Genomic DNA, 1,134,040 nt, shown 5'->3' with positions numbered 1-1,134,040 from the left:
AGGATCAAATATGAAGGTAGGCTAGCCAGTAACATTAGGAATGATAGTAAAAGTTAATTTAAATACATTAAAAACAAACTGGAGGCAAAAGTTGACATTGGGCCGCTCCAAAATGACACTGGTAATTTTGTGATGGGAGACAAGGAAATAGCTGAGGAACTAAATAAGTACTTTGCATCAGTCTTCACAGTAGAAGACATGAGTAATATCCCAACAATTCCGGAGAGTCAGGGGGCAGAGTTGAATATGGTAGCCATCACAAAGGAGAAAGTGCGAGAGAAACTAAGAGGTCTAAAAATTGATAAATCTCCGGGCCCAGATGGACTACATCCTAGAGTTCTAAAGGAGATAGCTGAAGAAATAGTGGAGGCGTTAGTTATGATCTTTCAAAAGTCACTGGAGTCAGGGAAAGTCCCAGAGGATTGGAAAATCGCTGTTGTAACCCCCCTGTTCAAGAAGGGAACAAGGAAAAAAATGGAAAATTATAGGCCAATTAGCCTAACCTCGGTTGTTGGCAAGATTCTAGAATCCATTGTTAAGGATGAGATTTCTAAATTCTTCGAAGTGCAGGGTCAGATTAGGACAAGTCAGCATGGATTTAGTAAGGGGAGGTCGTGCCTGACAAACCTGTTAGAGTTCTTTGAAGAAATAACAAATAGGTTAGACCAAGGAGAGCCAATGGATGTTATCTATCTTGACTTCCAAAAGGCCTTTGATAAGGTGCCTCACAGGAGACTGCTGAGTAAAATAAGGGCCCATGGTATTCGAGGCAAGGTACTAACATGGATTGACGATTGGCTGTCAGGCAGAAGGCAGAGAGTTGGGATAAAAGGTTCTTTTTCGGAATGGCAACCGGTGACGAGTGGTGTCCCGCAGGGTTCAGTGTTGGGGCCACAGCTGTTCTCTTTATATATTAACGATCTAGATGACGGGACTGGGGGCATTCTGGCTAAGTTTGCCGATGATACAAAGATAGGTGGAGGGGCAGGTAGTATGGAGGAGGTGGGGAGGCTGCAGAAAGATTTAGACAGTTTAGGAGAGTGGTCCAAGAAATGGCTGATGAAATTCAACGTGGGCAAGTGCGAGGTCTTGCACTTTGGAAAAAAGAATAGAGGCATGGACTATTTTCTAAACGGTGACAAAAATCATAATGCTGAAGTGCAAAGGGACTTGGGAGTCCTAGTCCAGGATTCTCTAAAGGTAAACTTGCAGGTTGAGTCCGTAATTAAGAAAGCAAATGCAATGTTGTCATTCATCTCAAGAGGCTTGGAATATAAAAGCAGGGATGTACTTCTGAAGCTTTATAAAGCATTAGTTAGGCCCCATTTAGAATACTGTGAGCAATTTTGGGCCCCACGCCTCAGGAAGGACATACTGGCACTGGAGCGGGTCCAGCGGAGATTCACACGGATGATCCCAGGAATGGTAGGCCTAACATACGATGAACGTCTGAGGATCCTGGGATTATATTCATTTGAGTTTAGGAGGTTGAGGGGAGATCTAATAGAAACTTACAAGATAATGAATGGCTTAGATAGGGTGGATGTAGGGAAGTTGTTTCCATTAGCAGGGGAGACTAGGACCCGGGGGCACAGCCTTAGAATAAAAGGGAGTCACTTTAGAACAGAGATGAGGAGAAATTTCTTCAGCCAGAGAGTGGTGGGTCTGTGGAATTCATTGCCACAGAGGGCGGTGGAGGCCGGGACGTTGAGTGTCTTTAAGACAGAAGTTGATAAATTCTTGATTTCTCGAGGAATTAAGGGCTATGGAGAGAGAGCGGGTAAATGGAGTTGAAATCAGCCATGATTGAATGGTGGAGTGGACTCGATGGGCCAAATGGCCTTACTTCCGCTCCTATGTCTCATGGTCTTATGGTCTTCTGCACTGTAAATATATTAATGTGAAGGACAGGTGACCAAATGCTTGGCCAATACGATTGGGTTCATGAAGGGTCATAACAGATGGGAGAGAGACAAAGAAGTTTGGGGAGAGAATTCTGTAAATCAGAGCCTGATCGACTAAAGGTACAGGCATCACTTGCAGGGTGAAGTAAGTGGGAGATGCACAGAGGGCCAGACTTGGGAAAGTGCAGAATTCTGAGAGGGTTGGTAGGAGTGGAGCAGGTTACAGAGATAGGGAGAGGTGAGACCATGGAGGGATTTGAAAACAAGGAGCATCATTTTTAATTTAAAGCATTGCTGGAGTGGGATCCAATGAGTAACCCTGCCTAATCCATAAAGATGATACATTCCAATCAATGAAGCCTTTGAGTTGTGCAAACTTAAACTCAAATTTAATTTGGGCATCTGATGAATCGATAAACCAAATTATGTTTGCCCTTTAAGGACACAAACAGACACACGTTAATCTTTGCTTGAATTCTCACGGGGCATTAATGTAGGATTTTCATACATTTTGCCTCACGTTTAAATTTATTCGTGAGATATGAACATCACTGGCAAGGCCAGCATTTATTGTTCATCCCTAATTGTCCTCGAGACGGTGGTGGTGAGCTGCGGTGAGCTGTCTTCTTGAACCGCTGTGGACCATGTGATGTAGGTACACCCACAGTGCTTTGTTTCAGTAGTGGTTTGATGCAACTGAGTGACTTGCCGGACCATTTCAGAGCGCAATTAAGAGTTAACCACATTCCTGTGGGTCTGGAGTCGGGGCGGAAATCGCGTCGCGCCGGTCGGGACCATTGACAGCAGCCCCCCCGGCGATTCTCCGCCCCACGATGGGCCGAGTGCCCGCCCGTTTTTGGCTGGTCCCACCGGCGTAAATCAAACCAGGCCTGTACCGGCAGGACCTGGCTCTGTGGGCGGCCTGCGGAGTCCTCGGGGAGGCGTGGGGGGATCTGGCCCCCGGGGGGCGCCCACAGTGGCCTGGCCCGCGATCGGGGCCCACCGATCCGCGGGCGGGCCTGTGCCGTGGGGGCACTTTTTCCCTCCGCGCCGGCCGCTGTAACGGTCTGCCATGGCCGGTGCGGAGAAGAACCCCCCTGCGCATGCGCTGGGATGACGCCAGTACACGCTGGCGCTCCCGCGCATGGGCCAACTCACGCCGGCCGGCGGAGGCCTTTCAGCGCCGGTTGGTGCGGCGCCAAGCCCTTCGGCGCCGGCTGGCGGGGCTCCATCCCCGCCGCCGCCGGCCTAGCCCATGAAGGTGCGGACGATTCCACCCAACAAGTCACAGTTTATCATTTTGGTTTCAAGGTGTTACCTTTTCATTCTTAAAACAAAACAGAATGATTTAAGATAAAAGGGTTTGAAATATGTTTCTTTGGCAGGTTCCAAGCTTCCCTCGCCTCCCTCTAAGGGGACTTACAGGATAAGGTGATGTCAAAAACAGGTGTTGGGGAGGGGTGGGTCTCGGAAATATATAAGGAATTGATGGAGTGGGAAGGGGTCCCAATCGGGGAGGTGAAGAGGAAATGGGAGGAAGAGTTGGGAGGGGAGTTGGAAATCGAACTATGGGAAAAGGCCTTGAGGAGAGTCAATTCATCCTTGTCGTGTGCCAGGCTTAGCCTGATCCAGTTCAAGGTGGTCCATAGGGCTCATATGACTATGGCTTGGATGAGTAGGTTATTTGAGGAGGTTGTTGCCTTTTTTTACCTACTGTAAATATGGCAATCAATAAGGTTGCCCTTCTTTCTTTAGATATCGATATTATATTGCTCAGAATCGCCAGGTATCAAATGATACCACCACAAGGTTCAACCGGATATCGATCAAAGAGCCAAACACCAGTTAGTTAGTTCAAGGTCAAGGGTACTTTATTTACACACACAATTATCATGCAACATGAACTCTACTAGTTGAACTACACCTATCAACTATGACAACCTGTACTTAACTTCAGGCACCCGGCTTAGGTCAGAGGAACAGTGGTCTTTGCTCAAATCTGGATCTATCGGATATGGAGAGGTAACTGCTGCTCAGCTGGGCTCATCCGTCTGGTAGCGAGCGTTGAACTTGAACTTGCTTCTGGTGGTGCTGCAATTGGAGGTGGACGTTGCCGGAGCGCCAGGTCCAAGAGAGATCGAACGCATGCCGATCTCTCTCTTTATCCTTGGGGAGTTTCGCACTCTTTTGTGCGGTCCTTCGGTTTGGACCCCACTAATTGGGTAATTCTTGATCACTGGTTCGATTTGAGCCAATAAAGGTGCCTTGATGGCTGGGCGTGTCTTAAGCAGTCATTGACCCTGTTGTTTATGCTTCCTGAGTACAGGGAGTGGCGCTGAAATGTCTGGGATAGTATCGGTTGCTCAAGTATCAGTCTTTTGTCTTACGGAGATGAGCCATCAAAATGCTAATCAGTTGGAGGTTTTGATACCGTCTGGATTCTTCGCTCACAAAACTATATTCAGGCTCTGAGCCTGCCTGAACCTTATATTGTCCATTTTCCCGTTATGCTTTGCGACCGTCCATGTTTCTTATTGTCAGTGGCCATCCCAGATGGGTACAGTCCGTCCTCTTGATCCTCAACGCGAAGCGTGAAGGATCACACTACTGAATTTTCTCCTGTTCTCTGGTATGCAGGGTACAATCAATCAAGGACAGGTTCTATCCTACTCTGTCCCATGGGTCAAAATATTTACCTAAGTTTTCTCTAATACAACACATGTCTATAAAAATTCTAAGGGGGCACTATAACACTTCAGTTTCTTTACACAAAAAGGGGAACCTCTAACTATCCTTAACTAAACAATACTCATGCTGCTATCAAATAACCAAAGGAACTTATATTACAGTACAAAATAAACAATCGCAGCATCACATTCCTACTTAACACTAATGTCAATTTACAGAGAAAGTAATTTTATTAAAAAACAACCGCGGAATTTATTAGGGAGGAAGGGTTCAGAAAGAGTGTGGGGTTTGCTCGAGTCCGAGGAAAGGGGCTCTGAGTGTGTATACTGGAGGGCGGGAAGCCTCCTTCACCATTTCCGAAGTCTGATCGTCTGGATGACACTGTAAAGTATAGCTATAACCAATAGGGCTTCTACTGTGTACGAAAGGGAATACCACTTTATGATATTGTCACACCATGTTGGAGTATCAGTGGCTGTGTCTATGTGTGGTATAGTGTCCGGGCTAGGGGTATCGTGTTGGGTGGTCATGTTTAGGGCCTGTGTGGTGAGGGGTATAGGGTCAGATAACACGTGCAACTGTATTGATCCAATGACGATCATGATGCAGATCATCAGGTCCATCTTCATCTTGTCTGTATCTTCCTCTGTCTTCTGGTATATCTGTATCTTCCTGGGGGTACAAGCATAATATCTGTTATTATCTTGTTGTTTAATATCTCGTTTGTCTGTCTATTTCTCCTTAACGTCAATTTCCCATTTAGAATCATCACCATATGTGACTCCCTCATTTTGTTTTTTAAAAAACAACCATTTGGGAAACAAGACATCCGAAAAAAATTCTGTCACAGTGTGAGCACTCTCGCACCCTGTGTTTGATGGGCTGAGTGGGCAGACAATTTCTCCATCCAGTGCAAATCCGTTTCAACCAAGTGTTTTAACATGTAAATAGCAGGCGGGGGTTAGCAACCGAAGGGTCACCGGGAAGGAAACAAAAGGTGTGGCAAAGTGCACTCTTTAAACACATTTTTAAAAGAACAGCAAAAGAGTTTCGAAAAGAATTTTCCAAATGGAGTGCGTACAAGAATGGGTGGAATCCCCAGGTAGGGCGGTGATCAGTGCCGTTGCTCCACTACCCGAGCTTGGCTGACCAAGTACATAGGGGGTCCTCAGGCAGGGCGGGGACCAGTGCTGTTACTCCACTGCCTGGGTGACCTTACAAGAACGGTAAGAATTTGAATATTTATGGACTTTCAACAAACTGGTCCCTTTAACTACCATGTGGTGTCAAAGGAGTAATCATAACTGTATCAAGAGATTTTGTGAGATCGACAAACAAAGTCGTACAAGAGAGAGAAATATTCAACATTTAAAACAAACTAACAAAAAACAAAGTGGGCAGGCTCCATCAGTGAGTAGGACACCGTAAATCTCAATCTGTTCCTTTCTCCCATCATCTGGACACCTCAGGGTTCCATTCCAAAAAGGGTCACAAAGGGGTTAGCATGGTGGGAGTCAGACCCGGAGTCATCACCATCTCCCGGTTGCCAAACTCGTGACTGGAGTTTCAGTGCCAATTCTTGCTGCATGGGCCGATATGGGATCCATCTCGTTGTTTCTTATCAGTGGATTAGAATTGTCGCAGTGCCATTGTTTCATATTCTGTAAGGAGGTAGGGGTAAGGGGGGTGTGTCGCTATCATTGGGTGGTGGGTCAGGTTCTGGTAACGGCAAATAAATTGTGTCTGAGGGGCCGAACATATCGTGGTCAGTGTCACTGGGGCTGTAGTGACTGGGGCCTGGTCTGTTTTTCCATTGGTCGGGAATATCAAGGGCGTCCGTTGTGCTTTTGCTGTCGCTATCGCTATCGCGAGTGGCTGAATCAAGTGTGTGGGTGAAATTGGACTCTGGGGGCGGAGTCAAGGTCATGTCTGTGGACGAGCTGTCCCAGCTGGGGGAGGGCTGGATTGGGTTGTCAGTGGGCGGGTCTTCGTTGTCTGCCATTGCCAGTGAAATGTGTGTGAGTGGCTGCACTGCGTTCCATAAACATTAAGCTGGTTTATATGGAACCATCCTGATTTTCCATTTGGATATGTAATCTTGTAAACTGAGGGGCTTACTTTATCGGAAATTGAGTAGGGTCCTGCAAATTTGGGGGAGAGGAATGAACTGGGATTGCACAGGGAAATCATGACTTGCTGTCCGACTGTATACTCTATCGGGTGTACTGTCTTATCAAAGCAGGCCTTACAGGCGCCTCATCGAACAGATGCAGCGAGCTGTGCTGCTTTAATATTGTCCATTATGTTTTGGACCGCTTTTTCGTGGGTAAGGGCGGCGATTGCGGGGCTGGCCAAATCAAGTCCAAATAAATACTCGGTATCCTTCATGGGTCGTCCGGTCATGAGGGTATGGGGGGTGTATCCTGTCGAACACGACACCGTGTTTCTAATAAATATCAGTGCGAATGGGAGCATTGTGTCCCATGCTGTATTATGTTGCTGTACCATCTTCCTAAGTGTTGCCTTTAGGGTTTGATTCGTGCGTTCCACAATGCCGCTGGACTGTGGGTGATAGGCAATGTGAAACTTCTGTTTTATTCGTCAGGACATTTTTCATGACTCTGCCTTTGAAGTGCGAACCTTGGTCCGACTCAATACTACGGGGGAGTCCCCATCTAGTGAAAATGTGCTCGTTTAGAATTTTTGCCGTGGCTTTGGCCGTGTTTGTTCTTGAAGGGAATGTTTCTACCCATTTTGTGAAGGTGTCGATGACGACCAACACATATTTGTATCCATTTCTGCAGGGGGGGAGGGGACCAATATAGTCTAACTGCAAGTTCGTCCATGGGCCATTAACAGGGCAGGTGTGTCTTAGCTGACCTTTCTTCGCATATCTGTCCGGGTCGTTCTGGGCGCAAATCAAACAATTCTCAATGTAATGGGTTACGTCGGTTTTTAAATCCGGCCACCAGCAGAGAGGTCTGAGGTGGGCAAGGGTAGATTCTATCCCTTGGTGTCCATGTCCGTCGTGGAATTGACAAATAATCTGGTTCCTGTCCTGGGTGGGGACTACATAAATACCATCCTTTAATACAATTCCCTCATGAATCGTTAATGTGGCTTTAAACTTATCATAGGGAGCTGGGAAGTCTCCTTTTAGAATTTCCTTTAGCGTATCATCGTCCTTTTGTGCCTGGGTAAATCTTGAATATTGGTCTGTGAGACCTGGACCGCGTGTACTGGGGCACTCTTGGGGGGTTGCCAAAAGTGGCCATGTCGTGAGCCTGCTTTCGCTAGGGCATCTGCTTTCAGGTTACTGGGTGGGGAGGAACGATGGTGGCTTCTAACTTTTATGATTCTGTATTTTCTACCTTTCGCTGTCTGGAGGATGTGTTTGAGTAATGGCGCTGAGTGTAGGGCTTTACTGTCGGCGGATATAAATCCTCTATATTCCCACAGGGGTAGGAATTCTGTCAGGCTGTTGCAGACATACAAACTGTCTGAATATATGTCTGCTGGGATCGGGAACGAATCTGGGTGCTGCACAATGTAAGCGGTGGCTGCTAACCCGGCTGCCTGCGAACCTAAATGTCCAGGCAACTTTAACGAGATTTCCTCTAAAGCGTGTCTCTGTGCGTCCGCTACATAAATTCCACATCCTGTGATCCTTTTTCCATCCAGAACTGTGGAGGAGCCATCTACATAGATTTTAAGAGCTTTGTCTGTGGGCTGGGGGGTTGTCTGTGGTCAGATGCCTGTCTTTTTTGGCACTGATTTGGGAACAAAGGGTCTTGTGCTGTGCTTGGGTGCAATGATCTCGCACTCATGTGGTTCCTGCATATTGTAAATTGTCGGCCAGAAACGTGTGCGTCTTTGTCCTCTTTACCGTAATGTTGCGCCCTTGTAGGAGTAGGGTCCAGCGCGCTGCGTGAATTTGGCTTACTGTGTCGTCTTTTAGCCTACCGTCTGATAGTAGCTGTATCGGGGTTTGCTCGGTCAAAATGGTTACGGGGTTGAGTCCTCTTATGTATGAGAAGTATTGGACAGCCCAAAAAACTGCGAGCAAGTGCCTTTTGCAGGCTGTAATCCCTGCTCTACTGGATCTAGAACTCGTGAGGCATAGGCTACAGGTCCTAAACGATCGTGCCTTTCCTGTAGAAGTATGGCTGAAAAGGTTCAGTCGGTGGTCGCTACCTCTATGGCGTATGGGTAGTGTGGATCTGGTGCCTGTAAAGCGGGGGTTTTGCTTAGGGCACGTTTCAATGCATCCGTGTGCTGTGGAAGCCATTTCCATGGGGCCTGTTTCTTAAGGAGCTCGGAAAGTGGGGCTGCTTTTGTGGCGAAACTGTCTATGTGGATCCTGCAGTAACCAACCAGTCCTAAAAATGACCGGAGTGCTGTAACATTTTGGGGCAAGGGCAATTTTACAATTGAATCTATCCGTTTCTGTTCTATCTCACGGTTACCATGTGTAATGACTGTACCTAAATAAGTGACCTTTTCCTGGCGAATTTGGGCTTTTTTGGGTTAATTTTGCATCCAATTTCTGTTAAGAGTCCTAATAGTTCCGAAAGAAGCGAAATGTGCTCTTCCTGGGTGTCAGTCTGTAGGAGCAAGTCATCCACATACTGAACGAGGCATTCAGGTCGGGAAAATTTTGCTAATCCGTTCGCCAACTGTCTGTGAAAAATGGACGGGGAGTTGTGGAAGTCTTGTGGAAGGCACGTCCATGTGTACTGCTGTCCCTGGAAAGTCAACGTAAATTTGTACTGGCTCATTTTGTCCAATGGAATGGACCAAAAGCCATTGCTAATGTCCAAAACCGTGAAAAGTTTTGACTGAAGTCCCTGCTTTAATATAGTCTCGGGACTCGTGGCAACGGTGGGGGCTGCTAACGGAGTTACTTTGTTTAATTCCCTATAATCGATGGGCAGTCGCCATGAACCATCTGGTTTTCTTACGAGACAAATCGGGGCATTGTTCGTTGAGACTACGGGCCGAATTACTCCTTGGTCCAATGAACTCTGGATTACTTCAGCTATCTCTTCCTCGGCTTGCTGTGGAAAACCGTATTGTACTTGGGGCTTGGGATTGGGACCTGTAATGTTGATATTCCTGGGATTTTACCGCAATCGTGCTTGTGCAGGGCAAACGATGCTTTATGTCTCTTCAAGATTTCTCTAACTGTTTTGTCTGTGGTAATGGTTTGTGGATCAAACCAATACTCTCCCACTGAGCAAATCCTGTGTGCGTAGTCTCCTACTGAGAGAGAGGCGGGGGCTCATGCTGCTCTGGCCATTTTCCACACACATTCATTTATGGGGTCGAAAGAAAGGTTGTGTGAGCTCATAAAATCTATTCCCAAGTTGTGTTCTGCTGTCTGTGGTAAATCTATCAAAACGACTGAGTGCTTCGCATTAATATTATCGATCTGGATATCCACAGGGGCTGTAATGTATCCCTGCTGGAGGTGACCTGTAAAGCCACTAAGGGTGATGGTGTCTGTAGTGGGCCATATATCTCGCTGGTACATCGTGGAGGAGTTTAACATGGTTCGGGACCCTCCTGTGTCCCAAAGGAACTCTACGGGGTGTCCCCGGACTGTGCCTGCAACTACCGGTCTTCCGGACTTATCCCAAAGTGTGTCGCAGACCCAAGTTGGGGAGTCCGAACACCATCAATCGGTGCCATTTATGCCAAAATTATCTGCCCGGGTGCTAACGCTGTGGATGAGTCTGGCATTGTTCCTAGGGGGGGCATTTGCGGGCTGATTCCGTTGCTGTTTCGGGGGGGCTTGGCATTCTCGTGCGTAATGTCCCTTCTGTCCACAATTGTAGCATTCCTGCACTTTAGGGTGCTGTGTGTTACTTCTGCCTTCATTTACCCATGCGGGGTTTTGGTGTGCCCTTACTGGATTCATGTTGGCGTCCACTGTTTCCTGCTCTGTCTTTTTCTGTAGGGACTGTTCCCAAGCTCTAGATAGTCGCTTCAATACCCACACTTCGTTGTGTGCCGGGTTTAAGGGGTCGTAATTCGCACATGCCTTTTGTCCTGCCTCCGTGGTGTGGGAGACTAGAATACGGGTCCATTTGGCCGTATTGTCTACAGATAAATGGGCGTGTGTTAAATCACCGAATACTGCGGTGAAGTGGATCCAGAGGCATCCAGCAAATGCTGTTGGATGCTCTCCCTTTTTCTGTCCACACCAGTTGAGTCCTTCTACTGTATCTCCTCTATTGTAGACAATGGCATCTAGAATGGCTGTTTCATATCTTGGAGGCTACCTCCTCCTACATTTTGTGGGTCAGGAAGGGCTGAACTAACAGACAGGTCAAGGCTCATCACTATGAGCTTTACTTCTTCCTGCTCGTCCAGACCGTCTGTTGCCTAACTCATTCGAAAAAGTGGTGTGGGCCTGACGTGGGGTGAAAAATTTCAATTTTATCGCGGGCATCTCTTAACTGGGTGATGGGTAGTGGGGTGGTGTACACAAAATCGGGTTGGTCTTCTGTTGTGACTCTGCGCTGCGTGGTGATGGGATTCATTGGGTTGGGTGCTGCCTGTGCAGTCGGTGGTGCGGGTGCTTTCCTTTTCGGGGCCTGGGGGGCTCTATTCTGACTTTCTGTCTCGTTCACGTATCATTGGGCCGTTTCAGTAAGTTCCTGCCAATCGGGGCCATCTTCCTGATCTAACTGTGGGCCAAAGGTATCTCTGAACCCGTTCTGAACGGAGAGCAGTGATTGCAATCTTGCAATTTGCTGCCTGCACTTGGCATGGTCCACCGAACTCTGCCTCTGTTCCGTGGTGGAACTGTGGAGTGCTCGGAGGGCTGCCTTTAAGACTTCACATTGTTTTTTCAACTGTTCTGCTCGGTTTTCTGTTTCCTCTCTTACCAAAACCGCACGTTGCGTGTCCTGGTAGGCCTTATCATATTGAATCTGAAAGCTACTTAGGTGAGCGAGACAAGATTGGTGTGCCTGTTTGACATCAGCCATCTCCTTGTCCTTCGCCGCTAGCTGCTCTCAGAGTTGCTCATATACTCTCTCACACTCGCTAACATTTCCCTCTCTACTCCTCTCCTTCTCCTCAAGCTGTCTACAGAGTGTCCTCACGACCTCCTCTGTGCCTCGCAATTGTGCCAAGCAGGACATGATTGCCATCGGCTTACGAACTCTACTCAAATTCTTCTTGTGGATCTCGGTCAGGTTGTCCCACCAAGTTTGTGTTATGCTACCAGGACCTGGGGCGAGATTCTCCGACCCCCCGCCGGGTCGGAGAATCGCCGGGGGCTGGCGTGAATCCCGCCCCCGCCGGTTGCCGAAGTCTCCGGCACCGGATATTCGGCGGGGGCGGGAATCGCGTCACGCCGGTTGGCGGGCCCCACCGCTCGATTCTCCAGCCCGGATGGGCCGAAGTCCTGCCGCTAAAATGCCTGTCCCGCCGGCGTAAATTAAACTACCTACCTTACCGGCGGGACAAGGCGGCGCGGGCGGGCTCCGGGGTCCTGGGGGGGCCGCGGGGCGATCTGGCCCCGGGGGGTGCCCACATGATGGCATGGCCCGCGATCGGGGCCCACCGATCCATGGGCGGGCCTGTGCCGTGGGGGCACTCTTTCCCTTCCGCCTCCGCCGCGGTCTCCACCATGGCGGAGGCGGAAGAGACTCCCTCCACTGCGCATGCACGGGAATGCCGTCAGCGGCCGCTGATGCTCCCGCGCATGCGCCGCCTGGAGTTGTCATTTCCGCGCCAGCTGGCGGGGCACCAAAGGCCTTTTCCGCCAGCTGGCGGGGCGGAAATTCGTCCGCCGCCGACCTAGCCCCTCAAGGTTGGGGCTCGGCCCCCAAAGATGCGGAGCATTCCGCACCTTTGGGGCGGCGCGATGCCCGTCTGATTTGCACCGTTTTGGGCGCCAGTCGGCGGACATCGCGCCGTTTCCGGAGAATTTCGCCCCTGTTTCCTCATTCGCACAAAACTCAGACCATAGGGGCCATCCTTTCCCCTTTAGGTACTTTCTAATCTCTTCTTCCCATACGGGACACTGTTCTGCTCTGTTGGTCGCTGCGACCTCGGGCTCTTGTGGATGCATAAGGCGTTCCATTGCCTTCAATGCCATCTCTACAATTATCTCTGTTTCTCCCGGGAATTTGGGACAAGGGGGAATAAAGCGGTGGTGCAAACATGGGTACGGCTCAAGCTATTTTCCGATTTACGCAACTTCCGAAAAGCTTCACGCAACAAAATCTATCGAGGTTACCTTATATCTCTCGTTAGTATGCATGCAAATTACACACTTCCGAGTCTGGAGATTTGATTGATACTGGTCTTACGCTTGTGGTTTCTTTTACTTTGCCAATTTGGATTTCTAATTCAACCGTTTTGTGGGTTCTCTCGGAGTGACACAGTCACTTCTGGATCGAGTCCCGTCAAATGTCGCCAATAACTGTTGCCTTTTTTACCTGCTGTAAATATGGCAATCAATAAGGTTGCCCTTCTTTCTTTAGATATCGATATTATATTGCTCAGAGTCACCAGGTATCAAATCATACCACCACAAGGTTCAACCGGATACCGATCAAAGAGCCAAACACCAGTTAGTTAGTTCAAGATCAAGGGCACTTTATTTACACACACAATTATCATGCAACATAAACACTACTATTTACACTACACCTATCAACTATGACAACTTATACTTAACTTCAGGCACCCGGCTTAGGTCAGAGGAACAGTGGCCTTTGCTCGAATCTGGATCTATCGGGTCTGGAGAGGTAACTGCTGCTCAGCTGGGCTCATCCGTCTGGTAGCGGGCGTTGAACTTGAACTTGCTTCTGGTGGTGCTGCAATTGGAGATAGACATTGCCGGAGCGCCAGGTCCAAGAGAGATCGAACGCATGGCGGTCTCTCTCTTTATCCTTGGGGAGTTTCGCACTCTTTTGTGCGATCCTTCGGTTTGGACCCCACTAATTGGGTAATTCTTAATCACTGTGTTCAATTTGGGCCAATAAAGGTGCCTTGATGGCTGGGCGTGTCTTAAGCAGTCATTGACCCTGTTGTTTATGCTTCCTGAGTACAGGGAGTGGCGACGAAATGTCTGGGATTGTATCGGTTGCTTAAGTATCAGTCTTTTGTCTTACGGAGATGGGCCATCAAGATGCTAATCGGTTGGGGGTTTCTATACCGTCTGGATTCTTCGCTCACAAATATACATTCAGGCTCTGAGCCTGCCTGAACCTTATATTGTCCATTTTTCCCATTATGCTTTGCGACCGTCCATGTTTCTTATTTTAAGTGGCCATCCCAGATGGCTACAAGGTGGAGGACAGATGTGGGCGGTGTGGGGGAAGCCCGGCGAATCATGTACACATGTTTGGGCGTGTCCAAAGCTGAGGGGATTCTGGCAGGGATTTGCGGACATCATGTCAGAGGTCCTAGAAGGGAGGGTTACTCCCAGTCCAGAGATGGCAATATTTGGGGTGTCGGAGGATCCGGGGGCCCAGGAGGGGAGAGAGACCGACGTTTTGGCATTGCCTCCCTGGTGGCCCGGTGACGGATTTTGCTGGGATGGAGGGACTCAGAGCCTCCATAGTCAGGGGTGTGGGTCAGTGACATGGCAGGGTTTCTCAGGCTGGAGAAGATTAAGTTCACCTTAAGAGGTTCAATTCAGGGGTTCGCTCGGAGGTGACAACCGTTCAGCGACTTCTTTAAGGAAAACTGACCGTCAGGAGGGGGGAGGGGGGGAAAAAAAAGGGAGGCATGGCATTGTAGAATATGGGTAGGGAATCCAATATACGGGCCGTCAGGAGGTAGGGAGGGGGGCAAGTTGTGTATGTTATTGTGATGTCGTTACATGTGTCGGAACGCTCTGTTGTTTAGAATGTTTCAATGTTAAAATTATAAATGCTTCAATAAAATGTTTTCTAAAAAAAAAAGAAATATGTTTCTTGCTTGCTAATTTTCTTCCACTCTTCTTATCCATGTTCATTAAATATGTGGCTGACCAATCAACATGGTACGCCAAGGCGCAGTAAGGCAATCGTTCCCTGCTCATAATTCTGGGCGGCACGGTAGCACAGTGGTTAGCACAGTGGTTAGCACAGTTGCTTCACAGCACCAGGGACCCGGGTTCGATTCCCACTTAGGTCACTATCTGTGCGGTGTCTGCACGTTCTCCTGTGTTTACGTGAGTTTCCTCCGGGTGTTCTGGCTTCCTCCCACAAGTCCTGAAAGACGTGCTGTTAGTTGTATTGGACATTCTGAATTCTCCCTCAGTGTACCCAAACAGGTGCCGCAGTGTGGCGACTAAGGGATTTTCACAGTAACTTCATTGCAGTGTTAATGTAAGCCTACTTGAGAAACTAATAAAGATTATTATTCATCAACCCCCAAAAGCATTATTCCCGTCTTACTTTCTAGTTCTTTTTTAACCATTTCATATTAATGAGTTCAAAACTTGTTCAAAATGAATGCTGAGGTCTGCTTAGGACTTGGTTGGCACAAGATCTTCACAACCTTTGGGGTAAAAGTGATGACTCGAAGGAAAGTCTGCAATTAGTTTCAAGGTGTAGGGTTTGGACCTGTGTCATTCATCAGGGTTGCATGACGAGTGGGGTGGCCCCCAGTTCTAACCACCTTACTTCCGCCATGTTACTGGGTCATGGTTTGCCAGATTTGTTCCATGCTTCGCTCCCCCTCTTCCATTAACATTCCTTCCAGACCCAGTCCAGGCTTGCTCCATTCTCATTCCTTCTGTCACTCAATCATTCCTGCATCCTTCCTTTCACACTATCCTGACTGTCTGTTTTTTTATTCTTTTCCACCCCTATCCCCCACTTTTCCTTGATTACTTCCTTAAAAGCAGCTCATCTCTAACATTTTTCAGTTCTGAGAAAGGGTTAAAGACAGGAAATATTAATTCTATTTCTCTCTGCATGGTGGTTGCCTGCCTTGCTGAACTTTTCCAGCATTTTCTCTTTTCAGTTACTTTATCATGTATTTGGCCGATGCTCAAGCATTTTCTTAAATCCAAAATGCTAACCACAAGTGATTATTAAAAAAAAATTGCTTTAATCTAATTGCAGAAATTTGTATATTAATAGAAATACTTCTTAACCTCAGGAAGAATTTTCAATTAACCTCTGGCGCTGTTACCTCACGTAAGCCTCACTGCAATTTAAACAATTTGCGTAGTGGTTGCACCTGGATCCACTTTATGCCAATTATGGTCTATTATAAATTTACCTGTAAACCTTTTTTTTAATGTTATTAGCCTGTGACTTGTTTCCTCATAAGAATTGTTCCCTTAATCTTATACATAAACTCTAGTAAATAAACGTCTCCCTAATTAGGATTCTTGTTATCCACATTAAAGGCAAAGAAATCCCAGATAGAGCAATGTGGTAGTTTTCATCCACCCGACTGGGCCTCAGTTGTATGTCTCATACAAAAGTTCCACCTCCGACAAAGCAGCACTCCCTCAACATTGAATTAAATTATCACCTTGTCTACAATGTCTCTGGAGTGAGACTTGAGCCCGTGACCTTTTGACTCTGAGGTTAGACTGCTACCGGCCTAGTTTATCTGTCACATTTCTAAACTTTGTTTAAACCTCTGTGCTAAACCTTACAAAGCCAATGTGTCAGTTTGTCAAAAATAATATACAGGTTTGCGCATACTGTGGCTGGAACTGTAATTTGCAAAGGGCACTTAAGGGAAATCAAGTGTTACAGAGGACCTAAATTCAGGGACAGGATTCTCCCCTCCCCGGCGGGGCGGGGGGTTCCGGCGTAATGGAGTGGCGGGAACCACTCCGGCGTCAGGACGCCCCAAAGGTGCGGAAGTCTCCGCACCTTTAGGGGCCAAGCCCTCACCTTGAGGGGCTAGGCCCACGCCGCAGTGGTTTCCGCTCCACCGGCTGGCGGGAAAGGCCTTTGGCGCCACGTCAGCCGGGGCCGAAAGGTCTTCGCCGGGCGACGCATGCGCGGGAGTGTCAGCGGCTGCTGACGTCACCCCCGCGCATGCGTAGGGGAGGGGGTCTCTTCCGCCTCTGCCATAGTGAAGACCATGGCGAAGGCGGAAGAAAAAGAGTGCTCCCACGGCACAGGCCCGCCCGTGGATCGGTGGGCCCCGATCGCGGGCCAGGCCACCGTGGGGGCACCCCGCGGGGCCAGATCGCCCTGCGCCCCCCCCCCCCCCAGGACCCCGGAGCCTTCCCGCGCCGCCTTGTCCCGACGTTCAAAAGGTGGTTTAATCCACGCTGGCGGGACAAGCATTCCAGCAGCGGGACTTCGGCCCATCGCGGGCCAGAGAATCAGCGGGGCTGGGCCCGCCGACTGGCGCGGTGCGATCCCGCCCCCGCCGAATCCCTGGTGGCGGAGACTTCGGGACACGGCCAGGTGGGATTCACACCAGCCCCCGGTGGTTCTCCTACCCGGCGTGGGGTCGGAGAATCCCGCACCAGATTTCTGGCAAAGTAGAAATATTTATTGGCATGAAGTTAAATTCTCTTTTCTGCACTTTACAAAAAATAATTCCATGTGGCTTTTTTAAATCACATACACACCTCACAGAATGTTCCTATTACCATTGGTGTATACCGGTAAAAATAACTCAAGAGATAAATTTACACTGCACTTTACTTCTCATTGTTCTTATTGCATTATTTCCTGTTCTTTAGTCTCCGGAACCTTTAACTCATGTACCGTGACTAAACACATTTATTCCTTTTATCTATTTTTCTTTCCATGTCAGTTAACTGCCGGGGAATGTTTTCTCCATGAAAGGGTGTATGCAAATGGAGCCTGTTGCTCAGAGATCAATGCAGGTCTGCTTTGCATAGAAGTGAAAACCAACTTAAAAAATAGATATCACTTCTTAAACTATGGGCTGGGGTTTCCGCCCCGCCCGCCACAAAAATGCCACGGGCGAGACGCAGACAATGGAGAAGTCAATTGACAATAGGCAGTATTCTCCAGTCGCCGAAGTACATGAAAATGAAAATGAATGAAAATCACTTATTGTCACAAGTAGACTTCAAATGAAGTTACTGTGAAAAGCCCCTAGTTGCCACATTCCGGCACCTGTTCGGGGAGGCTGGTACAGGAATTGAACCGTGCTGCTGGCCTGCCTTGGTCTGCTTTCAAAGCCAGCACGATAATAAATTCAAACACTATTTCCTTCACTTTCTGCCCAACCACCTACCAATTTACATTTATCTCCAATACAGGCAGAATTCCAGGCCATGGAGAACAAGAGCAAAAGTGCATTTTTCCAAGGGCTATTTTCCCAAATGAACAATTGATACCGCGTAGAATTCTCCAGCCGTTGGGATTCTCTATTCCAGCTTGGCAGCGCACTCCCGTCTGTGGATTTCTCGGCAGCGTGGTTACAATGGGAAACCCACGGACAAGTGGCGGGGAGATAGAATTCCACCTATTCTCTGGGGATCCAGAGAATAGGTGGAATGCTCCCAAAAAATTACTACAGGCTGGATTCTCCGGACCCCCAGCCACGTGATTTTCGGCGGCGTGCCGTTCGCTGGTGTTAGGAGTCTCTACTCCCGACGCCTGTCAATGGGGTTTCCCATTGAAGCCACCCCATGCTGCCAGGAAACCCACGGGTGAGGCTGCGCTGCCGGAGAAAATGGAGGCATGCAGCGATAGGGCTTTATAGGGGGCCAGCGATAGGTGGAGATTGATAAAGATGTCGCCGACAGCCCCACTGCTCCACGCCCCCCCCCCCCCAATGGTATAAATTTGCCCCCATTTCCAGTTCTCTTGAGCTTTGACAAAGAGTCATTCAGACTCAAAACGTTAGCTCCCTTCTCTCTCCACAGATGCTGTCAGACCTGCTGAGGTGGTCCAGTGTTTTCTTAATTGTAGGTTCATCAGGTTGACACCTCAATTTTAGACATGCATGGTGCTGCTCCTGGAATGCCGTTCTGCATCCTTCATTGAATCAGGGTTGATTCTCCAGTTTGATGGGAATAGTAGAGTGGGGCCACATGTCAGGCACTGAATGTATAGATTGTATTTGAGTACAATTCTGCCATAGATGATAGCCCACGGTGCCTCAGGCATGCTCAGTTTGGAGTTTCAAGTTCTCATGTTTGAAATTTAGTCCATTTAGCACAATGATAGTGCCACACAACATGATGGAGGTTATCCTCAATGGGAAGACACAACTTTGCCTCCTCCAGGACTGTGCGATGCTCACTCCTGCCAATGTTGTCATGGACAGACTGTGACAGGTAGATTGGTGAGGATGAGGTCAAGTAGGCTTTTCCCTCTTGTTCATTTATTCACCAACTGCCACAGACCCAGTTAAGCTTGGACTTGGCCAGCTCCATCAGTAGCGGTGCTGCTGTGCAATCTGGGTGATGGACATTGAGGTCCCCCACCCAGATAACATTCCGATTCAGTGGTGTTGCCATAAACAGTGCTTCCTCCAAGGGTTGTTCAATGTTGAGGAATATTGATTCATTTGCTGTTGGGGTGGGGGGGGGGGGGCAACATGTGGTAAACAGCAGGAGTTTTCCTTGTCCATATTTGATCTGATGCTATGAGAATTCATGGAGTCTGGACTCAATGTTGAGGACTCTCAGGACATGTTGATTTGGGAGGGGATGTTGCTGTTGGATCAACGTTCTTGCCACGAATTCAGAGGAAATTGGAAAGGCATCGCTGGTGATATGTCGCCAATGCTTTGAGGTGCCTGCTGTAGGTTGTCTACATCACCAAAGCCACTTGGTCAAATGTTGCCTTGATGTCACGGGCAGTCACTCTCACCTCAACTCTGAAATTCTTCTCCTTTATTCACATTTGGTCCAAGGCTGCAATGGGGCCCAGGACCAATATCTCCTAGCAGAACCCAAACTGAACAGGTTATTGCTAAGTTAAGTACTGCTTGATAGCACTTCGAATGGCACCTTCCATCACTTTGCTGATGATTGAGAGTGATGGGAAGGTAATTGGCCACTCGGATTTGTCCTGCTTTTCATGGACAAGTCATATCCGGGCAATTTTCCACTTTGTCAGCGAGATTTCAGTGTCATAGCTGCACTGGAACAGCGTGGTTAGTGTTACGGCTAGTCCTGGAGCACAAGGCCTCAGTACTACAGACAGGATGTAGTCAAGACGCTATTGTACCTTTTGCTGTATCCATTGCATCAAACTGTTTCTTGACCTTATGTGGAGTGAACCACTGCATAATTTCATGGCTGAAGACTGGTATCCGTGGTGCTGAGGAGCTCAGGAGGAGGCCAAGAGGGATCATTCAGTTGGCACTTCTTGCTCAACGTGGTTACAAATAATTTATCCTTGACTGTAGTACTGAAGAAAGTGCACCCAATTGCGGCTCCTCACAGACTGCATGGATCGATTGGAGCAGAAGTTGGATACACTTAGGAGCATGCAGGTGGCGGAAAGCGACATGGATAGCAGTTATATAGATGTGGTCACTCCCAAGGTGCAGGCAGAGAGATGCGTGACCACCAGAAGGGGCAGGCAGTCAGTGCAGGAATCCCCTGTGGTTGTCCCCCTCTCAAACAGGTAAACCATCTTGGATACTGTTGGAGGGAATAGCCTATCAGGGGAAAACAGCAGCAGCCAGAGCAGTGGCACCACGGCTGGCTCTGATGTTCAGTAGGGAGGGTCAAAGCACAGAAGAGCAATAGTCATAGGGGACTCTATAGTCAGGTGAACAGATAGGCGCTTCTGTGGACGTGAAAGAGACTCCAGGATGGTATGTTGCCTCCCTGGTGCCAGGTTCCAAGATGTCTCAGAACAGGTAGCGGGCATCCTGAAGGGGGAGGGCAAACAGACAGAGTTCGTGATACATATTGGTACTAACGACATAGGCAGGAAAGGCGGGGGGGGGGGGGGGGGGGGGTCCTGCAGCAGGAGTTCAGGGAGCTAGGCAGAAAGTTAAAAGCCAGGACCTCTAGGGTTGTAATCTCGGGATTACTCCCTGTGCCACATGCCAGTGAAGCTAGAAATAGGAAGATAGAGCAACTAAACACGTGGCTAAACAGCTGGTGTAGAAGGGAGCGTTTCAATTATCTGGACCACTGGGCACTCTTCCGGGGCAGGTGTGACCTGTATAAGAAGGAAGGATTGCATCTAAACTGGAGAGGCATAAATATCTTGGTCACGAGGTTTGCTGGTGTCACACAGGACACAGGAGGGTTTAAACTAGGCTTTAAACAGGGCGGGTGGGCACGGGAGCAATAGGTCAGAAGGTGAAAAGATTGAGGGAGAACTAGGGAATACAGCCAGTATGGCTCTGAGGAAGAGCAGACAGGGAGATATTGCTGAACACAGCGGGTCTGGTGGTCTGAAGTGCATATGTTTTAATGCAAGAAGTATAACAGATAAAGCAGATGAATTTAGAGCTTGGATTAGTACTTGGAACTATCATGTTGTTGCCATTACAGAGGACCTTGTTGAGGGAAGGACAAGATTGGCAGCTAAACGTTCCAGGATTTAGATGTTTCAGGAGGGATAGAGGGGGATGTAAAAGGGGTGGATGAGTTGCGCTACTGGTTGGGGAGAATGTCAAAGCTGTACTGCGGGTGGACGCCCTCAGAGGGCAGCGAGACTATATGGGTAGAGATCAGGGGCGAAATTCTCCGTTATCGGCGCAAAGTCCGACTTGCGTCACGTTGGAAAAATGGGTCAAAAGTCTCCGGCCCGAAATGGGCTAGCAGCGACGTGACGGGATCCGCGCTTGCGCACGTGGTTCATTGCCGTGCAGCGTCATACACGCCGCACGGCGTGACGGCTCATAAGGCCGCGCTGCTTCCCCCCCACCCGACCGGAACACCCGACCGGAACAACCGACTGGATGGCTGGCCGCCACTCAGCCCCGAGGTTCGAGTCACGGGATGTGGAGGCGCTCCTGGACGCAGTGGAGCAGAGGAAGGATGCCCTGTATCCCGGGCACGGCCGCAGAGTTGCCCCACGCCACAGCCGGCATCTGTGGAGGGAGGTGGCAGAGGTCGTCACCGCTGCGGCCCTGACACCACAGACAGGCACCCAGAGCCACAAGAAGGTGAACGACCTCGTCAGAGCAGGCAGGGTGACCCTCCCCCCATATCCCCCCCCTCCCCCCATATCCCCCCCCTCCCCATATCCCCCCATATCCCGCTCCCCATATCACCCATTACCCCCCCCATATCCCCCCCCATATCCCCCCCCCTCCCCCCCACCTAACCCCCTCCCCCATATCCCCCCTCCCCATATCCACCATATCCCCCCTCCCCATATCTCCCCCCTCCCCCATATCCCCCCTCCCCCCATATCCCCCTCCCCCATATCCCCCCTCCCCCATATCCCCCCTCCCCCATATCCCCCATATCCCCCCTGCCCTTATCCCCCTCCCCCATATCCCCCCTCCTCCATATCCCCCCCTCCACCATATCCCCCCTCCCCCATATCCCCCCTCCCCCATATCCCCCCTCCCCCATATCCCCCCTCCCCATATCCCCCTCCCCCATATTCCCCCTCCCCCATATCCCCCCTCCCCCATATTCCCCCCCTCCCCCATATCCCCCCCTCCCCCATATCCCCCCTCCCCCATATCCCCCTTCCCCATATCCCCCCCTCCCCCCATATCCCCTTACCCATATTCCCCCCCTCCCCCATATCCCCCCTCCCACATATCCCCCCTCCCCCCCATATCCCAAAATGAATCCAGCCCTAACCTTAACCTCAGCAATGCACGCGCAACCGATGGCGTGCATTCAAATACCTGCCTAACACTGTTGCCTTTTACCCCTGCCACCATGCCCACCCACCCGCCCGCCACAGGAGAAGCGCGCACACAACAATAGGGAGCATGTGAGGACTGGAGGAGGCCCCGCTGATGAGAGGCCACTGACCGAACACGAGGAAAGGGCCCTGGAACTGGCTGGCGGACCTGACGACCGGGAAGTTGCTGATGCAGAGGTCGGGGGCGTACTAGCAAGTGAGCCACCGACAGCCCGTCCCCATATCTCCCCTCCCCCATATCCCCCCTCCCCCATATCACCTGATCACTGCCTGCGTGTCTAACCATGCATGCTTCATTGTGTATCGCAGGACCAAACGTCGAGGCACCCATCCCCGCAGATGCAGACCGCCCGCAGGATACCCCTCGGAGGCCACGGGAGACGGAGAGACCCGGACCCTCCGGCATGCGACGCCCGCAGGATGCCCCTCGGAGGCGACGGGAGACGGAGAGACCCGGACCCTCCGGCATGCGACGCCCGCAGGATGCCCCTCGGAGGCCACGGGAGACGGAGAGACCCGGACCCCTCCGGCATGCGATGCCCGCAGGATGCCCCTCGGAGGCCACGGAAGACGGAGAGACCCGGACCCTCCGGCATGCGATGCCCGCAGGATGCCCCTCGCACACCACGGGAGACGGAGAGACCTGGAGTAACAGGGAAACGACACCCCCCCGTCACGTGCGGTAACGACGAGGCAGGGCGTGTGCCACCCAGCGACGAGTGGGGAAGCCACAGGCCCCCGTCACATCCGAGCCAGGACACCACTACCCAGGACACCACTACCCAGGACACCACTACCCAGACACCACTACCCGGGACAGCACTACCCAGGAAGACGAAATACCGGACAGTGACTCAGAGTGGATGGGTGGAGACGAAACCCCACTCCAAAGTGCCATGGACTCAGAGTGGGACGAAGAGCCACGATACAACGCCACTGCTGTCACCAACACCCTCCACCATCGCAGAAACACTCACCTCGGTTGGGCACTTTAGTGATGAGGCGTCTGGTACACTCACTGGTGCGCACAACACAGCCGTCCCGGTACAGCAGGTGGAGGTAAGAGCAGCAGAGGGGCCGGGCGGTCGGAGGGCAGCCAAGCCCAAGCGAACATCTGCGCCCAGATGGATCCCGGGTTCCTGGAGTTACCACACCCACCCATAGATCCGATGCAACCACTGACCCGGAGACGAGCGAAGAGGGTGACGGCCGGCTTGCAGCAGCTGCAGTCGCAGGTGGAGGAATCCACCCGCGTCCAGGAGCTGGAAGTGGTGCCGGTCATGCGTGCCACCCAGGCCGACACCGCACGGGTGGCGTCCGCGGTGGAGGCAATGGGTGTGACGGTGTCAGACATGGGGAACGGTTTGCGAGGCCTGGGGCTTTCCGTGCAGGCGGCGTCTGTGGCCCAGGACATGGCTGCCCTCTCACAGGAGGCCATGAGCCAGTGCCAGCGCCAGGTGGCAGAGGCGCTCAATGCCATGGCCCAGTCTCAGCAGTCCATAGCCCAGTCTCTGCAGGCCGTGGCCCAGTCTCAGCAGGCCATGGCCCAGTCTCTGCAGGCCATCGCTGAGGGCATCGGCGCCAGTGGCCATGTGCGAGCCGGCGTCGCACTGTCACAGACAGGGTTTGCCAACCCCCTGGGCTCCCTGGCTGCAAACCTGCAGACCCCTGTCGATACCAGCACGGGCCTCCAGGACTGGCAGCGCCAGATGTCGGGGGCGCGTCGGATGGCCAGTCAGTTCGCATCCCCCACCCATGTAGAGGCCTGGGGGCCATCGGGCACCCAGAGGGAGTTGGAGGTGGTGTGGTCCGTCCTGGCTCCCCCTGTAGGGGAGGTCCCAGAACACCGCGACACCTCGGACTCCCCCCCTTCCATCCCAGGTGCATCGGGTGGGCAACGGGCAGGACAGGCTGGCAGCTCGCCATCCCAGTCGCCCGGGCCGCAGCCTGGCCCATCTAGGCCAGGACGCCCCAGGAAAAACGGCCGCCAAAGGGATCCAGTGTCAGAGGGCAGGAATCACAGGAGTCCACCTCCAGTTCTGCTGTACCATCTGGGGAACCACGTAGACGTAGTCAAAGGGCCCGTAAGGCCAAACAATTAGACACTGAGTAAGTTGGCACGGGTGCAGGGCACAGATGAGTTTTAGGGGCTAGGGCACGTGCATGAACTCCTTTGGTTATTAAAGTCAATGTTACACCTACAGAAGCTGCCTTTGTGCTCTGTCCAAAGCGTGCGGGGGTGTCATGTACGTTGAGCGCAAGTGTGTGTGTGAGGGGTGGTCTTACCTCAGCCCCAGGTGAGCCTGCCCCCTTCCCCCTGGGCCGCCATCAACATCCCCCCGGGCAGAGGATGGGACCGTGCGCTGCAGTGTCACAGCCGCATGCAGGGATGGTCCGGGTGGATGGTGGTACTGTGGCCATGGGTCAGACATAGTCCAACGATGTGGAGCCAGGAGCTCACCGCAGGGCGGGTTGTCATCATCCTCCATGGCCTGCAATAGACATGCGTCCACCCGCAACTGTGTGAGCCCGGCCGTTGTGCCGCAGGTGGATCGGCAATGGGGGGGGGGGGGTCGTGTGCATGCGGGTGGGGTGGGTGGGGTTGGGGATGGGGGTGAGGGTGCTGGGTGGGTGGATGGGTAGGGGGTGTGGGTGGTCGGCTGTTGCCATGGTGTGCGGTCTGTGGCCATACTACCCGATTCCCACGCCCATCTAGTCAGTGAAGCGGGCGGCTATCAGCCTGTCCTGTGCCCGCTGGGCCAGCCGGTAACGGTGGACAGCCACCCGCCTGTGTCTAGCCCGTCTGCCCTGACCATTGCCCCCATCCCCCTCATCTGGGGAGGACTGCGCCTCTTCCTGCTGCTCCTCCACTCCGCCTGCAGCACATCGTCCCTCTGTTGGGCTATGTTGTGCAGGACGCAGCACACCACAATGATGCGCATCTGACCGATACTGGAGGGCGCCCCCAGAGAGGTCCAGGCACCTGAAACGCATCTTCAGCACGCCAAAGCACCTCTCTATCACTCCCCTTGTCGCTACATGGGCATCATTGTAGCGGTTCTCCGCCTCATTGCGTGGCCTCCGTACAGGCGTCATCAGCCACGATCGCAATGGATAGCCCCTGTCGCCCAGCAACCAGTCCCTCAGCCGGGGATGGCGTCCCTCGTACATGCGGTGACAGGTGTGCCAGCAGGTGGCAGATGTGTGCCACGGTTTCCCGCCTCATCCGGAGACTCCTCCTGCATTCCCGGTCCGTGAGGTCCTGGTATGACTGCCGGGGCCGGTACACACGGGGCGCCCTCGGGTGCCTCCGGTGCCGTGGGGCCGCGACGTCCTCCTCCCCCTCCTCGTCCTGTCGGTCAGGTGTCCCACAAGCCTGGGCGGCTGCTGCCTGCCCCTCTGCGGCAGCCTGCGCCGCCTCTCTGGCACGCTCCTCCTCCTCCTCATCCAGGGCAACATGGACATTAGCGGCTGCCGCCACGGCGGCCAACATCGCTGGATGATCGGAAAACATGACGGCCTGGTTTGGGGGGGGGGGAACGACAACATGTCATCATTGCCCATATCCCCTCCTTCCCCCGAGCCAGGTGGCATGGACCGCATGGGTCCAACTGTTGGAGGCTGGCACCTGGCCAGGTGGACCAACTCACTTGCCCGCCCCCAACCTCCTCCCCGGCACGGAACTGCCAGCCCCCTCCCCGGCATGGACCCCCCCATCCTCCTCCCCGGCACGGACCCCATCCTCCTCACCGGCATGGACCCCTCACCCCCCTCCCCGGCACGGACCCCCTCATCCTCCTCCCCGGCATGGGCCACCTATCCCCCTCCCCGGCACGGACACCCCCATCCTCCTCCCCGGCACGGACCCCAACCTGCTCCCCGGCATGGACCCCCCATCCCCCTCCCCGGCACGGACGCCGCCCCCCCATCCTCCTCCCCGGCACGGGCCCCCCATCCCCCTCCCCGGCACGGACCCCCCATCCCCCTCCCCGGCACGGACCCCCCCCATCCTCCTCCCCGGCACGGACCCCAACCTCCTCTCCGGCACGGACCCCCCATCCTCCTCCCCGGCACGGCCCCCCCATCCCCCTCCCCGGCACGGACCCCCCATCCCCCTCCCCGGCACGGACCCCCCCCCCCATCCTCCTCCCCGGCATGGAGCCCCCCATCCACCTCCCCGGCACGGACCCCCCCCATCCTCCTCCCCGGCACGGACCCCAACCTCCTCTCCGGCACGGACCCCCCATCCCCCTCCCCGGCACGGACCCCCCCATCCTCCTCCACGGCACGGACCCCAACCTCCTCCCCGGCACGGACCCCCCATCCCCCTCCCCGGCACGGACCCCCCCCCCATCTCCCTCCCCGGCACGGGCCCCCCCCATCCCACTCCCCGGCACGGACCCCCCCACATCATCCTCCCCGGCATGGACCCCAACCTCCTCCCCGGCACGGACCCCCCATCCCCCTCCCCGGCACGGACCCCACCACCCATCCCCCTCCCTGGCACGGCCCCCCCCATCCCCCTCCGGGGCACGGAACCCCCATCCCCCTCCCGGGCACGACCCCCCCCATCCTCCTCCCCGGCACGGACCCCAACCTCCTGCCCGGCACGGACCCCCCATCCCCCTCCCTGGCACGGACCCCCCCATCCTCCTCTCCGGCATGGACCCCAACCTCCTCCCAGGCATGGGCCCCCCATCCCCCTCCCCGGCACGGACCCCCCATCACCCTCCCCGGCACGGACCCCAACCTCCTCCCCGGCACGGACCCCAACCTCCTCCACGGCACGGACCCCCCCCATCCCCCTCCCTGGCACGGGCCCCCCCCCATCCCCCTCCCCGGCATGGACCCCAACCTCCTCCCCGGTACGGACCCCCCATCCTCCTCCCCGGCATGGACCCCCCTCCCGGCACATCCCCGGAGCCCAGCCCACTCTAACCACCCCCCCGCCGCCGCACACACACGCACACAACCCGAGACACACCTCTCCCCACGCATTCAGACTGCGGCCACGCCATCGCCTGCCCAGCGGCCAACCCCCCAGGCCGTCACTCACCTCCACGCTGATCGGCGTGAACCTGGAGCACAGGTTCACGCCGATGAAAAGGAGGTTTGATTTACGTCGACGTGAACGATCATCACGTCGACGGGACTTCGGCCCATCCGGAAGGGAGAATTTCGGCAGGCCGAAAATCGGCTGCCTTGCGCAGATCCGTGCCATTCTCCTACATCAGCGGCGCCATTAACGCCCCGCCGACTTTTCTCCCTTCGGAGACTTCGGCAACCGGCGGGGGCGGGATTAACGGCGGCCAACGGCCATTCTCCGACCCGCTGGGGGGTCGGAGAATGACGCCCTAGGAATCTGGGGCGTCATTCTCCGCCGGCGGGAGTCTCCGTTTTGCCGGCACTGGGGGGTTTCCCGACGGCGTGGGGCTGCCCCACAATGGGAAACCCCATTGACCGGCCGGTGTTACGGAGACTCCCGCCGGCCGGTCGGCGCAGAAATGTGGCGGGGCGGGTAGGAGAATTTCGCCCCAGGGGCGAGATTCTCCGACCCCCCACCGGGTCGGATGAATCGCCGGGGGCTGGCATGTATACCGCCCCCACCGGTTGCCGAAGTCTCCGGCACCAGAGATTCGGCGGGGGCGGGAATCGCGCCGCACCGGTTGGCGGGCCCCCCCGCTCGATTCTCCGGCCCGGATGGGCCAAAGTTCCGCCACTAAAATGCCTGTCCAGCCGGCGTAAATTAAACCACCTACCTTACCGGCGGGACAAGGCGGCGCGGGCGGGCTCCGGGGTCCTGGGGGGGGCGCGGGGCGATCGGGCCCCGGGGGATGCCCCCACGGTGGCCTGGCCCGCGATCGGGGCCCACCGATCCGCGGGCGGGCCTGTGCCGTGGGGGCACTCTTTCCCTTCCTCCTCCGCCACGGTCTCCACCATGGCGGAGGCAGAAGAGACTCCCTCCACTGCGCATGCGCTGCCCGGAGATGTCATTTCCGCGCCAGCTGGCGGGGCACCAAAGGCCTTTTCCGCCAGCTGGCGGGGCGGAAATTCGTCCGGCGCCGACCTAGCCCCTCAATGTTGGGGCTCGGCCCCCAAAGATGCGGAGCATTCCGCACCTTTGGGGCGGCGTGATGCCCGTCTGATTTGCGCCATTTTGGAGACCGCATCCGAGAACAACCTCGATAAATTCCTCCGCACTGCCACTCTTCTCAACCTGACCTACGACAAAGAGAAGTGTGTGTTCAGCACGAACCGGTTAGCCATTCCCGGCTATATAGTCCAAAACGGACTTCTCGGGCCCGACCCCGACCGCATGCGCCCCCCCATGGAACCTCCCCTCCCCCACTGCCCCGAAGCCCTCAAACGCTGCCTGGGGTTCTTTTCCTACTGCGCTCAGTGGGTCCCAAACTATGTGGACAAGGCCCGCCCACTCATTCAGTCCACCCAATTTCCCCCTTGCGGCCGAGGCACAACATGCGTTCGCCCGCATCAGAGCAGACATCACCAAGGTCAGGATGCGCACAGTGGACGAGTCACTGCCGTTCCAAGTAGAAAGGCACAACGTCTTCACCTTCGACAACAAGTTCTTCATCCAGACGCACGGAACAGCCATGGGGACCAAATTCGCACCTCAATATGCCAACATCTTCATGCACAAGTTTGAACAAGACCTCCTCACCGCACAGGACCTTCAACCGATGTTATACACCAGATACATCGGTGACATTTTTTTCCTTTGGACCCACGGCGAAGAATCACTGAAACGACTACACGATGACATCAATAAGTTCCATCCCACCATCAGACTCACCATGGGCTACTCTCCAAAATCAGTTGCATTCTTGGACACACTCATCTCCATCAAGGACGGTCACCTCAGCACTTCGCTTTACCGCAAACCTACGGATAACCTCATGATGCTCCACTTCTCCAGCTTCCACCCTAAACACATTAAAGAAGCCATCCCCTATGGACAAGCCCTCCGCATACACAGGGTCTGCTCAGACGAGGAGGAGCATAACAGACATCTACAGACGCTGAAAGATGCCCTTGTACGAACGGGATATGGCGCTCGGCTCATTGATCGACAGTTCCAACGCGCCACAGCAAAAAACCGCACCGACCTCCTCAGAAGACAAACATGGGACACAACCGACAGAGTACCCTTCGTCGTCCAGTACTTTCCCGGAGCGGAGAAACTACGACATCTTCTTCACAGCCTTCAACACGTCATTGATGAAGATGAACATCTTGCCAAGGTCATCCCCACACCCCCACTACTTGCCTTCAAACAACCGCGCAACCTCAAACAAACCATTGTTTGCAGCAAACTACCCAGCCTTCAGAACAGCGACCACGACACCACACAACCCTGCCATGGCAATCTCTGCAAGACGTGCCAGATCATCGACATGGATACCACCATTACACGTGAGAACACCACCCACCAGGTACGTGGTACATACTCGTGCGACTCGGCCAACATTGTCTACCTCATACGCTGCAGGAAAGGATGTCCCGAAGCGTGGTACATTGGCGAGACCATGCAAACGCTGCGACAACGAATGAACGGACATCGTGCGACAATCACCAGGCAGGAATGTTCCCTTCCAGTCGGGGAACACTTCAGCAGTCAAGGGCATTCAGCCTCTGATTTCCGGGTAAGCGTTCTCCAAGGCGGCCTTCAGGACGCGCGACAATGCAGAATCGCCGAGCAGAAGCTTATAGCCAAGTTCCGCAAACATGAGTGCGGCCTCTACCGGGACCTGGGATTCATGTCGCATTACATTCATCCCCCACCATCTGGCCTGCAAAATCCTACCAACTGTCCTGACTTGAGACAATTCACACCTGGGGTTACCCCTATCTCTGGATCTGTAAACAGTTAATTAACTGCAAATGCTCGCAGTCTAAGCATTGTCTGGCATCTTTGAATTTGTCTATATATATGTTTCTGGAACATACCTCTTCATTCACCTGAGGAAGGAGCAGCGCTCCGAAAGCTAGTGTTTGAAACAAACCTGTTGGACTTTAACCTGGTGTTGTAAGACTTCTTACTGTTTCCAAGTAGAAAGCGACGCTTCAGACGTCGCCCTTGCCGCCACTCTAAACCAGGCAGACAGACCCGTGGCATTCTTTTCCTGCACCCTTCATGCCTCGGAAATTCGACACTCATCCATCGAAAAGGAGGCCCAAGCTATCATTGAAGCTGTGCGGCATTGGAGGCATTACCTGGCCGGTAAGAGATTCACTCTCCTTACGGACCAACGGTCAGTAGCCTTCATGTTCAATAACACAGCGGAGCAAGATCAAAAATGATAAAATCTTGCGGTGGAGAATCGAGCTCTCCACCTATAATTACGAGATCTTGTATCGCCCCGGTAAACTCAACGAGCCCCCAGACGCCCTCTCCCGAGGTACATGTGCCAGCGCACAAGTGGACCAACTCCGGGCCCTACACAACAGCCTTTGTCACCCGGGGGTCACTCGATTGTACCATCTGGTCAAAGCTCGCAATCTGCCCTACTCCGCCGAGGAAGTAAGGACAGTCACCGGGGACTGCCAGGTCTGTGCGGAGTGCAAGCCGCACTTCTACTGGCCGGACCGTGCACGCCTGGTGAAGGCTTCCCGCCCCTTTGAACGCCTCAGTGTGGATTTCAAAGGGCCCCTCCCCTCCACCAACTGTAACAGTGTGGTCGATGAGTACTCCAGATTCCCCTTCCCCATCCCATGCCCCGATATGACGTCTGCCACCGTCATCAAGGCCCTCAGCACCATCTTCGCTCTGTTCGGTTTCCCCGCCTACATCCACAGTGACAGGGGATCCTCATTCATGAGCGATGTGCTACGTCAGTTCCTGCTCAGCAGGGGTATCATAGAACATAGAACATAGAACAATACAGCGCAGTACAGGCCCTTCGGCCCACGATGTTGCACCGAAACAAAAGCCATCTAACCTACACTATGCCATTATCATCCATATGTTTATCCAATAAACTTTTAAATGCCCTCAATGTTGGCGAGTTCACTACTGTAGCAGGTAGGGCATTCCACGGCCTCACTACTCTTTGCGTAAAGAACCTACCTCTGACCTCTGTCCTATATCTATTACCCCTCAGTTTAAAGTTATGTCCCGTCGTGCCAGCCATATCCATCCGCGGGAGAAGGCTCTCACTGTCCACCCTATCCAACCCCCTGATCATTTTGTATGCCTCTATTAAGTCTCCTCTTAACCTTCTTCTCTCCAACGAAAACAACCTCAAGTCCATCAGCCTTTCCTCATAAGATTTTCCCTCCATACCAGGCAACATCCTGGTAAATCTCCTCTGCACCCGCTCCAAAGCCTCCACGTCCTTCCTATAATGCGGTGACCAGAACTGTACGCAATACTCCAAATGCGGTCGTACCAGAGTTTTGTACAGCTGCAACATGACCTCCCGACTCCGGAACTCAATCCCTCTACCAATAAAGGCCAACACTCCATAGGCCTTCTTCACAACCCTATCAACCTGGGTGGCAACTTTCAGGGATCTATGTACATGGACACCTAGATCCCTCTGCTCATCCACACTTTCAAGAACTTTACCATTCAGCCAAATATTCCGCATTCCTGTTATTCCTTCCAAAGTGAATCACCTCACACTTCTCTACATTAAACTCCATTTGCCACCTCTCAGCCCAGCTCTGCAGCTTATCTATATCCCTCTGTAACCTGCTACATCCTTCCACACTATCGACAACACCACCGACTTTAGTATCGTCTGCAAATTTACTCACCCACCCTTCTGCGCCTTCCTCTAGGTCATTGATAAAAATGACAAACAGCAACGGCCCCAGAACAGATCCTTGTGGTACTCCACTTGTGACTGTACTCCATTCTGAACATTTCCCATCAACCACCACCCTCTGTCTTCTTTCAGCTAGCCAATTTCTGATCCACATCTCTAAATCACCCTCAATCCCCAGCCTCCGTATTTTTTGCAATAGCCTACCGTGGGGAACCTTATCAAACGCTTTGCTGAAATCCATATACACCACATCAACTGCTCTACCCTCGTCTACCTGTTCAGTCACCTTCTCAAAGAACTCAATAAGGTTTGTGAGGCATGACCTACCCTTCACAAAGCCATGCTGACTATCCCTGATCATATTATTCCTATCTAGATGATTATAAATCTTGTCTCTTATAATCCCCTCCAAGACTTTACCCACTACAGACGTGAGGCTCACCGGTCTATAGTTGCCGGGGTTGTCTCTGCTCCCCTTTTTGAACAAAGGGACCACATTTGCTGTCCTCCAGTCCTCTGGCACTATTCCTGTAGCCTCCTGTATCGCCTCCAGCAGGACGACCAGCTACAACCCCTGGGGAAACGGGCAAGTAGAACGGGAGATTGGGACGGTTTGGAGGGCCATCCAGCTGGCCCTACGGTCCAGGAAGCTCCTAGCCTCTCGCTGGCAGGAGGTCCTCCCTGACGCTCTGCACTCCATCCGGTCACTATTGTGCACCGCCACTAATAACACACCCCACGTGTTTTTACCTTCCCCAGGAAGTCCACATCCGGGGTGTCGCCCCCGACTTGGCTCGCTGCTCCAGGACCGGTCCTTCTCAGTAGGCATGTCCGACTCCACAAGGCGGACCCCTTGGTGGACAGGGTGCACCTGCTCCACGCCAACCCTCAATATGCCTACATTGAGTTCCCCGATGACCGCCAAGATACTGTCTCACTCAGGGACGTGGCACCATCAGATTCCACCCCAACACCCACCCCCCACCATGCGCCCCCCCCACCTCCCACCGCGCCACCAATATTGACCCCACCAGACCACCCCCCCCTCCCCTTTTCCGCACAAGAGGACGAAGAGGACTTCGGCACGCTCCCGGAGTTCCCCGATGACTGGCCAGCATCAGCACCGCCATCGCTGCCACCTCCACCACCGCCAGCACCGACTTCGCCACCGCCGTTACGCCGCTCCCAACGAAGCACCAAAGCACCGAACCGGCTGAACCTTTGACGGACTCCAGACCGTCAACATGGACTTTTCTTTCCCTACCACTGTACATAATTGCACTAATTGTATATATTTTCACGTCACCCCCGCCAGACTCATTTTTAACAGGGGGTGAATGTGGTAAACGACTGTAATAGGAGATGTAAGGTAGGACCTGCACTACAGGTTCGCCGGTGGCTCATGCCGGGTGGCTCCTCCCACGGAGAACTGTATAAATATGCATGACCTCCAGGGCCCTGCCATTTCGCCAGCTGCAGCAGGAGGCCACACATCTGACTGTAATAAAGCCACAGTTGTACCCAACTTTAGTCTTTGTGCAATTGATCGTGCATCACTGGGTGTCCTGGGTGTGTCTGTACTGGGTGTACTGGGTGTTTGTATCCGGGGTGCCCTGGGTGTGTGTGTCCTGGGTGTGTGTCCCCTGGGTGTCCTGGTTGTGTGTGTCCTGGGTGTGTGTGTCCTGGGTGTCCTGGGTGTTTGTGTCCTGGGTGCCCTGGCTGTGTGTGTCCTGGGTATGTGTGTCCTGGGTGGGTGTGTCCTGGGTGTGTGTGTCCTGGGTGTCCTGGTTGTGTGTCCTGGGTGTAGGTGAACTGGGTGTGCGTGTTCTGGGTGTCCTGTATGTCCTGGATGCCCTGGGTGTGTGTGTCCTGGGTGTGTGTGTCCTGTGTGTCCTGGCTGTGGGTGTCCTGGGTGTTTGTGTCCTGGATGTCCTGGGTATGTGTGTCCTGGGTGTCTTGTGTGTGTGTGTCCTGGGTGTCTGTGTCCTGGGTGCCCTGGGTGTGTGTGTCCTGGGTGTGTGTGCCCTGGGTGTGTGTGCCCTAGGTGCCCTGGGTGTGTGTGTCCTGGGTGTGTGTGTCCTGGGTGTGTGTGTCCTGGGTGTCCTGGGTGTTTGTGTCCTGGGTGTGTGTGTGATCTGGGTGTGTGTGCCCTGGGTGTGTGTGTCCTGGGTGCCCTGGGTGTGTGTGTCCTGGCTTTGTGTGTTCTGGGTGTCCTGGGTGTTTGTGTCCTGGGTGCCCTGGGTGTGTGTGTCCTGGGTGTGTGTGCCCTGGGTGTGCGTGTCCTGGGTGCCCTGGGTGTGTGTGCCCTGGGTGTGTGTGTCCTGGGTGCCCTGGGTGGGTGTGTCCTGGGTGTGTGTGTCCTGGGTGTGTGTGTCCTTGGTGTCCTGGGTGTTTGTGTCCTGGGTGCCCTGGGTGTGTGTGTCCTGGGTGTGTGTGTCCTTGGTGTGTGTGCCCTGGGTGTGTGTGCCCTGGGTGTGTGTGTCCTGGGTGCCCTGGATATGTGTGTCCTGGGTGTCCTGTGTGTGTGTGTCCTGGGTGTCTGTGTCCTGGGTGCCCTGGGTGTGTGTGTCCTGGGTGTGTGTGCCCTGGGTGTGTGTGCCCTAGGTGCCCTGGGTGTGTGTGTCCTGGGTGTGTGTGTCCTGGGTGTCCTGGGTGTTTGTGTCCTGGGTGTGTGTGTGTCCTGGGTGTGTGTGCCCTGGGTGGGTGTGCCCTGGGTTTGTGTGTCCTGGGTGGGTGTGTCCTGGGTGTGTGTGCCCTGGGTGTGTGTGTCCTGGGTGCCCTGGGTGTGTGTGCCCTGGGTGTGTGTGTCCTGGGTGCCCTGGATGTGCGTGTCCTGGGTGTGTGTGTCCTGGGTGTGTGTGGCCTAGGTGTGCGTGTCCGGGGTGTGTGTGCCCTGGGTGTGTGTGCCCTGGGTGTGTGTGTCCTGGGTGTCCTGGGTGTTTGTGTCCTGGGTGCCCTGGTTGTGTGTGTCCTGGGTGTGTGTCTCCTGGGCGTGTGTGCCGTGAGTGTCCGTGTCCTGGAACCCTGTGTGTGTGTGCCCTGGGTGTGTGTGTCCTGGGTGACCTGTGTGTGTGTGTCCTGGGCGTTTGTGTCCTGGGTGCCTGGGTGTGTGTGTCCTGGGTATGTGTGCCCTGGGTGTGTGTGTCCTGGGTGCCCTGGGTGTGTGTGCCCTGGGTGTGTGTGTCCTGGGTGCCCTGGGAGTGTGTGTCCTGGGTGTGTGTGTCCTAGGTGTCCTGGGTATTTGTGCCCTGGGTGTGTGTCCTGGGTGTGTGTGTCCTGGGTGTCCTGGGTGTGTGTCCTGGGTGTGTGTGCCCTGGGTGTCCTGGGTGTGTGTGCCCTGGGTGTCCTGGGTGCCCTGGGTGTGTGTGTCCTGGGTGTCCTTGGTGTCCTGGGTGTGTGTCCTGGGTGTGTGTCCTGCGTGTCCTGGGTGTGTGTGTCCTGGGTGTGTGTCCTGGGTGTCCTGGGTGTGTGTGTCCTGGGTGTGTGTCCTGGGTGTCCTGGGTGTGTGACCTGGGTGTTTGTTGTCATGATATTCAAACACACACATCATGATAGACACACCAACAGACAAATCAGAACACACAACACCACAACCAATGACAGAAAGATATAAAAGCACAGACACGACCCCCGGTGGTCAGTATTAGCTGCAGAGGAGGACCAGGACGCATCTGTTACCAAACACACTCAGGGAGACAGCACGTGCAGAGTATCCAGAACGAACTGTATTATAAGAGTTAAAATAAAATAGAGTTGTACCACATACAACTGTGTTGGCTCATCTGTGCACCAGAGCACCCAACACCGCATGGTACAGGAGTGGATCGATACCTGCCGGCATACCTCAGTGTACAGAGACAACCAGCAGTGCCCAGGCAAAATGATAGAGCTCCCGGTTCCGCAGCCGCTCCAGTGCTACGGCGATCTCCGCGAAAACTGGCGGCGATTCCGGCAAATGTTCGAATTGTTCCTGGTGGCAGCTGAACTCAAAGACCTGGATGATAGCGAAAAAATTGAATTTCTCCTCACCATCGCCGGTGCAAGGGCAAGAGAAATATTCACAAGGTTCAGGTTCTTCAGGAGGCAGCAAAGGTACGATTACCAGGCAGTCCTGGACAAATTCTCCAAGTACTGTGAAGAAAACGCAATCCAATCGACAAGTAAAGGTAAGAAAAGCTTCAGTACTCACCTCGTGGCTGGGATTCCGGAGCCCGATTTCCCAGAGGCCGAAATCCCGGGCCTGAGAGAGGGCTGGGTCGAGGTCGGCGGCCATCTTGCTAAAGGTATCACGCTAGCACAGTTGCGCGAGCAGTGCGCAGAACCGGAAGTTTTGTTTGCGCATGCGCGAGATGCTGCGCATGCGCAGTCAAGAAAACGGCCATCGGTAAAGGAACAGCGATCTGAGCATGCGCAGTCGCTTCCTACGTGCTACATACCGAGCGTCAGGATGTCAGAGGCCCCAGACTGCACCCATTTAAAGGGGAAATGTCCCAAATCCAATTTAAAAGGGAAACGTCCCAAATCAAAAAAACAAAAATCTGTTAAAGCTGTAAAACAACCTTCCCTCACCTGGAATGACAGCACATTGCCGCAAATTGACCCAGGAGATGAATTTGACCTCCGAAGAACCCTCCGACAAGCAGTTACCTACGCACAAGCCGATGATTCCGACCTCGAATACTTCGATGACGATCTTTACAGTGTTTCCGGACCTCGCGAGCCCAATGATAGCTCCGTGGTCCTATACGACTATGACTCGGACGAACCTTTCGTGTTGCACATTGGCGGCCCCCACATTGAATCCGACGCAGATGCGGATTCATTTTTCGGATTTGAGGATCTTCAATCCAGCAGATATGACATTCCAACTTATCAGTACCGGATGATGCTGCAGCCTGACATTAACAGACAGGGAGCGGTACAAGCCTCCACAGAGAGCTCGTGGACAGCCTCCACGGTAGAAGCAACGCAAGACTCCAGAGCGCAGTCCTTGCACGAACAAGAAGTGACTCCAGTGTCACAAGCCTCCACAGAGAGCTCGTGGACAGCCTCCACGATAGAAGCAACGCAAGACTCCAGAGCGCAGTCCTTGCACGAACAAGAAGTGACTCCAGTGTCACAAGCCTCCACAGAGAGCTCGTGGACAGCCTCCACGATAGAAGCAACGCAAGACTCCAATGTGCAGTCCTTGCAGGAACAAGACCATGAGGGTCTAGCAACCTCTCCTGACCAACCAGCGGCAGACGATGCAAGTCTGCCATGCTCACGTGAACAGCAAGAAGGCTATAACAGCCTACCATGCTCCACTACACAGCAGCATGACCATGACGGTCTCTCATGCTACAATGAAGGGCACAGCGCTGAAGACTGTTCAAGCCCAACTGAAGACAAGCCAAAGGAATCGCCTCGTCCAAGCCCGAAGAAAAAAGGTTTATGCGCTGACCTTCAGGATCATTATAGCCGAACAGAGATTAATAATGCTGCACGGCCACAGAAGGATGCTGAGGATTTGCTAACGAAATTAATTGAATGTTTAACTTGCAAGGAGCAGACTGAGAATTGCCAGTGTTTTAGTACGGATCGAAAAAATGGACAAGACATTGATCCTCAGGTAATGGAAATAACACAACCTGAATCATATCTACAGCAGGGACAAATGTCTCCCTTCAACACAACGCCGCAAAATCCCAACTTCGGAGACCAGCAGTTAGTCAGTAATGACTCTTCAAACCTTGAGGGGAACATTAATTGCATTGAACCTATACACACTCCACTGATTATGGAGCAGAACATTGGAGCAAGAATCCTGAGGACACCGACATCGAGTAGCCAGATAACGAATTTAAAACCCACAGCAGTTTCAAGTGAACCAAGTGTGCTTTCCACTAATGGTGAAGATGCAGATAAGGTCGACCCGATTATCCATTGTACCACACTAACCCCAGTGATTAAGCAGTTATGTATGGGGAGTATAATGTGGGCAATTGAGAACAGTAAAAGAGAGACTGTGACCATGCCAGTCCCAGCAAAATCAGACCCAGAGACCATGAAGGCATGTACATTAGACAAAGATACATATGAGGTACCTGAGAAGAAAAGTGAAACGGAATGTTCTTTGGAAAATAGTACAATGTCGATAGAAACATTGGATCCTATATTCGAGACCATACATATGGGAGAATTTGGGGGTAATAAACAAGGTTCTGCAATGTCTGGGGGAAGATTTAAAATTCCAAAGAAGAAAAGCCCAAATGAAGGACAACGGCAAGACAATGACAGTCCACCGACATGGTGTGCACCACCAGATGAAAACTCTGACAATTTACCCAACCCTAGTGAACAGCAAGCTGCTAATGAGGATCTATCCACGGGATGTGAGACGAGTGACGACAGCATCCCACTTCCCATGCAAAAGGTGCAAGGTGACAGACCTCGCCTAGTGCGTACCGAGGCACTCGACGATCACGGTGGGACCACTGACGACTGCGGTGGCGGCGCACTGCTTCCACCCTCGATGGCTCGACCCTCTCCACTGGTTGGTGCATTCCTGCATGTTCCAACTCCAGAAGTGCAGCTTCAGGGAATCTCGGCTGCCTCCAGTGAACCTGTTGGGACTCCGGACGGGGGGCATCGACGGAAGGCAGACCGGACTCCAGATGGGGAGCAGCCAAGCGCCGACTCTGATTTGCGCACGCCAGACCTTGCTCCGGACGGGCGGTGTCGCGGCCTCGGTGATGGCACGCTCAGGGTGACGGCGGATGCCACGGCGACAGGGAATGGATCGCGTGGCAGTCCCACTGGGTCGGCAGTGGCAACCAGCACCGGCGGTCCAAGATGGACACACCAATTCGCGCCATCGCCAGACGTTGATGCGAGCAACAATTCTCTCTCCAAGGCGACATGCTTCGACGTTTCTCTGCGGAGTCGCCCTTCCGGCACAGCAGGTGGCCGGAACCAGCGTGCACGGTCTCGGCCAACTTCCACATCTGGCACAGTCATCGCCTTGCATGATATTAGTGATGGTGCTACTTCGATGGCAACGACCCATCGGCTACAAGATGCCGTCCACCACAAACATAAAAAGAAAAAAGACTCCACCTTGTTCCTGGCATGCAGGGCGGATGGATTGGTGCGTAGGCGCAATCAGCGAGCTTTGCGCCGCCTTCCACGCTCGCAACCGAACCGTACGCACACGCCGGATCCTCCACTGGTTCCCAAGGATGACTTCGTGGAGATGCCACGGATCATGCCCCTTCCATCGCCACCAGAACCAAACCACAGCCAAGGCACCACTAACAAAGATGTTGAATGTTATATTTGCACGAATGAAAAAAACCAAGCACTGCACGAAGTACAACAAATGGTAAAGTAGAGACTTCGGCAACAGCATCACCTCCAACAGTCCAAGGTGAACCAGTGTGACCCCAAATCTCCACAGCTGAACCGGCTTGAGGACCAGCCCATTCTTGAGGCGGTCACCCATTAGACTGGACTTATAACGCTGTTCATACGTTCAAAAAGTCAAACACTTCTGTATTATAACCTGTTGTTGTTTATTGTTCCAGATATCGTCTGACCAGACCAATGTTCAAGTTTTTTTTTTCTCTTGCATCCAAGTTTTGTTATGGTACAACCTTGTTAGTGTGACGCACCCGACATCGCCCCATGTAAATAGTTACGTCATATACACACGCTGTACACAACACACACACACACTCTTAGATGCGCTCACGACACAATTATATTTATAACCACGTAGGCACATATCTTTGTAAAAAGGGGGGATGTCATGATATTCAAACACACACATCATGATAGACACACCAACAGACAAATCAGAACACACAACACCACAACCAATGACAGAAAGATATAAAAGCACAGACACGACCCCCGGTGGTCAGTATTAGCTGCAGAGGAGGACCAGGACACATCTGTTACCAAACACACTCAGGGAGACAGCACGTGCAGAGTATCCAGAACGAACTGTATTATAAGAGTTAAAATAAAATAGAGTTGTACCACATACAACTGTGTTGGCTCATCTGTGCACCAGAGCACCCAACACCACATTTGTGTCCTGGGTGTGTGTGTCCTGGGCGTTTGTGTCCTGGGTGTTTGTGTCCTGGGTGTGTGTGTCCTGGGTGTCCTGGGTGTGTGTCCTGGGTGTCCAGGGTGTGTGTGTCCTGGGCGTTTGTGTCCTGGGTGCCTGGGTGTGTGTGTCCTGGGTGTGTGTGCCCTGGGTGTGTGTGTCCTGGGTGCCCTGGGTGTGTGTGCCCTGGGTGTGTGTGTCCTGGGTGCCCTGGATGCCCTGGGTGTGTGACCTGGGTGTTCGTGTCCTGGGTGTGTGTGTCCTGGGTGTTTGTGTCCTGGGTGTGTGTGTCCTGGGTGTCCTGGGTGTGTGTCCTGGGTGCCAGGGTGTGTGTGTCCTGGGTGTTTGTGTCCTGGGTGTCCTGTGTGTGTGTGTCCTGGGTGCCCTGGGTGTGTGTTCTGGGTGTCCTGGGTGTGTGTGTCCTGGGTGTTTGTGTCCTGAGTGCCCTGGGTGTGTATCCAGGGTGTGAGTGTCCTGGGTGTCCTGAGTGTCCTGGGTGTCCTGGGTGTGTGTGTCCTGGGTCTGGGTGTCCTGGGTGTGTGTCCTGGGTGTTTGTGCCTTGGGTGCCCTGGGTATGTGTGTCCTGGGTCTGGGTGTCCTGGGTGTGTGTCCTGGGTGTTTGTGCCCTGGGTATGTGTGTCCTGGGTGTGTGTGTCCTGGGCGTCCTGGATGTGTGTCCTGGGTGTCCTGGGTGTGTGTCCTGGGTGTGTGTGTTCTGGGTGTTTGTGTCCTGGGTGCCCTGGGTGTGTGTCCTGGGTGTGAGTGTCCTGGGTGTCCTGAGTGTCCTGGGTGTCCTGGGTGTGTGTCCTAGGTGTGTGTGCCCTGGGTGTGCGTGTCCTGGGTGCCCTGGGTGTGTGTGCCCTGGGTGTGTGTGTCCTGGGTGCCCTGGGTGGGTGTGTCCTGGGTGTGTGTGCCCTGGGTGTGTGTGTCCTGGGTGTGTGTGCCCTGGGTGTGTGTGTCCTGGGTGCCCTGGATGTGTGTGTCCTGGGTGTGTGTGTCCTAGGTGTGTGTGTCCTAGGTGTCCTGGGTATTTGTGCCCTGGGTCTGGGTGTCCTGGGTGTTTGTGTCCTGGGTGCCCTGGTTGTGTCTGTCCTGGGTGTGTGTCTCCTGGGCGTGTGTGCCGTGAGTGTCCGTGTCCTGGAACCCTGTGTGTGTGTGCCCTGGGTGTGTGTGTCCTGGGTGACCTGTGTGTGTGTGTCCTGGCCGTTTGTGTCCTGGGTGCCTGGGTGTGTGTGTCCTGGGTATGTGTGCCCTGGGTGTGTGTGTCCTGGGTGCCCTGGGTGTGTGTGCCCTGGGTGTGTGTGTCCTGGGTGCCCTGGGTGTGTGTGTCCTGGGTGTGTGTGTCCTAGGTGTCCTGGGTTTGTGCCCTGGGTGTGTGACCTGGTTGTGTGTGTGTCCTGGGTGTCCTGGGTGTGTGTCCTGGGTGTGTGTGCCCTGGGTGTCCTGGGTGTGTGTGCCCTGGGTGTCCTGGGTGCCCTGGGTGTGTGTGTCCTGGGTGTCCTTGGTGTCCTGGGTGTGTGTCCTGGGTGTGTGTCCTGCGTGTCCTGGGTGTGTGTGTCCTGGGTGTGTGTGCCCTGGGTGTGTGTGTCCTGGGTGCCCTGGGTGTGTGTGCCCTGGGTGTGTGTGTCCTGGGTGCCCTGGATGCCCTGGGTGTGTGACCTGGGTGTTTGTGTCCTGGGTGTGTGTGTCCTGGGTGTTTGTGTCCTGGGTGTGTGTGTCCTGGGTGTGTGTCCTGGGTGCCAGTGTGTGTGTGTCCTGGGTGTTTGTGTCCTGGGTGTCCTGGGTGCGTGTGTCCTTGGTGCCCTGGGTGTGTGTTCTGGGTGTCCTGGGTGTGTGTGTCCTGGGTGTTTGTGTACTGGGTGCCCTGGGTGTGTGTCCAGGGTGTGAGTGTCCTGGGTGTCCTGAGTGTCCTGGGTGTCCTGTGTGTGTGTGTCCTGGGTGCCCTGGGTGTGTGTTCTGGGTGTCCTGGGTGTGTGTGTCCTGGGTGTTTGTGTCCTGAGTGCCCTGGGTGTGTGTCCAGGGTGTGAGTGTCCTGGGTGTCCTGAGTGTCCTGGGTGTCCTGGGTGTGTGTCCTGGGTGTTTGTGCCCTGGGTGCCCTGGGTATGTGTGTCCTGTGTGTGTGTGTCCTGGGTGTCCTGGGTGTGTGTCCTGGGTGTTTGTGCCCTGGGTGCCCTGGGTATGTGTATCCTGGGTGTGTGTGTCCTGGGCGTCCTGGATGTGTGTCCTGGGTGTCCTGGGTGTGTGTCCTGGGTGTGTGTGTTCTGGGTGTTTGTGTCCTGGGTGCCCTGGGTGTGTGTCCTGGGTGTGAGTGTCCTGGGTGTCCTGGGTGTGTGTCCTGGGTGTTTGTACCCTGGGTGCCCTGGGTATGTGTGTCCTGGGTGTGGGTGTCCAGGGTGTGGGTGTCCAGGGTGTGTGTGTCTTGGGTGTGTGCGTCCTGGGTGCCCTGGGTGTGGGTGTCCTGGGTGTCCTGTGTGTCGTGGGTGCGTGTGTCCTGGGTGTGTGTGTCCTCTGTGTGCTGCCTGTGGGTGTCCTGGGTGTTTGCGTCCTGGGTCTCCTGGGTATGTGTGTCTTGGGTGTCCTGTATGTGTGTGTCCTGGGTGTCTGTGTCCTAGGTGCCCTGGGTGTGTGTGTCCTGGGTGTTTGTGTCCTGGGTGTCCTGGGTGTTTCTGTCCTGGGTGTATGTGTCCTGGGTGTGTGTGCCCTGGGTGTGTGTGACCTGGGTGCCCTGGGTGTGTCGGTCCTGGGTGTGTGTGTCCTGGGTGTCCTGGATGTTTGTGTCCTGGGTGCCCTGGGTGTGTGTGTCCTGGGTCTGTGTGCCCTGGGTGTGCGTGTCCTGGGTGCCCTGGGTGTGTGTGCCCTGGGTGCCCTGGGTGCCCTGGGTGTGTGTGTCCTGGGTGTGTGACCTGGGTGTCCTGGGTGCCCTGGGTGTGTGACCTGGGTGTTTGTGTCCTGGGTGTGTGTGTCCTGGGTGTTTGTGTCCTGGGTGTGTGTGTCCTGGGTGTCCTGGGTGTGTGTCCTGGGTGTCCAGGCTGTGTGTGTCCTGGGCGTTTGTGTCCTGGGTGCCTGGGTGTGTGTGTCCTGGGTGTGTGTGCCCTGGGTGTGTGTGTCCTGGGTGCCCTCGGTGTGTGTGCCCTGGGTGTGTGTGTCCTGGGTGCCCTGGATGCCCTGGGTGTGTGACCTGGGTGTTTGTGTCCTGGGTGTGTGTGTCCTGGGTGTTTGTGTCCTGGGTGTTTGTGTCCTGGGTGTCCTGGGTGTGTGTGTCCTGGGTGCCCTGGGTGTGTGTTCTGGATGTCCTGTGTGTGTGTGTCCTGGGTGTTTGTGTACTGGGTGCCCTGGGTGTGTGTCCAGGGTGTGAGTGTCCTGGGTGTCCTGAGTGTCCTGGGTGTCCTGTGTGTGTGTGTCCTGGGTGCCCTGGGTGTGTGTTCTGGGTGTCCTGGGTGTGTGTGTCCTGGGTGTTTGTGTCCTGAGTGCCCTGGGTGTGTGTCCAGGGTGTGAGTGTCCTGGGTGTCCTGGGTGTGTGTCCTGGGTGTTTGTGCCCTGGGTGCCCTGGGTATGTGTGTCATGGGTGTGTGTGTCCTGGGTGTCCTGGGTGTGTGTCCTGGGCGTTTGTGCCCTGGGTGCCCTGGGTATGTGTGTCCTGGGCGTCCTGGATGTGTGTCCTGGGTGTCCTGGGTGTGTGTCCTGGGTGTGTGTGTTCTGGGTGTTTGTGTCCTGGGTGCCCTGGGTGTGTGTCCTGGGTGTGAGTGTCCTGGGTGTCCTGAGTGTCCTGGGTGTCCTGGGTGTGTGTCCTGGGTGTTTGTGCCCTGGGTGCCCTGGGTATGTGTGTCCTGGGTGTGGGTGTCCAGGGTGTGGGTGTCCAGGGTGTGTGTGTCTTGGGTGTGTGCGTCCTGGGTGCCCTGGGTGTGGGTGTCCTGGGTGTCCTGTGTGTCCTGTGTGTCGTGGGTGTGTGTGTCCTGGGTGTGTGTGTCCTGTGTGTGCTGCCTGTGGGTGTCCTGGGTGTTTGTGTCCTGGGTCTCCTGGGTATGTGTGTCTTGGGTGTCCTGTATGTGTGTGTCCTGGGTGTCTATGTCCTAGGTGCCCTGGGTGTGTGTGTCCTGGGTGTTTGTGTCCTGGGTGTCCTGGGTGTTTCTGTCCTGGGTGTATGTGTCCTGGGTGTGTGTGCCCTGGGTGTGTGTGACCTGGGTGCCCTGGGTGTGTGTGTCCTGAGTGTTTGTGTCCTGGGTGTCCTGGGTGTGTGTGTCCTGGGTGCCCTGGGTGTGTGTTCTGGGTGTCCTGGGTGTGTGTGTCCTGGGTGTTTCTGTACTGGGTGCCCTGGGTGTGTGTCCAGGGTGTGAGTGTCCTGGGTGTCCTGAGTGTCCTGGGTGTCCTGTGTGTGTGTGTCCTGGGTGCCCTGGGTGTGTGTTCTGGGGTCCTGGGTGTGTGTGTCCTGGGTGTTTGTGTCCTGAGTGCCCTGGGTGTGTGTCCAGGGTGTGAGTGTCCTGGGTGTCCTGGGTGTCCTGGGTGTGTGTCCTGGGTGTTTATGCCCTGGGTGCCCTGGGTATGTGTGTCCTGGGTGTGTGTGTCCTGGGTGTCCTGGGTGTGTGTCCTGGGTGTTTGTGCCCTGGGTGCCCTGGGTATGTGTGTCCTGGGTGTGTGTGTCCTGGGCGTCCTGGATGTGTGTCCAGGGTGTCCTGGGTGTGTGTCCTGGGTGTGTGTGTTCTGGGTGTTTGTGTCCTGGGTGCCCTGGGTGTGTGTCCTGGGTGTGAGTGTCCTGGGTGTCCTGAGTGTCCTGGGTGTCCTGGGTATGTGTCCTGGGTGTTTGTGCCCTGGGTGCCCTGGGTATGTGTGTCCTGGGTGTGTGTGTCCTGGGCGTCCTGGATGTGTGTCCTGGGTGCCCTGGGTGTGTGTGTCCTGGGTGTGTGTGCCCTGGGTGTGCGTGTCCTGGGTGCCCTGGGTGTGTGTGCCCTGGGTGCCCTGGGTGTGTGTGTCATGGGTGTGTGTGTCCTGGGTGTGTGTGCCCTGGGTGTGTGTGTCCTGGGTGCCCTGGGTGTGCGTGTCTTGGGTGCCCTGGGTGTGTATGCCCTGGCTGTGTGTGTCCTGGGTGTGTGTGTCCTGGGTGCTGTGTCCGAGGTGCCCTGGGTGTGTGTGTCCTGTGTGCCCTGTGTGTGTGTGTCCTGGGTGTGTGTGTCCTGGGTGTCCTGGGTGTGTGTCCTGGGTGTGTGTGCCCTGGGTGTCCTGGGTGTGTGTGCTCTGGGTGTCCTGGGTGCCCTGGGTGTGTGTGTCCTGGGTGTCCTTGGTGTCCTGGGTGTGTGTCCTGGGTGTGTGTCCTGCGTGTCCTGGGTGTGTGTGTCCTGGGTGTGTGTCCTGGGTGTCCTGGGTGTGTGTGTCCTGGGTGTGTGACCTGGGTGTCCTGGGTGCCCTGGGTGTGTGACCTGGGTGTTTGTGTCCTGGGTGTGTGTGTCCTGGGTGTTTGTGTCCTGGGTGTGTGTGTCCTGGGTGTCCTGGGTGTGTGTCCTGGGTGTCCAGGGTGTGTGTGTCCTGGGCGTTTGTGTCCTGGGTGCCTGGGTGTGTGTGTCCTGGGTGTGTGTGCCCAGGGTGTGTGTGTCCTGGGTGCCCTGGGTGTGTGTGCCCTGGGTGTGTGTGTCCTGGGTGCCCTGGATGCCCTGGGTGTGTGACCTGGGTGTTTGTGTCCTGGGTGTGTGTGTCCTGGGTGTTTGTGTCCTGGGTGTGTGTGTTCTGGGTGTCCTGGGTGTGTGTCCTGGGTGCCAGGGTGTGTGTGTCCTGGGTGTGGGTGTCCTGGGTGTGTGTGTCCTGGGTGCCCTGGGTGTGTGTTCTGGGTGTCCTGGGTGTGTGTGTCCTGGGTGTTTGTGTACTGGGTGCCCTGGGTGTTTGTCCAGGGTGTGAGTGTCCTGGGTATCCTGAGTGTTCTGTGTGTCCTGTGTGTGTGTGTCCTGGGTGCCCTGGGTGTGTGTTCTGGGTGTCCTGGGTGTGTGTGTCCTGGGTGTTTGTGTCCTGAGTGCCCTGGGTGTGTGTCCAGGGTGTGAGTGTCCTGGGTGTCCTGAGTGTCCTGGGTGTGTGTCCTGGGTGTTTGTGCCCTGGGTGCCCTGAGTATGTGTGTCCTGGGTGTGTGTGTCCTGGGTGTCCTGGGTGTGTGTCCTGGGTGTTTGTGCCCTGTGTGCCCTGGGTATGTGTGTCCTGGGTGTGTGTGTCCTGGGCGTCCTGGATGTGTGTCCTGGGTGTCCTGGGTGTGTGTCCTGGGTGTGTGTGTTCTGGGTGTTTGTGTCCTGGGTGCCCTGGGTGTGTGTCCTGGGTGTGAGTGTCCTGGGTGTCCTGAGTGTCCTGGGTGTCCTGGGTGTGTGTCCTGGGTGTTTGTGCCCTGGGTGCCCTGGGTATGTGTGTCCTGGGTGTGGGTGTCCAGGGTGTGGGTGTCCAGGGTGTGTGTGTCTTGGGTGTGTGCGTCCTGGGTGCCCTGGGTGTGGGTGTCCTGGGTGGTCTGTGTGTCCTGTGTGTCGTGGGTGTGTGTGTCCTGGGTGTGTGTGTCCTGTGTGTGATGCCTGTGGGTGTCCTGGGTGTTTGTGTCCTGGGTCTCCTGGGTATGTGTGTCTTGGGTGTCCTGTATGTGTTTGTCCTGGGTGTCTGTGTCCTAGGTGCCCTGGGTGTGTGTGTCCTGTGTGTTTGTGTCCTGGGTGTCCTGGGTGTTTCTGTCCTGGGTGTATGTGTCCTGGGTGTGTGTGCCCTGGGTGTGTGTGACCTGGGTGCCCTGGGTGTGTGTGTCCTGGGTGTGTGTGTCCTGGTTGTCCTGGATGTTTGTGTCCTGGGTGCCCTGGGTGTGTGTGTCCTGGGTGTGTGTGCCCTGGGTGTGTGTGTCCTGGGTGCCCTGGGTGTGTGTGCCCTGGGTGCCCTGGGTGTGTGTGTCATGGGTGTGTGTGTCCTGGGTGTGTGTGCCCTGGGTGTGTGTGTCCTGGGTGCCCTGGGTGTGCGTGTCCTGGGTGCCCTGGGTGTGTATGCCCTGGGTGTGTGTGTCCTGGGTGTGTGTGTCCTGGGTGCCCTGTGTGTGTGTGTCCTGGGTGTTTGTGTCCTGTGTGCCCTGTGTGTGTGTGTCCTGGGTGTTTGTGTCCTGGGTGCCTGGGTGTGTGTGTCCTGGGTGTGTGTGTCCTGGGCGTGTGTCCTGGGTGTGTGTGCCCTGGGTGTCCTGGGTGTGTGTGTCCTGGGTGCCCTGCGTGTGTGTGTCCTGGGTGTGTGTGTCCTGGGTGTCCTGGGTGTGCGTCCTGTGTGTCCTGGGTGTGTATCCTGGGTGTCAAGGGTGTGTGTCTCCTGGGTGTGTGTGCCGTGGGTGTGCGTGTCCTGGGTGCCCTGTGTGTGTGTGTCCTGGGTGTTTGTGTCCTGGGTGTCCTGGGTGTGTGTGTCCTGGGTGTTTGTGTCCTGGGTGCCCTGGGTGTGTGTCCTGGGTGTGAGTGTCCTGGGTATCCTGACTGTCCTGGGTGTCCTGGGTGTGTGTCCTGGGTGTCCTGGGTGTGTGTCCTGGGTGTTTGTGCCCTGGGTGCCCTGGGTATGTGTGTCCTGGGTGTGGGTGTCCAGGGTGTGTGTGCCTGGGTGTGTGCCTCCTGGGTGCCCTGGGTGTGGGTGTCCTGTGTGTCGTGGGTGTGTGTGTCGTGGGTCTGTGTGTCCTGTGTGTGCTGGCTGTGGGTGTCCTGGGTGTTTGTGTCCTGGGTCTCCTGGGTCTGTGTGTCCTGGGTCGTTGTGTCCTGGGTGTCCTGGGTGTGTGTGTCCTGGGTGTGTGTGTCCTAGGTGTGTGTCTTGGGTGTCCTGGGTGTGTGTCGGGGTGTCCTGGTGTGTGTGTCCTGGGTGTCCTGAGTGTCCTGGGTGTCCTGGGTGTCCTGGGTGTGTGTGTCCTGGGTGTTTGTGTCCTGGGTGCCCTTGGTGTGTGTGTCCTGGGTGTGTGTGTCCCGGGTGTGTGTGTCCTGGGTGTGTGTGTCCTGGGTGCCCTGGGTGTGGGTGTCCTGTGTGTCCTGTGTGTCCTGAGTGTTGGTGTCCTGGGTCTCCTGGTTGTGCGTGTCCAGGGTGTGTGTGTCCTGGGTGTGTGTGTCCTGGGTGTGTGTCTTGGGTGTCCTGGGTGTGTGTCGGGGTGTCCTGGTGTGTGTGTCCTGGGTGTTTGTGTCCTAGGTGCCCTGGGTCTGTGTCCTGGGTGTGTGTGTCCTGGGTGTCCTGAGTGACCTGGGTGTCCTGGGTGTCCTGGCTGTGTGTCCTGGGTGTTTGTGTCCTGGGTGTCCTGGTTGTGTGTGTCCTGGGTGTGTGTGTCCTGGGTGTGTGTGTCCTGGGTGTGTGTCTTGGGTGTCCTGGGTGTGTGTCGGGGTCTCCTGGTGTGTGTGTCCTGGGTGTTTGTGTCCTAGGTGCCCTGGGTTTGTGTCCTGGGTGTGTGTGTCCTGGGTGTCCTGGATGTCCTGAATGTCCTGGGTGTCCTGGCTGTGTGTCCTGGGTGTTTGTGTCCTGGGTGCACTGGGTGTGTGTGTCCTGGGTGTGTGTGTCCCGGGTGTGTGTGTCCTGGGTGTGTGTGTCCTGGGTGCCCTGCGTGTGGTTGTCCTGGGTGTGTGTTTCCTGGGTGTGTGTTTCCTGGGTGCCCTGGGTGTGGGTGTCCTGTGTGTCCTGTGTGTCCTGAGTGTTGGTGCCCTGGCTGTGTGTGTCCTGGGTCTGTGTGTCCTGGGTGTCCTGGGTGTGTGTGTCCTGGGTGTTTGTGTCCTGGGTGTCATGATATTCAAACACACACATCATGATGGACACACTAACAGGCAAATCAGAGCACACAACACCACAACCAATCACAGACAAGAACACCAACCACATAAAAAGCACGAGCACGACACCTGGAGGTCAGTAGGTCTGGGGAGAAGGAAACAAGAAAGAGCTGTTGAAACACCACAAGCAGGGAGCCCCCCACGTGCAGAGTGCAAAAGACCAAGTTGTAAATAGTGAGTTTAAATAAAGAAACGTTGTACCATATGCAACTGTGTTGGCTCTTCTGTGTGTCAGAACACCCAACACCACATGGTACAGGAGTGGATCGATACCTGCCTACCAACCTGCCATTCTGGACATGGACCACACCGGCAAACCGCAGCCGATGCAAGTCACGGGGAACCTAGGTACCAACTGGAAGCTCTACAGGCAGCGATTTGACCTGTACATCCGTGCCACCGAAAAACAGAATGTCTCGGATGATTCGAAGATTGCAATGCTCCTCTTCTACGCAGGCCCCCACCCAAACGATGTCTTTAATTCACTGGTGTTCGAGGAAGGCGAAAACCAGGCCAAATATGACACGGTCATCCTCAAAATGGACCAGCACTTTCAAACTGAAGTAAACGAAACTTTCGAAAGATACATCTTTCAGCAACGCCTGCAAGGTAAGGAGGAGCTTTTTCAACCCTTTTTGACGCACCTCCGGATTCTAGCGCAGTCCTGCGGTTACGGCACCACCACAGAGTCCATGATCAGGGACCAGATTGTTTTTGGCGTTGCCTCTAGTGGCCTACGCCAGCAGCTTCTTAAAATAAAGAGCCTCACCTTAGCGTCTGCTGTGGAAGCCTGTGTCCTCCATGAAAATGCTGCCTGCCGTTTTGCCCGATTTCAGGCGTCCGAGTTGGCACGGAGGGGGTCCCCAGCCGTCGAATCGGCAAGCCAGGCCGCCCACGACGTTGAACGCATCCAGGCCGTCGATTTCTTCCCGCCCCACGGCCCGGACGACAGCGGCCGCTTCCCGCGCTTTTCGCGGTCTCCCGCGCAGGTGCGCGCCAAGAATAACGGCCACAACGAGGGACGCACTGCGCAGGCGCGCCCACCGCAAGATCGCACTGCGCATGCGCAGTGGCGCAACGAACGTCGTGACGTCATGACGTGCAGCAAGTGTGGAGGTCTACACTTAAAAGGGCAATGTCCTGCAAAATACCGACAGTGCAACAGATGTGCCATGATAGGCCACTACGCAGCCCGCTGTCGTGCGGCTCAACCCATGGATCCGGCGCATCCTCGACAACCTCGCACACGAGTCAGGACCGTCCAGCCCACGCATCACGACTTCCAGTTAAGTGATGCAGATGACCAGGATGACTTCCGAGTTGCCGTCATTGATGTCAACAAGGTCAATGCCATCAATCCAGACGATGAGTGGTGTGCCACCCTGACGGTCAACCGATCGCGCGTCGCCTTCCGTCTGGACACCGGCGCATCCGCCAACCTGATTGCTTACTCTGCAGTCCAGGCCATGAAGGTCAAACCACCCATCACACCATCCCGGCTTAAGATGGTTGACTATAACGGGAACGTTATCCCGTCCGTAGGATCTTGCCAGCTACAGGTGACTCACAAGAGGTACACGGCCACACTCCCCTTCGAAGTTGTGGGCTCATCAAAGGACTCGTTACTGGGCGCACAAGCGTGTAAGGTCCTTCACCTGGTACAGCGCATCATGTCTCTCTCTCCAGATGAGATATCCGACTTCCCGGATGCTGAGTTCCACGCGAATCTCCATTCCCTCCTCGCTCACAACCAGGAGGTTTTTGAAGGCATGGGGACATTGCCACACACGTACAAGATTCGACTCAGACCGGACGCCATCCCTGTCGTTCACGCACCTCGCAGGGTTCCTGCGCCTCTCAAAGACCGCCTCAAGGCACAACTGCAGATTCTTCAGGACCAAGGGGTCCTATCCAAGGTCACGGAGCCCACGCCATGGGTCAGCTCCATGGTCTGTGTAAAGAAGCCCTCTGGCGAGCTCCGTATATGTATAGATCCAAAAGATCTGAACAACAACATCATGCGGGAACACTATCCCATTCCGAAACGAGAAGACCTCACCAGCGAGATGGCGCGAGCCAACATATTCACTAAATTGGATGCGTCCAAAGGATTCTGGCAGATCAAACTGGACCCGGCCAGCCGAAGACTATGCACATTCAACACCCCTTTTGGCAGATTCTGCTACAACCGGATGCCATTCGGCATCATTTCGGCATCTGAAGTATTCCACCGCATTATGGAGCAGATGATGGAAGGCATCGAAGGGGTACGTGTATATGTGGACGATATCATCATTTGGTCCACCACTCCGCAGGAACACATGCATCGTCTTCGACGTGTCTTCACCCGCATACGGCAAAATGGCCTGCGTCTCAACCGTGCGAAGTGTGCTTTCGGCCAGACGGAGCTGAAATTCCTCGGGGACCACATCTCAAGGTCCGGGGTCCGTCCCGATGCAGACAAGGTTAGCGCCATCACAGCCATGCCACGACCGGCTGACAAGAAGGCTGTCTTAAGATTCCTGGGCATGGTCAACTTCCTTGGGAAGTTCATTCCCAACCTGGCTTCTCATACAACAAACATGCGCCATCTCGTAAAAAAATCGACGGAATTCAACTGGCACCAGTCGCATCAGCGGGAATGGGAGGAGCTCAAGCACAAACTGGTCACGGCACCAGTGCTGGCCTTCTTTGACACGACTCGCCCTACAAAGATCTCAACAGACGCCAGCCAATCTGGTATTGGAGCGGTACTCCTGCAAAAAGACAGCACGTCATCATGGGCCCCGGTTGCGTATGCCTCACGAGCCATGACCCCTACCGAACAGCGCTACGCGCAAATCGAAAAAGAATGCCTGGGCTTGTTAACTGGACTGGACAAGTTCCACGACTATGTGTATGGCCTGCCACGATTCACGGTCGAAACTGACCACCGCCCCCTGGTCAACATCATTAACAAAGACCTGAACGACATGACTCCTCGCCTCCAGCGCATCTTACTTAAACTCAGGAGGTACGATTTTGAACTGATCTACACTCCGGGGAAGGAACTCATAGTGGCGGACACTCTTTCCCGAGCAGTGAGCACACCACCAGATGCGGAGGGGTTCGTGCGTCAAATTGAGGCACACGTGACTCTGACAGCAGCAAATATGCCAGCTGATGATCCTTGTCTGGCCCACATACGCGCAGAGACGGCGACTGACCCTCTGCTGCAGCGAGTGATGCGCCACATGACGGAAGGGTGGCTAAAAGGGCAGTGCCCCCAGTTTTATAATGTGCGAGATGATCTCACCAATATAGACGGGGTCCTTATGAAATCGCATAGGATCGTCATTCCACACAGTGTGCGCCAGATGATTCTTCGTCAACTACACGAAGGCCACTTGGGCGTCGAAAAATGCAGACGAAGGGCCCGGGAGGCGGTATATTGGCCGGGTATTAATGAAGACATAGCCAACATGGTGCTCAACTGCACAACCTGTCAGAGGTTTCAGCCAGCGCAACCTCCGGAAACACTTCTACCACACGAGATGGTGACGTCCCCCTGGGCGAAGGTGGGTGTTGACCTATTTCACGCGCTCGGCAGAGATTACATTGTTATTATAGACTACTTCTCAAACTACCCGGAAGTCATGCCTCTCCATGATCTGACGTCGTCCGCAGTCATTGGGGCCTGCAAGGAAACGTTTGCTCGCCACGGCATTCCAAGGACTGTCATGTCAGACAATGGACCTTGTTTTGCCAGCCGTGAATGGTCGTCCTTTGCCGCAGCATATGGTTTCACTCATGTGACATCCAGCCCTCTGCATCCACAATCGAACGGGAAGGCTGAAAAGGGTGTCCACATCGCAAAGCGGCTCCTGTGCAAGGCGGCTGATGACGGATCGGACTTTAACCTTGCCTTGCTGGCCTATCGATCGGCCCCGTTATCCACGGGCCTCTCGCCAGCGCAGCTACTAATGGGTCGCTCCCTCAGGACGACGGTACCTTCCGTCCTGGCACCGACAACAGACCATGAGGCGGTTCTTCGGAACATGCAACTGCAGCGTGATCGCCAGAAAGGTCGGTACGACACACGAGCGACGGACCTGCCCCCCCTGTCCTCCGGAGACAAAGTACGCGTCCATCAACCGTATGGTGGCTGGTCAGCACCGGCCGAAGTCCTCCGACAAGTGGCTCCCCGCTCGTTCCTGGTTCGCATGCCGGATGGTTCCGTGCGTCGCCGCAATCGGCGCGCCCTTCGCCGACTTCCACGCTCACAGCCACACAACACGCCAGATCCTCAACAGGCTTCCGAGGATGACTTTGTGGAGCTGCCGCACATCACGCCCTTTCCATCGCCACCCATGGCCATGCCTGCACAGCAGCCGGTGGTTCTTGATCCACCCTTAAGGCGGTCAACCCGAATTCGTCGCAAACCCATTAGAATGGACTTATAATACAGTTCATATGTTTAATAAGTTGGACAATTTTACATGATAACCTGTTGTTGTTTATCGTTCCAGATGTCGTCTGACTGGACAACTGTTCAAATTTTTTTTTCTTCTTCTCTCGTTCGCATTTCTGTTATGTTATGGTACAACTGGATTCATGTGACGCACTCGACATCGCCCCATGTACATAGTTCCGTCATAGACACATGCTGCACACGACACACACACACTCTTAGATGCACTCACGTCACGATCATATTTATTACCACGTAGGCACATATCTTTGTAAAAAGGGGGGATGTCATGATATTCAAACACACACATCATGATGGACACACTAACAGGCAAATCAGAGCACACAACACCACAACCAATCACAGACAAGAACACCAACCACATAAAAAGCACGAGCACGACACCTGGAGGTCAGTAGGTCTGGGGAGAAGGAAACAAGAAAGAGCTGTTGAAACACCACAAGCAGGGAGCCCCCCACGTGCAGAGTGCAAAAGACCAAGTTGTAAATAGTGAGTTTAAATAAAGAAACGTTGTACCATATGCAACTGTGTTGGCTCTTCTGTGTGTCAGAACACCCAACACCACACTGGGTGCCCTCGGTGTGTGTGTCCTAGGTGTGTGTGTCCTAGGTGTGTGTGTTCTGGGTGTGTGTGCCTTGGGTGTGTGTGTCCGGGGTGCCCTGGGTGTGTGTGCCCTGGGTGTGTGTGTCCTGGGTGTCCTGGTTGTTTGTGTCCTGGGTGTGTGTGTCCTGGGTGTTTGTGTCCTGGGTGCCCTGGCTGTGTGTGTCCTGGGTGTCCTGAGTGTTTGTGTCCTGGGTGCCCTGGGTGTGTGTGTTCTGGGTGCCCTGGGTGTGTGTCCTGGGTGTCCTGGGTGTGTGTGTCCTGGGTGTTTGTGTCCTGGGTGCCCTGGGTGTGTGTGTCCTGGGTGTGTGTGTCCTGGGTGTGTGTGCCTTTAGGTGTGTGTGTCCTGGGTGCCCTGGGTGTGTGTGCCATGGGTGTGTGTGTCCTGGGTGTCCTGGGTGTTTGTGTCCTAGGTGTGTGTGTTCTGGGTGTGTGTGCCTTGGGTGTGTGTGTCCGGGGTGCCCTGGGTGTGTGTGCCCTGGGTGTGTGTGTCCTGGGTGTCCTGGTTGTTTGTGTCCTGGGTGTGTGTGTCCTGGGTGTTTGTGTCCTGGGTGCCCTGGCTGTGTGTGTCCTGGGTGTCCTGAGTGTTTGTGTCCTGGGTGCCCTGGGTGTGTGTGTTCTGGGTGCCCTGGGTGTGTGTCCTGGGTGTCCTGGGTGTGTGTGTCCTGGGTGTTTGTGTCCTGGGTGCCCTGGGTGTGTGTGTCCTGGGTGTGTGTGTCCTGGGTGTGTGTGCCTTTAGGTGTGTGTGTCCTGGGTGCCCTGGGTGTGTGTGCCATGGGTGTGTGTGTCCTGGGTGTCCTGGGTGTTTGTGTCCTGGGTGTGTGTGTCCTGGGTGTTTGTGTCCTGGGTGTCCTGGGTGTGTGTGTCCTGGGTGTATGTGTCCTGGTCTGTGTGTCCTGGATGTGTGTGTTCTGGGTGACCTGGGTGTGTGGGTCGTGGGTGTCCTGGGTGGGTGCCCTGGGTGTCCTGGGTGTGTGTCCTGGGTGTCCTGGGTGTGTGTGTCCTGGGTGTCGGTGTCATCAGTGTGGGTGCCCATGTGGGTGCCCTGTGTCGTCATGTCTTGGGTCGACTGGGACGGGGGGCTGTTGTTGTGGCTGCCCTCCCCGTCGCTATTTGACTCCCTACATCGTGCTCGCCCTGGCACTGGATGGTCGATCCCTGGCTTGTGGTTGCCCTGGCACGGCCTGGGGCAGTCTGCTTCCGCAGGGACGGGTGGATTGCGTGTGGTCCTGCAATACACAAGAAGGCATGCTTGGTCGATGTGCAGATGGGGCTGAGGGGGGATGAGGGGAGGGGAAAGGGGAGTTGAGGGGAGGCGGAATGAGGGGAGGGGGAAGGGGGGATGAGGGGAGGGGGTAGGAGTGAGGAGGGGCAGGCAGGTGCGTCCCTGATCTCTGCATCCGCAACCTCCCGGTCCTTGGTTCCGCCTGCGAGGTCCAGGGCCCTCTTTTCATGAACGGTGAGGGGGCGCAATTCAGGTGGACCCCCTCCAGTCCTGGCACGTTCCCAGTTGCTCTTGGCGCGCTTTTCCGGGAAGGGGGGGCGGATGGAGAGTAAGATCATTGTTAGGCAGACATATACTTGCAGCCCAGCGGTTGGGTGTATGTTGGCATTGGTTTAGAGGCCATCCTGCCAATGCAGCTTGCATGGGTAGGTGCAGCCCTCTGGTTCTCAGCTAGCGCTGTACCGCCCATCCTGCGGAGGGGTGGGCAATGCCACATGTGCGGGGGGGTTGGAGGGTTGGTGCCATGGGGACAGTGGGGGGTACTCATCCTGGCTGCCCTGACTAGGTCATTGACCTTCTTGTGGCACTGGCTGCCTGTCATAGGGGTTATCCCCATGGCGCTGACAGCTTCTCCCACCTTCCTCCACAGGCGCCGGCTGGTGTTGGCAGTGACCCTACGGCCGTGTCGGTGCCAGTACATGCCTCTGATTGACCAACAAGCCTCAGGGTAAGGATTTCCACCCGACTGGGAGTTTAATTGAAGGGGAGGCCCAACACTGCCTAGGGAAGTCACTAATTTGAATTAAATAGTGTCATAGACCTCCCAGAGAAGCGTGACGCGGAACTCCCACCAACTCTCAGTGTATGAGATCTACGTTGGTAATATTAAATCCCAGCCTTGGTCTCTGATTTTTCTTTTTAAACATACATTTTAATGCTCCAGCTTCCTTATTCACTCCTCTGTCTGAGCTGCAGGAACTAGAAAGTCCCAGCTGCTATTTTTGTTCTTTGCTGATCGTGCAGAGATGGGTGACTATGCACCTGCTTTGCTGGTTTCTCTATCCTTGGGCTAAGGAGGGGGAAATCAATCAGGATTTCTGCTTCTGATTGTTCTCAATGACTTCCCTCAGAAAGTATGCGCGTGTGTGTGTGTGGTTGTTGGTTAAGATCTCATGCTGTTTCTATGGATAAATAAACTGCTGACACCTGTTTATTCTGTTAAGAACCCTGCTGATGTTACCTGCCTCAAAGCCCTGAAGGATAATGTGGTGTTGGGTGCTCTGGTGCACAGATGAGCCAACACAGTTGTATGTGGTACAACTCTATTTTATTTTAACTCTTATAATACAGTTCGTTCTGGATACTCTGCACGTGCTGTCTCCCTGAGTGTGTCGTGTAGTAGGTCTGTCCTGGTCCTCCTCTGCAGCTAATACTGACCACCGGGGGTCGTGTCTGTGCTTTTATATCTTTCTGTCATTGGTTGTGGTGTTGTGTGTTCTGATTTGTCTGTTGGTGTGTCTATCATGATGTGTGTGTTTGAATATCATGACATCCCCCCTTTTTACAAAGATATGTGCCTACGTGGTTATAAATATAATCGTGTTGTGAGTGCATCTAAGAGTGTGTGCGTGTGTTGTGTACAGCGTGTGTATATGACGTAACTATTTACATGGGGCGATGTCGGGTGCGTCACACTAACAAGGTTGTACCATAACAAAACATGGATGCGAGAGAAAAAAAAAACTTGAACAGTGGTCCGGTCAGACGATATCTGGAACAATAAACAACAACAGGTTATAATACAGAAGTGTTTGACTTTTTGAACGTATGAACAGCGTTATAAGTCCAGTCTAATGGGTGACCGCCTCAAGAATAGGCTGGTCCTCAAGCCGGTTCAGCTGTGGAGATTTGGGTTCACACTGATTCACCTTGGACTGTTGGAGGTGATGCTGTTGCCGAAGTCTCTACTTTACCATTTGTTGTACTTCGTGCAGTGCTTGGTTTTTCATTTGTGCAAATATAACATTCAACATCTTTGTTAGTGTTGCCTTGGCTGTGGTTTGGTTCTGGTGGCGATGGAAGGGGCATGATCTGTGGCATCTCCACGAAGTCATCCTTGGGAACCAGTGGAGGATCCGGCGTGTGCGTACGGTTCAGTTGCGAGCGTGGAAGGCGGCGCAAAGCTCGCTGATTGCGCCTACGCACCAATCCATCCGCCCTGCATGCCAGGAACAAGGTGGAGTCTTTTTTCTTTTTATGTTTGTGGTGGACGGCACCTTGTAGCCGATGGGTCGTTGCCATCGAAGTAGCACCATCACTAATATCATGCAAGGCGATGACTGTGCCAGATGTGGAAGTTGGCCGAGACCGTGCACGCTGGTTCCGGCCACCTGCTGTGCCGGAAGGGCGACTCCGCAGAGAAACGTCGAAACGTGTCGCCTTGGAGAGAGAATTGTTGCTCGCATCAACGTCTGGCGATGGCGCGAATTGGTGTGTCCATCTTGGACCGCCGGTGCTGGTTGCCACTGCCGACCCAGTGGGACTGCCACGCGATCCATTCCCTGTCGCCGTGGCATCCGCCGTCACCCTGAGCGTGCCATCACCGAGGCCGCGACACCGCCCGTCCGGAGCAAGGTCTGGCGTGCGCGAATCAGAGTCGGCGCTTGGCTGCTCCCCATCTGGAGTCCGGTCTGCCTTCCGTCGATGCCCCCCGTCCGGAGTCCCAACAGGTTCACTGGAGGCAGCCGAGATTCCCTGAAGCTGCACTTCTGGAGTCGGAACATGCAGGAATGCACCAACCAGTGGAGAGGCTCGAGCCATCGAGGGTGGAAGCGGTGCGCCCCCACCGCAGTCATCAGTGGTCCCACCGTGATCGTCGAGTGCCTCGGTACGCACTAGGCGAGGTCTGTCACCTTGCACCTTTTGCATGGGAAGTGGGATGCTGTCGTCACTCGTCTCACATCCCGTGGATAGATCCTCATTAGCAGCTTGCTGTTCACTAGGGTTGGGTAAATTGTCAGAGTTTTCATCTGGTGGTGCACACCATGTCGGTGGACTGTCATTGTCTTGCCGTTGTCCTTCATTTGGGCTTTTCTTCTTTGGAATTTTAAATCTTCCCCCAGACATTGCAGAACCTTGTTTATTACCCCCAAATTCTCCCATATGTATGGTCTCGAATATAGGATCCAATGTTTCTATCGACATTGTACTATTTTCCAAAGAACATTCCGTTTCACTTTTCTTCTCAGGTACCTCATATGTATCTTTGTCTAATGTACATGCCTTCATGGTCTCTGGGTCAATTTGCGGCAATGTGCTGTCATTCCAGGTGAGGGAAGGTTGTTTTACAGCTTTAACAGATTTTTGTTTTTTTGATTTGGGACGTTTCCCTTTTAAATTGGATTTGGGACGTTTTCCCTATAAATTGGTGCAGTCTGGGGCCTCTGACATCCTGACGCTCGGTATGTAGCACGTAGGAAGCAACTGCGCATGCTCCGATCGCTGTTCCTTTACCGATGGCCGTTTTCTTGACTGCGCATGCGCAGCATCTCGCGCATGCGCAAACGAAACTTCCGGTTCTGCGCACTGCTCGCGCAACTGTGCTAGCGTGATACCTTTAGTAAGATGGCCGCCGACCTCGACCCAGCCCTCTCTCAGGCCCGGGATTTCGGCCTCTGGGAATTCGGGCTCCGGGATCCCAGCCACAAGGTGAGTACTGCAGCTTTTCTTACCTTTACTTGCCGATTGGATTGCGTTTTCTTCACAGTACTTGGAGAATTTGTCCAGGACTGCCTGGTAATCGTACCTTTGCTGCCTACTGAAGAACCTGAACCTTGTGAATATTTCTCTTGCCCTTGCACCGGCGATGGTGAGGAGAAATTCAATTTTTTCGCTATCATCCAGGTCTTGGAGTTCAGCTGCCACCAGGAACAATTCGAACACTTGCCGGAATCGCCGCCAGTTTTCGCGGAGATCGCCGTAGCACTGGAGCGGCTGCGGAACCGGGAGCTCTATCATTTTGCCTGGGCACTGCTGGTTGTCTGTGTACACTGAGGTATGCCGGCAGGTATCGATCCACTCCTGTACCATGTGGTGTTGGGTGCTCTGGTGCACAGATGAGCCAACACAGTTGTATGTGGTACAACTCTATTTTATTTTAACTCTTATAATACAGTTCGTTCTGGATACTCTGCACGTGCTGTCTCCCTGAGTGTGTCGTGTAGTAGGTCTGTCCTGGTCCTCCTCTGCAGCTAATACTGACCACCGGGGGTCGTGTCTGTGCTTTTATATCTTTCTGTCATTGGTTGTGGTGTTGTGTGTTCTGATTTGTCTGTTGGTGTGTCTATCATGATGTCTGTGTTTGAATATCATGACAGATAACTTGAACACTGGTTTTTCGTGGTGTATATTTGGTTGGAATAATGTGAGGAACAGTGTGCAGCCCAGTGAGGGACCAGACCAGTTATTGTGCAAACAATTAATAAAGAATATATTAAAGTGAAAGAAAATTTAAAAACACACAACAGACGACAAATATACACTATGACGCTTAAATATATATTGAGTACTAAAGACACTGTTTTACCTGAAGTTACCTCTTGTTCCTAAAATGTACCCATGATCCCTAAACTCACTGAGACAGCCCTTTTCCCAAACAATATCCAATTTTAGTAATTCTATATAGCTCCAGCTAATAGTTACCACAAAAGTGCCACTTCGGCAAACAAGTCTGGAAAACGTTTTTTCCTGGTTCAGTAAAGGTACAAAACTGCGTCTTTTAGAGGAGAATGTCTGCAATCTGCCGAGGCTCTAAATGTTTTTTTTTAATAAACATTTTATTGAACTATTTCCTTTGGCATTTAAAAAAAATATATGTTTATTAAGAATTTGTTATCAAAATTTTCAACCATACAAACAAACCACCCCCCCACCGTAACACAAAAGAAAGAAAGCTTGCATAGCAAGACATGAACATGGCAAGTCAATATGATACAGAACTTTGTACATTGGATTCCTCCCGTACATATCAGTTTTCCGAATCATTCATGTATTTTCTTGCTCAGATGCCCCCCAGAAACCCCCCCCCCTTCCCCCTCCCTCCCTCCTCCCCCCCCCCCAAGAAAGATATCCCCCCCCCCTCCCCCCCCTGGGTTGCTGCTGCTGCTGTCCGACCTTCATCTAACGCTCCGCGAGATAGTCTAGGAACGGTTGCCACCGCCTGTAGAACCGCTGCGCAGACCCTCTCAAGGCAAACTTTATCCTCTCCAACTTGCTAAACCCTGCCATATCATTTATCCAGACTTCCACGCTGGGGGGCTTCGCCTCTTTCCACATTAACAAGATCCTTCGCCGGGCTACTAGGGACGCAAAGGCCAGAATGCCGGCCTCTTTCGTCTCCTGCACTCCCGGCTCGTCCGCTACTCCAAATAGTGCTAGCCCCCAGCTTGGCTTGACCCAGACTTTCACCACCTTAGATACTGTTCTCGTGACTCCCCTCCAGAACCCCTCCAGTGCCGGGCATGACCAAAACATATGGACATGGTTCGCCGGGCTTCCTGAGCACCTCCCACATCTGTCCTCCACCCCAAAGAACCCACTCAGCCTCGCCCCCGTCATGTGCGCTCTGTGAACTACCTTAAACTGTATCAGGCTGAGCCTGGCAAACGAGGAAGAGGAATTAACCCTACTTAGGGCATCAGCCCACAGCCCCTCCTCAATCTCCTCCCCCAGCTCCTCTTCCCATTTACCCTTCAGTTCCTCTACCAAAGCCTCCCCCTCTTCTTTCATCTCCTGGTATATCGCCGGCACCTTGCCCTCTCCGATCCATACGCCCGAAATCACCCTGTCTTGAATCCCGTGTGCCGGGAGCAGCGGGAATTCCCTCACCTGCCGCCCTTACTTGCATGTACCTGAAAGCGTTTCCCGGGGGTAGCCCCAACTTCTCCTCCAGCGCCCCTAAGCTCGCAAACGTCCCATCAATGAACAGGTCCCCCATTCTTTTAATCCCTGCCGTATGCCAGCTCTGAAATCCTCCGTCCATCCTCCCCGGGACAAACCGATGGTTACCCCTGATCGGGGACCACACCGAGGCTCCCATTGCACCCCTGTGCCGTCTCCACTGGCCCCAGATCTTTAGCGTTGCCGCCACCACCGGACTCGTGGTGTACCTTGTCGGCGAGAGCAGCAGCGGTGCCGTCACCAGCGCCCTCAGGCTCGTTCCTTTGCAGGACGCCATCTCCAACCTCTTCCATGCCGCTCCCTCTCCCTCCATCACCCACTTACGGATCATCGCCACATTGGCTGCCCAGTAGTAGCCACCCAGATTTGGCAACGCCAGCCCTCCTCTATCTCTACTACGCTCCAGAAACCCCCTCCTTACCCTCGGGGTCTTATACGCCCACACAAAACTCATAATGCTCCTGCCTACCCTCTTAAAAAAGGCCTTGGTGATCACAATTGGAAGGCATTGAAATACAAAAAGAAACCACCATTTTAATCGACTGTACCTGCCCGCTAGCGAGAGTGGCAACATGTCCCACCGTTTAAAGTCCTCCTCCATCTGCTCCACCAGCCTCGTCAAGTTAAGTTTGTGCAGGGCCCCCCCAGCTCCTAATTACCTGGATCCCCAAGTATCGAAAGCTCCTATCCGCCCTCCTCAGCATTAGGTCGTCTATCCCTCTTCCCTGATCCCCCGGATGCACCACAAAGAGCTCGCTCTTCCCTACATTGAGCTTATAGCCCGAGAAGTCCCCAAACTCCCTTATGATCTGCATGATCTCTACCATCCCCTCTACTGGGTCCGCCACATACAGCAACAGGTTGTCTGCATACAGCGACACCCAATGCTTCTCTCCCCCTCGAACCACCCCCTCCATTTCCCAGACTCCCTAATGCCATGGCCAAAGGTTCAATTGCTAGTGCAAACAACAAGGGGGACAGGGGGCACACCTGCCTCGTCCCTTGATACAGCCGAAAATAGTCCGACCTCCGCCGATTCGTAACCACACTCGCTACCGGGGCCCTATACAGGAGTTTAACCCAACTGATGAACCCCTCTCCAAACCCAAACCTCCGCAACACTTCCCAGAGATATTCCCACTCTACTCGGTCAAAGGCCTTCTCCGCGTCCATAGCTGCCACTATCTCCGCCTCTCCCTCCACCGATGGCATCATTATCACATTTAGGAGCCTTCGCACATTGGTATTTAGCTGCCTACCCTTTACGAATCCCGTCTGGTCCTCATGAATCACCCCCGGGACACAGTCCTCAATCCTCGTAGCCAACATTTTTGCCAGCAACTTAGCATCTACGTTGAGGAGCGAGATCGGTCTTTACGACCCGCATTGCAGTGGGTCCTTATCCCGCTTCAAGATCAAAGAGATCGTCGCCTCCGACATTGTTGGGGGCAGGGTCCCCCCCTCCCTTGCTTCATTGAAGGTCCTTACCAGCAACGGGGCTAACAGGTCTACATACTTCCTACAGAACTCCACCGGGAACCCATCCGGCCCCGGGGCCTTCCCTGCCTGCATGCTCCCCAGTCCTTTAACCAGCTCCTCCACCCCAATTGGCGTCCCCAAACCAGCCACCTCCTGCTCCTCCACCCTCGGGAACCTCAGTTGGTTCAAGAATCGTCGCATCCCCTCTTTTCCCCCTGGGGGCTGGGACCTATAAAGCTCCTCGTAAAAGGCCTTGAATGCCTCATTCACTTTCACCGCACTGCGCACCGTAGTTCCCCTGCCATCCTTGACTCTACCTATTTCCCTCGCTGCCATCCTCTTACGGAGCTGATGTGCCAGCATCCGACTAGCCTTCTCCCCATATTCATACATCGCCCCCTGTGCCTTCCTCCACTGTGCCTCTGCCTTCCCCGTGGTCAACAGGTCGAACTCCGTCTGGAGACTTCGTCTCTCCTTGAGTAGTCCCTCATCAGGGGCCTCTGCATATCTCCTGTCCACCCTTAAAATCTCCCCCACTAACCTCTCCCTTTCCCTGCCCTCGCTCTTCTCCCTATGAGCCCTGAAGGAGATGAACTCTCCCCTGACCACAGCCTTCATCGCCTCCCATACTACTCCCACCTGCACCTCCCCGTTGTCGTTGGCCTCCAGATATCTTTCGATGCACTCCCGCACCCTTCCACACACCGCCTCATCTGCCAGCAGTCCCACATCCAACTGCCACAACGGGCGTTGGTCCCTCTCCTCCCCAGCTCTAGCTCCACCCAGTATGGGGCGTGGTCTGAAATGGCTATGGCCGAATACTCCATTCCCTCCACTTTCGGGATCAATGCCCTGCCCAGAACAAAAAAATCTATCCGGGAGTAGGCCTTATGTACATGGGAGAAAAAAGAAAATTCTCTGGCCAAAGGCCTGGCACGGATCTACTCCCCCCATCTGATCCATAAACCCCCTGAGCACCTTGGCCGCAGACGGCCTCTTCCCCGTCCTAGATCTGGAGCGATCTAATGCTGGGTCCAACACCGTGTTGAAATCCCCACGCATTATCAAGCTCCCTACCTCCAAGTCCGGAATACGCCCCAACATCCGTTTCATGAATCCAGCATCATCCCAGTTCGGGGCGTATACATTTACCAATACTACCCCCGTCCCCTGCAACCTACCGCTCACCATCACCATCGGCCTCCATTGTCCGCTACTATGTTCTTGGCTTCAAACGTCACCCGCTTCCCCACCAGTATTGCCACCCCTCTATTCTCCGCATCCAGCCCTGAATGGAACACCTGTCCTACCCATCCCTTCCTTAACCTGACCTGATCTGCCACCTTCAGATGTGTCTCCTGAAGCATGACCACGTCTGCCTTCAGTCCCTTTAAGTGAGCGAACACTCGGGCCCTCTTAACTGGCCCATTTAGGCCTCTCACATTCCACGAGACCCCCCCCCCCCCACCCACCGACTAGCCATCTCGTATCTTAGGCCAGTCCCGTGCCCGCGTCTCCCGCACCCTCCAGTCCCCCAGACGGGGAACCCCCGCCCCGACCACCTCTTCCATTTTCAGTTCCCCTCGGCCAGTGCAGCAGCAACCCTGTTATCCCCCCTCTCCCCCCCTTCCCTCCCCCCCTCCCCGCTAGATCCGCATCTAGCTCTTTTGCTCCCCCCATACTACTTCCGTGAGTCAGCTGACTTCTGCTGACCCCGGCTTCCACCGCCTTCCCGTTGATCTCCCCCGTGTGGGAATCTCTCCTCCTCCTTACGTTCCTCCACCCCCCCCCCCCTCCTCCCTAGCGCGTGAAAAAGCCCGCGCTTTCCTGAGCCAGCCCTGCCCCCTGTGGCGCAGCTCCTGTTGCGGCCTTATCCCAGTTCCCCCATCCCCGAGTCTCACCTCCCTCCAGCACCGACGCCCACATTCCCCACTATCTCATCAAAAGAAAAAATAACTCTTCCCCCATCCCCACCCATCATCCGACCCGTGAAACATTCTTTACCCACATTTACAACCCTGTATACAGTCAACATCTCCCCCACAATCGCAGCCCCTCAGTTCGAGTCCAATTTTTCCGTTTGGATAAAGGTCCAAGCCTCTTCTGGCGTTTCGAAATAGTGGTGTCGGTCCTGATAAGTGACCCACAGTCGCGCAGGCTGCAGCATTCCGAATCTCACTCTTTTTTTATGCAGCACCGCCTTGGCCCGGTTGAAGCCAGCTCTCCTCTTTGCCACCTCCGCACTCCAGTCCTGGTAGACTCAGATCACCGCATTCTCCCATCTACTGCTCCGCACCTTCTTGGCCCATCTCAGGACATTCTCTTTGTCCGTGAAGCGATGGAACCTCGCCACTATCGCCCTTGGCGGCTCGCCAGCCTCGGGTCTCCTCGCCAGGACCCGGTGAGCCTCTTCTAGCTCCAGGGGGCTCGGAGAGACCTCCGCATCCATCAGCGAATGGAGCATCGTGCTCACATACGCCCCGGCATCAGCCCCCTCCACTCCTTCGGGGAGACCCAGAATCCGGAGATTCTTCCTCCTCAACCTGTTCTCCAGGACTTCGAGTCTCTCGGCCCACCTCTTGTGCACCGCCTCGTGCGCCTCCATCTTTACCGCCAGGCCCAGGATCTCGTCCTCGTTCTCATTAGTTTTATCCCTCACCTCGCGGAGCTCCACCGCCTGGGCCTTCTGGGTCTCCTTCAGCCCCTCGATCGCCAACAGCATTGGCACCAGCACCTCCTTTTTAAGCTCCTCCACACAGCACCTGAGGAACTCCTGCTGGTCCGGCCCCCATACAGCTCAATCTCCATCCTCCGCCATCTTGGTTTTTCCCCCTCATTTTTGCCGCTGCTCCAAAGCCTCTTTCTCCGTCGCTCCATCTCCAATCCCCGCCATATGACGTAAGGGGGGACCTTACTTCACCTTCTCACACGGGATTTCCGTTGGGGCTCCTCCAGAGAGCCCAAAAGTCCATTATAGCGGGAGCTGCTGAAATGTGCGGCTTAGCTCCGCATCGCAGCAACCGGAAGTCTTCTTTGGCATTTTAACAGCAACAGAATCAACAATATAAATAACAAGAGAAATATATACATAGTGCAAATTCCACCGCCCTCTCCCGCAGGTCTTGCCATTACTTACTCCCCTAACCTACGCTAGCTTACCACCTCCCCCGCCCTCCTTTCTGCTCACGATTCGTTCTCTACAAAGTATTCGACGAATGGTTGCCATCTCCAGGCGAACCCCAGCTGAGAACCCTCTCATGGCGAACTTAATTTTCTCCAGGCAGAGGAAGCCTGCCATGTCCAAAAGCCAAGTCTCCGATTTCGGGAGCTTTGAGTCCCTCCATGGCAGCAATATACGCCTCCAGGCTACCAGGGAAGCAAAGGCCAGAACGTCTGCCTCTTGCTCCTGCTGGATTCCCGGGTCCTGCGATACCCCCAAAATTGCCACCTCCGGACTCACCACCTCCGGACTCATTGCCACCCTCATATGTATAACACTTAATGAATTACCCCTTAACTGTTCCAATTCAAAAACAAGATCCCACCTAGCCACCTTGGCAGTGCCAAGATGGCAGCTGCGCAGTGCGATGATGCTCATGCTCCAGGCATCCCTTTTCAAGGACATGGCCCAGCACTCTGCATTCTCACTTGAATAAGACTGGCTTTCCCTGAAATTATGACCCCCATCTCACCAGCAGGTATAAACCCTTCCGGAAAGCAAACTATATCTCTTGTTACCAAAACAGGTAACAATAATCAATGGGGTTTTTTCTGGAACACACTTTAAAGTTAAAATAGAGAGAGACAGGCCAAAACACTTATTTTCTCTGTCCGTAGTCCACAGCAGTCAAAACTGAAAACGAAAGTAAAAACTCACAGCCATAGCTCAGCTCCACCCACAAAATGATATCACTGAAGCCATGTGATAAAACCTTTATTAAAGGGACACTCCCATGACATACCATTCAGTCTCTTTGATATCCCACCTGTGGATTTGGCTGCCTACATCTCATCAATTCCTTGCCTTTAGAAGTTATCATTTGTATATTCTGATATGACCATTTGCACCGCAATGTCCCTGGTACAGGTCTGTAGGGCCAAAGGGCCTGTCCCTGTGCTGTATTGTTCTTTGTTCTAAATGCCTGCTAATCTTGTCACTTGGCAAATCGCATCTCATTATTCCTCTAGACGCCTGTTAGTCTTGTTATTTGTTGTTATTTTGTTTTCATCTCAAGTTCGTTGTTAGCCTTTTTAACTTCCCAAATTCCGAACAACTTGTGAAACAGGATGTTGTCCCCATATGCTAAATCCCTTTACAAGCGCTAAACATTCTCACATATGGGGCGTGATCTACCGGCTGTGCTGCGCTCAAGTGAGATCCCGGGAGAGGCCTCCCGCGGGCTTCCGGCAACCATTATGCCTCGCGGGATATACCCAAGTCCCACGCGATGTCAAAATCAGAATCCCGCCCAAAGAGGGCATGACCGGATGGCAAATGTGGACCAGGTGGAACAGCACCTGGTGGCCGGGGTTCTACCGGGCCATCGGAGGCCCCTGGATAGTCAGGGATAGTGCAGGATGGCTCTACGGCACCCTGGCACTCTCCCTGGAGAATGGATATCATCGCACTGTCCAGCTGCCAAGGTGGCCAGTTAGTACTGTCAAGCTGGTCGAAACAGGGGCTGTTTAGCACAGGGCTAAATAGCTGGCTTTGAAAGCAGACCAAGGCAGGCCAGCAGCACGGTTCAATTCCCGTAACAGTCTCCCCGAACAGGCGCCGGAATGTGGCGACTAGGGGCTTTTCACAGTAACTTCATTGAAGCCTACTTGTGACAATAAGCGATTTTCATTCATTCATTTTCATTTCAACAGTGCCAGGACAGCAGTACAAGGGTGCCCAGGTGCCTGCGTGGCATTGTCAAGGGTCAGGACCCAAGGGGGGTCATTCCCATGAAAGGAGGGTGGAGGGGCTTTTGAAGGGCGGGGGGTTGCAGGGCAGGGAAGTAGGGGCCTCTGGGAGGTTGGGGGAGACAGGTGGGAGTCCTGGAGGGGGGCCTATAAAGGTGTGTGGGGGTGGCCTGAAGTGGGAACCCCTCGGGACCCTTAGCAGGGTGTCCTCACTTAGGGGGGTGGGGTAATGCTCATGTGTGTGGAGGGGGTTACATTGTCCATATCAAAATGGCAGTCCGATCTTTGAGTTCAACTCCCCAGTGCTGAAAAAAATTCTAAGGGTCGGCTAAACCGCAGCGAAACTCCCCAGGGCCCAATAAAGTGACGAAGTGTCATTTGATAGCAGTGGGGAACTCCCTGCAAAATGCCCCGTAAATAAACTTACAAATGTTTCTGTTAAATTCCACCCATGATTCCTTATGTATAAATGATAAATAAATTAACACAAAGCACTTACACTTCCCGTACCAGCCTCCCCGAACAGTCACCGGAATGTGGTGACTAAAGGCTTTTCACAGTATCTTCATTTGAAGCCTACTTGTGACAATAAGCAACTTTCACCTGAGACCAGCCATGTAGAGTGTCTGTCTTAAGCTGCAAGGTATTGAGGCCTGGTGTCTCTCACAGATGTTTGGAAGTTGATAAAGAGCTCGGAATCTTTATCTCACCAAAGATGGTGGGTTGCAGAGTTTAGTCAGAGGTCAGCCGTGATCTAATCTAACAGTGGAATTAGCTTGAGGGGGCAAATGGCCTCCCCGGTTCCTGTGCTCCAATGGGATTGCCATGCTCCTGGGTAGGTCATTAATAACCAGCCATCGGTCTTCCCGCTGGTAGTGATTATGCACCCTGAACTTTGCGCCAGTCCTAGTTTATTCCCCTGCTCACTCAGCATTATGTAGCTGGGCTATGCAGGCCTTGATCGATTGCAGCAGCAAGTGACTGTTCCAGCAGAACTTGGGGGTGGGGGGGGGGGGGAAGGGGGTTGAAAGTAAAGTTGGCTGGAAGGTAACATGTAACATGTGTGATAGAGAATTAGCAGCCTGCTTCTGCCTTCCACTTTCAAACAAGGAGTGGGGGACACAAACGCAGGAAGCATTGGCAAGATTGGGTAACACAGATGCTGCATGCATTTATATAGTACCATTACTGGTGTGATGAACGGTTACTGCCTTATCATCATGTAAGGTGATGTCCCCTTTAAGACCGGGCTTGGAACCCTGGGGACTCCGCCTCTGGCTCCGCCCATCTGTGAGCCATATATAAAGGGAGCAGTCAGCACATGTCTCAGCTCTAGCATAGTTCTTAGTCTAATAAAGCCTTCTTTACCGTTTACACTCTAAGCGTCGTTATTGAGGGTACCTCAATTTATTAGACTAAACTAGATTCAGGATGGACGCAGGCCTAAAACCAGAGAAGCTCAATCTGGAAGCACGGACACTGGAGGCGAAGGAAATTTTTTAATACTGGCTGCGGTGCTTCGAGGCCTACCTGGGGTCCGCAGAGACTCCCATCCTGGGGCCACGCAAGCTGTGTCTACTCCATGCCCGGGTGAGTCACAGAATCTCCGCCATGCTCGAAAAGGCAACGACTTATGAAGAGGCAGTCGAGTTACTCCGCAAGCGGTTTGTCAAACCCATCAACGAGGTACACGCCAAGCATCAGCTCTCTATCTGCCGGCAGCGCTCGGGGCAATCGCTAGACAAATTCGTCGAGAAACTCACCGCTCTTGCCAGGGACTGTGACCATCAGGATGTGACAGGGGAAGTCCATATGAACCTGCACATCAGAGACGCTTTCGTCTCCGGCATCCGCTCAACCTACATCCGGCAGCGGCTGCTTGAAAACGGGGCAAAAGACCTCCAGGACACGCTAACGCTTGCCTCCTCGCTAGAGGTGGCCCGACATAACTTGGGTACATACCCCGCGGACTCTGCGAGCCCCCCCGCCGGACTTCCTCAGACTCAGCCGTATTACAGGCCTGCGCCACGCAGCGACCCGCTCACCATGGGGGCACACCGTGCTACTTCTGCGGGCAGGGCCAGCACCCACGCCCACGCTGCCCATCCCGCTCCGCGATCTGCAGCGACTGCGGGAAGAAAGGGCATTTTGCGAGGGTCTGCCTGGCCAGACCCAGGGGCCAGAAAAACAAAGAACAGCTGGCCCGAAAATCAGGCTCTCAGGCCTCGCAATGCTGCTGCGCACAGACCCGACACGCCCCCTTCTGACGTGTCATCAGCCTCGTGCGAATCATGGGAGCGGCCACCTTGTCGGCGGCCATCTTCTCCACCCAACACGTACGACCGATGGCGGCGGCCATTTTACGAGTCCGACTCGGCTGAGGACTCCGATAGTGGGTGCGATCACCCTCAACCAAACTCGGCCAAAACACCTGCAGAACTCTATGATGCAGGTCCAGGTCAACGGGCGCGACACTGCATGCCTCTTCGACTCCGGGACCACTGAGAGCTATATCCACCCTGAAACAGTAAGGCGCTGCTCCCTACGCACCCATCCCGCATCCCAAACCATAGCCCTCGCATCCGGGTCCCACTCGGTACAAATCAAGGGGTACTGTATTGCGGATCACTCGATCCAGGGCGCCAAATACACCCGTTTCAAATTTTATATCCTCCCTCACCTCTGTGCCCCCCTGCTGCTCGGACTGGATTTCCAGTGCAGCCACCGAAGCCTGACACTGAAGTTCGGCGGACCCTTGCCCCCCCTCACGGTATGCTGCCTTGCCACACTGAAAGTCGCACCCCCCTCGCTATTCGCGAACCTCACTCCTGACTGTAAGCCCGTCGCCACCAGGAGCCGGCGCTACAGTGCCCAAGATATGGCTTTTATCAAGTCAGAGGTCTAGCGCTTACTGGGAGAGGGGGTCATCGAGGCTAGCAACAGCCCTTGGAGAGCGCAAGTGGTGGTAGTCTGGTCCGGGGAGAAGAAACGGATAGTCGTGGATTATAGCCAGACCATAAACCGATTCACGCAGCTTGATGCGTACCCCCTTCCTCGCATCGCGGAAATGGTAAATCAGATCGCCCAATACCGAGTCTTTTCCACGGTCGACCTCAAATCCGCCTACCACCAGCTCCCCATCCGACCAAAAGACCGCCTCTATACTGCCTTCGAAGCAGCCGGCCAGCTCTTCCACTTCCTCAGGGTCCCCTTCGGTGTCACAAATGGGGTCTCCACCTTTCCAAGGGCGATGGACCAAATGGTGGACCAGTACGGTTTGCGGGCTACATACCCGTACTTGGACAACGTCACCATCTGCGGCCATGACCAGCTGCACCACGACGCTAACCTCGAAAAGGTCCTCCAGACCGCCCAAGCCCTTAACTTGACCTATAACGAGGACAAATGCGTTTTCCACACCACCCGGCTAGCCATCCTCGGCTATGTCGTGGAAGACGGGGTCCTAGGTCCCAACCCCGGCCGCATGCGGCCCTTAAGGAACTCCCCCTCCCCCGCAGCCTCAAGGCCCTCAAACGGTGCTTGGGGCTTTTCCCTTATTACGCCCAGTGGGTCCCCAAGTATGCGGACAAAGCCCGCCCACTCATAAAGCCCCCCATTTTTCCCCTCTCGGCTGAGGCTCAATTGGCCTTCAACCGCATCAAGGCCGACATCATCAAGGCCGCTATGCACGCAGTGGACGAAACCATCTCTTTCCAGGTAGAGAGCGATGCATCAGACAGGAACCCTCAATCAGGAAGGCAGACCAGTAAGTAGCGTTCTTCTCCCGAGCCCTCACCGCCTCCGAGGTTCGACACTCTGCAGTCGAAAAGGAGGCACAAGCCATTGTGGAGGCTGTGCGGCGCTGGAGACACTACCTCGCCGGTAGGAGGTTTACCCTCGTCACCGACCAACGGTCGGTCGCCTATATGTTCGATAACACGCAACGGGGCAAAATAAAAAACGATAAAATTTTGAGGTGGAGGATCGAACTCTCCACCTACACGTACGATATCAAGTATCGTCCAGGGGAGCTCAACGAGCCCCCAGATGCCCTGTCCCGCGGCACATGCGCCAACGCACAGGAGGACCGCCTGCAAGCCATCCACAATGATCTCTGCCACCCGTGGGTTACCCGGCTCGTCCATTTTATCAAGTCCCACAACCTACCTTACTCAACCAAGGAGGTCAAGGCCATGGTCAGGGCCTGCCAAGTCTGTGCGGAGTGCAAACCGCACTTCTACCGGCCAGACAAAGTTCGGCTCGTGAAGGCCTCGTGTCCCTTTGAGCGACTGAGCGTGGACTTCAAGGGGCCCCTCTAGTCCACCAGACATTATGCCTATTTCCTCACCATGATCGATGAGTTCTCCCGTTTCCCATTCGCCATTCCCTGCCCAAACATGACCTCAGCCACTGTGATTAAGGCACTGCACAGCATCTTCACCCTGTTCGGTTTCCCCGCTTATATCCACAGCGACCGGGGTACATCTTTCATGAGCGATGAACTGTGTCAGTATCTGCTCAGCAAAGGCATCGCCTCGAGCAGAACGACCAGTTATAACCCGCGGGGAAACGGGCAGGTGGAGAGGGAGAAGGCGACAGTGTGGAAGGCTGTCCTTCTGGCCCTGCGGTCGAGAAGTCTCTCAACCACCCGCTGGCAGGAGGTCCTACCCGATGCCCTACACTCCATTAGCTCACTCCTCTGCACGGCCACGAATGAGACCCCTCACAACCGATTGTTTGTCTTCCCCAGGAAGTCTACCTCCGGGGTCTCATTTCCACCTTGGCTAATGGCTCTGGGACCTGTTATTCTCCGGAGGCACGCGAGGAGCCATAAAACGGACCCCCGGGTCGAAAAGGTCTGACTGCTCCACTCCAAGCCCAGTTACGCCTACGTTGAGTACCCCGACAGCAGGCAAGATACGGTTTCCCTCCGGGATGTGGCACCCGCTGGATCCCCCACCACAGACGCCCCTTCCCGCGCCGCTCCCCTGCAGGACCCAGCGACCCCTACAACACCCCCCCTTCTGGCCCTACCCCCCGTTGGTGAGCACCTACCACGCGCCCCCCCTTGCCCCCCATTTACACACCCCGCCGGCGCCGGCACCGCTACCCCCAGCCCTGTCTAGTCCCCCTGCCCCGACCCGGACCGAAGCTCCAACCGCTGTGCTCCCGGATGTGCCCTCAACCGGGACGTCCGTGCCCACCGCACCACCGCCCGAATTGAGGACGTCGATGAGGACGATCCGGCCACCGAGATGGATGGACCTATGATGGCACTTCACCCCCGCCGGACTCTTTTTAAACAGGGGGTGAATGTGATGAACGGCTACTGCCTTATCATCATGTAAGGTGATGTCCCCTTTAAGACCGGGCTTGGAACCCTGGGGACTCCGCCTCTGGCTCCGCCCATCTGTGAGCCATATATAAAGGGCTGCCTCATGGGCTGTGCAGCAGTCAGCACATGTCTCAGCTCTAGCATAGTTCTTAGTCTAATAAAGCCTTCTTTACTGTTTACACTCTAAGCGTCGTTATTGAGGGTACCTCAACTGGAGTAAAAGGACCCAAGAACAGAACCGAATGCGAGAGATTGGGTAAGTCATATGGGCGAGGTTGGTGCAGTGAATAAGACATAACCTTATAAGTTTAAATTTATTGATTTTTGGAAAGATTTGTTATCTTATATTTATGGAATTATACATTGGACTATATTACACAAACTGCCAAAACATACAGACATATTAATGTCGAGGCCCATGCTAAGCATACAAGTGGAGGAGTGCAGGGTTGGAGGTATTTTTAACTTAAACCATTAGGCCGGAAACACATGTGTTGGATCAGCTTCCTGTTTTACCCAATACTGTTGATTTCAGCAGAGAGTGAAAGGGCAGGGAGTAAATCAGGAGGCGGTAAGTCAGACCGAGTGTGATTCAGGCAGATGTGAATCAGGGTCGGTATAAATCAAGGCTCCTGTAAATTAGATGGATCTAAATCGAACAGGGGTAAATTAAGCAAAACAGGAGCATATAAAGTGGGTGGGTGTAAAACAGTAGGGTGTGTAAAAAAAGGTTTTTGGGAGAGTTGAGGGACGGATTCTCCATCCAGCAACTCCTTAATCATGAAATACAATCAGACGGAGGTCGAGGTTGGCGCCAGGCCCCAAATGGAATGCAATGCTCCGGTCCCTTCACAGCTTTGTGAATGTATCCTACACCGAACGCTGACGTGGGCATGCAAATTGTGCAGTAAAGACCGTTGGCATATCATTAGCGGGCCCACCCCGGTATTTTCCGGGACTGCCACAATGCTCCACTGCCAGGAGGAATTACCGACGGCGGGGTTCACTTGTGGTATTTAATATCGTGAAATAATTTCCGTGGCTGCTGAGTGTGCGGGAGGGGGTACAATCAATGTCCAAAGTCGGTACAGTGTGCTAATAATTGTGATGCTGGCTGGGGGGGGGTGGGGTCTGCCACAGCTGGGGGGGGAGTAGTGGAGGGCGGCTAGGAGGTGGGCATGGGGTCAGGGTGGCCGGGCACAGACGGCCATTGCCACAGCCTGCAAGGCAGCCATGCAGCTGCGCACACTGCTGACTGCCCACTGGGAACTTAACAGGTGGCATGGGTGCCCCCCCCCCCCCCCCCCAGACCATCCCCCAAGGAACCCTCTGGCCCCAGCCAACCCATCAACAGGATGGGCATGCTCCAGCCCAAACAGTGCCATAATCATGGCTGGGATGTGTGTCGGCATGCATCAAAATTGTGTGAGCTCTACGTGGCACCGGTGCTAGCCCATTGACGGGACCGGAATTGCTCCAGGACTGGTACCGCTTTCGTCCACGTAGAACACTCGCAATTAAGTCCCAGTGTCAATGCTTAGTCTCCCAAATGGAGAAGTCTGCTGCTTGTGGCTTCTCTGCCAAGGAAATGTGGCGACTGTGTCGATACCTGCAGCAGCTGAGCGGTTTGTGCAGCCAGTGCCACCGAGAGCACAATACATCCCCCAAGGAAGTGAAGAAGGTTGGTGGTGGCACTGATTAACAACCAATGGCTGGATTAAATATGAAAGACGGTATTGTCTGGAGGGTGTATCATTCAGACAGCTCAGTGCCTTGTCAAGTTGATTGAGCTGTGAACATAATGTTTCAACATGCTGTCATACATATTGAAGTAACTGGCTCCAGCTTGTTACCAATTAAATTTGAGAGTGGTATGTAACAAACATGTCACCCTGACTTGGAATAATATCACCGTCCTTCACTGCCACTCGGTCAAAATCCTGCAACTCCTCCCTAACAGCACTGCGGGCGTTCCTCCATCATATGGGCTCCAGCGGTTCAAGAAGACGGCTCAGGTGCACTGAAGCAGGAGGGGAAGGCGTGGGCCACCCCACATTATGGAAAGTCTCAAGGCGGAGAGCCACAAAGCAATTAGCTGCCCTCAAGTTACCTCTATCTCTGTGTCCTCCGTGAGCCCTACAACCCGCCAAGATATCTACATTCTTCAAAATCTGGCCTCCCTGAGCATCCCTGATTTTTTTTTTAAAATCTCCCCATACGACACTCCTCAAAATCTAGCTCTTTGACCAAACTTTCAGCCAACTGTCTTAATATCACTTTTGGTCAAATTTGTTTCCTAATGTTCCAGTGAAGGATCTTGAGATTTTTCTTATGTTAAAGATGCTGTGTTAATACAAGCTGTTGCATTGTTGGCTTTTCTCCACGGGCGCCAAACTTTGTGGAACAACCCCTGTCCATCCTGGGTCACCCAGTACTAATCTCCAATCACTTGCTTCAGCATCTCATTTCCAGTCCTCCCTAACGACACTGTGCAGGTGCCTCAGTTGCACCAGCGCTGGAGTGGGTGCCCACCCTTTTGATGGAAACGTCCCTGATCCCTTTGAGACAGGGTGACCGGAGATGCCTGGGATCAGTGGGCATAATTGCCCCTCCACCACGCTATAGGGACTGAGAATTTGTTGCTTTAAATTACAAATGAATAGTTAGTTCACTGCTTTGTGGATCACAAGTTTGCGAAAATTAGCTGATGGCTCAATGAGCGTCCTAAGGCACAGACGCAAAACATGAACAACTTACAGATCCCCATCTATGCTCTGGGACTGTCTTCGAAATCTTGAATTTGCTGGGAGCTGTTTACAGAATATTCCATTTTTCTTAGCGGTATTTTTTTCCATTGCTGTGAAATGTGTGCAATGGGAAACTTTTGTATTTTCGAGACTGAGAGCACTGATGCATGTGATAAACAAACTGCAGGATTACCAATTTCCACAGGTTATCTTTGGCGATGATCTCGTCTGTAAGTTATTGTCCTGTATGTATTATTATTAATTTGCAGGGTGCGAGGTAATTGCTGCACACAGTTTATGCTGCAGGTCGTTAATGGCATCAGATAACACAGAACCCAGGTCTAACAATAGTAACATCAATCCAGTCCTGGGAATAAGCACTCACTGGCAATGTCAATGAGGTAAACAGGTTTTAAAAGTTCTTTGGGGACTGTGGCCTTCGGGGACTATCACAGTTCACTAACAAGAAGAACAGAGAATACTAGCATGGATATTTATTGGTGGATAGGGCTCAAATGGCGTGAACCTTTTCAAGATTTGAAGACAGTGTATGAGTTGCTTCATGGAAAAGGCAAAAAGACTAAGAACATCTTGTCTGCAATAATGCTGAAACTTTTCATGGCATGCTTCTTCTGGCACAAGTACACATTTAGCGTAATTACTATAAGTCTGTACATTCTGCAAAGAATAATAATGAATAATAACCCAGCTGTGTCATGTTAGTGCACAGAATTAAAGCGCCAATGAAGTTACTAATGAGGAGTGAATGTTGTGAGTGGCTATTTAGGGTAAATTCTCCAGTTCTACACCGCACAGGCTGGTTGAATGGGAGCAGTCGTCCCATCTCCCTTCAAGCATGGAATCCTGCTGCAAAACAGCAGGTTGGCACTGCTGCCTCACAGTGCCAGGGACACAGGTTCAATTATGGCCGTGACTGCCTGTGTGGAGTTTGTACATTCTCTCAGTGTCTGCGTGGGTTTCCTCCGGGTGCTCTGGTTTCCTCCCACAGTCCAAAGGTGTGCAGGTTAGGTGGATTGGCCATGCTAAATTGCCCCTTAGTGTCCAAGGGTTGGGTGGGATTTTAGGGATAGGGCTGGAGGGGGGGTGCTGCTGAGGTAGGGTACTCTTCCAGGGGGTCGGTGCAGACTCGATGGGCCGAATGGCATCCTGCTGCACTGTAGGATTCTATGAGATTCTCACACTTCCCAATTTCCCAACATGGTAAAGTCACCTTTACAAAAAGATTTGATGGAGTGATATGGCTGCTTTGAGAAGTGAAAAGAATGACGTATTACTGCTCTTCTGAGGTTAGGGATTATGCAACTTGTTGGGGCAGAGCAAAGGGACTTCCATCAGTGATGATGGAGGGATCTGGGACATTGGCGGAGACATATGATGCCGTGGGTATGCCTATGTCACAATGTTGCTTGGCGAGCCTGTGGGATGGCTCTTCCAATTTACATCACTTTACAGGGTTATGCCATTGTTGTGCCCGAATCCGATGCCGAGGTCCATGCCAGATGCATCGACTTTCACTCTTATACATTACGCAGCATATTTCTTTTTTTCAAATTTAGAGCACCCAATCCGTTTTTCCAATTAAGGGGCAATTTAATGTGGTCAATCTACCTACCCTGCACACCTTTGGATTGTGGGGGAGAGATCCATGCAGACATGGGGAGAATGTGCAAACTCTACATGGATAGTGACCCGGGGCCGGGATCACACCCAGGTGCTTGGCGCCGTGAGGCAGCAGTGCTAACCACTGCGCCCCGTGCCGCCCTTACACAGCATATTTCTGATTTTTGTGAAGTGTACATTGTGGTGTTCTTTGTGGTTCTTATTTTCAGGATGAGTGTCGTAGTTTTCACAAAGACCACAGAAGCTAAGTTCAATAACAAAGCTAACATTTATTACACTACTTATTAAAGCTCGACCACTTACTCCTATAGCAAGCAATAATCTAGTAATCTGCACTCTACTAACACTAGTCTCTGCACTCTCTAGACCTCTTCTCTGCACCCTCGCCAGTCCTCTCCCAGAAGCCTGAGAGTCAGTGCTTTATATCGTCCTGTATCTAATGGTCAACTATGATGTTATATTAACCCTTTATATACCAGACATTCTACATAATGTCAGACATGGTGGTGGTACAGTGGGTACTGTGCCTGCCTTTTGAGGCAGCAGTTCAAAGTTCAAGTACCACTCCAAGACTTGATGGCCAATGAAAGCATGTTCACAACGCTGCCAAACAGATTGATTGTCAACCTGTAATTACTTCCAAGGTGCCTGTGGCAGGCAGTAAGAGTGAAAGTGTCTCCATGTCAGCCATGAACCTGCAGTGGCCAATGGCAACTACTGTAGTAATTGCCAAGCATAACTGTTGACCAACACGTGCAAGTCCACGGTAGCCATTGTCCTCTATCAGCATGACACCTGAAGAGAGAGAGAGACATTAGCCTAGTTTGGATAGCCAACATGCTCTGGAGTCAAAACAGAACCAACATTCCTTGTCAACACCTCACTCCACACCACCTTCACCTCAATAGTCATCAAAGAAAGACTTGCATTTATACAACATCCCAAAGTGCTTCACAGACATTAAAATACTTTTGATATGACTTCCGGTTGCGGTGATGCGTAGCTAGCCGCACGTTTCGGCGGCTCCAGCTCCGACGGACCTTCGGGCTCTTTTAAGAGCCCCAACGGGGAATTTTTTGACGACGCAACCCGGTGTGGGGTGTGAGAGAAGGGAGTCGTCCCCCCCCCCCCCCAAACGAAGGAGGAAAAAACCGGCAGCGGCGGCTGCCGCATGAGGAATCGTCGACCAAAGGGTCAGAAGGAGAGAAGTACAAGATGGCGGCGGAGAAAGCGCAGGCGACATGGGGGCCTGAGCAGGATGAAATTGTGAGACGGTGCGTGGAGCTGCTGAAGAGGGAGGTGCTGACCCCGATGCTACAGGCAATTGAGGGGCTCAAGGAGACACTAAAGACCCCAGGAGACAGAGCTCCGGGTGGTGGAGCAGAAGGTGACATATATTGAGGACGAGATCCTGAGCCTGCGGTTAAGACACAGACGCACGAGGCACTTCATAAAAAGTGGACTGAAAGGATCGAGGCCCTAGAAAACTAAGCGCGAAGGAAGAACCTTCGGATACTGGGTCTCCCTGAGGGTGTGGAAGGAGTGGACTGGAGCGTACGCAAGTACGATGCTGAGCTCACTGATGGGTGCTGAGGCCCCTACGGGCCCCTTGGAGGTGGAGTGGGCAAATCGGATTCCGCCGAGAAGACCAAAAGCGGGAGAACCACCCAGGGCGATTAATCGTGCGATTTTACCGCCTTAAGGATAGAGAAGAGGTCCTGAGATGGGCTAAAAAGGTGCGGAGTAGCAGATGGGAGAATGCAGTGGTACAGGTGTACCAGGATTTGAGTGCGGAGGTGGCGAGAAGGAGGGCGAGCTTTAACCGAGCCAAAGAGGTGTTGCATAAAAGGAAGGTGAAGTTCGGGATGCTGCAGCCAGCAAGACTATGGGTCACGTATCAGGAGAGACACCATTATTTCGAGACGGCGGAGGAAGCATGGACCTTCATCCAAGAAGAGAAATTGGATCGGAACTGAGGGACTGATGCTGCAGGAAATGTTATTGTTAATGTTATGGTTGAAGTTAATTGAGAAGTAAATTGGGAAGGGGGGAGACATTGGGGAAATGTGGGCGCCGGTGAGGGGGGAAAGACTGGACATAGTTGGAGAATGGGGAAGGGGAGGGGGAGGGGAAAGGGAGCTGCGCCATAAGAGGCGGGTCAGGTACAGGGATGTTCCCGCGCCAGAAAGAATAATAAGGCGGGAAGACAGGCGCTAGGCGGATGGGAGTTCCCCACACGGGGGGGGGTTGAGGAGTGAGCAGGAGTAGCCGGGGTCAGTTGAAGTCAGCTGACTTACGGAAGTAATATGGGGGGAGCAATCATGCTAGAAAGAGATCTAGCGGGGGGGGGGGGGGGGGGGGGGGGGGGGCAACTGGGTTGCTGCTGCGGAAATCCAAAAGGAAATGACTAAAGAGTGGGTGGGCGGGGATGGTGTGCGACGCAGGGGGAGCGAGCGGGAGCGCGGAGGTGGGATATGGGACTGGCCTAGAGAAGGTAATGGCTAGTCGACACGGGAGGGGGGCAGGTAGCCCCCTAGTGAGGCTGATCACGTGGAACGTGAGAGGCCTGAACGGACCGATTTAAAAAGGGCCCGAGTACTCGCGCATTTGAAAGTACTAAGGGCAGACGTGGTTATGCTCCAAGAGACGCACCTAAAGGTGGCGGACCAAGTTAGGTTAAGGAAAGGATGGGTGGGACAGGTGTTCCACTCAGGACTGGACGCAAAGAATAGAGGGGTGGCCATTTTGGTGGGGAAACGGGTAGCATTTGAAGCAAAGAACATCATAGCAGATAGAGGAGGTAGATATGTAATGGTGAGTGGCAGGCTGGAGGGAATGGAGGTCGTGTTGGTTAATGTGTATGCCCCAAACTGGGACTATGCGGGATTTATGAGACGGATGCTGGGGCGTATACCGGACCTGGAGGTAGGAAACTTGATTTTAGGAGGGGACTTTAATACGGTGCTGGACCCGGGCTAGATAGATCCAGCTCTAGGACCGGAAGAAGGTCGGCAGCGGCCAAGGTACTTAAGGGATTTATGGACCAAATGGGGGGAGTGGATCCATGGCGATTTCTTAGACCTAGGGCTAGGGAGTTTTCCTTCTTCTCCCATGTCCATAAAGTGTACTCCCGGATAGATTTTTTTGATTTGGGAAGGTCGTTGATCTCTAGGGTGGAAGAAGCTGAGTACTCAGCCATAGCGGTTTCGGATCATGCCCCACATTGGGTGGACCTGGAATTAGGAGAGGAAAGGGAGCAGAGAACACTCTGGCGATTAGATGTGGGACTGATGGCGGATGAGGGAGTGTGTGCAAGAGTGCGGGGGTGTATTGAGAGATACCTGGAGGTCAATGACGACGGCGAGGTCCCTGTGGGAGTGGTATGGGAAGCACTAAAAGCGGTGGTCAGAGGAGAGCTGATCTCCATTGGGGCCCACAAAAGGAAAACCGAGGCCAAGGAAAGGGAAAGATTACTGGGGGAGATTTTAAGGGTGGATAGGGAATTTGCAGAGACCCCGGAGGAGGAATTGTACAGGGAGAGGAGACGACTCCAGACGGAGTTTGACCTTCTGACCACCAGAAAGGCGGAGGTACTGTGGAGGAAGGCACAGGGGAGGAGGAATGAATATGGGGAAAAGGCTAGTCGCCTGTTGGCTCATCAATTGCGAAAGAGGGCAGCAGCGAGGGAGATAGGAGGAATTAGAGACGAAAGGGGAGACACGGTGTGAAGGGCAGGAAAGATAAATGAGGTGTTCAAGACCTTCTATGAGGAACTGTATAGGTCTCAACCCCCAGAGGGAGAGGAGGGGATGCGGCAGTTCCTGGACCAATTGAGGTTCCCGAAAGTGGAGGAGCAGGAGGTGGTAGGCCTGGGGCCACCGATTGGGGTGGACGAGGTTATTAAGGGACTGGGAAGCATGCAAGCAGGGAAGGCCCCGGGACCAGACGGGTTCCCGGTGGAATGTTACAGAAAATATGTGGACTTGTTGGCCCCGTTGATGGCGAGGACGTTCAATGAGGCCAGGGAAGGGGGGACTCTACCCCCGACGATGTCGGAGGCGATGATATCGTTAATTTTGAAGAGGGATAAAGATCCGTTGCAGTGCGGGTCCTATAGACCCATTTCATTATTGAACGTGGATGCCAAATTGTTGGCAAAGGTACTGGCGTCGAGGATAGAGGACTGTGTCCCGGGGGTGGTGCACGAAGACCAGACAGGGTTCGTAAAAGGGAGACAACTGAATGTTAACGTGCGACGACTATTAGGGGTGATAATGATGCCCCCAGTGGAGGGGGAGGCAGAGATAGTGGCGGCAATGGACGCAGAGAAGGCATTTGATAGGGTGGAGTGGGAGTATTTATGGGAAGTGTTAAGGAGGTTTCGGTTCGGGAACGGGTTTATTAGCTGGGTTAGACTTCTTTATGGGGCTCCAACGGCAAGCATAGTTACAGGTCGACATAGATCGGAGTGTTTCCGACTATATAGGGGAACAAGACAGGGATGCCCGCTGTCTCCATTGTTGTTCGCGTTGGCAATTGAACCTCTGGCCATGGCGTTGAGAGACTCCAGGAAATGGAGAGGGGTGATTAGAGGGGGAGAAGAGCACCGAGTCTCGTTATACGCAGATGACCTATTGTTATACGTGTCGAACCCAGCGGGAGGGATGATAGAGGTTATGCAAATTTTATGGGGGTTCGGGGATTTCTCTGGGTATAGGCTAAACATGGGGAAGAGTGAATTATTTGTGATACATCCAGGGGACCAGAGTAGAGAGATAGAAGGCCTGCCTCTAAGGAAAGTGGAAAGAAACTTCCGATATCTGGGGATTCAGATCGCTAGGAGCTGGGGAACCTTGCACAGACTTAATCTGACACGGCTGGTAGAACAAATGGAGGAGGACTTCAAGAGGTGGGACATGCAGCCTCTATCGCTGGCGGGCAGGGTGCAAGCAATTAAGATGATGGTCCTCCCGAGGTTCTTATTTGTATTTCAATGTCTCCCTATACTGATCACTAAGGCCTTTTTTAATAAAATAGACAGGAGCATCACGAGCTTCGTGTGGGCAGGGAAAGTTCCGAGAGTAAGGAGGGGGTTCCTTCAGCGTAGTAGGGACCGAGGAGGATTGGCACTACCGAACTTGGGCGATTACTATTGGGCCGCCAATGTGGCAATGATACGTAAATGGATGATGGAGGGCGAGGGAGCGGCGTGGAAAAGATTGGAGAGAAAGTCCTGTAAAGGGACGAGTTTAGAGGTGCTGGTGACGGCGCCGCTACCGTTCTCACCTAAAATGTTTACCACGAACCCGGTGGTGGCGGCAACATTGAATATCTGGGGGCAGTGGAGGCGACAGAGAGGGGTGTGGGGAGCCCTGGTGGAGTCCCCAATCAGGAACAACCATAGGTTCGCCCCAGGAAGAATGGATGGAGGATTTCAGAGCTGGTACCAGTTGGGAATTAGGAGGGTGGGAGATTTATTTATAGATGGGACTTTTGCGAGCTTGGGAGCATTGGAGGAAAAGTATAAGTTGCCCCGGGGTAATTTCTTGAGATATATGCAGGTGAGGGCGTTTACTAGACAACAGGTGAGGGAATTTCCGTTGCTCCTGACACAGGGGATACAGGACAGGGTGCTTTCAGGGGTGTGGGTCGGAGAGGGCAAGGTGTCAGAGATTTACCGAGAGATGAGGGAAGAGGGGGAGGAGTCGGTGGGCGAACTAAAAGGAAAGTGGGAAGAAGAACTAGGGGAGGAGATAGAGGAGGGTATGTGGGCTGCTGCCCTAAGCAGGGTAAATTCCTCTTCCTCATGCGCCAGGCTTAGCCTGATTCAATTTAAGGTGCTACATAGAGCACACATAACGGGAGCAAGATTGAGCAGGTTCTTTGGAGTAGAGGACAAATGTGGGAGGTGTGGCGGGAGTCCGACAAACCACGCACATATGTTTTGGGCGTGCCCGGCACTGGAAGGGTATTGGAAGGGAGTGACGGGAGTGATTTCGAAGGTGGTGAAGGCCCGGGTCAAACCAGGCTGGGGGTTAGCTCTATTTGGAGTTGCGGAAGAGCTGGGAGTGCAGGAGGCGAAAGAGGCCGACGTTGTGGCCTTTGCGTCCCTAGTAGCCCGGCGCAGGATCCTACTCATGTGGAAGGAGGCGAAACCCCCCGGACTGGAGGCCTGGGTAAATGATATGGCGGGGTTCATTAAACTGGAGCAGATAAAGTTTGCCCTGAGAGGATCGGCTCAAGGGTTCACCAGGCGGTGGCAGCCATTTCTCGACTACCTAGGGGAACGTTAGAGGGAAGACAGATGACCAGCAGCAGCAACCCAGGGAGGGGGGAGGGGGGGTGGGGGGGTTTAGTTTACTTTAGGGCAAAAGATAATGGGGTTTTGCTACTTGTGTATTGCTAAAAATTTCTGTATTGTTATTGTTACGCTTGCTTTGTAAGAGGGGAAAAATTGTTGTTTGGGGAAAAAAATTTCAATAAAATATATATTTTTTTTTTAAAAATACTTTTGATATGTATCATCACTGCTTCAAGATGGTTCTTCTGAGACGAAGACGAAGACATCCATGGCAACAGCACAGATCATCTATTTTACTCGTGAATTTTCCCCCCAAATGGCAAAGGGCGCAATCAACTGCCACACTGCAGCGGAAAAGCAGCTTGCCGCAGCGCAGCGTGGCCATTGAAAGCCGGGATACCCCGCTCCCAGGATCTACCTGGCCCGCAACGCCTCGCGAGATTCAATGTGATCTCGCGAGACGTCGCGATGTGAATCCCGTCCACAATGGCTGGAATCACCTTTTAGGAAATCTGCATATTGGAGCGAGGCAGACCTGGGTGTCCTCATGCACCAGTCGCTGAAGGTAAGCATGCAGGTACAGCAAGGCGGTAAAGAAGGCTAACGGTATGTTGGCCTTCATTGCGAGAGGTTTCGCGTACAGAAGCACGGATGTGTTGCTGCAATTATACAGGGCCTTAGTGAGGCCACACCTGGTGTTGTGTGCAGTTTCGGTCTCCTTCTCTGAGAAGGATGTTATTGCTCTTGGAGTGCAGCGAAGGCTGACTAGACTGATTCCAGGGATGGCGGGACTGTCATATGAGGAGAGGTTGACTAGGCTGGGATTGTTCTCGCTGGAGTTCAGAAGAATGAGGGGGGATCTCATAGAGACTTAGGCTTATAAAATTCTTTTTAAAAAAAATATATTTATTAAAGTTTTTTTAACACAATTTTTCTCCCTTACAAACAATTAAACCCCCCCCCCCCCACCCCGTAACAAAAAAACGAGAAATCGCGCAGAGCAAGATATATACATGGCAAAATGATATATTTACACAGCTTTGTACACTGGCCCTCTCCCGTACGTGCCAGTTTCCCCAACCCTTCATGTTATCTCTTGCTCATCCACCCTCCCAGGCATTCCCCCCTTTCTCCCCCCCCCCCCCCCCCCCCCCCCAAGGTTGCTGCTGCTGCTGACTGACCTTCCTCTAACGCTCCGCGTGATAGCCTAGGAACGGTTGCCACCGCCTGTAGAACCCCTGTGCAGACCCCCTCAAGGCAAACTTAATTCTCTCCAACTTTATGAACCCAGCCATATCATTTATCCAGGCCTCCAGGCTGGGGGGCTTCGCTTCCTTCCACATTAGCAAGATCCTTCGCCGGGCTACTAGGGACGCAAAGGCCAGAATGCCGGCCTCTTTCGCCTCCTGCACTCCCGGTTCGTCCACTACTCCAAATATTGCTAGCCCCCAGCTTGGCTTGACCCGGACTTTCACCACCTGAGATATTGCTCCCGCCACTCCTCTCCAGAACCCCTCCAGTGCCGGGCATGACCAAAACATATGGACATGGTTCGCTGGGCTCCCTGAGCACCTTCCACATCTGTCCTCCACCCCAAAGAACCTACTCAACCTCGCCCCCATCGAGTGCGCTCTTGGACCACCTTAAATTGTATCAGGCTGAGCCTGGCACACGAGGAGGAGTAATTAACCATACCTAGGGCATCAGCCCACAGACCTTCCTCGATCTCCTCCCCCAGCTCCCCCTCCCATTTATCCTTCAACTCTTCTACCAGCGCTTCCCCCTCTTCTTTCAACTCCTGGTGTATTTCCGACACCTTGCCCTCCCCGACCCATACACCCGAGATCACCCTATCTTGAACTTCTTGTGCCGGGAGCAACGGGAATTCCCTCACCTGTCGCCTCACAAAAGCCCTCACCTACATATATCTAAAGGCATTTCCCGGGGGTAACTCAAACTTCTCCTCCAGTGCCCCTAGGCTCGCAAACGTCGCGTCGATGAACAGGTCCCCCGCTCTTCCAATCCCCGCCCGATGCCAGCTCTGGAACCCCCCATCCATCTTCCCCGGGACAAACCGGTGGTTACCCCTGATCGGGGTCCACACCGATGCTCCCATTGCACCCCGGTGCCATCTCCACTGGCCCCAGATCCTTAGCGTTGCCGCCACCACCGGGCTCGTGGTACACTTTGTCGGCGAGAGCGGCAGCAGTGCCGTCACCAACGCCCCCAGGCTCGTTCCTTTACAGGACGCCATCTCCATCCTCTTGCATGCCGCCCCCTCACCCTCCATAACCCACTTGTGGATCATCGCCACATTTGCTGCCCAGTAGTGGCTCCCCAGGTTTGGCAGCGCCAACCCTCCTCGGTCCCTATTGCATTCCAGGAACCCTCTCCTTACACTCGGGGTCTTATTCGCCCACACAAGCCCCATGATACTCCTACCTACTCTCTTAAAGGCCTTTGTGATCACGATGGGAAGGTACTGAAATACAAACAGAAACCTCGGAAGGACCACCATTTTGACTGACTGCACTCTACCCGCCAGCGAGAGCGATAGCATGTCCCATCTTTTGAAATCCTCCTCCATTTGCTCCACCAACCTCGTCAGATTCCGTTTATGTAGGGTCCCCCAACTCCTGACTATCTGGATCCCCAGATACCAAAAGCTCCCCTATCCCTATTTCTTGGTCCCCCACCTGTAATACAAAGAGCTCACTCTTGCCTACATTGAGCTTATAGCCCGAAAACTCCTCAAACTCCCTTAGAATCTGCATGACCTCCACCATCCCCTCCATTGGATCCGCCACATACAGCAACAGGTCATCCGCATAAAGCGACACCCGATGCTCTTCTCCCCCTCGGACCACCCCCCTCCATTTGTTAGACTCCCTCAATGACATGGCCAATGGTTCGATCGCCAAAGCGAACAACAGGGAGGACAGGGGGCACCCCTGCCTCGTCCCTCGGTACAGTCGAAAGTACTCCAACCTCCGCCGGTTCGTCACTACACTCGCCATCGGGGCTCTGTAAAGGAGCTTAACCCAATTGATAAACCCTCCCCCGAACCCAAACCTACGCAGCACCTCCCAGAGGTACTCCCACTCTACTCGGTCAAAGGCCTTCTCCGCGTCCATAGCTGCCACTATCTCCGCCTCTCCCTCCTCCGATGGCATCATTATCACGTTTAAGAGCTGCCGCACATTGGTGTTTAGTTGCCTGCCCTTTACAAATCCCGTCTGGTCCTCGTGGATTACCCCCGGGACACAGTCCTCGATCCTCGTGGCCAGCACTTTTGCCAGCAACTTTGCATCCACATTGAGGAGCGAGATCGGCCTATACGATCCACATTGCAGTGGGTCCTTGTCCCGCTTTAGGATCAAAGAAATTGTCGCTTCCGACATTGTCAGGGGCAGGGTCCCCTCCTCTCTTGTCTCATTAAAGGTCCTCACCAGTAGCGGGGCCAACAGGTCTACGTACTTCCTGTAGAACTCCACCAGGAATCCATCCGGTCCTGGGGCCTTCCCCGCCTGCATGCTCCCCAAACCCTTGCTCAGCTCCTCCAACCCAATTGGTGCCCCAAACCAGCCACCTCTTGCTCCTCCACCCTCGGGAATCTCAGTTGATCTAGGAATTGGCTCATCCCCTCTTCCCCCGCTGGGGGCTGGGATCTGTACAGCTCTTCAAAAAAGGCCTTAAATACCTTGTTTATTTTCGTCGCACTCCGAACCGTGGCTCCCCTTCCATCTTTGACTCCCCCTATTTCCCTCGCTGCCATCCTCTTACAGAGCTGGTGTGCCAGCATCCGACTAGCCTTTTCCCCATACTCGTAGGTCGCCCCCTGCGCTTTCCTCCGCCTTCCCTGTGGTCAACAGGTCAAACTCCGTCTGGAGCCGTCGTCTTTCCCCAAGTAATCTTTCCTCCGGGGCCTCTGCGTATCTCCTGTCCACTCTCAAAATCTCCCTCACTAACCTCTCCCTTTCCATACCCTCTGTTTTCTCCCTATGAGCCCTAATGGAGATTAGCTCTCCCCTGATCAACGCCTCCCATACCACCCCCACTCGCACCTCCCCGTTGTCGTTGGCCTCCAAGTACCTTTTCGATACACCCCCTCACCTTCCCACACACCACCTCGTCCACCAACAGTCCCACATCCAGCCACCACAATGGGCGTTGGTCCCTCTCCTCTCCCAGATCCAGTTCCACCCAGTGCGGGGCATGGTCCGAAATGGCTTTGGCCGAATACTCCGTCCCCTCCACCCTCTGGATGAGCGCCCTACCCAGAACAAAGAAATCTATCCGGGAGTAGGCTTTGTGTACATGGGAGAAGAAAGAAAATTCCCTGGCCTGCGGCCTTGCAAACCGCCATGGGTCCACTCCCCCCATCTGATCCATAAACCCCCTAAGTACCTTGGCCGCCTCCGGTCTTTTTCCAGTCCTTGATTTGGAGTGGTCCAGTGCTGGATCCAACACTGTATTGAAGTCCCCTCCCATTATCAGGTCTATCTCCAGGTCCGGAATGTGCCCCAACATGCGCTTCATGAATCCTGCATCATCCCAGTTCGGGGCGTATTTTGCGAGGTGGGACCTCATAGAGCCAGCAAGCCCAGTTGTACAGAGAAGGTGCCCTGATCTCAATAAAGAACAAAGAAATGTACAGCACAGGAACAGGCCCTTCGGCCCTCCAAGCCCGTGCCGACCATGCTGCCCGACTAAACTACAATCTTCTACACTTCCTGGGTCCGTATCCTTCTATTCCCATCCTATTCATATATTTGTCAAGATGCCCCTTAAATGTCCCTATCGTCCCTGCTTCCACTACCTCCTCCGGTAGCGAGTTCCAGGCACCCACTACCCTCTGCGTAAAAAAACTTGCCTCGTACATCTACTCTAAACCTTGCCCCTCTCACCTTAAACCTATGCCCCTAGTAATTGACCCCTCTACCCTGGGGAAAAGCCTCTGACTATCCACTCTGTCTATGCCCCTCATAATTTTGTATACCTCTATCAGGTCTCCCCTCAACCTCCTTCGTTCCAGTGAGAACAAACCGAGTTTATTCAACCGCTCCTCATAGCTAATGCCCTCCATACCAGGCAACATTCTGGTAAATCTCTTCTGCACCCTCTCTAAAGCCTCCACATCCTTCTGGTAGTGTGGCGACCAGAATTGAACACTATACTCCAAGTGTGGCCTAACTAAGGTTCTATACAGCTGCAACATGACTTGCCAATTCTTATACTCAATGCCCCGGCCAATGAAGGCAAGCATGCCGTATGCCTTCTTGACTACCTTCTCCACCTGTGTTGCCCCTTTCAATAACCTGTGGACCTGTACTCCTAGATCTCTTTGACTTTCAATACTCTTGAGGGTTCTACCATTCACTGTATATTCCCTACCTGCATTAGACCTTCCAAAATGCATTACCTCACATTTGTCCAGATTAAACTCCATCTGCCATCTCTCCGCCCAAGTCTCCAGACAATCTAAATCCTGCTGTATCCTCCGACAGTCCTCATCGCTATCCGCAATTCCACCAACCTTTGTGTCGTCTGCAAACTTACTAATCAGACCAGTTACATTTTCCTCAATCATTTATATATACTACAAAGAGCAAAGGTCCCAGCACTGATCCCTGTGGAACACCACTGGTCACAGCCCTCCAATTAGAAAAGCATCCCTCCATTGCTACTCTCTGCCTTCTATGGCCTAGCCAGTTCTGTATCCACCTTGCCAGCTCACCCCTGATCCCGTGTGACTTCACCTTTTGTAATAGTCTACCATGAGGGACCTTGTCAAAGGCCTTACTGAAGTCCATATAGACAACATCTACTGCCCTACCTGCATCAATCATCTTAGAGACCTCCTCGAAATATTTTGTGGAAGTAAAGGCGCCCATTTCCCCCAACATCGCCGGCACCGGGGTTTAGTGGGAACCCCCCATGGGGTTCTCTTAATGCCCCAACCCATGGTCCTGCCCTCTGGTGCAACCCCCTGGCACAGCCAACTTGGCCTCTGCGCCCCTGGTATGGTCATCCGACCAGTAGTGATTCCCGTCAGGTGACATAACGCGGGCGGGTGGGAACTTATGATGCCTCCGGAAGATAGGGCGGTTTCTTAAATAATTTTTGCAGGATATGGGCACCACCGGCTAGGCCAGCATTTGTTGCCCATCCCTAATTCCCTTTGAGATGGCGGTGGTGAGCTGCTGTCTTGAACAACTCCGTCCACGTGGTGTTAGGAAGGGCGTTCCAGGAATTCGGCCGAGTGACACAGAAGCAATGGCAAAATATTTCCAAGTCAGGATGGTGGGTGACTTGGAGGGGATCTTCCAGTTGGTGGTGTTTCCAGGTACCCGCTATCCTTGTTGTTCTAGATGGCAGTGGTCATGGGTTTGGAAGGTGCTGTCAAAGGAGCCTTGGTGAGTTGCCATTTAGGCATATTTAAATATTTTCAAATTGATGGTAATTAGGTTCACACCCAGCAAGGGCATGAAACTGATTACATCACCAGCGAGGGAGGGGTGTGCCGGGGTTGTGGGGGGGGGGGAGAATCTCATTCTGAGATCTCCCCAGCACAAATCCTGTTATGGCCCTCTTGTGAGAGTTAACGACCATAATGGGATTAGCACCCGCGGTGAACAGGCCCAGAAAATCTCTACCCCTCTCCCCTGCCATTAACACTGTTTCTCACTCTACAGATGCCATCAGACTTACTGAGTGTTACCAGCATTTTCTGTTTTGATTTCAGATTTCCAGCTCTCTTTAGTACTCATTTTTATTGATGTTGATTGAGGGATAAATATTATCCAATACACTGAGGAAAATCCCCCCTTTCCCAGTCCTTTAAAATACCCTCACAGGGTCTTTTATGTATACCCGAACAGTTCATCCAATGGGCTGTACACTCGGGATAGGATGTAATCTGGTCCTCTGGAATGGGCTTGGAGAAAGGGGGGTCGAGAGCCATAGAAACGGGATGGAGGGTTGAGGGGTTGGTATGTGAGTGGCGTACCTCTCGCCTTCTCAACTCCATTTTAGTCAGAAGTCAGAAAACCCAAGGGCTGCCTTCCTACCTAGGGGCCAAGTGGGGCCCTAAAGTGGCTAATAGCCACTGAAGGGCGACATCCTACCACTACTGTGGGTGGAAGAGCAGTCTACACTATGTGGGAATGCTGCCCAGTAAAATCTGGTGGTCTCTTTGCAGGTTTGGGAGAGAGCCCTTATGATCAAGCACTCTGTGACCTCCTCCCCAAAAGCATCAAGAGCCATCCCCCCACAAATTCCCCCAACACCCTCACCAGGACTGGACCTCCAGGCCCCAACAAGCCCAAAATGTTTACCTGGGTTCTGCAGGACCTCCTCCATGGTTGCTGGTCCAGGCTGGCTGCAGTTCCAATAGTGGCCACTGCGCCCAGTGATATAGCTGAGAGCAAAGAGCTGTGGCCAGAGGTGGGATATCTGACCTTAAAGGAACAGAAGTCCCGAAGCCTGGCTGTTAAATGTCTGATGACATTTAATCACACTGAAAATGGTCATGGCCATGTAGCCCCTGGTTATCTGGCTATCATCAAGGCCACATCTGCCATCATTAAATTCAGCACTACCAAAAATGGAATTGTACAAATGAATTTCTTCCCCAGTATTTCCAACAGAGCCGCAACTCCTTGGAGCTCTGCATTTCAGTTTCAGCCTCGATTCTTTGCTGAGGTGTCTGGATTGGGAATTAGACCCACAACCGTTGATCCCGAAGGAAAGTTAACTACAACCAGAACAAGAGCTGGCCTTGGTTATGTACAATTTGGCTGCCGAGTTTCCGACATTTCAACAGTGACTACTCTTCAAATGTAAAGCCTGATGCACGATCAATGACTACTAAAGCGAGGTTGTAGTCCAACTAAAAGCTTTAATAAGCTAGATGTTTCCCCCAGCAGCTCAGGTACAGAATGAAGGCTGCTGGGGCGGCACGGGTTCTTATACCCCATCTATCAGGGCGGAGCTATCATACATTCTAACCAATAGAAAGCATACAGTTTCCACCAATGGTGCTTTAGCCTATCAGGTACTGAAATACCTATAATACCACATTCACCCCGTGTTAAAAAAGAGGCCGGCGGGGGTGGTGGCCTGAAACTACAAAACATGGCAACATGGTATAATTAGTTATGGAGGTACCGTACAGTGTTTAGTAACTATTTACAATTCTGATAGCTATGTACATTTGATGGTTTATATTTACAGATTACAATTAAAATGAAGCAATCAGTCGATCGGGGGCTTTGGCCGTGCTCTGCGATCGTCGGAGCTTCGGTGGTGACTCCGGTGGAGGCTCGACGTCTGTGACTCCGGGAGCGTGGCCTCGATCTCCATGGCAGCTTCGGCACCCCTAGAAGGCGCTGGTGGGGAAAACGGTTGACCTGGGAAGGGAGCGCCTGCGGGGGGCATCGGTGGGTGGGGGGGGCCTAGACTGGGCCGGCGGAAGGACCGATCCTCCTGTAAGGTGCTGCGGTGATGGGGAGGGTGGGACTGGCACCTGGAATGTGCGTGGTGTTCCGGCGGGCGCCAGGTCCAGTAGGGAGACCGTATCTTGTCGGCCTTCGGGGTATGCCACGTAGGCGTACTGGTGGTTAGAATGGAGTAGATGGACCCTCGCGACCAACGGGGCCGACTTGTGCGCCCGCACGTGTTTTCGGAGCAGGATGGGTCCGGTGCTGCCAGCCAAGTCGGGAGCGAGGTCCCAGAGGAGGACTTCCTGGGGAAGACAAGGAGACGTCCGTGAGGTGTCTGATTGGTGGTCGTACAAAGCAGTGACCAGATGGAGTGGAGGGCATCTGGGAGGACTTCTTGCCAGTGGGAAACTGGGAAGTTCCTGGACCGTAGGGCCAGTAGGATGGTCTTCCAGACCGTTCCGTTCTCCCCCTCTACCTGTCCGTTACCCCGGGGGTTGTAACTGGTCGTCCTGCTCGAGGCGATGCCCTTGCTGAGCAGGAATTGACGCAGTTCATCGCTCATAAAGGAGGACCCTCTATCACTGTGTATGTAAGCGGGGAACTCGAACAGTGCAAAGATGCTATGGAGGGCCTTGATGACGGTGGTTGCGGTCATGTCGGGGCAGGGGTTGGCGAATGGGAACCGGGAGTACTCATCAATCACGTTCAGGAAGTACGTGTTGCGGTCGGTGGAGGGGAGGGGGCCTTTGAAGTCAATGCTGAGGTGTTCAAAGGGACGGGAAGCCTTTTTCAGGTGCGCTTTCTCTGGTCAGTAGAAGTGCGGTTTGCACTTCGCACAGATTTGGCAGTCCCTGGTGGCTGTCCTGACCTCCTCGATGGAGTAAGGCAGGTTGCAGACCTTGACAAAATGGAAAAAGCGAGTGACCCTCGGGTGGCAGAGGTCCTCGTGGTGGGCTCGGAGGCGGTCCACTTGTGCGATGGCACATGTGCCGCGGGACAGGGCGTCAGGAGGCTCGTTTAGCTTCCCGGGACGATACAAGATCTCGTAGTTGTAGGTGGAGAGTTCGATCCTCCTGGGCGGTTATATCTCCCTGATGGAGGGAAAACCCTAGCGATTGTCTAATATTGCTTTAGTTTGGTGCAGAAGACATGCAAACATACAAATTAGGAGCAAGAGTTTCAACCAAGTCGACACTTTTCTGCACTCCAGTGGACACAAGCCTAACCTGTCCAACCTGTCCTCATAAGACAATCCGCCCATTCCGGGTATTTGACCGAGAAAGCAGCTAGCCAACTAAGCTCTGCTGCCTCTCTGAAAGAGTTCTGTTTGCCTGTGGAAATCTACAGCTCAGAAGGAAGCCATTATTCTGATTTTTATCGTGTTCTGCATGCTCAGCATTATTCTTTTCATTGTTCTGATTTATTAGTTGGCCTGTAGTTACTTGAATATTGTTTGCTTTAAAGTTCAGTCATGTTTTTCCGAGAATACATGTAAGATTCATTGAAATCTGCTTGTGGTTCAGTAGTAATCACTATGCTGCGCTGCAAGGTTTACCCCTTGACTGAAGACAGCTATTTCAGGTTAGCAGTAATTGTTTACTCGTTTGATCATAGAATCACACAGTGCAGAACATGACCATTGACCCATTGGTCAGAATCCTGTGGAGGCAATGGGGGTTTTGACTGCCGGCTGCAGATGCAGCAACATACCTGCATTGCCTCTTTTAGAAAAGGCCTGCCAGATCTTGCTTCACTCAGTCACATAATTGGCCGTGGCCAGTGACCCCTGGGGTGGAGGGGATTCTGGGATTGTCTTGGAGCAGAGCAAACTAAGGGGAGATTTGCTATTGATATTAGAAACCAAGGCACGGAGTATGGTGTTCAGCCTCTCCAGCCTTATTCAGCCATTGGTTGAGCTCGGCGATGATCTGCATTTTGACTCCATCGCCTGGTTAGGTCCAATTTTCTTTCCATTGGCTATCAAGTATCTAACCATCTCAGATCATTTTAATGGCCCATTACTTCCATTCCCTGGGGTATTGTACCTGGGGGATACCCAAATTTTACTCTGAGGGACAATTGGCATCACCCCGCCGCCCCCACCACCACCAATGGAAAGAGTGCATGGCAATTGCACAGGATATTTAAAGTTTCATTGGGCAATGGCCCTGTGCTGGGAGCCATCTGACACTACAGTATAAATCGCAAACTTCAAATGGTTCCGACTGTCTTACATTAATATTTAGCCAGAACAATTTAAAAGATTAAAACCACTTCTAGCTTCTGGGTATCTATTGTACTGACCACCCCGTGGTGCTCCCCCCTCCACCCTTTCTGACCCCTATCCATCCTGACAATGTCTCACCCCCCCCCCCCCCCCAAACCCCCCTTCCCATAAACACTAAATTCCCAACTACATCCTACGAGACACCCCCCCCCCCACCCCTTCCAACCTCCACACGACCCATTAACTCTCCTCCCCATGCCCAACTACCCCGCCCATGACTACCCTCCCTCAAAACTACACCCTGACTACTCCCACCCACAACTGCCCTACTCTTCTCCTGCCCACAACCCCAGCTCCAACCCCCTGACTACCTCTCCAACCCTGGTAACATCCCCACCCAGCTACAATCTTTACCATAGTCACCTGACCACCCCCCCCCAATTTATTTCCCCTCCACTGACCAACCGACTGCCACCCCCATGACCACCTGATGCTACTGACCCCTTGACCACCTGACCCATCTGCACGACCAATTCTGCTCACTTATCTTACACACTTACCTTCACCTTGGCTTCTCAATGCGGCTGGACATTTAAACATATTTGCTTTACAGAAGCTATTGCTGTGAAAAAGGGGCATGTCTTCCTTCCCTCTAACTCAGTTGCGCTTGACAGAAGACCTCTGGAACCTGCTGCGTTGCACTTCTCTCCCTGTCTGAGTCGGAAGGTCGTGCGAGAAAGGAGCAGCTTCATTTCCAATACCACTCCGATTGCCACTCCACAGAAGATTTGTGCCTTAAAATTATGTATTGAGCAACATCAAGTGCTTTTTAATAGGAGAGTCCCATAATTCTGCCACCCTTTGTGTGAAGAAGTTTTTCCTGACTTCTCTCCTGAATGGCCTGGCTCTGGCTTTAAGGTTGCTATCCCTTGTCCAATTCCTTGTCGGCCAAAAGATGGAAAGGAACTCTGGAGCCTCTGCAATCACTATCCAGTCTATAATATGCAGGCAAAGATGCGTATTTCCATAGCAACTTGGACTCCCTGAGTGAACTGGAACAAACCTCACCACTTGTCCTGGACCCCGTCAGCAGGAGAAAAGTTTATCCCTTTCAACCCTATTAATTCCTTTAAAAATCCTACAAACTCCAATCAAACCATCTTGCAGTCTTCTCTATTCCGGGGAATACAATCCTAGTTTATGTAATTTCTACTCATAATCTAACACTTGGAACCATATGATAAGATTCCACACTGCACTCCTTCCAAACCCAAAATATCTTTTCTAAAATTCGGTCTCCAGAACCCCAGATGTGGTCTAACCAAGGCTTTGTAAAGCTGTAGCAAAGCTTCCTCCCCTTCATATACTAACCCTCTCTTGATATAAGGCTAATATTCCAGCACCCTTTTTGATTATTTTTTGCATTTGGCTTCTACAGTCAGGTTCAACACTACTATGTTGTGGCACAGTGTACTGGGTGGCAGTGCGGCACAGTGGTTAGCACTGCTGCCTCACAGCGCCAGGGACCCGGGTTCGGCCTTGCGTGACTGCCTGTGTGGAGTTTGCACATTCTCCTCGTGTCTGCGGGGGTTTCCTCCGGGTGCTCCTGTTTCCTCGGTTAAGTTACCTGCTAGTTAGGTGGATTGGCCTTGCTAAATTGCCCTTTAATGTGCAAAGATGTGCAGGTTAGGTTGATTGGCCATGATCAATGTGTGCGGTTACGGGTATAAAGCGGGGAAGTGGGTCCAGGTAGAGTGCACTGTATGTTCTATGTTCTATGAACTGGAACAATGAGATACATTTGAGCTGATTAGTGAGAGCAAATGTTGATCTGTAAATGGCAGGCCATGTCCAACAAAACAAGTTCAATTTTGAAGAAGTATCTAAAGTAGTAGACTGGGGAGTGTCTTTTTTTTAAAAAATGGATTCCTGGAAGACATTTGATAAAATTCCTCTTAAATAACAGTTAACTAAAATTAAAGTTTATTGACCCTAAGGCAAGTTATTGACCAAGTTAGGAAATCGGTTAGGCTGTAAAAGACAGTGTCGGGATCATGCAAACTTGAACTCGGTCCCTCAATGATCTGTGCTAGGGGCCTCAACTATTCAGCAGACTTAGATAACTCAGTAGAGTCATACAACCAAGATTGCCACTGGAACAACGATTAGTGTTACAGTAATTAGTGAAGACTGGCAATAAAATTACAAAGAGACTTTGATGGATTCAATGAGTTGGTGAAAGTGCGGCAGATGGATTTCAATGCAAGTAAGTGTGACAATTGCTGCTATCCTGAAATGGATCTTCAGTAAATGGGTAAACCCATGTGGAGCAGCATGGTAAGTCATTCATGTTTGATCTGAGTATTATTTGAATGCTGAGAAGCTAGGAACAATGGTGGTCCAAAGAGATTTGGGACACGCACACGTATGACTGAACCATATCCATAGTATTCATAAAATCCCTGCAGTGCAAAAGGAGGCCATTCAGCCCATCAAGCCTGCACCGACCCACTTAAGCCCTCACTTCCACCCTATCCCCATAACCCAATAACCCCTCCTAACCTTTAGGACACAAAGGGCAATTTAGCATGGCCAATCCACCTAACCTTTGGACTGTGGGAGGAAACACCCGGAGGAAACCCACGCAGACACTGGAAGAAAGTGCAGACTCCGCACAGACAGTGACCCAGCAGGGAATCGAACCTGGGGCCCTGGCGCTGTGAAGCCACAGTGCTATCCCCTTGTGCTATCGTGCTGCCCAGTTCTTGATTCATTATTAAATTTCTAGGAATGTCTAGTGTAGTATCTCCTTCTTCTGAACACTGACAATGTAATTAAACAAGGGGCGGGAGGTCCATCCCCTGATGCTCCACTCATGACCGGCTGAGTTCCCGACGACGTCGGTCGTGTGTGCTATCAGTCGGGGGAGGGTCGATCCGCAGGCAGGGGGGTGGTTGTCAAGGGCTGGGGGCACTGTTGGGGGGGGTGGTCCGGGTCACGCGAGCCGGCCAAAGGAGGGGCCGGATCCGCGGGCGCATGCTCCGGGCCGTAAGGGCAGCACGGTGGCGCAGTGGTTAGTACTGCAACCTCACGGCACCGAGGTTCCAGGTTCGATCCCGGCTCTGGGTCACTGTCCATGAGAAGTTTGCACATTCTCTCCGTGTTGGTGTGGGTTTCGCCCCCACAACTCAAAAGATGTGTAGGGTAGGTGGATTGCCCACGCTAAATTGCCCCTTAATTGGGAAGTCCAAAATGAAGAAAAAATTGTTCAGGCCGTATTGGCATCTAGAGATGGGTGCTCTACGCTGCTCCACTGCTAGCCCACAGCCAAACGGAGTATCGGTGGCCATTTTACGCCTAATATTCAATCGTAAAACGCCACCGTTCCCACGCCTGCGTGGGGACATAGTCTCAGAATCGGAGAATCCAGCCCAAGAAGTCTGAGATTTTCTTATTTTCATTTCTAACATTCCCTCCAACTTTTTTTCACATGCCCATTTTATTCTTGACAATCTTTTGTCTTCTAATATAAGGACGAAGATGAGGAGAAATTTCTTCACCCAGAGAGTGGTCGGCCTGTGAAATTCGCTACCACAGAAAGCAGTTCAGGCCAAAACACTGACTGCAGGATTCTCCATCAGCGGGATCCTCCGCTTTGCCAGCAACGCACCTACGTCCGCGGGTTTCCCGACAGCGTGGGATGGCCACAATGGGAAACCCCATTGGCCAGCTGCTGGAACGGAGGATCCTGCTGATGGTGGGGGTGCGCTATACCAGAAAATGGGGCTGGCGGGATGGAGAATCCCACCCTATATATTTTCTTTTTTTGAAAAAATAATTTTTATTAAAGTTTTCATAAAATATCAACCACAATGTAAAAGGAACCCAATAGAATTAAGTTCAAAAGCAAACAAAACAACCCCGTACCACCCTCCCCCATACATAAATAATAAATTAACACCCCAAATTAACACATAGCAAATATATACACCCCCTCAGATCCCCCAGTATGGACAAACAAAAATAAAATAGAACCCCCTCTTCCCACCCCCCCCCCCCCCCCCGGTTGTTGCTGCTGCTGACCATTCTCTACCGTTCTGCCAGGAAGTCCAAGAACGGTTGCCACCGCCTGAAAAACCCTTGCACCGATCCCCTTAACGCAAATTTCACCCTTTCCAATTTAATAAACCCCACCAAATTGTTGATCCAGGATTCCACGCTTGGGGGCCGCACATCCTTCCACTGAAAAAGAATCCTTCGCCGGGCCACCAAGGACGCAAATGCCAGAATACCGGCCTCTTTCGCCTCCTGCACTCCCTGCTCCCCTGCAACCCCAAATATTGCGAGTCCCCAGCCCGGTTTGACCCTGGATCCTACCACCCTCGACATCGTCCTCGCTACGCCATTCCAAAATTCCTCCAGCGCTGGGCATGCCCAGAACATATGGGTGTGGTTTGCTGAGCTCCCTGAGCACCTAACACACCTGTCCTCATCCCGAAAAAAACGGCCCATCCTTGTCCCGGTCATGTGTGCCCTGTGCAGCACCTTAAACTGCATGAGGCTGAGCCTCGCGCACGAAGAGGAAGAGTTCACCCTCCCAAGGGCATCTGCCCACGTCCCCTCCTCTATCTCCTCCCCCAACTCCTCCTCCCACTTACCTTTCAGCTCCTCCACTGAGCCCTCCTCTTCCTCCTGCATCACCTGGTATGTTGCCGAGATCTTCTCCTCTCCAGCCCACACCCCCGAGAGCACCCTGTCCTGTACCGTGCATGGCAGCAGCAGCGGGAATTCCACCACTTGCCGCCTGGCAAACGCCCTTACCTGTAGATACCTAAAGATGTTCCCCGGGGGGTGAGCCCATACTTCTCCTCCAGCTCACCCAGGCTCGTGAACTTCCCATCCACAAACAGATCCCCCAACCTTCTTATCCCTGCCTTATGCCACCCCGAACACCCTCCATCTATTCTCCCTGGGACAAACCGGTGGTTCTCCCGTATCGGGGTCCACACCGAGGCCCCCACTTCCCCCCTGTGCCGCCTCCATTGCCCCCAGATTTTGAGAGTAGCCGCCACCACCAGGCTTGTGGTATACCTGATTGGAGGGAGATGCAGCGGCGCCGTTGCCAGCGCCTCCAGACTCGTACCCTCCCAGGACGCCGTCTCCAGCCTCTTCCATGCAGCCCCCTCCCCCTCCATCACCCACTTGTGCACCAGCGCCGCATTGGCGGCCCAATAGTACCCATAGAGGTTGGGCAGCGCCAGCCCACCCCATCCCTACTCTGCTCCAGGAACACCCTTCTCACCCTCTGAGTCCCTCGCGCCCACACAAACCCCGTTATGCTCCTGTTGACCAGCCTAAAGAAGGCCTTTGGGATAAGAATGGGGAGGCACTGGAACAGGAACAAAAACCTTGGGAGCACCGTCATCTTGACTGACTGCACCCTACCCACCAGGGACAGCAGTAACGCGTCCCACCTCTTGAACTCCCCCTCCATTTGCTCCACTAGCCTCGTGAAATTAAGACTATGCAGGGCCCCCCCAAATCCTGGCCACCTGGACCCCCAAATACCTGAAGCTCCTCTCCGCCCTTTTTTTAGTGGGAGCTCGCAAATCCCTCTCCTGGTCCCCTGGGTGAACCACGAACAACTCTCTCTTCCCCATGTTGAGCTTGTACCCTGAGAAATCCCCGAACTCCCTGAGGATCCTCATTACCTCCGGCATTTCCCCCACCGGGTCCGCCACATATAGCAGCAAGTTGTCCGCATAGACCGACACCCTATGCTCCTCCCCACCCCGCATCAACCCCCTCCAGTTCCTCGACTCCCTCAGTGCCATAGCCAGGGGTTCAATCGCCAGTGCGAAGAGCAGGGGGGACAGGGGACACCCTGCCTCGTCCCTCGATGCAACCGAAAGTACTCAGACCTCCTCTTGTTCGTGGCCACACTTGCCATCGGGACCTCGTACAACAGCTTAACCCACCTGATGAACCCCTCCCCAAACCCGAACCTCTTCAGCACCTCACACAAGTACCCCCACTCTACCCTATCGAAGGCCTTCTCAGCGTCCATCGCCACCACTATCTCCGCCTCCCCCTCCCTCGCCGGCATCATAATAATGTTCAAGAGCCTCCGCACATTCACGTTCAACTGCCTCCCCTTCACGAACCTTGTCCGGTCTTCGTGGACAACCTGCGGCACCCAGTCCTCAATTCTCGTGGCTAAGACCTTCGCCAGCACCTTGGCATCTACATTTAACAACAAAATCGGCCTGTATGACCCACACTGCAGAGGATCCTTGTTCCGCTTCAGGATCAAGGAGATCAGTGCCCGGGACATCGTTGGGTCAAGCCCCCCCCCCTCCCTTGCCTCATTGAAGGTCCTAACCAGCAACGGGCCCAACAGGTCCACATATTTTCTGTAGAATTCGATGGGGAAACCGTCCGGCCCCGGTGCCTTACCCGCCTGCATGCTCCCTATCCCTTTGGCCAGCTCCTCCAGCCCAATCGGGGCCCCTAATCCCGCCACCAGTCCCTCCTCCACCTTCGGGAACCTCAATTGGTCCAGAAAGCGGCCCATCCCTCCCTCCTCCAGTGGGGGCTCGGACCGATACAGTTCTTCATAAAAGTCCTTGAAGACCCCATTGATGCCAACCCCACTCCGCACCACACTCCCTCCGCTATCCTTGGCTTCCCCGATCTCCCTAGCTGCGTCTCGCTTCTGAAGCTGATGCGCCAGCATCCGGCTTGCCTTTTCCCCATATTCATAAACCGCCCCCTGGGCCTTCCTCCACTGCGCCTCCGCCTTCCTGCTGGTCAACAGGTCGAATTTGGCCTGGAGGCTACGCCTCTCCCTCAACAGTCCCTCCTCTGGCACCTCCGCGTACCTCCTGTCTACCCTCACCATCTCCCCCACCAGCCTCTCCCTCTCCCTCTGCTCTCTCCTAGAACAGAGAACATAGAACATTACAGCGCAGTACAGGCCCTTCAGCCCTCGATGTTGCGCCGACTTGTGAAACCACTCTAAAGCCCATTTACACTATTCCCTTATCGTCCATATGTCTATCCAATGACCATTTGAATACCCTGAGTGTTGGCGAGTCCACTACTCTTGCAGGCAGGGCATTCCACGGCCTTACTACTCTCTGAGTAAAGAACCTACCTCTGACATCTGTCTTATATCTATCACCCCTCAATTTAAAGGTATGTCCCCTCGTGCTAGACATCACCATCCGAGGAAAAAGGCTCTCACTGTCCACCCTATCCAATCCTCTGATCATCTCCTCTCCTTGTGGGCCCTAATGGAGATGAGCTCTCCCCTAACCACCGCCTTCAGCGCCTCCCAGACCATCCCCACTAGGACCTCCCCGTTATCGTTGGCCTCCAGGTATCTCTCTATGCTTCCTCGGACCCACTCGCTCACTTCCTCATCCGCCAACAGCCACAACAGGCGCTGGTCCCTCTCCTCCCCCAGCTCTAGGTCCACCCAATGAGGGGCGTGATCCGAAATGGCTATCGCCGAGCACTCGGTATCCTCTACTCTCGCTATCAGCGCCTTGCTCATAACAAAAAAGTCAATCCAAGAATAGGCCTTATGAACATCCGAGAAGAATGAAAATTCCCTAGCCCCCGGCCTTGCAAATCTCCAAGGGTCCACCCCTCCCATCTGGTCCATAAACTCCCTCAGCACTTTAGCCGCCGCCGGCCTCCTACCCGTCCTAGACCTGGAGCGGTCCAGTGCCGGATCCAACACCGTGTTAAAGCCCCCCCCCCCCCCATTATCAGACCCCCCACTTCCAAGTCCGGGATCCAACCCAACATGCGCCGCATAAAACCCGCATCGTCCCAGTTCGGGGCGTACACGTTGACCAGCACCACCCTCTCCCCTTGCAGCTTACCACTTACCATTAAGTACCTGCCACCACTGTCTGTCACAATGCTCGACGCCTCGAACGACACCCGCTTTCCCACCAAGATCGCCAGCCCCCGATTTTTGGCATCCAGCCCCGAATGAAACACCTGACCTACCCACCCCTTCCTCAATCTTACCTGGTCTGCCACCTTCAGATGTGTCTCCTGGAGCATGACCACATCCACCTTCAGCCCCTTCGAGTGTGCGAATATCCGGGCCCGCTTAACCGGCCCGTTCAGTCCCCTTACGTTCCAGGCTATCAGCCGGATCAGGGGGCTACCCTCCCCCGCCCACTAGCCATAACCCCTCCTCGGCCAGCCACGTGCCCGCACCCCACGTCCGGCCCGTTCCCCACGGCGGCAGACCCCCGTCCCAACCCCCTCTACTCGCTCCAGCTCCCCCTTGACCATACCAGCAGCAACCCGGTTCCCCCCCACCCCCCACCCCTCCTCCAGCTAGGACCCCTCCTAGCTGCTTTGCTACCCCCATTGCACTCCCGCAAGCCTGCTGACCCCGGCCACTCCCGCCTCTCCTTCGACTCCTCCCATTGTGGGATTTCCCCTCCCCCTCCATTAGCCACCAGCAGGCTCTCCGCCTCCCCGTTCCATCCCAAACGCGGGAAAAAAAACCCGCGCTTCCCCACCCCCTCCAGCCTTCAGCGTAGGAAAAAGCCTGCGCTTTCCACCTGCCCGGCCCCACCTCCTCTGGCGCAGCTCCTTTTACAGGCCCAGTCCACTCACCCCCGACTTGGGCATCACCCTCCCCCGTGGGGCCCCATCCCCCCCCTACCGACCATCCACCCCCTACTCCGTTTACTTGCCCCCCCCCCCTCCAAGAGCCCACCCGACAGACCCAACCAAAACAGTGCCCAACCCACCCTAACCACCCACACCGAACCAAAAATAAACAGGAACAAAGAACCCCCCCTCAAAATGTAGCACAGCAACAACAATCTCCGACCATCCCCACGCCCGACGCCCCCCCCATCCCGACCCTCAGTTTGTGTCCAGCTTCTCGGCCTGAACAAAGGCCCACGCTTCCTCCGGAGACTCAAAATAATGGTGCCAGTCCTTGTAGGTGACTCACAGTCGTGCCGGCTGCAGCATGCCAAACTTCACACCCTTCCTGTGCAGCACCGCCTTCGCCCGGTTGTACCCGGCCCTCTTCTTCACCACCTCCACGCTCCAGTCCTGATATATTCGAACCTCCGCGTTCTCCCACCTGCTGCTCCTCTCTTTCCTGGCCCACCTGAGTACCCATTCCCGATCAGCGAACCGATGAAACCGCACAAGCAACGCCCGCGGCGGCCCGTTAGCCTTGGGCCACCTCGCCAGCACTCTATGGGCCCTTCCAACTCCAGGGGCCCCTGGAAGGACCCCGCTCCCATCAGCGAGTTTAACATGGTGACCACATAGGTCCCCACATCCGGCCCCTCCGGGAGGCCCAGGATCCACAGATTCTTCCGCCTTGACCGGTTCTCCATCTCCTTGAACCGTTCCTGCCATTTCTTGTGGAGCGCCTCGTGCGCCTCCACCTTTACCGCTAGGCCCAAGATCTCGTCCTCGTTATCAGAGATCTTTTGTCGGACCTCGCGGATCGCCACCCCCTGGGCCGTCTGTCTCCAGTAGTTTAGAAGCCTTCATCGGCTCCAGCAGGTCCGCTTTGAGCTCCCTGAAGCAGCGCTGGATAACCTCCTGCTGCTCCTGCGCCCACTGCATCCACGCTGCCTGGTCCCCGCCCGCCGCCATCTTGCTCTTCCTCCCTTGCACTTTCTTTGGGTTCACCACTACTTTTTTAGTCGCCCCGCTCCTGGTCCAAGCCATATACTGTCGGGGGAATGTTGCAGTCTTCTTCTCACACCGGGAAATGTCGCAAAAATTCCGTTGGGGGCCCTGAAAAGAGCCCAAAAGTCTGTTCCAAGCAGGAGCTGCCGAACGTGCGACTTAGCTCTGCATAGCCGCAACCGGAAGTCTCCCACCCTCTATATTTTCAAGGAGCAATTAGAAATAGCAACTGCGGCAAAGGGGATCAAAGGATAAGGGGGGGAAGGCGGGATCAGACTATTTAGTTGGATGAGCACGCTCGAAGGGCCGAATGGCTGCCTCCTGCACCTATTTTCTATGGGCGCTCGACTCAGTGATGCAACAAGGCCGTTAAATCTCGTGAGGTAAGTGTGGCCTCGGCAGGGCATTCCGTGCTGAGGCCAAAAAAAAAAAGAGTCCTGTTTGACAGCAGGTCTGTTTCACCCTGTTAAACCTTACCAAAATCTTCTGAACCAAAATTCCCTCTAAGCTGCACAGCTGTGCGGTCCCATTAAATAGGCGTGCACAGTCTTGCAAGAAAATGTAAATGGCCACAATACTTAAACAAATCAGCAAAACAATTCCAAACAAAATCAGAGAATGTCATTGGTAACAGAGTCAAGCTTTTTCAAAGCTACCATTGAATTCAATCGTATTATAAACGCTATAAGTTCATCGAATCATAGAATTCCTACAGGACAGGTGGAGGCCATTCGACCTATTGAGTCTGCATTGACCCTCTGAAAGAGCACTCGACCCAGGCCCACTCTCCCGCCCAGGCCACCCTATCCCCGTAACCTAACCTGGACATCCCTGGACACAAAGGGGCATTTTTTAGCATGGCTAATCCACCCAGCCCTCACATCTTTGGACTGTCTGTCTGAGAGATAAATATCTGTTGGATTATTAGCAATGCCTGGTTCAATATTCTGAAATGAAAAAATGAAAATCGCTTATCGTCACAAGTAGGCTTCAAATGAAGTTACTGTGAAAAGCCCCTAGTCTCCACATTCCGGCGCCTGTTCGGGGAGGCTGGTACGGGAATTGTTAAATCCTTAATTGTTAAATCTAGCCCACATGGACTGCAATGGTTCAAGAAGGCAGCTCGCCACATTTTCTCAGTTAGGGATTGACAATAAATGGTGCCCTAGCCAGCGATGCCCACATCCCATCAACGAATTTAAAACAAATTGCTCCAGTAAAATATATATTTTTTTTTAAATTTAGAGTACCCAATTTATTTTTTCCAATTAAGGGGCAATTTAGCGTGTTAAATCCACCTACCTTGCACATCTTTGGGTTGTCGGGGCGAAACTCACGCAAACACGGGGAGAATGTGCAAACTCCGAAAAATACCCTCAAGGTGCTCAAGAAATTCACAATTTTCTGACTTGGGCTATCCTGGGGCTCTCGTTATCAGCTCCTCAGACTTGGGCACTTGTTAATTTTATGTCAATTTAATACCTGTTCAAAAAGCATGGCCGGGATTCTCCGAGCCTACGGCAGGTAGGAGAAATGGCGGGGGTGCGCGAGATTCCCGCCACGCCACTCTGATGCCGGGCCGCCGATTCTCCGGTGATCGGAGAATCAGTACCAATCACGCCCGCGCGGTCGCCACGGCGCCGGTCGGGGGCCCCTGAGATAGGCTCCCACGCCGATTCTCTGCGGGCGACGGGCCAAACTTCCACCGAGTTCCGTTGAGTCCCGCCAGCGTGTTTCAAACCTGGTATCACCCGGCGGGAGCTCGGACCCGCGGCCGCTGTGGATTTCCTGGTGGGGGGGGGGGGCGGGGGGATCTGCCTCCGGGAGGGGCCTCCACGGAGTCCAGGCCCGCAATCGGGGGCTTCCGATCGGCGGGAGGCCGCGATCTGGAGGGGGCCTTCCGGGCGGGCTCGCTGTTCGGTCCCCGACATGTTGCTCCATGCCGGCGCGGAGACGGCAACCACGTGCATGCCCCAGCGCGGAGACTGCCACCACCTGCATGCGCGGACCCACGGCAGCCGTGGCAGCATGCATGGACTCAGGCCGGCCGTGCAGGGCCGTTTCCGGCACCGGAGCAGCGCGCAGCACTCCGCACCGTGCTAGCCCCCTAAAAAACGGTGAATTGCTGTGCCAGGAGACCCGTTGAGGCCAGCGTATACCACTCCGGTGTTTACGCCGGCATAAACACTGAGCCGGGATTTTGGAGAATCCCGGCCCCAATCTCTCCAATTTGGGCGGGTGTAATAATGTTGCCAAGGCCAATCTTCCAACATCAAATTCCTTCATTGCGGTAATGAAAAAGGCCGCTCCCATAGCTTACAACACATGCATCCAAGCCCAGGGACCTACGGAGATGCCGTTCGGGTTGGAACAGCAGGTTTTAAGCTTCCGCCATTCATTTTCTATTAGGTGATCTACACTCTGCTTCATTTGGATTTGTTTAATGTCACGGTATCGAGGTGCAGTGAAAAGTATTTTTCTGCGAGCCGCTCAAACAGATCATTTAGTACATGAAAAGAAAAGAAAATACATGATAGGGCAACACAAGGTACACAATATAAATACATAGACACCGACATCGGGTGAAGCATACAGGGTGTAGTATTAATCTGATCAGCCCATAAGAGGGTCGTTTAGGTGTCTGGTAACAGCGGGGAAGAAGCTGTTTTTGAATTTGTCCGTGTGTGTTCTTAGACTTTTGTATCCCCTGCCCAATGGAAGAAGTTGGAAGAGCGAGTAAGCCGGGTGGGAGGGGTGTTTGATTATGCTGCCCACTTTCCCCAGGCAGCGGGAGGTGTAGATAGAGTCAATGGATGGGAGGCAGATTTGTGTGATGGACTGGGCTGTGTTCATGACTCTCTGAAGTTTCTTACGGTCTTGGGCCAAGCAGCTGCTATACCAGGCTGTGATGCAGCCAGATAGGATGCTTTCCAAGGTGCATAAGGGAATTCATGTCTATTGAATGTCCCCCATGTCCTTTGTGGCCACCATAACAGCAGGAAATTGTTGTCCGTTAAATCGTCACAACTTTTAAACTTTAAATGCTCTCTTAGCTTCTCACATGGAGTTTATTGAAATAAAAGAGCCATTTATCCATGTGGCCAAGGGAAACAGGTTGAATTTGCTGACAAACTAACTTGCATACAATTACAGACTGAGGGCCAGAGGTATGCACTTCAAAAGCACGGGTGGTGAGCAGAACTGGGATACGCAAATTAAAATGTTGCTGGGAAGGATGGATTTAAACCATGAAGGATTGGCTGTCCTGAGTACACCGTTAGCACCATGAGAAAGTGCGGGGTCAGATTGGGAAGTAGGAACAAGTTTGCCTTGTTCTGTCGGTTCTTGAGCAGAAAGGGAGCAATAGAAAAAAGCTAAGCTTCACTTCAGTCTGTGCCCACAACCCATGCACCTATGAAAGAGCATATTGTACATTTGTGAAAACATCTCTCCACCCCCAGGTGCAGCTGTGCAGGATCATTTTTTTGTGAATGTTCTGATGAAATATATAAGCTGACATTAAACTTCAAATATATATCACATTTCTACTGATGATTAGAAGGTAAATGAATCATATTCATGACACCTATTCACTGCCAAAAGGATTTGTGGTGCAGTGTTCAGTTTAGGCCTGTCAACCATCCTGGATTGTCCTGGGGTCTTCAGAGATTATCAATGAGTTTCCCGGACACTAACCTAGGACAAAAATTATAGACGCGTAGTTTTATTTTCATTTTCTTTGATCACTTTCCTTTATTAGTTTTTGGAAATATTACAGATGAGGGAAAAAGTTGTTTGACTGACAGCCAAGAATCATCTAATGAAAGTCTTGATCATTTTCCAATTGGTGATAGAAAGCCAGACACCGAGAGCATGGTGTGATCGGTGATCCATGGCGCGAGTGTGGGCAAGATGGAGGCAGAGGGTCATGTGATGAAACATCCAAGAATATGTTGGCTCAGAGTTGGCAAGCCTTCCTCAGCTTGGCGTAGTGCATCCCCTGTTGATCTAATCTCGGGCCTGCTCCTGGCACAAGCATCTTCACTTTTTGGTTCTTCATCCAGCTGCCAAACAACTGGACTGACAGGGGAACATCCACTTCGCGATCATCACATGCAGAACACTATGGAAGTTGGCTTAGTGGGGTGTTGTGCAACCCATAATAGCGAGTCAGTAACTTGTCTTAAGTTGCTCTTCATTTTCATTTTAGAAACAACATTAACTCTTGCATGTCAATGTTAGAATTTGTGACCCGGATTTAAGGAAAGTCAATGTAACTTTTCAATCCATATAAATAGATTGTTCCGATAGTTGATGTTTACTTAATTTCCTTGCCGATATTTTCAAAGGTATTTTTCTTTGATGGAGGAGTAGGAAATGCATCACAAAGAAAGTTAACTTATGTTTCCTTCATTGTCACTGGGTCAAAACCCTGGAACTCCCTCCCTTACAGCATCATGGGTGTACCTACACCATGTAGACTGCAGCAGTTCAATAAGGCAACTCACCACCACCTTCTCAAGGGCAGCTAGGGGTGGGCAATGAATGGTGGCCTAAATAGTGATGCCCACATCCCATGAATGAATAAAAAAAGGAATATTTTTCTAAAATTGTAGATATTTACAGAAAGTATAGTTCTAGCCAAACAGTCAAAGGCTTTGGCTCAGGTTTTCAGTAATCAGCCACCTTAGAGCCAAGAACATATTCTTTTTGAACCTAGAAGTGTTCCCTCCTGAAGGCTTGCTATTTCATTAGTGCCATCGATAACCAGAATTTTATTGGTGTCTCGGTGAATGTTCTGAATCAACACAAGGAGCACCTTTTACAATTTATGTCGATGACTTAGATGAGAGGAGCGAAGGCACGATAGCTACATTTGCAGATGAGACAAAAATAGCGAGGAATGTACGTTGTGAATGGGTATAAAGGAGGTTGCAGATTGAAGGCGCGATCTACCAGCCGCATAATTACTGAAAGGAATTTACTGAATTGCCACACCTCAAGATCTAAAATGATCTCGCAAGACCTGTGAATCCCACCCATTGTGGGCTGATCATTTTTTAGCAAATTTGCATACTATAGTGAGAGAGCTAGTCTCACTATAATATGCATTCCCACGATTTACCCTGGGAGAGATCGGGTGAGCACCGTTCAATTCTGGCCTCCACAAATGGGGACCAGATGGAATGCCACTTGTGGGTGTCTCCCAGGGGATTGGAGGCCCCTAGGTGCTTTCTCTCTGGGCAGGGTGGTACCCTGGCACTGCTGATGCTATGGCCGGCCTAGCACCCTGGGAGTGCCACCTGGATGCCAGCTGGCAGTGCTAAGGTGACAGGCTGCCATTTTTCCCATGATAGGGATTCGGTGTGGAGAGTTTTGGTTATGAAGAGAGATTGGATGGACTTGGATTGTTTTCCTTGGAGCAGAGGAGACTGAGGGGGGACATGATTGAGATGTATAAAATTATGAGGGCATAGATAGAGTAGAGAGGAACAAACCTTTCCTCTTGGTGGAGGGGTCAATGAGCAGGGGGCATAGATTTAAGGTACGGGGCCGCAGGTTGAGGGGCTATGAGGGGAAACCTTTTTACCCAGAGGGTGGTGGGAGTTTGAAACTCACTGCCTGAAAGGGTGGTGGAGGCAGAGACCCTCATAACATTTAAGAAGTATTTAGATGTGCACTTGCGATCCCAGGGCATACAAGGCTATGGGCCAAGTGCTGGAAAATGGGATTAGAATGGTTAGGTGGTTGTGTTAGATGTGAATAGCCGAATGGCTTTTTCTGTGCTGTATGGTTCCATGACTCTATGATGAGCCTGAAACCATTGTTGTGAAAAATAAAACCACTGGTTCATTCATGACCTTGAGGGAAGGAAATCTGCCATCCTTAGCTGGTCTGGCCTACTCTGCCATTTGTTTCAAGGGTTGGGCAGATGCCCACATCCCATGAAAGAGTAAAGAAACACTTGGTTCTCAGCAGCTTCCATTTTTCTCGCCTTCTCTTTTGCCGAATTCCCTTTGAACCACCCTCCACTTTTACTGATTGATCTTTTATTTTTCACTCTTGAAGGATAGAAGCCCAAAATGTTCACTCAACCATTTTCTCCAACAGCTACTGACTGACCCGCCATGTGTTGCTAGTTTCACTTCACGCTGGAACTGATTTCAGGTGCAGCCTTTACAACAGATACATTTCAGAACAGGGTATATAGCTTATTTTACGTTAATTTGAAGTCAATTTGTTCTAGTATCTTCATGATTAGCGTGAAAGTCCGAAATATCCAAGCGGTTTAATCTAAATTGTTGTTATGGGGATTTGTGATGAATGTAAAAAATTGCAACATTCTATATTTAAATGTTTTTGCAGTAATATTATTAAAACCTGGGTTAAGATACATGCAACAGTATGACTATGAGAGCGGCGATTTAAGGTGTTGTAAAAGTGAGATAATCATTGATTTGCAGGTGACATGTTCTGCTAATAGAACTTGAGAACCACTTACTTGTTTACAGATAGCTAGCTGATGGAATGTTATTTAGGTTTGAAGGACTCCTGGGGTGTAGGTAATTGGAGGGATATTGTGTTTGGTCTTTGCTAAACAAGGCAAGGGATATCTTGTAAGAAGTGAAAAAAGACTGCCTCATGCTTTGGGTACAGATAATGTAGTTAATGGGAGGAGCCAGGTCTGTTTGAAGAGTCCGTAGGGCCTAGAACTCTAATCTGAACAAAAGTGTTTCAGTTTGGTCCTGAAAGTTTCACTATCCAAAGATTCTACACAGCGAAAAACAAATAAAACCTTGGTTATAAATTTAATTCAGGAGCGGTATTTAACATATATTGGTTTTCTTAATTTGAATATAGAGGCAGGTTTCAAAAGTAAGTTAAGGTTTCTTCTGTTACTCAATAACTAGTGTAACTGTTAACCATGAAGCTATTTCTGGTTGTTAATATGGTTAATTCTGTGATTACATTAAAGTTTGTTCAAACATAAAAAATATCTATTGGTCAGAGTCATCACTCCTGTTGTACAGTAACAGTTCCTCACAGTTTTAAAAACTGAAAATAGTTGGGTTCATGTTCAGGATCCCAACAGATTATTGAAACTATCGCCAGATTTCAATGAAAACCACCTCTCATGACGGAGTAAAATAAAGAAATAAATTCCAAGGTTGCAGCAGTTCCAAATATAACATTAATAATTCTCTTTATCATGGCTTACATGTCACTAAATTGCCAGACTGCTTGTCTGATCCAGTGAAGAATGAGCTATAATTGTCTCCAATTCAATGCTGGAAAGGTCGAAGCTATTGGTCTCCCATCACAAGTTCAGCTTCCTTGCTACTGACTCCATCTCTCTTCCGAGCAACTTCCAATGCTTACCAGACTGCTGCAATCTTCGTATCATTCTTAACTCCAAGATGAGCTTCTAACTACATGTATGAGGGAGGTGGTGCATTGTGATATTGTTACTGGACTAGTAATCCAGAGAACCACCATGGCAGGTGGTGACATTTTAATTTAGTAAAAATCAAATAATTGCCTATGGTCATAAAATCCCATCTGCTCACTCAGCAACGCCGACATGCCATGAATATTTTAAAATACCAACACAAAGACCTCCTATTTCCATTGGCCAACTCCATCCAGCCTCAGCCTGTCTAATCCATTCATTTGTTAGCTGTAGTAGACATGACTATTACGAAACGTTCCTGACCACCATTCCTATGTCTAACATCTGTAAATTTGAGGTCATTTAAAGCGCTGCTGCCTATGTCCTTATCTACACCGAATCCCATTCATCCATCACTCCTGTGTACATTCAGTTACATTGGCTCTTAAAAATCTAATGGCAAGAAAGGGGGTCCAACAGCAGTGTCTCTTCCAAGGAAAGACCCCCAGCATTGAGGTGTGAATCACTTATAACCAGCTCTGCTAGGCCAGTCATGTGAATTGTACACATGACACCAGACTGTTCAACTTGGAACTTAGTCATATGTGGAGACTCCCAGGAGAACAATGGAAACACATTAGGAATAACTTCAAAGCATCCCTGAAGAGATCAAACAGTTGATTCCTGGCAGTCCCTGACCAACCTATATGGAGAAAGTTTATGTTATAACGCCAACATGGACCACGGGGAAACCATTGTTGATCTCCCCGTAGGACTCATGGAGTACGAACTTCCCAGATAGGGGGCGGAGGCCACCCAGCTGGAGCTCGCTGCGAATGAACATAAAAACGGGCCCAAAGCAGGGCCTGGTGTGGTTAGTTCTCCCAGCAAGGACTGTGTTGGGAATGAGATTCTACCTTAAGCAGAATATTGTATATAGTGAAATAAACCTCTGTTCTCTTACCGCTGACGTCCTCAAGTTACTAAAGTTTATTTGGAAAGGCTACTGAACACATTGTGAGACATTGTCAGGAGCACACAGAGGCAAAGGGTGAAGTCAAGGCAATGGAGAACACACACAAACCTCCAGTGTTCATATGCCTGACCATTCAAGCACAACCTGCCCTGCATGTGGCAGAATCTTCAGGTCACGTGTTGAACTTATCAACCATCTAAGAGTCCATCAAGCCGGAATGAAAGTAAGTCAATTCTCAATCCCAAGGGACTGCTGAAGTAGAAAGGATGTTTGTTCCTGGTTAAGCAACACCTTAATTTTTACATTTTCATCCGAGTTTAAAAATTCCTCCTGCCATGATATGCAAACATGCAGCTAATGAACACCTAGAATAGGACACGACCAATGAGCAGTCAGGACACTCGGGGGTGGTATCTCATTATAAAAGGGATGAGGCACTCACACCCCACCTCTTTCCACAGACCAACATCTACAGAGTGAGACAGGGTGTATCCTCAGCATCACACCCCAGCACATCGCTTAGAGCAAGGCTGGTCCAGTTAGACTGAGTTACTACATTTAGATTAGCAGAGAGTCGAACTCATTGAGAACTGTGCTAATAGTTCAATAAAACACATTGAACTTACTTCAAAGTCTGGAGCATCTTTTACTCAAAACTGCATCAAGTGGCAGCTTGTGTTATTCCAAATTACATAACACAACACAACTCCATCCCCTCACTATCTCCGGAATCTCCTCTAGTCCTCGGTATATCTGCACTCATCTAATTCTGACCATCCGAGCACCCTCCATTTTAATCATAGCATCATTGATGACCATGCCTCAGTGCCTAGGCCCTAACTGTGAAATTCTTTCCCAAAACCTTTCCACCAACCATTTCTTTAAGATGTTCCTTAAAATCCATCTCTTTGATGAAGCTTTTGCCCATTTGCCCTAATTTTGCCTTGCGTGACTGGGTGAAAATTTGGCTTTTTAATTCTCCAGTACCTTGTCGTATTTCTATGTGTTAAACTATTAATAGAAGTACTTGCTAGTTTTAGGAATTGGCTTTACATATTCCATATTATCAATGACTCTTCATCTGATGTCTTATACCGGCCCTTCATCTTTTTTACTATATAAAAGGAATGATCCTCCTCATAAAAAAGGTCTTCATAACTCACTTGTGACTTTCCAATACTGTTCCTCTCACGCTCCTCAAGCAGTTAACAAGCACTTCACCAATATAATTGCCAGAAATTCCATTCATGCCAACTTGGAATGTGCAAATACTTTCCAGAGATGATTCTGCACGAAATACAAAAAAGGATTATTTCACTGACTAGGACATGAAGTTCACAATAGATTGCACAATGGAAATATGGCCTAGCTCTCTTGATGATCAGCTCAGCAATATGCAAGCATGCTCTGAAGAGAAGGGTGATGTACCACAGAATATATGAACTTGGTTACTGCTGTGAGGAACTGGAAGGAAATTCAGAAGAAGCGCACTGATGAAGAACAGAATAAAAGTAAGAGAGGGAACCTTTCACAACCATCTCTCCGCACTCCTCAGCCATTGACGATATAGATCATAGAATTTACAGTGCAGAAGGAGGTCATTCGGCCCATCAAGTCTGCACCGGCTCTTCGAAAGAGCACCCTACCCAAGGTCCACACCTCCACCCTATCCCCATAACCCAGTAACCCCACCCAACACTAAGGGCAATTTTGGACACTATGGGCAATTAAGCATGGCCAATCCACCTAACCCGCACATCTTTGGACTGTGGGAGGAAACCGGAGCACCCAGAGGAAACCCACGCATACACCGGGAGAATGTGCAGACTCCGCACAGACAGTGACCCAAGCCGGGAATCGAACCTGGGACCCTGGAGCTGTGAAGCAACTGTGCTATCCACAATGCTACCATGCTATGAAGCAGAATTGAATGGTGCGTGTTATAGATCAATGCAAAATTGGATGCCCCAACAATAAAATACAGAATTTCAATACATTAAATTTTCTGGTTCCGCACGCTGTGAAAATTGTCGGGGGTGGGACGGACAATTTTGACAGACCATTTAAAGGTCCGTTGACCTCAGTGAAGAATTTCCAGTCTCAGGGTGGCGCGACTAGAAAATCCCATCCTATGTTATATTTTCCGAATACCCTTTCAAATGAAGAAAAGAAAATTGTACACTGTACTCCAGGTGTGATCGCACCTGGACCTCACACAATTGCTTTACAGCCAATGAAGTATCTTTGAAGTATAATCTATGTCGTAAGATAGAAAACATAGCAATGAATTTGTACGCAGCAACCTTCCACAAACAGAAATGAAATAACTGAACAGATGGTTTATTTCAGTCATACTGCTTGAGGAACAAATATTGACCAGAACTAGGGAAGAACACCCCTGCTCTTCTTCAAATAGTGGCAAGGGATCTTTTACATTCACCTGAGGGGAAGATGGGACCTTGGTTTAAGGTATCATCCCAAGACCATCCAACAATTACTGCACTATACTGCCAGCCTGACTTGCTGGAATTCCACATTATTAATATGGAACCGTCCCAGAAGATGGAGAATCAATAATTAACTTACTTCAAGGAGAACAGTAAAGCTTTCAATGAGTGTTGTGATATTTGCCTTGAAGTTCTTTTCTGAAATGTCCATTAACACTTGCGAAAATCGTGCAAAGGTCTGTTGGATCTGTTTCCCAGAAGACTGAACTAGTTAACTTTTACTGACATGCTGCTATGATTGTCCACAAAGAATATTTTTTGTGATACAAAGGCATTACGTTAAGTGTGAGTTTTAAGTCAGTGGTGTATTATTTAATCCCGGCAGTTCACCACATGTCTCAGCAATTTAGGAATTTAATTTACATCTGAAGGGCTAATGGCCCAACTGTGTTAGTTCTTCTGTCAGTAGTGTTGTTTGATGCCAAGATAAGCATGTTTAGATTTGTCATTCTGTATTACAGAAACAAACACTTGTTACACAAAAACCTGATCTGGGATGACCTTTCTCTTGCATTACCAGCTTCTGCCTTTACCCACTTGTTTTGTTGTGAATTCCAACCATTAAACAGCTCAAATTATACTTCTTTGAATAGTTGATTTGAACAATTTAAATTGGATATCTTAAATTACCACAGTATAAATCATGGCACATATTGGTTCACACAACACCCACACATACATAGATTTTATGGATGCCTCACTCTCAAATATCTCTCCTATTTTGAACAAAACTAAATGGAATGACTTTGAAGTAAGTTGATATTTTTCACTGGAATGCAAATATCAACCTTGGATTCTGCCAAGTGCAATCGAATGTACATAAAATGCGATCAGATAATTATGGTTTCAGGGGTATCAACGCAGGGCAGATTGCAGATTTAAATGGTGGAGCAGAAACCACCGGAAAGAGAGACTGATAATAACCACAACTTTCAAAGTATTGAAAGTGGTTTTCTACAGCAGGAAAGTTTCAATCATGCAACAATGTAAATTGAGCAACAGTATCGATAACATAAAAAAAAGGACTATCAGATCATTTGTATTAAGCAAGTGAGCATTGAGGAGTGAACAGATCTTAGATAAAATTGAGATGTATGTATGGATGGACATACAGAGAGAAAGGGATCATGTGATGCATAGAAGAATATATGGTCCCAAGTTGTTTTGAGGAATGGTATGTACATCTGTTACTGCTTTCACATATGAACTTAAAATATCTGAAACAGCAAGGGACTACCCACTTGTCAGTAATTAATCCCTCGAGATAATTTCAAAGATGTGTAGCATTCATTTGCATTTTTAAGAAAAATGTGATGGTTGCTGACAGAAGGCTATAATTTCCTGTCCGTCTAATATCTCGGACCAGATACCATGTTCATTAACAGGAAGATGAGAAGTTACACCATTTTGTACATGTCTGAGTGTATCACTTGCTTACATTTTCCTCACAGTTTAAAATTTGAGCAATTATAGAATGAAGAATTGGGAGCAATATTTCTTTCTAGCTATGAGTTTGCTCCAAGCCGGTGTTAGGTGATGTGCAGTTTTCTCTGCATGTTGTATGAATGTGTATTGTGTAATTGTTCAGTACAGGAGGAAACAACAAGTACAAAGTGCAGGATGGCATTCAGCAGCTTTTTTGCCAGAAGTGACTGTTAGCTATTGGGAAATAGTTATGCTCCTAAATTGCAAGTGTTGAATGACAAAGAATTTTTCTAAGACACCATAAAGTTTCTGAGAATGGAAAATTTACAGGGCAGTAAATGCACGTTGTGGGTTAATAATTCAGTTCAAACTAAGTCCTGAATTTAATTTATTTGTTGTTTCTTAAGATAAGAGATGTTAGTCCTGAGGGGAGACTTTACAGGGTGACACACTGGGAGCGGTGGAGCGCACAGTAAACCCGAAAGTCTGGGATTCCCTTTGTGTCATGGAGAGCTAACTCTACAAGGGTGTGTCTTTCATCATGGGTTCCGCATTCATAAATCAGCCTGGTCGACATGCCTGATGTGAGCAGGGCAGGGAACGTCCTGGAACAAGACCGGAAAGACCTGATCCCAGAGCTTGGGTGGCTGAGAGGGGTTTTTACTGTGGGAAAACGTCTGATGGTGGGGGAGCCAGCAGGGAGGAGGAGGAGGAGTGGTAGAAGGGGCAATAAGGTGGAGAGGGTCGGGGGGAGGTAAATGCGGAGATTAGGAAACAATCCTTCTCCTGGCCTGCAAACAATGCTGTAAAGACACATGCCTTCCATCCAAGCCTATACTGGGACCTATGAGACATAGTTGGCACCATTAGACTTGCAAAGCAGGTTAAATTTGAACATATTTAACACGCTATCCTGGCTGTCTGCCCCTTGTCCCGCCTCAGTAGAACATGGATGTTGTCAAGGATGTGACTTCCTAGAATGCTTCTTTTTGTTGCTTCCCCACTCACACCCATTCCTCCGACTCACCCGTACTAAAATTAACTTCCACCTCTTGTCAGTATCAGGCACTCCTTGATCAAGTAAAGCACAACCAGAATCACCCCTCTATACTGCTCATCTAATAATGAACTCCAACCTGATCTCTCAGAAGAACATGCGTACCATACCACTGTAGCATTCTACCCATTTCCCACACCAGCCATCCTGTCTCTCCGAATGAGACTGCCAATTTTGGTGCCGCATTTTGGTGTCAGAGGCCCATGACCAGTCTGAACTGGACTGGGATTCTCCAAGCCTATTTCAGATAGGAGCCTTACGGCCAATAAACAAAGGAAATTTTCATCCAATCAGGCTGGGCTGGACAAGAATTCTAATACCCGAGGTGAAAGATCACACTATGGAATATTTCAATACTAAACTTCCCAAGGGGGCTCATCCAATCTCCCATCCTAACTTTAGCGTAAGTGGCCTTTTATGCTATTTCTCCAGGATTTCGGCCCAAATCAGAAGCCATGGTGGAAATCGTTTAAGCGCATCCATAGCACCAATCCACCATCAGCTTTTGTACAAAAAGCTGAAAGAATCCGACTGAATCATCATGGAAAAAAAACCCAGAAACAAACACCAGTTACTTTCAACGGTTTTTCTGGCTCCAAAATATCCTCTCAAGATAGTTGAGATGATAAGAAGATGATAGTACATTTTCAACTAGTTGGCGCTGAAACAGGTCAGCTACTTGCTACGAACATACTTTGGAGTGTAGGCGATGGCTAGTCGACGAGTTCAACAGTAATGATGTCGGTTAAACGGTTGTTGTTCACAACTGATGTGGTTTCTATGGCTGAAAGCAGATAAATGTTCGTAATTGATGTGGTTTTAGATTAGTTCCTTCACCTGATTACTTAATGAAGACTTAAAAACCACTTTCAGGCGTAGAGTGCAAGTTAACAGTATTGCCTGCAGTTTTCAGGGGAAGCAAACATTGCCAATCTGGAGGAACATCCTGTGGCAATGCTGGTGCTTTAATTGATCTCAACACTAGTAGAGTTGGGCAGTGTATAGACGAGGTGAGCTGCTCAGTATTACTATTATGTAACAAATTATCAGCCAATCTAAGCAGCTGGTCATCAACTTCAGAAAATGAAGTGTCGTACACACCTGTCTGCATCAATGGGGCAGAGGTGGAGATGGTTGACAGCTTCAAATTCCTAGGTGTACACATCACCAACAATCTGTCGTGGTCCACCCACATCGACGCTACGATCTATACTTCCTCAGAAAATTAAGGAAATTTGGCATGTCTTCATTGACTCTTACCAATTTTTACAGATGCACCATAGAAAGCATCTTATCTGGCTGCATCACAGCCTGGTATGGTGACTGCTTGGCCCAAGACCGTAAGAAACTAGAGAGAGTCGTAAACACAGCCCAGTCCACCAAGCGAACCCAACCTCCCCCCAATCCATTAACTCTGTCGACACCCTCCGCTGCCTTCGGAAAGCAGACAGCGTAATCAAAGACCCTCCCATCCAGGATATTCTCTCTTCCAACCTCTTTCATCAGACAGAAGTTACAAAAGTCTGAGAGCACGCACTAACAGATTCAAAAACAGCTTCTTCCCCGCTGCTGCCAGACTCCTGAATGACTGTCTTATGGACTGAACTGATCTGTCCATGCATCTTCTCTACTGTGTAGCACTACACTCCGTATGCTTCACCTGATGCCTATGTGTATGTATTTACATTGTGTATCTATCGTAAGTCCCATTTTTTCATGTATGGTACGAACTGACTGTACTGTATGCAGGACAATACTTTTCACTGTACCTCGGCACACATCACAATAAATCTAAATCTAATCTAATCTATTATATCTTTTTAAAAATAAATTTAGAGTACCCAATTCACTTTTTCCAATTAAGGGGCAATTTAGCGTGGCCAATCCACCTAACCTGCACATCTTTGGGTTGTATGGGTGAAACCCACGCAAACACTGGGAGAATGTGCAAACTCCACATGAACTGTGACCCAGAGCCGGGATCGAACCTGGGACCTCAGCGCTGCGAGGCAGCAGGGCTAACCACTGCGCCATCGTGCTGCCCGATCTAATCTATTATATCTGACTCTAAAACAAAGGATACCTTGGGGGTGCAGCTGATACTTGCCAAGATTCTCTATGCTGTATTAACTTAACTGTGGACATCGGGCAGATGTTTGATTGTTTTATTGTCTGTTTGTATTATTAGCAGGTAAAAGCTTTAAAAATATCTGAAATAAAACAAAAGCACTGAAATATGATAGCCTTTCACTGGTATTTTACAGTCGACTCACAGGGGAAAATACTTTCAGGTCATTCCACACAACAAATATCATTTTTCTATTTTTCCACTTGCCTATAGCATTATAACCTTAAGGCACGTACATTTCACCAACTGCCGCCAAGTATTAATGTATTGCTTTAAGAATTATCACATTGCTTTTTATGCCTTCTGCTGAAGTCAGAACCTAGTAACAGTATATTTTGGTGGCCAGTTATCTGAATGTTCCATCCTCCATTCTTGCATTTACGTTTTAGTTGGTTTATTATTTCTTAACCTCATTTTCTGCTTGGAAAGAAAACTTGGCCTCCCTCCAATTGCAAAGTGTAGCCAAACCATTTCAATCAACTTCCTCCTTTCATGTTTTGCTGAAGAATATTGAAGATTAATTTTGGTTTTGGGCAAGAGTTTAAAACAAGTAAAGGGTTGGGGTTTCTCCTTCACATGGGCCATCTCAGAAACTTCCTGTTGGGCTTTGGGCCAGTGTATGGTGTCCAGCAGTTCTAGTGAGACCCTACCAATGCTTCTCCAGGATTCTCCGAGAATGGCGGCTCATGTTTCAGGGGAAAATGTTTCCTACTTCACTTTACTCGAAATGTAAGCTTCTTTGTTTTTCCTGAAAATGTAATTTGTTTCAGCCAAGCCTCGATAAAAGGCTTTCACTGTTTGAGATCAAGAGAGTTTGGTTGAACAAGCTATAGGTCACATTTTTCCCACTTGTGTCAATATTTTCCATTCAATTCTGTTCCCTCTCAGGTATACGTCCAAACTAAGTGTCTCCGTGGAGGCGGTTTCTGAAGTCTCATACTCAATCCTGCTACCGTCTTCAATACCTGCATATAAAAAGAGCTTTGTCTCGCCAACTGCCATTGATAACAAATTGGACAATCTACCAGGATTTCAAAGGAATTGTTTTCTGATACATGCTTGAAATTAAAATATTTTCTATTATCCGTGCAGAATAACACTGAGTTCTCACTGACCTAATCATGAAATTGTAACAGAAACCAGCAGCAACAATCAGTAAAAGTCCAGAGGAATTTTAACCTGGAATCTGTAGTGATCTGTACATACATCTGCACATACACCAGGGGCTACAGACAGATGTAACATCCACAGCATCACTAGAGGGCAGCAGCAGAGACGGGTATAAATGGTCCAGCCCAAGGGAGGATCCGCCTCTTTCAGAAGCACAGAGCTAGTGAGCAGCAATAGACCGAGACAGCTCAGCATAGGCAGTTTACCTTAGCTTCACTGGTCATACCTCTTGACTGTATTATATCTAGTTAAGCTCTGGAAACAGAACAAACCTATTGAATATAGTATTTGTTTTAACTGGAAGTCTACAATCTTTATTCAGACTTAGAGAATAACATATGATACCAGGAGTGATTTCAGAAAGCTAGCTAGACACCAGCATGAGAAGAAAAACTTAAACCGGATATTCAACTGTGGAAGACAAATGGAACCTCGATGACTAACTGATTCGATGGAACTTGTTGGAACTCCATGACGGCTGGAAACAACCGGTAATTTAAGTTAAAACTGGAAAATGTTTGAACAGCTGTTCCAAATATTTATCACAGCTAATGATTTAAGCACTGCCTCTGACGCAACAAAAATAGCCCTACTACTCTCAGCAGGAGGGCATGAAGCTAGAGAAATCTATAATTGCTTTAATTACTTAGAAGGTGAGGACAACACCAAAGTAGACGTTTACTCACAAAATTTGCTGAACGCTGTCACAGTCAGTCCAGTGAGATGCTGGAAAGATTTAACTCTTGTCAGAGAAACGGAGGGCCTATCTCTGATTTTATTACAAATCTCAAGTTAATACCACAAGGCTGTGAATTTGCTGATTTAAGAGACACTGTGATAATGCATCAATTAATTTCTGGACTATCTGATAAAAATTTGAGGGATGAACTTTCACAAAATAAGTCTCTAACTCTAGAAATCGCTATACAAAAATGCCTTGCTTAGGAACAAAATCAGTACTTTGAGTCCCTACAAACACAGAATCATCATTTAGAAATCAAAATCAGTAAAAATGGCGCAAACACTCACCACGAGGCAGAGGCAGGGTTGAATCGGAGAAAGACGGAGGTTCTGAGCGGCAGCCAGCTTGAGAAAAGAGCCACACATGCTCAGTTGCAAAAAGAGGGCACAGTACAGGAAATTCAGTATGCGCATGGGGAATCGAGTCCTCCGCATGACGTCACGAGCGTCATGACGTCAGAGGACCAGGACCACGCCAAAATGGAAATGCACGAAAATGAACAAAAAGAAATTTAAAGCTGCAAAACCCAATTTTCCTGCCTCAAAAGACAGAACAATGCCCGAACTTACACCAGCAGTTGAAAATAACTTTCACAACACCCTGGAACAAGCAGTTAGCACCGCCCTAGAAGATGATAGGGTCCTTGAAGACTACGACTCAGACGAAGATTTCATCTTGGGAGATGGCTACCCCAGTACCAAATCCGAACCGCAACTAGATGTGTTGTACCGTGAAGACCCCGACGATGAGTTCTTCGGAATGGGGAACCTTCCGCCCAGCACATATGACATCCCGACTCACGAGTGCAGGATTATGCTGCGGCCTGACGCCAAGAAACATAGAATGGTCCATGCACCACGAAGGGTCCCAGCCTCCACACAAAAAGATGATTTGTTCATTGAACATGAAGAGAATGATCACAACTCCGAAACAAAAAGCTATGATTTGTCCAACAAACAATACACACAATACTGCTCAGACATGGCTGAGTTATTCGGAGATCCTGATCACAGCATCAGCAACACGGTTGACAAGCTCAATACAGCTCTTCTCATGGTAGATGAATCCAATACATTGGTGCCATGGCAGAACGTCGGTACATTGGATGACAGCAATACCCAAGATGAAGATGACGCCACACAAAACACAGAACGACTCTGCAGTGAGAACACTGTACGACTCCACAGAGAGCGCGATGACAGACTCCACAGAGAGCGCGATGACAGACTCCACAGAGAGCGCGATGGCAGACTCCACAGAGAGAGCGATGAAGGGCTCTGTCATGATATCCATATTAACATATCATGGTGCAATCACACACACACACTGATGGACAGGTAGATGGACCAATCAACATACAAACAACATCACAGCCAATCATGAGTGAGAGCACACGCACTATAAAACCGGGAACACCACAGTTCCCGCTCATTCTACCAGGAGACAGCTCAGAGCACAGAGCTCACAGTGTGCCACTCAGACATAGACCATGTGCTGAGTGCCTCACAAAGATAGTGCTAGGGCTGGGTCCACAGGTTAGCTGGTGAAGTACGAACCACAGCCAGAAGTTAATAGTTATTATTGTGCAGAATATAAAACAGAGTTGTACCATCTACAACAGTGTTGGTTCATTTGTGTATCGGAACACACAACACGACAGGATACCAGGACTGGAAACTCGCCAGCGACTTTGAGACCTACCTGCACCTCTTCAGAGATCCGCCATCCTGCGCCATGGACACCATCAGCCCACCGCAGCCGCTCCAAATCGCTGGAAATCTCGGCGTCAACTGGAAGCTGTTTAAACAGTGCTTCCAGCTCTTCCTAGAAGCCACAGACAGGGAGAATGCATCGGACACCAGGAAGATCGCCGTCCTCCTCTCCATGGTGGGGCAACATGCCATCCACATCTACAACTCCCTGGCATTCGCGGAAGGCGAGGCAAGACGAAGTACAAGACGGTCCTTTTAAAACTTGAGGAACACTTCAGCATCGAAGTGAATGAGAGCTTTGAGAGGTACCTCTTCCAGCAGCACCTGCAGGGTAAGGATGAGCCTTTTCAATCTTATTTGACACAACTCCGTATCCTCACGCAGTCCTCGGCTATGAGGCCACCTCCGATTCCATTATTCGGGATCAGATAGTTTTTGGGATCACCTCGGACACCCTACGCCAGCAGCTCCTCAAAATAATGCGCCTCACCCTAGCCACCGGCATCGAAACCTGCGTCCTCCACGAAAACGCGACCAGCCGGTACTCCCAATTCCAGGCGGCCGGATCGGCACGGCAGGGGTCCTACGAGGCCGAGCGGGTCCAGTCGATCGAATTCCTCCTGGCCCACAGCCCGGACGAGGGTGGCCATTCCGCGCGCTTTCTGAGGCCTCCCGTGCCTGTATGCGCCAAAAGAGGGGACGTCGCGCAGAGGGACGTGATGCGCAGGAGCGCTTTACGCAGGACCGCGGTGGCGCAACGAATGCCATGACGTCACGACGTGCGGCAACTGTGGATCCGCACACTTAAAGCGGCAATGTCCAGCCAAACCCCGACAATGCCTCTGGTGTGGCAGGATGGGCCACTATGCTGCCTGCTGTCGAGCAGCTCAACCTGCCAATGCTCCGCAATTCCGCCAGCCTCGCAGGGACGTGCGGGCCATTCAGCCTCCATACACCGAGTCATACCCTGACGACGTACAGACCGGTGACACCGACGACCGGGAACCCTTCCGCGTTGCGGTAATAGACAGGAATCAGATGTCCCCAAGTAGGACCCTCCAGCCGATGCGAGTGCACAGTGTTAATCCGGGCGATGAATGGTGTGCCACCCTAACGGTCAACCAATCACCAATCCCATTCCGCTTAGACACTGGTCCCTCCGGCAAACTCATTGCATGGTCAGCCTTCCACACCTTGAAGGTCAAACCACCGATTCGGCCATCCCACTGTCAGTTGATCAATTACAACGGTAATGTTACCCCGGCCATGGGATCCTGCCAGCTCGAGGTTGCACACAATTCATACACAGCCACACTGTCTTTTGAGATAGTTGGATCCTCGAAGGACTCTCTGTTAGGCGCACAGGCGTGCAAGATCCTCCACCTCGTTCAGCGGGTACACACTCTGTCTCCAGAAGGCACGTCCGATTTCCCGGATGCAGACTTTAGGGCACAGCTCCACTCGCTCTTCACCCACAACCAGGAGATTTTCGAGGACGTGGGCACACTGCCCTACACTTACAGAATACAGCTCAAACCGGATGCCACCCCGGTCATTCACGCACCTCCTAGAGTCCCAGCACCACTCAGCGACCGCCTCAAGCAGCACCTGCAGGTTCTGCAGGACCAAGGAGTGCTTTCCCGGGTCACGGAGCCTACGCCATGGGTCAGCTCCATGGTGTGCGTAAAAAAGCCCTCTGGCGAGCTCCGGATCTGCATCGACCCGAAAGACCTGAACAATAACATCATCAGGGAACACTACCCCATACCCAAACGGGAAGAAATCACGAGTGAAATGGCCCGTGCTAAAATTTTTACCAAGCTTGATACCTCAAAGGGATTTTGGCAGATTCAGCTGGATCAGTCCAGCAGGAAGCTGTGCACTTTCATCACTCCCTTTGGCAGATACTGCTACAATTGGATGCCGTTTGGCATCATTTCGGTATCCGAGGTGTTTCATAGAATCATGGAACAGATGATGGAGGGCATCGAAGGGGTGTGCGTCTATGATGACGACGTCATCTGGTCCACCACACCACAGGAGCACATCTGTTGTCTCCAGCACGTCTTTGCTCGGATACGAGAACACGGCCTGCGCCTCAACCGAGCCAAGTGTTCTTTTGGCCAAACTGAGCTAAAGTTTCTGGGGGACCACATATCCTGGTCAGGGCTGCGTCCGGATGCAGACAAAGTGACAGCTATTACAGCCATGCCGCAGCCGGCAGACAAGAAGGCAGTGCTACGCTTTCTCGGGGTGGTCAACTTCCTGGGGAAGTTTATTCCCAACCTAGCCTCCCACACAACGGCTCTTCGCCACCTGGTGAAGAAGACTACGGAGTTCCAGTGGCTGCCCACACACCAGAAGGAATGGGAGGAGCTCAAGATCAAGCTCACCACCGCCCCGGTATTGGCGTTCTTCGACACTACTCGAGACACGAAGATCTCGACTGATGCCAGCCAGTCCGGCATTGGGGTAGTAATCCTGCAACGGGACGACACTGCATCATGGGCCCCGGTCGCCTATGCCTCGCGGGCCATGACCCCCACGGAACAGCGCTATGCGCAGATTGAAAAGGAGTGCCGGCATCGATAAATTCCATGACTATGTGTATGGTCTTCCTCAGTTCACCGTGGAGACCGACCATCGCCCCCTGGTCGGCATCATTCAGAAGGACCTCAACGAGATGACCCCTCGCCTCCAGCGCATTCTGCTCAAGCTCCGGAGGTATGACTTCCAACTTGTCTACACCCCTGGAAAGGACTTCATCATCGCGGGATGCCCTGTCCAGAGCAGTGAGCACACCGCCCAAATCAGGGGGGTTTGTTTGTCAGGTCGACGCACAAGTAGCCTTCACATTGGCCAATCTTCCGGCTACTGATGCCCGTCTGGCCCACATTCGCCGTGAGACTGCGGCTGACCCCCTTCTACAACGTGCGATGTGCCACATGACGGAAGGGTGGCTCAAGGGGCAGTGCCCACAATTCTGCAATGTCCGGACGACTTGGCCGTCATTGATGGTGTCCTAAAGTTGGACCGGATTGTGATCCACACAGCATGCAGCGGCTTGTCCTCGAACAATTGCACGAAGGCCATCTCGGGGTTGAAAAGTGCAGGCGGAGGGCCCGAGAAGCTGTGTACTGGCCGGGCATCAGCGACGACATCGCCAACATGGTGCTCAACTGCCCCACCTGCCAAAGGTTTCAGTCGGCGCAACCCCCTGAGACACTTCAGCCCCATAAGTTGGTAACGTCCCCCTGGGCAAAGGTGGGTGTGGACCTTTTTCATGCGCTCGGCAGGGACTACGTCATTATAATTGACTATTTTTCCAATTATCCGGAGGTCATACGCCTGCACGACTTGACATCATCAGCTGTAATCAGAGCATGTAAAGAAACCTTCGCTCGCCATGGCATTCCGCTTACCGTCATGTCGGACAATGGGCCCTGTTTTGCGAGCCAAGAATGGTCTTTTTTGCCGCTTCACACACATGACGTCCAGCCCTTTGCATCCCCAGTCGAATGGCGGACAAGGGCGTCCATATCGTGAAGCGGCTCCTCTCCAAGGCTGCTGATGCCAGATCTGGCTTCTGTTTAGCCCTGCTGGCCTATCGCTCGGCTCCACTGTCCACTGGCCTCTCACCAGCCCAGCTGTTGATGGGTCACACTCTCAGGACCACTGTGCCGTCCATTCATGTTCCTAAACCCGACCATGCTCCAGTACTGCAAAGGATGCGACAGCAGCGCGCTCAGCAGAAGGTGGCACATGATACTTGGGCAACTGATCTTCCTGCCCTGGCGCCTGGAGACAACGTCCGCATACACCTACCAGAGGGTGGCTGGTCGGCAACTGCCGAGGTTCTCCGTCGCGTGGTTCCCTGCTTGTTCCTGGTTCGCATGCCTGATGGCTCCCTTCGCCGGCGTAATCGGCGGGCTCTTCGGCTGCTTCCACGCTCGCTACGTGATCATGCACCAGTGCCACGCCCTCCTGTTGTCCCTGATGGCGACTTCGTGGAGCTTCCTGCCACTCTGCCTTTTCCTCTACCGCCCGTGGCCAGGCCCATTCCTCAGCCGGGGGATCATGACCCACCCTTGAGGCGGTCAACCTGAATTCGTCGCCTACCTAATAGACTGGACTTATGAGCCTGTTTGCACATTGGACTCACTGAATTGTTGTGCAATAATGTTGACGTGTTTCTTTTTTTGTCGTTCCTTTCAATATTTGATGATTGCACTTGTTTTGTTTGTGGTACAACCTCGTTGTTCTGTTGCACCTGACACCTTCCTATGTATATAGTTTAGCCTCATGTACATGTTGTAAATATTGCACACACATACTCAGCTGCACTCAGTACATACCAATATTTATTACCATGTAGGCACATATCCTTTTGAAAAGGGGGGATGTCATGATATCCATATTAACATATCATGGTGCAATCACACACACACACTGATGGAAGGTAGATGGACCAATCAACACACACACAACATCACAGCCAATCACCAGTGAGAGCACACGCACTATAAAACAGGGAACACCACAGTTCCTGCTCATTCTACCAGGAGACAGCTCAGAGCACAGAGCTCACAGCGTGGCACTCAGACATACACCATGTGCTGAGGGCCTCTCTAAGATAGTGCTAGGGCTGGGTCTACAGGTTAGCTGGTGAAGTACGAACCACAGCCGAAGTTAATAGTTATTATTGTACAGAATAATAAAACAGAGTTGTACCATCTACAACCGTGTTGGTTCGTTTGTGTATTGGAACACCCAACACGACAGACTCCACAAAGAGAGTGATACAAAGAACAAAGAAATGTACAGCACAGGAACAGGCCCTTCGGCCCTCCAAGCCCGTGCCGACCATACTGCCCGACTAAACTATTGTTTACAAGCCTCCACAAAGAGAGTGACGCAAGCCTCCACAGACAGCTCGGTGACAGACTCAAAAATGGAAGCAAGCGAATACTCCATAGCGAACGCCATGCATGTACAAGACCTTGAAGATCTATCAAGCTTATTTGAGCCACCAGAAGAAGACACTGAATGTCTACCCACTGTATGTGAGACAAGTGACGAAGAAATCACAATTCCCACACAGGATGTTCAGAGTCACAGCGAGACTGACATATCTCAGCTAGTCTGCACACAAGCACTCAATAATCGGAGGACGGCCAGCCATGAGTCCAGAGAGACCATGTCAATTGAAATTTTGAAAATGAAAATCGCTTATTGTCACAAGTAGGCTTCAATGAAGTTACTGTGAAAAGCCCCTAGTCGCCACATTCCGGTGCCTGTTCGGGGAGGCTGGTATGGGAATCCGTGCTGCTGGCCTGCCTTGGTCTGCTTTAAAAGCCAGCGATTTAGCCCAGTGAGCTAAACCAGCCCCTAGAAGATTGAAGATTTTGAATCCAGAAGAGGAGCACCAAGATTCCAGAGAGACCATGTCAATAGAAATCTTGAAGATTTTGACTCCAGAAAAGGAATACTACGACCCACAACAAAATGAAATCGTGAAGATTTTGACTCCAGAAAAGGAGCACAAAGAGATCACAGATGATTCAAATAAACCTGAAATGACTCCAAAAGAGGAGCACTAAGAAATCAATAATAATTCAAGTAAACCTGAAATGACTCCAAAAGAGGAGCACCTAGAAATCAATGATGATTCAAGTGAACCAGAAATGACTCTAAAAGAGGAGTACCAAGTAAGCAAAGAAGAGGAATCGAATCCACCACAAATGACTGATGTCAACATCAATGCAACATCAGATCATTTTCACAATTCTCGAAGATATACTCAATGTAGCAGATACCACAAAGGACACTGACACCAATAACTGTGACAATGACTCAAATCATCCACATGGCACACTCATTGAGCGCAACAAGAACAAAAACCGCAAGAAGCACAGCAGAAACAAGGACAACAACAGCAACAACAAAAACAACATGCAGTGCAACAAGAACGACAAAAGCAACAAGAAGCATCCCAGAAACAACAAGCATGACAAGAACAAGAATAAAAGCGAAAACAACAACAGAATCAACAAGCGCGACAAAAAGAACAAGAACGACAACAACAAGAATGACAACGAAAACAACCATGACAGAAACGACAAAAACAACACGAACGACAATGAAAACAACAAAGACAGAAACGACAGATACAACAACAATGAAACAATGACCTGTACAACATGGTACAACTCTGCGCGTGAAGGACAATGCCACAGCACACTGCGAATCAATGACAAGATTACAAACATGCCATGGCATGATAAAGAATCTCACAAATTCACCTCTGCTCCAGAACAAACAAGCAAAACAGCTTTCACGAACAATGACAGACAGAATCAATACCACAAACACAGGAAAAAGTTGAGGTCAGACAACGGTGCGAAACAGAATCGCTACTCGCAATCAAATGGAACAGGGGGAAAAAAGTGTCCACATCATTAAACGACTCAGCAGCACAGCAGCCGAGTCACGTTCCGACATCAACCTAGCTCTGTTATCGTACCGAGCAACCCCATTGAGCTCAGGACTGTCACCAGCGCAAATGCTCTTCAGCAGAGACATCCGGACAACCATACCGGCAAAGCAATTCCGAGACCCCGGCAATGCACCGGTTCTCGACGACATGCGGGCACTATGCTCCAAACCAAAACTATACTATGATCAACATGCGATCCCACTCAAGCCACTGACAATAGGTGACCATCAGAATCAGGGACCCAGAAGGCGGATCGTCTGAGTCAGCCACGGTGATCAGGCAGGAGGCACTGCGGTCCTACATTGTCAAATCGTCTGCGGGAGTACGTTTTTGCCGTAACTGCCGGGATCTATTAGGGATTCGACCTACAACGCCAGTATTTCCCACACTGGACTTAACTGAGTCCATTTGTCCACAGGACGTTCCTCACCACACAACGCCAGACAGTACTCTTGACGACATCAAACCATCATCCCTACTACCATCATTAAGACGCTCCAGCAGAAGCCGTAAGACACCCGACCGGCTAGATTTGTAACGACACTTCAACACATGCACAAGACGAATATGGACATTTCTCACGAAGGACTCACAACACAGTTAATTGTTTCTGTATTACGTTTATCATTTTCACAGTGTGCAGATTTGCATATTCTCACCACTTGTTATGTACAGTTTTCTTGAGGCCAGTCTCGAAAACATGTCAAATAAAAGTGTGGGGGGGGGGGATGTAGTGATCTGTACATCTGTACATACATCTGCACTTATACCAGGGACTACAGACCGATGTAACAGCCACAGCACCACTAGAGGGCAGCATCAGAGACGGGTATAAAGGGTCCAGCCCAAGGGAGAACCTGCCTCTTTCAGAAGCACAGAGCTAGTGAGCAGCAATAGACAGAGACAGCTCAGCATAGGCAGTTTACCTTAGCTTCACTGGTCATACCTCTTGACTGTATTATATCTAGTTAAGCTCTGGAAACAGAACAAACCTATTGAATATAGTATTTGTTTTAACTGGAAGTCTACAATCTTTATTCAGAATTAGAGAATAACATAGAATCAAACTGCAACATGGCAATTGATCTGTATATGATTGACCAGTTTACAGCCACAGTGGTGTTATGAGAAATGATTAAGTATATTCAGCGTGCTTCAGTCAAAGACCATTGTTGTACTTGTTTGTTATTTATAGAGCTGAGGAATTCAATGTTTTTTTAAAATTTGGCACAGCACATTGCTGTTTCACCTTTGAGGCCTGGATCTGAGTCCACATTAATGAAAATATGAGTATGAAATTTGCATAGCACCGCAGTGGGTGAACCCTGCCCTGGAAAAGGTCAGCTTTTGATCGAAGCGAAGTGGGCCTCAGGCCTCATTTGGAGTGGAAAAGTGAGCTTGATTTGTTGGCAGGGCAGCTCCACTGTGGAGTGTGGCATCAATTCTGGACCTCTGTGATGGGGGGCGCGGTGTTCGGATTGTGGGGAGGCAATGGGCAGCGGGGGAAGCGATTGAGATGAGGGAGGACACCGGGGAGAGAGGGTGAGTCAATCTGGAGAGGGAGGAGGTGATAAGAAGAGAGAGGATTGGGTGGGATTTAATCAATCGTGGGGAGAAGGGTGGGAATCGAGAGAAGAGCAAAAGATGGGGAGAGGGAAAGTGATGGTGAGAAGGGGAAAATGACTGGGTGGGGGATAGATGACTGAAGGTGAAAGTAATTAAGAGAGAAGTGAAAGGAAGAGGCGGTGGGGGTGTGGGGGTTGTGGGTGGCTGCATAGGACTGGATACCGATGACTGTGGAGCCGTGAACAGTGAGTGTGGTATAAGACTGGAAGAGCCACTCTTAGTGATGGTTGATCCTCAGCTGCAGTCTGGTAAAGGTTAATGTAATTTTGGGAAACATTGTTATGACTGTTGCTTGTGAGTTTTAGAGACTTTCACATGTAATGCAGGTTCTGCATAAATGTTACCTGCTGGTCTAAAATGGTTTCAGTGGCATGTTTTATGGCTCAGATCCACGCAGAGCTAACAGCAGCTTCTATATGTGTGACAGGTTTTATTTACATTGCTTTCGAACATCTTTTCCATGCTTCTAGCTCTGGCTTTCAGCTTTTCTACAATTTGTTTACTTTTCCCTGGGACATCATCCAGGTTTACCCAATCGGCACAATTAGCATTGATCAACGACTCATCTAATCCCTACAGTGCAGAATGAGTCCATTAATATATGACAGTTATAACGACTCAATTCCGAAGTCCCCAATAATGAGCATTGGGATTGCAATGCTCAATAAATGCGTGCCTGTTGAGTACTTTAGGCAGCACACCAATGACACACTGCTTTTTGTTTACAACAATTTCAATGGCCAATCAGTGCTAAGCACACGATCGATCAGTTGCAAACATGAGCAGGGGCAATAGCGTGAGTGGCTAGCTCCTGTTAAAATTTGACTGCAGGTCCTGGGAAAGAGACTTGGCAACTAATATTGATGGGAGACATGGGGTATTATATGGGATTATGCCAATAAGATCTCGGTATGTAACAGAATGAAGGAGACTCAGGGCACAATCCAATGACCACGCTGCGTCCGCAAAACAGATCGCTGCGCACAGCGTGACTGATAAAAGCCGGGTTCTACCCTGCTTGTAACAGCTTGCAAGATCCAACGCGATCTCGCGAGATATTGATGTAAATCTCATCCATTGTGGGCGGGATCACTTTTTTGGCAAATCTGCATATTAGAGTGAGATAGTTCGTTCCACCCTCCCAGGGTCTGGGTAGCATGGCTCCAGGATGATGCAATTGTGTCAGGCGTTGTCACCGGGTCACTGTCAAGGGCAGGAGGGTGATGATAACCTGCTGAGAGCGGGGCGCTGGTGCTCCTCAATCTATGACATAGTCTGACTCCTGTCTGTCCATTGAATGATCGCTCATACCCATCACCTGCATGTGATGTGCCTGGGGGACTGATGGGGGGAAGAGGCATCCAGGACCTCTATGCCCAGGGAGCTGGGGCAGGGGATTGGTGCTCGGCTAGAGGCATCATATTTCACGAGTGCAATGTTTTTTAATGCTATACATTATAATAATCTTTATTGTCACAAGTAGCCTTACATTAACACTGCAATGAGGTTACTGTGAAAACCTGCTAGTCGCCACATTCCGGCGATGTGTCCCCAATTCCCCAATGGTGCCACCTCACCTTCCCCACTACCTCCTCCCTGTCCTACCTCCATGCCCTTTCAGTGATCTTCAACCTTCCATGCTCTACTGCTGCACCTAGGTGTGTACCCAGGATACACATCAGTGATGGAGGTAGACTGTTGCCTACCATGTCCCTTGGCCTTTGATGCCCCTGGCTGACATCCTCTGGGGGCCCTCGGGTTGGAGGGCCCTGGCCCATGCTGCATCACTCTGTTCTGGGTACTGACTCTAGACGCGCCATTTTCAGGGGGTTGGGTCTCAGGGTGCTGGTGGCCTCTGTCGCCAGTTCGTGGGGTGGCTCCGGGTTGGCACCTAGCCATCTCTTCCCCCCAGTCAGTGCCCATAGGGCCCTGGGGCCCACCTCGGGACGGTGTTGCAGCTGGATCGAGCCCTGGCTCTGCCAGCCCTGGCGGCTCGCCAATGTCTGCAGCATGGTGGCGACGCCCTCTGCAATGCTCCTCAGTGACTGGGACATGCTCTGGTGTGGCACAGCAACGCCCACTGTGACTGGGACATGCTCTGCAGCACCTCAGCTACACCCACCTGAGACTGGGATACTTCCTCCAATGATCGGGATTTGCTTTGGACGACCTCACCAATGGCCGCCAGAGATGGGACACCTCATCTCTGTCCACCTGGGATTGGGACATGTCCCCCAGTGTCTGAGACATGCTGTCGAGGCGTCCGGCCATGGCAATCACTGACTGAGCCACGCCTTGACACCTTCACTCATGTTGCCAACGTCGTGCACCAGGCTCTCTACTTCAGTCGCTACCCCAGCAGTGTTGGTCTCGGTGCCACACATTGCCGGCGCCACCCCCTGCGCTCATAGCCTCAGGGACTCCTCCAAACAGCTACGGACCTGCTGAAATGTCGCTGACATCCCCCTCTGATTTTCATGGCATATGGGGCGGGGGGGGGGTGGTGTAATGTGCATGCTTGTGGGGCCAGGGGTCTGGGTTGATGGGTGGGGCCGGTGCCAGGGGGCCAGTGCCAACCCACCCGTGCGGCCCAGTGGAAGTCATTGATCTTCTTACCACATTAGGTTCCAGTCCTCCTGGTGACGCTCTGCCCTGTGGCTGACCCTTCGAGACCCTCAGGAGAACAGGACACCCCGTCTGATTTTTACTGTGTCCAACAGTCTGGCCAGGTCAGCATTCCCGAATCGTGGGACTGGTCTCCTCGGTGGCATGGCTGCGGGTTGTGTGGGGTTGGCTGTGCAGGAGCGGTTTAAATGCTGCTCACCCTTGTTAGCAGGGGGCTGGCGAGTGCAGTCCCAGTGAATCAGCCGGGCGGGGTGGGGGGGGGCTTCATTTATGGCATGAAGATCGTAGGGTCTTGTTAAGTGGTCCAATTAATGTTTTATAACAGTGACGGCCTCACCAGACCGAGCATCGGGAAGCTCGCGGCAGTTCCGTTCATTATAGCACTTCGAAACTTTACCATTAAATTGCGCCCTCAGTAGAGTGACTGCAGATGCTCTTGGAGGATGATGAAGAGCAGCTATGGAGCAAGGAGACCTGTTTGTGTACCCCATTAAGATGACATGGGTGGGAGCAGTCTGGGCTGGCTGGCTGACAGGCAACAGAAATGGCAGCTGAGGGTGGTTAAGTGCTGGTATCCTTTGAGAGGTATGTCTCCATGGAGCCACTGTTGGAGGACAGACTACTGGACTGCTGTCAGCCACCTGCTGACTGCTCCCAATCAACATGCTACATCCATTAGGCTAGTACAGGGTAGGAACTCTAGGACAGGGAAAAGCACAATAAGGATTGGCACAAAGAGAATACACAAGGATAATTAGTTGATTTCTGTGTATATGGAATGATTTCATTTGGACATTTTGTTTGGAATATTTATTTTGTGATGGCTTTTATTTTTGCCATTTTGGCCAAATGGACAGATGCTGGTTGTTGTGTTATGTAATTTGGAATAACACAAGCTGCCACTTGATGCAGTTTTGAGTAAAAAATGCTCCAGACTTTGAAGTGAGTTCAATGTGTTTTATTAAACTATTAGCACAGTTCTCAATGAGTTCGACTCTCTGCTAATCTAAATGTAATAACTCAGTCTAACTGAACCAGCTCTAAGCCACGTGCTGGGGTCTGATGCTGAGGATACACCCTGTCTCACTCTGTAGATGTTGGTCTGTGGAAAGAGGCGGGGTGTGAGTGCCTCATCCTTTCTATAGTGAGATACCACCCCTGAGTGTCCTGACTGCTCATTGGTCGTGTCCTATTCTATGTGTTCATTAGCTGCATGTTTGCATATCATGACACTGGTCAGTGACAGAGAGCCAGTGAGAGATGTAACTGTTGGTGAATGGGGAATTGGTGTTGCGGTTACTGGTATGAGCTTTTTCTGGATAGTTTGGTCAGAATGAGGCTGTCTAACTTGCCTCCTCACTTCCAATTCCTCCACCTCCTCATGCTCCTTGCCCTGAACTATTCACTGTGTAGCTGGTTGTAAGGGCTATTCCTTCCATCAGGATGGAGATGTGTTGAATGCAGCAGGCCATCTCGAGGTTTGACAATCATTTTACCAAGTACTGCAGAGCAGCTCCAGAACAGTCCAGTCAGTGGAAGCATGGTTTCAGCACACCAAAGGCCTACTGTTTTCAATTTTGTGTAATAGTCTAGCATTCAATATGTGTAAGCTGCCCAGATGTGTACAGGTTGGACACTGGTGTTATCAGTTGTGTAGTCAGTTGGTAGCCCTGACACCCAGTAGCCACCCATTGGTTTGTTTGCTAAGGTGGCTCAAAGAATGCTGGCACAGTGGACTGACACTGAATGAAGGCATTGTAACTGCTGCCAGAATACTGGACATGACTTGCTTAATGTACTCAATATTGCTGCACATTTGCATGTCGTAAAGGACAGAGTTACCAAGCAGTGTTTGTAAAGAAGCTGGCTAGTTCTCAATGAATAGAGTGTACCAATGACTTCCCTTACACTACAGTGGATGGGAATCTGTGAAAATCATAGAATCCCTGCAGTGCAGAAGGAGGCCATTCAGCCCATCGAGTCTGCACCGGCTCTCTGAAAGAGCACCCTACTTAGGCCCATGCCTCCACCCTACCCCCGTAACCCAGAAACCCCGCTGAACCTTTTGGCCACTAAGCGGCAATTAATCATGCTAATCCACTTAACCTGCACAACTTTGGACTGTGGGTGGAAACCAGAGCACCCGGAGGAAACCCATGCAGACATGGGAGGGAGTGCAAACTCTACACAGACAGTCACCCAAGGCCAGAATTGAACAAATTCAAAGAGTCATCAGACTCGCAACGTTAGCTCTTTTCTCTCCCTACAGATGCTGCCAGACCTGCTGAGATTTTCCAGCATTTTCTCCTTTGTTCCAGAATTGAACATGGGCCCCTGGAGCTGTGAGGCAGCAGTGCTAACCACTATGCCACCTAAGATGTCGCTAATGTTTCCAAATCCCGTCCAGAAGAAGCTAGATGCATAAAAGTTAATCGTCATGACCGCTTGCAGTGCATTCTTCGCCCCACGCTGAGGTTGCTGTTGTGATTCCAGCTGGTGTCAGGTTTCAGTGTGGACATCATTACTGAAGCCTACACACTGCTGACGCTGTTCCTCGCTGAGATTAGGTTAGAGAATTGCTCCCTGAGCAGATATGGCTTCCTGCTGTGAACGCTTGCGCACCCCAACTCCCTCCTCTAGCTCTGTGTCCTGCTCTGTGTAACCTCTGTATATTCCCCCAGTCAGTCAGCAATGCAAGGTAAATGCCTACTACTCCACCCATATCAGGAAGCAACTAATTAGTGCCGAAATCTTGAACTCAGGAAAAACTCCTCCAGAAACTGCCGCACCACTCCCTTGAACTTCAAACAACTAAACAAGGCACAAACATGTTGAAACATAGCAACAGCCAGAAGAAATCAGCCAACAACTAATCTGTAACCAATTTATAATGATACAGAGGATGCGGACGTTAAACGTAAGATAGATTTATTTCCAAATATTTACAAGGGTCTGTATAACACAACATCTTCCTCCAAGTGCAATCCGAGCTGCGAGATCTTACCTGGGCCTGCTTTTAACCTTTGCTCATAACGAGCCCCAGGTAGTAGGCCTCCGCTCGTTTCCTTAGGGATAACGATATACTCCACGAGTTCCGTCAGGAGATCAATGAAAGTTTCCCCGTTGTCCTCATGGGAATATGGCGCTAGTGACTGAAAGGGATGGGTTTGCTCTCCCTACAGCCCAGTACCCAAAAACTGAACACAACCGATCCTAGCTTCGTGTCAGAAAACCTTAAGCCCATCTTAAGCAGGATCTGATATGCAATGAATTTTAACCCTAACCCATTTTGTACTGCAAGAATAAAAACTGACTAGCTAACTAAAGTCGGCTAGTGAACAGAGGGGAGGTGGGAGGAGGGGCTGCGGACATTGGAGCCTGGTGAGCAGGTTTTAATGGGCCTAAGAGGTGAGCAAGAGGGGGAGGGGAAGGGATCGATACTGGGTGAGGCTTTTTCATGAGGAAGTGCATGGTGGGATTCTGGGAGGAGGGAGGGGGTTCGATGTTAACAATGGACAGGGGCGGGTCAGACTCTTGCGGCAGGGCCCGGTGGTATGATGATGGTGGATAAGAAGGGGAGGGGTGAGAGACCCTTGGTTAGGATAGTCACGTGGAACGTGAGGGGGTTGGGAGGTCCAGTCAAGAGGTCAAGGGTGCTTGCGCATCTTAAAAGCTTGAAGGCCGATGTAGCAATGCTGCAGGAGACTCACTTGAGGGTGAAGGACCAGGTGAGTTAGTCAGGTGTTTCATTCTGGATTTGACAGAGGGCTCGAGGGGTAGCGGTAATGGTCAGCAAAAGGGTACGGTTCCAGATAGAGAAGGTGGTTGCAGATCAGGGAGGTAGATATGTGATTGTGACAGGGGCGTTGGAGGGGAGGTTAGTGGTGCTGGTAAGTGTGTATGGTCCCAATTGGGATGATGTAGGATTTATGAAGAAGGCGTGTGGGACCATCCCCAACTTGGACTCACACAAACTGATAATGGGGGGGGGGGACTGGAACTTGGTGCAGGAGCCAAGGTTGGACAGGTCACGGCCTCGCTCGCTGGTCCCATCAAGGGAGGGGGTGCGGATGAATTGGCTGAGCTAATGGTGGAAATGGGAGGGGTGGACCCTTGGAGGCCTGCACCCGAGGGAGCAGGAGTACTCGTTTTTCTCTGTGGTCCATAAGGTATACTCGCAAATCAATTTTTTTGTGGTGGGGAAGTAGCTGCTGGCTGGGGTTAAGGGGGCGGAGTACTCGGCAATTGCAATATCAGATCATGCTTTGCATTGGGGGATATGGTATTGGAGAAGAAGGTTAATGGTTGGACCAGATTTGAATGCTTGTCCATGCAGAGTTAATTGTTTGCAGCTGGACAACTACCCTGATGTTACTGGGCCAGGAAAAGGGCAGTCAGGTCCCAGAGAATACCCTTCTAAAATAACTCAGTGGCTGTCAAACCTCCTAACTAAAGAATATGAATGGTTATCATGGTGAGATAGTGGAACACCATGGAACTATGTCACAGTGTAAGTCGGAGCCTTTACAGGAGGACTGGAAAATTGGTTTTGTACTTGGAGAATAATTGAATTCCAAATTGGATTTTGAGGTTCCGCTCTTCAGTGAGAGTTACTGTACCTGCCAGTGTCGTGTTTTTTGTTGTCTTTCACCTTGTTTTCTCTCCATTTCTTTTCCCCGTGTTGCAGCTCATTCCCCATGCAACCCCATTCAGTTGGGAAAGTCGGATGGTCTCGGCAATTATCATCTCTGCAGCTGGCTGCACTACTTCAGGGAAATCCAACATTCAAGTCAAATCATGGCAGGCAATGTTTCTCTCCTCGGTTAGTGGTAAGGAAACAGGGCCAAGATTGGAGTGAGAATTAAATACAGTTATTTTATCGTCAATCACAAAGAAAGGGCTCGCATTTATATTTTCCTTCCATGACCTCAGGGCATGCCAAAGGGTTTTACAGCCAATGGAGTAATTTTTTGAAGTGTAGTCGCCGCTTTAATGTAGAAAATGCGGCAGCCAATTCGCACACAATAAGCTTCAATAAACAACTATGAGGTTAAGAATAGATAATTTGCTTTCTTTTTAGTCATGTTGATTGGGGAATAAATATTGTAAAGACACCCAGGAAAACCTCCCAACTCTTCTTCAGACATCTATGGGTGGCACGGTGGCATAGCTGTTGGCACTGCTGCCTCACTGCGCTAGGGACCCGGGTTCAATTCCAGCCTCGGGTGACTGTCTGTGTGGAGTTTGTATATTCTCCCCATGACTGCATGGGTTCCCTCCAGGTACTCCGGTTAACTCCCACAGGAAGGTGTGCAGGTTAGGTGGATTGGCCATGCTAAATTGCTCCTCAGTGTTCAAAGGTTAGGTGGGGTTACAGGGTTACGGGGATAGGGTGAGGGAGTGGGCTGAGGTGGGGTGCTCTTTCAAAGGGTAGGGGCAGACATGATGGGCCGAATGGCCTCCTTCTGCACTGTTGCGATTCAATGATTCTATGATCCACCTGATAGAAGACTTCAGTTTAACATCTCATCTGAATTACGGCACCTCCAACAGTGCAGCACTCCCACAGTACTGCACTGGGCTGTCAACCTGGACATTTGTGCTCAGGTCTCAGGGGTTGCATTTGCCTCCGAGGCAAGAGTGCCATCGACGGAATTTGCACAGACATGGTAGCACATGGCTGCATGGTATCATTTCATGGCCCAGCTTTTGACTGAAGTACCTGTTGTGTTATGCTGCTTCGGCTAACACAGGCTGCTACTTGATGCAGTCTTAACTCAAGGATGCTCCAGACTCTGAAATTAGTTCAACGTGTTTATTAACTATTAACACAGTTCTCAAATGAGTTTGACTCTCTGCTAATCTAACTGTAGTATGTTAGTTATGTGAGTTGGTTCAACGTTGACTGCAACTGGATGCAGTGAAACTAGAAACAGGCTTCCGACACAGGAGATAGTCCAACACTGTTTCATTGAACTTGCTGATTGCTGTACATTATCTGCTGTGGGTCGACATTCTATTAATCTAACTGATAACCTCTTACTGGCTTGACCAGACTAGCTCTCTACCTCATGGAGATGGTGCTCACTGGTTTGTGCCCTCTAACTATCTCAGTAGCTGTGTCCTGTGAGAGAGGTCCTTTATAGTGGTGGTGTCCTGTCTGGTGATTGGTTGTTCTGTGTCGTGTGTGTTCATTGGTTATCCTGGGTGTTAATCACTGACTGTCCGCATCTCATTATATACATGAGTGGATATTATAACATCTCCCCTTGTAAAAAAATTTTTGGAATGTAGCGGTATATACATGCATGACTATGTACAAGTGGCGAATGAATGAACATATGTACATGGGAAGGTGTCTTTCGTGCAGATACAGAGCAAACTGAACAAAATTTACAAGATTTAAGTCTATAGATTCAGTCTTTGTGGCGGGCGACAAATTCTTGTCGATCATCTCAGAGGTGGAGGGGGGACGCCGGCACCTGGACAGGTGGGATTGCTGCCATTTCGGTGGCCTCGTGGACAGGCGGGATCACTGCCAGATAGGTGGAGCGGACCTGCAGAAGGCCGCATAATGCCCAAGCTTTCCACACTGTAGACATCGCCTTCCTTTGGCTGGACGTTGCCGCTTTAAATGGGCGGAGCCACAATTTGGACGCATCATGACGCTGACATCAGCACACTCTGTGCGCCATCGTGCATGCACAGTGTGGTCGGCCGAGGTTCGCACATACGCATTAGGGTCTTCGGCCTCATCGTCCAACCAGTCGTGACGTGCAAGCCTTGGGACCCAGGAAAAGTGCGCGAAACGGCCACTCTCCTCGATGCTCAGGCCTTGCATTTTTGCGATGGCCTGCACCCTTTCTGCCTTGTGGGAGGCCAGTTTTGCAGTTTCTGCCGCCCTGATGCGGGAGTAACGATTGTTGGCATGCTCATGGACAACGCACGTTTCGATGGCGACGGAGAGGGTCAACTGTTTGATTTTGGACTGGACCCCAAAAACGATCTGATCCCGGATCATGGAATCAGCCGTCGAGTCATAATTACATGACGACGCTAGGATGCGGAGATGGGTCAAGAAGGACTGAAAAGGTTCATCCTTACCCTGAAGCCTCTGCTGGAAGCTGTACAGTTCAAAGCGCTCATTCACCTCAATTTCGCAGTGGCTGTCGAATTTCAGCAGAATGTCTTGAACTTCGTCTTGTCTTCGCCATTGGCAAACGTGAGCGAGTTATAGATGTGGATGGCTTGATCCCCCGCAGTCAACAGGAACAGCGCGATCTTTCTGGCATTCGATGCTGCCTCGAGGTCGGAGGTCTCGATATACAAGAGGAACTTCTGTTTGAAGACTTTCCAGTTGGCGCCGAGGTTGCCGGAGATCCGGAGTTGCGGAAGAGGCTGGATCTTTTCCATGCCACTGGACGGCTGCTTGCTGGTCGTTGCAGATCCACTCAAGGTAGGTTCGTTAGAATTAATAGCCTCCTGGTACCATGATGTGTTATGTGCATTGGTTCAACGTTGAATACAACTGGATGCAGTGAAACTAGAAACAGGCTTCCGACACTGGAGATGGTCCAACACTGTTTCATTGAACTTGCTGATTGCTGTACATTATCTGCTGTGGGTCGACACTCTATTAATCTAACTGATAACCTCCTACTGGCTAGACCAGACTAGCTCTCTACCTCATGGAGATGGTGCTCACTGGCTTGTGCACTCTAACTATCTCAGTAGCTGTGTCCTGTGAGAGAGGTCCTTTATAGTGGTGGTGTCCTGTCTGGTGATTGGTTGTTCTGTGTCGTGTGTGTTCATTGGTTATCCTGGGTGTTAATCACTGCCTGTCTGCATCTCATTAGATACATGAGTGGATATTATGACATAGTAAGTCAGTCTAACTGTACCAGCTTGCTCTACGCCATGTGCTGGAGTGAGATGCTGCTGATTAACCCTGTCTAACTCTCTAGATGTCTGTCTGTGGAAAGAAGCAGGGTGTGAGTGCCTCATCCCTTTTATAGTGTTTACGTCATGCCCCCTTGTGGTGCTGCCACCTCTGAGTGTCCTGACTGCCCATTGGTTGTGTCCTATTCTGGGTGTTCATTGGTTGTATGTTTGCATATCATGACATCTCCCCTTTTATTTTTATTTTTTTTCTAGATGTATATACATGTGAATGTGTCTGTCTAATGTGACTGACTGAGGAATACAGAACAGAACAAACAAAACAAATGCTCATAAGTCCAGTCTCTGAGGCTTGCGTCTGATCTCCGTCGACCGTCGGAGAAATGGTGGAGGGGATGACGATGTCGTGACAGGCGAGTGGGAGGCACGACTGGTGGCCTCGTGGTTCGAGGTGTCTGGAGGTGGCAATTCGACATGTGGAAATGGAGAGGAAAGTGGTTGTGGGCAAGCAACTTTTCGCAGTGCTCTTCGATTCCTTCGCACAATGGAGCCATCAGCCATACGTATGACATAGGATCTGGGTGCGGCCTGTCGAACAACGACAGCCAGAGCAGACCACCCACCATCCGGTATCTTGATCCTGACTGTGTCTGCCGGGGATAGCACGTCCAGATTGGTGGCATGTGCGTCATAGCCCTGCTTCTGGCTGTCGCGAAGCTGTTGCATCTTCTGCAGCACCGGGAGGTGATCAAGGTTGGGCAGCTGTTTGGCTGGAAGCGTCGTCTGCAGGTCCCTGTTCATCAGCAGTTGAGCTGATGACACACCAGTGGACAAGGGAGTCGCCCGGTACGCAAGTAGTGCAAGGTGTATATCAGAAGCGGAGTCCGAGGCCTTGCGGATGAGCTGCTTAACGATGTGCACCCCTTTTTTGACTTTGCCATTGGACTGCGGATAGTGCGGACTGGAGGTGACATGCCTGAAATTGTAACTCTTGGGAACGTGGACCATTCTCGACTGTGGAAGCACGGGCCATTGTCGCTCATGACGGTGATTGGGATGCCATGCCGTGTGACTGTCTCTTTACACGCTTTGATGACGGTCCGTGAGGTGAGGTCTGGCAGCTTCACCTCAGGATAGTTCGAAAAGTAATCAATGATTAAGATGTAGTCGCAACCATTCGTGTGGAATAGGTCAGTGACAACCTTGGACCATGTAGAGGTCACTAGGTCATGTGGTTGGAGCGTCTCCTTGCTCTGCACTGTTTGGAACCTCTGACAGGTTTTGCAGTTCAGGACCATGTCCGTGATGTCCTGGTTGATGCCAGGCCAGTAGACAGCTTGCCGGGCCCTGCTTCTGCACTTTTCTACGCCGAGGTGTCCCTCATGATTCTGCCGCAGCACCATGCTCTGGAGACGTAGCGGGATGACTATCCTGTCCAGCTTGAGCAGGATGCCGTTGACCAGCGTCAGGTCATCCTTGACGTTGTAGAATTGAGGGCATTGCCCTTTCTGCCAGCCATTGCTGAGGTTGTGGATGACTACGCTGCAACAGGGGACCTTTGGCCATCTCTTCTCGGATGAGAACGATCTTCTCATCTGTTGCCGGGAGAGTGCTTGCACACAGTTGTACCTGCAATTCAATGTGTTGGATGATCTCCAGTGGTTCACTGGGTGAGTTAACAGAGCAGGACAATGCATTGGCGATGTTGAGCTCCTTGCCAGGTATGTACATCAAATTGAAATCATACCTCTGGAGTTTGAGCAGAATTCTCTGCAAACAAGGCGTCATGCCATTCAGGTCCTTTTGGATGGTGTGGACCAGAGGCCTATGATCCGTTTCAACAGTAAATATTGGCAAGCCGTAGACATAATCATGAAATTTGAGGATGCCGGTGAGAAGACCTAAACACTCCTTCTCAATCTGCGCATATCTGGTCTCAGTGGGTGTCATTGCCCGTGACACGTATACTACTGCTACCCAGGATGACGTGTCGTCTCTTTGAAGCACACTTCCGATGCGCCTCTGTCGGAATTGGGAGCGCTGGCTCCTGACTCGCCGTGCAGATCTGCACAGGGCTGCATAGTGGTTTGGTTTCCCACAGTTTAAATAGCGTTTGCCTCTTGCAGGGCAGTTTTGTTTAAAATGGGCGGTGCCGCAGTTCGCGCACATCATGACGTGATGCTCAGTGCGTCATTGCGCATGCGCGGTGCGTTTCTCGGACCTCTGCACCTGCGGAGTGCGGTTTTCGGCCGCTTCGTGTTCCCGATCGCATTGCGAATGCACGGGCCCCGGGAAGAGCCCGCGAAATGGCTGCTTTCGTCAATGTGGAGGCGCTGCATCCGGGAGATGGCCTGAACACTCTCCAGCTCGTGGGAGGCTTGTTTTTCACTTTCTGCCGTTTTGTACTGTGAATAGCAATTTTTAGAGTGCTCATACACAGTACACTTTTCAATCGTGACTGGCAGGGTCATGTGCTTGATTTGCAACAATTGCTCTATAAGAGGATCAGAGTGGACTCCAAAAACGATTTGGTCTCTGATCATGGAGTCAGTGATATCACCAACGTTGCAGGATTGCGCTAGCAGTCTAAGGTTAGTTAGATAGGAGTTGAAGGATTTGTCTTTACCTTGCATCCTCTGCTTGAAGATGTAGCGCTCGAAGATTTTGTTGGTGTCCACTCGCAGTGGCTATCGAATTTGTCCAGGATGGTTTGGTACTTCGTTTTGTCCTGCCCTTCGGAAAAGTGAAAGGAGTTGAAGATCTCTATCGCATGGTCACCAACAGTGGTGAGTAGAAGAGCTATCTTCCAAGCATCGGTCACGCCATTGAGGTTGGATGCTTCCGATTTCTGCTTGAATGATTGCCAGTTGGCACTAAGATTGCCGGTGATCCTGAGCTGATGAGGAGCCTGAGTCTTGTCTATTGTGCCTGTGTTCAGTAGCTGGTTGTCACGGATCTTGCTGAGTTGAACTAAATAGATTGAACAGTCACTCCTGGTATCATGTTGTGTTATGCTGCTTCGGATAACACAGGCTGCTACTTGATGCAGTCTTAACTCTAGGATGCTCCAGACTCTGAAATGAGTTCAACGTATTCATTGAACAATTATCACAGTTCTCAAATGAGTTCGACTCTCTGCTAATCTAACTGTAGTAAGTCAGTCTAACTGTACCAGCTTGCTCTAAGCCACGTGCTGCGGTGTGATGCTGCTGATCAACCCTGTCTAACACTCTGGATGTCTGTCTGTGGAAAGAGGAATGGGGTGAGTGCCTCATCCCTTTTATAGTGTTTATGTCATGCCCTCTTGTGGTGCTCCCACCTCTGAGTGTCCTGACTGCCCATTGGTTGTGTCCTATTCTGAGTGTTCATTGGTTGCATGTTTGCATATCATAACTACCAGAGCTAAATGATCTGCTGCTGCCTGTTTAAGAGACTTTCATAACTGCCTCTCCTTGTTCCATTTAAGCATGTGGCTTGGACGAGGAATGGAGAAGAGATTAGTTCAAAAGTTATATTCTTGCGGTTTGAACCATCTATGCAATCCAGGCTTCAGGGACTAATACTAATTTTTGCAAAATATCATTGTTTAATTCATCACAGACAAGCAATTCGTTAGCACGCAAAGCTCCACTTGGAGTCACATTGACAACATTTCCTCAGATGAGTGTGTCGGGCAGCTCATGTACTCAACATTGTCACTTCCTGCTTGCAGTCTATTCATGCCCTCCCACTTTATCCATTTCTGTGTTAGATGATCTATTGGAGATTAAAACCTCACATAAATTTACCTCAGTTCATCTTGTTTTTTCCGACTAGTATTTCTACGCTTTTTCAACAAGAAAACCCACAGCTGGGAAGGGTTCTCTCCATGTGTTCTTTGTACTGAAATTCCCAACTGGCTCTTTTTGAACAGATTTACTTATTGATAATTCACAATGTACAGCCAGAATTCCCCACAGTGTGGTAGCTCCCAACAGGCAGCACTGTTTGTCCACAGAGAGACAAAAGAGAAGATTAACTGTTCTCCTTGTATTATTCTTTTTTTCTATTACGATTGTTCTTAATGTCCTCATGGAACAATCTGCCTCAATAAAAATTTGCACAGAGCACACGGTATTATTAAAACATTTTACACACCATATAACACTGAAGAAAAGACAGTATAGCCAGGAAGGCAATGTAAAACTAGACAGAGGTGGTTTTACTTGGTTGCACATTGCTTTTCCCTTGCACTTCATCTAATGAAGAATCTCCATGATCTATCTACCTGGGGTCATTGTGGATATGGGCTTAAGCTTAAAAGAAGAACGATGGTTGTGTGGAGATTGGTGGATGTTTAGGATGGGCCATCCTGTCGTCCTGGGTGTTCCGATATACAAACGAACCAACACGGTTGTAGATGGTAAAACTCTGTTTTATTGTTCTGAATAATAACAACTGTTAACTTCTGGCTGTGGTTTGTACTTCACCAGTTAACCTGTGGACCCAGCCCTATCACTATCTTAGAGAGGCACTCAGCACATGGTGTATGTCTGAGTGGCACGCTGTGAGCTCTGTGCTCTGACCTATCTCCTGCTGGAATGAGCGGGAACTGTGGTGTTCCCTGTTTTATAGTGCGTGTGCTCTCACTGGTGATTGGCTGTGATGTTGCATGTGTGTTGATTGGTCCGTCGACCTGTCCATCAGTGTGTGTGTGTGATTGCCCCATGATATGTAAATATGGATATCATGACACATCCAGGGCAGGCAGGAAGCTTGGGAGTCCTAAGCACAGGAGCAGATTACAAAATTGGAATGGGCCCAGCTTCACTCACATGGTTTTAGTTGATCGAGAATAGTCAGGTGTCAAGTGAAAAAGGAAAAATGTTTTATTCACAAACGGGAATTGTTCTGTACAGACCATTTCTTCCCAATTTGCTCTATCATAACCAGCCTTGCTCTCCTCTTATTCCATCTTGCTCCCTCCATGTTCTGCTCTCCACAAGCTCTCTCTTTGATCTGGCTGAGACTGGGTTCCTGTTATCTCTAAGCTCCTGCTCTCTCCATGCCACATTTTCTGTGTCTGCGCTCCCTGGGCTCCTCTTATCGTCAAGTTCCTGCCAAGGATAAAGAGACTCTGCAGTCAGAAACAGACCCACCCATCTCACTGATAACTGTACATAAATAACTTTTCTTTTGAAAGGTATCATAAAAACAATCTTTACATACTTCACTTTCATCTTACGAGCATTATCCAGGATTAAAAGTCTGTTTGAAAAGAGATCCTTCAATTTAAAAAGTTTGAGAAACATTGAATTCCTACAGTACAGAAGGAGGCCTTTCGGCCCATCGAGTCTACACCGATCCTCTGAAGGAGCACTCAAGCTAGGCCACTTCTCTGTCGTAACCCCATAACCCCAGCTAACCTGCCCTAGGGGGAAATTTGTCATGGACAATCCACCGAACTTGCACATCTTTGGACTGTGGGAGGAAACCCGAGCACCCAGGAGAAAGTGCAAACTACACACAGTCACCCAAGGCCGGAATTGAAGCCGGTTCCCTGGCACTGTCCACCCACTGAGAACCACTGGTCTAAGCCAAATTGTCTTGACTGCTCATGCTATCCAAATCAAGACAAGGTAGAAGTCCCCGAGGAACCTAAGTGCACTGCATCTTTATGGGGTTAATTGGTTATCATTGATGTTATGTCATTACTACCATTACACCTGTGGATCCGCTCCACATTTATTGAAGAAATAAATCTGTTCTGCTTATGAAACCATCCCCTTAAGTGACATTCCCTCAACGCATCTGTGCAATGCCATCAATCTTTGCTCATTGTTATTTCCACATGTGTAACCCAGCCTGTCAGGCATAGCCTTCATTTTCAAACCTCCCCTCGATATGTTCCATAACTATCCCTATTCTTGCCTACACTCCCTTTCCAAGACCTATGGTAACAAGCCCATTATCTAACACTTATTTACCATCTCTTCATATAAACAATTGTCATGTCCTACATGTCTCAACCTTCAGCCACTGACTTGAACCTGACTAACCTCTACAACTACCACTGAATTATTATAATGGATGCAAATATCCTAATCTACTCTGATGTGTGTATGATTACACCTCTCTGTCATTTTCCTATCCATATAATGAAAGTGAATATAGCCCCCAGGGCTGTTCAGCACTCTTAACTTCCCTGTTTCTCAATCTTCGGTAGACTTCAGAGACTGCTACAGTATACATCATCTGTAGAAATATGCAGACTGATCAGGGATGTTCTTCTGCCACAGTGGCATGCAAATATTGTATATTGGATCAGCAGATGGCATTCATTAGCACGCCACATGAAAGACCGGTTATTAAAAATGATGGCACGCAGTGTTAAAGTGAATGCAGCGACATGGATAGCTGAAGCGGAGGGGTGGGGGAAGGGTGGGTGGTCAAGAAAGTGCAGGAGGAAATTGCCATTTCTTGAATTGGCAGGCTGAGGGTAGGAGTGTGTGCTCAGGGATCCGTGTTGGGACAATTAAAGAGCCTGACCAGTTTAGCACCCTTTCTAAAATGTAACAGGAACCAATAATCTGTCCAATCAGTTTTATCTTCTTCAGGGCCTGCATTTATAGACTGTCAGTCCAGTGCAATTGGCAGGACCGGAAGTGGATGCAAGGTCCGTTTCCACCTGCGGTCAGCTCCTGATCTCGATTTCACACAGGATGTCCAATTAACTCAGCATGGCCAGTGGTGGTAGGAACAGGGTAGGTACCTGTTATGTATCTGGGAATGCATCCTTGCTGGTTATGCATCACGTGATGTGTAAAGATGTCAGCAGAACGCTTCACAGACTTTCAGAAGGTCACCATCTTGACTGTATTGAGCCTTAACGTTGTGTTTTACAAGAATCCAGAGTGTGGCTACCACCATACCTTTTTTCTTTGTGGCAATAAAGAAATATAACAGGACAGAAAACTGGTGATGAGGATTCAGGCAGAAAAATCGCTGGAAAGAACATTTTTGTTGACTAATTGTGGGACGGCATCGGGAATAACGGAAGATTCTCGGGATGAACTTGCACACAAACAGACTTTGGGCAAAGTACTGCCACCAATGTGAATGTTCAACAAAAGTTTTCAACAGCAACTGTGAGTAAGAAGACCGACAGTCGGGGATGACGGGGATTTTAAAGTCTGCCGACTCTGCATGGGTCACTACTTGGCAGAAATAATCTGGCTTAAAAGGGAAAGATTTCCTAGTTGCTTTTTCAAGGGATTGTTTGTGCCAGACTTTCCAACAAAGTTGGAAGGGTTAAGTGTAGAGCCTAGGGGCTGGGATCCAAAAATGGTGGGAACAATGAGCGCCTTGGAGGCGTGTGATGGGAATTATGAAATTTGGAATTCATATGAAGAAAGATTCCAATTGTTCTTAATAGCTAATCAGACACGAGAGGACCTAAAAGAGCACAGTTGGCTAAGATTAGGTTTAACTGGTAAACGGTCAATCAATTAGTGGATTTAAGGAGCAAATGCAACAAATACTTGAAGATGTATGACAAGGTGTTCGAAGATTCACCAGGCTCTATGACTGGTTTTGAGGTACACCCATAAATCAAGCCGGGCAGCACAGCCAAATAACAAAGCTAGAACCGTACCATATACCATCAAGCCTAAAGTTGAAGAAGAACTAGAAGATTAGTAAGGACGGGAGTCATTGAGTCATTGAAAGTGATTGGGCGACACCAATCATTCCTGTATCAAAATGGGATGGCTCACTGAGAATTTGTGGAGATTTTAGAACTACTATTAACCAAGTTTGTGCACAGATCGTTATCCACTGCTGCTGATTGAAGATTTATTTGCTGGACTTTCTGGAGGATAGAAATTCAGTAAAATTGATCGTTCACAGGCATATCTGTGGATGAATGTGGCTGCCGAATCACAGACACTACTCACCATAGTAACGCACAAAGGTCTGTTTCCTTATAGAAGACTTTCTTTTGGAATAATATCTGTGCCTGCTCTTTTTCAAAGGTCCAGGGATCAAATTCTACATGGATGGAATGCAGTGCAGTCTTATTCAGATGATATACTCATTACCAGCGCGAATGAACAGGAATACTTGATGAATTCGGAAGCTATGCTGAAGTGATTACAGAGCCACAACCTGAGAGTTTAGAAGGAAAGTGTGGCTTTTTCAAGTAATCCATAAATTACCTTGCTCATATCATCGACAAAGACGGTTTACACAAAGAACCAAAGAAAATGTCAGCAATCTTAGAAGCACCACATTCTCAAAATGTGACACAATTACATTAATTTTAAGATTGATCAATTATTATGATAAATTTGTGCCAAATGTAGCAACACGATTGAAGCCATTACACACGTTGCTATGTGTCAAACAGACACAGCATTGGTCAGAAGAATGTAAAATGCAGACAATGAAGTGAAAGAAACTTCACTGAAGTCAAAGCTGTTAGTTCATTATAATCCAAGAATGAAGTTGCAATTAGCTTGCAATGCCTCCGCCTAGGGGTTGGAGCAGTCATCTTGTACATTATGCCTTCAGGAGAGGGATGGCCAATAGCATTTGCTTCACGCACTCTTATCAGCGCAGAAATTAATTACCCATTTTCAGCGTCATTTAGCCTTTTGAAGGATCATCAACCCTTGACTACAATGTTGGGCTGTATAAAGGTTTAACTTCTTTGGCAGTTAGTAGATAGCAAATATGGTCATTGGTATTGTCGGCATACACTTACTCCTCCGTACTTACGTAGTAGACTAACTGCATGAGGGACATTCTGGTGTGGTAAGAATGAAGGAATAGGCACGCAGTTGTTTTGGTGGCCAGGATTAGACATTCAAATTGGGCAACGCCAATCTTGGGAGGTCTGAAGGCACATCACCAGCTTCAAGTCACCAGCAATGTAGATGATAACTGGCCAGTATTCAAACACCAATTCAAACTCTGTGTTGTAGCCCTTGGTCTGCAGGCACAGCCTAATGAGAGGTGTATTGCATTGCTGCTCACTGTAGCAGTCCCCAAGCAATAGAAATATTTAACACGTTTGTTTTCGATAGCGAGGCGGATACCAAGAACTTCGAGAACGTTTTAAAGAAATTTGATCGTATTGTTCTCCAAAAACAAACAAGACATTGGAGCGCTATATATTTCGCACGCACACCCAGAAAGCAGGTGAATCGTTTCATAGTTTTCTGACCGATTTACGATTGAAGGCGCAGTCGTGTAATTTTGCTACCCTACAGACGTCAATGATCTGCGATCAGATCGTGTTCGGGATTTCTAATGACAAGGTACGCGAGAGGCTGTCGAGAGAAAAAGGGCTTTAGCTTGATGATGCTATCAAAATTTGTCATGCATTTGGGACGAGGATAGAAGAGGTAGTCGACACCATTAGTGTAGTGATGCACTCAAGTAAAAAACATGGTCACAGCGCAGGTGGCCATTTTAAACAGTCGACTGGATCCTCCATTTCATGTCAGTGATGTGGCAATCGGCATTTGCCACAAGAATGTCCACGTTTGGAAAGATATGCTCCAAATGTAGAAGCAAAAATCATTTTGCTAAGCAATGCTATACCAATAAAAAAGCGGAACAAACAAAATTAATCAACATGGTTGATGAAGTATGCCTCGGAAACACGTTCTTCATTGATACAATTTCTAGTGAGGACAAGGGTAGTCCAGATATGCAAAATGTCAAAGCTCTCATGATGATTTGCAGCAATAATGAAGTAAGTGCAAATACTCCAAAAGACAAATGGACAGTTTCACTAATGATTAATGACAGATTAATTAACTTCAAACGCGACACAGGAGTGATTGCCAACCTTATCAGTTTGTCAGATTTAAGAGAGCTGAGAATTAAATCACAAGTATTAAATAAAGCAGTATTACTGAAACACTACATCCGAAATGAAATTCATAGATTATCATAGAATTTACAGTGCAGAAGGAGGCCATTCGGCCCATCGAGTCTGCACCGGCTCTTGGAAAGAGCACCCTAACCAAGGTCAACACCTCCACCCTATCCCCATAACCCAGTAACCCCGCAACACTAAGGGCAATTTTGGACACTAAGGGCAATTTATTATGGTCAATCCACCAAACCTGCACATCTTTGGACTGTGGGAGGAAACCGGAGCACCCGGAGGAAACCCTCGCACGCACGGGGAGGATGTGCAGACTCCGCACAGACAGTGACCCAAGCCGGAATCGAACCTGGAACCCTGGAGCTGTGAAGCAATTGTGCTATCCACAATGCTACCGTGCTGCCCTTATCGATGCTAGGAGCATGCGAGCTCGATGTAAATGTGAAAAACAGTTCACACAGTAAAATGTTTCATTGTAGAAGCGGAACGCAAATCTCTCCTGGGAGTGGAAGCGTGTGAGGCACTTGAGCTAGTTAAGCTGCTGTACAGTGCAGACAGCACTGCAACCAGACAACATGCGTCTGTAGATTCCATACTGAAGGAATTTCCTGAGTTTATTCAAGGCTTTGGCACTTTAACTGGATTCGACACATGAATGGTAAAGTAGAACGGCCGAGGGGGAGCATGGTGGTGCAGTGGTTAAACACTGCTGCCTCACGGCGCCGAGGTTCCAGGTTCGGCCCCGGCTCTGGGTCACTGTCTGTGTGGAGTTTGCACATTCTCCCCATATTTGCGTGGGTTTCGCCCCCACAACCCAAAGATGTGCAATAGGTGGATTGGCCACGCTAAATTGCCCCTTAATTGGAAAAATGAATTGGACACTCTAAAAAGAAATAGAAAATAGAACGGGGAAACCAGTAATACACGCACCAAGATGTGTACCAGCGCCATTGAAAGACAAATTGAAGGCTGAGCTAGAACGGATGACAACTTTAGGCGTAGTTAAACACATAGAAGTACCTACAGACTGGTTAAACTCTGGTTTGTGTCAAGAAGAAAAATAACGACCTATGAATCTTTATGGACCCGAAAGATCTGAACCTCAACATTAAAAGAGAACATTATCCGATACCAAAGAAATTAAATGAAATGAAAATCGCTTATTGTCACAAGTCGGCTTCAAATGAAGTTACTGTGAAAAGCCCCTAGTCGCCACATTCCGGCGCCTGTTCGGGGAGGCTGTTACGGTAATTACGTGCTGCTGGCCTGCCTTGGTCTGCTTTCAAAGCCACCGATTTAGCCCTGTGCTAAACAGCAGGGAGGAAATAACATGTGATATGGCAGGGGCAACATGTTTCAGTACGTTCGATGCTTCACATGGCTTCTCAACACACCTTTTGGATGGTATTGTTTTTTAAGGATGCCATTTGGCACAATTTCTGCATCAGAAATGTTCCATCGTGCCATGGAGCACATAGTTGAAGGGATTCCAGGAGTCAGAGTTTATGTTGATGACATAATCATCTGGGGATCAACACAAGAGGAATACGACAAAGGGCTTATGGTTTAACAGAACCAAATGTCAAACTGATGTTGAGAGTACCACTTTCTTGGGAGATCAGGAGCGGGATTCTCCCTTACCCGGCGGGGCGGGGGGGTCCCGACGGGATGGAGTGGTGTGAACCACCCCGGCGTTGGGCCGCCCCAAAGGTGCGGATTTCTCCGCACCTTTAGGGGCCAAGCCTTCACCTTGAGCGGCTAGGCCCGCCCCGGAGTAGTTGACGTGCCGCCGACCGGCGGGAAAGGCCTTTGGCGCTACACCAGCCGGGGCCGAAAGGACTTCAGCAGGCGGCGGAAGTCTGCTCATGCGCGGGAGCGTCAGTGGCTGCTGACGTCATCCCCGCGCATGCGCAGGTGGGGGGGTCTCTTACACGTCGGCCATGGTGAAGACTGTGGCCGAGGTGGAGGGAAAAGAGTGTCCCCACGGCACAGGCCCGCCCGCGGATCGGTTGGCCCCGATCGTGGGCCAGGCCACCGTGGGGGCACCCCCCCGGGCCAGATCGCCCCGCGACCTCCCCAGGACCCCGGAGCCTGCCTGCGCCGCCTAGTCCCACCGGGAAGGTAGGTGGTTTGATTCACGCCGGCAAGACAGGCATTACAGCGGCGGGACTTCGGCCCATCGCGGGCCGGAGAATCGCCGGGGGGTCCTGCCGTCACGGTGCAATTCCATATCCCCGCCGAATATCCGGTCGTTCCCCTGAGAAACAAGTATACCGCTTTGGATACTTGTGGGGGGGGGGACTTACCAGGGGTAAGCCATGGGGTACGGGCCTCTGACACGGAGTCTGTCCCTGTTGCTCAGAAGGGAAGGGGGGAGAGGAGCAGAGTATTAGTAATTGTGGACTCGATTGTCAGGGGCACAGATAGGAGATTTTGTGGGAGCGTGAGAGACTCACGTTTGGTATGTTGCCTCCCAGGTGCAAGGGTACGTGATGTCTCGGATCGTGTTTTCCGGGTCCTTAGGGGGGAGGGGGAGCAGCCCCAAGTCGTGGTCCACATTGGCACTAACGACATAGGTAGGAAAGGGGACAAGGATGTCAGGCAGGCTTTCAGGGAGCTAGGATGGAAGCTCAGAACTAGAACAAACAGAGTTGTTATCTCTGGGTTGTTGCCCGTGCCACGTGATAGTGAGATGAGGAATAGGGAGAGAGAGCAATTAAACACGTGGCTACAGGGATGGTGCAGGCGGGAGGGATTCAGATTTCTGGATAACTGGGGCTCTTTCTGGGGAAGGTGGGACCTCTACAGACAGGATGGTCTACATCTGAACCTGAGGGGCACAAATATCCTGGGGGGGAGATTTGTTAGTGCTCTTTGGGGGGGTTTAAACTAATTCAGCAGGGGCATGGGAACCTGGATTGTAGTTTTAGGGTAAGGGAGAATGAGAGTATAGAGGTCAGGAGCACAGGTTTGACGTCGCAGGAGGGGGCCAGTGTTCAGGTAGGTGGTTTGAAGTGTGTCTACTTCAATGCCAGGAGTATACGAAATAAGGTAGGGGAACTGGCAGCATGGGTTGGTACCTGGGACTTCGATGTTGTGGCCATTTCGGAGACATGGATAGAGTAGGGACAGGAATGGATGTTGCAGGTTCCGGGGTTTAGGTGTTTTAGTAAGCTCAGAGAAGGAGGCAAAAGAGGGGGAGGTGTGGCGCTGCTAGTCAAGAGCAGTATTACGGTGGCGGAGAGGATGCTAGATGGGGACTCATCTTCCGAGGTAGTATGGGCTGAGGCTAGAAACATGAAAGGAGAGGTCACACTGTTGGGAGTCTTCTATAGGCCTCCAAATAGTTCTAGGGATGTAGAGGAAAGGATGGCGAGGATGATCCTGGATAAGAGCGAAAGTAACAGGGTAGTTATTATGGGAGACTTTAACTTTCCAAATATTGACTGGAAAAGATATAGTTCGAGTACATTAGATGGGTCGTTTTTTGTACAGTGTGTGCAGGAGGGTTTCCTGACACAATATGTTGACAGGCCAACAAGAGGCGAGGCCACGTTGGATTTGGTTTTGGGTAATGAACCAGGCCAGGTGTTGGATTTGGAGGTCGGAGAGCACTTTGGGGACAGTGACCACAATTCGGTGATGTTTACGTTAATGCTGGAAAAGGATAAGTATACACCGCAGGGCAAGAATTATAGCTGGGGGAAGGGCAATTATGATGCCATTAGACGTGACTTGGGGGGGATAAGGTGGAGAAGTAGGCTGCAAGTGTTGGGCACACTGGATAAGTGGAGCTTGTTCAAGGATCAGCTATTGCGTGTTCTTGATAAGTATGTACCGGTCAGGCAGGGAGGAGGGCGTCGAGCGAGGGAACCGTGGTTTACCAAAGAAGTGGAATCTCTTGTTAAGAGGAAGAAGGAGGCCTATGTGAAGATGAGGTGTGAAGTTTCAGTTGGGGCGATGGATAGTTACAAGGTAGCGAGGAAGAATCTAAAGAGCGAGCTAAGACGAGCAAGGCGGGGACATGAGAAGTATTTGGCAGGTAGGATCAAGGAAAACCCAAAAGCTTTCTATAGGTATGTCAGGAATAAGCGAATGACTAGGGAAAGAGTAGGACCAGTCAAGGACAGGAATGGGAAGTTGTGTGTGGAGTCTGAAGAGATAGGCGAGATACTAAATGAATATTTTTCGTCAGTATTCACTCAGGAAAAAGATAATGTTGTGGAGGAGAATGCTGAGACCCAGGCTAATAGAATAGATGGCATTGAGGTACGTAGGGAAGAGGTGTTGGCAATTCTGGACAGGCTGAAAATAGATAAGTCCCCGGAGCCTGATGGGATTTATCCTAGGATTCTCTGGGAGGCCAGGGAAGAGATTGCTGGACCTTTGGCTTTGATTTTTATGTCATCATTGGCTACAGGAATAGTGCCAGAGGACGGGAGGATAGCAAATGTGGTCCCTTTGTTCAAAAAGGGGAGCAGAGACAACCCCGGCAACTATAGACCGGTGAGCCTCATGTCTGTAGTGGGTAAAGTCTTGGAGGGGATTATAAGAGACAAGATTTATAATCATCTAGATAGGAATAATATGATCAGGGATAGTCAGCATGGCTTTGTGAAGGGTAGGTCATGCCTCACAAACCTTATCGAGTTCTTTGAAAAGGTGACTGAACAGGTAGACGAGGGTAGAGCAGTTGATGTGGTGTATATGGATTTCAGCAAAGCGTTTGATAAGGTTCCCCACGGTAGGCTATTGCAGAAAATACGGAGGCTGGGGATTGAGGGTGATTTAGAGATGTGGATCAGAAATTGGCTAGCTGAAAGAAGACAGAGGGTGGTGGTTGATGGGAAATGTTCAGAATGGAGTTCAGTTACAAGTGGAGTACCACAAGGATCTGTTCTGGGGCCGTTGCTGTTTGTCATTTTTATCAATGACCTAGAGGAAGGCGCAGAAGGGTGGGTGAGTAAATTTGCAGACGATACTAAAGTCGGTGGTGTTGTCGATAGTGTGGAAGGATGTAGCAGGTTACAGAGGGATATAGATAAGCTGCAGAGCTGGGCTGAGAGGTGGCAAATGGAGTTTAATGTAGAGAAGTGTGAGGTGATTCACTTTGGAAGGAATAACAGGAATGCGGAATATTTGGCTAATGGTAAAGTTCTTGGAAGTGTGGATGAGCAGAGGGATCTAGGTGTCCATGTACATAGATCCCTGAAAGTTGCCACCCAGGTTGATAGGGTTGTGAAGAAGGCCTATGGAGTGTTGGCCTTTATTGGTAGAGGGATTGAGTTCCGGAGTCAGGAGGTCATGTTGCAGCTGTACAGAACTCTGGTACGGCCGCATTTGGAGTATTGCGTACAGTTCTGGTCACCGCATTATAGGAAGGACGTGGAGGCTTTGGAGCGGGTGCATAGGAGATTTACCAGGATGTTGCCTGGTATGGAGGGAAAATCTTATGAGGAAAGGCTGATGGACTTGAGGTTGTTTTCGTTGGAGAGAAGAAGGTTAAGAGGAGACTTAATAGAGGCATACAAAATGATCAGGGGGTTGGATAGGGTGGACCGTGAGAGCCTTCTCCCGCGGATGGAAATGGCTGGCACGAGCGGACATAGCTTTAAACTGAGGGGTAATAGATATAGGACAGAGGTCAGAGGTAGGTTCTTTACGCAAAGAGTAGTGAGGCCGTGGAATGCCCTACCTGCTACAGTAGTGAACTCGCCAACATTGAGGGCATTTAAAAGTTTATTGGATAAACATATGGATGATAATGGCATCGTGTAGGTTAGATGGCTTTTGTTTCGGTGCAACATCGTGGGCCGAAGGGCCTGTACTGCGCTGTATCGTTCTATGTTCTGCTAAAGTTCAGCAGCCTTTCGCAATGAATCTACATGAAGAAATTGTGAACAATCCTGAGACAGTTGAAAAAGATACAGTTCAGCATACAGTGCCAGGACAAAGTAAAAATGCACAAATACAAGAAGAACAACCAGAAACATCCACAACAAAAAATGAAGATGAAACAAGGTCACAAATTCAACCACTGCTCGGAAGATCAAGAAGGCAAAGACGTAAACCTGAGAGACTGAATTTGTGATGGACTGTAAATAGTTAAATGTTCTAAAGAATTATGCATATGATATTGTATTATAAAACAAAGTCATGAATGCAAACAATTCCATTTCCAAAGGAAAGGGGATCTGATGATATGCATAAGCAATCATGTATATAATGATATACACGACCTCCGACCAGCAGGTGGTAGTGTAAATCTACCATGTGACTCCGTACCTCGGAGTTGGGAGTTAGTCATGTTGGGGATAATGTATTTGTATTAGTAGTTTGTAATATATTTCTTCTAGTTATCTTTAACACATGTTTGTTTTATCATAAATTACTTGAATTAGTCAAGAACCAGGGGCAGGATTCTCCGCAATCGGCGCGATGTCCGCCAACTGGCGCCAAAAACGGCACGAATCAGTCCGGCATCGCGCCGCCCCAAAGGTGTAGAATTCTCCGCATCTTGGGGGGCCGAGCCCTCACCTTGAGGGGCTAGGCCCGTGCCAGACTGATTTCCGCCCCGCCAGCTGGTGGGAAAGGCCTTTGGCGCCCCGCCAGCTGGCGCGGAAATTACCTTGCCGTGCGGCGCATGCGCTGGAGCGTCAGCGGCCGCTCACGGCATCCACGCGCATGCGCAGTGGAGGGCGTCTCTTCTGCCTCCGCATAGTGGAGACCATGGCGAAGGCGGAAGGAAAAGAGTGCCCCCACGGCACAGGCCCACCCGCGGATCGGTGGGCCCCGATCACGGGCCAGGCCACCGTGGGGGCACCCCCCGGAGCCAGATCGCCCCGCACCCCCCCCCCAGGACACCGGAGCCCGCCCGCACCGCCTTGACCCGCTGTTCGAAAGGTGGTTCAATCCACGCCGGCTGGCGTGGGTTGACAGCAGCGGGACTTCGGCCCATCGCGGACCGGAGAATCGGCGGGGGATTTCCGCCGACCTGCGCGGCCCGATTCCCGCTCCCCGCCGAATCTCCGGTGGCGGAGAATTCGGGTCACGGCGGGGGCGGGATTCACACCGGCCCCCGGCGATTCTCTGACCCGGTGGGGATCGGAGAATCGCGCCCCAGATTTTCTATTGTGCATCATTCCTACTGGCCACAGCACAAGAACATGACACCCACCACTCTCTGGGTGAAAAGTTTTTCCTCACACCCCCTCTAAACCTGCTGCCCCTTCCCTTAAATCTATGCCCCCTGCTCGGTGATCCATCCACCAAGTGGAAAGGTTTCTTCCTGTCTACTCTATCTATGCCCTCATAATTTTATACATATCAATCAGTCTTTTCTGCTCCAAGGAAAATAATCTGAGTCTATCCAATATCTCTTTCATAGCTATAATGTGAATTCCAAAACTGCACACTCTAGCTGTGGCCTAAGCAACATTTTATGCAGTTACAACATAACCTCCCTGCTGTCAAACTTATGCCTTAGCTAACGAAGGTATGTATAGCATGTGTTTCTGGGGTTTCATTCAGATATGCAAGCTTACACACTGCCAGTTACTTTAGCAGGTCACTACCCATGTTAGAGATGGAAGAGGCACCTAGAGACTCTGCTAATATTGACGGATGACCTGCAGATTGCATCTGGGGGCTCTTCGCTGGGCGTTGTTGATAATGACAGCAGCTACTCCACCACTCTGCAAGTGGCCGTGGTTTCTGAGGAGACCACAATGACAGATGGGTACCCAGTCATGGGATCTCCCGCCCACATGGGGCCCTCACATGGAACCACAGGACGGCAGGCAAGGTCATCAAAGCTGATGGGTCATCATAGTCAGCAAACTGCATCTAATCTAGCTGCCAGTGAGGGGGGGATCACCCAGCATTCACAAATGGAATATTGAGTCACAATGATCATATATGAGGTCTCACAGATGATCAGTTTCTCCTTGTGTAATGGTGGCCTTCGTGTGCTTCATGTAATTGTTCTGGGAGTGGCCTGGAAGTCATGTGTCACAAACATCAAGGGCAGGAAAATTTATTTCGGAGGTTGGGACCTGAGTTAAGTGGATCAGGAATGCCTCATCAGGACCAATCAATTAGGTAGCATCTCCCTTGCCAGGACCTTGCCGCCTTGGTTTGGAGTCCTAACTGAAAGTCCTCTATTGTCAAGACCTGCCTGGTCTCCCAGCCTCACATAAACATCCTCACATCAAGATCTTGCTCCTCACCCTGGGCTGACTCTTCCTCAGACTCAGCACTTGGAAGTTCCTCTGCAGCCTCTGCAATACCTTGGCTGTCTTCATCTTCCAACGAGTGCAAGATTGTGTAGGTCTCAGCAGACAACAACAATAAGGGTATTCGCGTTCAGGTGGATATTGCAGTGAACCCCCTGAGTGGTCAAAGCAGCAAAATTTCATCTTGAGTAGGCCCATGGTCCTATCAATTGTAGCCCTTGTGGAGGCATGACTGCAGGAGTAGCTCTCCTTGGCAGCAGTCCTTGGGTTCCTCGTCGGCATTATCAGCCACCTTTTCAGTGTATAGCCTTTGTCCCTCCCAGTAACCAGTCATCCAAGGATGCTGGAGCAATGGATGGTCTTCGCATTTGGGAGTGACATAGGATGTAGGTATCATGGCAGCTTGCTGGATACCTGGCACAAACCTGCAGAATCTGACTCTTGTAGTCACAAGCGATCTGGGCATTTACGGAGTGTAAGTCCTTTCTATTGATAAAGGCACCCAACTCCCCAGCTGACACCTTTATGGGCATATGCATACAGTCAATGGCTCCTTGAACTCATGAAAACTCTGATATTGTCGCAAAGCCTCTGACTCACTCTGCCTGGTTAGCCTCATTGGTCCTGAACCGAATGAAAGAACTGACCCTTCGGAACAGAGCACCTGTGACCAACTTGATGTAACTGTGGCAGCGGTTTGTGAGACACAACAGGGATATCAAACTGACTCCTGGAAAGTACCGGAGATATAGAAGTTCAGGGCCACTGACACTTTAAGAGAGATTGGCGTAGGACAGCCACAGTTTGAGGCTAAGTGTGGGTCAATCATCTCACATGTAGAGGTGAGAGTGTCCCTAGAGAGGCGGAGCCTTCTTCAGCACTGAACAACAAAAAACAAAGAACAAAGAAAAGTACAGCACAGGAACAGGCCCTTCGGCCCTCCAAGCCCGCGCCGATCATGCTGCCCGTCTAAACTAAAATCTTCTACACAATCTGGGTCCGTATCCCTCTATTCCCATCCTATTCATGTATTTTTCAAGATGCCCCTTAAATGTCACTATCGTCCCTGCTTCCACCACCTCCTCCGGCAGCGCGTTCCAGGCACCCACCATCCTCTGTGTAAAAAAACTTGCCTCGTACATCTCCTCTAAATCTTGTCCCTCGCACATTAAACCTATGCCCCCTAGTAATTGACCCCTCTGCCCTGGGGAAAAGCCTCTGACTATCCACTCTGTCTATGCCCCTCATAATTTTGTAGACCTCTATCAGGTCGCCCCTCAACCTCCGTCGTTCCAGTGAGAAGAAACTGAGTTTATTCAACCGCTCCTCATAGCTCATGCCCTCCATACCAAGCAAATCCTGGTAGATCTCTTCTGCACCCTCTCTTAATCCTTCACATCCTTCTGGTAGTGTGGCGACCAGAATTGAACACTATACTCCAAGTGTGGCCTAACTAAGGTTCTATACAGCTTCAACATGACTTGCCAATTCTTATACTCAATGCCCCGGCCAATGAAGGCAAGCATGCCGTATGCCTTCTTGACTACCTTCTCCACCTGTGTTGCCCCTTTCAGTGACCTGTGGACCTGTACACCTAGATCTCTTTGACTTTCAATACTCTTGGAGGTTCTACCATTCACTGTATATTCCCTACCTGCATAAGACCTTCCAAAATGCATTACCTCACATTTGTCCGGATTAAACTCCATCTGCCATCTCTCCGCCCAAGTCTCCAAATGATCTAAATCCTGCTGTATCCTCTGACAGTCCTCATTGCTATCCGCATTTCCACCAACCTTTGTGTCGTCTGAAAACGTACTAATCAGACCAGTTACATTTTCCTCCAAATCATTTATATAGACTACGAACAGCAAAGGTCCCAGCACTGATCCCTGTGGAACACTGAATCGCTGACATGTCGAGGTACACTACCTGCACACTCTACTGCGAGGTAATTGTGCCATCTCCGGACTCTGCTATCTTGCAATTCCTGCTGGCCCTCCATCCCTCTCTGTGCCTCTCTGTCTAGAAGACAGACTCTGGGATAGTGCCTGCAGACAACTAGCCTCCTCTTTCTTCTGGCCCTCTCCTCTTCTCTGAGGAGGTCCCACCAGCAGAGTTCACAATCTTCATTTATCCAGATGGTTGCAGAGGTTCCTGCACTAAAGGGAAAAACTCTGCAAAAAGCCTCCAAAAATAAAATAGTTCTCCAGAACACCAGAAAAATGCTAGAAATCCTCTCTACACCAACTCCTCACAACTCAGAGCAGAACTCCTAACTCCTCAACTTGCCAAAATTCTGTGGGTCTTTTTTCCTACCTTGGGTGCAGAATGAATGAAAAACGTGAAGGCCACTTGGCCGATTGGCCCATGAACTGAGTGTGAAAGCACACAGGCCACTAAACATCACTGTGAATTGATCATTAAGGCCAGAATTCACTGGCCGTTGTGATTCACTTTTCCCGCCGGCAGTGCATCCCACCCATGGGGTTTCCTGGCAGCGTGGGATGGAAATCTCGTCGCCAGAAAATGGCGTACCACCGAGAAACTCATGGCTGGGGGACTGGAGATTCTAGTCCTAAATGTCCTCAGTTGGCCCTTTCACAGTCGGCAGGTATAGTTCCAACTACTGCTCGCGCTTGCCGACTGAAATATCGCATGGTGGCGCGATGACGTTGGAATACAATTGTGTTGGACAGGCTAAGTAGAGCAAAGGGTCTTTACCAGCCTATCATTGTGCATATGTTCATATGTAGCCTCTCACATTCCAGTCTATGGCTTATTGAAAGGTGAAGTGGACTTTTCAACCCAGGTATTAACTTTTCCTTATTAACAAAGCCTAGGATGCTTCATGTTTTGTCAATCACTCTCTTCGCCTATCCTGCCACCTTCATTTTAAATGATCTCTCCATGTTCTTTCTACGAAAAAGAAATTACTTCACCATCACTGTAATACTTTTCATCTGCCATGTATTTGCCAATTGCACTGAGCTGTCCATGTCCTTTTGAAGTTCTACACTATCCGCCACACAGATGACAATACTTCCAAGTTTTGAACTATCTGTAAATTTTGAAATTGTGCCCTTTGCACCAAGGTCTTAGTCATTTATACATCAGGGAAACCAGGAGTGCCAACTGTAGCCATCTAAGATGGCCACCTGCAAAGGACCATGGGAATTATGGCCAACCCAGGACTCAGACAGATACAGAGCCTATGTGTATTTGAAACACAGGTAACTAGACCTGATCGAAACCCCCCGCTCGTTTGCATTCTAATGGCCCATTTTCGCAGGACAATAGAACTCCAATCAAGAAACCGGTACCGCCACAGACTGATCCCTGACCAGAGAGCCCAACTGCCAAGGTCAATGACTTCTAAGGACCCGCCGTGCTACCACGGCACCCGCCCCTTTTATTGGCCGAAATTGAAGATCGTGATCAGAGCCCTGTCGAACTATTAGGTCCAAGGATAAGGACCGCCCCAAAGAGCGCGAAATCCCAGAGGGATAAAAGAGAGCACAGCCATGTGTTCTGTCTCTTTTGGATACGGCCTGTGCCAACCCAACTGTAGCAGGAACAGCCAGCCAAGTTCAAGACCAACGATCGCTACCTGACGGATGAGCCCAGCAGAGATAGAGCCACTTTCTTCGAACCAGCCAAGTGAAATTCAGATAAAGGCCTTATCCATTTGCACAGTGCCGGTCGGCCTGAAGTTAAGTATAGGTTATTGTAGCTGATAGGTGTCGTTTAACCCGTAGTAGATATTATGTTTGCACGTCGAGATAACTCTTGTGTATGTAAATAAACCATCTTTTGAACTAACTAACTGGTTGTGTGGTCATTTGATCAATTGTAGAAGTCAACTGTTTCCTGACACACCTAATAGGTACAGGATAGTTATTTAGAATAAATATTAAGCCCCAGTTTTACCCATTTTAAATTAAGGATTTCAACATTCTCATAACCTCAGGTCATTTCAAAACATAACAGCTTACAAAACAGCAGAACACAGCATAATTCACTTTACTAGATTAAAACAAACACTTTAACTGAATTAATGAAGACATTTTTCAAGACAGTGCCGAAGGACAGGGCAGGATCCATAGCAACAGCATGGCACGACAAGGTAACATGGAGGCTCTATTGTTATAACGGCTAAGTCAGCAAAAGACCAGTTCAAACTGGCCTTGATAACAGCACAATATTGCATTCTTTAACATACATCAGATGCAGATACATATGCAGATACAAAACAATTAGAACTAATGTTGCATATTAAAGATGGATGGCTTGCCGTCAAATCAGATGTGTTTGAGTCTAACCCAAACCAATTAGGATTCTATTGGGGTGTAATTAGATGGCTTAAGACAGATATGAAACAGTACAACTGTAAAGTTTCGTTCGGCCATTTTTAGTTGAAGTTGAAGCTGGAGCTGGGCTGGATCTTTAGCTGGATTTATTTCTCTCTCTCTTTTCCATGAATCATTTATATTTGGGTCTGAACTATTCACTGTCTCCCTGTATTCATATTTCATTTTCAGACTTTGACTTTAAAAGTTATTGCGAGCTGTTTGCGTAAGCAACAAGATAATTTCTGTGATTCTTTGAAAGCTTCAAACTGTCAACGAATTGCCTTTTAAATGACTTTCAAATTGTAATCAACAGAAGACAAATAAAACAATTCTTATTTGCACCTGAGAAGTTTTAACTTAAATTTCTACTGAGTTCCAGTAATCGCAAAGTGCTACAGAAACCCATGTTCTTTCCACCAAAAAGAAATTACTTTACACTCACTGTATTACTTTTCATCTGCCATGTATTCGCCAATTGCACTAAGCTGTCTATGTCCTTTTGAAGTTCTACACTATCCTCCACACAGATGACAATACTTATAAGTTTTGAACTATCTGTAAATTTTGATTTTGTGCCCTTTGCACCAAGGGGCGAGATTCTCCGACCCCTGGCCGGGTCGGAGAATCGCCGGGGGCTGGCGTGAATCCCACCCCCGCCGGTTGCCGAATTCTCCGGCACCGGAGATTTGGCGGGGGCGGGAATTGCGCCGCGCCAGTTGGCGCCCCCCCCCTCCCCCCCGCGATTCTCCGGCCCGAATGGGCCGAAGTCCCGCTGCTAGGATGCCTGTCCCGCCGGTGTGGATTAAACCACCTCTCTTACCGGTGGGACAAGGCGGCGCGGGCGGGCTCTGGGGTCCTGGGGGGGGCGCGGGACGATCTGGCCCCGGGTGGTGCCCCCACTGTGGCCTGGCCCGCGATCGGGGCCCACCGATCTGCGGGCAGGCCTGTGCCGTGGGGGCACTCTTTTACTTCCGCCTTCGCCACGGTCTCCACCATGGCGGAGGCGGAAGAGACTCCCTCCACTGCGCATGCGCGGGAATGCCATGAGCGGCCGCTGACGCTCCCGCGCATGCGCCGCCTGCAGATGTCATTTCCGCGCCAGCTGGCGGGGCACCAAAGGCCTTTTCCGCCAGCTGGCGGGGCGGAAATTAGTCCGGTGCGGGCTTAGCCCCTCAAGGTTTGGGCTGGGCCCCCCAAGATGCGGAGGATTGCGCACCTTTGGGGCGGTGCGATGCCCGACTGATTTGCGCCGTTTTTGGCGCTGGTCGGCGCCGATACCGGAGAATTTCGCCCAAGGTCTTAGTCATTTATACATCAGGGAAATCAGGAGTGCCAACTGTAGCCATCTAAGACGGCCACCTGCAATGGACCATGGGAATTATGGCCAACCCAGGACTCAGACAGATACAGAGCCTATGTGTATTTGAAACACAGGTAACTAGACCTGATCGAAACCACCCGCTCGTTTGCATTCTAATGGTTCATTTTCCCAGGACAATAGAACTCCAATCAAGAAACCGGTACCATCACAGACTGATCGGCGCCACTCCCTTTACTCAGAGAGCCCAACTGCCAAGGTCAATAACCTCTCAGGACCCGCCCAGCTACCCAGGCACCCGCCCCTTTTATTGGCCGAAATCGAAGACAGTGATCAAAGCCCTGTCGAACTATTCCGTCCAAGGTTAAGGACTGTCCCAAAGAACGCGAAATCCCAGAGGGATAAAAGAAAGCACAGCCACGTGTTCTGTCACTTTTGGATCCGGCCTGTACCAACCCAACTGTAGCAGGAACAGCCAGCCAAGTTCAAGACCAATGATCGCTACCTGACGGATGAGCCCAGCAGAGATAGAGCCACTTTCTTCGAACCAGCCAAGTGACATCCAGATAAAGGCCTTATCCATTTGCACAGTGCCCTGAAGTTAAGTATAGGTTATTGTAGCTGATAGGTGTAGTTTAACCCATAGTAGATATTGTGTTTGCATGTCGAGGTAACTCTTGTGTATGTAAATAAACCATCTTTTGAACTAACTAACTGGTTGTGTGGTCATTTGATCAATATAAGGGAAGGCCTGTGGTTCACCAACATCATTAATATTAGCAACAGTATTGGCGACGCTGTTGGGATCGAAACCAGCAACATTATTGGTGATGCTGTTGGGATCAAAACGAGCAGCACAACACTGAAGGCTCGAAAACATCCAATAACCACCCCTCTTTGTTTCTGTCAATTGGCCAATTTTTTATTCATATTACTGCTGCGTCTTTTATCCCATTAAATCTTTTCCCACTAGTCTGCTGTGCAGCATTTTATCAAATGCCTTTTGGATGCCCATGTACAACACATCAACAACATTACCCACATCAAACCTCTCGATTGCCTCATCAAAATAATCTATTTTTTCACATCACTGTTGTCTTATATTTAGGCCCTCATGATATGCTTCCCTGTACAGTTTGCAATGTATGTATAGCCTTTTAATAGTATGGTGATCAAAATGGTATACTGTACTCCAAATGTGATCAGACCATTGCATTTTTAAAATTAATTCATGGGATGTAGGCAGTGCTGGCCCATTCCTAATTGCCCATGAGACAGTTATGATGGTGAGACATCTTTCATAGAATTTACAGTGCAGAAGAAGGCCGTTTGGCCCATCGAGTCTGCACCGGCTCTTGGAAAGAGCACCCTACCCAAGGTCAACACCTCCACCCTATCCCCATAACCCAGTAACCCCACCCAACACAAAGGGCAATTTTGGACACTAAGGGCAATTTATTATGGCCAATCCACCTAACCTGCACATCTTTGGACTATGGGAGGAAACCGGAGCACCCGGAGGAAACCCACGCACACACGGGGAGGATGTGCAGACTCCACACGGACAGTGACCCAAGCCGGAATCAAACCTGGGACCCTGAAGCTGTGAAGCAATTGCGCTATCCACAATGCTACCGTGCTGCCCCTTCTTGAACTGCTGCAATCTATGACATGAAGAGAGTCTCACAGTGCTGTTAGGTAGGGACCCAGCAATGATGATGGAACACCGATATCCTTCCAAGTCAGAATGGGTGTGACTTGGAGGGAAGTTGCAAGTGTTCTTCTTTTTCTTTCTCATCTTCTTCTTTTTGCGTATGACATCTTGCAGTCTAAGTCAAAGTTGTCTTGAATCCTGCAGCAAATTTTTGTAGGTCATACTCAGTCACAATGAGGTGAACAGCCTGATCCAGGTAACCACACTCACTTGATGGGCTGTTCTTCAACTTCTACTTGTGGAGGAGATCTGGTTACCCTGGATGGAAAAAGCAGATTCTGTTGAGTGTGAAGCATAGTTTTTGAGAGGTCGAATCCTGGAGGCTTTGCTCTTGGATCTCCTGTTGGAGTGAACGCAGAGTTTGCACCATTTGTCCCTTTTATCAAAATCTGCAATGTCCAAAGCATCAGCAGAGTTCCAGAAAGATTGGTGTGAATCGAGCGGGGTATTTGGTTGGTTCCAAAGCTATTCATGGGACTGCAGTTTCAGGTTGGCTTCAATGCAGTCAAACTATTTCAGCAATTTTGCCTCCTGGTGGGATATTAGACAGGGCTGGGAACCATTATCGAGCTGTTGTTTTCAATGCACCACTGATTAGCCACAATTATGTGTTGAAGACAATGTCAGAGTGTCGGGTGGGGAATGTCGACCTTGATGTCGTCCACCTAATTTGTAGCTAATGTCATCACATTCAATATGTGCAGTTCAACTTGCAGGTGATCATATTCCCATGTGCCTGCTGCTATTGCTCTTCAAGGTGGCTAGAGGTCATGGGTAACCTTAGCATGTCATCTGTAGACTTGTATTCTACAGTTCTAATTTTGTATTCCAATATTTTATTTGTTTTTCTAATTAGTTGTCCACATTATCCAAATGTTCGAAACTCTGAGTCACTTCCAGAAAATTATCTTGGTCTTCTGAGCTATTTTAGTTACTTTATTTTATACCTACATCATTCATTTTCTTCACCAATGTGCTATATCTAATCCTGGTCAACATTAATTGCATTTGTTGTTTAGCTACCCAATTGCAAAACTGATTTAAATCATCGAAAGGATCCACTGCGACAATTTGACCTAGCTGCTAGCCCAATAACCTCCCGACCAGAAGGTCATGGGTTCAGTCTCCAGTCCAAAAACGCGCGCGCAAAATATAGACTGACACTTGAGAGAGTGCTGCATTGGCAGAGGTGCGGACTGGAATTCTCCGGTCGTTGTGATTCACTTTTCCCGCTGGCAGCGCATCCACGCCTGTGGGATTCCCGGTGGTATCGGACGGTTACAATGGGAAATCCCATTGACAAGCGGCGGGAAGATAGAATCCCGCCGTCAGTGCATGTTGCTCCGCCGAGGAACACGTGGCTGGGAGCACCGGAGAATCCCGCCTGCTGTGTTTTAGATGAGTTAGTAAACTCAGGCCTTTCCTGTGGGGCCATCTTCAATCATTCCACAGCATTCTTTGGAGAAGAGCAGGGAATTTGTTTTGACTGGCAATTATCCCTCAAAAATAAAGAGCTCAATTGATCATTTATATATTTTCTTGCCAAGTTGGGAGTTTGTTACAAATTGCCACCTTACTTCCACAGAACAACAGTGACTATGCTTCAAAGTAACACATTGGGAGCAAAATGCTTTGGGATGTGTAAGGGGCTATATAAGTGTAAGTTATTTTGATTGATCTGCTTATATTAGTGTTTTTACTGCATACTCAGCTACCTTACCACATATTGTCATCCAACTTATTTAAGCTTAAAGAACTATTTTTGTCAATAGAAAATAGACACATGTTATACATGTATGTTGTGCGAAAAAGGAACACAGATGATTAAGGGAAAATACTTGAAATGGACACAGAAAAACATTATGGGTTCATATGGAAAGAACACAAAAGCAGAGAAACAGATAATCAGGTAACAAAAGGGAAACTTTTAAAATTACGGTTAAATGCTCCAGAAGCCAGTTAAAAAACTAAATGCACAAACACAAATTTAAATCACAGAACCTGGGAGGTCAGAGACTAGGAATCTTGTGCAAGTAACTCACCTCTTGACTCCCCAAGAACTGTCCACAATCTACAAGGCACAAGTCAGGAGTGTGATGGAATACTCTCTACTTGCCTGGATGAATGCAGCTCCAACAACGCTCAAGAGGCTCGACACTATCCAGGACAAAGCAGCCCGCTTGATTGTTATATCTTCCACAAACATTTACTCCCTCCACCGACACACAGTGGCAGCCGTGTGCACCATCTACAAGTTGAACTGCAGGAACGCACTAAGGCTCCTTAGGCAGCGCCATCCAAACCAACAACCACTATCATCTAGAAGGACAAGGCAAGTAGATACTTGGGAACACCAACATCTGGAGGTTCCCTTCCTAGTCATGCACAATCCTGACTTGGAAATATATTGCTGTTCCTTCCCTGTTGCTGGGTCAAAATTCAGGAACTCTCTTCCTACCAGCACAGTGGACGTAACTACAACTCAGGGACTGCAGCTGCTCAAGAAGGCAGCTCACCACCACCTTCTCAAGGACAATTAGAGATGGTCAACAAATGCTGGCCTAGCCAGTGACACTCACAGTCCAGTAATTAATTTTAAAAACCTGAGAATGCCACAGAAATTGGAATGTTACTCATGGAATTTGCGAGAAGATCTTTTTTACCCAGAGGGTGGTGGATGTTTGGAACTCGCTGCCTGAAAGGGTGGCAGAGGCAGAGACATCATAACATTTAATACGTATTGATATGTGCACTTGCAATCCCAGGGCATACAAGGCTATGGGGATTAGAATAGTTAGGTGGTTGTTTTTGATCAGTGTGATGGGCTGAATGGCCTTTTCTGTGCTGTAAACCTCTATGAGTCTATGACAGAAAGTGGGTATCAAGTGGGTCATTAAAAATTAAGCAAATTTAAATTGGGCAAACTGTCAAGAAAATAGAAAATTTGAAACCAGTATTCCTGCATTCCTGCTCCCAGAGGACATATTAGAAGTCTGGAATCATTATCTACTCAATGAATGCTACACCAATTGTGATCTTTAGTGCATTGCAAAAGAATATATCTCATAATTAATAAGAGTTTTGGTTCCTAAATACTCCACTAGTCAATACCTGCATTCCTGTTTCAGCATTTACTGTCGGAATTAAGCACTACTGTCAGTCATAGTAACTGTACGGTGTCCTTATTAAAACATATTCATCAGTAGATTATTTGCTCGACTATAACTCAATTCGTTAGCAAATGGACAGATGCTTCCTATAAATTACTGTGTCAAAATGGTAATTTTAAGTGTTGCTGGCATATACAATCTAATTAAAATTGAGACCATCCTCAAACTCTCCAATACACCTTGATGGAGTATCTTCCATTTGTTTTGGTTTGTTCCTCAAGTCCCTCCTTCATGAGATGCCATTCTCAAGGGCAGAAAGCTTTTTTTCCCAGGCCTCTGCCGAACAGCATTATTGCAGCACCTTCAGCACATGGAGTATGGTGCTCCAAGACAAAGGCTGCCTGCCATCTTCTCAAGGACAACAATAAATGGGCTCGTTGGCACAGTCGTTAGCACTGCTGCCTCACACCACCAGAGGGCCCAGGTTCAATTCCGGCCTTGGATGAATCCGTGGGTTACCTCCGGGTGCTCCGGTTTCCTCCCACAGTCCAAAGGTGTGCAGGTTAGGTGGATTGGCCATGCTAAATTGCCCTTAGTGTCCAGCGTTGTGCAGGCTGGATGGGATGGGGCTGCAGGGATAAGGCAGGCGCCTGGTTAGGGTGCTCTTTCGGTGAGTCATTGCAGACTCAATGGGCTGAATGGCCTCCTTCTGCACTGTAGGGATTCTATGAGATGTTAACCTTGTCTGTGATGCTGACATATAAAGGATGGATTTCTAAAAACCCTTAACAATTTTAAAAATGCATGGACCACATATAGGGAGTTTCTCAGCAGGGGATTTTCTTGCTTTTGTTCAGCATCTTTCCCTGATGACTCAGGAAGTTTGTTTGTTATAGATTTAGATCTTTGTGGTCTGTGGTAAAACATGTTAGTGCCCAATATGTGCAAGGCTGATTTGTGTCAATTCCATCTTGGCAACCAAATTGGTTCTGATGTTCATGGACCATGTCAAGAACATTTATTCAGTAAATATTGTGATATTTGGAGCCAATTTCTGCTTTTAGAACAATAATTATGTTGCACATATTATACGTTTTAGAATGGCATTGCACAGGGCGGCACAGTAGCGCAATGGTTAGCACTGCTGCATCACAGCGCCAAGGACCCTGGTTCAATCCCGGCCCTGGGTCACTGTCCGTGTGGAGTTTGCACATTCTCCCCCTGTCAGCGTGGGTCTCTACCCCCACAACCCAAAAGATGTGCAGGGTAGGTGGATTGGCCATGCTAAATTACCCCTTGATAGGAAAAATTTAAGAAAAAGAGTGGCATTGCACACTACGCTAATGTTAGTGATACTCTTATATGCAATGATCTGGTCATCCATCTCACTGAAAAAATTTTGGTGCTGAAGAATAATTGTCCCACCATTTGGTGAACGGTTATGCTGAAGACAAGGCGTTACAGCAAGAGCCAACTGATTTGGTGTTGCTGATTGTTAGAGTGAAGAAAGCAACAAATAAACAAATCTGTTCAATATGGAATTGTCACAATCTTCATGTTTCATTCATTCTTTCCAATTAATGCATGCTTCCATTTATTTACCCCATGTTAATAGAGACGGTGATGATGAGGTGAACTGAATTGTTTCAATAACCACTTGCATTTACATGGCGCCTTTATCATAGAAAAGTGACCAAAGGAATTTCACAAGAATTGAATCAGACCAAAGATTTACACAGAGCCAAGGAAGGAGACTTTGGAACAGAGGATCGCAGCAATAAATTTTAATGGAGGACAGGGAGGTAAAAAGACTTACATTTCTGAAGCAACTTTCATACCCATCAGACATCCCAAGTGCTTTCGAACCAATGAACTACTTTTGAAGTATAGTCCCGAATATAAAATAGGAAATACAGCAGCTCATTTTCACACAACAAACTCCCTCAAATATTAGTGTATGACCATATAGTCCTTTTTTTGTGGTTTTAAATGAAGAATTAATATTGGCTAAGAGCTTGTGATAAGTCTCCTAGTTTTCTTTGAAATGTTGCCGTGGGATCTTTTATGTCTACCTGAAAAAACAGGCAGTGCCTGATCTTAACATCTCAGCTGAAAGACAGCACACCCATTAGTGCAGCACTCCCTTAGTACTGCACTGTCAGCCTTGATTTTTATGCTGCAGGACAAGAGTGTGACATAAACAAAACATTGTGACATAAAGATGAGAGTGCTACTCGCTGAGTTAGCTGAGCCACAGCTAACAGAGTTATGTTCAGGAAGTGCCTTCCATAGCTTATGGCCTACATAGCTGAAGGTGTGGTATAAATGCAAATGTCTTAAATTAACCCTGTGTGAAGTTCTATGTAACCAATATGAAATCGAGCGGCAAATAAATAATTAAGTATAAGCTGGAAATCAGACTATACTGGGACAAATTGCATCAATACTATTAAACCTGATAAATGCCACCTGATTGCTCAGAACGCTCAACAAATTGGTAAATGTCACATTATTGAATATTTGTGAAGTATTGTTGACATCACATTCAGTGATTTATGTGAGATACGTTCTATTAAGTTTTAGATGCCAGTTACATGGCCCTAAGTCTAGTTGTTATGATGATGTGCATGTCAGATCTACCTCATGGATATCCAGTGGTGTGACAATTGTTGATTTGCTGAACACTGTGCATGTTTATTAACATGTTTAATAATGCTGATTGACGGAAACAGTCCTAGAATGGGTTGATGTTTTGTAAGTTAATTAGACATTATTGCATGTTAATATTTGCCTGCCAAAGTTTTCACCAGGAGGTCTTGTGGCACACTGGGTAATGCCCTTGCCTCTGAGCCAGAACTCTGGACTAGAGTCCCACCCAAGAACTTAATTTTTTTTTTTTAAATTTAGAGTATCTAATTGTTTTTTCCAATTAAGGGGCAATTAGTGTGGCCAATCCTCCTACCATGCACATATTTTGGGGTTGTGGGGTTGAGACCCATGCAGACACGGGGAGAATGTGCAAATTCCACGCGGACAGTGACCAGGGGCCAGGATTGAACCCGGGTCCTCAGCACCACGAGACAGCAATGCTAACCATTGCGCCACCATGTTTCCCACCCACCCCAGGGCTTAATAATAATCATCTTTATTCATCTCACAAGTAGGCTTACATTAACACTGCAATGAAGTTAACGTGAAAATCCCCTAGTCGCCACACTATGGCGCCTGTTCGGGTACACAAAGGGAGAATTCAGAATGTCCAATTCACCTAACAAGCACATCTTTGGGGACTTGTGGGAGGAAACCGGAGCACCCGGAGGAAACCCACGCAGACACGGGGAGAACGTGCAGACTCCACACAGACAGTGACCCAAGCTGAGAATCGAACCCGGGCCCCTGGCGCTGTGAAGCAGCAATGCTAACCACTGTTCTATCATGCCGCCCGTATCGTACCATTAGGGATGATAGAGCTGAAAGTCATACAGGATGTACCTCACAAAATCAAGGATGAGCTGGTGGACGATGTCTGTGAGCAATGTGGGAGGGGCCCCACGAACCATGTTCATATGTTTTGGTCGTGCCCGAAGCTGGAAAGGTTCTGAAGTACGGTATTTAGCACAATCACGTGGTTATTGCATGTGGATATGGAGCCCGGTCCACCAGAAGCCATATTTGGGTTGTACAGACATGTCCGAATTGCAGGCGAAACTGGGGGCAGATGTTTTAGACTTCGCCTCACTGATCGCTCGTAGGCGGATCCTGTTGGGGTGGAGGTCAGTCTCTCCCCCCTGTACCTCGGCATGGTGGGAGGACCAGCTGTAGTTTTTAACCCTGAAGAAGGTGACGTTTGAGCTGAGGGGATGCGAAGGAGGTGTTCTACAATTCTTGGGGCGTGTTCATTCTGCGCTATCGGGAGTTGGTTACCATTGACTGTTGAGGGGGAGGGGGGGTGTTTCTTATGTTTGTGTGGGACTGTTTCTTTTTATATATTGTTGGGGTTGTTCTTGGTTTTCTTTAGTATGGTGTAAATGATGAAAATATCATTGATTATCATCGAATTTACAGTGCAGAAGGAGGCCATTCGGCCCATCGAGTTTGCACCGGCTCTTGGAAAGAGCACCCTACCCAAGGTCAACACCTCCACCCTATCCCCATAACCCAGTAACCCCACCCAACACTAAGGGCAAAATATGGCAAATAATTTTTTTTTAAATAAATAAATATATTACATGATATTTGATTGCAGGTAGGTGCAAGAAATGTATGCAATCATCATATGAAAAATCAGGTTTTAAAAACATTCTTACTCAGGATGTGAGAATCTCTGGCAAGGCCATGTTTATTGTCCATCCAAGTTATCCTGAGAAGGTGGTAATGGGTCTTCTTATTGGACTACTGCTGATAACGGTTTGGTCCAACTAAATGATTTGGCTAAGCCACTGCATTGGTGAGGGACATTAGTGAATGAATGAGGTTTTATAACTGACAGCATCATGGTTGCTTTTACTGGTGTCAGCGTTTTAGAGTTTTTAAAAATTCAATTCAATGTCAGCCATGGCTCAGTTATCTCTGAGTTACAAGGTTCCAGTTTTAAGGCCATCTCAAGGAAGTTCAAGTGCAATACTCAGGGCTGACAGTTTGGCACAGAATTGAGGGAGCGCTGCACTGTTGGAGATGCCGTCTTTCGATTGAGACATTAAACTGAGGCCCATCTGCCTGCTCGGGTAAATGTAAAAGATACCATGACTCCATTTCAGAGATGAGCAGGAGAGCTATACCCAGTGTCCTGCCCAATATCTATCCCTCAAACAAAAATTAACTTTTTTTTGTTAATGGGACATGGACGTCGTAGGCTGGGCCAGCATTTATTGCCCATCCCTAATTACCCTTGAGAGGGTAGTTAAGAGGTGTGGATTTGGAGTCATATGTAGGCCAGACAAGGTAGGGATGGCAGATTTCCTTCCCTAAAGGACATTAGTGAACCAGATGGGTTTTTACAACAATCGACCCATGAACCCATCTCCCATCCATTGACTCTGTCTGCACCTTTCACTGCCTTGGGAAAGCGGGCAGCATAATCAAAGACCCCTCCCACCCGACTTATTCACTCTTCCAACTTCTTCCATCAGGCAGGAGACACAAAAGTCTGAGAACACACACTAACAGAATAAAAAACAGTATCTTGGGACTTCCGGTTGCGGCGATGACCAGCTAAGCCGCACGTTTCGGCGGCTCCAGCTCGAACGGACTTCCGGGCTCTTTTAAGAGCCCCAACGGGGAATTTTCTCGGGATGAAACCCGGTGTGGGGTGAGACAACAGGGAGTCCCCCCCCCAACGAAAAAGAAAAATATCGGTGGCGGCGGCTAGATCGCGAAGAATCCTCGAGGACAGGGGCAGAAGAAAAAAGGAGCAAGATGGCGGCGGAGAGAGCCCAGGTGACATGGGGGCCGGACCAAGACGAATTTTTGAGACGGTGTGTGGAGCTGCTTAAGAAGGAGGTGCTGGCCCCGATGCTACAGGCAATTGAAGGGCTTAAGGAGGCACAAAAGACCCAGGAGTTGGAGCTCCGTGTGGTGGAGCAGAAGGTGACGGACAACGAAGACGAGATCCTGGGCCTGGCGGTTAAAACGCAGACGCACGAGACGCTCCACAAAAAGTGCATTGAAAGGATTGAAGTCCTAGAAAACAGATCATGGAGAAAGAACCTTCGGATCCTGGGTCTCCCCGAGGGAGTAGAAGGAGCGGACGACGGGGCTTACGTGAGCACGATGCTACACTCGCTAATGGGAGCTGAGGCCCCCTCGGGCCCCTTGGAAGTGGAAGGGGCTCATCGGGTCCCTGCGAGGAGACCAAAGGCGGGAGAACCACCTAGGGCGACGATCGTGCGATTTCATCGCTTCAGTGACAGAGAGGTGGTTCTGAGATGGGCCAAAAAGGTACGAAGTAGTAGATGGGAGAATGCGGTAGTACGGGTGTACCAGGATTGGAGTGCGGAGGTGGCGAGAAGGAGGGCGAATTTTAATCGAGCCAAGGAGGTGCTACACAAGAAGAAGGTGAAGTTCGGGATGCTGCAGCCGCCGCGACTGTGGGTCACGCACCAGGAGAGGCATCACTACTTCGAAACGGCGGAAGAAGCATGGACCTTCAATAAAAACGAGAAACTGGATCAGAACTGAGGGACTGATGTTAGAGGGGAAATGACAATGCCGATGTATATAGAGATGTAAATTGGGGAGGGGGGGACACTAAGAAATGTGGGCGCCGGTGGGGGGGGAAGAAGAGACATAGGCGGGGGATGGGGAATGGGAGTGGGGCGGCAGAGGGAGTTGCGCCACAAGGGGCGGGACAACTATAGAGAACACGGGCTTATTGTTCTTGTTCCCGCGCCAGAAAGATGATGGCGGGAAGATAGGCGCAAGGTAGATGGGAGTTCCCCACACGGGGGGGGTCAAGGAGAGAGCGGGAGAAGCCGGGGTCAGTTGAAGTCAGCTGACTTTCGGAAACAATATGGGGGGATCAATCATGCTAGATGGGGATCTAGCGGGGGGGGGGGGGGGGGGAGGGGGGAGAATAACTGGGTTGCTGCTGCAGAAATCAAAGAGGAACTGGTAAAAGAAAGGGTGGTCGGGGGAACGGGTGGGTGCGCGGTACCGGGACGTGGGACTGGCCTAGAGAGGGTGATGGCTAGTCGACACTGGAAGGGGGCAGGTAGCCCCCCAGTTCGGCTGATCACGTGGAACGTGAGAGGCCTAAATGGGCCGATTAAAAGGGCCCGAGTGTTCGCGCACTTGAAAGGACTGAGGGCAGACGTGGCTATGCTTCAGGAAACGCACCTGAAGGTGGCGGACCAAGTTAGGTTAAGGAAAGGATGGGTGGGACAGGTGTTCCACTCAGGGCTGGATGCAAAGAACAGAGGGGTGGCCATACTGGTGGGGAAATGGGTGTCATTCGAAGCTAGGAACATTGTAGCAGACAGCGGAGGCAGATATGTGATGGTGAGTGGCAGACTGGAGGGAATGGAGGTCGTGTTGGTTAACGTATATGCCCCGCATTGGGATGATGCGGGATTTATGAAGCGGATGCTGGGACGTATCCCGGACCTGGAGGTAGGAAACCTGATAATGAGGGGGGACTTCAACACCGTGTTGGACCCAGGGTTAGATAGATCTAGATCTAGGACCGGAAGAAGGCCGGCAGCGGCCAAGGTGCTTAGGGGGTTTATGGACCAAATGGGGGGAGTGGATCCGTGGCGATTTGTTAGGCCGAAGGCCAAAGAGTTCTCCTTCTTCTCCCATGTTCACAAGGTGTATTCCCGGATAGATTTCTTTGTTTTGGGAAGGTCACTGATCTCAAAGGTGGAAGGAACTGAGTATTCAGCCATAGCTGTTTCAGATCATGCCCCACACTGGGTGGACCTGGAACTAGGAGAGGAGAGGGAGCAGCGTTCACTCTGGCGACTGGATGTGGGATTACTGGTGGATGAGGGAGTCTGCGGAAGGGTGCGGGGATGTATTGAGAGATACCTGGAGGCCAATGATGATGGGGAGGTCCGAGTGGGAGTAGTATGGGAAGCACTAAAGGCAGTGGTCAGAGGAGAGCTGATCTCCATCAGGGCCCACAAGGGGAAAATAGAGGCCAAGGAAAGGGAAAGACTACTGGGGGAGATTTTGAAGGTAGATAAAGAATACGCGGAGGCCCCGGAGGAAGGACTATACAGGAAGAGGCGACGACTCCAGACGGAGTTCGACCTGTTGACCACAAGGAGGGCGGAGGCACAGTGGAGGAAGGCACAGGGGATGAGATATGAATATGGGGAAAAGGCGGGTCGCCTGTTGGCCCATCAGCTGCGAAAGAGGACAGCGGCGAGGGAGATAGGGGGGAATTAGGGATGAAAAGGGAGCTACAGTGCGGAGAGCAGGGAAGATAAACGAGGTGTTTAAGACCTTTTACGAGAGACTTTATAGGTCCCAACCCCCGGAGGGAAAAGAGGAGATGCGGCAGTTTTTGGACCAATTAAGGTTCCCGAGGGTGGAGGAGCAGGAGGTGGAAGGCCTGGGGGCGCCGATTGGGGTGGACGAGGTTACCAAGGGGCTGGGGAACATGCAGGCAGGGAAGGCCCCAGGACCAGATGGGTTCCCGGTGGAATTTTATAGAAAATATGTGGACTTGTTGGCCCCGCTGCTGGTAAGGACCTTTAACGAGGCCAGAGAAGGGGGGACCCTACCCCCGACAATGTCGGAGGCGATGATATCGTAATTTGAAGCGGGATAAAGATCCGCTGCAGTGCGGGTCCTATAGGCCTATCTCACTGCTAAATGTGGACGCCAAGTTGCTAGCAAAGGTGCTGGCAACGAGGATAGAGGATTGTGTCCCGGGGGTGGTGCACGAAGACCAGACAGGGTTCGTAAAGGGGAGACAACTAAATGTCAACGTGCGACGGCTATTAGGGGTGATAATGATGCCCCCAGTAGAGGGGGAGGCAGAGATAGTGGCGGCAATGGATGCAGAGAAGGCATTTGATAGGGTGGAGTGGGAGTATCTATGGGAGGTGCTGAGGAGGTTCGGGTTCGGGGACGGGTTTGTCAGCTGGGTTAAACTCCTCTATGGGGCCCCAACGGCAAGTGTGGTCACAGGTCGGCAAAGGTCGGAGTATTTTCGACTATACAGGGGAACAAGACAGGGATGCCCGTTGTCCCCATTACTGTTCGCGTTGGCAATTGAACCACTGGCCATAGCGCTGAGAGACTCCAGAAAATGGAGAGGGGTGATTAGAGGGGGAGAGGAACACCGAATGTCACTCTACGCGGATGACCTACTGCTGTATGTGACGGACCCAGTGGGGGGATGACAGAGGTCATGCAGAGATTGAGGGAGTTTGGAGATTTCTCGGGATATAGGCTTAACATGGGAAAGAGTGAGCTTTTTGTGATACACCCTGGGGACCAGAGTAGAGGGATAGATGGCCTACCGCTAAGGAGAGTGGAAAGAAACTTCTGATACCTGGGGATTCAGATAGCCAGGAGCTGGGGAACCTAATCTGACACGACTGGTGGAACAAATGGAAGAGGATTTCAAAAGGTGTGACATGCAGCCGCTGTCACTGGCGGGCAGAGTGCAGGCAATTAAGATGATGGTCCTCCCGAGGTTCCTATTTGTGTTCCAATGTCTCCCTATACTGATCACTAAGGCCTTTTTAAAAAAAATAGATAGGAGCATCACGAGCTTCGTGTGGGCAGGGAAGGTCCCGAGGGTAAGGGGGGGGGGGGGTTCCTACAACGTAGTAGAGACAGAGGGGGACTGGCGTTGCCGAATTTGGGCGACTACTACTGGGCTGCCAATGTGGCGATGATTCGTAAATGGATGATAGAGGGAGAGGGAGCGGCGTGAAAAAGATTGGAGATGAAGTCCTGTAAAGGGACGAGTTTAAAAGCGCTGGTGACGGCGCCACTACCGCTCTCACCAAAAAAATTTACCACAAACCCAGTGGTGGTGGCAACATTAAGTATCTGGGGGCAATGGAGGCAACAGAGGGGTGTGCTGGGAGCCTCGGTGTGGTCCCCGATCAGGAACAACCATAGGTTTGACCCAGGGAGGCTGGATGGAGGATTCCAGAGCTGGCACCGGGTAGGAATCAGGAAAGTGGGAGACTTATTTATAGACGGGATGTTTGCGAGCTTGGGAGCGCTTGAGGAAAAGTATAAGCTGCCCCGGGGAAATTTCTTTAGATATATGCAGGTGAGAGCATTCACGAGACAACAGGTGAGGGAATTTCCGCTGCTCCCGACACAAGGGATCCAGGACAGGGTGCTTTCGGGTGTGTGGGTCGGGGAGGGCAAAGTGTCAGAGATATACCGGGAGATGAGAGAAGAGGGGGAGGAGTTGGTGGGCGAACTGAAGGGAAAATGGGAAGAAGAGCTCGGGGAGGAGATTGAGGAGGGTTTGTGGGCTGATGCCCTAAGTAGGGTAAATTCCTCTTCCTCGTGTTCCAGGCTTAGCCTGATCCAATTTAAGGTGCTGCATAGAGCACACATAACGGGAGCAAGGTTGAGCAGGTTCTTCGGAGTGGAGGACAAGTGTGGGAGGTGCGGGGGAAGCCCGGCGAACCACACACATATGTTTTGGTTGTGTCCGGCACTGGAGGGGAGTGACGGGAGTGATCTCGAAGATGGTGAAGGTCCGGGTCAAACCAGGCTGGGGGTTAGCTTTATTTGGAGTTGCGGATGAGCCGGGAGTGCAGGAGGCGAAAGAGGCCGATGTCGTGGCCTTTGCGTCCCTAGTAGCCCGGCGTAGGATTTTACTCATGTGGAAGGAAGCGAAACCCCCCGGACTGGAGGCCTGGATAAACGATATGGCAGGGTTCATAAAACTGGAGCAGATGAAGTTTGCGCTGAGAGGATCGGCTCAAGGGTTCACCAGGCGGTGGCAACCGTTCCTCGACTACCTAGCGGAACGTTCGAGGGAAGATAGATGACCAGCAGCAGCAACGCAGGGGGAGGGGGGAGGGGGGGGAGGGAGGGAGGGGGGGTAAACTGTTTGGGTTTTTGGAGGGGGAGAGGGGGCGGGGGGGAGTATTACTTTGTGTTATTTGGTTAGTTTACCATGTTAGTTACACAATGTTATATTGCAGTTATCATGTTACTTGTATTTTTATTTCTTTGATTTGTAAGGGAAAAAATTGTGTTTGAAAACTTTAATAAAATATATTTTTAAAAAAAACAGTATCTTCTCCACGGTTACCAGACTCCTAAACGACCCTCTTATAGACTGATCCGATCTCTTCACACATCTTCTCTACTGAGTAGTACTACACTCCTGCATGCTTCACCCGATGCCATGTGTCTATATATTTACATTGTGTATTTTATGTTTGCCCTTTGTAATTTCTTTTCATGTACGGAATGATTTGTCTGAAATGTACGCAGAACAATACTTTTCACTGTACCTCGATACAAGTGACATTAAACAAATCCAATCCCATGGTTTCATGGTCATCATTAGGCTATTAATTCCAGACTTTTATTGAATTCTAATTTCACCATCTGCAGTGGTGGGATTTGAACCTGCGTCGCCAAAGTATTACTCTAGGCCTCTGCTTTACTAGTCCAGTGATTATACCATTACGCCACCGCCTGCCCATAATTGGTCATTATTGCATTGCTATTTGTGGGAGGTTGCTGTGTACAGATTGCCTGGTGTGGTACATTACAACAGCGAATGTACTTTTTTATAAAGTACTTTGTCGGCAGTAATGAGAGTCCGATAGTCATTAAAAGCGCTGTCTAAGTGGAAGTCTATTTTTCTTTCAAATTCTGAAAAAATAGTATGGTGCAATTTAATGGAGGCCTCTTTAATATGCCTCTAACAGTAGACAATCAAACCCCTATCGACTGTTGCCTTTTCCCCCATGAAAATGCATTTCAGTTAAGCCAACATGTTATAGCTACTCCACAATGGGGTGGCATGCTCACAATGTATTCTGTCTCTTTACAGATTGATCGCTTGCCATATTTCCCGTTTTTTATTTTGTCCTCACTCAAACACAGCCATGTAAATTGAACTGAAATACAAAACAATGAAAGGACACAAACAATTCACACGACTTTGACCACAGGCAAGAATGCATCGTGCATTCATCTTAAATATGGATTTAAGAAAAAGGCATTCCCCAAAACTGCATGTTGATAATCTGGAAGGGAAATTCTAAATACCATTTGAGTTGCATAATGTTTCTCAAATTCTAATACTGTGTGCACCAGAAAATTAATTGGTAGGTACATTGACATTCAAATACATCATGTAAATATCCTGAATGAGAACTCTGCAGTATAATGCCTGTTGCTGGTTTAATGCCATTAAATATTCTGTGCCTTTAATCCCAAGACATTGAATATTCTGAAATGTAGGTTCAAATTGTTTCTGCTGGCAATGTCAGCAAAATGTGGGCAGAATCAGCTGAGCCAGCACAAATGTTAAAAGTAAGTGAGCTACGCCCAAATCCTCTTATGAACACATTTTTTGAATTTTCTTTTAAGACAGGTTTACGAGGTTTTACCTTGACCAGGCCCCACCTTAAAACTGACCACACACATGAGTGATGAGTAAATGGGACTTGCCAGTTCCTATGATGAAACTCAGTTTAAGGAGGATGTCAGGTGGGAATCTGGCCAGGAAAGCATTGGAACAGTCATGCCTAACAGTACCAAAGGTGAATGATTCAGCCACAGATGAGATGGGGCAGGGTTCGAGTCAGGAAATGTTATGAGGGGCACAAGGGGCAGCCATGGAGCACGTGTGATTGTAAACTTGTACCAGTATCAGACACAACACCAAGGTTGCAAATGGTCTGGCACTTGGGTTCGAAGCAGATTGTTGATTGTGGTAAATAGCTTGGTGGGTTATTTAAATGATGTTGATATGGAATGCAAGGTGTTGCAAGATTGGGAGCTAATGGAAATTAGCAAGGACAAGTGTGATAGGTAAACTGAACTTAACCACGATTATGCTGTGAAAAATGGAAGTTGGACCAGCTGAAATTTATGTACAGAAGAATATGGGAGGTTGCAGCACCGCTCTCCCTGTGCATAAGCCATTCCTGGTGTCCTAGGTTTTTGGGCATTCGCATGTCCCCTTTCCCTATGTAAATTACATTGAAGGACAGGGCACTGCGTGCATCTTTGTGTGAAAGTTGTTCCTCATTCATCACAGGTTGCCGGGGGCATTCTCCCTGTGAGCTCACTAAATTGGGTAACAAAGCACTGCCCATCCTTTCTTACGATGCACACAATATATTGATGACAGGATGTAGGGTAATCTCTCATTGCGTACATATGTTGCATGTGCACTCTGTGACAGGGAACTGTGTGTCCTTTTTCTCCAATTACATGCTGTTTCTTTTTTAAAAATGTTTTTATTCTCCATTTTCACATTTTCCTTCAAAATTTATACCCCAACCACAAACAGTAAACGGTATCAATACAAAATCAATCTCCTTAACAATAATAACAATCCCATCCTCCCACCACCCCAAACAATGGCCCACCTGTCAATATATGCATCCAATAAAACAAACCCTCCCACAGTGGAAACAAAAAACAAAGGAGAAAAAGAAAAAGGAGCCCGGGACCACCCATGGTCACCAGTAACATATAGAGTCTTTGGGGTAAAAGATAATTATGCAAAGTGTGCGGGAGGGCCAGCGAACCATGTCCACATGTTCTGGACATGTCCAGAGCTTAGGGGATTCTGGCAAGGGTTTGCAGATGTCATGTCCACGGTGTTAAAAACAAGGGTGGCACCGAGTCCAGAGGTGGCGATTTTCAGGGTGTCGGAAGATCCAGGAATCCAGGAGGAGAAACAGGCAGATGTTCTGGCCTTTGCTTCCCTGGTAGCCCCGAGTCGGATATTATTAGCTTGGAGGGACTCAAAGCCCCCGAAGTCGGAGACCTGGCTGTCTGACATGGCTAGCTTTCTCTGTTAGGAGAAAATCAAGTTCGCCTTGAGAGGATCAATGTTAGGGTTCGGCCGGAGGTGGCAACCGTTCGTCGACTTCTTTGCGGAAAATAAATCGTCAGCAGAAGGGGGGTGGGGGGGGTAGTTTAGCTTAGCGTAGGAGGTTAATAAAGGTGGGACCTGTAAGGGAGGAAGACGGCTTTTGCACTATATTTATAATTTCATGTACATTGTTTATTTTGTTGTTGTAAAACCAAAAATACCTCAATAAAATGTTTATTAAAAAAAAGTGAGTGGGCAACAGATTGATAAATGGCATACAATATAGGGAGGTGTGATGTTGCTCACTTTGGGAGTAAATATAGAAAGGCAAAATGTTTATTAACCTTATTAAAGGCATTAACTTCTAAATGTTGAGGCTCAGAGCGACATTGGTGTGCTCGTAAGGAACACAGAAAATTAGCATTCAGGTACAGCAAGCAGTTAGGATGGTAAATGGCATGTTGGCCTTTATTGCACTGGGAGGGAGACTAGCTGCAATTGTGTAGGGCTTTGATGAAACAACAGAACCATTGTGCGCTGTTTAGGTCTCTACATTTAAAGAGGGATATACTTGCATTGCATAGGACATAGAACATACAGTGCAGAAGGAGGCCATTCAGCCCATCGAGTCTGCACTGACCCACTTAAGCCCTCACTTCCACGCTACCCCCGTAACCCATCACACTCAGATGATCCCCAAATCACCGCTTCACACTCACTGGACCCTAGGATCACCACTCTACACCTACTGGATTACCAACTCATACTCACTAGCTCCCAGGATCACTACCTGTCAATCACTGCACTGGAATCCCAGGATCCTGACCCGTCACTCACTGCAATGAAATGCATGATCCTGACCTGTTACTCACTGCGCCTATGTCACTTACTCCGCTGGATCATGCGATCAGGATCTGGCACTCCCAGCATTGGATCCTGGCATCCTGACCGGCCACTCACTTCACTGGATGCCAGGGTCCTGACATGTCACTCACGGCACCCACATCCCGGGATCTCAATGTGTCACCTACAGCATGAGATCCTGGGAGTCGTCTCGAACATTCAGTCTGATCGTGGCTGATCATCTGCTTCAATTATACTTTTCTGCCTGTTCCCCATAATCTGTGATTTCCTGAGGGCTTAAAGATGTGTTGATTGAGACTCAATCTGGTGTGGAGAATTCCGAAGATTCACAATCTTCACAGTGAAGAAATTCTCTTCATCTCAGTCTGAAAAGATTGACTCTTTATCCTGGGGCTTTGGCCCCACGTCGAGCCAGAGGCACCAACGACTCAGTATCTACCCTGTCAAGCCCCTTCAGAACCTTGTATGTTTCAATGAGGTCACCTCTTATTCTTCCAGTCTCTCATCATAGGACAAACCCCTCGTCCCAGGGACTAATGTAGTGTACATGCCTTCAGGGCAGCACGGTAGCACAAGTGGCTAGCACTGTGGCTTCACAGCACCAGGGTCCCAGGTTCGATTCCCTGCTGGGTCACTGTATGTGCGGAGTCTTCATGTTCTCCCCGTGTCTACGTGGGTTTCCTCCAGGTGCTCCGGTTTCCTCCCAAAGTCCAAAGACATGCAGATTAGGTGGATTGGCCATGCTATATTGCCCTTAATGTCCAAAAAGGTTAGGAGAAGTTATTGGGTTAAGGGGATAGGGTTGAAGTGAGGACTTAAGAGGGTCAGTGCTGACTTGATGGGCCGAATGGCCTCCTTCTGCACTGTATGTTCTATGTTCTATTTCTAAGTACTGAGGTACAGTGAAAGGTATTGTACTGCTTACAGTCCAGACAGATCGTTCCATACATGAAAAAACATAGGACATACGATAAATATACAAAGTAAGTACATAGACACAGGCATCGGGTGAAGCATACGGAGTGTAGTACTACTCAGTAAAGAAGATGTGTGAAGTGATCAGTTCAGTCCATAAGAGGATCATTCAGGAGTCTTGTAACAGCGGGGAAGAAGCTGCTTTTGAATCTGTTCATGCATGCTCTCAGACTTTTGTATCTGCTGCCGAATGAAAGGGATTAGAAGAGAGAATAGCCCAGGTGAGAGGGGTCTTTGATTATGTTGTCCGCTTTCCCAAGGTGTGATATGGTGTTCCAGTGTGTATGTGTGCGTGGTATGATATGGTGATTGAGTGAGTGGGAAGTGGTGATCCTGCAATCTCGTGAGTGTAAAGTTATGACTTGGTGTGTGAGGTGGTCATCCAGGAGCATGGGACATTGATCAATGAATCTGACGTGGGGTGGAGATCTAGTGCATGTGAGGCTGTGATCCAGTGAGTGTGAGATGGTGGTCAGGTGAGTGTGGGGCAGGGGGTATGATCTAGTGTATGTTGGAGGTGTGATTCAGTATGTGTGAGGTTGTAATCCAGTCATTATGAGATTCACCACCTGAATCAAATCCAAGTCCCCCAAAATATTACCCATGGTCTCTGCATTACTAATCCTGTGAGAATACCACCATGTCTTCACCTCCCCGGTGCGTGTGAGATGGTGGTCCAGTGAACATGGGAATTTATGACCTTGTGAATGTGGGAGGTGTGATTCAATGTATGTGAGGGTATGATCCAGTGAATGTGAGAGGTGATTCAGTATGAGGTGGTGATCCTTAAATGCCCTTTGAAATGGCCCAGCAAGCCTCTCAGTTCAAGGGCAATTAGGAATGGGCAACAAATGCTGGCCTAACCAGGGATGAGGCCTTACAGCAAGAATTTAGGGATCTAGGTAGCAGATTGAAAAGCAGGACCTCAAATGTTAAATCTCTAGATTCTTCTGGGTGCCAGGCGCTAGTGAGTATAGGAATAGGAGGATAGAGGAGATGAATGCATGATTGAAGAGATGTTGTAGGTGGGAGAGCTTTAGTTCCCTGGATCACTGGTGGGGGGGGGGGGCAGTTTCAGGGGAAGGTGGGACCTGTACAAGTCAGACAGGTTGCACCTGAATTGGCATGGGACCAATATCCTTATGGGGAGCATGTTGGTGATAGTAACCATAATGTTTGCTGGTGCTATTGGGGGTTGGGGTTAAACTAATTTGGCAGGGAAGGGGGGGAGGGGGGTCATAGTGTGGAGGTACAGCGAAATACAGAAGAAAAACAAAGTCAGTCTGGAAGGCAGAGCAAAGATAGACATTGTTAAGGCACAAGGGACTACAGAAAGGCTAGTTCAAATTTATTTAAATGCAAGGAATTCTATGGGTAAGGCCAATGAACTGAGGGTGTTGATTAACGCATGGGAGTATGATATTATTGCTATCACAGAGACATGGTTGAGGGAGGGGCAGGAATGGCACCTCAATATTCATGGGTATAGAATCTTCAGGCGAGGGGGTGGGTGTAAAAGAGGAGGTGGTGTTGCAATATTGATAAATTACTGCAGTGAAGAGGGATGATATCTTAGCTGACTCCTTAATTGAGGCCAGATGGGTGGAACTTAAAAATAAAAAGGGTCAATCACATTGCTGGGAGTGTACTGTAGGCCCCCAAAGAGTCAGCGAGAGATAGAAAGGCAGATATGTTAGGCAAATCTCAGAGAAGTGTAAAAACAATAGGGTAATAATAATAGGTGATTTCAATTTCCCCAATATAAATTGGGATAGTCAGAGTGCGAAAGGCTTAGAGGGGTGTAATTCTTAAAGTGCATCCAGGAGAACATTTTGAGCAGCACGTAGAAAGTCCTACAAGAGAGGGGACGGTCCATGACCTAATTTTAGGGACACGGGGGAGCATTTCTTTGATAGTGACCATAGCTCAGTAAGATTTAAAATAATTATGGAAAAGGACCAAGATAGACCGGAAATCAAGGTTCTGAATTGGGGGAAGGCCAGTTTTAATAGGATAAGACAGGATCTGGCCAAAGTGAACTGGGAGCAGGTACTTGTAAGAAAATCCACATCGAAACAGTGGGAGTCATTCAAAAAGGAAATAGAGGGAGTACAGGACCAACATGTTCCTGTAAATGTAAAGAGCAGGACCAAAAGGTCCAGAGAACTTTGGATGTCAAGGGATATACAGCATTGGATCAGGAAAAAAGGGAGGTTTATGGCAGATGCAGAAGGCTGTAAACAATGGATGCCTTAGAGGAGTATGAAAAATTCAGGGGGGTTACTTAAAAAAATAAATCAGGAGAGCAAAAAGGGACATGAGAAAACACTACAATAAAATAAAAGAAAATCCCAAGGTGTTTTATAAGTTTCTTAAGTGCAAGAGTGCAACCAGGGAAAGAGTAGGGCCTATTAGAGACCAGAGTGGCAACCTGTGTGTGGAGCCGAAAGATGTGGGTAAGGTATTAAATTAGTATTTTGCACCTGTGCTCATTATGGAGAAGGATGATGTAGGTACAGAAAGCAAGGAGATGGACTGTGACACATTTGAAAAGATTAGCATTGAGAGGTAGGAGCTGTTAGTGGTCTTTGCAAGCATAAAAGTGGATACATTCCAAGGCCCAGATGAGATGTATCTTAGGTTGCTGTGTGAGGCAAGAGAGGAGGCTCTGACATTAATTTACAAATTTTCTCTGGTCACAGGTGAGGTGCCAGAGGACTGGAAGTCAGCTAAGGTTTATTGTAGAGCCATTATTGTAGAAGAGAAGTAGGGATAAACCAGGTAATTGCAGGCCAGTGAGTCCAATTTCCATTGTAGGGAAACTATGGGAACAAATTCTGAGGAATAGAATTAATCTCCATTTGGAGAGGCAAGGATTAATATTGGATACCCAGCATGGGTTTGTCAAGGGTAGAACATTTCCATTGTAGGGAAACTATGGGAACAAATTCTGAGAAATAGAATTAATCTCCATTTGGAGAGGCAAGGATTAATATTGGATACCCAGCATGGGTTTGTCAAGGGTAGAACATGTCTAACAAATTTGATTGACTTTTTTGAGGAGGTGACTAGGTTTGTGGATGAGTGCAGTGCAGTTGATGAAGTCTACATGGACTTCAGTAAGGCTTTTGACAAAGTCCCGCATCAGAGACTGATCAAAAACATAAGAACCCATGGGATCCAGGGCAATTTGGCAAATTGAATCCAAAACTGGCTTAGTGGCAGGAGGCAGAGGGTGTTGGTCGAAGGTTGTTTTTGGGACTGGAAGCCTGTGTCCACAGGGATCGGTACTACGTCCCTTGCTGTTTATAGTGTGCATGAATGATCTAGGCAGGAATCTGGGTGGTATGATAGGTAAGTTCACAGATGACACAAAAATTGGTGGTGTGTAAATAGCGGGGCGGAAAGCCTTGCATTACAGGGCGATATAGACGGCCTGGTCAGATGGGCAGAATGATGGCGAATGAAATTTAATTCTGAAAAGTGTGAGGTGATGCATTTTGGGAGGAGTAACAAAGCAAGAGAATACAATGAACAGTAGGATGCTCGGAAGTACAGGGGACCAGAGGGACCTTAGGGTGCATGTCCATCGGTCCCTGAAGGCAACAGGACAGGTAGATAAGCTGGTTATGTTACAGAATTTACAGTGCAGAAGGAGGCCATTTGGCCCATCAAGTCTGCACCGGCTCTTGGAAAGAGCACCCCACCCAAGGTCAACACCTCCATCCTAGAGCCGGTGCAGACTCGATGGGCCGAATGGCCTCCTTCTGTACTGTAAATTCTATGATAATCTTAAGTGAGTGAGGTGTGCTCAGCGATCCAGTGAGTGTGGAAGGTGTCCACAGTGACCCATTGAGTGTGGGAGGCGTGCTCAGAGTCTGGTGAGGCAGCGATCCTGTGAGTTTGGGAGGTGTGATAAGTAATTCAGTTAGCTTAGGAGGTATGATCAGTGATTCAGTGAGTATGGAAGGTGTGCTGAGTGGTCCAGTGGCGGTGTGAGGGGTGCTCAGTGATCCAGTGAGTATGGAAGGTGTGCTGAGTGGTCCAGTGGCGGTGTGAGGGGTGCTCAGTGATCCAGTGAGTGTGGGAGGTGATCCAGTGAGTGTGCTCGGTGATCCAGCAAATGCGGGAGGTGTGCTGAGTGATCCAGTGAGTGTGGGAGGTGTGCTCAGTTATCCAGCCAGTGTGGAAGGTGTGCATGGTGATCCGGTGAGCGTGGGAAGTGTGTTCCAGAGAGTGCAAGAGGTGCGCTCAGTGGTCAGTTGTTCCAGTGAGTATACTCAGTGATCCAGTGAGCACTGGAGGTGTACTCGGTGATCCAGGGAGCACGGGATGTGTGCTCGGTGATCCAGTGAGCGCAGAATGTGTGCTGAGTGATCCAGTGGGTGCGGGAGATGTGTTGAGTGATCTAATTAGCGCGGCAGGTGTGTTGAGTGATCCAGTGAGCGCGGAATGTGTGCTGAGTGATCCAGTGAGCGCGGAAGGTGTGCTGAGTGATCCAGTGAGTGCGGGAGGTGTGCTGAGTGATCCAGTGAGCGCGGGAGGTGTGCTGAGCGATCCAGTGAGCGGGAGGTGTGCTGAGCGATCCAGTGAGCGCGGGAGGTGTGCTGAGTGATCCAGTGAGCGGGAGGTGTGCTGAGCGATCCAGTGAGCGGGAGGTGTGCTGAGCGATCCAGTGAGCGGGAGGTGTGCTGAGCGATCCAGTGAGCGGGAGGTGTACTGAGCGATCCAGTGAGCGGGAGGTGTGCTGAGCGATCCAGTGAGCGGGAGGTGTGCTGAGCGATCGAGTGAGCGGGAGGTGTGCTGAGCGATCCAGTGAGCGGGAGGTGTGCTGAGCGATCCAGTGAGCGCGGGAGGTGTGCTGAGTGATCCAGTGAGCGGGAGGTGTGCTGAGTGATCCAGTGAGCGGGAGGTGTGCTGAGTGATCCAGTGAGCGGGAGGTGTGCTGAGCGATCCAGTGAGCGGGAGGTGTGCTGAGCGATCCAGTGAGCGGGAGGTGTGCTGAGTGATCCAGTGAGCGGGAGGTGTGCTGAGCGATCCAGTGAGCGGGAGGTGTGCTGAGCGATCCAGTGAGCGGGAGGTGTGCTGAGCGATCCAGTGAGAGGGAGGTGTGCTGAGCGATCCAGTGAGCGGGAGGTGTGCTGAGCGATCCAGTGAGCGGGAGGTGTGCTGAGCGATCCAGTGAGCGGGAGGTGTGCTGAGCGATCCAGTGAGCGGGAGGTGTGCTGAGCGATCCAGTGAGCGGGAGGTGTGCTGAGCGATCCAGTGAGCGGGAGGTGTGCTGAGCGATCCAGTGAGCGGGAGGTGTGCTGAGCGATCCAGTGAGAGGGAGGTGTGCTGAGCGATCCAGTGAGCGGGAGGTGTGCTGAGCGATCCAGTGAGCGGGAGGTGTGCTGAGCGATCCAGTGAGCGGGAGGTGTGCTGAGCGATCCAGTGAGCGGGAGGTGTGCTGAGCGATCCAGTGAGCGGGAGGTGTGCTGAGCGATCCAGTGAGCGGGAGGTGTGCTGAGCGATCCAGTGAGCGGGAGGTGTACTGAGCGATCCAGTGAGCGGGAGGTGTGCTGAGCGATCCAGTGAGCGGGAGGTGTGCTGAGCGATCCAGTGAGCCTGCCTCTCTCTCGCGCTCCCTCCCCCTCAGCCTGGCCGTTGCTCTCAGTGAAGATGGCGGCGGCTCTGTCTGAGGAGCGGCGCTTCGGTCTCTCCTGTGAGAAGCTGAACTCGGGAGCGCGACTCTCGCTTTTCCATGTCAAACTGACGGACACGGCGCTGCGGGCACTGGAGGCTTACCGGCGGCTGGCGGTGAGTGAACTTTATGTCAGGAGCTTTGGGGGGGTGGGGGGGGGGGACCTGTTGCTGAGCGCCGCAGTTCGGGGCTGGCGGCTCTGGGAGAGGGAGCGGGGATTCGGAGAGTCACCCCCCCACCCCAATCCCGGACAGTCACCCCCCCCCCCCCCCCCAATCCCGGACAGTCACCCCCCCCCCAATCCCGGACAGTCACCCCCCCACCAATCCCGGACAGTCACCCCCCCCCCCAATCCCGGACAGTCACCCCCCCCCCCAATCCCGGACAGTCACCCCCCTCCCCAATCCCGGACAGTCACCCCCCCCCCTTCCCCCCATCCCGGACAGTCCCCCCCCCCAATCCCGGACAGTCTCCCCCCCCCCCAATCCCGGACAGTCACCCCCCCCCCCTTCCCCCCATCCCGGACAGTCCCCCCCCCCAATCCCGGACAGTCACCCCACCCCCCCCAATCCCGGACAGTCACCCCCCCCATCCCGGACAGTCCCCCCCCTTCCCCCCATCCCGGACAGTCCCTCCATCCCGGACAGTCCCCCCCCCCTTCCCCCCCATCCCGGACAGTCCCCCCCTTCCCCCCATCCCGGACAGTCCCTCCATCCCGGACAGTCCCCCCCTTCCCCCCCATCCCGGACAGTCCCCCCCTTCCCCCCATCCCGGACAGTCCCCCCCATCCCGGACAGTCCACCCCCATCCCGGACAGTCCCCCCCCCCCGTCTCCCCATCCCGGACAGTCCCCCCCCCCGTCCCCCCATCCCGGACAGTCCCCCTCATCCCGGACAGTCCCCCCTTCCCCCCCATCCCGGACAGTCCCCCCCCCCCGTCCCCCCATCCCGGACAGTCCCCCCCCCCGTCCCCCCATCCCGGACAGTTCCCCCCCCCGTCCCCCCATCCCGGACAGTCCCCCCCCCCGTCCCCCCATCCCGGACAGTTCCCCCCCCCGTCCCCCCATCCCGGACAGTCCCCCCCCCCCGTCCCCCCATCCCGGACAGTCCCCCCCGTCGCCCCATCCCGGACAGTCCCCCCCGTCCGGACAGTCCCCCCCCCGTCGCCCCATCCCGGGCAGTCCCCCCCCGTCGCCCCATCCCGGGCAGTCCCCCCCCGTCGCCCCATCCCGGACAGTCCCCCCCCCCCCATCCCGGACAGTCCCCCCCCCCCCAATCCCAGACAGTCCCCCCCGTTTCCCCCATCCCGGACAGCCCCCACCCCCATCCCGGACAGGTCCCCCCCCCCATCCCGGACAGGTCCCCCCCCCCATCCCGGACAGGTCCCCCCCCCCATCCCGGACAGGTCCCCCACCCCATCCCGGACAGGTCCCCCCCCCATCCCGGACAGGTCCCCCCCCCCATCCCGGACAGTCCCCCCCCGTCCCCCCCCATCCCGGACAGTCCCCCCCGTCCCGGACAGTTCCCGTCCCCCCATCCCGGACAGTTCCCCCCCCATCCCGGACAGTCCCGTCCCCCGTCCCCCCCATCCCGGAGGGTCCCCCACCCCGGACCCCCCCCCATCCCCGATGTCCCCCCCCCCGTCCCCCCCCATCCCGGACAGTCCCCCCCGTCCCCCCCCATCCCCGATGTCCCCCCCCCCATCCCGGACAGTCCCCCCCGTCCCCCCATCCCGGACAGTCCCCCCCCGTCCCCCCATCCCGAACAGTCGCTCCCCATCCCGAACAGTCGCCCCCATCCCGAACAGTCGCCCCCCCTCCCCATCCCGAACAGTCGCCCCCCCTCCCCATCCCGAACAGTCGCCCCCCTCCCCATCCCGAACAGTCGCCCCCCTCCCCATCCCGAACAGTCGCCCCCCCTCCCCATCCCGAACAGTCGCCCCCCTCCCCATCCCGAACAGTCGCCCCCCCTCCCCATCCCGAACAGTCGCCCCCCTCCCCATCCCGAAGTCACCCCCCCTCCCCATCCCGAACAGTCGCCCCCCTCCTCATCCCGAACAGTCGCCCCCCTCCTCATCCCGAACAGTCGCCCCCCCTCCCCATCCCGAACAGTCGCCTCCCCTCCCCATCCCGAACAGTCGCCCCCATCCCGAACAGTCGCTCCCCTCCCCATCCCGAACAGTCGCCCCCCCCCCATCCCGAACAGTCGCCCCCCTCCCCATCCCGAACAGCCCCCCCCTCCCCATCCCGAACAGCCCCCCCCCTCCCCATCCCGAACAGCCCCCCCCATCCCGAACAGCCCCCCCCATCCCGAACAGCCCCCCACTCCCCATCCCGAACAGCCCCCCCCATCCCGAACAGCCCCCCCCTCCCCATCCCGAACAGCCCCCCCCTCCCCATCCCGAACAGCCCCCCCCTCCCCATCCCGAACAGCCCCCCCTCCCCATCCCGAACAGCCCCCCCCTCCCCATCCCGAACAGCCCCCCCCTCCCCATCCCGAACAGCCCCCCCCATCTCGAACAGCCCCCCCTCCCCATCCCGAACAACCCCCCCACGTCATCCCGAACAGCCCCCCACGTCATCCCGAACAGCCCCCCACGTCATCCCGAACAGCCCCCCCCCCGTCATCCCGAGCAGCCCCCCCCCGTCATCCCGAGCAGCCCCCCCCGTCATCCCGAACAGCCCCCCCCCGTCATCCCGAGCAGCACCCCCCCCCGTCATCCCGAGCAGCCCCCCCCCCGTCATCCCGAACAGCCGCCCCCTACGTCATCACGAGCAGCCCCCCCCCGTCATCCCGAGCAGCCCCCCCCCGTCATCCCGAGCAGCCCCCCCCTCATCCCGAGCAGCCCCCCCCCCCGTCATCCCGAGCAGCCCCCCCCCCCCGTCATCCCGAGCAGCCGCCCCCCCCCGTCATCCCGAGCAGCCGCCCCCCCCCGTCATCCCGAGCAGCCGCCCCCCCCCCGTCATCCCGAGCAGCCGCCCCCCCCCGTCATCCCGAGCAGCCGCCCCCCCCCCCCGTCATCCCGAGCAGCCGCCCCCCCCCCCGTCATCCCGAGCAGCCGCCCCCCCCCCCCCCGTCATCCCGAGCAGCCGCCCCCCCCCCCCCCCCCGTCATCCCGAGCAGCCGCCCGTCCCGTCCCGTCCCCCTCACTCCCGCGGGTCCGCCTTTCAACCTCTCTGCCTGTCGGTGAAGCTGACAGGATTCGGCCGGAAAGAAACTCTTCCTGGAGGCTGATTGTGGGGATAGTGTCTCCCCCCTCCCCCAGGGAAGGTGAGTGAGTCTGTCATTCTGGGGGTGGTATAAAGGTCTGTCTACCCCCCCCCCCCCCAGGTGGGGAGGGGGATCTGATTCACCTCCCCCTAGGGGGGGGGGGTGTTGGGGGGAGAGTCTGTCCCTCGGGAGTGGTGGAACAGTCTGTCTCCTGGGGGAGCGTGTCTGTCCCACCGGGGTTGGAGAGAGTCTGGCGGGGGGGGGGAGGTTAGTGGTGGAAGGATCTGTCCTGCTGCGGATAGGGGTTGTCAGTCACTCTGGGATTGGGGTGAAATTTGACTCCCTCCTTTCGAGCGGATGGTTAGTATTTGATCCTTTTGGGTGGGGGAGGGGGGGGGGTACTCTGTCTATCTCATTCTTGCAGGAGGGGTTCTGTGTCCCACATTCCAGACGGTTGGGAATCTGTGCCCATTTATTCCAGGAAATCAGTTAGCTCATTTGGCTGGATGGCTAGATCGTGATGGAGTAACACCAATAGCACGGATCCAACTCCCGGACTGGCAGAGGTTATTCACGAAGGCTATGCCTTCTCAACTTTCTCGCCTGCAGTGTGGCAATCCTCAGGTTAAATCACCACTTGTCAGCTCTCTCTCATCAGGGGAAAGCAGCCTACGGTACCCTCAGACTATGGTGACTTTAAAGTGCCCCCCTCCCCCTCCTGGGAGTTAGCGGGTCAGTGCCCCTTTCCTTCTGGAGGTTAGCAGGATAGTGTCACCTCCTGGGAGTTAGCAAGTCAGTGCCCCTCTTTCTGCATGTTAGAAAGTCAGTGCTCATCCTTCCAGGGGAGGGGGGATGGATGGGAGTGGATTCTGTGCCCTTCATTCTAGAGGCTGAGGGGCTTGTGCTCCCTCATTCCAGGGTGGTGGTCCTGGTTCTCCCCAGGATTCAGTTGAATCCTGGTTACCCATTTGCACCGCCAAAAATGCCCTGGCTTCCTAATTGGCTCTGCTTCCTATTGGCTATTTTAACCAGAGTTTCCAGCAGAGGTTATCTCCAATTGGTCAATTCATTTGTTGCCGTGCTGCTCATTAAATGCACTCATGGTCAGAATGCTCCCTGACCCACCACGGCAGATGTTGAAATTTGAATTCAATAAAAATCTGGATACTAATTGGTTAATAGGGTTGTTGATATATGTTCAAACACTCCTGTAATTTTAAAATATTTATGGTTCCTCCAAAGAATATAACAAACAAGTCTGAAGATGGTTGAGTTTTCTTAAAACTGACCACCCTCCAAATTTTCAAAAGTTTGGCAAGTTTGTAGGGAGGGCTGTAACTGATAAGACTGTCTGAGTATAAGTTTTGGAAATTCTGGTCTGTTAGCTAATAGGTTTAATGTAATAAGCTTAGTCTTGACATCTTTCACAATGTGCAGCAGAAGCTGTAGTTTATGACTTACATAAGACAAAAAACAAATGCTGGAAATGCGCAGCAGGAGTCTGTCAGAAACTGTAAAGAGATGTGTTAGTGTCTGCAAACAATCTTGGTAATTGTAATTTCAATCGACTTGCAACACATTTGCAACACATACACTACAATTTCCAGTGTGCTTTTTTCAAGTTAAGGGAACGATGTTCAAAAATAATTGAATAATGTAGCTGTGCAGATCAGATTATATCTAAAATGTTTTAATTGTTGCTGAATTTTAATTTATTAAAAAATCTAATGTTACTATTTATTATTTCTATGTTTTAATTGTGTACAGCTATGAAAATTTTGAGCAAGGTGTTTCAAACTTTTCATCCAAATTGTTGTGTTCCAGCAACAATAAGTGCCACATGGTGAAATGGCAATTTTTTGTTGTCAGTTTGCAGCTGAGATTGTTTTCTATTATTTGCCTCAGTTGCAATTGGTTTGTTGAAACTTCCTTGGTCGTGCTGTTTCCACAGTTAATTCCTTGTCAAGCAGATGCTTTTCCTTATCCCTCGCCTGCTGGCAATCTGTTCAAATTTCAGACTGTACCGAATAGAGCTATCCCTATGATTCAGCTGGTTAAGGCTTACCAACCCAGAAAGGTTTCAAACGCACAACACAGTGATTTAGTGCATCTCAGCCAGGGAGGTAGGATGGACAGTGAAAGTGTAATTGGTTGCAAGATTCCTGCATTAGGGAGGGAGAAATCAGCAAGGCTCCAGCTGCTTATAGTACTTCACCCACCTGTGATGGAAATGCACATGTGTGGATATACGGTGAGAATAGTATTGGGGTGAACAATAACCACCCCCCCTCAGCCCAAACTGCTGATCTACCTGCATTGGTGGGGGCCTGCTGTTAATTTCAACCACGGTTCTAACATGGGACATGGCCATTGGGTAAATTACCTGGCACCCATAAACAACTATTTCAAGGCATTGAGAGCAGGTTAGAAAATTCAGAGAAAAAGAAGGCAAAGTGGTGTGCCAAAAAAATATTTAAAAAAATGCTGCCATACATTTCCTAGTTGCTCCTTATGATTTACATTACAGTGAGTGGGTGCTGATTTTGTTTTCTATTGGCAATACAAAACTATGTTGCTAAAAAATGTCCATACTACTGTTTGGTGCTTGCATAAACACAGCTTCTGTGAATTAGAATTGCCTGACTGTAACGTCCTTGGTCTCCTGCACATTTTCAAATAACTAGGATTTACAATGTGATAGTTTTGCATCATGTATGATGATAACACACCTGCACAGTGAATTATCATAGAATTTACAGTGCAGAAGGAGGCCATTTGGCCCATCGAGTCTGCACCGGCTCTTGGAAAGAGCACCCTACCCAAGGTCAACACCTCCACCCTATCCCCATAACCCAGTAACCCCACCCAACACTAAGGTCAATTTTGGACACTAAGGGCAATTTATCATGGCCAATCCACCTAACCTGCGCATCTTTGGACTGTGGGAGGAAACCGGAGCACCCGGAGGAAACCCACGCACACACGGGAAGGATGTGCAGACTCCGCACAGACAGTGACCCAAGCCGGAATCGAACCTGGGACCCTGGAGCTGTGAAGCAATTGTGCTATCCACAATGCTACCATGCTGCTACCGTGTCAGTCTTACTGCTATAAATTGAGGTGTGACAGTCTTCAGCATAGACAGACTGTTGGATTCAACCAATTTGAATTGAACCTGACCATGTAAGTGTGACGTTGATTCTCCATTTCTGCTCGGTTGACATTCTGGAATGTTTCTTCCTTTCCCACCCAATTATCAGTTTCCCTGTTGGCTTATTTTGAACTAAATGTCTGGGGATTTTCTCTCTTGTGGATTAAACTTTCAAAATGACAGAAATAATACAATAAAAAAAACACTCCGAACGAATTATCCAAAGATGTGCAGGTTAGGTGGATTGGCCATGATAAATTGCCGTATGTGTCCAAAATTGCCCTTAGTGTTGGGTGGCGTTACTGGGTTATGGGGATAGGGTGGAGGTGTTGACCTTGGGTAGGGTGCTCTTTCCAAGAGCCGGTGCAGACTTGATGGGCCGAATGGCCTCCTTCAGCACTGTAAATTCTATGATATTCTATGATAACTTCCATTTATGGTCCTAATTAATATAAGAACAGTTGCAGGTAATATCCCTTGAATTGTTTTCAGATTTTCCCTGGGTTGGAATGCACTCAAATCAATTTTTTTCATTCGGTTGTCTGATGACAGCGCCTAAACTCAACAGAAACGCTTCAAGTCAGAGGTTGTCTTTGTAATTATTGTTCATTTTAGTTACACATTTGGAACTGTGTCCAACACTGTAGTCTCTCATTATAAAAAATAATTTTACGATATTGCTGCCACCTGAGAAGAATTGTTCTGCGTTTATAATTGTCCAGCTTATTTATTTGCAAACTCAATAAACAAACTATTTGACTGCAGGAGACTTCACACCCAGGTTCTATCCCGTGCTCACCCTAAACATCGAAACATGTACATACTTTTAGCTTTCTATTTTTATTCTTTCAACGAGTGACAGCATCACTGGCAAGACCAGCATTTATCATTTCCTGTCCCGAATTACTCTTGAGAAGAATGTAGTGAGACACCACCTTGAGTTTATAACTGTAGGAAGTCCAAAAAACCTAGTTTTTATTTTTCCTTCTGTATATGTGAGTAAATTTCAACTACTGCTGCATAAGCGGTAACTTCTCCAGTTTTGCAATTCAGTATTATATTCGATGGACCAATTACCTCTTAGCTCTTTATGAGGATTTCCACTGATATTCGCAGTTGCTTGCTTGACCAACATGGCTGTTTGATATATATTTTCAGAACTTTCCATGGCTAGCATATGTATGTTTGACCTCTGGGCTCGGAACTGTTCGAACATTGGTACATTATGTTGATGTTTACTCATAAATGCAGTTGTTTGCTGTATTGTATGGAGATTCCTGAAAGATCTGTTGAATGTTTACTCACAAGTTTTTTATAATTCATTCATGGGATATGGGCATCGCTGGCTGTGCCAACATTTGTTGCCCATCGTTAATTGCACTTGAATTGAGTAGCTTGATGGGCCATTACAGAGGACATTTAAGAGTCAATCTCCAATTGAATGTAAGTATCAAACAGAAAGAATCAGGTTAGTTTAAACATTTTGAGATCCCTGGAATCACGCATTGCTTTGGACAAGAGATTGACGTAATTGTGTGTGTGTGTGTGTGTGTATATATATACGTGAGAGAGAGAACATGAAGGATTTAACATTGGAATAATCGAAATATTTGGTTTGTAAACTGACATCTGCAGCTTCAGTACGTGAGATTGGAACATCTGTTGACTCTTTGGCTGCCAGTTTGTTCTTGTGAGTTTGTCGCAGTACAAGGTATTTTTGTTTTAACCTGTAGGTAATATCTTTATCAGTTTGAAGCTATTAACACTGAATAACATTAAAATCATAAACTACATTTGCAGAATATGCTGAAAATTCATACCCTAATTGTTTTTGTTAGTCTCTGGATTGTCGCTCCATGCGTTCCTGTAGGACAGTTCACCTGTATTTTTAGTCTGTCCAGTGGGCAAATATTTGTACATGGCCGAGAAAAATTTCCATTGTTTAATTCACAAATTTTAATCTGCTCTCCCAGGTTCATATTTTGCAGCTAAGCACCTTGATTTATTTGTCTTGACTTTAATTATAGTCTTGACTTTGAATTTAGAAGAATAGACACTAAAATTAACCATGCTTATTTTTAGGGGGAAAAAAATCCAGAAAACCTTTTTCTGAATTTTTGAACAATCAATGCTTTGACGTATTAATTTAATTGCACCAGGCCATGTGAGAAACAGTATGTCTTTGTTGAAGAAACGCATACTGTTTGTTGAACAAATCATTATATTTTCTGAATGTAAAGAGAGGAATTTAGATGAGTATCTAATAATGCTAATCCCGTCAAAACATCCCAAACGTTTCATACAAATAAGCAATTGTTTTGAAGTGTAGTGATTGTGACATGAGAATTTGCAGCATCCATTTGTGGCAAATTGGCAAGGGATGAATGACTGGTTAATTCTTTTTTACTGTTTGTTGCGGGAAGAATGTTGGCCAAGACTCTCTGTCCTTCATGGATAATCATGACAGGTTTTAATGTTGTCTTAAATGACCAGAACAGGCAGGTGTATCTTCATCAAAACAATGTCCAGTTTGTTTTATTGCATGCAACTACAGAAAACATGGACCAGAAATGGCACCATGTTCCATCATTCCCACTCCTTCAATCGAAAATAAGCAAATGGACTGGACTAGGGCAGGGGAGTGGACCTAGCGGGATGCTCTTTCAGAGGGTTGGTACAGACTCAATTGGCTGAATGGTCTCCTTCTGCACTGGAGGGATTCTATGGAATCTAAGGCTTAGTGTGGTGTGATGGTATGTTGTCTTGTTGATGAATTGTTAAAATGAAACCCATCTCTCTGAAGAAGAGGACATCCTCTGAACAATATTCATGTCTTGGCCATTCACATCATTTAAGGTAATCATGAAGTAAAAAGCTGACTTTCCCAAGGAACCCTCTCCTTATTGTAGCAGTCCAAAACATTGGGTGATAAATATTGAATTTCACAAATGGGTTCTAATTGAGTCTTTTTTTATCCCATGTACAGTAGACTGGAATTGTCTTTCTAATGCATGCAATTTGTTTAGCCATCTGTAACTCACATTTGTGGCTCTGTCGGTAGCACTCTCACCTCTAAGTCTCAAGATTCTGAGTTCCAAGTCCCACTCCCAACACTTGAGTGTTTACTCTACAGTGCAGCACTGAGGCAGTGCTACACTGTAGGAGGTGCCTTTGTTTTGGATGAGACATTAAACAAGTGCTCCATTTGCCTCCTAGGGTGGATGTAAAAGATCTAATGAGGTTATTTCAAAGAAGAGCAGGGCAGTTCTCCTCAGTTTCTTGGCCAAAAGTTTCTCTCAATCGAAATTTAAAAACAAATGATCTGGTCATTATCACATTGCTGTTTAGCTCCGTTTCCTACATTAGAACAGAGAGTACACTTTTAAGAAAAAATACTTAAATGACTTTGAGACACCCTGTGGTCTGAAAAGTGCTATATAAATGCAAGTCTGTCTTTTTGTCTTGAACCATGGACTGGTTCTGATGATTTAGGTGTTACGTTATGTGGTGCAGTGGGTGTGGAATGGAACTTTGCTAAGGTCCAACCCATCTTGTTGTGATAAGGGAATACGTGGAAAACAGTTGTTTACCCTTAATTTTTAATGTGAAATAATAAACAAAGTCGCAAATTTTAATAGCCTTTCAGAAATGCACAGAAAAATTGGAGGCTCATGTCAAAACTATTAAACTAATTTGGAAATTACAGTAATTGTTCATTAATAGTTCCAACTCCACTTGTTTACTAACAATACACATGCTATATTGCCATTTAAAAAAAAATTTGATGTTGCGTTTATAGAAAATACTAAAAACGAATATCCATGCTACCAGTGCAACTGCACTAAATCAAACCAATAATTTAGCTGTGGTATTATGTCAATGATTTAACTACAGTTAATGCCAAACCAGGATCTAAATGTTGTACACTGGTGCATTGGAGATTCTAAGGAATATCAGGACTTTGTGGTATGAAAGCTACTTTCCATGAATATGTTTGTAACCTTCTTGATTAATGTTAGTGCTCAGCTGTAGAAATGGATTATTATCATTTTTCTAATATTAGCAATCTTAAAACATGTACTGTGTTGGTCCAGAGAAAGGGATTGTGAGGAAATTTTAGTTTTTGCTGGGGATGAAAACTGGGGACTTCAAGGTGACTTGGTTAGTTTTTGGCATTATAAAGGGCCATAGTTAAGGGCCCAAATACACAAGTTAAAAACGTAGAATGTGAAGGATTATCTTATGGAACTTTTTTAACCAAAGGTGAGTAGGACTGTAGATCTAATTGCTAAGGAGGCTATTGAAGTGCAGTGTAGAAATGGGTTCAAGGGGGAAATGGATGCGGTGAGTAGGATGGTTTTTGTGTCTTTCCTATTTCTATAAAGTGATCAAAAACAATGATTTTTCAATGGTCTTTGTATCAGAATGTAGATGCCTGCTCACAGGTTTTGACATGCCTAACAAAAATGAGTTTTCCTAGGTGTTATGAATTTGATCAAATAAAAACTTTAGATGTATTTGATAAATTAATGTGTGCAAGCTTAAATATGCATTTGTTCTGTCCAGACACCTTGCCTTCCTCTAAAACTAAAATTTATTTTTTCCCCTAGGCTTCTATACCAAATCAACCGGTAATCTGCTTCCAGGGAAATCAGGGGGTAAGTACGTCCTTGAGTGTTTCCTTTGATTTGTCCTCAAATTTAAGTCTGCTGATTTTGATAAATTAGTTAACAGTAAAAATGAACAAATTTAATTGCAGGATAATGTAATACATACTATCAACAGTATTACAATGAATAGAGAGAAGCTGGCTGTCATAACTCGGATGACACCAAAGCACTTCACCATGGAATTAATTACTTACAATACATAGCAGCAAAATTCCACAAATGTAAGCTGAGTGTTTAGTTAATTTGTTTTTGGTGATGTTGGTTGAGGGAGAAAGGTTGGTTGGGACACTGCATAAATCTTTCAGAACGGTTTCATCGGATTTTTAACATCTACCTGAATTACCGTGGCAGATGAGATTCGTACAGCTGATGATGTTGTTTTGGGAATTTAGTTACCGAGAAAATAACTTTGCCAAAAAATTTCTGCAGAGGTCTTATTCATTCATGGGATGTTGCTAACAAGGCCAAATTTATTGCCCATCCCTAATTCCCTTGAGAAGATGGTGGCGAACTACCTTGTTGAACTGCTTAATCTATGTGATGTCGGTATGCCCACAGTGCTATTGATTTTGACCCAGCTACAGTGAAGGAAAGTCAGTGCAGTTCCAGGTTCGGATGGTATGTAGACGTGCAGGTGGTCGTGATCCCATTTGTCTACTGCCCTTGTTCTTCTCTTTAGGTGGGAGAGGTCACGGTTTGGAAGGTACTAGTGAAGGAGCCTTCGTGAATTTCTGCAATGCTCTTAATTCCACACATTGCAACCACTGTGCATTGTAAGAGGGAGTGGCGATGGAGGTGTGGATGCGGTGCCAACCAAGCGGGCTGCTTTCTTCTGGATGGTGTTGAGCTTCTTGAGTGTTGTTGGAGCTGCATTCATCTAGCCAAGTAGAGAGTATTCCAATACACTCCTGACTTGTGCCTTGCAGCTGGTTGACAGCTTTGGGGAGTCAGGATGTGAGTTACTCGCTACAGAATTCCCAGCCTCTGACCTTTTTTTTACAGCATGACGGACTCCCAATCATTGCAGATGTGGTTAGCCCGTTAATCAGAAATTAGATAGGTGGTGGAAAGAGGTGGGTCAGTTGAAAACGAGATTGGAAGTTCATTGCAAATGAAGTGGTGAGGGCAACAAAATTACAACTAAGTGAGTAGGGAGAGGCAAACTGCCATTTTTGTCTGTCGATGATGGGAGGTTTGATTCCCATACTCACCTGTGAGCGGTGAACCCCATTGTGTTCCCTCAATGTTTCTCATAAGTTAGCAATTTTTCTCAAAGCAATGTCACATGTGTCCACTCTTGCTGCTATCAGGCAGCAGCAGGCACATTTTGAGGTGTGGGAATATGGTGCCTGTTCTTCCTTTTTATCTGGAATACAGAGCACAAAAGGAATGTGTATTCATATTTCTGGTTGTGAAAAAGAAATTATCGTGTAAAAGTAAATTATTTGTAACCAACCCATTCCTATTGGTCAGCTTGCTGAATTAAATATGGACTTTGAATATATTATTTAAAAAGTGAGGAACTGCCCTATAGTGACAAAAATGAAAAATCTACGATTATCTCTGTCATATTGGATGAATCCTGCGTGAAAAACTGTTTTTGCTATGGACAATAACCATGAGCGCTACCTTTGGACATCCTGACATACGATAAAGTTCCACACACAATGAGACCGCATGAGTTGGCAATAACTTATTGACATGGATAAGAAATTGGTTAGAAGACAGCATGTACAACTGTAAGGATGCAACTTGTGTCCCACAGGGATCTGTAACAAGGTTTCAGTTTTTCACTATCTCTATCTATATTTTTATACGATTAATTGCATGCAGGCGAAGCTTGTGTGTATGTGTTCATCCAGAAACTGAGCTCCAGGTCATTGTCAACTCCTTCTCTGAAACATATGAGAAAACCGACCTTTCACTAAACACCTGGAAAGATAAGGTCCTCTTTCAACCAGCTCCCACAGAGCACACCTCCCCCTGTCAATTGAGATCAACAGCAAGAGTTTTGAAAATGTAGACCATTTGCCACATCTTGGGAGCCTGAGGAAAAGTGTATTTGAGAACCAGAATCTCAAACCTGACCTTCAGGTCATGGTTTTCTGGACAACAATGATCTCCACACTCCTATTTGTTTTGGAGGACAACTTAGGGCAGATACCTCAAAGCATTGGAGAAGTTCCAGCTGTGCATTCGCAGGATCCTTCAAATTGTTCCAACAGCAGTGACCTCTCCCAAGCCGATATGCCCAGCATCAAAGCACTAATCACTCAAATCCAGCTCTGTTGGGCAGAAGGTGTCGTTCATATACCTGACACTAGACTCGTGAAGCAACTGCAATACTTGGAACTTGATGGTGAAAGGAAACTCCCAGGAGAACAATGGAAATGCTGTAGAGATGTCCTTAAAGCATTTCTGAAAAGATTAAGCAACTATGCTGGAGTCCCTGTGCTGTGACTGACCTAAATGGATCAGGGTCATACAGGAAGACAGCAAACACATGGAGAGACTTTGGGAACACGCAAAGGTGAAGTTATGGCAGCGGAGAGACTGCACCAACCTCCGAGCATCTCGGGCACAGCTTTCAGATCACATATTTGACTTATCAGCATTTGAACCATCAAACCGTAGTGAAAGCAGGTCATCTGAAACTTGCTAAGAAAAGTAAGTACTGCTAAGTACTGGGACTTCAAATTTTCGCCATCTATATCAATGATAACTACTTCTAGGGGAAGAACTCAGAACAAGGGGCATAACCATCAAATTTGAGTTCGGCTGTAGAGGACAGGAAGCTCCTCTTCACACAAAAGAGAATGGAAATGTAGAACACTTCCCACAAATAGTTGTTGAGACTATGTTAGTTGAAAATGTCAAAACGGAAATTGATAGTTTTTTTGTGAGGGTATTAAGGATTACAGAATCAAGGCAGGTAGATGGAGTTAAGATGCAGTTTTGCCATGACAGAACTCTTAAGCAGAACAAACTCCAGGTGCTGAATGTTCCACATCTATGTTTTTTTACCCACAGTATTTCAGTATTATGTTTGACGCATTGTAAAGACCAATGTCACTTTGTCTTGCAAGGTAGCAAAAGCACTGTAGGATTGGATCCATATATTACGCATTCATAAATTTGTTTTTCAACTTTGCTGCGAAGATTTTAAGCCAGGCGAGTATTGGGAAGAAAGATGAGTTTTGTATTATTAAATATTGATATCTCTGAATTAAATTTATAGCTTTAAAATGCTTCTTTTGGATTTAAAAGCTGAATAAAATCAATAGAAATTTTCCATCTTTCCTTTATGAATTTTCAACATTAAGGAAAGGAAGGAAGTTAAGTTGGAACAGCATTTTGACATATGAAATGGAACCATACATAGGATGTAACAGAATATGAGAGCATGTTAACTGGTCATAGTTACAGTATTACTATACATTTCTGACACATGGTCAGCAAAATCGTGTCTCAGAAACTAACAAAAGAATCGGAAGAGCATTTGGTATTTATCCAGTCATGACTTATGTGAAAAGTTTTGAGAAAAGGTACATTTTTACCTTGAAAGGATGAGATCAATGGCATTATTTAATTTAAAGAAAAGGAAACTACTTGCATTTACAAAATACCTTTTATAACCTCAGGATATCCCTAAAGCACTTTACAGCTAATGTACTCTTGAAATCTATTCACTGTTATGATGTAGTGAAATGTGGCAGCCAATTTGTGCATGTTAAGATCCTACAAGCAGCAACGAGTTAATCCAGAAAAATCTGCTTTTAGTGATATTGGTTAAGGAATAAATACAGGCCTGGACACAGAGAAAACTCTTGTGTTCCTCGAATAGTGCCATTAGATCTTTTGCATTCATCTGAGTGCAAATGGCACCTCCGATGGTGCAGCTCACTCTCGGTGCAGCAATGCGATATGTATCTAGGTTATGTACTCAGATCTCTAGAGTGGGACTTGAACTCACAGAGTGTTATTTTGATGAAAGGGTGAAAACAGGCACTAGGTGGATGCTGTGCTAATAAGCCACGCCTATTTGCAAACCTGGCTTTAGCACACATTTGTGAGCTGAATTGCTGATTATGTATAATTTGAAGCTGCCCGGAAATGCTAAAGCAGATTCTGTAGGTTTAACACTCAAACATTGGCTAGAAACAACTTGTGGAAAACTATATGTGGGCTCCATACATCTGCTTCCATGTAAACTGTGGAGTTTGATGGCTGACAAGCACAGTAGATCAGCCATGATGTATTGAATGGGAGAACGGGCTCGGCGGGCTGAATGGCCTACCCCTGTTCCTATGTTCAGGTCGATGACCTTTCATCGCAATTGGAAAAAGTTAGATAAGAAATAGGTTTTAAGCAAGTGAAATAGGGGATAATGGAAAACGAACAAAAGGGAATGGGGCTACCTTGGAGTTTCCTTAACTATTCAGGGAAAATTGTCCCATAACCTTTTGGCTCAGAGGCAAGCATGCTCCCAGCTATGGCTGGCATCTAATCTACTGTAGGGGACTCCACAATCCCCAGTATTTTAATTTGCTCCATTGTTGGACCTTCATTTTCTTCAAAACGTCTTTTGGAGAATTCCATTCCCTTTTAGTTGTCAATCAGTGATTTCCAGCGCCCAACAGACTTAGATTTGGGGAAAAATAAATAGGGGAAAATGGCACATGGAAGATACGGGTATTTGTTTGAGCTCTGCATTATAGGGCTGCTGGGTGTAAAGATGCCCTCGGGTAGAATTAATAAAATAATGAGATGTGCTGTTGGTGAGCAGTTTATCAGACGTTCTTGGTTGAGAGAGTAGTTAGCGTGGAGAAGCCTAAAACAGGAAAGCAGATCTGCTGCGAATGTGCCAGGTTTTAGGTAACAAGGATAGTAAATAGACAGGTAAGATTTTTCAATAATCGTTCCCCTTCCATCAGGCATTTCTTTCAGTAAGGGATGGGCGGCACGGTAGCATTGTGGTTAGCACTGCTGCTTCACAGCGCCAAGACCCGGGTTTGATTCCTAGCTTGGGTGGCTGTCTGTGCGGAGTCTGCACGTTCTCCCCATATCTGCGTTGGTTTCCTCCAGGCACTCCGGTTTCCTCCCACAAGTCCCCAAAGACGTGCTTGTTAGGTGAATTGGGCATTTTGAATTCTACCTCAGTGCACCCGAACAGGCACCGTAGTGTGGCGACAAGGGGATTTTCACAGTAACTTCATTGCAGTGTTAATGGAAGCCTACTTATGACACTAAGAAAAATGTTTTCTTTAATTAACTAGGGCTCCTACACTTTTCAAACATTAAAATGTTTAGGTACAAATTGAATACTTTTTAACTTCTGTATTGCAAGATGTACCAGATGCAGAAACCATGGTGTTTGCACAGGAAATACAATGGAGAAATTATACTGTTGGACAAGTTGTAATTTTTCATAGTCACATCCGTGCTCCAGAAATCCTAGGATTGGGCCCTACTTTCCCATACCTTGATTCGTCATAAGTGTTTATTGTAATTTTTGTTGATTGATTTGATTTATTATTGTCACATGTATTAGTATACAGTGAAAAGTATTGTTTCTTGCATGCTGTACAAACAATGCATACCGTACATAGGGAAGGAAGGAAAGACTGCAGAATATAATGTTACAGTTATAGCAAGATGTAGAGAAAAGATCAACTTAATACGGGGTAGGTCCATTCAAAGGTCTGATGGCAGTAGGGAAAAAGCTGTTCTTGAGTTGGTTGGTACGTGACCTCAAACTTTGGTATCTTTTTCCTGATGGAAGAAGGTGGTAGAGAGTGTGTCCGGGCTGCGTGGGGTCCTTAATTATGCTGACTGCCTTTCCGAGGCAGCGGGAATTATAGATAGAGTCAATGGATGGGAGGCTGGTTTGCGTGATGGATTGAGCATGATGAATTTGTAAGGATGAAAGTATTAATTTGGTGTCTGTACACACCTAAAATCTCAAGTTATACAGTAGAAAAGGTAAACTTTTGACCAAATTTAGGTTCAGTGATAAAAGGAAAAGAATAGAAAGTTCAGTGTTTATGATTCCTTCGCTGTAGGGAGAGAGTGATGGTGCTGTAGGGAGAGAGTGATGGTGCTCTACTTGCAGACTGCTTTAGACTACCAAAAGCAGGCAGAGCGTTGTAATAAAATACAGTTCAAAAGTGGAGACACTCATTACATAACCTATCGATGATGAATATTCCACTGATGGTATTTGAGTAGCTCATGTCTGGACAGACGTTGGCTATTACATTGTGGCCTAGGTATTTAGTTTCTTTAATGATCCTGCAGTCACTTATGAATGGATTATTCTTCCCTATGATGGGCTGGGAAGAAAATAGCAGCACCAACTATATAGCTGTTACCCCAGTCGACTTTTCTATCTCTGCCTAAAAAGTAACACTATAGAAATGCAAATGACGAGATACAGTTAATTTTTGAGATAATTCTTGACATTAGCAGATGTGTAATTTCGTAGGTGGTTTGCCTTGGCATGCCTTAATTGTAATCCACATTGGAAACTCCCAGAAACTGACAAACTTGTAATTCTGGATGTCTCGGGTGATCTGTGGCAGCCATCTTGAGTCCGTGTTTTTGCTTGCTTTAAAAATCCTTTTTTAAAAATGCAACATATATTTGATAAACTGATTCTATTAAAGATTAAGATTCCACATGCACACATCCCATAATCACAGTTTTGGCTTCTTGGGTTTCTCTTAAAATAACTTGGCATGAAATAGTACTTCCTAATTCAGTGTGACCATGCTAATCTTAATTTAGGAACTGGGTTTGAAAGCTATTGGTTACTCGGAAAAGAGACTTGGGGTGGATCTTCACAGAGTCGGGAAGACTCTGTGGACCTTTAAGAATGGCAGGCTGGATCTGGAGGTCCCGTCGCATTTCCAACAGATCCAATTTTTGCCAGTCGGGGAAAGGTGGTAGGGTGTGTCATTGCTGAGTTCAAACAGACTGCATTTTGGCTGTAGCAAGGGCCTTAACCCATGTAATATTGGGAATCACAAATTAATGGAGTGGATGTAGCTGTTGAAGGGTGGATAACTGTTATGATCAGTTTTTAAATTCTCTGCACTTAAACTTAAAAGAAACCAGGCTACACCTGAGAGTTGACTGAGAGTTAAAAAAAAACTCTGCTGGGCTGCTTTGATTGACAGGCCATCTGCTGCAGATTAGAAACAAACTAGTATCTGGTCATTTGTTGAAATTTCTGCAAATGCTATACAATTGAGTTTCAAAAGCTACAATTATCTCAACAGGGTGTTCTGAGTATCATTGACAGTTTAAAGAGTATTTTAAAGTATTACCTGTCTTTCTGGAGACTGAATCGAAGTTGGTTGTTTTTATAAGAGATTAATCAGTTGAAGTTTTAAAGCTTTGAACGAGTTTTATGAATGGTAATGAAGTGATTTGAATTAGGTGTTAGAAGTTTCTTTTCATCTCCATATGCCTCCTGAGGTCTGCCCATGAATGACTAGTGAGGTGCAGAGCGGGTAATCTGGTTTTTGGTGGTAATAATTAAGGAAGGAGTCCTGGTTAAAACACAGTGCATTTGTTTAAATTAGTGTTTTAAAATCAGTTTTCTTCGTTGAGTGGATTTCTGTCACAAAAGATTATCTTTAAGCCTTTGACTTGGAAATATTAGAGCAGATTTTGCTGAAGGCTACAATGGTGGCATAACTTTGGCATGGTGGAGCTTCCAGTTACCCACCCCCGGCCATGATAACAATTTCCCAGGAACGCTGAGAAATACTTTATGTAGACCGCTGGTGGGATCCCCAACTCTGCCCGACATTGAATGAGGTAAATCGCTGCAGCAGGTCTCTTCAGTAGTTGAAGAGGAAGTTCAATTTTACTAAGTTAAAATGATGAAGGACCATTCAATGTCACTTCCCATCTCAAGGTCCTGGTAACAGTTCAAATCACATGACATTTCCAGGGCCCAGTGTTACTATGCTCCATGTGAAATAAAATATTCCACATTTCCACTGATACAAGACATTTTACTGGTCCTACCCATGTTGGCTACTGTATGAGACACTGCTATATTGGAAGTGGCAGTGGGCTGGGATGTGTCTGCCTAGGTTGCCCTTGTTTGTCAGTGGAACTGATGATGAACTTCAGCCCTGTGGTACGTTGTTAATTAAACCTTGGTGAATTTCTCCAAACAAAAACTTTATTCTTCTTCACAAAGGTATTTTTGGAAGGTTTCCAGCCAATTATTTTGTTGTTTTACCAGCCAGATCTTTAAGTATATTATTGTTTCCATTTTGCTCTAGTCATGTTGGACAATAACATTCACTTAATTCAAATACTAAAAATATTTTTAGTTTATGTTGCACTTTATGAATGGTTGCTATATGTACAGAAGCCATCACTGGAGCTATAATCCTTTCCAGTCTAAAAGTACATCTAGCCTGGCTGACCTAGGCATGTTACAAACAGTACAGAGCCTATTTCATTTCTGAGCACTGTGTAGTTATTGGATAGCAGAGTTTTCTTTGTCTAAGTACCTAGATTGCAATGCCTAATTTACTTATAGGTTGGAATTGTCGCATTTTAAAACAATTTTTTCAATTATTTTGTTCTACGTTGTGAATCCTTCCATGTAATATTGTGGGATGAATTATTTTGATACGTCAGAGAAAACACTCAAAAGAAAAAACATTTTTTTAATGCACCAATATTTTCCTGTTATGTATAACTATTTTCTGTTGCATTTGTGATTAAAATAGGGGAATGCTTGTGTGTAGTGTGGTTGTTGGGGGAGGACAGAGTTGGAGATGCTTGTGATGTTCCCTTAGGTGAACATTCTGTAGATGTGCACAGTCAAGGCTGGAAGAGGAATAAAAGCAACATTGGCAAGATAACAGTAAGTGAGCAATGTCCTTGGAACCAATGTCCAAAGAAGGAACAGTACGTTTAGAGAAGGAGGGAAAATTGATTTTAACAAAAATCAAAACTTTGTGTTACAAAAAGTGAGATGATATTTGAGATGAACTCCACCATGCTCAAGAAGAGAGGGATTCATTGAAAACCGAGAAAGAGGACAGTTTCTCTGACTAATCCTACAAATTAGTGGTTAATTGTAAATCTTAATCCAGGTGCCTTCAATTGCTAGAAAATGTTCAGTGTGAGGTTTTATGATTTCTGCTTGCTTAGTTTTCTCAAATCTCTTGTTCTGAAAAATATTAATTGTAATCTGCAGCTGCTTATTTTGTCTTGTGACTACAGTAGCTGCAAACTGTTTTGTCAATCATTTCATCTGTGATTTTATGAACTGTATGCGAGGAATGTTCTGCTTCATTTTAAATTTTTCCACAGACAGTCCAACTCCCAATTTATGTTATAGTAACAGGCTGAGAGACGATGGAGTTGGAAGCTTAATACAGTGTCAGCTTGGGCACTGATCTGGTTCAGCCTGAGACATGTGGCCAGGGAGGGAGGTGAAATTTGTGGCAAGAGGGCAGAATTTCTGGTGGGGGCTGAAAGCAATGGATTTGATTTTGCTTGTATTTAATTGAAGGACATTGCAGCTCATCCAAGACTGGATATTGGCCAAAGCAGGCAGTGGAGTGGTTCAAAAAGGTGTTGGTGAGGTAGAGCTGGACTTCTCAGAGTACTTCGGAACCTGAGATCATGCCTATTGTGACAGCACCCTGGGTTAGTACGCAGTCAATTCCAACCCACTTCACCCAGAGTTGCAACACAATTGAAATTATCAAAAGTTCTTAGAAAGTACTCAAAGTCTTTGGTCTATTGACTGCCCAATAAGTACAGTCACCAGGTTCGTAAATTTAATCACAATTAATTTTTATTAATGACAATAACGATAATTAACTATGCAGTAAATACAACTGATTAACTATTATCTCATTCCTAACCTCCCCACCTCTATTTTACTTATATATATTATAATATATATATATTTATATATATATATATGGATACGGGAAAGATGGTGTGTAAAATAATGATGAAAGTAAAAGGATAAATATCTTTGTTTCAGATAGACATCTTCCAGCACACCTTTCTTCAATCTAGGCCTTCAGTTGGAGGTTTTTGTTTTTAGTCTGCAAAGATTTTTCACTGTCGATTCATCCAGGTCTCAAGACCTTCTCTTCAGGTTCAGGAAAACAGCAGGTAGGCGGCATTTCTGGAGAAAGAGTGAGAGACAGAGAGAGGGACAGACGACACTCACAGCTGCTCCTCTCAGCATCCAGGATCCAAATTTCACTTCCTGCCCCCTCTGAAAACCATGCTACTCGGGTAGGACCTAATCACCGGGCAGATTATGGCCTTTTGCTAATACATTGACCACCAGCCAACCAATCAAACCAAATCCTTCCAATCTCTCGGGTGCCAAAAAGTCTGAGTTCTGCTTCAAAAGCCGATGGGCGCAATTCTCCCAGCCCCACCCAGGGCCGGAGAATCGGCGCAACCGTGCCACGACGCCCCGACGGCGGCTTACGATTCTCCGAGGTGCGGAGAATCGGCGGCATTTGCGCCGGCGCATTTGACGCGGCGCGGGCTGCTGGAACCGGCGGGCCCGCCGATTCTCCGGCCCGGATGGGCTGAGCGGCCACGCAGAAAAAGCAGAATCCTGCCGGCGCCCATCACCCCTCGTCGCTGCCGGCAGGAACTCTGTGCCAAGGGTCGGGGGGTGGCCTGTGGGGCAGAGAAAAGTGCTCCTTCACTGGGGGGGGCCTCCGATGGGGTATGGCCCGTGATCGGGGCCCACCAATTGGTGGCCCCCCCCCCCCGGGGCCTACTTTGTTGTGCTGCCAGCCCCTGAACCCCCACGCCATGTTGCGTAGGGGCCGGCGCGCTGAAGACGTTCCCCTTGAAGGTTAGCGCGGCCCAACTGCGCATGCCCGGGTTGGCGCGGCGTCCATTTGGCACCGGGAAGGGAGGCTGGAGCGATGTGAACCACGCCAGCGCCGTGCTGGCCCCCTGTGGGTGACAGAATCAGTCGTCCACGTGCCCATTCACGACCTCGCAAACACTTAGTCTCCATTTTGGAGAATCGCCACCACCCCCCCCCCCCCCCCCCCCATCTCCAATAGCACTATTTTGCAACTTTTCAGTTCCTCACTTCCTCTTCTCGACTTGATATGTCCATTAAACATCAATGGATAAAATGAGAACCACAAAGTTAAAAAAGGGGAAGGACTCTTGCACTTATGGATAATGTTTTGGAGAGGCTGTATCCAGAAAATTAGTTGTTTCAATTGTTTGCATGGCAATAACTGCTTAAAAAGTAATTTATTGATTGTGGAGCACTTTGGGACATGCTGAATATATTTTCTACCTATTGTATTTCTGTGTCATGCTTAAAAACTAGAAAAAAAGAACAAAGGCAGCCTATTGTAATGTGCAGGAATTACCAGTTGTAATGTCAGCAGGCTGCCAACTGATTTTTTTAACCAAAAAGACCATGGTCTGATGTCTGATGTCCAACATGCAAAGAAATCTATCTTGGGTGCAAAATTGGACAGCCATTGTTTGGGTGTATAGTACCTATTGGACATCAAAATTGCGTCTGCTGTGCATGCACACCGTTCTGTAGTGATACGCTCAGGACACTTATCTGGTGAGATTGTTTGTCTGTGCAAATAATGTCTGACAATGACAATTTGACTCAAGTGGTGCCACTTTGGAGATCAACGCTGTAGTCAGCACCCTCTCTTAACCTTGTACAGCTGAACATATATGTTCAACATCAGGAAAACCACACCCTCTCCCAAACTCCTATCCCATCAATGTAATTTAGAGAGAACTGCAGGTTAGACGCTGGTTGAGTTCTTCTGGCTGCTGCTATGATTTTACAAGTTTATATTGCCTTCGAGAGGCAACCGAGAGATGAGCAGACATCATGCAGAGCAGAACAAGCTGCTGGACGATGGAAGGGGAGCAAGAGGGGGAAGATAACTCTGCAAGGGCCCATATCCATCCAGGATGTTCAGGGAGCTATTCTAAAACCTGAACCTTGGTGACAAACAGTGCATGCAAAATGTGTGCTTCAATGAAGATGTCCTCACTAAAATCTGCCGCCTGCTGCAACAGCTGCAACCCTGAACAGGGACCGCATTTCCAGTGACTGTGGCAATGAAATTTTAAGTGTCTCAATTTCTCCCAGGTTGGAGATATTTTCAATGTCCTGTGGTTTGCCATCCACTGTAGCGTAAGGGAGGTCTCTTGAGATGTTAAATTTTCATGTCTTGCCAGGGACCAGCAGGGGGACTGAGCAGGTTACTTTAATCGGATTGCAGGCTTGCTCATATTGTGGGATGCCATTGACTGCGTGTAAAGTCTGCCGATTAGCAGAATTGAAAGAGATTTCTTCAATGTCCAGCTAGTATGTGACTAAAGGCAGCCAAGCATGCAGGTTAGTGCTGTTAACCCAGAGGCACAAATCACAGTAACCCTGGTACCAGGGATACCAGTACACCCAAGCGTTCTGGCCATCCATTATAGCTGGTATCAAAGCCCTGAAATCCATTAAACTGGCAATGAATGGGTTCGCACCCAGCTACAACTGGTCCATGAAAGGGATTGTAGGCGGGCCACTACTTGCTTGGACCCTGCACAGACTGGTTACTGTCCCAGTTCACCCTTGTGAATGCTGTACCTTGCTGCTTCGTTATTCTAGTTATAAGTTATTTATTTTTAGTTGCTTTTACTCTATTTTTATTTTTAGTTGCTTTTACTCTATTTTTATTTTTAGTTACTTTTACTCTATTTTTATTTATTTGTGTTATATTTACATGTTCAGTTGGATTTTAATATCATGATGACACCGTTATCTGTGAGTGGGATAGTACAGGTTATGTGGGTGAAGATGAAGGCTGAAACACATTGTGGCAGAGGAGTGCTTTAGTTTTGAATCATTATCTGTATTCACAGAACAATGCAGGTAAATAATGATATATACATGCGGCATACAAAAATCGATTCTGGCATATCAAAACAGCGCTGTGTCTCCACACCATCAGCTGATCTATTGGAGCCTGATCTGTCTTCCTGTTAAGGTCCATGATCTTCTCATTGATATTATTTACATGGGTCTTTTCCTCTGTGCTGATTCATTTTTTCTGCAGGTGGTGAGTGTAGCATGCTGTAGTTGGGAGAAAGGATGGAGAGAATGAGTCACAGTTGAAGATTACAAACTGAAGGCAGAGCATTTGCCACATCAGGAGTGATGCTTTTAGCTGGCAGCAGAAAATACATCTTGGTGATGGGAGAAAACCTTTATCTTTCATGTCATTCTCAGCTTTATTTGCAGCAGTCATGATGCATCCTCGCTTTGTGGCAGTTCGCTATTCCATCTGGATTTGAGCCGCCACGGCAAACCAAAGGGTGACTACTGGGCAAATAGGGCTGTTCAAAATAGCTTGTGATTCCAGTGCAGATGCTTATATAACAGTGTTAATGTTAGCCTACTTGTGACACTAATAAAGATTATTATACAGTGAATCATAGAATCATAGAATTTACAGTGCAGAAGGAGGCCATTCAGCCCATCGAGTCTGTATCGGCCCTTGGAAAGAGCACCCTACTTGAGCCCATGCGTTCACCCTATCCCTGTAACCCAGCAACCCCACCCACTAAGGGCAATTTATCATGGCCAATCCATCTAACCTGCACATCTTTGAACTGTGGGAGGAAACCGGAGCACCCGGAGGAAACACACGCACACACGGGGAGGACGTGCAGACTCCGCACAGACAGTGACCCAAGCCGGGAATCGAACCTGGGACACTGGAGCTGTGAAGCAACTGTGCTAATCACTGTGCTACCGTGCTGCCCGGCATGAAGACCATGCTGCCACATGAAATGTAATTGGGCAAACCATTGATGTGCTGAAACACTATATTTGCTGCCTGGACGGCTCTGAAGGAGCCAGCAGCATTCTGTAGAATGGAGGAGAAGGATGAGGATAGGAGGGACGTGGAGACTGAAATGGCCCCTTCAAGGCCAGGCAGTCCATAAAAATTTCAACTGAATGTGTTACCAGTAATCCTATAGCATTTACCAATTGTGTAGCATCTCACCCCCTTCTGTCACCGACTGGCTATTACACTTCTGCTTGCCCATGGTGCAAAACTAAAAGCCACAACAAAATGAACATTCCCGACCAAGTTTATAATTGAAATCAGGCCTTGGTGCTTGTCCCCAGATTGCTACACTAGCAGCTGCAGGACGGTTGATGGAAAGGCTGCTGACTTTGAATGGTGAGTCCAGCAGAGGGCAGTAGAGCAGAGCTGCTGATTGGCTGTTGCAAGGGAAATTTGCATACCTCCGTTGTGGTCACCCTAACTTGAAGGTGTTACCTGAGCTAGAGACCCTATCTGTTCGAGTGAAGACAAGCATCCAGCAGAGGGCAGTAGAGCAGAGCTGCTGATTGGCTGTTGCAAGGGAAATTTGCATACCTCCGTTTGTGGTCACCCTAACTTGAAGGTGGTTTGTGGAGGAGCTGTTGTCAGGTGACACTTAAACCCGAAACACTTCTTCAGTGTTTCCCTCCCTCCCCCCTCCTCTAACCAAAAAAAAAAACAACCGCTGTAAAGATCAAGAGGAAGGCTCGAGGTCAGGTAGAAGTAGAAAGAAGTTGAACCGTGACGCCACAGCCTGCAGGTAAGGGATTGGCTGGTGACTGGTAAGTCGTTTTTCTTTTACTTTCCCCCAGGTGTTATCATGCAGGGCGCAGAGGTTGCTGAGTGAATGCTTGCTGAGAAGGGAGTGAATAACAGGTAAGCTCTTTCTTTTTTTTTACCCAGAGGGGATGGCAGGGAAGGTACTGCAATGTTCCTCCTGCAGAATGTTTGAGGTGAGGGACTCCAACAGTGTCTCTGCTGATTTCATCTGTGGGAAGTGCACCCATCTCCAGCTCCTCAGAAACTGCGTTAGGGAACTGGAGCTGGAGCTGGATGAACTTCGGATCATTCGGGAGGCAGAGGTGGTCATAAATAGAAGCTTCAGGGATGTAGTTACTCCGAAGAATAAAGATAGATGGGCGACGGTGAGAGGGGCTGGGAGGAAGCAGTCAGTACAGGGATCCCCTGTGGTCGTTTCCCTTAGTAACAAGTATACCGCTTTGGATACTGTTGGGGGGACGACTTACCAGGGGTAAGCCATGGGGTGCAGGTCTCTGGCACAGAGTCTGTCCCTGTTGCTCAGAAGGGAAAGGGGGAGAGGAGCAGAGCATTAGTCATTGGAGACTCCATAGTTGGGATAGATAGGAGATTCTGTGGGAATGAGAGAGACTCGCGGTTGGCGAGTTGCCTCCCAGGTGCCAGGGTGTGTGATGTCTCGGATCGTGTTTTCGGGATCCTTAAGGGGGAGGGAGAGCAGCCCCAAGTCGTGGTCCACATAGGTACCAACGACATAGGTAGGAAAAGGGATGGGGATGTAAGGCAGGAATTCAGGGAGCTAGGGTGGAAACTTAGATCTAGGACAAACAGAGTTATTATCTCTGGGTTGTTACCCGTGCCACGTGATAGCGAGACGAGGAATAGGGAAAGAGAGGAGTTGAACGCGTGGCTACAGGGATGGTGCAGGAGGGAGGGTTTCATTCTGGGGTCGGTGGGACCTCTACAAACGGGATGGTCTACACCTGGACCAGAGAGGTACCAATATCCTGGAGGGGAAATTTGCTAATGCTCTTCGGGAGGGTTTAAACTAGTTCAGCAGGGGCTTAGGAACCTGAATTGTAGCTCCAGTGTACAGGAGGTTGAGAGTAGTGAGGTCATGAGTAATGTTTTAAAATTGCAGGAGTGTACCGGCAGGCAGGAAGGTGGTTTAAAGTGTGTCTTCTTCAATGCCAGGAGCATCCGGAATAAGGTGGGTGAACTTGCGGCATGGGTTGGTACCTGGGACTTCGATGTTGTGGCCATTTCGGAGACAGGGAAAGAGCAGGGACAGGAATGGCTGTTGCAGGTGCCGGGGTTTAGATATTTCAGTAAGCACAGGGAAGGTGGTAAAAGAGGGGGAGGGGTGGCATTGTTAGTCAAGGACAGTATTACGGTGGCAGAAAGGACGTTTGATGAGGACTTGTCGATTGAGGTAGTATGGGCTGAAGTTAGAAACAGGAAAGGAGAGGTCACCCTGTTAGGGGTTTTCTATAGGCCTCCGAAAAGTTCCAGAGATGTAGAGGAAAGGATTGCAAAGATGATTCTGGATAGGAGCGAAAGTAACAGGGTAGTTGTTATGGGGGACTTTAACTTTCCAAATATTGACTGGAAACGCTATAGTTCGAGTACTTTAGATGGGTCCGTTTTTGACCAATGTGTGCAGCACGGTTTCCTGACACAGTATGTAGATAGGCCAACGAGAGGCGAGGCCGTATTGGATTTGGTACTGGGTAATGAACCAGGACAGGTGTTAGATTTGAAGGTAGGTGAGCACTTTGGTGATAGTGACCACAATTCGATTACGTTTACTTTAGTGATGGAAAGGGATAGTTATATACCGCAGGGCAAGAGTCATAACTGGGGGAAAGGCAATTATGATGCGATAAGGCAAGACTTAGGATGCATCAGATGGAGAGGAAAACTGCAGGGGATGGGCACAATGGAAATGTGGAGCTTGTTCAAGAAACAGCTACTGCGTGTCCTTGATAAGTATGTACCTGTCAGGCAGGGAGGAAGAAGTCGAGCAAGGGAACCATGGTTTACTAAGGCAGTCGAAACACTTGTCAAGAGGAAGAAGGAGGCTTATGTAAAGATGAGACATGAAGGTTACAAGTTAGCTAGGAAGGACCTAAAGAGAGAGCTAAGAAGAGCCAGGAGGGGACATGAGAAGACTTTGGCAGGTAGGATCAAGGATAACCCTAAAGCTTTCTATAGATATGTCAGGAATAAAAGAATGACTAGGGTAAGAGTAGGGCCAGTTAAGGACAGTAGTGGGAAGTTGTGCTTGGAGTCCGAGGAGATAGGAGAGGTGCTAAATGAATATGTTTCGCCAGTATTCACACAGGAAAAAGACAATGTTGTCGAGGAGAATACTGAGATTCAGGCTACTAGGCTAGAAGGGCTTGAGGTTCATAAGGAGGAGGTGTTAACAATTCTGGAAAGTGTGAAAATAGATAATTCCCCAGGGCCGAATGGGATTTATCCTAGGATTCTCTGGAAAGCTAGGGAGGAGATTGCTGAGCCTTTGGCTTTGATCTTTAAGTCATCTTTGTCAACAGGAATAGTGCCAGAAGACTGGAGGATAGCAAATGTTGTCCCCTTGTTCAAGAAGGGGAGTAGATACAACCCTGGTAACTATAGACCAGTGAGCCTTACGTCCGTTGTGGGCAAAATCTTGGAAAGGTTTATAAGAGATAGGATGTACAATCATCTGGAAAGGGATAATTTGATTAGAGATAGTCAACACAGTTTTGTGAAGGGTAGGTCGTGCTTCACAAACCTTATTGAGTTCTTTGAGAAGGTGACCAAACAGGTGGATGAGGGTAAAGCAGTTGATGTGGTGTATATGGATTTCAGTAAAGCGTTTGATAAGGTTCCCCAGGGTAGGCTACTGCAGAAAATACGGAGGCATGGGATTCAGGGAGATTTAGCAGTTTGGATCAGAAATTATCTAGCTGGAAGAAGACAAAGGGTGGTGGTTGATGGGAAATGTTCAGCCTGGAGTCCAGTTACTAGTGGTGTACCACAAGGATCTGTTTTGGGGCCACTGCTGTTTGTCATTTTTATAAATGACCTGGAGGAGGGCGTAAAAGGATGGGTGAGTAAATTTGCAGATGACATTAAAATCGGTGGAGTTGTAGACAGTGCGGAAGGATATTACAAGTTACAGAGGGACATAGATAAGCTGCAGCGCTGGGCTGAGAGGTGGCAAATGGAGTTTAATGCAGAAAAGTGTGAGGTGATTCATTTTGGAAGGAATAACAGGAAGACAGAGTACTGGGCTAATGGTAAGATTCTTGGCAGTGTGGATGAGCAGAGAGATCTCGGTGTCCATGTACATAGATCCTTGAAAGTTGCCACTCAGGTTGAGAGGGTTGTTAAGAAGACGTACGGTGTGTTAGCTTTTATTGGTAGAGGGATTGAGTTTCGGAGCCATGAGGTCATGCTACAGCTGTACAAAACTCTGGTGTGGCCGCATTTGGAGTATTGCATGCAATTCTGGTCGCCGCATTATAGGAAGGATGTGGAAGCATTGGAAAGGGTGCAGAGGAGATTTACCAGAATGTTGCCTGTAATGGAGGGAAGATCTTATGAGGAAAGGCTGAGGGACTTGAGGCTGTTTTCGTTAGAGAGAAGAAGGTTAAGAGGTGACTTAATTGAGGCATACAAGATGATCAGAGGATTGGATAGGGTGGACAGTGAGAGCCTTTTTCCTCGGTTGGTGATGTCTAGCACGAGGGGACATAGCTTTAAATTGAGGGGAGATAGATATAGGACAGATGTCAGAGGTAGGTTCTTTACTCGGAGAGTAGTAAGGGTGTGGAATGCCCTGCCTGCAACGGTAGTGGACTCGCCAACACTAAGGGTATTCAAATGGCCATTGGATAGACATATGGCCGATAAGGGAATAGTGTAGATGGGCTTTAGAGTGGTTTCACAGGTCGGCACAACATCGAGGGCGAAAGGGCCTGTATTGCGCTGTAATGTTCTATGTTCTAACAGTTGTGCCTGGTGACTCACCACATGCAGATCGTACCTCTAATCAGTCCTCAATAATGCACCCAGATTCAATATCTGAGCTGGCGGCTATGAATGATAAATCAAATAATGATGCTGCCTTCTTCACCCTCTTGTTGGTATTCTTCCACTGCTTGTTTTCCTCCACTACTTGTCCATGTTGCACCTTTGGATGCCTGAAAAGACGAGGCACAATGGTAAGGGGGAAGTGAGAGATACGTGATTGTACCATCTGCAGCTTGTAAGTCAGAAGAGATTGTCGGATAGGAAACAAGTGGGACATGAGAAGGAGGACTTTGTTTGAGGGTACCGTCACCTTCAATGGCTTCAGCACCATCACTGGCCAGGTCCTTGGCAATGATGATTGCAATAATTTGTTGGCACCATCTTCTCCAAGAGGGTTAGCCCATGACATTAGGCCTGTCTCCCTCCCATTAAGTTCCTGCTGGCTCCAATTGTGTCTGCTTTTTCCGGCAAAGAAGTGTGTCAATGAGTGTCATACAATCTGTGTGACTAATGTGACTATCATGGTTGAATAGCTAAATGTGTGTTCAAGCAGAGAGGCAAGTGTGAGGTGAAGCTATATAATGTTAAATATGATTCCTCTTTGAGAGATTGGTAGGTGATTTATGGGCATGGCTGAGTAGTGCAGTTGTGGGATATATAACATTTGAAAATGCATTCACTGTCCTTGACCAATCTTGTAAGGTCATTGAACTTCTTATGGCATGGCATCCATTTCTTCAGAGCTTCATTTATGACATTAACTTCCATGGCGAACAGCTCCTACTGCCTTTTGACTTTATGCCTGGAGGGTATAAAACATGAAAAACATGAAGTAGAAAAAACTGAGCTGTTGCCTAGCAACAGTTGTCAAATGACACACCGACGCAGAGAAAGCCCGAAGAGTATGTGTCAGAGAGTGAAGAGTGGGATTTTATTTAGCTCCCTGAGAAGCAAAAATTACAAGGCCAGTGGGACAGTAGTTAACTGAATAATCAGTTAGAGGACTCAGTAATGTGATCAGTTTAGTGATGTTGTTACTGACACAGTGAGTTTAAAGTCTCGGTGAGAGACGCATGTTGGGTGAGAAGCATCAATTGAATACTCAAGAATTAACCAGAAGAAAGCCTTTTGCCTAAGATCAAGCATGTGATAAAGCCCAAGATCAGGTGCAATGCCTTTTCTTGTCAGCTTGAATCTTGTATGTCTCTTTTGCGGGGACCATGATTCCTCCCCTCACCCTGGTGGAGAAACCTTGGAAGGCCAGACCAATATAAAGAAGGCCAATGACTGCAAGTTGGTTTCTATTTTTCACTGATCTCTGTCTGAGAATTGGGTCTTCCATTGAAGCGGGGAGCTATGGGGTAGTGATGGGTGGGGGCAAAGATCACGAAAATTGCTACTATTTGTGCCAAGAAGCAGTCGTTTCTCATTTGGATAGAAATCTGTCCGGGTGTGTACCACCAATCCAGCAAAATGGGTGAAACTGCAGCAGGTTAAGTGGATTAAGCTGCTTTGGAAACAGCCTTGCATCACAAACAAGGTAGTTTTCAAAGCATCAAAGTAATAATCATTCCTGTGCTTCTCCAATATAAATGCAGTGTTAGTAAATAATTAGTTGTTACAGTGCCTAAAATCAGAACACTGAATATCCAAATGAATTTTTCCTGATCTTCGCAGGCTACCAACAGTGGGCAACAGAGAAGTGAAAAGGGTCTGATTTGGGTAGAACTGTCTTGACAGCTGCCGTTTCTGAAGTAGGCTTCACACTGCTATGTAAATTGACTTGAACACAGTGAAGTTTCACACTATAGCGTGCAGTTGTTTTGTGGTATCTATTCCACCTGGCATATTAGAACATATTCAGTGAAAAAAGCTGCTTGCAATCAATATGCAGCTTTATTTTCTTACTTTGTACAGCTTGGATTTTCACAGAGACATGATGGGGTTTATCTGTCAGTCACTTTACCTTCATCAGCAAGATGTCGGCTGTGACATTAATTGGCAAGTATTCTTTCAGAATTATGCATGAGTAAGCTTCAGGAGCAGGTGAAAAACCCAGTTCAGAGATCACTAATACTCAATTTGTTATTATTACACATGATTTAAGGAATAGTAATTGCACAGCAGCCAAACTTAAAAAAAACCCACAGGGCTTTCATCTCCGATACAACGTCAATTGAATCTTTCACCAGTGATGGAGTAAATGCCTCTGTGGTTGTAGAACCCCTCCCTTCAGACTATGATGTATTTCTAATTGCGCGTCCTGGACTGTTTTAATTTACTTGCAGAGCCAACAGCTCCCTAATGTCGAGTTAGTCACACAAGTGAATAAACAAAAGTAATGATCTCAAACTATTTTTTAAAAAAGGGCTAGGATATGTCTGAATGAATATGTATAAACTTGCTCAGATTTTAGATTTAGATTTATTGTCCGTGTACCGAGGTACAGTGAAAAGTATTGTTCTGCGTACAGCCCAGGAAGATCATTCCATACATAAAAAGCATAGGACATACAATAAATACACAATGCAAATACATAGACATAGACATTGGGTGAAGCATACGGATTTGCCTGGACTTGTGTAACTTAGAATGGGAAGGGCTGATTACAAGTTTTTAAGAGCAAAATATAAATTTTGAATTGTACAGTAAATGCTTTATAGAAACACACTTATTGTAAATTTTCTGTTTCAAGCTAAAGAAAACTTTGCAAATGTTGCTTTCATGTAATTTGGGCTCCGTTATGTTACAGTGCTGTATTTACAATATAGTCAAGTTGACAGCATTAAAATTCATGGACCCACTGAGCCCTCCCTCCCTCCATTGTGTTCTGGTTCTTCTATTGTCATGTCAGAGTACCTTTTACGACATGGATGTTTAAGCAATGTACCTTTAAGAAAACAGTGATGTCAGAGAGTGTGTGGAGCTGAGGTCAGGTCAGCCATTTTGCAGTTTTTTGCAGTTTGGAGGAAAAGAGCTGGTGTGTGTCTGTTTTGCAGTGAGCTGGATCTCTGCCATAAAAGACTATCTTTGGATCATTTGGGTGATTTAAACTCATAAGAGTAAAGCCTTTAACCTGATGTGATTTTGTTTTAAAGGTGTTAAGTCTCTTGAAAGTTTGAAGGAACATTTTAAGGAATTATTTACTGTTGCAATATTTTCTAAGTTATCTTTGAAGTAAGGGGTGTTAAGAGATCCAATGTTTATTTAATATGTTAAGTTGAGTTCATGGAATAAACAGTGTTTTGTGTTTAAAAACCCATGTGTCCATAATTGTAATCCCACACCTAGTGTGCTAGGAAAAGCAACAAATCCATTAAAGGGAGAGGTTGGTTGAACTCCATGATACATTTTGGGGTTCTGAAAATGCCTCGCCCATAACACTATCTACGCACCCTTCCAAGGATATACAAACCTCCTTCAGGCTATTAACACAGCAAAATTAACTACATTAGAGAACCTTCGGACATGACCCTGTTTACGACCAGTGTTCTGCAGATCTGGAATGTATTATGTGGCCGACCAGCAGATAAGAATTTATCGTTCACTTTGGGATGTTAATGTTAATTATTGCTGTCATCAGAATGTACTGCTGCATTTCACAGTAGCTTAGGTGTGACATGGATAATTGTTCACACAGAATCTGTCTGGTTTTTCAAAAGCATCCGTTAGCGACACTGCTGACTTCAACTAATTAAAAGGATTTTGCTGTGGACCACTAAAAGCAGAGACACAACAAGTTGGACAGAAGATAAAGGATAATTGTCACCTTACATGTTTTTCACTTGCATTGTTTTGAAAGTCTTTGAATCATATTTACTGGAGAAAAGAATGATGTGCTGCAATGAAAAGGCTGTTCTTGAATAATGTTATGGGCCAGGGTTTAGAAAACTCCAAAGTATATCATGGAGTTCACCTTACCTACAAGTGTTTATAGATTTTGGTTACAATGAGCACAAGGGCCTGTCTTTCAGGTGTTATTCAACACAGGCCTTAAGCACTTTTAATCAAAAACGAGCGTTATTCAAGAATTCAGTTAACATTTTTATAAACACACACAGTAAGCATTTCTACCAACTACAAACATAAATACCCCACACAGCTACAGTACTCTCTGTATAACCCTTAATACATTCTCCCTTTAAACTGGTCCAATTTAGTAACAAGATCCCATAAACCAGAAACCCCTTTTCAAAGGTGTGGCCCAGCACACAGCACTCAAGACCTGGTATACACTCTTGTTTCCTTTTCAAAACACCAGCTTTGAATTCCTTCCAGAAAGCAGGTATTTATTTTCAAGTTATCAAGTAATCTGGAAACAGCTTTTAAAATGAAGATAGAGAGAACGGACAAGACTTTTCTGTCTGAATCCAGCAGCCACATGTGAAAACGAAAGAAAAACTCGGAGTCACAAACAAGCCCCAAACCAAAGTGAAAGTAAAACCCAGAGCCACAGCCCAGCTCCACCCACACAATGACATCACTGAAGCCCTGTGATAAGACAAATCATTTCTTAAAGGGTCACTCCCATGACAATATATGGTAATGAAGGTTTAAGAATTACAAAATGCACTGTAGCTAGTATGTATTTTAAAGAACACTTCACTTAAATTCAGTTGAAGCTTAATAATAAGGGAGGACTGTAAATTGCTATACTATTTTTTGGATTTACATTCTAGTTTGATAGCTGCGCTTAAAATTTAGATTTTGATAACATTCAAATTTGTGCATATTTCCTTTTTTTATTCTTTAATGGGATGTGGGTGTCAGCATTTGTTGCCCATCCCTAATTGCCCTTGATCGTCATGTCTGCCATTTCAGAGGACATTTACGAATCAACCACATTGTTGTGCATCTGGAAACACATGTAGATCATAGCAAGTAAGGTTGACCGTTTTTCCTTCCCTGAAGGCCATTAGTGAACCAGTTGGGGGTTTACGACAATTAACAATAGTTTAATGGGTAATGGCATCATTACTGATGAAGTTTTAAAAAAAATTGCAGATTTGCAACTCACATGTCGTGTGCACCATTGGGTAGAAAACATAGTAGATCTCTGTTCTCATGCTATTTCATGATATTCTCATGCTATGGGCAGCACGGTAGCACTGTGCTTCACAGCGGCAGAGTCCCAAGTTTGATTCCCAGCTTGGGTCACTGTCTGTGTGGAATCTGCACGCCTCCCCATGTCTGCGTGGGTTTCCTCTGGGTGCTCCGGTTTCCTCCCACAAGTCTCGAAAGACGTGCTGTTAGGCAATTTGGACATTCTGAATTCTCCCTCCATGTACCCGAACAGGCACCGGACTGTGGCAACTAGGGGCTTTTCATAGTAACTTCATTGCAGTGTTAATGTAAGCCTACTTGTGACAATAAAGATTATTATTATTATTTCCTCCACATTCTCATTCTGCATATAATATTTAGAGCTGGAGTTCATTTTTGCAAATGTTGAGACCTAATTCATTTGGCTCAGTGTCAGTGATTTCTTTTTGAGTCAAAAAACAGCAGAAACTGAGCATGTAATCCAGGTTGCTTCTTGTATTCAGTACTGAGGAGTGCTGTGCTATCAGAGGTGCTGCTTTAGGATGAGACTGAGGCCCCATCTGCCTGATCAAAGTGGATATAAACATGCTACTGTTTGACGAAAAGGAAAGCAGTTTTTTCTGGTATATTGACCAACATTTGCCCTCAACTAACACCAATAAAACATTATCTGGTTACTTATAACATTGCTCACTTCATGCGATCCTCCAACCTTGAAGAGTTTACTTTATTGATAAAATTCATATGCTGAAGTTTGGAGCTAGAATCTGTGACTTCATTTAAAACATGGTAAAATCTTTTCATATATGCAACTTGTTATGGGTCAGAGTTTAGAGAACCCCAAAGTGTAGCATGGAGTTCAACTGACCCACAACTTTTAATAGATTGTGGTGTGGGAAGCACACGGCGTACTCTCCAGGTGTGATAAAGCAGAAATGGACAAGTGTTTTTTAAAACAAAACAATGTTTATTCTATGAACTCAAGTTAACCCTTTTAAAACAAACATTGAATATCCTAACACCCATTATGTCAAAGATAACCCCAAAAGACTACAACACTAAATAATCCTTCAAACCTTTCCTTTAAACATCCAAAAGACTTCAAACCTTCAAAAATAGGAGCACATTAGGTTACATTCAATGTATTTATAGTTTCTGGGTTGCAGAAATCAACAGACCAGCTCTGTGTTTCTTCCTGCAGCTCACAGCAAAACACACAGACACTCCCAGCTGCTCTCTCAAACTGAAACTCAAAAAGCAGACGTGAGCTCAGCTCCCCCCACCCTCTGACATCACTTCAGTAATATGATCAGCTCCATTTCTTAAAGGTACATTGCTTAAACATCCATTTCTTAAAGGTACTCTCACATGACACCTTCCCCCAAGAAAAAAAAATAAACCATCAACTTCAAGATAGTTTTATTTTTCACCTTTGCACCATCAATTAAGAAATGCAGACAGTAAAACACTTTACCGGTTCAAATAAAACAACACACGCAAGCAGGCATAATATAATCCATTTTTTTCCCCCCCGTTCTTCTTCCTCCAACAAAATCCTGCTCGATTGACAGTCTCTTTGAACAAGAAAGTCTCTGCACGATCCATTCATTCCACTACGCCTCGGCATTTCTCTTTAAAGTTAGATACTTCAGTTCAATCTGATCACAGAGTCCCTTGCAATTCTCCAATACAGGAGCATCGGTTACCACAGCTTTCAGGCAGTCAAATGCCTGTTGAAAGTCCGCTGTCCATTGAAATTTTTGACGTTTCATCAGCAAGTCCATCAGTGGAGCAACCACGCTACAAATCTTTTGCACAAAGGTTCGATCAAATCCACTCATGCCAAGAAATCACATTATTTCCCTTCATCTTGAGGGTATCGGAAACTCCTCAAGGAAAGTGATTTGGGCTTTTCCAAATTCACTTCTGGCTAGGTTTATCACCAAACCCGCCACCTGAAGTCGATCGAATAACTCCATCAGATGCTTTAGATGTTCTTTCCATGTCTGACTGAAAACTACCAGATCGTCGATGTATACCGCACAATTGGGTAATCCTGAAACAGCTGTATTAATTAACCGTTGAAATGTGGCTGGGGCGTTTTTCATGCCAAATGGCATAACTTTGAATTGGTACATACCATCTGGAGTCACAAAAACTGAAATCTCCTTCGCCCTTTCGGATAAAGGTACCTGCCAGTAACCTTTAAGTAAATCCAATTTGGAAATAAAAGCGGATTGTCCCACATTCTCAATGCAATCCTCCCAAACGTGGGATAGGATAAGAGTCCGTTCTTGTAACTGCATTAAATTTTCTAGAGTCCACACACAACCGTTGGGTACCATCTGGTTTAGGTTCCATCATTATGGGTGAACTCCATTGGCTGCAACCCACTTCAATTATGCCATTTTTAAGCATACTCTCAATCTCTTTGTTAACCTGTGCCAGTTTTATAGGATTAAGTCTATATGGATGTTGTTTGATAGGAACAGATTTCCCACATCTACATCATGTATAGCCATTTTAGTATTTCCCAATTTATCTCTACAAACTTGCCCATTTGATATCAATAACTCTTTCAGGTCAGTTTGTTTTTCCTCTGGAAGGTAACTTGACAATTTATCCCAATTTTTCCCGAAGAACATCTTCGTTTTCCAATTTAATTTGAGGTATGTCAAATTCACAGTCATCTGGATTTGTTTTGTCACTTTGAGTTAGAATCATTAAAATGTCCTTTTTCTCTCCTTCCCTTTCAAAGTACCTTTTAAGCATATTCACATGACACACTCGGCGAGTCTTCCTTCTATCTGGTGTTTTTACCACATAATTCACCTCACAAAATTTCTTTTCAATCTGATAAGGTCCACAAAACCTAGGTTTTAAAGGCTCACCTACCACTAGTAACAACACTAAAACTTTATCTCCACTGGCAAAACTACGAACTTTGGGTTTCTAGTCCGCTACCCGTTTCATCACATTTTGTGCAACTTTCAAATGTTGTCTCGCCAATTCACCTACTCTATTTAATCATTCCCTAAAATTTGACACGTAATCCAATAATGTAATTTCCGATTTCTCACACACCAATTTTTCCTTAATCAATTTAAGTGGTCCTCTTACCTCATGACCAAAAATTAGTTCAAAAGGACTAAATTTGGTTGACTCATTAGGTGCATCCCTAATTGCAAACAGTACAAATGGAATTCCTTTATCCCAATCCTCTGGATAATCTTGACAATAAGCCCTTAACATTGTCTTTAATGTCTGATGCCACCTTTCTAACGCTCCCTGCGATTCTGGATGGTACGCAGTTGATTTAAATTGTTTTATTCCTAAGCTATCCATAACTTCTTTGAATAACTTTGAGGTAAAATTTGATCCTTGATCCGATTGTATTTCTGTGGGTAGTCCATATCTAATAAAGAATTTAAGTAACTCCTCCACAATCGTTTTAGCAGTAATATTATGTACTGGAATGGCCTCTGGAAACCTAGTAGACACGTCCGTTATAGCCAAAAGATATTGATTCTCACTTTTTGTTTTCAGAAGTGGTCCTACGCAATCAATTAGGACCCTTGTAAAACGTTCCTCAAATGCTGGAATGGGTATTAAGGGCACTGGTTTTATCACTGCATGAGTTTTCCCTATCACTTGACCTGTGTGACATGATTGACAAAATTTAAGTACATCTTTATGTAGTCCAGGCCAATAAAAATGTTTCTGGATTTTAGCTTGAGTTTTCCTTATCCCCAAATAATCTCCCACTGGTACCTCATGTGCAACTCGCAACACCTCCTTTGTATACCCTACCGGCAATACTACTTGAACAAAGAAAAGTACAGCACAGGAACAGGCCCTTCGGCCCTCCAAGCCCGTGCCGAAGTACCTGATGAACTTCTGCCCACTTTTCATCCGCCTGCAGGTCTCCATTTTCTCATCAAGTATCACTTTTACGGTAATAACACTCTGGTATACACTCAGATTCCTCTTCCGTATATGCTTTCTGATACATCCGTTTTATTTCTACATCTTTCTGTTGTAACTCCGCCAATTGAAAATGAAATGAACGAAAAATGAAAATCGCTTATTGTCACAAGTAGGCTTCAAATGAAGTTACTGTGAAAAGTCCCTAGTCGCCACATTCCAGCGCCTGTTCGGGGAGGCTGGTACGGGAATTTTCCTGAACTAAAAATATCCGACTCATCCTCCACCTGTTCTTGTTCTTTTTCAACCATCTGATCAAAAATCGTTTCTGATAATTGCACTTCAACTTCATCTTCACTCTTTGATTTCTCCTCTTGTCTTAACCTGTGACTTTGTGACCTTGTTACTACACAATCTGGAAAAATCCCAGGATATTCGTCCTTCAACACTTCAGTTGTCTGATTTTCCACTGGCTTATCAACCACAGTAGGCATCACTCCCATTTGCGATCCAGCTATATCATGACCCAAGATAAACTGTATTCCTGGACAAGATAGTTTCTCTCGTACTCCTACTACCACTTCACCACTCTTCACTGGACTTTCCAACCTAACCTTATATAATGGAACACTACTCCTCTCACCCTGAATTCCACAAATGACCACCTTTTCTGGCAACATTCTTTCCAAACTACATAATTCCTTATCTCTTACCATTAAAGATTGATTAGCTCCCGTATCTCTTAAAATTGTGACTTCTTTACCTGATCCTCCTGATACACATGAGTAAACTTTACCCACACAAGTAAATTCTTGAAAGAGATCTGGCACCTTCTTATCAATTACCTTTTGATCAGGCTGTACAATCTTTTGCACCTCCTTTGCTTCCCTTGGGCTTTCCTTTACCATTCTAACAACCCCCAATGTCTTATCCTGTTTTACCACATCAGCCTTCCCAGTGCTTTTCTTCAACCACCAACACTTACTTTACATGTCCTAGTTTATTACAGTGAAAACATTTGAAACTTTTCATTTCTCTTCCACCCTCCTGGATTTCTTTTTTAATCTGAGGTACACTCTCTTTATTTTCTCCCATCAGATCACCTTTACCACTTGAGTATTTCTCATGTCCCCAGATTCTATCCCTCACAGGCTGAAACTGATGTTGGAAACCAAGCTTTGATTTATGAACTAATTCATAATCATCTGCCATTTCTGCTGCTAATCTCACAGTTTTAACCCTCTGCTCTTCCACATGAGTTCTCACTATATCAGGAATTGAATTTTTAAACTCGTCCCAAGTATAATTTCTCTGAGAGCTTCATACGTTTGGTCTATTTTCAAAGCCCTTATCCACCTATCAAAATTACTCTGTTTGAGCCTTTCAAACTCCATGTGTGTTTGACCAAATTCTTTCCTTAAATTTCTAAACCTTTGTAAGCTTCATGCACTAGTTCATGTGCACCTAAGGTGGATTTTTTCACCTCTTCTTATGTTTCAGATACCTCCTCCGGTAGTGATGCAAACACTTCACTATCTCTACCTACCAGCTTTGTTTGAATCAGTAATACCCACACGTCCTGTGGCCATTTCATTTGTTTAGCTACCTTCTCAAATGAAATGAAAAAGGCTTCTACCTCCTTCTCGTCATACCTTGGCAATGCTTGGACATAGTTAAATAGATCCCCACCACGTCTTCGACTATGACACTCTGTCTAACTATCCTCATCAATCTCATCCAACTGTACGTCTCCCTTTACGTCTGCCAATTTTAACTGACTGTCATGTTTCATGGCCATTTTCCGAAGTTCAAACTCTCTTTATCTTTTTCCCTGATCTGTATCTCCCTTTCTATTTCTTTTTGTTCTGCTAGGGCTATTCTTTCTTTTTCTTTTTGTTCTGCCAGGGCTATTCTTTCTTTTTCTCTCATTGCATATTCAAACTGCTTTAAGTCTTTTTCATGTTCAAGTTGCTTTAATTCTTTTTCATGTTCAAGTTGCTTAATCTGCAACTGGAGCTTTGCCATTTCTAATGAATCAGAATGTATCTCAGGCAAATGTAAATGCTCAGCTACTGAGGTAAGTACCTCATCTTTTCGCATTTTGCCAGGCAATGTTAACTGCAATGTTTTTGCCAAATCTAACAGTCTGCTTTTAGTCTCTGTCCGTAAGGTACTGTGTGTTACCGTCCACCCCCAAAAACCTCTGAGCCTCTGAAAGAGCCATTGTCCACAACACCCTCCCCACGTAAACTAAAATACCACACCTGAAATGCAACCACACTATATGTTCACCCCTCATTGTCTTTAAGTTTACTAAGCCAATCCAATACATAGGCTTTTATCCCGGATGAGCCCCCAATTGTTATGGGTCAGAGTTTAGAGAACCCCAAAGTGTAGCATGGAGTTCAACTGACCCACAACTTTTAATAGATTGTGGTGTGGGAAGCACATGGCGTACTCTCCAGGTGTGATACAGCAGAAATGGACAAGTGGTTATTAAAACAAAACAATGTTTATTCTGTGAACTCAAGTTAACCCTTTTAAAACAAACATTGAATATCTTAACACCCATTACTTCAAAGATAACCCCAAAAGACTACAGCACTAAATAATCCTTCAAACTGTTCCTTTAAACATCCAAAAGACTTCAAACCTTCAAAAATAGGAGTACATTAGGTTACATTCAATATATCTATATTCTTTGGATTGCAGAAATCAACAGACCAGCTCTGCGTTTCTTCCTGCAGCTCACAGCAAAACACACAGACGCTCCCAGCTGCTCTCTCAAACTGAAACTCAAAAAGCAGAAGTGAGCTCAGCTCCCCCCACCCTTTGACATCACTTCAGTAATATGATCAGCTCCATTTCTTAAAGGTACATTGCTTAAACATCAATTTCTTAAAGGTACTCTCACATGACAAACTGAACACCACTGCAAGAAAACAATGGACCTGTGGACCTGCCTCTGCTAGGTACACATAGCCTGCTTATAGTGTTATTACTGTAAAGTAGCAAATTGTGGGAGATTGTGATTGGGAGCACGTGACCTCGCTTGAATGTTATTGCATTAGGCTGGAACTTGCATGAGTGGGGCAACTCGTGGCGAAAGCTGTTTGCTAGGCTTTTTTCTGCAGCATTCGGCTGGCTCATTTTTCTTTTGCAGCATCATTTGCTGGAAGTCTAAGTTGATAGTGTGGTGATTGCAACAGGGCATCTCAGACTTCAGTTAATGACAGGACCATCAGTGCAATTCATTAACGCTTGATATTTAAGGCTTCAGAATCAGAAATCTGATTGAAACATGCAAACACAGAAAGTAGGAGCAGGAGTCGGCTATTTGGTCCATCAAGTCTGTTCCTCCATTCCATGTGATCATGGCTGATCCTTTATCCCAACGCCATACTCCTCCCTCCCCATCCAGGTTGATGCCGTTAATATCTAGAAACCTTTCTGTTTCTTAAATATATTCAGTCACTTGGCCTCCACAGCCTTCTGTGCTAGAGAATTCCACAGGTTCACATCCTCTGAAGAAATTTCTCCTCGTCTCCATTCTAAATGGCCTACCCCATATCCTGAAACCGTGATGTCATGTTCTAAAACCCCAGCTAGGGAAAACATCATCCCTGCAACCAGTTTGTCCAATCCTATCAGAACTTTATACGTTTCAATGAGATTGCACTTCATTCTTCTAAACTCCAGTGAATACAGCCTGTCAATCCAATCTCTCCTCATACGACAATCCTACCGTTCTAGGAATCAGTCTGGTGAACCTTCACTGCACTCCACCTGTAGCGAGTATATACTTTCTTAGATAAGGAGACCAAACTGCACACAATACTCCAGGTGTGGTCCCAGCAAGTCCTAGTACAGCTGTAATAAGACATTCCTGCTCGTGTACTCGAGTCCTCTTACAGTGAAGGCCAACATATCAATTGCCTTTCAATCTGCTTCCTGCATCTGCATGCTTGCTTTCAATGACGGGTGTTCAAGGACACCCAGGTCCCTTTCGACATCAACATTTCCCAATCTGAGACCATTTAAATCATACTCTGCTGTTCTGTTTTTCTTACCAAAGTAAATAACTTCACACTTGTCCACGTTATACTGCATATGCCATGTATTTGCCCATTCACTCAGCTTGTCTGAATCATCTTGAAGCCTCTTTGCTGCCTCCTCACCACTCTCACTTCCACCTATGAGTGTGATTTGCTGGGCTCCCTGAGCACCAAACACACCTGTCCTCACCCCCAAAAAACCGACTCATCCTTGTCCCGGTCATGTGTGCTCTGTGCAGCACCTTAAACTGTATGAGGCTGAGCCTCGCGCACGATGAGGAACAGTTCCTTCCTCAATTTCCTCTCCCAACTCCTCCTCCCACTTACCTTTTACCTCCACCACCGAGGCCTCCTCCTCCTGCATCACCTGGTAAGTTTCCGAGATCTCCCCCCCCCCCCCCCCCCCCCCCCCCCGAGAGCACCCTGTCCTGTACTGTGTGTGGCTGTAGCCGCGGGAATTCCACCACCTGCCATCTGGCAAACGCCCTTACCTGTAAGTACCTGAAGGTGTTCCCCGGGAGTAGCCACCCAGGCTCGCGAACTTCCCGTCCACAAACAGGTCCCCCAACTTTCGTATCCCTGCCCTGTGCCACCCCGCAAACCCTCCACCTGTTCTTCCTGGGGCGAATCGGTGGTTCCCCCGTAATGGGGTCCCCGCCGAGGCCCCCACTTCCCCCCTGTGCCGCCTCCACTGCCCCCAAATTTTGAGGGCAGCCACCACCACCGGGCTCGTGGTATACCTCATTGGAGGGAGCGGCAGTGGCGCCGTTGCCAGCGCCTCCAGACTCTTACCTTCACAGGACGCCGTCTCCAGCCTCTTCCATGCAGCCCCCTCCATCACCCACTTGCGCACCATCATCACATTGGCGGCCCAGTAGTATCCACAAAGGTTGGGCAGCGCCAGTCCCCCCACCTATCTCTAGTCCGCTCCAGGAACACCCTTCTCACCCTCGGAGTCCCTCGCGCCCACACAAGCCCCATTATACTCCTGTTAGCCCGCCTGAAAAAAGCCTTCGGGATAAACACGGGGAGGCGCTGGAACAGGAACAAAAACCTTGGGAGCACCGTCATTTTAATTGACTGCACCGTACCCGTCGAGGACAGCGGCAACGCGTCCCACCTCTTAAATTCCTCCTCCATTTGCTCCACCAGCCTTGTAAAATTAAGCCAATGCAGGGCCCCCCAGCTCCTGGCCACCTGGACTCCCAGATAGCTGAAGCTCCTCTCCGCCTTTCGCTCTTCCCCATGTTGAGCTTGTACCCTGAGAAATCCCCGAATTCCCTAAGAATCCTCATTACCTCCGGCATTCCTCCCACTGCGTCCGCCACATACAGCAGCAGGTCGTCCGCATAAAGTGACACCCTATGCTCCTCCCCACCATGCACCAACCCCCTCCAGTTCCTTGACTCCCTCAGTGCCATAGCCAGGGGTTCAATCGCCAGTGCGAAGAGCAGGGGGGATAAGGGACACCCCTGTCCCGTCCCTCGGTGCAACTGAAAGTACTCGGACCTCCTCCTGTTTGTGGCCACACTTGCCATCGGGAGCTCATACAACAGCCTAACCCACCTGACAAACCCCTCCCCAAACCCGAACCTCTTCAGCACCTCCCACAGGTACCCCCACTCTACCCTATCGAAGACTTTCTCAGCATCCATCGCCACCACTATCTCCGCCTCCCCCTCCCTCGCCGGCATCATGATAACGTTCAAAATTCTCCGCACATTCGCGTTCAACTGCCTCCCCTTCACAAACCCAGTCGGGTCTGCATGGATGATCTGCGGCACACAATCCTCAATCCTCGTGGCTAAGACCTTCGCCAGCACCTGGGCAAGGAAATCGGTCTGTAAGACCCACACTGCAGGGATCCTGGTCCCGCTTCAGGATCAAGGAGATCAGTGCCCGGGACATCGTTGGGGGCAAGGCCCCCCCCCCCCCCCCGTGCCTCATTGAAGGTCCTAACTAACAGCGGGCCCCAACAGGTCCAAATATTCTTTATAGAATTTGACCGGGAAACCTTCCGGCCCCGGTGCCTTCCCCGCCTGCATGCTTCCTATCCCTTTGATCAGCTCCTCCAGCCCAATCGGGAGCCCCAATCCCGCCACCAGTCCCTCTTCCACCTTTGGAAACCTCAATTGGTCCAGGAAGCGGCCCACCCTCCCTCCTCCCATGGGGGCTCGGATCGGTACAATTCCTCGTAGAAGTCCCTGAAGACCCCATTGATGCCAGCTCCACTCCGCACCACACTCCCTCTCCTGTCCTTAACTTCCCCGATCTCCCTAGCTGCATCTCCTTTGTGGAACACCCCCCCCCACCCCACCCCCCCACTGCTCTTCTGTGGATTTCCCCACAAGTAACTCTTTCCAGTCTACCGTGGCCATATCCTGCATTATTTTATGAATATCCGCTCTACCCCAATCAAAAACCTTTTTTTGCGACTGTTCTATTTCTTTGTCCATAACAAACTTAAATTGTAAATTGGCTCGCACCAAAATGCTTCCCCACCAACACAACAATCACCTGGCCGGTTTCATTCCCCAGAACTAGGTCCAAAATTGCACCCTCATCCCTTATACCATCATGTTTTCCTTTGTTTAGATTTAGGAGCCTAGTTTTGGATTGAACTCGATAGAATCGCAATGAAGAATTCTTGCACCAATTAAAAATTCTAACATGTTATGGTCACTCTTCCTTAAGGATCCTGCACAATAAGATTATTAATTAAACCCTTCTCATTGCACAATACCAAATCTAGGATACCCTGTTTCCAAGTTGTTTCAACACAACTGGTCCAGAAAACCATCCTGCGCACACTCCAGGAATTCATCTCCCACAGCATTATTGTCAACATGGTTTGCCCAGTCTATATGTTGATAAAGAAGACAATAGGGTGAATTAGAGCCAAATCCTATACCGAAAGAGCAACAAAGAGGGAAAGGAAGATGGATTAAGATAGGAAAAAAAACAAAGTCAAAAACTCTTGTGTTATGCTTCTTCGTGTAGCATAAGCTGCTTCCTTGATGTATGCTCTGACAAAGGAAAGTTCAGACTTGGAGATAGGTTTAACACATTTATTGAGCAGTTAACAATTCTCCTACCTGAGTTCGACTCTCCTGTTAATCTTGCTATAGTAACTCAGTCTAACTAACCAGTATGCTCTAAGCCATGCGGTGGGTGTGATGCTTCTGATCTGCCCCTGTCCTCTCTTAAGTGTCGCCTGTGGAAAGAGAAAGAGCATGTGTGCCCTGTCCTTTTATATGGGTTGCCCCCTTGTGGTAGTGTCACCTCTGGGTGTCTTGACTGCCCATTGGTCGTGTCCTATTCTATGTGTTCATTAGCTGTATGTCTGCATGTCATGATGTCTCTGGTGCTCGCTCTAGTGTCTACTTAGTCTACGTGTATTTACATTAACCCCTTGTGTATTTACAGTGATGCATATCACCACAAAAACTAAGAATCAAATTTAAATTTTGACTCGAAAATTCCCAGTATTTCACGACCTGATGGAACGAGACTCCACAGTTTCAATTGCCCTGTTTCAGGGCTAGAGAGATTAATTGATCATTGATAATTATCAATAATAAAAACAGAAAATTCTGGAAACACTCATCAGACCTGGTAGCATCTGTGGAGAGAGGGGAAAAAATTAATTTCAGGCCTGTGACCTTGCATCATATTTCCACATCCACAGTATTTTGCTTTTGTATTAATAATTATCACATTGTTAAAAGGGTACCTGTGCTATTAATCACTGGGCCTAACTTTCTGCATTACGTTTAACGAACAAGCGGCATGCAAATCGAGCAATTTCTAATTTTAAAAATAGGGAGCGATTGTGTTTGAGATGCTATTTTTGTGAACCAAATGGTGGAACGAGATAAATCAACTTGCAAGTTGCGCAGTAATCAGTCTCTTGTTGGCTGAATTGTGCATAACTTGCGTCTTTTGGCATGCATGATTATCCTGCAGTGGTTATCTTCCTGCCAAATATGGCCCAGTGTAGTCTGTCTGTTTCTGTATTTGAAGACCACAATGTTGTTGTAACTGATGGACTGAATATCCACATCTGAATATCAAGCAAGGTTTGAAGTTGCAAATAATACATGTCAAGTTTGTATTGAATTGCACAAATTGAAATTACAACTTTCCATTGCTGTATTTCAGTTGTTCGCAGTTTAGGTATGTGACTTAGGGCATATGTTGATGATTCAGATGTAAAGATAATCTTATCCCTTCTAGTAATTAGTTCCATCAGTTCATACTTCATTTAATATAAGAATCCTTACATACCAATATGAAGCAGCAGAGAGATTGAAACATAGCTGCTGCTATATTTGTTGTTCTCCTGTCGACTCACTGCCCTCAGCTTTGTTCAATTTAACTCTGGATGCTCCGTGGGCTTAAGAAAACTGAACTTGATCTTTTTTTAAAAAACTGTTTGAGCAGTATACTTGTCTCAGTACAGCTGCAGAACCTGTAATTTTTTGCTCTTTGGCTGGTTTTAACATGGTGGCCAGTGTAAGTTTAGGACTGGAGGATTGAATTAAAAACCAGGCTCAATGTAGAAGGTTCAGACGCGAAGTGAAAAACAAAACAAATAGAAGCAAAGAGAGACTATAAGAAGAAACTGGCCGCTATCATAAAATGGAATCCAAAAGCTCTCTGAATGCATATATTGATGTTCAATAGCATTACCATCGCTGAACCCATCACTGTTAACATCCTGGGGTGTGTTTGTGTGTGGGGGGGCGGGGGCATTAAGCATTGATCAGAAACTGAACTGGACAAGCCATATAAATACTTTAACTACAAGAGTAGGTCAGAGACTCGGAATTCTGCGGCGAGTAACTCATCTCATGACTCCCAGTGTCTGATCACCATCTACAAGGCACAAGTCAGGAGTGTGATGGAATACTCTCCACTTGCCTGGATGAGTGCAGTTCCAACAACACTCCAGAAACTTGACACCATCCTGGACAAAGCATGATTGACACCCCATTCACCACCTTAAACATTCACTCCCTCCTGCAGCGATGCACAGTGGCAAAAGTGTGTACCATATAAAAGATGCCATGCAGCAACTCATCAAGGCTCTTTCGACAGCACCTTCCAAACCTGCAACCTCCACCACCTACATGGGCAAGGGCAGCAGATTCATGGGAACTCCACCAGCCGCAAGGTCCCCTCCAAGTCACACACCTGTTTTGGAACTGTATCATTGTTCTTTACTGTTTCTAGGTCTAGATCGTAGAGCTCACTTCCTAACAGAACTGTGGATATATTTACACAGGGATTGCAGCAGTTCAAGAAGGTTGCTCACCACCACCTTCTCAAGGGTAATTAGAAATGCCTTAAATACTGGCCTGGCCAACAACTCCCATATTCTATGAAAGAATAAAAAGTATATAAATAGTAAAAGGGTGGTAAGAGGAGGAGTGGGGCTGATTATTGTATTGTATTTTATTGTCACGTGTACCGAGGTACAGTGAAAAGTATTGTTCTGCATACAGTCCGGACAGATCATACCATGCATGAAAACAAACCTAGGGCAGACAATATTACACAATGTAAATACATAGACACAGGAGTGCAGTAGTACTCAGTGGAGAAGATGTGTGAAGAGATCAGATCAGTCCATAAGAGGTCATTCAGGAGTCCGGTAACAGAGTGGAAGAAGCTGTTTTTGAATCTGGTAGTGCGCGTTCTCGGACTTTTGTATCTTTGGCCCGATGGAATGAGTTGGAAGAGTGAATAACCCGGGTGGGAAGGGTGTTTGATTATGCTGCCCACTTTCCCAAGGCAGCGGGAAGTGTCAACAGAGTAAATGGATGGGATGTGGGTTTTTGTGGTAGACTGGAGTGTGTTCACGGCTCTCTGTAATTTCTTACGGTCTTGGGCTGAGCAGTTGTCATACCAGGCTATGATTATGGACCTAAAGGGGGATTTATGCTTCGACGTAGGACCATGACTTGAGTACTAAATGATTACTTTGCACCTGTCTTTGCCAAAGATGATGTTGCCCAAGTCATTATGAAATAGAAGGTAATCGGGACACTTGATGGGCTGAAAATTGATAGAGGATTGACTGGTTATACTTGAGAGGTGACCAAGACCACATGAGGTGTATTCAAAGATACTGAGGGAAGTAAGGGTGGAAATTGCGGAGGTGCGAGCCATAACCTTGCACTTCTCCTTAGATACTGGTGCTGAAGGACTGGGGAATTGCAAAATTTACATTGTTGCAAATGTTACATTGTTTATGTGGGAAGGTAGTGGGGGGGAAGGATAAACCCAGCCACTACAGGCCAGTCATTTTAACTTCAGTGATGGGAATCAAAGATTTCAGAAGTATTTTTCTGCGAGCAGCTCAACAGATCATTAAATACATGGGAAGAAAAAGGAATAAAGCGAGCTTTAATCGGGCCAAGGCGGTGCTTCATAAAAAGAAGATAAAATTTGGAATGCTGCAACCGGCAAGACTGTGGGTCACATATCGAGGGAGGCACCACTACTTTGAGACGGCGGATGAAGCGTGGACTTTTATTGTGGAAGAAAAACTGGAATGAGCGGGTTATTAAAAAGAACGTTTGAACAAAGTGGTGGGGCGAACATGGGGGGCGAAGAGAGGGGTTAAAAAGGGGGGAAAGAGGAGTTTTATGTACTAATCCTGCGATGTGGTAACTTTTCTCTCTTCCACAGGTGGTGATGGGGGGAGAAGGGGAGGTGGAGGAGATGGGGCGTTGGCCATTGGGGGCGGGGCCAAGGGAGAAGCGCGGGCTTGGTTCCCGCGCTATGATAATCATGGCGGGAATAGAGAAGCAGGAAGGAGGGGGCGTCGCACGGTGCGAGCCGAGGTCACGGGGGGAAGCCGAGGTCGGCCAGAGTTTGCTGACTTCTGGGAGCAACATGGGGGGAGTAATTACGCTAGCGGGGGATCTAGCGGGGGGGGGGGGGTGGGAGGGGGGAATTACTGGGCTGCTGCTGCTGGGGAGAGGGGGGAGCTGGTATGGGAGGAGATGGGCGGGGGGGCACCGCCTGGGGGAGATACAGCTGCGTGGGAACCGGGTGAGGAGCTGGAAAAAGGGGATGGCTAATCGACAAGGGGGGGGGTAGGAAGCCCCCCAACCCGGCTGATCACGTGGAACGTGAGAGGGCTGAACGGGCCGATAAAGAGGGCACGGGTACTCGCACACCTTAAGAAACTTAAGGCAGATGTGGTTATGTTACAGGAAACGCACCTGAAACTGATAGACCAGGTTAGGCTACGCAAAGGATGGGTGGGGCAGGTGTTCCATTCGGGGCTAGATGCGAAAAACAGGTGGGTGGCTATATTAGTGGGGAAGCGGGTAATGTTCGAGGCAAAGACTATAGTGGCGGATAACGGGGGCAGATACGTGATGGTGAGTGGCAAACTACAGGGGGAGACGGTGGTTTTGGTAAACGTATATGCCCCGAACTGGGATGATGCCAATTTTATGAGGCGGTTGCTAGGACGCATTCCGGACCTAGAGATGGGAAAGCTGATAATGGGGGGAGATTTTAATACGGTGTTGGAACCAGGGCTGGATAGGTCGAAGTCCAGGACTGGAAGGAGGCCGGCAGCAGCCAAGGTACTTAAAGATTTTATGGAGCAGATGGGAGGTGTAGACCCGTGGAGATTTAGCAGACCTAGGAGTAAGGAGTTCTCGTTTTTCTCCTATGTCCATAAAGTCTACTCGCGAATAGACTTTTTTGTGCTGGGAAGGGCGTTGATCCCGAAGGTGAGGAGAACGGAGTATACGGCTATAGCCATTTCGGATCACGCTCCACACTGGGTAGACTTGGAGATAGGGGAGGAAACAGGAGGGCGCCCACCCTGGAGAATGGACATGGGACTAATGGCAGATGAGGGGGTGTGTCTAAGGGTGAGGGGGTGCATTGAAAAGTACTTGGAACTCAATGATAATGGGGAGGTCCAGGTGGGAGTGGTCTGGGAGGCGTTGAAGGCGGTGGTTAGAGGGGAGCTGATATCAATAAGGGCACATAAAGGGAAGCAGGAGAGTAAGGAACGGGAGCGGTTGCTGCAAGAACTTTTGAGGGTGGACAGACAATATGCGGAAGCACCGGAGGAGGGACTGTACAGGGAAAGGCAAAGGCTACATGTAGAATTTGACTTGCTGACTACGGGCACTGCAGAGGCACAATGGAGGAAGGCACAGGGTGTACAGTACGAATATGGGGAGAAGGCGAGCAGGTTGCTGGCACACCAATTGAGGAAAAGGGGAGCAGCGAGGGAAATAGGGGGAGTGAGGGATGAGGAAGGAGAGATGGAGCGGGGAGCGGAGAGAGTGAATGGAGTGTTCAAGACATTTTATAAAAAATTATATGAAGCGCAACCCCCGGATGGGAGGGAGAGAATGATGGGCTTTTTGGATCGGCTGGAATTTCCCAAGGTGGAAGAGCAGGAAAGGGTGGGACTGGGAGCACAGATCGAGGTAGAAGAAGTGGTGAAAGGAATTAGGAGCATGCAGGCGGGAAAGGCCCCGGGACCGGATGGATTCCCAGTCGAATTCTATAGAAAATATGTGGACTTGCTCGCCCCGGTATTGACGAGGACCTTTAATGAGGCAAAGGAAAGGGGACAACTGCCCCCGACTATGTCTGAAGCAACGATATCGCTTCTCTTAAAGAAGGAAAAGGACCCGCTACAATGCGGGTCCGATAGACCTATTTCCCTCTTAAATGTAGATGCCAAGATCCTGGCCAAGGTAATGGCAATGAGAATAGAGGAATGTGTCCCGGGGGTGGTCCACGAGGACCAAACTGGGTTTGTGAAGGGGAGACAGCTGAACACGAATATACGGAGGCTGTTAGGGGTAATGATGATGGCCCCACCAGAGGGGGAAACGGAGATAGTAATGGCGATGGATGCCGAGAAAGCATTTGATAGAGTGGAGTGGGATTATTTGTGGGAGGTGTTGAGGAGATTTGGTTTTGGAGAGGGATATGTTAGATGGGTGCAGCTGTTGTATAGGGCCCCGATAGCGAGCGTGGTCACGAATGGACGGGGATCTGCATATTTTCGGCTCCATAGAGGGACAAGGCAGGGATGCTCTCTGTCCCCATTATTGTTTGCACTGGCGATTGAGCCCCTGGCAATAGCGTTGAGGGGTTCCAAGAAGTGGAGGGGAGTACTTAGAGGAGGAGAAGAACACCAGGCATCTTTGTATGCGGACGATTTGCTACTATACGTGGCAGACCCGGCGGAGGGGATGCCAGAAATAATGCGGATACTTGGGGAGTTTGGGGATTTTTCAGGGTATAAATTGAACATGGGGAAAAGTGAGTTGTTTGTGGTGCATCCAGGGGAGCAGAGTAGAGAAATAGAGGACCTACCGTTGAGGAAGGTAACAAGGGACTTTCGTTACCTGGGGATCCAGATAGCCAAGAATTGGGGCACATTGCATAGGTTAAATTTAACGCGGTTGGTGGAACAAATGGAGGAGGATTTCAAGAGATGGGATATGGTATCTCTGTCACTGGCAGGGAGGGTGCAGGCGGTTAAGATGGTGGTCCTCCCGAGATTCCTCTTTGTGTTTCAGTGCCTCCCGGTGGTGATCACGAAGGCTTTTTTTAAAAGGATTGAAAAGAGCATCATGGGTTTTGTGTGGGCCGGGAAGACCCCGAGAGTGAGGAAGGGATTCTTACAGCGTAGCAGGGATAGGGGGGGCCTGGCACTACCGATCCTAAGTGAGTATTATTGGGCCGCTAATATTTCAATGGTGAGTAAGTGGATGGGAGAGGAGGAGGGAGCGGCGTGGAAGAGATTAGAGAGGGCGTCCTGTAGGGAGACTAGCCTACAGGCTATGGTGACAGCCCCATTGCCGTTCTCACCGAGGAACTACACCACAAGCCCGGTGGTGGTGGCTACACTGAAGATTTGGGGACAGTGGAGACGGCATAGGGGAAAGACTGGAGCCTTGGGGGGGTCCCCGATAAGAAACAACCATAGGTTTGCCCCGGGGGGAATGGATGGGGATATGGAATGTGGCAAAGAGCAGGAATAACGCAACTGAAAGATCTGTTTGTGGATGGGAAGTTCGCGAGTCTGGGAGCGCTGACCGAGAAATATGGGTTGCCCCAAGGGAATGCATTCAGGTATATGCAACTGAGGGCTTTTGCGAGGCAACAGGTGAGGGAATTCCCGCAGCTCCCGACACAAGAGGTGCAGGACAGAGTGATCTCAAAGACATGGGTGGGGGATGGTAAGGTGTCAGATATATATAGGGAAATGAGGGACGAAGGGGAGACTATGGTAGAAGAACTAAAAGGGAAATGGGAAGAAGAGCTGGGGGAGGAGATCGAGGAGGGGCCGTGGGCAGATGCCCTAAGCAGGGTAAACTCGTCGTCCTCGTGTGCCAGGCTAAGCCTGATTCAGTTTAAGGTATTACACAGGGCACATATGACTGGAGCACGGCTCAGTAAATTTTTTGGGGTGGAGGATAGGTGTGCGAGGTGCTCGAGAAGCCCAGCGAATCATACCCATATGTTTTGGTCATGCCCGGCACTACAGGGGTTTTGGATGGGGGTGACAAAGGTGCTTTCAAAAGTAGTGGGGGTCCGGGTCGAACCAAGCTGGGGGTTGGCTATATTTGGGGTTGCACAAGAGCCGGGAGTGCAGGAGGCGAGAGAGGCCGATGTTTTGGCCTTTGCGTCCCTAGTAGCCCGGCGCAGGATATTGTTAATGTGGAAAGAAGCCAAGCCCCCGGGGGTGGAGACCTGGATAAATGACATGGCAGGGTTTATAAAGCTAGAGCGGATTAAGTTCGTTCTAAGGGGGTCGGCTCAAGGGTTCACCAGGCGGTGGCAACCGTTCGTCGAATACCTCGCAGAAAGATAGATGGAATGGAAAAAAGAAGGCAGCAGCAGCAGCCCAGGATCGGGGGTGGGGGGGTGGGGGGGGGGGGGGTGGGAGGAGGAACCAGAAGGACTCTCAGGGTTGTTAATATATACTGTATAATATGTATAGGTTGTTGCTACAGATAATTATATATTGGACTGTTAAATTATATTTTTGGAGAGTGTTACTTGTGATAAGGCAGTTGCCAATTAGGGTTAGTTTTCATTTTTGTTATTATTTATTCATTTTTTTTTTGTTTATAAAATAGGTCATTGTTATTTGTGTTGTTATAATATTGTGTAAAGGATGCACAATGTACTGTGTTGGTTGACCAAAAATTTTCAATAAAATATTTGTAAAAAAAAAAGAAAAAGGAATAAAAGAAAATACATAATAGGGCAACACAACATATACAATGTCACTACATAAGCACTGGCATCGGATGAAGCATACAGGGTGTAGTGTCAATGAGGTCAGTCCATAAGAGGGTAATTTAGGAGTCTGGTGACAGTGGGGAAGAAGCTGTTTTTGAGTCTGTTCGTGCATGTTCTCAGACTTCTGTGTCTCCTGCCCGATGGAAGAAGTTGGAAGAGTGAGTAAGCCGGGTGGGAGGGATCTTTGATTATGTTGCCCGCTTTCCCCAGACAGCGGGAGATGTAGATGGAGTCAATGGATGGGAGGGCAGGTTCGTGTGATGGATAGGCGGTTTCACGACTCTCTGAAGTTTCTTGCGGTCCTGGGCCGAGCAGTTGCCATACCAGGCTGTGATGCAGCCCGATAGGATGCTTTCTATGGTGCATCTGTAAAAGTTGGTAAGGGTTAATGTGGACATGCCGAATTTCCTTAGTTTCCTGAGGAAGTATAGGCGCTGTTGTGCTTTCTTGGTGGTAGCGTCGACGTGGGTGGACCAGGACAAATGCAGATTTGTTAAGGGAAAATAGTGTTTAAATGACTTGCTTGAATTTCTTGATGAGGTAACATAGATGGTTGATGAGGGTAATGAGGTTGATGTGGTGTATGTGGACTTCAAATAGGCACTTGATAAACAGACATGTGAGTGAAGTTCGAGATCATGGAATGAAAGGGACAGTAACAACATGGATATGAAATTAGCTGAGTGACAGGAAACAGAGCAGTGCTGAATAGTTATTTCTCAGACTGGAGGAAGGTTTTTAGTGGGGTTCCCCAGGGGTTGGATCCTTGCTTTTTTTGAAATATATTAATGAACAACATGGTTGGTGTCGCATTTATCTACCGTATGCTTTTGAATGCACATTTGATCTTGAAATTGTCAATTTTATTCTTCATTTTTAGACGTTGCTTTGACTTTGCCAATAATGTTTGAAAATCAATATTATTCAGTAAAAGGGACTCATTTGTAGTGCAGAAGAGATATGTGAGCTTGTTAATTTCAGTAGCTTTACATTCAGCCAGAAAACTTGAATACTCATCCATCTGCTCCACAGCTTTGATTTACATGTCTGAACATGTTGTCTTTTGCAATTACCTGCATTTACAGGATTCACAAAGGTACTTAAAATCTGCATAACCGCCTCCTGATTGGGAATAGAGCAAAAAGTAAACTGCAATGGTGATGCTTTTGCTTGAGGGCCCTCCTTTCCTGTGATATCATCATTTTTGAAACCATCCACTATCCCATCTAAGAGAGTTTTCAGATTGTTTGAATCAACGCTATAGATTTCTTTTGTTCCAGTTTTTCTGGGTCCTGTTAAATTGCAGTCAGAATCTGTGCACAGTTATCTGTAGCTGTTTGTCAGTTGTAGCCCCTTTTGCAGGAGTCAGTCACATCCTACTTTAATAGCTGCACTCAGTCCTTGATACTCACCCAGCCTTGACTCCACACAGCTGCTTGTGCACATCAGCGACCAAACCCCAGTAACCGCATTGGTTTGCAGACCAAAGCTGGTGAGGTAAGAATGTGGGCTAGTGATCCTCCTGTGGGCCGCTGTCCACACGAGAGGGAAGGTGTTTGCCTCCAACTCTTTTTCAAATGCACAAAAAAGAAACTGCCTAGACGGATGTAGCAGAGGATTCCCCTTACTGGTACAGAAAGCATCACAGCACAGCTGTATGGACTGCTGTAAATCCATCAGCACTGGAGCAGAAGAAACCATAGCTCATCCATGACAGCTGACCACATCTCCAGTGATCTTGACTAGTCAAACTATCAGGAGCAGATGGACAAGCGCATTCAACTCACGCGCATGTGTTTCTTGTGTGCAAACTGTACTGGCTCCTTGTATCCCAATATATCCTGAAAAGCACTCCTTTGCGTATTCACAAATACATTACATCTATTGCAGATGAGACAAAAGTCCTCAGAACTCAGAAAAAAACCCACTGAGATGAGATTGATGAAACTCATAGTCAAATTTAGGATCTGCCATAGGAGAAAAGTGCAACATATGCAGCATGGCTGGGCAATGTTACATCCGCTGCTAAGAAATCACTACAGGAGAGCAAAAGGAATCTGCGGCAGAAGCTGTATAGGATGCAAGACACATGGTGGGCCAAGCAAGCCAGAGAGCTTGAAGTCAATGCTGATCAGTATGGCATGTGGAATTTCTGGTAACCCTTTGAAGATTGTGTATGGCCCTCCCTCATGTGGCTATTTTCAACACTGTATTCTTGATGAAACAAGTAGTGTAAAGTCGGGATGTGTCACCGCCTCTGTGCTCTTCAGTATATTCTTTGCCGCATTCAATGGAAATGCTGATGGAGTATTCATCCAATTCAGAACAATCCCTTCGACCTGAGACAAAACTATCAAAGACAATGATATGGGAATTGCTGTTTGCTGGTGATGTTGCTCTTGGGTCATATTGTGGTTTTCAAAGGATTGTGGGCTGTTTCTCAAAAGTGGCTAACGATTATGAGCTCATCATCACCTTGAGGAAGACCGAGATATTCCATCAACCACCACCGCATTCTGATCCTACCCCATGTCCTATAACTATCAAAGGTACAACCCTGAAGGCTGTTGATAACTTAATCTGTTCTAGAGGAATAATCTCCAGATATGTCCGCATTGACAGTAAGGAGGCTAATAAAATTGTCAGAGCAAACTCAGTATTTGTCTATTTACCCAAGAGACTGGAGGAAATAAGGTATTAAACTTGCATAAAGGTTTGCTGTGTGCAAAGCTGTGGTAATATTTATCCTCTCATATGTCTATGAGACATGGACTACCTTCTCCAGACATTAAGCAGTTGGACAGGTTCCACATGAGACGCATATGGAATATCCTGGGCATTAAATGGGAGGACAAGCGACCAATACAGAGGTACTTCAAAGAGGAGAATTGTCTGGAATTGTAGTCCTGATCATCAGACGCCAGTGTAGATGGAGCGGACATGTGGTACATATGATGATCGATAAAATCCGTGAGGCAATCATGTAACCCTAACTCGGCAGCACGGTGGCACAGTGGTTTGCATTGCTGCCTCACGGCGACAAGGTTCTGGGTTTGTGTGGAGCTTGCACATTCTCCCCATGTCTGCGTGGGTCTCCCCACAAAAAGATGTGAAGGGTAGGTGGATTGGCCACGTTAAATTGACCCTTAATTGGAAATAATATTTGGGTGCTCTAAAAAATGTTTTAATGTAACCCTAACCCTAACTCTGAACATCTTAAACAAGCGCTGCCTGTGAGGTGGATCGAGATTAAGGTTTGAGGACTCCTTGAAGGCGAACCTTAGCAAATGTGGCATGCCCACAACAGACTGGGAGAAAAGATTGCTCCCCAGTAGTGGCTTTGTTTCCTTTTGATGAGTAAAGAATACAGGTAGCCGAGGACAAAAGGCAAACTAGAAAGATGGGCAATCCCAACAAAATCGGACAATTCATCCTTGCTCGCACTGTGGATAGACATGCAGGTTTTCTGTCGGGCTCCACAGCCGTGTTAGAACAGGTGATAAATGTATCTAGCATGCAGGAAATGGCCATTGTCGATGATGAAGGGAAACCAACGATTAATGACCAAGTCTAGGGTGGACAGGTGTACAATTTCAAAATTTGCAGTTGACACAAAACTGTAAAATATTGCGAACTGTGAGGATGATGGTGGTAAATTTCAAAAGGACAGAGGCAGGTTGGTGCCATGAACAGAAAATTCACAGATGAAATTCAAAACAGAAAAATGTAAAGTGACGCAATCCCCGAGGACTTCCTGTATTGTGAGATAGTCAAGACGATCAGCTGGATGCCTACAGCTCTGCCTCAAGGATGCTTGCAAGTGTAACATGAAGGCTCTCGACATCAAATATTGCACCTGGGAGTCTAGCTGATGACAGGAAAACAGGGCAGCACGGTAGCACAATGGCTAGCTCTGTTGCTTCACAGCGCCAGGGACCCGGGTTCAATTCTCGGCTTGGGACACGGGTTCGATTCCCGGCTTGGGTCACTGTCTGTGTGGAGTCAGCACGTTCTCCCTGTGTCTATGTGGTTTTTCTCCGGGTGCTCCGGTTTCCTCGCATAAGTGCCGCAAGATGTTGCTGTTAGGTGAATTGGAATTTAGGAATTCTCCCTCAGTGCACCCGAATAGGCGCCAGAGTGTGGCGACCAGAGTCCTTTCACAATAACTTCATTACAATGTTAATGTAAGCCTATTTATGACACTATTAAAGATTATTCTTATTTTTTTGTCGACACTTCCTGTGGGCTGACTTGTATCGCCACAGTGACCAGTTGTTACAGGAGTTTGGCGACAGACACCAGTGTCAAAAACAACAATCCAAATGCCATTGTAGCTTCATATTTGGCAGGTGGCAGAATCTGCTTTTCAAAGATTAGCCTCTTCAGCCATCAGCAAGAATGTGTCAAATGAAGATATCCTGTCTGATATGGTGATATATTATTATTTGTTAGCTGCATGCCCATTATCTTTAATAGAAGGATAGTCTGGACAGAGTAATAGAGGGAGATACTGTTCCCTTTGGTTGAAGGCTCTAGAACCAGAGGACACTGATTTAAGTTGATTGATAAAGGAAACAATGACAATATGTGGAAAATACCTTTTTTACACAGCAAGTGGGTGGGATCTGGAATGCCCAAGAAATGTGCAGGAGGCAGGTACAAAAGCATTTGGATCATTATCTGAAGAGAAAGAGTTTGCAGGGCTACGGGGAAAAAGGATGGAGTCAAGATAGCTGAGTTCTTGCTGAGATCCATTACAAGCATGGCGAGCCAAATGTCTTCCTCCTGGGATGCAACCATTCTGAGATTGAGAATGTGGTTAGAATAGTCATCAACACTCGGTGTAATATAAATGCTTAAACCTAAGTCATGTTTTGCTGCTTTTTTTCTTCCACGTTTCTTCTCCCTTCTCCTTTGATACCTTGCTGAGTGCATACCCACTGCTATTGAAGTTTATAACTAGATAGCTGTTTTTTTGAGAGTTTGGATAATGCATGTCAGCAGGCCCTTCCTTCAATTGAGATTTTTGATTTGATTTGATTTGGTTTATTGTCACATGTACCGAAGTACAGTGAAAAGTATTTTTCTGTGGTTGAGGGAACGTACAGTACGTACATAGTAGACAAAAAGAATAATCAACAGAGAACATTGACAAATGGTACATTGACAAACAGTGATTGGTTACAGTGTGGAACAAGGGGCCAAACAAAGCAAATCCATGAGCAACAGCAGCAGAGGGTGTCATGAATAGTGTTCTTGCAGGGAACAGATCAGTCCGAGGGAGAGTCGTTGAGGAGTCTTGTAGCTGTGGGGAAGAAGCTGTTCCTATGTCTGGATGTGTGGGTCTTCAACTTCTGTACCTTCTGCCTGATGGAAGGGTCTGGAAGAAGGAAATGCCTGCATGGGAGGGGTCTCTGATAATGCTGTCTGCCTTCCTGAGGCAGCGGGAAATGTACACAGAGGTATCACAAATCTTATTTTCATCTGAACATTCTTGGTTCAAGCACCAAGTGTTTGCCAAATAGTGATCAGAGGTGAAAATCCTTTTTTATCTGAAATATATATATTTATTTGACTTGTTCCCTGTTCAGGTCTCTGAAGAAAATAATGATGCCTCTAATGCTGTTCAGGCTGGGATCAGGTAGCTGAACACAGGTTGGGGACCTGGGACCTCCCTGATCTGTGTGACTCAGCTGCTCACAAAGTTAATCAGCTGAGCCCTTGGTGGAGCAACTTTCTTAATTTTCATATGACGTGAAGTATAAAATCACCACGCTTTACCGAAATTTAAAAGCTTAAAAAGAAAGATGAAAGAGTCTCCGAAGCACAATAATTATCACAGTCCAAATTGTGGCACCAAGTATACTTTTTAATTCAAGTGGGGTTGGAAACCTCTATGATGGAATGATGTTTTGTTTAATCTGTTTTAACAAAAAACCCATGGGCGTGCTTTCAGTTGCTATTTAAAGAAAAGCTCTGTCTCGGGAATTGTGCTGATAACAGCAACTAGTCATGCAAGCCATTCGCCTGGAGGTGTGGCAATATACCTGACATGCAGAAACAGAATAGAGCATAAGCTTGCAACAACAAGAATGAAGCCACATCAACATTTTGTTTCTTAAAAGAAAGGACAACTGTGCAGCATTTTACAATATTGCCCCTAAAATTCCAATTGGATGAAAACAAGCTACCACTCGATTTCATTTTTCTCGTCATCCTCACTGTTTAAAAATATTTTGGAAAATAATAATTCCTTGTGATGTCAAACATCCTGATCTTTAACTCTGAATTAAAATTCTTGCAAGTGTAAGATCTCGGATGGGATTCTCCATCGGCCAACGGCCAAACTGCAATTGGGTAGAGAATACAGTGTCAGCCAAAATTGAGGTTGGCTGGGGGCGGGGGGGGTGGCCACCCGCTCGTCCTGCCTCATCAGGAGGTGATCCCGCAAGACATAAGACAAGACGCATGGCTAGATCGCGGGTAGTAGGGGAGGGGAGGGGAGGCTGATTCACGTGTCATTGGGTCATTGTAACGCAGAGAACTGATAATGCACAGTGTGAGACACTCAGACTTGGGCAGCACAGGGGTTCCGTGGCTGGTGGCCTGTGTGTGCAGGGCACCCGGCCATGGTGGGTGTTGCCATGAGGAGCAGGGTGGGATGGGAGGGGGCGGTCGGCGGGTGGGGCACTGTCACCCTTGGGCAGGACGGTGGGGTGGGGGGGGGGGGGGTTGGGGGTGCCAGGGGCACGGTGGTGGTGACTCACCCTGGCTGCCCCAAGAAAGTCGTGCAGCTTCTTCCAGCACTGCATCCGGTTCTGACAGTGGGGCCCATGACGCTCACAGCCTCAGCCACTTGTGGCCAGACCCAGTTAACGACAGCGGGTGGCAGCCTCTGTTCCACCCCGGGGAACATATCCTGCCTCTCCCCCATGGCATCCAGCAATCTCTCCAGCTCTGTATCTGCGAATGTGGCATCTTCTTGGCTGGAATGTGAGTGTGTGGGGAGTGGAGTGCTTATATAGAGCTCCCCCTTGTCAGGCTCTCGGTGCCAATGCCGACCACAGCGAATCTGACGCTGGCGTCTGTTGGAATTGCGCTAGTTCCAATGGCACAATGGTTGGTCTATTTGCATGTTCTGAATTGCTCTGGCAGTCGTGAACCCATCGTTATCGTAAAAGTCCTACGATTCAGTCTCTGAAAGGAGAATTCACCCCCTCATTTTTTATCAAAATGGTTCTCCATTTCATATATGCAAGAAAGAACATGTAAGTAATTGATGTGAATTTTTGGAAGTAGTTCTGGGTCGACATGAAAGAATTTCAGCAATACTGGTAGGATTATCAGTAGAAAATCTTTAGAAGGAGCAAAACATACCAAAACCCTTTTAGTATTTGAATCCCTTGCACATCAACATTAAGTACAACAATTGTACAAAACTTAGGGAGTATGAAAACAAGGAAGAGATAGTCATAGAGTCATACAGCACAGAAAAGGCCCTTTGTCCTATCGCTTCTGCACTGGTCAAAAACAACCACCTAACTATTTTTTAAAAATGTATTTACGGGATGTGGGCGTCACTGGTTAGCCTAGCATTTATTGCCCATCCCTAGTTGCCACTCAGAAGGTGGTGGTGAGTTGCCTTCTTGAACCGCTGCAGTCCTTGAGGTGTAGGTACACCCACTGTGCAGTTAGGGAGGGAGTTCCAGGATGTTGCCCCAGCGACAATGAAGGACTGTGAATATATTTCCAAGTCAGGGTGGTGAGTAACTTGGGAAACCTTCAGGTGGTGGAGTTTGCAGGTATCTGCTGTCATTCTAGATGGTAGTAGTTTGGAAGGTGCTGTCTGAGAGAACCTTGGTGAGTTATTGCAGTGCATCTTGTAGATGGGCTGCCACTGTTCGTCGGTGATGGAGGGTTTGAATGTTTGGAAGGGGGAGCAATCAAGCGGACTGCTTTGTCCTGGGTGGTGTCGAGCTTCTTGACTGTTGTTGGAGCTGCACTCATCCAGGCAAGTAGTGAGTAATCCATTACACACCTGACTTGTGCCTTGTAGATGGTGGGGGGGGTCAGGAGGTGAGTTACTCGCTGCAGGATTCCTAGCCTTGACCTATCCTGGTAGCCACAGTATTAATATGGCTAGTCCAGTTTAGTTTCTGATCAATGGTAACCCCCAGGATGTTGATTGTGGAGGATTCAGCGATGGTAATGCCATTGAATGTCAAGGAGTGGTGGTTAGATCTTCTCTTGAAGGAGATAGTCATTGCCTGGCACTTGTGTGACGTGATTGTAACTTGCCACTTGTCATTCCAAGCCTGGATATTGTCCAGGTCTTGCTGCATTTGGAATTGGACTGCTTCATTATGTGAGGAGTCGCGTTTGGGCAGCACGGTAGCATTGTGGTTAGCACAATTGCTTCACAGCTCCAGGGTCCCAAGTTCGATTCCCGGCTTGGGTCACTGTCTGTGGGAGTTCTCCCCGTGTGTGCATGGGTTTCCTCCGGGTGCTCCGGTTTCCTCCCACAGTCCAAAGATGTGCAGGTTAGGTGAATTGGCCATGCTAAATTGCCCTTAGTGTCCAAAATTGCCCTTAGTGTTGGGTAAGTTACTGGGTTATGGGGATAGGGTGGAGGTGTGGACCTTGGGTAGGGTGCTCTTTCCAAGAGCCGGTGCAGACTCGATGGGCCAAATGGCCTCCTTCTGCACTGTAAATTCTATGAAATTCTATGAATGGTGCTGAACATTGTGCAGTCATCTGCAAACATCCCCACTTCTGACCTTATGATGGAAGGAAGGTCATTGATGAAGCAGCTGAAGATGGTTGGGCCTAGGACACTACCCTGAGGAACTCCTGCAGTGATGTCCTAGAGCTGAGATGATTGACCTCTGACTGCCAGAACCACCTTCCTTTGTGCCAGGTATGACTCAAATCAGGGGAGAGTTTTCCCCCTGATTCCCATTAACTCCAGTTTAGCTCGGGCTCCTTTATGCCATACTCGGTCAAATACTGTCTTGATGTCAAGGACAGTCAATCTTGCCTCACCGCTGGCATTCAGCTTTTTTGTCCATGTTTGAACCAAGGCTGTAATGATATCAAGAGCTGAGTCACCCTGGCGGAACCCAAACTGGACGTCTGTGAGCAGGTTATTGCTGAGTAAGTGGTGCTCTTTAGCACTGTTTATGGCTCCTTCCTCCTTTTATGATGATGGAGAGTACACTGATAGGGCGGTAATTGGCTCGGTTGGATTTGTCCTGTTTCTTGTGTAGAGGACACGCCGGGACAATTTCCCACATTGCCGGGTAGATGCCAGTGTTGTAGCTGTACTGGAACAGCTTGGCTAGGGGTGCGGCAAGTTCTGGAGCACAAGTCTTCAATACTATTGCCAGAATATTGTCAGGGCCCATAGCCATTGCAGTATCCAGTGCCTTCAGGCGTTTCTTGATATCACGTGGAGTGAATTGTATTGGCTGAAGACTGACATCTGTGATGCTGGGGATGTCTGGAGGAGACCGAGATGGATCATCCACTCGGCACTTCTGGCTGAAGATTGTTGTGAATGCCTCAGCCTTGTCCTTTGCACATATGTGCTGGGCTCCTCCATCATTGAGGATGGGGATATCTGAGGAGCCTCCTCCTGCAGTGAGTTGTTTAATTGTCCACCACCAGTCACGGCTGGATGTGTCAGGACTACAGAGCTTCGATCTGATGCGTTTGTTGTGCAATCGCCTAGCTCCGTCTATTATTTGCTGCTTATGTTGTTTAGCACACAAGTAGTCCTGTGTTGTAGTTTCACCAGGTTGACACCTCATTTTCCGGTATGCTTGATGTTCTCTTGGCACACTCTCATGCACTCTTCATTGAACCAGGGTTGATCGCCTGGCTTGGGGATCCCATTTACCAACACTTGACCCCTAGCCTTGTATGCCTTGGAATCGTAAGTGCATATCTAAATACTTCTTAAATGTTACGAGGGCCTCTGCCTCCACCACTCCTTCCAAACACCAGCACCCTCTGGGTAAAAAAACGTTTCCCCTCACATCCCCTCTAAACCTCCTGCCCCTTGGAGCAATGGCATGTCAGAATTTGTTGCTCATTGGTTCTTTTATAAATAAATTTAGAGTACCCAATACATTTTTTCCAACTAAGGGGCAACTTGGCGTGACCAATCCACCTACACTGCACATCTTGGGCTTTGTGGGGATGAGACCCACGCAGACTCGGAGAGAATGTGCAAACTCCACTCGGACAGTAACCCAAAGCTGGGTTCGAACCCGGGTCCTTGGTGCCGTGAGACAGCAGTGCTAACCACTGTGCCACCTTTTTTGCTTACTATTTCTGTTGAACAAATGATGTACAGGTCACCCCCCCTCGTACAGTTTTCTTCCTTCTAAAGGCACCTTTTCATAATCAAGATTTGTCAATGCAACAGATGCTCCATGCTATGCTATTTTTAAAAATAAATTTAGTTACCAAAATCTTTTTCCACTTTAGCATGGCCAATTCACCTACCCTGCACATATTTTTGGGTTGTGGAGTGAGACCCACATAGACACGAGGAGAATGTGCAAACTCCACATGGACAATGACCCTGGACCGGGATCTGACCCGGGGCCGGGATCGAACCCAGGTCCTCTGTGCCGTCAACCAGCAGTGCTAACCACTGCGCCCCATGCTGCCCCGCTGTGCTATTTTTTGGGTGTGAACCTAGGCACTGAGCCAAATTGGCCGGCTTAATGGCGTAGGGAATTTGTTGTTTCTGAGAGGGAGCCTGGTCACACCTGAATCTGGGCATGCATAGATTTTTATCAGGGATTACTGAACAGCATTTGGGAGCGGAACTGAGGTTGTTTCTTCTCTTTCTCTGCCCCAGCAATGAAATTCTGGTGCTCCAATTATTGCTTCAGTTGATAGCTACTAACACATAACAGAGAACACAGTTGCACATTAATATCAACCAGAAACTTCAAATTGCCAGTTAGAAAGATATTTACGTTGCTCGGGCGGGTGTGCTCGAACCAGAAGCATGTGAAGTTGCATAAAAAGGCATCAGGTGTGCATCCCAAAACTATCATGCACTCGCGCAAGAGTTGGAAGCACGGTGTCAACAATCAAGCAGGCAGTTGAGCCCATTAAGTACCCAATTGAACACAATGTGAAGTGTCCTTGTGAAGTGTGCTGCTTTTACGGCTGCCCGGTAGCCTCATTTTTAGTTTCAACCTCAGTCCACGGAGGGATGAACTGTCCAGGCGGAAATAAAATTTTAAAAAGTGTTTGGGGACTGAGGTCTGTGTTGAATGTGTGCCTAGACACTCTTTGCATAATTTTTCCATCCCAATTTATTTTTTACAGGTCTGCAGCTCCCTGAGACATCTCTGCAGTGACTGTCCCCCTGAGGGAGTGCAGTAGAAGTGCCAGCCAGCACCCTCCCTTTTCTTGGTGCCTGCCTATTTCCTACCCGACCAACAGCGCTGAGCCTTTCCTAGGACATGTTTCACATTGGCTGCCCTTTTATTGGCCAACTAGTGTGAAATCGCATCCCAAAACCAACCGCAGCCGGAAGTGCGTTTTGTGTCCGCTTCCAGGCCCACCGAGTGTGCGGGCCTGATGGATGGGAAAGTTGTTAATTTTTTGAAACTTGTTGAACTGATGACTTGATTAAACAACACAAGTAAACTTTTCCTACCATTTGCTCTTGGCTGTTAAAGAAAATCTTGCCAGTTGGAAAAGGTAAAATTATTTTTTTCTGAAAGATGCTGGTTTTTAGCTGTGAAACGATTACTTCAAATATGGTTGCTTCAAATCCACAAGGCTCGTGTCTCTGCTTGCACCTTTCACTTCTCTGGCACTGATCTACTCTTTTTTTTTTCCTCATCAGCTTTACTCGACCATTGTGGCTGCTCTTTCAGCCTACATGATCATGCCCCCTGAAACACCCCTTTTGGCCGAGTCCACCTTTTGTCCACCTTTTGGCCGAGTCTCGAAGTCTCTACCTGGTCTCTCTGACTTTGGTATTTATTTTCACACCTCTTAACACACTTGAGAAACCGTTCAGGTTTAAATTCTGCATATGGTTACATAAATCATACGACCGTCCGTTATAAAAAACGGGAAAGATCTGTGGAGAGAAGAGTCATATTCGACTCGAAACATTAACTGTTTCTCCACAGATGCTGCCACCTTCGGAGTTTTTCCAGCTCTTTCTGTTTTTACTTCAAATTTCCAGCATCTGCAGTATTTTGCTTTGATATTACTTGGATATGCAGTAAACATTCTGAAAGTAAGCACTGTACATTGGCTAGATCATTTGTGGTGTGCAGTATAGAAGGAGAAATATTTGGGGTTAAATATATTTCTAGCTTATATTGGCATGAAATTAGTCCGAGGGTGGGTCTTGTTTAGAGTCTTGTTTATAGTACGACTTATTTGGGACATCTTAACTGAACATTTTTGCTGAAATTGTGCCTTGCTTTATTGTATACACACATGTTCTCATGCTGAACGTGGAATAAAATATTTAAGCTATTTTCTAATTGGGTTGTTAAAAATCAGGAGCAGAGCAAAAACTTTCTGTTCAATATTTATAACATGTACTTTTAGGAAACCATTGCTTTGAAATTTCCAACTTGCTGAATATTGGTTGGAAGCAGTATGATAACTGAAAAATGCAGGGGTCATTTGTGATTTTATTTTTAGGACCATGGAACATTTCCTTTTTTTTTTAAGAACCCCTTTCTTTTCCATTTACAATTTAGTCTAGAAAACCTTGGGGGAAAAACAGACTCGTTTACAGGGATTGATTTTTTTTTTGCTATCCAGGTCTCGGCTTGACTTGGATGTGTCTGTCCCATTTGAGAGGACAACAACAAAGGGAACAATTTGCTCCCCTTATTAAGTAGTAGCTCACTGAAAATGTGTGAATTGCCATGTGTCTCAGATTTGAAAGGGTTTTTTAGATTCTGTGGCAAAATCTGCATAACGATTGTAGACATTCAGCTCGGGTAATTAGATTTCTGGCGACAATCTAACAATTTAAGGGTCATTAAGGAAAGCCCAATTTAATCAGTTGATCTACTTGTTTGCTATTAACAGCCTCAAATTTGCAAATTTTGAAGCTGAAAAAGCTGATAGTAACACCTGAACATCAGAATAAAAATGTTTTTGAGATATTTGCCAAATGTTGCTAATAGGTTGAGAAATTAATGCCCCCATCCGTATCAAGTAAATCACCAAAAAGTGTGGGCAAGGTGTAACTAAATAATACCTTGTTTAAAAGCAAATTACTGCGGATGCTGGAAACCAAAGAAAAAATGCTGGAAAATCTCAGCAGGTCTGGCAGTATCGGTAGGGGGAGAAAAGAGCTAACGTTTTGAGTCCAGGTGACCCTTTGTCAAAGCTGTCAAGGCAATAAACACCTTGTACTTGAATAGTTAACATTCTTAAATTGGTTGTGCATTGTGGAGTATAAGTAGAAGTTTGCCTTTCGGTCAGAAAGGTACAACATAAATTGTATATTCAAAACATATGTTGCCATTCAATGTTTTAAAAGATACAGACCACACCTTTTGGACCTAACGATTGGAAGACTCCAAGAGTGTGGATGAGTTCTTTCAAGGCTGAATGAAATTCAGTTTAGCACTACCTAAACTGAGGCTGAGACTGTAGATCCCCAAATTTCTTTCTCTGTCAGTCTGGCCTCAATAAAAGTTGAGATGGATTCGCACGTAAAAAGAAGTTATTTATTTAGCTTGCAAGCTTGAATCATCTTACAGAAACGTAAGAGACATCCAGCCTCTTACACCCCAGAAAACGACTGAACTAAAAGACAAAGGGATCTCTGCAAAATCAATTCAAATGGTATCAAGTTTCACATACTCGACAGACATAGGTCAGCCTATGCCCCTCCTGACCTGTTCGATCTATTCTGATTGGCTCACTTCCAATCCCTTTCTCTGGCCCCTATCAATGCAGCATCACTCTCATAGACACACCTCTTCCTGCTTTTTCCATGCGGTCTCAAACCCCTTTGTCCCTAACTGCCAGAATCAAAGTGGCTTATTTCTACATACATTAACTAGTAACTCTAAAATAACTATTTTATATCACATTCGTCATTCCCTCCTTTTATCATTCCATGATAACCGAACTATCCAATCCATAGCTACGGTTCCTCATCTAAAAAGATCCGTCGCTGCATTTCCAATTCCTGTCTTAGCCCCCCTTCATCTGCCTCACCCTCATGGATTTTAACAGTTAAATTTTTTTTTCCGGTGATTGGGGCGGTGATCTGATCTAGTGCACCCCGCATTCTACCCATCACACATTTAAGGATGGCCAGGCCCACAAAGATGCAGCCGATAGCTACCACTAGATACATGGCCATATTTATCAACCAGTCCTTCCATCCTCCAAATCCCCAGTTACCCCAAGAGCCAGGATCCTGCATCCCGTCCAAGTGATCCCGTATGCGATCCATAAATTTAGTAATGTTAGCGGTCAAGTCCTGAACACCCATGATACACTTGCCCTGTACTATGGCGCATACCCCACCCTCACGGGCCAGAAGATAGTCAAGAGCATACCGGTTCTGCATTGCAAACAACCGTAGCTGAGACAACTCCTTGGTTATTGCCCCGAGGGCTCCCAAGGTTTACTACCCGGGTTTTCCTCAGTTTGGCCTTTAACTAACTTAAGTGTATCTCCCGGTAACCTACGTTCTAGCTGTACTTCCCTTCTCATACGCCCCGTCCTCTCTCTAGTCCCTTTCTCTTTCTCATGGTCTCTTCCTACACTCTTCTGACAGCCTGATTTTACCTTTATTGTACCACTCTTAACACATCCAAAATCAAATTTACATGTATTCCAAAAACAAGGCAATGTCCATATAATGTTCACTTCCCATCGCCGGGACCGGTGCAGCTGCTTCATGACTCCTGCATTCTCCTTAACTTTGATGACCTTCCATGAGTCGATACCATGTCCTCGTATATGGGGGCAGCGAAGAACATCACCTTTGCATAGGTGATGTATCCTTGTAGATTGGTTGGGGCTACACAGATACGTAATATTCCCCTTTTCCATGTCCATCGCCAATAACACGCCAAGCGAAGTGAGGCCAAATATCAGACAGACGATGCGTAGCCACTCCATCATGCTCCACACCTGTAAAATAGCACTGGAGAAGGGAGGCAGGTTAGTATCCGACCTTTTACAGTCGTGGAGATGGACCCAATTTACAGTGATGTAGGTGGACCCAAGCACTTCACCCCTCCACTTTAACTGCTGTGGGGGTGGTAAGGAGAACTTGGAAGGGCCCGTCCCATCGCGGCTCCGACCCCTTCGTAGCCCAATTTTTGACCATGACATAACTACCGGGCTGGACTGAAAGTGAGCTAGGTACTGGGGGCAATGGCTCGTGAGCCGCGCGGACTTGGCCATGGAGTTCCTTGAGCACTTGCGTAAGGGCTAGAACATAGGTGGTCATTTCTTCAGTCATCTGATGAAACTGAACCCGTCTGGGTACCTGCAGGCTCCAAGGAGTTCTAAGAGGCCTGCCATAAAGAATCTCGGCGGGAGAGAGCCGGGCCGGTCCCGCAGGTGTAACCTGCAGCTGGAAGAGGGCAACGGGGAGCAACTTAAGCCATGTCAGTCCCGTGTCTGCTCTTAATTTTGCCAATTTAGTTTTGAGGGTCTGATTGTGTCTCTCAACCAACCCGGCCGCCTGCGGTCTGTAAGCACAGTGTAACTGCTGGCGTATGCCCAACTGGGAGCAAAACTCCTTGTTAATTTGTCCAATAAAATGAGGCCCATTATCAGAACTTAACTGTGCTGGTATACCGTACCGGGGAATGATTTCCCTCATCAAGACTTTAACCACAGGAGCAGCTTTACTATAGATAGTCGGATACGCCTCGACCCATCTGCTGAACACATCCACAATGACCAAAACATATTTGTAACATTGACACCTTTCCAACTCAATGTAATCCATTTGGAGCGTCTCAAAGGGACCACTGGGCAACGGGGTTTGCCCCTTCCCACAAGGGATACCTTTTCCGGTGTTATATTGCTGACAAATCAAACACCGATTACTGATACTTTGGGCCAACCCCTGCATTTTCGGGTGCCACCAAGTGTCCAGCAACAAATCACTAGTCCCTCGAGCCCCACAATGAGTTGCAAAGTGTACACATTCAATGACCCATAAAACCAGCGCATCAGACATATAAGTCTGATGTGCAGGCGTGGTCCATAAAGAGGAAACAGAATCATATGTACAACCTAACCGTTTCCACATTTGTTTATCACTCTCAGGAGCGTCCTCCTGTAACCTTATGACGTCTTGGATGGTTGGCATTGGCTTGTCAGAAGCAGACATATTCATAGTAGATCGTTTAGTCTGACTTAACATTTTAGGCACCATCACTTGCTGAATTTGTGCGGCTGTGCGCGCTGCACGATCTGCTCGTTCATTACCAACGTCAACTGGGGTTGTACCATTCGTGTGGGCAGCGCATTTAATAACGGAAATCTGCGCGGGCATAAGGAGGGCCTGCAGTAGGTCATTAACTAAACCCCGGTGGGATATTTGACCACACATAATCATGTCAGGTTGTTCTGACGAAATGTCACTCAAATCGCCCCTTATTGTGGTAGTTTCCTGAATCAAGGCTAAACAGTCGTGGCCAGGTGCGTCTTCATGGACAGGGGGACCACTAAGAAAACAGGCTGGATTGATAGTGGTACAGTATTTAAATGTCAGACGTGGATTGTTCAAAAGGTATATCTCATACCTATTCTGACGAGCTGCGGTAAGATGCTGACCATTCGCCCCATATCCCTGGCATGGTACTGGTCATGGACCTGACGTGTAATATGAGGGCTTACCGAAGCTGACTGTGGCCATAAATGTGGTGATATTGTAACAAAATCGGCTGTACCTTCTTTTCCCGTGACTGTGGCTGTAACCTTGACTGGCCATTCGGTCTCAAGTAATGGCCGGTATTTGTCCTCCAACTCCCTGTTTCGTCCAGTTCTGTCATAGGCCAGGGTAACGTGATGCAGTGACTGTTCAACGTCTAACGTCCACCACTGGGGGGGTGATAGAAATATAGCACTGTTGTCTCATCCTCCTCTTCGCTGATCCACCCACCCAAAGTCACTATATTGGAGCTCCTGCTGGTAAACTACCATTTCTGCCGCTTGTTGGGGTCGCAGATCATCCTTTTTCATTACATACTCAGTCTTAACCTTTGTAACTGAGCCTCCTTCTTGGCCTACACCCTCCTTCCAGTAAAATCTGACTGCCCTTGCCATCTGGGAAGGGTCGTTCTCTGTCCAATTCATGTTATTACATTTCACAGCAGTAACCACAGAAGGTGGTAGGCAATGCATTAACATAGCACAGTATTGAGGGGAATTCTGACCATTTTGATACAGCAAATCGCCTGACTGCCCCCGGTAGATTTCATTAAAACGCTCCAGAAATTCCTCTGGCTCGTCAATCTTCCTAGGTTTTAGGTCTAAGATAACAGAAAGATTTATGGGCCTTTGAAATGTGCTATTCAACGCATTCAAGATCTGTGTCCTTCTTTTCTCTATTTGCTCTCTTTTTTTTAAAACTTAAAAATGTTTGAAAATTCAAATTGAATTACTGCAACTTGCAAGCTTAGCTCTGATCTCAACTCAGAACTAAATTTACAATTTGCTTAACACAAACTTGTATAACATTTACAACTTAATTATTTCTTTATCTTAACAATTTTTCTTTTAACAAGTTTTTTTTTTCTTTTACATACACATAAGTATTAGCAAAATCAACTATCATCTCCAGATTGACACTTTTTAAAATGGTGTCCATGATCTTCTTTAAGTTTCTATTAATCTCCAGATAAAATGAGATAAACCTTATTTCAAGTAAGTAAAACTTAAGATTCTGGCAATTTCAATCAATTGCTTTCAAAAATAATAACTTTTATCAAAGAGGTGGAGAAACCCACTGGTTTCCTTTAATTAATTCAAAACGTAACTTTGCTGGTGTTCACTGACTCAAAGGAAAGGTATCCGATTACACTACGGCTGCTGCTGTTATCTCAAAGCCTGAGTGAGAAGCACTGTCTGTTTTCAACTCCGCCTGCTGCTGTTAACCCTTTGAGAGACTTCTGCTTCAACCAATATGCAGCATTCCTCACAATCTCAACTAGACCTCGGAACTTTACAGTCCAAGGAGACAATTTTAGCTTAATCAACTATATATTTAAAACACTCACACATAGAGTTGAACCATCTTCAGATTTAAAAACAGTTATACTGGACTGAACCTTCATTAATGAAGTCACATCAGCCTCTGAACCCATATAATAGACTGAACCTTCATTAATGAAGTCACATCAGCCTCTGAACCCTTATAATAGACTGAACCTTCATTAATGAAGTCACATCAGCCTCTGAACCCATATAATAGACTGAACCTTCATTAATGAAGTCACATCAGCCTCTGAACCCATATAATAGACTGAACCTTCATTATTAAAGTCCCATCAGCCCAAAACCCTAACCCAAGCCGAAACAACAATATGAAATCCCATCAATTAAAGTGCTAATCCCCAGACTGACCTGTGATTTCGTCGAGGCGGTCTTTCTGTGCCAACCGCGAGTGACCAGACTAATCAGACGATAAGAAGAGGGGAACAATCAATGAGCGGTCGTTTTCCAGTTCTACATTGAGGGCCCTTTGTTCCCCATCCTCCTGTTCATAATCAGTCTAATTCTGATTTCGCAGTTGGATCAGGATCGCCCAGAGAAATCCCGGTTTTCGGCACCAAATGTAGATCCCCAAATTTCTTTCTCTGTCAGTCTGGCCTCAATAAAAGTTGAGATGGATTCGCACGTAAAAAGAAGTTATTTATTTAGCTTGCAAGCTTGAATCATCTTACAGAAACGTAAGAGACATCCAGCCTCTTACACCCCAGAAAACGACTGAACTAAAAGACAAAGGGATCTCTGCAAAATCAATTCAAATGGTATCAAGTTTCACATACTCGACAGACATAGGTCAGCCTATGTCCCTCCTGACCTGTTCGATCTATTCTGATTGGCTCACTTCCAATCCCTTTCTCTGGCCCCTATCAATGCAGCATCACTCTCATAGACACACCTCTTCCTGCTTTTTCCATGCGGTCTCAAACCCCTTTGTCCCTAACTGCCAGAATCAAAGTGGCTTATTTCTACATACATTAACTAGTAACTCTAAAGTAACTATTTTATATCACATTCGTCAAGACCATGTAGGGGGAAATTATAATTCACTGCTTGTTTTATTAAATTTATTTATACAGGCACAGTTCCAAATATTTTTTCTAAATGTAGCAAATGATACAAAGATAGGTGGAGGGGCAGGTAGTATTGAGGAGGTGGGGAGGCTGCAGAAAGATTTAGACAGTTTAGGAGAGTGGTCCAAGAAATGGCTGATGAAATTCAACGTGGGCAAGTGTGAGGTCTTGCACTTTGGAAAAAAGAATAGAGGCATGGACTATTTTCTAAACGGTGACAAAATTCATAATGCTAAAGTGCAAAGGGACTTGGGAGTCCTAGTCCAGGATTCTCTAAAGGTAAACTTGCAGGTTGAGTCCGTAATTAAGAAAGCAAATGCAATGTTGTCATTTATCTCAAGAGGCTTGGAATATAAAAGCAGGGATGTACTTCTGAAGCTTTATAAAGCACTAGTTGGGCCCCATTTAGAATACTGTGAGCAATTTTGGGCCCCACACCTCAGGAAGGACATACTGGCACTGGAGAGGGTCCAGCGGAGATTCACACGGATGATCCCAGGAATGGTAGGCCTAACATACGATGAACGTCTGAGGATCCTGGGATTATATTCATTGGAGTTTAGGAGGTTGAGGGGAGATCTAATAGAAACTTACAAGATAATGAATGGCTTAGATAGGGTGGACGTAGGGAAGTTGTGTCCATTAGCAGGGGAGACTAGGACCCGGGGACACAGCCTTAGAATAAAAGGGAGTCACTTTAGAACAGAGATGAGGAGAAATTTCTTCAGCCAGAGAGTGGTGGGTCTGTGGAATTCATTGCCACAGAGGGCGGTGGAGGCCGGGACGTTGAGTGTCTTTACGGCAGAAGTTGATAAATTCTTGATTTCTCGAGGAATTAAGGGCTATGGAGAGAGAGCGGGTAAATGGCGTTGAAATCAGCCATGATTGAACGGTGGAGTGGACTCGATGGGCCGAATGGCCTTACATCCGCTCCTATGTCTTATGGTCTAAATCCTTGCATTTTAATCTTCACAAGGGAAATGAAGATGTATTATTGTGGTAGGTTCATTGAGCCCTGTAACAGCTATTGCGTTAGACTGCGTGTGAAATGCAATAAATGAAGTCCAAAACCATCATATGTGTTCAAATAATGAGAAGTAATTGTACTTAAACATTTAAAATACAAATTTTTCAGTTTAGAAAAAGTAGCATATTGTGAATCAAAGCTGTTGGAGCTGGCTCGTGTACTCACGATGTGTGAAGCCTTTGCACCAGAGATGCTAGCCTTTTAACTGGCACGTGGAAAATTGCCCATGAAAGATCAATGGAAGTTTGAAGACATTTCTGCTCACTATTATAATTATGCTATTCCAGTTCAGCTATTTTTCTAAATTTACTGTCCCTGTTTAATAGTTATCAATGATGACGAAAGCTGATAGAAAAGAAAGTTCTTGTGTAAAGTGCTGCTAAAACATGTGGTCCTGTTGCTATGGTTCAGAATGAACATGATCTAGCTTTACTACAATTTCACATATTATTTGTGGTACTTGCTCAGTGTTCTGGGGCGGGATTCTCCCCTACCGGTGGGGTGGAGGGTCCCGGCGGGATGGAGTGGCGTAAACCACTCCGGCGTCGGGCCACCCCAAAGGTGCAGATTTCTCCGCACCATTAGGGGATAGGCCCGCGCCGGAGTGGTTGCCGTCCTGCCGGCTGGCATGGAAGGCCTTTGTCGCCACGCCAGCCGGGGCCGAAGGGACTCCGCCAGCCAGCGGAAGTCCGCATATGCACGGGAGCGTCAGTGGCTGTTGCGAGCGCAGGTTGGGGGTCACCTCTGCGTCAGCCATCACGGAGGCTATGGCCGACGCGGAGGGGAAAGAGTGGCCCCACAGCACAGGGCCGCCCGCAGATCGGTAGGCCCCGATCGCGGGCCAGGCCACTGTGGGGGCACCCCCTGAGGCCAGATAGCCCCGCGCCTCCCCCAGGACCCCGGAGCCCGCTCGCGCCGCCTGGTCCCACCGGTAAGGGAGGTGGTTTAATTCACGCAAGCGGGACCGGCATTACAGCAACGGGACTTTGGTCCATCCAAAGTTGATCTGACTGTAGTAGTGCCAGTTGCATTAAATGCATGTACTGTGGTATTTCAGACCATATTCCATATTCTGCAAGTGTAATATGGACAATGTATTATTATGAATATCTAATTTTATGGTTTGTATATTTTAGAAGTGTAGCTTTTAGTTGGGCAGGGTTTCCCAAATTTTCCATGCCATGGAATTCTGATGTGGAGATGCCGGCATTGGACTGGAGTGAGCACAGTAAGAAGTCTTACAACACCAGGTTAAAGTCCAACAGGTTTGTTTCGAATCACTAGCTTTCGGAGCACTGCTCCTTCCTCAGGTGAAGAACTCTGAGTGACCTCCTAAGAGTATCAGGGAACCCCAAGAATTCTCATAATGCCACACCGCTTTCTTTGCCCTGAAATAAGTGCAAACACAGAAATCAAATGTAAGCAAGTCTTCTCGCTACATCTATGCATATGTTAATTTTGTAATAATTAAAAAGTTGTCTGATTCACAATATATAATTCTTTGTCATTGTTAATGGGACGAATGATGCCGGAAAGCTGATTCTAATATTGGACACACGCATCTCTCCCTCACACACACACACACACACACACACACACGCAGGTCTCTCCCTTTCTCACATTCACACACACATCTCTCACTCACCCATCCCCCTCTCACACACTCAGCCCCTCTCTCACATACACACACCCCTCTCTTTCGCACATGCACTCACCCGCACGCACTTACCCTCACGCACTCGCCCTCACACACTTGCCCTCTGAGGCCTGAACCTCTTCCCCCATTCCTTTACCGAGGCTTGAACCACACTGCTTCTCTCCCGAAGGCCAAACTGCACCCACTCCTTTCCCAAGGCCCAAACTGCACCCACTCCTTTACTGAGGTCCTGTTGGCGCTTGTAGGCCATGCGCAGCCTCTCCCTGCTGCCGTCACCGTCCAGATTCTGGCCGATTCGTTTCCTGCCTCACCTTCTCCTCATTGTTGACTGAGAGCTTATCTGCCCAGCCACCGCAAGTTGGAGTAAATCAATTGAGTTAATCAGAGTAAAGCCCCTGATTAGTCAGGGATACAAGAGGCCTTGCTGTGATTGGCCCATTTGATTTCCCTAATTCTAATTCTCTAGTTCTTTTAAAATTAAACATGTTAAATTAAACATATGTTCACTGGTCATGGCAGCGGCCACCAGCTCTGTGGACCACAGTTTGGGAACCCATAGTTTAGGGAATTTAATTTTTAAATGCAAGTTAAATGGGGGAAAAACCTGGATGTGAGAAGATGATTACCTTAGATGATTACTGTTCAAAGGATGGTCCATGTTTACTTGAATGGGTAGAGTTAAAGGAGTGAAAACAAAAAACAATAGGTGGTCCTCTCTTAGCTTCGTAATGGAGTAGGTGAGTCTGGTAATATACACTTGCCCCTAATAGAGGTATAAATCATTCATATGGGTCTTGCAGTCAAAGGGATGTTTTGGATTGGATTGGATTTGTTTATTCTCACGTGTACCGAGGTACAGTGAAAAGTATTTTTCTGCGAGAAGCTCAACAGATCATTAAGTACATGAGAAGAAAAGGGAATAAAAGAAAATACATAATAGGGCAACACAACATATACAATGTAACTACATAAGCACTGGCATCGGATGAAGCATACAGGGTGTCGTGTTAATGAAATCAGACCATAAGAGGGTCATTTAGGAGTCTGGTGACAGTGGGGAAGAAGCTTTTTTTGAGTCTGTTCGTGTGTGTTCTCAGACTTCTGTACCTCCTGCCTGATGGAAGAAGTTGGAAGAGTGAGTAAGCCGGGTGGGAGGGATCTTTGATTATACTGCCCGCTTTCCCCAGGCAGCGGGAGGTGTAGATGGAGTCAATGGATGGGAGGCAGGTTTGTGTGATGGACTGGGCGGTGTTCACGACTCTCTGAAGTTTCTTGCGGTCCTGGGCCGAGCAGTTGCCATACCAGGCTGTGATGCAGCCTGATAGGATGCTTTCTATGGTGCATCTGTAAAAGTTGGTAAGAGTTAATGTGGACATGCCGAATTTCCTTAGTTTCCTGAGGAAGTATAGGCGCTGTTGTGCTTTCTTGGTGGTAGCGTCGACGTGGGTGGACCAGGACAGATTTTTGGAGATGCTAACCATCTCCACCTCGGCCCCGTTGATGCTGACAGGGGTGTGTACAGTACTTTGCTTCCTGAAGTCAATTACCAGCTCTTTAGTTTTGCTGGCATTGAGGGAGAGATTGTTGTCGCTACACCACTCCACTAGGTTCTCTATCTCCCTCCTGTATTCGGACTCATCGTTATTTGAGATCCGGCCCACTATGGTCGTATCGTCAGCACACTTGTAGATGGAGTTGGAACCAAGTTTTGCCACGCAGTCGTGTGTGTACAGGGAGTAGAGTAGGGGGCTAAGTACGCAGCCTACTGAAGATAGTCAGTTAGTTTTAATCTCTATCTGGGATATCCCATGATGTGGAGATGCCGGCGTTGGACTGCGGTGAGCACAGTAAGAAGTCTTACAACGCCAGGTTAAAGTCCAACAGGTTTGTTTCAAACACTAGCTTTCGGAGCACTGCTCCTTCCTCAGGTGAATGGTGTTGTAAGACTTCTTACTGGGATATCCCAGGCATATCACATTGCTATGGGGGATAGATTGCACAGTTTATAAAATACTTCAAAGAATAGCAGGAACATTGAGGATAATCAGAGTGAATTCCTGAGTGCTGTGGCACACTTTATTCGGTCCCAGGAGAAGTGAGGTGAACCTCAAGATCCTTTTAATATAGAGGGGAACTCTTGTGTGGAAATAAAAGTGGAATAGGATGTGGTCTGGTGAGATTTTCACTTTTAAAGTATTAAGCATTAATGAAATGTAGTTTTACGTTAGTACCTGTTTTGCATTACCCTTGAACAGAGAAGTCTTTTAAAATTTAAAACTGAAATCTTGTGATGTAATTCTTTCAATTAATAACTGGGAGTTTGAATTTCTTTTTAAAAATTGCTGGACTCCACCGAGATCATAATACTTATGTACAATAGCAGACTTTATATTCCTCCTTTTCCAAGGTACCAGGCCTGAAGAAGGGGTTGGTGGTGAGTTGAGGTATTCGCCTAGTCAACTGGTTGGTGTCCATGGACATCTATCGAATTGGTCCATGTTTCTATTGGATTGGTCCATGTTTCTATTGGATTGGTCCATGTTTCTATTGGATTGGTCCATGTTTATGCTTGACAAATTTCTACAGTGGTTTGCTGTTACCTTCTGTGGCATGGCTGACCGGGAAACTCTCCTGTTCATATTGCCTGCGAGCAGGCTTAGGAAGGATTTATAGGCTGACAGTCAACTTGCTTGGCCACATTATGAACAGGCCTTCCATGGCTGTCATGTTCTGAAGTGAGACTTGAACCTGGAGTTTCTGACCCAGAGGTTGGGACGCCTCCTAAACTTTCAGTGTATTAAAAATTTGGGTCTCTGTTGCCCTGATCCCCAGTGGAAGCTTGCTTTGTACAGTGCTACAGGCTTAAATGTTGAAGTTAGCACTAGTCTGAGGGTTGATTGGTGGATCCAGTGTGTCCGGCATTGCTAATTTGTCAGCAGAAAAATAAAATATTTGAAAAGGTTTTTTCTTCCGTGTCCGTCACTTATACCTGCTTGAATCATTGCATAAGCTGGAATGTGGCACATTTGAAATGTTTCAAGAAGGGAGATATATATTTTTACACAGCCATTTGTGATCTGCAATACATTGTCCGAAAAAGTGGTATAAGCAGTTTCAATAATAACTTACAGAAGTGATTTGAATCAGTATTTGAAGGGGAAAATATACTGAACTATGGGCAAAGCGCAGGGGAGTGAATCTGATTAGATAACTCTTCCTAAGAGCTAGCACAGGCACAATGGGCCAAATGGCCTCCTTTTGTGAAGTATAATTCCATGTTTCAAATGTTGGGCCATATTACAGTCGTGTTCAGTGATTTACAATTTATTCTGTTAATCAGTGGTATCAGTAAAGTATGTTATGTTTACATTTCTACAATTTTTTTTAAAGCCATTGAAGCATGTCTCACTTTTTTTATAGCAGTACATCAAAATTCCTGCTCCTAATTCAGACTGTCATGATGGTGCACGATGTTTTTCATTCTACTTATCGACTGACAGCAAAGACAAGCCTCAAGCAAGTTTTGACTGTATCCAGCAGTATGTTTCAAGGTAAAAAAAAAAGTGTAGCTGTCAAGGCATGATCTTCTCTGCCATTGTTGCATCACGCGAAGTACCTACTGCGCATTGAGTTAAGTATTGCTCAAGTATGTGCCAATTAACTGGAATGTCCAGTTGGCATTTTGTAAACCAGTTTTAAAAACGATGAATTCTTCCACTGATTTGTTTTGCAGGCTCCCCTGGTTCACTTTTACTTGGTTTGTATTCTTGTTGCTCGGTTGTCCCACTGCTTATTCCCTCTTCCCCTCCTTGTCCTCTTGCCGTTTCTTCACAATGAAACACAGGGCACGGACACCTCATTCCTTTTATTGCCTGCTGATTTAGTGCAGATATCTAAGCTAAAAATCATGATTTTCTTTGGTAATTTTCATTTTTTACACTGTATACGTGCTCGAACTTTGTTTGGCATTGGCTGGGTATTTAGAAAGGATAATGTCCAAAAAGGCCACAGTTAACTATTAAAATGTCACTGGTGGATTCCTCCAGTTTGGTTAGCTATTATTTGGAGGTACAGCTTCAGACATGTTTCGGTGGGATATCTAATTGACTTGCCACAATCTAGCTTCCATTGAGGGTTTCAGATTGTAGTGGGGGGAGGGGGGGGAGGTGTGCGCGAGTTAAACTAAACAATAAATATATCCGGGACATTTTTAAATTGTGTGCTACTGCATTTCAAACTCACTAAGTTGTGTTCCTGTTCAATATTGTTTTTGTCCTCCAAAACAATTGTGTAACATGGACCAAAAGAGCTTGCATTTATAAGGTACTTTTCAAATCCTTCAAATGTCTTAAAGTGCTTCACAGCCAATTAATTACTGTGCTTTGGAAGTGAAGTTATTGGTATTTTCTTGCCAAAGGTTGTAGCCAATATATGCACAGCAAGGTCCCGCCAGTCTCGGGCTGTTGTGCGAGGCCAGGCCGCCGATTTTCCGGCCCGGATGCGAGCAGCCGCGCGGAAACGGCAGAGTCCCGCCGGCACCGTTCACCCCTGGTCGCTGCCGGTGGGAACACTGCGCGAAGGGTTGGGGGGCGGCCTGTGGGACGGGTAAAAGCGCTCCTTCACTGGTGGGGGGCCTCCGATGGGGTCTGGCGAGCGATCGGGCTCACCGATCGGCGGGCCGACCACCCCCCCCTTTGTTCCGCTTCCGGCCCCAGAACCCCCGCGCCATGTTGCGTTGGGGCCGGAGCGTTGAAGAAGTCCGCGCATGCGCGGGTTGGCGCGGCCCAACTGCGCATGTGCGGATTGGCGCGGTGCCCATTTGGCGCCGGGAAGGGAGACAGGAGCGGCATGAAGCGCTCCAGCGCGGTGCTAGCCCCCTGTGGGGGACAGAATCGGTAGTCTCCGCGCCCGTTTCGCGCCATCGTGAAACGCGACGGCGTTCACGCCGTCGCAAACACTTAGTCTCCATTTTGGAGAATCGCGCCCATAATCTTGACAATTGACGAGTTCTTTGTTGATGCTCTTCAGTTTGCTTTACTGTCAGCCTGTGAAAAGGACAGGTTATCTGAAGGTAGCTGACCAGGTCAGATTAAGGAAGGGCTGGGTTAGCCAGGTCTTCCATTCGGGGGGTCGCGATTTTGGTTAACAAACGGGTGCACTTCGTGGTGGATAGTACAATCTCGGATGGGGGAGGCAGATTTGTCATGGTGAGTGGTAAGCTCGAGGGGATGAGGGTAGTTTTGGTCAATGTATATGCCCCAAATTGGGACGATGTGGATTTTATTAAGAGACTGCTGGGGAAGATACCTGACCTGGACTCGCACAGGCTAATTATGGGAGGTGAATTTAACACAGTCCTCGACACCGACCTAGACCGGTCATGTTCAAAAACGGGTAAGGTGCAGGCAAAAGAACTGAGGGGGTTTATGGAGAAAATGGGGGGGGGGGGGGGGGCTGCTGCTGATCCATGGAGGGCTAGTCGGCCGACGGGGAGGGACTTTTTGTTCTATTCACATGTTCATAAGGTGTATTCCCGAATCGATTTTTTGATCATGAGCAGGGATTTGCTGGCGGGGGTGACAGACGTAGAATATTCGGTGATCGCTATTTTGGACCATGCCGGACGCTGGGTTGATCTGCAGGTCTGCAAGGAAAGTTTTCAGCGCCCTCAATGGAGGCTAGAGATCGGTTTGTTGGCGGATGAGGCGGTGTGAGAGGGTGAGGAAATGTATGCAAAACTACCTGCAGGTCAATGACACAGGGGAAGTCTCAGCTGCGGTGTTCTGGGAGGCGCTGAAGGCAGTGGTGAGAGGGGAGCTGATCTCGATTCGAGCACATATGGACAGGACGGACAGGGCAGAAACGGACCGACTGGTAAAGGAGATCTTACAGGTAGACAGGAGATATGCGGAGACTCCGAGGGCAGAGCTATTAAGGGAGCGACGAAGGCTGCAGGCTGAATTTTGGGGTGTTGTCCACAGGTAAGGCTGTGGAGCAGCTTAGGAAGGTGAGGGGTGCGATCTATGAGCACGGGGAGAAAGCCAGTAGAATGTTGGCACAGCAACTGAGGAAGAGGGAGGCGGCCAGGGAAATAGGGAAGGTAGTCGACGGGGGGGGGGGGGGGGAACTTGGTAGGAGGTCCGGGAGGGCTATACAAGGTGTTCTGGGACTTCTATAGTAAGCTTTACACCTCGGAACCCCCTGCGGGGCCGGAGGGGATGAGGCGCTTTCTGGATGGACTGACCTTCCCAAAAGTGGGTAGGGATTTGGTGGACGGGCTGGGGGCCCCGATTAAGATCGAAGAAATATTGGGGGGTTTCAGGGCCATGCAATCGGGTAAACCCCGAGGCCGAATGGGTATTCGGTGGAGTTTTATAAAACGTTCTCTGAGATAGTGGGGCCGGTGCTGGATAGGGTTTTTAACGAGGCAAGAGACAGAGGGGTTTTACCCCCGACAATGTCACAGGTCACCATCTCCCTGATATTGAAACGGGACAAAGACCTGGAGGCACACAGGTAGGGCAGTGGATGTTGTCTATATGGACTTCAGTAAGGCCTTTGACAAGGTCCCTCATGGTGGACAGGTACAAAAGGTGAAGTCACACGGGATCATGGGTGAGCTGGCAAGGTGGATACAGAACTGGCTAGGTCACAGAAGGCAGAGAGTAGCAATGGAAGGGTGCTTTTCTAATTGGAGGGCTGTGACTAGTGGTGTTCCGCAGGGATCAGTGCTGGGACCTTTGCTGTTCGTAGTATATATAAATGATTTGGAGGAAAATGTAACTGGTCTGATTAGTAAGTTTGCAAACGACACAAAGGTTGGTGGAACTGCGGATAGCGATGAGGACTGTCAGAGGATACAGCAGGATTCAGATTGTTTGGAGACTTGGGCGGAGAGATGGCAGATGGAGTTTAATCCGGACAAATGTGAGGTAATGCATTTTGAAAGGTCTTATGCAGGTAGGGAATATACAGTGAATGGTAGAACCCTCAAGAGTATTGAAAGTCCGAGAGATCTAGGTGTATATGTAGAATCATGGAAGTTACAGTGCAGAAGGAGGCCATTCGGCCCATCGAGTCTGCACCGGCTCTTGGAAAGAGCACCCTACCGAAGCCCACACCTCCACCCTATCCCCATAACCCCATAACCCAGTAACCCCGCCCAACACTAAGGGCAATTTTGGACACTAAGGGCAATTTAGCATGGCCAATCCACCTAACCCGCACATCTTTGGACTGTGGGAGGAAACCGGAGCACCCGGAGGAAACCCACGCACACACGGGGAGAACGTGCAGACTCCGCACAGACAGTGACCCAAGCCGGGAATCGAACCTGGGACCCTGGTGCTGTGAAGCAATTGTGCTAACCACTATGCTACCGTGCTGCCCACAGGTCACTGAAAGGGGCAACACAGGTGGAGAAGGTAGTCAAGAAGGCATACGGCATGCTTGCCTTCATTGGCCGGGGCATTGAGTATAAGAATTGGCAAGTCATGTTGCAGCTGTATAGAAACTTAGTTAGGCCACACTTGGAGTATAGTGTTCAGTTCTGGTCGCCACACTACCAGAAGGATGTGGAGGCTTTAGCGAGGGTGCAGAAGAGATTTACCAGGATGTTGCCTGGTATGGAGGGCATGAGCTATGAGGTGCGGTTGAATAAACTCGGTTTGTTCTCACTGGAACGACGGAGGTTGAGGGGTGACCTGATAGAGGTCTACAAAATTATGAGGAGCATAGACAGAGTGGATAGTCAGAGACTTTTCCCCAGGGTAGAGGTGTCAATTACTAGGGGGCATAGGTTTAAGGTGCAAGGGGCAAGGTTTAGAGGAGATGTACGAGACAAGTTTTTTTACACAGAGGGTAGTGGGTGCCTGGAACTCGCTGCCGGAGGAGGTGGTGGAAGCAGGGACGATAATGACATTTAAGGGGCATCTTGACAAATACATGAATAGGATGGGAACAGAGGGATACGGACCCAGGAAGTGTAGAAGATTTTAGTTCAGACGGGCAGCATGGTCGGCATGGGCTTGGAGGGCCGAAGGGCCTGTTCCTGTGCTGTACTTTTCTTTGTTCTTTGTTCTTTGCATGTGGGTCCTGTGGCCGATCTCTCGGCTCACTGGAGATGCTAAAATACTGGCCAAGCTCTTGGCGGCTAGGATTGAGGACTGTGTGCTGGACGTTCTTATGGAAGATCAAACCGGGTTCGTCAAGGGCAGGCAGTTGGTGGCCAACCTAAGAAGGCGGCTGAATGTGATCATGATGGCCCCGGGGAGTAGGGAGGCGGAGGTAGTTGTGGCAATGGATGCCGAGAAGGCTTTCGACCGGGTTGAGTGGGACTATTTTTGGGAGGTGCTAGGACGATTTGGATTCAGGGAGGGCTTTATCGACTGGGTTAGACTGCTGTACCAGGCTCCGGAGGCTAGTGTTAGGACGAATAGTACGACCTCTGACTATTTTAGACTGTACCGAGGGACGAGGCAGGGGTGCCGCCTCTCCCCACTGCTGTTTGCGCAAGCAATAGAGCCGCTGGCAATTGCCCTGAGAGCTTCTAGTGGTTGGAAGGGGCTGGTACGGGTGGTGGTGGGGGGGGTGGGGTGGTGGAACACAGAGTTTTGTTATATGCCGACGACCTGCTCTGACACATCACTGATCCGGTGGCTGGGATGGATGAAATCATGGGAATCCTGAGGGAATTTGGCCGGTTCTCGGGGTATAAACTGAACATGGCAAAAAAGTGTGTTGTTTGTAGTCCAGGCGAGGGGCCAGGAAGGTCGACTGAGGGGGCTGCCGTTTAGGTTAGTAGGGGACAGCTTTAGATACTTAGGGATACAGGTGGCGCGGGACTGGGGTCGGTTGCACAAGTTGAACTTACTTTGGTTGGTGCAGCAAATGAGGGTCGGGTTCCGGAGGTGGGATGCGCTCCCACTGACACTAGCGGGGAGAGTGCAGACGGTTAAAATGATGATCCTCCCGAGATTCCTGTTTGTATTCCAGTGTCTCCCCATTTTCATTCCGCGGTCTTTTTCAAGAAGGTCAATAAAATGATTATGGGATTTGTGTGAGCGGAAAAGTCCCCGCGGGTGAGGAGATTGATGCTCGAGAGGAACCGAGGGGAAGGGGGACTGGCGCTGCCAAACCTTAGTAATTACTACTGTGCGGCCAACATTGCTATGATAAGGAAGTGGATGGTGGGTGCGGGGGCGGATGGAGGCCGCTTCTTGCAGGGGCACCAGTTTGGCAGCCCTAGTTTCGGCACCCCTGCTGCTCCCGATGGCACGGTCCTCCACCAGCCCTATTGTGGTGGCGACCTTGCGGATCTGGGGCCAATGGAGAAGGCATGTATCGGGAAGTGAGAGCATCAGTTTGGTCCCCAATTTGCGACAATCACCGGTTTGCCCCAGGGAATATGGATGGTGGGTTCCTAGCATGGCGGAGGGCTGGGATTGAGAGGATGGGGGATCTGTTCTTGGAAGGGAGCTTCCCGAGCATGAGGGCGCTAGAGGAGAAATTTCGGCTGGCGAGAGGGAATGATTTCAGGTACTTGCAGGTGCGGGACTTTCTACGCAGATAGATTCCATCCTTCCCACACATGCCACTTTGGGGGATCCAGGACAGGGTAGTGTCCAGTGGATGGGTGGGGGAGGGGAGGGTCTCAGATATATACAAAGAACTTACGGGGGCAGAGGAGTCGCAGACCGAGGAGCTGAAGCTTAAGTGGGAAGAGGAGCTCGGAGGTGAGATAGAAGAGGGCTTATAGGCGGAGGCGTTGAGTAGGGTAAACGCGACCGCAACATGCGCTAGGCTCAGCCTGATTCAATTCAAGGTCGTCCACCGGGCCCACATGACAGTGGCCCGGATGAGTAAATTCTTTGGATTAGAGGACAGGTGCGCCAGATGTTCGGGAGGACCAGCGAACCATGTCCACATGTTCTGGGCATGTCTAAAACTCAGAGGGTACTGGCAGGGATTCGCGGACGTTATGCACCGGGTACTGAAAACAAGGGTGGTGATGAGTCCAGAGGTGGCAATTTTTGAGGTTTCGGAGGACTTGGGGGTCCAGGAGGAGAGAGAGGCTGACGTTTTGGCCTTTGCTTCCCTGATAGCCCAGCGACAAATTCTGCTGGCATGAAGGGACTGAAAGCCCCCAAAGTCGGAGTCCTGGCTATTGGATATGGCGAGCTTTCTCGGTCTGGAGAAAATTAAGTTCACTCTGAGAGGGTCACTGTCAGGGTTCGCCCGGAGGTGGCAACCATTATCGACTTCTTCGCGGAAAATTAATCGTCAGCTGGGGTGGGGGGCGGTGCGGGAGGGGGGGGGGCAGGAGGGGGGGGGGTTAGGGCAACGTAGATTAGGGGGGTAGTTAGGCAGGTCCTTATTGGAGGGGAGCTGGTTTTTGCACTCTGTTGATTGTTCTTTGCACACTGTTTTGTATTGTTGTTGTTGACTATGCCAAAATGCCTCAATAAAACTGTTTATCAAAAAAAAAGAAAAGGACAGGTTAATCTCTTGTGATGTTGCTCGAGTACAAAAATGGCAAATACCTGTATTTCCCTGTAACTATCTCTGCTTTTATGCTGTTCTTTCATTCTTTGTCTTCCATGTTTGACTCCCAGTTTGTGTATCTGCATGTGCAGCTCACACATTTTCAGCCTCCTTTTGCTACTTGATTGTTTGACATTGGCTGAAGCTTACACCTAAATCTATGACTCCTACACTTGGTCTTAGTCCTGTACCTAATTTTGCATTCTGCTCTTTTGCTAATTGGATATGATAATTCAAAGGAATGCAAGATATCTGCTTTTTCCACCCCTTCTATCAGCAAGTTTCTCTTCTTGCCTCCCCACCCATATCTCAACTTACTCACTCTCACTTAAAAGGTTCTTAGAATTATTGATGATAGAAGGTGGCAGTTTCCACGTGAAGGAAATGCACTTAAGAACCACACCATGGTCATTTCCCAAAGGTAGGGGAGTCTAAAACTAGAGGGCATAGGTTTAAGGTGAGAGGGGAGAGATTCAGAAGGGCCCAGAGGGGCAATTTCTTCACTCGGAGGGTAGTGAGTGTCTGGAATGGACTGCCAGAGGTAGTAGTAGAGGCGGGTACAATTGTGTCTTTTAAAAAACATTTAGATAGTTACATGGGTAAGATGGGTATAGAGGGTTATGGGCCAAGTGCGGGCAACTGGGACTAGCTTAATGGTAAAAACTGGGCGGCATGGACTGGTTGGGCCGAAGGGCCTGTTTCCATGCTGTAAACGTCTATGATTCTATGTTGAAGTATGTTCAACCCTTCTACTCAAGCTTCATTGCGTGCTGGGGGCAGGACACCCAGCTCAAGCTGCTACGTCTAGTTACGCCGTATGCAATATCCTGTGGTTAGATGGCTTTGCCTTGTTCCCTGAACTTGGTCTGCAAACCAGAGGCCTAGGACGCCACCCTCATACTTAACAACAGTGCTCTCCCTAATGCAACGCCATGGAGTTGCCCCCATGCTGACACACACGGTAGCTCCAAAGGGAGAAAAACATCTTTCAACATATAAATGCGCTCTCGTCACCTATCTCGTCACCAAACAGCACCTCGTATTTGGCTTTAAAATGTATGTTTCCCCCCCCCCACCATTGTGTTATTCCAGCTGAGTCCCTGATTTCAATTTTTGAAGCACTTTTGGAGTGCCTTTGCCAGGGTTCAATATTGCCATGTACCGGGCTTGGACCTACTGCCTATTAAGAGCAGAAACAGGATAAAAACGCTAAATAAATTAGAATCACATATTAACTGGAGTTTGTGAGCTGAGAAAATTGGTACCATAAAGCTCTTGTGGAGTTTTGCTCACTGATTTTTATTTTTAACACTATCTGTAGGAACTACTTTATTATCTTGGCCATTTTTATTATGTTTTATTTTTATAGTGAGAGGGTTGTGGTCAAACATGCTGCTTTCAGCAAAGGATTATGATCTATAATTCCATGGAAACCACATGGTCTTGTCAGGCATATGATCTTTAGGATATCTAAAGTAAATCAACGACGCAGCAACGATTTTAATGATATATATGTAGATCTTTTCAAAAGAACATTTTATTATTTTTGACTGGATTTGTCACCAGTTGTCTTCACTCATGGCATTGACTATTATTGTTATTGCAATGAATGCTGTGATTTAAATTTCTACCTGCATTAATTGTGGCATTTTGTTCCACCAATTTTCCTACCAGCCTGTTTTGTTTAGACATTTGAATCTGGTCCATATTTAAGAACTCAGCGACCAACTTAAATGAGTATGCCACCACCGTCACAGACTTCATCAGCAAATGTGTGGACGACTGCGTGTCAAAGAAAGCAGTACGTGCGTTCTCCAACCGGAAACCATGGCTCAATCGCGAGATTGACTCCCTACTGAGGGACAGATCTGAGGCGTCCAAGGCAGACGACCCTGACCTATACAAGAAATCCAGGTACGACCTCCGCAAAGCCATCCGGAATGCCAAGAGAGAATATCAAACCAAGCTATAGTCACAGACAGACTCTCGGCGGTTGTGGCAAGGACTAAACAACATAACGGGCTACAAAACGAAGCCGAACAGTATCTCTGGCAGCAGCGCACCCCTCCCCGATGAACTCAATGCAATCTATGCCCGGTTCGAGCAGGTAACCAACAATCCGCTGGCGAGTGCCCCAGCAGCCCATAATTCACCCATACCCACCATCACAGCTTCCGAAGTCAGATTGGCCTTCCTGAAAGTGAACCCTCGGAAGGCGACGGGCCCAGACGGGATCCCTGGTCGTGCACTCAGAGCCTGCGCGGACCAGCTGGCAGAGGTATTCACGGACATCTTTAACCTGTCCCTACTCCACTCCGAGGTCCCCACCTGCTTCAAGACGACCACTATCAGAAGAACCAGGCAACATGCCTCAATGACTACCGACCAGTGGCCCTGACTTCAGTCGTAATGAAGTGCTTCGAGAGGTTGATCATGAAGCGCATCACCTCAATACTCCCAGAACGCCTTGATCCACTGCAATTCGCATACCGCTGCAATCGGTCCACATCAGACACCATTTCCCTGGCCCTACACTCATCCCTAGAGCATCTTGAAAACAAGGACTCCTACATTAGACTCCTATTTATTGACTACAGCTCCGCCTTCAGCACCATAATCCCAGCCAAGCTCATATCAAAGCTCCAGAACCTAGGACTTGGCTCCCCACTCTGCAACTGGATCCTCGATTTTCTGACCAACAGACCACAATCAGTAAGAATGAACAACAACACCTCCTCCACAATAGTCCTCAACACGCGCCCCGCAAGGCTGCGTACTTAGCCCCCTACTCTACTCCCTGTACACACACGACTGCGTGGCAAAACTTGGTTCCAACTCCATCTACAAGTTTGCTGACGATACGACCATAGTGGGCCGGAGATTTGGATGAGTCCAAATACAGGAGGGAGCTAGAGAACCTAGTGGAGTGGTGTAGCGACAACAATCTCTCCCTCAATGCCAGCAAAACTAAAGAGCTGGTAATTGACTTCAGGAAGCAAAGTACTGTGCACACCCCTGTCGGCATCAACGGGGCCGAGGTGGAGATGGTTAGCAGTTTCAAATTCCATGGGGTGCACATCTCCAAAAATCTGTCCTGGTCCACCCACGTCGACGCTACCACCAAGAAAGCACAACAGCGCCTATACTTCCTCAGGAAACTAAGGAAATTCGGCATGTCCACATTGACTCGAACCAACTTTTACAGATGCACCATAGAAAGCATCCTATCAGGCTGCACCACAGCCTGGTATGGCAACTGCTCGGCCCAGGACCGCAAGAAACTTCAGAGAGTCGTGAACACCGCCCAGTCCATCACACAAACCTGCCTCCCATCCATTGACTCCATCTACACCTCCCGCTGCCTGGGGAAAGCGGGCAGTATAATCAAAGATCCCTCCCACCCGGCTTACTCACTCTTCCAACTTCTTCCATCGGGCAGGAGATACAGAAGTCTGAAAACACGCACGAACAGACTCAAAAACAGCTTCTTCCCCACTGTCACCAGACTCCTAAATTACCCTCTTATGGACTGATTTCATTAACACTACACCCTGTATGCTTCATCCGATGCCAGTGCTTCTGTAGTTACATTGTATATGTTGTGTTGCCCTATTATGTATTTTCTTTTATTCCCTTTTCTTCTCATGTACTTAATGACCTGTTGAGCTGCTCGCAGAAAAATACTTTTCACTGTACCTCGGTACACGTGACAATAAACAAATCCAATCCAATCTCCTTTTCGATCTCTTGAAATACGCAAACTTAGATTTTGGTTTCGGAAGATGGGCGGGTTTCTCCGAACCACCGCACCAGATTTCTGGTGTGGCACGCCGTCAGGATTCTCCATTTCGCCGGCTGGTCAATGGAGTTTCGCATTGTGGGGCAGCCCCTCGGCGTCAGGAAACCCCCAGGCTGCCAGCAAAACAGAGAATCCCGCTGGCAGACAATTCAGCCCTTGTGTAGTTTTGGCCTCAGTTTATTCGCTGATCGTTGTTCTGCCTTATTTTCTTTAGCATTCTGGTCGTGTTTAATTTTGACCACACTAAGGTTTTCATCTGAAAGTAGTTAATTTCCATTTCGATCAAGAAATTGTAATTTCTTCATTTTATCCATCTCTTCACAAATTACAGCAAGGATGTCACTTCCACAATGTATAGCCTAATAGACCTTGCGTCTGACTGCATAATCTGCCCAACTATTTTGCCTCCAGAGCCAAGTGAAGCCAATTTCTAGGCAAACGTATAAAAAAAGGACAGTGAATGGCAATCAGCTCATGTGGCACAAGACCAAATATCTCAGCAAATGGGACAGTGGCCCATGAAAGTTTATCCAGTTTATTCAACAGTGTTGTACATTGAATTAGATTCTATTAACAACATTCAAAAAGCTACTGGAGAGTAAACCTGCAATTTGGGAAAACTATAGTTTAAACTTGAAGCACCACAGGAATAGAGAGGACGAAAAGGACTGACTGGATTGCTCCACAGAGAGCAGGCATGGACTCGTTGTGCCAACTGGCCTCCCATACCGTAATGACTATACATCACAAATGAAAAATTAAACTTATAACTAAATGAACAATCTTTGTAGATCTATCCGGTAACTGGGCATCCGGATATACCTGTTCCAGGATTGTTTTTGTTAATAGATCTGAACAAGTAACTTCTCCAACATGTGGCTTAGGCTTTTATATGGTGCAGAATTAGGTGACCGTGTCGGTTGGTGGTCATACCAATCTCAAAAATATCACTGGGAGCATTGACCACAATAAGATTTCTTCAATGTGTGATTCAGGCCCGTCTTAACTCCAGCAGTGTATATAATAATAATAAGACACCTTTAATAAATTGGAAAAAATATTATAAGATTGATGGTCTCTTTTATTTTCATTTTTATGAGGTGTGTCATGCATTTTCCATTGCCTCATATTGTCCCAAGAATGGGTGTAAAAGATATTGAGGGAGAGTTGTGTCTTCCCATTTATACATGTCTGCCAAGCTCACAGGTTATTTTCTTGAGGATGTGCAAGTATGAGGTCTTTTGAGCAGTCGCAAAGCAGTTGTCTGTTGGGGCTGTGTAAGGCAGGAGAACTTATAGTTAAATCTCCACCGGGAACTTGACATCTGGGTTCCTTGTGGTCTGCTAACCTTGCCTCAACTCTCCAGCATGTGAGATGATTTAAAATCCAGCCCATTGTTTCAATCTGAAGACTTTTTGTCAAGGAAGTATTGTGATACAAGTGGAGTGTTTTGAATTCATGTGGGGTTCAGGATGCCATCACGCCACTTGTGGATTTTAAGCCTGGTGATTGAGCCATGTATGACATGGGGGCACCATTTTCCATACATAACACTAATTCATGCGCTTTTTCCAAAAGAGAGCACATTCATCAGTCAGGTTTGGAATGCAGCCCCATCTTTAGTCATTCATTTTAGTGATCAATTCCTGCCTTCAAGAATAGAGCGTGAGCACTTAAGATAAGGCATCTTCCTAATATTGGTTTAAATTTGTAATGTTTTGCATGAAGAAATTTCAGTAAGATGTACAGGTTAGGTGTTGGATTGGCCATGATTCACAGTCACTTCATTGCAGTGTTAATGTAAGCCTACTTGTCACACTAATAAAGATTATATGATTATATTAAAAATTGCACCTTAGTGTCCAGGAATGTGCACGTTAGGTTACAGGGATAGAGTGGGTACAGTGCTCTTTCGGCAGGTCGGTGCAGACTCGATGGGCCGAATAGCCTCCTTCTGCACTGTAGAAATTCTTTGATTTTATGCGGATGGATGTCATTATGTTTATGATACAGTACCCACTGCTTATACTGGGTGTGTTCGCACCAGTGGTAATGCTGTAAATATGTTGACATTGCTCATCTACAGTCATGTGAAACACTATGTTATGAGAAGGTGCTTTTTGAAGATACAATTTTGAATTTTTCTTTTGCTGGCTGGATGTTTTTTTAAATTGGGACCCTACACTGTACAAACTGCACAGACCTTTGCAATACACACAATTTGGTATTCTACCAAGTGGGATGAAGACAGACACGCAACCCCCTGGAAAATATGAAAAACTCCATCCCATGCCAATTCATACAACCCTGCGTCTTTTCAAATGTTTCTGTGATGAGATATCAAAATACAATTATCTGTTCTGAAACAATATTTGCAGCGGATATGAACTAATGGAATTTCTCTGACATATACTACCAGCAAGATACTTCACTGGCTTCACCAAGCAGGAGAATAGCGAAAAAGACAATACTGTACTGAGCACAGGATGATTGAAGCTGTGCACTTGTTCTTTGTCTCTCTTTCCGTCTCTCTCTCTATCTCCCTCCCTCTTGGACATGCTGTGCCTGATTTGCAAAGTGGTAATTTGGAGAAGTAAAACTGACTGCGAACCAAGATCTTTTTTAAAAAAATGCAAATCTGCTTCATACAACTATACCCGGGAGGACAGCTGAACAAAATGGCCACAACATTGTACCACCACATCGAGACCAGCCAAGGAACAACTAACCGTATACTCCTTTGTTTTATCTTTCACCAGCAGTAAAAAAAACAACTTTAAATCTATCCTCTTACTCCACCATCTGTACTGGTGTGTGTATGTTTGTAACAAATGACTGTAGAATTGGTAGTTGCATTTTACCGTTTTTAGCTCAGGAAATGGTTTCATAAAATTTATCTTTTTGTTTAACCTATGAAAATCTGACTGAATAATTCTTTACAACCTTAAAACGTAGTGGGACTTTACAAAATCGGTGAAGCACATCCTCTCTAAATTATTTATGATTTAAAAGACCCTGTTATGGTCAAACCTGGAGTGGAAGAATTGACAGAATCCACAGAATGCCTACCGTTCAAAAAGGCCATTTGGCCCATTGAGTCTGCACCGACCCTTTGACGGTGCACCCTACCTAGGCCCACTCTCCCCCACCCTATCCACTAACTTTACATAATCTGCACACCTTTGGATACCATAGGGCAATTTAATATGGTCAAACCATCTAACCTGCACATATTTGGACTGGAAGGAAACCGGAGCACATGGAGGAAACCCAGGCAAACACTGGGAGAACGCGCAAACACCACACAACCGGTCACCTAAGCCCAGAACGGAACCTGGGTTCCTGCTGCTGTGAGGTAGCAGTGCTAACCACTGTGCCACCATGCTGTATTGCTAACCACTGCCACGGTGGACCTACCTGCTACGTGAACAAAACTCCATACCGTCGTACCTTAGACCTGACTAAGGACCGTAATGCCAATCTCACCTTGGACGCAGTCATAAGGAGTGAGGAGCAGAACCCATAAGTCTGGAACAGCCATTAGCAGATGGAATATTTCAGCAAGGTCCAAAGAAGAGGAGAAAATGCACAAATCCTAACTTTATCAAGCAGCAATTTCAAACAACCCAAAAGCCTAAATAGACCACTGAATTTCAGTTGCTGGGAATTATTGTTCATGATTTATTTTTGTTAACACATATATTCAGAACAAAGAAAAGTACAGGACAGAAACAGGCCCTTCGGCCCTCCAAGCCTGCGCCGACCATGCTGCCGTCTAAACTAAAATCTTCGACACTTCTGGGGTCCCTATCCCTCTATTCCCATCCTGTTCATGTATTTGTCAAAATGCCCCTTAAACGTCACTATCGTCCCTGCTTCCACCACCTCCTCCGGCAGCGAGTTTCAGGCACCCACTACTCTTTGTGTGAAAAAACTTGCCTCGTACATCTCCTCTAAACCTTGCCCCTCGCACCTTTAATCTAGGCCCCCTAGTAATTGACCCCTCTACCCTGGGAAAAAGTCTCTGACTATCCACTCTGTCTATGCCCTCATAATTTTGTAGACCTCTATCAGGTCGCCCCTCAACCTCCGTCATTCCAGTGAGAGCAAACCGGGTTTATTCAACCTCTGCTCATAGCTATTGCCCTCCATTCCAGGCAACATCCTGGTAAATCTCTACTGCACCCTCTCTAAAGCCTCCACATCCTTCTGGTAGTTTGGCGACCAGAATTGAACACTATACTCCAAGTATGGCCTAACTAAGGTTCTATGCAGCTGCAACATGACTTGCCAATTTTTATACTCAGTGCTCCGGCCAATGAAGGCAAGCATGCTGTATGCCTTCTTGACTACCTTCTTCACCTGTGTTGCCCTCTTCAGTGAACTGTGGACCTGTACACCTAGATCTCTCTGACTGTCAATACTCTTGAGGGTTCTACCATTCACTGTATATTCCCTAGCTGTATTAGACCTTCCAAAATGCATTACCTTGCATTTATCCAGATTAAATTCCATGGGCAGGACTCTCCCGCAATTGGTGGGATGGCCCGACGCCGGCGCGAAACACTCCGGCATCGGATCACACGGAAGTTGCAGAATCCTCCGCACTTCCCGGGGCTAGGCTGGCGCCGGAGGGTTTGGCGCCACACCAACCAGCGGTGAAGGGCCTCTGGTCCCGCGCATGCGCAGAACCGCCGGCATGTTCTGGCGCATGCGCAAGAGGTTTCTTCTCTGCACCGGCCATGGCAAAGCCCTACAGAGGCCGGCACGGAAGGAAGGAGTGTCCCCTCGGCACAGGCCCACCCGCAGATTGGTGGGCCCCGATCGCGAGCCAGGCCACCATGAGGGCCCCCCCTGGGGCCGGATCCTCCCGCGCCCGAGGACTCAACTAGATGGCCTCCCAGCCAGGTCCTGCCGTATGGGACCATGTCCATTTCACGCTGGCAGGACTGGCCAGGAACTGAGGGCTTCTCGGCCCATTGGGGCCCGGAGAATTGCCGGGAAGGGGGGGGGGGCTGCTGCCAACGGCCCCCGACTGGCATGGCGTAAACCCCGCCCCTGCCAAAAATCAGCACCGGAGAATATGGCAGCCGGCGTCGGAGCGGCGGGGCGGGATTCACGCCGACCCCCGGGGATTCATCGACTCGGCGGGGGGGTCGGCGAATCCCGCCCCATATGTCCGGATTAAACTCCATGTTTATAATATTTTTTTTAAACAACTGTGAGTTAAAATATAATTATCTGGTTGATGTATACGACTGTCTGTTTAAATGTGGACATTTTAATTGTGGAGTCTGTGTCCAAATTCATGCGGAATGCTTAGAAACTGAGGAAAATGTTGTGCCCCTTCACGTCACAATTTATTAGACTTAAATTTGCTTCTCAGCAAGTCAGTAGACATTTTTCATTTGAAGATTTCTTTTGTTTTTCTCACAAAGAACAATTTATTTATTAATTATTTTTATTTGAAGGGCTGATGATCTGCAGGTAGTGATGGTAGACCCAATGGATAGGAATATCTTTAAGGCACAAAGGCCCAACCATTGCCTAGTCAATGCATTATTTGTATGTGAGAATTGCAGAGTGAACTTCAGAGAACAAGAACAACCATACCAGACGATAGGTAACCTCATATTAGATCAGATTAAAGTACAATTACAACACTTCGAAATATATCTATTTCTGATGATGTGGTTTTGTGTGTGTGCATGTGTGTCCAAATTATTTTTTTAAATGACATTGTATCCATTTTTTCATTTTTATTAAAGGTTTAACAGAAGAATAGAGTATTTTGGATAGGATCAATATTTGTTGAAGGATGTGTTGCTGAGTCTCTGTTTTGTTCTGCTTTTGTTGTTTAAACCAGTTTTGAAAGAGACCAACTTGATTGCCTGGGGAGTATTCAAGATAAAATCACAGTCTGTGCCACTGATGACTCTTACCAGATGACTCGAGAACGAATGTCACAAGTAGAGAAGGAGTCATGGAGTCGAACAACTATAGAAATTAAACCAGGGTCGTCATGTCAAGGTATAAATACTACACTAATGAAATGATAGTCTGTACATATTCAATTCTTGATTCAACAAAATGTACCAAACTCGTATCAGATAGCTAATCTAATAATTTGTTTCCTGCAGAAATATACCTTGTGGTGCTTATGGTTTGTTGCTGAATCTCCAACTTGGCAAGTTTATTGAAAACAAAATTGTGCCTGGACACAAAAATGCAGCTGTAGCGTCATTGCCCCAAAATTCATGGGCGAGATTCTCTGACCCCCCGTGGGTCGGAGAATCGCCGGGGGCTGGCGTGAATCCTGCCCCCGCTGGTTGCCAAATTCTCCGGCACCGGAGATTCGGTGGGGGCAGGAATCGCGCCGCGCCGGTTGGCGCCCCCCCCCCCCCCCGCGATTCTCCGGCCCGGATGGGCCGAAGTCCCGCTGCTAGAATGCCTGTCCCGCCGGCGTGAATTAAACCACCTACCTTACCGGCGGGACAAGGCGGCGCGGGCGGGTTCCGGGGTCCTGGGGGGGGGCGCGGGTCGATCTGGCCCGCGATCGGGGCCCACCGATCCGCGGGCGGGCCTGTGCCATGGGGGCACTCTTTTCCTTCCGCCTTCGCCACGGTCTCCACCATGGCGGAGGCGGAAGAGACTCCCTCCACAGCGCATGCGCGGGGATGCCGTGAGCGGCCGCTAATGCTCCCGCGCATGCGCCGCCCGGCAATGTCATTTCTGCGCCAGCTGGCGGGGCGGAAATCAGTCCGGCGCGGGCCTAGCCCCTCAAGGTTAGGGCTCAGCCAGTCAAGGGGCGGAGGATTCCGCACCTTTGGGGCGGCGCGATGCCCGACTGATTTGCGCCGTTTTTGGCGCCGGTCGGCGGACATCGCGCCGATACCGGAGAATTTTACCCCATATGTCTGTTGTCACTGCTGATACATATTTCCTCATTTATTTTTATTGGAAGTTCGTTTAGAAATGTATGAATGTGCACCTAATTCAGCATTGTCAATTTTTTTTCAGAATAAAAGTTTCAGAATGACTAAAGTGCTGATAACATTTTATTTATTCAACCTGCACATTGGTGCTTGTGCAACTTCATTCTGGTAACTAGATAAAGATAGAGTAGGGGCAAAGTGGTCTCTTAATAACCTATATATAACATACCTGCAATTATGATAACGTAATTGTTCTACTTTCCATTGAATGGCAAATGCTGCATGCTTTAGGAGCGATCTCCAGTTAGTTTACTGAACAGTTGCAGCACAAATTAAGTAAGAAGTCTTACAACACCAAGTTAAAGTCCAACAGGTTTGTTTCTAATCACTAGCTTTCGGAGCACTGCTACTTCCTCAGGGCTTTGCCATGGCTGGCGCGGAAATATGAAATGTAAATCATTAAACCGTGAACTCCATTTTAAATACCAACCTGAAATAATTTTGTAGTTCAATACAAATTCCATGTTTCTGTTCTAAATATGAAAACATTACTTTGAATCCTTAAATATTTCCTGCCGTTGAATGATTACAAAAACAAGTCATACCTTAACTTGTCTTTGAATTAGTGTTTCTGCTCCTGTAAAAATCAGTCTCTTGTAAAACCGACCACGTGATTTATAAAAACGTAAGTTTTCGCTCTTCAAGTAAGAGTGAACCCTAGCTTTAAGGGAGCAAAGCCGCAAAATTTTGCAACCAAAGGGTTATGTGAGGTTGGGAAGAGGGAAGCCATTGCTTTAAAAATAATAATAATAATAATCTTTATTGTCACAAGTAGGCTTACATTACCACTGCAGTGAAGCCACTAAAAATTCCCTAGTCGCCACAGCCCTGCGCCTGTTCGGGTACACAGAAGGAGAATTTAGAATGTCCAAATTACCTAACAGCACGTCTTTCGGGACTTGTGGGAGGAAACCGGAGCACCCGGAGGAAACCCACACAGACACAGGGAGAACGTGCAAACTCCACACAGACAGTGACCCAAGTCGGGAATCGAACCTGAGACCCTTGAACTGTGAAGCAACAGTGCTATCCACTGTGCTACCGTGCCTGGGCTGAAACTGGAAAGGCGATAGTGAAACTATCCAAATGCCACTCAATGCGGGTATTGATTGCAAAAATAACTCCTCGTCATAAAAATTACAAAGAGGTAATCATAATGATGAGCTAGTATCTGACATAAACACTGATTTATTTTCATTTTAAACAGGGAGGGCATATTGACTGAAACTTTGCATAGTGCAACAATACAAGGTGGGCTGACTGATGTATCATTCAAAAACTAGTAAATGAAGGATATTTTTATAAAATACACAAGAAATGTAATTAGTTATTTTTGCAGCAGCATATGGTTAGGAATATTGAGCAGTGGGTCAGGCCTTTAAGTTTATTTAACAGATGTCAGCGCACTTTTATAATGAGTTTAAAAACTATTTAAAATATTTTCGCCGTATCTCAGCTTTCTAGTTACTACTATTCACCCTATCCATTCATTATAGCAAAACCCAAACACATGTCAATCCCTCGAAATATTACCCAGTTGACACTATGACCTTTGGCCAAAAGTATTGGACTCAAAAATTCAACGTTTACACCAGTATATGCAGTCAATCTTATATTGTAATTATTCGTGGTGCATAAGTCAATTCAGTAGCTTGTTGATTCATTGCAGCCTACTGTAATCTTCCCTTTATATAAAGAAGGCCATGTTAATCTTTTTTTGGTTATCGAGCATGTTTATCACATGTTTAAAATCCAGCTTTGCTTCCCAGGTGTGCGAAAGCCAGTCCATAGTCGGAAGCAAGCCGCAAGCCAAGCTGCTGATGGTATTCCGCTAAGAAAACATTCTCCAACCATGAATCCATGCTTTGGAATGAAGAAAACCAATGCCAGTACGGTTACCCAAAGGGCTCTCAAAGATCGTGTCATCCACCTTTTGGCTTTGAAGCCATATAAAAAGCCTGAACTTATTCTCTGGTTGGAGAGAGAGAAAGCTAACCCAAAGGACAAAGCTGACCTATCATTTGTATTGGAACAGGTGAGATAAACAAAGAGAGAATTTGAATTTGTGTAGCACTTTTCCCGACCTCAAGATGAGCCAATGAAATTTTTTGAAGTATAGTCACTGTTGTAACATAAGGAAATGAGGTAGCTAATGTGCGCACAACAATGTCACACAAAACAGCGTTGGGATGGACAAGTTAATCTACTTTGGGAATGTTGACTGAGGGATAAATATTTGCCAGGGCACCAACAGGATCTGCTGGTCGTCTTGCAGGTGTGCCATGAAATCTTGTAAATCCACCTGAGAGAGCTGACTGTGCTTCAATTTAATGTCTCATTGAAACGACAGAGCTCTGACTATGTTTGAAGCCATTATCTTCTCGCTCAGACCAAAGCGCTACCACTGAACCACGCTGGAAATTTGATATTGGAAGCCATTATAATCTAAATGGTGTCCAGTGAAAAGAGTAAGGCACTCGAGCTGACTTATAGGCCAGGATTTTGCAGTCACATTCGGTGCCATTGCAAATCCCGCAATTGCCGCTAAATCTCATGAAAGGCCAAAAATGGGATTTGCACTGGTGAGATTTTGGAATGCAATCTTCCCAGGCCCTTCCCAATGACGCAATCAGGTTCACGCTCAGGGAGCCTGGCTGCTTCCAGGTTCAGGAGTCCAATGGGTCAGGGAACGTACTGGTGTTTTCCACCTGTGGCACCAACCTGACTGTCTCTCTCTCAAGCGCTCATTCTCTTTCTCAAGCGCTCATTCTGTCTCTCGTTCTCGTTCTCTCTCTCATTCTCGTTCTCTCTCTCGTTCTCTCTCTTGTTCACTCACTCTCTCACAGTCTCACATTCTCTCAAGCTCTTTTTCTCTCTCTCTCTCTCTCTCTCTCTCTCTCTCATATCCCTTACAAGTAACCAAGCGATATTGTTATGGAATCAGTGGAACTGACTATTCTTCTTAGTATAGCGCTAGAGGAGCACAGATTCCAGCAATAAAGGACACCCAGGGAAGACCCACTGACAAGAGAGCAGGGTGCTGCAGGGCAGACTTGGGCCAGAGGCTGCATCAGCCGTACAGGTGGCACGAAGAAGATAGAGGGTGTACAGGACCCAAGTGGCATTCATGGAGCTGTCAGCCAACATGTGCCATAGACTCCGCCTCACCATGGAGAATGTGCAGTACTTGTGCCACAACCTTGCTGACTTGGCACTCTGTGGCAGCACAGGACACCCACTCCCTGTGCCCATGAAGGGTACTGCAGCCCTCAACGTTTTAAATAATGGGACATTCCAGGGCTCCACCTGTGGCATCCCACAGGCATCCGCCAATAGTGATCTCTATGCAAGGGCTTTGGTCTTTTCATTTTGGCCTGGACCTTGCCCAGCAAGACGAGAGGGCTACATGATTCGCCACCATAGCTGATCTACCACAGATACAGGGGGTGATTGACTGTACACATGTCGCTCTCCACGCCCTGAGTCATCAGGGAGTCCTCTTCATAAACAGAAAGGGGGTCCACTCTCTCAATGAGCAGCTGGTGTGTGGCCACCAAATGCGATTCATACATGTTTGTGCATGTTTTCCGGGGAGTATGCATGATAGTTAGATCTTCAGGCTATCACAGATCCCTGGCATTCTCGAGGGTTACCCCATGCTGCAGGGATGGCTTGTAGGGGACAAGGGATATCCCCTGAGCTCTTGGCTGATGACGAGGCTCACAGTGTCACTCGATCTGTGATAAAGTGGTTCATCGGCCTTTTGAAGAAACTTTTCCACTGCCTTGACAGTCCGGTGGCGCCCTCCAGTACAGCCCCCAGACGATCTCTCACATTGTGGTGGTCTGCTGTGCTCTGCAGCGGGGTGATTGCCCTCATGAAGAACAACTGGCGAAGTGTCACGTATCCTCGGATGAGGAGGATGTTGAGAGATTTGAGGAAGACGCCGTTGGGGATATGGAGGCTAGGAGGGGGTGAGGGTGCGCATGGAGGATGAGTGACATCCTCATCACCTCCCACTTCGTGGAGTTGGACCAGCATGTTGTCCAACAGCGCAACAAGGCCCCCCCCACCCTCCCCAAAAGGATGTTGTAACCACTCTGTGAGAGATATTTCATCAGGGTGCTGGGCCTGGGGAGTCCTTGATTGCCTGATGCCCAGTCAATGCAGGAGGGTGATGATAACTTGCAGTGAAGAATGGTCTGTGATGCTCCTCAGCTATTGCTAATGTCTGACTCCTGTCTGTTCGCTGCTGGCACGCTGACTCCCCGACTCACGAGTGAGGTTCAGCCCTACTTCCTTTGTCCCTTAGCTCTAGATGGGGATGAGGGGCGAGAGTCTAGGGTTTACCAAATTATCCCTGAGTCATATCACTGCGAATGAAATATTCGCAATGAGTGGGCCTAACTGTCTGCCTGACCTTGAGCGCCAGTGAAAAGAACTGTGTGCAGATGGTGGTAGCGCCATGCCACTGGTTAAAGATCCTCAGGCGTTAAGGTGGTGAAGAACAATAATATTTAATTCAGTGATGTGCAGATGTTACAAGTGGTAATGACCTCCCCCAACTAACTATTCCTAACTTTAACCATGCCCATGCTGTGCCCCTATAATTCCTTGCACTTGCGAACCATCTCACTATGTCTGGATATATCCCCAGAATGTGTGTCAGAGGTGGAGGCGGCCTGCTGCCTTCCACATCCTATTGCCCAAGATTCCCTTGGCGGGCGTCCTCTGGAGGGCCCTGGCCTACTTTCGGGTGGCACTGGTGTTGCCTCAGGAAGGATGGATTCAGATTGACTGGTCACTCCAATAATCTCCTGGGTGGAAGGCCCCCGGATGTGCTCCAGTGAATCCTCCTTCCAGCAGTTTGGGGGCCCCTGGGTTACTCCATGGGATGGAGGGGCAGCTGGAGTGAGCCCCAGAGGCCTGACATTGCCTGCACCATGCTGTTGAAGGCCTCAGTCTTAGTCCTCAGGGACTAAGCCATGCTTCAGAGGTTGCCTGTCATGGATCTGACCTCTTGCTCCAGACATTTCCCTGCGGGTGTCACCCTTGCAGTGTTGGCCTGTGTGCAGTGCTTCTCTGGCAACATCGTCTGCGGCGGAAGGCTTTGGGACTCCTCCATTCGACCTTGTATTTGCAGGAGTGTCGTTGACACCACTTCCTGGTATTCCCGGCTCTGTCTTTGCATCTCCAGCTGCAACGTGTCCAATGTCATGGTACCTGGATGGGCACAGCTGAGTCATGGGATCCAGCAGATGTCCCATTGTCGGATCACTGGGACGCTCCTGTCTCCATCTGATGTGCATCAGAAGCTGTGTGGTGCTCACAGATAGTGAGCCAGAAGCCTGCCTGGTAAGTTCACCCACAAAGGTGCCTCTATGATAGTGGATGGTGCACGTGAAAGCTGTGACGCATCATCCATGTCCTCCTCCAGGGGTTTCTCCGAGGTGATGTCGGGCTGGACAGTGGGGCACTTCTGGTTAACGTGCCAGGCTCTTTGGTTGATGTTCCTACAAGGCAAGGAACATGGTTTTAGTTTGTGGCCTGGTCAAGGATTGGTACTACTGAGAACTCACTTGAGACTGGCCATCGGGATGATGGTGCAGTGGCTCCTCACTTTCCTCTTGCAGATCCACCTTGCGTTCAGCGCAGGCCTGCTCCTGCTCCTCCACTGTGCCTTCTATGCCCTCTCCTTGTATGTAGTCAGGATCCTCAGTTCAGGCATCCCACCGCCCGTTTTCTCACTTGTAGCAGTTGTGGGTGAGCTTCTCGTGCAGAAACACAAATGGGGATAATGTGAGCTTGATGCCTGGCGGGTCAGAGGTCGATGGCGCCTCCATGTGTGGGCACTGTGCAGGGAGGCGTTCTGATGAGGCAAGCAAGGGGATAGTTTGAGGATGCCGATGGGAGGTTGGATCCTGGGGCCTTGCGAAGTGATGACATGTTGATCGAGGTGACATTAGGGCAACCCGGTAGCATTGTGGATAGCACAATTGCTTCACAGCTCCAGGGTCCCAGGTTCGATTCCGGCTTGGGTCACTGTCTGTGCGGAGTTTGCACATCCTCCCCGTGTGTGCGTGGGTTTCCTCCGGGTGCTCCGGTTTCCTCCCACAGTCCAAAGATGTGCAGGTTAGGTGGATTGGCCATGATAAATTGCCCTTAGTGTTCAAAATTGCCCTTAGTGTTGGGTGGGGTTACTGGGTTATGGGGATCGGGTGGAGGTGTTGACCTTGGGTAGGGTGCTCTTTCCAAGAGCCGGTGCAGTCTCGATGGGCCGAATGGCCTCCTTCTGCACTGTAGATTCTATGTTAATCTATGTTAATTAGGGGGTGATGGAAGGGTTGAGTACAGAGAGGAGCCAAGGAGCACTCACCCTGGCTCATCGGAGTTGGCCATTCATCTTTTTATTGCATTGCCCACCCGTCCTCTTAGTTAAACTACTGGCGTTGACCAATGCTGCTACCTTCTCCCAGGCGAGATTTGACACCTTTCTCGAGAGTCTCCTGCCAGCCCGAGGGTATATTGTCGCCCGCCGCTCCTCCATGGTACCCAGCAAATGGCTGAGGGCCCGCTCCGTAAATCTAGGAGCTAGCTTCCGAGATGCCATCCTTCTGGCTTGGATAAGAGCAAGTGCTGTGGACCTGTTTAAATGTAGCTTCATTGATGTGCTCAGATGGCTCCTGGGTGGGCGAGCCAGACGCTTCGTTCCTCAGGCGTGGTGTGTAGTAATTTAATTTCCATTTTGAAAAATTATTCCTTACTACGAATCAAAATATTGCACTTCTAATAAGATTCCGCGCCAGTGTTTAAGTTGCATGATTTCTGCATCAAAATTTAAGACCAATTTTAGTAGCTTTGCACATTAATCTATTTAGTGCTGCATTTTTTGGAATTCACAATTTTGAAAACAAAAAATTCACAAGTTACAGAAGCCAGATGGAATGATCATCTGAGTCAAGCATCCATTTACTTTAGTATGAATTTACAATACACTGGGGATAATCAGGAGTTGGTTTTGCAGGATTGTGGAAGTGGGAGGATATATTTTTGGTGTTAAGGATGTTCCATCAAATCCTACGATAGAAATGAAACCATACTCTGACTTTTCAAATAGAAGACATTGTACAGCTCCAGCCTCAATTTCAAGATAAGGCCAAGGCTTAATGAAATGTTCTTTAATAGTCTGGATATGAAGAAAATACTTCTGTCTTTCTTTTGAATGTTCATCTTTCTTGCCTCAGTTGACTCCCTGGGCGAAATTCTCCTACCCGCCCCGCCACATTTCTGCACCGACCGGCCGGCGGGAGTCTCTGTAACACCAGCCGGTCAATGGGGTTTCCCATTGTGGGGCAGCCCCACGCCGTCGGGAAACCCCCGGGCGCCGGCAGAACGGAGACTCCCGCCGGCGGAGAATGACGCTCCCTGTTTCAAGATCTTGGGCGAGATTCTCCGACCCCCCGCCGGGTCGGAGAATCGCCGGGGGCTGGCGTGAATCCCGCCCCCGCCGGTTGCCGAATTCTCCGGCGCCAGAGATTCGGCGGGGGGGAGTCATGCCGAGCTGGTTGGCGGGCCCCCCCCCGGCGATTCTCCGGCCCGGATGGGCCGAAGTCCCGCTGCTAGGATGCCTGTCCCGCCGGTGTGGATTAAACCACCTCTCTTAGCGGCGGGACAAGGCGGCGCGGGCGGGCTCCGGGGTCCTGGGGGGGGCAAGGGGCGATCTGGCCCCAGGGGGTGCCCCCACGGTGGCCTGGCCCGCGATCGGGGCCCACCAATCCGCGGGCGGGCTTGTGCCGTGGGGGCACTCTTATCCTTCCGCCTTCGCCATGGTCTCCACCATGGCGGAGGCGGAAGAGACTCCCTCCACAGCGCATGCGCAGGGATGCTGTGAGCGGCCGCTAATGCTCCCGCGCAATGGCCGCCCGGAGATGTCATTTCTGCGCCAGCTGTTGGGGCACCAAAGTGGGAGGATATATTTTTGGTGTTAAGGATGTTCCATCAAATCCTACGATAGAAATGAAACCATACTCTGACTTTTCAAATAGAAGACATTGTACAGCTCCAGCCTCAATTTCAAGATAAGGCCAAGGCTTAATGAAATGTTCTTTAATAGTCTGGATATGAAGAAAATACTTCTGTCTTTCTTTTGAATGTTCATCTTTCTTGCCTCAGTTGACTCCCTGGGCGAAATTCTCCTACCCGCCCCGCCACATTTCTGCGCCGACCGGCCGGCGGGAGTCTCTGTAACACCGGCCGGTCAATGGGGTTTCCCATTGTGGGGCAGCCCCACGCCGTCGGGAAACCCCCGGGCGCCGGCAGAATGGAGACTCCCGCCGGCGGAGAATGACGCTCCCTGTTTCAAGATCTTGGGCGAGATTCTCCGACCCCCCGCCGGGTCGGAGAATCGCCGGGGGCTGGCGTGAATCCCGCCCCCGCCGGTTGCCGAATTCTCCGGCGCCAGAGATTCGGCGGGGGGGGGAGTCATGCCGAGCTGGTTGGCGGGCCCCCCCCCCGGCGATTCTCCGGCCCGGATGGGCCGAAGTCCCGCTGCTAGGATGCCTGTCCCGCCGGTGTGGATTAAACCACCTCTCTTAGCGGCGGGACAAGGCGGCGCGGGCGGGCTCCGGGGTCCTGGGGGGGGGCGCAGGGCGATCTGGCCCCAGGGGGTGCCCCCACGGTGGCCTGGTCCGCGATCGGGGCCCACCAATCCGCGGGCGGGCTTGTGCCGTGGGGGCACTCTTATCCTTCCGCCTTCGCCATGGTCTCCACCATGGCGGAGGCGGAAGAGACTCCCTCCACAGCGCATGCGCAGGGATGCTGTGAGCGGCCGCTAATGCTCCCGCGCAATGGCCGCCCGGAGATGTCATTTCTGCGCCAGCTGTTGGGGCACCAAAGGCATTTTCCGCCAGCTGGCGGGGCGGAAATTAGTCCGGCGCGGGCCTAGCCCCTCAAGGTTGGGGCTGGGCCTCCCCAAAATGCGAAGGATTCCGCACCTTTGGGGCGGCGCAATGCCCGACTGATTTGCGCCGTTTCACATCGCGCCGATACCGGAGAAGTTCACCCCTTATCCTATGCCACTTTTAAGCTGCTACTTTATCAGGAATGATTGGCAGTAAATTGTAGTCCATGTTTCCCTCCTGTGGGGAACTGTTCTGCTGTACTCAAATAATTCAAGGGAGACGAATATGGCATGTTGCACAACTTTGTGCAATATATGTTAGTGTGTTGCCAAATATTTTAATAAAATTATATAGTGGAACACAATCGGCGAGATTCTCCGACCCCCCCCGCCGTGTCGGCGAATCGCCGGGGGTTGGTGTGAACCCAGCCCCTGCCGGTTGCCGAATTCTCCGTCACCGGAGATTCGGCTGGGGCGGGAATTGCGCCGCGCCGGTTGGCGGCCCCCCCCCCCCCCCCACGGTCTCCACCATGGCGGAGGCGGAAGAGACCCCCTCAACTGCGTATGCGCGGGGATGCCGTGAGCGGCCGCTGACGCTCCCGCGCATGCGCTGCCCGGCAAAGTCATTTCCGCGCCAAAGGCCTTTCCCGCCAGCTGGCCAATATTCTGTTTGACATTAAGTGTAGCATTACTAAATGTTTTTTGACAAGATTGTTACAAATTTGTCTGTAATTCTCAATTTCCTGATACATTTCAACCTGTGCTATTTCGTAGAATGAATTATTTTGTTTAATCTCAGTATGCAGCTTCCGAACTTGACCCCTAGTCATTTCAGTGTTTTCTTAAAATATGTCATTCAAACTTCGATTTAAGTGTTCAATGAATTATGTCTTTGAAACTCTTCAGTTTATAAAACTCAAATATGCAACTAACTCCACACAAATAAAAACAAAACTCTCTCTGACTTGTTGCTGGAGCAATTAGTATGCTCACATATTGTTCAAATAAAAAGTTCTTCTAAATGCTTCACAATGTTACAAAACCACCTCTGGAGAAAATGTTGCAGGTGTTCTGGTTAGACTGAGCAAGGGTTTAGTGGAAATCTATTTCCAGAAGTAACAGACGCTCTGACATGCTATTAAGAAGCCTTAAGAGAAAAAAAAATAAGATGTTAATTGGTAGATCACATAATTAATTAACGCAAATTAATTTCAAAGGGAATATAACCTGGAGGAAGAAACTCCTTGCCAATAGGAATAATTGGCAACATTCAGTACTTAAATGCAAAAAGTATCTGTCGCCTGACAGCAGAGCCACAACGGACACGGTGTTTGCCATTCCACTATTTTTACCTGCCTGTTCTCTGGGAATAGCTGACAGTCCATCTGTTTTCCAATTTGATTCAGTATTGGTTTAATTGACGTTTTCATGATGAGCATGTTTGTGCATATAAACAACTCCAAATCCTTTCACCTGTGTCTATTCATAGAACTGTTGCTCTAACTAGAGACATCACTGTACAATGTACCCTTCTTTTTATACACATACACTCGCTCATTTCTTTCTCATTTTTTTCTCGGCACAATTTAATAACACTTTTGTAACAATGGTTATGCCAAGAGGTTTTAACACTTGTCCCCAATGTGCCTTGAGGCATTTAGCCATTTCATTGATGTTATTCCAATGTCACTTCTACTAGGGTGGCACGGTAGAACAGTGGTTAGCACTGTTGTTTCACAGCACCAAGGACCCGGGTTCGATTCCCAGCTTGGGTCAATGACTGTGCGGAGTCTGCACATTCTCCTATGTCTGCGTGGGTGCTCCAGTTTCCTCCCAAAAGTCCTGAAAAATATGCTTGTTAGGTGAATTGGACATTCTGAATTCTTCCTCAGTGTACCCAAACAGGTGCCGAAGTGGGACGAGGGGATTTTCACAGTAACTTCATTGTAGTGTTAATGTAAGCCTACTTGTGACATTAATTTTTAAAAAAATTTTAAAAATAAATTTAGATTACCCAATTATTTTTTCCAATTAAGGGGCAATTTAGCGTGGCCAATCCACCTACGCTGCACATTTTTGGGTTGCGGGGGCAAAACCCACGCAGACACGGGAGAATGTGCAAACTCCACATGGACAGTGACCCAGAGCCGGGATCGAACCTGGGACCTCAGCGCCGTGAGGCAGCTGTGCTAACCAAAGATGTGCAGGTTAGGTGGATTGGCCATGCTAAATTGCCCTTAGTGTCCAAAATTGCCCTTAGTGTTGGGTGGGGTTACTGGGATATGGGGATAGGGTGGAGGTGTGGGCTTAGGTAGGGTGCTCTTTCAAAGAGCCGGTGCAGACTCGATGGGCCGAATGGCCTCCTTCTGCACTGTAAATTCTATGATACTAGGCCACCGTACTTATGACACTAATAATAATAAACATTACTTCTAATAGGTAACATTAACTATTAAGTGCTCCCTCCACTCTAACCAGTTCATGTCTGCCAACCTTCTTGTGTTTGTTTCCCAAGTTTTGCTTATGTTGATTCAAAATTCTACCATTATTTTACCTCTCCTGTTTCTCCCAATTCTTTTTTAAATTTAGTGTACCCAATTATAATTTTTTTCCAATTAAGGGTCAATTTAGCATGGCCAATCCAACTAACCTGCACATCTTTGGGTTGTGGGGGTGAAACCCACTCAGACATGGGGAGAATGTGCAAACTCCGCACAGACAGTGACCCAGGGTCGGGATTCGAACCCGGGTCCTCAGCGCCGCAGTCCCAGTGCTAACCACTGCACCACATGCCGCCCCTCTCCCAATTCTAACTTCAATTCCAGATGTAGTTTTAGAAAAATTCCCAACCTCACAGCATGAATATCACATTGGCACGCAACCCATTCACAATCCTTCGCCCTGGCCTGGCCTCTTTCTTTGGCTTAATGGCCCCACTCAATAGAAGCATTGCTACTACCCGAACCACTTTAAAAAAATTTGCAGCCCTGCTTGAGGGAGTCTCTCTGAGCTGTTGACCGGTCCCATTGCTTTACTTCCTTGCCTTGCTGTGGGGAAACCCTTCTACCACCAGGCCAATTGTTAGGCCTTTTCTAGCCACCAAAGCACCACTGTTCAGCCCTGAATTCAGCTTGTAATGCTGGCAGTTCAGCCCAGTGCCCACCTCCACACCAGCCCCAATAACCCTCCAATATCAGTTACTAATCCTGCCTCCTTGTTCTTCTCACCTTGTTTGCACAATTTAAGAAGTAGCTTTATTTTGTTTACTGTACTTTCAAAGAGGAAAAGAATGCCCTCAGTCATGTTTAAAGTTGCGTGATTTCTAATGTATGTGGAACAAAAATTATTGAAGAAGTTACTTTATGTCAAGGAATAGCAGACATTTCACCATTTCTAACAAATTTATTCGCCCGACAGATTCAGCATCTCAAATCAGTACATGCAGATACTTGTTCTGAGTGATTGATCCTTGCAGATGATTGTAGTTAGGATTTTTTTAAACAAATATTTCTCTGTGTTCATGCCTTATAATAATTTAACTATTGCTTTGCTTTTTATTTATTGTACCATCCAAAGTCAAATTCTAATCCCACATGCAAAACGTGTTAAAATTCAAATTTTGATAATGCAAAACACTTCAACAATAACTCTAATGCCAATTACTCTTTGTCTATTTGTGTCACAAGCACAGTTAAAAAGCATAGCATTCCCAATAGCCAGCATTGTAGAAACATCACTAGGCTATAGCATTTCTATCTCTGTCTATCTTTTTCTGAATCTAAATATGGTTGCATATTTAGGCAAATATATAAAATGTCATAGGTATGAAAGGCGCATCTTGTATTTATACCGTACACATTGAACATCTGGGGCTGGATTCTCCGCCCTGCCGCGCAGCATTTCTATTTCACCCCGCCAGTGGGATGCTCCGTTAACCCGACTAGTCAATGGGGTTTTCCATTCTGGGGCAGCCCCACGCTTTAAGGAAATCCCCGGGCTGCCAGCAAAACGGAGCAACCTGCCGGCGGAGAATCCAGCTCCTGAAGTCAAAATATGCCTGTTCTGAGAGACAGTTGAAGACAACTGCAATTAGGATTTATCTTTTTACAAATAATTCTCATGTGTTCACAAACTCTGGGCAAATTAACTATTTCTTTACATTTTATATATTGTATCCGGCATGGTAATCACATTGGACAGTATTATACGTGGATAGTCAACATCACATAAGTACCAGTTTGCTTAAATATATTCACAGAACAGCAGAATGGTATTCTGGTCTCATTGGGAATCGACCAATGACAAACGGCAGCTTAAAAAGTACCGGTAAGAGGAAAGAAAACAGTTTGCCTCTAATCAATCTCAAAAGGCACCTAATCATAAATTAGACTTTATGCTCTTAAAGGGAGACCTGGGGCGGGATTCTCCGACCCGGGTCGGCGAATCGCCGGGGGCTGGCGTGAATCCCGCCCCTGCCGGTTGCCAAAGTCTCCCGCACCGGAGATTCGGCGGGGGCGGGAATCGCGCCGCGCCGGTTGGCGGGCACCCCCACGCGATTCTCCGGCCCGGATGGGCCGAAGTCCCTCCGCTAAAATGCCTGTCCCGCCGGCGTAAATTAAACCAGCTACCTTACCAGCGGGACAAGGCAGCGCGGGCGGGCTCCGGGGTCCTGGGGGGGGCGATCTGGCCCCGGGGGGGTGCCCCCACGGTGGCCTGGCCCGCGATCGGGGCCCACAGATCCGCGGGCGGGCCTGTGCCGTGGGGGCACTCTTTCCCTTCCGCCTCCGCCACGGTCTCCACCATGGCGGAGGCGAAAGAGACTCCCTCCACTGCGCATGCGTGGGAATGCCGTCAGCGGCCGCTAACGCTCCCGCGCATGCGCCGCCCGGAGATGTAATTTCCGCGCCAGCTGGCGGGGCACCAAAGGCCTTTTCCGCCAGCTGGCGGGGCGGAAATTCGTCCGGCGCCGGCCTAGCCCCTTAAGGTTGGTGCTCGGCCCCCAAAGATGCGGAGCATTCCGCACCTTTGGGGCGGCGCGATGCCTGACTGATTTGCGCCGTGTTGGGCGCCAGTCAGCGGACATCGGCTGTTTCCGGAGAATTTTGCCCCAGATCTGGGGCATTCTACCATAATAACAAAGTAATAGACTATGCATCACATTGTATAAAGCCCTAGTTTTATACAACCACTGATTTTCTCAAAAGTAGGAGAGGTGTACTCGTAGTTTAGCTTGTGTACTCGTAGTACTCGTAGGTGTACTCGTAGTTTAGCATCAGGATTTGCATACATAATATGGAGTTTTTTGTACTTAATTGTTTTTGTGTGGGTACAATATAAATAAGTTGTCGACTGAATAATCTTTTAAAAACTAACATATTGCTCAAGTAGAACCCTCAGGAGCTATCAGAATAACCCTGGGCGGGATTCTCCTTTTGGGGGACTAAGTCCCCACGCCCGCCGGAAAACGGGCGAGAATCACTCCAGACTTTTTCCTCGAAAGTCCGGGGTGATTCCCCATTTTCCAGAGGGCTAGCAGGACCCCGGCGTGCATCCCGCAGCTCTGGCTGTCGGTGGGTCCCTGCTGTACTGGCCGCGCATGTGCATGGCGGCCCACCTCGGCGTGGGCGCCGCCGACAGTGGGCCCACGCGGAGGAAGATAGGTTGCTCCCAGATCGCGATCTCCCACCGATCGGTGGCCCCCAATCACGGGCCTTCCCGTCAAGGCCCCCCACCCAGTGTCCGATACCCACGCCCCCCCACCATAACACCCACATCAGCCGCGACTCCGAGTTCCCGTCAGGTGGAACCACATTAGAATCACGGCGGCGGGCACTTGGCCCATCGAGCGCAGAGAATCGCCGAGGGGGTGGGGGAAATTTTCCAATGGCCCCCGAACGCCACCACGTCGATTGCGTGCGGGCAAATGGCGGCGATTCTCCGGTCGCCGGAGAATCGCGTGCCGTCGTGCGAGCCTATTTTGGGCAATTCTCCGCCCCCGCGCCGAGCACGACTTCAGCGCGGAGGGTCGGAGAATCAAGCCCCCTGTATTTTTTCTCATTTAATGGTGCTCTGATGGAACCCATTTTGAATGCAACGTCTGGTAAAATGAAGTTGATGTTTAATACACAGCATCTGTTATCTGTAAACATAGCATAAATGCAATGTAAAATATCTAAGTTATAATACTGTATATTAAATAGTTAATGCAAGACACATGGGGCGAAATTCTCCTACCGGCCCCGCCACATTTCTGCCCCGACCCGCCGGCTGGAGTCTCCGTAACACCGGCCGGTCAATGGGGTTTCCCATTGTGGGGCAGCCCCACGCCGTCGGGAAACCCCGGGCGCCGGCAAAACGGAGACTCCCGCCGGCAGAGAATGACGTCCATGCATCTGTCTCCCATCGGGCGGCTAAGTGCCGACGCCGGCGTAAAAACGGGGGTGTTTTACTCCGGCGTCGGCGCCCGTTCTGAGACCCGATTCTCCGGGCAACAGTGGGGTAGCACGGCGCTGGAGTGGCCCACGCCGCTCCAGCTGGCGATCCCTGCATGAACCCAGCGCAGTTGGCCCGGCGACAACTAACGCATGCGCAGTGGCCTTCTTCCCCACGCCGGCTCCGACACCAAATGGCACAGGGCTACAGGACCTAGCGCAGAGGAAAGGGTGCCCCCCGACAGAGAGGCCGGACCGCCGGTTGATGGGCCCCGATCGCGGGCCAGGCCACTATGGGGGCTCTCCCCGGGGTCGGACCCCCCTCCCCCACAGGCTGCCCCCGGACCCTTCAATGCCGAGGTCCCGCTGGCTCAGAGGATGTTAGAACGGCTTTGGTGAGACTCAGCCTTTTGTTGACGGCCGCTCGGCCCATTCGGGCAGGAGAATCGGCGCGCCGGCCCGGGCCGGAGAGTTGGCACCTACCCCGACCGGTGCCCCACCGACCACGCCGGCCCCAGTGGCGCCAATTCTCCGCTCTGCGGATAATCGCGTCCCGGCATCGGGGCGGCGTGGCACGGGGGGTCGGAGAATTCCACCCCTTATTTCTGGTTACACAGTTTATATCAACATTTAACATTGATAATCCATAGTTAAATTTTAAGAACTATGTTGTTATCTTTATCGGAGACTCGCCGGGGGGGGGGGGGGCCGCCAACCGGCGCGGTGTGATTCCTGCCCCCGCCGAATCTCCGGTGCCGGAGAATTCGGCAACCGGCGGGGGCGGGATTCACGCCATCCCCCGCCGATTCTCCGACCCGGAGGGATGGGGGGGGTGAGTGCCGGGTGCGGGGGGATGAGTGCCGGGTGCGGGGGGATGAGTGCCGGGTACGGGGGATGAGTGCCGGGGACAGGGGGTGCGAGGGCAAGGGAGTTTGTCCGCCTGGCCAGGGGCCATCCTCCAACAGTCGCGCCCATGCAGCCCATGCCACCTGGCTGGGGGGAGGGGGGGTACGTCTCTTCCCCCCCCCCCCACCGCAGGCCGTCATGTTTTCTGATCAGCCAGCGATGTTGGCCGCCGTGGCGGCAGCCGCTATTCTCCATGTTGCCCTGGAGGAGGAGGAGGAGAGTGCCAGAGAGGCGGTGCAGGCTGCCGCAGAGGAGCATGCCGCAGAGGGGCAGGCGGCAGCCGCCCAGGCTGGAGGGACACCCGCCCGACAGGATGAGCAGCAGCAGGGGGAGCATGTAGTGGAGGAGGAACACGAGGAGGGGGAGGAGGACGTCGCGGCCCCACGGCAATGGAGGCACCCGAGGAGGCCCCGTGTGTACCGGCCCCGGCTGTCGTACCAGGACCTCAAGGACCGGGAATGCAGGAGGAGACTCCGGATTAGCTGGGAAACCGTGGCACACATCTGCCACCTGCTGGCACACCTAGCACCACGTGGCACTGGGGGGGACACCCTCTCCCCGTGTCCGTCAAGGTTACGGTGGCCCTGATCTTTTATGCCATGGGGTCATTCCAGACGCCAGCTGGGGATCTGTCCGGCATCTCGCAGACATCGGTGCACTGGTGCATCCGGGCAGTGACAGACGCCCTATATGCCATTGCGGACCGCTACATCCGCTTCCGTGTGGACCGGGCCAGCCAGGATGCCCGGGCCGTGGGCTTCTCTGCCGTGGCCGGGTTTCCCATGGTCCAGGGCGCAATCGATGGGATGCATGTCGCCGTGCGGCCAGCTGCAGATAACAGGGCCGTGTTCACCAATAGGAAGGGGACCTATTCCATGAACATCCAGGTGGTCTGCGATCACCGCATGATTATCATGCACGTCTGAGCCCGGTACCCGTGAAGTGTATATGACCCGTACGTGTTGTCACGGTCTTACATCCCCGGCATGTACGAGGGACGCCACCCCCGGCTGAGGGTCTGGTTGCTGGGTGACAGGGGTTACCCTTTGCGGTCGTGACTGATGACGCCTATACGGAGGCCACAGAATGACGCGGAGAACAGGTACAATGATGCCCATGCAGCGACAAGGGGTGTGATAGAGAGGTGCTTTGGCGTGCTCAAAATGCGTTTCAGGTGCCTGGGCCTCTCTGGGGGCGCCCTCCAGTATCCGTCAGATAGGGTCAGCCGCATCATTGTGGTGTGCTGCATCCTGCACAATATAGCCCAGCAGCGAGGCAATGTTCCGCAGGCAGAGGAGGGAGGAGTGGAGGAGCAGCAGGAAGAGGCGCAGTCCTCCCCAGATTAGGGGGATGGGGGCAATGGTCAGGGCAGACGGGCTAGACCTGGGTGGGTGGCTGTCCACCATTACCGGCTGGGCCAGCGGGCACGGGACAGGCTGATAGCCGCTCGCTTCACTGACTAGGGGGCGTGGGAATCGGCGAGTATGGCCACATACCGCTCACCATGGCAACACCCTCACCCCCCACCCCACCTGCATGCACACCACCCTTCCATTGCAGATCCACCTGCGGCACGACGGCCGGGCTCTCACGGGCGCCGGTGGAAGCGTGCCTATTGCAGGCCATGGAGGATGATGACAACCCGCTCTCCGATGATCTCCTGGCTCCACATCATTGGACGATATCTGACCCATGGCCACAGTACCACCATCCACCCAGACCATCCCTGCATGCGGCCGTGACACTGCAGCGCACAATCCTGTCCTCTGCCCGGGGGGATGGTGAGGGCGGCCCAGGGGGAAGGCGTCAGACTCACCTGAGGCCGACGTAAGACCACCCCTCACACACACACTTACGCTCAACGTACATGACACCCCCGCACGCTTCGGACAGAGCACAAAGGCAGCTTCTGTATGTGTTAAAGTGATTTTAATAACAAACAGTGCATACACGTGCCCTAGCCCCTAAAACTCGTCTGTGCCCTGCACCCGTGCCAACTTACTCAGTGTCTAATTGTTTGGCCTTACGGGCCCTTTGACTATGCCTAGGTGGTTCCCCAGACGGTACAGCAGAACTGGAGGTGGACTCCTGCGGTTCCTGCCCTCTGACTCGGGATCCCTTTGGCGGCCGTTTCCTGGAGTGTCCTGGCCTAGATGGGCCAGGCTGCGGCCCGGGCGACTGGGATGGCGAGCTGCCAGCCTGTCCTGCCCGTTGCCCACCTGATGTACCTGGGACGGAAGGGGGGGAGTCTGAGGTGCTGCAGTGTTCTTGGAGCTCCCCTACAGGGGGACCACGGAAGGGCGCCAGCAACTCCTCCTCCCTCGGGGTGCCCAATGGCCCCCAGGCCTCTACATGGGTCGGGGGTGCGAACAGACCGGCCATCCGACGCCCCTCTGACACCTGGCGCTGCCAGTCCTGGAGGCCCGTGCCGGTATCGACAAGGGTCTGCAGGTTTGCAGCCATGGAGCTCAGGGAGTTGGCCATCCCTGTCTGTGACTGTGCGACATCGGCTAGCACATGGGCAATGGCGCGATGCCCTCAGCGATGGCCTGCTGAGACTGGGCCATGGCCTGCAGGGATTGGGCCATTACCTGCTAAGACTGGGCCATGGCCTGCAGGGATTGGGCCATTGCCTGCTGAGACTGGGCCATGGCCTGCTGAGACAGGGCCACAGCGTTGAGCGCCTCTGCCATCTGCCGCTGGCGCTGGCTCTGGCTCATGGCCTCCTGTGAGAGGGCAGCCATGTCCTGGGCCACAGACGCCGCCTGCACGGAAAGCCCCAGGCCTCGCATACTGCTCCCCATGTCTGACACCGTCGCACCCATTGCCTCCACCGCGGACGCCACCCATGCGGTGTCGGCCTGGGTGGCACGCATGACCGGCACCACTCCCAGCTCCTGGACGCGGGTGCACTCCTCCACCTGCGATTGCAGCCGCTGCAAGCCGGCCGTCATCCTCTTCGTTCGTCACAGGTTCGGTGGTTGCATCGGGGCTATGGGTGGGTGTGGTAACTCCAGGAACCCAGAATCCATCTGGGCGGCAGGTGTTCACTTGCGCCAGGATGCCCTACTACCTCCCGGCCCCTCTGCTGCTCCTACCTCCACCTGCTGTACCTGTACGGCTGTGTTGTGCGCACCAGTGTGCGTACCAGACGCCTCATCACTGAAGTGCCCAACCGAGGTGAGTGTCTCTGCGACGGTGGAGGGTGTTGGAGACAACAGTGGCATTGTGTCGTGCACATTGTCCGACTCTTGAGTCCATGGTACTTTGGGGTGGCGGTTCGTCTCCACCCATCCACTCTGTGTCACTGTCCTGTATTTCGGTTTCCTGGGTAGGGGTCTCCTGGGTAGGGGTGTCCTGTGTAGAGGTGTCCTGGGTAGGGGACGCCTGGGTAGGGGTGTCCTGGGTAGAGGTGTCCTGGGTAGGGCTGTCCTGGGTAGGGGAGGGGGGATACGGGGAGGGGATACGGGGAGGGGGATAGGGGGAAGGGGGATACGAGGGAGGGGGAATATGAGGGAGAGGGGATATGGGGACGGGCTGTCGGTGGCTCACTTGCTGTTGGGCCCCCGACCTCTGCATCGGCAACCTCCTGGTCCTCAGGTCCACCAGCCAGTTCCAGGGCCCTTTCCTCATGTACGGTGAGTGGCCTCTCATTAGCTGGACCCCCTCCAGTCCTCTCATGTTCCCTATTGTTGTATGCGCGCTTCTCCTGTGGGGGGCGGGTGGGTGGCAGGGGTAAAAGGCAACAGTGTTAGGTATATGAATGTACGCCATCGGTTGCACGTATAGTGCAGAGGTTAGGGTTGGTTTCACCTGGGGGGGTGCCGCATATCGGGCAGGGGGGGGGGGGGGGGGGGGACTCACCCTGGCTGCCCTGACGAGGTCGTTCACCTTCTTGTGGCACTGGGTGCCTGTCCGTGGTGTCAGAGCCACAGCGCTGACGGCCTCTGCCACCTCCCTCCACAGACGCCGGCTGAGGCGTCGGGGGACCCTGCGGCCATGTCCGGGATACATGGACTCCCTCTTCTTCCCCACTGCGTCCAGGAGCGCCTCGATGTCGCGGTCCTGGAACCTCGGGGTTGCGCGGCGGGTGGCCATCTTGTCGGGTCTTCCGGGGTGGGGGCGGACGCTTTTGAGCCGTCACGTCATGCGGCGTCAATGACATCATGCTGCTCCTAGCCCATTCGGGGCCGGAGAATTTGCGTTGTTTGGGGGGGCCCGACGCCAGAGTGATCCGCGCCGTTTTTGGCACCGGGTCCCAGACATCGCGCCAGTTTTCGGAGAATCGCGCCCAAGGTTTATAAAAAACGAGTAGGTACTGCACAAGGACATGGAAAAGCTTGCATTTATATAATGCCTTTTCGGTCATTACAACACATTTTACAGCCAGTTAATAATTTTGAAATGTAGTCTTTGTTGTTTTGTATGCAAATATAGCAGATGATTTGTGCAACGTGCCACAAACAGCCATGAGATAAATGGTCAATTAATGATAATGTTGGTTGAAAGATAAAAGAGAAAGCTTTGATGCTTTCATATATGTAATCAGAATTGGCTAACCAAGCTTAGTGATAGCTTTTATCAGCAAAAACACAGCTTTTAACTCCTTTTGATATTTTTAAATTATCACGCAAATACAGTATTTGCAAATGCAACACTAAGCTTGTGCTCCCAAATCACCACCTTAAGGGAACTGAGGATAAAAGTGTATGAAAGTTCGGTTGGTTGCTTGCAGGTTGCAATCTGCTACAGAAATGTTTCACCTAGTGAAAATAATGTAATATATCCGATTATAATACATTAACGTGGATGATGAATCCCACACGATATCCATTTCAAATTTTAGATCAGTTGTAGCATTTGATACAAAAAACCTTCAGTAAGTTTATGTAAAAAGTTTGTAATTATCATGTCTTATCAGAATTTTGATGGCCTTTGGTGACAATAGTGACACCTTTGTCACTGGTTGGGCCAAGCAATCTTGTAAAGTTTGACATAAAGCTCTAGTTTTTAAAATTGGTTTTAGGGGTGTGGTTGATTCTGGCCACATTATTGTCCATCCCATTGTTGGGCTGGGTATTAAGTTCAATGTCAGGAGCACTGATCAAGATGAAGTAAATTGTTCTAACTTGGATGATGTTGAATTCATCAATAGTTGTTGTAGCTGTACCCATCACACTCCTCACTTTAGTCTTGTGGTTGATGTTGATACTTTGAGGGGTCAGGTGGATTTGGCCCTTTAGTTGTGGCAAATCTTCTCAGGGTCGAGGATGACTTGCTTTCACTCCTGGGAAGTGGGATCTGGGGTAAATACTGATTATAAGTTTCTGTGGCAAATAATGATATGCTTGTTCCAGTTTAGTTTGCAGTTTGTGAAATTTATGGTGGGAGACTGGGCATTGGTGGTGCAGTTGTAGATCATGGGGAGAGGGCTTTTAAAAAAATAAATTTAGAGTACCCAATTCTTTTTTCTTCCAATTAAGGGGCAATTTAGCGTGGTCAATCCACCTACCCTGCACATCTTTTGGGTTGTGGGGGTGAGACCCACATAGACACCGGGAGAATGTGCAAACTCCACTCGGACAGTGACCCGGGGCTGGGATCGAATCTGGCTCCTTGGCACAGCGAGGCAGCAGTGCTGACCACTGCATACCATGCCTAATGAGGAGAGGGCTTGACTTTCTTTTATTTGAAATGTTTATTACCAGCAAATGCTACCTGCCATTTTTCAGCAAATTTTTCTGCAGCCAATGATGTGGGCCACTTTATGATCATAAGAATTTTGAATAGAGCTGAACATTAAAATTGTAACTAACCAACTTTACTCCTAACTTAATAATGTCAATCGACAGGGTTAGATTTATCCTGTTTTTGTAGATAATGTACACTGGGCAATCTTCCACATTGGCCTCCAACCACTTGACAAACAAACTCACCCACTCAGCAATTTTGGCTGAAGAAGGTTGCATTCCAGCCAGGCTACACCATGAGTGAAGAAAGCAATGTTCAGAGTTTCCTACTCCTGTTACTTGCCGAGTTATTAGCCATAAATATCTACGAAATGTTTTAATTAAGCTGAAATTTGAAGGTTTGTGTAGAGTTGATCATGCATATATATATATATATATATATATTACATCATTACCACAAGCTAAAATGCTTAATTCTGCTGCCAGTCTCAATCTGAGAAAACTACCAAACCATTATATTTACTCTCAATCCCTTAAAGCTGGTGATATAGTATGGCTGTAGATCTTTGCTCTGTGCACAATTTGGTCCCTTATCTGAGGAAAGATGCACTGAAATTGAGGCAGTCCAGAGAAGGTTCACTAGATTGATCCCTGGTATGGAAGGATTTTCTTATGGGGAGAGGTTGAGTAGATTGGGCCTGTACACATTGGACTTTAGAATCATGATTTTGTAGAGTGCAGAAGGAGGCCATTTGGCCCATTGAATCTGCACCAACCCTGTGAAGAGCACCTCCCCTAGCCCACTCCCCTGCCCTACACCCGTAACCCCACCTAACAAAGGGGTAATTTAGCAGAAGAATGAGAAGCAATCTTATTGAGACATATAGGATTCTCAGGGTACTTCACAGGGTAGATACTGAGAGGGTGTTTCCCCTGTGGGAGAGTCTAAGGCAAGAGGGCATAATCAGTAAGAGGTCACCCATTTAAGACCGAGATGAGGAGGAAGTTCTTCTCCTAGAGGGTAGTGAAACTGGAATTCTTTACAGCCGGGAGCTTCAAGGCTGGGTCGTTAAGTATGCTGAGGTAGACAGATTTTTAATTGGTAACAGAATCAATGGTTATAGGGATAAGGCGGGAAAGTGGAGTTGAGGATTATCATACCTGATCAGTCATGATCTCATTGAACGACAGAACAGATTTAATGGGGCGAAAGGGCTACCTCTGCTCCTACATCTTGTGTCCCTAATTTGACACATGGGGCGTCATTCTCCGACCCTCCGCCGGGTCGGAGAATGGCCGTTGGCCGCCGTGAATCCCGCCCCCGCCGAAGTCTCCGCTCCCGGAGATTGGGCGGGGGCGGGAATCCGGCCGCGCCGGTTGGCGGGACCCCCCGCTGGATTCTCCGGCCCGAATGGGCCGAAGTCCCGCCCAGGAATTGCCTGTCCCGCCGGCGTAAATCAAACCTGGTATTTACCGGCGGGACCAGGCGGCGTGGGCGGGCTCCGGGGTCCTGGGGGGGGGGCGCGGGGCGATCTGACCCCGGGGGGTGCCCCCACGGTGGCCTGGCCCGCGATCGGGGCCCACCGATCCGCGGGCGGGCCTGTGCCGTGGGGGCACTCTTTCCCTTCCGCCTCCACCATGGCGGAGGCGGAAGTGACTCTCCCCACTGCGCATGCGCGGGAAACTGACAGCGGCCGCTGACGCTCCCGCGCATGCGCTGGGAAACTGACAGCGGCCGCTGACGCTCCCGCGCATGCGCCGCATTTCCACGCCAGCTGGCGGGACAACAAACGCCATTTCCGCCAGCTGGCGGGGCGGAAATCCCTCCGGCGTCGGCCTAGCCCCTCAATGTTGGGGCTAGGCCGCCAAAGATGCGGAGACTTCCGCACCTTTTTGCCGGCGCGATGCCCGTCTGATTTGCGCCGGCTTTGGCGCCAGTCGGCGGGCATCCCGCCGTTGGGGGAGAATTTTGCCCATGATGTCCTAATAACCCTCTGCAAAAGAAAAAATACCTAATGTCACTAATTTGTTACTTTGGTGAACTGAAATGCATTTTTTTAACTGACTCCGGTGTTTTACTTATTGGGCGTCATTCTCCGACCCCCCGCCGGGTCGGAGAATGGCCGTTGGCCGCCGTGAATCCCGCCCCCGCCCCCGCCGAAGTCTCCGAAGGGAGAAAAGTCGGCGGGGCGTTAATGGCGCCGCTGCCGCGGAGAATGTCACGGGTCTGCGCAAGGCAGCCGATTTTCGGCCTGCCGATATTCTCCCTTCCGGATGGGCCGAAGTCCCGTTGACGTGATGACCGTTCACGTCGACGTGAAGCAAACCCCCTTTTCATCGGCGTGACCCGGTGCTCCAGGCTCACGCCGACCAGCGAGGAGGTGAGTGACGGCCTGGGGGGTTGGCTCTGGGCAGGAAATGGCGTGGCCGCAGACTGATTGCCTGAGGAGAGGTGTGTCTCGGCTTGTGTGTGTGTGTGTGCGGCCGTGGGGGGGGGAGGGGGGGGTGGTTAGAGTAGGTTGGGCTCCGGGGGAGTGCCGGGAGGGGGTCCGTGCCGGGGTGGAGGTTGGGGGGGGGGTCCGTGCCGGGGTGGAGGTTGGGGGTTGGGGAGGGGGTCCGTGCCGGGGTGGAGGTTGGGGAGGGGGTCCGTGCCGGGGTGGAGGTTGGGGGTTGGGGGGGGGGTCCGTGCTGGGGTGGAGGTTGGGGAGGGGGTCCGTGCCGGGATGGAGGTTGGGGGTTGGGGGGGGGTCCGTGCTGGGGTGGAGGTTGGGGAGGGGGTCCGTGCCGGGGTGGAGGTTGGGGAGGGGGTCCGTGCCGTGGTGGAGGTTGGGGGTTGGGGGGGGTCCGTGCTGGGGTGGAGGTTGGGGAGGGGGTCCATGCCGGGATGGAGGTTGGGGGTTGGGGGGGGGGGGTCCGTGCTGGGGTGGAGGTTGGGGAGGGGGTCCGTGCCGGGATGGAGGTTGGGGGTTGGGGGGGGGTCCGTGCTGGGGTGGAGGTTGGGGAGGGGGTCCGTGCCGTGGTGGAGGTTGGGGGTTGGGGAGGGGGTCCGTGCCGGGGTGGAGGTTGGGGGGGGGGGTCCGTGCCGGGATGGAGGTTGGGGGTTGGGGGGGGGTCCGTGCTGGGGTGGAGGTTGGGGAGGGGGTCCGTGCCGGGATGGAGGTTGTGGGTTGGGGGGGGGGTCCGTGCTGGGGTGGAGGTTGGGGAGGGTGTCCGTGCCGGGGTGGAGGTTGGGGGGGGGGGGTCCGTGCTGGGGTGGAGGTTGGGGAGGGGGTCCGTGCCGGGGTGGAGGTTGGGGAGGGGGTCCGTGCCGGGGTGGAGGTTGGGGGTTGGGGGGGGGGGTCCGTGCTGGGGTGGAGGTTGGGGAGGGGGTCCGTGCCGGGATGGAGGTTGGGGGTTGGGGGGGGGTCCGTGCTGGGGTGGAGGTTGGGGAGGGGGTCCGTGCCGGGGTGGAGGTTGGGGAGGAGGTCCGTGCCGGGGTGGAGGTTGGGGGGGGGTCCGTGCCGGGGTGGAGGTTGGGGGTTGGGGAGGGGGTCCGTGCCGGGGTGGAGGTTGGGGAGGGGGTCCGTGCCGGGATGGAGGTTGGGGGTTGGGGGGGGGTCCGTGCTGGGGTGGAGGTTGGGGAGGGGGTCCGTGCCGGGGTGGAGGTTGGGGAGGGGGTCCGTGCCGGGGTGGAGGTTGGGGGGGGGGTCCGTGCCGGGGTGGAGGTTGGGGAGGGGGTCCGTGCCGGGGTGGAGGTTGGGGAGGGGGTCCGTGCCGGGGTGGAGGTTGGGGGTTGGGGGGGGGTCCGTGCCGGGGTGGAGGTTGGGGAGGGGGTCCGTGCCGGGGTGGAGGTTGGGGGGGGGGGGGGTCCGTGCCGGGGTGGAGGTTGGGGGTTGGGGGGGGGTCCGTGCTGGGGTGGGTGATGGGAGGGCAAATGAGTTGGTCCACCTGGCCAGGTGCCAGCCTCCAACAGTTGGACCCATGCGGTCCATGCCACCTGGCTGGGGGGAGGAGGAGATATGGGCAATGATGACATGTCGTCGTTCCCCTCCCCCCCACCAGGCCGTCATGTTTTCAGACCATCCAGCGATGTTGGCCGCCGTGGTGGCAGCCGCTCATGTCTATGTTGCCCTGGATGAGGAGGAGGAGGAGCGTGCCAGAGAGGCGGCGCAGGCTGCCGCAGAGGGGCAGGCGGCAGCCGCCCAGGCTGGAGGGACACCTGACCGACAGGACGAGGAGGGGGAGGAGGACGTCGCGGCCCCACGGCAACGGAGGCACCCGAGGGCGCCCCGTGTGTAACGGCCCCGGCAGTCATACCAGGACCTCACGGACAGGGAATGCAGGAGGAGACTCCGGATGAGCCGGGAAACCGTGGCACACATCTGCCACCTGCTGGCACACCTGTCACCGCGTGGCACTGGCGGGGGACACCCTCTCCCCGTGTCCGTCAAGGTTACGGTGGACCTGAACTTTTATGCAACGGGGTCATTCCAGGCACCGAGTGGGGACCTGTCCGGCATATCGCAGACATCGGTGCATCCGGGCAGTGACAGATGCCCTTTATGCCATGGCGCACCGCTACATCCGCTTCCCCGTGGACCGGGCCAGCCAAGATGCCCGGGCCGTGGGCTTCTCTGCCATTGCCGGGTTCCCCATGGTCCAGGGCGCGATCGATGGGATGCACGTCGCCGTGCGGCCACCTGCAGATAACAGGGCCGTGTTCACTAATAGGAAGGGGACCTATTCGATGAACGTACAGGTGGTCTGCGACCACCGCATGATGATCCTGCACGTCTGCGCCCGTCACCCAGGCAGTGTACACGACTCATTCGTGTTGTCGCGGTCATCCATCCCCGGCATGTACGAGGGACGCCATCCCCGGCTGAGGGGCTGGTTGCTGGGCGACAGGGGCTACCCATTGCGATCGTGGCTGATGACGTCTATACGGAGGCCACGCAATGAGGCGGAGAACCGCTACAATGATGCCCATGTAGCGACAAGGGGAGTGGTCGAGAGGTGCTTTGGCGTGCTGAAGATGCGTTTCAGGTGCCTGGACCTCTCTGGGGGCGCCCTCCAGTATCGGTCAGATAGGGTCGGCCGCATCATTGTGGTGTGCTGCGTCCTGCACAACATAGCCCAGCAGAGGGGCGATGTGCCGCAGGCAGAGGAGGGCGGAGTGGAGGAGCAGCAGGAAGAGGCCCAGTCCTCCCCAGATGAGGGGGATGGGGGCAATGGTCAGGGCAGACGGGGTAGACACAGACGGGTGGCTGTCCACCGTTACCGGCTGGCCCAGCGGGCACGGGACAGACTGATAGACGCCCGCTTCACTGACTAGATGGGCGTGGGAATCGGGTAGTATGGCCACAGACCGCACACCATGACAACAGCCGACCACCCATACCCCCCACCCATCCACCCACCCAGCACCCTCACCCCCCTCCCCAACCCCACACACCCCACCCGCATGCACACCACCCCCCCACCCCCAATTGCCGATCCACCGGCGGCACAACGGGCCGGGCTCACCCAGTTGCGGGTGGACGCATGTCTATCGCAGGCCATGGAGAATGATGACAACCCGCCTCCGATGAGCTCCTGGCTCTACATCGTTGGACTATGTCTGACCCATGGCCACAGTACCACCATCCACCCGGACCATCCCTGCATGCGGCTGTGACACTGCAGCGCACGGTCCCGTCCTCTGCCCGGGGGATGTTGATGGCGGCCCAGGGGGAAGGGGGCAGACTCACCTGGGGCTGAGGTAAGACCACCCCTCACACACACACTTGCGCTCAACGTACATGACACCCCCGCACACTTTGGACAGAGCACAAAGGCAGCTTCGGTAGGTGTAACATTGACTTTAATAACCAAAGGAGTTCATGCACGTGCCCTAGCGCCTAAAACTCATCTGTGCCCTGCACCCGTGCCAACTTACTCAGTGTCTAATTGTTTGGCCTTACGGGCCCTTTGACTACGTCTACGTGGTTCCCCAGACGGTACAGCAGAACTGGAGGTGGACTCCTGTGATTCCTGCCCTCTGACACTGGATCCCTTTGGCGGCCGTTTCCTGGGGCGTCCTGGCCTAGATGGGCCAGGCTGCGGCCCGGGCGACTGGGATGGCGAGCTGCCAGCCTGTCCTGCCCGTTGCCCACCCGATGCACCTGGGACGGAAGGGGGAGAGTCCGAGGTGTCGCGGTGTACCGGGACCTCCCCTACAGAGGGAGCCGGGACGGACCATACCACCTCCTCCTCCCTCGGGGTGCCCGATGGCCCCCAGGCCTCTACATGGGTGGGGGACGCGGACGGACTGGCCATCCGACGCGCCCCCGACATCTGGCGCTGCCAGTCCTGGAGGCCCGTGCTGGTATCGACAGGGGTCTGCAGGTTTGCAGCCATGGAGCCCAGGGGGTTGTCGAACCCTGTCTGCGACAGTGCGACGCCAGCTCGCACATGGCCACTGGCGCCGATGCCCTCAGCGATGGCCTGCTGAGACTGGGCCATGGCCTGCAGAGACTGGGCCGTGGCCTGCTGAGACTGGGCCATGGCCTGCAGAGACTGGGCCATGGCCTGCAGAGACTGGGCTATGGCCTGCTGAGACTGGGCCATGGCCTGCTGAGACTGGGCTATGGCGTGCTGAGACTGGGCTATGGCGTTGAGCGCCTCTGCCATCTGGCGCTGGCACTGGCTCATGGCCTCCTGTGAGAGGGCAGCCATTTCCTGGGCCACAGACGCCGCCTGCACGGAAGGCCCCAGGCCTCGCAAACCGTTCCCCATGTCTGACACCGTCGCACCCATTGCCTCCACCGCGGACGCCACCCGTGCGGTGTCAGCCTGGGTGGCACGCATGACCGGGACCACTCCCAGCTCCTGGACGCGGGTGGACTCCTCCACCTGCGACCGCAGCCGCCGCAAGCCACCCTTCACCCTATTCGCTCGTCTCCGTGTCGGTGGTTGCATCGGATCTATGTGTGGGTGTGGTAACTGCAGGAACCCGGGATCCATCTGGGCGGCAGATGTTCGCTTGGCCTGGGCTGCCCTCCGACCGCCCGGTCCCTCTGCTGCTCCTACCTCCACCTGCTGTACCGGGACGGCTGTGTTGTGCGCACCAGTGAGTGTACCAGACGCCTCATCACTAAAGTGCCCAACCGAGGTGAGTGTTTCTGCGATGGTGGAGGGTGTTGGTGACAGCAGTGGCGTTGTGTCGTGCTCTTCGTCCCACTCTGAGTCCATGGCACTTTGGGGTGGGGGTTCGTCTCCACCATCCACTCTGAGTCACTGTCCGGTATTTTGTTTTCCCGGGTAGGGGTGTCCTGGGTAGTGCTGTCCCGGGTAGTGCTGTCCCGGGTAGTGCTGTCCCGGGTAGTGCTGTCCCGGGTAGTGCTGTCCCGGGTAGTGCTGTCCCGGGTAGTGCTATCCCGGGTAGTGGTGTCCCGGGTAGGGGTGTCCTGGGTAGTGGTGTCCTGGGTAGTGGTGTCCTGGATAGTGGTGTCCTGGCTCGGATGTGACGGGGGTCTGTGGCTGCCCCCCTCATCGCTGGGTGGTCGCTCCCGCACGTGTCGTCTCCCTGTTGCTGCAGGTCTCTCCGTCTCCCGTGGTGTGCGAGGGGCATCCTGCGGGCGTCGCATGCTGGAGGGTCCGGGTCTCTCCGTCTCCCGTGGTCTCCGAGGGGCATCCTGCGGGCGTCGCATGCTGGAGGGTTCGGGTCTCTCCGTCTCCCGTGGTCTCCGAGGGGCATCCTGCGGGCGTCGCATGCTGGAGGGTGCGGGTCTCTCCGTCTCCCGTGGTCTCCGAGGGGCATCCTGCGGGCGTCGCATGCTGGAGGGTGCGGGTCTCTCCGTCTCCCGTGGTCTCCGAGGGGCATCCTGCGGGCGTCGCATGCTGGAGGGTGCGGGTCTCTCCGTCTCCTGTGGTCTCCGAGGGGCATCCTGCGGGCGTCGCATGCTGGAGGGTGCGGGTCTCTCCGTCTCCTGTGGTCTCCGAGGGGCATCCTGCGGGCGGTCTGCATCTGCGGGGATGGGTGCCTGGACGTTTGGTCCTGCGATACACAATGAAGCATGCATGGTTAGACATCAGGCAGTGATCAGGTGATACGGGGGTGGGGGATATAGGGGAGGGGGGATATGGGGACGGGCTGTTGGTGGCTCACTTGCTCGTGGGGCCCCGACCTCTGCATCAGCAACCTCCCGGTCCTCAGGTCCGCCAGCCAGTTCCAGGGCCCTTTCCTCGTGTACGGTCAGTGGCCTCTCATCAGCGGGCCCTCCTCCAGTCCTCACATGCTCCCTATTGTTGTGTGCGCGCTTCTCCTGGGGGGGGGGGGGGGGCGGGGGGTGGTGGCAGGGGTAAAAGGCAATAGTGTTAGGCAGGTATATGAATGCACGCCATCGGTTGCGCGTGCATTGCAGAGGTTAAGGTTAGGGCTGGTTTCACTTGGGGATATGGGGGAGGGGGGGATATGGGGGAGGGGGGATATGGGGGATATGGGGGAGGGGGGATATGGGGGAGGGGGGAATATGGGGGATATGGGGAGGGGGGATATGGGGAGGGGGGATATGGGGGAGGGGGGATATGGGGAGGGGGGATATGGGGAAGGGGGGATATGGGGGAGGGGGGGAATATGGGGGAGGGGGGGATATGGGGGATATGGGGGAGGGGGGATATGGGGGAGGGGGGAATATGGGGGATATGGGGGAGGGGGGAATATGGGGGATATGGGGGAGGGGGGAATATGGGGGATATGGGGGAGGGGGGAATATGGGGGAGGGGGGAATATGGGGGAGGGGGGATATGGGGGAGGGGGGGATATGGGGGATATGGGGAGGGGGGATATGGGGAGGGTTGAATATGGGGGATATGGGGGAGGGGGGATATGGGGGAGGGGGGAATATGGGGGATATGGGGAGGGGGGGATATGGGGGAGGGGGGATTTGGGGGAGGGGGGATATGGGGGAGGCTCACCCTGCCTGCTCTGACGAGGTCGTTCACCTTCTTGTGGCACTGGGTGCCTGTCCGTGGTGTTAGGGCCACAGCGGTGACGGCCTCTGCCACCTCCCTCCACAGACGCCGGCTGTGGCGTGGGGCAACTCTGCGGCCGTGCCCGGGATACAGGGCGTCCCTCCTCTGCTCCACCGCGTCCAGGAGCGCCTCCACATCGCGTGACTCGAAACTCGGGGCTGAGCGACGGCCAGCCATCAAGTCGGGTGTTGCGGTCGGCTGTTCCGGTCAGGTGGGGGGGAGCTGCGCGGCCTTATGAGCCGTCACACCGTGCAGCGCGTATGACGCTGCACGGCGTGAACCACTGCGCAAGCGCGGATCCCGTTACGTCGCTGCTAGCCCATTTCGGGCCGCAGAATATCGGCCCATTTTTATGACGTGACGCAAGTGGGATTTGCGCCGTTTTTTGCGCCGATCGGCGGACTTTCCGCCGATAATGGAGAATTTCGCCCATTATGTCTAATCAATGATTTGGATTGTCGAATGAGCAATTTGTTTCAGTACATTTTACACTCATAAAAAATTATGTCAACATGAAGTAAGTTTAGTCCGGAGTGTGGCAGATTCTTTACAATTGTGTGGGAATGGTTTTTTTTTGTCTTCCCAATGATGAATTTAAGTTTTATTTCAATATCTGCCGTATTGTAATGTTTATTTTACTGGAGCATCCTCTGCAGCAATAAAAAAATGATTTTCATAACTTTTCTTTCCCCAATCACACACACACACACAAACCTACTTTGAAGAGGAATTAAAATACTGTGTCCACTCCCACGCCAGTTGGGAGAATCGCCTGAGCCGCCAAAATTTCTGGGGACGCCGGTCTGACGCCCTCCCGCGATTCTCCCAAGCGGTGGAAATGGCCCGGTCGAGTTTCGCAGGCCGGAGAATCGCCGGAGACACCGAAAATGGTGATTCTCCGGCACCCCCGCTATTCTCAGGCCCGGATGGGCCGAGCGGCCAGGCCAAAACGGCGGGTTCCCCCCCGCGCCGTCCACACCTGGTCGCTGCAGTCGTGGGTGGTGCGTGAACGCTGGGGGGGCGGCCTGTGGGGGGGCGAGGGGGGATCCTGCACCGGGCTTCACCTGGAATGTGGGGTGGCCCGCGATCGGTGCCCACCGATCGTCGGGCCGTCCTCTCTGAAGGAGGACCTCCTTCCTTCCGCGGCCCCGCAAGATCCGTCCCCCATCTTCTTGCGGGGCGGACTTAGAGAGGACGGCAACCACGCATGCACGGGTTGGCGCCGGCCAACCCGCGCATACACGGATGACGCCCGTTATGCGGCACCGGCCGCGTCATATATGCGGCGCCGCTTTTACGCGGGCGACAAGGCCTGGCGCGTGTAGATGACGCGGCCCCGATACTGGCCCATTGTTAGGGCCTGAATCGGTCGGGACCGGGGCCGTTCCGCGCCGTCGTGAACTTCAACTGCGTTCACGATGGCGCGGCCACTTCGGCGTGTGAGTGGAGAATCCCGCTCACAATATCATAGTTTCAAAACCTCTTTTTCGGAATCGACTTTCTTGTTTGGATAATCCTGCTCAGCATACATTTTACGTTCTCTCTCTAGGTAGCAAAGTTAAATGCAAAAGACAACAGCTATACACTAAAAGATGGGCTCTACAAGGAAATCCAACAGGATTGGCCTGGCTATAGTGACGAAGAAAAGCAATTAATTCGAAGACATCTAATAAGGTAGACTTTGTACATCTATTCTTACTTAAGCCTGTATCAATTACACTTTTCTCATGTTTCAGACCATGCACTTCAAAATGTTAGAAGTTGTTTTTAAAAGAGGATATTCATGCTAAGATTTCAGACCTTAATTTATCCTCTCACCAAGGCCTGGAGTGTTGGATTTATGAGCGGTTGTCAATCTACAGAAATTTCCTGCAGCAATTAGATCAAGCGTCAGATCAAGCCCAAATGAGATGCAATGTCGTTCGTTTCTTGTGAGGTTGGATATGGAGACCATGAATTGGTTTGAATTTGAATTGTTTTTTGGAGCAAACGATGGGATAGATAATTGCTTTTCCTGTTCCCTTTGTAACTTTAAGAATGGAGTAAAAACATTTAGAAATTAGGCTATGTCTATTCCAACCACACTCCTATAGGCCTGAACAATGCAGAAGTGATTTCCATGAGTATATCGAGAGTTCAGTTAGGCATTGATCAGGGTAGCCACAGTTTCACTTTAACAAATGGATGTCAAACCAGTCTGTGCTTGAGCAAATGTCATGTGGACTCAATAAGGAGCTCTCCCATGGTATTACTTACCCTAAGTGGTATGAATTCTGTTTTATAATAACAAGTATTGTATTATACTCGTGGTATGTTATATTGCTGCAAAGATGAAGCTTTGCCCAAACTGACCCTTGTCAGAATGTCAAGCAGCGAATTGTTATTGACGAAAAACAACTTCAAGAAATATAAATATACTTGTCTACACTCCAATATGAGTATTGACAATGCCCCCTCTGTGGGCAGGTTCCCAGAAAGGAAGGGTCCCCCATGCCAAAGGCTGCCAGAATTTAACTGATAGTCTCTCCAGCAGTGGAGAGTCCCCCAGCTGCTGGTAAAATAGCTGCAAAGGCAGGAAGGGCCCTTAGTTTGCCAGATTGGGTTCCAGCTGACAGGCCATCTGCCAACTTTCCCTGTGACGGCGTGCTCTTGGCTCATTGTTTGCTGATGATTGATACTGAGCTGTTTTTCTTGACAGTTTTTATCAGTGATGGCTTCCCAATTCAGGTCCCAAGTCTACCTCAGCCAGAACAAGAATTGAAATGAAAGAGAAAATGCTGGAAAATCTCAGCGGGTCTGGCAGCACCTGTAGGGAGAGAAAAGAGCTAACGTTTTGAGTCCGATGACTCTTTGTCAAAGCTAACCGACAAAGTGGGAAATATTTATACTGTGGAGTGAGAATGAAAGATGAGTCACAACCACAGAAACCCAGGGAAACTGGGTGCTCATGGCCACAGAAACGAAGGGGAAAGTGTGCTAATGGCAGCCCCCAGAGAAAACAAAAGATGTGAAAGGCCAAACAGCAGAGAAACTAACATCAGAGGGTGAACTGTAGATGAGGGAAAGGGGAAGCAAAGAGGAGACAGGGTAAAGAAAGGTGGATAAGATGGTGATGGGGGGGTTAATATATATTAAGAAAGAAAGAAATGGTAAAAGACAGTTAAAATGAAATGGGATGAAAACAAATGGCTCGAGGTGGGGTAGAGCTAATCATCTGAAGTTGTTGAATTCGATGTTGAGACCGGAAGGCTCTAACATACCTAACCGGAAGATGAGGTGTTGTTCCTCCAGTTTGCGTTGAGCTTCACTGGAACATTGCAGCAGGCCAAGGACAGACATGTGGGCATGGGAGCAGGGTCTATTGTTAAAATGGCAAGCAGCGGGAAGGTCAGGGTCCTGAATGCGCACAGACCAAAGGTGCTCAGCAAAGCGATCACCCAGTCTGCGTTTGGTCTCTCCGATATAGAGGAGACCACAATGGGAGCAACGAATGCAATAGACCAAATTGGAAGAGATGCAAGTGAAACGCTGCTTAACCTGGAATGTGTGTTTTGGGCCTGGCATGTTAAGCATGGAAGAGGTAAAGGGGCAGCTGTTATACCTTCTGCGATTGCATGGGAAGGTGCCATGGGTGATGGGAGAGGTACTGGGTATGGTGGAGGAGTGGACTAGATTATCTCGGAGGGAACGGTCTCTGCGGAATGTTGACAGAGGGAGTGAAGGGAAGATGTGTTTGGTGGTGGCATCACGCTGGAGTTGGCGAAAATGGCGGAGGATTATGCTTTGCATACGGAGGCTGGTGGGATGCACTGTGAGGAATTGAACCTGCACCATGGGTGTTATTCCGAACTGCAGCAACCCCCCTTATTTTGATGGCGTGCCTTGGAAAGTAACAGCATACACTTGCGTTTGTTAATATGTAGCTTTACAATCAGGGCAGCACGGTAGCATTGTGGATAGCACAATTACATCACAGCTCCAGGGTCCCAGGTTCGATTCCGGCTTGGGTCATTGTCTGTGCGGAGTCTGCACATCCTCCCCCTGTGTGCGTGGGTTTCCTCCGGGTGCTCCGGTTTCCTCCCACAGTCCAAAGATGTGCAGGTTAGGTGGATTGGCCATGATAAATTGCCCTTAGTGTCCAAAATTGCCCTTAGTGTTGGGTGGGGTTACTGGGTTATGGGGATAGGGTGGAGGTGTTGACCTTGGGTAGGTTGCTCTTTCCAAGAGCCGGTGCAGACTCAATGGGCCGAATGGCCTCCTTCTGCACTGTAAATTCTATGAATCCTTGAAATGTGAATACCTTCATTTGTTATGTGACTAACTACAAGTTATGAAGCACATTAAACTGTTTGGATTTTAAAACTGGTTTAAATCATGCAATTGGTATCAAAATTATAGGGGCGATTCTCCGATATGGAGGCCGAGTGTTCGCGCCGTCGTGAACGGCGTCGCATTTCACGACGGCGCGAACAGGGCCCGGGCTCAATCTATTCTGGCCCCCACAAGGGGCCAGCACTGCGCTGGAGCGGTTCACGCCGCTCCAGCGTCCTTCGCCGCGCCAACCCACGCATGCGCAGTCGAGGCAGCCCAATCCTGCCGATGCGCGGTTGGGCCGCGCCATCCTGCGCATGCATGGGGAGCGTCTTACGCACGCCGACACCTCACCAACATGGCGCAGTGTTCTGGGGCCGCGCGCGGAAGAAGGTCGGACCGGGGGGGGGGGGAGAGGCCGGCCTGCCAATCGGTGGGCCCCGATCGTGGGCCAGACCCCATGGGAGACCACCCCGGTGAAGGAGCCCCCCTCCCTCCCCCACAGGTCGCCCCCCCCCCCCAGCGTTCCCGCAGAGTTCCCGCTGGCAGCGACCAGGGGTGGACGGCGCCGTCGGGAACCTTGGGCGTCATTCTCCGCCGGCGGGAGTCTCCGTTTTGCCGGCGTCCGGGGGTTTCCCGACGGCGTGGGGCTGCCCCACAATGGGAAACCCCATTGACCGGCCAGTGTAACGGAGCATCCCGCCGGCGGGTCGGGGCAGAAATGTGGCGGGGCGGGATGGAGAATTTCGCTCCTTGTCGTAGCGGCCGCTCAGCCCATCCGGGCCGGAGAATCGCCGCTCGCCGGTTCTCCAAGCGGCCCGATGCGAATCACGCGCCGCTGGTTTCCGGGGGGGGGGGGAGAATCGGGGGTCGGGGCGGCGTGGCGCGATTCGCGTAGCCCCTCGGCGATTCTCCCACCCAGTGTGGGGGGGGGGAGAATAGCGCCCATAATATCTCCTTTAAAGAATCAGACGCACCCAAGAAAGGCTTCTGCCTGGCCATCTTTGTCTTGTCTTGATAAAATAATCAAAGGTACTGTTGAAGTATATATTGTTTACTTTACTAAGAAATTATTAGTTTAAATATCATCTTCCTTGATCTTCAGCGGTTTAATATATTTAGCTGTAAAAGATGGCCACAAAATACTTTTGCATCTAGCACCAGCTGTAAAACCCTAGTTTCTTGTGTGTCCAGCAACCACAATAAAAATATAAAGAAATCCGGAACTATGCCAAGACATCTGAGTCATCAAGGATGTGAAGTTATAGTTCGCATGTTTTGCCTGTGAAAACCCTTTATTATCTATCAATGGACTCTGTGGTTGAATTACAGTTTATAAATCTTATGCCTGGGACTTTCCAGTATATGTGGTGAGCAAACTGTTTGTGCTCTCTTTACCATAAAAGTTTGCTTTACCAGAAAACCTGTAAAGATTTGTACCCGTAAGACTTTCCCACAGCGATTTGTGTTTTTCTGGATCTGTCAAAAATATTTAAGATTGTCTATTTTCTCCGATCACCCGCCAGTGAGTCAATATGTGTCAGTGGAGTAGCGCAGTGAACATCTACAACTGCTGTGGGGGGTGTGTGAGATAGGAGTGTGTGAAATGGTATACCAGCTGTGGGCTTCCTCAAGTCTTCAATAAATGCCGACTAGGTGTACATTCATAACAATGTAAGCAACTGTAAAGTATTTGGCTAGAACCATTTATTTAGCCAGTGGAAAACAAACTAGCATTCGCAATTCAAAGATTGAGTAAATCTATATATTTTCACATTTCTACGGTTATATTAGTTGCATTGTTGCTTTATAAGGTGTAACCACCAAAACATAAAAGATTCTACGTACCTCATGGTCACACTCTGTAGTCACATTTACGTTGTTTTTCTTTGTACAATTAAATAGTTTTGTTTCCAAAAGTACCAGGAAATATTGTACTTGCACTTGGCCTGGGTAGCTAACAATTATCTGGGGTTGGATTCTCCGCTCCCCGACGCCGAAATCGCGTTCGGCGACGGGGCGGAGAATCGGTTTTGGTGGCAAAATCGTAAGCGGTGCCGGTTTTTGAATTCTCTACTCCCTGAAAAGCGGCATACTTTAGTACACCGCACCGATTATCCACAGTCTCAGGCCATTGCCTGAGGCCCGGCCGCGATGCACCGTCTCCGACCGGCCGAATTCCCGACAGCGTGGGTTACGTTCACACCGTCTGGGAAGCTCGCGTGGTGGTTGCGGACTCAACCGGCGCCGCCACATCCGGGGGAAGGCCGATCCACGGGTGGGGGGGGGGTGGCTTCATTCGGGGCTGAGGGCACTGTGGGCGGGCGATCCGGGTGCACAGGCTGAGTCCGCCATGAAGCACGACGCGGCCGGTACAGGCTGCCCCCATGCGCGGCCTTTGAACTGGAAGTGCTGAAGGACTGGCATAAAAGACCACCGTTTTCACACCAGCGTGGCCCCTGGTCTATTGCATTTGTTGCTCCCAATGCGGTTTACTCTCCGTTGGAGAGACTAAATGCAGACTGGGTGACCTCTTTGCAGAACATCCCTTTGATCTATCCACAAGCAGGACCCAGTCCTTCCTGTTGCTTGCCATTTCAACTCTCCGTCCTGCTCTCACGTCCACATGTCTGCCCTTGGCCTACTGCAGTGTTCCAGTGAAGCTCAGCGCAAACAGGAGGAACAGCACTCATCTTACGATTAGGCATGTTGCAGCCTTCCAGACTTAGCATTGAGTTCAACAACTTCAGACTGTGAATTCTCTCCTCCGCTATCACCCCATTTTTAATTCTATCAATTTATTTTCATTTCTTCCATTGATTTGTTTTTCCCTCATCTTTGTCCCCCCTACCCCACCCCACTTGGGCCATCTGTTCCCTGTTCCTAGTTGCCCTTAGACACACTGCTCACCTTTGTTTGCCATTCACACGTTCTAATCTCTTTATGTGACACTATCAGTACCTTCTTCGCCTTAATCACTCCCATTTTACATTCCTTTTGTCTTTCTGTCCATGACATCTTTGTCAATCTCCACCTATCGCTGGCCCCCTATCCAGCCACCCCCACTCCATGCCCTACCAGAACAGTGAGCGGGATTCTCCGCTCCCGCGACTAAGTACCCGCGCCGACGTGAACGCCGTCGAGTTTTGCGATGGCGCGAAACGGCCCCGATCGCGATCGATTCAGGGCCCGAAAATGGGCTAGGAGCGGGGCCGCGAGGAACTCGGGGGACGTGGCACGAAAGCAGCGTCGTAAGCACGCGACGCCCGAATGACACGGCGCAGCGCAATAAATGGCACGATCCGCGCACGGAAGGACCCAGTAGGAGGAGAAGGAGGAGAGATGGCTGAGCCCCGACGAGCCGCACCGAGCTTCCGGGACACGGACCTGGACACTCTCCTCGAAGAGGTTGAACAACGAAGGGCCACCCTCTGCCCAAGACTTGGGCATGTCCAGCACGGTGAGGCGCAGCTGGCGTGACGTTGGCACCGCTGCGAGTGCTGTGGGGCACACCCCCCGGTCCGGGGAGCAGTGTAGGAACAAGCTGTATGACCTCACTAGGATTGCCAGGGTAAGTGCCATGAAGGTGCCCCCAGATCACAACCAACCCCCCACCAGGGTGCACAATGTTGTATTCGACCCACATGAGCACCGCGACCCCCTGGAGAGATGCCATGGCGTGGCTCCAACTGTCTCCCCACCCAGCATTAATATAGCCTATATCTGCACACCCTGATGATATCCGCCTAATTGTGATGCTTTATCCAACCCCACCACCACAGGACAAGACAGCTCACATCCATCGTGAGCGTATGAGAACCGGAGGGGGTTCACCTGTGCTGCACTCTCTAAACGTTCACGAGCAGAGGGCCCTGGACCTCGCTGGGAGATCCGCCACCCGGGAGGTCGCGGCATGCCAGGTCGGAGGCGCAGAAGCAAGTGAGACATCCCTGCATTCTCCGACCCCCCGCCCGGTTGGAGAATCGCCGGGGGCTGCCATGAATCCCGCCCCCGCCGGTTGCCGAAGTCTCCGGTACCGGATATTCGGCGGGGGCGGGAATCGACCGCACCGGTTGGCGGGCCCCCCCGCTCGATTCTCCGGCCCAAATGGGCCGAAGTCCCGCCGATAAATTGCCTGTCCCGCCGGCGTGGATTAAACCACCTTTTGAACGGCGGGACAAGGCGGCGTGGGCGGGCTCCGGGGTCCTGGGGGGGCGCGGGGCGATCTGGCCCCGGGGGGTGCCTCCACAGTGGCCTGGCCCGCGATCGGGGCCCACCGATCCGCGGGCGGGCCTGTGCCGTGGGGGCACTCTTTCCCTTCCGCCTCCGCCACGGTCTCCACCATGGCGGAGGCGGAAGAGACTCCCTCCACTGCGCATGCGTGAGAAACTGTCAGCGGCTGCTGACTCTCCCGCGCATGCGCCGCCCCGAGATGTCATTTCCGCGCCAGCTGGCGGGGCAACAAAGGCCGTTTCCGCCAGCTGGCGGGGCGGAAATTCCTCCGGCGCCGGCCTAGCCCCTCAATGTTGGGGCTCGGCCCCAAAGATGCGGAGCATTCCGCACCTTTGGGGCGGTGCGATGCCCGTCTGATTGGCGCCGTTTTGGGCGCCAGTCTGCGGACATCATGCCGTTTCGGGAGAATTTCGGCCCCTATTTCCAATTCTCTCCAGCTTTGACAGAGTCATCCAAACCCACAGACGCTGTCAGACCTGCTGCAATTGTCCAGCATTTTCTGTTTTCATAACAGTTATTTGTTTGCCTGCTTTCCTACTTCTTTGTGGGAATATAATTTGGTAGCTTTAATATCAAGTGCACATTGAGTAAACATTTTCAAACATAGAATTGTAGATCTAGGCAGAAGGAGGTCATATGACCCATCGAGTCTGCACTGGCCCACTGAAAGAGCACCCTACCTAGGCTGAAACCCCCACCCTATCCCCCCTGTAACCCCACCTAAAGACAATTTTGCATGACCAATCCACCTAATCTGCACGCCTTTGGACTGTGGGAGCACCCGGAGGAATCCCATGCAGACACGGGAAGATTGTGTAACTCTGCACAGTCACCCGAGGACGGAATCCTGGCACTGTGAGGCAGCAGTCCTAACCACTGTGCCACAGATACATCTATGCAAGTACAAATAAACAAGATAAATGCTGAGTTTTTTTTCAACTTAATTTACTGAATGATGAAAAAATATATGCTCATGAAGGCAATAGTTAATAGTGCTGGGAAATGGAACATTTTTCCATTTTGGTTACCCAGTGTCAACACCCAAGCCTTCCCAGGGTGGGTATAGCATGTTTGAATACAAGATGAACTTTGCCACAGATGAATTTTGGAGGAGCACCTTTGATTACACTAGCCCAATATTTACCAATTCCTGCAGACATCATCCTGTTGACCCTCATGTAGAGATTGCCAAATTCAGGGCAGTTTGGCGTTGTGAGTAATGCTGGAAATTATTTCTAATTGACAGATGATGACGACACAAAAAAAAACACCCGTTAGCACTTGTTACTCTTTAGATTAATAATTTCCGAGTAGTTGCAGTTGAAACTGTTTATGATTTATTCAGGCTATTTTCTTTCACAAGTGACCTGATTTTTTTGTTCACATTTCATCATTGTTTAAAATGGCATGGCAATTGAAATATACACAACAGTTATGGACACCCAATCTAACTAAATAGCTGGTCTATTTCATGAGTCTTAATCTTCCTACTAATTTTGCAAAAAGCACTTTGTGGAGTCCTTTTGATTCACAAAGGAGTCGAGGGTTATGTGAGATGGGCAAGAAAGTATTGTGAAGGCCACAATCAGATCAGCCATGATCTTGTTGAATGGTGCAGCAGGCTCTAAGGGGCCAAATGGCCTAACACCTCATATTTCACATTAAACTATGAATGCCATTTGAAAATCCAGGTAAACTATGTACTGAATTACTCATGTCCTGCAGCATAATTCCTCTTCAAAGTATTCCGGTCATCTTGCTAGGCATGGCCTTTTAATTCTAAACCTCCACATTTCTGTGCTACTCAAGTATTCATTTACAGCATCGTGTGCAATGTCCTTTGTGTTTTCCCACTATATTTGGTCGGCTAACTATCCTATACTTAATGGGTTTTGTTTTGAATATTTCAACTACATTTGCAATCTTCCAGTCCTCTGATATTATTCCAGTTTATATGGTGTGCGATTATGTATTAACCAAGTACCAAAGTATCATTTATTTCCTCCTCTTCATTCCTTGAAAATCTGATTCAATCTTGTTAATATGTCAATCTTTCAGTTTTTGTACAGCACATTCTTTACTAGCTTTTATAAGCATGAGATCGATTTATTATGGTGGGAACTTATTTTTATAGTATTCCTTTTGGAAAACAATTGTGAAAAATCCATTTGCCGTATCCTTTGAAAAAAATATTAATTTGTGAGATATGGGATCACAGGTTAGGCCAGCATTTATTGCCCTTCCCTAATTGCCCTTGAGAAGGTGGTGATGAACTGCCTTCTTGAACCACTGTAGTTCCTGAGGTGTAGGTGTTGTTAAGGAGGGAGTTCCAGTATTTCAATCCAGTGACAGTGAAGGAACGGTGATATATTTCCAAGTCAGGGTGGTCAGTGATTTGGAGCAGAACCTCCAGGTGGTGATTCCTGCAGGTATCTGCTGCCCGTGACATTCTAGATGGTAGTGGTTGTGGGTTTGGAAGTTCTGCCTTTGAAGTTCTTAGACCATTAGTATTAAAATAGCAATGTAAGGAACATGAAGAATATTGTAATTGAATTCACATGTACACTCTAAAGATACTGTGCAACACTTCTTTGTATGCAATGCTGAACACAGCAGCATATTTGATAAACCTTGAGGGTTGGGGCCTCTGTTTATTTTACATTTTGTCTCTTCGTTGTAGGAAACAGCGACTATCACATTCTAGTCAAACCAAGAATTTTCAACTCAGTTCTCCATTCCAGAAGTCCTCAGGGGAAACTTCACCACAATCGAGCCCTGTCAAAAATTCTTTGTTGGTAAAAAGTAAAATTTATGATTGTTTTTATGTCATTACCGTAATTTCCTGCAGTAAGCTGTCTGCTGTAACTGAAATATATGCTCTGGACATTTGGGGAGCTCCATTGAGCTTTAAGAGAATGGTTGCCTTGTTCAAGCTTCCTTCGTATTAGGATGTGAAGTTTTAGTGAGAACTGGGATGTTTGAAAATGCCAAAATGAACAAACATGGAATTTGGGTTAGTTTTAATGTGGGAGGGGACTGTTTTATATGTCTCTAAAATTATATATGTGTAAGAATAAATGGATGATGTAGAATAAGCATAAGGAGATATTTTGAGGGAAAGGAAACGTTTGAGTTCATGACAGAAACGGGAGGTGTTTAATTCAAATAAATTAGACGGCAAGATTTTTTAATGTGTGTAATATGTGTTTTTTCGGCTGCCTTCTTAAGCTCTTGTACTCTTTTAAAGTTTTTAACACTTGCAGTGCTGCAAATTAATTTACTCAGCTAGGTGCATTCAGACTGCAGGTTACGATAGTCGAGGAAGTTTGCTTGGTGCTATATCAAGGTTTTGAAACTACTGCTATGTTGCCGGGCGTCGATACTGTAATATTATTACATTTGTTCCATTGGCTCAATGAATAAGCTAGAAACAACGAAACCTGTTAGCCCAGTAAGTCAGATGCTTCCCAGGATCGTCAGACAGTTTAGAAGTTGAAATTCAAATTACTTAAATTTCAATGCATTATTCATTTCATTCATATTGGACACTAAAGAAGGTTAAAAATTAAGACTCTTCCGAAGATGTGTTGTTCTTAAATTCTGTCTGTCGTTCATCTTCTTGCTCATTGCGCTGCATCCCCTCGCTCTGCGCCCTCCCCCTCGCTCTGCGCCCTCCCCCTTGCTCTGTGCCCTCCCCCTCACTCTGCGCCCACCCCTTGGGCTGCGCCTGCCTATCCCCCTCACGCCGCCCTCCTACCTCTTCTTGGTACCCTCGCACATCTCGCCCCCATCTTCGCCGCACCCCCCGTGCATCCCACCTCCCTCTTCTTGGCACCCTCGTGTGCCCCTCCCTTTTGGCACCCTAGCACACCCACCTCCACTCGGCATTCTCGCCTCTCCCTCTTTGCACCTTCACACTTGCTATGCCCTATCCCACCCCCTTCTCCCCCATTTATTACAATGAACCTCTGCAGGTAAATATATTGAAAAGTGATATTTCAACTAACCAGCACATATTAAATTTCGATGCAAATGCATGAAGTGTACTTTGGTATGCTTGCCCAGACATGTTAAACTGGCACTTCTGATGCCATACATGATTTATGGTTCTACTTTAAATTGGCCAACAATGAAACTGGAAATATTTAATGGTTTAACCTTGTATTCTTAAATTGTTGATCTGCTTATAATAAATGTATGGGAAAAGATTGCTACTACCTGGCACCAGTATTGCTGAGAGTAGCTGCTCATTAAATTCAGAATACAAAAAATGTGACTTGCACACGTTGCCATCCCTTCCATCAATAAACGCATGCCTGTAGAATTGTGGTTGCTACAATAAGTTTAGTGAAGTTGGGTAAAGAAGGTCAACATATAAATCTCTTACATTACGTTGCCTGTAAAATGCTATATAGTTGCTATCAAGACCACCAGAAAGAATATGTTGATATCGTCAAAGGATTGCAGCTGTATTCATTTTTTTTAAATGTGCCTTTACTCTAGAAACGTCCTGTGCCTTCAGAACGGACAGATTCTCACACCAGTAAGAGAAGTAAAGTCTTACAATCCAAGAATCATTCACATCCTGTTTTGAATGGACGTCTTCCTCATTCAGCATGCCTTACTGCCACAGCAAACTCCTGTCTCACTGTTAAAACCGAATTCCAAAAAACTCGAACTTCTCTGCCTGTGTGTCAAAATGAGCTTAATGAACCATTTAGAAAGTGCAGCAACTCCACAGAAAGTGACTCAAACAGAAATGATAAAGAATTCAAAGGCAGCAGGGATATTACTGGTAGCCCTAGGAACCGGGATGCCCAAGCAAGTTTCGAACAAACAGCTTATCCTCATGCAGAGGATCTGGAACTCTCTGCGAGTCATATTAGAAAGAAGTCCAAAAAACACAAAGAGAAAGTGAGAGAACATACAAGACCAGAAGCAAGAACATGGATAAAGGAGAGTCCAATACAACGGGTTGGAAAACGGGATGAAGATGATGTTGAAGGTAACATTTGTGTCACGTCAGGTTTTTTAAATTGTGATGTTCCTAAGATTTTGCTGTGAATCTTCAAACTATCAGTCACTCTAGGTGAATGATTCGAAAATGTTCTAACTAAATATTTTATTAATCTCTTAGAGGCGATTTTAACAGTTCTCAATTCAACTTTAAATGGTATAGAGTTTAACTCCTTGCTTCCTCCCCCTCCAACATCTTAATGCTGATGAAATTGCTCTGGAAAATAGACTCTGTGAGGGAATGGGAGAAAGGGACATGGGTGACACGGTAGCACAGTGGTTAACAATGTTGTTTCACAGCGCCAGGGTCCCAGGTTCGATTCCCGCTTTGGTCACTGTCTGTGCGGAGTCTGCACGTTCTGCCTGTATCTGCGTGACTTTCCTCCGGTTTCCTCCCACAAGTCCCGAAAGATGTGCTGTTAGGTAATTTGGACATTCTGAATTCTCCCTCTGTGTACCCGAACAGGCACCGGAATGTGGCGACTAGGGGCTTTTCACAGTAACTTCATTGCAGTGTTAATGTGTGACAATACTTGTGACAATAAAGGTTATTATATAGAAAATAATAGAATAGAAATAATAGAGCTGAGATGAAGATCTGCCATGTTCTAATAGAGATATAAGAGGCTAGAGGGGCTGAATGGCCTACTCCTAATCTTGTGTTCTTTGAAGTCGCAGAGTCCCATCAGCCAATAATGATGTGCATAATGCTGGTGACTTAACCTGAGGGTCACCTCACCTCAGGCGAGGGGCAAGGTTGAGAAGGCGGGGCCTTCTTGCATAACCTCAGCTGGTATGGAAATTGAACCTGTGTTGTTGGCGTCACTCCGCACCACATCCAACCAGCTAACTGGCCATCCCATTTATATGAATGGAATTGCTGAATGCAATTTCACCTCAAAAGTGCGAAAGCCCCTTAATCTGCATAAATCGTGCACCTTGAATAGTGGTTTCAATCTCAATAGCAATGACAGTCGCCATCACCAACATAATTGTAAGTGAAATTGTAGGTCATGTTTTTGACTGTTTTGATTAATGAATTAAGAATAAGTATGAGGCCTTATTTTAACAGTACCTTTTATAAAATACACTCCGCAGAAATATTGTTCTAAATTAGCAGGAGCTAATCTGTGTGTTGTGTAAGTTTGACAGCAAAAGAGAGTAATTGCTCTTTCTACTTCCAGTTACCTTAGCTGTTCAAACATTGTGTCCATGGTTCTGTGAAATGTGGCAGGTGCAGTGAAGTATATTTGTTTTTAACTATGTACACAAAGTGCCAGCGCATTTTCTTTATGCTGATTACTGACTATAAATAACTGACGACCCATTAACCCAAGCAGCTGGTAACAGTGAAGTCTTTAAAGGAAATCGATCAAACATTGCTACCAATGTCTATTACCAAAAAATAGCTATGTATTTGCGATTGGCAATTAATAAGTCTGTTGACATTTAGTATTTTAGATAGTCAAATACTCTGTATGATCTTATCTACAGAGCATGAAACCACAAATACATCTGCAACCGCTAGTTCAACAGTGGAAATGCCTGACTATTTACTGTGAGTATTAATTCAGAAATTGCTATATTTAGTGAAGGCACTGTTGCCGTGTATCTGTAATTTGATGCATGTTAACAATCAGTATGACTTCTATCCAACAGACATAAAATATAAAATGCCATTGATCTGCATAATAAAGGCTCACTGATCCTGTAAGACATAGTGGATGCGATTTAATGGGACAAGTTTTAAGTGTGGTAGCGAGCGTGTTTTCCCGCGAGCTGCTCGATGGCCAAATTGCCGAGCTCCTGACCGCTATCGAACGGCACTTAAGTTGCTTTTTTTTGGTCCGTAGCAAATTGCTCTCTGGAGGAATTACTTTCAGCATTGGGGAACTGAGCTCACTGGCCAGACCGGCTCCTCAGATATTGGGCCGACATTTTGGAGCTTGAGGGTCCCCCTCGCCCATGGGCATTGTCGCCCCCTGCCCGCACACATGGGCGTGGTGCCAAGGTGCTAGCTGGTCAGTGCCAAGGTGTCGGGGGAGAGCCAGAGTACCACCCTGGCCTGTCCCTGACCAAAGTTCCAAGTTCCATCAAGTTTGGTTTCTCTTTCAAATTCTGAGAAGTTAACTGTCTTGAAATATTAATGTTTTAATCAACGTTTGAAGACTTGTGATATCTGCTTTTAACTGATGTTCGTAGAATTAAGTAAAATGGTTAAATCTCAGACTAAAGGTCAGGGGCGTCATTCTCCGACCCCCCGCCGGGTCGGAGAATGGCCGTTGGCCGCCGTGAATCCCGCCCCCGCCCCCGCCGAAGTCTCCGAAGGGAGAAAAGTCGGCGGGGCGTTAATGGCGCCGCTGCCGCGGAGAATGTCACGGGTCTGCGCAAGGCAGCCGATTTTCGGCCTGCCGATATTCTCCCTTCCGGATGGGCCGAAGTCCCGTCGACGTGATGACCGTTCACGTCGACGTGAATCAAACCTCCTTTTCATCGGCGTGACACGGTGCTCCAGGCTCACGCCGACCAGCGAGGAGGTGAGTGACGGCCTGGGGGGTTGGCTCTGGGCAGGAAATGGCGTGGCCGCAGACTGACTGCCTGAGGAGAGGTGTGTCTCGGCTTGTGTGTGTGTGCGACGGGGGGGGTGGTTAGAGTAGGCTGGGCTCCGGGGGAGTGCCGGGAGGGGGTCCGTGCCGGGGTGGAGGTTGGGGGTTGTGGAGGGGGTCCGTGCCGGGGTGGAGGTTGGGGGGGGGGTCCGTGCTGGGGTGAAGGTTGGGGGTTGGGGAGGGGGTCCGTGCCGGTGTGGAGGTTGGGGAGGGGGTCCGTGCCGGGGTGGAGGTTGGGGAGGGGGTCCGTGCCGGGGTGGAGGTTGGGGAGGGGGTCCGTGCCGGGGTGGAGGTTGGGGGGGGGGTCCGTGCTGGGGTGGGGGTTGGGGAGGGGGTCCGTGCCGGGGTGGAGGTTGGGGGGGGTCCGTGCTGGGGTGGAGGTTGGGGGTTGGGGAGGGGGCCGTGCCGGGGTGGAGGTTTGGGGGGTCCGTGCTGGGGTGGAGGTTGGGGGTTGGGGAGGGGGTCCGTGCCTGGGTGGAGGTTGGGGAGGGGGTCCGTGCTGGGGTGGAGGTTGGGGGTTGGGGAGGGGGTCCGTGCCGGGGTGGAGGTTGGGGGGGGTCCGTGCTGGGGTGGAGGTTGGGGGTTGGGGAGGAGGGTCCGTGCCGGGGTGGAGGTTGGGGAGGGGGTCCGTGTCGGGGTGGAGGTTGGGGGGGGGGGTCCGTGCTGGGGTGGAGGTTGGGGAGGGGGCCGTGCCGGGGTGGAGGTTAGGGGGGTCCGTGCTGGGGTGGAGGTTGGGGGTTGGGGAGGGGGTCCGTGCCGGGGTGGAGGTTGGGGGGGGGGGGGGTGTCCGTGCCGGGGTGGAGTTTGGGGGTTGGGGGGGGGTCCGTGCCGGGGTGGAGGTTGGGGGGGGGGGGGGGGGTCCGTGCCGGGGTGGGTGATGGGAGGGCAAATGAGTTGGTCCACCTGGCCAGGTGCCAGCCTCCAACAGTTGGACCCATGCGGTCCATGCCACCTGGCTGGGGGGAGGAGGGGATATGGGCAATGATGACATGTCGTCGTTTCCCCCCCCCCCCCCACCAGGCCGTCATGTTTTCAGACCATCCAGCGATGTTGGCCGCCGTGGTGGCAGCCGCTCATGTCTATGTTGCCCTGGATGAGGAGGAGGAGGAGGAGCATGCCAGAGAGGCGGCGCAGGCTGCCGCAGAGGGGCAGGCGGCAGCCGCCCAGGCTGGAGGGACACCTGACCGACAGGACGAGGAGGGGGAGGAGGACGTCGCGGCCCCACGGCAACGGAGGCACCCGAGGGCGCGCCGTGTGTACCGGCCCCGGCAGTCATACCAGGACCTCACGGACCGGGAATGCAGGAGGAGACTCCGGATGAGCCGGGAAACCGTGGCACACATCTGCCACCTGCTGGCACACCTGTCACCGCGTGGCACTGGCGGGGGACACCCTCTCCCCGTGTCCGTCAAGGTTACGGTGGCCCTGAACTTTTATGCAACGGGGTCATTCCAGGCACCGAGTGGGGACCTGTCCGGCATATCGCAGACATCGGTGCATCGGTGCATCCGGGCAGTGACAGATGCCCTTTATGCCATGGCGCACCGCTACATCCGCTTCCCCGTGGACCGGGCCAGCCAAGATGCCCGGGCCGTGGGCTTCTCTGCCATTGCCGGGTTCCCCATGGTCCAGGGCGCGATCGATGGGATGCACGTCGCCGTGCGGCCACCTGCAGATAACAGGGCCGTGTTCACTAATAGGAAGGGGACCTATTCGATGAACGTACAGGTGGTCTGCGACCACCGCATGATGATCCTGCACGTCTGCGCCCGTCACCCAGGCAGTGTACACGACTCATTCGTGTTGTCGCGGTCATCCATCCCCGGCATGTACGAGGGACGCCATCCCCGGCTGAGGGGCTGGTTGCTGGGCGACAGTTGCTACCCATTGCGATCGTGGCTGATGACGCCTATACGGAGGCCACGCAATGAGGCGGAGAACCGCTACAATGATGCCCATGTAGCGACAAGGGGAGTGATCGAGAGGTGCTTTGGCGTGCTGAAGATGCGTTTCAGGTGCCTGGACCTCTCTGGGGGCGCCCTCCAGTATCGGTCAGATAGGGTCGGCCGCATCATTGTGGTGTGCTGCGTCCTGCACAACATAGCCCAGCAGAGGGGCGATGTGCCGCAGGCAGAGGAGGGCGGAGTGGAGGAGCAGCAGGAAGAGGCCCAGTCCTCCCCAGATGAGGGGGATGGGGGCAATGGTCAGGGCAGACGGGGTAGACACAGACGGGTAGCTGTCCACCGTTACCGGCTGGCCCAGCGGGCACGGGACAGACTGATAGACGCCCGCTTCACTGACTAGATGGGCGTGGGAATCGGGTAGTATGGCCACAGACCGCACACCATGACAACAGCCGACCACCCACACCCCCACCCATCCACCCACCCAGCACCCTCACCCCCCTCCCCAACCCCACACACCCCACCCGCATGCACACCACCCCCCCACCCCCAATTGCCGATCCACCGGCGGCACAACGGGCCGGGCTCACCCAGTTGCGGGTGGACGCGTGTCTATCGCAGGCCATGGAGAATGATGACAACCCGCCTCCGATGAGCTCCTGGCTCTACATCGTTGGACTATGTCTGACCCATGGCCACAGTACCACCATCCACCCGGACCATCCCTGCATGCGGCTGTGACACTGCAGCGCACGGTCCCGTCCTCTGCCCGGGGGATGTTGATGGCGGCCCAGGGGGAAGGGGGCAGACTCACCTGGGGCTGAGGTAAGACCACCCCTCACACACACACTTGCGCTCAACGTACATGACACCCCCGCACACTTTGGGCAGAGCACAAAGGCAGCTTCGGTAGGTGTAACATTGACTTTAATAACCAAAGGAGTTCATGCACGTGCCCTAGCGCCTAAAACTCATCTGTGCCCTGCACCCGTGCCAATCAGTGTCTAATTGTTTGGCCTTACGGGCCCTTTGACTACGTCTACGTGGTTCCCCAGACGGTGCAGCAGAACTGGAGGTGGACTCCTGTGATTCCTGCCCTCTGACACTGGCTCCCTTTGGCGGCCGTTTCCTGGGGCGTCCTGGCCTAGATGGGCCAGGCTGCGGCCCGGGCGACTGGGATGGCGAGCTGCCAGCCTGTCCTGCCCGTTGCCCACCCGATGCACCTGGGACGGAAGGGGGGGAGTCCGAGGTGTCGCGGTGTACCGGGACCTCCCCTACAGAGGGAGCCGGGACGGACCACACCACCTCGTCCTCCCTCGGGGTGCCCGATGTCCCCCAGGCCTCTACATGGGTGGGGGATGCGAACGGACTGGCCATCCGACGCGCCCCCGACATCTGGCGCTGCCAGTCCTGGAGGCCCGTGCTGGTATCGACAGGGGTCTGCAGGTTTGCAGCCATGGAGCCCAGGGGGTTGTCGAACCCTGTCTGCGACAGTGCGACGCCAGCTCGCACATGGCCACTGGCGCCGATGCCCTCAGCGATGGCCTGCTGAGACTGGGCCATGGCCTGCAGAGACTGGGCCATGGCCTGCAGAGACTGGGCCATGGCCTGCTGAGACTGGGCTATGGCGTGCTGAGACTGGGCTATGGCGTTGAGCGCCTCTGCCATCTGGCGCTGGCACTGGCTCATGGCCTCCTGTGAGAGGGCAGCCATTTCCTGGGCCACAGACGCCGCCTGCACGGAAGGCCCCAGGCCTCGCAAACCGTTCCCCATGTCTGACACCGTCGCACCCATTGCCTCCACCGCGGACGCCACCCGTGCGGTGTCAGCCTGGGTGGCACGCATGACCGGGACCACTCCCAGCTCCTGGACGCGGGTGGACTCCTCCACCTGCGACCGCAGCCGCCGCAAGCCACCCGTCACCCTATTCGCTCGTCTCCGTGTCGGTGGTTGCATCGGATCTATGTGTGGGTGTGGTAACTGCAGGAACCCGGGATCCATCTGGGCGGCAGATGTTCGCTTGGCCTGGGCTGCCCTCCGACCGCCCGGTCCCTCTGCTGCTCCTACCTCCACCTGCTGTACCGGGACGGCTGTGTTGTGCGCACCAGTGAGTGTACCAGACGCCTCATCACTAAAGTGCCCAACCGTGGTGAGTGTTTCTGCGATGGTGGAGGGTGTTGGTGACAGCAGTGGCGTTGTGTCGTGCTCTTCGTCCCACTCTGAGTCCATGGCACTTTGGGGTGGGGGTTCGTCTCCACCCATCCACTCTGAGTCACTGTCCGGTATTTCGTCTTCCCGGGTAGGGGTGTCCTGGGTAGTGCTGTCCCGGGTAGTGCTGTCCCGGGTAGTGCTGTCCCGGGTAGTGCTGTCCCGGGTAGTGGTGTCCCGGGTAGGGGTGTCCCGGGTAGGGGTGTCCTGGGTAGTGGTGTCCCGGGTAGGGGTGTCCTGGATAGTGGTGTCCTGGGTAGTGGTGTCCTGGCTCGGATGTGACGGGGGCCTGTGGCTGCCCCCCTCATCGCTGGGTGGTCGCTCCCGCACGTGACGGGGGTGTCGTCTCCCTGTTGCTCCAGGTCTCTCCGTCTCCCGTGGTGTGCGAGGGGCATCCTGCGGGCGTCGCATGCTGGAGGGTGCGGGTCTCTCCGTCTCCCGTGGTGTGCGAGGGGCATCCTGCGGGCGTCGCATGCTGGAGGGTCCGGGTCTCTCCGTCTCCCGTGGTGTGCGAGGGGCATCCTGCGGGCGTCGCATGCTGGAGGGTTCGGGTCTCTCCGTCTCCCGTGGTCTCCGAGGGGCATCCTGCGGGCGTCGCATGCTGGAGGGTGCGGGTCTCTCCGTCTCCCGTGGTCTCCGAGGGGCATCCTGCGGGCGTCGCATGCTGGAGGGTGCGGGTCTCTCCGTCTCCCGTGGTCTCCGAGGGGCATCCTGCGGGCGGTCTGCATCTGCGGGGATGGGTGCCTGGACGTTTGGTCCTGCGATACACAATGAAGCATGCATGGTTAGACATCAGGCAGTGATCAGGTGATACGGGAGAGGGGGATATAGGGGAGGGGGGATATGGGGACGGGCTGTTGGTGGCTCACTTGCTCGTGGGGCCCCGACCTCTGCATCAGCAACCTCCCGGTCCTCAGGTCCGCCAGCCAGTTCCAGGGCCCTTTCCTCGTGTACGGTCAGTGGCCTCTCATCAGCGGGCCCTCCTCCAGTCCTCACATGCTCCCTATTGTTGTGTGCGCGCTTCTCCTGGGGGGGGGGGGGGGGGGGGGGGGTGGTGGCAGGGGTAAAAGGCAACAGTGTTAGGCAGGTATATGAATGCACGCCATCGGTTGCGCGTGCATTGCAGAGGTTAAGGTTAGGGCTGGATTCACTTGGGGATATGGGGGAGGGGGGATATGGGGGAGGGGGGATATGGGGGAGGGGGGAATATGGGGGATATGGTGGAGGGGGGATATGGGGGTTATGGGGGAGGGGGGATATGGGGGAGGGGGGGATATGGGGGAGGGGGGATATGGGGGAGGGGGGAATATGGGGGATATGGTGGAGGGGGGATATGGGGGAGGGGGGATATGGGGGAGGGGGGATATGGGGGAGGGGGGATATGGGGGAGGGGGGGATATGGGGGAGGGGGGGATTTGGGGGAGAGGGGATATGGGGGAGGCACACCCTGCCTGCTCTGACGAGGTCGTTCACCTTCTTGTGGCACTGGGTGCCTGTCCGTGGTGTTAGGGCCACAGCGGTGACGGCCTCTGCCACCTCCCTCCACAGACGCCGGCTGTGGCGTGGGGCAACTCTGCGGCCGTGCCCGGGATACAGGGCGTCCCTCCTCTGCTCCACCGCATCCAGGAGCGCCTCCACATCGCGTGACTCGAACCTCGGGGCTGAGCGACGGCCAGCCATCAAGTCGGGTGTTGCGGTCGGCTGTTCCGGTCGGGTGGGGGGGAGCTGCGCAGCCTTATGAGCCGTCACGCCGTGCAGCGCGTATGACGCTGCACGGCGTGAACCACTGCCCAAGCGCGGATCCCATTACGTCGCTGCTAGCCCATTTCGGGCCGCAGACTATCGGCCCATTTTTATGACGTGACGCAAGTGGGATTTGCGCCGTTTTTTGCGCCGATCGGCGGAGTTTCTGCCGATAACGGAGAATTTCGCCCCCGATCCTTTAAAACACAGATGAGGAATTTCTTCAGCCAGAGGGTGGTGAATCTGTGGAACTCTTTGCCACAGAAGGCTGTGGAGGCCAAAATGTGTGTCTTTAAGACAGAGATAGATAGGTTCTTGATTAATAAGGGGTTCAGGGGTTATGAGGAGAAGGCAGGTGAATGGGGATGAGAAAAATATCAGCCATGATTGACTGGCGGAGCAGTCTCGATGGGCCGAGTGGCCTAATTCTGCTCGTATGTAACTGGAATTTGTTCCTGTGATATTTGTTCACATTGCCGTCCAGTGTTGTTCTTGATATTACTGCCTTCCCTGGTGGCTAGAATAGCTAGGTTCTTAAGCAGAGGTTGAGTCTTTATTTAATAATGGCCATTTAAAACGTGCCAGCTGAGTAATGTGCTGCGCTGATTTAAGGCTTGAGGGAAGAGACATTTATATCCTAGGAGTTGGGTCACTTCCTTATCTGGTAATGGTAAAAAAGCTGCTAATACAAAAGCTTTGTCAGCTAGTTTGCCATTAATTCTCAGAAAGAACTGTTCTCTCTAATTCCACCTTTCAGGTCTTGGTCTGTAACTCTGTAGGTAAATACACCTAAAGCACATATCTGGTGTTCTTGATTAATAAGGGGATTTCTTGATGAATAAGGAGTTCTGGAGTTCTGGGGAGAAGGCAGGAGAATGGGGATAAGAAACTTATTAGCCATGATCAAATGGTGGAGCAGACCCGATAGGCCGACTGGCCTAATTCTGCTCCTGTTTCATATGGTCTTACGATTCCACTATTGAGTAAGTAAGCAAGATGTTGACGTCACTAACTGACTCTACAGTGTACAGACTTTGGTCCTGGTGGAAGAAACCTGGGGCGAAATTCTCCGGTATCGGCGCGATGTCCGCCGACCGACGCCAAAAACGGCGCAAATCAGTCCGGCATCTCGCCGCCCCAAAGGTGCGGAATCCTCCACATCTTGGGGGGCCGAGCCCTAACCTTGAGGGGCTAGGCCCACGCCGGACTGATTTCCGCCCCGCCAGCTGGCGGAAAAGGCGTTTGGTGCCCCGCCAGCTGGCGCGGAAATGACATTGCCGGGCGGCGCATGCGCGGGAGCGTTAGCGACCGCTCATGGCATCCCCGCGCATGCGTTGTGGAGGGAGTCTCTTCCACCTCCGCCATGGTGGAGACCGTGGCGAAGACGGAAGGAAAAGAGTGCCCCCACGGCACAGGCCCGCCCGCGGATCGGTGCGCCCCGATCGCGGGCCAGGCCACGGTGGGGGCACCCCCCCCCCCCCTCCGGGGCCAGATCGCCCCGCCCACGCTGCCTTGTCCCCAGGACCCCGGACCCTTCCCGCGCCGCCTTGTCCCGCCGGTAAGAGAGGTGGTTTAATCCACGCCGGCGGGACAGGCATTCTAGCAGCGGGACTTCGGCCCATCCGGGCCGGAGAATCGCACGGGGGGGGCCGCCAACCGGCGCGGCGTGATTCCCGCCCCCGCCGAATCTCCGGTGCCGGAGAATTCGGCAACCGGCGGGGGCGGGATTTACGTCAGCCCCCGGCGATTCTCTGACCCAGCGGGGGGTCGGAGAATCTTGCCCCTGGTGTACATTTTAAAATGTTCGCAGGCATGTCCCAAGTACATTAAAGATTACTAATTGTTCCCGTCATCAATTATTCTTCGACATATGCAGCACTGGGTTGTCCTACAAACATTTGTTAAATTGCTAGATTTTTTAAAAATTCATTTATGGAATATGGGCATCGCTGGTTAGGGCAGCATTTATTGCCCATCCCTAGTTGCCCTTCAGAAGATGGTGAGTTGCTTTCTTGAACCGCTGCAGTCTGAGGTGTAGGTACACCGACTGTGCTGTTAGGGAGGGGGTTCCAGGATTGTGACCCAGGAACAGTGATGGAGCAGTGATATATTTCCAAGTCAATGACTTGGAGGGGGTCCTCCAGGTGATTGGGTTCCCAGGTATCTGCTGCTCTTATCCTTCCTGATGGTAGTGGTCATGGGTTTGGAAGGTGTTGTCTCAGGAATTTTGGTGAGTTACTGCAGTGCATCTTGTAGATGGTGCACACAGCTGCCACTGTTCGTCGGTGGTGGAGGATTTGAATTTTTGGGGAAGGGGGAGCAATCAAGCAGGTTGCTTTTTCCTGGATGGTGTCGAGCTTCTTGAGTGTTGTTGAAGCTGCACTCATCCAGGCAAGTGGAGAGTATATCATTACACTCCTGATTTGTGCCTTGTAGATGGTAGAGAGCCTTTGGGGAGTCAGGTGAGTTACTCACCGTAGGATTCCTAACCTCTGACCTGCCCTGGTAGCCACAGCATTAATGTGGCTAATCCAGTTAAGTTTCTGATCAAAAGTAATCCCCCCAAGACCTGAAAGGTGGAATTAGAGAGAATAGTTTGTTTTTAGAATTAATGGCAAATTAGCAGACAAAGCTTTAGTATTAGCGGCTTTTTTTTACCATTACCAGATAAGGAACCCCTGGGATATAAATGTCTCTTCCCTCAAGCCTTAAATCAGCACAACACATTACTCAGCTGGCACGTTTTAATGATTGATGAAGATCACAAGCTTTCTCTCAAAGATTGAAACTGGAACTAGCTCCTCCAAAAGGTTTGGATTCGGGATCAATTAATTTAAGAGGCTGAGAATAATAGATTTTTTTCATTAAAAATGAAAAAAATGATAAAGGCAGGTAAATGGCACTAGCATGCTGATCATTCATGATGTAACTGAATGACTGATGAGCTCAAGAGCCTGAATGGCTTACTTACTGTCCTTCCATTTCTATATAGCCAATCGACCACAATGGGCCAAATGGCCATCTTCTGTGCTGTAAGTTTCTATGATTCGATGTTCCAGTGACAGCCTAATGTAAATGTACTTTCTTGTACTTGAGTCATTGTTCATATTGACCATTGTGTCATGTGTGAGCTTCTTAGGCAGAATGGGTTTTCAAACTTCTCTCATCTTTGCAGATGTGGGTACAGGTTGTAAGGGACAGATGCAAATTAACATAAGTGACAAGTAATTGAAATGCAGAATACTCTCTAGGGCCTTTATATTTATACCCTTTGAAGATTTCAGTATTTTTTCAGCTGAAAAACTGGTTGTTGGGACTGGTCAGCCAGTCTAGGTTTGTCTGCCTTCCAAATTCCCTTCTCGGGTTCTCTTCAATTTTCTGGTTGTCCCCTCGAAGGCAATTTGAAAAAAAGAATTTATGGAGGAAGCCCCACTGTCTCCACGACATGGAGCATAAAGGTGCCCTCTGTCAGATGCAGCTATCCTATGTGCATATGTCTTACCATGGTGGCATGCATGAATTAATTTCCATTGAGTGCGTTGTGGATGCCTCTGTTGCCACTCTGTATGTGAGATGAAAGCAGTTTATGGCAATCAGTGAAAGATACTCGAGCATTGTATGGCTTAAGTTCAGCTAGTTGAGCATTTTGTGATCTCAACCTTAATTCATAGCGTGATCGAATTATCTGTCCTCTTCCATGGAAAAGTTTGTTTGTGGCACAAGTTATTCCTAGCTTGATACGTTTTGACTCTTTCGGATGGAAGGATCCGGATTCAGTCAGACCAGGCAAGTGTTACGTCAGGTAAGATGGAGAGCCGTTTTTCATTTCATGATGGTGTTAGAGCCCTGACTCGGCTCCTGTACTGGAAGTAGTGCCACAGGCAAGATTTTCATTCGCCTCATGGACACTGAAAATCTCAGAGCTGGTCAATTTATCCAGCTTGTACTGTTCTGGTGTGGCTGAGGTACTCATCCCAGTAGGGTGCAGGAATGTCACCACAACATTTTGCACAGTGTCCCAGATCTGCCAAGATGTAAGAAGTGACATGAAGTAGAATTGAAGGTCGCTCGTGTACCTAAAAGCATCATAACTTGCTTTTTCCCCATTGCAGGTTAGATTTCCAATTTTTTGTGGGTTTTCCTTCTATTTTATTTTTTCTTATAGCTTGATTATGATCATGATCTTTATCTTTGAGTCACGTTGAATTCAAAGAGTCATCTTTGACAAAGGGTCATCTGACTCGAAACATTGGCTCTTTTCTCTCCCTCCAGATGCTGCCAGACCTGCTGCGATTTTCCAGCATTTTCTCTTTGGTTGAAGTCAATGGGGTTGACTTGTATTTTTTTTTGTATACATCTATTTGAATTTAGGGATTGATGAAGGATATCTTATTGGTATTATCCTTATCATTGAATGTTGTGCACCTTCATACACAGAAAACCCTCCCTGTCCTTTATGTTGCAATGATATGGCTGGGATTAAATATTGGAGTTATTCATTCTGTGTATGGCACATGCACTCTGGGTGTTGTTACTTCCTATGGGAAATAGAAGTGAGGATCTTGGTGAGGGAGAAAGTTAGCATTATACTAAACTTTGGACATAACGGAGCAACAATCCCAGTTACCTTCACCCACCCCATCTAGATGGACATATTCTTCTTGATATGTGGAGACTGGCACATTTGAGGAATGAGGAAAATGCACTTGGAGATCAGAATGGGAAATTCTACTGCAACTGCTAATATTTTACTGCACAGTTTGTATTTTGTCCCTAAAATGTCACTTAACTGTTTTCGCTGTTCAAATATGTGGAGAAACTTAGTGAAAGTTTATAATTGTTCCACTTGAAAGTGATGCAGAAGTCTTCTGTTTGCTTTGGCTTATTAAAAGTATTCAGTATAATTTTAAACTCTTTGTGTTGGATTGCAAACATTATTGATGGCTATATTGTGTTCAACCGTTTATGTGATGACTGATTTTCTTAAACCTGTTCTATGTCGTCGAACTATTGTTGATCCAGTGTGTTGGCTTTTTGTTGACCCCTCTAAGCTCAGTTGCGAGGCGAGTAGATGGTTTGCTTGTTGATGGTGTTTCATAATTGAGTGGGTTGGTACACTTTTGCAGAAGTGAATAAATAGGGTGATTGTCATAGAGTCCTGTAACAGGTTCTAACTGGCTAATTTCAGGATTTTAGTCTCCTGGAGCAAGAGAAAACCCAGACAAAACATAATCCCTGAAAGTATTAATCAAACCTTCTCAGGAATATTCAGCAACAGAGTTTGCACTGAGTGCTGAATTTGGTGCTTTTTGAGTGCGATAGTGAGAGTTTGGTGACCGAGGGAGTGCTGAATTTGGTGCTTTTTGAGTGCGATAGTGAGAGTTTGGTGACCGAGGGAGTGCTGAATTTGGTGCTTTTTGAGTGCGATAGTGAGAGTTTGGTGACCGAGGGAGTTAGGTGAGGAGGGAGTAAGGTGCTCCTTTCATTTTGTTTCCGACATTTCCGCAAAGAGTGCGAAGAGAGCCAGGAGTTTACAGGAAGTGTAGCTGACTGGGAGCAGAGTCGGAGGGCGGAGATCTAGTTAGTCCACACAGCAGCTATATTCTTTAAGGTAAGAGGGGATGGAGGCTAGGCCAGTTACATGCTCCTCCTGTAGGATGTGGGTGGTGAGGGATACCACCGGTGTCCCCACTGACTATACCTGCGGGAAGTGCACCCAACTTCAGCTCCTCAAAGACCGTGTTAGGGAACTGGAGCTGAAGCTGGATGAACTTCGGATCATCCGGGAGGCAGAGGGGGTGATTGAGAAGAGTTACAGGGAGGTAACCACACCCAAGGTACAGGACAAGAATAGCTGGGTTACAGTCAGGGGGAAAAAAACAAACAGGCAGACAGTGCAGGGATCCCTCGTGGCCGTTCCCCTTCAAAACAAGTATACCGTTTTGGATGCTGTTGGGGGGGATGACCTACGGGGGAAGGCCCTAGCGGCCAGGTCTCTGGCACGGAGTCTGGCTCTGGGGCTCAGAAGGGAAGGGGGGAGAATAGAAAAGCAATAGTTGTAGGAGATTCAATGGTTAGGGGAATAGATAGGAGATTCTGTGGTCGCGAGCGAGACTCCCGGAAGGTATGTTGCCTCCCGGGTGCCAGGGCCAGGGATGTCTCGGATCGTGTCTTCAGGATCCTTAAGGGGGAGGGTGAGCAGCCAGAAGTCGTGGTGCACATTGGTACAAACGACATAGGTAGGAAAAGGGGTGTGGAGGTAATAAACAAGTTTAGGGAGTTAGGCTGGAAGTTGAAAGCCAGGACAGACAGAGTTGTCATCTCTGGTTTGTTGCCGGTGCCACGTGATAGCGAGGCTAGGAATAGGGAGAGAGTGCAGTTGAACACGTGGCTGCAGGAATGGTGTAGGAGGGAGGGCTTCAGGTATTTGGATAATTGGAGCGCATTCTGGGGAAGGTGGGACCTGTACAAGCAGGACGGGTTGCATCTGAACCAGAGGGGCACCAATATCCTGGGAGGGAGGTTTGCTAGTACTCTTCGGGAGGGTTTAAACTAATTTGGCAGGGGAATGGGAACCGGATTTGTAGTCCAGCAACTAAGGTAGCCGATATTCAGGACGCCAAAGCATGTAATGAGGCAGTGGGGAAGGGAACACTGACAAAGGAGAGTATTTGCAGGCACGGAGATGGGTTGAAGTGTGTATACTTCAACGCAAGAAGCATCAGGAATAAGGTGGGTGAACTTAAGGCATGGATCGGTACTTGGGACAAGATGTGATGGCCATCACGGAAACTTGGATAGAAGAGGGGCAGAAATGGTTGTTGGAGGTCCCTGGTTATAGATGTTTCAATAAGATTAGGGAGGGTGGTAAAAGAGGTGGGGGGGTGGCATTATTAATTAGAGATAGTATAACAGCTGCAGAAAGGCAGTTCGAGGAGTATCACCCTATTGAGGTAGTATGGGTTGAAGTCAGAAATAGGAAAGGAGCAGTCACCTTGTTAGGAGTTTTCTATAGGCCCCCCAATAGTAACAGAGATGTGGAGGAACAGATTGGGAAACAGATTTTGGAAAGGTGCAGAAGTCATAGGGTAGTAGTCATGGGCGACTTTAATTTCCCAAATATTGAGTGGAACCTCTTTAGATCAAATAGTTTGGATGGGGTGGTGTTTGTGCAGTGTGTCCAGGAAGCTTTTCTAACACAGTATGTAGATTGTCCGACCAGAGGAGGGGCAATATTGGATTTAGTACTGGGTAATGAACCAGGGCAAGTGATAGATTTGTTAGTGGGGGAGCATTTTGGAGATAGTGACCACAATTCTGTGACTTTCACTTTAGTAATGGAGAGGGATAGGAACGTGCAACAGGGCAAGGTTTACAATTGGGGGAAGGGTAAATACGATGTTGTCAGACAAGAATTAAAGTGCATAAGTTGGGAACATAGGCTGGCAGGGAAGGACACAAGTGAAATGTGGAACTTGTTCAAGGAACAGGTGCTACGTGTCCTTGATATGTATGTCCCTGTCAGGCAGGGAAGAGATGGTCGAGTGAGGGAACCATGGTTGACAAGAGAGGTTGGATGTCTTGTTAAGAGGAAAAAGGTGACTTATGTAAGGCTGAGGAAACAAGGTTCAGACAGGGCATTGGAGGGATACAAGATAGCCAGGAGGGAACTGAAGAAAGGGATTAGGAGAGCTAAGAGAGGGCATGAACAATCTTTGGCGGGTAGGATCAAGGAAAATCCCAAGGCCTTTTACACATATGTGAGAAATATGAGAATGACTAGAGCGAGGGTAGGTCCGATCAAGGACAGTAGCGGGAGATTGTGTATTGAGTCTGAAGAGATAGGAGAGGTCTTGAATGAGTATTTTTCTTCTGTATTTACAAATGAGAGGGGCGATATTTTTGGAGAGGACAGTGTGAAACAGATTGGTAAGCTCGAGGAAATACTTGTCAGGAAGGAAGATGTGTTGGGCATTTTGAAAAACTTGAGAATAGACAAGTCCCCCGGGCCTGACGGGATATATCCAAGGATTCTATGGGAAGCAAGAGATGAAATTGCAGAGCCGTTGGCAATGATCTTTTCGTCCTCACTGTCAACAGGGGTGGTACCAGGGGATTGGAGAGTGGCGAATGTCGTGCCCCTGTTCAAAAAAGGAACTAGGGATAACCCTGGGAATTACAGGCCAGTTAGTCTTACTTCGGTGGTAGGCAAAGTAATGGAAAGGGTACTGAAGGATAGGATTTCTGAGCATCTGGAAAGACACTGCTTGATTAGGGATAGTCAGCACGGATTTGTGAGGGGTAGGTCTTGCCTTACAAATCTTACTGAATTCTTTGAGGAGGTGACCAAGCATGTGGATGAAGGTAAAGCAGTGGATGTAGTGTACATGGATTTTAGTAAGGCATTTGATAAAGTTCCCCATGGTAGGCTTATGCAGAAAGTAAGGAGGCATGGGATAGTGGGAAATTTGGCCAGTTGGATAACGAACTGGCTAACCGATAGAAGTCAGAGAGTGGTGGTGGATGGCAAATATTCAGCCTGGATCCCAGTTACCAGTGGCGTACCGCAGGGATCTATTCTGGGTCCTCTGCTGTTTGTGATTTTCATTAATGACTTGGATGAGGGAGTTGAAGGGTGGGTCAGTAAATTTGCAGACGATACGAAGATTGCTGGAGTTGTGGATAGTAAGGAGGGCTGTTGTCGGCTGCAAAGAGACATAGATAGGATGCAGAGCTGGGCTGAAAAGTGGCAGATGGAGTTTAACCCTGAAAAGTGTGAGGTTGTCCATTTTGGAAGGACAAATATGAATGCGGAATATAGGGTTAACGGTAGAGTTCTTGGCAATGTGGAGGAGCAGAGAGATCTTGGGGTCTATGTTCATACATCTTTGAAAGTTGCCACTCAAGTGGATAGAGCTGTGAAGAAGGCCTATGGTGTGCTCGCGTTCATTAACAGAGGGATTGAATTCAAGAGCCGTGAGGTGATGATGCAGCTGTACAAAACTTTGGTAAGGCCACATTTGGAGTACTGTGTACAGTTCTGGTCGCCTCATTTTAGGAAGGATGTGGAAGCTCTGGAAAAGGTGCAAAGAAGATTTACCAGGATGTTGCCTGGAATGGAGAGTAGGTCTTACGAGGAAAGGTTGAGGGTGCTAGGCCTTTTCTCATTAGAGCGGAGAAGGATGAGGGGCGACTTGATAGAGGTTTATAAGATGATCAGGGGAATAGATAGAGTAGACAGTCAGAGACTTTTTCCCCGGGTGGAACACACCATTACAAGGGGACATAAATTTAAGGTGAAAGGTGGAAGATATAGGAGGGATATCAGAGGTAGGTTCTTTACCCAGAGAGTAGTGGGGGCATGGAATGCACTGCCTGTGGAAGTAGTTGAGTCGGAAACATTAGGGACCTTCAAGCAGCTATTGGATAGTTACATGGATGACGGTAAAATGATATATTGTAGATTTATTTGTTCTTCAGGGCAGCACGGTAGCATTGTGGATAGCGCAATTGCTTCACAGCTCCATGGTCCCAGGTTCGATTCCGGCTTGGGTCATTGTCTGTGCGGAGTCTGCACGTCCTCCCCGTGTCTGCGTGGGTTTCCTCCGGGTGCTCCGGTTTCCTCCCACAGTCCAAAGATGTGCGGGTTAGGTGAATTGGCCAATGATAAATTGCCCTTAATGTCCAAATTGCCCTTGGTGTTGGGTGGAGGTGTTGAGTTTGGGTATGGTGCTCTTTCCAAGAGCCGGTGCAGACTCAAAGGGCCGAATGGCCTCCTTCTGCACTGTAAATTCAATGATAATCTATGATTAATCGAGGACAAAGGTTCGGCACAACATCGTGGGCCGAAGGGCCTGTTCTGTGCTGTATTTTCTATGTTCTATGTTCTATGAATACATGATCTAGGTATTTGGCATTATCCTTCCAGAGTCTGATAACTTGATCCTGAGGCAGTTTGTAATTTGATGTGATACTCCCGGATCCTCATTCTGTCTAACGTTGGTGCCATCTGCTGGTGTTAGTTCACATCCTGAATCCATGCCCCCTTAATATTTATATTACTGACCCCTGCTGGAGAAGGAAATGGTAACTAATTATTATTTGTACACTATAATTCCATAATTGATAGATTCTATACCTTGAAAGCAGCTTGGTATGTTAATTAATTTCAAATTTTGAAGAAAGAAATCTGAAAGGAAATTGGTTTCTTGGAGCTTTTCAGAATTTAAGCTTAATTTGCAGGTGAGGTAGCATAGGTCCAGTTGTGAACTGGATGGTCCCAGGTTTGAAGCATACTGTTATGGATAGACTGGTTCTTCAACACTTGACTCGATATTGGAGGCTATTGGTATAGCAGAATGCAGCATCCAAGAAGAAAAAAACAGACAAAAGTCAGTTTTTCTAGCATCTACTTTATTTTACTGGAATTATATTGATCCAGTGCCAGACTGCTCACCTTTTCTGGTTAAAGGAGTGGTCTTCACAGTTTATAATTATTTGCAAGGTGAAAGGGAGTAATCTTGTTGAAGCTTTTTATCTTGCGCCCATCAGGACAAATGCAAGAATGCCAAATTTCAAATGATCACTTCAGTTTGTACAACAGGAGCATAGGGTGCTGTTTAGTTGGCAAATCAACTCTGATTGCCTGAGGCATCGCCATGGAGGAAGCGACGGAGGACCATAGTTCTCAGGTTCTTCGAAAAAGGTGCAAGGCTTGAATACGTTTTTGTTGCCGAGAATGAGTCCCTGCGTACGAATGTATGTCGCTTTTGAATTACCTGGGAGCTTGGGGAGCCTGTAGTTCTGTGTTGCTTTCTGCATGACAATTTGCCTAATCAAGAGTTAACTTGTCAACGAGTCAGCAACTTTTCTCCAATTTTTGTGATCATTTGACATTTGATAGTACAAGCCGAAAAGTTTCAGCGACATATCTCTTTCCAGCAATATTCTAGTTCTGTACTACCAAGTGATTATTTGCGAGGTGTGTAAAATTAGATGCAAAAACTCTGCCAATGAAATAGGCTGGTAGTATTATCCAGTTACCAAATGCCTTCATAGAAGTTTCATGAATTCTGGGTTCCTGTTATATCTTTTTTTTAAACAATGAACGGCAATATATTTAGGGTACAATTGTTTTCAGGTATGGTCAGTAATACTATTTGCCATTTGCAAAAAGTCAGTCAGATGCCTAACCTTCAGATGTTGTCTTTTTGTAAATCCCCGAGCGGTGGTTCCATTAATGTGCAGTTGAAAGTTGGAGAAGGAGGGGGTTTAAGTGTTGCCAAAGGGACTTTTATGGATATATATACTTAATGGCACGGCGGCGCAGTGGTTAGCATTGCTGCCTCACTGCGTCGAGATCCCGGTTCAATCCCGCCTCTGGGTCACTCTCCGTGTGGAGTTTGCACATTCTCCCCGTGTTTGCGTGGGTTTCACCCCCACAATCCAAAGATGTGCAGGCTAGGTGGATTGGCCACACTAAATTAACCCTTAATTGGAAAAAATGAATTGGGTACTCTAAATTTATTTTTAAAAATTATATGTACTTAATTTTGTTCAAAATACTTCCTCATTTAATTTTGGATATGTAAGTATTTTCTGTCTGTGTTGGACTGAACGCAGCAGAAAATGCTACGCCCCACACAGTGATTGTACAGCAGAGAAAAATAGGGCGGTACAAAGCCTGATTAAACTTTCCCCCTCTGTGAAGCAGTGAATCGTGTGTGTTAACAAGTGATGGAATCTTGGGTGAAAATCAGTATAAATTGAAACTCAGGAATTTTCTAAAGGAATAGGTACACCAGAGAACGGTAGAAATCCCTCCATTTCCTTTTCACCTGCCCTTCATCAAATTTACCACAAATGATTGAATTGCTTCAGAGCCTGAACAAAGATTCTCCAATTTTTTTGTCTTATTCGTTATGTTTGACTGTATCAATTTGTTGCTATGTTTTTGAAAGCTTGGCATTAACAGTAAAATTATTTTTGCAGAAAGTACACTGCCATTACATCTTTAGAACTGTGTCAAAACTATCGGAATGATTTCAATGCAGAATACCGCGAATACAGGGATCTTCACGCAAGAATTGGAAACATAACTCAGCAATTCATGCAGTTGGGATCAAAAATCAAAACACTTATCCCAGGAACAAAGGAACACAAGGTAAGAGAATGCAAGCTGTCTGGTTGACAGAGGCTGTGCTGTTCAATTCTCTCTCCCTTGCTCTCAATTCTCTCTCTTTCTCACTTATGCACTCACCCCTCACCCACCCGGCAGTCTTCTCCCTCTCCTTAAACTTAACCTCTTCCTGAGGTATTATGCAAACTGGTTGACCGATGACATGGAGTAGTCTTAAATGACACAGAGGGGTTGGGGGAGGGCACCTTGTGTTCGTAAGTTTAAACTTTAGTTTTGTGCCTTCTTAAATTTATGAAATGGTACTTTTAACATTGATTTAATCTGTGCAAGTGAAATATGTTAAATTAGTAAGCCTATTGAAAGGAGGAACTAATCAAAATAGAATGGTATTCAACTGCTTTCATAACTGATTCTCTCAATTCAGGCAAGTTAAAGAGCTAGAACAGCATAATTAAATACTGTACACCATGTCAGACTTTGTATATAAAGAACAAAGATGGAACCCAACAATAAAATGCTACTTCAGTTTGACTTAAACTGCTGTTATTACAGTCTAATAATAAACATTGGATTCCTCTGAGAGAGCCCATAGAACATCAGCCTCACATTTGCTTTTCGACTACTCCACCCCAATTTGTGAGCGCCTTGTCTTCCTTTTCTTAAAATAAGTTCAACATAGCAATTAGTGCAAGGCTTAAAATTGCATTCCAGAATGAGGATTGAAGTTGGGATATGGTCTGCTTTAGGATTTGTCCTCCCATGAAACATAAGTACAAGCAAATATTTCTAAGCTTGCAGGTCGGCGATCTCAAACAGGATAAGCCAGCAAGTGAAAAACATAAACGTAAAAGTCAAACTTAGGGGCTTGAACTTCAGGAGCGAGATTGTCAGGACGATGGCAGCCGAATGTGGTTCAGGGCCACAATCTGTACATCCACCCTTAAACATTCCCTTTTTAATTGAGTTTAATAAAGCATTCTCCTTGGAAAGAACTTTCATTTCCTATGAATTGGTTACTCATGTTTTAAGACCATACTTGTCAGAATAAAGATGACAAAATTTCTCTAAAAATGTGTAACTAACACCTCATATTTAGACTTAGTAAAATAAAAGTTTAGATTATCATTTAAGTTGGTAATGTAGAAAGAACTTTAAATATGTATACTTAATTGCATTTTGAATTGGTGTTGGCGTCTGTTAGAACCATTTCTTGTTTTAAACATCTCCATTATTTTCAAGCAATTTCCTGCTCAAACTTTGAATTAATAATTCAAAATGAGGAAGGGGCTAGCGTTGCATTTGAGCTTAATTTCTGACCGATTGAAGAGTTTAATATGATGTGTTGATATGCTTAAATTTAAGAACTGGAAGCCTATTTTATTGATGACATTGTATTTCAGATGGTGGAAGACCAAATATTTGAAGAATATAGGAAGTTTAAAAAGGTAGGTTACTTATTTTTGGAGAGAAGAAAAGTTTAGTGTTTTCCTTGTTCTTGTAAAATTGGAAACTGTTTTGTGCCATCAATCAACATTGCAAGATTCTGGATAGCACAAGTTTCTTGTTGTTTTCTTAACCTCCAAATTATTCTCTCCAAACCACATGTTGTATTCATGTCTTCCTTTAAATTGCCTGTTAAGGGAAATGGGGTATTTTCTAAATACTTTCAAGAGAATGACATTGTGCAGCAATTTAATATTAACCATGTTCTATTCTGCACATAACACCTGTTTCCTTTACAGTGCAAATATTATCAGTTTTGGCCAGTTCCATAGAATTTACAGTGCAGAAGGAGGCCATTCGACCCATCGAGTCTGCACCAGCCCTTGGACACTAAGGGCAATTTAGCATGGCCAATCCACCTAACCTGCACATCTTTGGACTGTGGGAGGAAACCCACGCAAACACGGGGAGAACGTGCAGACTCCGCACAGGCAGTGACCCAAGCCGGGAATCGAACCTGGGACCCGGGAGCTATGAAGTAACAGTGCTAACCACTGTGGTACTGTGCCACCCTTCTCTTCCCAGCCATGTTTCTCTTCCCAACTCTTGAATCCAGCTGTCCAGATTTATAAAATGCCTTATTCCTGTTGTTAAACTTTCCCTTTAGCTCTTCTATTCTTTACCACTGGTGTCATCAATGTCCATGTCAACTTGTGCTCTGCCATCCCTATTTCTAAATTAACAATATGAACTCCACTCCCAAAGGTTTACGATAGGTGGCAAAGCTGCGCAGTGAACTAAACCAGGGAGGGTCCCTTATGAACATTGTGAGATTAGATAGTGATCCTTCGTACAAGCTGTTTGTTATGTTATGTGTTTTTGGCAATTGAATAAATGTAAATGCTATTTTCCTTTCTTTTTAAATAGACCCACCCTTCGTATCAGGAAGAGAAAGTTCGCTGTGAGTACCTGCACCGGAAGCTAGCACACATCAAGCAGTTAATACGGGAATATGACCCGAACCACATGTCATGATGTTCACTGCCAAAACCTCCTTTTTTCCAAACGTTAAGAGCAACTAGTTGCTCCTGGACACAATACAAGAGAACCTATTTGTCTGGAAAATGACTTTTGAAAAGGACAATATTTAGCGTTTTAAAAAAAAAGAAACATTTTGACCATTGCAGTTTGATCATTGAAGAGATACGACCTGCTAATGAAGGACTGAGGGCCTCAGTGCTAGCAGCAAGGTTTGATTACCTGTGATTGACGATGTGAACTGAGCCAGAAACTGCATGTTGTTTATATATTTTTGCAATGTATATATATGACATAACAAAACCAGAAAAAAAGTACTGTTGTAGTATTTTGGAAAATATTTATCTCCTCGAAGATGCCTTAACGTGAATTTAAAACTTAAATCTGCCATGCATTTTATGGGGCCAATCTTTATATGCACTGCATATTTCTGTTTATAAATTCATCACCTAAGGTTATAATCACCTGCATTTATAGCTTCAGGCAACATCATTATGGTACTTGAGACAGAAGTACCCTGTTTAGCAGTAATATTGCCTTAAGATGTTTCTTCTTGAGAATAACACTAGTATGTGTTTTCTAGTAACCTTTGCTTTTGCCTTAGATTGCTCTTGAACCAGTCAGAAATTGTTTATCCTCATTTGATCCCAGGCAGTACAATGAGTGTGTCAAATAAATGTCTTTCAATAACAATAACACATCCATCCAAGATTGCTCGCAATCTAGTGCGGGAGAAATAAAACCGTGAAATGTGCTGCAATTGTTCCTACTTCTCCCAATATGGATTTTATTTTGTAATTAATTATCGTTTTTAACATTCTCTGAAAAATAAACATTTATAAGGAATAGAGCAAAATCCCGGTTGAAGAAAATTAAACGCCCAATTTGGTAAAACTTTACTGCAAAGAATATTGTGTAATCTTCAAGATTGTATGTCTGATGCACAGTGCTTTTGATGTGAAATTCCCTGTCTACTTTCACTATGTGAAAATACGTTATCTAAACTGCGTTAAGCTACTGCATTCTTCTGCATCAGTCCATACATGTGAGTACAAAATAATTTATTGTTCAATTGTTTTGCTTTTTTGCACAATCAAACCAGGATGATTTTAAAATTTAGATGTCTGAGCTAAATATACACCAAATCAAATCAAAGATAACAATGGTGTATATATAAATATATATAAATCCAGATATATGACAGGTGTTCATTGTAGGGAATTGCATATATTTTTTATGACTTTGTCAGTCTAAAACCCTAGCTGAATTCTGACTCCTCCTTCTTGCAATGTAGCCAGCGCTCCGGTCGAAATCCTTGTTTATATAGAGTATGCAGCAGATACCGTGTTTCCACAGTCAAACATGACTGCTGTGCTGTAGAGTGCTGGTGAAGAGTAACCAACCCATACTGCTCTGAGCTGTTACTCTTGTGGTTGAATTGATCTCTCCACGATGTTATCTCTGTTGATGCAAGGTTTCAGTGGTATCAATTGGTCAGAACCATTCTGATACTGAATTTGATGCTGATATTGCGATATGTTTGTCTGAAATGAAAGCATTTTTGGGGTTTTCTTCATCATGTTATTGATGGAGTACAAACGGGAGAATGGCGATCTTGTCATTTCTGGCCAAAAGTACTTGGTTAAGTAAATCATGCGGAATGTTTGCTGGGTGTAATATTGCAGCTTTCTCTGCTAGCTTTACATGGTTGCTATAGTTCCCGTTCTTGACATTCAGCATCCCACTAAAAATTAGCCACCCACACGGTGGTGCAGTGGTTAGCACTGCTGCCTCACGGCACAGAGGACCTGGGTTCAATCCCGACCCTGGATCACTGTCTGTGTGAAATTTGCATATTCTCCCTGTGTCTGCGTGGGACTGGCCCCCACACCCAAAGATGTGCATTTTAGGTGGTTGGTCACGCTAAATTGCCCCCGAATTGGAAAAAGACAATTTTAAATTAAATTAGCCACCCAAATTTTAAAGTGAAAAACTATTCAATCGATTTGTTTAGTATTGCTCTGCATTATGGAAGTTTATTAAGGTAAACATTTTTGAAGATTTGCATTAACCAATATGATTTTCAGCTTAATTTAGTCTTATTTCTATAAACTACGGTTTGCAATAGGAGGCTGAAGTAAGCTGGTATGGCATAAAACTTGGGACCAATTGTTGACCAATTGTTATATTGTTGCTTGCATTTGCTATCAAAGAACAAAGAAAAGTACAACACAGGAACAGGCCCTTCAACCCTCCAAGCCTGTGCCGACCATGCTGCCCATCTAAACTAAAATCTTCTGCACTTCTGGGGTCCGTATCCCTCTATTTCCATCCTATTCATGTATTTGTCAAGATGCCCCTTAAATGTCACTATCGTCCCTGCTCCCAGCACCTCCTCTGCAGCGAGTTCCAGGCACCCACTACCCTCTGTGTAAAACACTTGCCTCGTACATCTCCTCTAAACCTTGCCCCTCGCACCTTAAACCTATGCCCCCTAGTAATTGATCCCTCTACCCTGGGAAAAAGCCTCTGACTATCCGCTCTGTCTATGCCCCTCATAATTTAGTAGACCTCTTATCAGGTCGCCCCTCAACCTCTGTCGTTCCAGTGAGACCAAACCGAGTTTATTCAACCTCGCCTCATAGCTAATGCCCTCCATACCAGGCAACATCCTGGTAAATCTCTTCTGCACCCTCTCTAAAGCCTCCACATCCTTCTGGTAGTGTGGCACCAGAATTGAACACTATACTCCAAGTGTGGCCTAACTAAGGTTCTATACAGCTGCAACATGACTTGCCAATTTCTATACTCAATGCTCCAGCCAATGAAAGCAAGCATGCCGTATGCCTTCTTGACTACCTTCTCCACCTGTGTTGCCCCTTTCAGTGACCTATGGACCTGTACACCTAGATCTCTCTGTCAATACTCTTGAGGGTTCTACCATTCACTGTATATTCCCTACCTGCATTAGACCTTCCAAAATGCAGTACCTCACATTTGTCCGGATTAAACTCCATCTGCCATCTCTCCGCCCAAGTCTCAAAACAATCTAAATCCTGCTGTATCCTCTGACAGTCCTCATCGCTATCCACAATTCCACCAACCTTTGTGTCATCTGCAAACTTACTAATCAGGCCAGTTACATTTTCCTCCAAATCATTTATGTATACTACGAACAGCAAAGGTCCCAGCACTGATGCCTGCGGAACACCACTAGTCACAGCCCTCCAATCAGAAAAGCACCCTTCCATTGCTACTCTCTGCCTTCTATGACCTAGTCAGTTCTGTATCCATCTTGCCAGCTCACCCCTGATCCCATGTGACTTCACCTTTTGTACCAGTCTGCCATGAGGGACCTTGTCAAAGGCCTTACTGAAGTCCATATAGACAACATCCACTGCCCTACCTGCATCAATCATCTTTGTGACCTCCTCGAAAAACTCAATCAAGTTAGTGAGACACAACCTCCCGTTCACAAAACCGTGCTGCCTCTCGCTAATACGTCCATTTGCTTCCAAATGGAAGTAGATCCTGTCTCGAAGAATTTGAGAATCCTTGTGAATCCATGCTAACAACACTTCCTCCAGAACCTTGAGCCTTGTATTCACTTGACAGATACTGCCTGACCTGATTGTTTGTTTGCAAATGTTATTGTTCAGTGGCTAGATATTACATGTGACCCAAAGTGGCATAAAATAGATGCACATCAAATTTGAACTCTTTGATGCCCTTTGACATCTTGAGCTTTGTTTAATTATTTTTCTCAGAAGTAAACTATTTGAGCTTATTGCTTGCAAATGTATTTAAGGATCTAGAATGTCATGATGTACTGAAAGACTTTTGATCTTTCAAAGCGGTTAAAGTCTACCTCCGCAGCTTCCTTGGGTGAAGAGATTTGTTACGCAATACTCAAAAACCCAAATGTCCTGCTTTGTTTTCTCAGCGTTAAAAATTGTGTAGCTAACTCTGACCTTTTCTGAATAGATTGCAGTGCATACCTGGTATAATCCTGTGCTGCAAGAATTATTGTAGCCATAACTCACCAACCTTTTGCAGGTACAGAATTAGCACTGTGGGTTGCGTTTATTTACTGGTGGCTGTGTCATCACGTGGCTCATAATCTGGCTTATCAATGCATGCTGGTATCAACCAAAGTGACCTTCCACCAAAACATAACCACATGATTGGCACATGTTGATCATATAATAAGGAGCTCTACACTTTTGAATGGCACTTTGGGTTTGAAGAACTTCTATGCTTCTACATTTAATTGTCCTTCTTATGTTCCTTTGTTCTGTGTTCTTTTAGGTGAAGTTTCCTGACGGCGGAATATTATAGTCCCTTATGAATGCCAAGGGCTGTAAAATTCTGCCCTCAAAGGAAACCACTTTTTACTGAAGGTTTTAAAGCCAAGGTGAATTTAGTGTGCAGCAGCAGGACATTATTGGGGTCCACCGAAATATGACTATTTGATTGGGCGCTACTTGTTGTAATACTGATTGTTATTATTTTTCTAGAATTGCAGCACAGTATTAGATTTCTTCAACAGAGAATCATTCTGGGAACTCCCCTATACTCTGCCGTATACCATTCACACCAATGATCAGGGAAATCACGAAGTTTTTTTAAAAAAATGCAACTTAGGTTGTGGTTCCATAAACTTAAGGTCATCCAAAACTCTGCTGCCCATGTCCCAACTTGCACCAAATTTATTTATCCCCCATCACCCCTAGGCTCAGACCTATACTGGCTCCCGGTCGAGCAAAGTTTTCATTTTTAAATTCTCATCCTTGTTTTTAAATCCCTCCACAGCCTCGCCCCTTCCCTTATCTCCGTAATCTCCTCCAGCTCCACAACCCTCCATGATATCTGTGGTCCTCTTAATCCTGGTTTCCTGCGCATCCTCAATTTCAGTCGCCCCATCATGGTGTCCATGCCTTCAGATGCCTGGGCCCCAAGCTATGGAATTCCCTCCCTACACCTCTCTGCCTCTCAATCTCACTCTCCTCATTCAAGACACTTTGTAGGACCTATCTTCTTGACCAAACCTTTTGACCAACTGAGGTACAAGTGAGCCAACAGCTAAACTAATTTGAGAGCTTTGGGATTAAACATTCTTCCTTTGTAATAATAGCAGATTACCTGAAACTACTACAACCATCCTATTTTATTTCATTATGTCACTGCAGGGCAATGTTCGATACGCTATGTTCTATTTTACAAAAAAAGCATTAGTTTCCATTTATTCATTAACTACATGATGTCAGCACTATGAGAAACCTGATTTGTCTCTGTCCATTGATAGATTTTGATCTCCTTATGTGACTTGATGCTATTGCGTGGAAAATACTGCCCAGGAGCTTGGTTTAGCAGCTCATCGGGAAGACAGGACTTTCAACCGTTCAGCACTCCCATCAGTACTGCACTGACTGCCAACCTAGGTTGTGTACTTAAATCCCTGGAGTGGGACTTGAACCTATAACCTTTTGACCAACTGAGGTACAAGTGAGCCAACAGCTAAACTAATTTGAGAGCTTTGGGATTAAACATTCTTCCTTTGTAATAATAGCAGATTACCTGAAACTACTACAACCATCCTATTTTATTTCATTATGTCACTGCAGGGCAATGTTCGATACGCTATGTTCTATTTTACAAAAAAAGCATTAGCTTCCATTTATTCATTAACTACATGATGTCAGCACTATGAGAAACCTGATTTGTCTCTGTCCATTGATAGATTTTCTCTGGATAGAATCTCTCAGGAATCAGGGGATATGGGAGATCAGCCATGATCATATTGAATGGCAGAGCAGTCTCATGGACCAAGCAGCCTCCTATTTCTTATGGTCTTGCGTGTCTTTGTTCACAGCTATACACTTTGCGTTGGCAATTCATGGTGTTGTGATATCTTTGTCATAATTACTCAGCCATTTCACTCTGAAACCCAATGTCCTGATGCTGTCTGTATAACTAGACAAGTAAGGTTGAATGCAGTCATCCATTTGGTTAAACTCCAGTAATAATCATGAATGCACTTACATACTCTTGAGCCTTGGCTGTTGTCTGCCTGCACTTAACCAGCTCCAAGCTTGGACCAGTGAAATCTGTTCCTATGAGGAGAGCGCAGTTTGAAAGGGCACTTCTGCAGAGATTTCCTCTTACTTTAGAGACTCCGAAGTAGTGTGATGGTTTTTCACATGTGTCAGGGACCCAGGCAGATATGCTGTGTTCCTGTGACCAATGTTCCTTCAGAAACCCTCGGGAGCATGGCATTTTCTGTTAGGTGGAAATGGTTCGGCGCGGTTTTGTTTTCATAAGTATTCATGCTCCCATTGAATGATTTTTGAAATCTCAAACGTTTAGTCGGACCTATGTGTGGCTAACTATGTTAATATGATGCTGACTGCACGTGGCACAAGCTCCCAGTCCCAGCAGCTATTACAATTGTGTTCAATTCAACTTCATGTCATGTTACGTCTTACTTTCAGAATAGATGACATGCTTTGTCCTTCCTTCAGCATCTGACTCTTGTGATACACCCTTTTTCCTTGGCAGCCTCTATCCCCTTTACTTAAAAAGATGACTGAATAGCTCCATTCTTCCCGGGCCACCAAATCCGACTTAAAGCACTCCCAGTTTTTCAAACTTGCATAGTCGTTTCACATACCTCTGAACCTTTGCACTTCACCCCAGAGACACGTTTGATTAATATCTGTAGCAGAAACCTGCATAATGGGGGCAAATTAAATGGCTTTGTGGTCCATTTGGGTTGAAATGTTCACACACAATGTGTGCTTGCATCTCGCGCATGTTGACTTTGGACTAATTTCAGCACGCAAATAGTATCCATTGTGCATGGAAAATTTATAGCATTCTGAAATTAAGGTAGTAACAGCTATCCAGTGTTTCTCTATTTTAACATCACACACTGCTTCCTTTCTTTGGAATTGTTTCACCCCTTCTGGGGGACTCTCGGGGATCAGTGGTAAAACGTTAAGTCTGCATCCAGCGTTCTCTCGTTTTGGATCCCCTCAGAGAACACACGCAGCACACACAAAAAAAAGAACAAAAGTGACCAAGACACAACGTTTGCAGATCTCGATTGTGAGATATTTCAGCTGTCATTGTCGAGATGGAAAGGAGGGCAAATGGCCACTGAGTCCTTCACTTAATAATTCATTGCAGAATGGTGATGAACATGATTCCATATCCTGCATAATTTGGGTGTTGTGGTATTTTACATACATTCTTGCTATGTCAAAATGCAAGTTAGCTTCACTTAGTGGCTTTATGAGGTCTTAACACAGGTGACTCCTGATAATTCAAACAAAAACTATCCAACAACTCGCCCTAAGTAGCAAAAGTGACACAACAGAGTAGAAATATGGTGCTCAAACGACTGAATGATCAGATCATTTAAACTAAGCAGCTTTAACTGTGAAACAGATTGTAGTAACCTGGCTGGTCTGCTATGTTGAATCTAAAAAAAAACACATTGTAGGAATCCTTCAAAGTCTTGTCACTTTTGGAGGTGTTTTGCGTTCTACTGCCAACTCAAAATCTGATTTTTTTAGAACTTCTCAAAGATGTTTTGCCATCTATGAATGCCCCGTCATCTTATGACTCCCACTTAGTGCTTTAGAAGATTGGTCGGCCAGCAATATGTTTAAGGACATGTCGTTCAGTATGTGATTATATTTGATGTCTGCTGAATTTAAACATTACGCAGAAGATTAATCCGTGCTTACTAATTTATGTCAATGATTTATTTAACTATTTATGTAATAGGCAACACTATTATTAATCAGGAGTAACCATCACAATTTGGATAAAATTTGTGATCAGTGACATTGAAAGTTTCCCGATGTTTGTTCTGAACTATTCTGAAAGTACTGGCTTCTCCAAATATCCAGATAAAATGCCTTCATATAAATGTGATGAATGCGGAATTATTTTATCTTGTCTTTGTTTGCTTTGCCATATGTATGTTAATTTTCACACCAGCTGGATTTGCCCATTGATATCATTGTGAAAATTTGAAATTGTATTACTGCAGAATGGTCAAAACCGAGATACAATTTCAAAATGTATTTTTCTCTTAGCAGCTGTAATTTGTTAAGTCTTAATAAAGCATTCTTGATTTTAAAAATGTGACTGTTTTCAGCCCGAACTGTGCTTTGTCAAAACTGTACAAGCGAACTGATAAGTCACTTACGACTCCAGTAAGGTTTGTTCATTTGCAGCAAATATTTTCTCCAGCCATTCTGCTTGTTAATTATTTTTAATTATGTGTGCCTTGTGACCATTTTAGTCAGATAAACAAAATCAAACTACTGCGGAATCTGGAACTCTGAAATGATAAAATCTGAAACAAAATCAGATCCAAATAAAACATTTTCACTGTTTCTGTTTGGTTAATAAAAATGTTTTTCTGCCTGTATCAAAATGTTTCCATTCTGAAAAAGTACAGTCCAGAATGCAAAAGCCACCCTGCTGAAACATACTTCATTCAGACCGCAAAGCAGTACACTTTATTGGTTGGATTGATTTAAACATGAATGAATCTACCAAAGTGTTGAGTCTGTCTGACTTCATTGGGGATGTTTCTCATGCTGTGAACGCAGCTTATCATTGCCTATTCCGTTTTCTCCTATAGTTTGTTCATCCTGGAATGTTTGGGGTTTTGTGTAGTTGCCTGTTTTCATCAACTTCGCTTTCCTTAATAAAGTAAGTAAATAAAGTCCCATATGACCAAAGGCCGCTTTCCCCTTTGAGGGGGAGAGCTGACAGGTGGTGATTTAACCTGAGGGTCATCACACCTCAGGCAAGGGGAAAGGTTGAGTAGGCAGGGCCTTCATGAATAACCTCAGCCGGTACGGGAATTGAACCCGTGCTGTTGGTCTTGCTCTGCATCACAAACCAGCTGTCCAGCCAACTGAGCTAAACCAGCCCCTTAAACTAAGGAGCAAGTCCAGAATGAAGGGCGGGATTCTCCCCTACCCGGCGGGGCGGGGGGTTCCGGCGTAATGGAGTGGCGGGAACCACTCCGGCGTCAGGCCGCCCCAAAGGTGTGGAAGTCTCCGCACCTTTAGGGGCCAAGCACTCACCTTGAGGGGCTAGGCCCGCGCCGGAGTGGTTTGCGCTCCGCCGGCTGGCGGGAAAGGCCTTTGGCGCCATGCCAGCCGGGGCCAAAAGGTCTTCGCCGGGCGACGCATGCGCGGGAGCGTCAGCAGCTGCTGACGTCATCAATGTGCAGGGGAGGTGGTCTCTTCCACCTCTGCCATAGTGAAGACCATGGCGAAGGCGGAAGATCGCGGGCCAGGCCACCGTGGGGGCACCCCCCGGGGCCAGACCCCCCCCCCCCCCCCCCCCCCCCGCCCCCCCAGGACCCCGGAGCCTGCCAAGCGCCGCCTTGTCCAGCTGTTCAAAAGGTGGTTTAATCCACGCTGACGGGACAGGCATTCCAGCAGCGGGACTTCGGCCCATCGCGGGCCGGAGAATCGGCGGGGGTGGGCCCACCGACCGGCGCGGCGCGATTCCCGCCCCCGCTGACGTGTTTCATTTGTTTTCCTGAGAGGGATTGAGGGAGGTTTGATTGAGGTTAAGAAGTTCATGATAGGTTTAGATAAAATGGTCAAAAATTGTTCTTATTAGCTGATGCTACACGGCTGAGAGGTGATAGATGCAAGATTCTGAGTGGGGGAGGTAAGGGAGGGGGCGGGCTGTGAAGAAATTTTTTTACGCAGTGAGTGATAATGACCTGGAACACTACCTGTGAGCAGAGCCGCCCAATGATTTCAAAAGAAATTTGGATGGGCAATCGAGGTAGATGAACTTAACAGGTCTATGGGGATAGAGTGAGGGAATGGGAGCAACAGGCTTGCTTGGCCAGGGAGCCAGCATGGGCTGGATGGCCTGTGTAGGAATGATTCTATGATTGAGCGAGGTTGATTGAATGTAAAGAGAAGTCATGGGCGGCATTCCCTGACCCTCCGTGCCAGAATCGCGCCCGGCGCGGGGGTGGAGAATAGCCGTTCACGCCGGAAATCCGGCGCTCCCGTGATTCTCCGCGGACACGCCAGTCCCACATGTGCGGTCGATGCGGCGCTGATCGGGTGTCTCTGAAATAGGTCTCCGCGGCGATTCTCCGCGGTCAACCGGCCGAAGTCCCGCCGGCTCGGTTTACATGTGGTACCACCCGGCGGGAGCTGGGACCCGCAGTGGCGGTTCTGGTAGGGGGCGGGGGGTATCTGACTCCGGGGGGCCTCAGTGGGCCCGCGATCAGGGGCCATCGATCGGCGGGCCATCGCGATCTGGGAGGGACCTACCTTCCTCTGCGTGGACCCGCTGTGTGGCTCCGTCATGTTGGCGGCGCCCGCACCGAGGTGGGCTGCCGTGCGCATGCGCGGACCCGCGGTCTGGCTAGCAGGGCCCCGCCGGTAGCTAGAGCTGCGGGATGCACGCCGGGGCTCTGCTAGCCCCTTGGATAACGGAGATTCACCCCGGATCTTCGAGGTAAAAGTCCGGAGTGATTCTCGCCTGTTTTCCGGCGGGCGTGGGGCTTAGTCCCCAGAAGAGAGAATCCCGCCCCATATTTCCTCCCGGGGTGCAGTGTTTTCACCCCTCACCATTCTGTTCTACAGCCATTAGAATGAGCTCATTACTCTTCCCTCCAATGCTTGAATTGAGCAAATGCTGTACCGCGTTGATACCTCCCCCACAGAAGCCTATGTAAATAGTACGCTGATTGATTAAAAACATTGAGTATCTGAATCCCTGCATCAAATTTGCAAACTGTTCCGAGACTTTGTACACACACTACCCGGAAAAGAGTGGCACAATGGTTGGCACTGCTGTCTTACAATGCCAGGAACCCGGGTTCAATTCAGACCTTGGGTGACTGGAGTTTGCACGTTCTCCCCGTGCCTGCGTGGGTTTCCTCTGGGTGCTCCGGTTTCCTCCCACAGTGCAAAGAATTGCAGGTTAGGTACAATGGCCAAGTTAAGCTATGCCCCTTAGTGTCCAATGGTTAGGTGGGTTACGGGGATAAGGGATGTGGGCCTAAGTAGGTGTTCTTTCAGAGGGTCGGTGCAGACTCGACAGGCCAAATGGGCTCCTCCTGCTCTTTAGAGATTCCATGATTCTAAATCAATGTGCTTTCACTCAATAAAGGATACCTGCCAAATCAGGATGTCCTGACTACTTTGTTCGGAGCTTGCCACCCACGTTACATTTTGGCATTTGAGATTTACACCCAGGTTTACATTGACGCTTTCTGGCTTTAATCTTAAACCAAATTGAATATCTTTCATGTAAGATCTTATGGTCTGTTAGATCAGATGGGTAAGAAGGAAGTTGGATGTTAATTAATAATCTTATATTATTGTCACAAGTGGGCTTACACTATAACACTGCAATGAAGTTAATGTGAAAATCCCCGCATCGCCACATTTCGGCGCCTGTTCAGGTACACTGAGGGAGAATTCAGAATGTCTAATTCACCGAACAAGCACATCTTTCGGGACTTGTGGGAAGAAACCATAGAACCCGGAGGAAACCTACGCAGGCACGGGGAGAACGTGCAGATTCCGCAGACAGTGACCAAGCCGGGAATCGAACCCGGGTCCCTGGCGCTGTGAAGCAACAGTGCTAACCACTGTACTACCGTGCCGCCCATAAATATCAATGCAAACACGGAATTCAATTTTGTTTTGGTCTGAAAATTTTAAAGATAAGCATAAAACAAACATTTTAAATGTTATTGCATTGAAATACATTCACAATCTGTCATAATATACACCAGTATATCATGGTGCAGACACACACACACACACACTGATGGACATGCAGTGGGACCAATCAGCATACACAACACCACAGCCAATCACCAGTGAGAGCACACACACTATAAAGACGGGACGGGAGAGTTCCCGCTCTTTCTAGTATCAGCCAGCTCGGAGCACAGAGCTCACAGCCTGCAACACAGACATTCACCATGTGCTGAGTGCATCACCTGGTTAGGACTAGGCAAGGGTCAACGGTTAAAGCTGGCATTACATTTACCCACAGTTCAAGTATGTTAATATAGCTAACCTTATAATAAAATAGCGTTGCACCACTTCCAGTGTTGGTGACCTGTTTGTGATCCAGAACACCCAACACATCACAATCCATAGGCAATATGCTTGAGGTCTGCTTCTCCATGTTTAGCACTTTAGAGATGGCATTTAACATTGTGTAGAAATAATCGCTAGTGTGCAAGAATCAATAATGAAGTCAGATTCATTACATGAAGTATTTTTGCAAATAACTTTCAGAAATCTGTGTAATGCTGCCATCTGGTGGACAGCTGTGCAAGATGTATGAACAAGGTTAAAATATCATTGATGACCAGGGCCTAGGGTTGCCAACTGATTAAATGTTATCCTGGAGGTTTTATCACATGATTTTTCTCTCCACATTCCAGGCATTAGTCGGCCAACACAACCCATACTTATGACGTACTGCCTTCCTACACCAAAAAGACTCATTCACCAATTGGATAATGCTTGACTGTCAGCCAAAACGCCTTTTATTTTCCCTTTTCAATGTTTTTATATCCTAGGATCATAGAATTTACGTGCAGAAGGGGGCCATTCGGCCCATCAAGTCTGCACCGGCCCTTGGAAAGCGCACCCTACTTAGGCCCACACCTCCACCCTATCCCACCTAACCTGCACATCTTTGGACTGTGGGAGGAAACCAGAGCACCCGGAGGAAACCCACACAGGCACGGGGAGAAAGTGCAAACTCCGTATAGACAGTCACCCGAGGCAGGAATTGAACAGAGCTGTGAGGCAGCAGTGTTAACCACTGTGCCTTGAGGAGGAATGCAACGAAAAACAATCTTTTTGCATGTCCCGACGATTTTTCTCCACAACAGAGACTCCCTGAAGGGTTGTCAACCCTACAAAAGGACACATGGAACAGTCCTGAACCATTAGCCCCTGAAGTGAACCAAATATTGTGCCTCAGACTTCAATTAAAGGAGACCGAGAGCTTCAGTCACCTCTTGGCCGTTCCCAAGGGCAGCTCCCCAGAAAAGAGTGTACAAAAGGGAAGGGAAGGTGGGTAAGGCCGGGGGGTGAGCAGAGGACAGAGACGGGGGAGGGGGGTGTTCAGAGGACAGAGGCAGGGAGATGGTGGGCGAGGTGGCAAAAGGGGCCAAACCTGATGAAGCTGGGATAGCTCTCGCCCATCTTCCTGATGGTGGCCTGCAGTGGCCCATTTAAGGCTCACTGCGTACAGTTTTCCTAAACACAGCTAGTCCAGCACTAACTGCCTCACCCAATATTGGAGGGTGCTGAGTCTGAAAAAAGCATTAAAGCCTTTCTTCACATTTGTGTCTGCTTCAGCCACAGGCCCCACGTGCCCATCTCATCGGTGCTAATTTGGCAGGTATTGCTCTTCTGCCCAGTAAGAGCTGCATACTTCCTGTCCACTACAATGGGAGATTGGGTGCCTATTCGATGCCTGGCAAACAGGTGCCGCAAAATTGAATTTCCGAGATGCCTTACCATTGGTCGAGAAGGTTACAGAAAAGGAGAGTAGCAAAAACTGTGGAAGGATTTAAGCACACAGCTGATACTTTAAAAGGAGCAAGGATGGCCGGGAGCAGGATGGGTAATTAGGGTGCACGGCTGTTTATGAAGGGTGGAGTCTGTGAGGCTGGTGAAAAGAATTTCAGAATAGTTGAGTTTAAAGGTGACAAAGGTATGGATGGGAGGTTCAGCACAAGGCAGGCCAAGGCACAGTTGGGCGATATAATAGAGGTAGAAGGACCATACCAGAAACATTCTGATATTCCTCAGCATTTATAAGAGATCGTAAGTGTTCAACGCTGATCTGATTTTAAATGGGGAGTAAGTGAGTATTTATTCATGTGTAAAAAGGTTCCTTTTATACTTGAATAAAAAAATCCCTTCAATGAGTATTATTAAAAATACTCCATACGCAAAAGCCATCGCTGCTTGTCATGGTTGTGAAGATGATCATCTCCGTTCGAAAGCGATTTTTAGTAATTGGAAGCATTTGGGAATTCAAGGAAATAATGCCTTCACCAACTCTGGGGAAAAGGACACTGCCGAGGGTGGGTGGGGGAGGCGACATGGTAAAGAAACAGTCAACAATATAAGTGTCAAAGTAATTTGAGATGTAACAGTGAAGTGGAATTGAATTCAAAAGTGCACAAGGAACTAAGAAAGCTAGCAACTAACCAAGGATCAACAACAGCACCTTCCAAACCCCCGACCTCTGTCACATAGGTCAAGGGCCCTGGTGCTTACAGACATCACTGCCTGCAAGTTCCTCGCCAAGACACACACTACCCTAACTTGCCATTCCTTCATTGTCACTGAGTCAAACCCCCGAACTCCCACCGAATAATGCTTGTCTACTTGGCCACTGTTCTTGAGTGCCTGACCGCTGAGATCCAGGAATTGGCTCATCTTTTTCTTAGGCTGCGGGTTTGGAAGGTTCACATGGGGTCAATTCAAAAGTCGAGGACTCCGATTCTTCCTGAGACAGTGACATTGAGTTGCCAACTGTGATTAAATGTATTCCTGAAGATTTCATCACATGACGTGCCCTCATGCTCCAGCCGTTAGTCTGGCAGCACATCCTGCTGCCTCACAGTGCCAGGGACCCGGGTTCGATTCCTGCCTTGAGTCACTATCTGTGTGGAGTTTGCACGTTCTCCTCGTGACTGTGTGGGTTTCCTCCGGGTGCTCCGGTTTCCTCCCACAGTCCAAAAATGTGCAGGTTAGTTGGATTGGCCATGCTAAATAGCCCCTTAGTGTCCAAAAGGGTAGGTAGGATTATTGGGTTACAGGGACAGGGTGGCTTTATGGGCCTAGTTAGGGTGTTCTTTGACAGGATCGATGCAGACTCGATGGCCTCCTTGTGCACTGTAGTGATTCTATGATTCCTGCTTCAAATGGAAAGCAATTGACTGATGTTTAACTAGCAGCCAAACACCCTTTTATTCCCCCTTTTCAGTATTTTTATATCTGGTAAAGAGAGATGATCAAAGCAAATTTTAAAAAATATATTCTTTTTAGTGTCCCATTGGTTTTTCGTCATGGCCGCACACAGCCGTGTCCTGATCTTAAATTCCTGGGGCCTCCAGGCCAATCATGGAGGGTTGGCAAACGTACAGTGCCATGGAAGGGGGTTGAAATTGGGATCTGGGAGTTTGCAGTGTGTGGCAATGTCCAGGCACACTGAACGCAGTGTTCCCAGTATTAGCTTGAGAAAATTCCAGAACGTTTGGATGTCGGACAGGAGTTTAACAGTGCAGAGATGGGCGTTTAATTGTTTTTTTTGTTCTGTGTTCGATTATGAGAGTCTGGTAACTGATCTGTGCTCACTATCCTTGATTGGTTAAGCCTGGGTGTGGACTCTGAGCAAAATAAACAGATGCCACCGAAGCCACTGGAGGCTGAGCTGTAAGCATGGAGAGCAGACGTTTTATGATTGCAAAGCTATTTTTTACCTCTTTTAAATGAACCTGTTGCACACTTAGAACATAGAACATAGAACAATACAGCGCAGTACAGGCCCTGCGGCCCACGATGTTGCACCGAAACAAAAGCCATCTAACCTACACTATGCCATTATCATCCATATGTTTATCCAATAAACTTTTAAATGCCCTCAATGTTGGCGAGTTCACTACTGTAGCAGGTAGGGCATTCCACGGCCTCACTACTCTTTGCGTAAAGAACCTACCTCTGACCTCTGTCCTATATCTATTACCCCTCAGTTTAAAGTTATGTCCCCTCGTGCCAGCCATATCCATCCGCGGGAGAAGGCTCTCACTGTCCACCCTATCCAACCCCCTGATCATTTTGAAACGAGTGTCATTTCGGCATTGCCCTGAGATATATACAATATATATATAATATATATATATAGGAGCAGGAATTTGGAGACGTGGAGGGGATCTAGAGCTGGAGGTCATTAATGAACACAAAACTGATCCCATCAATGTGAATTATGGGGCAACATGTAGCAATGGATGGGAAAGGAGTAAAGAATAGATGATTCAGTGGTGGGGGTTGGCTCCTGAAATAATAGAACGGGTTGGAAAAAGAAGCTCCTACTGCGGATGCTGTTGCTGCCCTCAACAATAATCTTTATTATCGTCACAAGTAGGCTTACATCGACACTGCAATGAAATTACTGTAAAAAAACCCTAGTCGCCACATTCTGGCGCCTGTTCGGGTACACAGAGGGAGAATTCAGAATGTCCAATTCACCTAACAAGCACATCTTTCGGGACTTGTGGGAGGAAATCGGAGCACCCGGAGGAAACCCACGCAGACACGGGGAGAACGTGCAGACTCGACACAGACAGTGACCCAAGCCGGAAATCGAACCGGAGACCCTTGCACTGTGAAGCAACTGTGCTAACCACTGTGCTACTGTGCTGCCCAGAGGGAGCTGCCCCACTGTTAGACCTTGGAAAAACCTGGAAACAAAATGGTTTGGTCGCCCCCGTTAAAGGCTGAGGTTGGGAAAGGACAGCACTCCTGTGGTCACTGTCACCAAGAATGCCATTTGTGCTTCAATGAGGGATGTTGTGATGCTGTAACAGGGACAGAAACATGATCAAAGAGATTGAAGCAAGAAGCCGTGCGGGGAAATGTGGGCACACGTCAAGGAGACAAAACACTCAAGGGCTTTGAGGAGTAAGACAACGGTTCGAGTTAGCAAATCCAGAGGGGTGGTTGTGGTGGGGATTTTTGAGGATGGGGATAATGACGGCTGTTGGAAAAGGAGGAGACTGGACAGTTTATAATCTCAGCAGTGGAAAGGAGGCGGTGAGCAGCTCAGTGAGAGTAGGGTCAAGAGCAGAGGGGCTGGACGAATCGTGTCTCGCCTCCCTCGCCCGCCCCTTGTGGGATCTTGCAGTGGACAGACTAGTTTCCACGTCTGCCTGCACGGCAACAGTGACAGGACTTCAAAAGTAATTCATTGGCTGTGAAAGACTTGGAGCATTCTGGAGGCGGGCTAATAAATGGCAGTCTTCAAGTGGTCGCCCAGTGCAGCATGAGAGGAGAGACTTTAATAGATGATGTTCAAATGAACTTTGCCACTTACACCACCTGAGCTAATGAGCTGTAGAAATAGAGCAGCCACTTTTTCAATGATTTCCCCAAACATGAAGGCTGTGCTGTATTTATCATTAAGTTGGATTGACAAGCATCTATTGATCATGTGGGCAGTGTGATTACTGTACTTAGAGACAGACTTAACACACAGTTAAAATATTCCCTGTGGAACTCTGCTGGGTGGTGCTGCATGCAGTGCAGTATTTCCTGCCTGAGTTACCCTCTGGTGTTAGCATTTGCACAATTGTCCCCCTTTTTAACAAATTAACAAAGAAGTTGTGGATCTGAATATTGGATCCATTTAGTTTTTTGTTAAGGACGAGCTATTTCGGTCCTTTTAACAGTGGGGTAACGAGACGCTCCTGGTATCCCTTAGCCCTGTAGCTCATGCATGAACTCACTGCTCAAACTGATGTGAGAATAATATGATGCATTATTATGGAATGTCTGCCGGCAATTTCTGAAATTTGTTCCCCTCTCATTTGTAATGAAATTGTTTTCTGCCTGCCTCCCTCAGCATTTCCCGGATTAATATCTGGTCACGACGTTTCAGCAATTCAGAAACATAACAAAGGAACTATTTATATGTCCAGTCGTTGGGGCTGTCGTCGGATTCTTGTGGACCTCCTGAGAGGTGGAGGCGGGGATGATGGTGCCCTGACAGGATGGCATGCAGCCAGATTGGTGGCCTCATGGAGCGAGGTGTCCGGAAAAGGCAGAATGACATCTGGGAATGTGAGATCCGGTGGTGGGCAGGGAAGTTTGCGTAGTGCCCTTCTGTTGCGCCTGACAATAGATCCATCAGCAATGCGAACCACAAACGACCTGGGAGCAGCCTGTCGAACAACAACAGCTGGAGTTGACCAGCCTCCACCAGGCAACTTGATGCGAACAGCGTCCTTCGGAGATGGCACGGGCAGATCAGTAGCATGAGCATCATGTGTCAGCTTTTGCCGGGTTCTGATCTGCTGCATCTTTTAGAGCACTGGAAGGTGATCCAGGTCAGGTACATGAATGGCCGGAACAGTCGTCCGCAGGTTACGATTCATAAGGAGCTGTGCCAGTGACATAACATTGGACAGAGGGGTTGCCCTGTATGCCAGAAGAGCAAGATTAAAGTCCGAAGCTGAGTCCGCAGCCTTACAGAGCATCTGCTTCACAATATGGACCCCTTTTTCGACCTTCCCATTAGATTGCAGGTTATGCGGACTCGAGGTGATGTGCTGGAAGTGGTATTGCTTTGTGAAGTTGGAACATTCTTGACTATAGAAACAGGGACCGTTGTCGCTCATAACCATGAGCGGGAATCCATGCCTGCCAAATGCCTCCTTGCACGCCTTTATGACAGTCCTGGATGTTAGGTCAGACAGTTTCACTACCTCGGGGTAACTGGAGAAGTAATCAATTATCAGGCCGTAGTCACGCCCATTGGCGTGAAAAAGGTCAACGCCGACCTTAGACCACGGAGAGGTCACGATCTCGTGCTGCTCGAGCATTTCTTTGGGCTGAGCAGGCTGGAAGCGCTGGCAGGTCGCGCAATTGAAGACCATGTTTGATATATCCTCATTGATGCCGGGCCAATAGACAGCCTGCCGGGCCCTACGCCTGCACTTCACAATACCGAGGTGTCCCTCGAGTATCTGCGTGAGCACCAAGCTCTGGAGGCTGCGTGGAATGACGATGCGATCCAATTTCAGGAGGATCCACTCGACAACAGTTAGATCATCCTTTATATTATAGTATTGGGGGCATTGCCCTTTCTGCCAGCCATTCGTGAGGTGATGTATGACCCGCTGCAGAAGAGGGTCCTTGGCGGTCTCTTCTCGGATGATGACGAGGCGTTCGTCGGATGTCGGGAGGGTGCTGGCACACAGCTGCACCTGTGCCTCAATGTCGTGTACGAAGTCTACCTGCTCACATGGCGTGGTGATGGCACGCGAAAGGGCATCCGCGATGATTAGCTCCTTTCCAGGTGTATAAACCAGTTCAAAATCGTACCTGCGGAGTCGAAGGAGAATGCGCTGGAGCCTGGGTGTCATGTCATTTAAGTCCTTGTATATAATGTGCACTAGGGGTCTGTGGTCCGTCTCCACTGTAAAGGTCGGGAGACCATAGACATAATCGTGGAATTTCATGATGCAAGTGAGAAGGCCCAGGCATTCTTTCTCTATTTGAGCATATCGTTGCTCAGTGGGGGTCATGGCCCTTGACGCGTAGGCCACTGGAGCCCAGGACGACGTGTCGTCCTTCTAGAGGAGCACCGCCCCAATGCCGTCCTGGCTGGCGTCTGTGGAGATTTTAGTCTCCCTTGCTGGGTCAAAAAAAGCTAGAACAGGAGCGGTGGTTAGCTTCGCTTTCAACTCAAGCCACTCTGTTTGATGTGCGGGTAGCCACTGGAAAGTGGTGGACTTCTGAGGGCCGTATTTGTGTGACGCAAGGTTGGGAATGAACTTCCCCCAAAATTTACCATCCCCAGGAAGCGGAGGACCGCCTTCTTGTCCTCTGGGGTCTTCATTGTGTTGATGGCCTTGACTTTGTCCGAGTCTGGTTGCACGCCCTGCTGGGAGATCTGATCACCCAGAAACTTAATTGACGACATGCCAAAGGAGCATTTGGTTTTATTTAATTTCAGGCCGTTGGCATGTATGCACCTGAAGACTTGTTGCAGACGAGAAATATGTTCCTCCGGGGTCGTGGACCGTATGATGACGTCGTCAACATTAAACCCGCACACCATCAATACCGTCTAGCATTTGCTCCATTATTCGATGAAAGATTTCGGAGGCCGAAACAATACCAAACGGCATGCAGTTGTAGCAATATCTGCCAAAGGGTGTATTAAACGTGCAGAGCTTCCTGCTGGACTCGTCCAGTTGTATCTGCCAGAAGCCACGCGATGCAGCTTTGTAAAGAATTTGGCATGTGCCATCTCACTCGTCAGCACCTCCCGCTTCGGGATCGGGTAGTGTTCCCTCATAATGTTGCGGTTCAGAACCTTGGGATCGATACAAATGCGCAGTTCCCAGAGGGCTTCTTGACACAGACCATCGAGCTGACCCAGTCAGTTGGTTCCGTCACCTTAGATATTATTCCCTGATCTTGGAGCTCCTGCAGCTGTGCCTTTAGACGATCTTTTAGGGGTGCTGGCACCCGGCGTGGCGCATGGATGACAGGCGTGGCATCAGGTCTGAGCAGAATTTTATATTGGTAGTGCAGTGTACCCATCCCACTGAACACATCCGGGTATTGCAATAGTAACTCCTCAATGTCGGCCTGAAAAGTGCTGTTGGCAGGGGACATGGCATGTACACGCTGGATGAGATGGAGTAGCTCGCATGCATGGGCATCAAGCAGAGAAGCCTTGCCGGGCTTGACGATCTCAAACCGCAAAGTGGCCTTGATGGCCTTATTGGATACATGCAGGTGACAGGACACTAACGCAGTGATGGCATTTCCATTGTAGTCGAGCAACTGGCAAGCCGGCGGAAGAATTGTTGACTGCCTTTGGATACGAGCCAGATGTGCTTGGAATATTAGATTGGCCGAAGCACCGGTCTCCAGCTTGAACCGGATGCTACAATCGTTGACTTGTACTGTGGCACGCCACTCGTCCGCATTATCCACATTGAGGGTGTGTGTGTTGCTGAATGCAAGGAGGCCTTGTCATGCATGGTGATGATGCCCACTCGATGTGGGTACTCCAGGCAGTCGTCCTCTGGATCCGTGACGGGATCAGGTTCCAAATCCACAGCCCTTGTGCACACTTCGAACGCATCTGCATTGGAACTGGGATCGCTGGCTCCCTATCGGAGGTGCAGACCAGCACAAAGCCACATAATGGCCAAACTTCTTGCAGTTGAGACATCGCCTGCCTCTTGCTGGGCATTGCCGCTTTCAATGGGCGATGCCGCAGTTGGGGCATGTCATCACGTCGACGTCGTGATGCTCGGTGCGTCATCGCACATGCGCAGTGCGGTCAGCCGCCGCTCGCACCTGCGCAGTGTAGCTTTCGGCCGCTTCGTTCTCCCGACCGTGATGCACATGCGTGGAACCCCTGGAAAAGCGCGCGGAATGACCGAATTCGGGCGATGGCCTGTACACTCTCAGTCCCGTGGGAGGCAAGTTGGTTCTGCTCTGCCGACTTAAGGCGGAAATAGCGACTTTTAGCCTGTTCGTGGACTTTGCACATCTCGATGGCCACTGGCAGGGTCATATTTTTTATTTTTAGGAGCTGCTCCCGCAGGGCGTCAGAGTGGACGCCAAACACGATCTGAAAACTGATGAGGGAGTCAGCGGTGTCACCGTAGTTGCAGGATCGCGCTAGAATGCGAAGATGAATGAGAAAAGACTGGAAAGGCTCATCCTTACCCTGAAGGCGCTGCTGGAAGACATAACGCTCAAAGCTTTCATTCGTCTCGACCTAACAGTGACTGTCGAATTTGGCTAAGACGGTCTGGAACTTGTCCTCACCGTCCTCACCGACTTGTCCTCACCATCGGCAAAAGTGAGCGAATTGAAGATTTGGATGGCCTGGTCCCCCGCAGTCGACAGTAGCAGCGCAATTTTTCGGGCATCAGACGCACTTTCGAGGCCCGAGGCATCAGGACTGAATTTTTGCTTGAAGACCGGCCAGTTGGCGCCAAGGTTCCCGGAGATCCGGAGCTGTGGAGGTGCCTGGATCCTTTCCATGCCGCTGGAAAGCAGTTGCTGATCGTCAGTGAATTTTCGAAGGTAAATTACTTAGAAGCAGTAGCCACGCCTGGTATCATGTCGTGTTGTTCACCCTGGGGTAACACGGACTATAACACAATGCAGTTAAATGATCAAGCATACACCAAACGTAGGCGTTGGTTCAATAAGATTTATTGAACTTCAGTAACGAAGCACACAGCTGCCTGTGGGTTGACTCTCTACTACTCTAAGTAAACTAACGTTGACTATCTAGACCAGGCTAGCTCTGATGTAGAAGGTGTTGAATGATTTGTACACTCTGACTGTCACTACAGTTGTCATCAGTGGAAAGAGGCAGAGTGCTGAAGCCTCGTGTGTTTTATAGTTGGAAGCCCCCCTCTGGTGTTCTGTCTGGTGATTGGTCGTGTTCTGTTCTGTATGTTGATTGGCTCACCTGGGTGTCTGTCACTGCCTGCTTTTACCTCATGATGTGCATGGGTGCATATTATGACAATCTGGGACTATGGTGATTTTGCTTTTTACTTTAAAAAATCTCTAAACCTCTCTCTTTCACTATATTCCTTCTTCCCTCCCTCTCTCCATCCCCTACCACCCTCCTTATCTACTTTCTGTCTCGCTCCCTCCCACTCCCCTCCACTCCTTCCCCTCTGCCCCCTCTCCCTTTTTCTTTCTCTCCCTCCCTCTCTCTATTCTTCCATCGCCCCGCTCTTCTTTTCCCCGTCCCTTCCACCTTTCCTTTCTCCATCTCCTCCCCCCCCCCCCCCCCCCCCCCCCCCGCCCGCCCACCTTTCAAATTGGAAACATGGTGTCTGAGTTAAAACTCTCAGTCGCCCACTGATGTCATGTTGAGCAGGTGCCAAGGAACCGTCTGAAAAATATTTTCCAGGTTCGAGCGATTTTTCTTCGTAAAGTCATAAGGGAACTGTTTCTGTTGCAGAGATTTATGATCCCCAGAGTGAAGAGGAATAGTTGTGTGGAACTGTCTTGTTCTGGAAAATGAGCCCTGCCTCTTAAGCTGACCCAGCTCCTTTAAGAGCAATAACTAAAACAGATTCCAGCACCAGTTTTAGGTGCTCTCTTCCTCGCCTGCATAAGGCATTGATTTGGACTAAAACCCTATCACAGGTGACAATGCAGTGCCTTTAGGGGTAATGTCTGCCAGCTGTGTTTATCAATTTACTCTTCCCCCTTTCGTTTGGGAAAGTGTTTATTTTATTCCTGATGTTATTTCCTGCCACCCTGACCAAGATCATAAAACACATTGCATGGAGACAAAAACAGAAAATGTTGGAAATTCTCAGTTGGTCTGGCAGCATCTGTGGAGAGAGAAACAGAGGGAACAGATTGTATTTTCCGGCAGGTTTCGGGACCCCATATGGGGGGTCCTGAGGCTGCCCATGTCATAAGCGAGCCCACCAACACCCCTTCAGAATTACCCGCCTTCGGGCTCGTCATTTTTGTAGTTACCAAATCTGGCAGGACATATTTCTGAATCTTTTATCATGTACCATTCCAACTCTGACCACCCTGCCCATACGATCCATCGGCAATATTTTTACAATTGATAAACATAGAGGCCCAAAGGAAGGAGGAAAATATAAACAGCATTTCTTTGATTGGCTGTAAGATTTTGCTCACCCAGAGTTGCTGACGGCAGCGCGTGGGAGATTAATTGTTAATTCCTGGGATCTCCAAGGGAATCCCGGACAGATGGCAACCCAAACCATTGGTTGTTTGCGAAGACTCAAGGCCCAATCAGGGTGCCTGCAGCAATGTCAGATTAACAGCCCCAGGTGGAAGAAGTTGCCACTGCTAAGACAGGCAGGTGATTAGTTGACCACTTAATGGCCTCCTTTCTCTGTTGCTGGGATTTTATCCAAGGTTGTCTTGTGGCCAGGTCAGGTGGGTATTGCCTCCTGTCCACTTCGGAGGCCCTCCCAAGATATCATCCTCAAGGTATCACCCCTCTTTCCCCACCCATCCTGGTCTACCTCAATGCCCTGGCTAGGGCCTACCAGCCTGACCCAAAGTCCAGGTCTATTGTGTAAACTCTTTGAGACTGTATGCAGTCCCAGAAATGGCCACAGCTCCCAGTGGCGCTACTGAGACAAGAGAGCTATTGGCCGTTTGATGGGCCAGCTGCTCTCAGGGGTGGGACCTCCTCATTGATGAGGGCAGAAGTCTCACCTCACCAAAAACCTATCGTGTAAGCACTGACAAGCTTGCCCTAACCTTTATACCGGGAATGGGAACTCCAATGCCCTCCACGCTCCCACGTAAAATTCAGCCTCATGTATTTGAGCGTATAATCTATGTGAACACTCTAGTGCAGTACTGAGGGAATGCAGCAATGTCAGAGAAGCAAATAAGATGGCCTAAGGCTGCATCTGCTCTCTTGGGTAGGTGTAAAAGAAGAAGATGTCACTTTTATTTTGCAAAAATATACTTTATTCGTATAATATCTGAAAGAACTTTCAAAATGTCCATCTCACAAAGTGCAATTATTTAGGTTTCTGTAGACATCATGTTACACTCTGAGGTACTTCAATACAGTCAAAGAAACATTATAGACATTTCAACGTGGTCATTACAAATGGCCCAACAGTATTCAAGTTGTCTACAAAGATCAAGTTGCACTCTGAGGTGCTTCCACACAATTGTGATGCATGTAATATTCATTATATACATTCATTATGAGTCATATGGCCTGAGGAGGTTTTGTACAATTCCCAGTCCCTTGGTTCACTATGGCTTAAAGGTCTTAGACAGCGACCTTCCACCATTATTGCACCTCTGCGGCGGCTGCCCCAAGCTTTAGTGTGTCCCTCAGCACATAGTCCTGGGCCTCAGAATGTGCCAATATGCAACACTCAGACAACCCAGGTTTCGGGCCGACCAAAGAACATCTTCCACTGCGTTGGTGATCCTCCAGCAACAGCTGATATTTGTCTTTCTGAGCGTCCCCTGGGAGAAGTACTGCATCACGGAGTTGCTCGGGATGAAGCAAGAAGATGACGCGAGTTCTCCCTACTGTCCTGGCTCAACCAACATCAGTGACAAACGATTATTTGGACATCATCACATTCCTGTTCGAGGGACCTTGCTGCCTGAAATTTGGCTGCCGTGTTTCCAACATTTCAACAGTGACTATACTTTGGAAACAACCTAAGAAGGCAACTCACCACCATCTTCTGTAGGACAACTGGGGATGGGCAAGAAATGCTGGCCTAACCAACGATGTCCATACCCTTAAGATGAATTTTTTTAAAAATTGACTGTGATGTGGTTTGGCCCATGCTGAGGTACAAGTATAAGTCTTTCTGGAATTAAACCGATTGTGTACACTGACTGGGGCTCTTGGATTAGCCTGACCAACCTGCGTTCTCCACTCCTGGGGCGGAATGTTTCAACTTAAATTACCTTGAAAAGAAATAGTTACTTTCCTTCAAAGTATGCAACAGATTATACACATTTCTGTGGTTTTTATTATCAGTAAATAGGGTTGTTGTTTTGTTGCTTTTATTTCTTCTAAACTTGTAATTCCATTCTGGTATTTTATAATGTGCCAATCCCTACCTCAACTTTAATACACCAATCATCTTGATGGACTAACTTTATATGTGCTGCAATAATTCTGTAATCGCTGTATTTATTCAGGTTGTTGTACCTCTTGAACTTTTAGTTATTTTTTCACGGAACTTGCACCAGCAGTCACTCAGAAGATACATATAGATGTTTGAACTTTCCAGAACGCCCAAGATGCATCAATCAGCTCTTTCGGGACAATGAACGTTAAAGGAAATCACTCATTAAAAGGCGGCACCACACATCCTCTTATCAGAAATAAACAGACACACAAATTACCCTGTGGTGTCCTGTTACCTTAGTGGAAAAGCTGCAAACTTAATGATATAACAGGGAAAAGATATAGAGAGAAGGATGGTCCCACATGTGATTGACATCTTAGGGAGCCTATCAGGAGTTACTGGGAAGTGACATCAGCATGGTAGCACAAGTGGAAGGTCCCAGGTTCGATTCCCTGCTGGGTCACTGGCTGTGCAAAGTCTGCACTTTCTCCCCGTGTCTGCGTGGGTTTCCTCCGGGTGCTCCGGTTTCCTCCCACTGTCCAAAAACATGCAGGTTAGGTGGATTGGCCATGATAAATTGCCCTTGGGACCAAAAAGGATAGGAGGGGTTATTGGGTTACGGGGATAGGGTGAAGTGAGGGCTTAAGTGGGTTGGTGCAGACTCGATGGGCCGAATGGCCTCCTTCTGCACTGATGTTCTATGTTCAAGGCGGCCATCACTCTTAAGAGACCAATCAGATATTTGCCATGCACCATTTAATCAATGAGGGACTGATCATGTGCTGCTTGGGCCAATCAGAACTAAAGGATACGAAAGGGCATGCGTGGAGGTAGTTGCTCATAAGGACTAATGAGCAACAATTTTCAGTCGCTCAGCACACACCGTAAGAAGAGAAAAACAAAGTTAGACTTTGTTCAAGTGACAGCACCACAGTCAACTGGAAGTGAATGGACTGATTGTTAAATATTGCAATTTTGTACTTATTACAATTAACTTCATAAATTCTGTGTGACAACATACTTGTTTCTGTGGCTAATTGGAAACTGCAGGTTCCTTTTGGCTAGTTCGCCTAACTCATTCCAACAATGGTAATTGACTTGATTATTACGATTGAAGATGAAGTGAACACTAAATATTTGAAGGTGAGTGCCGTAAGAGCTCCACGGGTGCGAAGGAGTGCTTGTCATCATCCGAGTTGTGCTGGGGACAGGGGCTTATATTTGAAGTAGGGGCTGACCACCCCCTCTTCCTATTGACACCTGGAATGGGAGAAAATAGAGAATGAGTGACAGCCTAGTCCAGCTCCTACACTTACATGTTTGCATAAAGTTTCCAAATCCCTACTTTTCCCCAATTATCAAGAATAGCTGATCGCATCTAATAGCTGTGGAATTGTGCATGAATTAATATGGTGCAGGAGCGCCACCTGTAGGGGCATTGTACTGTTTGTGAACATTTCTTCTCAATGAGCAACATGGAGTGTCAAATTTTCAATAACAGGATAAGTTAGTTCAATAGTTCACCACAAGACACTTAGTAATATTAATTAGTATTTGCAGCAGCTAGAGGATGAATTGACTCTATCTCGTCGATGAACAGGATGTGAGAAGGTTCACATTTAGCCAGAAAGTAATCACAAAGATAGCTGCAGTTCTGAAAATGACTTAAATTAACTTGACTGTTCTGCAACTGTTAACAGCTTTCTAGATATTTCTGCCACAGGTTCCTGTTGAGTTGCAGCTGAGAGCAATGGAGGATTCTTTCATCTCCCAGTTACATTGAAGGGCCAATCAAGAGTTTCATTGGACAAGCTTCACATTACATTCTTTCCAATAAAGTATTTTTAATGGTGTGTGTATGTTTCTGTGTGTGCGTTAGTTTGTATCTGCGGATGTGTATGTGTACGTATGTGTCTGTCAATGTATGTGTGAGTCTATATGCATGTGTGTGTATATCTGTGTATGTGTGTGTGGTATTATAGGTATTACGGTACCTGATAGGCTAAAGCACCATTTGCTTTCTATTGGTTAGAATGTATCATAGCTCCGCCCTGCTAGGCGGGGTATAAGAAATAGGGCCACCCCAGCAGCCTTCATTCTGTACCTGAGCTGCTGGGGGAAACATCTAGCTTATTAAAGCCTTCAGTTGAACTACAACCTCGCTTTAGTGGTCATTGATCGTGCATCAGTGTGTATAGCTCTATGTGTTGTTTTTGAAAACTCACCACTATGCTTAGAAGTCCCCCTATACCAAAAAGGGTCAACATTCTAAATGGTGAAACAGGGATTTTCACTCCCTGACTCCGATACAGGCTTCAGTGGGTGCTATTCAGGTCAAACTATGTTTTCAAGTTATCCCCTGGTATAACCCATACCTTCACCGAAGATTTTATCTACTTACCACTTAGTAGCATCGATCCTGGGTCCCGCATTGCTAAGTAAGTAAAGTAGACTTTGGAATAACCACTATTTCAGGTTAAATTAAGTTATTTTATCATTATATTTTTTATTTTAAAAGCTGCAATTACTTTCTTTACAGAAAGGGAAAAGATCTTCCTTCTGGATCCTTCTGGTTGGTTGAAGGGACCTTCAGGCCCAATTTGACAATCAATCTTCTTTAAAGTCTAGTCTTCCTTCGATGTATTCACTGGTTAGCTCAGTTGCTATGTCCTATCTTTTCCATGTACCAAGCTGTGTGAGCTGGCTATCTCTGAGCTGACTCTGCCTCCTCTTTAAATTCTAGTCTTCCTTAGGTGTATTAGCTGTTTTAGCTCAGCTGCTTTGCCCTGTCCCTTTCCCATGACCGAGCTGACTATAATCTGACTCTGCTTCTCCGCCTCTCTCTGAGTTCTGGTTCTGGTCCTGGTTCCTGCTCTGGTCTCTAGGTTTATATATTTTTCGAACAGTTATCTAGTTCTTATGACTTTATTGTAAAGTAACTTATTTCACTTTGATTGTAAAAAATATCTTTGATCTAAACTTTCTAATCCAACTGAGTATTCATTTTGACATGACTTCATCTCATAGATCTGATTACATTGTTTCCTTTGTGATGTTCAAAATGCTTTGACTTCAAGAGGTGTTACTTTTAATTCCTATCATTTCTATAGTTTTATTTTCCAATTGTGTCCTCAGCTCATAATTTTGACTTTGATTTTGGCTTTGAATTATGTTTCTCGTAGACTGATAGTCTCCAGTTTTCTTTAATTTACCTAGTATTAGCAAATTTCACACTTAGAATTGTCACCAAATTCACCAAACCTCATCCATGCTTTTCCAGATGCTTACTAAGATAGTTACTTTCAATGAAGGTGTGAGCCATTGTTTTTGGCTCCAAACAAAAACCCTGTTTGTCTTGTTTGCTAAGCCTGCTTGACCAAGGCTATCTGCATTTTACAATCCTTCTCTTTGCAGCTGCTGTTAACCCTATGTGGGATCTTTCCCTGTATCCTCTCATGTTTCTCTCAGACAAGATATTGCCAGACTTCCATGTTTAAAATGACACATCTTTCCATATTTTCAATAACGTCCCGTCTTGACATTTGAAACATAACTATATCTTTTGGTCAATTATCCCCCCATCTAATTGTACTGACTAACATTTATCCCCGATCTTTCTCATTTGTATGTACATGTTTTGTGATTTTAAATTGTGCACCGAAATCAATTCGTAAATGTTTTCATATCACAGATCAGTGTCTTTTTTCATTCTTTCCGCAAGTCCAATTACCGTGAACCATAGCCGAAGCCGCTCAGGAAGGTAACACAATAGCTATATCCGTGTTATCCACTACCTCCAAAGCATTTTACTTCCTTAGGGTATCAGCACCATAGAAGCTTCCTCATGTCCCTTAGAAACAGCACACAACTCAGTCCATCAGTAACCAAAAAGGTCTTTTGTTCATCACTGGCTGTTTCCTGTCCCATTTTTCTGTCATCCAAATTGCTTTCCGTTTCTCATTGTAATGGTAAATTATGATATCATGTACCACCCCTTGCTTCATTAATTTAAAAGGTTCACTTGATCCTGCTTCTATCCCTGACTTCCTCATATTAATGTCTAATATTGTCCTGAACCATGTATGTCTGCCAGCCCCTGGTGCACATGAGAGAATATGTTTCTGACAAATTTAATGTTTAATGGCAGGGGAAAATTTACATGTTTGCATAAAGTTTCCAAATCCCTACTTTTCCCCAATTATCAAGAATTGCTGATCGCATCTAATAGCTGTGGAATTGTGCATGGATTAATATGGTGCAGGAGCGCCACCTATAGGGGCATCATACTCTTTGTGAACATTTCTTCACAATGAGCAACATTAATAGTATTTGCAGCAGCTAGAGGATGAATTGACTCTATTTCGTCGAGGAACAGGATGTGAGAAGGTTCACATTTAGCCAGAAAGTAATCACAAAGATAGCTGCAGTTCTGAAAATGACTTAAATTAACTTGACTGTTCTGCAACTGTTAACAGCTTTCTAGATATTTCTGCCACAGGTTCCTGTTGAGTTGCAGCTGCAGCATGTTTTCCAGCGCCTGCTGGATCACCGGGTCCAAGGCCCGCAGGTCCACCATCTTTGCTCCCGGGTCAGCTTCCCCTGCATCTTGCCTTTGTTCCTTCCTCTCCCATTTGCGCTGCTTTCTGCTCTCCCGCAGTTCCATGCAGCTCTGCTCGCTCCATAGCCCCCCGTGGCCGTCCTTTCAGCGCTCTACAGCCCCACAAAACCGGGGAACCAGGTCCTCAAATCCTGCCGGAGTGAGAGCCCCCGAATGTGCGGCTCACTCACTCATTGCCGCCACCGGAAGTCCCCCGGGAGGGGCCCTTTGAAGTCCACACTGAGGCGTTCAAAGGGGTGGGAGGCCTTCACCAGGTGCACTGGTAGAAGTGCGGTTTACATTCCGCGTAGACCTGGCACTCTCTGGTGATAGCCCTGACTTCCTCGATGGAGTAGGGCAGATTGCGGGCCTTTATGAAGTGATAAAATTGGGTGGCCCCTGGGTGACAGAGATCGTCGTGCAGGGTCCGGAGTCGGTCCACTTGTGCACTGGCACATGTACCTCGGGATAGGGCATCGGAGGGCTCGTTGAGCTTACCGGGGCGATACAAAATCTCATAAATGTAGGTGGAGAACTCGATCTTCCACCTCAAGATCTTATCATTTTTGATCTTACCCCGTTGTGTGTTGTTGAACATGAAGGCAACCGACCGTAGTTCAGTGAGGAAAGTGAATCTCCTGCCGGCCAGGTAATACCTCCAAATCCACACAGCTTCAATGATAGCTTGGGCCTCCTTTTTGACGGAGGAGTGACGAATTTCGGAGGCATGGAGGGTGTGGGAAAAGAATGCCACGGGCCTGCCTGCCTGGTTGAGGGTGGCGGCCAGAGCGACGTCTGATGCATCGCCCTCGACTTGGAAGGGGAGCATCTCGTCGACCGCGTGCATTGCGGCCTTGGTGATTGTGGTAGTCGGTATTAGGGGTATTACGGTACCCAGGTTGATGCTGTAAGACCATTGGTGTGGGAGGTACCTGAGACAGCAATATCATTGGTGAAGCCTGCCTGCTGGTTACGCCCAGTAAGGCGGAGTATAAGAGCCTGTGTCTCCCTAGCAGCCACATTCTGTACCTGCGCTGCTGGGGGAAACATCTAGTCCAATCAAGCCTTCAATTGTCTTCCAAACTCGCTTCTGGAGTTATTGATTGAGCATCAATTTATTGGACTAGATTTTAATGAATGGGGCTCCGAGGGCTCCGAATCAAGCTGGAGTGTCTGCAACTCAGCCCCCACGCGGCAAACTCAGCGGCAACCTTCAAACACTGGCTGGCGTGCTTCAAAGAGTACCTCAGGATGGCCACGACTGAACCTACGGAGGACCAGAAACTGCAAGTTCTCCACTCGGTGAGCCCGGAGATCTACACCCTCATCGAGGATGCGGACAATTTTGAGGCCGCAATCACCCTGCTGAAAGGACACTATATTTGCCCAGTCAACCAGGTCTATGCCCGACATCTGCTAGCGATGAGGCGACAAATCCCCGGGGAATCGCAGGAGGAATTCTACCGTGCGCTCCTGGTGTTAGGCAGGAACTGTGACTGCCCGCAAGTTTCAGCCAGTGACCACACAGAACATTTGATCCGGGTTGCATTCGTTGCAGGTATGCTGTCCTCCCAAATCCGCCAGCGGCTGCTAGAAAAAGAGACACTAGGCCTCAAGGAAGCACGGGCCCTTGCTAGCTCCCTGGATGTGGCCTCCAGAAATGCCCGCAGTTACGTACCCGACCACGCGGCGGCCCCTTGGGCAGCGTGGAACCCCCCCCCCGCGGTCGACTCCGATGCTTCCCCATCCCCCCACAAGCTTGTGCTGCACGACTACCAGGCAAACGGGGCCCCACTGCTATTTTTGCGGGCAAGCCAAGCATCCCCGGCAGCACTGCCCGGCCCGCTCCTCCACCTGCAAAGGGTGCGGCAAAAAGGACCATTTCGTGGCAGAATGCCAGACCCGGGCGGTCGCTGCAGTCTCCGGGGGCGAACCGGGACCGCCACCCCAACGCTCTCCATGAGCCACGTGTGGCCAGTGGGCGCCGCCATCTTCCTGTTGCAGAGCCACGTGCAGGCCGCGGGCGCCACCACCTTGTTCCCCAGGGACCACGTGCGACGGATGGGTGCCACCATCTTGCACACCCCCAGCCATGTGCGACCAGTGGACGCTGCCATCTGGAGTCTCAGGACCCCGGTTCAGATGACCACACACCGCCCGAGGAAAACCTCCAACTTCTGCCACGACTTGCCTCGGTGACCCTGGACCAGTCTCGGCCGCGAACCCTCTCGACCGCGACGACAACCGTGCTCATCAATGGGCACGAAACATCCTGCCTGATCAACTCCGGGAGCACAGAGAGCATTATACACCCCAACACGGTAAGGCGCTGTTCTCTTCCCATCCACCCAGCTAATCAAAAAATCTCCCTGGCCTCCGGGTCTCACTCCGTAGAGCTCAAAGGGTTCTGCATAGCGAACTTCACGGTCCAGGGAAGGGAATTAAAAAATTTCCGCCTCTACGTCCTCCCTCACCACTGCGTTGCCACGCTCCTAGGGCTAGATTTCCAATGTAACCTCCAGAGTTTAACTTTTAAATTCGGCGGCCCTTTCCTTCCCCTCACTGTCTGCAGCCTCGCTGACAAAACACAATTTTCTTTACCCGTCAGTCTGGCCTCAATAAAAGTCGAGATGGATTTGCAGGTACAGCATTAGTTATTTTATTTGACTTGCAAGTCTGATTAATTTCACACAGGCACAGGACACAGAACTAGTCTCCTAGACCCTTGGAAAATGAATGAAGAAGGAGACAAAGGGATTTCTGCAAATACATTCAAATGGCATCAAGTTTCACATACACGATTCCCATAGGTCATCCTATACCCCTCCTGACCTGGCCATACATCCTAATTGGCTCACTTCCAATCCCTTTAGTGATGTTAGCGGTTAAGTCTTGAACTCCCATGATACACTTGCCCTGTACTATGGCGCATACCCCACCCTCACGGGCCAGAAGATAGTCAAGAGCATACCAGTTCTGCATTGCAAACAACCGCAGCTGAGACAATTCCCTGGTTATTGCCCCAAGGGCTCCCAAGGTTTCATTTCCCAAGATGGTAAGGCCACAAATAAAATAATTCCTATCGCTGACAGCCAAGGAACCCCCCACACCTCCCAGTGTCAAGACGCTCAGAATCCCCCACCCGGCTGAGTGGCCCCGGTTGGGTGCGAGAACCTGAGGTTTTTTCCAGTTCTCGCAGAATTCAGCTGAGACTGCCCGGCGGGTTAACTGAGTATGCAGCATCCACGCCGAGGGGCAGGGAACTGTGGTAGGGACTAGAGTCCCAATAGCAATTTGGCGGGGAAATGGGGGTGACAAAACATTGGTCGCTGTGCCATTAAATAAAAAGTAGTATCCTTGCTCCGTGTGCAGGCTAGCATCACAATCAGTATATCGGTTGCGCAGGGATCCCCCAGTAGCCCAGTTTATCCAGCTTTGAAACGCCCATTCGGGCCGCCTAGCAATGCGGAAGGCCCTAGTCCCAACAGTGATATGAGAGACATTCGCCCAGCCACAAAGGAGCTGGAGGCCGGCGTTCAATGGAACGCAGGTGGTGTTATAACAAACGCATTGGCCAGACGCCTGGGTGATATGACACCTCCTGTCCGTACAGGTGGGGAACAGACATGTTATATTCGTTTCCACCTCTACCAGCAAACAGCCGTATCCTTCACTGCTGAAACAATTCTCGTACGACCGGGAATCCCTATTGGGAGTGAAGTGGCTAGGTATGTACGCCCTCCACCGTTGCAGCCTATCATACTGTGAGTGGGAATTATCCCGAGGAAGGGGAAGGCAAATAGCCGGTGGTGCTGAACCCAGACCGTAAGGAAGAGTGACTTGCTCGGGCGGTGGCTCGGAATGCTAACAATGAACCACCGTTTGGGGAGTGCCCCAAAGCGGTGAAACAGAAAATAACCTAGACACCGCTGCGGGGTTCAGGTAGCAGACAACCCGTCCGTGGCCATACAAGCGGTGGTAAATCTGGTAGAAGAGATTCATACTACCCGGGTTTTCCTCAGTTTGGCCTTTAACTAAATTAAGTGTATCTCCTGATAACCTACGTTCTAGTTGTACTCCCCTTCTCACACGCCCCGTCCTCTCTCTAGTCCCTCTCTCTCTCTCACAACCTCTTCCTACTCTCTCCTGACGGTCTGATTTTACCTTTATCGCACCAATCTTAACACATCCAAAATCAAATTTACATGTACTCCAAAAACAAGGCAATGTCCATGTAATGTTCCCTTCCCATCGCCGGGACCGGTGCAATTGCTTCATGAGTCCTGCATTGTCCGTTAACCTGATGACCTTCCATGAGTCGATACCATGTCCTCGTATATGGGGGCAGCGAAGAACATCACCTCTGCATAAACAAAATGTCCTTGTAGTTTGGTTGGGGTTACAAATGTAGATAATATTTCCCTTTTCCATGTCCGTCGCCGTTGACACTTCAAGCGAGGTGAGGCCGAAGATCACACAGGCGGTGCGTAGCCACTCCATCATGCTCCACACCTGTAAAATAGCACTGGGAAAGGGAGGCAGGTTAATCTGTCCAAGAAAATGAGGCCCGTTATCAGAACTCAACTGAACTGGTATACCGTACCGGGGAATGATTTCCCATGCCAGAACTTTAACCACAGTAGCAGCTTTATTATCGATAGTTGGTTACACCTCGACTCATCTACTGAACACATCCACAATAACCAAAACATATTTATAATATTGACAACATTGACACCTTTCCAACTCAATGTAATCCACCTGGAGCGTCTCAAAGGGACCAGTGGGCAACGGGGTTTGCCTCATCCCACAAGGGATACCTTTGCCGGTGTTATATTGCTGACAAATCAAACACTGATTACTGATACTCTGGGCCAACCCCTGCATTTTAGGGTGCCACCAAGTGTCCAGCAACAAATCACTAGTCCCCCGAGCCCCACAATGAGTTGCAAAGTGTACACATTCAGTGACCCATAAAGCCAGCACATCAGACATACAAGTCTGATGTGCTGGCGTGGTCCATAAAGAGGAAACAGAATCATATGTACAACCTAACCGTTTCCACATTTGTTCATCACTCTCAGGAGTGTCCTCCTGTAACCTTATGATGTCTTGGATGGTTGGCATTGGCTTGTCAGAAGCAGACACATAGTCTGACTTAACATTTTAGGCACCATCACTTGCTGAATTTGCGCGGCTGTCCGCGCTGCACAATCTGCTTGTTCATTACCAACATCAACTGGGGTCTTACCGTTTGTATGGGCAGCGCATTTAATGACGGAAATCTGCGCGGGCATAAGGAGGGCCTGTAGTAGGTCATTAACTAAACCCTGGTGGGATATTTGACCACACATAATCATGTCAGGTTGTTCTGACGAAATATCACTCAAATCGTCCCTTGTTGTGGTAGTTTCCTGAATCAAGGCTAAACAGTCATGGCCAGGTGCGTCTTCATGGACAGGGGCACCACTAAGAAAACAGGCTGGATTGATAGTGGTACAGTGTTTAAATGTCAGACGTGGATTGTTCAAAAGGTATAACTCATACCTATTCTGACGAGCTGCGGTAAGATGCTGAGTCTGCAGTTGCCTCAGTAGTGCGATGACCGAGTGGGAGCTATACACCGTAATATCCTGTTGGAGAGTGAGAGCATGTAATGGCTGTGCGATGGCATTGATTGAACGTAAATCCTGTACTAATCGGTACTGGTCTGGCTTGGCTGGTTTAGGCACAGCAAGTATGGGGGTGTTACATTCTGATTGGCAAGGGATCAAAATACCCTGTTGCAACAGCTCTCGGATTAATTTGTCTATAGACGGGGCAGCTTGGGGTTTCAGGGGGCATTGCCGAATGGAAGGCAGCTTTACATGGTCCTTAATCGTTACCTTAATAGGTGTAACATGTGTCTTTCCCACTTGTGATGGGTATTCCGCCCAGACCTGTGGATTGACATATTCCAAAACATCATGTCCCCGGTTATGCTGCAGTCGAGTGTTCATCGTTTCAGGGACCTCAAAATATTTTATGGCAGTGCCGTCTGGCGTGACTTGAAGTGCGTACTCTGTTGGCTCTGAATGATCCACTGCCCTCCTTACCATAGGCCCCAGATCCCTGGCATGGTACTGGTCGTGGACCTGACGTGTAATATGAGGGCTTACCGAAGCTGACTGTGGTCATAAATGTGGTGGTATTGTAACAAAATCGGCTGTACCTTCTTTTCCCGTGACTGTGGCTGTAACTTTGACTGGCCATTCGGTCCCAATTAATGGCCGGTACTTCTCCTCCAACTCCCTGTTTTGTCCGGTTCTGTCATAGGCCAGGGTAACGTGATGCAGTGAATGTTCAATGTCTAACGTCCACCACTGGGGGGTGATAGAAATATGTTGTCTCATCCTCCATGATTGAACCGTTACCCCTTCGTCTCCGCACTCTAGCTGTAGCTGGAAGATACACAGTAAATCTCAGGCCAACAAGTTACAGTCCAATCCAGTAGTCACTACAAACTGATGATCTGCAGACTTATTCTCATAAGTGACAGTCACAGATTCAGAGATAGGATACTGACACACCTGTCCTTGGGACCCCGACAAATGCTGTGTGTGGTCGGATAGTGGTAGTCGAAGTTCTGATTGTACCGAAGACATGGCTGCTCCAGTGTCGATTACAAATGGGTGATGTTGATCTCCTATCTGCAGAGAGATAATAGGTTCCCTGTCCGATTGGAGAGTCCTTATGACTAAATTAGCTAGTCAATCCTGTGTTGGGAAAGGGTTTACCTGGGAGAAGTCAGTGTATCTCGTCTGTCCTCCCCTTGGTGGGTACCCCCTCCTTTGGGTCGGGTAGTCTCCTTCTGCTGCCTGTCTTTTAAAGGGGCATTCCTGTTGCCAGTGATCTGCACGGCCGCAATTAAAACATGCATTGCTCCCTCTATATCTGCCCCGTCCTTTTCTCCCAGTAGACCAATGGCCCCTCAGAGGGGGCGGCGGTTGTAAAGCTGTTGGTACTTATGGTGGGCCATAAAGAGGAGCTGAGGGTCCCTTTGGGTGTGTTTGATATCCTCCCCCTTGCTGATCCACCCACCCAAAGTCACAATATTGGGGTTCCAGCTGGTAAGCTACCGTTTCTGCCGCTTATTGGGGTCTCAGATCATCCTTTTTCATTACATACACAGTCTTAACCTTTGTAACTGAGCCTCCTTCCTGGCCTACACCGTCCTTCCAATAAAATCTGACTGCCCTTGCCATCTGGGAAGGGTCGTTCTCTGTCCAATTCATGTTATTACATTTCACAGCAGTAGCCACGGAAGGTGGTAGGCAATGCATTAACATAGCACAATATTGAGGGGAATTCTGACCATTTTGATATGGCAAGTCACCTGACTGCCCACGGTAGATTTCATTAAAACGTTCCAGAAATTCCTCTGGCTTTTCAATCTTTTTATGTTTGAGGTCGAAGATAGCAGAAATATTTATGGGCTTTTGAAATGTGCTATTCAACGCATTCAGGATTTGTGTCCGTCTATCGTCGTCCAACGCATGGGCTTGCTGAAGTGCGGCGTGGCTAGTATAATTCAAGTGATTAAGATGATTGCGGTACTCTGCTGGGGTTAAAACCTGCTGGACTAGGGCCCAGTAGTCCCTAGAATCAGCTTGATATATTGAGATGGTAGTTCTCAGGGAATCCACGAAAGCAGCAGGAGACTTTTTTCTATCTGGGATTGTAGCCATAATAGCCATCATCTCACTGGGTCTCCATGGGAAATAAACGTCTATCGTGGGCTGGGCCCCGGCCGTCACAGCGTCAGGGTTTGGTATCTTCCTAATTGGCAACTGTCTCCGAGTCTCACCAGGGGGCACTCTAGCTATTTCCTCTGGCTCTTCCAAGACTTTGACGTCCCTCCCTGTCACTAGAGGGAGCTCTTTCTCTTCAGAACCATCCCTTTCCTCTCCCTTTGTTCTCGGAGTTTGCTGTTCCCCCTTATCGGTCTGAAGGGATTTAGGTGGTGTGCTTGATTGTTTCTGGTTAGGATCAGGTCCTTCTCTCGCTGTCCGAGATTGGGTCCTAGAGCTAACTGGGCTTGTGCAACAGAGCTCCTCTTCCCTCTTAGATCGTGAAGATGGTAAATTAGGACCCACGCTATCAACCAAAAGGGCTGGATTGACTGGCATGATTAGAATCTGGGGAGCAGTGACTGGATATGAATTATTATACTCTGGTGGTTCTGGAATTAGTGCAGACAATGCTACAGGTGCAGTCGGAACCCTTGCCGACATAATCAAATCGTCCAATTCGTCATATTCTGTCAATTCAAGGCCAGCCATTGAACTACGTAGCCCATCTTTTGTTTGACCCGAGCCTTCCCTGTCTTTACTTGCGCGTTTTTTTGAATGCACATTTCTTTTTCAAGACCTGTAATGTTTTTTGGTTACCCCCTTCACTAATTGGAATTCCCATTTTAAGGGCATTGTCCTGCCAACTTGATAACATGATCTTATCTCTTTCCTCTTGACAATATTGTCTCCATAATCCAATTAATTCTTTTGCTTTCATACTTTGACTCTTTTTCCAGATGTGTCCCTGAATTTTCTTAATGATTTCTAGGTCTTTGGTGCCCCCTAGTGGCCATTCATCACCCAATTTGCGCCTTAACGTTGCTGACATTTTCCTGAAATCTTTTGCTTTATCCGGATAAATATTGCATAATATTTGCAGTGGCATGCCTGGATCATTTGTGTTATCCAAGCAATTCCCCATAATCTCAACTAGTCCTCAAAACTGTGTTTTTCGCCACTACAGTCCAAGGGTACAATTTTAGCTTAATCAACTATAGATTTAAGACACTCACACATGGAATTGAATCACCTTCAGATTTAAAAACACTCATTGAACTGAACACTCATCCTGAGGTCACACCAGTTATTCAAAACACTCACATATGGAATTGAATCATCTTTGTTTAGATGTTGCATCAACCCAAAACCTAACCCAAGCCGAATCAGAACTCACACATGGAATTGAATCATCTCTGTTTAGATGTTGCATCAACCCAAAACCTAACCCAAGCCGAATCAGAACTCACACATGGAATTGAATCATCTTTGTTTAGATGTTGCATCAACCCATAACCTAACCCAAGCCGAATCAACAATATGAAATCCCATCAATTAAATTTCTAATCCCCAGACTGACCTTTGATTTTGTCGAGAAGATCTTTCCGTACCAACCGCGAGTGACCAGACTAAACAGACGATAAGAAGAGGGGGAAAATCAATGCGCCGTCATTTTCCAGCTGTACAGTGTGGGCCCTTTTTCCCACTCTCCCTATTCATAATCAGTCTAATTCTGATTTTGCGGTTGGTCAGAACCGTCTTGAGAAATCCCGGGTTTCAGGCACCAAATGACAAAACACAATTTTCTTTACCCGTCAGTCTGGCCTCAATAAAAGTCGAGATGGATTTGCAGGTACAGCATTAGTTATTTTATTTGACTTGCAAGCCTGATTCATTTCACAGAGGCACAGGACACAGAACTAGTCTCCTAGACCCTTGGAAAACGAATGAAGAAGGAGACAAAGGGATTTCTGCAAATACACTCAAATGGCATCAAGTTTCACATACACGATTCCCACAGGTCATCCTATACCCCTCGTGACCTGGCCATACATCCTAATTGGCTCACTTCCAATCCCTTCCTCTGGCCCCCTATGACCCAGCATCCTTTTCTCCTCCTTTGCTGGACACTCCTCCCCCTTGCTTTGCCATGCGTTCTGAAATCCTTTGTCTGTGAACTCACCAGAATGAGACTGGCCTATCTCTACATTACAGTAACTAATATCTCTAAAACAGTTATTTTATATCACATTCGTCATTGCGACCCTCAAGGCCACCAGGAGCAGACGGTACAGTGCCCAGGACCGGACCTTCATTAGGTCAGAAGTCCAGCGGTTACTGAAGGAAGGTATTATTGAGGCTAGCAACAGTACCACAGTCCCTGGAGAGCCCAAGTAGTGGTTGTAAAGACCGGGGAGAAGCATAGGATGGTCATCGATTATAGTCAGACCATCAACAGGTATACGCAGCTCGACGCATACCCTCTCCCCCGCATATCTGATCTGGTCAATTAGATTGCACAATACAAGGTCTTTTCCACAGTGGATCTACAATCCGCCTACCACCAACTCCCCATCCGCCCTAGCGACCGCAAATACACTGCATTCGAAGCAGATGGGCGGCTCTACCACTTCCTAAGGGTTCCTTTCGGTGTCACAAATGGAGTCTCGGTCTTCCAACGGGAGATGGACCTAATGGTTGACCGGTACGTTTTGCGGGCCACGTTTCCGTACCTCAATAACGTCACTATCTGCGGCCATGACAAGCAGGAACATGACACCAACCTCCGAAAATTCCTCCATACCGCAAAAATCCTTAATCTAACCTACAACAAGGACAAATGCGTGTTCAGCACCGACTGTCTAGCCATCGTCGGCTACGTAGTGCATGATAGAGTTATAGGCCCAGATCCCGACCACATGCGCCCCCTCATGGAGTTCCCTCTCCCCCACTGCTCCAAGGCCCTGAAACACTGCCTGGGATTTTTTTCATATTATGCCCAGTGGGTCCCCAACTATGCGGACAGGGCCCGCCCACTAATTCAATCCACGATCTTTCCCCTGTCAGCAGAGGCATCAAAGCGGACATTGCAAAGGCCACGATGCACGCAATCGATGAATCCCTTCCCTTCCAAGTCGAGAGCGACGCGTCCGGCGTAGCTCTGGCGGCCACCCTCAACCAAGCAGGCAGACCCGTGGCCTTCTTCTCACGCACCCTCCACGCTTCAGAAATCCGCCATTCCTCAGTTGAAAAGGAGGCCCAGGCCATAGTAGAAGCTGTGCGGCACTGAAGGCATTACCTGGCCGGCAGGAGATTCACCCTCCTCATTGACCAACGGCCGGTTGCTTTCATGTTCGATAATGCACAGCGGGGCAAGGTAAAGAACGACAAGATCTTACGGTGGAGGATCAAGCTCTCCACCTACAACTATGAGATCTTGTATCGTCCTGGGAAGCTAAACGAGCCTCCTGATGCCCTATCTCGCGGCACATGTGCCAACACAGAAGTGGACTGACTCCGAGCCCTCCACAGACATATACAGACACATATACATACACACACAGACATAAACAGACAGACACAGACACGTGCACAGAGATATACAGACACATATGAAGACATATATAGACACATATATAGACAGACACACATATAGAAACAGTCAGACACACACATATACAGACACGGACATAGACAAATACAGATACACTCAGATATATACAGACACACACAGACTTCTTCAGACATACACATAGACATGTATAGTCACACATATGCAGACGCTCACTAAACATATACATTCATACAGAGACAGATACACACACATGCATACAGACACACATACACACGCACATATGCACAGACATACACAAACCCTACTTGTAAAGTTTATCAGTTGCATTCAACAGCTTTCATTTACAATTATTCAATATCAGCTGTGCTCAAAAGCAATCATTTAGCTATTATTTAACATTGCGGCCCGTGGCCGCCGCCATCTTCCCCGCCTCAGGACCCCTGCTCGTCGGGCACCTCGTCGGGCCGCTCATCGCCTGCAACTGCCGCCAACCAGCCGCGTCTCGCCTCCATCACGATCGACCAGTCCCGACCGCACAAGCTTGCGACCGCATCGACAACAGTGAAGGTCGACGGGCACGAGATATCCTGCCTTCTGGACTCCGGAGCAATGAGAGCTTCATCCACCCCGATATGGCAAGGCGCTGCTTCCTCACGGTACACCCAATTAATCAGAAAATCTCCCAGGCCTCTAGATCCCACTCCGTGGCGATCCGGTGGTACTGCACCGCCGCCCTCACCATCCAGGGCGTAGAGTTCAGCGACTTCCGGCTCTACGTCCTCCCCGACCTCTGCGCTGCCTTGCTACTTGGCCTGGACTTCCAGTGCAACCTCCAGAGCCTAACCCTGAAATTTGGCGGGCCCCTACCACCCCTTACTGTCTGCGGTCTCACGACCCTTAAGGTCGACCCGCCTTCTCTGTTTGCAAACCTCACCCCGGAGTGCCAACCCGCTGCCACCAGGAGCAGACGTTACAGCGACCAGGACAGGACCTTCATCAGGTCTGAGGTCCAGCGGCTGCTACGGGAAGGTATTATCGAGGCCAGCAACAGCCCCTGGAGAGCCCAAGTGGTAGTTGCGAAAACTGGGGAGAAAAACAGGATGGTCGTTGACAACAGTCAGACCATCATTCGGTACACGCAGCTCGACGCGTACCCCCTCCCATGCATATCTGATATGGTCAATCAGATTGCACAGTATCAGGTCCTCTCCACAGTGGACCTGAAATCTGCCTATCACCAGCTCCCCATTCACAAGGCGGACCGCCCGTACACCGCGTTTGAAGCGGACGGCCACCTTTATCACTTTCTTAGGGTTCCCATTGGCGTCACTAACGGTGTCTCGGCATTCCAACGGGAAATGGACCGAATGATTGACCGGTACAGACTGCAGGCCACCTTCCTGTACCTGGATAACGTCACCATCTGCGGCCACGACTAGCAGGACCACGACGCTAACCTTTCCAAATTCCTCCACACCACTAAACTCCTCAACCTAACCTACAACAAGGAGAAGTGTATGTTCAGCACGAACCGATTAGCCATATATGTGTCTACATATGTCTTTACATGTGTCTGTATATCTCTGTGCACGTATCTGTGTCTGTCTGTTTATGTCTGTGTGTGTGTATGTATATGTGTCTGTATATGTCTGTGTGTTTGTCTGTATATGTCTGTATTTGTCCGTGTGTCTCCATATGTGTCTGTATATGACTGTGGGTGTGTTTATATATCTCTGTGTGTGTCTGGTATATTTATGTGTGTCTGTCTATCTGTCTGTATAGGAGCAGCACAATAGCACAGTGGTTAGAACTGTGGTTTCACAGCAGTAGGGTCCCAGGTTCGATTCCTGGCTGGGTCACTGGCTGCACGTTCACCCTGTATCTGCGTGGGTTTCCTCCCACTAGTCCTGAAAGACATGCTATTAGGGAATTTGGATGTTCTGAATTCTCCCTCTGTGTACACGAACAGGCGCCGGAATGTGGCGACTAGGGGCTTTTCACAGTAACTTCATTGCAATGTGAGCCTATTTATGACAATAAAGATTATTATTATTATGTGTCTGTTTATGTCTGTGTTTGCATATGTGTGTGTGTGTCTGCAGATCTGTGTGTGTCTTTATATCTGTGTATATGTGTGTGTGTGTGTGTTTCTATATTTTTATTATAAAAAAATATATAAATGTTTTTTGGCCCCTTGCATGATAGCCTCTTTCCCTCTATTTGCTAGTGTTCGAGGGACTCATTTTCTTCATCCAAATGATTATCATTATTGGGAACCCCGCCCCCATTTATGCAGGGTGGGACTGCAATCCCATCCTTCAAAGCTGGCTAAGATGCACCATAAGAGTATTTTATAAGCAGCAAAACATCCCCTGGGAGGGGGCTATAAATACCATACATTTAAGTCAATTTCTAATGATTGATTTTATAGGCATTAGCTATTCTTAGAGACCTATATTTTTCTTTATCAATTCAGAAAAGGCCAACTGTCTGCTGAAATGGTTAATGTTTCCTGCAGAACCTAAGGGGGCGGAGAACTTGGAATGATACCATTTATGTCTTTTCACATAATCTAAAAACGTATTCATTTTCAATTACTTTTATTCGTAAAGGCAGTTTCTTTCTTTTAAACTGATTTTAATTTCCAATGTTTCAGTGCATTAGAGAAATCTCAACACAAACACTTACACACAGATTCTCACAGCTCACAAATATCACAGTTAACCGTTAGCCTTATCTCACAGCTACAGACAAATCTGAATTCCCTTTTTCTACAGGAGCTCATCTGTAACGCTTTTACCTTAATCTTCTATTTACTTTTACTCCCCTGTTTTTTTTTTCCGAGAGGGGGTCAGCTTCATTAGATTCCTATGGGGGACATATAGGTTTTCCTACCTCATTCCGTTGCTTTAAGATTGTTTCTTTTCATTTTCTTACTCATTTTGACTCCCTTATCTGTCTTCTTCAAGGAGTTCACCTTCTTTCTCGCTTCGGATGTCTTTACCGAGGCTTCGGGACGACCTATGAGGGGGCATCGAGTTTATTGCTCATCGTTCCTTCTGCAAAATACTTTAGAACATATATATAACAATAACAATGACCGCGGAAATCATTTACAAATACTACAGAGAGCGCACACCAGTGTTTATCCTTTCACGAACCTCAAAGTCTTTTTTTTTTATTTTAGTCTCTAAGGCACCTTTTTTCTTCCCATGCAGCTATCGTTAATTTATTAATTAAGATAACTCATCCTAGCATGGGTCAGCGGCCAGTAATTAAGGCTGCCGAGCGGCACCCTTTCAGCTGGGGTCGCGCTATGGCTCTCTCCCTTTCAGCTGAGAGAGTCCAATTCATAGAGTCCTTTCGGGGTTCACGTCCCGTTAAATTAGGGAAACTGCAACAACTACGCCAATTTGTCGTGGAAATTATAATAAAGACAAATTCCTCGAGGTTCGATTTAAGGAAATTTATTTACACAAATATATTTGCAGAGAGAGAGTGTTCCAGCTGCAAAGCCAGTGCACTGCACTCTGAGATTCGATTGAAGGAAGCATATTTTTATAGTCTGAAATAACAGCTTGAAGTAAACAGCCATGTTTATATTAAATAGACCTTGGAAAGTACGTAAGATGAAATACGTAGGACATATGTTCTTGCCTTTGACTAAAAACAACTCGAGTACACATTTTGTTTTCTTTCGGAGGACAATGTGTTCTCATAATAAGGCCGAGACCAAAATATTAAGCAGTATTTTGTTTATGTTACCTGACCTACTTATTTTCGTTCAAAAGCAGTGTTGAACTAGAGTCAAGCATTTCCCAGCATGCATCTAAGTTGGCAACTCATTAATTTCCCTTCCACAGAGGCTCATACCTCAACGCGCGTGCTGGTGGTGCAGGCAATCGGACAGTTGAAGATGCGGTTCCCGTGCCTGAACCCATCGGGGGGGGGGGTGCCCTCCAATACAGCTCCCAGATGGTGTCCCACGTTATTGTGGTCTGCTGCGTTCTCCACAACTTGACGTTGCAGACGGGAGACCACTTGGACCTGGTGTAGATAGAGGAACGCCACATGTTCTCAGATGAGGAGGAGGCTGAGGAGGGTAGTGAGGGGAAACCCATGGAGGAGGAATGACCTTGGCCCATGACCAGGGTTCACATTGGGCTAGGGACACCCTCATAGCCTCTACATTTGGGGATGAGCAGGTCTAGGGTGAGTATATCTCCAACCGTGGGGACTGCTATCTATCTTAGCATTAATGTGGTGCTAGCGGTAGGTTTCCGTGATGGGTGGCGATACCATGGGCAGGGCGCTAAAGCCAATGGCCAGACTGTGAAAGAGAATGATGATGACTTGCATTGAGGACAGAGCGATGCTCCTCTCTTCCTCAGCGATATGCCTGACTCCTGCCTGACGAGAGCTGAATGCATCCTGTCAAGGAACAGTCTTAGAGTCATAGAGTCATAGAGGTCTACAGCACAGAAAAGACCCTTTGCCCCTTCGCTTCTGCACTGGTTATTGGCTTATCATGGGGTTCAGAGACACGGGATGAGTTCTCACTTGCTACAGCCCCTCTGAGGTCAGGGGTCCTGGTATATTCCTCCAACTCATCTCCCGGATGAGCCAGCCTCTCTATACTTTGTCAGCCCATGGCATCCTCATCACAGGAGAAGAATGGCTGCAATAAGATGCCTGAGCATTGATGCCAGGGGGGGGGGGGGCGGGGGGGGCAGCAGCAAACAAATCTTCACTAAGTCATCAGTGTGGGAGGTGGGAGAGACATAGCTCTGCCTTTCTTACACTGGGATGAAGCGTCAAGTGTGCACGGGGGTTTGCAGAGAATAGCGCCATGAAATGACAGGGTGGAGGATCTGTTGCTGAACGAAGTGATGCTAATTTGCAAGCACCTATTTACAGTGATAAGCTATCTAAACTAGTGCCTATGTTCAACCGTGCCCACTAGGTTCCACAGTTTTCCACTCTTCCTCACTTACTATGTCTAGGCGCCTGTTCAGGATCCACAACTAAGGGTCGAGGTAGTCTGCTTTCTTCCACACCCTGCTGCCTGAGATGACTTTGGCGGGCATCCCCTGGGGGGTCTGAACCTTGGGGGTCCGGGCGTACCCTCAAACAGCATGGATGTTGCAGTGATGACCTCCTCGGTGTGCGGGGTTGGAGGCGTGTTGCTCACAGAGAGGGGGTGTCAGATGGGCTGGACAACCCCAGTGTCCCCTGTGCTCCTCCATGAGATAGAGAGGCAGCTGGAGTGAGATCCAGAAGCTCCACCGTCCTTTAGCGCCTGCACCATGGCAGATGCCATGAGCTGTAGCATAGAGCCCACATCCCCCACCGTGGAGTGCCTCAAGGCCTCCACTTCAGATGCCACCTTCTCAGTGTTGGCATCATTGCATTGGAATGACAGCACCATCTCCTCAGACAGAAGGTGATGGGCTCCTCTAGTCGGCCTTTCAGGCCCAGAAGGGACGCTGTCATCCCTTCCCATTGCTCACAACTCTGCCTTTGTAGCTCCAGCAGTTCTGGGCCGAAGTGGTATAAAAAGAAGGGAACAGTCGGCGAAAGTTCGTGTGGTGCCTGCGACACAGGGGAAGATGGCGGAGGGTCAGGGATCGATCCTACCCACTCAGTGGCAAACGGAGCAGCTGGTGGGCTTCCTGAACGAGAAGTTCACCCAGCAGAGGAAGGAGAACTTGGGGGACCTGGCCAGGATGGAATCGATAAAGGCGTGGATCGGCCACATGGAGATGACGTTGGCTGCCCAGGGCTAGGCGATCTAGAAGGTGGAGGAGGCGGTGGAGGAGCATGAAGAGCAGCTTGACTCGATGGCAGCAGAGATGGGGTTGATGCGGGATCAACAGAGGGGCCTGCAGGAGAAAGTGGAGGACCTGGAGAATCAGTCGTGCAGGCAGAACTTAAGAATCGTGGGCCTGCCGGAGGGTAGTGATGGAGTGGACGCCGGCGCGTATGTGGCGCGGATGCTTGAGAAGCTGCTGGGAGAGGGGGCATTTGCACGGCCCTTGGAAGTGGGTCGGGCGCTAATGAGGAAGCCAGAGGGGAACGAGCCGCCGAGGGCGATGTTTGGGCACCTGCACCGATCCTTGGATAAAGAGCAGATTTTGAGGTGGGCCAAGCAGATGAGGTGCTGCACCTGGGAGGGCAGTGCATTTCACATGTATCAGGACCTGGGTGCGGAGCTGGTCAAGAGGAGGGCAAGCTTTAATAAGGTGAAGGCAGCCCTCTTTAAGAAGGGGGTGAAATATGGCATGTTGTACCCGGCACGCCTGTAGGTGACCTCTATTTTAGGATGCCGGAGAGAATGAACTGGCAGGTGAAAGAGGATATTGAACTTTGGAGGAGATGTTCCCATTCTATTCCTTTGGGGTTTGTTTGGGTCACTTTTTTGCACTGTGTTTGGGGCCATTGTTTTGTTTCGGGTTTGTTTTTTTTTGATGGGGGATGGTGGGTTGCTGTTTTCTTTGTGTTTGGTGGGGGTTGTTAAGGTTGCACTGGGAGGATGTTTGAGCAGGGGGGCAGGGGAATCAGTGGGGGTAGGATGCCAGGCACCATGGGCGGGGGCTACCAGGCTAGCTGGGCGGGCTAGTTCACGGAAGCCCAGTGGGGAGGTGAGGAGGAGGTTAGTGTGTTGATGAGGGTTGGGGTTTCTATTTTGTGGCGGGGGGGGGGGGGCAGAACTGCTGGCAGGGGAGGGGTTCTAAAAGTATGGGAGGGTCGATGATGGTGGGCACCTGAGGGCGGGCCTGAAGAGGTCCGGGGGGAGGGCTGGATGCTGGCCCAGGAGGGGTTATGGTTGGTCGGCGGTGGGAGGGGATCGGGAGGGGGAGGAGGAGGCTGGGAGTGGGGGGGGAGGAGGTGGCGGGGGAGGCACCCCCCCGACCAGGCTGATCACGTGGAACGTGCGAGGGTTGAAGGGGTCAGTCAAGAGGCTCCGTGAGTTCGCACATTTGAAAAGCTTGATGGCGGACATGGCTATGCTACGGATGGAGTTTGGGTTAGCACAAGCTGCAGATGGAATTTGGGTTGTTATCTACAGGGAAGGTGGTGAGGCAAGAGGGGCAGCGTTTGAATATGTTGAGAAGGCGAGCAGGATGCTGCCGCACCAGTTGAGGAAGCAGGAGGCAGTGAGCGAGATCGGGAAAGTGAAGGACATGGGGGTACATGGTCTTGGACCCAGGTGAATGAGGTGTTTAGGGAGTTTTATAGTAGGCTATATGAGTCGGAGCCCCCAATTGGGGTAGAGGGGATGAGGCAGTTTTTAGAGGGGTTGGAGTTCCCGAGGGTGGAAGGTCTGGTGAAGGCCTGGGGGCCCCAATTGGGCTGGTGGAAGTGGTGGAGGGGATGGACGGGTACCCAGTGGAGTTTTATAAAAAGTTCTCGGGGTTGCTGGGGCCCTTGTTGGTCAGGGTGTTTAATGAGGCAAGGGAGTGGGGAAGCTTCCCCGATGATGTCGCAGGCCTCGATCTCACTCATTCTGAAGCAGGAAAAGTAACCGATGCAATGTGGGTCGTACAGGCCGATCTCTGTTAAATGTGGATGTCAAGTTATTGGCCAAGATCTTGAGTATGGGGTATGGTGGTGGTTTGGGGGGGGGGGGGGGGGGGGGGGTTATGGTGGAGAGCACAGGGTGACCTGCTTTTGTATATTTCGACCTGTTGGGGGGAATTGGAGGCATTGTGGGAATCCTGGAGGAATTCGGCCGGTTTTCGGGGTATAACTTGAACATGGGGATGAGTGAGGTCTTTCCGATGCAGCCGAGGGGGCAGGAGAAGAGATTGGATAGATGCAATTCAAGGTGGTGGGGGGCAGCTTTCGGTATTTGGGCATCCAGGTGGTGCAAGGGTGCGAGCAGCTGCATAAGCTGGATCTGGCGCGGTTGGTGGAACCGATCAAGGGGGACTTTAGAAGGTGGGATGCGCTCCCATTGTCATTGTCGAGGATCGACTTCACGGGGTTTTCCATATTTGGAAGAATTGGAGGAAGAGTTTGAGCGGCCCAGTGGGAATGGGTTTTGTTACCTGCAGGTGAGGAACTTTGTGCGGAGGCAGGTTTCGGCTTTCCCAAGGGCTACAGGATAAGATAGTGTCGAAAACGGGAGTGGGGGAGTGGAAGGTATCGGAGATTTATAAGGAGCTGATAGAGTGGGAGGGAACCCCGATAGGAGAGGTGAAGTGAAAGTGGGAGGAAGAGCTGGAGGCCTGATTATGGGAAGACGCCCTGAGGCGAGTCAATGGATCCTCGTCATGTGCCAGGCTTAGCTTAATACAATTTAAGGTGGTCCACAGGGTGCACAAGACTATGGCCCGAATGAATAGGTTCGCCGAAAGGGTGGAGGATAGGTGTGGGTGGTACGCGGGTGGCCCACGAATCATGTCCATATGTTTTGGGCAAGTCCGAGGCTTAGGGGATTCTGGCAGGGGTTTGCTGACGTCATGTCGGAGGTGCTGAAGGTGTGGGTGGTTCCGAGTCCTGAGATGGCGATTTTTGGTGTGTCAGAACACCCAGGAGTCCAGCGGGTGCGAGAGGCCGATGTCTTGGCCTTTGCCTCCCTGGTAGTCCGGCGATGGATTTTATTGGCATGGGTGGACTCAGAGCCCCCGAAGTCAGGGGTGTCGGTTAGTGACATGGCTGGGTTTTTCCGGCTCAAGAAGATTAAGTTTGCCCTGAGGGGATCGATGCTAGGGTTTGCCCGGAGGTGGCAGTCGTTTATCGACTTCTTGGGGAAAAATTAAGCTGTCCTCAGTGGAGGTGGGGGGGGGGGGGGTTAAAAAAGGGAGGCATGGGGGGTTGGGGAAGGTGGGGAAGGTTAGTGGGGAATTGGGATTGGGGAGTTGTTTATGTAAGTCATGTTGGCTGGGTTTTGTTGTTGGTGGGGTGTGTGTTGTTCATCTTGCACTTTTGATACCTTCTGCTTAAATTTGTTAAAACTATAAATGCCTCAATAAAAATATTTTTAAAAAGCAAAATCTTTAACTGAAGGCAACACTGAAACTCAACACCTGACTGCTTCAGCCTCTGGCTTCCCCCAGTAACTACATCATCTTACTAAAACTGAACACAATGTCTCTAATTATCTACACCCCAGGACTTTCTTTATATAAACATAATTCCATTCCCCAATTTTTGCAATGCTTTAATTATTCCTTATAGCCAAAGTGTCTGTCGTCTTATAAACCAAGATCTTTAAAAACAGTACTGCAGCAGTCATACACACACTAACCCAGACTTTTTGCCCTTACTGCACCAAATACATATACCATACATCTGACATTCCTATATTCATCACACCATCCTTCCTAAGATTGTTAATATATTATTAATCAATGATTGACCTAAGGGCATCGGGTATGCATGGATTAGTTGCTGTTTTCTGCCTGCTAGTCACAATAAAGTTGTTGTTTTTTTCACTCTTTCATGGGATTGAGCCTCACTGATTTTGACCCAGCGACAGTGAAGGAAAGGCAATATATTTCCAAGTCAGGGTGGTGAGTGACTTGGAGGGGAATTTGCAGGTGGTGGTGTTCCCATGCAGCTTCTGCCTTTTCACTCAAGGTGATAGAACTTGCAGGTTTGGAAAGTGCTGTTGAAGGAGCCTTGTTGAGTTGATGCAGTGTATCCTATAGATCGTAAACACTGCTGTCGTACAAAGTCGGTGATGGAGGGAGTGAATATTTAAAATGGTGGATGGGGTACCAATCAAGCAGGTTGCTTTGTCTTGAATGGTTTCAAGCTTCTTGAGCGTTGTTGGTGGCGGACCCATCCATCCAAATGCTGCTGGAAATGTGGGAAAGGCAAGAACTAGGGGGCAGCATTTACAAATAAGGGGGCGGGATTCTCCGTCCCGCCAGACCCGTTTTCTGGCGCGGCACGTCCCCGCTGGCAGCAGAATCCTCCGTCCCGGCAGCCCGCCAATGAGGTTTACCATTGTGGCCACCACCACACTGTCGGCAACTCCACTGTCATGAGTGCGCTGCGGGCGAAGTGGAGGATCCCACCAATGGGGAATCCCGCCCAAGGTCTCCCATTAAAGACAGAGATGAGGGTCACTAGGCTGTGAAATTGTCCTCTCACAGAGCAATGAGGCAGGATCATTAAAATAATTTTTAAAGGCTGAGTTAAATATATTCTTTTTTGAAAAAATCTTTTTATTGGCATTTTCAAAATTCTATACGTTGCCGTTCGTTTTCATTTATTGCACAGTACACAAAGGTTTCTTCTTACATTTCTCTACTTACAGTCGGTCACCGTCTGGCTCAGCGTACAATTAAATAGATTCTTGACTTGCAAGGGAAGAACACTGGAAATTTGGAACTGGCACAGCAGGGAATGGAGGAATGAGCTGGGAGGGACTGTGCGACGGTCCCTTTATCGCTACCCATCTGCCAGAATTGCAGCCCAATGTAAAATTGTTTTGTGAGATATTGTTCAGCTCTATTAGTTCATGCAAGGTTTACCTTTTCCTTTAATTTGATGTATCAACTGCCTGCTGATTAATGACTGATCTATGTTGATCCTAGTTTGTTTGTTACAATAAAAGTCTTAACAACTGAAATCTTGTTAACCAATTTATTTTCACTAACACTGTGGGGATTCCTTTCTTTTGAAATGTTATTGTCTCTATACAGATCGGAACTAGATATTTTTTTTAAAATTATTTTATTTTTTGTGGTTTTTTTTGGGGGGGGGGGCAGCAAGCTATTATTCTTTCATTTCACAGAATTACCAATTTTCGAGGGTTCACTTGGGAGAGTAGCAACAGTATAAGGGCCTAACGGGTGTTTAATTTTTCTTTTTTTTCCCCCTTTAAATCCCTTTGTGAACTCAGATCAGAGGAGATGGAGGCTAGGGCAGTTGCATGCTCCTCCTGTAGGATGTGGGTGGTGAGAGATACCACCGGTGTACCCGCTGACTATACGTGCGGGAAGTGGACCCAACTCCAGCTCCTCACAGACCGTGTTAGGGAACTGGAGCTGGAGCTGGATGAACTTCGGATCATCCGGAATGAAGAGGGGGTGATAGAGAGGAGCTACAGGGAGGTACAGGACAAGGATAGCTGGGTTACTGGCAGGGGAAGGAAAGCGAATGGGCAGACAGTGCAGGGATCCCTCGTGGCCGTTCCCCTTCAAAACAACTTACCGTTTTGGATGCTGTTGGGGGGGATGACCTACCGGGGGAAGGCCCTAGCGGCCAGGTCTCTGGCACGGAGTCTGGCTCTGTGGCTCAGAAGGGAAGGTGGGAGAATAGAAAAGCAATAATGATAGGAGACTCAATGGTTAGGGGAATGGATAGGAGATTCTGTGGTCACGAGCGAGACTCCCGGAAGGTATGTTGCCTCCCGGGTGCCAGGGCCAGGGATGTCTCGGATCGAGCCTACAGGATTCTTAAGGGGGAGGGGGAGCAACCAGAAGTCGTGGTGCACATTGGTACCAACGACATAGCTAAGAAAAGGGATGAGGATTTTAAAAGTGATTTTAGGGAGTTAGGTTGGAAGCTAAAGAGCAGGACAAGCAGAGTAGTGATCTCAGGATTGCTACCGGTGCCACGTGCACGTGAGTCAATGAACAGAGAGTGAGTGCAGCTGAACACGTGGCTACAGGGCTGGTGCAGGAAGGAAGGCTTCAGATATGATGATCATTCGGATATCTTCTGGGGAAGGTGGGACCTGTACATGAAGGACGGATTGGACCTAAACTGGAGGGGCACCAATATCCTGGGTGGGAGATTTGCTAGAGCTCTTCAGGAGGGTTTAAACTAGTTTGGCAGGGGGGTGGGAACCAGAGCTGTGGATCAGAGGATAGGGTAGCTGTTGAACAGGCAGAAATAGTGTGCAGCAAGTCTGTGAGGAAGGATAGACAATTGATAGGGCAAAGTTCCACTCAGTGGAATGGGTTAAAGTGTGTCTGTTTCAATGAAAAGTGTCAGGAATAAGGGAGATGAACTTAGAGCATGGGAGTTTTCTCCCAATAGCAGCAGAGAGATAGAGGAACATATTGGGTGGCAGATCTTGGAAAAGTGCAGAAGTAACAGAGTTATTGTCATGGGTGACTTCAACTTCCCTAATATTGACTGGAACCTCCTTAGTGCAAATGGTTTGGATGGAGCAGATTTTGTCAGGAGTGTACGGGAAGGATTCCTGGCTAAATATGTAGACAGGCCGACTAGGGGAGAGGCCATATTGGACTTGGTGCTCGGCAACGAACCAGGCCAGGTGTCAGATGTCTCGGTGGGAGAGCATTTTGGTGACAGTGACCACAACTCCTTAACCTTTACCATAGTCATGGAGGGGGATAAGAACACACAGTATGGGAAGGTATTTAATTGGGGGAGGGGAAATTATACTTCTATTAGACAGGAGCTGAGGAGCATAAAGTGGGTGTGGAGATTGTTTAAGGAGCACTTGCTGCGAGTGCTGAATTGTTTTGTCCCACAGAGACGAGGAAGGAGTGGTAAGGTGAAGGAGCCTTGGATGACAAGAGAAGTGGAGCTTCTAGTCAAGAGGAAGATGGAAGCTTACGTAAGGTTGAGGAAGCAAGGATCTGACTCGGCTCTAGAGGGTTACAAGATAGTCAGGAAGGAACTCAAAAATGGACTGAGGATAGCTAAAGGGGGCATGAAAAAGCCCTGGCGGGGAGGATTAGGGAAAACTCCAAGGCATTCTACATTTATGTGATAAATAAGAGGATGATCAGAGGGATAGTGGAGGGAACTTGTGCCTAGAATCTGAGGAGATGGGGGAGGCCCTAAATGAATAATTTGCTTCAGTATTCACTAGAGAGAGGGACCTTGTTGCTCATGAGAAAAATGTGAACCAGGTTAATAGACTCAAACAGGTTGATATTAAGAAGGAGGATGTGCTGGAAATTTTGAAAAGCATCAGGATAGAAAAGTCCCCTGGGCCTGATGGGATATACCCAAGGTCACTACGGGAAGCGAGGGAGGAGATTGCTGCGCCGTTAGCAATGCTCTTTGCGTCCTCGCTCTCCACTGGAGTAGTACCGGATGATTGGAGGGAGGCGAATGTTGTTCCACTGTTCAAGAAAGGGAGTAGGGAAATCCCTGGGAATTACAGACCCATCAGTCTTACGTCTGTGGTGAGTAAAATATTGGAAAGGATTCTGAGAAGGATTCTGTGACAATAAGCTACTATTATTATTATTCATGACACCTCTTCATACCCCCCTTCATCCCTCCTTTCATGGGCATACCTCGCTCAGGTGCCAACCCTTGGTAGTGCCAACCTGGCACCCAGACATTGCCATCCTGCAGAGGGCAATAGAGCAGAGCTGCTGATTGGCTGTTGCGGGGGAAATTTGCATATGTGCATTGTGGTCACCGTAACTTGAAGGTGGTTTGTGGAGGAGCTGTTGTCAAGTGACACTTAAACCTGAAACTTCAGTGTTTCCCTCCCTACCCCCTCCTCTAACCAAAAAAAACCCCAACCGCTGTAAGGATCCGAGCCGAGAGGAAGGCTCGAGGGCAGGTAGAAGTCAAAAGAAGTTGAACCGTGACGTCACAGCCTGCAGGTAAGTGATTGACTGATGACTGGTAAGTAGTTTTTCTTTTCCCTGAGGTGTTATCGTGCGGGGCGCAGTGGTTGCTGAGTGAATGCTTGCTGAGAAGGGGAGTAAATGTTTAAAAAACTTACTGTAGGGAGTTTCCAGCTGAATCCAGTCGGAGTGAGGACAGAGTGACTGCTGGGTCTGTAATTCCCAGGAATGGTTGTTGCAGGTGCTGGGGTTTAGATATTTCAGTAAGCTCAGGGAAGGTGGTAAAAGAGGGGGAGGGGTGGTATTGTTAGTCAAGGACAGTATTACGGTGGCAGAAAGGACATTTGATGAGGACTCGTCTACTGAGGTACTATGGGCTGAGGTTAGAAACAGGAAAGGAGAGGTCACCCTGTTAGGGGTTTTCTATAGGCCTCCGAAAAGTTCCAGAGATGTAGAGGAAAGGATTTCAAAGATGATTCTGGATAGGAGCGAAAGCAACAGGGTAGTTGTTAAGGGGGACTTTAACTTTCCAAATATTGACTGGAAACGGTATAGTTCGAGTACTTTAAATGGGTCCATTTTTGTCCAATGTGTGCAGGAGGGTTTCCTGAGACAGTATGTAGATAGGCCACCGAGAGGCGAGGCCGTATTGGATTTGGTACTGGGTAATGAACCAGGACAGGTGTTTGGTGATAGTGACCACAATTCGATTACGTTTACTTTAGTGATGGAAAGGGATAGGTATATACCACAGGGCAAAAGTTATATCTGGGGGAAAGGTAATTATGATGTGATGAGGCAAGACTTAGGATGCATCGGATGGAGAGGAAAACTGCAGAGGATGGGCACAATGGAAATGTGGAGCTTGTTCAAGGAACAGCTACTGCGTGTCCTTGATAAGTATGTACCTGTCAGGCAGGGAGGAAGTGGTCGAGCGAGGGAACCGTGGTTTATTAAAGCAGTCGAAACACTTGTCAAGAGGAAGAAGGAGGCTTATGTAAAGATGAGACATGAAGGTTCAGTTAGGGCGCTCGAGAGTTACAAGTTAGCTAGGAAGGACCTAGAGAGAGAGCGAAGAAGAGCCAGGAGGGGACATGAGAAGTCTTTGGCAGGTAGGATCAAGGATAACCCTAAAGCTTTCTATAGATATGTCAGGAATAAAAGTGTGACTAGGGTAAGAGTAGGGCCAGTCAAGAGGACAGTAGTGGGAAGTTGTGCGTGGAGTCCGAGGAGATAGGAGAGGTGCTAAATGAATATTTTTCGTCAGTATTCACACAGGAAAAAGACAATGTTGTCGAGGAGAATACTGAGATTCAGGCTACTAGACTAGAAGGGCTTGAGGTTCATAAGAAGGAGGTGTTAGCAATTCTGGAAAGTGTGAAAATAGATAAGTCCCCTGGGCCGGATGGGATTTATCCTAGGATTCTCTGGGAAGCTAGGGAGGAGATTGCTGAGCCTTTGGCTTTGATCTTTAAGTCACCTTTGTCTACAGGAATAGTGCCAGAAGACTGGAGGATAGCAAATGTTGTCCCCTTGTTCAAGAAGGGAAGTAGAGACAACCCCAGTAACTATAGACCAGTGAGCCTTACTTCTGTTGTGGGCAAAGTCTTGGAAAGGTTTATAAGAGATAGGATGTATAATCATCTGGAAAGGAATAATTTGATTAGAGATAGTCAACACGGTTTTGTGAAGGGTAGGTCGTGCCTCACAAACCTTATTGAGTTCTTTGCGAAGGTGACCAAACAGATGGATGAGGGTAAAGCAGTTGATGTGGTGTATATGGATTTCAGTAAAGCATTTGATAAGGTTCCCCACGGTAGGCTACTGCAGAAAATATGGAGGCATGGGATTCAGGGTGATTTAGCAGTTTGGATCAGAAATCGGCTAGCTGGAAGAAGACAAAGGGTGATGGTTGATGGGAAATGTTCAGACTGGAGTCCAGTTACTAGTGGTGTACCACAGGATCTGTTTTGGGGCCACTGCTGTTTGTCATTTTTATAAATGACCTGGAGGAGGGCGTAGAAGGATGGGTGAGTAAATTTGCAGATGACACTAAAGTCGGTGGAGTTGTGGACAGTGTGGAAGGATGTTACAAGTTACAGAGGGACATAGATAAGCTGCAGCGCTGGGCTGAGAGGTGGCAAATGGAGTTTAATGCAGATAAGTGTGAGGTGATTCATTTTGGAAGGAATAACAAGAAGGCAGAGTACTGGGCTAATGGTAAGATTCTTGGCAGTGTGGATGAGCAGAGAGATCTCGGTGACCATGTACATAGATCCCTGAAAGTTGCCACCCAGGTTGAGAGGGTTGTTAAGAAGGCGTACGGTGTGTTAGCTTTTATTGGTAGAGGGATTGAGTTTCGGAGCCATGAGGTTATGTTACAGCTGTACAAAACTCTGGTGCGGCCGCATTTGGAGTATTGCGTGCAATTCTGGTCGCCGCATTATAGGAAGGATGTGGAAGCATTGGAAAGGGTGCAGAGGAGATTTACCAGAATGTTGCCTGGTATGGAGGGAAGATCTTATGAGGAAAGGCTGAGGGGCTTGAGGCTGTTTTCGTTAGAGAGAAGAAGGTTAAGAGGTGACTTAATTGAGGCATACAAGATGATCAGAGGATTGGATAGGGTGGACAGTGAGACCCTTTTTCCTCGGATGGTGATGTCTAGCACGAGGGGACATAGCTTTAAATTGAGGGGAGATAGATATAGGACAGATGTCAGAGGTAGGTTCTTTACTCAGAGAGTAGTAAGGGCGTGGAATGCCCTGCCTGCAACAGTAGTGGACTCGCCAACACTAAGGGCATTCAAATGGTCATTGGATAGACATATGGCCGATAAGGGAATAGTGTAGATGGGCTTTAGAGTTGTTTCACAGGTCGGCGCAACATCGAGGGCTGAAGGGCCTGTACTGCGCTGTAATGTTCCATATTCTATGCTGGTACCCAAACAGTGCCAGTGGCGCCCTGGCTGGGCCAACCTGGCAGATTGTCAGTGTCATGTTGACATTTCCAGGGTGCCCAGGTACCAATGGTAGTACCAGGGCTCTCTCCTGCCCTGTCCACAGCCACCTAAGGAGCTCTAATGACCTCCGAGACCCCAGGAGTGGCCATAACGCCTGGTCTCCACCTTACCGATGCGGTGACTCTTGGGAACTGGAAGAATGCGGCCTCAAACAGGCCACGGATAGCTAAATGAGCCTAATATGACTATCTGCAACACACCCAGCCAGAGCCTGATCCAGATCATGCCGGGTGCCATGGGTCAGGTGACTCGTGTGTGGTTTTGCGCCCGGCGTGAAGCCTGATTTACGTCTCTTCCTGGTGTAATGGGATCAGTGGCTGGTGCAACGAGATGGGATACTTGCACTCTATTTGTAAAAGGAGAAAAACAACTTTGCATCGAAAGCTTACTTTAGATCATGTGAAAATGGTTAAGGTAAACTTTAATAATAAAATTAAAAGAATATGAATGGAAAGCATCAACATTTATATGTTGCTTTTCATCCTCTCAAGACATCCAAATACAATTCACAACCATCAAATTACTCTTTAGCTGTGACAATGTTGAGTGATTTTAGCAAACACAGCCATCAATTTTTGCCATCATACAACCATCAATTAAGGCTAATGACCAGTTACTTTGAATGATGGTGCTGGGTAGGTGTTGCCTGTTAGCTAGGGCACTGAGAGCGCTTCCGGTTCCAAGTGACGACAGGATAAATAGAAAGCAGAGTGAGTGAAAAATACATTTTAGTCCAAAATGATTCTTCTTTATTTTAGTTCATGAAGTTAAGATTGCATTAATAAAAGTTGCCCTTGGCATCTGAACAACTTTAGTGCCTGTAACACCATGAGGCTTTTTGAAGACTTTTTGAAACGTTTGGACTTGCTTCTACGCACTGTCCGAATCGAGTTTTTCACACGATATGAGAAGAGTGTGGTCCTCGCTGGCAAACCCAGCCATTGTTGCCCATCCCTAATGGCCCTTGAACTGAGTGGGTGATAGGCCACTACAGAGGGCATTTCTGTGTGACTGAAGTCATACGTAGGTCAGACTCGGTAAGGATGGCAGATTCCCTTCCCTGAAGGACATTAGTGAACTCGCTGGGTTATTACAATCGATGATTGTTGTCATGGCCGACTTGACTGAGAATAGCTTTATAGTCCAGTTTTATTAATTGAATTTAACTTCCATCAGCCCCCACGGTGGGATTTCAGTCCTGGGCTTCTGGGGCAACTAGTTCAGTGACATTGTCACTATCATCACTACACCGTAGCTCCCCCTGAGTGATATTAGTTGAGGGATAAATATTGGCCAGGACATCAGATCGATTTCCCCTGACCTTGATTGAAATTTTTGCCTTTTGACCTTTTACGTCTACTCGAGAGAGCAAGATGGGGACCTCAGTTGGATGGGCTGCACGGTATCTCAGTGGTTAGCACCGTTGCTTCACAGCTCCAGGGTCCCAGTGTCATGATATCCACATCAGCATATCATGGTGCAATCACACACACACTGATGGACAGATAGTTGGACCAACCAGCGCACACATAACATCGCAGCCAATCACCAGTGAGAGCACACGCACTATAAAACAGGGAACACCACAGTTCCCGCTCATTCTACCAGGAGATAGCTCAGAGCACAGAGCTCACAGCGTGCCACTCAGACATAGACCATGTGCTGAGTGCCTCAGTAAGATAGTGATAGGGCTGGGTCCACAGGTTAGCTGGTGAAGGACGTACCCAAGCCAGCAGTTAGTAGTTGTCGTTGTTAAGACAATAAAACAGAATTGTACCATCTACAGCCGTGTTGGATCATTTGTGCATCGGAACACCCAACAGGAAATGATACCAGTAGTGGAAGCTAACCAGCGACTGTGAGACCTACCTGCACCCTTTCAGAGATCTGCCATCCTGCTCCATGGAAATCATCAGCCCGCCGCAGCCACTTCGAATCGCTGGAAATCTTGGCATCAACTGGAAGCTGTTTAAACAGCGCTTCCAGCTCTTCCTAGAAGCCACAGACAGGGAGAATGCATCGGACACCAGGAAGATCGCCCTCCTTCTCTCCACGGCGGGACAACACGCCATCCACATCTATAACCCCCTGGCATTCGCGGAAGGCGAGGACAAGACAAAATATAAGACGGTGCTTCTGAAGTTCGAGGAACACTTCAGCGTGGAAGTCAATGAGAGCTTCGAGAGGCATCTCTTCCAGCAGCGCCTGCAGGGTAAGGATGAGCCTTTCCAATCTTACTTGACACACCTCCGTATCCTCGCGCAGTCCTGTGCATGTGACGCCACCTCCGACTCCATGATACGGGATCAGATCGTTTTTGGGGTCATCTCGGACACCCTACGCCAGCAGCTCCTAAAAATAAAGCGCCTCACCCTAGCGACTGCCATCGAGACCTGCGTCCTCCATGAGAACGCGACCAGCCGGTACTCCCAAATCCAGGCGGCCGAAACGGCACAGCACGGGTCCTAGGAGGCGGAGCGGGTCCAATCGATCGAGTTCCTCCCGGCCCGCGGCCCGGACGAGGGCGGCCATTTTGTGCACTTTCCGAGTCCTCCCGCGCTTGTATGCGCCAAAAGAGGGGACGTTGACACAGAGGGACGTGATGCGCAGGTGAGCTCTACGCAGGACCACACCGCGCATGTGCGGAGGCGCAGCGAACGCAATGAACGCCATGACGTCACGACGTGCGGCAACTGTGGCTCCGCCCATTTAAAGCGGCAATGTCCGGCCAAAGCGCGACAATGCCTCCGCTGTGGCAGGATGGGCCACTACGCTGCCTGCTGTTGAGCAGCTCAACCTGCCAACACCCAACAATTCCGCCAGCCTCGCAGGGACGTGCGGGCGATTCAACCCACCTTCACTGAGTCATATCCAGATAGTATGCAGACCAGCGATACCGAAGACAGGGAGCCCTTCCGCGTTGCGATAATCCACAAGAACCGGATGTCCCCAAGTCGGAACCACCAGCCGTTGCCAGTGCACAGCATTGATCCGGGCAATGAGTGGTATGCCACCCTAACGGTCAACCGATCACAGATCACATTTCGCCTGGACACTGGTGCCTCCGCCAATCTCCTCGCATGGTCAGCCTTCCAGACCTTGAAGGTTAAGCCATCAATTCTGCCATCCCACTGTCAGCTGGTTGACTACAATGGAAAAGTCATCCCGGCCACGGGATCCTGCCAGCTCGATGTTACACACAACTCACACAGAGCCACATTATCGTTTGAAATCGTTGGATCCTCGAAGGACTCTCTGTTAGGCGCACAGGCGTGCAAGATCCTCCACCTCGCTCAGCGGGTACACATTCGGTCTCCAAAAGGCACGTCCGATTTCCCGGATGCAGACTTTCGGGAGCAGCTCTATTCACTCCTCGCGCACAACCAGGAGGTTTTCGAGGGCATGGGCACACTGCCCTACACTTACAAAGTACGGCTCAAACCGGACGACACTCCGGTCATTCACGCACCTCGTAGACTCCCAGCACCACTCAAGGACCGCCTTAAGCAGCAGCTGCAGGACCTGCAGGACCAAGGAGTGCTTTCCCCGGTCACGGAGCCAACGCCATGGGTCAGCTCTATGGTGTGCATCAAGAAGCCCTCCGGCGAGCTCCGGATCTGTATCGACCCAAAAGATTTTAATCACAACATTATGAGGGAACACTACCCCATACCCAAACGAGAAGAAATCACGAGCGAGATGGCTCGGGCAAAAATATTCACCAAGCTTGATGCCTCAAAGGGCTTTTGGCAGATTCAATTGGATCAGTCCAGCAGGAAGCTGTGCACTTTCAACACTCCATTTGGCAGATACTGCTACAACAGGATGCCATTCGGCATCATCTCGGCCTCCGAGGTGTTCCATCGCATCATGGAACAGATGATGGAGGGCATCGAAGGGGTATGTGTCAATGTAGAGGACGTTATCATCTGGTCCACCACACCACAGGAGCACATCAGTCGTCTCCAGCGTGTCTTTGCACGGATACAAAATCAGGACCTGCGCCTTAACCGAGCCAAGTGCTCTTTCGGCCAGACTGAGCTAAAGTTTTGGGGGACCACACCTCCCGGTCGGGCATGCGGCCGGATGCCGACAAAGTGGCAGCCATTGCAGTCATGCAGCAGCTGTCAGACAAGAAGGCAGTGCTGTGCTTTCTCGGGATGGTCAACTTCCTGGGGAAGTTCATTCCTAACCTAGCTTCGCACACGACTGCTCTTCGCCATCTGGTCAAAAAGACAATGGAATTCCAGTGGCTGCCCGCACACCAGAGTGAATGGGAGGAGCTCAAGGTCAAGCTCACCAACGCCCCGGTACTGGCGTTTTTCGATACCACACGGGAAACAAAGATCTCAACTGATGCCAGCCAGTCCGGCATTGGGGCGGTACTCCTGCAACGGGACGACACCGCATCATGGGCCCCGGTCGCCTGTGCGTCGCGGGCCATGACCCCCACAGAACAGCGCTATGCGCAGATTGAGAAGGAGTGCCTCGGCCAGTTGACTGGCATCGAGAAATTTCACGATTATGTTTATGGGCTTCCGCAGTTCACTGTGGAGACCGACCATCGCCCCTTGGTCGGCATCATTCAGAAGGACCTCAACGATATGACCCCTCGCCTCCAGCGCATTCTGCTCAAGCTCCGGAGGTACGACTTCCAACTTGTCTACACCCCGGGGAAGGATCTCATCATCGCAGATGCTCTGTCCAGGGCAGTCAACACACCGCCCGACTCGGAGGGGTTCGTTTGTCAGGTCGATGCACAAGTAGCCTTCACATCGGCCAATCTGCCGGCCACTGATGCACATCTGGCCCACATTCGCCGTGAGACTGTGGCTGACTCCCTTCTACAGCGTGTAATGCACCACATGATGGAAGGGTGGCTCAAGGGGCAGTGCCCACAATTTTACAATGTCCGGGACAACTTGGCTGTCATTGATGGTGTCCTCTTGAAGTTGGACCGGATCGTGATCCCACACAGCATGCGTCAATCACTTGTCCTCGAACAACTGCACGAAGGCCACCTCGGAATTGAAAAGTGCAGGCGGAGGGCCCGAGAGGCTGTGTACTGGCCGGGCATCAGCGACGACATCGCCAACATGGTGCTCAACTGCCCCACCTGCCAAAGGTTTCAGCCGGCACAACCCCCTAAGACACTTCAGCCCCATGAGTTGGTCACGTCCCCCTGGGCGAAGGTGGGCATGGACCTCTTTCATGCGCTCGGCAGGGACTACATTATTCTGATTGACTACTTTTCAAGTTATCCGGAGGTCATATGCCTGCACGACATGACGTCATCAGCTGTCATCTGGGCATGCAAAGAAATCTTTGCTCGCCATGGAATTCCGCGCACCGTCATGTCTGACAACGGGCCTTGCTTTGCGAGCCAAGAATGGTCTTCCTTTGCCACTTCATACAACTTCACACACGTGACGTCCAGTCCCTTGCATCCTCAGTCGAATGGCAAGGTGGAAAAGGGCGTCCACATTGTGAAATGGCTCCTCTGCAAGGCTGCTGATGCCGGATCTGACTTCTGTTTAGCCCTGCTGGCCTATCGCTCGGCCCCACTGTCCATGGGCCTCTCGACAGCCCAGCTGATGATGGGTCGCACCCTCAGGACCACTGTGCCGTCCATTCATGTTCCTGACCCCGACCATGCTCCAGTATTGTGAAGGATGCAACAACAGCGTGCTCAGCAGAAGGTTGCACATGACGCTCGGGCGACTGATCCTCCTGCCCTGGCGCCTGGAGACAACGTACGCATACACCTACCGGAGGGTGGCTGGTCGGCAACTGCCGAGGTTCTCTGCCACGTGGCTCCCCGTTCATTCCTGGTTCGCATGCCCGATGGCTCCATTCGCCGCCGTAATCGGCGGGCCCTTCGTCTGGTTCCGCGCTCGCTACGTGATCATGCACCGGTGCCACGCCCTCCTGTTGTCCCTGATGTCAACTTTGTTGAGCTTCCTGCCACTCTGCCTCTTCCTCTCTTGCCCGTGGCCAGGCCCATTCCTCAGCCGGTGGATCCTGACCCACCCTTGAGGAAGTCAACCCGAATTCGTCGCCCACCTGCGAGACTTGACTTATGAGCCTGTTAGCACATTGGAGTCACTGAATTGTTTTACAGTACTGTTAACGAGTTTCTTTTCTTGTCGTTCATTGTTCCAGAAGTTTTCTCTCGTCGTTTGCTGATTGCATTTGTTCTGTTAATTATTGGTACAACCTTGTTGCTCTGTTGCACCTGACACCTTCCTCTGTATATAGTTTAAGCCTCATGTACATGTTGTAAATATTGCACACACATACTCAGATGCGCTCAGTACACATTTCTATTTATTAGCATGTAGGCATATATCCTTGTGAAAGGGGGGGATGTCATGATATCCACATCAGCATATCATGGTGCAATCACACATACACTGATGGACAGGCAGTTGGACCAACCAGCTTCACACATAACATCGCAGCCAATCACCAGTGAGGGCACACGCACTATAAAAGAGGGAACACCACAGCTCCCGCTCATTCTACCAGGAGATAGCTCAGAGCACAGAGCTCACAACGTGCCACTCAGATAAACCATGTGCTGAGTGCCTCACTAAGATAATGATAGGGCTGGGTCCACAGGTTAGCTGCTGAAGCACGTACCCAAGCCAGCAGTTAGTAGTTGTCGTTTTTAAGACAATAAGACAGAGTTGTACCATCTACAGCCGTGTTGGATCATTTGTGCATCGGAACACCCAACACGACACCCAGGTTCAATTCCGGCTCGGGTCACTGTCTGTGCAGAGCCTGCACGTTCTCCCTGTGTCTGTGTGGGCTTCCTCCCACAAGTTCCGAAAGATGTGCTGTTCGTTGAATTGGACATTCTGAATTCTCCCTCCGTGTAGCCGAAAAGGCACCGGAGTGTGGGGACTAGGGTATTTTCACAGTAACCTAATTGCAGTGTTAATGTAAGCCTACTTGTGACAATAATAAAGATTATTATTATTAGTTCTTATTTGTCGAAAAGCCAACAGTGCAGCAGCACTCCCCAGTGCTGCACCGGAATGTCAGCCTAAAGCCTTTGGAGTGGGACTCTGAACTCACAGCCTTCTGACCCTGACATGGGGGTGCCACCAACACAGCCATAGCTAAACTTTTGTGATCCTGCCTTTTTATTAGAAACAGAGCACAAATAATCCAACCTCTTAAAGGCTCTTTTTATCCACCGAGTTTGAGAAACGCAGCTGATTTGGAAAACTAGCAAGAACGGTCATGATAGCTGCTCAAACACGATTTGTAGTGTCACAATTTCACACTCACGACTTCTTGTCAAAGGTCACTCAGCACATTCCTCAACACCCAGCTGGGTACCTTTTTAAAAAGTACTTCACAGTAACATCCGTGCAGCTCGAACAAAAGGTGCTTCACATGCCTTTATTAAACTCCATTCTCTGGATATATTTCAATCCAATTTACTATTTGCAATGCCAGTCATTGAGACCAGTTTTTACATCTCCCCTGAGATTGCGCTCAGCAAAGCCTCCGCTTTGTAAATATCCTATTGAATCCTGAATGAGAAAAAATAGATCACATACTTCAGTATGATTTTTTTCCCCCAGACTTTAAATTCTTTATTCTTCACACAATGGGCTGTAACCTATTGATCTGACTTTGGCTGGTGGCACTGCTTCCCGAAATGCATTCTTGTGACAAGATTGGACTGGGCCAAAGGTCATGGTGCTCTTTTCTTTTCTTCCGCCTTGTACTAAAGGGAATAATAAGACAAATGGAATGTTGGCCTCCATCTCAAGGAGGTTGGACAGGAAAAGCAAGGGAAGTGAGGCCTTAGTCAGACTCCATCCCAAAGTGCTGCAATCAGTTTTGAACACGAATTTCAGGAAGGGTTTAATGATCTTCGCAGCGATATAGCACAGATTGAATGCAGAATGAATATTAAGAGTTAAATGATTAATTTCAGATTAATTTGTACAAAGTTGGTTTGTATCCCATGTGTTTAGAAGGAAAGGGGTAATCTCAGACAAGGTACGTATAATGATAATTGGGTTCAATAAGTTGTTACAGAGAAATTATTTCCATTGGTGGGCGATGTCAAGGAAACACAACTATAAACTTAGAGATATACCATTTCGGTGTGAAATCATGGAGCTCGTTTTCATGAAATGCAATGGGGAAATCTGGAACACTCGCCCCAAAAGGTCGCATTTACAGGGGCAATTAAAATTTTCAAGGCAGAAATTGATAGCGTTTTGTTTGGTAAGGGAAGCAAGGGATATGGGGCTAATGTGGGTTATTAACTTTGAGATAATGGTCAGCTATGATCTACTTGGTTAGAATAGTTAGTAAGAAAAAATGTAAAGGGTGAGTGAGACTCATTGTGAGTTAGAATCAGTAGGCAGAGATATTAATGTCAACATTTGTAAAGGGAGGAGCTCATGAAGCAAAGAGGACGTCTAACAAGATTAATCAATGTAGTGGGATGACTCATGTATTTTTGGGCCAGTGGTTCCTTTAAGAACTAGGATCTGAATTCTTGTAAATAAAAACAGCTGGGTTCCAGTTTTATATGATTAAGTTGTCTGGGACATGGAGAACAGGAAAATAAAGGTGAACAAGTTAATTGTCGGAATGAATAGGTTCCGAGGGGTAATTTTCTGCTCAATTAACTTAGTTTGACAGTTTAAGAACAAGGAGAAATGTAGAAAACATCTTTGTCAGCAGAATTTGATTGAAGTTCTGCGCATTATCTGGAACAATTAAAACTCTCATTAACTGAAGGAATTTACCAGCAGTGAGTTGAATTTCTGGTATAGCCAAGCCGGTAAGGGAGGGAGGAACTTTTAGATACTCCATTGTTAATGAGTATTAGAGCCAGGAGAGTTCTGACCCAAGATGGCTATGCTTAAGATGCCAGAGGCACCTATATTAAATGGGGAGTTTGCAACGTTAGGCAAATTAGAGAAGATTTGAAGGGATCACCTTGTCAGAAGTACACAGTAGGCCCAGGAAAGCCCAGCCATATGTGAATCATTGGCACAGTACCCTGACCAAGTGGTTAATCTTCTAAGTTTTTCTAGTTCCTGACTTGAGAGTTTTGGGATGTAAGTCTGGGAATAGAAGGAAAGTGGCATTAAGACATTTAATTTAAAGTGCAAGTAATTGTGTTGTAGCGCACAAAGACTCCGTGAGACGAATAGAGTGAAGTCGATGAGGCTTTATTAAGCGTGTCTGTTCCCCCGCAGCTCGATAGTAAACTGGCCTGCGGGGGAAGACTCTGGCTTCTTATACTCCGCCTTCAGGGCGGAGCTTGAGGTCAACGGCCAACCAGGACCCGGGATCTGTCAGCCAATGACATTAAGGCTTCCAGTCCCACATGACCCCCAATACATACTGCCACATGTGTTCATTGCATTTGTGTTATCTCATTTGAAATAGAGTGTAGTTAATGTAGTACATGTTCTTTAAATTCTAGTGCAGACAAATTCTTTTGTTTTCATCGTAAACCTTGTGTCTTCATTTTTTCAGTAGATACAAGGGGCTGGATTCTCCATTCTTGCATCTAAGTGCTGAAGCCAATGGAGGATCTGTGGAGTTCCATGACGGAAAGATCGATGCCACGCCCACACCGATTCCGCTACCGGTGAGGGGCTAGCACCGGTGCTTCATGGAACACCTGCAGAACATGTGAAAAATGGTGGTGGAATCGAGCATACACTTACACCCCCCATACTCACACCAATTGCGCACAAAACGATGGTGTCGGTTGTGCTGCACTGCCTCCTCGTCCACCCCGACCCCACAGCCCGCCTCTTGCCATCCTCCACTACTCCCCCTCTCCCAGCCCTGGCAAAGGCCCCCCGAAGACTGTCGGCGAAGTATGGCGTTGCTGGATACTCTCCGTCCGCCCTCTCTCTCTCTCCGCAGGCACCACACCAGGCTCACGACTGTTGTGATCACATGTGGACCGCGGCGTCGGGAACCCGGGCCATCGGAGTTGGAGTATTGCAGGTGGGGCTGATAATGAGATGCAAATGTGGTTGCAACTGCGCGCAGCGCAATGACGCCTAATTGAAGAGGGCGGAGCATTACGACCCGGCCTCAGAATGGCGCCTGCCGCGATTTCGGCGTCGGAAACAATTCTCCGCCCAATCACCGTTCACGATTTTGGCATTGGGCAATGGAGAATCCCGCCCAAGGCTTTTGGATAGTAAAAAAAATTTAAAAGGTTACTGTTCCCTATCGAGATCAATCGTAACAGTAGCAATAACTGAAATGCAAATTTTAGCAGCAGGGGATGGGTGGGGGTTGAGTTTGGATTGGCGCCAGGTAATGATGTACATATGTGGTCTTGGTGATGAATAGGCTTCGCGACATCTCAAGCTCAAAAGGGCACCAAGAGATCAAGATTACAGGCGGGATTCTCCAGCCTTCCAGCTAGATGTTTTCAGCGGTGGGAGGTGAATCACTAGTGTCGGGATTCTCAGCTCCCATGCTGTCAATGGGATTTCCCATTGAAGCCACCTCCAGTGATTGGCTAGAGAACTCCGGCCGAAGCAGATACTTGAAGCTGAGTCAATAACCAGCGTGGTGGACTGGCGAAGAGTTGAATAAGATGGCTTCTGTTTCCCAACTTTAAAAAAATATATATATTAATTCAAGTTTTTTAACACAATTTTTCTCCCTTACAAACAATAACCCCCCACCCCGTAACAAAAAAAAAACGAGAAATCGCGCAGAGCAAGATATATACATGGCAAAATGATATATTTACACAGCTTTGTACACTGGCTCTCACCCGTACGTGCCAGTTTCCCCAACCCTTCATGTTATCTCTTGCTCATCCACCCTCCCAGGCAGTCCCCCACCCCCCCTCCCAGGACGTCCCCTCCACCCCCCCCCCCCCTCCAAGGTTGCTGCTGCTGCTGACCGACCTTCCTCTAACGCTCCGCGAGATAGTCTAGGAACGGTTGCCACCGCCTGTAGAACCCCTGCGCAGACCCTCTCAAGGCGAACTTAATCCTCTCCAACTTTATGAACCCAGCCATATCATTTATCCAGGCCTCCAGGCTGGGGAGCTTCGCCTCCTTCCACATTAGCAAGATCCTTCGCCGGGCTACTAGGGACGCAAAGGCCAGAATGCCGGCCTCTTTCGCCTCCTGCACTCCCGGTTCGTCCACTACTCCAAATATTGCTAGCCCCCAGCTTGGCTTGACCCAGACTTTCACCACCTGAGATATTACTCCCGCCACTCCTCTCCAGAATCCCTCCAGTGCCGGGCATGACCAAAACATATGGACATGGTTCGCCGGACTGCCTGAGCACCTTCCACATCTGTCCCAAAGAACCTACTCAACCTCGCCCCCGTCAAGTGCACTCTGTGGACCACCTTAAATTGTATCAGCCTGAGCTTGGCACACGTGGAGGAGGAATTAACCCTACCTAGGGCATCAGCCCACAGACCTTCCTCGATCTCCTCCCCCAGCTCCTCCTCCCATTTACCCTTCAACTCTTCTACCAGCGCTTCCCCCTCTTCTTTCAACTCCTGGTGTATTTCCGACACCTTGCCCTCCCCGACCCATACACCCGAGATCACCCTATCTTGAACTTCTTGTGCCGGGAGCAACGGGAATTCCCTCACCTGTCGCCTCACAAAAGCCCTCACCTGCATATATCTAAAGGCATTTCCCGGGGGTAACTCGAACTTCTCCTCCAGTGCCCCTAGGCTCGCAAACGTCCCGTCGATGAACAGGTCCCTCATTCTTCCAATCCCCGCCCGATGCCAGCTCTGGAACCCCTCGTCAATCTTCCCCGGGACAAGCCGTTGGTTACCCCTGATCGGGGACCACACCGATGCTCCCATTGCACCCCGGTGCTGTCTCTACTGGCCCCAGATCCTTAGCATTGCCGCCACCACCGGGCTCGTGTTATACTTTGTCGGCGAGAGCGGCAGCGGTGCCGTCACCAACGCCCCCAGGCTCGTTCCTTTACAGGATGCCATCTCCATCCTCTTCCATGCCGCCCCCTCTCCCTCCATAACCCACTTGCGGATCATCGCCACATTTGCTGCCCAGTAGTAGCTCCCCAGGTTTGGCAGCGCCAACCCTCCTCGGTCCCTACTGCATTCCAGGAACCCTCTCCTTACTCTCGGGGTCTTATTCGCCCACACAAACCCCATAATGCTCCTGCCTACTCTCTTAAAAAAGGCCTTAGTGATCACGATGGGAAGGCACTGAAACACAAACACAAACCTCGGAAGGACCACCATTTTGACCGACTGCACTCTACCCGCCAGCGAGAGCGATAACATGTCCCATCTTTTGAAATCCTCCTCCATTTGCTCCACTAACCTCCTCAGATTCGGTTTATGTAGGGTCCCCCAACTCCTGGCTATCTGGATCCCCAGATACCGAAAGCTCCCCTCCGCCCTCCTCAGCGGTAGATCCCCTATCCCTCTTTCTTGGTCCCCCGCCTGTAATACAAAGAGCTCACTCTTCCCTACATTCAGCTTATAGCCCGAAAATTCCCCAAACTCCCTGAGAGTCTGCATGACCTCCACCATCCCCTCCATTGGATCTGCCACGTACAGCAACAGGTCATCCACATATAGCGACACCCGATGCTCTTCTCCCCCCTCCATTTATTAGACTCCCTCAATGACATGACCAATGGTTCGATCGCCAATGCGAACAACGGGGGGGGACAGAGGGCACCCCTGCCTCGTCCCTCGGTACAGTCGTAAGTACTCCGACCTCCGCCGGTTCGTCACTACACTCGCCATCGGGGCTCTGTAAAGGAGCTTAACCCAATTGATAAACCCTACCCTGAACCCAAACCTACACAGCACCTCCCAGAGGTACTCCCACTCTACTCGGTCAAAGGCCTTCTCCGCGTCCATAGCTGCCATTATCTCCGCCTCTCCCTCCTCCGATGGCATCATTATCACGTTTAAGAGCCACCGCACATTGGTGTTTAGTTGCCTGCCCTTTACAAATCCCGTCTGGTCCTCGTGGATTACCCCCGGGACACAGTCCTCGATCCTCGTGGCCAGCACTTTTGCCAGCAACTTTGCATCCACACTGAGGAGCGAGATCGGCCTGTACGATCCACATTGCAGTGGGTCCTTGTCCCGCTTTAGGATCAAAGAAATTGTCGCAACCGACATTGTCGGGGGCAGGGTCCCCTCCTCTCTTGCCTCATTAAAGGTCCTCATCAGTAGCGGGGCCAACAGGTCTGCGTACTTCCTGTAGAACTCCAACGGGAATCCGTCCGGTCCCGGGGCCTTCCCCGCCTGCATGCTCCCCAAACCCTTGCTCAGCTCCTCCAACCCATTTGGTGCCCCCAAACCAGCCACCTCTTGCTCCTCCACCCTCGGGAATCTCAGCTGATCTAGGAATCGTCTCATCCCCTCTTCCCCCGCTGGGTGCTGGGATCTGTACAGCTCTTCATAAAAGGCCTTGAATACCTCGTTTATTTTCGTCGCACTCCAAACCGTGGCTCCCCTTCCATCTTTGACTCCCCCTATTTCCCTCGCTGCCATCCTCTTACCGAGCTGGTGTGCCAGCATCCGACTAGCCTTTTCCCCATACTCGTAGGTCGCCCCCTGTGCTTTCCTCCACTGTGCCTCCGCCTTCCCTGTGGTCAACAGGTCAAACTCCGTCTGGAGCCGTCGTCTTTCCCCAAGTAATCTTTCCTCCGGGGCCTCTGCGTATCTCCTGTCCACTCTCAAAATCTCCCCCACTAACCTCTCCCTTTCCATACCCTCTGTCTTCTCCCTATGAGCCCTAATGGAAATTAGCTCTCCCTGATCACCGCCTTCAACGCCTCCCATACCACCCCCACCCGCACCTCCCCGTTGTCGTTGGCCTCCAAGTACCTTTCGATACACCCCCTCACCTTCCCACACACCACCTCGTCCGCCAGCAGTCCCACATCCAGTTGCCACAACGGGTGTTGGATCCTCTCCTCTCCCAGCTCCAGTTCCACCCAGTGCGGGGCATGGTCCGAAACGGCTATAGCCGAATACTCCGACCCCTCCACCCTCGGGATGAGCGCCCTACCCAGAACAAAGAAATCTATCCGGGAGTAGGCTTTGTGTACATGGGAGAAGAAAGAAAATTCCCTGGCCTGCGGCCTTGCAAACCGCCATGGGTCCACTCCCCCCATCTGATCCATAAACCCCCTAAGTACCTTGGCTGCCGCCGGCCTCTTTCCAGTCCTTGATTTGGAGCGGTCCAGTGCTGGATCCAACACTCTATTGAAGTCCCCTCCCATTATCAGGCCTCCTATCTCCAGGTCCGGAATGCGCCCCAACATGCGCTTCATGAATCCTGCATCATCCCAGTTCGGGGCGTATACGTTTACCAACACCACCCACCTCCCTTGCAGCCTACCGCTCACCATTACATATCGCCCTCCATTGTCCGCTACAATAGTCTTGGCCTCAAATGACACCCGCTTTCCCACCAATATTGCCACCCCTCGATTCTTCGCATCCAGTCCCGAATGGAATACCTGTCCTACCCATCCCTTTCTTAACCTGACCTGGTCCGCCACCTTCAGATGTGTCTCTTGGAGCATGGCCACGTCCGCCTTCAGTCCCTTTAAGTGCGCGAACACTCGAGCCCTCTTCACCAGCCCATTCAGGCCCCTCACATTCCACGTTATCAGCCGGATTGGAGGGGCTCTCACCCCCCCCACGCCCCGCCGACTAGCCATCTCCTTTTCTGGGCCAGTCCCGTGTCCACGCCTCCCTCACCCTCCAGTCCCCCAGAGGGGGGACCCCCGTCCCAACCACCTCTTCTGTGTCCCATTCCCTTTCGGCCAGTGCAGCAGCAACCCTTTTTCCCCCCCATTCCCCCCCTCCCCTCCCCCCCAGCTAGACCCCTGTCTAGCTTTTTTGCTCCCCCCATGTCACTCCCGTAAGTCAGCTGACGCCTGCTGACCCCGGCTTCCCCCGCCGTCCCATTGACCTCCCCGCGTGGGAGTCTCCCAATCCATATGCATTCCTTCGTTCCCCTTCCCGCCTTTCTTCCCGCGTGCGGGAAAACACCCCGCGCTTTCCAAAGCCCGCTCCGCCCCCTCTGGCGCAGCTCCTGTCGCGGCCTTGTCTCTCTCCTCCAGCCCATGTAACATTTCCTGTGCGTGATTGACCCCTTATATACAACAACCATCACACATCAAACCCCAAAACATCCCCCCCACCCTCACAAACCCTCAGTTAGAGTCCAACATTTCGGCTTGTACAAAGGTCCACGCCTCTTCAGGCGTTTCAAAGTAATAGTGTTGGCCCTTGTATGTGACCCACAGTCGCGCTGGCTGCAGCATTCTGAATTTCACTTCTTTCCGGTACAACGCTGCTTTGGCCCGGTTGAAACCCGCTCTCCGCTTTGCAACCTCCGTGCTCCAGTCAGGGTATATTCGGATCTCTGCATTGTCCCACTTACTGCTCCGCTCCTTCTTGGCCCATCTCAGGACCCACTCTCTGTCCGTGAACCGGTGGAACCTCACCACCATCGCCCTTGGCGGCTCATTTGCCTGGGGCTTCTTCGCTAGCACCCGATGTGCCCCGTCCAACTCCAGCGGCCTCGAAGGGGCCTTCGTGCCCATCATCACCTTGAGCATCATGCTCGCGTATGCCCCGGCATCAGCCCCCTCCACTCACTCAGGGAGACCCAGGATTCACAGATTCTTTCTCCTCGACCTGTTCTCCAGGTCTTCGAGTCTTCCCACCCACCTCTTGTGTAGCGCCTCGTTCTGCTCCACTCTCACCGCCAGGCCCACGAGCTCGTTCTCGTTCTGACTGACTCTTTTCTGTACCTCCTGGATTTTAGCTTCGTGGGCCTTCTGAGTGATCCCGAGTCCTTCAGTTGCCGAAAGCATAGGCGCCAACATCTCTTTGCGCATCTCCTCGCGCTGCTCCTCGAAGCTGCGCTTAATGAACTCCTGCAGCTCCCCTTTGTCTCTGGCCGCCGCCATTTTGTTTTCTTTCCCTCGCTTCTCCCGTTGCTCCAGTGCCGCTCCTTTGGCCGTTTCATAGAAGTTGGCAGTGTTTGCTTCACCAGTCTGCCCCAAAAGATCTATGGAAACTCCTGAAAAAGGTCTGAGAGTCGGCTCCAGACGGGAGCTGCCGAATGCGCGACCTACTCCTCCATGGCCGCCACCTGAAGCCTCGTCCCTGCTTCTTCAATGGCCCTAGTAGATCTTTTCACAGTTGTTCCCTCTGCTGCTAGAATTCACCTTTGATAGAGTCAAGCCAGATTGCAGCTTTAAGCTTGCCCTTCCCCCGCCTGCATGCTGGAAGAGGCCCTTGTCTACTGCTGCAGCTCAAGCCAAATCTCTCACTGTTTCTGCCAGGTCTGGTAGCCAAAAGACACAACACTCCTGGGGGACACTGTCAGGGGAATGCTGCAGCCTTCTTCCCACACCGGGAAATGTCAAACAAATGCCGTGGGGCCCTGTAAAAGAGCCCAAAAGTCCGTTCCAAGCGGGAGCTGCCGAATATGCGACCTAGCTCTGCATAACCGCACCCGGAAGTCTGCCGTTTTCCCAACTTTTAACCAGAGATGGTTCTGGATCATCCCTAACTTGGATATGATAGGCTGCTTGCAAGGCGGCAGTGGCCATGTGTTTGAAGATGGTACTGATGATAAGGGTTCATTAACACCAGTTAATGCATGAAAACCCACCCTTTTGTCTGTCGTAGTATTTTCCAGGACCGCCTGTACACAAGAAGGAGGAGGCCACCAAGAAGCATCTCTAATTCTGTTGGGACCAGCATGAGTGCAACGAAGAATGGATGGGCCATCGAGGCAGACTGTAGAGGCGGGATGATGGGGGAGAATAGAATAGTTGATCAATATTAACTACCCCACCAGAAGGCAATATAAGGGGCCTACAAAATCAATAAAAATAATTACTTGCAACTATGAAACATCTTCAGTGTAGCAAAACATCCCAAGGCACTTCATGAGAGCATTATCAAACATCTGATACTGAGCCACATTGGATAGATGGTCAAAAGCTTGATTAAGGACACAAGGAACAGAGATTTGCGATGCTTGAAAAGCCATTTGGCTCATTTAAATATGCGTTCATGGGATTCTCCCAATGCCTGGGACTAAATGCCGCACCTAGGAGACCTCACCAGAGTATTTTTCAGTATTGGCTTCCACAAACTTGGACCAGTCATAATGGCACCTAGGGGAGAGGGGTGGGTCTCTCTCAGGCGTTAGTGACCCCCGGGGGTTGAGGGCAGGCTGCACCCTGGCACTTCCTCTGGCACCGGGGCATCTTGGCATTGCCAGCTTAGCACCCTGGCAGTTCTATATAGGTACCCTGACAGTGCTACCCTGGCAGTGTCAGGGTGCCTGGGTGGCACTGCCAGGCTGGTAGGGGCATTACCATGGTGGCAGTGCAAGTATGCCTGGGTGCCAGGTTGGAACTGCCAGGGATCGGGCCCAAGGGGGGGCCATACCAGATGGAGGAGGGGTGAGGGGATGTTCCCGGGAGCCTCCCCAAGGTTGGAGGGAAGGGTGGGTCGAAAACAAGGGGAGGGGAGATCGTGTCAGCCAGACAAAATGGCGCCCTGTTCTGCCAGCGGCCTCTCCTGTTGGGCTTGCCAGCAAGAAAAGTGTGGCGCAGAGAAACGTGCCGAGGCCAAAAAAATTTAGAATAGAAGGGTGTTTCTTGCTCTGCAGGCATCAAGAAACACCCCGCTAGATGTGCCCAAAACTGGACATAGATTTTGTTCCAGTTTTCTGATGCATCTTAAAGACAGAAGCGGGGTAGAGAGACTGAAAGGTTTAGGGAGGAAACTCCAGAGATTCGCGCACTGACAGCTGAAGTCATGGCTGCTAAAGGCAAAATGGCAAAAATATGGGGATGTGCAGGAAGTCAGAATTAGACGAGTGCAGAGATCTCTCATGGATCAGAGCTAAAGGCGATAGGGAGGGAAGAGGCTATGGAGGAATTTGAAAATAGGGGTGAGATTTTTAAAATTGACCTTATTCTCATATAAATCTTTGAGCATAATAAATGCCAGTTAATTTGTGTGGCACAGACAGCTATTGACTTGGTGTAAAATCAAATATATGATGAGAAATGTTAATGGCATTTTATGGCTGCATTAAAGAGTAAATGGAGCACAAACTTTCGGAGTTTGGTTATGAAGCATCTCATAGACATTAAGAAACTTGGACATGACTGACTACACACCTCTAACACAAGCTACACAATCTTTTGTTGACTTAATTTGGTGCATGGAAATCAAATCTGTTATGTTAAGAGACGAACAACCTACCCTGTCTGATCTTCGTACACTTCATCCGACACTTAAAGGGGAAAATATCCCTCAATCTGAGTCCAAAAATGATGTCCCGGTGGTAGTTAAAAGTTTTTATTGCAAAGAATTCCCCATTGCACTTCATGATAAAGGGTTTTTGAGAACTGATATCAGAAGATTGAAGATGTACTTATAACCCAACATTTCCATCTGGCAAAAACTAATTTATGAAACCTTGGCATATTTTCCCACAGGATTTTAAGTGGCAAGCACTTACACTCCAACATATTTTATTTGAAATAATACCAATTTTTTAATAAAATTAAATAAACTTAAATCTTACTCTTGATCAATAAGATCTTCCTAATTCCAAGATTCAGACCAATACTTGTAGGAGAGAACATGCGACACGGGTAAACAGAGATAAAAGGTTGTATTTGACATTTTGTGCATTGGGACCAACAAAGCTCAAATCAAATTACATTATTGTGAGATTACAAATCAATCCTATCCAGCAGTGAAACAACAGCATTTAGTTCAGCTGAATAAAAGTTAATTTAACCTTATATTTGAAGATTACTGTCACACTCCTGCTACAATATTTTGCATGGACTATGAAGAAGTGATGGTTGCATCTGATGCCAGCTAATAATATCGACCTGTACAATTTTCTTTTCCAAATTCATTGTTGGGATGTGGGCACCCACTTGCAACATTTATTGTCTATCAATGGTTGCCCTTGAGAAGGTGGTGGCGAGCTTTTGTTTTCGGAACAGGAGAAGACTATTTTTCTCCTTGAGCCTGTTCTGTCATTCAATGAGATCATGGCCAATCTGTGGCCCAACTCCAAATACCTGCCTTTGCCCCAATTTCTTAATACCTTTAGTGAAGAGAAACCTAGATTTAAAATTAACGATTGATCCACTCCATCTGCCATTTGCGAAAGAGAGTTCAAAATGTCTATCACTCTTTGAGTGTAGAAATATTGGACACGATTTAACTGGAAAAAATCTAGGTCTTGTTTTGGGCATATTTAGAAGGGTGTTTCTTGATGGCTGCAGCACTGAGAAACACCGATACTCAATGGCAGTTTGCCATTTATTTTGGTGTCAGGGAGTTTCTCTGCTGAGGTCAAACTCAGTCATTTCCTACTGGTGAGCCCAGCCGGAAAGGCTCCTCGCAGATCGGGGCACCATTTTGTCTGGCTGCCCCGATCGTCCCCCCCTTTCAGTCCCCCCTATTTTGATCCATCTCCCCATCTCTATCCCCCAATCTCGGGGAAGCCCCTGGAACACCCTCTCACCGCCCCTCCAACTGGGAACACCCCCTGGGTCCGATCCCTGACAGTGCCAACCTGGCACTCAGGCACCTTGGCAGTGTTACTCTAGCATCCTGGCAGTGCCCTTGCCAGCTTGGCAATGCCACTTCGGAGGCCAGAAAGTGCCACAATGGCACTGCCAGGGTGCCAAGTGGCACTGCAAGGCTAGCAGCGCAAAGGTGCCATTTGCAGCCCGCGGAATTCAAATTCATATGATTAAAACTTCAATCAAACCACCCCCTTCATCTTCTTCCAGGTAATGCAACCCCAGTTCATTTAAACTCTCCTTGTAATTTAATCCTTGTAGTCCAAGTATTATTCTGGGGAATCTATGCTCTGCACCTTCTCCAAATTCATGGGGCTGGATGTCGGGAAACCCCCCGGGCGCCGGCAAAATGGAGAATCCTGCCGGCGGAGAATCCCGCCCATGCTTCCTGAGATGTGATGCACAGAATTCTCACAGGATGCCAGATGTAGTCAAACCAAGCCTTTGTTTTTTTCAATACAAGAACAGAGGAAGTAAACATTTCGAGCCGCGGAGGCAAAGGGTCTACAACTCGAAACTATAACTCTATTTCCCCTCCTTACAGATGCTGCCAGACCGGTTGAGTTTTTCTAGTATCGTCTGTTCTTGCTTCAGATTCTGGCATCTGCCATATTTTGTTTATTTTTTTGCTTTTTTAAATTATTTGTTTCTGGGAGGTGGGCATCACTGGCTAGGCCAGATTTTTTTGTCCAACCCTAATTACCCTTGAGAAAGTGGTGGTGAGCTGCCTTCCTGAAACTGCTGCAGTCCAGCTGATGCCGGTACACCCCCAGTGCAGTTAGGGAGGGTGTTCCAGGATTTTGATCCAGCGACAGTGAAGTAACAGCGATATATTTCCAAGTCAGGATGGTGTGTACGTGGAGGCAAATCCGCAGGTGGTGGTATTCCCAGGCATCTTCTGCCCTTGTCTTTCTAGGTGGTGTTTGTCACAGGTTTGAAGGATGCCGTTGAAAGAACCTTGACTAGTTGCTGTGTATCTTGTAGATGGGATACTCTACTGCCACTACGGATTAGTGATGAAGGGAGTGAATGTTGAAGGTGATGGAAAGAATGCCGATCAAGTGATCAGCTTTGACTGGACGATACTGAGTTTCTTGAGTGCTGTTGGAACCACACTTATCCAAACAGTTGGTGAGTATTTCATCACACTTGTGTCTGGAAGATGATGGACAGACTTTGGGGAATCAAGGAATGACTTACTCCTGCAGAATTCCCAGCACAGACCTAATCTCGTAGTCACAGTATTTATATGGCTGGGCCAGTTCAGTTTCTGGTCAATGATATCCGCCCCCCCACGCCCACCCCCCCCCCCCCACCCCCCCCCCCCCACCCCCCCCCCCCACCCCCCCCCCCCCCCACCCCCCGCCCCAGGATCTTGATGGTGGGGTAATCCCATTGAATATCAGGGGAAGATGGTTAGATTATCTCCTGTTGGAGATGGTCATTGCTTGACATTTGTTAGGCATGGTTGATATGTTCCACTTTTTAGCTCAAGCCTGAATGTCCAGATCTTGCTGCATATTAACACGGACTGCTTCAGTATCTGAGAGTTGTGAATGGTGCTGATCATTGTGCAATCATAAAGGAATATCACGTGTTCTCAACTTATGATGGAGGGAAGCAGCTGAAGATGGCTCGGCATTACCCTGAGGAACCTCTGCAATGATTTTTGAGGGTAAGCTGATTGGCTTCCCACAATCACAACCAACATTCCATTGTGACTCCGATTTTGCTCGGGCTCCTTGATGCCACATTCGGTCAAATGTTGTCTTGATGTCAAGGACAACCATTCTCATTTTATTTTGTCCATTTTTGGATCAAAGTTCTCGTGAAATCATGAGCCAAGGGGTTCTGACAGAACCAGGGTATAGCTGTTTAGCTGAAGCATGACTTCTACTCCTTGGATCATAGTCTTCTGGTTTTAAAGGCCAACATTTCACTTGGCTATTTGATGGTTTTTGTATCTCTCTGTGATATTCTAATGACATGGACACCTAAGTCATTTTGGACCATCATTGTTTCTAGCACTTCACCATTTAGAATGTGTTCTACTCAAGGGCGGCGCGGTGGCGCAGTGGTTAGCACTGCTTCCTCACGGCACTGAGGACCCGGGTTTGATCCCGGCCCTGGATCACTGTACATATGGAGTTTGCACATTATCCCATGTTTGCGTGAATCCTACCCCCAAAACCCAAAAATGTGTAAGGTACATGGATTGGCCACGCTAAATTGCCCCTTAATTGGGAAAAAAAGTAATTGGGTACTCTAAATTTATTTATTTTTAAAATGCACCCTATTCTATCCTGTTCAGGTCCAAAGGGGGTGATTTCACATTTGCCTAATTTAAAGCCCAATTATCAGTTTTTCCCATTCACTTTATCAATATCTCTTTGTAATCTGGAGCTCCCATCCACTCTGCTAATAATGCCACTGATCGTTGTGTTATCAGGAAACGTGGATGCCTTTAAGACAGAGGTGCGTTAGAACAGGCAAATTAGGAGCAGGAGTAGGCTACTCGGCCCCTCGAGCCTGCTCCGCCATTCAATTACATCATGGCTGATCTGATTGTAAACTCAGCCCCACATTCCTGCCGAATCCCAATAACCTTTCTTAACCTTTATTAGTCGAGAATCTATCAAACTCTGTCTTAAAATTATTCAAAGACTGCTTCCACAGAGGAAAAGAGTTCTAGAGACTCACAGCCCTCTGAGAGAAAGAATTCTCCTCATCTCTATCCTAAATGAGTGACCCCTTATTTTTAAACAGTGACTCCTAGTTCTACATTCTCTGACTAGAGGAAACATCCTCTTCAGACCCATCCTGTCAATACCCCTCAGGATCTTAACGATTTTGATGAAGTTGCCTCTTGCTCGTTTAAAACTCCAGTGGTAGATAGATTCTTGATGAGCAAGGGCGTGAAAGATTATCGGGGTAGGCAGGAATGTGGAGTTAAGGTTAACATCAAATCAGCCATGACCTTATTGAATGGTGGAGCAGGTTCTAGGGCCTGATTGGCCTCCTTCTGCTCCCGATTCATATGTTTGTATGTGTGGCTCTCTATTCCTCATCCATGTCATTAATAAATATGGTGAATAGTTGAGACACCAACACAGAATGTTCTGGAACACCGATAGTTACATCTTGACAATTAGAGTACCTGCCTATTAGTCGTACAACCACTACAGTCCACATGGTGAAGGTATTCCCACAGAGTTGTTAGGATATAAATATTTGCAGAGCTGGAAATGGCCCTAAGATTATTGAAAAAACAGTTCACGTCTTGAAGTAAGTGACTTTTATAGTTGTAAGTGTTTCCAGTCCAGTCATTACACACAAGGCTGTTTCATATTGGCTTTCTCACTGGCCTGATGAGGGATGTGCCACTGAATTGAAAACGTTTCATTGGCTAGGATTTTCCAGCCCTTCCCACTGGTGCAATCCTCCAGCCCCACCAAGGCAACCGCCCAACCTCCCCATGCCCCCCGGCGACAGGGTGAGCGAGCCGTACAAAACGCTGCAAACTTCAGCGGGACCAGAGGATCCCGCCGACAGCCAAATGCGAGCCGCCTCCTCTGCCGGAAAACATGCCGCGGAGAAGCCAGTAAATCCCGACGATTGACTCTTTTTCCCGCATCGCACCAACTCAAGGCAGTCCATTAATTAATTTAACTATTCTCAACGACGCTGTGATGTGGAGGGCCTGTTCTATTACTGATTGTTTTGTATCTTCACACACTTTCTTTTTCTCCCTTAGTGGGATCAGTGAGGAAGCGTTGGATGATTATCAACCCATTGAACTGCATCACAAATGTTAGTTCTATAGACAACAAGTCCTGGAATTGGACTTGAAGCAGGAGCTGTTGATTCAGCAGACATTGTGCTACCCACTGACTGCAATATATTCTTCTGTGACTGATAATACAACAGATTGTGCTGCCAGTGTGATTGAGCAGTCACATTTGAATAATACATTTGAGCCCACAAAATTACAATGGAGATATTCTTAGTGGAAAGTCTAAAGAAATCTGTTGTTTAGTGGGTACCTGCATAATTCACACATGCAATTCCATGATAGAAAGAAGGAAAAGCAATAAACCTGCTGGTATTTGTCAAGACTGAATCACATAGTATTAATACTCCTCCATAAGACCTCAAGACGTAGGATCAGGAGGAGGCCATTAGGCTGAATGATGTAATATTAATGCATTGCCATTATAAATGTATTTTTGACATTTGCCTGGCTGCATCTCTCTCAATTCAGCTCTGATACTGCGACCGGAGCACTCGCAGCAGATATTACTGAAGATTACTCCCTAACTTCTGCAACCCAACTTTACTGTAAAAAGGAATAACTTTTACTAAATGCCACTTTGATGGTGAAACGAACTCAGGTCTCCAATAGCCCAGCTCATTCTTTCCAAGTTACAATCTCAATGGGAACTGAATGAATATTAAAAAGCCACACTTAATAAATAAGATTGATTTTGTTTTATGCGTTGTACGCAGCCAAGATTGAACTTTTCACCAGGTAATAAAATGAGTTAATTATTCTGTGTTTTAGTACATTCTCTGTGGTATTCTTCAGATTATAGAGACCATGCTACTGCTGAGAAAAACACAATTACTTATAACACATTATTCCAGGGAGGTGGCATGAATCAAGAAAAATGAAAGCACTGTTACATGTTGAAATAGGCTCACTAGTCAGCCACAAACCTTTTTCAAATGAATCTAAATTGAGTGTGAAAATTGTGCTCCAGTTGTCCTGATGTAATTAATATTGAGTGGACAGGGTCGGGGTGAATTGAAACCCTTCTACTCTTTCCCTTACTGTTTGGAATCATTGTGGATTTTGGAGAGGAAGGTGTGTATATTTATTTGCCCTCAGAGTGTGTGGTCAATTTAAATAACAGCAGCAAGGTTTTGTGGGTTTAAATAAGGAGAATTACCCATTCACGCATTCACCCCAGAAATCCAAGCACAATGTCAATTACTCAGCATTCACGCACACACGCTAGAAAAAGCACAGCCTGAGAGAATCGTGTACTTTTAGAAGTTGTAAACTAAAAAAGAGTTCATAGTTCATGTTTCTGGCGCATTGCAGGAGAATAGTCATTGCGTGACTGGTTTAAAAAATCTTCTCACGCTTGAAGTGTAATAATAATCTTTCCTCAAGCAAAGAACCCCATGCAGACATCATAAAACCATAAGACTATAAGACATAGGAGCAGAATTAGGCCACTTGGCCCATCGAGCCTGCTCCAGCATTCAACCATGGCTGATATTTTTCTCAGTTCCATTCTCCTGCCTTTTCTCCATAACCTTTGATCTCTTTATTAATTAAGAACCTATCTATCTCTGTCTTAAACACACTCAGTGATGTGGCCTCCACAACCTTCAGCATCCTCACCTCTGTGTTTTAAAAGATCGCCCCTTTAATCTGAGATTGTGCCTTCAGGTTCTAGTTTGTCCTTACAAGTGGGAACATTCTCTCCAGATCCACTCTATCCAGGCCTCGCAGTATCCTGTAAGTTTCAAGAAGATCCCCCCTCATGCTTCTAAACTCCAACGAGTGCAGACCCAGAGTTTTCAACCATTCCTCATTCGACAAGCTCTTCATTCCAGGATCATTCTTGTGAACCTCCTCTGGGTGCTTTCCAAGGCCAGAACATCCTTCCTTAGATATGGAGCCCAAAGCTGCTCACAATACTCCAAATGGGTCTGATCCGAGCCTTATACAGCCTCAGAAGTACATCTCTGCTCTTGTATTCTAGCTCTCTCGACATGAAGTTAACTTGCCTTCCTAACTGTCAACTAAACCTGCACGTTAACCTTAAGTGAATCTTGAACAAGGACTCCCAAGTCCCTTTGTGCTTCTGATTTCCTAAGCATTTCCTCATTTAGAAAATAGTCTATGCCTCCATTCCTCATTCCAAAGTGCATAATCTCACACTTTTCCACATTGTATTCCATCTCCCACTTCTTTGCCCACTCTCCTAGCCTGTCCTAGAACTTTTGCAGCCCCCCTGCTTCCTCAATACTACCTGATCTTTTCAGATCTTTGTATCATCTGCAACCTTAGCAACAGTGCCTTCAATTCCTTCTTCCAAATCATTAATGTATATTCTAAAAAGTTGTGGTTCCAGCACTGACCCATGAAGTACACCACCAGGCACCAGCTGCCATCCTGATAAAGACCCCTTTATCCCCATTCTCTGCCTTCTACCAGTCAGTCAATCCTCTATCCATGCCAGGATCTTACCCTTAACACCATGGGCTCCTAATTTATTAAACAGTCTCCTATGCGGCACCTTGTCAAAGACCTTCTGGAAATCGAATTAAATCAAGACCACTGGTTCTCGTTTGTCTAACTTCCTTGTTACCTCCTCAAAGAACTCAAACAGAATTGTTAGACATAACATCCCCTTGACGAAGCCGTACTGACTCAGTCCTATTTTATCTGCACTTCCAAGTACTCCGCAGTCTCATCTTTAATAATGGACTCTAAATCTTGCCAATGACCGAAGTCAGGCTAACCGGCCTATAATTTCCCATCTTCTGCCTCCCTCCCTTCTTAAACAGCAGTGTTACATTAGCCACTTTCCAGTCCTCTGGGACCGTCCCTGCCTCCAGTGACTCCTAAAAGATAACAACCAATGCCTCCACAATCTCCTCAGCTATCTCTTTCAGAACCCTGGGGTCTTGTCCATCCAGTCCAGGTGATTTATCCACATTCAGACCTTTCAGTTTCCCCAGAACGTTCTCCTTAGTGATGGCCAATACACTCACCTGTGCCCCCTGTTTCTCCTGGAGAGAACGGGGAGAACGTGCAGACTCCATTCCACACAGACAGTGTCCCAAGCCGGGAATCGAACCTGGGCCCCTGGCGCTGTGAAGCAACAGTGCTAACCACTGTGCTACCGTGCTTTAGGTGAGTTCAGATAGCTGAACTTGGATATCAGGAATATTGTAAGATCCCTCATGAAGATAAATGTTCAGCAGGGCACAAAGCTAGGCACTTGTGGGTTTTTAATCAGCAGGTCCATTTTATTTGCAGGTGGACTTGCCGTAGAAGGAGTGCAGTGGAGGTTCACCAGACTAATCCTGGAATGTTGTGATTGTCTTTTTAGCAGAGGCTGAGGAAACTAGACCTGTATTCCCTTGAGTTTTGAATAATGAGCTGTGATCTTATTGAAACTTACAAAATCCTTACCGGACATGGCAGGGTAGATGTATGTAGGATATTTCCTCTGGCTGGAAAGTCTAGAACCAAGGGATAGTCTCAAATAAGGGGTAGGCCATTTAAGAATGAGATGAGGAAGAATTTTGTCACTCAGATGATGGTGAATCTTTTGAAATTCTCTACCCCCAGAGGGCTGTGGATGTTCTGAAACTGAGCATGTTCCAGACAGAAATGGATAGATTTCTGAATATTAATGATATATAGAGATACGGAGAGAGTGCGAGAAAGTGACGTTGAGGTAAGTGATCATCCATGATCTAATTGAAATGTGGAGCAGACTCGATGGGCCGAGTGGCCTTCTTCACGGTCCCATGTTCTAACGGGGCCAGAGATACTGACTTATTTTAGAGTTTTGTTCCAAGTACTGTGGTTCTCAGTTTAACAGGATTAGAAAGATAAAAAAGGGCCCACCTCACTAGCTTCACCACGTACACTGCATTCTGCAGTCAAGAAATCACATGCCCGTTTTTATGGCGCGCTTTGTTTTACCAGGTTGTTGCTGTCAGGCATCGTTGAGCATGCTAATTCTGGCGATGTTTCTGGGGTTCATCGAATTATAGATTATCATAGAATTTACAGTGCAGAAGGAGGCCATTCGGCCCATCGAGTCTGTACCGGCTCTTGGAAGGAGCACCCTACCCAAGGTCAACACCTCCACCCTATCCCCATAACCCAGTAACCCGACCCAACACTAAGGGCAATTTTGGACACTAAGGGCACTTTTGGACACTAAGGGCAATTTATCATAGCCAATCCACCTAACCTGCACATCTTTGGACTGTGGGAGGAAACCGGAGCACCCGGAGGAAACCCACGCACACACAGGGAGGATGTGCAGACTCCGCATTGACAGTGACCCAAGCCGGAATCGAACCTGGGACCCTGGAGCTGTGAAGCAATTGTGTTATCCACAATGCTACCGTGCTGCCCTGAATTCATGTCGTAATGTACCAGAATTTTTCCCTGAGCGCTGTAACAGCCAATGTTCGCACTACAAGGTCTTACAAATGGCAATTAAATCAACGGCCAGATAATCTATAAAAGTGATGTTGTTGAGGGATGAATGTTGGCCGAGATGCTGAGATGACTCCCCTGCTCTTCTTCTAAATAATGCAAATAACACTATGAGATCTTTTATATCCACCTGTAAGGGAAGATGACTGGATTGGGGTTAGTGGGTTTGGCCAGTGGGTTGGGGGGGGTGGGGGGTGGGGGGGGGGGGGGGGGGGGTAAGGGTAATAGGTAGGGGGAACTTTCAGGTTAACCTCTCACTCAAAAGACAACACTCCCTCATCACAGTACTGACATGTCAGCCAAAACCATGTGTCCAAAGCTCTCAATTGGCGCTCCAAGCTATGAACTCCTGAGGCAAGAGCAAGTCTGCTATTGAGGTAGGGTTAATAATAATAATAATACTCTTTATTATTGTCACAAGTAGGCTTACATTAACACTGCAACAAAGTTACTGTGAAAAGCCCCCGATCCCACACTCCGGCACCTGCTCGGGTACACAGAGGGAGAATTCAGAATCTTGAATTCACCTAACAAGCACGTCTTTTGGGACATGTGGGAGGAAACCGAAGCACCCGGAGGAAACCCACGCAGACACAGAGAGAACGTGCAGACTCCGCACAGACAGTGATCCAAGCGGGAATCGAACCCGGGACCCTGCTGCTATGAAGCAACAGTGCTAAACACTGTGCTATCGTGCCACATCGAATGAACTTAGTTTTAAATTAGATGAAAGCACAGAAAAAGAAGTCATGGCAAGAAATTAATAGTGCTATTGTCACACCTACATAAGGACAAAGGCTGCTTCAAAAACAAGCAATCCTTGTAGTTCTTTTCAGCATCTTCGAAAGTAATGTCAGATTGACATTGCATTGAGGTGACACTCGTGGATTCTCTCTTATGTATCTGAGAGAAGCAGGGAGGAGAAATCTATGGGGACATGCAGTTCATTATATTGAATTTACTTTCTTTGTGTACATGCAGGATACTCTTTATAAGCCATTTTCTGTTGGCATCTTGTACAATCTTAGAACATGCCAAGAGCAGTACGATGGAACTGGACTCAAATCCATAGCTCTCTTCTCTCTGCAAATGCTTTAAAAAAGTGTAAGATGTGATCTTCTCTTTGAACAAGGCTCTCTGAATGGAGTCAGCATTTTGTCTACGAGCTCACAGACAATTGAAGCCATTTCTTTGACAAGACAGGTGACCTACAGATTTCATTTGCATCGAGAACTAAACTTTTGAAGTCAACATCCACACATCCCCAACACCCCCCCCCCCCCTCAATTTTATAATGATATCACTTCAGATGCAGAAATGTTCTCTATTCGATGAAAGCACCATCACTTTCAACACCATCACTTCTTCAAAATGTCACGGTGGTGAACCATTTGTCATTATAGCTTATCGTTTGGGTGAGTTGAGTTGTGCATAGCAGTCGTCTCTGGTATTTTCCATCGCTATCATCACAAACTTCCTTTTCCCCCATAATGCCAGTGAATTTCTCTGACATTTAGTGATCAGGGAACTATTTTTCAGCCAACTTTCAGTGTCTTCCCACAGCTAAGATCAATGTAATTCTACTGTTTTCTGTTTTAATTTAATCCGGGGCACCATAATTATGTTATTGGACTAGAAGTTCAGAGGCCTGAGTAAATGATCCAGAAAATGTTTGCTCAATTCAGTTCATAAAAACCTGGCAATAAAATGTCAGTTTCAGTGTAAGTGACTATCAAGTTGTTGAACTGTTGTGAAACCCCAAATTGTTCACTAATGTCCTTTCCGGAAAGAAAGCTGCCATACTGTTATATGTGACTCCAGCACAAAGCACACGCAAGTCCCCCCCGCCACCTCCCTCACCATGCCACCTACCATCCTGACTCCGGGTAAATGTGTTGGAACTTTTATGTAGGCCAGGGGTGTGGAATTCGGCACCCACCTCTATTCCTGATTACAATGGGGGCTAAAAATCGAGCACCTCCATGATGCTTTGGTGCTGGAATCACACATAACATCATGGCAGGTTTCTTTCCCTCAAGGACATTAGTGAACCATTTGATGTTTTGCAACAGTTCAACAACTTAATAGCCATTTATATTAATGCCAACTTTTTATTGTCAGATATTAACTGGTATTTCCACAAAATCTCCCCAAAGCACTTTAGGGTACTACTAATAATAATCTTTATGTCACAAGTCAGCTTACATTAACACTGCAATGAAGTTACTGTGAAAAGCCCCTAGTTGCCACATTCCGGTGCCTGTTCGGGTACACAGAGGGAGAATTCAGAATGTCCAAATGACCTATCAGCACGTCTTTCAGGACTTGTGGGAGGAAACCGGAGCACCCGGAGGAAACCCATGCAGACACAGGGAGAACGTGCAGACTCCGCACAGACAGTGACCGAATCGGGAATCGAACATGTGACACGGTGCTTGAAGCAACAGTGCTAACCACTGTGTTACCGTGCCGCCCGCTATCGGATAAAAGTAACAATGGGCCAAAGGACGCACAAATACTCAACCCGTAGCCCAGGTTGTGCTATTCAAGATCTAACTGGCTTTGGATAGCAAATCACCTCCCCACATCTCTATTTAATTTTAAAAAATCAATTGTTTACATGAACCGCTGCAAAGTTCAACATGACCTTTGCCCAGCAAGGCAGCCGGTGCTTACTGAAATATTTGCACCCTCTTCGGTCAAAATGAAACCAGCAGACTCGCATTTCAAGCTAACGGTAAATCACAGAATAACTAACTCTTGCAGTGAGGTGACGTCCCAATTATTGACAGCATCAGTTCACTTTCCACCACTTACACTTTGAGATTGTTGAACTTCACCATCTACCTCCAGCACTTCATGCATGAATTCCACTTCATGGGGAGAAGAAAACTGCCTCAGGCAGTAGAGTAAATGGACAATGTTGTGTTATCCTCCTGTTACATGGCCCGCCCAATATTCACGCCAATTGACATTAATGGGATTGAATAGCGAAGGTAATAACAGAAAATGCAGACAATACTCAGCAAGTCGGAGAGCAAATTCGGAGAGCGATACAGAGTTAACGGTTCAGGTCAATGGACCTTTCATCAGAACTGAGGAAAGATAGAAACATCGCGGGGGGGATTCTCCATCACGCTGCACCCGTTTTCTGGTGCGGTGCACCCCCCGCCAGCAGCAGGATCCTCCGTCCCAGCAGCCGACCAATGGGGTTTCCTGTTGTGGGCCCCCACACTGTCGGGAAATCCGCGGGCGTGAGTGTGTTGCCGGCGAAGTGGAGGATCCCGCTGACGGAGAATAGGTTTTTGAGCAAATTGAAAGCGGGGGAAGGGAGAGGAAGAATAAAAGGGAAGGGTTGTGATAGGGTGCAAGGTGGGAGAGATTGAATGACAACATTTCTAGGTGAAGAAAATAAGATGGGTCCAGATGAGGTGTGAGTGACCGGAAAGCGGCCCACCGAATGCTGAATGAAAGAATAGAGAAAGGAAAACAAAATGAACGAGCAATAAAAAGGTGGAACAAAATGGAGGCTAAGGTTATGTTCTAAAATAGTTGAACTCAATATTAAACCAAAAAGCTGTAGAAGTGCTGTGTCACAAAATGAGGTGCTGTTCCTCAGGCTTGTGTTTCGCTGCATTGAATACCGGCGCATTGGGATGTGACATATAAGTGGTGGTGCTGACCATTTTGCACTGCTGACTGAGGTTAATTTCTATCCCACATTCTTCCATCAAGGCTTCCGGCAGCATCATACTTGCTCACAAACTCTGACAATGTGAACTTGGAGCCTGCATTCAGCCACACTTGGCTGCTAACTATTTGACTTGTAGCTTCACTCCCACTCCTACATCCTGCCGAGTTCAAATAAAAGAAAATGGTTTCATAGATATTGGGTGTGAAGTGAGTAGCTGGTGCTGCTTTGGCTTTGTAACCATTGCTCTCCCTCCCACATTTGTCCGCGTGCGAGCATTTCCTTTTACTTAACCACTGTAAGGGCAGAAGGGAGCTCATATCTGTTATCTTAAAACCACTCATTGTTCCTTCAAAAATGTTTAGCCACATTGGTGGGAAAATTATAACTCTAAATACCGCCAGGAAAGACAATCATGAGAATGTTTTGACTGTGGACTCTCAGACCACTATTCCATGCAACATACTGAGAACATTACAGAACAAGGAACATGTCATTCTGCCCACCTGGTCCACGTTGGTGCATATTATCCACCAAGTCTCTTTCCAGCTTACGGCATCTCAATCTGACACATAACCTTCTCTTGCTTTTTCCGTTATGTACATGTCTGAATTCTCTTTTTAAAAAATTTTAAATTTAGAATACCCAATTCATTTTTTCCAATTAAGGGGCAATTTAGCATGGCCAATCCACTTACCCTGCACATCTTTGGGTTATGGGGACGAAACCCACGCAAACACGGGAAGGAAGTGCAAACTCCACACGGTCAGTGACCCAGAGTTGGGATCGAACCTGGGACCTCGGCGCCATGAGGCAGCAGTGCTAACCACTGCACCACCATGCTGCCCAATTTTTGAATTCTCTTTAAATGCGTTTATGCTATTCACCACAAATGCTCCTGTGGTGCTAAGTCCCACATTCTCACCACTCACTGGGCGTCATTCACCGACCCCCCAGAGGGTCGGAGAATGGCCGTTGGCCACCGTGAATCCCGCCACCGCCGGTTGCCGAAGTCTCCGAAGGGAGAAAAGTCGGCGGGGCGTTAATGTCGCCGCTGCCGTCGGAGAATGTCACGGGTCTGCGCAAGGCAGCTGATTTTCGGCCTGCCGATATTCTCCCTTCCGGATGGGCCGAAGTCCCGTCGAAGTGATGACCGTTCACGTCGACGTAAATTAAACCTCCTTTTCATCGGCGTGACCCTGTGCTCCAGGTTCACGCCGACCAGCGTGGAGGTGAGTGACGGCCTGGGGGGGTTGGCTCTGGGCAGGCGATGGCGTGGCCGCAGTCTGAATGCGTGAGGAGAGGTGTGTCTCAGGTTGTGTGTGTGAGTGTGCGGTGGGGGGGGGGGGGGGGGGGGGGTTTGGAGCGGGGGGGTGGTTAGAGTAGGCTGGGCTCCGGGGGAGTGCCGGGAGGGGGTCCGTGCCGGGGTGGAGGTTGGGGGGGGGTCCGTGCCGGGGTGGAGGTTGGGGGGGTCCGTGCCGGGGTGGAGGTTGGGGGGGGTTCGTGCCGGGGTGGAGGTTGGGGGGGGGGGGGTCCGTGCCGGGGGGGGGTCCGTGCCGGGGAGGGGATGGGGCGTCCGTGCCGGGGTGGAGGTTGGGGGGGGGGCCGTGCCGGGGAGGGGGATGGAGGGTCCGTGCCGGGGTGGAGGTTGGGGGGGTTCCGTGCCGGGGAGGGGGATGGGGGGTCCATGCCGGGGTGGAGGTTGGGGGGGGGTCTGTGCCGGGGTGGAGGTTGGGGGGGGTCCGTGCCGGGGAGCGGATGGAGGGTCCGTGCCGGGGTGGAGGTTGGGGGGGGGGGGTCCGTGCCGGGGAGGGGAATGGGGGCTCCGTGCCGGGGTGGAGGTTGGGGGGGGGGTCCGTGCCGGGGTGGAGGTTGGGGGGGGGGGGTCCGTGCCGGGGAGGGGGGATGGGGGTCCGTGCCGGGGTGGAGGTTGTGGGGGGTCCATGCCGGGGTGGAGGTTGGGGGGGGGGGTCCGTGCCGGGGAGGGGGGATGGGGGGTCCGTGCCGGAGTGGAGCTTGGGGGGGGGGTCCGTGCCGGGGGTGGAGGTTGGGGGGGTCCGTGCCGGGGAGGGGGATGGGGGGGTCCGTGCCGGGGTGGAGGTTGGGGGGGGGTCCATGCCGGGTTGGAGGTTGGGGGGGGGGGGCCCGTGCCGGGGAGGGGGATGGGGGGTCCGTGCCCGGGTGGAGGTTGGGGGGGGGCGTCCGTGCCGGGGGTGGAGGTTGGGGGGGGGGGTCCGTGCCGGGGTGGAGGTTGGGGGGGGGGTGGGGGTCCGTGCCGGGGAGGGGGATGCGAGGGCAAGTGAGTTGGTCCACCTGGCCAGGTGCCAGCCTCCAACAGTTGGACCCATGCGGTCCATGCCACCTGGCTGGGGGGAGGAGGGGATATGGGCAATGATGACATGTCGTCGTTCCCCTCCCCCCCACCAGGCCGTCATGTTTTCCGATCATCCAGCGATGTTGGCCGCCGTGGCGGCAGCCGCTCATGTCTATGTTGCCCTGGATGAGGAGGAGCGTGCCAGAGAGGCGGCGCAGGCTGCCGCAGAGGAACAGGCGGCAGCCCGTCCAGGCTGGAGGGACACCTGACCGACAGGACGAGGAGGGGGGAGGAGGACGTCGCGGCCCCACGGCAACGGAGGCACCCGAGGGCGCCCCCGTGTGTACCGGCCCCCGGCAGTCATACCAGGACCCCACGGACCGGGAATGCAGGAGGAGACTCCGGATGAGGCGGGAAACCGTTGGCACACATCTGCCACCTGCTGGCACACCTGCCACCGCGTGGCACTGGCGGGGGACACCCTCTCCCCGTGTCCGTCAAGGTTACGGTGGCCCTGAACTTTTATGCAACGGGGGTCATTCCAGGCGCCGAGTGGAGACCCTCTCCGGCATATCGCAGACATCGGTGCATCGGTGCATCCGGGCAGTGACAGATGCCCTATATGCCATGCGCACCACTACATCCGCTTCCCCGTGGACCGGGCCAGCCAAGATGCCCGGGCCGTGGGCTTCTCTTCCGTGGCCGGGTTCCCAATGGTCCAAGGCGCGATCGATGGGATGCACCTCGCTGTGTGGCCACCTGCAGATAACAGGGCCGTGTTCACCAATAGGAAGGGGACCTATTCGATGAACATACAGGTGGTCTGCGACCACCGCATGATGATCCTGCACGTCTGCGCCCGTTACCCAGGCAGTGTACACGACTCATACGTGTTGTCGCGGTCATCCATCCCCGGCATGTACGAGGGACGCCATCCCCGGCTGAGGGGCTGGTTGCTGGGCGACAGGGGCTACCCATTGCGATCGTGGCTGATGACGCCTATACGGAGGCCACGCAATGAGGCGGAGAACCGCTACAATGATGCCCATGTAGCGACAAGGGGAGTGATAGAGAGGTGCTTTGGCATGCTGAAGATGCGTTTCAGGTGCCTGGACCTCTCTGGGGGCGCCCCCCCAGTATCGGTCAGATAGGGTCGGCCGCATCATTGTGGTGTGCTGCGTCCTGCACAACATAGCCCAGCAGAGGGGCGATGTGCCGCAGGCAGAGGAGGGCGGACTGGAGGAGCAGCAGGAAGAGGCGCAGTCCTCCCCAGATGAGGGGGATGGGGGCAATGGTCAGGGCAGACGGGGTAGACACAGGCGGGTGGCTGTCCACCGTTACCGGCTGGCCCAGCGGGCACGGGACAGACTGATAGCCGCCCGCTTCACTGACTAGATGGGCGTGGGAATCGGGTAGTATGGCCACAGACCGCACACCATGGCAACAGCCGACCACCCACACCCCCCACCCATCCACCCACCCAGCACCCTCACCCCCCTCCCCAACCCCACCCACCCCAACCCGCATGCACACCCACCCCCCCCCCCCATTGCCAATCCACCTGCAGCACAACGGGCCGGGCTCACACAGTTGCGGGGTGGACGTGTGTCTATTGCAGGCCATGGAGGATGATAACAACCCGCCCTGCGATGAGCTCCTGGCTCTACATCGTTGGACTATGTCTGACCCATGGCCACAGTACCACCATCCACCCGGACCATCCCTGCATGCGGCTGTGACACTGCAGCGCACGGTCCCGTCCTCTGCCCGGGGATGTTGATGCCCAGGGGGAAGGGGGCAGACTCACCTGGGGCTGAGGTAAGACCACCCCTCACACACACACTTGTGCTCAATGGACATGACACCCCCACACGCTTTGGACAGAGCACAAAGGCAGCTTCTGTAGGTGTAACATTGACTTTAATAACCAAAGGAGTTCATGCACGTGCCCTAGCCCTAAAACTCATCTGTGCCCTGCACCGATGCCAACTTACTCAGTGTCTAATTGTTTGGCCTTACGGGCCCTTTGACTACGTCTACGTGGTTCCCCAGACGGTACAGCAGAACTGGAGGTGGACTCCTGTGATTCCTGCCCTCTGACACTGGATCCCTTTGGCGGGCGTTTCCTGGGGCGTCCTGGCCTAGATGGGGCAGGCTGCGGCCCGGGCGACTGGGATGGCGAGCTGCCAGCCTGTCCTGCCCGTTGCCTACCCGATGCACCTGGGACGGAAGGGGGGGAGTCCGAGGTGTCGCGGTGTACCGGGACCTCCCCTACAGGGGGATCCGGGACGGACCACACCACCTCCTCCTCCCTCGGGGTGCCCGATGGCCCCCAGGCCTTTACATGGGTGGGGGATGCGAACGGACTGGCCATCCGACACCCCCCCGACATCTGGCGCTGCCAGTCCTGGAGGCCCGTGCTGGTATCGACAGGGGTCTGCAGGTTTGCAGCCATGGAGCCCAGGGGGTTGGCAAACCCTGTCTGTGACAGTGCGACGCCGGCTCGCACATGGCCACTGGCGCCAATGCCCTCAGCGATGGCCTGCAGAGACTGGGCTATGGCGTTGAGCGCCTCTGCCATCTGGCATTGGCACTGGCTCATGGCCTCCTGTGAGAAGGCAGCCATTTCCTGGGCCACAGACGCCGCCTGCACGGAAAGCCCCAGGCCTCGCAAACCGTTCCCCATGTCTGACACCGTCGCACCCATTGCCTCCACCGCGGACGCCACCCGTGCGGTGTCAGCTTGGGTGGCACGCATGACCGGCACCACTCCCAGCTCCTGGACGCGGGTGGACTCCTCCACCTGCGACTGCAGCCGCCGCAAGCCGCCCGTCACCCTCTTCGCTCGTCTCCGGGTCGGTGGTTGCATCGGATCTATGTGTGGGTGTGGTAACTGCAGGAACCCGGGATCCATCTGGGCGGCAGATGTTCGCTTGGGCTGGGCTGCCCTCCGACCGCCCGGCCCCTCTGCTGCTCCTACCTCCACCTGCTGTACCGGGACGGCTGTGTTGTGCGCACCAGTGAGTGTACCAGACGCCTCATCACTAAAGTGCTCAACCGAGGTGAGTGTTTCTGCGATGGTGGAGGGTGTTGGTGACAGCAGTGGCGTTGTGTCGTGCTCTTCGTCCCACTCTGAGTCCATGGCACTTTGGGGTGGGGGTTCGTCTCCACCCATCCACTCTGAGTCACTGTCCGGTATTTCGTCTTCCTGGGTAGTGCTGTCCCGGGTAGGGGTGTCCTGGGCAGTGCTGTCCCGGGTAGTGGTGTCCCGGGTAGTGGTGTCCCGGGAAGTGGTGTCCTGGGTAGTGGTGTCCTGGGTAGTGGTGTCCTGGGTAGTGGTGTCCTGGTTCGGATGTGACGGGGGCCTGTGGCTGCCCCCCTCGTCGCTGGGTGGTCGCTCCCGCACGTGACGGGGGTGTCGTCTCCCTGTTGCTCCCGGTCTCTCCGTCTCCCGTGACTTCGAGGGGCATCCTGTGGGCGTCGCATGCTGGAGGGTCCGTGTCTCTCTGTCTCCCGTGGCCTCCGAGGGGCATCCTGCAGGCGGTCTGCATCTGCGGGGATGGGTGCCTGGACGTTTGGTCCTGCGATACACAATGAAGCATGCATGGTTAGACATCAGGCAGTGATCAGGTGATATGGGGGAGGGGGATATAGGGGAGGGGGGATATGGGGACGGGCTGTCGGTGGCTCACTTGCTACTACGCCCCGACCTCTGCAGCAGCAACCTCCCGGTCGTCAGATCCGCCAGCCAGTTCCAGGGCCCTTTCCTCGTGTTCGGTCAGTGGCCTCTCATTAGCGGGGCCTCCTCCAGTCCTCACATGCTCCCTATTGTTGTGTGCGCGCTTATCCTGTGGGGGGGAGGGGGGGCAGGGGTAAATGGCAACACTGTTAGGCAGGTATATGAATGCACGCCATCAGTTGCGCGTGCATTGCAAAGGTTAAGGTTAGGGCTGGATTCACTTGGGGATATGGGGGATATGGGGGAGGGGGGGATATGGAGGAGGGGGGATATGGGGGATATGGGGGAGGGGGGAGGGGGGATATGGGGGAGGGGGGATATGGGGAGGGGGGATATGGGGAGGGGGGATATGGAGGAGGGGGAATATGGGGGAGGGGGATATGGGGAAGGGGACATGGAGGAGGGGGGATATGGGGAAAGGGGGGATATGGGGGAGGGGGTATATGGGGGAGGGGGATATGGGGGGGGATATGGGGAGGGGGGGATATGGGGAAGGGGATATGGAGGAGGGGGGATATGGGGGAAGGGGGAAATGGGGAGGGGGATATGGGGGAAGGGGGGATATGGGGGAGGGGGGGATATGGGGGAGGGGGTATATGGGGAGGGGGGATATGGGGGAGGGGGGATATGGGGAGGCTCACCCTGCCTGCTCTGACGAGGTCGTTCACCTTCTTGTGGCACTGGGTGCCTGTCCGTGGTGTCAGGGCCGCAGCGGTGACGGCCTCTGCCACTTCCCTCCACAGACGCCGGCTGTGGCGTGGGGCAACTCTGCGGCCGTGCCTGGGATACAGGGCGTCCCTCCTCTGCTCCACCGCGTCCAGGAGCGCCTCCACATCCCGTGACTCGAACCTCGGGGCTGAGCGGCGGCCAGCCATCCAGTCGGGTGTTGCGGTCGGGTGTTCCGGTCGGGTGGGGGGGAGCAGCGCGGCCTTATGAGCCGTCACGCCGTGCGGCACGTATGACGCTGCACGGCGTGAACCACTGCGCAAGCGCGGATCCCGTTACGTCGCTGCTAGCCCATTTCGGGCCGGAGACTTTCGACCCATTTTTCCGACGTGACGCAAGTCGGATTTGCGCCGTTTTTTGCGCCGATCGGCGGACTTTGCGCCGCTAATGGAGAATTTCGCCCACTGTGTCAAGCTATTTCTCCAGAATTCTCTACTAACTGCCTTGTAATCGCAGCCTTGATTTTTAACTCCAGCGCATGTGGAAATACCCTCACTATGTCTAGCCTGACAAAACCATTGACAGAACGTTAGAAGTCACCGCTCATCTTTTTTTTCTAGAACGTTCCATATCACATTCTATTGACAAGCCTGTGGAAAAGGCTGCAAAACATTGTATTCTCACACATTGTGGCTGCTTTTCTTAATCTTCATTACTAAGGTGTGTGGAATTGGAGTAATGTAAACAATTAGGTGTATTTATGTTAGCTGGTGAGTGAAAACCACCCACTATTTGTCAAATTTGCCTTTGCTTATTTAGTTTCTGTGAGCTTTTGCACTGGAGGTGGCAGTAGCCACCCAAGAAACATGGCATCCTCTATAGAGACTCTGGGGCCTATGTGAATGGGAAAAGCAACGTGTCTCTCCTTAGCCAATCCACGAGACATATTGTTCATCAGCAGCGATTAGTCTGAACCAGGAAGTATAAATTAGAATAGTTAATTTAATGTTGTATCAGCACATAAAGTGAAATAAAGAGAAGGAAATAAATAGTAGACACAGAAAGTGAAATAAAGAGAGAGAGAGACCCCAACAACAATTAAAATCTGAAGGAATGAGACTCCCCACTTTTTATCTTTCATTTTTGTTTGGCAATAATTGAGACTTGCAATACCATTAAAAAGGGAATTTAGACTGAATGAGACAAGTCCTAATAGTTTGAGCTAAAAAGTCGATAGCTCCCAAAAACAGGAACGTGTATCATGATTATTATTGACCAATATCCATTCAAAGTAATGTAGGCAGCAAGCAAACTTTTTCTGTCTACCAATTTACATAATAGTGGCATGTGGCACAGCATGAAACGCACTGTTGGGTGATTGCATGCCTGAGCTGGTGTCCCAGGTTTGTGCAGGGCAAGCACCATTTAAAATTAGCCACCACTACTGAAAGCCAAGATCCATCTCTTAGGCAGGTTGCATTCTGGCTGCAATAGGTATCAGAAGTCATTGTAAAAGACTATATGAACCACAAGAAGAGTGAGGATGGTACAACATGTCGGAACACGCTCCAAGATTTACTGATGCAGCATTTGAGACCCTGGTACAGGTGGTGGAAAGGAGGAAAGATGTGTGATAGCCAGATGGGGCCTGAGTGAGTGGGAGCAGATCGCCAGGGAGGTTAATATTGTCCCGTAAACCTGGATCCAATTTTACAAAAGGTTTAATGCCTTCACATGAGTGGTTATGTTCAGTGAATTCATCTTCAAAAAAACAAATTTTACAACTGAGCCACTGGCCTCACACGCTTCTGTATTCACCACATCCCCTTTACTCACCTCCCAATTAGTGATGACTCAGACCTCACCTCACATCTATACTTCATCTCCTGGCTGAAAATCTCACACCCACATTTCACAGCTCGCAAACACTGACTGCCGGCTATTCAATCATGACGGCTGCATCATTCCAATGGGCTGGTTTAGCACAGTGGGCTAAACAACTGGCTTGTAATGCAGAACAATGCCAGCACAGCGGGTTCAATTCCCGTACCGGCCTGCCCGAACAGGTGCCGGAATGTGGCGACTAGGGGCTTTTCACAGTAACTTCATTGAAGCTTACTTGTGACAATAAGCGATTATTATTATTATATTGTACCAGACTCACTGATACCCAAGTCATGTCTAGGGCAGCACGGTAGCACAATGGGTAGCACTGTTGCTTCACAGCGCAGGGTCCCAGATTCTCGGCTTAGGCCACTGTCTGTGTGGAGTCTACACGTTCTCCCTGTGTCTGCATGGGTTTCCTCTGGGTGCTCCAGTTTCCTCCCACAAGTCCCGAAAGACGTGCTGTTAGGTGAATTGGACATTCAGAATTCTCCCTCTGTGTACCCGATCAGGTGCCGGAATGTGGCGACGAGGGGCTTTTCACAGTAACTTCATTGCAGTGTTAAGGTAAGCCTACTTGTGACAATAAAGATTATTATTATAAGTCCTTACTCCACTCTGCCACTTAACCACTATAACTGAGGCCATGACCAGGGTCAGGGCTGAGACCATAGAAGGTGACAACTTACCTAAACCAAATTCTCACAGCCCGCTCCCCCTTCAGATACCCAAAAGTTGCCACTTGGAGTGACAATGTCACAGGAGAGTGAAGCCGAAGAGAAACAGGGCACTGATGGTGAAACTCTGCCGCTTGATCTCACAGTGGCAGCCATCAGCTCAAACACTGGTACTGTTCGTAATTTAGATAGCTAAAAGGCAGAACTACACGTGGTGAGTCATTGGGCACATGTGGCCGACAGCCAGGACAGGGAATAAGGGTAGCACGGGTGCGGGCTCCCCAGAGATCCAGATGAGTCCTGCTGCAGAAGACACAGATGCGCACTTTGATGGGGTGCAGGAGAAAGCTGAGATGCTCAGTGCATTGACATGTCTGCGTAGGAAGCTTGATATTATTGTCATGCAGCAGAGGGGATTCTGGCACCAACTGGAAACAGGGCATTGCGCCAAGCTTAGAGCCCATCCAGTGGAAGGGGTTAGCAATTTCATGGGGCCACCTATGGACCCTGTGATGCAGTATCTGATTCCTCCTGTCCCAGCCACTCATTACAGCACAGGCAGCAGCTGCGCAATGTCTTAGTGTTGCAGTAGGGCACAGACTGAGATCAAGAGAACTCTACTTGTTTCCATGCTGGCTCAGACCGCTACCTCCACAGCGGTGGGTGCTCAGAACTCCTGCAGGCTCTCACAGCAGCCCGTCAATCTGTGCTCCAGCGGATTACTAGGATAGTTGAGGTTCTCAGGAGAACTGGAGTAGCTATGTGGTGCATATCCCTGCTGTCCTCTCTTCGACTGACAGAATTCATGTTTCCAGCACTGCCCTCACCAGGGCCCTCTGTTAGGATCCCAGATGAGGACCCAGCTATTTGCAATTTGTAAAACTGTGAGGAAAGGTGACCGCACCACAGGAATGATAACACTGACCAAACGGTATCTTTAATGTTAAAACAAACTTGAGCCCAAGATCGCCTTTAGCCATTAAATCATTTCGAATCAGCACCTTAACCCAATGAACCAGCAGAGGGAGACACACTAAAAGAACAACTTCAAGGGAGTTGGTCGATGCTGTGATTCATTCTTTGTAGGGTGGTAGACGGGGTGAAGTTTTACCTGTTGTCTGTGGTTCTTGACAGTGGAACAAGAAGTGGGCACCACATCTTTGCTCTTGTTTTACGCTGGTTCCACATGATTAGTATTACATTTTAAAGTGCTGCCAGCAGGCATGGGAGATACGAGCGATTACATGGTAGGGGTAGCAATTCAGTGGTGAAAGCCACTGTTCGTTGACAATGCTGCAGTGACGGCTGCCCTCTAACAGAGTGTCCTGAACAAACCGGGGGTCTCTGCATCACGGGCACACCTTCCCTTCCCAAAGACATTACATCAACATCAGACTTGAGAGCTGAAAGGTGGCACAGCTGCTTCTCAAAATGAGATTTTACTTGTCCAAATTTCACATGACCTCGGTTTTCATTTTATTAATGTGTGCATCATTGTTACTTGTTGAGACTAGCTTAGTCAGAGAGTGAAATTTACTGGCATGCCTCATGGTTGACACACATTGATGGTCACAGGAAGGTAGATATTTCCTTTGTTGTGGAAAACCAATGACGTGTCTTTGCCTTCAGTCTTTCCTGAATGTTCATGTCTCTGTCCAGTGTTGTACTCGTCATTCTGTGGGACACGGTGCAATGGGAAACTTGGCCAGTCCTCCCTTCTATACATTGTGAAAGACATGTCCGAGATCACTCGCAGGGAGAATATAAATGAACTGAAAGCCCTGGAAAGACTCTGCCAGCCAACACTTTGAGATGGACCCACATGTAAACAGCACTGGCAGCACCCTTTAGGCTCCACATTTTCTTACCTTGACTGACTGTCCCCTTCCCAACCACCCACACCTAGGATACCAGGTGAAGAGCCATTCTGGAGAGCAATGTGAAGTGGGATGGTAACTCAGTGGATCACATGACTGGCTCAGGGTTAATCACGTGGTGGGGGGACGGCATGTGAACCCCAGCTAATAGGGAGTTTGCGCGGTAGCCTAGGAGCAGGATCCTGGGCAGTGTGGACCCCAAAGCCAAAGTAATCAGACCTGTTATATTGAGTTCTGTGCCTGTTACTTTGTAAAAATTCCTTTTTGCGGAATGTGGGCTTCGATGGCTGGACCAGCATTTATTACCCAACCGTAATTGCCCTTGAGAACATGTTGATAAGCTGCCTTCTTGAATCGCTGCAGTCCATGTGGTGCAGGCACACCATGTGCTGTTAGTGAGGGAGTTCCAAAATTCTGACCCAATGACAATGAAGGAATGGCGATATATTTCCAAGTCAAGATGGTGAATGGCTTGGAGGGAATCATTTAATTGGCAGTACAGAAGGAGGCCATTCGGCCTATCGATTCTGCACCGGCTCTTCGAAAGAGCACCCTACCCAGGCTCACATCTCCACCCTATCCCCATAACCCAGTAACCCACCCAACACTAAGGGTAATTTTGGAAACAAAGGGCAATTTACCATGGCCAATCCGCCTAACCTACACATCTTTGGACTGTGGGAGGAAACCGGAGCACTCGGAGGAAAACCACGCACAATCGGGGAGAATGTGTAGACTCCGCACAGACAGTGACCCAAACTGGGAGTCGAACCTGGGACCCTGGAGCTGTGAAGCAATTGTGCTAACCGCTATGCTACCGTGCTGCCAGGTAGTGGTGTTCCCACGGTGTCTGTTGTCACTGTCCTTCTAGATAGTAGTGGTCATGGGTTTGGAAGACGCTGCCGAAGGAACCTTGGTGAGTTCCTGCAGTGCATCTTGTAGATGGTACACACTGCTGCTACTATGCGTCAATAGCGGAGGGACTGAATTTTAGTGGAAGAGATAGCAATCAAGCGGGCTGCTTTTTCCTGGATGGTGTCGAGCTTCTTGGGTGTTGTTGGAGCTGCACCCATACAGGCAAGTGGGGAGTGTTCCATCACACTCCTGACTTGTGCTTTATACAAAGAACAAAGAAGAAAGAAAAATTACAGCACAGGAACAGGCCCTTCGGCCCTCCAAGCCTGCGCCAATCCAGATCCTCTATCTAAAGCTGTCACCTATTTTCTAAGGATCTGTATCCCTCTGCTCCCTGCCCATTCATGTATCTGTCTAGATACATCTTAAATGACGCTATTGTGCCCGCTTCTACCACCTCCGCCGGCAATGCGTTCCAGGCACCCACCATCCTCTGCGTAAAGAACTTTCCACGCATATCTCCCTTAAACTTTTCCCCTCTCACCTTGAACTCGTGACCCCTAGTAATTGAGTCCCCCACTCTGGGAAAAAGCTTCTTGCAATCCACCCTGTCTATACCTCTCATGATTTTGTAGACCTCAATGAGGTCCCCCCTCAACCTCTGTCTTTCTAATGAAAATAATCCGAATCTACTCAACCTCTCTTCATAGCGAGCACCCTCCATACCAGGCAACATCCTGGTGAACCTCCTCTGCATCTTCTCCAAAGCATCCACATCCTTTTGGTAATGTGGCGACCGGAACTGTACGCAGTATTCCAAATGTGGCCGAACCAAAGTCTTATACAACTGTAACATGATCTGCCAACTCTTGTACTCAATATCCCTTCCGATGAAGGAAAGCATGCCGTATGCCTTCTTGACCACTCTATCGACCTGCGCAGCCACCTTCAGGGTACAATGGACCTGAACACCCAGATCGCTCTGTACATCAATTTTCCCCAGGGCTTTTTCATTTACCGTATAGTTCGCTCTTCAATTGGCTCTTCCAAAATGCATCACCTCGCATTTGCCCGGATTGAACTCCATCTGCCATTTCTCCGCCCAACTCTCCAATCTATCTATATTCTGCTGTATTCTCTGACATTCCCCTTCACTATCTGCTACTCCACCAATTTTAGTGTCATCTGCAAACATGCTAATCAGACCACCTATCCCTTCCTCCAGATCATTTATGTATATCACAAACAACAGACTGTGTTGTAGATTGTGGACAGGCTATGGAAAATGAAATGAAATGAAAATCGCTTATTGTCACAAGTAGGTTTCAAATGAAGTTACTGTGAAAAGCCCCTAGTCGCCACATTCCGGCGCCTGTTCGGGGAGGCTGTTATGGGGAGTCAGGAGGTGAATTACTCACCACAGGATTCCTAGCTTCTGACCTGCACTGGTAGCCACAGTATTTCTACGACTAGACCAGTTCAGTTTCTGGTCAATGGTAACCCCCATGATGCTGATTGTGGGCGTTCAGTGATGCAAATGTAGTTGAATGTCAAGGGACGATGGTTTGATTCTCCTTTATTGGAGTTAATCATTGCCTGGCACTTGTGTGGCTCGAATGTACTTGCCACTTGTCAGCCCAAGCCTAGATATTGTCCCGGTCTTGCTACATTTGCATGCGGACTGCTTCAGCATCTGAGGAGTCGCAAATGGTGCTGAACATTGTGCATTCATCAGCGGACATCCCCACTTCTGCCCTTATGATGGAAGGAAAGTCATTGATGAAGCAGCTGAAGATAGTTGGACCTAGGACACTGCCCTGAGGAACTCTTGCATTGATGTCCTGGGACTGGGATGACTGACCTCCAACAACCACAACCATCTTCCTTTGTGCTCAGTATGACTCAAACCAGCGGAGAGTTTACGCCCAATTTTCATTGTCTTCAGTTTTGCGAGGGCTCCTTGATGAAAACACTTATCTGCCTTTACCTTCCATCAATGAACCCCTTGTTAACTACTGGAACCCTCCAGTGAATGCCTCGAGCGACCACGTTGGCAATGAAGTAAAAGGTTCGATTGCAGTATGCAGTACCTCATGAATTCAAGGGGAAGAAGGAACAGTTGAAAAAGGAAAGAAGCACCAACGAGAGTCGGGAACCATTAAAACGGGAGTAAAAACTTTAAAATGGGTATCATCAGTAAACTACACCTGTTTGACCAAGGGGCTGAAGATTGAAGTCAGTATGTCGAAAGCCTCCGATGTTTTTTTGCGGCAAACCAGCTCATTGGTGAGAGAAAGCAGAAGTTGGTCTTTTTGATTTTTTGCGGGCCTCAAACTTAAAATTTGATTCGGAGCTTCGTGTCCTTAGAGGCCACCCAACTCAAAGACCTTTGATCAGATATTTAAATTGGTCAAGGAACACTTGAACCCAAGTGTCCTCCAATGTTAGAAATTTAACTTTGTAGTGAGGAGCCATGAGGAGTCCTTCTCAGCTTTCATAGCCAGGTTTCGTCAGCTCGCTGAGCACCGTGAGTTTGGGACCGTGCTTGGTGACAAGTTGCGTGACCGGTTGGTTTATGGGATCCATACCTTAATATCTAGAAGAAACTCCTGGCTGAGACCATTATGGTGTTGGAAAAAGCGATTGAGATAACTCAGGTTACAGAGTGCGCTGAGAAAGGTTTCACTCATCTCCAAAGCCTGGCTGAAGGGGAGGTCAATCAAGTATGCGGCGGTATGGCTGTGAGGTGAGTGGCAGGATCAACAGGCACTGCAGAGGGGCGTCAACCCAAGTCAGAGGTGGACTGCAATCATTGCGGGGGGGGTGGGGTGGGGGGATGGGGGGTTGGGGGGGGGTCCATCCCCAAGAGACGCTCATGTTTGGGAGTTTTGTGTTCCTGATGCAATCGCAGGGGTCATGTTCAAGCATCTTGCCGCTCGAGGCGAAGTGCTCTAATGCAAAAAAACACCAGAAGCAGCTGTAGTCCACAGCACTGCTGAACATAGTGGAGAAGAGCTCTGAAGAAGAGCATGAAATGTATTGGTTGAATGCAGTCCAGTTGAATAAGATGGCCCCAATTGAAATTATCTGAAGGGGTAAACAGCAAACCCCTCAAAATGGAAGTCAACACTGGGGCTTCAGCGACCATTGTGGAAGAGCAGACTTTCCAATATGTATGTGATGAAACTCAGTCTTTAAGTTTGAAAAGTACCACCGCCAAGCTTTCCGATTACACTGCGCAACCTAAAAGAATCCTTGGAACCACCAACACACCAGTAGTGTACAAAGAACAAGAGGCCGACATCTTGATTGTTGTGGAAATGCACAGACCCAGCCTGATGGGAAGAGCCTGGTTACAGAAGATTAGGCTCAATCGGCTGGAAATGTTTTAAATTTCCCGTAGCATCCTCCAAGATGTCCTAAAGAGGTATGAAGACATTTTTCACAAAGAACTGGGCCGGATCACAGGGTTCAAAGCCAAACTTTATGTCAATCCAGATTTGACACCCAAGTTCTTCAGAGCCAGACCAGTTCCCTATGCCCTCCATCACAAGGGTGAAGCTGAGCTTAAGTGATTAGAAGAGCTGGGCAGAATCAAACCGCTCCAGTTCTGTGAGTAGGTGGCACCCAGAGTCCCCTTTGTCAAACTGGATTGTTTGATAAGAATTTGTGGGAATTACAAACTAACCATAAATCATGTGGATAGATACCTGATTCCCGGATTGAGGACCTCTACATCAAGTTGGTGGGGCGGGCCTTACCTACTCAAAATTGGATCTTAGTCATGCATATCTGCAACTAGAATTGGATGAAGAATGCCAGAAGTTTGCCACAATGAACTTTCAGCATCGCTTCAGCCTGTGCTATTTTCAAGAGGACAATGGAAAACCTTCTCCAAGGAATTCCCAAGATGACGGTCTTTTAAAAAAAATGTATTTTATTACAAACGTGTATCAAAACAGATTACAGCGAATAAACACACCGGGAAACATACTTCCCAATAATCAACTATACAGTCTGTATAGATTTTTCCCTTTTTTCACCGCCGTGCAATCAGAGAGGCGAAGGCCAAGACATCGGCCTTCCTTCTCTCCATGACCTCCGGCTTCTCTGAAACCCCAAAGCTCTCCACCAAAGGGCCCGGATCTACCTCCTCCTCCACTACCTTGGCTAAGACCGTGAACACTCCTGCCCAGAATCTTCCCAATTTTTTGCAACTCCAAAACATGTGCACGTGATTCGCTGGCCCCCGCCCACACCTCTCACACTCACCTGCTACACCCTGAAAGAACCCATTCATTCTCGTCCGAGTCATATGCACCCTGTGCACCACCTTAAACAGTATCAGACTCATCCTTGCACAAGAGGAGGTACCGTTTTCCCTACGCAGTGCCTCACTCCATTCTCCCCAATTGATCTCTCGATGATGTTCTAGTCACCAGCACCAACCCGGAAGACCACATTTCTAGCGTGGTGAAATATTAAAGCGGTTTCGGGTTGCAGGGGTCCACCTGTACTTTCCAGGCCTCAGAAGAAACATATCTAGGATGCAATAGATTTGCAACCCCTGGAGGAAAAGGTCAAGGCGATGCATGAAGTCCAAGCACCCAGAAAATTTAGTGAGCTCAAATCCTTCCTCGTTATGCTAAATTATTATCAGAGATTCACTTTAAATTGAGCCACAACATTGGCACTTACACAAGCTACTAAAGAAACATCAGCGGTGGGTGTGGTGATAGGCATCACTGTAAATACACAAGGGGTTAATGTAAATACACTATGACTAAGTAAACACTAGAGCGAGCACCAGAGGCATCATGACATGCAGGCATACAGCTAATGAACACATAGAATAGGACACGACCAATGGGCAGTCAAGACACCCAGAGTTGACACAACCACAAGGGGGCATTACAGAACCCAAATATAAGGACAGGGCACACATGCTCTGTCTCTTTCCACAGGCGACACTTAGAGCGTAGGACAGGGGCAGATCAGAAGCATTATACCCACCACATGGCTCAGATCAGACTGGTTAGTTAGACTGAGTTACGAGAGCAAGATTAGTAGGAGAGTCAAACTCATAGAGAACTGTGCTAATGGTTCAATAAATCACATTGAACTTACTTCAAAGTCTGGAGTATCTTTTGGTCAAAGCTGCATCGAGTTGCAGCCTGTGTTATCCCAGAGTACATAACACAACATGGCACCAGTAGTGCCTGTTGAATCTATATAATTCAACTCAGCAAGGTCCGTGACTACCAGCAACAGCACCAAGGCAAGATGATCGAGATTCCGGTTCCTCAGCAGCTCAGGTACCACGGCAATCTCAGAGATTTGAGATTTACATGGTAGCATCCGACCTAGATGGTGTGGCCGATGCTGAGAAGATAGATCTTCGACTCACCATTGCGGATGAAAGTGCAACAGAAATCTTCAACTCCTTCAAGTACTCCAAAGGGCAGGACAAGAGAGACTTCCAGACAGTCCTGGACAAGTTTGAAAACTACTGCAAGGTGAACACAACAGAAATCGGTAAAACTGGCACCTATACTCACCACGAGGCAAAGGTAGGCTTGCAACAGAAGCAAACAACAATTTTGATTGGCAGCCATCTTACGCAACGAGCCGCACATGCACAGTTCCCGAGAAGACGCGAACCGGCAAAACAGTGTTTTGCCCATGCGCGAGAAGCCGTGCATGTGCGGTTGCGAAAAGAGCGCAGTGAAGGAAAAGCGATCTGCACATGTGCAATCCATTCCTATGCTCTATGTCACAAGCGTCATGACGTCAGAGGCCCCGGACCATGACCACTTAAAGGGGAAATGTCCAAAAATAGTGAAAAAAAATGTTAAAGCCAAAAAACTCAATTCTTTCACCTGGATCGACAGCACAATGCCTGAACTTCGACCAGTAGCTGAAAGTAACCTTTGCAGAACCCTGCAACAAGCAGTTAGCACCGCCCTAAGAGATGATTTAGTCCTTGAAGACTACGACTCAGATGATGATTTCATCATTGGACGTGGCGACCTCAGTACCAAATCCGAACCGCAACGAGATGTGTTTTACATTGAAGCATCCGACACAGTCATGGACGAGTTCTTCGGGTTTGAGGATCCTCAGCCCAGCATAGACAACATTCCGACCCATGAGTACAGGATTCTGCTGCGGCCTGACGCCAAGAGACAGAGAGAGCTACAAGCCCACAGAGAGAAGCCTGACGCCAAAAGAGTGGTCCACGCACCACAAAGAGTCCCCGACTCCACACAGAGAGTGGTCCACGCACCATGAAGAGTTCCCGACTCCACACAGAGAGTGGTCCACGCACCACTAAGAGTCTCCAACTCTGCACAGAAAGCGATGGCAGACTCCACAGCGAGACCACTGCACGTCTCCACACAGAGAACACAGAAAGATTCCACAGCGAGACCACTGCCCGACTCCGTTGAGAGCGCACAGATCGGCTCCACAGCGAGACCACTGCATGACTCCACACAGGGAACAATGCCAGACTCCACAGAGAGAGCGGTACAAGCCTGCACAGCGAGCTCATTGACAGACTCCACGATGGAAGCAACGCAAGACTCCAGAGCGCAATCCTTGCATGAACAAGACCTTGAATGTCTCGCAACCTTATCTGAGCAACCAGCAGCAGACGATGCAAGTCTGCCACGCTCAAGTGCACAGCAAGACGACTATGACAGTCTACCATGCTCACGTGAACAACAAAAAGACTATGACAGTCTACCCAGATTATTTGAGCCACCAGAGGAAGACTCTGACAGTCTACCCAGCTCATCTAACCGACAAAAAGACACTGAAGGTCTACCCACTGCATGTGCGACAAGTGACAAAGGCGTCACAATTCCCATACAAGATGTGCGACATCTCAGCGAGACTGACAGATCTCAGTTAGCATGTACAGAGGCACCCGACAATCAAAGTGAGGTTACTAGTGACTCCAGTGGCACCACATTAATTCAAACCTCATCTACTCGAGCCTCTCCACAAGAACCATCAAGAAACTAAAGTGATTCAGGTGAACCAGAAAGGGCTTCAGATGGGGAGCATCGACAAGCCAAAGATGATTCAAGTGTACCGGACATGTCTCCCGACGGGAAGCGCCGAGGAATCAGAGACGGCATGTGAACTCAATGAAAGAGCAGATGCCACAAAGGACACTGATGCAAATAACTTTGTGAAGGACTCGAATTCTCCACTCGGTGTGGTCATTGAGCGCAACAAACACAACAACAAAACCTACAAAAACAACAACAAGACGCGTACCAGAGGCAACAAACACAACAACAATCACGTCAATAACAACAATGACAACAATAGAACAACAACTGGTACGATATGGTACAACTCTGCCCATGAAGGACAATGTTGCTGCTCAGCTCAGAACAATGAACTCATACCATGGCATGCCAACGCATCTTACCAATTCATGTTTGTTACACTATGGACAAGCAAACCAGCTTTCAGGAAAGATGTCATCAAGAATTGCTACCACAAGCATTAAAAAAAAAGAGTCCACCTCAGACAATGAAGTGATTTGACCATTTGAACACCTCCTGATGACTTCTTGGTTCCTTAAGCACAGGGACACTGATGGCATTCACAAGGAAATTACAACATCAACACGACCCTTCAATAACAAAACAAGAAAGCCACTCGACCATATAAATTCATGAACTTTGGACTCATAACAATTAATTGGTATTGTATAATCCTCAATGTCATCATAACTATTCTTTGATCTTGTATCGTCATCACAGTCATCATAACTTGAACATGTCATCACTTATTTACCTGTTTTTGTTCCATTTTTCTTTAATACTGGACAGAAAATATGTAACACGGAAAAAGGGGGGATGTGGTGATATGCATCACTGTAAATACACAAGAGGTTAATGTAAATATACTACGACTAAGTAAACACTAGAGGGAGCACCAGAGACGTCATGACATGCAGGCATACAGCTAATGAACACATAGAATAGGACACGACTAATGGGCAGTCAAGAAACCCAGAGGTGACACAACCACAAGAGGGCATTGCACAACCCATATATAAGGGCAGGGCACACATGCTCTGTCTCTTTCCACAGGCGACACTGAGAGAGTAGGATAGGGGCAGATCAGAAGCATCACACCCACCACGTGGCTTAGAGCAGACTGGTTAGTTAGACTGACTTACTATAGCAAGATTAGCAGGAGAGTCAAACTCATAGAGAACTGTGCTAATGGTTCAATAAATCACATCGAACTTACTTCAAAGTCTGGAGTATCTTTTGGTCAAAGCTGCATCGAGTTGCAGCCTGTGTTATCCCAGAGTACATAACACAACAGTGGGAATGGAGAGAGCCCCAAAAGGAGATTTTTCAAGTGATGAAGTAAGCCTGATAGTCCTCAAACCTTTTGGTTTACTTTTAATCTTTATTATTGTCACAAGTAGGCTTACATTAACACCGCAATGAAGTTACTGTGAACATCCCCTAGTCGCCACATTCTGCACCGATTCGGGTACACAGAGGGAGAATTCAGAATGTTCAATTCACCTAACAGCATGTCTTTCGGGACTTGAGGAAGGAAACCGGAGCACTCGGAGGAAACCCATGCAGACACCACAAGAATGTGCAGACTCTTCGTAGCCAGTACCCCAAGCAGGAATCGAACCCGGGACCCTGGCGCTGTGAAGCAACAGTGCTAACCACCATGCTACTGTGCCCGGGAAACCTGCTCATGGATCCATGTTGCGTACGCGAGCCCTTTTATGGGTGAGTGGTGGATGCCCACTCTATTTGATTCTCTATAGCTCTCTATAGAAGGGTTGGGGACAATGACCAGTGGATGCCTTGTGACAAGTGTTCATCATTAACGGACTCCCGGAATCTATGGTGTCAGGCAATGGTACCCCTATTACAGGTGATGACTTTCAGTTCTTGTGCGAGCCAATGGCATACGGCACACGAGGACGGCTAATAACAATCTAACGGTTTGGCCGAGAAGGAAGCAATCTGACAAACCACTTCACTAGCCCTTGTCCAAATCTTTGTTGTCTCATACTTCAACACCCCACACCACCACGGGGCTCACATCCATTGAGCTGCTCATGGTCACCTGGGAATCCGGTTGAATCTCGTATTTCAAAATTTGGTAGGGTGGGTGGAATCAACGGTCAGGGCAGACGGGCGGGAGGTCGTTCAGGGTGGGATGCAGGTTTAGGTTTGCAATTTTGCTTCGGGGTTGCCTTGGCTAGCTGAACGGATTGTGGCCCAGTCAGGGCCAGTGCCATATGTGGTTAATGTCAACAGCAAGGCTGTCAAAAAGCATATTGACCACTTGAAGGGTCGGGGGTGGCAACCCCCAATCTGGAGTCAACAACTCCCACCAAACATTCTAGACACTCCTGTCAACTCAGCTGACCAAGGGGAGCCAAATGCTCCTGAAACCAGTCAACCAGTTGCACCTGTGGAAGCTGGCGGGGCCAGCTCGCCTGTCGTTGAGGGTGCCCCCTAAGATGTCACTGGCTGCTGACAGTTTGACTACGCAGAGGCGTCGCCAGGCTGTGGTTGGGCTGTGGAGGTCTGGAAGGCCTCACAGGCCTCCAGACCGAGGGATTTTTTGATGGATTCTCTTACCCCTGTTGTCTTTTGTAATGTTTGTAAACTCTGTATACAGTTTTTTGTGTACAGAGAACATAGAACATAGAACATAAAACAGTACAGCAAAGAACAGGCCCTTCGGCCCTCGATGTTGTGCCGAGCATTGTCCGAAACCAAGATCAAGCTATCCCACTCCCTGTCATTCTGGTGTGCTCCATGTGCCTATCCAATAACCGCTTGAAAGTTCCTAAAGTGTCCGACTCCACTATCACAGTAGGCAGTCCAGTCCACACCCTAACCACTCTCTGAGTAAAGAACCTACCTCGGACATCCCTCCTATATCTCCCACCCTGAGCTATGCCCCCTTATAACAACTACATCCACCCGAGGAAATAGTCTCTGAACGTCCACTCTATCCATCCCCCTCATTATCTTATAAACCTCTATTAAGTCGCCTCTCATCCTCCTCCGCACCAAAGAGAAAAGCCCTAGCTCCCTCAACCTTTCCTCATAAGACTTATCCTGCAAACCAGGCAGCATCCTGGTAAATCTCCTTTGCACCCTTTCCAATGCTTCCACATCCTTCCAAAAAATGAGGTGACCAGAACTGCACACAATACTCCAAATGTGGTCTCACCAGGGTCATGTATATTTGCAGCAAAACCCCACGGCTCTTAAACTCAAGCCCCCTGTTAATAAACGCTAACACACTATAAGCCTTCTTCACGGCTCTATCCACTTGAGTGGCAACCGTCAGAGATCTGTGGACATGAACCCCAAGATCTCCCTGTTCCTCCACATTCCTTAGAACCCTGCCGTTGACCCTGTAATCCGCATTCAAATTTTTTCTACCAAAATGAATCACCTCGTACTTATCAGGGTTAAACTCCATCTGCTATTTTTCGGCCCAGCTCTGCATCCTATCAATGTCTCTTTGCAGCCTACAACAGCCCTCCACCTTATCCACTGCTCCACCAATCTTGGTGTCATCAGCAAATTTACTGACCCACCCTTCAGCCCCCTCCTCCAAGTCATTGATAAAAATCACAAAGAGCAGAGGACCCAGCACTGATCCCTGTGGTAACTGGTCTCCAGTCTGAAAATTTTCCATCCACCACCACCCTCTGTCTTTTATGTGATAGCCAGTTACTTATCCAATTGGCCAAATTTCCCTCTACCCCACACCTCCTTACTTTCTTCATGAGCCGACCATGGGGAACCTTATCAAACGCCTTACTGAAATCAATGTATACGACATCAACTGCTCTACCTTCATCTGCACACTTAGTTACCTCCTCAAAGAATTCAATCAAATTTGTGAGGCAAGACCTACCCTTCACAAATCCGTGTTGACTATCCCGGATTAAGCTGCATCTTTCCAAATGGTCATAAATCCTCTCCTTCAGAACCATTTCCATTATGTTCCCGACCACCGAAGTAAGACTAACTGGCCTATAATTACCATAGTCATTTCTATTCCCTTTCTTGAACAGAAGAACAACATTCGCCACTCCCCAGTCCTCTGGCATGATCCCCGTGGACAGCGAGGACATAAAGATTAAAGCCAAAGGCTTTGCAATCTCATCCCTTGCCTCCCAAAGAATCCTAGGATATATCCCATCTGGCCCAGGGGACTTGTCGACCCTCAGGTTTTTCAAAATTGCTAATACATCCTTCCTCAGAACATCTACTTCCTCCAGCCTACCCGCCTGAATCATACTCTCATCCTCAAAAACATGGCCCCTCTCCTTTGTGAACACTGAAGAAAAGTATTCATTCAACGCCTCTCCTATTTCTTCTGACTCCATGCACAAGTTCCCACTACAGTCCTTGACCAGCCCTACCCTCACCCTGGTCATTCTTTTATTTCTCACATAAAAGTAAAAAGCCTTGGGGTTTTCCTTGATCCGACCCACCAAGGACATCTCATGCCCCCTCCTAGCTCTCCTAAGCCCTTTTTCAGCACATTCCTTGCTACCTTGTAACCATCAAGCGACCCTACTGAACCTTGTTTTCTCATCCTTAGATACTCTTCCTTTTTCCTCTTGACAAGACAGTCAACCTCTTTTGTGAACCATGGTTCCCTCACACGGCCATTTCCTCCGTGCCTGACAGGGACATGCCTTTCAAGGACACGCAGTATTTGTTCCTTGAACAAGCTCCACTTTTCATTTGTGCCTTTCCCTGACAGTTTCTGTTCCCATCTTATGCTCCCTAATTCTTGCCTAATTGCATCATAATTACCCCTCCCCCAATTATAAACCTTGCCCTGCCGTATGGCCCTAGCCCTCTCCATTGCAATAGTGAAAGACACCGAATTGTGGTCACTATCTCCAAAGTGTTCTCCCACAAACAAATCTAACACTTGGCCCGGTTCATTACCCAGTACCAAAGCCAATGTGGCCCCCCCTCTTGTCGCCCTATCCACATATTGTGTCGGGAAACCCTCCTGCACACACTGTACAAAAACTGCCCCATCCGAACTGTTCGACCCATAGGTGTTCCAATCAATATTTGGAAAGTTAAAGTCACCCATGACAACTACCTTGAGACCTCCACACCTATCCATAATCTGTTTTGCAATTTCTTCCTCCACATCTCTATTACTATTTGGGGGCCTATAGAAAACTCCTAACAATGTGACTGCTCCTTTCCTATTTCTAACTTCGGCCCATATTACCTCAGTAGGCAGATCCCCTTCAAAGTGCCTTTCTGCAGCTATTAAACTATCCTTGATTAACAATGCTACTCCTCCACCTCTTTCACCACTTTCCCTACTCTTACTGAAACATCTATACCCCGGACCTTCCAACAACCATTCCTGTCCCTGTTCTAACCATGTCTCCGTAATGGCCACAACATCTTAGTCCCAAGTACCAATCCACGCTCCAAGTTCACCTACCTTCTTCTGGATGCTCCTTGCATTGAAGTAGACACACTTCAACCCACCTTTCTGTCTGCCGGTACACTCCTGCGACATTGATACCCTCCTCAGTACCTCACTAGTCTCGACACTGGCTTCTGGACTACAGCTCGTTTCCCCAGCCCCCTGACAAATTAGTTTAAACCCCCCCGAAGAGCCGTAGCAAATTTCCCTCCCAGGAAATTGGTTCCCCTCTGGTTCAGGTGCAAACCGTCCTGTCTGTACAGGTCCCACCTTCCCCAGAAGGTGCTCCAATTATCCACGTACCTGAAACCCTCCCTCCTACACCATCCCTGCAGCCATGTATTTATCTGCACTCTCTCCCTGTTCCTCACCTCACTAGCACGTGGCACCGGCAACAAACCAGAGATGACAACATGGTTTGTCCTGGCTCTCAGCTTCCACCCTAGCTCCCCAAATTCCTGTTTTAAATCCCCGTCCCTTCTCTTACCTATGTCATTGGTATCGATGTGTACCACGACTTGTGACTGCTCCCCCTCCCCCTTAAGGATTCTGAAAACACGGTCCGAGACGTCACAGACCCTGGCACCCCGGAGGCAACATACCATCCGCGAGTCTCTTTCGCTGCCACAGAACCGTCTATCTGTCCCTCTAACTATCGAGTCCCCAATAACTATTGCTCTCCTGCTCTCCCTCCTTCCCTTCTGAGCCACAGGGACGGACTCAGTGCTGGAGATCCTTTCACCGTGGCTTACCCTTGGTAGGTCGTCCCCCTCAACAGTATCCAAAATGGTATACTTGTTACTGAGGGGAACGACCACAGAGGATCCCTGCACTGACTGCTTCCTCCCAGCCCCTCTCACCGTCACCCATATATCGAGATTCTTCGGAGTAACTACATCCCTAACGCTACTATCTACGATCACCTCTGCCTCCCGAATGATCCAAAGTTCATCCAGCTCCAGCTCCAGTTCCCTAACACGGTTTCTGAGGAGCTGGAGATGGGTGCACTTCCCACAGGTGAAATCTGCAGGGACACTGACGGCGTCCCTCACCTCAAACATTCTGCAGGAGGAACATTGCACTGCCTTCCCTGCCATCCCCTCTAGATAAATAAAGAAAAAGAAAGAGCTTACCTGTTATTCACTCTACCCCTTAGGTTAAAGGAGGTGGAAGGGTGGGGGACACTACAAGTGTAGTGTCTAGGGTTTAGAAACTGCCCAACTTAAATACAGGTAAAAATAAAACACTTAACCAGGAACCACTGCGCCCCACACGAGAACAGCAATCAGCTGTTATGAGGTAGCGCAAACAATTTAAATCTTTACTACTTACCCAGCAGTCACTCTGTCCTCACTCCAACCGGATTCAGCTGGAAACTCCCAACAGTAAGTTTCAATTTTTTTTTACTCCCCTTCGCAGCAAGCACTCACTCAGCAACCACTGCGCCCCGCACAATAACACCTCAGGGGAAAGAAGAACTACTTACCAATCACCAGCCAATCACTTACCTGCAGGCTGTGACATCACGGTTCAACTTATTTCTACTTCTACCTGCCCTCAAGTCTCCCTCTTGATCTTTACTCGGCTGGGATCCTTACAGTGATTGTCTTTTTTTTTATTCGAGGAGGAGGTAGGGAGGGAAACACTAAAGAAGTGTTTCAGGTTTAACTGTCACTTGACAACAGCTCCTCCACAAACCACCTTCAAGATACAGTGACCGCAATGCACTGATGTAAATATTCCCCGCAACAGCCAATCAGCAGCTCCGCTCTATTGCCCTCTGCTGGTTCGTAGTTTGTAATAAGGGCTTAAGGGGAGAGGGATGTTGGCGTGAGGCCCCTTTAAGGGGGCAAGCCAGCCCGGCTCACATGGGGAAGTGTGAACTCCAGCCAATAGGACATTTCTGTAGGGCCCTGGGAGCAGGACCAAAGGCAGTGTGGATCCGGAGCCAAAGTGATCCTAAAATCCTAGAATCCCAGAATCACAGAACCCCTACTGTGCAGAAGGAGGCTGTCGACACATCGTGTCTGCACTGACTCTCCAAAAGATTACCCTACCCAGAGTCAGGCCCCACCCTATCCCCGTAACCCAGAAACCCCACCTAACTTTACGGATCAGCGGGGCAATTTAGTGTGGCCAATCCACCTAACCTGCACATCATTGGACTGTGGGAGGAAAGCGGAGCACCTGGAGGAAACCCATGAAGACACAGGAGAAAGTACAAACTCCACAAATTCACTCAAGTCCGGAATTAAACCTGGGTCCCTGGTGCAGTGATTAGACCTGTCATGTTGAGTTTTGTGCCTGTTACTTACCTGCCTTTGCCTTTCATCTATAAACCCCTTTGTTAACTATTGGAAACCTCCAGTGTTTGCCTCGAGCCACCATAGATGGAAATGGTCCACTGTCAAAGTTCAAGAAGGCAGTGGGAGCACTGTGAGAACATTTGAGGATGTTTGTGAGGTCCATCCTATTATACTTCTCCATGCCTCGGAATCCATTCCACTATCCCCCCTCCCCCGCCCCACACCCCTCACCTCATCATAACTGCTGGCCCCTACCCTCACTACTGAGTGACCCTTGCCAGTCCCAGGCGGCCATGCCAGCTGCCAATCTCCTGCTCACACCCCCCACCTCCCCACTCCCACCGTGACTGGCAGAGTTCAACAAGGAAAACGACTGATTTCACCACTGCACAAAGTCTTGTGCTGCGCATGGTCTTTCAAAAAAGGTGAACCGGGAAACCAGGAGATTCCCGTGTTCGACAGATGTTATCTTGAGGGTAGGTTGCAATTATGAATGGTTTTATGGAGTGATGAGTATTAATGGAATACAAATGTACCACAGGTGGGCGTACCCGCCACAGATTGGAACGATACCGACTCAACACAAACATGTTGCTGATTTTATCTCGGCCTATCAACCTGCCGTTGGGAAATCAAAATTTTGGTTCCACCCTTCCCCCTCCCAGTTCAGTCACCCTGTCAACCAGCTCCATGGAATTGCCTCCTAAAACGGTTAACTGGAAGTTTGTGCAAGTCTGGAATCTCGGTAGCAAAATAGGAAGGCTGGGTGATGGGTTTACAAGCCTTGCTTTGAAAAGTCGGCTCGATCTTCAGTGAGGTTGTTGACCCAGTTGAGACATTTCGCTTGTGGGCTGACAGTTGGTTAATTAATTATTGCAGCATTTTGTCGTAATATTAAAGGCACCGACTGCACAAAGTGTAACAATATCAAGTAGATACAAGGCATTTGGATTAAGGGGGAGCAGGACATGTCATGTATGTCCTCTGCCATGCCTGAGAAACTCAAATCCCCCTGTGCCTATCTGCCGACTGAGCCCACGTTTTACGTCGCTCTTTGCATTTTTCTTGGCCCCTCTCAGCTCTTTTTCCTGTCTCCCCCGCCCCCCCCCCCCCCCCTTTCTGTCACCCAGCCATACCAACATTCTTTTCTCCTCTCTGATGTACTCTATTACCCTACCCCTAGTCATCACCGTGTCTTCCTACTGTGCTGTCACAATTGCTGGCTTCAACATCCTTGAATGTCGCCACTTCCAGCAGGGAACACAATTGTCCCCTGTCGCTCACACCCACCTGCCCGTGGGAATGGACGTCACTGGCTTCACTCACTCGGAACAACCACTGCCCTCTTAGGCTCTGGCAGTGGACCATTGCCATATTACTCTCCAAAATGGCTCTTCATTCAGGAACAACACCCTTGCCGTGCACAAACTTACGACAAAAAATTGTGCCGACACCTTGGCTTCGACTGAATCTTCGCCCTCAGTTGGTGCCTCCTTACCGAAGCCTCCCTGCATGGCGATGTGTCCTGCCATCTGCTCCACCCTAACCTCCTAGGTGCTTAGAGCCAAAAGGCGCTTTAGGTTTTCAGCTCGCTTTGATCTACCCGGCTCACCTCCTCTGCTTCAAATTCTCAGTCTACGGATGTTCCCCAATATTTTGTCCCTGAGATCCATCTCCATCCCTTATCCCATTCCCACAGAACTCCGGATCATCCAAATTGCTAGTCCCCACCTTCTTGGTTACTGAATGTCCTTTCTACCTTCAAAATAGTTGTGGTATTATCAGGTATTACAGTATTACAGTACCCGAGAGGCTGAAGACCATTGCTTAAACCTAGGAGTTTACCATTGGCTGTTTGGTATGTAGCTCTGCCCTGACAGGCGGGGTATAAAACCAGTGCCGTCCCAGCAGCCCTCATTTCTGTACCGAAGCTGCTGGGGAACAGTTCTAGTCGATTAAAGCCTTGAGTTATGTTACTACTTCGTCTTTGTTGTAATTGATCGCGTATCAATAGTCATCATCATCCACCCTTGCATTATTTACCCCTGCAAACTGCTGCTTTGTCTCCAAGCTCTTCTCTTCCCAAGTCCTTTATGTTGTTGCGTCCCAAATGTGTTTCTATTGCACTTGCGCACACATTTTCTCCTCCTTTGAAGACGTGTTCGAAGGGTTAGCAGACTGACTAATCAATCTGTTCATTCCCATCCTGAACATTCCTTCCATGGCCAACAAATCTCTGTGGCGGGCTTGAATTTGGAGTTCCGAGTTCAGGAGCAGGGGGAGCTACCTATGGAGCTACAAGACCCCCTCCTCCCAAACCTGCGCCCATCTCTCCTCCAATTCCTTGTTTGTGTCTCCACAATCAGGGCCTCTTCCTTGCCACGTCAATTGGATAGCTCCATTAAAAGTGGCAAATGCCTTCCACTGTGAATTTCACAGCTGGGCTGGAGGTGGAGGTCAAGGTTCACTTCAAACAGGGACACTCTTGAGAGGAAGGCATTCAAAATCAACCGATCAGCTATAGTTGTATGAAGCCAATAGAAACTGCTAACAGGCCAGATACTCCTCAGACTTCTGCAAGCCCCTGTGTAGCTCGAAATAAGCCCCATCTCCTATTGATTTATATCTTGAAACGTGTCAGAGATTTCAGAGATGAAAAGATTGTATTATTTGGTCCACAACAAGGACTTCAAGGCATGTGAATCGACTTCTTTATCTGGGTACGCGCAATCTGGGACGGGATTCTCCGACCCCCCGCCGGGTCGGAGAATCGCCGGGGGCCTGCGGGAATCCCGCCCCCGCCGGCCTCCGAATTCTCCCACCCCCCAAAAACCGGCGTGGCGTGAGCCGCACCGCCCGCCTCGGAGAATGGCGGGTTCCGGCGCGACTCAATGGGCCCTGGGGCCACCCGAATTCTCCTGCCCGCGATGGGCTGGAGTCCCGACCGCCAGTAGCCGGTCCCTCCGGCGTAAATTGGAATTGGGCCCTTACCGACGGGACCTGGTATGGCGGATGGCCTCCGGGGTTTTTGGGGGGTCGCGGGGGGATCTGGCCCCGGGATGTGCCCCCACCGTGGCCTGGCCCACGGTGGGGGCCCACTGATCCGCGGGCGGGCCTGTGCCGTGGGGGCACTCTATTCCTTCCGCACCGGAGGCCGTGGTCATCCGTCATTTATTGGTGCGGAAGTGATTCCATGTGTGCATGCGCGGGGTTGATAACAGCAGACGCTGACACTCCCACGCATGCGCATGCGCGGACCCGCGCCGGCCGGCGGAGTCCCTTCGGCCCCAGCTGGTGTGGCACTAGCCCCTGAAGGTGCGGAGGATTCCGCATCTGTGGGGCGGCCCGACGCCGGAGTGGTTCCCGCCACTCCACTGCGTTGTTTCTGCCCTCCCCGCCGATTCCCGGAGAATCCTGGCCCTGGAGTTTAAAAACTGGTCCTGCGAAGCAGAATCAGAAAAAGCAGGAGGAGAAAGAAACATGACCGTCTTCGGAACACACTGCTGGAAAAGAGTGGGAAAAATCTTTCTCTCTCTCTGAAGCTAAAAGAGTATCTTCCACAAAGTACAGACCCACGCTCGGTCAAATTCAAGGTAGCACAGTGGTTAGCACTGTTGCTTCACAGCACCAGGGTCCCAGGTCCGATTCCCGGCTTGAGTCACTGTCTGTGCGGAGTCTGCATGTTCTCCCTTTGTCTGCGTGGATTTCCTCCGGGTGCCCTGGGTTCCTCCCACAGGTCCCGAAAAGACGTGCTGTTAGGTGAATTGGACATTCTAAATTCTCCCTCTGTATACCCGAACAGGCACTTCGGCCCTCCAAGTGCCGGAATGTGGCGACTTGGGGATTTTCACAATAACCTCATTGCAGTGTTAATGTAAGCCTACTTGTGACAATAAAGATTATTAAATAACAACTCAAATTTCTACAGGAAACCAACTAACTTCAGACTGCCGCAACGTCCAACAATCCACGCCTCGAAGAACAAAGAACAAAGAACAAAGAAATGTACAGCACAGGAACAGGCCCTTCGGCCCTCCAAGCCCGTGCCGACCATGCTGCCCGACTAAACAACAATCTTCTACACTTCCTGGGTCCGTATCCCTCTATTCCCATCCTATTCATGTATTTGTCAAGATGCCCCTTAAATGTCACTATCGTCCCTGCTTCCACCACCTCCTCTGGTAGCGAGTTCCAGGCACCCACTACCCTCTGCGTAAAAAACTTGCCTCGTACATCTACTCTAAACCTTGCCCCTCTCACCTTAAACCTATGCCCCCTAGTAATTGACCCCTCTACCCCGGGGAAAAGCCTCTGACTATCCACTCTGTCTATGCCCCTCATAATTTTGTAGACCTCTAGCAGGTCTCCCCTCAACCTCCTTCGTTCCAGTGAGAACAAACCGCGTTTATTCGACCGCTCCTCATAGCTAATGCCCTCCATACCAGGCAACATTCTGGTAGATCTCTTCTGCACCCTCTCTAAAGCCTCCACATCCTTCTGGTAGTGTGGCGACCAGAATTGAACACTATACTCCAAGTGTGGCCTAACTAAGGTTCTATACAGCTGCAACATGACTTGCCAATTATTATACTCAATGCTCCAGCCAATGAAGGCAAGCATGCCGTATGCCTTCTTGACTACCTTCTCCACCTGTGTTGCCCCTTTCAATGACCTGTGGACCTGTACTCCTAGATCTCTTTGACTTTCAATACTCTTGAGGGTTCTACCATTCACTGTATATTCCCTACCTGCATTAGCCCTTCCAAAATGCATTACCTCACATTTGTCCGGATTAAACTCCATCTGCCATCTCTCCGCCCAAGTCTCCAAACAATCTAAATCCTGCTGTATCCTCTGACAGTCCTCATCGCTATCCGCAATTCCACCAACCTTTGTGTCGTCTGCAAACTTACTAATCAGACCAGTTACATTTTCCTCCAAATCATTTATATATACTACAAACAGCAAAGGTCCCAGCACTGATCCCTGTGGAACACCACTGGTCACAGCCCTCTAATTAGAAAAGCATCCTTCCATTGCTACTCTCTGCCTTCTATGACCTAGCCAGTTCTGTATCCACCTTGCCAGCTCACCCCTGATCCCGTGTGACTTCACCTTTTGTACTAGTCTACCATGAGGGACCTTGTCAAAGACCTTACTGAAGTCCATATAGACAACATCCACTGCCCTACCTGCATCCATCATGTTAGTGACCTCCTCGAAAAACTCTATCAAGTTAGTGAGACACGACCTCCCCTTCACAAAACCATGCTGCCTCTCACTAATACGTCCATTTGCTTCCAAATGGGAGTAGATCCTGTCTCGAAGAATTCTCTCCAGTAATTTCCCTACCACTGAAGTAAGGCTCACCGGCCTGTAGTTCCCTGGATTATCCTTGCTACCCTTCTTAAACAGAGGAACAACGTTGGCTATTCTCCAGTCCTCCGGGACATCCCCTGAAGACAGTGAGGATCCAAAGATTTCTGTCAAGGCCTCAGCAATTTCCTCTCCAGCCTCCTTCAGTATTCTGGGGTAGATCCCATCAGGCCCTGGGGACTTATCTACCTTAATATTTTTTAAAACACCCAACACCTCGTCTTTTTGGATCTCAATGTGACCCAGGCTATCTACACACCCTTCTCCAGACTCAACATCTACCAATTTCTTCTCTTTGGCGAATACTGATGCAAAGTATTCATTTAGTACCTCACCCATTTCCTCTGGCTCCACACATAGATTCCCTTGCCTATCCTTCAGTGGGCCAACCCTTTCCCTGGCTACCCTCTTGCTTTTTATGTACGTGTAAAAAGCCTTGGGATTTTCCTTAACCCTATTTGCCAATGACTTTTCGTGACCCCTTCTCGCCCTCCTGACTCCTTGCTTAAGTTCCTTCCTACTTTCCTTATATTCCACGCAGGCTTCGTCTGTTCCCAGCCTTTTAGCCCTGACAAATGCCTCCTTTTTCTTTTTGACGAGGCCTACAATATCTCTTGTTATCCAAGGTTCCTGAAAATTGCCGTATTTATCCTTCTTCCTCACAGGAACATGCCGGTCCTGAATTCCTTTCAACTGACACTCGAAAGCCTCCCATATGTCAGATGTTGATTTGCCCTCAAACATCCGCCCCCAATCTATGTTTTTCAGTTCCCGCCTAATATTGTTATAATTAGCCTTCCCCCAATTTAGCACATTCATCCTAGGACCACTCTTATCCTTGTCCACCAGTACTTTAAAACTTACTGAATTGTGGTCACTGTTACCGAAATGCTCCCCTACTGAAACATCTACCACCTGGCTGGGCTCATTCCCTAATACCAGGTCCAGTACCGCCCCTTCCCTAGTTGGACTGTCTACATATTGTTTTAAGAAGCCCTCCTGGATGCTCCTTACAAACTCCGCCCCGTCTAAGCCCCTGGAACTAAGTGAGTCCCAGTCAATATTGGGGAAGTTGAAGTCTCCCATCACCACAACCCTGTTGTTTTTACTCTTTTCCAAAATCTGTCTACCTATCTGCTCCTCTATCTCCCGCTGGCTGTTGGGAGGCCTGTAGTAAACCCCCAACATTGTGACTGCACCCTTCTTATTCCTGATCTCTACCCATATAGCCTCACTGCCCTCTGAGGTGTGATATTCTCCCGAACCAGTAGCGCAACTCCGCCTCCCCTTTTACATCCCCCTCTATCCCGCCTGAAACATCTAAATCCTGGAACGTTTAGCTGCCAATCCTGCCCTTCCCTCAACCAGGTCTCTGTAATGGCAACAACATCATAGTTCCAAGTACTAATCCAAGCTCTAAGTTCATCTGCCTTACCCGTAATACTTCTTGCTTACCCGTAATACTTCTTGCATTACAATACTTCTTGAAGACAAGGAAGGAACGTAATCAGATATTCCTTTAACTTCTTATTGGGCTCTAACTTTCTTTCTTCTGATATGTGTGTAGTTGTGATTTTATTATTTTCTCCTTGGGTCTCAGCAAGAAACTTAGACTTTCTTTAACTCAAGAAAATCTTGTTTGACTGAAGCCTTGATAATAAATTAATCAATTTGGTTTGGAAAAGGCATTTACGGGGAAAATAAATTTTAAAATCTTAGTTGCGACCAACAAAGTGGGCTGAACAGAGGGGAGCTATGCAATTCACTGCTCTTCATCCAGTCAAAACACCACTTTAAAAGCAGACAAGGCCCACGTTGAAAGTCTTATTGATTCGAGCGATTGCCTGATTGCTTTTTGGACAAATCAATTAGCAGGCTTTGTTTAACAAGACAATGTTTTCTGTAACTATGCGTTTCAGCCAATCAACATATTTCATGCTTCATAGATTTTCCGTATTCTTTAAATACTTTTATAATCTGCCGATCCATTTTTCCATTGACATTAAACTTTGAACTATGGTGACTGATGGAGCCGGAGAGTTTTCCCTGTGTTCCTGACCAATATTTATCCTTCAACCAACATCTTTCAAACAGATTATCCATTCATTATTTCATTGCCATTTGTGGGCCTTGCTGTGTGCAAATTGGTTCCGTGTATCGTATAAGATAACTTTGGCTGCAATTCATTAAGTCTTTCATTGACTGTAACGTGCTTTGGGCATTCTGCATTTGGGAAAGATGCAATATGACTTTCAAACCTTGTTGTCTATGGATCACTTCTGTGGGACTAAGACCCACGGGCAAGCGTACCTTTGGAGTTTAGAAGGATGAGGGGGGAATCTTACTGAAACTTACAGGATACTGAGAGGCCTAGATAGTGTGGGCGGGATTCTCCAACCCTCCGCGCCGAAATTGCGCTCGGCGTGGGGGCGGAGAATTACCCACAATAGGCTCCCAAGCTGGCACGCGATTCTCCAGTGACTGTAGAATTGCTGCCAGTCGCGTGTGCGTGATCGACGCGGCGCCGGTAGGGTGCCGTTGATAGCGGCCCCCGCGGTGATTCTGCCGCTCGATGGGCCAAGTGCCTGCCGAGTCCCGCCGGTATGGTTCACATGTGGTCCCACCCGGCGGGACCTCAGCGTTCTGGCTGAGGGGACCGACCTGGTGGGGCGGGGGGGGGGGGGGGGGGGATTGGGGATCTGACTCCGAGGGGTGCCTCATTGGTGGCCAGGCCCGCGATCGGTGGCTACCGATAGGCGGGCGCGCTCATTCCAAGAGTGACCTATGTTCCTTGCGCCGGCCCCCGCACAACATGGCAGCGCCCTACAGGGGCCCAGCACGGAGGAACATAGGCCACTCTTGGAATGAGTGCACCCGCCGATCGGCCTGGCCACCAATGAGGACCCCCCCGGAGTCGGATCCCCCCTTCTTCTGAGAAAATAACGTTTGCCTTGCATCCATATTAATGGAACAAAATCAATAGCAACATAAATCTTGCTTACAAAACCCTCATGTTGCATATGTCAGAGCCAGTCTGGTTGTGTGACGTGTGATGTGAGTGGTGGGGGCGCGGGATTGTATGGGGTTCAGCTACGACATTGCACGTCACTGACTTGCAATTCCAGGTCTTCAATTAATAGTGCACCAGTGGGTTTTGATTAGTTTTAGCGGCGATGAAGATCCGAATCTTGCAAAGAGAATTTAGAGCCCTTTCAAAAACACCTCAAAATGTAGACTTTTCCAATGGTTACCTTGACAGAAACAATGTAATAGTTTTTACATTAACACCAGCAGTGTAGACAGGTGCACACCAAAGTAGATACAGCGACGAGGTTGTATTTGGTTACCCTGATTAAATAGGTAGGAAAATAAGTTGTCGAGAGGAGGTAAAGAGTCTACAAAGAGACATAGATTGGTTAAAGTGAGTAGGCAAAAAATTTAGCAGAAGGGACAGAGTGTGGAAATACATGTCCACTTTAAGATTTAAAAAAGCAATATACTATTTAAATGGAGAGAAATTGCAGAACTCAGTGTACAGAGGGATCTGGAAGTCCTGGTACATGAATCCCAAAAAGTTAGTCTGCAGGTACAGCAAGTAATTAAGAAAACAAATAAGGTGTTGCTGTACAATGCAAGGGGAATGGAATATAGAAGTAGGAATGTTTTACTGAAGCTATGCAGGGCCTTGGTGAGACTACATCTGGAGCACTGTGTACAGTACTGTTCTCCTCATTTGAAAAAGGACATAATTGTGTTCGAGGCGGTTCAGAAAAGGTTCACTCAACTCATTATTAGGCTTATCTTTTGAAGGATGGTTGAACAGGCCGGGCTGTACTCATTAGAATAATGAGAGGTGATCGTATGGAAACATTTAAGATCCTGAGGGGACTGTCGGGGTGGCAGATGTGGGGGAGACTAGAACGAAGCGACATGGTGTCATGTGAGAGTACCTTTAAGAAGTAGGTGTTTAAGAAATGTACCTTTAAGAAATGGGTGTTTATCAGTGTTGTCAGTGTGTGGGTGGAGCTGGTCTTCTGTCAGCTTTTTACTTTTGTTTTAGGCTGTTTGCTGCAGGGTGTGTTTTAATTTTGTTTTCAGAGCTGGATAGCTGCAGTCACAGCCAGAAGGTGTATGAGTCTTTCTCTCTGTAATCTTAAGAATGTAAATCGATCCTTTGGTGATTTAAAACTAATTACTGCTCTCAGTAGTGACTTTAACCTGGTGTGCTTCTGTTTAAAGGTTTTTTTCAATCTTATGGATGTTAAAAGGACAGCATAAGGATTACTTAGTGTTGTATTCTTTGGGGGTTATATTTGAATTGGTGGTTGCTGAATGTTTTTAAAAGGTTAACTTGAGTTCCTAGAATAAACATTGTTTTGCTTTAAAAAATACTTTTCCATTTCTACTGTACCACACCTGTAGAGTGGGCCATGTGCTCCCCATACCACAATCTATTAAAAGTTGTGGGTCAGGTGAACTCCATGATACACTTTGGGGTTCTCTAAAGCCTGACCCATAACAAATTGGGGGCTCGAGGGGGTAAAGGTCTATCTATTGGATTGGCTTAGTGAATTTAAAGACAGTGAGGGGTGAGCATAGTGTGGTTGATTTTCAGGTGTGGTATTTTAGTTTAAGTAGGGAGTGTGTTGTGGACAATGGCTTTTTCGGAGGCTCTGAAGTTTTTGGGGGTGGAGACGGTCACACGCAGTACCTTACAGACAGAGACTAAAAGCAAACTGTTAGATGTGGCAAAAACATTGCAGTTAACATTACCTGACAAAATGCGAAAAGATGAGGTAATTATGGTGGTGGCTAAGCATTTAAAATTGCCTGAGATACAGTTAGACTCATTGGATTTCGTGTCAAATTTTAGGGAACGATTAAATGGAGCAGGTGAATTGGCTGGACAACATTTAAAAGTTGCACAAAATGTGATGAAACGGGTAGCAGACATGAAATCCAAAGTTTGTAGTTTTACCAGTGGAGATAAAGTTTTAGTATTGTTACCAGTGGTAAGTGAGCCTTTAAAAGCAAGGTTTTGTGGACCTTATCAGATTGAAAGGAAATTAAGTGAGGTGAATTATGTGGTAAAAACGCCAGATGGAAGGAAGACTCACCGAGTGTGTCATGTGAATATGGTTAAAGGGTACTTTGAAAGGGAAGGAGAGAAAAAGGAGGTTTTAATGATTCAGACTGTGATGGACCAAATCCAGATGACTGTGAACTTGACATACCTCAAATTAAATTGGAAAATGAGGATGTTCTTAAAATTTGGGATAAATTGTTGAGTTACCTTCCAGAGGAAAAACGAACTGACCTGAAAGAGTTATTGATATCACATGGGCAAGTTTGTAGAGATAAATTGGGAAGTACTAAAATGGCTATACATGATGTAGATGTGGGAAATGCTGTTCCAATCAAACAGCATCCATACAGACTTAACCCATCAAAATTGGCACAGGTTAACAAAGAGATTGAGAGTATGCTTAAAAATGGCATAATTGAAGTGGGTTGCAGCCAATGGAGCTCATCTATAGTAATGGTACCTAAACCAGACGGTACCCAACGGTTGTGTGTGGACTATAGAAAGGTTAATGCAATTACAAGAACGGACTCTTATCCTATCCCACATTTGGAGGATTGCATTGAGAAAGTGGGACAATCATCTTTTATTTCCAAACTGGATTTACTTAAAGGTTACTGGCAGGTACCTTTACCCGAAAGGGCGAAGGAGATTTCAGCTTTTGTGGCTCCAGATGGTTTATACCAATTCAAAGTTATGGCATTTGGCATGAGAAATGCTCCAGCCACATTTCAACGGTTAACTCACAAAGTTGTTTCAGGATTACCCAATTGTGCGGTAAAAATAGACGATCTGGTAATTTCCAGCCAGACATCCAAAGAACATTTAAAACATCTAATGGAGTTATTCAATCGAGGTCAGGAGGTGGGTTTGGTGATAAACCTAGCCAAAAGTGAATTTGAAAAAGCCCAAGTCACTTTCCTTGAGAGTTTCAGATACCCTCAACACGAAGGGACATAATGCGATTTCTTGGCATGAGTGGATTTGATCGAACATTTGTAAAATCTTTGTAGCGTGGTTGCTCCACTGATAGACTTGTTGAAGAAACGTTAAAAATTTCAGTTGACAGCGGACTTTCAACAGGCATTTGACTGCCTGAAAGCTGTGATAACCAATGCTGCTGTGTTGGAGAATTACAAGGGACTCTGTGATCAGATTGAATTAAAGTATCTGACTTTAAAGAGAAATGCTGAGGCGTAGAAAAATGGATGGGTCGTGCAAAAACTTTCTTGTTCAAAGAGATGTCAATTGAGAAGGATTCCAGTTGGAGGAAGAAGAACAGCCCAAATAAAATGGACTATATTATTATGCCTGTTTGCGTGTGTTGTTTTTTTAAACAAAAAAGTATATTTACTGTGCGCATTTCTTAAAGGATAGTGAAAAGGTAAAAAATGAAACCATCTTGAAGTTGATGGTTTATTTTTTTTTCTTGGGGGGAGGTGTCATGTGAGAGTACCTTTAAGAAATGGGTGTTTAAGAAATGGATGTTTATGAGTGATGTCAGAGTGTGGGTGGAGCAGGACAGTCTTTCAGCTTTTTACTTTGGTTTTAGGCTGTTTGCTGCAGGGTGTGTTTTAGTTTCGCTTTCAGAGCTGGATAGCTGCAGTCCCAGCCAGAATGTGGTGTGCCAGTATGAGTCTCTCTCTGTGTAATCTAAAGAATGTAAATCGATCCTTTGGTGATTTATAACTCATAACTGCTCTCAGTATGTTTGACGTTTTAGTTGCTGTGATATGAAGAGTCTAAAGTTCTGTTCCTTTTTCACAAACACACATTTATTTCCTTCCAACAGCCTTTTGCACAAATCTCTCACTATACATCACCTGACAGGAGCCACCTGAAGCCCCTTTACATATCAGTGTCAATTAATGGATACTTAACATAAATGAGACAACTAATTGCAATGTCTCTTAACCCATTACTTAACACAGTAGTGACTTTAACCTGATGTGCTTCTGTTTAAAGATTTTTTTCAATCTTATGGATGTTAAAAGGACAGCTTAAGGGTTACTTAGTGTTGTATTTGGGGGTTATATTTGAATTGATGGTTGCTAAGATGTTCACTGTATGTTTTTAAAAGGTTAACTTGAATAAACTTTGTTTTGCTTTAAAAAATACTTTTCCATTTCTGCTGTACCACACCTGTAGAGTGGGCCGTGTGCTCCCCATACCACAATCTATTAAACGTTGTGGGTCAAGTGAACTCCATGATACACTTTGGGCTTCTCTAAACCCTGGCCCATAACAACAGGTCAATGTGTGTTTTCTGCGGGCTACAACTCTAAACCTCCTGATGGTTTTGGTCGATCAAACATCTCCATCCATATCACAGAGAGCAGAACCTGCTGCCAGAGAAAGCGGAGTGTCAGAAGGAGGCAGACTGGAACCTGGATTAAAGGAGTGCGAAAGAATCAGCACCAAGGAAGGATAATAAGAAGAGAATTCCTCTGTAAACTGGAGAGGTGTTTGGAAAGAAAGACTGCTTCTGTAAATGAGGTAGTGGAGCTACAGAGAACTGTGAGAGGAAATGGGGAAAATGATCTCTATCAAATGTGAGGGTCCCTTGCGACAGGGGGAATTAGAGAGGAAAATTGCCTCCGTGATTTGGGAGTAGATAATAGACAAGTGCTCATGTGAAGTGAGGCTGTGGAGGGAAAGAATATGTCTGTACAATATGCTGCTGTGAAGGCTGAGTGTCTTTGTGAACAACAATTTGCATTTATATAGCATCTTTGATGTAGCACAATGTCCCAAAGTGCTTCACAAGAGAGCTATACAATGAAATTTAATACTGGGTGCATAAAGAGATTTTAGAGCTGCTGATCGAAAAGGTTGGTCAAGGTTTAAGAAGTGCCTTAATTGAAAAAAGAGAGGTGTACAGATATAGGGAGGGAATTCCAGACCTTTGGGCCTGGACACAGCACCATTGGTGGGGGAATTAAAATTGGGCATGCTAAGAATGCCAGAATTAGTGTTGCGAAAGGTCAGCACGGTGGCGCGGTGGTTAGCACAGCTGCCTCGCGGCGCTGACGTCCCAGGTTCTATCCCGGCTCTGGGCCACTGCCCGTGTGGGGTTTGCACATTCTCCCCTGGTTTGCGTGGGTTTCGCCCCCACAATCCAAAAAGATGTTCAGGGTAGGTGGATTGACCGGGCTAAATTGCCCCTTAATTGAAAAAAATGAATTGGGTATTCTAAATTTTAAAAAAAGTTAGTGTTGCGAAGCGATCTGGAGGGCTGGAGCAATGGAGGAGATTATAAAGATAGGGAGGGCGAGGCTATAGAGTGAATTGAAAACAATCCGAGAGTTCTCTTGACCAAGAGAGGCTTGAAACAGCAGGGTGTTGGATAATAAACGTGCAGAGGGTAGAATGTGGGAGACTGATCAGGAGTGATCAGGTCTGAAGGTAGAAAAGGCATGAATGACGCTTTCAGTAGCAGACATATCAGCTGAGGCAGGGACGAAGAAGGCAGACAATAATATTGTGGACGTGGAAGTAGGTGGTCTTCGTTGCAGTGTGGGAGGAAACTCATCATGAGACCAAGGTTAGTTCAGCCTCATACAGTTGCCAGGGAGAGGGGTGGAGACAGTAACTAGGGAAGAGTGTGGAATGGGGGATTGAAGAGAACTTTGCCTTGCCAAGAAAGATTTTGAGGAGATATCTGCTCGTCCAATATTGGCAAGCAGGATAATTTTGAGACGAGGGTGAGGGTGGTGGTGGGGGCGGTGGGAACAAATGCCTTTATAGAGGATGGAGGGGAGGGTACATGTTCAGATATTTTTTTCAAAAATCATGGTCTGATAAATGTTGATAAAGCTGACATTTGCCTTTGCTGTGAACACTCTGAGATTTAAAAAAAAATCTCTCAGTTGTGAAGCAAAATGAACCAGGATGCAATAGTTTTAATGATAAAAATGCACGATTCCTTTCTGGGCACTATTGCCCCTCCTCTGTGGGTGGGACAATGTATAAAAGGGAATGCTTGGGCACAGATCCACATTTCTGACTGAGACACACACACACAGAGGCAAGGGAAGAGATTGCAAAAAGAGAAAGGGATTTCAGAGATTGCACCCTCTCTGCTGCCTGGCAGAGCTGCAATATTTATAGTCGGCAGAGGCGAGGACCTCCCCTTTAAATGTATGTTGCAAAACGCGTGGATGAGGAAGTGAATGAGAGAAAGAAGGAAGGAGGTTCCCCTGAACAAGATTAGAGGCAGAGAGAGCGAGAGTGAGAAAGGGAACAGCTGGAATCAACCTTCAACAGAGACAGAGAGATGGTGGCAGAAGGTGTGTATCTTTTTTCTACCCCCCTGATCGTTGCATTTAATCCAAATATTTATCGCCTGCAAACCGATCAGCTGCTTAATTCCAGAATGTCGGGTTTAAAACCGACTGTTGGAATCCACCAGCTGCATTTAGAAAATAAAATAAGTTGGTTGGTCGAGTTTTGGCTTTGTTGAACTTTGTCTTTAATGGACAAACATTCCAGCATTTACAATTTTTTTTTTGTTGCAAATTCTGTCAGCAGTGAAATTCCTCTCGGTTCAAGCCACCACTAAGTGGAGGGATTGAAGGATGCAACATTTTTATCCCCACTTAATATGTGTGTGCATATGGATGAGTGAAGGAGCAGATTGGGTCCCCATTAAATCTGACACTTTCAGGCTTGTGAAGGAATAACTGTGCCTCTTACTGCATTGATGCAATGGGTTTATGATGTGCATTCACTACTATTGAGAGATTTCTTCCCCTAAAACTGCTCTGAAAACTGTAACAGTGAATCATACCACGCGGTGGTAATCTGTTACTAAATAATGCTTGCTTTTTGCTACACCATGTACTGCAGTGAATTCACAAGTTGTTGTTGCCAATAATAGTTTGAGACATTACTCATCTATTTTAAATGGGTACTATCCCATTTATTTAATGTTTTTTTTTGTAAAAAATGAATGTCACGAGAGAAGCATTTAGCATTTCCCCGGTGATGTTAAATGCTTTCAGATTATCAATGAATGATACATTCCAACCACAGAATAAAAAAATAGCTCTTTATTACAGTTATTGCCACCAAGTCTTTACATTGTCATCAACGTTTGCCAGCCTGCATTAGCGTGACCTTGTGTTTTTGGATCCAGAATCTTCCATTTCTATGGATATATATAGTTTATATGATACTGGTCTATTCCCGCTGGTGACACGATGACAACATTTTAAGATGAGTGAGGAATTATCAACTGGGGAAATGGGGTTTATTTTTATTGCATGGTAGCACAATGGTTAGTACTGTTGCCTCACAGTGCCAGGGACCCGGGTTCAATTCCAACCTTGGTGGGTGACTGTGTGGAGTTTGCACATTCTCTCCGTGCCTGCATGGGTTTTCTCCGGGTGCTCTGGTTTCCTCCCGCAGTCCAAAGATGTGCAGGTGAGGTGGATTGGTCATGCTAAATTGTCCCTTAGTATCTAAAAAGGATAGATGGGGTTACAGGAATAGGGTGGGGGAGTGGGCCTAGTTGGGGTGCTCTTTCAGAAGGTCGGTGATGGGCTGTTTGGCCTCCTTCTGCATTGTAGGGATTTTATGATAAGCACCAAGTTGTTAGGATCTGCAATGTGTTGGTTGGAGGAAACCGATTCAGCAATAACTTTCAAATGATCCAGTCCAGAATCAAGTCAGATGGCCTAACATGTCCAAATGCAAGTGTTAATGCTCCACATAAACCGCTCTTTCATCTTTTAAAAACATTTATTTATGGACAAGGCCAGAATTTCTTGCTCATCCCAATAGCTATAAGACAAATGAGCAGAATTAGGCCACTCGGCCCATTGTATCTGTTCCGCCATTCAATCATGGCTGATATTTTTCTCATCCCTATTCACTCTGCCCTTTGAGAGCCAACCACATTAGTGCACTGCGGGTCTGCAGGATCAAGGGTAAAGGAAGTTCTGACAGGCTTGGGATGCCCTGATTCCATTGAAGTGGATGATTTGCTCCATTGTGAAGGATACGTTGATCAGGGCTAAGAAAAACACCAGAAAGTTACTATTGATTTTGCCAGTGAAAACTGTTGAGAAATGGCATTAGTAGCTTTGTCAATCTTTCCACAAGGTTTACTGCTGAAATTACAGTTGGAGATCTTGTGGAAATTCTCCCATGATAAACCCTGGTGTAAAACCTTCTGGAGGAGGTCTGGTGGCGCAGGGGTAGTGTCCCTGCCTCTGAGCCAGAAACTCCAGGTTCGAGACCCACACTGGGACTTGATGGCCAAGGAAGGTGCATTCATAACGCGGGCCAAACAGGTTGAGTGTCAACCTGCAATAATTATTTGCGGCACGGTAGCACAGTGAGTAGCACTGTTGCTTTACAGCTCCAGGACCCCAGGTTCGATTCCCGGCTTGGGTCACTGCCTGTGTGGAGTCTGCACGTTCTCCCCTTGTCTGCGTCGGTTTCCTCCGCGTGCTCCGGTTTCCTCCCACAAGTCCCGAAAGACGTGCTGTTAGGTAATTTGGACATTCTGAATTCTCCCACTGTGTACCCAAACAGGCACTGGAATGTGGCGACTCGGGGCTTTTCACAGTAACTTCATTGCAGTGTCAATGTATGCCTACTTGTGACAATAAAGATTCTAAAAAAATCCTTCTAACACGCCAATTGGCAGATGGCAAGAGTAGGAGGGTCTCCTGGTCAGCCACGCTTGGTGTGGAGTGGGGCTGCTCATGTTATAAGCCCCTAGGTTGGGAATTACTAGTTATGGAAACAGAAAAAAAGTCTGCCTTAGTGCACCACTGGGTGTGGGATGAAGAAGATACGACTTCCCTTTGAACTTCGGTCTGAAATTCGTATATGGTATGGTATAACATTTTATTTGGCAACACTCCATTTGAGCAACGTGTGGATTTTACAGTTTTAAAAGTGCTATATTAATGCACAGCGTTGTTTTATGCTTTTGCTCTAAATAAATAAAATGGGAACACAACAGACCACACCCTTGATTTTTACTTCAGATTTACTCGGGATTACCTCTTACATCTTGCCAACAGAAATGTAATCCTTGTCATAATGCCTGCATTCAAAACAAAAGCTTCAAATCCCTGCTTGGAGGAGCATCAACATTTTAGTGCATGTTGTGAAATTAAATGGATGTGAGATTTGTTCTTCATTCCGTAGCTGGTGATAGAAGTTATACTATTTGCTGGTAAACGCTCTGCAAATTTTCAGGATTAATGGACACCTGGGAGAGATCTCCGGAATAGCTGATAGTTTTCTGTTTTGGGCTGTGCTCTATCACAGATGCATTGACATCACTGTGGATGTTCCCAAAACCATATTGATTGCGGAGGTTCAAGAAGGCGCCCCGCTGCCATTTTTCCAAAGGGCGATCAGAGTGTTGGCCTGGCCAGTGACACCCACAACCAATGAACTAATTTTAAAAAAAAAGCTTTGCACTTGATCAGCAGAGAGTTTCTCGTCATTCTTTACTGTGCTCTTTGCATTTTAAATGTGTTCTAGTTGGCAGGGAGATTGTTTAGTAATAAAGAAACATATTCCTGAAAGAAATCATGAACTAAATGTTCGATTTTTTTTTCTTTTTTTTTTTTTCTTTTTTTTTCCCCCATTGAATGTGATTAGAGGAATTGAAAATATTCCAACCACAAGGGAAAGTAAGAACTTGTCATCAGTCGACCAATTAACATGGAATGATTCTGAGTATTCCGTCAAGTGATAAAAGTATAGGGTTATGCCATGTACAAGATTAATTTTTGTGTTTAATTAGGTTAATTTTGAACTTGCGCAACCTCATCAGTAATTCGACATTTGGAATATTGTGCGGAGTTTTTGGAGTCCTTGATTTTAAAAATTAAATTTTAATTTGTTGAGAAGGCTAGGAAAAGAGTGATAATTGTGTCAGGATTAAGACGATGAAAGGATGACTGGCATTTATATTGCACCTTTCAAAACCTCAGTGGGATGCTGCCTGGGTTGAAACATTTAAGTTCTGAAGAGAGGTTGGATAGCCTTGGACTGTTTTCCCTGGAGCAGAGAAGACTGAGGGGCGACCTAATCGAGGTGCAAAAGATTATGAGGGGCATGGACAGGGTGGATAGCAAGCAGCTGTTCCTCTTGGTTGAAGGGTCAGTCATGAGACTCCAGTTCAAGGTGATGTGCAGGAGGTTCATGGGGGATTTGAGGAAAAGCATTTATACCCAGAGGATGGTGATGGTCTGGAATGCACTGCCTGGGAAGGTGGTAGAGGTGGGTTGCCTCACATCCTTTAAAAAGTACCTGGATGAGCACTTGGCACATCATAGCATTCAAGACTATGAGCCAAGTGCTGGCAAATGGGATTAGTTAGGCAGGTCAGGTATCTTTTGTTTGTTGGTGCAGACTCGTTGGGCCGAAGGGCCTCTTCAGCACTGTATTTATCTGTGATTCTATGATGTCCCAAAGCATTTCCAGCCAACCTGCATACAGGAAGGAGCTAAATACCAGTTGATCTGTTCTGGAGTTACAGGTTAAAGGATGCATATTGGCCAGGGCACCACACGTCCCTGTTCATTTGAGAAAGGATGCTGTGGAATATTTTATGTCCACTTGAAAGGGCAGACTGGGGCCTTGATTGAATGTTCCATCTGAAAGATGGCACCCGTGACAGTGCAACACTCCCTCAGTACTGTCTGCGCACTCCCTCAGTAATGTCTGTGAGCATTGGGCTGGATTTTGAATTCAGATCTTTGGGGTGGTACTTGAACCTTCTGAATCAGAAGGCTGACACAGCAGAGGTTATAATGAGAGGATCAAAGAATATTATTGTCCTTGAGGAAGTGTCCATGATCACTTAGGCACAGTGCATGTGACTTTATTAGAAGAGACATGATTTTAAGTGATTAACAGGAATTTGTTTCAGCCTGTTATGTAACCCTTAATATTCCTGTTCAAATCTCTGCACTCTGCTGACGAGTTTAGCAGCAGTGCAAAGCCAAAATTATTTTGCACAGCAGATAATGTGTGGTGTGAAAAATGAAAGTTGCCATAGTTTCTGAGCAGCATAGGCTGTTCTCCCTTTTTAGAGGGAGAGCTGACTGGTGGAGATTTAATCTGAGGGATCACCATACGTCAGGTGAGGGAACAAGGTAGAGAAGGCGAGGCATTCATGAATAACCTCAGCTGGTATGAGAATTTTTTGTTTTATAAATTTAGAGTACCCAATTATTTTTTTTCCAATTAAGGGGCAATTTAGTGTGGCCAATCCACCTACTCTGCACATTTTTGGGTTGTGGGGGTGAGACCCACGCAGACACGGGGAGACTGTGCAAACTCCCCACGGACAGTGACCTTAGGCCGGGATTCAAACCCGGGTCCTCAGCGTTGTAGGCTGCAGTGCTAATCACTGTGCCACATGTCGCCCTAGCTGGTATGAGAATTGACCTCGTGTCGCTTTGCATCGTGAACCAACTATCCAGCCAATTGAGCTGACGTGTGCAAAGAACAAAGAAAAGTACAGCACAGGAACAGGCTCTTCGGCCCTCCAAGCTTGTGCCGATCGTGATGCCCTAATTTAAAAAGAAAAACCTTCTGTCCTTACTTGCTCCGTATCCCTCTATTTCCTCCCATTTTATGTTCCCCTCCAGAGGCCTCTTAAATGTTGCTAATGTGCCTGCTTCCACCACATCCACTGCAGCACGTTCCAGGTACCCAAAACACTCTGTGTGAAAAACCTATCCCACATGTCTCCCTTAAACTTTCCCCCTCTCACCTTGAACCTCTGTCCCCTTGTAATTGACGCTTGCACTCTTGGGGAAAAAGCCTCTGACTATCCACCATGCCTATGCCTCCCATGTAGACCTCTATCAGGTCTCCCCTCAGCTTCCATCTTTCCAGTGAAAACAATCCTAGTTTATTCAACCTCTCCTCACAGCCAACACCCTGTAATTCGGGTGTGAATTCCGAACTTGACTCTGAAGTGAAGCCAGAGTGCTGCTGTCAGGGAATCTCACTGTTTCACTTGTGCTGGTGGTGTCATGACACCAGGCACCGGCTGCATTTACACTGTAATAACATTTGAAATTTGTAAGATTTTGAGGTTCAGGGCCAAAGATACCTAAATCGGCAGTTGACTGTTCATAAGAACCAGCAGTTTAGATATGATCCATTAACTAATTAGATAGAAAATGTATACGACCCATGGCAGTTGAGAGAGGTTTACTGATCCCAGACGGCAGACAAACAGTTGACACTGAATGTTTTAAAGTGTCCCCTTCCACGTCCACCTCCGTCCATTGGGGGAGAGCAGGCTGCGCTGAGCAGCGCAACCTCCCCATAAAACTCACCAGTGTACGGCCCTTGACGGTATTTCACCCCTGTGCCTGACCATTGATAATCTACCTTTTTTCTGGGGGCTGGTAGTTTGTTCAGTGTCCATCATCGATCCCAAATTAGTCTGACCATGGATATGGGACGAATGCCCTCAGTGTCACCATCTTCCCAGTTTGAGGCCAGCCTTTTGGTTTGCATCATGTTGAGGGTCATTTCCTGGTCAACACTTGCAGAGCTAAGGGGGAGCACAAAGCTTCATCCTAACAGCTTGAGAATGTCAACATGGCAGCCTGAGCTGAGACAATTTAGAGGTCAGCATGTTTCGAAATCTTCTTTCCGGAGAGTGAGAGAGAATAAATGCAGCTTAGCTAATTCCATAACATGCAGTCAAATGAGGAGACGGTGACATTGTGGTACTGTCACTGGACCAGTAATCCTGGGACCCAGGGTAATGCTCTGGGGACCTGTGTTCAAATCCCACCATGTCAGATGGTGAAATTTGAATTCAGTAAAAAACTGGAAGTAAAAGTCTAACGATGACCATGAAACCATTGTCGTAAAAAACTATCTGGTTCAATTTAGGGAAGGAAATCTGTCGTCTTTACCTGGTCTGGCTACTTGTGACTCCTGGACCCACAGCAATGTGGTTGACTGTTAACTGCCCTCTGAAATGACCTAGCCAGTCCCTCCAGGGCAATTGGGGATGGACAATAAATGATGGCCCAGTCAGCAACACCCATATCCCAGACAAAAGCAAGTTTCAGGTATTTGGTACTTGCTGTTTTTCACATCACTCCCCTCCCTCCGTGTTTTGTGCCATCAGCTATCATTTATCTATCTCATTTGTACACCTTTATCAAATATCTCTTCCATTTCCCTTGCTCCAAGGAGAACAACTCCAGCTTCTCTAACCTCACTGTGCTGTGTAAAGGCTGAGTAAGACACACCTTCATAATGTGATATTTGTACACGAGCACTTAATACATCCACGTGACGTTATTCTTTCCCCAATTTTAACCTGTTCGTTTTCTGTGGGTTAAATCCTCCATTGAAGAACTAGTTCAGAATATGTTGCGGGTTTGCACATTAAAATGGCAAACTGTAATTTTGTGCAAGTTGCATTTTGTTGCCCAACTGGCATTTCCTCCACTCTTGTAGGTATTTCCCAATCAAGGAGACTGGCCTTAATCTGTGGCACAGTGATTAGTACTGCTGCCTCACAGCGCCAGGGAGCCGGGTTCAATTCCGGCCTTGCGTGACTGTGTGGAGTTTGCCACTTTCTCCCCGTGTCTGCGTGGGTTTCCTCCGGATGCTCTGGCTTCCTCCCACAGTCCAAAGATGTGCAGGTTAGGTGGGGTTACCGGGATCGGGTAGGGTCGTGGGCCTAGGTAGGATGATCTTTCGGAGGATCGATGCAGACTCGATGGGCTGAATGGCCTCCTCCTGCACTGCAGTGACTCTTAAGAAACCAATTATTATGAGGGAGAATGACTTGGATTAGTGTGATTCCTTCTGTTGAGACTCAGTCTGTTTTGAACAGGTATATTGGATGTGGTAATTTCAGCTGCTATTCCTCCTGATGCCTTTGTGAGTCTGCTGACAGACTGATAATTCTAATCATGGCAGTAATCTTGGTGTGAAAGGCAACATTGGGAAGTGTGATTGTTCAGTGTCAGTTTAAATGAAAGCTTTAACTGCAATCAATTTGTTTAAAAAAACTTGCACAAAGTGAACAGTATTAATTCTCAAATTGCTAGGATGATCTGTGAAATGTCAAGGTTCCTGCACTTTATCATTTATAGTTTCAATTTTTCATCTTGATACTGAAAGTAAAGTTTTCACCAAACTGTTTTACACCAGCTTTTGTTGTTTCTGTTTGAACTTCCCGCCATTTATAGTTAACCAGCTATCCAATTATTTTTCTTAAGATTACACATTGATCTCATGCACAAAAAAAATACAGCCTCTGTACGACAGGTGTTTTTCCAAAATAAAACCCCCAGTTGACCAGCAAATGGGTGTAATTTCATGGTGGGCTAGTGGGAAACTCGTAAGTTGCCAAGTTCACCTGAAACAAACACAAGTGAAGAGATTGAAATGCCAGGATTTGCCTTTAATAAACTGTCAGGCGTAGCAATAAATAAAATCGGGGCGGGATTCTCTGTTCTGAAGACCAACTGCTGTCATCGGCGGCGGATCGCGCTAACTCTGCGCAACCGCAAGGCTTGTGAAATGCTGCTCAAGTCCTCACTCAAGCCCTGGAATGAACCGGTTGCATAGACATTCAAGGCTGCGGTGGCCTTCACGACCACTGGGAGCAGGTGTCCTCCTCCTTCAAGGGGTGCCAAGTCTACGAGGACGTGATACAGGTGCCGCCCTGTCTCTTTATGGAGATGGAGTCTCCTGCGACTCATGCTGTCCGTGTTGATAGTCCTAACAATGCCTGAACACCTTGGGCCTTCCCTGGCGTCCCCCTCTGTGTTCCACACCCACCCCCACCCCCTGAAGCTTCTGGCTTCAAAGTTTGATTGGAATGTGATGCACTAATCACCACCTGAGATTATGTATACTTGAGAAGCTACTTGAAAATATTTTGTTTATTGAACGTCCAACAGAACCTTTTAGACAGGGGGCAGAACATCAGGGGAGGGCCTCAGCTAACATCCTCAGACCATCCATACGGCGTGCTCCTAGAGTACGCCGTTTTGGAGGGGGCGGCGCATCGTGAAAGCAGCGCAGCCCCCCCATTTCCGGCCGATCGCTGAACGCGATTTTGACGTCGGAGACTGGAGAATTCCACCCACTATATCTCCCCACGCAGACCCTCAACAAAATGGAGGATCCTAGCTGTGTGGTCATTTTGAGGATGAAGGCTCCCAGCTGTGTGGTCATTTTGAGGATGAAGGCTCCCAGCTGTGTGGTCATTTTGAGGATGAAGGCACCTAGCAGTGTGGTCATTTTGAGGATTGTGGTGAAACCACTGTGTTGCCGGCATTGACTCACACTGCGTTCGCCAGCACCTGCTCGAGAGGGACACACTTGACCTCCGGGAAACGGTGCAGCTTGCTGAATCGCTGGAGGTGGCCTTCCGTAACATGGGTGCCTATGCGTCCGACCACGCGGCACCCTCATTGACGTCGGGGGCACCGCCATCCTCAACGCCATTTTTGAAGACCGCCGGCGCATCTCTGATGCCATTTTCGAAGTCCATCGCCGCCTCCCGGAACCCCGGCTCGCCCTTCCGTCAGCTGGCCTCTGCTACTCTCGACCGGCACGCCCGCTGTCCGAAGTGCGCCAGCCCGCCGTCCTGTGGCCACTTCCATCACCCTAGACCAGTCTCGGCCTCGTCACCTCGCTAAATCTACGATGGCGGTCCGGATCAACGGCCACGAGACGGCCTGCCTTTTTGACTCTGGGAGCACAGACAGCTTCATTCACCCGGACACGGTACGGCGCTACTCCCTTCCCGTTTTACCCGCAGCCCAGGGAATCTGCCTGGCCTCTGGGTCGCATACCGTGAAAATCCGTGGATACTGTGTCGTAACTCTCACGTACGGGGCGTAGATTTCAAAAATGTTAGGCTCTACGTCCTCCCACACCTCTGTGCGGAAGTTCTTCTGGGTCTCGACTTCCAGTGTAACCTCCAGAGTATCACCCTGAAGTTCGATGGATCCCTGCCCCCGCTCACCGTCTGTAGTCTCTCGACCCTTAAGGTCGCCCCTCCCTCACTCTTCGCCAACCTCACCCCAGACTGTAAGCCCGTCGCCACTAAGAGCAGACGATACAGTGCTCGGGACATGACCTTCATCAGGTCGGAGGTTCAGCGGCTTCTGCGGGAAGGGATCATAGAGGCCAGTAACAGCCCATGGAGAGCTCAAATGGTGGTCGTCAAGACTGGGGCGAAGCATCGGATGGTCATCGACTACAGTCAGACCATCAACCGGTACACGCTGCTCGATGTGTACCCCCTTCCCCGCCTATCTGACATGGTCAATTAGACTGCGCTGTACCGGGTCTTCTCCACCGTGGACCTGAAGTCTGCGTACCACCAGCTCCCTATCCGCCCGGGGGACCGCCAGTACACTGCCTTCGAGGCAGCTGGCCGCCTCTACCACTTTCTCCGGGTTCCCTTCGGCATCACCAATGGGACCTCGGTCTTCCAGCGAGCGATGGACCGAATGGTTGACCAGTACGGGCTGCGGGCCACGTTCCCGTATCTAGATAATGTCACCATCTGCGGCCATGATTTCAAAGGGCCCCTCCCCTCCACTGACCGTAACGTGTACTTCCTCAACATCCTTGACGAGTACTCGCGTTTCCCATTCGCCATCCCATGCCCAGACATGACCTCTGCCACAGTCATCAAGGCCCTGAGCAGTGTCTTCACCTTGTTCGGTTTCCCCACTTACATCCATAGTGATTGGGGTTCCTCCTTCATGAGTGATTAACTGCGTCAGTTCCTGCTTAGCAAGGGCATCGCCTCAAGCAGCTACAATTCCCGGGGGAACGGACAGGTGGAGAGGGAGAACGCGACGGTCTGGAAGGCCGTCCTTCTTGCCCTACGGTCTAGAGGTCTCCCAGTCTCCAGGAGATCCTTCCCAATGCGCTCCAATCCATCCGGTCGCTTCTCTGCACCGCTTCGAATGTGACCCCCCACAAGAGGATGTTTGCCTTCCCCAGAAGGTCCACCTCAGGGGTTTTGCTCCGGACCTGGCTGATGGTTCCAGGGCCCGTCCTCCTCCTCCGACATGTGAGGACTCATAAGTCAGATCCTCTGGTAGAGAGGGTCCTTCTCCTCCATGCGAATCCCCAGTACGTCTACGTGGCTCACCATGACGGGCGGGAGGCCACAGTCTCCCTTCGGGATTTGGCACCCGTCGGTTCCCCAGCGACTGTCAACGGCGCTCCCGACTCTATTCCTCCCCTCTCCACTACTACCCAACCCTATACCCCCTTTTCCCCCCACCCGCCTGAGAACACAGAAGCTGTCCTGCCCCCGGACACGCAGGCCTCAACGCTTCAGCCGACTTTGATACCCACACCACAGCCGGAACTGAGGCGGTCACGGCGGACAATCAAAGCCCCCGTCAAACTCAATCTCTGACGCAACTTGTTCACTTCACCCCTGCCGGACTTTTTTTAAAACAGGGGGTGAATGTGGTGAAACCACTGTGTTGTATTGCGCTGCCACAGTATTATGTGTTGTCCAGTATTGCCACTATATTACATGATGTACGGCTTTGGCCCTGCCCGTGGCTCCTCCCCCTAGGGCCTGGGTATATAAGCTGTCGACCTCTCTCACTGCCTCATTCTGGGGCATGCTGCCAGCTCTGTTGTATGTCAATTAAAGCCATAGTTAATTCATTCTGCGTTTTCCGTCTTAATTGTTGGCATATCAAGGATGAAGGATCCTAGCTGTGTGGTCATTTTGCGGATGAAAGATCCTAGCTGTGTGGTCATTTTGCTGATGAAGTATTAGTCTCTGTCCATGAGCTTCCGTTGTACCGGCCTTCTTATACAGCCTAATTTAATCGGAACCAAAGGTTGGTATCCACAGCTTACACTGGCGTTCAAGGCGCAGTAAAATAACCTCAACCTCCAGCATGTTTGACTCACGGCGATATGCTGGTCGATATGCAGGGCTCACCACACGTAGAGAAAAACCGCCAGCAATCTGCAAAAGCATTTCTTCAATATCTTCATCGAATTTCTCATTCCGGACAATCCACCTCTCTCTCTCCTGTAGCTCTCAACAGTAGACTCCTCTGGCGATGGGAAATCGCACCGGCCCAGAGTATGCCAGAAGAGAGAAAGAGCTATCCTTCCCCTTCTCCAGCCCAGGCAGCAGGTCATCTTCCCATTCACCCCTCTCCTTACTCCAGGCTACAAAACAAGAAGGAAACAGCAGCAGCCTCCAGTCATTTGCAGCTACAAGCAGCAAACACAACCTGCAGCACCACTTGAGAGCTTTGAAGTGCTCTGACAACTAACAAAGCCAATTCCTCATTATGAATAGCTTTCAGCTGGGAAGCTAGAGGCTGCTCACAGTCACAGGGAGTTAAAAGGGGACCTTCAGCATAGAACTAAGAGCAGGGCTTTGCCCTGTGAGTGCTTGGTAGGACAGACAGGCAGCAGCTGTGGTTGCCCCTGCTATGGGTATACACAATGTTTTAAAAATTGCTTGAAGGCCACACAGATGAAAAGTCCTTCACCCCCTCCCCCTGGCCCCAGGTGCAGCCCCTGATCTGGAATGCTTCAGGCACCCCCCCCCCCCCCCCCCCCCCAGACGAACACTGGGGCAGCAGCTCCAGTGCCCTTGAGCCACACGCTGGAAAATGGAAATGACTACTCATCTTCTCAGAGAGGTTGTGAGGGCAGAGCATTTCCTGTCCCCATGGGTTTTTGCCCCTTTGCTGTGGTTGTTGATGAGTAGGTGAACAAGGTGACATTTTGAAAGTTGCCCGCACATGTTGTGGTGCGAGGCAACAGTATTTCAGTGCACTTTAAAAATAAATTTTGAAGCTGCAGTTTTCCCTGACTGGTTCTTCGCTGGATAATAATGCGCGTTAACGATGAAAAATTCTAGAATATCAATTCTCCACAACTCTCCTCCAGAGTGAGGTGGTGGGATTTTTTTCACATCCCCCGACGATGTACACTAACAGCTATGAAACCTCATATATCCTGTGTTGATTAAAACTCATCCAGCAAATAAACGTAGGCCGCAATTGTCTTCAGAATTGAACTTTTGCCCTTTGGCACCAAACTCTTCCCATTCTTTCGTTAAAGGCAGGATGGTGAAGGGGCCAACTTGGATCTAAGGTTCAGAATTATTAAGTTCATTAGTTTATGGTTTCAATGGAGACTTTAATTGTGGCATTTCCTTGTTCGTTTTAGTGGAAAAAGTAGGCCATATTAAAATGTCATTCCCACTACAACCATAATATCGGGGGGGGGGGGGGGGGGGAGGAAACATATCCTGTACTGTTTATTTCTATTTTTGAGAGTCAACCCAAGCTTAATGCCTTGCACTTGGCACCTCCCGAGCCAGAAGGTTGTGAAATCCATTCCTGTGCCAGAGATTTGAGCACAAAAATCTATGATGACACTCTCAGTGCAGTACAGTGGGGAGGAGAAGGAGGAGGCAAGCTGGGAGTACGACGAGCATTCGAGGACATGATTCACAGGAAGTACTGCCTCGGGTGATAATGTTACAACAACAGAATCATCTAAGCATGGTCATAGTGGAGGAGGTTCAGATCGAATTACACCAGCTGGACTATAGGGCCCTGTGGGCACAGATGACCATCTGCCATCCACCACCAGCATTAATGAAGGGCATTGCCGCTTTTGTGTGTTAGAGGTAGTTTCCAAGCGCTCACTGGACATTCACCTTGTTCGGCATTGGTACATTCAACACTCTCTTCCATGTGCAGTAGGAACAGAAGGAGGCCATTTAGCCATTCATTCCTGCTCCGCCATTTAATTAGTTCATGGCTGATGTACACCCCAATTCCCTTTACCCACCATAGCTCCATATCCCTTGATGCCCTTAACTCCCACACAAAAATATACAGATCTCAGTTCTGAAAGCCTCAATTGTCCCAGCATCTAAAGCTTTTAGGGGTGCGATGTCCAAATTGCAATCCCTTAAATGTGAAAACGGGCTTTTTGATTTCTCTCCCATTTGGATTTGCTCTAATTTTATTTTTTAATTTCTTTCCCAGGATGTGGGCATCGCTGGCTAGATCAGCATTTTTATTGCCCATTTCTAATTGCCCCGTGAGAAGATAGTGGTGGGCTGCCTTCTTTAACCAGGTACACCCACAGTGCTGTTAGGGAGGGAGTTCCAGAATTTTGACCCTGTGACAGTGAAGGAGTGGCGATTATATTTCCAAGTCAGGATGGTGTTTGGCTTGGGGGTATGTTGCAGGGGCGTTGTTCCAATGCATCTGCTGCCTGTGTCCTTTTTGGTTGCAAGGGGTCGGGATGGTGCTGTCGAAGGAGCCTTGGTAAGTTCTTGCAATACAGCTTGTAGATGGTACACACTACTACCACTGTGCATCGGTGGTGGAGGGAGTGAATGTTTATGGTGGTGGATGGTGTACCAATCAAGCAGGCTGTCATGTCCTGGATGGTGTTGAGTTTCTTGAATGTTGTTGGAGCTGTACTCATCCAGGCAACTGGACAGTATTCCATCGCACTCCTGACTTCGGCTTTGATGATGGTAAACAGGGTTTGGGAAGTCAGGAGGTGAGTTACTCATCTCTGACCGCTAGCCACAGTATTTTATGGATGGTCCAGTTCAGTTTCTGGTCACTAGTAACCTCCAGGATGTTGGTAGTTTGGGAGATGATAATGAACATTAAGAGATTATCTCCTGTTGAAGATGGCCATTACCTGGCACTTGGGTTGTGTAAATGTTACTTGTCACTGATCAGCCCAAGGTTGAATTGTTGTCCAGGTCTTGCTGCATATGGGCACAGTTTGTTTCAGTATCGGAGTTGTTCCAAATGGTGCTAAACATTGTGCAGTCATCGGGGAAGATCCCCACTTCTGACCTTCTGATGGAAGGAAGATCATTGAAACAGCTTAAGAAGGTTGAGCCTAGGATGCTATCCTGAGGAACTCCTGAAGTGATGTCCTGGGATTGAGATGATTGATCTCCCACAACCATCTTCTTTTGTTTGAGGTATGACTCCAAACAGTGTAGAGTTTTCCCCCTCACTTCCATTATCTCAGTTTTTCTGGGGCTCCTTGATCTCACACTGTGTCAAATGCTGCCTTGTTGTCAAAGGGCAGTCATTCTTTACCTCCCATCTGCCCTATCCCTTTGTCCCTGATTCTTCCTTTCAAGAAAATACTTTGTCTGTCGTTACCCCATTAAATCCTTTTAACATTTAAACCCTCTGATTAGACCTCCCCTCCATCTTCTGCGTAAGCCTACTGTATGAAATGTGTTTGTGTAATTTAATATCTTAAACCGCAGTTTCATTCTGGTGCTCCGCACTCAGTCCCTCCAAGGTCAGAATCAATAATAATAATCTTTAGTAGGCTTGCATTAACACTGTATTGAAGTTACTGTGAAAATCCCCTAGTCGCCACATTCCGGCGCCTGTTCGGTACACTGAGGGAGAATTCAGAATGTTCAATTCACTTAACCAGCGCGTCTTTCGGGACTTGTGGGAGGAAACCGGAGCACCCGGAGGAAACACACGCAGACCCGGGGAGAACGTGCAGACTCCGCACAGACAGTGACCCAAGCCGGGAATCGAACCCGGGTCCCTGGTGCTGTGAAGCAACAGTGCTAACCACTGTGCCACCCTGTCGCCCATTACCCTTGTGGTGTGGTGCCCAAGCCTGAATGCATTTCTCAAGTTGGGGTTGGAGCAAGGCTTTGAACAGCTGAAATATTACAAATCAATTCATTTTCTTTTAAGTTTTTCTGTGCACTTGTTTAGCGTGTGCTTTTGCTGCTGATTTGGTTGCATGTCTCCTGTCTTTGTTTCACTTCTGTCCATTCCTCATTGCTAATCAGAGGAACTAGGTAGCTTACGCTCATGTCATATTCTCCCTCCTTATTGCTTTTTTTAGTTGTCCTCCGCTTGCTTTTAAAGGTCCTCTGGCTTCCCACTAATTCTTGCCAATTTGCATGCTTTTTCCTTTGCCTTTCTGCTGTCCTTGATTTCCCTTCTCAGCCATGATTACCTTGTCATCCCCTTAGCATGTTTCCTCCTCCCTGGGATGAATTTCTGTTCTGCCTCCTGAATAACCCCCCAAAACTGCTGACATTGCTTTTCAACTATCTTTCTTGCTTCCACGAGCTCTTCTCAAAAGACAATCACGCCACCCCTGGGATTATTCTGGTGAACTTCTGCTACACTCCCTAAATGATGAGCTGCCTGGTGAGCAGACGACCGACCCACTGTTGCTGTCCATGGCTCATTGCCGTATCCCTGCCTCTTGTGCCAGAGAATCCTTTCACAGGACTAACAGAGGGTGCAGTGCCGTGGGAGATGGTGCTATGTGCAACTGACATAATAGGAACATTGGTGATGGGTGTAGGCCATTCAGCCCCTCACACTTGGTACCCATTCAGTTGGATCATGGCTGATATGTACCTCTCCTTCTTTTGGTCAACTGTGCGCCATATCCCTTGTTGCCGGTACCTGGTACAAACGTAGAAAGCCCCTTCCTGGAAGGTTTTGTTGCCTTCTCAGTTTTTTTTTGAGAGGGAGGTCAGTTCTAGAGTTCCATACCCTCGGCGCGAGAATGAGTATCCATTCACTCCTAAAAGGCCCAGCTCGAATTTTATGCCCACCTCGTTCTCGATTTTCCCCACCAGAGTAACGATTAGCCAGTTGGCCCAGTGCCAAGCCATTTCCAAGCACCTACCAATGATTTCCCACTATGGGCAGCAGGGTGGCACGATGGTTAGCACTGCTGTCTCAGAGAGCCAGAGACCTGGGTTTGATTCCGGGATAGGGCGGGGGATTGGACCTGGGTAAGGTGTTCTTTTGGCAGGTCGGTGCGGACTCGATGGGCCAAATGGCCTCTTTCTGTACTGTAGGGAGTCTATGATTTTACGTCTGAGCATAGAACAGTGAGAAGCTGAGACGTCTTGCAATCTCCCTGCTGTGGCTGTCTGTAACTCCTCTTCTCAAGTGAGTTCAAGCTACAATCTCTATATTTTGGAGCTTAATCCCAAAGCCTGCATAGCATCAGAGGCTTTATCCCTGAAAGGACTCTTACTGTGCTAATTGAGGGTGCAAATGCTGCATGTTCTCAGGGGCAGATTGCAATCCAACTTTACCACCTGTATAAAGCTTCCCCAACTGTATTCCTTTTGTGTGCACAAGTTGGACCAATGGCCTATACTTGCTCAGCCAAGATGGGACGTTGTGAACATGTATTGCATAAAATAGAAATCCCCATAAGTGTGCGGAGTTAGACAAAGCATGATGTGTGTTTGATGTAACAATCTGAATACGACAGAGTCTATTAGTTGTGTGTACTGCTCTAATCTGTGCAGGATATGTCGGGAGAGTGGTTAGCAAAGCACATGGGAAGGTGAGCTTCATAACAAGAGGCTTTGGTTTCAAAATCAGGGAAGTTATGCCGAATCATTATAAAACCCTGGTTAGGTCACAACTAGAGTATTATGTCCAGCTCTAATCACCACACTTTAGGAAGGATGGGAGAGTCCTTGATATGGTGCAGAGGCGATTTACCAGAATGGTTCCAGGGCTGGGGAATTTTAGTTACAAGGTTAAGATTGGAAAAGCTGGGATTATTCTCCTCCAGTGCATGGGAGGTTGAGGGAAGATTTGATAGAGGTTTGCAATAATTTGACAAGTTTAGATGAGATGGACAAGGAACAGCTATTCCCATCTGCTGACGGTGTAAGGGCTAGAGGACATACGTTTCAGGTTTTGGGCAAGAGATGCAAAGGAAATATGAGGAAGGACATTTTTTACGCAGTGAATGGTCATGACCTGAAACTCACTTCCTACAAAAGTGGTGGAAGCAAAGAAGATCAACGATTTCAAAAGAAAATTGGATGGGAACTTGAAGGATATAAACTTGCCTTGCTGTGCTATAGGGATGGAGTGGGGAAATGGGGCTGACAGGATTGTTCCATGGACAGCCAGCATGGACTGAACGGTGGCAATCTGTGCCATAAATAACTCCTCAACACTTCGAAGTTTCTCCTGAATTAAGCAGTAGCTGTGTTTAGTTATGGCATAAGCTTTGCCATTTAATGGGTCCATCACCTCCCGTGTTATGTGCGAGATTTGCTTTTAAACACAAGAGAAATGGCGATTGAGAGAAGGTAATCTGGTCAATTGAATTCTCTCCTGGAGGACACCCTCTGTTCCAGTGCTGTGTGGCCCTCTGTTTCTCTGTGACCCTACATTATCCTGAACTAACATGGCAGAATAGTACTAGAAAGATGAAAGCAGGGGATTCTTTCTGTGGTAAAGGCGCTGTTATTTGTTAAAGTTTTGACTGAGCGCTGAGAGACCTTTCCCCTGGTGTTTCTTATTGTAATGCAGTTCTGAGATTGCAAAAGGGCATTCGTCAGGAAGTGTGAAGTGCGTGTGTGCCCTGCTTGTAGCTAATTGGGAAAGGTTTAGAATGTTCTATGGTGACATTACAATCTGACCACAGTTTTCTCGACATGTTTAGACAATTGATTATTGCAGCAGCAGACATTCTCTACATTGTAGATGCAACATCTCGGGCCTAGTTCTTCATCCAGCCCTGCGTCCTCTAAACATCGCCACTCCTGAGGTGACCATTGTCCATTGGCCCCTTCATCACACAACAGGCACTTGGCTACACTGAGGAGTGGAGTGTCCGACAGGGCTCAGTGCTAACACTCTCTGAACCAGAACGTCACATTTTCGCACCTCTCTCGCTTGTGGAAGTCATGGTTTCATCTTTTATGATTTTTCTTTCTTTCTGATAAACAACAGTGAATCGCCTCACCCTGTCTGTGAATGGAATTTTGGGTTCAGATCTGTCAAATCTGACATGACCAAACACACTTTTAAAAAAAAAAACCTTAATCAGTTTAGTCCCAAAGCTTGCCACAAATGAAGTAAATCGGCAAAGCAGTAGGGTTGCCATAGCAGCAAACAAATCAATTAGCAATCAGCGATCATTATCTCTGTCTTGTGAGGCAGTCCAACCATTTCCTCCTCTTTCTGTGGCGGAGTCACCATTGCAACTGAAGTACAGGCCCTTTCCTCTCTCTCTCTTTCTCTCTCTCTACCCTTCTCTATCTCTGTTCCTAGTCTTTATACATGGAATTTAATGCACATGATGCCTTTTATTTTGCTGAATTACCACTCTGGCGTCTAGCTGTCTGGCCTTGGGAGTTTCTTGCCAATTGCCAGCTCTTCAGACTCATCTAAAACTGCCCTGAGGGTATGTGTACTGCATCTCATCTGATCCCACTGAATCTTACTTCCTTATCTACCACCCATGCACAGCCATCTGCTCTGAACATACAGAACAGTGCTGGCATCTCTTCCAAAGTTGTTTAAAACTGTATGATGGTGTTGGTGAAAAGTAACATTTCATGCAGCTACAGTGTGCTCGGTAATCTGATCAGCTTTATTAAATAAAACAGCAGATTGTGCCAACTGGCAGATTCCATCACCGCCAAGCAAGCAACTGTCAAGATGTACCATTCGGGTAATAACTCGCGGCATTATGGGAATGCAGTGTGGTGCAGAGGTATGCAACAAGGGCAAGGAGTTCCGAAAAAGAGTCAAGTTGGACTCAAAACGTTAACGCTGTTTCTTTCCCCACAGAAACTGCACGACCTGCTGAGTTTTTCCGACGCTTTCCTCAACAAGGGGGAGTTGGGGAGGAGGGAGCGTGTTGACCAGGGGAAAATAGCAGTGGGGATGGGTAATGGATTCTTCGGGGATTGGGGGAGTGGGGTTCAGTGGATGGACATAGTGTTGGCTTGGAGTTGATTGTCAAGGCTTGGGGTAAGTGGTGGTCTGGTGTGGTGGTTAGTGGCCTGAATTGGATTGGATTTGTTTATCGTCACGTGTACCAAGGTACAGTGAAAAGTATTTTTCTGCAAGCAGTTCAAAGAGATTATTTGGTACATGAAAATAAAAGAAAATAAAAAGAAAATACATGACGGGGCAATGCAAGGTACACAATGTAAATACATAGACACCGGCATCGGGTGAAGCAGGCAGTCGATAGCTGGGGGAGGTAACTGTCGGTAACAGTGGTGCTCAGGAGGTGGGAATTCTGATTTTTCAGCCCAACGTATTGGGCAAGCAGTAAGTAGACTGATTACCGTCTTGTGGCTGTGTGTGTTTGGTTGGAATAGTTACTTATGCACTATTATGGAGAACTTTTACGGTTATGTAAGATAATTGGCTGGAGCTATTACTCGACATTGCACATTAAGTGGTGTATCTTAGAAGTGAAAGCTTCACTCTCGATAACAGCCCTCATTCTGATCACCTCGTACAGTAGAAGGCGGGTTAAATAAGTAAGGAAATAGTTGCGGGATGTGTTAGTGCCATTGGATTGCACATTATCTTGCAGCCGTTTACAATTTCACACAACATTTTGATGTTGGGTTATATACTGTAGCTTTCTCTGTTAATTCTGGCTCAATTTGCTCTTGAGCAACGGTAAAGTAGCTCCAACTTCAAACAATAGTTTCCTAAGTTGCTGAAATTCAGTTTCTCGGTAGTGACTTTTAACAATCTGATTTTTATCCTTCAGTCTTTGCTTTCCAAAGATTAGGAATGGTTAAGCTGCAAGTCCTAGCCAAACCTTGAATCGTTTCAAATTATTTATGATTTAGGATTGCAGCCAAATTATCCTTACAAGGTTGACGTCTTTCGTTGAAGTATTAGTTCAGGCTTAAAAAGGGTGTAAATATGTATAAACCGCAAACAGGTGACAATAAAGCGAATCAATTCAAACTCAGCTCGTTCATCCTCAGTTTAAAAGATGTAAACAGTACCCATGGAATGGGTCCAAACTTAATTAATACTCTGAGAACCAAAGTCGGACAATTTAGATTTTTTTTTTGTACGGTTCAAAATGCATATTCTGGTTCTGTGCCACTAGGATTGTCAGCCCAGGCTTTGCACTTTGGTCTTAGGAGTGGCACTTGACCAGTGACCTTCTAATCCAAGATGACTGGGCCACCTTTTTAATCTCCAAAAATATACTTTAAATTTGTAAAAGGACATTACAAATATTTCAATTTGAAACATTACATGCAGTGCACTAGATTTGACTTGCCTCCATACAGTATGTTCCACTCCCAGGTACCTTTTTTAATACATTTTTAATTCTCTTGATATTTACAATATGCATTCCATGTTGGGGATACCACCTGAGGGCAAAATATTTCACATTCAAAAATTTACAGAAAGTGCAATAGAATCCAACTTTCCTTCGCTGCAGCTGTGGTATTATCATCCATGAAATAATGCAAGGGTTAATGAAGTGGATACAGACAGCCATTAGAGGGACCGAGTCACAGAAATTATAGTGCAGAAGGAGGCCATTTGACCCATTGAGTCTGCACCTGCCCTTGGAAGGAGCACCCTACTTAAGCTTACACCTCCACCCTATCCCCGTAACCCCACCTAATCTTTCTTGGACACTAAGGGCAATTTAGCGTGGCCAATCCACTAACTTGCACATCTTTGGACTGTGGGAGGAAACCGGAGCACCCGGAGGAAACCCACGCAGACACTGGGAGAACGTGCAGACTCCACACAGACAGTGACCCAAGCTGGGAATCGAACCTGGGACCCTGGAGCTGTTAAGCAACAGTGCTAACCACTGTGCTACCGTGCCACCTCTTATGAGTGTACAAGGGATGACGCCGAGCCTTGCGGGACAGGAGGTTGGAGAAGATGGTAGCAGCAGGTGTGAGGAATTAGCCAGAGAGACTGAAGATAGAGAGATAGGTAATAGTTTAATCTGTAGTGAGTTCTGTAGTGAGTTAGATGTCGAGAAGAATAGTTTGTGTTATTAATCAACTGTTTGTTTCTTAAGGCATTGTTCCTCTCTAAGGAACAATTTTCATGGGGCTGGATTCTCTGGTGGGATCCTCTGTTTTGCCGGCAGCGTATTCACGCCCGTGGATTTACCGACAGTGTGGGGGTGCCACAATGGGAAACCCCATAGGCCGGCGTCCGGGACCAAGAATTCTGCTGCCGGCGGGGGCATGCCGCACCAGAAAACGGGTGCGGAAGGACGGAGAGTCCCGCCCATGATGTTGCGCAAAGTGTATTGAATGTCAGTCTACAGTCCGAGGGGTTCGATAAATTTTCCACTGCCCAGGTGTACTATAGCTCAGTGTTTTCCAACCTTTTTTCCCCTGGATCAACGCTGGCCGACTTTCGCAACACACCATTTTCTCTCATCTTTAATGTGGCATGATCTCACACCAATCGGGTTCACAGGAGGAGAGGGCAGCGCGCATATAAGGTGCAGAGTTCGCCAGTTTCCTTTGTGCTATCTTCATCTTTGTGAGGACGGAACATTCAACCTTGTACTTGTCGGTCGTTGTTAAGGGCAATATCAAATAAAAGCAGTATACGGCACAAGGTAAATGAGCTTGTTGCGCACATTGAAATTGGCCGGTACGATGTCGTGGACATCACACTGATGTGGCTGCAAGGGGATCAGGGCTGGGATCTAAATATACGAGGATATGTGTCCTATCGAAAGGACAAGCAGATAGGCAAAGGAGGCGGTATTGCATTGTTAGTAAGGAATGAAGTTAAATCAATATCAAGATGTGATCCAGGATCAGAAGTCATAGAATCTGTGTGGGTGAAGTTGAGGAATCGCAAAAGTGGAAAGACCCTGATGGGAGTTACACAGGCCTCCTCGCAGTAGTCAGGATGTGGGGCAGAAAATAAATCAGGAGATGAAAAAGGCAATATTACAATATATGGGGGACTTCCATATGCAGGTGGACTGGGAAAATCAGGTTGATAATAGATCCCAAGAAAAGGAATTTGTGGTATGTCTAAGAGATTTTTTTTTTGAGCAGCTTGTGACAAGAGCCTACGAGGGAACAGACAATTCTGGATTTGGTGATGTGTAATGAGGCAGACTTGATTAGGGATCTTAAGGTGAAGGAAACCTTAGGGGGCAGTGATCACAATATGATAGAATTTACCCTGCAGTTGAGAGGGGGAAGATGGAATCAGATGGAACGGTATTACAATTAAATAAAGGTAACTACAAAGACATGAGGGAGGAGCTGGCTAGAGTTGATTGGAAGTGGAGTCTAACAGGGAAGACAGTGGAACAGCAGGAGTTTTGGGGGGTTATTCAGGAGGCACAACAGAAATTCAACCCAAGGAGGAGGAAATATGCTAAAGGGAGGATGAGGCATCCATGGCTGATGAGGGAAGTCCAGGACAGCATAAAAGCTAAAGAAAAAGCATACAAAATGGCGAGGATTAGTGGGAAGCCAGAGGATTGGGAAGCAGAGGACAACTAAAAAAGCAGTAAGGGGGGAGAAGATGAAATATGAGTGTAAGTTAGCTAGTAATATAAAAGAAGATAGCAAGAGTATTTTTCAATATATAAAAGATAAGAGAGAGGCAAGAATAGACATTGGATCACTGGAAAATGAGGCTGGAAAAGTAGTAATAAGGAACAAAGAAATGGTAGAGGAACTGAATAGTTACTTTGCATCAGTCTTCACGCTGGAAGACAACGGTGGGATACCATAGCTCCAGGAGAATCAAGGGACAGAGAGGTGAATGTAGTGGCCATCACTAAGGAGAAGGTTCTAGGGAAACTGAAAGGTCCGAAGGTGGATAAATCACCTGGGCCATTGGACTACCCATAGGGTTCTAAAGGAGACAGCTGAGGAGATTGTGGAGGCATTGGTGGTGATCTTTCAGGAATCCCTGGAAGCAGGGAGGGTCCCAGAGGACTGGAAAATGGTTAATGTAACACCACTGTTTAAGAAGGGAGGGAGGCAGAAGATGGGAAATTATAGGCCGGTTAGCCTGACTTCGGTCATTGGCAAGATTTTAGAGTCCATTATTAACGATGAGGTTCCGGAGTACTTGAAGTGTGTGATGAAATAGGACTGAATCAGCACAGCTTTGTCAAAGGGAGATCATGTCTGACAAATCTGTTTGTGTTCTTTGAGGAGGTAAGAAGGAAATTAGACAAAGGAGAACCAGTGGATGTGATATATTTAGATTTCCAGAAGGCCTTTGACAAGTTACCGCATAGGAGGCTGTTAAATAAGTTAAAGAGCCCATGGTGTTAAGGGTAAGACCCTGGCATATTTTGAAGATTGGCTGACTGGCAGAAGGGAGAGAGTGGGGATAAAGGAGTCATTTTCAGGATGGCAGCGGATGACTAGTGGTGTGCCTCAGGGGTCGGTGCTGAGACCACAGTTTTTCACAATATACATTAACGATCTGGAAGAGGCAGCTGAGGACACTGTTGATACGTTTGCAGATGATACAAAGATCTGTAGAGGGACAGGTAGTATTGAGGAAGCAGGTGGGCTGCAGAAGGACTTGGACAGGCTCTGAGAGTGGGCAAAGAAGTGCCAGATGGAACACAATGTGGAAAAATGAGGTTATGCACTTTGGAAGGAGGAATGGAGCCATAGACTATTTTCTAAATGGGGACATGCTTAGGAAATTAGAAGCACAAAGAGACTTGGGAGTCCTTGTTCACGATTCTTTTAAGATTAGCGTGCAGGTTCAGTCGATGGCTAGGAAGGCAAATGCAATGTTAGCATTCACGTTGAGAGAGCTAGAATCCAAGAGCAAGGATGTACTTCTGAGGCTGTATAAGGCTCTGGTCAGACCCCATTTGGAGTATTGTGAGCAGTCTTTGGCCTGGTATCTAAGGAAGGATGTGCTGGCCTTTGAGAGGGTCCAGAGGAGGTACACAAGAATAATCCCTGGAATGAAGAGCTTGTCATTTGAGGAGCGGTGGAGGACTCTGGGTTTGTACTCGTTGGAGTTCAGAAGGATGAGGGGGGATCTTATTAAAACTTGCAGGATATTGCGAGGCCTGGATAGAGTGGACGTAGAGAGGATGTTTCCATTGGGAGGAGAAACTAGAACCCGAGGGCACACCCTCAGACTGAAGGGGCCATCCTTTAAAACTGAGATGAGGAGGAATTTCTTCAGCCAGAGGGTGGTGAATCTCTGGAACTCTTTGCCACAGAAAAGGCCAAATCACTGAGCTCCTTTAAGACAGAGATAGATAGGTTCTTGATTAATAAGGGGATCAGGGGTTATGGGGAGAAGACCGGAGAATGGGGATGAGACAAATATCAGCCATGATTGACTGGCGGAGCAGACCGGATGAGCTGAGTGGCCTAATTCTACTACGATGTCTTATATATGGTCTTATGGCCTTAAGTTTGTTTTACTCAGTGCTGGATGTTCCTTGGAGACGCTCCTCCAGAATGCTGACAGCCTCATGGACTTGTGGCATTTTTTATTTAAAAAAAAAAAATGTTTATTCAAAATCTTTCCAATAGATTTTTACAAAACACTCCAGAAAGGAAAGAAAATATACAAAAGAGAAATAAAAAGGGCATTACGCCAACACACAAAGCAACTTAATCCTCTAACCATTATACTAGCTAACAAAATAAGAACAAAAATAGGGCCAACGCCCCTTACATAAACCAAAACAAGAAAAAGACCCCCCCCCCCTCCTGCCATTGACCTCCAACTAACGTTCCGCGAGGAAGTCTAGGAACGGCTGCCACCGCTTGGAGAACCCCTGCACAGACCCTCTCAAGGCAAACTTTATCTTCTTCAACCTGAGAAACCCCACCATATCATTGATCCAAGCCTCCCCACTTGGGGGGTGTGCCTCCACATTAGTAAGATCCTTCTCCGGGCTATCAAAGAGGCAAAGGCCAGAACTCCGGCCTCTTTCGGTTCCTGCACTCCCGGCTTGTCTGACACACCAAATATTGCTATCCCCCAGCTCGGTTTTACCCGAGTATCCAAGACTTTGGACATAACCTTTGCGAAGCCCCTCCACAACCCCGCAAGCGCCGGACATACCCAGAACATATGGGCGTGGTTTGCTGGGCTCCCCGAACACCTCAGACACCTGTCCTCTACCCCAAAAAACGTGCACATCCTCGCCCCTGTCATATGCGCCCTGTGCACCACTTTAAACTGGATCAGGCCGAGCCTGGCACAAGACGAGGAGGAATTAACCCTGCCCAGGGCGTCAGCCTACAGGCCCTCATCCAGCTCCTCCTCCCACTTGCCCTTCAGCTCCTCCACCAAGGCTTCCTCCGCCGCCTGCAGCTCCTGGTAAATCGCCGAGACCTTACCCTCTCCGACCCACACACCCGAAACCACCCTGTCCTGTATCCTCGTGGCAGCCAGCAATGGGAATTCCCCTACTTGTCTCCTCACAAACGCCCTGACCTGCACATACCTGAAGGCATTTCCCGGGGGTAACCCACATTTCTCCTCCAGCGCCCTCAGACTGTCAAAAGTCCTGTCAATGAATAGGTCCCCCATCCTTTTAATTCCCGCCCGATACCAACTTAGGAATCCACCATGCATCCTGCCCGATGCAAACCTATGGTTGTTCCGTATTGGGGACCAAACTGAGGCCTCCACCTCCCCCTGTGCCGTTTCCACTGCCCCCAGATCCTCAGTGTTGCCGCCACCACCGGGCTTGTGGTGTACCGCGTCGGCGGTAGCGGCAATGGTGCTGTCACCAGTGCCCCCAGGCTAGTACCCACACATGACGCCGCCTCCAGTCTTTTCCACGCCGCCCCCTCTCCCTTCATTACCTATATCCGAATCATTGCCACATTAGCTGCCCAGTAGTATCTACACAAATTCAGCAGCGCTAGTCCCACCCCCCTGACTGCGCTCCAAGAACAGTCTCTTAACCCTTGGGGTCTTACTTGCCCATACAAACCCCATAATGCTCTTGCTCACTCGCTTGCAAAAGGCCTTAGGGATGAGAATATGCAGGCACTGGAACACGAACAAGAACCTAGGGAGGACCGTCATCTTAACGGACTGCACCCTACCTGCCAGGGAGAGGGGCAACACGTCCCTTCTCCTAAAGTCCTCCTAAAGTCTACCAACCGCGCCAAGTTGAGCTTGTGCAGGACCCCCCAACTCCTGGTCACCTGGATACCCAAATACCGGAAACTCCTCTCCACTCTCTTGAGCGGCAGCTCCTCCAGCCTCCTCTCCTGACCCCTCGCATGCACCACAAAGAGCTCACTCTTCCCAACATTGAGCTTGTATCCTGAGAAGTCTCCAAATTCCCTAAGGGTCTGCATGACCTCTGCCATCCTCTCCACTGGATCTGCAATTTACAAAAGCTGGTCATCTGCATATAGCGAGACCCGATGCTCCTCCCCTCCCCGGACCAACCCCCTCCAGTTTCTTGACTCCCTTAGTGCCATAGCCAGCGGCTAAATTGCCAGGGCAAACAGCAAGGGGGATAGGGGGCCCCCCTGTCTCATCCCACGGTACAACCTGAAGTACTCTGACCTCAGCCGATTCGTCGATACGCTCGCCACGGGCCTGGTATAACAATCTGACCCACCCTATGAACCCCCCCCCCGAGGGCATCATGATCACATTCAGGAGCCTCCGCACATTTACATTCAACTGCCTGCCCTTCACAAACCCCGTCTGATCCTCATGTATCACTCCCGGGACACAATCCTCAATCCTAGTGGCCAGGACCTTCGCTAACAACTTGGCAACCACATTAAGGAGCAAAATCGGCCTATACGAGCCACACTACAGCGGGTCCTTGTCCCGCTTGAGGATAAGCGAGATCAGTGCCCGAGACATCGTTGGGGGAAGAATCCCTTCCTCCTTCGCCTCGTTGAAGGTTCTCACCAACAACGGACCCAACAGTTCCACAAACATCCTATAGAATTCGACTGGGAACCCATCCGGCTCTGGGGCCTTGCCCGCCTGCAAAGTCCCCAACCCCTTAACCAGCTCCTCCATCCCGATCGGGGCCCCCAAACCACCCTCCACCCCCCACCCCTTCCCTCTGCCAAATAGTCATCTCCTTTCTTAGGCCAGCCACATGCCCACGCCTCCCGCACTCTCCAACCCCCCAGGCGGGGGCTCCCTGCCCCGACTCTCCCTCTTACCTCCAGCTCCCCCTCAGTGAGTGCAGCAGCAACCCAGTTCCCCCCCTCCCCCAGCCAGGCAGTTGCCTAGCCCCCTTGCTCCCTCCATTGCACTCCCGTAAATCAGCTGACTCCTGCTGACCCCGGCCGCTCCCGTCTCTGCTGGCGATCCCCCGATTGAATTCCCCCTCAAAGTCCCCCCCTCCCCATCTCCCCCTGCGAGTCAGTGCGGGCACCCATCCGGTACCGCCCCCGCGTCGGGCCATGCCCCCCCCGCTTTTTTGCGCGGGAAAAAGCCTGCGTTTTCTGCCTGGGCCGGCCCCGCCCCCTGTGGCGCAGCCCCCTGTGGCGCAGCTCCTTTTTACTGCAGCCTCTCCCCAATTCCCAACGGCCCAGGGCCTCCGGCCCCCCTCCCCCCTTTAAGCGCGGGGAACAGCCCCTCCAAATCGATACACATGCCCAGAAAACACACACATCAAATCAAATCGCCCCTTCCCACTCCCCAGCATCCCCACACCCTGCAGCAAACCATTAATTTGAGTCCAGCTTTTCATTTTGGATGAAGGTCCACACCTCGTATCAAAATAATGGTGCCGGTCTTGGAAAGTGACCCACAGCCACGCTGGCTGCAGCAGCCCAAACTTCACCCCCTTTCGATGGAGAACCGCCTTGGCCCGGTTGAATCCTGCCCTCTTCTTGGCCAGCTCTGCACTCCATTCCTTGTAGATGCGGATTTCAGTGTTCTCCAACCTGCTGCTCCGCTCCTTCTTCGCTCACCTCAGGACTCACTCTCAGTCAGTGAAACGGTGAAACCGCACCACCACAGCCCTCGGCAGCTCATTTGCCCTCGGCCTCCTTGCCCCGACACCTCCACGCCTTTAGGAAGACCCAGAATCTGCAGATTCTTCCTCCTTGACCTGTTCTCCAGGTCCTCTAACTTCTCCTGCCACTTTTTGTGCAGCGCCTCGTGCGCCTCCACGTTCACCGCCAGGCCCAGGATCTCATCCTCGTTGTCAGAGGCTTTCTGCTGCACCTCTTTAATCGCCGTCCCCCGCGCCCTCTGGGTCTCCACCAACCTCTCGATCGACGCCTTCATAGGGGCCAACATCTCCGCCTTCAATTCCGCAAAGCAGCTTTTCAAAAATTCCTGCTGCTCCCAAGACCACCGAGCCCAGGCTGCCTGGTCTCCACCCGCCGCCATCTTGCTTTTCCGCCCTCGCTCTCCTCTCTTTTCCAGTGCCGCTTTTTTGACCACTCCGCTCCTGGTCCACTCCATACAGTGCTGGGGGAACCTCATTGCTGCCTTCCAACACCGGGAATCGTCGTCCAAGTGCCGCTGGGGCATAGCCGCAAACGGAAGTCCGTGGCATTTTTTTAATGCCCTGTCATATGTCAGACTCACAAGTTCAGTCTTTTCATTGGAGTCAGCTGTAAGTTTATAATTGACACTGGGGTCTCAAACACAAGGATTTTTCACCCAGCTCCTTTCTTTCAAAATCTGAAACCTCTCTGGAAAGTAACGACAAAACCTGTTAATCAGCACAGCAGATGCGACTGAATAAGGCTTACCAGTCTTTGACAGATCCTTTGCTAACACTCTTTTCTCTGATGTGACGGAGCAATATAGGAAACATGTAGTAGTTTTGGCTTTGTACTCGCACTTGCCAAACTTTCAATGACTTTTGGAAAGCATGTATTTCTTGACAGTGCCAAAAGTAATCATCATCCTTCCATTGCAATTTGAGATTCAGTTTGTTTAGACTTGAAAAGATGTCTGCAAGGTAAGACATAGATAGCATCCAAGTTTCATCACCAAACTAATCAGCCAGAAGGGACAATTTCTCAAGGAGGAAAGCGTGGATTCATACCTCAGTTCGTAAACTCTGATAAGCACCCAACTCCTTGACAGCCAGCGTACCTCTTTGTGGACAAGAAGTCTCCTTGGTGCTCCTTCTCCCGGCATACAAGCAGAAACTCAAGCGGGAGAATCCAGCTAAGAAAGGTTGTGCAGTGCTGGTCCGAGGAGACAGAAGAGCTCTTACGTGACTGCTTAGGGACAGTGGACTGGTCCATATTTAAGAACTCGGCGACCAACTTAAATGAGTATGCCACCACCGTCACAGACTTCATCAGCAAATGTGTGGCGACTGCGTGCCAAAGAAAGCAGTACGTGCGTTCCCCAACCGGAAACCATGGCTCACTCGCGAGATTGACTCCCTACTGAAGGACAGATCTGAGGCGTTCAAGGCAGATGACCCTGACCTGTACAAGAAATCCAGGTACGACCTCCGCAAAGCCATCAGCGATGCCAAGAGAGAATATCAAACCAAGCTAGAGTCACAGACAGACTCTTGGCGGTTGTGGCAAGGACTAGACAACATAACGGGCTACAAAGCGAAGCTGAACAGCATCTCTGGCAGCAGCGCACCCCTCCCCGATGAACTAATGCATTCTATGCTCGGTTCGAGCAGATAACCAACAATCCGCTGTCGAGTGCCCCAGCAGCCCATAATTCACCCATACCCACCATCACAGCTTCCGAAGTCAGATTGGCCTTCCTGAAAGTGAACCCTCGGAAGGCAACGGGCCCGGACGGGATCCCTGGTCGTGCACTCAGAGCCTGCGCGGACCAGCTGGCAGAGATATTCGCGGACATCTTTTAACCTGTCCCTGCTCTACTCCGAGATCCCCACCTGCTTCAAGAAGACCACCATCATACCGGTACCAAAGAAGAACCAGGCAACGTGCCTCAATGACTACCGACCAGTGGCCCTGACTTCAGTTGTAATGAAGTGCTTCGAGAGGTTGATCATGAAGCGCATCACCTCCATACTCCCAGAACGCCTTGATCCACTGCAATTCGCATACCGCTGCAACCGGTCCACATCAGACACCATTTCCCTGGCCCTACACTCATCCCTAGAGCATCTCGAAAACAAGGACTCCTACATTGGACTCCCATTTATTGACTACAGCTCCGCCTTCAACACCATAATCCCAGCCAAGCTCATATCAAAGCTCCAAAACCTAGGATTGGCTCCCCACTCTGCAACTGGATCCTCGATTTTCTGACCAACAGACCACAATCAGTAAGAATGAACAACAACACCTCCTCCACAATAGTCCTCAACACCGGCGCCCCGCAAGGCTGCGTACTTAGCCCCCTACTCTACTCCCTGTACACACACGACTGCATGGCAAAACTTGGTTCCAACTCCATCTACAAGTTTGCTGACGATACGACCATAGTGGGCCGGATCTCGAATAACGACGAGTTTGAATACAGGAGGGAGATAGATAATCTAGTCGAGTGGTGTGGCGACAACAATCTCTCCCTCAATGTCAGCAAAACTAAAGAGCTGGTAATTGACTTCAGGAAGCAAAGTACTGTACACACCCCTGTCAGCATCAACGGGCCGTGGTGGAGATGGTTAGCAGTTTCAAATTCCTAGGGGTGCACATCTCTCAAAATCTTTACTGGTCCACCCACGTCGACGCTACCACCAAGAAAGCACAACAGCGCCTATACTTCCTCAGGAAACTTCCTCCCACCCGGCTTACTCACTCTTCCAACTTCTTCCATCGGGCAGGAGATACAGATGTCTGAGAACACGCACGAACAGACTCAAAAACAGCTTATTCCCCACTGTCACCAGACTCCTCCTAAATGACCCTTTTATGGACTGACCTCATTAACACTACACCCTGTCTGCTTCATCCGATGCCAGTGCTTATGTAGTTACATTGTATATGTTGTGTTGCCCTATTATGTATTTTCTTTTATTCCCTTTTCTTCTCATGTACTTAATGATCTGTTGAGCTGCTCGCAGAAAAATACTTTTCACTGTACCTCGGTACACGTGACAATAAACAAATCCAATCCAATCCAACAAGAAACGTGTGTGCTCGGCACCCATATCGGAACACAGAGCCTCAAAAAGCCTGGTATTGAGAGTGCAGCGATTAAGAAATTCACAGCTTTTCAATTCCTTTCAACACCATTCAAGATCGGATGGAATTTCTTTCAATGCCAATGCCTCCTGGTTAATAAAGCAGTGATTCCAAACAATGTTCTGACTAGCTGCAGTTTGAAAAACCCTGCCAAAGCGGAAAGGTCTTAGACAGTGACCTTTCACCATTGTGACTCCATGATGACTGCGCTACCACTGTAGAAATGAAATGAAAATGAAAATCGCTTATTGTCACAAGTAGGCTTCAAATGAAGTTACTGTGATAAGCCCCTAGTCGCCACATTCCGGTGCCTGTTCGGGGAGGCCGGTACGGGAATTGAACCTGCACTGCTAGCCTGCCTTGGTCTGCTATTTAGCCCTGTGCTAAACTAGCCCCAGAAGCAGTCTGGGAGGAGATGCTCTGGCTGATTTTGCAATCCAGCTCTTGGTCTGTAGCATTGTAGATAACCGATGAGGAATATATTAGCCAAGGTAGAATGGCAGAGCAGACACGATAGGCCAATTGGCCTAATTCTGCTTCTATATCTTATGAACTTATGTAGCACAGCGGATACTAAACCCATTTGGCTTCTGTTGTGTTGTGAGAGTAAGCTTTAGAGAGGAGCACCAAACCCACGTGTATTGGGCAGTCGGACATGTCTCTTTCCTGGAAGTCATTGGTCCATTTTCACATGACCAGACTTCATGCTCTTAACATGTCTTACCCCTTCTATGTGAGGACCAGCAATGTCGGATGTTGCCTCTTACACCCATTTAATGTGATCTCTGCCACTCCTCGCATTTCTTGGTAAGGCACCATTCAATCCAGAAAATGGGGGTTACAACATTGTGCATTTATATAGTACCCTTTAATGTAAAAAAAAAAAGTCCCAGCTGTAGAAATTGAATTGTAAAAAAATGGTGACAAAGAAGTAGATTGTTGAACACTTTGAAGCAAATTAAGACATCTGCATCAGGGAGAAAGGAATAAAAAGATGTGTTAATGGGATGAGATGGAGTAAGGTGGGAGGAGGCTTGTATTGATCAACCACAGCAAAGACCAATTGGGCCGAATGGCCTTCTTCTATGCTATACATTTTTATGTGGTTTTACAAAGGAATTCATGCCAAAGAAAGGACGTTGTCATTATTCAAGCATAAAGGAGATTTCTGCCTTAAAAAGCCCTAAATTTAGACATGGGAGAGGTGGTTTTTGTAGACTAATATTTAATGGAGAAAGAAACAGCCAGGTTATTTCAATCTTTTCTTAGAAGTACAAAGTTTATAAGATTGTTATGTTATTGTCTCTTTAATTCAGGGTAAATGGATGAATGAAAGGGGGGGGGGGCGGTGCCCATGTTCTTTTACTGGAAAGAAGGTGTGAGATATTCATAGCTGCAAAAATGACCAGAGCAGCAATGCTGACTGTAGATAGACTATTAACTTCCATGTCCTAAGAAGGTGCCAAGTAAGAATGTCAGGTTTTCTAAATCGTTCTGCTTTAAACTTTCAATATCATTCTAAAATTGGGGGAGGAGGAGATGGTGGCATAATGGTAATGTCACTGGACTAGCAATCCATTAATTAATTAAGTAATCGAGACCGATGCTAAAGCTTTTGGATTCAAATCCCACCATGGAAGGTGGTGGAATTTAAAACTTAATTAATAAATCTGGAATATAAAGCTTGCCTCAGTAATGGTGGCCATGAAATCATATTTAATACCTGAAAAAAACCCCATCTGGTTCTCTAATGTCCTTTTAAGGAAGGAAATCTACTTTGGAATACATGTGACCCTAGATCCACAATGTAGTTGACTCTTAACCGCCCTCTGAAATGGATTGGATTGGATTTGTTTATTGTCACGTGTACCGAGGTACAGTGAAAAGTATTTTTCTGCGAGCAGCTCAACAGATCATTAAATACATGGGAAGAAACGAAAAGGGAATAAAAGAAAATACATAATAGGGCAACACAGCATATACAATGTAACTACATAAGCATGGCATTGGATGAAGCAGACAGGGTGTAGTGTTAATGAGGTCAGTCCATAAGAGGGTCATTTAGGAGTCTGGTGACAGTGGGGAAGAAGTTGTTTTTGAGTCTGTTTGTGCGTGTTCTCAGACTTCTGCATCTCCTGTCCGATGGAAGAAGTTGGAAGAGTGAGTAAGCCGGGTGGGAGGGATCTTTGATTATGCTGCCTGCTTTTCCCAGGCAGCGGGAGGTGTAGATGGAGTCAATGGATGGGAGACAGGTTTGTGTGATGGACTGGGCTGCGTTCACGACTCTCTGAAGTTTCTTGTGGTCCTGGGCCGAGCAGTTGCCATACCAGGCTGTAATGCAGCCCGATAGGATGCTTTCTATGGTCTAGTAAACCACTCGGTTCAAGGGCAATTATGATGGGCAACAAATGCAGGCCTTGCCAGCAATGCCCACATCCCATGAAAGAATTAAGAAAAAATGTTGGGAGCCCAGAGGATAGCTAATTAGCATTTCTACCATTTGGCCCCTGCGATTCTCATTGCTATGGAAATTGGCTTTGAGAGGGAAAGAGTCCATTGGAAGCCATTGTAGCATCTATTGAATTACAGGTTTTCCTAAAAATATCAATGAGCCTCACAGAGATAGTCAGCCTACAAGTATCCAGCAAGCAAGCTTTTGTTCACCATGCATAATGTGGGTGGGGGCTAATGCTCCGATTGAAGAAAGCATGGGTGTGTTCAAACCAAATGGAAACTGTGACCCATAGTGAGCGTTGTTAGCCGTCTGTTTCCAGGCGCTCGCAGTGCTGAGAAACAAAACGCTATCTAACGTGGCTCCAATTAAATGCAGTGCCTCAGTGGAGAATGCACATCTGAGGCCGCACTTAGTCCCATTTTCGAAACTCCTCAGTGGAGAGAGTGATCGGGTCATCATTTGGTATCCCAATCTCTCAAGCCCCCGACAGTACACCCGAACCAGCCCTCCCAAGCCCAAACTCGCTGTAAGGGGGTCCCTGGGCCCCACCTAATAGGGCACCCCCCCCTGGCTTGATCACCGCCATGCAAAAATGCCAGCTTGGCACTTTGGCAGTACCAGGCTAACACCCAGGTGGCACTGCCGGGGTTCCAGGCAGGCAGTGCCCAGGTGGCACCCTGCCCAATGCACTGAATGGCCTCTAATCCCCTGGGAAACCCTGACATGTGCCATTCCGTCTGATCCCCGTTTTGTGGGATCGCCCGTGGTCTCGAAGGCGAAGGGGATAGATCCCAATGCCTTGTTTATCTCCGGAAACTGCATTTTAGAGTGAGACTAGCTATCTCCCTCTGATATGCAGATGTGCCAAAAAGTGATCCCGGCCACAATGGACGGGCTTCACATTGCGACATCTCATGAGATCGTGTTAGATCTCACGAGCGGTGTTTCCCGTCATTTACTGGCCACATTGCGCCACGGCACGCTGCTTTTTGGGCGGTATGTTTCTGACTGTTTAGATAAAGCTGGTAGAATTGCTTAGCTTTGGCTAGAGGGAGGGATCTCCAATTTGTGGTTGAGTATATTCAAGGATGAGATAAGTAGATTTTTGGATTGTTTGAGATACGAGGAATCTGAGGAAAATGCAGGAAAGTGGAATTTAAAAAAAATATTTTAATTGAGTTTTCATATTTTATATGAAATTACAAAACCGCGCAACAACGTCCACTTTAGCCATGACCCCCCTTTAACTGGCATTCATATTATACATTCCCCAACGTGGTCAAAGCACTCATTTATAGACATTTCTATACAATTTGGTTTGGGCCTTAGCTTGCCATTGGCCTGGTCCTATGCAGCTTTGTCCCTCGCATTCCTTTTGTATGTCTTTGCCACCCTCCCCATTCCTTTTCCTCTCTGTCCCGCGTCTCGCCCATATCTGCCCGCAACCCCCCCCCCTCCACTATACTGGTTGCTGGCTACGAACAGGTCTTGAAACAGGTTGGTGAACGTCTTCCATGTCTGCATGGAAAATGTTATTTTCTCCACCCTGAGAAATCCCACCAGGTCGGTCAGCCACTCTGCAGCCTTGGCTTTTGCCGGCTCGAACCTCTTTTTCAGGTTTTGGTGTTATTTCTGGGCATCTCGATGGGGGCGGGAGGCGGGGGGGGGGGGGGGGGGTGGGGGGTGGTGGGGGGGAGGACAGAGAGAGCGAGAGAGAGAAAAATGCATGAAGCAGGTACTGAAAGGAAAGTTTTATTTTTGAAAAAGTATTTTTATTAAGGTTTTGCAGAATTTTTCATAAAACAGTAGTAATAATAACAAAACAAACTAGAGTGAACATTAACATAGTGCAAAAAGAGAATATACAATAACAATTAAATAGACATTACTCCACGCGACTCAGTCTTCCCTCCCCATCCCAATGAAGCACTCGCTCTCCCCCCCCCCCCCCCCCCCCCCCACGGATTGCTGCTGTTGCATTTTAATTTTCCCTGAGAAATTCGACGAACGGCGCCCACCTCCGAGAGAACCCTAGCATAGACCCTCTATAAGGCAAACTTTATTTTCTCCAGGCTGAGAAACCCAGCCATGTCGTTAACCCAAGTCTCTACACTCGGGGGCTTTGAGTCCCTCCACATTAATAAAATCCGTCTCTGGGCGACTAGGGAGGCAAAGGCCAAGACGTCGGCCTCTTTCGTCCTACTGAAAGGAAAGTTAATATAAGGATTGCAAGACTACAGTGCAGGATAACAAATGATTAGTTTCATCTTGGAAGCTTCTTCTCTCCACTCCTTGGGACATTAATCCTTGCTTCAGATCATCTAGACTGGTTGCTGTTAATTAAAATAGCAGATTACTCAGGTTTCTGCAAAGGATATTGTGAGTGATAGAAGCCGGTGAAATTGAATATGCACTGTCACCGACCTCTTTTTCAAAATGTGTATCCATATAATAGCTGCTATTGTAATTCGGGAATATAAGCTCACACAAACCTTTGGAGTCTTCAACCTACATGCCTAGCTTTCTCTAGTTTAAAGCCCTATCTACAGCCATAGTTTTATGTAATTCGCCAGGGCTCTGGTCCTAGCATGATTCAAGTGGAGCCCGTCCCATCAGAACCACTCCCTCCTTCCCCAGTACTGGAACCTGAAACCATTTATCCCACACCAATCTTTGAGCGATGCATTTACCTCTTATTGAGCCTGTGCCTCATGATGAACAACTGAAGTCCTTGTCCTTTTCTACTGTTCTGATGCGTCAGTTTGTTATCAGACTCCTTTGTATGTTCAAGTTCCAAAGTATGCACTAGTCATTGTGTGCGTCATATAGTGGCTCCTCTCATTGAAGCCCGTTAATATTGTTGCCATTTTTCTATATGCATTGTTGCTCCAAGCCTTTGCTTATTAATGAATACATAGTGGGAGTTAAGCGACTGAATAGGTAAATGTTGACTGTGAAATGAGTCACATTTCTCACAGCCTAATACACTGCTTGATGAATAAATCAGCTCTGTTAATTTGTAGGTTTGAATTTGTAGATTTCTCCCCCTCCAATTCATCAGGCTGTTAGCTGTCTGTAAAATCATGCTTCTAGATACTTGGGATGCATTACAGTTTGACTTCATCTTTGTGAAATGGTTTCTGGGCAGAATATATCTAATTTGAGGGCCCAACCTAACACTGGGAAAAGCTGAGCGTGATTCCCTTCAGGATGAAGTCGGATCATGCTTTCACTTGCTACCCTATGGAGTCTAAATTCAACGGGTTATCAAACCAGCGGGATCCTTGGATCTTGTTTTAAAAAAAAAAAAAAATCCTTACTGAATTAGTTTTAAATATTTGGGATATTGTTAGGATTGGCACTTACAGTTAAAGATTTAACATTCAGATACTGTATCGGGGGGGGGGGGGGGGGGGAAGCTGTGTGCATAATTATAAACGTGCATGTTCAGAAGTCGAGCAGCGACTTCGACTGACCCTCTCCACTGTTGGTTTTCTGCAAAAGGCAGTAACCCTTAACTGTCTTCAACTTTGACTTATCTGTTAAGTGAATGCAGCTTAATGTCAATGGGAGGAAAAAATAGTGGAATCCAGCAAAGAGGAAAATAGAACAACATCTAGACATGAGAAACACAATACCGCATAGTCAGCATAGATTTCAAAAGAGGCATGGACAAGATGGGCCAAATGGTCCCCTTCTGTGCTGTAGCATGTCTATGGTTCTAAATCTTCGTTGATCAGCCTTATTGAATATGTAGCGAATTTTACCGAGAGAGAGTAAACAAGGGTTATGCAGTAGATGTGGTGTACTTGGTTTTTCCAAAATGCATCCAATGAGGTGCCCCGTAATAGATTAATAAATAAGGTCAAAGAATCTGGGGACAAGTCGTAGAATAGATTGCTAGCTGGCTTCAAGACAGAAAACGAAGGGTGGGAATAATGAGTAGCTATTCCAAGTAGTGAGCGATGTTCCACGCAAATCAGTGCATGGTTTCTGGCATGGAAGCCATCGCACAGCTTGGTTTGGGCAATGCCACAGAATGTCTGTCTGAACTGTATGCTAATATTTGGAAGTGATTTGATTTTTAATCACCTCAGGCAGATATAATGTAAACCTTGATCATGGCACCCACACGACCTGTCCAACCTAGACTCCAAGCCTCGCTCCGGAGAAAATTCACTTTGCCATCATAGCCAATTTCCTCTCTCAAATCTGCTAGTAAGCCTCATTGTCTCCACCTAATATCGGATTCCTGTGCATCCTTGATTTTCATCATTCTACCAGTGGTTGCCATGCCGTCAGCTGCCAACCCTAAGCTCTGGAATTTCTTCCCTAAACCTCTTTGCCTCTCTACCTTTTCCCTAAAAAAACTGGTTCTTTGACCAAATTTTTGACCAGGCCTCCTGATATTGCCTCACGTATGGCTAGGTTGTGCCTGATAACAAGTCCTGTGAGGCACCTTTGGACACATTTCACTAGATTCAAGATGCAATATAAATGCAAGTTGTTGTAGTGCGCAGGAAACTCCACTTTCTTCACCATCTCAGCTGCTTTGCGGAATAGGCATTCCCAGGCAGCTGGAGTATTGGCTGAATATGATTTGTGAATTTCAGCCAAATTTAACTTAATGTTAATAAATTAACCTGAAACTCTCCTTGTTACTATAGTTAAAAATCTACACAATCATTGCTCATCTATTGTATATTATATATTGGCAGAGGCAGGGTCACTGAATAATTTCAAGGCAGAGCTGGATAGATTCTTGTTGGGCAAGGAAGGGAATCAAAGGTTAAGTATGTTGGCCTTCATTGCGAGAGGGCTTGAGTACAGGAGCAAGGATGTCTTACTGCAGCTGGACAGGGCCTTGGTGAGACCACACCTGGGGTATTGTGCGCAGTTCTTGGCTCCTTGCCAAACAAATTATATGCTTGCCATAGAAGGAGTGTAGCGAAGGTTCACCAGACTGACTTGTGGGATGGCAGGATTGTTGAATGAGGAGAGATTGGGTCGACTGGGGCTGTATTCACTGGAGTTTAGAAGAATGAGAGGGGATCTAATTAAAATGTATACAATTCTGAACGGGCTTAACAGACTGGATGCAGGGATGGTGTTTCCTCTGGCTGTGACGGTCTGGAACAAGGGGTAACAGTCTCAGGACACAAGGTAGGCCATTTCAGACTGAGATCAGGAGCAATGTCTTCACTCAGAGGGTGGTGAACCTGTGGAATTCTCTACCACTGGAGGCCAAATCACTGAATATATTTAAGAAGAAAATATATATATTTCTAGCCTCTAAAGGTGTTGAGGGGTATGGAAAGAGCACTGGAGTATGGCGTTGAGATATAATATCAGCCATGATTATGTTGAATGGTGGAGCAGGCTCAAAGGGCCGAATGGAATGGCCTACTCCTGCTCCTATTTTTTATGTTTCTATGTTATCTGGGTAGATGGGGAATGTGGAACTCAAACAGAAACAGATCAGCCATGATCTTTATTGAATGGTGGAGCAGGCCCAAATGGCCCCTTCTGTTCCTATTTTGTGTATTTGTATTATTAGAGTGGAAACCTTGCATATAATTACAAACTGGAGATGTTGCCTGAAATCTACAAACAATTGGCACAGATCAGAAATCACTGGGACACTGTAGCGGTCGAGTGGGAATCCCTGTCACCAGGATTCAGAGTTGTACACCCACTTCATCAGCAGGCCAGTGAGGCAAACACACTCTTTTGAAGCAGCTGTCAATTGAGATCGGTTTGAATGGACCAATTTTGTCCAAACTAAACTTAAGTAGGAGTAACTGAGTTCATGATGCCAGCTAGCCACCCTATGTGCTGGCTGTACATGTGGGGAAATCAAAAACCTGATATGGAAGATGCCACGAACGGTTAACATGCACTTGGAAAATGGCTTCTCCTTATGATTGAAACAAGGCTCTGTGTTCCATTTCACCTGTGTCCTTTTTGATGTCATGGTCATTGAGGCTGATGACCTCATCTTGCCCTTGGAGCTTGCAAAATTAAAATAGTCTGTCGTTCAGGAGAGCCACTCATCATTAGTCAGATTTCCCCCAAAAAATGATGATATGCATAAAGCAATTCTGTATGTAATATTATACACGACCTCCGACCACCAGGTGGCAGAGTAAACCTACCACGTGACTCTGTGTCTGGGGAGTTGGGAGTAAATCGTGTTGGTGGATAGATTTAGTTTGCAGTAGCTCTGTAATAGTGTTAGTAGTTTGTTATTTATTTATTCCAGTTATCTTTACCATGCCGTTGTTTCGTAATAAATTATTTAAACTAGATGTTCTGTCGTGAATCATTCATAATCGGCCAGTCTACAGAACATGACAAAAATCAATGGGCCTGTTAAAAGCTTTCACTGCATGGGAGATTTCTGCAGCCATAAATGTCTCTGAAGCATACACATGTACACACGCGCACACACACGTATGCTCTCCACATGAGCAACATTGCTTAATGCCTTACCTCTGTGTACTGTTTCTATTCAGCTAATTAAAGGCCTGACTCAGAAAGTTATCATTAATGGCTTCATGTTTTGACATGGCCATCATGTCTTATTTAATTAGTCCAAGAAAATACCTTTCAGCAATGAGTTTTTCCAGCATTTTCTGTTTCTGTTCCCAATATCTTTCAGACTGTGCAACTTGAGATCTAATGCTGATTGACTTTGTATGGAGAAGACTTCCAATCTAACCCGGATTTGTTCTGTACAAGTATAATCTTGTTTGTTAGTCGAGTTACTTTGAGTAAGGCGAGCTACAACGGCTGGTAAGAAAAAAAAATGAAATAGAATAAATAGAAGTAAGGGTAGACCATCTGACCCTTCAACCCTTCTCTGCCATTCAATAAAACCATGGCTAATCTTTGCAATATCTCTTTCTCATCCTATCCCCATATCCCTCGATTACCTTAGTGCCCACACATCTATCCACCTTAGCCTCGAATATACCTGCACTCAATAACTGGGTGCCCACAACCCTCTGGACCAGATAATTCCAAAGATTTATAATTCTGAGTGAAGAAATTTCTCCTCATCTCTGTTCTAAATGACTGACTCTTTATCTTAAAAACTATGGGCGCCATCTACCGGCCACATTGCCCTTGAGCGCAGTACGTCCTGGGAAGAGGCCTCCAACGGGCTTCCCGGCCGCGGGATATACCCAAGGCCTGCGAGGCATCGGAATCAGAATCCCGCCCAAAGGAGCTATGATCAAATGGCGCACGCCTAAGTGCGTTTTAAACCTACTTGGCCAAGTTTTCACGGGATCTATTGGCCTTCCGGGATATACTAGCCTCCCTAGCGAGGCCGTAGCCGAGCGTCTTTCAGTATTGGTCCACACAAACGGGATCATACAGAATGGCACCCTGGGGGGTCTCCCAGGCTATTGGTGGCCCATGCGTGGCCAGAGATAGTGCAGGGTGGCCTCCCCCTGCAATGCAGGCACCTTGGCACTGCCCAGCTGACATCTTGGCACTGCCACACTGGCACTACCAAGGTGCCCAGGTGGCACTGCCAAGCTTCCAGGAGCACTGCCAGGGTGACAATGCCAGGGTGCCAGGATTGCACTGCCATGGGCCAGGGCCTGAGGGGGCCATGCCCATGAAAGGAGGGTGGAGGAGTATGCAGGGTGTGTGTGTGTGTGTGTGTGTGTGTGTGGGGGGGGGGGGCAGAACAGGTAGGTAGGGGCCTCAAGAAGGTTAGGGGAGTGATGGCTGGAGGCCGTGGAGAGGGTGTGGGTCTGTAAGAGGGTGTGGAGGGCCAGAAGAAGGGCCCCCCCAGTGACCCCACAGTGGGGTGTCCTCACTTGGGGTGGGTGGGGGTGTGGGGTATTGCCCATATGGGCAAGAAGTTACATTGCTCATTGGTGGGGAACCCACAAACTCACTTCGAGATCAGGGCACCCTTTCAAAATGGTGGCCTGCTATCAGGGCCCCAAAAAGTGACTAAATGTCATTAGATAACGGTGGAAACTCGCTGGCAAAGCCAGCAGAAGCTCCCTGCAAAACCCGCCACAAATGAACTTCGACTGTTTTGCGTTAAATTCTGTCCTTTGACCCTTAGTTCTGGGGCGCGATTCTCCCAAAAGAGAACAAAGTCCCCAGCGAGCACATTTAGGCATGTGTTTCCTGTTGCTTGCAGTGCTGAGAAACACGTGGCTACTCAACCAATTTGCATTGTAGAAGGGCCTGAAATGGGAACGTACGGTCCAGGCCGCATATAGCCCTGTTTTGTACAGTGGGGATATCCCGCGAGCAGTGTAGCAAGAGATCTCCGAGGCACCCGAAACGATCCCTAAACCCCCTCCCTCCCACCCCCTTCCCCTTCCCCTTCCCCCCTCCCCCCGACCTGGCATTGCGTCTGCCAACTGGCAATGCTAGGCTGGCACTGCCAGGGTGCCCAGGTGACACCAGCAGTGCCAGGGCACCACCCTGTCCAAAGGACATGCACCTGGGTGCCGCCAATCCCCTGCGAGACCCCCCACAAGTGCTGTTCCGTCTGGTCCCTGTTTGTGGGGACCAGTGCTGAATGGCGCTCTCCCGAGGTCTATGAGGCAAAGGGAATGACTACCAAAACCGGAGGTACCTTGGGAATCTGCACATTAGAGTGAGGCTTACTGCCTCGATCTAATATGCAGACTCGCCAAACAGTGATCCTGCTCACAATCAGCAGGAATTATATGACAATGTCTTGCAATATCGCGTTGAATCCCGCAAGGCTTGGCTAGCTGGATAGACCCTGGGAGCGGGGTTTCCTGCGGCTGCGGTGAGCTGCATTTCCAGCGCAGCGTGGCTGTTGGATCGTGCCCCTAGTCTCCCCAGCAATTTGAATTTTACCATCTGCTATGGTGTGATTCAAACTTGGGACCCCAGAGCAATAGCCTGGGTCTCTGGATTACCTCGCAGTGACAATATCACCAAGTCACCGCCTCCCCATATATCTGTTATAATCTGTCATCATTTTTACCCACATCCTCATTGTTATCTGGCTCCTTTTCTGGGCTCCTGACTGTTTCCTCTGACTCAAATACACCGCACTCCCTTTCTGTGTTCAAATGCATTGAGTTTCTGAAGCACACACATCCCATGAAAGAATAAAGAGATCAATACCCCTTGATGCACCTGCCTAAGTATCTGTTTTGAAAGCTTCTGACGTGTGGTGAAGACAAGATAGGAATGCAGATGTCTCTCTCTCTCTCTCTCTCTCTCTCTACAAGAGACCACGTGATGTCAATGTCGTGAGCTTTACTTGAAGAGTGGTATATGAAATAATTCAACATTAAAATTGATACTCCGATGAACATTCATAGCTTTGAAGTAGGCAAATGTAGTTATGAGCATAAGAGCTTTAAAAGTAGACATGACTAGTTATTAGAGCTCTTGGAAAATATAGCCAACACATTGGCATGATGGTGTGGGAAACTAACAGTCACAAACTTAATGATCGTCACAGGATGGGTAAGCAAAAATGTGATAAGTAACACAGACTGCGAGCATTTGATCACATGCTTGAACCATCTTCTCGGTGAGATAAAGTGAACATCGGCAACCAGTTTAATTTTACTCCTTTTAGTGAAATATGATAACCAAATGTTACGAAGCACCAGGCTGTGTCTTCCTATCATGCTGAATAAAAAGTCTTTGGGTGGGATTAACGAGTAACCTGCCGTGTGTTTTACCGTGGCAGGAGGTAGCCTACCATCGTTCTGAGGCGGGATCTTCTGGTCCTGTCGTTGTCAACAGGGTTTCCCGTTGAATGCACCCTATTCACCGGGAAGCCTGTGGTGGGGATGTGCCGATCCCGCCGAAGTGAATAGCTGGAAAGTTCCGGCCTCCGTTACTGCAACTTGCAGACTTCAGTGAATTCAATCTTTTACCACAACACACTTGTAAATATAAAGGGAATGATGTAATATAGAATCATAGAATTTACAGTGCAGAAGGAGGCTATTCGGCCCATCGAGTCTGCACCGGCCCTTGGAAAGAGCACCCTACTTAAGCCCACACCTTCACCCTATCCCCGTAACCCAGTAACCCCACCTAACCTTTTTTTGTTTTTGGACACGAAGGGCAATTTAGCATGGCCAATCCACCTAACCTGCACATCTTTGTACTGTGGGAGGAAGCCAGAGCACTCAGAGGAAACCCACGCAGATACGGGGAGAACGTGCTGAGCTATTGCTGGCTCGTCAAGAAAAACATGGAGTTCTGATTTTCCCAATCCTTTCCTTAAAATTGTGCTTCCTGACTTTTCCCGCAAATGGTCTAACTCTGACTTTAAGATTACATCCACTTGTTCTTGATTTCGCCTACCTGTGGAACTAGTTTCCTCATCTGTCCTACTGAACCCTTTTAACATATTCTAAACACATCTATCAGATAACTCCCAATATACTATACTTAAAAACAAAGTTTATATAATCTGCTCTTGTAGTTTCATCCTCTAAATATGGCACTGAGTCAAAGTAATCATTGTTTATTGCTGAAAAAAGAGACATGCTGGCAAAGTTTTTTATCTTGCACTCATCACGACAGACACAAGAATGTCAATTTTCAAAAGCCATGATGTGGATATGCCGGCGTTGAACTGGGGTGAGCACAGTAAGAAGTCTTACAACACCAGGTTAAAGTCCAGCAGGTTTGTTTCGAATCACTAGCTTTCGGAGCACAGCTCCTTCCTCGGGTGAATGAAGAGGTGGGTTCAAGAAACATACATATATATATATATATATATATATACAACATCAATGATACAAGACAATACTTTGAATGCGAGTCTTTGCAGGTAATTAAGTTTTTACAGGTTGAGGTGTGAATTGTCTCAAGCCAGGACAGTTGATAGGATTTCGCAAGCCCAGGCCAGATGGTGGGTGGGATGGGGGTGGGGGGGCCGGTGAATGTAATGCAACATGAATCCAAGGTCCTGGTTGAGGCCGTACTCATGTGTGCGGAACTTGGCTATAAGTTTCTGCTCAGGGATTCTGCGTTGTCGCGCGCACTGGGTTATGGGGATAGGGAGAAACTACAACATCTTCTTCGCAGCCTTCAACACGTCATCGATGAAGATGAACATCCTGCCAAGGTCATCCCCACCCCCCCCACTACTTGCCTTCAAACAACTGCACAACCTCAAACAGACCGTTGTTTGCAGCAAACTACCCAACCTTCAGAACAGCGACCACGACACCACACAACCCTGCCATGGCAATCTCTGCAAGACTTGCTAGATCATCGACATGGGTACCACCATTACATGTGAGAACACCACCCACCAGGTCGTGGTACATACTCGTGCGACTCGGCCAACATTGTCTACCTCATACGCTGCAGGAAAGGATGTCCTGAAGCGTTGTACATTGGCGAGACCATGCATACGCTGCGACAACGGATCAACGGACATCGCGCGACAATTGCCAGGCAGGAATGTTCCCTTCCAGTCGGGGAACACTTCAGCAGTCAAGGGCATTCCGCCTCTGATCTCCGGGTAAGCGTTTTACAAGGCGGCCTTCAGGACGTGCGACAACGCAAAATCACCGAACAGAAACTTCTAGCCAAGTTCCGCACACATGAGTACGGCCTCAACCGGGACCTTGGATTCATGTCGCATTACATTCACTCCCCACCATTTGGCCTGTGCTTGCAAAATCCTACCAACTGTCCTGGCTTGAGTCAATTCACACCTCTTTAACCTGGGATTATCCCTCTCTCCAATTGCTCTGTCTGGACCTGTAAAGATTTAATTACCTGCAAAGACTCGCATTCAAAGTATTGTCTTGCATCATTGACTTTGTCTATATATGTTTCTGGAACCCACCTCTTCATTCACCTATGTTCTGAAAGCTAGTGATTCGAAACAAACCTGTCTGACTTTACCTGGTGTTGTAAGACTTCTTATAATTTTCAAAAGGAGCAACAATTTATGGTACATGAGAAAAGGGTGCTGAGTAGTTGGCAAGTCGGTCCTGGTTAAGGTGCTGCCATGAAGAATATGCCACGGAAATATTGTCCCCACACTTTTTTGTTTAATTCAAAAAAATCTCAATCCCTGGACATGTTACTTTTGGCTTCAGAGGGCAGGTCCCTGCGTATGAATATATGTAGCTTCTAGGAGGTGTGCGAGGCATATTGTGAGCCTGACTGATAATTTAAATTGATTGTTAATGCAATTCTTGCCACATCTAGGATTGCTCAGCAAATGTTGTCCTTGCTCAGCAAATGTTGTCCAATCGTGCGGAATCAGTGTCTAAACTCCTTTAGCGAAAAGGGAAGGATTCCTGTTTGTCAGTCTGGTGCGGATTTGAACCAGGATCTTTTGAGAAAAGGATTCTTTCAAACCCACTCCGCCACACAGAAACGAGTGTCCTTGTGATCTGTGTGTAATTATGTCGACAGTTAAATAATGATCTGTCTGATGCTATGCCTCAAACGACATTACAAGGTGCCCCGTGTTAAATGAAACAATGTGCTCAGGGGTACTGGCGTGCGGCTGACGATTTGGTGATGACACCAGTGACCATTTGTCCTCTTGTCCTTTGCAGATCCTGTCTAAGTAGAAGCTGGAGGCGCTTGCCCGTTTCTGACAGCCGTGCAGTCAACGACTTGACAGAACCGTGCAACAGGATGGAATCGCAGAAGGAAATTACAACATGGGAATCCTTCCGCGCCAAGACCAAACCATTCCTGCAGAATTTGAAGAAAGGCAAAATGTCAAATAAGAGGAAAGAGGGAAAGAAACGGCATCTTTTGGACCAGCGGATGAGTGTGTCGGAGCCGGACATGTTGCAAGTGGGCAAAACCCATAGCGAGAGTTGCTCCCGTGCTCTCGTCCGGATTTCGGCCGTCAATTACTTCAGCAGCCCTTCTACTCCTGTCAAGAAGCTGGATAAAAATGGCGGGCAGTCTGTGCTTCAGGAAATTGCAGTAGCGCCAGACCAGTCTCAGAAACTGGAGAGCTCCTGCGCTGAAGAAGAAGAAGAAGAAGAAGAAGAAGCATCCACACCCACCACATTATCGGGGTTGGTGAAGGAATCCAACAAAAGTGGCTGTGAGGAACTGCCAGATAGCAATTTCTGTGGTGGAGCAGATGAAATATGTGCGGTACGTAATTACTGATTCTGACTGGCTGTGTATAAAGGAATTAACAGGGTAGATTTTCATCAGTGTGGGAGCCCTAAACAAGGAGGGACGAAAGGAGCTCGGCCATTCTCTGAATCCATCTTTCCACACACAAAAGGTTGTGGAAATCTGGAACGTTCCGCATCTCCACTTCACCCCCCCCCCCCACCCTGACCGTCACCCCAAAAGGTTATAGATGAAGTGAAAATTTCAAAACTGACTTTGGGTGAAGTTAAAGGTCACACAACTGTTGATGTTTGGAATTTCTGAAGCCCTTAATTGTTATGGGAACGAACTGGTGAAAGGTTCAGTCATGAGACAACGAGATGAAGTGTTCGAAGAAGTTTATTACTTTTTCAGGTAAACTATAGCAGCAAACTAAGCAGCGCTTTATTGTCTACCACATGCTATGTGCTTCCTGTATTATGACTGGATAGGGTGTACACAGTTACTTCTCCTCTTGCAGATATAAAAATCTTCAGACACCTCTCCTCGGCTTTTCCCTTTCCCTCGTCTCTCATTTGAGTTCTTGGCTTGTCCTCTTGTGGTCTGATTTCTCCTTGGGGTGAATCAGATTAGGAGGAACCCTTTTATCCTGGACCCCCACCCATTCTACAATCCTCTTCCGCCCGAGGCTTGAGCATGCTTTGCCTGACCATGTGACTGGCTAACCGTACACAATTCCCTTCATGTTTTGCTGTATCTTCGGCCTCTTCATAGATTATCATAGAATTTACAGTGCAGAAGGAGGCCATTCGGCCCATTGAGTCTGCACCGGTCTTGGAAAGAGCACCCTACCCAAGGCCAACACCTCCACCCTATCCCCATAACCCAGTAACCCCACCCAACACTAAGGGCATATTTGGACACTAAGGGCAATTTATTATGGTCAATCCACCTAACCTGCACATCTTTGGACTGTGGGAGGAAACCGGAGCACCCGGAGGAAACCCTCGCACGCACGGGGAGGATGTGCAGACTCCGCACAGACAGTGACCCAAGCCGGAATCGAACCTGGGACCCTGGAGCTGTGAAGCAATTGTGCTATCCACAACGCTACCGTGCTCTTCTATCCTGTGGTCTCTTATCTTGAAGAACGAACCCTCCTGCATTGATGGACTGCAGCAGTTCAAGAAGGCAGCTCACGATCACATTCTTAAGCGCAATTAGGGATAGGCAATAAAAGCTGTCCTCTCCAGCGATGTCCACATCCCATTAATTAATTAAAAAATATAATTAATTCTTGTGTTTATCTTGGTCTTTAAAACTTGACAATTTTCCCACTACCTTGGCATCTTTTCTGGTCTGTGTTCCATTTCTAAGTTTCGAACTCTGCTATACTGCCGAGACACATTCCTCATAAAGTTTGAAGTTTTTTTCCAATAATAAAGTTAGTGTACTGGTTAGAAAGCTCATAATCTTACAGAAGCAAGGTGGGAAGATTTAAATAAAAACAGAAAAGTGCTGGACAAACTTAGCTGGTCTGACCACATCAGCGGTGAGTGAAACAAAGCTGACTTTTCGACTCCAATAAATTTTGGAAGGTTGTGTTGAGCTGCAGACGGACGAAGATCTCCTGGAACAACTCTGGGAGCTGTGACCCATTCTGATGAAAACTCACAGATCTGAAATCTTAACTTATGTTTTTTTTCCTGACTCAATAGATGCTGCCTGATCTGCTGAGTTATTTTGTGGGATTTTCAGTTTATTTTGTTGCAGATTGCCAGCATCCACTAGCTTTGTTTTCGTAGCTGAAAGGGCCAAATGGCCTATTATAATAATAATCTTTATTATTGTCACAAGTAGTAGGCAGCACAGTGGCGCACTGGGTTAGCCCTTCTGCCTCACGGCGCTGAGGTCCCAGGTTCGATCCCGGCTCTGGATCACTGTCCATGTGGAGTTTGCACATTCTCCCCGTGTTTGCGTGGGATGTGCCCCCTCCCCCAGCCCAAAGATGAGCAGGTTAGGTGGATTCGCCACGCTAAATTGCGCCTTAATTGGAAAAAATGAATTGGGTACTCTAAATTTAAAAAAAAAAAAAATTATTGTCACAAGTAGGTTCACATTAACACTGCAATGAACATACTGTGAACATCCCCTAGTCGCCACACTCCAGCGCCTGTTCGGGTACACTGAGGGAGAATTCAGAATGTCCAATTCACCTAACAAGCATGTATTTTGGGACATGTCCAGTTCCTATGTTCCTGTAAAGCCAGAAACTTGCATTTGACTCTCAGGAGGAATCACTATATGATTCAAGTGCCATCTTATAGAATTTACAGTGCAGAAGGAGGCCATTCGGCCCATCGAGTCTGCACTGGCTCTTGGAAAGAGCACCCTACCCAAGGTCAACACCGCCACCCTATCCCTATAACCCAGTAACCCCACCCAACACTAAGGGCAATTTTGGACACTAAGGGCAATTTATCATGGCCAATCCACCTAACCTGCACACCTTTGGACTGTGGGAGGAAACCGGAGCACCCGGCGGAAACCCACGCACACACTGGGAGGATGTGCAGACTCCGCACAGACAGTGTCCCAAGCTGGAATCGAACCTGGGACCCTGGAGCTGTGAAGCAATTGTGCTATCCACAAGGCTACCGTGCTGCCCTTTCTGGAGGTTTTAGCACATGATTTGGCCCAACAATCCAGCCATGAGTAAACCAACACAACAGAAGCATGGGAACGCCCCTGCAGGTTCCCTTCCAAGCCACACACCATCCTGACTTGAAACTATATCGTTGTTCCTTACTGTCACTGGGTTAAAACTCTGGAACTCCTTCCCTCACAGCTCTCCTGACGAAAGCGGTTCCAGAAGGTGGCTCACCACCACCTTCTCAAGCGCAATTAGGGATGGACAATAAAAATACTGGCCCAGCCAACGCGGCCCACATCACGTGTGATGTACTGCTGCCCTACACCAACTGAAAAACAAAAAGATCAATTACCCAATTGAATGATGCTTGACCATCAGCTAAACAGCCTCCATTTCCTATTTTCAATAATTTTTTTATATCTGGTAAATCATAGAACCGTTACAGTGCAGAAGGCGGCCGTTTGGTCCATCGTGTTTGCTCTGGTTCGCTGAAAGAGCACTCTACTTAGCCATCTAGGATGGCCACTTACAACCAGGGACAGAGAAACTCGCAAAGCATAGTGGGTAAAATGGACAAAGCAAGATTCAGGCAGACTCAGAGCCTGAAATGTATATTTGCAAGTGAGGAATCCAGACGGTATCGAAACTCTGACCAATTAGCATTTTGATGGCCCATCTCCACCAGGACAAAGGACTGGTACTTGAGCGACCGGTACAGTCCCAGACATTTCGGCGCCACTCCCTGTACTAGGGAAGCGTAAACAACAGGGTCAATGACCGCTTGGGACACGCCCAGTCATCCAGGCACCCGCCCATTTATTGGTTAGAAATCGAACATTAGAAATTGGCAAAATAAAAGAAACCACAAGCGAAACCAGTATCGATCAAACCTCCAAGATTCGGAAGTGTGTAATTTGCATGCGTGCTAACAAAGGGATACAAGGTAACCTCGATAGATTTTGTTGCGTGAAACTTTCGGGAGTTGCGTAAACCGGAAAATAGCTTGAGCTGTACCCGTGTTTGCAACACCGCTTTATTCCCCCCTTGTTCCAAATTTCCGGTCGAGACAGAAATAATTGTAGGGATGGCCATGAAGGCAATGGAATGCCTTCTGCATCCCCAAGAGCCCGAGGTCGCAGCGGCCAATAGATCAGAACATTGTCCCGTATGGAAAGAAGAGATTAGGAGATACCTAAAGGGGAAAGGATGGTCAGAATTTTGCGCAAATGAGGAAACAGGTCCTGGTAGCATAGGACAGACTTGGTGGGACAGCCTGACCGAGATCCACAAGAAAAGTTTGAATGAGGTTCGTAAGCTGATGGCAATCATGTCCTGCTTGGCACAATTGCGAGGCACAGAGGAGGTCGTGAGGATGCTCCGTAGGCAGCTTGAGGAGAAGGAGAGCAGTAGAGAGGGAGACATTAATGAAAGCGAAAGATTAAATATGCAGCTGCGGGAGCAGCTAGCGGCGCAGGACAAGGAGATGAATGATGTCAAGAGGGCACACCAATCTTGTCTCGCCCACCTCAGCAGCTTCCAGATTCAGTATGATAAGGCCTACCAGGACACGCAACATGCTGTAATGGTAAGAGAAGAAACAGAAAACCAGATAGAACAATTGAGAAAACAATGCGATGATTTGAAGGCAGCCCTCCGAGCACTCCACAGTTCCACCATGAAACAGAGGCAGAGTTCGGTGGATCATACCAAGTGCAGGCAGCAAATTGCAAGATTGCAATCACTGCTATCCGTCCAGAATGGGTTCAGAGATACCTTTGGCCCGCAGTTAGATCAGGAAGATGGCCCCGATTGGCAGGAACTCAGTGAAATGGCCCAACGATACGTGAATGATACAGAACACCAGAATAGAGACCCCCAGGCCCCGAAAAGAAAAGCACCGACTGCACAGGCAGCACCCAACCCAATGAACCCCATCACTACGCAGCTCAGGGTCACCACGGAAGACCAACTCGATTTTGTATATACAACCCCACTAACCATCACCCGTTAAGAGATGCCCGTGATAAGATTGAGACTTTCCACCCCACATCAGACCCACACCACTTTTTCGAACTAGTTAAGCAACAGACCCTCATGTATGGTTTAGACGAGCAGGAAGAGGTAAAGCTCATAGTTATGTGCCTTGACCCGTCAGTTAGTTCAGCCCTTCCCGATCCACAAAATGTAGGAGGAGGTAGCCTCCAAGAGATGAAAACAGCCATTTTCGACGCCATTGGCTACAATAGAGGAGATCCGGTAGAAGGACTCAACTGGTGTAGACAGAAAAAGGGAGAGCAGCCAACAGCGTTTGCTGAACGCCTCTGGATCCATTTTACCGCGGTATTTGGTGAGTTAGCCTGCACCCTTTTATCAGCAGACGATACGGCCAAATGGACCCGTACTCTAGTATCCCATGCCACAGAGGCAGGGCAGAAGGCATGTGCCAGTTGTGAAGCCTCCGATCCGGCACACAATGAAGTGTGGGTTCTGAAGCGCTTATCGAGAGCTTGGGATCAGTCCCTACACAGAAAGACAGAGCAGGAGAGAGTACACGCCACAATGAATCCAGTAAGGGCACATCAAGACCCCGCATGGGTAAATGCACACCAAGACCCCGCATGGGTAAATGAAGGCAGAAGTAACGCACAGCACCCTAAAACACAGGAATGTTATAACTGCGGAGAGAAAGGACATTACGCACGAGAATGTCAAGCCCCCCCCGAAGCAGCAACGGAATCAGCAACACAAATGCCCCCCCCCCCCCAGAAACAATGCCACACCCATCCACAGTGTTAGTGCTCGAGCAGATAATTTGGCCATAAATGGCACCGATTGACGGTGTTCGGGCTCCCCAACTTGGGTCTGCGATACCCTTTGGGATAAGTCCGGAAGACCGGTAGTTGCAGGCACAGTCCAGGGACACCCCGTAGAGTTCCTTTGGGACACAGGTGAGTCCCGAACCACGTTAAACTCCACCGCCATGTACCAGAGAGATATATGGCCCACTATGGATACCATTACCCTTAGTGGCTTTACAGGTCACCTCCAGCAGGGACACATCACAGCCCCTGTGGATGTACAGATTGGCAACATTAAAACAAAACACTCGGTCATTTAGGTAGATTTACCCCATGCAGCAGAACACATCCTGGGCATAGATTTCATGAGTGCACACAACCTTTCGTTCGACCCAGTTAATAGATGTGTATGGAAAATGGCTAGAGCAGCACAAGCACCTGCCACGCTCACAGTAGGAGACTATGCACACAGAATTAGCTCAGTAGGAGAGTACTGGTTTGATCCACACACCATTACCACAGAAAAAGTGGTTAGAGAAGTCTTGAAAAGACATAAAGCATCGTTTGCCCCGCACAAGCACGACTGCGGCAAAATTCCAGGAGTGGTTAACATTACAGGTCCCGATCCTAAGCCCCAGAAACAGTACGGCTTCCCCCAGCAAGCCGAGAGAGAGATAGCCAAAGTTTATTAAACCAAGGAGTGATTCAACCCGTAGCGTCGACGAACAATGCTCCGATTTGGCCAGTAAGGAAACCAGATGGTTCATGGCGACTGACCATCGATTATAGGGAATTGAACAAAGTGACTCCACTAGCAGCCCCCACCATTGCCACGAGTCCCGAGACCATGTTAAAACAGGGAATCCAGTCGAAACTTTTCACGGTACTGGACATTAGCAATGGCTTTTGGTCCACACCCCTGGACAGAGCATGCCAGTATAAATTTGCGTTCACTTTCCAGGGACAGCAGTACACGTGGATGTGCCTTCCACAAGGCTTCCACAACTCCCCCTCCATTTTTCACAGACAATTGGCGAACGGCTTATCTAAATTTTCCTGCCCTGTATGCCTTGTTCAGTATGTGGACGACTTGCTCCTACAGACTGACACCAAGGAAGAGCACATTTTGCTTCTTTTGGAATTATTAGGACTACTCACAACAATTGGATGCAAAATTAACCCCAAGAAAGCCCAAATCCTCCAGGGAAAAGTCACATATTTAGATACGGTCATCACGCATGGTAAGTGTGAAATAGAAAATACAATGCATAGATTCGATTGTAAAATTGCCCTTGCCCCAAAATGTTACCGCACTCCGGTCATTTTTAGGACTGGTCGGTTATTGTAGAAACCACATAGACGGTTTCACCACAAAAGCAGCCCCACTTTCCAAGCTCCCAAAGAAACCGGCCCCATGGAAATGGCTTCCACAGCACATGGATGCCGTGGATGCATTGAAACGCGCCCTGAGCACAGCCCCGGCTTTGCAAGCCCCAGATCCACACTCCCCGTACACGATAGAGGTAGCAACCACCGACCGAACCCTTTCGGCCGTACTCCTGCAGGAAAGGCACGATCATTTAGGACCTGTAGCCTGCGCCTCACGAGTTTTAGATCCAGTAGAGCAGGGATTTTCAGCCTGCGAAAGGCACCTGCTAGCAGTTTTCTGGGCGGTACAGTATTTCTTGTACATAACCGGACTCAACCCCATAGCCATTCTGACCGAGCTCACCCCGACACAGCTTTTATTGGACAGCAGACTAAAAGACGGCACAGTAATCCAAATTCAAGCAGCGTGATGGACCCTACTCCTACAGGGATGCGACATTACCGTAAAATGGACAGAAAACGCGCACATTTCTGGCCAGCAATTTACACTATTCAGGAACCCCACATGAGTGCAAGATCATAGCCCTCAAGCACAGCATAGGCCCCTTTGTTCCCAAGTCGGTACCGAAAAAGACAGGCAGACGGCCCAGCCCACAGACAAAGCTTTGAGAATTTATGTAGATGGATCCTCCACAGTCCTTGATGGGAAAAGAATCACAGGATGTGGAATTTATGTAGAGGACGCGCAGGGACGTGCTTTAGAAGAGATCGCTTTAAAGTTGCCTGGACACTTAGGTTCGCAGGCAGCCGAGTTAGCAGCCATCACTTACATTGTCCAGCACCCCGATTCGTTCCCGACCCCAGCAGACACATATTCAGACAGTTTGTACATCTGCAACAACCTGACAGAATTCCTACCCCTGTGGGAATCTAGAGAATTTATTTCCGCTGATGTAAAACCTCTACCCTCAGCGGGGTCATGTAAAATGTCATGACAATTTTTGGGATAAAGCAAAAGTTCCACATTGTGCTGGACTGCAGGTGATAGGCATTGTGGAACGCATGAATCGGACACTAAAGGCCACACTTAGAAAAATGGTGCAGCAGCACAACACGACATGGGACACAGTGCTCCCATTCGCACTGATGTTTATTAGAAACACGGTGTTGAGTTCGACAGGTTACACCCCCCATACCCTCATGACCGGACGACCCATGAAGGGTACCGAATATCTATTTGGACTTGATTTGGCCAGCCCCGCAGTCACTGCCCTGACCCATGAGAAAGCAGTCCAGCACATGTTAGACAACATTAAAGCAGTACAGCTCACTGCAGCTGTTCGACTAGGCGCTAAACGAAAGCAGAGTAAGGCCTGCTTTGATAAGACAGTACACCCGACAGAGTATACAGTCGGACAGCAAGTAATGATTTCCTTATACAACCCCAGCTCATTGCTCTCTCCTAAATTTGCAGGACCCTATTCAATCTCGGACAAAGTAAGCCCCTCCGTTTATAAAATCACATATCCGAATGGAAAGTCAGGACGGTTCCATGTAAATCATCTTAAGGTTTATGGAATGCTGTGTAGCCACTCGCACCACCTCTTATTGGCAATGGCGGACAATGGCGACCCGCCCACTGACAACCCAATCCCGCCCTCCCCCAGCAGCGACAGCACGTCCACAGACATGACCTTGACCCCGCCCCCAGGATCACTTTTCACCCTAATGCTTGATTCGGCTGCTAGCGACAGCACAACTGACGCCCCTGAGAGACCCGAACAGTGGACACACAGACCAGGCCCCAGTCACTACAGCCCCAGGGACACCAACCATGATATGTTCAGCCCTTTCGAGACAATTTATTTGCCCTCACCGGAACCTGACCCACCACCTGACGATAGCGGAACCCCCCTTGCCCTGACCACCCTACGGAACAGGAAACACTGGCACCGCGATAATTCCTGTCCTCTGACATGGAATGATGAAATGGACCCCACATCGACACACGCCGCATTAGCGCAGAAACTCCAGGCATGGGTTTCGCACCCGGGAGATGGTGATCACTCCGAGTCTGACTCCCACCATGGTAACCCCTTTGAGACCTTTTTCGGAATGGAACCTTGAGATGTCCAGATGATGAGAGTCAGGAACCGATTGAGATTTACGGTGTCCTATACTCTGATGAACCCCTGAATGTTGTACGTTCTATCTTGTACATTTTGTGTATCAGCCTCACGAATAATTTCGCGATACAGTAATAACTACACTTCTGACACCACATGGCAGTTAAGGAAACCAGTTTGTTGGAGCCCATATATTTCCAAATTCTTACCGCTCTTGGAAGGTCACTCAGGCAGTGGAGTAACGGCACTTATCCCTGCCCTGCCTGAGGACCCCCTATACATTTGGTCAGCCAAGCTCGGGTGGTGGAGTAACGGCACTGATCACTGCCCTACCCAGGGGATTCCACCCATTCTTGCCCTGCCATGGATCATACGTACCCCATTCGGAGATTTGTTTTCGAAACTCTTTTGCTGTTCTTTTTCATGTCTGTAGTTTAAAGAATGCACTTCGCCACAACTTTTGCCCCTTTCCTGCGACCCTTCGGTTGCTATCCCCCCACACCTGCTATTTACATGTCAGAATCACTTGGTTGGAAAACGAGTTTGCAGAGGACGGAGAAATTGTCCGCCCACTCAGCCCATCAAACACAGGCTGCGAGAGTGCTCGCACTGTGACAGAATTTTTTTCTTCGGATGTCTTGTCTACCTCCCTCACTTCTACCTCCCTCACCACACAGGCCCAGCACACGACTACCCAACACAACACCCCTAGCCCGGACACTCCACCACACATAGACACAGCCACTGATACTCCCACATGGTGTGAGAATCTCATTAAATGGTACTCCCTGTCATACACAGAAGAAGCCTTGCTGATGATAGCTATATTGTGCAGTGTCATCCAGACAATCAGACAGCGGAAATGGAGAAGGAGAGCCTCCCGCCCTCCAGTATACACACTCAGAGCCCCTTTCCTCAGACTCCAGCAAACCCCACACTCTTTCTGAACCCTTCCTCCCTAATAAATTCTGCGGTTGTTGTTTCCTTAAGAAAGTTACTTCTTGTACATAGACATTTGATAAGTAGGAATGTGATGCTGCTATTGGTTATATATTTTGTATTGTAAGATAAGTTCTTTGATTGTTAAATAGCAGCATGAGTGTAGTCTAGTTAGAGACAGTTGGAGGTTCCCCTTTTTGTGTAAGAAGACTGGAATATGGGTTTGAATGTTAAATGCCCCCTTAGGAATTTTTAGAATATATGTTGTGTTAGGGAAATTTAGGTAACTATTTTGACCCGTAGGACAGAGTAGGGTAGAACTTGTCCTTGATTGAGGGTACCCGGCATGTCAGAGAACAGGAGAAGATCCAGTAGTGTGATCCTTCACGCTTCGCGTTGAGGATCAAGAGGATGGAGTGTTGCCATCTGGGATGGCCACTTACAACCAGGGACACAGAAACTCGCAAAGCATAGCGGGTAAAGTGGACAAAGCAAGATTCAGGCAGGCTCAGAGCCCGAAATGTATATTTGTAAGTGAGGAGTCCAGACGGTATCGAAACTAACCAATTAGCATTTTGATGGACCAATTAGCATTTGGTGGCCCATCTCCACCAAGACAAAGGACTGGTACTTGAGCGACCGGTAGTCCCAGACATTTCGGCGCCACTCCCTGTACTAGGGAAGCGTAAACAACAGGGTCAGTGACCGTTTGGGACACGCCCAGCCATCCAGGCACCCGCCCATTTATTGGTTAGAAATCGAACATAGTGATCGGGGGTCACCCAATTAGTGGGGTCCAAATTGAAGGACCGCCCAAAAGGGCGCGAAAACCCCCAAGCATAAGAAGAGAGTCCGCCATATGTTTATCCTCTTTTGGACCTGGCGCCCTGGCTACGACCATCTCCAATTGCAGCACCACCAGAAGCAAGTCCAAGTTCAACGCTCGCTACCAGACGGATGAGCCTAGCTGAGCAGCAGTTACTTCTCCAGACTCTTATAGATCCAGAAGCGAACAACGGCAACTGTTCCTCTGAACTAAGCCGGGTGCCTGAAGTTAAGTACAGGTTGTCTTAGTCGATAGGTGTAGTTAACTAGTAGTGTATGTTGCATGATCAATTGTGTGTGTAAATAAAGTACCCGTGACCTTGAACTAACTAACGGGTGTTTGGCTCTTTGATCGATAGCCGGTTGAACCTTGTGGTGGTATCATTTGATACCTGGCGACTCTGAGCATTAGAATATAGATATCAAAAGAAAGGAGGGTAAACTCACTGATTGCCGTAGTTACAGCAGAGCCACAGAAAAGGCAACACTATTTCGTTCATTCTCCTGCTCTATGTTCTAAGAAAATGACCAGAAAATCCCCCCAATCTTTTTTGATGCCCTGATGATTTTTCACCAGAACTGGCGACTGAACTTCAATTCCTGAAGGATTAGTGACCCGAGTACCAGGGCTGGTGGCTTCAGGTGTGTAAGGCAGATGCCTCCCTGAGTGTGAACAATTTAAACACACGACAGTGCCTCTTTTCAATTTCTGGCACCTCAGCCAACTGTTCATATTTTTAACTTTGTTACCCTGTATATAGTATTAAAATATTAGAAACCTGATCTATGCAATTGTCAAGTCACTGAATATATTGAAGAAGGAATGAGTTAGATTTGTAGAATCTAAATGTGTTGAGGGAAATGGGGAGAGTCTCGGAGTATGGTGTTGAGATAGAGGATCAGCCATTATCATGTTGAATGGTGGAACAGGCTCGAAGGGCCGAAAGGCCTACTCCGACTCCTATTTTCTATGTTTCTATGGCAAGTTGTAAAAACTGAATTCATGAAAATCGCTTGGTTCTGAAAGAAAAATACCAATGGAAGTATTCATATTTCGATGGGCAAGTCTGGCCCAGCATGTACACTGACTATAATCATTGAAGAGGGTTTTAATTTTTCAGTGTGTGTGTGTGATTACAGTTAATAATTTAATTGACTGGTTGACTTGTTGCATTGAATGGGCAGAAGGTGTAAACACACACAAATCCTTTTTAAATTGCAGATCCCCAGATTAATGAACCTGACCCAGATTCAGTTAACTGTTTTAATTGCTAATTTACAAATCGACTAGAATTGGAAAAAGTGCTATCGTAACTGTCAGCCCGGAATGCAAAGAGCATTTATTTGACATACAAAGCATTTATTATATGCAGCTATGCAGAATGAATCTAAATTATCATGGTCGATCAGCTGACACTAACTTGGCCAGCACGAATCAAACACAAAGCTCATAACTGAGACAAGTATTGAACTTAAAAATGTCATCATCCGTTTCCAATTCCACCACAATCTTGCCCTGCTCCGTCTCTGCATCCTCTTCTGGCTTGTAATCTCCTTCTGCATCATTTGACCTTCAAGCTTGTGCCATTTGTCCATGCCCTGTCCCATTTCCAACCCTACACCCCATTGTTGGTGGCTTGCAGAGCCTTGCAGTCACCTGACCTATGTTGTTCTCAAGTCCATTCCTAAATTGCTCTACCTTTTCTACACCTTCTCTAAACCCATCTTTCCAAAAGCACTTCTAGTCACCCTCCCTGATCTCTGTTTCCGTGGCTTGTTTAATTACTTTCCCTGCCTTCAGGGTAAACTGCTTTGGGGCATTTCCTCAATTATAGGACGCGATTTTACTAAATGGGAACAAATTGCCATAACAAGCACGTTTAGCCGCCTGTTTCCCAGCGCTCGCAGTGCCGAGAAACACAACATAGCCCCACTTTGTACAGTGAGGAGCTCCGCTCGCCAGAACACCCCGGTATAGTGAGAGATCAAAACTCCCTAGAGGGTCCCTGTCTCCCGAACCGGATCACACCCGCGCAAAAACCGCCGGCTTGGCAGTGCCACTGCCAGCTGACTGTGCCACCTGGGCACCTTGGTAGTGCCAAGTTGGCACACAGATGGCACTGCCAGGGTTCCCCCTGTCCAGAGGGCATGAACCTGTGGGCCTCCAATCTCCTGGGAGACACCCACGAGTGCAGTTCCGGCTGGTCCCCGTTTGTGGAGATCAGTAGTGAATGGTGTTCGCCGAGGTCTCCGAGACAAAGGGGATTGATAAGTAACTCGGGAATCTGCACACTAAAGTGAGACTAGCTGTCTTGCTTTAATGTGCGGATTCGCTAAAAAGTGATCCTGCCCTCTATGGGCGGGATTTACATCACTCGCGCTCGCAATTGCTTCAGTTCTTGCGAGGCGTAGTGAGCCGGGTAGATCCCAGGAGTGGGGTTTCCCGGCTTCTATCGGCCGCGCTGCGCCGTGGTGAGCTTTTCGGGCGCAGCGTGACCATTAAATCGTGCCCATAGTTGCTGTGCTATCGCAAAGTGTTGACCTTTTAGGCCCAAGAAACCTTCTTAGGAATGGATGGAATGTTGACTTACTGGTTCCTCTTCCTCTGCCACGCTGAGGTGTTCCAGTTCATTTTTGTTTTCAGATTTACAGTGTCTGCGGCAGTTTTCTGGTTGTTTCAACTGATTAAGATTATGAATCCACTGTTAACCTGCATTGCAGATATGATGGGCGGAATTTCTAAGTTCATTTGGGGCAAGTATTTCAGGCATTTTCCCAAGATGTGATTTTACTAAATGGGAAATAATTCCCAAAGCGAGCGCGTTTAGCTGTGAGTTTCCCGGCGTTCGCGCGACGAGAGAAACAAAGGCTATAAAATATGATTTGCGTTTGATAAGTAGCCTCAACACCTCGGTGTAAATGGTGTCCCGATTTCTCGCTATGTTGAGGAGTTCCGGCGAGTGGAGCTCCTCTGTGTACAAAATGGGGCTATGTGGGGCCTCAGCGGCGTGAGTCAAGTTTTATAGCCATGTGTCTCGCGGCGATGTGAGCGTCGGGAAACACGCGGCTAAACGTACTCGCTATGGGACTTTGGGAATTTACTTAAAACGTGCCCATATTGAACTGTTTAAGGAATACCTGTTTCTTGAAAAAGATTTTCTTCTGCAATCCTGGACGCTGCTCCCTGTGGATCATGTTATTAATTATTTGTTGTCTTTCCTGCTGCAGGGATATACAAAATGTGAGCATGATGGCCTGTATCATGTATTATCCTGACCTAGCCTAATCATCCTGAGTCAGTTTTGAGGAATGCGATTTGTGCAGTTTTACTCCTTTTGGTTATCAGGGAGGCTGTGTGGGGCTGGGGCGAGGGGGGGGTGGGTGGGTAGTTGAGTTCAGACGGTTAGTACAGTCCTCGCTTAAATTGCGGATAACCCCTCAGTTGGAGCTAATCCGTTGCGGGTTTCTTTATGACATTATTTATTTGTTTAGTTTCTATTTGATGCTATAGGCTGAGGTGTTCGTCTTTGGAGTGTGCTGGAGGTTGTCATTCTGTCGATGGAGCTTCCTGCTCTCCTCTTCATTAGTGGGTACCTGGCAGACTCCGGGGTAGTGTGGAGGTTAGGGTTGGGTCTAGTTGTTATCCGATGGGTTAGTTCTCGTTTTTCTTGTTCTCTCCTCCATCATTTTCTATCCGCTGAATTAGCTCTCGCATTTCTAGTCTTTCTCTCCTTTCTTCTCTGAGAGACCCTGTCAGCTTGATCATAATTTGAGTGTGTTGCTGCCGGTCCTCTCTTTACATATGTCTGGAATGATTTTGGTTCTGTCTCGGACCTGGATAGGAGCTTTGCTGCATTGTGTGGCATGTATATAACGTCCCTTTGGACTGGGGTTTTCTTTTGTTTCTGTAAGGATGAATCTTCTCTTGGCTTCCACATGCGTGGGGGTTGGTGCAGTATCCGAAGGGAGGGGGCTGCGATGGGTCGGCAATGTCTTTGGCGTTGCTGGAGTCAAGGGGGATGTATATTGGTGTGCACCTGACTGTGATGGGGGAGACTCAACTCGATTTTTCATGGTGATTGTGGGCGTGGGAGGGGGTTTACCATTTTGTCATGTTCTCATAACTTATCCTGTCTCATAGATCTAATAGAAACCTATAAAATTTGAACAGGACTAGACAGGGTAGATGCAGGAAGGTGTGTCCAGAACCAGAGGTCACAGTCTGACTGAGATGAGGGGAAATTTCTTCACCCAGAGTGGTCGGTCTGTAGAATTCCCTACCACAGGAAATAGTTGAAGCCAAAACAGTTTATGTTTTCAAGAAGCGATTAGATATAGCACTTGGGGAGAAGGTTATTGAGTTGGATGATTAGCCATGATCATAATGAATGGCAGAGCAGGCTCGAAGGGCCAAATGGCCTTCTCCTATTTTCAATGTTTCTATCCCTTGGTCTCTAGTGGGGCGATATGAGTATCTAATCTTATCTAATGATTGTATTGAGCATATTGTGATGCTCCTGTCCCACTCTGTACTCACGTCTACAAAACCGTTATCTTCTTCCGACTTGTGGGGATGTTTTGTTTTGTAACTTTGTTGCATCATTCTCTAAAATGTAAAATCTCAATAAATATAGTTTCAAAAAAATACAAATAAAGACCCACGAGGCTCAGTTCAAACAGCGGTTCTTGGAAGGAAGGTATTAAAAATGCAAAGTGCTGGTCTTTTAATCCACTGTAATTCTGTGAGCACAATGGGAGCTGCTAACCAGCTAGTTACACCCATCAGATACTCCAAAAAAAACCCTGCTTGAAATGGGTCCAAAGATTTCTGAGATGGAAGATCAAAACTGGGAGGACTACAACAAGGAATGCAAGACATGCTCACTTTCTTGGAAAATGCTGGACTGAGTTCAAAGACTGAGTCTGGCAAGCAGAAGGGGAACAAGCAGGAAGATCAAAAACAATAGTCATCTGAGAACTCTGCTGGAAAATAGCAGGAAAGATCTCTCCCTCTCTGTCTCTGCCTCTGTCTCTCTCTCTCTCTTTCTCTGTCTCTCTCTCTCTTTCTCTGTCCTGTCTCTCTCTCTTTCTCTCCTCTCTCTTTCCCGATGTGTCCCAATGCCAGAATTCAACACCATCTACGTCTCATGGACAAGTAAAGGACTTATTCGAAATTAATTTAATTTTTATTTGGACTCTAGCTTTCTTACTCCTGATATCTGTGTGTACGCCTGTTGCGTGTATTTTTTCTCGGGTTTTAGGAACTAATAAACTTTATCTTTGACTCAAGAAAATATTTTTTGATTCGCTCCTTGTTTACAAAGTTAATACCGGTAGGAGGAGGTTAATTTAAACAGCACTAATTTTTCCTCTCACCGCCCATCCATAAACAGAAAGGTGTTTTTGAATTGTTTTCCCCTCTATAAGCAGTGGCGTATTTCCCAACACCTCCATTTTTGAAGTTGTCCAATTTTCTATTAATAATCCCACTGCAAACATGAGAGAGGATGAACTCAAAGGATTAGTTTATTTTCACACAGGCAAATGTGGGAGGAGGGTCACAACGTTGACAGATGTGTGCTCATCTATACAGTAAAAGAGGGATAAAGAAAATAAAGATTCTGCACAGTGCAGGGACCACCGAGAAAATAAATATATTTGTTGGAATTCTCCGATTGTTGGGATTCACTTTTCCCGCTGGCAGTGCACACCTGCTAGCGGGTTTCCGGTGGCATGGGGTGGTTTCAATGGAAAATCTCATCGACAAGCGATGGGAAGATAGAATCCTGATACCAACGGATGGCGTGCCACTGAGAAACACAGCTGGAGGATCAGAGAATTGAGCCCATTGTTTCAGTGAATACAGAGTCCAGTATCAAAGTCCAAAGAGGTATCTCTTCACACAGATCAACGGGCTGAAAACCGTTGCTGGTTAATTTATTTTTTGGTGGTTGACTCCACCAAATGAGATAGGCATGCAGGGATAATTCAGTCTTGCAGGCGATGGTATAGAAATTCCAATAGAACCAATGTAGATGAGGCCAGGTATTCAATCTGGGCAGAGCCCCATTTCTGCGATGCTACTAGTTAGATGATAAAATGGCAGACTGAGATTTTACAGTACGGCAAGCCAATATTACTGGTTACACAAGCTAATAGTCCATATCACATTACTTCCACTTCTGCATATTGTTGTTGACAACGGATGTGCATCCCTCTGCGTTGCCAAGATGGCTAAATGTCTCAACCATTAAGAATTGAAAGGAAGGTTGAGGGGTCCTGTATCCCAGCAGACAGGTATACTCTGGTTGGCCAGCCTGAGTTATTAAAGGCAGATGGCCTTTGACTAGCTGTCTTTGAATTTGGTCTCTGCAGCCCACAGGGAGGTGGTTAGTGTTTTTTCAGAGTTAACGTGGAGTGGGTTTCTGCAATACTGCCAAGGTAGCTCCTTTTGTTCAAGGGTCACGGACCAAAATAGCTTCAGCCATTTTAAAAGGTCTTTGTCCAGTTTTAAAAGTTTTAGAAATAGCCATAAGGATATCTATATCTATTTAAAAAAAATATGCAGGTTGAGGTTTTCGACCCCTTGCAAAATAAATATATTTCGACTGCGGGGGGAGGGGGTTAAAAACTTTTTAAAAAGTTTTAAAACTTTTGTTGAGACCAACTGAGGGGTCTGAATGAAGGGGAACCAGCTCACTTATCTGGTAATTATTGCATTGCTGTTTGTGGAATCTTGCGATGTGCAAATTAAAAAAAACATAGAACCATCGCATTCCGAGAGTGCAGAATGAGGCCATTTGTCAGGGTTGCCCTAGTGGAGGAACTGGAAGATCCCGCCAGTGTGAACGACCGCTAAATCCTGCACCGCTCCCCCCTCCCCGCCCCCCCCCTCCCACATCTAATAATCACAACTTTATTTACATAGAAGTCAGTGAGTTATTGCAAAGATCTTTTGAATCTTGAGACAGCATAGCAAAATACTGCGGCTGCTGCAAATCTGAAATCGAAACAGAAAATGTTGGATAAACTCGGAAGGTCTGGCAGCATCTGTGGAGAGAAAAACAGGGATAACAGGCTGGATTCTTCCACCCCGCCCACCGCAAGAACGCCATGGGCGAGACGCGGATAATGGAGAAATCCATTCACCTCGGGCGGGATTCTCCGGTCGCGGGGCGGACGCAGCAGGAGAATCCCGTCCAACGTTTCGAGTCCATACGACTCTTCTTCGGAACTGAAGTGAGGTCAGAATGTGGCGGGTTATATTCCATTTGGAAAGGGGGGAGGTGCAGGTGGAGCAAAATGGGGAAGTCGGGGATTGGCTAGAGGGCAAGGGAGGCTAAATTGCAAAGATGTCGTGAAAAAAGCCGAAGAGAGTTGGAATGGTAACCTTTGGCTCATGCTAACTTTCTTAGTAATTCAGTCTCCCTGCCCTCGGACCAATTCCTGACTTTCCTTTTTTTCTCTTGCTCCACTTGGCCCTCTTTCCCCCCGCCCCCCGACCTTTTTCAACATCTTAAAACCCATCTTAACCTCCGTCCCACATTCCTACCTCTCTTCCATTCCGAAGAAATCACATTAGACTTGAAACATTAACTCTGTTTTCTCCCTCAACAGATGTTACCAGACCTGCTGAGGTTTACCAGCACTGTTTTTGAAATCCTCAGACATGCTGTCAATACCTAACAGCAGCGGTGCAGATGCATTAACTGATATTTTCTCATGACATTTATTACTCATTTGTTTGTTTATCTGTTGAAAACGAGTGCATTTAGTATGTGCTCAATGGGCGGCCTGGCTTGTGGGAAACAATTAATGCAGATTTTGATGGGACTGATTTAAAAAAAAAAAACAATCTGGACGCACCAGCCTTGGTGTAAATAGAATCTGCTGTGATTGCAAGTATTTGGCACTTTAACTGCTGCCACGGTCCAGCCCTGTACAGCGTGCTGAGCCTCCACGGTGAATGGTCAGGAGAGAGCTTTGCACCAAATGGAAGAGGACTAATTTACCTGACTTTTGTCTCTGTGGGAATGCCTATCCCTCTGGCTCAGTGCAGTCCTACCTCACCCTCCCTCCCCATTTTACTCTGCTGGATTTCTGGAGCCTGCCATGAGGGGCCATAGCTCGGTCTACACCGACAATACCTTCAGATGTAAATTGAGCGAGAGAGGCGTTTGCAACTTCCTGCCTCTTATCGCACTCGTTGGGCCTCTGTGGCGCTCACAAGGGAAGCTGGTGCTGTGCGTCGTCTTGGGAACTCTATTAGAGGTCCAAGGGGAAACCTATCACTAAGCCCGAGAGAAGCCTCAGGAATAAGTCATATTTTAATTTTTTTCCCCTGATGCTGAGAGGTTGCTTTCCCCTATCTGGACAATGTAGAACCAAGGGATGTAGTCCCAGGTTAGAGGCTGGACATTTAGGACCAAGATGAGAAGAAATTTCTTCACCACAGGGTTGTCCATCCTCTGCCTCAGATTGTGGACACTGCATCGTCGAATACATTCAAGGCTGCGATCAGTACAGTTTTGGACACTGTGGTGAATGTATTCACCTAATGCATGAGCTGTCTGTATAATGCTGTGACCTATGACCTGGAAGTGATGATACGGTCTACTTCCAGGTACTGTACTGGAACCCCGGTGGGCTCCACCTCTGGCTCCACCCTCACTGGGGCCATAGATAGACCGGCCACCTGTGGGTGGCACTCATTTGTACAGCCGACTCTGGCAGGCGAGTTCATGGATAATAAAGCCTAATGTTCACTCGTTCTCACGGTCTCACAGTGAATTGACGGTATAACAGACACTTAAGGGAATCCAGGGATACAAGGATCAAAAGGGATGATGGAGTTGAGGGATGTGATTTAATTTGTAAAAATCGGAGTCCGTTCAGGCAGGATTAGCGCCGGTAATGGCCTGTCTATCTAATGACATTCCCTGCCATTGAACGCTCCCCCCCCCCCCACCCCCTCCCCCACCCCACAGACCGCACTTAGCACCATTTCCTGTACTGAGGAGCTTCGACAAACGGATGATCTCAGTGCAGGGATGGCGCCCCAATCTCTCAGGCCCGACACGAACCCCAGACCCACCCACCCCCCCCTCCCCCAACGCCCAACTGTCCTGTTGGGGGGACCTCCGGGGACTCCGCACCCCACGAGCAGGGCACCCCCAGGCCTGATCCCGGCGCATGGGCAACCTGCCAGCTTGTAAGTGTCACCTTCGCACACTGGCAGTATCAAGGTAGCACCCGGGTAGTGGTGCCAGTGTGACACTGCCAGAGTAGAAGGCTGACAGTGTCAAGGTGCTGCCCTGCCCAGAGGTAGAACACACTACGATCTCCGATAACCTGGGAGACCCACCCCCAAGTGCCTTTCCACCTGGTCCTTGGCCTCTCGAGCCTTTTGCGGCATTCGATAAGATCATGGCTGATCTGTTCATGTTACAAATTTCACATTTCCATCTACCCTGATAACCTTTTGTTTTCCTAGCCCAACAAGAATCTATCAACCTTCACCTTGAAAATATTCAGTGACCCCGCCACCACCACCTTCGAAGGCAGAGAGTTCCAAAGTCGAACAACCCTGAGGGAATAAATTCTAATCCTTGTCATAAAAGGGCGATCCCTAATTTTAAAACAGTGCCCTCTAGTTCTGGACTCAGCCACAATAGGAAACATCCTTTCCACATCCACCTTGTCAGGACCATTCAGTATCTTATGTGCTTCAATAAAGTCACCCCTTGCTCTTCAAACTCAACACAGTTATCCAAGGCTGGAATTAAACCCAGGTCCCTGGTGCTGTGAGGCAGTAGTGCTAACCACTGTGCCAACCCGAGTTTGATTCCGGCCTTATCTGTGTGGAGCTTGCATGTTCTCCCCGTGTCGCATGGATTTCCTCCAAGTGGCCCCGCTTCCTCCTACAGTTCAAAGTAGTGCAGGTTAGGTGGATTGGCCATACTAAATTGCCCCTTGGTGTCTAGGAATGTGCAAGTTAGGTTATGGGATTACGAGGACAGGGTGTGAGTGGGGACGTTGACCTAGGTTGAGTGCTCTTTCAGAGTGTAGACCTGATGGGTTGTATGGCCTCCTTCTGCACTGTAAAGACTCTATGAAACTCCTTTTCAAAGATTTACCTCCTTCCTTAAATAGGGAGGCCAAAACTGCATAAGATATGAGACATGTAGACTTACCAATGCCCTGTATAACTGAAGCATAGCGTCCTTATGCTTGTGCAGTTCCTCTTAATAAAGGCTAGCATTTTATTAGCCTTCTTAATTACTTGCTTTACCTGCATACAAACGTTTTGTGACTCGTGCACTACACCACCTAGATCCCTCTGCAACTGTTCTCCATTTAAGTAATACTGTGTTTTTTTTATTCTTCCTGCCAAAGTGAACAACTTCACATTTTCCCTCATTATACTCCAGCTGCCAGATATTTTCCCACTTACTCCGCCTATCTCTATCCATCTGCAACTTCCTTATGTCCACTTCACAACATACTTTCCTTCCTATCTTTGTGTCATCTGCACATACAGCAACATTGGGGGAATTTTCTGCCCTCCATCCCTCTCCCGCGGTGGGAGGCGACACGCTGTTGGCCGGTGGCGAGATCTTCTGATTTCACCGTTGCAAACAAAAGTTCCAATTGAATCTACCTCCCTGCCGCCAGGAAAGTTGCTGCTGGCCGGAACAGCCGGGAATATTTGTTTATTTCATCCACCATTTCCTTATTATCTACTTCACTCCACTTATCTAAGTCATTCAGATAAATTGTAAAAGGTTGAGGCCCCAGCACAGACCCCTGTGGGACTCTACTGTTACATCCTGCCAATTAGAAAAAGACCGATTTATGCATACTCTGTTTTCTGACAGCCAATCTTCTATCCATGCCAATATGTTACCCCTTACGCCATGAGCTTTCATTTCCTGCAGTAACATTTGATGCGGCACCTCGTCAAATTCTTTTTGGAAATTTAAGTACAGCATGCCTACAGACTCCCTTTATCTACTGCACGTGTTTCTCATTTAAAGAGCTCCAGTAAATAGGTTAAACATGATTTCTCTTTCACAAAACCATGCTAACTCTTCCCAATTACCTTGGGTTTCTCTTAGTGCCCAGCCATAACCTCCTTAATGTTCGATTCTAACTCCTTCCCAACGACGGACATCAAGCTAATTATCCTGTTCTCTTCTTCCCTTCATTGAATAAAGGGGTTGTTATGGGTCAGGGTTTAGAGAATCCCAAAGTATATCATGGAGTTCACCTGGCCCACAACTTTTAATAGATTGTGGAATGGGGAGCACACGGCCCACTCTACAAGTGTGGTACTTCAGAAATGGAAAAGTTCTTTTTTGAAGCAAAACAATGTTTATTCTATGAACTCAAGTTAACCTTTTTAAAACAAACAGTGAATATCTTCGCAACCATTAATTCAAAGATAACCCCAAAGAATACAACACTAAGTAACCTGTATGCTGTCCTTTTACACCCCAAAGACTTAACAAACCTTTAAACAGAAGCACATCAGGGTTTACATTCAATACTGAAAACATTTATAAATCTGAATTCACCAAATGATTAAGAGATAGTCCTTCATGGCAGAGAGCTCAACAATACAGCTGCTTTAGCTGACTTCAGCTGCAACACACTGAAAAACCCAGACACACCCAAGCTTTTCCTCAAAGTGAAACTAAAAAGCAGAACCAGAGCTCAGCTCCACCCACACTCCAACATCACTGCAGTAACACGAGTAGCCAAACATTTCTTAAAGCGACATTCTCATGACAGGGTTATATTTGTTACTTTCCAGTCTTCTAGAATCTAGTGAATTTTGGAAAATTAACACCAATGCATCTACTATTTTATTAGCCACCTCTTTTAAACTTTTAGTGTGTAGTCCCTCAGGACCCGCAAACCTGTCAGCCCACAGCTCCATTTATTTGCTCGGTACAGCTTCCCTAGTGATTGTAATTTCATCAGGTTTCCCTCTCCCTCCCACCCCTTGATTTATAGCTATTACCGGAATGTTTGTTTAGTGTCCTCTGTGTGTGGTGAAGACAGAAGCAAAATATTTGTTTATTTCATCCACCATTTCCTTATTATCTACTTTTATCTCCCATTGCCACTCAGGACCAACACTCACTACTTTTTTCCTTTTTAAAAACCTGTCAAAATTCGTACTTTTCATAGCTAGCTTCTTCTCATACTCTTAATTTCTTTCTCCTGATTACCCTTTTAGTCATTCTCTGCCATTCTTTATATTCTGACCAATCATCTGACCTGCCACTCATCTTTGCGCAGTTATATGCTTTTTCCCCTTAAATTTATGCTTTCCTTAACTTCCTTAGTGAACCACGGATGGTGGGTCCTTCCCTTAAAATGTTCTTTATAGTAGGAATATACTTATTCATTCTGAAATATCTGCTTAAATGTCTGCCATTGCTTCTCTACTGATGCATCCTCTAGCCTAATGTCCCAGTTCACTTTAGCTAATTCATGTTTCATATCTACAGAGTTGCCCTTATTTCAGTTTAATATACAAGTCCTAGACCCACTCTTCTCCCTTTCAATCTGGACGTAAAAGTCAATCATATTGTGGTTGTTGCTACCTCAGGGTGCCTCACTTTGATGTCATTAATTAATCCTGTCTCATCACACAATGCCGAGTCCAATATAACTTGCTCTCTGGTTGGTTTCAGAACTTGCTGCCCTAAGAAAGTATCTCAAGTATTCAATGGATTCAATGCCAAATGGATTTTTCCCGTATTTGTGTAAATTAAAATCAGCCATGATTACTGCTGTCTCTTTGGTTTAGGACAATGGGCTAAACAGCTGGCTTGTAATGCAGAACAATGCCAGCAGCGTGGGTTCAATTCCCGTACCAGCCTCCCCGAACAGACGCCGGAATGTGGCACTAGGGGCATTTCACAGTAACTTCATTGAAGCCTACTTGTGACAATAAGTGATTATTATTGTTATTCTTATCACTTAGGGTGGGATTTTCTGTCCTACCCACCGGCGGGTTCTTCCAGTAGTGCCGGAGGCAACCCCTGCAACTGTGGTGGGTTCCCTTGTGGCACGGCCGGCGAACAACGTAATTGACTATTGACTTCGGTGGCACTGGAAGATCCCGCTGCCTCTGAGCCAGGAAACCCACTGTGGGGTCGAGCAGAAAACCCCAGCCCCAATTCTTTCTTTTGTGTACTTTGTCCTACATTGTGGTTACTGCTAGGGGGCTAGTAGGCCATTCCCATTAGTGACTTATTTCCCCAACAAGTCCTCAACTCCACCCAAACCAAATCTTGAATTCCGGCACCAAGTTCATCTCTAATTATTCATTAACACCACCTTTGATCTACAGTGCGACCCCTGCACTTTTGCCTCACTTCCTATTCTTCTTGAATGTCATATACCCCTCACTATTGAGGACCCAATCCTTGTTCTTCTCAAGACACGTCTCCATAATGGCTATCAGATCATATTTATTTACCTCCATGTGCGCTATCCTAATTATGCGATTTGTAAGAACACTGGTCCAGCATGGTTCGGATGCAGACTGTTCCAACAGTATAGCTTCCACTTTCCCCAGTACTGGTGCCAGTGCCCCACAAACCGGAACCCATTTCTCCCACACTAGTCTTTGAGCCACGCATTCATCTTTCTAATCTGATTTGCCCTATGCCAATTTGCACTTGGCTCGGGTAATAACCAGAGTTGCTCTCGAGTGCTGAGAAGATATCCTGAAATCTGGCAGCGGGACTCTCACTCGTTTTATAATAATAATAATCTTTATTGTCACAAGTAGGCTTACATTAACACTGAAATTAAGTTATTGTGAAAAGCCCTTAGTCGCCAGTCTGTTCGGGAAAATGGGGAGAATTCAGAATGTCCAAATTACCGAACAGCACGTCTTTCGGGACTTGTGGGAGGAAACCGGAGTAACCCATGCAGACACGGGCAGTATGGTCGGCACGGGCTTGGAGGGCCGAAGGGCCTGTTCCTGTGCTGTACATTTCTTTGTTCTTTGTTCTTAATGTGCAGACTCCACATAGACAGTGACCCAAGCAGGGAATCGAACCTGGGACCCTGGCATTGTGAAGCAACAGTGCTAACCACTGTGCTACCGTGCTGCCAACGCTCCAGAGTACGGTGTCAATCCCCCTCGCTGAACTGTCCATTCTACCACTACATTCTTCTTTGCTCCCCCTGCTTGAACGGCTTCCTTGATCATGGTGCCATGATAGTCTGCTCATCCACTCTGCAGACCTCGCTTCCATCCACATGGGTTATGAGCACCTCAAAATCTGTTTGACCAGTGCAAAGTCTGAGATCAAATTCAGCTACAACTGGACCTGGCCAGTCGCAACACCCTTCAGGTACTCTGTAGTAAAGTGGGGAGAGAAAAATTGGCGCCGAGAGGCGAAGACATACTGGTTGACAGTCAGTCATATTAACAAACTGGCTATAGCCTTTGATTAGAGAAAATGGCTTCAGGTCAGAGGGAAATACTAGGGCACTTGCTGTCAATGAATATGGAAAGGGAGTTGAAACACTAACAATGCTCTACCGTGCCTGAAGAGCCACTCTCCAAAATACAATGCAACTTTCCTGTGGATATACGCATCGGTTTACTGTGGAGTTGTGCATCGCGCACGCACCTGATTATTAGGAAAGGTTGACCCTTGATGCAATTACCAATTTCAGGGAAGGCATGTTTCCTGCCAGCTCTCACGTTTCTGCCTGAATCAATTCACCTGGTAGTCCTTATATCATTCATTCAGTGAGTTGGCCAAGAGCTTGTGCATTGACCTTGTGGTGCGGTGGTTTGCTTGCTGAGCATACAACTGATCACATCGGCTGCATTCCTGGAACTGAACCCTGCAAATTTCAGGCTTTGCCAAACAAACTTAAACAGAAATGAGTTTGTATTATTTCAGAGCTTTTGTGTAGAGCTGGAAGAGATTAAAATGCAGGTGATTTTTTCTGGTATTAGTCATTTTACTCGTGCTGCAACGGAATGCCTCATTCTGCTCATTCCCTTGTATTTTAAGTTGACCGTGCTGGAGTCTTTAGCATCATAAGCCAAACGCCCCAGGATTGAGTGACATCCTTTTATATTGTTCCTTTCACTGGGCTAACAAAAACGATCCCTGAAATTATTGAACACAATGCCGTGTCCGGAAGGCTGCTAAAAAGATGAGGTGCTGTTCCTTGATCTTAATTGAATGCTGTAGGAGGCTGAAAATAAGGAGGCCAGAGTAGAAACAAGGTGGAGAATAAAAATGACAGAAGATTGTAACCTGTTGTATTGAATGTAGGAAAGTTTTATATAGATTGCATTATATATATCTGTTGCTGTAATGTTATTAAAAGCCTGGGCTAAGATATATATTACTAAAGAACCTTGGTTAAGGTGTGCAGACTGTCTGTTAAAGCTGCAATTACAAGGTCGTAAAGGTGAGGCCATGATTAATTTTAACCATGTACTTGTTTACAAGGAGATGTTTACAAGGAGATGCCCAATGAAACTTTGTTATGATTCCTGGAAATTCCTTGGAGAGTAAATAATTTGAGATATTGTGTTTAGCTTTGGGTAAACTGGTGATGAGACCTCTGAGTGGGATAGAGATTCTCAGTCTCTCTCTTTCTACCCTCTTCTCTCTTCTCTTTCTCCACCAGAGTACAGCAAATTACCCTGTGTTTGCTAACTGTATTTATAAGTGGCTTTTGATCTGTAATGGACTTTGCTTATATGGAAATAGAGACGGTATGAGGTAGTGGTTAAAGTATTTCCCTTCTTAGAACTGTTTGGCTGCTAATTGTAGAGCTTTTTTTCTGTGATTTTCATGTGGTTAGTACTGTGTAATTAATAAAGTTTGTTTTCATATAAAACGTCGTTATTTGTCAGTGGAATCACTTCTGGGGTGAAGTATCCTTTCCTCACAGTTTTATAAATTGAAAATTTTTGGGGGCCTTGTCCGGTTTCTGAACATAAATTGGGGCCTGGTCAATTTAGATATAGAAACACTATTTTGTTCCCTTTTTCTTTGCTGGTTTTATTTTTTCTCTCTTGTTTTGCTTTATCTCCCCTTAGATTTGCTTTCTGATTGCCAGTGATTCCCACATCCAAGGAACAGTTTAACAAAAAGCTTGATTGCGGACGTGATCGGTCATGATCTCCTTTAATGGCGGAGCAGGCTCGCTGGACCAAATGGTCTACTTCTGCTCTTCTGCCTGACGGTCTTATGAGAATATTATGTTTGAGACGCTGTTGGACTGTGAGCCACTGCTGGTCAAAGCAAACTGGGCTGATGGGTCAATGGGACTTGGTGTGAGCTAGGATGCAGGCTGCAAATTTTGGGTGGGCTGAGGTTAAGGAAGGTGGAAGCGTAATAACTTAGAACAGGCCTTTGAGATTGGTCAATTGGAATACGAGTTCCCTGACTGACCCACTGTCAGACCCTCTGCACTCCCAGTGTAGACAGCAAGCTGAGTGCTCATGGTTGTACTGCTGTTGGTTTTGTTAATAAAAGGGGTTCTGGTGAAGGGACTTCTGCCTCCGTGGACCTATTACAGGAAGATTTGAGGCCGACCAGAAAATCCTCTTTAAATTTCTACTAGTCAACCACTTAGATACAGATTAAATAAGGAAATTCACGGTGTCATCACAGATGTTACCTAATGTAAAATCTAATGTGCACCACCCCCGAATGCACGCTTCAGCAGCCTTGAAATGATAAAATAGCATGTGTATTAGTTAGTGAATAAAATTATGCTTGTCTGCAATCCCAACCTTTCTGTCAGATCATGCACCAATCAAATATTTGCTAAGGGTTGTGGACAAATCAGTCGGAGCAAATAATGCTAAACGATCAGGGATAAGTAACCGGCAGAAAACTGAGCTATTGAAATCCCTTGAGTTATTTAAAAAAATGTTATCACTCACAACTCCAGCAACTGCCACAAAATGGAACAGACAAATTGCTGAGACAACTCCTTCTTGCAGTTATCAGCCACACTTTCCTTTTTTCACTCCAATTACTGCATAATGCTCAGAATAACATTAAAGACAAGGCACTTGTGTACGAATCATGTTATTTTGAAGAGAAAAATAAACATTACTTATTGGTTACTTATTGCTGAAGACGTCTGCGAAACATAAAGTGGTGTAGTGGTATTGTTACTGGACTAGTAAATCGGAGACCCAGAGTAATGTTCTGGGGACCCAGGTTGAAATCCCGCCTCTGCAGATGGTGAAATTTGAATTAGATAAAAATTTGGAATTAAAAGTCTAATGATGACTATAAAACCATTGCTGATTGTCGTATAAACAAGTCTGGTTCATTAACTGTCCTTTAGGGAAGGAAATCTGTCATCCTGTGTTGAGAGGCGCTGCATGTGGCCTACTTGTGGTGGGGGCCTCAGGAAAGGAGCAGGTCATGGGGTGGGTTCGGGCCTCAGGAAAGAAACAGGATGGGCTTGGGCCTTTGTAAAAAAGAGAGGGAGGGTGGGGGTTGTTATGGCCTCTGAGAGAGTTTAGGGTGAGTATGTGGGAGTGAGAGTGATTGTGTGGGAGTGAGGGTATATGTGTGTGTGTGTGTGAGGATGAGTGTATGTGTGTGTGAATCATAGAATTTACAGTGCAGAAGGGAGCTATTTGTCCCATCGAGTCTGGACCGGCCCTTGGAAAGAGAGACCCATTTAAGCCCACATTTCAAACCTATCCCTGTAACCCAGTAACCCCACCTAAGCTTTTTGGACACTAAGGGCAATTTAGCATGGCCAATCCACCTAACCTGCACATCTTTGGACGTGGGAGGAAACCCACGCAGACATGGGGAGAACGCGCAGACTCCACACAGACAGTGTCCCAAGCCCGGAATTGAACCTGGGACCATGGAGCTGTGAAGAAACTGTGCTAACCACTGTGCTACAATGCTGCCTACAGTGCGGGGTGTGCGTGTGAGGATGGATGTGTGCGTGTGAGGATGGATGTGTGCGTGTGAGGATGGATGTCTGCGTGTGAGGATGGATGTGTGTGTGAGGGTGTGTGTGTGTGTACGTGTGTTGTGTGAATGGCGTGTATGTGTATGTGGAAGGAGAGAGAGATGCGTGCATCCAATATTAGAATCATCTTTCCAGCATCATTCCTCACCTTAAAAATGACAAAGGACAAAACTTATATATTGTTAATCAGTTAACTTTTTAATTAGAACCAGATTAATATATGCATAGATATAGCTCGAAAACACTTGTTTTTACTTTGATTTCTTCTGTGTTCGCACCTATTTCACAGCAAAAAAGGCCATTGACATGAGAATGCTTGGGGTTTCCCAGATGCTCTTGTGAGGTCACTCGAGTTTCCACGGCTCAAAGTTTGGGAAACAATGGTTTAGAGGAATTGTGATTAAATTAAGGAGATTGGAAGGTTGCGGCTCTTATGTCCTCCTCCCAAGGCGACTTTGGATTGGATTTTGTTTATTGTCAAGTGCACCAAGGTACAGTGAAAAGTATTTTTCTGCGAGCAGCTCAACAGATCATCAAGTACATGAAAAGAAAAGGAAATAAAAGACTTTGGCGGAGGGAACATTTGATCAGGTGGGAGGGTGGGGACTCTGCCATCGTCCCACCTCCAACCCAATTATGACTATTGCAGGAAGGCCTTCCCGCCCTGTCACCCTTTCCCTCCACTCCTAATGGGCTTCTTGCCCTTCCGCTCCTCTCTGAATGGCCTTCCTGCCTTGCCAGTAATTGAGGCCCTTAAACAAGCAGTTATTGCCCACGTAAGGGCCTTATCCTGCCACTGGTATTAACCAAGTGACGTGCGTTGGGGGGGTTAACTGGCGAGAGCCATTCCCTTGCCCCTGCTTCCACCATCCCATGACCCCCCTCTCCCTTGATCACTCACCTCTGGCCTAGGATCCAGCGACAGTACTAGGCCTTTGGTCGGTGTTGTACCGGTGGCACCCACTACCTCCCCATGGTGCCGCTGAGTACGGAAGAGATGCAGGTCTCTGATTGGCTGCAGCTCTTGGCAGCTGGGACTTGCAGCCTCTGGGTCTGACCTTCCCAAAATGAGGTGACCCGTGTCCAGGAGCTGGCGACCGAGACCCCTGTCACCAGCACAGAATTCTGCCCATTGGCACCCCCCAGAAGTGCCGCATTATGAACTCTCAGTGATGGTCTCTGAAAAGCTTGCTGTTATCAGTCACTGAGTTCCTTCACAATGAAAGACCTTAAACATCTGCAGATGCCATAGTAATCTTTGCCAAATGGGCTGGTTTTCTTCTCAGTAACTGCATGGGTGACATTTCTTTAAGATCAATAAACACTCCAGCTAAACATGTGTCCTTGTGCAATTGGTCAGCTCGGCATCTGCCTTGGATTTCCACCAAACATTGATTCCTGGCTTGCGATTAGCAAACAGTACACCGCTTCAGAAAAATCACCAGCTGGAATCCAATAATATTTCTCAAAGCAATCACAAAGCATTAGATTATCTGAGTAACTGAACACCTTTTCTCAATAACTAACTGGACCGACTTAATTCTGAAAGTCTGCAAGCTGTGCTTCTCTGTGGGGATGCGATAAATATTTTGGATGTTTCTCCTGTGCTGTAAGACACGAAGGCTGTTGAATGATGTGCAGCTGCCTCGCCTCCCTCGCCATAATTGTCCACGTTCCCAATGCCTTAGTCCAGGCAGCATTCCTGGGTCCCCTGATCCTCCCAGGGGCAGGTTCTGTGTCGGGTGTGTCGCTTTTGGAAGCGTTTCTGTCTCTGGAGGGGGAACTTGAACCTTGTAACTCAGAAACATGAGCACAAAGGTCGAGGCTGACACTCCAGTGCGGTACTGAGGGAGTGCTGTGCTGTCAGAGGTGCCATCATTTGGAGATCCCGTCTGCCCCCATAGTTTTTATTTTGGATTTCCAGCATATGCAGTATTTTGCTTTCCTCTTGCCATTTAAATACAGCTGCATGTGTTCAAGCCCTCACTCGCTCCAGTGATTATTTTCTTGAAGAGCCTGAGGCAACGTTTTCTTGGAGTGATTCTGTGGAATGAACATGACTCAAGAGAAACTTGACGGCGACTGTCACTGCCATAATTGACTTCCAACTAAGTCTTCTTTTGGCTCTATCTCTGGTTATAAGTTCAACTTGGATCTATAGAGACTGGTTGATGCTTGTACTACTTCATCACCTGAAATAATGGAATTATATATATATTCAAAATAAATCGGCTGTACTTTTAAATCATTTTCTGATTTTAATGACCTCCATTAGAATTCTGTTGTAACCCCACGAGATCCACGGGGATGCCCAATTTGATCTCCCTGTGAGCCTCGTGGAGTATAAGCTCCCCCGCTGAGGGGTGGAGGCCCTTCAATGGGATCGTTAACTCAGGACATTAAAAGCTGGCCCAGGTAGGAGCCAGGCTGCAGAGTAGTCCCGGCTGGGACTGCTACTTTTATATCCTTTTCTTTGGTCAGAAACCATTTGTTTTGATTCTCCTTTCCAGACTCCTCTGTGACTACTAAAAATTCATACGTTTTATCACATCTTCTCGCCCTCTCGGAGGACTGTGTGAGATAGGCAAAGGATTTCTGGGTTGAATAGCAGTCTGACCGGTCACAACATGAACGCTGCTTTTGTAATCTGCTTGACATCAGACAAGCAATCACATGTGTACTATGGGACTTCAATCTAGACTACGAGCCTGTACTCCGGGCTCTCTCCGTCAGAATTGGCTGGAGTACGGTTTGAGTCTGTACATTGAGTTCAAAGCACAGAAACGTAGCATTCAGCCCACCAGGTTAATGTCTCACACCAGCAGACTCCTATCCCTATTCATCTAACCATATCATTTCCTCTGCACCTTCTTCTTCATGTGTTAACAAGCTTCTGCATAAACGCATCTTTGCTATTCCTTGTCATAATATACACACCGGTATATGATGGTGCACAGACAGGCAGTGATTGACACACAGGATGACCAGTGAACACACAGAACACAGCAGCCAATCACCAGACAGGACATGACCATTATAAAGCCAGAGGACACTAGTTTTCCTGCTCTCTTGGGATCCAGCCTCTGAGACAGTCAGAGCCCATGAGCAGCAACTAGAACATGCACCATGTGGTAGTAAGATAGTCTGGTCAGGTTAGCCTCAGGTCTCCAGTCAAGTCAGCATAGTGTCAACCCACAGTTAACGTATGTATAATAGTTAAGAGTTTAATAAAATCGAGTTGCATTTCTTCAAGTGTTGGAAGCCTGTCTCTCTCACTGCTGCAGTAAACGCAGTCCTCGCAGACCCGGCATACCCAACACATCATGGTACCAGTGAGTTATGTTTGAGTTTGATGGACCTACCTTGAGATAGTCTGCCTTTGAGATAGTCTGCCTTTGACCAGCGATCGGCCATCCGGTAACATGGACAACGACCACCCTCCCCCGCAGCTCCACATCGCTGGCAACCACGGTGCTAACTGGAAGATTTTCAAGCAGAAGTTCCAGCTGTATCTTGACACCACCGATTTCAAAATCGCATCGGATGCCAGGAAGATCACTCTCTTCCTCTCTACAGCCTGGGACCACGCTATCCACATCTTCAACTCCCTCACCTTTGCTGAAGGCGAGGACAAAACAAAGTTTAAAACTGTCCTGCTGAAGTTCGACAGCCACTGTGACATCGAAGTCAATGAGAGCTTTGAACACTATGTGCCCCAGCAGAGGCTGAAGGGTAAGGATGAACCTTTTCAGTCCTTTTTAACCCACCTCCGTATCCTCACGCAGCCCTGCAACTACGGCTCCACTTCCGACTCCATGGTCCACGACCAGATCGTTTTCAGGGTCCACTCCAATCCCCTTCTCCAGCAGCTCCTTAAAGTTAAGCAGCTCACCCTTACCATCGCCATCGAAACCTGTGTCCTCCACGAGCACGCTAACAACCGGTACTCCCATATCAAGGCGGCAGAGATGGCGCGGCAAGGCCCCCATGTTGTGGAGCGGGTGCAGGCTGTAAAACAGTTCCAGGGCCTGAGTCTGGATGAGGGCGGCCTTTTCGCGCGCTTTTCCCAGGCTCCTGCGCATGCGCGCCACGACCAAAGGGACGGTGAGGCCGATGACCGAACTGCGCAGGTGCGCACATCGTTCGACCGCACTGCGCATGCACGGTGGCGCACAGAGCTTCCTGACGTTGGCGCCATGATGTGCAACAACTGTGGCTCTGCCCATTTAAAGCGGCAATGTCGCGCAAAATCTTGACGCTATCTCCAGTGTGGCAAGCTTGGCCACAACGCAGCCCTGTGCAGATCTGCTCAACTGCCCAATACACAGCGGTCCCAGTCGCAGCGCAGGAACGTCCGGTCAGTACAGCGACACTTTGCAGACTCCAACTCTGACATGGTTCCAGATTCCGACACCGAGGGCCTCACATCCCCATTCCGGGTGGGCATCATCACCAACCGTACGATGCCTTCAGCGAAGAAGGTGAAACAACTCCCAGTGATGATCATTGATCCGGACGACGAGTGGTGTGCCACCCTCACGGTCAACAAGGCTCGCATACACTTCAGGCTTCAGCAAACCTCATTTCAAAGTCTGACCTTGATACTATCCGCGTCAAGCCAAGCATTCTTCAACCGGCCTGCCAGCTCCTCGACTACAATGGCAATGCCATTGCTGCCAGTGGCTCATGCCAGTTTGCGGTATCCCATCGTTTTTCAGAAGCACCCTGCGTTTTGAAATTGTAGGAACCAACAGAGCTTCCCTGCTCGGTGCTCGGGCCTGCAAAATCCTGAATCTTGTGCAGCGGGTTCACACCATGTAGTTCGCAGAGGCAACGGCCTCGCCAGATGTCAACTTCCAAACCCAATTAGATGACATCATAGCACGATACCACAGCGTCTTTGAAGCTATGGGTACACTACCTTACTGATACAAGATACTGCTGAAGCCGAATGCCACACCTGTGGTTCATGCACCGCGTCGGGTGCCAGCAACCCTCAAGGACCGCCTCAAGCAGCAGCTGCAAGACCTCCAGGACCAGGGCGTCATTTCTAAGGTCACGGAACCCACGGACTGGGTTAGCTTCATGGTCTGTGTCAAAAAAACATCAGGGGAACTTCGCATTTGCATCGACCCCAAAGATTTGAACAGTAACATCATGAGGGAACACTACCCCATACCTAAACGAGAAGAGCTCACCAGCGAAATGGCTCACGCCAAGCTTTTCACGAAGCTGGATGCCTCCAAGGAGTTTTGGCAAATACAGCTGGATGCGCCCAGTCGAAGGTTGTGTACATTTAACACCCCGTTCGGTCGCTACTGTTCCAACCGGATGCCCTTTGGCATCATCTCCGCCTCGGAAGTGTTCCACCGCATAATGGGGCAAATGATGGAGGGCATCGAGGGGATGCGAGTGTACGTCGATAATATTATTATCTGGTCCACAACTCCTCAGGAGCACATCGGTTGCCTCAAGCGAGTGTTCCACAGGATCCACGAGCATGGCCTCCGACTCAATAGAGTAAAATGCTCGTTCGGTCAAGCAGAAATAAAGTTTCTTGCCGACCATTTTTCACAGTTCGGTGTGCGGCCAGATGCAGACAAGGTGGCGGCGATCAACGCCATGAAGACCCCAGAGAACAAGAAGGCGGTCCTCCGCTTCCGAGGGATGGTCAGCTTCCTTGGGAAGCTTATCCCCAACCTTGCATCACACACCACAGCTCTCCGCAATCTTGTAAAAAAAACTACGGACTTCCAGTGGCTCCCCGCTCATGAGCAAGAGTGGCGTGAGCTCAGGGCGAAACTCACCAAGGCCCCTGTACTGGCATTTTTCGACTCCGCCAAGGAGAACGAAGATCTCCACCGACGCGAGCCATGCTGGCATTGGGGCAGTACTCCTCCAGCGGGACGAATCCTCCTCCTGGGCCCCAGTCGCATATGCCTCTAGAGCCATGACGCCGACTGAGCAACGATACGCTCAGATTGAAAAAGGATGCCTGGGCCTCCTCACAGGAATTGACAAATTCCATGATTCCGTGTATGGACTCCCAAAATTCATGGTCGAGACAGACCACAGGCCATTGGTTCACATCATCCAAAAAGACCTCAATGCTATGACACCACGGCTACAATGTATCCTCCTCAAACTCCGCCGCTACGATTTCGACCTGGTCTACACCCCAGGCAAAGAGCTCATTGTGGCCGACGCACTCTCTAGATCCATCACCACACCATGTGAGCAGTCGGACATTGTCTGTCAGATAGACGCTCAGGTGAAGTTTTGTGCATCCAACTTTCTGGCCACTGATGAAAGGGTCGTGCAAATTCGTCAGGAGACAGCCAGGGATCCTTTACTCCAGCGGGTGATGCGACATCTCATGGATGGTTGGCAAAAGGGGCAGCGCCCCCAGTTTTATAATATAAAGGACGATCTAGCGGTAGTGGACGGCATATTAATGAAGCTGGACAGGATAGTAATCCCACAGAGCATGTGAGAGCTGGTCCTCGATCAAATCCATGAGTCACCTGGGGGTCGAAAAGTGTCCCCGTCGAGCCCGAGAGGCAGTATATTGGCCAGGCATCAGTCAGGATATCGCCGACGCAGTCCTCAATTGCCCAACGTGTCAAAGGTTCCAACCGGCTCAGCCCAAAGAGTCTCTACAGCCGCATGAACTGGTGTCCTCCCCATGGTCCAAAATTGGTATTGATCTCTTTCATGCAAAGGGCCGAGACTATATCCTCCTCGTGGACTACTTTTCCAACTACCTCGAGGTGGTACGACTGACTGACCTCACATCAGCAACGGTCATCAAGGCATGCAAAGAGACTTTTGCCTGTCATGGCATTCCACTTACAGTGATGACTGATAATGGCCCTTGTTTCTTCAGCCAGGAGTGGACGGATTTTGCCCGGCGGTACAATTTTATGCACGTCCCTTCAAGCCCCCACTACCCCCAGGCGAATGGGGAGGCTGAAAAGGGGGTCCACATTGTTAAAACACTGTTATGCAAAGCTGCCGACTCGGGTTCGGATTTTAACCTGGCACTGTTAGCCTACCGGGCGACACCTTTGTCTGCTGGCCTGTCCCCTGCATAGCTGCTAATGAACTGCACACTACGGACGACGGTGCCAGCTATCCACATCCCGGATCTTGACAATTTTCCGGTCCTGCAGAGGATGTAACAGTCTCGGGATCACTGCAAGTCGGCATACAACGCCCACGCCACAGATCTCCCTACTCTGGCTCCTGCTGACCGAGTTTGTGTTCAACTACCTGACGGTGACTTGTCTGCCGCGGCTGTGGTGGTTAAGCAAGTGGCCCCGAGATCGTTCCTCGTTCGCATGTATGATGGCTCCTTTCTTCGGCGTAATAGGCGGGCACTGCGGCTGCTTCCACGCCCACCACCTGAACGTGATGTCCCGCCTCTCATGCTAGTTCTTCAGGACGCACCTTTCCACAAGGCCACCGATCTGCCAGTTCTTTTACCAACCTCTACATTGGAGGCAGTTCCGCCCGTTCAAGTGCAGGCGGCCCCTGACCCACCCTTGAGGCAGTCAACCAGAATTCGTCACCCGCCACAGAGACTGAATTTATAGACTGAATGTTGCATTACCTTGTGATCCATTTACACATCTGTCCATATTGTTTTTTCCTAATTTGTTATCTGCCCTCTATCTGCAGTAGACACCTTCCCATGTGAATACGTTAACAAACTTTGTATATAGTCAGGCTCCTGTATACACACACACACTCACTATTTATTGCGCTACACACATTTTTTAATAAGTATATAAAAAAAAGGGGGGGGGGAGATGTCATAATATACACACAGATATATGATGGTTCACAGACAGGCAGTGATTGACACACAGGATGACCAGTGAACACACAGAACACAGCAGCCAATCACCAGACAGGACACGACCACTATAAAGCCAGAGGACACTAGCTTACCCGCTCTCTTGGGATCCAGCCTCTGAGACAGTCAGAGCCCATGAGCAACAACTAGAACATGCATCATGTGGTAGGAAGATAGTCTGGTCAGGTTAGCCTCAGGTCTCCAGTCAAGTCAGCGTAGTGTCAACCCACAGTTAACGTATGTATGATAGTTAAGAGTTTAATAAAATCGAGTTGCATTTCTTCAAGTGTTGAAAGCCTGTCTCTCTCAATGCTGCAGTAAACGCAGTCCTCGCAGACCCAGCATACTCAACACATCATTCCCCTCAACCACTCCTTATGGTAATAAGTTTAACATCCTCAACACTCACTGGCCACGGAGTTTCTACGGAATGTTCTGTTGTGTTTACTCATGACTATTTTACATCTACGGTCTCCAGTTTTGGTCTTCCCACACAACAGGGCGCATTTTTTTCCATGTCTAACCTCTGCATCCCTTAAACAATCTGAAAGATCTCTGTCAGATCATGCTTCAGTCTGTTTCTTAAATAACTGAGCTCCAGGCTGTTCGGGCCTTCCGGATAAGTTATCACCTGTCAGTTCCCATTATCATCCGTGTGAATCATTTTTCACTCTATCCACTGCTCCCTTGTCTCCTTCATGCAGTACAGAAACCTGAACTGTGCATGTTGCCTGAAGTACAGGGCAACTGGGATTCCATATCAGTTTGAACTCAACTTCTCTCGACCGTCTGAAACCAAACCCCGTTTCTCATAGAATTTACAGTGCAGAAGGAGGCCATTCGGCCCATCTAGTCTGCACAGGCCCTTGGAAAGTTCACCCGATCTAAGCCCACACCTCCACCCTATCCCCGTAATCCAGTAACCCCATCTAATCTTTTTGGAAACTAAGGGCAATTTAGCATGGCCAATCCTCCTAACCTGCACATCTTTGGACTGTGGGAGGAAACCAGAACACCCGGAGAAAACCCACGCAGGCACGGGGAGAACGTGCAGACTGCACAGACAGTGTCCCAAGCTGGGAATTGAACCTGGGACCCTGGAGCTGTGAAGCAACTGTGCTAACCACTGTGCTACCATGCCGCCTTCTGGATCCAGAGGATGGAGTGCTGCCCATAGACTCCCTACAGTGCAGATAGAGGCCATTCAGCCCATCGAGTCTTCGAATGATCACCCCACCTAGGCCCACTCCTTTGCCCCATCCCTATAACCCCATCTAACCGGCACATCTTTGGACACTAAGGGGCAATTTAGCGAGGCCAATCCACTTAACCTGCACTACTTGGGACTGTGGGAGGAAATGTTGCTAACTTTGCCTTAGTTCAATTGCTCTGTTTATTACCTTTGCTCTTGAGTCGCCAGGTATCTTTATGATACCGCCACGTGATTCAAGTCCGAGTAATGATCAATAATCCAATACACCGATTAGTAAGGTTTAAATCAAATCACATTTATTATACACAGTAATCGTTGCTCATGCACAAATTCTACGACTAAGCTACTTCTACAACTAACAGGCCTATACTTAACTTGGAACTGGCCCACCAGGTCAGGGAAACAAATGGCCTTTCGTTCGGGTTCTGAGCCTGCGGGATTTAAAGTTGGTACAGATTGGTAGCTAGGAGCGCCTATCTCGTAGCGAGCGTTGAATTAAACTTACGAGTTCGATCTTCACTGCTTCGGTCACGGTCAATGTTGGTTCGTTGTTGCTGGGTGACCCGGGCAGGAAGAAGAGCTGAAGAGGAGCTGCTGAAGAGTGAAGAGAAGAGAGCAATTTGAACTTGGGGCTCAATTCTTATAGTCCCCAGGGGCTTCCCGCCTTTAGGGGTGGCCCCTGTACCTGGTCCCTAGTGATTGGACTTTGTCCCAATCACTTGCTTCGATTTTCTCCAATGCTGGAGCGGTTCCCTGATTGATGGGTGGCCTTGAGGTGCTCGTTCACCTCCTTTTGTGTAGGCTTCTGAAGAGTCTGGTTTTGCTTTGTGTGTCTAAATGTTGCTTATTGTTCCCGGGGATTGCTCATTAGTATGCAGATGGCTGTTGTTTTGTTATGCTGATGGTTGCTGGTATCGATAGTGTCTGGCCTTTCCAGAGGTAAATACACAGCCAACCTGCAGCTGCTGGTTTTTGTCTTGTTGGCTGACTTTCCCATCAGCCTTTGCCGTTCGCCATTTTGAATCGGGAGTTGGCCATTTTAAGTGGTGACACCCCTCCTTGTGATCCTAACGTGAAGCATCATATAACTATGTTGCTTTCCATTCCCTGACCTGGGGGGGGGGGTGGAGGGGGAGGGAGGGGGACACTTCCTTCATGGCATCTGCACTGACCATAGCTATGCAAAAATATTTTAACTGACAATTCTAAGGGCGCTGTGTCAAACAGGGACATGCATTACAAAACAATAAACTGGGAACCTCTAACTATTCGTAATACACTACACTCACTTAAACATTTCATTATCCTAACTTCCTCAACCATGCAACAAAATCATAGCAGTTTATACACAGTTTTCCTGGCTTGGCAATCAAGCTCAGGATCGTACAACTTGCTCATGAACAGTTCTTTACATTTCTTTATTTATAATACAAATGCAAGTGAATGCAGTTTATTATAGATCGCGGGGGTCGGGGGTCTGGTTGTATCCGAAAATAGGGGATCTGATCGTATATACGCGGTAGGCTCTCCTCCATTTCCTTAGACGCATAGTCTGCACGATGCAGCAGAGTATCACTAACACCAGTAAGGTTTCTATTCCATAGGACAGAGAGTACCAGGTTATAAACCTGGCACACCAAGATGATGTGGTGTCGCTGGTGACTGGTCTCTGGGTACTGTGGGGAAGTGAAACATTAACGGCTGGGGGCTTGAGGTCATGGAGTTCGCGTTCACTCGCAACCAAATATCCATAAAGATAAGCCATCCGGAGGATGTTTCTTCTCCGGCCCTGGAGCTTCTGGAGTTCTGTGGAAACAAACATAGTGTCTGTAACTATCTTTGTTTAACATCTCGTACGATAGTCTGTCTGTCCTTTAGTGCCAATTACTCCCTTTATAATTGGTCACTATGTGTGACTCCCTCATTTTTTTTCAAAAACCGAATTTTAGGACAAGACACACTTCCCAATAATGAACCAGTGCGAGCCGTCTCGCAGACTGCGCAATTTACCATCCAAATGTTTCAGGATGGAAATAGCATGTGGTTGGCAACCTAAGGGCTACCTGAAACGAAACAAAACTTTTTGAACTAAAATTTCCAAAATGAGGTGCGTATGGGCCGCGACGGGTAAGAGTTAGATGGAGTCCCCGGGTAGAACGGCTACCAATGCCGTGTCTCCCCTACCCGAGCGTAGTTGACCAGAGGGGGGTTTCCCGGCAGGGCGGGTCCCAAGCCGTTTCTCCACTGCCTGAGCAACCGCCAAGAACGGGCAAGAAATGTAGTCATCGTGGGGGGCTGCCATAGTGGTTCTTCCCTCGAACCAGAAGGGCAGTTATGAACGGGCGTCTGGTACCTTAACAAGTCTCTGCAGACAAGCTAGTTCTGCAGAACCAGTGTCTGGCTATAGTGAGTCTCTGTGGGTAAGTCCTCAGAGGTTTCTGCTGATGAGCGTGCGGACAAGTCCTCAGAAGTTTCGGCCGAAAAGGCGTGGGGCCGCGAACATTTTTTTCCTGTCGGACATACAACATTTAACAAACTTACAAACAACATAAAATATGCGGCAGGTTCCATCAGAAAGGACACCACTTCTCCCAAGCGGTTCCTTGTAAAACATCATCTGGACACCTCAGTTCTCGGTTGCGAACAGGATCGCAAAGGGGTTCTCGGTTTGGGAGTCAGACCCAAGGTCGTCATCTTTTCCCGGGTGCCAAACTCTTGAGTGTATCAGGGCTGAAAGGGCTGCATGGTGTGAGGTGGGGTCGCTCTCGTTGTTGCGGACGAGTCGGAACGAGTTATCTCTGTGCCAATAGTGGGTGTCTAGCTGTGTGGGGACGGAATCGGGTCGTCGGTGTAGTTTGGTGGCCGATGGTGGGGTTTATTTAGGAAAGTGATCATGAAGGGATCACTTGGATCGTAGTCGGAATCGCTGGGTGTGGGTCCTGTTGCATGGGGATGGTAGGGAGGCGTGCTGAGGCTATCGTCCGAGTCACAGTCGCTGTCTCTGCTGCTGCAGTCGGTGGGCGTTCTGGGGCGGAGTGTATATTTCGGGGGTGGAGTCGAGGTCGAGTCCGTGGCTGGGCTGGACGTGTTGGGGGAGGGTAGGGTTACTTTGGCTGTGGGCGGGGTGTGGTGTGCTGCGTCGAGCATGACGTGGTGTGCATGGTTAGACTGTGTTCCATATGCCTTCAGCTTTCTTACCGTTGGGGTACTTTATTTTATATACGGAAGGGCTTACTTTGTCCGCAATGGAGTACGGACCCGAGTATTTTGGTGACAGAAATGTGCTGGGGTTATACACAGAGAGCATAACTTGCTGTCCTATACTGTACTCAGTCGCATGAACTGTCTTGTCGAAACAAGCCTTGCTCTGTTTCTTTCTGGTGCCCAATTTTACTGTGGCTGCTAGCTGAGCCGTTTTAACATTTTGAACTAATTGCTCTACTGCTTTCTCGTGTGTGAGGGCCGTCACTTCGGGGCTGGTCAAGTCTAAACCTAATAAACATTCTGTGCCTTTCATGGGGCGTCCGGTCATGAGGGTGTGTGGGGTGTAACCTGTGGAAGTAGAAATTGTATTACCCAAAAACATCAGCGCAAAAGGGAGGACTGAGTCCCAAGTGGTGTTGTTCTGCTGGACCATTTTTCTGAGGGTGGATTTTAGGGTCCGATTCATGGGCTCCACGATACCACTCGACTGTGGGTAGTATGCTATGTGGAATTTTTGGGTGATGCCAAATATCGTGAGGACGTTCTGCATGACACGTCCCGTAAAATGGGAATCTTGGTCTGATTCAATGCTTGCGGGGGAGTCCCCATCTCGTAAAGAGGTGGTGGGTCAAAATCTTGGCTGTGGTTTTTGCAGTGTTTGTGCGGGCTGGGAATGCTTCCACCCATTTCGTAAAGGTGTTGATTACCACAAGTACATATTTATAGCCATTCCTGCAAAGGGGCAATGGTCCTATAAAATCAATCTGGAGGTTAGTCCAGGGGCCATTCACGGGTCGGGTGTGGCTGAGTTGAGCCTTTTTGGCATATCTGTCCGGATTATTCTGGGCGCAGATAAGACAATTCTCGATGTAGTGGTTTACATCGTCCTTTAAGTTCAGCCACCAACAAAGCTGTTTGAGATGGGCTGTAGTGGGATCGATTCCCTGATGTCCATGACCGTCATGGGACAAAGAAATCAGTTGATTCCTGTCCTGTTCAGGAACCACATAAAGGGTGTCTTTTAACACCACACTGTCATGTGTGGTCAGTGCATTTTTAAATCTCTCATAGGGAGCTGGATAGTTTCCTTTTAGAATCTCCTTGAGATTGCTGTCCTGCTTCTGAGCCTCCACTAGATCCTCAATCTTTGTCTGTGACACCTGAGCTGCACTCACTGATGCGCTTTCGTGGGGTGTCCAAAAATATCCATGCCTGGAACCTGCTTTAGCCAGTGCGTCGGCTTTTACATTTCTAGGGGGGGAGGAACGATGTTGACTGCGAACTTTGATTATCCCAAAAGCCCTATTCTGGGCTCTCTCTAAAATGTGACGGAGCAATGGGGCTGAGGGGAGGGGTTTTCCATCTGCGGAAACAAATCCTCTTGCTTTCCACAGGGGCAGAAATTCCGTGAGGCTGTTGCAGACATAGAGGCTGTCCGAGTATATGTCTGCTGGGCTGGGGAAGGAATCTGGGTGTTCCACTATATATGCGACGGCTGCAGGTTCTGCTGCCTTCGCGCCTAAGTGGCCTGGAGGTTTTAACGATATTTCCTCAAGGGCGCGTCCCTGCGCGTCCTCGACATATATACCGCTACCTGTTATGCGCTTCCCATCCAAGACCGTGGAAGATCCATCCACGTAGATCTTTATGGGCTCACACGTGTCTGTGTACTGAGGGCTCTGGGTTGAACTACCTATCTTTCTGGGGCGTGTTTTAGCAATAAAGGGGCCTGTGTTGTGGTGTGGAGAGATAATTTCACATTCATGGGGGGTTCCGGGGTACTGTAAGTTGTCGGCTAAAAAGGTGTGCGTCTTTGTCCGTTTAACAGTGATATCCCGTCCCTGCAAGAGAAGGGTCCATCTAGCTGCTCTGATCTGGCTTACTGTACCGTCCTTGAGTCGTCCGTCCAGTAAAAGTTGGGTAGGGGTGTGTTCGGTGAGAATTGTAATGGGGTTCAGTCCGGTAATATATGAAAAATACTGCACTGCCCAAAATACTGTGAGCAGGTGCCTCTCACAGGCTGAAAATCCCTGCTCCACAGCACCTAAAATTCTGGAGGCATAAGCTACGGGCCTTAACTGGCTGTGCCGTTCCTGGAGGAGCAAGGCCGAAAGGGTGCGGTCTGTGGTCGCTACCTCTATGGCGTAAGGGGAAAGCGGGTCTGGAGCTTGTAGTGCGGGGGCTGCTATGAGTGCCTGTTTTAAAGAGTCCACAGCATCCGTATGCTGCGGAAGCCATTCCCAGGGGGCTCCTTTCTTTAGGAGGTCTGAGAGGGGTGCTGCCTTGCTGGCGAAACCGTCAATGTGTTTCGGCAGTCGCCAACCAGTCCTAAAAACGACCGGAGGGCTGAAACGTTCTGGGGAAGGGGCAATTTAGCAATCGAATCAATCCTTTTATGCTCGATCTCGCGTTTACCATGAGTGATGATTGTTCCCAAATATATCACCTTTTCTTCCAAAATCTGGGCCTTTTTGGGGTTGATTTTACAACCGATTGAGTGTAAGAGTTCCATGAGTTCGGACAGAAGCTCAATGTGCTCTTCCTTGGTGTCTGTCTGCAGTTGTAGGTCGTCTACATACTGTACCAGACATTCGGAGCGAGAGAATTTGGCTAAACCATTTGCCAGCTGTCGGTGGAAAATGGAGGGGGAGTTGTGGAAGCCTTGTGGAAGGCATGTCCACGTGTACTGCTGTGCTGTAAAGGTGAAGGCAAATTTGTACTGGCATGCCTTTGCCAATTGAATAGACCAGAATCCATTACTGATATCCAAAACCGTAAAGAATCGGGAATTGAGACCCTGCTTGAGCATGGTCTCGTGACTTGTTGCTACTGTGGGGGCTGCTGCAGGGGTGACTTTGTTGAGTTCCCGGTAATCGATGGTCAGTCGCCATGATCCATCGGGCTTTCTCACTGGCCAAATCGGGGCATTATTAGTGGAGGCTACTGATCTAAGTATGCCCTGCTCTAATAAGTTTTCAATTACCTTTGAGATTTCTCCCTCTGCCTCTTGGGGAAATCCATATTGTTTTTGGGGTCTAGGGTCAGGTCCTGTTATCTGTACGGAGCCAGTCATCCGTCCACAGTTGTGCTTGTGGGTCGCGAACGCTGCCCTGTTCTTTTGCAGAACTGCCCTAACCTGCTTGTCCGTACTAAGCGTGGTCGGGTTGAACCAAAATTCGCCTACGGCGCTAATTTTGTTCATGTACCTTCCTTTGTTGAGTGTTGCGGGGGCTCTTGCAGATTTTGCCATCTTCCAGACACACTGGTTGACTGGATCAAATGAAAGATTATGGGAATTCATGAAATCGATTCCCAGAATGTGTTCTGCTGTGTGGGGCAGGTCAACTAAAACTACGGGGTGCTTGGTGGTGATGGTGCCGATTTGAATTGGTACAGGGGCTGTGATGTGTCCCTGCTGTGAGTGGCCTGTAAAGCCGCAGAGTGTGATGGTGGCTGTAGTGGGCCACGTGTCCTTTTGAAACATGATGGAGGAATTTATTGTGGTGCGGGACCCTCCTGTGTCCCAGAGAAATTCGATGGGCTGCCCCCGAATTTGCGCTGCAACTACCGGTCTTCCGGACCTATCCCAAAGGGTGTCGCAGACCCAACTGGGGGAGCCCGAACACCGTCAGTCCGTTCCGGTCAAGTCCGTCTGATCTGAACGGGCGCTAACGCTATGAATGGGCTCTGTCTTTTTCTTACTCAGAGTGCTCGTCTGCTGGGCTCTCTGTGGCTTTTTAGGGGCATTGCACTCTCTTGCGAAGTGTCCCAACTGTCCACAGTTGTAACACTCCTGTGACTTGGGTGGGGGGCTGTTCTTTCCCTCATTCACCCATGCGGGGTTCAGGTGTGTTTTTACTGCCTGCGTATCTGCTCCGGCCTGCTTTTCCTCGGAATTCTTGACTGCGGGTTTAATCTGTATAGATTGCTCCCAATCTTTTCACTACCCATTTCTCGTTATGGGCCTCCTCTGAGAGATCGTAACTCGTGCAAGCTTTCTGTCCTGTTTCTGTGGCATGGGAGATAAGGGTGCGGGTCCATTTGGCCATGTTGTCTGGGGGCAAATGGGCACGGTCTAAGTCTCCAAAGACTGCTGCAAAGCGGATCCACAGGCGTCCAGCAAATGCTGTGAGATGCTCTGATTTCTTTTGCCTACATTTGTTGAGGCCATCTACGCGGTCACCCCGGTTATACCCGATCGCATCCAGGATCGCGGTGTGCCTCCTACTACATTCTGTGGGTCGGGAAGGGCTGCTGCTACTGAAGGGTCTAAACTTAAAACTGTGAGCTTTACATGCTCTCGCTCATCCAGGCCGTACATGGTCGCCTGATGCTTGACTGTGGCAATGAAATGGTGGGGGTCTGAGGTGGGGAGGAACGGTGTGACCTTATCGCACGCGTCCCGTAATTGGGTCACTGTTAAGGGGGTGGAGTATAGAAATTCCACGTCGTCCACTATGGCTGTGCGGCGGTTGGTGACTGGGTTCATTGGAGCTTGAACTATCTGCTGTGTGGGGGGTTGGGGCGCTTTCCTCTTTTGTGACTTTCCCTGCGCACATGTTCCCTGAACATATCTCAGCGCTGTTTCGTTCAATTCTTCCCAATTAGGGCCGTCTTCCTCGTCTAACTTTTCCCCAAAGGTTTCCTGAAAACCTTTCTGAACTGAAAGCAGAGATTGCAGCTCTGCAATCTGCTTCTGGCACTTTGCGTGATCTAGCGTGCTTTGTCTTTGTTCTGTGGTGGCAGCATGGAGTGCTCTTAATGCTGCCTTTAGATCGCTTCCGGCATTTTGCGTGATCTAGCGTGCTTTGTCTTTGTTCTGTGGTGGCAGCATGGAGTGCTCTTAATGCCTCCTTTAGATCGCTGCCCTGTTTCTGTAATGCTTCTACCTGTTTTTCCGTTTCTTCTCGTACCAGGACTGCACGTTGCGTGTCCTGATAGGCCTTTTCGTATTGAGACTGGAAGCTGCTTAAGTGCGCCAGACAAGACTGGTGTGCCCTTTTGGCATCCTCCACCTCTACATCTTTTGCTGCCAACTTCCTTCTCAATTCCAAATTCTCCTTTTCTGCCTCGCTTACATCGACCTTACTCATTAGATGTATGCCCTCAACTTATTTCCGGAGCGTCCTAACGACCTCCTCTGTGCCTCGCAATTGCGCCAAGCAGGACACGATTGCCATCAGCTTGCGAGCTTTCCCTAAGCTCTTTTTGTGGAGCTCGCTCAGGTTTTCCCACCAAGTATGTCCTATACTCCCGGGACCTGATTCCTCGTTGTCACAGAATTCATTCCAAAGGGGCCATCCTTTCCCTTTGAGATGCTTCCTGATCTCTTCCTCCCAAATGGGACATTGTCCCACTCTACTGCTGCTGGTCGCTGCGACCGCAAATTCCTCTGGGTTCATTAGGCGCTGCATTGCCTGCATTGCCATCTTTCCTATTCGAATGCTGCTCTTCAAATTTGGGACAGGGGTTTTAATCCGAATGCTGCTCTTCAAATTTGGGACAGGGGTATTAATGCGGTGCTGTAAATACGGGTATGGCTTTCGCTACTTTCCGAAAGACAAACTTCTGACAGTTTTTTCGCAACAAAAAACCTATCAGTTTTACCTTATCGCCCTGTTAGTTATGCATGCATACACACACTTCCGAATTATGAGTATTGATCAGAATTGCTTGAACACTTGTGGTTTTCTGTTTTCAATTTGATCTCTAATTCAAATTCTGGGTTCTCCCGGAGTGGTTTTCCACTTCTAGATCGGGTCCCGTCAGGATGTCGCCAAATAATGTTGCTAACTTTGCCTTAGTTCAATTGCTCTGTTTATTACCTTTGCTCTTGAGTCGTCAGATATCTTTATGATACCGCCACGTGGTTCAAGTCCGAGTAATGATCAATAATCCAATACACCGATTAGTAAGGTTTAAATCAAAGCACATTTATTATACACAGTAATCGCTGCTCATGCACAAATTCTACGTCCAAGCTACTTCTACAACTAACAGGCCTATACTTAACTTGGAACTGGCCCACCAGGTCAGGGAAGCAAATGGCCTTTCGTTCGGGTTCTGAGCCTGTGGGATTCGAAGTTGGTGCAGATTGGTAGCTAGGAGCGCCTATCTCGTAGAGAGCGTTGAATTAAACTTATGAGTTCGATCTTCACTGCTCCGGTCATGGTCAATGTTGGTTCGTTGTTGCTGGGTGACCCGGGCAGGAAGAAGAGCTGAAGAGGAGCTGCTGGAGAGTGAAGAGAAGAGAGCAATTTGAACTTGGGGCTCAATTCTTATAGTCCCCAGGGGCTTCCCGCCTTTCGGGGCGGCCCCTGTACCTGTTCCCAAGTGATTGGACTTTGTCCCAATCACTTGCTTCGATTTTCTCCAATGCTGGAGCGGTTCCCTGATCGATGGGCGGTCTTGAGGTGGTCATTCACCTCCTTTTGTGTCGGCTTCTGCTGGCGCCGAAGAGTCTGGTTTTGCTTTGTGTGTTTCTAAATGTTGCTTATTGTTCCCGGGGATTGCTCATTAGTATGCAGATGGCTGTTGTTTTGTTATGCTGATGGTTGCTGGTATCGATAGTGTCTGGCCTTTCCAGAGGTAAATACACAGCCAACTTGCAGCTGCTGGTTTTTGTTTTGTTGGCTGACTTTCCCATCAGCCTTTGCTGTTCACCATTTTGAATGGGGAATTGGCCATTTTAAGTGGCTACAGAAACCAGAGCACCCGGAGGAAACCCAACCAGACACTGGGGAGAGCGTGCAAACTCCACGCAGGCAGTCACCCAAGGCCGGAATCAGACCTGGGTTCCTGGCACTGTGAGGTGGCATGATAACCACTGTGCCACCGTGCCGCCCCTACGAAACCATTGCCTTGGTCATTTCTAATGAGGCGAGGAAGAGTAACTAAGACTTGTTTTCTAATCGAGGGGGCTGAGGTGATTGGTACTGGATGCAGATGGTGAGCTTGCAAAGGTTGTGTCTATGAATTGTGTCCTTACAGCAAAGACACTGAGCTGGGTTGTCTGGTCCCCCCAGCTGCATGTTTCTCAGTAGCACAGTGATCGCTAGTGGTGGGATTTGTGACTCCCACCACATGTCAATAGGATTTCCCATTGAAGCCATCCCTCGCCGTCAGGAAACCCGCTGGCAGGGAGGGCGCTGCTAGTGATAAAATGAGGTGCAACGACCGAAGAATTGCAGCCACTTTTTTTGTTTGTACAGCAGAGGTACAGTCACTGAGATGTCCCTTAACAATAATAATAATAATAATAATAATCTTTATTATTGTCACAAGTCGGCTTACATTAACACTGCAATGCAGTTACTGTGAAAATCATTTAGTCGCCACATTCCAACGCCTGTTCAGGTACACTGAAGGAGAATTCAGAATGTCCAATTTGCCTAACAAGTACGTCTTTCGGGACTTGTGGGAGGAAACCGGAGGAAACCCACGCAGACACGTGGAGAACATGCAGACTCCGCACAGACAAGCCGGGAATCGTACCTGGGACCCTGGCGCTGTAAAGCAACAGAGCTACCACTGTGCCGCCCTTTATGTTTTGTGCCTGTAATACCTCAAGTGTTCTGATAGAAGGTATGAGGGTAACCTATTTGCTCTGACTGCAGGGGTGCTGGGGTTGATTTTGAACTTCTCTGTTTGGGCAGTAATCTGGCAGAGTGAGTCATCAGCCCTTTATAAACCCCCACACGATCATTCTGTGAACTCGTGGCTTTTTGGGGGGGAATGATTGCACCTACAAACCAAATATCCTGTTTCTGCTTAGAATTTCTGCTTTGCTCATTGGCTTAGCGTTTGATGATGGGAGTGCCTGTTTGCTCGTGACCAGATTTCCAGCAATTAACTGACATCAAAATTACCCAGTATTTCTAATGGCTTTACTGTTCTTGATTATTCTGTTGAGGCTTTTTTTTGGTAGGTTGTTATTTCTTCCTAGATTAGATTATCTCTATTTTTTACCTTTTGGCTTCATCTGTTTCTGAAATTTCTCAACTACTTCTATACCTTTAAATTTTTTTAAATATTTGTTCTCCGTTTTCTTTTGATGTTCACTTTCTGTGTCAGTTAAATAATTTGAAATGGATGCCATTACATAGTCGCTTTAGACTATAATACCACAAGTGTAGGAGCAGAATTAGGCCATTCGGCCCATTGAGGTTGCTCCATCATTCAACCATGGTCAATCTGTTTCTCGTCCCCATTAGAACCACAGAATCCCTACATTGCAGAAGAGGCCATTTGGCCCATCGAGTCTGCACCGACCCTCCGAAAGGGCACCTTAACCAAGCCCACTCACCCACCCTATCACTGTAACCCCACCGAACCTGCACATCTTTTGGACACTATGGGGCAATTTATCACAGCCAATCCACATAACCTGCATATCTTTGGACTGTGGGAGGAAACCTGAGCACCCGGAGGAAACCCAGGCAGACACTGGGAGAATGTGTGAACTCTATACAATCACCCAAGGCCAAAATCAAACCTGGGTCCCTGATGCTGTGAGGCGCAGTGCTAACCACTGCACCACAATTAAACAAGTTAAAGATCGAAAGGGATTTAATTTGTTTCATCATTTCAAAATGATACATCTCGGTTTGGTCGGAAAACAAGCGCAAGACAGGAATGTCTTGTTTCGTTGAAGGAGGTTACTAAAGGGAGTTCTGCAGAAGAATCACTGGTCAAGTATACTTAATTGTGAATTGTCTCGGTCAAGTAAACAGATAATGGATAGAATCAATCTTGTATTTGAAAAAAAAAGTTAATTTCAAGCAACGTGTTTGTAACATTACATTTAATTTCAGAATATGCGGAAGCAAAGGGGACTTACCGTAGTTCCTTTGTTGGGTAGGAGGAACACAGAGCAGAGGTGGGCGAAGATGCTAACAGCTAGTTGAGACAGACAGTAGAACTGCCTGCATGGTTAAATTGGACCACAGAGAGAGGAGATGGTGGCGGGGGATGGAGTGACTGGCCATGTAGCGCAGAGGGATTATGGAGTGTTCTTCCGCCTTTACCCCGTAACTCCGGATCCCCATATAAATCAAGAACCTATCTATTTCTGTCTTAAAGACACTCGGTGACTTGGCTTCCACAGCCTGCTGCGGCAATGAGTTCCACAGATTCACCACCTTCTGGCTGAAGAAATTTCTCTTCATCTCAGTTTTAAAGGATTGTCCCTTCAGTCTGAGGCTGTGCCCTTGGGTTTTAGACTCTCCTATTAGTGGAAATTTCTTCTCCACGTCCACTCTATCTAGGCTTTTCAGTATTCTACAAGTTTCAATAAGATCCCCCCTCATCCTTCTAAACTCCATTGAGTAAAGACCCAGACTCCTCAACCACTCCTCATATAACCAGCTTTGTCGTACAGAACTTGAGTATTGTTGAAAAGGTGCAAAATAAACAGCTGGCTTGTAATGCAGAACAAGGCAGCAGCGCGGGTTCAATTCCCGTACCGGCCTCCCCGAACAGATGCCGGAATGTGGCGACTAGGGACTTTTCACAATAACTTCATTGAAGCCTACTTGTGACAATAAGCTATTATTATTATTATTATTATTATTATTATTATTATTACATATTCCTTTCACCTGCCAAGGACAAGGGGGCAGCACGGTAGCATTGTGGGTTGCACAATTGCTTCACAGCTCCAGGGTCCCAGGTTCGATTCCGGCTTGGGTCACTGTCTGTGCGGAGTCTGCACATCCTCCCCGTGTGTGCGTGGGTTTCCTCCAGGTGCTCCGGTTTCCTCCCACAGTCCAAAGATGTGCAGGTTAGGTGTATTTGCCATGATAAATTGCCCTTAGTGTCCAAAATTGCCCTTAGTGTTGGGTGGGGTTACTGGGTTATGGGGTTATGGGGATAGGGTGGAGGTGTTGACCTTGGGTAGGGTGCTCTTTCCAAGAGCCGGTGCAGACTCGATGGGCCGAATGGCCTCCTTCTGCACTGTAAATTCTATGATAAGACCCTGGATATGAATACATGTAGCCTCTCACAAGCTTAGGGGAGCTACATTGCGAGCCTGACTTCTAATCTTAAATTGGTTATTAGTGTAATACTTAGCGCACTCTGGATAGTTCAGCAAGTGTTGTCCAATTGCGGGATCAGATCTACCATTAAGCACTCTGTTTGAGTATGGATGCTGTATGTCTGTGCTTGTAATAGGTAGAGTACTGACACGACTCAACCAATCTGTGCGTGCAAAACTCAGAACATTTGGCACGATTGAAAAGCCACGCTGCGCCCGAAAAGCAGTTCACGGCGGCACGGCGAGGCCGATGGAAGCCGGGAGACCCCACTCCCAGGATCTACCTGGCTCGCAAGACGTTGCATGTATATTCTGCCCATTGTGGGTGGGATCACTTTTTGACAAATCTGCATATTAAAATGAGACAGTTGGTCTCATTTTAATGTGCAGATTCCGAGGTACCCAAGATATTGAGATCTATCCCCTTTGCCTCGGCGACCTTGGGCGAGCACCGTTCAGTACTTGTCTCTATAAACAAGGACCAGACGGAATGGCACTCGTGGGGGTCTCCCAAGTGGCACTGCCAACTGGCAAAGACAGCCAGGGTGCAAGGTCGGCACTGCCAAGGTGTAAGCTGCCATCTTTTGTGCGGTAGCGATTTGGCCAGGGGTGCCCTGTGCGGGTGTTGAGGGGGATGTGGGGGGGGGGGCACTCGGGGACTCCTCCATAGTGCGTTGGGGATGGGAAGAGGTCAAGGGTCGCTTCGGGGGTTCCACAGACCATTTAAAATCACATCCCGATCTCTCGCTACACTGAGGAGTTCCGCAAGCGGAGCTCTTCCATGCACAAAATGCGGGGTATATGTGGCCTCGGCCGCACGTCCCATGCCAAGGCCCCCTATCTAACCCGGGTGCCGTTTTATAGCGTGTGTTTCTTGGTACTACGAGCACCGGGAACCACGTGGCTTAATGCGCTCCCAATGGGACTTTGTTCCTATTTCGTTAAATCCCACCCATAATGTTAGATGTGATTCCGTGATTGGGCAGCACTTGCTGAACAATCCCAAGTGTGCTGGGAATTACACTAGCAACCAATTTAAGATCATCAGTGTGGCTTGCAATATTGCTCACTTACACTTGCTAGCAGCTATATATATTCATTTGTTGGGACTTGCCCTCTGCAGGCAAAAGAAACATCCACACCTTTCTTGAATAAAAAAAAAAGCATGGGGGAACAATAGCTTCCAGGTGCATTCACCATGGTAGCATCTCAATCAATAAGAGCTGACCAACCAACTAGTGTCCACTTTTCTCATACAGCATAAGTTGTTGTTTCCTTTGAATTTTGGCAGTCTAGCATCTGTCCTGATGAGTTCAAGATGAAAAGCTTTGACAGCATGTCTCTTCCTTTTTTCCAGCAATACAGGATGCTATTAGTTATTTGTGTGTTTTGTTAATGAGGAATGCAGTTGGATGAGAGAACTAAATTTCCAATGAATCCATACTAAAATATAAGGTAAAAATGATGAGCCTAAAATTAAAATGGTTTCCATGGAATAAGTTGCAATTGTTGACATTCAATGAAGAAGGTAGTGGAAATTTAAGCAAATAGATGAAGGCTATTTTTACAAAATCCCAACTCTGATACTTAGCGAAGGATCAATATTGGGAAATCACTGGCATTATTGCTGCCATTTTCGACTGTGCACTCCCTCTGGATAAGGTTCCTGTCAGGAAAATGATCTTGTTGTGGTGAATGTATAATTACTGATAATTCACCAGTGCACTGTATTATGTTATGTTCTGTTATTAACCCTGTGGGCTCCACCTATTGCCCATTGTGTGGCTTCACCCACAGGGGGAGATGTTGGGGCACGTACGGACTCTGCCCATGGCTCCATCCCTTTAGAGGAAGTATAAGAGCAGCTGACCTGCGGGGCTGCCTTCAGTATTGTACCGGTCGCAGGCAGGCACAGTTCTAAGCTGATTAAAACCATGGTTTACTTCTCCACGTGTCTTTGAGTGAATTGATGGTCGCATCAATTTAATCAGCTTAAAATACTACTATGGAATCAGCCCTCAAACCTGACAGACTGGAACTCGATCCACAGGCCGCGAAGGCGAAAGAATTTTTTTCGCATTGGCTTCGATGCTTCAAGGCCTATCTCGCCGCGTTGTCTACGCCATCCGTCACTGATGAACAGAAGCTGAGCCTCCTCCACGTACGGTTGAGCCATCGCATTTCTGTCCAGCTCGACGAAGCCACTTCCTATACAGAGGCCTGCGCACTACTTGAACGCCTCTACGTGCGGTCTGTGAACGAGGTCTACGCGCGACACGTCTTCACCACTCGTCGCCAGCGCCCCAGGGAGTCACCAGGTGATTACCTACGCGACGTCAAAGCCCTCGCGCGCAACTGTCACTACCAGACCGTTACGGCCACTCAGCACATGGAGCTCGCCGTCCGAGACGTTTACGTGGCGGGGGACCGATCGAACTATGTGAGACGGCGCCTGCTTGAAAAAGGGGCCCAGGACCTGGACGACGCGGTAAAACTGGCTATCTCTGGAGGTCGCTTTTCAGAGCCTGACTGCATTCCCGGCCGACCACGCGACCCCCTCGTGGGCCCCCGTCCTGAGACTACCCCAGGCCTGTGCCGCGCGGCCGCCTGCCCATCATGGGGGGCTACCCTTCTATTTTTGCAGCCAGTCCCAACACGAACTGCAGCAGCTGCGGGCGACAAGGACACTTCGCCAAGATCTGCCTGGCCAGGTCTAAGAACTCAAACTCACAGACCCGATCCACAGACTCACAGGCCCGCAGACCCCGCAAGGTGGCAGCGTGTCTGCCGCCTCCGCCTCCGCACAACACGTGCCACCATCTTGGCCATCCTCCCCCACGCGGCCGGCCACGTGCGATCCATGGGGGGCCGCCATCTTGGCCGCCATCTTCCTCACCGCCTGCCACGCTCGACCAACGAGGGCCGCCATCTTGGCCGCCATCTGATACGCCGACTATCGCGGGGCAGCCCCAACACCTCCAATCACACCGCCGGCTACCCACAACTCAGCGCGGTCACCCTGGACCAGTCGCGACCTAAGCACCTCCGGAGCTCCATGATGGCCGTCCGGGTTAACGGGTACGAGACACCTTGCCTTTTCGACTCCGGCAGCACAAGAGAGCTTAATTCACCCGGACATGGTAGGACGCTGCTCGCTCCCAATATTCCCGACGCAACAAACCATCTCCCTCGCCTCTGGGTCGCACTCGGTGCAAATCCAAGGGTGCACTACTGCAACCCTAGCGATACAGGGCACTGAGTATGCTAATTTTCAACTATATGTTCTCCCAGACCTCTGTGCCCCTCTCTTTTTTGGGACTCGACTTCCAGGGCAACCTCAGGAGCCTAATTCTTACGTTCGGGGGGCCTCTGCCCCCACTCACCATATGCAGCCTCGCGACCGTAAAAATCGACCCCCCCCACTTCTTCGCAAACCTCACCACCAATTGCAAGCCAGTAGCTACCAGAGGAAGGCGGTATAGCATGCAGGACAGGACGTTCATTAGGTCCGAGGTCCAGCGTCTCTTGCGGGAGGGGGTCATAGAGGCCAGCAATAGCCCCTGGAGAGCTCAGGTGGTGGTCGTCAAGACCGGAGAAAAGTTCCGGATGGTGGTTGATTACAGCCAGACCAATAACCGGTTTACGCAACTCGATGCGTACCCCCTTCCCCGGATTGCAGACATGGTAAATCAGATTGCGCACGACCGCGTGGATCTGAAGTCTGCACACCACCAGCTTCCAATCCGCCCGGAGGGTCGCCACTACACAGGGTTTGAGGCAGACGGCCGCCTTTTCCATTTCCTCCTGGTCCCCTTTGGCGTCACGAACGGGGTTTCGGTGTTCCAACGAACAATGGACCGAATGGTGGACCAGTACGGGCTGCGGGCCACGTTTCCGTACTTGGACAATGTCACCATCTGCAGCCATGATCTGCAGGACCACGACGTCAACCTCCACCGATTTCTCCAAACCGCCCAAAAACTCAACCTCACCTACAACAAGGAGAAATGTGTTTTCCGCACAACCAGGCTAGCCATCCTCGGCTACGTCGTGGAAAACGGGGTCCTAGGGCCCGACCCTGACCGTATGCGCCCCCTCCTACAACTCCCTCTCCCTCACTGTCCCAAGGCCCTGAAGAGGTGCCTTGGATTTTTCTCCTATTACGCCCAGTGGGTGCCCCAGTATGCGGACAAAGCCCGCCCACTATTTAAGGCCACCCTCTTTCCACTGGCAGCCGAGGCCCGCCAGGCCTTCAACTGCATCAAGGCGGACATCGCCAAAGCCGCGATGCGCGCCGTGGACGAGTCCGTCCCTTTCCAGGTGGAGAGCGACGCCTCAGAGGTCGCTCTCGCCGCCACCACCAACCAAGCAGGCAGACTGGTAGCGTTCTTTTCAGGCACCCCCACCACCTCTGAAATTCGACACTCCTCGGTCGAAAATGAAGCCCAAGCCATCATGGAAGCCGTGCGGCACTGGAGGCACTACCTCGCTGGTAGGAGGTTTACTCTCGTCACCGACCAACGATCGGTAGCCTTCATGTTAGATAATACACAGCGGGGCAAGATCAAGAATGATAAAATCTTGAGGTGGAGGATTGAACTCTCCACCTATAACTACGATATAGTATATCGTCCTGGGAAGCTCAACGAGCCCCCAGATGCCCTGTCCTGCGGCACATGTGCCAGCGGGCAAGATGACCGACTACGGGCCACGATGACCTCTGCCAACCGAGGGTCACCCGGCTCGCCCATTACATCAAGGCCCGCAACCTGCCCTACTCCACCGAGGAGGTCAGAGCTATAACCAGAGACTGCCAAATCTGTGCGGAATGCAAACTGCGCTTCTATCGACCGGATAAGGCCCACCTGGTAAGGGCATTCCGGCCCTTTGAACGCCTCAGTATCGATTTCATAGGGCCCCTCCTCTCCAATAACTGCAACACGTACTTCCCTAACATCATAGATGAGTTCTCCCGTTTGCCAACCCCTGACCCGCTATGACCACCCCCACTGTCATTAAAGCCCTGCATAGTGTCTTCACCCTGTTTGGTTTCCCCAGTTATGTCCACAGCGACAGGGGCTCGTTGTTCATGAGCGACGAGCTGCGTCAGTACCTGCTCAGTAAGGGCATCACCTCTAGCAGGACTACCAGTTATAACCCCAGGGGAAACGGGCAGGTGGAGAGAGAGAACGCGACGGTCTGGAAGACCGTCCTACTGACCCTACAGTCCAGGAATCTCCCAGTTTCTCACTGGCAGGAGGTCCTCCCCGATGCACTCCACGCTATTAGGTCCCTCCTTTGCATGGCCACAAACCAGACTCCTCGGGCGACATTCTCCGACCCCACGACGGGTCGGAAAATCGCCGGAGGATGGTGTGAATCCCGCCCCCACTGGTTGCCGAAGTCTCCGGCACCTGAGATTCGGCGGGGGCGGGAATCGCGCCGCGCTGGTTGGCGGGCCCCCCCGCTCGATTCTCCGGCCCGGATGGGCCGAAGTCCCGCCGATAAATTGCCTGTCCCGCCGTAGTAAATTAAATCGCCTACCATACCGGTGGGACAAGGTGGCGTGGGCGGGCTCCGGGGTCCTGGGGGGGGCGCGGCCCGATCTGGCCCCGGGGGGTGCCCCCACGGTGGCCTGGCCCACGATCGGGGCCCACCGATCCGCGGGCGGGCCTGTGCCGTGGGGGCACTCTTTCCCTTCCGCCTCCGCCACGGTCTCCACCATGGCGGAGGTGGAAGAGACTCCCTCCACTGCGCATGCGTGGGAAACTGTCAGCGGCCGCTGACGCTCCCGCGCATGCGCCGCCCGGAGATGTCATTTCCGCGCCAGCTGGCGGGGCAACAAAGGCCGTTTCCGCCAGCTGGCGGGGCGGAAATTTCTCCGGTTTCGGCCTAGCCCCTCAATGTTGGGGCTCGGCCCCCAAAGATGCGGAGCATTCCGCACCTTTGGGGCGGCGCGATGCCCGTCTGATTGGCGCCGTTTTGGGCGCCAGTCGGCGGACATCGCGCCGTTTCCGGAGAATTTCACTACTCATGACTGCTTGTTTGTTTTCACTAGGGGAGCTTCCTCAGGGGCCTTGCTTCCGCCCTGGCTGAATGCACCGGGTCCAGTCCTCCGAAAACACGTTCGGCGCCATAAGACCGACCCCCTGGTAGAGAGGGTCCAGCTCCTGCACTCCAACCCACACTATGCGTATGTCGAACACCCCGACGGCCGGCAAGATACCGTCTCCCTCCGGGACCTGGCGCCCGCAGGCTCCACCACCACTACCACTACTGCATCCCCCACACTATGTCCCGTCCAAGCTCCCATGTTCAGAACCCCCACCCCTATAGTTCCCGCTCTCCCTCCCACCCGCTGCACCGGTCCACAGTAATAAAGCTCCGAATGAGCTGCTCACGGGGTCCACGCCTGTGCCCGCACCGGACCCAGTTCCATAGCCATCCGAAGCGGCTGCAACATCAGTGCTTCGGCGGTCGCAACATACGAACCGGGCACCGGACCGACTGAATCTATGAGCCCGTCACCCCGCCGGCCTTCATTTTGTAACCGGGTGAATGTGGTGAATGTATAATTACTGATAATTCACCAGTGCACTGTATTATGTTATGTTATGTTATTAACCCCGTGGGCTCCACCTATGGGCCATTGAGTGGCCTCACCCACAGGGGGGGATGTTGGGGCATGTACGGGCACCGCCCATGGCTCCACCCCTTTAGAGGAAGTAGAAGAGCAGCTGATCTGCGGGGCCGCCTTCAGTATTGTACCGGTCGCAGGCAGGCACAGTTCGCAGCTGATTAAAACCACGGTTTACTTCTCCACGTGTCTTCGAGTGAATTGATGGTCGCATCACTTGTAAAATTAGTCCAATAGTTGATCAAGATGAGCTAAAGATTTCCTATCAGCAAAGACCAATTTGACCCCATCTGCGGCCAAAAGTCCTGTTAGGCCAAGACAATCCAGCCATTGCTTACCTGGCCTCAGTTGCCTCACCACAGCGCTTTTCTATTTTACCCAGTCTGACTGCAAGGACCTGGAACTGTTTTCTCATGTCCTGCTTAAAATTCAATGTTTCCACTGCCTTGTGCTGTTACCTAGTTTAAAGTTTGCAGATGAAGTGAACAATAAGGAAGGAGCCGGGTGAGATTTGTGAGGTCATTAGCTCCCCTCCCTCAGAACGTTTGATCCATGTGTCAACACCCACTGGTAAAGCTTGTCAAACTGCATTTTTGTGTTTGTTCAGAAGGATAGCCGTGAATGAGCCAGTGAACATAGAACATACAGTGCAGAAGGTGGCCATTCGGCCCATCGAGTCTGCACCGACCCATTTAAGCCCTCACTTCCACCCTACCCCACTAACCCGATAAACCCTCTTAACCTTTTTGGACACTAAGGGCAATTTATCATGGCCAATCCACCTAACCCGCACATCTTTGGACTGTGGGAGGAAACCGGAGCACCCGGAGGAAGCCCACACAGATACGGGGAGAATGTGCAGACTCCGCACAGACAGTGACCCAGCGGGGATTCGAACCTGGGACCCTAGCGCTGTGAAACCACAGTGCTAACCTACTGTGCTACCGTGCTGCCCCTGACAGGTGATCACCTGTCAGACTGGCCTGGAAAGTCCAGTTAAATAATCACTGAACTGACCTCAAATTCCAGCGGGGATATTATTTGTATAAAGGGGACAAAGACCACCAGTATTCCCAATGATTCCCATGCATTGGCCCGGTGGTGTGAGGACGGGAGTGAGGGTGAAGGGTGGGCAAAATTTTAGTGCTGCCTTTTGGGGGGGGCGGGGTGGGGTGGTGTTCTTGTTCAAGGAACCAAGTAGTTTTACTTTTGTCTCCCTCTCTTTCTCTCCCTTGCCGGGCTTTAATTATATTACGGCAGTGACTGCTGTTCCAAGCCATCCTTCATTGGCTTTAATGTGCTTTGGTGTCAGTAAAGGTGTTATGTAAATGCACGTTTCAGAAATCTCAATTAGGTTGAGTTCGCCCACTTTGATATGTTTATCATTTACTGCATAATTACACTTAGTCTACAAAAATAATGAAGCCAAGTCTAAATTTATGGGTTATTAATAAAAGAACAAGTCAGACGAACAAATGTTTCTCTGACCATTTAAACCTTAAATTTACTTTGTAATTTGCATATTTGAATCATTGCCCTCCTACTCAATGAATGTTATTCATCAGAGCAAGATAATTATGCCTTTCAAGATTCTTAAGTTTGTGTAACCTTGGGTGTCTGAGCCAATAGCAGTCCTCCCTCTGTCTTTGTACAATTGAAGATGTTTGTGTCAATTGCTACTTCCGTCACTGTCAGGCAGAAGTTCAATCATGAGTGTAATCGTTGCTGAGGGGTCTTGCTTGAAGTTAGGGTGGGTTGAAAATGGATGCTGCAGTGTCCTGGCCATGTCTCTGATCATCTCTGCCTTGGAGAAAATACTGGTTGCACGCACCGAAGTGGCGATTTTACCCTCGTCCTAGTTATTCGATGGGGGAGGGATGGCGGTGGGGAAAACAAATGCACAGACTTCAATTGCAAGAGTGCCAGGATTGTGTCAAGACAGGCCTTCAGACTTGTCATTGCAATAGTTTACCAATGCTAAAGAGAACCAGTTGTGTGGTGCAAAGCCATCAATAACTTGCATTCACATTATAGTGTAAGAATTTAAAATACAGGGTTTTCCCAGACTGGAAGCTTCTCTTGACCCTGCAGCCCCGCCCGCTGCAGGAGTCATTGTAGGCAGGAGAGAAAATTTGAGGGAATGGCGAAAGGTCCATTGACTTTGGGCAGTAATTTCCAGTGCCTTAAGCACTTGTGGTATATACAGTGATCTTAAAAGAGCCGTATTGGCTTCATTTCCCAAATGACTGAATGTTGAATAACATCCATTATTAAGCAAGTCTTGGCCGGGATTCTCCAATCCCGCGTCCAAGTTCTGACTCCGGCGTGAAAAGCGGCGCCAACCACTCTGGGTCAACGGTCCCCGATAATGCGGAATGCTCCCCTTCCTAGAGGGCTCGGTCAGCGCCGGAGTGGTCCCCGCAGCTCCAGCCGGCGCGGAACGGCCGGCACGAGTTCGCGCATGCACGGAACGGCGGCGTGTTTCCGCACATGTGCAGAACGGCCGGCGTGATTCCGCGCATGCGCGTGGGTGCCCGTCTCCGCGCCGTCCCCTGGGCAATATGGCGGAGCCCTACAGGGGCCTGGCGCAGAGGAACATAGGCCCCCATGGAACCAGCCTGCCCGCTGATCAGTAGGCCCCGGGCCAGGCCACCGTGGAGGCCCCCCCCCCGGGGTGGGATCCCCCTGCCCCCCCCTTCCAGGATGGCCCCCGCAGACGCGCCTTCCAGGTCCCGCCGTGTGGGACCTGAGTAACGCACGCCGGCGGGACTCGGCCGAACTCGGCTTGCAACGGCCCCCGACCGGCGCGGCGGCAATCCCGCGGGCACCCGAGAATCTGCGCCAGAGAATAGGGAAGTGGGTGTTGGGGCGGCGGGGCATGATTCTCGCGTCCACCCGGGGATTCTCCGACCCGGCACGGGGTCGGAGAACTCGGCCCTTATCTTTGAATGATCAGACACCGTTAACAAAAGGAAAATCCTGTTTGGCAAAGAACAAAGAACAATACATATTGTTTTTTAAGGATGCAACTAGTAGGATAGATAAGGGAACTAGTAGATGAATTTCCAAAAGACATTTGATAAAGTGACATGTAGAAGTATAGAGTGCAAGATAAGGGCTGGTTAACATTCATTTTTTTTTAAATTTAGTGTTCCCAAATCAGTTTTTCCAATTAAGGGGAAATTTAACCTACCCTGCACACCTTTGGGTTGTGGGGGTGAAACCCACGCAAACACGGGGAGAATGTGCAAACTCCACACGGACAGTGACCCAGAGCCGGGATCGAACCTGGGACCTCGGCGCCTTGAGACAGCAATGCTAACCACTGCACCACCGTGCTGCCCCCTGGTTTACATCATATCAAGATCATTCTAGATGGTGGTGGTTGTGGGTTTGCGAGATGATGCCTGAGGAGCCTTGATGAGTTCCCGCAGTGCATCTTGTGGATGGCTCTTACTGTGAATTACTGAGCGTCAGTGGTGGAGGGAGTGAATGTTTGTAAATGGGGTACCAATCAAGCAGGTTGCTTTGTCCTGGAAGGTTTCAAGCTCCTTGAGTGTTGTTGGAGCTGGACTCAACAAGCCAAGTGGTGAATATTCCATCTCATTCCTGTCTTAGTGTCTTTTAGATTGTGGACAGGCTTTGGGAAGCCATACAGTGAGTTACTCGTCTCAGGATTTCCAGCATCTGATCTGATATTGTAACCACAGTGTCTATGTGGCTAGTCCAGTTTGGATTCTGGTCAGTGGTAACTCCCAGGATTGTGGGGATGCAACCAGGGCATTTTTACAGTAACTTCATTGCAGTGCATTATTATTAAATGTCAATGTGCAATAGTTAGCTTCCTTCTTGCTGAACATGGTCATTGCCTGGCATTTGTGTGGCCTGAATATTGTCCAAGTGTTGCTGCATTAGGATATGGAGTGCTTCAATAACTGAAGAGACATGAATGGTAATGAACATCATGCAATTAGAATTCCTACAGTGCAGAGTGTGGCCATTCGGCCAATGAGAAGCCGGGAGGAATTTTGCACTCTTGTTTTGCGATGAAACAGTACTGCCATGCCCCCACAAGCAGTGGGGCAAGGCCCCCCCCCCCACTTCAAGCACCAGGGCAAAGGCCCACCCCCCAAAAGTATGTTGCAATACCCACTCCTACACGCACATAAGGGGAACCCCGGTCCCCCCAAGGAGCTCCCCAGAAGGCCTGCAAGGTTGGCACTGCTTGGGCTCCTCTCCCGGGGGCTATTCTTACCTTTTCATCCCTGGCGGGATCCCCTCGTCTGTTTCATATATTTTAATACCTGTTGTAAACCTCGACGGCATGGGGGAATTACTTATGTATCTGCGGTCAGGGGATGTGCAGGTTAGGTGGATTGGCCATGCTAAATTGCCCCTTGGTGTCCAAAGGGTTAGGTCGGGTTGCTGGGTTTACGGGGATAAGGTGGAGGCGTGGGCCTAAGTGGGGTGCTCTTTCCAAGGGCCGGTGCAGACTCAATGGGCTGAATGGCCTCCTTCTGCACTTCAAATTCTATGATTCTACATGACGGGAACCTTGCTATGCCACCGGTGAAGGGCGGGAAAATCGGAAAACGAGATCTCGCTGACACGGGGCTTGCTTTCCGATTCTTGCAAGATTTTGTGCCCAAGTCGCTGTTTGCACTTGTGGCGAACGTGGATGCCAAATCCTCCCCCCCTGTGTTTCAGCTGAAACCTGGCTGACCAGGAATTTCTCCTGCTCTTACCACCTGCCATTCGCATGTGTTGGAAGGATTTACAAGTCGACACTCAACCTGTTCAGCTGCATTCCATAGCCATCAAGTTCTGGGGTGGTGGTTGGTAGGAGGGTGTAGTTGCCAAGTGACGGGTTGCACGTGTGGACATCGAAATTTATAAACAGAAACAATGCCCCAAACCATGAGAACAGGCAGTAGGTGAGACAGAAAGAGCACACATTAACATTGTTGATTATATATATAAAATGTATATTAAACCAAAAGAGAAAATGCTGGAAAATCCCAGCAGGTCTGGCAGCATCTGTAAGGAGCTGCCAGATCGGCTGAGATTTTCCAGCATTTTCTCTTTTGGCTTCAGATTCCAGCATCCACAGTAATTTGCTTTTATCCAACGTATATTAAACCATTGTGATGTATGATGTACATTCTGACAAATTTTCACGAGGCATTGATTTTGCAAGTCCAGTTATCAGATTGCAGTATGTTCACCCTCTTAAACATCAATCTTTTCGATATTTGCACCACAATCAATAACATTCACCAGTGGTAGCGTTATTACTAATTAACAATCTGTCTATCTCCTCCTTGAGTCCCAGGCATCCACTGCACTCTGGGGTAGCGAATTCCACAGATTCACAACCCTTTAAGAGAAGTAAATCTGTGCAATTCACTACCCCAGAGTGCGGTGGATGCCGGGACTTTGAGTAACTTTAAGGAGGAGATAGACAGGATTTTAATTAGTGATGGGTTGAAGGATTATGGCGAATGGGCAGGAAAGTGGAGTTAAGGCTGAAAGAAGATCAGTCATGATCAAATTGAATGACGGAGTGGGCTCGAGGGGCTGGATTGCCTACTTCTAATCCTATTTCTTACTAAATGTGGAATACACCCTACGCAGCAAGTATTTCAGTCACACACACAAATGAGAGCACATTCTTTGTTAACCCCCTTTCATGGTCTTCTCAATGCCCGACAGCCAATTAAACGCTTCTGAAGTGTAGTCATTATTGTAAATAAGGGAAAATACGCTCATGGGTTACTTTAAATGTGCAGCCAGAATTTAGTTCAAGATATTGTGCTGTCTCCTTTCCTCCCGAAAAGAAAAGCGAATCTGAAGAGGTCCTTGCCAGGTCAAAAATCAGAAATCAGTCACCCAGTTTTCTCGGAACTGCTTATGCAGGTTCAGGAATAAAAAGATTGGTCATTTACTAAATGTACTTCCAGAACAGTCTCATTGCCATGGTAAAAATTATGAGGCTCCCACATCTGCGGTTTCAAATCAATTTCACAATGTGCCCGCACAGCATGAAACTAGTGAACTCCAGGTATTCCGCCCTCCCCGAGTGAGTGATTTAAGATGGATTACGTTGGGTGATAACGGGGACATAAAAGCATCATTTTGTAACCTTGAAATGCTGGTTTATTTGTTTTTTTAAATTGGAGGAAGGGGTTCTGAACTTCAAAACTAGGAGCTTCTCAAAAAAATCAAAGCATTGTATGTTTTCAAGAAGGAGTTCGACGTAGCTCTTAGAGCTAAAGGGAACCAAGGGTACGTTATGGGGGGGGGGGGAGAGGCGGAAAGCAGCAACAGGTTACTGAGTTGAATGATGAGCCATGATCATATTGAATGGCGGAGCAGGTTATAAAGGCCGAATGGCCTACTCCTCCTCCTATTTTCTATGTTTCACTGGGGCTGGTTTAGCACAGGGCTAAATCGCTGGCTTTGTAAGCAGACCAAGGCAGGCCAGCAGCACGGTTCAATTCACATACCAGCCTCCCCGAACAGGTGCTGGAATGTGGCGACTAGGGTCTTTTCACAGTAACTTCATTTGAAGCCTACTTGTGAAAATAAGCGATTTTCATTTAATTTCATTTCTATTGGCCAGCTAACTTCTAACGATAAAAAGAATGAGTGAATGGTGATTGCAGGGGAGAAATTCTTGCTACTTCAAAGATCCGAATGCTCTCTGACCTGGGTTACAGACCAAGTTTCAATGATTGAAGCTCAGCTGACCTGCTGTTGTAACTCATTGGAGGAAGCTGCTTGCAGTAAGTGTCCTGTCCGGTTGCAAGCCACGTTCCATTGGGTAGAGGACCCGGTAGAAGATGCGTTGGCAATTATTTTTCTATTTGTTTACAAGCGTAGACCATAATTTGCATTCGAGGCATTGTTCAGACACTTGTGCCTGATATTAGGATGAAGCTGATACCTGGGCCTTTCTTCCTTTTCATTCCTTTTATTATAACAAACAAAGAACGAAGAACAAAGAAATGTACAGCACAGGAACAGGCACTTCGGCCCTCCAAGCCCGTGCCGACCATGCTGCCCGTCTAAACTAAAATCTTCTACACTTCCTGGGTCTGTATCCCTCTATTCCCATCCTATTCATGTATTTGTCAAGGTGCCCCTTAAATGTCACTATCGTCCCTGATTCCACCACCTCCTCCGGCAGCGAGTTCCAGGCACCCTGTGTAAAATAACTTGCTTCGTACATCTCCTCTAAACCTTGCCCCTCGCACCTTAAACCGATGCCCCCTAGTAGTTGACCCCTCTACCCTGGGGAAAAGCCTCTGACTATCCATTCTGTCTATGCCCCTCATAATTTTGTAGACCTCTATCAGGTAGCCCCTCAACCTCCATCGTTCAAGTGAGAACAAACCGATTTATTCAACCGCATCTCATAGCTAATGCCCTCCATAGCAGGCAACATCCTGGTAGATCTCTTCTGCACCCTCTCTAAAGCCTCCACATCCTTCTGGTGGTGTGGCGACCAGAATTGAACACTATACTCCCAAGTGTGGCCTAACTAAGTTTCTATACAGCTGCAACATGACTTGCCAGTTCTTATACTCAATGCCCCGGCCAGTAAAGGCAAGCATGCCGTATGCCTTCTTGACTACCTTCTCCACCTGTGTTGTCCCTTTCAGTGACCTGTGGACCTGTACTCCTAGATCTCTCTGACTTTCAATACTCTTGAGGGTTCTGCCATTCACTGTATATTCCCTACCTGAATTAGACCTTCCAAAATGCATTACCTCACATTTGTCTGGATTAAACTCCATCTGCCATCTCTCCGCCCAAGTCTCCAAACAATCTAAATCCTGCTGTATCCTCTGACAGTCCTCATCGCTATCCGCAATTCCACCAACCTTTGTGTCGCCTGCAAACTTACGAATCAGACCAGTTACATTTTCCTCCAAATCATTCATATATACTACAAACAGCAAAGGTCCCAGCACTGATCCCTGCGGAACACCACTAGTCACAACTCTCCAATTAGAAAAGCACCCATTCATTGCTACTCTCTGCCTTCTATGACCTAGCCAGTTCTGTATCCACCTTGCCAGCTCACCCCTGATCCCGTGTGACTTCACCTTTTGTACCAGTCTGCCATGAGGAACCTTGTCAAAGGCCTTACTGAAGTCCATGTAGACAACATCCACTGCCCTACCTGCATCAATCATCTTTGTGACCTCTTCGAAAAACTCAATCAAGTTAGTGAGACACAACCACCCCTTCACAAAACCATGCTGTCTCTCATTAATATGTCCATTTGCTTCCAAATGGGAGTAGATCCTGTCTCGAAGAATTCTCTCCAGTAATTTCCCTACCACTGATGTAAGGCTCACTGGCCTGTAGTTCCCTGGATTATCCTTGCTACCCTTCTTAAACAACGGAACAACATTGGCTATTCTCCAGTCCTCCGGAACATCAACTAAAGACAGTGAGTATCCAAAGATTTCTGTCAAGGCCGACCAACAAGATTTTCTGCAGAACTTTGGGGAATATACATTTACGGATGATTTCTGTGATGCCATATTTTCTGTGGGGAGTGGTAAGTTAGGGTTTGGACAATTAGGTTTTGCAGCTTGTAAACTTGACTCCTTCAGAGTACAGGCTCTTTGCTGGCTGTGCAAGATTTCAAAGGTTCCCTCCCTGCAGTGCAGAACGAGGCCATTCGGTCCATTGGGTCTGCACTGATCCTCCGAAAAAGCACGCTACCTAGGCCCACTCCAACCTACTCAGCTCTGGACAGGGTAAGGGGAAATTTAGCACAGCCAATCCACCTAACATGCACATCTTTGACTGTGGGAGGAAACCTGAGCACCTGGAAGAAACCTACGGTGACACAGGGAGAACGTGCAAACTCCACACAGTAACCCAAGGCCAGAATCAAACCCGGGTCCCTGGCGCTGTGAGGCAGCAGTGCTGACCACAGTGCCACTGTGCTGCCTCACTTGTCCAGCATTACGTGTTATCGAAATGAAATTGTCCCGAATGAAACGCTTGCTCAAACGTGATGATTTTCTGCCGTTCCCTTTCCTGCCTCACTGACCTCAGGCTGCAACATGGTTCTATGGGTCCGGCAGCTATCCTGCGACTTAAGTAACCATTTGCCAGATGGAAGCTTTTGCAGTGAACGTCGGCTATTAAAACATCTGTTGCATCTGATTGTGTCTCGACACATTCACGTTCCAGCGCAGCTCTCTGCAGGATGATTGGCGTGCCAATGAATGTTGCAGCAGAAGATCAGCTTGGCACATTCAGCCTTCGCTGGTGGCGTTTTTTTACCCTTCATGTAAGATTTGATGCCATTCTGCTGCTCACTTGATACAACATTTAATATTGTCTTTTCCAAGCAGCATTCTTCAAAAAAAAAAATATGTGTAGACTCCACCTCATAGGTAGTTTGTGCTGGAGAATTCTTCACTCGCTCACGCTCCCGACTTCTAACCTTGCCTCTCATTCAGTTTTGGACAGTTACCTTCAAAACTGACAGATTTATTTTCTTTCCCTCATACCACAGAGGACAGTTTTAGTGCCTCTATTGCCTTATGAGGTGAGATCTGACAACTCTGGGTAGGATGGGGGTGGGGGTTGAACCTTGGGCCTAACCCAGTCCTTATGACACATCTCCCACTGTGTTGTGTGTTTACCCACTGGGCCACCTTAACGTCTCTATTTGACAGTAAAACCCCTGAAGCTAAAGCATACTTAAAACTAGTGAGTTATAAAACTGTCATAACTGTTAGCTGGATGAATAAATGACTAGTCATTTTCGAAACACATTTTTGTCGAAGGCTATCTAACCAAGCACAGGTTAATTGTCTGTGTGCCACAGTGCCTATGCTTTTCTGTCACGTTGTGGGCGTGAATGTGTGTATATTGTATTGATTGCGAAATGTAGACTTATCCTTGTGTCAGTAATTTTCTGCTCAAGAATCCTTCCATTTGGTTGAGTTTCCCAAATCCGCTTATTGACAAACTATATGATCGTCAGGAAGAGGAGGTTTTTGTTTTGTTGGTTGAGTGGGCTGGGTACCACAATCTCACAAAAATGGTGCTCACTGCATTGCCCGACCCATCACCACCCCCCCCGCCAATCACCAAATGCGTGTAAGCAAATGAATAAGGTATGTTTATTTCCTTGCTCATTCCTTTCCAAATAAGCCCCTAAAACTTCCCCATTGAAATATACAGTGTGGCATTTACTGGAGGCGATGGGGATAAAGGCCACCGACAGGAGTTTCGGCGAGAGCTCTGCATCGTTTCCTTTTGGGAAGGCCCGCTGAATAAACAGTGACAATCAAGCGTTTAGGTAGCGAGATCAAGGACTCTGGGTGCCGAAATCCTGCCTCGTGAACTGCTCGCCAATCAAAGGTCATCAGCTGTGAATTGCTCGGCCACCTCACGGGGGAAGGGTGGGGTGGGGAGGGAGAGGTGGCTGAGGACAGTTACCTTCAAAACTGGCAGATTTATTTTCTTTCCCTCACACCATCGAGGACGGATTTAGGGTCTATATTGCCTCCAGAGGTGGGTAGGAGGGGGTTGAACCTCGGCGCAGGCCTAACCCAGTCCTTATGACACAGGGCAGTGGCTGAGCATCACCGATGTACCCAGGCCACATATGAATGATGGCAGGATGGGGGTTGTGGGAGTGAAGGGCGGAAGGTCGCATTAAGGGTGAGGGGTGCTCTGTGCTCCTATCCCTTCCTTCCTGATGCTGAGTCTTTCAAGCAGACTCTGTAACTGTTAACAAGGGGCCCATTCAGGGCCTAAATTGGTGGTGGGGCAGGAAGGCTGTTCACGAATATTATCCCCCTGAATATTAATCAAGGAGTGCGGGTCTCCACCTGTCACACTCCCACATGAATAAATGTTTTCCCATCACCAAACCTGTCTCTCTGTGGGAGGAGGAGAGGCATTAAATACCAGAGAATTCCTACAATGCAGAAGGAGGCCATTGGCCCATTGAGTCTGCACTGACCCTCCGAAAGAGCACCCCACCCAGTTCCACTCCCCACCCTGTCCCCATTACCCCACTTAACCTGCACACCTTTGGATACTAAGGGGCAATCCAGCATGGCCAATTCACTAGCATGGCCAATTCTGCCCACAGTGCCCCACAGCTGTCATGAAACTTACACTTTTCTGATATAAGATGTCGAAGAGTTCAGGATTGTTCTGATTCTGAAGCATAACAGTCTTGGAGAGGAAGATTCTTCAAGTATTCAGGACTCTTAAGGGAGCCATCGGGAGGGGGTTTTGAACTGCCAGAAACAGAGGATGCAAGCGGCAAGTTAAACTTAACTGGCTTTACGCATTGTGTTACACATGTATGCCAGAATTTTCCCACAGCGGATGGTGGCTCGCCATTGGCGGGCCCTGTGGGATCTTCTGCTCCCACCAAAGTTGACGCCGTTTTGCATGGCTTGCCTGTTCCCATCGGGCGGGGGGAGGTGGCCTGCTTCAGCTGACTATGCTGCTGCAGGAAAGTTTCCCAAGGTGCTACAGGAATACATTGAGGAGAGGGGACTTCAACGCAGATGAAATTGGTCTGTTCTGTAGGATCTACATTTCAAAAGGAGAAAAGGCAGCTCCTGAGTTTAAAGCAGCAAAGGACAAGTTGACACTTCTGCTATGTGTCAATGTGGCTGGCTTTAAATGTAAATCAACGCTGGTTTATAGGTGCTTTCAAAGGGAAAAGTAACTGTCACCTGTCAGTCTTTTGGAAGGCTGGCAGCAATGCATGATATACATCAGTTGTATTTGAAGATTGGTTTGCCAATTACTTTCTATCGAAGGTCTGCATTTACCTGAGGGAAAGTAACCTGTCTTTCAAGGTCTTATTAATCCTCGTAATGCACCTGGGCGTCAAAACTCTCTCGTCGAGGACAATGAAATGTTGTGTTTACCCCTAAACACAACCTCACTTACCCAACCAGTGGACAAGGGAGGTCATTGCCTCATACAGGGTGCCACAGTGGTTAGCCCTGCTGCCTCACAGCACCAGGGACCCGGGTTCAATTCCGGCCTTGGGTGACTGTCTGTGTGGAATTTGCACGTTCTCCTCGTGTCTGTGTGGGTTTCCTTCAGGTGCCACTTCTTCCCACAGCCCAAAGGTGTGCAGGTTAGGTGGATTGGCCATGCTAAATTGCCCTTTAGAGTCTAGAGATTACAGATTAGGTTACGGGGATAGGGCGGGGTGAGTGGGGGAGTGGATCGGTGTACTGTGCTCTTTCGGAGGGTCGAATGGCCTCCTTCTGCACTGTAGGGATTCTATGATTCTAAGGCTCACTGCACCCGACAAGGTTTCTGCCACATCCTTCGTGTTTTGGAAGCCTTCCACCTCAGTCTGTGATTCCTGGAAGCAATTCAACATCCTCATAGTAGTTGCTGTGAGTAACCAAAGTAGTCAGAACAAGATGGTGGCAGATCTCATAACAGCAGCCGGAGATTTGAAAAAGCAGACAGCAGACCATGGCTGAAGCATGGGAAGATGTTTTGCGTTCCGTCAAGAGATTGACCCAGCTATTGCTCCATACAGAGAACTTTACAAAATTGGAAAAAACACGGCGAAGAAACAATAACATTATTCTTCTCATCCAAATCATCCACATCAACACCTGCGTCGGCCACGCCGCCCACTCCATTTACCTTCAGCTTCAAGTAAAGTATGCTATCTGACTGGACAGCAAAGTCATGTACAATAGTGTGATTTTTAAAATGTACCACAGGTACAAATTAACAGGTTTAAATTGTTTCTGCTTTCTTGTGTTGGCAAACAATTTCTTCAGTAAAATTGTCTTTGATGTACTGTATAATAATGTACAATGATTTGTAAGTTGTACGAACGCGTTCTGTAATTGACAAGTTTTAAATTGGTTTGGTTTCCTGTGTTGAGAAACAATTTCTTCAGTAAAATTCTCTTCCACCAAGAGTTTTTATTGACTCCAATAATGTAAAAATGTGAACCCCGCCCGAAAACCGGCACTGGAGAATACGGCAGCCGGCATCAGGCGGCGGGGCGGGATTCGCACCGCCCCCCGGGGATTCGGTCGGAGAATGCCGCCCCTGATCTCATGTTGGAAGGAGGATCATTAATGAAGCAGCTGAAGATGGTTGGGTCTAGGACCATTGAAAAACTCTTGTAGTAATGTCCTGGGGTTGAGATTGTATGCCTCCAACAGCCACAATCATCTTCATTTGTGTGAGGTATGATTCAGACCAATGGACAGTTATTCTCCTTATTCAAATTAACTTTAGTTTTCCTCGGGTTCCTTGATGCCTCAGTTGGTCAAATGCTGCCTTGATGTCAAGGGCAGTCACTCCCACACCACCTCTTGGGTTCAGTTCTTTGTCCCCATATGGACCAAGACTGTAATGCAATCTGGAGCTGAGTGACCCTGTCAGAACCAAAACCATCACAGTGAGCCAGTTATATGTTGATGAGTATGTGCCACTCTCGCCGACACCCTCCACCACTATGCTAATGGTTGAGAGGAGGCTGTTGGGGCAGTAATTGTCTGGATTGGATTTGTCCTGCTCTTTGTGGATAAGTCATGCTGGACAATTTTCTATGCTGTCCAGTAGTTATATAGGGGATGAGAAAAGAGAATAGGAAGAAGTCAAAAAATAATTAGGACATTAAAGAGGAACTACAAAACGAAATTGTCATGGAATATAGAAAAAAATAGTGAAGTATTCTACAGGCACATAAATAACAAAAGGTAAATTAGGATAGAGATGGGGCCGCTAAGGGATGCAGAAGATAAATTCATGACAATGAAATGGCAGAAATACTTTGCCGTGGTGTTTACCAGAGAGACTAACATGGCAGGCATGACATTTGAAAAATAGATTAAAAAACACACTACACTAGCAATTATCGCGACTCTATTTCTATGGTAAAGTAATCAAACTTGATGAGGATAAAACCCCCTTTGTGAATAGATTGCATCAGTTCAGTTTAAAAGTTTGGGAAGAGATAGCTGAGGCACAAATAGATGATGTGTGAAAATTCATCAGAAAAGGCAATAGTGGGGTGGGCTAATGCTTCAGCTAGATTGCTGTAGGCAGACAGAACCATCTTGGGGAACTACAGACCAGTTAGTTTGACATTAGTAGCAGAAAGGTTCATGGAATCTTTACCCAAAGATGTAATGAATGTGTAGTTAATACAAAGGAAGACATTCAACAAAGTACAAGACAACATTAATAATGTTTAGGATGGGTGTGCAGTTGGCAAATTAATGTCAATGTGGTGGTGTATTTTCCGAGGAGGAATAAGATGATCACATCCCCCTTTCAAGGGGGGAAAATGTTCCTGATTGGGGTATAGGAGCACAAGTTACTAAAAGTAGCAATTCAGCCAATTAAGGCCGTTTTTTAAATAAAGAAAAGGAGCCTAGGATTGGAGTTCATTTCTAGATTATAAAGAAGAAGAATGAGCAAGGTTTCAAGGAGAAGGCAGGATAATAGCACCATGTGAATTGTTCGTTCGGAAGCCCGGTGCAGACACGATGGGCTGAATGGCCTTCTCGTGCACTGTAACAATTCTGTGGTTCTGATTTGTTGCATAGGGTTAGAGGAAGAAGGGTGGGAGGAGGATGTTGTAGCACAGAAAGGTCAGCATGGAACAGTTGGGCAGAATGCCCTGTTTAGTGCTATGCATTCCATGTGAGGGGGCACTGTTCATTCTGGACATGTCCCGTCAAGTGCACTGACCATGTAGAGCATCGCAGCTCAATTGAGGAGTTGTAACTTTGGTGTAAATCAGATGATATGAAAATGAAATGAAAATCGCTTATTGTCACAAGTAGGCTTCAAATGAAGTTACTGTGAAAAGCCCCTAGTCGCCACATTCCGGCGCCTGTTCGGGGAGGCTGGTACGGGACCAATGATATTAAATTAGCTGCACAATATACATTTCATTTCATTTCCAGTGAAGTCAGTGGGAGGAATAATCAGGTAGGCGTACAACGGGACGTTAGCTCGGTGTCACTCATTATACACTGTTGCATAATTGATTTGTGTTTCCATGGTGCGGAGAATGACCTAGTGCTTTATGACAATGCAGGTATTACACTCAATACCTCGCAAGGCAAAGGGTTTCACTTGATCGGACTGAGGAACATTGTAATTATCCACCCACAGACTGACCCCTTCAGCACCAGCTTATTGCTGCCAGATTGCCCTGCTCCAGCTCACTCCCTCTGATCAACTGCATTCCCCTTTTTGTGTGCCCACTTTAAAGGGGCAAGTTGCTAACAATCTGACGATGGGCTGAAACCTTGGTCTGATGGACAATGTGCACAGCTGTGTCCAGATGTTCCCCATTTGTTGAATTGCTAATCACCTTGTTCAGCTGATCAGGCGCAGTGATCGACGGATTAGTTAGTGGAAGTGGGATTTACTGTTCAGTCAGCTTCCCTTCCGTCCTCCACATTCAGCACGGTGGCAAGTGGTTAACACTGTTGCCTCACAGAGCTAGGGACCCAGCTCGGATTCCGGCCTTGGAACTGTCTGTGTGGAGTTTGCACGTTTTCTCCCCGTGTTTCCTCCGGGTGCTACTGTTTCCTCCCGCAGTCCAAAGATGTGCAGGTTAGGTGGATTGGCCTTGCTAAATTGCCGCTTAGTGTTCAAAGATGTGTAGGTTAGATTAAGATAGGGTGGGGGAGTGGACCTAGGTAGGGTGCTCTTTAACAGGGTCGGTCTGGACTTGACGGTTTGAATGTCCTCCTTCTGCACTGTAGGGATGCTATGGAACTGTTACCACTAAACTAAAATGCAGCCCAAATTGATGTGTGGACGTTGTCTTTTTCTTTAACCCTTACTTGGTCATATGCTCTCACTGTCTCATTGCCTGCCACAAACACACACACACCGTCACAATGTCAACCTCCTTGAGCTCATCTGAGGCCCCTTGAGCTCTGTCTGGAAATGATGCACCTCCCCCCACCATTCCTCCTTGCATTGCCTGCTGGAAGGTTCACCGATGAACCATGATCGGAGAAACCAGGATCTTTGGATGATCTGGTTCACAGCAGTTTTTAAAATTAGTTCTATGAAGTCTTCAAGGGCTGAATCGAACAACATGGCAGGCCCCATCAAGAAGCCTTGGGAACCGCATCCGGAGCACGGGTTGGCGGTTGGACAAGCTTGGTGTAGACCTCACAGATACAGTCTTCAGCCAGTTTCATTTAATCCGTGCGATATCAAGAAATGGTTGAGTTCACTGGATACAACCCAAGGCTGCATCTTGTGTGCTCTTCTGAAGACCTGTGCTCGTGAATTATCCGTGCCACAAACCAAGCTTTTCCGGTACAACGCTGGCATCTACCCAACAAAGAGGAAAACTGCCTAGATATGTCTTTTTACAAAAAGAAAGACCAGCCCAATCTTACCAAGTACGATCCCATTACGCTACACTCAATCATCAGCAAAGTGATGGAAGGTGTGGGTGACAGTGCTATCAAGAGGCATTTACTTAGCAATAACCTATTCATCGATGCTCAGTTTGAGTTCCGCCAGGGCCACGCGGGTTCAGACCTCATTACAGACTTTGCCTAAGCGTGGAGAAAAGAGCTGGGGTGGTCTAATAGCCCGCAAGGGGCCTACTGTGGGAATGATTATCTTCCCCATGGTCCTTTCAGAGTATGAGCTCCCCTCATTAACCTTTGTATAAAAGGTCAGCCAGTAAGGCACCGACCAGAACAAGAACCCTGTAGGGATCTACCAAGCAGTGTATATATCATGTTGTAAATAAAACTATGTTTCTTTAGTTTACTCATTGTGAACTCCCGATGTCCTTATTAAAGGCGGGATTGTCCTGTTCTCCAGCTGCCTGTTTCTTGGTGGCACGCCCTTCGCTGGTGGCGGGGGTATCTCCTCCCGCCTCTTGTCAGGTCGGACTTTCCATTGAAGCCACCTCGCGCTGCTGGGAAACTCGCATGAGGGTTCCCACTCTGACGATGGGAACAGAAATTCCCAGCAGGGTGAGAACTCCGGCCCTGAATTCTAGAACGGAGGTGATGGTGACTGCTCTTGACATCCAGCCAGCTTTTGGCCGGGTGTGGCATCAAGGAATCCCAGCAAAACAGAAGTCGATGGGAATCGTGGAACGGATGGGAAACTCCGAGCTGGTTCGAATCAGATGGAGCACAAAGGTTGTGGTGGTTGGAGGACAATCACCTCAGCTCTAGGGCACTAGTAGTGTCTTCGGCCCAACCATCTACAGCTGCTTAAGAAAATAACCATCCTTCAATTATCAGGTCAGACGTGGAGATATTCACCGTAGTTCAGTCACGCTGCTCAGATAACGAAGCAGCCTGTGGACCATAATATCAGAAATATTGCATAAAAGCACAAATTAAAGCAGCAGGTTTTAATTTTGCAATGGTCCCGTGGTTAAAAGTACATGTAGGAAATTATCACTTGGAGAGTAATTTCATATGAAAAATATTTAGTCGAATATCCCCTGGTGTGACATTATGGTTTATTAATTTTAATTAACACACCCATCAGACCTATAGAGTTTACTTTCTTTGCTCTGCATTACAAGGATTGCACAATCTATCTGCAATATTCTGGAAGGACTACTTGGGTTTATAAAGCACATTTATATGATGCAGGATATCCCAAAGAGCTTCATAGCTAATGATGCATTTTGAATTGTGTCAACTTATATTCTGTAAGGTAGGGAAACATGGCAGCTGTGCATGGCCCACCAACAGAAGTGAGACAATAGCCATATAATCTTCATGTTTTGGAGGGGGGGGTGGGTATTGGTTAAGGTTACATTTTGTCCAGGATACGGGGAGAACTCCCATGGTCATCGTTTGTGTAAATAGCACGGTTGCATCTTTAATATCCATCTGAGACAGTAGACGTGGCCAAGGTTTAAGTCCCATCCGAAAGAAGGCATCTCCAGCAGTGCAGCACTCCCTCCTTACTGCACTGAAATATCGGCCTAGGTTACGTGCTCAAGCCTCTGGATTGGGACTTGAATTAAATATCGGCCTCCTGACTCTAGGGCGAGTTCTACCCCTGACACAGCACAACTGGCAACACCGTTTTAAACCCTTGGGTTGACAATGCAGTAACACTCTGCAGGTTCGGTGGATTGGCCATGCTAAATTACCCCTTCCAGAGATGTGTAAGTTAGGTGGGGTAATGGGGATAGGGTGGGGGAGTGAGCCTAGGTAGGGTGCTCTTTCAGAGTGTTGGTTCAGATTAGATAGGCCGAATGGCCTCTTTCAGCACAGGAGGGATTCTATGACTCCGATCCTGTAACACCTTCTCCTCAGGAATCGGGTTGTCCTTTGCCTTCGCCACATTTTCGAATTGGAAATTCAAATAAGACAAATCGCACCTCTGATTAAATGAATAAGTAAAACAATAAGGATGCTGCCCGTTCATCATGTGATCTCAATATTCAGTTGCACAGCATGTGCGTGCGAACTTTAACCTTTTTTGCACATCTACTGGTGAAATAGTAAGGTGAAAAGCAGCATCTTTGATTTGTTTTGCCCGCTTTACGTCTATGATCGCAGAGTGATGCAAGTAGTTGAAGTTATTATACACATGGGAAGCACAGTTACCTGTTTCATGTGTGGGTGGATGTGAGATAGTTTAAAAATAAGATATCACATGCAAAGAAAATTAAGTGTGACTTGGGGTCACGTGGGAATGTGAGGACACTGGAAATTGCAGAAATGTAGCTGAGAACAGGATTAATGAGGACATGGTTGAAAAGGAAATGTGGTCTCGGGTTAGTATTAATTATCAGACTTGAGGAATTAACACAAGTACAGTTCAGAAATATCCAAATGTAATGAAAAACTAATTGATGGGTTTTATGGATTTCCTTTTCATTCCTCTCTCTCTCTTTGTCTCTCTGTCTCTGTCTCTGTCTCGCTCTCTCTGTCTCACTCTGTCTCTCTCTCTCTACACACCGGGTCTGAAATTTAAACTGGTACGGGGGAGACATAAGTATTGTGTAAAATCTTTACCTGAACGAGTTAAACTCCTTATTATAACCACAAATAATAATTGAGTGACATTTCAAAACTGAAACCTAATTAGTTCAATAAAACACATTAAAAGTGGGAGGGCAGGTGGTGTGTTGTAGCTTTGGGCGTGTGGGAACTAGTTGACCCTAGTGTGATCCACAGCAATCACCTCTGTAATAAGAGTCTGCAGCTCAAGGTTCTTCAGCTCAGAACTGATGAGCTGGAGTCAGTGTTTCACACACTGCGAGATACACCAAGGAGGGGGGATGTTTGAGGGTTAGAAATGTGGGTCTAAAACTAATGTCTTAAACTTAGGGTTTGAGACTCAAGTGGACTGGGAAAATAGGTCTTCTCCACCTCACGTTAAATTTCAGACAGATCAGTGGCAGGAAGACCACCCGCTGGATTTTACACCCCCTGCACCTTCAAAGATGCCAACGCAGGATCGTAAAATCAGAAAGGAAATTGAGGGTTATGGGGACAAGGCGGGAAAGTGGCGTTGAGAATTATATCAGCTGAGTCATGATATCATTGAATGGCGGAGCCGACTCGATGGGCCGAGTGGCTTCTGTGGCGTGTAACTCTCATCCCGACTCCCAGCCTGTCCTATTAGGCACAATTCAGGAATGTGATGGAATACTCTCCACCTTCCTGGATGAGTGCAGCTCCGACAACACTCCAGAAGTTTGACACCGTCCAGGACAAAACAGCCTGCTTGATTGGCACCACATCCACCACCTTAAACATTCACTCCCTCCACCGTGGTAGCAGTGTATTATATGCAAGATGTACTGCTGCAACTCACCAAGGTTCCTACGACAACACCTTCCAAACCCCCAGCCTTTACCACCTAGAATTGCAAGGGCAATAGACACATGAGGACACCACCGCCGGCAAGTGTCCCCCCCCCCCCCCCCCCCGCCCCACCCCCTCCACAAGCGACTCACCATCCTGACCAGGAACAATATTGCCGTTTTCCTCACTGTCATTGGGTCAAAGTCCCGTAACACCCTCCCTAACAGCTCTGTGGGTGTACCTACGCCAGATGGACTTCAGCGGTTCAAGATGGTGGTGAGCCACCACCATCTTGGGGAAAATTAGGGATGGGCAATAAATGGTGATCTAGCCAGCACCACCCACTTCTCGTAAAAGAATAACTAATAAAATAAAAGACGTTAAGTGAGTGGGCAGAGATTTGGCAGATGGAGTATGATGTGTCAAAATGTGAGGTTGACCACTTTGGCAGGAAGAATAGAAAAGCAAGATATGTTTGAAATAAAGAGAGACTGCAGAACGCTGCAGTACAGAGGGATCCGGATGTCCTTGTGCCTGAATAATATAAAGTTAGCATGCAAACAAATACAGCAAATAATTGTGAATGCAAATGGAATGTTGGCCTTTTGTGCAAGGGGATTGAGTATAAAGGTAGAGAAGGTTTGCTACAACTGTACAGGGCATTGATGAGATCACCTAGAGTACTGTGTACAATTTTGACTTCCTTACTTGAGGAGGGATATATTTACATTGGAAGCAGTTGTCTCCTGAGAAAGGTTTGAACTGGTTGTGCTGTATTCATTGGAATTTGGAAGAATAAGAGTTGATCTTTTTGAAACATAAAATATTCTGAGGAGAGCTTGTGTTATGGGCCAGGGTTTAGAGAACCCCAAAGTGTATCATGGAGTTCACCTGACCCACAACTTTTAATAGATTGTAGTATGGGGAGCACACGGCCCACTCTACAGGTGTGGGACAGCAGAAATGGAAAAGTATTTTTAAAAAACAAAACAATGTTTATTCTATGAACTCAAGTTAACCTTTTTGAAACATACAGTGAACATCTTAGCAACCATCAATTCAAATACAACCCCCAAAGAATACAACACTAAGTAATCCTTAATAACTTCCCAAACAACATCCAGAAGACAGAAGAAACACCTTTTAACAGAAGCACATTAGGTTTACACTCACTACTGAGAACATTTATAATTCTGAATTCACCAAATGATCAAGACATAGTCTTTTCATGGCAGAGAGATCAACAGTACACCTGCTCTGTCTGGCTTCAGCTCCAACACTGAAAACAAAACTAAAACACACCCTGCAGCAAACAGCCGAAAACAAAAGTAGAAAGCTGACACAGCCCAGCTCCACCCACTCTCTGACATCACTGCAGTAGTAAACACCCATTTCTTAAAGGTACATTTCTTAAACACCCACTTCTTAAAGGTACATTTCTTAAACACCCATTTCTTAAAGGTACTCTCACATGACACTTGACAGGGTAGATGCTGACAGTATATTTTCCCCTCCTGGGGAATTTAGAACGAGGGCAGAATGGCCCACTTCTGCTCCTATGTTCAAAATAAGGGGCCTCCCAACCTGCAAGACCCTTGGGAAACCACCCCCTCTGCAGCCTGGCAGCGGCAGAGGGGCTCATTAACTATGGAATGACCCCCTTGTTCCCCCTCTGGGTCCACGCACTAGAGCTGCACTCAAACGTACTTGCACTTCAAAGTCTGCTGGTGGATTTCTCACTGTGGGGGTTGGAACAACACGTGTGTGGGGGAAGGTGGGGGGACTTCCAGCTTGTTAATCGCATGCTACTGCATGCACATCAGCAATTTGCATGCTCCCGTCAGCACGGGGTGAGCAGCCTTCTTGGGCGGTGGTGAGGGAGCCACCCTCACCAGGGTGGTGAAGTGGGGGGGGGGGGGGGGGGGGGGGTCTGCTGTCAGGTGCCCATCCCATTTTCCGACCGACGTTACATTCTCCACCTGATCGATATTCCCGATCGCACAAGCGGAGAACTGACAATCTTGGTCCCTGTAGTGGAATCCTGCCCGTCCCTTCCCTCAGTCTATCCTTATTGCCCTGCAAGTTAGTCCCCTCAAGTGCCCATCCAATTTACTTTTAAAATCGTTCAAGCACCTTAGCCTCATATCTATTGCTACTTACCAAACAAAAACCTACCGATTCCAGTGTTGCATTTCATGTTCCGCAGTAGCCGCGGTCTTTTTGGGGAAGGGAATTTCAGACTTCCACTGCCTTTTGTGCGGGAAAAGTTGCTTCCTGACTTAACTCAAAGTTAGTGCAAATCCATTTTAACTCTTGTTCTCGAATTCTCCACCTGTTTCTCCGTATTGATCCTATACAATCTATCCTCTGGTCTCGAACCCCTCAATCATTTAAACACCTCGATTAGAACATTCCTCAACTATCTGAACTGGGAATGCAAGCTAAGTGTGCAAAACCCAGCTTCATAATTTAACCCTTTGTTCTCTTGTGGCTGGGGGGGGGGGGGATTGTGACATTCCTGACTATAGTCCATTTCTGATGATATTCCAATATTCTCTATCCTTTACAATTGTAGACAATTCTATAAAACACTGGGTGGAATTTTCCACCCTTCCTGCCGACGGGCATTTCTGGTTCCGCCAATGGCGAGCCCCGTGGCGGGTTCCCCAGCAGCGGAAGGAGCAAGCCATGTAAAACGCCATAGACATCGGCGGGACTGGAAGATACTTCTGGTGACCAATGATGAGCCACCTCCGCCAACAGAAAACACACTGCGAGGCTGGGAGGGACCACCTTCCTGTGGAACCGATAATCCATTTCTACATTGGAGGTTTTGTTGTCAATAATTTTCATTACCAATCACGAATTCCAATATGAGTTGCGGCTATATGTTCTATTATTGGAATAAAACCACCCATCACACGTTAGTCGGAACAGGAACACAAGTACCATGTGTTTTAGATTAAAGGATCATGGCTGTGGTGAGGCAAATGCATCAGATGTTAAAGAAGCTCACAATGATGAAGGTTCAACGAAAGCTTGATTTGAATTAAATGCTGCCCAATTTGCCATCACGTGTTTGAGGCTATTGCGCAGACTTAAGGTCCACCCCATTTAGTTCTCAGTTCATCTGCTTGACTGAAATAAATCGCCACAAAGCTGCCTTACTTAATAATAAAAATGAAGAAAAGGAAATCTGTCCATATCTGCCTTGTATTTAGTACATTACGTGTGCACGTATTAGTGTTCCTTTTCATCAACCCTAGCTGGAGCAGATGAGTAGGTGTCTAGTCTGAGCCAGTAGATTGTGAGTTCAAGTCCCACTCCAGGACTCGAGCACGAAGCAAGATTGACACTCCAGTGCAGTACTATAGGAGAGTTGCATTGTCAGAGGCATCACCTTTGAGATGAGGAGCGAGATTCTCCGACCCCCCGCCGGGTTGGAGAATCGCCGGGGGCTGGCGTGAATACCGCCCCCGCCGGTTGCCGAATTCTCCACCACCGGATATTCGGCGGGGGCGGGAATTGCGCCGCGCCGGTTGGCGGGCCCCCCTCCGTGATTCTCCGGCCCGGACGGGCCGAAGTCCCGCCGCTAAAATGCCTGTCCCGCCGGCGTAGATTAAACCACCTACCTTATCGGCGGGACAAGGCAGCGCGGACGGGCTTCGGGGTCCTGGGGGGGGGGGGGGGGGGGCGCGGGGCGATCAGGCCCCGGGGGGTGGCCCCACGATGGCCTGGCCCGCGATCGGGGCCGACCGATCCGCGGGCGGGCCTGTGCCGTGGGGGCACTCTTTCCCTTCCGCCTTCGCCACGGTCTCCACCATGGCGGAGGCAGAAGAGACTTCCTCCACTTCGCATGCGCGGGAATGCCGTCAGCGGCCGCTGACGCTCCCTCGCATGCGCCGCCCGGAGATGTAATTTCCGCGCCAGCTGGCGGGGCACCAAAGGCCTTTTCCGCCAGCTGGCGGGGCGGAAATTCATCCGGCGCAGGCCTAGCCCCTTAAGGTTGGGGCTCAGCCCCCAAAGATGCGGAGCATTCCGCACCTTTGGGGCGGCGCGATGCCCGACTGATTTGCGCCGTTTTGGGCGCCAGTCGGCGGACATCGCGCCATTTCTGGAGAATTTTGCCCGAGATGTTGAACTGAGGCTCTGTCTGCTGTTTCAGGTGAATGTAAAAGATTCCAAGGCACCAATTCAAAAGTGGGAGAGCAAATATTCTACTTTTGTGTGCAAATATGGATTTGTTTTTGTCATATTTGCCAAGGAAAGCTATGGCAATTCAAATGGTGTTGGAGATTGGAGAATTTGCAACGAGAGTGGCAGTAGCTGAGATCCAGTGGCTTGTATGACCACAGCTTTAAACTGATTGAGAAACACATGCATCAAAATCAGTCCTAGATCTTAAAGTTGAGGAATGTCTTCACCCCTATTTGCGTTAAAGAGCTGAAAACTTGTGATTGATTGGTGGCAAACTGAAGTTGCTTTTTCAGAAAGGGTTTATCCAGGTAAGCCCTTCAGACTCTTTGAATCTGGGATCAATCAAGTTTGTACAGAGTTAGCCGGTGCTAACGATCCTATGATTGCCCGAAGAGTTCCTGGATTAAATCGACTCTTGCTCATTACGCAGCTGACCCTATGGACAGATCAGGAGGACTGGCTATTTGTGAGTTACCACAGCTGCATGAACTCGAGCTCACATGTTGATAATGGCCATTTGATTGAAGCATTGAAGCAGCAATTGTGTCACATTAAGTAATGTCAAGTCTTCCCCCACAGGCCTTTTGGCTAAGATGAATGGGAGGTCAGGTGTAATGCCTGCATCTGGTATGTCTTTCTAACATGGTGACCATGAATTGGATTCAATTTGAATTGGTTTTTGGAGTAGGCAAGGAGTTGGATTAGGGGTTTGCCCCTGTCCACACTCTGAGCTCTGGCTTTGTAACTGATAAAGTAATTTAAAAAAGCAAAAACAAACCATTTGACTCTCTTGGGCTGCGTCAGCCTTTATACTCCACTTGCGCATGTTCCCACCCCGATTCTTCGAACCCGATCAGCATATCCTTTGAATCCATTCTCCCTCGTGCTTATCTCACTTCCCCTTATGTACAAAGAACAAAGAACAATACAGCACAGGAAGAGGCCCTACTGCCCTCCCAGCCTGTGCCGATCACGTGTCCAATTTAGACCAACCGCCTGTATCCTTCTACACCCTGTCTGTTCATGTGCCTATCCAGATAAGTCCTAAAGGTCGCTAATGTATCTGCCTCAACCACCTTACGTGGCAGTGCATTCCAGGTCACCACCACCCTCTGTGTAAAAAAACTTGCCCCGCACATCTCCACTGAACCTTTCCCTCCTCACCTTGAACTCGTGCTCCCTTGTAATTGTCATTTCCACTCTGGGAAAAAGCTTCCAACTGTTCACCCTATCTATACAACTAATAATTTTATAAACTTCTATCAGGTCACCCCTCAGGCTCCGTCTCTCTCGGTTTATTCAATCTATCCTCATAGCTAATACCCTTCATACCAGGCAACATCCTGGTAAACCTTTTCTGTACTCTCTCCAAAGCCTCCACGTCCTTCTGGTAGTGTGTTTTCTTTTTAACCACAGCTATACTTGACATTTCTCCTGAATTTCCTTTGGATTTATTTATGCCCACTTTGTGGGCTATGATTTTGTGGAGTCTTCAGTTCACACATACAGGTCAATTCCGTTTTTACAAAATGGGTCGGGATGAGTTAATTCCGTAAAAAGGAATTCCCTTGAAACAGGTTGGGCGCAATTCTCCCATCGGGAGACGAAGTCCCAACTCCGGAGTGAAAACCGGAGTGTTTCACTCCGGCGTCGGAGGCCGCTCCCAGCCCCCAATTCTCCCGCCCCTGGGGGGCTAGGAGCGGCGTCGCGTCATTTATGCGCGGCGGGCCTTGGCGCCGCATAAAAGCGGCGCCGTGTAAATGACGTCACCTGTGCATGCATGGGTTGATCGGTGGGCACCGATTGCGGGCCAGACCCCTTTTGAGGCCGCCCCGGTGCTGGAACCCCCCTCTCCCCCCCCCCCCCCCCCACAGGCCGCCCCCACAGCCTTCCCGCGCTGTTCCCGCCGGCAGCGACCAGGTGTGAACCGCGCCGACGGGAAGCCGTTATGTTGGGGAGGCCGCCCGGCCCATCCGGGTCGGAGAATCGCTGCTCGCCCGTTACAACCGGCGAGCGGCGATTCTCCCAGCGGCCAGCCATGATTCTCGCCGCGCCGGTTTGGGGGGGGGGGAGAGAATCGCGTGCCGGGGCGGCGTGGCGGGACTCGCGCGGCGCCCCGCCGATTCTCCCACCCGGCGTGGGGGGGGGGAGAATTCCGCCTGTTTTGTGCAGTTCACCCTTGGAATTATCGTAAAATAATCAGAGAACAGCGATATGGTGAAACTAAAAGATGGGTTTATTTTGCAGTGCACGACCATACACAAAAACAAAGAGCAATCAGCAAACGATTAAATAAAATAATTTTCGCGACGGAACGCTTCAGCTTGATCGAGAAGCCTGTTACAATTATTTAAAACCTAATCATTTTTATTCCCTCAAACTGGCATGTTCAGTGAATTAGTGTTGCACAAATTCAGGATTTAGCAGCATAGTTCAAATTTATCTTTTCCTATTAGCTGTATGTACTGTGTGCCAAGCTGCTGGTACTAATCAGTAAGAGAATCTAATGAGGATAAGGCAGAGAAGTGGAATTGAAGATTATCATATCAAATCAGCCATGATCTCACTGAATGGCAGAGCAGACTCGATGGGCTGAATGGCCTACTTCTACTCCCACGTTTTATGGCTTAATAAGTTTGGTGTCTTAATTCAGGATTTAATCATTGAAGGATCAACATCAGTTTACAAGCATTTAGGTGCTGAGATAGTGAGGAGAAATTGGTACATAAATTAATATCAAATAGAATTACCTCGGCTTTGGTTGCTGCATTACCAGAGCTTGAGACCTACGTGGGCCGTTGGTGGCTCCCTTTACGATACGGTGCTCATCACTACTGGATGAAGTATCCCTCAACAAAGTGTTACTGTCTTCGGGTGTGGATTTTAGTGGCAGCCTTCCATTTCTTAAGATGATGGTTTGTACTGTGGGGGGCAACTCTGTGTTAAGTATCATTTGTTGGGGCTTAGGGGTCCCACTCTGCCATGGCAGTCTCTGCCGCATTTGCTACAGAGGAAGACAGTGGGCTGAGGAGGTATGACATTTTCTGGCCTCTGTTTTCCCCCACCCCGTAAACCCCTCCTGTCATCTCTTACTTGTTGATCCTGTGCCTCCAGTTGGTGCCATTGCCTCCTGCCCCCATTGGTGGTGCTGCTGCTGAATAGAGCTGTCAGCCTCTGATTGGTTCTGCGCGACTCTCCTGCTCCTGGGGTCCTGATCCTGTGGAGGCCTACGCACTCCCCGATGGCCTGTTAATTGCCTGATTTGCTTGTAATGTGGCATGCCTTCTTCAAAGGTCTCTCACTAGCCCTCTAGCTGGTGCCCAGCACCTCTGTCCCCTCCTGAAAATTTCCCACTATGCCTTCCAGCAAATGGCAGAAGGGACAGTGAGAATCTCCTCCAAGTGTGAGAGTTAAGATTAAGCTGGCTTGGTGACCCTTGTTTCCATTTCTAGCTGTTACCCAGAAAACAACCAGATTTAATTACTTCTGGTTTCCGAATGTGGCTGTGTAGACTGAAAATTTCCCAGGTTGTTAACAGCAAGGCCAGGCATAGTTATGTTGCTGTATAACCTCTTGTGTTTCTCTTGCTTGCTGAGATGCACTGTCCTATGAGTCACACTTGACAGAACTGTCACCAGGAGATAGGTTTTTACAAGTGGAAATTTGAAGGAATTTCTCCCCATTGTATGTTTAATTTGCAGCTGTTACAGTCTTAGAATAAACTATAAACTTGGCAGAGACAGTTGGCGACAGTAGGTTGGCTTGAGATATGCCTTTAGCTGAAAAATATCACCGAGCTGGCAGTGGAAGTAACTCTGACTCCCCACAACGCCACTGTCCTGTAAATGAAGCAGGTCCAGTGGTGACTGAAGGAGAGGGCTTACCACTGATATAATCAGAGGCAAATGTTAAATGTGTCTGCTTGTCTGTGTGGAATTTCCCTCCTATCTGGTGGAGACTCAGCCAGAAATGTTTACCATTGCCAATTCAATGTACCTGAGTGCAGTGTCAGCCTTGGTCTATACGAAAATCTGAGTTAGGATCAGGAGTAGGCCATTCGGCCCCTCGGGCCTGCTGTGCCATTTGATAAGATTATGGCTGATCTGATTGTGACCTCAAGTTCTCTTTTCTTGTGTCCCCCCTCTATACCCTTTGACTCCATTGTCAATCATGAATCTATTGAACTCAGCCTTAAAAATAGTCAGTGACCCTGCCTCCACTGCTTTCTGTAGTGAAGTGCATTAACAAGTGTAGGTGCAAATATGTATAGCCTCCAACCAATGGGTGTCAGGCAAGTAGTCGCACGTGACACTGTAGCCTGGGGGGAGTCTTGAGGAGAAACCATCGTGGTCAGTTGGGTTTGTATTAGTTCCTGTTTTATAGCATTAGTTTCCTACCCACAGTTTATTATACTATAATAAAATTAACTAGTCTTGACCTAGATGTTCTTTAGTGCGCCGACTCAGTAATTGTCTCTGTACAAGAACATAACACTTTCTGGGGAAGAATTTTCTACAGATCCATGATCCCCTGGGAGAAAGAACTCTCCTAATCTCTGTTAGTTTCAGTCTCTCCCACCAGGGGAAACATCCTCTCGGCATCCATCATGTTACGCCCCATCAGGCAGGATCTTTCTGTTTCAATAACAGGGCAGCATGGTAGCACAGTGGTTAGCACAGTTGATTCACAGCTCCAGGGTCCCAGGTTTGATTCCCGCTTGGGTCACTGCCAGTGCGGAATCTGCACGTTCTCCACGTCTCTGCGTGGGTTGCTTCTGAGTTTCCTCCAAAGATGTGCAGGTTAGGTGGATGGGCCATGCTAAATTGTCCTTAGTGTCCCAAAAAAAAAGGTTAGGTGGGGTTACGGGGATAGGATGGAGGTGTAGGGATAGGGTGGCGGTATGGGCTTGGGTCCGGTGCTCTTTTCAAGCGCCGGTGCAGACTCGATGGGCCAAATGGCCTCCTTCTGCACTGTAAATTCGATGATTCTATGAACTGATCCTTCTAAACTCCAATGGCACGACCCAACCTGATTCAACCGTTCTTCATCAGATAAGCCCTTCAGCCTAGGCATAAGTCAAGGAAACCTTCTCTGAACTGCATCTAATACAATTCGATCTATTTTCTATCACCACGTACCTGTACAACTGCAGTAAAGGTTCCCAGGTTTTCTATTCCATTCCCCTTGCATGAAATGCCAGCATTCCATTGGCCTTTCTAATCGCTTGCTGTACCGCAGGCCAACTTTATGCGAATCATGTACCGAGACACCCAGATCCTTCTCCATTTAAATAGCATCCTGCTTCTCTATTCTTCCTGAGAAAAAATTCACGTTTTCCACATTTTGGGCGAGATTTAACAGGCAAGCTTTTTGGGCACATTTAGTGGGGTATTTCGGAGCTGAGAATGACCCCGCTATTAAACGGGGCTCTGTTTTTTGGGACTCGGCGAGGAACGCCCCACTGAGGCCGCACTTACAGCTCATCGGTGCAGGAAGAGATCGGGGCACCATTTTTAAATGCTGCCCCGATCTCTTGGACCCCCAGCCCGGCCTCTGGATGAATCCCACTGCCCCAAAGTACCTATTCGGGCCCCTCTAGGCACTCTCACCCCACCTCATAATGAACAGGGCACCCCAGGACCTGCCCTGGCATGGGCAACCTGGCACTGCCAGCTCGGCAGTTCCCCTGCCAGCCAGGGTGGCCAGGTGGCACTGCCGAGGTGCCAGACAGCAGGGCCAAGGTTCCTGGGTGGCAGGGTACCAACCTGCTCAGAGCCCGACCACCTGGGGCTTCCGATGCCCTGGGAGACCTCCCCCAGGTGCTGTTACGCCTGGTCCTCGGTTGTGTGAACCAATACTAAATAGTGTCACAACGAGGTCTCCGAGGCGGGGGCATTTGATCCAGGCGGGGGAGACTCCGGCCCCGACACAGTTCAGTGACACTCACTGCTCACTTACATATGCAAATCTTGATCCCGCCCAGTGAGGGCGAAGTCCAGATCACGACGTCCCGTAAGATCTAAAGAGATCTTGTGAGGTGTCCCGAGCGCCGCAAATCTCATGAGAGGCCTCTCGCAAAATTTAACGGCTTTGTTGTGTCCCAATTCAGGCGCGATGAGGCCATTCGATCGAGCCCTATACTTCATCTGTCAATATTTTACCCACGCCTTTAACCTATCTAAATTCTTTTCTAGACTCTTTGAGTCCTCAACACAATTTACTTTCCAGCTTATCTTTGTGCCATCAGCAAATTTAGCTACAATATGACCCTTCGTATCATTTATATGGATTGGATATAGTTGAGGGCCCCAGAACTTATCTCTGTGGCACTCCACAACATGCTTTCCACTGAATCGGAAGGTTCCACTCCAGACGCTCGAGCACATAAACCAGGCTGACAGTCTAGTGCAGCAACGAGAGGCTGCTTCACTGTTAGAGGCACTGGGCTGGATTCTCCGATCTCCGACGGCGAAATTGTGTTCCACGATCGGCCGGATAATCCCCGTTTGCACCGAAATCGGGGTGCCGACACTTTTGCGATGCGCCTGCCCCTCAAAAACGGCATAATTGAGGAGTACACCACATACCGTTACTTGTTGTAACTGTATACTGGTCTTTTGTGATTCATTCACGAGGACACCCCTGCACCTCCGAGCTCTCCAATCTCTGATCATTTAGATAATAAGCTTCTGTAATGATACACTTTCACAGACACCATAAAAAGGCATTTATTAGTAAGAAAAACTACACGGCTACCCTATTCTCCTATATGTTTTCTGCCTCAGAGAGGACGCCACCCCCTGCGGCGATTACCCACTCTCATTCCCAATTGGTCCCACAAGCCAGGTGACCATTACTCTGCTGTGTTTCCCTTAAAGAGACAACCACCGCAACTTTTCTTTTATTTTTCTTGCCGAAATGGATAATTTCAAATTTCCTCACATGATACTCTATTTGCCAGAGATTTACCCACTCACTTAACCTACCTATGTCCCTTTGTCATCTCCTTGCATCTTCTTCACAACTTAGTTTCCCATGTATCTTTCTGTCATCAGCAAATTTAGCAACCGTAACCTCAACTCCTTCGTCCAACTCATTTATATAAATTATAAAAAGTTGAGGCCTCAGCACCAACCCCTGTGGTAGGCACACCCTGCCATCCAGAAAAAGACCTATTAATGCCATCTGTCTGTTTCCCGTCAGCTTGCCAATCTTCAATCCGTGCTATGTTACACCCTACACCACAAGCTTTTGTTTTCGCAATAATTTTTGATGTGGCAGCTGATCAAATGCCTGCTGGAAATCTAATGGCATTAGTCAAAGAAGAAAGTGGAATTCGCTCCAGTATCCTGAAAATTATTTCTTCCTCAATTGACGTTAATAAATCTGGTCATTATCACATTACTGTTGTGAGATCTTGTCCTGTACAAATTGGCTTTCCTGTTTCCCACATTGCAACATTGACTATATTTCAAAGTACTTCATTGCCCATTAAATGCCTTGGAATGTTGCAAAGTTGTGCAAGGTGTTCAATGAATACAATTTCTCTCTTTCCCTTTTTCAGGCTTCCAAGCCACAACTGTACATGCCCAGTTTTTGTGTAGCTGTTTAATTCTTGCTGTCGGTGCTCTGAAAGTACGTTCCTGATGCACCCCACTTCCCCAGCCTCCCCTGTAACGTGACTGGAATGGAGCAGAATCTGGAACGTTGACCATCTCCACACATTGTGTGGCCACCTGCGAACAATGGCAGGACAGTGCAATGGGAAAGATGCAAGTGCAGGGAACTGAAACGGTTTGCTAAACATGCTGAAACATAGTAGCATGATATAGTCATCAGAATCTGAAGTTACGAGCCACGAGTTGGCATTTCAAATCACCCTAACTGATTTTTAATAAGGGTATTAAAAAAAAAATTCACTATTGTGGCTAATTACCTGTCTGACCTTTAGATCCAGCGTCTTAATGTCCCTTTGATTATACCTGAATTCAAACTCCCCCGTGTCAAGCTCGAGGTGAGGGCATTTGAGAGGTGGTTACCACAGTAACCACAGCACTTTGCAAGGTAATGAGTAATTTTGAGATGCAGTTTATTTCCTAGTCATGCTGTGTATACGCGTGGCTCTCTTATACATTTTTCTCACCGTTTGTCACCGTGCACTCCACTGTTTGACGTGGAGATCCAACTGATGGAGGGGATGGCTGATCCAAGAGAGAATTTCATATTTAAAATGGAAGAAGCATAGCATTTGTTGACTCTGGTTGCTCTCTGGTCACACCTACCTCTTGAGCTAGAGGGTTGTTAGTTCATGCCTCGCTGAAAACTGAAGTGCATAATCTAGTCTAGCGCTTCGAGATAGGAGGCAGCCACTCGACTGAGGCCCAATCTGTCTGATCAGGCAAAATGTCTTGTCACCCTGTTCAAAGAGGAGCAGGCAGTACTCCCAGCGTCCTGGCTAACATTCCTTTCTCAATGGTCAACGTGACAAAACGGACCCGTTTGCTGATTCATGGGATCTTGCTGTGTACAAATTGGCTGCCACGTTTACCTTGGAAGCAGTAGTGCCTGCAGATTTTTAAAAAAATTGATTGGCTGTACAGCATGTTGGGATGCCCTGAGGATGTGGTAATGTGCGATGTTGATGCAAAGTTCTTATTCAGAGCTGGCAGGGCCCAAATAAAGAACCAGACATCTGACTATGACAAATAATCCATCCCAGTGTTAGATTTCATTTTATTTCCATATATATTTTTTCAAGTGGGCAGCATGGTAGCCTTGTGGATAGCACAATTGCTTCACAGCTCCAGGGTCCCAGGTTCGATTCCGGCTTGGGTCACTGTCTGTGCGGAGTCTGCACATCCTCCCCGTGTGTACGTGGGTTTCCTCCGGGTGCTCCGGTTTCCTCCCACAGTCCAAAGATGTGCAGGTTAGGTGGATTGGCCGTGCTAAATTACCCTTCGTGTCCAAAATTGCCCTTAGTGTTGGGTGGGGTTACTGGGTTATGGGAATAGGGTGGAAGTGTTGACCTTGGGTAGGGGGCTCTTTCCAAGAGCTGGTGCAGACTCAATGGGCCGAATGGCCTCCTTCTGCACTGTAGATTCTATGATTCTATATAACAATAGTTTGATAGTTTCCATAAGAAAGCCGCTCCCTTTATCCACTGAAATCCATTCCTTTTAACTTCTGCTGCATTGTTGCACTGTGTCAACCTACTTTTTGTCTGACAGTTAGCCTCACTTCCTTGGTGTCAGCTTTAGCTCAACTCAATGGCTTAGATGCTACCATCAAGCTACCATCTGAGTCAAAGGTTGTTGGTTCAAGTCCCACTTCAGAGACATGCCATGAAATAATGGCACCACCCCCCTCCCAGCCCACTGTTTTGTCAGTCGAGTCCTCCTTTTCAAAAAAGGCGCTGCCCGCCCCGAAGAAGGTCTGTCCTCAGCAAGCGCCCCATTTGCCCTCCAGCCTTTCCATCAACACCATCACCCCCTCTACCCCTTGCTCAGTTGGCTGGAATTGCTTGAACTGCCGCAGTCCCTGTGTTGTAGGTACACACAGAGTGCTATTGGTAAGGAATGTTCCAGGATTTTGACCCAACGGCAGTGAAGGAACGGCGATACAGTTCAAAGTCAAGATGGCGTGTGGCTTGGAGGGGAATGTGCAGATGCTTCTGTCCTTGCCCTTCCAGATGGTAGAGTCTGTGGGTTTGGGAGGTGTTGTCGAAGGGGATTGGTCCTTTTGGTCTCTTTTGCTGCTGATTGATGGGACTGTGACCCCAGATCTGGGCGGGAACTCTCCGGCCATTGGGATTCATTTTCCCCGCTGGCAGTGCAACGCGGGTTTTCCAGTGGCGTGAGGTGGCTTCAATGGGAAATACCATTTACAAGCGGCGGGAGTAGAGAATCCCGCCGCCAGCGAACGGCGCGCCACCGAGAAACACACGGTCGGCGGACCCGAGAATCCAGCCAGAGATGTTCAGTGTTATGCCTGTTGGATATGCCCATCTGCAACCAGAACAGCACATTCATGTGGCAAGCCGTCTTAATCCTATCAGTTTGTTAATTTTTATTTTGTCAGTTGTGGTAACAGAAGAGGTTTAATTATACAGCCCACATACAGGTCTGGAAATAATTACTAGTTCCTCCGTTCTGTTGTTTGCAGCGAGACCAAAGTAATCACTTTCTATCGTGACTCAAATGTTAGATTGTGCAGAGGACTAGATAGTTTGATCTTTTTAATGAAAAAAGCATTGAGTGTCATTTCAGATGGTGCGCTCCAGTTTTATACTACCAGTGAAACAACAACACTACGAACTGCTCTTTTCTAAACCACTCCCCGCATTTATTTAAACACAACACATGGACATCAGGGATTCACAAAGGCGGATCACCAGCACCTTCTCCAGGGAAATTAGGGATGGGCAAAAAATTCTGGCCTAGCCAGTGATGCCCACATCCCAGAAAAGAATGAAGAAAATAAACAAGGCCAAGAGTAAACAACTTAGAAACAGACAAAAAACAGTCTCCTGGGATTTGTGGCTCTGGTGTTACGTTTCCTGTGCTTATGTATTAGGGGGTGGGTATTATTTTTAAAAAAGGAAGTGGAATTAAAAAAATTAAATTCGCTCGTGGGACTTGGGTGTCGCTGGCTGCGCACATATATATTGCCCTTCCCTAACTGCCCTTCAACTGAGTGGCTTGCTAGGCCCATTTCAGGGAGCATTTGAAGAGACAACCACATTGCTGTGGGTCAGGAGTCATATGTAGGCCTGACTAGGAAAGGACGGCAGATTTGCCTCCCGAAGGGGAATTAGCAAATCAGATGGGTTTTTACGACGTTCGACAATGGTCCCGTGGTCACAATTAGACTTTTAATTACAGGTTTTTTAAAAATTCACATTTCACCACCTACCCATGGTTGGATTCAAACCCGGGTCCCCAGAGCATTACCCTGGGTCACTTGATTACAAATCGGGTGACAAAACAAGTGCACCACCGCCTCCCCTGACTACACCACTACCACCACTGCAAAGAAAATAAAGAAATTATACTTGTTGAATAATTACTTTCTGCCCGTCTTCACAATAGAGAGCAAAGGTACTTGATATTCCAGGGAAATCAATAAATGAATCAAGGACTGGAGCTCACTACAGTTAACACAAGCAAGAAAACAGTATTGGAAAATATAATGGCACTATAGACTGACAAATCTCCCAGGATCTGACGGGTTCTCAGCCAAGGCTGTAAAGGAGGTCATTGAGGAAATTGCAAATGGTTTCGCTCAAAGTGCGCTCTATGCTGTGGAAATCCAAATAGATGCAGGGGTTGCCGTACACATATCACCAAAATGTGGTGGGGTCTGGGGCAAAAATAAAAGATGTATGTAAGGGCAAGAATGCTAAAGGGGAGGCCTAGCTGTGCCAGCGTAATAAAGCCCTGAATTGACTACATCTGGAGTGTTTGTTACAGTGGGCACTGTATCTTGGAAAGGAAACATTGACTTTATATGAAGCGCAGCTGACATTCACCAGAATGTTAACTGGCTAGTGTTCTCTGGAGTATGAAAGATTACAGACTGATTTGATTGAGACATTTAGGATGTTGAAAGGAATTGATTGGGGAGATAATGGCCCATAATTTCCTGGTTCCCCAGCGTCACATGTAAGGGCCTCCCCAATGATGCGCTGAAAAAGCGCTCTCGGAAGTTCCCAGGCAAGATTTACCTGACAATTGTCCAGAAGAGTTAACTTCCTCTGGACAATTGTGCTGGGCTGGGAAACATCTGACAAAAGCGATTTAAATCGCTAACTTCAGATGGTTCTGTCAGTTTTACCTGATAGTTACTCTGAGAGTTAGAGGAAGAGAATCACTTCTAACTCCAGAGTAACTATACAAACAAAACCCAGACCCTGCCCTGTTCGGGACATCCCCCACACAACTCCCGGGGACCCACCGCACATACACATGCCCGCCCTGGCCCGATCCGACCCTCCATCCCACTCTCCTCCTAGTCCGACACGGCCAGACGCCCACCTCATTCCTCTGGTCCAATTCCCCTTTTCTCACGGACTTACTCCCCCTCTAGTCCGACCCCCATCCCACTCCTTCTCCTGCCTAACACCCTCCCTCACTAGTCTACCCATTATCCCACCCCCTTCTCTGGTCTGACACCACAGGCCGTCCCTTTTTCCAGTCCGATCCCTCCCCTTTTTCCTTCTCTGGTCCAACCCCCCGAATTGTCTAAACTTTATAACTTACCTGCTCCCTTTAAGTTGTCCCTTTAAACCTCTGCTTCACAGAAGCCAGTGCCGTAAAAAGGGGGATCGACGTACCTCTGTGCCCCAGTTACTCCACAACGATGCTGCTGGGGGCGCGTTTCGCTGCTCCTGTCTCACCCAGCCTGAGTGAGGGATGTTGGGCGAGACAGGGGCTTCGGAATCCCAACAAAGGCAAGTCCGGCGACAGTGCCAATCCAATGGAGATGGCCACTCTGAGGACGTTACGAGCCAACATTTTCTCACCAAGGTTGGAAAAAATATGGAACTTCCTCACAAAAAGCAGTATACTTTAGCTCAATTCGTCATTTTAGATCTAAGTGGATCTTCTGAGGGATAATGAGCCACGGCAGGTTGATGGAGTTAAGATGCATTTCAGCCATGATCTCACAGAGCGACAGATCAAGGCTCGAGGGACTGAATGGCCTCTTCCGATAATAACTGGTAACCTAGCAACCTCGACCAAGGATTAGCAATTGCTGAATTTGGAATGTCTGCATTTTTTCCTACCTTGGATGGAGTCTTCTGGCGCTAACAGTTTTCTTTGACATTTTAATGATTTCAAAATTATTGATAAATACAAAGTGAGATGAAGCAATTTTCCATTGGCGGTTTGTTAATGTTAACAGCTAAATTAACTCTCCGTGAAACTTAATCAATCCAATCTGCTTTAATATTCAACAATGATTTGTTGAATTTACCTGCATGACTAATCCAAAATACAAACAAGCAAAACAAGGGCATTTCCTGCCCAAGTCTGTTAATTTTTAATAAGTGTTTTCTCCTGTTCCATTTTCTCTTGGTCTCAAGGCTCTTATATGTGGCTGAGCGCTGGAATGACCTCTTCTTAGGTCTTCGGTTACTCTGCTAACTGAAGGATCGGATGACTGAACTGTGAGAGAGGACCTGGCATGTAATTCTCATCCGCATCCTGAAATGAAATCGTCCTCTGGCATGTTCTGCTTACAATTCCATGAAGCATTTAAGGAAAACCCCATTCCCTATTTGCACTTTAATCTGGCTTTGCTTTGTGACAAACTTTCTGAGGCACTCACGAACCTGCGGTGGCAAACCTCAGAAATAAGGTGAAATCAGAGTCGCATGATGCCTACAACCCAACATAACCATTTCCTAGGCATTTCTTTACCATTAATAGTTAGTGGATGGTGAATCCCGCCCTCCTGGAGCATCCAGGGTTTTTGTCCACTTAGAGTCATAGAGGTTTACAGTATGGAACTTGTCCATGCTGCCCAGTTTTTACCACTAAGCTAGTCACAATTGCCTACATTTGGCCCATATCCATCCATACCCATCTTACCCATATAACTGTCTAAATGCTTTTTAAAAGAACAAAATTGTACCGCCTCTATTACTGCCTCTGGCAGCTGGTTCCAGACACTCACCACCCTGTGTGAAAAACTTGCCCCTCTGGACCCTTTTGTATCTCTCCCCTCTCACCTTAAACCGATGCCCTATAGTTTTAGATTCCCTTACCTTTGGGAAAAGACATTGACTATCTACCTTATCTGTGCCCCTCATTATTTTATAGACCTCCATAAGATCACCCCAAAGCCTCCTACTCTCCAGGGAAATAAGTCCCAGTCTGTCCAGCCTCTGCTTTTAACTCAAACCATCAAGTCACGGTCGCATCCTTGTAAATCTTTTCTGCACTCTTTCTAGTTTAATAATATCCTTTCTGTAATAGGGTGACCAGAACTGTACACAGTATTCCAAGTGTGGCTTTACTCATGTCTTGTACAACTTCAGCAATACGTCCCAACTCCTGTCTTCAATGTTCTGACCAATGAAACCAAGCATGCCGAATGCCTTCTTCACTACCCTGTCTACCTGTGACTCCACTTTCAAAGAGCTATGAACCTGTACTCCTAGATCTCTTTGTTCTGTAACTCTCCCCAACATCCTACCATTAACTGAATAGGCCCTTCCCTGACTTGGTCTACCAATTTCTTAAGTGAAAGTTCCAAGAATGGACGACTAGCACAATGGCACAGTGGTTAGCACTGCTGCCTCACAACTCCAGGGATCCAGGTTTAATTCCGGCCTTGGGTGACTGCCTGTGTAGAGTTTGCATGCTCTCCCCATGTCTGCGTGGGTTTTCCGGGTCCTCCCAACATCCAAAGATGTGCAGGCATGGCGTAATGGTATTGTCACTGGACTAGTAATCCAGAGACCCAGAGTTATGGTCTGGGGACCCGGGTTCGAATCCTGCCATGGCAGATGGAGAAAATTAAATTCAATAAACACCTCGAATTAAAAGTCTAAAAGTCACCAGAAAACCATTGTTGATTGTCGTAAAAACCCATCTGGTTCACGAATATCCTTTTCGGAAGGAAATCTGTCAGCCTTACCTGGTCTGGCCTACACGTGATCCACAGCAATGTGGTTGACTCTTAAATGCCCTCAAGGATGGGCAATAAATGATGGCCCAGTCAATGACGCACACATCCCCATGAGCGAATTAAAGAAAAAGGTTAGGTGAGTTGGCCATGCTAAATTGCCCCTTAGTGTCCAAACGATTGCATGTTAGGTGGATTGGCCATGCTAAAATTGCCCCTAAGTGTCCAAAGATGGGCAGGTGATGTGGGGCTAAGGAGATAGGGTGGGGGAGTTGGTCTAGGTTATATGTTCTTTCAGAGGGTTCCTGCTGAACCGATGGGCTGAATGGCCCCCTTCTGCACATAGGGATTCCATCACAGCGAAGATAATCCCCAGTCTTCTGTCAATCGAGAAGGATACATTCAGCAAACTGTCTGTTCATTGTATATTGGCTGTTTGATAGCATGGTGTTTCTTAGCGCTCTGAACCCCGGGTAGCATCCGGCTAATCGCACGCTATTGGACTCTGTTCCATTTGGATAGATCAGGCCCTCTGCTACGCATCTTCAGCTTTTCATATTCCTCAGCATTCTGCTTCATTTCCTCCACGCCCTCTGACTCTTCCTCCTCCTCCCCTTTCAGGTGCCATGTCATAAGAGGGCCATGGACTCCCATTAGATTTCTCCATGATTATGACTGGCAAAGTAGTGCAGTGGTTTATGGTTGTCTTCTGCAGTATGGCTGACCTGGAACCCTATCGCTCTTGCCACCTGCCTCGGGAGTGTTGAAAGGGCTCACGGGTACGTTGTGAACACACCTTCCGTGACCATCAAGTCCGAGAGTGGGGTTTGAACCCAGGGCTTTTGGTAAGAGTGCTACCAATACGCCACATGACTTCCCTTGGCCTAGTCACTGCTTTTGAGAGAGGAGGTACTTAACTCCCTTTCATTAACTCCTTCTGCACTGTAAATTCTAACTCGTCTTTGCCCATCTATCTTGTTGGGAGCAGTCGGCTCTCTTAATGTTAACTTTAACACAGCGTCACATAAAGGTTGGGTATCAAAATTGGGATTTGTGGAATATGAAGGTCACTGTCAGCTTTGGTTCAAAAAAATCTTACTGAATGACCGAAAGCAGCAAGTCATGCTGAACTGTTTTTCAGACTGGAGGATGGTAGAGGTGCTGTTTCTGAAGTGTTAGCACTGGAGCACTTTTCTTTTTAGTTATCTTTTTCTGGTAGTTCCTCAGAACAAAGAAAGAACCGGCATGTGGAGTCATTCGATGTGGGGAGGTTGTTGTGCTGCAGCTACCACACGATTCTGGCAGACCGGGAAGCTTTCCCGCTCTTATCTCCTGCCGTGGATGTATTTGAAGGCTTTTGCATCTTGATGGTCAACCTGTTTGGCCATATTATATCTTCTGTGGGCACCAAGTACCTGAGTGGGTCTTGAATCTCGAGCTTCTGGCTCAGAGGTAGAGACACTACCCACCATGCCACAAGACTTCTTTTTGAGATATGTGAACAACTTGGATTTAGGAATACAGAGTAAAGTTGAAAACTTCAGTGTGGCACAGAAGTTGTGGGAAACAATGAGGATAGTACCAACTGACTGCAGCAAGATATAAATGAGTTGGCGGAAAAGTGGCAGATGGAATTTATTCGAGAAGTGTGAGTAATGTATTTTGGCAGAAGGGGTAGGAAGAAGCAATATTGGCTTACATAGTGTATGGGGACAAGGAATCAGGGAGTGCATGCGCATGGACTTCTGAAGGTGGCTAGAGATATTGAGAGAATATTTGGTAAAGCGTATCAGTTCTTGGGCTTTCATGAATGCAGGTACTGAGTACAAAAACAGGGAAGTTATGCCAAACCTTTATAAAGTTCTGGTGAGGCCCCTAACTAGAATATTGTGTCAACGCATTTTAGGAAGGATGTGAAGGAGATTTACCAGAATGATTCCAGGTTTTAAAAAAATTGTTTATTCTCCTTTTTCACATATTCTCCCAAATTTACACCCAATGATAAACAATAATCAGTAACGAATGTAATGACCATCCCCATATCAATAACAACGATCCCATCCTCGCACCAAAACCCCAGACATTGGCCTGCATGTTAACATAAACAAATGACAAAAAGGAATCAGGAATCGCCCAAAGTCACCATTAACACACACAGTCCCCCTCCCCCCAACCCTCCCAGCCCCCAACCCCCCCTAATGTTCGATGTGATCCAATCCTCAAAAGTGCATAATGAATAACGCCCATGAATTGTGGAACCCCGCTATCCTTCCACTCAGTTCAAATTTGACCTTTTCAAGCGTTAAGAATTCCAGCAGGTCCCCCTGCCACACCAGGGCACAGGGTGGAGAGGTTGATCTCCACCCTAACAGGATCCGCCTTTGGGCGATCAATGAGGTGAAGGCTACAACATCTACCTCCACACCCGTTTCCAACCCCGGCTGGTCCGACACCCCGGGTCCAGTTTCACGAGCACCACTTTAGAGATTAGAGAAAACACCTTCTAGTAATCCTCCACCTTTGGACAGGACCAAAACATATGAACGTGGTTTGCGGGGCCTCCCCCACAACGTTCACACACATCTTCTACCCCCTCAAAGAGCCGGCTCATCCTCGCCCTTATTAAGGTGCGCTCTGTATACCACCTTCAGCTGCATCAGCGCCAACCTCGCACACGAGGTGGAGGCGTTCACCCTCCGGAGCACCTCACACCAGCACCCCTCCTCCATACCCTCTCCCAACTCTTCCTTCCACTTTGCCTTGATCCCTTCTAGTGGCACCTTCTCCTCCTCCAAAATAGCCCTGTAATCCGCCGATACTACCCCCTTCTCCAGTCTCCCTGTCGTCAGCACCTACTCCAGCAATGTGGAAGCCGGCTCTACTGGGAAGCTCTGTATCTCCTTTCTGGAAAAATCTCGAACCTGCATGTACCTAAATATTTCCCCCTGCTCCAGCCCATACTTTGCTCCCAGCTCCTTCAATCCCTCAAAACGACCCCCAAGAAATAAATCTTTTAGTGTCCGAATTCCTTTCTCCTCCCATCTCCGAAAATTTCCGTCCCACTTTCCTGGCTCAAATCTATGGTTCCCCCAAATCGGCATTTCCCTTGACCCTGCCCCCAACTCGAAATGCTGTTGAAACTGCCTCCAAATTCTCAATGAAGCTATTACTACCGGACTCCCTGAGTATTTCCCTGGAGAATGATTCCAGGATTGATGGATTTTAGTTGCAAGCTTGGGTTGGAGAAGCTGGGTTATCTGCCCTGGAGCAAACAAGATTGAGGGGAAATTTGTGCACAAGATTATGATAGATTTAGATAAGGTAGACAAAGAAAAGCTGATCCCAATAGCTGCTGGTATACGGACTTTAGAGGGTAGAGATTTAAAGCTTTCAGCAAACGTTGCACAGAAGTAATGTAAGGATGAACCTTTTCACATGGTCGGGATCTGGAATGGTCGGGATCTGGAACTCACTGCTCATGAGGTGAGCGTAAGTGGAGATAATGAATGATTTTGAAAGAAAATTGGATTGGCATTTGAGGGAAATGAGCTTGCAGGGCTTCAGGATAGAGTGGGAGTGTGAGACCAATTGGATTGCTCAATGGAGAGCCAGCATGGACCTGATGGGTTGATTGACCTCCTTCCGTGCCATAATGATGCTGCGTCGACTGTGATTTATTATGAGCAAGTGAGAAGGAGTGAATGGGTTCCCCTCAGTTGGTCACAATGATTGTTTCTTTTTCACCAGGATATGCCTTTTCTGAATCCAGATCTATTTAAATATTTATGCAGTGAGCAATAAGTGAGCCAATGAAGCAAGTTTTTCTTTAGGAGCAAATTCATCACGGCGATGAGGTTCCGGGTTTGATCCCGGCCCTGGGTTTTTATCCTGGCCTCGGGGTCACTGTCCGTGTGCAGTTTGCACATTCTCCCCGTGCCTACTTGGTTCTCACCCCCACAACCCAAAGATGGGCAGGGTAGGTGGATTGGCCACGCTAAATTGGCCCGTAATTGCAAAATAATAATTGGGTACTTCAAATGTATTTTTAAAAATGGAGCAAATTCATTGAGCACTAAGCCCAAGAAAAAAAATAACAAAATTGTGGCGTAATGTACACAGGTTTCAGATATAAGGGAAGATAGAATCCAGTAAATAAAGTTAAAATAATGCACAGTTAAAGATTTATTTGCTTGTCCTTGAGGATTAGATTTTTAATGTTGCGACAGATGGCTGGTTTCCTGGATGCAGTCTGATGCAGAAGATGTGGCAATTATTGTGAGATCTCAGATTTGTTGGTAGGTTTCTGCTATTTGACAGCTCAAACCGAGTGAAACACACTTATTCCAAAAGAGAGATCGAGGAAGAGGGCTTAGCTTTCAGCATGTTCCCTCTGCTGAAAATGTCCTTGGCACTCCCTGTATCATTTGCAATATCATAGCACTGGTCTGGTCTGTTATACTTCACCCATTGTGTATTTGCTTTGACAAAGGGTCATCTGGACTTGAAACGTTACCTCTTTTCTCTTCTTACAGATGCTGCCAGGCTTGCTGCGATTTTCCAGCATTTTCTCGTTTGGTGTATTTGCAAGGGGTTTTGCGTGAGTCTGTCTGTGGCAGCTAGTGTTTCAATTTCCAGAACTTTGCATTTAATGTCTCTTCCTTAGGCAGTGACGAGTTTCAATGGATCTTTGAGTTATTGGAAATGTCTCTCACTTCACACTCCCAAGGGTGTCTTACTGGCTTCTTTCACCTTCACCTTGAAAGGTGGCCTTTGGGTTTTTAAGTGGTGCGTTCTTTTATGTTTCAAATTGCAAAAATTTCCAGTCAGTTCAAAGTTGGAAAATCATTATTTTTCAAAGATAAAGGGACTTAGCCTCGTGACAGATTCTATATGTGATCACTGGATAGTTAAAATAAGCGGAAGTGGGATCCGTACAGATTCCGAATCTAAACTATTGCAATGAAAAGATGACAAGTGTGACACATCAGAGGAGAGTCCACCATCATTTATTAATGAGTGTTGGCTGAATTATGAATGCTGTTTGGGGTAGATGAACAGCAAAGAGGAGGGATGTGTGGAGCATCCACTCTGGTATGGACCATTTGGGCTGAATGCCCTGTTTGTGTACTGTAAATGTGTGCTTTAATGTATATTTTATTGCAATATAGCACACCCGACGTTCTTAGTTTCCCACAATGTTTTTTTTTATATAACTTTGATCTAATTTCCTGATGGAACTCTGCTGTGAATCAGGATTTAATTCTGCAACGATGACAGAATATAAGTCACTTGCAGCCTTTGATGAATGTCGTTTGGTGATTATTTTTACAAATAGCATTAGGATTGTGAAATAAGAGTGATGATATAATGCATCTTAAAGTAGAGCAGGAGTATAAAAAGTTCTGATTCAAAATTGACATGCAGGCACCATCCGTGAAAGGCTAGAGCTTTGCTTCTGTTTTTTTCTGATTCAATAGGAACCTGTGCAATAAATCACTCTGCAGTTACTCACACTGACGGACCATTCATTCCACATATAGAGGAAACTAGATAAACACAGGTGAGAAGGAGGGGAATAGAAGGTTGTGCTCATCGGGTTGGCTGAAGGGAGCTATGAAGACTTTCACGTGGAACATATACACTGGTGTTGTTATGGGAGAGGTGTTTTCAGAACCCCAAAATGTATCATGGAGTTCAACCAACCCTCCCCTTTAATGGATTGTTGCTTTTGAAGCACACGGCTTGTTCCCCAAGTGTAGTATTACAATTATGGACTTTTGGTTTTTAAAACAAAACAATGTATATTCCATGAACTCAAATTAACCTTTTAAATAAACATTGGATATCTTAACACCCCTTACTTCAAAGATGACCCCAAAAATAATACAACACTACCCAATCCTGCAAACTGTGCCTTTACACATCCAAAAGACTTCACCTTCAAAAAAACAGTAACACACTAGGTCACAGTTAATATATATTTTCTGTTGGATGGCAGAGATATATCAGCTTGGTTGACTTCAGCTCCAGCACTTTGCTTTTCTTCCTGCAGCTCTCAGCAAAACACACAGTCACTCCCAGCTTTCTCCTCAAACTGAAACCGAAAGCAGAAGTGAGCTCAGCTTCCCACACCCTCTGACACCCCTTCAGTAATATGATCATCTCCATTTCTTAAAGGTACATTGCTTCAACATTCATTTCTTAAAGGTACTCTCACATGACAGTGTGAAGAGACCGACTTTTGTGTTGCACATTTTGAGCATTTGTGTGTAATGGGTTGCACTATTTGCGATCTCCTGCATCAGTCAAAGCAGGAACTATGGGCGGGATTCTCTGATCCTGAGGCTAAGTGTTGACGCCGTCGTAAATACCATCGCGTTTCACGGCGGCGTCAGCATGCCCTCAGGAGCAGCGATTCTGACCTCTACAGGGGGCCAGCACGGCACTGGAGCGACCCACGCCGCTCCAGCTGCCGATGCCGGTGCCAGATGGGCGCTGCGGGTCTGCGCATGTGCAGTGGGACTGGCGCCAATGCGCGCATGCGCAGTGGCTCCCTTCTCTGCGCCAGACCCGACGCAACATGGCGCAGAGTTACAGGGACCTGCGTCAGGGCGGCGGCCGGAGCTGAGAGAATCCCGCCCTATATGTGACGATTATATGCTGCTGGAATGGGAAGCGCATATCCATTTTGGGAATTTACGTGGAATTACGTTTGTGCTTCCCCAGGAATTCCCACCCCGTTATAACACACAAAAAAATCACGGCACTCCTGATGAGAAGATTGTCCTATGATGAGAGGCTGAGTGAATTGGATCTATATTGTCTGGAGTTTACGGGTTGTGAACTTTTAAATTCTCTAACCCCTCCCCCCTCAGACAGTTGCAGAAGGCTGAGATTGATAGATTTTTGGAGTCTGGGGAAATCGAGGGATATGGAAAGCAGGTTAGAAAATGAAGTTGAAACCCAAGATCAACCATGACCATATTGGATGGCGGAGCAGGCTTGATGGGCTGTTTGGTCTTCTTCTCCTGTTTTATGGGCGGGATTCTCCGGTCCCCCAGCCGCTTGTTTCTTGGCAGCGCACCATTCACTGGCGGATGGATTCTCTGTTCCTGCTGCTTATCAATGGTATATCCCATTGGAAATAACCCACGTTGCCGTTGAGAGCAGAGAATCCCAATGGTCGGAGAATTCCAGCTTATATTCCTGACACACACACTCAGTTTGAGAAGCACTGCATCAACAGCACTAAAATAGAAAAGATTCCTATCCACCCATGTGGTGCAAGTAGTAATTCGTAAAATATAATTGGAGCAGAGGCCAACAACATGGAGATCAAAGTTGGACCTGATTGAACCCACTTTCCCAAAGAAAAGAGAGGGTAAAGGACCAGTGTTGGAGCACAATATTCTTTCCTGATCTGTACTTGCATTACGGACGCTCCATGCCACATTGATAAAGGTGGCCATTGAAGCATTCCTGGCGACTTCGTATCTGAAAGAGGCCTGTGTCAGGCATCTCTGGTAGATTGGGCAGTGCATGACAGAGGATGTGGCAGGCATGCCACACTTGGGTTTTTCAGCTCTACATGTGACCCAACCATCCACCAAACATTAAGGGCAGGATTCTCCAACCACCCGCCGGGTTGGAGAATCGCCGGGGGGGGGGGGGGGGGGGCGTGAACCCCGCCCCCCCGCCGACTGCCGAATTCCCCGGCGCCGGGGTTTTGGCGTGGGCGGGAATCGGGCCACGCCAGTCGGGGGCCGTTGGCAGTGGCCCCCCCCCGGCGATTCACCGTCCCGCGATGGGCCAAGTGGCCGCCCGTTTTCAGCTGGTCCCGCCCGTTTTCAGCTGGTCCCGCCGGCGTAAATTACAACAGATCTTTACCGGCGGGACCTGGCTCCACGGGCGGCCTGCAGAGTCCTCCGGGGGGGTGGGGAGTGGGGGGGGGGGGGTGGCCTGACCTGACCTGACCTGCAATTGGGGCCCACCGATCCGCGGGCAGGCCTGTATCGTGGGGGCACTCTTTCCCTCCGCCACGGCCGGTGGGGAGAAGAACCCCCCTGCCCATGCACTGGGATGATGCCAGCACACTCTGGCTCTCCCGCGCATGCGCCAACTCGCGCCGGCCGGTAGAGGCCCTTAGGCGTCGGTTGGCGTGGCGCCAAGCCCTTCCGCGCTGGCTGGCGTGGCGCTAAACACTCCGGCGCATGGCCTAGCCCCTGAAGGTGCGCTGAATTCCGCACTGTTGGGGCGGCCCGGCGCCGGAATGGTTCACGCCACTCCTCGGCGCCGAGTGGCCCGCCCCGCCGGTTTGCGGAGAATCCCACCCTAAATCTCTTATTTATCACTTACATCAGGACGGAGGTGGCGTGGTCTACTCTAGGCCACAGTCAACACAGGCATATCTGCTGCTGCCGAAGTAGCCGTTTCACAGCAGAAACCATGAAACGTGCCATAATTACTGACGTGAGGTCAGTATTCTTTAATGGGCGGCACGGTGGTTAGCACTGCTGCCTCACAGCGCAAGGGACCACCATACAATTCCAACCTTGGGTGACTGCCTGTGTGGAGATTGCTGCACATTCTCCCCGTGTCTGCATGGGTTACCTTTGGGTATTCCGGTTTCCTCCCACAGTCCAAAGATGTGCAGGCCAGGTGGATTGGCCATTCTAAATTGTCCCTCAGTGTCCAAAAAAAGGTTAGGTGCGGCTATGGGGATAGGGTGGGGGAGTGACTTGATGGGCCGAATGGCCTCCTTCTGCACTATAGGAATTCAGTGACTCTGTGTGGGTGTTGCTGGCAAGGCCAGCTTTAGTTGCTCATCCCAAAGTGTTTTTGAGCATCATCATTTCAGAGGGCACTATCCATACTGCTATGCGTCTGCAGTCACATGTAGCTCAGACCAGTAAAGGATAGCAGATTTCTGGGACTCACTGCCTGAAAAGGTGTTGGAGGCGGGAACCCTCACAACATTTACGAAATATTTAGATAACCACTTGAAACGCCGTAGCATACAAAGCCCAAGTGCTGGAAAATGGGATAAGAATAGACAGGTGCTTGATGGCCAGTGCGGACACGATGGGCCGAAGGGCCTCTTTCCGTGCTGTAAAAATTCAATGACTCTACTCTGTTTCCTTCCTCACAGGGCATCCAGGTGGGTTTTTACAACAATGGTTTCATAGTCACCGTTAACTGAGGCTAGCTTTTCAATTCCAGATTACGAGTTCAATTTAAATGGAATTTGAACCCTTGTCACCAGAGCAATAGCCTGGACCTCTGGAGTACAAATCTAGTGACATTACTACTATGCCACCCTGCCTCTGCTGGCTGTTCCCATATGTGCCAAGTAATCTCTAGCCCAAAACAGGCCAAGGCCAATTTCTACCTTTCATCTAATTTCATCACTGCTTTCATGGAAATATTGTATACTTGCATTTTGTAAAAATAAGGATTGACCACAAGTGAGATACGCCTCACTTGGTTAGCCTTACAAATTTCACTACTGCGCAAGTAAAACCTGGGTTTCACGTAAAGGGGCTCATTGACCTTTATGTATTCCCAAATAAACAATTGCGGGAAACTAGGACTTCACGCATTCCTGGGAAATGCTTCCTGTAAACATAGCTACCCGGTACGTGTGAGGAATTAAGCTGGTTGGTTTACGTGAAAAGCTGCCAAGCAAATAGTCCTTTTATTAGAATTTCTTTCTTGTTTCTTCCAGGAACCAAAGCTGATCTGCTTTGTTCCACATCTGGAATACTGTGTGCAGTTTTGACCTCTGAATTTATGAAAGAATATACTTACATTGGTGGTGGTACAGCAAAGGTTGACTAAATCCGTCCCTGGGGCAAGGGTGTCTTTCTCTGTTGAGAAGCTGAGTAAATTAGTCCCATAGCCTCTGGAGTTTAGAAGAATGAAATACACAACATTCTGAAAGCATTTAATCGGGCGAATCAAAAACGGGTTGGGAGGAGACGTGGAAGCTGTTTCAGGATAAGGGTGCTGGTCATTTAGGACTGAGATGAGGGGAAATGTCTTTACTCAAAGGGTTGTGAATCTTTGCAATTCTCTATCCCAGAAGGTTGTGCATGCTCCATCGTTCAATATATTTAAGGCTGGGATGGAGAGGTTTTTGGCCTCTTAGAGAAACAAGGGATATAAGGAGCAGTAAGGAAAGTGGAGTTGAAGCCCAGCATCAGACATGATCGTATTGAATAGGTTCTACGAGTCGTGTAGGAGCTCTTGCTCCTATTTTGTGAGTTCTTGTGGTCGGTGTAGGTGTGATAATTTGTCAGTGGTTACAGGCACTGACTGTGATGTAGGGCAATGGGTCATTCAATTAAGTTGCCTGTTTTGGGCAAAATCAGCTGAATGTGTTATATTACTGGGTTGAAGTAATATATGTCGTTACTGGTTGCTGATGACCCTGCAGAATACACGAGTCTTCGATGTAAAGCAAACAAATGTATTAATTAACGATAAAACTAATAAATGAGTTTAAAATTCTACTGAACTATCTCTAGAAATAAAGCAATGAAATATAACTACATAAACTGTATCTGAACTACACGTGTTGTCTAAGCTGTGATCTACCTGTACTACAGTACCGCTGTCTAGCTACTCCTGTCTGGAAAGAGACTAAGATACTCTGGAATCTGGTATGTATAGTGGGATCTTGTGGTGCCCTCTAGTGGTGGTGCCATAGCTAAGTGTTGTGATTAACCCTTTAGTTACATGTCTGTCTACATATCATTACAGAATGTACCCTTCTTTTCTCTCTCCCCACTTCCGAAAGAACCATTTTTGGCCCTCAATCCCTTTGTAAGGGGCCAAAGAATGAAGTTGATTGCGATGCACGTCTGGAACACAGCGCGCGGCCACATTTCTAGCACAGAAGCAGCTGATATGAGTGTCCTCACCAAGCATCCTGCTGTCAAGGAACATGGGCCTACCTGTCCATTTAGTGCACCTTCTACCAACTTAATGATCACATGTTGCGAAGATATTGGAGTTGTTGATTAATCATAACAATCAGAGTCTGCCAAAGCATCTACGACACACCCAGAAATGACAAGCTCCACTGAATGGAGCATATTTGCTTCCAAGAGAGCCGACTTAATGCACCTAATGTCGTAAACTACTCATTTACTGTAATGCAATCTGCTGTTTTCTGAAGGAAATTTACCTAATTTGCATCAATAAACTAGTGCAATCTGCTTCTACTGCCTCTCTGGAAAACCTGTTTCACTGATTGATCACTTGCCCATTGACATGAATGTGTGGGCAGGCGGTGCTGGTGGTGGGGGGAGAAGGGGGCTTGGGGGAGGGGGCGGTGGCATTAGGCACTGGTGACAGTATCTTTCCTGTTGCCTATCCGTCTTTGTTGGAATTACCTGTAACAGGGGGCACGTTGGGTGGTCAACCCACCCATGGAACCAGTTGAGGCCCTGAAGGGGCTGTTTAAGGTTCTCCTCCTCCCATTGCTCAGATCTTACCAGCAGCTGCAGATTCCAGGGCCGAACTGTCTGCCTTATTGCTGGGTGAAGTAGTGGTGGTGAGGGGGTGGGGGTGGTTTACATCCTGTTCGGGTAACCATGCGCCCAATGGAAGCCCAGCCCCAGAACTATGCACTCCACCGCCCTCGCTGTTGCTTGCCAGCCAAGTCCTGGTAAAAACTTGGACTTATGTTTAGGTTGATGGCATATTTTCTTTGGGGACTGCTTCTAGTCCCAGCCGTGACCATTTCCCCCGGTAGTGCTGCTGGGCCTAGAGAGCTATTGGCTAACTGATTGGCCTGCAACTCTTGGAGTCGGGACTTCCTCCCTGATGTTTGGAGGGGGCGGAGAAAGGGAGGGGGTATGGCTTAGGGAGATAGGGGAGGCGGTGGGGGAGTCCCTATCTCCAGAGCTGCAGACTAATCAGAAGAATACAGAAAGGACCTGTTTAGGAATTAAGCAGTTGATAATATGTATTTTCACTTGATTAACTCAAGCGAGAGCATCACGACAATGTTTGGTTACATTGCGAGTAAGCCCTTTTTTTTCGTAAACCCGTTTTTGGATGGGAGCAAAATGTTTTGGGGGAAATAACATTCATGGTTATGAAGAGGATGAAACTAGGGCAAAGGCAGTCGAACAAAGGAGAAGAAACATTTTTGCAATTCTTTCCAACAAACTAATTGTACCTTCATTTGTAATTACACATTTGGATTTAAAGATACTCTGAGAATACATTGAACTGACTTAATACTTTGGAGTATTAATTGCAGTGTTAATGTGTTTATTTTAATAGTGTGGGAGTTGAAGCTTAATTGTCTGCAGTGCTGCTTTCTCTTGAGCTACTATTATGAAGTGAAGGTTATGAACAGTTTTGTTTGCGAGGTGTTAAAAGTCTGATGTGCTGATTCACTTGGTGGGCTAATTCTCGGAAGAAGCTGGGATGTGAGAGAGCATTGGCTTTAATCACCATGACACGAGAGTTTCCATAAAGGTAGTGTCAGTTCATCAAAACCCCCCAAAATTAAGTCAATAAATTACAGGGCACTGGAACTGTGGAGAACGTTCAATTGTTCTGTTCAATAGTTACACAGGTTCAAATTAGTCGAATTGATTGTTCATCCCTGTGGATTCAGTCATGAATAAAAGGGCCCTCCTGTATGTAGGTGGGTAAGATAATTGTACCGGAGAGGTTGGGAGAGGAGCTTTTTAAAAAAAATTGTTCATTGGGTGTGGGCGTTGTTGACAACGCCTCATTTATTGACCGTCTCGGAACTGCCCTTGAGAAGGTGGTGGTGAGTCACCTTCTTGAACCGCTGCAGTCCATGAGGGGTAGGTGCACCCACAGTGCTGTTAGGGAGGGAGATCCAAGATTTTGTCTCAGCGACAGTGGGAAAAAGTGCTAGAATTATCAAGACCGGTTGGTTTGAGACTTGAAGGGAACTTTCAGGTGGTGGTGACGTAACCATACGCCTGCCGGCCTTGTCCTTCCAGACAGTGCTTCCAAATCTTTTACCCACTGTGATCCAATTTTAATATTCTAATGCATGACAATTGGCACAAAGAGTTGGGGGCGGGGTTGGAATGGGGGATGTGGTGACTGAGGCAGAGGAGAGAATTGTTAAGAAGGGACCAATGGTTTTGTCCACAACCGTTCTGAAGGCTCCGATTGTGACCTTGCAGCTAAAAACTGTGCACATGCATGTAATTCAGCCGAATTAATTGAACCTGGGTCCCTGGAGGTGTGAGGCAGCAGTGCTCACCACTGTGCCACAGTGACCACCTTCACATCCTTCCTCAAATATGGCGCCCAGAACTGGACGTAGTAGCCCAGATGAGGCCTAATTATTGTCTTATACAAATTCAGCTTTTTATACAAATTTACTCTTGTACTTAATGCCCCCATTAATAAAATCTAGGATACCATATGCTTTATTAACTGCTCTTTCAACATGCCCTGCCACCTACAATGATTTGTGAACATTTACACTGAGGTCCATTTGTCCCTGCACCTCCTCGAGAGTTTCTCCTTTTATTTTACACTGTCCATCCATATACTTCCTGTCAAAACGAATCACCGCACAAGTTTCTGCATTGAACTCCATCTGCCCCTTGTCTGCCTAATCCACCAATATTTCCATGTTCTTTTGAAGTTCAAGCTTATCCCCAACACAGTTGACTATGCTTCCAATCTTCGTATCATCTGCAAATTTTGAAATCATGCCCTGAGCACTTCAGTCTTAAAACATGAATGTATATCAGGAAGAGCAAGGGTCCCAATGTTGGCTCCTGGGGAACTCCACTACAAACTTTCCTCCAATCTGAAAAAAAACCTATTTATCACCATTCTCTGATCCTGTCACTCTGTCAATTTCTTATCTAAGTTTCTACTTTCCCTTTTGTTTAGCAAGAACATTGCTCACAAGTCTGTTATGTGGCACTATATCAAATGACTTTTGAAAATACATGTGCGCCACATCAACAGCATTGCCCTTATCAATCTTCTCTGTTACCTCGTCAAAAAACTTCAACCTGTTCGTTAAACATGATTTTCTCTTTTATGAATCCGTGCTGATTTTCCTTAATTATCCTGTATTTGATTGATTGATTTTGTCCCAAACTATCGTTTCCAGAAATCAAACTGACTGCAGTTGCCGGCTTTATCTTTGCTCCCCTTTATGAATAAGGGTGTATTCTCAATTGTCCAATCCTCCAGCACCACCCCCGTGTCTAAGGAAGACTAGAGGATTATCACTGGTGCCTCTGCAATTCCGACCCTCACTTAGAACATAGAACATAGAACGATACAGCGCAGTACAGGCCCTTCGGCCCACGATGTTGCACCGAAACAAAAGCCATCTAACCTACACTATGCCATTATCATCCATATGTTTATCCAATAAACTTTTAAATGCCCTCAATGTTGGCGAGTTCACTACTGTTGCAGGTAGGGCATTCCACGGCCTCACTACTCTTTGCGTAAAGAACCTACCTCTGACCTCTGTCCTATATCTATTACCCCTCAGTTTAAAGCTATGTCCCCTCGTGCCAGCCATTTCTCTCTGCATCCTTGAATGCATCCCACCTGGACCTTGTATCTTATAAATTTTAGGTAAAGATAGTCTGTCTAACATCTCTTTCTTCTCAATTGTAAATTCCTTGAGGGTACCACTTAACTCCTTGGCCTGCGTAGCGTTTTCTTCCTTTGTAAAGACAGATGCAAAGCATTTGTTTAATACTCCACAAATTTCTCCTACTTGCACATGCAAATCCCATTTTTATTCGAAATTGGTCGAACTCTTTCTTTTACCACTCTTTGATTATTTATATGCTGATAGAAGACATTGGGATTCCCCTTTATGTTCGCTACCAGTCTCTGTTCACACTCTCTCCTTGTTTTTCTTAATAGATTTTTCACTTCCCCTCTAGTCCTTCTATACTCAGGCTGATTTTTCATTTCTACCTGACATTGGTCGCATGTGCACTTCCTAATTTGCATCTTCACCTCCCTCTCATCATCCAGGACACTCTGGACTTATTTGTCCTACCTTTCCCCTTAAGGAAATATACCTTAGGTTTGAAATCCGAAAAATGTCCAGAGGCAATGATTTCTACCAATGCATATTATAAATGATAAGTTTTTTTATGGGGGAGGGGGTGAGGTGGAGGAGAGTGGTCATATTTGGTAAGTGTCTGCGCTTTCGCGGGCTCTAGTGCTATTCGCCTTTGAATTTTTTTTATCCTGGTGCTCAATGCAGAATTATTTGATTCTGATGTGTATAATCTGTGCTGTGTTAGTGGAAGATCCTGGGTAAATTTTGCCGATGGGGAGTTGAGATAAGTCAAGAAAATCCTTGTTTGATTGAGGCATTCGGAGACAGTTGGGGTGGTGCCCAGTTCGCAGTATTTGTTTCACTGGCGGACAGCCATGCGCTTCGCGATGCCACTGGCATCGAGATGATGGCTGCCATTGTGAGTGAAGTTGTGGATGACGGTCTTGGCACCCTGGCACGGATTATTGGTGTTCATACTGGTGAACTGCGAGATATCCTAAAGAGAATGGATGAAGCGGAGAAGAGAATCCTGTCAGTCAATAGGGCAGTTTCCTTGGTGGAGGCTCACATTCAGTCCTTGGAAATCCTGCTGCATGGTACGTCAAACATCCTGGTTGATTCAGGGAGATGGGGCCAGGGAAGGAGTATCCATGCGCCGATCTCCCAAGGGGAGCTGGGATTGAATTCCAAGCCGAATTTGAGAATTGGCTGTCTGTCATGCTTCTACAATCTCGATTTGAAGGCTGGGCCATTTAAGTTTGATGGAGTACATTGTATCCGGTCTTTGAGCCCTGAGGTCGGTTGAAACCTCCGACCACTGGTCGTGCGCTGTCTTGTCCTCAATGTTCGTCAAGAAGGGCTGGCAGCGGTCGTACACGACGGGTCTTCGCAACCCGCTGGGGCCTAGGTTTCTCTTTGCAGGGACTTGGTGGCAAATGATTTCAGTTTTCCGGTGATGGTGCGGACTGAATGGTGCCTCTGATTTGGCTGGGGAGAAGCGAGGTCTGCTGTGTTGGGTTCTGGCCATGGTGTAAGAATCCTTAGCTTCCTGGCTTCTGTATGTGAGAATGTACACTGTCAAGCCACGTCTTGTACCAATGGTGATATTGTGTTGTTCCCCTTTTTCTGGGGTATCCTTTCATTGCTTGGAAGTCTTGGGATGTTGAGTTGGGCCCGAATGGTTGTAGTTTTCCCCATAAGGTGTCCCGAATATTGTGCAGCTCCGTCTTTGTTGTCCTCTGAAGGAGGGTGTGCACAATGGTGCCATGTGCTCATGATTCATCCTGTTCTTCTGATATCTTGAGATCCTCCATTTTTTTGGGTATCCTTTTATCCTTTAATTTTCTGTATGAGAGGAGACGCAGACTACACCGGCAGCACAGGGGTTAGCACTGCTGCCTCACAGCGCCACGGACCCGGGTTCGATTCTGGCCTTGGCTGACTGCCTGTATGGAGTTTGCACATTCTCCTCATGTCTGCGTGGGTTTCCTCCAAGTGCTCTGGATTCCCCCCCACAGTGTAAAGAAGCGTAGAGATTGGCCATGCTAAAGTTGCACCTTAGCGTATAAAAGATTAGTTGGGGCTACAGAGTTATTGGAATAGGATGGGGGAGTGGGATCAGTTAGGGTGCTCTTTTGAAGGGTCAGCGCAGACTCGATGGGCCGAATGGTCTCATTCTGCACCATGGGGATTCTATAATGATTGATAATCTGAACCATTTGTATAAATATTTGCTGGTATATGTGGAATAATAATCACTCAGCATTGTACTAGATTTTGGCGATTTGTTGCGTCTTGTGGTTAAACGTAGTATACCCCCTTAGAACTAATGTCTTCACGGATTCTATGTGCCTTTTTTTTGGAGTTAAACTGGCTTCTGCAAAGGTGCAGGCAGGTCTCATATCCGCTAAAAATATGTTATGACCTGTCATTGGTGCCTCTGGTATAATTGGAATTGGGCGAGGAATGTTTTGTGTTCGAGCATGAAAATGTTATCCTGTATTTTCTTTGGCTGTGTGAGCAATCACTACATGAAAAGTGTGCAGCATTTTACCATGTTTTCATGGCCTTATCCTTCTCTTCCCCCCATTCTCTAGCCTATCCATCCACTGTTTTTCCTTGTATAAACGGAGGCACCAAGTTTAGTGATTAAGCTGAATCAACTGTTGGTGTTCTTTTTAATAAAAGTGAAGATATTAAGAATGGATTAGTCCAATTTTCTGAAACTCACTGATAACATTGGAGGCAGCAAACAAAACACCCTCATTCAGAAACAGAAGGAATAGAGAAACCAAGGAATTGTAGGAAATAAGTGGAAAAAATACTGAAATCTGTCTTAAGTGGCAGAGAAAGCAGGCACTGGGAAAATTATAAGATGATTAAGGAGAGACAATGTGGTTTTATGAAGGTCGACCTGGTCTAACTAACCCAATGGTTCTTTGGCAGAATTACTGAGGTGATGGATGGAGGACAATCAGTGGGTATTCTAATGGATGATTTTCAGATGGCATTTGTTACCATTGATCTCGGTTTGGGTCGAGAGGGGACACTTTACTGATGATACGGGGTGAGCTGGTGAATTGTGGACCGGGTGGGAAATTACAAAAGATTGTAGATCAAGCACGCGGATAGAATTGGCAGTTTAGAACAACAAAGTGTAAGGGAAGAAAGAAACAAAGAATTTGGATTCAAACAGCATATTTTTACATCCTCAGAAAGTCTGGAACAATTCTGGAGCCAAAGGGTTATTATTGAAGTCTTGTAGTCAATGTAGTATTCACACGGGGCCCCCCCAAACAGATGAATGACCAATTGTCACAATTCTAGATCTTTTGAGCATTTTGCAACGAAAGGTCCATACAAGAATCTATTGTAAAAACTTTTGAGGTAGAATTTGAGGAGCCCTAATCTCCTGCTTTAACAATGCCGGACATTAGGTGAGAATCCTGGGGAAGCGATTCAAGAGAGGTTAAAACGTGAGATTGTTAGGAATTCCGCGGGAATTACTGGCGATCATCCAAAACAGTTTGAAAGAGGTTAAAATTACAACAGCCTGAAGGGGGAATGGTAAGTATGCTGTTAGGCAGCAGTGCTTCCGCTCCACCCCTGCATTAAAACTGGATGGAGCAGTTTCTGGAATTTTGTATGCCTCTTTGAACTAAGGCAATAAAGAAAGTCAATTAGCATCATACAGAATCATTATGGTAAAGTGGTCCCTTTTCGAGGTTACCAGAAGATTGTTTGTTGTGACTGGAATCTCTTGGGAGAAGGGGTTGGTTGTTTTATTTAATAGACCACCCTTCTGGCTAATCCTCATTCCTGGAGGAAGTTCATGTTTCCTGCTTTGAAATAAAAAGGCATAGGAAGGTGAGCGCATGGATGAATTGATGTCTCACACGCTATACAGTCAAATAATTTGCTAATTATTTTAATTTGTACAAAGTGACAGTCAAAGGCACAGGATTGTAAACTGGTTTGTCCTCAGATTTTCACTATTGTAGCGTCTGAGTAGGGCTTGTTTTTTAAAAAACTGGAAGGCTTAATTTGAATTCATTCATTTGCGGAATGTGGGCATCTCTGCCTAGGCCAGCATTTGTTACCCATCCCTAGCTGCCCTTCACCGCCACCTTGAACCGCGGCGGTCCCTGTGGGGCAGGTACACCGACAGGGGTGTTAGGGAGCGAGTTCCAGGATATTGACCCAGCGACAGTGAAGGAACGGCCGATATATTTCCAAGTCAGGATAGTGAGTGACTTGATTGAGATAAAATAATGAACTTGATCGGCTAGGTAGGCTCTGATTCTTCCCCCTCAAAAAGAGCATCAGAATAAAGGGATACAATTTTAAAAAAATTGAACCAAAAAGGTCAAAAAGCAAAAACAAATTCAGATAGCGAGTAATATGAATGTGGAGTGCGTTATCACAGACGCCAAATCTATTGTGCTATTCGAAAGGTAGATAGACATTCAATTGGAAAGCTAGGGTGTTAAGACATGTTGGAAAGGGACAGGGAATTGAGCAAGAAATATAGAGAGATGCAACCAATACAAAATATTAGGCATAATGGCCATTTCCCTTTGTTCTTTTGAATAGGGTTGTATGTTTAAGAGCGTATGGTAGATAACCCACAATCTCAGGTATGGCTTCCCATACCTAGGGGCATTTGAGAAGTACGCACTGATGTTTGCTTCAGTAGCTAGTTTTTCCTGGACCAGTCTGTTGACTTGTCGCCAGAGGCTATAGTTTAGTGGGCACTACTCTGCATCCAGATCCTCCCACACTCACCACCGGTTAAAGGCAGTTTGAAAGGATTTGCAAGTTGACAATCAACCCTTTGGCTGTGCAATGGGTGCACTTTCCTTGGGCATCAATTCTTGGGATGGAGCATGAACCCGAAGGTTCTGACTCCGAGGCAGGGGGCATTGCCCCTTGCACCACATGACGCCCCACAGCCCGTAACCAGCAGAGGGAAAAGAAAACATGGAGAGGATGGAAATTCTCACTCCAGAACTATCTCCCCACACCCCAGAAAAGCTTTTTTTAACCCAGATGGTGGTGGGAGTCTGGAACTCACTGTCTGAAAGCGTGGTGGAGGCAAAAACCCTCACAGCATTTAAGAAGTGTTTAGATGTGCACCTGCGATGCCAAGGCATATAAGGCTATGGGTCAAGAGCTGGAAAATGGGATTAGTTGCTTTTTGATTGGCGTAGACGCAATGGGCGAAGGGCCTTTTCTATGCTATAGACCTCTATGACTGTGAAGACCCTATGACCCCAGAAAATGTCCCATCATGCTTCATAGAAGTCTGAGCAACAGAACAGAGATCTAATAAAATTAGAGCCACACCATTTAGCAGTAAAATAACAAAAGACAACTCCACACTGAAGCAATAGAAACCTGGAACTCCTTATGTCAATAGTTGTGGGTCAGTTAAAATATTTAATGGCCTAAGATGGATTTTAAGGAGATGGATTTTAAGGAATGTCACTCAAGAGGAAAGGAGCTTTAGAAGGGAATTCCAGAGAGTAGGACCTAGATGGCGAAGGTAGTGAAATGTAGAACTTTCTGATACCATGAATATCTATGGACAGTACAGTTACAACCTAATATTGCCAGGGTGAGCGACACTTATGAGATCAAATAAGGGACATTTTCCCTGAAATGGTGACGTATGCAACCTTAATAAGCTTCGAAAACATTGCTTCTTCAACTAAGAAGATTTGGCACAATTGCTAATATGAAAAACTGAGTTTCAAAGTATTTTGTGAAACTTATTATTTCATATACTTATGCTCTCCACTCTCCTCATTGACAGAAGACTTGTTTAAGCCTCTCTCATCCAGCTTTCTGTGGCCCAGGATGGTTGTACAGCTGCCCACTTGCACATTGCCCCATACAAAGATGATGAGCGCATAGGCTTCTCCCTGGCTTCAATCTAGCTCCATCTTCTGGCCGGTGGCATGAGCCCGCTTCTTCAAATAGCTTCAGAAATACAGGACAATTATAGTCCTGGGAATAAGCAATAAGGGGCACAGGACAATGAGTGAAATTACAGGATGATCCCGTTTGAGAAAATTACAGGACAACTGGTCAACCCGGAGAGCGCTCTGGTTGACAAGCTAACGCTGTGATATGTAATCTCTTTCTCAATCGAATAAACGGAACACATTGTTGTTCAAACCTGGCCTGCTTAGGGTCCGGCTTCAAAACTCCTCCAAATACTGTGAGCTGACAATTTCTAGGCTGTTAAATGAATGGCCAATTACGGCTGTCAAAAGGAATTTGCTTCGAACGAACAGCAACTCTCGAGAGGATCCAGAGGCTTTGTAAACTAATCTGAAGCCATTGTTGCTTTTTCCCTGCGAGGAGTGGATATTCCAGTTAGTGTGGGCGTAAATAAAAGCCAAAGAAGATTGTGTTCGCAGCTGTCAGACTTAGAATGATTCCGATGTTCTCTGCCTCCACACTTACCTCACTGCACACATCTGATGGGGAAAAAAGTTTTTTAAAAAATCAGCCCCTTCAGTGTCGTTTGGCGAAGTGGAGCAGAAGATGTGCAAATCAAAGCATCAGAACCCCAGGTGACATGCGAGATGCAATCTTCTTTATTGAAAGGCTCATTGCAATGGTGTTTCACCCACCCTTTTACACTCAAATGTCGGTCCTGCTTTGTAACCGGCACCATTGTGTTTTTTTCCTATCATTCACCCTTCACATGTGGGCATCGGTGGCAAGGCGGGCATTCATTGCTGATTCTTGAATCGGTGCAGCAATTTAATGTCAGTCTTTAACATCCATCTCATTAAATCAAGTGTTTGGTCATCCCTGCCAGGAAAACCAATTGAAAACTAAAGTTTTGAGCGACCCTCCCTTTTATGACGGATTTGTTAAGCGAGGGAGTAATTCAGAGCCAACCATATTGGAATGGTACTGGAATTGTCTTTTCAAGACATTTTGATAGCTACACAAAATCCCTTTGACTGGCACCAGATGTTTTTCTAAACGGGATCCAAATTCTCGGATTGTCATGGTGTTGACAGTCTTGACTATTATTTCCTTACACAACCATTCCAACTAAATGCAGACACTTGATAAAGTACCAAAGTCAGCACGGTAGCACAGTGGTTAGCACTATTGCTTCACAGTGCCAGGGTCCCAGGATCGATGCCGGCTTGGGTCACTGTCTGTGTCGAGTCTGCACGTTCTCCCCGTGTCTGCGTAGGTTTCCTCCGGGTGCTCCGGTTTCCTTCCACAAGTCCCGAAAGACGTGCTGTTAGGTGAATTGGACATTCTGAATTCTCCCTCCATGTACCCGAACAGGCGGCGGACTGTGGCGACTGGGGGCTTTTCACAGTAACTTCATTGCAGTGTTCATGTGAGCAATTTGTGACAATAAAGATTATTAAAAAAATAAATAAAAAGATATTCTTTAGTACAAGCAAAGGTTGATATTTTGATACCGTTTACAAACTGCTTGCTTTTCTCAGTTTAAAAAACATGGTTGAGCCCTGGAAAAATATAAACCCTCATGGCTAATTGCTTTTAAGCTTTTGGCCATCTGTATTATTATATCCCTTGACAGGAATTGGAATTGAATTAACCTGTCTTCTGCACAGACCATGCTGTACAGGATTATTGCTTGGCTGAGAGATGTTCAAAATAACAAGAGAGCTCACTCAAATGTGATGGTTCACACTTTATACACATCATGGCTGGTGGTCGATCAGTACAATAGAAGTTATCACCTTTGTATATCACAAATGCCCCGCTGCCGTTGCACACTTTGATTGGCTAACTAAAGAGAAGGGGCAGAATTTTACACTGCACATTCACCCCCACCCCTACCCCCAATGGGTTCTAAAGTGGAAGTGGGAGGGGGGTTAAATTTGCATGGACGGGATTCCCTCCAGAATCCTGCTTGCCTGGAACTCGGAACAGTTTTATGCTGGGGTGGAAGGGACCTCGGACGAAAAGCCCGCCCTTGGCCCAATAAGAAAACCCTTCACCACCGGCCTCTCCCGGAGACTCAAATCGCTCACTTTGTGTGCCCTCCCCCCTTTCCTTCCCAGGCCTTTCCCACCCAGACCCATGCCACTTAACCTTTTTCTCTGGTTCACTGGAAGTGGGCTCAGGAAGCTTCTTGCAGCTCCTCTTCCAGCCACTTTAGCGCTGTTCCTGGAAGGACTGCAGAGCTGCTGGCCAACCCGATTGGCTGGCAGCTCACCAAGGCGGGAATTTCCTTTGAGCATGGAATGGCAGTGGAGCTCTTAGAGGGGCAGGGATTTGATCTCCGCCCACTCTTCTGATGGAGGGATTGAGTCCCTGCCACCCTAAAAATTCTGGCTGAAATGTTTGAGCATCAGCTGTGGCTTAGCTGGCAACCCTCTCTCATCTCTGGGTTCAAGTCCCACTCTCGCACTTCAGCACAAATACCAAGGCTGAGATTCCAGTACAGAGGGAGTACAGAGGGAGCCACCATCTTTTGGTTGAGATGTTAAACAGCGTCCCCATCTGCCTGCTTGGGTGGATATAAAAGATCTCGAGGTACATTTCAATCAAGAGCTGTTCAATATTTATTTCTCAGCCACCATCACAAAAAGAAACAAGTTATCCGTTCGTCCTCACATCACTGTGTTTGGGAGCTTGGGTGCACAAATGGACTGCTGCATTTCCTTCAGTACAACAGTGACTACCCTTTTAAAAGTGCATCGTTGGCTGTAAAGCCCTTTTGAGATGCCTGCTGATTGTGAAAAGTGCTATATAAATGCAAATCTTTATTATTTTGTCTTCTGACAGGGAAAGGTTTCAAAACTGAGCTAGATAGTGTCACAATATGTGGATATTGTACAGTACATAAAGGTTAATGTAATGTTATGACTCTAGTCACTAGATGGTGCTATAGAGTAACCATATAAATATCACACGCCTCCTTGACTTCTGGGAGAGAGCAAGAGAAGTAGAGACGGAGTAGATGTAAGATAGGTCAACTGAGAATTTAGTTTAATATTGTTGATGTGTAATCTTTAACTAATTCCTCAGTAATATGTTCAAATCTAATTCAGTGTAGTGTAATAAATTAGCTTTGTTTGCTAAACACTGCTTGCTGTTCTTTGTTAATACTACAACCTTCACCATCCTGAGAGAACAAAAACAAAGAACACAACAGATAGATTTTTGTCGGGCAAAGGCTTTGGCAGATGTGGAGCAACATCAGGTAAAAGGTGTTGAGGCACAGATTAACCATGGGTTAATTGAATGATGGCGCATACTCGAGGGGCTCAATAACCTAGTCTTGTCCCTACATTCTGCTGTCACTGCTGTTTGACTGATCCATTGTCCTGACCTTGGAACCACCCGATCATAGTCGACTGCACCACACATTCATATCAGAGACTTGCTGGAGTGCGTGACTGGCATCTGCACATCTGCTCTGATAACTACACCTGGGATCTTGAGGCAACGACATTGCTATACCAGTCTTATGCATTTACCAGTAGATAGCCCAGTGTTTAATATTAAACTGGCTGCGTACTGGCACTCGTTATTACACAGTGACGCAGACCAGCTGTGATGTTGGTCAGTGTGCACACTGTACAAACATTATAAATATCAATACCACTGACAATTTATCTCATCGAAAATATTATCAGTCAAAGTCGCATTTTAATTGAGTGTCAGATTGTTTCAATCAATCACAGTGTATCTTTACAAATCTGCACTCGTATACAGTGGACATATCAAATCATGAAATGCTGAAAGGGTGTTTTCCCTTGTGGGAGAGATCAGAACTAGGGGGCACCGTTTAAAAATAAGGGGGTCTCCCATTTAAGATGCAGATGAGAAATCCTTTCTCTCAAGACAGTTGTGAATCTGTGGCGTTCTCTTCCCCGAGAACAGAGTCACGGACTCTATTTAAGGCTGAATTAGATGGATTCTTGACTGACAAGGCTGTCAAAGGGTATAGGGAAGTGGAGGCCACAGTCAGATCAGCCATGATCTTATCAGATGGTCGAGCAGGCTCGAAGGGCCGAATGGCCGACTCCTGCTCCTAATTTTTTACTTTTGTGTGAAATCTATGGAACCTTAATCTAATGCAGTTGCATGGTAGGATGTATCCCCTAATTCTCGTGATAAAAAAACACGTATCCTCAAATCTATGTAGTTTAAAAAAAACTTCGGTCATCCATTTATTATCTCTTTCAATCTCTCTGCTTGATTTCACTCAACGCTAATGAAAATTGTTTATTCTGAAGTCTTACATGTGGTAAACTAAACATTTTATCTTCCAGGATGATCTCAGTGAAGGCACTGACTTAGATTCGTCACAGAGTTCACAATTCTTCGACGAGCAGGTAAAAAGTTTTTGTGATTTAAGCTATAATTGGTCAAGAATGGAAGAGCTCGGATGAAACTGAGAACGATGTTACTTGTACAGATGGCTAATCCCTCCCTATCAGATTCCTCTCAACACTATTTTAATATTTTAAATTTAGTATTTCCGCTAATTTTTCGAATTTGATGCGATTTTAGTAATTTGGGCACAAGACTTAGAAACTAAAATAATCCATAGATTAAAAACAAAGCTAGTTGATCTCTGGAGTTTCCTGTGGACAAAAAAGTGAAACAAAAATCACATTATTTCTTCTCTTTTCTTTCCACAATAAATGACCTCGAATGCCTTTTTTTTCAGTCACATTTGCATTGGAATGCTCATTTTAATTTTGTACTGAAGCTACTTGTTTTTCTGTGGTTGTGAAGTGTTTTTAAAAAAAAAAAATTTTTTTTTTCCAATTGAGGGGAAATTTAGGCTGGCCACTCCCTGCACACCTTTGGGTTGTAGGGTGAATCCCACGGAGACACGGGGAGAATGTGCAAGCTCCACACGGACAGTGGCACGGGGCCGGGATCGAACCCAAGTCCTCGGTACCTTGAGGCAGCAGTGCTAACCACTGTGCCACCATGCCACCTTGGTTGTGAAGTGTGAATTCTACATTTAAAATTTGTCCACAGCAATTTAAATCTATTTCCACTTTCCCAGCATAAATTGTGATAAAACATCTTCTAGTGTTACAATTTACATTGTCCTTTTGGGAGGGAAAAGTTAAAGGGTGGAAAGCAAGGCCTCCCCTCATGTTTTATTGTTGTGCCTGGCCTGTGTGTGGTTCCTTTAGATTTGCTGGTGCAGCCATATATCAGGGTACCCTCTGCGCTGCCGCACTCTCACATGTGTAGTTTAGAGAGAGCATTGGAGGGAAAGATCTGAGTGGAACAGTTCAAGGCTGCTCGAGGTAAAAAGAGAAGAAAGTGACTTGAGGGGGAGGGAAGGGACTGAGTGTGAATTCCAGGGTCTGTCTTGTTTGGCTGCTCCAATCCCACATTCCTTCGCGATATCTGCACTCTTCTAATTCTGGCATTGCCAATTTTAATTCTCTGATATCAGTGAATCTGGAATAGTGCTAGTTCACCTCTCCGTTGCCTCTCTAATTCGTTTACACTTTTTAGCCATTCCTTAAATACCTACCTCATTAACCAAACTTTTAGTCATCTGATCTAATTTATTATTATGTTTATAATGCTCCTGTGGAGCGCCATGGGGCGTTTCATTTTGCTAAAGGAGCTATACAAATACAAGTTATTGTTGTTGAGTGGCCGAACCCAAGACCTGCCCAGATGGGAGTTGAGGAAGAGACTGAGCATGTGAGATTGTGACCTGGGGTTGAGAGTGAAGGGAGAGAGGGAGCAGAGAAGTACAGGACCTGAGTCAGGCATGACTTAGATGACGGGTGGGAGACAGGGTGGAGACAGATTATGTTCTGACATGGGTACTTAACGGGGTATAATTGATCTTTGGTTATGGAAACTGGACTATAGCGACATACACGATAGAAGAGGAAATTGGTCTAATTGTTCAAAAGTTGCCCACTATGTGTTGATGCCAAAGGTCAATTTTACCCCCAAAATCATTATATTTACATTGGGTCTAGGACCGCATGTCTTCATACAGGTAGGCCAAGGCATGAGACTGGGAGGATGTGACTGAGTCAGGGTTGTTTTATGAGTATTAGTAGAAGGAGCCATCTGATGTGTGGAGGGGACAGGCAGACTGCTGGGACGGTTGAGGATCAGCTAAGTTGTGGCTACATTGGTACCTTATTTTATTTCAACAAAGTTATTTCCTTTAAGTACTTACCTGCTAGTATATGGATAAACTGCGTCGATATTTAGTAACTATCCACTGCTGGCTAGTTTCCAGATGGTGTGGGCAAAAAGTTCATGGGTGGTCTTCTCGCTGCTCTCCCTCCTGCATCGACCTCCCCTCAATTTTACGAGTGGTGGCCGAGGGCTAGGGCAGCCTGCCTGCCCTGGCCCCAATTGGGGCCCTTAAGTGGCCATTTTGCAGCTGGCCAGAGGGGTTCAGGGGGATGGGAGAATCCCAGCAGGTCATCATGTGGGGGCCTCGGGTGGGAGAGGTGTAGGGTGGGGAGTGGAGAGGGAGTTAAGTCCATCACTGGCCCCCCTTTCCCAGTCTGAAAGAAGGTTAGAGGTTCAGCTTCCGACCAATCAACACTTCATGGAGTGTTGAACAGCCATGGTGCTGCCATGATTGACAAGGATGAGCGCCTCACTGTCTTGAAATGGTGGGTTGGGAAAACCTGCTATTCCAAAAAAATCCTGGCCCAAGTATCAGACTGTATTGCGGATAAAACAGAATGACAATCATGAATTACAAACCAATAAAATGTTCTGATGCTCGGAGGAGCCAGGGAACTTGACAACCACCTGGTATTGAGAAACAATCAATCGCTCTCTCTCTGGACACGGGCTGGAATTCTCTGTCTCATGTGATTCACTGTTCCCGCCGGAAGCCCATCCCTGCTCACGGATTTCCTGGCAACAAGGGGTAGCTTCAATGGGAAATCCCATTGACAAGCGGCGGGAGTAGAAACTCCCGCCGCCAGAGAAAGACACTCCACCGAGAAACACGTGGCTGGGGTAACGGAGAATCCCGACCAGGATCTCCGAACACTGAACACTTAGACTTTGATAGCCTTAAAGGACCCCCAAGTTTTGGGTATGTAGTGGATAGGATAAGAACTGGGCATGCCTGGACTTCAGGTTGCGACTATGCGGAGCTAAGCCGCACGTTGGGCAGCTCCCGCTAGAAACGGACTTTTGGGCTCTTTTTAGAGCCCGTAACAGTGCTTGCTCGACGTTTCCCGGTGTGGGAAGGAGACAGCAACATTCCCCAATAGTGTATGGCTTGGACCCGGAGTGGGGCTATCAAAAAAGTGGCAGTGAAGCAAAAAAAGGTCCGAGGGAGGAATACCAAGATGGCGGCGGGTGGAGACCAGGCAGCGTGGATGCAGTGGGCGCAGGAGCAGCAGGAGTTTCTTCAGCGCTGCTTTCGGGAGCTGAAAGCGGATCTGCTGAAGCCGTTGAAGGCTTCAATCGATAAGCTGCTGGAGACCCAGACAGCCCAAGGGGCGGCGATCCGGGAGGTCCGGCAAAAGGTCTCTGAGAACGAAGATGAGATCCTAAGCCTCGCGGTGAAGGTGGAGGTGCACGAGGCGCTCCATAAAAAGTGGCAGGAGAGGTTCGAGGAGATGGAGAACCGGTCGAGGCGGAAGAATCTGCAGATCCTGGGCCTCCCGGAGGGGCTGGAAGGGTCAGACGTGGGGGCCTACGTGGTCACCATGCTGAATTTGCTGATGGGAGCGGGGTCCTTCCAGGGGCCCGTGGAGCTGGAGGGGGCTCACCGAGTGCTGGCGAGGAGGCCCACGCCCAGCGAGCCGCCGCGGGCGGTGCTGGTGCGGTTCCACCGGTTTGCTGATCGGGAGTGCGTGCTAAGGTGGGCCAAGAAGGAGAGGAGCAGCAGGTGGGAGAACGCGGAGGTCCGGATCTACCAAGATTGGAGCGCGGAGGTGGCGAAGAAGAGGGCCGGGTACAATCGGGTGAAGGCGGTGCTGCACAGGAGGGGGGTGAAGTTCGGCATGCTGCAGCCGGCGCGTCTGTGGGTCACCCATAAGGACCAACATCATTATTTTGAGTCCCCGGAGGAGGCGTGGGCCTTTGTTCAGGCCGAAAAATTGGACTCGGACTGAGGGTCAGGGACGGGGGGTCGCGGTGGAGGGATGGTTGGGATTGTTGTGTTGTATTTTGAGAGGGGGTTCTTTTTTCTTTGCTGGTTCTTTGTTTTCCGGGGGTTGGTTGGGCACTGTCTTGGTTGGGTCCGCCGGGTGGGCTTGTGGAGGGGGTAGGTAAACGGCTTGGTGGGTTGATGGCTGGCAGGGGGGATGGGGCTCCGCGGGGGGGGGGGGGGGGGGGGAGGGGGGGGCTGGTGGTCCTGAGTTGGGGGTAAGGGGACCGGGCCTGAAAATGGAGCTGCGCCAGAGGAGGCGGGGCCGGGTGAGTGGAAACGTGGGCATATTCCCGCGCTAGGGGCTGAAGGGGGCGGGGCCGGAGCTGGGAAGCGCGGGCTTTTTCCCGCGCTGGGATTGGAAGGGGAGGAGGAGAGCTTGCTGGTGGACAATGGTGGGGGAGGGGTAGTTCCACACTGGAGGAGGTCGAGTGAGTGGCCGGGGTCAGCAGGAGTCGGCTGACTTACGGGAGTGCAATGGGGGGAGCAATGCAGCTATGGGGGGACCTAGCTGGGGGTGGAGGTGGGGGTGGAGGGGGGGGGAGTGGGGGGGGGGGGAGTGGGGGGGGGGAGGAAGGGGGGGGGAAAGGGGGGGGGACCGGGGGGAAAGGGGGGAGAAAGGGGGGGACTGGGTTGCTGCTGGAATGGCCAAGGGGGAGCTGGAGCCGGTAGAGGGGGTCGGGGCGGGGGTCTGCCTCTGTGGGGAACGGGTCGTGCGGGGTGCGCAGGCACGTGGCTGGCCTAGGAAGGGATATGGCTAGTAGGCGGGGGAGGGAGGTGAGCAGCCCCCTGATCCGGCTGATAACCTGGAACGTAAGGGGGCTGAACGGGCCGGTCAAACGGGCCCAGGTGTTCACGCACCTGAAGGGGCTGAAGGCAGATGTGGCCATGCTTCAGGAGACGCACCTGAAGGTGGCGGATCAGGTAAGGTTGAGAAAGGGGTGGGTAGGCCAGGTGTTTTATTCGGGGTTGGATGCAAAAAATCAGGGGGTGACGATCTTGTTGGGGAAGAGAGTGTCGTTCGAGGTGTCGGGCATCGTGGCAGACAATGGCGGTAGGTATATGATGGTAAGTGGCAAGCTGCAGGGGGAGCGGGTGGTGTTGGTCAATGTATATGCCCCGAATTGGGACGATGCGAGTTTCATGCGGCGTATGCTGGGCCGGATTCCGGACCTGGAGACAGGGGGCCTGATAATGGGGGGGGGGGGATTTCAATACGGTGCAGGACCCGGCGCTGGATCGCTCCAGGTCTAGGACAGGTAGGAGTCCGGCGGCGGCCAAGGTGCTGAGGGGGTTCATGGACCAGATGGGAGGGGTGGACCCATGGAGGTTTGCGAGGCTGGGGGCCAGGGAATTCTCATTCTTCTCCCATGTCCACAAGGCCTATTCCCGGATTGACTTCTTTGTCACGAGGAGAGCATTGATTCTGAGGGTGGAAGATACGGAGTACTCGGCGATAGCCATGTCCGATCATGCTCCGCATTGGGTAGACCTCGAGCTGGGGGAGGAGAGAGACCAGCGCCCGCTGTGGCGCTTAGAGGTAGGGTTGCTGGCGGGCGAGGAGGTGAGCAGGCGGGTCCGAGGGTGTATAGAGAGGTACCTGGAGGCTAATGACAATGGGGAGGTCCAAGTGGAGGTGGTCTGGGAGGCGCTGAAGGCGGTGGTCAGGGGACAGCTGATCTCCATTAGGGCCCATAAGGAGAGGAGGGAGAAGAGAGAGTGGGAGAAGCTGGTGGGGGAGATGGTGAGGGTGGCAGGAGGTACGCGGAGGCCCCGGAGGAGGGATTGCTTAGGGAGCGGCGCAGCCTCCAGGCCGAATTCGATCTGTTGACCACCAGGAAGGCGGAGGCGTAGTGGAGGAAGGTGCAGGGGCCGGTATATGAATATGGAGAAAAGGCGAGCCGGATGCTGGCGCACCAGCTTCGGAAACGAGAGGCAGCTAGGGAGATCGGGGGAGTTAAGGATGGGGAAGGGAGCACGGTGCGATGTGGGGTGGGTATCAATGGGGTCTTCAGGGACTTCTACGAGGAACTGTATTGGGCTGAGCCCCCACTGGAGGAGGGAGGGATGGGTTGCTTTCTGGACCGGTTGAGATTCTTGAGGGTGGAGGAGGGGCAGGTGGCGGGTTTGGGGGCGTTGGTTGGGTTGGAGGAGTTGGTCAAAGCGATAGGAAGCATGCAGGTGGGGAAGGCACCGGGGCCGGATGGGTTCCCGGCCGAATTTTATAAGAAGTATGCGGACCTGCTGGGCCCGCTGTTGGTAAGGACCTTTAACAAGGCAAGGGAAGGAGGGGCTTTGCCTCCGACGATGTCTCGGGCGCTGATCTCCTTGATCCTGAAGCGGGACAAGGATCCCCTACAATGTGGGTCATACAGGCCGATCTCACTCCTAAATGTAGATGCAAAGCTGTTGGCGAAGATTTTAGCCATGAGGATAGAGGACTGTGTGCCGCAGGTCATTCACGAGGATCAAACGGGGTTCGTGAAAGGGAGACAGCTGAATACCAATGTACGGAGGCTCTTGAATGTTATGATGATGCCGGCGGTGGAAGGGGAGGCGGAGACAGTGGCGGCGATGGATGCGGAGAAGGCCTTTGATAGGGTAGAATGAGGGTACTTGTGGGAGGTGCTGAAAAGGTTCGGGTTTAGGGAGGGGTTCGTCAGGTGGGTTAAGTTGCTGTATGAGGCCCCGGTGGAGAGTGTGGCCGCGAACAGAAGGAGGTCGGAGTATTTTCGGTTGAACCTGGGGACGAGGCAGGGGTGTCCCCTGTCCCCCCTGCTCTTTGTGCTGGCGATTCAACCCCTGGCCATGGCGTTGAGGGAGGCGAGGAATTGGAGGGAGTTGGTGCGGGGTGGGGAGGGACATCGGGTGTCGCTCTATGCAGACGATTTGCTGCTATATGTGGCGGACCCGGTGGGGGGGAATGCCAGAGGTGATGATGATTCTCAGGGAGTTTGGGGATTTCTCCGGGTATAAGCTCAATATGGGGAAGAGCGAGTTGTTCGTTGTTCACCCAGGGGACCAGGAGAGGGGGATTGGTGAGCTCCCACTAAAAAGGGCGGAGAGGAGTTTCAGGTACCTGGGGGTCCAGGTGGCTAGGAGTTGGGGGGTCCTGCATAAGCTTAACTTCACGAGACTGGTGGAGCAAATGGAGGAGGAGTTTAAGAGGTGGGACGTGCTGCCACTCTCCCTGGCAGGTAGGGTGCAGTCAGTTAAAATGACGGTGCTCCCGAGGTTTTTGTTCCTGTTCCAGTGCCTCCCCATCCTGATTCCCTAAGTCTTCAGGCGGGTTAATAGGAGCATTATGGGGTTTGTGTGGGTGCAGAAGACCCCGAGGGTGAGAAGGGTGTTCCTGGAGCGGTGCAGGGATAGGGGGGCGTTGGCGTTGCCTAACCTCTGTGGGTATTATTGGGCCGCCAACGTGGCGATGGTGCGTAAGTGGGTGATGGAAGGGGATGGGGTGGCATGGAAGAGGCTGGAGATGGCGTCCTGTGTGGACACGAGCCTGGAGACGCTGGTGACGGCGCCGCTGCCACTTCCTCCAATGAGGTATACCACGAGCCCGGTGGTGGCGGCTACCCTCAAAGTTTGGGGGCAATGGAGACGTCACAAGGAGGAGGTGGGGGCCTCGGTGTGGTCCTCGATACGGAGGAACCACCAGTTTGTCCCGGGGAGAATGGACGGAGGGTTCCTGAGTTGGCACAGAGCAGGTATTAGAAGGATGGGTGACCTGTTTGTGGACAGGAAGTTCGCGAGCCTGGGTGAGGTGGAGAAGAAGTTCAGGCTCCCCCCCGGGGAACACCTTCAGATATATGCAGTTAAGGGCGTTTGTTAGGCGGCAGGTGGTGGAGTTCCCACTGTTGCCGCCACGCAGGGTCCAGGACAGGGTGCTTTTGGGGGTGTGGGCTGGAGAGGGGAGGATCTCGGCAACGTATCAGGTGATGCAGGAGGAGGAGGAGGCCTCGGTGGAGGAGCTAAAGGGTAAGTGGGAGGAGGAGTTAGGTGAGGAGATCGACGAGGAGACGTGGGCGGATGCCCTGGGAAGGGTGAACTCTTCCTCCTCTTGCGCGAGGCTCAGCCTCATACAATCTAAGGTGCTGCACAGGGCAAACATGACCGGGGCAAGGATGAGCCGATTCTTTGGGAGTGAGGACAGATGTGTTAGGTGCTCAGGGAGCCCAGCAAACCACACCCACATGTTCTGGGCATGCCCAGCACTGGAGAACATTTGGAAGGGTGTAGCGAGGACGGTGTCGAGGGTGGTAGGTTCCAGGGTTGAGCTGGGCTGGGGACTCGCAATATTTGGGGTGGCAGAAGAGCCGGGAGTGCAGGAGGCGAAAGTGGCCGGTATTCTGGCCTTTGCGTCCCTGGTAGCCCGGCGTAGGATTCTTCTTCAGTGGAAGGATGCGAGGCCCCCAAGCGTGGAATCCTGGATTAACAATTTATTAAATTGGAGAGGGTGAAATTTGCCTTAAGGGGATCGGTGCAAGGGTTCTTAAGGTGGTGGCAACCGTTCCTAGACTTCCTGGCAGAGCGTTAGGAGATGGTCAGCAGCAGCAGCAACCTGGGGGGGCGCGGGGGTGGACTCGGTTGGGGGGGGGGGGGGGGTTGCTGGTCATTTTTCCTGATTGGGCGTGTATATTTGCTTTTGTGTTGACGGCTGTTAATTTTTTATTTGTAGTATACGGGGTGGGGGGGATTTGTTTTTTCTTTTTGTATTTTGTTGTTGATATTTTGTGAAAATTTGAATAAAAATTATTTAAAAAAAAAGAACTGGGCATGCCTGTTGCTGGAATCCGACTGGGCACAGGTTTAATTTTATGGGCCTGCGGAGAAAGGTTTAGTGCAGCAGACGCGGAGAAAGAACTTGCATTGTATAAATTGAACAAGGAAGTCTTAAGTAACCACATGAGAAACATGAACAACATGGCAAACACTTAACCAAAGAGATTCTGAAAGGCGAATGCAGGCTTGGGAATATTTTCAAATGATTGTCAGCCAAGTCTAATCAAGACTGTAGAATTTTCCACCAATGAGGCTTTGGGGAGAGTTCACAAGCGACAGGTGCTTGAGGACCCGTCTCAAGATGAAATTATTTGCTGCAGTCTCACAGCTGTTGTACAGAGCAGCATTTTGACAGCTGCTTTGACAGCCTGCACTCAGCCTTGAGTAGACAAACAGTCGTTGGCATGTGCTCGTTACCCATTTGTTGCCAGTGGCAGTATCATTGCCTCATTTACAATGTAGCGCTGCTGGCAAAGGCTAACATCTCTCTCTTCTTCTCCCTGATGACGTTGTAATGGAAATCAAAGCCACCACACCTTTCCTCACTGCTTGACACCTCCTCTTGCCTCAAACGAGCCATGACTCAGTGGCCAGCTCTCTCAGTCAGAATATTGTAGATTCATGCTTCACTCCAGACAGGTGAGCACATAATATAGTGTGATACTCAAATATAGTGCTGCGGGAGTACTGCATTGTTTGAGGTCCTATCTTTTGGTTGATATTTTAAACTGAGACACCACCTGCCCTATCAGATAAATGTAAAGGATCCCCTGCTATTTAAAAGGAGACGAGGGTAGATCTCCCTGGTCTCCCTCGATTCCCTACCTGGCTCCTAACCTAAATATCTTCCCATTGCCCAGTGCTTGTGGGCATTGTTAGTGACTCCATGTGCATTAGTACCTTTCTGCTTCTCTTCAAAATGCCACCTTCACTCACCTGTTAATATATAGCTCGCTATTCATGTTTTTAAGAATGTCAATTTACATTTTCAGAATTGTAACTAACTGTAGAAACATAGGGGCATCTGGTTGAGAAAAAAAACAACAAATCTGATGTAAATGCAACTTAAACATGCCTGTACATGGATAGGGTTGAGCACAGTACGAAGTCTTACAACACCAGGTTAAAGTCCAACAGGTTTGTTTCGATGTCACTAGCTTTCGGAGCGCTGCTCCTTCCTCAGGTGAAATATCATGGATAGGGTTGATAGTGAAAAAAAGTTAAACAATGAAACGTGGAGAAATCAGATTAGCCATGATTTTATTGACCAGCAGTGCATGCTTGAGGGGCTAAGTGGCCTAATCCTGCTCCGAATTTATATGTATGGAAGTGCGTGAACCACCTCTGCCTTTTTTTGGAATCAGGAGTTCTGGACAGACGGCGATAAAATCCACTGGAAATGTAAACTATTCATATGGGTTACAGAATCAAAGAATTGTGTTGAAGATACAACATTTTAAAAACATTTTGGGAGGTCATCCCAAATTATGACATGTTGTCATGGAGATGGGATGTGGGGTAGAATGTTATTTTGTTTAAGTCATCTGAGTCTTGTTCAGAAAGCAAGCAGTTGCAGTTTTGCTTTGGTGTAGATTGAGCGTGCCAATTAGAGATGACTGTTAGTCTGACCTGCAGTTTAGGCAATGAAATTCTAACCTCATTGTTTACAATGCTGAATATAGCTGGGGCTTAAGCTCAGTTTGGATTTTGGAGGGGGAAATAGCAACTGGAGAATTTGCCTAGCTTGTCACTAGAGGAAGAAATAGACAGCGAGAGCCTTGCAGCAAAAAGTAGTCAACAGAGTTAGCATGAAAGCTGTGAGAAGGCAATTGGGTATCTGCTTGCAATCGAACAAGGAGCTTAGGTGTCCATAGTCGTGAGGTCTTAAAGAAAATTATAAGATCTCTTCACCAAAAGCTAATGGAAGAATTTCATGTAATTTCATACTTCATAGAATAGCTGGAACAATGAGGAGAAATCAAAGTGCCTTTTGAGGGCTGGGGTACACCTTTGGGAGGTACTAAAGAGATGAATGAGGCTTCATGATTGTTATAATGTTTAAGGGAATTCTTAGAGGGGGAAATAAAAAGTATAACTGACTTCACAGTGCAAGTAATTCTAAACTCTAGTGTTAAGTTAATAGTGCTTGCTTTATTTAATTTCTATATACAAAGTGTATTTTTGTTAAAAATGTGAAATTGTTTGGTGTAATTCTAAGGGTTGATCGCTGGGTATTTGGATTTTTAAACATTAATGGTCATAACACGCCCTCTTCATTATGTTCCATATTTTTCTTCCCCGTCCTCTCCATTACCACCTGATCTTTGAATGATTTCTTCCTCTAGCTCCCGAGTACTCTCTCAATTCTCTGTTTGAGCAAGAGCCTAGTTTCCGGTCTATCTACAGCATTGTGATTGCTGATTTTGACCAGGACAATGACCTTCGAACAGGAGTAGGCCTTTCAGCCTCAAGAGCCTGATGAGGTTCGATCATCTGTAAATTCGATTACCTGTCCTATTTTCATATCATTCAACTTCCCTTATCGACCAAAAATAAATCAATCTCCATTTTGAAATTTTCAATTGACCCTCCCCTCCAGATTTTCACTACCGTTTGTGTGAAGACGCACTTCCTGCATCACCCCTGAATGAAATTGCTCTAGGTTAAAGGTCATACCCTGATGTACTGGCTTCCTCCAGCAGAGGAAATTGTTTCTGCCTGTCTACCCGATCAAACTCTTTGGCAAATCTGCCCATTATGTGATATCTGTCCTCATCCTCCTATTATGATCCCTGACCAAACCCTAACAGTGGCTAGGATATTGGACCGAAACCCCTATATTTTAGTTTATTTGTAAGACTGTGCGGAAAGAATGATTCACTCCAGAAGTGATTGCACGAAGAAATGGGACTTTGGGTTTTGAAAACAAATTCCAATTACGGGGCAATTTAGTGTGGCCAACTCATCTACCCTGCACATCTTTGAGTTGTGGGGTGAGACCCACGCAGAATCGGGGAGAATGTGAAAACTTTCACAAAGACAGTGTCCCAGGCCGGAATCGAATCCGGGTTCTTGGTGCGTTGAGGCAGCAGTGATAACCACTGTGCCAACGTGTCGTCGGGCTTTGGTATTTTTAAAATAAAAATTTATTATGAATAACACCTTACAATAATCCCTGAAACACTGTCATTCAATTTTCCATTAAACAACAAGAAAAAAACATACAGCTCTCAATCTTTCTTATTGTGGGAGAATTGTTGTCTCAGCCTCAGGCAGATCAAAATTCACCTCTTCTCTCCAAAACGTTCCCCAAAAACCGCCTCACTAAAGCCTTTCAAAATGTCTCTCTGCGTTCCTTGGCTTCACCCAGCTATGACGTCATCTCCCTAAGCTGAAAAACAAATGATCTCTGCAGATTGCAAAGCCCATTATCTCCCCAGGGACTCTCCCAGTCAAACCGCAGTCCATTAGTCCAGCCTGAAAACACATTCCTTTGTCAATTTCACCTCCTGGCTGCTAAAAGCACAGAGGCCCTGCAAAACAGAATGATTAAAGATAAAACATGACCACTGCAGTCAAACACACTCTAACCCGAGGATTTCAACCTTTCAATTGCCCAATATCCCTAAAGACTGCCAGTCGTCACACTCCTTAATCCCTCTGTGCTACGCAGTCAGCCACTCCATCCCCTGGCACTAACGCTTCTCTCTGTGGTCCAATTCAACCATGCAAGCAATTCTACTATCTGTTCCAACTAGCTGTTATTTCAGTAGCATCTTCTCCCACCCTTGCTCTGTGTTCCTCCTGCCCAATGAAGGAACTACAGTAAGTCCCCTTTGCCTCCTCATATTCTGAAATTAAATATGTTGCAAACATATTGCTTGAAATGAACTGTTTTTAAAAATACAACACTGGTTATATCCACTATCTGTTTACTTGACTGAGACAATTCACAATTAAGGATACTTGACTAGTGATTCCTCTGCAGCACTCCCTCTAGCACCCTCCTTTAACTAAATAAAAGATTTCTGGCTTGAGCTTGTTGTCTTATCAAACCGAGCTGTTATGCCATTTTGAAATGATGAAACAAATGAAATCCCTTTCAATCTTTAACTTGTTTGACAGTGGCACAGTAGTTAGCAGTGCTGCCTCACAGCGTCAGAGACCTGGGTTCGATTTCGGCCTTGGGTGACTGTGTGGAGTTTGCATGTTCTCCCCGTGTCTGCTTAGATTTCCTCCGGATGCTCCAGGTTCCTCCCACAGTTAAAAGATGTGCAGGTTCGGTGGATTGGCCATGATAAATTGCCCCTTAATGTCCAAAAGATGACCAGCTTCGATAGGGTTACAGGGATAGGGTGGGAGAGTGGGCATTTGTTAAGGTGGCCCTGTGGAGAGTTGGTGAGGATTAGTTGTGCCGAATGGCTTCCTTCTGCACTGCAGGGGTTCTATGGTTCAGATCTTAACTGTTTGAAAATTTGATGTATTTGTGATGCAGTTGTTTTAATTGCAGGCCTTCGAACAGCAGGAAGGGAAAAGTCAAATTCCGTTGGCATGTACTATCCCCTCGTACCTCCTAACAGTCCAACTCAAGGAAGGCCGAAATCTGGTCATCCGGGATCGCTGTGGTAAGACAATTTTTGAAAAAAATCTCACTATAATGGGTCGTGTTACCAGTTTTAATATGCATTGAGGAAAAAGAGACTCACCAAATATTTTGAATTATGATAATAGTGACCTCCTCCTTCCGGCTCCCAAATATCTGACAGGAACCTGCTGTCTTTAAAATATTAGCTGAAAAAGAAATCCTTTAGTAAACACATTCATGTGGAGTTTTGTTTGGAGAAAGGGTTGTTTTATGAGGAAAGATTGAGCAGGTTGGGCCTATATTCGTTGGAGTTCAGAAGAATGAGAGGTGATATTATTGAAACGTATAAGATTCTGAATGGGATTGACAGGGTAAATGCTGAGAGGATATTTCCCCTCATGGGTGAATCGGGAGCTCGGGGATGTGGTTTCAAAATTATGTGTGGGATTTACCACGCAAACCGCCGCGTGTTGCGGGAACTGGCCTGTCATTGGACGGTGGCAGGATCTTCTGTTCCCTGCTTCCCATTTTGAAAAACAGTAGAAATTCGCACCAGTGCGATGTCACGCCTGGTAGGTGGGAAGATTGAATGAGGGCTGAAGATGCGTGGTTAACCTCGCTAAATATATTGGAATGATTCAAATTCATACAAATCAGGTCCGTGGCCTCCTGGGGCATGAACCTGATCGCATTATCGGGGAGGGCCCAGGAAGATCGCGGTCCAAAATCTCGCCAGCGTGAATTCAGTTTGTGGCCTCTCATGGGATCATGAGGCCATTACGCGATTTGCAGCTGCAGCTAACGTGGCTGCTAAATCCACCCCAATGCTTAATTATTTTTATATATAAATAGGAACATTATCAACTTCAAATGGTAAAAACATTTTGGAAACAGTAGGAGCGCACGGCTCTCACAGGCAATGTTGTTAGCAATCAGCACGCACCTCAGTTCACTTGTCCTTGCTTCACATCCGTATCACTTCAGTCATAGATAGCAGTTGGAAAAAACTACCTGGATGAAAATCAGCAGGGTGTGGTCACCCTGCGAGTGGGCAACGGTCAACAAAATGTTTCATGGGCCGCACTCCGAACCCAGATGGGCCGCGTGTGGCCCCCAGGCCGCAGGTTTCCCACCGCTGATTGAGAGGCTGCCAGCTCGAATCGGAACTGGGCATTGCTGAGGCAGGTGAGGGATGGTGGGTGAATCTAAACTTGAGCCAGCAGCCGCTTTTCTTAACCGTGCGCTGCTCTGATAATCCTCCTTAACCTCCCATGCCAAAGGGAAGCTGCCTCTTTTAAGCTGGCAGCGTTTGAACACAGCAAGTGGATGTTCCAACACGTGCAAAATGCGAACGGACCATCTAAGTTGTCCCGCATTGGAGCCATAAATATACTATTTGGCTCCCCACCTCTGTTCAGTAGATCTGTCTACCAGCCTTGCCACAGGGGAACCACCCCAGTGGTGGGTATATATTTTGGTGGATTGCCTGATTAGGCTTCCTGCTAGTTTGCCAGTTTTCATCCCAAAGCCTGCCTCTGCGGGGATGACAAGATTCTGTCCTTAGTTTCTTGGTGCTGGCCTTCAGCTTTCTGAATTTCATCCATTAATCTTTACTTTCCAGAGAACAGGACTAGTTAAAAAGCGAGTCCTGGCCAAATCTTGAACTATTTACAATTAAGAATTGCAGCCACATCATCCTTGGAAGTTTCTATTACGTCCTTGTTCAGCCATGAAACTAATGTAAATATAGGCATTATACACATAACCAAAATCCACAATTCATCTCATTTGTCAATTTGCAAAGAAGCAAGTTTGCAAATCTAGCCTAGCTGCACAAACAGTAAACTCAGGATCGGTCCCAATTGAATTCATGGGAACCAAAATGGAACAATGGAGGTGTTTTGTCATAACTGGCAGGGTTCGAATGAACATTCTTGGCAAACGTCCCATTGTGGATTGTTCCTGAATTATTATAGGCCGAGCATTCCTTGCCTGAAATTTCGAAAACTGAAAAATTCAGAAATCTGCACTTTTTTCGAGCGCCGATGCGACATCACGAGTGGGAAATTCCACAGAGCTCTGGGAAGGTTCCCGGGCGGTACGCAGGTCCCAACGTGCCGCACATGCGCAGGTCCCAAACCACCCCACATGTGCAGGTCTCGAAGTGCCGTACATGCACAGGGCACAACATGCCGCACATGTGCAGATCACAATGCGGCACACATGCGCAGGTCCCAACGTGCTGCACGTGCACAGGTCCCAACATGCTGCACATGCGCAGGTCCCAACGTGCCGCACATGCGCAGGTCCCAACGTGCCGCACATGTGCAGGTCCCAACAAGCCGCACATGCACTGGTCACAACATACCGCACATGTGCAGGTCTCAATGTGATGCACATGCAGGTCCTAACGTGCTGCACGTGCGCAGGTCCCAACAAGCCGCACATGCACTGGTCACAACATACCGCACATGTGCAGGTCCCAACGTGCCGCACATGTGCAGGTCCCAATGTGCCGCACATGTGCAGGTCCCAACGTGCCGCACATGTGCAGGTCCCAACGAGCCGCACATGCACTGGTCACAACATACCGCACATGTGCAGGTCCCAACATACCGCACATGTGCAGGTCCCAACATACTGCACATGTGCAGGTCTCAACGTGCCGCACATGCACTGGTCACAACATACCGCACATGTGCAGGTCTCAACGTGACGCACATGCAGGTCCCAATGTGCCACACATGTGCAGGTCCCAACGAGCCGCACATGTGCAGGTCCCAACGAGCCGCACATGCACTGGTCACAACATACGGCACATATGCAGGTCCCAATGTGCTGCCCATTGCAGATCCCAACATGCCGCACACGTGCAGGTCCCAACATACCGCACATGCGCAGGTCCCAAAGCGCTGCACATACACAGTTCCCAAAGCGCTGCACATACACAGGTCTCAAAGCGCCGCACATGCACAGGTCCCAACACGCCACACATGCACAGGTCCCAAAGCGCTGCACATGCGCAGGTCCCAACACGCCGCACATGCACTGGTCAGAACATGTCGCACATGCGCAGGTCCCAAAGCGCTGCACACACACATGTCCCAAAGTGCTGCACATACACAGGTCCCAAAGTGCCGCACATGCACAGGTCCCAACACGCCACACATATACAGGTCCCAAAGCGCTGCTGGTCCCAATACTCTGCACATGCGCAGGTCCCAACATGCCGCACATGCACTGGTCACAACATGCCGCATATGCGCAGGTCCCAAAGTGCTGCACATGCGCAGGTCCCAAAGCGCCACACATGCACAAGTCCCAAAGCACCGCACATGCACAGGTCCCAACAGGCCACACATGCACAAGTTCCAAAGCGCTGCACATGCGCAGGTCCCAACACGCCACACATGCACAGGTCCCAAAGCGCTGCACATGCGCAGGTCCCAACACGCCACACATGCGCAGGGCACAACATGCCGCATTTGCGTATTATCATATCATATTCCAAAATCCAAGAAATTCCAAAATCTCAACCTGTACATAGGTTGTCACTTGTACATTCCCCTCTCCCTCTTTTCCACCCTCAGTGACACAACTTTCAGCTGTTACTGTACCTCCTCAATTTCACTTCCTTCCTTCCCACCTTTACATGCTTTCCTGAAACCTACCCATGGAACCATACCTTTCATCGTTGCTCCAACCTTCCCACACACTTGGATATTCTTCTGTTGCTATCGCCATCTGCAATTCATTGGTGGTCTTCAATCTTTGCCAATGATGAACTGTTGAAAGTGGTTATTCTGCTAACATCCTCTGATGTGGCCCATCATTTTGAATGTTGAGTGCAGTAGTCCTGGATAATGTTGGTTTTCCTTTATGGTCATGGCCAATGCTAGTTTTGAGGTGAAGCCTGCTTACTCTGCCACTGCCATGGCACAGATATTGGTTTTGGACTTTTAAAAAAAAATTCCAATTAAGGAGCAATTTAGCATTGTCAATTTGTCCCTGCTCATCTTTGGGTTGTGGGGGTGAGACCCACGCAGACACGGGGCGAATGTGCAGACTCCACATGGACAGTGACCCAGGACCGGGATCGAACCCGGGTCCTCAGTGCCATGAGGCAGCAGTGCTAACTACTGCGTCACCGTGCGACTGCCCCAAACCTATATACGCCTAACTCTGAAGTGAGAGCACTTTAAATCCAATACCAATCTACAAGCTGTGCTGCCATTTCACCTAAGTCACTCTTTCAATAAAATAACTTCCCCAAACATTATTGCTCTTTATCATATCGCCAGTGGAGTATATTTATTAGTCCTGTTGGCGTAGATGTGAAATGATGGAGTCTTTGTCAACTTTCCTCTTCATACCCAACCACAACTCCGCAGGGATGAACTTCTCAATTGCTTTGCAGCAGATGTGAGATTTGGTTTTGAGATGAATTCCCTGCCCCTCCGTGAATTCCTTTACGTTCTTGGGATGAGAGCACTGCTGATTAGACCAGCAATTGTAGTCTATTCCTTGTTACCATCGAGAAGGTGGTGGTGAGTCGCCTTCTTCAACCACTGCCGACAATGTGGTGTACGTACACCCAGAGTGCTGTTAGGGAGGAAGTTCAATGCTTTTGACCCAGCGATAGTCAAAGAATGGCCGGAATTTTGTGGGTCATGAAGGGGCACTTCCAGTTGCTGGTGTTTCCATGCATTCGTGGTGCTTGTCCTTCTATGTGGCAGCAGTCATGAATTTGGAAGTTGTTGTTGAAAGAGCCTTCTCAAGTTGCTGCGGTGCATCTTGAAGTTGTACCCGGTTTCCTTGGGTTTCTGTGGCTATGACTCATCTTTCATTCTCACTCCACAGCATAAATATTTCCCACTTCTCTGTCTGTTAGCTTTGACAAAGAGTCATCGGATTCGAAACGTTAGCTCTTTTCTCTCCCTACAGATGCTGCCAGACCTGCTGAGATTTTCCAGCATTTTCTCATTTGATCTTGAAGTTGGTGTACACTGCCACCACTGTACGTCGCTGGTGGAGGGTGTGAATGCTTCCGGTGGTGGATGGCGCACCTATCGTTTTCAAAATGTAACATTTTAGAAGTAGAAAGAAAAATATTCTACCATGAAAATTGTTGACTGCAAACCCATACTGAACAGTATTCCTTTCAGCTTCGGGGGACGAGGTATACCGACTGTTCATGGCGGTGTGAAATTCCGGTCCCAAGCCGGCACGCGGGTTTCCCGGCGACGAAAAGTGCTATCACCGGGAAATTCCGTTGACAATGGTGGGGTCAGTAGAGGCCTCTGGCAAGCTGCCTCCGCTGCTGAAAAAAAACACCGTGGCCGTGAGAGATTTCTCACTGGTGACACCTCCCCCACCCCCAAATCATGAGAGTGATAATTCCCATCATTCTGATATACCTCTAATGAACTCTCTGGAGGGTGGGGGAAGGATGAATACTCACAAGAAGAGGAAGACCATTTTTGTGGGGCAATTTTAGCAGCTTGCTGGAGGGAGTGTGCAAACTTCCAGACAACATACCTTACCCAACCCTTCAAGCACCAGATTGTGCATTCGATTTATCAGCCATTTCAGGATCCACTGAACCGGAGTGGAATTAGGTTGTCCTCGATCCCTGAGGGACTGCCTAAGGGAGAGATCATCAGCTTCAACAAAGCTGCCGCTGGTACTGTAGCTGAGGAACGTTCGTATGATCTCACATTTCCTGCTTCCAGCCATCTTTAACAGTAATTCTTATTGATGATGCATGTTCTCTGCATGTTGTCTGTGAACTAATGGAAACCGAGGGAGAATCTGTTGATGGTATGTTAATTCTATTGTTAAGATGCACAGAGTAGGGGCATTGTTTAATTAAGTATTTAGAGCACGTATAAATAGAGACTCTCGTGACTGGTGGACACTGCAGCTGGAATGCTTCCTCACCCCACAAAATGACTTCTGGATTTAATTTGGTAGTGATTCCTTCAATTCTTTTTCTTTGTTACATTGCCGTTTAGGTTTATTGTCTAAATTGGCTTTTTAAAAAAGTGAACTATTTGCTTATTGAGCAGCTTGGAGGAGTATAAAGAACAATTCCTGGGAGATTGGATTGTTAGGGAGTAAACAGCCATATGTAATGCTGCATTCTGTGGATAAACATAGTGGGTGGGATTTTCCGGTCTTGACCATGGTGAGACCTGTTGCGAGCAAGAACGGAAAATTTGGTGTTCCAGCTAAAACTCAATTCACTCCCAGCGACACCAGGAAAATCCCAACTGCGATCGAGGACGGGAGGTTTCAGCCATTATCAAGAAAAGTATTTGCATTTAGTTTCATAGTTCGTCAACTGGTTTGGGATCAGTTTAATAGAATTTTCTGTTTGTTAAATCGTACCTTAAAGCAGAGTGCCCCATTGCTAGGTCCTCATGGTTGTACATGTATTCGCAACGCAGGAGCAGTCCTTGTAGTACCAATGTGGACCCTGCCTCCGGTTGATCCCAATCTAGGGACCGGAAAGTCCAGCTCCAGTAGTTCAAACTCCTTATTGATTCTGGCTTCCTCATCCCGCTGTCGGCTTTTGCTTGGGTTGAAATTAAAAATCTTGGCAGTATTTTACAAAATGAGTGGGAAGTTGGTGGAAATTCAACCACTGATTTGTTACCACTCCATTTCACTCTGCTGATGGGGACCAATTTCATCCCCATTACATCTCTTCTGATTCGCTGCACCCTTTCTCTTGCTGTAACTGTTTGCTTTGTGCACTAACCTCAAAAGTGTTTATTGCAGCAGTACTAAAAAGAATCAGGACATTTTGTACTACTCAAGTCACCTCCATCAAGTGTAATTGGTTTCCTCGAATATATCTTGTTAATCTTTGTGAAATAAAGGGCGGAATTCTCTCTTCCCCCCCCCCCCACCGCCGGGTGGGAGAATCGCCGGGGCGCCGTGCGAGTCCCGCCATGCCGCCCCGGCACCCGCACGCGATTCTCCCCCCCACCCCAACCCCCAAACCGGCGCGGTGACAATCATGGCTGGCCGCTCAGAGAATCGGCGCTCGCTGTTTGTAACAGGCGAGTGGCGATTCTCCGGCCCAGATGGGCCGAGCGGCCTGCCCAACACGGCAGGTGCCCACCGGCGCCGTCCACACCTGGTCGCTGCCGGCGGGAACAGCGCGGGAACGCTGGGGAGGGGGCGGCCTGTGGGGGGGCAGGGGGGTTCCTGCACCGGGGGGGTACTCAAAAGGTGTCTGGCCCGCGATCGGTGCCCACCGATCGGCGGGCCGGCCTCTGTGAAGGAGGACCTCCTTTTCTCCGCTGCCCCGCAAGATCCATCCGACATCTTGCGCCCAGCCGCGGGGAAGACGGCAACCGGGCATGCACGTGTTGGCGCCGGTCAACCTGCGCATGCGCGGATGACGTCATTTACGCGGCACCGGCCGTGTCATTTACGCAACGCCAAGGCCCGGCGGGCGTAAATGACGCGGCGCGGCGCCGCTCCTAGCCCCCCGGGGGCGGGAGAATAGGGGGCTGGGAACGGCCTCCGATGCCGGAGTGAAACACTCCGGTTTTCACTCCAGCGTCGACACTTAGTCTCCCGATGGGAGAATTACGCCCAATATTCCTATATGGTGGAAAATTATCCTTGGTTGCTTAAAGGTCAATGATTTAGCTTCATGCGGTGGGTATTGATTTCTTTTCAGTATTGTTCGCTATTTTTTCTTTGAATTTTTATTTTCCAAATAAAGTACTTACCATTAATATGGCATCTCTCATCATCTCAATGTGTCCCAGGACATTTTACAGACAATGATGTTCTTTTGAAATGTAGTCACTCTTTTTAATGTAGGAAACGTGATAGTCGATTTGTGCAAAATAAGCTCCCAACAGACAGCAATGTGATAATGACCAGATAATCTTAATCTGTATTTATTACGTTGAATGAGAAGAACTTCTGCGCTCTTTGTGCACTGCCATGAGACCATTCCGTTCACTTGTGAAGGCAGATGGAGCCTCAGTTTTAACATCCCAAATGAAGGACCACATCTTCAACAGTGCAGCACTCCCGCAGTACTGCACAACTTGTCAAGTAAGAAACTGGATCCTCGCTATCCTTGCATATTGGTCCAGATATTGCAGCGGTAATGGCAGAGATGATGTTCATCGGCATTTGTCCTCTGAAACTGACAGCAACCACCTCTGGAGTCCACGCATGTGCAGAATAAGATGGTTCCATGGAGTGCATTCTTGAGGTTCCTGCAGAATAAAATCAAGTGAAATCAGTGAGTTGGTGAGAATGTGCCCTTTTGCATTGTTACTCTCACTGTAACTAAAACCTTGAAAAAGTGGGTATCTTGTTAATGAGGTGTAAGTACGTTTTTGCAACAAACTAAATTAATGATTGCTGTTCAATGAAAGCCTCAGTGGCCCCGGAAAACTAATTTTAGGTTTGTAGAAAGCCCGATTTCTCCATTATGGTAAATTCACATTTTTAAAAGAATTTTAAAAAAGTTTATTTTGATATTTCAACTTCTATCTTAATTCCTGGCATGCACCTGAAACACACATTCTGTTCCCTGTCAAATTAAAGTTAAAAGTGAATGATAATTACATCCTGGTTTACTGTCTGAGAATACTGCCGTGCGATAGACTGTTTAGTCTGCTTGATTATGATGTGGAGATGCCGGCGTTGGACTGGGGGGAGCACAGTAAGAAGTCTTACAACACCAGGTTAAAGTCCAACAGGTTTGTTTCAAATCACTAGCTTTTGGAGCACTGCTCCTTCCTCAGGTGAGTGGTCTGCTTGATGACATCACTGTTGATGGACATCTGGGGATTCCCTTGGCTTGGCACCAGATTCAAACTAAAGTCGGAATAGGTGAAATCCACGTCAAATCTATATGGGCTGCCTTCTCTAAGGTAGATTGTCTTCGAGTAACTAAATTCCAACAAGATAGAAGATAGTAAAAATGTTGAAATCCTGAAGCTTCCTGAGGACACCAAAACATTCCTCTGTGCAATTAAAAATGTGGAGTAGCATGCAAATTATAATTACTCATTCAATGAATAACATTAGCAGACAGCTAAACAGTGATTAGCAAGTACAACTCTCAATTTCTTTAGTTGGTCAATCTGACTGAAACTAGAGATGTAAATGTGCTACAAATATTTGCAAGATTCTTTGCAGTGCCAATTATCCAACTTCTTTTGATGTAAATCTCTTCAGTAATTTTTAGTCTTATGGGCAGCTTATTTTTCCAAACCACTGATGTATATCTGACTTGTGTTAATTTTATTATGTTTTCAAAGTGTACTTTCCCTTCAGTGAGCTCCTTTCATTGAGCGGCAACTAATTTGCATGCGCTTGCGAGGCAGGCAATATGGATACTGCCCCATAACTAAACTATTATTTATGGCAAGATCACTTGTTTCAGATGCAGTAATCAAACTCTTGTGTTGGGACAAGTAAGATCTGGGTGAGAAACATTTTAATCATTTTGGAGAGTATGAGGGTGGCATCACTGACATCTGCAGATATTTAATGCATTGGCCAACATTGATTGATGCGGATCTGCATTAGAATTTTGTATGTTCACCACCATTGTTCCCTTAGCGCCTCCCCACCCCCTCCCCCATTCCTCCCACCTAACTTCGGCCACATATCTCCTGATCACCTCCACTTGTGGCCCTTGGGAATCTGGTCAAGTTTATTTTGGCGTCACTGCTGGAGGTTTAAGCCTCTCCCGACAAACCCCCTTTGCCCCCCCCCCAAACTCACTGTAAATGGGGAACCACCAGGACTATGTGGCACCAACAAAATTTAAAAGCTGTTCACCAAACGCTACGTATTGGCTTTTCCAAACAGGAGGTTCCTGGTGTCTGGTCTGCCCGAAGGTTTAAACATGAGTAAACTTCCTCAAAACAACGTGGATTCAAGTCTATGTCTCAGTGGAAAGTCAAACAGTTACTAGGGAGAGATAATTTTAACTTGTGCAGACAATGTTGCACTTTGCTTAAATTTCTATTCCATGGACGCCCGTTGGGGCCGGTCTAATATTATCCATTTTGCACTATTGCCAAAATTGTAAATTAACTCCAGGGCAATGTGCAAAGTTCATTTGCCTGTGAGGATTGGAATTTCCCCAGGGTAGTGAACAATATATAGCTCTGTGCTACGGTGGGCTATTAAGGCCAAGCTATGGAAAACTTTTCTTTTCTATTACCAGCAACACATAGCAAAGAGTTTGCGCGAATGCTTCAAATTCATTCTTGGATTATAAGTTGCCTGCTGCAAATGTAAATAAATATTCAAATTCTGTTTATACAGCTGAGTCAAAACTGCTACAATAGTTGAAGTTTAATGTCTGCATTCTGTTAGATTAGCAAATACAAAGGAAAGCGAAAACTTTTTCTATTCATAGAATTTACAGTGCAGAATGAGGCCATTCGGCCCATCGAGTCTGCACCGGCTCTTGGAAAGAGCACCCCACCCAAGGTCAACACCTACACCCTATCCCCATAACCCAGTAACCCACCCAACACTAAGTGCAATTTTGGACACTATGGGCAATTTATTATGGCCAATCCACCTAACCTGCACATCTTTGGACTGTGGGAGGAAACCGGAGCACCCGGAGGAAACCCACGCACACACAGGAAGGATGTGCAGACTCCGCACGCACAGTGACCCAAGCCGGAATCGAACCTGGGACTCTGGAGCTGTGAAGCAATTGTGCGATCCACAATGCTACCGTGCTACCGTGTTTGATACTCTCAAAATATAACTACGCCTGTTGTTACTTTCCCTGTGCTTGATTTGTTTACTGATTTTTAGCAGGGACTGACCACTTAGAGCTGGTAACTGAAGGTTCAATAATAACCAAAGAATAATATCTGCGTCCATTTAGATGACCAAATCCGGAAGATTCCAATTAGCAAGAACCTTTTCACTTTATTCAATGCATTCGACAATAAATCAGGCTAAGATATAATTTGTAATTATGTTTCTGGTTATTCTTTTAATATTCATTTTGATTCAATGGGCTGATAATAAGCTCAGAAATCTTCCCCCCCCCCATTATTCCCCAAAGGGTAAAAACAATGTAGATGTGAAGATGCGCTAAAAGAAATCCTTTCGAAAGCTATGATTGAACCCGCATTGACCACATCCTGATCTTAATTGCTCAATTTGTAACAAGGTTTATCCTCATGTTACCTTTGGTTCATTTGACATTTGGTGTCCTCTGATCTTCGATCCTTCCGTCAGTGGAAATAGTTATCTACTCTGTCCACATACCTCATGATTTTGTACACCTCTATATCAAATTTCCTCTCAGCCTTCTCTTCTTTAAGGAGAACAACCCCAGTTTCTCAAGACCTTCACCCCTGGTACTTTTCTGCACTCTCTTTAATCCCTTCACAGCCTTCCTAAAGTCAGTGTATCATTATGAAGACCAGGAATCCATATGCTCCTTATGAACTGCCATCAGACGTGAAAGAGATCGTAAACTATTTGAATCTAAACTTACGTTTTTCTTGTTTAAAAAGTGGACTTTGCTGAACCAAAAGATGGCTGCTGCAGGTCACAAGTTGGCTACAGTTTCTGGAAATCTCCACCAGCAGTTACAGGACAAAAGCTCAAACCTCATTCTTGTGAAATTTCACACCTCTCAGTGTGAGGACACTTTACAGTCAACAAAACCAGGCACCAATAGGCAAACTGTCTCCCCAGCCTGGACTATTATAGCCACCTAAAATGGCTGATTCCCAAGTATTTGGCCAAACCCCGATCTAAAATGGCGAACTAAAAAGGCTGATGGGAAAATCTGCCAGATTTGAATGTATGAACAAACCAAACATGTTTTTTAACCATAATGAGGGTTTACTGTGAGTTACTTTAAACACTGACATCACAAACAGAGGGGTTGGTAAAACATCTTGTCGCCTAGTTTAAAAAGTAAGATATAGGAACAAAAGTAGGCCATTTAGCCCCTTGAGTCTGTCCTGCCATTGAATGAGATTATGGCTGATTTGTGACTAACTCCATATACCTGTCTTTGGCCCACATCCTTTAATACCGTTGCTTAACAAAAACCTATCTATCTCAGATTAAAATTACCTACAGATCTAGCTTCAACAGCTGTTTGAGGGAAAGAGTTACAAACCTCTACCACCCATTTGAGTGAAGAAGTTTTTCCTAATAATAATAAGTAGGCTTACATTCAGGTTCTGTGAAAATTTCCCCTCAGTGGTCTAGATCTAATTTTTAGACTATGCCCTCTAGTTTTAGAATCTCCAACCAGTGGAAATAATTTACCTTTATCTACCCTGGGCGGGATTCTCCGCCGGCATGATTCTCTGTTTTGCCGGCGCACGGGGGTTTCCCGACAGTGTGGGGCTGCCCCACAATGGGAAACCCCATTGATCGGCCGGTGTAATGGAGAATTCCACCAGCTGGTCGGGGCAGAAATGTAGCGCGGTGGGGCGGAGAATCCAGCCCCCTGTCTTTCCATGTTAATACCTTGAATACTTCGATCAGATCACCCCTTAACTTTCTAATATCTTGCGAAAACAGGTCGAATTTGAGTAATCTCTCCTCGTAACTCAACACCTGTAATCCAGGTAAACCTACGTTGCACTCCCTCCAAGGCCAAAATGTCCTTCCTAAGGTGTGGTGCCCAGAACTGCTCACAGTTCTCCAAGTGGGGTTTAACCAAGGTTTTGTCTCGTGCAACATAACCCCTGTGTCTTTATAGTCCAATCCTCTAGATGTAAAAGCGAGCACTCCATTAGTCTTTTTGATTATTTTCTGCACTTCTTCCTGGCATTTCCTATGCACCTGAACCCCCAAGTCTCTTTGGACATCCACTGTATTAACCTCTGCTTATGGAGCTATGGCGAGAGAATAAAGGAGTTCAGGTTTTCCTCTTTCCCCTGTCCGTAACAAACCACTTTCTCAAACTTACCGGCCACCTTCAGTGATTTGTGCACATATACCCGCAGGTGTCCTTTATTTCATATTCCCTCTCCTCGTTCTTTTTAACAGGTAAACAACCCAAGCTTTGTTGCTCTTGCATGTGCCTGCAACCAAGGCAGTGTTGACCAATACAGAGCATAACTCGTACAATATTGTAAGTTGGGTGTTCGCCTTGACTCAGTGGCAGCCTACTCACTCCTGAGTCAGAAGTTTGCGGGTTTATGTCCCACTCCGGGGACATGTGCCCACCAGTCATGCTGATGCTGTCTGATGTGCTGTCTTTCAGATTGGGCATGAAACAAATGCCCGTCTGCCCTGTTGGGAACACTAAAGATCCCATGGCTCTATTTTGGAAGAAGAGCAGGGAATTCTTTCTGGTGTCAGCCAATATTCATGTCCCAACCAACTTAGCAAAATATGATTCTCTGGGCATGATCACTTTTCTGTTTCCGGGGGCTTGTTACTAATAATAACAATCTTTATTAGTGTCACAAGTAGGCTTACATTACACTGCAATGAAGTTACTGTGAAAATATGCGTGGACTCCTCGCCACGTTGCCTACATTGTGACCATGGCTATACTTCATAAATTGTTTCATTTACTGTTAAGAGATTGAGACATCCTGAAGTTGTGAAAGGTGCTATATAAATGAAAGACCTTTTATTGAGGGAACAATGGGCAGTAGTATTCCAGCCGAATTCCAAACATTTTTGTGCAAAAAAAAGCCCCAAAAAGGAACAGTTTCCTCAAATTATGAATACTCGGAGTGTTTCTGCTCTGCAGTTTTATTTTTAGCGCAATTCGCCCAAATGTGGCGTAACGTTTGTAAAAGAGTTTTAAACATGAGTGATATTCAGTGCCACCCGAGTGACTCCAATCTTTTGTGCTATTTTAAAACAAAAATTCTGCTGGAATCTGGTCGCTCCCACAAGTCTGGCCATACCCGGCTCGGCGGCACAGTGGTTAGCACTGCTGCCTCACAGCGTCAGAGATCGGGCTCGATTCTGACCTCTGGTGATTGTCTGTGTGGTGTTTGCACTTTCTCCCCGTGTCTGCGTGGGTTTCTTCTGGGTGCTCCGGTTTCCTCCCACAGTCCAAAGATGTGCAGATTAGGTGGATTGGCTATACCTTTTTATTAAAACAGTTAAAAATATATTCAAGGCCAAACGGAACAAACACTAATTTTGTGTTGGAGAAACTGGTACTCTCCCCTCAGTACTAATGTACGGGGAAAGGGGGGCATGATACTTTGATTACTAAAACAGTTCACTCCACAGTTGTACAAAAAACAAACGATACACGCACTAAACTTTGCGCTGGAGAGACCAGATGCTCTCGCCTCTGTACCAACAGAAGGAAAAGGAAGGGGGGGTTGGGGGTGGGGAGAGTGGGGAAAGTAAGGTGGTGGCAAGGGAGGGAGTCACGGTGTTGGTGAAGGGGGGCCCAATAGGACCCTGAGCTATCTACGGAGGCAGAAAAACAAAAGAACCTTCAATTATAATGTGCCAGATTCTGGGAGTCCCCCAGAGGGAGTGAGGGGCAACACAGTATCAGGCACAAGTGAGCCCTGCACCCTACTGCAGAGAGCCTCATGTGCTCCCTCCGCTCCTGACACTGGGCGGCTGACAGCCTTCGGACAGTCGCCCTCCGGGCCCGAATCCTCCACCACACTGAGTTTGGTGGGCCTGCCTTGATCCCGCCACCGGGACTATCGACAGGCGGGCTCTCCTCAGACTCCTTCCAGGGTCCCGGGCCAGCGGGAAGCGGTGGTGCAGGTGCCTGCTCCGCCCCCAATGCCTCGTCACCGGACGGCCCTGACATAACTCCGGAAACAGGTCTGGGATGGTGGCAGAGGTGCCTGAAGACAGCGGTTGGGACAGAGGGTCTTCCAAACTATAACCTGCTAAGAACCTAAGAAGCAGGGGGTTATCGGTGTCCCCCTCCCTGAGAAAGCACCTTGCTCGGGGGGCAGCGGCAGCTGCTGGGATTTCCTCACTAGCCCCCTGCCTCTTTTCTTTCGGGGACTGGGCGTGACATCTATGGGAATGAACCTGGAATGACGCCATTTGCTGGGGAGAGGGTCACACACCGGGGAGACCTCTATCTCTGGAGGCTCCTCCAATTGCCCCTTAGTGTCCATTGATGTGCAGGTTAGGTGGATTGGCCATGCTAGATTGCTCCTTAGAGTCCAAAGGTTAATAATAATAATAATAATAATAATAATTGTTTATTGTCACAAGAACCCGTGCTGCTGGCATTGTTCTGCATTACAAGCCAGCTGTTTAGCCCACTGTGCTAAACCAGCCCCATCAGGTGGGGCTACGAGGATAGCATGGGGCAGTGCTCTTTCAGAGGGCCGGTGCAGACTCGATGGGCCGAATGCCCTTCTGCATTGTAGGGATTCCATTCTAACCTCACATCGAATTAATCACCATTGCAAGCTTCTGTTCATAGTACCCATTTGCACACCTTTGAGGAAGGTGTCTAAAAATCAAACCTTTTTTTAGGTGCAAGAACACCAATAAGCATGTTTTAAAAGCATTTGAACACAATTTTCTAAGAAACGGAGCAGCGTACACCATTATTCCCCGGAAATGGTTCTGTATAGATTTTAAATGGCATTCACAGCCATTTAAAATCAGGCTACTCCAGTGGTGGATTGACACTGATTTTAAAAAAAATGTTTATTTATCCTATGCTATTCCCATTTTCAGCTGTATTCATCAAACTGCACCACGCTCTCTCTCCCTCCCTTTGGGTACCATATCCTATAAGGGCATTGGTGACCATGGACCTCTATATGTTAGGCCATGATCATACTTGGCCAGGTACTGCAGTGATTTACTGCCTCTGGATGATCAGGAGATCGGTCTTCCTGCTCTTACTGCCTGCCATCAGCTCATTGGAAAGATTTGTAATATAATAAACAAGCTGTTTGGCTGTGTTGCGAACACCTTCCTTGGCCACCGGGTCCCGCGGCGGGACTTGAGTTCAGCGCCACAAGACCTCCCCTGCGCCGAGTTATCATTCTTGAATATATAAAGGAACATTTTTAAAGCAAATTCTGCAAAGAAATTTCAGTGCCAAGTCGCTGTCCAAATCCACTGTTTCATTGAGGCCTTTGTGTTCACTGATATGCAAATAAGTGAACGGAAATGGAAGAAGAAATATTCTCCTGAAAACCAGTGAGATTCTGGGTGCAATTTGCCATGGATTGCCGGTTGCACCTTTTAAAACAAAAACAAAAAAAAATTCTGTTCTCACACCTTTTTAAAAAAAATAAAAAAATTGGGTTCTCAAAGGTACAAAGCCAAAGCCTAGAGTCGACAGGGCAAGTCCCTTAACCCATCTCATTGCTTGCTCCAAAAAACAATTCAAATTCAACTTGAATCCACTTCATGGTCTCCATAAGAGAGGCTTACAAGATCTAAGCTGACAAGGAAAGGCATTACACCTCATCTTGGGCTTGATCTGTCGCTTGATCTGAGCCAAAAGGCGGATTGCCGATCACCCCTGAATTGGAAACTCGCCCCCACTTTCTTTTTCATTGATGATCTTTGGAGTTTTAATTCACTTCATACTGAATGACACCTCACTTCAAGGATAGCCTCTCAAGGTGCATTGCTCTGGTCCATTGTGAGAATGTGCACACAAGGGGAAGAGCATTGTTCTCGTGCAGAGGGAATCGGGAATTTGTGTTTTTTCTCACAGGCAGGAATCCTGTTTAATGTCTTGGTTGCCCATTTTTGAGAATCGTGGATTGCAAGTCTTCAGTTTTCGAGGTTAGTCTGGACCATTGTTATGGGCCAGGGTTTACAGAACTCCAAAGTGTATCATGGAGTTCACCTGACCCACAACTTTTAATAGATTGTGTATGATTAATCTAGGACAAAGGTTCAGCACAACATCGTGGGTCGAAGGGCCTGTTCTGTGCTGTATTTTCTATGTTCTATGTTATATGGGGAGCAAACGGCCCACTCTACAGGTGTGGTACAGCAGAAATGGAAATGTATTTTTTTAAAGCAATCTATTAAAGCAATCAAGATAACCTTTTTAAAACATACAGTGAGCATCTTAGCAACCATTAATTCAAACACAACCTCCAAGAATACAACACTAAATAATCCTTTAGGCTTTCCTTTTAACATCCATAAGACTTATAAACAAAACCTTTAACAGAAGCACATCAGGTTAAAGTCACTACTGAGAGCAGTTATTAATTTTAAATCACCAAAGGATCAATTTACAGTTTTTAGATTACAGAGAGAGAGACCCATACACTTTCTGGCTGTGACTGCAGCTACCACCACTCAGAAAATGAAACTAAAACACACCCTGCAGCAAACAGCCTAAAACAAAAGTAAAAAGCTGACAGACAGCCCAGCTCCACCCACTCTCTGACATCACTGCAGTAGTAAACACCCATTTCTTAAAGGTACTCTCACTACAGATACTTATATACACACCCATTTATAAGCACCCATTTCTTAAAGGTACTCTCACATGACACCATGAAGAACAGACTTTGCTGCTGCAGTTAAACCCTGATTAATGATTCTCTTAAAACATGACAGTTGTTTTTTTATTTAAAACAAATTTGCAACATTTCCAGAGAGAAAACAGGGCCTATGCAAAGGGCCTTAACATAGTGAAAACAAACAGTGGGAAAGAATAAACATGTTAACAAAACATTTCCCCTATCAGCTCTGTTTGCCATGCCCCACGTGTTCAACTAAACTAACGTGGCTCTAACCGCCCCCCCCCCCCCCCCCAACTCGGGTGCTGCTGCTATCGGTTTCCTGCGCCGCTCCCTGAGAGTCCGCAGCAACTCTCTCCCCCAGGGGATCCCTTGACAACCCCTCTTGCCCCTTAAGTCTCCTCTGCTCCCCTTCCTGTCTGCCCCCCCTAACCTCCCCCACCCCCCGAGGCCTGACCTGCCAGGCCAGCCCCGCACCTGGCCCCAGCCCGCCGCTCTTCCTATTCTCCCTGGTGCCCCCTGACATACGCTAGCTACGCTGACCCCCGCCCTTGGCATCTGTCTGTCTCCTGTCTCCCCCCACACACCAAGGACCCATTAACCTGATCGTATCTCCCCGTGCCCTTCCAACTCCCCTGACCAGCCCCTAGCCCATCCCCCTCTCCGAGGCCCCAATCTCCCGCCAAAAGGTACCAAGCGCGGGACCCCCTTTGCAGGGCCCCTCTCTCTACCCCCCCCCCCCCCCCCCGATGCAATTTCCCACCAAAACCCCACACAGTGCGCCCTCCAACCCCCGCTCCCCGTCCCGGCTGAAATCTTGGATATAACATTACAGTGCAGAATAATCTAACAAACCGCCGCCACACAAGTTCAAGTCCAGCTTCTTCTTTCAAGAAATAAAATCACTCCTAATTGGAGCAAGTTAGGTTAACAGACCTCCGCCACTGTACAGCACTGAAAAAACTAAGTGCCCTTTAGTTCAAGTCCAGCTTCTTTTCTTTGATAAAAGTCCAAACCTGCTCTGGTGTCTCAAAATAGTAGTGGAGTTCCTCAAACGTAACCCACAGCTTCGCGGGATACAGCATTCCAAACCTCACCTCCTTTTTGTCGATGGCTGCCTTCACCTTGATGAATCCTGCACGCCTCTTGGCCAGCTCCGTTCCCAAGTCCTGGTAAATGCGCACCTCGCAATTCTCCCATCTGCTGATCCTCTCCACCTTGGCCCATTGCAGCACACGCTCCCTGTCAGCAAGCCGGTGAAAGCGGACCACCAAGGCCGTCGGTCGGTCGCCCGTCCTGGGCTTCCTTGCGGGGGCTCTATGCGCCCCATCCAACTCCAGGCGTCAGGGGAAGGCCTCCAGCCCCATCAGCGCCTTGAGCATACCATCACGTATGCACCCACATCCGACCCCTCGCAGCCCTCGGGGAGGCCAACGATCCTCAAATTCTGCCTCCTGGCTCTGTTCTCCAGCTCTTCAAGCTGCTCCTGAATCCTCCTCTGGCGGGCGTTCAGCTCTTCCACCTCATGCTCCAGCTCCGCCACCGTGTCTGCCTGGCCGGAGAGCTTCCCCTCGACTTCCCTGAGCGCCTTCTGGACCGCCTGCGCCTCGACCATTCGGTCCTCATCGGGTCCAACGTGTCCCTCTTCAATTCGGCGAAGCAGTTCTTAAAAAACTCCATCTGCTGCTCCCTTGGCCAGTGAGCCTCCACTCGCTGGTCCCTGCCGTGCGCCATGTTTCGCCGCCCGGCCTGGGGTCCCCGCTGCTCCCACTTCGAGCCCTGCCGCTCCACTCGACCACTTCTGGTCCAGCTGCTCATGGCGGGGGGGCGGGGGGGGGGGGGGGGGGGAGCCGGGGGGAGAAGCCTCTTCCCTATTGTCTCCTCAGCCTAACCAGGTCGCCAGGTCCCGCAAAAGTCCGTTTAACAGGTCTGTTTGCCCATCGCGGGCGATCCGACCTGCGATTGTTTACAGTTAGTGCAAAGGTTGCCTTTTAAGAAGGCATACATTTAGTTAATCCCTGATCAAATGACAGCTGGGATTATCTATTTTATTTAAGTAATATCTTTAGTTTGTGGGCAGGTTGTATTTCCTGAAGTTGAGAAGAATGAGTGGTAATCTAAGTGAATTTTTTCAGATTGGGGAGGCGGGGGGGAAGAATCCAGAACAATACTAAAATTAGGATAAGGAAGTGGGAATGTAGCAGTCTCGTCCCTCAGAAGGATATGAACGCTGAGGGACGATTCAAGCACAATTACGCAATTACCCATTGTGATCGGTAGATATTTATTAGGGATGGACATCAATGGATAGGAATCAAAGATGATTTGATGGAGTTGAGGTACTGTACTGAAGAGCCAGGATCCATTTGAATGGCTAGAACAGGTTTGAGAGCCTGAAAGGCCATACCTGTTTCCTTGACTTTACCAGGACGATAGGCTTTGATCTGCAGAAAAGAATAACACAAAATAAATTAAGTTGCTTGGTTTTTTTGCTGTTTTTATTCCATCTTTGATCGAGATTGACCATAGCAGCTCTCTTTCTGCCATTTGTGAGATAGCCAGAAGGTTCTAGATAATCCTGAGTTTTAACTGACAGCACTGGCTGTATTTCCTGAGCCTTACTTCTCAGAATACACTCAAGAACAAATGTGGAATTGGATTAAAGAAATGCAATGAACCGTTTTGCAAAAAGGCAGTTACTGAAATTTACTGAATTGACACATCAGTGCTAGACTACAAGATTGATTTTGAATGTCTCTGGAAGTGTCCTAATGAACCATTCAGTTGTAACCGGGTTGAAGGAAGCCTACCGACACCGTGACAAGGCAACTAGGGATAGGCAATGCATCCTTACCAGTGGCATTTATGTCCTGAACACAAATAAGTTTAAAAAAGGAAAGAACTTTCCTTTTATTTAATGCCTTTCACTCCCTAGAGACATCCCAAAGTGTGTCGTAGCTGGTGAATTCCTGTTCACGAGTAGCTATTCTTTCAACACAGGCAATCAGAAGCCGGTCTGCCCATAGTGATCTTCTGCAAACAGCAATGAGATGGAAGGCCAACGAGCCAGTGTTTAATAATGTTGGTTGAAAGGCAAACATTCCTTAAGATACCAGGGAAACATCCCTCTCCCTTCAAAATGTTTCACATCCCCTATCCACAGGGTAAAATGGGGGTCCCTACTCCACACCACCTAGGAAACAGCTACTTGGCAGTGATTTTTCCAGAACTCGCTAATTGAATGGCTAAACCGTCTGGCCATTAATTAAAGATGGCTGCTGATAATAAAAAGATGGAGAAGAAAACAAGGAGTCTGCAAAGGGATATAGAGAGGGCAAAGATTTGGCAGATGGAGGTTAGATCATATGGGAATATGTGTGTTTGCCCACCTTGGCAGGAAGAAGAGAAAAGCAGACTATTCTTTTAACTGGAGAGAGACTGAAGACTGATGCAGTACAGAGGGATCTAGGGATCCTTGTACATGAATCACAAAAAGTTAGCTTGCAATTTACAGCAAGAAATTGGTAGGCAGTTGGGATGTTGGCTTTTATAGCAAGGGGGAGGGAGTACGAAATGCAAGAAGTCTTGTTATAGGAGGATGAGACTGCACCTAGAGTACTGTGTACAGGTTTGGTCGCCTTACTTAACATGGGATATACTTGCATTCAAAGCAGTTCAGAGAAGATTCGCTAGATTATTCCTGGGATGAAGGGGTTATATTATGAGGAAAGCTTGAGCCTGTACTCATTGTAGTTTAGAAGCATGAGAGGTGATCTTATTGAAATGTAAGCTGGAAAACCATGGGCGGCCTCGTATACTCATCGAGAAGGAGGAGGCTCCCTACTGCCAGAATATACTTCGAAAATCAGCCCAGCCTGTAAAGAGCAGGGCTGTTACTTTTCCCATCAAAACTTCATCTGCTCAATCTAATCCTGTAAATTTGTGAGGAGGCAATGAAATTCTCTTCAGAAAGTACATCTATTGGCTGTGACAATGCTTTGGGACATTGAGGTCATTAAAGGCATTGCAAAAATGCAATTTGTTTTACTTGAGTTGGCAAAATAGCAGTTATTTTGCATTTCATAGAATCATAGAATTTACAGTGCAGAAGGAGGCCATTCGACCCATCGAGTCTGCACCCGCCCTTGTAAAGTGCACTCTACTTAAGACCACACCTCCACCCTATCCCTGTAATCCAGTAACCATACCTAACCTTTTTGGACACTAAGGGCAATTTAGCATGGCGAATCCACCTAACCTGCACATCTTTGGACTGTGGGAGGAAACCGGAGCACCCGGGGGAAACCCATGCAGACATGGGGAGAACGTGCAGAGTCCGCACAGACAGTGACCCAAGGCGGGAATCGAGCCTGGTACCCTGTAGCTGTGAAGCAACAGTGCGAACCACTGTGCTACCGTGCCGCCAAGCATGATTAGATTTTTTGTGACTTTGAGGCCAGTTCACGCTGCATGTTAGGTTAAAGAGTTAATGGAGCTGTTTTGCTTTCATGGGATATGGGCTTCGATGACTAGGCTAGCATTTATTGCACAAATGCTAGTTGCCCTTGAAGGTGGAGGTGGTGGTGAGTCACTGCAGTCCCTGTGGTGTCGGCACACCCATAGTCCTGTGAGGGAGCGAGTTCCAGGATTTTGACCCAGCGACAGTGAAGGAACGGCCGATAAATTTCCAAGTCAGGATGGTGAGTGACTTGGAAGATAACTTGCAGGTGGTGATGGTCCCATGTATCTGCTGCCCCATGTCCTTCGAGACAGTAGCGGTTATGGGTTTAGGAAGGTGCCGCCTGAGGAGCCTATGTGAGTTCCTGCAGTGCATCTTGGACAATGCCATGTCAGTGGAAGTACTTGGAATATCGAGATATGCTGGGAAAGGTCTGGGCAGTTTTGAGAAGCAAATATTGCATGAGTGCCCTCGCACAGTTATAATGATTTGTTGGTTCTACGCTGACTGCTTTTCTTGGGTAATCTGTTAGTTGTGTATAAATATTTGAATAACACACTGCAGGGCATGCATGTAATCTCAATTGTGCATTTGGGAAGTTGGTAAACAAACATAAATGCACATTTGCTTTCTCCTTGAAATAAAGCGGCTCTTTCTTTTCTTCTGTGTAGACACGCTGTGCAAGAACTGAAATAGGAAGTTATAGTTGTTGCCCCTCTCACTTACCTGATACCATTTCGCTGTTCTAATATTATGAAGTGATAGCTAGCTATCTCTGCTTTGTTTAATGTGCTTGCCTCTGTATTGAATTCTTGGTGAGCACCACATATGCTGCTCGGATTTCCCATTTCTGGGTACGTTACCTCTTATACTCAGATGAACATAGGTCCTAACAGGGCTGGCCATTATTCGCTGGGCCACATAACATCCATAGCTGAAGGGAGAAGTGGGAACGTGATGCTGCAGCCTGTTTCTCGGAAACTTCTTATGTCCATGTAAGAATAGAAGATAAGACATAGGAGCAGGAGTAGTCCATTCAGTCCCTTGAGCCTGATCCGCCACTCAATAAATCACGAACAGTCTAACCATGGCCTTTACTAGCCTGCCATCTATGTATGGGAATACAGAGGAGACTGCTGCACTCTCTCCCCTCATTCCTATCTACATTGAGACTTGGTTCCTCTACATTTTGAAGTGACTCAGCATGGGAACTTTACTCACAGTGTGTCATTACGGTATATTCTTCCTGTGGCAAAGTGTTAACGCCTTGAGGTATGATTTGCTGCATCACGGGATACCTGCCTCACGTTTGATTTAAAATCTGGATTCTCAGTTGTTTCAATTAAAAGTAAGGCCTTTAAAGGACAAATTAAGTTGAGATTGTTCCAAAATATAAATGCAACCTGGATGAATATTTCCCATATAAAATCAGCTGAAAGCACCAAGTGCCATCGGTGCATTAATGTACCATCACCTCCAACTCCACTTACAATCACACATCATCCTGACTTGCTGTTCCTTCATTGTCACTGTCAGAATCGTGAAAATCTCTTATCTCATCGCACTGTGAGGGTATCTTTACACATCCTACAGCACTTCAAGAAGGTGGTTGTCCACCACCGTCTCAAGGGGAACCTATACAGTTAGGTACATAGGATTTAGGAGCGGGAGAGGCCATTTATCCCCTGGGAACCCTCCACACTTCCTCCTATTCCCCCAACTTGGCAAGTACCCTCAGCCCCGAGCGTTGGCAATGCCCCAGTACCCCTGGCAGTGTCACTCAGGCACTGTGTGGAGTGGTAGATGCTGAGAGGATATTTCCTCTTGTGGGAGAGTCTAGGACCGGAGGGCATAATCTCAGAGTAACGGTTGCCCATTGAAGACAGAGATGAGGAGGAATTTCTCCACCCGAAGGATAGTGAATCTGTGGAATTGTTTACAGCAGAGGGTTGTAGAGGCTGGGTCATTATGTACATTATGTATGTTCAAGGCTGAGATAGATTTTTAATCAGTAAAGGAATGATTATACCATGTAATCTTTCTTTGTGTGGTAACCTTTGATGTGGCCCCTTATTAAAGGCCTTCTGGAAACCAAGTACACCACCTCTACAGGTTCCCCTTTATGCACATTGCTTGGTACTCCTTGAAAAAAAACTCTAAGAAATTAGTGAAACATGATTTTCCTTTCACAAATCCATTTTGACTCTGTCTGATCAAATCATGGTTTTCTAAGTATCCTGCTATAATCTCCTTGATAATCGATTCTAGCAGAATCCCAAGTCAGATGATCAGCCATCTACAGTTGGGCAATAAATGGCAGCAACGTCTAAACCCGGGAATAAATATTTTAAAATTGCAGCTTGTTTGTTTGTCGCAACCATTAAGATCTTTTGAGACCATTTCTGTCCAAGAAGGAGCTGCAGTGATAGTTTTGGCGATGTGTGAACCAAAGGGGGTCGTTATTCATTCCGAACGGCAAGTTTGGAACAGTGGCCGTCTTGGAAATGGAGTGACAAGCTGTGAGGCTCGGAGATTGAAAGTAGAAAATAAATATGATGTAAATTTGGTCGTGTCTCACAAGACTTGTGGGTGTGTTTGTGGGACTCTGCTCATGTTAAGATTGCTCATGTCAGGATTGCTTTTGAGAAAATCTAACATTTATTTAGTTCAGAGTTTTGTTCAGAATAAAGTGGTGTAATCAACCCTCACTGGCACAGCAAGTCACATTATATGTTGGATGCATTCCATGGTCTGTGCAAACCCATCTGGAAACTGTTGATGATTCAGTTGTGTTAAGTGAACTCTATCCACCCATTATTTGCCTAATGCACGGTGTATATAATGAGGAGTGCAGCTTTCGAGCTGAGCACTGCTTGGGGATGCTTAATTTATGGATTTTCGTGTTGATCAGGAAGTCTTCTTGATTTCAATAAGAACTAAGGGTGTTTTTCTTTCCTTTGTGCTTTCATGGTTTGAGAGTGTTGCCAGGAAGGTCAGCATTTGTTGCCCACCCCTAATTGCCCTGGAACTGACTTGCTTGGTCATTTCCGAGCACAATTACGAGTCAGCCACATTGCTGTGGGCCTGGAGTCACATGTAGACCTGACCAGTCCAGGTAAGGATGGCAGATCTCCTTCCTAAAGGGCAGTAGTGAACCGGATGGTCGAGAAGCAATGCTCATTTCCTGGTCACCATTACCGAGACTGTCTTTCAATTGTGGATTTGTTAACAGATTTTAAATTTTACCAGCTGCCTTTGAACCCATTAGTTTGAGTTTCTGGATTGTGATTTCTGCGGCATTACTAATACGCCATCATCTCCGTCAACATCTTCTCAAGTGTAATTTTGCAGTGGATATTCTGTATAGGCCCTTAAGATGTACGTTTTGATCCCCTCTTGATTTACTGTCATTGGGATTTTGGGGACAACTTGAAAGCCATCCAAGGCACTCCCTTAATCAAAAACATAGAAAATGGGAGCAGGAGTAGGCCATTCGGCCCTTCGAGCGTGTTCCGCCATCCAGTATGATCATGGCTGATCCTCTGTCTCGACATCATGCACCTGGGCTCTCCCCATACCCACTTGTCACCTTTGGAGTCTTGAAATCTATCTATTTCCTCAATTTTACTGTCCAACAAGATCTGAACAAAATGGCTCCCCCTCTATACTTCTCGAACAAAATTCCATCAACTGCAGTTTGAAAATTTTCAATTAGCCTCTGTGTTTTTGGAGACAAAACATCCAGATCTCCACGACACTTTGTGTGCAAATGTGCTTCCTGGTATCTGCCCTCAACAGCGCAGTTCAAGGAATTCTCAATTCCTTCAGCCAGGACCCACTTCAGGAATCCATGGTAAGTAGCAGTAGATACAACTATGAGCTTTGTAAGGTGCTTGAAGGATCTTGAGGCTGAACATACCACCATCAAGGATCAGCCCCTATACTGACAGACCCCCATGCTCAACATGAGGGCCAGCAACCTAGAGATCTTCAGCTCTCACTCCTTCCACATTTACCCCTTCCACCCAGCACCAGACATAGCACAATCAAACATTTTTCTGGAGTCTGTTGAAACGAGGACAGCAGCAAACCTCCGAGCCCACAAACCTCAGGCAAAGCACATCAACCCTTGGTGACAGAGACCAAGAAAAAACATCTCTTGCGTTGTACAAATATTGCAAAATGCAATTACTTTCTCAACGCAAGCTCGAGGAACATCGCCTCATCTTTTGATTGAACACTCTACAGCCTTCAACATTAAGTTCAACAATTTTAGTTGGTAACACAGACTCTAGTTTGTTTTGTGTGTTTTTGTCCAGCTGGTTCATTTTTTTCCTGTCTCGTTTTCTTCTTTATTGCTCTACTTTTGCATTTGGTTGGCTGCTATTTGGCCATTCACGCCTCATCTAGATGCGTCTTTTGTTACTTTGCTATACCCGTTACTACCTTGCTTTGGCCTTGCACCATGAAACCTTTTGCTATTGAATCTCTCCTTCCCTCCACCCCGGACGTTATCTTTTTTTTTTCCTTCACCTCCCCCTTTTCAATGCCTTGCTTCAAAGCATTGAAAGGATTCAAAGCATGCTACTATATCTCTAACATTTTCGAGTTTTGAGGAAAGGTCGTTTCCACGGACGCTGCCAGGCTTGCTGAGTATTTCCAGCACCTTCTGTTTTTCGGTCTGTAATCATTTATAATTTCCAGAACTTTGGAATCAGCCCATCACAAATTGATAATGTTCCCCAAAATTCACAGTCAAAAGATGAGACCTACGCCAAATCCACAACACTCAACGATGAGAAAAAGCCATTTTGCTGTTGGAGCTAATCCTATCCGTTCTCTGTTGTCATGGCATCTAATTGTTTTTTGAACAATCTCCAGTGATGATTTGCTTCTAGATTCTTCCAAAGATTGGTCAACTCTTGAGAAAACTAGATTTTTCAAACATCTGTTCTAAATTTACTTTTAACTATTATAAGCTCTCTCTGCCTGGCACTGCCTTCCTTTTTGTGCTTTGAAGTAATTCTGGAGGTTCACCTTATCTGTGACATTTGATATTTTTCTATACTTTCTTAAGCATTTCCCTTAATCACTATCTTTCCAGACTCTATTGTAAAGTTTATCTAATCTTTCTTCATAATTCACTGCTTTCACATGTGGATCAGTTTTGTTCCTACTTTCTGTCCTCTTTTTAAAGATTAACTTATGGGTTTAACTTGTGTAGACTTTCAACTTCCTATCCGAGCACATGAAATGCATGAAATATAATAAATAGATTACAGGCAGGAAAAGGTCATTAGGCTTGTTCCATGCTCATGATGGCTGAACATCGCACTTTAGATTCTTTCAAGAGTCGGGAGTATTTCTCGCAAGGCCAGCATTTGTTGTCTACCTCTAGTTACCCTTGATTGTGCTAAGCTGCCTTCTTAAATTGCTACAGTCCACGTGGTGCTGTTTCGGGGGGAGTTCCAGACAGTTCAAAGTCAGGATAGGAGGTGCTGGTCTTCCCATGCATCTGCTGTCCTTGTCCTTCTGGATAATGGATGTCATGAGTTTGGGACGTGCTGTCAAAGGACATTTTGTAGATGGTACACACTGCTGCCACTGAGCACTGATGGTGGAGGGCATAAATGTTTTGGGTAATGGATGAGGTGCCGATCAAGCGGGCTGCTTTGTCCTGGATGGTGTCTAGTGTAAGGAACTTGTTAAATCTTTGTCTGTTCGTGTTTCTCTTTTTAAGATTCCGCTCCTGCAGCATTACAGACTTTTGGTTTTGAGCTGAACCCCCCCCCCGCACATCTCGTGATGTCATTTTTATGAACTTGGCAAGCAGCCCATCAGTGCTTAGGAAATTCTGAGACATCTGTTCTTGATTAGGATTGGTGCAGCCTTTCACAATGTTCTGAAAAAACCCAGTGATGCACGATCAATGACCACTAAAGCGAGGTTGTAGTCCAACTGAAGGCTTTAATAAGCGAGATGTTTCCTCCAGCAGCTCAGGTACAGAATGAAGGCTGCTGGGGCAGCACAGGCTCTTCTCCCCATCTTGCAGGGTGGAGCTACCATACAGCTTGACCAATAGGAAACATACAACATCTACCAATGGTGTTCCAGCATTACCAGGTACCGTAATCCCTCTACACAGACTACCACATTCACCCCCTGTTAAAAAAGAGTCAAGCGGGGGTGGTGGCCTGATATTACAACATGGTAATGTGGTTGAAATTATAGTTATGGAGGTATCGTAATACCTCCGTACAGCGTTTTGTAACTATTTACAATTCGATTTACTATTTACAATTTATGATTCATAATTAACTATACATTTTAAAATGAAGTAATCAGTCGATCGGGGGCCCTGGTCGTCCTCTGTGATTGTCGAAGCTTCGGTGGTGACTCCGGTGGCGGCTCGGACATCTGTAAATCCGGGGGAGTGGCCTCGATCTCTGTGGCAGCTTCGAGACCCCTAGGCGGCGCTGGTGGGGAAAATGGTTGACCTGGGAAGGGAGCGTCTGCGGGGTGCGTCGGTGGGTGGGGGGGCCTAGACGTGGCCAGCGGAAGGACCGATCCTCTTGTAAGGTGCACTGGTGGGTGGGAGGGTGGGACTGGTGGCTGGGGTGTGCGTGGGGCTCCGGCAGTCGCCAGGTCTCGTAGGGAGACCGTATCTTGTCGGCCGTCGGGGTACGCCACATAGGCGTACTGGGGGTTAGCGTGGAGAAGATGGACCCTCTCGACCAACGGGTCTGACTTGTGCGCCCGCACGTGTTTTCGGAGCAGGGCGTGTCCGAGAGCTGCCAGCCAGGTCGGGAGCGAGGTCCCAGAGGAGGACTTCCTGGGGAGGACAAGGAGACGTTTGTGAGGTGTTTGGTTGGTTGTGGTACAAAGAAGTGACCGGATGGAGTGGAGGGCATCTGGGAGGACTTCCTGCCAGCGGGAGACTGGGAGATTCCTGGACTGTAGGGTCAGTAGGACGGTATTCCAGACCGTTCCGTTCTCCCTCTCTACCTGTCCATTACCCCGGGGGTTGTAACTGGTCGTCCTGCTCGAGGCGATGCCCTTGCTGAGCAGGAATTGACGCAGTTCGTTGCTCATAAAGGAGGACCCCCTATCATTATGTATGTAAGCAGGGAACCCGAACAGTGCAAAGATGCTATGGAGGGCCTTGATGATGGTGGTTGCGGTCATGTTGGGACAGGGGATGGCGAATGGGAACCGGGAGTACTCGTCAATCACGTTCAGGAAGTACGTGTTGTGATCGGAGGAGAGGAGGGGGCCTTTGAAGTCCATGCTGAGACGTTCAAAGGGACGGGAAGCCTTTATCAGGTGCGCTTTCTTTGGCCGGTAGAAGTGCGATTTGCACTCCGCGCAGATTTGGCAGTCCCTGGTGGCTGTCCTGACCTCCTCGATGGAGTAGGGCAGGTTGCGGGTCTTGATAAAGTGGAAAATGCGAGTGACCCCCGGGTGGCAGAGGTCCTCGTGGAGGGCTCGGAGGCGGTCCACTTGTGCGTTGGCACGTGTGCCGTGGGACAGGGCATCAGGAGGCTCATCTAGCTTCCCGGGACGATACAAGATCTCGTAGTTGTAGGTGGAGAGTTCGATCCTCCACCGCAAGATCTTATCGTTTTTCATCTTGCCCCGCTATGCATTATCGAACATGAAGGCAACCGACCGTTGGTCAGTGAGGAGAGTGAATCTCCTGCCGACCAGGTAATGCCTCCAATGTCGCACAGCTTCTACTATGGCCTGGGCCTCCTTTTCGACTGAGGAGTGGCGGATTTCGGAAGCGTGGAGGGTACGTGAGAAGAAGGCCACGGGTCTGCCCGCTTGGTTGAGGGTGGCCGCTAGAGCTACGTCAGACGCGTCGCTCTCGACCTGTAAGGGGAGGGACTCGTCGATGGCGTGCATTGTGGCCTTTGCAATGTCTGCTTTGATGCGGCTGAAGGCCTGGCGGGCCTCTATCGACAGGGGAAAAGCTGTGGATTGGATCAGGGGACGGGCCTTGTCCGCATAGTTGGGGACCCACTGGGCATAGTGAGAGAAAAACCCGGGGCATAGCTTCAGAGCCTTGGAGCAGTGAGGGAGGGGGAACTCCATAAGGGGGCGCATGCGTTCAGGGTCGGGGCCTATAACTGTTTCGCACTACATGGCCGAGGATGGCTAGGCGGTCGGTGCTAAACACGCATTTATCCTTGTTTCTGTAAGGTTAAGGATCTTTGCGGTCTGGTGGAATTTTCGGAAGTTGGTGTCGTGGTCCTGCTGGTCGCGGCCGCAGATGGTGACATTATCGAGATACGAGAATGTTGCCCGTAAACCGTACCGGTCAACCATTCGGTCCATCTCGCGCTGGAAGACCGATACCCCGTTGGTGACACCGAAGGGAACCCTTAAGAAGTGATAGAGCCGCCCATCTGCCTCGAAAGCAGTGTATATGCGGTCACTCTGCGGATGGGGAGCTGGTGGTTGGCGGACTTAAGATCCACCGTGGAGAAGACCTTGTAATGCGCGATCCTGTTTACCAGGTCGGATATGCGGGGGAGAGGGTACGCGTCCAGCTGCGTAAACCTGTTGATGGTCTGACTGTAGTCGATGACCATCCTATGCTTCTCCCCGGTCTTTACCACCACTACTTGAGCTCTCCAGGGACTGTTGCTAGCTTCAATGACTCCTTCCCTCAGTAGCCTTTGGACCTCTGACCTAATAAAGATCCGATCCTGGGCACTGTACCGTCTGCTCCTGGTGGCGACGGGTTTGCAATCCGGGGTGACGTTCGCAAACAGGGAAGGCGGATCGACCTTGAGGGTCGCGAGGCCGCAGACAGTGAGGGGGGGGGGGGGGGGGTATAGGGCCACCAAATTTGAAAGTTAGACTTTGGAGATTAGACTGGAAGTCAAAACCTAGGAGTGTGGCCGCGCAGAGGTGGGGAAGGACGTAGAGCCGGAATTTTTTTTACTCCCTTCCCTGGACTGTGAGATTTGCTACACAAAACCCCTTTATCTCTACTGAGTGGGAACCGGAGGCCAGGGAGATTTTTTGATTAACGGGGTGGACGAGGAGAGAACAGCGCCTTACCGTGTCGGGGTGTATGAAGCTCTCCGTGCTCCCAGAGTCGATTAAGCAGGACGTCTCGTGCCCGTTGATTAGTACTGTTCTATGTTCTATAGTGTAGATGGGCTTTAGAGTGGTTTCATAGGTTGAAGCAACATCGAGGGCCGAAGGGCCTGTAATGCGCTGTAATGTTCTATGTTCTATTTTGTTGTAGCAGTTGATAGTGTTCGAGGCCGGGACTGATCCAGGGTCACCGAGGCTAATCTCAGCAGTTGAGTGTTCTCTTTGGGCGGTGTGCAGTCAGCCGAGCTGGGGTCCTGGGAGTCCATCCAATATGGCGGCTCCCATTGGTCGCACATGGCTGGGGATGCACAAAATGGCGGTGCCCATCCATCGAACGTAGCATCCGGGGGACAAAATGGCGGCACACGGGGGCCGCACGTGGCCCGGAGTCGGAAGATGGTGCCGCCCACTGGCCGCACAGGGACCGTGGAGAGGTTTGTGGTGGCGGTCCGCACTCGCCGCCGGAGACCGCGGCGACCGCACGGGCCTGGCATACCACCACGAAGTGGCCCTTTTTACCGCATCTCTTGCAGATGGATGCGCGGGCTGGGCAGCGCTGCCAGGGGTGTGTGGCCTGCCCGCAAAAGTAGCAGCAGGCCCCCCCGGGGTTGCCAGGCCACATTGCACCACAAACATGTGGGGGGATGGGGGATGTCTCGAGGTCGGCTGCGGAGGGGTTCCACGCTTCCCAGGGGGCTACTGCGCGGTCGGGAACGAAAGCGCGGGCGTTTCTGGAGGCCACATCCAGGGAGCCTGCAAGGGCCCGTGCCTCCTTGAGGCCTAGGGTGTCTTTTTCCAGCAATCGCTGGTGGATTTGGGAGGACAGCATACCTGCCACGAAAGCGCCCCGGATCAAGAATTCTGTGTGGTCGCTCGCAGAAAATTGCGGGCAGCTGCAGTTTCTCCCCAACACCAGGAGCGCACAGTAGAATTCTTCCAGCGATTCCCCAGGAATTTGCCGCCTCGTTGCTAGCAGATGTCGGGTGTAGATCTGTTTTACCGGGAGAATATAATGTCCTTTTAGCAGCTCTATTGCTGCATCGAAGTCTTCCGCATTCTCGATGAGGGTGTAAATTTCCGGGCTCACCCTCGAGTGCAGGACTTGCATTTTCTGTTCTCCCTAGGGTGTGTTTTCGGCCGTTCCGAGATATCCTTTAAAACACGCCAGCCAGTGCTTGAAGATTGCCGCTGAGTTCGCCGTGTGGGGGCTGAGTTGCAGACTCTCCGGCTTGATTCGGAGCTCCACCCTTTTAAATCTAGCTTATTAAATTGATGCACGATCAATGACCACTAAAGCGAGGTTGTAGTCCAACTGAAGGCTTTAATAAGCTAGATGTTTCCCCCAGCAACTCAGGTACAGAATGAAGGCTGCAGGGGCTGCACGGGCTATTATACCCCACCTTGCAGGGCGGAGCTACCATACAGCTTGACCAATAGGAAACATACAATATCTACCAATGGTGTTCCAGCATTACCAGGTACCCTAATACCTCTACACAGACTACCACACCCAGGAAAGCTCCATTTTGGTCTTTGAGTTCTGTACATACCTGGAAAGCAGCACATAGCCAGTCTAGGATCTTCCTTCCACCCCCCTGCCTAGCGATTTAAAATGTTTCCAGCCAGGCTGTTTGAAGTTCTTTTGGAAGCTATAGCAGATCTCTCTCAGCTGGGGACTAGTGACAAGAAAAAATTCCTCTTCTTGCACAACCTGGGAGCTGTGGGCAAGTAGTCATTTCTGTTCTGTTCTGACTCCCAAGGGAAGCCAGGAGCTGGTTTAAGCACTATCAGGATATGGAAGGTTACAGTCCAGTGCCACCTGCTGGCAGAGAGGCTATTTTAAAATCCATTTCAACCCTCATGTGGAGGATGGTAGATTGAACTCAGTGAGGCTGATGGTCCATCTTGTGGACACAAGCAAGAATTGCATTGACCAAAGTGAAATTATCTGTGTACGTCCAGGTCAGTGGGAACTTATTTCTTCTTGTGTTATAAATAAACAGTATTTTAATGATTGGCTTGTTTCCTAAGATGGTGGACAGGGTTTGGGGAGTTCGAGAATGATTTACTCGTTGCAGAATTCCCAGCTCTTGTAGAGACAATATTGTTTTGGCTGGAGTTGTTCATCTTATGCTCAGTGGTCTTCCCCAGGATGTTGAGGGGTGTGTGCTGTGGTGGCAGGGCGTGGGGGGAGCAGCCAATCTGCAATGTCAGTTTCATCCTTGGGCCCCATGTTAAGCCAGAAGGATTTTACACTCCGCAGCCACTGGTTATACACTGCTAGCTTTTACATATGTTTTATATATATAACTTGCTGCATATTTCTAACTTTTTACATATATATCACTTATATATACTGCTTTAAATATGTAACTGGCTATATATTGCAAGCTTTTACATATATAATCTCTCTTTTATATAACAGTCACACACACACACATGTATACATACTGTTTTATATATATTATATACATATATCACTAGCTATATATTGATAGCTTTTACATATATATCACGAGATACTGTTTTATATATAATACATATCACTGGTTATACATTGCTACTTTTTACATATATATCACTGTATATATATATGTATACTGTTTTTTAATATACATATATTGCTGGTGATATATTACGAGCTTTTGAAAATATTTACTGTTGCTCCCATAGCTCTTTCTGAAGTCACTCAGGATTGTTTCCTGCTTTCTGATACAAGCCTTGCGCACCTGGTGACGGCCTTCATGAAATCTTATTTAATTCTCCCGCACGAGTCACTGGTGAGATCCAAGTGAGAACCGGACTGTACAAGTCTTCCTTCTAACTGATAGAAGCAGCTGTATTTATCCGGTGCAAATTTAATTCCATTCCTTGTATTGATTTGTCCAGCGTTTTGCAACATGTTAACGGTAATGCTTTGCTTCATCAATGTCACATTTAATTTACTGCGTGTCTGCAGAACAGATCTAATGTCTTCTGCCAATTCATTGGTGCTTCCACTGTCTCCACAACTCCCTATTTCTGTCAGCAGCAAATTTGACCAGGTCACAGTTAATATCTGTATGCAAGCCAGTTATTTAGATTAGAAACAGTAGGATATTCTGATCCGGTTAGTAGAATCATAGAATCCCATTCGGCTCATTGATTCTGCACTGACCCTTTGAATGAGCACTCATTTATATACCATTTACACACCCCGTCCACCCCACCCTATCCCCGTTACCCAGAACTTTACCTGTACATCCTAGATGTTCAGGGGTAATTTAGCATGGCCAATCCATCTAACCTGCAAATATTGGACTGTGGGAGGAAGCCGGAGGAAACCCACGCACACATGGGAAAAGCGTACAAGCTCCACACAGACAGAGGCTGGAATTGAAACCGGGTCCCTGGAGTTGTGAGGCTGCAGTGCTAACCATTGATTTTAGCAAACAAAGTGAACTTTAATATACAAAGTCAGAAACATAAAACAATTTACACTCTTACACTCCAATATTTGGAATTAAAACAAGATATATATGAATTGACAAGCAAATTCTGGTTGAACACACCACTTTGCATTTTACACAGCTGGTGCGACCTAGACAAGTCCCACAGATTTCTCAGCAACACATCCAGATGTCAGTGGCCACTATGAGTCACTATATCTCATTAACCTCATCTCTCTCAGAGATTGGATCTGAATTTTTTTTCGAAGGAACTGACCGAAACAATAAGGTAAAGAGGTTTGTGAGAAATGGTCAGAGTGTAAGGATGCATTGGTTGATGTCCTGGCACCAGTGGCGAAGCTGATGGATGGTTTAATTCACATGGAAGAAGTGGAACATGGAGCTTAAGAAGATTCCAAAGGTAAAGTGGAAACAGGCTCCCAGCGGAAAAGGATAAAGATGCTGGACTCTTTTATGGGCAGGGAGACGAGGAGACTTGTGAGGACCAATGAGTCCAGGGACTTCAGTGACATTGTGCCGTTTAGGATGCAAACTTCTGAAAGAATTGGAATTTTTGTAGGGTGGGGATAGAGATGCCAGTCAGGAGAAAAAACCCTACCCTGAGGATGACAATGATGTAGGATTTTTCCGTGACAGTCGGGATGAGATGGCGACATAGGTAGTAATGTTCTGCAAGTGGAACAGTCATCGTGTTGAAAGGTCACATATGTCTTTTGAGGCTCAAGCTGGCGTTACTGTTGAGAAGTGCTTTTGTGCACAGTCAGGAAATCTCTGTTTCCTACTTTTTAAGTTAATGTCTTAATGAGTTCCATGTTCCATCCCGGAAGCACGTACATACTTTTTAAAATTTGAAGTCTTTCCTGTAGAAAGAACCCTGTTCAAAGCTTACCAAAAAACCCAAAATAGCCCCTGGTTTGTGATCGATTGTTCCATTACCCGCTTTGTTTACCATCGTTCAACATATGAAGAAAATGTTTTATTTTTATTTTTGTTGCAGTGATTGATAAAAGCATCACTGACCATGCCAGCGTTTATTGTCCATCCTTAATTGTCCTTGGCAGTGGGTTGCTTTTAGGTAACCACTACAGCCCATGTGATATAGGCACACCCACAGTGCTGTTTTTCTGCAGTGTTTTGATACAGCTGAGTGGCTGGCAACACTATTCCAGAGTTTAGTTAAGAGTCAACCATATGATCACATGTAGGACGGGCTGAGGAAGGGTGGCATATTTCCTCTCTTGAAGGACGTGGTTTTGTTTCGACAATCTGGTTGTTTCATGATAGTTAGTAATCAGACCTGCATTTTACACCAGATTTATTAATCAATTAAGTATTATTTTTCTTCAGCTGGGATTGGCTGCATGTTTCTCGAGTATTAATCCGAGCTTGCAGATTACAACTTCAGTCACATTACCACTCCTCTCCTTGGGCTGGGTCGTCCTCCTCTAAGACCACCTTGGCTGTTTTACAGTATGGACACTCCTAATCCCAACTAGAATAGATAACTTTCTTGTTCCTCAAAGACAGGAAATATTAGGTATTAAATATACTTTGATGAGAGGGGTTCAGCAAAGATAGGAGTGGCAGAATTGATTAAGGCAAACATTAAGTCTGGTTTCCCATTCGCCTGGTTTCCCATTCCATTATCCACCTGACATTTGACACAAGCATACTTTTTATTCTTCGTCTTAATCTCTATATCTTTCGTCATCCAGGGAGCTCTGGACTTTTTTGCCATACCTTTCCCTTTTGAGGGAGAGTGCTGGAGAGAGGAGGTCCCAAAGGAGTTAAGGGCAGAATCTATTTGGTTGGAGCTCATGAACAAAAACTGTGTGATTACATCACTCGATGTAGTCAAGTGGCCACCAACTAGTCTTTTTCGGCGATCACTCGTTACCAAGTATGATTGTCCACCGAGGAAACTCTGTGTTACTGGTCACCCATTAGTAGAAAAGTATCAGAGGAACAAATTTGCAAGGAAATTGAAGAGGAGTCCAATAGAGTAGTGTCACGATAGGGACATATTAGGAACTTGAGTCCAGAAATGGGGTCCACCATGTAGCAGGCAGTTGAGGGGTTAAAAAGATTGCTAGCAGCAAAGTCAGAGGGATACGTCCACCTCCTGAGTTACCTTGTCCCATTTAGACTTAACCTTGTTAGTGGGAATACACAGGATACCCCAGTTCAGCCAAGGTGATCCACTCAGGATCCATTGTCATTTGGAGAAACCTTGTTTGACCAGCCATTATCCCATCACAGAGTCTGATGACCTATTTGTCCGTCAAGGGAAGGTTAGCTGCATATGAATGCATAGCTCTGCTCTTTTGTATAACCGGGAGTAGGCAATTAACCAAGATATCGATAAGGGATTCAAGTCTGGCCACCTCAGGGGAGAAGTTGTTTGAGGGGGTGGGTGGAGCTTAGTGAGAGAGAGGAAGAAATTCTTTTTTTGAACAGTTACAGGAGAAGGGTATAAAAAATGAGCAGAGTGGCCATGAAAGTTGCCACCAAGGCAGCCTTTGGAAAAGGGTGCAGAATGAATTTCCCTGGCAGAAGAAAAGTTGCTTCGTAAATGCAAGTATTGCCTTTGACTGTCTGTGAAAGTGGCATGTGAGCGGTGTGTTAGTGTTTCTAATGGGAACTTGTGTGTTGAGGTTCAGAAACTGCGGGCACGATTTAATGGCCACGCTGCGCCTGTAAAGCAGCTGGCCGTGCAGCATGGCTGATAAAAGCTGGGAGACCCCGCTCCAGGGATCTACCTGGCTCGCAACGTCTCGCGAGATCGGATTGCAATGTTAATCCCACCCATTGTGGGCGGCATCACTTTTTACCAAATCTGCATATTAAAGAGGTACAGCTGGTCACACTTTAATATGCAGATTCCTGAGTGAGTTACCGAGGCGTGGGGCCAGCCTCCTTCGGCTCGGAGGCCACGGACGGTGCCGTTCAGTACTGGTCTTCACAAACGGGGAAGAGATGGAACAGCACATGTAGGGGTCTCTCAGGGGATCAGAGGACCCCAGGTGTATGTCCTTTGGGCAGGGTGATACTCTTGAAGTGCCATTGTGGCACCCTGGCAGTACCACGAGTGCCAGGCTGACACTGCCAGTGTGCCAGGTTGGCACTGCCAAGTTGCCAAGCTGGCATTTTCGTGCGGGTGCAATTGGGCCCTGGGTGCCCTGCGCGGGTGTTGGGGGACCCAAGTGCGTTGGGTCTTGGTGGGGTCAGGGGTCACATTGGGGGCCTTGGAGAGCTGGACACCATTTAAAAATGACATCCTGATCTTGCGCTACCCTGAGGAGTTCCGGCGAGCGGAGTTCCTCAGTGTACAAAACGGTGCTATGTGCGGCCTTGGTCGCGTGTTCCCCATTGAGGCCCCTTATCAAACGCAAGTCATGTTTTACAGCCTTAGTTTCTCGGCGCTGCGAGCCCCGGGAAACACACAGCTAAACACACTCGCTCTGGAACTTTGTTTCCATTTAGTTAAATCGCGCCCTGCATATAATCTATTAGCTTTAGAACTGAAGTAAAAGTTTAAATATTGTCTTTTTTTGTTTTATTAAAGTTTAAACAAACAAATCCTATTTCTCATATTATCACTCCTGAAACGATTCAATCTTTCTGCACCGCTTTAAAACTTACAAATGTTATGCATCTGGTTCAGTATCTTAGCCATTGTTGAGGGCTGACCAAGCATCTGTAACAAACTGTGGGCTCGTGGTCGGGATCCTTGCGTATAATTCCTTGTTTGGCTTTGGGTTATCGAACTTAAAGACAGTGAGTGTGTGTGGTTAGATTGCATTTTTTCTGGGTTTCAAATATTGAAGAGGAATAGGCCCTTACTGTTGCAAATGATGTCCTGGGGGTGGAGGAAATCACCCGGGAGGATTGAAGAGGGGAATTGAAGGAAAGCTTTTGAGTTTGGCAGAGAAACTGCAGCTAACCCTGCCAAAAGGGGCAAAGAAGATAGAGATAATACAAACCATAGCTCAATATTTAAACTTACCAGTGACACTGTCTAACCCATTGGTATTAGCTCGAATCCAATTAAAAATGAAAGAATTGGAAATGCAGCAAAAACTGAGAGAAATGGAGATGGCAAATAAAGCAAAGGAAAACGAAATAGAATTTGAATTTTGTAAATTGGCACTGCAAGGGGAGTAACAACTTAAAGTGTTGGAGGAAAAGGCATGGGCTGAGGAGGTTTTAGGCGAAGAAGAACAACCCCTAGCAAAAGGTTAGTCAGGACATGTTTAAATATATGCAAGCCTTGCCAAGATTCAATGAGAACGACGTTGAAGCATTCTTTCTATCCTTTGAGAAAGTAGCTAAATAGTTGAATTGGCCAAACACCATGTGGGTGGTGTTGGTTCAAACCAAGTAGATCAGTAGAGCTAGTGATGTGTTTGCCTCACTATCAGAGGAGGTATCTGGGGATAATGATGTGGTGAAGAAAGCCATATTAAGTGCCTACGGACACGTGCCAGAAGCCTACCGACAGAAGTTTAGAAATCGAAGGAAAGAACCAGGTCAGACCTATCAAGAATTCAAAAAAATTAAACAAGCTAACTTTGATAGCTGGACAAGGGCACTAAAAATACACCAAACATATGAGGCGCTTCAGGAGATATTCATTTTAAATGAATTTAAAGATTCACTTCCCATAGTAGTGAGAATATATGTGGAAGTGCAGTGAGTTAAGATGGCTAGACAAACCACAGAAATTGCTGACAATTTTGAGTTGGTTCAAAAAGCAAAGTTTTGTGTCTGACTTCAATTTCAATCTGTGAAGTATAGAAACTGGGGACATGAGAGGTTCACAGGGGGTCTATATAGTGGAAGTGTAGTTGGTGATGTTAAGCAGAGTGTGCCTCAGAGTAAAAAGGAAACCAGTGATAGTGATAGAGAACTCAAGTGTTTTCATTGTAATAAAGCTGGATATGTGAAGTCACAGTGGCTTACGAAAAGTACTCGGAAGACAGACCAGGTAAAACAGGATAGGCTAGTATGGTTTATTAAAATGTGAAGAAAAACCACTGTCCCAGTGGAAGAGGGGCCAAAGAGTGTACAAACTGTTCAGAAGTTGGTGAAAAGCAGATATCAGAATTTTTAAAGAATTAAAATAACTTTTCTGACGGTAAAGTTTACTCTTGTACAAGTGAAGTAGGTAAGGATACAGGAGCAAGTCAGTCTTTGATGATGAAAGATGAAGAGATATGTGGTTTGGAACGCACATTGTCAGGAAAGGTGGTAATATGTGGGGTTGGTGTCAGGAAAGTGGTAATATGTGGGGTTGGTGTCAGGAGAGGTGGTCATATGTGGGGTTGGTGGTGAGAGGATTAATGTGCCACTATAAAGGTAAGGTTAGAGAGTTCCTTGAGAAGTGGTAGTTAGAGGAATAGAAGAAATACCATTGCCCGCGATACAATTTATCCTGGGGAATGATATAGCCGGATCACCGGTGGGAGTGCAGCCTACTATCATTGAAAAACCAGTGGAAAGGCAAACAATAGAGATGTTATAAGAAGTAGATCGGGGAGTGTTTCCTGATTGTGTGGTAACCTGATCACAAAGCCACAGGCTGAGACAGGAGAAAGAGAACTTGAGGAGTTCCCATACGTAGGCTGAGATTCAATTGTCAGCAACCATAATTGATCAGATGGTTAGTAAAGAACAGGAACAGATAGTGGATGAACTTTCAGGCACTGTGTTGATCAGGTGGGTAGTACATCACCAGAGCAGGTGGTCGATGAAGCGGATGTCTTTAGTTAAAGCAAGTTGGTTTAATTCAGCAAAGACATTCAGAGAAAACATATCCGGAAATGGAATCTGAGTGTATATCGGAATTAGAAATGAGGTATTAATGAGAAAATGGAGACCGCTACATATTCAAGCAGATGAAAAATGGGCAGAGGTTCATCAAGTGCTATTACTGGTGGGTTATAGATAGGAGGTTTTACAGGTAGCGCATGAGGTTCCAGTAGGGGGTCATTGAGGGGTGAGGAAGACTCAAGCGAAAATAGAAATACATTTTTATTGGCCTGGACTGCATAAGGATGTAGATGAATTTTGCTGTACATGTCACACATGTTAGGTAATAGGAAAACCTCAGGCGGTAATCAAGCCAGCTATTAATTCCTATTCCTGCATTCAAGGAACCATTAAATGCAAGATTTAGTGGGCCTTATAAGATCAAAAGTATGTGAGACAAATCATTTGATAAGAATGCTAGACAGGAGGAGGACTCGCAGAGCATTTCAGGTTAATAGGCTAAGCAGTTATTTTGATGGAGAAGGAAAGAAGGAGGAAGTGTGAGTCATTGTAACTCAGGGAGAAGAGATAAAACCAGACAATTCTGAATTTGACATATTTCAAACTAAATTGACAATGAGGAATATTCAAAATCGGGATAAAACATTAAGTTACCTTCTGGAGGAAAATCAAAATGATCTGTTATGATCAAGATGACTTGAAAGCGTTGTTACAGTCACATAGAGCTGTATGGGGGGATAGCTTGGGATGCACAAAAGTAATTAAGCAAGGTGAAGCTGTTGGAAATGATGCTCCCATTGCAACACCCATGCAAGCTCAATCTACTAACGACAGCACAGGTACAAATAGAGATTTTATTTTAGTTTGATTTGATTTGATTTCTTGTCACATGTATCGAAGTACAGTGAAAATATTTTCTGCGGCCGAGGGAACGTAGACAGTACGTACATAGTAGACAAAAGGAATAATCAACAGAGAACATTGACAAATGGTACATCGACAAACAGTGATTGGTTACGGAACAAGGGGCCAAACAAAGCAAATACATGTGCAAGAGCAGCATAGGGCGTCGTGAATAGTGTTCTTACAGGGAACAGATCAGTCTGAGGGGGAGTCGTTGAGGAGTTTTGTAGCTGTAGGGAAGAAGTTCCTATGTCTAGATGTGCGAGTGTTCAGACTTCTGTACCTTCTGCCTGATGGAAGGGTCTGGAAGAAGGCAATGCCCGGGTGGGAGGGGTCTCTGATAATGCTCTCTGCCTTCCTGAGGCAGCAGGAGGAGTATACAGAATCAATGTACGTAAATGAACAACAGAACTCCCATACCGAATGAATGGAAAGCTGAAGGCTACGCACCTGGCAAGAGGCGGCATGGTGGTGCAGTGGTTAGCACTGCTGCCTCACGGCGCTGAGGACCTGGGTTCGATCCCGGCCCTGGGTCACTGCCCATGTGGAGTTTGCACATTCCCCCCCCCCCGTGTCTGTGTAGGTCTCACCCCCACAACCCAAAGATGTGTAGGTTAGGTGGATTGGCTACGCTAAATTGCCCATTAATTGGAAAAATAAAGTTTTGGATACTCTAAAATTATTTAAAAAAAAGAAGCATCTGGCACACGGAGTGGGAAGGGTGAAATACTTACATGGGGATAATACCGCGGCGAAGCCTGCTAATGATATTTAAATATATGGAATCGAACAGGAAAATCCCATCAGTGTGAAAGGGGCAGCACGGTAGCCTTGTGGATAGCACAATTGCTTCACAGCTCCAGGGTCCCAGGTTTGATTCTGGCTTGGGTCACTGTCTGTGCGGAGCCTGCACATCCTCCCCGTGTGTGCGTGGGTTTCCTCCGGGTGCTCCGGTTTCCTCCCACAGTCCAAAGATGTGCGGGTTAGGTGGATTGGCCATGATAAATTGCCCTTAGTGTCCAAAATTGCTCTTAGTGTTGGTTGGGGTTACTGGGTTGTGGGGATAGGGTGGCGGTGTTGGCCTTGGGTGGGGTGCTCTTTCCAAGAGCCGGTGCAGACTCGATGGGCTGAATGGCCTCCTTCTGCACTGTAAATACTATGATGAAAGCCATTTTTGGACGCCCCTTTGATTCTCCATTTCCGCCGATGTCATGTGAGAGTACCTTTAAGACATGGATGTTTAAGCAATGTACCTTTAAGCAAACAATGATGTCAGAGAGTAGGTGGGGATGAGCTCAGGTCAGCCATTTTGCAGTTTAGTTTTGCAGTTTAAAAAGAGCTTGGGAGTGTCTGTGTTTGCAGTGAGCTGGATCTCTGCCATGAAAGACTATCTCTGAATCATTTGGGTGATTTAAACTCATAATAGTAAAACCTTTAACCTGATGTGATTCTGTTTAAAGGTGTTAAGTCTCTTGGAAGTTTGAAGGAACATTTTGAGGAATTATTTACTGTTGCAATATTTTCGGAGTTATCTTTGTAGTAAGGGGTGTTAAGAGACTCAATGTTTATTTAAGATGTTAAGTTGAGTTCATGGAATAAACAGTGTTTTGTGTTTAAAAACCCACGTGTCCATAATTGTAATCCCACACCTAAGGAACAAGCCGTGTGCTAGGAAAAGCAACAAATACATTAAGGGAGAGGTTGGTTGAACTCCATGATACATTTTGGGGTTCTGAAAACGCCTCGCCCATAACACCAGTCAGAAACGGAGACATCAAATCCCCTCCAATTAGATAAGGAGACCAAACCTGCACACAACACCCTAGTCTCTCCAAAACCCTGTACAGCTGCAGTAAGACATCCTTGCTCCCGCACTTAAGTACTTGTGTAATGAAGGCCAACATACTATTTTCCTTCCTCACTGCTTGCTGTACTTGAATGCTTGCTTTCAGTGACTGGTGTACTAGGACACCCAGGTCCCTTTGTATGTCAACATTCCCCAATCTATCACTATTTAAATAATACTCTGCCATTCTGTTTCGCCATCTGAAGTGGGTAACTTCAAATGTACCTACGTTATACTCCATCTTCCACATATTTTCCCACTTACTCAACTTGCCTAAATCAGTCCAAAGATGTGCAGGTTAGGTGGATTGGCCATGATAAATTGCCTTTCGTGACCAAAGGGTTTGGGAGGGGTTATTGGGTTGCGGGGATAGGGTGGAAAGGAGGGCTTAAGTGGGTCGGTGCGGACCCGATGGGCCGGGTGACCTCCTTCTGCACTGTATGTTCTAAGTTCTGTGTTCTATGTTCACCTTGAAGCTTTTTAACATCCTCCTTCCTACCCACTTTCCAACCAAGTTTCATGTCATCAGTAACCTTTGAAATATGACATTTGGTTTCCACATCCAAATAATTGATGTATATTGTGAATAGCTGGGGCCCAAACACTGATCCCTGTGGAACCCCACTAGTCACTGCGTGCCATTTCAACACGGAAACATATATTCCTACTCTCACCTTCCGGTCTGCTAATTGTTATGGGCCAGGGTTTAGAGAACCCCAAAGTATATCATGGAGTTCACCTGACCCACAACTTTTAATAGATTGTGGTATGGGGAGCACACGGCCCACTCTACAGGTGTGGTGCAGCAGAAATGGAAAAGTATTTTTTAAAGCAACGCAATGTTTATTCTATGAACTCAAGTTAACCTTTTTAAAACATACAGTGAACATCTTAGCAACCATTAATTCAAATACAACCCCAAAGACTACAACACTAAGTAATCCTTTCAGCTTTCCTTTTAACATCCATACCACTTAAAAACAAAACCTTTAACAGAGGCACATCAGGTTAAAGTCACTACTGAAAACATTTATAATTCTGAATTCACCAAATGATCAAGAGATAGTCTTTTGATGGCAGAGAGAACAGCAGTACACCTGCTTGGTCTGGCTTCAGCTTCAACACTGAAAACTAATCTAAAACACACCCTGCAGCAAACAGTCTAAAACGAAAGTAAAAAGCTGACAGAAAGCCCGGCTCCACCTACTCTCTGACATCACTGCAGTAGTAAACACCCATTTCTTAAAGGTACTCTCACTACAGATATTTATACACATACCCATTTATAAACACCCATTTCTTAAAGGTACTCTCACATGGCATAATCAATTCTCAATCAATGCCAATATATTACCCCCAACCCCATGCACTTTAATTTTGAACACTAGCCTCCTATGTAGGACTTTATCAAAAGCTTTTAAAATCCAAATACATCACATCCACTGGTTTACCCATATCTATTCTATTAGTTCCTTCCTCAAGAAACCCAATAAATCCATGTTGACTTTGTCTAATCCCATTGGTATTTTCTAAGTGTTCTTCTATCACATCCTTTAGAATAGACTCTAGCATTTTCCCTACTACTGATGTTAGGATAACAGGTCTGTAATACACTATTTTCTCCCTCCCTTCTTTTTTTAAATAGCGGTTAACATTTGCCACTCTCCGTGATTCTAGGTTACAAAAGCAAGTGGCCATGGAAATAGTGGATGCGAATGCTGGTCATCTTCCAAAAATTTTACTGATTCTGGAATAGTGCTGAAAGATTGGTGGGTGGCAAACGTAACTGCTATTCAAAAAATGGAGGGAGAAAATAGGGAATTACAGATGGACATTGCAAAAGAAGCAATGGAGACATGAGGAAAATACAACGAGTGGCATCTGGAATGTGCTGCCTGAGAGAGTGGTGGAGACTGGTTCAGTCTAGGGTTTCAAGAGGGAACTAGGTTATTATCATAAAAGGGAAAATGTGCAGGAGAGCAGGGGGATTTTTTCTTCGGAAAGTTGGCGCAAACATGACGGGCCGAATGGCCTCCTTCTGTCCTGTAACAATTCTGTGCTACCTGCTATGACAGAAAGTTAATGGGCTCACCTTCTCATTGTTTAAACGTTAAATTCTACTACCTCCATTCTCCCTCCGTGTACCCGAACAGGTGGCGGAATGTGGCGACTAGGGGCTTTTCACAGTAACTTCATTGCAGTGTTAATGTAAGCCTACTTGTGACAATAAAGATTATTATTGTTATTACCCAGGAACCAGGGCTTCACAGTTCCTCCATGATGATTGCTCGCCACAACGCACACATTCCCCCAATTTCGCTGTGTGACATCTGCCTTTGGAAATTGGTTTAATCCCATTTTATGTTCACACAAGAGTGCCTCCAAAATCCTCGAGAATCGAGGTTTTATTTCAGAACGTAGAAAGTTAGTCTTATCTTTTCTAATGAATAGACAGAGAAAGTGTTTATATCAATCTTTAACTACGACATCATTGCGGTTCTACATTTTCGAGTTCCAACGCCCACTCCAACTCCTCTTTTCTTCCGAGGCCATTAGATGAATGATTTAGTTTTCTGCTAATTTGGCTAGATTTCCAACCCAAACAAGTTAATGAACAGAAATTGTAGCCCATTAAAAGGAACAATACTACTCTCGGGGCCCATTGCATTTCCGATATCTCTGTAGGAATTTCTTGTAGCTCGAGAATTTGTCTGTAATTTTGCCTTTATAATTCCAATTTACATAGACTCATTTGTCTCTTCTGTTTCTCTGCAACTTTTTTCCACAGGATGACATTATTATCACTACTGCATGTTCGAATTTTAGCAAGATGCTTATTTGATAGTTTATCTTTAATTCTGGGAAACTAAATTCAATACATGCTGCTGCCACTTTCATATAACTATGTCAACACAGGGATAACTGTCTTGTTCTATACATCCCTGTATGAATCGTGTACATCCTCATGTTACTCGCCTGGGAGCTTAAATCGCACCAGGGCAGTTTTGAACATTCAGCTTTTAAAAATTGGTTTCAGTACAGGTGACTGTGAAGCTGTTGGGTTGTTGAGTCAAACAACTTGTTCACTGATATCCTTCAGGGGTGAAAGCTGTTGTGCTTCCCCAGTCTGGTCCATATTGTAATACCGGACTTCCGCCCATGTGGTTAACTCTTAATTGCTCTCCTATGTGGCTTAGTTAGCAACATTAACTCAAATTTTATTTAATTGCAGTGCACGGACATTTTATTTTAAGTGTGTGGCCCTTTAAATTTTTGTTTATGTCGATGCGCACCCATGGTAACTTAAAGAGGCCGACTTGAGTGTCGTTTGTGTGGGAACATTTGGGTTGCTGCACAGCCATGCAGCTTAGACAGGATCCTTGATTGCAAGCCACTATATACTGCTACATGAACATCTTTTCCACACAGATGGCAGTGATTCAAGAAGGCTCGTCTACACTGATGTGTTGGGTGCTCTGGATCCGTGGAACACATACAGGCCACCAACACTTAAAATAATGCAACACTATTTTATTAAGTTAGAAACTGTTGAAGATATTTCACTGTGGTTAACACGATGTTAGATTAAACTAAAGACCTATGCCTGTCCTAACCAGTCTATGCACTCAGCACATGGTGAAGATCTGTGCTATAAGCTGTAAGCTCTGTCCTTCTAAGAGACTGCATCCCGAATCAGCGGGAACTCTGATGCCCCTGTTTTTATAGTCAGCGTGCTCTAACTGGTGATGGCTGCGGTGTTGTGTGTGTTGATTGGTCTTGCTGTGTGTCCATCAGTGTACATGTCTGCACCATGATATACTGGTGTATATTCAGAGGATAGTCAGAGGCTTTTCCCCAGGGTAGAGGGGTCAATTACTTTTACGTTTAAGGTGCGATGGGCAAGGTTTGGAGTAGATGTACGAGGCAAGTTTTTTACACAGATGGTTGTGGGTGCCTGGAACCCGCTGCCGGAGGAGGTGGTGGAAGCAGGGACGATAGTGACATTTAAGGGGCATCTTGACAAATACATGAATAGGATGAGAATAGAGGGATACGGACCCAGGAAGTGTAGAAGATTGTAGTTTAGTCGGGCAGCATGGTCGGCACGGGCTTGGAGGGCCGAAGGGCCTGTTCCTGTGCTGTACTTTTCTTTGTTCTTTGTTATTTGTATATTATGACACACACGGCAACTGGGGATTGGTAATAAATATAGGCCCTTGATAGTGACATTATAGGAGTGAATTTTTTTTTTAATCATGTCGGGCTGTAGGGCATGATTCCTGTCAGGTAGACTTGACGATTACGACATTTCTCTCTCCTCTGCAATGTGGAAAATTGCCCAAGAAAAATCAAGACAAATCCAACCCGGCCAATTACTGCCTCATCAGTCTACTCTCGGTCTTCAGCAAAGTGACGTAAGGTGTCATTGATAGTGTTATCAAGCAGCATCTAGTCAGCAATAACCTGCTCAGCTCTATCAGGACCACTCAGCTCCTGTCCTTATTGCAGCCTTGGTTCAAACATGGACAAAAGAGCTGAACTTCAGAGGTGTGGTGAGAGTGACTGCTCTTGGCATCAAGGAAGCATTTGACCGAGTGTGGCATCCAGGAAACCGAGCAAAACAAATCAAGGGGATCAGAGGGAAATCTCTCCAATGATTGGTGGCATACTTAGCACAAGGGAAGATAGTTGGTCTTTGGGAAGTCAATTATTTCAGTCCCAAGACATCACTGCAGGAGTTCCTCAGGGCAGTGTCCTAGGCTCAACCATCTTCAGCTGCATCATCAGCAACCTTACCTCCATCATAAATGCTATGTTTATTTTGTATGATATGGAGACAACGCTGGGCCCTCTTACTGGCGGCGTACCAGTATCAACTGGAGCATCGGCTGGGAACCCGGGTGGCAAACGCCGATGCACGAAGCAGGCTGCCACTACCAGATACCCTGTCTTTAGTACCCAGAATAGAGGAAACTGTGATGACATTACATTTCCTGGACACCCTTCCAGTGGTCGCACAAAATATTTGTTGTGGATTCAAAGGGACTCGGTTTTATCAAAATAATAACACATGATGCTAAAGGGGGAGATGGAAGAACCGGTCCAGGCAGAATTCAACCCTTACTGGAGCAGAAGAGAGCAGATCACTGTGGAAGATGGGATACTGCTGTGGGGGGCTCGAGTAATAGTTCCAAGTCAAGGTCATCGAGCCATTGTGGCTGAACTTCATCATGGGCACCCTGGAGTATCAAAAATGGAGATGCTGGTCAAGAGCTATGTCTGGTGGTCGGGCCTGGACAGAGACATAGCATGCATTGGTAGGTCGGTGCCAAAATGCCAACAAGGGCAGAAAGTGCCACCGGCAGCCCCACTGCACCCATGGGAATGGCCGGGTAGACCATGGTCGCGACTTCATGTCGATTTTGCAGGCCCGTTTATGGGTACAATTTTTTTTGTAATAGTAGACGCCCAATCCAAATGGCTGGATGTCTACAAAATGAACTCTGCAAATTCAACAGCTACCATCGAAAAACTTTGCACCTCGATTGCAGCACATGGTATCTCGGAGGTGTTAGTTTTGGATAATGGATCGGTTTTCACTTGCCAGGGCTTCCCAAAATTCATGAAGTCAAATGGCATTCGGCACACAAGGACGGCACCATACCACCCGGCATCGAATGCGTTGGCGGAGAGAGCCGCCCAGACCCAAAAGTTGGGTTGAAAAAACTGTCAGCAGCATCATTAGACACAAAACTGTCGCGTTGGCTACTACAGGACAAACCTACACGTCACAACGGGAATAGCACCGGCGGAGCTATTCATGGGAAGACGACTCCGAACCAGGTTGAGTCTACTATTCCCAAATTTAGGTGGAAGAGTAGATCGACAGCAAGAGACCCAATGCAGGGGCCACGACATCACTTCGCCGAGAAAGGCAGTTCAACACAGGAGAAAAGGTATGGGTCAGAAATTATGCCGGTGGCCCCACATGGGTAGCAGGAACAGTCAAGGCCAGGACAGGACCTGTGTCGTATGAGATACGTGTGGGAAACATGTAATAAAAAAACACCTGGACCAGGTGGGGGCCTCAGATTCGTTTTCTCCCCCGGAGCTAACTCAGACCAGTATACCGAGGACCGTGGACAGTCCTCCCTGACAAACTATTCACGCCCCTCCGACACCACTGGTGAGGACATCGGACTCGGACATGGACACAATGGATGATGCCGCAGCTGTCCCCTTGCTGCAAGAGGAAAGGGGCGAACCGCCCCTCAGGCGCTCACATCGGAAAAGACGGGTGCCTAGCCGTTATACCCTACCTACGACGGAGGCCGAAGTGGAGGATCCGGACCCGGTGCAGAAACGAAGCAGGAGACCCATGAGTCATGGGGGCTTCTCGGACTTTGGTGGGGAGGGGTGTAATGACTTAGGCCAGGCCTTTGAGATTGGCCAATTAGAATATGAGTTCCCTGATTAGTGGCCCAATGAGGGAACCCCTTTCTCTGTATACAACAGGGAGTGTCAGATCCTTTGTACTCCCAGTGTAGACAGCAAGCTGAATGCACCTGGTTGTTCAGCTGTTGGTTTTGTAAATAAAAGGAATTCTGGTGAAGGGACTTCTGCCTCTGTGAACTTATATTACATGTGGCTTATGCGTGTTGCAGGGAGAGGGGGAGGGGAAGAGCGCTAACCACTGTGCCACCGTTCTAACCATTGTGCCGCCAACAGCTACAATACTCTTCAACTACAGTATGACCCCAGATCAGGATATTATCAACTATGATTTCACATGGTTGACCTGCAAAGAGCTGTTCCATACAGCGTTGAAGAAACTCACTGCCGGTAGAGATACTGTATGGCATTCGGAGAAAATGGTATCTGCCTACAGAGACATAAATGTGGTCAATCTTGAGGATGCCAGATCCGGTGAGATTTGCCAACATCCGATCCGCTGGCAGCACACCCACACCCACGTATTTCCCAACGGCGTTTGGTGGCCACAATGGGAGACCCCATTGGCCGGCTGCAGGGAAGGAGAATGCCTCTGCCGGCGGGGGCGCGCCACGCAGGAAAATGCAGCTGGTGGACCGGAGAATCCTGCCCATGAACTCTCATTAACACATCTAATTAGTTCAAGGTCCCGGGGAAATCTGACCATGGCCTCCACGTGGTCACGTGACGACTCAGTCTGCAGGTGGCTGCTATCTTATAATGGTGACTACTTGGTTGGTAGAGATTTGGTAATTTTGGAGCTTGTGGAAAGCACTGTAGAAATGTAAATGTATTCTTAACCCTGCTCCACTGGCCCCGTTTCTGTGTAAAAGACTGATGGAGTAACTGGTGGTTTAGCTGTGCTGAAGTTCGCAAATTGATATGAGATTTGTCTTTGTGGCTTGATGTCGACAAGATTTCTGCCTTTTAACTCCAGCCAGGCTGTCTCGTCCTGCCCCATCGTACAACCTATAGAAACAGCGCCACCACTGGAATAAACTGAAGATTGCAGACAAGGAGGATAAACTAAACATGAGTGATTGCAGCTCACTAAGACAAGAGCAATATTGCCCCATACTTCAGCTAATGATATAATGGTTGCAGGTAATTGCATTCAGATTGTACTCTTTTATATTACCAGGTCTGTCCAGACCGCTGCACGCTTTGTTTATTTCCTACACGATTAAAATGTTTATTATAGTTTAATTACATTTCAGAAGGTGACTGAGCAGTCTAAATGCCTGCCTCAGTGCGTCTCGGATGAACTGACACTGTTTATTGTCAACATTATTAAAAATTGTGGCTTTGCTCGTTAAGGAGCTCACCCCTTACTGACTGCCTTCAGGCAGAACTCGGCTACCAACTTAGCGCTGATTGCAAAACTTGACAAGAATTAGCGAGATAATGAGCATTTCCTAATGCTCGAATTGGAATCTTAAGCAAGCAGCAGGTACCAGAATCAGTGTGAGACCCTCACAGGCACCACAGCTTTTGGGGGCTGGGACGAAGGGGATGTGATATGTAGGCTGATAATTCCCATCTCTTCCTCATCAACACACCACTTCATCCCCTGATTGTTTCTATCATGTGGCCTAATTATCTTGAATGAGCCACAGCTTCTTGCACAAGAACATAAATAGGACCTGGGACAAGATTTTGTCGTCGTCCCCCCCCCCCCAACGACCCGTGTGGGGTGTTTTCCGGTGAAGGCGGCTCGCTGTTGACCGGCAGTAGAATTTTCCAGTCCCGCTGATGCCAATGCCATTTTGCATGGCTCGCCCGACCCAAAGCCGAAGAAGCGTCGTGGTGCGACGCGTTCGGAAAGATCGGAAAATCCCGCTCTGGGAGTAGCTCATTTGGCCCTTTGGACCTGCTGTGATGTTCAGCACTGATCCTCTACCTCATTTCCCTTAATTTCTTTGGCATCCAAAAATCTATTGATCCCTGCCTTGAATGCTTAGCCAGACTGAGCAATCGCTGTTTATTTGGAGAGAGAATCCCAAAGATCATAAATTCTTCAGTGAAGAAGTTTCTCTTCATCTTCTCCCCTCAATGGCTGAGCTCGGAATCGTCAACGTCAAAGCCATTGGAGTAAATATTTCAACTGGCATTGGCGGCATTGGGCCGAATGGCTTGCTTTGGTGCTGTGAATACCACGCAAGCGTTGCCATGGCAAATTCCCACGCTGGTGTTAATAATGGAAAGTGGGTTTCGCTTGTCAGGCTGTAACATCGTGCTCCTTTCCAGTGGAAGTGCCTCCCACTGGTAGGACGGTGTGACTACAACTCAGCAAGTCCACGCGGGTAGTTCTGTAAATGGGGAGAAAGACATTTATAGTGGGAATATAAAAACGAGGACGATATATGAATTCAAAATGGGGACTGAATGACAGCTGTTCACAACAACAACTTACAGGACATCTCGAGCCCAATGAAACATCTCGGGGTGCTTCACACTGACATTTATAAACCATAGAACATAGAACATTACAGCGCAGTACAGGTCCTTCGGCCCTCGATGTTGCGTCGACCTGTGAAACCACTCTAAAGACACTGTAAGGCTATGTTAGGGCAGATGATCAAAGAGACCGGTTTCTAAGGAGTGTCTTAAAAGGCAGAAAGGGAGGTACAGAGGTGAAGAGGGATAGGAAAGGACTTCCGGACGTCAATGCCGAGGCAACTGAAGGCGAATGGTGAAGCGACTAAAATTGGCGATGCACAGGAGCCGTGAATTCAGGGAGCACAGGTCGGATGGTCGTGGGGCCAGAGGAGATTACAGAGATAGGGAGGGGAAAGACCATGGAGGGATCTGCAAGAGAGAACGGGAATTTTAAAATCAGGAACCAGGTAGAATTGTCCCCTGTTTTTGACTTGACTGCACCCAAGTTGTGCACTGGATCTCCGCTTCCGCTGCACAAAGGCCCATGAATAATACATGGGCAAAGTGAGCACTGAATTCTGTCTGCATGTTCTGATCCAATTATCCCCACCCTCAGTCCCGCTTCACCTCAAGACCAGACTTGCTCGTTGATTCCTTGATGTTCGACCATGGCGCTTGTGTAGTAATCATTTTTCAATTTCCTCCACGGCAAAGAAATAATCTGCAGTCACTCATTACCTCTCACTTTGCTCTTGTCCTTTTACTGCCGGACGTGTTAAAATTTTGCCAACAGAATTGACGACTTCATAGCAATTAGAAAGCTTAATTCGACTAAAGATCCTGAAGGCATACAAGTTCTGCTACTGATTAATTGGACTGCGGAAACCCCATTGAATTGGGTTGTTCGGCTGTTGGTTGCTGCCTGATATTGAAGTTAGTTTAATTTGCAAATGTCGCTTCAATTTATGAGTTTTTATTTTTAGCTTTCAAAGGTCAGAACTTCAAATTGAAGATCATAGTTGGGAGTTGGTCTTAAGCGAGTCGGTTTAAAAGAGGGCAAGGGTCAAGTTTTACATCTGGTCTCAGCATCTCTGGGAACACAAAATAAACGGAGTCAGATTTATTGTCCTTGCGTGGTGAATGCGAAGGTAATGGGTGTGTGTGGAACAGGATTTGGCTGCCTTGGTACATTGATAGCCCAACAAGACTCACTCAGGTATGGAACAGCCACTTACGGGGTAACGTTACCTGCCCACGTGGATCTGTGTCTGTGAAGCGGCTCCTTCGTGAGTGAGGGACCGTTCTTCATACCGTTTACTACATCTTCCCATTTGCATTTATATGGCACCTTTCATGGGCTTCAGGATTTCCCAGGGCAATAAACAGCCAAAGAAGTGCAGTACTGGTACAGTAGCCAATTTGGTGCACAGGAGGATCCCACGAAGAAAGCAGTGAAGACGACCAGATAATCAGTATGTTGGTTAAGGGCTAAGTATTGGCCTGGACAGCTGGAGGGGCTTCTCTGCTCATCTTTGAATGGTGCTGTGGGATCATTTCTAAATAGCTAGGAGAGCAGGCGGGGCCTCGATTTAACATCTTATCTGGAAGATGAGAGTTTGCAGCTGGGCGCTCTGAGTGTGAGCATTCAGATGGTCGAATCTTTGACTGAAAACACTGGCACTCTGCAATGTCACATCAGTTACTACCTAGCTCAGCTTAAAACATGGCTTTCACGTTCCCTGTCAGATAGATCTGATGTGTCCAACTGGATATTATCTTTTCATGGCTGTCAATGTGGTAAACTGTGTGCACATCCTGATTAAGTAGTTTAATATTAACACCAGTGGTGAGTTCAACTGCTCTGTATTAAAAAGTGCACTCATATCCCATGGAAACATGTTTAAATCCACAGGTTCTCGGCTTGTTCTAGAGTATTCCAGCTCAGAGTCTACACATGATGTTTATCCAGATTAATCTCACTCTATTTAAGGAGGCCATTTATCCAATCGAGTCTGCACCTTCCCTCCGAAAGAGCACCCTATTTAGGCCCACTCTCCCGCCCTATCCCTATAAGCCCGCATCCTAACCTGCACATCTTTAGACACTGAGGGGAAATTTTAGCAAGGCCAATCAACCTAACCTACACATCTTGGAACTGTGGGAGGAAACCGGAGCACCCAGAGGAAACGCACGCAGACACGGGGAGAACGTGCAAACTCCATACAGACAGTCACCAAGGCCGGAATCTCTGGCGCTGTGGGGCAGCAGTGATAACCACGGTGCCACCTGTATTCCAAATACTGCAAACCTGTGATCTCTGCCACCTAGAAGGACAAGGGCAGCAGGTACCTGGAAACCCATCATCTGCAAGTTTCCCTCAGAGACACTCATCATCCTGACTTGGAAATATATTGGCGACTCCTTCACTGTCATTGGGTTAAAATCTGCAAATGCCCTCGCTAACAGCACTGCAGGTGTATTTACACAGGGACAGCAGCGGTTCAAAAAGGCAGCTCACCACCCCCTTCTCAAGGGCAATTAGGGATGGGCACTAAATGCTGGCATTTAGCAATTGCCCCTAGCCAGCGAAGCCCACATCCTGTGAAATATTTTGCTTGAAATTCTCTGTTCCAAGCAAATATTAGAGAATCTAGATACACTGGGATTGTTCTCCGTAGAGCAGAGAATGTTAAGAGGGGATTTAAGGTGGTGTTTAATCATGAAGGCTGACACTGTTTACACTGACGTTAAACAGTGGACGGATTTAAAATAATTGGGCAAACAAAAATGGGAGGTGAGGTGAGAAGAACTTTCTTATGCAGTGTGTTTGATGATATGGAATGCGCTACCTGATAGGGCAGTGGAAGCAGATTCAGTAACAACTTACTAAAGGAAAGGCAAAAATAGTTGAAAAGAAAATAATTCACAGCGATGGCAAAAGCAGGGGGAGTGGGACTAATTAGACGGCTCTCTCAAAGTGCCAGCACAGGTATGCTGGCTGAATGGCCTCCTGTCCTGTACCATTCTAACAGCTGAAATTAAAATAATTTGCGGATGTCTTCACTGATGGCTTTGTAAAATTAACCCGAAAATGTGAGCCAAATAGATTCTCGATTCAGGATAGTGGCCCATGTCCAGAAGTCCGGTCCAGAAGATGGCACCGGAGCGAGGCGATTCTCTGCGTGCTCTCCCCAACGGACTTATACTCATTCTAATCTTTTAAAATTTTAATTCGAAGATTAACATTATTAGTAACCTCTCTCTTTTACATTGTATACCTTGTGTTGCCCTATTATGTATTTTCTTTTATTCTCTTTTCTTCCCATGTACTTAATGATCCGTTGAGCTGCTCGCAGAAAAATACTTTTCACTGTACCTCGGTACACGTGACAATAAACAAATCCAATCCAATGTAGAGTCTCAAATGACCCAGCCATCCACCCACACCCACACTTGGGACATGGGTTTGTTTTACCTTGAGCTGTCGTGAGCGATATTGAAAATCTGTAATACATTGCTCGCTGCAGGCTCTGCAGAGTTTTGCAGAATGGAACCAGTTAAGCTGTGTAAAGCAGACGAGATCGGAGATTGGATTGTTGAAGATTCCAACTTGTATCGGATGGAGTCAGAAGTGCTTTTTTGGGTAGCATCTGCCTATTTGAAAAATGGAAATGGCTTCCTCTAAGGTCAGGAGCAGTAACTTCCAACCCTTTATGCTCATCTCATGGTATTAACTGTGGAAACCTTCGGGCATTGGTCTAATTGTTAGAGCGCAGTTGCACCAAGAACATGATGTCATCTGCGGTGGCAATCCGGAGTCAGAAGGTTGCGGGTTCAAGGCCCACTCCTAAGGTTTGAGTGCAGTTCGACCCTTTCTATTCCCTCTGAATTGCCTGTTCCGAGAGGAATGGTACTCGTGTCCGCCACCTTGAAAACCAAGGCAAAATATTCTGTGTTTCTCAATATTAACTCTCCTGTTATTTCTTCCAAGTGACCAACATTCATTATATGGCTCTCTTACCTTACTTACAGAAGCTTTTGCTATCCTTTTTGATATTTTGCTGTGGCTAGCACTGTTGCCTCACGGTGCTGAGGAGCCAGGTTCGATCCCGGCCCCAGGTCACTGTCCGTGTGGAGTTTGCGCATTCTCTCCGTGCCGGCATGGGTATCTCCCCCACATCCCAAAAAGATGTGCAGAGTAGGTGAATTGGCCATGCTAAATTGCTCCTTAACTGGAAAAAAGAATTGGAGATTCTAAATTTATTTCAAAAAGATATTTTGCGCTAGTTTTTTTTGTAATTTACCTCAGCTCTTTTTATTACTTTTTTAGAATCCCTTTGTTTATGTCTGAAAGTTCCCTAATCTTCCACCTTGCCACTGGCCTTTGCAACATGGTCGACCTTAGTTTTTGTCTTTATATTGCCCTTGATCTCCTTGTTTCGCCATGGATGTTTATTACAACTCTTACCATCTTTCTTCTTCTCTGGAATATATTTTGTTGTGAGGAATTGAGTAACTCCTTAAACAACTACCACGGCTCATCCAGCTGCCTTACCTTTTAGCCTCTTGCCCACTCTACTAGGGCCAGATCTGTCCTCATGCCTATGTAATTACCTTTGTTTAATTCTGAAACGCTAGTGTGGGACTCCACTTTCTCGCTCCGAAACTGAATTTTGAATTCTACCATACTATGGTCACTTTTAACTGTGAGGTCATCAATTAATCCCTGCTCATTACACAATACCAAATCCAGAGTAACCTGCTCTCTGGTTGGTTCCACAACATATTGCTCCAAGAAACAATGGGCAGGACTCTCTGTCCTGCCGCTCCAGATTTCTGGTTCAGCATGCCGGCGGGATGCTCCGTTTCGCCGGCTGGTCAATGGGGTTTCCCATTGTGGGGTAACCCCACCTCGTGGGGAAACCCTCGGGCTGCTGGCAAAATGGAGCATCCCGACGGCAGAGAATCCAGCCCCATGTCTTAATACATTCATTGAACTCTCCCTCGAGGCTACCCTTGCCAATTTGATCAGTCCTGTCTATGTGCATATTAAAATCACCCATGATTATTGCCGTACCTTCTGAATTTCGCTTTCGTGGGAAGTACTTTATTGAGGCCCTGGTGAATCAGAAATAAATGTTAAAAGCTGCAGATGTAATTTCCTACTAAATGATTCAATGGCATCTGCGTTATTCTTTGATGTTGTAATGTGTACGTTTTTGTCCAAAATGACTTTGAGCTGCACATTTTTAAAGAGAAGAAGCCCTCTTGTGGTTTGCTTGCACATTACGTGCCTGACATCGAAAGTCCAACTTTTGTCCGTAAACTACGTAATTTATGCTGTGAAGTGGCGGAAGAGTATTTTTAAATTTAGTAAATTGATTTTTTGAAGCAGTTCAGATTGATTTTGGAATCTGATAATTGACAGTTAAGATTAATTTTTTTTTAAAACAGGCAGCATTAATTTCCGGCAGTTTGAAGATTATGCTGGTTTCCCCAGTCTAGGTTTGCAGGATTGTACCTCACGTGGCATAGGCTACGTAGAAGTATCATTCTTCATTGTCTAACGCCTGAAATAATTAGTACCACAAATTATCACATGCCTGCAGCCCACTTATTCGTTTTTAAGGTTTATGTCCTTCAGCCAGATTCAAAACCCCTCCATTTGAGTATGAGTTAGTGTGGTACATGGATAATGTTAGGGCGGATGTATACAAACATCCACCCTTAAGGTGCCTGTGTGGGCTGTAGGTCCTCGCAGACGAGAAGACAGGCCAGACCACCTCTCCCGATTACAGTCCCTTTTGGTACCCCAGGTTGTCATGTGGCTACGTGATAACGCGGCCACGTGGAGTGTCGCGGGGCTGGAGCTTGGCAGGATTACCCCTCGGCCTCGGGCAGAGTAGGTGTGTTAATGAGGCTTCATGTGTTTAGTTAATAAATCTCCCGCTTGTTGAAAGTCCCTTGTGCAGTCGTTGACTTAACAGACCACGCAGAACTACACTCTGTGTTTGCTGATTTTACTTCAGAAAGCTCCTTGGCCTGACAAAGCATTGCATGTCTGTTCAAATATTGATCCAACCTCGGGCAGGAGATACAAAAGTCTGAGAACTCGCACTAACAGATTCAAAAACAGCTTCTTCCCCGCTGTTACCAGACTCCTGAATGATCCTCTAATGGACTGAACTGATCTCTCCACACATCTTCTCCACTGTGTAGCACCAAATCCGTATGCTTCACCCGATGTCTATGTATTTACATTGTGTATTTATTGTATGTCCTCTGTTTTTCATGTATGGAACAATCTGCCAGGACCGTATGCAGAACAATACTGTTCACTGTACCTCAGTGCACTTGACGATAAATCTAAATCCTTTCTGCAAATATTCATAAACAGTGCTTTAAGAATCTGGAAGTTTCCAAGCCTAAAATTAAGTATGTTAATCCACGTAGCTCCAACCCTGTTACTTAATAGTTAATCACATATTATTGTATCGAAGTGTATTGAATGTCAAAGAGATTTCAACAACTGAAGCTCCGTCTTGTTTGTACTACACAAGGCACAAGTCAGGAGTGTGATGGATTACTCCCCACTTGCCTGGTTGTGTACAGCTCCAGCAATAACTCAAGAAGCTCAACACCATCCAGGACAAAGCAGCCCGAGTGATTGATTCTTTTTCTACAAACAATCAATCCCTTCAACCAGCGATACACAGTGGCACTGCAAGCTGCACTGCAGGAACTCACCACGGCTCCTTAGGCAGCACCTTCCAAACCCACGATCACTAGAAGGACAAGGGCAGCAGATACCTGGGAACCCCACCACCTGGAAGTTCCCCTCCAAGTCACTTGCCATCCCGACCTGGAAATATATCGGCCATTCCTTCACTGTCACTGCCTCCCCCCAGAGGAACTGTGAAACATAGAAACATATAAACATAGGATTAGGAGCAAGTCATTCAGCCCCTTGAGCCTCTCCCGCCATTTAATGAGACCATAGCTGATCTGTGGCCTAACACCATATGCCTGCCTTTGACCCATATCCTTAATGTTTTTGCTTAACAAAGATCTATGTCAGGTTTAAAATTAACAACTGTTCTAGCTTCAACTTCTGTTTGTGAGCCAGAGCTCCAAACTCTACCACCCTTTGAGTGATGAAGCGGTTTCTAACATCTTCAGTAAAGAGTGCAGAGAGAAAGAGGGCGAGACTTCAATAAAGAGCACGGAGAGGGTGAGACTTCAGTAAAGAGCGCGGAGAGAGAGAGGGCGAGACTTCAATAAAGAGCACGGAGAGAGCGAGACTTCAATAAAGAGGGCGGAGAGAGAGAAGGCGAGACTTCAATAAAGAGCACGGAGAGAGCGAGACTTCAATAAAGAGGGCGGAGAGAGAGAGGGCGAGACTTCAGTAAAGAGTGCGGAGAGAGAGAGGGCGAGACTTCAATAAAGAGCACGGAGAGAGAGAGACTTCAATAAAGAGGGCGGAGAGAGAGAGGGCGAGGCTTCAGTAAAGAGCGCGGAGAGAGAGGGCGAGACTTCAGTAAAGAGTGCGGAGAGAGAGAGGGCGAGACTTCAATAAAGAGCACGGAGAGAGAGAGACTTCAATAAAGAGGGCGGAGAGAGAGAGGGCGAGGCTTCAGTAAAGAGCGCGGAGAGAGAGGGCGAGACTTCAGTAAAGAGCATGGAGAGAGGGAGGGCGAGACTTCAATAAAGAGCGCGGAGAGCGAAGGCGAGAATTCAGCAAAGAGCGCGGAGAGAGCGAGGGCGAGACTTCAGTAAAGAACGCTATCGGGTAAGACAGCTGGTTGTTTCAAAATTGAAAAAAAAAACGGTAAAATGATGTCACACGGAGACTGTGACCTGATTGGCTGAAAGGCAGACTGGGCTAAATTTGAATATCTGGAGTTACTGATTTAAATACTAGTTTTGATTTGACTGGGATTACTATTTTTAAGTTGATTTGAATTACTATTTTTTAATTTCTTAAATTTGACTTAAATAACTATTTTGGGTTGATTTAAATTACTATTTTTAAGTTGATTTAAATAACTTTTTAAATTTCAATTAAATAATTTGTTGTCAGATCAAGAGGGATAAATACTCAATTTTTAAAAAAAAATTCTAATTAAATAGTAAAAGGGGATTGGATTTAATCTGAAACAAAAAATTATTTCTAAAGTTTAATTTCAAAGGTTTAATTTAAAGGAATAATTCATGGCAGGACAGCTCCAAGGCGTGGTCTGCTCCTCTTGCTCCATGTGGCAGGCTGGGGACAGTTCCAGTCCCCAGGGTCAGCATGTGTGCAGGAGGTGTCTCCAGTTACAGCTCCCGGAAGCTCGAGTTTCAGAGCAAGAGTGGCGGCTGGAGACACTGTGGAGCATCCGCGAGTCGGAGCGTATCGTGGATAGCACGTATAGAGAGGTGGTCACACCGCAGGCTCAGACTCCGCAGGCAGGAAGGGAATGGGTGACCACCAGACAGAGCAAGAGAGCGAGGCAGGTAGTGCAGGGATCTCCTGTGGCCATTCCCCTGCAGAACAGATATACCGTTTTGGATACTATTGAGGGAAATGGCCTCTCAGGGGAAAACAGCAACAGCCAAACCTGTGGCACCACGGTTGGTTCTGCTGCAGAAGGGAGGAGTAATAAGTGTGACAGTGCAATAGTTATAGCGGATTCAATTGTAAGGGGAATAGACAGGCGTTTCTGTGGCCCCAAACGAGACTCCAGGATGGTATGTTGCCTCCCTGGTGCTAGGGTCAAGGATATCTCGGAGCGGGTACAGGACATTCTGGAGGGGGAGGGCGAACAGCCAGTGGTCGTAGTACACATCGGTACAAACGACATAGGTAAAAAAAAGGGATGAGGTCCTAAAGACACAGAGCTAGGAAGGAAGTTCAGAAATCGGACCTCAAAGGTAGTGATCTCAGGATCACTACCGGTGCCACGTGCTAGTCAGAGTAGAAATGACAGGATATATAGGATGAATACGTGGCTGAAGAGATGGTTTCAGGGGGAGGGCTTCAGATTCCTGGAGCATTGGGACCGATTCTGGGGAGGTGTGACCTGTACAAACTGGACAGTCCAAAGATGTGCGGGTTAGGTGAATTGGCCAATGATAAATTGCCCTTAATGTCCAAATTGCCCTTGGTGTTGGGTGGAGGTGTTGAGTTTGGGTATGGTGCTCTTTCCAAGAGCCGGTGCAGACTCAAAGGGCCGAATGGCCTCCTTCTGCAATGTAAATTCAATGATAATCTATGATTAATCTAGGACAAAGGTTCGGCACAACATCGTGGGCCGAAGGGCCTGTTCTGTGCTGTATTTTCTATGTTCTATGTTCTATGTTACACCTGTGCAGGACAGGAATTGATGTCCTAGGGGGGCTATTTGCTATAGCGGTTGGGGAGGGTTTAAACTAAAATGCCAGGGGGGTGGGAATCTACGCAAGGAGTCAGAGAAAGAGAGAGCAAGGCCAAAAGCAAATGGTAGAAAAGTAAATAGGAAAAGTGATAGGTGGAGAAACCAAGGACAAAATTAGAGAAAAATATTGGGAGCAAGACAAACATTGTGCAAAAGACAAACTTAAAGGCTCTGTGCCTTAATGCATGGAGCATTAACAATAAAGTGGATGAACTAATCGCGCAGATAGATATAAATGGGTATGATATAATTGGGATTACGGAGACATGGCTGCAGGGTGAATAGGGATGGGAACTGGATGTCCCACGGTTCTCAGTATTTAGGAAGGACAGGCATAAAAGAAAAGGTGGTTGTGTGGCATTGCTGGTTAATGAGGAAATGAACACAATAGTGAGAAAGGATGTTAGCTCTGACAATGTGGAATCTGTATGGGTAGAGTTGAGAAATACCAAGGGACAAAAAACATTAGTGGGTGTCATATATAGACCCGCAAACCGCAGTGGTGAGGTTGGGAATGGCATTAAACAAGAAATTAGTGATGCATGGAATAAGGGAATATCGTTGATCATGGGTGATTTTAATCTTTACATAGATTGGGCAAATCAAATTAGCCACAATGCCGTAGAGGAGGAATTCCTGGAGTGTTTTCGGGATGGTTTTCTTGACCAACATGTGGAGGAACCAACTAGAGAGCAGGCCATCTTAGACTGGGTACTGTGTAATGAGAAGGGAATTATTGCCAGTCTGGCTGTAAGAGACCCCTTGGGGATGAGCGACCATAACATGATAGAATTTTTTATCAAGGTGGAGAGTGAAGTAGTTGATTCGGAGACTAGGGTGCTCAATCTTAATAAAGGGAAATATGAGGATATGAGGCGTGAGTTGGCCTTGATAGATTGGGGAGAGTTACTTAAAGGGATGACAGTGGATAGACAATGGCAAACATTCAAGGAACTCATGGAGGAACTACAGCAATTGTTCATTCCTGTCTGGCACAAAAGCAAAAGGGGTAAGAGGGCCAATCCATGGCTTACAAAGGAAATTAGAAATAGTATCCGATCCAAAGAAGAAGCATGCAGATTGACCAAGAAAAATAATAGGTCTGAGGATTGGGAGCAGTTTAGAATTCAGCAAAGAAGGACAAAGGGATTGATTAAGAAGGGGAAAGTACAGTACGAAAGGAAGCTTGCAGGGAACATAAAGACTGACACTAAGAGTTTCTACAGATATGTGAAGAGAAAGAGATTGGTAAAGAGAAATGTAGGCCCAACCGCAGACAGAAACAGGGGAATGCATAATAAGGGACAAAGAAATGGCTGAGCAATGAAATACATACTTTGGTTCTGTCTTCACAACTGAGGACACAAATCAGATCCCAGAAATGTTGGAGAATGAAAGGTTTAGTGAGAGGGAAGAACTGAGGGAGATCAACATTAGTAGAGAGATGGTGCTGGGAAAACTGATGGGATTGAAGGTGGATAAATCCCCAAGGCCTGAGAATCTGCATCCCAGAGTGCTTAAGGAGGTGGCTCTGGAAATAGTGGATGGATTGGTGGTCATCTTCTGGGATTCTATAGACTCTGGAACTGTCCCTGCAGATTGGAGGGTAGCTCACGTCACTCCGATATTCAAAAAGGGAGGTAGAGAGAAAGCAGGGAATTATAGACCAGTAAGCCTAACATCGGTAGTGGGGAAAATGCTTGCATCTATTATTAAGGACCTTATAGCGGAACATTTAGAAAGCAGTGGCAGGATCAGTCCAAGTCAGCATGGATTCATGAAGGGAAAATCATGCTTGACAAATCTGTTTGGAATTCTTTGAAGAGGTAACCAGTACAGTCGACAAGGGGGAGCCAGTCGATGTGGTATATTTGGACTTTCAGAAGGCGTTTGATAAAGTCCCGCATTAGAGATTATTGTGAAAAATTAAAGCGCATGGGATTGGGGGAAATGTATTGAGGTGGATAGAAAACTGGTTGGCAGAGAGGAAACAAAGAGTAGGGATTAATGGGTCCTTTTCAAATTGGCAGGCAGTAACCAGTGGGGTACCGCAGGGATCGTTGCTGGGACCCCAGCTATTCACAATATATATTAATGATTTGGATGAGGGAACAAAATGTAACATCTCAAAGTTTGCAGATGATACCAAATTAGGTGGGAGGGTGAATTGTGACGAGGATGCAGGGATCCTACAGCAAGATCTGGACAGGTTGGGCGAGTGGGCATACAATGGCAGATGCAATATAATTTGGATAAGTGTGAGGTTATTCATTTTGGAAGCAAAAACAGGAAGACAGATTACTACCTGAATGGTTGTAAATTGGGAGAGGGGAGTGTGCAGTGGGACCTGGGTGTCCTTGTGCACCATTCGCTGAAGGTAAGCATGCAGGTGCAGCAGGCGGTAAAGAAGGTTAATGGTATGTTGACCTTCATTGCAAGAGGTTTCGAATATAGAAGCAGGGATGTGTTGTTGCAATTTACAGTGCCTTGGTGTGGCCACACTTGGAGTATTGTGTGCAGTTTTGGTCTCCTTCTCTGAGGAAGGATGTTCTTGCTCTCGAGGGAGTGCAGCTAAGGTTTACCAGACTGATTCCAGGGATGGCGAGACTGTCATATGAGGAGAGATTGACTAGGTTGGGATTGTTCTCGCTGGAGTTCAGAAGAATGAGGGGGGATCTCATAGAGACTTATAAAATTCTAACAGGACTAGACAGGGTAGATACAGGGAAGATGTTACCAATGATAGGTGTGTCCAGAACCAGTGGTCACAGCCTGAGGATTCAGGGTTAACCATTTCATAGAACCATATCATATAATTTACAGTGCAGAAGGAGGCCATTCGGCCCATCGAGTCTTGGAAAGAGCACCCTATCCAAGCCCACACCTCCACCCTATCCCCATAATCCAGTAACCCCACCTGACACTAAGGGCAATTTTGGACATTAAGGGCAATTTAGCATGGCCAGTCCACAGACAGACAGACATAAGGAGACACATCTTCACACAAAGAGTGGTGAGCCTGTGGAATTCATAACCACAGGAAGTAGTTGATGCTAAAACTTTGAATATATTCAAGAGGCGGCTGGATATAGCACTTAGGAAGAATGGGATCAAAGGCTATGGGGAGAAAGCAGGGTTAGGCTATTGAGTTGGGTGATCAGCCATGATCGTGATGAATGGCGGAGCAGGTTCGAAGGGCCAAAAGGCCTCCTCCTGTTCCTATCCTCTACGCATCTATGTATGTATCTCTCCTGAACGATCCAGCACTAATTTTTAGATTATGTCCCCTAGTTTTAGAATCTCCAACCAGTGGAGATTCTAAAAGTTTATCTTTATCTACTCTGTCTTTTTCTGTTAATATCTTGAATACTTCGATCAGACCTCTTAAACTCTTAAACCCACGCAAACACGGGGAGAATGTGCAAACTCCACTCGGACAATGACCCAGAGTCGGGATCGAACCAGGGACCTCGGCGCCGTGAGGCAGCAGTGCTAACCACAGTGCCACCGTGCTGCCCCTAATCTGGTGTAATGTCTTCTCGTAACTTAACCCCTGTAGTCCAGGTACCATTTTCGTAAACCTACGTTGGATTGGATTTGTTTATTGTCAAGTGTACCGAGGTACAGTAAAAAGTATTTTTCTGCGTGCAGCTCAAACAGATCATTTAGTTCATGAAAAGAAAATATGTGATAGGGCAAGAAAAAGCACACAATGTAATTACATAGACATCGGCATCAGGTGAAGCATACAGGAGTGTAGATCAGATCAGTCCATAAGAGGGTCGTTTACAGCTAGGAGAAGCGGTTTTTGAATCTGTTCGTGCATGTTCTCAGACTTTTGTATCTTCTGCTTAATGGAAGAAATTGGAAGAGTGAGCAAGCCAGGCTACATTTATTTCAGGATCTCTTGATTTTCCAAAGATGGAACGGTAGGCGCCCTTGATTTTTAAGTAGCAGTGGTCGAGAGTCTTATCGCCCCTGGTGGGACAGGAGATGTGTTGGTGGAATTTTGGCAGTACACTCTTGAGGTAGGCCTTGTTGAAGTCCCCTGCCACGATGAACAAGGCCTCTGGGTGTTCTGTTTCATTGTTGTTTATAAATGTGTACACTTCGTCCAGCGCCTTCTTCACTTGTGCCTGGGGTGGGATGTAGTCCGCTGCTCTCTCTCCAAGGCCAAAATATCTTTCCTAAGGTGTGGTGCCCAGAACTGCTCACAGTACTCCAAGTGGGGTCTAACCAGGGTTTTGTACAGCTGCAGCATAACTTCAGTGTCTTCCACCCCTGCAGAATTGTCAACCTTGGCTTAGTGGTGGCAACACTTCTCTGAGTCAGAAGATTTTCTGACTTCAGCGACCTGAGTGCAGAATCCAGGCTGGCACTCCTGTGCAGGGTGTGTTACACCATCAGCAATGTCATCTCGTGAACAGAATGTTACGCTGTGGGTCTGCCCCCTCAGGGGGATGTAAAAAATCCCACTGCACTTTTTTTCAGTTTGAGCAGGAGAGTTCTCCCTCCGGTATCCTGGCCACATTTAAATCCTGAACTAGTCTCACTCAAAAGCAGATTGCCTGGTCGTCACTGCAGTGCTTCTTTGTGGGACCTTAACTGTGAACAGCTTTTCTGCCATGTTTGCTCAGTTACAGCAGTGATTACACTTCAAAAGTGTTTGGTTGGCTGTGAAACTTTTTTAAATGTCTGGTGATTATGAAAAGCACCAATTAAATGAAAACCTTTCTTTTTGTTTCTTTACGACCTTGCTGTTTGTGAGACCTGGCTGTGCGCCAATTAGTTATTGCGTTTGCTAATTTGTACACTTCAAAAAGCACTTATTATTTTTATTATTAGATACGGGTGTTGTTGGCTGAGCCAGCATTTATTGCCCATCCCTCATTTCCCTTGAACTGAGTGGCTTCCTCAGCCATTTCAGGGGGCATTTAAGAGTTAACCACATTGCTGTGGATCTGGAGTCACATGTAGACCAGACCAGACCAGGTAAGGACGGCAGATTTCCTTCCCTAAAGAACATTATGAATTAGACGGGTTTTTATGACAGTCAACAATTGTTTCATGGCCATCATCAGACTTGTAATTCCAATTTCACCATCTACTATGGTGGGATTTGAACTCGGATACCCAGAACATTACCCTGGGCCTCTAGATTTGGCTGCAAAAGGAGTAAAATTGGATTAAATCAATATTCACACTTGTAGGCTTCACTGGTTCTGTGGAGAGTGTGTCAGGGGCCTTGTGGTGATGTGCATCAATGTAAATACATGTAGGCTAGCTAGACACTAGAGGGAGCACCAGTGACATCACACACATACACTCAACCAATAGATCAAATAGATAGGACACGACCAATAGACATTCACGATACACAAGGAGGTGACACGACCACAGGGAGGCATTACACCAACCCATATATAAAGGACACCACACACATGTTCTGCCTCTTTCCAGTGGAGACAGTCATTGAATACAGAGACAGGGTTGATTCAATATTACACCCACCACATGGATTGCAGCAACTGGTTAGTCAGTCTGGGTAGCTCTAGTAGGATTAGCAGTAGTGTCGAACCTGAGTAAGAGAAGTGTAAATAGTTTAATAAACGTGTTGAAGTTATCTCCACGTCTGAACCTTCCTTTGTCAAGTGCACCACAAGGAAGCTGCTTATGTTACACCTACAACATAACAAATCGCAGCTGACCTTGGGCAACACAATAAGTCATTTACTGGTATGCTTTCATGTATAGTAATCTGACTGCATGACCTTCCTGTCTCCCTTTTCCATTATAAATTCCTCCAATGGAGCTGCCTATGTAAACATGTCACACCACTGCCCACAGCTTCTTCTCCCAAATGGAGGCACTGCAGCATCACCTGTGGCAGTGTGTATAATTACAGCCGGTGACCAGTTTACATTGGGATTTATAATGGAAAGCCAAGGGTGGAATTTACAAGCTTAAAATGGGGGCAGAATTGTGCCTATGTGCCCTTGAATGACCTCTAACCCTTTCAAATCTTCCTTCACCGGAATGCTTCAGTGAGAAATCTCTGCGATTGGTTCAGTCCCTCCCATTCGACTTATTTATTGCTCTTCATTGATTTCAGTAAAATTTGGCGAAAATGAGCTCTTAATGAGCAGGCTATGTAAGGTCTGGCTTCCATTGCACTGAACATTTGTGCTTTTGTGATCTCATTCTGTACTGTAAACTTAATTCAGATTTTATAAGTCATGAGAGTTGATGATTAATCAGTGATTGTGTAAAGTGGATTGTTTTTCCAGTACTAATTCTTTTTTTTTTTTTTGCGAACTCAATCTCTTTCTGTTCTGGTGGGTAATTAATTGTGATTAAACATTTTTGTGTGAGCAAAAGATGCATTTTGGGAGTGGCTCGCAAACGTTCTCCATCACAAAAATTCCAATTCCACAGTGGTCTAATTGTCAGACGCAGTCTTTCCACCCCATTCGTAAAATTAATTTCAGTACTCTGAATAGGAAGAGATTGCATCTGTGAGCATTGTAATCCCCTAGTAAGAATATCTGAACATCATACAAACACTACATAATCACCGACAGATTTTAATCTCCTGATAGAATCTGACTGCTATATAATGTATATCGTGGTTGAAGCAGCCTCCATCCACCTCTGCCTGGCTGTGTTCACCATGTACTCTTTCTCATTTTGTGTCCGGCAGCTAACGTTTGTTGCTGCAGGAACTTTCATGGGCCTCTGCCGTTCTTGCTTTCCTGTAAGGTATCTGGAAAATGATGGGTCAGATTTTCACTTGCCGACAGGGTTGGTGGGGGCAGGATTTAATACCCTGTTCCCTAAAGTTGTCTCCGGATGCTAACAGCTTCAGGGTGCGTTCCATTTTCAAACATAGTTTCCCCATCCCCCCTACACCCACTCCCTCGACTTTGATTAAACTCTGCGAGGTGTTTGTTAGGGTGCTGGGGAGAACAACGGTGGAATTTGCATCAACCAGTTTGGCGAACCCAGCCTGGTACACGTTTGAACCCAGCTGCCGGGCTTGTTGCCGGGAGATCTGAAAGTTTGTTTCTGAAAGCTGAAAAGAGTTTGTTCAAGCGGCATCTTGCGCCAGGCTGAGCACGTTCCCCTTACTTTGGCTGCATGGCCACTTTCTTTTGCCTTAAAGTTGCTGGACCTTTAAGGAGCTGCCTGTTCCATCCTGCAAAAGAGCAACAGGTCCCAACATGGCTGCCATTTGCCTTTGCTGCTCCCGTTCTACTGGCAGCTCTCACTTCTTGGAGATTCTCGGTGTCACTGCTTGGACGTTGAGCCCACTTCCTGCTCAGTTAGACCATTTACATTAAAAAATATCGTCATGTGAGCTGTCTAGGTGCAGGCCGCGACCCAGAATTCATCCAGCTGTCTTTTTGACCCCGCTTTGGAAATCCGGCCCATTAAGTTTAATTCAACTGCAGCTCCTATCAAACGTCTTGCTCCATCACATTGATGATTGTGCCAGCTCTTTCTCTCTCTCTCTGTGGAAATTTCATGAACTGGCTATTCCCACGGACTCTTCTGCCTTTAGTTCTACAGGGCATTGGGGAGACCACATCTCAAAATTCTGTGTGCAGTTTTGGTTTCCTTATTTAAGGAAGGATGTAAATACATTGGAGGCAGTTCAGACGAGATTTACTGGATTGATACCTGGAATGAGCGCGTTGTCTTATGTGAAAAAGTTGGACAGACTGGGTTTGATTCTGCTGGAGTTTGAGGCGTGATTTGATTGAAGTACGTAAGATCTTGCACAGTCGTGAGAAGGTGGATGTGCAAAAGATGATTCCTCTTGTGGATGAGTTCAGAATTAGGGGTCACTGTTTTAAAATTAGGGTTCGCCCTTTTAGGACAGAGATTTCTCTCAGAGGGTGTGCAACTTTGGAACTCTCTGCCTCAAAAGGCAGTGAGGTGGGGTCACTGAATATTTTAAAGGCAAAGGTCGATATATTCTTGTTAGTGAAGGGAGACAAAGTTTATTGGGGGGTAGCTGGGAATGTAAAACTTGAAACATAAACCAATCAGTCATAATCTTATTGAATATCAGAGCAAGCCCGAGAAGCCATATGACCTACTTCTGCTCCTAATTTCTTTGTATGTTCCTTCCCTCCCTGGGTTTCTCTCTCTCTCTCCATCTCTGGAATTGGTGTGACCCTCAGACCCCTATTAAAATCTCAACAACTCCCACAGATGCTTTTTCCCAGATGGCCTCTTGGAAGAATTGTGCGTCTTACACGAGTTTCTCAGCCTTTCATCTGCTTTAATGACTCCATCTTATGCACCTGATGACCTCCTTGATTCAAAAAAGATGTTTCCGGCGAACAATTGCCACCGTACCTGTGACCGGCTCTACTCCATTTCCTGTCCACGTCCCCAGTGAATATGATTGTGAGTTCCTTCCATTCGTCCACAATCAACATTGATATGATGCTTCGCTCGTGGGTGTCTGTTTGTCTGTCTGTCTAGTTAGGCTTACTAAATGAATAAAGCCACTAAGTGAACAAACAAGAATACACTTTACTATGCAAGTTCAGAAAGATAAAACTGTTTAAGTATCTTTCCATACTCTAACATTCAGAGTAAGTATGAGGTACATGTGATTTAACACATTGCACCTGCAGAATAAATTACAGATGTGACCAAACCCGTTTCCATGGATTCTCAACAATCCATGCAGACACTTGTCAAATTGTGGGCCAATCAACCTCACTGAAGCTTTGTTTTCCTCACAACGGTTTCCAATCTCCACCTTTGAAGATCTCGCCTTACAATTCTCTTCAGAAAGTCACTCCAGCTTGGACAGCTTCAACGATGACCCATTTCGCAGGGTTTCAATCTCGCCTTCCGAGGTTACCTTCCCCTGGGACTTCAAGTGTGCTTGGAATAAGCCCACCTTCAGATCATCAACCATGCCAAGCAGAACACCACTGCTCTGAAGGGGTACCTTTGCCCAGTGGCACCTTTGCCCCAGTGGCCTGCAGCATGGAGTCACCAATCTTTGGCTACTGTCATGGATCTTCCGACATTTCTTGAGCCAATGTCACATACTGCAACCATTTTCATGATTTTTAATTTAACTGGGACAATCTTCCTGCCCCTGTCTTTGTCACTTACCTCTGGGACATTTCCTAGCTGCCTAAAAACTGGCTGCAAGTGACTGTTCAAAAAGTGCTGTTCACTGACCCTAGAACTAATTTGGTGACCTGTCACTACACGTGAGGGTCCCCCTTGCTACTAGAACATTGGAATATCCCTGTATTTTAAATGTCTCCACAGGCTGCTAACTTTGGTCACAGACAGAAACACATGGAATGGATTTCAAAACATCATCTGCCATGTTGAAAACATCCTGATTTGACCAGGCTTCACATCTTCTTCCGCTCGACGCTCCGGAGGGACCATTCTCACTGAGCGTCCTTGCTTATTCCTCCTCAACTCTCCTTTGGCTTTCCTTACCCTAGGAGGCACAAACACTTTGTCATTCACCTCCTCCTGCATGAGTATCCAGGGCCTCAAACACTGATTCTTTGTGAAAATGTATAAGACCTGTACTTCCTCTAACCTGGTATATTGTACAGAGTCTCTGCTTAAAAATAAAACCCAGCACTAAGAGCAGGAATAGACCATTTGACCCGATGGACCTGCTCCGCCATTCGATAAGGCGGATCTGATTGTGGCCTCAAATCCATTTACCTGTCTACCCCCAGTGACTATCGGCATCTTTGTTGATCAAAAAATCTAACTCGGCCTGGATTATATTCAGTGACCCATCCTCCACTCCCCTCTGGGGAAGAGAATTCCGTAGACTAATCACCCTCTGTGACAGAAAACAATTTCTCCTCACCTCAATCTTAAATGGGAGATGCCCTAATTTTCAAACTGTTTCCCACAGTTCTCGATTCCCCCCCTGCCCCCCAGAGGGGAAACATCCCCTTGGTATCTTCTCTGTCAGATCCCCTCAGGACCTTAGATGTTTCAATAAGATCGCCTCTCCTGACCTGCTCAATCCTACCTCATGAAATAACCCCTTTATCCCAGGAATCAGGCTTCCAGAGGCCGGATTGCATGGCCGCTTTGCCAAATGCCCCCAGCCTGTCCCCACGTAGCCCTGTGATTCATCACTTTAACCTGCCCAGCTCTTCCCAGTTTCTGGGTGGGGGTTGGGGGCGAGGGGGATGGCGGAGAGAGGATGGGAGGAGTGGGTAGGATGGGATCAGGGGGTGGGACGGGGGTGCAATTTTCACATAATCTGTTCAACGCAAAACAAGCAGAAAGAACCTCATCAGCCGCCTGTTTTCCACCTCTCCCCATTTAACCTTCCACTGACTTCAAGTCACTCGACAGACTGGAATCCCCCAGTGTGGACTCCGAATAATCGATTGACGCAAACCGCTTCAGTGTTACTGTGCTCATCTTGCTGGGAAATAACTTGCTGTTGGTGTTCGAGTGATCAAATTAGGCCAAAGTTGCAGCTTTTTTTCCCCCAAGGTGGCGCAATTGGATGTGCTTTAGATTAAAGCTTGTGTTGGAGGTGATCACTGATGTTAGGCAGTTAAGAGTTTGAGTAGCACTCCAGTACATAAATTGTTTGGAGGTATATTGTACAGAGTTGTACGATTGTGCACCCATAAAGGAATTACTTTAATTGCACTTAAATCAATGATGGGCAACCTGCGGCCCGGGGTCCACATGTGGCCCATCTGGGCCCTGAGATGTTGCCCATGAGACATTTTGTTGACCGTTGCCCATGTTCAGGGTTTCCACATTCCGCTGATTTCTGTCTGTGTAGTTTCCTTTCGTACCGGTATGATTGAAGTCATTCGCACGTAGAGCAAGGACAAGTACAGTGAGGTGCGTGCTGATTGCTCACAACATTGACTGTGAGAGCCGTGCTCTCCCTCTGTGCCCAAAGCTTAAATGTTTCTTTTGTTTTTGTCACTTAAAGTTGACAGTTCTACTAACATATAAATGATTAAGCATTTGCTATAATTCGGTATGAAATATTCGGCGTGTGTTAAATGTATTTAATTTTATTCATGGGGCTGTGGTGAGTGAACAAGCCCAATTTCAAACTGCTGCCCACTGAGATGAAGGAGGCCCACTCATTCGGCCCACTCACCTGCCTAGGTTGCCCATCACTTAAACTATCAAAACCCCTGCTACCTAAATCCTAACTTGTAAAAAAATGCTTGCTGGCCTTCATTGGTTCCCCATCTGATGACGTCTAGATGTTAAAATTCTCAACCTCGCCTTCAGAACCCTCCATAGCCTCACATGACATATTTCCTTCTCCAGCTCTCCAACCCTCTGAACTCTCCGCTCCTCCAGTACTGCCTCCTTGTACATACCTGATTTTCATCACCAATGGCAGTCATGCTTTCAGCTGCTTAAACTCCCAATTTAAACTTCTCTTCCCTCTCTATCTCACTATCCCCCTCTCCTCTTTAATAAAGTGCTCTTCAAAGCCTACCTCTACCTGTCCTAATAATTCCTTATGTGGCTCGTTTCAAAGTTGGTTTGATAATGCGCCTGCTCAGTGGTACGGGAGCGTGGTGGTGGTTCTGTAATCCAGTGATCCAGAGGCCTGGGAAAGACCATGGATTCAAATCCGAACAACGGCAGCTGGAAAGTTGAAATTCAGTTACATAAGCTGGAATGAAAAAGCTTTTTATTGGCACCGGTAACCATGACTCTACTGGATTGTTGCAGAAACCTACCTGGGCTGTTGGTGCCCAATAGGGAAGGGAATCCGCCGTACTACACGTGACTCCAGGCGCAGCGCAGTGTTCTCTGCAGTGACTCAGCCAGCCACTCAGTTGTGTTGGGATGGACAGTAAATGCTGGCTTTGCCAGCGACACATATATTTTGTGAATGAATAAGGGAAGTTTCTTTGGAATGTTTTTACTATGTCAAAGGTGCTATGTAAATGGAAAACCTGTCGATTTTTTTGAACAGAAAATATATTACATTAGCTGACAGTTCTTCCTTTGTTTTGCATTTAATTTGAAACAATCCAGAGGCTCTTTGAACTTGCGTGGTGCAAGTTTTACTGAGGTGACCTGGAGCCTCGTGCACAGGTCGTTCTGCTCACGGCGCACACGTCCATCTCCTGAGCTGTCAGGGGAAGCGCCGTGTGATCTGTGTGCTCTACTATTGGGGAAAGGCCAAGAGGTCCTCCACGACTCTGTGGGCCTGTGCTCATTCTCAGCGTTTTGCAACCTTTTAAGATTAAAGGTGGCAGGGCTGTGAGGCTCTACCCCCTCTTCTGGGTAGCTTTCTGGTTGAGAATATAAATCAAACTGTCAGTTGCAACACATCGTCAGTTGATTCAATGACCTGCAATCTAAGGGCAGAGGCAAGAATTTTGGTGTGTTGATAGCGTTAAAAGTTTATTTGAGGGAAAGCTAACAAATTAACCGAAGTGTGTGCTCTAAAGCTTTGTGCTGGCTGGATTGCAACAGGATGCTACTGGTGGCCACGATTAATGAGGACAGATATCTAATGAACAGAAAAAGCTTTGTGCAAATTGAACTTCTTTGACATGTGCTCCATCAACCCTAATTTGATGAACGATGGATAATTCTCTATATGTACCTATGTATCAGAGCTTCAGAGATCCAGGGAAAGACACTGATAGGGAGCAGTTGGCCATTAAGGTTCAGCACCAAGCATTTGTTCAGTAACTATTGGGTTCTTGCTGATCTTCCATGGCCCACAGTTAGCTGATGCTTCAAAATTAAAGTTCTTATCCTTGTGTTTGGATCCCTCATTGGCCTCACTCTCCTATGTTTGTAACCTCTGCAACCCACCCGCACCCCTCCAGACCTTTGATTTTGCAGAAAATGATACCTCCTTGGAGGGGAAGTAGGTATCCCGTCATAGAATCATAGGATCTCGAAAGTGCGGAAGGAGGCCATTCAGCCATCGGGTCTGCACCACCCCTTGGAAAGAACAGCATAACCAGGCCCACGCTCCCACCCTATCCCCGTAACCACTAATCCCACCTATTCTTTTGGAAGCTGAGGGACAATTTTAGCATGGCCAATCCACCTAACCGGCATATCTTTGGACTGCGGGAGGAAAGTGGTGCGTCCGGAGGATACCCACGCAGATATGGGGAGAATGTGCAAACTCCACACAGACCACTGGCCACCGGTGGGATCTTGTGGTCCCACCAAAGTCACTGGCTCTTGCATTGCTCTCCAGGTAACCCGCTGCACGGGGGAAGGGGGGTAAGGAAGGGGGTGGGGGTGCGACGGTGTTGGGTGGGTGGGTGGGCGGCGGGGGGAGGGGGTTGCCTTTGATGGGCCTGGAAGATCCGGCCGGCAGGAAGGGGCGGAAAATCGCAGGCTTCGTCTTGAACATAGACGAACAGATGAAAACCTCTGTTACCTGCCGACTGCATTGGCCATATAGGAGATGGTAATAGAATATCGGATTTCGCTTCTTAAAGTCTATAGGCACACAGTGTTATGTGGCCCTCAATTCAGCACCTTTTGCCACTTTGCGCTAGAGGCCAGAATGCATCAAAATGCTGGGTTTCACTTCCTCAGGTGTAGAATTGCAAAATAGAACAGTTATGCTAAATTCATATAGAATTTTTGATCAGACATCATGAAGTGAATAGAACTGGTCTCCACACATCACCGAAAACATTAATTTCCTCCACCCCTTGTGCACTGTAGCTGTCAATGTGCACCGTCCACAAGATGCACTGCAGCAACTTGCCAAGTCTCCTTTAACATCACGCCCTCCAAACTCGCAGACAGGACAGTAACGTTGTGATTGTTTTCATTAGAACAGAGGAGGCTTACAGGAGACTTGGTAGAGGCGTCTAAAATCATGAACATGTCTGACTGACTAAATAAAGAAAAGTCGTTTCCAATGGCAGAAGGGTCAGTAACCAGAGGGAACCAAATTTAAGTCTTCACTGGTGAAATAAGTGCCACATTTCTACGCTGCCCTAAGGTTTAGCTTTCTTACCAGCTTTGCTAGTAATTAACTGGGAGGAAAAATACATGATAAGGTGCCAAACAGAACATTGCACCAATCGGTTAAATATGGGAAGCAGTTTGAGTGAAAGCTGGCTAAGAGTGATCTTTTCTTATTGCAGGCTTATCTGGCATTCCGAGTTGAACTCTGGATACTTCGGTGTATATTTTTAACTTCCCACCCAGGTGTAAAACATTCCATGGAAATGAAAGGGGAGCTTCTTCTGTAATGGACGAGCAATCTGTGATACCAGTTTTACATTGAACCAGCAAATGAGAGATATATCTTTATATGCTTCCTTCAATAAGGAATCTATTTTGTAATCTTGGCCTTGTGTTAAATTGAAGTGAACGCCATTATAAGAGCCTAACGGTGTAGTCGGGTGACTCGGGCGATAGTATAAAACGGGTTGTATCACATGGTCTCCATGTCATCTGCCCCAGCGGGACATTCAATTCTCTCACAGGGAATGAAGGGAATATTAGAACATAGAACATACAGTGCAGAAGGAGGCCATTCGGCCCATCGAGTCTGCACCGACCCACTTAAGCCCTCACTTCCACCCTATCCCCGTAGCCAATCCACCTAACCTGCACGTCTTTGGACTGTGGGAGGAAACCGGAGCACCCGGAGGAAACCCACACAGACACGGGGAGAACGTGCAGACTCCGCACAGACAGTGACCCAGCGGGGAATCGAACCTGGGACCCTGGCACTGTGAAGCCACAGTGCTGTCCACTTGTGCTACCGTGCTTTCCAATATATTGGTCGGTGATTATAATGGGCAACCAACCCATTGCTACCTGTTCCACGGCACTGCCGAGGCAGGTTTCTGCTCCCACAGACCGAATATATCATTGTGCAGGAAAGTAGCTGGTGGGTAATAACTGACGCACTTCTATCTTTCATTGTCAGGCATGCCAGATCTGCAATTTACTTTTTCCTGTTTACAGGAAGAACATGTTCCCCTCCCTCTTGAGTAATTTGTCTCTCCTTAACACACTGTAATGATGAGCTGCTCAATTGCCAAAAATACTTTTTTTTATTGCTGAAATATTAATGCTTAGTATCGAGCCTCATCTGTGAGATTAATGCACGAGACGTTTTATCATGATTTGTTTTTAGAAACTCTTCACTGTGCCAAATTTGAAAAGTTCTGGAAACTAATAGACAGAAATGTTTTCTTAACCAAGGAGCTGGAGAAGTTCATGTCACCATGTTTGACAAGACATCTTTGGAGTTGTAAAGATTATGTGTTTGATATCGAAGAAGTATATAACTTCTTTTCTTTCTAGATTTTTAACACATGCTCGCTGGACCTCTGGGGTCAACTTTCTTCATTGTTTTTCTGTATCTTAATGTCTTAAAATTGTCTGACTTCCTTGACATCTGCTTTTAGTAAACTTCAAACATTCCCTGTTCAGAAACTCAACACTTTTGATTTTCTAATTTGTTATAAGAAGTGATATGGGGGCACAAACTCCGGAAACAATGTCCAGAGATCTGAGACGCTCTTAATTGGTGTTGTATCAATGCCAATACACTTATTCGGGTAAAGCATTAAGAGAGAGCAAGGGAGGGAGCTGCTCATTGATAGATGTTCTCAGAAATAGACTGGAAGCATTTAGTGGTACACCCGCACCACTTTGTATTCAAATCATTTACAGACATCGGCTTTGAGGGGCTATCACTGAGGCAATTCCTGCCAGTCCAGTGTTTCCTCAACTCTATTTCCTTGAAGGTTGTGTGAACATGAATCAGTCTACCTTGCAGAGTAAAATACATTTGCTCGGAGCATCTTGTGAGTTGTGCGGCAGTGATGATGTTATTGCCGATATTCCCACAATGTCCAGCTGCAATGGGCAAGAGCAAGGTGTCCGAACTAAACCTGAATATCCCTGAAAAGAGAGACATGTTGCTGAAGCTTTTCATCTCACACTCATCAGGACAAACACAAGAATGCCAAACTATCACAACAATTTATACTCCAGGAGAAAAGGGTGCTGATTGGTTGGCAAGTTGACTCTGGTTGAGACTTTGGCGTGTAGAAAGGAATGGGTCATTCCAACAAAAGCGCAAGGCATTAATATATTTCATAACCTCCTAGTTCCCCCGTATCACATTTAACGGGTACCCCAATGATATGCTGGGGGATCCCTCTCGGACGTTCCCACATAAGGGTTTACCCGGCAATTGCCCAGGCGTGCTAGCTTCCTCTGGACAATTGTGCGAACCATCCGACAGGAGCGATTTTGCTAACTGTCAGGTTTACTCTGATAGTTACTCTGAAAAAGTAAGAAGGAGAAAATCAATCATTAACTCCACAGTGACTTTTTAAACACCCAGACTCAGCCTCGCACGGGACAACCCCCCCCCCCCCCCCCCCCCCCCCCCCACTGGCAGGCTGGTAGTGCCAAGCTGGCACTCAGATGGCACTGCCAGGCTGGTCGTGAGTGGTGAATCATTAGCGCCCAAAACCGTCTGTGATAATGCAAAGGTCTCAGTTTATTGCGGCTACGAGGACTCCGGGCAAATCGGTAACGGACTTACTGACACTGCTGTGAAGGCTGACAGAATATTGTGAGATTGGTTCATCCCTCTCGAAGATGTTAAGGGACCGTTTGGTGTGCGGGATTAACAACATGGCAACTCGGAGGAAGTTGTTGACAGAACCAACATTGGACCTGGAAAGTGCCATCGAGCGAGCCCCCTCGTGAGAATTCTGAGAAGTGGGTTGAGGAGCTCCAGGGTTCCGTTGCTTACAGCGTCCACAGTGTTGGACGGCCCAAGTAGATATGTGCCACGCCCTCTCAGGGCAGTGCTCGCATGATCAGATCGCCACCAAAGTAGCAACCAAGTGCATAACATCACGACCGGACTCAATGGTCAAGGGCCATCACAGAGTAGCGTGATACCTTCCCGGAGGATGAAGGGAGTACCAGTGGCATTGCCATGCTTGTGCGCTGGGCAGACAACAAGGCCCAAAGTCGTCCCGTGCCAGGGCCTCGCACATGGCCCAGCCTGAGGAGGACAACCCATGCACCATGCACCTAAATTGAATAATGGCTGCTAAAGTGGTACTGCTTCGGATTAGATTTCAACTCAATGGTCATCCCCTAATGATGGAGATCAACATGAGCGCTCCATCATCGGTCAACAAACCTTCCGCTGGCTTCGCACAGGAATCCTGCCCTTGGACTTGCGTGATACCAAGGCCCGGCTAGCGATATATACCGGGGGACTGTTGAACATCATAAGGACCACCGTCACACCGGTCATCCACAGGCAGCAGACAGTTAGGTTTCCAGTAATAGTTGGGCTGCAATTGGCTACAGACACTTCACCTGGACTGGCAGCAAATCCTCTGGATGGGCACTTCCTGCCCGTACATGTTCCTTGGGAAATATTCAGAGGTTTCCAGGAGGGCCAGGGAAAAATAGAATCATAGAATCATCGAAGTTTACAGCATGGAAACAGGCCCTTCGGCCCAACCAGTCCATGCCGCCCAGTTTTTACCATTAAGCTAGTCCCAGTTGCCCGCACTTGGCCCATAACCCTCTATACCCATCTTACCCATGTAACTATCTAAACGTTTTTTAAAAGACACAATTGTACCCGCCTCTACTACTACCTCTGGCAGCCCATTCCAGACACTCACTACCCTCTGAGTGAAGAAATTGCCCCTCTGGGCCCTTCTGAATCTCTCCCCTCTCACCTTAAACCTATGCCCTCTAGTTTTAGACTCCCCTACCTTTGGGAAAAGATGTTGACTATCTACCTTATCTATGCCCCTCATTATTTTATAGACCTCTATAAGATCACCCCTAAGCCTCCTACGCTCCAAGGAAAAAAGTCCCAGTCTATCCAGCCTCTCCTTATAACTCAAACCATCAAGTCCCGGCAACATCCTAGTAAATCTTTTCTGCACTCTCTCCAGTTTAATAATATCCTTCCTATAATAGGGTGACCAGAACTGCACACAGTATTCCAAGTGTGGCCGTACTAATGTCTTGTACAACTTCAACAAGACGTCCCAATACCTGTATTCAATGTTCTGACCAATGATCTGAAAATGAAGGGGCCAGGGCAAGAATTTAAGTCGACTTGGAGGCCCAGCTGAATACTTCAGAGGGCGACCGGTACGTTACGCCTCGCTCGTGAAGGTAGGCACTGGGAAAGTTTGGGTATCATACGCCCAGTCCGATTTACAGAGTGGCTGCACTAGTGGTCCTGGTGTTGAAACTGGATAAGTCAGTCCCTCTCTGCGGCGATTATAAATTGAGAGTAAACAGGGCGTCCCCATGCCTCGACCGATATCCGAGACGCATGTAAAGGATCTGGATCTGGATTTGGATTTGTTTATTGTCACATGTGCTGAGGTACAGTGAAAAGTATTTTTCTGCGAGCAGCTCAAAGAGATCATTTAGTACATGAAAATAAAATAAAACAAAAATACATAAAAGGGCAACACAAGGTCCACAAGTTCATAGAATTTACAGTGCAGAAGGAGGCCATTCGGCCCATCAAGTCTGCACCGGCTCTTGGAAAGAGCACCCTACCCAAGCCCACAGCACCCTATCCCCATAACCCAGTAACCCCATTCAACCAACACTAAGGGCAATTTTGGACACTGAGGGCAATTTAGCATGGCCAATCCACCTAACCTGCACATCTTTGGACTGTGGGAGGAAACCGGAGCACCCGGAGGAAACCCACGCACACACGGGGAGAACGTGCAGACTGCACACAGACAGTGACCCAGCGGGGAATCGAACCTGGGACCCTGGAGCTATAAAGCAATTGTGCTAACCACTATGCTACCGTGCTACCCATTCTCCCTGTGTTTGCGTGGGTTTTGCCCCCACAACCCAAAGATGTGCAGGGTAAGTGGATTGGCCATGCTAAATTGCCCCTTAATTGGAAAAAATTAATTGAGTACTCTAAATTTATAAAAATTAAAAATCACTGACCAAAAGCCCCTGTTGGGTCTCTTTAAGGAGGACAAGGGAAGTCCTCCCATAGCCTCTGCCCGGATCCAGTGCTGGGCGTTGTTATTAGTGGCTTACGAGTACATGTTTGAGCATCACCTGGGAGTACAGATAGCAAACGCTGACACCCTCAGTCGACTCCCACTGCCTGTGAGCCCCCCCCCAGTAACAGATGAGGTCTGCGCAGATCTGTATGTGGACCTAAAGGGATCCCACGTTGACAAAACTACGCCACATCATCTTGCACAGCGGGTTACAGGAATGGCCCCCGGGAGAGCTGCAACCCCACATCACGAAGCAGCAGGAGCTCAGTGTGGAGGATGGTATCCTGCTATCGGGAGCTCGCATGATCATCCTGCGACTGGGTCAAGAGACGATCCTACAGGATGTGCATAGTGGACACCCTGGAACCTTGAAGATGAAGATGCTGGCAAGGAGCTATATGTGGTGGCCTGGAATCGACAGTGACATTGGGAGCGTGGTAAAATGGTGCCCAGCATGCAATGAACACCAGAAGCTCCGTTGACCTTGCTCCATCCCTGGGAATGGCCACGGTGCCCCTGGGTGCGGTTGCATGCTAGGCCGTTCATGGAGGTCCATGTTTCTGGTCCTTGTAGATGCCCACAACTAGCCATGAGGAAACAGAATACGGGATCCCTTGATACAAAGCTGGCAAGGTACCTCTTCCTTTGTCGGACCATTCCTCACGCCAAATAGGGGTAGCAAGGTGGAGCTATCCGAACCCACCGGAGCCTGACATTTCTAAGTCTAGGTGGGAAAGTAGAAACAAAGTAGGACCCCCAAAAGAAGCACAATGACAATCCGAGGCCGGAGAGAGGCAACGGCGTGCATGTTTGTAATTTTGGGGACCCTGCCCATTGGGACCCTGGGGTCATGTTGGAGAGAAGGGGGCCCATTTTGTACAAGGTCAGAACCCGAAGGAAGACCATGTGGGAACCTGTGGACGACCTCAAGGGCGGGGAATCTGCCTCAGAGGGAACCACACCAGGCACATCAGTGAGTCTATTGCCCCTCGTGCAGTCAAGAGGCACAATCCACCGTAGGCCAGCATCCGGACCAACAGGACAATGACGACTCGGCCTTGGAGATGGGCATGGAAGTATCAGCACTTCCGGATGACGACGCAACAGAAGCTAAGCCCCCAGTGTTGATCCTCCATCGTTCATCATGAAAAAGACGATTGCCGACTCTATACGCACACCCTCACTCGACCCCACCACTGGCGAGGCACAGCCACATGCGTATAGCGAAGAAGGCCCCACAGCTGGCCACTGGAGTGGAACGTTCGGACTTGGGGGAGGAGAGGCGTATAATAACCTTAAGATCCCCTAATTGATCTCCCCGTGGGATCGTGGAATATGAGCTTTCCCACTGGGGCCGGGTTACCGTGACATGTAAAGGCCAGCCTGGGTAGGGACCGGCATTCTGGTTCCCGTACCATCCTCCCCGAACAGGTGCCGGAATGTGGCGACTAGGGGCTTTTCACAGTGACTTAATTTGAAGCCTACTTGTGACAATAAGCGATTTTCTTTTCATTTTCATTTAATTTCATCCTGACTGGGACTTCTTGCGTGTGCGCAGCCTTAGTGGTCATTTTCTTTGACGACAATAAACACACGTTTATTCACCTTCTGTGTCTTCATAATTATCTTTGCGACTGGGTCAATATATATCGGTGTTTCATAAGTGTGTCAATACTCACATGACCTTAGGGACCATAGAATTAGCAAAGGTCTCGAGGAGTGTATCAGAATTCACAGGGGACCTGTCTGAGAGGGTCACAACTTGGAGGGGGGGGTGTGGGGGGGGGGGGTAGAGTGGGTCAGTATTTGCCCGAATCCCTGATCTGTGTCAGCATCTCTAGAGAATCACCAGGGATCTTAGAGCATTTTCGGAACCTAGAAGTTAGTGAAAGGTGGTGAACACGTGGAATTCTCTACCACAGAAGGCTGTGGAGGCCAAGCCACTGAACATATTTAAGAAGGAAATTGTGGTGTTGGGTGCTCTGCTGCACAGATGAGCCAACACAGTTGTATGTGGTACAACTCTATTTTATTTTAACTCTTATAATACAGTTCGTTCTGGATACTCTGCACGTGCTGTCTCCCTGAGTGTGTCGTGTAGTAGGTCTGTCCTGGTCCTCCTCTGCAGCTAATACTGACCACCGGGGGTCGTGTCTGTGCTTTTATATCTTTCTGTCATTGGTTGTGGTGTTGTGTGTTCTGATTTGTCTGTTGGTGTGTCTATCATGATGTGTGTGTTTGAATATCATGACATCCCCCCTTTTTACAAAGATATGTGCCTACGTGGTTATAAATATAATTGTGTCGTGAGTGCATCTAAGAGTGTGTGTGTGTGTTGTGTACAGCGTGTGTATATGACGTAACTATTTACATGGGGCGATGTCGGGTGCGTCACACTAACAAGGTTGTACCATAACAAAACATGGATGCGAGAGAAAAAAAACTTGAACAGCGGTCCAGTCAGACGATATCTGGAACAATAAACAACAACAGGTTATAATACAGAAGTGTTTGACTTTTTGAACGTATGAACAGCGTTATAAGTCCAGTCTAATGGGTGACCGCCTCAAGAATGGGCTGGTCCTCAAGCCGGTTCAGCTGTGGAGATTTGGGGTCACACTGGTTCACCTTGGACTGTTGGAGGTGATGCTGCTGCCGAAGTCTCTACTTTTCCATTTGTTGTACTTCGTGCAGTGCTTGGTTTTTTTATTCGTGCAAATATAACATTCAACATCTTTGTTAGTGTTGCCTTGGCTATGGTTTGGTTCTGGTGGCGATGGACGGGGCATGATCCGTGGCATCTCCACGAAGTCATCCTTGGGAACCAGTGGAGGATCCGGCGTGTGCGTACGGTTCAGTTGCGAGCGTGGAAGGCGGCGCAAAGCTCGCTGATTGCGCCTACGCACCAATCCATCCGCCCTGCATGCCAGGAACAAGGTGGAGTCTTTTTTCTTTTTATGTTTGTGGTGGACGGCATCTTGTAGCCGATGGGTCGTTGCCATCGAAGTGGCACCATCACTAATATCATGCAAGGCGATGACTGTGCCAGATGTGGAAGTTGGCCGAGACCGTGCACGCTGGTTCCGGCCACCTGCTGTGCCGGAAGGGCGACTCCGCAGAGAAACGTCGAAGCATGTCGCCTTGGAGAGAGAATTGTTGCTCGCATCAACGTCTGGCGATGGCGCGAATTGGTGTGTCCATCTTGGACCGCCGGTGCTGGTTGCCACTGCCGACCCAGTGGGACTGCCACGCGATCCATTCCCTGTCGCCATGGCATCCGCCGTCACCCTGAGCGTGCCATCACCGAGGCCGTGACACCGCCCGTGCGGAGCAAGGTCTGGCGTGCGCGAATCAGAGTCAGCGCTTGGCTGCTCCCCATCTGGAGTCCGGTCTGCCTTCCGTCGATGCCCCCCGTCCGGAGTCCCAACAGGTTCACTGGAGGCAGCCGAGATTCCCTGAAGCTGCACTTCTGGAGTCGGAACATGCAGGAATGCACCAGCCAGTGGAGAGGCTCGAGCCATCGAGGGTGGAAGTGGTGCGCCGCAACCGCAGTCGTCAGTGGTCCCACCGTGATCGTCGAGTGCCTTGGTACGCACTAGGCGAGGTCTGTCACCTTGCACCTTTTGCATGGGAAGTGGGATGCTGTCGTCACTCGTCTCACATCCCGTGGATAGATCCTCATTAGCAGCTTGCTGTTCACTAGGGTTGGGTAAATTGTCAGAGTTTTCATCTGGTGGTGCACACCATGTCGGTGGACTGTCATTGTCTTGCCGTTGTCTTTCATTTGGGCTTTTCTTCTTTGGAATTTTAAATCTTCCCCCAGACATTGCAGAACCTTGTTTATTACCCCCAAATTCTCCCATATGTATGGTCTCGAATATAGGATCCAATGTTTCTATCGACATTGTACTATTTTCCAAAGAACATTCCGTTTCACTTTTCTTCTCAGGTACCTCATATGTATCTTTGTCTAATGTACATGCCTTCATGGTCTCTGGGTCTGATTTTGCTGGGACTGGCATGGTCACAGTCTCTCTTTTACTGTTCTCAATTGCCCACATTATACTCCCCATACATAACTGCTTAATCACTGGGGTTAGTGTGGTACAATGGATAATCGGGTCGACCTTATCTGCATCTTCACCATTAGTGGAAAGCACACTTGGTTCACTTGAAACTGCTGCGGGTTTTAAATTCGTTATCTGGCTACTTGATGTCGGTGTCCTCAGGATTCTTGCTCCAATGTTCAGCTCATTTATCAGTGGAGTGTGTATAGGTTCAATGCAATTAATGTTCCCCTCAAGGTTTGAAGAGTCATTACTGACTAACTGCTGGTCTCCGAAGTTGGGACTTTGCGGCGTTGTGTTGAAGGGAGACATTTGTCCCTGCTGTAGATATGATTCAGGTTGTATTATTTCCATTACCTGAGGATCAATGTCTTGTCCATTTTTTCGATCCGTACTAAAACACTGGCAATTCTCAGTCTGCTCCTTGCAAGTTAAACATTCAATTAATTTCTTTAGCAAATCCTCAGCATCCTTCTGTGGCCGTGCAGCATTATTAATCTGTTCGGCTATAATGATCCTGAAGGTCAGCGCATAAACCTTTTTTCTTCGGGCTTGGACGAGGCGATTCCTTTGGCTTGTCTTCATTTGGGCTTGAACAGTCTTCAGCGCTGTGCCCTTCATTGTAGAATGAGAGACCGTCATGGTCATGCTGCTGTGTAGTGGAGCATGGTAGGCTGTTATAGCCTTCTTGCTGTTCACGTGAGCATGGCAGACTTGCATCGTCTGCCGCTGGTTGGTCAGGAGAGGTTGCTAGACCCTCATGGTCTTGTTCCTGCAAGGACTGCACATTGGAGTCTTGCGTTGCTTCTATCGTGGAGGCGGTCCACGAGCTCTCTGTGGAGGCTTGTGACACTGGAGTCACTTCTTGTTCGTGCAAGGACTGCGCTCTGGAGTCTTGCGTTGCTTCTATCGTGGAGGCTGTCCACGAGCTCTCTGTGGAGGCTTGTGACACTGGAGTCACTTCTTGTTCGTGCAAGGACTGCGCTCTGGAGTCTTGCGTTTCTGCAATTGTGGAGTCTGTCCACGAGCTTGCTGTGGAGGCTTGTGACACTGGAGTCACTTCTGGTTCATGCGAGGACTGCGCTCTGGAGTCTTGCATGTCTTCTTTCATAGAGTCGGGAACGTTGAGCGGGACGTGGGCCACGCTCTGTGTGGCAGCAGGGTACTCTCCGTGTGCTTGCAGCGCTCCCTGTCTGTTAATGTCAGGCTGCAGCATCATCCGGTACTGATAAGTTGGGACGTCATATCTGCTGGATTGAAGATCCTCAAATCCGAAAAATGAATCCGCATCTGCGTCGGATTCAATGTGGGGGCCGCCAATGTGCAACACGAAAGGTTCGTCCGAGTCATAGTCGTATAGGACCACGGAGCTATCATTGGGCTCGCGAGGTCCGGAAACACTGTAAAGATCATCATCGAAGTATTCGAGGTCGGAATCATCGGCTTGTGCGTAGGTAACTGCTTGTCGGAGGGTTCTTCGGAGGTCAAATTCATCTCCTGGGTCAATTTGCGGCAATGTGCTGTCATTCCAGGTGAGGGAAGGTTGTTTTACAGCTTTAACAGATTTTTGTTTTTTTGATTTGGGACGTTTCCCTTTTAAATTGGATTTGGGACGTTTCCCCTTTAAATTGGTGCAGTCTGGGGCCTCTGACATCCTGACGCTCGGTATGTAGCACGTAGGAAGCGACTGCGCATGCTCAGATCGCTGTTCCTTTACCGATGGCCGTTTTCTTGACTGCGCATGCGCAGCATCTCGCGCATGCGCAAACAAAACTTCCGGTTCTGCGCACTGCTCGCGCAACTGTGCTAGCGTGATACCTTTAGCAAGATGGCCGCCGACCTCGACCCAGCCCTCTCTCAGGCCCGGGATTTCGGCCTCTGGGAATTCGGGCTCCGGGATCCCAGCCACGAGGTGAGTACTGCCGCTTTTCTTACCTTTACTTGCCGATTGGATTGCGTTTTCTTCACAGTACTTGGAGAATTTGTCCAGGACTGCCTGGTAATCGTACCTTTGCTGCCTCCTGAAGAACCTGAACCTTGTGAATATTTCTCTTGCCCTTGCACCGGCGATGGTGAGGAGAAATTCAATTTTTTCGCTATCATCCAGGTCTTGGAGTTCAGCTGCCACCAGGAACAATTCGAACACTTGCCGGAATCGCCGCCAGTTTTCGCGGAGATCGCTGTAGCACTGGAGCGGCTGCGGAACCGTGAGCTCTATCATTTTGCCTGGGCACTGCTGGTTGTCTCTGTACACTGAGGTATGCCGGCAGGTATCGATCCACTCCTGTACCATGTGGTGTTGGGTGCTCTGGTGCACAGATGAGCCAACACAGTTGTATGTGGTACAACTCTATTTTATTTTAACTCTTATAATACAGTTTGTTCTGGATACTCTGCACGTGCTGTCTCCCTGACCTGAGTGTGTTTGGCAATAGATGTGTCCTGGTTCTCCTCTGCAGCTAATACTGACCACCGGGGGTCGTGTCTGTGCTTTTATATCTTTCTGTCATTGGTTGTGGTGTTGTGTGTTCTGATTTGTCTGTTGGTGTGTCTATCATGATGTGTGTGTTTGAATATCATGACAGAAATCAATAGATTTTCAGACACTAAAGGTGCCAAAGGAGTATGGGGAAGAGCGGAAAGTATGCCGTTGGGATAGAGGATTAGTCACGATCACGTTAAATGGCTGAACAGGATCGATGGTTGAATAGTCTACTCCTGCACCTATCTTCTATGTTTCTATGAAACTGTTACAGGGTTTGCCTGATACTTACTCCGCCTGGAAGGCTGCAAATATTGTCCGAGCTCCTGGGCGCTTATTAGTAGTAACAGGGTTCCTGGGAACTTGTCAATTTTATCGGGGCTCCTGATAGTTGACCAGTTACGTGGATAGTTTGGTATGTTTCATTTTCAAAGCGTTGCTTAACAATCGAAAAGCACTGAGTGCAGTGGTAATAATGATTACTGCTGCTTTTATGTTCAAGAAACTGCAAAAGTTTCCTTATGGCCATTTATGGACGCTGTTACTTTATTTGTGTCATCAAAATTCCCTTAGCTGTGATATAGCTGTGTAAAAAAACAAAGGCAATGTCGCTGTGTACTATTATGTGAAGAAGCCGTCTCTGCAACTGAAAAAATATTTAATATGCTTACTGCGTTAGCGAGGGAGCAATAAACAAATGTATATTTGATCCTGGGTTATTGTGCCGCCTGTTACGATGCAGAGATTGTCTAGAACTTTTCCATTAAAACCATAATGTTGCACTGTGCATGGAATCTATGGAAACACAAAATATTTCTGAAGCGGGTTTATTGAGGGTCAGGACCAACATAAAAAGAACCACAATCTACTGAAATGTGTCATTTTCAGTACTTTAAAAAAGGAATGAAATGTATCGTCAATAATTTATAGGTAAACATCCATCACTTCACGAATGGAGATTAAAACTTCTTAATCTGTTAATAAAACAGAAAATGCAGAAAATGCATCACATCAGGTCAATAAAGAGAGAGGTCCTGGAAGTACACCTTCTGGTGTTGAGGGGAGGACCATAGATATCTGGGCTAATTTGTAAGAAAGAAATTGCATTGGTACAGCACCTTTACAATGTCAAATCTCCTCCACGTACATTAAAAACCAGTGAAGTACTTTTGAAGTGTAGTTACTGTTGTAATGTCCAGAAACTGAACTGGACCAGCCATATAAATATTTTGACTGCAAGAACAGGTCAGAGGTGGGAAACCTGCAGTAAGTAAATCACCTCCTAATTCCCCAAAGCCAGTCCAGCATCTACAGGGCACAAGCCAGGAGCGTGATAGAATACTCTCCACTTGCCTGGATGGGTGCAGCTCCAACAGCACTCAAAAAGAAATTTGACACAATCCAGCCTGCTTGATCTTCATCTACCGCCCTAAACGTACGTACCCTCCGCCACTAATGCATAGTGTCAGCAGTGTGTGTACGATATACAAAATGCAGTGCAGCAACTCGTTAAGGCCCCTTCGACAGCGTCATTCAAACACACAACCACTACCATCTAAAAGGGAAAGGGCAGCAAGTTCCCATCCCATCTTGTTACTACCTGGGCCAGACCCCTAGGTTTTTGGTATTATTCACATAGGGACCAGCAATTATTAATTTAAACTAGAGAGTGTTTGAGTTCCCAGGTAGGTAATACAGTGGTTAGCACAGTTGCTTCACAGCAAAAGGGACCCAGGTTCGATTCCCGGCTTGGGCCACTGTCTGTGCGCAGTCTGCACGTTCTCCCCGTGTCTGCGTGGGTTTCCTCCGGGTCCTCTGGTTTCCTCCCACAAGACCCGAAAGACGTGCAGTTAGGTGGATTGGATATTCTGAATTCTCCCTCTGCGTACCCAAACAGGTGCCGGAATATGGGGACTAGGTGGCTTTTCACAGTAACTTCATTGCAGTGTTAATATATGCCTACTTGTGACAATAACGATTATTATTCTAGTCTTCGGTGGGGCATCAGGATTTTGACAGTGCGGCGCTCTCTACTGTAATTCAATTGGAATCATGTAGCTGTCGAATCTAACTGAAGTAATCCCATTGGAATATATTATTTATGCCACAGAAATGGCAGAGGCACAGCACATGTTTTTTTTTTTATGCCATAACTTTCCATCAAGTACTAATCGAGTGTTGGGGCCCTCATCATTAGTTGTATCATTGACCTGCAGTAGTGCCGGCTGTAAATGTTGTGCCAAAGGAACTCAAAAAGGGAAAGGTGATTGATTGAAACGCTTTGGTTCAGTTCTCACTGCTAGATTGTACAAAACCGCAACGGAGTTTACATTTTAATATGCGTTTTCTCAAAGCTGTTCTCTTACTTTGCACCAACGGAGCCTTTTTATCCCCTCTCCCTTTGCTCGAAAGCTGCCTAGTTGAGATGTTACTTGTTTGACAGGAGACACATAGCTTCTGTATACAATTACCACACATTTCTCTCCCAATTATTTTACCAACAGTCAAGGTCCACTAACTTGACACTTTTCCCGACCAGCTTTGTGAGGCGTAATCCTCCTCTATTAACGCTGGGTTTAATATCATTATTCACTCCGGCGTTTTATTATTCAGCCTTGGAATAGTTGTAACATTATTAGCCTGTCAAATGTTGTGTTCCACCTGTCTGGGGGATTACCCATTATCCTTTGCATGAGGGAAAGTGACACTGATGAGTGAAGTTTTGAGATATTCATTTAGTGTTTAATCTGATGGGCATGACAGCTGATCCCAGAGCTACTCGCTGATTAAAGCTAGGCCTCTCTGCCTGAAATCCTTCTCCAGCCCATTACGCCTCTGAATACAAAGTAAAGGGATAAAGCTGCCAGTGAAAGGTGCTCCCGGCAGATTTGCATAAGATCCACGTAAGAGGAGCTAACAGACCGTAGTACTGATTAGATGGTCTGTGTTATTTGGGAGCAAACTTGCACTGGAATTTATTAAGCAAAAGAAAAAGACACCTTGAAAAGGAAATCAGTCAAGGCCGAAGGCCATTTTAAGGCCTCCAGACATTTTGAGTAACCGCTCATCCACTTAGTTAAACTTTGATCTGCCCTTCGCAACTCTTCAGATGTCAAAGTTGTGGGAAAAAAACTTACTGCCTAAAAAGAGCAGTTGTGTGACTGTTTGAGGAAATTAAACCAATGCTTTTGTTCTTTTTATATTGAGGAATGGAGGGAAATGCGATCTCTGGTACCAGCCCCAAATTGTATTTACATATATTAACAAAATGTGGCAGAAAATCTACTTTGACGGTTAACAAGAGAGCGGTTCATAATGCAGCTACAAGAAATATATATTTAAAACAAAATGTCCTTCAAACTTTTCAAAAAATGTATTCAGTGACTGGAGTGCTGGGGAGAAGAACGCTTGCTGACCCAAAGCCTTGGGCAGCATTGACCGGGATCCTCCTCCGCCCCTTCCCTGTGGCGGGTATTCCGGCAGCGGAGACAGCTTGTTATTGGCCGGCTGGTTCCTCGGCAGCGCTTTTGGTGAGCCATGGAAAATGCCATTGCCTTCTTAGCGACAGCACAGTAGCATAGTGGTTAGCACGGTGGCTTCTCAGCTCCAGGGTCCCAGGTTCAATTCCCAGCTTAGGTCACTGTCTGTGTGGAGTCTGCATGTTCTCCCCGTGTGTGCGTGGGTTTCCTCCGGGTGCTCTGGTTTCCTCCCACAGTCCAAAGATGTGTGGGTTAGGTGGATTGGCCATGCTGAATTGCCCTTGGTGTCCCAAAAAAAGGTTAATAGGGGTTACTAGGTTAAGGGGATGGGGTGGAGGAGGTGTGTGCTTGAGTGGGGTTCTCTTTCCAAGGGCCGGTGCAGACTTGATGGGCCAAATGGCCTCCTTCTGCACTGTAAATTCTATGATATCCATGACCGGAAGATCCTGCCATTGGCCAATAGCATGCGGCCTCCGCTGCCGGAAAACCCGCTACACGGGGGCTGGGAAATCCAAGCCGTAGTTTTTTTTTTTTGCTAAATCTGCCTCTCACTCGCTCGCAATTTGTTGTCTTGCTCGTGTTTTGTCGTCTCACGCTTTGTCGTCTCGCTCGTACTTTGTCGTCTCGCTCGTGATTTGTCGTCTTGCTCGTGTTTTGTCTTGCTCGCACTTTGTCGTCTCACGCTTTGTCGTCTCGCTCGTGTTTTGTCATCTTGCTTGCGCTTTATCATCTCACTTGAGTTTCGTCACCTCACTCGCGCTTTATCATCTCACTCACGCTTTGTCATTTCACTCGCGCTTTATCGTCTCACTTGCGCTTTGTCTCACTTGCACCCATTTTGTTGGCTCACTCACGCTTTTCTTGTTTCTCTTTGTCTCACTCATCCATGCTTGGTCGTCTCACTCGCGTTTTGTCTTGCTCGTTTGCGCTTTGTTGTCTTGCTCGTGCTTTGTCTTGGCATGTGCTTTCTCTCTCTCTCTCTCTCTCTCTCCTACTCCCTGCTCGCACACTCTTGTCCTTTTATGCTCACAACCCTATATATAGTGTTTGCAGCATGCTTATCAAAATTTTAAACCCTTCCAAAGAGTGGAAGCGTCACCTTGTTTTCCGGAAGAGCTCTAAAGGCTGTATTGTAAAATATTTGCCTAAACATGAAATCATCAGTTATTAGCTTGTGTGCAGATGTTAACAAAAAGGAGTTTTAGTAATATTTATCAGCTGGTGTGGTCGAACTTCAAAGAGCTGCAACAGTTTTTTTTAGTCTAGAAAAGCTGCCTTATGTTTTGCAATCCAGAAATAACTATTTCTGTGCTGCCTGTATAAATTCCTAATCTCAGCTTGTGCATCTACTCCAGTTGCCTGCCCGTATTAATCAGCTCGAAAGTGAGTACTGCCTTTCAGCGAGTTGTTGATTTTGGGTTCAGTCACATGTGAATGTTGCAGTTTTGACTTTTCGTTCTTCAGGCCCATTGTTCCAATTTGAACTGATTGTTAATTCCAGAATATAATTGTCCTATTTCAAACGTAAAAATGGGATACACGTAAAAATTACACGCAGTCAAGCTGAAACAATCTAAAATGAGCCATCATTGGCGTGGGATTCAATGGGAAAGGTCACTTCCACTGAAGAAAACAATGGGCATGGTTTAGTGGAAATGAAATAGTCCCCGTGTCGAGCACATTTAGCCGGGTGTTTTCGTCTGCTGGCAGCGCCGAGGACAACCCTGCTATTAAATGGGACTCTGCCTCATTTCTGGGCTCCGACAAGGACCCCCCACTGAGGCTGCACTTCGTCCGCTCTGATCGCCAGTGCAGGAAGAGACCAGGGCGGAATTTTTAATTGACGCCCCGATCTCTGGACCCTCCACCGCAGTCGCTGCAACTCCCAATGCCCCAACCCCCAACTCACCAATAAGAGGGTCATCGAGCCTCTCCGCACCCATCTCATAAGGGAGTGCACCCCCAGGCACGATCCTTGGCATGGGCAAGATGCCACCTGGGCACTGCCAGCCTGGCACCCTGGCAGTGCCCCTGGCAGTGCCACCTGGGCAATGTCAAACTTTAATTTGTTTTTGCTTGGCCTGCTGGAGAATCCAGTACATTAACCCGTTCTCCTGTTTTATTTAGTAATTTTTCAGCTCACGCGCCACATTGCGGGACTCTTTACAATCCACAATCCACTGTCCGAAAGGATGGTGGAAGTTGATTTAGTGCAAACTTTCAAAAGGGAACTGGGTGTATTCTTGAAAAGGAAAACATTTACAAGGCTATGGCGAAGAAACAAGGAGTGGGACTAGCTGGTTAACTCTTTCAAAGAGTTAGTGCGGAGACGATAGTCCGATTGGCCTCCTAACTGTGCTGTATCATTCTGTCAAACTGAAGCAACCCCCAATGTCGCAATAAAATCGCAGCGTTCCCACAGCTTCAAGCTAGCAAGTTCAGTAAGCTTTGCCTGGGATGAGGGAGTTGTCCTCACGACGAGAGGCTGAGTAAATCGGGCCTATGTTCCCTGGAGTTGAGAAAATGTGAGTTGATCTCGTTGAAACCTATAAATAAAACTTGATAAAGTGGACCCTGAGAGATTGTTTCCATTGGTCGGGGAATCTAATACCCAGGGGCACAATCTCGGGATAAGGGCCGACCATTTAGGACTGAGATGAGGACGAATTTCTTCATTCAAAGGGTTGTGAATTCTCTACCCCAGAGGATTGTGGATGTTCCATTGTTAAATACACTTAAGGCTGGGACAGACGGAGGTTTGGTCTCTCGGGGAATTAAGATATCTGGGGAGTGGATGGGAAAATAGAGTTGAAGCAGAAGGATAGCCATGATCATATTGAATGGCTGTGTGGTCCACTCCTGATCCTATTTCAGATATTCTTATGATTCATTCTGCCTTCGAACTCCCTCATGCAAAGGGTGGGGTTCTGGAGATTAATATCCACTGATGGAATAAAGGATGGATGAAACCTCTCTGCCCATATTCCATGGAGAATTGTTGGATCACCACAAAACATGTTGCAGCATGAAATATGACTTGAGTGAAAAATGATGACTGATGGTGACCCCTTGTTCATAGATTAGACCTTTATTGCATCTCTCCAATGCCGTAGGTTGTGGAAGGTTGCATTGAGTGGGTCGCACTCTGAACCACCCCTGAATAGCGTAATAGAATAGAAAAAAAGCATCATGCCACGCCTGAATAGGTTTGGTCTGTATGGAGAGATGATTTACTCCACTATCTGCCAAAGAAGGGCAGCCATGTTCTGGCGGAGCAGGCTTGAGGGCCCAAAATGCCTCTCCCTTATTTTGTACAATCTTATCTTTGTCACTGGACAAGCAGGCATTGTAGAAGTGATAAATATAGTGCCTTTTCTTTAGGATTCTCTGTTTACTCCGAACATTGAGCTCACTTTCTTGGCCCAGGATAGGAGCATTAGGAGGACATTCAGCCTCTCGAGCCTGTTCCACCAGTCAATTAAATCATGGCTGATCTGTGACCAAACATAATAATGGCTGGAATTCTCCGGCCGATGGGGTTCTTTTTCCCGCTGGCAGAACACCTCTGCATACGGGATTCCCGGCGGCTTGGGGTGGCTTCAATGGGAAATCTCATCGACAAGCGACAGGAGTAGAGAATCCCGCCATCAGCGAACAGCATGCCGCCAAGATACTCGCAGGTGGGGGACCGGAGAATCCCGCCCATTATTTATTTTTTCAGGGGATCTGAGCATCACTGGCAGGGTCAGCATTTATTGCCCATTCCTAATTTTCCTTAAAAGAGTCAGCCACATTGCTGTAGGTTTGGAGTCTGTAGGCCAGACCAGTGGATTTCTTTCCCTCAAGGGACATTAGTGAACCAGATGGGATTTTACAACAATCATTGACAGTTGTGGTTTTATGTCCCAGATTTACTGAGTGAACTTAAAATGCACCACGTACCATGGCGGGATTTGAATCCATGTCCCAGGGAATCAGCCTGGGACTCTGCATTAGATCATTACCACCACTCCACCATCTCCAAATATTCCTGCCTTTGCTCCACATCCCTTCACACCTTTGGCTGACAAAAATCGTGGTTTTAAAATTGGCATCAATTTCTGTTTGCAGAAGAGAGTCCCAAACCTCTACAAGTTTTTGTGTGAAGAAACCTTTCCTAATTTCACTCTTGAAAGGCCTGGCACCAATTTTTAGACCATGTCCTTTGTGCTCGATTTCCTGAACACCGGAAATAGGATTACTCAATCTACACTCTTGATATCTTGGAAACTTGGATCAAATCGCCCCTTAATCGTTTGAATTCCAGCTTTTGTTTAAAATTTTCCCGCAGCTGAACTCTTGGGGTCCTGTTGAAATGTAGTACCAAGACAACTCGCTACATGCTCTGAATTGAACAGGGGTTGCGTAGCAAATGTAATTAATATTAAATCTGTGGAGAGTGCCCATTTCCTTCATTCACCCTCACTACCTGTCCATGTTGGACAGTAAGAAATCGGGTCATTGCATGTGAGGTGGAGAGTTAAACAGTTTATTTATAGGGGCCGTGGCCATTTACAAACTGTATCAGCCCTTTCAATGAACCTCTCCTGGGATATCGATGAAGCTGACAATAAGAGAATGACTTTTAAATAGCTATGAGTGTTTTTCTTTACAAAAAGGATATCTCTTTAATATGGAGTTGTGTTCCTGTTAGAAAATGGCATGTCCCTTTAAACAATTAATCAGATCTGCCAATTGGTCATCTTTTCATTCAGACAATATCTGCCTAAGCCTCGAGGGCTACTGCTTTGTCTGTTGAGCATGGTGAGAATGACTCAACTGTTCTGAGCCTGGAGGTAGAATGTTAACAGTGGGAAGATTAGGCCCAAAGTTGGTTGCTGATATAGATGTTAGACCATTCTGATCGAGATGATATGAGGCTTTCCATATTTGTTTCAGTTAACTTTGATATGAGTGGTAGCAGTAATTTGGCAGGAAGCCCAATAATCATTTCACCCTGTCTGCAATGACAGGGGGATCGTCCAATGCTGCCTGCCATTGAGGATTGGGAATCCCGCTAATAGGATGCTGATGAAGCCTCAGCCGGAATCTTCCCCCGCCAACATGCCCGATACTCCGCGACACATGTGAGAAATGCGTGTCTGGATCGTGGCACCCAGAAGCCGGGACTTACCGGACGAAGGCCTGGGGCTTCCTCTGGAGTTCGGGATGGAGACCTTGGAACACCACAGCAGTGGGCAGGGGGGGAGGGGGGAAGCATCTACAGGTGATTTTCCAGATTTGGTATCCTGGAGGAGGTCCATTTTCCAACGTCAAGAGTGTTCCTGGAGATCCATCTTCCCGCTTCAGGAGGCCAATCTTCTTTCTTCAACAGTGGGTCAGTGATGCCGAGTACCTTTTAAATATGGCATCCAGATACTATGGCAGGACGCGCGCCATCGAGCCCACCCCACCGCAGAAGACGGTGTAAAACCCCAGATCCACAATTAATTCTGCCAGGGACAGATGAAAGGCCATGGCTTCCCATTGGCCTCCACAATGGAGTAAAATCCCCTTCCCTGCCCCAGCCCACGGGACTTAGTCCCAGATGGAAGGATTCCAGTCTGGAGTTTCCAACCTTCCAGGATTGTCCTGGACTCTCCCAGAATTGACGATCAATGTCCAGGAAGGCGCAGTATGAGACCCTGGCGAAACATCATTGGGGCATTGAACAAAGATTTTATTTTGTCATTTTCTTTGAACAAAGCGGGGGAAAAGAAGGCTGTTAGGCTGCCAATCAAGCTTCATCCATCTGGAGTCTTTTTACTTTCCAGTTAGCATAGGAAGAGAGTGCGTCACAAGAGTGGATGCGTTTGCCGACTAGAGGCTGGAGCGTGGGGGCAAATCATGCGATGAAACGTCCAGGGGTACATTTAGTCACAGTTGGCAACCCCAATGGGTATCAGTCTGATACCGACTCCACTTTTCTTTTGGATAACACGATAATAGACAGATTAAGACTTGAAGCAGATGAGGCAGTAAATTAACTGGTTCCTCAAGGACCACCCTGTAAATTGGGGCCGGGGGACCCATTTCCTTTATTTTTATTTTGCTGCTTTCATTGTGAAGTCGTCATCTTTGCTAATGCCATTCCACACAAAGTATAACATATAGTGCTGAGTATTCCTTTGCTCCACATCTTCTGTTCCCCATAACATGCAAGCCCTTTTTTGTTTTATTATATAAATGTACATTGCAGTTCGGCGAGAGAGAAGGAAAACAAGTTTTGGAACTGTTCCCAAAGCAGGCAGCAAGGAGGAGGCAAATTCCTTCCTGTCACCTACGATCAGGGTTGCTCAGATCATCCTCGGCTGCAGTTGATAACCGGTCTACCTTTCTCAGCCATTTAATGAATAGCAGCTCAGTGAGGTACTGGCTGCTCCGTGGCCTTCCTCAATATCGGACATGATTTGGCAGGAGGTTCTCTGAGCTCTTTAAAGCTGCTGTAATGGAAGGCAGCAGCACAAATCGGAATTTATTTTCTCCCTCTGGCCTCCTAATCCTAGCTCGTTCAATGTCGCTTTGCCAAAGCTGACGAGGAGTCTGGCGAGTAGATGATGAGGAGTCGAGCAGAAAAGTACAAGGAGCGATTCAATATGCAGGCTTGAATGGAAAGCTGGGATGCTTAAGTTATTAATTGAAAGTATCAGGCTTGTGAGCTATGCCATATGCAGGTTGCAATTCCATCTGCTGAACCATTCTTGTACTGCATGCATAGCATATTGTGTCCTCAGTAAAACCGTTGCCCGATCTAGGAGACTAGAAAAAGCTGCCTTCCGCTGCCATTCCCCTAGGGGAAAAAAGGTAACGCTCAAAGACTATCTTGAGGATGGGTCCTGGGCGTGTGAAAGCACACAGTTAGGCGAACATAACTTAAGCTGCAGACAATCATGAGTGCCCTCATTCTTTTAACGTGGGGGAAAAAAATCCTGAAAGGATGCAGAAATTGAAGTTTTCCGAAGTGGAGAATGTCAGGCATGTCGTGTTGGGTGTTCTGATGCACAAATGATCCAACACGGCTGTAGATGGTACAACTCTGTTTTATTGTCTTAACAACAACTACTAACTGCTGGCTTGGGTACGTGCTTCACCAGCTAACCTGTGGACCCAGCCCTATCATTATCTTAGTGAGGCACTGAGCACATGGTCTATGTCTGAGTGGCACGCTGTGTGCTCTGTGCTCTGAGCTATCTCCTGGTAGAATGAGCAGGAACTGTGGTGTTCCCTGTTTTATAGTGCATGTGCTCTCACTGGTGATTGGCTGCGATGTTATGTGTGTGCTGGTTGGTCCAACTGGCTGTCCATCAGTGTGTGTGTGATTGTACCATGATATGCTGATGTGGATATCATGACAACCAGTTACATAAGAGGGGCGTGAAGGGATGTGAATTCTTGAGCTTATTTTTCTAGTGGAATTGTCCCTCTTCCCCAAAATGATGAATGTTGAGCCATTGGATGTTATTTAAAGGAGACTATAGGGATTCTGCCCAGGACGGCCAACTGGCCTGGATTAGGGCCAGATGTACTGCTCCAGCGGCCCTGTTTACCTTCACAGCTCCCTGTTCTTACAGATCTGAGAGCAATGCCCCCCCCCCTTCCCCCAATTGTGTGGGTCTGCATCGATGCCAAAGCGCCCTTGGAATATTTTGCCAGGAGTTGATCCCAATCTTGCCCGCCAACTGGAGTGCAGATGAGAATCCCCGTGTTCCCTCTTTTTGGGAAGGCCTATCATAATCATTGCCATCTAGGCATATAATTGGACAGCAATGTGCTTCCCCGGATCAAGGATCACAGTGGTAGAGATCACGCCTGCCGACAGCTGTCAGCCATTCAGAGCCAGCAGGTCTCTTGAATGACAGCGCCAGGGAGGGCACAATGGCTGTTGCCAGTATAACATTCACAGGAGGCCTAGTATCTTCACTGGGTCCTGCGGGCCTCAGCTGAGTGATAGCAGAACGGGGTCATTGGGTAGGGGTTGTGGGAGAGAGGGGAGGGGATTTGACAGCAAGGTGTGGCTCCCATCTCCCCCAGCCCCCTCCAGCTCCCCTTGATCAGGCACCGAGTGTGTTTGAACAAGAGACCATCCCCAGGAGCCCATAAGCAACTCCGCACAGTGCAAAAGGAGGCCATTCGGCCCATCGAGTCTGCACCGGCCCTTGGAAAGAGCACCCTACGTAAGCTCACACCTCCATCCTAACCCCGTAACCCAGTAACACCACCTAACCTTTTGGACACTCAGGGCAATTTAGCATGGCCAATCCACCTAACCCGCACATCTTTGGACTGTGGGAGAAAACCGGAGCACCCGGAGGAAACCCACGGGGAGAACATGCAGACTCCGCACAGGCAGTGACCCAAGCCGGGAATCGAACCTGGGACCCTGGAGCTGTGAGGCAACTGTGTTAACCACTGTGCTACCATGCCGCCCATTTGGCAGCCGGGTGAGATGGCCTTTCAGCCATAAATTTAGATCGAGGTGGGTCTTGGAAGGCAGCGAGGTCTCCACCTGCCACACTCCCAGTTGATTAATTCCGCTCCCCCTCCCACCTCAGCATCAAACGTGTCAGGGGGGAAGGATTTCAGTTCTGCACAGGAGCTCTAGCATTTTGGAATCTGTTGTAATTCTGCCTTTGAAGTAAAAATGAATTAAAATTAGTAAGGAGTTCAATACAACTTTAGTGGATTAAATTCTTCCGGTAACAAAGGGACTTTCATCCTGAAATGTTATCAGTTTAAAATGGAGATTGTTTCCATGCATGGCTTCAACATCTAGGAATGATTGCTTATAATATTGATTACTCGCTCAGGATATCTCAAGAAATTGTCACGGGGTCAGTTATCCATTTCATTCATTTTGTTTTATAGGTACAAGTGATCCCTACGTCAAGTTCAAGCTGGCTGGCAAAACACTGTACAAGAGCAAGATCATGTACAAAAACCTAAACCCTCGATGGGATGAAACCTTTGTGGTTCCAATCAAGAACTTAAATCAAAAGCTGTACGTCAAGGTAAAAGAAAAACTGGATCCGTTGTGGTTCAGTAAAACCCTATCATAATAAACGATGCTATACTTAAAGGGTGATTATATTTTGGTGGAATTCAGTAATTTGGTTCAATTAACTGGGTCAGTGACTGCACTTCTCTTGAATTCAGTGATCCCCATAAAGAAGGGTCATAGTTTGGTTGGTTTCAAGGTTGGTGATTACTTTTTTTAGGTTGACTGGTTAGGATCATTGGTTATATTTTGTTTTTCAGTGTTTTAAGGTCAGATAGTTGGCTATAGTGTCAGAGTATAATATTAGCACCAGCAACGTTGAGTAGCTCGGATCTGGAATGCACCTACTGAGAGTGTGGTGGAGACAGATTCAATCATGGCTCGCAAAAGCGATTGAAGAACCACAGAAGTCTTCTGGAGCAGACGGAGGCGCTTGGCCGCACCGGCTTTCCACATGAGCATTATGACTAAAAAACGGATTGCAGGGCTACGGGGAAAGGCGAGGGATGTGGGTGTAGCTGAATTGTTCTTGAAGAGGACCGGTACAAAGACGATGGGCTGAATGGCCTCATATGCGCTGTAACCGTTCTGTGATTCTAAGTTTCAGTTTTAAATTGATTATAGGAATGTTATGGACGAAGTTCCGTGAAGTTTGTCAGTGAACATGGGTAATTAAAGAAGACATGGGCAGGCAAAAACCTGCGGAAAGGGCCTTGGCTCTGGTAGTTCTCATTCTGGCATTCACTAGCTCTGATTTATTGCCATATTACTTAATGGTCATGGGGGCAGTGGCCAAGGTGAAGTAAAGAAGCATGATGCCAGAACTGAGAGATAGCATATCAGAAAATATTGAACTGCTGGGTAAAGAGGTGGCCTCATGGAGCTATGGAGCTCTTTAATAATGTGAAGGGGTTTGACGTGGTAAATCCCCCCCCCCCCCCACCCCACCGCCCGCGCGGCGTGTTTACTGTTGGTGGTTCTCCATTGGCGGCTGACCGGATCTTCTGGTCCCCCCAATATCTGCGATGGTTTGCATGGCTCGCCTATCCCACCATGGAGGGGTGGGGGGGTCACCTTCTTTGGTGGAACTGGAAGATCCCGCCGGCGGGAAGAGCTGGAAAATCCCACCCAATGTTTCCCCTCGTGGGAAAGTCCAAAACTAGCGATACAGAAGTCATGTAAAACATTCAACAAAGAATTCATGAGAAATGTATTTATCTGCCCAGAAAGTGGTTAGAATGTGGAGCCTGTTACCATAAGGAGAAAATGAGGCGAATATCAAAGGTGCATTTCAGGGAATGGAAGTTAAGCATGAGGGAGAAAGCTACAGAAGGATATTCAGGTAGAGTACAGTGAAGTAAGGTTGAGGCTTGCTGGAAATGCCATAATTTCATAGTCAGCCCTTGAAAGCAAGAGAGATGTGAGTCTCCTGAGCTGCAGACATTGTTTAAAGGCAAGCCGGAGGTATGAAAACCATGTTTTACTGACAAGTGTAAATACCCCATTGAGGCATTCCGTGGGAAACACTCTAATACCACACGACCATCTCAGTTGAGAGCATTCAAACTTCTTAGCCATTTATAATTAGAATTAAACACCATTGTTAAATTAACCCATTCAGAACATGATGTCAGATTATGTTATACCATAAGTTATCATTCTGGTTAACCACTGATGGAGTATAATTTACTGTCGTTCAAATTGTAGCTTTGAGCAGAGTCAAAAAGGAATTTCAATTTTACGTGTGGTTTGTAACTCTGCATGAAAGTAATCTGCAGCCCAATTGGTATGAGACATGCCAGTTATTGTTGCTCATGTGTTGCAGTTTCTCACTTCTCCAGATTTGCAAGTAAATTGAAACAAACGGACTTTATTATTCTGACGTGCCAGGAATTGGCCATCCATCTTGTTGCGCAGCGGGTAGCATCCCTGCCTCTGAGCCAGAAGCTCTGGTTTCGAGCCCCACCCCAGGACTTGACGGCTAAGGGAAGGTATGTTAGTAATGTGGCCAAACAGGATGAGTATCAACTTGGAAATCCTTTCAGCATTCTTCACTTGTCGGTGGTAATAGCGTTAGAGATTCTTAGTTAGCCATGCGATGGAAAGAAATTGGAGCCGCTACCATCAGTGTCAACAAGCATGTAAATGTAGGGCAGCACGGTGGTAGAGTGGTTAGCACTGTTGCCTCACAACGCCGAGGTCCCAAGGTTTGATCCCGGCCCTGGATCACTCATTCTCCCCGTGTTTGCGTGGGTCTCACCACCACAACCCAAAGATGTGCAAGGTAGGTGGATTGGCCAGGCTAAATTGTCCCTTGATTGGAAAATACGAATTGGGTACTCTAAAGTTTTTAAAAACAAGCATGTAAATATGTATGTTGCCACAGCAACTCGGACTCCTTGGGTCTGTGGTTGGCTAGACTGCCGCTGCGGATCAGATTGATGCCAACGGCACGTTGTTTGATCCCCATTCCGGCTGGGGTGGTTTCAGACTGACTTACCGTCACACTGAATTCATGTATTCTGTGCTTTCTCTTGTTTCTGCTTGTGCATCTCTCAGCTTCATATTATATTATGATTGCAGCAGGGCGGCACGGTGGCGCAGTGGTTAGCACTACTGCCTCACGACGCCGAGGACCCTGGTTCGATCCTGGACTCAGGTCAATGTCCGTGTGGAGTTTGCACATTCTCCCGTGTCTGCGTAGGTCTCACCCCCACAACCCAAAAGTTGTGCAGGGTAGGTGGATTGGCCATGCTAAATTACCCCTTAATTTGGAAAAAAAAATGAATTGGATACTTTGAATTTAAAAAAAAGAAAAAAGAATTGTACTTACAGCGCAGAAATATCGGCCCAACCAATCTATGCTTGTTTTTACATTCCACAAGAGTTTTCTCCCAGTATATTTCATCTAGGTCTGAAGCTTGCTAAGCCTTCCTCACTTATGTATTTCCTAACTCCCCCTTAAATGCCTCCATGTTCTTCACTTCAACTACTTCATATTTTAGATGAACGGGTTATGCAGCTGAACCATGTCGAGGAATTTAATTTCTTCTTGGAGTTGTACCTTTATAGCAATCACCGATCTCCTGGCTGGGACTGTGTACCTTTGTGACACATTTTCACTTATGCCAGGAAAACTGCCCGCAAAGGTTCAGCGGAGATTGGCTGTGACAGATTCTGAAGGAGCCCTTTATAAAATAGCCTGGCTCGAAGCACAGGTAACATCTGGCGGAGTCGAGAACAAACGAACTGGCAACATTACAAAATGCCGCCTTAAGCCTGAGCAGCCAATTCGTTGGACAACAAACTGTTCTGGAGTGTTGCTGTGGCAAAAATGGCAGAAAGTACATTGGGCGCTGGCAAAGTATTTAATGCCGCTTCTCACTGTCACTCGTGGCAAATTGGCTCCTGAGGAAGCTCCCACCCCCCTCCCGCCACAGCCACATAAACAAGAGAAGTTGCTAAACTAATTAAGCATCTTTTTGTGAACCAAATGTTTACATATGTCACAAAGTGGAATTTTGTATGGTTTCTGCGGTGAGTTGGGAAGTGGGTCAGTCCAGTTAAATTTGTATGTCAAAGAATCAGAAAACATAGACAGAAATACACTGAAACCATCCATCTGCTGAGCGGAATTATGAGTTAATGGTTTATGAATACAAGAATACATTTACACTCTATCTTTCACTGAATGCTGAGGCTTCACTTACAATGTTGCTAGAAACTCGAATTGGAAGTCAGAGTTATTGTGCCTGATATGGGACCAAAACCTGAGTGAGACTCCCTGCATGGCGGCAGTTTGGATCTTCAAATGTGACGGAGCCTCCATGTGCCTGTGAAGAGCCGAAATCCACTCTGAGGCCCACACTAAACCTGTGAGGTTGCATCCCGAATGTGTTCAGTTCTGCTGCACATACTGCAGTAGGTCACAACCTGAGGAGACTGCACTTTCTGTGACTATTGGAAGAATGGTATACAGCCTTTACAGTCTCCTCTGTTTCCCCTTCTTTGGCTCGTGTCCCAGAGCCTTGTTGATCCTTTTTGATTCAGAGTGCAGGATTGTCCATCCCACGCAAGCCTCATCCGTTTATCCCTTGTGCTTAAGTTCTGCAGCAAGTTAGCCACTTTTTGCAGAAACACAAGAAAGTTTGCTCTCGGCTGTATCCAAAATGGTCACACTGCAGATGAGGACAGGATCAAGGAAATGACAGGTACCATCCTGTATGGGAAAAAAACATTGATTCTGTGATCACTGTGTGGGCCATATGCAGTTGCGCCTGGATGAAGAAGGCCATTTGGCCCATCTGAATTTACCTATCTAGATTTAGAACAATCCTACATTCATGCCTTTGTTGTCTCGTTGTTTCCTTAGTTGTTTCCTTAGTCGTTTCAGCTCATTTGCAATTGTTGATCACTCGCTACACCCAAAATTCCTGCTGTCAATCCTGAAGTTCTCTTTTCCTGCTTTGAACCTGTGCTCCTGCTATGGTGGCCAAGAAGGACATGGGTTATCATCAATAGATTGCCCCGTGGGCTTCATAGAATATGAATTCCCGTATTAAGTGGGCAGTAGCTCGTCCAATGGGAGATGTATGGTGGGAGTTAAAACGGCTGTTCCATCCCAGAATGGCATCTCCATATATCCGTAGGCTCGGAAGCAATGGTTTAAGCTGTGGTAATGGCCTTTTTCAATGCTGCGATAAAGCAATTTGTTGTTGGAAGACTGACTTGACAAAATTATTACTTTGGCGACAAGGAGTAAAGACAGGTTTTTCCGAGCAACCTTCATAGTTGAATATGCATGACTTCTCCGGCAAGAAACAAAATGCCTCTCTTAGGTAAACTTGAACCCTATGACGTTAGCGGAGAAGACTAGGCCCAATACACGGAGCACATGTGTTACTTCTTCCGGGCTGATAGAATTGTGGGAGATGAGAAGCAGAAAGTGATTCTGCTGACAGCATGCTGGCCCCGACATTCAGCTTGATGAAAAGCTTGGCCTACCCAGATGCCCCCCACTCAAAAACGTATCACGAGCTCATACACCTAATGCAAAATCATTATGACCCAAAGCCCTAAAACATCCTCCAGAGATAGCACTTTAACACGACATGGAGAACCACAAGGGAACCTGTCACTGAATCTTTGACCAGATTGAGGAAACTGACAGAATATTGTGAATTTGGTGCATCCCAGACCGAGATGTTGCGAGACAGGTTGATGTGCGGAATAAACAATGTGACAAAGAAAAGTCACTGGCAGAGCCCAATCGGGACCTAGAAGAAACCATTCAGATAGCCCTATCCCTGGAGAACGCAGAAAAATGGGCTCAGGAGCTACAAGGGGCATCAGACTGCAATGTCCTCTGGTTAGGGGGAAGGACCTCATGTAAAAGTGTCCATACCTCAACTTAAGGTACATGTGTAAATAGTGAATTACAAAAACAGAGCTCAGCTTGGGTCCCCCGGCAGTCAAGGAAATATGATGACATGCTAGGGAATCCGCGAAAGAAGTTTGCATATGTCAGACGAGGGATTATTATAAACACTATATAAAAGGGCATAGCCAAGAAAACGCTATAGGAATAGGCGAAATGCGTGCTGTGCAGAGAAGAAGCCACGGTCAGCACAGGCCCATACCATGCAGGTATCCCCACTCCCAGAAGCAGAGGCAATGCAACTAAACCATATCATTACAACCAATGCCGCTCCAATAATGACAGAACTGCTGGTAAATGGGGGTTGCTATCTGTCATCGGAGAGCAGGCCATTTGATCACCTCCAAACTGGTATCCAACCCTTGAGTTTAGAAGACTTGAATGGCCACCTACATGGGGGAACCTTTGCGGATTAAGGGCACCACGACACTGGTAAACTACAGGGAGCACTCAGCCCGGCTTCCACTCATTGCTGTGCGGGGACAGGGACCAAATCTTATGGGGAGAGATTGGCTCCAGCGGATCAGGTTGGAGATTTTCAGGCTGGGTGTGGGAAGACTGCTGTGTGAAGTCATCAGCAAATACCCTGAAGTCTTCTAGGAGGGCCTTGGGAAAATAAAAGGAGCGAGAGCCAAATTTACGTTGAACCTGATTGAACGCCTAAATATTTCAGAGCAACACCGGTTCCATATTCCCTGTTGGAGACGGTAGAGACTGAACGTGGGTGCCTGGAAAATCTAAGTATCATCACGTCTATGCAATTTGCAGAATGGGCAACAGCTGTTGTCCCCGCCCTTAAGCAGGACAACTCGGTCTGTCTCTGCGGGAATTATAAGTTCATGGTCAATTAGGTTTCCAAACTGGATAGATACCTCATGCTGCGGATAGAAGACCAATATGCCAAGCTATCAGGCGGCCAGATGTTCACTAAGTTATGTATGACCCATGCCTATGTTCAACTCAAATATGATGAGCCTTCCCATAATTGCGTTACGATCAACACACACGAGGGCCTACATGAGTACATTTACTTGCCCATCAGGGTCTCATTCAGCTTGTGTCATATTCCAATGGGTCATGGAGAACAGACTCTAAGGGCTACCTAAAGGGCCAGCATACGTGGATGACATTCTAGTCACGGAGTCTTCAGACCGAGACCACCTGGTAAACAAGAGGTCTTGTGGCGATGTTCAAAAACAGGGGTACATCTATGAAGGAAAAATGTGTTTCCCAAGGAGAAAAATGTCCTATTTGGGCTACATATAGTGGAGGATGAGGCGAGGGCATCAAGGAAGGGCCAGCTCCAAGAAGCACCACAGAATTGAAATCTTTACTGGGATTAGTCAGTTGGGCGGCACAGTAACACAGTGGGTAGCACTGTTGCTTCACCGCTCCAGGGAACCAGGTTCGATTCTCGGCTTGGGTCACTGTCTGTGCGCAGTCTGCACGTTCTCCCTGTGTCTGTGTGGGTTTCCTCCGGGTGCTCCAGTTTCCTCCCACAAGTTCCGAAAGACGGGCTTTTAGGTGAATTGGATATTCTGAATTCTCCCTCTGTGTACCCGAACAGGTGCCGTAGTGTGGTGACTAGGGGCTTGTCACAGTAACCTCATTGCAGTGTTAATGTAAGCCTACTGTTGCTAACTTTTGGTTGGCTCTTAAATCGTAATTTGCTCTGTTTGTTTCATCTTTGCTCTAGAGTCGCCAGGTATCTTTATGATACCGCCACGAGGTTCAAGTTCAAGTAATGATCAATAACTCAACACACCAATTAGTAAGATTCAAATCAAAGCACATTTATTATACACAGTAAATCACTACTCATGCATAAAACTACTTACTAGGCTATCTATCACTAAAAGGCCTATACTTAGCTTCGGACTGGCCCACCAGGTCAGGGGAACAAATGGCCTTTCGTCCAGGTCCTGAGTCTGCAGGATTCAAAAGCTGGTATGGACTGGTAGCAAGGAGCGCCTATCTCGTAGCGAGCGTTGACTTGAGACTTACTTGGTTGGAGGCAGCGAGGCAGGTCATTGTCAAGGGTTGGTTCAAGTTGCTGAGTGACCCTGCCAAAGAAGGACGATTTGAACTTGGGGGCTTTACTTTATAGTCCCCAAGGGCTTCCCGCCCTTCAGGGCGGACCCCGTACCTGGTTCCAAGTGATTGGACTACTTTCCGATCACTTGGATCGATTTCTCCAATGCTGGAGTTGTTCCCTGATCGTTGGGCGGTCCCTAAATGTCCGTTGGCCTTCCTTTGTCTTGGCTCCTGCTGGCGCCGAGGAGTCTGGCTTGGCTTTATTCACCTTAACTGTTGCCATTTTGCCCTGGAATCGCTCATTACTGTGCAGGTGGCTGCTGTATTACTATGCAGGTGGCTGCTGGGTTCAGTGCTGTCTGGTTTCTTACAGGTTTCAATACACATTATTTCTATATTTGCTAGTCTTTGTCTGTGTTGGCTGAATTTCCCTTCAGCCTTTGCGGTTCTCCATTTTAAGTCGGAAAGTGGCCAACTCAGGTGGCTACACCCCTCCTTGTGATCCTAACGCGAAGCGTGAAGGATCACATAACTGCTTTGTCTTCATTCCCTGACCCGGCGAGCACTCTTCTATGGCCTCTACACTGACCATAGCTATGCAAGAAAAATTTTAACTAACATTCTAAGTGGCGCTGTGTCAAAACAGGGACATGCATTACAAAATTTAAAAAAACGGTACCTCTAACTGTCCTCAATAAACTACACTCACTAAACATTCAGTCATATTAACTTCCTAAACAATACAAAATAATAGCAGAATTTGCATTTTTCCTGGCTTGGCAGTCAAACACAGGGTTGTACAATCTTTCCATTTCTTTATTTACAGAAGAACGCAAACGAATGTCCTTTATTATAGATCGAGGGGTTTGGGGGCCTGGTGAAAACCGAAAATAGGGGATCTCATTCTGTATATCGGGGTGCTAGCGCGGTAGGCTCTCCTTCGCCATTTCCTCATGCGGATAGTCTGCACGATGCTGCAGAATATCGCCAACACTAATAGGGATTCGACTACGTAGGAAAGGGAGTACCACGTTATGAGCTTATCACACCATGATGGTGTGGTGTTGCCTGTTACTGGGCTCTGGGTGCTATGGGGAAGTGAATCATTGACGGCTGGGGGGGTTGGGGTCAGGGGGTTTGCGTTCGCGCGCAACCGGGTACACATTATGACGAAAAACACGTATGCCGTCTTCATTGTTGTTTTCTTCTTTCTCTTTTTTTCTCTTCCTTTCCGTTTCGTCTCTTTTCCTGGAGCTTCTGGGGTTCTGTGGGATCAGGCATAGTGTCTGTTACTATCTTGGTTAATACCTCCTGCGTTAGCATGTTTGTCCTTTTGTGCCAATTCTCCCGTTACAATTTGTCACCATGTGTGACTCCCTCTTTTTTTAAAAAAACGAATATTGAGGACAAGACACACTTAAAAATACTGAAACAGTGCGAGCCGTCTCACAGGCTGTGCGATTTACCATCCAAATGTTTGAGGATGTAAATAGCATAGGGATGGCAACCTAAGGGTTGCCTGAAAACAAAACAAAACTTTTTGAACCAAAAGTGCCGAAATGAGGTGCGTATGGGCCGTGACGGGTAAGAATTGGATGGAATCCCCGGGTAGGACGGCGACCAATGCAGTGTGTGCTCTACCCGAGCGTAGCTGACCAGAGGGGGGTCCTCAGGTAGGGCGGAGACCAATGCCGTTTCTCCACTGCCTGAGCAACGGACAAGAACGGGCAAAAATGTAGCCATCGTGGGGGTTGCCTTATTGGTTCTATCTTTGAACCAGAAGAGCAGTTATGAACGGGAGGTTTGGCAAGCTCTCAGCGGTTTCGGCCGATGAGTGTGCTGGCACATTCTCAAAGGTTTCTGCCGAAAAATATGGCGGGTGGCCGTGGAAAAATTTTCCGATCTTACGTACAACATTTAACACTAACAGTAACAAACAACATTAAACAACATGCTGCAGGTTTCATCAGAAAGGACACCGTTTTCTCCCAAGCGGTTCCTTTTTAAAACATCATCTGGACACCTCAGTTATCGGTTGCGAACAGGGTCCCTAAGGGGTTCTCGTTTTGGGAGTCAGACTCAGAGTCGTCATCTTCTCCCGGATGCCATACTCTCGAATGTATAAGGGCTGGTAGGGCTGCATGGTGCGATTTGGGGTCCATCTCGTCATTCCGGACGAGCCTGTATGTGTTGTCGCGGTGCCAAAAGGTGGTGTCTAGTTCTGTGGGGACGGAATCGTCATCGTAGGGCGGTGGTCTTTGGTGGGGTTTGTTGAGGAATGTGATGAGGAAGGGATCACTCAAATCGTGGTCAGATTCACTGGGTGTGGGTCCTGTTGCCTGGGGATAGTCGGGAGGCATGTTGTGGCTATTGTCTGAGTCACTGTCACTGCTGCTGCCGTCTGTGTGCGTTCCGGGGCGGAGTCTAGAGGTCGGGGGTGGAGTCGAGGGCGAGTCCGTGGATGTGGTTTGCGTGTTGGGGGAGGGTAGGGATACGTTGGCTGTGGGCGGGGCGCGATCTGTTGCGTCGAGCATGACGTGATGTGCGTGGTTGGACTGTGGGCCATATGCCTTAAGCTGGTTGATATGGAACTACGCAGTCTTTCCGTTGGGGTACTTAATTTTATAGACTGAGGGGCTTACTTTGTCCGCAATGGAGTACGGACCCGAATACTTTGGTGACAGGAATGTGCTGAGGTTGTAAATTGAGAGCATGACCTGCTGTCCTACCTCATACTCAGTCGCATGCACTGTCTTGTCAAAACAGGCCTTGCTCTGTTTCTTCCGTGTGCCTAATCTTACTGTGGCTGCCAGCTGAGCCGTTTTTACATTTTCGATTAATTGCTTGACTGCGTTCTCGTGTGTGAGGGCCGTCACTTCGGGGCTGGTCAAGTCCAATCCTAATAAAAATTCTGTGCCTTTCATGGGGCGTCCGGTCATGAGAGTGTGTGGGGTGTAACCTGTGGATGTTGAGACAGTATTTCTCAAAAACATCAGCGCAACAGGGAGGACTGAATCCCAAGTGGTGTTATTCTGTTGGACCATTTTTCTGAGGGTTGATTTTAGGGTCTGATTCATGCGCTCCACGATACCACTTGACTGGGGGTGGTATGCGATGTGGAATTTTTGGGTAATGCCAAATATCGTGAGGACGTTCTTCATGACACGTCCCGTAAAATGGGAACCTTGGTCGGATTCAATGCTGCGGGGGAGTCCCCATCTCGTAAAGATGTGGTGGGTTAAGATCTTTGCGATGGTCTTTGCCGTGTTCTGGATGGGAATGCCTCCACCCATTTCGTAAAAGTGTCTATGACGACTAATACGTATTTGTAACCATTCCTGCAAGGGGGCAATGGTCCCATAAAATCAATCTGGAGGTTAGTCCAGGGGCCATTAACGGGGCGGGTGTGGCTAAGTTGAGCTTTCTTTGCGTATCTGTCCGGATTGTTCTGGGCACAGATAAGGCAATTCTCAACGTAGTGCATTACGTCTTCTTTTAAACTTGGCCACCAACAGAGCTGCCTGAGGTGGGCTGTAGTGGGATCAATTCCCTGATGTCCATGACTGTCATGGAACAAACAAATGAGCTGATTCCTGTCCTGTTCAGGAACCACATAAAGGGTGTCTTTTAACACCACACTGTCATGTGTGGTCAGTGCATTTTTAAATCTATCGTAAGGTGCCGTAAATTTTCTTTTCAAAATCTCCCTGAGATTGTTATCCTGCTTCTGGGCCTGCACTAAATCCTCGATATTTCTTCTGCGAGACCTGAACTGCATTCACTGGTGCGCTTTCGGGGGGTGTCCAAAATTATACGTGTCTGGAACCTGCTTTTGCCAGTGCGTCGGCCTTTACATTTCCAGGGGGGGAGGAACGGTGGTGACTGCGAACTTTAACGATTCCGAATGTCCTGTTCTGTGCTTTTTCTAAAACGTGGCGGAGCAATGGGGCTGAAGGGAGGGGTTTTCCGTCTGCGGAAACAAATCCTCTTGCTTTCCACAGGGGTAGGAATTCTGTAAGGCTATTGCAGACATAGAGGCTGTCCGAGTACATGTCTGCTGGGCTGGGGAAGGAATCTGGGTGATCCACAATGTACGCCATGGCTGCTAGTTCTGCCGCCTGTGCGCCAAAGTGGCCTGGTAGCTTTAGTGATATTTCTTTTAGGGCGCGTCCCTGCGCGTCCTCAACATAAATGCCGCATCCTGTAATGCGCTTCCCTTCTAATATAGTGGAAGATCCATCCACATATATTCTTAAAGGTTCGCACGTGTCTGTGTGCTGGGGGCTCTGGGGTGAACTACCTATCATTCTGGGGGGTGTTTTCGCAATAAAGGGGCCTGTGTTGTGGTGCGGTGAGATGATTTCACATTCATGGGGGGTGCCTGCGTAGTGAAGGTTGTCGGCTAGGAAAGTGTGGGTCTTGGTCCTTTTAACAGTGATGTCCCGTCCCTGCAAAAGAAGGGTCCATCTGGCTGCTCTAATCTGACTAACTGTACCGTATTTGAGTCGTCAAGTAAACGTTGGGTGGGGGTGTGTTCTGTGAGGATTGTGATGGGGTTTAGTCCGGTTATGTAGGAAAAATACTGAACTGCCCAGAAAACTGTGAGCAGGTGCCTTTCACAGGCCGAAAATCCCTGTTCCACAGGATCCCAAAGTCTGGAGGCGTAAGCCACGGGTCTTAATTGTTCGTGCCGTTCCTGGAGGAGCACGGCCGAAAGGGTGCGGTCTGTGCTGGCTATCTCTATAGCGTAGGGCGAAAGCGGGTCTGGAACCTGTAGTGCGGGGGCTGCAATGAAGGCTCTTTTCAAAGCATCCACAGCATCCGTATGCTGCGGAAGCCATTCCCAAGGGGCTCCTTTCTTTAGGAGTTCCGAGAAGGGTGCTGCCTTGCTGGTGAAACCGTCAATGTGGTTTTGGCAGTAGCCAACCAGTCCTAAAAACGACCGGAGGGCTGAAACAATCTGTGGAAGGTGCAATTTGGCGATCGAGTCAATTCTTTTGTGTTCGATCTCGCGTTTACCGTGCGTGATAATTGTACCCAAATATATCACCTTGTTTTCCAGAATCTGGGCCTTTTTTGGGTTTACTTTACAACCAATTTCCAGGAGTTCGGCCAGAAGCTCGATGTGCTCTGCCTTGGTGTCTGTCTGCAGGAATAGGTCGTCCACATACTGGACCAGACATTCGGGGCGATAAAATTTGATAATCCATTTGCCAGCTGTCGGTGGAAAATGGAGGGGGAGTTGTGGAATCCTTGTGGAAGGCATGTCCACGTGTACTGCTGATTTTTAAAAGTGAAGGCAAATTTGTATTGGCACGCTTTTGCCAATGGAATGGACCAGAATCCATTACTGATGTCCAAAACCGTAAAGAATCGGGAATTGAGTCCCTGTTTGTGCATGGTCTCGGGACTTGTGGCTACCATGGGGGCCACTGCAGGGGTGACTTTGTTGAGTTCCCAGTAATCGATGGTCAATCGCCATGATCCATCGGGCTTTCTCACTGGCCAAATCGGGGCATTATTACTGGAGGCTACTGATCTGAGTACACCCTGCTCTAATAAGCTGTCAATCACTTTTGCGATTTCTCCCTCTGCCTCTTGGGGAAATCCGTATTGCTTTTGGGGTCTAGGGTCAGGTCCTGTGATTTGAACGGAACCAGTCATCCGGCCACAGTCGTATTTGTGGGTCGCGAATGCTGTCCTGTGCTTCTGCAGAACTGACCTAACCTGCTTGTCAGTGCTAATTGTGGTCGGGTCAAACCAAAATTCGCCGACTGCGCTAACCTTGTTTGCGTATTCCCCTATTGTGAGCGTTGCGGGGGCTCTTGCGGATTTTACCATTCTCCAAACACATTGGTTGACTGGATCAAAGGACAGGTTGTGGGAATTCATAAAATCGATGCCCAAAATGTGTTCTGCTGTGTGGGGCAGGTCGACTAAGACTATGGGGTACTTGGTGGTGATGTTGCCGATTTGAATGGGTATAGGGGCTGTGATGTGTCCCTGCTGTGAGTGGCCTGTAAAGCCGCTGAGGGTGATTGTGGCTGTAGTGGGCCACGTGTCTTTCTGGAATATGGTGGAGGAATTAATTGTGGTGCGGGACCCTCCTGTGTCCCAGAGAAATTCGATGGGCTGCCCCCGTATCTTTGCTGCAACTACTGGTCGGCCGGACCTATCCCAAAGGGTGCCGCAGACCCAACTGGGGGAGCCCGAACACCGTCAGTCCGTTCCGTTCAGGTCCGTCTGGTGTGAATGGGTGCTCACACTATGTATGGGCTCTGTCCTATTCTTATTCAGAGTGCCTGCCTGCTGTGCTCTCTGTGGATTTCGTGGGGCATTGCATTCTTGTGCAAAGTGTCCTAACTGTCCACAGTGTAACACTCCTGCAGCTTTTGTGTGGGGCTGTTCCTGCCTTCGTTCACCCATGCGGGGTTCTGGTGCGTTTTAACCGCTTGGATCCCTGCTTCTGCCTGCTGTTCCTCGGGTTTCTTAACTGCGGGTTTGTTTTGTACAGACTGCTCCCAGGCGCGGGACAATCTTTTTAAAACCCATTTCTCATTGTGGGCTTCCTCTGAGGGGTCATAATTCGTACAGGCTTTTTGTCCTGCCTCTGTGGCATGGGAGATAAGGCTGCGGGTTCATTTGGCCATACCGTCTTGGGACAAATGGGCACGTTCTAAATTTCCAAAAACTGCTGTGAAATGGATCCATAGGCGTCCAGCAAACGCTGTGGGGTGTTCTGTCTTTTTCTGCCTGCACTTATTCAGGCCTTCTACAGGCCTTCTGTTGTAGCCGATCGCATCTAGGATCGCTGCGTGCATTTCCTCAAGGGTGCCTCCTCCTACATTCTGTGGGTCGGGAAGGGCTGCTACGACCGAAGGGTCTAAACTCAAAACTTGTGAGCTTCACGTGCTCGTGCTCGTCCAGGCCGCACATGGTCGCCTGCTGCTTTACTCTGGCAAAGAAGTGGTGGGGGTCTGAGGTGGGGAGGAACGGTGTGATTTTCTCGCATGCGTCCCGTAATTGGGTCACGGTTAAGGGGGTCGTATAAAGAAATTCTGTATCTCCGTCCGATGTGACTGTGCGGTGGGTGGTTACTGGATTCATTGGTGCCTGAACTATCTGCAATGTGGGGGGTTGGAGTGCTTTTCTCTTCTGGGGCTTTCCTTGCGCATGTTCCCTGAACATATCTATGTGCAGTCTCATTTAATTCTTCCCAATCCGGGCAGTCTTCTGCATCTAACTGGGATCCAAAGGTGCTCTGGAATCCATTCTGAACTGAAAGTAAAGATTGCAGTTCTGCAATCTGCTTCCGGCACTTTGCGTGATCTAGTGAGCTTTGTCTGTGCTCCGTGGTGGTAGTATGGAGTGCTCGTAATGCTGCTTTCAGGTCGCTACACTGCCTTTGCAATGCCTCTACCTGTTTCTCTGTTTCCTCTCTTACCAGGACTGCACGTTGCGTGTCCTGATAGGCCTTTTCGTACTGTGCCTGGAAGCTGTTTAGGTGCGCCAGACAAGACTGGTGTGCCCACTTGGCATCATCCACCTCTCCGTCCTTTGCTGCTAACTTCCTTCTTAATTCTGGGTTCTCTTTCTCTATCTCGCTCACATCGACCTTACTCATTCGATGTGTCGCCTCTATTTCTTTACGGAGCGACCGAACGACCTCCTCTGTCCGGGTGCTCCAGTTTCCTCCCACAAGTTCCGAAAGACGTGCTTTTAGGTGAATTGGATATTCTGAATTCTCCCTCTGTGTACCCGAACAGGTGCCGTAGTGTGGTGACTAGGGGCTTTTCACAGTAACCTCATTGCAGTGTTAATGTAAGCCTACTTGTGACAATAAAGACTATTATAATATTATTATTATAGGAAGTTCATCCTGAATTTGGCCTCCTTGCTCTCTCCACTGCACATACTACTGCAAAAGTACCAAAAACGGTCTTGGAAGACGCCACAGGTGGAGGTCTTAGAGAAATTAAAACAACAGCTGCTGTCCTCCAATTTATCAGCCACCTTCAACCCCAAAAAGTATCTCATCCTGACATGTGATGCTTCCCCTTACGGGGTTGGCATGGTACTATCCCACCGCTGGAAAGATGGAACAGATAGACCCATCATCTACCCATCTGGGACTCTCTTGAATGCTGAGTGGAGGTATTCTCAAATTGGGAAGGAGGGCTGGGCAGTCGTGTTTTGTGTTAAAAAAATAATAATTCACCAGTAGGTCTATGGTAAGCCTTTCATAATATTGACCGACCACAAGTCCTTATTGGGACTTTTTAAGGAGGATAAGGCAATCTCTCCGATTGCCTCTGCTTGGATACAGTGTTGGGCCCTGTTACTTGCAGCTTATTAATATCTCTTAAGAGCACAGCCCCGGAACGCGAATAGTTAACTCTGATGCCTTGAATCGCCTCCAGCTGCCCACAAGCCCGACTCCCTTGCCGGCATTGGAAGAGGTCATGATGACTCTAAACCCTTTGGAGACATGACAAGTATCTTCAAAACAAATCAAAGACCCAAGACTGTCAAAATTGAAGCCTATGAACGGCAGAGTCTGAGGACAACCCTCGGACAACGTGAAACGTTATCTGACTAAGAAAAATGAACGCAGTGTTGAGGACGGTATCATTCTTTGGGGGTCCCCGTTACATAATGCTACATAATGGCCACCCTGGGGTCTTTAAAATGAAAATGCTCACCAGGAGCTCTGTCTGGTGGCCGGGTTTCGACTCAGACATGACGGACTTGGTAAAGCAGTGCAATTCATGCCAGGACAATCAGAAACTCCTTTCTTCAGTCTCCCTAGATCCATGGGAGTGGCCAGGCAGGCCATGGGTACGAGTGCACGTGGAATTTGACGGGCCTCTTTTGGGTTCCATGTTTTTTTATCCTGGTAGGTGCACACTCTAAATGGTTGGAGATACACCTCCTGTGCTATGATCGAGAAACCACAATAGAGTTTTTACATGCATGGCATTCCAGAAGTCCAAGTTTCTGAAAAAGGCACTGCCTTGAATGGTGAGTTCTAGGGCTTCATGCAATCCAATGGCATCAGACACATGAGAACAACAGCTTATCACCTGTTGCCAAATGGGATGGCAAAACTGGCGGTGCAGACTGTGAAAATCTGCATGAAGAAACAACCGGCAGTGCCTATAGAGACCAAATGGGCATGGATAATATTTAATATAGGGCCATTCCTCACACTACAACAGGAATCGTCCCAGCGAAACTGTTGAAGGGAGGTATGCTTCGTATGAGGGAGGTAGGCTTCGTATGAGATTAATCCGCCTATTCCCACACATGGCAGGGAGGGTAGCATCCCGACAAGAGAACCAGAAAATAAATTCTGACTCTGCGAGATCCGAACGAATATTCAAGACAGACGACCTAGTCTATGTGAGGAACTTCGGAAATCGCTCCAGCTGGGTCCTTGGCGTCATGTTGGAGAAAGCGAGACCTGTATCCTACAAAGTAAAAGTTCAGGATATGGTCTTAAAGAAACACCTGGACCACCTCAGAAGTAGGGTGTCCGTTCCCATACAAGCCTCATTCCGGTAACAGAGGTGCCTGCTGTTCGCGCAGGGCAACTCTGTGTCCGTCTGCCCTGATAAGGAGGGCTCTGGTTTTGAGATGAAAGCAGAGGAATCGGGTGTTTCGACTGTAGCAGACACAGAGGTGGGATCCGCGTCGGTAACTCTTCCGTGCTCCCTCCGGGAGCGAAGGTCTCCAATACCGTTCACATCACCTCCTCATCCTGTTCCACCATCGGCCGATCACGAAGAGGCGGAAGAGACCTCCCGGCCGCGGGGATACCGAGGGAGAAACGGACGTGAGAGGGGAAGGATGTGACGGTGACCACGCTACACAAGGAGGATCGTCAATGGATCCCTCCGTGGGTTTCCTGGAGTACGAATTCCCCAATTAAACGGGCGGTAGCTCGCACAATAGGAAATGTATGGCGGGGGATTAAAACCTGATGTTCCAACCCCGACCAGCATCTCTGTAGGTCTCCGGGCTCGGAGGCAAATGTTTTCTGCTTGGCAGTGGCCTTTTAAATTACTGTAGTAAAGGGATTTGTTGTTGAAAGACTGACCTTGGCGAAGTTATTACTTACTCCCACGTCTTAATTTAAATTCCTACTTTGTAATAGCATCCTATAATGTTTTCTATCCTAGAGGCCTTGATAACATAACTACTTGTGGATGCCTAAAATTCCGGTCTAAAAGTTCCAAGGGCTATAAAAATACGGTGAGCCTTTCAAAAGCCCATTGGTTTCGGTGGAACATGAATATCCCAGAAGACCATGACATGTAGGAGCAGAAGTGGGGCACTCAGCCCTTCCAGTCTGCTCTGTCATTCAATGAGACCATGACTGATCCGACCTGATAATCCTCAACTCTACTTTCCCACCTTATTCCTTACTTTACTGATTTAAAATCTGTCTATCTCAGCGCTTGAACATACTTAACAATCCAGCCTCTACGGTTCTCTGCTGTAAAGAATTCCACAGATTCACTACCCTCTGAGAGAGAAATCCCTCCTCATTTCTGTATAAAATGGGCGATCCTCTTACTCTATATTATGCCTTCTGGTCCTAGACTCTCTCACAAGGGAAAACAACCTCTCAGCATCTACTCTCTCAAGGCCCCTGCGAATCGTTGCACGATTTAACGGGAAAAAACAGAGTCCTGGGGCGTCATTCTCCGCCCCCCCGCCGGGTCGGAGAATGACCGTTGGCCGCCGTGAATCCCGCCCCCGCCCCCGCCGAAGTCTCCGCTCCCGGAGATTGGGCGGGGGCGGGAATCCGGCCGCGCCGGTTGGCGGGACCCCCCGCTGGATTCTCCGGCCCGGATGGGCCGAAGTCCCGCCTAGAAATTGCCTGTCCCGCCAGCGTAAATCAAACCTGGTATTTACCGGCGGGACCAGGCGGCGTGGGCGGGCTCCGGAGTCCTGGGGGGGGGCGCGGGGCGATCTGACCCAGGGGGGTGCCCCCACTGTGGCCTGGCCCGCGATCGGGGCCCACCGATCCGCGGGCGGGCCTGTGCCGTGGGGGCACTCTTTCCCTTCCGCCTCCGCCACGGCCTCCACCATGGCGGAGGCGGAAGAGACTCTCCCCACTGCGCATGCGCGGGAAACTGACAGCGGCCGCTGACGCTCCCGCGCATGCGCCGGGAAACTGACAGCGGCCGCTGACGCTCCCGCGCATGCGCCGCATTTCCGCGCCAACTGGCGGGGAAACAAACACCATTTCCGCCAGCTGGCGGGGCGGAAATCCCTCCGGCGTCCCTCAATGTTGGGGCTAGGCCGCCAAAGATGCGGAGCATTCCGCACCTTTGGGCCGGCGCGATGCCCGTCTGATTGGCGCCGGCTTTGGCGCCAGTCGGCGGACATCCCGCCGTTGGGGGAGAATTTCGCCCCTGGTTTGGGCGCGAATAGCAGAGTGATTCTCAGAGCCTGCAGTGCCGAAAAAGACCCCACTATCAAAAGGGACTTTTTGGGGGGGGGCTCTGCGGGGAACACCCTGTCGAGGCTGCGCTTACCTCACTCCATTTTTAAATGCTGCTCCGATTTCTCGACCCAACCGCAGCCTCCAGACCCCCCCCAAACAATCCAACTTACAGATTGGGGGTCCTTGAGCCCCCCCCCCCCCACCTCATAAGGGCAGGGCACCTCTGGGCCTGAGCCCTGATACGGGCAACCTGGCACCCGGCCATCTTAACACTGCCAGACTGGCAGTTCCACAGGCACCCTGCAAGTGCTAAGATGGCACTGCCAGGGTGCTTGCATGGCAGTGCCAAGATGTCTGGGTGGCATCCGGGGTGCCAGGGCACCACGATGCCCGGAGCCTGACCACCGAGGGGCCTTTGCTCTCCCCCAAGTGCCGTTACACTTGGTCCACGTTTGTGGAAACCAGTGCTAAACGGCGGCATGGCAAGGTCTCCCAGGCGCAAGCCTTTGATCGCAGGCCTTGGGAAACTCCAGCGCAGACATATTTACGTGAAGCTAACTGCTCACTTAAATATGCAAATCTGGAGCCCACCCAGTGAGGGCGAGAGCCAGATCATGATGTTTCGTGAGATCGCGTTAGATCTAACGAGGCGTCCCGAGTGTCTAAAATTCCGTGAGAGGCCTCTCACAAGATGTGACGGCCTCGTCGCATCAACAAACCGGGTGCGACGAGGCCGCACGATCGCGCCCCTTGTTTCAATAAGGTTGCCTTTCATTCTTATAAACTCAAATGAGCACAGGCCCGACCTACTCAGCCTCTCTTCATGAGAAAATCCTGCCGGCGGTAGGGGCTCTAAGTATCTCCTGTCTTTTCTTCTAACTCGAACTCTGACATGAACGATCAGCTTCATGACTCTTCTCCTCATGGCACACAACGTCAGTATGACCCCATAATTTCTCGGCAGTCAGAAGCAGACACACGTGGAAAGGTGTGGGCCGAACAGAGCAATTAATTGTTTCCTCTTTCTCCAGGTGGCAATAATAAAACTGACCCTGCAGGGTTTGTTACTCGGGCAGTCATCTTTAACCTCTTGTTTGTTTGTGATCTCAGCTTGTCACAGTAATGAAAGAAAAATCTCTCCATAAATAGGTGTACGACCGAGACTTGGCCACGGATGATTTCATGGGCTCTGCATATCTCAGTCTGAATGATCTTGAAGTGAACAGGTTTGTAATATAATTGTTATTAATACTTTACTGGTACACACTGTTTGGTTTTATCCTGTGAGTGATTGAAGTGCGTTATCTGAGCTCTGAAAATCTAGTTCCTCGGACTTAGGCAAAGCAAATAAAAGATATGTAGTACTGAGACCTATCGTCTGGAGTTAAGTGCTATTAAAAGCACAGCAATTGTTCACGAGCCTTGAGGGATTAAGAGATATAAATTATAAATTAATGGAGACTGAATTTATGACAGTGCTGGCATATGCAAGAGAACTTCAGTTAGGCCTGATATGACTTGTAATAGGGTGCAAGAATTCTGGTGAAGTTTTAAAGTGCTTCAGCGAACATATTGTCAAAGTCGAAGGTAACATGGTGATAACTTGAATACTGATGCAACCTCTCGACTTTTGATTTAGTTGAACCCAAAACCATCTCTATAATAGTATATGCATACAATAAAAGGGGATGATAAAAAAATTAAAATCCTACAGCAGTGAAGAAGGCCATTCGGCCCATCACACCTCTGCCATTTTTTTTGAAAGAGTTATCTAATTAATCCCACTCCCCTGTTTCTTGATCCCCCATCTAAAAACCTCAGTGAAGAGAATGATTTAAAAAAAATCTACTCCATGTACATTTGATGAACCTCAAACCTTACCTCTCCTCAGTTCAAATTGGATAAAGACCACATCCTATTCCGCCCCCAATTCCCCCAAGGGAACTGCATTGTGTTAAATGGTGGATCCTTGATTTAACGTCATGTATTCCTGGTGAATGCAGTTTCCCACTGGGGGCAACTGGATTTCAGAATCGGCCCTTAAGAGTGCTCCATTAAGCAAAAAGAGCATGATTCTTGTCCATCTATTTCCATTAGCAGCACATTTACCATTGTGCGGTTTGGTGTTGATCAGATTGAGTATTTTCCCCTTTGACACTATTGAATAAGTAATGAATGTGTAAATGGTATGTTAATGATCGGTTGAGGAGGTTGGGGGCAGGGGGAACGTACTGAGTTCCCAGCGCAGAGACATGGATTGTCTTTCCGATTTTATCAGACAAAATGTCCGGAACACACCCTTCCCACCATGGGAGCCATTTTGCTTGTCTGCACACTGGACATTTGTCCAAAATGTGAGCTAATTTCTATCCAATTGATAATTAATCTTGGGAGGCTTTTTTTTTTTGCCAAACTTGAGCTCCAGGTGTAGTTCTACACAACGGAAACACAGAGCAGGAATTCTGGGTCTGGAGGCTGGGTATGCTCCTCCCATCTGTCTGTCCCCTAAAATAGGAACTGGTCTTATTACGGCACAGAAGAAAGCCATTCTGTCCATTGAGTCTATGCTAGCTCTGTAGACTAAACCAGTCAGCCCCATTCCCCACTACATCCCGTCGCCTTGCAAGTTTATTTTCCACAAATTTCCCGTGGAATTTCATTTTGAAATGACTGATCGTCTGCTGCCTCTACACTTGTAGGCAGGGATCTGCAAACTGAAATTTCCAATAGTGTAATTAATTATTGTGGAGCTATAGGCTGTGATTTCTGACTGGCGTAGGACTAAGGCCCGATTTAGAATATTTCCCAACTCAGCAAAATGGTCCCTGCCTTCCATATTTTAATTTTGGGAAGGTAGGAGTGGGATGGAGCAGGGTCCGCTGTCTCTGGAGGCAGTGCAGAGGCGGCCACACAGACAGGCAAATGATTTGGTGGCCTTTGGGCAGACCTCAGGAGCCAAATAGAGATGGAAAAAAGATAGACTTCTCAAAATCTAAGAGAGTTCTCATCTACACACTTGATATCGAAAGAACCTCTCATTCATGAAATCCGTTTAAAAAACATAATCCCCTCAAGTGGTCAATCTGTTGCTTGAAAAAAACAACAACTTTCTATTCACAAACCGCATCAATGATGGTTAATCCTTCAAAGCCTCTTAAGCCTGTCATTCAAATGTAAAGCCGGCCTCCTTGCTAAGATGAGTTGTTTCTAAACTTTTGAAACTGAGCCAAACATTCATAATAGGCTCAGCTGTAACAATAACCGTTAGGAAATGTCAAAAATACAGTTTATTGAAATTGCAGGAACAGATGGTAATTACTTTTTTCTAAGCTACACCAGATGATCTGTTTATCAGTTCACTCTAGCAGCAGCACTGACAGCTGCAGCATGATTTCTATTTTTAAGGGGCTGGAGATTCAAATCACTTCAGATCAGTGCAGTTAAAAGAGCTTTGCTGCTCTTCATGATCTCTTGCATCTCCTCCTTTAATATTGAGCGTATCACATTTCTGGCTAAAGGCCCTGCAGGAAAAATGCACTAGGTTCAAATGGCCTGGCTGGTCTAAGCTCAGGTTTCCCGCCTGTGTGATTCACACCTTGTCCTCTTTGCCTGATGGCAAAAATGGTGTGCTGGAAATGGCGATGAGGCTTCCACATCGGGTTCCGCCCTAATTTTTAAAGCTCCCCCGAGTTGGTTTGACTCCGCGATAATCTGGCCCCCAGCCTCCATCGTTCAAGGGCCATCCAAAAGGTTTGAAGGTATTTTTAACTGTGTCGGCCTGTTCTCTCCTGTTAGTACTATCCAGAAGGAATTGCAGCTTGATGACCCAAACAGCCTGGAGGATTATATGGGGGAAATTATCTTGGAGATAAAACTCGCCAACAAACCAAGGGACAGCAGAAGAAATGTGAGTAATGGGTTCATTCTTTGTGCTGTAATCGTCTGCATGTTTTATATTCATGATTGATGCTATTAAATATTAACTGTGGGCTAAAAAATGATGAGAATATATGCTTTTGCGCAGGATGTTCTGAGCCAGAATTTGGCACATGTAACTGGGTGCATGTATCAAGTTACAAAACAGATTACTTAATGCGAAGCATGTTATTGAGTAAATGGAACGGTTGCAACCTTTCAGTTTTACCGTGGGATTCTCCGTTGCGTCGCGCCAGCGGGATTTTCCGGTCTCGCTGCAGTGAATGGAGACTTGGCCGAGTGCCAAATTCTCAGTCCTCTCTGGCAGCGATAGCGGGGGCAACACGGAACGGCGAATCCAGGACTTTATCTCTGGTGACTGAAGACTGTTGCAGTACTGCAAGTAAACTGAACCTTCAGTAAGGTGTGGTGCAGCCAGTAAGGGCGCCGGCATTGAAGGCAGCTGGATGACCACGTCAGGTGGGCCAGTATCCGTATCGGAATCGGTGTCAGATTTTTCCGAGGAGGCATCGGGCATCTCAGCCTCCTGGGCCTTGATGGGTGTAGGTGACGCCGATTGATGTGGTGATCTGGGCGGTGCTTTAGCGTGCGATCTAGGCGGTTATGGAGATCGCGGGGTGACCCGCACTGCGCATCCTGAGCGTGCTCACGGTGTTCCTGCTTGCGGTGGCGGTTGTGGTTCAGGTGGTGGCTGGTTTCATGTTCCTGTGCCCGGACCGACGAGGAAACTAGACCAGTTGCCCTGACCACCATGCCTGGGATCCATGTGGCGCTAGCGGCAAAAGTTCCAACACCATATGCAGCGTCCCTGGCTTAAAGTTGTACAGCTGCATGTGCCGGCCAGTGCCCACCTCGGAGCGGTCCTGTCATTGGGGGATCCATGCTTCTATGTCCCGAATGATGAAGCTGAGGCGAGTCTTGAGCCTATATCCCATCAGCAACTCTGCTGGTGCCACTCCCGTGGTGGCGTGAGGCATCGTTTGGTAACTGAAAAGAACCGGGCCAGCCGCACCTCCCCAGACCCGGTGGCCAGCTTATTCATGGCCTGCTTGAAGGTTTGGACTGCCCGTTTGGACAACCTGATTGAGGCTGGGTGATACAGGGCCGTCTGCACGTGCAGGATTTCATTCAATGCCACGACCGACTCTAACTCTGGATGTGGGTGTCTCAGAGCAAACGGTCCCATAATAATTCGGACAGTACGGCCCTAAACTCACATGAGGCGACTAGCGTCCTCAAGCATGCCAAAAGTCACCATTGGATTTCCCTTGGACCTATGCGGTTGTGTGGACACGGAACCGACGGACCATTATTGGAGGCTGTGGGTTTAGATGTGCCTTGACCAGGGCCACCATCACGGCAAAAGCCTTTCCTGAGTCTGGCCTGTCCGAGTGGGTGAGGCTTTAGATGAACGCATAGGTGAGTCCTCCAACCACAGTCAGTAGGATAATGCTTTGTCGCTCATTGCCAACAATTGCATAACCCTCGGCCCCCGAGGGGGTCGAAACACCAACAACGGGAAATTAGTTTGGAATCTTGTTCGCCTGACTTGCGTGGTGGGTTAAAGGTGGGTCAGGTGTCCGACGGAGCTCTGTCGGGAACCTTATTTGCACCTCATGAACGCTCCTTAAAAGGCCAACACACCAGAATCTTGTCCCCCCTCTCAATTAAGCGCACAACCAGCTGGAATCTCGAATGTTCCTTTTCATGATGCATACCTGCCGAGTAGACCTCTTTCTGGACTTTGAGATCAGTAGACGTTGCCTTCGCCTTCCTTTCACACCATCGCTGGGGGATATCAGCTGCCCGACTCACACACTGCACCAAGACTGGGCACAGGGGCAGGGAAGGGGGGTGAGACTGAGCCAGGATTATGGGGGGCAGGGGTTGGGTGGAGGAGTCAAGGAGCAAAGTGCCTCGCAGCCTGGGTGCCATTCAAACATGGCGCCAGGATGTTGGAGTCTATGAGGTAACAAGAGGACGGGCCACTTCCTGCTATGGGACTTAATGTGCTGTTCACCGCTGCATAATTAATGAGCTGAACAGCTCAGGTTCTCGCGTGTTCAGGCGGCCCCGTTCTCTAGCGCAAGTCACTGCGCTTCTGCCACCAGACGTAACCTCCAGAAAATCCCACCCTTGGTACCAATCCAACATTGACTGCTTCTGTTCCCCTGAGGAACATGGCTTGAGATCAGGAATTGAGAAGGTTGAACCATGCCCCAGTACTCGCTATCATAGAGCTGTCATCATATCTATTAGGTGTGCATTCTAGAAGGTTATGGGTTTAGGTCCCACTCTGGGCACAGTACTGTGGCTAACGCTTCGGAGTTGGACTGAGAGATCGCCGCACTGTCAGTGGTGCCAGCTTTCAGATGAGGCAGTAAACCCAGGCCCTGTCTGAATGGCTCTATTTGACAGAAGAGTAGGAGATTTCTCCCTCGATTCCGAGCCAACGTTTCTGCCTCATTCAGCATCGTTGGAACAGATTATCTGGCCATTGCTGTTTTTGCAAACTTGCGATTGCCTAACTGACTGCTACGTTTGCTACAGTACAACACTGACTAAACTTCCAATTGTACTTCACTGACTGCAGGGCACTTTGGTTCTTCCTGGGCTTGTGAATGATGCTAAATAAGGAATGTAAGTTGTAAGATATATGAGCAGGAATAGGCTCTCCGGCCCATCTTGACTGCTTTACCACTCACAATGGTTAGCACTGCTGCCTCACATGGCCAGGGACCTGGGTTCAATTCCGACCTCGGGTGAGTGTGGAGTTTGCATATTCTCCCTGTGTCTGCGTGGGTTTCCTCCGGGTACTCTGGTTTCCTCCCACTGTCCAAAGATGTACAGGTTATGTGAATTAGCCATGCTAATTTGCCCCTTAGTGTCCAAAGATGTGCAGGATCGGTGGGGTTACGGGGATTGGGCGGGGGGAGTGGGCCTCGGTAGGATGCTCTTTCAGAGGGCCGAATGGTCTCCTTTGCACTTTAGGGATTCCATGGATTTTCTGTGGATCATCTTCAACCTCAATTCCACTTTCCTGCCTGATCCTGGTTTTCCCGATTCCCTTAAGAGTCCAAAAACCCATTGACCTCCGCCTCGTTCAGTCCCAATGGCTGAATATTCAAAACCTCCTGCAGTGGGAATTGCCAAGGATTCACAATCATCTCATCCTGAGATTCTGCCCCCTAGTTCTAGACTATCCAGCCAGGGCGAAAGCATCTACTCCAGCGATCATTCAGAGGTGTTTGGGAGCAACATTTATTTGAATTCTGCTCACCCCAGTGTCCTGAGTACAGTTATTCACTTACGAATGATGCACAGGTCAAGTGCTACACTGGGGACCTCCCCCTCTGCATTGATCATAAACTGTGTCCAGTAAGTCATCAGGGAAACTGAAGCAATATAAATGGTGTGACAGTTCACTGGGCTGGGGGCTTGGATGAACTGGAAACCAACCGGATTCCGCTCAGATTTTCTGCGAATTTTCTCCTCGTGCGCCGGAGTCCCCTTTGTCTCCTTCGCCTGGATGGTTGTGAGCTTTGCTTTTATTTGAATTCATTTCCATGCTGATTTTTCTGTGAATGGATTTGGTCTTGAGACATGGGTCCAGATTGCCACATGCCAGTCCCTCATTAGTCCCAAGCTTTGTGCGTTGAACTGTTAAGCTCCTGTTTCCCTGTAACCGTACCTGCCCAATGTCGGCTTGACGTTATCCTGCTGCTTTGGCCTTCTTATGAAATGGTGTCTTGGTGCGCTTGAATGCAAAATTGAGAGGGTAACTCAGGTACGCAAGCTGACTCCCGAGCACATTAACGAGTGGTTGGTAGTCTTTGAAGGTGGTCGGGCTTCCCGTTGTGTCCACTATAACTCCAGTCCAGTTGCTGAAGGTGCTTTTCAAAAGCACTTGGGAAGTGGTTTGAATCTCCTAAACTTACCTTTCACTCTTACGAATGGCGGAAGAGGATGCCAATTTCATAGCAGTGAAATGGAGCAGTGCCTTGTGTGCCGAAGACCATTGGGCTGGTGTTGTGCAGTCAACAGCACAACACAGGTCTGCCAACTGATATCATACTGCACATGGCCCAGATCCCAGTCCCGGGAAAACTACTGTCCAAAGATGTGCAGGTTAGGTGGATTGGCCGTGCTACATTGACCGCCACAATCGCGCGGAGTTACGGGGAGAGGGTGGGGGAGAGGGCCTAGGTAGAGTGCTCTTTCACAGGGTCGGTTGAGACTCGATGGACCGAATGGCCTCCTTATGCACTGTAAGGATTCTATGGGATTAAGTACAAACCTTAATTAAAATGAAGCATTGGCTTTGATACGACACTGAGTGCCAATTGTACCCTACTGTCGGTTCATTGAGGGTTCACTTGAGGGTATTCACTCTCCCATTCCTGCCATGGGGAGTTGTTTCTGTTCCGTGTTCCTGAGTTGGTTGGATTGCAGCAGGGTTTCTGAATGGCAGTTGGCTGGTAACAGGATGGTGGCGACATATTTTGAGATCCTGAGGTTAACTTTCACTGGATTTATCTGTCCAAAAAATTAGTTGCATAACTACATATTGTTGCTGGCAGCAGAACCACTTTAAATCATGCTGTTAAATCCCAGCATTAGAAAACAGCAGGACAGAAAATGACAGCAGTGTAATTAAAAAACAGGAATCACACCGACTGGGCCTATCTAATTAGAAAAGCCTGAATCAACAGTAGAGGAGTTAAATGACTTTGTTTGAAAAGGTTTTTTTATTTATACAAGAATCATTGCTGAATAAATCTTAATTTTCAATGTGACTTGTAGAAATCTGAACCTAAACTCTTCAATATAAATCGGTTTGATTTTGTGAATGTATATTTTCTGAAGCAACATGCATGTTACTTGTCGGTTAACGTCATGAAACATCTAGAGACACGTACCGCAGTGCTATCAGACAAAATCTGATTCAGAAATGCATCCGGGCCTTGTAGAAAGGCCTGACTCCGTTTAGCTGAGGAGGAGGCCCTTCTCCAATTAGTCGCGGTGTTGCTCAGAAATGCCAATCTGATTCTTGCGGCAGTTGGTTTGTTGCAATTATTTATACGGATTCTGGAGCAGCTTCAGTTGAATGCCCTCTGTTGTTACACATGAATGACCCCCTCGGAAATGGTTGATTTGTCATTAACAACTGTCTTCCACCCCCGGGAAATGCCTTTAGATATATGCAGGTGAGGGCTTTTGTGAGGCGACAGGAGAGGGAATTCCCGTTGCTCCCGGCACAAGAAGTTCAAGATAGGGTGATCTCGGGTTTATGGGTCGGGGAGGGCAAGGTGTCGGAAATACACCAGGAGTTGAAAGAAGAGGGGGAAGCGCTGGTAGACGAGTTGAAGGGTAAATGGGAGGAGGAGCTGGGGGAGGAGATCGAGGAAGGTCTGTGGGCTGATGCCCTAGGTAGGGTTAATTCCTCCTCCTCGTGTGCCAGGCTCAGCCTAATACAATTTAAGGTGGTCCACAGAGCGCACTTGATGGGGGCGAGGTTGAATAGGTTCTTTGGGGTGGAGGACAGATGTGGAAGGTGCTCAGGGAGCCCGGCGAACCATGTCCATATGTTTTGGTCATGCCCGGCACTGGAGGGGTTCTGGAGAGGAGTGGCGGGAGCAATATCTCGGGTGGTGAAAGTCCGGGTCAAGCCAAGCTGGGGGCTAGCAATATTTGGAGTAGTGGATGAACCGGGAGTGCAGGAGGCGAAAGAGGCTGGCATTCTGGCCTTTGCGTCCCTAGTAGCCCGGCGAAGGATCTTGCTAATGTGGAAGGAGGCAAAGCCCCCCCAGCCTGGAGGCCTGGATAAATGATATGGTTGGGTTCATAGAGTTGGAGAGGATTAAGTTTGCCTTGAGAGGGTCTGCGCAGGGGTTCTACAGGCGGTGGCAACCGTTCCTAGACTATCTCGCGGAGCGTTAGAGGAAGGTCAGTCAGCAGCAGCAGCAACCTTGGGGGTGGGGGGGGGTGGGGGGTGGAGGGGACATCCTGGGGGGAGGGGGGGGAGGGGGGAAAAGGGGGGACTGCCTCGGAGGGTGGATGAGCAAGAGATAACATGAAGGGTTGGGGAAACTGGCACGTACGGGTGAGGGCCAGTGTACAAAGCTGTGTAAATATATCATTTTGCCATGTATATATCTTGCTCTGCGCGATTTCTCGTTTTTTTTTTGTTACGGGGGTGTGGGGGGGGGGTTATTGTTTGTAAGGGAGAAGAATTGTGTTAAAAAACTTTAATAAATATATTTTTTTAAAAAAAACAACTGTCTTCCTCTTGTTCGTTCCCATTGTCCATCTCCTGCATCCCGGGCCACCTTGCACCCCCATCTGTTCAGAGGGCCGGCCAAGTCAGGAAGAAACGAGGAACAAATACGAAGGTAACACCTTACTCTTTATTTTTTTGTTTCCCTGTCTCCATGTTTTTTGTCAGCATAATGTTCCTGAGAGACACGATCTGTTGACGGTGCCAGGAGTTTCCTGAGCCTGCTTTGTCGACCAAGTTATGTTCATCGTGATACCGAGCCACCATTTGGTGTTCTTGGGAGGTTTCAGTTGCGTTAGACTGTCCTGAAAACAGACGTTCAAAAGTTCTCAGAGATAGATGGTCCCTCAAACTATTGCGATAATGTTTTTTAGTAAACCTCTTCAAATTTTGACGAACAACAATACACTTTCTGTGGTGGTGATTTTGAAGCAATGCCAAGAGTTGACACTCAAGTTGGTCATATTGTTGGAGGTTTAATCACGTGACCTCTGTGCAATTTCTGATCACCTGACAGTCTATGGCTGTTTCCAGATCTTATTGCATTTACTTTCTAAAGATGGCGTTCATTCTGTTTTGAGGGTTTTCCCTTGATTATTCTCGCAGCCCCGAAATTGGTTGTGATTTCGGCAACTCTGGAGTCTACCAGAAGCCTGGGCCATGCTCCTGGGTCAAGGGTCATTCCTCAGTGCAGGATGGGCTCCAATTGGATTCCCACCAGCGAGGGGGAAGCCCACCATTTCAGTAGATGAAGAGACAGTGGATTTAAAATGGGCGTACAAGGCCCAAAAATTATTTTCGGCTTCAGCTGAGACTGAGGCCTAAAAAGGTCAGAACCAAAACGATTTTGATGATGCTCTTGAACTATTGAAGCATAATAATGTTTGTAAAACGCATGCACAATAAGCCCATGGACAGTTTGCATTCTGCAATGGGAACAACGATGGTCGATGGTGGAAGAGTTAGCAAGGACAACCCCAGGTGCGGCTGAAGAGCAAGATTTTGAGATGGGGAGGGCTCCGGGGATTAGGAAGAAAGAGCAATGAATTAAAAACATTCAAGGAAAAGCTGGGTTTGCCGCGCAGCTTCTCTGCTTTGTATACGAGTAGCCAGTGATGCTCAGCCCATGAACAACACTCCAAAGACCTTTGCCTTCAGCTATTCTCAAGCCACTCTCCCTATTCGGGTAGCAGCAGGTGCAGGAAATTCCCAGCGGGGAGCTGCCCTCCACCAGACTGCCGGCTACAAGTAAAGAAGTAGAACTCCCAGGTTGCATAGGGTCCAGACATGTCAAGAGCAGGTCAGAGGCTAGGAATCCTATGGCAATTAACTCACCTGACTCCCCAAATCTGCCCCCATCTACAAGGCACAAGACGGGAGTGTTATGGAACACTCCACACTTGCCTGGCTGACTGCATCTCCAAGAACACCCAAGTATCTCAACACTATCCAGTGCAAAGCAGATGCTTGATCGGCACCCCATCCACAAACATTCACCCTCTCCGCCACCGACGCACAGTGGCAGCCGTGTGTACCATCTACAAGATGCACTGCAGGAACTCAACAAGGCTCCTCAGGCAGCATCTTCCAAACCCACAATCTCCATCTTCTAGGAGGACAAGGACAGCAGATACCCAGGAAACACCACCTCCTGGAATATCCCCTCCAATTCACTCACCATTCTGACTTGGAAACATACCACCGCTCCTTCACTGTCACTGGGTTCAAATTCTGTAACTCACTCCCTAGCAGCACTGTGGGTATACCTACGCCTCAGGGCCTGCAGCAGTTCAAGAAAGCTCATCACCTTCTCGAGGACAATAAGGGATAGGCAATAAAATGCTGGCTTAGCCAGCGATGCTGACATCCCGCAAAAAATGATTTCATGGTAACGATTGACGATTCCGCAGCCAGGACATTCGAATCCCAAACTCTTGTTTCCTTATTTTCCTCTTGGTCGGTTGCCCGAGGTAAGTTCCTCTCATGTTTTAGCAAATTCCAGGTCAATGTAGGAGAGTTGGCAGCTCTGTAGAATTCAACGCATCGCACATCACTTTCGCCTGCTTCACAAAGCCCCTGAGAAGGACCTGACTAATTCAGTGATGACCTTGCTTATAGTTATTGAGATCAAGTATGTGTAATTGGAACAAATACCGGCAGAAATATCATTGTGGAGACTCAGTGTAAAGAACAGAGAATTCACACGGTTAGTTTGGATCCACCGGGGGGTTCTCGTCGCTCGCTCTCTGCATCTCACTCTCTTGGCTGCACTCTTGCGCTCTCTTTCCCACTCCCATTTCTCCGAGAGCTGCTTCCTGGCAGAGAAACCTCTGCAGGGTGACCTGTAGATTAGTGCCTTCCCTCAACAGCTGAATTCTGCAACCATCCTCTGCTCTCTGTGAATTTTGCTGGAGAGGTCACCCTCCTTTCATCGGGAGATGTTGCTGCAGTTTCAGCCATGAGTTCTCTATGTTGGGGTTCACAGGTAGTCTTTTGAAATGCATGAAATGAAATGAAAATCGCTATTGTCACAAGTAGGCTTCAAATGAAGTTATTGTGAAAAGCCCCTAGTCGCCACATTCCGGCGCCTGTTCGGGGAGGCTGGTACGGGAATTGAACCGTGCTGCTGGCCTGCCTTGGTCTGCTTTAAAAGCCAGCTCTTTAGCCCTGTGCTAAACCAGCCCCAGATGAATAGGCTTGGTAGACTGTCTGCTGTGGGACCCTGTTTATACAGACACTATCTGCTGAGTAAATAGTCTTTGCTGAAAAGTAGACTGTTTGATCTGAGTCCTGCTTTAAAACCTGTCTGTCCTTCAACACATTGACTGACACATTTGGGCAGGATTTAAACTAGCCTGTCACAGCAGGAAACATGGTGTCTCAGTTCACTTAATCGTAGGAGAGGCCTGTGCCAGTTTCATGATGACGAGAAACGCTCTCTAATTCCGGGTCACCAGTGGAAATATGTAAATGTGGCTCATTAATGAGCCATTAATACCCATTATGCCTGAGCCATTGGAATTTACTCCTGGTACAGGGATTAAAAAGTTGCATGGCTTTCTGGTTCTTTTGGAAAGCTCGCTCAGCAAACCCTGTAAGATTTGCCAGCGCCCTTCCGGCGAAGCTCCTTGTAGCCAGGCAGTAGGTGCCTGAGCAAGGGACCTTGAATTCGGAGTGGGAGGCTGCTGGGCGTCCATCCCTGACTTTGCCTCCATTACTCCTGCTGCCCCCTCCTCCGACGCCTCCCCCCCCAACTCCTCTCCACCCTCCAACCCCCTGATCCATATCCTAACCTTCATTCACTTGTGGCCTGGATTTCCTTGGTAGCCCTCGTCTTCTGGTGGGTGTATTACCGGCAGCAGCCAGCACTTCCACTGGCGCTGTTGGCAGTGGAGAGCTGTGGAGCCTTTGGCCAGCAGATCTCCGTGGGCGATGCTTTAGCCTCCGCGGAGCTCGATCGCAGGGAAGGGCCAAAAGTGCCCACTTAAGTGCCTGAAGGGCACTTGAGTCCGGTGGGTCATCCCCACAGAAGGTGGCTCCCGCCTCTTCTCCAACCTGTGTGCAAGATGCCTGTTGACCTAACAAAGTCCGGATTATTATCTGAATGAAATCCCAATTTGTCAGAATATAAGTTGGTTGTTCTGATGAATTAATTAGTGTAGTGTGGTCTTTGGCTGACTGCAAAGGATTTGAGAATATTGTTGCATTCATCTGACCATACTGGGGAAGGGTTTCTTGTACATCACCTCACATTATTCATTCTTTAATGTTGGCTGTGCCTTCAGCCACCTGGGCCGCAAACTTTGGAATTCCCTCCAATGACCTCTCCGCCATTCTTCTTCTCCCTCTTCTCTTTCCTCCTTTATGAAACTCATTAAAATCAACCTCTTTGACCAAGCTTTGAATCACCTATCCTAATATGTCCCTGTGTGTCTCCATGGTGACTCCATGTCACACTCTCTCTGACACCTCTGTGAAGTGTCTGGGACGTTTTATTGTGGTAATGGCGCTAAATAGAAGTAAGTTATTGGGTAATAACGTTGGAGTTAAGAGGAATACAGAAATGAACAAATGTTTGACAAAACCCATAATTGAAAGAAGTATTATATGACGATTAAAACAAAAAAATGGAAATCTGAAAAAAAAACACAAATTGCTCGATATGCTAGTCAACATCTGTGTGGAGAAAAATTAATACATTAGGCCGGACACTTGAAATATTACCTTAACCTTTAGTTCCCCTGAAACTGTTGGACCTGTTAAATACATATTTTTCAATGGTGTAAATGTACAACTCAATGATATTGTATAAATTGTTTAAACAAGTGCACGGGATATCTTGGCTTTGTACATAGAGGCACAGAGTTCAGGAAGAGTTTGGAAGCTATGCTAAAGCTTTTATAAGTCACTGGTTAAACTTTAGCTGGGGTAGGGTGTTCAGTTCTAAGCAGCACACTTTAACAAGACTGGCAGCATGAAGGCACAGAAGAGATTGAGCAAAATGTGACCAGGGATAAGGGACAATAATTACGTGGATAGACTGTTAATCTCATATCAATGACACTGTTCAGGTTAAGAAAAACACGTGATGGGTATTAATTGTCTTGGAACACATGTAAATAGGGGACAGCTGGGACACTGGGCTGAGTGAGAGTAGAGCTGTGAGGCTGAACAAGCCAATAAGCTCTCTCAATAAAGAAAAGCTCTGTGTCTTGGTTTTCACCAATTGGCTCGGTTGCTATCAACAAGACTGGACAAGCTCGGATTGTTCTCCTCAGAGCAGCGAAGGTGAAGGGAGATTTAATAGAGGTGTTCAAAATGATACAAGGTTTTAAAAGTGTAAATAAGGAGAAACTGTTTCATTGAAACTGTCAGTCACCAGAGGTCACTGCTGATCATTTTAAATTCCTATATTAAATCTCCCCTTCAGATTCTGTGCTCAACTGAGGACAATCTCAGCTTCTGCAATCTCTCAGATAACTGACAGTGCCCAGTCTGCAATCTTCCAGTGCATCAATAACTATATCTGCATCTTGCATTATGCATTCCAATTCTGTTACAATGCTCTGCAATGTTAACCACTTTGAATCATAGAATGCCGACAGTGCAGAAGGACACCACTCAGCCTATCGAGTCTGCACCAATCCTCCAAAAGAACACTCCACCCCCTCTCCCCTGCTCACCCAGCCATATCCCTCTAGCCCAATCTAGTTAAACCCAACATCTTTGCACACTAAAGGGAAATTTAGCATGGCCAATCCACCTAACCTGCACATCTTTGGACTGTGGGAGCACCCGGAAGAAACCCATGCCTGTCATGATATGCGGACACACACATAATGATATACAGACAAGCAGCTAATGGACACAGAGAACAGGACATGATAATAAGCATGCAGGACACTCAGGGGTGGGATCTGACTATAAAAGACACGAGGCACTCACACTCCGCCTCTTTCCACTGATGAACATCTAGAGAGTCAGTCAAGGGTGTTGTTACAATCTCACACCTCCACCACGTGGCTAAGAGCTAGTCTGGTTCAGTCAGACAGAGTAAGCACACTTACGTTAGCAGAGAGTCGAACTGATTGAACTAACTTCAAGGTCTGGAGTATCTTTTTGATCTATGCTGCATCCAGTTGCAGCCAGTGTTATACAAGTGTACCTAACACGACATGATTCCAGGAGACTACTAATTTGAGGTGGCTTACCTCAGTCCGTTCCGTGATGACCAGAAAATATATCCCGGCATCATGCAGAAGATTCAGGCTCCTCACCAGCTCAGGACCTCCGGCAATCTCAGTGCCAACTGGCGGATATTCAAGCAAAAGTTTCTGCTGTACATCGAATCTTCTGACCTCGAGGGTGCATCTGATGATAGAAAGATTGCGCTTCTCCTTTCGACAGCGGGTGATCAAGCCATCGAACTCTTCAACTCGTTTAACTTCACCGAAGGCCAGGACAAGACAAAGTTTCAGACCATCCTGGACAAGTTCGATAGTCACTGTGAAGTGGACACCAATGAAATCTTCGAGCGCGACATATTCAACCAAGTCTTCAAGGTAAAGATGAATCTTTCAGTGCCTTCTTAACTAGCCTCCGCCAGCTAGCACTGTCCTGCAACTTTGGTGATATTGCTGACTCCATGATCAGAGACCAAATCGTGTTTGGAGTTCACTCTGATCATCTGAGAGAGTAGCTCTTACAAATCAAGCATATGACCCTGCCAGTCGCGATTGAAACATGTACAGTGCATGAGCACGCAAAAAAATCGGTATTCCCAATACAAATTGGCTGAAAATGAGAAACTTGCCTCCCACGAGGCAGAGAGTGTGCAGGCCATCTCCCGGATGCAGCGCCTCAGCATTGAAGACAGTGGCCATCTCGCGCGCTTATCCCGGAGCCCCACGCATGCGCGATGCGAACGGGATAACGAAGCGGCCGACACTCTCACTGCGCGGGTGCAGACGCCTGCCGACCGCACTGCGCATGTGCGACGACATACACTGCATCACGACGCTGACGCATGACGTGCCCGAACTGCGGCAACGCCCACTTATTGCCCTGCAAGAGGCAGGCGATGTATATACTGCGGGAAGCCTGGACACAGTGCAGCCTTGTGCAGGTCTGCACCACCAGTCAGGCCAGTGCTCCCAATTCCGACGATGGCACATCCAGAATGTGCAACGACAATTACAGGATTCTGATCCTGGCAGTACAACGGATCCAGAGGACGAGTGCCTGGAGTCCGCTTACCGAGTGGGCATCATTACTACACGTAAACATGCCACACCTAACTCAACTCGCATTCAGTCCATCCTCGCTGTGGATTCGGAGGACGAATGGCGTGCGGTGATCCAGGTCAACCGCTGCTCCATCCAGTTCAAGCTGTTCACAGGTGCTTCTGCCAACCTCCTCTCACAGGCAGACTTCAAACGCATCAAGAAGCCTCCCAAGGTCCTTCCAGCAGCCTGCCAGCTCCTGGACTATAACGGTAATGCCATCACGGCACTGGGGTCCTGCCATCTACTCGTCTCCAACTGGAGCACCCATGCACGGCTAATATTTGAAATTGTCAAGCCGGACAGGGCACCCTACTGGGCGTGCATGTCTGCAAAAAGCTAAACCTGGTGCAGCGGGTTTATTCAATGACATCCTCCAATGTGGATCTTCAAGCTGGGATTGATGACATCCTCGCTCAGTATCCAGATGTGTTTGACGGGATGGGCACTTTGCCATATCAGTACAAGATCCTACTGTGACCTGATGCCAAGCCAGTGGTCCATGCACCATGCCGGGTCCCGGCTCCGCTGAAGGAGCGTCTGAAGGAACAGCTCAAGGAGCTGCAGCAACAGGGGATCATTTCTAGGGTAACCAAACCGACTGGCTGGGTCAGCTCGATGGTGGTGGTGAAAAAAACCTCTGGAGACCTGCGCATCTGCATTGATCCCAAGGATCTCAACCAGAATATAATGCGTGAATACTACCCCATCCCGAAGCGGGAGGACCTCACCAGTGAGATGGCACATGCAAGATTTTTCACTAAGTTAGATGCGTCACATGGATTCTGGAAAATCCAGCTGGATGAGTCCAGCAGAAGGCTCTGCACCTTGAACACACCGTTTGGCAGGTACTGCTATAACCGTATGCCATTCGGCATCGTCTCGGCATCGGAGATATTTAATCGCATCATGGAGCAGATGACGGAGGGCATCAAAGGGGTTTGTGTGTACGTGGACGACATCATCATATGGTCCACGACCCCTAAGGAGCATGTTTCCCATCTCCAGCAGGTATTCTGCCGTGTCCACGTCAATGGCATGAAGCTGAACAGGGCCAAATGTTGCTTTGACATGTTGACACTCAAGTTCCTAGGAGACCAGATCACTCAGCAGGGCGTGTGCCCCGACACAGACAAGGTCAAGGCCATCGCAGCCATGACGACAAGAAGGCGGTATTGTGCTTCCTGGGTATGGTCAATTTTCTGGGCAAGTTCATTCCAAACATGGCCTCACATACTACGGCCCTACGAAACCTAGTGAAGAAGCCCACTGCCTTCGAGTGGAAGGCGGCCCATCAAGCAGAGTGGTTGGAGCTGAAAGCCAAGCTCACCACTGCATCCGTATTGACATTTTTCGCCCAGACAGGGAAACGAAAATCTTGACAGATGCGAGCCAGGATGGCATCGGTGCGGTCCTGCTGCAGCGCGATGACACCTCATCCTGGGCACCGGTTGTCTATGCATCAAGGGCAATGACGCCCAACCGAACAAAGGTATGCACAAATCGAGAAGGAATGCTTGGGCCTTCTCACTGGCATTCTCAAGTTTCACGACGATGTCTAAGGCCTGCCGACATTCACAGTCGAGACGGATCACAGGCCCCTGGTCCACATTACCCACAAGGACCTCAATGACATGACGACTTGGTTGCAGCACTTCCTCCTCAAACTCCGAAGGTACGACTTTGATCTGGTTTACACGCCTGGCAAGGAGCTCATCATTGCCAATACACTGTTCCGCTCCATCACCATGCCTAGTGAACCACTGAACGTCATCCGGCAAATTGAGTCACAGGTTGAGTCACAGGTGCAGCTGTGTGCTAGCACCCTCCCGGCATCTGATGAGAAGGTGATTCGTATCCATGAGGAGACAGCCAAAGACCCCCTCTTGCAGCGTGTTATGCAACACCTCGCCAATGGATGGCAAAAAGAGCAGTGCCCTCAATTTTTCAGTGTAGAGGACAACAAAGAACAAAGAAATGTACAGCACAGGAACAGGCCCTTCAGCCCTCCATGCCTGCGCCGACCATGCTGCCTGACTAAACTACAATCTTCTACACTTCCTAGGTCCATATCCCTCTATTCCCATCCTATTCATGTATGTGTCCAGATGCCCCTTAAATGTCACTATCGTTCCTGCTTCCACCACCTCCTCCGGTAGCGAGTTCCAGGCACCCACTACCCTCTGTGTAAAAAACTTGCCTCGTACATCTACTCTAAACCTTGCCCCTCTCACCTTAAACCTATGCCCCCTAGTAATTGGCCCCTCTACCCTGGGGAAAAGCCTCTGACTATCCACTCTGCCTATGCCCCTCATAATTTTGTAGACCTCTATAAGGTCGCCCCTCAACCTCCGTCGTTCCAGTGAGAACAAACCGAGTTTATTCAACCGCTCCTCATAGCTAATGCCCTCCATACCAGGCAACATTCTGGTAAATCTCTTCTGCACCCTCTCTAAAGCGTCCACATCCTTCTGATAGTGTGGCGACCAGAATTGAACACTATACTCCAAGTGTGGCCTAACTAAGGTTCTATACAGCTGCAACATGACTTGCCAATTCTTATACTCAATGCCCCGGCCAATGAAGGCAAGCATGCCGTATGCCTTCTTGACTGCCTTCTCCACCTGTGTTGCCCTTTTCAGTGACCTGTGGACCTGTACTCCTAGATCTCTCTGACTTTCAATACTCTTGAGGGTTCTACCATTCACTGTATATTCCCTACCTGCATTAGACCTTCCAAAATGCATGACCTCACATTTGTCTGGATTAAACTCCATTTGCCATCTCTCCGCCCAAGTCTCCAAACAATCTAAATCCTGCTGTATCCTCTGACAGTCCTCATCGCTATCCGCAATTCCACCAACCTTTGTGTTGTCTGCAAACTTACTAATCAGACCAGTTACATTTTCCTCCAAATCATTTATATATACTACAAAGAGCAAAGGTCCCAGCACTGATCCCTGCGGAACACCACTGGTCACAGCCCTCCAATTAGAAAAGCATCCTTCCATTGCTACTCTCTGACTTCTATGACCTAGCCAGTTCTGTATCCACCTTGCCAGCTCACCCCTGATCCAGTGTGACTTCACCTTTTGTACTAGTCTATCATGAGGGACCTTGTCAAAGGCCTTACTGAAGTCCATATAGACAACATCCACTGCCCTACCTGCATCAATCATCTTTGTGACCTCCTCCAAAAACTCTATCAAGTTAGTGAGACACGACCTCCCCTTCACAAGACCATGCTGCCTCTCACTAATACATCCATTTGCTTCCAAATGGGAGTAGATCCTGTCTCGAAGAATTCTCTCCAGTAATTTCCCTACCACTGAAGTAAGGCTCACCGGCCTGTAGTTCCCTGGATTATCCTTGCTACCCTTCTTAAACAGAGGAACAACATTGGCTATTCTCCAGTCCTCCGGGACATCACCTGAAGACAGTGAGGATCCAAAGATTTCTGTCAAGGCCTGATGGTGGTTGATGGCATCCTCCTCAAACTGGACTGGATTGTCATTCCACACAGTCTCCAGAGCTTGGTGCTCCGTCAAATCCATAAGGGCCACCTGAGTGTGGAAAAGTGCAGACGCAGAGCCAGGCAGGCTGTCTATTAGCCCGAGATCAGCCAGGACATTGCGAACATGGTCCTTAACTGTGCGACTTGTCAACGCTACCAGCCAGCGCAGAGGAAGGAGACACTTCAGCAGCATGAAATCGAAACCTCTCCGTGGTCCAAGGTTGGCATCGACCCCTTTTATGCAAATGGTCGCGATTACGTGTTAATCATTGATTATTTTTCCAATTACTCTGAAGTCATGAAGCTCTCAGACCTCACATCTCGGACTGTCATCAAGGCCTGTAAGGAGACGTCCTCCAGGCATGGTATCCCACTCACTGTCATGAGTGACAATGGCCCGTGCATCAGCAGCCATGAATGGTCTCTGTTTGCCCAGTCGTATCAGTTCAAACACGTCATTTCCAGCTCACACTATCCGCAGTCAAACGGAAAAGTTGAGAAAGGGGTGCAGATTGTGAAGCAGCTCATCCGCAAGGCCGTGGATTCTGCGCCTGACATTCATCTTGCGTTGCTTGCATACAGGGCGGCCCCACTGCCCACTGGCATGTCGCCGGCTCAACTCCTGATGAACAGGGACCTGCGAACGACACTTCCAGCCATACACATGCCCAACCTGGATCACGTCCCTGTGCTGCAGAAGGTGCAGTAACTCCGAGACTGGCAAAAACAGGGCTATGGTGCTCATGCCACCGATTTGCCCGTGTTATCCCCGTCCGACACTGTTCGGGTCAATATCCCTGATGGAGGCTGGTCAGCCCCAGCTGTTGTTATTCGACAGGCTGCCCCCTGCTCGTATGTTGTGCGTCTGGCTGATGGTTCTGTTGTGCGACGAAACCAACGGGTCCTGCACAAAGTTGCCTGCCCGCAACCACATTCTTCTCTGTTTCCTTCTGTTGTTTTGCCACCTCCTGATACCTCGACTCATGAGGCCACCAGTCAGGCTTCAATCCCACCCATCAAGGCGCTGTCGTCCCCACCACCACCTCTCCGGCGATCGACCAGGATCAGACACAAGCCACAGAGACTGGACTTATGAACATTTGTTCTGTTTGCTATGTTCTGTGTTCTCGCATTAGACAGCTGTTTTCACATGTACATATGTTCACATCCATTGCATGTATATAGTTAATATTGGCCTATTCTTGTAAATATGTTCACATATGTCATCCAAACATTAAAAAAAGGGGAGATGTCATGATATGCGGGGACACACATAATGATATACAGACAAGCAGCTAATGGACACAGAGAACAGGACATGACCAATAAGCAGGCAGGATACTCAGGGGTTGGATCTGGCTATAAAAGATTTGAGGCAGTCACACTCTGCTTCTTTCCACTGATGAACATCCAGAGGTGTTGTTACAATCTCACACCCCCGCCAGTTGGCTGAGAGCTAGTCTTGTTCAGTTAGACAGAGTAACCACACATAAGTTAGCAGAGTCGAACTCACAGAGAACTGTGCTAACTATGCTATTAGTTCAATAAACCTGATTGAACTAACTTCAAGGTCTGGAGTATCTTTTTGATCTATGCTGCATCCAGTTGCAGCCAGTGTTATACCAGTGTACCTAACACGACAATGCCGACACGGGAGAACGTGCAAATTCCACATAGACAGTCACCCAATCGAAGCATGGTCCCTGGTGCTGTGAGGCAGCAATGCTAACCACTGTGTCCCCGGACTTCTAAAATGTTTCTTGTGTGTTTATGTAACCCACTTAAACCTGAGAGAAAAATTAAATGCTGATTAATCGGAGTTAGGCGAGATGCCTGAAGAATTGCTCAGCAGGGTGGGGGAGAAGCAGAGAAGGTAAGGGGTTGAGGGACAGGGTTACATTGATTAGGGCCGATTCAATGAAAGCTGTACCTAGAGTGGTGAAGCAAAAAGGAGGTGAGGATGCACAGAAGTTCAGAAGTGGGCGGCTGAAGAGAATGGGTTGGAATGTGGGCCCGGAGGATGTTGCATTGAATGACCCCGAATCGGCAGCACTGAAATGAGCAACTCACTCCACGCCCATTCACCCTCTGAGAAGGTCATCCGTCTGTGGAGATCCCTTCCTCGGAAAGCAGTGGAGGCTGGGTCACTGAATCTATTCGAGGTAGAGTTAAACAGATTATTGGTAGCCACGGAGGTCAAGGGATGGGGCGCAGGCTGGACAGGGGGGGGGGGGGCGGGGCAGCAGCCTCGAAGGACCATGTGGCTCCTAAATCCTGTGTTCCCATGTCGGTCTCTGTTTAGGCTCCACACAGGGCCCATTCCAATCTTCACACCTCCCTCCACCCTCAAAACCACTATCCCCTTCACCCTCCTGTTCGCAGTAGAGTTAAAGTGGGCCTCTCAAGGCCAGAGGATGATTTGTGACTTACGATAGGGACATTAAATTGGCTGTGTTTGGGGATAGGAAGACTGCAGCTTGAAGAGACGGGAGTGGTTGTAAATCTGTGACAGGATAGCAGCACTAGAGCCTGCTGTACAGTGGAGATGGAGAGGCTGGTTGAGGAAGGCATTGGGACAGTGCGTTCTGGAGATATTGAAGCACGAGCAAAGGATTTAGCGGCAGTTTTGGTGAGGTACATTTCATTCCAGGTACCTTTGTTTTTCATTCACCATACTGTCTGTGTCATTTTGAAGACCGTTCTTTCTATTCCTCTTGGCCATCGTGAGGTTTTAAAAAATTTAGTTTTTCCAATTAAGGGGCAATTTAGCGTGGCCAATCCACCTACCCTGCACATCTTTTAAGTTGTGGGGTTAAGACCCACGCAGACACGGGGAGAATGTACAAACTCCACACAGACAGTGACCCGGGACCAGGATCGAACCTGGGCCCTCAACGGCGTGAAGCAGCAGTGCTAACCACTGTGCCAGCATGCCGCCCTTGGCCATTGTGAGTTGATAATTTGCGCAGAACCTCCTGCTCGATCGTTTCACCAGGCCACAGGCATTGGGATCTTCCTCTTTTTTTCAATTCTCTGAGCCTGATTATTCACCAAACCGCAGTGAAGGGCTGTGATTTATTTTTAACTCTGGGTAGGGGGAGGAGGCAGGGCCCCAAGTCTGCCTCAGCCGAAACAGGGACTGAATCCTGTGCTGTTGACGTTAATACGATCCACAGGCTAGCCATCAAGCCAACTGAACAAACCGGCACCCCCATTTACTGGAATATTATTGTTGTAAGTGACCCGCCGCACTGCGGTTGCTGGTTCTGATCATTTGGTTCTGGGTCACTGTAATCCTGTGATCACTAGGGGGCAGTATTGAACCAATATTCAGTGACCTGAACAACTTGTTAATTCAGAGTTGCTCTTCAGCCAACAGATATTAATAACGATTTTGAACAAAATCCATGTTAGTCCCATTATGCCTGTCAACTTCTTCATTCCTTCCTTTTGTAATTTTCTATTTTAATAAAGCTTTATTGATGACAAATACATTATTATCTTGATGAAGGCATGTTTAAAGATTTTGAAAATGCTGTCTGTATGTTTTACCTTTTCTTAATTAATTTAATGTACAAAATATAATTCCAGAATGCACCTTTTTGCCCCAGTTGACTCCTTTTAAACAGTTCATACGAAGTGTAACTTAAAATAGAAAGCATGATCTTGTTCAAAATTAGGAGCTGATTTGTCCGAGAGATTTATTTATGCAGTATTTCCATTTTACAGTAAGTTATTCTCTGCAGTTTAACTGCTGAGTATTTCTAGATACAGCGCCACAGTACCTGAACTCTTGGAAATATCAGCACTTAAAATGAGGGCAGCGGAAGTTGGAAAACAGTCCGAATGTCGACAAGTTAGAAAACGTGTGACAGAATTAGTACAGCGAGGCATTTTAACACACTCCAAGAAACACTAATCTGATATTTAAGTGGTCTAGACTGCAGTAGATAGACTCCAGTCCATAAAAAAAGAAAAGGTTTAGCATTGCGATATTATTAGGAATTGAGGTCTAGAGAATTTGGATATCTGAAAGAAAACGGGGTCACATTCCATGGGGCAGACTTTCTAAGCAAATCGATGGGCTAAGAATGTTGGCTTTGGGTTTCTCATGTAATTAAAGGGTTTATGGACTCACTCGAGTGGAGTGTGCTAACATTACAATCACGGCTTGGAGATGCAATGGGTTCTGGTGAGGCCTAACCATGTCTCACTTCAATTGCAGAAGGTGCTGAACTCTTTAGTTTAAAACTGTTTGCCATAAAGCGAAAGGGGGCTCCCCTCATACTCTCGTTACCAGCTCCTCTAGATCGGTGCTGAAATGGTGTGTCCATTTGCAATTTGAACAAGGCTAAGTAAATACTCTCCCCTGCTTAAATTCCAAAGAAGGTTGCGGAAGGTTTTACAATGTGGATAAATAAACACCTTGCCTTTCCTAATGGTTTAAACGTGTATGAATAACCTCACCAAAATGGTCCTGCTGTTTATATTCTGATGGCAGTTGGAGGTGGATGGGAGGGGGCAGGGGCGGGAGGGATGGTGGTGGGGGGGGGGGATGCATGGGGAAGGACACTTGTTAAACCTTTTGAACACATTCCTTTTGAGCATTTCACTTCTCCAGCATTTTCCAGGATGCAAATTTATTCAACTGCGTTTTTAAAAATAAATATTTCCATCAGGAGAGTTTGCAAAAAATAACGTTGCCTAACGTTCGATCGATAGCAGGAAATGGAGGAGGGACAAAACTGTGAAACGTAAATAATTTTATCTGGGGATCTGAACACAATTATTCTTCGTGAATTGTGTCACAATGCTACAAACTTAGCTATCCCCGACCCCCAAAGGTCTGGCATCAAAGCAGAAATGAATGAACCCTGTTTCATAACACTTTCACCCTTAATGACCTGTTGACTAACTCCAATTGAAATTGTAATGAAAGTTTCTTGAGGCCTTGATAATTGAGGTCATTGCCATTTAGCTAAAATGTCACCTGTATCATCTAAAGCGTAGATACAAGCCCCTTGTCTTCTGAATATCAAAAGACACTGGAAACTGTCATTCCCTGGGCAAATATTGCCTTTGCCTTCAATGTGGGGGCCTGAATTGCTCTCTGGTGTTTTTCAAGATTCGAAAAAAAAATGTAAGCTTCAATGTCTTGAGCAATGAGCGTGTATCCCTGAGATCTTCAAAGTATCCTGAGATGGGTTATGGAGGGGGGGTGGCAAGGGGGAGGGGAATTTTGTCTTTCTCAGTGATGAGAGTGTGTCGACATTTCCCAGAATCTGCAGCAATAAACCAGATGTGAGAGTGTTATAACAAGGCTGTCAATAGATCTAACCGGTGCACTGACCAACTGCGCCTGTCTCTGTCCGCATTCCCCATGCTCATACTGTTCAGCCATATGGAAGCAATCTCCCTCCTTCCCACCCCCCCTCCCCCAGCCCTCACCCTCCCTACCCCCGTCCCTTTAATGGCTGTCTTTGGAATCCATTTTCACAAGCCACATAGGGCTGAGAGGAGCAGTCCCATGAATCGACCAGATAGAAGTCACTTCCAAAATAAACATTCAATTTAAAAATTAGACATACCAGGCTGCAGATTTCTTTTGACATATTTCAGGAAAAAGTGCTGCTATTCATCTTAAGTGAATGCCAGGCATCAGCAGGCCTCTTTGATCCTCTTTGAAAGTTATTCCCCCCTCGCTAAAATGTAAATCCACAAGTGCTCTCCTACACTGGAGGGAACAGCTCCCGGCACTTTGAAGTTCGACCCTGCGAACAGTCCGTTGCTTTAGCTCTGAACAGAGTCTTGTCCACAAGAATTGTGTTCTGCCCGAGAGTGAGGCCCTTCCCTGGTGAACCCCTTTCACGGCAAGGTGGCACAGTGGTTAGCGCTGCTGCCCAAGCGCCAGGGAACTCGGCGTTTGATTCCGGCCTTGGGCAACTGTCTGCGTGGAGCTTGCACGTTCTCCCCGTGTCTGCGTGGGTTTCCTCCGGGTGCTCCGCTTTCCTCTCGCAGTCCAAAGATGTGCAGGTTACGTGGATTGGCCGTGATCAATGCGTGGGGTTATGGGAATGGGCCGGGTGAGTGGGCCTCGGTCGCATGCTCTTTCGGAGGGTCGGTGCAGACTCGCTGTCTGTGTGGAATTTGCACGTTCTCCCCATGTGTCTGCGTGGGTTTCCTCCCGCAGTCCAAAGATGTGCAGGTTAGGTGGGTTGGCCGTGATCAATGTGCGGGGTTACGGGGATCGGCCGGGTGAGTGGGCCCATGAAGCATGCTCTTTCGGGGGGGGGGTCGGTGCAGACTCGATGGGCTGAATGGCTGGAGGGATTCTATGGATTCTCCAGTCAAGAGAAGGTCAGTGCATCTTTGGCTAGCTGGAGATAACAATGGGGCATTTCTTAATGAGGGTTTGTGGAGTGACAGAGTGCCCCCCCTCCCCCACCCCCTTATTCCACACTGCAGTTTTCACACTTGCACAGCTGCAAGTGTCATCTTTTGGTTGAGATGTTAAACTGTCTTCCCAATCTGCAGAGTTGTGCCTGTGCCCTGCCCAAGGTTGATCCCTCAACCCACATCACTAAGGTGGACGACCTGATCATTATCACATTGTGTTTGGTGGGGGTTTGCTGTGATTAAATTGGCTGCTGCATTTCCTCAATTACAACGGTAATTACAGTTGAAACATTTCATTGGCTGTAAAGCACTTCGGAAATCCATAGGCTGTGAAAGGCGCTATAAAATTGCAGTTCTCTTTCTTGCTGTACAAAATGCACCATGGCTACAGCATGTAACATCTACAAGGTGCATTACAACAACTCTACAAGGCTTCTTCCTTGGTGGCACGGCGGCACAGTGGTTAGCACTACTGCCTCACAGCGCCAGGGACCCGAGTTCAATTCTGGGCTACGGTGACTGTCCTTGTGGAGTTTGCACTTTCTCCCCGTATCTGCGTGGGTTTACTCCAGATGCTCCAGTTTCCTCCCACAGTCCAAAGTTGTGCAGGTTAGGTGGATTTGCCATGCTAAAATTGCCCTTTGGTGTCAAAGGTGTGTAGGTTAGGTGGGGTTACGGGGACAGGTTGGGTGAGTGGACCTAGATAGAACAAAAGAACAAGAACAAAGAAAAGTACAGCACAGGAACAGGCCCTTCGGCCCTCGAAGCCCGTGCCGACCATGCTGCCCGACTAAACTACAATCTTCTGCACTTCCTAGGCCCATATCCCTCTATTCCCATCCGATTCACGCATTTGTCCAGATGCCCCTTAAATGTCACTATCGTCCCTGCTTCCACCACCTCCTCCGTTCCAAGCACCCACTACCCTCTGTGTAAAAAAACTTGCCTCGTACATCTACTCTAAACCTTGCCCCTCGTACCTTAAACCTATGCCCCCTAGTAATTGACCTCTCTACCCTGGGGAAAAGCCTCTGACTATCCACCCTGTCTATGCCCCTCATAATTTTGTAGACCTCTATCAGGTCGCCCCTCAACATCCGTCGTTCCAGTGAGAACAAACCGAGTTTATTCAACCGCTCCTCATAGCTAATGCCCTCCATACCAGGCAACATTCTGGTAAATCTCTTCTGCACACCCTCTAAAGCCTCCACATCTTTCTGGTAGTGTGGCGACCAGAATTGAACACTATCCACTGTGGCCTAACTAAGTTTCTATACGGCTGCAACATGACTTGCCAATTCTTATACTCAATGCCCCGGCCAATGAAGGCAAGCATGCCGTATGCCTTCTTGACTACCTTCTCCACCTGTGTTGCCCCTTTCAGTGACCTGTGGACCTGTACACCTAGATCTCTCTGACTTTCAATACTCCTGAGGGTTCTACCATTCACTGTATATTCGCTACCTGCATTAGACCTTCCAAAATGCATTACCTCACATTTGCCCGGATTAAACTCCATCTGCCATCTCTCCGTCCAAGTCTCCAAACAATCTAAATCCTGCTGTATCCTCTGACAGTTCTCATCGCTATCCGCAATTCCACCAACCTTTGTGTCATCTGCAAACGTACTAATCAGACCAGTTACATTTTCCTCCAAATCATTTATATATACTACAAACAGCAAAGGTCCCAGCACTGATCCCTGCGGAACACCACTAGTCACAGCCCTCCAATTAGAAAAGCATCCTTCCATTGCTACTCTCTGCCTTCTATGACCTAGCCAGTTCCGTATACACCTTGCCAGCTCACCCCTGATCCCGTGTGACTTCACTTTTTGTACTAGTCCACCATGAGGGACCTTGTCAAAGGCCTTACTGAAGTCCATATCGACAACATCCACTGCCCTACCTGCATCAATCATCTTTGTGACCTCCTCGAAAAACTCTATCAAGTTAGTGAGACACGACCTCCCCTTCACAAGACCATGCTGCCTCTCACTAATACATCCATTTGCTTCCAAATGGGAGTAGATCCTATCTCGAAGAATTCTCTCCAGTAATTTCCCTACCACTGATGTAAGGCTCACCGGCCTGTAGTTCCCTGGATTATTCTTGCTACCCTTCTTAAACAGAGGAACAACATTGGCTATTCTCCAGTCCTCCGGGACATCACATGAAGATAGTGAGGATCCAAAGATTTCTGTCAAGGCCTCAGCAATTTCCTCTCTAGCCTCCTTCAGTATTCTGGGGTAGATCCCATCAGGCCCTGGGGACTTATTGACCTTAATATTTTTCAAGACGCCCAACACCTCGTCATTTTGGATCTCAAAGTGACCCAGGCTATCTACACACCCTTCTCCAGACTCAACATCTACCAATTCCTTCTCTTTGGTGAATACTGATGCAAAGTATTCATTTAGTACCTCGCCCATTTCCTCTGGCTCCACACATAGATTCCCTTGCCTATCCTTCAGTGGGCCAACCCTTTCCCTGGCTACCCTCTTGCTTTTTATGTACGTGTAAAAAGCCTTGGGATTTTCCTTAACCCTATTTGCCAATGACTTTTCGTGACCCCTTCTAGCCCTCCTGACTCCTTGCTTAAGTTCCTTCCTACTTTCCTTATATTCCACACAGGCTTCGTCTGTTCCCAGCCTTTTAGCCCTGACAAATGCCTCCTTTTTCTTTTTGACGAGGCCTACAATATCTCTCGTTATCCAAGGTTCCCGAAAATTGCCGTATTTATCCTTCTTCCTCACAGGAACATGGCGGTCCTGAATTCCTTTCAACTGACACTTGAAAGCCCCCCACATGTCAGATGTTGATTTACCCTCAAACATCCGCCCCCAATCTAGGTTCTTCAGTTCCTGCCTAATATTGTTATAATTAGCCTTCCCCCAATTTAGCACATTCACTCTAGGACCACCCTTATCCTTGTCCACCAGCACTTTAAAACTTACTGAATTGTGGTCACTGTTCCCGAAATGCTCCCCTACTGAAACTTCTACCACCTGGCCGGGCTCATTCCCCAATACCAGGTCCAGTACAGCCCCTTCCCTAGTTGGACTGTCTATATATTGTTTTAAGAAGCCCTCCTGGATGCTCCTTACAAACTCTACCCCGTCTAAGGCCCTGGCACTAAGTGAGTCACAGTCAATATTGGGGAAGCTGAAGTCTCCCATCACCACAACCCTGCTGTTTTTACTCTTTTCCAAAATCTGTCTACCTATCTGCTCCTCTATCTCCTGTTGGCTGTTGGGAGGCCTGTCGTAAACCCCCAACATTGTGACTGCACCCTTCTTATTCCTGATCTCTACCCATATAGCCTCACTGCCCTCTGAGGTGTCGTCCCGTAGTACAGCTGTGATATCCTCCCTAACACAGTAGCGCAACTCTGCCACCCATTTTGCATCCCCCTCTATCCCACCGGAAACATCTAAATCCTGGAACGTTTAGCTGCCAATCCTGCTCTTCCCTCAACTAGGTCTCTGTAATGGCAACAACATCATAGTTCCAAGTACTAATCCAAGCTCTAAGTTCATCTGCCTTACCCGTAATACTTCTTGCATTAAAACATATGCACTTCAGGCCACCAGACCCGCTGTGTTCATCAACTTCATACTGTCTGCTGTGCCTCAGAGCCACACTGTCCCTATTCCCTAATTCTCTCTCAATGCTCTCACCTTCTGACCTATTGCTCCCGTGCCCACCCCCCTGCCATACTAGTTTAAACCCTCCCGTGTGACACTAGCAAACCTCGCGGCCAGTATATTTAGGTTGCTCTTTCAGAGGGTCGGAGCAGACCCGATGGGCCGAATGACCTCCTTCTGCGCTGTAGGAATATTACGGTTCTAAACTTGAGAGCCGATCCACGTAGAAGAAGAAAGGTGGCAAGTGTATGAGGACACCAGTAACTGCAATTTGCACCCCATCCTGACTGAGAAACATTTGACCATGCCTATACCACTGCTGTGTCAAAAACCTGAACATTCTCCCGCGTCTCCCCCTCTCCCCCTGCCACACCCTGACAATACTGTGGGAGTATCTTTAGAACGCGAGCTGCAGTTGCCCTAGAAAGGCGGCACACCACCACCTTCTCATTTTCAGTTGGGCGACAACCGACAACTGCTGGCTTTGTCAACGAATAATTTGTTTGATGCTGAAGAATCAGCAACAGGTAGAGATCAATTAGTTCAAAATCACTTGATCAGGGAAGATGATGCGTAACACTTTGGGAGATGATGGCGTAGGAGTATCATCATGGAGTAGCAAAGTAGAGGTCCAAGCTAAAGCTCTGGGCAGACGGGCTCAAATCCCACTATGATAGCTGATGGAATAATAAAATTAATTAAATAAAATCTAGGCCGGAATTCTCTCAGTATTCGCTGGTGGGGGGATTCTCTGGTCCTGCCAAATGCCCTTTCCCCGGCCGTGGGTTTCCAGGCAGTGTCGGGTGCCTTCAATGGGAAAACCCATCGACAGCAGCGGGAGCAGAGAATCCCGCCGGCAGCGAACGGCGCACCACCACCCACCGCTGAGAAACACGTGGCTGGGAGGCTGGAGAATCCTGCCCTGGCATTGAAAGGGAGTCTCAGTAATTGTGGTAACGTGGCCCCTTTAAGGAACCGATCTTCCGTGAGCCACATGATCCTCTCAGGGCCTATTGTGTGGGAGTGCACGAACCTTGACCAATGGGAAAAAGTGCAGTGTCCTGGGAGCAAGGCCCCAGGCAGTGTGGACCTAGGAGTCAACTAGTGAAGACCTGTATGAGATACCTCTGTGCCTGTATATTGCTAAACCTCATTGTTGTTTCCAATAAACCCCTTCGCTCTGCAAGAATCCTCCTCAGTGATACCTCGTACCATTACAGTAATAATCATTATAAAAATCCATCTGGCTCTTTAGTGACGGAAATCTGCCGTCCTTACCTGGTCTGGCCTATATGTGAATCCAGACTGACAGAAATGGATCTCAGCTCAAGGGCAATTAGGGATGAGCAGCAAATACTGGCCTTGCCAGTTATAGCCACATCCCATGGAAGAATTTTTAAAAAAGGCTCTGGACATTTAATCTCATGATAGCACCAAAGCTGAAATCACTAAATTCCATCATTCGCATGGTCTCTTCTCATTACATATCCTCTTCCTGCCGTCTCACCCCTCTAACAATTGGCTCTCACCCTTAAATGACTCCAAGGGTGTTGTGAAATGTTTTCTTTACCATTTTAAGATCCATGACACAATCTATTAAGTAGTGTAGGGGGTTATGTTACTGGAGTTGTAATCCAGTGAGCACAAGTTCAAATATCCATTTGAGAACCTGAATTCAGGTTTTTTTTAAATGCAAATAAAAGGAAAGTTGGTATCCATGGATACCAACTGGTGTCCAGGAAGCTGTCGGGATTGATTTCAGAGAAATGTGAAGCAATTAATTTTGGTAGGAAAACAAGGAGAGGTAATCTTGTAGTTTAGGAGCAGAGGGACCTGTGAGTTTATATGTACAAGTCATTGAAGGTGGCAGAACAGGTTAGAAATTGGTTAATAAGCTAGACAGATTGTGGGCTTTATGAATCGAAGCCTAGAGTACGTGAGTCAAGAAGTTATGATGAACCTTTCTAAAACACTGCTTGGGCTTGAGTATTGTGTCCAATTCTGCGCGTCACATTTTAGAAAGATTTGCCTTCAGAGAGGACGTGGGAAAGATTCACGAGATTGTTTCCAAGGATGAGGAACTTCAGTTGAGAGGCTAGATTTGAGAAGCTGGTGTTGGTCTCCCCGAGCAAGATAAGTTTGAGAGGAGATTTGATAGAGGCGTTCAGAACCATGAGGGGTTCTGAACAGAGTAGAACGGGAGAAATAGTTCTCATTGGCAGAAGGATCGAAAAACAGGGGACACCGATTTAATTGTCGATAGGACCACAGGCGATGCGAGGAAAAACATTTTGACGCAGCGAGGGGTTAGGACCTGGAAGCAATGTTCAATTGTGGCTTTCAAAAGGGAATTTGGTAACTGACTGAAGAGAAAACCTGCGAGGGTGTGGGGAAAAGGCAGGGAAATGGGACTAGCTGAGTTGCTCTTACAAAGAGTCAGCAGGTGCACAATGGGTCAAAGGCCTCCGTCTATGTTGTAATCATTCTATGATTCTATAATTTTCTTAAATGCCTACTTGGTCACCACCTGACATGTGCATTAAGAGCAAAGAACTTGGGTGATATTCAGTAGGAAAATTACTAAGATTTTGATTTTAGATGCTGTGAGGGAAGTTGGAGGGAATGTTTTACTCCAACTCCATGAAAAACACCACTCAGAAGCTCGAAAATGAACCAAGCGGTCATTGGAGAAGCGAGTGTGGATCTGTCGCTGTTATTTGGCCTTAGTGCCCCAGGCACAGCAGTTCATTGCCAAAGGAGATGAGGGATGACCCTATTAAGGCCTGAGAGGATGAGTCAGTTAGCTGTGCTGACGGATCTCCCACTGAGTCCAGACAGGGGAGCTGCCTGCCCTTTAAACTGAGGTGAAGTGTGGCAGGGGGGCGGCCAGGATTAAAAAAGAACTGTTATGAAGAAAATGGAAAAATATCCTGCGGAATTCTCCGTCGGCGGGATCCTCTGCTTCGCCGGCAGCGCACCTATGCCCACGGGTTTCCCGATGGCGTGGGGTGGCCATAATGGGAAACCCCATTGGCCCGCTGCGGGAATGCAGAACCCCACTGCCGGCGGGAGTACACTGCGCCTGCCAATGGGGCTGGCGGACCGGAGAGTCCCGCTCATGGGTTTTCTCAGAAGAAATGTAGAGGAAGAGATATTCCTGGTAATATTTAATTGAATCTCGTGAAGTAGACTTTGCTGAAACAGATAACAGCTAAGATAGGTATGTGAACCCACAATATCAAAAATCTTCTGTCCCCAGCAAGTCACAGATAGCAGGATGATTAAATTGACTTAAATCATTGACAGTGAATTTTGGCATTTATTAATTATGATTTTAGAACTGTCTCAGTTTTTTTTCATAACCATCCCTCTTTGTCTTCTGCATGTCCTGCGGGTGTGATTGGCGGAAAAGACCAGCTTCATCCACAATATCCGCCTGTCCGATGCCCTTCGGAAAAACCAGCTGTGGAATGGGATTGTCGGCATTACTCTCATTGAGGGAAAGGGGATCAAGGAAGATGCGATTGAAGGATGCTATGTCAAGTTCAGGCTGGGGGACGAAAAATACAAAAGCAAGGTATACAACAATGGAGGGCATTGCATTTGTATATCATCTTTTACACCCTTGGAAAGGCTCAAAGTGCTTCACAACCAATGAATTACTTTTGAACTGTAGTCACCATGATTGCTTTTGAGTAAAGAAGTACGGCATCTCATTTCTGCACCGCAAGATCCTGCAGTAAGATAATGGCCGCTTGAATATGGTTTGTTGGTGTTAGTTATGAGTTGAATGCTTGCCAGGACATTGGGGTAGCGTCGTGGAATCTTTAATGTTCATCCATAGATGGTGGCACAGTGGTCAGCACTGCTGCCTCACAGCGCCAGGGACCCGGGTTCAACTCTGGCCTCAGGTGACTGTGTGGAGTTTGCACTTTCTCCCCGTGTCTGCGTGAGTTTCCTACGGGGGCTCTTGTTTCCTCCCAGTGTCCAAAGATGTGCAGGTTAGGTAGATTGGCCATCCTAATTTGCCCCTTAGTATCCAAAAAGGTTGGGTGGGGTTACTGGGTTGTGGGGATAGGATGGGGTTCTTTCAGAGCATTGGTGCAGACTAGAAGGGCTGAATGGCCCCCTTCTGCACTGTAGGGATTCTATGCGGTCTTGGTTTAATGTCTGATTTGAAAGATGGAAGTAGCATTCCTGCAGTGCCGCACTGAAGGGGCACCTCCGATTGGTCACTGTGTGCTGACACTCGGGACGAGTAAAGAGTGAAGTTTGAGGCTGCAAATTACTGACTGAATAATTCTCCACCATCTGAGCTGAGTTTACTCGAGCACCAATGTAAAATAATGGACCAAATCTTGCTAGAGTGGGGCATTTTATATCACACAGGATTAATTTAGACTGTTACCTGAACCCCTCAGCTTGAATATCAATTGTATTTTAACGTGCTGGAAGTACGAACTGGGGATTGCATGATGAGGGGCAGTGGTCAATCTGGGACCTCCATGAAGGCCGACTCCATCTGCCCTTAACCAGTGATAGTTAAGGATCAGCAAAACAACTGAGAAAGAGGGTGAATTAGAGTCAAAAGTGACAAGGAAAGAGGAATTAAGACAGGGTAAGAAAGAATTAGATTCAAAGAGAGAGAGGAAAGGAACGATAAGGAAAATATCTTTCAAAAGTTGAAACTTTTTGAATGTTTAAAATGCAGAAATGGGACTGAACAATTTAAATTCTTCCCTTTCTGGGCCAGAGAAAATTGCCTTACATTTCATTAACATGGTCGTATTGTGAAAAGGGTGGTTGCTGTTACTTCTGAACTGCGAACGTGTACTGTGCAACTTGAGCCATTTCTTCAAAATAACGTTCCGTATAAAATCCGTTTGAGGGTGCGGTGCTGTTTTGTGTGAAGCAGTCGATGTAACTGTACATTGCCCACTGAGTTGAGGAAATGTGCAAATCAGCAGCATATCCCTTCATTCCCCCGAATTTGCTAGGCTGCTCTACACATTAATAATTGTGTGTGCCTTGAGCAGTTGCTTATCCAGGAGGATTTGGCCCAAATGTTAAAATGTGGATCTGTGGAATCGTAAATGCAGAACAGGGAAGTTAATCATCATAAATATACTGATGAGAGAATGCTTTGCATTTCTGAAACATCATCAAACCAGCATTAGGCATCCCTCCTCTTTCCCTCACAGTACTGGACCGAGCTAAAAGACGGGTGGAGTTAACCCTGTCTGTGTATCCTGTACCATATTGGTATTAATGAGAGGCAAAACACTGTGGATTCCAAACAGTTCAGTTTCCTTAGCTCAGTTGGCTGGACAGCTGGTCTGTGATGCAGAGCAAGGCCAGCGGCGTGGGTTCAATTCACATATTGGTTGAGGTTATTCATGAAGACTCGCCTTCTCAACCGTGCCACCGTATCTGAGGTGTAGTGATTCTCAGGATAATTCACCATGAGTGAGCTCTCCCCTTCAAAGGGGAAAGCAGCCTATGGTCATCTGGGACTATGGTGACTTTACTTTACTTACCTAGTTTCTTTTTCATTTACTTGCTGTAGCTAAGGTCACTCAACCATCTGTCTGTCCCAAGTCTGCAGCAATTCTCTGTGTGTTTTGTATTTTTGAAAACTGCAACATTTAAAAATAAATAGTCGGTGAATGTACATCTCAAAAAGATATTTGAATGTTTGGTGTTTGTCATAAGGGAAAGAACTGGGAAAAGAAAAGCCGCTTCCTCTCTTCAAAAATAATTTCATTGCTTTCAAACTTTTCCATGGCCTCGTCCCTCAGTCTCTACAAACACCTCCAGGCCGACACCTCTCCCAGGTTTCTGCCCTCTTCCAATTCTGGCCTTTTACGCATCCTTGATTTTATTGCTCTTCTATTGGTTCATATGCTGTTAGCTACCAACGGCCGTAGCTCTAAAATTCCCTTCCTAAAGCTCTCCACCTCACAAGTGCTTGCTCTCTACGCTTTTACGACACTCCTAAACATCTCTTTCACACCTGGTCACCCATCCTAAAATCTCTTTTTGTGGCCTGGTGTCAAATTCTGTTTGAAATACCTTCCTGTGAAGCACCTTGGAATGTTTTACCATGTTAGAGGCACTGTATAAATTAAGGTTGTTGTTGGTCAGAAATGCCAGCAGTTTGCATGTAAACTTCCATTAAAAGTCCAGATTGTGCCATTAATTCCAGCTTATGTTAATTCAATGGACTGGGTCCTGGAGAACAACTGGTGTTAGGACTCTGTTATCTTGAATTTGTCCCATTTCTTAAAATTTGATTAACTACTTAGCCACTCACACTGCAATTTTCAAGGGTAACTCACTGTCTGAATGTCACTTCACCTGTTGTCCATTTTCCCTTCTCCAGGTTCTGGACAAGTGTGCAAATCCACAGTGGAGAGAGCAGTTTGATTTCCATCTATTCAACGACAGGATGAATATTTTGGAAGTTGAAGTGTGCGGGAAGAACAGCCAGAAACAGGAAGGAAGCTTTGGCATGTGAGAGTGCATCTTTTTATTTAAAAAAAACCCATTTCCTTACAACTTATCTACAGATTTAACAAAGAGACAAAGCAAAGTCTGCTGGAATAAGATGGTGACTTTAGTATTCATCCCACATTGTGCATAAATCACTTGGTTTTTAATATTTGTTCCCGATATGTCAGTATCATTGCCAAGGTTATAATGTTGCCCAGAAGTCATTGTGAGTTAATCACAGAGTGCGAAACTGAGATCATCTAGAGGAGTGTCAGAGTCCTTGCCTCAAAGACATTGGGTGTTCCTGCCCCTCCAGCAGTGGGGCATCATCGCGGGCTAGACAGGAACATTTGGAGAGTGAATGATGTCGTGTTGGGTGTTCCGATGCACAAATGATCCAACACGGCTGTAGATGGTACAACTCTGTTTTATTGTCTTAAACAATAACAACTACTAACTGCTGGCTGAGGTTCGTGCTTCACCAGCTAACCTGTGAACCCAGCCCTATCACTATCTTGGTGAGGCACTCAGCACATGGTCTATGTCTGAGTGGCACGCTGTGAGCTCTGTGCTCTGAGCTATCTCCTGGTAGAATGAGCGGGAAATGTGGTGTTCCCTGTTTTATAGTGCGTGTGCTCTCACTGGTGATTGGCTGCGATGTTGTGTGTGTGTTGGTTGGTCCAACTACCTGTCTATCAGTGTGTGTGTGATTGCACCATGATATGATGATGTGGATATCATGACATCCCCCCTTTTCACAAGGATATGTGCCTACATGCTAATAAATAGAAGTGTGTACTGAGTGCATCTGAGTATGTGTGTGCAATATTTACAACATGTACACGAGGCTAAACTATATACAGAGGAAGGTGTCAGGTGCAACAGAGCAACGAGGTTGTACCAATAACAAAACAAATGCAATCAGCAAACGACGAGAGAGAACTTCTGGAACAACAAGAAAGAAACACGTTAATAGTACTGTAAAACAATTCAGTGAGTCCAATGTGCTATCAGGCTCATAAGTCAAGTCTATCTGGTGGGCGACGAATTTGCGTTGACCGTTAGGGTGGCACACCACTCATCGCCCGGATCAATGCTGTGCACTGGCAGCGGCTGGTGGTTCCGACTTGGGGACATCCGGTTCTTGGGGATTACCGCAACGCGAAAGGGTTCCCTGTCTTCGGTATCACTGGTCTGCATGTTGTCAGGATATGACTCAGTGTATGGGGGCTGAATAGCCCGCATGTCCCTGCGAGGCTGGCAGAATTGTTGAGAGTTGGCAGGTTGAGCTGCTCGACAGCAGGCAGCGTAGTGGCCCATCCTGCCACAGTGGAGGCATTGTCGCGCTTTGGCCGGACATTGCCGCTTTAAGTGGGCGGAGCCACAGTTGCCGCACGTCGTGACGTCATGGCATTCGTTGCGCCACCGCGCATGCGCGGTGCGGTCCTGCGTAAAGCGTGCCTGCGCATCGCGTCCCTCTGCGTCAACGTCCCCTCTTCTGGCGCAGACAAACACGGGAGGCCTTGGAAAGCGCGCAAAATGGCCGCCCTCGTCCGGGTTGCGGGCCGGGAGGGACTCGATCGACTGGACCCGCTCCGCCTCGTAGGACCCCTGCCGTGCCGTTTTGGCCGCCTGGATTTGGGAGTACCGGCTGGTCGCGTTCTCGTGGAGGACGCAGGTCTTGATGGCAGTCGCTAGGATGAGGCGCTTAATTTTGAGGAGCTGCTGGCGCAGGGTGTCCGAAATAACCCCCAAAACTATCTGATCCCGTATCATGCAGTCGGAGGTGGCCTCATAGCTGCAGGACTGCGCGAGGATACGGAGGTGTGTCAAGTAAGATTGAAAAGGCTCATCCTTACCCTGCAGGCGCTGCTGGAAGAGGTACCTCTCGAAGCTCTCATTGACTTCCATGCTGAAGTGTTCCTCGAATTTCAGAAGCACCGTCTTGTATTTTGTCTTGTCCTCGCCTTCCGTGAATGCCAGCGAGTTGTAGATGTGGATGGCGTGTTGCCCCGCCGTGGAGAGGAGGAGGGCGATCTTCCTGGTGTCCGAAGCATTCTCCCTGTCTGTGGCTTCTAGGAAGAGCTGGAAGCGCTGTTTAAACAGCTTCCAGTTGACGCCGAGATTTCCAGCGATTCGGAGCGGCTGCGGCGGGCTGATGTTTTCCATGGAGCAGGATGGCGGATTTCTGAAAGGGTGCAGGTAGGTCTCACAGTCGCTGGTTAGCTTCCACTACTGGTATCATGTCGTGTTGGGTGTTCCGATGCACAGCTACAAACTGCTAGCTGAGGTTCGTGCTTCACCAGCTAACCTGTGGACCCAGCCCTATCACTATCTTGGTGAGGCACTCAGCACAAGGTCTATGTCTGAGTGGCACGCTGTGAGCTCTGTGCTCAGAGCTATCTCCTGGTAGAATGAGCGGGAACTGTGGTGTTCCCTGTTTTATAGTGCGTGTGCTCTCACTGGTGATTGGCTGCGATGTGTGTGTGTTGGTTGGTCCAACTACCTGTCCATCAGTGTGTGTGTGATTGCACCATGATATGCTGATGTGGATATCATGACAAATGATATTTCCCGTCCTTCCCGCGACAATGCCAGCCGGTGGTGGGAACCAGAAAATCCCAGCCATTGAGTGGACAGGTTAGTTTAAAAAATATATATATATTTTTTAATTTAGAGGACCCAATTATATTTTTTCCAATTAAGGGGCAATTTAGCGTGGCCAATCCACCTAACCTGCACATCTTTGGTTTGTGCGGGTGAAACCCACATAGACATGAGGAGAATGTGCAAACTCAACACGGACAGTGATCCAGGGCCGGTATTCGAACCTGAGTCCTCAGCGCCGCATCTCCAGTGCTAACCACTGCGCTGCTTGCCGCCCTCAAGTTTTTTAAAAATATAACCAGCTGTCATGTCATTTTCCAGTTTTTAATTTAAACGGAAAGAGAGTTTAATGAGTAAGTGATGAGAGACCACCCATTCTGATTCCTCATCCTTGCTAAATTTCACACCCACAGTTTCCAGATCGCAGGTTTACTACCTTAGCCAGAAAGCCATTAAAATATCAGAGTCGAGCAACAATTTCTGACTGACTTAATATCTATCACAGTGTCGCCTCCCTGGACAAACTCCTGCTAAAAGCAGGCGAGGGGTTGCTTTGACTGGTTGGAAAAGGCTCAGTTCACTTTTAATACTTTTGCCCTTCCTGGTTTTAAGCCCCTGGTGAGTCAGGAAGAGTTTTCCCCTCAGGCCTCACAAAAATGACTTCGGCCTCCTCAGTCCCAGTCTCTGCCTCTTGGCAACCCACCCCCTCCCTCCGTTGTTGATCGCGACATTGGCTTCTCCTGCTTTTTCCAATCCACTCCCAACATCTGAGACCAATGGAACCCAGGCTTGCCCATTCTTTGTCCATCACAAGTTTATCTCACACTCTCTCAACCCCCCTGTTAATATTGGGAGAACATGGAGATCAAATCTACTTAAGGCTAAGTGCTTTATAAACCAGTGACCTTGACATGGCCAGCATGGCAACATTTGAGATTTCCCATGAGGCTTGCTTAAAAGATAGTCAAGTCTCAAAGCAACTGAAAGCCGCAACTTCCGGTTAACGCCTGAACAGTGTTGTCACATTCCGTTAGCATGGTTTAGAGGAGACTCCAATCAGAGTTCATTTTATAGACTATATCAAATATGAAAAGCAAAGGTGTCAAGACTTGAATATTAACTGCCAAAGTTAACAGGTCAGGACTTAATAATAATAATCTTTATTGTCACAAGTAGGCATACATTAACAGTGCAATAAAGTTACTGTGAAAAGCCTCTAGTCACCACATTCCGGCGCCTGTTCGGGTACACAGAGGGAGAATTCAGAATATCCAATGACATTCTGCTCTGCCAATATGAGCGGAGATTTCAATGGCTCGCCAGCCCACCGACCGACCCCCCCACCCCCCTTCCGCCGCTGTCAGTTCTGAATTGGGTCACAGACTGTGACCCAAGCCGGGAATCGAGCCTGGGACCCTGGCGCTGTGAAGCAACAGTGCTAACCACTGTGCTCCCGTGCCACCCACTTTATAATCATATGTTAAAATATTCACCCTTTCAATACATTATGAACAAAAGATAAGCATTTCATCCTGGAATCTAATTTACAGCCTGAAATGTTCAGGTAGCTTCCCTTCTATAAACTTTCTTGAATGAACAGCAATTAAACTCTTACTGACCTCACCCTGTGTTTGCTTAACAACCATGAGGCTTTCTGTTTTTGAGATAAATTTAGAGTATCCAATTTTATTTCCAATTCAGGGACAATGTATTGCGGCCATTCCACCTCGCCTGCACGTCTTTGGGTTATGGGGGTGAGACCCACGCAGATTTGGGGAGAATGTGCAAACTCCACACGGACAGTGACCTGGGGCCGCGATTGAACCCGGGTCCTCAGTGCCGTGAGAGAACAGTACTAACTACTGCATCACCGTGCCGCCTGAGGCGTTCTGGTTTCAAAGGGTTGTGGTCCAGCTTTGCAGCAGAATAATAGACTATATATTGCATGATTTAAAATGCCTACCCTCATAAAATGGTGAAATGATTGGACTTGCCATGATTTCACACCAGATTAATGATCACTAATTTATATATTCATTTATAATGTACCTGAATTTGAACATATACTGTAGGCTCCCAGAGAGATGTTAGAAATGTTAGAGAGATTGAGTAGATCTGGATAAATTTGGAAGGCTGGATCTCCCTCCCCCCACTGCGTGTTTCAAGTCACCGTAGGTGGTCCGCCATTGGCCGGCGTCGGATCTTCTGGTCCCGCTGTTGTCAGTGGGATTTCCTGTAGTATGAGACCCCGTCGTCATGGAACATACAGCGGGGGGTTCACCGTTGGCGGGACTGGAAGATCCCACCGGTGTGAACAGCCAGAAAATTCCAGCCGGAGTGCCAAATCTTTGGTTCGTCAGAATAGGTGCCTACCTTTGTCATGGCAATACCTTGCCCCTCATGGAAGTTGTGCTCTGACCATTACAATATTTTTGGGCTGGATCTTTCCAGCCATTCACACCGACGAGATCTTCCACCGCCGCCAATGTGAGTGGAAATTTCAATGCTCGGCGGCCTCAATGGGGGTGGGCAGTGGGGTGTGCCGGCTGGAAAATTCCAGCCTTGGTGTGTTCCTCAATCTCTATTAATGGAGCTGTCAGTCGTCAATGGATGTCTGACCTCGGAGACTTGCTGTAACACAATATGTTCCAGTGACCTCCGGACCAAAAAAGACTGTGAATGTTTTTCATTTTGAGGAGCTTCCTGTGAGATGGATTTATTAAAGTTAAATCCCCTTCTGTTGCCATAGCAACATTGGATGCCAAAGTCTTTCTTTGCATTTAGTGTTACTGTTGGCCAAATGACGATAAATGAAGTCCTTCCAATATTTGACTATCATTTAAATATGTCCCTTCAGATTCTTGGTAGGACTTGGAGAAGGAAAGGTTGGGATATCCCAACCAGAACACCTACTAGATGCAATGTTAATCTTTATTAAATTAATGTCGAATAAAGGGATACTCAGACCTTCACATCTCCCATCTTATTTCCATTATAGGAAGGCTATGGAAGCATTGGAAAGGGTGCAGAGGAGATTTACCAGAATGTTGCCTGGTATGGAGGGAAGATCTTATGAGGAAAGGCTGAGGGACTTGAGGCTGTTTTCGTTAGAGAGAAGAAGGTTAAGAGGTGACTTAATTGAGGCATACAAGATGATCAGAGGATTGGATAGGGTGGACAGTGAGAGCCTTTTTCCTCGGATGGTGATGTCTAGCACGAGGGGACATACCTTTAAATTGAGGGGAGATAGATATAGGACAGATGTCAGAGGTAGGTTCTTTACTCAGAGAGTAGTAAGGGCGTGGAATGCCCTGCCTGCAACAGTAGTGGACTCGCCAACACTAAGGGCATTCAAATGGTCATTGGATAGACATATGGACAATAAGGGAATAGTGTAGATGGGCTTTAGAGTGGTTTCACAGGTCGGCGCAACATCGAGGGCCGAAGGGCCTGTACTGCGCTGTAATGTTCTATGTTCTATGTTTTATGAAGACACTTTGCTTATTGTATCAGTCTTGGAAAGATGAAAGGCTGACTGATCCTGTCGGGATGCAAACCATAATCTTCTTGCTGCTCCGAATTCCACAGAATGTTACAGCAGAAGAACAGGTCACTTGCCCAACCCATCTACACTGGTGTTAATTCTCCACGAGTGTCCTCTCACCATGTTTCACCTTGCTATAATCAGCATATTCTTCTATTTTGTTTTCCACTCCGTTGTGTCTTTATCCAGCTTCCCCATAAGTAACACTGAGTTCCATATTCACACCATTCCCTGGATAAAAATCTTTCTTAAGATTCCTATTTCTATTTATTGGTGACTATCTTTTTTTCTGTTATGGTTCTGAACTTTAGATCGCCCCGCAAGGGGGAACATCTTCTCTGGCTCTACCCTGTCAAATAGCTCATAATTTTATGTTGTTCCTCAGCCTTTTCTTTTCCAGAAAAAAAGAGCCCCAGCTTGTTAAATCTTTTTGGATAGGTAGAAATTGTTTTGGTTTATGTATTACAGCTGGAGTAGTTGGCGTGGTGTAGCTCAGTTGGCTGGACAGCTGGTTTGTGAAGCATGAACGAGGCCAACAGCACGGGTTCAATTCCTGTACCGGCTGAGGTTATTCATAAAGGCCCTGCCTTCTCAACCTTTCCCCTTTAATGAAGTGTGGTGATCCTCAGGTTAAATTACCACCAGTCAGCTCTCCCTGCCAAAGTGTAAAGCAGCCTATGGTCATCTGGTACTATGGTGACTTAACTGTTCTTGTTAAGCTTTCCCTCCATAGTCTTCCATGAGGAGATTTTCACAGTCGATCTGTGTATGATCAGTGAATAAGACCATCAGAAGTAGGAGCAGAATTGGGCCATTCGGCCCATCGAGTCAACTCTGCCATTCAATGAGATCATGGTTCATCTTATATGATAATCCCTCAACTCCACTTTCTTGCCTTATCCCCATAAAACCCTTGATTCCCTTACTGATAACTGCAATTGATGGTGACATTAATTTTAAAAGTTCAATAAATTAATCCTTAGATGGCACGGAAATTAAAATTTTGGCGAAGATTGTTCCAGTTCTTAATAGTGGCAAAATGAGTTAGCAAAGGAAGTGCGTTGGGGTGTGTACAGTTGGAGCAATTGGCTATGAACTCTGAGTCAGTCACCTTGAGTATTGAGTTAACTCCAGGCAACACACCTCAGCTCACCTTTAGAGTGGATGCAGGTGATATTTGCCAGTGGTGAGGAACTTTGGTTGCATAAAGAGACTGGAGAAGCTGCGGGTCATTCTCCTTCGAGCAGTAGAGGTTCAGAGGAGATTCAGTAGAGTTGTTCAGAATCATGAAAAATTTTGATGGAGTAGATGGCAGAAGGTTCATTACCAGAGGCCACCAATCTAAAGCTATTGGCAAAGGAGTGAGCGAGGAGGTGAGGAAAATTATTTTCTCAGCGCAATTTGTTCTGGTATGGAATATACTGCCCGAAAGGGGAGAGGAAGCAGGCCCAATACTAACTTTCGAAAAGGGAATTGGATGGATACTTAAAAGGAAAAGAAATTACAGGGGTACGGAAAAAGGTGGCACCAGAGCATGGCGACTCTCTGCGATCTCTACCCCACAGATACTCTTCCTACATCTTTTATAACCGTTCCAACCTTTAAAAATTCCACCCTAGCATTTATATAATCACTAACCATGCTCACTACACACCATATTCTTCACCCGCTGGCTATATTATGTATTTTCATTATGTACCCTCATGTATTCTATATTTTCATGTCTGAAGCGATTTGCCTGGGCAATACACAGAACAATACTTTTCATTGTACTTCAGTACACGTGACAATAAATCTAAAACTAAAAATCTAAAGGGGGGAGAGGGAATAAATGGATAGCTCTTTCAAAGAGCTAGCACAGGCTCAATGGGCCAAATAGCCTCCTTGTTGCTGAATAGTTCTATGACTCTAAACGTGATCATTATCCACTCCTTAGAGCAATAACTCAGCCCCTGCATAAATCTGTATTTTTTTTATTTTATTTTTCTTTCTGCTTTGAACAAGGATCTGGTTTTACATCACAGTTACTTTGGCATTAGATCAGTTTTCTGTCGAAACCCGACCTTGAATTTTGACATACTCCTTGGATCAGGAGTAGGCTTTTCAGCCCCTCGAGTCCATTCAACAATTTTAATAGATGGTGGCTGATCTGCACCTCAAATCCATTCCCACTCCTTTTATCCCTTTTCCCCGACACCTTTAGCTAATAAAGATCTGTCGATCCTAGTCAAGCTGAGAACTACTTCTGAGCAGGCAAAGTACTGCTATCTATTACCCCTGTGCCACAATATACACAAGCTTTGAAAGCACAGCCGCAAACTCTTCAGCTTTAATTATACGCAGAAAAGATAACAGTTCCTGAAAATCAGCAGAATGTCACACTGTTTCATTTTTAAAAAATTGATGTTGAAATGCAAATGATCACGTACATGAAAGTTTGGTAAGAGACCTTAGCCACACACCCCAACAGACAGACAGAAGTCTCCTGCCTTCTATCATGCAAAGGCCAGCAAAGTGCTACCTTTGAAGCATGGGGCCGGTTTAGCTCTTTTGGCTAGACAGCTGGTTTGTGAGACAGAGCAAGGCCAGCAGCGCAGGTTCAATTCCCGTACCAGCTGAGGTTATTCATGAAGGCCCAGCCTTCTCAACCTTGCCTCTTGCCTGAAGTGTAGTGATCCTCAGGTTAAATAAGAACATAAGAACTAGGAGCAGGAGTAGACCATATGGCCCCTCGAGCCTGCTCCGCCATTCAATGAGATCATGGCTGATCTTCTGTGGACTCAGCTCCACTTTCCAGCCCGAACACCATAACCTTTAATCCCTTTATTCTTCAAGAAACTATCTATCTTTATCTAAAAAACATTTAATGAAGGAGCCTCAACTGCTTCACTGGGCAAGGAATTCCATAGATTCACAACCCTTTGGGTGAAGAAGTTCCTCCTAAACTCAGTCCTAAATCTACTTCGCCTTATTTTGAGGCTATGCCCCCTAGTTCTGCTTTCACCCGCCAGTGGAAACAACCTGCCTGCATCTATCCTATCTATTCACTCCATAATTTTATATGTTTCTATAAGATTCCCCCTCATCCTTCTAAATTCCAACGAGTACAGTCCCAGTCTACTCAACCTCCCCTCGTAATCCAACTCCTTCAACTCTGGGATTAACCTAGTGAATCCCCTCTGCACACCCTCCAGCGCCAGTACGTCCTTTCTCAGGTAAGGAGACCAAAACTAAACACAATACTCCAGGTGTGGCCTCACTACCACCTTATACAATTGCAGCATAACCTCCCTAGTCTTAAACTGCATCCCTCGAGCAATGAAGGACAAAATTCCATTCGCCTTCTTAATCACCTGTGCACCTGTAAACCAACTTTTTGAAACTCATGCACGAGCACACCCAGGTCTCTCTGCACAGCAGCATGTTTTAATATTTTATCATTTAAATAATAATCCCTTTTGCTGTTATTCCTACCAAAATGGATTACCTCACATTTGTCAACATTGTATTCCATCTGCCAGACCCTAACCCATTCACTTAGCCTATCCAAATCCCTCTGCATACTTCCTGTATCCTCTGCACCTTTTGCTTTACCACTCATCTTAGTGTTGTGTGCAAACTTGGACAAATTGCCCTTGGTCCCCAACTCCAAATCATCTATGTAAATTGTGAACAATTGTAGGCCCAACACTGATCCCTGAGGGACACCACTAGCTACTGATTGCCAACCAGAGAAACACCCATTAATCTCCACTCTTTGCTTTCTATTAATTAACCAATCCTCTATCCATGCTACTACTTTACCCTTAATGCCATGCATCTTTATCTTATACAGCAACCTTTTGTGTGGCACTTTGTCAAAGGCTTTCTGGAAATCCAGATATACCACATCCATTGGCTCCCCGTTATCTACCGCTCTGGTAATGTCCTCAAAAAATTCCACTAAATTAGTTAGGCACAACCTGCCCTTTATGAACCCTTGCTGCATCTGCCCAATGGGACAATTTCCATCCAGATGCCTCGCTATTTCTTCCTTGGTGATAGATTCCAGCATCTTCCTACTACCGAAGTTAAGCTCACTGGCCTATAATTACCCGCTTTCTGCCTACCTCCTTTTTTAAACAGTGGTGTCACGTTTGCTAATTTCCAATCCGCCGGGACCACCCCAGAGTCTAGTGAATTTTGGTAAATTATCACTAGTGCATTTGCAATTTCCCTAGCCATCTCTTTTAACACTCTGGGATGCATTCCATCAGGGTCAGGAGACGTGTCTACCTTTAACCCCATTAGCTTGCCCATCACTACCCCCTTAGTGATAACAATCATGTCAAGGTCCTCACCTGTCATAGCCTCATTTCTATCAGTCACTGGCATGTTATTTGTGTCTTCCACGGTGAAGACCGACCCAAAAAACCTGTTCAGTTCCTCAGCCATTTCCTCATCTCCCATTATTAAATCTCCCTTCTCATCTTCTAAAGGACCAATATTTACCTTAGCCACTCTTTTTTGTTTTATATATTTGTCGAAACTTTTACTATCTGTTTTTATATTCTGAGAAAGTTTACTCTCATAATCTATCTTACTCTTCTTTATAGCTTTTTTAGTAGCTTTCTGTTGCCTCCTAAAGATTTCCAGTCCTCTAGCCTCCAATTAATCTTTGCCACTTTGTATGCTTTTTCCTTCAATTTGATACTCTCCCTTATTTCCTTAGATATCCACAGTCGATTTTCCCTCTTTCTACCGTCCTTCCTTTTTGTTGGTATAAACCTTTGCTGAGCACTGTGAAAAATCGCTTGGAAGGTTCTCCACTGTTCCTCAACTGTTTCACCATAAAGTCTTTGCTCCCAGTCTACCTTAGTTGGCTCTTCTCTCATCCCATTGTAATCTTCTTTGTTTAAGCACAAAACGCTCGTGTTTGATTTTACCTTCTCACCCTCCATCTGTATTTTAAATTCCACCATATTCTGATCACTCCTTCCGAGAGGATCCCTAACTATGAGATCATTATTCAATCCTGTCTCATTAGACAGGACCAGATCTAGGACCGCTTGTTCCCTCGTAGGTTCCATTACATACTGACATAATCACCACCAGTCAGCTCTCCCCCTCAAAGGGGAAAGCCCTATGATCATTTGGGATTATGCCGACTTTACCTTTATCTTACTCTTGTACACAGCAATGTTGCACGGACAGCAACCTGATACTGATATTGGTTGAGGGATAAATATTGACCAGGGCACGAGTAAGAACTAGAATGAGATGCAACCTTATTGAGACATCTCAGAGTTTCAGGGGGCTAAACAGAATAGACGCTGAGATGATGTTTCCTCGGTGTGAGTGTTATGGGCCAGGGTTTAGAGAACCCCAAAGTGTATCATGGAGTTCCCCTGACCCACAACTTTTAATAGATTGTGGTATGGGGATCACACAGCCCACTCTACAGGCGTGGTACAACAGAAATGGAAAAGTATTTTTTAAAAGCAAAATAATGTTTATTCTATGAACTCAAGTTAACCTTTTTAAAACATACAGTGAACACCTTAGCATCCATCAATTCAAATACAACCCCCAAAGAATACAACACTAAGTAATCCTTAATAACTTCCCAAACAACATCCAGAAGACAGAAGAAACACCTTTCAACAGAAGCACATTCGGTTTACATTCACTACTGAGAACATTTATAATTCTGAATTCACCAAATGATCAGGAGATAGTCTTTTGATGGCAGAGAGAACAGCAGTACACCTGCTTGGTCTGGCTTCAGCTCCAACACTGAAAACGAAACTAAAACACACCCTGCATCTGCTCAAAAACGAAAGTAAAAAGCTGACAGACAGCCCAGCTCCACCCACTCTGTGACATCACTGCAGTAATAAACACCCATTTCTTAAAGGTACTCTCACTACAGATATTTATATACACACCCATTTATAAACACCCATTTCTTAAAGGTACTCTTACATAACAGGAGAGTCTAGGGTAAGGGGATGCACATTTAGGACAGAGCTGAGGAAGGATTTCTTCTCTGAAGGTAGTGAACCTGTGGCATTCTTTACCGCAGAGAGCTGTGGAGGCTGGGTCATTCAGTATGTTCAAGGTTGAGATAGACAATATTTAATTAGTAAGGGAATCAAGGATTGAGTCCAACATTACTGGCAGATTGGGGCAGCACGGTAGCATTGTGGATAGCACAATTGCTTCACAGCTCCAGGGTCCCAGGTTCGATTCCGGCTTGGGTCACTGTCTGTGCGGAGTCTGCACATCCTCCCCGTATGTGCGTGGGTTTCCTCCGGGTGCTCCGGTTTCCTCCCACAGTCCAAAGATGTGCAGGTTAGGTGGATTGGCCATGATAAAATGCCCTTCGTGTCCAAAATTGCCCTTAGTGTTGGGTGAGGTTACTGGGTTATGGAGATAGGGTGGAGGTGTTGACCTTTGGTAGGGTGCTCTTTCCAAGAGCCGGTGCAGACTCGATGGGCCGAATGGCCTCCTTCTGCACTGTAAATTCTATGATTCTATGATAATCTATGATGCTTCATCAAAGCTTAAGCAAGACAGAAATACCATAGGATTTGATTAAGTGAAAGGGGGAAGGGGGGAAGGTAAGAGCAAAAGGGGGCTGGTGGGGAGGAGAGATTAAATTTCAAAATGTTTCATGATAGAAAAGTCAAAGTGAGTGGCAATTGTCAATGTCCTATTAATTACATTGTAAAGGTTTAATGGCGGCACGGTAGTACAGTGATTAGCACTGTTGCTTCACAGCGCCAGGGACTCGAGTTCGATTCCCGGCTTGGGTCGCTGTCTGTGCGGAATCTGCACGTTCTCTCCATGTCTGCGTGGATTTCCTCCGGGTTTTCCTGTTTCCTCCCCCAAGTCCCAAAAGACGAGCATGTTAGGACATCCTGAATTCTCCCTCAGTGTACCCGAACAGGTGCCAGAGTGCGGCGACCAGGGGATTTTCACAGTAACTTAATTGCAGTGTTAACGTAAGCCTACTTCTGACAATAAAGATTATTATAATTATTATTAATGGCAACATTGTTGAAGGGGATTTTCACAGTAACTTCATTGCAGTGTTAATGTAAGCCTACTTGTCACAATAAAGATTATTATTATGGGTATTGTCATGTGAGAGTACCTTTAAGAAATGGATGTTTTTTATAGAATAGCTGTAGTGGGTGTACCTTTAAGAAATGGGTGTTTATTACTGCAGTGATGTTGGAGTGTGGGTGGAGCTGGGCTGTCTGTCAGCTTTTACTTGCGCTTTGGGCTTGCAGCTGCAGGGTGTGTTTAGTTTAGTTTTAGTTTTGTAGATGCTGCAGTCACAGCAAGATGTGAATGAATCTCTGCAAGCTTATGAATGTCCATTTGGTGATTTCAACGTGGTAACTGTTCTCAGTAGTGAAGTTAAACCTGATGTATTTCTGTACAAAGGGTTCTTTTTGTCTTATGGATGTTAAAAGGAAAGTTTAAGGATTAATTAGAGTATTCTATTCTTTGGGGGTTGTATTTTAATTGATGGTTGCTAAGATGTTCACTGTATGTTTTAAAAAGGTTAACTGAGTTCATAAAATAAACATTGATTTGTTTTTAAAATACTTTTAGATTTCTGCTGCACCACACCTGTAGAGTGGGCCATGTGCTCCCCACAACCACAATCTATTAAAAGTTGTGGGTCAGGTGAACTTCTTGATACACTTTGGGGTTCTCTAAACCCTGGCCCATAACAGTATTTGTACATCTGTAAATGGGGATAGCTGGGACACTGGTGGGATGGAACAGTGTTGACTGTGAATAAACTCTCCATCAAAGAAAGACACAGGGCTGGATTCTCCGCTGTCGGGATTCTCTGTTGAACCGGCAGTGCATCCGCACCCGGGGAAAACTGATAGCTGCGGGGGCGGAGAATCCCGCCCATTGTGTCTTAGTTGTAATTTTGCCAACCAACATGGAATCCAGGCAACAGTAATGGGTATAATGAAGAAACAAAAATAAGTCCAAGTCTACATTCCATAGAAAAGGAGGGGGGCATTCAGCCCCTCGAACCTGTTCCTCCATTCTGTTAGATCAGGGCGAATCTGTATCGTAAATTAATTGGCTTGGTTTCATGATCCTTAACACCCTCAGTTTGACATTAGATAATCGTGTGTTGAAACCTCATCTACAATTTTGTCATACTCAGTTTTGAATTTTTCGTTCACCCTGTCTTACCCTCTCTGGGATTTTCTAAGGTCAATTTGTGATGTAATGAATCCCAGCTAGTGTACCTCAGGGTTGCCATCGATGGACGTTTTTTCATAACTTCCCACCCAGTGAAATGGCCTTTTTTACTCACTCGCCAATCCTTTTTTAACTAGGATTGGCGTTGGGGTTGTTCTCCTTGGAGCAAAGGGGATTGAGGGGAGATCTGTTCGAAACGTATAAGCACGACAGGTTTGGTTAAGGTCGATAAGGAAAAACTCTTCCCGTTTTGCTGATGTTACAAGGTTGCGGGGGGCTCAGGGTTAAGGTTTTGGGCTAGAATCATAGGGAGAATGTGAGGAAGAACGTTTTGTACACAAGTGAGTGGTAATGACCTGGAACTTGCCGCTCATCAGGGCTGAGGAATCAGGAACTATAAACAAAACTGACTTGGAGCAAATAAACTCGTCGGGCTTTGGGGACAGAGCTGGGGTATGAGGCTGACTGGATTGCTCTACGAAGAGCTGGCATGGAATTGTTGGGCCAATTGGCTTCATCCTGATCTGTCAGTGACTCCAATAATGGAGACCTATCCGCCTTCAGAGTTTCAGCTGGCGGCACAACATTTGTACAAGAGGAACAAATGCAGATAGGCCTGTCCAACCCTCTTTAAAGTACTGCATTTAGTTCTGGGTATCACTTTGAAAGAAGATGATAATAACCGCGGGGGGTGGAGAGGAGGGAGTTGCATCGCAGATTCAGCAAAATAATACAGGAATGATAGGGTTAACTTATGAGGACAGGATGCAAAGCCAAGCCTTATAGTCGCTTGAGTCTCAAAGATGAAGGGGTGACCCAATTGAATTGCTTGAGTTGACTTAATAATCTGATGGGGTAGATGGAGAAAACCTATTTCCTTTGGTGGGAAGGGGGAATCCAGACAAGGGGCATAACCTTAAAATTAAAGTTAAATTGTTTAGTGGTGATGCCAGGAAACGCTTCATTCCACAATGGCGGCAAGGTGGCACAATAGTTAGCACGGCTGCCTCTGACGAATGTGATATAAAATAGTTACTTTAGAGATATTAGTTAATGTAATGTAGAAATAAGCCACTTTGATTCTGGCGAGTAGAGACAAAGGATTTTAGACCGCATGGAAAAAGCAGGAAGAGGTGTGTCTATGAGAGTGATGCTGGATTGATAGGGGCCGGAGAAAGGGATTGGGAGTGAGCCAATCAGAATAGATCAAACAGGTCAGGAGGGACATAGGATGACCTATGGGCGTCGAGTATGTGAAACTTGATGCCATTTGAATGTATCAGTACGGAGCTCTTTGTTTGGGACACACCACTTAGTCCCGGAGCTGCAGAGAGCAACATGTTATCTGTATCACTGTGGACTAGGTTTAGCTTGCAAGCTGAATAAAATAACTAATGTTATACCTGCAAATCCATCTCGACTTTTATTGAGGCCAGACTGACGGGTAAAGAAATTTGGGATTCAACACCTCACAGTGCCAGGGTCCTGAGTTCAATTGCATTGGTTTTCTCCGGGTGCTCCAGTTTCCTCCCACAGTCCAAAGATGTGCACGTTAGGTGGACTGGCTTTGCTAAACTGCCCTTTAGTGGCCAGGGAAGTACAGGTTAAGTGGAATTACGGGTATAGGGTGGGGGAGTGGGTAGGGTGCTGTTTCAGAGGGCTGGTGCAGACATGATGGGCCAAATGGAATGTCCTCCTTCTGCTCTGTAAAGATACTATGAGGTGTTGTGGAGATCAGGAGCATCTTTTCTCAGACAAGCTGTAAAGTGAAGGGCTTTTGGGGTGATGGTTGGGTTCAGCAGAAAATATTCAGATTGATAGATTGTTGTTAGGCAAGGGTATCAAGAGTTATTGACTCGAGGTGGAACCAAGATACATGTCAGTCATATAGTTGAATAGCAGAAAGGGATTGAGGGACTGGATGGCCTCCTCCTGTAGATATGATCCTTTGGTGTCACTAGAATTGGTCTGGCGCAATATACCTTAAATCATCTGTCTCACAAAAGTTGTCTTAATCGCTTCTGGGTGATCTTTAGATTTCACGCTGACTGAAAGCTGTAACACCCCTCTGAATAGGTATTGAACCGCCTCTTAATTGCCTCATTGTTCGTCTGACAACCCACTGATTGACCCATCACTGCAAACAACTGCAGCAATTAAATGGTCAGTTGCAGATGAGCTCCGTTATAAATATTTCTGGATTTGAATTGTAGACTTGGGGGGGGGGGGGGGGGGGTCAGGGGGGAGGGGGGGGAGGATGGGTTGGGGGGGTGCACAATCTGCACTCCGGTTGCACAAAGCCAGGGAATGAACTCAACTGGCTGCAATCTAGCGAAACCTTCGGGAGCAGTCAAACAACCCCCACCCCCACTCCCGTGTCATCTGCTGTTTTCCAAGTTGACAAATCAATCAATCAGCCTTTGCTGGAATGGGAAGACCATGCTGAGGAGAATGTGACAGCTGTCACCATGGAGTGTTTGTCCACGTGGCAATGCCGGCCGGGGCTGAGGTGCCTGGAGATTAATGAGTGGGGACAGCTGATTGAGGAGGTCAAGCATATTCAGGTCGAAGAGGAGGAAGATGAAGAAACTGAGTGGGGGGGGAGGGGGGCGGGGAGCAGAGATTCTGTGAGGACTCTCCGCCAAAGCTCTTCGGTAGGCTGACCAGCTGAAGAAAGACTGACTGAAGATTAATGGCGGCATGATGCAGCTGATATTAACTCATGTTGTGGACAGTAAAGAAACGATCCAAGGCAACTTTCCCTTGTCGCTCAATTTGTATATCGAATCTGTATCAGTGAAATCCTCTCTCTCTCTTCCTACACTGAGGCATATGAAGTACAAGCTTATTACTGATTGCGCAGCTAGTTTTTCCTGGAGCAGGTCACCAGCCTGAAGCCAGAGCCGGTAGTTTGAGGGGAGCCATTCCTCATCGGGCATGGCTGACCAGCAGAACCTCCCACTCCCTGCCTACAAGGAATTGCAGATCGATAACCAATTTGTTCAGCTTCCCTCAGGACACATCTTCCTCGCCATCATATCCTGGAGTGGGACTCGAATCCGTGCTCCTGGCTCCGGTGCAAGGACGATGGCCCCTGCGCCACAGGACGTCCCTTTGTGTGGAGTTGGAAATGGAATAGCAGATCGATTATTTTTCTTTTGTGAATTAAAAATGGGATGTTACAGGTGTAACATCAATTTATTGGATAATTTTAGAATCACAGAATCCATACAGTGCAGAAGGAGGCTATTCGGCCTGTCGAATCTGCACCGACCCTATGAAAGAACACCTCACCTATGCCCAGCCCCATCTAACCTGCGCATCCCTGGACACGAAGGGAACATTTTATTTAATATCATAGCCAATCCACCTCACCTGCACATCTTTGGACTTCAGTTGTGTTTGTATTAAAGGTTAGACTGAAATAGGTGGAATATTTAAAAGGGCATATTATTCTCAGAAAGGAAGATACAGGAAAGATGTAAAGTTGCGTTTAACGAGAAAGCAGGAGCCAGCAGTTACTAAGAGCATAACTAAAAAATGGGGGTAACTTTCATTCACTGCTTGGTTAACAAACTGCCAGATTGGACCATTAGCCCATTTCTTCACACTATCTGTCAAACTCTACAGAAATTAGATTCGGCCAAGTTCTATTGGGGCACGCAGACCCGGTCTGCCAATTTACTGCCAAGGGATGAGGATGGAAGCGACCCTCAAAAGCATTCGCATTCATGAGGGGCTTCACAGGCTCCCGCCGTCATTTCAGGAGGAATCTGTCGAGCTGCCGCAGATCGATATTTTCCGCCAAGAATGCCAGATCATGGAATTGCCCGGATAGAATGCGGCAGCATTCCAGACATCGGGTAGTTGGAAAGAACTTCAGTCTGTGCTTGGGAGCCACAAGTTGTTGTGTCACAGCTACAGTGGATAATAAATACTGTATGATAGTATTTCTGTTTCTGCTAAGTGAAATTGGTGTAAATGGAATTGGATTTGATCGATGCAATCCCCGAATGACTGACTTTGTTTAAAATGCTCAGCTGTTTAGAATTTTGATTTACTTTAGCACCTTGTGGACGTATGCAAATACATTTAAGGGGAAGCTGGGTAAGTATGAGGGAGAAAAGAATGGCAGGATGTGTTAATAGGATGGGATGAACGAGGGGGTGGGGGGGGAGGTTTGTGTGCAGCATGAATACTGGCACGGACCAGTTGGCCCGAATGACTGAAATAGCTGTCAATTCCTTACCTTTCTCAATTCGAATAAAGTGGTATGAGTAACACCATCAACCATTTACACTTTTCCTGTGGCATTCTGCCAGGCTCCCACTTGAGCTGCAGGAGGTAACAGGTAGAAACCTCATATAATTTTAGGACCAGTAATTTACTGCTGATGTGAGTGCTGAAACGGAGAGGTCATAGGGTAAGGACGTTAAGGCCAATTGGTTTACTGATATGGAATCTTGCCCCGTCAGTCACATGCATTGGGAAGTGACCGGTGCTCCGATTTGCATCCATTAAAATTGTTGGGGGTAATTCAAGAGCAATGGGTCCAAGGTTTCCTGAATTGCATAGCGCTGGCAACACTACCCATTGGCGGCACCAATCAGCAAAATGGCTGAAGAGGATCCTCAAATTGTCCCAATGGAGTTGATATGTGTGAATGACAGCTCCTTGAATAAAGAGATGGATCACGGCATTCCGCAGCATAAGGAAAGGTCCCGGAGTGACTGGCCATTTGGCTGTGCATACCATCTGCAAGATGCACTGCCGAAACTCACCGAGACTCCTTAGACTGCACCGCACCGTCCAAACCCATGACATCTATCATCTAGAAGGACAAAGGCAGCAGATGCAATGGAACATCACAATCTGGAAGTTCTCCTCCAAGTCACTCACCATCCTGACTTGGAAATTTATCGCCGTTCCTTCACTGTCACTGGGTCAAAATCCTGGAACTCCCTCCATAACTGCACTATGGGTGTACCTACAACACACAGACTGCAGTAGCTCAAGAAGGCAACTCACCACCGCCTTCTCAAGGTAATTTAGGGATGGGCAATAAATGCTGGCCTAGCCAGTGAAGCCCACATCCCGTAAATTAATAAAAATAAACGAGCTAGCCAAACAAGGCAGGCTTTGTTCAAAGTGGTTTCAAACCAATGTCCTTTTGGAGAGAATATATGAAGTAGCAAAGAAAGGTTATGAAGGAGGGGGCCCAAAAGAACAGGTCAAAAACAAGAGCGAATAAAAGCTGGAACATTCTGGAATGTGGTGGACAAATGTTATTGCAGGTTCAGGGACACGCCCCGTGGGCGAGGAAGGGGATGCACATGGGGGTCACTCACTCACTCACTCGCTCACCCACTCGCTTGCTCGCTCGCTTGCTCGCTCACTCGCTCTTACTCTCACACGCAGACTTTCTTTTTTTTATGTGTATTTTATTACAAACATGTATCAAAACGGGTTACAGCAAATAAACACCTTGGGAAACATATTTCCCAACAATCAACTATACAGTTTGTACAGATATTTCCCCTTTTTCACCCTCCCCTCCCCCACAACGAATAGCCCCTCAAACACGGTCACAAACATCCTCCACCTTTCCTCAAACCCCCTGAGCAGCCCCTTAACTCATACTTTATCTTCTCTAATCGCAGGAAGTCATACAGGTCACCCAACCAAGCCACTTCACTCTCACACGTACTCACTTTCTCTGTCTCGCTTACACATCTACGCGCACACATGCATGCACATTCACTTTCACAGACACACTCACTCACGTCCTTATTCACTCACATACAATCTCACACACATGCATTCGCTCTCACTCACACACACACACACTCACCCTCGCACACATTTTCTTTCATACACATACACCCTCGTGCACTCATTCACTCTCTCACACACACACTCTCTCACTCCTTCTTTCATACTCCCTCACCCTAACACACGGTAAGTGTAGGTTGCGGGCGAGTGTCAGAAGGGCCGGGGAGTTAAGGGTGCGGTGTTGGCATGTCCGGTCTCAGCGCCAGATTTCCGAATCCTTCTTGTGTTAGTCACAAGATTTTCCTGTATTCGGATCACACTGCTCTCCTGCTCAAAATCTAAGGAGTGAATTTAAGGTAAACATTTTCGGCAATTTCAAGATTTCAGTCGAAAAACAAAATAAGTCTGGGCTCCACTGAGCGAGCGCGATCAATGCAGCAAAGAAATGGGTTTCCATCGAAATTGCTGCCCTGAATTGGTTGTTGAGCTATTTTGCTGAAGGATTTTGTTTTTTAAATACCTTCCTAGCTTTCCTCATGGTCAAGCAGAAGATTTAACTGCTGTGTTGTCATGCAGCCGACAGCTTTATTTGAAATGCATTGTGGCAGCATTTTGGGCTGGAATCCAGTCACAAGTCCACCCTCTCATTCTGTCGTAAGTGATCCCATGGCGCTGTGCTGAAGACACATGAGTTGTTTCCTTATCACCCCAAGCACTGGCTGATATCTATCTGGGAAATGCAGCTTGGATAGGATGCATTAATGTTTTGCAGCATTTACTGGGAGCTGAGTTGTGTGTTTCTTTATGAAGAGGGGGTGGAGGATTTAACTTATAACAGGCAACATGTACGACTGGGTGAGAATTTGAAATCTGTTCAGTCCAGGATTCGGAAGATTGGAATATAGGAGCAGAAGTGAACTATTCTTCCTCATGTCTGTTCTGCCATTTGATGAGATCCTGACTGGTCTGTATTTTAACTCTATTTACTCGCCATTGTTTTATAATCCTTAAAACTCTTACTAAACAAAAACAATCAGTTTCAGTTTGGAAATTTCCTGTTAACCACCAGCTTCAACAGTTGTTTGTGGGAGAGAGCTCAACATTTCCACCATTCTTTATACCAGAATGGCAGGGGGGTGGTGACGAGGGAATCAAAACATGGACAGTAATAAAAGGACAGTAAAATGCAAAATCGGTAGACAGGGTAATCAAGGGCAAGAGGCAAATAGGACGGCTTGCAGAGAAATATTAGGATGATTACAAATGGCAAAAAGACAAGCCTAAAGGCTTTGTATCATAATGCACGAAGCATTCGCATTAAGGTAGAGGAACTGATGGCGCAAATTGAGGTAAATGGATACGATCTCACGGCCATTACAGAGACATGGTTACAAGGAGATCAAAACTGGAAACGTAATATTCAGGAATATTTGATCATTCAGAAGGACAGGAGAGAAGGAAGAGCTGGTGGGTAGCACTGTCAATAAGAGATGAAATTTGGACAATTATGAGAGATGGTCTAGACTCAGATGATGTAGAATCCTAAAGGTTGGCCAGTTGGCAAAAGTGGGTCCCAGGAAAAAAGTTTGAAAAACACTGCTCTAAGACACACACGCAGTCAATCCCACTCACAAATGCACTCACTCGCACTCTCTCTCACTCGCACACTCACATGTACTTTCACTCACTCGCTCACTCACACGTACTTTCACTCACTCACTCACACACACTTTCACTCACACACACTCACACTCGTATGCACTTTCACTTATTCACTCACACACACGCATTCACACACAGACACACACCACCACATCTGGGAACCCCACCACTTGGAGGTTCCCCTCCAACTCAGTCACCACCCTGACTTGGAAATATGTCGCTCTTTTTTCACTGTTGCAGGGGAAAAATCATGGAACTTCCTCTCTAACTGTACTGTGGGTATACCTACACCACAGGGACTGCAGTGGTTCAGGAAAGCAACTCACCACCACCTTCTAAAGGGCAACTAGGTATAGGCAATAAATGCTGGCCTAGCCAGTGATGCGCGATCAATTACTGCAAAGACTAGAACTGTTCCCCAGCAACTCCGGTACAGAGTGAGGGCTGCTGGGATGGCACCGACTCCCCGGTCTTTACCAACACTACGTGGGCTCTCCAGGGACTGTTGCTAGCTTCAATGACCCCTTCCCTTAGTAGCCTTTGGACCTCCGACCTAATGAAGGTCCGGTCCTGGGCACTGTACCATCTGCTCCTGGTGGCGACGGGTTTGCAATCCGGGGTGAGGTTCGCAAACAGGGAAGGCGGGTCGACCGTAAGGGTCGCGAGGCCGCAGACAGTAAGGGGGGGGTATAGGGCCGCCGAATTTGAAGGTCAGACTTTGCAGTTTACACTGGAAGTCCAACCCCAGGAGTGTTGAATTTCCTTCCTTGGACTGTGAGGTTTGCTAGACAGAACCCCTTTATCTCCACTGAGTGGGAACCGGAGGCCAGGGAGTTTCTTTGATTTACAGGGTGGGTAAAAAGTGAACAGCGCCTTACCGTGTCGGGGTGTATAAAGCTCATCGTGTTCCCAGAGTCAATCAGGCAGGACGTCTCGTGGCCGTTGATGAAGACTGTCGTCGTTGTTGTTGAGAGTGTTCGGCTCATAAGGCCGCGCTGCTCCCCCCCACCCGACCGGAACACCCGACTGGATGGCTGGCCGTCGCTCAGCCCCGAGGTTCGAGTCACGCGATGTGGAGGCGCTCCTGGACGCGGTGGAGCAGAGGAGGGACGCCCTGTATCCCGGGCACGGCCGCAGAGTTGCCCCACGCCACAGCCGGCGTCTGTGGAGGGAAGTGGCAGAGGCCGTCACCGTTGTGGCCCTGACACCACGGACAGGCACCCAGTGCCACAAGAAGGTGAACGACCTCGTCAGAGAAGGCAGGGTGAGCCTCCCCCATATCCCCCCTCCCCATATCCCCCCTCCCCCATATCCCCCTCCCCATATCCCCCCTCCCCCATATCCCCCCTCCCCATATCTCCCCTCGCCCATATCCCCCCTCCCCCATATCCCCGATATCCCCCCTCCGCATATCCCCCCCTCCCCATATCCCCCCTCCCCCATATCCCCCCTCCCCATATCCCCCCTCCCCCATATTCCCCCCTACCCCATACCCCCCTCCCCATATACCCCCCTCCCCCATAACCCCCCTCCCCCATATTCCCCATATCCCCCTCCCCCATATCCCCCCTCCCCCATATCCCCCCTCCCACATATCCCCCCCTCCCCCATATCCCCCCTCCCCCATATCTCCCTCCCCCATATCCCCCCTCCCCATATCCCCCTCCCCATATCCCCCAAATCACCCCTCCCCCATATCCCCCCACCCCATATCCCCCCTCCCCATATCCCCCTCCCCCATATCCCCCCTCCCCATATCCCCCTCCCCCATGTCCCCCATATCCCCCCTCCCCATATCCCCCCCTCCCCATATCCCCCCTCCCCATATCCCCCCTCCCCATATACCCCCTCCCCATATCCCCATATCCCCCAAATCCCCCCTCCCCCATATTCCCCCGCCCCCATATCCCCCCTCCCCATATCCCCCTCACCCATATCCCCCCTCCCCCATATCCCCCCTCCCCCATATCCCCCTCCCCCATATCCCTCATATCCCCCCTCCCCATATCCCCCCTCCCCCATATCCCTCATATCCCCCCTCCCCATATCACCCCTCCCCCATATCACCCATTTCCCCGCTCCCCCATATCCCCCCTCCCCCATACCCCCCCTCCCCCATATCCCCCCTCCCCATATCCCCCCTCCCCCATATGCCCCATATCCCCCCTCCCCCATATCCCCCCTCCCCCATATCCCCCTCCCCCATATCCCCCCTCCCCCATATCCCCCCTCCCCCATATCCCCCCTTCCCCATATCCCCCCTCCCCATATCCCCCCTCCCCATATCTCCCCTCCCCATATCCCCCCTCCCCCATATCCCCCCTCCCCCATATCCCCCCTCCCCCATATCCCCCCTCCCCCATATCCCCCTCCCCATATCCCCCCCATATCCCCCCTCCCCCATATCCCCCTCCCCCATATCCCCCCCCCATATACCCCATATCCCCCATATCCCCAAGTGAATCCAGCCCTAACCTTAACCTCTGCAATGCACGCGCAACCGATGGTGTGCATTCATATACCTGCCTAACACTGTTGCCCTTTACCCCTGCCCCCCCCCCCCACAGGAGAAGCGCGCACACAACAATAGGGAGCATGTGAGGACTGGAGGAGGGCCCGCTGATGAGAGGCCACTGACCGTACACGAGGAAATGCCCTGGAACTGGCTGGCGGACCCGAGGACCGGGAGGTTGCTGATGCAGAGGTCGGGGGCGTACTAGCGAGTGAGCCACTGACAGCCAGTCCCCATATCCCTCCTCCCCTATATCCCCCTCCCCCGTATCACCTGATATCTGCCTGATGTCTAACCATGCATGCTTCATTGTGTATCGCAGGACCAAACGTCCAGGCACCCATCCCCGCAGATGGAGACCGCCCGCAGGATGCCCCTCGGAGACCACGGGAGACGGAGAGACCCGCACCCTCCAGCATGCGGCGCCCGCAGGATGCCCCTCGGAGACCACAGGAGACGGAGAGACCCGCACCCTCCAGCATGCGACGCCCGCAGGATGCCCCTCGGAGACCACGGGAGACGGAGAGACCCGCACCCTCCAGCATGCAACGCCCGCAGGATGCCCCTCGGAGACCACGGGAGACGGAGAGACCCGCACCCTCCAGCATGCGACACCCGCAGGATGCCCCTCGCACACCACGGGAGACGGAGAGACCCGGACCCTCCAGCATGCGACGCCCGCAGGATGCCCCTCGGAGACCACGGGAGACGGAGAGACCCGGACCCTCCAGCATGCGACGCCCGCAGGATGCCCCTCGGAGACCACGGGAGACGGAGAGACCCGGACCCTCCAGCATGCGACGCCCGCAGGATGCCCCTCGCACACCACGGGAGACGGAGAGCCCTGGAGCAACAGGGAGACGACACCCCCGTCACGTGCGGGAGCGACCACCCAGCGACGAGGGGGGCAGCCACAGGCCCCCGTCACATCCGAGCCAGGACACCACTACCCAGGACACCACTACCCAGGACACCACTACCCAGGACACCACTACCCAGGATACCCCTACCCGGGACAGCACTACCCAGGACACCCCTACCCGGGACAGCACTACCCAGGAAGACGAAATACCGGAAAGTGACTCAGAGTGGATGGGTGGAGACGAACCCCCACCCCAAAGTGCCATGGACTCAGAGTGGGACGAAGAGCACGACACAACGCCACTGCTGTCACCAACACCCTCCACCATCGCAGAAACACTCACCACGGTTGGGCACTTTAGTGATGAGGCGTCTGGTACACTCACTGGTGCGCACAACACAGCCGTCCCGGTACAGCAGGTGGAGGTAGGAGCAGCAGAGGGACCGGGCGGTCGGAGGGCAGCCCAGCCCAAGCGAACATCTGCCGCCCAGATGGATCCCGGGTTCCTGCAGTTACCACACCCACACATAGATCCGATGCAACCACCGACCCGGAGACGAGCGAAGAGGGTGACGGGCGGCTTGCGGCGGCTGCGGTCGCAGGTGGAGGAGTCCACCCGCGTCCAGGAGCTGGGAGTGGTGCCGGTCATGCGTGCCACCCAGGCTGACACCGCACGGGTGGCGTCCGCGGTGGAGGCAATGGATGCGACGGTGTCAGACATGGGGAACGGTTTGCGAGGCCTGGGGCCTTCCGTGCAGGCAGCGTATGTGGCCCAGGAAATGGCTGCCCTCTCACAGGAGGCCATGAGCCAGTGCCAGCGCCAGATGGCAGAGGCGCTCAACGCCATAGCCCAGTCTCTGCAGGCCATGGCCCAGACTCAGCAGGCCATGGCCCAGTCTCTGCAGGCCATCGCTGAGGGCATCGGCGCCAGTGGCCATGTGCGAGCCGGCGTCGCACTGTCACAGACAGGGTTTGCCAACCCCCTGGGCTCCATAGCTGCAAACCTGCAGACCCCTGTCGATACCAGCACGGGCCTCCAGGACTGGCAGCGCCAGATGTCGGGGGGGCGTTGGATGGCCAGTCCGTTCGCATCCCCCACCCATGTAGAGGCCTGGGGGCCATCGGGCACCCCGAGGGAGGAGGAGGTGGTGTGGTCCGTCCCGGCTCCCTCTGAAGGGGAGGTCCCGGTACACCGCGACACCTCGGACTCCCCCCCCCCTTCCGTCCCAGGTGCATCGGGCAGGACAGGCTGGCAGCTCGCCATCCCAGTCGCCCGGGCCGCAGCCTGGCCCATCTAGGCCAGGACGCCCCAGGAAACGGCCGCCAAAGGGATCCAGTGTCAGAGGGCAGGAATCACAGGAGTCCACCTCCAGTTCTGCTGTACCGTCTGGGGAACCACGTAGACGTAGTCAAAGGGCCCGTAAGGCCAAACAATTAGACACTAAGTAAGTTGGCACGGGTGCAGGGCACAGATGAGTTTTAGGTGCTAGGGCACGTGCATGAACTCCTTTGGTTATTAAAGTCAATGTTACACCTACAGAAGCTGCCTTTGTGCTCTGTCCAAAGCGTGCGGGGGTGTCATGTACGTTGAGCACAAGTGTGTGTGTGAGGGGTGGTCTTACCTCAGCCCCAGGTGAGTCTGCCCCCTTCCCCCTGGGCATCAACATCCCCCGGGGGGGCAGAGGACGGGACCGTGCGCTGCAGTGTCACAGCCGCATGCAGGGATGGTCCGGGTGGATGGTGGTACTGTGGCCATGGGTCAGACATAGTCCAACGATGTAGAGCCAGGAGCTCACCGCAGGGCGGGTTGTTATCATCCTCCATGGCCTGCAATAGACACACGTCCACCCGCAACTTTGTGAGCCCGGCCCGTTGTGCCGCAGGTGGATCGGCAATGGGGGGGGGGGGTGGTGTGCATGCGGGTGGGGTGGGTGGGGTTGGGGAGGGGGGTGAGGGTGCTGGGTGGGTGGATGGGTGGGGGGTGTGGGTGGTCGGCTGTTGCCATGGTGTGCGGTCTGTGGCCATACTACCCGATTCCCACGCCCATCTAGTCAGTGAAGCGGGCGGCTATCAGTCTGTCCCGTGCCCGCTGGGCCAGCCGGTAACGGTGGACAGCCACCCGCCTGTGTCTACCCCGTCTGCCCTGACCATTGCCCCCATCCCCCTCATCTGGGGAGGACTGGGCCTCTTCCTGCTGCTCCTCCACTCCGCCCTCCTCTGCCTACGGCACATCGCCCCTCTGCTGGGCTATGTTGTGCAGAACGCAGCACACCACAATGATGCGGCCGACCCTATCTGACCGATACTGGAGGGCGCCCCCAGAGAGGTCCAGGCACCTGAAACGCATCTTCAGCACACCAAAGCACCTCTCGATCACTCCCCTTGTCGCTACATGGGCATCATTGTAGCGGTTCTCCGCCTCATTGCGTGGCCTCCGTATAGGCGTCATCAGCCACCATCGCAATGGGTAGCCCCTGTCGCCCAGCAACCAGCCCCTCAGCCGGGGATGGCGTCCCTCGTACATGCCGGGGATGGATGACCGCGACAACACGAATGAGTCGTGTACACTGCCTGGGTGACGGGCGCAGACGTGCAGGATCATCATGCGGTGGTCGCAGACCACCTGTACGTTCATCGAATAGGTCCCCTTCCTATTAGTGAACACGGCCCTGTTATCTGCAGGTGGCCGCACGGCGACGTGCATCCCATCGATCGCGCCCTGGACCATGGGGAACCCGGCCACGGCAGAGAAGCCCACGGCCCGGGCATCTTGGCTGGCCCGGTCCACAGGGAAGCGGATGTAGCGGTGCGCCATGGCATATAGGGCATCTGTCACTGCCCGGATGCACCGGTGCACCGATGTCTGCGATATGCCGGACAGGTCCTCACTCGGTGCCTGGAATGACCCCGTTGCATAAAAGTTCAGGGCCACCGTAACCTTGACGGACACGGGGAGAGGGTGTCCCCCGCCAGTGCCACGCGGTGACAGGTGTGCCAGCAGGTGGCAGATGTGTGCCACGGTTTCCCGGCTCATCCGGAGTCTCCTCCTGCATTCCCGGTCCGTGAGGTCCTGGTATGACTGCCGGGGCCGGTACACACGGGGCGCCCTCGGGTGCCTCCGTTGCCGTGGGGCCGCGACGTCCTCCTGCCCCTCCTCGTCCTGTCGGTCAGGTGTCCCTCCAGCCTGGGCGGCTGCCACCTGCCCCTCTGCGGCAGCCTGCGCCGCCTCTCTGGCACGCTCCTCCTCCTCCTCCTCCTCATCCAGGGCAACATAGACATGAGCGGCTGCCACCACGGCGGCCAACATCGCTGGATGATCTGAAAACATGACGGCCTGGTGGGGGGGAGGGGAACGACGACATGTCATCATTGCCCATATCCCCTCCTCCCCCCAGCCAGGTGGCATGGACCGCATGGGTCCAACTGTTGGAGGCTGGCACCTGGCCAGGTGGACCAACTCACTTGCCCTCCCATCCCCCTCCTCGGCACGGACCCCCCCCCCAACCTCCACCCCGGCATGGCACGGACCCGCCCCCAACCTCTACCCCGGCACGGCACGGACGCCCCCCCCCCCAACCTCCACCCCAGCACGGACCCCCCCCAACCTCCACCCCAGCACGGACCCCCCCCCAACCTCCACCCCAGCACGGACCCCCCCCCAACCCCCAACCTCCACCCCGGCACGGCACAGACACCCCCCAACCTCCACCCCAGCACGGACCCCCCCCCCCCAAACCTCCACCACGGCACGGACCCCCCCCCCAACCTCCACCCCAGCACGGACCCCCCCCCCAACCTCCACCCCGGCACGGACCCCCCCCCCAACCTCCACCCCAGCACGGATCCCCCCCCCCAACCTCCACCCCGGCACGGACCCCCCCCCCCCCCCAACCTCCACCCCAGCACGGACCCCCCCCCCCAACCCCCAACCTCCACCCCGGCACGGACCCCCCCCCCCCAACCTCCACCCCGGCACGGACCCCCTCCCGGCACTCCCCCGGAGCCCAGCCTACTCTAACCACCCCCCCCCCACCGCACACACACACACACACAACCCGAGACACACCTCTCCCCACGCAATCAGACTGCGGCCACGCCATTGCCTGCCCAGAGCCAACCCCCCAGGCCGTCACTCACCTCCACGCTGGTCGGCGTGAGCCTGGAGCACCGGGTCACGCCGATGAAAAGGAGGTTTGATTCACGTCGACGTGAACGGTCATCACGTCGACGGGACTTCGGCCCATCCGGAAGGGAGAATATCGGCAGGCCGAAAATCGGCTGCCTTGCGCAGACCCGTGACATTCTCCGCGGCAGCGGCGCCATTAACGCCCCGCCAACTTTTCTCCCTTCGGAGACTTCGGCAACCGGCGGGGGCGGGATTCACGGCGGCCAACGGCCATTCTCCGACCCTCTGGGGGGTCGGAGAATGACGCCCAATGTCCTTTTAAAAGTTCGATTGCTGCATCAAAGTCTTCCGCCTCCTCGATGAGGGTGTAGATCTGAGGGCTTACCCTTGAGTGCAGGAAATGCAGTTTCTGCTCCGTGGGTGTGCCTCCAGCCGTCTCAAGGTAGCCATTGAAACACGCCAGCCAGTATTTGAAAATCGCCACTGAGTTCGCCGTGTGGGGACTGAGTTGCAGACACTCCGGCTTGATTCGGAGATCCATCTTCTCTGCTTTTGTGTAGTCTATTAAATTGATGCGTGATCAATTACTGCAAAGACGAGGTTAAAGCATAACTGAAGGCTTTAATAGACTAGAACTGTTCCCCAGCAGCTCAGGTACAGAATGAGGGCTGCTGGGACGGCACCGACTCTTATACCCCGCCTATCTGGGCGGAGCTACATACTATACAGCCAATGGTAAACCCCCAGGTTTGACCAATGGAACATCAGCCTCTCGGATGCTGCAATACCTGATAACATCACAGCCAGCAAAGCCCACATCCTGGAAATACATTTTAAAAACACACACTCACACTCACTCACTCACTCATTCCGACACACACTCTCTCTCACTCTCTCACTCTCACACGCTAATACACACAGCAGTAACCTGGCTATTGATTCTATTTTTTACTTAAAGATTTTAGAAAGTTGAAGAGAGGATGCCTCCATGTTGAATCACCTTTTCTCCCTATTTACCCTTTGCTGCAGCGAGCTGCTCTTCGAGTGCTAACCCACCTCTCTTAATTGCATCGAGAACCTGTCCTCATGCCAATTAAGGGGCCCCCTGTGAAAATCCCAGGCCAGTGACTGTCCCTCCCGGGGGCAAGTTCAGGACTCGGTAACTGCTCTGACTTCCATTTCCCACTTTTGGAGTGCTAATCCAGCTTTCGAGACCTGGCTCTCCATGGCTTGAGAGTGTCCAGTCAAGCTGTCAGTTAACCTCACTATTCCCCTCCTCAGAGAAGATCCCGGCCAACTAGCCCCATGAGCTCATTTGTTGGCAGTCAATTTTAACACACTTGGTGTTGAAGCTGAGTGCAATGATTTTGATGAATCTATGTTGTCGTAGGCTGATGTAAATATGCAACAAATATTCCAACTGCTCCATATGAGCATAAGCCCTCATCTGTTGAACTCTAATCCATATTCATAAAATATGTATTGGGCGGATTTAACATCTGTTGAGCTGTATTTGACTTAGTCACAATATCTTGACATAAATCACCCTAAATTCCTAGGCAAATAATCAAAATTCCCATATTACAACTATTCCGGATGTAGGAACAGCCATTTAGTCCCTGGAGTTTGTTTAGCTATTCGGTTAGATTATGGCTGGCCTACATCTTGATTCCTTTTACCCACCTTTGCTTCATTTCCTTTAATCCCCTTGGCTAACAGAGACCTTGATCTTAACACAAAACATCACAGCCTTATAGAGGACGAAGCCCCCATTTCCAGTAGCTTTTGTGTGAGCAAGTGCTTTCTGATTGCACTTTTGATTGGCCCAGCTCTAATTTTAAGATTGTGTTTCATTGTTCTCGATTCCCTATGAAAGAAAATGCTTTCTCCATCAAATACCTTTAGTATTTTAGAGGGAAACATTCAGAGGATAGATAGGATGGCACGGTGGCACAGTCGTTAATGCTGCTGCCTCACCGCACCAAGGACCCGTGTTCACTTCCAGCCTCGGATGACTGTCTGTGTGGAGTTTGCACGTTCTCCCTGTGTCTGCGTGGGTTTCGTCCGAAGTGCTCCGGTTTCCTCCCACAGTCCAAAGATGCGCAGGTTAGGTGGATTGGCCATGCTAAAATTGCCCCTTAGTGTCCAAAGATTTAGGTGAGGTTATGGGGATAAGGTGGGGGCTTGGGCCTAGGTAGGGTGCTCTTTCAGAGGGTTGGTGCAGACTTGATGGTCTCTTTCTGGTCTCTTTCTGATGGTCTCTTTCTGCGCTGTAGTGATTCTATGATTCCAAAATCGTGATGGATAGCTGAACCTGCACAAATGTCAGGAAGTGTAAGAATAATATTTATGTATCTCGTGATTTAGGCTAGAAAAGCAAACTACAATGCTGCAGACATCACAGAGATTTGGCTAAACACGTAGAATTTGAGGGTGGCGAATTCACAGAGATAAAGTTGCCCCATTGTTTTAAAAAAGATAAGTTAAGAGAATTTCAGAATTTTGCATGTAGAAGCATGTGCCAACAAACAAATCCAATCTGGATCAGGTGGAGACAAAGTGGACACATCGGTTAGGATTTTCCACTCCTGCTGGTAGGCATCGTTGTGGGCAGGACTGGAAAATGTGGAGAGTCATTGGGCAGGATTTGCTGCGCTACCCGCCGAGAATTCTTCCGCGGCTGGAGCCGGCCCACCATTGGTTGACATCGGGATCTAATGGTCTCGTCATTGTCAACGGGGTCTCCCATTGAATGCACCGCTCGCTGGCTGGAAACCCACAGCAGGGGAGCCCTGTCGGCATTAGCAGAAGATCCTGCCCGTCTGAACGGTCAAAAGATCTCTCCCCTCGACTTTTAACAACGTTTCCCCATCCTGTCCTTGATGTTTCCTTCCACTGTCGGGACTGGAAAATCGCACCTATTGGGAACATAGTGTCACAGAGAGAGAATAGGTCTGGAATTTTATACTCGAATAGGGGAAACATATGGGAGTTTATACATGGTGGTTACAGGCAACTTCCATTTACTCGGGATAAATTAGAAGGTCTCCTTAGGTAATTAGGAGAGGGAAAATGTGTTCCTGGGTCGCTGTCTCTGCGGAGTCTGCATATTCTCCCCTTGTCTGTGTGGGTTTCTGGTCTCTCTCTCTCTCTCTTCCCCCCCACACACACACACACACACAGTCCCAAAAGACGTGCTTGTGAGGTGAATTGGACATTCTGAATTCTCCCTCTGTGTACCCGAACAGGCGCCGGTGTGTGGGGACTAGGGGATTTTCACAGTAACTTCATTGCAGTGTTAATGTAAGCATACTTGTGACAATAATAAAGATTACTATTATTACATAGGGAGAAGGTGATGGTAGGTATCATACCAAACAGCCAAGGGTAGGTAGAGAAAGTTTCCATTGGAGAGCAGCTTGGAAACTGTGGTTACAAGATGGTTAGGTTTGCTTTGGCAGAAAGGAGGGCTACAACTGGGGCTGTTGACTCTAGAAGGATGGTTTTTGAGGTGAACTGAAAGACTGTTAATAGGGAAGAGCACAAAGAATAAGTGGAATAGTTTCAAGAATAGCCACTTGAACTTAATTATTGCTGAAAAAAAACTTGCTGTCGAAACTGTAGCCATCTGGGATGGCCACTTCCAGAATACAAAATGGATGTTTGCATAGACTGCAGGGAACTATGGACAATGCTAAGAAAGTAAGCAGGCACAGAGCCTGTATGCATATTGGAACTGCAGCTCCTAGACGAGACTGAAACTGTAGATCTGTTAGCAGATTGATGGTCCATCTCTGGGAACAAAGGAAAGACAGTCAAGCAACCGATTTAGCTCCAGACCTCGCGGCGCCAGTTCCCTAAACCGAAAGCATAAACAAAGCAAGGCCAACGGCCACTTAGGACACGCCCAGCCATCAGGGCACCCACCCCTTTATTGGTCTAGATCAATATGAGTGATCAAGGCCCGCCCAAAAGCACGCGAAGCCCCTTTCAGGTATAAGAAGAAGGCCCTGAGTGAGAATCGCTTTCTTGGAATCGGCTCTCAAAGCGGAGAGACCCTTCCACCAGCTACACCAGAAGCAAGTAAGTCCAAGGTCAACACTCGCTACCAGACGGACGACTTTAGCTGTTCCCCTTCACCACTTCGACCCCAGCAGCCTCAGATCCGAACAACGGCCATTGTTCCTCTGACTGAGTGGGCACCCGAAGCTAAGTATAGGCGTTCGCGTTAGAGATAGTTTAGTTTGTAGTATTTTGTGTATGAGTGGATATTACTCTGTGTGTAAATAAATAGTATTGACTTTGAACTAACGAACTAACTGGTGTATCGGCTCTTTGATCAGGGTTTGAACCTTGTGGCAGTATCGAAAGATACCTGCCGACTCTAAAGCAAACGTAATTAGGATTAAGGAAGGCAACCATATTGACCGCCATACTTAGGACCAGAGAAACAGAGCAACAAAACTTTTTGCCTTATAGCCATCAGGACAGATTTGCAAGAATGCCAAATCTAAAAGGAACAACAATTTATAGTGCATGGGTGCTGATCTGTCGGCAGGTCAACTTTAATTGTTGTAGCTGTCATCTTTGCATGACAGCCCGTGGCAAACGAATCAGCAGGGAATATTCTCAGGGATATTGGATCAAGAAAATTGGATCATTCGGCCTTGCGACGCTGTTCTGCAGAGAGAATAATTTGTGTTTCACATAAACATGCTGAGGTAGAGTTTCTGCTTATTGTGCTAGTTATATCAGTGATGTAAAATCCAGTGGGTGCAACTGGCACTCACCCCAAACACCCACTGCATGCTCACTGGCCAGGCTACTTTAAAACTGGGTCCTGACAGGTTATTCACCATGGTGAAGGTATTGGTGTCAAGTTTAACATTTTGTCATTTTGTGATCGTGACATTTTGTGCCGTTGTCATTTTGTTTTTACACCTTCCCAACCTAGGAATTCAGAGCGCATTGAAGGATGTCTTCCACCATCTCTGTTAATGCAGCACAACCAGTGTTGGAGCAGGGGTTATATGTCAAATCGTGCTGTGTTGACGTTACTCGCCCCAGACACCTTGCACCTTGTTGTACGATTGAGAATCACATGGGATTTCACTGACCGACTCATTTTTATTTGTCTAAAATCAGATTTACAATGATGACGTGCATATAAATGAGCTTCGATAGATTCCCCCTAGCATTGCAAATGTTACATTTCTGACCACTCTGTGTTGCCTGAACGTTGCAGATGCCAGGTTGACCTCTCAACGTTGCCGAAAGGACAGAAGCATCGTTTGGAGTTGTCTCTGGAGAACGGACTGGGCTCTTTGGTTTTGCTTCTCATGCTCACAGCTTCCATCGAAGTCTCCATCTCGGACCCATGTGCCAGCCCACTAAACAATGAGACTGAAAGACAGCAGATTATTCAGAGATACGTAAGTTCCCAGTGAGGGCAAGAGTAAATAAGATAGCTGGACTATCATGTCGCAAATACACAAATTACAAATCGGTTACAGATGAGGAATCATTGCCCCCTGTAAAGAGAGGTATTGCAACAGTTCTGGCAGCTTCTGTGAAGAGAGACGCAGTTAACTTTTTTCGTTGATAATGAACGGTTATCAACCCGAAACATTGACTCTGGGCGGGATTCTCCGTGACGAGCCAGCCCCACGACTGCTGCTCGTGAGGACAGAGCATTTGGCACGCCTGTTCACTGGCGGCGGAACTCTCTAGTCCAGCCACTTGTCAACGGGAATTCCCATTGAAGCCACCCCATGCCGCTGGTAAACCCACGGGTGAGGGGTGTGCTACCAGCAGGACAAGAGAATCGCACCACCAGCGAACATCCAGAGATTCCCGGCCCTCTGTTCCTCTCTCCGGAGATGCTGCCAGACATGCTGAATATTCCCAGCATTTTCTGTTTGTGTTACAGTTTTTCTTCATCTGCAGTATTTAAAAATAAAAATCATTTCTGGGATGTGGAAGTTGCTGGCTGGACCAGAATTTGTTGCCCACTCCTAACTGCCTTTCATTTCAAAGGCCGCTTGAGGGTCAGCCACATTGCAGTGGGTCTGGAGTCACATGCAGGCCAGACCATGCGAGGATGGCAGACTTCGTTCCCTAAAGGACAAAAATGAATTATTAAAGAGAAGAAAATGGGCTGATCGTTTCTTCAGGTTTAAAATAAAAGTTTAGCCCAACAGCAGCTTGTTGTCAGAAGATCTGAAACTTATTTACCAAACAATAACCAAGCTAATAGTCCAATTTACAGAGATGCCAACCCATCCCCTGCACACCGATCCAATTCTGCCCCCCCCCCCCCCCCCCCCCCCCCCCCCGGCGCTCCTATGTCGACTTCACAAAAGGTTTTGATCGGCTCCTATAGAGTCATTGGACACGATTCTCCCCAAACATCTCTGAGGTAATTTGTGGCGGGTTTTTCAGGGAGTTTCCCGCGGGCTCTGCCGGCAGGTTTCCCACCACTATTCAATGACACTAAGTCACTTTTTGGGGCCCTGGGGAGTTTCTCAGCGGTTTAGCCCACACTTCGAATTTTTTATAGCATTGGGGAGCTGAACTCCGAGATCGGGCCACCATTTTGAAAGGGTGTCCTGATCTCAATGTTAGTTTGTGCAGTCCCCACGCACACCCACCCGTGGGCAGTATGACCCCCCACCCCCAAACACGCATGGACACTAGCCCACACCCCCAAGTGAGGATGCCCCGCTATGGGTTCCTGGGGGACCCCCTCCCTTTTAGGACCCCCACCCGTCACCCACCCAACCTCCTGGAAACTTACCTGCCCTGCACTCCCCCACCCTTCAAATCCCCCCTCCACCCTCATTTCATGGGCATGGCCCCCCTCACCCCTTGGCCCTTGGCAGTGCCACCCTGGCACATGGGCACCCTTGCACTACCACCCTGACAGCTTGGTAGTACCATTGAAGCAACATGGCAGTGTCAGGGTGGCTGTGCCAAGGTGCCCATGTTCCAGGAAGAGAGCCAGGGAGCTGCTCTGCACTTACCCTGACAACCCTGGGATCTCCGGTAGCCTGGGAACCCCCCGGATGACGTTCTGCCTGGTCCACGTTTGTGCAGACCAGCACTGATCAGTGCCTGGCTTCAGCCTCCTGGGGGAGGCCGAAGAATTGAGGGAGGCGGTGGATCCTGCGCAGGTAGGTCGTAAGTAGGTTTACAACCTACTTCCGCGAGCATCATTCAGTTCCGACTCCGACATCTAATGGGACTTTGGAGGCTCCCAGGAGGTGCGGAGTCTGTTGGGAGGCTCACTATAGGCCTCTCCAGGCATTCTCCGGCCACGTTGTGCTCTCGCTTGAGTGCAACGTGGCCGGAGAATTACGCCCATTGTGTCATTATGGCACCGAACCATTCGGTCCATGTCGACTGTCTGCATTTAAAAAAAAATTGTAATTCAGAATCTGCTGTGCGACTGGTAAATCCCGGCTTGTAACAAATGATGAGAGTGATGTGCTGGCTGTTTATTCTCCGCACCGTTTAGTGAGCGTACTAATTTTTGTTTAACTTTGATTCTCAGAGTTTGAGAAACACTTTGCAGGACATGAGTGACATCGGGTTCCTGCAAGTACAAGTGATAAAAGCCTGTAACCTCGCAGCTGCAGATTTTGCAGGTACTTTGTCGTGAACCCCTTCATCTCACATCCGCATCGCCTATCACTTGCTCATCCTTCACTCTTTGATCCCTTCTCAGCACTTCCTCTGCTCTCTCCTCAAAATGTTTATTCCATCGGGGGTAATTTTGGCTTGAGACGATATTGAATCAGTCGCCTGGCTCGCTATCACCTGTTTTGCACCATTGGCCAAAGCCAATTACATGTTGGTCCCACAGCTTGGAACTGTTGCCGCGTTATCATGTCCGCATCTTCTCATCAGATTTTGTCACAATCATTGTCTCGCTCCTTTCTCAACTTTCCACTTCCATTCATTTTGATCGGGTATCATGGTATTCCAGTAAGCTATTCCTATGCAAAGCTATATGTGGATGTGCTTGCTTATATTGCTTATATTTTAAATTTTGCTTCCAAAGCTGCACCTTTAATGACTTTGCATTAGAAAATTACCTGAGTTTTAAATTACAAAGGCCTCCTTACCCAGTGACTTTCATGAGCAGAGGGAAAGAAAGATCTTTCATTTATATAGTACATTTATATAGTGTCTTTCACAACCTCAGAATGACTTAAGTCACTTTACAGGCAAATACATTCTCTAGAAATGTCAAATTACTTTCAAAGTACTTAGTACTAAAGTGCTTTGGGATATCTTGAGTTTGTGAAAGGTGTTATATAAATCTCCTTTTTTAATGAAGATTGTGATAATCTCCTGTTCTAATCATGTTAGCTAAAGGTTAAATATTGGCCAAGACATCGAGAGGAACTCCTCTTCAGAATAGTGCCACAGGATCTTTCAAGTTCATCCAAGAGGGCAGACTGGTCTCATCCAAAAGAATAAATCTCTAGTAATACAGCCCTCCCTCCTTGCTAGCTTAGAATTTGTGCTCAAGACTTTGAGATGAGTATTTCCTGTAAGGAATTCATCCACCAATTAAAACTGGCATGAGGCACTACAGTATAAAACCTTATGGAGAAGCACCATTTGCAAGTTAGTGACGAGATAGCCTATATTCCCATTATTGGGAAACCCGATAGATGTGTAAGTACCAGTGTTCCCACAGGCATTCATTTCTTTCAAAACAATTTCCAATCAGGGGGAACTTTAATGTGGCCAATCCACCTACCCTGCACATCTTTGGATTGTGGGGGCAAGACCCACGCAGACACGTGGAGAATGTGCAAACTCCACTCGGACAGTGACCCGGCACCGGGATCAAACCTGGGTCCACAGCGCTGCGAGGCAGCAGTGCTAACCAGTGCGCCACCGTGCCGCCCTCCCACAGGCATTAGTAAAAACTGTTGAGGGGCATGTGTAATTACCTCTGACCATCCTCTTGCTCACGGTGAAAGGGAGGGCCTTTACAATTACAACTGGATGAGTAATGCAGCACCAGGAACAAATTCATGAAGCATTTACTTTACATAAGAGGTGAGCCATATTATTGATGCAAAGCTGTTCTGAATAAGGATCAGAGGCACTGTGATATTTCACTGTTAATGTACTGCAACCTTTACTGCCTGACAGTGAACTGGAATAGGCCGACCTTGCTCACCTGCCCTCTTGCCGTCATAATGGACTCCTTGCAAATTAGAAGTTTGATTTTGGTAGCATATGGTGCCTGCAGTGACCCTGATATATGTGGTGTGCTCAGTAAATGCATCAAACTCTTCTCTGTGCGTCAAGTATATTTTCTCCGTAATGAGCCTTTCTTGCACTGAGATCAGAACAGCTCAGTATCAGTTCTTCGATTGAAACCATACGGAGTCCTGCAGTAAAACGGGTTGTAATTGGGGTGTCATTTATTAAGGTTTGAAGTAGTGCGCCCTGTGTTTGAAGAGTAATTAAGCATTCGGTGATGTGAATTGGCCGTAGGTCTACCCACCCGAAGTGAAACTAACTTTCTGACTTTCTTATTTAAATCAAGCATCGAGCATTTGCTGAGGCCTGTCGCCACGCTTTGCTTAAAATTCACACGGACGGGTTGAAGCAAATGGTACAGGTGCATTCTTGTGAGAAGCTAGACTAGTTTGTGAAGGAAAGGAAAGGACAAATATATACTGTTGCATTGCAACCGGTTTACTGGGAAGTAATTCCTTATTCCTTGCCATGGGGCTACGAGGGATTCCCAGGGAACCCGCTATCGAGCTGCCATCTTGAAAGGGAAGCCTGATAGCGAGGTCCTGTGGCCGCCCCCCCCCCCCCCCCCCCCCTACACCCCTCCCAAGCACTGCACTGTAACCCCGTACTACCAGATTGCATTTGTACCCCTACCAACACATACAGGGGTGACATGTCCCGCCCCCCTCAGGGATCCCTGTAATAGGGAGACCCCCCCCACCGGGACACCTGTAATAGGAAGACCCCCCACAGGGACCTTCATGGTAGGGGCAACCCCCTCCCACCCACAAGGACCCCCCCCCCCCCCCCCCATGGGGATCTCTGGCCTAAAGAGACATGCTGCCCCTCCCACCCCCTTAGACAGGGGCAGTGAGAAGAATTACAGCTGTAACACTTACCTTGCAGCTCCACATGTCCATTCCTGGAAGGAGAGCAGCTGTGACCTGTATCTGATTCTCATTAGCTGCAAGCCATTCATAGCTTTCGAGTCGTGGTCTGTGATTGACAGCTTCTACAAATCATCTGCGGCTTTGCTGCATTCATCTACCTTCACGGTTCAGGGCCTAAGAGGTGAAACCCCAATGTTTGTAAACATTGTTTCTAAACATTGACCACATCAAAGAGAGATAAGTGCAGTAAAATCACATGCTAGATTGATCAGAATGCACTTCCATCTCTTTGATGTGGTTACTGATGTCCTTTTAAGGGCATCAACCATCTCCACCTGGTGTGGCTTCCATGTGACTCCAGACCTACGTTAATGAGATTGAATCTTAACTGCCCTCTGAAATGGCATTGCTAGCCACTCAGTTCAAGGTCAGTAGGGATGGGCAGCAAATGTTGGCCTTGCCAATGATGCCCATATCCCATCAAAGAATAAAGGAAAAAAAATATTGCCGAAATGACAGACATGTGGGCGGCACGGTAGCACAGTGGTTAGCACAGTTGCTTCACAGCTCCAGGGTCCCAGGTTCGATTCCCAGCTTGGGTCACTGTCTGTGCGGAGTCTGCACATTCTCCCCGTGTCTGCGTGGATTTCCTCTGGGTGCTCTGGTTTCCTCCTACAGTCCAAAGATGTGCAGGTTAGGTGGATTGGCCATGCTAAATTGCCCTTAGTGTCCAGAAAGCTTAGGTGGGGTTACTGGGTTACGGGGATAGGGTGATGGTGTGGGCTTAGGTAGGGTGCTCTTTCCAAGGGCTGAATGGCCTCCTTCTGCAGTGTACATTCTATGATTCTATGATTATGTTGCTGAAGCTTTTCATCTTGCACTCTTCAGGACAAATGCAAAAATGCCAAATTTCAAACTACCACAACAATTTATACTACAGGAGAAGAGAGTGCTAATAAATTGGTAAGCCAACTCTGATTCTTACGTTTGTCCTGATAAGTGCAAGACAAAAAGTTTCATCAGCATGTTGGATTTTTCAGCAATGTTCAGGTTCGGTACTACCAAGCGATTATCTGAAATAAAAATCTTAGATCATGTAACTTTTTTTTTTCTGTCCTCTTTCATGGTCACCATTAATGAGACTAGTTTTCAGTTCCAGATTTATTTATTTATTGAATTTCAATTCCAACAGCTGCTGTGGTGGTATTTGAACCCACGTCCCCAGCGCATTAACCTGGGCCTCTGGATTACTAGACCTTCTCCCTCTAAATAACTGAAATGTGGATGATTCTCAGTAGTGATTGAGCAGCAACAATTGCCAAGAATCATCTTCTTTGCAGAAAGAACATAAGTTATTGGAGCAAGAGTAGGCCATTCGGCCCCTTGAGCCTGTTGTGCGATCTTCTACCTTTACTCCTACTTTCCCACCTATCCCTCGATTCCCTTAGGCACATCAATTTATCACTTTCAGCTGTGAATATACTGAACGGCATTCTGTCATCAGTGAAATTCTAGAGAGCCTGAAATCTGAAAGATAAAATTCATTGCCATGTAATTGTAAAATAAAAGGTAATGCTCTGCCATTGACATCAGGCCTTGGAAACTCAATGGTGTTTTATAGTTTCGACTGATCAATAAGCAATATATTTCTCCGAGTGTTGAAAATATTGGAAGAAATCGTTCAGATGTTTCATTGGAGATGCCCTGATGGTTCTTAAATCAGCCCTGATTGACTGACTTGACATTTGGCCCTGTTTATCAGTCATCCACCTTGCCATGACTACAGTACACGCACACATCTATTATTGCTTAAACATCACTGAGATTGGAAATGTTATTGGCTTCGTAAAAAGTGAAGATAGCATTTTCAAACCTGAAAGCAGCTTTGTCTTTCTGGAGAATGTTTTAAATAATACACTGGACAAACAAAGCTTATTTTATAGAATCCACAGAATCCCTACAGTGCATAAGGTGGCCATTCGGCCCATCAAGTCTGCACTGATCCTCTGAAAGAGCACCCTGCTGAGGTCCACTCCCCTATCCGATCCCCGTAACACCGTAATCCCACCTAACTTGCACATCTTTTGGACGCTTAAGGGGAAATTTTAGCATGGCCAATCCACCTAACCTACACATCTTTGGAATGTGGGAGGAAACCGGGGCACCCGGATGAAACCCACACAGACACGAGAAGCAGGTGCAAACTCCACTGAGTCACCCGAGTATGGAATCGAAGCCGGGCCCCTGGCTCTGTGAGGAAGCTGTGCTAACCACTGTGCTGCTCTATATTAAAATAAAACTTGCAGTTTTTATTGTGCCGTAATACATCACGCCACCACAAAGCACCTCGAGCAGTGAATTTGTTTTGCAATGTGGCGACTTTTGTTCTGTGCCCACAGAGGCTCACAAATGGGAATCACCGCTGGCGCTGGCAAGATATTGGAAGAAGCCTCTGCTCTGGATAATTTGATAGCATCATTAATGACCACCTGAATAGGCACATTGGATCTAGCTTTGATGCTTCATCTGAAACCTCCTCCAGCCCTACAACTTTCTGAGATCCCTGCGCTCCCTCAATTCTGGAGGTTTGCTCCTCTGCCATTTTCGTCAGCAAGCAGTTGTAGGCTGTGCCTTTAGCTGCTAAGCTTTGCTCTTTGGAATTCCTTCCCTAAACCTCTTCGTCACGTGTCTCTTCTTCTTAAAGCCTGTGGCATGATGTCACATCTTTCTTGATAGCTTCCCTGTTAGGAACTCTTACCACCCTCTTGGGGACTTTTAATATTTAAAGAAGAAATCCAAACATGCAATTAACCAATGGAACTTTGGCACAAGGTTTCATATTTTCTAAACAAAAACAAACTTTATTGTACATTGAAAAATAATTCAATACAAGCACTATTAACTTATTACTATAATTTATAAAGCGTTATGCTGTAAATGTAGTTCTAACTCACCCCTTCAAGAGTTCCCTTGTCTTACAAAATCTTGAAGGTGCAATTATTATTCCTGGGACTAACCCAGGAGGTATGCCACAGCCCCTTCAAATTTAATTCTCCTTCAAATTCCAGTTATTCCTCAAGGTACACATTTTATGGTGATTCATCCATTAGCTTTTTGGCTATGTGACTCCCCACCTTTTCCATTACAGCCCTCACGACTGTGGATTCCGCAACTCCTGGTTCAAATTCCGCCTTCCAACAGCTATCCAAGCTAACTCAACCAACTGTTTTCTGCCATCAGGCTCTGTGAGGACCACTGTAGATTGCTTTCAATTGTTGCAAGCTAGAGAAAATTATCAAGCTACTTCCCCCTCCCCACCAAAAAAAATCCAAACTGAGATAGAGCTTCACCTGCATTCCACATGGTGAACAATGCAGTGAGTATTTTCTCTGTTTGAAAGGCAGGCCAACTGGCTACCACCTCCTGTTGGACCTCAATTCGATTACATGCAGTTTTCACTGAAGCACAGCTACAACGGTCTTCCCAAATTAAACTGCCTTACTTCTGTCAGCAAATGCACACCGATAAATCAAACAAAAGAGCCTTCTAACCATGGATGTGCCCTGAATCGCTACCTGTCTGGCAGTGTGACACACATGGCCTTTTCCCAGATAAAAATACAAATTAGCTACCTTTCGATAATAAAGTTTGCCTTGATTCTGGGAAATCATGTGAGTAATGGGGGTGGCACTTTACAACCTTCCTTCCCAGAATTGTGAGCTTTTAACTTCTTTGTTAGAATAATGAGACACCATGGGCGGGATTCTCTGATCGGCGACGCCAAAATTGTGTTTGGGGATCGGCCGGAGAATCCCCGTTTATGCTGGAATCAGGGGCGGCGTTGTTTTTGCTATGCTTCACCCCCTCAAAATTGGCGTACTCAGGGAGGATGTTGCCTGAGGCCCTCCCCCGATGCTCCGCCCCCGATGGGCCGAATCTATTCGGGGACCAAGCGTGGCGGCTGTGGACTGAGTCCAGCGCCGCCACAGTTGGGGGGGAGCGCAGTCCACTGGCAGGGGGCTTCATCAGGGCTTGGGCGACTGGTGGGGGGTGGTCTGGGAGTGGCGAGGCTGGTCACAGGGGGGCAGTTTTTGGCAGGCCGGGCCCGCGTGCGGCTGGCGCCATGCTGCACGGCGCCGGCGCTGCAATGCGCGGCTCCGACCATTCTCTGGCCGTATCTGCAGGTAAAGCCGGGGGCTTTACGTTGCACGACTGCTAGACCCCCACCGGGTGGAGGACCTGTGTGGGTGCAGTGCCGACGGTCTGGCTGACGAATCCTTCGGACATTGCCGCAGGATTGGAGAATCTATCCCCCTGACTCTACCAGGAGTTCCAGAAATGGGTCATTCATTGTCCAAATGGTTACACCTCCACCTCTGACCTTGTAAGATAAACAGGGAGGGTACCTTGTAACCATAATTAAGTCCCAGCTTGTTTGAATTGTGTTCCCTTCAGCATTGTTACCAGTTTATCAATCGAGATTTTCCATTTATCACACTTTAACACTTTAACCTTGTGAAACCAGAAGTTACATTTGAAAACATAATAATTGTGAACAAGATATTTACAACAGCACCTTGGGGTGCTTCACTAAATTCAAGATGCTATTTAAATGCAAGTTGTTGAAGGGGTGAAGGCGCTGCACTCATTTATTGGCTGAAAGGATGCCCAATGCAGCTCTCAGTAATAAATTGTGGTTTTTGCACCTCGCCCTGAAATCGGGAAGCCATATAATTAGTTTTAAGATGTCATTCGTATTTTTGTCTCTCTAATAAATAGCACACCGTTTCAGCTGGAACAAGCAGTACAGACTGCAGAGGTAAATGTTATTGTTTGTGCTTCTTCGTAGCACATGAACCCCATTAGTCACTATTTAAACATGACGTTGGATGCATTTTGTTTGGCGATAGCTCTGAGCTGCAAAATAAATAACGACATTTTAGTAATAACGCGGGCACTGTCTGCTAATGGAGCATGTGAACCCGTTCATAAACAAAGAACAATAACAGTGCTACATGATTCATTACCTCATAAGGCGGTGTCTACTAAAATTTGGTGTCTTCACGACTTGCAGTATTGGAGGATTCACAAGGGATTCCAAGGAATGACATTTAACCTTGACTGGTGACTCAGTCACTTATGCTTTGATGCAGAGGTAATGGAGATTAACTCCACGTGATACAATTATGTAAAATTACTCTGCACTTTGCTTTCTGCCTTGTAATTCCCCCCAAAAGGCAAACACCAACTGTTGTGCTTTGCATCATTAAAGAATACACTAGTATGCTTGAATTTGTCAATTTATATTATATGTTTTATACATATCGATATATTTTAAAAGGAACTTGGTGGGCAAAATTTCCTTTTTTTTTAATGGCGAGGTTACTGGCAGTAACCTTTGATATATTGATAGGCACAACGGCCCTTAAGATCCTTGGGGGAAAGATTAAAGGAGGAGAGACAATAGGAACTCTGGAGAACAGCTGGCGGTGACAGGCATTTCCCCCAGATTCCACCCATTTCTTACTGATGTTATAGTGAATTAATTCTTAAAGAATGTCTGACCAATGTTATGTGTGACACTGATACTCATAAATGTATATATAACAAATGTGTGTAAAATAGGGTACAGGCCTTGAGGAATGTTATGAAAGATTCAAGTGACTAAATAGATAGAAGATTTAATAATACTGTAAAGTTTTTTTTTTAAATTTAGAGTACCCAATTCATTTTTTCCAATTAAGGGGCAATTTAGCATGGCCAGGCACCTAGCTTGCACATTTTTGGGTTGTGGGGGCGAAACCCACGCACTCGGGGAGAATGTGCAAACGCCACACGGACAGTGACCCAGAGCCGGGATCGAACCTGGGACCTCGGTGCCGTGAGGTTGCAGCGCTAACCCATTGCGCCACCATGCTGCCCAAAATATTGTGAAGCTGATCATTTTGAAAACATTTTTGAGGGAAGAAATTGAGAGATTGGCAGAGATTAGGTTTTGCCTTTTTGAAAGATTGCAAGAACTGAACTTTACATATGTAGAACTCAGATCTGATTCAAAAATGCTAAATTTCAAAGCTAATGTCAGAGGGGTATTGATTTGCCAAATCGATATTATTTTTGAGTACTGATGAAAGATATTATTGTTGAGAATGATGTCTGGCAGATACAACAACAGAAAATTAGCCAAGGTATTTTTAGTGTCAACTTGATGTTGAGAGTAAACAGGTAAACCTGCAGTGAAGGGAGTCACGTGTTTTACTGTGGATTTTAAATCGACCGGGGTAACATTTACATTCCACCCAAAGTTTTTTTTAAATTCATTTACGGGATGTGGCCATCGCTGGTTAGGCCAGCATTTATTGCCCATCCCTAGTTGTCCTTGAGAAGGTGGGGATGAGCTGCCTAATTTAAATGCTGCAGTCCCTGAGGTGTAGGTACACCCACAGTGCTGTAAGGGGGGGAGGTCCAGGATTTTGACCCAGCGGCAGTGAAGGAACAGCGATATATTTCCAAGTCGGGGTGGTGAGTGACTTGATGGCGAACATCCAGGTGGTGGGGTTCCCAGGTATCTGCTGCTTTTGTCTTTCTAAATGATAGTGGCCGTGGGTTTGGAAGGTGCTGCCTAAGGAACCTTGGAGAGTTCCTGCAGTGCATCTTGTAGATGGCGCACACGGCTGCCACTGTTCATCAGTTGTGGAGGGATTGAATGTTTGTGGACAGGCTAATAAACAAGCGGACTGCTTTGTCCTGGATGGTGTCGAGCTTCTTGAGTGTTGTTGGAACTGCACTCATCCAGGCAAGTGGAGTTACCATTACACTCCTGACTTGTGCCTTGTAGATGGTGGACAGGTTTTGGGAGTGGTGGGGGGGAAGGGGAGGCGGGGGGTCGGTGAGGTCAGGAGGTGAGAAACTCGCCATAGGTTTCCTAGCCTTTGAGCTGCTTTGTTAGCCACAGTATTAATATGGCTAGTCTAGTTCGGTTTCCGATCAATGGTAACTCCCAGGATGTTGATTGCGGGGGATTCAGCAATGGTAATGCCAAGGGGCGATGGTGAGATCCTTTCTTGTAGGAGATGGTCATTGTCTGGCACTTGTGCGGCACGAATGTAACTTGCCAGTCCCACATGGCCCTCATTTAGTCAGCCTGCACCAGATTATAGCTGCGGGCAGATTAGCATGGAGCATGTCGGCTCCAGGGGAGTCATCCTCTCTGCTGTATTATTCAGTCCATGCGATTGATGGGGTATTTTGCTTAGGATAGGACATTTGAGACAATATTACATGAGTCTTTCTGAAACCGAAACTTCTTAGGCAGCCCCTTGAGTCAGGGGATGACTTTCTTCCACCCTGGGGTCCTGAGTTACTAAAAAACCCAATGCTGGATTCCACATGTGGGACAGGTAGTGTTTGATTATGGTGGGTGAGTGGGTGGGATGCTTGGACTTTGGTAAGCTCTTTCCGCTGTTTGCACTTGGCCTCCCCCTGGACTTGTTGGAGACGTTCAAAATGGTTGGCAACTTCGCAGATGCGTCTTCTCCTGTTTAGGCGATCTCCCACAAGAGATTAACACATATCGGTGGAGATGTTGCATTTTTTCAGGGATACTTTGAGGACATCCCAGAAACATTTCCTCTGCCCTCCTGGTAACCGCTTGCCGTGACGAAGCTCGGAATAGAGAGCTTGTTTTGGAAGCCTTTTGTCAGGAGTGCGGATGTTGTGGCCCAACACAGCTGATTAGCCATAACTGGTGCCTCAAAGCTGGGATGTTGGCCTGAGCGAGGACACTGCATTTCGGAGCACATATCCTGTCACTGAATTTGGAGGATTTACAGAGGCATCGCTGGTGATATTTCTTCAGGGAATTAAGGTGTCTGCTATATGATATCCATGTCTCTGGCGAATACTGGAGATGGTAGCACTGCAGCCCTGTAGATCGTAAGCATGGTGTTAGGTTTGAAGTCTTTGTCATCAAGCACTCTTTCTCAGACGGCTGAAGGCTACATTGGCACACTGGAGGCGATATTGAGTTTTGTTGTTAATGCTTGCCCTTGTTGCAAGGAGGGCCCTAAGGTATGAGAAATGGTCCACGTTGCCAGTTGGTTGTGATTCGCTATAATCTTGATAATTGGAGGGCAGTGTTGTACAGCTGGAGTAGGCTGGTAGAGGACCACTGTCCCAGATGTTTAGCTTAAGGCCCATTCTTTTATACGCCCCTGTGAGTGACCATAAGACCACAAAGCATAGGAGCAGAATTAGGCCATTCGGCCCATTGAGTCTGCTCCGCCATTCAATCATGGTTGATATTTTCTCATCCCCATTCTCCTGCCTCCTCCCCATAACCCCTCATCCCCTTATTAATAAAGAACCTATCTATCACTGTCTTAAAGATACTCAGTGACTTGGCCTCCACAGCCTTCTGTGGCACTGAGTTCCACAGATTCACTATCTTCTGGCTGAAAAAAACCCTCCTCATCTCTGTTTTAAAGGATCGTCCCTTCAGCCTGAGATTGTGTCCTCTGGTCTAGTTTTTCCAACAAGTGGAAACATCTTCTCCACATTCACTCTATCCAAGCCTCTCAGTATTCTGTCAGTTTCAATGAGACCCCCGTCATCCTACTAAACTCCAACAAGTACAAATCCAGAGTCCTCAACTGCTCCTCATAAGGCAAGCTCTTCATTCCAGGGATCATTCTTGTGGACATCGTCTGGACCATTTCCAAGGCAGCACATCCTTCCTTAGATATGGGGCCCCAAACTGCTCACAATACTCTAAATAGGGTCTGACCAGAACCTTATACAGTCTCAGCAGTACATCCCTGCTCTTGTATTCTAGCCCTCTCGACATGAAAGCTAACATTACATTTGCCTTCCTAACTGCCAGCTGAAGCTGCATGTTAACCTTAAGAGAATCGTGAACTAGGACTCCTAAGTTCCTTTGTGCTTCTGATTTCCCAATCCTTTTCCCATTTCGAGATAGTCTATGCCTCTATTCTTCCTACCAAAGTGCATAACCTCACACTTTTCCACATTGTATTCAATCTGCCACTTCTTTGCCCACTTTTCTAGCTTGTCGAGGTCCTTCTGCAGCCCCCCTGTTCCTCTACGTATCTTTATATAATCTGCAAACTTAGCAATAATGGCCTCAATCCTTCCAGATCATTAATGTATATTGTGATTGACTGTGATTCCAACGCTGACCCCGGAAAACCAGTCACTGGTTGCCATCCTGAAATGACCCCTTTATCCCCACTCTCTGCCTTCTGCCAGTCAGCCAATCCTATATCCATTCCAGTACCTTTCCCCTAACCCCATGGACTCTCATCTTATTTAGCAGTCTCCTGTACGTCACCTTGTCAAAGGCCTTCTGGAAATCCAAATAGATCACTTCCACTGGTTTTCCTTTGTCTAACTTTCTCGTCACCTAAGAACTCGAACAGATTTGTCAGGCATGACCTCCTCTTGACAAATCCTTGCTGCCTCAGTCTTATTATACAATGCATTTCTAAGGACTTCGCAATCTCATCCCTAATAATGGACTCTAAAATCTTACCAACAACCGAAGTCAGGCTAACCGACCTATAATTTCCTGTCTTTTGCCTCCCTCCTTTCTTAAACAGAGGCGTTACATTAGCCATTTTCCAGTCCTCTGGGACCCTCCCTGCCTCCAGTGATTCCTGAAAGATCACCACCAATGCCTCCACAATGTCCTCAGCTGTCTCCTTCAGAACCCTGGGTGCAGTCCATCCAGTCCGGGTGATTTATCCACCTTCAGATCTTTCAGCTTTCCCAGAATCTTCTCCTTCGTGAAGGCCTCTGTCACTCACCTCTGTCCCATGACTCTCTTGAAGTTCTGCCACTGGTGTCTTCTACTGGGAAGAAAAGTACCTATTCATTCCTCTGTCATTTCTTTGTTCCCTATTGCTACTTCTTCAGCCTAATTTTCCAGTCGTCCCATGTCCATTCTTGCCCCTCTCTTACCTTTTATACATCAAATAAGTCTCTTGCATTCTTCTTTAGCCGGGTTCGATTCCTGGTTGAGGTCACTGTCTTCTTTTAATAGAACTTACAGTACCCCAAATGGAGGCCATTCGGCACATGGAGTCTGCACCGGCTCTTGGAAAGAGCACCCTACCCAAGCCCAAACCTCTACCCTATCCCCGTAACCCAGTAACCCCACCCAACGCTAAGGGAAATTTTGGACACTAAGGGGAATTTAGCATGGCCAATCCACCTAACCTGCACATCTTTGGACAGTGAGAGAAAACCGGAGCACCCGGAGAAAACCCACGCAGACACGGGAAGAATGTGCAGACTCCGCACAGACAGCGACCCAAGCTGGGAATCGAACCTGGGACCCTGAAACTGTGAAGCAATTGTGCTAACCACTGTACTACCGTGCTGCACTGTCTGCGGAGTATGCACATTCTCCCCGTGTATGTGTGGGTTTCCTCCGGGTGCTGGAGGGCCGCGTTTGTGTTTGGGTGTTTAAACAGTTACTCTGGAGTTAGACGTGTTTTTTTCCCTCTACCTCTTACTGAGTAACTGCCATTGTAAACCTGGCAGAACCATCCTAATTTAGCCATTTAAATTGCTTCTGTCATCTGGCTCCCAGCCCAGCTCAATTGTCCAGAAGAAGTTTGCACTTCTGGGCAATTGCGAGGTAAACCCTTACGTGGGAACTTCCTGGAGGGATTCCCCAGCGCATCATTGGGATACCCCCTAAATACAATAGTGGGGAACCAGGAAGTTCCATTTTATTATCAACAGGTTTTTTAAAAAAGTGCTGTATTCCCACTCCCTTTCATGGCTGTTATAACCTCACGCGGACCACGGGGAAACCATTGTTGATCTCCCCATAGGACTCTTGGAATACGAGCTACTCCGATAGGGGGCGCAGGTCACCCGACTGAAGCTTGTTACAAACGAACATAAAAACCGACCCAAAGCAGGGCCTGATGTGGTTAGTTCTCTGAGTGTGGTGAACCACTGCAATAGGAGATGTAAGGTAGGGCCTGCACTACAGGTTCGACGGTAGCTCGAGCCGGCTGGCTCCGCCCACAGAGAACTGTATAAATATGCATGACCTCCAGTGCCCTGCCATTTCACCAGCTGCAGCAGGAGGCCACGCATCTGACTGTAATAAAGCCACAGTTGTACCCAACTTTAGTCTTTGTGCAATTGATCGTGCATCAATTTATTCCAGTCAGATTTTCTACAGAATGGATATCAGAATTAAGCCCGATCGCCTGCAGCTGGATCCGCACTCGCCCGACGCCAGAAAAGACTTTGCTCACTGGCTAGCATGTTTTGAGGCCTACATCAACGTGGCAGACCCTGCGCCAACGGAGGCTCAGAAAATAAACGTCCTGTACTCCAGACTGAGCTCCAGCGTGTTCCCGTTGATCCAAGACGCCACAAATTACACAAAAGCAATGGAACTCCTTAAGGAATACTACGTGCAGAATGCGAACACGCTCTTCGCCAGGCATGTACTGGCCACCCGCTCGCAACTACCTGGTGAGTCCATCGAAGACTTCTGGTGGAACCTAATTCCACTTATCCGGGACTGGGACTGTCAGGCCGTCACGGCCGCCGTACATGCGAATCTCCTCATGCGCGATGCCTTCGTGCCGGGGATTGCGTTGGACCACATCTGAGAACGATTACTGGAAGGGGCCAAACTCAAACTGGCGGAGACGAAAACATTGGCGCTCTCCATGACGGTCGCATCCCGTAACGTGCAATCGTACCCCTCCCGCCGCGCTGCACACCCATCTACTCCTTCGACCCCTCCTGGACCCCGCCGACGATCTCCTCAGCCGGGGCCCTGCCTTCCAAATACGCCTACGCTGCACACCGATCCGCGCACCCTGGGGTCCCCGCTGCTACTTCTGCGGTCAGCAGAAGCACCCCTGCCAAAACTGCCTGGCCCGCACTGCAGTTTGTAAAGTCTGCAGTAAAAAGGGCCACTTCGCGGCTGTGTGCCAGGCCCACGCAGTCGCTGCGATCGTGCCCGCTGTCGCCCCCTCCCCCATGCCAGACGCACAATGGGCACCGCCAACTTGTCCCCCCTCGGCCACGTGCGCCCCATGGGCGCCGCCATCTTGTCCCGACCCCGCAATGTGCTCACCATGGGCGCCGCCATCTTGTCCCGACCCCGCAATGTGCGCACCATGGGCGCCGCCATCTTGTCCCCCACAGGGTCTCCGGACATCCCAACATCAGAACTGCACACGCTCGCCACCCGAAGCATCCGATGGCTACCCGCAGCTCGCTTCGATGACGCTGGACCAATCTCGCCCGCACGACCTGGCCACGGCGTCGACGACGGTGAAAATCAATGGCCACTCGACCTCGTGCCTGCTGGACTCCGGGAGCACCGAAAGCTTTGTTCACCCAGATACGGTAAGGCACTGCTCCCTCGCAGTCCACCCTGCCAATCAAAGGATCTCCCTAGCCTCCGGATCCCACTTCGTCCCGATCCGAGACTTTTGTACAGTCCTCACGGTCCAGGACGTAGAATTTAGTAACTTCCACCTCTATGTCCTTCCTAATCTCTGTGCTGCACTCCTGTTGGGCCTGGACTTCCAGTGCAACCTCCAGAGCCTCACCCTCAAATTCGGTGGGCCCTTACCCCCCCTTACCGTTTGCGGCCTCGCGATCCTCAAGGTCGATCCCCCCTCCATTTTTGCCAATCTAACTGCGGTTGCAAGTCCGTTGCCACTAGGAGCAGATGGTACAGCACCTAGGACAAGACCTTCATCAGGTCCGAAGTCCAGCGGCTGCTTAAGGAGGGTATTATCGAGGCCAGCAACAGCCCCTGGAGAGCCCAAGTGGTAGTGGTTAAAACTGAGGCGAAACACAGGATGATCGTGAACTACAGCCAGACCATCAATCGGTACACGCAGCTCGACGCGTACCCCCTCCCACACATATCTGATATGGTCAATCAGATTGCGTAGTACCGGCTCTTCTCAACAATTGACCTGAAATCCGCCTACCACCAGCTCCCCATCCGGAAGTCGGACCAGCCATACACGGCCTTCGAGGCAGACGGTCGCCTCTACCACTTCCTTAGGGTCCCTTTCGGTGTCACAAATGGGGTCTCGGTCTTCCAAAGGGAGATGGACCGAATGGTCGACCAGTACGGTTTGCGGGCCACCTTTCCGTATTTAGATAATGTCACCATCTGCGGCCATGACCAGCAAGAACACGATGCCAACCTCGATAAATTCCTCCGCACTGCCACTCTTCTCAACCTGACCTATAACAAGGAGAAGTGTGTGTTCAGCACGACCCGGCTTGCCATTCTCAGTTATATAGTCCAAAACGGACTTCTCGGGCCCGACCCCGACCGCATGCGCTCCCTCATGGAACTTCCCTTCCCCCACTGCCTCAAGGCCCTCAAACGCTGCCTGGGGTTCTTTTCCTACTACGCTCAGTGGGTCCCAAACTATGCGGACAAGGCCCGCCCACACATTCAGTCCACCCAATTCCCTCTCGCGGCCGAGGCACAACATGCTTTCGCCCGCATCAGAGCAGATATCGCCAAGGCTGGGATGCACGCAGTAAGCAACCCTTCAGACGTCGCCCTTGCCGCCACTCTACACCAGGCAGGCAGACCCGTGGCATTCATTTCCCGCACCCTTCATGCCTCTGAAATTCGTCACTCATCCGTCGAAAAGGAGGCCCAAGCTATCATTGAAGCTGTGCGGCATTGGAGGCATTAGCTGGCCGGTAAGAGATTCACTCTCCTTACGGACCAACGGTCTGTAGCCTTCATGTTCAATAACACACAGTGGGGCAAGATCAAAAATGATAAAATCTTGCGTTGGAGAATTGAGCTCTCCACCTATAATTACAAGATCTTGTATCGCCCCAGTAAACTCAACGTGCCCCCAGACGCCCTCTCCCGAGGTACATGTGCCAGCACACAAGTGGACCAACTCCGGGCCCTACACGACAGCCTTTGTCACCCGGGGGTCACTCGATTGTACCATCTGGTCAAAGCTCGCAATCTGTCCTACTCCGTCGAGGAAGTAAGGACAGTCACCAGGGACTGTCAGGTCTCTGTGGAGTGCAAGCCGCACTTCTACCGGCCAGACCGTGCGCGCCTGGTGAAGGCTTCCCGCCCCTTTGAACGCCTCAGCGTGGATTTCAAAGGGCCCCTCCCCTCCACCGACTGTAACACGTACATTCTCAATGTGGTCAACGAGTACTCCAGATTCCCATTCACCATCCCATGCCCCGATATGACGTCTGCCACCGTCATCAAGGCCCTCAGCACCATCTTCGCTCTGTTCGGTTTCCCCGTCTACATCCACAGTGACAGGGGATCCTCATTCATGAGCGATGAGCTGCGTCAGTTCCTGCTCAGCAGGGGTATAGCCTCCAGCAGGGTGACCAACTACAACCCCCGGGGAAACGGGCAAGTAGAACGGGAGAATGGGACGGTTTGGGGGGCCATCCAGCTGGCCCTACGGTCCAGGAACCTCCCAGCCTCTCGCTGGCAGGAGGTTCTCCCTGACGCTCTACAGTCCATCCGGTCACTATTGTGCACCGCCACTAATAACACACCCCATGAACATGTTTTTACCTTCTCCAGGAAGTCCACATCCGGGGTGTCGCTCCCGACTTGGCTCGCAGCTCCAGGACCGGTCCTTCTCCGTAGGCACGTCCGACTCCATAAGGCGGACCCTTTGGTGGACAGGGCTCACCTGCTCCATGCCAACCCTCGATATGCCTATGTTGAGTTCCCCGACGGCTGCCAAGATACTGTCTCACTCAGGGACATGGCACCGTCAGGTTCCACCCCAACACACACCGCCACCCATGCGCCCTCCCACCACGCCGCCAATATTGACCCCACCAGACCACCCCCCCCCCTCCCCTTTTCCGCACAAGAGGACGAAGAGGACTTCGGCACGCTCCCGGAGTTCCCCGATGACTGGCCAGCACCAGTACCGCCACCACCGCCATCGGTGCCACCTCCACCACAGCCAGCATCGACTTCGCCGCCACCGTTACGCCGCTCCCAATGAAGCACCAAAGCACTGGACCGGCTGAACCTTTGACGGACTCCGGACCGTCAACATGGACTTTTCGTTTTCCTACCACTGTACATAATTGCACTAATTGTATATAGTTTCACGTCACCCCCACCGGACTCATTTTTAACGGGGGGTGAATGTGGTGAACCACTGTAATAGGAGATGTAAGGTAGGACCTGCACTACAGGTTCGCCGGTAGCTCCTGCCAGCTGGATCCGCCCACGGAGAACTGTATAAATATGCATGACCTTCAGTGCCCGGCCATTTCGCCAGCTGCAGCAGGAGGCCACGCACCTGACTGTAATAAAGCCACAGTTGTACCCAATTTTAATCTTTGTGCAATTGATCGTGCATCACTGAGCAAGGACTGGGCTGGGAGCGGGTTGCTGGCCAACGGCGGCAGACCATCTCCCATCGCCGAGAAACATGCCACGGGGAGGCCAGAGAATCTAACCCAGTGTCATTTGTGGGAGCTATCGATGTGAAAATTGGCTTCTGTATTTCCTGCATCACCATCAGTAACTACCCTTCGAAAGCATATCTTAGGAAATGAAGTGCCTAATAATGTTGTAAAAGGTGCTATGTAAAGACAAGTCTTTTTTTGTGAGAGGGGATGAGTAAACATTTGTAAACTAGTCATGTGGAACGAATTCTGTTGTTGCCTTATTTGTGACAAGAGAAATTTGGAAACATTAGGGAAATGGGACAGGATTTGTCCGTGGGATTCAGGACTCTGATGTCAGGACCAGATTGGCATTGAGACTGGGAGAGCTATTCTCCCAGAGGAGGCCTCCTATTATGTCATCTCAAATCCCAGGCTCCTATTGCACCAGGCCCAATCAGAGCACCTGCAACTCTGGAGTCTAGGCAACCTCAGAGATGGGTGCTGCTGTGACAGGCCAGGGATTGTTAGGATACCACAACATGAATGGGGGGTGGCGGGGCCTTAAGTTTAAAATTAGATCTCAGACCAACTGAGCAGGCATGCCTCTTCGTGCCTCTTCAATCATATGGGAAACCCCTCTGGCGGCAGTATTTGGGTCGCAATTGCGGCCTTCGCTGCTGACAGCCCCCTCTATGATCTTCCAGCTCCGATAGCTTCCTTGCCTGGTGCGTGGAGGCTGCCTCCACTGAGGTGGTGACCCGCATCAGGGACCCCACTCTACCACTAGCAAAATGCCATTGAGTGCTTTAAATGGATGCTAATTGGTGCCTTGTATGTGCAGATAACCTGTCACCTTGCAGTCGTCGATATCTGCCGACTAGCCCAGCCCCTGGAAAATTCCTTGGTGGCGGTATGGGAGCCCTCCCAATGTGGCTCCTGTTATTTTACCACCTACTTGACACCTCCATTCCTTCTATCCCAGAGCTGGGAATATTCAACCCACACAGTTTGAACATTATATTGTGTTCATCTGATGGCAATAGTCATTCGAAAATCAAATTTTATGAATGCATAAAATTTCTTCAACTAGTACTGATTCAGCCTTTAGTGAAGCAGGCCATTAAGAGAATTAAATAGGTCAGATACAGCCTGTTTCTGTTTCTATGCGGGTGTTTGCACTCCGCATGAGTTTCTTTCCACCCTACTTCATCGAACCCTATCAGAATTTCCTTCTATTAATTTTCCCCCCTTGTGCATGTGTGGCTTCCTCTAGGATAAAAGGGGCAGCACTGTGGCACAGTGGCCAGCACTGTTGCCTCACAGCGCCAGGAACCAGGGTTTAATCCGGTCTCGGATGACTGTGTGGAGTTTGCACCTGATCCCTGTGTCTGCGTAGGTTTCTCCTGGGTGCTCCGGTTTCCTCCCACAGATGCGCAGGTTAGGTGGATTGGCCATGTTAAAATTTCCCCTTAATGTGCCAAAAAGTTTGATGTGGTTCTAGGAATAGGGCGGGTGTTTGAGGATTGGGCCTGGGTAGGATGCTCTTTTGTAGACCCGATAGGCCGAATGCCCTCTTTCTGCACTGTAGGCATCCTATGATTCTATATCTATACTATTGATTTCAACTACTGTTCCACAAGGGATGGGATTTCTTATGTCTACATCAAACATCAATATGATTTTAAAGACCTCACTCAGGGCATGCATCAACTTTCATCATTTCTGTTACTTATAACCTCGAAGTTCTGGTCGCATCCTTGTAAATCTTTGTTTCACTTTCTCCAGTGCTGCTATAGCCTTGAACAGTTCATCTTAGCACTCAAAATATGCCCCGTGTTTTTGTTTTCAACCAATGAATATCTTATCTTGCCATGTAGGAAAGAGCGATCCATTTTGCGTTCTGGAGTTGGGGAACGATAAACTCCAAACCCACACAGTGTACAAGAACCTCAATCCTGAATGGAACAAAGTCTTCTCATTGTGAGTAACAGTTAACTGGGAAGTTGTATTACTTTTTATGAAGTGATGTTGGAACAGAGAGGATGCCTTAGTGCCATTACATGATAAGCTCACTGGACTGGATTTTATGGGTGGGCCACCTCTACATGCTTTGTACAATATGGCGTGATGACATCAGATCATCAATCTGACATCATTCTGCCAATCTCTGACAATATGGAAGGTGAGCAAGATGCCAGATTCGTCTGAGAAAAACAATTAATAAGCTATTGTATTGATAAAGACCCCCACTGACTGCAAACTTTCAGTTGCCCACTCAATTATTTGGTAGTCACATGGAGAAAAGCTCTTGGGATTGATTTGTGGCAGGAATGAGGGGATGGCTCAAGGCCAGATGAAAATCTCGCAAATGGGACCACGGCTGCATTTAGCTGCTGAAGGTGACAACTTTTAGTCATTAGTATATTTATTTTTTCACATTCTTTCAGGCGCACATGACAAATAAAGAAGGTGAGAAGACAGGGGTGGCATTAAATTGATGGACCTGACCGACTTCTGGTTCATGGCCTAACCCCTCTCCCACTCGACGTCCCACCCTTGATGTCCAATTGGACGTGCAGTCCCCCTTACCGCTGATTGGCCTCCAATTGGCCAGCTGAAACATTATTACCTGTGGTGAGACGCGGGAGCAGCCGCGAGTAAAATCCAGCCCGTTTAACATTTAATTATTTCTGGCATTGACGAGTCGATTCAGTTCTTCTGCAGACAGCATTACTTACATCTTGATCTCGATTCATGACAAGTAATATCTGAAATGATCGACAACCATTATTTAAAGTGTAGCCTTCAGGGCGAATTTAACCACAACCTCAACTTTTCCGTCATTAAAAGAGCATCAACCAGAACAGAAATTGTCATAAAAGTTCGGACATGTTTTGGGTGTGTGTGTGTGTATTTTCTAATTGCCTCCTCCTGTCCCATTTGCAGTAATATTAGGGACATCCATGATGTCCTCGAGGTAACGGTCTTTGATGAAGATGGAGACAAGCCACCAGACTTTCTTGGCAAAGTTGCAATACCCTTGCTTTCCGTAAGTTCAACATATTCTGTTACTGTTTTCATTGCAGGTGTTATGTTTACCGATATTTGTGATCATCATTTTTTTCTTTTCTTGCACTAAGCCCATAATCATCTGTGTGATATGAAAAAGCCCTACTCTTAAGGCAAGTGGGTGAGATTCCCACTGCCCTATAATTACTGCCAGAGTCTTGCTTAACAGCTGCTGACAGGCAGCAGTGTTTAAAAAGGCTACAACTCTATCGCTTTCTTAAGTGTAACTCATGACCCGTACCATAGCACCATAGAATCCCTACAGTGCAGGAGGAGGCCATTCACCCCTGAAAGAGCACCCTATCTAGCCTCACTCCCCCCTCACCCCCCCCCCCCCCACCCCCTCCATTTCTCCGACCTATCCCTGTAACTCCGTAATCCCACTGAACCTGCACACCTTTGGACTGTGGGAGGAAACCGGAGCACCTGGAGGAAACCTACACAGACACCGGGAGAAAGTGCAAACTCCATACAGACAGTCACCCAAGACTGGAATCGAACCCTGGTCGCTGCCGTTGTGAGACAGTAGTGCTAACCACTGTGCCCCCCCTTGTCCCCGTTTTATATAAGCCCAAGGTGGTTCAGGTCACCATTAGAGAAATCTGTTTGTTCTGCTCATCAGCCCTTGGCCCTCACAATTTAAGCACAGCACCCTGTCTTCATGAACAAATGCACTTACACCTCCTCCTACCAGACTAACTGACAGATGTGGACTATAGCGTCTTGTACAGCGAATTAAAGCTATGTCAAAAGACTGGGACCTAAGCTGTGAGCTAAGTATCTAGATTTAAGTTGCTTTTCTTGAGGGAGTGGGTTATTACCATTTAACCCTTTTGGGACTGGAGGTGGAATGAACAAGTTAGTTTCTATTTCTAGTCGATTAGATCCAAACTGACCTGAGCTCAGGAAACACGTTTTACATTGAGGCGAAGGGGACAGAGGACAGAACAAAGCTGATCACCGTAAACAGAAGGCAGCAGAGAAATGTACCTGGCTACTTGGCCGATGTAAACAACGTGCCCTCCTTTGACGTCCACTGTCAGAAGGTTTGAGGAATTTCTGGGCCCTGTTACCACCCCCTCGGCTGGTACGCGGTCAATTCCAGGCCCACTTGACCCAGAGTTGCCACACAATTGAAATTAACTATTAATCCTTAGAAAATACCTGAAGCCTTTGGTCTTTGGCTGCCCAGAAACTACAGTAACCAGACCTGTAAATTTAAACAATAAATGTTTACTAATAACAATAACTATAATTAAATAGGCAGCAAATACAACTGGTTTACTATTATCTAATTCCTAATCCCCCTTCTTTGACTCACCCTACCCTCTATATATAATATATATATGCACACAAGACAGACAAACACAGAGGGGAAAGAGAGGTGTAAAAATAATAAAACTAAAAGGATTAAAGTGTCTGTTTCAGATGGAGATCTTCCAGGTTGATTCTTTTAGGGTAGGCCTTCAGTTGGATGGTCTTGCTTTCAGTCTGTAATGGTTTTCACTGTAGATTCATCAGGATCTCAAAACTTCTCTACAGTCTCAAACAACTGGCAAGAAACCTTTTCTTTTAGAGAGAGAGAGAGAGAGAGAGAGTGCAACTAATAGCTTCTTCTCTCAGCTTCCTGGAGTGTTCTCTGGGTATTCTGAAAATCCCCACCTAGCTGAACCTAATCACTGTTTGTCGCTGGGTAGAATACGGTCTTTGGCCAATCCATTGGCCACCAGCCAACCTATCGACCACCAGCCAACCTATCAAACCAAATCCCTCCGATCTCCCGGGTGCCAGAAAGTCAGAGTTCTTCTGTTAGAAGCTAAACTTGCATAGCACAGGGTACTATTTTGCAACTTTCGAGTTCCTCACATTCTCTGCTCGACTTAAAGGTATATGTCCATTAAACAACCATGGATCAAAAATAATAATAGCAAAGTAAAAGAAATTGGAAATAAGGAAATCAACAGGAAGGGCCCTTTCAGGGTAGGCCTTATTTGGATAAAATAGGTTGAAAAAAAAGGTTAGTCACTGCTCATTATAGACTGCTAGCTCAGGGTCAAACCTCACTATTATAACTATCTGGTAAGGTTAAGTGTCTTCAAAACTTATCATAAATGTCTTGGGAACCAGTAATATATCAGAGAATCATCTCCATCTCTCATTTAAAGTCCATGTCCTCAATTGTCAATATACCATGACAATTTTTTAGCTGAGATATCTTCTCTTTTTTCCTCCTTTAACATTTGCACTGAGTGACTTCTCATCTTCGGTGCTCTGAACCCCCATCTCATCTGATCATGCTCTCTCTACTCTCAGTTCATTGCCCTCATTCCCTCCCTTAACCAACTCAGAGTTACAGCCACTGCCTTCACCGTACCATCTCATGTGACCTCGCTACTTAAAGGCCATCTCTGATCACATTCTTGAATTGCCCTCCACACATATCCCCTTTCGCTCTCCCAATCCTACTTCCTTTTGTGCCTGTCCCCAGAAAGAAGCTATCTTCCAATTCACTTCGAAAGTCCCAACTGTCTAACCTGTGACCCTCTATATGTCACATTTCTGTTGCTACTGATCTTCCTAACCACATCCTCACACCCACAATTAAAGCCGTGATTCTGTTTAATCCATTACTCTCTCTCACCATTTGTATCACACAAGTGCCAGGCAATGACAGTCTCCAACAAGAGAGAACCTAACCATCTCCCCTTGACATTCAATGGCATTACCATCGCTGAATCTCCCATTATCAACATCCTGGGGGTTACCATTGACCAGAAACTCATGTAGATCAGCCAGAAAAGAGCAGATCAGAGGCTAGAATTCTGCAGAGCGTAGAACTCACCATCTGACTCCGCAAAGTCTGTTCGTCATTTACAAGGTACAAGTTGGATGTGTGATGGAATGCTCCCCACTTGTTTGGATGAGTGTGGCTCCAATGACACTCAAGAAGGCCGATATTATTCAGGACAAAGTAGCCTGCCTGATTGGTACGCCATCCACTGCCTTCAATATTCACCACCCATGCACAGTGGCAGCAGTGTGTATCATCCATAAGGTGCGCTGCAGCAACTCACCAAAGCTCTTTCAATGGTTCCTTCCATACACATGACCTCTGTCACTTCAAAAGACAAGGACAGCAGATGCATGGGAGAGCCAACACCTGGAAGTTCTCATCCAAGTCACTCACCATCCTGACTTTGAAATATATCAACAGTCCTTCACTGTCATTGGACCAAAATACCGAACTCCTTTCCTAACAGTACGGTGGGTGTAGCTACACCACATGGACTTCAGCGGTTCAAGAAGGCTGAATCTCCAAAGCAATGAAGGATGGTCAATAATTGCTTACCTAGCCAGCAATGCCCACATCTCAGGAACACATTTTTAAAAATCCCCCTGATCATTCCCCAGTATGACCCTCATCTCCACTTCCAGAAATCCAGGGGCTGAAGCCTTGAATGTATAGGGTGGACAACCGGTTTAACCATTCGTCACTAGATTTGGCTGGATCACACAAAGACACTTGTCAAGTTCTCAAATGAGTTCTGATGGAAGTTATCAGCCTGAAACTCAAACTCTTTTTCTCACTCCACAGATGTTGCCTGCTCTGTTGAGTATTTGAGGCATTTTCTATTTTTATTGAAGCATTAAAGGGTTCTTTGCCAAACCTGCTTCACTATTCCAGTATCAGCCTAGAATGCAAAGATAACCCCTGGCTTATTTTCTGCTCGGCAGGTGTCTTTTTAAAACCTTCCCTGTTTCCTCCACCCTCCTATAATAAGTGCCAGGAGCTCATGGCCTTCTTCACTGTGTGGAGTCTGCACGTTTTCCTCGTGTCTGCGTGGGTTTCCTCCGGGTGCTCCGGTTTCCTCCCACAGTCCAAATACGTGCCGGTTAGGTGGAATGGCCATGCTAAATTGCCCTTAGTGTCCAAAAAAAAGTGTTAGGTGGGGTTATTGTGTTACGGGGATAGGGTGGATGTGAGAACTTAAGCGGTTCGGTGCAGACTCGATGGGCTGAGTGGCCTCCTTCTGCACTATATGTTCTATGCTCTATGTTCAAGATTGCGACCATTTGACCATTTGCCACAACCCTCTCTATTGCATGAGCCCACCCATCCAAACTTCATTTGTGCTCCCTCCAGCCCGAATCCTGATCTCACATTTTCTCTAGTTTTGTTCCCATAACCCCCCTTACCTTCTCTGATCTCATGATGTCCATAGGATGTACCTTCTTCTCCCTTGATCCCATTTGGGGAGACAGTAGTGTAGTGGTAATGTCAATGGACTCGTAATCCAGAGACTCAGTCTTACCCTCATGGGTCCAAATCTCACCGCAGAAGCTGGTCAAATTGAAATTCAGTTAATAAAATCTGGAATTGAAAGTTAGTCTCAGTAATGGTGATTTTAAAACTAGTATTGATTGTTGTAAACCCCATCTGGTTCACTAATGTTCCTCAGCGAAGGACGTCAGCTGTCCTTACCTGGTCTGGCCTACATGTGACTCCAGAACCTTGGTTGATTCTTAAATGCCTTCTGAAACGGCCCAGCAAACCACTCAGTTCAAGGACAATTAAGGATGGGTAACAAATGCTGACTTTACCACCAATGCTCACATTTCAGACAAGAATAAAGAAAAACAAAATTCCCTCTAAAGTGCTGATTATCCAACTTCCCCTCTTATGTTAGCTGACATTGTAAATGGTTCTCTCTCCTTGGTACTGTCCCACTTACACTCAAATCCATGGTTGTTGCCCCCTCCTCAGAAAACAAAATCTACAGCTCTTTCATCCTTTTGTTTCTTCACTGTTTCATGCGATGTGGACATCACTGCCAAGGTCAGTATTTGTTGTCCATCACTATTCATCCCTGAACCGAGTGGCTTATTCGGCTATTTCAGAGGGAATGCAAAAAAGTCTTTTCCTCTTGTCGCTATTTCTTCTTTTGCCAAATTGCTTTAAATCTCCGTCCTCTGGTTCTCGATTCTTTTACGAGGGAAAACAGTTTCCCCTTCTCAGCGTTGTCCCGACCCCTAATGATTTTGAATACCACTATCAAACCTCCTCCCAGCCTTCTCGTCCCCATGGAAAAGAGCCCTAACTTCTCCAATCTGTCTTTGTAACATCCTGGGAACGATTCTCACAAATCCTTTCTGCACTCTCTCCAATGCCTTCACATCTTTCCTGAAGTGTGGGGCGCGATTCTCTGCTCCCGCACCGGTTGGGAGAATCGCCTGGGTTGCCAAATTTTCCCGCGACGCCGGTCCGACGCCCTCCCACGATTCACGGAAGCGGCCAGATCGGCACAATCGCGTTTTGCGCGGCGCGGTACAGTGAATCGCCCGAGACAGACAAAATGGCAATTCACCTGTACCCCCGCGATTCTCCGGCCCGGATGGGCCGAGCAGCCTGCCCAAAACGGCGGGTTCCCCCCCGGCGCCGTCCACACCTGGTGCTGCCGGCGGGAACAGCATGGGAACGCTGGGTGGGGGGGCGGGGGGGGGGGGGGGGGGGGTCTGCAGGGGGGGGGCGAGGGGGGATCCTGCACCGGGGGGGGGGGCCTCAAATGGGGTATGGCCCGCGATCGGTACCCACCGATTGTCGGGCCGGCCTCTCTGAAGGAGGACCTCCTTTCTTCCGCAGCCCCGCAAGATCCGTCAGACACCTTCTTGCGGGGTGGACACGGAGAGGACGGCAACCACGCATGCGTGGGTGCGCCAGTTATGCGGCGCTGGCCACGTCATGTATGCGGCGCCGCCTTTACACAGCGCCAAGGCCTGGCGCGCGTAAATGACGCGGCACCGCTCCTAGCCCATTATCGGGCCCTGAATCGGTCTGGATAGGAGCCGTTGCGAGCCGTCGTGAACCACGACGCCGCAAACACTCTGCCTCCATTTCGGAGAATCCCGCCAGTGGTGTTTAGAACAGGCTGAGGCCAAATTAATGTCTTATACAAGTTCAACGTAACGTCCTTACTTATGTACTCTTTGCCCCTATTAATAAAGTCTAGGATACTGTATGCTTTATTAACTGTTCTCTCAACCTGTTATACTATCTCCAATGCCTTATGCACTTATACACCCAGATTCCCTGTTTCTGCACCCCATTTTGAATTGTACCCTTTATTTTATATTGTGTCTCTATTTTCTTCCTACCAAAGTGAATCACTTCACAGTTCTCTAGATTGAACTTCATCTGCCTCTTGTCCACTCATTCCACCAACTTGTCTATGCCCTTCTAAACATCTATACTATCTTCCTCACAATTCATAATACCTCAAATTTTCATATTACCCTCAAATTTTGAAATTGTGCCCTGTGCACCAAGCTCTAGTTGTTAATGTAAGAAAAGTGTGCATGTTCAACAAAGATGCACGCGGAAGTCCCTTACAAACTTACCTCCAACTCACAAAAATACACATTAACCACTTCCCTCTGTTTCTTGTCACTTCGTCAATTCCGTATTTATGTTGTTACTGTCCATTTTATTCTGTGAACTCTGTGACTTTGCTACTCCCTATCTCTATCATCTCCTCCTGTCCTGCAACCCTCTGAGACATCTGCACTCCTCCACTTCTGGCCTCTTGCAGTTTTCCCATGTTAATCACTCCACCATTGCCTTCAGCTGCCTAGGCCCTGAATTCTGGAATTCCCTCTCTAAACCTCTCCATCTCTCTTTAAGACACTTCTTAAAACCCAGATCTTTTAACCACAACTTTGATCACCTGCCTTAATATCTCCTAATGCAGTTGGGTATCAGATTTTGTTTGATAACGTCCCTTTTAAGAATTTTACTATGTTAAAGGCATTATGTTAAGTTACATTTTTGTTGTTATCTGGAATTAAGCTTCTATGTTGAGCATCATCAGACTTAGATTTAATACCAGGTCAAGTTTCTAACAGCAGAGTTATATTACAAGGTACTTTAACCATCACAAGATAACAACTTTTCAAAAGAGTTAGCATCCTTCACTCACTCACTGACAACAAAGTTCTCTTTCTGCAACAATGAGACTTGGACCTCTGAAAAAGAACCTGTGAGTGGGATGGGGATGCATGGTTTGACTAGATTCTCGCATAAAATGTTGTGGTGTTTTACCACAGACTCTGACACAGAAAGAACAATCTATTCTTACAACTAAGTCTAGACAGTTAGATCCCTATTATTTTATTGGACCCACAGATAATGTGAGGTTTCATCGTTAGGCAAGTTCCAAGCAACCGACTGAATCGGTTTAGCTCTATAATAGCCATTGAGATATATATATATCAGGTTTTGGGTACACGGTCACATTTGGGTACCATTGTCAGATCCGTTTACAACAGTTACAGTTAAATACAACCTGACCCCCTCATATCAGGGCTTAGCCTAACATTGATGCCAAGTAGAGCAAAGATCCTAAAGATAGAGGACCTCATTTTGTTTCATTTCAATGTCAACTTTCGCCCCTTTTTCACATTCCCAATTTGAACATTGATGCAACGCCCTTTACCCCAGTACTAAATGAGTCTGGATGCACAGTAACCGTGCTGACTAAGGCTGCCAACTATGATTAAATATATTCAAGGAGGTTTCAACACATTCATCCTTGTGATGCACTGCCCTCCTACCCCAATTAGAAAGGAAAAAGACTCATTATCCAATTGGATAATGCTTGACTGTCAGCCAAATACCCCCCCCCCCTTTCAATATTGTTATATCTCATAAAGAGAAATGTTCAGAGAAATTGTTTTTAAAAAAAATTATCACATGATTTCTCTCTAGGGCGTCCTGCAAATTGATCTTCAATTCCTGGAGATACCAGATCAATCCTGGAGAGCTAACAATCCTAATGCTCATTCAGTCACTTCCATCTTCACGAGTTAGTGATAGTCTGAGGTTTCATTAAGTCCTGCTTCCACTGAGTATTCTGCTTTGTGACTCTATTTGAAAGCAGACCAAGGCAGGCCAGCAGCACGGTTCGATTCCCGTAACAGCCTCCCCCAACAGGCGCCGGAATGTGGCGACTAGGGGCTTTTCACAGTAACTTCATTTGAAGCCTACTTGTGACAATAAGCGATTTTCATTTCATTTCATTTCATTTCATTTCTAGATCAAGAAAGGTCAACTGACTGCCTACATTCTGAAGAACAGAAAGCTGGGCAGTCCAGAGAAAGGAGTTCTTTACTTGCAGCTGGATATCATCTATAACCCGGTGAGTGGGAGCAGGAATGCCGCAACACAAGTTTGTTTGTAACCCTGTTGAACAGACTGTGAGACTGATCACCTTTCACCAACTTAACTTACCTGAGATGTGGCCAGAGGTGGTTCAGGTATCATGCACCGGCATGACTCCCATCGGATTGGTCCATGATCTATGCTTGGCAGTGGCTTGTCGTTGCCTGTCCTGAGGTTTACAGTCTCTATACTGATAGCGAACAAGTTGCATTCCATTCAATGGACCATTCTGTCATGAGGCATAAAGCTGTAAATCCTGTGAACATGGTGCTGCCTCTGTGACTCAGTAAATCAAATTACAGAGGTATTTATTTAATTTACCCATGATATCCGAATGGCGTCGGAACAGGTTGGAAGAACTAAATGGATGATCGCAATTCCTATGCTGACAACTCTGTTCAAAAAAGTTCAAGTATTCTAACCAGTGTAGCCAGCAATATTTAGGATGTGCAGGACTTGCAGACAGATCAGCGGTTTAATTTTTTAAAGATTCATTTTTGGATATGGACGTCACAGGCAAGACCACCACTTATTGCCCATTCTCTGTTACCCTGGGGATGGGTGGTGAGCTGGCCTTCTTGAACCGCTGCAGGCCTAGTGATGAAGATGGTCCCACAGTCCTGTTCCCATTGGAAGTAGCAGCATTTTGACCCAGCTTTGCTTAAGAAAACGGCTGGTATATTTCCAAAGTCAGGTTGGTGAGTGGCTTGGAAGCGATGCTGTTATTATGCACCTGCTGCCCTTGCCCGAGTTGATGGTCGTATACGAAAAGCTGAAACTATATTTATCACTTTTCTGAAATATTTTACTTTCTTTGATCATTGAGAACAGTGTTTTACAGTTGAATATAGAGACCAATTCCCTTAACACAATGGGCTGTCGTTTAAGTCAATTTAGACACAGTTTTTCTGATACGTGTTCTGCAGGGTAGATCTTTGGAAACCTGCAGTCAAATTCTAAAAACCATGCTGTTTTTAGAAACTGAAGCCTGAAAGGTTGCTAGGGCAGTGGTGCCCCGCTGTTGCTATTTGGTAATGTCAACACTGATCATTCTTTGTTACTAAACGAATAATGGCTAGCCGTTAACTCTGTTATAGAACAAATCATACGATATCTCTACTTTTGAATAGAATTTTAACTGTTTGGCTGTATTACATAATAGAAAAGAAATAAACAGTTTAAGAATGTGAGAAATACTTTAAGGTTTTGTTTGGCTGAAAAGTGAATTAGATTTCTTCTATTAACTTGATGCTACGCTGAGTGGCTGGTTTAGCACAGTGGGCTAAACAGCTGACTTGTAACACAGATCAAGGCCAGCAGCGCGGGTTCAGTTCCCTTACCAGCCTCCCCGAACAGGTGCAGGAATGTGGCAAGTAGGGGCTTTTCACAGTAACTTTATTGAAGCCTACTTGAGACAATAAGCAATTGTTATTATTATTAGTGCTCCAGTGGGACTCTGCCATATCGGCCCAAGTCGTATAGTCTCTGGATCATCCGAAATCGGACTTACAACCAGAGATGTGCATCAGGACCCTTTGGCGGTCCTGACATTCCGACCTACGTGGCAATTTATTGTGGAGTTTCAACTTCTGATGGGCAATACCCTTGCTCCCTGTGACCCTCCATGAATGGCTGAGTGAGAGGCGGGGCCTTCTAGCAATCCCATTGTACTAAACTGGATAGTTTACCCAGGGAATGGTTTACAAAGAAAAAATGGTCTAACTCCTAGGTAACTCCAGAACAGACTCCAGTCACTCACACTGACCCCCCAGAATGCCCCCCCCAGCAAACCAAAAGCCCCCCCAAAATCCCAGATCCGGCTAGAACCTCACTCACCTGCCTCTCACCTGCCACCTCACCCACTTGCCACCTCACTCACCTGCCACCTCACCCACCTGCCACTTCACCCACCTTGCCACCCTTTCCACCTGGCATCTCTACACCTGCGACCCTATCCATTTGTCGCCCTATCCACCTGCCACTTCACCCAACTGCCACTTCACCCAACTGCCACTTCACCCAACTGCCACTTCACCCACTTGTCACCCCATTCACCTGCCGCCCCATCCACGTGCCACTCCTACTCCTGCAGGAAGTGAATTGTTTAATTCCTCCAAAATAATTATTTTCCTAAGAGTGCCATACTTTTAGTCTATTTTTAATGCTCTTGTCCACCAAAATTATTTTGTTTAACCCTTTTGAATTCTATATATGTCTGACCTGCCTCTTTCCTTAGATTTATAAATGTTTTTTTGTACGCTTCTGACACTAGTTCGTATGCACTGAATATGGCTTTTCTCACCTCCTCATAATCCCTAGATAGTTCCTCTGATAGCGATGCAAACACTTCACTAGCTCTACCTAACAACTTTATTTGAACCAATACCACTCACATGGTCTTTGGCCAATTCAATTGTTTTGCTAATTTTTCAAATTAGATTAAAAAGGCTTCCACATCTTACTCATCAAATCTTGGTACTGCCTGAATATATTTAAACATATCCCTACTAAGCTTTTGACTAGGAAGTATTTCTTCTTCGTCTAGACTTTCCTCAGCTTCTTCCTTTTTAAAAATAAATTTAGAGTACCCAATTCATTTTTTCCAATTAAGGTGCAATTTAGCATGGCCAATCCACCTAGCCTGCACATCTTTGGGTTGTGGGGGCGAAACCCACGCAAACACGGGGAGAATGTGCAAACTCCACACGGACAATGACCCAGAGCCAGGATCGAACCTGGGACCTTGGTACCATGAGGCAGCAGTGCTAACCGCTGCGCCACCGTGCTGCCTGCTTCTGCCATTAATGCCAACCTTCCAAGTAATGTTCTCCTTGCAGTGCTAGTTCCGAAGTTCAAATTCTCTCTCTTTCTTCTTTTGCTACCTCTTCCATTTCTAACTCCAGTTTCCTCCTTTTGATATCCTTTTGAAAAGCCCTCTCTTTTTCCCTTTTCTGCCCTCTCTTTTTCCTTTGCTTCTGCCATTGCCAATCCTTCCTTTTCCTTTTCTTCTGCCATTGCCAATGTCATCTTTTCGTTTTCTTTTGCCATTGCCAATTTCTCCTTTTCCTTTGCTTTCATTTCCAATTTCCTCATTGCTATTAGTAATTGAATTCTAGCTAATTCTAAGGATTCAGGCTGTGACTCTGTTAAATTTAAATATTGAGATATAGCTTGTAATAATAATAATCGCTTATTGTCACAAGGAGGCTTCGATGAAGTTACTATGAAAATCCCCTGGTCGCTACATTCCGGAGCCTGTATGGGAGACCGGTATGGGAATTGAACCTGCGCTGCTGGCCTTCTTCTGCATTACAAGCCAGCTGTTTAGCCCACTGTGCTAAACCAGCCCCTATTATCTCTACGTTACTCACCCCTTTTGATAAGGTTAAATGCAGCTTCTCCACCAAACCTAAATGTTTTGCTTTAGTCTCCCTTTGTAAACTATACTGAGTAATTGCTTCCATACCCAGGAAATCTTTTACCACTGAAAGAGCCATCTCCAGTTACTCTCTGAAAGAATACAATAATTCCACACACGCTCTCTGACTTTAAGTTCAATGACTCCAAGCCAAATAAGGAATTATACTTAAGATCCCGGACCCGAGTCCCCAATTTTATTACGATCCTGGACCAGACCCCAACAGTGGCCGGAACTCCAGTATTTTAGTTTATTTGTAACACTGTGCGGAAAAAATGATTCCAGGAGTGATTGCGTGAAGAAATAGGGATCTGGCATTTTTAAAACTAGACTTTATTACGAATACAATATTAAACTTTTTAATTTCACACCCGAAAAGAACAGCTTACAATTACCCTGAAACACTACTGCTCAATTTCCCATTAAACAACAAGAAAATAAACATACAGCCCTCAATCTATCTTAAAATCAGCATGGCGTAGAGTGATACTTGCTATATAAAATGATCTGGCTCATGTTAGAACCCCTTCAGACTCTGGCTGCATGTCTTCACAAATCTGGTTCACCAGGCGTGTTTCAACTTCTTTCTTGTCCTCAGACAAGACTGCTCTGCTTTAAATATTATTACTCTTTTTTCACTATCCTACTGTGAGAGAATGTGGACTCAGTGTCAGGCAAATCAGAATTTGGGGGAGTGGGCCTAGAAGGGGTGGCTCTTTCAGAGGGTTGGTGCAGAATCGATGGGCCAAAAGAGCTCCTTCTGCACTGTAGGGATTCTATGATTTTAATAATTGAGGCCCATGGAGAGTGTGGTAAATGTACAATTTTGCTTCTTCAAGTCCGTCTTGATATCAGTGATACGATGAAATTTTAATTTGAAGCCAACAAACCAACATTTAAGTTAATTAAAGATGGCACTATTAAGAGGCTGGATACCCCTGCCTCCCAGCCGTGTGTTGCTCAGCAGCAGGAGGAAGCGCTCCATTCGCTGGCATCGGGATTCTCTGCTTCCGTCGCTGCCAATGAGATTTACCATTGAAGCTGCCCCACGCTGCCGGTGGGCGGTGGGTGCACTGCTGGCGGGACCAAAGAATCCAGCCGCCAGCGAACGGCCAGAGTATTCCAGCCAAGGAAATGCAATTGCGGAAGCTTTTCTCCTCTAATGTTGCACATTTCAATCTACAAACTGTGGGATTTTCTGGGGCCCTGCTCACTTCCGGTCCCAGCAAAGTCAATGGATTTTCGGCATGCAAGCTACATTCGCCACGCCGGACCTGGCGATGCCCAGGCCTGAAATTTCCAGCCAAAATTCATTCAGAGATAAAGGAAACACAGTGGTAGCCTCAACAAGTAGAAATAATTAGAAAATAATTCTTTATAAGACCAGGAAGGAATGGTGCTTGTGTCGCATGGAAATTTATGATTTTTCAGAACTAGCAGGGTACTAGGAAATTTGCATCCTTGGGGGCGGGGTCGAATAGTGGATGGGGCTATGTTAATAAGCAAAATGGGGTTTGGCAGGGGTAACGCAGCAGTGTCCAATCAAAGAATATCAAGGGTGGCCATGCTTGGACATAAATCCCAATTTTCCTTTGGGCCCTGGGATGGTGGATAAAAACTCCGGTCTTTCACCAGAAATTCCAGGTTGCAGTTGTGCAGTTTTGCTTTGTGATAAATGTAGACAATTCTGCTGCTTTGGAAGCTCAGTAGAAGAGGAATAGTTGGGTGTTGAAATGGTAAGACTCTGCGACATGCATCAGACAGAAGATCTAAGACTTGGTTAGAACTTTCACTCTTTCCTTTCTCTTCTGAGCTTCTTAGACCACTGGTTGCATCTGTTTATAAACCAGTTCCAGTACCACTGGTACTAGAGACTTGCAGGATACAAAAACCACCTCCCTTCAGGATAGCAATGTCATAAACTGAGAAACATGCCACATGTCAGGTGGGCAGAGAGAGAAATGCTGATGCGCTATATGGACAAGCCCTCCCTCAGCTGAGTTAGAGATTGTCCCTTCCTAAGAACCAAATCCTAATTAAAGCAAATTATCTGGCAGCCGGAACTTGGTGATTTGATGAATTAACCTGCTCGAGGTGTGAAGCACATTAACGCAGAGATGTGTGGAAGATTAGGAGGGCAACTGGTTGTCTAAATGGGGCCCAGCCAGCAATGAATGCATCTTGTGAGGGAGTGGGTGTAGATATAAGCTGAGTCTTCAGCATTGTTGCAATGTCTGTTCAGCTTGCAGTTGCCAGTGGTCTGGGGCCTCACTTGCTTCTGTCTCTGCGTTCTCGGTTGTTTTCCCATGTCACAGTGTAGTGATATGAAGGGAGGAGCAGTAGGTTGTAATTCCTCAGATTACTTTTGTTTTAGTGGAGAGATTGAAGTCGGTACAAACTAGAATTTTCTGTTTCCCACGTGACTGATTATTGCGTTGAAATTATGGATGGTAACAATTCCACCCCACAGTGCCTTGACATTCAGAAAACGGGGGAAAATTAACTGATCTGGTGCTGTCAGATGGGGGTCATGTTCAAAGGGAGCATGGCTTATTTTCGATGTAAGTCACTCTGCAATCCAACTTTAGTCTGTGAATGTGTTTCTTAATAAAGTAGCGTTGTCATTATTGGAGAATTATTCCTGCAGCCCAGCATGAACCCACACTATCTTCAAGTACGGCCTTCATTGGAAGCACAAGATTGGTGAATTTCAGCCAGGTTTTATTTCATGGGATGGAGGCAGCGTATATCATCCTAATTGCCTTTGAACTGAGTGGCTTGCTATGCCATTTCCACCACATTACTGTGGGCCTGGATTCACAAGTAGGCCAGGCCAGGTACGGATGGCTGATTTCCTTCCCAAAAGGAAATGATCTATGATGCCAGAACGTGATGCAGATGAGTTTGTACGACAATTTTCAGATTTTAAAAATAAATTGAATTCAAATTTCACCATCCGCCGTGGTGGGATTCGATGCCAGAGCCCTGGGTCAGTAGTCCAATGGCAATACCACAATGCCACCTCTGCCATCACGCTTTTGTTTGGTCTTATTCCCAACTCATGCTGCAAGGTTTTCTGAAAACACTTTTTTGAAAACTTTTTCAGATTAAAGCAAGCCTCCGAACATTTAAACCCAAAGAACCAAGAAACCAAGAGGAAAATATCAAATTTTCAAAAAAGGTATTTAAATGTTGTCCATTAACAACTATAATTTGTAAATTTACGGCTCCTCAATTATTCTTTGAACTCGCGCCGCCTTTGGTTCTTTGTCCAGCAGGTTCTCCTTAATTACCCTGTCAAAACCAGTCATGATTTCGAACAGCACTGTTAAACCTCATTTTAACCTTATTCTGGTCTGGGGACAACAACCTTAGTTTCCTTCTCATGTAACTGAAGTCCCTGGAACCTGTTACAATTCAAGTTATTCGAATCTGCACCCTCGCTAAGCCATTTCCATTTTTCCGCGACTGTGGTGCTTAGAATTGGAGGAAATACTTCAGCTATGCCCCAACCAGTGTTTCAGGAAGCTGCTTGCTTTTGCAGTCTGTGCCTTGCTTTGCGTAGCACCAAAGATCCCGAAAGCTTTTCTTTGATAACTTCAAAATATTTATGTACATGCTCCCCAAGGTTTCTCTGCTTCTCTTGCACCAAATTCCAGGTCATGTTGCAAGTTCTGACTATGCTGGATGATTAGCTCTCCCACGCTCTTCACACTTGTGAGGTCCTTTCTAATCTTTTGTTTTATTCGGGAATCTTCTTTGCTGTTATTTTTTCACATCGGATGATGAAATGGGAAGGTGACTCATCCGACCAGGTTATTGTTCAGGTGGTGAGCTGAAATTCACTGCACCCCGCCCCCATGGCCTCTGCTTCAATCACTCACTGCTTGCCTCACAAGCCTCTGTCAAAGATATTCTCTTGCAAAGTATGGCAATTAGGTATGGGCAATAAATGCTGGCACAGCCTGCGGTGCCCATGTCCCATGTACGAATATAAAAAAAAGATTGCTGGAAATCTGGAAAGAACAAAAAATGGTGAAAAAGCCCCAGCAGGTCAAGAATGTGTCTCCCCACACTGGTGTCTAAATATTCATAACATTGAGGAGCTGTGAGGAGGAAGTTGGCCAGATTGCCACCTATCCTCAGTTTTGTGGCATTGGTGAAAGGAAAGGGAGAACTTGCATTCACATAGCACCTTTCACAACACCTGTGTATTATTTCCCTTTCGCCAGTTGGGTAAATAATAACTGAAACGTTTATTTACATATAACTACAATGCAGAGGCGTGCAGCCTTGGGGCTGCAAGTCAGGCTTCAGGGTCAAGTTGATCAGAAACTCATGCTTGCTAGGGCGACACCCCCCGCCAACCCAACCCTGGTCACTGATTGGTTACCCAGGTCACGTGACCCTCTCGGAATTCACCCCTATAAAAGGGACAAACATCACATTCCTGGAAGTCCCAAAGAATTGCTTTTTTCTGTGTAGTCAGTATAGGAAATGCGGCAACTAGATTATGCACAGCTTCCATGAACAGATAATCTGCTATTACTGATGTTGGCTATGGGATAAATATTGAGCAGAATTCTCTCATTACTCTTTGAAATAGGCACGGGATCTTTCACTCCCACTGGAGAGCACCAAGGAGATTTCAGTTGAACGGTCACAGCTAAAAAATGAAAGGATGGGGGGAGTGTTTGGGAGCGGGGTGGTGGGTAGAACAGGGGAAAGCGTTCCTGTCTCAGCGTATCTGTGATGGAACCAAATCCCTTCGTACTGCATGTGGGAGAAGCAAAGGCAAATTAGCCCATTGCTGTTTTGCTGCAACAACCATTGATCCAGTGCCCTCATTCTCATTGCTTGACGTTCACAGATATTAACGAGGAACGTTAGGCGTGTTCGGAATCTCACAAGGGCCATATGGAACACACTTCAGTACATCCAGAGCTGCTTTGAATGGCAATCTGCGCAGAGGAGTTTCATTGCCTTTCTGGTAGGTGATATTATTACAATCTATAGTCTGGAAGGGGACAGGTGTTGTCAGGTAATAGCTTCAGGTACGACACAGCATGCTTTACATTACAATTGCAATATCTAAATATAGTAAATCTCTTTGTTAACAATCTCCGATATTGTGATCTCTTACCTAATGTACATATTTAGGGCTGCTGTTTCATGAAGAAAATGCAAAGAATTTCCTCGCTCTTGTTTGTAATCCCGATGTTCTGGCGGATTCTGAATGCAGTATTATAGAGGGGGAATTCCTGGTTCCCTTCTGGGAATTATTGGAAGCTATCCCGAATTTCTCCATTGGCTGATCGTCAGGCAGGAGCATCCCGCGAAGCACTGGGAAACATTTACAGCCCCATTCTTCATTCTTTCCTAGCTGACACTGGCCTGAAAGAGACAGTCAGACTGTCCAATTTGTGCTGTTGGTGTTGGGCCTTGTTAATATAGAGACTGAGATCTGATGCAGTGCATTGTACCGCCCTCCTGCCCGGCGCCATTTTGAGAAGTCACTGGGCCGCATTCGTATCCATTTTTAACTGGGAATCCGGCCAGGGAGGACCAAATCTGGTCATTGCAGAATCCTTTTCATTGGAAGATGAGTTGCAACAGCCCTCTTCCAGCCTTCAGAAGAATGTTCTGGACCCTGTCGGCCTGTGACATCCCCCTTTCTTTTGCCTGTGGTTGGTTTGATCTGCAGGTTGCTTGACACTGCGCCGCCTCGAAACTGCGAACCAGAGAGATTGGCCTGCTTCTGTCAGGCAGTGGTTGCTCAGAAATTAGGCCTGATCCAGTAACTTGTCCAGAGCTTCTCGGTGATCCAGCTAGCACATTCCACTGCCTGACGGTGAAAATCTACCCACTTGTCTTTGGGTTTGTGAACCTGTTGTGACATCAGCCATAAACTGTACGGGTAAACCCTCTGCCTTGCTGTTATATTGTATCTTGATTATCACATTTTAGATAATGTTTGCATATTATTAGTGATATATTTGCAAAGTAAGAAAAAAACATTTATATAGCACTTTACAACTAGTTATGTACATTTGAATCGCTGTTATAATGTGGAAAACTCAGCAGCTAATTTGTGCACAGCAAGATCCCACAGATAGTAAAGTGAAAATGACCAGATGATTTTTTTATTTTGGCCTAGTGATCGATAAATGCCAGGATACTGGGTGAGCTCCCCTGACCAACCTCAAAATAATGCCATGACACATGTTTACCTCCATTTCCGAGGGCAGATAGGGAGCCTCAGTTTAATGGCATTCCTGACACTGCTGTGACTCTCCAGCGCTGCCACTGGAGTATCAGCCTGGATTTTGTGCTCAAGTCCCAAGTGGGGCTTGAACCCACATCTTCTGATTCAAGGGACGGGAGTGTCCCCAACTGAGCCAAAGTTTGCAAATTGAGGAAAGTAACAGGCAGTTTTGTTTGGCAGCAAAGATTTTGGGAGATTGCCGGTTAAGTAGCTTTGTGCAATTATTAAACTCAACGCCGCAACAAAATGATGGATTGGATAGTTTTGGAAAGCTGCTTGATGATTGGCTTGGATTGGGTGGATATGATGTGGGCTGGTGAAGTGCCACAGTTGACCACATTTATTGGCCTAATGTTCAAATGCAGTGCTGTGGCCAACGTTTGACACGTGTAAGTGTTCAGTTATGTACTTTTTTGGAAACGTGCCAAACTCTTGTCAGCCTGAATGTTAACGATACTCCTCGGATGAGAGTTTCCAAAGTAGTTGGTTGTAGCATTAATAATTGAAAAAGGAAGCTCTAAGAAATCACAGAAAGTCAAAATAAACTATCTTCCTGTAATTAGCTTGAATATCAACATCCCATTTTCCCCCTTGAGTAACAATTCAGAAGCCAAGCTGTCATGAGTCTTCCTTCAACTTTTTAATGGTTGAAATAATGTTGTGGGCCCCAATTTAAAAGTTATTTCCACCTTCCTTCAGGCGCCTCGCTATTCATCAAACTATTCCCCAATTGCTAAGCAAGCTGCTAACCTGCTCCCTATTAAGAACATGGGTTTAGCAGTGGATCATTCAGCCCCTCGAGTTCGCTTTGTTATTCGGCTGGCCTGTATCCAAGCTCCATCCACCCCCTAGTTTCTCTACCCTTCAAAACCTTGGCCGAATAACAATCTATCAATAACTGTTTCAAAATAATCAATTGTGAGCTGCTTTTTCGGAGCAGGGTGTTCTGTTTTTCACTACCCTTTTTGTGAAGGAGTGTCTCCTGACAGCCAAGGAACTGCACCTATTTAAGAAGAAAATAGATTTCTCGGCACCGAAGGCATCAAGGGGTATGGGGAGAGTCCGAGAGTACGGTGTTGAAATAGAGGGTCAGCCATGATCATATTGAATGGCGGAGCAGGCTCGAAGGGTCGAATGGCATACTCCTGCTCCTATTTTCTATGTTTCTCTCACCCTCCAATGACCTGCCTCTAATACTAAGGTTATGCCTTGTCACCAACATTGATATTGAACCAGTTGCCAAGTGACATCGAAAGTTGGCTTGGGTTGACTTGCCTTCTGATGCCTCTATACTTTCTGGGATACTGGTGTACCCTTGCTACCCCATCCCTACCAGTAACCGAGTTAAGCGCAGTCGTTAGCTGTGAGGAATTACATTGCGACACTGGCAGTATGCCACTCTGTAACATGACAAGCTATTTTACTACCGTGTGCCAACAGATTGCCTGAAGTGGCCTCATTATTAAAGACCTATTATTCAAGTAAATTAGAAACTGGTGACTCTGTCAGTCTTCTGAGATGAACCCTCAAATAATATGCACAACAATCTCTTGACCTGCATTTGACCATGAGCTTTGGGCCTGATAAATGGAGGGTTTGCAGTTAAACTATTTCCACTGGTTGGAGATTCCAAAACTAGGGGGCACAGTTTAAAAATTAGGGCTAGACCATTCTGGAGAGTTGTTAAGAAGCAGTTCTTCATGCAAAGGGCGGTAGAGATTTGCAACTCTCTCCCACAAACAGCAGTTGAAGCTAGATCAGTTGCTAATTTTTAATCTGTGATAGATAGCTTTTTGTTAAGCAAAGATATTAAGGAATATGGTCCAATGGCAGGGTTATGGAGTTAGACACAGATATGCCATGACCTCATTAAATGTGGGACAGGCTCAAGGGGCCAAATGGCCTACTCCTGTTCCTGTTATCTGAAATGTTATTAGCCCTAAAAACAATTTAAAGGGCTGCAGCCACCTACAGGACCATGGGACCTAAACATTTGGCAGTCTTGTCAGAGGTCAAAACAAATGTAAGAAGCAAAGCAGAATTTGTGGGCATGTAACATTGTGCCATCAGATGACTGGTAGTGTGAGAATATTAGAGGTCAATATGGGGAAGGTTGGCCTGTTATGAAAACAGTACGGTACACTCTGCAGTATTGTGTGTCAGAGTCATCGCTGTATGCAGTTCCCGAGAACAAATGTGGAAGAAGGTGACATAATTGGCTAGTGCTGCCATAGTACGACTATACCTATAGCTGGCACATATTTGCATGTTGTGCAATAGTGCCCGAATCTGCTAGTATCATGCCAAGCTTTTCAGAAAACATACACCGCTTACCGCACATGTCCATAACTAGGGGGAATCTAGAACTGGGGCATAGTGTCAGAACAAGGGGTCTCCCATTTAAGACCAAGATGAGGAGATATTTCTTCTCTGAGTCTGGAATTCTTGTGGCATCCTCTGCAAGTGGGATGGAGTATAAACATCAGGACATCCTGCTATAACTGTACAGGGCATTGTGGAAACACCACCTAGAGTACTGCACACAGTTTTTGTCTTATGCCCATGAGGGATATACCTGTTGTTGCCTTTTTTTACCTACTGTAAATAAGGCCGTCAATAAGGTTGCCCTTCTTTCTTTAGATATCGATATTATATTGCTCAGTCGCCAGGTATCAAATGATACCACCACAAGGTTCAACCGTATATCGATCAAAGAGCCAAACACCAGTTAGTTAGTTCAAGATCAAGGGTACTTTATTTACACACACAATTATCATGCAACATGAACTCTACTAGTTAAACTACACCTATCAAGTATGACAACCTGTACTTAACTTCAGGCACCCGGCTTAGGTCAGAGGAACAGTGGTCTTTGTTTGAATCTGGATCTACTGGGTCTGGAGAAGTAACTGCTGCTCAGCTGGGCTCATCCGTCTGGTAGCGGGCGTTGAACTTGAACTTGCTTCTGGTGGTGCTGCAATTGGAGGTGGACGTTGCCGGAGCACCAGGTCCAAGAGAGATCGAACGCATGCCGATCTCTCTCTTTATCCTTGGGGAGTTTCATGCACTTTTGGGCGGTCCTTCGGTTTGGACCCCACTAATTGGGTAATTTGTGATCACTGTATTTGATTTTAGACAATAAAGGGGCGGGTGCCTTGATGGCCGGGCGTGTCCTAAGCGGTCATTGACCCTGTTGTTGATGCTTCCGGAGTACAGGGAGTGGCGCCGAAATGTCTGGGATTGTATTGGTTACTCAAGTATCAGTTTTTTGTCTTACGGAGATGGGCCATCAAAATGCTAATCGGTTGGGGGTTTCGATGCTGTCCGGATTCTTCGCTCACAAATATACATTCAGGCTCTGAGGCTGCCTGAACCTTACATTGTCCATTTTTCCCATTATGCTTTGCGACCGTCCATGTTTCTTATTGTAAGTGGCCATCCCAGATGGATACACTGTATTGGAAGGTGCACCAGGTTGATTCCTGGGATGAAGGGTTTGTCTTACGATAAGAAATTGTTGGGTCTGTACTCATTGGAGTTTAGATGAATAAGAGGTGATATTATTGAAATATACAAAGTCCTGAGGTTCCTCGTTGGGAATCTAGAATTATGGTCCACTGTGTCAAACTAAAGGAGTCATCCGGTTAAGAAAGAGAGGAGAAGAAATTCCTTCTCCAACAGGGTTGTGAATCTTTAGAACCTTCTACCCCAGATAGCAGTAGAGGCTGGATCATGGAATATATTCAAGGCTGTGGTAGGCACATTTTTAATTTGCAAGGGAGTCGAGGAATGGGCAGGCAGGCAGGAAATTAGAGTTAAAGCCACAATCAGATCATCTTTCCTCCTGGTTAATTAAAAATAAACTCTTTCTGGAAAAAAATATGAATCAAAAAATTAAACTGAGTTCTCACTCAAAGGTGAATCCCGCTTGTGTCCACTTGCTGAATACTGGCAACAGATTGGAGCCGTTACCTCCAAGGAGGCCAAGTCCTTCATGGATAGGATCATTAGAATCCTTACAGTGTGGAAGGAAGCCATTCGGCCCATCACGTCTGCACCGACCTTCCGAAAGAGCACTCTACCTAGGCCCACTCCCACACCCTATCCCCCGTAACTCCACGCATTGATCATACCTAATCTGCACATCTTTGGACTGTGCGAGGAAACCGGAGCACCCGGAGGAAACTCACGCAGACACAGCGACAAGTGCAAACTCCACACAGACAGTCATCCAAGGCCAGAATCAACCCTGGGTCCCTGATGCTGTGAGGCAATAGTGCTATCCACTGTGCCCTGGTGACAGCCATATCTGTGTGACCACCTTGCTGTGTGGCCCTGTGTGGTTTCACTGCAGTAAAGCTAGGTGTAATGTCCACTTGCAGCTATCCTTCTGCAGGCCTCCACTGAAGCAAACAGACTTCCTTATTGGGGAAGTAAATTCGGAAGAGATGTAACTATTAACTTGCTACCCTGTTTTACTCTCTTGTGCAATTTTAAGATCAATACCAATGGAATTAATTTATCCAACCCCTTGAGCGATATCGTTAAAAAGTGAAGCCTGTAAAGGCATGTCTAGTATAACCATAACGCTGCCCTGGGTTCACGCTGTGAACTCCATTCTTAAATTCCTACTCCCGCTCCTAAATCTGGATTTCAGTTGTACCTTAATCATTTTATTCTGCCTTTCATTACCGTCCCTCTCCAGCCAACAGGCAAACCAAACAAGTTGCAGCCTCCCCAGACCTACGGCCTGTACCTTGAATTCACTCAGGCTAAATGTCGTTGCTTAAACTGAAATGTTCAGAATCAAAATTTGATAGATTTGTTTGCAAGGCACAAGTATTAAAGGCTGCGGAGCCAAGATAGCGTTAAGTTGTGAAGCATCCATGATCTAATGGAGAGGTGGAATGGGATGGAGGGGCCGAATGGCCTATGCCGGTACCTATTACCCTTCTCTAATGCCAAGGAAAAGGTAAATCATGCTGCAAAGGCTCAAGCTGAATGTGGCATCATTTATTATTCTTTAGTTTGCCTCCTTGCTGACCTGAGGACACGTCATCAGCTGACTGTCCAGTAATTTACAGCCATGTCTTACTGCTGTGCTTCTTCGCGAAGATAATTCACCCTCCCAAAATTCAATATTCTATGACAGCGTCTATTCATTTTCCCCCGTTTGCATTCTATATCTAAGCATTATTGGAAGTAAAGCACCTCTGTTCTGAGACTATCTGTACAACAGTCATTGGATTATGAAAGGAAATGTACTAACCTGAGCACAGTAGCATTAAATTATCGCCTCAGATAGACTGATGCCTTGTGTGACCTGTAACCACTGTGAAGAACACACCTAGTGCCCGGATTTCCATATAATGTGGCCTTGTCTCGTCAGTGACTGAGGTTTGACTGTCATCTTGTCCTGAAGCTGTCATTTTTATTAGCCTGGCACACAGATCTTTTTTTTGAGACGCACGTCAGGTGGTGTAATGTTGTCTATTGTTTGCCCAGGTCTTACCGAAAGCTGCTTCTTTTCACTGCAGCTGGATGTGGGCGTGCTTGATGTGGGTAGGATGTAATTATACTCACCGCAGGTGACAGTTACAAGAAGGGCTTTAGCAAAAAAATGTAACTGAGTGATGGAAAACTTGGGACAAAAACACACCTTGCGGTCCGAGATAGAAATGCATTTCTTCAATTCATGGTTAGGGTTAATGCGATTTTACTGTCGTTTTCTGCCTTGAGCTGTTCTGCATTTTTTAATAGAAATGGATTGTGCAGGTCTCTTCACCCGCTTTCTCTCTCTCTCTCTCTCTCTCTCTCGCGCCAGCATCTCCCCTATTGTGCACATGAGCAAAATAACAAAAAGACGTTTTCTGTGGCAGCTACTTTGTGTGTCACAGCTGTATAAAGCAGTGTTTGGGTGGGAATGCTGCCACAGTCTTGCTTCCCGGCCTCACAGAGAGGGTGAGTACTTTGCACTGGCTGACCCCTACGGATTATTCACTATGATTTAGCCCAGTTGGAGGGAAAATGTTCATTATCTGTTTCAGCTTGGTTTGGTTCAGTTTAGCATATTGATTTATGATGCACCATGGTAACTGCACTTGACTAGGATTATTATGCCCATCCTAAAGTATGATAGAAAACATCTTGTACTGTTTTGTTTGCTGTACTTTAACTGGATGGGTTCACTCAGGTTATAAGTGTTTATCAGTGAAAAATGCCATGCTATTAAATAATTAAATTCCATTTAAGACATGTTATATTGGACTGATTTTTAACATTTGGAAATGCTCAAGGCAAGGGAGGCCAAAGCGACGGGTCAGGAATCTGAAGTCCACGGAGTTTTTTTTTCCCACAGCTCTTTGCCAGATCTATGGCGCTAGAATCCTACTTCTGGGCTTTGCAACCAATCAAAACAGGCAAGTGTGATTGAGGCATGCACCTGACTGTTGCAACCTTAGCATTTGAAGGGATCCCAACGAGGGGCAGAATGGGAGCATCCAGCAACCCGGAGCTCAAACAGAGACGGCTGCTCTCACGCCCCTCTCCAGTTTTCTGAGCCATCCCTGCAGATCATGCTGTGGGATATCAGGGCTGGCAGAGAAATGTTACCCCCAGCGCATAAGAGGAAGAGGCTAGCCTCTGAAGCTAAGCAGGCCTGGCTTGAAGTGGCAGAGGAGGTGAATGGCAGGAATGCGATTCCTTGTTCATGGAGCAGGCAAGCCACATTGAGTTCACCAGCCTGCTGCACAGCACTCCTTAGACCAACACAGCCTGCTGCTCCACCCATTTCTTGCTCTCGCTCGCTCTCTCTCGCTCTCTCTCAATACTTCCTCACATCCCCATCTAAACAGCCACTACTGACACTTCCTCTCAACGTATTGCCATCTTACTATACATTCGTAGAATCCCTACAGTGCAGGATGAAGCCATTTGACCCATCGAGTCTGCACCAACCCTTCCAAAGCGTACTCTACTTAGGCCCACTCCCCTGCCCTATTTCCGCAACACCATAATCCAACCTACACACTCAGGGGCAATTTAGCATGGCTGATCTTCCTAACCTGCACATCTTTCCGTTTCTCACACTTGCTCCTTCCCCCTCACATGAGAAGAGAATGTGTAATACCAGCGAGAAGTAGAGAACTGGGAGTAGCCCACCATTCGTATCTACCCCCTAACTGCTGTGGAGGGGAACACACTGGAGACACGAAGAAACTCAGAATAGAGGAAGGCCTTGGCAAATATGACATCAGCCACCTGTGAGATGTGCACAGCAGATGGTGAAACCCTGCAGATGTCACCAGCAGATCCAAGAAGGAGCGGGAGGCTAAGAAATTCAGCATGACGCCATTTGGCTCACGTGGCAGGAGGCCTTGTTCAATGAAATGCCATGAGCTGCTGTGGCGGTCTGAGCTGCCTGAGGCACAGGTATTCAGCCATGTCGAGAAAGCTCACACTCTGCCTGTATACTGTGTTGAAGCATCATCTCCTGAAAACTGGAACTCTGTGATCATTCCCTCTGACTGTGGAGCGGCAGGTGGCTGATAGCAAAGTTGCCCCTGCTGCTTGTGGTCCTGATGCTGCTCCTCCTCCTCCAGCTCTTGTTCCTCATCTGAAATCTAGCACATGCTGCTCCCATGCCGCTGTGAAGGTTGATAAAGTGAAAGTGCAAAGCAAAGACAAAAAAGTCCAAGGTAGCAGAAAGGTCATCCAAAGTTTTAGAAAGCATCGTTGAAGCAGTGAAAACACACTTTCCAAAAATTATTGTGTGCAAAAAGACTTTCATCTCGGCAAAGAATTTGGCTGTCGTAGTTCAGTGTTTAAAGACTTTTCAGCCTGTCAATTCTACAGTCACATATATTAACTGCAGACACATCCACCCCATGGAGTTTCCTGCACACTCACAAAAATGCATGAGTTAAATGTGTAAATGGATGCCGTCAAACACTGGCATTTTTTACTTTAATCTCCCATGTGCACCAACAGTAGCCAACTCCAACAGGTTAGAATTGGCTCTTTTTATTTTCTTTCCCCACCCACTCTCTCTTTCATCATCCACTTCTTTTCATCACCCTCTCCACTTCATCAATCTTCTCATTGACGTCACCTTCTCTCCTTCATCGCTCTCTCTCCTTCTTCGCCCTCTCTCCTTCATCGCTCTGTCTCCTTCATCGCTCTCTCTCCTTCATCGCTCTCTCTCCTTCATCGCTCTGTCTCCTTCATCGCCCCCTCTCCTTCATCGCTCTCTCTCCTTCATCGTCCTCTCTCCATCATCGCCCTCTCTCCTTCATCGCGCTCGCACTTTCATCGCCCTCTCTCCTTCATCGCCCTCTCTCCTTCATCGCGCTCGCACTTTCATCGCCCTCTCTCCTTCATCGCCCTCGCACTTTCATCATCCTCTCTCCTTCATCGCGCTCGCACTTTCATCGCCCTCTCTCCTTCATCGCCCTCGCACTTTCATCATCCTCTCTCCTTCATTGTCCTCTCTCCTTCATCGCCCTCTCTCCTCCATCGCTCTCTCTCCTTCATCGCCCTCGCACTTTCAGCGCTCTCTCTTCTTCATCGCCCTCGCACTTTCATCGCCCTCTCTCCTTCATCGCTCTCTCTCCTTCATCGCCCTCGCACTTTCATCGCCCTCTCTCCTTCATCGCCCTCTCTCCTCCATCGCTCTCTCTCCTTCATCGCCCTCGCACTTTCATCGCTCTCTCTTCTTCATCGCCCTCGCACTTTCATCGCCCTCTCTCCTTCATCGCCCTCGCACTTTCATCGCCCTCGTACTTTCATCTCCCTCTCTCCTTCTTGCCCCTCTTCTTCATTGCCCTCTCTCCTTCTTCGCCTCTCTCCTTCATCGCCCCCTCTCCTTCTTTGCCCACTCTCCTTCATCACCCTCTCTCCTTCATCACCCTCTCTCCTTCATCGCTCTCTCTCCTTCATCGCTCTCTCCTTCATCACCTTCTCTTCTTCATTGCCCTCTCTCCTTCTTCGCTCCCTCTCCTTCATCGCCCCCTCTCCTTCTTTGCCCTCTCTCCTTCATCGCTCTCTCTCCTTCATCGCCCTTGCACTTTCATCGTCCTCTCTCCTTCATCGCCCTCTCTCCTTCATCGCCCTCTCTCCTTCATCGCCCTCTCTCCTTCATCGCCCTCTCTCCTTCTTTGCCCTCTCTCCTTCATCGCCCTCTCTCCTTCATCGCCCTCGCACTTTCACGCCCTCTCCTTCATCACTCCTCTTCTTCATTGCCCTCTCTCCTTCTTCACTCTCTCTCCTTCATCGCCCCATATCCTTCTTTGCCCTCTCTCCTTCATCACACTCTCTCCTTCATTGACCTCGCACATTCATCGCCCCTCTCCTTCATTGCTCTCTCTCCTTCATTGCCCTCTCTCCTTCATCGCTCTCTCCTCCATCGCTCTCTCCTTCATCGCCCTCTCTCCTTCATCGCCCTCGCACATTCATCGCTCTCTCTCCTTCATCGCCCTCTCTCCTTCATCGCCCTCTCCTTCATCGCCACCTCTCCTTCATCGTCCTCTCTCCTTCATCGCCCTCGCACTTTCATCATCCTCTCTCCCTCATCGCCCTCTCCATCATCGCCCCCTCTCCTTCATTGCCCTCTCTCCTTCATCCACCTCTCTCCTTCATCGCCCTCTCTCCTTCATTGCCCTCTCTCCTTCATCTCCCTCTCTCCTTCATCGCCCTCGCACCTTCATCGCCCTCGCACTTTCATCGCCCTCTCTTCATCGCCCGCTCTCCTTCATTGCCCTCTCTCCTTCATCGCCCTCTCTCCTTCATCTCCCTCTCTCCATCATCGCCCTCGCACTTTCATTGCCCTCTCTCCTTCATCTCCCTCTCTCCATCATCGCCCTCTCTCCTTCATTGCCCTCGCACCTTCATCGCTCTCTCTCCTTCATTGCTCTCTCTCCTGCATCTCCCTCTCTCCTTCTTTGCCCTCTCTCCTTCATCACCGTCTCCTCTTCATCAACCTTCTCATTGACGTCACCTTCTCTCCTTCATCGTTCTCTCTCCTTCATCGCCCTCTCTCCTTCATCGCTCTGTCTCCTTCATCGCCCCGTCTCCTTCATCGCTCTCTCTCCTTCATCGCTCTCTCTCCTTCATTGCTCAGTCTCCTTCGTCGCCCCCTCTCCTTCATCGCTCTCTCTCCTTCATCGTCCTCCCTCCATCATCGCCCTCTCTCCTTCATCGCGCTCGCACTTTCATCGCCCTCTCTCCTTCATTGCCCTCGCACCTTCATCGCTCTCTCTCCTTCATTGCCCTCTCTCCTTCATCTCCCTCTCTCCTTCTTTGCACTCTCTCCTTCATCACCCTCTCCTCTTCATCAACCTTCTCATTGACGTCACCTTCTCTCCTTCATCGTTCTCTCTCCTTCATCGCCCTCTCTCCTTCATCGCTCTGTCTCCTTCATCGCCCCGTCTCCTTCATCGCTCTCTCTCCTTCATCGCTCTCTCTCCTTCATTGCTCAGTCTCCTTCGTCGCCCCCTCTCCTTCATCGCTCTCTCTCCTTCATCGTCCTCCCTCCATCATCGCCCTCTCTCCTTCATCGCGCTCGCACTTTCATCGCCCTCTCTCCTTCATTGCCCTCGCACCTTCATCGCTCTCTCTCCTTCATTGCCCTCTCTCCTTCATCTCCCTCTCTCCTTCTTTGCACTCTCTCCTTCATCACCCTCTCCTCTTCATCAACCGTCTCATTGATGTCACCTTCTCTCCTTCATCGCTCTCTCTCCTTCATCGCCCACTCTCCTTCATCGCTCTGTCTCCTTCATCACCCCGTCTCCTTCATCGCTCTCTCTCCTTCATCGCTCTCTCTCCTTCATCGCTCAGTCTCCTTCGTCGCCCCCTCTCCTTCATCGCTCTCTCTCCTTCATCATCCTCTCTCCATCATCGCCCTCTCTCCTTCATCGCGCTCGCACTTTCATCGCCCTCTCTCCTTCATCGCCCTCTCTCCTTCATCGCGCTCGCACTTTCATCGCCCTCTCTCCTTCATCGCCCTCGCACTTTCATCGCCTTCTCTCCGTCATCGCGCTCGCACTTTCATCGCCCTCCTTCATCGCCCTCGCACTTTCATCACCCTCTCTCCTTCATTGTCCTCTCTCCTTCATCGCCCTCTCTCCTTCATCGCTCTCTCTCCTTCATCGCCCTCGCACTTTCATCGCCCTCTCTCCTTCATCGCCCTCGCACTTTCATCGCCCTCGCACTTTCATCTCCCTCTCTCCTTCATCGCCCCTCTTCTTCATTGCCCTCTCTCCTTCTTCGCCCCTCTCCTTCATCGCCCCCTCTCCTTCTTTGCCCTCTCTCCTTCATCACCCTCTCTCCTTCATCGCTTTCTCTCCTTCATCAACTTCTCTTCTTCATTGCCCTCTCTCCTTATTTGCTCCCTCTCCTTCATCGCCCCCTCTCCTTCTTTGCCCTCTCTCCTTCATCGCTCTCTCTCCTTCATCGCCCTCGCACTTTCATCGTCCTCACTCCTTCATCGCCCTCTCTCCTTCATCGCCCTCTCTCCTTCATCGCCCTCTCTCCTTCATCGCCCTCCCTCCTTCATCGCCCTCGCACTTTCATCGCCCTCTCCTTCATCGCTCCTCTTCTTCATTGCCCTCTCTCCTTCATTGCTCTCTCTCCTTCATCTCCCTCTCTCCTTCATCGCCCTCGCACCTTCATCGCCCTCGCACTTTCATCGCCCTCTCTTCTTCATCGCCCTCTCTCCTTCATCGCTCTCTCTCCTTCATTGCCCTCTCTCCTTCATCGCCCTCTCTCCTTCATCTCCCACTCTCCATCATCGCCCTCTACTTTCATCGCCCTCTCTCCTTCATCCTCTCTCCATCATCGCCCTCTCTCCTTCATTGCCCTCTCTCCTTCATCTCCCTCTCTCCATCATCGCCCTCTCTCCTTCATTGCCCTCGCACCTTCATCGCTCTCTCTTCTTCATTGCCCTCTCTCTTTCATCTCCCTCTCTCCTGCATCGCCCTCGCACCTTCACCGCCCTCGCACTTTCATCGCCCTCTCTCCTTCATCGCCCTCTCTCCTTCACCGCCCTCGCACCTTCATCGCCCTCTCTCCTTCATCGCTCTCCCTCCTTCATTGCCCTCTCTCCTTCATCACCCTCGCACCTTCATCGCCCTCGCACTTTCATCGCCCTCTCTCCTTCATCGCTCTCTTTCCTTCATTGCCCTCTCTCCAACGCTCTCTCTCCTTCATCTCCCTCTCTCCTTCATCGCTCTTTCTCCTCCATTGCCCTCGCTCCTTCATCGCCCTCTCTCCTTCATCGTTCTCTCTCCTTCATCTCCCTCTCTCCTTCAACGCTCTTTCTCCTTCATCGCCCTCGCTCCTTCATCGCCATCTCTCCTTCATCGCTCTCTCTCCTTCATCGCTCTCTCTCCTTCATCGCTCTCTCTCCTTCATCGCTCTCTCTCCTTCATCGCTCTCTCTCATTTGTCGCCCTCTATTTTTCACTGCCCTCTTTCCTTCATCGTTCTCTCTCCTTCATCTCCCTCTCTCCTTCATCGCTCTTTCTCCTTCATTGCCCTCGCTCCTTCATCGCCCTCTCCTCTGCATCACCCTCACTTCATCGTCTTCTCTCCTTCATCTCCTTCATCGCCCTCTCCTCTGCATCACCCTCACTTCATCGTCTTCTCTCCTTCATCTCCTTCATCGCCCTCTCCTCTACCTCACCCTCTCCTCTTCATGTCTTCTCCTCTTCATCGCACTCTCTCCTTAATCGGCCTCTCACCTTCATTACCCTGTTTTCTTTATCACCTCTTTATCACCCTCTCCTCTTCATCGTCCTCCTGTCTTCATTGCCCCTCTTCTCTTCATTGCCCTGTGCTCTTCATTGTCCTGTGCTTTTCATTACCCTCTCTTCTTCACCACCATGTCCTCTTCATCGCCCTCTCCTTTTCATCGCCCTCTCTCCTTCATCTCCCGCTCTCCTTCATCTCCCTCTCTCCTTCATCGCCCTCGCACCTTCATCGCCCTTGCACTGTCATCGCTCACTCTCCTTCATTGCTCTCTCTCCTTCATCGCCCTCTCTCCTTCATCGGTCTCTCTCTCCTTCATCCCCCTCTCTCCTTCATCGCCCTCTCTCCTTCACTGCCCTCCCTCCTTCATCTCCCTCTCTCCTTCATCGCCCTCTCTCCTTCATTGCCCTCTCGCCTTCATCGCCCTCTCGCCTTCATCGCCCTCTCTCCTTCATCGCCATCTCTCCTTCATCGCCCTCTCTCCTTCATTGCTCTCTCTCCTTCATCGCTCTCTCTCCTTCGTCACTCTCTCTCATTCGTCACCCTCTCTTCTTCATTGCCCTCTTTCCTTCATCGTTCTCTCTCCTTCATCGTTCTCTCTCCTTCATCACTCTTTCTCCTTCATTGCCCTCGCTCCTTCAACGCCCTCTCCTCTTCATCGCCCTCTCTGCATCACCCTCTCTTCATCGTCTTCTCTCCTTCATCTCCTTCATCGCCCTCTCCTCTACATCACCCTCTCCTCTTCATTGTCTTCTCCTCTTCATCGCACTCTCTCCTTAATCGGCCTCTCACCTTCATTGCTTTGTTTTCTTTATCACCCTCTCCTCTTCATTGTCCTCCTGTCTTCATCACCCCTCTTCTCTTCATTGCCCTGTGCTCTTCATTGCCCTGTGCTCTTCATTACCCTCTCTTCTTCACCACCATATGCTCTTCATCGCCCTCCCCTTTTCATCGCCCTCTCCTTTTCATCGCCCTCTCCTCTTCATTGCCCTCTCTCCTTCATTGCTCTCTCTCCTTCATTGCTCTCTCTCCTTCATCGTCTTCTCTCCTTCATCGCCCTCTGTCCTTCATCGCCCTCTCCTCTTCATCGCCCTCTCCTCTTCATCGCCCTCTCCTCTTCATCACCCTCTCCTCTTCATCGCCCTCTCCTCTTCATCACCCTCCCTTCATCACCCTCTCTTCGTCACCACCCCCCTCCTTCATCGCCCCCTCTCCTTCATCGCCCTCTTTCCTTCATCGCCCTCTCCTCTTCATTGCCCTCTCCTTTTCATTGCCATCTGCTCTCCATTGCCCTCTCCGCTTCAGCACCCCCTCCTCTTCACCCTCTCTTCCTCATCACCTTCTCTCCTTCATCAACTCTCTCCTCTTCATCACCTGTCTCCTCAGCGCACTTACCCTCTTTATCACCCCACATTCTTCATCACTTCTCTCCTCATCATCACCCCTCTCCTCTGATAACCATCCGTTGTATCCCTCCCTTTCCATCTGCTGCTCCTCTTTTTCTCCTATTCTCCTGCCTTGCTCCCCCCTTTCTCTTTTCTCCCTATCTCTCTCTCTTTCTCACTTTCTCTCCTTCCTCCCTTTCTTTCTCTCCTTTCCTTTCCTCCCTCTCCTTCCTGCATTTCTCTTTCTTTATCCTTTTACTCTGCATCTTCTCTTATTCCTCTCTTCCTTCTCTTCCCTCCGCTTCAATGTGGAGAAGTAGTGGCTCAGGTTTTGGATGTAATTGGAGAGGTGCGGAAAATGGAGAAGACAAGAGATGATACTGACGATATTTGCTGTGTTGGCCAACACCTATCAGACATCAAGTCACAAATGTACCAGTACCTCCTCCAGCTAAACATGGACAAGATGGAATCCACCATATTTGATTCTCATCAGAAACATTGAACCATTTTGCACTCTTTCCCACGATTGCTTATTGTGACTGAAGGGGACCGTGCATGATTGCGGTGGCTTGATCAACTCTGAACTGTGCTTTAAAAATCACATTGTGTCAATCATCAAGGTTGCATACTTCCAATTGCAAATATTTGCCTTCATCCCTAGCTTACATTCACTACCAGTGAAACTCTCATCTACACCTATGTCAGATCTATTCTTAATAATAATAATAAAATAATTGCTTATTGTCACAAGTAGTCTTCGATGAAGTTACTGTGAAAAGCCTCTAGTCGCCACATTCCGAAGCCTGTTCGGGGAGGCCGGTACGGGAATTGAACCGTGCTGCTGGCTTTGTTCTGCATTACAAGCCAGCTGTTCAGCCCATTGTGCTAAACCAGCCAATTTCCATAACACTCTTACAGCTGCACACCAAGCTTTACTCCATAATAATATTCACATTTTGACATCTCTATTAAGTCCATCTCATCTATTGTGCCTGTCGTCTTTATTGCTCCATGGATTGGTTCCAAAATACATGTCATTTACAAGTCCTCTCATGGCTTAGCTCCACCCTACCAGGCAACTGCCTCCAATCCTTCATCCCAACTCCCTCACCCCACCTTAACGATTCCCATCACCAACCTCCCCCCGCCCCCCCCCCCCCCCTCCCCCGCCCCCTGCAAATCATCCACACCTGCTCCACTAACTCTCCACCAGAATCACAACCGCATGGGCTATTTCTACAACCTACTGAAAAGCTACAATCTATCACCCTATCTCTGTAAACCTTCTTACAACTCTCAAAAAGCCTGCCCAAAATCGTCAACACACTATACACACCGAGGGCTTGAACTTCCTCAGAGTGGCCATCAGCATAAACAGCACTCCACTCCATGTTTCTTAACCAAAATCATGTCTCCCCTGACCAGCCGCCTCAGGCTGGTTAGGTTCCGCATAGTGCAGCCTGTCCCCAGGGGTCTAACGTTGAGTGCAGCTCTGTCGAAGGAATGGAAGCCACTAGCTGCGGTAAAGCAGGTAGGTTCAAGGTCCAGTGAAGATTTTAGATTCTTGACATGCCAGGGGGAAGGTATGGATATAAGTGGGTAGGATTTTGGGGTGGAGGGGCGGTGGGCAGTGGGGTCGTTTCTCACCTCGGGCTGTGAGGGGTCAGGACTTGTGGGGAGAGTCGGGTCAGTTTGGGCTTCAGGGAGGTGGTCAGTCCTCGGGCAGGAGGAGGTGGTATCCAGTCCATGGTGGGGTGGAGTGGGGGGAATCAGCTCGGGTTGATCCTCGGGTGGGGGGTGGTGGGGGGGTAGGAGTCCCGGGGGGGGTTGTTGAGTGAGTCCTTTGGAGGGGAGGTTGGTAGTGGTAGGCCCATTCCCGTGGTTTGGTGGTGTGTGGGGAGCCCCATGTGAAGTCTGAAGTTTGCAATTTTTCAAAATAAATTTAGTGTGCCCAATTCTTTTTTTCAATTAAGGGGCAATTTAGCGCGGCCAATCCACCTACCCTGCACATCTTTGGGTTGTGGGGGCAAAACCCACGTAAACACGGGGAGAATGTGCAAACTCCACACGGACAGTGACACAGAGCCGGGATCGAACCTGGGACCTCGGCGCCGTGAGGCAAAGTGCTGCCCTGAAGTTTGCAATTTTAATCGTGTTTTCGAATGGTACCCAGTGCAAGGGAAGTTCGCGCTTCCGGGCATTGCCTTGCAAAGCTTATCCATGAACAGTGTGGTTGGGGGTGCAAATTCCCCCAGGAACTCAGACATTACAGCCCATTCTCTCATACTCAAATGAGAACAAACAAAATAGTCACTGGATAGAAGGTTATGAAGCACTTTAAGCCTGCGTTCAATATGATGATAGCTGATATTCTACCTCAACTTGATCTTCCTGCACTAACCTCATATCCTCTAATTCCCTTGGCACACACTCAAACACCACTCTATATCCCCAGACTCACCAATTTCATACCCACAAAATTGGCAAAAAGCCACTGTACAGGATTAATTTTCAAACCTTTTCTGGCGCGTTCTTAATGGCGGGGAGCGGGGGAGCTGAAACAAAGTTGTGTGACGTGCAAGTGATAAACCCAAAGTGATACTTGGTTATTAATTACTTTTTCAAGAGGATTTGTACAAACTACACAGATAGGGGGCTGGATTCTCCGAGCCTCTGCGCCGAAATAGCGTTCGGTAGGGGGGAGGGGCGGAGAATGGTCGTCAACTGGCACAGGGCTAAATCGCTGGCTTTTAAAGCAGACCAAGGCAGGCCAGCAGCACGGTTCAATTCCTGCACCAGCTTCCCCGAACAGGCGGCGGAATGTAGCGACTGGGGGCTTTTCACAGTAACTTCATTTGGAGCCTACTTGTGACAATAAGCGACTTTCATTTCATTTCAACCTAGAAATTTGGACCGCCGCTACTCACGCGATTCTCCGGTCCCTGGAGAATCGCTCGAGCGCGCGAACTATGCCATTGACAGAGCCCCCCGACGATTCTTCATGCGCAACTGGCCGAGTTCCCGACGGGGTGGTTCTAACCACCTATCGGCCGTTAGGAACGTCGGGTGGCGGCTGCGGATTCGGTCTGCAGCCGCCATGGTGGGGGGCAGGGGAAATCGTTCACTGGGGGGGGGGGTTGCACATGGACGGCCAGGCAAATGATTGGGCGGCACCGATGCGCGGGTGCGTGCGATCTCGGGAGGACCCACTTCTTTCATCACGCTGCACGCTGCGAGTCCGCCATGTCACACGGGCCTGTGCGCATGCGCAGACCCTGACCGGAAGTGCGGAGCCCCGTATCCGCAGCCAGAGCTGCGAGAACCACTCTGGGGCCCTGCCAGCCCCCCTGCAGAAGGGAGAATCACTGAGGACTTTCTTACGCTGGCGTGGGGACACAGCCCCATTATTGGAGAATCCAGCCCAGGATGTCCAGTTTGCAACCACAGACCATTTGATCATTAATGGCAATGCTTCATGGTATGCAAACATGGCACGTTATATTATTGAAAAAATTGCAGCTTTACTTAAAATCATTCCTGCTAATTTACAAAAGATTATCTTTCTAACAGGCTTTAGGTGAAATAATATTCCAGGGTTGCAATGTTAAATGTGAAAAGAATTATATGTGGCACTTGTACTTCATTTCAGTCCAAAATTAATATTTTGGCTACATGAATCTAAACATGAATCACAGGGGAAAGAAATGCCGGCAGGAATATAAACAAGCATTTGCTCCCTCGTGTTTTGTGGCCCCATAATTTCTCAGTGGACAGGCAGTTTAAGGAATCTAAATGGGAGTTGGGAGCAGTTTGCCAAACCCAGAAAACCACAGGCCCTATCCGATGTCACCCCACTTCCTCACACTTACCCCTCACCACCAGGTACTGCTGATCTCCTCTTCGCATTCGCTGGCCTGAAAAGCAATATCTACCTTTACACCGGGTTGCCAAGGCGTTTGTGAATATAACGTGGCTTTCCTGTTAATTAAAACGAGAAGTCTAAGGAGTAGGAATATTTGAGCGGCTGTATCCAAACCTGCAAATGGTTGCCAGGTTTTGTACAACAGTGGACTATCCTATAAATGAACCTCATTGGCTGGAAAGCACCTCTGGGTGTCATAGAATTTACAGTACAGAAGGAGACCATTCGGCCCATCATGTCTGTACAGGTCCATGGAAAGATCACCCTATCTAAGCCCATACCTCCACCCTATCCCCGTAACCCCACCTAACCTTTTTGGACTCTCAGTGCAATTTAGCATGGCTAATCCACCAATCCTGCACATCTTTGGATTGTGGGAGGAAACCGGAGCACCCGGAGGAAACCCACGCAGACACGGGGCAAACGTACAGACTCCTCACAGACAGTGACCCAAGCAGGGAATCGAACTTGGGACCCTGGAGCTGTGAAGCAACTGTGCTAACCACTGTGCTACCGTGTCCTGAGGATTCAAAGTGCGATATAAATGCAAGCCTTTCTTTCTTCACCCAAGTCCACAGACTTGACTGGTACAGTATAGTCCTAAAATAGAACTGGAGTAAATCCCCCAAGGCCCATTTCCAACCGTGTTTGTTGCACCCAGTGTTGAAGGTTGAAGGCAGCAACATTATTAAAACCTTGTGGACGAGTCTCAGTCTTCCTAAGGCCAGTGCGGATTCTCTACAGTTTTGCCGCAGTGGATGTAATCAGAAAGAAAGTGTTCTGGTCATTAAAAACCAGCAAGTGTTGGTGGACAGACATACTCTGAGGCTGCAGGGCTGAGGCATCTGGACACTGTCGGAAAAACACCTTTTTACCCATGTTAGCGATTTTTCTTTGCACATCTCTTTCCTGACAACCTGTTGGTGTTTTCATTCTGCGGACCCCCAGTGAATTTGGAAGCGAGGACAATAATGAATGGCGGTTGCAATATTGGCAGCAGGTGAGACTGGATGCCAGTTGTAAAGCCCGTCAAGTTGCCCATTTTATTCACTTCGGAGTTGAGGAAAATGAGGCAGGATAAATGTTGGGTAGACATCCTGCTATTGTTCGTTTTACAACCCAGAACAGAAAGCTCTGCCCAAAGCTTCAGATCAGTGATTTTCAATACTGAATGCTGAAATGAAGAGCTAAATATGAAGTGGTTTGAATGAAGGACGCAAGCATCCAAATTATTCAGCATCACCAGCATTTTGCCAATGAGAACATTCACATCTTGATTTTCCAAAAGTCCTTCCATTCCTCAATTTTTAAGAACATGTGCAATTCCCTCTCTCCAGCTCACACTTACTCTCTCTCTCACTCACACACTTACTCTCTCTCACTCACACACTTACTCTCTCTCACTCACACACTTACTCTCTCTCACTCACACACTTACTCTCTCACTCACACACACCCTTTCTCCCACTCATAATAATAATAATCTTTATTGTCACAAGTAGGCTTACATTTCCACTGCAATGAGGTTACTGAGAAAATCCCCTCGTCACCACATTCCGGCGCCTGCTTGGGTACACAGAGTGAGAATTCAGAATGTTAAAATTACCTAACAGCACGTCTTTCGGGCCATGTTGGAGGAAACCGGAGCACCCGGTCGAAACCCACGCAGACACGGGGAGAACGTGCAGACTCTGCACATACAGTGACCCAAGCCGGGAATCGAACCTGCGACCCTGGAGCTGTGAAGCAACAGTGCTAACCACTGTGCTGCCGTGCCGCCCCAGAGGGGGGAACTCGGGGGAGCTGCTGGTCACCGTCGCCATTCCATAGGGTAGGTTCCGGTTGGCACCGACGCCCCCTCCTCCCGTTCAGTGCCCATTGGACCCTGGGATTCACATAGGACAGTGGGGCAGCTGGTTTGAGCCCTGACTGACCCTGCATCATCTGGCTCTGCCAGCCCTGGTGGTTCTCCATGGTCCGCACCATCGTGTCAACGACGTCGATGATGCTCCTCGGTGACTGGGACATGCTCTGCAGCGCCTCGGCAATGCCCACTGCGACTGGGGCAAGTTCCACAGCACCAGGGCCATTCCCATCTGGGAGAGGAATATGCCCTGCAGAACCTCATCAAGGTTATCCTAGTACTGGGTCACATCCCTCAGCAACATGGACATTCTGTCAAGGAACTCAGCAATGGCCGCCACCAACTGCATAATGCCTTGGACACCTTCACTCATGGTGCCGATACCACTAATGGTGCACCAGGCTCTCCACTGCGGTCTCCCGCTAGCAGTGTTGCCCTCGGTGACATGCATTGCCGGCGACAACTCGTGCACCCGTAGCCTCTGGGACTCCAATCGGCCATAGATCTGCTGGAGTGTCGCTGACATCTCCCTCTGAATGTCCTGGCTGCACTCTAACATCTCCATCAGCTCCGAGATGACCACTTCCACAGGCTCAGCAATCAGGCTGGGACCCAGCTGGGTCCTGGGTACCAGCAGAGCGCCGACTGCTGTCTCGCCTGAGAGTTCCTGCCTCCACCTGATGTAAATCAGCAGTAGTGTGGTGTTCACCAGATTGTGCCCCAAAAGTCTGACCACTAACATTTCCCACTGAGGTGTGTTTATTTCCACTGGTGGAGGGTGGGGATGACAGCTGTGCCGCGACTATTATCATGACATCCTCGGAGCTCTCCTTTGGGGTGGTCTCCTGGGAGGCTGGAGAGGGAGCCACCCGGGATGGGCCGCGCCGTCGGCTGGAGGACCTGGCGGCAGAATGGACATGTGGTCAGTGAGAGGGATCAGTAAGGCAATAACAACTCATGTTTGACAGGTCCTTTGGCTGGGGCCCAGAGGTTCCTCACCTCTGTGGCGTCTGCAAGCCTCCGCGTTGGTGACCACCTTGTCCTCGGCCACATCAGTCAGCCCCAGGGCCTGCTCCTCAAAGGAGGTGAGGATTCTTATGTCCAGCACACCACCACCAGCCCTGGGCCCTCTCCCGGCGATTCTTGGAGCGCTTTTCCTAAGGAGACACAAGAGAGGGCATCATTAGCCACACGCGTGGTGGGAGAGGGGGTGTGTGAAGGAAGGGTTGGGGGGTTGAAGGGGGAGGGGGGTGGAGGGAGGCTTGGGGGGGGGGGGGTCGAATGGAGAGTTGCGGGTGGATGCTCACATGGGGCGGAAAGGGCTCGGGGTGGGGGCATTGGCGTCTATTCATTCATGCTGCCCGGTGTAGGTAGTTGATCTTTTTGCTGCAGTGGAGGCCAGTCCTCCTGCTCATACTCCTGGCACTCACAGCCATCACCTCGCTGAGCAAGTACTGCTCAAGTGCTGCTCGACCTTGTTAGCGGGGGGATGGGTGGCTGGCAATCTGGGTGCGGTGGAGGGCGCTGGCGAGCCTTCATTTGCAGCGAGAAGCCCATAGGGCCTCTTTAAGTGGGCCAATTAATGATGAATAGCGTTGCCAGCCCCGCCAGGCTGAGCAACGGGAAGCTCACGGCAGTTCCCGCTCGCTACCAAACTTAGAAATCTTTCCGGAGATTCAAGCTCTTCCACTCCCTCTCACTCTCTATCTCACAAACACACACACATACACGTACTCTCACACTATCTCTCTCTTTATCTCTGTCTCTTACACTCACCCGTACACATACGCTCTTGTCTCTCTCTCTCTCTCTCTCCTCTATCTCTCAAACACTTGTCCTCTCTCTCTCTCTCGCATAGACAACCACACAAACTTTCACACACACTCTCTCGCACAAATTCATCATCTCTCTCTCCCTGTCTCTCTCACACACAAACTCACACACATTGTCTCTCACGCATGCTCCCTCTCTCTTCCTCCTCTCTCTCTCTCTCTACCTTTCCATTTCTCACACAATCTTCCACTCCCTCACACACACTCTTTCCAATACACACTCAAGCTCAGAACACTTTCTCTCTTTCCCCCCTCTCTCTCACACACACATACACACACTCTGTTTCACACATACACTCTCTCTGTCTCACACACACAGTCTGTCACACACCCGCATGCACTCTGTCTCACACGCAGGCACTCTGTCTCACACGCACTCTGTCTCACACGTGCTCTCTCTCTCACACACACACTCACTCTCCCCCCCTACACTCACTCACACACACTCACACACTCTTTCTTTCTCTCTCTCTCTCTCACACACACACTTACCTTTTATATATCAGCTTAACAATGCAGCTTGAGAATCATGCTAATCACCCCATAATACAGGGAGATGGAAAGCAGACCCTGCCAAGTTGCATAAGGAGCCAGAGATTTATGGCATTAATCTCCAGAGATTGGGGTATTTTTTTCCTTGAATTACACAAGACCCGAGAGTTTGTTTTATCTTATTCCTAAGAGAAAATGTAAAACAACGTATGTAACCAATTTCTAATTTAGCTTGCATACAAGGAATTGGATTGAACTCACTGGGCAACTGTACAAGATGAAAGTCATACCTAACCGGCATCTACAATAAAAAACTAAATATACCTCCTGTTATCTAAATTTGCCCTTCCAAACTGAGGAGGGGAATAGAAGTTAATTTCCGAGCAGGGTGGACAATGTGCAGGTCTTCACTCACTGACATTCCTGCTCTCTGCCTTCACAAAGGCGCTTTGTGAAAGCCACGGTTTGTTGAGGTTTTGAAGGAACTCGGTGCTGCAGCTTTAAGTCCCATTGGCAGGAGATACCCAGAGTTCCAGTAAATTCTGGAGATCCTCAAACTAACACTTTGAATAAAGGCGATGAGACCCATTCATGTCTTTGGACCGAACCAAATAGCGGCTTTTAAAGTTTGGACCCAAAGTTCTCTTCATCTCTGTGCGTAACCGCTCAGAGCCTCAGGGCAGCCAGGAGCTCGGAAAAATGGGGCAATGCTGAAAATGACAATTCCATTTGGATTCTGCTCCCTGGCAAGGTGGATGGATGAAAGATGGTGGATACTCTACCCAGCCCAACAGACATCACAGGATGCTCACGGTCTTCGCTGGGAAGTTCTGTTTCCCTTCCCAGTTTTAAAGAAACCATGTCTGCCGAGCGCAGAAATGCTGGTGTCCTGCAAGTGGCCCTTCCAAAGGTTCAAAATGCCTGAGGGAAAAGGTCGGTGACCTTGGAGGGAATGGATTACCTCTCAGAAGATCCAGCGGATTCTTCTGGAGCAGGAAACTTGCACAGCAGTATTTCTATTGGGCCTTTTTATCCTGTCTATTTAGTGCTAATCCGACATTCAGGCCGAAGGGGGGGAAAGCCCAAGTGTGCTAAAGACCCCAATCCTACAACTTGAAATGGAGCGGCGTCTGCGGAGATGACAGATTTAGTCCTCACTCCATCACACGGTCCTATAGGCGAAAAGAGGTTGTTTACAATTTTGGATACTATTTACCTCATGATACATCACTGCAGCATACTGAGCAAGGAATTCGGTGAGATCATCACAAAAGCAAACCAACAATTGCTTCATGCTCAGAACCGAACGCTGGGCTACAGACTGAGACCTGACCAAGGATAACTGAAGCACAACTTCTTCCCCTGACCTAACACATCCTTCCATTTTATGTTCTGGTTCCATGCAATCAAGCTGGTCATAAGCTTCCTGACCTCTGATCCGTTCACTGATCACAATTCATTGAGGACCAAGCATTGACAGCCCTGCCCCACAACTCCAAAGGGAAAAACAGTGACAAGAGAACACTGGTCCACACCGGCCTTGTAAACCTTATATTGGAACACCAGTAAAAACTGGGAATGTGAACACTGCTCTGGACTGATCTTTACCTTATTATGGTCCACCAGTAAAATTGGAGAATGTGAATACTGGTCCAAATTAATAATAATAACCGCTTATTGTCACAAGTAGGCTTCAATGAAGTGACTGCGGACAGCCCCTAGTCGCCACTTTCCGGCGCCTGTTCAGGGAGGCCGTTACAGAATTGAACCCGTGCTGCTGGCATTGTCCTGCATTACAAGCCAGCTGTTTAGCCCACTGTGCTAAACCAGCCCCTATTGGTCTTCTACATCGTCTAATGGAACCCCACAAAAACTGGATGATAAGAATACGAGTCTGAACTGTTTTTTCCTTGCCTCAAGGTCAAGTCTCAATACATGGGCTGCATATGCTGGGATCAATAGGGGCTCTACTTGAAGGAGTTTTAGTTATGTTCTTGATATTTAAGTGTGAAGCAGTAGTGTGACTCAGCACCTTCCAGTGGGCGGCACGGTAGCACAGCGGTTGGCACTGTTGCTTCACAGCGCCAGGGACTCGGGCTCGATTCCCATCTTGGGTCACTCTGTCAGTGTGGAGTCTGCGCGTTCTCCCCATGTCTGCGTGGGTTTCCTCCGGATTCTCCCCCGCCCCCCCCCCTCCCCCCCCCCCCCCCGCAAGTCCCGAAAGACGTGCTGTTAGGTGAATTGGACATTCTGAATTCTCCCTCAGTGTACCCGAACAGGTGCCGTAGTGTGGTGACTAGGGGATTTTCACAGTAACTTCATTGCACTGCTAATGTAAGCCTACTTGTGACACTGAAGCAGATTCTTCTTCTAGTGTGCATGCCATAGCCGTGGAAAATAGAGAGGGGGAGAACCCTTCACTCTTCTGCTTTGCTCTTTGAGCAAAGGGAATGCTGGTTATTTTCTATTCTAGAGCACTAACAGGTCATGGGGCATGAAGGGTAATGGACTAATGGCAAGATGACCACCTGTTGACACGGTGAGTGAATGGTAAAGAGTGTTAAGGTGCAGGTCCCTCACCACCCTTCCCCGCATGACATCTGAGCTGGGTTATCTGCCACCGGGTGGAGGCGGCTGTTTAGTCACGAGGAGCTGCTGTGTCAGAAGTAAGGAGGGAAAGTCTCTGTCCGGGCCAACTCACTCGCCTCCATGAAGCCAGATTGTTGTTGGAGAGCGAGGAACAGAGTGCAATGAGAAAGCTGATGAATAGGTAACCTTGACGATGGGGGTCTTCTTTTCATTTAGACACATATCACTTTGTATTGTGACCAATCACTGATGCCAATTGTACTCGAGGTTAGATGTGGGGAATATTTATATGCAAGGCAACATTGGCATCTGTTACCAGTATATTTTATACATTTTGCCTGCTGGGCCCTACACGAACTCAGTTTAGAGCTTTTACCGATGCCAATTGAGAGTTAATTGTACACTTGTGATGAAGTACTATCTGAAAAGGTGGTGGAAGCAGATTCAACAGTAACTCTCAAAAGGGAATTGGATGTACACTTGAAAAGAAACAGAGACAGCGCTAAGGGGATAGGCCAGGATCTCTGAAACTGGTTTTCAAAGAATTGGCACCGGAAAGATGGGTTTAATGGCTTCCTCCTGTGCCATACGATTCCGTGAAGCACATGATATGAGTGAATTGTTACTTCGCAGAGATTATGCAGACAGCCCCCAGGCTTACAACACAATGGAAGCCAGGTCGCATGTCAAAACACCGTCCAATGTTAAAAATGGGGGGGGGGTGGTTCCATCAGCAGGGCAAGGCATCATTTTTTACCAACCTGGTTTGCTGGTGGGTTTTAGGCATTCACCCCAATGCACTCAAAGCGTTTTCCGGAAGCCTCCCCGAGGCGCTGCCGGCTTGGTTTTTTTGGCTTGAGCCCGGCGAGTGTCCCCAGGGTGCGGCACGCCGAAATGATTCGACGAAAGCCCTCTTCACACTGTGGAATGTAGCTCGGCCAGTGGTCCATGGTGTCCCTAGGTGGCTGATTGCGGCGACCAGCCGGTGACCGCATGTCATTCCGGCTCAGAGTTACGGCATGGTAAATGAAGGGCATAGGGGTAGGAGGTCTCACAACTTTATTCGGGGCCATCGACCAAATGCTGTAATGTTGGATGCTAGACTATTTGACTCTGTTTCAGGCAAGGCTGCATTTTAAGAGTATAAGCTGTTGCATTAAACAAATATTTAAAAAATATTAAAGAAGGGCTGCTGTGGTGTCATTAAAGTTGGTGTAGTGATCTCTGTATGTGCATGTACACAAGGGGTTAATGTGTAATTAGCAGCACCACATGATCACTAGAGGGCTGGACCAACAGGGGTATAAAAAGCAACCACATTGTGTCTCCCTCAGTCTCTCTCTCTCGGGTGCACTGTGACCAGGACAATATCAGAATAATTCAGATGGCTAATGGAGTTACGTATAGTTATTGTAGTTAGATCTTGTTAACCTTATCACTAGTTTCAAAGTTAAAGTAAAGAACTCATGCACTTGTTGTTATAGTTACTCAATAAACCTTTCTTGTTACTGGACAAGTTCGAGTCTTCTTCAACGAGATTCAGAAGACCTCACCATCAACCAAGGATTGAGTAGCACGAGTTACCTACCACACGGGTAAAAAGACATGGGGCGTCATTCTCCGACCCCCTCGCCGGGGGCTGGCGTGAATCCCGCCCCCGGCGGTTGCCGAAGTCTCCGGCACCGGATATTCGGCGGGGGTGGGAATCTCGCCGCGCCGGTTGGCGGGCCCTCCCCGCTCGATTCTCCGGCCCGGATCGGCCGAAGTCCCGCCGATAAATTGCCTGTCCCACCGGCGTGGATTAAACCACCTTTTGAACGGCGGGACAAGGCGGCGTGGGCGGGCTCCGGGGTCCTGGGGCGGGCACGGGGGCGATCTGGCCCCGGGGGGTGCCCCCACGGTGGCCTGGCCCGCGATCGGGGCCCACCGATCCGCGGGCGGGCCTGTGCCGTGGGGGCACTCTTTCCCTTGGAGACTCCCTCTAATGCGCATGCGTGGGAAACTGTCAGCGGCCGCTGACGCTCTCGCGCATGCGCTGCCCCGAGATGTCATTTCCGCGCCAGCTGGCGGGGCAACAAAGGCCGTTTCCGCCAGCTGGCGGGGCGGAAATTCCTCCGGCGTCTGCCTAGCCTCTCAATGTTGGGGCTCGGCCCCCAAAGATGCGGAGCATTCCGCACCTTTGGGGAGGCGCGATGCCCGTCTGATTGGTGCCGTTTTGGGCACCAGTCGGCAGACATCGCGCCATTTCGGGAGAATTTCGCCCATGAGACCAGGCGTATTGGCTTTAAAAGAACTAGTTAGATAAGTTTAGACAACAAGAGAAGAAAATTCAGGCCGGATATTCGATTGTGGAAGACTTCGCAGCAAAATGAGTCCTTGGCGACTACCTGATTCGATGAAAATCGTTGGAGTTCCATGGCAGCTGGAAACAACCGGTAATTTAAGTTTTAACTGGAAAATGTTTAAACAGATGTTCCAAATATGTATCGCAGCTAATGAGTTAACCACAGTCTCTGACGCAACGAAAATAACACTACTACTCGCAGCAAAAGGGCATGAAGCCAGAAAAATCTATAATTGCTTTAATTACTTCGAAGAAAACACCAAATTAGACGTAATACTCCAAAAATTTGATGAACACTGTAATGGTCAGTCTGGTGAGATGCTGAAAAAATTTAACTCCTGTCATAAATGCCACAGAAACGGAGGGCCCATCACTGATTTTGTTACAAATCTCAAGTCAATACCACAAGGCTGTGATTATGCTGATTTCAGAGACGCTATAATATAGGATCAATTAATTTCTGGAATATATGATAAAAATTTGAGGAAAGAACTTTCACAAAAAATATATTTAACATTAGAAATCGCTATACAAAAATGCCTTGCTTATGAACAAAAACAAAATCAATACTTTGAGTCTTTACAAAGACAGAATCATTATCTAGAAAACAAAATCCGTAAAAATGGCGCAGAAACTTACCACGAGGCGAAGGCAGAATCTCACTCGATGCAACAGCACTTTTTGATTGGCAGCCATCTTGAGCGAGAGCGTTCCGGCCAGTACGCACTTGCGCACTTCTCAAAAAGAAAAGAAATGACAAAATACACTTGCGTGCATGTGCGAGAAGTCGCGCATGCGCAGATGCGAAAAGAGCGCAGAGTAAAGGAAAGTCTGATTGCGCATGCTCACTCGATTCCTACGCTTTACGTCATGAGCGTCAAGATGTCAGAAGACCCGGACCACGCCCACTTAAAAAGGAAATGCCCGAAAATTACAAATAAGAATTTTAAAGCTACAAAACACCATTTTTTTTCCTCGAACGACAGAATGAAGCCCGAGCCTCCACCTACAGTTGAAGATTACCTCCGCAGCACCCAGGAACAAGCAGTTTGCAACACCCAAAGAGGAGAGCACAATGAGAAATCCAGAGCAAAAGATTTGTTTATTGACGATTACTATTCAGAAGATGTTTTCTTCATTGGACATAGAGAGCACAATGATAAATCCGAAACAAAAAGAGATGATTTGTTCATTGAAGACTACTACTCAGACATGGATGAGTTATTCGGAGTTGATGTTCATTGCATCAGCAACACTGTTGAAAAGCTCAACACGACTACTCATGGTAGATGAATCCAATACCATGATACCATGGCAGATCGTCGATACATTGGATGACAGCAATACCCAAGAAGAAGGCGACGCCACGCAGAGAGCACAAATCGACTCCACAGAGGAAGTAACACAAGCCTCCACAGCGAGCTCGTTGACAGACTCCAGAATGGACGCAATTAAAGACTCCGGAGCGACAACCGTGCACGAGGAAGACTATGAAGGTCCATCCGCCTTATATGAGCAACCAGCAGCAGACTATGAAAGTCTACCCAGCTCATGTAACCAACAAGAAGACATTGAATGTCTACCCACTGTATGTAAAAACAGTGACAAAGTGATCACACTCAACATACAGAGTGTGCAGGATCACAGCGAGACTGACAGATCTCAGCTCTTCTGTACAGAAGCACAGAGTAGGTCTACTCTTGGGTCCAGTGAGACCACGGCAATTGAAATCTTGAAGATTTTGATTCCAGAAGAGGAACACCAAGAAACCAAATAACCCCTGAAGAGGAGCCTAAAGAGATCACAGGTGATTCAAATCTACTGGAAATGTCTCCAGAAGAGGAGCACCAAGGAAGCAAAGAAGAGCAATCAAATCCACCACAAATGACTGATGTCACCAATATCAATCCAACATCAGATCATTCTCACAATTCTCAAGAAGAAACGCTCAATGTAACAGACACCACAAAGGACACTGACACCAATAACTGTGACAATTACTCAAATTATCCACACAGAACACTCATTGAGGGCACAAGAAATACAGCAACAACAAAAACTACAAGAACAACAACAAAAACAACAAGAAGCATAACAAAGACACCAACAAGCACGACGAAAACAACAAAAACAGAAACAACAAGCACGACAAAAACAACAGCACGAACGACAACGAAAACAACAAAGACAGAAACGACAATGACACAATGACCTGTACAACATGGTACAACTCTGCACATGAAGAACAATGCAAGATTGCATTCCAAGAGTACAAACATGCCATGGCATGGCAACAAATCTCACAAATTTGCATTTGCTCCACAACAGACAAGCAAACCAACTTTCAAGAAAGATGCAACACAGAATCGCTACCATAAGCGTAAAAAATAAGTATAAATCTGACAACAAAGTGATTCGACCATTCAAACACCTCATCGATGACTTCTTGGTTACTTAAACACAGGGACACTGACGACGTTCACAAAGAAATAACAACATCAACATCACCACTTCAACAACAGAAGAAGAAAGCAACTCAACCGAACAAATTCATAAAGTTTGGACTCACAAATTTTTAAAATTAAGATTGGACTCATAAATATTAATTGGCTTTGTATAATCATCAATATCATCACAAATTGTACACAGCGTTATTTGTCTACCTGTCTCAAGCAAACTGCATCTATTATGTTTGTTCAGTTTTCTTTACAGAAAATATGTAACACAAGAAAAAGGGGGGGATGTAGTGATCTCTGTATGTGCATGTACACAAGGGGTTAATGTGTATTCAGCAGCACCACATGATCACTAGAGGGCCGGACCAACAGGGGTATAAAAAGCAACCACATTGTGTCTCCCTCCGTCTCTCTCTCTCTCGGGTGCACTGTGACCAGGACAATATCAGAATAGTTCAGATGGCTAGTGGAATTACGCATAGTTATTGTAGTTAGATCTTGTTAATCTTATCAATAGTATCAAAGTTAAAGTAAAGAACTCATGCACTTGTTGTTATAGTTACTCAATAAACCTTTGTTGTTACTGGACGAGTTTGAGTCTTCTTCATCGAGATTCAGAAGACCTCACCATCAAGGATTGAGTACCACGAGTTACCTATCACACAGGTAACAAGACAGTTGGAACCAACGTCATAAATTTGAAACCATGTCAGTTTATGAGCATCGTAAGTGCCATTCATCGTAACGTTGTAAAGTTGAGGACTGACCCCCCCCCACCTAACTGTTCGACACTAAGAGGCAATTCATTATGGCCAATCCACCTAACCTGCACATATTTGGATTGTGGGAGGAAACTGGAGCACCCGGAGGAAACCCACACAGACACGGGGAGAACTTGCAAACTCCACACAGTCACCCAAGGTTGGAATTTAACCTGTGTCTCTGGCACTGTGAGGCAGCAGTGCTAACCACTGTGCCACCCAAATGACTGGGTAAATTTGCATTTTATTGGAGGGCCAGCCCGACCAGGGACAGACACCCTCATAGTGTGTGTTTGACCTGAATTTCATCAAAGTTGAATTCTCTCAGGAGAGGCAATGTTGGATTTGCAAAGTTCCTGCTTGAAAGGCTCAGCTGATTTGCTGTTATGGAGCTGTAGGTGGCAGTATAGCCACACAAATCAACCTGCAGTTTAATCCCTTCGAGGGCCAGCATGTGGCCAGTGCTGCAGTTACTGGCAGCTTGGGAGGTACACAGTGTTGTGGAAACCACATGACAACTTGACTAACTAATAGATGATAAATTGGTGAACCAAATGAATGCTTTGCTGCTTGTCGACAATAACCTTGCCAACTGAGGCACCGTTTACCTTTACAGGTGTGTTTTATATGCATGTCAGACCCAGAAGCCTGTTCTCCCTATTCATTCGAGTTTTGACGTCATTCACTGTGAAACAGGCCGTGGTTTGATTCAGTCTCAACAAATCAGGTTAACATGTGGGAGGTGCTTTTTAGCTTCACCTGTGATTGAAGAGACTAGTCTGACAAACAAGTTTGGAAAGGCACGCTAAATACAATCTAGAACTTGCTACAGTGAGGTAATAGCAATGGGAACAGCAACGGGACTGATTTATTACGGTTTAACTCATGAAACCTTCAAACAATTTCCATCCTCCGTGAGTTTTGTTGAAGAAATGGCAAAAAATGCCTCCCAGGTTTAATGGCGGGGCATGCCAATTCTTGGAATGACATACCTGGAATGTTGCAACGTGTCATAGAGCCAGCACAGGAGCGATGGGCCAAGCGGCCTCTTCCTGTGCTGCGGGTTTCTATGGTTCTGTCGCCCATTCAGCACCGCTGCTTGGTAGACTTAGCCAGGTATGTGAATTGTAAACAACTCTGGATTTCAAAACACCCCCTCCAGCTCCCAACACAGCGCCAAGGGCACAGTGGTCCACCTATCTTGCCCCGCAGCAAGCTCACCTTGTGTACGGAGGCAGCTGCAGGTCCCAACCTCTACATCGGCCCCTAAAACTGGGTGATCAGCCACTGGAGGATCGTCTCGGAGTTTCCACCTCTCCAGCTTTATATATGTCCGGCTCAAGGAAATAAAGGTCAATCTCCTGGATAATGCAGCGAGCAATCCAGGAGATAAATCATGGGGCCTTTCAATTCCTACATTCTTTGATAATCCGGTTTATTAATTGTATAGCTGTTGGAGGTGCATTAAAAAGGCTGTCTGAATGGCTGAGCTGGTGGGAGACAGGAAGTGAAGGAACAAACCACTTGGGGATACCTCCAGTTGGAGTTGACAACTGTGGTACACATGACGGCTGCTGGTCATGGAGACGGGCAGGGGAGGTACTTGGCAAGAAAACCCAAGTTGAGGATACAAAAATGTATATTTTAGAAATTAATATTTCTTTATTTTTTATTAATTTACAGGATGTGGGCGTCACTGGTTAGCCTAGCATTTATTGCCCATCCCTAGTTGCCCTTCAGAAAGTGGGGGTGAGTTGCCTTCTTGAACAGCTGCAGTCCTTGAGGTATAGGTACACCCACTGTGCTGTTAGGGAGGGAGTTCCAGGATATTGCCCCAGCGACAGTGAAGGAACGGTGATATATTTCCAAGTCAGGGTGGTGAGTGACTTGGAGGGGAACCTCCAGGTGGTGGGGTTCCCAGCTGTCTACTGCTCTTGTCCTTCTAGACGGTAGTGGTGGTGGATTTGGGAGGTGCTGTCCAAGGAACTTTGGTGAGTTACTGCAGTGCATCTTGTAGATGGTTCACACAGCTGCCACTGTTCATCAGTGCTGGAGGGTTTGAATGTTTGTGGAAGGAGGAGCAATAAAGCAGGCTGCTTTGTCCTGGATGGTGTTGAGCTTCTTGAGTGTTGTTGGAGCTGCACTCACTCAGGCAAGTGGAGAGTATTCTATTACACTCCTGACTTGTGCCTTGTAGATGGTGGACAGGCTTTGGGGGGGTCAGGAGGTGAGTTACTCGCCATAGGATTCCTAACCTTTGACCTGCCCTGGTAGCCATGGTATTAATATGGCTAGTCCAGTTCAGTTTCTGATCAATGGTAACCCCCAGGATGTTGATTGTGGGGGATTCGGCGATGGTAATGCCATTGAATGTCAAGGGGCGGTGGTTAGATCCTCTCTTGGAGAAGATGGTCATTCCCTGGCACTTGTGTGGCGCGAATGTATCTTGCCACTTGTCAGCCCAAGCCTGGATATTGTCCAAGTCTTGCTGCATTTGGACATGGACTGCTTCAGTATCTGAGGAGTCGCCAATGGTGCTGAACATTGTGGAGTCATCTGCAAACATCCCTACTTCTGACCTTATGATGGAAGGGAGGTCATTGATGAAGTATCTGAAAATGGTTGGGCCTAGGACACTACCCTGAGGAACACCTTCAGTGATGTCCTCGAGCTGAGATGATTGACCTCCAACCACCACAACCATCTTCCTTTGTGTCAGGTATGATGCCAACCAATGGAGAGTTTTCTCCCTGATTCCCATTGACTCCAGTTTAGCTAGGGCTCCTTGATGCCATGCTCGGTCAAATGCTGCCTTGATGTCAAGGGACGTATGTCAGTGAGAGGGCGACCTAGTCTTGTTAGTGATAATGGTTGAGGGATAAATATTGGCCAGGACAACATGAATAATTCCTTGGCTCTTCTTTGAATGGTGTCACAGGATCTTTTACAACCAGCTGGGTGCGGAGGTTAAAGCTTAAAATTTTGTTTGAAACCCAGCACCACTGGCCGTTGGGCACACTGTCAGCACTGCACGGGCATTTTAGCTTAGAATTTGAGCACGAGCCCATGGTGTCACAGATAAAATGACACAGTGGGTGAATTGTAAGTGACTTATTGGAAACGAGGGGCTTGAAATCACAGTGTGGGACACTGGTGAATAAATATTTAATACGGTCCGACAAAATTTCTCTTTCTTCTATTTTGATCATTGACCCGTTTATTTTATGGTTGACCCTCGCAATAAAATCACACAGGGATCATTTAAATGGTCTCTAATGACACAACTTCATGTTTACTCTTTGAAATAATTGGAGACTATCAAAACAAGTGTGACTTTTTATAGAAGTAACTTCACTGAACAAATAAAATAATTATTTTGCCTCGCGAATGAGATCCCATAACTGATGGAGTTTCTCCGAGCCTTTCCGAGCAAGTGTTTCTACAGCTGCAGCATATTTGTGCACAGATATACCTTTCACCTTTTGCAGCAGCCTTTGCAATCAATTAAAAGCCAAGTGTCAGAAAAGGGCACATCCCAAGCCAGGACTTGGGAAACCCCTTCACTGTCCATTTCATTCCTTAATAAGAATTTGGAAGTTAAAGCTGCCAATTCTGGTTCACTGAGCCTGTGATGAAAGGACTTGGACTTTCACATGGTGTGCCCCTCTGTGCCCAGCTCCTCCCACTATTGGCAGCTGTCTATCCGCCGCCTACTCCCCACGCTCTGAAATTCCCAGCCCACGCCTTAGCTGCAGCCCCACCACCCTCCCCTCCTTCAAGAGCCACCATAAAACTCACTGTCACTCTTCCTAATACTTTAGCTCAAAGCTCACTATGCTTCTGTCAGGTCGGTTTACCATGTTGCAAGCCGTGCCTTTTGATCAATGCAAGTGGTTGCTCTGAAGTACATCAGCCGGTGTTTATTGCAATGCAGTAACACAACCCGGAAGCTGTGAGCGCTGATCCAACCCTGCTTCTGTGGGAAATATGGGTGGCACAGTGGTTAGAACTGCTGCCTCACCGTGCCAGGGACTGGACTCAATTCCGGCCTTCGGTGACTTGTGACGTTTGGACCGAGATAGGGTGCTCTTTCAGAGGGTCGGTGCTGACTCATTGGGCTACATGGCTTCCTTCTGCATTGGAGGGATTCTATGGATCTGTATGTAGGACAGCAGGGAATGGAAAACTTGATGGTCAGGAGGGGAATTCTATCAACCTCTGTCATTCGCTGTCAATGCGGAAATTGGCCTTGGCTGTGATGGTGGCCATTCAATGTGGCTGCAGAATAAGGGTGAGTGCAATGAGGATAGGACACAATCATACCATGTTGCTCCTGCCATTGTGACTGTGGCGACGCTGGAGACAAGGTATGGTGGTGGTAAGATAAAAACAAAACTGTGGATGCCAGAAATCTGAAATAAAAACAGAAAGTGCTGGAAAAAACCAGCAGGTCTGGCAGCGTCTGTGGAGAGAGAAACAGAGTTAACACATTGAGTTCCTCTGACTCTTCAGTGGTAAGACACTGGTCACAGCAGTGAGGAGCTTTAAAAAAAAAAAATCTCCCCCTTCCTTCGATGGGAGTGATAATTGGTGAGGAGACATCAGATGAGGCACCTGTGGCAAAGAGATTAAATATTTGAGGGAAACAAATGCTCCCTTCAACTGTTAGTGTCACCAAAGGAGAATTAGTGCCTGGTACGAACTGGATAAAGATCTGCCCAAATTCCGTTTCCTTTGTCAAGCAAGAACCTTCATCCATTCAGCCTGGGATGGAGGTGATTCCTGTTCCCTGTTGGGAAAAGGTGATACTTAACCAATTCTGCCATTCACTCCCTAATTATTAAATCTCATCCATGTGATGCATGCTTCCTGTTGATCAACCTCCAATTTCTTCTGTGCTGTCCATGATTGGAGTTAAGAATTTATATTTACACGATTGGAGGTTATACAACTCCGGAGGTAGAATGCGAAGATACGGAAGTTAGTTTTTGGCTGTAGGTCAGAAGCATCCATCATTTTAAGATAATTTTACATGTGGGACAAAGTGTGCCACCTGCAGAATAGCCATGAAGATACCTGCATTGGCAGGGTGATATTCTGGGAACTGCCTTCCCCAATGCCATTAGGGCACTGTGTGTTTTTGGTATGGGGAAGAAGGGTTCCTGTTGTGGTGCCTTCATCCGCCCATCTGAAACGCATGAGCTATCCTCCACTGACCCTGCCAGGGTTGATGATAAGAGGTCAGTAGTTAACCTGTTCCCGTCGGAATCTACCCTGAGGAGTTTTTGCAGTTTTTCTGCCATTGCAATTGAACTGTGGGAGCTCAGTTGACGAGCACTTCGGCCTGAATTTCCAGTCCCGAGTCAGGTGCACAATGTTGGGAAATTTCTTGAATCCTCAAACTCAACTCGAGAGAAACTTCCCCAGATGCCTGGACTTTCCTTCTGAGCGGTGAATGTGTGCTGGAGTAGGACATGCCAACCCTGAAAGAGTAAAGAGGCTGTTGTGTGCTGAGGCAGGTAGATTAAAAAGCCCACCTCAGTGCTCTGGGGCTTTGTTCCAGTTAAAATGAAAACAGTAGGGCCCTTAGCATTCACCCCCACACACTCCACATGGCCCACCCATTCCCCTCATACCTCCATGCCAACCTGTGAACTCCACACTCACTCCCATGACCATTTATAGCCCCTATGCTAACTTAGTGCCAACTCTTGTCAAAATATGATTCCCCCACCCGCTGCCTTTTGCCATTACATGTTCCTCACTAACTCACCCAATATCCGCCATGGCTAAATCTCAGGAGCCATTGTGAAATGAAACATGTTAAAGTTCAAAATCTCAAAGTTCAAAATCTCTATTACAAACTGCGCTATATTTAAAAATTTACCCTCATCGATAAATGCTCATTTCTTACATTAAAAGAACAAAGAAAATTAAACAGACCCATCACCCCTCCAAGCCTGCACCAACCTTGCTGCCCGTCTGAACCAAAACCCACTACCCCCTACCCTTCTTGGGATTCAATTCCATTCAAATACTTAATCCCATATAAAAACAAACATTTTCCACAAGTATTTAACCCCTTATTAAGACAAACATTCATTGCCTCACATCAAACAAGGCAAATCCCTTTATAACCACTTGGAACTGACAATCAGACTGTGAATGTACAGCCCCTTCCCATAATGATAACCCTCAGACTTATGTCAAACATCTATTGAAAATGCAACACTGATTTTTTTTCAACTGAGACACAGCAGGCTTCTTTTTTCAAACCTTAAATAGCTTGGGGTTTAAATGATTTGACAGCTTGACAGTTTCACAGACCTTATCTACCTTTCTACCACATTCATGTCTACTCTTAACAAGGATGTGTGAAATACATCCTTATTCCCCCCAGAGACAATGGAAGGCGTCAGGGGCAGGACTTATGGATTTGGAGATGCAGTGCCATGATGGCTAAGATGCAGAGCTCTTCCATCTCCACTGAAATGTGGGCCTGAAGTGCGTTTGCCTGACATTCCTCTCCCTGCTCTTCTAACCAACACAGGCCTTTATTTAAGATGAGCATGAACCACGTGGACTTAAGAATTATGAAGGGAATAGATAGGATAGATGCGTGCAGGTTGTTTCCACTGGTCGGGGAAAGCAGAACTAGGGGGCATACCCTCAAAATAAGGGGAAGTAGATTTAGGACCGAGTTTAGGAGGAACTTCTTCACCCAAAGGGTTGTGAATCTATGGAATTCCTTGCCCAGTGAAGCAGTTGAGGCTCCTTCTTTAAACGTTTTTACGAAAAAGATAGATACCTTTCTAAAGAATAAAGGGATTCGGGGATATGGTGTACGGGCTGGAGAGTGGAGCTGAGTCCACAAAGATCAGCCATGATCTCATTGAATGGCGGAGCAGGCTCGAGGGGCCAGATGGCCTACTCCTGTTCCTAGTTCTTATGTTCTTATGACTTGAAGTGGTTCACGAAGAAGGTCATCACCTTCTCAAGGGGGAAATAGGGGTGGGCAATAAAATGCCAGTCTTATCAGCAATGCCTATATCCTGAGGAAGAAGAAAAATGTTAACAGCAGAAAGAAATGTTCGCCTGCTGGTAGTCATTGATTTTGAGATACTAGTCCTGAAATTGACTGATGAAGGTTTGAATATCACTGGCATGAAAAAATGACTTTATTAGCCATGCCTCCCTCTAGTGACGTGTTTGAAACCATCAATTATAACCGAGATAGTTAGCAAAAGTGAGGCCGGTTATACTGTATAAGTTAAACTGGTAGATAGGAAGGCCTCACTTACCCCAGGCACTTGGCCTGTGGAGCGGGACTCAGTGTTCATGTTCACTGGAAAGCAGCATCATGGGAGTTATGCGCATACGAACAATGAGCAGGAGTAGACCATTCAGCCCCTCGAGCCTGCTCTGCCAATTAATCACATCATGGCTGATCTGATAATAACCTCAGTTCTTTATTCCGCCTACTCTAGTAGCCTTTCCTGTCATTGGCACCAATCAGCAACAGCATCTGGGTTTCAGCTTCAGTTAATAAACAACACAAGGTAGTCTGACTGATTTTATTTTGAATTGGGCTCATATTCTCAAGTTGCTTTAGACACCGCCAATTGATGAATATTGTCAGACTCTCCCGAGATTGAGGCCAGGGACGAGGTTCTCAGTCCTCCCCATGGCGGGTGGGGGGGGGAGGCGGCCCGTCGTTGGCAGGCGGTGGGATCTTCTGGTTCCGTCGCTGTCAATGGGGTTTCCCATTGAACTCACTCCACGTCACTGGCAAACCCAGGGAGGGGGTGCACCACCAGCGGGACTGGAAGATCCAGCTGGCGTGAACAGCTGGAAGACCTTGCCCATAGTGTGGTTCTCAAAAATCAGATGAAAACCAATCTTTCTCTTTATTAAAATTGGACTAGATATGCAAACTCTGGACCACTTGGAAGAAGCTGACTGCATGTGTGAAACCCACGCAGACACAGGGAGAACTTGCAGACTCCGCACAGACAGTGACCCAAGCCAGGAATCGAATCTGGGACCCTGCAGATGTGAAGCAACTGTGCTAACCACTATGCTACCGTACCGTGATGATACGGACTGTTCGATTTTTATATTGAATATGAACCTTTCTACTCCAACTACCCCCAGGTCTCTAGTTTAATTAAGCACATTATCTATATTATCCTACAACATGTCATGTGAGAGTACCTTGAAGAAATGGGTGCTTGAGAAATGTACCTTGCAGAAATGGGTGTTTATCAGTGATGTCAGAGTGTTGGTAGAGCTGGGCTGCCTGTCAGCTTTTTACTTTTGTTTTAGAGCAAATGTACTGTTGATCTCTCTGCCATGAAAAGACTATCTCTTGATCATTTGGTGAATTCAGAATTATAAATGTTTTCGGCAGTGACTTTAACCTGATGTACTTCTGTTAAAGGTTTTTTTAAAGTCGTATGGATGTTAAAAGGAAAGCTGAAAGGATTACTTAGTGTTGTAGTCTTTGGGGGTTGTATTTGAATTAATGGTTGCTAAGATGTTCACTGTATGTTTTAAAAAGGTTAACTTGAGTTCTTAGAATAAACATTGTTTTGCTTTAAAAAATACTTTTCCATTTCTGTTCTACCACACCTGTAGAGTGGGTCGTGTGCTCCCCATACCACAATCTATAAAAAGTTGTGGGTCAGGTGAACACCATGCTACACTTTGGGGTTCTCGAAACCCTGGCCCATGACAAACATCAAACCTATTCTTATATCTGCATAGTTTAAACTCAAGTCCTGGCCTTTCCCAATCTGCCGAGCTGAAGTAGCCTATCATAAGGCATTTAATCCAGCCCTTCGATTTTTTTCGAAACCTCTCAGAATGCTCCTTCAAGTCTGCTCTGTTGGAGTTAAGAGTATAGAGCCTGTGGCCTGTGAGTTGCTGGTATGAGTCAGTTTCTCATCAAAGATGTAAATTAATACCTCAAGTGTCTCAAAACGTTTGAGGAGCAAACATAGGGCTGTTTGTATAAACTTGTTTTCTCTGGTAATGTTAAATTTCTGTGCAGCATATATACTTGATTACACATTTTCTCTTCAGAAAAGCTGAATTAAATACAATAAGGAGCATGAGGGATATTCTTGTTTCCCATCACCTTGGGAAAAACATAATGGAAGATGCAGACAGATTGACCGATCAGTTTCTAAAGGGAATTGGATAAACACACTTTACCGCCATGGGGATTCTCCCTTTTGCCGGAAGCCCGGGGTTTTCCCGACGGAGTGGGGCTGCCCCACAATGGGAAACCCCATTGACCAGTCGGTGAAACGGAGCATCCCACTGAACCAGAAATTTAGTGCGGCGGGAAGGAGAATCCAGCCCCAACGAGATTTATTTGACGGACTTGATGGGCCGAATGATCTCCTCCGGTGCTGTAATCATTCTGATTCTGCCTGAGGAAAGAATGGATCAGCCTTAAACAAAGATCAATGGAAGTGATGAATTGTCATAGAAAGATGGGGCTGGTTTCTCCGCACCCCAACGGCAAAATCGCAGACGGCCCCGGGATGGAGAATCCATTTCCCCGCACTGAATCGGGATCGGCACTGGTTCTAGGGGCCACGAAATACCCAGCGCCGCATATTACCTACCTGCGGCCATTGCTGGAGGCCCACTCCGCCATTCTCGCCCCCCAACCGGCCGAAGTCTCGACGCCGTGGACCACTCATGGTCCTGCTGTTCGGGAAACTAGGGTGGTGGCTGCGGACTCAGTCCGTGGCCACTCTGGTCGGGGGTGGGCCAATCGGTGGGCAGGGGGGGCCTTACATGGGGCCGGGTAATGTTTGGACAGGCGGTCAGGGTCAAGCGCGCAGCCGATCGGGAGGTCTATTTTTAATGTTCTGCTCCGCGGTTTTAGTCCGCCACGGAGCATGGCGCGGCTGCTGGAGGCCGCCACCATGCGCATGTGCAGCCTCTGACCTGGAAGTGCAGGGGCCCGTATCTGCAGAAAAAGCTGCTAGTTTTACACCGGGTCCCTGCTAGCCCCCTGCAGGGCTAGGATTATGTGGCCCTTTCAAGCCAGTTTTTCTGGTGTGAAAGTCCACAGCTTTTACAACGGCGTGGGGACATAGTCCCAAAAACAGAGAATCCATCCCCAGGTATTGCAATTGTGAATTTTGAAAGATTATTATGTTTTGGGACCACGGCTTTAAATTTATGGTACGTGTGTGTGGGGGAGGGAGGGATGATGCTATGTGACCTGTTCTTCATTCTGCCTGACAGTATACCAGAGTGATTGATTGTTAGAGATCAAAGTTAGGCTTAGATTGTTTTACTGCAAAGATGGTGTAAGATGTTCACAGTTGGAGGCAATGACAGCAGTTCCTTGAGTTCACCATAACTAGATTCTGGGTCTCCCAAAGTCCCAGAAAGGTGTTGAAAGTATAGGGTTGTAAATCGGTTTGCTGTAAACTGTCCATTCTATGATGGGATCAAGAATAGAAAATCAGTATTTCTGTGGATGTGAGGTTCAGGTGTTTCACGTTGCCATTGGGAAGAATGCAGAGGAAGGCACTCTTGGCACCAGGTTTTAGGCTTCTCTGCAAATCAGTGAATATCACAGACAGCAGTTTTTGCTGTGGTCAGCAGAGAGGAAAAGCTTTTTGGCTTTTTGTACCACCATGGCTGGATGCAGGAAGGAGCCTGTCTGTAGTTAAAGAGGCACAACCTGCAGTCATCTATGGATTCTGGGAGGCCTAGAATGGCCAGAGAGGAAACGTCATCGGGTCAAGCTTCATTGTAGGTAATATATTTCGGGAACTTTTCAAAAACTAAGAGAAGCGCCTGGAGGCAGTCACTCATGCGAACCCACTAGAAGCTGGTAGCAACTGTGGACTCTTTGCTCTGAGGATAGTAACTTCTGCGAGTGTGTTGTTCGATAAGTAAACAAGGGGAAAGTTTCTTTCTGTAGTTTAAAGAATACATTACAAAAAAGAAAATGTGCCATTCTTTCAGCTATTGGTTAGAAGTTTGAAATTTTTTTTCAAGTTATTGGTCTCTACGGAGATTAATTTGCCATTATAAGATAAGTGCGCTCTTCTAATGCATAAGGCAGTATAATCTGAAACAAAAAGCATTTTGAAATGTCGGATGCATGTTAAATTGGAAAAAATCAAGACCTAGAAATACAGTTGCAAATTGACTGTGTGAATTGCCATAAATTACTGGACAAGTTGTAATCCTCCGCTGATAGCTTCGCAAAAACCAGGATCGGGATTCTCCGAGCCCGCGCCGGGTCGGAGAATCGCCGGTGACACCGGAAATTCCCGCCACGCTGGTCCGATTCCGGGACACGATTCTTTGGTGACCGGAGAATCAGCGGCAGTCGCGCGCGGTCGACGCGGCGCCAGTCAGGGTCCCCGCGGCTATTCTCCGCGGTCGACCAGCCGAGTTCCCGCTGAGTTCCACCGGCGTGGTTCCAACCTGGTACCATCTGGCGGGAGCTCGGACCCGCAGCCACGGTGGCCATCTTGGTGGGAGTGCGGGAGGATCAGACTCCGTGGTGGGGCCTGCCGATGGGCAGGCCCGCGATCGGGGCTACCGATCGGCGGGCGCGCGCGATCTGGAGGGGGCCTACCTCGTTCCGCGCGAGCCCTCTGTGTTGCCCCGCCATGTTGTGCAGCTCCGGCGCGGAAACGGCCACCAGGCGCATGTGCCGGTGCGGAAACAGCCACCACGAGCGTGCCACCACGCACCGGCAGTGCAGGACCGCGTGCTGGCCCCCTGTGGCCCACTGAATCGCTGGGCCAAGAGGTGAAACACTCCGGTGTTTACGCCAGTGTTAACACTTATCCGGGATTTTGGGGAACCCAGGCCCAGAGCTTGTGCTCAACTCCCCATCGGCTTTAAGGAATTGTTACATGAGCCAAACTCATTGCAGTAAGTTACGGCTCGTCTGTAATAACGTCAGAATTCTTTAGATGACGAGACATATGTTTCTGCAATGTCACAACTGTTCCAGCCCAGAAAAGGAACAATGAAACTGGAGTCTCATTCTTGCAGATAGTAAATAGAACAAGGAAATTACAAGGAAAAATTGAGGTTTAATTTGAAAACAAATAATTATCCTCTTTTGCTTTATCTTTCTCTTTTCTCTTTCTTCATCCAATTTTTCTTTCCCTCTCTATTTTTCTCTTTCTAAACCACCTCATTAAATTCCTCTGGTTCTTTTTTGATCCTTATATCTCATTGGTTGAGTAGATAGACCCAGTGCACAGTGAGGTCCCAGATGTCCTCTTTCCTTTTCTCAGTTTGCACTTCCTTCCCTCATCTTATCTAACTCACCTTGAAGCTTCTTAACATCCTCCTCACCACTCACCTTCCCACCAAACGTGTGGTCAGCAAACTTGGACCTATTACTTTTGGTTTCCTCATCCAAATTATTGTTGTATATTGTGAATAGCTGGGGCCCCAAGCACTGATGCCTATGGGACCTCAGTTGTCACTGCCTGCCACTCCGAAAAAGGCCCATTAATTCCCACTCTCTGTTTCCTGTCCGCTAACCAATTCTCATTCATGCCAATATATTATCCCAATCCCAGGCACTTTAATTTTGCATAGTAACCTCTTATGTGGAACTTTATCAAAAGCTTTCTGAAAATCAAAATACACCACATCCACTGGTTTACCCCTATTTATTCTACGAGATATGACCTCAAAACACTTAGTTGGGTTTGTCAAACAGGATTTCCATTTCACAAATCCATGTTAACTTTGTCTAATCCCTTGATATTTTCTAGGTGTCCTGTCACATCCTTTAGAATATACTAGGCTTTTCCCTAGCACTGATGTTAGGATAACTGATCTGTAATTCCCTGATCTGTTTTCTTCCTCCTTTTTAAATAGCGGGGTTACATTTTCCACCCTCCAATCTGCAGGAGCTTTTCCAGAATCTACACAATTTTGGAAGATGACCAGCATTCACAACCACTACTTCCATGGATTCATTAGTATCCTGGGATGTAAATTATCAGCCCCTGGGGATTTATCGGCTTTCAATCCCGTTAATTTCTGCAGCACATTTTTCAGTAATACTAATTTTCTTCAATTCCTCCTTCTCACTAAACATTTGATTCCTTCGCATTGCTGGGAAGTTATTTGTGTCTTCCTTCTTGAAGGCAAAACTAAAGTAGTGGTTTAATTGCTCTGTAATTTCCTTGTTCTCTATTATAAATTCTCCTGTTTCAGGTAAGGGACCTACATTTGTCTTCACTAATCTTTTTCTATATACTTAGAGAAGCTTTTACAATCCGATTTTATGTTAACTTTCAAGTTTACCCTCTTACTCTTCCTCTCCCCTCCCCTCCCCCCCCCCCCCCCAACCTTAATCAATCCCTTCCTCCTCCCTTGCTGAATATTGAAGTTGTCCCGATCCTCAGACCTGCTACCTTTTCTCTTTGGATGTAATACTGTCCTTAATTTATTTGTTAGCCATGGTTGAGCCGCTTTTCTTGTTGTGTTTTCGCACCAAAATGGAATAGATAGCCGACGTTGATCACTTTATCTCCCTGAGATTGCCATACATATCTGCATCTTCCTGTTTTAATCTTCGGCTGTCACTGCTATTGGATTAAAGCGGCCACCGGCAGTGAGCAATGCAATCAAAATCTCGAAAAGGCTGCAGGCTAACTCATGTCAAAAGCAATGGGCATGTTCTGTTGTGACTTGATTGTATAATGGTCCATTCTGCTTGTTCCGATGAGAAACCATGTCTGATTAGAGTGTGGCTGCTGCTTCGTTATTTGTATCAAGGTATGAGACATGGTTATTTCAATACGTAGCAAGAATCGACTGTTGAAATATTTTAGTGGACTTTACAAAATATAGATCCATTTAACCTAAAATGATTTGTGAGAAAACTTTCAAAGCATAGGCAGACTGTGTAAATGTTTCAAGCATTATAGGTAACAACAGCCATCACTGAATACAGGCTGTATAAAAAGTTCTATCGTAAAGGTTAACTAATTTTAAAATACAGTTTTTAGCACAATTTATTCTAGGAGTTTTATATCATTCAGCTGGAGAAAATAATTTTTAAACGCAACCTAAATTTTGTACTGATAAAAGTTTCCTAGTTTTCCCTCTGATAGAAATATTGTGTGGGATTTTCTGTCAACCCGCCGCGTGTTTTTAGGAGGCGGAGGCAGTCTGCCAGCGGAATCTTCTGGTCAATGGGATTTCCTGTTGAATGCACCCTCGCCATCCGGGAAACCCGAGGTAGGGGTGGGTTTCCTCCCACAGTCCAAAGATGCGCAGGTTAGGTGGATTGGCCATGATAAATTTCCCCTTAGCGTCCAAAAGGTTAGGTGTGGTTACTGGATTACGGGGATAGGGTGGAGGTGTAGGCTTAAGTAGAGTACTCTTTCCAACTGCTGGTGCAGATCCAATGGGCCAAATGGCCTCCTTCTGCGCTATGATTCTATGATTGCAGTAAATGAAGATCAATATCCGTCCTTAACAAAAGTATGCAGTCCATGGGAGTTAATTATTCCAGCCACCATTTTTAACATGTTAAAACTTTGGGGGAAACAGGCACATAGTGGTAATGTCATTGGACTCGGATAATGCTCTGGGAAAATGGGTGCAATTTAAATACCATTAATCTGGAATATAAAGCTCATCTCTGTAATAGTGACCGTGAAACTATCATTTATTCCGTAAAAAAACTCATCTGGTTCCCTTTAGGGAAGGAAATCTGCCATCCTTACCTGGTCTGGTCTACATGTAACTCCAGATCATCTGATAGACTCTTAATTGCCCTCTGAATGGCCTAGCAAGCCGTTCAGGTCAAGGGTAATGAGGGATGGGCAATAAATGCTTGCCTTGCCAGCAACAGCTGAAATTCATAAAAGAAAAAAAATTGCTTTTGGGAAATAGGAACTTCTACTTTCTGAAGGCATTGTCCGATATTCCCCCTGAATATTTTCAAAAGAAAATTCACGCAGGTTCGTTTGACTATGCATAAGCATAATGAAAGCAAGTTACAGCAGAACAAAGTCGAACCCAAGTTCAGGTTCCACATTCAACTTCCCAAGTGAAATCTGCACGCCACCTGAATAGACTGTTTTCAGCACAGTATTTGCACCATGAGCTGTTTGGAATTTAAACAACGCAGTGATATTAGCCCAATCATTAACAATGTTTGCAAATTGTGCTTTAATTGGGGTGCTTTGATATATAATAGAACAAATTATTAAGGAGATAAAAATGCCATAACAGTTGCAATAACAAATCTTCCAGCTTGGAATAATGTTGCATTATATGGCAACAACTTCAGACAACCATCTCTCCACCTGACTGGACTCCATATCAATGTGTTTCAGTTGGAAACTGAGTGGCTGTTTTAAAACTTTCTGTGCATTTGTTCTCTTGTCTTTTTCATTTTGAGGGCCAGACTCTTGTAGCAATTGCACTCCAGGGAGTATATAGTGAAGCTGAAACACAGTAAGTCAGTGGAATCCAGGGTTTGCATTTAACTCTTGAAATGCCTCGTTATCCAGCCTTTACGCTCAGAATGTGCCCAGCAACTTCACAGAAGATTTAAGTGTGCATTCACAAATCCACATACAGACACAATGGCTCAGATCTTCTGATCGCTGAGTGGTCAAAGACTTTACGTATCCTGGAATGTGCTCCTGGACCCCTCGGGTGTCCAAACATGAGGACTCTGCAGGAACTTCCGGTGGGCAATATTTCTGCTCCATAGGACCCTCCGAAAATGTGGAGAGTGCCAAGCTCCTTAACTGGACAGCTCCCCAGGAAATGTTACTCAGGAATAAACATGCCTTGTTCCTGGGTACTAATGCACCTGTTTCACCCCCCTCCCCCCCCCACCTCTCCAATATACCAACTACTCCTTCGACTCTCTCCAATCCACCCTCTGAATCCCCAATTGTCTGACTCCCTCCGACCCTCCAATTACAATTCCACCCTCTCATCCTGCCCTCCAAATCCCCCCTGACCCCCCTCAACCCACTTGATTCCCCCGACACTCTAATCTCCCCTAGCAATCCAACTCTTCCACCTGCTTACCTGACCCAACCTCACCACACTACCCACCCTGTCACCTACCATCCTGCCGCTAACCCAGTTGGAACCTACCCACCCTGCCACCACCCTACCCACTAACCTTACTCACACTTATTCACAAACACACTGAAATGCTTTTTAAATGTCTCAAAGAATTTCAGTGCAAGAGTGAGTGAAGGCGGACCAAAACCTGGCAGCTGGTGCCGTTCAAAGAGAGCATGGCTTGGTTTCACCCAGCGATCCTGCCCTATGAAGGGGCCTGCGAGAACAATTCTTCCCCCCCCCCCCCCCCCGCCATTTATGAAGAAGCCCGCTTCAGAAATCTGGGCCCAAAACGTGGAGCTCCAACTAGATGTAAAAATAAATGGAGTGGAGTGGCAATCCTATCATTCTTCTCAGTTGTGGTCACTGCCTCCGCTTCTTCACCAGCTTATAATTACAGGTGAAGTGTTTGAGACAATTCACATTTATAAAATCCCTGCTGGAAGATGTTTCAGTGTGCTTTACAATAAGGGGTGGGGGCAGGTGGGGAGGGGTGCTTATCCACCTGCAAGGGGAAAGAGAAGTGGAAGAGCGGGGCTGGAGAACTGATGGCACAGTCAAATGGAGGATGGTTTGAGAATGCTATGGTGGCTTGTTGTTGGATTGTGATCACAGACATTGATCAGTGGAGGGTTAGAGAGACTGAGGGGTGACAAGATGCATGCAAGGAGAGACTAATGTACACAGACCATCATAAATATATATGCACACGGAATATATGTATACAGATATACGTATGCATTTATTATTTATTTATATATGTATTTACATAAGCAATCCATTTGTGCATAAATCTGGAAAGAATGACAAAATCCATCTAATCACCTCTGTCCAGTAACTGGCCTGTAGCTAGTTTTAAGCTGAGCTTGGAATACAAATGATCTTCCGGCTGTTCTCACCGGTGGGATCTTCAGGCCCTGCCGACGGCGCACTCCTTTCCCGGTGGGGGTGGATTCAATAGGAAATCCCATTGTCACTGGTGAAATCAGAAGGTCCTGCCCCCGGCCAAAGGCAGGTCACCTCCCGCCGCTGGGAAACATGCTGAGTGGCAGCCAGAGAATTTTGCCCAACCAGTGAGGTACAGAACTTTGTTCTTCTGCCATGTGCATATTATTTTACCATTCAGTGGGTGGAATCTGCCTCTCGTAAGAACATAAGAAACAGGAACAGGAAGAGGCCATTCCACCCTTCCTGTTCCCCAATAAATCTCGTCATGACTGATTTCTCTATCTCGACCCCAGCTTCCCACATTATTCAAAATGTTTTAATTTCCTCGCCACTGAAAACGCTTATGTTCTCTTGTCTTAAATATACTCAACAACTGAGCAATACTTTACTGATTACGTGGCAACACCAGCAATAGTCAACCATTTTGGAGGAATCAAATAAGTATTTGGCATTTTACTTTCTTTAGTAACGGCAAACAGGAGTCAGTCGAGTAACAAAGATAAACGTATTTATTGACACAGTAGTATGTACACAAGGGACCCGGTTGAAAGTCGCCGGTCCTTTTTCTCCATTAGCCGTTACATTCTGGCCGCCCTTATATGCAATGTAACCCTGTCCCGTAGTTAACGGGGAGTTCATTCTCCTTGTGCCACACGGGGAACATTAGAAACTTGCCCCTTGTGTCCCGTGCGGGATACTACACCCCTCACCCAACCCCCCCCCCCCCCCCCCCCCCCCCCCCACCCAAGTCTGAAGAACCCCTCAGAGATGGATGAGGATAACGAAGAATGTGAGAAGACAAAGAAGTTCGAAGAACTGACGACGAAGACTGAACAGGAGAACATTGGAAATTGCAGGATGTACGGCATGGAGGTCCTTCGAAATGACTGATTGGCCAATTTCAGGAACAACTAACCTAGTGCCCTACAGGAGGACGCCGTCCTCAACAGTCAGCTTCAACAGCTTTTTGGGGAATGCATTGAGTTCAACTGGAAGCTGTTGGCATGGTCCACTGGTCAAACCAAGATGCCTTACCTTCACAGGGACCGGATCGTCACAACTTCATCAGCGGTGGGCGGGTCTACCGATACCACGGGTAAAGGAAGCCGACTTAATACATAGATGAGCCGGGTCTTTGTTCGAGCAAATACTGATATGCCGCCAAATGGAGAGCCCATTGTTGAATGCTGGCCGAGGCAATCGGCGGAATCGCTTTACCTTCCCTGAATAGGCCAAGCAATGGTTTGTGATAAGTAAGACTTAAAAATGGCAGCCATCCACGTACTGATGGAACCTATTGACTTTAAAAATGACTGCCAGTCCCTCCTTTTCTTTCTGTGCATAATTGTGCTCTGCAACCTTCAGCGTCCTGGAGGTGTACGCAATGGGATGATCTAGTCGGTCGCCCATGCGGTTGGATAGTACAGCACCAATGCCATATGGTGACGTGTCGCACATCAGGAATAGCAAGTTGGTGGCATCAAAATAATAATAAGAATAAGAGGACTTTGGAAGAAGTCAGCTTCTGCTTCACGAGCCGAAAGGCAGCATCCTGTTATTTGCCCCGTGCCCAAGGCGTGGCTTTCTGCAGCAACCAATGAAGGGGGGGGGGTGGTCAAGGATCATAACCAGGTTTGGCAAATAGCGGCCGTAGTAATTAATGGGCCCAAAAATGAGCGAAGCTCCATTGGATTCACCTGTGCTGGGGCCACCCTGATAGCCTGCACCTTGTCAGCCATGGAGTGAAGGCCCTCATGATCAACCCGGTAGCCCAAGTAAACAACCTCCTTTGCATTAAAGACACATTTGGCTTTGCGGCCGGTGCCGTACTCGGGGAAACGCTGCAGAACGGCCTCTAGGTTTTGCAAGTGTTCAGTCTCCGTCATGGAAGACTACATAGAATACCCTCCATGATGTGCTGGAAAATAGCGCAGGCGGAGAAAACCCCAAACGGAAGCCTGGTACATTTGTTCAACCTTTATGCATATTAATGGTGACAAATTTTCTTGACGACTTGTGCAACTTGAGTTGCAGATAAGTATTGCTCATGTCAAGCTTTGTAAAAGTTGAGTCTCCAGCCAATGTGGTGTAGAGGTCTTCGATGCGGAGAAGCGGGTAGTGATCCAGGCGGGTTGCCGTATTTATTAATTTGTTATCACCAGAAAGGCGGACAGTCCGATCCGGCTTCAATACCAGGGCCGCCCAGTCGGCGAACTGAACCAGCCAAATGATCCCGAGATCCTCTAACTGTTGCAATTCAGCCTCTACAATCCCTAGATGTGCAGGGGACTGGCCTGGCACAAAAAAACGAGGCTCGGCGTATGGGTCGACCTGCATTTTTGCCCCGCTATCTTTCCCGAGCCTGGTCCAAAAACGTCGAGAAATTTGTTCAAAATTGCATGCAACCCTCCTGTTTCCATTAAAAGAATGCGCGGCCAGTCGAAGTGCAACTGGTACAACCAGTCACGGTCTAACAGACTGGGGCCGTTTCCTTTTCACGACAATAAAGGGAAGGTGAAATGACTGGCACTCATAGGTCGCAGGGGCGAGAGTGGAGCTCACTACTGGCAGGCGTTCTCCAGTATACGTTGCAAGGCGGGCCGCCAAATCGGTTAAAGACAATTCATTCACCCGAGGTCAAACATGGAGCTTGGGTCCGCCGCACTTGTATCCAACTCCATGCGGAGAAGGTGTCCATTGACATGTACTGGAGTCCGAATGGGAGCGACAAGGGGCGCGGTCAGGCAGTTGCGCTGCATGTCGGACTCATCGGCAGCCTCCACAGGGCCATCGACATGGTGGACCTGGGTATGGGCCAATGAGCAGCTCGATCTGAGCAGACAAGATGCTGTCCCGCACACAGGCGACACGGCTGGCGACTCCTGTGGCTACACCTCTCACATGTCAGCCTCCCCTGAATATGATGAGGGCGTCTGTCGAGGCTTTGAGTCACGAGGTCTGGGGTCGACCACCAGCCAGCGACTCGTACTGGGTGGTGAAAGACAGGGAGGGCATCAGCGCCGCAAGGCATTAACATCCATCTCCTATAGTTCTTGTACACCCCAGGCCGCACCTTCCTGGAAGAGAGAGATTTGCAATATTTGTTGGGAAGTTGGCGAACCTTCGCCCAAAAGCCATGTCTGGATTTCATGATTGTTGATCCTACAAACCAAACGGTCCCGAAGCATATCCACAAGAACAGGCCCATAATCGCAATATTTGGCGATAGTTCTCAACTGGGATGTATACTTAGCGACTAACACCTCCTCAGAGCTTACCGCTGTATTAAACCGATATCTTTTGCACAATGGCCGAAGGTGTAGAGTTAAATGGTCTTCCACAAGCGTGACTAGCTGATCGAACACGATGGTATCCGGTGCTACCGGAAAAGTGAGGCCCCGAATAACACCGAATCTGTGAGCACAGCAGGCTATCAGCAAAATTACTGTTTAGTGGTTATTTTTGCTTATGTTGTTGGCCTTGAAGAAATAGCAGAGTTGTTCCGTATATTGCTTGCATGACTCAACGCTGGGGTCAAACACGTCTAAGTGACCGAACAGAGACAAGCATACCTTAGGTCGTGGCGAATGAAACTTTCAGAGATGGCGTGGGTGGCAGAGTAGCACGTCAACAGCTTCTGATTTTTATCCTTGTCGCCAGTTTAGTAACTGCAATCAAGAGACAGTTGAGTAACAAAGGTAAACTTACTTATTAACACAGTAGTATGTACACAAGAGATCTGGTTGAAAGTCACCGGTCCTTTCTCTCCGTCGGCTGATACATTCTGACCGACCTTATATACTATGTAACCCCGTCCGGTAATTGGTGGGTGAGTTCATATTCCTCGAGCTACATGGCCCGTGTGTCCTTATACTTTCCATTCTGGATTTACTTTGCTTTCATTTTTTAAAAGAATGTATTGAGGATTTATTAAACTTCCGAATTGTTTCCTTCGCCTATTATGTATTTCTGGAGCCGTATTTCCTGCTATTCGTACAATACATGTTGGCTTGCGTTGTGTTTTTTTTTTCTGTTTGGCACGATCTGTCCGTTGTCTTAAAGTTTCCCATTTCAGGAGATGCTTTTACTTTTCGCTCACTCTTCCATGTGGGAAATTGGAATTTTAGTTCCTTCTGGTTCCCACAAATGTACAAAAATTGAGCAGCGAACTACAGCCAGCTCCAGACTATATATAGCAGATCTTTATTTCATTCCTAATGTGCAATAATAATAAAATATTGTTTTGCTTCAACCTCAATATGTAAAAGCATGTTAATTATTCCAAGGAAGCCCAGTATTGCTCTTCCACTGTGTGAAGTCACTACACGTGCACATAATGACAAGCCAGTTCAGCTAACACTCCTGCTTAAAAGCCTAGAGGGAGCATTACATGTCCAGCAATCTGATCTATCACCTGGGAGGTCGAATAGTGTTAATGCATCCAGTACAGATTACAGACCCCCTCTAGATGTTGTTAATGCAAGACACACTTTGTGAAGTATTTAAATGGACAGCAGAGGTGATGGTTCATGTCAAGCAGCAATAGAAAGGCTGAGGGTAGATCTCCTTCTCTATAAACATAAAGATTAAGAAACCTGAGCACCGATAATACACCAAAGCATGGCTTGTACTGTAGGTGACAATTCTGACAGCTTGTTTATCTCACCTTTACCTGGCTTGTAAACTCTGACCTGATGTAGCATTGTGACAACTGACATTTGAATGGAAAATGCATTCTGACAGTAGCATTTAAGCCTTGCCATGTTGTGTCAGAAAAATTACAGCTTATTAATGGATGAAGGGGATTAACACTGACCAGAGATGCTGAGGCTGCAAGCTCTTACCTTCCCTAACTAACCCGTCAAGTGTGGAAAGATATTTTCGGCTTTCTGTATATGCACAGCTATTCTTTTATGTGAAACCTGCAACTATGAATTTATGTAACCTTCTAAAAATTAAATTAGAAAACAGAAGAACACATCTCAATTTATAAGAGGTAGGGGAACAAACAGAATTACTATCATTTTTTTGCTTCAGAAATGCTATCGTGGTCTTCGGAGGAATTCAAAATATTGGAAAATTTCTGCATGATCACCCAATCCCCTCCTGTAACCTCAGCGAAAGTTGATGGAAACTATGAACTTGGTTGTCTACCCCTCTTTTCTCTTATGGAATCACAGAATGCATAAATCTACCCAGCTCCCTCTGCTCCTGCACCCTATTTGGAATTATACTCTTTATTTTATATTGTCTCTCCATGTTCCTCCTACCAAAATGCATAATTTCACATTACCCTGCATTGAACGTCATCTGCCACCAGTACATCCATTGCACTAACTTGTCTATGTCCCTTTGAGGTTCTGCACTGTTCTCCTCACAATGCGTCCAAGTTTTGTGTCATCCACAAATTTTGAAATGTTTTCCTGTAAAGCAAGGTGGAGATCATAGGGTGGCATGGCGGCACAGTAGTTAGTACTTCTGCCTCACAACGCCAGGGACCCAGGTTCAATTCCGGCCTTGGGTGACTGTGTGGAATTCGCACATTCTCCCCATGTCAGCATCGGTTTCTTACGGGTGCTCCGGTTTTCTCCCATAGTCCAAAGATGTGCTGGTTAGGTGGATTGGCCATGTAAAATTGCGCCTTGAGTGTGTAGGGATGTGCAGGTTAGGTTACGGGGATAGGGGGAACTGAGCATGGGTGGCTTGTTCATGTGTTCGAAGGGTCGGTGCAGACTCGATGGGCTGAATGGCCTCCTTGTGCACTGTAGGGATTCTATGATTTTATGATTAATATATAGCAGGAAAAGCAAGGGTCCCAACACTGGCTCCTGGAGAACTCCAACATAAGCCTTCCACCAGCTCGCAAAACATCTATTCAACACTACTCTTCTGTTTCATTCCCCCAATTTCGTCTCCTGGCTGCTATTGTCCCTTTAATGCCATAAGAAATACATTTGCCCACAAGTCTGTTGTGTGGCACTGTATAAAAACCCTTTTGGAAGTTCAGGTACAGCACATCAACAGCATTGCCTCATCAACATTTTCCCTCTTCAAAAACTCCAGCAAATTTGTTGAACTCGATTTTCCCTGAAGAAATCCTTTCCTTAATTAACTCGCATTTGTCCATATGACCATTACTTTTGCCCTGAATAATTGCTTCTAGAACATTCCCCACCACCAAAGTTAAACTGACTGGCCTATAGTTGCTGGGCTTGTCTTTCCACCCTTTTTTGAACAAATGCCTAATGTTTGCAATTCTCCAGTCCTCCGGGACCACCCCCGAGTCTAAGGAAGACTGAGAAATTATGGGCTGGTGCCTCTGCCATTTCCACTCTCGTTATCTTCAGTTTTCTTGCTTGCAGCTCACCCTTCCTGGCACTTTATCAATTCGAAATCCTGACAGCCTATCGAATCTCACCTACTTATCAATTCTCCAGGGCCTCGGCTGTGTTTCTACCGAATCTTGGTGGAAAACTGGAAATTACACTGCCAATCCTGCGAAAATGGCAAAGGATAGAAATTTGTCTTAAGCAGGAATGCATCAACTGTCCATTATATGCCTCGCCTGGTAGACAATTGCACTGCAGTCAATAGAATTGAATATTGGACAGGTCATAAAGTAGGCAGGTCAACACAATACCACCTGTTTTCCACTAAGAAAAGAAACAGTTGCATTTCTGTAGCGCTTTTCACAGACTCAGGACTCCCCTTACTTTTGGTACTTTTGAAATGTAACTTAGGAAATGCAGCAACCAATTTGCGCATAGCACATTCCCACAAACATCATTGTGACAATGACCAGATCATTTCTTTTGTTTACTGATGTTTATTGAAAAATAAATATTTGTCAGTACATGGAGGAGAACTCCGCTGCTCTGCTTTGAATTTGTACCAAGGGATCATTTACATTTATTTCCACCTGGGAGAGCAGCCCTCAGTTTAAATTCTCATCTGAAAGGCAATGGGCGGGATTCTCCACTCCCACGCCGAAGTGGTCGCGCCGTCGTGAACGCCGTTGAGGTTCACGACGGCGCGAAACGGCCCCGGTCCCGACTGATTCAGGCTCTGACAATGGGCCAGGATCGAGGCCGCGTCATCTACACGCGCCAGGCCTTGTCGCCCGCGTAAAGGCGGCGCCACATAGATGACGCGGCCGGCGCCGCATAACGGGCGGCATCCGCGCATGCACGGGTTGGCCGGCGCCAACCCGCGCATGCGTGGTTGCCATCCTCTCTAAGTCCGCCCCACAAGAAGATGGCGGACGGATCTTGCGGGGCCGCGGAAGGAAGGAGGTCCTCCTTCAGAGAGGACGGCCCGACGATCGGCGGGCACCGATCGCGTGCCACCCCACATTTGAGGTACCCCCGGTGCAGGATCCCCCCTCGCCCCCCCGCAGGCCGCCCCCCCAGCGTTCACGCACCGCTCACGACGGCAGCGACCAGGTGTGGACTCCGCCGGGGGGAATCCGCCATTTTGGCCTGGCCGCTCAGCCCATCCGGGCCTGAGAATAGCGGGGGTGCCGGAGAATCGGCATCTTGGGTGTCTCCGGCGATTCTCCGGCCTGTGGCCCGCGAGAGACAAAAGTGCTACGCATTGAGCCACGGTCACCTTTCCTGATGGATTTCCACGAAAAAGTGTTTATTTTTGAGTTTTCCTTTCTCTGCCAAAATATTAAAATAATAACTTATCACTTTCAAAATACCCTTCTATTTTGAGAGCTTTAAAACTTTATTTCAAAGTTTGTTTAAAAATCATTGCTTGCAGAAAAGGTCAAGGCCGAAATTTTCCGGCTGTTCCCACTGGTGGAATTTTCCGGCCCCACAATGGAAACCCCCCCCCCCCCGCCCCCTGCTGTGGGTTCCCTGGTAGCAGAGGAGGTGAACAATACGGAAAGCCATCAACATCAGCGGGACTAAAAGATCCCGCCGTTGCCAAATGGCGGACCCCGCTCTCTGTTGCTGCAAAACCCTGTTGCAAGGTTCAGCGGAAAATCCCGCCCCAAATGACATTGTGCAGCAAGACATTGGCTCAATAGGAAATCCTTGCAGTCATATTTAAATGTAGTCAATAAATGCGTGGATAAAGTAGCACATGCTGGAGTGGAAGGGGAAGTTCCCTGAGCTTCATAAATGAACAATGCTGGTTTTAAATGTATGGAATGACCTTGGGTTGCATCCCCTTTTGAGAATAGTGGGCTGGATCCTCCGCACCCCAACGCCGAAATCGCGGACGGTGCGGGGGCGAAGAATCCACTTTCCCGCACGGAATCGGGAACGGCGCCGGTTCCCAGATTTAGCGGGCGCCACCTAGGGCTTACCTGGGACCATTGCCAGAGGCCGCTCCGCCATTCTCCGCCACCGACCGGCCAAAGTCCCGACGGCGTGGATCTAATGTGGTTCAGCCGGTCGGGATACTGGCCATGGCCACTCTGCTCGGGGGATGGCCGATCGGAGGGCAGGGGGGCCTTCTAGGCGGCTGGGAAATGTTTGTACGGGTGTTGAGGGTCAGGCGCGCAGCTGATCGAGGGTTTATTTTTAGCGTCTAGCTCCGTGGTCTGAGTCCGCCATGGAGCACGGCGCAGCCGCTGGAGGCCGCTGCCATGCGCATGCGCTGCCTCCGACCAGGAAGTGCAGGGGCCCGTATCTGCAGCAAAAGCTGCTAGATCTACGGCGGGTCCCTGCTAGCCCCCTCCAGGGCTAGGCATATGTGGGCCTTTCATGCCAGTTTTTCTGGCATGAAACTCCACGGTTTTGACTCTGGCGTGGAGACGTAGTTCCAATAACGGAGAATCCAGCACAGTAGTTGTCCACAAATTGTCAAAGAATAGATAACAATGAACCTGCTTCACCCATGTTAATTTTCACAATCTTGAATTTGAAAATGTTAAGATTTAGACTTGGCTAAGTGGTAGCACTCTTCAAACACAATGTTAAACAGAGGCTTTTCCTGATCTTTCCGGTGGATGCAAAAGATCCCACAGGACTGTCTCGAAGAAGAATCAGATTGTTTCCCACCGCTCCATGCCCTGACCAGTGTTTAATATCATTCAAGCAGTTATGTGGTTAATAACTCATTGCTGCTTGCGGAACCTTGCAGTACCCAAATTGGTTGCCACATTTCTTGCATTGTGAGAGTGCCAATACTTCAGCACTATTTTATAATAATAATCTTTATTAGTATCACAAGTAGGCTTACATTAACACTGCAATGAAGTTACTGTGAAAATCCCCTAGTCGCCATACTCCAGCGCCTGTTTTGGTACACTGAGAGATAATTCAAAATGTCCAATTCTCCTCACAAGCACTCGGGACTTGTGGGAGGATACCGGAGCACCTGGAGGAAACCCACGTAGACACGGAGAGGACGTGCAGACTCCGCACAGATAGTGACCCAAGCTGGCTACCGTGCCGCCCTTAATTGGATTGTGAATGCTTTGGGATGCCCTAAAGGTGTGATAGAAATGGAAGGTTTTTTTCTTTCACCAATCCCAGAACTGAACCACTCCCACTTAAATTGTCTACTAATTCGGAATTGGACTGCTGGCCAGCATTTCCCAAAGCAAAACTTTTTTACAATTTCTCCATGGGACGTGGACATCGCTGGCTGTGCCAGCATTCATTGCCCATCATTAATTGCCCTCGAGGGGCAGTTAAGAGTCAGCCACATTGCAGTGGGTCTGGAGTCACATGTAGGCCAGACCAGGTAAGGATGGCAGCAGAAAAAGCTCAGCAGTGAAATGCACAATGATGCAGCCAGCTGCTTGATGTGAGAAACATTTTTTGCCTGCCTGAACCTTCCATTGCCCCAGTGCCAACATTAGGCACTTGGTCTCATGTACAGTGGGGCAAAGGCCGGAGTCTACAGTGCACTTCTCTGCAAACATCTGATTGAATAATTGAATAGAGCCTGATAAAAGCGACAATCCTGTTTTTTGTGTCTCCTCCATATTCCCCAGACTTCTTTGTTACTGCGAGGTGCGTCCAACCACAAGACTGGCAGAACGCTCACCTTAATTAAGGTTGGCAGATCCCAAAGTCACCCGGTACCAAGATGCAAACCTGCAGCCTCCGCACTTTTGGATCTTTACATATATAGATGTTAAAATCTAGTGTTTTCTTCAAATGATCTCTGTAACATGTCTAGTAGCCACTGTTAATATGGCTGGGGTTTCCAAAGGTGACAAGTATTTTAGCCTGATTATGAAATTTATTAATAATGTTCAATTAAAAATTATTTCAAAATTTGCAGTGTTTATCTTTTGAGAACCTAACCATATTAGTATTCAGCTGATGTCACCTCCGTACAGAAATAATTAATAAAAGTTGCACACTTTAGCAGCGAAAGGCTCATATTTTATTTATTAGTTTTGCACCTCTCGTAAAAGTACAGTCAAATCTTATTATTACAAACTAGCAGGCTTGGCAAAACAGACAGTGTTATCAGGGGCTCTTCTATAGTTTGAGATCCTCTCCTGACTTCAATTGACCTTAAGTGAAGACAAAAGAATAAGTTAGTTATAATGAGGCAGGACGGGATTCAAAGTGCTCATTTGCCAGCCTTATGTTCTGATTGTACAAGCAACTCCTTGTAATCCGTGCATTATATCAAGATAGAAGCCTCGGGCGGTTACTTCCTTGTCAAATTTGGGTTTTGCCATGTCTCTTATCGTTTTTGAAAATGTTTTGTCCTATTGTCAAGCACCCCCTTTTCTCCAGATTACCTCCCATGTCATGTAGGGGGCCGATAGAGTCCATTTCCTTGAGTGCGAGGTTGATGGTGTGGGCTGTGTCATGATATCCAGATCTGCATATCATGGTGCAATCACACACACACACTGATGGACAGGCATTTGGACCAACCAGCACACACTCACAACATCGCAGCCAATCACTAGTAAGAGCGCACGCACTATAAAAGGGGGAACACGAGAGTTCCCGCTGATTCTGGTAGGAGACAGCGCGGGACACAGAGCTTGCAGCGTGACACTCAGACATAGACCATGTGCTGAGTGCCTCACCAACATTAGTGATGGGGCTAGGTCCATAGGTTAGCTGGTAGCGAACGTGCCCAAGTCTATAGTTAGTTGCATCTGTTAGTTAACATAATAAAATCAAGTTGTACCATCTACAGCCGTGTTGGCTCATTTGTGTATCAGGACACCCAACATGACAGGCTGTGCCAGGGTTGACGGTGCGGGCTGTGCCGGGGTAAGTGGCACGAAGTGGCATCAGCTGCACTTCAAAATTGTCTCTAGGTAGCTGATGAACCTAGAGTGTTATGTCATTCTGGATCTTGTCAACAGAGCGCGGCCGAGTCCTTGAAGAAGGCCGGTGATTGATGCATGTCCACGAATTAGGCTGTTTAGTCGAGGCCAGTGCACAACGTGGTAAATGCGTCTGTTTTTTCTGCTTTCAGCACCCACGGGCTATGGTCATGAAATCCATTTTGTTTTGTTCACTGAACCTATGCCCCTGGACCTGACCTGGTTTCTGTTCCAGATTTGTTCTCTTCAATGCAGCTCCTGGTGTTTTGCACCTTCGTCCTATCCAGCACCAGAAATTCGACAAACTGTTCTCAATAATTATATGTTGACCCAGTTTTGAACACTGGCTTCAAAATTTTTCCTCTTCCGTTTTACAGCTGTGTATCACTGTCAGATTCCAACCCTGAGTAATGGCTTTATTGACATAGGTTCAATCTTCACTCTGTGACCAGCAGAGAGTAATTATGAGTCAGTAGGAACAAATCAGTTTTCTAATATAATGTCATGTCTGTGCGGTTAATACATTTTCGTTTAATCTGATAATGGTTGTGTTTCCCCGTACAGGGTAATACATTTCTCCTGATTATCCAGTTATTAAAGAATGTAGTTATTGCCCTTTACATGCTTAACTCCACAAAAAACTTGCCTTTTTACATGCAAAATGTATCTGGTTTCTAACAGGGATTATGTCGAACATTTTTCCTTATGTAGGAATGTTTTCCTTTTGCTCTAAAAAACCCCGAAGGCAGCTTTGTCCGTTCAGTCAGACATGTTTTTTCCCCCCTTTAAATCCACAGTGCATGAACTGATAGTTTAAACACATTCCCTCTCTTCTCCGCCACCTAGGCGGCCACCTGATTGTTTTTCTTCAGCGGTATTCAGGCTTTTGTGAATATCATAAAGCAACTTGACACTTGGGCTTCGGGTTTCGAAACCGTCAGAGCTCGCACTCTGGGGCTGTGTACATTTTAAGAGTGACACGTAACCTGGGAGGGAGCTGGATGGCTATGTGACTTAATGTGAGCGGAGGGGATGATACAGAGGTATTGAGTTATTATGGCAGGGAGGGAGGCGAGTCGGTCCATTTAGTCGATGCCAGCTCTCTGTGGACCAATTCCATCAGTCCCATTCCCCCGCTTTATCCCGATGGCCTTCTCAAGTCTAAAAGATAATCTTGCCAAATTTCACAAGTTGTTCGAATCAGCAAATTTTCTAATGTTGTTAACAGAATCTAATTTAATGCTTTGGAACTTGGTTGAAGAGGCCAATTTAAACCTTCCAGGGTCAATTTGCCATTGCCTGTGCAATATGGCCAGGCCAGGTTGATTTATTGTTGTGAAATATCTCTGTTGAGGAATTTCAAACTTTATCAATTATATCTGTTATATCTTCGAACTAGATTTGGTCATTTAACTGTAGCGTTTTAATTCTGAAGAACAGAAGCAATAAAGGTTACAGAGCTGAGAGAGTTTATTTTTATTCATTCATGGGATGTGGAAATCGTTGGTTGGTCTGGCATTTATTGCTGATGCCTAATTTTCCATGAGAAAGTGGTGGTGAGCTGACTTATTGAACTGCTGCAGTCCATTTGGTCTAGGTACACCCATCGTGCTGTTTCAGAGGGAGTTCCAGGAATTTGACCCAGCGACAGTGAAGGAACAGTGATATATTTCCAAGTCAGGATGGTATGTGGTTCGAAGGGGAACTTCCAGTGGTGGTGTTCTCATGCAGCTTCTGCCCTTGTCACTCTAGATGGTCGTGGTTGTGGGTTTGGAAGATGCTGTCTAAGGAGCCTTGGTGAGTTCCTGGAATGCATCTGTAGATGTACACACTGCTGCTACTTTGGGGGTCGGTGGTGGAGGGAGTGAATGTTTGTGGATGGGGTGCCAATCAAATGGGCTGCTTTGTCCTGGATGGTGTCAAGCTTCTTGAATGTTGTTGGAGCTGCACTCATTCAGGTAAGTGGAGAGTATTCCATCACACTCTTGTGCCTTGTAAATGGTGGACAGGCTTTGGGGAGCCAGGACGTGAGTTACTCACCGCAGGATTCCTACCCTGTAACTTGCTTTTGTAAACAAACTATTAACATGGTTAGTCCAGTTCAGTTTCTGGTCAATCGTAATCTCCAGGATGATGATAGCAGGGGATTCAGCCTTGGTAATGCCATTGAATGTCATTGGATGCTGGTTAGATTTTTTCTTGTGTATGTGGTCTCTTACTAGAGATGGCCATTGTCTGGCACTTGTGTGGTGCAAATGTTACTTACCGCTTGTCAGCCCAGGCCTGGATATTGTCCAGGTCTTGCTGCATTTAGACATGGACCGCTTCAGTATCTGAGGAGTTGCAAATAGTGCGGAACATTATGTAATCAACAGCGAACATTCCCACCTCTGACATTATGATGGAAGGAAGGTTATTGATGAAGCAGCTGAAGATGGTTGGGCCTGGGACACGACCCTGAGGAACTCCTGCAGTGATGTCCTGGAACTGAGAAGATTGATCTCCAAACACCACAACCACCTTCCTTTGTGCTGGGTATGACTCCAATCATTGGGGTGTTTTCTCCCTGATTCACATTGACTCAGTTTTGCTCAGGCTCCTTGATGCCATACTTGGTCAAATGCTGCTTTGATGTCAAGGGCAGTCACTCTCCCGTCACCTCTGGAGTTCAACTCCTTTGTCCTTGTGTGAACTAAGGCTGGAATGAGGTTAGGAGCTGAGTGACCCTGGCAGAACCCAAACTCATCAGTGAGAAGGTTATTACTGAGCAAGTGCCGCTTGATAGTGCTGTTGATGACCCCTTCCATCACTTTGTTGATGATCGGGAGTAGAATGATGGAGTGGTAATTGAACAGGTTATGTTTGTCCTGCTTTTTGCATACAGGGCATACTGAGCAATTTTCCACATTGCTGGTAGATGCCAGTGTTGTAGCTGTACTGGAACAGCTTGGCTAGGGGTGCGGCAAGTTCTGGAGCACATGTCTTCAATACTATTGCCAGAATATTGTTAGGGCCCATGGCCTTTGCTGTATCCAGTGTCTTCAATCATTTCTTACATCACGTGGAGTGTATTGAATATGTTGAAAAAAGGCATCTGTGATGCTGGAGACCCTCAGAGGAGCCTAAGATAGATCATCCACTCGGCACTACAGCCTGAAGATTGTTGCAAATGGTTCAGCCTTTTGTTTTTGCACTGATGAACTGGATTCCCCCATAATTGAGAATGGAGATAGTTATGGAGCCGCCTCCTTCAGTGAGTTGTTTAATTATCCGCCACCATTCACGCCTCGATCTACCTGTACTGCAGAGCTTAGATCGGATCTGTTAGTTGCGGATTCACTTTGCTCTATCCCGCACTGTTTATGCTGTTTGGCATGCAATTAGTCCTGTGTTGTAGATTCACCAGGTTGATATTTCATTTTTCGGTATGCCTGGTGCTGCTCCTGGCATACTCTCCTGCACTCATTGAACCACGGTTAATCCCCTGGCTTGGTGGTAATGGTAAAATGGGTGATATGCCAGGACATGAGGCTACAGATTGTGGTTGAGAGCAATTCTGCTGCTGCTGATGGCCCACAATGCCCCACTCTTGAGTTGCTAGATCTGTCCGGAATCCATCCCATTGAATCCAGTGATAGTGCCACACATCACAATGGAGGGTATCCTCAATGTAAATGCGGGTCTTCATTTCCCCAAATAATGTGCGGTCGTCACTCCTACTGATACTATCATGGACAGATGCATCTGCAGCAGGCAGATTGGCGAGGTTGAGGTCAAGTACGGTTTTCCCTCTTTTTGGTTCCCTCACCACCTGCCGCAGTCCCAGTGTCGCAGTTATGTCCTTTAGGACTGGGCCCGTTTGGTTTCAACTGATTCATCAACTGAGGGGTGTGATACATAATAATAACCTTTATTAATGTCACAGGTAGGCTTACATTAACACTGCAAAAAAGTTACTGTGAACATTCCCTCGCCGCCACACTCCGGTGCCTGTTCGGGTACACTGAGGGAGAATTCAGAATGTCCAACAGCACGTCTTTCGGGACTTGTCGGAGGAAACCGGAGCACCCGGAGGAACCCACACAGACACGGGGAGAACATGGAGACACCACACAGACAGTGATCCAAGTCGGGAATCGAGTCCGGGTCCCTGGCACTGTGAAGCAACAGTGTATTAGATAATCAGCAGGAGGTTTCCTTGCCCATGTTTGACCTGATTCCTACAGCAGGGACATTTGTTGTGTTCTTACCATTGCATGAATTGCTTCAGAACTTTCGGCAGAATTTTGCGGTACCCCACTGACGGGTTTGCTGACGGCGGGGCAGGTCTTTAAAATTGTGCAAGTGTTCTCCTGTCCCTGACCTGGCAGTGATTTTTTATGATTTTATTAGGGCAACTCACCCACACTTGCCCCAACTGAGGCCATTAAGTGACCAATGACCACTTCCTACCAGAACAAGCATCACCCAACTTTGGAGGGAAATGGGCTGGGAGGGTGGGTGGGTGTGTCCTTCCCCCAGTGGCCCTACCAAATATCGGCTTCCCTTACTGGGGCTGGTTTAGCACAGGGCTAAATAGCTGGCTTTTAAAGCAGACCAAGGCAGGCCAGCAGCACGGTTCAATTCCTGTACCAGCCTCCCCAAACAGGCGCCGGAATGTGGCGACTAGGGGCTTTTCACAGTAACTTCATTTGAAGCCTACTTGTGACAAAGAGCGATTTTAATTTTTTTCATTTCACTGAGTTTAATGTTACAAGCATCTATATGTCCAAACTCAACCACCCCAGTTTCAGTAAGTGTCACTTAATATGAGCTCAAGTGAAACCCCAATTAATGTCCTCCACCTGCATAGGATTAAACACAATCCATATACAATTAACTGGGTCCCCAGGGTGTGGAGCGTGAAGCTGCGAGTGAGCGCCTGGGTTTGTCATCTGGACTGACTGTTAGCTAATGTGACCCTGATTTGGAGTAGTTTATTGCAATGCAAACTTTTAGGGCCCAAGCCACAGAGCCACACAATGGCTCTTGTTTAATAATTAACCAGAAAAGGAATCACAAAGCTGGCTAGGTGGTATCTTCTTTACTTCTGATACAAAACTGGCACCCTGGGCGCGTTTCTCCGCTCCCGCGCCGGTTGGGAGAATCGCCTGGGTCACCAGATTTTCCCGCGACGCTGGTCCGAGGCCCTCCCGCGATTCTCCCAAACGGCGAGAACCACCCCGTCGAGCTCCGCGCGGCGCAGGCCAGAGAAACGCCCGTGACCCCCAAAATGGCGATTCTCCTGCACCCCTGCTATTCTCAGGCCTGGATGGGCCAGCCCAAAACGGCGGGTTCCCCCCGGCGTCATCCACACCTGGTCACTGCCGGCGGGAACAGCGAGGGAATGCTGGGGGGCGGCCTGCGAGGGGGGATCCTGCACCGGGGGGGGGGGGCCTCAAATGGGATGTGGCCCGCAATCGGTGCCCACCGATCGTCGGGCCGTCCTCTCTGAAGGAGGACCTCCTTTCTTCCGCAGCCCCGCAAGATCCGTCTGACATCTTCTTGCAGGGCGGACTCGGAGAGGACGGCAACCACGCATGCGTGGGTGATGCCAGTTATGCGGTGCCGGTCGCGCGTCATGTATGCGGCGCCGCCTTTACGCGGCGCCAAGGCCTGCCGCGTGTAAATGACGCGGCGCCGCTCCTAGAACCATTATCGGGCCCTGAATCGGTCGGGATAGGGGCCGTTTCGCGCCATCGTGAACCTCGACGGCATTCACGATGGCCCGAACACTCTGCCTCCATCTAGGAGAGTCCCGCCCCCTGACTCTAGAAAGGACTGTGCACTAATATCACACACATTCCTTTAGATTACGTCTTGATCCACCACCGCCCATTTTCAAGACTAAATTGCAACTTGCGATTTTGAGATTGACCATTTTCTGTCGCCGAGATGGAAGTAAAGCTTTTTAAAATATGGTACACTTAAAAATGAAATGCTCTGTGGCTGGATTCATTGGGTTGGGAGTCTAATTGTATTCTTCCCTAAGGGCTAAACAATGAAATATGTATGATTAGATCACTATTATAAGTGGTTTGTAATTTAGTTACAACAGGATTGTTGTTCCATTAAATTATATCGTAGCTAAACTGAGCCATTGGATTTAGTTTTCTAATCGAGAACTGAACTTCACTGTTCTGCATTCCAATTCCACTAGAAATTGTTGAGCGAGATCTAGACCATTTAATGGTTATGGAAATGACTTCAGGGGCGGGATTCTCCCGTATCCGGCGGGGCGGGGGAGTCCCAGCGGGACGGAGTGGCGTGAACCACTCCGGCATTGGGCCGCCCCAAAGGTGCGGAATCCTCCGCACCTTCAGGGCCTGGGCCTGCCCCGGAGTGGTTTGCGCCCCGCCGGCTGGCAGGGTAGGGGCTTGGCGCCATGCCAACCGGCGCTGAAGGGCCTCCGCCGGCTGGCGTGAGTCGGCGCATGCGCGGGAGCACCAGCGCGTGCTGGTGTCATCCCCACGCATGCGCAGAGGGAACCGCTTCCGCACCAGGAATGGCGGAAGACCACGGCCTCCGGTGCAGAACAATAGAGTACCCCCACGGCACAGGCCCGCCCGCGGATCGGTGGGCCCCGACCGTGGGCCAGGCCACAATGGGGCACCTCCCAGGGCCAGATCCCTCTGCGACCCTCCTGGAACCCCGGAGCCCACCCGTGCCACCAGATCCCGCCGGTAAGGGACCTACTCCACTTTACACCGGCGGGACCGGCTACAGACGGGCGGGACTTTGGCCCATCGCAGGCCGGAGAATCCGGGCGCCCCGGCACCCATTGTGTCACGCCGGACCCTGCCATTCTCCGAGGTGGGCGGCGCGACTCACACCGGGCCAGTTTTTGGGGGGCGGGAGAATTGGGAGGACGGCGGGAGTGGGATTCACGCCGACCCCCGGCGATTCTCCCACCCGGCGAGGGTGGGAGCCGCCCCAGGACTTTACAAATGCCTCACAGCTGGCGCATTGTTGTTCAAATGTAGTTGCTCTTCTGCTGTAGACTGACCAGACAGCTAATGTCTTCACAACAAGCTCCCACAAACAGCTCTTCCGACAAGCGAGCAGATGATAATTTGTTGTGGTGGAATTAAATGAGGGATAAATGTTGGTCAGAATACTAGAAAAACTGTAGCACTCTTCCTCAAGTAATCCAATGGGATGTTTTACATCCACCAGGTCGGAATTTCTCCGGGGATCTTCTGGTTCCGCTGACGGCAGCCCCGGCAGCAGAGGGTGCGACCATCAGGAAAACCCCATCACAGGACAGGCCTGGAATATTCACCGTAGGCCAATGGCAGGCCGCTTCCTTGGCTACAAGACAAACCACAAAGGGGGGGAGTGGGGTGGCGCTCTTGGTTTCCCATTTTATCTCAAAGAACTTCCAATAGCGTTAGCCTAACTTACGCACTTAATTATGAGACCTTAGGCGCGATTCTCTGAAATGGAGACAGAGTGTTTGCGCCGTCGTAACTTCGACGGCACGAAACGGCCCCTATCCCGACCGATTCAGGGCCCGAAAATGGGCTGGGAGCAGCGCCACATCATTTACGCGCGCCAAGCCTTGGCGCCGCGTAAAGGCGGCACCGCATACATGATGCGGCCGGCGCCACATAACTGGCATCACCTGCGCATGCGTGGTTGCCGTCCTCCCCGAGTCCGCCCCGCAAGAAGATGTCCGACGGATCTTGCGGAGCTGCGGAAGAAAGGAGGTCCTCCTTCAGAGAGGCCGGTCCGACGATCGGTGGGCACCGATCACGGGCCAGACCCCATTTGAGGCCCCCCCGGTGCAGGATCCGCCCTCCCCCCCTTCCGCAGGCCCCCCCCCCCCCCCCAGCGTTCCCGCGCTGTTCCCGCCGGCAGCGACCAGGTGCGGACGGCGCCGGGGGGAACCCGCTGTTTTGGGCAGGCCGCTCGGCCCATCCGGCACTGAGAATCGTGGGGGTACCGGTGAATTGCCATTTTGGCTGTCTCGGACGATTCACTGGACCGCGCCACGCAAAACGTGATTGTGCCGATCTGGCCGCTTCCGTGAATCGCGGGAGGGCGTCGGACCGGCGTCGCGGAAAAATTTGGCAACCCAAGCGATTCTCTGAAACGGCGCGGGAGCAGAGAATCGCGCCCCTTATTTATACTTAGAGGTGCCAGAGAAAGGCTTGAAATACTTAATAATGAGTGCTTTGTATCTGTATTTACTAAGGAAGGGAATGCTGACAAAATGGTAGGAGAAGTGGCTTGCTGGCAGAGTGGATAGTACTGCTGTTTCACAGCGCCAGGGACCCTGGTTCAATTCCGATCACACATTGATCATGGCCAATCCACCTAACCTGCACATCTTTGGACTGTGGGAGGAAACCGGAGCACTCGTGGGAAACCCACGCAGACACGAGGAGAACATGCAATCTCCACACAGATGGTCACCCAAAGTCGGAATTGAACCCGGGTCTCTGGCGCTGTGAGGCAGCAGTGCTAACGACTGTGCCACCGTGTTGTCCTAAAGGAAATTGTGCAGGGGAAATAAATTTGCTGAGCTATGGGGTTAGAGCGGGGAGATGGAACTGACTGGTTTGCTCTGCACTTGGTCAGCATGGACTCAATGGGTCGAATGTCCTCCTTCTGTGCTGTAAAGACCAGCTCAGAGGTGCTATGGCTGAGCTAAGCTGACACTAATGATTTGATTTCATACGGTTTGATTGTCGATCATCCTTAAAATCAAGCATTTTTGCATCCGAGCTCAAAATGAAAGATAAGGGTTCTGTCATACCAGACTACATTTGAAAATGTGAGGTAAAGCTGCCTTGGTAGCGCAGATTGCTCAGACAGAATTCTCGGTTATTAGATTTCATTGCCTGAAGTCTCCAACCTAAGAATAACGTTGATTAGTGCTGCGAGTTACAGGTGAACTCGGTTCTGATCTTTTATTTTAATTGCCACTTATTGCAGATGAAGAGAATTCAACCGATTACAAATCTTCCCTACTCCATTCCTTGCTCAAGTACAGGAATAGCATTTGTCCACTCAGGAAACATCCAGATCAGAAATGAAAGAACATTTAAGCAATGTAAAAATGCATAAAGCCATTTTATTTATAATTAATAAAATTCACATTAAAGCTCTTGTATGTTCCTTCATAATAGGAAGTTTGATTAAGGAAGGTTTATCCTCACAAAGAAGAATGGAACACAGGGTTGGTTTAAAGTTTGATATTGAACTAAAGCTAATTTAGGCTACATTGGTCAAAATGCTTCTGACAGAACAGAGAAAGAAAATCTCCAATGTTAGCTTGTTTTAATTGACTGCACTATTGGGAAAATAAAGGTATACTGAAGTCAGATAAAATAAATCCTCAGCTGGAAATATCATTCTTAGCTTTGTGAGTGTAAATATGCTTTCCTTTTCTTTCACTTTCGGACTCGTTTCCCACCCTTTGAATTCTACCCAGCAAGTCAGTTTCTTGACCTTTATCAGCCTTGCCGTTGGACTGGTCGATAAACCGAAGTAATTCCCTTCAAAGTGAAAAATTCAGGAATCACAGATGGTGATCATTCAACCCATCGTGCATATCTTAGCTCTTAGAAAGAGCTATTCAATTAGTCCACTTCCCTGTTTCTTCCCTATAGCCTCACAATTTTTCCCCTTAAAACATATATTTATTTCCACTTTGAAAGTTACTATTAAAAAGAGAGCTTGTCAAGGGCAGCAATCTTTTGCAGAAGAGATGGTTGAGGGGAGACTTGATGGAGGTATACAAAATCATGAGGGGTCTGGATAGAGTCGAAGCAATTCCCATTGGTGGAAGGGTTGAGAACCAGAGAGCACAGTTTTAAGGGATTTAGCCAAAACAAAAGCAATGGTGACATAAGGGAAAAATGTAAAGATCTTTGAGGCAGTGAATGGTTGGGAATGCACGGCCTGAGAGTGCAATAGAGGCAGGTTGAATCTAGGCATTCAAGAGGGAATTGAGTTATTGTATGAAAAGGAGGTATGCGGGGAAAAGGCTGTGGAGTGGGACTCGTTAGATTGCTCCCTCAGAGAGCCGGCACATGCTGTAACATGCCTTGATTTGGTCAACCCCCAAATCGCCTAATTTTTCCAAATTGTGCGACTGGGATCAGAATCTCGCCTTATTGGTTACAGTTATTAGTGCGCGGAAATTGTGGGCTCCCATGAGCGCTGATACAATACCTGTAAAAGCTGAGAATGAAATGACCATTGCGGTGGGAATGGTGATAGGATCAATGCGTTTCTCATATTGTAGACTGGAACTGCTGTACCAACTCTTCTAGACTTTAATCATTTACAATACTTTAATCTGATTTGCAAACATGCCATCAAGATGTGTATTTAATCTGGGGATTGGGTATTATCCTGATTCTCTAGAATTTTCATCAGTAATAGCACATAGCATTATTTTTTAAATTTTTAGGTTTCAGTTTTGCAAAATATAGTTTGTAAGTAATCACGTCCAATAATCCTGCCCATGATAATTTTCAAACATGGGTATTTTCTCCTTCAGTTGGATTGGCTCACCACCTAACATCTGTATTCCACCAACATTTACAAAAAATGTGATAACAACCAGATGATTTGTTTTTGTCATGTTGTTTGAGGGACAAATATTGGCTAGGACACCCGGGATAACTCATCTGCTCTTTGTCAAAATAATGTCATGGGATCTTTTACATCCACCTGAACAGGCAATTAGGACCTCGGTTTGATGTCTAATTCTAAAGACAGCAGGTAAGATTCTCCTTTGGGTGACTAAGGACTAAGTGGGCTAAGACAGCTGGCTTGTAATACAGATCAAGACCAGCAGCGCGGGTTCAATTCCTGTTCCAGCCTCCCCGAACAGGCGCCAGAATGTGGCGACTCGGGGCTTTTCACAGTAACTTCATTCAAGCCTACTTGTGACAATAAGCGATTATTATCATCATTATTATTAAGGACGGGTTTCTCCGTCCCGCGTGCCAGATTTCTGGTGCGGCATGTGATTCGGATTCTCCATTTCGCTGGCTGATCAATGGGGTTCCCCATTGTGGGGCAGCCCCACGCCGTCGGAAAGCCCCCGGGCTGCCGGCAAAATGGAGAATCCCGACGGCGGGGAATTCAGCCCTATGTCCTCCCGCCGGAGCTGAATTTCACTTACCAGGAAGCGATTCCCAATCCTTAGCCATGCAAATTTATGCATGGTGAGGATTGTGAGGGATTGCCGAGGGAATCCCACTATCGGGCTGCCATTATGAATGAGTAGTCTGATAGCGAGGCCGCGTGCTGGCCATGTGCCCCCCCCCCCCTCCCCCAGCAAGCCATCTTCCCCCCCACCCCTCCTCACCCCCACCGTCATTGTTATTCTGCCTCCCCCCCACCCCGCCTGCAGGGCAATTCAGCCCCCCACCCCTGGATTTTGTGAGTCTGAGTCCTCCCCCTTCTCCCAGTATAGGGGTGACCCGACCCCCCCCCCCCCCCCCCCCACAGAGACCCCCGAAGTAAAGAGGGACCCCCCTCCACCACTGGGACCCCCAAATAAAGAGACAACTCCCAGAGATCCCCCGATTAAAGTGACCCCCCCACATGGACCCCCTAAATAAAGAGACTCTCACATGGACCTCCTAGAAGAGAGACCCCTGCCAGGAAGCCCCCAGAAAAGAGACAACAGTCAGGAAACGCCCCAGAAGAGAGACCCTTATTTGGTAGTGAGAGAGCAGCCAGACAGGGGCAGTGAAAAAATGTACTACTTTAACACTCATTTGGGAAATACACTTCCTGGCTCAGACACAGACAGCACACCTGTCAATTCCTGGCCAGAAAAAAACAGTCAGCTGTGTTTAAACCCCCTCAGATATTTGAACTGCAAGCCATTCGTTCATTTCTCTTTGATATTGATTTTGCTAGGCTTTGATTGACAGCTTTCACAGACACACAGCTGTCTACATTGCTCCATTCATCTTCCTTCATGGGTGAGTAACACTGAAGTGCTCTGACCACAATGTATATAAATATCAAAGTTTGATTGACAGCTCCTGGACCACTTCAAGCAGAATTAAGTGTTTTCTATCACCTCCCTTCACACTTGAGTGATTTTGAAGTGGTCAGCTAGAAATTGACGGCATTTAATTCGGCGGGGTGCCGACCATCGGAAACGGATCGCCGCCTGGTGCTGATCCTGTTTTCTTCACTACCGCTGGATTCTCTGCCTCCTCGGGAACTCCGCTACCGGCGGTGCGAGGCGGCAAATTTCACCCAACACCTCTGACAGTGTAGTGCGCCCTTGGTTCTGCACTGAACTGTCAGCCTTAATGCCCTCAGGGACTTGAAACCAGAATTTTGTGCTTTAGTGGCCAGACCGTTAAAATCTAGCAGCTGGCACACTGTATCTTAGATTCATTCATTATTCCCCTTTAGTCCTCACTGTTTGTCACTCACACCTTGAATATAGTCTACCTTAACAATTTTATTCACTAAACCTTTACATTATCTAATAATTTATTTGAATTACTGTCCAGAACTCTGCAAAATGTGAATTTCTTACTAATAGGTTGTTCTTCATTCACGAGTGGAGTAGGATCTGCTCTGTCCTATTTTCAAATATATATGAACATACAAATTAGGAGCAGTAGTAGGCCATGCAGCCCCTTGAGCCTCGAGCCATTCAGCACGATCATAGAATCATAGAGTTCCTACAGTGGGGAAGGAGGCCACTTGGCCCGTCGACTATGCACCGACCCTCAGGAAAAGCGCTCTGCCCAGGCCCACCACCCCGCCCCATCCCCGTAATCCCACCCAAGCTGCACATTTTTGGATGCTCAGGGGCAATTTAGCAAAGTCAATCCACTTAACCTGCACATCTTTGGAATGAGAGAAGAAACTGGAACACCCGGAGAAAACCTACGCAGACACTGGGAGAACGTGCAAACTCCATACAGACAGCCACCCGAGGCTGGAATTGAACCCGGATCCCTGGAACTGTGAGGCATCAGTGCTAACCACTGTGCCACCATACTGCCCTTGGCAGATCATGGCTGATTTGATTGTAACTTTAACCCCACATCCCTGTCTATCCCAGATATTCTTCCAGCCGCTTGTTAATCAAGAATCTATCGAGCTGAGCCTTAAAAATAGTCAAAGACTCTGCTTTCACTACCTTTTGAGGAAGAGAGATCCAGAGACATACAACCCTATGAGAGAAAAGATTTCTTCTCACCTCTGTCTTAAATGAGCGGCCTCTCTGTGGGGGGATTTAGGGTCGCTCCACTATTGGGGGTGCCCAGAAAATCTGGGAGTGGGGTGGGGCTGAATTGTGCAGTGGTGCGTGGGAGGTGGTCAGCTGCAAGACCTTCCTATTGGGCCGCCATTTTGAGTGTGCACCCCAATAGTGGTACATCAAGAACAAATCAGAGAAGTTCCTTTACTTTACATGCAACCATCTATTCGGAAGCGAGGAGCAGTGTTTAATTTAATGTATTAACCAGGCGCCACAAACCTAACCCTGAGTGATCCATGTGATGCTGCTTACCTTTGATGCATTTAAGCTGAATGCAAGGGACGTTTTATTAATACAGGCATATGCCTGTAATTAAGGATCAGATCTATTTTTATTCATGCCTGACTATTCCAGCCCCAGGCAAAGGTGGAGACAAGATTCTTTTTCACCATTCATTCAGGTTACAACACCTCAGCAAACCTGAAAAAATGACCATAACAAACTTGGTTGCAAAGTCCCCAGATCATGAACTAGCCTTTGAATACATCTGGCTCCGTGTATACCTCTGGGTAATATGCGCTCCGTATTTCTGGCTGTTGACATTTTTCATGTTTTGACCTGTTGCTCACTGGTTAACAACCATGTATTGCCACCCAACTCTTGTCAATGCTCCACCTGATTTATTTGACTCCATGCTTTATTTGCTTAAACGGCCTTTCTTGCCATTTAGGGAAGCAAAGCAGTCGATTAAAAGTGCTTGGCGTTAATATCTGGTGGGGTTTTGGGTTTCCATTGAGTTCCATTACTACTTTTGTGATCTGAGTTAACTCGTGCTGTTATATCTTCTCCAAAGAATTGGAAAGTAGCGCCAAGAGCCTTCTAGTGTGTATTATACTCTTTTAAAAAAAGAGCCTCCCTTTTTGGTTTCCATTCCAAATGCCCTTTGCTTGCCTGAGCCTGCGGAATTAGCAATTTGGCCACATGGAACTATTGGAAATAATTTTGACTTGTCTTTATTTAATTATGCTGACTGAGGGTTAAGTATTGACTAGAACATCAGGGAGGACTCCTTTGCTTTTCTTAGAAGTAGGTCGACGGGATCTTTTTTGACAGGCCTCAGTTTATCATCTCATTTGAATGATAGCATGTCTGGCAATGCTGCGCTCCCTCAATACTGCACTGGAGTGTAGGCCTAGATTATTGCTTGGACTTTTGTCCTCGCATCAGTGTGCAAGGTCGGGAGAATTCCCTGCTCCCCAATCACAATTTCTATAAAAGTGAACCCGAACATCAGATTTTTGTTTCGATGGCGGGAACTATAATGGGAGTCGGGACAAGCAACCTTCGAAGTATTGTGGGGTCAGAGGCAACCAGCACAGGTTGGGTGACTTGGGCACATTTAAAGTGTCAGAGCGGGCCCTTTGAGAGGTAGGGCATCAATGGTGAAGTCCCTGTGCTTTGGGGGCGACACCACTGTCTTGTCAGGTGAATGTGAACTCAAAATGTTGTCCACCTCCGGCCCTGGCCCTGGAATGGGTGGCCTATCATGGGCCTTCCTGAGGGAAAGTTGTCATTGTTGCTGCCTATTCACAGTGCAGTACACTGAAGAATTGAAATTGTGGACTGGATTCACAGGATACAGCTATGGAGATGGTATTATCTTGCTTACCACTACCTGGTAAAGATATTCTGTGGTAATATAGTTTGCTGCCATGCTTCTGGATGAATGATGGACAGTTCTAGGGTCATTAGCCCATCCACATCCTGCCTTATCACCCATCTATCAGGATGTACCCACATGGTTAACCCTTGACCAGGTCCCTCACAGCTGTGCAATATCATGGAACAAGGAGGAAAACCACAATGTTGCTCCAGTGGGCAGAACTATAGAGCCTCAGGAGTCACCTTTTGAACTACAGTATTGTTGGATTTTGCTCACCGGGTCTGGCTGGTGGCAGCTGTTAGATTGGACCACTCGACGTGAATCTGTTTTGCACAAGGACGCATCTGGCAATGAGCACCTCCTCCACAGTCAGCCCGCGCACATCTGTCATTTTCTATCCGTCATTGCAAAAATCCAGGTCTGTTCAAATCTCTGGAATGGGAGTGTTGCTAGAAGACACACAAGCATGGATTTGGGATTCAAACAGGTTTGGAATTGGCTGCATGTCCTCCTGTACATCAAATGGCCACCAGTTGTCATTCACCACAGAGGAATAAATCAATCATGGATGATGGACCGATTTAACTAAAGGCATGAGCACCCAAAGGGTGACACCCTCGTGAGAAAGTGCCCCTCAGGGAAAGAAAAACTTTGAAAAAAACATTGCCATACTGCGCTAAGGTTAAATTCAATAAGGAAAAAATGCAAGGTCTTGGGAAAAGAGCAGGGAAAGTGGGGTTAATTGGAAGCTCTTTCAAAGAGCCAGTGCAGTGGGTCAAATGGCCTCCTGTGCTGTAATATTTGATGAAATGTGCTGGTATAGCCTCCATTAATTATTTCATACTCAAAATGGAATCTACGATGATTTAATACAGATCCGTCTCTCCTGTGCCTGCCCTAGCTTAGTCAAAAGTACCTAAGAATTTTCTTTTAAGCGTGTGTTCACACAAACACACTTTGTTTTCCCCCCTTGGGGAACAGTAGGAGTATTCCCGAGCTGATTATCAGCTCGTTGAGTTGCGTTATGAACGCTCCTTCCATGACCAACAATCCCTGGAGTTGGACTCAAACGTGAGAGCTTTTGGTCCAGCGGTAGGAACACTACCACTCTGTCACAAGACCTCCGAATAATGTCCCTCTTCTTTAATTGGGTTAGTTTTTCAAACTCTACGACTGCAGATTTGCTAAATGTATTCGCAGTGACTTAGAAAGTATTTGCATTTTATTTGGCTGGCACTGGGTCTGTTAAATTATTCCCCTGGTACAAGGTTATTGGATTCTTACACTTTATTTCAAGGCGATTATTTTTGCATGAGCTTACAGTGCGATTGTTACACTTAATAAGTGTTTTTATTACTGAGCCTTTAGCCATAATATATGGGCCATTTACGGCTCTAAACAAGGTATTAGTTACATCTTTTCTGTGCTGTAAGTGTGACCCATGAATAGTTTCATAAAATAATTACCAGATAGACTGTGCAGTTTAGAATGTATTGAGGAAAGACGAGTATCAAAACAGGAATAAAAATGCAGGTACCAGATGTGTGTTTAACCTCGTGAATATTTAAATTTTATTGGAAAATGAAATATGAAACCTAATTTTACAGGGTTTTTTTCCTGATGGGTAGTCGAATGTTATTCAAGACGTTCTTCATTTCAGGAGTTAGATGTAAAAAAAAATAGCATGGCGACTAGTTGAATTGGTTGCGTTGCTTTGCCCTCTCCATTGATCCTGATCATCCCAGGGGTGAAATAAAACAAAAACTATTAAAGCTGGTATCACCTTGTGTTTGGCTGTAAACTGATCTGTAACTTTTCATTTTTATATGAGGGCCCAGATTTTAAACCAGCTTCCCGGGGCAGACAGGAAATGAAACATTCCCGCCTCTGACCCCCACCATTTCCAGCCACCGTATGTTTTTATTTGTTCTTGTGATGCGAACATCCCTGCCATTTATTGCCCCTCCTTAATTGCCCTTCAGCAGGTGGTGAGGAGCCACCCCCAACTGAGTGACTTGTGAGGCCATCTCAGAGAGCAGTTAAGGGCCAATACGTCGCTATGGATCTGGACTCCCCTGTTGGCCAGACCAGGTCAGGATGGCAGATTTCCTTCCTTTAATGGAGGGGCTTCCCCGTGACCCAAGTTCAATGCTTTAAAGAGGCAGAGTGAGAGCAGTGGCCCGGGGTGGTGGGATTGTGGAGGGGTAGAATTGTGAGAATGGGGGCTTTGAGGTGGAGTTATGAGAGCGGGGGAATTGTAGCTCTTGGTTGCGGGGGGGGAGGTTTGATTTAATCAATTTGCAGGCACTGATGGAGGCAGTTCTGAGGCCTCAGAGCTTATTCCCTTAAGATACACCTCCCCAATTAGAACAAAGAAAATGAATTATGCGTGCGCATGTCACAGAGCCGCGGAGCCAATCCTGTCTTTGCCCCCAATTGCTCGTCCCACAGTTCGGAAACTGCTGCCTAAAGGAGATCAGTGAACCAGATGGGTTTCGACGAAAAGCCACTAGTTTCACGATCATCATTAGTGGGGTCAGCATCTCGTCTATTTTATTAATTAATTGAACTTCAGTTCCTTCAGCTACCTTGGTGGGACTTGTATTTTAGTTCCTGGGGCATTAGCTGAGGCCTCTGGATTGCTAGATCAGTAATGTTGCCTTAACATTTTTCCTGCTTATTCAGGCCCTGGCTGAGGCTCCTAATGAAAGCAGGAAGGGGCCTACTTCAGGTTGATGTCAATATTGGTGCTGTGACACAACGTTAAGGGCTGCGGATCGAGCGGCCTGCTCTGTCTGCTGTCCAGTGGACGGGAGAAGTCGATCGACCAGAAGAGGCCAGGTTAAGTTTTCAACCTTTACCTGGTGTGTCAGAAGAAGCAGTAGTGTTTGCGCCCCACCACTGGCATCACAAGGAGCCTGTGGGCTCCTCGGCCTAGTATTCCCCCAAACCTTTATTAATATTATTTTTTTAAATAGGAAATCTAGCCTGCCCCTTCCACTGCAAAATGCTTTATCGCCAATGAAGTACTTTTTAAGAGCAGATACAATTTTAATGTAGGAAATGCAACAGCCAATTTGTGTACAACAAGTTCCCACAAACAGAAATAATGGCCTGATGGTCTGTTTTAGTGCTGCTGGTTGAGGGATAAAGATTGGCCAAAACTATGGGGGATTTTCCATGCTATTTGTCAGAATAGTGCAATGGAATCTTTTACGTCCACGATAGAGATCAGATTTAATGGCTCATCCTAATGATCGAAAACACGGACGACCACAGCATGTTTTATTGCAAGTTGGGAAATTTCGACAAAAAGTATTTTCCACTGGAAGATTTTTCTTGTAATTGGAGCTAATGGTTTGCAGCTTCTGTTAATGTCGTTGGTCTTGATGGTAGAGAACAAGTTTCAATTGAATTTAGAATTGAATACCTTTCATTGTTCTGCCATTTCCTGTCGCCATGAATTCACCTATCTTTGTGTCCCTGGGTGCTAGATTTGCAGTTTGTGGAGATGGTAACGTTTAAGGTACATGGTAGTCTGATATTTGTTAGATTGGTTCCTACCTAGTAACAAGGGTGAGACACTCTGGGGGTGTTTTGATAGATCACCAGGACAGTTAAGGGGCAGTGAACAACTCCTCTTGAGGCAGTCAGTATTGAGGAGTCTGTCAGTCAACAAGTGACATGGAGACTAAAGGGACAGTAAAAGCTCCCATTTAAGTTAAAGAGCGAGCTGCTGGAAGCAGACATTAAGTAAAGAGGGTAATCGGTGAAAAGGTACTCCTTTGGAGCAGTGCAGTTCTGTTTGGCATGGCCCTAGACCTGAGTGTACTCTGGAATCCAGGGAGAAGGAATATTGAAAGGCAACATTAAAACCCTGTGTTGTGGCCAATGTAAAAGCCATCTGAATGTTAGTTATTTTTGGAGAGAATTCCAACGCAAGATCTTCCCTTACATCATAGGCAAGGGGGCGTGGAAACTCCGGAAACCCGATCTCGCCGGCGAGAATTCAATTTCTCTTGCGATTTTGAGTATGCTTCGCCATTCTCGCTGGCGGCAGACACGGGGACAAAACTCCGCCCAACGTTCCCACTCCTGCCATTCATGTGGATGGAATTCATGGGGCTGAGAGATGTTATCTGAGTGATCTTCAGCAGAATTTCTGAAAACAATTTCCTGCGCCTCCTCCTTCCCAACAGGATCAACAGCCTGCAATTGTGCAGTGCCTTTAATGCAGTAAAATGCAGGAGCATAACCGGTCAAACAGTGCCACCGAATGACATGAGGTATGAGGACAGGTGACCAGAAGCTGAGTCAAAGAGGTTGGTTTTAAGGAGAGTCTCACAGGAGTGAGAAGTGAAGAGTTTTAGGGAGAGAATTCCAGACCTTAGAGCTTACTGACCAAAAGCAAGAACACCAAAGGTGAAGGGAAGAAATAACCATTAGTTAGCAAATGTTGCTTGAGGACTCCACTGTTTCTTTTCTAAGGTTATTTGAACCTGTTACTGCTTTATTTATCCCTTGCCTTCTATATATTCGAGAGGCGTATACTGCTCAGTTTATTTTACATTACCCCTCAAAGCACATGTTACGTAGCATTGTCCTCATCAAGTAATGTAACTCAAAACATAACAGGCTCTCACTGCCTAACGAGGCAACCCCATTAGGGAATGCCCACTGCCAGAACACACAAGTCACAATCACAACTTGCAAACAATTGCTCTGTGCTTGCAGTTGTTCCTGTGTCGACACCAGTTCTCGAGATCCTGCCCCACAATATAAAAGGAGGAATTTTCCAGAATTCGTGACTGCTTCTGTTTGAAGCCTGTCCAGCTTAAATAGAATGATAGACACTGCAGTAAAAATGTAAAATGCTGGGAAAACTCAACAGGTCTGGAAGCACCTGTGGAGAAAGAAACAGAATTAATGTTTTGAGTCTGTTTGATTGTTTAGAGCTGAAGAGAGGTATAAATGCGATGGGTTTCATGCTATTGAAAAGGTGGGGGGGTGGAGCAAAATAAAAGGTCTGGTATAAGTTGGAGGGGAGGAGCGATTAAATGACAAGATGCCATGGACACAAGACAAAGGGAGTGTTAATGATATTACTAAAAATTAAAGCGGATGTTAATAGTAGCATAAAGGTCAGCCTGATCTGTAAACAAGATAGCAGAATGTTTTAACAAGGGTCAGTGCTTTCTGAAAGCAAAACCTGAGACTAGCCCTTGGGGGTGGGGGAGTGAGGGAGGAATCAAAATTGAGGATATTCATGGCCTGAAGTTGCCAAACTCAATGTTAAGTCACAAAAAGGCTGCAAAGTACCTAATAGGGAGATGAGGTGCTGTTCCTCCAGTTCGCATTGGACTTCACTGGAACACTGTAGCAGGCCGAGGACAGAAATGTGAGCATGAGCGCAAGATGGTGAACTAAATTGGCAAAGCGGCAGGCAGATCGGGGTCATGCTTTCGGACTGAAAGAAGGTGATCCTCACAGCGTTACCCAGTCTATGCTTAGTCTGCCCAATGTAGAGAAGGCTGCACAGTGAGCAGAACATACAGTAGATTAAGTTGAAAGAAGCACAAGTGAATCACTGTTTCATAGACACGGCACCCTGCAGCATGGCTGCCTTCTTGAAGAGAACTTTAAAATGATGATAACGTGATGCTATTCTTTAAAACTTTGCCTGCTGAGCAGATCCTAAACCTGCACACACACACACACACTTCCCAGGTATCCAGAACAATGTTTATTTTTTGTTTCATTAGCTTTTCTTTCAGGCATTAATACAAGTTTTTCTCTTTTCTTTCAGTCGTATTTGGTAATTGTCTGGATATTTGAGATCTACATGCTTCCACTTGCCCTCTTGATGCTCTTTGCCTGGAACTACATTCAGATGGCCAGAGGGAAGGTTGTCAGCCAACACTACATGGTGAGATATTGATGAGAGTCTCATTTTTCAGTGGGAGAAACATGCTTTTTCTCAGATAACTAATAAAGTCCCAGTGTTATCAACCAAGTGTCTTCCCCTGTTTAAATGGCACACCTTGTAAAAAATCTGACATTTATGTCAAGATTTTCATAAACCCCAAACATCCCAAAGTGGCTTACACCAATGAAGTACTTTTGAAGTATGGTCACTGTTGGAATGTAGGAAATGAGGCAGCCAATTAGCACACAACAAACTCCTACAAACAGCAATGTGATAATGTCTAGATGCCCTTTTTTTGTGATGTTGATTGAGGGATAACTATTGGCCAGGACACCATTGATAACTCCCCTGTTCTTCTTCCTCCATGGGTTCATTTATATCCACCAGAGTAACTGATGAGGCCTTCATTTAACATCTCATCCAAAAGACAGTCCCTCCAACAGTGAGCACTTCCTCAGTCATGTGCTGGGATGACAGCTTTGATTTGTGTGCTTAAGCCCTGGAGTAGGGCTTGAACCTGGATCCACCTGACTCAGAGTTAAAAGTGAAGTCCATTGAGCCACAATGGACACTGTTACAATTGCTGTAGAGATGGGTACTGTTTAAAGAGAAATTCAAACACCCAGTGATTAACTGAAAGAATTTACATCCGCAGATTGCATGTTTGTAAACAAAAACAAACCCCACTGCATACAAAAACAAAATTAAACAAAGCAAGCACTACGAACTTAACACTATAGTTTGTTAAGATTTAGGTCAGGATTTTCCGGGTCCCCCGCCCCCCCATCCACAGCAAATGCGGAGAGCTATTGGCCACTAGTGGGATCTTCCGGTCAAAGCTGAAGTCTATGGGCTTTAGTGTGGCTCGCCTGCCCTACCTCCAGGGAACCTACTGTGAGGAGCTGATATCAGGAGAAACAGAGATCCCACTGGTGGGAGGGACCTGAAAATTCCATCCTTCAGGGTATAAATCTAGTACTTCTTTGACTTCCTAATTCGACCAAGCATTCTCTTATACATCACAAGATCATAGGAGTTCATTCACTCCTACTCTTGGAATCAAACCAAGTACGCCACAGCTCTCTGGAATTCATTTGAATTTCTCCTCAGTGTTCTAGTAATTCTCTGAGGCACAAGGAGTCATGGAAATCCTTTCATTACCTTTAAGCTAAGTAACCCTCCAACTCATCTTCAAAACGTTATAGCTGTGGACTTCTCAGCTTAAGCGTGGGCTTCACTGAATTCATGCTCAGTGATTTAAAAATTAGGAACCACCAGGTTCTTAATCACTTATACACTCCTTGGGCGTCATCTAATGAAAAGAACAGTCCATTGTGGAAGGGATTAGAGGGGGCATTTCTGCCGCATGTAACGTTGAGAATGACCCTGCTATCGGCGCTTTTTGATTTGTCGGGCCACAGTGGAAAATCCCCCACCGAGGCCACTTGTTATGGGCGAGGTGTTTTCAGAACCCCAAAATGTATCATGAAGTTAACCAAACTCCCCCCTTTAATGTATTTGTTGCTTTTCCTAGCACACGGCTTATTCCCTAGGTGTGGGATTACAATTATGGACACGTGGGTTTTTAAACACAAAACAATGTTTATTCCATGAACTCAACTTAACATCTTAAATAAACATTGGATCTCTTAACACCCCTTTCTTCAAAGATAACTCCAAAAATATTACAACAGTAAATAATCCCTCAAAATGTTACTTCAAACTTCCAAGAGACTTAACACCTTTAAACAGGATCACATCAGGTTAAAAGCTTTACTGTTATGCGTTTAAATCACCCAAATGATCCAGAGATAGTCTTTCATGGCAGATATCATAGCAAATCCAGCTCACTGCAAAACACAGACACACACCCAGCTCTTTTTCTCCAAACTGCAGCTCTCTGGAAACACACAGACAGACACAAGCTCTTTTTCAAACCTGAAACTAAAAACTGCCAAAATGGCTGATCTAAACCCCCGCTCCACCCACTCTCTGACATCACTGTTTACTTAAAGGTACATTGCATAAACATCCATGTCTTAAAGGTACTCTTACATGACACACTCAGTCGCATTTCCTACACAGGAGTTCCGCTCGTCAGTACAGAAAGAGATCTCTCGGTGGCAACCCCTGGACCCCTCCCCAAAGGCCCACCACACCTGTTCAAGGCAAAATGTCACCTGGGAACCTTGTCACTGCCTGCTGTGGATCCTGGAAGTTCCCCACTAGCCTGACAGTGCCACCAGGGCACCCTGGATAAGCCAGGCTGGCACCCAGGTGGCACTGCCAGGCATGGTGCCCATGTGCCAGGATGCCACCCCACACAGATACCAATCACCAAGGGGCCTCCAATCGCCTGGCAGACCCCACAGGTGCCATTCTGCTTGGTCCCCGACAATTGTTAAATGGCGCCCAGCTGGTAGATCTAGGGTGCCGGTTAGATCTGGCGTTGGCAGAGTTAAGTAATCTTTTGAACTCACTTAACCCTGTAAGCCCCCCCCCCCCGCCAACCCTACCCATTGTGGGTGGGATCCGGATCACAATGTCTCACGAGATATTATTAGATCTCACGAGGTGTAATGACCATCGGGAATTCCAGAAGAGATCTCTCGCAGGATCCACCGGTCACATCCCATCCCGATTCCGGCGGGGTGCGATTTGTAAATCATACCCCTTGTCTTGGCTTTAGACGTACAGACTGCTCTCCTGCTCCTGGCAGATGTCTCTCTCTCCCTCTCTATCTCTCTCTGCCTGTTCCCAAGCTGAACTGCTTGTTTTTAGTTGAAGAAAACACACAGACAAAAACCAATACCTTCACTGTATAGGCTAGTTCCATTGCAGCATAGAATACGTACGATGTTCCCAAACAGAAATATAAATCAATTATCCTTTATCTTCAAAGTAACTCTTCGGTTCTGGCAACTCGATAAATCATTTATATCTCTTAATGCAGGTAACAACCCTCTTTCCAGACTTGCTTATTCCACCAAGCAACTCTCTGGTTTACAAATGTGCTGTTACCTGCTTTGAGTTTGAACTAATTGACTAGCCTATATCCCTTACTGAAATAACTGTAGACCTTCTGACTCTACTAAAGGCTCAGATGGGTCATCCATTGTTTCAGTTTTTTTCACTTCAAACCCCCACCTTATTAAATAAATGCAAGTTGCCCTTTGAACTGTAATTATCCTAGGTCTGTTTATCAGTTTTTCAACCAAGTGTTTCTATGGGAATATCTCTATTTGAATTCTGTTACTATTAAAGGTTGTTTTCTAAACCATAAAAATTGATAAAATTAGATATTCGTAGCAACGCTTAATAACCATAAGAACAAATAGGGAGTATTCCTCTTGTTAGTGGACAGCTGCTGAACTGAAGTTGGCCCCTTGATAATATAAAACATGTAGAACATTTGAAATTTAATCATGATTGCGGCCAAAACTTTCCGTCCTCGTTCGCAGCTGGGATTTTCCGGTGCTGGCGAAAGTGAATGGAGTTTTGGCCAAATTTTCTCCCCTCGCTCGCAATGGGTCCCACCATGGATAGGACCGGAGAATCCCGCCCTAAATATCCATCTCGATCCATGCCAGGAATTCCTGGGCTGTGGCCAATCTCGAGAGGAAGATTGATGGAACCTTGTAGTAAAGGCATAAATAGGTAAAATTGGCCATTAACCCAAATCGTCTGAGGATTCTATCACCCTCCCAGAAATTACAGTAATGGGTTGCGAAAACCACCTGAAACATCAGGGTACTGATTTCTCCTGAGCGTTCACACTGTGAAGTTATTTACAAAGCAAAGTCTATTCTTCTGCTTTTTCAGCGTCTTTTCCTCTTCACACAATTTCAATTGTTTATTTATTGAACTTTTCAAGCTTGTTTATAACCCCTCTCAATTCATTGGGTCATAAAGTGGCACTGACGAGACTGGACCATAAAAAGGGTCACCTCCCGTTCCAATAAATTGCAGTTTAAAAAAAAAAGACAATGCTGTTCGTTATGCTTGGCTTAATTCCATTGACAGAGGTCAGAATATTCCATAGAGCTGCTCTCGCTAACCTGGCCGAGTGTGCAGCAGGAACTAAATGGAGTTACCATGGAATGGAGATGATGGGCGAAATTCTCCGGTATCGGCGCGATGTCCGCCGATTGGCGCCCAAAATGGCGCAAATCAGTCGGGCATCGCGCCGTCCCAAAGGTGCGGAATGCTCTGCATCTTCGGGGGCCGAGTCCCAACCTTAAGGGGCTAGGCCCGCGCCGGACGAATTTCCGCCCCGCCAGCTGGCGGAAAAGGCCTTTGGTGCCCCGCCAGCTGGCGCGGAAATGACATCTCCGGGCGGCGCATGCGCGGGAGCGTTAGTGGCCGCTGACGGCATTCCCGCGCATGCGCAGTGGAGGGAGGGGCCTGCCAACCGGCGCAGCGCGATTCCCACCCCCGCCGAATATCCGGTGCCGGAGAATTCGGCAACCGACGGGGGCGGGATTCACACCAGCCCCCGGCGATTCTCCGACCCGGTGGGGGGTCGGAGAATCTCTCCCCAGAATCTTTATTATTGTCACAAGTAGGCTTACATTAACATTTCAAAGAAGTTACTGTGAAAATTCCCTAGTCGCCACACTCTGGCGCCTGTTCGGGTACACAGAGGGAGAATTCAGAATGTCCAATTCATCTAACAAGTACGTCTTTCGGGATTTGTGGGAGGAAATCGGAACACCCGGAGGAAACCGACGCAGACACAGGGAGAATGCGCAGTTTCCGCACAGACAGTGACCCAAGCCGGGAATCGAACCTCGTACCCTGGCGCTGTGAAGCAACAGTGCTAACCACTGTGCTGAAAGAAGATCCTGGTCCTCTCGCCCCAAGTTTCTCCCATAACACGACCCGAATCGAAGGAATCTGAGAAACTGAACTCGATTGCTGGACGTTAAAGAAGGTTCATTGCTACTTTGGGGAGGGAGAAGAGCCAGGTATACATTTAGTAGCAATAATGCTGTGACCAAGCTGTTTCCACCTGCTGTAACCTAGACAAGGCTCACTGGGTCAGGCCGATTAGGCTCCCCGTGAGTCTCGTGGAGTATGTACTTCCCTGCTGAGGGGCACAGCTCCCTCAGCAGGAGGGGAGCAAATCAGGACATTAAAATCCCCTGCCTGAGTGTGGGCTGGTCGCGGGTAGTCCCTTCTAGGACCAGTGTGTGTAGAGTTTTCATTCTACATCAATAATCCTTTTGTTCCCTTACGCTCCTGTTCGGTCGCTTCCTTGGACTCAACACCACCGATGTGCTTTCACGCAAATGAATGCCTGTGTTTGTGTATTTGAAAGCCTATTAGTTGGGTGGGAGAAGGGAAAAAAATCTGTCAGGCATTTTTCTGTGATGACTGCCCCCTTTTAAGTCTGTCTTGCAGCAGTGTTGCTTTCTATAACATATTGATTGAGTGATCTCACCTACCTCCACTCTCTGGCCCACTGTTCTTACAGAGCATAAAATCAGGGCCCTGGAGCCACGCACAGAGTTCAGCCATGTGACTGCAAAAAAAACACCTCCACTCTCTGGCCCACTGTTCATACAGAGCATAAAATCAGGGCCCTGGAGCCAAGCACAGAGTTCAGCCATGTGACTGCAAAAAATCAATGTGTGTTACCAGGACCCGTCACTGCAGCAAACTTTTAATCATAACTGGAAGGAGTGGACATTCTTGATGGGATTGTTGGTGGGGGAGGCGAAAGAGTTGGCCAGATGCCTGAATAGCTTTCCTGCGGATAGGCAAGTTAAATCGCACCAGTAAATACAGGGCTGGATTCTCCATTTCTGAGTCTAAGTGTTGACGCCAACGGAGAATCCGTGGACTTTCACGTCGGAAGAATCGATGCCAAACCCACACCGATTCTGCTACCGGTGAGGAGCTAGCACAGGCGGCACATGGAACACCACTGAAATCCACGAAAAACGGAATGGGAATCACCAGATCTGTGATGGACACTCACCGGGCTGACAAGCTGCAGCTGCGCTTAAACAGTACCCCCCGCACACACATACTGATCGGGGCCGAAAAGATGGGATGGGTTGTGCTGGAGTGCCCATATAGCTGATGGGTTGGCTGGGGCCAGAGGGCACCCAGGGAAGTGCCCAGGGGGGGTCACCTATACGATCCAGGACACCAGGTTTAATGAAGGCTGTCAGCGGCATGCACAGCTGCATGGCTGCCTTGCCGGTTGCAGTAATGGTATTGCGTGCCCGTCCACCCTGACCCCACAGGCCACCTCCTGGCCACCCCCCACTACTACCCCCAGCCCTGGCAGGAGCCCCCTGGCCCCAGCGGCACAGATGTCGGCGAGGTATGGCGCTGCTGGACATGGTCCATATACCCTCTCTCTCTCTCTCAGCAGCCGCCACGCCAGGTTCACGATTTGTGAGAGCACACGTCGGGAACTTGGCCCATCGGAGACGGAGAATCGGGAATGGGCCCCCGATATGGGATATGATATGTGAACGGTGTGCATCGCATTGATGCCATTTTCAATGAGCTGGAGCATCGTGATTCGGTGTCAAACCTGCACCTGTCGTGATTTCGGCATCGGAAGCTAGTTTCCACCCAATCGCACGCCCCGATTTCGGCGTTGGTTAACGGAGAATCCCGCCCACAATGTGTGTCTTTGTAATTTTTGAGGGGTTTTAACTTCCTGGCCCGAAAGTCTGTTGCCTGTGATTTTGAAAAAAATCAAGAGGTTGGGTGGGGGGGAGGGGGAGTTTTCCAGCTATACCGCCAGCGGGACCTTCCGGTTCCTCTGATGGTGAGCTCCTGAGGTTTTCCAGTGGCAGCGGGGTGGATTCAATAGGAAATCCCATTGACAGCAGCGGGACTAAAAGATCCCGCCATCGGCCAACCGTGGACCACCTGCTTCCACTGAGAAAGCCTCACATTTTCCCAGTAACAGCACATTGCTGTGAGCTCTGCTGTGTGCTCTGTTTCACAAAAACATGGCTCACATCTGCCTCTCCGGACTGTGCCATACAACCCGATGGCTTCTCAACACCTGATGGATCACATGACGTCATCAGGCAAAGCGAAGGGTGAAGGGGTTTGCCTCCTCATCAACTCCTCCTGGTGCTCGGATGTGGCAACCATGGCGAACTACTGCTCCCCGGGCCTGGAATACCTGACTGTGAGGTGCCACCTATACTACCTTCCATGGGAGTTCACTTCTGCCATCATCACGGCAGTCTACATCCCACCCCAGGCGGAACTGAAGAAGGCGCTTGATGAATTGTCCACCGCTATAAATAACAATCAAACAAAATACCCAAAGGCCTTGTTCATCGTGGCAGGGGACTTCAATCTGGCCAACCTCAAGAGCGTACTGCCAAAATTCCACCAACACATCTCCTGTCCCACCAGGGGTCCCAACATCCTTGACCACTGCTACAGCGATATCAAGGGCGCCTACAGATCCCTGACAGCACTTCCGAAAATCGGACCACAAGACAGTGCTCCTTGTTCCAGCATACAGGCAGAAACCTAAGCAGGAGAATCTGGTTAAGAAAGTACTGCAATGCTAGTCCAAGGCAAGAAAAGAGCTACACGACTGCTTGGACTGGTCCATATTCAAGAGCTCAGCGGCCAATCTGAACGAGTATGCCACCACCATCACATACTTGATCAGTAAATGTGTAGACTATTACGTGCCAAAGAAGGTAATATACTTGTTTCCCAACTAGAAACCATGGTTTAACCGAGTGATTTACCTCCTACTGCAGGCCAGGTCTGAGGTTTCAAGACAAGTGACCCTGACCTATACAAGAAATCTAGGTATGCCTTCGCAAAGCCACCAGGGACGGCAAGAGACAAAACCAGTCTAAGCTAGAGTCACAGACTAACGGCATGGACTCTCGTCGGTTGTGGCAACGCTTCAACAACTTAACGGGTGACAAAGCAAAGCCAAGAAGAATCTCCGGCAATAACGCACCTCTCCCTAATGAACTCGATGCATTCTATGCTTGCTTCAGCAGGAAACCAACAAACTGTTGTCAACTGCCCCAGCAGCCTCGGACACACCCATACTTACCACCACACCTCCGAAGTCAGATCGACCTTCTTGAAAGTGAACTCTCAGAACGCAATGGGTCCTGACTGAGTCCCTGGTTGGACCAACTAGCGGGTGTGTTCGCGGACCTCTTCAACCTCTCCCCACTCTGTTCCAAGGTTCCCACCTGCTTCAAGAAGACCATCATCACACAGGTACAGAAGAACCAGGCAACGTGCCTCAACGTCTACTATACAGTGGCTTGACATCGATCATTATGAAGTCCTTCGAGAGGTTGGTCATGAGATACATCAACTCCATACACCCAAAATGCCTGATCCACTGCAATTCGCATACCGCCACAACCAGTCCACAGCAGACGCTATTTCCCTGGCCCTACACTCATCCCTGGAGCATCTCGACAACAAAGACTCCTATTCATTGACTACAGCTCCGCTTTCAACACTATAATCCCAGCCCAGCTCATGTCAAAACTCCAAATTCCTCCCTCTGCAACTGGATCCTCGACTTCCTGACCCGCAGACCACAATTCATAAGGATAAACAACAACACCTCCTCCACGATAGTCCTTAGTACCAGGGTCCCGCAAGGCTGTGTACTTAGCCCCCTACTATACTCCCTATTCACATGACTGTGTGCAAAATATGGTTCCAACTCCATCAACAGGTTTACTGATGACACGACCGTAGTGGGTCAGATCTCAAACAACGATGAGTCAGAGTACAGGAAGGAGATAGAGAACCGAGTGGAGTGGTGTGATGACAACAATCTCTCCCTCAATGTCAGAAAAACCAAGGAACTGGTGATTGACTTCAGGAAGCGAAGTACCTTACACACTCCTGTCTGTATTAATGGTGCCAAGATGGAGATACATGGAAGATAGGAGCAGGAGGAGGCCCCTTGGCCCCTCGAGCCTGCTTCGCCATTCATCACGATCATGGCTGATCATCCAACTCAATAGCCTAATCCTGCTTTCTCCCCATAGCCTTTGATCCCATTCTCCCCAAGTGCTATATCCAGCCGCCTCTTGAATATATTCAAAGAGATGGTTGACAGTTTCAAATTGCTCGGTGTGCACATCACCAGCGATCTGTCCTGGTCCACCCATGCCGATGCTACAACCAATAAAGTGCAACAGCGCCTACACTTCCTCAGGAAACTAAGGAAATTCGGCATGTCCACATTGACTCTTACCAATTCTTACAGATGCACCAAAGAAACCATCCTATCTGGCAACATCACAGGTTGGTATGGCAACTACTCGGCCCAAGACCATAAGAAACTACAGAGAGTCGTGAACACAGCCAAGTCCACCATGCTAACTCGCCTCCCATCTATTGACTCCATCTACACCTCCCGCTGCCTTGGGAAAATGGGAAGCGTAATCAAAGACCCCTCCCACCTAGGTTATTCTCTCTTTCAACCTCCTTCATTGGGCAGGAGATGCAAAGTCTGAGAACACGCACCAACAGATTCAAAAGTAGCTTCTTCCCTGCTCTTAACAGACTCCTGAATGATCCTCTATGGTCTGAACTGATTTCTCCATGCATTTTCTCGACTGAGTTATACTATACTCCGTATGCTTCACTCAATGCGTATGTCTATGTATTTACTTTGTGTATTTATCGTATATCCTATGTTTTTCATGTATGGAACGATTTGTCTGGACTGTACACCAAACAATACTTTTCACTGTACCTCGGTGACAATAAATCCAAATCTAAATCCAAATTAACTCCCAAGTGCCAAATTGTATTGATTCACATTAAGTGAAGAGCACAGAAACAGACTATTCAACCCAACTGGTCTCTGCCAGCATTTATACTCTACATTCTTCGTCTAAGCTTATCAGCATATCAGTCTATTCCATTCTCCCTCATGTTCATTTAATTTTCCCTTAAATGCATCTCTTCCACTTGCCTTAGCCAGTCCTGGTAACGAGTTTCAAGTTCTCACCATTTTCCGGATGAAGAAATTTCTCCTTGAATTTGTTAGTGGAGACCTCCTATTTATGGCCCCTGGCATCAGTCTTTCCCACAACTGGAAAGATCTTCTCTAATCACCCCTTTCGAATATAATTTGAATGACCTCAATCAAGCCAACCCCTCAACCTTCTCAGAGCAAAGAGCCCATGTCTATTAAATGGTGGGAGGATCCAATTATTTCAGGGTACCGCAGTTTTATATCAAGCACCATGTATCAGGCAGAGCTTTCAGTGAAGCTATCCATGTTAGTGAATGTGCTGATCAGGGTTCATGAGACAAGAGTTGCACATTCCGATCAGTTCCATTCATTGTCATCATGTGGCCTTTGTCAATGCTACTGATACGTTTGAACCCCAGCTAATAGCAGCCCTATGCTAACACTTGGATCCAGCTATGAATTGCTCAAGATGCTGATGGTTTAATGGTTAAATCTACGTTCACAACAGTGCAGGTGTGAATCCAGCTGCAATGATTCCGAAGGAAACCAGGAGTGTGGTGACAAGAAGAGCATTCTGGCAACCTCCTTCTGTCTGTGGATATATTTGAAGATTTTGATGCAGATGCCAGGCTGTAATCAATGTCATAAACTGTGGCATAAAGTACATGAAAATATGGTGAAAAGGCGAGACATGGCTTGGTAATTTCCCAGCCTCTTGAAGACCGATTTGGCTCCCAACGTGGTCCTGCCTCTGGGGCAGTTTCACAGGCAGAGCTACCACTGGATTTGGCAACTCACTCAGCCGATGCAGCCAGGTGATCGAGGTAATGAAGGCCTCAATGAAGGACCATTTTCCAAGGCGCGTTTCCCACTCTTGCTTGCACACACCACCCCCGCAGCCACTGTGTCATGTGCCCGGAAATGTTTTGGAGACAATTTCGCAATGGGAGGTCAAAGTGTCATCAGAGGCTGCTGCGAGTGGTGATATTGTATCAGGGAGACGTAAGACAGGAAGGGTTGATTAAAATCACAGCTTAATGCATTCCTGTGGAGTGGAGAAGTTTCTGCTGTACACTGAGGACACTCAGTTTTGTGGCTTGATTTTTTATTACTCCTCTAGGCCCTTTTGTGCAGGCATTCATTTTGAGGTGCCCCTTAGGTCTCCATCTTTTTAAGCAGTGCTCGGCTCCCCAGGGTTGCTCGGCAGCCCTCCTGTCATGCCCCCTGGCCCTCCCATGTTGGTTGGCTGCCTCCCATGAAATCATGCAGGCAGGTGGACCGCTGACGTGGGCCAGGATATAGACCTGATGCTGGTGAACTTTCTAAATCAGGAAGATTGTAAGGGAAGGTGAGGGGAGGGGGGGGGGGCTCTTACTGTTTAATTGTTATTCTGTGTTTTTGTATGTTTTAAATTGTAATATTGTAATGTAATAAAATTGTTAAAAATTCTAATAAAAATATATTTAAAAAATAATAATAAATGGGCTCTATTTTATGTGCCCCAGCCAGGCTTGTTTTCAGTGTAGGGAGATAGGGGTGGTGGTTATGCATTTAAAGTGGAATAATGCAAGTGCTCACCCACTACCTCCCATAATATGGAGGATCAGCAGGTGCTGAGATTTTCAACTCTCCTACCATATTCAAATGTATAATCAAGGACCAATTACGCTTGTTAACAAGGTTCATGGCATAAAATGGTTGGCCATTTACTTCCCCCCCCCCCCCCACTCAACCCAGCTCCTGGTAATATTCTGCTTATTGCATTAAGCATTTTGCCACTGGCACACATCACTGAAATTCAACAGTGCAGATCAACCCTTTTGAGCACTATATATCTTTTAGACCTTGCACATTTCATAAAAATGTTTACAGCACAGATGGAGGCCATTCAACCCATCAAGTCTGTACTGACTCTCTGCAAGAGCAATCCAGCTGGTCTCATCCCTCTTCCATTTCCCAATCTGCCTTAAGTGATTTTCATTTTCAACCCAGTGAGCAGGTGAGTAAGTGCCCTCTGTAGCGAGGTCACATTGTTTTGGACATACTTTCTGCAGGTAATGAGATGTATGCCTCACAATTCAAGGTAAAAATGTGGTGGCCTCTCAGTAATCGAGCGCTGCTCTAAAAGCATCGAAACCCTTTGCTTACGTTGTGATCATCCAAAGTTAAGAATGTTTCAACAATGTAAGACAAGTATGTTATCTGAAGCTAACTCCTTTTCTTTCTCTTCTTGATGTGCCAGGAGGATGACGATGTGGACGATGATGACGATGAGGAGGATGAAAAGGTAATGGACAACATGTCTAATTATTTCTAGACAGGCAGAAACTTCATTTGTCGATGAAACATCGTGAAATGCAGTGTTTCTTCTCTTCAAAAGCCATTGCTGAGAATTTTCTCTGTCACTCTGCCAGCTCTCATTGTACTCAAAGTACTGGAATGGAATTACTGGCAGCCACTAACCTTGGCTTAAGTGCATGAAAGTAAACTTGGCAGATACAGTAGATATGCTTAAAGCAGAAACCCATCCTAATTAGATGGTTTGAATAACTTGAAACAAGTATTTGCGATTTTCCTTTGTATCTGTGTCTGACAGTGTCACCAAATCATTTCCACATTCCATGTCAGCCATTCACCGAAGGCCCCGATTGTCAGTACTGGCATAAAATAGTGTTCTGCAGGAGCTGGGAATAGTTTAATACAGTTGCAGACATCAGAAAATCTATCTGTCTGTGTAATCGAAAACCTTGAATTGGTAACACTGCCAGACCACATTGTGGTGAAGTCAATGGGTAATGAATGAGCGGTAACGTCCGCTATTCTAACTACCACCAGCAGCGGCTGTAACAGCCCGCACAGGGCCTATGGGATGGGAATGATTTTCTTCCCCATGATCCATGTGGAGTGTGAGTTCCCCTGCTATGGGCGGGGGATTTCTATTAACCTTTGTATAAAAGGTCGACCACCGACCAGAACAAGAACCAGGGCAGTATATATATCGTGTTGTAAGTAAAATTACTTTTCTTTATTTTACTCGGTGTGGACTCCCCATGTCCTTATTAAAGCGGCAGTGCGATCTCCTTGAACTAAGATAGAATCGCCACAATGCCTGCTGTATTCACTTTCTCGGGAGATAGCTGTGTAACCTTTTCACCCCGTTAACGCCAAACACAGCAAGAAGGCAGCCAACCTACAGGGAAAACATGGTCCTGGGAAGCAACCTCAGGCAATGGCGAATCAACAGCCCATTTTGCACCCAGCCCGACTCTCTGTGACATTTTTCACCCATTTCCTGGTACCACCCAATGCCAGTCGCCAACCCCTGCCTCTCCGTCCTCTGCCTAACTCCGGACCTCAGGAGATCCATGATTAATGCATTTAGATCTTGCAAATAGTAACAACATCTATTCTAAAATGTCACTATTCAGACTTAATGCCAACCCTTAAGACGTCAAGTTGGGCTGCTCTTTTTTTTGGAAATCTGTCTTTCACATCTCTGATCAACTAGCTAACAGTTTTCCTTTAAAAATAAAGGTTTTTTTTAAAAAAAAAATTGTAATAACCATATAGTTACCTCTGAAACCGTCCTTTGTATCAGTTATTAAGGTTGCTAATCACAGGCTCCAGCCTCTCTGAAAGGCCTCGGATTTATGTTGATGATTTTGTTTGGGTGAAAGATTTTGGATTCCACCTGGGCCAGCAACTTGTAGAATGCCACCGTCTGAGCATGTTGTCATGCGAGAGTACCTTTAAGAAATGGGTGTTTAAGAAATGTACCTTTAAGAAATGGAGCTGCTCATGTTACTGGAGTGATGTCAGAGTGTGGGTGGAGCTGAGTTCTACTTCTACATTTTAGTTTCAGTTTGAGAAAAGCTTGGGTGTGTCTGTTTTTTTCAGTGAAGTAGAGCTGTACTGTTGATCTCTGCCATCCAAAGACTATCTATGGATCACTTGGTGAACCCAAAATTGTAAAAGGTCTCAGTATTGAATGTAAACCTAATGTGCTCCTGTTTGAAGGTTTGTTAAGTCTTTTGGATGTTAAAAGGACAGCTTACAGGGTTACTTAGTGTTGTATTCTTTGTGGTTGTATTTGAATTAATGGTTGCTTAGATGTTCACTGTTTGTTTTAAAAAGGGTTAACTTTCGTTCACAGAATAAACATTGTTTTGCTTTTTAAAATATTGTCCTTTTCTGCTGTACCACACCTGTAGAGTGGACCGTGTGTTCCCCATACCACAATCTATTAAAAATTGTGGGTCAGGTGTACTCCATGATACACTTTGGGGTTCTCTAAACCCTGGCCCATAACAATGTGCAATGTGAATAATCCCCCAGCGTGATCCTCCCAGCTGTGGTGTGCAGTACTTTGAAGTGCGACTGTCTTTAGGATACAAGATTAAATTACTTCAAAACAACATAGAACCATTTTTGCTATGTGGGAACCATGACAGGAAATCTGTTATTTGCTTTGTCAACTGGCTAAATAGCAACAGCCCCTTATACCAATAACTTGGAAGTTATGGGCGTTCACAAAACTGATATATTTATGCAGCTGTGATTTATTTATGAAGTTGCAGTGGGTATGGAAAACAATAACTAGTTATTTATCCAACTGTTAATCATAAGCATTCACTTCATTGCCTTTGGATAGAGCTCTTGCCAATACCTTATTTTTTTCTCTTGAGATATATGTCCATCCCCACGCCTTGACAACAATAAGCCCACACCCCTTTCCCCACCCAGGATTAGCATAATAACATAACCTCTTGACTTATATCAAACTATCTAATTGTTATGATCCCAGCTGGTTTTATAACTGGACGAGAAGATCCCAAAATGGAACATTGGCTCAAAAGACCTTGGGCTGGATTCTCCATTTCAGCGACTAAGTGTTGATGCCAACAGGCCATGTGTGGTCTTTTATGAGGGGCTACCACCGATGCCTGGTGAAACTCCTGGCTCCTGCAAGAATGGCGGTCGCGCCGTACCACATGGCAGCCGTGCGCGAACCCGACCCGCCATTTGAGACCCAACAACCCACCCCCTGGTCACCCCCTCACCAGTCCCCCCCAGCCCTCGCAGAAGTCCCCTCGTCCTGCGGCACGGATCCTGGCCGCCACGCCGGGTTCCCGCACAATTGCGACTACACGTGTAATTAGTTTTAACAAGAAAGAAAACATTTATTAAACATGAAAAGTTGGATTATTATACAATTCTCCTTCACCCCCCCCCCCCTTAGCTTAATAGTTACACACAGGTTTTAGTACCTTTTATCTCAGACTTCTTAGAAACCTCTCTTCATTTTGCTAGTTTTCTTAACTAGCTGCTCTTCAGATCTCTGCAGTTGTTTTCTTCACCATTACTCCATGATATAGCTTTTCTTCTAGCACGGTTGAGCGAGATGTTCCCTCCGCATCATCTAAACCAACTAATTTTAGCAGAGCTGTGAGAGCTGCCTTCTTTCTCACTACCTATCACCAACTGCAATCAAATTAGCTAAACTAAAACTTAAATGATTCTCTATGTTAGAAGGACCCAGTTGCGAAGCAACACCCACATGCTTATGTCTTTTATTAACACGAATTACAAAATATATCTTAATCTACAATGGTCTCAGTAACACAAAGTCGCTTTTACGTACACAAGGTGACTGGTCTGAACCCCAACCACTCTGAACCCCAGCTGAATGTTTATGGATGCCTCCTCAGAGTCCCCCGAGATGATGATCAAGTGAGAGTTTCTAACTCCCACTCTCAAAAACACACTTTTAAAATCTTCTCTCATAAGTATGCTTTCACTTAATGGTTTGCATTCCAAAATCCAGACCAGATTTTCCAAATGACACTTTCAAACAAAGCTTCCTCTCCACTTTTAACAGCGAATCCTGTCCAGGATTAAACACAAATTCCTTTAGATTTCCTTTGTCTGAACTGCTTTTACACAAACTCTGAGATCCAGCCACCAATTTCCATAGTTATTTCGACTCATGTTCCCCATGCTGTAGCAAAATCTCACAAACCTGAACATCACTTCATATATATTCCTGGTGTCTCAGCCTTCTTCTCAGCTCTGTCTCTCTTTACTGAACAGTGCTCTATTCTAGTACTTTTAACGTCAGACTTCTTGGAAACTTCTCTTCATTTCTCTAGTTTGCTTTACCAGCTACTCTTCAGATCACTGTACTTGTTTTCTTAACCATTACATCATTGTGTGGCTTTTCTTCTAGCAAAGCTGGGAGATGTTTCCTCTCTAGCCTTCTAAATCAGTTGCTTCTAGCAGAGCTGTGAAAGCTGCCTTCTCTCTCACTACTTGGCTCCAACTACAATCAAGTTAGCTAAACAAAAACGTAAAAGCTTCTCCACCTTACAAGACCCCAGTTGCTAAGCAACACCTACATGCTTATGCCTTTTATTTATTCTTCACACTGTAGCCCTGTCTTAAGCACAATAGAAACAAGTTGGAACTTAACCAATCCCGACAGATAAAAACACATTTGTCCAGCATGAATCCAACTATAGGTTTTACCCTTCCAGGTACAGAAACATTAAATTAAACCCACTTAAAACTATACCTTATTTCTAATGTTTACCTATGCAAATATAAATCTCTTAAAACTATGCATATAACTGATTGGCTGAAATCTCATTGAAATTTTGTTATGCGATGAACAGTACAAATCATTGTATATCAAGAGAAAATGAAAACTATATATCACCAATTTTAAACTAATAAATTCTAATGCAAAAATTATCCAGTTCTGGCAGGGAGCAGGACGGAAAGCAATTCAATATTTACAACTATGTGTGTTGAAAGCCCTTTTTGATTGTTTAGTTCTTGCACTACATTGAGAACTTAGCACTGGAAATGTGGCTTTTCAGACATAAATGCCTGGATTTTATATTGAGACTAAAGGCGAGGCTAATGGTGCTCATCACCGTTGTTCTGGAGTGAATCCGATAGCAGCTTCTGGAGTCTGGACAATCGCAGTTAAATGTAGAAATCCTAAAGTTACAGCTCAGTTTACCTTTGGTCTTCTGCAGGCTGCACTGTAATAGAATCGCTGCGAGGGACTCAGTTTTGTAATCAAAGAAAGGGGGGCTGGGGTTGCAGTACTTAGCCAAGAAACATGCCGGAAAAAGTTATGGTTGGTGTCTTGAGGTGAATTTTTATTGGGTCATAGAGTTTTACAGCACAGAAAGAGGCCCTTTGGTCCATGAAGTCTGCGCCGGCCATCAAACATCTATCTATTCTAATCCTATTTTCCAGCACTCGGTCCATTGTCTTGTATGCAATGGCATTTCAACTGCTCATCTAAATGCCTTTTAAATGTTGTGAGGGTTCCCGCCTCGACCACCCTTCTAGGCAGTGAGTTCCAGATTCCCACCACCCTCCAGGTGAGAAAGGTCCTCCTCAAATCCCCTCTAAATCACCTGCCCCTTACCTTACATTTATGCCCCTGGTTATTGACCCCTTTACTAAAGGGAAAAGTTTCTTCTTATGTACCCTATCTATGTCCCTCACTATTTTGTACACCTCACTCATGCCCCCCCCCCTCAGCCTTCTCTACTCTAAGGAAAACTACCCCAGTCTAGCCAGCCTCTCTTCATAGCTGAAACGTTCCAGCCCAGGCAACACCCTCGTGATTCTCCTCTGCACCCTTTCTAGCGCAACCACATCCTTCCTACAGTGTGATGACCAGAATTGATCACTGTACTCTAGCTGTGGCCTTACAAGCGTTTTATACAGCTCCATCATAACCTCTCTGCTCTTACATTCTATGCCTCAGCTAATAAAGGGAAGTATCCCATATGCCTTCTTAACCAGCTTATCTAGCCTTCATAGCGAGAGGATTTGAGTACAGGAATAGGGATGTTTTACTGCAATTGTTTAGGGCATTGGTGAGGCCACACATGGAGTATTGTGTGCAATTTTGGTGTCCTTAAATGAGGAAGGATGTCCGTGCTATGGAGGGAGTGCAGCAAAGGTTTGCCTGGCTGATTCCTGGGATGGCAGGACTGTCATAAGAGGAGAGACTAAGTTGGTTAGGATTATATTCATTGGAGTTTAGAAGAGTGAGAGGGCATTTCATTAGAGAGGGTCGATTCAGAAATCATGTTCCCGATGGTGTGGAGCCCAGAACCAGGAGTCATAATTTGAGGATAAGGGATAAACCTTTTAGGACTGAGGTGAGGAGACATTTCTTCAACCAGAGAGTGGTGAACCTGTGGAATTCACTAGCACAGAAAGTAGTTGAAGCCAAAACGTTGTGTACTTTCAAGAAGGAATTAGATATAGCTTTTGGGGCTGAAGGAATCAAGAGATAAGGGGGAAAGGTGAGATCAGGGTATTGAACTTGATGATCAGGGCGGTGCAGTGGTTAGCACTGCTGCTTCAAGGCTCTGAAGTCCTAGGTTCGATCCCAGCCCTGGGTCTCTGTCCGTGTGGAGTTTGCACATTCTCCCTATCTCTGCGTGGATCTCACCCCCACAACCCAAAAGATGTACAGGGTAGGTTGATTGGCCATGCTAAATTGTCCCTTAATTGGAAAAAAAAGAATTGGATACTGTAAATAAATTAAAAAAAGAACTTGATGATCAGCCATAATCATAATGAATGGTAGAGCAGGCTCGAAGGGCCGAATTGCCTGCTCCTGCTTCTTTTTTCGATTTCTGTTTCTATGTATCTACCTCGCCTGCTGTCTTAATAGCATGATGAGTCATAATTTCCGCGAAACTATATTTCCGACTAAAATCTCACTCTTGTCCACTCTACCTGCCACATTTTGGCCCTCTCACCTAACCTATCCATATCCATTTGTAAGGTTCTTATTTTCTCATTACAACTTACTGTACCACCTATTTTAGTGTCATCTGCAAATTTGGCTATGGAACCTTCTATCTCTGTGTCCAAGTCGTTAATATAGATTGTAAATAGTTGGGACCCAAGGACCGAACCCTGTAGCACCCCACTAGTTACATTGTGCCATCCATTAAAAGACCCATTAATCCAAACTCTGTCACCTGTCTGTCAGCCAGTCTTCTATCCAGATTACCCCAGTCCCATGTGATCTAACCTTATGTATAAACCTTCTATGTGGTACCTTATCAAATGCCTTCCAGAAGTCCAGATGTACAACATTTACAGGATCCCCATTATCCACTTTGCTTGTTACATCTTCAAAGAACTCTAGCAAATTAGTCAAACAGGATTTATCCTTCGTAAAACCATGCTGACTCTGATGGATTGCATTTTGACTTTCCAAATATCCTGATATTACTTCCTTAATAATGGATTCTAACAATTTCCCGACAACAGATGTTAAACTAACTGGTCTGTAGTTTCCTACGTTCTGCCTCCCTCCCTTTTTGAATATGGGAGTTGCATTAGCCAATTTTCTAATCCATTGGAACCTTTCCCGTGTCCAGGGAATTTTGGAATATTATAACCAATGAACCCACTATCTCCGCTGCAACTTCCGTTAACGCCATAGGATGTAGGCCATCAGGCCCTGCGGACTTGTCTACCCTCAATCCCAATAGTTTGTTGAGTACCGTTTCCCTATTGATACTGATTGTTCCAAGATCCACCCTTTCAATTACCTCTGAATTACCCATTCCTATAGGGATGGTACTAGTGTCCTCCACCATGAAAACTGAGACACAATATTGATTTGACATCTCTGCTATTTCTGCTCTCCTCCCTGGCTGATGGATATATTTGAAATGCGGTATTTTACTGTAAGGGAAGTTACTATTCAGAAAGAGCTCATTCTATTTAACTCCCACTTGCTGTAAAAGGGGGGGTTACAGAGCAAGCAAGTGGCTTCACTAGGATTGGAGATTGCTTCATGGTATAGGATGCCATTGATTCCATGCATATTGCTTTGTGGGTGCAACATGTCAATTCTGCCCTATACTGGAAACTTCAGTTGGTGTGTGACTGTAGGTCATGCAGGCCAAGCCTAGTATCCTAGCACAATGCCTTTGTTCTGTAGCCGGCCACTGTGTCAGCTTCACTTCACCCTCCACAACAAACAAAATGGTGGATGCTGGGCAGCGAGGGCAGTTGGCCGACAAGTGACCCTTGACTCCAATGTATAGTCCATTCACAGGTGGGCTGCAGCGAGTGAAAGCCATCTTGCCATACGGAATATGATGGAAAAGACCATTGATGCACTGAAATGATGGCATTCTGGAGGAGCGCCCTGCAGACCATGGCCGAGTGGGCATCAAGATTTGTGCTGGTCTCCTGCATGCCACGCAGTCTAATCCTCTTGAGGGGACAGCCTTTGCTTCTAGTTGTGTGATGATAAGCTGAGGAGCTGGAGGAGGAGGAGGAGGAGGAGGAAGGGAGGAGGCAAACGCGACAGCAGCTTTCTGGTTGGGTTTTATGAAGAATCTGTTCCAATACAACACCAGGAACATCCGTGACCCCAATTCCACATATCATGAACAGGCGCACACCTTAACTTCCCTCTGTCGCTGACGAGTGTATGCTTGGCTGCAATGTAAGAATACAAGACACCACACGAGTGTCATGGTGGCGCAGTGGTTAGCCTCACAGCACCAGAGACCCGAGTTCGATTCCGACCTTGGGTGACTGTGTGGAGTTTGCACGTTCTCCCCCTTTCTGTATGGATTTTTTCCAGGTGCTCCGGTTTCTTCCCACAGTCAAAAGATGTGCAGGTTGGGTGGGCTTACGGGGTTGCAGGAATTGGGCTGAAGAATGGGCCTAGTTAGGGTGCTCTTTCAGAGGGTCGCCGCACTTTTGATGGGCGGAATGACCTTCTTCTGCATTGTAGGGATCCTTTGGGATTAAGTATGAGGAGATCATCACCTTCAAAGCTCTCAGCAAGCCACTGGCCATGGTCTCAGCACTGTCTCCTCCAGTTAGGACATGCAGTGGTGTCTGACCCCCCCTTGAAGGTACTTCTGTGGTCGTGTGCCATCTTGTCCTGAATGTGCCAATTAGTGTCATACACTTTTTCTGGATGTGGCTGTCATGGTTGAATATCTGTAAGTATGTGCAAGTTGTGGGATGTGGGTTTAAGGCCTGCAGCAAAGCTGAGTTTGTGAAGTTGAGATGGAGCATATGAATGTTAGGTATGAGTCCCGGTGGAGAGAAATTGCTGGTAAGTAATTGATGGGTATGTGTTGGATTGAGTCTCTGAGACTAGAGGTGAGGCTGGTGGGATATGGCATTTGAAGATGCATTCACTGATCTTGACCACTTGTGTCAGGTCATCAAACTTCTTGTGACACGACATCCAGGTCATCGGATTTGACTCCTGGCATCGAGACCTATAGTTCCTGCTGCTCTTTGACCATGTGGCTGGAGGGCGCCACTGCAAATACAGAACATCTCTCTCTCTCTTTCCACCTCCTCCACAGAGATCTGCGGTGCAAACTCCGAAACCCTGGGAGTCCGTTCTGCCCCATTTTGTTCTATTCTTCACTGTTTCCCGAGACAGGGTTGCGTCATACATAGAATATAGAACATGCAGTGCAGAAGGAGGCCATTCGACCCATCGAGTCTGCACCGACCCACTTAAGCCCTAACTTCCACCCTATCCCCATAACCCAATAGCTCCTCCTAACCTTTTTGGACACTAAGGGCAATTTAGCATGGCCAATCCACCTAACCTGCACGTCTTTGGACTGTGGGAGGAAACTGGAGCACCCGGGGGAAACCCACACAGACAAGGGGAGAACGTGCAGACTTCGCACAGACAGTGACCCAGCGGGGAATTGAACCTGGGACCCTGGCGCAGTGAAGCCACAGTGCTAGCCACTTGTGCTACCATGCTGCCCTGCCTCCTCTGCACCTCCCAGCACCTGCTCCAGCCACCAAGCATCTCCTCTTTATGAGGTGCAGGCTAGCTTCACGTTATACTGGCAGTGTGAATTCTGAGCCCCCTGCTGCTGCATGCAATCCATCAGTGCACTGGTTGCACACAAAAATTATTCTAATGCACAGCCAGATGACGTCTGCTTTACAATCAATAGTGTGGGTGCAGTGGATTCTCTCTGGACATTTTCAGAGGCTATCCACCTAAACATCCCTGCATGTATTAGTAAGGATCCTTCAGTCTGATTGCTTTCTGTTGCTTGTTCTGCTCACAGATGTCACCCGTTCCCTATCGCGAGCTGGATCAGACAGACATATCATTTAAATAATGAGAGATTGTAGAGCTCTGAGATGCAGAGGGATCTAGGGGGCCCTAGTGCACAAATCGCAAAAGGCTAGTATGCAGGTTCAGCAAGTAATTAAGAAAGCTAATAGAATCTTATCATTTATTGTGAGGGGAAGTAGGGAGTTCATGCTTCAGTTTTACAGAGCACTGGTGAGACCACGTCTGGAGTACTGTGTACAGTATTGGTCTGCTTCTGTAAGGAAGGATGTCAATGCTTAAGAAGCAGTTCAGAGAAGGTTTACAAAGCTAATACCTGGGTTAGGCAGATTGTTGAGGAAAGGTTGAACAGACGAGGCTTGTATCCGCTAAAGTTTAGAAGAGTAAGGAACAACTTGCTTTAAATACATCAGACCCTGAGGGATCTTGACAGGGTGGATGTGGGGGAGATAATAATAATAATTGCTTATTGTCACAAGTAGTCTTCAATGAAGTTACTGTGAAAAGCTCCTAGTTGCCACATTCCGGCGCCTGTTCGGGGAGGCCGGTATGGGAATTGAACCCGCGCTGCTGCCTTGTTCTGCATTACAAGCCAGCTGTTTAGCCCACTGTGCTAAAGATGATTCCTCTTGTGGGAAAATCTAGAATTAGAGGCCACTGTATAAAAATAAAGAGCCTCTCATTTAGAACAGAGATGAGGAAAAATGTTTTCTCTCAGATGGTCGTCTTTGGCACACTCTTCCTCAAAAGGCAGTGGAAGGAAAGTCTTTGAATATTTTCACGGCAGAGGTAGATGGATTCTTAATAAGCAAGGGGTGAAAGGTTATCGGGGGTTGGTAGGAGTCACAAGCAGATCAGCCCATATTGCTGATCTTATTGGTGGCAGAACAGGCTTAAAATGCTGAGTGGCCTCTTATTGCTCCTAATTTGTATGTTCATGCACCAATGATAGTCTTCGTTCAAATTCCCACAAACGAGCTGTGGGAACAGAATGCATGAACAGAGTGCGTGGCAAGCGCCACCCGTTCACCACTGACAGAAAATTCCAGGCCAATAGAGACATGAAGAAAAGCATCAAAACTAAAAACAGAAAATGTTCGAAATATTCAGCAGCATCCGTAGAGAGAGAAACCAGAGTTAATATTTCAGTTCAATGAATTTTCACCAAAACTGGGAATGCTTAGAGATGTCGAAGTTTTATGGAAGCTTGGGAAAGGGGGAAGAGGGAAGGAAAGACTAAATGAAGGTCTGTGATAGGGTAGAATGCAGGAGGTTAAATGGCAAAAGGAATGATCTAGTGCAAGGCAAAAAGAAGTGGAAATGGGATAAGTGAAAAACCAAAATGGCCGGCATTTTCTGGCTGTTGGGATTCTCTCTTGCCACCGGCAGTGCACCCTCACCTGTGGGTTTCCCGGCAGCGTGGGTCGGCTTCTGTGGGAAATCCCATTGACAAGTGGTGGGAGCTGCCAAGAAATAAGCTGCTGGGGGACAGGAGAATCCAGCCCAATATGTATAGGGAGTGAGTGAAAAAGCATCATCATCACCAAAAATAACCATCGAAAACAGGGGCTAGCTGTCATAAAATTATCAAATTTAGCTCGACAATAGTGTTTTTATAAGAGAGCAGGGGCGCGATCAAACAGCCTCGTCGTGCCCAACTTAGTGACAAGACGAGGCCGTTAAATCAGAGACGCCTCTCGTGAGATATGCTCGCTAGATCTCGCAAGACTTCATGACCTGGATCTCGCCCTCAATGGGCGTGATGCAGATTTACATATTTAAGTGAGCAGTTAGGCTCACTTACATATGTCAGCACTGAATTCTCCCACAGCTTGGGAACTAATGCCCGCGCCTGGGAGACCTCGCCACGGTGCCGTTTAGTACTGGGCCACACAAACGTCGACCAGGTGTAACGGTACCTGTTTGGAGGTATCCAAGGCATTTGGAGGCACCCGGGTGCCTGAGCTCTGGGCAGGGTGGTACCTTGGCACACCTGCCAGCCTGGGACCTTGGCTGTGCCAGCTGGGCACCCTGGCTGTGCCACATGGGCACCCTGACAGTGCCACCCTGGAATTGCCAAGGTGCCTGGCTGGCATCGCCATACTGGAATGGCCAAGGTGCCCAGGTGCTAGGTTGCCCATGCCGGGAATCTGGCCTGGGGTTGCCCTGCCCTTATGAGGTGGGGTGAGGGGGTGCTCAAGGACACCCTAACAGATAGGTTGGGGTGATGGGGGGGTGGCCGGAGGTCAGTGTGAGGGGATGGGGGGTGGCGAGAGATTGGGGCAGCACTTAAAATGAAGGTATGTGTGGCCTTGGTGGGGTGTTCCTCGCCAAGGGCAAAAATAAAGAATCCCCGCTAAACAGGCCGTGTTAAATCGGGCCCCACATTTTGCTGGCAAGTCTGGATCCTGAATTCATGGGTAAGTTTTTATAATTTTCTCAGAAGGGTTTTATGTCTCATAGCCGTCATTGAACAGCAGCAATACCTTGCATTCATGTAGCACCTTTAATGTGGTTAAAAATATAGGCATAAAATGTTTTTAAAGTTGTGCAGAGAGGTACCGAAGTTAAGGGGCTGGATTCTCCGCTGGTGGGATTCTCCATTGTGCCTGCAAATCACCCACGCCCACAGGTTTCCCAGCGTCGTGGGGTGGCCACAATGGGAAATCCCATTGGCAGGTGGTGGGAACAGAGAATCCCATTGTTGGCGAGGGTACGCCGCCCAGGAAAATGTGGATGTTGGTCCGGAGAATCCCACCCGAGGAATTTAGAAAGCACATGGCAGTGAATGGAGTTAAGATTGCTGAAGAACATGGTGACGGGAAGGAAGTGATCCAAATATTTAATTACCAGTGATGACACTGGTAACGCTCTTCGTAAATCAAGATAATCCAAAACTCTGCTAATTTCCGAACTCACTCAAGTTCTGTACACCCATTACCTTTGTGCTCACTGACCTCCATTGGCTGTCAGTTGAGTCACGTCCTGCTTTAAAAATTCATGTCCTTATTTTCAAGCCCCTCCGTGCCCTACCCTTCCCTATCAAGATAATCTCCTACAGCCCTGCAAACTTCCCACAAAATCTGCACTCATCCCATTCTGGCCTCTTGAGCATCCCCAATTTTCATGACTCCACCGTTAGAGGCCTAGGCTTTAGCTGCCTAGACGCCAAGCTCTGGAGGGAGAAAACCTCCCTCCAGCCCTCCACCTCCCTACCTCGCTTTCCTTGCTTGGCAGAAAACCTCTTCAGCCATTTGCCCCAATATCTCCTTGTGTGGCTCATTGTCAGATTTTATTTGCTTGGCTCCTGTGACACATCTTGGTATAGGATTTATATAAATGCAAAGTGTTGACGCTCTTTGTTGGCTTGCTCACTTGCAGATAACTCATGTAAAATAGCCCAGTGATTCTGGGCTATTTTAGTGATTCTGATTCACGGCGTTCACGACGGCGCGAACACTTGGGCTCCATATTGGAGAATCGTCCCCAAAGTCTGGTTCTTCACCCTTTACCAGTCACCGCAGCCCACCTCCACACCGGAGGCCTACAGTATAACATTTAAATTATTTTCCATGAAGAAAGGCTGAACTCGCAGCAGATTCAAGTTACATTGGAAAATGTGAGCTTGCAGTCTAACCCTAAAGCAGCCATAATATGGAATGCTCGTAAAAGCAAAGCAGAGGTTTATGAGGAATGAGTTGAAAGGCCCATATATATTGTTGTCGTTCCAACATTTTTTTGGGGGGGGTTGAGACCTGCAGCAAGACTTCAGTGACCCATTCTTATCCACATAAGTATTCAGTGGTGCAAGTCCCAGAGAGCTCACACATATTGGGCAGGATTCTGCGCAAATCGTCGGGGCGGGAAAAAACGGCGCAAACCTTGGCGGAAACTACTACGGCGTCGAGCCGCCCCAAAGGTGCGGAATCCTGCGCACCTTCGGGGGCTGGGATGGCGCCGAAGTGGTTTGCGCCGCGCAGGCCGGCGGGAAGGGGCTTGGCGCCATTCCAACCGGCGCTGAAGGGCCTCCGCCGGCCGAAGCGAGTTGGCGCATGCGCAGGATCGCCAGTGCATGCTGGCGTCATCCCCGCGCATGCGCGGGGGGGTTCATCTCCGCGTCGCCCATCGCGGATCGGTACAAGGCTGACGCGGAGGAATAGAGTGCCCCCACGGCACAGGCCCGCCCGCGGCTCGGTGGGCACCGATCGTGGGCCAGGCCACCGTGGGGGCAGTCCCTGGGGCCAGATCGCCTCGCGCCCCCCGAGGACCCCGGAGGCTACCCACGGAGCTGGGTCCCGCCGGTAGGGACCAACATTGATTTACACCGGCGGGACCCTCGTTAAACGGCGGGACTTCGGCCCATCGTGGCCCAGTGAATTTGGGCGGCCCCGGGGCCCATTGAGTCGCGCCGGTCCCCGGCATTCTCCGAGGCGGGCGGCGCAATTCACGCCGGGGTGATTTTTGGGGGGCCGGAGAATTCGGAGGATGGCGGGGGCGGAATTCACGCCGACCCCCTGCGATTCTCCGACCCGGTGGGGGGTCGGAGAATCCCGCCCATTGAATTTTGTTTCACCTAATCACTTCCAATGCAAGTTAATATCTGCATAGATCCCCCAACAGTTGACTGCTTCACTGTCAAAATGGAGATGATATTTCAGTTCAGCATTCGTCTGCCACTGGTATACCTCCACATGTCTAACCATTGAATTTCTGTCTTAATGAACAACAACTTGCATCTTTAAAGCATCTTTAATGTAGCAAAATGTCCCAAACTGCTTAGAAGAGCAAACAAAATTTTGACAAGCTGCGAAAGGAGGAATGTAAACAGTTGAGGTATGTTTTCAGGAGAATCTTGAAGGAGGTGAGAGGGGGAGAGAGGCTGAGCTGTTTAGGGAAGGAATTCCTAGCCTCCAGGCAGCCGTCACTGGGGGGCGGGGGGGGGGGGGGGGGGCGAGGCCATGGAGAGATTTAATTTTAAAATCAAGGGGCAGAATTCTCCCCCCCCCAGGCCGGGTGAGAGAATCGCCGGGGCGCCGCGTGAGTCCCACCCCGGCACCCGCACGCGATTCTCCCACCCACCCCAAACCGGCGCGGCGAGAATCACGGCTGGCCGCTGGGAGAATCGCCGCTCGCCGTTTGTAACGGGCGAGCGCCGATTCTCCGGCCCGGATGGGCCAAGCGGCCTGCCCAACACGACGGCTTCCCGCCGGCGCCGTCCACACCTGGTCGCTGCTGGCGGAAACAGCGCGGGAACGCTGGGGGGGGGGGGGTGGTGCCTGTGGGGGGAGGGGGGGGGTGCCTGCACCGAGGCGGCTTCAAAAGGGGTCTGGCCCGCGATGGTGCCCACCGATCGGCGGGCCGGCCTCTCTGAAGGAGGGCCTCCTTTCCTCTGCCGACCTGCAAGATCCATCCAACATCTTCTTGCGTCTCGGGGGGCGACGTCTCGGGGAGGACGTCACCCGCGCATGCGCGGGTTGGTCGGCACCAACCCACGCTTGCTCGGGTGACGTCATGTACGCGGCGCCGGCCGTGTCGCTTACGCGGCGCCGCTTTTACATGGCACACATAAATGATGCGACGCCGCTCCTAGCCCCCCAGGGGCGGGAGAATAGGGGGCTGGGAGCGGCCTCCGACGCTGGAGTGAAACACTCCGGTTTTCACTCCGGCGTCGGGACTTAGTCTCCTGATGGGAGAATTGCGCCCAGGGTGTTCTCAGACAGGGGGCCGGTGAAGGTCAGCAAGCACAGGTGTGCTGAATGAACTAGACTTGGTACAATTTAGGATATTGGCAGCAGAGCTTTGGATGAATGAGTTGAGGTTTACGAGAGAGTGAGGACAGGTACAAATGAGCAACAGTCAAGGACATCCCAGATAAGTTGATCAATTGAACTGCTTTCCATTGCTTTGAACTCAGACCAATTGGAAGATGGACCTTGCAATCCTCAGTTTATTATATAGCCTGGAAATACTTGTTAGAAACCAGCAGAGTTTAAAAGGTTGAATTTGTTTTTTCTCAGTAGCTGACTGAAGTGGTAGGTCTGTCATAATATTAAATATATGATATTAAAGTACAGAAAAGTCACATTAAAGTACTGTGCAGTGATGGACACTACAAAGAAAAGTTTGCTAACCACTGCATCCATTATGGTTTGATAAGACCCTTGGAAAAAAAAAGCTCTTGGGTTTAATTTCAACATGAGCCAAGTCACATTACACTTAATCATATTAATTGTCTCACAAACATTTCAAAGGTTGTTTCATCAAACTCTAATTTCCTGAAAGTGTCAGAAGATGCTAACGCCCTAGTGAGGGTTAAAGACTAATCGAAAACCGCAGAACAAGTAAATCAAAACCCAAAGTAGTCCAGAATGGCTCAACAGGCAAGAGCTCTTGAAACACACACTGTTCCAGTGTTGCAAATATTTGATGGGGGGTTGGGAGGGAAGGCTCTTCAAGGGAGATAACAATGATTGAGGAGGGGAGTGTGGGAAGCTCACAGTCAGTGCAGGAAATTGGAGCCACACATAAACTTTGTCCAGTTATGCCGTGTTTGATGATTAGCTCTCCTGAATGCAAAAAAAAAGTCAGCTGTGCTGGCATTGGGAGTACTGAGCAACCAGTTTCAAAAAAGCGGTCCAGTTGTACTTTGTGACACAGTGCAGGAGGTTAGTGCCCTTTCGCTTTTCTTCCTAAAAGAAGAAATGTGTTTTATTAAATCTAAGGATGGAGCCCTTCTGGCATACTTTATACATAGCAGATGCCATTTCTGGCTTTTTCAAGCAGCCCTTGAGGGGGAGAACTGTTTACCATTTATAAACATACTGTTTAATACAAAAACAAAAGGCCAACACAAATCCCATTTGCCTAAACTATGAATCTAAAATGACGCACAGTGTTTAATTACCAAAACTCCAAAACACTGTCTCAACATTATGCAAAAGATAAAAGTTCATGTATTCCCACTGGCTCTTCGTCAATGCATATTTTTCACATGGAATTTTTTTTTTTTTACATTTTGTTTAAAGAAAGCCAGGCTGCAGTCATGAAGCTGTTTTCTGTCAGCTTTGAACTGTCAAGAGCTCGCATTTCTGTACAATTAGATCACTGCAGCATCTCCATCCCAGTAGAAGTGCAAGAGCTGAGCTTTTTCTCAGTTACCCTGCCAAGGCAATTCCACGTGATCACTTTGCAACCCCCCTCCCCCCCACACACACACTCCACCCCCACCTCCGCCCACACACAAAGAATTTCATCCAGGGTCATGCCCGTAGTGCCTGTGCTGAAGTGGGCACAGAGGTCTAAGGCATCTCGAGTGCAGCAACCTCACTCACCAAAATCAGCCCAGGAAAATTCTGTTAGTCACCACGTGGTTTCTCTCCAGGCTTGCATGTCCCCCGGTGAAGCCGTGAAGATTCTGCAGTGTTCTCATGAAAGATGAAACAGTGACCTTGAAAACAAAAATAAATAATCTGCTCATTTCGAGACGGCAGCAACAAGATGTATCAAGAATCAGCAGTGAATTAGTTACTAATTAGAATTTTGTTTTGAGATGCTGCCTCATTTCTAATGGGGACAGTAATTCCGAGCAGTATTTGCTGTACAGTTAACCTCTATTAAGGTGCAATCACTACAGCATGATCTGGGTTCTAATTTGCTATTTTTATGCTTCTGATTTTTGCCTTTGATGCTGTCGACACAGTGTACTCCGTTGGGGCATAAGCACTGTGTCGACGTGAATTGAGGATTTGGGAAGCTTTTTAAAGCAGCATTGTGCTCTAATTATTTTGTTCTCCGATGAAACCAGTCTTCTCGATGGCGGGGACGTCGATACCAGCTGTGCAAAGGAAGCATGGGGGGTTTAGGAGGTTTGTCGACCAGTGCAGCTGCAGGAGGGAGAGACAAATTGGTTGGGGGAGGAACGGGACATTGGTAAGAAGGTAACAGACTGGCCTTCAGTCCTGCAGACAAGCCAACAGCCTGCAGGCAGAGATTGGGTAAAGATGTCATCCAGGGACGTTCTGGTATCCTCCAAATATAAGGATCGGGTATAGCAGAGACTTCAGGAAGAGTGGATAATTTGGGACAAAATAAGGCAGCAAGTTGAGAGTTCCGAGAGATAGGCCAGGTAAAGAGAGACAGACAGGAAGACACAGGAGCTAGAGGGGTACAACAGAGAAGTGAGGCAGGCAGGTAGACCGAAACAGACTGGTCCTAATTTCTTTTGACTTTGCCATCCAACAAGCTGAAAACAGGGCTGGAGTCGAAGTTCATTTTTTTGCTGAGGCAAGTATTCTGTTCTCTTCCTCCCGCTCCCCCCTCCCCCTGGGCAGGATTCTCCGAACCCCCGCCGGGTCGGAGAATCGCTGGGGGCTGGCGAGAATCCCGCCCCCGCCGGTTGCCGAATTCTCCAGCACCGGATATTCAGCGGGGGTGGGAATCGCGCCGGTCGGCGGGCCCCCCGCGGCGATTCTCCGGCCCGCGATAGGCTGAAGTCCCGCTGCTGGAATGCCTGTCCCGCCGGCGTGGATTAAACCACCTCTCTTCCCAGCGGGACAAGGCAGCGGGAGCGGACTCTGGGGCCCTGGGGGGGTGCGGGCCAATCTGGCCCCGGGGGTGCCCCCACGGTGGCCTGGCCCGCGATCGGGGCCCACGATCGGCGGGCGGACCTGTGCCGTGGGGGCACTCTTTTCCCTCCGCCTCGGCCACAGTTTTCACCATGGCCGATGCGGAAGGGACACCCCCTGCGCATGCGCGGGGATAACGTCAGCAGCCGCTGACGGCCGGCAAAGTTCTTTCGGCCCTAGCTGGTGTAGCGCCAAAAGCCTTCCACGCCAGCCGGTGGAGCGGAAACCACTCCGGCGCAGGCCTAGCCCCTGACGGTGAGAGCTTGGCCCCTAACCTTTGGGGCGGCCCGTCGCTGGAGTGGTTCCCGCCACTCCATCCCGCCGGGACACCTCGCCCCGCCGGGTAGTGGAGAATCCCGGCCCCTGTCTTTCTATGTAAAAACTACCTTGGAATAATCCCTGTTATCCCTGGAATTGTACTCCCAGCCCACTAAAACTCCACACGCTCAATTAGGAACTGAGCAAAAATTAATCAAAACCACGGGCCTCCAGATCACTGACCCAGCCATGTTGTTGGAACCCTGTCTAAGACAGATCTTGGGCAGGATTCTCCATCGGCGGGATCCTCCGCTTCGCCGGCAGCGCACTCACGCTTGCAGTTTTCCCGACGGTGCGGGGGTGCCCACATGGGAAACCCCATTGGCTGGCTGCCGGGATGGAGGATCCCACAGCATGCCGCACCAAAAAACGGGTCTGGTGGGACGGAGATTCCCGCCCCTTGTGTGTCACAAGAGGATTGTGGTGAGGCAAATTTTGCCTCATGAATTAAGTTGCTGCCCTCTACTATACCCCCCACAAATTTCTCCAACCAAACATGGACTTCTTTTTCACCCTTAAATTTTCTCATTCTTATTTTTCCAATATGATTCCTTATGCCCCTTCATTTATTTATTTTCTTATTGCTCCTGGCTCCTGTTCCAACATATTCTTCAGCACCATTGCTCAGCTCTAATTCTCTCTGTGTTTCTTCTTCCTCAAAGGAAAATTGGATTAGAATAAAGTGCCATATGTTGTGTGTGTGTGTTATTGTGGTCTCAAAACTTGACTTCAGTGTACCATCTTGCACAGTATTTGAAATGATACAGCTCTCTCAAGTATCTGCATCTGCAATCATCAGCTTCTTTTTAAAGTTGTAAGTAAATTCTGCATTAACTATACTTGGGTCTCCTGCCCTTCTTTAAGAAGTGACTTCACTCTTGGCTCTTTGACCAATCACTTATCCTAATATTGCCTTATCTGGCTCGGTGCCAGATTTTATCCGACAATGCTCCTGGGAAGGACCTCGGGATGTTTTACTATATTAATACAAATTCTCTTCCCGCACCTAGTGGTTCACTGAGGCAGACTTTTGTCTGTTCCTAATTACTGGAACAGGTTGCTAGTCTGTCACCAGAGGCTTATAGCTTGAGGGGCGCCACTCCACATCAAGCGCAGCTGACCAGGCATCTCTCCCGCTCTTACCACCAGCCATTGGCATGTTTGGAAGGATTTGCAGGTTGACGCACTCATCCTCTTACGGTAGCACAATGGTTAGCACTATTGCTTCACAGCGCCAGGGTTCCAGGTTTGATTCCCGCTTGGGTCACTGTCTGTGTGGAATCTGCATGTTCTCCCTGTGTCTGTGTGGGTTTCCTCCAGGTGCTCTAGTTTTCTCCTACAAGTCCTGAAGGATGTACTTGTTAGGTAATTTGGACATTCTGAATTCTCCCTCAGTGTACCCGAACAGGCACCATAGTGTGGTGACCAGGGGATTTTCACAGTAACTTCATTGCAGTATTAATGTAAGCCTATTTGTGACAATAATAAAGATTGGGATGGGATTTGAAACCGGAGCTCTGGTTCAGAGGTAGGGAAGCCAGCTGCTTGCACCACAAGACCTCTTTACTACATCAATGGTGTTGCAAAGCTGTAGGTTGTCGTTGGGGCCGAAGCTTTCGTTTGACCTTTGTATCTCTCCAGAATGGTAATAAGCACGTGACCGTGCAATCAAGGTGGCTTTGGGTTAGGAATGCTATGCAACATGGTAACAAAGTGGGTAGCACAGTTGCTTCACAGCTCCAGGGTCCCAGGTTCGATTTCCGGCTTGGGTCACTGTCTGTGTGGAGTTTGCACGTTCTCCCCGTGTCTGCGTGGGTTTCCTCTGGGTGCTCCGGTTTCCTCCCACAGTCCAAAGATGTGCAGGTTAGGTGGATTGGCCATGCTAAATTGCCCTTAGTGTCCAAAAAGGTTAAGTGGGGTTACTGGGTTACGGGAATAGGGTGGAGGTGTGGGCTTGAGTAGGGTGCTCTTTCCAAGAGCCGGTGCAGACGCGATGGGCCGAATGGCCTCCTTCTGCACTGCAAATTCTATGATTCTAAGTTGCAGTTGCCCCCATTCCACTCTATCCACTCTGAGGGCTGTTTTACCACAGTGGGCTAAATTGCTGGCTTGTAATGCAGAACAATGCCAGCAGCGCGGGTTAAATTCCCGTACCAGCCTCCCCAAACAGGGGCCGGAATGTGGCGACTAGGGCCTTTTCACAGTACCTTCATTGAAGCCTACTTGTGACAATAAGCGATTATTATTATTATTATTATTATTATTATTATTATTATTATTATTATTATTATTATCCTGGCTGACGCCTCTGGACCCATCTGTTTCACTGGAATGGCTGCCATAGTTTAGTGCTGCATTCTTTCTCCTTCTCTGGGCACAAGAAACCCGAGGATGGCTGTTGGCATGTCGGCTTGTCCTATCTTGGATAGTATCGTCAGGAAATCTTTGTTAGTTAATAGATCCTTTCCAGTCATGGAAAGGGGAACTGAGTAGATAGGCTGACACTGGTACAATCTGTGCTGCGCTGTGCTGGAGTGGAAGCCTGTTTTGCAGGGTATCAGTAATACGACTGCCACGAGCACTGTGTGATTATGGAAACGTGATTCCATGGCGCATTTTCACACTGCTGCCATGAGTATCTGTTAAAAAGTTTCAATGTTGTAAAAAAATATATATATCAAGGCGGATTACTTTTTTAAAAATTCCCTGGGCAGGTTTCTCCGGTCACCGAAATCGCGTTTGCCGATCGGCCGGAGGATACCCGTTTCTGACCAAATCGGGGGCGGCGGCGCTTTCGCGATGCTCCACCCCCTCCAAAGTACTGAGCATCTCTCTAGAAGTTTCCAAGTAAGGGTTTACCCGACAATTGCCCAGAAGAGCTAACTTCCTCTGGACAATTGTGCTGGACAATTTAACTTGCTGACTTCATATGCTTCTGCCAGTTTTACAATAACAGTTACTCTGAAGAGTTAGACGGGGGAAAAAAACTTCTCACCCCAGGGTGACTATTTAAAATACCCTTACCCAACATTCTCCTCAAACACACCACCCTCCGCCCAATCCGTCACCGCACCTGCCTGACCCAAATCAACCCCCCTCCCTCTTGGACTGAGACCACTCCCGGTTGTCCCCCTGCAGATCCGACCCTCACCACTCCACCACCCCCTCCCACACCACTCTGCCGAAGTTTGTTTCTATAGTCAGTGAGACCTATTGTTATTGTATTGACTTGATTGCAACATGTCGCTTATATTTTTGAGTGTATTATTATTGGAGTATACAGTAATTTAATGCCCTTGTGAAGAAACTTGTGTATAAAAGGAAGCATACAATCATTTAAAACATTTTGTATTGATTGTGGCTGTTAACTGGAGTCCGAGTTTCATGCTGCTTCTTTTATTAAACTGGGTTTAAGAACTAAAATCACATCACGTCATGCCTGCTTTCATTTTGTGTCCTTTTATTCACACAGAATGATTGCATTCTGTAGCGAGTGGTTACTTTGGACACTTGCGAACGCAGAGCTGATTGGAGAAGGTCTAAATGTCCTGCAGTATCTTTTTTATATTGTGTTAAGAAACATGGTGGACAGGATTCTTCGGTTTCAAAACAAAGTGCCCTCACCGGTGGAGAATCGGGACTGTGTCCCGCTGGAACAGCGATCGTCGCCGAGATGGCATTCTCATACCAGCAGAGCACCCCCAACTCCTCATCAAGGAAGGTCATCTTCCCCCCACACTGCGCATGTATGGATCACCACCAATCCCCCCCCAAACACTGTGCACATATGAGGGTGACCCATCCCACCACGCCATCCCTCCCCTTCAGTTCCCCCCCCAGAATTCATCCCTGACCCAGCACTCCCCCAACACCAAACCCCCCCCTTAGCACCCACCCCCCGCCTCCTCCAAGTTCTTCTTCTTTTCTACCCGCAGAAAGCACTCAGCATTGTTGAAGTAGCCAGCACCAACAGTCAGTCGGAACAAGAGTATTTATAAACACTGTGGTTAGGATCAATGGAGTGCATTTCAGATGCATTCAAGCGTGAAGGGAATGATAAATAAACACACCTCCTGCCTGCTGTGTTTAAACCATTAAGTGTCAATCAAAGCCAAATTAAAGGTGCAGCACTGTAAAATTGAATGAATGCTAAGCATTTCAAAGGATCTCAGGATTTCAAAGCTTTTCAAGTTTTGTGGGCTTTGTAGGAAGGCTCCAGCATTTCAAAAAACTGCAGTTTTAAATGCATTTGGCTGTGGGAGTAGGTGTGAGGAAAGAGAAAGTCTTCCTGGCTTGAATCTTCACTGAATTACTCATCTGCTGTCAGGCAGAGCAGTTCAGAGTGAGAAGACCACTCCAGAGTTTAAACAAGTCAGGCAAGGGTGATGATTTTGACCACAGGGCATCCTGAGGTCACCATGCCAAGTGTGATCTTAAGGTTTTCCCAGGCTGGAAGGGGCAGTCCAGACACCTGGAAGGGTCCCAGGGTCAACCTCTTACCCACAGCCCATCCAACCCCCAGGATCCTTGGGGGATCCTCCTCTGCAGCCCGGCGCCATCGGGTCCAGTGAACCATGGTCGGTGCACAAAGGGGTCGGGGGGGGGGGTTATTGGAGAATTGGGCTACCAGCCCTTTAATCACATTCAAGGCCATTAAATTGTGCCCTTCATTTAATTTTAGTGATATTGTTTGAAGGGCGAATATGGCCAGTGACCGGGAAGAACTCTCCTTCATGAGGGCAGATTGTCTAACTTCTCATTCAAAAGACAGCACGTCCAACAACACAGCACTGAGTCAGTATTGTAAATGAACAAATGCAAACTGAACAGTTCGCACTGCTTCTGAAGATTGGAAGAGCTATATGGCACAGTATGAGCCTTTTTTTCCTTTTAGCGCTGTTCCACTACCATCAATTCTTACCCCTAGTGTAGCAACTCATCCGTGCAGCTGGAATTTTAAATGGCAAATAGCTATAAACATAGTTTAATCTGGTGTTGTGTGTGCTATTCCAATTGAATCAACTCTCACACTGGGCAATAAAATAACATGGAGGAAACCTCTTTTTTGATATTACAGAGTAAAACAGCTTTTATTATCGAATAACTATTGCTTCAGTCTCTTTCCATGGCAACTGTGCTGCATTATAAAACAAATTACTTTGATCTCTCTGTTCCTATTTCCTCTCTTTTCGACCTGGACAATGTCTTCTCTCAGTTATAATTTCCTTCAGCTCTCCCTTGTTATTAATTCTTCATGTATCCTTCATCTGCCAATTGTGTTTCCATGCATTAGCATTGTATAACCATGTACCTGTGCTTCACTCACTACTCCAATGAGACACAACCTCCTACACTAAGCAGCTGTGGCCCAGTGGGTGGTACTCTTGCCTGTAAGTTGCATTTTCACATCCCACTCCAGGGATTGGAGCATGAAACATGGGCTGCCACGCCAAAAGCGGTACTGAAAGTACGTAGGGTGCAGTCTTTTGGATGAGATGTCTCTCTCCGAGCTCTCTCTGCTCTCGCTCTCTCTCTCGTGGATGTGAAAGATCCATGCCCACTATTCGGGAAAAGAAGACGGGGAGCTCTTACTTAGCATCACGAGAACCAATGTTCAGTTCATTCTTTTGCTGTTTGTGGGACCTTGTCCGGAATTGTCCGGCCATTCACGCCTGAGGGATCTACCGGTCCCGCCGACGGCACACCCCTGCCGTGGGGTGCGCTGTCGGCAGGACCGATAGATCCCGCCGCTAGCCAATGGTGGGCCACCTCTGCCGCTGCAGGGTTGCGTGGAAAATCCTGTCCAATGTTTGTGAAAATTAGCCATTGATCTGGTTTCTTACATTACAACAATGACTGAACTTCATTGTATGTGAAGCACTTGGGACATCTTGAGGTCATAAAAGGTGCTAGATATATCCAAGTATTTTTGTTTGTATTCAAGGCATGGATACACACTGTTATTAGTTATTCAATGTTAATACTTCCTTTCCAACTTCCTTTTTAATCTAGTGGGAAACCCAGCAAAAATGGGGAGAAAATACAAACTTCACACACACAGTCACCCAAGGCTGGAATTGAACTTGGGTCCCTGGCTCTGTGAGGCAGCAGTGCTAACCACTGCGGCCCCATGCCACCCCCTTCCACCAGCTTTCATGGTGGGATTTGAACCCATGTCCCCCAGATCATTACCCTGGGTCTCTGGATTATTAGTCCCATAACATTACCACTACCCCACTGTCTCCCCTGTTTCCAGAGACATCTGGAACCTCCTTCATGTCTGATCAATGTAACAGGAGCTGATGTTGGATTTTTGCAAGATCTTCAATTTTTTTTTACAAACAATTTATTCTTCTCTTGCCTCACGCAAGTAATTAGCACTAACCGGAGGGCCCCGTCCTTTATCATCTATGGCGAATTGGTTAATGCAATACAGACCAGCAATCTAACCTTGGGGGTGGGATTTTCCGGCCCATTCACAGCGTGTTTTCCGGCGGCAGATTGGCATTTTCCCGTCGCGCGACCGCATGCAGCATTTTGCATGGCTCACCCGTGCCCCCGCCAGCGAGGGGTCACCTTCAACTGGACCGGAAGATCCCACCGACAGGGATGGCTGGAAAATCCCACCCCAATGGTGGTTTTCAATTTGCGGCCTGAACTTTATGGCCCCGTTGCGGAGGGGGTGGGGCTGGAAAATTCAAAAATCCACCGTCTTCGGCGGGAACAGAAAATCCCGACAGTGGAATTTTTCATCCTGTATTACGCAAACACATCAATCACAGAGCACGAAACTTAAACAAATAGGACATCTCCCCTCTATACTCATTTCGCCAGCTAACTTTGTAATCTGTTAGCAGTGTGCACAAGGTCTTCTGTCACTTTTACCTTTGGAATCAAGCCCAACTATAAAGCACTTTGATAGTCCTTTGCAAATGGACAGGAATGATTAATGGTAGTTAGTCACTTAAGCAGAGAGGGACTTACGTATGCTGGAATTAGTGACCCATTTGATATTACAGTGGGTGATCTTAACACATACTGGCTGCAAGTCAATTTATAATATTTCAGTAGGATAGATTTTAATCTTCATTCTTGTAGGGCATGAACATGCAAATAAGGTGACCAGCTCTTAAGTGGACAATTGATGTCTGCTTCAGAATTGAATTGTTCGTGTGCTTATTGCTTTGATTTTTACTTTGAAAGCATCAATATCCAAAAGTATGGTAATACCTTCACGACAATAAAATTAACTGTGAATCATTACCTACACAGACTCTGATTCATAAAGAATTTCAGTAATAAATCAAGTTTTATAAATCTCTGAAAGTTTTTCCCCCTCTCTCCCGATGTTAAATGTTACTGAGGGCGCAGCATTAGCGAAAGGAGCTTTGTTCCTGCATCCTTAAATGTTGGTTGTTTGAAGTATTCCCAAGGTACCTGAGACCAGTATCTTTTTGCTTGGCTTGCAATTACCTCTAACCTATTTTCCACTTGAGTTCCTTAATAAAACTCCAGAATGCCACAGACTTGGAGGTACAGGGCTTGTTAAGTACAAGGTGGCATTTTACAAAAGCTTTGGAGTGTCTCCATGGGCCTGGGAATGTTAAAAGCTCAGTGTTAACCTAGATTTTTATAATAACTGGTCTAATTTATTGTGAAGTGGCTCGTGCTCACTTGGGGTCAAGAGGCATAGACACACTGATGTGTTTTCTCATCGGGGAGAAGATAGCGTCTTATGAAAGGGTTACTTTGGGTGGTGACGCGGAAGCAAGTTGATTGTCCCAAATTCCAACCCAAAATGAGGCTTGATGGTTTTAAATCATTGGAATCAAATGTCTCATTTTACCCATTATAACATTACTTATCTCATTTTTGCCAACTTTAGTTAGTTTTGTTTCCATATTTTTGATTTCCCCAATAATGTGCTTTAAAAATTATAAAAAACCTCAGCTTCATGATTTCTTACCATAGAATTATAGAACCATAGAATTACTACACTGTAGAAAGAGACCATTCGGCCCATCATGTCTACACCGGCCCATCATGTCTACACCGACCCTCTGAAAGAACACCCTACCAAGGCCCACACCCCACCCTATCCCTGTCACCCCACCTAACCTATACATCCCTTGGATGCTAAGGGGCAATTTGGCATGGCCAATACACCTAACCTGCACATCTTTGGACTTACCTTGAAGCAATACTGACTTTTAAAAACGTGATCTTGGGATATGGTTGACAGTGGCCTGGTCACAATTATTTCCTTCCCTGGCTGCTCTGAGCAGGTTACCATGGGCCTCTTTCTTGAACCACAGCAGTCTGCGTGATGATGGGTGTCTCAAAATGGTATTAGGTGGAAGATTTGAAGATGTTAAGCTAGTGACAATGAAGGCATAGCAATATATGTCACAAGTCAGGGCGGTGTGTGCCTATAGGGCGGGTAACTTGATGATGATAGAGTTCCCATGATATTGCTGCTCTTGTTATTTTTGCTAGTGGAGATTGCAGGGCCGGGTACTGCTATCATAAAATGTTGTTCAAAGGAGACATTCAATTGGGGATGAGCAAACCAGGTGAGAATCACAGCATCAGATTGCCAATTGCCGTTTGAGCTGGGAAAAGTCGCGAACTTTATTCGTTTGGCTTGGCCAACTTTTATTGTCAATCCCTGAGGACATTTAAGAGTCAACCACTTTGCTCTGGGATCTGGAGTCACAGGTTGGTCAGACGAGGATGACAGATTTCCTTCCCTAAAGGACATTAGTGAACCAGATGGATTTTTCTGGCAATCAACATTGGTTTCATGGTCTTCATTAGACTTTAAATTCCGGATTTTCATTGAATTCAAATTCCACCAGCTGCCCAGATGGGATTCGAGCCCAGGTCCCCAGAGCATTGCGCTGGATCTCTGGATACTAGTCCAGCGTCAATATCACTACTCCACCGCCTCCCCCGATTTAAAAATTGGGTTCCCGCAAGGCCTCTCGGATTCCAAAGTCTTCAGGATGTGCTTAAAATTTCAAAGTGAGGACAGGGGAGAGGGAGCCTGGAACCCACTCACCTCCAATTAACGACTGCTGAGCCTTGTGAGGAGCTCGTTAATGGGCTGAGTAGAGCCAGAAGGGTATTTTTCACCTGGAGAATGGGAGCTGTGACCATTTCAACAAGCGATTAGCTGGCAGGAGAAATGCGGTTAGACATTGTTCAATCTGGATAATAATGCAACTTGAGGGAAAAATAAGGGGCGGGATTCTCCGACCCCCCGCCGGAGGTCGTATTCTCCGGCGCCGTTTTTTGGGCGGGGGCGGGATTCCCGCCACGCCAGTCGGGGGCTGTTGGCAGCGGCCCCCCCGGCGATTCTCCGGGCCCCGATGGGCTGTGCTCCCGTCCATTTTTGGCCAGTCCCGCCGGCGTGGGTTACTCAGGTCCCACACGGCGGAACGTGGCAGGTGAGTATGCGCGGGCAGTCCTCGAGGGGACGGGGGGGATCCGACCCTGGGGGGGGCTCCCGCGGTGGCCTGGCCCACGATCGGGGCCCACCGATCTGCAGGTGGGCTTGTTCCGTGGGGGCACTTCTTCCTTCTGCGCCGGGCCCCTGTAGGGCTCCGCTGTATTACCTGGGGGCCGGCGCGGAGAAGAGAACCCCCCGCGCATGCGCGAAAATATGCCGGCCGGTCTGTGCATGCACGGAATCACACAACTCGCGCCGTCCCTTCGGCGCCGGCTGGAGTGGCGCCAACCCTCTGGCGTCCACCTAGCCCCCTAGACAGGTGAGAATTCCTCACCTTGGGGGGCCGTTGACGCCGGACTCATTGGCGCCAGCCTTTCTGCCAGCATGGGGACTTAATCCCCAGAAGGGAGAATCCCGGCCAAGGTGATTGAAACATAGCGCCCCACCGACCTTCCTGATGAATGTTTGTCCATTTTTGTGAATGGATCTCTGATCAGCTGCCTACACAAGGCATTGGTGAGCACTGTCATGGTTGCCATCCTGTCTTTCAACATTGCAGTTTGCTCATCTCCATGTTTGTTCCGTCACTGCAGATTGGGTACCGCAATCACCCCCCCCCCCCTCAATTATTTGATTTACATTTGAAAATCACTTTGCGTCACTATTGCTGAAACAACGCAGGGTTCATTCATTCATTCATGTGTGCGTTCTTCCCAAAGTCAGGTCACTATCGGCCGATGTTAATGCAGGGTCAGGACCTGAGAATTATCCGGGCATCGGGTTCCTGATTCCGATTTGAAAATCCAGCCCATTGTTTCCAGGTGACTTTAATTGAGCCAGAATTAAGCTGAAATACAATGTTACCACTTGTGCTCAAGAACTTGCTTGATAGTGGGCAGCGTAGTTCAGGATTTCTCATTTAACTGTAGGCCCCAGCATTGCTGCCTCTGAACTCACACCAACATCCTTGAAGAACGTGACGACCTATTCACATAAACTTGGCTTCCCTTTTCATTGGCTGCACCTTGAGTTTCAGTTGCCAATTGTTTCGGACTTTGGTTGATTGATCCATGCCTTTAGTTGATCCATGCCTCCAACAAAAATGTCCAGACATCCTCTCCCCAAAACTTTGTCCATGAATGCAGCCGCAACATTTATAGTTTGTGGGGCATTACGGTGGCACAGTGGTTAGCACTGTGACTTCACAGCACCAGGGTCCCCCCAGGTTCGATTCCCGGCTGGGTCACTGTCTGTGCGCAGTCTGCATGTTCTCCCCGTGTCTGTGTGGGTTTCCTCTGGGTGCTCCGGATTCCTCCCACTAGTCCCGAAGAACGTGCTGTTAGGTAATTTGGACATTCTGAATTCTCCCTCCATGTACCCGAACAGGCGCTGGAATGAGGCGACTATGGGCTTTTCACAGTCACTTCATTGCAATATAAGCCTACTTGTGACAGTAAAGATTATTACCAGTTAACGGATGGTGGAAGCCCATGCTCATGCTCCAACAGAGAATGGCAGAAGGATAGGAGACAGAGGACAGGACAATGGGATTGCTTTTTGATTGGCTCTTCAAGGAGCCAGTACAGACATAATGGGCTGAATGGCTTCCTGCTCTGCTGTAGAACTACCTTAATTGCCATTTTGTCCTCTCTTGTTGACTGTTATACCATGATCTTATGAAGCAACATTTTAAAAAATTATTTTATGGGACATGGGCTGCACTAGACAGGCCAGCAGTTTTATTGCCCATCCCTTAATTTCCCTTGAGAAGACGGTGATATGCTGCCTTTTTGAACCGGTGCTGACCCTGTAATGTAGTTACATCCGCAGTGCTCATAGGGAGGAAGTTCCAGGAATTTGACCCAGCGACATAGAAAAAACAGCGATATAATTCCCAGTCAGGATGGCTTGGGACCTGGAGAGGAACTTGCAGGTGGTGGTGTTCTCATTCATCTGCTGCCCTTGTCCTTCTAGGTGGTAACGGTTGTGGGTTTGGAGGCTGTTGTCGAAGGAACCTTGATTGGTTGTTACGGTTCATCTTGTAGATGGTACACACTGCGGTCATTGCGCATCCGTGACGGAGGCTGTGAATGCTGAAGGTAGTGGGTGTTTGCTACTTCTGTACAGTAACCAAAATCAGGACAAGTTTACAGACCAGAGTTTAGTTACATTTTTAAAAATAGCTTTTTTGTTATTTCGCCTTCATTGGTGCTGAGGCAAAAGGTGTAGATCACATGCAGTTGTAAATTAAACTGTCTTGTTTTAGGTAACTTCATCATACATTGTTTTAGAATTCTTATTTATTTAAATAAAAAAAAGAAAGCATGGACAGGATTCTCCGTCAGCCGTCGCTGAAATCGAGAAACGCGATAAGGTGGAGAATCCGTTTTGATGCTGAAATCGTGGTGGGTGCTGGGTTCACGCCAACTCTCAATTCTCCGGTGCCTCAACAGCGGTGCCAATGCATTCCACTCCGCAAGTACAGTAAACGCCGTTGGCATATCAATAGCGGGCCTGACCCGGTATTCTCCGGGGTCGCCGCAATCCTCCGCCTCCACTGGGGCAAATTCCAGACGACTAAGTTCACTTGTGCTTTCGAAAATTGTGAAACAGGCACCGTGGTTGATGAAGGGGGAGAGAGGGGTATGGAAAGTGTCCAACATCGCCATAGTGAGCTGACAGTTGTTCTGCTGCCTGAGGTCTTCCAGGGCTGGTGGGAGTAGTGGGAGGTGACCAGGAGGTGGGCTGCGGGGTCGGGATGGATGGGCACGGAACACCATTGCCACAGCCTGCCAGGCAGCCATGCAGCTCTACACGCCGCTGACTGTCCACTGTGAACTTAACGCCACGGGTTGTATGGGTGCCAAGAAGACCCAACCCCCCCCCCCAGGCCCTCTGGCCCCAGCCAACCCTTCAACGGGATGGGCGCTCTCCAGTGCAACCAGTGCCACCCTGTTGGTCGGGATGAGTGTCTGTGGGGAATGGAGTGCTAATATACGGATGCAGCTTGTCAGCTTCTCGAGTGCCAATCCCGACACTAGCGAATCCAAAACCGTTTTTCATTGGAATCAGTCCTGTTCCACGTGGTGGTGGTGCTAACCCTTCAATGGTTGGTGAATTGGCCCAGGCGCGGCACCAGTTTTGCTGTCGTACAAGTCAACGAATCCCACCCCGGCATCAACACTCATTCTCAGGAACGGAGAATCAGGCCGCAAATATTTAGTATCTGATCATTCAAACTGGAACAATCAGTTGAGCAACACTTAAAACATGGACTGTTCATGTCTTAAAAGTGGTAAGAGTTGCATGCTGTTTTACAATCCAGTACATCATCTGAGTTGAAAATGATTTGGAGAACCAATTAAAATACTTATTTGCAAGGTCAGAGCTAGGTTATCCTTTTTATAATTATTGCATTACTTCTATATTTCATACACAAGTACAAATTGGCTTTACAAAACTGAATCTAAAATTAAACAATACCACCACTGACCTAATGACCAGAAAATATATTTGATAGCTTTCTCTACAACAGGATTAGTATTAGTATTAGTAGTAGCAATTCCCAATCTGTGGTCCGCTGACCACTGGTGGTCCGCAAGGATACTGCAGGTGGTCCATGTGTCCGTTGATGAAAAAATTGTCCATGGAGAAAGTAAATATCCGGGGAGAAAAAATTAAGAGTATCTTGTATGTAGTACACTAATCCTTGTTAAACTATCTTCACAATTATTTTCAGCATTATATTCATTCCTGCAATTAAATATTGTGGCTTGAGGCAAACTTTCAATGAAACACACAGCGCTGCAGTGTAGTGTAGGGCCCCAGCGAATGGGGAGGCTCCATACGGAGAGGTTACTGTTGTGGGAGCACCAATCAGAGCCTTGGTATCTCTAAATTTGCCGACAGGCTCAAGAATGAGCCTATCATCAAGCAATACAGATCAACATCGGGCTCTGATTGGTGGACTCCGCTTTAGAGCGGGAAAACAGTTTGCCAGACGTTGAGAGGTGGTGGAGACTTCAAGCAGTTCAGACACGGATCTCCTGAATTGGTGTGAAGTTTCTGAACTTTCCTTGTACGAAGGTGCAAAACAGCAGCCAAGAAATCGTCGAATCCCGCCCCGCCATCAACACTTAGGGCGGGATTCTCCCATGCTGCGCCGTTTGGGAGAATCTCCGTTTGCGCCGGATTTTCATGCAACGCCGGTCCGACGCCTGCAAGTTGATGTCATGCTGATGGGCAAAGGCCACTAGCGCCGCCATCCCACGCGGCCACACGCCTTGACCTTGGGTGCACCCAGCCCCCCCCCACAGGTGCCGCAACACCCAGCTGGTGGAGATCATCTCTGGGAAGGGTCAAGGCGACACACATGCCAGCCCCCGTGAGGGCATGTCCAGCCCATGGTGGCACAATGAGGAGGGACGGGCAAAACTGGGTGGTGGATGGATATTGTGGGCAGGGGTCAGGGTGCCTGTGTGTCTGTAGCGACACCAGCCAACCGGGGATCACATGTATCCCATGGCACCTGGCTGTTGAGATGTCAATGCGCCACCGTTAAACATGTGGTATCCCCCCCCCCCCCCCCCCCTGCAGATCGTAATATTTGGGCACCAGCCAGCGATGTTTGCCGCCATGGCGGGAGCCGCTGCCCTGAAGGTGGCCCTTTAGCAACATCAACGCAGGCGGCTCAGAGCAGCTTCATAGAATAGAATTTACAGTGCAGAAGGAGGCCATTCGGCCCATCGAGTCTGCACCGGCTCTTGGAAAGAGCACCCTATCCGAGGTCCACACCTCTACCCTATCCCCATAACCCAGTAACCCCACCCAACACTACTGGCAATTTTGGACACGAAGGGCAATTTATCACGGCCAATCCACATCTTTGGACTGTGGGAGGAAACCGGAGCACCCGGAGGAAACCCACGCACACACGGGGAGGATGTGCAGACTCCGCACAGACAGTGACCCAAGCCGGAATCGAACCTGGGACCCTGGAGCTGTGAAGCAATTGTGCTATCCACAAGGCTACCGTGCTGCGGCAGCGGAGGTTGCAGCAGAGGGACTGGTTGCAGAGGGCCCCGTGCCACCCGCTCAGGCTGCAGGCCCGCCCGCCTGACAGGTGGAGGAGGAGGCGGAGGCCGATGATGACCACAACAACGAGGGGGATGCACAGGATGAGGATACCAATCTTGATGGGGCGCAACGGGAGGAGGAGCAGGTGGTGGTGCCAAGGTGCTAGAGGCGCCTCATGAGGCCTCGAGTGTATCGTCACCACATGGCCTTCGATAACTTGCCGGACAGGGCATGCAGGAGGAGACTCTGGATGAGTAGGGAGACCATCGCACATATATGCCACCTCATGGCACACCTAGCACCATGTGGAATGGGGAGAGGACATGCTATCCCAGTAGCTATAATGGTGACGGTTGCCCTCAACTTCTACGTGACAGGGTCATTCCAGGCGCCGTGCGGGGACCTGTCTGGTATCTCCCAGGCATTGGTGCACCGGTGCATCTGAGCAGTCACCGACGCCCTGTCTGCCATCGGTGAACGGTACATCCAGTTTCCAGAGGACCGTGCACACCAGGATGCCTGGACAGCGGGATTCGCCTCTGTGGCCAGGATACCAATGGTCCAGGGGGTGATTGATGGGGTGCACGTCTCCATGCGTCCACCATCGGAGAACAGCGACGTGTTCATGAACAGAAAAGCGACCTACTCCATGAACATTCAGGTGGTCTACGACCACCTCATGAAGATCATGCACGTGCGCCTAGTACCCCGCAGTGTGCATGGTGCCTTTATACTGGCTCAATCTTTCATCCCCGCCATGTTCGAGGGACAGTCCCCCGGCTGAGGGGCTGGTTGCTGGGCGATGGGGGTTACCCGTTGCGGTCGTGGCTGATGACGCCTATACGGAGACCACAGACCAATGCGGACACCCGCTACAATGAGGCCCATGCAGCAACCAGGGGTGTTGTCGAGAGGTGCTTTGGCCTCTTGAATATGCGCTTCAACGAGGCGAGGCGGAGGTGCTGGTCAACAGCCGTCAAGAGGAACAGTGGGGTGACTCGCGACCTCCAGGCCTGGCAGGCAGGCAGGCGGGCAACCAACCAAAAAGAACATTGGCCACCAGGCCAGATAGCTAGCAGTTACAGCCAGGGAGGGCTGAGAGTGTGAGGGCTGGGCAGCAACCAAAATCTGTTTTCTTCTTGCATGTTGAATTTACTGCCTTATTTGGTGTCAGTTATTTCTCTCTTTGATCGATTGCGGTGTCTTTTATGATACCCAGCTTGCCATAGCCATCCATCAGCATCACAGCTTTCCCAAAAATTATTGCCAGCAGCCAGTGACTCTGGTAGGATTTTGGCAGTGGTCTCCGACTCATCCTCACAAACCGAGAGGCGCCGCCGAACTCAAATTGGATCGGTGGCTGAAGAGAAAACAGACAGATAGCCGAAATGAGAGAGAGGCATCATCAAATGAAACTCAGCGCAACGAAAGTAAGCAAAAAGTGCAGCAAATACTTCAAATTGGGATTCACTTGTGCAGGCACTGAAAACGAACCGTTGACATTATGTGTCATGAAGTCCTGTCGAATGAAAGCTTAAAGCCGGCTTATCTTCGCCGTCAGCTTGAGACTAAACATGGGTAATGCGTACCGAAGCCAATCAAATTTTTTGAAAGCGAGCTCAGAGAATTTCAGAGTCGTAAGAAAATGATGGAATGCGCTATTAGAGGCAGTGAGAATGCTCAGTTGGCGGAGGCCTCGTATCGCGTAGCCCTGCTCACAGCAAAGACAGGGACGCCATACACAATTGGGGAGGAGTTGATATTGCCAGCGGCTAAGGAGATGGTGGGTGTTATGCTGGGAGAGAAGGCCTGCAAGCAAACCAACATAACTTCATTGTCAGATAACACAGTCCAACACAGAATCGGTGAGATGGCCCACAGAGTAATTCACCAGCTAATAGAGAGAATACAAGCAAGTCGATTTTACACACTTCAACCGGATGAATCAATGGACATTGCAAACCTTTCAAACCTGCTCACCTATGTAAGGTATGAACACAATGGAGGGACATACCAGGACATTCTCTTTTGTAAATTGTTGGCCACACGCTCAACTGCAAAGGCTATTTTTGACATGTGAGCACTTTCATAATTCAAAATCGAATTGATTGGGCAGACGTGTAAGTTAGCACAGATGGGGCCCTTGCGATGTCACGCCAACACACTGGGGTTGTTGCGTGGATAAGAGCAGTGTGATTCTTCTTCTCTCTCCACAGCAGCTGCCAGACCCGCCGGGTTTTTCCAGCATTTTCTGTGTTTATTTCAGATTGCCAGCATCCACTGTACTTTGCTTTGATTTTAGAAACAGGTGTGTGATTTCAGGTGCATGCTCCTGGCTGCCAATCTAACCATGGCCTTCTGATTGTGGTGGGGTCTTTGAAACTTTGCAAGTGGCAATTGCCTCATTGATCTAGAGCCGCTTCCCAACCCCCTCATACTCCCCAACTGCCACCCCCACAGATCTGAGAATCCTTGGAGTCAGTCCAGAAGCTCCAATATGGTTCTATGCTTGGAGATCAGATGAGAGTAAACTGGGAGGCCAAGATTACTCCCTGAGCTCCTGCTTCCAATGAATGATTGTCCCAGTTCTATGCATATTCCACGAGGAGGCCTAGTACTGCTCTCAGGGGGTGCGCAGGGCAGCCCTGGGGGACAGAGACCCGGTTAATAGTTTGTTCCTCCCCCATTTGCTCTTCACTGCACCTGAGAAGTAATCTGTCTCCAGGCGTCAGAAAGAGAAACATGTGATCTTCTCTGTCAAGAAACTGTGAAGGCAGGGGTGGGCAGATAGATTTATACACATGTCCCCTCGCAGTTGAGGGATGAGGGCAGCAGCGGCAGAGAAAGATCTACAATTTTGGTCTCCAGGGATTGGGAGAATAGGTAAATCTAAGCTCCATACTGTAGTCCAGTAGACCCTTGAGGCAATGTCCACAACATGAATGTGACGTCCAGATTGCTGCACTGTCTCCTCAGTACTGTAAATGTTTCCGCTCTCCCTCACCATGTCCACGCACATTGCCATGACATTATGACAACTACTTTTATCCGAATGATCCAAATGAGTAATTGAATTATTTTAAAAGATATTCTGAATGAGACTTTGGTCTTCTTGAAGTTTATTTTGTTAGGCTCAGTAGATAACATTCTTGGGCGTCATTCTCTGACCCCCAGCGGGTCGGAGAATGGCCGTTGGCCGCCGTGAATCCCGCCCCCGCCGGTTGCCGAAGTCTCCGGTACCGGATATTCAGCGGGGGCGGGAATCGGGCCGCGCCGGTTGGCGGGCCCACCCGCTGGATTCTCCGGCCCAGATGGGCCGAAGTCCCGCCGATAAATTGCCTGTCCCGCCGGCGTAAATTAGAGTACCTATTTACCGGCGGGACAAGGCGGCGTGGGCAGGCTCCGGGATCCTGGGGGGGGGGGGGGCGCGGGGCGATCTGACCCCGGGGGGTGCCCCCACGGTGGCCTGGCCCGCGATCGGGGCCCACCGATCTGCGGGCGGGCCTGTGCCGTGGGGGGAATCTTTCCCTTCCGCCTCCGCAACGGTCTCCACCATGGTGGAGGTGGAAGAGACTCTCCCCACTGCGCATGCGCGGGAAACTGTCAGCGGCCGCTGACGCTCCCGCTCATGCGCCGCCCCGACATGTCATTTCCGCGCCAGCTGGCGGGGCAACAAAGGCCGTTTCCGCCAGCTGGCGGGGCGGAAATCCCTCCAGCGCCGGCCTAGCCCCTAAATGTTGGGGCTCGGCCCCCAAAGATGCGGAGCATTCCGCACCTTTGGGGCGGCGCGATGCCCGTCTGATTGGCGCCGTTTTGGGCGCCAGTCGGCGGACATCGCGCCGTTTGGGGAGAATTTTGCCCCTTGTCTCTGTGATTGAACATCAAGGGATTAAGCCCTACTCCAGAGATTTGGGCACATAATCCAGGCTAACACCTTTGTGCAGTACTGAGGGAGTGCTGCATATCGAACGGTGACGTCCATTAGATGAGACATTAGAGCAGAGGTCCTGTTCCCGCCATTGTTATTTTGAAGAACTGAATAGGAATTCACTCAGTATCCTGGTCAATGCTTTTTTCCCAAGCACTAAAAACAAATGACCTCATTGTTATTTAATTGCCTTTTTATTGGATCTTGTGTGCAGATTGGCTATGGTGGGTGTTATATAGCCAGTTGGTGAAGGATAGTACAAGAGCCGATCTTTACTCAGTCTAACATTTATTTGCAGAGTGAAACATTACAAGCATATACCTCCTCACGAAACTACACCCCAGTTTCGGCGAGCATATCTTTATATCTGCTAAAGTTCAACGGCAATTAATGCCCTCCACCTTCATATAATTAAACACTATTTAAATACAATTAAGACATTGTTTCCTGCATCCTAAACATTTGAACAGTACTTGATCGCAACTGAAAGATCTGTTTGTGGATGGGAAGTTCGCGAGTCTGGGAGCGCTGACCAAGAAATATGGGTTGCCCCAAGGGAATGCATTCAGGTATATGCAACTGAGGGCTTTTGCGAGGCAACAGGTGAGGGAATTCCCGCGGCTCCCGACACAAGAGGTGCAGGACAGAGTGATCTCAAAGACATGGGTGGGGGATGGTAAGGTGTCAGATATATATAGGGAAATGAGGGACGAAGGGGAGACTATGGTAGAAGAACTAAAAGGGAAATGGGAAGAAGAGCTGGGGGAGGAGATCGAGGAGGGGCTGTGGGCAGATGCCCTAAGCAGGGTAAACTCGTCGTCCTCGTGTGCCAGGCTAAGCCTGATTCAGTTTAAGGTATTACACAGGGCGCATATGACTGGAGCACGGCTCAGTAAATTTTTTGGGGTGGAGGATAGATGTGCGAGGTGCTCGAGAAGCCCAGCGAATCATACCCATATGTTTTGGTCATGCCCGGCACTACAGGGGTTTTGGATGGGGGTGACAAAGGTGCTTTCAAAAGTAGTGGGGGTCCGGGTCGAACCAAGCTGGGGGTTGGCTATATTTGGGGTTGCACAAGAGCCGGGAGTGCAGGAGGCGAGAGAGGCCGATGTTTTGGCCTTTGCGTCCCTAGTAGCCCGGCGCAGGATATTGTTAATGTGGAAAGAAGCCAAGCCCCCGGGGGTGGAGACCTGGATAAATGACATGGCAGGGTTTATAAAACTAGAGCGGATTGAGTTCGTTCTAAGGGGGTCGGCTCAAGGGTTCACCAGGCGGTGGCAACCGTTCGTCGAATACCTCGCAGAAAGATAGATGGAATGGAAAAAAGAAGGCAGCAGCAGCAGCCCAGGATCGGGGGGGGGGGGGGGAGGTGGGGGGGGGGGGGGGGAGGAGGAACCAGAAGGACTCTCAGGGTTGTTAATATATACTGTATAATATGTATAGGTCGTTGCTACAGATAATTATATATTGGACTGTTAAATTATATTTTTGGAGAGTGTTACTTGTGATAAGGCAGTTGCCAATTAGGGTTAGTTTTCATTTTTGTTATTTATTATTTATTCATTTTTTTTTTTGTTTATAAAATAGGTCATTGTTATTTGTGTTGTTATAATATTGTGTAAAGGATGCACAATGTACTGTGTTGGTTGACCAAATATTTTCAATAAAATATTTGTAAAAAAAAAAAAGAAAAGTACTTGATAGTCTTTAAAGAACTATGGAACATCCCTGAGGTTGTGAAAGGTATTATAAAGTTTTTTTCTTTGTTAAATTATTATTATAATCTTTATTGTCACAAGTAGGCTTACATCAACACTGCAATGAAGTTACTGTGAAAAGACCCAAGTCGCCACATTCCAGCGCCAGTTCGGGTACATGGAGGGAGAATTCAGAATGTCCAAATTACCTAACAGCATGTCTTTCGGGACATGTGGGAGGAAACCAGAGCACCCGCAGGAAGCCCACGCAGATATAGGGAGAACGTGCAGACTCCGCACAGACAGTGACCCAAACCTGGGGCCCTGGCGCTGTGTAGCAACAGTGCTAATATTCTGCACTACATCGATTAATATTTGCTTGTGTAAAATGTTTATGGTGGGGAAACTATTCAACATCTATATTTTCTTTGGGAAATTAACAATTTTGAAGAACTTGCATTTAAAATACATTTCAGATTACACCTCATTTGAATGTATATAATCATCTAATTCTAAAACTCAGGCCAGTGGGCTAGAGACAGGAACAGCAGTCATATACCAGCTATCCTTGGTCGTGACCAGCTCTGAAATAATAAATGTACCATAATCGGCAGAAGGCGCCCGATGGGAAAATTTGGGATCCCTGAACAATTGAGACGAAAGGTTTGGGGACACTGAAAGCACTTTAATGGGACAAAATGTCAAGACAGAGCCCACTGATCATTTCAATGAATATAAGAAGCTTTATTGCATCCCATACTGCTCACTGTTCTTCAGCGCTAAAGCATGTCAAGAGTTAATTAAAGTAGGATGGAACAGAGCTGATATGGAGCATAGACACTGGCATAGAACATTTTGGCTCTCGGGCCTGTTTCTGAGCTGTTAAAAGTCTATCTAATTTTAGGTAAGATTGATGACCTAACCTCATTATTGCCACAAGATTACTGTCTCTGCCACCCATGTGGAGCAGGCAGCTTACTTTACTCTTCTTGATAGCATTGGATGACCTTGGATTCTGGTCCTCACTGCAGGAAGGGTGGAGAAGGCTACTTGTCCCCACCCAAACCCATCAGCATGTGGATGGTCAAGTAATCCTATTACTTCACCCTTAAGGGCTCAAATAAAAGAAGGAAGAAAAGTGAAACTGGCAGGACTGCATGTAAACCCCAGGTCTAATTGCAGAAATGAATGGGCACTGCGTGATCTCTCAGCAAGGAAAGAACCCTGCAGCGATCTTCAGGGATGTGACAAAACTAATGCAAGGTGATGGGTGGCATGGTGGCATTGCTGCCTCACAGCGCCAGGGACCCGGGTTCAATTCCGACCTCGGGTGACTGTTTGCACTTTCTCCCTGTGCCTGTGTGGGTTTCCTCCGGGCGCTCCAGTTTTCTCCCACAGTCAAAGACGTGCAGGTTAGGTGGATTGGCCATTCTAAATTGCCCCTTAGGGTGGGGATGCAGGAATTGAGCCTGGGTAGGGTAGATTTTCAAAGGGTCAGTGCAAACTCGAAGGGCCGAATGGCCTTCTCCTGCACTGTAGGGATTTTATGTTCAGGGCACCATGCTAATGGCTGAGCTCAAAACTGTTCTTACCCTCTCAGAAAAGGGCATAGTATGTATCTCTGATGGTGGCTTTCAGTGTGACCTTTCCAATCATTATATTGACTCCACTTCATCGAGTGGATGAGTAATTCCCACTGTTACATTCTTCCCATCAACCTCTGACAGAGTAATGGAGGCCCCAGTGGGTTGAATCTTCTGCACTCAGCCCACGAAGCACGTGGTCCTCCCAATAATTGAACGGATGTCTCGCGGGAGCAAATTAGTGCAAGTGTTTGCAAGCGTGACCTGGGTACCATGGCTGCGGAGGGGGAGCGGGAGTTAATATAACACTGAAAATGCTCAAATGGTGACGGATTTGCTGGGGGGGGGGGGGAGGTTGTTGCCCAGGCCGGGACAGTGGAGAGCCACTCGATGCTAAGTCCGTGGGCTCAGAGTGTCCCTCTTGGGATGGGGGTGGCCTGGCTCAGACCACCATGCTGCAGTCTGTCTTTTAAACGTACCCCTTTGTTGCTACTTACAGGCTCCTAGCTGTTCACACTGCTGAGTGCTGCCCATGTCCTTTGAATGCTCAGAGGCCTCTGGTCATCTGGGAGCCCACCCAGCCTGCCCCTTTGGACACCCTCATACCCAGCTGTATCATTAAGGAGATGGTCATGGCCAAGCTCAACAGGGGCCCACCAGGTGTTGGCACTCCTCAGAAGCGCTGCCCCACTACAGAAGAAGCAGGGGAGCAGCAGAGCTCACCCCAACCAGAGTACACCTGCACGGTGGCCTTTGGAGCCCACCTTGGTTCTCTGCCGCTCTGAGGGCCGAGGCCTCACCGGTGAACCCACACCCTTCAGGATCGCCAGCTGTCTCCTCTTGGTGAGGTTGGCAGCGCTGACTGCCTCTGCTATCACCTCTCAGGTGCTGTTCAGGACGGCAGGCTTGAGGCTGTGGCCCATGTTGGAGAATAGGGTTGCTGCAGTGAGTGTAGTAAGTTGAGCTCTTAAAAACAGCTCCGGCTGCTATGCTCTTTAACGCTGACTCCAGCCCCAGTAGTTACTCCTGCTGGGCCGGGAATTGCTCTCAATTCGCGCCGGCAGAGTGCTGGACCATTTATGTCCTAACTCACCCACCGAATAGTGCCCCCAAAAGGAACGTTAATCGCACGCTATTCAGTCCCGGCGCCGACATTTAGTCTCTCAAACGCAGAATTCCGGCCCACCCCCCACTTGATGTCCAGTGTTGATCCTTCGTTGTCCCTGAATCAAAATCCTGAAACTCCTTCCTTCGCAGCACAAGGGCTGTACCTACACTATGCGGACTGCAGTGATTCAAGCACGTGACTCACCACCACCTTCTCAAGGGCAATCAGGGATGGACAGCACATTCCGGCCTTGCCAGCGATGTTTGCATCACATGAGCGAATTTTTAAAATCAATTTAATTTGTACAAGATGTGAATTTCCCCAGTCAAGCTTCTGAAGAGACCTTTTGCATCTCTAGTGCAATTTCCAACTCTCAAAGCGGCACGGAACCACCTATGTCTTCACCTAAGTAGTAATTGGTCAAGTGGGAAAGTAGCATCAGAATCTCAGAATGGATCCCTCACTGATTCCCACACTCTTGATGTCTATTCACAGTGGCTCCCTCCTATTCATAAGCCACAGAACTGCATTGTATAAAATAACATCTACAGCTGATTATTTTATCCATCTCTCTGCCATTCCCTGATAAACCAAACAAGTGCCCCACACTTTCTGCTTGTAATATATCTGCGAGTATTCTTTATGGAGACACACTAATGAAGTTATTACTGCAAATTGCAGTCATGGGATTTTGTTTCTCCATGCGATTTACTGGCTTCGGCAGGACTGCTTTAAACCTCATGTGGAAGCTTCAGAATCTCTCTGTCTCTTGGAAGAGCACGAACAAGCATTTCTGTAGATTCCCGATTTTAAGTGTTAGACAGAATCCAACAACTAGAATATCCTTAAAGCCAATGTTACCAACATGTTGGACCTTGCAGTGCTTTCTCGATGGCTACTTTAAAACATCGGCTCTCGTTTCACCCTCCTTCGGACGATATCCTGCCTCCAATTGGCGGTAGAACAGAGATTGGGGCTTTTAAAAAGTTGAAGCTTTGGGGCCACTGTGCTGACACAGTGCTTCAAACCAAGTTTAACTTTAAATGTAGGAGGAAAAGTGTCAGAATGGAAACCAATACATGTACATGCAGATACATTCATAACCAGCCAAAAAAATGGAATTGGACGAGGAAACCAAAATATACATGTCAGTTTTTAGTTTTAAAGATAGCAGATAGTCTGGTTTAAAATATAGTCATGATGTGGATACCTCTTCATTCACCTGAGGAAGGAGCAGCGCTCCTAAAGCTAGTGACATCGAAACAAACCTGTTGGACTTTAACCTGGTGTTGTAAGACTTCGTACTGTTAAAATATAGTGACATTGATTCTCAGTGAAGCAATAAAGAAATGCCTGAGGTAGTCAGCAGTGTTCCCCTCCTCGTGCTTACGTTGTTGGGCACAGTGGTGTTTAGATCCTTAGTGATTCCAGTCTGAGATCTGTGAGCAGAAACAGCCGTGCATGGTGCTGCAAAGTAGTGTTTTCATCTTGTTGTGCTGTTTGATCAGAAAGTGAGCATAAGCCCAGCAGGAGTCTCGCCTTCTGCTCTCAGCTGTACTTTGCACCTAGAGCTGCAAGTGTAAACTTGTCCTGGAGGTTTGTGGGAAGCGTTACTTGACTCCATTGCACGAACAGCAAGCTTCCCGTTCTTACTCTGCAAACGGCAGGCAAACTTTCATCAGTGGCTTCCTCTATTCTCCAGCAAAGACTTAACTGGAGCGGAGCATCAAATTCCACCCGACATGAGGTGCACATGTGGCTAATAAGATTTTCGATTATTATAAATAATTCTGAGTCATTGAGAGGAATAGCGTTTAAACATATAAAGCAAAACTAGCTAAACACACGAGGGAGAAAGCAATGGAAGGATTGGTAATAGGGTTTAATGAAGAGTGATGAGAGGAGGTTTGGGTGGGACATACACATTGGCATGAACCAGTTGGACTGAACAGGCTGTTTCTCTGTTGTATTGTAAATGTGAGCTGTTTGATTAATAACTACAAGCAGTGCAGAGCTTAAATATTCTCTTAAGTCAAGACATATCCTCAACGTGCATCAAAAACATAGGGAAGCTCACAGTAGGATTTTAAAAGTTTGTCGCTCCCAGCAATGGAAAATAGATGAATTAATATGTTGTGTTGCTCAGCTGTGGGATGTTTGCAGTGCCATTCCTTGTCATGGAGCTGATCATTTATCCTTTGGACTGCAACATGCGTCAATAAATGGTTAAGCCAGCAAGTCAGAAGACCTGCTTTTAGGCCCAATTTGACTAAGCCGTGCTGCAGTCCCCAGTACACCCTGCTGTATGTATTCGTCCAAAGCAGCGAACCTTTGTAAACTGAGCAGAAACTGAAAACGGATCGCATGCAGTGACCTTATTAAGGTGTTCAAAAAGTGACAGGGTAAAGAAGGATATTGGCCGGGATTCTCCAATCCTGCGGCCAAGTTCTGACGCTGGCTTGAAAAGTGGCGCCAACGGGCCTCAACTGGCAGCTATCCACCGTTTCCTGGGGGACTCGTACAGCGCCGGAGTGGTGTCCGCAGCTCCGGCGCCGGAAAGCCGGCGCGCCACATCCGGCGTGAGTTCGTGCAAGCGAGCCATGGCTGGCACGAGATCTCGCCGGCGCATGGGTTCCCGTCTCCACGCCGGCCCCGGGCAATATGGCGAAGCCCTGCAGGGGCCTGGCACGGAGGAACATAGGCCCCCACGGAACTAGCCCGCCAGCCGATCGGTTGGCCCCGATTGAGGGGCTAGGCCGACGCCGGAGGGATTTCCGCCCCGCCAGCTGGCGGAAATGGCGTTTGTTGCCCCGCCAGCTGGCGCGGAAATGCGGCGCATGCGCGGGAGCGTCAGCGACTGCTGTCAGTTTCCCGGCGCATGCGCGGGAGCGTCAGCGGCCGCTGTCAGTTTCCCGGCGCATGCGCGGGAGCGTCAGCGGGCGCTGTCAGTTTCCCGCGCATGCGCAGTGGGGAGAGTCTCTTCCGCCTCCGCCATGGTGGAGGCCGTAGCGGAGGCGGAAGGGAAAGAGTGCCCCCACGGCACAGGCCCGCCCGCGGATGGTGGGCCCCGATCGCGGGCCAGGCCACCGTGGGGGCACCCCCGGGGTCAGATCGCCCCGCGCCCCCGCCAGGACCCCGGAGCCCGCACACGCCGCCTGGTCCCGCCGGTAAATACCAGGTTTGATTTACGCCGGCGGGACAGGCAATTTCTGGGCTGGACTTCGGCCCATCCGGGCCGGAGAATTGAGCGGGGGGTCCCGCCAACCGGCGCGGCCCGATTCCCGCCCCCGCCCAATCTCCGGTACCGGAGACTTCGGCGGGGGCGGGATTCACGGCGGCCTGCGGCCATTCTCTGACCCGGCGGGGAGTCGGAGAATGACGCCCATTGTGTTTCCACTATTTGGTAAGTCAATGACCAGGGGTCACAATTTCAAGATGGTCAGCAAGAGAGCTAGGAGTGAGGTGGGGAGATACCTCTTCACTCAGAGAGTTATTGGGATTTGGAATGCGTTGCCTGGGAGAGTGGTGGAGGCGGATTCCATAGGGGGTTTCAAGACACAGCTGGATATATATTTCAAAGTGATGAATTCAGAGGACTACGGAGATAGGGCTGGGGAATGGGACTAGCTATATAGCTCTTTTGGGAGCTGGTGCAGGAAGAAGGGCCGAATGGCTTCCTTCTGTGCTGTAAAATGCTATGATTCTATGGGTGAAGATACAGTTGCAGACTGTCAATCAGAGGAACCTGCCCATGAATCATCTCCTTGAGCTTTGTGTTTTTATCACACCTTTATTTTTTTTTCCAATTCAGGGGCAATTTAGCGTGGCCAAGCCACCTACCCTACACATCTTTGTGTTGTGGGGTGAGACCCACGCAGACACAGGGAGAATGTGCAAACTCCACATGGACAGTGACCCGGAGCCGGGATCAAACCCGAGTCTTCGGCGCCGTGAGGCAGCAGTGCTAACCACTGAGCCGCCCGGGGCATCTTACTTTAAAAGCATTCATATTTATAGCACTTGCAATCATGAACCGTGCTTTCCTCTGCCTTCATCATGGTGAGGGTTCGGGAAGGAGTAGTTTTAATTTTTGATGAGGGTAAGATGGCGAGTGATATTTATCACTAGCCAATTATACATCTCCTGATGTTAGAGGGCGGACGTCTTGTCACCTGTTTTAACGATTACCAAAAATTAAAATGACCCCAACTGATTGTATGTCAGCAGTCTCAGAATGGGCATTATCTCAGGGCATTCTTTTTGCCCATAGTCCCGCCTCGTAAACATGTAAGATTGAGAATATGAAAAGAGTAAATCCCATGGAGTTAAAAATTGGTAAGTAGTCACTACCTTAGTTGTGGAATAACCATCATTATAGCATTATTTTTATCAAGAATTTTTAGCTTGCAAGAGAAATTTTTGTTTTGAAGCTTAATTGAATGATGAAAGAATGTCCATATTCATGCCAGCTTAAGACGGCATGGTGACTTATAGATGCTACTGCTTCATCTTCTCGCGTTTTACCTCATTCTTCTCCTATGAGAAAACAAAATATAGAAAAGGTAATTTGATCAATCAAAGCTCATCCCTCTTTTATCCTAATTCTTTTATCCTAATTCTTCCATTAAACAATTTCAGTGTCCCCAACGTTTTGTCTCCATTAGCACATTATTCCAAGCCGTTATCTCCCTCTGTGTAAAGAAGTTCTTTGTAATAAAGTGCCTGCTTTAATTTAGATTTCAATAATTGAATTTATGTCCGCTGGTTTTATCCAACTGACTAACTTGAAGTATCTTAATACTGGGTAATTAAACATTTTGTATTTGCCATACACCCAATATGTATGTAGGGAATGGTGAAAAAGTCTGACATGCCCATCGGAGAATAGTGTCTGTGGGGAATGAGGAAGGTGTCCAGGGAGTGAGAAAGTGTCTGTAGGGAATAGGGAAGGTGTCCAGGGAATGGGGACAGTGTCTTTAGGGAATGGGGAATGTGTCTAAGGAATGGGGAAGGTCTGTAGGGAATGGGGAAGGTGTCTAAGGAATTGAGAAGATGTCATAGGAACTGAGGAATTAGGAGCAGAAGGAGTCAATTCTGCCCCTTGAACCTGTTCCACCATTCAATCAGATCATGGCTGAACTCTTTCTGGTCTCAAATCCATCTCAGTACCTGTTCCCCATATCCCTTTGAGCCGTTTTTTAAAATCAGAAATATATCTATCTCCTTGAAACCATTTAATGACTCAGACTCCACCGCACTACGGGGCACCACTCTCTGTGAGAAGCAGTTCCTCCTTATCTCAGTCCTAAATCTGCTGCCTCCCAACCTATATCTTTGATTGCCCCACAAGGGGGAACATTTGGTCTGCGTTTACTTTATCAATCCCTTTTAGTATTTTATACACCTCGATCAGATCCCCTCTCATCCTTCTAAACTCTAGGGAGTATAAGCCCAAACTGTTTAATCTCTCCTCGTACCTCAACCCTTTCATCCCCGGATTCAATCAAGTGACCCTCCTCTGAACTGCCTCCAATGCCACCACATCCTTCCTCAAATAAGGAGACAAAAACTGACACAATACTCCAGATGTGGTGTCACCAACACACCACACAATTGCAACAACACTTCTCTACTTTTGTACTCCAGTCCTTTTGCAATAAACGCGAACATTCCATTTGTCTTTTTAATTACATTCTGTACCTGCATACCGACTTTCTGTGATTCATGAACAAAGACACCAACATCCCTCTGCCCAGACACAGTTTGAATCTGCTTTCCATTTAGATACTAATTTGTCATGGGAATGGGGAATTGTAGGAACCTGGCAAGCTTTTGAAAAGACTGGAAAAGTGCCTGAACTATCGATATAATGTAAGATGGCGTCAGATACGAACATTGGGCATGGAGTAAACTGGTTCTAATTTCAATTTTAGGAGAAAGCAGCCAATCAAAATATATTCACAGAACACTATGCACCAATGATTTAAAATAATTCTCACATATATGAAAAAGCACCCAATGCTTTCATCAAAAAAGTAAAGTCCTTTGAGCAGCCATGTTGTTTCAACACCTATTCAGACTGTATAAATTGAACACAAAATGCACAACACCCTTTCCATCCCACCTTCCACTATCTTCAACAGAATACCCCCTTCTCCTGGGGCTCCTCAGTTTCATTTCTTGAGCCACACATGGTGCAATTGGAACTTGATGCCTCTCTGACATTTACTCCTGTGTGACATGTGCAAAAGTGAATACAATTTTCCTCCAGTTTCCATGCATGTGAAAACGCGCCCTTCCCCTTTGCGCCCACTCCGAACTATACATTAGCATTGCTAAAGGAGGTCAGTTAATACAATCTGGTTTCCAGCTTCTACACTCAGGCCAAATCCATTCTGCACAATTGATCACTAATCACCTGACGTGCCCTCTTGCTTCCCAATTATATTTTAATTTGATGAGGCAGGGATGTAAATAATTCTCAAAACATTTTTTGCAATCCGACAGTTATCGGCAGTCTCTGGCAGTCTCTGACAATAACTGTTCTCGTTGTGGGGTGATGTGCCCATGTCATTCTCCACTCCAATCTTTTATTTTTAAAGAACGTTTATTCAAATTTTTTCTTAATAATCAACGCAAACCAGTACAAAAGCACACACTCTGTCAAACGTTTTTACTGTTTTATTGATATTTCGCACTGATTCAGTGGGTGAAATTTTCCATTCTGAGGCGAAGTTTGGTGACGGCCTAGAGTGCCAGTGTGATTCCCACAGGGCAGCGGGTGAACACATGCAACCTTCCACTTTTTAGCACATTAGAACAACGAACAAAACAGCACAGGAACAGGCTCTTTGACCCTCCAAGCCTGTACTGGTCATGATACTAATCTTGGCCAAAACCCTCAGAACATCCTTGTGCCATTTCCCTCCATACCCATCCTATCCATGTATTTGCCAAGATGCCTTTTGAACGCTGTTAATGTGTCTGCTTCCACAACCTCCCCTGGCAACGCGTTTCAGGCACTCACCACCCTCTGTGTTAAAAAAACCTGCCTCGCACATCTCCTCTAAACTTTGCCCCATGGACCTTAAACCTATGCCCCTTGGTGACTGACCCCTCCGCCCTGGAAAGAGTGCCTGCCCATCCACTCTATCCATGCCCCTCATAATCTTGTAGACCTCTATCAGGTCACCCCTCAACCTCCATCGTTCTAATGAAAACAGTCTGAGTTTATTCAGCCTCTCTGCATAGCTAACACTGTCCAGACCAGGCAACATTCTGGTAAACCTCCTCTGCACCCTCTCTAAAACCTCCACATCCTTCTGGTAGTGTGGCGAGCAGAATTGTGTGCAATATTCCAAGTGCGGCCTTACCAAGGTTCTATAGAACTGCAGCATGACTTGCCAGTTTTTATACTCAATGCCCCGTCCAATGAAGGCAATCATTCTGTCTGCTTTCTTGACTACTACTTGTGTTGCCACTTTCAAAGATCTGTGGACCTGCACACCCATATCTCTCTGACTTTCTATATTCTGAAGAGTTTTGCTATTTACGGTATATTTCCCCTCTATGTTAGATCTTCCAAAATGCATAATCTCACATTTGTCTGGATCATGTAATCATACATCAATGAGAAACTTGTGCGTCTTGCTGTTCAGGCCCTTGCTCCTCCTGGCCTTGTGCAACCATTGGCGGATCCTCCTTCGCCTAATCTGATAAGAACCATAACCATGGCAGGGTTTCTTGCATCTTCAACACCTCAGTGGATGTCTGAATGGATTGAAATGATACATTAAGTGGGCATGTCCTTCACAGGTTGACCTCCAACTCCGGGCCAGCAGGACAGTGCCTAGCTCTTCACCTGGCTATTATCTAGACATTGCACCCCTGCCCCACCCCACTACTCCAGGAAAATTACACCCTGGAGGACCAGAGATGGGTGTTCCTTCCATTTGTACATGGTGGCATTGCGCTTTGACCATGGTGATGAAAGCCATGTGCAAGAAGCCTCAATATGACACTACTCCACTTGCCTCGACTGCCCCCGAGACTCTATAGAGAGATCATTGCCTTAGCAGCATAAAAATACGAATTGCGTGATCCATTGTTCATTCAGGATGGAGATTTGGAACTGTGAGTTGGCTGCCCTCCACCAGCCGTGCCCAATGGAGGCATCCACCTCCCTTGACCACTTCTTCCCTGCCTCTGACTGCAGCCAATGGCAAATGGTGGAGAATGAATGGCAGTTCCACACCTTGCTGGGACATGGATGGTATGAGACCCATGAGTTAGGAACAAACCTGCTGCTGTGTGGGCTTCACCAAAAAGGGGAGAATACAACTGAGCATTCTTGACATTCAGTTGCCTGATAATTATTAGAGTGGTCCATTGGTAGTTTAGTGTTCCTTGAACTCCACCCACCCGAAAAGACCCTCCTTCCACTTCGAGGGATCTCACTGAATGACTGTGGGATTAAGATCAGATTTCAAAAATGGTGCGCGTCACTTTCCAAATTCGCTTCATCACCAGTTATCCTCCCCTCTGTCAGCCACAACCCTCCCCCCCCCCCCCCCCCCACGCCCCATCACCCTTGACTCACCCAAGATAACAATTTCTCTCCCCTCTGTTACCTTTGAACATTTCCCAGTTACCCTGAATCCTATCACAATTCAGCTCTACGTGCCTTCCCTCCCCTCAGAGCTGACACCCCTTACTGTCTCCATGCCCACCCTGACCCCACCCCCCTCCTGTTAATTGAGCCACCTGTTTAGTTCTCCTCCGTGACCCCACTGATGAGACTGTCACCGATCAGACTCTCGCCCTCGGCCTGCAACCCTACTGTATGCTAATGTCTCTCGAATGAAGTTATGCAAGCTCTCGAAGAAGGAGAAAGCAGCACCAACTGACCTCAAAATCATGGAAGAGGTGGAGCTGGCCAGTCATATACAATTGTAAAACTGAAACAAATTCTCGCTGGCTGGGAACTTAATTTGGAAGTGGTTAGCACCCCACAGCGCCAAGGACCCAGGTTTGATTCCAGCCTTGGATGACTGCCTGTGTGTAGTTTGCACATTCTCCCTGTGCCTGCCATTTCCACATTGTTCAGCGGGTAATCAGAACCACCTTAAATGTCGGGTGAATAAAATTCCACCAGTTTATCGGTAAACAGACTATTCCTCCTTCTGTCATAGCTGCCACGATTCCCGCAGCTGGCAGGGGTGGAAAATTCGGCCCAATGTCTCAGGCTGTTGTAGTCGATGAGCCTCCACTTACTGTGACCTGGACTGTGCTCTCTGACCAAAAGTGCAGTAATCTGTAGCAAACTCAGGGATCAAATCCAAAATGCTTCTTTTTGGCAACTGATCATATCCCATGTCCTGTAGTGGTCTTTGTTGACTCTGGAATGCAGCGGAATAAAGACTTCACTGGCCTGTGTGTTATGCTGTAAACTACCAAACCGAGTTACTGAGCAGTATGTGAACAAAAGCAATAATTATTAATCTGTATGCCATAATTAGTTGTATATTGTCTGATTCCGAAGTACATTGCCTGCTTTTTCCGGCCATTCAGATTCTCTGCACCCGCTGACAGCACGCCCACGTCCGGGGTTCCCTGTGGCGTGGGGTGGCATCAATGGAAAATCCAATTGACGAACGGCGGGAGTAGAGAATCCCACCGCCAGCGAGTGGTACACTGCTGATAAACACACAGCTGGAGAATCAGAAAATGCCGCCCCTTATCTTTGTCACTCCATGGGCAGCACGGTGGTGGAGTGGCTAGCTCTGCTGCCTCGCGGTGCCAAGTACCAGGGTTCGATCCCAGGTCACTGGCCTTGTGGAGTTTATACATTTCCCCCGTGTCTGCTTAGGTCTCACCCGCACAACCCAAAGATGTGCAGGGTGGATGGATTGACCACGCTAAATTGCCGCTTAATAAAAAAAATTAAAACTTTTTTCTCTCTTTCTCTTTAACTCCAGTAAAGCAGTGAAGCATAAAAGCCCACAAGGCATCTGGCCAGACAGAATATCTGTATCTTCAGACTTCTGTATCGATGCAAAGTGGGCCATTTTCTGTGAGTGAGTCTGATTTCCAATGCCATAATGGGCTGTGATAGAACAAAAGAAGCCACTATCATCATGCCTCTATCATAATGTTTTGAACGTAACGCTATGTCCATCAACTCCCATCACCTCCTTTCCTTGTTCTGCTCGACTGACAGCATGTTTATTATTGGTTGCAGGACTCTGAAAAGAAAGGATTAATAGGCAAGATCCACATGGTTCAAGATATTGTTATTACAGTTCAAAATATCCTGGATAAGGCAGCATCGTTTGGTGAAAGAATCAAAAAGTAAGTATTGTTGCTGGTTTTGTGTATCTAAAGCTGTCATTTATAGATCATGTAGCCTGACCATAAGTCATCTGATATTTTACAGCATCACAATAATTAGATATTTATCAATTAGTAATTGCTTATAGTCAGTGAAATACTGAAATAATGATCAAGTCACATTTCTTTCTTTAGAAATAAGTTCACCCTTTTCTATTTGTGAGATACATCTGTCTATCAAACTGATACTTGTATCTGGCTTTTTCCTGATCCGATTCAAGTCATGTGGTTATGGTATGGCGAAGATGGTGGCGTTGTGGTAAGGTCGCTAGGCTAGTCATCCAGAGATCCAGGCTAGGGGGACATGGGTGCAGATCCCACCCTGGCAGCTTGTGGAATTTAAATTTAATGAATACGTCAGTAAAAGTGAACGACCCTCTTATGGACTGATTTGATTAATACTACACTCCTGAATGCTTCACCCGATGCCGGTGTTTATGTATTTACATTGTGTAGCTTGTGTTGCCCTATTATGTATTTTCTTTCCTTTCCATGTACTGAATGATCTGTTTGAGCCAGTATTTCTAAGTGGGCTGGAAATACAGTCATGCAGTAAGTAAATTACACTGCATTGGCAAGATGGTCAAACTCTTCTAACTTTGATCTTCTGGCAATGACCCCGTGGGCCTTTTTGGTGAAAGGAAGAAGGGATGTGCCTTTATATTTAATTTATGTCGAATCCTTCACTAATGGAGCAGAACCCTTCCAAAGTATATCGGGCCCTGGGTAATGAAGAGACACATTTGGCAGCAGATATTTTGGGAATCTGGTAAAAGGAATTGTGACTTTTCTCCTGCTTCTCCCATCTGTGGCAAAGTTAGTAAATAGGCCAAGCGGATGGAATATAAAGGGGAAGAAGTTATGCTCGAGCTGTCCAGATCCTTGATCTGATGCAATCTAGAGTTCTGTGTCGAGTTTTGAGCACCAAACCTCAGGAGAAAAATGATGAGCTCAGTTGGCTGGATGGCTGGTTCGTGATGCAGAGCGAGGCCAACAGGTTCAATCCCTGTACCAGCTGAGATTCATGAAGACTCCACATTCTCAACCATGCCCCTCGCCTGAGATGTGATGATCCTCAATTTCAATCAGCACCCATCCTCTCTTCCCCCTCATCTGGGACTATGGCGACTTTACTAGATGCACCAGAATTATGCCAGAGCTGAGAGGGTTAAATTATGAGGACATTATTGGGTTTCATTTCTTTGAGTTTAGAAGTTTGAGGGGAGATATATTTGAGCATTTAAAAGCATTTGATAGAGTAAATACCGAGAATCTGTTTCCTCTAGTGGGTAAATCAAGAGCAAGGGGGCATAAAAATGGAGCAAGGGCATTCACAAGTCAAATCAGGAAACGTTTGGTCATACAAAGGAGCTGTAGAAAACTGGAACTCTGTCCTGTAAAAGGCTATGACAGAAGGTTTCAATACGAAGATAGGTTTTTGTTAGTTACGGTATAAAGGGATATAGAGCAAAGGCAGGTAAAGGGAGTTGAGATGCCAATCAGCCGTGACCTAGTTGCGTTGTGGAACAGGCTCGAGGGGCTAAATGACCTACTCTTGTTCCTAATGTTCCTATAATATCTCCAGGAGTCCCGAGAAGGTTACACAAAGAAGGTTTGTTTTGGCAAACAGAAGTAAAGGCCGCAAAGCGGCATACAGCACCCAACCGGGACTACCAATCTTGCCGGTCCCAATCCGGGCAGGCTTTTAAGTACAAGATTCAAGAGCCCCAGCTGTTTGGCCTCTGCCCCTCAGCGGGGAGGAGCTCGTATTTCACGAGCCCCATGGCGAGATCAATTGGGTCATCCCCGTGGGTCTCGTGAGGGTTATTACTGTTTCAATGTTTCCTGTGCCACATCACAAGTGGAAAAGTGCGCTGCTCATTAGTGCTCCTGTCCAGTTTCTGCCGTGTTCCTTGAAAGTGTCGCAGAGATTTAGTGCAGTGATTACTTTGATCTTAACTGAACTGGGCTGCAACTTGGTGCCATCTTCTTAATTCAGTTCTTTCCTGGTCAGTCCCTGCAGCTCTGCTTTTCCGAAACATCTTGCCCTAATGTTCAGTCAAAATGAGTTGGTCGGTCGTGGTGTTTTGTCACTGAGAAAAATGGCAGAGAGAGAGAGTTTGCCTGGAAAAGATTTTGGCGTAGGATTTTTTTTTTAATGCGCAGGCTTGTTCTATCTTTGACGTAAATACAAGAGATGCTGATCATGTCGAGAAATATGTTCAAGCTTCTGTTAAATGTAAATATACTTCAACATGTTGGGATCTGAAGTGCAGATGCGGACCTTTCTGGCCCAAGCCTTATCCAGGGCAGTTCCAATATTTCAAGGTCACTCAGGTGTCCCGGAAACTTTAAAGTTATACAGTCCCAAACTGAGTACATTCAGAATTGTCCAAATAAAACAGCATTGATTAAGCTTCAAACTTCATCCAAAGATGTGCGGGTTAGGTGGATTGGCCATGCTAAATTGCCCCTCAGTGACTAGGGATGTGCCGGTTAGGTTACTTGGATAGGGTGGAGTGACCTAGGTAGAGTGCTGTTTTGAAGGGTCGATACCAAACGGCCTCCTTCTGCACTGTAGGGATTCTATGATTCATCCTTTAATAGAAAGCATTTTTTCTCGCTATTAAGTATTCATCTTTTGAATAGTGGTAAAATGCCCATTCTATTGTTTGTAGTCAGCTGATAAATGTGAGTTTCCTTTCAATGCGCGAGATGGGGACAAGGTTGGGGTAGAAACAGCAGAAATCTGTTCCACAGGGCCATCTATTGAGCGCAATTTGCGACTGCATTGTGACAGATGACATAGGAAATTGAATGGGTCCTGTTGAACAGTCTCGAAGTCACGAGTACAGAAGGTGAAGTTTGTGGACAGGAAATGCACACCCTGCACAATTTAATAATGTATGGCCAATGATCCCCGCAGCTGGACAGAATGTAATGTAAAGCAGATTTAATTACCTCTTAAAATACATACCCAGCTCCCATTAAAATCAAGTTTAAAGTATTAAGAATGAACGAGTTTGGGGCAACACAGTGACGCAGTGGGTTAGCCCTGATGCCTCACGGCGCCAAGGTCCCAGGTTAGTTCCCGGCTCTGGGTCACTGTCCGTGTGGAATTTGCACATTCTCCCCATGTTTGCGCCGTTTCGCCCCCACAACCTAAAAGATACGCAGGCTAGGTGGATTGGCCACGCTAAAATTGCCCCTTAATTCGACAAAATTAATTGGGTACTCTAAATTTTTTTTTTTAAAGAATGAATGAGTTTGTATTGGAATTCCCTTTTCCACTGCTACTAATTGATTTTCAGAACTAATATATGGCAATTAATTATTTCCAAACGATGTGGTTTTGAGTGCGAAATCTAATGTAGCGCAGAAACTAAGTATCTGAAAGTTGCAACAGGATCTCACTCAAACGCTATCATTAAGAGTGAAGTACTTTGCTTTCTTTGCAAAGTGAGTGCATTGAAGTGGATGGAAGTCAGGAGACTGAAATTGGAACACACACCTACTCTTATACGACTTATTGTTAAGTGGAATAGCCTGGTCTCGTGTCGACTTTGTGTACAGTTTGTCAGTACCGTTTGGAGTGTTACTACATAATGCATTTACAATATGTTAATTCACCTTGGTGAAAGAGAGTACATGACTCCAATAAAATGCTCTTCCTGTGCTTTCATATTATCTCTCTCATACTTAGCTACTAATTGTAACTGATAAATATACACAATCGTAATTCATCATCTTGTGATCATATATTGCTGTGAATTAATCAGCTACAAATAGATTGTAGTCATTGATTTTGTGCATAATCACATCTATTAGTCTTCGTATTTTGCAATAATGTTAGAACTTCATCGACAGTGTGGAAACCCACAGCACAAATTGGAGGCATACATCAATTAGCAATTTTTTTTTCACTCTCGTATTCACTAAAGCAAAATTACGACACTCGATAACAAATTTATGAATATTCAATTGAAGAAACCTCGATCATATGTTTCAACATTCATTAAGTGATCAATCAGCCTTGTCATACACCCTGACAATTTACAATCCATCATTTACAGAAATGGATTAAGGGATGAAATATAAATTCCATCTAGGCAGATTAGCTCACTTGATGTTGATTCTCAGATCAAGTCAATGTAAAGCATTTCTGTGCATCACGCATAAGGGCTTGTGTGTGAAACGATAATCCTCCCAGTCCTTGGCAGACCTGTAGAGCCATTGCGGATAACTTGGCTATTTCCTGACGGAGGCACGTCTCTGCTTTGTACACGGGGGGCGGTTCAAAGTCAAGTTCTTGTAAATGGATTATATTATTGGCACATGCATGCTCATAGATTCTGCAATACCAAGATCCAGAACCAAGTGTCGCAAGCAAAGCAAAAGGCAAAATCCGACAAGGACACAAAAAAATACAACTTCTATTAAGTCGAGGTTACACAAGAGAGGCAGATAACGTGGCATGCAACAGTGCGTTAATGAGTTTCTGACATGTGTAGAGGGAAAGCCAAGTTGGGGATCAACATTTAGATTCAGGGTTGTGACTATCACCTTACCTTTAATAGCCTGAGAACTGTAATATGTGCAAAGCCAAATCCTGACTGTTACATTCAAGGTATAAGCATCCCACTAAGTTGAATGCCAATCGTTGTACGCATTGCTCCTAGTGACTGCCCTGGAGCTTGAAGGCTTCTGCTCCTACCACAAGAGATTTCCAAAAATTGACAATTAATGAAACAATCAAAAAAGTTAAAGATAACACTTATCTTGGGTGTCACAGTGGTGGTTAGCACTGCTATCTCACGGCGCCGAGGACCCGGGGACGATCCGAACACCAGGTCACTGTCCGTGTGAAGTTTGTACATTCTCGCCGTGTCTGCGTGGATCTCACCCCTACAACCCAAAGATGTGCCGGTTGGGTGAATTGGCCACTTAATTGAAAAACAATTACAAGACATGACACATCTTCATACTAGTTAGAGTTAGCTGCAATAACTGCTGTGATATTACATTCTGATAAATGGTAGCATATTTGCACAGGGCAATACTTTGTCCTCCACATGTTCAGTGCCTCTTTTTTTTTTTAAGGGCTGCCCTCAAACTGGTCTCATACCAAATGGACTTTTGCACTAACCAGTGCCTTGCCAGAGTTGTCATTATCCCAAGAACCAAGAAAAGGGTTTGAGATAAGAACTGGCGATTAGATTTACAGAGGATCTCCTACTGTCACAAAGGGAGCTGTTCCCCAGGAGCATTGGGGAGCAATAATTATTTTTGTTCAGTGGGAGAAAGAAATATTTGGAAATGTTTGCCTTCAATGGAAAGCACTGAGAAAGAGGAGGTTCATTGCCCATATAACACAGCATATCGTGAGATAATCTCGATCTTCAGGGTCTGACCTAACTGAAAGGGTCTGAAGGAGTTACGCCTGAAGAGCAAGGCCTCTTTAATGTATCTGTTCGCATAGTGATCGAGTGAGGAATGCATCGTCCTGGATTTTAAACCTCTTGCCCATGTTGTCTGTGGTAATGTTCCTTTTATATCCTTATTGATCCAATGGGCATGATAGCATTATCTTGTTATTGCGCTTCAGCATACATGCTCCTAGTGGCAAAGATGGTAATTGTAATTAATTCAGGGAGTGAACAGGCCATCTCATCTTCAAAACATAGGCCATTTAGCAGTGGCTCTTTGTTTCTCTTCTCTAAACTTTTCTATTAATTTTCTCTCCACCCTGAAGATTGTTGTCTCCTTGCTGGGATAGCTTGATTGTTCTCAACCATTGTCTAAATAGCCTTACTTTTGTGAGCCGAGGGACTGGGCTGTGACAGACTTGTTCACACAGAGTACATCACAACAAATCCTGGCCTCACCAGATGGACACAGACCTGCTTCCGCAGCAGGGGTTGTTGAGGGGAGTTAAAGAACGGAAGTTTTAAGTGGCCTCTTCCCAACTACAAGGAACTAAAGCCAGTTATATCAGCAAGCCATCATGCTGGTGGGTGAACTCGCTGAACTCAGTCCAGATTGGGAACCCAAGCCTGGACCTTCCTGTCCTGAGGAAGTGCTGCAGTGTAGGAGGTGCCATCTTCCAGATGTGATATTAAACCAAAGCCCCAGCTACCTGCTCGGATGGTGGGAATCTGGAGCTCACTGCCTGACAGGGTGGTAGAGGCAAAAACCCTCACAATATGCATTTAGGTGAGCACTTGAAGTGCCATAACCCGCGAGGGTATGGACCAATTGCTGGAAAATGGGATTAAAATAGATAGGTGTTTGCTGGCCAGCATGGACATGATGGGCTGAAGGGTCACTTGTAAAACTCAATGACCATGATGATTTTGAAGAAGGGAAAGGGAGTTATTCCCGGTGTCTTGGCCAAATTCCTTACCTCGGTCAGCATGCTAAGGAAAAACAGGTTATCTGGTCACTATCACATTGCTATTTGTGAAATCTTGCCGTGTGCAAAATGACTGCCGCTTAACTCCCATTACAATAGCGACGACACATCAGAAATATTTCAGTGGCTGCAAAATGTATTGAGACATCCCGTGTTCATGAAAGACACTATATAAATGTTGGTCTTTCTTTCTCTTTTTAACATTCTATTCAATGACATGATTCAATGAACCATTTGGGAAGTATTGAAAAACATAAGAATCCTCTCACCATTTCGGCAAGTTTTCTCAAGTGGATGTAAAAGGTCCCACAAACAATCTTTCGAAGAAGATCATCGGAGTTCTTCCCAGTGTACTGGACAACATGAATCTCTCACTCAACACCTAAAACAGTTGAGCTGGTCATTTTCACATTTGCTATTCGTGGGGTCTTGCAGTGCACACATTGGTTGCCACATTTCCTATAGTACAGCAATGACGACACTTCATAAATACTTCTTTTGCTGCAAAGCACTTTGGAAGTCTCTTAAGTCAAGAGAGGCATTGTGTAAATATAAGTCTTTCTATTTTATTAAAATTAAGATTTCAGCTGTTGATGAATTCCATTCCTTTGGGATCAAATTTCTAATATCATAATCATTAGAACTTGATTTGGTGCATGGGTCTAGAACAAGAGGAGGGGCAGCACGGTAGCATTGTGGTTAGCACAATTGCTTCACAGCCCCAGGGTCCCAGCTTCGATTCCCGGCTTGGGTCACTGTCTGTGCGGAGTCTGCACGTTCTTCCCGTGTGTGCGTGGGTTTCCTCCGGATGCTCCGGTTTCCTCCCACAGTCCAAAGATGTGCAGGTTAGGTGGATTGGTTTCATTGGACAATTTAGTCCTTAGTGTCCAAAATTGCGCCCTTAGTGTTGGGTGGGGTTACTGGGTAATGGGGATAGGGTGGAGGTGTGGGCTTGGGTAGGTTGCTCTTTCCAAGAGCCGGTGCAGACTCGATGGGCCGAATGGCCTCCTTCTGCACTGTAAATTCTAGGAAGAGGTCATAGTTTTAGAATAAGAGATAGCAGATTTAAAACAAAGATGAGGAGAAATTACTTCTCTTGAAGGCTAGTGAATCTGTGGAATTCACTGCCCCAGAGTGGTGTGGACGTTGAGTAAATTTAAGGAGGATATTGCCGGAATTTAATTAGGAGTAGGTTTAAGGATTATGGAGAGCGGGCAGGAAAATGGAGTTGAGGTCAAGATGAGATCAGCCGTGATTGGATTGAATGGCAGAGTGTGCTCGAGGGGCTTAATTGCCTCCTCCTGCTCCTAGCTCTTGTATTCGCATGAGTCCTTTAAGAACGAACTTCTGAAATATAGATGATTCCTTAACTTTTGCAGTGCTACAGAGGAATAGAGCCCACCTGTTGAGTAGTCCAATCAGATCATATTATTTCAATAAACTATCTGCTAATAGGCTTGTGCACACATCAAATCTCATCAGAAAATGATAGAGTGGTATATTGTCACAAGAATTTAATCTGATCTGACAACAATCTTGCGTTTGCACATCATTATTGTGTTTTTCGTTTTGCCTGTATTAATCCTGGGATACATTATTGAGCAGTAATTAATTATTGCTTACTTTATTGACAAATAGAAAAGAGCCTAGGTTCTCATAACGATAATGCGTTTAGTGCATTCTCCTTAGCCCTGTCCCAGGTGCATTGTCGTGTACCACGCAAGGGTGATAATGAGGATGCGAGCATGTTATCTGATGCATTTCCCTGGGGTCGTTGGGATTTCAAACAGAAGAAATTAGTATTATGATTCTTTCATTGGAAAATGCATATATTAATGTGAAATGATTAAAGTTTGATTACGCCATGTCACTCTGGGTTTTTAATTAAGAAAATTCCAGTTTTATTTGAAATAGGTGGGTTTTTTCAGGCCTTTCTCATTGTGCTCTTTATACAAAAGAGGATTAATTCTGCATCGATACGCCAGCCGCATTCTGGACTGTGGTTCCAGTTACACTTTGATAAAATCAGCTCGGTTGAAAAGTGTTTGTTTTCAAGCAGCTGTTGGAACATGAGAGATTGGATCGCTCACTGTTCAGAAGATGCAGAAAGATCCAAGTTGGAAGACCAGTCATGATAATCAGAGGAGCGAGAGATCCTTCAGTAATCGACTCTGCAAATTAACCAGATTGTGTTCCTTTAGTGACACTTGTATTCATTCTGCAGCATTACAGTTACAGACGTCTTTGTTGATAGACAGCACAGTGCATTTGACTGACAACCTACCGGATGCATGGAGAATAATGTTGGTCCTGGACTGATCTGAAACGCTAGTGCAGTACTAATAGAGTATTGATGTTTGGCTGAAATGGGAAACCAAAGCCCCCTTTGTCCTTCACGGCAGTCATGAAAAAAATCTCCGGCCGCGTTTCGACTAATTGGGAACAGAGTCCCATAGCACACAGAACCGAGAAACACATGGCTATACAGCATGACTCACGTTGTATAAGGGGCCTCAGCAGGTAAACGAGCGGCCGATGCCGCACATAGCCCCGTTTTGTACACTGAGGAGCTCCGCTCACCGGAACTCCCCAGTGTAGAGATTTCCGAGGTCCCCTAGACGAGCCCGAATGCTCTATGGGAGGACCCCCCAGCCTGATTACGCGCGTGCAAAACTGCCTGCTTGGCACTGCCAATCTGACACCATCCATGCCAGGCTGGCACCCAGGTGGCACTGCCAGAATGGTAGACTGTCACTGCCAGGATACCAAGCTAGCACTGCCAGGGTGCCCAGCTGGCATCAGCAGTGCCGGGGCACCACCCTGCCGAAAGGGCATTCATCTGGGAGCCTCCGATCCCCAGGGAGACCGCTACAAGTGCTGTTCCGTCTGTTCCCGTCTGTGGAGAACAGTGCTAAACGGCGGTCGCCCGAGGTCTCCGAGGGGAAGGGGATAAATCCCAAAGCCTCAGGTACCTCGGGAATCTGCATATTAAAGTGAGGCTAGCTGTCTCGCTCTAATGTGCAGATTTGCCAAAAAAGTGATCCCGCTCACAATGAGTGGTATTTATATTTCAACGTCTCTCGAGTTCGGTTTAGATCCTGGGAGCAGGTCTCCCAGCTTTTATCGCCCACGCTGCGCAGCGGCGAGCTGACTTTCAGGCACAGCGTGGCAATTGGATCATGCCCATAGTATTAGTTTGAAGCCAAGCAAGAGTGGATATCCCTGTTGCCCTGACCGTATTTACTCCTTGACCAACATCAACCAAACTGACTCTCTGGCCACCAACTTAATTTGCTTGTGGGACTTTGCTGTGTGCTAATTGGTTCTGCAATTCCTATATTAAAACAGTGGCTGCATTTCAGAGATCAAAGGCTTTAGAACAGTTTGGAACATCCTGTGCTTGTGAAAAGTGCTAGATAAATACATGTCCATCCTTCTTTCTTTCACTCTTTCTTTCTCTCTATTCGTCTCTATTATTTCTTATTTCTGAACTACTGGTGTTCCAAAATACACTGTGTAAGACCGATCGTAAGGGTAATCTGGGTGGACTAATGAAGAAGTATCGAATGAGGCTAGAGGCACAGGACAAACAACTCTTAAATCTTTATCAAAAGGAGACAAAGGGAGTTCTTCAGACATGTTATCTGGGCAGAATGTACAGTGGAGTTTTAATCACCACCAGAAGGATGAACGGAAGGAGAGCAATTGGCCGACCATGAAGGAAGCAGTTCAACCATATTTTATCATCTTGTATCATTGACTTTGTCTATATATGTGTTTGTGGAACCCACCTCTTCACTCAGCTGAGGAAGGAGCTGCGCTCCGAAAGCTAGTGATTCCAAACAAACCTGTTGGCATTTAACATGGTGTTGTAAGACTTCTTACTGTGCCAACAATATTAAAGTCTGGCTTAACCAGAACTCCCAACAATAAGGTCGTCCACTATTGCTTTGATCAGAAATTTTGGAAAACTGTGGTCACCTACACCCACATGGCACTTGTGCAATGGCATTTGGGACTAAGGTTTCATTGTTTCTCGTTACAACAAATTAATGGGCCCGTAAAATTATGCCGGCCAACAAGAACACAGGCTTGCAGGCAACTCTATGCTATAAGTGTTGCTCAATTCAAAAGGCTTCAGTGCTTTGTTTTGATGCAGGAATATTTACTTTGACCACCTGCCATTAATAGCCGCTAATGGCCTCAACACACATGAAAATGCTGTTGACATTTTGAAAGGGGCCAACTGACAGTCATGGGTGCACTCACCCATTGCAGGCAATAAGCCCCCTTAAATATGCAAATTCAGTCAGAACTCAGTGGAGCATGAGCCATGGATATTTGACCATTTCCCCAGGCGATGGACTTGAAGAGGCCCAGAAGAGCTACGTATGGTCTTGTTGTTTGTGTGGTCCAGAAGGAGTCGTGCTCCTCTGTGCTGATGACTGAGGCAGCCTGACATTAGTAGGCCTTGATACAGTGAACTGCCCCTGAGATGCCCGGCAGCTCTCCAGCCCAGTGGCAGTGAGACTGTACGCTTCAAATTCACAGCCCTTCCTTCAGATTCAGGTGACCAGTTGACACACTCCACTCTCAGTGATAAATAACGACATGACTTTCAGGTGCTCTCTGCATTCCACCTCTTCGCTCCTGGGCCAGATGTCTCTGCACTTTTGTTCTTCCACTTTTGCTGTTGGTTTGTGACCGTAAACAGAACTTGGAGGGAGGTTTCCTCTTGCTTTAGGTGTAGTGAAATCAGAGGTCCTACATTTTCTGTGGCTTGGTTGGTGCTATCATGGAGGATGGTCAATAATCTTAGCCATGGTGTGATGGGTATCCAATCTACAACACAGGGGAGGTTGAGGTGGGGGGCTCATTATGATATTTTAATAGGCAACTTGTTTCCCGAGACCTGCCATCATCCTTTACCAGCCGCACAAATGTGGACCAGTCGTAATGGCACCTGGGGAGGGTGGTCCCCCAGGCCATTGGAGACTCGGGTGCTCGGGCAATGGGCAGGGTGGTATCTGGCTCCCAGTGGCACCTGGGTACCTTGACACTGCCAACTGGGCAATCTGGCAGTGTCATCCTGGCACTGGCAGGTGCCTGGGTGGTGCTGGCAGGGGAACTACCAGTGTGCCAGGCTGGCTGAGCCTAGGTGCCCAGGTGGTAGGTTGCTCATGCCAGGGGTCAGGCCCAGGGGTGCCTTTCCCATAAGAGGCAGGGTGATAGGGGGGCTCGAGAACCCCATAAGACGTATGTTGGGTGCAATGGGGGGAGTGGGCGGTCAGGAAGCTGCAGTGGGCTTTCTGGTGGGGGCTGAAAGAGCAGGGCTGCCTTTAAAAATTGCACCTCCCAGAACGCCTTGATCCACTGCAATTCGCATAGTGCCACAACCGGTCCACAGCAGATGCCATCTCCCTGACCCTGCACTCATCCCTGGAGGATCTCGACAACAAGGACTCCTACATCAAACTCCTATTTATTGACTACAGCTCCGCCTTCAACACCATAATCCCAGCCAAGCTCATATCAAAGCTCCAAAACCTAGGCCTTGGCTCCTCACTCTGCAACTGGATCCTCGACTTTCTGACCCACAGACCACAATAAGTAAGAATAAACAACAACACCTCCTCCACAATAGTCCTCAATACCGGGGCCCCGTAAAGCTGCGTACTTAGCCGCCTACTATACTCCCTGTGCACACACGACTGAGTGGCAAAATTTGGTTCCAACTCCATCTCCAAGTTTGCTGACGATACGACCATAGTGGGCCGGATCTCGAATAACGACCAGTCAGAATACAGGAGGGAGATAGAGAACCTAATGGAGTGGTGCAGTGACAACAATCTATCCTTCAATGCAAGCAAAACTAAACAGCCAGTCATTGACTTCAGGAAGCAAAGGACTGTGCACACTCCAATCAGCATCAACGGGGCTGAGGTGGAGATGGTTAGCAGGTTCAAATTCCTAGGGGTACACATCTCCAAAAATCTGTCCTGGTCCACCCACGTCAACGCTACCAGCAAGAAAGCACAACAGCGCCTATACTTACTCAGGAAACTAAGGAAATTTGGCATGTCCACATGAACTCTTACCAACTTTTACAGATGCACCATAGAAAGCATCATATCTGGCTGCATCACAGCCTGGTATGGCAACAACTCGGCCCAAGACCGCAAGAAACTTCAGAGAGTCGTGAACACAGCCCAGTCCATCACACAAACCTGCCTCCCATCTACTGACTCCATCTACACCTCCTGCTGCATGGGGAAAGCGGTCAGCATAATCAAAGACCCCTCCCACCTGGCTTACTCACTCTTCCAACTTCTTCCATTGGGCAGGAGATACAAAAGTCTGAGAACATGCACTAACAGACTCAAAAACAGCTTCTTCCTCGCTATTACCAGACTCCTAAACAAGCCTCTTATGGACTGACCTGATTAACACTACACCCCTGTATGCTTCACCCGATGACGGTGGTATGTGGTTACATTGTGTACCTTGTGTTGCCTTGTTATGTATTTTATGTTATTTTATTTTATTTTCCTGTACTGAATGATCTGTTGAGCTGCTCGCAGAAAAATACTTTTCATGTACCTCAGTACACGTGACAATAAACAAAATCCAATCCAACTTTGATCTGCGAATAGTCCTTCTGCACTGGCGAGCTCAGTTTGCCTGTGCAGGAAATGACAGAAATGACAAAAAAAAAACAACCACGGATAGTGAGGTCTTTCTTGGCACCCGCTAAATGCGCCCAAAACCGGATATGGAAATGTTTTGGTTGAATCCTGCACATTGTCTGCTCCATTTCATTCAAAGCAGCTTCCTTGACATAAAATTCCTGCTATTTACATTTCATATTTTATACAACTTAAGAGTGAAAAAAATACTTTGAATTGTCAGATGTAGGATGCATTCCAGAGCTGTTACATAAAATTTCTTATAAATGCAATGGAGAGGAAAACTGTTGTTAAAACAAAATTATACTTAGCATTTTATGGTCCCTGTGTCAAAATAAATAAGCACACAGTGGGAAATGGAGGCCAGCAGTATCAATGGTTATAGTGCTAATTAGCAACAGCAGCAAGTAAAAACATTGTAATTTTAGTACGAAATCCTGTAAGGCTGATGGTTAGGGTCTGAATTACATCTTTATAAGCTGCTCCTTGGAGTGTTCCTTTAATGGAAGTATACTCAATCCTTGTCGTAATGATACTTACAAATCAATAAGTATGTAAAGTAAAGTGAGTTAATTTGGGAAAAGAGCTGAATAGATGCAGCAAGCAAAATATCTTGGATACTGGAAAGCTGAAATCAAAACAGCAAGTGCTGGAAATACTCAGCAGGTTTGGTTGCATCTGTAGAGAGAGAGGGAGAGAAACAGGATTAATGGGCTGGATTTTCAGCTGTTTCCGCCGGCGGAATCTTTGTGTCCCACCAACAGCGAGCCCCCTCCCCCCCACCCCCCCTCCCACCTACAGTTCCCCAGCAGTGGAGGGTGCAAACAACGTGAAGCCTCATTGACAGCGGCGGGACTGGAAGATACTGCCGCCAGCCAATGGTGGGCCTTCTCCGCCGCCGCAAATCCCACCGCGGGGGGGGGGCAGAAATCAGGGGAGGGAGGATCCCACCCAGTATTTCAAGTTAAATGTGACATTTCTTTGGAACTGTTCCGTTCTGAAGAAAAAACATAATTGGCTCGAAACTGTAACACATTCTCTCGCTCCACAAATGCTGCCAGGCCTGCTGAGTATTTCCACCACTTTCTACTTTTAGAATAGATGCCGGCCGGAATTCTCCGACGTGGGATTCTCTGTTCCCGCCGGCAGCGCACCCCCCGCCTGCGGGTTTCCCGGAGGTATGGGGTGGCTATAAGGGGAAATCCCATTGACAAGTGGCGTGAACAAAGAATCCCGCTGCCAACAAACCATGTGCCGCCAAGAAAGACGTGCTTGAAGGACCGGGGAATCCAGCCTGCTGTGTTGGAAAGGTTTATGCAATCCTCTCAGATGCGTGACTTTATCAATATATGCAAAGTGGTGATATGGTAGCACAACGGTTAGCACTGTTGCTTCACAGTGCCAGAGAGCTGGGTTTGATTCCAGGCTTGGGTCATTGTCTGTGCAGAGTCTGTACGTTCTCCCTGTGTCTGCGGGGGTTTCCTCCGGGTGCTCCGGTTTCCTCCCACAAGTCCTGAAAGACGTGCTGTTAGGTGAATTGGACATTTTGAATTATTCCTCTGTGTACCCGAACAGGCGCCGGGATGTGGCGACTCGGGAATTTTCACAGTAATTTCATTGCAGTGATAATGTAAGCCTACTTGTGACATTAATAAAGATTATTATATTATTATTATTGTTTTGATCCTTCCATTAAATGTGTGGGTTTTTTTAAGTGACGTATCCAGTTACATGTTATTTGTTGGAAAGTGTGTAACTTTAGAATGTAAATATCTAGGATTTTGGAACACTTGGCAGAGATCACATTGGCGTGAATTGCAATTTTAATTTTTCCATTCCATTCTGTTTTTTTGAAACTTGCAGCACGTTCAACTGGTCGGTCCCATTCCTTTCCAAACTTGCCTGTGCTGTGCTTGCTGTCTGTACACTTGTGTTGTACTTTGCCTCACTGAGGTATCTCCTGCTGATCTGGGGTAAGAATATTTTGTTGTTATGTGGCACTGATTAAATGTTGAAGCCACAGATAGAGGTGCGTAAATAGAGTTGGATGATTGTATTGTGAGTGTTGTCATGGACTAGGGGCGGAATTCTCCGGAAACGGCGCGATATCCACTGACTGGCGCCCAAAACGGCGCAAATCAGACGGGCATCGCGCCGCCCCAAAGGTGCGGAATGCTCCGCATCTTTGGGGGCTGAGCCCCAACCTTAAGGGGCTAGGTCGGCGCCGGACGAATTTCCGCCCCGCCAGCTGGCGGAAAAGGCCTTTGGTGCTCCGCCAGCTGGCGCGGAAATGACATCTCCGGGCGGCGCATGCGCGGGAGCGTCAGTGGCCGCTGACGGCATTCCCGCGCATGCGCAGTGGAGGGAGTCTCTTCTGCCTCCGCCATGGTGGAGACCGTGGCGGAGGCGGAAGGGAAAGAGTGCCCCCACGGCACAGGCCCGCCCGCGGATCGGTGGGCCCCGATCGCGGGCCAGGCCACCGTGGGGCACCCCCCGGGGCCAGATCGCCCCGCGCCCCCCCCCCCCCCCAGGACCCCGGTGCCCGCCCGCGCCGCCTTGTCCCGCCAGTAAGGTAGATGGTTTAATTTACACCAGCGGGACAGGCATTTTAGCGGCGGGACTTTGGCCCATCCGGGCCGGAGAATCGAGCGGGGGGGCCCGCCAACCGGCGCGACGCGATTCCCGCCCCTGCCGAATATCCGGTGCCGGAGACTTCGGCAACTGGCGGGGGCGGGATTCACGCCAGCCCCCGGCGATTCTCCGACCCGGCGGGGGGTCGGAGAATCTCGCCCAAGATATATTTGTTTTCCTTTCATTACTCATGATCAGCAGCTTTTTGTAATGTTTTTTAAAAAAGTTTATTTATTGATACACACATTTAAAACACACTGTCTCACTCATTTAACACACGAGATTAAAAACAGATGAAGGTAAAACAATATGATTACAATTGACAATTATCTCAGGGTGTGATTTTCGGATTCCGCCGATGTCTACAATGTTTTTCATGGCTCGTCCGCCCCACCGCCGGACAATCCGCCATCGGGAATCGCCTTCGTCAGGACCAGAGGATCCCACCGGGAGTAAGGGCAGGAAAAATCTGGCCCTCAGCCTCTTTTGTAGCATGCCTGTAGTTTCTTAGATGGAGGCGAAGCTTTAAAGTTGAAGTGAAAGTTTTGTAAAGTGAAAGATTCTCAGTCAAATGTCCAGGAGGTTGGTTCTCAGGTGAATCCGAAGTTGGAACAAGTTGGGGAAGAGTTCCTCTCCCATTTCAAGGTATTACCATTCATTTCACTGGCTGTTGGGTTGACTTGCAGCTATTCAATGTCTTTCGATGGAATTCTCCCTCTGCAACCTAGTTTAAAAGCCGGCAGAAAACATGGCTGTCTCATCTTGTGGCCTTTTGCAAGTTCAAAGTTGTTTTCCAAATAAGGTGAGTGGTTACATTGAGTAAGCATCCTGTGTTGTGGATTTAAGACCTTGGAGAGTTTGAGACAGCCAGAATCATTGCTTTTGGATCGCCCATTCAATTTGAAATTAGTTTCAGGTAAGGGCAATGATGCAACATCAGCCTGGAAGGTTCCTTTTGTTCCCTGTTGAGACGGAAGTGGTTTTCATCCACAGAAGAGGTCAGCTGACTCTCAGGCAGCCATCTTTTGTCGCCTTTTGGTCAGTTATATAAATATAAAGTATTGATTGAGAGTTCATAATATACTGGAACATGATGCTACAGTTACTCTGCAGTTAACAGCTGTGTTGGGGCAGTCTTGCAGCACTTCTTTGTGGGATTTTGAACAGTGCCACAGTACGCTTTCTTATTAATTCTTGGGGTGTGGACATCACTGCAGGTCCACCAGGTGATGAGCCACCCTCTTGGAAGTCTGTAGTCCTGCTGTGGTTTTCAGAAGGGAGTTCCAGGATTTTGACCAAGTGACAGTGAAGGAACAGAGACATAATTCCAAGTCAGGATAGTGTTAGACTTCAAGAGGAACTTACAGATGGGGTGTTTCCACCTGCCCGCTGTTCTCAGTCTTCCTGTTGCTCGCGATAAAGGATTTGGAAAGTGCCATTAATGACAGGTTTCTGCACTTCATCTTTTAGATGATACACACTGCACCCACTGTATGCCAGTGGTGGATAGAATGTCAAACAAACAGGTTGATTTGTCCTTGATGCTATCGAGGTTCTGGAGTGTTGTTGGAGCTGCACTCATCCAGGCAAACAGAGAGTATACCATCACACTCCTGACTTGTGCCTTGTAGATGATAGATAGGCTTTGGGAGTCAGAAGGTGAGTTCTTCTGGTCCAGTTCCATTTCTGGTCAATGGTAACTCAAGTGTGTTGATAGTGGGAAACCCAGAGATGGTCATTGCTTGACACTTGTGTAGCGCAAATGTTACTATCTATCACAAGCTTCACAATCCGTAACACTTCTAAGTTTGTGTCATCTGCAGATTTTGAAACTGTGCCTTCTTCACCCAAGTCTAGGTCTTAATATAGATCAAGAAAATCAGTGATCCAAATGCCCAAATCTGAATGTTGTCCAAGTTTTCCTTCATGTGGGCATAGATTGGTTCATTATCTGAGGAATTGTGAGTGGAATTGCATACTCTGTAATGTTTAATGAATTGACCTTATGATTGGGGGTCTTCCTGCAGTGATGTCCTAGGACAGAGATGATTGGCCACCAACAACACAAACCTCTTCCTTTGTACTAGGTATGATTCCAACTGAAGGTGATTCATACCCCAATTCCCACTAACTTCAATATTGCTCGGGCTCCTTGATTCCACACTCTGTCAAACGCTGCCTTGATGTCAAAGGCAGTAGTCACACTCACCACACCTCAGGAGTTCAGATTTTTTCCCCATGTTTAAACTATGCTTAAATTGAGATCAAAAGCTAAGTGGCTTTGGCAGAATCCAGGCTGAACATCAGTGAAAAAGGTCTGGGTGATTAAATGCTGCTTGATGGCACTTCCAATACCATCCCTCATCACTCTGTAATTGATTGCAAGTACACTGATGGGGTGGTAATTTGCTGATTGGATTTGTCCTGCAGGTTGAGGACAGGATACATGGACAATTTTCCACATTGTCAGGTCGATGCCAGTGTTGTTGAAGCAGTACTGGAACAGCTTGACTTAGAGTGAAGTGACAGTTCTGGAACACAAGCCTTCACAGCACTGCAGCTGGGATGTTATCAGGTCCCAAAGCCTTTGTTTCATGCTCAGCCATTTCTTGATATCAGGTGGGGTGAGCGGAATTGGCTGCAGGCTGTCATCTGTGATGCTGGGGACCTCAGGAGGAGGCCAAGATGACCCTCGCTCTAATGTTAAGGCTCTGCTGCTTTGTTGTCTATCGAACCAGTTGCCAAAGTACTGTTGAAATTTGGCGTGGGTTGACTTCTCACCTAATGCCTCTGCCCTTTCTAGGAAACTGGTCTGCCGTAAGCACCCAATCAATCCCTGCCAAGAGCTGAGCTAAGGACAGGACTAACAGAGTGAGGAATTACTCTGGAGAACTGGCAGTTTGCCACTCAGTGACATGACAGCTTGTTTTCACACCATCAATGGATGAACCTCATTATTAAGGACCTGCTGATCTAAATCATTTGGAAACTGACTACTCTCATTCCTTATGAGATTGACCTTTAACTCATATTCATGGCAAACTTTGACCTTTTTCTGGAGTCGTGGCTGGTGAGGGGACACAGGAGTGACACCCTTATTCAGACTGGAGCTGGGACACGTTACCGGGGAAGACTATGAAGAGCCTTATTCTGCATCCAACCATGCTCCAGTGGATCTGAAAGTCCAATAACTTCCTTGAAGAGCTTCAAAATTCTCATACCAATAAACATTTCCAAAAGTCATCAGTTACTTTCAGTTAGAATACTTATGGCATCTTTTGATTGGAAAAAGCTGATACCCAGATTTATGGTGTCGGATTTTCCTTTCTCTCTCCAGTGTTGCTTTCTGACAAGGTTACATAAACTCTTTGTCTGACATCTCGAAAGACTCCTTCATGTAGTGATCTTGTTTCAAAGTCCTTTCCTTTTTGAATCAGCTTTCGAATGACGGGGAAACTTTTCTAGTGACATGCATTGGCAAACCAGCATATATTCAAAAAAACAGAGCAAAGTTGTTTGATATATGCATCAGTATATTATACATGCACACACATTATCATTTCTTCTGGTTACATTCTTAGAAATAAAAAGTTCTGTGACTGCGGTTCAAATCACAAAGCATTTACAGCACAGTGTCATGTGAGGGTACCTTCAAGACATGGATGTTTAAGCAAAGTACCTTTAAGAAAACAGTGATGTCACAGAGTGGGTGCAGCTCAGCTCAGGTCAGCCATTTTGCAGTTTAGTTTTGCAGGTTTTTAGTTTCAGTTTAAACAGCAGCTGGTGTGTATCTGTGTGTTTCTAGAGAGCTGCAAGTTTTGAAAAGTGCCTGGCTGGTTTTGCTGAGAGCAGTTTAAAAGTAGAAAGTCAGTTTGAGACAGCAGCTTGAGAAGTTCTGGTTTGCTGTGAGTTTGCAGGAAGAAAGCAAGGTGCTGGAACTGAAGTCACCCAAGTTAATATATCTCTGCCCTTCTACAGAAAAAATATATATCCTTTAACCTGATGTGATTTTGTTTAAAGGTGTTAAGTCTCTTGGTAGTTTGAAGGAACATTTTAAGGAGTTATTTACTGTTGCAATATTTTCTGAGTTACCTTTGAAGTAAGGGGTGTTAAAAGATCCAATGTTTATTTAACATGTTAAGTTGAGCTCATGGAATAAACAGTGTTTTGTGTTTAAAAACCCACTTGTCCATAATTGTAATCCCACCCCTAGGGGACAAGCTGTGTGCTAGGAAAAGTAACAAATCCATTAAAGGGAGAGGTTGGTTGAACTCCATGATACATTTTGGGGTTCTGAAAACGCCTCACCCATAACAACAGAAAGAGATTTAACAGAAAGAGATTTATGTGCCACTATCAGCACTCATCTGAGCCTTAAGCACCCCCATTTTACATTACTTTTGTCTTCTGTCCTCAACATCTTTGTCAATCTCCACCTATCGCTGGCCCCTTATTAGCCTCCCCCTCCCCCCCCCACCCCACTACAGTATAAATCTGACTGAACTCTCCAGTTCTCTCTAGCTTTGACAAAGAGTCATCCAGACTCGAACATTAACTCCCTTTTCTCTCCACAGATGCTGTCAGACCTGCTGACATTGTCCAGTATTTTCTGTTTTTGTGTTTTTTTTCACCCTTCTTCATGGGCCGAATGGCCTCCTTCTGAACTGTAAATTCTATGATTCTATGTCTAAACTCATCACCATATGCTTGCCTTTCTCGCGTTTCTCTCTACCTTCCCCCAAAATGCATCCATACTATTTGCCTCATCCTTTCCTTGTGGTAACAGGTTCCACATTCTAATCACTCTCTGGGGAAAGACATTTCTTCATAATTCCCTTTTAGATGCATTAGTGACTGTCTTATATTTATGGCCCCTAGTTCTGTTTTATTTTCTTACAAGTGCAAGCATCTTCTCGATGTCTATACTGTCAAATCTTTTATAATCGTAAAGAATTCTCTCACCCTTCTCTTTGCGAGAGAAAAGAGCCCCAGTCGGTTCAGTATTTCTTGACCGATATAACATCTCAGCTTTGGTATCATTCTGTATTTTTTTTTAACATCTGATCCAGTGCCTCTAAATCTTTGTCATTGCTATGGAGACCAGACTACATCGGGTTACCAAGGATATACGACACTGAAACAGACAACTTGGTCCAACCAGTTCACGCCGATGTCTGCACCCGAACCTCCTCCTTACTTTTCTCAACTAAATCTGCCATTATAATGGTCAATCAAATGCTTGCCTCACTTCCTCTGAAATGCATCTGCACCATTTGTTTCAAACACCCCTTGTGATAGTGAGTTCCACATTTTACCATTCTTTGGGTAAAGACATTTCTTTTGAATTTGCTGTTGGATTTCGTGGTGACTATTTCATGTCAGTGGCCTTCAGTTATGTTCTTCCCTACAAGAGGAAACACTGGGCTGCTTTTCCACTCGCGTTCGTCATGAGCAAAAACGGTGGCGAGGGCACAGAATCTCATGAGAATCGGAAAATGAGATTCTCCCTGGCAAGATCTCATTTACCGATTTTGTTTCCCGCTCCCCGCCGGTGATGTAACGAGGTTCCTGCCCTCAGAAAGGGTGGGAGCCACATTTAGATATATTTTAATAAATTTAAAACACTAGGCTTCCCTGCCATATGTTCCCGCCACATAGAGAATTCCATTGGCGAGGTCTACAACAGGTATTTAAAAACATGAAGCTGTCAAGCTGAACCTGCCAGGTGCACAAAGTTAGGTATAGCTGCCGGGCGGAGAGGAACATGGCCTGGCACTGCACTGTTACTCTGCCAGTGCCAACCTGGCAGCAACACTCTGGTGGTGTCACCCTGGCAGGCCCTCCCAGGGGAGCTCCATTAGGGTGGGGATTCATCTTATGTGTTGGGGAGTTGCCGCAGTGCTTTGGGCGGGCAGCGGGGGGGTGGGGGGGGGGGGGGGGGCGTTGCGGCAATGCTCGTCGGTGGGGGGGTTTTGTCCCGGTGCGGGGGGGGGGGGATTTCCCCAGTGCTTCTGGAGGTAATTTTTTCAGTGGTGATCCCGATCCCTGTGGGGGGAGCAATCCCTGCCCCTCCACCATGATGGTGCCCACTCTTTCTGTGCACACCCTATCAAGACCTTTCATCATTAAAGGCCTCTATCAGGTTACCCTTCAGCCATTTTCCTTCTAGACAGTAGGGGCCCACCCTGTCAATCCTTTCCTGATATGTATACCTGTGCATTTTTGGTATCATCCTTGTAAATCTACTCTGCACCTTCTCAATTTCCTCTGTATCCTTTCTATATAAGACAATTTCATGCCATTCTCTAAGTGATCTCACCAAGGTGTGACACCGGTTTAGCAAAACCTCTCAACTTTTCACTTCTATCCGTGTAGAAATACTTTTATACGGTTTTGCTAACCTGTGGTGCAACTTTTAATCATTGATGGGTGGAATTTTCTGGCCGTTTCCGCTGACAGAATCTTACAGTCCTGCCGACGGCGCACCCCTGTCATGGATTTCCCTGTGGCGAGGGATGTGTTGAAAACACTGGGTCCAGTAGATCCGGCAACCAGCCACTGGCGAGCCCACCTCTATCACTGAAGAACACGTCGTGGAGGGGGGAGAAAAATCCCACCCCACAAGTTTGTACTCATCTACCCCACTTAGACCTGCATCGTGCAAGTAATAATTTCCCATCCCCACTTCCGGTGTGGACCATGGAGTAAGTGGTCACACACAAGGCAGCTCCTGCCCAAGGTTACAGAAAAGAGCTCTTTTTTAATCAATACGGGGTGGAATTTTGATGAAAAGACGTAGGTGAATGTTGGAGGGGTACTTTCCCCCAGGAATGGTATGTCTTTTGGCTACCAGACCCGGCAGAAACAGTAAAAGATTTGGCTTGATCTGCTGTAAAGACAAAAGCCTCTTCCAGCATGCAGGCGGGGGAAGGGCAAGCTTAAATGCTTCAAGCTGACTTGAGGGCTTTTATTAAAGGTGAATTCTAGCAGCAGAGGGAATAACTGTGAAAAGATCTCACCAAGGCCATTGAAGAAGCGGGGACGAGGCTTCCGGTGGCGGCCATGGAGAAGTAGGTCGCGCATTCGGCAGCTCCCATCTGGAACAGACTCTCAGACCTTTTTCAGGAGTTTCTACAGACTTTTTGGGGCAGATTGGTGAAGCGAACACTGCCAAAAGGATTCCCTCTCTGTGAGACTTCCGGTGACGGCGGGCGGGAGGCAGCTGCGCGTTGGAGGGCTCCCGTTCGGGAACGACATTGTCGGGGGTTAACGCCCGGTATTAGGGCCAGCGAAGGCAGTGAAAGTCGGGAGACAGCACAAAGAAGGGAAATGTCGAAGACCAGCAAAAAAACGGCCGTGAAAAAAGCAGCTGAAAGTCCGTCGGGGAGTGAAAAGGTCACCGTGGGGTCAGTAAACAAAATGGAGGCTGGAGCGCTAGGGGAGGCCGCATTGCTTACGGCTGAAGAAATAACTACGGTGATGGCCGTGGAATTCGAAAGGCAGTTTACGAAACATATGGAGGCAATGAGGAAGGAGATGGGGGCGATTTTGAAAGTGCTGGTGGAGGAGGCGATTACCCCGGTGAGGACGGCGGTGGCGAGCGCAGTGGCGGAGGTGCGGGAGCAAGGGGAGGCGCTGAAGGAAGTGGAAGAGACAGTACTGCAGCACAGTGGTCAACTTACCTCGATGGGGAAGGAGATGCGGAAGGTGATGGAGATCAACAAGGATCTGCGAGGCAAAATGGAAGACCTGGAAAACAGATCCAGGCGACAGAATTTGAGGATTGTGGGGCTGCCTGAAGGAGTTGAAGGACCGAGGCTGACTGAGTATTTTGCCGCGATGTTGGCGAAACTATTGGGGGAGGGGGAGGATCCCTCCCGATATGAGCTGGATCGGGCACATCGGTCGTGGAGGCCTGTACCAAAGGCGAGTGAGCCGCCAAGAGTAGTGACTCTGTGCTTCCGTAGGTACAGTGTAAAGGAGAAGGTCCTGTGCTGGGCTAAGCAGAAGCGGGTGGTGCAGTGGGCTGGAGCTGGTATACGCATATACCAGGACTTTACAGTGGAGCTGGCGAGGAGGCGGGCTGCCTTCAACCGGGTGAAGAGGGCACTGTACTTTAGCAGGGTGCAGTGCAGCATTGTATATCCAGCGAAGCTGAGGGTGACCTACAAGTTCAAGGACTTTTATTTCGGGACGTCAGAAGCAGCAGAGGAGTTTGCGAAGGCAGAAGGACTGTGGCAGAATTTAGAAATGGTCATGTACCAATGTAGCCTCATGACTGTATTTTTTTTTCTTTTTTGTTTCACTGCGTGCTGGTATATGGGCTATAGGTGCCAACCTTGTATATATTTGGACAAGGGAAGAAATGGAACTTTCAGTCGAAATGAGGGCTCTTTGGGGTGTAGGTGGATATGCGGGGTTTGTATGCTAAAAGTGGACTTCTGGGTTTTTCCTGGGGCCGGGCAAGGAGGAAAGGGGCCCGGGCGGGGGCCTCCACGTTGGCTGGTTTAAGCTGGCCAGTGAACGGGAGTGAGGTGGGGGGGGAGGAGCTGCAGCCATCGGAGCTGGCAGAACAGGGTCCGAGTGGTCTAGCCGGGGTGGAATGTTGGGGGAAAGGAACCGAGGTTGGGGGGAGGAGTTTTAGAAGAGGAAGTGGAGGGGGAGGAGTTGGGGAGGGGGGTTTACAACTCTTGGGTGTCATTTACGGTACTCTTTTGGAGGTTGGATGGCATTGAGTGTTGTCGTGGGGGACGGGGGACGGGACTCTATCGGTTAATGGTGGCCGTGGGCGATTCCGGACTCCTTTTTCTTTTCACTTTTGTTTTGTTTTTCCACCGTGGGAGGGTTTGTTTTATTTGAGGCATATATTGACAGTTGGGTGGGGTGGTGGAGAATGGGATCGTTGTTGATGTTAGGGGTATTGACTTTGTATTTGCTACCGTTTGTTGCCTGTTGGTGGGGTGTAGATTTTGAAGGAAAATGTGAAAATGGAGAATAAAAACATTTAAAAACAAAAAAATAATAATTTCCCATCCCTATTCTTCCTACCTAAATTTACCACCTCACATTTATCTGTGGTGAACATCCTTTGCCATCTTGCGCATCTATTAATGTTTTACTTTGATTTGTTGCAGTCTTCCTCAGTTTTGACTTTTGCCCCCATCCCAAATCTTCTGCCATTTTCTGGCCATTTCTGCTGGTGGGATCTTCTGGTGTTGCAAATGGTGACCACCCCCCCCACTCCCACCCCCACCCCCCAGCTGTGGGTTCCCTGTCGGCAGAGGGTGCAAACCACACAAAATGCCGTAAACAACGGCGGGAACAGAAGACCCTGACAGCAGGAAGGGCCGGAAATTCAGTTCCACTTCCTCTACCAATAGAAAATATGCTGTGGGGGTATGGGTTATTTACAAAGAGGGTAGCAGGTGATTGAACCTGCCATCAAAATGCATATAAGATATATTGCAGGAACTCGCCAAGGTTCCTGGGGAAGTACCTTCTAAACCCATGACCACTACCAGCTAGAAGGACAAGAGCAGCAGATACCTGGGAACCCCACCACCTGGAGCAATGTTTTTCAAACTTTTTCTCCCGTGACCCACTTTTGGCAACCAGCCAATCTTTGGGACCCACGCTGGCTGAACTTTACGACACACACTGGCCATATTTTGTGGCAAATGCTGACTGACCTTCGTGTCACACGCCATGTTCACTTAGCTTTTAACGCAAAGGGGGAGCCTGCTTATCCTCACGACCTCACTTGAATCCGGTTCAATGTGCATATCAGGAGCAAACTGCAGCCAGTTCCTTTGTGTCGTCTTCACCTTTATGAAAAGGTAAAATCCAACCTCACATGTGGGTCGTCGTGAAGGGCAATAGCAACAAAATGCGTGTTTTACTCAGCACTGGATACCCCTGGGAGAAGCTACTCCAGAATGCTGACAGCTTTGTGGGCTTTTGCCGTGTTTTAATGTGGTATACCAGGTGAGCTGAAGCAACGTCGTCTTTTAATTTGGAGTGAGCCCCAAGTTAATAACCCTGGGGTCTCAACTTTGGGCCGAATTTTACACCCATCACTTCTCTTTCAAATTCTGAAACTTCTCTTATTTGCCAGTACTTTGTTGCCTATAGAATGTTAGAATTCCTACAGTGCAGAAGGAGGCCATTTGGCCCATCGAGCCTGCACCGACTCTCTGAAAGAGCACTCCCACCGTGCCCCACTTCCCCATAACTCCTTAAACCCACCTAACATGCACCTTGGATACTTAAGGGACAATTTAGCATGGCCAATCCACCTAACCTGGGCTGTGGGAGGAAACGGGAGCACCCGGAAGAAACCCACGCAGACATGTGGAGAAAGTACAAACTCCACACAGTCACCCAAGGCCGGAATCGAACCCGGGCCCCTGGCGCTGTGAGGTAGTGCTAACCACCGTGCCGTGCATAACACACTTGGGCTTTGCCTCCTTCTTTGCATTGTCACAATTGACAAAATCATACCTCAAGAAATCACCTTTATACTTAGCTTTGACAAAGAATCATCCAGACTCGAAACATTAACTCCCTTTTCTCTCAACAGATGCTGCAGACCTGCTGTGATTGTCCAGTATTTTCTGGTTTTGTTTCATCTTTATACTTTTTTGTTACAAGTTAAGTTTCTTTTTTCTGGGCTGTTAACCAGAGGCCATGAAGCTCTAACAGTACACAGCTCTGTCCTACCCTGGACTTTCCTGTGCAGCTCCCTCCAGCAGATTATGTTGTGAGATCCTGTCCAATAGGTAAACTATTATTTGTGCTTCTGGCCACTTCTTACTTTAAAAAAAACATTGATCTTCGCAGTTCAGCTGCCTTACTTGCCAGCAGCTGCAAAATCGAAAGAAGCCTGCTTGCTGCTTTGGCGCCAAAAGCATGTCCCTGGACGGCGCTTCCCATCACTTTGACGTGCAGGGCACATAATCTACTCTCTGCTGCCACTTGTGGCCGGAAGACTCCATGCAGCCTAATCTGTACCTCCATTAAAAAGACAGCAGCAGCTGCAATTCTCCATATAAAAGGTGGAAGAGACTATACAGTGCTTCTCCCGCGATCGGGACCACCGCAGGAACAGGGTGACTTCAATGGGAAATCCTATTGACAAACATCGGGAGTAGGGAATCCCACCAGCAGTGAATGGCGTGCCACCATGAAACACGCTGCTGGAGGACCAGTGTATCAAAGAACAAAGAACAATACAGCACAGGAACAGGTCCTTCAGCCCTCCAAGCCTGCGCCGACTATGGTACCTGCCTAAACTAAAACCATATGCACTTACTGAGCCCATATCCTTCCATTTCCACCCTATTCATATTACTTGCACCGTGCAAGTAATAATTTCCCATCCCTATTCTTCCTACCTAAATTTACCACGTCACATTTATCTGTGTTGAACATCCTAGATGCCCCTTAAATGCCGCTATCGTACCTGCTCCCACTACCTCCCCAGGCAGCACGTTCCATATATTTACCACTGTGGGAGACACCGTATATTGTATGTATTACGGCACTGCCCGTATATTACAGGTACGACGGTAAATCCCTGCCTGCTGGCTCCGCCCAGCAGGCGGTGTATAAAAGTGTACTCTCTCCTGCGCTGATTCCATTCTGGTTCCAGCTGCGGGAGGCACAACATCTTGTGCAATAAAGACTCGATTGTTTCACCATTCTCGTCTCGTGCTAATTGACGGTACATCAATTTATTGCACAAGATTTTGAAAGATGGATCTCCTAATCAAGCCTGATCACCTGCAGCTGAGCCCTCATGCAGTCAACGCCATGTCTACCTTCGACCACTGGCTAGCCTGCTTCGAAGGCTACCTCAGAGCAGCCACTGAAGAACCCTCAGATTCACAGAAGCTCCAAGTCCTCTACTCGCGGGTGAGCCCTGACATTTTCCTCCCCATCCGGGATGCGCCCACCTATTCAAAAGCGATGACGCTCCTAAAGGGACATTACGTTAAACTGGTGAACCAGGTGTACGCCAGGCACCTCCTGGCCACGAGACGGCAACTCCCCGGGGAGACTCTGGATGATTTCTTGCGGGCCCGACAGATCCTCGGTGATGTGTTGGGTGTTCTGGATCACATACAGGTCACCAATACTTGAAGTAGTGCAACACTATTTTATTACAAGGTTAACTATTTAAACATACTTGCACTGTGGGTAAATACGATACTAGCTTTAACTAAAGACCTTTGCCTTGTCCTAACCAGTTGATGCACTCAGCACATGGTGAATGTCTGTGTTGCAGGCTGTGAGCTCTGTGCTCCTAGCTAGCTGCTACTCGAATGAGCGGGAACTCTGATGCCCCTGTCTTTATAGTGCGTGTGCTCTCACTGGTGATTGGCTGCGGTGTTGTGTATGTTGATTGGTCCCACTGTGTGTCCATCAGTGTGTGTCTGCACCATGATATACTGGTGTATATTATGGCATCCCCCTTTTATACAAAAAAATGTGCCTGCATGACAATAAATAGTGTATGGTGAATGTTCCTGACGACATGTGTGCAAAATATTTACAGGACTATGTACATAAAAACTAAGCTATTTACATGGGAAGGTGCCTGGTGCAGAAAAAACAGTGTGTCACACAGATAACGAGATGAACACTATATACAAACCACTTGAACGATTAAACAGAAGAACAGAACAGACCAGAGAGTCCATTAGTGCACAAAGTTCACAAATTATGTCTCTCAGGTGGGTGACGAATTCTGGTTGACCGTCTCAAGGGTGGGTCAGGAACCACCAGCTGAGGAGCGGGCTGAACTGCGTCAGAGTGAGGAGGATGCAGAGTAACCGGAATCTCCGCATAGTCCAGGTCAGGGACAACAGGAGGGTGTGGCACTGGCAGAGGATCACGTAGCGAGCACGGAACGAGACGAATGGCACGTCGATTACGGCGCAGAATGGAACCACCCGGTAGACGAACCAGGAACGAGCGGGGAGCCACCTGCCGAAGAACCACAGCAGTTGCAGACCAGCCACCATCCGGAAGATGGATGCGGACGTTGTCATCTGGAGCCAGAGCAGGGAGATCAGCTGCACGGGAGTCATGAGCCGCCTTGTGCTGTGCACGAGACAGTTGCGTTCGTTGAAGGACCGGAACGTGGTCGAGGTCTGGAACGTGAATGGACGGCACCATCATCCTCAGGGTGCAACCCATGAGCAGCTGGGCTGGCGACAGGCCAGTGGGCAGGGGGGCAGAGTGATAGGCCAGCAGGACGAGGTAGAAGTCGGATCCTGCATCGGCAGCCTTGCAGAGGAGCCGTTTGACTATGTGGACACCCTTCTCCGCTTTGCCGTTGGATTGGGGGTACAGGGGACTCGATATCACATGCACAAAGTTGTACCTCCTGGCAAAGTTGGACCATTCCTGCCTTGCGAAGCAGGGGCCATTGTCTGACATCACAGTGAGTGGGATGCCGTGATGAGCAAAGGTGTCCTTACAGGCACAGATGACTGCAAACGATGTGATGTCGTGCAAACGTACCACCTCCGGGGAGTTTGAAAAATAGTCTACAATCAGAACATAGTCCCTGACCAACGCGTGGGACATGACCAACTCATGGGGCTGTAGGGTCTCACGTGGTTGGGCCGGCTGGAACTGCTTACAGGTGGGGCAGTTGAGCACTGTGATGGCGATGTCGTCATTGATGCCGGGCCAGTACACTGCCTCTCGGGCCCGTCGGCGGCACTTCTCCACTGCAAGATGGCCCTCGTGTAGCTGTTCCAAGACAAGCTGGCGCATGCTGTGCGGGATAACAATGCGGTCCAGCTTCAGGAGGACACCGTCGCCTACCGCCAGATCGTCTCTGATGTTGTAGAACTGCGGGCATTGGCCCTTGAGCCACCCGTCTGTTAGATGGCGCATGACATGCTGTAGCAGGGGGTCAGCCTCAGTCTCGCGGCGAATTTGGACGAGGCGTTCATCCGTGGCCGGTAGATTGGAGGCCACGAAGGCCACATGGACGTCAACCTGGCAGACGAATCCCACTGGGTCACACGGGGTGTTGACTACCCTGGATAGAGCGTCGGCTATGATCAGGTCTTTACCCGGGGTGGATACGAGCTGGAAGTCGTATCGCCGGAGTTTGAGCAGAATGCGCTGGAGCTGAGGCGTCATGTCGTTCAAGTCTTTTTGTATTATATTGACCAGCGGCCGAAGGTCGGCCTCGACGGTAAATTGGGGAAGGCCGTACACATGATCATGAAACTTGACGACACCGGTCAAAAGGCCCAGGCACTCCTTTTCTGTCTGCGCGTAGCGCTGTTCCCTGGGGGTCATGGCGCGTGACGCATATGCAACGGGGGCCCATGATGAGGCCTCATCGCGTTGCAGAAGAACTGCCCCAATGCCAGATTGGCTGGCATCGGTCGAAATTTTTGTCTCTTTCGCTGGATTAAAAAGGCCAATACCGGGGCTGTGGTAAGTTTGGTTTTAAGTTCTCTCAATTCGCGCTCATGGGCAGGAAGCCATTGAAAGTTTGTCATCTTCCTGACCAGGTTCCTGAGAGCTGTGGTGTGAGAGGCGAGGTTAGGGATGAACTTCCCTCGGAAGTTGACCATGCCCATAAATCGGAGGACCGCCTTCTTGTCCTCTGACCTTTTCATGGCTGTGCTGGCAACCACCTTGTCTGCATCCGGCCGCACACGCAACTGGGAGATGTCGTCCCCGAGGAACTTGAGTTCCGTCTGGCCAAAGGAGCATTTGGCTCGGTTGAGGCATAGGCCCTGCTCCCCTATGCGTTTGAGGCAACTGATATGCTCCTGCGGGGTGGTGGACCAAATGATTATGTCATCGACATAGACGCGAACAACTTCAATGCCTTCCATCATTTGTTCCATGATCCTGTGGAACACTTCTGACGCCGATATGATCCCAAACGGCATCCTGTTGTAACAATATCTGCCAAAAGGGGTGTTGAAGGTACACAGTTTCCTGCTGGATCTGTCTAGTTGAATTTGCCAGAATCCTTTTGAGGCGTCAAGTTTGGTGAAGAGCTTGGTCCGAGCCATCTCGCATGTGATCTCTTCGCGCTTGGGGATTGGGTAATGCTCCCTCATTATGTTGCGATTCAGATCCTTTGGATCAATGCAGATTCTGAGCTTGCTGGAAGGCCTTTTTACGCACACCATGGAACTCACCCAGTCGGTTGGTTCTGTAACTCTGGAGATCACTCCTTGGTCTTGGAGGTCCTGCAGCTGCTGCTTGAGGCGGTCCTTGAGGGGTGCTGGGACTCTGCGAGGTGCATGCACCACAGGCGTGGCGTTCTGTTTAAGTAGGATCTTGTAAGTATATGGGAGCCATCGAAGACGTTGCGGTGCTGGTCGATGATGGTGTTGAGTAGCGTCTGATGTCAGCATCCTGGAAGGCAGACGTATCATCAGGAGAGAGAGAGTGAACTCTTTGAACGAGGTTTAGCAGCTTGCATGCCTGTGCGCCAAGCAGAGAGTCCTTCGAGGAGCCCACAACCTCGAAAGGAAGGATGGCTTTTCGTGACTTGTGCGTCACTTCGAGTTGGCATGAGCCGGTAGCAGTAATGATGTTGCCATTGTAGTTCAATAGCTGGCAGACCGATGGAAGAATGGTTGGTTTGACACACAGGCTTTGGAAAGCAGACCACGCCATGAGATTGGCGGAGGCACCAGTGTCCAGGCGGAATCGTATTTGGGACCGGTTGACCGTCAGGGTGGCACACCACTCATCGTCCGGATCGATGCTGTATACCGACAGTGGCTGGTGTCTTTGCTTCGGGGACAGCCTGTTTTTCGTTACGACACCGACTCGAAAAGGCGCCTTCGGGTCCTCGGTGTACTGCTGTGTGGGAGGTCGGAATCGGACTCGGTGACCGCGGGTTGAATTGCCCGAACATTCCTGCGAGGCTGGCTGAAGCGATATGAATTGGAAGGCAGAGCTGCTCGACAGCAGGCAGCATAGTGGCCAAGTCTTCCACATCGTAGGCATTGTCGAGATTTTGCGGGGCATTGCCACTTTAAATGGGCGGTGCCACAGTTGCTGCACGTCGTGACGTCAGCACGTTCGCTGCACCATCGCGCATGCGCGGTGCGGTCATGCGTGGTGCGCGCCTGCGCATTACGTTCCTCCATGTCACCGTCCCCTCGTTTGGTGCGTACAAGCGCGGGAGTCCGCGAAAAGCGCACGAAATGGCCGCCCTCATCCAGACTGAGGCCCTGGAGGTGCTCAATCACTTGGACCCATTCCGCCTCGTGGGGACCTTGCCGCGCCGTTTCAGCCGCTTGTATATGGGAGTACCGACTGGTGGCATTTTCATGTAGGACACAGGTCTCGATGGTGGTCGCTAGAGTGAGTTGCTTTACTTTGAGGAGCTGCCGGTTCATCGCCGAGGCCTCGCTCCCAACATGGCTGACAGTTCCTACATGGCACAACCCGACGGGCGCCAAGACACAGTCTCCCTCCGGGACCTGGCACCCGCTGGGTGTCCACCCCCGACCTGACACCGCCCCCCCCCCCCCCCCCCCACCGGTTGCCTCATTCACCCCTGCTCCACCCACCCTCCCACCAGTGAACCTCTCCGCAGCCCCCACCCCAGCGGGATCCGGCTTCCCACTGGATTAATTCAGGAGTGACGAAGATGAGGACAACATGCTCCCGGAGTCGCAGGTGACTACGTCGGCGCCCTCATCACCACCAGGACTGAGGCGATTGCAGCGGAGGGCCAAAGCCCCCGACAGACTTAATTTGTAATGTTTTCGTCACCCCTGCCGGACCTTTGTTTTAACAGGGGGTGAATGTGGTAGACACCACTTGTGGTATATTGTATGTATTACGGCACTGCCCGTATATTACAGGTACGATGGTAAATCCCTGCCTGCTGGTCCCGCCCAGCAGGAGGCGTATAAAATTGTATGCTCTCCTGCGCTGATTCCATTCTGGTTCCAGCTGCGGGAGGCACAACATCTTGTGCAATAAAGCCTCAATTGTTTCACCATTCCCGTCTCATGGTAATTGACAGTACATCAACCACTCTCTGTGTAAAAAGAATCTTGCCTCGCACATCAGTTCTAAACTTTTCCCCATGCACTTTAAATGTATGCCCCCTAGTACTTGACTTTTCTACCCTCGGAAAGAACATCTGACTATCCACTCTGTCCATGCCACTCATAATCCTGTAGACCTTTATCAGGTTGCCTCGTATCCTCCCAAGATTTCAGCTCCAACCTAATTTAAGTCACCCTGTGGTGACTTAATCCGGCAAAGAGGATTACAGAGGGAATTTAGGGCCTAGAGAAGTGAAGGCCTGGCTGTATTGGTGAGGCAAAGGGAATGGTTGATTCCAGGGAGACCTGTGTTGGAGGAATGCAGCAATCTTGGAGGGTGGCAGGGCTGGCATGGCTCACATGGGAAGGATTTGAGGATATTAAATTTGAGAGCTTGGAAGACTGGGGCCAAATGCGGGTCAACGAGCACAAGGGGCGGTGGTGAACAGGGCTTGAACAATCTGTAAGCCAACTCTCAAATCATTATGGCGTTCCATTAAAATGACAGGTAGTTTGGGTCTTCCATTTGAATTGCTGGTTGCTGCACCGGGCCACAATGCTGATACAACCCCTTTTGTGATTAAGGGTGGCCTAATCTGGATAACATTTTGTTTGTGAAAGTACTTTAACTGTGTTATCAGCCTGTGAAATTTGCAGATAAATTGGGGGTAACTGGATCCTGGTCCAGCCAGTCACAGAGTGATCTCAGTTAATACGGTGGTATGTTCTTCATTACTTTGAAACCAGGAATGTCAGGAAACACCATTTTCGACTCAACCACTGCAGTCTAATGCACATAACGAGAAAACCTTTGTTTAGATTTTTAACACACTCAGAATGCAATGAAATTTGATCTTGCAGTCCACGCGAATTTGACACTGCACTAAATGTCGCACACATCAGGAAAGCAATTCGCTGTGATCACTTGATTCTCACACATACACGCGCAGCCGGCATACTCATTGCAGTAGTGAGATCGTCATAGCTTACAAACAAATACAAAGGAACACTCTCACACAGGAAGTCTGAACTTTCAGTCCATTCCTTGTATAAACTGTTGAGACAGATGGGCTTTTAATCCGCAGATTAATAAAGTAATGCGATGAGGCGAAGCAATTGTTAAAAGTAGAGAATTCATTGGCACACATTTGTACACAGCTAAAATTGAAAACTTAGCCTACAAAGTCCTTTATATCCTCCAAACATGCCTGAAATAAACTCCAGGCCTTTTAAACAATCAGGGCCATTGAGGTGTGTGGAAAACAACCCCGTTTGTTTCTCCTCAGGCACACATTACAGTTACACTTGTGGAACTCTAAAACATAATTAAGTATATTGCGAGGATACATACACTTTGATATATAATGTTGATATTTTAATGCTGAAATGTAAATTGCCTCCCTCAGCTTCATCAACTTTCAGCCAGATGAGGCCCAGTGGGGCCTGGTTACCTATTTGCTGTTTGAGCAACTGAATTTTCAGCTTGTCGAGACACGCTTGGCGTCTAAAGTATTAAGGCGATCAACAGAGGTTTGTTTTATGAAAAGAAAATCTCTTGTACCGTTTCTGTGTGAAGGCAGCAGGACTGAACATGCTGGGGTCACGAGGAGCCTCGAGCCCACTGGAGTATTGTGGAGTGGCTCAGCGCATGTCATGGAAATGTGCTGTTAATAAACTTCCATTTGAAATGCAGAGACCAAACACTAATCTTATCTTATGGGAGAGGTGAGGACTCTCCTGCTGTTGCTTTTGTAATGGATTTTGCAATTGAAGAAAATGAGATTTTATATAAAGAGGGTATTTGTTAATGAGCCCAGATGACAGAACAGAGAGTGGTAATAAGGTTGAGACATGAATGCTGGCACACATGTGTGACTGCCGCTCTGTAATTGTTTTCTCACTAATTTTCACTTGCAAAACTGTTCCTTCTCTCTCAATGAATTAAAAAAAAAAATTATATTCTGTTGACAGGCATACACAAATTCACGAAGAAGATACGAAATCCATACGCCATTGATAGTAACGAGCTGCTTAACTTCCTCTCCAGAATTCCATCAGACGTTCAGAAGGTGGGAGATTTTTTTTCATGCTTTCTTGGGAAATGGGCGTCATTGGCAAGGACCGGTTTATTGCCTTTGTCCGGAACTGAGGGGCTTATTAGGCCGCTGCAGTAGACAGTTAAAGGTTAACCACATTGCTATGCGACTGAAGATAGACCAGACTGGGTAAAGATGGCTGGTTTCCTTCCTTCAAGGGTATTAGTGGGCCTATTGGGTTTTTTTTTAAAACAATCTTCATCTCTTCAGTATGATGGATTTTCATTGGAGAGGCAGGTAGTGGGATTTGGGAAATTTCCTGACTCACCCCTCCGGGGAATGTGCCTCCAGTGACGGTATTTCTCAGGGCGGGCGTTAACAGGAGTGGGACCCGCTGTTCCCGGAAACAATTCAGAGGCAGCCACGGGGTTGACGGCTGTCATGGCAATCTGTTTTAAAGGCCCCCCTCGGTGCTCTGAGGTTTCATCCCAGTTACAATAATAACAGTCCTTTAGCCCTCCAGGACTCGAGCGGGGACTTGTGCGGCAATTCTCAAGCTACAGCCCACAGGTGCGACCGTGAGATTACGGATACCCTGTAAGCCTGGGCATCAGATTTTATCAACTTTGAGCTGGACCAAGCCCACCAAAGTTGCCCGGAGTGCAGGGTTCGCCACCGTCGTCGAGATACCCAAGGTCCAGGGGGTAACTGATGTCACGTATATTGCCTTGAGTGCACCGGGGCATCAGGGAGTGCTGGTCATGAACAGGAATGGTTTCCACCCCGAATGTCCAACTAATGCGCGACCATCGCCTCCGTATCATGCACATGTGTGCACGCTTCCCAAGGAGTGTGCATGAGACCTAAAGCCTGAAGCTCCAACATGCCCAGCAGACCAGGGAGACCCTCATCATTACACGATCCACATTGGATGAGGCTTTGTCCATCAGCTCCCCCCTCCCTCCCCTTCATTCCCCTCCATTCCTACCCATTCTCTGACCCCACCGTCACTCACCCCTCAACTACCCTGTTCCAGCCAGGGTCTACGTAACATCACCTCAGAGTGATGGGCCTGTATCGGCACTGTCAGTGAGTCAATATACAAGGCAATATACACCGCTCATTGTGAGGTTAACTCTGGTTTATACCAAACTCTGACTTCTGTCTTTCTGCTGACAGTGTGCTTACAGCCATCCTGTGAATGAGATCCGCATCGGGGGCATTTGATCTTGGATCTCTGTGCCTGGGGGGCAGGGGGAGTGATGGGCAACAGGGGGATGGGGTTGCGGGCAGGCATGCTGTGAAGACTAACGTGACAGCTGCTGCTCATGTGTCAGATGTAACAGGCTTCACTCGTGAACATTGGACATTTCTATTTCCTCAAGTTACATACAGTGACATCCCCCCACCCCCCAGTGCCCACTCAGTGCTCCTCAATCTTCTTTATTTCACTTGGTCTAGAGCTAGGATGCACATCAGAGGTGAAGGCAGCCTGCTGCATTTCGCACTGTGGCCTTTGATGTACTTAGCGACGTCCCCTGGAGGGCCTGGAGCCGGAGTGCCCTGGCCGACATCCGGTTTCACCGTGCTACCATGCTCTGTCCGCTGCCCATAAGATGCGCTGGTGTCAGGAGTGGGAGATTCAGAAGAACTGGAGACCGCCCTCGTTTCCTTGGTGTCAGGTCCCAGGTTGGCCTCTACGCTTTCTCCTCCCTGACTGGGCCCTGGGGGTTTCCATGAGATGGAATGACAGCTGGAGTGAGCTCCAGAGGCCTCTGCTTCATCTGACTCTGCCGGTCCTGGCACCCTCCATTGTCTGCACCAAGGTGTCAATGCCCTCGGCGATGCTCCTCAGTGACTGAGCCACGCTCTGCAGTGCCCGGCATGTCCACCTGCATCTGGGACACGTCCCTCAGCGACTGGGACATTCTCTCCAGTGCCTCAGCAATGCCCACCTGTGTCTCGACATGTTCCTCAGCGACTGGAACATGATGTCAAGACCCACAGTCTTGGTCATCACAGACTGAGCTATGCCTTGGACACCACCACTCAAGACGCTGACCTCGTGATGCAGGCTTTCCACTGTGGTGGCCACCCTATTAATGTTGGCCTCAGTGCCACGCATTGTCAGCATCACCTCCCACGCCCACACCTTTTGGGACTCCTCCAATCAGCTATGCTCTTGCTGGACTGTTGCTCTCATCCCCTCCTGAATCTCACAGCCGTATCCTAGCATCTGCCTCAGCTCTGGGATAACCTCCAGAGGCTCTGCATCTGAGAGGGAAGGACCATTTTGTCTGACATGAACAACTCACTTGAGACAGGTCATCGGGGCGAAGGGCAGTGGATCCTCACCCCTGCAGCACTCTACAGGGCCTGTTCCTCATAGGGGGTGAGAACTTGGATCTCTGGTACCATTGCCTCCCCCCACCCACCCCCGCATCCCCCCTCCGCCTCCCCCCTTGGCCCTCCCTTGCTTTTTAGGGACTATATTCTTCTGCGGAGACAAAGAGGGGGCTTTGTGAGCCGCGCGCTTGGTGGATCAGCAGGGCCTATAGCAGGTGGCATGTGTGGGGCACCACAACTGGACATGAATGTGTCGTGCTGGTGGGTGCGTGCTCAGGAACAAGCATGAAGATCGGATTTAGGAAGGATGCGAGGTGTCAGCTAGTGATTTGTGGGAGGCGGTGGGGGGGGGCGGAATTTAAGAGCTGACAGGTGGAACTGATGCCAGGAGAGAGTTAGTAACTTAGCCTTGCAGCTTTGTGGAGGTCATTGGTCTTCTTCTACATTGGATGCTGCTGCTGCTGCCCGCAGTGATAGCCACTACCTTCCAGGCGGTATTGGCGACCCTGCTGCTGGCCCTCTGATCCCCTCGGAGGAACAGGATGTCCTGTCTCGCATCAGTGGCGTCCAGAAGTCTGGCCAGGTCGGTATTCCCAAAGCGAGGAGCAGGTCGCTCAGTGGGCTAGACAGCTGGTTTGTGATGTAGAACAAGGCCAGCAGCACGGGTTCAATTCCCGTGCCAGCTGAGAATTCTGGGCCGGATTTTCTCAGCCCGGGGCCGAGCGTGAATCCCCGCGACCGGCGCGAACTGCGCCATGCCGCCCCGACGCTGGCACACGATTCTCTGCAGAGCGGAGAATCGGTACCATTGGCGCCGGCGTGGTTGGCACGGCACCAGTCGGGGGCTGCTCTACGCGGCCCCCCCCCACCGCTTTGCGCCCGGGATGGGGCGAGCAGCCGTCGTGAAAAACCCTGGTCTCAGCTGCCGGGAACTCAGCGTGGAAGGGTTGGGGGGCGGCCTGTGGGGGGGGAGGGAGGGTCCGACCCGGGGGGGGTGGTGGGAGGCCACCGATGTGGCCTGGCCTCCGATCGGGGCCCACCGACCGGCGGGCCGGCCTCTCTGGCTGGGGGCCTCCTTTCTTCCGTACCGGCCCCTGTAGCCCTGCGCCATGTTGCACCGGGGCCAGCGCGTTGAAGGGAGCCACTGCGCATGCGCGCGTTGGCGCTGGTGCCACTGTGCATGCACAGATCCCACGGCGCCCGGTTGACGCCAGGATCAGCAGCTAGAGCAGCATGAACCGCTCCAGTGCCGTACTGGCCCCCTGGTGAGGCCAGAATTGCTGAGCCTGAGGCCGTGTTGATGCCGTCGGAAACACCGTCGCGTTTTCTCCGACGGCGTCAACCCTTAGCCACAGGATCCCGCCCACTGAATTCTCCGTCTGTGTACCCGAACAGGCGCTGGAATGTGGCGACGAGGGGCTTTTCACAGTAACTTCATAGCAGTGTTAATGTAAGCCGACTTGTGACAATAAAGATTATTTAATTTTTAATTTAAAGGTCTACGCACTGCCATGCTTGCGTGCTGACTGGGAGTGAGCGGTGAGAGAGCATTTAAAAGCAGCTCCTCCTTGATAGTGGCAAGATGCTGAGGTGCGAGTCTGGCGAATCAAAGGCGGGGCAGCCAGTAAACTGAGATGCTCGTGGGGGCTCATTTTTGGCTCTAAGTGCTGTGAAATACAGGCCGCAAATGCACCTACGCAGCTGTCGGGAAACACCCCGCCAATCGTGCCCAGAATGACAGTTAGAAATGTTTCCGTTAAATCATGCCCATTATCTTCTCTCATAGCCTACTTGGCTGCAGTTGTAAGCCGTGCGTTTGTCTTTTTCTTTTAAATGACTTCTCATTGTGGAATCTGATCCAGTTCAGTGCAGTGAATAGTGGGAAGTCACAAACTCAGGTAGCAGAGATTTTAGAATGGGCCGATAGGTCCTCTGCAGATTTGAAAGGAGGTTCATGGGAGCTGCAATTTGACCATATGATCCCTAACTTCCTTTGGAACCCACGAACATGATTTATGTGTGCCTGTACTCTCCAATGGAAATTTCGAAACTGGAATTTTTTGACCCCGGCCCACCAGTGGGATCTTTGAGTCCTGCCGAATTCAGTGGACTTTTGGTTGGCTTGCCGCATTTAATACATGGGAACCTGTTGCGGCGGCACAGGGAAAACCCACCCATGAATTAGATCACCGACAAGGATAATTCCGCCGTTTCAATTTGGCTCAAGTTTTTAAGAAACCAGCTACAGGTACAGTTATTACAAAATGCACCCCTTATAATACCTAAGCGGCCAAACAGAGGGTCTGGTCAGTAGGAATGACTGGTGGTAGAAATCCCTGGGGATAACTAGTACAAAACCAAATAACCTATTTGCAACCTCATGATCCGGCAATTAACCAGCCATCACGCAGTTGGGAGATGTTTGATTTGCCACGACAGATATCCAATTCACCAAGGGGATAACAATACTCGGCAAGCTAGTCCATAATGTATAAACCTGTCAATTAATATGGAAAAGTAGATACGCTTTGTAATTTCCATGGAAGAATCTAACTGCACATGTTTATGTGGCTCAAGGTTTGCAATAATTGTCTGAACCCCAGGATTTCCTGGTACCTCTTACTGTTTCTGGCATATGCACGTTTGTGTTTTTTTACTAAGATTAGTTGTTTTGGGACTAGAATTTACTGGTATGGATGCACTAGTCATTTTTTATGTCTGTGACTTTTGGTTAGTTCATAATGAGGCATGGTTCCAAGTTGTCTCCAAGATAACATATTAGGACACAGTGTCCAACCAATAACAGTGGTGGAAACAGAATCCGCAATTGCTATTAAAAGGCATTTGGATAAATATTTGAAAACAGAATGAAAGATTGTGTGGAAAGGGCAGGGAATGGGAGTAAATGACTAGTCCTTTGACGGCCAGCACCGGCACAATGGGCCAAATGGCTTCCTTCTACGGCATAAATTCAATGATTCCGTTGACAGACTCTTCAGAAACAAATTTTGGAATTCATTACAATTTTCTGGAACTCATTACAGGCCGGAAATTTCCGGCCGTTCAAACCGGCAGGATCTTTCGGTCCCGCCGACAGCACCACTGCCCGCCCCCCCCCCCGCCATGGGTTTCCCGGCTGCGAGGGGTTGATTCAACAAGAGACGCCCATCGACAACCGGGGGACCAGCAGATCCCACTGTCGGCCAAGGGAGGTCCACCTCCAGCAGCTTGCGAGGAAACCTCCGCCCTATAGTATCTCTTCACATTTCACTCAGTGCTGATGAGAGGATCCAGCAAACCCACATTGCATCTGCTAAAGAGGCCTCCTGACTCTTTCTGAGAGAATGAGGCATCGTGGAGGCGTGTCATGGCATTCACAAAGGATGGCCCCTTTAAAATAAAATCTGATACCTATCCAGAGGTAAACCTTTCCACGAAAAAGAACACCCACATATTCTTGGATAGTAACATGAGGCTTTCCTTTTCCGCATTCTTGTTTCGCACTTATGTTGTTTTCACGATGTGTGTGATTTTGTTTAAACATCATTTATGTGTTTTTATTTTTGCCCTGTGATAATTCCAGGGCTGAGCTCATTTTAGATGTGCAGAATGTTCCTTGGAGAAGGAAGAGGGAGAGCGACTACTAAAAACTGGGCAGACATGCTCTTTAGGTTTTCAGTGGGCAGGGGCATCAGCCCTTTAGCTGTGGCAGTGCTGGGTACTAAGGTTCATTTATGTCGTTGCACCATCATTTTTTGTAAAAATTCAAATCGAACTGGATTTGGAATCAAATTCCCAATGAAATTTTAGCGGAACAATGGTATCCTTGGAATACAGCCCTTGTCTCGCAGCACATTCTTCTTCAATTATTGAAGCCTATAGATTTTGGGTGAATTCCAGCTCCACTTAGCTGGCAACATTGTGTCCTCAGTCAATTGTCTGACAGGCTGTCGCTCCAATATTTAGATGTACTGACTGAAATCAATAGTTGTACAAAGAAACTTGCATTTATGTGGTGTCTTTCACAACTTCCAGGTTTTCCAAAAAGCTTTACAGCCAATGCATTAATTTTTGAAATGTAGTCACTACTGCGATGTAAAGAAATGTGTCTGTCAATTTGCATGCAAGTTTCCACAAACAATGACAAAATTAGTGAGCAGATTGTCTGTTATTTTTAAATAAACAAAGCTGATTAAGGTTATGGTCGAGGGATGAATGTTGGCCGGCGGATGGGTCATTGATGAATAATGTCATTGGATTTCTTTACACCAACCCGAGAGGAGAGACAGGGCCTCCGATTAGCACTTCACCAGAATGATAGTACCTGTGATCACACGCCCTCAGTGTTTCACCTCGGTACTCAAGAATGTGAGAGATGGGACATAGTGGTATTGTCACTGGGCTAGTAATCCAGAGATCCAGAGTAATGCTCTGAGGGCCTGGATTCGAATCCCAAAACGTAAGGTTGTGAAATTTGAATTCAATAAAAATCTGGAATTAAAAGTCTAATCCATAGAACCCCTACAGTGCAGAAGGAGGCCACTCGGCCCCTCGAGTCTGCACCATGATGACCATGAAACCATTGTCGATTGTGATTCACTAATGTCTTTTAGGGAAGGAAATCTGCCATTCTTACCTGGCCTGACTTCCGTGTGACTCCAGATCCACAGCAATGTGGTTAACTCTTGAATACCCTCTGAAATGGCCTAGCAAGCCACTGAGTTCAAGGGCAATTATGGGTGGGCAATAGATGCTGGCCCAGCCAGCAACACCCTTTGTCAGCCTAGAGTACGCACTTAAGTCACTGACTCCACAAACGTTTAACCCAAAGGTGACCACTGAGAAAAGACAAGAGACCGGTATCGTGTACAAAGTTATGAGGGGAATAGATAGGGTGGATAGGAGGGATTTATTCCCCATGTGGAGAGTTGAATAACTGGGGGACATAGATTTAAGGTAAGGAGTAGGGTTTAGTAACTGAGCTAGGTTTGAAAACTTGCACTATGTACATCCATGGAACTGGAAGGCCCATAGACTGAGGAAAGCACGACTGATAAAGGCAAGTGACAGATTAACAAAGTAGAGTCCCATACTTAAAATAAAGTTGGATTCTTCTCTATACCATTGTCTAAAACTACTAATTAACTGTAGACCTTGCGCCAGTACACCAAATGGAGGCCAGGCCCTTGACAAACAATTTAACTAACTTAGATCTGCATCCACAATCCAAACAAGAGTGAGGCCTTCCTTTCGAAAATGAATAACCTGTGCTTTCCTACGCTAAAACTGATTAATTACCTTTGAACCTTCCTGAGGTTTCCTTTGTGTTCTCCTCAGGGAGCCATTAGCTTGCCAAGTACAGGGGATACCTAACTGGGACATGACGTCTGTTTGTTTTAACAGGTGCAGCATGCCGAGCTAAAAACAAGCAATGGACTCACTCCTGTTAAGAAGAAGAAAGGCAACTCATAGCTCGCGGAACAAGACGGACTACTTGATTGTTTGGCTGAGAGCTACATTGATAGTTCCCACTTTGGAATGTCCACTTTTGAACTCGTTGTCTCTATGGGTCTGGGTGTCCATCTTAATCAGCCGAGGTTTAAAAATGACTTTTGTATTATTCAGTGGAAATATGTGCAATATTTTAAATTCAGTGGTATAATTTGAATGTAAGGTGTTTTGATCAATTTAAGGCTCCTTGCGATATTTTCTGCCTTCACCGGTTGCCGTTTCTTTCCTTGTGTCCTGAAAGATCGGGGTCAATTTGTGTCTTTGCTGCACATCACTAATCTGACCATTTAATAACACTGCCCGATTTTCATTCTGCGGAGTCAGGTGAGTTCAACAAAAGATTAACCTGATTGCAACCCAGGCAGCGAAAGCAGAAGCGACCTCCCCAGTCTTTTTAGGAAAATATCCACCTCGTCCTTTTAACTCTGTCTGGTGAAATTATTATTTGTTGCGCTGATTTGTGATTGACCACCTGAAATATATCCTGTCTAAATTTCTTCCCAACAGGCTACCAATCTGTTACTCACCCTTTTTGTGTGCTGCTGCCAAAGACCAGTTTTACTCACTATTTACTTTCTGATTACTGGTCATCTCTCTTACCTTCATTCCTTTCGCTGCCTCTCACCTGAAAGTGAAGCACGAGGTTTTCGCACCAACTCCCAGTTTATCAATAAACCTCACCTCACAGTTAGCAAAGCTTCGATTTCAGTCGGACGCCATGGTTGGATTTTCTCTTTCTTTGAAATCCTCCTGTGTGTTTTTCTGTGTTAAGGGCACAGTATAAAACACAAGGGTTTGCTTCCCGCCAATTTGGAAGCTGCCAGGTTCATTCTGGTGCCATTCCTATGAGTATGTGTGGAGCCCGGGAGCCTTGCTCACAGGCAGGTGGCAATGGGGGAACCGCAGGCAGACCATCCTATGCATTCTGTGAATGGAAAGTCACGAGCTCAGCCACCCGTGTGCTCACAAGATTAACCAGGCATTCGGGGCATGTTCGAGATTGAATTGCAGGAATCACTGGCCAAATGTGGAGGGGCATTTTAAAAAGCATCAATGAGGAATTGTAACAATGAACATGTAGGACAACATCACAACACAGCTCAGCCCAGAGTTCCCTCTTTGGTGCGTGAAATTCCATCAGCTTCAAAAGTGATTCCACGGCATTGAGTTTCTCAAATGGCAGAAGGGACAAAGGCGGAGTATAAAACATTAAACATTTGTTTTTTAAGGTATTTCCAGTTGCATTTTCTGGAATCTGCTTAATTGTCCCAGAGTCCAAATTTTGTGACGTCAGCAACTGCATTTGGTAATTGAGGAAAATGTTACAATGCTGAAGTTTTTAAGTTTTCAAAGTGCTGTATCAGAGATCAGTAGTGCCTTTGTTGATGAACTGTGCTGTCGGTCATATTGAGGCCCATCTTAACCATTCAGTTCCTCAGTTTCTCAATGAGTCGTGGAGCCAGGTGTTTTACATCTGTGAATGTGAATATAAATGCCAAGCAGCTGTTAGCTAATGATTTACAAGCTATTTATTTGCATTATAAACATTTTTTACTCTCTGCTCCAGAGCTCTTTGAAGTGCCTGAAGAATGTTTGGTTAACATAGCCACTCTTAAGTAAGGTTCTTGGCCCCACTACTAAATGGAAAAGGAAATGTTTCCGAATGGAATGACAGGATAGGATATTACAGCTCTCTGTATCTACGCATGTCTAAATAAGACTTACATGCCTTCATTTTAATAGACCAGTGTTTTGTCTACAGCCCTCCCTCAATTTTAACCCTTCCTGCCTGGGCATAACTGGGTGGAAGGGGGCTGGGGACAGCAGTTAGGATGAGAGCAGTCATTTAGCTGCCGCGATCCTACGACCTTGCCATCTTGTCCCGATGTTACCCCGTTCTGGTGAGTGGGACACCAGCAGGAAGAAAGTGGGTCCCCTGCTTTAAACATGCAGATCAGCGATGCCTATACAGAGTTTGGTAACCTCTGGCATGTCTATGATGCAAATGGCACATTAGCGAGCTCACTCTGCCTAGATCGATTTGAGCTCCACATCATATGTTGCCAAAAGAAATCCCATCCCATCTCCAATTTTGGAATTTGCTGAGGATTAAAACTGGAATAAGATCATTGTTGAAACGTAAGGTGACAATTTCATTAGGCCCAAGGTTGTATTTAACTCAACATAGGGGGAAATCTTAACCCATTGTGCTCGGCAGGAACAGAGCTGGTTTAGTTTGGACACCATTGTGCCATTGACTTAAAGCAGGGCATTAAATGATTGTCTTAATTTGAACCTGCCCATTCCACAGGTCAGGTATCTTTAAATTGACACCCACTGCGGGCAGCATTTCTATTCTGTAAAAATTCACACGCGCTGACACAGTTGCCAGCTACCATAGATTGCATGACACAGTCCTGATTTTAACTGGCAAAGTTGGTGAGTTGCTTGCTGAAGGAGAGCTTGCTGAAAAGCTGAGGCTATTACTCCTCGTTAGTCAAATTTGGGCCATTGCCCACTTGGTTTACTCCTGATGAAGGAACCCGTGGGAGGAGGTGTTTTGGGGGGTATGGGGACACTCCCATAGTGCATTGGGGCTTGGGAGGAGGTGCTCGGGGATTGCTTCAGGGGTTCCAGAGATCAGGACGCTATTTTTAAATGTCCCATCAGCCAAGAGCTGCCGAACAATCAGAGACCAGCAACTCTTCATTGCTTGGCAGCGCCACTGAGGAGGCAGTGGATGCTGCTGGTAATGCACCTGCCCAAGTACCAGGATTTGAGCGACCCAAGCCACGGAGGATTGACAGCTAGGTGTTTGCAGGGCATGGGTGGTGGTCGGAAACAAGGGCAACTTGGTGGCTCTCATTGGGATCACTCCTTCTCAATAAAGGGTCTCTTGTTCAGACACTGTGTGCCTTTGAACAAGGGGCCTGCCCCTCCACCCTCACAGAACAGGAAACCCCTAATAAACCCCAACAAGGTTTGCTTTTTGGGCTTCCTGTGTGACAAGTCCCTAACCTGCCTTTGAGTGAATACCAGAGTTATTGGCAAGGTGAGGCCCTTAAGTGAGCATTAATTTCCCAGTTAAGGGCCTCAATTGGTGGACGGATGGGAAGATCATTAATCAGGACAAAGGTGTGAAAGCAACAGGGTATACCACCTTTCACCCTCCCACCTGATTAAATATCCCCAAGCCGCCAGTACTGCAGTGGGGGAGAGCATTATGTTCTGTCCTTCATGCTAGACTAGACCCTCAAAATGATTAATTTGTTCAAACCAAGGTACATTCCCGTACCACCCTCCCTGAACAGGCACCGGAATGTGGCGACTAGGGGCTTTTCACAGTAACTTCATTTGAAGCCTACTTGTGACAATAAGCGATTTTCATTTTCATTTCATTACTCACAACACCAATTCTGGTTGCATATTGTCTAAAAGGCTCAGTCACATAACTTCCATCTATCCTGTCTCCGCACTCCCATCATGGGTTGCCTGATGAATCATCATGTGGCGTCACATCTTCCACCAACTGGAGCGCAAATACACTCTTCATCATCTGATTGGATGAGAGTAAGTCAATCCACTAGTTTCATAAATGAGAAGTGGAAGTGTTCAGAGAAAATGAGAAACCACTTATATATTTTTTTAAATTCCAAAGCCTTTGGTTGCAGCAATGTCCTGGACTCCATAGAATCCCTACAGTGCGGAAGGTGGCCATTTGGCCCATCAAGTCTACACGGACCCTCTGAAAGGGCACCCCATCTGCGACCACTCCCCCACCCTGACCCCGTAACCCCACCTAACTTTTGGAAACTAAGGGACGATTTAGCATGGCCTCGTTGCGTCTGGCACGTCCTTTAACATTGGGCTTTTCACAGGTCGGGGACAGGATGCTGATTTGAAATGTTTATTTTTGGTGATCAATCCATTTTCAGCTGCACTAAACAACCTGCACCAAGTTCCTGCCCTTAATCCGATCGAGGAATATTTCTTAAAGCAAAGTTTTTTCTAAAAAGAAGTGATTGTAAAAGTTTTCCGCAATGTATAAAAGAGCCAGCAGAAATTCGGGAGGAGTAATTACGTTTCAAAATGGGTGCAAATGATTGCTCCTAAAGCAGTAACTCTAACCCCAAATAAATAAATCCTCTGAGTGAAGTCTGCGGATGAAATAGTCTTGTTGTCAAACCATTCACCTAATCAATTCAGAAAACATTTCTGTGCCCATTAAGCCTTGAAAACAATAATTTTTTTCCCTTTGCTTCGATATGAGCAGTTTAGTATTTTATCCTTTACGCCAAATCTACAAAAATCAAGACTGGCAGTGCAATGCAATACTGAGGGATTGTTGTACGTTGCAGGAGAGGGGGTCTTTTGAATGAGACATAAGACCCTATTTTCCCTCTCAAATAGAAATGAAAGACCACCTTGCGGGATTCTCCGTCAGCGGGATCCTCCGCTTTGCTGGCAGCGCACACATGCCAGCATGTTTCCCAATGGCGTGGGGTGGCCACAATTGGGAAACACCATGGGCCAGATACGGGATCGGAGAATCCCGCTGCCAGCCGGGGTATGCTGCGCCGGTAAACGGGGATGGCGGGATGGAGAATCCTGCCCCACGTTTTCAAGAAGGATGGTAGAGATAAAACAGGGAATTACAGACCATGCAGTCTCACATTGGTGGTCGGGAAATATTGGAGAAAGTTCTGAATGAGCATTAATCTCCACTCGGCAGAGGCGAGGTTTGATCTGGGATAGTCAACATAGCTTTGTCAGAGGGAGATCATGCAGATGATGGTAGGACAGTTGTAGTTACAAGGATTTCAGCAAAGCCTTTGACAAGGTCCCACATGGGAGACTGATAAAGAAATTAAAAGCACATGAGATCCAGGGGAACTTAGCAAGTTGGATCCAAAACTAGCTTAGTAGTGGTGGTGGTAGAAGGCCGTTTGCGTGACTGGAGACCGGTATCCAGTGGCATACCACAGGGACCAGTGCCGGGTCCCTTATTTTTCGTGATATATGTAGATGTGATATTGATGAGAATGTGTGGCCGATGATAAATAAGTTTGCAGATGACACGAAGGCTGGCAGAGTGGATATTAGTAAGGAAGAAGGTCTTAGGTTGCAGACAGATATAGACGGGGTGGGCAGATGGAATTTAATCCTGAAAAATGCGAGATGATGCACTTTGGAAGGAGTAATAAGACAAGGGAGTACTCAATGAATGGCAGGACACTGGGAAGCTCTGAGGAATGGAGGGATCTTGGGGTGTTGGTAAACAGATCCCTGAAGGCGGCTGAACAGGATAACAGGATAGTTAAGAAGCCATATGGGACACTAGGCTTTATCATTTGTAGCAGGTTCGCAGGTTGTGTATCAAGGGAGGTTATGTTTGAACTGTACAAAACTTTGGTTATGCGACAGCTGGGGTACTGTGTTCAGTTCTGGTTGTTGTGTTATGTACTCTGGGATAACACAGGCTGCAACTGGATGCAGCTTTAACCAAAAGATACTCCAGACCTTGAAGTTAGTTCAGTCTGATTTATTGAACCTCTAGCACAGTTAGCGCAGTTCTCTATGAGTTCGACTCTCTGCTAACCTAAGTGTGGTTACTCTGTCTGACTCAACCAGACTAGCTTTTAGCCCAACCAGACTAGCTTTTAGCCACATGCTGGAGGTGTGATACAAGACATGCACCCTGACTCACTCTGTAGATGTTCATCAATGGAAAGAGACGGAGTGTGAGTGCCTCGTGCCTTTTATAGTGAGATACCACCCCTGAGTGTCCTGCCTGCTCATTGGTCATGTCCTGTTCTCTGTCTTCATTAGCTGCCTGTCTGTGCCAGCCTGTATATCATTATCTGCATGTCTGCATATCATGACACTGGTTGACACTGGTTGCCTCACTATAGGAAGAATGTGGCACTGGAGAGGGTGCAGAGGAGATTCACCAGGATGTTGGGGTGGAGCACGTGAGCTATGAAGAGAGGCTGAATAGGCACGGGTTGTTTTCTTTAGAGCCGGCAAGGCTGATGGGGGACCTGATTGAGGTGTACAATATTATGAGGGATATGGACAGGGTGAATAGGAAGCAGCTCCTTTGCTGAAGCATCAATAACGAGGGGGCATAACTTTAAGGTGAGGGGCAGGAGGTTTAGAGAGGATCGGAGGAAATATTTTTCATCCAGAGGGTGGTGGGAGCCTGGAATGTACTGCCTGGAGGGGAGCGCAGTAGAGGCGGGAAACCTCACAACCTGTAAAAAGTACATGAACGAGCACTTGAAATGTCACAACATTCAAGGCTATCAGCCAAGTGCTGGAAAGTGCAATTAGTGTAGTTTTGTCAGTGCAGACTGATGGGCCAAAGGGTCTCTTCTGTACTCCATGACTATGATTCATCGGCACTATTTTGAAGAAGAGTAGGAGAGTTATCCCCAGTGGCCTTGCCAATATTTATTCCACAATCAGCATAAGAAGAAGAGATTATCTAGTGATGATGGCACTGCTGTTTGTGGGAGACGAGACTGTTGTGCGAAAATTGGCTGTCATAATCCTGACATTACAGCAGTGACTACACTGCAAAAGCAACTCCTTGGCTATGAATCACTTTGCGACATCCTGAGATCATGAAAGGAGCTATATAATTTTAAAATTATATATTTTTGCATGCAAGGAGACAAATAGGAAATACGAACTGACCATGTAATACTGACTTGTTACCTTTCTTCAGAGACTTTACCTGAAGATGAGCTTAGATTATTTTTTTTTATATCTTACAAATTGCAATCACAATTACAGCCTGGAGACCTGGTTTTGGCCATACCCTGGGTATGTTGGATTTATCACAAAAATAAGAATCCTAAATCACAGTGTCCATTCAACCATCTTTGAATAACTCCATTTTAAATCACTTACTTATGTGTTAGTCATTTTTACACTACTATTTTAATGTTTGTGAGTTACAATAGAGAGGAGAGACATTTTCCTCCCATTTTCTATTACAGTGAAATATCCCTATTAAAATGTCACCCACCCAATAAATTATGCTCCAACCTAAATGTTGGCAAATCAGAGGTAATCGATAGGGATTTCTTCAAAAAGACTTAAAGATTTGCATTTGCTTAGCATCTTTTGACATCGCTCAAAACACTTGAAAACGTTTCATTCGTAAGTTACTTCTGAAGGGCAGTGTACGCGATACAAGCGAGTACGGCAGCCATTTTAACACCGAGAAACCCTGGAGGCAAAATTGCTGCTGACTCACATATTGGTATTCTGCGAGAGACAGCAGAAGTAAATGGCCTCCACAGTGCAGAAAAACAAAAATACTTGGCGTTGTATATTTCTTTTTTAAATTATTTATGAGGGAAAATTTGAATTTTGTATGGCAGTGGAATTACTAGCTGTAAAACCTATAGCTAAACCCATTGTAAAAAAAATTGTAGCATGGATAATTTGCGCTCATTCTTTTTATGATTCATTTCAATAATTCAGTATTCACAATAGTAACCAAATGTTTGAAATTAATGTTGTAATGAATTATTCTCAAATTTATAACAAATGGAAAATTTGTACAAACAATAAAAGTGATTTTTATTTTTAACGCCCTGCCTCTGGTGTTCTAATTAAACCTCTAACGTCAACAACCACAGTTTCCCATTTCGCCTCCATTGTGGATAATTTAATCTCAGCCTCTTTTAAGCATGCAGGTGAGCAGGACATTGATTCCTTCAAAATCTCCAACATTAACGTTGGGCTCTGTTGAGAAAAATCGTTGTTCTTCACCTCTTCCCTAATCTTTTTTAGCAAAATCATTTTTGGGGGATAAACTACAACTAAGCACGGTGCTTAGTAGAGGACCTTTTTACAGTTTCATAGAACCCTTCAAAGAGCTAGTTCCTACCCCCAACCTCGCATCCTCCCCCCCAACCCCCCAGTGACACCCTGAGATGCAGTATTTGACACCTAGCGATCTGACTCGCAGATAACAAAGCCCCTTTACTCATAGTCAGCTGGAGTTATTAATGTGGATGGTGGGAGAATGGGAGTAACCTCAGTGTGTCAGTTATTGACAGGACCTGAACCGAAAGGCTTATTGACTCAAGACAAATTCCTGCTCGCCGTCCTGCGCTGAGCATTTCTTCAGTCTGAAAACATTCCCAGGAACTGCATTGATCTCAATTTGAAGCTCACACTTGCAGAGAGAGAGATGCAGTTCTCCATTTAGCAATATTAATTGGACAGCTTAATTAAAAATCTGCCAACAGATGTGCTGAAATGAGAAAGACGGCGCTCGGAGGGTTAATTCCAAGGTGAGATTGCGAAGCACATGCTGGCAATACGCCAGAATGTTCTTCCACCCCAGCCCCCCCACCAAACTGTTTACTTACTAGACAAGCGCGTGTCAATTTGCACAATCTTGCCATGGTTCACTACTTTTTCCTACCGCGGGCAAGTCACTTGTGAGAGTATCTGCAAAGGAAGACTAGGTGAGTGCATTGCATAGCTGAAAGATTAGAAGCTCCACATGAGGCACTGTGCTCCACTCTCTTGGAATAAATTTCTCTTTAATAAATTATTACAGCTTATTGATTACTGCAGCAGATGTTCGCACATTAATCCTATTGAGATGAATTGCATGGGGCTTTTTGATGTTTATCTCTTTAAGGTAACAACAACAAAGGGCAGCTAAATGGCACACTGGTCACATCAGGGAATAAGGTCTTCTCTCCAACCAGGGACCACTGCCAGAAGAGCTGATCTGACTTGTATCTGCTCAATAGACACTGTCATGTTGGCTTATTTGCACACCAGACATCTGTGTGCCTGCCTGCTGGTTCCCTATCTTCACTCACCTGGGCAATAGGGGGGTGCAGTACTGATGAACAATGGAGGTGAGTGTCGCATATAGGGGGGATAGAATGGCAAGGAGCAGCAAAAGGCAAAATTGATTATGTCGAATCTCCAGGGACCATAAAATGTTAGCCTGCAAAGCTGCTAAAATGCAAGGGCCTTTCGTTCACTGAGCTGTCCGGCTAGGTTCCTGCCAGGGAACTTAATGTTTACAGTTAATTCTGAAACTGCTGTAACAAGAAGCATTTTCTGCAGATTCTCCAGTTCCATGTCGCCATAAATAATTGTAGCAGCTGAGGCACAAAGATGGACTTTCAATTTTCTAAGGGCTGAATTGTACAGCGGTGGCATTTTACAGTCCCGCCAATGCCACTCGACCTTTGAACGATTTGCCCCATTTTACAGCTCAACCCCCACTGCAACACGATGCCCTATGCTGCTCCTGCTCATGTCGTATTTGCTTTATTTGGCCATTGTTGCGCACTGTAGGGGCGGCATGTGGCACAGTGGTTAGCACAGTTGTTTCACAGCGCCAGGGTCCCAGGTGATGCCCACATCCTGTGAATGAATAAAATAAAACATTACAACGTCCCTCAGAAATTCTGGAGTGCTTCACGTACAGCAAACTACCTTTTGCAGAAACTAAAAATCATAATTCTGTAATGTTTAAAATATCAACTGGAGTCCATAAAATGAGGATTACTAGTTCTGGAACTTTCCTAACATAAATTATTTGGTGTGCTACATCTGCATTGATATCAACTAAGAAGAAGTTCCAAAATTGCGGCACTTTGATAAACCTTAACATCATAGAATTATTGTGTAGTTAATTAAATAACATTTCAGTGGCAGCTGGTGGAGTTCTGGCCACTTGGTAATGTTGTGTGGTTATTTCAAGTGACTTTTGTACAAAAGGTTAATGAGCCAACCTTGTAATTATTTTAGATGGTGACTGGAAATGACTTGCATCTCCAGTGGAAGGTGAACCTGCACCTTGAGAAGAAGGTCAATGTGGACGTCCAGCCTTTCCAAAAAGTGATCATCTAGGGCTGCATGGTAGCATAGTGTTTAGCACTATGGCTTCACAGCGCCAGGGTCCCAGTTTCGATTCCCGTCTTGGGTCACTGTGCGGAGTTTGCACCTTCTCCCCGTGTCTGCGTGGGTTTCCTCCGGGTGCGCCGGTTTCCCCCCACAGGCCAGAGATGTGAGGGTTAGGTGAATTGGCCGCGATAAATTGCCCTTAGTGTCCAAAAAGGTTAGGTTGGGTTACGGGGATAGGGTGGAGGTATGGGCTTGGGCCGGGTGCTCTTTCCAGGAGCTGGTGCAGACTCGATGGGCCAAATGTGCTCCTTCTGCACCATAAATTCTATGATTCTATGAACCAATCACTTATTTGTCGATGTACTTTGTCGATTATTCTTTTTGTCTACTGTGTACGTTCCCTTGGCTGCAGAAAAATACTTTTCACTGTACTTCGGTACATGTGACAATAAATCAATCAATCAATCAATAGAACCAGCAGAAAACTCAGATGTGTCAGTGGTTAGCACTGTTGCTCCACAGCGCCAGAGTCCCGGGTTCGATTCCCGCTTAGGTCACTGTGTGAAGTCTCCACGTGTCTGTGTAGGTTTACACCGGATGCTCCGGTTTCCTCCCACAAGTCCTGAAAGACCTGCTTGTTAGGTGAATTGGGCATTCTGAATTCTCCCTCAGTGAAGTACAGTTCAAGACGGAATTGTATAAATAATTATGATGGAGTACACGATTGCAGGGCTACAGGTTAAGAGCAAAGTGGAAACACTAATCAGTTTGTTCTTTGAAAGTGCCAGCCCAGCGACGATGGATCAAATGGTCTCCTGTGCTATTTCATTCTATAATTAGCAGTCTGGGGGCACTTGATATTCACACTTATTCAGCAGTGCTGACACAGGACTGAAAAATATGGGGTTGGGGGACATGCAGAGCACATCCTCGGGGAAAACACCTTGATGGACTTATGGACTGATCTGATCTCTTCACATATCTTCACCCGATGCCTGTGTCCATGTATTTACATTGTGTATTTTATGTTTGCCCTATTATGTATTTTCTTTTCATAAACAGAATGATCTGTCTGAGCTGCATGCAGAACAATACTTTTCACTGTACCTTGGTACACATGGCAATAAACCAATCCAATCCAATCCAATGTGAAGCCGACCATAGAACCATAGAATCCCTTCAGTGCAAAATGAGGACACTAGGCCCATCGAATCTGCACCGACCCTCTGAAAGAGCACTCTACCAAGGCCCACTGCCCTCCCTATCCCCTTAACCATTTGGACATTAAAGGGGAAATTTTAGCATGGCCAATCCACCTGAGCTGCACATCTTTGGACTGTGTGAGGAAACATTAGCACCCGGAGGAAACACACCCAAATATGGGGAAAATGTGCAAACTCCACACAGACACCCAATGCCAAAATTGAACTCTGGTCCCTGGTGCTGTAAGGCAACAGTGCTAACAACTGCCACCATGCCATCCAACAACATGCCAAGCAGCCCCACAACAATAAACGCTGCGGAGCTCGTTAACGGGGGCCAAGTGGGTTTTCCGTCCTCAATGGGGTGGAAGTCTCGCACTCTGGAGCTTCCAGCCAATGCGATTTGGTTTGGGAGTGCTAGGAAGAGGGGCAATAATGGGGAGAGGGTGGGTTTAAGTGAGGGAGCAGGTAGGTAGGAAGGGGGGGGTTCACTCTAAGGGGGGGCCACCTCGGAATTGGCAAAAGGCAACCCCCGAAGCAGGATGTCCCCCACACCACCTCCATGAACTATTTGAGGTTAAAAATCGGGCTTCGCGCTCCCACTTTGCTACCCATGCCAAAACGTATTCTAATGTGGACAGCATATTATTACGGTCAATAGGCTTGATAACACTTAAATGGTTATTTTAATGCGGCAGGCAGGCTGTCCATTTCAGTAACTGTCTGCCCCCATTCCCCCCGTATTATGAGGGGGTGAGCTTGGGGGTGGGCGGGAAGGTGGTGGAATGGACACCTATGCCATTTTTCATGCCCCCCTTTCCCCACCATGGGAAACACACCTGTTGGGGGCACATAAAGTTCAGTCCATACTGTCAATCCCTTTAGTCCCTCGGTATGTTAACAATGATGTTGGAAGGTGTCATTACACTGCGTTACTTCCACTCCCTCCACCCCTTTTGCGAAATTGATTAGAGTGGGACAAATCATCCCTCAAATATAAAACGGCAGCTTAAAAGCCATTTTAAAGCAACTGTAACCCTGGATTCCAGAAGTGATAAAGGCGGCACGGTAGCACATTGGTTAGCACTGTTGCTTCACAGCTCCAGAGCCCCAGGTTCGATTCCCGTCTTGGGTCACTGTCTGTGCGGTGTCTGCACATTCTCCCCATGTCTGCGTGTGTTTCCTCCGGGTGTTCCGGTTTCCTCCCACAATTCCCTAAAGACATGCTGTTAGGTGAATTGGACATTCTGAATTCTCCCTCTGTGTACCCGAACAGGCACCGGGATGTGGCGACTAGGGGCTTTTCACAGTAACTTAATTGCAGTGTTAATGTAAGCCTTTGGTTACTCATTGAAAGTTATCCAATGCCTGAGCCACTGCAATGTAGCAGATATAATGGCTGGAATTTCAAGTGGAGGTTTTGGAGGTAACAGCAGCTGACAAGTCAGGGGCGAGCCCAGCTCCACTCAATTGCATTTCTACCCCCATCCCCATAAATACACACACACATACACCAAGCTGATTTAATGGTCATTAATCAGCACTGGGCGAAATTTCTGCCCTGAGCTGGGAGGAGGTCCCACATCTGGGATCTGCAGACCAATAAGATGAGTGGCATCACTCTGGTTCCAGCAGCACACCAACGAACATTGATAGAACTGGAAGAGAAAGTAAGTTGGGATATTCCAGCAGGACCTGTCTGGCAAGCCCCAGCAAGAGGGTGGGGGACTGGGTTTGAGAGAGCGGGGAAGGCGGGGGTGGGGGGGGGGGGGGGGGGACCACATGTGGGGATAGAGTACCTTGGGTGGATAGGTCAGGTCAGGAGCTCCATTGGGAAAAGTGCGTCTGAACAAGAGGGACCTCCTTTGAGCTCGCAAAAAAGCCACCAGAACACCATCTGCTGCTGTCAAATACCAACGGTGGTGGGAAGTGGCCCTTACGTGACCATTAATTGTATAATATTCCATCTGATGAGAGTCCAGACACATAGTTGAATGACATTCTTAAATATGTTACATATTTGGTCTGAAGGAGCAGGCTACACTTTCTAAATCTCAGGGATAAATAAGTCTGAAAAATGCCTCATCTGTTTTACTTAAGACACACGCCCGTGTTTGATAGGAAAAGAGAAGCATTGGACGGAATTACAGGAATAAGTAGCTCTTTTTTTCCTCAAAGTGGGGCTTTTTGGTTCTAACCTTGGGCTAATATGCACACGATTACATCTGACACAGTGGATACTTTGCATTCACAGACATCAACATGTGGAACTCCTACCCTCCCCATGTTTGAAACGTTCAAAGCACTTCACAATTGGTTGGATTATGTTAAATTATCAGGAAGCGCACTGCTCATCACCAGGACATTTGAAGTGATAACCAAGATATAGACTCGTTAATTATTTTGGAACAAAATGACCACGGTGAAATCTCTGTCAAATTGCCGTGTGTTAATAATTGCTGACACACTGGCTTCAACTGAATTATTGAATGGAAATATGGCCAAGATTGTCAGTCACGTGTGAACCCCAGTAAAACCTCTCCTATTTGTTGGTTTCTCTGGGACATTGAAAGTAGTTTTAATGATGTCCCAGGGTAGCACCATTGGACTCTCCGGTGATACCAGGTCTTTAATTGCAGCATGGGGACTGCAAAGGACAGTCAGTTGGGCACTTATTTTTTACATAATAGCCAATATTTTCAAGTTTTTTTCTTTATAAATGAAGTTATCAAGTTTTCCGTAAATGGAGAAATCCGTTTTTGATGTGAAAGCGATGGAAGTCACCCCTTCCAAGGGAAGGAAAGACTCTGAGATCAAAAATGACCATTGTTTGTCTCGCAACCATTCTGCGATCTTGTCACTCTTAAATATTTTGCAGAATACTTTGTGAAAAAGTTAACATATTTACCAATGATTGAGATGGTGATTTTAGTAATTATCTCATTAAAAAGTTGGAAGAAGGAGGCTGGAGTTGTAGAGGGTGCAAAATGAATGTCTGCTGTCCCAACTTTGATCTTGTGAAGAAGTTGTCAATAGCTGACTGTCTAAATTCTATAGAACCTGGAATCCTGGACCTTATCAGTGTTTGACAGAACTCTTTGTAGTTGAAATTAATAGTTTATGAGATGTATGAATACCAAATGCTTTTCTTCACTGGTTCTATCGCTATCTACACTTACTCCCCTGGGGAAAGTGAAGTGGGGATGGTTACTGTTTAAACTCTTCTGCTTGCTGTACTTTGCTTAACCCCTCCAAGTCTGGATTCTGTCCACATTTCCCATTATGACTAAGATAATTTGTAAAATATTTGTTTGTCAGGATTTTGCTTGGATTGAATACCTGGTTTCTTCAGAAGACGCGCTGGCAATAATGCGCATTTCCTTTAAATTGAGACGTCCTCCTGCCTCTACGCTAAATAAAACATTATTGCGAACTGAGCTCCAACTGAGCAGTTTTGTAACAAAAAGAAATCTGACAACAGGATCAATACGCATTAGCATTTCCACTGTGTGATTGAACATAATTAGTTCAATTCACCGTCCCATTAGATTTAGACCTGAGAATTCAAAGAAGGTTCTCTTCTAAATCTGTTTAAGTGGAAAGTATACCAAGAATAAATGTTTGAGAAGGTCTGGCATAACTCTAGCATGAAAACCATTTGTGACTAGGTTTAATGAGGGCTGTTAGATTTGATTAACAAAATGTCTTTTAAATTTTGTGTGAAAAACAAATATTCTATCAATAGAAAAGGAATCTTAACTTACTACTTTTATTTACAAGATCACAATAAGATTGTTTTAATGAACAGTTAGTTATTTTGAAGGTCTGGTTATTTAGAGTTTTTGCGGTGACAATATGATCCCACTTATTGAGCCCTTTTAAAGCAAATCTATTAGAATAATGGGCACCATTTTTAAAGCAATTTTAGATTACAACGTGTGAGGGAATCATCCTGTCAGTTGATGTAGGTCAGGCTCAATCCCCAGCATCCTAACAGACTCGCTTGTCCATCCTTGGAGATGGCTGTGATGTCTTCATCAGCCTGTCAAAGGTAGGGCCTGAAGCAGTGGCAGGTCCCCTGAAACCTGTCAAGCTTGGTTTCCATGGTACCCCTTCAGGCAGCACTGTAGGCGTACTGCGCTGGAGGACCCCTGCAACCTGTTCTTGCAATCTCTGTAATGTTGAGCCCTGAGGCAGGCTTCAAGCCAGCATTGATGAGCATGAAACCTTTACCTTGTCCCAGGTACAGAGCTTGTCACTCCCACAAGCAGTGTGACATTTCTTAATAGGCCAAATGTTATTTAAGCAGCATTTTATTGTTAAAGAAGACCTTTCTCTTTTAGCAAATGTGCATGAGGGATTGCACAGAACCTTTCAACCACGTTTTAAGAAGTCATTATTAGACTTTGAAGATTTTGTTTATTGATTGGTTGGCTAAACCTTTAGAAGATTGCACATACAGCCATTAAATCTGATCAGTAACTCTCCAAATCATTTCCGATGGTTTCTCAAGAGGGCAAAATAAAAGTTCTGCTCCAAGAACAAACGTTTTTGTTTTTCCTTAAAGCGTGCATCGCTTTGTATTTATACCAATTAAAGCTGATCTTTTTGGTTTTGTCATTTTTTAGCTGCTATTATTTGCTGAACAGACCTGTGTATGTGCTCGGTGTGTGAGGGGCCTGTGTGGGGTGAACAAAAGGAGGGCGATTGTAGGGTTGTGCATTTGTGTAAAGTTCAATCTTAACCAAGTGCATCTAAATTCAGCAAAAGAATAAGCCTGTGCGTGCATTGATTGCGATGTGGATTTGTTCAGCACTGATGAAAAGACATAGTAAAAGCAGCAAATAGCATCCTGTTCTTGGCTGCACTCAGATATTCACACCATTTCACTGTTCCCTGAAAACACAAAATGTTTTTCTTTTAATTTAATTATGAAAATGTCATGCAATTCCTTGAGGTTGAAAGAGAGTTGGAGAGCATAAGACCATAGTATCATAAGACATATGTGCAGAAGTCGGCCATTCGGCCCATCCAGTCTGCTCCACCATTCAATGAGATCATGGCTGATCTGATATAATGCTCAATCCACTTTCTCGCCTTATCCCCATAACCCTTGATTCCCTTACTGATTTAAAATTGGTCTATCTCGGTCTTGAGCAGACATAACAATCCAGCCTCTACAACTCCCTGCGGCAAAGAATTCCACAAATTCACTACCCTTTGAGAGAAGAACTTCCTCCTCATCGCTGTTTTAAATGGGCCACCCCTTACTCTGAGATTATGGTCTCTGATCTTAGACTCTTCCACAAGAGGAAATATCCTCTCAGCATCTACCCTGTCAAGTTCCCTGGGAATCATATATGTCTCAATAAGGTTGCCTCTCATTCTCCTAAACTCCAGTGGGTACAGGCTCAAACTACTTAACCCCTCTCATAAGAAAGTCCCTCCATACCCGGGATCAATTTAATGAACCTTCTCTGGATGGCCTCCAACGCCAATATGTCTTTCCTTACATAAGGGAACCAAAACTGTTCGCAGTATTCCAGGTGTGGTCTAAGTAGTGCCTTATGTAGGACTTCCTTATTTTTATACTCCATTCCCTTTGAAATAAAGGGGCGGCATGGTAGCACAGTGGTTAGCACTGCTGCTTCAGAGCTCCAGGGTCCCAAGTTCAATTCCGGCCTCGGGTGACGGTCTGTGTGGAGTTAGCGCTTTCTCCCCGTGTCTGCGTGGGTTTCCTCCGGGTGCCCCGGTTTCCTCCCACAGTCCAAAAATGTGCAGGTTAGGTGGCTTGGTCATGCTAAATTTCCCCTTAGTGTCCAAAGGAAAGGTGGGGTTGCTGGGTTACGGGGATAGGGTGGAGGTGTGGGCTCAAGTAGGGTGCTCTTTCCAAGGGCTGGTGCAGACTCGATGGGACGAATGGCCTTGTTCTGCACTGTAATTTCTATGATTTTAACATTGCATTTTCCTTTCCGATTACCTGCTGAACTTGCATGTTAATTGATGTGATTTATGCACAAGGACCCGCAAATCCCCCTGTGCTGCAGTTTTCTGCAGTCTTTCTCCATTTTAATAATATTCAACTCCTTTATTCTTCCTACCAAAGTGCCTAACTTCACATTTTCCTGCATTATATTCCACCTGCCAAGTTTTTGCCCACACACCTAACTTATCTGTATCCCTCTGTAGATTCTTTGTGTCATTTTCATCACTTGTCTTTCCGCCTATTTTTGTATCATCCGCAAACTTTGCAATAGAGAATTCTCTTCCCTTCGCCATGTCATTAATATTGTGAATAATTGTGGCCCCCAGCACTGATCCCTATGGCACTCCACTAGTTACAGGTTGCCATCCTGAAAATGTCCCTCTTATCCCAACTATCAGTTAGCCAATCCTCTATCCATACCAATATACTACCCCCAACCCCTGGGCTTTTATTAAATAGCCTTTTGTCTGGTACCTTATTGAAATTTTTTTGGAAATCCAATATATTACATCTAATGGCTCCTGTTCATCTATCCTGCTCATTATCACCTCAAAGAGTTCTAATAAATTTGTCAGGCATGATTTTCCCTTCATAAAGCCATGATCACTCTGCATGATTACATTATGCATTTCTAAATGCTCTGCTATTAGAATCATAGAATACCTACAGTGCAGAAGGAGGCTATTCGGTCCATCAAATCTGCACCAACGCTCTGAAAGAGCACCCTACCTAGGTCCACTTCCCTGCCCTATCCCCGAAACTCCATATCTCCTCGTAACCTGCAGATCTTTGGACACTTAAGGGGAAATTTAGTGTGGCCAATCCACCTAGCCTGCACATCTTTGGCCTGTGGGAGGAAACTGGAGCATCTGGAGAAAACCCACACAGACATGGGGAGAATGTGCGAACTCTACAGAGACAGTCACCCAAGGCCAGAATTGAACCCGGGTCCCTGGCACTGTAATGCAACAGTGGTAACCAATGTGCCACCATGTCGCCCTAACCTTTATAATGGGCTCTAACATTTTCCTAATGACAGAAGTTAAGTTAACTAGCATACACTTTCTTGTTTTTTGTCTCCCTCCTTTTTGAATAAATGTGTCACATTGGTAGTTTTTGAATCCTCTGACACTTTTCCAGAATTTAAGCATTCTAGGACGATTACTACTACTGCATCTGCTATCTCTGTAGCTACTTCTTTTAATACCCTGGAATAAAAAACATCAGGGGTATTATCAGCCTTTAGCCCCATTAGCGTCCGTAGTTCTTTCTCCCCAGTGATTGTTATTGTATTTATTTCCCTTCCCCTTCTGCCTTTGATTATTTCATATTTTTAGAATGTTATTAATGTATTCTACCATGATGACTGATGCAAAGCATTTGTTTAACTCCTCTGCCATTTCCTGTCAGCCTTTTACTTTCATTTTAGGCTGTTTGCTGCAGGGTGTGTTTTAGTTTAGTTTTCATTGTTGGAGCTGAAGCCAGACAGAGCAGGTGTACTGTTGATCTCTCTGCTATGAAAAGACTATCTCTTGATCATTTGGTGAATTCAGAATTATAAATGTTCTCAGTAGTGAATGTAAACCTAATGTGCTTCTGTTAAATGGTGTTTCTTTTGTCTTCTGGATATTGTTTGGGAAGTTATTAAGAATTACTTAGTGTTGTATTCTTTGGGGGTTGTATTTGAATTGATGGTTGCTAAGATGTTCACTGTTTGTTTCAAAAAGGCAGCACAGTAGAGTTGTGGATAGCACAATTTCTTCACAGCTCCAGGGTCCCTGGTTCGATTACGGCTTGGGTCACTGTCTGTGCGGAGTCTGCACATCCTCCCCGTGTGTGCGTGGGTTTCCTCCGGGTGCTCCGGTTTCCTCCCACAGTCCAAAGATGTGCAGGTTAGGTGGATTGGCCATGATAAATTGCCCTTAGTGTCCAAAATTGCCCTTAGTGTTGGGTGGGGTGTCTGGGTTATGGGGATAGGGTGTAGGTGTTGACCTTGGGTAGGGTGCTCTTTCCAAGAGCCGGTGCAGACTCGATGGGCTGAATGGCCTCCTTCTGCACTGTAAATTCTATGATTCTATGATTAACTTGAGTTCATAGAATAAACATTGTTTTGTTTTTTTTAAATACTTTTCCATTTCTGCTGTCCCACTCCTGTAGAGTGGGCCGTATGCTCCCCATACCACAATCTATTAAAGTTGTGGGTCAGGTGAACTCCATGATAGACTTTGAGGTTCTCTAAACCCTGGCCCATAACACATGCCTGCTCTCACCTGACGGAATCTCCACTGCGGCCTTTGAAAGGCAGAAAGGGTGGCATTCCCAGGTAGGCCAGAAATTCGCTTGACAAGCCATTTTAACAGGCAGGCTAAAGATACGTCCACTCCCCGGCACAACCTAACCTAACAGGCTTTTGACCTTGCTCAGAAATTCCACGATAAAAATTTGAAGTGGTTTAAATTTTCCAATATTCTTATTAATGCCGCTAATTTGGAAAGTTGGCCAATTCTTAACACAAATGTTTATTCCACTGATTGTGCACAACGATTTATTCATAACATTGGTTGGTTTACTTTTGCAGACTAAATCTCAAGGTGACCTGAGCAAATAAGCAGAGCCGTAACAAACTCTCTCCTGCTTCCCGCAGTCTTATGTAAATGAATACATTGCAGATTGATTAATCATTAACGCTAAGCAATAACTAGGAGGTCAGTAATTTCTCCAATGCCATTTCTGGTGTGGCCATCCTGGATCTTTGTGACCATTAAAGTTAATGGATGGATGATCACAGGCTTGGCATCAGCAATGGAGCTGACAAGGCACTAAAGCTCTGGAATTCTCTCTGGGTCTCTACCTCTCATGCCCACCAGGTTTAAATAGTCCAGTTAGACCCAATGTTTGCTCTTGGGAAGTGGGGACAGGCTCAAGTTGGGCCCGTCTATCCCAGAAGCAGAGTGTAGATGGCCACAAGGGTGGGTGAATGCCGAGATGGGCTGGTTAGCAGGCTCGCCTTGGTTCTCTGGGACTTTGTCCAAGTTTTTTTAATAAACTGTTAGGTAATCTAGCCTTCACCCCCTCCCCCACACCCTCACTTCTCTGCCCAATACCATCCCATCTCCATGGCCATTCAGCCATTATCCATCATGTGCAGACCTCAGGAGTCATCTGGGAATGAAATAAAATGAATTTCTAACAATCTAATACAGCTGTCGCTCCCATACAGTCGATAGTGAAAAAAACTCCCGTTCATAAAACCCATTCAAGCTTTTAAATCTTCTCAAGGGTTGATTTCTCATAAAAACAAACATCTATTCATACCCCACATCAGATGCAGTAATCCTTTAATAGTTTCCAATGAAACTTCATAAGCAAGTGTTAAATTTTTTCTAAACTACACCAGAGAGCCTGTCAATCAAATCCGTCCAGCAGAGGGTATTTTAAAACTTAAATAACTGAAGTCTATTTTTCACGTTTAAAATATGAAGGATTTTTTTTTTTAAACTTCAGGTCATTGCACCTAAACAGACCATTATCTGCCCTTCAAGAGTCTTTACATGTACTCCATCAATTTGTGGCTTCCATTCTGCAAGTTGAAATGGCCTAAGTTTAGGTTTCCCACCTGTGTGAATCATAATCCACCCCCCTTCACCCTTTCAGCAAAAATTGGATCTATTGGAAATGAGGGTAGTATACCTGAATTTCCAAAAGGCATTCGATAGGGTGGAGCACAATAGATTAATAGGTAAGATAAAGGCCCATAGGAGGTAAATATTTGCATGAATGGAGGATTGGTTAAGAGGCAGAAAGCAGAGAATGGGCATAAACGGGGCTTTTTCAAGTTGACAAGCAGTGGATAGTGGAGTTCCACAAAGATCAGTGTTGGGACCACAACTATTTACAATTTATATTCTTAACTTAAATGAGGAGCCAGAGAGTAATGTATCTAAGTGTGCTGATGATACCAAGCTAGGTGGAGAGATAAGAGGACACAAAGAGGTTACAAAGAGATATAGACAGGTTAGGTGAGTGGGCAACAAGATGGTAGATGGAGAATAATATTGGGAAATGTGAAGTTATTCACTTTTCTTTAATAAACAATTTTATTGAGGTATATTTGGCATTGTAAACAGTTACAGTGTACAATAATGTGCAAATATCAACCAAAACATAGTGCAAATGACCAATCCTTTCTCATAAACAGTGCCCACCTATTTATCCCTCCTATTCTACTCTAATCTACTTGCCCCCCCGCTGACGTTTAATTCCCCGCGAAGAAGTCGATGAACGGTTGCCACCTTCGGGCGAACCCCAATAAAGATCCTCTCAAGGAGAACTTAATTTTTTCCAGACCAAGAAAGCTCGACATGTCCGAGAGCCATACTTCGGTCTTCGGGGGCTCTGAGTCCCTCCATGCCAGCAGTATACATCGCCGGGCTACCAGGGAAGCAAAGGCCAAGATGTCGGCCTCATTCTCCTCCTGGACCCCCGGGTCTTCCGAGACCCCTAAAATTGGCACCTCTGGACTCATCACCACCCTAGTTTTCAGTACCTGGGACATGACATCCGCAAATCACTCCCAGTATCTCCTAAGTTTTGGACATGCCCAAAACATGTGGATGTGATTCGCTGGTCCTCCCGCGCAACTAGCACACTTGTCTTCCACCCCCAAAAATGTGCTCATCCGGGCCACCGTCATGTGGGCCCGGTGTACGACCTTGAACTGAATCAGGCTGAGCCTAGCACATGTTGCAGTTGAATTAACCCTCCTCAGGGCTTCCGCCCATACCCCGTCCTCCATCTCCTCGCCGAGTTCTTCCTCCCACTTGAGCTTCAGTTCCTCTGTCTGGGACTCCTCCCCTTTCATGAGTACTTGGTAAATATGCGAGATTTTCCCCTCTCCTACCTCTCTCCTAGAAACTACTCTATCCTGGATCCCATTTGGTGGGAGGCGTGGGAAGGATGGGACCTGTCTGCGTATGAAGTCACGCACTTGCAAGTACCTAAAGTCATTCCCCCTTACTAGTCCGAATTTCTCCTCCAAGGCCATCATGCTCGAGAAGCTCCCCCCCAAGAATATATCGCCCATCCTCCTCACACCCGCCCGCCGCCATGCTCGGAATCCATCATCCATGTTCCCGGGGGCGAATCGATGGTTGTCGCATAATGGAGACCAGACCGATGCTCCCACCTCCCCTACATGTTTCCTCCACTGGCCCCAGATCCGCAGGGCTGCCACCACTACCGGGCTGGTGGAGTAACTGGCCGGCGGGAGCAGTAGGGGAGCCGTGACCAGGGCTGCCAGACTGGTGCCCCTGCATGAAGTCGCCTCCACTCGCCCCCAAATATACCCCGTACCCACCATCCAACTCCTTACCATGGCTATGTTAGCCGCCCAGTAGTAGTTGCTAAGGTTCGGCAGCGCCAGCCCCCCCTCGCTACGGTTCCTCTCCAGCATCACTTTCTTCACCCGCGGGGACTTCCCCACCCAGACAAAGCCCATAATAATCCTGTTGACCCTTTTGAAGAACGGGATGAAAATCGGGAGGCACTGAAAAATAAACAGGAATCTTGGGAGGATTGTCATCTTTACTGTGTGCACTCTCTCTGCAAGTGATAGCGGGAGTGCATCCCATCTCCTGAACTCGCTCTTCATTTGTTCCACCACTCTAGTCAAATTTAGCTTCTGCAGCCTGCCCCAGTCTCGCGCCACCTGTATCCCCAAGTGTCGGAAACTTTCTCTGACCATCCTAAATGGCAGCCCCTTCAACCTATTCCCCTGGCCCCTCGCCTGCAGTACAAACATCTCACTCTTAGTCATGTTCAGTTGTACCCTGAAAACCGGTCAAATTCTCTCAATATTCCCAGTATACTGTCCATCCCGGCCAGTGGGTCCGATACGTACAGGAGCAGGTCGTCCACGTAAAGCGAGACGCTGTGTTCCACCCCTCCCCTAATCATTCCCTTCCACCCCCTAGCAACTCTCAGGGCAATCGCCAAAGGTTCTATAGCCAGCGTGAACAGCAAGGGGGAGAGTGGACATCCCTGTCTGGTCCCATGGTGTAGTCTAAAATAGTCCGATGTTGTACTATTCATTCTTAGGCTAGCTTTTGGGGCCTGGTACAATAGTCTGACCCAGTCAACAAAGACCTCTCCGAACCCGAACCGTCCGAGTACCTCCCACAAATAGTCCCACTCCACCCGGTCAAAGGCCTTCTCGGCATCCATTGCCACCACTGCCTCTACCTCTCTGCCCTCCGGGAGCATCATGAACACGTTGAGTAGTCTTCTTAAGTTGGCTACCAGCTGTCTGCCTTTAACAAACCCTGTTTGCTCTTCCCCAATCACCTCGGGGACACAGTCCTCAATTCTAAGCGGCAAGACCTTAGCCAGGAGCTTGGCGTCGACGTTGATCAGGGAGATTGGTCTGTATGACCCACACGCTTCCGGGTTTTTATCCTGTTTTAATATCAGGGAGATGGTAGCCTGTGACATCGTCGGGGGTAGAAATCCCTCTGTCCCTCGCCTCGTTAAATACCCTAGTCAGCACCGGTCCCACTTTCTCCGAGAGTCTTTTGTAGAACTCCATTGGGTATCCATCTGGCCCCGGGGATTTACCCGACTGCATGATCTTCAAGCCCCCCAGTACTTCCTCAGCTCTAATCGGGGCCCCCAGTCCGTCTACTAGCCCCCTGCCCACTTTTGGGAAGGTCAGTCCGTCTAAGAAGCGCTTCATCTCCTCCGGCTCCCCAGGGGGTTCCGAGGTATAGAGCTTGCTATAAAACTCCCAAAACACCTTGTTCAGTCCTGACGGGTCATCCACTCCGTTCCCCATACCGTCAACTACCCTGCCTATTTCTCTGGCCGCCTCCTTCCTCCTGAGTTGCTGCGCAAGCATTCTGCTAGCTTTCTCCTCCTGCTCATAAACCACACCCTTTGCCTTCCTGAGTTATTCCGTGGCTTTGCTCGTGGACAACACTCCCAGCTCGGCCTGCAGTCTCCGTCTATCTCTAAGTAGGTCCTCCCTCGGGACATCTGCGTGTTCCCTGTCTGTCCGGTGAATCTCCTTGACCAGTCTGTCCATTTCCGTTCTGTCCGTTCTATCTCTATGGGCTTGAATTGAAATCAACTCCCCCCTTACCACCGCCTTCAGTGCCTCCCACAGGGTCGCTGCTGAAACTTCCTCTGTGTCATTAACCTGCAGGTAGTTTTGCATGCACTTCCGCAATCTCTCGCACACCCCCTCATCTGCTAGCGATCCTACGTCTAACCTCCATTGCGGGTGTTGTTAACTCCCTTTGCAGACCTGCAGGTCAACCCAGTGCGGGGCATGATGCGAGATGGTGATCGCCGACTACTCCGTATTTTTTACCCTGCCTAGGCAGTCCCTGCTCATGATGAAGAAATCGATTCTAGAATATACTTTGTGAACATGCGAGTAGAACGAATATTCTCTTCCCGTCGGCCATCTGGCTCTCCATGGGTCTACCCCCCCCCCCCCCGCCCATCTGCTCCATGAACCCCCTCAGCTCCCTCGCCATCGTTGGGAGCCTACCCATTCTAGAGCATGACTAGTCTAGTCCGGGGTCGAGGACCGTGTTGAAGTCCCCACCCATGATCAGCTTGCGTGAGTCTAAGTCTGGGATTTTCCCCAGCAACCTTTTAATGAAGTCAGCATCATCCCAATTTGGAGCATATACATTCACCAGGACTACCCTCACACCCTCAAGCATACCACGGACCATAAGAAATCTACCAACTCCGTCTGCAATTGTGCCCTCCGCCTCAAATTGAACCCGTTTATTGATCATGATTGCCACCCCCCTGGACTTAGAGTCTAAGCCCGAATGGAAGACCTGGCTAATCCAGCCCTCCCTTAGTCTGGTCTGGTCAGTCACTTTCAGATTTGTCTCCTGCATCATGATTACGTCCGCCTTTAGAACCCACAGATGCGCGAACACACGCACCCTCTTGACTGGCCCATTTAGTCCTCTGACATTCCAGGTGATCAGCCTGGTTGGAGGGCACCTGCGCCCACCACCCCACCCATGCCGGTCAACCAAAACCCTTCTTGGGCCCACCCCCAGCCCATGTGCCGCGCCCCTCCCGGTTCGCCTCCTGGCAGTTCCCACCCCTGATCTCCTCTCTGTTACCTAATTTAGATCCCTCCCATGTCAGCAGAATAGCCCCCCCCCCCCTTAGCAACAACAACCCTCTGTAACCCGACCCCTGCCAAATACTGGCTGTATGCACACCCCCCACCTGGCTAGCCCGGTGACTCATCTCTCCGGCGCCCACTTGTCTCGCACCCATTGTTCCCCCGAGCTCATCCCCCCACCCATCCACACCAATTCCCCTGGTCTGTCCTGCTCGAGCAGTCTCTCTGAAGTAAGGAAGATCAAACAACAAAAGGAAATCAAACAAAGAACCGAGACCGTCCCAGCTGTAATGCTATTCCAGTTGTGTAAACAGATGAGTGATACTAATCGCCCCTTTCTGCACATTAATAAAAGAAAAACACAGCAACACAGTACCCGCGTAACTCCCTGCATCAAATAACTTTAACCTCCATTGCTTCCCAGCTAAATTTCTGTTACGATGGAAGCTCCAAAAAGAAAAAACACAAAGAAAAAGAAAAAAGAAAAAAGAAAAGAGAGAGGGAGCACCCCTCCCCACCTCGCCCCTTGTAACCAAAGGCAGCGAAAAAAGTACAAAGTACCTGTGACGCAGCAAAAAGTAGAAAGTCAGTCCAAGAGAAATAGAAGTCACGTAAACAATAATACTCAGACTCTGGCTTGAGTCCGTGGGTCCTCAGTTCGGCACCAGTCCCTGATCCTTTGCGAACTCCATCGCCTCATCGGGGTCCACAAAGTAGTAATGCTGGCTCTGATGCGTGACCCAAAGACGCGCCGGGAAGAGCAGACCAAACTTCACGTGCTTTTTGAACAAAATCTCTTTAATCCGTTTAAAGGCTGCTCGTCGCCTGGCCACCTCCAGACTCAGGTCCTGGTATATGCGCAGGTCATTGTTGTCCCATGTACAGCACTTTGCCCACTGAAGGACACGCTCCTTATCCGTGAACCTGTGGAACCTGACCATCACTGGTTGGGGGGGGGGGACCCCCCCGGTCGCGGCTGCCTCACCTGCACTCTGTGTGCCCCATCCAGCTCCAGCGGTCGCAGGAAGGAATTAGCCCCCATTAGTTGCTGCAACAGGTCTGCCACAAACATCGTGACGTCTGCTCCTTCGGCCCCCTCCGGGAGGCCAATAATTCTCAGATTTTGTCTGCGGGCTCTGTTTTCCAGGTGTTCAAGTCTGTCAAGAAGCCTTCTCTGTCGCTCCTTTAACCCATCTATTTCTATTGCAGCGATCATTTGTGTGTCCGCCTGTTCCTCCACCGCTTGCTCCAGCTCCTTGACCTTTTTGTCCTGGGCCTCTCGCCTTTGGTTCACTTGCTCCACCGCTTTCTGAAGCGGTTCTAAGTTATCCCGCTTCAATGCTTCAAAACGTCCTTCTATGACCTACAGCATATTGTCCAGCACTGCTTGGATCGTCTGGTCCGCGGTCCATACGTCAGCCATCTTTGATCCCGGGTCAGCTCCCACACCACTTTATCTCTGCCCTTTCTTTTCCTACTTTCGCTGCTTTCTGCTGTTTTTTGTTTCCATGCACCTCCGTGCGTTTAGATCAGCAACTTTGTGGCCGTCCTTTCTAGCGCTCAAAAGTTCCGAAAAGTCGGGAAACCAGGTCCAGAAATCAGGCTGGAGTGAGAGCCACCGAATGTGTGGCTCACTCCCTCATAGCCGCCACCAGAAGTCAAAGTTATTCACTTTGATCGTAAGAAGAAAATAAGCGGATTTTTTAAAAGGAAACTTCTAAGTGTTGATATTCAAAGAAACCTGGAGATGCTTGCACAAGGAAACAAAGCAGCAAGCAATTAGGAAGCTAATTGGCATGTTGGCCTCTATTGCAAGGATATTGGAGCACAAGAATAAATAAGTCTTGCTACAGTTATACAGAGCTTTTGTGAGACGGCATTTGGTTTGCAATTCTGGTCTCCACATGTAGGAAAGGATATACATTGGAGGCAGTGCAGCAAAGGTTCACTAGACTAGTCCCTGGGATGAGGGGATTGTCCGATGATGAGAGGCTGAGTAAATTAGCCTTATATTCTCCGGGCTTTAGAAGAAAGAGGCAATCTCAGTGAAACCTACAAAATTCTGATAGGACTTGATAGGGTAGATGCTGAGAGATTGTTGCTGCTGGTCGTGGAATCTAGAACATGGGGGCACAGTCTCGGAAAAATTGGGCCAATCAACTAGGACTAAGATGAGTTGAAATTATTTCACTCAAAACGGCTGTAAATCTTTGGAATTCGCTACCCCAGTGTCATGTGAGAGTACCTTTAAGAAATGGATGTTTATAAATGGGTGTGTATATAAATATCTGTCGTGAGAGTATCTTTAAGAAATGTGTGTTTACTACTGCAGTGATGTCAGAGAGTGGGTGGAGCTGGGCTGTCTGTCAGCCTTTTACTTTCATTTTAGGCTGTTTGCTGCAGGGTGTGTTTTAGTTTTGTTTTCAGTGTTGGAGCTGAAGCCAGACAGAGCAGGTGTACTGTTGATCTCTCTGCCATGAAAAGACTATCTCTTCATCATTTGGTGAACTCAGAATTATAAATGTTTTCAGTAGTGACTTTAACCTGATGTGCTTCTGTTAAAGGTTATGTTTTTTGTAAGTCTTCAGGATGTTAAAAGTACAGCGTAAGCATTACTTAGTGTTGTATTCTTTGGGGGTTGTATTTGAATTGATGGTTGCTAAGATGTTCACTGTATGTTTTTAAAAGGTTAACTTGAGTTCATAAAATACATTTTTTGCTTTAAAAAATACATTTCCATTTCTGCTGTACCACACCGTAGAGTGGGCCGTGTGCTCCCCATACCAGAATCTATTAAAAGTTGTGAGTCAGGTGAACTCCATGATACACTTTGGGGTTCTCTAAACCCTGGCCCATAACACCAGACAGGTTGTGGATGCTCCATTGCTGAATACATTGCAATAGACAGATTTCGGGGACGCTATTCTCCGTCTCGCCAACCCCGTTTTCTGGCATGGCACTCTCTCACCAGCAGCATGTTCCTCCGTTCCGGCAGCCGGCCAATGAGGTTTCCCATTGTGGCCATCCCATGCCTTCGAGAAACCCATGGGGATGGATGCGCTGCCAGTGAAGACTGGGCATCCGACGCCTTCGGTAAACCCATGGGCATGGATGTGCTGCCAGCTGCCAACAGAGAATCCCGCAGCTGGTCTCTCACAGAATTAAGGGATATAGAAGCGGGTGGGAATATGGAGTTGAAGCCCAAGATCAGCCATGATCGTACTGAATGGCGGTGCAGGCTTGATGTAACATGCAGGGGCAGATTTACAGTTAGCGGTGACCTGTGCCCACCTTCATTTCTGCCCCCCCACACCTGTGGTGATGTGCATCAATGTAAATGCATGTAGGCTAGCTAGACACTAGAGGGAGCACCGGAGACATCACCCACACACTCAACTAATAGGTCAGTTAGGTAGGACACGACCAATGGACATTCACGATACACACGGAAGTGACACGACCACAGGGGGGCATTACACCAACCCATATAAAGGACACCACACACATGATCTGCCTCTTTCCAGTGGAGACAGCCAGTGAGTAGAGACACAGGGTTGATTCAATATTATACCCACTATGTGGATTGCAGCAACTTGTTAGTCAGTCTGGGTAGCTATAGTAGGGTTAGCAGTAGTGTCGAACCCGAGTAATAGAAGTGTAAATAGTTTAATAAACGTGTTGAAGTTATCTCCACGTCTGAACCTTCCTTTGTCAAGTGCACCACAAGGAAGCCGCTTATGTTACACCGAAAACATAACAAATCATGGTACCAGAGTGAACTGTTTCAATCCATATAGCCATACCTCAGCGTACAGTGACAACCAGCAACGATACCCAGGCAAGATGTTTGAGATCCGGGTTCCGCAGCAGATCCAGTGCCACGGCGATCTTCGTGAAAACTGGCGGGTATTCCGGCAAATGTTTGAAATCTTCCTGGTAGCAGCCGAACTAGAAGACGTGGCCGATGCTGAAAAGACAGAGCTTCTGCTCACCATCGCCGTTGCCAGAGCAGAAGAAATCTTTTAAAAATTCAAGTTCTCCAAAGGTCAAAACAGGACCGACTTCCAGGCAGTCCTGGACAAATTCGGCAAATACTGTGAGGAAAACACACTCCAACCAGCAAGAAAAGGTAAGAGAAGCGTCAGTATCACCACGAGGCCGAGATCCCGGAGCAGAGAACAATTTTGATCGGCGGCCATCTTTCTAAAGGGACTGCACTTGCGCAGTTGCGCGAGAAGCGCACAGAACGGGGAGGTCCGTTTGCGCATGCACGAGATGCCGTGCATGCGCAATCGCGAAAACGGCCCCCGGTACAGGAACAGCGATATGTGCATGCGCAAACGCTTCCTACGTTTGATGTCACATGCGTCATCACGTCAGAGGCCCTGGACTCCGCCCATTTAAAGGGGAAACGTCCCAAATCAAAGAAAAATTTGTTTAAAGCCGTAAAACAACCTTCTTTCACCTGGAATGACAACACAATGCCTCAAATTGAACCAGGAAATGAAATTAACCTCCGAGGAACCCTTTAACAAGCAGTTACCTACGCCCAAACCGATGATTCCGACCTTGAATACTTCGACACCGGCCTTTACATTTTCTCTGGACCTTGTGAGCCCAATGCCAGCTCCGACACAAAACGTGATGATATGGTCTTGGAAGACAACGACTCAGACGAACCTTTCACCTTGGGAGGCTACTCCAGTACCAAATGCGAACCGCAACTAGACATGTTGCACATTGACGATCCTGACGACGAATTCTTCGGATTTGAGGATCTTCAGCCCAGCAGATATGACATCCCAACTCATGAGTGCAGGATGATGCTTCAGCCTGAAACCAAGAGACAGAGAGCGGTACAAGCCCACCGAGAGCGCTGACACACAGAGAGTGGTCCACGCACCGCTAAGGGTTCCCGACTCCACAATGGCAGAAACGCAAGACTCCAGAGCGCAGTCCTTGCACAAACAAGAAGTGACTCCAGTGTCACAACCCTCCACAGCGAGCTCGTGGACAGACTCCACGATAGAAGAAACGCAAGACTCCAGAGCGCAGGCCTTGCACACACAAGACGTGACTCCAGTGTCACAAGCCTCTGCAGCGAGCTCGTGGACAGCCTCCACGATAGAAGCAACGCAAGACTCCGATTTTTTATTTATTTAAAAAAATATATATATTTATTAAAGCTTTTTAACACAATTTTTCTCCCTTACAAACAATAACCCCCCCCCGTAACAAAAAAAACCCCGAGAAATCGCTCAGAGCAAGATATATACATGATATATTTACACAGCTTTGTACACTGGCACTCACCCGTACGTACCAGTTTCCCCAACCCTTCATGTTATCTCTTGCTCATCCACCCTACCAGGCAGTCCCCCCTTCCCCCCCCCCCTCCCAGGACGTCCCCTCCACCCCCCCCCCCAAGGTTGCTGCTGCTGCTGACCGACCTTCCTCTAACGCTCCGCGAGATAGTCTAGGAACGGTTGCCACCGCCTGTAGAACCCCTGCGCAGACCCTCTCAAGGCAAACTTAATCCTCTCCAACTTTATGAACCCAGCCATATCATTTATCCAGGCCTCCAGGCTGGGGGGCTTCGCCTCCTTCCACATTAGCAAGATCCTTTGCCGGGCTACTAGGGACGCAAAGGCCAGAATGCCGGCCTCTTTCACCTCCTGCACTCCCGGTTCGTCCACTACTCCAAATATTGCTAGCACCCAGCTTGGCTTGACCCGGACTTTCACCACCTGAGATCTTGCTCCCACCACTCCTCTCCAGAACCCCTCCAGTGCCGGGCATGGCCAAAACATATGGACATGGTTCGCCGGGCTCCCTGAGCACCTTCCACATCTGTCCTCTACCCCAAAGAACCTACCCAGCCTTGCCCCCGTCAAGTGCGCTCTGTGGACCACCTTAAATTGTATCAGGCTGAGCCTGGCACACGAGGAGGAGGAATTAACCCTACCTAGGGCATCAGCCCACAGACCTTCCTCGATCTCCTCCCCTAGCTCCTCCTCCCATTTACCCTTCAACTCTTCTACCAGCGCTTCCCGCTCTTCTTTCAACTCCTGGTGTATTTCCGACACCTTGCCCTCCCCGACCCATACACCCGAGATCACCCTATCTTGAACTTCTTGTGCCGGGAGCAACGGGAATTCCCTCACCTGTCGCCTCACAAAAGCCCTCACCTGCATATATCTAAAGGCATTTCCCGGGGGAACGCAAGACCCCGATGCGCAGTCCTTGCAGGAACAAGACCATGAGGGTCTAGCAACCTCCTCTGACCAACTAGCGGCAGACGATGCAATTTTGCCATGCTCAAGTAAACAGCAAGAAGACTATGACAGTCTACCACGCTCCAGTGCACAGCAGGACAACCATGACGGTCCATCATGCTACAGTGAAGAACAAAGCGACGATGACAGTCCAAGCCCAAATGAAGGACAACAGCAAGATAATGACAGTCCACACACATTGTTTGTGCCACCAGATGATGACTCTGACAATTTACCCAACCCAAGTGAACAACAAGCAGCTACTGAGGATCTACCCACGGTATGTGAGACGAGTGACGACAGCATCCCATTTCCCATGCAAGATTTGCAAAGTGACAGACCTCAGCTAGTGTGTACAGAGGCACTCGACGATCACTGTGAGACCACTAGTGCTCCGGTGACATCATGATACTTCCACCCTCATTCGACCGAACCTCTCCACAAGTCAATGCATTCCAGCATGTTCCGACTCCAGACGTGCAGCTTCAAGAAATCTCAGCTGACTCCAGTGAACCTGCTAAGACTCCGGATGGGGAGCATCAGCAAACCAACACTGACTCAGTCAAAAAAGACCAGACTCCAGATGGGGAGCAACCAAACGCCGACTCTGATTCACGTAAGCCGGACTTTACTCCAGACAGGGAGTGCCGCAACCTCAGTGATGGCACGCTCAGAGTGACAGCAGATGCCACAATGACAGGAGATGGATCACTTAACAAGTACACTGGGTCAGTACTAACAAGTAGCGGCTACAGTCCAAGAGGAATGCACCAATATTCACCACAGCCATATCCACACATTTTTTCCACACCAGCAGTGCAGCCAATGACAGCTCACGCTGGACAAACCCAGTATTCAGGCATGCAGCAGCCAGCAGTCTATGCAGCATATTCTTAAACAGGCCAGCACTACGGATTGCCCACTAGTGGAATCAATACCGAAGGAGGACTACCGCAAGCTCAATCTGCACTACAGACTGGATGCCTTAGTTACAGCCCAGGATTTGCTGCACCCCAGCCTGGCCAGGCGGCATAATCCTATCAGATGCAAGGTTCTAGTTTCACACCATCACCAGGTATTTATGCGAGCAGCAATTCTGTCTCCAATTTGACAAGCTCCAACGGTTCTCAGTAGGATCACCCTTCCAGCACAGCATGTGGCCAGAACCAGTATGTGCAGTCTTATCCAACCTCAACATATGGCACCTCCATGACCTCGAATGATACTGTTGATGGAACCTCTTCAACTTCAACACGTTATCAGCTACAAGATGCCATCTGACAGCACCATCACAAACATCGGAAAAAGAAAGGGACTCCAAATCAGACAGCGAAGTGATTTAAACACTTCTTGGTTCCTGTGGCACAGGGACGTTGATGGCGTTAATAACCAAGAGAGACAATTGACCATGATGATTGATGGTTTTTGGACTCACATGAATGATTTGGACTTATTGTTTAATCACTGTTCCCATGACTTGCATATACCTTAACCTATCTACCTGTTTTTTGTTCAATTTTCTTAAAGTGTACAGAAAATATGTAACATATAAAAAAGGGGGGATGTGGTGATGTGCATCAATGTAAATGCATGTAAGCTAGCTAGACACTAGAAGGAGCACCGGAGACATCACACACACACACTCAACCAATAGATCAGTTAGATAGGACACGACCAATGGACATTCACGATACACACAGAGGTGATACGACAACAGGGGGGCATTACACCAACCCATATATAAAGGACACCACACACATGATCTGCCTCTTTCCAGTGGAGACAGTCAGTGAGTAGAGACACAGGGTTGATTCAATATTACACCCAGCACGTGGATTGCAGCAACTGGTTAGTCAGTCTGGGTAGCTATAGTAGGATTAACAATAGTGTTGAACCCGAGTTATAGAAGTGTAAATAGTTTAATAACGTGTTGAAGTTATCTCCACGTCTGAACTTTCCTTTGTCAAGTGCACCACAAGGAAGCTGCTTATGTTACACCTAGAGCATAACAAATCAACATCCTCACCCTTCCATAGCCCCACCTCACCCCTCTCCCTCCAAACCTTATCACTACCCCAACCTCACCCCTCCTCTCCCAAACCTCACACCTCCCCACACACCCTCGCCTAACAGACCAAAAACTGTTCAATACTTAGAGTTTAAAAAAATAAAATGACAAACCTTTATTGCTTAGCTTCATCCTCTTGCTTCACCTTCATGTTTCTGTATTTTTGACTGCAGGATTGATAGTTTCACTTCATATTGTTCAAGAAACTGATCTTAATTTTTGGCAGCTAACAAAGTGTCTGAAAGAGCAGGCATTCACACAGTTATTCCGTGTTTTTATCATGTTCCAGCTCTGTAAAAATGGGATTCATCTTTTAACTATGAAGCTGTGATATTGATCATGGATTTTAAACAACATTCACTCTACTCTCTCCCTGCCCATTCTCCCATCAGGCTCTCCCTCCCGTAAGCCCGTCTAAAACTCTCCCTCTCCGCAACCCTCTCACAAACTCCCCCTCTCTCCAACCCCCTGGGCGGCACGGTAGCACAGTGGTTAGCAGAGTTGCTTCACAGCTCCAGGGTCCCAGGTTCGATTCCCGGCTTGAGTCACTGTTTGTGTGGAGTTTGCACTTTCTCCCTGTGTCTGTGTGGGTTTCCTTCGGGTGCACCAGTTTCCTCCCTCAGTCCAACAATGTGCAGGTTAGGTGGATTGGCCATGCAAAATTGCCCTTAGTGTCCAAAAGGGTTGGGTGAGGTTACTGGGTTACGGGATAGGGTGGTGGTGCGGTGGGCTTAGGTGAGGTGCTCTTTCCGGGGGCCGGTGCAGACTCGATGGGCCGAATAGCCTCCTTCTGCACTGTGAATTTTATGAAATCTATGAAACTCTCCCTCACCATAACCCCCTCACAAACTCACCCTCCCTGAAACCCACCCACAAACTTTCCCATAACCCACAAGGTCCTCAGAAATTCTCCCTCCCTGGAAAACTTCAAACACTCTCCGTCACCCTAGAAGCTTACACTCACCCCTTCCCAGCCACCCCCTCTCAGGTTCCCCACACCCCTCATTCCCCCACTCTCCCATTCTCACCTCGCTTGCCTGGGTTCTTCAGGCAACCTGCCACAACCATACTGTGTCCTCATCATAGCCGCCTTACCTTGGGGCGCCAATGGCCGGGGTGGGGGTGCGGGTGGGGGGCCCGCTTTACTGTCGCGCCAACCTCAGCTTCTCCACGCTGTGTCCTCGTCATGGCCATGGGCCCTCATGCACCTGCTGGCAGGTTGAGAGGATGAGGTACGGGGGAGGGGTGAATCCGCACTGCTGCTGGCGTAGACTTCGCCTTCCCCAAACTGGGTCTTCGCCGTGGCCGGCTGCTGGGCCTATCACTCGCCTCTTGGTCCCATGCCGCGCACCTGTTGCCAACCGTTAGTTACCTTCCCGCTCTTTGATTCTCATCCAATCAGAGTCTGACTTCACTCATCGTTTGCTGCTGATAGGCTCACTGGTTTGAACCTATCAGCAGCAAATTCAGGGAGATATCAGACTCTGATTGGATCCCCTGCTAACTGTCAAGCCATGTTGCACTCCACCGGACCTGACTGACTGTTCCAGTACCAGCTTCGGTGGTACAATAAAGAACAAAGAACAATACAGCACAGGAACAGGTCCTACAGCCCTCCAAGCCTGCGCTGACCATGGTACCTGCCTAAACTAAAACCGTCTGCACCGTCTGAGTAAAAAGCTTGCCTCGCACATCTGTTCGAAGCTTTCCCCATGCTCTTTAAACCTATGTCCCCTAGTAATTGACTCTCCTACACGAGGAAAGAGCATCTGACTATCCAATCTGTCCATGCCACTCATAATCCTGTAGACGTCTATCAGATCACCTCGCAACCTCCGTCATTTCAGCAAGAACCGACCGAGTTTATCTAACCTCTCCTCATAGCTAATGCCCTCCATACCAGGCAATATCCTAGTAAACCACTTCTGTACCCTCTCCAAAGCATCCACATCCTTCTGGTTGAGTGGCAACCAGAATTGTACACAATATTCCAAATAGGCCTAACTAAGGTCCTGTACATGACTTGCCAATTTTTTTATTCAATGCCCGACCAATGAAGGCCAGCATGCAGTATGTCTTCTTGACCACCGTATCCACATGCGTTGCCACTTTCAGTGATCAGTGGGCATGCACGCCCAGATCTCTCTGCCTATCGTACTCGCAAGAGTTCTACCATTTATTGTGCAATTCCTACATGCATTGGACCTTCCAAATACCATTACCTCACACTTGTCCGGATTAAACTCCATCTGCCATTTTTCCGCCAAAGACTCCAACCAGTTTATATCCTGCCGTCTCCTTACTAATCTGATCAGCTACATTTTCTTCCAAATCATTTATATACACTACAAACAACAAAGATCCCAGAACTGATCGCTGTGGAACGCCTCGAGTCACAGCCTTCCACTCAGAAAAGCACCCTTCTACTGCTACAATCTGTCTTCTGTGCCCAAGCCAGTTTTGTATCCAACTTGCCAGCTCTCCTCTGATCCCATGGGCAGCATGGTACCACAGTGGTTAGCACAATTTCTTCACAGCTCCAGGGTCCCAGGTTTGATTCCTGGCTTGGGTCACTGTCTGGGCGGAGTCAGCACGTTCTCTAGTGTCTGCGTGGGTTTCCTCCGGGTGCTCCGGTTTCCTCCCACAGTCTAAAGATGTGAGGGTTAGGTGGATTGGCCATGCTAAATTGCCCTTAGTGTCCAAAAAGTTTAAATGGGATGACTGGGTTATGGGGATAGGGTGGACTTGAGTAGGGTGCTCTTTCTAAGGGCCGGTGCAGACTTGATGGGCTGAATGGTGTCCTTCTGCACTGTAAATTCTTTGATTCTATGATTCAATGATTCTATGGCTTCACCAGTCTGCCATGGGGTACCTTGTCAAAGGCTTCACTGAAGCCCATGTACACAATATCTACTGCCTTTCCCTCATCTATCATCTTTGTCACTTCCTCGAAAAACTCAATCAAATTAATGAGGCATGACCTCCCCTTCACAAAACCATGCTGTCCATCACTAATAAGTCCATTTGTTTCCAAATGTGAGTAAATCCTGGGCGGGATTCTCTCAGCCCGCGGCTGGGCCGGAGAATCGCCGCGACCGGCGTGAATCGCGCCACGCCGCCCCGACGCCGGGACGCGATTCTCCACAGAGCGGAGAATCGGCACCATTGACGCCGGCGTGGTTGGCGCGTTGCTGGTCGGGGGCTGCTCTATGGGCCCCCCCCCAGCAATTCTCGGCCCGCGATGGGCCGAGCGGCTGTAACAAAAAACCCGAGTCCCGCTGGCGCCGTTCGAACCTGGTCTTACCTGGCGGGACCTCAGTGTGGAAGGGTCCAGGGATGACCTGTGGGTGGGGTAGGGGGGGGTCCGACCACTTAGGGGCCCTTGGCCCGCTGATCGGTGCCTACCGATCGGCGGGCCGGCCTCTCGGGCTGGGGGTCTCCTTTCTTCTGCGTCGGCCCCTGTAGCCCTTCGCCATGTTGCGTCGGGGCCAGCGCGGAGAAGGGAGCCACTGCGCATGCCCGCGTTGGCGCCGGTGCCACTGCGCATGCACGGACCCCGCGCCGCCCAGTTGACGCCGGGATCTGCAGCTGGAGCGGCGTGGGTTGCTCCAGTGCCATGCCTGCTCCCTATAGGGGCCAGAATTGCTGACCCTGAGGCCATGTTGACGCCGTCGGAAAACGGGTCTGCGTTTACAACGCGTCAACACTTAGCCTCAGGATCAGAGAATTCCACCTCCTATCTCTAAGAATCGTTTCCAATAGTTTCCGTACCACTGACTAATGGCTCACCGGCCTATAATTTCCTGGATTACCTCTGCTGCGCTTTTTAAACAATGGAACAACAGTGGCTATTCTCCAGGCCTCGCCAGTCCAGATTACAGGCCCTGGGGACTTATCTACTTTAATGCTTTTTAAGATGCCCAACACCTCTCTTTATTAATATCAACATGACTCAGAATATCTACACCCTCTACCCTATACTCCTCATCCACCAAATCCTTCTCTTTGGTGAATCCTGAGGCAAAGTGTTCATTTAGTATCTCTCCCAACAGGGTGGCCGGTGGTGGGGCCCCATTCCCCTTTGGTCGAGGACCTGTGCCTCAGGGCAGTGTGTTTCATTGTAAATCTGCCTCTGGGGACATGTGGCTTAATCTTCCTCCTGTCTCTTATGTTCTTATCTTCTGCATCTGCTCCACAGTGTCTGTGGAGTCTCCCAAACGCCAGGAAAATTCAGTCCACAGTCTCAGAATAAGGGATTAGTCACTTTATGAGGAGAAATTTCTTCATTCAAAGGGTTGTGAATCTTTGGAATTCTCTACCTAAGAGAGATGTGAATACTCAGTTGCTGAGCATATTCAAGACTAAGGTCAATCAATCTTTGGCTTCTAAGGAAGTCCACGGATATGAGGATATGGCTGGCAGAAAAGACTCAAAGGTTCTTATTAAGTTTGTGGGGGATGAGGGGATATTTATGACAGACATAGGTTTGATTGGTCCCTGAAAAATGGCATTTTCTATAGTCACTACAGCTAGATTAATAAATTAATAACTGCCCGACCTGCTGAGGGTGCAGAATTTTGTAGTCGGTTCCAACTTAAGAGATGATAATATAATTACATATTCCCTTCTTTATCAAATTTATGTGCAGCAGCATCTGGCATTAATGTTCCATTTCTTTTTAAAATGTTGGACGGTGGCAGAATCTTCCGGCCCTTTCACTGTCGAAGGGTTTTCCCATTGTTTGCACTCTCTGATGCTGGGGAACGCCCGGCAGGGTGTTATAGTCGGTGGGTCCGGAAGATTCAACCAGCAGGAAAAGCCAGAAAATTTCACCCAAATTGCTGAAATTCGGGGTATTAAAGTCCTCCAAAATTGATTAATGGTACAGCCACTTCCAAATACGAACATAGGAATTAGGAGCAGCAGTAGGCCATTCGGCACCTCGAGCCTGCTCTGCTATTCAATAAGAACATGGCTGATCCAGTTTCAAATCTACTGCTTTGTTTGTTGATTTCTTTTGCAAATCAAATCTTTCAAATGCACATATTTTTTTAAAAAAGTGTAGCTCTTGTGACCATCTAGAGTCTAGATTGGCTCGGAAAATACAAATTCCAAAATACAGAGCTTCATTTAGCACATGTATGTGACATGTTGCAGTCACTAAATAAACACTCATGGCAACCTACACTTTTCCAAGCAGAGTTGTCTCAGAAAATTAATTAAAACTTCATGGCTGGCCTTGATTTGATGTTTTTGTGGTTGCTTGTGCTTCCCCATCACACGGCAACGGACATTAGTCCCTCACTGGCTATACAGAGGGGTGTCAAATATAACCCACGGCCTATTTCCTTCGTCTCCTTTTCAATTCCATTGCAAAAAATAAATCATGCACAAGAAAAACTCATTTCAATTGAATTCTTTACCAGGCTAATTGGAGTTGAAGGTAATTTGCGTAATGAGTAACTCAGTTGGTTAGCTCAGTTGGCTGGATACTGGTTCGTGATGTGGAGTGATGCCAACAGTGTGGGTTCAATTCCCGTAGGTTATTGATGAAGGCCCGCCTTTTCAACCTTGCCCCTCACCTGAGGTATGGTGATTCTTAGGTTCAATCGCCACCAGTCAGCCCTCAAAAGGGAGAGCATACCTCTGGGGTCTTGTTGGCATTTACATTTTTAAAACTCTACTTCGGTGCAGTTCGTGGTTTCTTCAAGTGAATTCTTAAGGAAAGGTGTTGGAAAAAAAAACCAAGTAAAATCTAAGCGATATAAATATGTGTCATGAAGCATAATAGGGACCTGTACACCATTACTGCAGTGAGGCTATGCAAAGTTACTGTTTGGACCTGTATTATGCATTTTCTGATGAGATGATTTTATTTATCATACCGCTTTGAATCTGCTTAACATATTTACTGAGCATTATAGCCAGATTTAAGGATAATTACAGGTAAATTGTTTCAGAAATAAAAAACTTCTCATTATCTTATCTCCACATGCACTGCCCCATAGTTTCAGTTAACAATCCAGTAAATTGGCACCTTTAAAATGTTGCATTGTGCTGATGTATACCATGGGCTGGATTCTTCCACCCTGCCTGCCGCAATTCGTCACAGGCGGGATGTGGACCATGTAAAGGTCCATTGACATTAGGTGGGAATTTCCGGTCGCCAGGTGAGCATGGCCAGAGAATTCCACCCCATGTTTCCGTACCATTTAATGTCCTTTCACTGAATCCTGTTGCGGGTGGCAATTAATATGCGCACGCAAATACTAATCAATGAACAATTTGATACAAAAGAGATTGTGTTGTCCTTCAAACACTTGCGCAGTCAGACAATGTACAGTTGCAACAGAGTAAAATAGCAAAATACTGCGGATGCTGGAATCTGACGTCCAGCCGCATTAACCTCAGTGGTTTCCTCACTGTCACCATCCCATCCAACGCAGTGATTCATCAGTATGCAGCAGTCAGTCAGTAATAATTTCCATGCTCAAACAGAAACTAAAATTGCATCAATGATAAACTTAAAGCAGTATAAAGGACTTCGAGATAGCAAGGCAAATGTCTGTGTTATGCTCAAACTGATGATACCTCATTCTCTTAGCCTATGGTATAACCTGAACCCTGAGATTTTGTAACTCATCGAATCATAGAATTTACTGCGCAGAAGGAGGCCATTTGGCCCATCACCGAGCCTGCACCGGCCCTGTTTTGTAATGTAATGTAATGGTTGAGACTTTGGTCAATTTGTTTCGGGAGTCCAGTGCAGAAGAGCTAAATATGTAAGGGCGATTTATGTCGACTGAGCTAACCATGAACAAAGGGAGAATTTTCTGAAAAAAATGGCAAAGTGTCAATTTCGGCGCAAAGATCGATGCAAATCCCATCGGCCCCAGCAGCGGGATCCGGATCGCAATCTTTTAGCACTTAGAAAGACTGTTTTCTCCTCACGTGAAAAGCACCACGCCTGAGGGGCAAAGTGTCTGATTCACCCGCCCCAGGGTTTATATGAGCAATTCAATGAAAAGGGCGCTTAATTTAAACAACTCCACAACACTGGCTCGCAGTTAAGCCAGGACTGGTCAGTGCCAGCAGCCTCACTAAGGATACAGGAGTTGAATGTGGAAAAAAAAATTAATGACCTACTACGATCTGCAAGAGTAAGTTCTCTCTGTCTCCCCTTGGCACTGCACACTTCCGTCAAACTCTGGGATGTTACCTTGAACCCACATGCCGCCACCTCCCAGAATCATAGACTTGCCACTCATTATCAGAACCCCTCCCTGCCAAAAGCGCAGTGCCCACACATGCCAGGTGTCATCAACCTCTGACCCGCCACGCATCCGGCTCACATTATTCCTTTTGTTTCCCTGCAGGAGAAGATAGCCCACAACTCCAGAGAGAAAGAGTGAAGACAGGTGGTGGAATGCCCGAACTGAGGATCTTGACTCCATTCGAGGAGAAGACCATGGTGTTCGCAGGGGAGGACCAGGAGCAGGCCAGCACAGATACGGAGGTTGGCCTGTGACAGAAAAAGGACGAGCCACTGCACCTTCATCCAGATGACCAGTCTCAAGTGAGAGTTTTGTTGTTCGAACCCTTGACCAGACCATGTGCTGAAACCATGTCCCTCTCCTTGCAGAACCATGAACCCAACAGCCTGACCCATCCACCATCAGTTCCCACCCCGGCCATCTTCAACACCACCTTGGAGGAGATCTCTGTGGAGAACATGGATGAAGTGTCACAGCTATCATCTGCACTATCCACCATCACAGAGACAAGCACCTCAGTGGGTGAACTTAGCAAGTAGGTTTCCGGGTCACTATCTGATGAGAACCACACTGATTCTGATGCACATCAGGTGGAGATAGGAGAGTCCCAGGGATCTGACAGTTGAGGTCTGCTGGATCCCAGGACTCAGTTGTGCACCAGCCAGGTGCTGTGCCTCTGGATACTTCATCCCTCAGCTGCTGGGGATACAAAGGTAGAGCTGCGAAGACCAGGAGGGGTTGTCAGTGACATTCCTGTGACTGCAAGGCAGAATGGAGGAGTCCCAAAGCCTCCTGATGCAGGAGATGTTGCCGTCAATGCGTGGCACCCAGGCCAACACTGCAAGGTGGTGTCCGTAGTGGAAAGCCTGTGGCAAAATGCCAGATCCATGACGGGAGATCTCCAAAGCATGGCTCAATCCCTGGGGACCGTGGCTGAGGGCTCAACACCATGATGCAACAATGTGGACCTCCAGGACTGGCAGCGCCGATGATGTTGAGACTTCTAGTGCTCACTCCAGTTGCCCCTCCATCCAAACGGAAAAACCCAGGGATCCACAAGCACCTGAAGGTAGAAGTAAGCGCTGGAGCACATTCTGGGGCCTTCCACACAAGGGAGCCTGGGAGTAATTTGTGAATCCCCCCTTCCTGATACTGCCACTTCTTAGGGGCAGCGGACAGAACAGGGTGATACAGCAACATCACTCGCACCCAAAAGTAGGCAGGGGCCCTTCAGGACACTGTCCTCCAGAGAATGCCCGCCGACGGCATCTCAGACAACAGGGCATGGAAGACAGTAGGCACCTCCACTTCTGATGTGCATCCTGGGAATACAATGAGGGTTCACAAGAGTAAGGAGTTGTAGGGGTACAGAGTGGGCAATGGTAAAGTAATGATGTGGAGATGCTGGTGTTGGACTGGGGTGGGCACAGTAAGAAGTCTTACAACACCAGGTTAAAGTCCAACAGGTTTGTTTGGAATCACTAGCTCTCGGAGCGCAGCTCCTTCATTCGGTGACATCCCGCGACTCAACTGATGATCCGAAAGATTGTGATTCCAAACAAACCTGTTGGACTGGTAAAGTAAGGCACAGATTGTTGGCGGTCATAATAAAATGTCACAATTGTACTTGTCACCTTTTAAAAACTTTTGTTGTTGACAACTTTCACACTGCTGCCTCACAGCGCCAGGGTTCAATTCCGGCCTTGGGTGACTGTCTGTGTGGAGTTTGCACTTTCTCCCCGGGTCTGCGTGGGTTTCCTCCGGGTGCTCTGGTTTCCTCCCAGATGTGCAAATTAGGTGGATTGGATATGCTAAATTGCCCCTCAGTGTCCAAAAAGATGTGTAGGTTAGATTAAGGGGCTAATGAGATAGGGCAGGGGGAGTGAGCTTGGGTGAAGTACTCTTTCAGGGGGTCAGTGCAGACTCGATGGGCTGAATGGTCTCCTTCTGCACTGGAATTCTATGCTTAATGCCTCACGCTCTCCAACCCTCCTCCCACTGGGATAGGTTTCCACTGCATCTGGACACAGCTTTTCCCTCAGGCCCTCAATGCAAGGGAAATGATTCAGACTATTCAAACCAAGCGTAACATACATCCTAGAAGGACTCTGGCATTAATCAGTGAACCTCAGACACTCGCCCCTAAATCCCCTCTCGTGCTACAGGACAAAGGGGCGTAGTCCCGAACCTCACGTGCACATGAGCCGGGGAGTCAGTGTACTGGCAGCAGACAGACAGTAGACAGACAGTCGACAGACATAAGCATAAGCAGAGCTTTCCTCACTGGGAGTTGGCATCACCCTCCTGCATTGAAAGGCTAAGCAGGCACAAGGATTCCTCAGGCCTAGCACCCTGAAAACTTGGTTTTCATGTGGTCCTCCTCCATTAGTCACGTCGGGGTTATGAGGCTTTTGGTTGGGTGGGGAATGTTGTAGAACTGTCGGACAATACGTTGGTGTTATTGTGTGAAACGCAACATGATCAGGGCAATTCTGGTTCTCCTTTCCATGCCAACCCTCGCCCCTGCCTGGCCTCCATTCTTCAGCCTCTTCCTCCACTCCCTACTGGGCTTTCTCCTGGTCATCATCAATGAAATTTCTCCACTGCTGCACCAAGTTATGAAGGACACAGCAGACTACAACGATGAGGGTGACCCGCTGGGGACTATATTACATGGACCCACCAGATCTGTCAAGGCAACGGAAGCTCATCTTCAGCAGCATGATGCACCGCTCAATCACAGACTAGGAGTCTTGTTGTACCGGACCTCTGCATCGGCCTCAGGCCACTGCACTGGCATCATCAGCCAAGACCTCAGCGGGTATCTCTTGTCCCCAACGATCCATTCCCAGCATGCCTGGGCTGGCCCTCGAATATACCAGGGGTCTGAGACTACCCAAGGATGAAGCTATCATGCAAGCTCCCCAGAAAACATGCACCCTCGTGCATGACCCTCATCTGGTGTTCACAGACCACCTGAAAATTAAGGGAGTGGAACTCTCTACTGTTAATAAAGGAGTTCTCGCTGATATCATGGGGGCCGAAAGCCATGAGTGCCATCGATGGCCCCCTGTACCCATGGTATTCCTGAATGCTTCCGAATCCCACAACCCTTCCGTCCTGATGGGCCTGGTCCAGGTCAAAATTGATGCTGTCTGATGCCCTGGCATTGGGTGCATCTGTGAGCTCGCGGATGTATTTGTGAGTGGATGACTGCGAGATGCCACAAAGGCCACCCATCAAGCCCTGAAACGATCTCACGGCATAGGGGTTCAGTGCTGCTACCACCTTCACAGCCACAGGGAGTAGGTGCTATCCTCCTCCACGTGGTGCCAAGTTGGCTAGAATATCGCACAGGCCCCGCGCTGTCTACCTGTTGAGAAGAAGTCTCCTACGGTCTATGTTGTCCGAAAGCTCCACAAAGGACACCCAGGTCCTTTAAAACTTTGGTCTCCTTCTACACCTGTGAGCCCCCTGGTCGGCTTGTGCTGTGTCCCCCAGTGCTGTTGTGAGCAGAATTTCCAGTTTCACTGGCTCTTGTAAAGTTGAGAGGGATGAGAGATAGACAAAGACAGAGAGCGTGACAGTCAGGTTGGTGTCCTAGCCAGCTAGCTTCAAACCCTCCCCTCACCCTTTGTTCTCTCGGTTGTGGAAGCAGCCATTCCTACACCTTATCCGACGGCCTGAGTTCACTCACATGTCTGGTGCCCTTCCCACTTCTTCGTCTGGCCAGCCGTGCTCAATGCTCTCACCCCTTCAGAGTCGCCTGTGGCCACCCATCTGGTTGTCCCTCCCTTAAAATAAGACTGGTGGTTCTGACAGGTTGTTTCAATGGTCACCTATTGCTCATGGGCAAGGTGAACAGGTCGCTTATCTTTAGCTTGAGTGCTAATGGATCCTCCAAGGCAGACGCTGGGGTCCAACAATTATGTTTCCACATTCACCCTCTATCCATTGCACTCAACCTTTTATCCTTGCGTTTTCACCCATATTTACAATGTTAACAAGGTGGACAGTGACGTTGTTAAGGGATAACTCATGATGGTAATTGGTTTGACGAGCATGAGTCTCAGGAATATTAGAGGGCACAATCACTCTGCAAATTAGGGAATGGCAAGACGAAGAGGGTACTGTTCTCACTGAGGCTGCATCATCCCGAGATCTGACTGCTGTTAGGCCTTTACATTTCAGACTTCTGGATAGCCACTCAATGAATTTTAAATGCTCATTCATCTGCCCCCACACCACCCCTTCTCCAACACCCCCAGGCTGGTCACCATCTTGCCTTCTGTTTCGGGTTCCCATCCAACCAGCCCCTCAAGCCGGCCTACTTTAGTGTGATCAGACTATTCCCATCCCCTCCTCCCTCCTGTATCATGAGCCCCACAGCTACAGATGCCCCATGCGCCCATGCCACTAACAGCCTTGTAAATCAGCACTCGTTTTCATTTCCTGGCAACACAGCAGGCAGACTGAAGTAACGCTCTGAGAAATGTTTAAAATACACAGCCTGCAGGCTTCAAGAGAAATTAAACCATCCGTGACCTCCATCTAAGAGGAGGCCCCATGACCTATGTCCTGGAGGAGGCCCCCCAACACCCTTGAAGCCCCCCCCCCCCCCCCCGCCCCCCCCCACCCCCGGAGCTGGCAAGTGGGAACTGTACCCTTACACACCCTGGTACAAGGTGGAGATGGGGACTCACCTCTTTCTTCCCTCTTGGATATCATGGTGCCTTGTTCCTGTTTTTAAAATGCCAATAGTAATTCACACCCACGTGACTTCACACTGGTGGGTGGCAAGAGTCAATGAGATCTGAAGGTTCGACTATAAACTCGCTCATGATATTAAAAATGGATACAAATTCACTTAAATCAGTTTCTCGCTTCTCCAGGCATGCGCGACATTGGTGAGGGCCAGGGAACATCGCGTTCTGAAATCTCACTGGCGCGAATCCTGTGTTGGGCCTCTTGCGATATTTTGAAGCCAATTCGGTATTAGCGCCCCTGCCTAACAGACCCGCAGAATCGCGCCCATCCTTATGTTGTGTCAGAAGTTCTCTTACATCAGAAAGTGTTGTAATGGAGTTATACAGTATCTGCGGAGTATTTCATTACTACTTAAACAGCTGGAAGAGCAAGCCTGAAGCACTTAAGTACTTGTCATTGAAGCTATAATCCTTCAAGTCAAACATCATAAGTAGGTGTAATGCTTTTTATCCTTTTTCAGTCAATGCGATTTTGATATTTGGAACAGCAGCAAGAGAGAAATCTATCGAAAGAAGCTGATCATTAACATACAGCGGCACCTCTAGCCTTTAATTCAGGGATAGCAGCACATTTCATCATGTTGGTGAAATGCAAGAAGATTCAAACCATCACACTGCACTGAATAGCTATCGCAACCTTCATCCACGGGTTTCGCGGTTGATAATGAGAAGAGCACTTTTCCTGATGATGGTGAAACTTTTCAAAGTAAGAGTATCATTGAATGTGATCACCTTTGCAAATGGTGCCACTGTGTCGGGGCTTGTTAAGCCTGTGCTGCCATCTCATTTTTATTGTGGGCTGCTACATTTGCTTCCAGTGTATTTTCAATTATAAATCGATTCAATTTGAGCAGATTCAAAATTGGAAAACCTGACGGCATTTTAAGAATACGCCACTTCTGTACAGTGAGCTGCGCCACTTACCTTTTGCTTGGTCAGCACGTACAGAGTGCCATTTTGGAAACACCACAGTAAACACTTCCCTCTCCTCTAAATAAAAGCAAATTACTGCGGATACTGGAATCTGAAACCAAAGAGAAAAAGCTGGAAAATCTCAGCCTTTGTCAAAGCTTCTGGTCACCTGGACTCAAAACGTTAGCTCTTTTCGCTCCCTACAGATGCTGCCAGACCGGCTGAGATTTTCCAGCATTTTCTCTTTGGTCCCTCTCCTCTATGTTGGTAAGTTCTTAAAGCAGTGGCTGAATGGAAGGGCAGGTAATGCAGTGGGTACACGTTATAGGGCACGATTCTCCAGCCTCGTTGTGCTCTCGTTCGAGTGAAACGAGGCAGCTGAATAGCGGGAGAGGCCGAAAACGAGAACCGCGCCAGGCACCAAAGAGTTTGCGATCCAACCAGCGAAATTGTACATAAGGGAAATTGGGATCTCAATGTAGCGTGGCTAGTCGCCAATTATCACCACTTAAGCCCTATTTCCATACAATAAACGGTAACCATACCTTATCCAACGGCCTCCCGTCATTCATCGGCCTCCCCAGCAAGTGGTCACGCTGGCGCCGATTAGTACTCCTTTTGAAAAACGTGAACCTGGCGGAAGGGCTTCTGCGGGGAGCCGAGGAAGTCAGTCGCCATCATTACTCACAGGCAAAGAGCCTGGGAGCGCTGGACTTAGTGGGGTGTGGGGGACCCTCAGCTGGTTGGGAGGGGCACTCTCCAGAGGGATGGTTCGCTGTGGGAGGGGGAAGGTGCTGGGGGGGGCAATCGCTTACGACACCAGCATGACAACTCCTGGATCATGTGTACCCATTCTGGGGACAGACCTAGCCCCTGCCCGTCTGCCCCACTGACCACCCATAACCCCCACTGACTGCTGAAGCCTCTGGCCTTGTGGCTGAAGGCTATTGCTAATAGGGAATTGGCAATCGTGGCTAAGTGAGCACTTCACACAATCCAAGTGGATTCCTATGGGCGCATGGGCCATTTAGCAAGTGGGAG

General features: G+C 48.1%; 2 protein-coding genes across 3 annotated transcripts; both read left to right on the top strand.

Moving 5' to 3' along the window:
* The first annotated feature begins 191,349 nt into the window (after window positions 1–191,349).
* Window positions 191,350–364,511, top strand: LOC140386399 (RNA polymerase II elongation factor ELL). Of its 2 annotated transcripts, none has more exons than XM_072468700.1 (12): window positions 191,350–191,525; window positions 202,380–202,427; window positions 270,884–271,011; window positions 287,668–287,831; window positions 290,566–290,831; window positions 321,266–321,390; window positions 330,941–331,055; window positions 332,764–333,265; window positions 334,771–334,834; window positions 353,729–353,900; window positions 355,277–355,321; window positions 356,247–364,511. In XM_072468700.1, the coding sequence occupies exons 1-12, from the start codon at window positions 191,388–191,390 to the stop codon at window positions 356,352–356,354; spliced, it is 1,875 nt and encodes a 624-aa protein (XP_072324801.1). In that variant the 5' UTR covers window positions 191,350–191,387; the 3' UTR covers window positions 356,355–364,511. The 2 variants fall into 2 exon arrangements, with proteins under 2 accessions (XP_072324801.1, XP_072324800.1); XM_072468699.1 differs by having other exon boundaries at window positions 270,881–271,011.
* A 122,590-nt stretch (window positions 364,512–487,101) lies between these two features.
* Window positions 487,102–1,094,073, top strand: LOC140386398 (multiple C2 and transmembrane domain-containing protein 2-like). The gene is made up of 23 exons (XM_072468698.1): window positions 487,102–487,265; window positions 533,903–534,461; window positions 655,550–655,612; window positions 668,693–668,807; window positions 768,023–768,165; window positions 788,228–788,304; window positions 790,874–790,985; window positions 797,365–797,406; window positions 821,042–821,206; window positions 824,012–824,142; window positions 858,672–858,858; window positions 860,979–861,072; window positions 880,893–880,995; window positions 881,962–882,064; window positions 890,175–890,276; window positions 896,824–896,898; window positions 898,588–898,707; window positions 979,404–979,523; window positions 991,730–991,774; window positions 1,043,643–1,043,752; window positions 1,058,753–1,058,862; window positions 1,078,549–1,078,646; window positions 1,086,363–1,094,073. Exons 2-23 carry the CDS (start codon window positions 533,985–533,987, stop codon window positions 1,086,429–1,086,431), a joined length of 2,661 nt encoding a protein of 886 aa, XP_072324799.1. The 5' UTR covers window positions 487,102–487,265; window positions 533,903–533,984; the 3' UTR covers window positions 1,086,432–1,094,073.
* The last annotated feature ends 39,967 nt before the right edge of the window (window positions 1,094,074–1,134,040 follow it).

Source organism: Scyliorhinus torazame, chromosome 12 (genome assembly GCF_047496885.1).
Source record: "Scyliorhinus torazame isolate Kashiwa2021f chromosome 12, sScyTor2.1, whole genome shotgun sequence".
NCBI lineage: Eukaryota > Metazoa > Chordata > Chondrichthyes > Carcharhiniformes > Scyliorhinidae > Scyliorhinus > Scyliorhinus torazame.
This window is presented reverse-complemented; position numbering and strand designations above follow the sequence as displayed.

Coding starts and splice junctions, on each gene's coding strand:
- LOC140386398 (XM_072468698.1), top strand. CDS start 533,985: ATGGAATCGCAGAAGGAAATTACAACATGGGAATCCTTCCGCGCCAAG. Junction 668,808..768,022: donor GGTCATCCGGGATCGCTGTG/GTAAGACAATTT, acceptor TTTGTTTTATAG/GTACAAGTGATCCCTACGTC. Junction 1,043,753..1,058,752: donor TTTGGTGAAAGAATCAAAAA/GTAAGTATTGTT, acceptor TGAAACTTGCAG/CACGTTCAACTGGTCGGTCC.
- LOC140386399 (XM_072468699.1), top strand. CDS start 191,388: ATGGCGGCGGCTCTGTCTGAGGAGCGGCGCTTCGGTCTCTCCTGTGAG. Junction 271,012..287,667: donor ATCCAGCAGTATGTTTCAAG/GTAAAAAAAAAA, acceptor TGTTTAAACCAG/TTTTGAAAGAGACCAACTTG. Junction 333,266..334,770: donor GGATGAAGATGATGTTGAAG/GTAACATTTGTG, acceptor TCTTATCTACAG/AGCATGAAACCACAAATACA.